Here is a 1,153,433-nt window from a genome sequence, read left to right as displayed (position 1 = left end):
GATAAGAAAAGAAAAAATCCCTCACAACTAGAAGTTAGGAAAGCTGATACTTAAACCTGGACATCTGGCTTCAGAGTCTATGCCTTCAACCACACTATTATGCTCATGACTTTTCAGTCCTACCTGGGAAGATGTGGATTCTTTTTTTTTTTTTTAATGTGTATTTACTTATTTTTAAGAAAGAGAGAAAGCACAAGCAGGGGAGGGGCAGAGAGACAGAGGGAAATACAGAATCTGAATCACGCTCCATATGAAAAGCCTGATGTGGCACTTGAACTCACAAATGGAGAGATCATGACCTGAACCCAAGTCAGAAGCTTAACCAATTGAGCCACCCAGGTGCCTCAAGGTGGGTTTTTAATGAAATCATGAGGCTGGAATTGGATCAGTGTGAAGTAGGGATTTGTTCCTGGTGCTAACTAGAGGAAGATAAGAAATGCACTATTTTTCATCTTACCTGTTTTAGTCAAAACCCCATTTGCTTGAAAGATGTGCTTAAACAACACATAGGAAGATTAATCTAATGTCTAAACAGCTATGGGTGTTCTCACCACCTACTGGTATCCTTATGTAGAAGTAAATATTTAGTATCTTTAAAAAGTGCAAAATTTTGTGTGTAAATAGATATGCACATTTCAGCAGAAAGACTCCATACTTTCTCTGAATCACAGATTGATATCTGATCCAAAAGGGTTAAGAATCACAAAAATCAAATTCAAGTTCTTTAAGCAGAGAATGCAAAGAGCTTCTCCATCCATACTTACATTTTTTTTTAAGTTTATTTATTTATTTATTTATTTATTTATTTATTTTTAATTTTTTTTTTCAACGTTTATTTATTTTTAAGACAGAGACAGCATGAACGGGGGAGGGGCAGAGAGAGAGGGAGACACAGAATCGGAAGCAGTCTCCAGGCTCTGAGCCATCAGCCCAGAGCCTGACGCGGGGCTCGAACTCATGCACCGCGAGATCGTGACCTGGCTGAAGTCGGACGCTTAACCGACTGCGCCACCCAGGCGCCCCTATTTATTTATTTTGAAAGAGAGAGGGGCAGGGAGGAAGAGAAAGAATGCCAAGTGGGCTCCACATGTCAGCAGAGAGCCCCATGTTGGGCTTGAACTCATGAACTGTGAGATAATGACCTGAGCTGAAGTCAAGAGACAGATGCTTAAGTGACTGAGCCACCCAGGCACTGCTCCATTCACACTTACTTGATTTCATAACTTTTGTCTGTCCTATCCTCAGGACACACTAAAGTGTGTTATTCTTTGAGCAATATATAAATACACACACACACACACACACACACACACACACACACACACACTTAGAATTTGAAATCCTAGCTGCTTTCCCAGGTCTTTCACCACTGACTGCCTTACCCTCCCTTTGTCCTTTTGCTCTTTTGGATCCCGGTCACTTCATTTGTGCAGTAGGAATCCAACAATTTCACGGTTTGGTATGTGTGTGTGTACGTATGGGGGTGGGGTATTTTAAATATTGAATTAATTTATTTAGTTTAGCACCTAGATGTTGCCTGGAACACGATAAGTATTAACTGTTCCTTTTGTGTAGTTCAAAGGCTATGGGTTGGAAATCAGACAAATCTGGATTAAGATCTTCCTTCTGTCAGTGTATCAGCTGTGTGATTTGGGAAATTTGCTTAATATCTTGAAGACTCAGTTTCTTCTACAAATGGGGTGTGATAATAACTACTTAACTGGGTGGTGTTGACAAATCAATTTAAAAATTATCTAGATGTGCCCTCTTGAAGTTCTACCAGAGCGTTATTAAACACTTCACTTGAGAGTCAGCTGATGTCCTAGGGAATTGTACCTTTGTTTTAGTATTAATCAGAACCAGACTGTAAAGTTAGATGTCAACTTTTAGAAGTTAGATAAGTAACACATGATTTCTGTCCACTGGAAAAGATTACCCCAAAGGTTACATTTTTATTGCCCTAAAGGATACTAACCAACTTTGTATCTAATATTGAACATTATTCCTGATATTTTTCCCCTATGACTTTATGTTAAGCAGCCTATTTTACTCTCCTTAGAATGGATTTTATCATGTTGCCACTTCCCTCATTAATTCACTTTAAAAAATGTGCTGCAGGGGCTCATCATATATATTTTTTCAACACTCATATTTTAAACTGTGTATACTTTAATGCAAGTAGCTAAGTAAGTAAAATTGTTTGATTCCTTCCTTCCCTAGACACTTTTTGTAATAATGCCCTGGACACATGGAGATACTCTTACTCTCTTCACACAAAAACTACCCTTTATAAGTTTTTCCTCTTGTTATCTCAGGTATCCTCCATGGCCTAGTTTTAAATGTTTTCTCCTTCAAGAAGTCTTAGCTAATTCCACAAATCAGAAGTGACTGTTCTCTGTGTTCCCACAGCATTTTCTTTGTCATTGAAATTAATCATGGTTATTTGTGTATATGTCTTCACTCCCCTGATGAACTGGAGTGTGTTTGAGAGCAGAGATTGTATCTTATTCGTAATTTAGTAGACACCATTCCCCACAATGTGCTTTGTCCTAGTAAGTATAGAGCAATAACTATTTATTTATTAGAGTTAAGCATGAAAAGCAATGAAATGAATCAATTAAACTTATTAAAATAACAAAAGTATTCAGATTGGGGGGATGGTATAATAAAATGAGAGAAATTGTCACCAGTAAAATGGAGTAAAAAAGCACAAAGCTTCATTTATTTTGCAATCACATAGATTTATAAAGCTCTAATTACTGATAGTTAATAAGAAAAAGAACGTACAAAGTAAACTCATTCTGGAAATTGTTCTCTTTATATAGCATACGACTTCTAATTCTATAAAAACTCAATGAGGTTATCAAGAGTCTGGTTTTATTACCTAAAACAGCATTTCCTTTATAGCTTCAAGTTACATAATGATGTGAAGAAATCATTTTAATATTAATTTCTCATCGACATATACTCATACTATATTTGCTGTCTATAAAATTAAAACATACCCCCCTTCCTATCAAGAAAAACATTGTGAAAATGAGCTGTGCTAAAACTCCCCAAACTTTGAGGAGGAATGAATTACAGGTACCTGTGTAATAGAATTTGCCTTTTTAAACTTTAATGTGTATACAGATCTCCAGAAGATCTTGTAACCAAACAGATGAGAATTTAGCATGTCTAGAGTGGTACCTGGAGATTCTGCATTTCTCCTCATCTCCCCAGTATTGCCAATGCTGCTGGTCCAAGGACCATACTTTGAGGAGCAAAGGATTAGAGAACCCGCTTAAAACCTGACCTTCCTTTAGGGTATTAGTTTTCTTCTAATTAACCTTTCAAAATTTGACCTTATTCTATAAACTTGATAGGGGTAGAAAAATAGATTTTTATCCCTTGCTCTGCGAAAATGGAGGAAAAGAAATCTTACAGAAAATAGGATTCGAAATCCTGAAAAAATTCAATATTTTTATATTGATCCAACTTTAATAACTTCCATTTTTCTCATTTCTGTATATCTTTAATATGCAGTGTAATACAGAAGGTCATCTAAAAATGGAAAATTCTTATAGTTAAACCCTATATTTGCTTCCCTCCTAATCTCTCCTAATTCTTTAAGTAGTTCTTTATATTATTATTAATATTTACAGTTAGTAAACAATGCTTTATTTTTAACACTCAAAATAATGTATACAAGTTTTCTAATAATACCAAGACAACTGACTGTGTATTTTCATGATAGCCTGTAAAACAGTGGTAATAATTTTATCTTTTAATGTCAAAATTAGACAGCAGGGGATTATAATATGATAATATAATATATATATAATATATTATTATATATATATTATATATATATATATATATATAATATAATATTTTTTCCTCTTTGGAAGTAAAGGAAGTATAAGAGACAAGAAGTTTTAGAGCAATCTTTCCTCTCCCTTTGGAACAACAAATATAAGTTGCTCTCCACAGACAGATAATTCACTTTTAGCTTTGTCCTAAAATGTTAAAAAATATTTAGGTCATATCTACAACTCTCTTGCCCTCCCCAAATGTTGCTTTGCTAGAGGCAGTTCTTTTAAAATCCATATTTTAACATGGAAAATATCAATCATATAACATTTCATACAATTAAGACCATCAGTAAGGGAAAACGAAAACTAAGAAAATTTAATTTGGTTGAGTTTTTAGAGTTGAAGGGTTTGTGTGTGTGTGTATGTGTGTGTGTGTGTGTCTGTGTGCATGTGTGTGTGCATGTTAATGGACAGATTTTAATGGCTGCTTCTCATTTCACTGAGAACATGCTAGTTTTTGTTTTTGTTTTGTTTTGTTGACTGAAATGTTTTCAAATTCTTAGAGCAAGAAGTGGAAGAATTTAGAATGCATTAAATTAAATTTATAAATGATAAGAATTTCAGCATAGAGTTTACATAAACCTATTTAGGTATATCTGACAGGAATTTTACCACTTAAGAATATGTCGTATGTGTGCTAACCATTCAGTCATTCTTAATTCATGTATGGATTATGTTTGAACAGAAGAATTATTATATTTGAAACATAACTGTCATGACAAGCACCATGCTTTATGTTTACTTCCTTTGGAATTACTAAGTAAATAATAATATAGCATCCAAATAATATGGAATAACTTGCATTAGCATCATGTGCTGATATGAGCTCTTCTCAAAAGATATGAGCTACAACAGCATCAGCCTGGCTCACACCATGTACTGCTTTACATGGATTTATGGTTAATATAATACTCCCACTACTGGCAATTCTCAAATGCAAGTCTTGAGACTGTGACCCCATATAATCTTTAAATCCAATCAGTTTGTTCTGTTTTAATCTAATTTTCTAGCTCTGCAAAGCATTCCATTTTGTCAGTGGACCACATATCATTGTTGTACTATTGGTATAATCACAAATCAGGATGGCTATATTTTACTGAGGTCTTAAAAGCTTTCAAAAGGAGGTTGAGGGTATGAGTTTATTTTTAAGTCTCATTTTAGAAAAAAAAATTGTAAACTGTTATCTTTTATGTATTTTTCTTTCTAATTTTAAAGTATATTTAAGTCACTTTCAAATGTATTTAATCATTAGTTTAATACTTGTTAATTATTTGTTCTATACCATGAACTCTGTTAAATACTATTTGCATAATGAGGAGTAAGATGGACACCAGACTATATTATAGGCTGGCTCACAATCTAGAGGGTCTTATAGACAAGGAAACAAGTGAATGCACTAAGGCACCCTATAAAGCAGGGGCTTATAACTGCAGGATGCTACTGGACCACCTAGAATACTTGGAGGGAGGCAGATGTAAGAGGCTTTCCAGGAAGAGGTTTCTAAGCAGTAAGTTGAAAAGAATAGGAGAAGAAATGGCAGGTGGGTCAGTGGTTATTTCAAGCAGAGGGAGCAGCAGGTGCAGAGGCCAGAAGCAAGAGAGAGCAAGGTAGAGTTTGGGGAGATGAAGAGGGTATTGGGAAGATGCTAGACAGGAGGTAGATTTATTCTAAAAGCAATTGGGAACCAATAAAAGAGGCTTTAACTTGGGAACGTACATGGTCAGGTTTAAGTTTTAGGTAGAATTCTCTGGCTACAGGATGGAGGAAGCCTATAATGGCACCAGGAGGGGATCCAGGGACCAGACCAAAGCAATAATCCAGGGGGTCCAGAGAAGACACAACCAACCCCAGAGCAAAGTTAAAATTTCCTAAACTGTTTGTTTTCCAGATTATTCCCTCTTTTCTTTAGATGCACTCTTTCCCCTCAGCAAGATCCTCTGCCTTCATTTCACTTGGTTTTCTGATCTTGTTCCCCTTAAAGGAACTCCAATATCTCCTCCTTTATATACTTGTGTGTGCATATGTGCACATTCACACAATATTAGGGTTTGAAAAATCACTTACCAGATCTGACTTTTTCATGTTAAACTACTGATTTGATTCTGCCTTTGGGTTTTAATCTGTCAAATTATGGAGTGAAATCCTTTTCAAATAGTTGTACCACCAGCAGGATGCTCACTTCAGATCTAAGGATTGGACTGGGAGGGAGACACACTTTTTTTTTTCTTCATTTATTTTATCTTGGTCCACTGTGGTATGTAGAAGAGTCAAGTATATGACATTAGTTCTATTTGATTTGGTCAGAGTTACTAACTTTGGTAAAACACCCAGATGGGTCTGTAAAGCTAGAATATTTAAAATATTTGAAGGATTAGAGATCAAATCCCCAAATTAGATTTTAAAATAGTTTATATGATCTCAAGCAAGGCACTCTACCTTCTATATGTAAAAGGAGTTAGAAAGAAGAATCAGTTTTATAGAGTTATAAAAAAAAAAAAAAAGGAAACACTTACAGCCCCTGTCAAGTGTTCCTTTAAGTTAGAAAGTTTGCAAGCAGGGGGAGACTCTATAATTGATCTTCAGGTATCTTTGGTAGTCATTGGTTAGCTGCAAAGGGACAAGGAAGCAAATCTGGGGACATTTCAAAAAAGAAAGAATTGGTCAATATTCAATTTCCTGGAACAAGTGGAGATCACTAGGCTGCTATTTTGTGGTCAAATGGTCTTTAGTGAGGGGGGTAGCTGTCTTGACAAAAAGATTCTCACAGAAATGTGATCAAAGTTTGCTCTTAGTTTGTTAGGAAATGTTTTTTTTTAATTATTATTAAAAAAAATAATGTTTAATTTTGAGAGAGAGTGCATACACGAGCGGGGGAAGGGCAGAGAGAGGGAGACAGAGGATCAAGGTGGGTTCCATGGTGACAGCAGAGAGCTTGGTGATGTGGGACTCTAACTCACAGAACCTCAAGATCATGACCTGGACCCAAATCCCAAGCTTAACTGATTGAGCCACCCAAGTGTCCCGGTTAGGAAATCTTTTATTTGTTAGGCCGATCTAATCCTCTTATGTTACTGGTCGCTCATCATGTTGAATCTACCAATCTACCAAATATCTTTTCTTTAATTTTCTTATGATAGAATATCATTATCATCTTTATTTTCAAATTTTTCATTGATTAATAATTGCAGGTTTTTTCCCATCCATTTCTTTTCTTCATTACCATTGAAATAGTAAGGATGATAGGAAATTAAGACATGAAGAATTCTCACATGCTTTCCTTTGGAATTTAGGCAATAGTAGATTATGCTGCTCATATTCCCATTGATTTTAATGCCCCAAGAGAAGTTACAGAATCTTCTGAATATAAATTCGCAGTTAGAAATCTTTAGATCATATAATACAGAAAACTAGAGTAATCTTTCTTTTCTCTTTTAAATCCTATAACAAATATTTGTTAATTATCCTTTAATAATAATTAATAGTAAGACTGTCTGGCTAGCTCAGTTAGAAGCTAGCATTTGACTCTTGATCTTGGGGTCATGAGTTTGAGCCCAATGCTGGGTATAGAGATTAGAAAAATCAATTGATCGATCAATCAACAAATTAAAAAAAGGAATAATAAACAATAAATAAGAAATTGGCCATTTTTAATATGTCTGGGGATATTTTAGTAGTAATTGATAGAAGTGAATCTGTAGTAATTGTCCTTGGAAGGAAGGAGAATTGGAGGGAAGAAGGAAGAGGTGTGTGGGGGGGGAAAAGGAAATTAAACATGACTTCTATCCATCCCAGGAAGATGGAAAGCAGTCTATTGCTATTCTTTCTCTTATTTTTAGTGTTATTTTATTTATTTTTCTTTCTCAAATTTTATTTAAGTTCCAGTTAGCTAACATAAAATGTAATATTAGTTTCAGGTATACAATTTAGTGATTCAACACTTAAATGCAATAACCAGTGCTCATCACACCAAGTGTCCTCCTTAATACCTATCACTTATTTAATTCACCCCCATGCCCACCTCCCCTACAGTAACCCTCAATTTGTCTTCTATAATTAAGAGTCTATTTCTTGGTTTGCCTCTTTTTTTCTCCCTGTGTATATCTATTTTGTTTGTTATGTTCCACATATAAATGAAATCATGTGGTATTTGTCCTTCTCTGGCTGACTTATTTCACTTATAATATTCTCTAGATTCAATCATGTCATTGCAGTTGGCAAGATTTCATTCTTTCTTACGGCTGAGTAATATTCCATTGTATGTATATAACATATCTTCTTTATTCATTCATCAGTGGAATAAAGATCTAAATGTGAGACAGGAAATCATCAAAATCCCAGAGAAGAACACAGGCAGTAACTTCTTTGACCTCAGCCATAACAACTTCTTACTAGATATGTCTCCTGAGGCAAGGGAAACAAAGGCAAAAATTAACTATTCGGAGTTCATCAAAATAAAGAGCCTCTGCACAGCAAAGGAAATAATCAGCAAAACCAAAAGGCAACCTGCTGAATGGAAGAAGATATTTGCAAATGAAATATCTGACAAAGAGTTAGTATCCAAAGTATATAAAGAATTTACCAAACTCAACATTCAAAAACAAATAATCTAGTTAAAAATGGGCAGAAGGCATTAATAGCCATTTTTTTCCCAAGAAGACATATAGATGGCTAATAGAGACATGAAAAGATGCTCAACATCACTGATCATCAGGGAAATACAAAGGAAACTACAATAAGATGTCACCTCACACTTGTCAGAAGGGTTAAAATTAATAACAGGGAGCAACAGATATTGGCTAGGATGAGAAGAGTGGGGAATCCTCTTACATTGTTGGGAGTGCAAACCGGTAAAACCACTGAAAAGCAGTATGGAGGTTCTTACAAAGTTAAAAATAGAACTTTCCTATGATCCAACAATTAAACTACTAGCTATTTACCCAAAGGACACAAAAATACTGATTCAAATGGATACATGCACGTTGACGTTTATAGCAGCATTATCAATGATAGCCAAATTATGGAAGGAGCCCAAATGTTGCTTTTCTTCCCAACAAAACATTGGTATAATTTTCTCCTGAATGGATTATCTTTTAGAGGCTTCATCCATAATCAGAATAGAATATAATTAGCAAACCAATTTCATGTGCATTATATATCATTTTATATAGTACTACATGGTAACTTTTTTTAACCTAAAAATATATTCCTCCATTTTAAAGAAATAAATTCATAATTTTAGGAAAGTTTAGTAGAAAAATTTCTTCTATCAGTAAATAAAGAGATTTTATTTTTAATTCACTTTATCCTCTATACCCATCTTCATCATAAATTGGAAGATATAAGAATTTCATGGAAATTCATAAGAATTTAATATATATATAAGTCAGGAGATTACATGGCTTCACATTGGAAACCGATGAATTCTGCTTATATAAGAAAAATTCTCAAAATTCAGCTTTTTTTTTCTGTTTGTACTTTCAGTATTGTCTCCATCCAAGCAGGAACTCTCTAAATCAGAGCCAAGCATATTATTGCCTTTAATTAACACTACTGAGTTGTTAGCATATCCAAAAGCACTTTATACATGCTTCAGCCACACCTGAAATGTAGCCAGCAACACCACATAATAATCACTTTTTTATACTTGATCAAATTGGAAGCAATTTAACACTTACTAGGGGCACTGGGAAAGACATCTGGATTGAGGGTTTCAATTTCTGAAGTATGCTACTTAGATGTTGGAAGTAAAAAAAAAAAACACTAGTGCTTGTTTAGAGAACCTTAAGCCTTGTCATGATCCATGTATTTTGTTTTTCTTAAGAGAAAGCATTACTGTCATTTATTATTTGAAGATTAATTGCATCACAGTTGACAAGATGTAATAAACAAGGCTTCCTTATTAAAATGCTTCCAAATCCAACAAAGAATAGGTGCTTTGTCTCATAATGTCCAATCCCTCCACATGTATTCTGGATTCCTTTTTTCCCCCTGCCTTCCATGGACTTAATCTGTTGTTTCCTCTCTTGCCCACACTTTGAACTTTCCCTCTCTACTTGAAAAGTTAATATATGGTAGGATATTAAGAGCCAAAAATAGAGTGAGATTTTTTAAATCCTGACTCTTTCACTTACCAGCTTGGGACCTTAGACAAGTTCATCTTTCTGTGCCCCAGTTTTACTATAAATGTAAAACAGTAGTAACTATTTCATAGGATTGTTATGAGTATTAAATGGGTCTATATGGGTGAATATGGAACAATTCCCAGTGCACAAGTCACACTTGAACATTAGCTGTTGTTCTTACTGTTTATTATTGCTGAATCCTTCCCATTAGCATTCAAATCTATTCTGTATTTTATATCATCAAATTAAACTGCAGCTGATTATTAGTCTCCTTTGTGTCTATTCTTCTTCCCAGTCAAGGCTCCATCAAAGTGGTCTACATAGGCTGGCTTCACTTCTCACCTCCCAGTTTCTGTTCCATCCTCTCTTGCTATTCCCATTGCCATTCTGCTTGAATTGTTCCTGTTAAAGTCATTTGTAAACTGCTTGTTGTGATGGTCAACATGGGCTTTTTAATCATCTTTTGTGACCTCTTGGCTATATTTTATGCAGTTTATGTTCCATCTTTCTTGCAGTGCCTCATTATTGCCCCTCATTCTTTCATCTCCTCTGCTTCCTTTTCTGGCCCTGTCCTTCCTTCTCATACTATCCGCTTACCTTACCAATCTTAGGAATCCCTTCATTTCAGATATCAGCCATCTATGGTTGATTCCCCATTTCTTCTTCTGAGCTTGAGACCGATATATTCAATGGCCTACCCAGCATCTGCAATTAGACATGAAAGAGAGTTTTTAACATATAATATTTAAGCCAAAACTACTGATAATTCCCCTTAAACCTACAATCTCTCCAGAATTCTTCGTTTTAGTAAGTGGCACCTCTGTACACAAAGTAGCTGGGACAAACGTCATGTTCCTATGACATTCCCCCACACCCCCAGCCCCTGGAGATGTGTGTAATATACATCTCTGTAGCCAGGAATTTTCCCTACAAAACATCTCTTGAAACTCATCCAAATCTCTCTATCATTATTTTTCCCACCTTACTCTAATCATGTTACTTTTTCCCAGACAGCTTAATTGCTTTCTTTCCTCTCTTTCTAATTCTGCTACCGATTCTCCCTCAACACTGCCAGAGAAATCTTTAAAAAGAGATGTGGAATCACATTTCTTTCCTGGACAAAATTCTTCCATTGGCTTCTTACTGCAACTGTAAGAGACAAAAGGTAACATCTTTACCATGGAATTTTTGTGTCCCCAGTCAAAATAATTTTTTTCTATATTACACTATATAAACACATTTATACTATACGAGCACATTCTACTCTTTTGTGTCATATGATTTTTTCAAAGTTTGAAGCTGTTTATTTATCCTTTTATTTTCAATTACTTTCTTTTCTTTTAAACAGTATTTATCATGAAGTCAGAGAATATTTTCTTTTTTACTATACCTGTAGTGTCACTAGGTCAATAAATTGTTCTGTAGTAAATTATCAAAAGTAACTTCTACAACTGTTTCCACAGAAAATCCTAACAAGAAAGAATACCATACTGAAAATATTACCTGAGAAAGAATGAAATTTTATTTGAATTATTTGGAAATTCTTTACTTAAACTTTTGGTCCATGTGTTTAAAGGAAAATTTTATGTCTAGTTTGTCTACCTGTTAAGACCAGATGGAGGTCGGCTGGAGCCATATGTTTGAACTTTGGAAGGTGATAAAACAGAGCATAAATTTGGATTTCTCCTTCCAAGAAAAAGGTATGATTTTGGTTAAGTTACAAGAAAATATATATGAGTCTCTTTTTTATACAGAAAATAAATATAATACCACCTGGGACACCTGCATGGCTCAGTTGGTTAAATGTCTGACTCTTGATTTCAGCTCAGGTCATGATATCAGTGTCATGAGATTGAGGCCCCTGTTGGGCTCTGCACTGGGCATGAAACTTCCTTAATATTCTCTCCCCCTCCTCCTCCCCTGCTCTCTGTGTCTGTCTCTCTCTGTCTCTCTCTGTCTCTCTCACTCTCTCTCAAAAATAATGCCACCTATCTTAATTGGATAGTATGAAGATAAAATCATATGTAGCATAAACATGCCAATATGCACTCAAAAGCAAACCCATTACCTTTCTCAATCACAGCCTGCTCTTAAGCATTAGATGCCCTGCTTTAGCCCTCATCCTTAGGCTCTCTGCCTAGGCCATTTACAGAGGCCCAGAACAAAGACAAAAGGATAACTGAGCAGACTGACTTGTGTCAAATCAGTTCTTTCCATGCTTTGCTCCTGTGTTAGGCATTAAAAGGAGACCTCTCTTTGGGGGCTGCTGTCATAAGAAGATTCCATTTCAATATTCTTATCCAAATCATTATACAGAATATTTTTTTAAGTTTATTTATTTCTTTTGAGGGGAGGGAAGGGCAGAGAGAAAGAGGGAGAGAATTCAAAGCAGGCTCTGTGCTAACAGGCTCTGTGCTTGATCTCACAAACTACAAGATCATGACCTGAGCTGAAACCAAGAGTTGGATGCTTAACAAACCCATTGAGCCACCCAGGCGCCCCATCACTCAGATTGTTTTATTAAGTTTATAAATGGTTGTTTACAGGAGCCTGATTGCTGCTTGTTTATTTACTTGTCTTATTTTATTTTCATTTCTCCTTTTATTTTATTTTTTTTCTACTTGTTCTTGTAGCTTACTGTATGATTATATTATTTAGTTGATCTGCTAAGGTTCATTAGCTAAGGTAATGCACTTTAAATATTTTACCCTGCAAATATAAGGGATAAGGACATGATATGCAGGAGCTCAGCAATAAAGAAGCATTTTGAAAAACAAAAAAGAAGCATTTGGGAGAACAATGTAATGACCTTTTCCCTCCTATTAGCCCAACAGCTACCCTTCTAGCCCTCAAGAGTGCACTTATCATTATAAAAATGGAATCCTTTTATTTGACAACACCAGGATATTTTGTATTTATTTTTAATGTTTCTTTATTTTTGAAAGACAGAGAGTACAAGCAGGATGGGGCAGAGAGAGGGGACAGAGGATCCAAAGTGGGCTCTGCACTGACAGCAGAGAACTTGATATGGGGCTCGAACTTATGAACTGCAAGATCATGACCCGAGCTGAAGTTGGATGCTCAACTGACTGAGCCACCAGGGGTCCCCTATATTTTTAAAGTAAGGCCCACATCTGAAAAAATATAACCTTCTTTAACCACAACTACCTTTGATCTCTGAGGTTGTAGGGTTTTTCTCTTCCTTGTCGCCCACATTAAGAACCATTAGGGCTAGACATCATTAAACCTCTACTGAACACCTGAAATGTTGCTAACTGCTGAGAGTGTAACAAAGATAAGAAGTGATCCTTAACCATAGCCATACCCCCAAAGGCTTAAAAAAAAAGTTCTAAAAGGCAAAACATAACAGTCCTTGGGTTAGATTTAAAATTTCTGCAAGTTGAATGGAAAAGCAGGAGTCTTGTCTCAAGTCTAGAATAGTATCAATCACAGAGCAGTAATTCTGATTATCTAATGCAAAGAAAGTAGCCATTTGGTTAGTAAGTACAGTTGGTTACACAAAGCTTTCAAAATATATAGTTCATAAAAAAAATGACAATTGTACTTGAAGTGGCAATGTTTAGGATTACTGCCCTTAAGGTACTCACAAGTTCTAGTAATTGAGAACATAGTATAAATTCACAAATGAGCAGAAAAACTTTATGTAAGGAAATATAGATGTGATTGCTAATTTGCATAGCATAGATTTGTATTTAAGCAAAGCGAAAATATGTGATAGGCTGGGCTTAGCCAAGAGGACCTCACTTGGGGTACATTTATTTGTTTGTTTTTTTAATGTGTAAAAAGTGGTTCACCGGAGGGGAATAAACACACATTGTGAATGGGCAAAATGGATACCCAGATGGTAAGAGGAGAAGGTTCTGAGAAATACAAGGACAGTACAAGGGGAGAATTAACTATGGGGAGTAATAGAGAGGAAACAATATTAAGTGGGCAGTAGGAAACCAGCTAACCCATTGTTTCAGATGTTAGACAAAGGGTTTAACCTTAGTTCATACAAAATTTGCTTGTTATACTCTTCAGCCATTCAACTGAAAGAGGATGAGGAAAAGATCAGGTAAGAAACAATAAATTTACAAAGTTTTATTATATCCGCTATAATTTTTAAGATGTGTTTTCAAAATGTTCCTCTAATTTTAATTCATGTTAAAAATTATAGTAGTAATAGAAGTGTATGATGGGTATGGCCTGGACTAGCCTAATAGAACAGAAATGAGTCATTGTGCAGAAGACATACTACTTGGTGATTGACAGGACATAGGATAGGTCAAAGGTGACTTCCAGATTCCTGGCCAAAGTGACCAGGAAAATGGTGGTGCCATTGACCCTTCCTGAGGACACAATTAGTTTGGCTTTTATCCTTAACCTTTAATTAAGTTAGTTGGGGTTCTTTAAAGAGAGAGATCATTGATAGCATAAATCTCAAATGGCTCATCTCCTTTAAAAATAATTCTTCTCCAGTTACTCTATAATATTGAAACTTCAAATCACACATCAGATTTTATGGTTTATTTATAGTAATGGCATTTAAATGCCAGCTCTTTGGCCTGTTAGTAATATTTATGAAAGGATATCTATTCAGGAAGAATGAACTCTACTACTAGGTTGCACAGGGAAATCCAGTGTTTTTTTTTTTTTAATCTCTGTGAAACAGAAAACTGTCATGCTATACATTTTTCAATTCTAACAGTCAGCTGTAATTGTACACATAGCTTATGATATTACTTGTAAATTTTTCAAAATCCTACCTCCTCAAACAATACAAACAAAAAGAGAAGAAAGAATATATAAAACAAATTGAAGACAAAACACTAATATTCTGATCAGAACAATTTATGGAAATTCATTCGATTCCCTTCGGTATATATAAATAAATTCAAGAAAATGCTTTCCAATTCATGATGGGAGATATCTGAGTCCTTAGATTTGTGGTTTGCTACTTGGAATCACAGTAGTCATGAAAGTAATTATGGCTGGAATCCTATTTAAGACAGCAGTAATGGTATCATATGGGTGAACTGAAAAGCAGGTTCAAAAATCTATGTAAAACACTACCGATAACACAAACATTGGCTAGAAAATTTCCCTAAAGTTTGAACTGTTTTGAGATTTGGTAGCCTGTATATTGCTATCTTATGACAACTCTATTTTTATCTACTTCTTCACTACAGAGAAAGAATAAGAACTTCCTAAAATGTCAAGGAGAGTCACAACAATCTATTATAAATTTTACCTTAGGATATATTTTTAAAAATAAATAAATAACACCTAACTTGTTTGTTAAAGCATAGAACTCAGCTGTGGGCCAAAAAAAAAAAAAAAGGTGGGGGGAGGCGGCAAGTTTGGTTTCCTACAGTGGCAGGAGGCAACAAATGAGCACCTCATACACCCCTCTGTTAATGTAAATACCACATGAATTTGAAAGCTCCCTGAGGATAGCGGCTGTAATACTTTAACTGTGTACCTCCAGGGTTTATCTCAGTGTCTGACTCATGATAGATGCTTATTAAATATTTGGTCGAGCAAATGAATTAGCAAATAAGGTTGACAGCTCTGTGCTACAGTACAATAGGGACTAAAGAATATTAAGATGAACTCTTCCCCAGAGTGTTATGTAGCTCTAATATGTGACATAAATGTACAAACACACACTCTCACTCTTACACAGATACCTAGACTTTCTGGAACATTCTACACTGCTGTCCTTAGATGTCAAGTTACCAAATAGAGTGGCCCTTTCTCAGGCTTTAAAGGACTGACTTTTCACAGCATTTCTACATTTAACTGTCTACTTGCTGGACTTTCTTCTTCTGAGGTTTTCACAATTCAATTCACCTGCCAGCCTTCCTCCTCCACACCAATTTCTCTGACTGGTACAGTCTCTTCTATGGATGCTAATTCTTAGATGTTAATTTCTTCGGTGTTTCCCACTCAACCTATTTTCCCCCTTCCCCTAAATTCTGCTGAGTGCTTGTATTTATTTCTATGATTTCTATACCTACTCTCTGTTAACTTGAGATTCCTAGCCCCAAATTTCCTCTAATACAATGGGCTTTACTTCTAACTGAACATTGGATCCACATTTTATTCCATACCTTATTTCCTATATGCTTTATCATGCTTTTTCTCTATTATCATCACCATTTAATAGTGAACCCAAATAAAATCCTAGAGGTTATTTTTAAATTACTTCCTGTTCTTTCTTCCTTTACTTGAAAAACCACCGGAACACATTTCTTCATCTCAGATAGCTGTTGAATTCTCCCCTGACTCAGTTACTCAAACTTCCTCCTCCCTTCTTACTTAAGACTTTTGATGTGACTGGTGACTCAAGACTTTGCCGATGCCACTTTTCTCCCATTCCATCCTTATTGCCTGTGGCTCCCAGAAAGCACATCATATCCCTCCCCTCCTTAAAATCTCCTAATGAGGGGTGCCTGGGTGACTCAGTAGGTAAGCGACCAACTCTTGATTTCGGCTTGGGTCTTGATCTCACTGTTCGTGAGTTCGAGCCCCCCACTGGGCTCCGGGCTAATGGTGCAGAGCTTGTTTGGGATTCTCTCTCTCTCCTCTCTCTGCCCCTTCAGCATTCTCTCTGTCTCACTAAATCAATAAACTTAACAAAATCTCATAATGATGCATTATCCTGCTATGGGTTGAATTCTGGCACTGCTGTCAAAATTCATGAAATCCTCCCCCCTAGTACCTCAGAATGGAGCTATCTGGAGAGAGGTCTTTAGAGAATAAAGTTAAAATGAGGTCATTACAGTGGGCCCTAATCCGACGTGACTGGTGTCCTTATGAAAAGGGGAACTTTGAACGGAGAGACAAGCATGGAGGAAAGATGGTGTAAAAAAGACATAAGGAGAAGACAGCCATCTATAAAACCAAGCAAAGAGGCCTGGAGCAGGCCCTCATAGCCCTTGGAATGAATCAACCTTGCCGACATCTTAGTTTGGATTTCTGGCTTCTACAATAAATGCGTGTTATTAAAGCCACCCAGTCTCCGGCATTCTGGTATGGCAGTCCCAGGAAACCAAGACAACTCCTCTTTTTTCCACTGCCACACACACCCATGTACCTATTGTCAACCACTTCGCCATGCTAATAATATGCTGTCTGTGTAGGGGTCACTTTTCTTTTCTACCATTCGAACGGCACCGCAGGGGAAATTTCCAAGCTGTCCTTTTGTAGAATTTTAATCCTCAGGATTCTCAAAGCCTAGTGCTTACACCATTGGTAAACGTATTTCACATTGTATCGTAGAAATAAAAATACTTCATCATAAGACTTTTTTTTGTTTTTAATTCAACAGCACTTTATCACTTTGTGAATACCCTTTAGGAATTTGCCATCCATCAGAGAAAACAGTAACAACAAAAACAACAATGCAAATAATCATAGCAGCTAACAATTGCATAATGCTTATTATATGCCAAGCGCGGTTCCAAGCACAGATGGAATCGCTGGCCTTGCTCTCTTTCTGTTCGTGGACTCACAGTTTCTCTTCTGAACAAGGGCAGAAAATCATAAAAGTAGAAATAGAAGGAGATTTTCTTTTTCTGTGATGAGTTTATTCCCTTAAGGAAAACTTTTCATACTCTTTGGGCATTTGGTGAATTTAATTTTGGATTTCAATGCCATGTTAACCTGATAAGTGCTGATTTCATTTTAGCTCAGTAAAAATTTTCTAACTTTATCACACTGTGAAATTTTCCTCTAACCCAATGGTTCTCAAACTTCAGCAAGAAACAAAATCATCCTGGAGGGTTGGTTAAAACAGATTTTTGAGTCCTACTCCAAATTTCTGATTTGGTATGTCTGGGGAAGGGGAGGCTGAATTTGCATGTTTCTGAAGTTCCCAGATGATGGTGTTAGTGCTCATCCAGGGACCACATTTTGAGAATTGTTGATTGAATTCATGATATTTCACCAAGAACCCTCATACCTAACAAAATTCTCCAAAAGGATGCTATTATTGCCAAGGGGAGGAAAGATAACACGGTATATACCTGATTATAAAGGTTCACTCAGTTTGTATATTTGAAAAAACACAAGATCAGTTTGTTAGTTGTGCTATGCATATGTGGTTGTTTGTATTTCAGTTATGTTTGGCAAAATTTATCACTAATTGGGAAAATGTGCATGTGGTCTGTGTGTACATTATTATACATATCTGTATGTGTGTATATATGTATCAAAATAATTCTCAACAACAATGTAATGCATAAGTTCAAGGCTCTAATGGAGATTTTTTTGGATAAATTCTTTAAGTATTTGGGGAAAATAAACCACATAATTATGTTAAGTTGACCTTATTAGCAGAGAGAAATTATTTTCTCAAAATTGTGTAGTTCTCTGAGACTCCCCCTAGTGTCCTTAACTGAGTATAAAAAGTAAAACATCCATACTTGGATTTAATGCATTCAACAGTGAATTGGAGGTATATCAAAAGGATTGAAATGTTGCTTTAAGATATTCCCTACCTACTATGAGTATTTTTTAAAGTGTTCGAGATGGGGCACCTGGGTGGCTCAGTCAGTTAGGCAACAAGCTCTTGGTTTCAGCTTAGGTCATGATCTCATCGTTCCTGAGTTTAAGCCCTGCCTCAGGCTCTGTGCTAACAGTTCCAAGCCTGCTTGGGATTCTTTCTCCCTCCCTCTCTCTGTCCCTCCCCAATTCAAGTTCAAGCTCTCCCTTTCAAAATAAATAAATAAGTTTAAATAAATAAATAAAGTGGTCAGGATAATTGCAAAATTAGTGTTGCTTTGAAAGAAAGATTAATCATCTAAAGCAAAAGTATACAACTCAAGTATCTTAATTATGTTTATGGTCATTGTGAAACTTTTATGCAGACTGTAATTTGTGGATGACCTGTTGTAGCCATAATTATACATGCAATTTACAATAGTATCAGTAGAAGAGTGTCAGGTTTTCTCATTTTCTTTTTTTTTAAATGTTTATTATCTATTCTGAGAGCTGGGGAGGAGCAGAGAGAGAGGGAGAGAGAGAATCCCAAGCAGGCTCTGTACTGTCAGCACAGAGCTCCATGTTGCCTCAATCTCACCAATCATGAGATCATGACCTGAGCCGAAATCAAGAGTCAGATGTTTACCCAACTAAGCTACCCAGGCACCAAGTTTTTGTTTGTTTGTTTGTTTGTTTGTTTTTTATTTTCAACTGGCTAAGTGATATCTCTCATTGAAATTATCTGTCTGGATTAAGACCCATTCATGGTCCGGGATTTTAGAGATTAGGCCTAGTTTTCAGTTCCTTGAGTTCCTTTTATCTATACTGTGCTACCCAGTAAATTGTAGCATGTGACTCATATTATTACTTCAAGTATCTTGTAGTCATATTTTAAAAAGGATTATTTCAGATTTTATTTAGTACAGTATTTTCAAAGCCTTGAACCTATAGTATGTATTTTACATATGAAGCACATCTCAATATGGACTGGCCACAATTCAAGTGCTCAATAGCCACATGTGGCTGGTAGCTACCATATTGGATCACACAGTATTAGATCAAATCATTTCCTTCTGCATTTGGTTTAAGGAATAATTGTAAGCATTTGTCATGAACTATGAGTAGATGTTCTGGACTATGTCATGGACTATGAGTAGCTAAGTGTAGAGTTATTTAAGACAGTCTCACCATGTACAGATGCAAAAAAAAAAATCCCAGTTTGTAGAGTCTACACACAGACAGTGTCCTCAGAGAGCAGCTAGGAAATTGAACTCAAAGGCTAGTGCTCAGATGGTAGGTAGAGAGATATGCATATTGGCAAGCTTCACCCTGTGACCTCAACAGTCCATGGTAGACGCCGGGTTGAATAAATGAATTAATTTTTTCTTTAATTTGAATGATTTATGTCAATTTCAGAAAATATTTTTCTTCAGCTCATTCCTTTAAAACATAGTCTTTATTATATATAGTCTTTACAGGTTCCCTCTTTCCATCTTTCTTGTACTGTGTGGGTAGGCAGCATAGGGCACATGGTGGAGAGATACTCATGCCTTTCCCACTCATTTGCCTTGGGCAATTCCATCTAATTCCATGTCTTAGCCAATGTAGTTACTGAATGGAGATGACTGACTTTAATTACTTTATAGAGTTGTTGAATGATTACTCATGGTATATTATCATTTATAAAATTGCAATGCTCCAAAATACTAAAGAGTATATGTGTGTGTATGTGTGTGTAATCATGCATGGATATTGGATTGCAAAAACTCTTCCTTCTTTCCTCAATATTTATCAATCTATAAGTTCAACCCTATTCTCAGATTACATTTGATCTTTCTCTTTTCAAGAAACTATATAGCTTTCTATCTGTTTCACTTGCTTGGAAATTTAACTATATGTGAGTTTGCAACAGCATGTGACTGCATCATGTATAGATATAATAATAAACTTGGTAGAAAATCCCAGATGAGCATAATTAAAGGCAATGACTAAGGAAATAATCTAATAAATTCCCATTTAATGGATTTGTTTCTGCATTTCAAATAGTCCTCTAACTTATTCAGTGTAATTTAAAATTTTAATGTTCTCATCACTGTACTTATTTAAAGTCTTGTAGAGGACATATTAGGCAATAATAATTTTCATGGGTGACTTTACAATTTTTATTTTTACAATTGAAAATATTTGCAAAACTTCTTTGCTGAAAAGAATGGTAAAAATTATATAAAATTAATATTTAATGAGAAAATTTCTAAGGTTGATTTTCTAGGTAAAAAAGACATACTTTGGAAAACGTTACACACTGTATGATGTAAAATCAAGATATCTCCCATAGAGGCATTTTGTGTGTGTGTGTGGCTTTCAGTTGAAGATACACTTGGCCTTTTGTAAATAGCAAATAAATGGGTTAAAATTGCTAACAACATATTTTTACTAAGTTGCCTAATTTGGAAGTGAATTTCATTTTACCCAAGTGAATTTTTACTCTACATAATTTACCCTGCATTAACTGCCGCTGAACTGTCTAAGCTCTTTGAGCCATTTTTTCCTCCACTGCTCAGTTATGAAAATGCTATAATAATCTTTAGGAATAATCTACTAATATGGTAATTCTTTGGTATTGAATCCAAATCAATATTAAATCCAAAAGCCAACCAACACAGCCTATCTACACATTAATGTAGTCCTTAAACTGAAACATGATTCATTGCTAATCCAGGAATGTCCCACATCTAGAAGTTTTCTTTTTTAAATTCATTTATTTTGAGAATGACAGAGAGAATGTGAATGGGGGGGGACAGAGAGAGAGAGGGAGGCAAAGAATCCCAAGAAGGCTCCTTGCTGTGAGCGCACAAACACGGGGCTCAAAATCACAAAACCATGAGTTCAGGGCCTGAGCTGAAATCAAGAGTCAGATGCTTAACTGACTGAGCCACCCAGGAACCTCTAGAAGTTTTGTTTTTGTTTTTGTTTTTGCTTTTGTTTTTAATGTTATTGTGTTGTATTTGGAAAAAAAAAAACAGAATTAATCTGACTAAAGAATTCTTTATCCTTCACCGTTAGGTAGACAGCTGGATTTCAAGAGAATAACAAGAAAGAGTATGTTGTGAATAATGCAAAAACATGTAGATTTAAAATATTATACACACACATACAGTAAAACATCATAAGTATTGAAAAGAACTATAGAAAAGTATAAATAGTAAGCTATCACATATTATAAATGGCTGATATTTAACTTTTGTGTGCCATTATAAACTTAGTAAAAATAACTGAAATTTTAAAGATTTCATATTCTTAGAATAACTTCAGATAAAAGTCAAAAACAAAAGTTGTCAGACAAATTTATGCTAATGTATTTTAACAGGTAATTGATCTTGAAATCAGTCTCCCCACCATACTGATGCAAAATCCCAAATCCTTAGCACCCTTTGTTGATATTAAATGCTGACATTTAGTATAGGTACAGATTTTGACAAGACTAATAATACTATTTATACATGTAATTATTTAAATTACCCATACTGCCTCAGTTTAATTGTGTTCACTAAATTGGCATGCATAATTTATAACCTCAATGCTGTCAACCATCAATCTATATTTCAGACAGCAACACATCAACTGAATGACAGGGTAAAATGTTGAGTTGATTCCAGAAAGATCTTCAACTTTTGAGAATGAAACTTTATATCATATTTATATATTAAAGGAAAAAATATTTTGGGTGATATTTGTAGAAATATCTTCAAGACTCCTTCAAAAAGATCCTAATTACGGTAATCCAAGGTTGAAAAGGCCTAAAGAATAAGGAGTATGTGTTTTTTGTTTCATTTTTTAAATTGAGATATAATGTACATATTGCATGATATTAGTTTCAGGTGTACAACATAATGATTTGATACTTTTGTATATTGTAAAATGATCACCACAATAAATCTGGTTAACATTGATCAATCACCACACATAAATACTGTTTTGCTCATGATGAGAACTTTTAAGATCTACTTTCTTAGCAACTTTCAAATATAAAATGTAGTATATTACCTATAGTCACAGTGGAGTACGTTACATTCTCAGGACTTAATTATTTTATAACTGGAAGCTTACACCTTTAGACCACCTTCACCCAGTTTGTCCACCTCCCATACCCTGCCTCTGGCAACTACCGATCTGTTCTTTGTATCTTTCAGTTTGTGGTTTTCTTTCTTTTGTTTTTGTTATATATATACATATATATATGTATATATATATGTATATATGTATATATATACATATATATGTATAAATATAATTAATATAATTAATATATATGTATATACATATATGTATATATGTATGTATATATATTAATGTATATATGTTAATATATATGTATATGTGTAATATGTATTAATATATATGTATATTAATATATATTAATACATACATACATATATATTTAGTTAGTTTTGAGAGAGAGAGAGAGACCACACACAAGTGGGGAAGGGACAGAGAGAGAGGGAAACATGGAATCCAAAGTAGGCTCTGCATTGTCAGTGCAGAGCCGGATGCAGGGCTCGAAAAACTGTGAGATCATGACCTGAGCCAAAGTCTGACACTTAACCACCTGAGCCACCCAGGCACCCCTTGCTTTTGTTTTTTAGATTCAACATATAAGTGAGATCATATTGTATTTGTGTTTTTCTATCTGACCTATTTCACTTAGTATAATGCTGTTGAGGTCCACTCATATTGTCTGTCACAAATGACAAGAATTTCTTCTTTTTTATGGCTAAGTAATATTCCAGTATGTGTGTGTGTGTGTGTGTGTGTGTGTGTGTGTGTGCACGTGCGTGCACATGTGTACAGCATTCTTTTTATCTAGTCATCTGTCAATGGGCACTTAGGCTGCTTCCATGTCTGGCTACTGTAAGTAATGCTACAGTGAACACAAGGGTAGATATGTCTCTTTTAGTTAGTGTTTTTGTTTCCTTTGGATAAATACCCAAGGAGTGTTAACCTTTATTTGTGTGGGCCTCAACCACTTTGGAAGTTCTGTAGAGCCTATAGACACTTTCTCAAAATAATGTTTTGATAATAAGATACTTTCAGCCACAAATTGCAATACAGTTTTCAAATTATTATGAGATTAAATATGTAGTATCTTGTACATGGAGCTTGTGATTGATGCCTTAAATTCTAAGATCTAGTGGCTGGTTTAATAACTAACAAAATTTCAAAATAATGATGATCATAAAGGATGTGTTGAGGTATCTGCAACAAGTACATAATAATAGGAAAATACTGCAGTGTCTAAAGCACAGGTATTCCTAATAGTTCTGTAGCTTGTTGGCCACTCTTATAAAAGTCAGTGGAAATAAAGATGATTTTTTTCTTTGTTCAATATCACAACCCCAGAATTCTATCTGCAAACTCCTCAGGTGTCTGTGGACCCAAGGTTAACAACTCCTGCCATAGAGTAAACCTTGTATTGCAATCAATTTATTTTGTCCCTCTTTCCTTGAGAGTCAAGCATTCTATTTCAGAAATATGCATTGTGAATTTTTTTGGGCAAAAAGCTAGAGATATTTTCCCTAACCAAATAATGTATAAAAAAATTTAACAACTATATTTCAGTATAATTTTCCATTAATTTTATATCTACACTTTTGTGCTGTACTGTGACTCTGTGCAAAAACATATTCCAGAAATTGAAAGTGCCCCAGAATTCATGGTATTAATCAAAATGCCAGGCCATATAAGAATTTAGCATTTCAAATTGTATCACAAAGAGCTTCATATCCTGTGATATTGGTGTTAGATTTTTATTTATATATGGAAAATACAGTGAACATTAATAGCTTAGGACATACTATATGTATTTTCTACAGGAAGATACCACATTTTTAAGGAATGGATTAAAAGAAAATGAGAACACTTCTTTAAAAAAAACTCAGGAGAAACTTCAAGTACTTGTATACTTTAAATAGTTTTTCTTCCCCTACTTATCCTAGATTAAATTAAAGCCAACTTTGCAAGATAGAATAGCAAGTGTGTCCTTCAAGTGTTGAATACGATGTCAGGGTACACCGATTTAGGGCTGTTTTTCCAGTACGGTTGATTTGCACTTTTCAACCAGTTTCCCCTGAGGCTCAAAAGTGCGCATTTCTAAAAAAGGGTAACAAAAATGTTTCATTCATATATATTAGCTATCTTGTTCATAATGAAGATTTGTTAAAGACAATCTTAACATGATTTTAGAGATCAAATGTAATTCTGAGATAACTGCTTTGAGATGTAAAGATCAACATTATATCAAAAATTTTATCAAAATATTAAAACAAATTCTTCCAGGCATTTAAATCATCCATATTTGTTTCTTAACACTGAGTAACAACTTACTATTAAATTTAGAGGGCTACAAGGACACCTATTTATTACTTCATAGATCTCTAATTCAGAAGTCCAAGAGCAGGTTCACAGAGTTTTCTACTCAAGTTTCCACACTCCAAAAGTTTGCAGGCAGAGATCTATTCAGGACATCCTGGGGGATATTCCACTCCCAAAGTCATTCAGCTAATTGTCAGAAGTCAGTTCCTTGTAGTTATAAGGTTGAGATCTGCATTGTCTTCATGGCTCTCAGCCAAGAGGAAAAAAATATATTGAAAATCTTTTACATGTACTCACTAATTCCAACTAGAAATGTTTGTTGAATAATGCCTTATGGCAGCTATTATCTCTGATATTGTACAAAAACACAGTCACTGTTTTGAAAGAGGCCAGTTTATAAATATATCACAATCACTAACAATTACAAGTAATAAGCATAACTAGTAAAGCAGCTGACTGAATGTCAGCATCCATATATTATAAAATCGCCATGTGCCATTCACTGTGCAGAAGGCTGAACACACATGAATAATACAGTTCCCAACTTTTTATAAAACAGAATCATGCCATTTTACAGCATCTTATATCAAACTGAACATAATATTTCATTTTGTGTGTGTGTGAAAACAAGAATGTTCTTAATTCCAGCTTTCCTTCCAAAGCTGGTGGCTTTAATCATTGATAGAATGAGTTTGGCTAATGACCTGGAATTGAGAATATTCCAAGCATGCCTAAAAAATGAAACTGTCAGTTCAGATCCAAGGGAAATTCTGAAAAAGCTGCCTTTAAGGTGCCAGGATCTTGATGGCATCTCCAGAATATTGGAAGAAGATGATTTTTCCATACTAAATAGTCTGATCAGATAACTGAATGTACTGTTAATCACCTTGAAATGGATGAGCCTAACATGCAAATTATATATGACAAGAGCTAATGATCAGCATGTTAGCTTACTAACGGTTTTCAGAAATTCAGTGGTCTCATCAAGATTTTTCAGGATTAAAGCCATTATTTAGATATTATGAGTTAATGTACTTAAATGTCTGGTATTCTTACAGAAGCAATATTAAAATGAAATATTATGCCTTAAGAAGTAAATAGGAATTAGAGAACTGAGAAGTATAGTTGAGTCACTCTAAACGATTCTTACATTCACGATGGCTTAATGTTTGCTTTTTTTATTTGATAAAGATAATTTACAAGATAGCTCAAAATATTTTTAAAGCAAGCATATGGTGGCAACTATTGTAATTTTTAATGCATAAAAATAAGAGAAATAGAGCTTAAAGATTGAACTGCCTTATTTTTCACAAAAAGACACAGTTTTTAGAAATAAAAGGATAGGAAGAGAAGGCATAATACAAATATTATTAAGAAATTTGTATATTATCCTAGAATGGAGAGTGCTCGACATTTTATCAGAAATCTTACACTTAAACTGTGGAATAGTGTCATCCCATTGAATAATTTAAGGTTAGATTAGAGAGACTAAAGAATATGCAGTATAAGAATACTTACAAATCTCTAGCTCTTCTTTCTCAGAAGAATAAACCAAGATATTGAGAGACTCTTTTTTTAAGGTTGCAGATCTAGTTGAAAGCAAAATCAGACCAAAATCTGGTTTCCCTCTATTCCATGTCTTTTTGTCATTCTCAAAAAGTAAGAAGTTGAACCAAATCACAGGAGACAGTTAAGGACTGATGGTGAAATTAAAAGTCTTCCATTGAATTTAAATTCTCATCATCATTCTGGGTTATAAGGAAGGAAAGCAAAGGAGCAAAAGAAGATGGGAAGAAATTAATACCATTGGAGTGAAAAATATATACTTGGCCTTGTTCTTAAGTCATTATATTTCATATTTAATGTAATTTCTGAAGGGTCCTATTTAAAATGTTATCAATAACCATCCCCAAGGTCACTTTCCACCCCCTTATTTTACTTTACCTTTATTCATGGTTATTAACTGGTTTATATTTTGTGATATTTTCCTATCTCCTCTACCCTCATTAGAATGTAAACGACATGACAGCAGAACAGTGCTTAGTAGAGTTGGAGCTCAGTGAGGGAATATATAAGTGAATTTTGGTTATATTCTGAAAGAATAAATGTATTCCCAACTCTGCTTTGAGGTAGACATTGCTCATTGACTTTTACAAATGAAAAACCCAGAGACTCTGGGTTACTTGTGTGGCATCACAGCTAAAAAGTAACCACATTGGCTTTCAATGGAAAAAAAATAGTCACAGAATCATAATCATAATATTATACCCCTTATATGTGGGAAATCTATAGTTATATTTCTATATTAAGATAGAAAAATTTTGGAGGAATACATACAAACTGGGGAAGTATTTAAGACGTGATATGTACATACAAAATGGGACTTATATAGCATTATATTATTACACTTTTGTGCAAGTGTAAAGTTTTCACAAAAGTATATTTGAGTCTTATAATTTATAAAATGGTAGTATCCATTGTAAGATTTATATTCATACCTATATGAGGCCAACCTCTGTGCCTTCTAGTAGTGTGGGAGCTAAGAGCAGTAAAGGGCGGATTATTCAATAACAGCATATAATGAGAGTATAAAATTATGTAATGCTTTTGTTGCTAAAAGTTTCACAAAAGGAATAATTTAAACTTGGATGACATTTGTAGATTATACAAGATATGATATGCATGTTAAATTAAATGAAATTCATGTATCATATCTAAAGGCCAAGATCATTGATTCCATTTAAAATTATTTGTTCCTTCTCATGAATGCAAGAATTCCAAATGTGAGTCAAAATGGAATATTTTTTTTTCAGATGTGGGGCATTATTAACATGAAGGTATCCAAAGAAACACATTACATAGCTATCGTGGCAAGCCATATTCTCCACATTTGTACAATCCATTTGAAATTCAGAAGTTCAGTACCAAACTTTTCTCTGCATTTCTCTGAATCACATATTCTATTTATCTCTGAGTGTTTAATACATAAAACCACACAGGCTCTAGCTGTGTTCTGTAATTAGGAGGAGGCAGTTCAGGTTGGTAATCAGCATTAACATGCTGGCTGCTTGTAATATATACAAAGCCTGCCTTCAGATCCAAAGCATAGGCTCTGGAAGAAAATGTTTATTTCTTGAAAATATGTTAAGAATAAGAGATGTGTCTTTTCAAAATTAGAAGGAGAGAAGAGTAAGGCCCTATTATAATGAGTATTTATATAGAGAAGGCAACCATAAACCTGAAAATAAGTACAAACATTTGCATTTGTTTTTAATTGTTTGCTGTTATAATGGTATGTTTTCATATCCTTATAGCGTGTCCCATTGTCAATAATCTTAGGGGAAAATAAATTAAAATGGGATAATGCTTCGAGTATCACTATGTAATAGAAGAAGATGTGTTAAAGAATATATTTAGACTAATGACAAAGAACTGCACATCTAGAATATAGGGAAAACATCCAAGAATCCAATGAGAGGCACTTTGAGTAGTGAAAAGATTAGAAGAATTTGGCATCAGGTAGAACTGACATTTACTGATTAGACAAGCGTGGAATGAATCTTTCAACTCTCTGAGCCTTGGCATCATCATTTGTAAAATGCAGGTAAAGATCACAAGCTGAACAAACACAGATGGTCCTCAAAGTAAATTTTTCCCTCATTCCCATTGGAGCTTGACTTAAACTACTGGGCAATCAACAGAAGGTGCTCTGAAGATTATATGATAGCAAAGTTCTGTTCATGACTTGATATATCATATAAAAAGAAGTGCTCTGAATAAAAATATAAATCCCTTTGTCAATTTGGCAGTGACTTTATCTATACTATCATAGCGGTAGGATACATATTTAACTAAAATTTATATTGAAACATCCTAGCCATGTAATAAATGGCACTGGAGCAACTGGGCACCCATAGGAAAAAGTAAATAAATCCAACCCAAACCTTAGACAAATAGTGAGTTCAAATGAAAGAAGGACTTAAGTGAAAACATAAAACTATTAAATTTTTAGGAGAAAACAAAGGACCTTTTTTTTAGGAAAAAAAAGGGAGGGAATTTTTAAGATTGCCCTCTTTAGAGTACCTCTTTAGAATGGAAACAAAAAGAATAATTCATAAAAGAAAAAAGTAATAAAATGGACTACAATGAAACTTAAACTCTTGTTCCATGGAAGACAATATGAAAACAATGGGGGAAATAAAGCTTTGAATTAGGCAAAAATACTTGCAAACCACATATCCAACAAAGGACAAATATCTAGAATATATGAGCAACTCTCAGAACTCAATAATGTAAAAAAAATAGAAAATGGACAAAACACATGATAAGACATTTATTTCATAGGGGAAGATTTGTCGATGATAAATAAGCATATGAAGAGGTATTCTATATCCTAAGTCATCAGAGAAATACAAATTGAAACCACAATAAGATAGCTCTATGCAACTATCTCAACAGCTAAAATAAAAAAATAAAGAACACTATATATCAGCAAGGATGTACTTTGCTGTTGAGAACATAAACATGGTACAACTACTCTGCAAGACAATTTGGCAGGTTTTAAAAATATAATTAAATGTGTAATTATCCATTGTCATATGACAAACTATTTTATTCTTGCCATTTATTCCAGGGAAATGAAAACTTACATAAAATTTTGCACATGAATATTTACAACAGGTTTAGTCATAATAGTCAAAAGCTAGCCAAGACATCAATATCTTCTATGGGTGAGTGGCTAAATTGTACACTCCTATCATGGAATATTAGTCAGCAAAAAAAGCAACAGATTACTGATGTGACAGTAGATGTGACATCTTGAATGTATTTCCTAAGAGTCATTGAATAAGCACTGAGTGAAAAGAAACAATCCCAAAGGTGGCATACTATATAATTCCATTTAGGTAAGTTTTTTCAAATGGCAAATTTTAGAAATGGGGAATAGATTAGCAATTGCCTGTGTTGCGGCGGTGGGGGGGGACACAACAGAGGGGAATGTAGTTATAAAATGGAAATTCAACGGACCCTTGTGAAGGTATAGAGCTGTTGGTTGAATGTGGTAGTGAATAAATGTGATGAAATTTTATAGAACTAAATACACACAAATGAATACAGGTAAAATTAGGGAAATATGAATTAGGTGGGAGAATATATCGATTTTAATATCTTTTTTCCCTATTTATCCCACTTTAAAAAATTAAGTATAATTTATTGTCCAGTTGGCTAACATACAGTGTATACAATGTGCTCTTGGTTTTGGGGGTAGTTTCCCATGATTTATCGCTTACGTACAACACCCAGTACTCATCCTAACAAGTGCGCTTCTCAGTGCCATCACCTGTTTTCCCCTGAGTCTGTTCTCTGTATTTAAGAGTCTTTTATGGTTTTCCTCCCTCCCTCTGTGTTTGTGATTTTGTACTATAGTTTTATAAAATATTACCATACAGGAAACTTGGTAAAGGGTACACAGGGTCTCTGCCTTATTTTTTATAGCTACATGTTAGTTATCTTAATAAAAAATTCAATTAAAATGTTTATCATTTGATTTTTTTAATGTTTCAAGTTTTTATTTGAATTCTAGTTAGTTAATATACAATGTAATATGAGTTTCAGAAGTAGAATTTAGTGATCATCACTTATATGTAACACCCGGTGCTCATCACAAGTGCCCTCCTTAATACCCATCACTAATTTATTAGGTAAATTGTGAAGTTTTGTTTGTGTTGGTACCATTGATGTAAAATTGAAGGGATCCGATCATATTAAGATGGGAAAGAAAGTGGGGAAAATTGAAAATTTCATATCTAAAAGGAAATGTCAATGTAATAATTAAGGAATTCATTCCTAATTCTTTAAAAGCTCTCTGTCAATTAGTATTTCATATTCTTTAAAAATACTGTATTCTTTATGACCATGCAATGACCATGAAGAAACTATATAATCTGTTTGGAAAACAGCAGATAGAAAATCATGTATAATTGCATTATTTTATATTTGAATACCATTAAATACTTTAAAGGCAACCCAAAGTGACTCACAACCCTAAATTACTCCCTACTCGTAAGACCTACCCATTTGAATTATGTTAATTAAAAATATATATATTTTAAAAAGCCTTCTATATTAATGATTTAAAAATGGTTTTACCAGGGCACCTGGGTGGCTCAGTCACTTAAGCGTCAAACTTTTGATTTCAGCTCAGGCCATTATCTCACAATTTATGACATTGAGCCCCCATCCAGCTCTGTGCTCACAGCCTGAAGCCTGCTTAGGAATCTCTGTCTCCCTCTTTCTGTCTCTGCCTCTTTCCCACCCATGCTCTCTCTCTTTCCTACTCTCTCTCTCTCAAAATAAATAAATATTTTTAAATGCTTTTACCAAAACATTGTATGGATCGTAGTATAGTCTCCAACTTTTCCAAAATAAGAACATATGACTAATGACACAAATTAAAGAGATATTTCTTCTCATATTTCTTCCTCTTCAATTTTCTATTTCACTTTCTAAATACTTTAACTTACCAAAGTAAATGTGTTACAAATCATCAGAAAGTCATTCTCTGGTAACAATAGAGCAACATAAATATGTACATTTATTCTTTGAAATTATACAAATATTTGCTCAATTCTTGAAGAATTAGAAAAGATAACTAAGCAAACATAAAAAGCAAACATGAATGTAGGTCAATAGTAAATATACTTATTAGATTTCCAAAATAAAAATGGCATTGAACATTGGCCGCTTGACTGTGATTAACGAATAAATTATTTCAAAAAGATGTCCTGCAATTTCCCGCCCCCGCACCCCGCCAAATACGCCCTTTAGAAATTTTTTTTTTTAATTTTTTTTTTTCAACGTTTATTTATTTTTGGGACAGAGAGAGACAGAGCATGAACGGGGGAGGGGCAGAGAGAGAGGGAGACACAGAATCGGAAACAGGCTCCAGGCTCTGAGCCATCAGCCCAGAGCCTGACGCGGGGCTCGAACTCACTGACCGCGAGATCGTGACCTGGCTGAAGTCGGACGATTAACCGACTGCGCCACCCAGGCGCCCCAGAAATTTTTTTTTTTTTTAATCTTGGCTGTTTATCGAAGCTCCTGTTTAGTTCTTTTGGATGCATTCAGTTATTCTATGTGGAGTGTGTTTGCTTCATACCATGTGTACAGTAGTTGCCTAGATTTGCATGTCTAGAGAGGAATAAGGCTCCATCGTGGTTGGTATGGTTGGTCAGTGGCACACCAAGCTAGGAGTTTGTAATTAAAATATGAATTTGTCTTAAAGTTTCTGGTCATGTTATACAGTGACATATGCAACATATCTTGGAGCTTTTACACATTACACCGAAAGTCTTAGTCAGTTGTTTACAAAAGAAAAAAAAAGAACAAGAAGGAAATTACCCTTAGACATCAATGACGATCTCTCAGCTCTAAAATAAAATTAACTGCCTGTGTGAAAGACCATGGTTTCTTAATAGATTGACTCTACAATTAGATGTTAAGTTCTGTGGATGATCTTATCTACCTAATTCCATTTACTATGTGGTAAATATATTATTGCTAAATAAACAGCTCATTGTTGTCAAAGTTGCCAGTGAGGTAGGTATGACAGGAAAGAATTTCTGTATTGTTATGGCAAAATAGAGACAGTATGAATACACCTGGAGACATAAGTTTGAGCTTAAGCCATATGTGTATAATCATGCTGTAGAAGTAACATAACCCAGCTAATCAAAACTTTCTTTTCATTAAACATTAATGCTTAGTAAATGTATTATAATCTTAAGATACCCAACTTCTGACCTTTTGTGTTAATATATTTGGATATCAATTCCTTTTAGAATAAGACATTATAAGGTTAGTTTTATATTAAACATTTTTTAAAGAAACACTTTAATAATTGAATCTGGGCCAGACTTCAGTTAATCTTTATTGCAGTTATGCTGCCCAAATCCTGGATAGTTTCAATACTTTCACATGGGAGTATGTTTAATAGAATCTTGACTTTGTGCATCTACTCTATTATAGACAGTATGCAATTAGCATAACAATGTATAGGTAGAGGATTGGCTTGCTTGCTGAATGGGTGGGCACAGCCACAGACCAAGAAACCAACCTTAACTTGTAGGTAAATTATAATTCATCAAATAGATGGCTTTTACATTTATACAAGCAAAAGTTAAATAGGAGGAACCAGTATACCCTGAGAAGAAACAAGATATGTCAAACTGACAAGATTTTCAAGGCTAGCAAGTGAATATAATCACATGTACATGTACAATTGTATTTCAGCAAGGCCTTCTACAAATCACATAGCAACCTTGTAAATACTATAGAAAAATATGGTCTGATTAAAATATTTGAATGAATTCAAAATTTGTTGAATGGCTATGCTAACTTTTTCAGTAATGGAACTAATCTTTCTAAAATGTTTATAGGCAAAGGAGCACAAGAGTATTCTATTTTTTTTCTTCTTTAATATTTTTGTCAAAGTTTCAGATGCAGGCAATAAAGATGTAGATCAAATATTTAGATTACACCAACTTTTTAGGGCAGAACTCTTAACCCAGAGTTGGGATTCAAATCTAGGATTTCATGGTTCTGAAAGTCTATGTTTAACAATCTTGTGTAAGTGGAATCAAGCATCATAACCAAGATGGGATTGAGTTGGAAAAAAAATGTAAACCATTTTATGTGGTGTCAAAAATAAGTGATTGGATGGGTAAAATGTCCTAGAATTTTAGTTGTATACAAGTTGTACATGAGATTATAGTATTATTTAGGTGTTTTAATGCAGAATTCTTCCACAGGAGAGTCTAGTGGCCAGATCAGAATATTACACTAAGGGTAAGACAAGTTACAGATTGCCCAGAGAAAGGAATCAGGGATAATGGGAGGTTTGTAAATCACAGAAAAAGTTGGGGAGATTGGGAGTAGTTAGCATAGGGAATTAAAGAACACAGGGAGATACACCAATTATCCTCAAATATTTAAAGGACTATCCTATTCACGTGGAAGTAGATATTCTCCTTCCTTGTTTGTTAGGGAAAGCTGAGTAGAAAATACAAATTGGAATATTAAGTTTGACTCACTACGGACTGTCCATCAGTAGAGCAGAGGCGTTGTGTAAATAAGATCATCGTCTTTCAAGGATGCTGTAGACAGAATTCTATTATTTGGAGGGAGACTAGACTAGATATCTTCTAATATTTTTTCCAACACAATCATTTAATCTCTAGGATGTATTGTGTATATGGTCTATAAATTTTGTTCGTTACAGCAGAATGTCAGTTTTCTGGAAAAGAAAGTCCATTCTACTGGAGAAATAAAAGGATTTCTTGAATTTTCTTTAAAAAAGGGGGGGGCGTAATATTTTTCCTCTGGTGCTCTGGTGCCTCTAACATAGGCTGAGTTAACACCAACTCCAGCATTGTGTTGTGACCTAATTTTGCCCTAAATCTATAGAACTGCAACGTCCCTTAGCACACTGTGGATCCGGTTTTAGAAACTAGAGTTCAAACGGTAAACACACTATAATGTCATTGCAAGAACTATGATCAGACCAGAGCAAAACACTCCAAAGATTAATGGAGGAACATTTTTATGATGTGAGTTTTCTCCACAATATTTGCTATAAAGCATCCAAGATTCCACTGAAGCTTTCTAAGCTCTGTGGAATAGAAATAGATTGATAGCATCTTCAACCTCTTGATAAAAGAAGGGCAACCTAAAGGTAATTATTTCAAAAGTCTCTAGGGAACAGAGACATATGTCTCAGATGGCACATTATCTAAAATAAAGTCAGTCATACCTTGGGGAAAGCAATAGTGACTTACTTTTACAGTAATATTAACTGGTTCTTGGTTTTGTCTCTGCATCTGTGAATTGGTGTATCTCATCCATTACTTGTTTGTATCTGCTTTAAACTAAAAATAAAAGTATAAAGGTAAATAAAAGCAGGGAAGGGAGGTAGAGAGGGAAGAAGAGAGCAATGTTCATATTATACTATTTACTAGTTTGGGCAAGGTCCCATTCTGTTATACTGGACTCGTTTTTACAAATAATAAAGAAAAATATTAATTTTCACTAAGAATCATTATGATATATAGTTTATGTTCTTATCTATATTCAATGTTAATATGTTTCCCATGATTTTCCATATGAAGCTAAATATTTGAAAAATACGCATAATTTAAGTGTAAATAAAGAAACAAATAAATCATTGGTAACTTAGAAATCCTGTGAATTTATACCCTTTTGCATTTTTAATGTGACTGATTAATACTTAACTTTCAAAATAAATACTTCTTGGACATCTACCTCTATATTTTGTTTAGTGTACTGTAGTAAATACTTATTTTGTCATACAAACTTGAAAATAACTGATGCTGAAATGGCCATGTTTTTATAAAGCTCTATTCTACAGTTGTATTAAAAGTAATTTTAGAGGTTGAAATATATCTTCCTATATGTTATTCTCACAAAGAAAGCATGATGTACTAAATGTTTCTCTTTCTGATTCACGCTTCATTCCATGCGGTACAAGACTGGATGATCCATGTTACCTCAATTTCTACCACATTATAGAAAATTCCTTGAGTTTTTAACATTCACAGAACTTATTTCCCATAATTGGTAAATGACATTACTAATCACCAAGTAAATGTAAATCATCTTGACATCTCCTTCTCCCTCACCACATTAAAACATTTGTGATGAATACATATCGATACTATCTGGTAAAAATCTTTCAAATCTGTTTTCTTTCCATTCACATAGGAAAGCTCTGACCCTCAACATTTCTCACTAAGATTATAAACCGTTTTTTCTAACTGGTTTTCTTGCCTCCAAGTATTTCCTGCTCCATCCAATTCCTTGCAAATCCATAGAGCTGTCAGAGCGATTCTCTTTAAAGAGAAAGCCCCTGCTTACCCAACTTCCATAGAGTTCTACAAACATCTGGATAAAATTCAAACTTCTTACTATGTTATCCAAACGATTTCAAAATCTAACTTCTGAGTATTTCCTCACCCTACTCTCTTGTCTCTCTGCCACATGTGTATGTCATATGATACCTTCCTCTCTAACCCCTCTTTTGGGGGTTAGACATTTTGACAATGCTATTTTGTCTTTTGGGAGTGTCATGCATTCTGTTAACTTTCCCGTACTTTGAATGGAAAGAGAAGGACAGGATTGTGGAGGGCTCTGTCTTGGCAAAAGGCTTCAGTTTGCATGTGGGAGGACAAAGTGGAAACAAGCTGTGGTGGATGGGCATTCACCTTTGCTGTCTCTACAGTTTCATCTTTTGTCATATGCACACCCATCTCACCCTCAAGTCCCTTATCTCCATACCAGTGGTTGTCAACTGGGGTGGTTTTGCCTCCTGCGGGACATTTGGCAATGCAAGTAGTCATTGTTGTTTGTCGCAACTTAGGATGGGGTTGCTACCAGCATCTAGTGGGTAGAGGTCAGGGATGCTGCCTAACACCCTATAATACACAGGATGGGCCAACACTTTCCCCATACAGACATACAACAAAGAATGATCCAGCCAAGAATGTCAGTAGTGCAAAGGTTGAGAACCTTTTCTATAGATATTAAATATTAAAAATAATAACTATATTTTAATTCTTAGAGCATGGCACAGTCCCTCTTTTTTCCAGTTCTTTGCAAATGCTTTCAGGTGTGTCTGCGATACCTTCTCGCTCTCTTCTCTCTTTTTCTCCTACCCCCACCTCAGGGTTTGCCTGAAGAAATACTATTAACTCTGAATGTCTGTTTAAATATTACTCCCTTCAGAAAGTCTATCCTAATGCTTCTCTGCCCGTATTGTCTTTTAAAATATGTGTCTATAGCACTCTCTTCCTCCCACAGCTGCACACTTGTTATAATGTTCTTTTAATTGTAGATGTCTGTTTAAACATACATTTCCATGGTCAAAAAGCAAGCTCCTTAAGGACAGAGGCAGAGTCTGTAATGCTCACAAAGATATCCCCTATGCCCAGAGTGTTGCTTGTCTCCCAGGAAGACAATGATTGCATTTGTAGGAAGGAAGGTGGTGTATATGAGGGACAGTTATATGTAGATCACTTAACTCATATCAGTTATTAGTAAAAGTTTATTTCTCTCAAGGATTTGCTCAGCTGAGGAAGTATATGCTTTATAAAAGTTGAGAGAAAGGAGAATATTAATATCTTAATAAATATCTAACTTTCTGCAACTAGTTATATTTTAAAATGGGAGTTATGTTTCTATCCAAAATATATGTATTATTTTAAGTTTTTGAAAAAAAATGAGAGGATTTCACTGGTTCGTTGGATTCTTCACAGACCTTAAATGTCCTTTCCTGGGAAATGCTGGGAGATGCTGTGGAGAGAAGGAGGGTGAGAGGGTGAGCATAGAAATACTAAGCATGTAAAATTGTTTGTGAGAATTCTAGCTCCCTCTGTAAAACTAAGTTCAGTTCATTTTGTATGAAGCCCTTGTCAGGTTGTCATAGATTGTCTTCAAACCAGCTCAACAAATACTTTCAACTAGAATGCAGGATCAAGGTGAAACTCAGAGCTTTGAAATACGCTTATCAGGATGTGTTCAAGAAGTTTACATATAACAAATGGATTCTTTACTTTATCGATAAAAACATGTGGAGTTTGGTTCCTTCCTTGCTAATGGAACTGAATCCCTATATCTCAGGCCATCTTCCTAATTCTAGGAAAGATGAGCCTTGGAAATATCAAATTGAGCACTGGAAAGGCCTTTTCACATGATTAAAGATGCTAATAAATGTGGTTTTAGATAAAGAAACAAAATGAGAGAACTTGCTAGTATGTCTCATAATACTTGTTACACCATTATCACTTATTCATGCCAACACCATATGCCTAGCACTAAAATAGAAGACGAACCCATTGTTCTTTGTGAGAGCTCCTTTTTTCATTACTTTTATGAAATACATGCATAGAAATCAAATTATCATGTTTGCCCACTCTTTCTGCACTGGAAGTTAGGCATATTTATTAGCTACAACACAGCATTTCAAGCTGGCATTTGGATCATTTCAATAACTAATGTTTGTTTTATCAACAATGGTTTAATTTGACATGCTGCATAATGCATGTGCAATAACAGTGCCATGTTTGATGGATAAATGCCTAGGAAAAAAATTCAAATTGGCTAATAAATAAAATTGAATTTCGAGACCCCATTTATTTTAAGGAAACTTGTCATGGGTTATTAACTGTACTAAATAATGGCTTGTTTATGTCTGTGCATAAATAATTTGAAACAAATGGGGGTGACATAGTTAGAAACTATCATACTTCACTTACTACTAAATGTTAAAGAAAGCTAGCTTCCTCAGCTCCTCACCATAAGACATGGTATTTTTCAAAAATAATTTCTCTTTGTTGACAAGATTATGGCCAAAACTCAATTGAACTTCCATGCATTTAACATAAATCTATTATTTAAACATTCAAAATTTCCAGCAAAGGGAATTAAACTTAAATTCTGACTCTAGATCCATGGCTCTTTGATCTCTCCACTTATTGTAGCTAACTGGGAGATTAAAAAAATAATAACATTGTTACTTTGTTTCTTATTACTTGAGAGTCTGAATCAATTGGTCTAGGGTGATTTTTTTGCTTTTTTTTTTTTTAAGGTCAATCAAGTTGTTCAGTTTTATTTTCTTTATTTAGTTTTAAATGGAAAGTCTGGATTGAGATTTCCTGTTCTAACCCAGAATTTTGGTCACTAATGCACACTAACTTATTAGTCTCACCTGGACAGTGAGATCAAATTGCTTAATAATAAGAACTGTTTCATTTAACAGACTTCTGAGCATGCATTTTCAACATGCAGTTCTATGTGATAGAGGGGTTACCAAGATCGCCATTGTTCTCAAGGAATTTATATATAGGAACACAAGTGACAGTATTGAAAACTATAGTAAGATAATTGTCACAAGAGAAGTGCAAACAAAGACCTTGTGAGATTATATCTAGAAATAGGCAAGGACCAAAGCTGAATTTTTGGAGAAGGTGGAATATAGTCAGTAAATATGGATTAATGCTTTAACCTTGTTTGTGCCTTCATATCTCATAATCCTATCTTTAAAAACCACTTATGTAAACCACATTTTTTTACTTTATTAATTAAAAACTAATAATTCAATGTATTTGCATTTTGCTTTGCAGTGTGCAAACAGGGTTACGATGGCATCAGTTTTGACTTTTATAACAAAAAAGATATGCAATTCAATATTCCTATTTTTAGATGAGAAACAAGAGGCTCAGAATGTAAATAAATCACCCAATTTACAAAACTAGCAAGTGACAGAGTTTGGTTGAAGATTAGTCCTCCTGAGTCCTGAATAGTTCTGACCTTTTTTTATAATCCCAATTTGAAACTGAGAAGTTGCTGGTCTTGGGCTCAACTCATGGTGTCTTAAAATGGGACCACCCTCTTAAAAGTGCCACATAAACACTTAATATACCATATGGTCAATAACTATACCTTAGAGTTTCTTGAAGGTTCATTTTTCAAAAGTTAATTAGAAATAGATATGCTTATAATTTTTTGAAACACATTATCAACAAATTCCCTAACTTACCTTTTTTCCCCCAAATAAAACCTTTCTTCTTTCTCTGTATGCACTTTGCGATCATACTTAATAGTTGGATCTTGGGAAATTTCCAAATTTGAGCAAATTTGAAAGCTATAAAACCTCAAGGGAGTGAAGAAATTGAGTGTCAGTTCTTGCTATCTTCCTTCTAGGAGTTCATTTTTGTCCAACAGGTAGAAACATCTTACATGCTTTATCCCAAGTCCTGTGTGCATCCTCTGAAGCTCTCCGCTCCATGGTTTCCTTGATGTATTATTGGCATTTTTTTTCTGGGTCCCCAGAACCATCTTCTGGTTTGATGATTCAGTAGAAGGATTCAGAGAGCTCAGGAGAGCTATTATACCCATAGTTACAGTTTATTGCAGCTAAGCAATATAGATTAAAATTGGCAAAGAAAAGCCAGAGTGGAGTCCAGAGCTTCTGGTTGTCTTCTTCCACTGAATTTTCAGAAACAGTTCTTAATTCTCCAAGAAAGCATATGTGACAACATGTATAAATTATACCAACTAGAGAAGCTCTGCTGAGCCTTGGGTCTAGGGTTTTTATTGGAGTTGGTCACGTAGGCATGAACTGCCTATATGACTGAATTTAGTTACTCAGTCTCTAGTCTCCCACCATTCCCTCAAGTGTGATCGGCATAGCATGACCCAACACATAAGGTCAACAAAACAAAAACTAAAAAAACGAGCATTCACTGTAAATCACACCATAGCAATAAACTGCCTGGAATTGCTCAAAGCCCCAGGTATACAAAGACACTCTCATGAGAGGTATTGCAATGGCTTAGAAGTTATCTCCCAAGAGCCTCTCAAGGGACCATTCATTTTTAGAATGTGCAGGACTTGAACACCCTAAGCCTGTTGAGTTAACCCTTTACTGCACATCATCTAAAGATTTTTACTTGCAATGTGTCATCAATGGGGAAACCCCTGCATTAATGTTTACTTTCCTTTAACTCATATTGTCTTAGTTAATGTTATAATCTAAAAAAAAAAAAAACAAAAAACAAAAAACAGAAAACCTCTGTCTGGACCTTAACAAGGGTTAGTTATATCTGTTAAAGTTGGGGTTTTTCAGTAGATTGGTTTTATTGTCATTATTGCTACAATGGTTTTAAAATCAGTATATCTCATAAGATATTTTTATTATTCCTCTATTTTTTCAGTGAGTGGGAATTATCAAAGGATGACTATGAACGTAGCCACTGCACAGGCCAGAAGGGAGAGCTAGAGAGCTTCTTTGGTGTAGTCACCCCTTCTTCTCTGAGACTTTTGGTATGAACTTGGTATGTGAGTAAAAAAATGACAGATCTATAGACTGCTTCAGTTCTTGGTCTCAAAGATAACTTATAAAACTTACAAGAGGGAGGATTTTACCATGTCTCCATCCTTAAAAAGAACTTACAATCCTGGGTCAGACAGAATAAGCTGCTCTTCACTCCTGTTTTGTTTATCGGATTGACCTTGGACATGATTTTGACTTTTTACATAAGAGCATGAATAGCACCTGTATCATAGGATTTCGTGAAGAATTAAGTGAGTTGATAAATGTAAAAGTACGACTCTATGCTTGGCACATTGTCAATGCTCAGTAAATAGCAATTGTTATCTTTTTTTACTATTAACTTATCATAACACTTAGTCGTTATGTTATGTTTTATTAATTGAACTATTGTGGCATCTTTACCTGAAGCAAATTAAAACTGAAAAGCAAATTAAAAAGAAAAGTCAGGAAATAAGGACTTGAATAGATTTTTATAAAAATAATTGCCTCATCTCTCCTTACCCTATAAGATATATATGGTTGTTAGGATTTTTCACAAGTTTCAATATCGTATTATCTGATTCTCCATACTCACCTGACAACTCCTATGATATAATGTTCCCATAGGAATAAAGTAGGTATTTTGCTTTCTCACCTGTATGTTCTTTTAAAATAATATAGTATTTCTCCTTATTATTAGGCCATGACATCCACATCCCATATTATTTAAAAATGACTGATCTTAATGAAAGTCATGGATGTTTTCAGTAGGTGACTTTTCCAGGATAAATAAAGCTCTAAGTACTCTGGTGTAAAACATTAAGCATTAATTTGATTTACTCTTAATAGGCTGCTGTGTTAGTTGAAAACAATGATGGGAGAACCTGCAAGCAAACCTAAAGTATGTTCACCCCCCAGGAGTATTTCAGCATAGTAATTCCCTTAACAATCTGTTCCACTAAAAAGGAACCCTTTCCAAGGGCCACTTGCAGAGTAAGTAAACATAAACCCCTGAGCATCTATCTATGTATGTTAGAATAGAGAGAGTGAGAGGAAAGGGAAAGAAAAAAAATATTCCCCTACTCCTTCAAACTTATTGTGTATCCTAATCAACTGCTGCAGAGCAATTCCTCGTCTTGTGTGGTGAATTGACAAAATCGGGTTTATCTTTCTTCTTCATTTTATTTACTCTCAGTTTTCCAATTTGGGACAGCCAGGAGTGGAGATCATTCATAAGCACTGTAATATTTGAAGTACATTCTTCTCCACAGAGTAGGGATATTAAAGTTATTGTTGCACTCCGGCATATTATCATTACAAAGTAACACACACCATTAGAGAGAGGCTCGGTGAAGGACATTATCATTATGTATTAGCACACACCATTAGACAGGAGTTTCAACTGCAAAACCTACTGAGGAGGATAGATTCATAACAGCACAGCCCTCCTGGGTAATATAACTCAAAATTGTTAAATCATTCAGCTGGGGTGAACTCAGATCCCATGATTGGCACCCCACATCACTTGGAGCTCTCAGTGGTTATTTACTCTGAGAGAAACTGTTCTCTTTTCTGATTCAGCTGGAAGTCTTAATGAAGCTCCCAAGGAATTTTCTCTTACTCTAAGCTAGGCAAAACTGATACAAATTAAATAATAATAAAAATAAGTATCAGTGTTGCTGGGTTTAAGGCTTGCAAATATAAAATATTTTCAGTGGAGTAAATTGAACACTATTGTACATAAAATTGTAACCAGTAAGTAGGAGGGAATATAAATGGTGTTCAGTGAATTTATCTCAATGAAACAAAAGAAAGAACAATGCCACGTTTTATTTTAAAATCTTAGCACAGGCTAATGTCAAAGTGATGTTTCTTTGTCCCACCAAATGTCAGAGTTATCTGTATATATGACTAAAGGCCATTTCTCCCTGAGGTTTCCTTTAATATGCTGTTCATTCTCATGAAACATTGATGGAAGCTATGGATATTTGCCCATGTAAAGGAAGAGCAACAAATTTTGCATTTCTCAAATGAAAATTAATCTTGAATGAGTTTGGTATCATTTGCATTTTCTATGGATAATAAAAACCCATTTGTAAATAAAAGGTTTATTGCAAAGCAAAAACAAAACAAAACAAAACAAAAAACTATGCTTGCTGATGTAACTTTCATTTGAACCACAGCTGGAGAGTTTGTAGTCACTGTGTTTTATGTGACTGGGGATATCACAACTCCTAATTCAGGATAGGAAAATATGAGTGACATTAAAGCTGATGAAATGCATCACTTAATTATCTAATACTAATTTGTATTTGCCTAATATTCACCATTCTGTAAATGGCTCTACCACCAGCAGACACAAAGTTATGAAATAAAATATATTTACATTAGATATTTATATGAACATTTATGTACCTTATGACCATTGGCAAAATGTATGGCTTCTTAATTAGCTTGTGAACACTGATGCTTAGAGACCAGTTATAATCCTATGTTATATATAAAAAATAATAAAATACTGGTTGGGTCTGGGTTTGTACTAACAGTAAAAACAAAATAATCTCTATTTAAATATTGGAGTAAAAGGTATGTGCTAGAGAGGCAAATGCTAAACTGAAATTGCTTTGTATTTTGTTTTTAACTTTAGATGTGTACAGAAAAAGCCCTATCACTGCAAACATTGTATATAAGAATAACCTTTTTTAGTTTATCTTTTGTTTGGCAAGAAAAGCATTTAGGCTGATCCTTTTGCTTCATTTTTTGCATGTTTATATATGTTGGAGATTTTATGTCACTTGATTATTCTACTTAAATAGCATCGTTCATTTACCGCCTGTGTATAAGCACTGCTGTGTGTATATATTCACTCCTCTTTTCAGCAGATAGTAGTTTCTTACACTGTGGTCTTGCAAGTCCTAAGCAAACTGTACATTCACTGCAGAATTGCAATCCACCTTACATTACCTGCTGAAAATGGTTTTACACAAAGTCTTGCAAGCACCCCACAATAAGAAGGTGGTAGAACCAAAAATCTAGCTCAGGTGGTGCCAAGTAATTATGGACATTCTTTGATCCTATTACATATTTTCTTAAGCACGGTCTAATGTTTGGGAACTGCCTGAATTCAAATCCTAACTTCACCACCTACTAAGCATGGAACTTTGGAGAAGTTCTCAACCTCTCTGAGCCCCAAGTTCTTCACCTGTGGAATGAAAGTAATAATAGTACCCACTCCATATAGGTTGCTGTGAAGTTTTTATGAGTTAATATTTCTAAAGCACTTAGAAAAATAGTATTTGGAAAAATAGGTGCTTATAGAAGTATTTGTTCCTATCATCAGTTTTATCCAAAGGGTTTTTTGGTTTTGTTTTATTTTTTAAAGTCTTATTTATTTTTGAGAGAGAGAGAGGGAGAGAGAGAGAGAGAGTGAGCATGAACAGGGGAGGGGCAGCGGGAGAGAGGGACAGAGGATCCAATGCGGGCTCCCCACTGACAGTGCAGAACCCAATGTGGGGCTCAAACTCACCAACCGTGAGATCATGACTTGAGCTGAAATCAGACGCTTAACCAACTGAGCCACCCAGGCACCCCTATTCAAAGGGATTTTTAAAGTAAAATCATAGTAAATCTACTTTACACATTTTTTTTAAGTCAGAGTGTATATAAAGAAATCACTCCATAATTTGGCAGTAATACATACTGAAATGTCACACAAAATGTTAATTATGGTGAAATGTCGGTCTAGTGATTAATCATACAAATATGCCAGTTAATACCATCATGGGCTGTGTCTTCCACATATGTTTTATTGTTTCCGGTTCAATCCTTTTCCCATTCATTTCTGGTTATTTTATCCATTCAACTTCTCAAAAGGAGGCATCAATAGCCTCTTTAGGAGCCTAAACTGACTATTCCCTTTATCCTCTGACCTTGCATGCATCCTTCTCTGTGGAGAAAAGAGAGATCCTTGGGTAAGATCTATCAACGGTCCTATCCCCTCTCACCCATCACTTTATCTATCTATACTCAGTAAACCTAGAGTCAGATAGCTTAGCATGCAAGATTTTTCATTTTCTAGGCCAAATCTATCTTTCCAGTTTTATTCCTCCTCATTTCCTTAATGCTCTCTGGACTCCAGCCATTGACCACTAACAGTTCCCAAAATGTGTCATTCATTTTCAAAACTGACAGCTCTCCACATGTTGTTCCTTTGCCTAGAATCTTTTCTTTTATCCTTTCCACCTGTCAAGATTCTACATATATACCATTGCTTGGCTTACAATGTGGTTTCTCTTCCTAAAGAGAATTCTGGGAGGCTACAGGTGTCCCAGGCACCTGTCGGTAAAGAAAATTCTACCACGGAAGCCCAGCCAGGTGCTGAGTTCCAGATATCCTCTGACAGGCTTCTCTGATGCAGACAGCCTGCCCCTGACTTGCCCTGCCTCTGATCTACTGTCCTACTCCACAGAATCCTGCGATCTCACCTTCCTCTTAGGTCTCTGGTACTGTTCACTCTTTTCACTGAGAAGCCAGTGAAGCATCAATCCATGTACTGTCTGAAATCCTTCAGGCAAAACAGACTTCCAGCCTTTTCTACCATGATCCTCTACATTTGCATCTGAATAATAAAATGCAGGATTAACTACTCTTCCAATATGTGTATTGATTAGAACATTTTTATACACACATTTGAGTGTATTAAGGGATGCAAATCACTAAAGAAACATTGCAGAAGCACCTTACCTGAAGGTAAATAAGAAAAGAAGAGATATCACACAAATGTGCTCGATTTCATTTTTGTCTGCTAAGGAGTTGGTGTACTAGATGTGTTTTTTAGTTTTAATGAGTCTCATTGGTTCTAATTAGAGTAACCTTGGTGGAAATAGATATTATTACTCTGCAAATCATGGCTAAATTGCTGTTAAATAATTTGCATATTGTTACATGGCTTATGTCCTAGTACAGAGAGAAACATTTAGGTCCAAGTCCCTAACTATTTATTAATGCACACCAGCAATTTTGACCTCATATAAGGATTTACAGCTATCTGACACATTTTGCCTAAACTATGCTCTAAACTATCTTTCCATGCAGTTAGATATGACATGTTCTGCAGACTCAAACAGGATTATGCTTACACATCTAGAATGTAGGTTATTCTAAATTCTTTAACTTTATAAGTGCTAGTTACAATTTGAAGTGAGTACTTATTAGGTGCCCACAACTTTAAAATATGTTGCTTAATTTAATTATTGCAGTCCTGCAAAGTAGGCACTGTCATCCCCATTTTACAGAAGGAAAAGTGAAGTAAAGGGCAGTTCAGGCAAATCCTAAGGTCATCCAGTAGGACTGGATGATTCTGAAATTCTTGCTCTTTCCATTGTGATGGGTCCTCTCACTTCCTGATTTCTAATGAAGCCATTGATTACAACTAAAATATTTTATCATAATTGTTATCTATTGAGTACCTCTGTACCCAGGAAGGGATAATGGGCTGTTGATTATATAAAGAATCATAAGACATAGGCTTTCTCCAGTAAAGAAAAAAATGATTATATCCTTACCTGGGAAACGGTACAGATAATAGTTTTATGAGAAAAAGTTGCTAATTTATCCATTTTTGCCATTACATGAAACTACTTTATAAGTTTTGATTGTACAAGTTATAAACTGTAATAAACAATTAAAATATAGAGATGGCTTACGTTCAACATTCAATTATTGATTTAGTCTTAGGTCTAAGAACAGAACCCTGCAAGTAGTACTTCTTTCTTTCTTTCTTCCTTCCTTCCATCCTTCCTTCCTTCCTTCCTTCCTTCCTTCCTTCCTTCCTTCCTTTCAAGAGAAAAGTGCAAGAGCTGGGAACAGAGGCAGAGGGAGAGAGAATTTTAAGCAGTCTCCATGCCTAGCCTGACCAGGGCTCAATCCCTCATCCGGACCACGGGATCATGATCTGAGCAGAATCAAGAGGTCCAATGCTTAACCAACAGTGCCACCCAGGCACCCAATGGTGGTTGTTTTCTTAACTCCCTTCTGTGGCAATGTTGTATATGAGTGAATCTGATTGGTGGCACCAAGTCACATGACTAGACTTTAGCCTCCAAAGTGCCTAAGGAGTCAGTTTTTCTGCCTTGTATCTTGATTAGTAAACTTAGAAATATCCCAACCATGGAAGGAGTATTTTAAACATGCTGACTACCCAGAAAGCATCACCAATGTCCATGAGAATGTCTTTGTGGAAAATTGTAGTATCTAAAAAGTATATTTTAGAAGATACTTGTTTGCTAGCCCAGCTAGCAAAATAAATAAATAGTGAATAGTATAAAAGGAGAATATTTTTCAATTTTACTAATGCAATAATAAATCATTTCTAATGCTGTACCTTCTAATCACAAAATTATATTTATTCCCCCATCATCATCCATTTAATGAAGTTTCCTTAATCAATCTCTTAATATCATCTCTTTTCTAGTAAAATTACATAAATTCACCCATTAATTTTTGATATCCTAATTTGTCCACATGATGGCAAAGCAGTTGGTTATAAAATCTTAATTTTAATAAAAGTCCTCATTTTATAACAGAATTTGATTTTTATTAAAATAAACAGTAAAGCTTTTAAACCAGCTTATGTGTGGAAGTCATCAAGATATTTCATTCTTATTCTCTGTACTGCATTTTTTGAACTATGTATGTGAAATGTACAAATAAAGAGTATACGAAATATACTCATTCAATAACTCATTGAGGTATTATATGAGGTTCTTTTCTGAGCACCTGAGTTACTCTAGTAAACACAGCCAGAAACCGCTCTTCTCATGGAGCATACATGGAGTGTGGAAGACAAGAAATAAGAAAACACATTGAGTCAGGTGGTAGTAAGTGCAATGGAGAAAAATTAGCAAAAAGAAAATATACAAAATGCAGTGAAAAGAGAAATTTTAAGTAAGGAGGTTAGGGAAGGCATCACTGAGGAAGTGATTTGAGCAGACCTGAAGGAAGTAAGGGAGGGAGTTGTGTGGATATCAGAGAGAAAAACATTCCAGACAGAGCAAAGGCTCTGGGGCATCAAAATGCTTGACATGTTTGAGGAGCAGAGGGAAGTCAGTATGAGTAGAAAAGAATAACTAAGGGGCATATTAACAGAGACTGTGCTTTTGTAGGGAAGAAGGGATGGGATAAAATAGAGAACTTTGTAAGCTTGTGTAATGATTCTTATTACTCAGAGTGAGATAGGAAGCCATTGGAGGGTTTTGAGCAGAGGAAAAAAAATATGATTATTTTGGAAGGATCCATGTGCCTTTTATATTTTGAAAGATTGAGGGGGAGGGCAAAGGTCAAGGCAGGCAACTGATTCAGTGAAATGATCCAGGTGAAAGATGGGTTATTGCATTAATTCAGTAGGGTAATAGTGGAGATAGTAAGAAGTACTTTGAGTCAAAATGTACTTTTAGATACAGTCAACATAGCTTAAGGATAGATCAGCAAGCAAAAGAAAGACTTTAATAATGTGATACTTACAGGGATTCTTTTCTGAGCAACTGAAGGTTGGGGCAACCATTTACTGAAATGGAGAACATTGTCCCAAGAGTAGTTTTAAGGGAAGAGGTCAGTACTGTATGTGTTGTTTGATATACGTACTAGATGTCCAGTGAAGATATGAGCAGAAAGTTGGATATAAAAACCCACAGTATTGGGGAGAGACCTAGGCTAGAGATAGAGACTGAGGGATCTCACGTATTAAAAGCATATCTAGAGGCAGATCCTGGATGAGAGCACCTAGTCAGTGAGGGCAGAGAGTGAAGCACAGAGTCTGAGAGAGGAGTCCTGGGTTAGGAAAGTGAAGTGGGCTCAACAAAGGAGACTGCCAAAGAAGAATCCAAGAAGTCCCAAGAAACCAAAGAGAGACAGAGAATATTTCCTGGGGGTAATTATCAAACATGTCTAATGCTGATGCTAGGTCAATGTACAAATAACTTAGAATGTCTAGTTTAAACACTAATACTAATACTAAACATGATATCATTAATATAATAATAAAATATTATTATTTTCATTCTTATCTCTAATAATAGTAAAAAGCAATACATCAATCCATCGTCCCACTTAGGAAATCGCGCATTTTCATTCATAATTTGTTTTCATGTAGACTCAAGTACCATTTAATATGTTTCTATTTCAAGGAGCTGAAAGGGCTCAAATAACTTCTAGAAGTAGTCCATGTATTTCCTGAAACGTCCCCATTTTATTAGTGTAAAGGGTTCTTGTTTTTCCAGCTCTAAAATCCATAGGTAAGCACAATTTGGTTGTTTCTTCCTTCATCTTACTTTACATTCCTCTTTTGAATTAACTGACTCACTTATGTGTTTAGTTTGTGCCCCTCTACACGGTAACCTTCCCCTCCGCATTTGGGTGTCAGCCCCTGAAGTATAAAATCTTCATTTGAGCTCTGTAGTTCACCTCAAAGAGCAAATCTAAATGGATTGTGTTTAACAGTTCCAAGAGAGCAAGAGCATCCCACATATTCACGATGTAAGGGATAAAGATAACTGCTCAACTATGCCCTCAGATAGGCATATTATTCATGTATGAAAGCAACTGGCTTTAGCATGCAGATGGCAGCCGCTAAGAAATTTCTCACATCAACTGTCATTTCCAGCAGTTCAAATTTAGAAGATGAAACAACTCTCTAATCCCTTAAACTGTTAATACATCGCTAAGAATCCTTGTGCATGACTAATAAAATTTACATTTTCTAAGCTTCAATTTCCTTGAAAGATTGTTTTATTTGATTTTGCAAAAATTGATAGGGAAAATGTTAAGGTATGGTCAACACAGAAAGACTGTATTTGGAAGGGAAGAGGTATGTAATAGGGGTTCAGAGTATAAATGAAGCGCATCTCAGGGGATGCTCACTTGTTTGCCTGTATTAATTATTTCTGCAGTAAATGGTGTCTCTGAACATGAAATTAATCCTTGTGTGGTTTAAGAGATATTTTTCCTTGTTTAATATTCTTTTCCGACACGTGTGAATTTTGGCTGTAATCCTAAAACAAAGTCTAGGAACATAAATGGATACCAAAAAGTGGCAGGAATGATTGATGACTATAAATTAGTTAACTTTGAATATATTATGACAGTGGTAGTTTTCAATCCTTTGGGACAGAAAAAAGTGTACTGTATATTGTGTGAGTTAACATAAGTTATAAAGCTTTGGGTTTTAGAACTTAACCCCTAATGATTTCCAAACCTTAAATGAGTTCAAACAGAATAAGCATACTATCCTACTTGATATATAATCCTTTTATTCACTGGGGATCGCTTTTATGTTTTTTTAGTTCCCAGCTAGTCCTTGTTAACTGTTAAGATGAAAACATTCGGTTTTCCAACTCAGTTTTCAAGAAACAAATCAGATCTTAACAATTATGTCATTTCATGCCTCTTTGACAATAAAACATTTTTCCCTGACTAATCTAAAAAGTTGTTGTATCTACTTTTGTCTAAGACAAGTTTTGTCTATTTAAAATTAAGAAAATCTGTCAAAAGTTATTGTTCTCTTCCACATGGAATGTTTATGTTTTATTTGCTCACACCTAGAAATATCTAAAGTTTGGGTCCTTTTTGTTGTTTCCCTTTTAGTTTTCCAACTTGTAATTAATAGGAGTCCCACAATAAATAAAATGCAGGGTAATGAATGTTTTTAGTTGTTTTTAAAATGCAGTTAATTACAAATCCCAACAAATTAATATAAATTGTTTCTAAGGGAGAAACCTTCTTTCTTTAACTCCTATACTGGCACTCATCATTCCAAAAGTGTTGAGTATATGCAGAGTTGACATAATGTAGAGTGACTTGTGCAGAATTGTTTATGTAATTGCATTGACCATATACGTCTCTCATTTGAAGTCCCGTGAAACCAGCTTCACACATTTTGCAAAGAGCTGGACCTATGTGCAACTAACTACCTCCTAGTAATTGTCCTGCACAGTTGTGTCTTATGACATAGATGTTTCTTAAAAGTCACTTCAGTGAAGGAGGGCTTGAGGTTAAGTTCATCCAAAATCCATATTGTCCTTCTCCAGAGGTACCTGAATATAGTAACAATTTTCTTTATTATGCACAGCTGATGTTTCCTTAGACTGTTCCCTCAGTCTGTGTAAATAGACACATCTTCACAGAATATGTTAGCAGCAAACTTGATCAATAATATAATCTAAGTAAAAATGACATGCTTGCTGTCTTTGCAAATGAATCATTAAGACAGTCATCAAATGCCCCCTTCTAAGCAGATTGCCAGCCTTATCTGGAAATTCTGGAAATTGATATTGCCATGATAGATTGCTTCATGCACCTTTGTTTTATGTTTCCTAATCTTTTTCCATCTTTGGACAGATAGAATCAAGGGGCACCAAGTCCCTGAGCATTTCTTGCTGCTGCTGCTTCCTCCCTTAGCTGACTGTCTTTGTATCCTTCATTTTCACTGGCACCATGGGGAGACTTCAACCCAAGCTACTTGAGTGGTAAACAGAGAAATGAACAAAGATTAGAAAGTTTGAGATACATGACTTCCTCATGGGTATGATATCTCTTAAACAATAAATATGCTTTTAAAAACATAAACAATATGAGTTCAGGTAGAATATCTATGGTTAAATCTATCTATCTGAGATTCCTTAAGCCATGGTTATCCTAAAGCTTTATTCTAAAATTAAATTTAGGGGCGCCTGGGTGGCGCAGTCGGTTGAGCGTCCGACTTCAGCCAGGTCACGATCTCGCGGTCTGTGAGTTCGAGCCCCGCGTCGGGCTCTGGGCTGATGGCTCAGAGCCTGGAGCCTGCTTCGGATTCTGTGTCTCCCTCTCTCTCTGCCCCTCCCCCATTCATGCTCTGTCTCTCTCTGTCCCAAAAATAAATAAATGTTGAAAAAAAAAATTTAAAAAAAAATAAAATTAAATTTAGTGACTCCTTCTTATGTCAACAGATAGAGAGGAGGACAAATAGAAAACATAAATCTACAAACACCTTTCTCTTAGCTAAATTCAATACTGAATTTAAATTCAGAAACTACAATGTGTGTGTGTGCGCGGGCACATAAATATAACTGAATCTTTCCTTTATTTTAAATTTTCTTTAATGGTTATTAATTAGGAGAGAGAGAGAGAGAGGCAGAGCGTGAGCAGAGTAGAGGCAGAGAGAGAGGGAGACACAGAATCCTAAGCAGCTCCAGGTTCTAAGCTCTCAGCACAGAGCACAATGTGGGGCTTGAACTCATGAACCGTGAGATAATGACCTGACCTGAAGCTGGCCGCTTAACTGTGAGCCACCCAGGTGCCCCTAACTGGATTTTTCAATAGAGTCAGTGTTTTGTCTTCTGACTTTAACATTTAATTTTTTTTAATTTCCATAATTGCTGAAAAAGTAGATAAAATAATAAATATAATTAAGAAAAAATGTATGATATAATGCATTTCATCACTATAATACATTTCATTATTTTCGAAGGAAACAGTACATGTAATTTCAGTTCTACTCAATGGAAAATATTAATAATTAAATGGATCTTTCAGAATCCAAGTAGTAAAACAATGATTTTTATAACAAGACTCAGCTTAGAACGGAAGAGAAACCACAAATTTTGGGGGGTGGGATCTTGTTATGTGTTGTTAGTGTTAAAATGCACAAGCCTCTGGTAAATACTCGTTTGCTTGGATGATAGTGAGAGAGTTCCCACTCTCCAGCTTATGGTAGAAATGAGCAAATATTTGAAATCACAAGGGTGTAGGGCACAACAGGGATTCTGTGTTTGAGATGGAACCAAAGTGATGTTATCCAAGGTCTGAACGCGAGTACTAGAGAAGATGAAAATAACCCTCTATTGTATACATATGACAAGATAATAAATCTGGATCCCTCTGAAATCAGGAGGAGGCAGGAATAAAGTGTGTAAAGAAAAAAAGGAAATCAGTCATGTGCATAGATGTGGGGCATGGTCAGCATGTCAGATGTCTTTTCTTATTTGCTGCTGGCTCCCTGGCAATGGGGAAAGAAAACCCACAATTACTTCTAAACCTGGTTTCTCACTCAGTTGGTGCTGTGCACTGAGTGTTTGTGTTCCCCTAAAATTCCTATGTTAAAACCTAATGCCCAGTATGACAGTATTAGGAGGTGGGACCTTTGGGAGGTGCTTCATTTCTTAGGGTAGAATAGGATTAGAGTTCTTACAACAGAGGCCCCAGGGGCACCTGGGTGGTTCAGGTGGTTAAGTGTCTGACTTTGGCTCATGTCATGATCATGTCATGGCTTGTGGGTTCAAGACCCGTGTCAGGCCCTGTGCTGACAGCTCAGAGCCTGGAGCCAGCTTTGGATTCTGTGCCCCTCTCTCTCTTTGCTTCCCCCACCCCTCCCCACCCCTGCTTGGGTGTGTGCTCTCTCTCTCTCTCTCAAAAATAAATAAACTTTGGTTTTTTTTTTAAAGAGGCTCACAGAGCACCCTACCTCCTTCTGCCTCATGATGTTACAGCAAAAAGATGGCCATCTAAGAAATTGGCTTTCACCAGACCTTTCATCTGCACACTCCATGATCTTGGACTTCCCAGCCCCTTAGACTGTGAGAAATAAATGTTTCTTGTTTATAAGCCACCCAGTTTATGGTAATGTTGTTACAACAGCCCTAATGGATAAAATAGTTGGAAACTACCTCAACTCCCTAGTCTGCCCCAGGGGAGCAAATTACTGGCAAGGCATGAATCGTATGTTCTTTTTTGCTCTGTGTGTGTGTGTGTGTGTGTGTGTGTGTGTGTGTATTTGTGTGTGTGTGCCTATGAGAAGGTGTTAGAGCTGAGAAATAACTATGAACCACTTAGTCACCTAGGACAGAAAAAAATTTCACTCTCTCAGCACTATCAGAAAGATTTAAACTAAAATAACAAGCAATTGCATGAGCAAATACCAAGTTATATAGTTATCTAGAAATGGTTTAGCAAATAATTAATGAAATGATCTCTTCATGCATTAGTTAATTCATTTATTTGGCACATTTTAATTGTGCCAGTCTCTGTGAGATACTAACATACCTCCCTTCTCTGGACTAAAAATTAAAATAATTCATCAGGCTTAGCAAAGAACTGTAAAGCAGGACTGTGAGCTATAAACATGAATTGCCACCAACTTGCAGCGTGACATTGGAAAAGTCACTTAACCTCAGTAAAATCCTATAATGTCCTTGTCTGTAAATAAGACTATCAAGCAAGTCCTGGTTGAGCACCTGGCAAATAGACCTTGGGAAGGAAATGATAGATTCAGTGCCTTTGTCACTGCTGAGCTGTCACATATTGTGCTTGGCGTTGTGCGTTAGCCTGTTCAGGTATATCCGGGAAGTGCCTCAGGCCTTACCTGTTAATTCATTTCTCTGGCATTTGGGAATACCTGAGCTTGATGAATAATGCCTAACATTGATTGCATCATGGCGAGGTAAGTTACAGCAAAATCCTTAACGAAATGCCATAGAACCAAGGAAATAAAATTTGAAAAATAATCGCAAATCTTCAAAATGAATGAAAAACAGAAGCTGGAAATAATATACCAAGAAGAATCATATTGTCACATGAAGAGTATCACTATGTATGGGATTCAGATCACTGAAAGACCATTTTAACTTCTATAGTACACTGATTAGAAATATAATCACATGAGTAGATTTTTCATGTAACAAATTTCAAAAATACACATGTACTATGTGCTAAAGATGTATCCAATAAAGTCATCTACATGTGGATATGTAATTTTTTGTAGGTGAAAAATAAATTGCATATTTGAATGACCCATCTCTTCATCTATTATGCTAAATTGCTATAAGAGCCATTGCTGTCACGATAACAATACAATGAAAAATGTGTTAATCAAATCTCTAGTTGAATAGGTTGTGGAAAATACATTTTTTATTCCGTTTGCTGAAAGAACAAAGAGAAATGCATTAAAGCATGGTGCCTTTCAGATGAATATTACTTGCTTAGCCCACAGGGCGTGATGTCGAAACTTATTTACGGGATTATTGTAATTTTAATTAAACTCACACTTTCCAAGGTACAAATTGTAGTGGGGATATAACTTGATACTAGCAAGAACAAAGTAGTTTAATGTTTTAGCACCAGTTATTGTTTTTAATAGCATTTATTATATCAAAATACAAAAAGAAAGATGATTTATAGAACAGGTGGTAAGATACAAAGCAATAAGAACAAATATTTCCTGAATGTATCACCCTGTCTCTCTACATGAAATCAGACATACAAATACTTCGGAGTACAAAGCTGGTAGTCACAGAAGATCCTTGGATGGTTATATTTTTATGACTCTATTGTAAGTCAGGGCCAAAAGAGTTATTTTAGGTTGGGGGTTAAAATGGAAGGGAAATAAAATGGGCACTGGAAATGTCGGACCCACCTTCTCCTCATTTGCAAAAAGAAAAAAGGAAATAATAGGGGTAAAGAGGTCAAAATTAGATGAGGAAGGTAAGTGTTCTTAGAGAGTTTTGAAGGATTCCCTTGTAGGGACCGCTAACCAAACAGACTAATTATGACATGGGATCATGGCCTGACTGGGAAGACTGTACCCACAGAAATGCTTTTCCATGCCCCTTGTCTCTCACCTCCCATGAAATGTAAGTAAAGCAAACTGTTTAGGCCAAGCCATGTCTGGAGTGCTTTACATGGATTAGTTTGTTTAATCTGTACAAAAACTCTATGAGCTGGATACAATGATCACCCCCACTTTAGTGATGAGGAAGAACACAGGGTATGGTTAAAAATTTGACCAAAGAGGGACACCTGGGTGGCTCAGTCAGTTGAACACCCAACTCTTGACTTCAGCTCAGGTAATTATCCCAGGGTCATGGGATTGAGCCCCACATCAGGCTCTCCACTGAGTGTGGACCCTGCTTGGGATTCTCTCTCTCTCTCTCTCTCTCTCTCTCTCTGCCCCTCCACCTGCTCTCTCTGTCAAGACAGAAAGAAATAAAGAAAGAAAGAAAGAAAGAAAGAAAGAAAGAAAGAAAGAAAGAAAGAAAGAAAAAGAAATTTGACCAAAGGACAACCAGCTACAACTAGCTAGTAAGTCACAGAGCAGAGATTTGTGCTTTCCGTGCCCAGAGCTTTCCCTCTTATCCACTATGCTACCTTGACCCCAACAAGCATTGATGAGTTAGAGTCAACACATACAACAAATGCCTCCAATTGATGCATTTGTGCAGAATATTTACCTTACAAAATCATGCTTAAACAAAATTCATCAATTAAAGAGACAATGTCATGGAAAGAACACTGTATTAGTTTGCTAGTGCTGCCATAGCAAAACATCACACACTGGATGGCTCCAACAGCAGGATTTTTCTCTCCCAGCTCTGGAGGCTAGAAGCTCAACATCAGCATATTGGCATGCTCCATTTGTCCTGAGGCCCTGCTCCTGCAGTCAGCATCTATTTACTGTGTCCTCCCTGGTCTTCCCTCTGTGTACACTCAGCTCTAGTGTCTCTCTGCGTGTCTAAATCTCTTCTTCTTCTTCTTCTTTTTTATTTTTAACGTTTATTTATTCTTGAGAGAGAGAAAGAGAGACAGAGTGTGAGATGTGGAGGGACAGAGAGACAGGGCTGTTGGCACAGAGCCCGATGCGGGGCTCAAACCCACAAACCATGAAATCATGACCTGAGCCGCCAGGTGCCCCAAATCTCCTCTTCTTGTAGGGACACTGGCCAGATGGAGTTAGGGTCCACCTTAATGGCCTCATTTGAATCACCTTTTTAAAGGCCCTATCTCCAACTACAGTCAGCCACATACTGAGGTACTTGGGGTTATGGCTTCAACAAATGAACTTCGGGGGAACACAATTTAGTCTATAACAAATACTAAATTTAGGCCTGTGATCAGAGTCCTTATTTCTGGTTTTGCCTCTGTTTTTGTCAGTTATTTTGGTGATGACTTTGAAGAAGTCCTTTTTTTCCATTGAACATCTACTACCTAAACACTGGAACTGCCTGCAGTTCTCAGTTTGTGTCTTTAGCCTCTCTTATTCTGTGAACCACCATATCATCTTCATATACACATAAGTTGAGGTTTTTTGTGTAATTTTGTTTGTTTGGTTGGTTGGCTTTTGGCCTAAGTTAGCAAGTTTTTGCTGACTACAGCACAGGAATTCTGAATAGCATATATGCTTTTGTTCAGAAATTTGGCATACTTTGGTCTATCTAGTCTTGAAATGAGGTGAATAATGACTATTTAATAGGACTGCCATGAGAACTCAATGATACACTGCATCTAAAGAGCTGAGTACAGTGTGGAGTAGAAGTTACTTAGCAAATGTTCATCTTTTTCTTAGTCTTCAGCCCAACCAGCTTTCATGTTCACTCTTCCATTGCCTTTGACTTCCCACTTCTATCTCCAGTATTTATCTCATATATGCTTTGTCAAACATCATAAAAGCCATGCATTTTGATGTCTGTCTTCAGCAAGATCAAAAGTTTCAAAAATTCAGGTATGAGTTTATGGAAACATTTCCTCACAAGTTTATAAACAAGGAAATATATTATTTAACGTGGCTTCTGACATTTTGCAAAGTTAAGATTTAACAGAATAGTCTGCTGTATTAGGCCTCCACGCTTGCCCAGACCACTGACTGTGGCTTAGAAAAATTCTCTAGAACAGAACTATAGAGGCAAACCCTCAGTCCCACTCTAGATCACACAGCAATAGGCAGCTTAGTAGAATATTGGCCCAGCCTGTTAGTCTGATTCTTCTAACAGCCAACAGAGATTTTAAACATTGTTTTTATGTTGACGATTTCAAGGAGATGTAGCTGAGGCTTGATCATCCACTTAATTATTTGAACATATTTCATAAAATTAATAGTTGCATTATGCTTGTTTATGTTAAAAAATAACTATGTAATTTCATGTATTTATTTGTATCATTCATCCTCATTTTCTCCTACTGAAAATGAGAAATATTGTATTAATCCCAAAGGAGTAAAAGATACTGAAAAATAAGACAAATGTATAGGTATTATTCTCAGATACAGGAGAGGCAAGTAGGTTGAATCTCTTTGACATAAAAGCTGTGATTAAAACTATGTTTTTCATACCACATCCTGGTGAATGACATTAGCATCTGCTTGTCGTGTTTAGTTTTGTAAGCTATCAGTAGAGAAAGTTGCAATTGGTGATATGGGACAGTATTTTGGGCCCAGAATTATCCCCAAATTTGAGATCACCTATTCAAGAGGAGTTCACAGAACTGTAACATTGAAACAGGACTTTTCTAGGAAGATGCCTTCTAGTCGCAGCCAGGAGCACTATCACTGTGACTTGTGAATCCCCATTCCTGATGCAGGCAATGGTCTAAATCAATCTGAATCCAGAAACCCAGATACAAAGATAAACAGGGACTTTGGAAACCCAGAGGAGACAATATGGACAAGACTTTAGAGGCAACTCTGAGTCAGGCAGAGCAACTGGGCAAAGTTCTGATCAGTCTTTGATCACAGTTGGCACTGGTTCAAAAAGACAGCTTGCAGGCATCCACTGCAACTCCCAGGGCACCAGAAATAATCTCAGAGTTGGACTGGTTCTGTGTTGTTTGCAGATTATAGGTATAGTTACAGAAGCAAGTGATTCAGGCTGTCTCCAGGTATAATGACAAGCTCTGTAGAAATCTTATACAGTGGTAGCATTGATAATCAGCCAGGTTTGGGGAAGGGACACCAGGCAAGAGGAGTAGGTGATGGCAGGGCAGTAGAGGGAGGAAGAGTAGTAAAGTCATGGAGGGTGAGCCATGATGATATCTAGGGAAGAGTTGAAATTGGGTGAGCAGGTATGGATAAAACATAGATGAAATGGCTGTGCAGTAGTGTGAGGTAAATGGAGAGTCCTAGGGTGTGACTGTTTCATGGCTATTTCATCCACTCCAAGGCAATTTTGGACCCAGACAGGAGGTCTACATGTTGTATTCACCACAGCAGCAGTAATGGCACAGGGAGGAGTCCTGAATAGCTGCAAACCTAGAGGCAACCAGCAGGAAGAAGCCTCTAGCAAGAGATAAACCCTGGGAATTTTGAAGGACTCTAGGAACTTCAAACTTGAGGTGAACTGACCTGGGCTCAGAGGACAGAAAGAAAATGGAACTCTTCCAAAAATTTTGTGAATCTGCCTCTCATTTTTCCCTTATAAAACACTAGAATTGAAATCTGGGAAAAAATATAATTGGGAGAAACACCTGCTTATACCCCACCAAGCAATTAGAATAGGAAGGGTGGGGTGTTGATAGGAAACATGACAGATTTTTATTTTAAATTTTATAATTTCAGTACATTTTTCCCATATGCATGTATTATTTTTTTAAATTCGAAAAATAATAGTCTGCTTTTTGTGCACACATGCTATCACTATCTTATATAACTTGGTGAAAAATAAGCTTCTGAAATGTCTGAGAAGAGCCATTCAGTAGTAGAAAAGCTTTTGTTCTTATATAAAACATATTCTATATATTAACATACTTTCAAAAAGCTTTTTGTATTATCTTCTAGCTTTAGACTAGCATAGGAGAGTCTAAGCTTTTATTCTGATAAAAGTCACTGCTGCTCAAAATCACAGAACACGTGATTTGTGATCAAGCAGATTTATGTAGAATCCATAACCGTTTCTCGATGTGCTGTTAAGTATTTGTATAATATTATGGAGATATGCTTGTTAATATAAAAGGTATAATGTAATTGAATAGACCTGACAATTTACATCATCTTATAGTATTAATTGAATAGCCAGATTACTTTTTGTTTAAAAAAATATCATTTATTTTAAAGACTGGAAGCATGAAGAAATTGTCACACAGGTTTGATCCAGTCTTAACTTTTCAACTTTATTCAGTGAATCCTGCCTAACTAACCTTCTGATACTTTTATCCAGTTATGAGAGACCCCCACATAAACATATTTGAATGCTTTTGTGGCTGTGTGGAATGAATCACTGATGATTCATGAAAGAGACAGTCCTATCATTAGCCTTGATAAAATGGTAATTTGATTATCTGATGGTCCTGTTGCTCATTCCATTTTTGAACATGAATATTTAAAATATTATAAGGGAAAAATAATTCCAAAGAAAGAACTGGTCAATATTTCAAAAGAACATGCTATTTCACGGTTCCTGTTAACTCTAGGTCTAACATATCAAATTATGTGTATTTAGTCTTTTTTAGCATAGTAAGGAAAGTAATGGAAATATTTCCCTTTTAATAAAAATATTTAAATCAGATTTTTGTCAATTTCATCTCCACTTATGAGTATATGTATGTGAACGTAAGATGCTTATGTGTTAGAAAAATCTAAATCACTGGTTAAAAAGACTTTGTCAACATATTTCCCAGGAAATAGCATGCAGTATTTAAAATCATCCATAACAGGTATAGTATTGCAATCTTTAAGGAAATTCAAAGTGATAAAAATTAGTTCTTCAGCTTATTATCAGCCTGAAGCACTTTTCTGTCTACTGCCATCTTTTAACTTATATTAGGCTTGCTTTTTATTCTGAGCATAGAGAAAGAAATAACTTATGCTTACTTCTGTTCATTTTTACATTTCAGCTTCAGGATATGGCTAGCTCTTTGTTTTTCTTTCTTTGGACTTGTAAATAGATAGTAACCAACAGTGTTGTTTGTCACAATCACTCTCCAAATTATCAAGCACTACAGAATGGTATCCACAATGTCCTGTATTAGGTCCCTCCATTGTTTCTTATCTTCATATTGAATATATTGGCACTTCTATTCAAAAGATTCTGAGTACCAAGATACCTCTGTTGAACTCAAATGGAGTCTGAGACACTACTCATTTATCCCACATTGAACGTTTCAACCAAATATAAAATACATACATATATGCAAACGTAGAAAGCAAATTATTATTATAAAAGAAAAACCTTTGTATTAAATGGCTATTCTTCACAAAATACATGCTTTCACTTCTAATTTCCATAACAAACCTCCAAAGTATGTACTATTTTGTCACTTTTAAGGGGAATCAAAGCTCACGGGATGCAAATTGTGCAGAAGTGAGCAAAGAGAATGAGTAGTGAACCCATGAGGCATCTAACGTCAATACCCAATGCTCTTCTATAGATACTCAAACAGACCAGTGGGTTTAGAGGTAGATTTTGTCCACCAGCTTATCACTAAGTTAACCAAAAAGAGAAAATTTTCCCTGGCACATTTAAGAGCTTCTAGAAAAATTGACTCACAAGAAGAATAACAGCTAACACATATATAGTGAAAGGGCTAACCTAATGAACTTTGGATAGTGGTATATCGACTGGATGTTGTAAAGTTTAAAACTAAAGGAATAATACACAAATACTGTATTCTAGAAGTCAAATCTCTTTCTCAGAATTATGTTTTAGTAAATTCATAGCTACCTAATACTTTAAAACTAATTTTGGTACATTATATCCCCAAGACGTATTTATCTTATAACTGGAAGTTTGTACCTTTGAACGCCTTTATTCATTTCACCCGTCCCATCTAGTAACCACCAATCTGTTTTCTGTATCTAAGGGTCTGTTTGTTTTCTTTTTTTCTTTTAGATTCCAAATACAAGTGACATCATATAGCATTTGTCTTTCTTTTCTGACTTATTTTACATAAAGTAATGCCCTCATTAGTGTTAAGTCCATCCTTGCTGTCACAAATGGCAAGATTTCCTTTTTTTTTATGGCTGAATAATATTTAATTGTGTGTATATATACATCTCCTTTATCCATTCTTTCAGTGGTGGACACATAGATTATCTCCATGTTCTGGCTATTGTAAATAATGCTATAATGAACATGAGGTTGCAGATGTCTTTTTGAGGCAGCTTTTGAGTGTTTTGAATATGGATAAATACCAAGAAGTGGAATTGCTGGATCATATAGTAGTTTTATTTTTAATTTTTGATAAATTTTATAATACTTTATACTTTCTATAACTAGGAATAAACAAATAAGTGACTATATTGTATATGAAAAGGGCCAGGTTTTTTACTATCAGAGAAAGATTCTACAAATAAGGAAAGGAAGAAGGCTAGAATGAACCTCTGTTGTTGAATTAGAATCAGAGCTATCACTTTGGTTTTTAATATGTAAATATATATGCAGAGAAATAAATAAATGTTAGGGCACCTGAGTGACTCAGTCAGTTGAGCACCTGACTCTTGATTTTGGCTCAGGTCAGGATCCCAGGGTTTTGAGATCAAGCTCCATGTCAGTCTCTGCACTGAGTGTGGAGCCTGCTTAAAATTCTTTCCCTCTCTCCCTCTCTCTCCCTCCACCTCTTTCTCTCACTCGCTCACTCTGTCTCTAAAACAAACAAAAAAACTACATAAAATAAAGAAAGAATGAAAGAAACGTTGGTGTACATGTGCATACATCGTTTGAGATTGCATAAAGGGGGAGCCTGGGTAGCTCAGTAGGTTGAGCGTCTGACTTTGGCTCAGGTCATGATTTCACAGTTTGTGAGCTCGAGCGCCGCGTCAGGCTCTGTGCTGACAGCTCGGAGCCTGGAGCCTGCTTTGCATTCTGTGTCTCCCTCTCTCTCTGCTCTTGCCCGGCTCACACGCTCTCTCTCAAAATTAAATAAAGACAAAAAAATTTTTTTAAAGAAATTATACCCCAATAGCAATGAACATACTTAGCACCCAGATCTTGTTTTTTAAAAGTATTATCTCCGGGGGCGCCTGGGTGGCGCAGTCGGTTAAGCGTCCGACTTCAGCCAGGTCACCATCTCGCGGTCTGTGAGTTCGAGCCCCGCGTGGGGCTCTGGGCTGATGGCTCAGAGCCTGGAGCCTGTTTCTGATTCTGTGTCTCCCTCTCTCTCTGCCCCTCCCCTGTTCATGCTCTGTCTCGCTCTGTCCCAAAAATAAATAAACGTTGAAAAAAAAAAATTAAAAAAAAAAAAGTATTATCTCCTAATAAAAGGAACCAGAGCTTCTTGGACTAGTAGTCGATTCCAAGGTCGGAGCAAAAAAAACTTCAAAATGAACCTGGAACATCTTGGGGTGTTGGAAAATAAGAAAGTGCTCAAAAATGAGCAATTTTACTTCTGTCAAAAGGGCAGAACCAACCTGAAGGAGTTCTTAATGGCCAAAGCCAAGGCAATTTGAGCAACAAAATAAATAATGATACCACTAAATATCCATGAGTCTAGTATAAATTAAAAATTGAGTATATAAATGTGAAACAGGCAATTCTTTCTTATATAATATTCTAATTAATAAATATAGAAGAATTAAAGAAAATTCAAACACATAAGTAGATAAAAAACACACTAATGATTGTTGCAGGCAAATCTTACTGATGAATGATAAAATCATCAGGGAAAAATTAGAAGACAAACAATTTTTACAGTTTCAATGCATCCCCCACCCCAAGATATTTCTCTATTACAAAGTGAGTTAGAGTAGCTTGTAAGAAAACCCAACATATATCATCTTAACCAAGTGATGAAGATTAACATGGCTAGTAATAAGAAATAGTGGCATCTTATAATCCTTATTATGATGCACTGAAAAGGACATAATATCACCTCTGTGGTATTCTTATCAAAAATGTAGGAAAAAAACCATAATGATTAGAAATTATCAGATAAACCCAAATTAAGATATCATCCTTGGAATAAGTGCCCATTTCTCATCAAAAGTGCCAAGTTCATGACAGACAAGGTAGGACTGTAGAACTATGTCAGATTGGAGGAAGTCAGAAGAGACATAAGAATACAATGAAATGTAGGATTCTGTATTTAATTCTGGTTTAGAGAAAAGACATTTGGGGAAAAGCACATGATCTTCTTATAAGGTCTGTAGTTTAGTTAATAGTATTATGGTAATTTTAACTTCCTGGCTTTGATAACTATACTCTGGGTACATAAGTTTTTAACATTACAGGACAGAGTTATGTACATTCCCTGTAGTATTTTTGTAATTTTTCTCTAGGTCTAAAATGAAAAGAAATATTTTAATCTTCTGACAACACTATGAGAAAGGTATTATTTTCCTCACTTTAGAGAGGAGAAAACTGAAGAACATAATGATTAATAAACTTGCCCAAGATCCCCAAGTTAGAAAATTGCAGAGGCAGGTTTCAAGTTCAAGATTTTAACTACTATGATTTTATGTGGTCTGAATCTCAGCCAATTCAGAAATATTTACACTTGCTCTTAATTCTGCTGTGACATTTGTTATGGCAATACAACTTCATTCTCTTGTAGTAATTTTCAACCAAACGTCATACAACGAACTATTAAGTGAGATCTTACAAAATAACAAAATGACTGCATTCAAAAATGAAAATGCATCCATAAGGATTTTATGTTTCATTACTTTAAAAAAACATTAATAATAAAATATATGACAGTTACTAATGCCATAAAGTTGCTAAGACGAGATGAAAAATTACAAATAATGTGTTTTATTATATTCAAAGAAGGCTTTTGGTAACTGTCTCTGGTTCTGAATTTGTTATAGAGAATTAGTAGTTTGGGCCTCTGTGTAAAAGAGGTCATTTTTATCATTAGAAACTAGTTTTTTTAAACTGCTAACTATTTTGGGAAATTCAGGAAACTTAAGTGCTTCACTAATATGATCTGCAATCAGAAACAGTCTATGTGAGAAGAATACTGTTATTGTTTTCTTCTCTTCAATAATTTTTGTAATTGGTATGTGAAGCTGGTTATGTATAACACTTCAGCCAAAAGAATCACAACTCTATTAAATTACAAACTGGATAAATGTGAATTATGTGAAAGGACATTATAATAGTCACAAAATAAGATGGGATTGAAGTTAAATGAGAGGGGAATATCTCCTAGATTATAAATCTTTAAAATAGAATGAAGAAAATAATTTTCTTCTGTGATGACATTGTGTCCCAACAATTAAAATTCATTCCGATATGGAAGCATATATTTAGTAAATGTAAAATCTTCTGTGATATTTACAAACCTAAGATTGTTGAAAAATATTTAAATAAAATATTATCTTAATATATATAGAAGTCAAACCAGGAAGAAGGAAGGCATGCACAAATACTCTTGATTTGTTATAGCTTGATGCATAATTTATCGCTACCACCACTTTCTGCTGTTAAAACACACCATAGAAAATGTTATCTGAACACAGCTAAGGGTTCCTGAAAAATACTTGTAATGAAAGCTTTTCCATGTAATGGTTAAAAAAAAAAAAAGTAAATAGAATTTATGTCTGTCCTGGGTCCAATTAAACTTCCATTCAAACTTGTCCTGACCAGAAAATAAATTGCCTATGGATTCTGAATAAGGGTTTTTACACACTTGGAGGAAAAAAAAAAGTACATCTTTAGAGAACAATGATTTATGGAAGTATTGATTTCTTTGTTAAATAATGAATTAGATGTCCTACCACGATATTATTTATCAAACTTTTTTGTCATATAATTAAATTGTCACATAATGGATTGTGCCCATATAAATTCATTAAATATTAAAAACTACATGTGACACTGCTCACCTTATCTTTGGGTAACAACACATTTCCTATGTTCTTTTCCATTAAGGTCAATAATGGCAGCCACATCTTTACTACCAAAGGTTGGAGCCCATGCTTACCAAGGCTGCAGAGACCATGAGCATATTCCCTTAGCTTATATTGGAAAACCCGTCTATGCACGACTAAGCTACCCACACACTGAAAACATTAAAATGCCTATAAACAAAGTATCTTAGACGTATTACCATTAGGGTTGCATTTGACCAGCCACACCCATCATGGTCACCTTTGATTTTTCTCTCAAACCTCGGCTGCAGCCCTTTTTAGCCCTCGGCCCTCTGTTTTTTTTTTTTTTTTTCTCAGTGTATCTGGCCCTCCATATATTATAACAACAGCTACCCACAAAGTGTCACCAGCTGCATAAATTGTGTTTCTGCCTTTCCCTGATCACTAACCCCGAGTCCCACTTGAACTGACCTTCCCCTAGGACTAACCTGAAGTCTTTCCCGTAATTAATACTTTTGATAGCCACATAATCCATCTCCACTCCTTCCCACCCCACGTGTGTAGTGTACTGGATCCTTGTTTCTCTCACTTTCTTGCAAAGAGCTGACATTGTTTTGCAAATGAATTCCTGTATCTTATGTCACATTAGCTATATCCACAGCTATATGGGAGAGTTTTGCATGGGCTGGGAGATGGTAGGTAGTTAATAACATTAAAAGTGTGCATTACCTGTGTGCTTACTATTTATTAGTCATTATGTGACACATTTTGCATGCATTATCTTAGTCAATCATTATGACAACCCTATGAAATGAGTACTCAGTATTTTCTTGTTTTATTTATGAGGAAAGTGCAGATTGAACAGGTTCAATAATATCACAAGGTCACAGTCCCAGGAAATAGCAACAGCAATTCAAAAATCAAATGGCCGATTTTAGAATCTATGTTTCTAGTCTCTATGCATCACTGCTTCTCAGTAAATAGGTACAAATAAAAATGAAGACCACAGGCAATTCTTATTCGGAAACCTTTGTAATGAATTGGCATTTTATTTTAAAATCCAATAGTTCAATGATCATGAATGATCTCTGCTGCTATTTTTAAATCTAAAATCTGCCTCTTTCATTAAGGAATGTGAAGAATTTCAGAAAGCTCACATTTCCCATAGTCCTTCCTTTTAGAATCCTAGTCTTTTTATTACAGGTGAGTGGGAAGCAGGAATAAGGGCGTTATCTTCTGAAGGCCATGGAATACATAAAACTCGGTGTCTTGGGCCCAGCTGAGCTGGCAGCCCTCTCCAAAGAGTCCTTTCTTCAGATAACTCAAAGAATGTCTGCAATAAAAAAGAAGAAGAAGAAGAAGAAGAAGAAGAAGAAGAAGAAGAAGAAGGGGGGCACTCTGGGGAATTAAACATGAGTGAGACAGTCCTTACCTTAACAAAACTTTTTTAGTCAACATAAAAATGAAGATAAGTGCTATGAGGAAAGTAATATAACAACTCTTAGTGGCAGAGGGGAGAATGGGGTGGGGGTGCGGGGAGAGACAGAGAGAAAGAGAGAGAGAGAGAGAGAGAGAGAGAGAGAGAGAGAGAGAGAGATCTGTCTGGTACCTGGGGATTTCAGGAGGGACTTCATGGAAGAAGTGGCATTATAGAGAGAGACAAGTGTTAAAAAATGAGACCAGTTAAAGACTTTCAACAAATTTTTGGTTTAAATGAATGAGTAAAAGAATGAGGGAACTTGACTTTATAAATAGGGGAGATGAGAACTTTGAGAACTTTATGGAAATAGAAAAAGATTTTGCATTTCATTCAGTAATCAAGACAGTTTCGGTTTTTATTTTATTTTTTTTTTAATTTTTTTTTCAACATTTATTTATTTTTGGGACAGAGAGAGACAGAGCATGAACGGGGGAGGGGCAGAGAGAGAGGGAGACACAGAATCGGAAACAGGCTCCAGGCTCTGAGCCATCAGCCCAGAGCCCGACGCGGGGCTCGAACTCACGGACCGCGAGATCGTGACCTGGCTGAAGTCGGACGCTTAACCCACTGCACCACCCAGGCGCCCCGACAGTTTCGGTTTTTAACTCCTGCATTTATTCACAAAATCATGCACTGTGTACTCAGAACTGTACATGGCATAGAGAGGAAAAGAACAGAAAAAGACACCTTGCCCTGGATGTTTTTAAAATAGTTTGATGTGAACGGTACTCCATGCTTGGGAGTTGGAAAAGGAAGTTGGGCCTAAATCAGTCACAAAGGGTCTGAAATGCCAGACTTAATTCTTATGGTAATTGAGATCTGGTCAGTACTTCAAGGAGGAGAATGAAACAATCAGTTTAGAGTCAAATTTTGTAGATTTGCATATCAGGTTAATAAAGTGGCCATATCACAGGAAGTTTTCATTTATATAAAGGTGCCCTTGTAGTCCTCGAGAAGCTGGAGTTGCTGAGCCAGAAAGAAGGACTAAGTAAACAGGATTTTTTGTCTGTGGAATAGTGACTAGAAAGGAAGCCAATTCTGACAACAAGAGAAGGTGCTAAAATGTTTACTGAGTTTGCTTATAGAAATTTCAGATTTTCCGAGGTTATGGTCGACTGGTTAGTATAGGTTATAGTTAAAGCACAGGCCTCTGTAGTCAAACAGCCAGGGTAAGTGTTAGAAGGTGGAGAGGGGAGTGCAAAGTATTTTCCAAACTGAAAAGGTACTTTATCATGGAGAAACCAAGCAGGTGGCTCCATGCAGGTTACACAGAATTTTATTCAGGGTAACTTACTGACAGGGAAGATGGGGTAGACAGCGATCCTGGCAGCTACATAGCTATTCTCTGTGAAGTCCAATCTCAGTCTACAGGTTTTATGGAGTGAGGGGATGTGCAAGGTCGGCGGGGTGGAGGAGCATTTTAGTGAGATCAAAATGTTCACAGATTCATGGGAGGCCAAAGCAAGCTTCCCTGCATTCTAGCCTCAATGGGCATTTCTAAGGTATATATATTAATGTATACTGATCTCTAAGCAGTTGGAACATGTAACCCCCAGAGAGGGCACAGAACAAACATGAACAAGATAGAGGGCCAGAGATGGAGTTAGTATTGTCCACACTCCTACAGTAAGAATACCAGTGCTTCCACTTAGCAGCTTTGGGAAGGGTAGACCAATAAGCTGCTTAACTTTTGTAAGCCTCCCTCTCTCCTTTGTAAATGTGAAAAATGAATATCATCTACCCCTTCATGACAGTGCAAGGATTAAACATGATTATGCAAGTAAAGCACGTAGCTCAAAGCCTGGCACACAGCAATGGTGAATAAATAGTGAAACTATTCCATGTTATACATGTAGACACATCAACATGAGCTCAGTAGCTTTCCTGAGCTTGTTACCGCCAACTGACCACCATGAATGTTAGGGGTTGACTCTAAAGATGGCTGTATAATTAAGGTCCTATCAAGACACAGTAATCACAGCAATTATTTGAACACAGAGACTTTAATATAAATAATTGTTAACTACATGTAAAGTTGTTGACTAGGCAATTGAAAAGGTATGAAAGATCTCTACGTTACTACAGACTTAGCAATTCAGCAAGTCTTTCCCACTGCTATGGCTGGGGGAACAAAAAGAAGACCCTAGAGAAGGGGGCATTGCTTACAAGACCCAGATCTCTGCGAGGGTAAACCACAAGAATGATGTTTCTGAGTGGAGCTACGACATAGGTATTTCTGCCAGGGTAGAGACACGATGCAAACTGACCTCAGCAGCTGCGGAGGTAAGGGATTGCTGATGCTCAGGTGAGGAAGATCCCAAGAATTGTAAGGAAATAAGAGCTTTCTTCCTCCTCTAGCCTTGCCGCTTTCCACTGGTGCTCTTTACTGGCAGAACCAGACAGAGAGCAGTGGGCAGAGAAGAAGTGTGGCTAGCAGAGTTGTACTTCCAAAATCACAAAGCAGAGTATAGTGAGTCTGGAGCGGAGACACAATAGTTTACAAATAGGAATAAAAGGTAAAAATAATTATAAAAATGGATAGAATAGGGGCACCTGGGTGATTCAGTTGGCTAAGCGTCTTGGGCGCAGGTCTTGATCTTTGCAGTTCCAGAGTTTGAGCCCACGTTGGGCTCTGTGCTGACAGCTGAGGGCCTGGAGCCTGCTTCAGATTCTGAGTCTCCCTCTCTCCCTCTACCCTCCCCCACTTGCACCCTGTCTCTCTCCCTCTCACAAATAACAATTACAAGTTAATTAATTAATTAATTAAAACTAGTAGCAAGGCAAAGGACTGGTATTCTCAATGTTTTAGCAGAAAATAATATTGGAAGCAGATAAATTCCAACGTGGCTCAATTTTGAGAAAATATTTTTGGAGTTTTGCTTTGTTTGTGTTTTGTTTTTTTGCAATTTAAGTGATTCTTCCAGTTTTTTGTGTTTTTCTTTTTCAATTCTTCTACTGTAAATTAACCATTCGCAAAAACTACATTTCCTCAGGCCACTGAAGTGCTGTGTCATCCCAGACTTGAACACTTCACAGACCTCCATTATGATGGTTTAAGAATGAACATGATTTATTCAATCACCCACAGAAATACCCTATGGAAGAGTACAACTCTAAAAATAACACAAAAGCAGGTATTATTGTTTTAAAAATCTGTGTCACTATTTCACATTCTAAAACAATTATCAGGTTTATAATTCAACTTAAATCTTTTTTGAATGTTTATTCATTTCTGGGAGAGAGAGCATGAGCAAGGAGAGGGTCCGAGGTGGGGGATGGGGGGGGGTGGGGAGGATCCAAAGTGGGCTCTGCCTGATAGCAGCTAGCCTGATAGGAGACTTGAACTCACAAACGGTGGTATCGTGACCTGAGCTGACTTGAGCTGAAGTCTGATGCTCAACTGACTGAGCACCCAGGCATCCCTATAATTCAACTTAAACTTCACTCAATCTTCTCTTAAAAAAAAAAAAAAAGATAACTGTGGTATAAGCTCCCAATAACCAAAGTTACAATGTTAAAATGGTCTCTTTGTGCAAAACATAACAAATAAATTTGGTTGTAAAAGAGAGTGATGATTTTGTCCAGTGATACTAATTCTTGAAGATATTTTTATATAAAGAAATGTGTAAAACTACATTTAAAATATAAGTTATTTGAGAAGTACTTTTATGTGGTCTAATATTAAATCAGTGATCTATGCTTGAAAGTTGTTTTTGAAATATTTATGTGAAAAATAACCAATTGGTAGTGAACAGGTCTCAGATTTGGGAGTCTCATTTTTTTAAGTGGAAAAAGGAAAAGAATAAACATTTTGAAGAAAGGAAATATTGCTCCTACACTACCACATTAACAAAGTGTTTAAAACTCATTCATAATGACAACATCAAGAATGAAAACAAAGTGAGGGTTTGTCAGATCATATGTAATTTATTTCCTTTTGAGAATTCAAAATTCAAAACATTCATGTTTCCTTGAAAGAATAAAAAATCTTTTAGGTGCCTGTGATATAAATTTAATCTAACATGCAGATATAACATCATCCACTATATTTCAACCTCCTTATGCATCTATCCTTTTGCATATATCCTTATCCCCAGAGAAACATAAACATATTTAAAAGGAAACTGAGATGTAAAAAAAAATGCTAGGAAAATGAGAAAATAGGAAGTAGAAAGCCATGAAAAACTGAAAAAAAACTATTAAAAATATGTTTTCAAATGGCTACTAGGAGGCTCAGTCAGGTAAGCTTCTGACTCTTGATTTCTGCTCAGGTCATGTTCTCACAGTTCATGAGATTGAGCCCCGCATCAGGCTCTGTGCTGGCTATGTAGAGATTGCTTGGGATTCTCTCTCCCTCTCTCTCTGCCCCTCCTATGCTCTCATTCTCTCTCAAATAAATAAATAAATAAATAAATAAATAAATAAATAAATAAATAAATGTTAGAGGGACACCTGGGTGGCTCAGTCAGTTAAGAGTCCAACTCTTGGTTTTGGCTTAGGTCATGATCTCACAGTTGGTGAGTTAGAGCCCTGAGTGAGGCTCTGCATTGACAGCATAGAGGCTGCTTGGGATTCTCTCCCTCCCTCTCTCTCTCTCTGTTCATTCCCCATTCATGTGTGTGCACCCTCTTTCTCTCTCTCTCTCCCTCTCTCAAAATAAATAAATTAAAAAACTTAAAAAAATATGTGTTAGATATAACGTTTACTAATGCAATGACCACCTGTTGTGCCTCACCCAGGTTAAAGATAGGACAGTGCATCACCTTAGAAGAAGTCACCAGTGTGGCTCTCCCTGCTCCCACCACTTCCTTCTCAGAGCAAACTAATCAATTATTCTTCTGTTTATCATTCTCTTCCTTTGCTTCATAGTTCTGTCCATATATTTGTTTTCCTACAAACTGAGGTTTTTAACACTGAATGTTTAGCAGATACTACATTCTCTTTTTTTCCATCTTTTCTTTCTTTCTTTTTTTTTGTTGAGAAAAGATGTTTCTGTTCCCAGCAAAAACGATTACAAGCTCTTTTTACTGATAATTAACAGGTTGAAGTACCTGACAGTTTTACAACATGGAGGTACAAGCAGATAGCAATTATTTCCAAGCCGTCACATTTTGCTCACAAAATTTCTATTTTTACCACAAACATACAGCCACAGGGCTTAAAGTGGTGGCTTCAAACTGTGTCTAGGCAGAATTCTAGAATAGGAATAACCATCAAAATTGCAAGCATTTTTCAAACTCTAAAGATGTTAGACATAGCCTAAGAAATAGAATAGCATGATCAGTTGGAGCAATAGTGCTTGGGAGCATTCGGATTACTCAGAATTTTAAGAAAATACAGGGAAGGATTAAACCTTAAGGTTTTTTTTTAATTTTTTTTAATGTTTACTTATTTTTGAGACAGAGAGAGACAGAGCATGAACAGGGGAGGAGCAGAGAGAGAGAGGGAGACATAGAATCTGAAGCTCCAGGCTCCAGGCTCCGAGCTGTCAGCACAGAGCCCGATGCGGAGCTGGAATTCATGAACCAAACTCATGAACCGTGAGATCATGACCTGAGCCGAAGTTGGATGCCTCACTGACTGAGCCACACAGGCGCCCCAAACCTTAAGATTTTAATACTGACTAAAATGGAGTAAAAACATTCATATTAACTTGATTATAAATCTAGCTGTTAAAAGACCTTTGTTAAACAAAGTTAATTTGTGGTTGTCTATATATTTCCACCCTTACCCATTCTAAATCAATTTTATTAGTTACAACTCTTACTTTACTTTCAAGAGTCCCAAACCCTTCTCAAATGGCTTAAGTGTTTGAGGAAGAAGAGAAGTTGAACACTCACATAACTGATGGTCTAAAAGTATGATAATTTCAACCATAGATGGATATTCAGGCACTGAAAACATCAGGATCTCTCCACATCTCAGCTCAACTTCTATGTCACCTTTAGGAAGGATTTTTCCACAGTGTGATAAAGATGGCCCTCAGAGGCTCCAGGATTTCAGTTCTAACCTCCTCCAGGAAATGAGCTTTATTTTGCCAGTAATTCTGCAAAAAGTCAGAAGAATCTCTTTGGGGAGAATGACCATTCTTGAATCACTATAGTGTCAATGAAATGCTCTCAGCTTGGTTTACCAGGCTTATGTTCTCACTTCCCAGGAGACTAAAAATCTCCGGAGAGCAGAGGGATTCAGTCTTAAATGTTTTTGTATATTCACACGTTAAAAAAAATAAAAGTTACTTGACTTATGTTGGTTGAGCGAATTGTCTTTATTTAGGTATTGGTTTCCATTGCATTAAATGAGAGCTAGGACTTGCTCTCAATGTATATTTAAAGAGTAGTCTTCAGGTCATAATGATGAACTATCATTGTTTGAATTAGATGATTTTTTCTTTCAAAAGCATTTTAACAAATTGCAAGGAGAAAGTGGAAAATCGTTTGCATAATTAAAGGTAAAAGCTAGTTACAGTTGAAGAAATATGCCTGGTAATGTTTTTCTTTGGAACTCTCTATTAATCTAATTCCTCCTGCCTCCCCTTTTTCAACTTCATTGATAATTCACACAAAAAAAGGACATGTCTTTTTCTGTGTTTTAGCTTTTAGGTACCCTGGTACCAGCTACAAATATACTAGTCCTTGTCCCTCCCAGTTCTCAATTCCCTCCACCACCTTGCTCTAGTACATCATTCTCTCAACTATCATTTGATCTCAACTAAGTAACTCCCCCTCTCTCCTAGGTAGAGTTCCTCATAAACTTTTCTGGAGGAAACAGTTCTACTACCTTTGTCTTACCAAGGAGAGGATTATGTTCCCTGAAGGATTTCTCATAGCCCAGCAGCAAAGAAATTTAGGAAAATAGTGAAAAAATATGGGCCTAGATGGGACTTTAAAGCAGCTTCATTTCCAACAAATTGGCTATTAGCAAAAGACTATGATTTCATTAGGAGACCATAGGCTAACTCAGAATTACCAGTCAGCCATGATTTTATCTTCCTCTGACTAATTTCAATCACTTTTATCAGAGGTAGTCGCTGTACCTACAAATAAGGATCATAATTAAAATTATATGATCTGCCATTATCTGAAGGTTCTTATGAACTCGTCATCTTGCTGAGGACTTTATTTGCATTGTTAAAATTCTATGGCAAGGTGGTAGGCAGGCATTATTGATCCTACCTTATAGATGCGAAGCTGAAGCTGTGTTGGGATGTTACACAATTTACCTGAGTTCACTTGGTTTTTAAGGAGACAGCTGGCATTTGCACCCAGCTTCCTGGATACCAGATCCCATGCTCTTTATCTTTGTGCTTGACTGTGCCCTAAAATTCAGATGAGACTTTCTTCTTGATTAACTTTTTTATTATAATATTTGATACCTATGAAATAATGTGTTACATGTAATTTAGCACTATAAGATATGCATGCCTAAATTTATATGTTTATGTTTTAATCTTTGTATCTTCAGTATTTTTTTGTGGACTTTCTTTGTATCTCAACTTTTCTGCAAACATTAAAAGGCATGAAATCTCAGATAATTAGCTGTGTCAGCATCCTGGAAAATGTAGTTGAAAGTCATGGTTTTGGTAGAAAGAGATGCCTCAGGCATAAAATTCTACTAGAAAGCTCACTGATGCTTGTAAAATAAAGAGTAATGCCATTCGAAAAATAGTGAAGGGTTCTGGGCTTTTGTTTCTTTTTCAATTCTAACACCGTCCTTCCTGGTTTCCGATATCTTTCTGCACATAGGACCTAGAAAGTAGTTGAATCTTTTTAACTATCATGCTGATTGAAGGGGTATTTAGGATATTTACATGCTATTACAAATTTGTGAGTTTCCTTGAGAGACTTTATTTCAGAGACCAATAATCAGAATAAACAATGATTCTAATGACACCATTTTGGTTTTTTGTTTCATTTTGTGGGGATCTTGGGGGGTATTGAGGGCTTTTTTTTTACATAAAGTATCAATAGCACCAAACTTAAAACCCCACATATCTTAATTCTCATCTCTTAGGGCAATATTATTATAGAAATATCATTTATATGTATTACATCTGAATTAGTTAATTCATAAGACCTATCTATTCTCTTTTCTCTTAGGCTAAATTGTACAGGAATTCTCACGTGCTTATAATTAAATATTACAATTAATACTTATGATTAATATAATAACATTCTTTTTACAAGAGTGAAGTAACATTTTACATTTAATATTTTTCTTTTTTGCTAAATTTTCTAAAACATGATCTGTATAATTTTGTAGAAATTATAATATTTTAACATAAAGATTCAAGAAAATGATACATATTTGTAAATGTTTAATGAATTCTACCATTTACCAAGTTTGTCAGATTACTTAAGACAAAGCCATGGTAAAGAGTCGCCATTTTAAAAATTATATTTCCTAACATGATATGGTGGCAACTTACCTGCTGATTCTTATATCTAAATATGTTGCTTTCGCTATTATACACACAGAGATCATTGGTGGAACTGTGGGTTTCATAATTAAATATAAAAATTGAGGAGTTCATGCGGATATGCTAATAACTCCATTAAACTTATCCCTTTATATGTAAATTCAAGCCCAGATGTTGCATCATTTGCAAATCTTGCAATTAAAGCATTTTGTAACTTCAGTTATGCAAAGGGGCAGCAGACTGGAAAATGGGTAAAATTGCTTGGCTAGGACATTACCATGGCAACACGCTGACCTCCATTCAATTAGTTACCACTGAAGATTCAGCTATTAATTATAGTGGTCAAAAGTGGATATCATCTGGATCTCCTCTTACCTTTTTAATATGGACATTTTTCACTCACCATAAATCTTTGACTTTTAGAGGCAAGGCTCCCAAACTGAAGCATTAAAAGTGATACTGCTTAAGTACTGATGGAAGTGAGGGTCAGGAAAGGAATCTCATTTATCAGCCATATTCAAGATAGTTCTTCAACTTTCCATAATCTAAGCACTCTGCCAGGCAAGCTTCAAAGTGAATATTCATTACTGCTCATTTTCCTCATTGAACCCTTTGCATTCTGTGTGTCAGCAATTACCTCTCAACTTTAGAAAGCCATCATTAATTAGGGCCACGGTAATCACTAGGGGGCCTCTGAAATAGATAGATGCCCCATTTTGGGTTGAGTTTTACATTTTCCGGCAAAAAAGTTATTATTTTCTTGGCAGAATATAAAAGAAGAGTTGTGAGTTAATTATGGAAGTACTTAATAAATGATGAAAAAATTTTCATTTGTATTTTAGTAGACTTCATCATAAGAATGTTGTATTTGATGAAATTAAAACATACTGTTATTGCAGAACATTTTTTTTTAACACTTATTCATTTTTGAGAGAGAGAACATGAGTGGGGAAGGACAGAAAGAGGAAGGCACAGAAACTGAAGCAGGCTCCAGGTTGTGAGCTGTCAGCACAGAACCTGATGTAGGACTTGAACTCACAAACTGCAAGATCATGACCTGAGCCAAAGTTGGACGCTTAACCCACTGAGCCACTCAGGCGCCCCAAGAATATGTTTTAATCACTGCATCCACAGTTCTTTTTTTTTTTAATTTTTTTTCAACGTTTATTTATTTTTGGGACAGAGAGAGACAGAGCATGAACGGGGGAGGGGCAGAGAGAGAGGGAGACACAGAATCGGAAACTGGCTCCAGGCTCTGAGCCATCAGCCCAGAGCCTGACGCGGGGCTCGAACTCACGGACCGTGAGATCATGACCTGGCTGAAGTCGGACGCTTAACCGACTGGGCGCCACCCAGACGCCCCTGCATCCACAGTTCTAAAGTAAACATCCTTCAGGCATACCAAAGTGTGATGATCAGTCACTGCAATACTTCCATACTACAGTGGTCACGGTTTCTTCATTCAACAAGTATTCTACTGACCATCTGTTGTGCACAAGACACTGTTCAGTGCGCTGAGGATACAGTGATGTCAAAGGGTGGTAAGATCCCTATTCATTTGGAATAAGATACAAGAGCATCAAATAAACAGTAAAATATCAGTTGGGGAGAACTGTTATGCCAAGGATTAAAACAGAGCTAAGCGAATTACCAGATATCCATTCCAGATAGTGGTAGTAGTCGTGCTAGTAAAGTAGATGGAGATGAGTGAACATATTCAAAAAAGTTTTTTATTAAACACGGTTTTTTATATTAAAGTAAATTTAAAGTTCGAATAAAAACAGAGATGTTTACTCTTCACTTGATTTCACAACAGATGCATGCCTGAGAATGTTAGTTCCAGTAAATAAATTCCTGTTGTTAGAGTTTAACATCAAGATTTCTGATTTCTTTTCTGGCTATTATGAATTACATGGTTGCACATTCCGGGTGCACATGTATAAAAATTTCTCCTGTTTTAATGTACTCAGAGATGGAATTGCTAGATTTTACCACAACAAATACTCGAGAGTTCCTCAATAGGAGAGTGAAGAGATCAATTATAGTCTAGCCAACAATGAAATATTATACAGCTATGAATTACAGTTAACTGCAATCAATGAATGATTTTTTTTTAATGTTTTTTGTTTAGATTCTAGGGGGGGGGTTGTTTATTTTTGAGAGAGAGACAGAGAGAGAGAATGAGTGGTGAAAGGACAGAGAGAGAGAGGGAGAGAGAGAATCCCAAGCATGCTCAGCACTGTCAACACAGATCCTGATGTGTGCCTTGAATTCATGAACTGCGAGATCATGAGCTGAGCTGGAATCAGGAGTCAGAGTCTTAACCAACTGAGCCACCCAGGCACCCCCAAGCAATCAATGATTTAACTGTAACACAAATTTGAATGAAAAATTCAGGATTTGCAAAACTACATGATAGTTTTTATTAAAAAAATATTTTTTAATTAAAAACAGATTGTTTCAGAATACCTATATGTGATATGTGTCGATTTTTTTCCCTTAAGGAAAAAAATAATGATAAAATTCAGGATACTGATTTTCTCAATTTGAGGAAGAAAACAAAGGGTAAGGGGAGAGCACTTAGATCCATATAACTTTTTGGTAATCTAGTTTTTATGTTAGAGTAGGGGGTAGTTGTTATGCATTATATATATTTTTTTTTAATTGGTGAAGAAAAGAGAGAATAAAAAAAGAAAAGAGGGAGGGAAGGAAGGAAGGTAAAATGGTAGGAAGGGGGTCATGGGCCAACGATGATAATATGTCATGAACCAGAGATTACGAATAATTTAATTATTTGAATATAATTTTTTAATAAAAATAAATTTCTGTTTTATAACAATTACATTTTTATACAGAAGACTTGGTTTAAGAATAAACAGAATAATTTTTTAGAGATTTTGTTTTCATGATGGCATTTGATAGGGTGCCTGGATGGCTCAGTCAATTAAACATCAGTATCAGCTCAGGTCATGATCTCCCCATTGGTGAGTTCAAACCCCACATCAGGCTCTGCACTGGCAGTGCATAGCCTGCTTGGAATTCTCTCTCTCTCCTTCTCTCTCTCTCTCTGCTCCTTCCCTGCTTGCATTCTCTCTTTCTCAAAAAAATAAATAAATAAACATAAAAAAATTTAAAAAAAGAATTGTCGATCTGTCCACTCTAATACATGTTGATATGATTATTAAAAACTCTTCCATGTACTAAGCTCAATTTATTTATATTAAGCAAAAGCAGCTAAGAGCAGACAATAAAATCTAGTAAAATGGGTACAATAAGATGATCGTGGTGGTTTTATCAACAAATTCTTGGGACTAACCATGCAAATCGTGGGCTTGTTGCTTTGTGCCCTTGGTGTCACATCCCTGGGAGTAGCCGAAATTGTTTGGATGTCAGTAGCTAAAAGACCTATCTGTTTATTTTTAAAGATCAAAGTTGGTTAAAATTGGCATGAATATATTTGATATTTTGTATTCCCATTAAAACGTTATTATATCCTTTGTTGCTTGAAATGCAGTTGGTACCCTCAGCTTTCACACCTCTGTTTCAAAAACAAAAAACAAAAAAAATACCACATATAGCACGATTAATCTCTTCTCTCACCAAGCGCATTGCCTTTACTTATTTTGAAGGTGCTACTAATAAAAATCAGTTAAGACTGGCCAAAAAATGAAGCTATCTTTTCAAAACTGATAGCAGGAAATGAGTGTGCTGAATTAAATCGAAAGGGCTGCCTACTTTATAGGCAATTGTAAGCTTCATTACCTCCCCCCCTTGTTTGTTTGTTTGTTTGTTTGTTTGTTTGTTTGTTTTTTAGTTTTTAGAGACTTCAATCTTTGATTAAGGTTCATCATTCATCATTTTACTCACTGAAAACTTCAGACCTCTGAGACATTTTGGCAATCTTGAACTTGCAAACAACACTCTTGTGCCTGAGGACGTTAAGAAATCAGTGAAGTCTCTAGTGAACATGTGTTATCATTCAAACTCCTTGTTACTTCATCATTGTAAACAATTGCTTGACTCTCATTTTATGTAAAATTAAAAGTTCATGGCATTGTAATAGCTCTGCTTAGTCTTTACCTGGCTGTCTGGGAAAGCCACAGTTCAAATGGTGTTTAAGTCTCTAAGCACCGCCTTGCTTCATTTTCCTTTTTTCATTTCTTTGGGTTTCCTATTTTAGATTCCTCTTCTCTCTACTGTATTTCTCTCCTGGCCACTCACTTATGTTTTTCTTTTCCTTTTTTAAGTTGTCTTATTTTTCTGATTTTAAAATAATAAAAATGCTCATAAAAAACCAAGAGCACACTGTACACACTGTATGTTAGCCAATTTGACAATAAATTATATTTAAAAAATGAGAGTTCAGGAGAAGGCACATTAAAATGTTAAGATAAAAAATGTACTTCCTCACTGAAAAAAAATTAAGTAAGTAAGTGAACATTTAAAAAAATTAAGAAAAAGATAAAAGAGAAGTACAAATTTTGACCCTCAAAAATGCTGTAAATTACAGGGGCACCTGGGTGGCCAAGTCTGTTAAGCCTCCAACTCTTGGTTTCAGCTCAGGACATAATCTTACAGTTCATGAGTTTAAGTCCCACATGGGATTCTGCACTGACAGCATGGAGCCTGGTTCGATTCTCTCTCTCTCTCTCTCTCTCTCTCTCTCTCTCTCTCTCTCTGTCTGCTTCTCCCACATCTCTTTCTCTCTAAAAATAAACTTTTAAAAAGTCATAAATTGCATAAATTTTTTAAAGTGCATATTTTCTATAATCTGAATACCCAGACATGGCTACTATGAACCTTTTCACATGTGTTATTCCATTTTTTCTATCTATGTCTATCTCAACAGGTTATATTACTATTACTATTCTATAAAACCTAATCATACTTAACTTACTGTGATGAAACTTGCTTTCTTAATATACCTTGAATCATATTTTCCTAAGCCAGGATATGGAATACTGTCTCATTCATTTAAAAGTTGAGTAATATCTCATTGAATAGCTGTTATTTATTTAATTAATCCTTTATTCATAGTTATTATGCTCTCATAAAGATGCACTGACTATGAATTTCTGTACAATAAATTCCTAGAGTGGGGCCATCTGGCATAGGCTTCCTTAAAAAATTGGGTTTGGGTAGCCAGTCAGGAGTTTAATTTTGGACACACAGATATATCAGCTCCCTTAGAAACCTTTGAGGGAGGCCTCAATTATACAAATGAACTTGAATATTTGAGTCTGGAGCTCAGAGAGATGATTAGGTTTAAAATAGACATTTCAAGGACCCTGGGTAGCTCCTGGCTCTGTTAAGCTTCCAACTTGGGCTCAGGTCACAATCTCACAGCTGGTGAGTTTGAGCCCCACATCAGGCTCTGTGATGACAGTTCAGAGCCTGGAGCCTGATTTGGATTCTGTGTCTCCCTCCCTCTCTGCCCCTCCCCCACTTGCACTCTGTCTCTCCACTCTGTCTCTCTTTCAACAAATAAATAAACATTCAAAAAAATTAAAATAGGCATTTCAGATATTCTATGCCATGATGGTTTATCATAATGCTGTTTGTCTGTGATGTATTTTCCAGAAAGCGGAAGTGTGAGGGCCTTTTATGTGAATACATTTCTGCGTTTAAATATATAACAATATTTTACATATAAATATATACATACCTGAGATCTAGACTTCATGTATAATTGATATAACACATGTAATTTATTATAGAGTTTTGTGTCTATACTCATATGTCCACATACATATAATATGATGTATAATATGAGTTAGGTCAATATTTTGCTGTGTAAACTATTGGCTGTAGAGAATTGGCTCACCAAGTCCTGTCATCTCTCTCAGCTAAACGGCACTTGGACGTGTTGTCTTGAGTCACCCTTTCTGTGTGTGCTTTTTACTCTGCTGTGCCTTCTCTTTCTACCCTTTCCTCTTGTGATGCGACCAAATTTTTGCACATAAGGGCTAACCAGGATGGACAAGTCCTAGAGTGGAAACTAAAGAGGCTTAATGTTTAGATGTTAAAATGCAAATTTAAGAAAATTCAGGAAATGCTGCCTTTTAAAAATTGACTAAGGAAACAAAAGGCTTGTCAGGATGAATGGAAGTACTTTGACATGAAGGGGGCAAAGTAAATAAGGAAATAAGTAACATTGCTACCACTGGGGGTTAATCAAAAATTGATTGCATGGGAGCTAGGAAAAACTGTGACCAGAAACATGTCCATTCTTTGGGGGATTTAAAGAGCATGGAGGAGCCATTGTCAATCTATAGTTCTAGGAACATTTTCTTCCTCATTATGCTTAAGGATGTTTCAGACAACTGAGCAACAAGACTTCCCATTTCCAGTCCTGCTTTGTGAATCAAAGACATGGGTATGGATTCAGTGATCCTCAAGTATGGACTGGGGCCCAGTGCTGGTTGGAGAACTCTGTTACTGGTCAGTAATAAAATAAATATAGTAAATGAATAAGCCTAAGAAGGATTTATAGCAACTTCACAGTTACCTTATGTTTGTGGAACCAATAATTTAAAAATCGGATGTGTGGGGCACCTGGGTGGCGCAGTCGGTTAAGCGTCCGACTTCAGCCAGGTCACGATCTCGCGGTCCGTGAGTTCGAGCCCCGCGTCAGGCTCTGGGCTGATGGCTCGGATCCTGGAGCCTGTTTCTGATTCTGTGTCTCCCTCTCTCTCTGCCCCTCCCCCGTTCATGCTCTGTCTCTCTCTGTCCCAAAAATAAATAAACGTTGAAAAAAAAAATTTAAAAAAATCGGATGTGTGGTTTATCTTTGGATTTTTAATTTTGTTTTTGAACAGTTAATTTTTAGTATATTTTACAAAAATATTATCTGCAAGAAGTTAGATATTTTACAAAAGAAAATTACTAATCCTTCACCAGTGATAGTTTGAAAGGTGTTAGAGATGACCCAGAAGAAGTATGCAGAGACTACAGTGAATTAAAAGATTAAGATCAAAACTACAGTTCCCAAGAGAACACTCAGGTTTCTTGAGTGAAGATCAGAAATTAAGCTTACTCTTGGTAAAACATAATGTGTAAAAAGATGATCCTAGTCATAGAACTGAGGCCTGGGCTACATCTTCAGTTAGAGCCACAACACTTTCCAAGGGCACCTTTATAACTGTTTCACCAAATAGAAACATTCATTGGAATTTTAAAGCAAGACCTATAGAAGCTATGACAGCTCAAATTTGTTGGAAATAAATTATTATTTAGCTCTGTCTAGTGAGTATGTACAAATAATTTCCAGTGTTGTAGCTAGTTAATTTAAAAATATTAAGAGGTGAGTTGTTGCAATCCCTCTGAATAACATCAAGGGCCATTATATTATGGGCTAACGATTAGACAAATTTAATTATGTAAATCAAAACTATTTTGACATTTAGATGCTCAGAAAGAACTATAGCTGTTAAATGTTTATGAACTTACTCATTTTAAGCACTTAATTTTTCTCATCAATTAAAGCTTTCTCTTGTGTAGATATTGTAGTGATGAATGAGTATATATCGTTTCTTTTCTTAAAAAATACTAAGATATGAAAAGAGCAATGGGATATTTCATACCATCTAAGATAGAGAACATTTCTCAGCTAAAGTAATGAAAAATGAATGATTGATTAGCCATAGAAGCAACCACTTTTAAATGGGTAGCTAGAACTTCTTTTAATTGTATTGGCATTGTCATCTGAATTAGTAATTTCATTTACATGTTAAATGAACCTGTCTAGTTAGTGTAAACTGACTAAGAGAAAATTCTGTGGAGTAGGTACAGTGCTTCGTCTATTTTCTGGAAATTCTTGATTCTGAGTGGACCAAATTAGAAAGATAGAATGTGAAATTTTTGGTCACCTGAACAATCTGGAGGTTTACTGGAGAAAATTATTGAGTTTTCTTATTGCTATTTCTATTTCGTATTACCTGTTTACCTTATTACTTGTTGACTGAGGCACTGTGGATTTCAAGAGAGCTAGGATATGTTCCCTACCCTAAGGAACTTAGATTTTTTTGGAGGATTAAAATATAATCAAAGGGGAAATATTAAGTAATGCTAATGACAGAAAAGTGAGGAACACTTAACCTAATTTCAGGAAGTTGCAGATTTTCCCTGTCAATGCAATGGCATATCTAAATTTAGGGCTTGCGTTAGCAAAGTGAAAGGATCAAGGGAAAGACGAAAATGAAATGAATACAAGAAAACCCATACAGGAACTTTGGGACAGTATAGCAGAATCAAGAAGGCAGGAAGGAGAAATGTGTGCACAGTTTATGGATCCACATCATCAAGTGTGAGGCATGGAATAAATGAATATGAGCCCAAGGAGGTCACCAAGAAAGGGCCTGGAATGTCTTTTATAACGTGTTGAAGAAATTGGATTAAGTTCCACAGAAGAATACAGAACTGCTGAAGAAGTTACAGGAGGTGAGTTGAGGTCAGGTCTGTTTTTCATGTAAAGCAATATAGCAGCCATAGAGATCTTGGAGGAAATAGGTCAGAGGAAAGAAGTATGGTTAGAAGATTAGGTATAAAATAAAGAAGACTCGTCCAAGAAAGTATATCAGTCGTTATCTTAGATAGTTTGGTCTGCTATATATAACAGAATAGCATAGGCTGCTGGGTGGCTTCTGAACAACTGATTTATTTATCACAGTTCTGGAGGTTGGGAAGTATAAGGTCATGGCACTGACAGATTCAGTGTCTGGTGGGGTTCTGATTCCTGGTTCATAGTCAGCCACCTTTTTGTTGTGTCCTCACATGCTGAAAGGGGCAGGAGAGTTCTCTGGGGTCTATTTGATAAGAACACTAAACCTATTCATGGGAGCTCCACCCTTATGACCTAATCACCTTTCAAAGACCCTACCTCCTAATACCATCACATTGATGTTAGAATCTCAATGTGTGAATTTAGGGTGAGGGACACAAACATGCAGTCCATATCAATGGCAATGGAATACACATGTTTGAGAAACATTTAAGAGATAAAATATAAAGAATGTGGGGCACAAAGAAAAAGAAAAGATCAGGAATGGCTCCAACCTTTTCCCTTGGGCAACTGTTGAGTATTGGTACCACCAATAGGGAGAATTGAGTATTTAAGAAGATATGTCAGGTTTAGGGAGGAAGAAGCTGAGTTCATATTGAGGCAGGGTGAGTTTGCAGAGTCTATGTAACGTCCAGACGGAATGTCTACTTCAGAAAAGAGCTCTGGGCTCTAGGATACATTTTGTTGTCTTTAGCATATAGCTAGCTGCTAATTGAAACCATGCTTCCAGATGAGGCTGCCTGGAGAGCAATAAAAGTGAGAGAGGAGGGTGTATCATATTTCTCAGCAAGCCTTTCCAAAGACTATTTATCATTGCAATAGACCTCCCTTACCAGTTTCGTCCTAAGCCACAAATGTCTATCTTTACCTGGAAGAGCTAGGAATAATGCCAGATAATTCACTGATCATAATCTACAGCTGAATAAAGATAGAAACAAGGCTCTAGGACGCAGAAAGTAATTTGACATTAATCTCAACTCTAATTGGAAGAAGGAATGAAGGCAGGTTCCAATGTGGAAGTGAAATTTGAGCTGAGATTAGAAGAGTAGCTACAGCTTAGTTACATAGAGCAAGCCAGAGACATGACAGGTTGAGGTAACAGATCATGTAAGTGCAGACGTTTAGCTGTGAAAGGCCTGGAACTGACAGTTTTTGCTGAGATGGTGACCTTATGGAGAAAGCAGGAAAAGAGCAGAGGGGAGAGTTGAATTAGATGATGGAACATAAAGAGACCAGATTTTATTTCATAGGCTATGTCCTATGGGAACAGTTTTGAATAGTGAGAGGCATGACTAGAAATGTACTTCACAAAAATTAAACAAGCAGTTTGTATTAAAAGATGGATAAGAATCAGAGAAACTGTTCTAATGGTCTGATTTGAAAAATGACGAGCATCTGATGTTAGACAGTGACCAGTGGAAATGGAATGGAGAATGAAGTTGGGAGTTTTTGGGTGGGAGTAAATTTGGAAAGGGTTTGGATTGATTCAAAGTAAGGGAAGAAAAATAGAAGGTTTCTGGTCTTGGTAACAGGAAATATCATGTGACTACTAACTGAGCTTACATATATAAAGAGGAAATACTGTTTATAGGTAGACATAATGAGAACACATTTTAAAATAGTGAATTTAAAAAGCTGAGGAGGAGCACCGGGGTGGCTCAGTAGGCTAAGCATCTGACTTCTGCTCACGTCCTGATCTCACCATTCATGAGTTCAAGCCCCACGTCAGGCCCTGTGCTGACACCTCAGAGCCTGGAGCCTACTTCGGATTCTGTGCCTCCCTCTATCTCTCCGCCTCCTCCACTTGCACTCTGTCTATCTCTCTCAAAAATAAATAAACATCAAAAAAATAAAATAAAAAGCTAGGGAGATAGCCATGGGAGCATGTCCAGAGGGCAGTTGGATTTTGAATTTTGAGTTTGGGATAGAATTCAAGGGTCGAGATAAATATGTGAAACTTGCCTTAATTAGGTGCCTTCAGATGACCCAGGTTGATCTGAAAAGAAAAGATATAAATATTCTGTATCCTCTACTAAAATAAAACTTTCTTCAGGGCAGACTGAGTCTTATAAATTTTTAATCACACACTTCCCAACCTGCTATGCATCTCTCAGTGCTGGACATCAATAAGCTCAATGAACGTTTAGTTAGTTGAGCTAAATGGAATAAAATGAAATTTGATTAAATTTGGCCAAGGACAAAATATTTGGAGAGTGAGTAGTGACATTTAAGGGACAATTGAAGAAGTCTGAACCGGCATTGGACTGAGGTAGTCAGTTAAGGAGAACCAGGAGAGAATACTAGAAAGAAAGGCACTAGAAAGAAAGTTGGTCAGCAGAGTCAAATGCTGCAGATACGAGTTGGGTGAGGATCTGAGTCATTGCACTGGAATTATTGATTAGGAAGTCACAGATAAAATTTGATAGTCATTGATTTCAGTGTGCGGGCAGGAGCCAAAGTTACACTGTAGCTGAGGAGTGTGTGAAAGCGAAATGGAAATTAAATATAAACGACTCACTCCTTCCTCCTCTTCCTCCTTTTTTTTTTTTTTCCTTTCTTATTCCCAGTTTCCTGATTTTTTCTTTTCACATTCTGGATTCTTACCTCTATTATTCATTGCAGTCATTGGCCTGCCCAAGTTAAGTCCTGGTAATAATATACTCTCAGCTAACACTTTCGATATACTGTTTTCATCTTCACAACAACACAGCAAAGAAGATGTTGTGCCATTTTACAGATGGAAGAAAAATCGAAGTTCAGAGGAGTTAAATTTCATGCCCATGGGTATATAGCAAGAAATTAACTAAGTTTATAATCATGCCTGATGTCAAAAGTTGTGCCCACAGCTGCTGTAATATGTCTCCCTTCCCTCTCCTAAATCCTCTAAACTGAAATTTCAAAGTCCTATGTTAGACACTTCTCTGTCCTGTCTGCCCAGTTTTGCCTCACTCTACCCAAATCTCAACAGTTTGGCGGCTTTGGAGCAATAGTGCCACAATGCAGGTAAAATCAGTGGGCAGTATTTCCAAGGTCTGAGACTGGGGCTTGTGAACTGTGTACCCCAGCATTTCATAAAGAGGTCACTCACTGCCTTTGGATCTTAAAAATATCAATGCTCAACACTTTGATCCTAAGTCATAAAATTCTTTTTCATATCATATCACTCTGTGATATAATTTGTAACTCATCTTTATTCCCAAGCCCCAAAACAGTCAAAGTAATTTTTTTAATTTTTTGTTTATTTTTGAGAGAGAGAGAGAGAGAGCATGCACAAGTGGGGGAGGGACAGAGAGAGAGGGAGACACAGAATCCAAATCAGGCTCCAGGCTCTGAGCTGTCAGCACAGAGCAGGTGGGGCTCGAACTCACAAACCACGAGATCATTACCTGAGCCGAAGTCAGATGCTTAACCAACTGAGCCACCCAGGTGCCCCTTAACTAGTGTTTTTTAAAACTATTTTTTCATGCGTCAAAAATGAGTTTTTATATGTGTATATATATGCGTGTAGATATGTATGTAGATATATGTTCACCACATAAATGAACTACCATTTTGTTTCCCTTTCCTACTACTGTAAATACAGCTATTATCAATATAGTTCAAACTGTTAGGGAAAGTAATAACTATGGAGATGTTTACTCTATAATCTCAGTATGTATACTATAATTCTAAAGTACCCGGGGTTAATTTTTCATGTATTTAGTATATAACAGGTGCAACATAACACGTAAAATACCTACTTTATCTGGTTTTGTAATTGAACTATGACCTGAAGTTCTCAATGATGACCAAATTTTAATCAAGGGGTTTGACCATTATTATTAGGCAAGGCTCGTTCAATGTGACCCAAATGTCTCAGCTGATAATCTTCATTTCAAGCATAACTTGCAAAACATTATCAAAGTAATTTAACATAGTCTCGTATTTAATTTCTAATGCATAATAAAATGTTAGTGAACTTGGGTTCTCTGAACAGAACCATGATGTTCCTAGTATGTAGCAGGAGGTCCAGAGTTCAAGTCAAATGAAAGCACCGACAGTGAAGTATTAGTTAATTAATTCTAAGCCTGGGTTTCCCAGAGCTCAGTCTATTGAAAAAAAAAAAATCAGCCAAACTGATTATTTCACAGATAACCTCTCTTTCCACCATCCAAGTCAAACTGGCTCTTAAACTTATTTCAATTTTTTTTTTACCTCAAAAAATTGAATCAAACCAGTTCACTTCCTATTTCCCTTATTATCAGCACGTACGCACACCTTTCGAAAATTAATTCTGTTATTGATTCTATTTTTGAATCTTGTTGATGTGTTCAAAAAATAACTAATAATGATTTAGAAAATCTTCATCCTCAGCAGTGACAGAATTTCATCAATAGTTTATTGATTTGTTCTCAGATAATATTTATATTTTATGGATATGGCATATATAACATTTCAGAATTCATTTAACTCAGAGGAAATGACACATATTCATTTACATATGTTGGACAGAGTGAACATTCACAAGGATATTTATTACAGGAACACACTTTTATTGAGAAACTGACAAAGGTGTTGAAAAGTAGGTTTTTTGTGGCATAAAATGTCCCAGGGGAGCAGTTACAGGTGAGGGCAGTTAAATTTGAGAGTCATGTAAAAAGGACAGCTCTAACTCAAAATGATTTTTCGGATTAGTTATTGATAGATGACTCGGGAAACTCTAAGAACTGATGACAAATTGCCAATCTCTTTAGAATGCAATTTAACTGAAATATTAAACACATGTAATGCAAACAAGATTCCCAAAAGCAATCATCTGCTTTTTCTATTACTGTAAAGCAATTGTTGAAAACTAAATCCAAATTAATGGTGTTTACCAAAAACATAGAGTGAATTCGGGCTTTTATGTTAGTTTCTGTATTTCAGCCTTTTATTACTTTATTCATTCAGTGAGCAGTGGTGGGCCAACAGAAGGCCATCTTATTTAGTAACAGGCTCAAAACTCAAGTTAAAAATAAGCAGGTTAATACACAAATCAGACAAAACAAAATTAATTTGATACATTTTAATTGATCATACAATGATTAGTGCGCTTCAGAGTAATCAGGCATAATTAATAAGTACTTTTTGTTAATGTTTACTTACCGTTATTACTTTTCTTATTATTTTAGGACTATATTTTCCAGTGGGCTTACTCTGTTCATATATCCTCTACAGAGTTTTTTAAACTCTGTACTCCTCATTATATGATATAGAAAATAGTTTTTATATAGTGTAATAAAAATATAAGATACTACATATTTCATGAGATGAACTAAATAGGACTATAATTATAATAAATATTTTATAACACAATTTGATAAAAATAGTCTTCTGTACATTACTGAATAAGGTACAGCAGGTTTGAAAGAAAATCATGAATGCTTTTTATCCATACATTTTGTCCAATGTATCTAGAAAATTTTGTAAGCCACCGGAGAATTTTATTTCAGTTAAAAATATGAATTTAAAAAATGAATTGTATTAATGCCACTTCTTTGGCTGTTACGAATTTGGAAAATCCTGGCATAGGCCAAAACACTCCTTACTCTCTGAGGACCAAGAAACGTTACTTAGTCAATGTGGGAATTTGAAAACTCACACACTTTCAGAGGCAAGCAGGTACCTTATGTATGGGAAACCCCTGGTTGAAGACCACCTGAGCAATAGAAACTGAGACTTCTGGAGAATTTAGGCCTCAACTAAAAACCAAAAAACCCAGAGGTGGGCCAGGCAAAATCCCTGTGCAACTGGCTAAGCACAAAGTTGCCATTTTGTGACCTGGCCCAGGAAACAGTGTGCCTAAGTCTAGCCCCAAATCACTCCTTTATTTCTATGTAAACTTTGCTGAAAGATTTATTTAATCTAAAGAGCACAATCTTCTAGAAAGACAGGTGAATAGATTTCAGAATACTTCCTTACTCCCTTAGGATGGGGTTTGCTTGTTAAGACAAACTAAACTCTGGCTTGGAGCTTCTAAAATCAGAGAAGGAAGATCAGTAAGCAGCTAATATTGGCATGGTATTAATAATTACTCTTAAACCGGCCAACTATGGTTTATGTCTGAGGACTTTAAAGTGTGGTTTGAGGACAAAGTGAAAAAGCTGGGATTAGGATGATTTCTCCCTTTTTTCTCTGGAGATAGAAGGTGGCTAGGAAGAAGAGATCCTCTCCTTGGAATCCTGCCCTAGATATAGGATGTAAGGCATGTTGGGAAGCAAATTGATAAATAATGGCTTTCTCTTAGGAAAAACACAAAGACAGGGTCATGGGGGAGGGGCTTCCTGGGAAGACTGTACTCTTCAATTTGGTACTTAATTATGACATTAAACAACATGAAAGCAGCCTCTTCGGACCCTAAGAAATGAGAAGCATTGCCTTTTTGTTTCATTTTATCATTATTTCTGTATCTGAAACGAAGCCCACTCAGTTTCTTTAAAATTGCTAAGAAATTGGGTGACAACAGAGGAAAAGAGTGTTGTGGATGTGTCAGGGAACAGAAAACGCTTCTCATAACATCGCTGCTACTGAACCGCACTTAGGCAATGTTTTTATAGGCCAAAAAAATTCATGAAAAGGTAAAAGTAGAACACATTTTTTTTCTCTTTTCACTTCGCAAAACAATATTCATTTTGGGCCAAGCTAGCAAGAATAAATCCTACACCAGGGAGTCCTGGGTGGGGTGAGCCGTACTCAGAGGCGGAGAGGGATGAGAACGGAGATCTCCAAGTAGAAAACCCCTTAGAAGAATCTCTTGGACACAAATCTGGTCAGGTTCGTGCCACTGCTTCCTCACTCTCTCTCACCTCAACCTGAACTGTAATTTATAAGGGAAACGATAGACACTTCCTTGTCCCAAGTAACAATTTTCGCTTGGGTTTAGGGCATTGATGGACATCCATCAGCAGGGGCTCATGTTTCTCTTTAGGACTGGGTAAGAGCAATGTGATGCATGCTGAATACTATAACCACCACTGTTAGAAGCTGTCCTCAATATTTATGAATTTAATTAAATCTTTATTTTTATCAATACATTAACTTCTCAAGTTTTCCTCTCAGCATACATTATTATTATTATATCCTGTGGATCCTAATTTGAAATAGAGCCTTTAATTAAAAGAGATTTGCTCTCTCACACTACTCAATACATAATAATAATCTCTAAATTTTTCTTCTCATAAGCATATTTTCCTATGATCATGCATATACTAATTTTGATTAATATAATTAAGGTTGTGTGTAATCTATAGGATGTCTTATGTCAGACAAAAATGTTGAAGCCACATATTTAATGATTTTTATACACATTCAATAGCTGCTATTTGTTTGTCTTTATGCAAAACATATTGTATAATATTAAGAACAATATATACACTTAAAAAATGGTAATAAAGACCCTCATAAAACTTACATGCAAGTTAGTTTTAATTAACGCTTTCATTTAAGTGTCCTATGTGTTTTAGGTTTCATATATGTCATAAATTAACATGTTTTTTGTTTTTGTTTTACATAAATTTCCATGTTTTTAATAGTTTTTGCTTAGGAAAAAGCCATGTGAGTCTTGTAGTCCCTTTTTTTTTTAAATCAGAGTTTCTTTCAGGGGTGTTTCTAGGCTAGTTTTGTTACAGCAAGGTCAAATTATTTGACCTTCCTCATCCCGTGAGTTTTTGAAGAATGAGGGATCAAATAGCTCCTGTGTGGCTGCCAGAAATGTCACCTATATGTAATATACTATGTAAGAGTCAGTCAGTAAGTGTCAAAGCAGGAATTTAAACCCAAAGCTCTCTGGCTCTATTCAGTATGCTTTCTACCCCCTGGACAAATCTGCATGCTTAATACCTATAGATACATTATATGTTGTAAGGAGCATGAAGGGGTGACTATTCCTGTCTTGCTTACTGCTGTGTAATTTGTGTTACAATGAATGAATGAAAGTATTTCACTATAAAGAGGACGTGTGTTCATAGTATTTAGAAAAATGGCTGTTCAATGCCTCTATTTATAAATTAATCTCATTCCTCAATCATATTCAATCTGCATAGATAATTTCATCTTTTTTGTTGGTGTGTTGTTAAAAATTTGGGCATTTTATATGCTTGACTTATGAAACCTGAAATTGAATGATTTGTTTTAGATGAACTAAACTTTTTTTTTTTTTTCTTAATCCACTGTTTGGCTCTATTCTAGATGTTATGAGTAATTAACTGGAAATATAATACATCTTTTTTGTCCTCAGGTATTTTATATACTTGTTGGAGAAGCCAAACACAAATAAAAGAAAACTTAAATTCCATAAAGCATAAACAATTAACTAATTGACATATTTTTTTAAAAAATAGGCACTTAAGGAATGCCTTGGGTTGCTCAGTGGGTTAGCATCTGACTTTGGCTCAAGTCATGATCTCCCTGTTCCTGAGCTTAATCCCCACATCGGGCTCTGCACTCACAGTGTGCAAAACCTGCTTGGGATTCTCTCTCCCTCTTTTTGTGCCCCTCCCCCACTTATACTTTTTCTCTCTCTCTCTCAAAATAAATAAATAAGTAAGCTTTAAAAAAATAAAAAGAAATAAGTAAAACAGAAATAATTAACGGAAACTTCTGAGTTTTTTTTCATATAAATTGCATAAGATTAGTAGATTACAAAGGAATCCTGAAAATTAAGTGGAGGATGTTTTTTTAGGCATATATTCATTTAGGTTTTGTTTGTTTGTTTGATGGTTTGATTGTCTGTTTTCCTCATGCCATCCAGGACATCTAATGCCATTGCGTAGGGGTACTCAGAGAACAATGTCTGCTTCCTCCCCTGTGGAATAGGAAACCTACACTGACCCTCACCTCTTATGTGATATTGAAGCATTAGCTAAAATACCCACTGTTTCGAAAAACTATTCACTTCACTTGAATGTGTCTTAACATTTACATTGTCATTTGAACAGCATGCTTCACAGAATACTTCTCAGTAAGTCTACTTTGTGACTTCAAAGCATAAATCTGAAAATTCCACATACTTATTTTTGTAAATTGCTGTCTTGTAATTTTAAAATTACTTTGTCCTTCAAAATTTCTTTCAAAAACCAAAAACAATTGAGGTCCATAAACTTATTAAGCTAGTGAATCTGATCTATGCTGGTTTTGTCCCATTCCAGCATCTTCCTCCCTTTACGTGGTTCCAGCTCCCCAGCTTTCCATGTCTATCTGTGTTTTCTAAGGGATGGTTCGGATTCTGTGAAGAAGGAGCCTCTAATCCCCTGTCCAATGGCTATAAGGTTGGATACCTGCCTTTAAAAGCTAGGTAGATAAAGGGGCACCTAGGTGGCTCAGTCGGTTAAGTGGTTGAACGTCGTCAGACTTCGACACGTCATGGTCTCATAAGCCTGGAGCCTGCTTCAAATTCTGTGTCTCCCTCTCTCTGACCTCCCCTGCCCATACTCTCTTTCTCTCTCTTTCTCAAAAATAAATGAAATACATTAAAGAAAATTTTTAAAAAGCTAGTTAGATATGATACGAGAGCACTGCATTCTCTCCATTTATCCCACCTGCCAACTCTCCATACACCCCACTGAAACCCCATGCCCAAGTTTTTGCATCCACAACCTCTCTGATGAAGTTTTGGCAGAGAATAAACTGAATGTTTCCTATGATACTGGGAGAGGGTGAAGTTGGGTCTCTGGGATTCTAACTGCTTTTTACAAATATATATTAAAAATCATATCTATTTTGGTCTCCACTCCCATCTTCACTTTGGTGCTTCCAATTCCTGAGAATTTGTAAAATCTGCTGGACAAGCCAGCTTGCTTCTCAAAAATGTTCCCTCTTTTCTAGACCCTGAGATTCCACCTTCCACCTTTATGTGAAGGCTTTCATCTCCATATACTTTAGTTCATAAAAGCAGAGACTTCCTGCTCTCTGTTCTTAGGATCTTTGTTGTTGGAGTGATTTCAAAAGGAGAAGAAAGAAAGAAATGTCTTCATTTCTATAATCTTAAAAGATGAAAAACCATATCATTTAAATGTTTATCAATTGTTTTCAGAAGAAACAGTATAGTTCAAACAATATTAGTCAAATGATCTATTTAACCTTTTAGTTTTATATGGAGAGGAACTATACTAAATAGTCTGAGATCCCTGTCTCTTGAGACACTTTGTTGTTAATGTTTTTAATTGATTTTTCATTTTTATTTTTTCTTGAATTTTATGTGTTTCGTTGCTTTTGTTGCTGTTTTGCTTCTTTGTCATTTCATGAAACGTATAAACAAATTAAAAGAACATGGGCATTCTTGGTTCAAACTCTTGACTCTTTGCTGAGCAATACAATGTTGAGATGTGGAAAAGGAGATTCTAATGTCAAACTAAAAAGCATATGGGACTTATAAGAATCTGGTGTTTATAAAACACCAGCATATATATATTTAGAAATAAATATTTTGAAAAATATTAAAAATAAACCTGCAGTTATGCAGCAAAGTTTGTATAGGTATTAAAACATCCACATGTATTTATGCTTTGGAAATCTGCCCTGGTTTATTCAAAAACTTATTTTACAAAATATTTTTTAAATCTAACATGTACTAAGGACAAAGGTGAAAAACTAGAGCTTCAACCCTGGAGCAATTCACAAAGACAGATTTTTATTTCATTTATGATTAGGATTGTCTATGAATAAGTGACCCTAAAAATATTACTTCAACAAGAAAGAAGTGTATTTCTTTTTCCAATAAGTGTCCAGATGTTGAAATCTCAATGCTGCCAAATCAACTTCTAGTTCTCAATTTTGTCATTTTTAGAGCGTGACATTCCTCTTTGTGGTCTAAGATGATTCCAGACCCCACACTTGCTTTTCAAGCAGCAGAATGGAAGACAAGGGCAAAGAGTAAATGTCATTCACAGTTTAAGAAAGGTTCCCCCAAACTGCCATCCAATACTTCTGTGTATATTCCATTGGCCAAGTGTCATAGTTGTCATGACAACACCTAACTATAAGGGATGCTCTTAGTCAGAGACAATGTGTGTCCAGTTTAAAGAAACAAATTTCTATTTACTTTGGAAGAAAAGGAAACTAGATTTTAAGGGATCTTGCCATAGACGAGTGAACAAAATATAACACACCCAGGAAAAGATCTATGATGGTGGACATACAGAATATATGAGAAACATGTAAGTAAAAATACAAGCGTATTTACACAGTTGAGGGAGGAAGACAGGAGACTACATCAGTAAATTTTGTACAAAGACATTTATTTCTGTGAATTATTTTCTTAGAGTAGAGGCATGGAGCTGGAATTCTTTAATCAAACACAATTTCTATCTTTGACGTTTCACAGATTTTATTATTTGGTCATCATAAAATTGTATGCTAATTTCCACAGCCACTAGCAGTAAATAGATGATACTAATTTATTTACATTGTCACAGATATAGGGTGTTATACTTCATTTTTTTGAAAAGGCAGTTATTTTTACCTATAATTTGAAAAGTATGGTGGATTTATTGATACACATATATTTGATTTTCAGAGGTTTTCAACTTTTCCAATTTGTTTATGATATATGTTTCTTAATGTGTGAATTTTAACCATTCTCTTGGATTCCAAAATATATATTCTTTTTACTATGCATGTGCCTCAAGTTAAAAATAAAATAAAAAGCATATGAAGCAGTAATAATGGGAAAATAATAACTAACCACCTACAGTTTTTTTTTTTAAACCCTTTTCTATCTCCTTCTCAATTCCAGGTGATGCCTCTTCTTCTCCAATATTCTACTCTTTCATTCCCTAATTTTAGGCAAGGTGGTTACAGTACTCATCTCAGTACAAATTTTCTTAAAGATTTCCAATGAACAATTCTTACAAATTCTGCATAGGACAGGGTTCTCACACTTCATCACATATCAGAAATACCAAAAGAGTTTGTTAAATCACCCCCAGAGTTTCTGGAGTAGAACCTGAGATTTTTCATTTCTAACTAGTTAGAAACACCTTAGCTAGGTCATTTTCATAGGAGTCTTGAGGCCATTTTATAGGCAGGGAAAGGTAGGTGCAGAACTTCTATAATCTTCTACCTCCTAAGTTTGAGAACCACAGATATACTGTAAAGTGCTCAAAAGAGCGTCTAGCATGTAGTAAATAAAACATCAATAAATGCTAACTTTAAAAATGTTTAAGACAATTATGTGGCAGCTATCATCAGTCTCATTTTCAGTTAAGAAAAAAAATTCAGATTATAGACAGCAGGATTTGCTTTCACTGTTATAACTTTCTAGAACCCAATAAGTTTGGGCAACACAGAAATGGAAGTAGGCAAGAAATTCAAAGATTCGTTTGTGTAATTGAAGAATAAATAATAAGCCTAACAAAATTTTCCTGCAAAAGTTTCATTTTAATTTCAGATTTTTTTATTGATAATATATTCCCCTAATTACCAGGAAATGAATATATCCATTTTATTATTTTTATATTCTAACAATGTGACTTATAAAATAGAATGCAATGGAATGAATGAATCAAAAAATATTTTGCGTATGATATAAAGTTTAATAGATAGTTTTAATGCAATTTTTCACAATTCAGAATTGGAACTACCTCATCAAAATGGCTTTGAATATTAAATTTTTATAGATGCAATTTTATATATTCTAGTCAACCACAAATTTCAATCAGTAATAATTCATAGTATTTTCATTTAAGATGGCATTCTACAAGCAAAAGAGACAATGGAGGGGGGCATATATTAAAAACTAAAACCATCCTTATCATTAGGTCTTTCACACAGTGAAATGATAACCCTAAGATTCCTAAAAAATCCCAAAATTTAGAGATCTTGGGCCTTGCTTAAAATTACAGGGTAACCCAACAATATCAAAACGTTTGAAAGGGCACCTTATGGTGGCAGGGCCAGGTGGGGAAATATGCCAGGTGCCTGCCATTGCTCCCCCACCGTATGTAAATTAGAGTCCTCACAACTCTTAGTGATTGGCTGTCATCCTTTACCTCAGGGAATCCGCCTGAACCAGCAATTCCAATTGCCGGCAGCCACTCAAGTCTTTATAAAGAAATGTCATAGCTTTACAAACATACAAAAGTTAGAAAATTCTGGTAAAGACTGACTATGCCTCCCAACCATATTGTACTTCCTTGGAAAACACACACACACACACACACACACACCAACAGAAAATGAAATTTAAATACCATAAATAGTGGCTCTCAAACTTTAATATTTTTACAAATTTTACCTAAAGATCTGATTACAAACACAGATTTTGATGTAGTAGGACTAGGGTAGGACCTGATTCTGTATTTTTCTCCTGTTTCCATGACTATTGCAGGCTGGGGAACCACACTCTATCTAAGTAGCAAGACCTTAGCACATAGGCTTTGTTTTTGAGGAAGTCTGGCTATTTCTTTTAAACCAAACCCCACTATGTGTTGAGGTTTAAAATTCTGGTTTAGAGATTGAGTGGGGGGAAAAAACCTTTATATTATTTCAAGGAAAGCTTGGTAGCTCCTTTTGAGAGTGCTATAAAATATTTATTGTGTTTATTCCTTGAGAATACAAGTAAAAGAGAGCTGAAAGTCACCCAGAGCTATAGAGTACCATTCACAATGTAAAGGCACACCATTGACCACCTTCAGTCAAAGTCTTTAGGTTAGTTCTGGATCCCTTTGAAGGGAGAGTTCCATCCTGCCTCTGCAAAGGTCCCTGACTTTCCTCTGGTGGCCAATTTTCCCAAAGGATATGAAGGATTATTAAAACCCATTCCACCAGATCTTCCAAGGACTAGCCTTGGAAGCAATCTGTAGGATGGGTTATCTCTCCTTGCCATAATTTCCAAATAGAAATCAGAGAATACCTGAAATAATCCACATAATGTAGAACCAACCTTCTTACATTTTTCTAAGGTTATGGCTCCTGTTGAGAATAGTGTGTTTCTCCCTAGAAAAATTCACAGGTATGAACTCAGAGCATTTTATATTTAACTGTATGTGGTTCATGGATACTCTGAAATACTGATCTTACATGGACCTCCAATTTAATCCTAGTTTAGACTCATCTATACTTGAAGACTATATAAGCTGGAGTTTTGTGTTGACAGACTAAGATAGGACTCAATTTTACAGTGTGCCCTTCAGGAATTTGGATCAACTCCAGAGTTCATTCAGACCATGCTCTACAGAAATGCTGAGAACAAAGGTTTTTTAAAAATACAATCTAGCTTCTAGGAAAAACAAAAACAAAAACAAAAAAAACCCTCTTTTTCTTCTGTCTTAAGTCTCAGAATTTAAACACCTCTAGAGGATTTTTTCTTAATATTCCAAAAGTACAAAGATCTTAAGGGAGACATAAATTCATGCTTGTTTCTGCATTTACTGGAGGCAATTTTCCAGGGCGCTTGTTGAAGAAGTCATAAGTCCATTGACTTACGGCTTCAAAGTATAGTAAGGTTTGTTTTTAGTTGTTTCAAAATTAATTATTTAAATTATACCCTTGCCATTAAATGTATGTAGTAAATTTATTTACACATTCATGTCTTTGCAACATGTACAATATTGTTTATTTTTTAAAAGGGAAATTTAGAAAGCAAAAATGTAGGTTATAATTATATCTTTAGATTAAAAGATAAAAATGTGAGCAAATCTGTATCTTCAGGTGGGATTGAAAGTATTTTTCTTCTCCTCCTTCTCTTTCTTTCTTTCTTTCTTTCTTTCTTTCTTTCTTTCTTTCTCCTTTTCTTTCTTTCTTTCTTTCTTTCTTTCTTTCTTTCTTTCTTTCTTTCTTTTTCTTTCATTCTTTTTCTTTCCTAATATCCCAAACCTCTCCAGATTTTATTTTTGGTCATTGCCCTCTTCTTTAATATGAAAGTAACAATATCCTGACTTTTCATCCCAAGCTTCAAGTTTTCTTCTTACCATGTACTTTTGAAAACCTCTAAAGACTGCTGTCATGTTGCATAAATCTAATTTGGTGGTCTTTTTACTTCAGTCAATTTCTGGCTTATGACCACTCTGTACTTCTTCTGGATCACTTTTCTTGTCATCCTGGCTTTCTTCTTGGGTTTCTGCCCACCACCCTATACCAAAGCAAGTTCCACTCTACCTCAGGCTAAATAGATCTCCTTCCTGACTTCACCACAAGACATTAATTTTACTGTGTCATTTAATAAAAGTTTAATGGCCTAAAATGGCAGAAAGGAATTGAAATACTGGAAAAAATTAAAACTGTTACTATATATAACAACTACTCCTACAGTTATTAGACTGTGTCTTGCTCCAGAGTCTGTTTCTCCAGTGTTTATAAGATACAGTTTAACATTCCTTAATGGAAGTGTCATTGATCATATACAAAACCAATGTATCCAGGGGAAATCCAGACTGCGAATCTTGGTTCTAGAGAAAGGAAAAAGAAAGAGGAGGAAGATAAAGAGGAAGAGGAGGGTTTGGGGAAGAGAGGAGGAAGAAGGAGAAGTGAGAAACTTCTCCAAAACGCTCAGAGTTAATGGTCTCCAACCCAGGTACATAAGAGAATCACCTGACAAGTTTTCATTTTTAAATTACTAAAATTTTGGTAGCTTAAGCAAATAAATAAAGTTTCTCAGGCGAGGCCCTTGGAATAGGTATTTCTTTAAGCTCCACGAGTGATTGAGAAGCAACGGTTGAGAACTTGAGAACCATTGCTTTAAAGTCTACCTCCGAATCAAGACAATAGGCTGCAAAAAAAAAAAACAAAAAAACAAACAAACAAACAAAAAAAAAAACCAAGAACCTTGTCCCCAAGGGCAACAGGACTTACCTTGTTTGCTAAAACTATCTTCAGAGGAAGAATAGTTAGGGAGTTCCCCACCTCCTCACTCCACACAGAAGAGCTCCAGTCTATCAAAAGTGAATTCAAACCTGCAAGTATAATCCTTCAGAAAACAATTAATATTTTCAAATTAGATTTCCCGACCTTTATGATTTTAAAACTGTTAGGACAATGCTTTTGGCAGAAAGCAAGTTCACATTTACTCAGATCACTCTACCCTTAGTCCCAGCAAGAGCAAAGTTTTGTTCAACATATGGCTCAGAGTAGAAGGGAGCAAATGATCCATCATTACGTTATAAAACAAAGCCAGAGATTACCACCTTTTGCTTGTTATCCATTCATTACTTTTGTAATAAAAAAAGAAGAAAATTATTTTTAATTTAAAATGTAGGGGCGCCTGGGTGGCTCAGTCGGTTAAGCGTACGAATTAGGCTCAGGTCATGATCTCACAGCTCGTTGGTTCGAGCCCCACATTGGACTCTGTGCTGACAGCTCAGAGCCTGGAACTAGCTTCAGATTCTCTGTCTCCCTCTCTCTCTGCCCCTCTCCAGCTTGCACTCTGGCTCGCTCTCTCTCTCAAAAATAAATAAACATTAAAAAAATTTTAATGTATATAAGGTTGAATTGTGTGAAATAATTTGTTATGATACAATTATAAGCTGTTATAATACATATCCTAGACTTAAAAATATGTGACTGCTAATGTCCAGCATACTTCCAACATTGTATCTTTGCTGACTTTCTTTTTTATAACTATCATTTGTTTGTGACATTTTACTACTCACCTGTAGAATGTATTTTCACTGACAGAGAAAAAAAGGATGCCTATGATCTATGGAGTGATGTTTTTCCCTCTTCATTTATTCAGAGGCTAGACAGGTAGGCAGCTGGTCTACCTTCCACTGGGTTCCCTTTATGATGACTTGGAGTTAATGAAATAGGATCAGAACGGGTACAAGGGAAATTTTGATTTTATCTACAATGTACGGTGCTGGTAGATAGGGGCACTGTGAAGATATATGGATGATCATGTTTTGGAATTCTTCACGTGTATGAAAGACAAGTTCTTAGCGAGCACAAAGTTACTCATCTTTTATATTAAAATATTTACTAGATCTCTGTTTTTCCTTTTTATCTTTAAAGTTACTCTCTCTCTGAAAAAAAAATATTAGATGAATAAATGAGTACTGTATATATTTATTTGACATTTATTTAATGTCATCAGTGCAGTGTTTAAAAGAGGAGTTCTGAACATAGACGCTTACATAGAATCCTTTCTTTATCACTATTGGTGTGAAACTGGGCAATTGCTCAATTTCTTATGGAGTCTGTGTCAATATCTGTAAAATGGAGTTAGATGGGATACGTTTATGAGTTTTTAGTGGGAGAATTCATGAAAGCCCTTAAAATAATACTTTGCATGAAGTAATTCCTGATAATTTATTATTTACTTTTATTACAAGTATGATTATTGTTGTTACCATAATAAGGCTAGCTCTAATCGTGTCTTATTGACTTTATTGCAAACCTATCTTTTTAGAAAAATCTCCAATCTGAGTTACTTTATATACTAAAATCATAAGCTGCAAAGGAAGCTGTGTATGTATTTCTGTGTAGTTACATAAATTTAAAACTGATGTAAGAATGCTTTATGCAGCTTGCTTTACAATTCAATGCTAAAATTTATAAACCTAAATTTGGAAGGAAACAGCTTTATTTCCAATGGAAACATATTCTACTTCTTCAGCCTGAAATTTGGATACTTTATGTTAAAAGCTCTTAACAACGGGAGAAAAAAAATAACACTATTAGTCCACTTGGTGGGGTAGGAGGCATTGAAATCCAGCTACAGATTTTGCTACTTTAGTACAATATAATTATGTGGTAAAATTCCGTTTTTCCTTTTATTTCATTCTAACATGTGCTTTGCAAAATTAGTAATTCCACATAAGAAAGTTGTGGTAATTATTTTCTTAAAATTGTCAGAATGTGTGCTAATCTGGGGATACTTATCTTTATTCCTTCTTTGGCTTATTACAGATTTAAATTAAGCTGAGGTTTCTTTAGTGTTATTTTTCCAGAGCCATTGGGATTAGAGATGATGGATTTTGTGGTGCTCTGAGTATAGTTAAGCTCTTGTCAACATAAGTATAAAATTATTGCTGTGTGCAGTTGGTATGTTTTTGAAGGTAATTAAAGCTAAACATTGTGCAGAGAAAGATGATTAGTAATCTTCAATTCACAAAGAAATCTAGCTTTGCTTTGACACCTAAAACTTCACGTTCTTTGCATTTAAAAAATGTATTTAAAAACTTATAGGAAATTCTTGGTGATACTTTCAAAGTCAACCAAAATACTGGTAATTATTTTCTATAAAATGTATTGTCCTTACCTCTGATAGCCCAAGAACTACCTGAATATTTTAGTACCTTCTTTTCTTTTTTTTTATTTTTACATTAGTTATGGAATGGTCTTATATCCTTCTTAATACAGATATATTTTTAAGGAAACAAACAGGGAATGAAGTCAGATTTAATTATCTACTTGTTATCATTTTTCTTTCCTTGTAAAGCTGTCAAATTAAAATTTACCTCCCCACCCCCTCCCTGTTTTTTGTTTTTTTTTAACTGATGACATCGCTGGTATCACTCTTTTATTACGAGTACAGATGTTGATAAATGCCAGAGAAGGTAGGTTAGTGGCTAAAGCAAACATACTGTAAATGGCATAAACAGGTAGATTGGGTTGCTACTAGCTTCTCCTTTTTACCTTCCCACATAAAACATTCTCAATATGTTCTGTGATAGAGATTTTTTTTTGTATTTTCTTAGTCACTTAAATTTTAAAATCACAAGAAGAAGGTTAAACACATGGTTGTTAACATCATAAATTTAAAATATAAATATATATGTACAGAGTGAGTACCTTGTCACCATTCAGAATAATAGGCTTTATATTTTAAACATACTGAATTATTACTATTTTCGGTTCTCCAAATGATAACACTGGTAATTAGAAAAGATAACTAATCTAAGATCAATTTTTAACAAAAGGTGTTTTGTTGTTGGGGAGGAATAAGGAAAGACAATTAGAAGACTCAACACTATAAACCCAGTGCAGTTGGTTTGATAATTTGAAAAAAAATCTGAATATACTGATGAAAGATAAGGAAAGAGAAAAATATGCAGGAAAATAGAAACCATTTCTAAGCGCTAACTACACAGCAGCTAACATATGCTAAGCACTTTGCACGTATCAACCTCTTAAATACTCCTAATAACTTTATAAAGTACATACAGCTATTGTTTTATTCATTTTACAGATAACTGAAGATCAGAGAAATTTTAAACTTGTATAAGGTTAGCTAGCAAGTAGTTGAGTTTCGTCTATCACCCTGTTTTGAGTCAGTGATCAATGGATGTTTTTCTCCAGAACTGAGACTTGAAGGACAACAGGAAACTGGCCACAGGAAGGGCGGGGGGAATGGCAAACCATTCAAGAGAGGAAACTGCTTGTGTGAAAAGCAGGAGCGACCAAGAATATGGCAGTTTGAGTCATGGAGGGTTCGTGGGGCTGGAAGGGACTGAGTCTGGGAGGGAGTGGTACAAGAAGAAGTTAGGTAGGGGAGGGCTAGATTATTCAGAGCCTGAAAACCACAGAAAAAGATTGGGTTTTGTTTGAAGTTCCATCAAAGACCATCTGGCCAAGAATACACTGATTTGATTGACAATAACAGAATACATTTTGCTGGGGGTACAGTAGAATACATTTTGCTGAGGTTATGGTGTCTCTTGGCATAAATGAAAATGAAAAGTCAATTTAGGAAGCTACTACTGTATTCCAGATGTGAGGTAAGAGGCAGTAGCAGTGAAGGGCACGTGGGTGGCTCAGTCAGTTAAGCATCCAACTTTGGCTCAGGTCATACCTCAGGGATCATGAGTTCAAGCCCTGCACTGGACTCTGAGGGTCCAGAGCATACTGGGATTCTCTCTCTCCCTCTCTCTCCACACCTTCTGTTCTCTCTCTCTCTCTCTCTCTCTCTCTCTCTCTCTCTCTCAAAACTAAATAAATAAATTTAAAAAAGAAGAGGCAGTAACAGTGAGAAAGGCCAAATTTAAGAACTACTTTTGTTGGTGGAATCCATGCAAGTGGTAGATGAATTTGAACTGGGGTTGGAGGTGGGGGAGAAAAGGGAAAATCAAGAATGGTACTTAATTTTACATTTGTCAAAACCCATAGAATGTACAATACCAAGAGTGAATGCTACTATAAGTACAGACTTTGAGCGATTATGATGTGTCTGTGCAAGTTTATCTACTGTAACAAATGTATAACTCTGGTGAGGGATGTTAGTAAAGGGGAGGCTGTACATGTGTGGGAGTAGGAACTTACTCTTCACCTTCTGTTCAATTTTGCTATGAACCTAAATTCACCGTAAAAGTAAAGTCTATTAACATTTCATGAATAAGGAAGAGATGAAACAAATTTTGGCTTGGGTAACACAATTGAAGGTGATGTCATCAGCTGAGATAAGGAAGGCTGGCGAGGTAAAAGTTGTATGGCAAAAATTAAATGTTCTGTATTGGCATGATAGATTGAAGATACCTACAGGAGAGTCAACAGAATAGGTCAAGCAATAACATAGATGGACTGGAGCTCAGGAAAAAAGTCTGGACCGAGGATCTAAATGTGAGAATCATTAGTATAAAGAATCGATTTAAATGATGCTTTATGAGATTAGCGAGGCAGAGAAATCAGATACAGAATAGAGAAAGGTCCAGAGCTGAGCCTTGAAAGATCCCCTACATGATTAGATAAGTGATCTAAACAAATATTTCACAAAAATTAGGTTAGGTCTTATGTATTTTACAAAGAAAAAGAGCAACATAAAGATTGTGGCATCCTGAGGCATATTTAACAATTTTAAACCAGAAAACATGATTACCAAAGACAATGAAATTAGAGTAAAATAATATTTCTGTAATTTAATTAGTTTAAAAATACACTAAGACACATATTGAGAAATTGAAACCAACTCATGCTGGATCAAAACAAACAAAAAATTCAGTTAAATATTACAAGTAACTTTTTGGTTTTTTTAGAATGTGTTTTTTTAATAGATGGAAAGATGTGTAAAATTCCAATAGTTTCAGCATAATATGATTTTGTTTAATATATATTTGGATGATAAAAGTTTTTTTAAAGGAACCAAAAAAAACTGGAAAATACACAGGCATATGCCATCTGGTGTCAATCAAGCATTAGGTTACAATTATTTCTTCGAATTCATTACCTTGTGGTTCTCCAGTGGATAGCAAATGTTTCATTTATGTATATATTCTATAATTTCATGTGACCTGGATTTTTGAGACATGTTTTTGAAATGGTTTTTAAGTGTTACACATTTGTTTGGACTTGAAATAAATAAGAGAAAAAAGATTCAATTTGAGCTAATATCTCTAATGCTCTAATGGCTGACAGACACTTGTCTATAACATTGCAGAATTTTATGTATTTGCTTAGCTACTATCATTAAAAAATGAAATTATAACACTCTATATAAAGAACGGGGAGACACCATAATCAAATTTATTCCCCATTTGAAAAACAAAACTTAAATGTTTTATGTTTTTCTTGTTTAAAAAAATCTTATTGGATTATAAATGTTTCAAGAATTTACATTATAAATGACTTAGCAAATCTAAATTCCTTTTCAAGAAGCTGCTCAGGACTTAGACACCCACTTGAAGTGAATGGAAAGGAATGTATGCAGGACATCATTAGATTTGGTTCCAGACAAGGAAAACTTAGAGTTTGGAGAAGGAAAAAATAAGTCTGCTGATCCAAACAAACAACAAACATATCATGAAGTTTCATGCTATAAAACTACTTGGCCCAGGTTCTTCTTTTCCCTTATTCTTCATTTTCTCTGCTTTCTCTTGTTTGGAAGTTAGATGACCTAGACATCAAGAAAAGCTGCCCCATGAAGAAAGTGTCCATTAAGGCTTTTGACAAGAACACAGCTTGAGTGTTCAAAGTTGTGAGTAATCTATAGCAGTGTCTTATGGGTTAGATGTACAGAGTGTGTTAATTCTACTCAACAACCACAAAAATGAATGAAGGTATATGGAAAGGAGAAAGAAGACAAAAACAAAGTAGTTTAGTCATTTATAAGTATTGGGGAAGGGAGAAGCTGTCCATTACTTGCTTCCTTAGTTTCTTTGAATTTTGTTTTAATTCTATATTAAGTTTACATTGCAGCCAAGGGTTTATGTAAATAATACATAAAGCTTCTGTCCTGAAGCAAAGACAGAAGAACTTCATTCTATTTCCAGAAATATCATTGACTAACACTGCATACATATTCTATTATACTGCTGTCCAAAATAAAATAAAATAAAATAAAAACATGCTTCCTTAAAGTTGTGCCCCCACACTGGCAAAACTGATGGCATTAATTTAAAACTTTTTGTCCTTTTAAAATTCTGTCACTTTTAATCAGTGTCACACAAATTTATCTTTCTTTACTTTTTGCCATGTTTTCAGGTAAAGAAAATTACTTGTTTGTGTATTTATTTTAAATACACTTGATTAAAAGGGAATTAAAAACCCCAGGCAAAATTTTGTTATAGTATTTTAAATAAATTGTAACATTTGCACTACAAATGCGAAGTCTCTCCACTCACACATAAAAGGAAAAAAGTTCCCACACCCGCAGAAAGAAAAGTTTCCACATAGGACATTTTTCCAATAAAATTTGTATGGAACAAGCTCAGGAGTTAATTGGTAAAACCATAACTAATTCTTGAAATCATAGACCACCCAGCCACAAAACTATTTGGGGGTTTTGTTTTTGTTTTTGCCAGTAATTTTAGTGTAATGAGTACCAAAATGTATCTAAGACAAAGGAAGACATGTCCCAAAGAAATTTGGAACACAGTGGGTTCTCAAGGAAAAGGAAATGCTATGATACAGTCTGTTACTTAATTTTGATGTTGTGTATCAAATTTTCATAAATTCAAATTTTAAAGGTAAAAAATATTTTTAGGAAAGCACAAAGCTTAAATTTCCTGGAAATTTTCCCTCTGATAAAAGTAGAAATAGTCAAATGCATGCAAAGTAAGAACAATATATGGTAATGAATCATACTTCTGATTTGCAAAAGTACAGACATATTATTTATTTCTGATGACTTAATTATATTTTCCTTTCTGCAACATTTTTTTCTGAATGCCATATTTTTCCCTGTTCTTTAAAAGCTTTTTAATTAAGATTTTGGGATCCATTTGGTAATGAAATATGGGTTAATAAAACTAGTCCTTTTTTTTTTTTTTTACAAAAGAAAGTACCTAAAACTATTCTAAAATAAAATTTGAACTTGTAACTGAAGCCTGAATAATTCTTTTACAATAAATCCCTGGATAATCTAAGTGAATGCTAATGTAGATTTATAGTAAATAATGATGGAAGTATTATTTTATTTAAATGGTTTAGAGATACATGATTTGTAATTTAACAGTTATCATCCCCTGTTTGCAAGTTTTAAGAGGAAACATCCGTCCTTTTGTGGCCAGGCTTAACTTTGAGCACGGGATAGACAAATGGCCTTGAAAGAGTAAGTAAAAGGTTAATGAAAAGCTAGAGCTACAATGAACCTGCCCGTTCTCACCCCCCAAAAGTCTGGGTTTTCATTTCCTTATCTCTAGAAGCATGTGATAGTGGCCCAAGTTGGGGGAAAAAGGACCATCCCTTTGATCTTCGGTTTAGTGACAAGATAAAGTCATGAACTTATGTGACACAATTAGAGGCTTCCTATTAGTTTTCTGGTTGAATGAGTCAGCTTAGTGGAGGAAAGGATTTGACAACAGAGTTAGGTGTTTACAGTGGTTTTAAAACCCACTAATACTCCAGTATATTTTTCCAATAAAATAATTCTTGATTGTGTCACATAGAAAATCCAAGGTTTGGCGTTTCTCTTGAAATTTATAGACTACTTTATCCATAAAGAAAGTACTCTTGCTTGCCAGATAAAATTCATCACATAATATTTTACTTATGAGAATCCATTGAAAAGTAAAATGCAGCAAAAACTAAAACTTCAGAAACCACTGGCCTTAATATTGTCCTGGTCAGAGGTTCTGCGGAGAATCTTATATAAGCCATATACCTCTCCTTCAAAAAAACAAGAATGCTAAAAATATGCTTACAATTTCAGGGCCTTCATAAATTCCAAGAAGTCTATGAGGTGACTCGAACAATTCCATTTGTCCTCAGAATCATATTGGTAATTGCATACTACTTGTTTGAGAAAGATAAATTTCCACACCAATAATTATTTTACAAAATTATAATATAAAAACTATAGCCATATTATACTAACACATATTTATAGAAATCTAACAAATTCCCACAAATGATTGTCTAGCAGAACAGTAAAAATAATAGGTAAAGGAAAATGTATAATTTGGAGTAGTAAATTTTCAATTTTTTGGCACTTAATTTTATGCTTTTATCTGGGTGACCCTAAGAACCCACAGCTTGGCATTCCTGAAGTTGACATCACACAGGGTTAGCCTAAAAGCATTCTAGTGATTCAGATCAATCTGAAAAAAAAATTTTTTTAATTTTATTTCAGTTTTAATTTCTAGCTCTTTGAAGATATAACCAGAGTGTAACTGAAATGCAATAAGTTTCTAAAACTTAATCATAAATTTTCCATGAAAATTATACTTCTTAAAATATAAGCATATTTGAGAAAAGTGTATAAAATACAATTACTTTTCATGAAGATGAAGAGAATCTTTACATTTCTAATCCAAAATGTTAACACTGGTTATTAGTAGACAAGGACAGGTCTCCCTGCTATATGTTCTATAGTTTCCTTTACCTTCCCTTTTGTAACACTCAATGAATTTTAACACCTGACCCATTTTCATTTTGCCCACTAACTAAATTATTAGACAAGAACAATGTCTATTATTACCACTGTATTTAAAACTTCCTGTTAACTACTTGGTACGCTATAAATATGTGTGAAATTGAGGCATACTAGTTTTAGTTATTTTCCGCATATCCTTGACTTCTAAAATTATAATATAGTTCTTATTTATTAAACACAATTATAAGGTAGCTTTTTTTTCCCTCAGTACTTATCTGCGTAGGCATCATCATACAAAGATTAGAACCACAGGCTCTGAAGCCAGTGTAACTGGGGTCAAATTCCTACTACTCCTGTGATGTTGAGAAGACATTCTGACTTCTCTGTGCCTCCTTTCCTTCCTAGTGAAATGGGCATACTTCACATGGGCAAAGCAAATGAGTTAATACATACAGAAAGCTTAGAAAATTATTTAACTTCCAATAAATATGTATCATTACTGTGGTTTGGCACCCAGCATCAGTTAGAAATAAGTGTAAATATTTCTTAGACCTTAAAAGATAACTGTCACACATTGAAAGAAAAGATAAAAATTACCAAAATGGACATTTAAAAAAAATCAAGAAATAGATTAAGGACAGTAGTCCTAAAGACCTCAATAACCTGTCATTATTGTTTAACATAGAAAAAAAACGATAATATGTTCATAATAAGATTGAGTCCTTAAAAACATGCTGAATTTTGTTTCTTGTGATCAGCTTTTGAAAGCACAAAATGATAATAGAAGACACCATTTGTGGCAATGTTACTAGCAATTTTTTTTTCAAATTAGTAATTTTTAAAAAAAGGTTTTAGCTTTCTGGGGGAAGTAAAAGCATAAAATGCCAAAAAGGTCAAGTCAATGCCAGATAGAGGTCTCTGTATTATCACCAATGTGAAGGGCATAGGAGAACTATATGTTCTTTAAAGTGGAACATTCTACATTTCCTTAAACACTACAGTTTCCGAAAGGGCATTTTCAGCTATGGGCTTAAATATATTGGATTTATACCACCTTCTATGAAAATATTCCTTTAATCCCTACCAAACATCTGAAATATTAAAATGTTAAGATTATTGTTCTTTGTATTAGTTTCTAAATAGTTCATGAAGAAGATTAAAGGAATATGATATTAATGATTCTAAGAATCAAGTAGCCCTACTGAAAAGTATGAATCATATTGCATATGGAAACACATGGGAACATATTGCATAAGGGATCATACTGCATCACATTTTATGGTGTATCCACATGCTCACATTCATTATGTTGGCTTGGCAAACAGGAATCTGCCACAACACCCAGTAAGGAAATGGCAGGACAGGCTTCAGGAAATGACAAAAAGAAAATTCATTGCAATAGAAGTGTTAGGCAGAATTGATTATGAACAAAACTATGGCTAAGACAATTCTTTTAGATTTTGATAAGTCACACAAGACATGCAAAGGAGTTCTGATCCAAATCAGGAGATGGTAGGAGTTAACAGACTATTTAAGCAAGGAAGCACAGTGTCATATTTAGTAGTGAGGAACTTTCTGGGGTATTTCCTCTCCAAGAATATCAAGTTAAATATTCAACATATTTTGTAACTACCATTAAAATTTGAAAAACCCATTAGTAGGCTTATTGGGGGAAAAGGAAGAAAAGGTAATAGTCTGTGTTGTAGACCAGAAGGAGAGCTTCAAGTATTGTGTGTTTGTCTATTTGTGTGTATGTTTGCCCATGTACACAGACATGTATGTACAAGGATCCAATAATGGAACAGTCCTAGTCCTTTCAAGTTATTTATTAAATAAAATAATTATTATTTTATTACTTAAAAAATGTTTTAAATGTTTATTTCTGAGAGATAGAAAGAGAGACAGAGCATGAGCAGGGGAGGGGCAGAGAGAGGGAGGCACAGAATCCAAATCAGGCTCCAGGCTCTGAGCTGTCAGCCCAACTGGGGCTCAAACCTGTGAACTGTGAGATCATGACCTGAACTGAAGTCAGACGCCCAACTGACTGAGCCACCCAGGCGGCCCTCTAATTTTTTAATTTTATTTTGTGAGAGAGATAGAGAGCAAGTGGGAGAGAGGCAGAAAGAGAGGAAAAGAGAAAGTCCCAAGCAGGCTCTGCAATGTCAGCGCAGAGTCCCATGTGGGGCTTGAACTTACGAACTGTGAGATTATGACCTGAACCGAAGTCAAGAGTAGTATGCTTAGAGGCACTTGGATGACTCAATCAGTTAAGCATCCGACTTTGGCTCAGGTCATGGTCTCACAGTTCACGAGTTAGAGCCCCACGTCAGGCTCTGTGCTGACAGCTCAGAGCCTGGAGCCTGCTTCAGATTCTGTGTCTCCCTCTCTCTCTGCCCCTCCCCTGCTCATTCTCTATCTCTCTATGTCTCTCAAAGATTTAAAAAAAATTGTTTATACAAAAAAAGAAAGCGTAGGATGCTTAACCAACTGAACCATCTAGCAGCCCCTATTAGATAAAGTAATTATTAAAATAAATCTGGGTCATTATTTTCCTGTGAATGAGCTATTTTACTGCTCATAATCATTGTTCCGATTCTTTCTTTAGCAACCTCACATGCTTTTTATACAACCTGAAAATCTAGTTTCATATTCTCTTTCCCCAATATCTATCTTTATCTCTCTCCCTCCTCTATCTCCCTTTTTCTTCCTCCTCCCCTTTAAATGAACATGATGCAAAGACTGAATCAATCTATTGACTATATCCTTTTGTCTATTATACACAAATGATCTCATCAGCATAAAAAGTAATAAAACATGATTTTTCTGAGTTTTAAGTTCATAAAATATTCCAATTATATATATATATATATATCCTTAAAAGCAAATAATTATACAATAATACATAATTTAAATGTTTGCATTTCTTCCTAATAGAGAATTAAAATTAGTTGCAATTATCCTCCCCCTACTAGCTCTTGTGTAGCTTTGAACTGTTAGCCTCTGGTATCTTACTGACAAATTTAATTAAGTCGTAAAAATATGTAATGATATGTTCATGCTTTCATTTACTCATTCACTTTAGATTCACTTAATAAATACTTTTTGATTTCTTACTGTGTAATTGGCACTATGCTATCCAAGTTAATCATGATTCTTGTTTTCATGGAGCTTAGCATTTATCGGAGGAAACAGTTAAACAATTTTAGTACAATGCACTAAGCACAAATAATTAAAATATATCTCAGATTATTCCAACCTTCCTGTGCACACAAACCTTCCCTCCTCCCATCCTCCAAAGAAAGAAAATATGAGAAGTAAAAATTCAACTGCCAGAAGTCTTTAAAATGATGTAAATCATTACTGTAGCATTCCTTAACATAATACATAAAGGGGGCTCTAGAGATATCACAGAGAAAAAGCTTCCCAGTAGTTCTATATAGAGATCACTTTTTTTCAAATTATCCCACTTGTAGCAGGTGTTAAAATTCTCTCCTTTCTTTGTGCATCCAATCTCCTCCTTTGTATGTATGTGTGTATAGTCAGTCTACTTCATTCTTCTTCCAATTTCTGTACTTTCTTTTTTACCCTTTTTACCCTCTTTTGGAAGTGTAGTTCATCTTCCATTTTATTGCCCATCTTTTGAGAATTAACCTAGTTAGTAAAATCTATTACCACAGTAGGTGACACATTAAGTGCCATAAGGACACATTATGTAGTACCTAACATTTACTTGGAAAAGGAAGGAGAACAAGAGCATATTTAAAAGTTATCCAGAACATCGTCTAAGCACAGAAAGCATGGTGTAGGGATAATAGGGAAAGAGACCATGATTTCATATGAACATAGAGTGGATAAATAGATGTGCAATCATGGAATGAATGCCTATTGACCCATGTTAAGAAGTTTGTCAGGGGCACCCCGGTGACTCAGTCGGTTAAGTGTCAAACTCTTGATTTTGGCTCGGGTTATGACCTGAAGGTTGTGGGATTGAACCCCGTGGTGAGCTCGACGCTGAGATGGCTTAAGATTCTCTCTTTCCCTCCGCCCCTCCCCCCACAGTCTCTCTCTCTTTCTCTCTCTCTCTCAAAAAAAAAAAAAGTTTGTCCTTATCATATTTTTATGTTTATATTTATTTAAGTTATTTAACCAATGCCTCTATTCCCCTCTGGATGGAAAAAGCTATGCTACCAAAACCATGACTGGTTTGTTCACTATTGTATCCCTGGTACCTAATTTGTACCTGGAACCTAGAATTTCTGAGCTGGTTTAAGATTCTCTCTCTTTCCCTCTGCCCCTCATGCCCAATGCTAGCTTGGTAAATGTATAATTCATTGTTTACCAAGCTAATATACATTATATATATTACATATATGTATTACATATATACATATGTATCACATATATATAAGTACATTAACTTGTAAATACTGAATTAATAGTGGATCTAAGCTCTAGATATAGTTGTGAAGAAGACAGTAGGTTTATTCAGTGTTGAGGCTTCCCAGTGGGTGTGAGAGTGGGATAAGGGAGTTTAGCGCATTGTGGGAAAAAATAGATGAAGTAATTGCTGAGGTGATTTACATTAATAAGAGATCAAGAGGGGTGCCTGTGTGGTCCATCTGGGCAAGCATCTGACTCTTGGTTTCAGTGCAGGTCATGATCTCATGGTTCATGGGATTGAGCCCTGTGTCAGACTCTGTGCTGACAGTGTGGAGCCTATTTCGGATTCCTCTCTCTCTCTCTCTTTCTCTCTCTTTCTCTCTCTCTCTCTCTCTCTCTCTCTCTCTCTCTCTCTCTCTCACACACACACACACACACACACACACACACACAAACATACAAAATAAACAGACTTAAAAAAAAGAGATGCAGAATAGGTGAAGACTGAAAGGGAAAAATAAATGGGCAAAGCACTTGAAGATATTGAGTTTTGTGAAGAGGAAGATTGAGAAGAGGGAGCTGGTAGAACCAGAGGGAAAAGAAGCTTTGATAAGAGGATGGATGGATACATGTAAAAATGATTCTCACGTAAAGCAGTTGTGGATGATGTGGATAAAATCCAGGGTCTGGATATATGAATGGATGGCTAAAATGAAGTGCATGTGTTTGGAGATCACAAGATCAATGAACAGGGAGAACACAGTGACTTCAGGGTACTAGCAGGATCTGTCATGGAGGAGGTTGTGAATATTGCATCAAAGAGGAGCTTTCCTGAAAACAACAAAGCAACCAGAGAGGCGTATAGCAGGATGGTGATGTGGATAGAAAAGAGGCTGACCAACCTCCAACCTTGAGGAGTATGGATTCCAGTGATAAATGGCCACCAGTATGGAAGACTGTAGGAGAGAGAAGTGATATTTTCAGGGAGAAGGCACGTTACATTTAAGCCAAGAAGATGATGGAGAAACTCAGAAATAGCTGAGATTTTAGGAAAATTCATTAAGCCCTGTCCCCGAAGACACAATTAAAAAGTCGGGAGGGAATGAAAGAGTAACAATCAAGAGATGAGGAATAGAGACGTAGGATGAGAAAAGAGAACAGGCGATTTGGGCGCTGACCAAAAATAACAGCGTTGAGAAACACGGAGTTAACTGGCCACTGCCACTGAATGATCAGGGAAGGAAGAGGAGCAGGGGCTTTAAATCCCACAGAATGTTGACTAGCCTGGCCATAGTTACTCCCAAGAAAATTCCTAGCATTAGTATTTGAAGACATTGGTCTCTCTGGAAGGAGTCAGATTTGGGCGGATTTGGTGAACTTTAGACTTGAGACCCTAGTACAAATCTTCCAAAGTGCTGGTCACAGGCCTGCTGTGTATATGCCGAAGCTGGGGGCAGAGGCACTGTGCCTCCACAACAGACTGTTGACATCACTGACAGAGCACAAGCCAACTCAGCTTCTAAAGAAGTGTATTTTCTGGCCCCTGGGTGGCTCAGTCGCTAAGCATCTGACTTTAGCTCAAGTCGTGATTTCACACTTTGTGAGTTTGAGTCCCATATCAGGTGAGCTGGAGCCCACTTTTGGGTAAAAAATAAGAGTCCTGGGAGTGCCCCCACTTCTCTCTCTCTCTCTTTTTGTCCCTCACTCTCTCTCTGTGTCCCTCACTCGTACCCTTTCTCAGGAAGGAAGGAAGGAAGGAAGGAAGGAAGGAAGGAAGGAAGGATGAAAAGCATATTTTCTGTTCCCCATGAGTAGTTGCCTGTCCTAGCATGTGAGATGGTGGTTAGACACAATGAACTTTACTACATTGATAGAACTTCTGAGCTGATCAGTTTAGTAATTTTCAGTTATAAATACATCTATTAGGCAGATTTGACATCTGAATGAGCTTGACAACGCCCTTCTCTTGTAGTCAAGGTGGGAATCCATGTTTCAAAAGGAAGCAGGTCAGACCAAACCTCCACAGTTTGACAATAAGCCCGTGGTATATTCTGGAATCTATCACGGGAGTCATTTTAGGAGTATTTTTATATACATTCTCTCAGAGAAAGGAAGATTATGGAGGGCTCTCAACATGCCTACACTTTCCATATGCTAATTCAATTCGTCTGGATATAAAACTTTCTAAAATATTTATCAGAAGAGAAAGGTTTACTGCCTGGATAACGGCATGCAGTAGCTAGCCCTATACCTCACTTACATAGATCATGCATGTTCCTTCCTTACTATGCTTGCACACCACTGAATGTTACCATGATGAATTAAATGGGCGTTTTTCTTTATTCCAAATTAGTGCCAGAGATCAAAAAGCTGCTAAAAGTCCTTTCCACAAGGATGCCTCCCAGAAAAGGATGAGTTATAGTTATTCTCGCCAAGAGATGCCTTCTGTTGTACTCTATCACTTCCTACGATCCAATAGCTTGAAATTGTGCCAAGCTAATTAGCTAGTTCAGTGACTGTTACATTAAGAGCCCAAATAAGCCAAAAGAGTTCATCCTCTTAGTACTCAAGTGAAGCTTTATTACTTTTTTCACCAATCAGAAAGCAGCATAAAGTCTCTCAATAACTAAACCCAATATATTATCTTCATGTAGACACTTCGTAGTGTTTTTTGTTTTTTTTTTTTTAAAGAATTGTTGCCATTTGTTTAATTCAGGAACATCATAAGTGAGGTATTCCTACCCTGGAAACAAAAAATATACTTGTTAGCTACTTAATTTTTAAATTTGTTTTTTATCAACTCAGTGAGCATAACTGAGCTTCTAACCCAGTAAAGGCACACAATGCTATAAGAACTAAGCCTTTTATAAGGCAGAGAATTGATGATTTCTTCTTTCTATTATGAATATTGCCAAGGTTCACCTTCCACAATTAGCATGAGGATTCAATTCTCAGACTCATTTCTTTTTAATTTGAAAAAAAAAGTGTTGTGAACTTCCTCTTGGAAGAGGAAGTTGTACTGTGAATATCTTCTAATAAAGAAGATGCATAATGAATAAGGATCAATGACTATTATTATATTTATGCTTTTCAATTATGTTTTTTTTATTATTTTAAGTTTGTATTGTGTTGTTTTTTCATTGCTAATTGTCCTGTAAGGATACTAATGGCAGACCCTTGTGTTCTATTTACTATGTAACAAGTACTATCCCAAAATCTTTAGATGTTTTAACTCATTTATTTCTCAGTAATTCCAAAGGAGTTACTATTTATTTCCTCATTTTATGTCCAAGGGAATGGATACTGAGAGAAGTTTATATAACTTGGGTAAGTCACATGGCTAGGAACCAGGATTTGAACTCAGGTATTCTCGGGTCAACCCATGTACCTAATCACTAGCTACACAGCCTCCACTATGTGAGATACAGATATTCATACAGTAGTTTATATATGCTTTGTGACCTTTTTTAAAATTTAAATCCAAGTTAGTTAATGTATAGTGTAATAATGTTTTCAGGAGCAGAATTTAGTGATTCATCACTTATAAACAACACCCATTGCTCATCCCAACAAGTGCCTATCACCCATTGAGCCCATCCCTTATCCACCTCCCTTCCAGCAAGTTTGTTCTCTGCATTTAAGAGTCTCTTATGGTTTGCCCCTTTTCTGCTTTTATCTTATTTTTCTTTCCCTTCCCCTATGTTTTGTTTCTTAAATTCCACATATAAAAAATCATATGATACTTATCTTTCTCTGCCTGACTTATTTTGCCTAGCATTATACACTCTAGTTCTTTTGCATTAACTTTATGCTTTCTGCATACTCACAGCTTCCTACCATGTTGGTGGTTCATAGTCTACAGTTTGGGAACTGAAGTTAAATGATTCGTTAGTAAGTAAATTGGAGTTATTTATTTTCTCCTCCCTTACAATGTCTAATCAAATCGCTTTCCTCTGGTTTCTCACATCTTTAATTCTGATCTAATGCCTTGACTTCACTCTATGGCCCAGATATTGATGGTTTGTGTAGAAAAATACTAACCAGTATAGCTTTCCTGATCTTGTAGTGGAGACATTTTTTTCTAGACACTCTGTATTATATAGATTTTTAACTAGTAATCAATGAAGAGGCAATATTTATTTATTCCTGCCTTCCCTTTTGTTCATCCTAGTTACTCCTAGACATTTTCTGTCAAACTAAACATAATTTTAAATGGATCTCTATCTTTAATGAACCGCTAGAAATCATTAACACCTGCCCTTAACTGGGTCAGTGCACCCAGCCACCTTCTTGGAGGTCTTAGATAAAGTGAAGCTTTATATCCTATTTGTCTTGGTTGAACTTGTTGCCCTGTATCTCTGCTATGATATGAAGTGACAGAATAAAATGACTTCTTGTTTGTGCATCTCAAGGCTAAAATCAGAGCTATGATAGGGATCATTCAATCAAAGTCAACATTGCCTGTTGCAATTTACACCTATTGATATGTTAACAGCTAATTCAAGAGTTTTGCCTGTCAGTTTCCACTTTAGGCCACAATTTCAATCCTCACAAGGGAGAAAGCGATTCTTAACTGCCTTTATTCTGTTTTATATTCTTCCACAGGGCTGCAGCTCATTTTATATTTAGATGTGTTAAGTAAGTTTTCCGGTTTACTTCTAGTTATCTTGTTCCGCATTGTCTTTGACAAAGTAACTGTAGCTGGAAGAAGTAGATTGGAAGTATTGATAGTAAAAAGCAAATACCAATTATATGTGAAGTTTTGCTAATTTGTAGGACAGTAGCACTAGATTGGGATCTCGAGATAAAGTATCTATCTATACTATGCTGATTCCAAGAATGCAAATGAAAATATATTATTAAAATTTCTCATGTAACCATTTTTATGTAAATTCTGAGTTATAGCTAGAATGTCATGGGATCTATAAAGGGCTACATATTCACCAGACAGAATATACTGTAAATCTGCACTTACCCATATAAATGGCATTGACATATCATCTTGGTAACAGTCATAGCCAGATCAACCAAATATGTTCAAAAATGTAAGAAAGCAATAGAAGCATACTAAAGTGCTATTACTATTTTACTTTTATCTGAAAGATGTGAGTTCTTAAAAACTGTTCTTTCTTTAGTCATATCTTTTCTAATTATCATTCACTTATGAAAATTTAATGGGTATTCATATGTGAGCTATTTGTCAGGGAGGGAGTTAAATGATGAGTGAGACCTGGTCACAACACTTAAAAAAACAAAAAAACAAAACAAACAAACAAAAAACCTACATTATAGTGGACAACAAAATTGTAAATAATTGTATTAGATAAAATTTATGAAATTGCTGGTATTCAAAAAAATTAGGTAATGGCATTTAATATATATCGATTTGATATTACAAACCAGAATAAAATAATCATCACAATGGAAATACCAACTGCCTTCAAAGTGCGAAGTATAACGAGCAATGAAACGAACAGACTGAGAAAGGCTCACAGGAGAGGTAGAATTTGTACACTCTCTTCAAATATGTGAAAGATTTAGATGATAGAGAATGCCTATTAGCAGCTATGCCATTTTATTCTTTTGTTGGATTGTCTCCACCCGTACCAGGTCAGCCTATGGTTTGGCATCTTGACATAAAATCAGTTATATGAACATGCCAATGAGAATGGAGGCAGGAAGCCCCCAGGCACTACTGGGCTATGGGCTGAAAATGAAAATAAACATTGGCCCTTGACACAGTGGCTTATTGACAGGTTTCCTGGCAAAGTGTTAATTACTTACTGTGGCACTCTTCAGATAGATGATAAGAAACAGAATGAGGTCCTGTGTTGGTAAATGTTTCCTAGCTGGTTCTCTTGAAGTGGGGAGAGTCCGATTTGTATTTTTTTCCAATTTCAAGCTACCAGACTCTGACGCACAAGAGATAGAGCCCGGAAAAGGTGCACATTTAGCTCTTGCAAACCCAGCCAGTATGAGGGGGCTCCAGCACGCTTGTGGTGGTGGATGTTTTTCCCTAAAGTGGAAGTAACCATTATGAACCCTGGTTGAGAGTTCAAGTGCACTGATGTCATGATATCTGTCCTATAAACCCTGTCAGATTGATGATGTTTCAGTGATCTATCTGCAGTACTTGTGTGGAGACCACTCCAAAATTATTTTAACCATCTCAGTGTTTATACATCTTCCCCCAGAACCCCTCACCCCCCAAAAAATCTTTCTTTGATTATCAGTGGTTGTATTTTTAAAAGAAATTGATTGCATGTTGTACTTGTAATAAAAATAGTTTGTTCTAGATTTTCATAATTGTTTTGATGTCTACTGTTTGCTCCATTTTTGCAAGTAATTATTAACCTTCCAAAAAGTGTAAGTCTTTATCTTTTTAGTGAAAATTAAAGAAATAAGATCCCTAGGCACATCTTTCTGAGTTCTTACTAGGCACAGAAGACATCTAGAGAAAATTAAAATTCAAATACAATTGTAATTTAAATTCACTAAGCATTTATTTTCTAGACTGTCAGTTTGAGCCACACTGAAAAGAAGTATAAAGACTTTTAACAGTTGCTATTATCAGATGTCAGCTTAATCTCAGATACTGTATTGAGATCTTTTCAAACCTCTTAGCAGCAGCAACCTGGTGCTTCTTTTATCTTGCTACTAATCAGATCTGCTGTTTATCCAGGTCTTGTTGAATAAACAAAATTTGCATGACAAGATGTCTCCATCTGAGAGAAGTTCTTTATACTCCATTTATCTTTTGCTAGAGGGTGAGTTTATGAGAAGGGATGTCTCATAAACTGGTATCAGACTTCTCCAGGCCTTCCCCATACCAAGACTCTTTTTCTTTCTTCTTTGGACTTTCAGATATCCAGATTTCTTTTGGTTCCTATCAACGCAGATGTGTGTGTCTGTACCAAGATCTTACACTGATATTGAATCTCCTCCTAACCCTTGCCTTTGTTTTAGATCAGTGCCCAGACTAAGGCTGTGTATCTGAATAATGTAGTTTTCTCTTTTGTTCCATCTGCTCCCTCTGCAAATGTTTAAATATCCTTCCAGGTTTCCTTTAAAAACACATAGGCATTAATACAATGCACATCATTTTATAGCCCTGAACCATTAATGCCTTTTAAAGTCAAGACTTTTCAAGGTGGTATGGGTCACTTACTAATGCCAGTGCTCACTTTCTGTAACTTTGTAGCTAACACCCACCATTTCCCCTCTGTTTCCACTTTGTTTCATATGTAATTCTGTGCTTGAAAATGTGCTGAACTCTGCCATAGGATTCTCCACAGCAAAGCCTGTTGGACTATGGGATGGTCAACACTATTGGATATTGCTGCTAAACTACTGCCTCCTATCAAAGGACAGAGCTTGGTAAATGTCACTTCTGGCCACATGTCCCTTTCAGGTTAAACATATTTTGAGAGATTGAGAGAAGAAAAAACAAAAGAAACCTGGATCTCCTTGGACATGGCTTGATCATAAACCTGGGTACTCTATAAGTACCTTCAACAAAGAAACTATTTTGGGGAAAGAGATACAGCTATGGCTGCTCCCCACCTCAACATAACTATTCTCTTGTTCTCCAAAAACTTTTCTTTCTCCCTTATTCTTTTTTTTTATGTTTATGCATTTATTTGGGAGGGGGTGGATTTCACAAGCAAGCATGCATGGGGGAGGAGAAGAGAGGGAGAGAATCCCAAACAGGCTCCATGCTATCAGCACAGAGACCCACATGAGGCTCCATCCCATGAACCGAGAGATCATGATCTGAGCCCAAATCAAGAGTCAGACGTTGACCCAACTGAGCCACCCAGGTGCCCCTCCTCCCTACTGTTTTTCTCATTGTCCTTTGATCCTTTATTAATTCTTTTCCTTTTCTCACCTTCTTTAATATTGTTTTTCTGGTTTCAATTTATAATTTCAGCTCTATTTGGCAGTCTCGCTTTACAGTCTCATTTTATTTTATCTGAATGAAGGAAGCTGTCTTCTCAGAGGTTTGTTGTTTAACCCACCTCCTCATCTCCTCCTCCACTTTCACAACTTGACCATAGACTTGCTTTCTTCTGTCTAAATTTCATGCACATCTCCAGCTGAAAAACTGTGGGAAAGAAAAATTTAAACTATGTACTCATCTTTTTTTTTTTCTTCCTCCTAATTCAAGGAAAACTCTCTGAAGGCAGGCTGGGACCCAATAGTCTCGATGAGTTCATTTGGACAATGTAAAAGATACGCAGAGTGGCATTCACTAACACCTGTCTCTCTAAATCCACATTGAAAACTGCCTATTTCAGAGAGCATTCTTGATTATCTTCTTGAATGAAGTGTTGCCTTTGGCAATATGATGTAATGAAAGCCCCACATCTATGTTTATAAGCTTCCATAACAATTTCTGAAGGGGGGGGACATTCCCCTACAGGAGGATTTTAAAAATAACTTCCTTTTTTCTTAAAGGCCAATCTTAGCTCTTCTGAGACAGTCTCACAATTATAGACTGTGCCATATCCATCACATTATCTTTTCATAGTTATTTATTCATTCAATAAATGCCACTGTGCTGGGCATTTACATTTGAAAGAATATTGAGCCATGATTCCTTTCTATTATTATACACAGGAAATTATTATACAGTATAAGGGCTGTGTTATAAATTGCTAAGGTAACCCACAAGAAATATACCTAGAGACCAGGTGGCAGAGTATATGATCTGGTTGAATGAATGTTCTATTTAGGTCTTCCATGGCAGTAAAGAGTGAAAAATGCCTGCTTTTTGCAAAAGAAATGCCATTGAAAGGGATAAACCAGATTAATATGCTGATGCTGGCAAAGTTCTTTAGGTTTGAGATATTTTGTTGAATGGATGAATGCAACCTATTATTTTAATTGTTCCATTTAGTTTAAGAGCATAATCAAAAGTAATTTTGTCCTCTGCCTCATCCTGAGAATGCAACAAGCATTTCATTCTAGAATACATCGGTATGTTAGTGGCTTTTCAAAGTTGAGTATATAAAATGTTACAGTCAGATGTGTGTTTTGACTCTGGGTAAAAGGAGTCAAAAGCAATCTAATTTGATTATTAGCATTGTGCTTTAGGTGATTGGACGCCACTTGATCAGAAGAGAGGAATTAAGTTGATTTGACAGCCCTCCAATTTTGCTTTTACTGTTATTGATTCATTGAATCCAGGCTTTTCTATTCAAGGCTTGCTCTTGAAAAAGGCAATGATGGGCACATGTAGCCTAATCACATTTCATTGTCCATTTTCTGTGGGTAATGATAAATTTCACTACTCAGATCAATTTTGGTCTAATTTCCTCTAATAGAATATAACCCAAAGAAGTCTGTTAGATTAAAAGCAGTTTCTTTTAAAAGATATATTAAAAGGGGGAAATGAACTAGAGGCATTTTGATTTATAATTTTGGTTTAGATTTTATTTGAAGTGTACTACCAAAATAATCAGTGCTTGGGGTGTTGTGTAGGAGTCCAGGAGACGAAAGATCATTTTCATGATTAATTAAGGACGTTGTTCAGAGAACTATATGTATTTGACAATTGAAGGGATCATAGATACTATTAAAGTTATTTCCTTCATGTCTCAGACAAAAACAGGCTTAAAAGCATATGAACCAGAGTAGGAGATGCAAATTGTTATGGGTCAATTTCTATGTATCGTGCCAATTTATCATGCCATGCCACTCCTACCCCCAATTAAAATTTCACTAGTAAATGAATGGTATATTTGATCTAGAATATATGACTACATATAACATTTTATGCATTTAGATGGAAATTATAGTTAGGTTTTCAATGTTTATATTTATTTCTTGTCTTTATCTTTTCAATTAACAAATCAGAAACATAATTGCTTAGCAAAATGCGTAGTGAATTGTTTTAGAAGGTTAACACTGTGCATGTTCCCAGAAGTCAATTATGTTTGTAGGATTTGGAGATTGTGATGGACTGGACTCGGATTGACGTATACAATTAAAATCTCTCTAACCTGCGTATCAAGAGAATTGTTTAAGTATTGAAGAGTTAATGCTGTGAAATGAGTTTCATTTAATGCACATAATTACAGTGCCATGAAAACATAGGGGAGAAAACTCAACGGAGGGCCATATGCAAGGAAAAACATTTATTCTGAGACATTATTTTCTTGTGTGTGTGTGTGTGTGTATGTGTGTGTGTGTGTGTGTGTGTGTGAGGAAAGAAGAGAATTAGAAAATACTGAGTATTATGAACAGAAATATAATGTGATGGGATAATAGATACTGAATCAAAGTCAAAGTTTTGTCATAAAAACACAACACATGTTAAAGAAGAACAATAATAATAATCAGGATAGGGATCTATTCCAAGATCAGTTAGGTAGCAAAAGGTCAAGGGAATGAATGAGGGGAGAGAGAGGAATAGAAACTGAGAAGCGTTAAGGAAGGATGAGGAAAAGCAGCTTCCAAGAAAAGCTTGCGTAGAGAGGGTGAGTGAAGGTTGAGATACCAGGATTCTATCATTTGAATACTGAGCTTCAGAATGTTCCTGGTACTGAGATGACAATTAGCTTATTCAATCCTTTAGAGCTTTTCACATGCTCTTTTACTTTTGGACCTTACCATGCTTCTAAAAGGTATAGTCTCTTATATAGTTAACAAGGCACAGAGTAGCTAAGGATCAACTCTTGTCAGCCCTTTCTACCTCTCAAATAATATATAATGGATTATTCTTAGTGTTTGTGTTGAAAATCCTTACAGTTATATTCAGTAAAGTTTACTGAAACTATACAGACAGTCCTCACTTTTCAAGATAGTGCAAGGCTGTAAAAATGATTACACAAGCTTAAATTGTGCATAAATCTTATGACTCAGTGGGTAAAGCTATGATTGTTCTGTGACCTTTAAAATGTTTGGTCATGGGGCGCCTGGGTGGCGCAGTCGGTTAAGGGTCCGACTTCAGCCAGGTCACGATCTCGCGGTCCGTGAGTTCGAGCCCCGCATCAGGCTCTGGGCTGATGGCTCAGAGCCTGGAGCCTGTTTCCGATTCTGTGTCTCCCTCTCTCTCTGCCCCTCCCCCGTTCATGCTCTGTCTCTCTCTGTCCCAAAAATAAATAAATGTTGAAAAAATAAATAAATAAAATAAAAAGTTTGGTCAAAATGTTAAAAATTCTCTAACAATCTGTTATAATAAATAAGTAAGGATTTTTTTAAATAGGAAAACTCATATCAATTTAGTACACCATAATTTAACATCAGAAACACTGAGCGTTAAAGCATTTTATTTCTTTATAAAAATGCCATCACGAGTAGTTCGAGCACTATTTGTTTTCTTCTTGTCATATAAGTGTTGCTATGGAACGGGTATCTTTCCCATGATTTTGTAAATTCTCATTCTCTTTCTCAGTTTGGATCAACTTCAAAAAAATTTATTCTTTGTGCTTTTAATGTAATGAAATATCTGTGAGAGTCCTTCAATGTGGGGTATTTTGCCAGCATCACTTCCTCTGGGACATCATCATTTTCTGCAAAACCACTTTCCTCATTTATGTCAGCAAGTTCACCTTGGTGAAGGCGTCTATAGATCCTTTGGAGAACCAACATTTTCCACATTCACACAGACAGATAGCTATTGCTTCTGAAATTCCATGTCAGGGTGCCTGAATTGAGCATCCTACCCTTGGACTCTTGATTTCAGCTCAGGTCATGATCCCAGAGTCATGAAATTGAGCCTCTTGTCAAGCTCCACGCTGAGTGTGGAGCCTGGTTAACACTCTCTCCCTCTCCCCCTAACCCTCCCCCACATGCTCTATCTCTCTCTCTCTCTGAAATAAAAAAATAAAATAAAATAAAATAAAATAAAATAAAATAAAATAAGATAAAATAAAATAAAATAAAATTCCATGTCTGTCCAATTTGAATTTTACTTTCAGCATCATCACTTTCTGATTCTTTGTTTTTTTAAAGTTTATTTTTGAGGGGGGGGGAGAGAGGGAGAGAGAGAGAGAGAGAGAGAGAGAGAGAGAGAGAGAGAACAGAGTGTGAGACAGGGAGGGGCAGAGAGAGAGGGAGACACAGCATCTAAAGCGGGCTCCAGGCTCTGAGCTATCAGCACAGAGCCCGACATGGGGCTCGAACTCATGAACCATTAGATCATGACCTGACCTAAGCCAAAGTCGGATGCTTAACCAACTGAGCCACGCAGGCGTCCCACTTTCTGATTCTTTACTGCACTATTTTATTTTATTTTATTTTATTTTATTGTTTTTTATTTTATTGTTTTATTTTATGGTGGTTAAAACACCTACCATGAAATCTATTATATTTTATAATATAATACATTATTGTATGTTGTTATACAGCAGATGTCTAGAACTTATTCACTTTGCATAAATGAAATTTTACATACATTGAACAATTCCTGATTTTCCTCTCTTCATCGCCCTTGGCAACCACCATTCTATTTTCTACTTCTATGAGTTTGAATATTTTCGATTCCTCATACAAGTGGAATCCTGCAGAATTTGCCTTTCTATGACTGGATTGTATTACACATAACACAGTGGCCTTAACTTTCATCCATGTTGTTGAATATTGCAGAATTTCCTTTTTTTTAATTTAATAGTATTTCATGTTATTTACATAGCGTATTTTCTTCATCAATTTTTCTGTCAATGAACATTTAGGTTGTTTCCACCTGCTTGCTATTACGAATACTTCTCCAGTGAATATGGGAGTGCCAATATCTCTTTGAGATCATGACTTAAATCTTTTTGGATAAATACTAAGAGATAGAATTGCTGGATCATATAGTGGTTCTGTTTTTATTTTTTTGAGGAAATTTTATAGTGTTTTCTATAGTATTTGCACTTTTGATTTCCTACCAATATACACAGGTTCCAATTTCTCCACATCCTTCTCAGCATTTGTTGTCTTTGTTTTCAAGACACTTTGACACGTGATTTTGTTGACCAAAGTCCTCAATCAATTGTCCATTTTTGTAAAATGACACATGGGTTAATCACCGGGAGACGAGAGTCATCACAACTATAAGGTTGTTTTCTGTGTATGAACTAAATAACAGATGTGCAGTGATCAATTACAGACAAACCTTGAAAAAAGTGACATAAGTCATCATTGATGATGATGATGCACATCTTTTGTTCATGTAGTGACTTGTGGGCTAAAGAGGTAGCAGCAAGATTTATACTTTATGAATTTACTCATAGTTAATGTCTCATGGTAATTGAAATGTGAACCATGTTGTTGAGAGCCGGAAGTTATTTTTCTAGCATGGAATGACTCAGATCTGTGCATTTCAGAACTCTGTACAAGGACTTCCTGTACATAGAATACCACTTGAAATACTAAGTATAGAATCCTAGTAAAACTGTTTACATTTTCATTACATTAGAAGCACAAAATATAGAAATTTTAGATGACCATGGCTTGAACTACTTACTGTGAGGTTGACTAAAATGTGGTAACTTATTTCTCTTTTGTTGATGATGTCAGTTAAGGCGCTGTATAATGAGCTTCAGATCAGACCATTAATGAAGTCTTTATCAATCATGAAATTTTACAGGTTTAAAGAATTTTGAATTAATCTCATTTTATAATAGCTGAGTATGTCTCTTTCTTGATGTGTTCTGAGTATTGCCCGTGGTCATAAGCTAGTTAGATATACAACTGGAACATGTCATTTGACTTCTCCAGTCAATTTTTCACAAGTTTGAAAGTCAATTACAAGTATATTTTCAGGAATAAAGACAAGATAGACCACAGGGTGAAGTGAGATATTAAATTGGATTATTTTTAAAATGCTGTTTCTGACAATCTTCTATAGATATAGAGAATTTTGCTTTATAATATTAAGTCCTAAAGAAACTCCAAATAATTCATCTCATTTTTTAAAGTTTATTTATCTATTTTGAAAGAGAGAGAGAGAGCATGCATGCAAGCAGGGGAGGCGCAGAAAGAGATAGAATCCCAAGCAGGCTCTGTGCAGACCCTGATGTTGGGCTAGATCCCACAAACCATGAGATAATGATGTTGGCCTACGTCAAGAGTCAGAGACATAACCAAGTGGTCTACCCAGGTCCCCTAATTCACCTCAATTTTCAAAAATATGTGTTTTTGAAAAATATATTATGATTATATATACATGAGAAAAGTTAGACATTTAGCATGAAATCAAGTCCTCTGAAAAACTTTAATGATGTTTTTCTTATAAGTCATAGAAGTTCCACCTAAGAAATTATTTGGTTGGATAATATCAACAATCTAAGTTAGACAAATCTGAATAATCTGGCAATAGATGTTCGACCAAAGTCACAATTTCTACATAAGTGCTATTATAGGCTAAATGTTTGTGTCCTCCCCCTCCAAAATTCATATGTTGATGGTGTTGGAGGTGGCATCTTTGGGTGCAATTAGATTTAGATTAGGTCATAAGGTATGACCTCATGATGAAATTAGTGCCCTTATACGAGGGGGAATACAGACTGGTCTTGCTCTTGCCCACATACTCAATGAGGAAAAGCTCTGTGAGGATATATGAAGAAGTTAGCTGTCTACCAGTCAGGAAGAGGGCCCTCACCAAGACCCTAATTTGTTGGCCCCTTGATCTTAATTCCTGACTTCTAGAAATGTGAGAAATAAATATCTTTTTTTAAGCCTCTCAGTCTAGGGCATTTTGTTATGGTATCTCAAGTCAAAACAAATATGAACATACTACACTTTTATTTGGGTTAATTTTTTTTTTAATTTTTTTTTTCAACGTTTATTTATTTTTGGGACAGAGAGAGACAGAGCATGAACGGGGGAGGGGCAGAGAGAGAGGGACACACAGAATCGGAAACAGGCTCCAGGCTCTGAGCCATCAGCCCAGAGCCCGACGCGGGGCTCGAACTCCCAGACCAGGAGATCGTGACCTGGCTGAAGTCGGACGCTTAACCGACTGCGCCACCCAGGCGCCCCTATTTGGGTTAATTTTTTATGATACCCTTACATATAAGGTGGACTATGCAAGACTCTGCTGTGATTATTCAGTTTCCTTGGTGCTAGCCCAGGTCCACTTAAAGCAAATATCTTTTGATTCTAAGAGAGACAGACCCATTTGGCTAACCCAAATAATGGTTAAGTAGGAGGATTGGTTTTTGTAAGCACAATGGAGGTATGATGGAATCCAAGAAAACTGAGTCCAACTAGACTTATAGGAACTTCACTTTTTGGCAAGGTTTCTAGTATCTTTCCTATTTGGAATGAAGTAGATCAATTTTACTTGTAACATGCATTCTCTTGGAGACTAATTTATTGTAATGCAATCGTTATGAGAAAGCACCATATAACACTGTCCCTTCCTTTAGTTTCTCTCCATGCTTGAACCCCAAGAATAAGGCACCTACTACCAATGGAGATCCATGAGCTTGTGTTCACTCTTGAATTCAGCCAGAAAAGTGGATGACATGGCATAAGGTCTTCTAAGATCTTTGTAGGTAACCAGTTGTGCTGGCCCCACACATTTTTCTTCAAGGAAGCTGCCAAAAAGGAAAGTTATATCTAAACAGGCATCTCTAGAAGACTCTTATGACTACAAGTGGTTTCACACCATCCTTCTATCTTGGCATAAATCTTTACAATAGTGATGACTTTTCTTTGCATCAGAAAGATGAATGATCTCCTTCTTAGGTCATTTAATTAATCCTCTAACCCAGGGGCATATGAAATTTTTCTGCATAAAAGTATATAGTAAATATTTTAAGCTCTGCATGACATGTAGACTTTATGGCAACTGCTCAACTTTGCTCTTGTAGCAAAAAAGCAGCCCTAAACAAAATGTAAATGAATGGGTGTGGCTATGCTCAAATAAAACTTAAGTTACAAAAAAAGGCAGTGGACTGGATTTGGCCACTAAGTATAGTTTGCCCACCCCTGATCTAACCTGTTACCTCTCTGTATGTTCTGCTTGTAGTTCTGTGATAAATCCTCTATAATTACTGGCATTTGAAAAGTGGCTATCCCAAATGCCTGAGTAATGCAATAGCTAATTAGCTTTTCATTAACTCTACCTGGTTTACTCTTACATTTGTTGCTAAAAAGATTCCAAAAGGAAACAAAAATAGTACATACTGTGCAGCATATCTAAAGGAGTACATGTCTTAAATTCACTTTATTCTGTGACAGAGCATAAACTCAAGAAAAAAGGGTATGTGAGCAATACCAAATGATGCAATAGTGTCCGGAAAGATGAGAAATAAAAATGGCCATTGGATTTGGCAATAAAGAGGTTATTGGTGACCTTCAAGAAAGCAATTTCAAGGGAATTATTGAGGCAGAAACTAAAATGCAGAATATTTAGGCCTGATAATGATAAGCTATAGAAGATCTTCTCATATTAAGCAAAGCTTAATTTAAAATGCACTCCACCCAAACATCCTCTCTACTTAAATATATTTCAGAATGCTTTCCAGCCAGTTTAAATAAATGTATTAATAGAATAAGCTTTCTTGCAGCATATTTGTGTGTGTGTGTGTGTGTGTGTGTGTGTGTGTGTGTGAAAACATTTATTGATTAAATTCCCTATGCCACACTTGAATTTAAAGCTGTGACCTGTGATCTCAAATTGACTTCATGACAATAATGATTAGGATGGTGGGTGAGCAGCACACATTTACTGATAATCTCTCTGTAGTAAAGTCAATGACTCTTTTTCCCAAAGAGAGAATCCAGTTATTAAAAAAAAAAAAGAAGTGTTTTCATTGGCATACTTTCTTAATCCACTTCATTTTCTAGTCACAAATGTAAACCTATGTTACATTTTTGTAATTCTACTCTTTTCACTTGATTTCTAGTCTGCACAAAAACAAAATAGAATTTCTAATGTAAATATGGGAATATAAACAATTATAAAGACAGAAATCTTTGTCATGTTTTTATATTACTTGTAATCCTTTTGTTCCAGTGATTATTTGAATATGTGGTATTATTGAATTTGACTACTTTGGAAGTTACAATCTTCCTATTTCTGACACCCAATATTTGAAAGTGAAAATGTCATTTTATTTTGACTTATGAGGTGGAGTATCATTTCTCTGCCTCTTCCTGCTTTCCCTAACCCCTTCCCCAACTCCCTAATCTTCCATTTTAGTTAAATACTATAGAATGTCACATGGTTGATAAATTCCTATTTTACGAGTTTTTTAAAGAAATTTAATGTAAATTCAATGTAAGCTTCAGTTATAAATATATTTAATATAAAGTTTGGTTTTCTATGGGAAAAGAAATGATAGGCTATAAAGATATATGATGCCAATTTTATTCTTATTTGGAAGCACTATAGAATCTTTCCAAGGAAATAAATTACACCTGAATATTTGTTATTTGTATCCTTCTATTGTTCAATTATTTATTAAATATGTCTAATGTAATAAGAAACACACAAGCAACTTGTGACTCAAAAATAAATAGATGGCAGCTTTTACTATCTATTGTGTAGCTCACACTTAATGGGCAACAAATCAAAAAAATAGATCAATCAATCTTAAAAGTTTATTTTTAGAGGCTTAAACACCTACCTATGGGAGAATAGAGGAGGAAGCCATAATTGTCTCAGTTTTATAAAATTTTAATATCTATATTTTTCAGTTATTCTGAAAGCAAACAAGAGGTTTCTGGATCAAAAACAGACTATTTCTCTACACCCCAGTACCCCATCTGATGCAAAGAGATAAGAAATTCTTGGTTTTGTTTGTGTGGACAAAGGAATTTATACCCAAGAGGAGACTCCAAAATTATGAATCTTGAAGTTTATAGGGGAACTGCCACTTAGCTTACTTGAGACAGCACAAGAAACCTTCTCTCAAATGTTTTACACTTTGGAAGTGTAACAAGCTGGAATTGGGAATGTAAGTGGATGGCTTCTGCTTTCATTTTTGTCTGAAATGGAAGCATTTAGCTCAGGGGGGGAATAAATATTTCTGAAGATCACTATCTAGGCAATCATTCTTTAACTTTCCAGGCATATCCTTTAGCCCACGTTTCAGTTTTCTTTGCCTAAAATACCCAAAATACAGAGAAACATAAAAATTCTTTCTTTACAGTTCTACACAATTGAGGAAATGTTCTCTTATGGAGATGATATTAGAATCTAGACTATTAGATCTATAAGTGTTCTCTACACAAAAAAAGAAAGCCATTCCTGGCAGAGGGAACAGACACACAGCAATTGGGGCGTAAGACAGAACATGATGGAATTCACATCCACTGTTTGACAGTCATTATTTCTGGGAAAGGGAGTTGCAGAACAATTGAGAGTTTAAGGATATCTTACCAACTTTATTTACTGGCATCACTCATATCCAAACAACATTCATACATTATTCTCATTAAAAAATTCAAGTAAAAGAAGACAGCAGAATGTCATCCAGGAAACATGTCATTTTGTCATTTGTTGGCTGAACATGCAGCAGAACAAAAAACCAATCACAGATCATGAAAATGTGTATGCTGTATGTACTAATTTGGGCTTCATTCTTTAGGCACAGAGATCTAAAAGTTTTCCAGAAGGAGAGTGATAGGAATGTATGCAAGTTTTAGAAAGATTACTCTGACATAATAGATTAAATGAATGAATGAGTGAATGATCAGGGGATTGGAAGAAAGGGCACTGCAGTGATTGACCAGACTATTCAAATGATAGCAGAGGAATACAGAGGAGGGCAAACACCTAAGAGATGTTAACTGGATCAAATCAGTGAGCCTTAGTGTGTCATAGGATGTATGTCTTACAGGGACAATGGGAGTCAGGATGACTCTTGGGTTCCTGATTTGGGTAGTTGAATACATGATGGAGCCATTAACCCCAAAAGGAAATATACATATTTGGTTTGGGTTTTGAGGGGAGAAGATAGTGAATTTATCTTTAGATCTTAAATTTGAGGTTTCTATAAAATACTTTTATAGAAAGAAATGTTTACTAGTACCTTAAAAGATGGGCATAAGAGAGTCATTGTAAATTAGATATAGATTCTTTTAGGAATATGAAAGAGAGAGAGAGAGAGACAGACAGACAGAGAGGAAATAAACATATCTAAGAACACCTATGTGTCACACAAAACTTAGGATCTGGAGTTTTGTGGCTATTGGCATCTGTTTAGCAGATTAACAATGTAAAGTTCAATATCTCTTGGTTTTCTAAGCTCTTCTCATATTTGCTACCTCATGGTCATAAAATGAATGTTGGAGTTCCAGATATCACATGTACTTTCATGACAGGGGGAAAAAATAAGGAGTTGTACCAGTTTGCCTATATCCTTGTATCAGCAAACTAAACTGTTCTTCAGAGTTCTCAGTTTTCCACTTGCATCTCATAGGCCAGAATTGTGTCAAATTGGAACACAGTGAATGGAGCCGGAAAACAAGAATTTAACTGGCTAGATGACTGTCTCAACAAACTAAGGATTATGACTACATAAAGAAGGAGTGAGAGGGTATTGAGTAGCCACTTCAGCATCTGACACAGGAGATTTGAAGGAAGACAGTGAGGTCAGCAATGTTAGACGCTGTAGTGTTCTACGAATCAATTCTGGACTTTCCAGAAATGAAATAGTTTCCAGATTAATTGTGTTTAAAATAAACTATAGGCATACCTAGTTTTATTGCACTTTGGTGTATTGCATTTTGCAGATAATTGTGATTTTTACAGATAGAGGATGGCGGCAGCCCTGTGACTATTTTTCTGGCAGCATTTGCTCACTTTGTGTCTTTCTGTGACATTTTAGTAATTTGCATAATATTTCTAATTTTTCCATAATTATTGTGTGTGTTATGGTGATCTGTACTCTTTGATGAAAAATCATTGCCAATGTACCCAGTCACCCAAAAGCGCTAATGGAGACATAAAGTGAGCTGAACATTATTTTCAGACCTGCTAACACGACATCCTTTCTATAGCCTATTGATCAAGGAGTCATCTCAACTTTCAAGTCTTATTATTTAAGAAAACATTTCATCAGGCTATGGCTGTCATAGGTAGTTAGACCTATGATAGGTCTTGGCAAAGTAAATGAAAACCTTCTATAAAGGATTTACCATTCTAGATGCCATTAAGAACATTCACAATCCATGGGAAGAGGTCAAAATATCAACATGAACAGGAATTTGGAATCCATTAATTCCAATGCTTGTGGCTGATTTTGAGGGGTTCAAGACTTCTGTGGAGGAAGTAACTGCAGATATGGTGGAAACATCAGGAGAACTGGGATTAGAAGTGGAGCCAGAGATGTGACTGAATTAGAGGACTCTTAGGATAAAATTTTAACAGATGAGGAGTTGCTTCTTATGGATGAGGATAGAAAGTGTTTTCCTCAGATGGACTCTAATCCTTGTTAAGGTACTATGAAGACTGTTGAAATAACACACGATTTAAAATATTATATAAACTTGCTGAGTTGCTCATGAAAGAGTCAATTAACACAGCAAATTTGGTTGCCATCTTATTTTCAGAAATTCCCACATGCATCTCAATCTTCAGCAATCACCACCCTTATCAGTCAGCAGCCATCAACACTGAGGCAAACCCTCAACCAGCAAGAATATAATGACTCATTGAAAACTCAGATGTGGTTAGCAGTTTTTAGCAATAATGTATTTTAAATCAGGGTATGCACACTAGTCGTTTTAGACCTAATGGTATTGAACACCAAATGGACTACAGTATAGTGTAAACATAACTTATATATACACTGGGAAACCAAAAATATTCATTTGATTCACTTCAATGTGCTATTCAGCTTATTGTGGTGGTCTAGAACTGAACCTGCAATATCTCCAAAGTATGTCTGTAGCTTAAAATGCCTGCCATTGGGCCGATAAACATAAGGAAAGGTCATTAGGCTCATTGTCTGAAAATAAACATGTAGAAACAATGAGGTACCATTTCTTACACATAAGTCTCTAGCACCTATTTTAAGGCAGGCACTGTGTAAGGAAGGTGAAAGGCAATGGAATGGGAAGGCTGGAAGGACACACATCCAGGACGATGTACGCTGAGGTAATCACAGGTGCTGGGCAACAGTCCATTTTCATCAGCACCATGCTTTTTCTCACCTATCTTGAAACACTTTTCTCTGTCTGGAATTTTGTTATGCCTCACTCTTGGATACTTTGAAAAATCCTATTGACTATTACTTGATTTTACTTAGAAATCACTTCTTCCAGGCACCCATGATTTATGTCTCCAAAGAATGCCCAGGCTTCCACCTCTTTCTAGCATAGTGCCTTGTTCTCTATCTATCCCATATCTCTATAACTGCATTAATTACATTGTTCTGATTATTTATTAATTTCCGTGTTTCCTCCAAGGCTTCTAGACAATGGGAAATTTGCTCTATTAACTTTTATGCTTACAGTGTGTACCACACTTCTTAAAATAGAATAGGCTCTCATTCATACCTGCTGATTGAACAAGAAACACTTCTATTTTTGCCTCTCGTAGCCTAATCATTCTAATAAAATTTTTAATTGCTGCATGGTAATTATTTATAGGAAGAAGAGTAAGCATAACTCTTAATTAAGTTTCTGTCCCCATAACAGTAGGTACAAACATTCAAATCCAATATGCATCAAAATGAAGCATCTTTCCATTTTATATTGTTTTTGTTACTGTTGGTAGGAGCTTCTACTAGTCTTAAAGGAAAATTGAAGTAGTATATTGTCTTATTATTCTGGAACATGCAATTACTACTGAAGGAGAATGCCATCATCATGTGAAGGTCAAAAGGAAACGGGGAAGGAGAAAACACAAAGGGAAGTAAAAACTAAGAGCTATGTGATGGCAATCTTGAAAAAAAATCCTAGGTGTCTGTGCTGTGGTTCTGACTCCATTTCCTTTCCAGATTTAAGTTCCTAAGAGATCTTTCTGTACCCTTATGAAAAGCGAATCAGTTGACCAAAACCTTCCTCGAGCAGGAATGGATGGGTCATTGTGACTTCTGGGTGCTCTTCCTTACCAGCATTCTTTTGGGAAAGGAAATGTTCTGTAGCGCTATGATCCAGATTCTGATCCTGTATCTACATGATGACATTAACTCTATGTTTTAAAGTTTGTAAAGTATCTTAGTCACCACAGAACTCTTCTTCCTTTCTTTCCCTAACTTCCTCCTTTTTTTAAATATTAGAATGGTGTTATTTTAGTTGTGCTTTCAGTTTTTAAATAATTTTTCCACATGAAACATCTGTCATGGCATTTTTTAAAGTGCTCTTTGAAATCCTGTCCACAGGATGCTCCTAAAACTGTTTTGTTTTGTTTTTTTTTCAGATTCACAAGGAAGATAAGCATATTAAAAGTTCTGACAACCCTAAACTGTAAAACCTAATAAACTGTTCAATCAAGGAAATTTATAAGTCAGTTTTTGTTTAAAAACTGACATTTCCCCAAATTTTTTGATGTAGACCTATCATTTAGCATCACATCTGTAAAAATCTTATGGAATGAGTCTTCCTTCAAACAAGCTTTGGGAAAGTGCTCTGTTACAATGCATGGGGAAAAACTTTCAGGCCTTTTTGACTTCATAATGAAGCACTTCAAACTCCTTATCCCATTTTAAATTTGTTTATTTCAATGTTGCTTTTGATAATCAGATAAATGATTTAATTATGCTCCTCTGAATTAAACCCAATAATTTTTTTCTAGTTTTAATCAGTGATTCCCATGCAATGATCCCTCTATGCATTTTTTAAAAGGTTTTTGTTCTTCAAAGTTGTTATCTTAGTTATTTAGTTATGTCTAGTTCCACTGATGAATCTTCCGCCCATATTAATGAGATAATTCCAATGAACTGTTTTGGATGTGGTTTAACATCATAACGAGTGCCAAATGCAGTTTTGTCAGAAATGAATAATTCATTTCAAAATAAACTTGCTTTTGACCAATTCACTTCCTGAGGATTAGTGCAATGACTATTAAATATCAATAGTTCTTAAGAAAAGCTGGTAATTTTTATTGCATTAACCTTGAACAACAACAAACCCTGTTTTTTCTTTTCTTTTTATTTCTAAACAGTTGGTAAGATCGAGTTAGCAATCTTTATTCAAAATTAAGGACATACTTTAAAATGTCCTCCAAAATGTAAGGGAAGTTGACGAAGTGCTCAATCACACCTAGGAGGTGTAGAGGAATTTCGAGTCCATTGTAAACTATTATGTGGTAACATTAATTAGAAACGAATAGACTAGACTCCACTTAATAAGATTAAATTAAGTTAGTTCTTATATGATAGATCTTGAACTGTGAATTTTTTTAAGTAAAAAAAAAAATCTAAGAGTTCAGAAAAATAGAGAAAAGTATACTTCAGAAAAATCTGCAGTAAACTGTATATCATTATATTAGGAAATAGGGTAGCTTCTTAAAAGAATGAAGTCTTTTGATACCCAGAGGTTGATTTTTGGATTTTTTTGTAACATGGGAAATGCAGACATTTGTCATACAGCCTCATACTAGGAAGGAAATTTTACCCATGGGTTGTTTACACCTTTTCGTTTTTAGTAACTAGATCAGTCCTTGAATATAATCAGTTCCAATAAGTGTTGCTGTTGTTCATAGGAAGGGAATGAGGTAGAGTCTTTGAAGTAGGAAGTAATATTTCATAAGGTGTGGAAAAGCAGACTTACTCATCATTCAGGAATGGAATGATGGGTTCTGTGTCTAAAAGTAGCATTGTGAAAAATTTGTTTGAACCCATTGAAAAACAAGCAAACTTTGACATTAGCTAGAACTGAAAGGAAGTTAAACAAATTCCATTTTGAGAGAGGGATTTCTGAAAACATGTGACCAAGGAACCCATCCAGGACATGTATTTGTGGAATGTCATGTATCCAGCTAATGCTCCCTTTTAAAAGACCGCAATTTTAACAGAGTATAACAGGCCGGTACAGTACATTCAGTTGCTGAAGACCCCCATATCCTAGAGTCTAAAGCGTAGTTGGTGCTATAGTCAACACAGTGCAGTTTTCCAAAATTAGCACTAGACTGAAGTAGGATATAAATACACACTAATACACTACACAGTTTCCAATGACAATGACTTTGGGAACTTTTTAACAAATTTTTTTTTCTTGCAAAAATCAGCATCTTTTATGAAATAGAGATTTATGGTTCTGCCAAGGAGTCTAGTGACTGTTTATTCAAAACTGTAGCCTATTCTTTTTAGTGTCCACAAACTGTGTGTTAGGCAAAGAAATGAGAAGTGTAGCTCCTAGTTTCGTAAATCTAAATTTGCAATAGGTCATAACAAGCTCATAAACAATATATGCTTCTGATACCACTCTAGGAACATTTTAAGTTTTTGGTCTGTTTATTTTAAATGGTAGGATGCAATGCCACTTTGTATGTGTACAATGATTAGGGATAAAATAGATTTCCCAGTGTATAATTAAACACAGAGAAAGAGAAGATCCTTTTTCTCTTCCATACAACAAATGATTAGAGATCCAGGCTCGGATTAAAAAGTTTCCCCACAGAATCTTATGTGAGTCTCTGGCAAACAATTTTGCTGAAATTCCAAGTCAGGCGGCTTGCACTATGCTTTTGTTAAAAATGCCACCACCACCACCACCACCACCACCAACAACAACAACAACAAAAAACCCTTATAAGACCATCATTAAAATGTACCTTCAATAAAGATTGACTCAGCGGTCTACTTCAGAATTGTGGAAGATGAGAAAAATGGAAATCTTTAAGGCTGGTGTCTTTCTGGTGCGATCCAGCTCAGTGCAGGGACAGTATAGTATTTGACAGTTCTCACATTCCCTGTGGTTCCTATTGTATCCCTTAAACCTAATTGCATTTGAACCGAAATCCTGACCCATGGTTTGTAACGTGAGGATGTTAAACATATGTCATGTGGAAAGTATCTGATGCATGTTGTGCATTGTAATAATCTACTAAAGATTAGAGCCACTAGAATCAAAGAAACCAAAATCTATAATTATTGGCATTTGTGGGAATTGTTCTAAGAACATTTAAACATTTTAATCCAATTTTCATTCTTTATGGTCCTTAACGAAAAGGAAAATATACACAGAGGGCTTCAATCCACAGCCACCTTTTATTCTTTCTTATTGAGGAATATAAACCAGATCTATGGCTTACCTAATATATAAATCTTATTCAACATACAAAAAAAGAGACATAGGTGATCACAATGAATTTTTGTCAAGTTCTGTCTTTAAAAGAGGTTTAAGATTGGCCACAAAACAATTCTATGTTGACTTTTAGTTAGAAGCTTTGTTTTAAAAGTTTTCATCAGAATTATGTTCTTACAAAAGGCTAGTTTGTAAACAATCCTTCTAGTGACAGAAAAAGTCACAATTTATGCATTTTTTGGAATTACTTTATTCTGTTCAATCACAGTTTTATTTATGAGATATGACCATGAAGGAGTAAGACTGATTTATTTTATTGGCCTCTGCCTATTGTCAAGATAGGTGCATTGATGATACATTCATTCAAGCAATTCTGTTTTAGATACTGTTTTGATGTCTCTTTCTTTGAAACTGACATTAAAACTAGTTTATCAACTACAAAGAAATTGACATTATTGCTTTAGTAAGTACTTGAGCTTTACCGAGAAAGAAGAAAAAAAAGTACATCTCACTCATCTATTTATTTATTTGTTTGTGTGTTTAAAATATTTTCTCACAGATAACAGATACGGATTCAAACATGATTTGGCTCATTAAAAAAAAAAAAGAAAAGAAAAAAAATCTGCCTTTATAAACTGGAAACATTCCACTCTGAGGATATTCAAAAGAATAAGAATATGCTTGTAATTTTCAAGAAAATTGAACTTTAGATAAGTCTAGATTGAGGTTACATGTCAAAGAACAAATACAACTTAATGTGCAAAAGTAAGAAAGAAAACTAATAAATAAATAAATAAATCATCCCTTGTTTACACTTCAAACAGCAAACAAATTGGTAGTTTACCTAGCTGGTTGAACCTTGCTTACAGGCCACAAATGACTATTAAAAATGAAACAGTTGAGCCATCCTGTAGAATCCTGTTTTTCCATTCAGATCTCCATGGCTGAGCTCAGATGTTGTGTGTGCTTAAATTTGCCTACAAGGAATCTTTGAATTGCTTAATGGGACGGCCAATGACAAGCACCGCCCCTCATTCACTGATCACAGCAAATCCTTCTGAGTAACCAACTCTGCTGGTTGTAAACCATGTCTACTCTGAGGAAAATGTAACATCTCCTTGTAGCTTATTTCAAGAAGGTTATACATTGAGATCACTGCCACATTTAGAAACCTTTCTATCCATTTCCCAAATGCATTTTTTTTCTTAAAATGTGAATTAAAAAACATTGAAATTTATCAATGTGAAGGTAATATTTGACATGAGTTTTATAGCCACAGAGCAGACTAGTAAGCATGCTAGTGCTATATATTTATTTATTTTTCATTTCTATCTGTAAATCTTTTACAAGGACTCTGTCCACAATTTCGTCATGCAAGGTAGCTTGTCTGAAACTGCCACTAGCAAACTAACAAGGGGCTGTGGATAGTATAAACATGACTATGATGTATTAGCTAAATTTGATGCAATAAGTAGGTGCTTAAACTAGATACATCAATTTTAATTTATAAATGTGATCAAAAGGTAAGAGCTTCGATATTTTTCAGGAACTCTAAAGTTCTAAATGAACTGTCTCTAACATCAGTTTTAATTTATTTTTTTTTTGAGAAACCAAATGAATGATATGTCTTGAAAAATGCTAAAAAAAACAGCATGAAGGTAAAGCTTATCAAAGTACAGTAGTTTGACTCAGACATGCTATAAATTCTCCTGCAAAACCAGTTTTTAAAAGAATCTTTACAATTGGCAGTGAGAGGAATCAAAAGCAAAAATTATTGGCTGTGTTTTAGTTGGCTTCAATTAACAGTCTTTGAAAGTAACACAGAAGATTACAAAACTACTTCTAACACAAATGATTTCAGAATGAAAGCTTCTTAGATACTTTTAATAAAAAAATATTTAGTAGCTCCTATAACTATGTATTTCTTACCTCAAAGATTTACATTTCATCTGCTGTAGGCATAAAATCCACCAGGTAGCATGGTTATAAATCTTGGCCTATTAGGTCTACTAACATTATATAACCTGCCCAAACCAGATGGTAGCTCCCCATTTCATAAAGAAGTGAGGGAATAAATGATGTTTGTAAATATCTATGACAGACAAGATTATCTCTGTAACAAATTTATATGAACACATTACATGAGAGTAGGTCTCTGCTAAATAATTTTTATGACATGTCTCTAGTTGTCACAGAAGAATAAATGCAAGGTAAGGTCAGCTTAAGAGTTATATAAGAACAGCTTTCCCTACCTCCAGTTTGGCATTAGAAATTATAAGCAGTCTGTGCAATGCTAGTATAACTAAAAGGCCAGGATTACTACCATCGTACCTGATGGATTTTATGCTTACATGAGCTTAAACATAAATCTTAGTGGTCAGAATAACCATAGCTTCATCAAATTCTGTTCCTTTTGCAATGTTATTTTAATACATTTCCAAAAGTAACTGTAATCATCCTTCCGTAGTTGAAAGGTAGACAGTGTGTTCCTGAATGTTCATCTTGGAACAATTTACTGACGGAAAACCTACCATGAATGATCTTAAAAATCTTAGCAACTTAAGTCTAGAAGTCATTAAAATAAGAGAGCCTCTCTGGGGGTGCCTGGATGGCTCAGTTGACTGAGCATCTGGCTCTTGATCTCAGCTCAGGTCTTGATCTTGGGGTTGTGTGTCTGGGCCCCGCATAGGGCTACGTGTTGGGCATGAAGACTACTTAAAAAAAAAAAAAAGGAATGAAAGCCTTTCTGTTCTTATAAGTAGTCACAGGGCATTAAAGATACAGGTCTTAGGAGCTCTCATCATTTCAAAAAGTATTGCAAGAATATTCCCTTTAAGACTTATTTCTGGGCAATGCTATTTCACAGATAGAGGTATTGAGCCTTCACATTTACTGGTAGAGACCTGTAGATTAGAAGAACATGTTTGCAGTACCCAAAATAAGGGCTTTCTTTACCTGAAAACTCAAAATCACTGCCTCAAACATTTTAGTCAATTCTATTAAAAATCATTTTACTGTATGTTTCCATGGACATAGTGTTCTTTCAAATGACACAAAATATAAAAGTGAATACAGACACATTCAACAAAACGTGAACCAATTTTCCAGGCATTGGGTCTTTTTGCCTCATTCTAATCCATCATTCCTTTAACATATTTTTTGACAGTCACTTATGCATTCTCTACATGTGACATACCAGAAATTTTAGTGTAGTCATACTTTGTTAATTTTAGAGATGTAAAATTAGGTCTATATTTATATAGTTTGCTAAGGTTGTCCTTGGCCTGTATTATGTATACTTACAATGGAAATGTAACTTTAAATTCCATGAAAAATGCTAATTCAATGCTAACATAGATAAACTAACATAAAAGGAATAATTTATTTGAACATATATACTTGGCTGTTTTTCCAATTGTCCAGACATAACAATGATATTTATACTGCCTCAGATGAGGATTTTAAAATTCAGTTAAGTGGAGTGTTTGATTATATCTATTTAAACTATTCAAATTTTAACTGACTTTATTGTAATTTCCATTCTTCCCTTCTAAAATTTCTGATTTTATGTAGACAAATATTTATATAATTTAAAGGAAAAAATCAACATGAAGTACATTTAATAAATTCATCGTGAGTGTTGTCATTAACAACAACTTTTTGATAAGAATCTGCCAATAAAAATGTAAAAGTTCTGCTAGGAAAAAATGATATGTTTCAAAACTCAACTTCAGGGGCACCTGGGTGGCTCATTCGGTTGGGCGTCCAACTTTGGCTCAGGTCATGTTCTCACTGTTCGTGGGTTCGAGCCCCACATTGGCTCTGTGCTGACAGCTCAGAGCCTGGAGACTGCTTCGGATGCTGTGTCTCCCCTCTCTCTGCCCCTCCTATGCTCGTGCTCTGTCTCTCTCTGTCTCTCGATAATGAATAAATGTTAAAAACATTAAAAACTACAAGAAACACACCCCCACTTCAAATACCTATTTAGCTTAGAGCTGATCAAATATGGGGCTACATAAGAGAATGGGGCATTTAACAGATAACTTTGTTAGTGTTGGTAGAGATAGGTAGTGTTTGCCATTCTCTGTTTATTCATGCAGAAAAGGTGTGAGAGGTGTCTGCATCTGTCTGAAAGCTGCCCCAGAGTTTCTAAGCATCTATTCTCCTAAAGGAAAGAAACGATAGATAGGAGGCCAAAGAAACCTTAGTTGGTACAGATCTTACATACTTCAAAGTGTGCTATAGGAAGAACCAAAACAAAGCAGTATGCTTATTTTTACTTATTTGTTTAGGAGGAGAGCCTATAAACTTGAGTAACATAAAAACAAAATTTATTTTTAGAATTAGAACTAGTCATTCATTAAAAGAATATGGTTAGAATAGTTTAGTTTTCTAATTAAAATCCTGATTTAGGAGACTAGTTATTTGCAGCTGTCCCGTGCAAAGTCCATCACTGAAGGGTAATGCTAAAAGTACTGTCATTTATAATTCTCTTCATTGAAGGCATTTGTTTAGCCACTAGATGTTTTCAGTACAACCATCAAATTCTGATAATACGGCAATTGGCTACCAACTACTTTTTGTCCTCTATGTCACATAAACATTCCAAGTTTTGACTCAAAAAGCTTTTTAAAAATATATATACAACTTAACAAAACCCATGATTGGAAAACTCAGGCATGGATCATAAAACAGTTTTGAGTCCCTCAATGTGAATCAAGGTGTCTATATACAATTTTCCAGGAGAGCTCACAGATTCCATTGGTATAAATTATCACCTTTCAAAAAAATCATCCCAGATTTTCAAGTTTACTTTATATTCCAAATCAGAAATCTCTAATATTCCAACCATAAAGTTTAAAAATATCAAAAATTCTTACAAAGTTTCCCAACTTCTACATAAAGCATTTTTCTTCATTTTTGAAGTATTCATATTTTATACATCACCTGGGCTTCTGTGATAAGACAAATAAACACGTTTCATTTTGCCTTTCATCTATCATTTCTCATTAATTATAAAGCAGGGTATTTCTGATGAGTCTTTTGACTCTACAATTTTATTACCTTCATAATATAATGCAAGAAACTGTCATTATGATATATTTCTCCCCAGAAATGATTTTCAATGTATTAAGTTCTTTATACCACGTTTCTCTGAATCTGATTACTTCCTGCATTATTTACTTGTTTATTTCACCTTCTTTTGACCAACCTTATTCTGCAATGCTGCTCTGTCTTTCATCTTCAAAGCCCCATTTCTGGATCATATGTGAGTGTCTAAAGTCAGTTGCTGAAATAAACTTCAAATGCAAAACTTCAGTTTAAAAATTCCAGCTGAACTTTATCATTCCTGAAAATGTACAGATGTTTCTACCACATTTAATCTTTTTATTGTCAGGATCATAAGGCTGAATGCTAGCAGCAGGCTGTTTTCATTTCAATCGTGCTATCAATTCAGGAAAAATCAGACTTTGATCTTTGGGAAGAAGATTTGGGACACCCAGTGTGTTACAATTGGCTTTAGAGATTTATTTTACAAGAAACTTGCCGTTGTTTTCCAGAGTGTGTTTTATATTTATTACCAACGGAAAGAGGAGGGGTAGGAAGTAATTCTGCTGTCAGCCTTGAAAAACTCAAGTTTAAGTGATTTAAAAAGTAGACTTAAGTGGGACTTATGTGACTTTGTATGGAGTAGGTCTCTGTGTTACCAGCAACACCTCTGGAAATGTTCCACAAACACTGAAGACAGGAAAGAGGGAACTAACTTGAAGTAAGAAAACAGAGAGAATAAAATAGGAGGATATATTGTTTAGGACCTTTCACAGGCTTGATCACAGCTTATCCTGCAGGGAGATCTTAGATGGAAAGCATTTTCTTTTTCAAACAGGTTTACTCAGAAATAATTTATGTACCAGTGTAAAGTGTGCAATACAATGGTTTTAACACATATACAGAATTATGCAGTCATCAGCATAAACTGATTTTAGAGTATCACCCTCAAAAGAAACCTTATACCCATTAGTATTCACTACCCCTTCCCTTTTGCTACATCCTGAACCTGGCTCCTGGCAATCACTGATCTCCTTTGTGTCTTTATAGATTTGTCTATTGGGGACATTTCATAAAGAGGAATCATAGGGGCACCTGGGTGGCTCAGTTGATTAAGAGTCAGACTTCGACTCAGGTCATGATCTCAAGGTTCATGGGTTTGAGCCCCCTGTGGGGCTCTGTCCTGGAGCCTGCTTCAGATTATGTTTCCCTCTCTCTGCCCCTCCCCGGCACACACACACACACTGTGTGTGTGTGTGTGTGTGTGTGTGTGTGTGTGTGTGTGTGTCTCAAAACCAAACATTAAAGAAAAAAAATAAAAAATGGAATCATAAATGGGGCTCCTGGGTAGCTCAGTCAGTTAAGCGACCAACTTCGGCTTGGGTCATGATCTCATGGTTCGTGGATTCGAGCCCTGCATCAAGCTCTGTGCTGACAGCTCAGAGTCTGGAGCCTGCTTCTGATTCTGTGTCTCCCTCTCTCTGCACCTCCCCTGGTTGTGCTCTGTCTCTCTCTGACTGTCAAAAAATAAATGTTAGTGAAAAAATTTTTAAAAATAGAATCATAAAATATGTGATCCCCTTTGTAGATGACTTCTTTCACTTAGCACATTTTCAAGGTTTATCTGTATTGTAGCATGTATCAGTACTTCATGCCTTTTTACTGGTGAGTAGTAGTCCTTTGAAGAATATGTGACATTTTGATTATCCATTCTTAGTTAATGGATATTTGGATTGCTTCTACCTCTTGTCTATTATTAATAATGTTGCCATGAACATTCAAATCCTTTTTGAATTATCTTTTCTTAGGTATATTATTAATGTTGTTTCTGTGTAATATGGAAAAAAGAACTATAGACACATTTTATTAGAGAAGTACATCACATCAATTATGTTTCAATAAACCTAAAAAATAAATTTTAAAAAGTAAATCACTTCTAATTATGCACATTAAAATTAGACTATTATTAGTGTATTACATGAATATCATAATAGTATTTTTGTGTTATAAAGTTTTGCTATTTGAGTGAAAAAAAATTTTTCCAATTATCAAAATTATTCCTTTAAAACTGTGCATTATAAAAATATACATTTATATGACTTGCTTTCTGAAATGAAATATGCTATTAAGGTGAGTGTCTATAGACTGATTTAATATCAAGCTTGAATGTAAAGAAAAAATAAATATTTGAAAACCATTTATTGAGTTCCTCTTATATTCAAAGATAATGTAGGAGATAAAATATAAATAACACTGTCTTTGGGGGATCAATCCATACACACACACACACACACACACACACACACACACACACATATATATATATGACAAAATATTCCTTTACTTTATTTGAACCTTGGCTCTTCCTTGAAGACAGAATTTCTCTTGAAAAGCCCATGTGTAGAGGCAACAGAGTTCTTATTCTTGCCCTGCCCAGGTATGGAGTTGACATTCTCCATGCCTTCTGTAAGTCTCATTCCATCCCATTTTTATCTCTATGCAAAATTCTTTCATCCATTCTTGTTTCTGTCATCCAATGCTTTTTAGCCCCATTATTATTTAGTCTATTGTTTACAGATTCCTTTATCCCTCACCTGCATTGATGACTATTGGCACACCTTTCTCCCTCATCCAAAATCTTGCTTTCATACTGCAATCAACAATATTTATGTAAGTTATAATTCTGACATCCTATGGCAGTTTCTCAGTGTGATATTTCTGCCACCCACATCTAAATCATCTGTTTAAAGAGGTAAATTCATGGATTCCACACCACATCTATTGAATCAAAATTGTCAAAAGTAGAATAAGGGAACTTGCATTTCTCAGAAGCTCTGCAGGCAAGGCTTAGCCACATTAAAGTTCGAGAACAAATGCCTGTACCTCCTATTTCCTTATTCTATTCAACAGTGTTATTCAACCTCCACACCATCTAGTCACACACTACTGGCTAGACACTGCTCTCCATTATTCTACTTTTGAAATGATAGATCTCTTTGAGCACAAACTTTGACTCGTTAATTTCTATTCATTCTATTTTTAACTTTTCCCCTCAAATGTTTCAGCCTTCTCACTTCATTTGCTTCTCCATGCAGCCTAAATTCCATTATCCAATACTTTAACTGTTTCAATCAGTGCTCTAGACCCCATTGCCCACTCATCTTTTCAATCACATCTGCTCCACAAACTCCAGCTGCTGATTCATCCAACTAATTGTCACTTTGATCCCTACATGTGTGGATGACTAGGAAACATTTCTCTAACTTACAAGACTATTGCCACTATCATATTTGCTGCTCTCTTTCTACTCCTTTCAAAATACTCCTTAGCAACTAGTCAGCTCTTTGCTCCAGTCTGCCCAACAACTACTTCAGAAATTTATAACACCAAGAATCCGAATTCACTGGCTATATCTTCTCTCAGCAGATGATCCCGCTTCCTGTGTCTTACCTCTAAACCCATATCCGTTGGTTTACCAGATAAATTCTCTAGAATTTCCAACAGCCACTTAAAATTAAGTATGTCTGTAGTAGGTTGAATAATAGTTCCAAGGATATCAGATACTAATCCCTGGTACCTTATGTGGGAAAATAGTCTTTATAGATGTGATTGAATTAAGGATCTTGAGATGGGGAGATTATCTTGTATTATGCAGGTGGGTCCTAAATGCATTCATTAAGTGTCCTGACAGGAGTCCTTAGAGGAAGACTTTCTAGACATGGAGGAAAAAGTGATATGACCAAGGTGGCTACTCTTGGAATGATTTGGCCACAGATCAAGGAATGCTGGAAGCCTCCAGAAACTGGAAGAGGCAAGAAACAAATTTCCCCCTAATGCCTCTGGAGGGAGCACATCACTGTTGGAACTTGATTTACCAAGTATACTTATTTGAGACTTCTGGTCTCCAGAATTTTGAGAGACTAAATTTCTATTGTTAAAAAACACCAAGTCATTGATAATTTATTACAGTATCCACAGGATAGTAATAATGAAATACCATGGCCAAGACATTTCTTTTCAAATATATTTTCTTCCTCTGATGAAGTGACTAGCACAAACTTTTCTGTATATTTCCTTATTTGGATCCCCAATATCCCATCTGTCATCAAATCCGTTGATTCTACTATATGCATGTATCTCAAAATCGTTCATTCTTCTACAAGCCCACAGCCATTATCTATCTTGAGCCATAAACGAGTTTGGATCTGGTCTTGTAGAGTAGCCTCTGTTGCAGACCTAAGTTTTTATTATTTCAAGGTTTTTCAGGTCCTTTGGTAAATACTGGTAGCTTCTGGTGACTACAAGGTAAGAAGAAGCTCTAGGTCTAGTCTCTAAAAACTCTTCTCTGTTACAATGAAAGCAGGTACTAGACCAAAATCTGCTGTATACACGGAGTCTTTGTTGCCTGTCTATAAATATTAGCAAGCAAGAACAAAATTTCATACATGTTCCAGAAAACTCAGCAAGCTCCTGTTAGCTCTCCTTAGGTAGTCCATTGAGAATCACCCCCTTAATCAATGCAGCAATATTATTGCCTTAAGAGCAGCCAAAATTCTAATTGGATCAAGAGATAGAATTTTACCATATTTGGGGATTTTCCCAAAGATAGCAGGTTCTTGGAGTTGCCAGTTTCTTACACAGTGTTCACAGAGGAGCAATGACTCTGTGGAACCTTTCAGCCAACCATGAATCCAGAATACTACTCACCTTCATTCGTCCAGTGGAAGGATTCCCCTTCCTCCAATGTAATGTCTAAATCCCTTATGCTAGTCAGTTAAACTTCTGCTATTGATTAGGTGATATGTGAAGTACTAGTCAAAGCTTCCCCGGAATGTATGTTTCAGATTGGGTTCCTTCAAATAGCAATGAACCATCCTCAGGGTGTGATAAAAGTTAACATCACACACAAATACATCAATCAATCTGTTCTTCCGGAATTAATTCCAGTAAATTACTTCACAGAAATTTAAAGATTGAATTCTCTTTACTTTTTATGTCTTCCCTTCATATCCTTTTTCACACTGTTTCCAGACTGATCTTTCAAACAGAACACCTGTTACTCATTGTTGACTCTTACGGCCTTCTGGGCAGATGTTGATCTTTGTCTCCTTTTTCACTCACCATGCCATTGTTATTTCAGAAATATTTAACTAATAATAGTCCTCAAAAAAAAATCCAAGCTATAATCCTTCTAGGTATACAGCTATCTCTTTGCCCTCTCCAGCTTGCTTACCAGAATATTTTTTTTCTCATTCTTCAGATTTATACTTAAAATATAGATAGATCCCCTGTGGACCTACAATATTTTTCTGTGTATCTTAGCTTCCTCTTCCCTCCGCCTTCACTTTTCTGAGTTTATGACCTTATGTTATGACATTGTTAAATTAACATGTGATAACTAGAGTACAAGCTACTCTACTGGATGGTGAATCATGGTTCAATGAAAGACCACAAGAGAAATTGAAATAGAGAAGTCTAATACTCACAGGTCTTAGAGGAGGTAGAGGGAGCACCACAAGGTGCCATGTGGAGAGGTCAAGGCAAGGTGCAGGCAGAGAGAGTGACAGGACCTGGGGCACTTCCTTTATTAAGGTCTGTGTGTAGAGGGCTCTCTTGCTCCCAGGCTAGGTCCAAATTGGTCAACTCAGACCAAAAAGCAGGGTTATGGTAAGTCCCACAGGGGTTTTATCCAAGGAGTTCAGAAGGCACAGATGTGCTGGGAGGCAGGAGAGACTGTTGATTACAAGGCTGTTGGGGAGTCCTATCAGGAACCTGCATTTTCTTGTGGCTTGGTGGCTGCCATCCAGGACATGAACTTGCATGAAGGGCTACTGTCAGCTTAAGGTCCCCACAGGCTGCTTGGCTGCACAAAATGGATGCCAAAGCAGCAATACCATGGAGTAGGTTAGCTCAACTCTTGGCATTTTATATTTTTGCTGAAATGCATTTTAGATATTTGTATGAGTCCCCTGCAATCCAAACACATCAGTAAGCTTTCTGAGAGTTGCTACCATGTCCGTTTCATATGTGGGAGACTCATTTCTATCACAGTGCATGGTTGCCTGTCTATAAATATCTGGCAGATAAATGAATGAATGAATAAATGAATGAATGAATGAATGAATGAATGAATGAATTCCAGAGCCAAAGAATATTGTTTATTTCATAAGCAAAAATATCTCTTGCAACTACAGAAAAGAGGCCTATGTAATTTTTAGGCCTTTTATTTTTGAAAGTAGAAAAAACATGTTTAGATGTGGGTTATTATAAAATGAATTATGTATGAGCAGCATGTGTAAATTGGAACAGATATTCCCAATGATTGAGTTATCTAATTCTTTAAGCATATCTTTGTTCTATGTTACATTTAAAAACTGAAATAATGGCAAAATTGGTTATCAACTTTTTTGAATATTGCATATACCACATTTTCATAGTCTCAAGGATGTAAAATGTCAGTATTTTTAATGTAGGAAAGCTACACTATACATTTCTACAAAAATATATACCCTATATATTTCCCCACCCATGATGTTAAGCTGCTAGGCTCTAAGAATAAAATTGTTTAAATCAGAAAATCTGGGCTCTGGTCTGGGTGGTCCTGAGATCACCATGTAATGCTAAAATGATCTTAAGTAAGAAAATACAAGAGACACACATGGGTGGGAGAAAGAAAGACAAAAGCATTAAATGGAAATATTCAAAATTACTGTTTTCTGATTTCCTGCTCTAAGTTCCTTTTATTCATCTGTATTTGGCTGATTTCTCTTAAGTGGTATGCTTGCATTCATTTTTCATTCATTCAACACCTATTTATTGATCCCTACTATGTACTCAACTCTAATGTGCTAAGAATAAAAAAATGAGGACAATGGCCTACTGCTGCAGATATTAAAAGAAATCTGCCTAACTGTAGGCATGTGCTTTTAATATATACCTAAGATATATTATAAAACATAATTGGTCTTATACATTATTTCTATATTACCTTTATTTCCCCCTCCTATCATAGTAACTATGTTCTATTACTGCACTAAAATTGGAGTTTCTAAGGATTGATAAATTCCATGTTTTAGAAAATAAGCAAGATTTTGTTTTATAGTTAATTTGAAATCTGTGAAATAAGTGTGTTAATTTTCCTAACATTGATCTATATCTTTTCCTAAAGTTAATTCTTATAATATCGAATGTGATTGCAAATAATATCTTGTCAAGCTTTGTTTATTTATTTGTTTTAAAGCATTATTAAATCATAAACTTGAATTCTTCTTTTGCTGTAAATGTATCTTTATATTTAGTCCTCTCAGTGCCATAAAGCACAGCTTTCACTGGAAACCACAATGCTAGAAATTCATATATTTCAATTATGTCCCCCTAGAGGCCAGTAATTATTGGAAAAACAGTTAACTGGTTTTATGGTCAACCTTTGTCTTGAAGTTCATCCCTACAACCTACAATCTTTTACCTTACCTCTAAAATGTGAATGCAAAGTAGAAATGGTAACTCCACAGTAAAATACACTTATATGAAATCCATTATTTACTGATAAAAATGTGCCAGAAGGCATTTTGCTGGAAACATTTCCATTTTCACTTAAAAAAGATTTTGGTTTATAGAGTAAGCATTGTTAAAAGTATTGTTTTCACTACAAGACAGTGTGCTTTCTTTTTCTCTTATTTATTTTTTTCCTCTTTCTCCCTCTCTCCCCTACCATTTTTTTTCTTTTTCGGGAGTTAGAGCATTTTCTTACAACTCTTAGTAATTTTGACTCTGCTAGTGATTCAGTGATGATTTCTGTCTTGCTCTTCAGTCTTGACCCTGCTCTACTAACATCATAACATTCCCTATCAGAGATTTGTTTATTATCTTTTTCATTCTATAGAGGTGTTTTAAGTTCCTAATAAACAGATTGGACTCTGTAAATGGATCCTGACTATAACACCAGAGAAACTGTCTTTTTTAACACAAATAAGCAAAATAATTACCAAGGTTTTCTGATTGCTTTCAAGTAAAGCTGAATTCTAGGATGTAGTAATACAATTATCCCAGAAATTGACTCTGAAAGCAATATGGGGGTACTCTCTTCCCTTTTGTGATAACTCTCTGCTCTAGTATTTGTAGTTTATTAAAACAAATCATTCTGCAAATCTATGACAGCTGAGGTTTAATATACCCTTAGTTTTATGACTATCATAAGAATAAGCCATGAAACAATAAAACAATGAAAAGAACAAGAATATTTGATGTGTTTTGAGGCTTACTTTGAGTGTTCATATTTATGTTTAAACATTATAAATTTGCATTTTTTTCCTGTGAAGAATATATATTTCTAAAACACTTCCATTAATATAGTCTTAGGAGTTTTATAACCTGGTATTTTACTTATTTCCATAGCCTGTGTATATAAAACAAATATTTGAAAACCATCAAAGTTTGTCTTCAGTAAAAATTTAAAAAAATGATTAAATGTGGAAAAATCTAAGTATATATGGAAATATTATTAAGTTGGTTAACATATTTATACATATGATTTAATGAAACCATCTGAATGTTCTCAGTAGATTTCCTTTGCTATTCCAATGAACGTTAAGGGAACCTATAGGTAAACAATGTGGTATGTATTTCCTGGGCATGGAAAAGTAGGTGGGAGGAGAATTAAAATGGGGGGTGAGATACTGAAAGAGAATAAGAAATAGGAGAAGATGCTGAAAGAGAATGATCTGGGCAAGTAGAGAGAGATCAGCATCTGTCCTGGAGGCCATAAGATTCCTCAACAATGAATAACAGGTGTCCTGTTACTCTATGTTTTGGGCTCAGTGTCCAGTTTGCTGGAAGTTTTTCTTAATTCACGAATTCTCATGGAAAGTATTGGGTGCCAGGGAACCCCTTTGCCTTGTTGTTGCAAGATTTAAACATCCATGAAAGACTATTATGCTTTTCCCCTGAAAATAATAATGAGTAAATTATTGTCACCTTATCCTGCTTTTCAACTTAAAACCCTCAATTCTCGGCCACAGCATGATTTTTTCAAGCCATTCCTCAATGGTAACTCAAAGGAATACAATGTTAGTATAATTTTTCTGTTGCCTGACATTGAATGATCAGTTTGAGGGAATTTTCCTACCGGACAGAAAGGTGTGCTCTGTTTGAGTTCTACTCCTATAGGGATTATAAGCCCAGAGGAAGAAGAGCTCTGAAATCTAGTCTCACCTCACTACTCACTAGTGAAAAGACCTTGAACAATATCACTTTCTGGTATTCATACAATTATTTCTAATACTTTGTAAATAACTGTTAGGAGAGAAGAATGTTGTCTCTTAAGTTCGTGGGGATTCTATATGAAGGAAAACAGATGAGGTTAGGTAAAGGCTTCATGGAAAAGGTAACATATGGCTGATGCTTAAAACTTGAGTAGAATTCATTAATTTATTTGACAAACATTTATTGATCATCTACTATCTGCCAACATTGCAACAGAAATGAGGAAATGCAACAAATTTCCCCACAGCAAGGCATGATTCTCAGTTTTTCAGAGTTCTTTCAGAGATTACATCACCCAGAAATAATAATATGTTATTTTAAATACTGTAATGAGAGTATGCGCTGTCAGTGGAAACTGGGAAGAAAAAATGGTTTATTGTAACTGGGAGATCCAGAGAAAGCTTCAGTGCGAAAGTTACCAAAGGTCATTTTTGGAGAATGAGTAATAATTTTACAAATAGTGGAGGAACTCTTTGGCAGAAAAAAGAAAGAGCACATGTAAGAAGAGTGACGATTGGCACATAGTTTGATGTGGCTGAAGCTGATGCTGGAAAGATAAATTGAAGCAGATTGTAAAGTCTTCTTGTACTATGATGAGGACTTTGGATTTTATCCTGAAGCCTCTGGGGGAATCATTGGCGGTTTATAAGTAGGGGAGAACAGAGATAAGTTTTTAGAAAAATAACAGTTGTTGATGGGACATTGTGCAGGAGATGGGGACTGGAGTTGACCAACCAGCTAGGAAATTGATCGATTCTTGACATTCGTGATTTTCTCCAATAGATTTTTAATATTCCTCAGGGAAAGAACCCAATTTTATTGACTTTTTTTAGTCCCTGAATAATGCTTGTTATATAAAGGCACTTATTCTTTGATGGTTGAAGAGGGGAGGAAGGGCCGGAAGAAAAAAAGGAAGAAAGCTTTCGTAAGTGATAAAGTGGTTTGAGTGAGTAATGGTGAGGACTGAAATGACATATCAGCTGTAGGATGGCCAGAAAAGACAGATTGGATATGGATTGGCACCATAATTTAGCAAACAGATTTCATTTCTGTACATATGGCCAATGAATATCTTTTACTTTTTTTCCTAATATGCCCTGGCACATGATCTCTGAGGTTTATGATGAGTCTAATGTACAAAGCTGATTTTGCATAGCTGATCATAATAGTTGTTGTGTATTCTTCCTTATGGTCCTGAATTGCTCACTTCCTAGCATACTGATGACGTTATAGTTGAGTGAAAAGGAAAAGTTTCCTAAGGACCTAGAAGCATATTTTGACTCTATTTTCTGAAATGAAATCTATGAGAATGCCCAGTAATCTTCCCATAAGGGAAAGAGAGGTATTTACTCATTTAGAGGTGATCAGATACAAAATACCCATTTGAACATGGAAGAATATTCTCTGAATACTGGTTATCCAGGCTTCTGTGCCTGCCCAGAGGGAAGAACAATAGAGAAAGGCAAATTTCCCTAGATCTCAAGGGCCTGTGGATACAAACAAATGAGGTTGTATTAACTTTCCAAATTAAACGTGCTGGTTCATACAGTTACCATTTTCTTTGACCTTTGTCAGGTGTTATTTATATGAATCCCTAGGGATACATTGCACATGCCATAGGTCAAGTATTAGAAAAAAAGCTGCCAGAAGACATTTTCTCCTAAAGCCATTTCACTTAAAGATTAATTCACTAATATTGTCAAATTTACCAACTTATGAGTAACGATTATATCTAAATCTTAAATAGCACTATGTGTCAGTCATATTAGAAGCAGTTTACATAGGATGCCTGGGTGTCTCAGTCAGCTGAGTGTCAACGCTTGATTTTGGCTCAGGTCATGATCTCATGGTGGTAAGATCAAACCCTGCCTTGGGCTCTGTGCTGGCAGTGCGAAGCCTGTTGGGATTTTCTCTCCTTCTGTCTCTATGCCTCCCACGCTCTCTCTCAAAATAAACAAACATTAAAAAAAGATCAGTTTACACAAACTAATTCATTTTATCTTCCCAACAATATTTGTAGTACCTTTGCACAGATGATGAGCTTAAGTAATGGGCCCAAGACACTCAACAATGCTGTATCTGGTTTTAAAGTCTATAATAAGAATGTTTAATAATTATTCACATCGGGAAATGAAAAAAAAAATCAATGTTTCATTCAGCAATTTTTGCATTAATATTAATTTGTTTGCTCACATTTTAGAATTTTTAGGTTTCTTTTGCTAATTTCTCAAATAGTGTGTTAACATTTAGAAGAAAAGTTTTTTTTTTTATTTTCATCAGTACCAGAAGTTGAATATTTCTGTTAAATAGGATGGCCATATAACTTATGAGATGGCCATATAACTTCCAAGCTGAGGATACTTTTGAAAGTAAAAGGGGGCATTATTAGTAATTCCCCAAAGAAAACAAATTTGAACTTGGACCCTACCATAGTAACTGGAATGTTTGGTCCCCGTTTAAACTTTTTATTGTTTTCTTTTTTTTTTTTTTTTTTTTTTTTTTTTTTTTGGTAAACCTCTTTTGTAGACTTTTTAGCTAAGGCTCTTACATATCACCAACATAATTTTTTAAATGTTTATTTATTTATTTTGAGAGAAAGAGAAAAAAACATGAATGGAGGAAGGACAAAGAGACAGAGAGAATCCCAAGCAGACTCCACACTCAGCGTGGAGCTGGACATGGGGCTCAATCTCACGACCATTAGATCATGACCTGAACTGAAATCAAGAGTCATCAGAACCTAACCAACTGAGCCACTAAGGCACCTGACACCAACAGAACTTTTAAAGGTGTAAATCCACAATCCCTAAGTTTGGTGATGTTCTTTTGGAAAACTGACCATTTGGCCAAATTACTTTGAGCAAATTGATTTTCCTCTCTTCAATGGCTCTAATCCAGTGCATAAGACTGAGCTAGAAACTTTCCTCAGGTGCCCTCTTCAAAAGACAACTCATCCAAAAGTTAGTTTGCTTTGTCACTCTATATCACTTCCAGACATTTCAATAAGTAAAATTGCCATCTAGTGGGAAAAGGATTTGGATGTCCAGAAAGATGTCGTGACATTGCCTCTTCAAGAACCACATACACAGAGATCAGCCTCCAAAAACTGTGAAAGTATAAAAATAAGGTCGAAAATAAATCCTGGATTGAATTCCTCTACTTCATCTCTTCTCATTAATTAGATGAATCTCAAGTAGTCAAAGCAATTTTTTGCTTGATGCTATTTGGCATAAGTAACAACACAAGTCAAAAATGCTCTGCAAATATTTCAGGAGACACTGAATGTTAGGTTCGTAAGATTGTTTTTTTGAGATTGTGTGATGTTGGGAATTTTTATATTGAAAATTTTAAATACATCCAGTGTTAAGGTTGTTTAATGTTATTAAGTGTTCTAACACAGAGACAAATTGACACACACATGAATATACAACTATACAAAATATTCGCTTTTTCACCAATAATTGTGGATACAGGTGGAAAGACGTTTATAATTGCTGAAAGAAAAATCTGTGGTAATTATTAACTCTCACAAAGAGAAATACAGATTTGAATGAAATCTGTTCATCTTTTAATGTAAATTGGCCTTTGAATGCTCATTTGTGGACATTCTCTTATAGCCTCATTATCTAAAAATGTGATTTAATCTATTTTATTTTGAACTTGGAGTATATAATTTGTATATTGAATCCATGAAAAATTTTTAATAAAGTCTAAGGTAAAATCATTACTGTTTACTACTATTCTCAGTAAAAATTTAAAATTTACTGTTTAAACAAAGTACCTTTATTATTGACAGTAAATGGTAATCTAAAATATGTGAGGCAGAAAGCAATGGTAGTATTTCTTTGTTACAGCATACTCCATCCTGGTTTTATGTGCTCTCCCAAGATGTGCATGTATGAAATCTTTCTAAGGAGCAGGCTCTGAATGGCTACTGAGAATGATGGAGAATGAAGCATAATATAGCTTTAAAAATTTGATGCAAAAAATAATATAAAAATAGGGAGGGGAACAAAACATAGAGACTCCTAAATATGGAGAACAAACAGAGAGCTAGTGGAGGGGTTGTGGGAGGGGCGATGGGCTAAATGGATAAGGGGTATTCAGGGATCAACCCCTGAAATCATTTTTGCACTATAAGCTAACTAACTTGGATGTAAATTAAATAAATACAAATATATTAATAAATAAATAAACAAATAAATAAATAAAATAAAAGCTTGATGCAAGAATTGAATATTATTATTTATGATAATTATAACCATATATTACATGTTAAAAACTAATATGGTGGTTTCTTTCTCTTTGAAATATACTTAATTTGCTTCCTATAAATGAAATCTATGTATGAATAGTTTTATCAGGGTTATTTTTATTTATATTATTTCGTAATGAGGAAATTCACATTATTTTTATCATCCAGAATAGAATTTATCAATGTTGACCTTTTCATTATTCACTGATTTCTTTTTCTGGTAATGCCTATTATGATTTCTACTATATGTACTTCTGAATGTCTCAAAAGACTTGTTTTCTCAATTTTATTGGAAGTTATTTTCTGAGATTTAGAATCCATTTCCTCCTAGGAAACAATCAACAGAATTCAAAATGTCAATCTTAACTATAGAGAACAGACTGAGGGTTACTGGAAGAGAGGTGGGCAGGGAGATGGGATAAATGGGTGATGGGTAGGGGATGCCTGGGTGGCTCAGTTGGTTTAGCATTGACTCTTGATTTCAACTCAGGTCATGATCTCGTGGTTGTGAAATCGAGCCCTGGGTTGGGCTCTTTGCTGGGCATGGAGCCTGCTAAAGACTCTCTTTTCCTCTCTCTTTGCCCCTCCCCTACTTGTGCTCTCTAAATAAATAAATAAATAAATAAATAAATAAATAAATAAAATGTTTAAAAAATAGCTGATGGGTGTTAAGGAGGGCACTTGTGATGAGGCCTGGGTGTAAAGGATGAATCGCTGAGTTTTACTCCTAAAGCCAATAATGTACTGTATGTTAATTAACTAGAAGTTAAATAAAAACTTGAAGCATAAAAAATAAAGAATTCAAAATGTCAAATAATGGTGAAGATGAAGTGCTGATGTTAGTCCAACTCTTCCACAAGGGTGAAACAAGTCTGTCTTTCCATTAGTACAAGATTTAAGCAAATTGCTAAATAAAGCAAAAATCATTTGAAAGACATATTACTTATGAAATGCAGAAATTGTCTGCCCAATCTGGGACAAGTCACTTTTCTACACAAATGAATACAATAAAAAACAAGACAGGTGAGGCCTGATTCTCCTTACGTTTATGCTCTCTGTGGGAGGTACATATAATAAACAAATGTTTACAACTGTGGAATATTGAAGGTTGAGATGTTCAGGCTTCTCAACCTCAACATTATTGACTTTTGGGCCCCCAAAGATATTTTGGTGTGGGGGCCATTCTACACACTGTAGGATGTCTAGAGCATCCTTGATCTCTGCCTTAGATGCAAATAGGAGCACATCCCTCAGTTTTGACAATTAAAAATGCCTCCACACATTGCCAATTATCCCCTGGAGGAGGTTAAGGGAGTGGAGAAATTGTCCCCAATAAGAGCAACTGGGCTAGATGAAAAAAGAAGAATTGATCTTTGTATATAGTTAGCTAGAGGTCATTGATGACCTTGATAAACAGAGTTTGAACTGGAGAGCTGGAAATGAATATTAGAATGATGTGAATGAGTGAATAAGTAAAGACATGGAGACAACTCCCCAGAAAAATATTTTCTGTGAAGGGGGCATATAAATAGTGCAAAAGCTAGAGGTGGAGGTGGCATCAAATTAGACTGTTTTGGTTATTTTTATTTCTTCATTGTTTTCTGTCTTTAAAAACAAGAGAGGGGCACCTTAGTGGCTCAGCTGGTTAAGCGTCCGACTTCAGCTCGGGTCATGATCTCATAGTTCCTGAGTTCGAGTCCCCGTACCTGGTTCTGTGCTGACAGCTCAGAGCCTGGAGCCTGCTTCAGATTTTGTCTCTGCCTCTCTTTCTGCCCCTCCCCTGCTCACACTCTGTCTTTCTCTCTGTCTCTCAAAAATAAATTAAACATTATTATTATTTTTTTAAACAGTAGATGTGTGTCTTCTCGGTGGCTCAGTTTGTTGAGTATCCAACTCTTGATTTTGGCTCAGATCACGATGCTAGGGTTGTGGGATCAAGCCCCAAGTTAGGCTCCACGTTAAGCATGGAGCCTGCATAAGATTCTCTCTCTCTTCCTTTGCCCCTCCCCTGCTTGAGCACGCTTTCTCAATAAATAGATAGCAGGAGATACTACCACATGTTGAGTGAGATATGCTGGGGAAAGTCTAGGCAGAATCGGGAGGATAAATGAAGTAACAGTCCCTAAAATGGTAGCTGGGTGAGGATTCAGCCTGTCAGTGAAGTAGTTGACATGGTAAGACACTTCTTACATTATAGCAAAGCAAAGAGAAATTTTGTGCTCAGATTCAGGAAGCAGGAGCATTAGTGGTATGTTTTATTATTCAAGTAGGGAGCAAGGTCACCCACTGAAAAGAGACAAAGGTAGCTGTTGCAGGTAGTAAAAGTAGAGTTCGGCTTCCCATGGCTTTGTTTTCACTGTGTCAAAAATGGATAGGACCCAGATATTCTGTCAAGCCCTCTGACACTGATCTTGAAATAACGCCTTAAATAAAGCACACTCTTAATTCTAAGTCTTACTGATAGAATAGTACACTTTATGTCAAAGTAAATACAATTCCCATTTTTAAGTTTTTATACCAAAATATTTTTATTAATTATATACTTGTAGCCCATACAACACTGCACTCCAAATAATAGCAATAGTATAAGGAAAATTATTGGTAAGGAACAACTTTATCATTAAATCAATATATTCTTTGACATGAAGTCAATTTGCTTAGAGTTTTATATGGCCTTATTGATTTGAATCATAAAAGATACAAAAGAGGATACATTTGTACAAGTTCAATAACATAAAAAGGAGAAAATGTCTTCAATGAAAAAGACCTCAAATTATTCAGTGCGTTGACAGATGCAGGAATTTGAAAACAATGTAAATTATTTCCTTTTTTATCACAAACTTGGAAGAAATCTGTAGTCTGTCTGCCATGTTATCTTACCCTCTCTTCTGACCTAGATATTCCCTGTGAGAAATGTGCCAGTGGAAAGTACTAACTCACACGCAAGAGAACTAAACATAAATTGAGGAAATGTTCACTTTGACCTTTATTTTAAAAGCTTGACCAATGTTTTGAATTCTCTTACCCTGATTTCATCTTTAGTTGCTTTATTTTCTGACCTGAAAGAGTAAAACATACTTACATTTATAAAAAACTTTGACTCTCATGACTAATGGATGTTAATTGCTATGACAGTGACATTTTGTATCTTACCCATATTTCTAGGTTATCTTTTATAGGAAAATCTTTGAGGACTAAATTACCAGGGCTTTTAGAAAAACTAAAATATAGTGCTTTCTAAAAATATCACATCATTGCTAGCATAAAGCTTAATATAAATCACACGCAATTATAAGACTGTGTTTTAAAATTTCTTTGAAATATATTTTACTTTAGTAATTTGAATTTTTAAAGAAAGGTAATTAAGCAACTACATGAACAGAAAGGATTATTCTGTTTTGTATATTTATGGGATCTTTATTTTATCAATATTCTTGCCTTATCTTATCCTGGTCATTCTAGGGTGGTATAACCCTTTGAACTGTTGAAAACCAACGATTTCCTTCTGATAGTATTTTATAAATGCTCTGGTGTTTATTATAATCCTCTCTAGCTGGTTCTTAGCCTCTTAGCCTGATCTGTCTGTAGGATATTCCTAATCTCTTTACTCTGGTGGGGACCAAGTTTATAGGCTAAAACATTTAAGGATATATCTGAAATACACTTTGGTCTCTGCCACAAATACCTTGTTTATCTACTTTTATCAAATGTGTTTATTTCAATCCAGGGAGAATTTTTTTTTAAGTTAAAAAGAGAAGGCAAAATAAATGAAGCATATTCATCTTGATCAAAGCAGAAAATGGGACTTCTAAACTTTATAATTTTATGTGCTCAGATTTTAAATATTTATATGTCTAATCTTTATTTTATTAACATGGCTAGATAAACTCACATGTCTTTGACCATTAGTAAAGATTCCTTTGCCAGTAAATGTGGCTGAAATTTACTATAATAGAACTGAGCAGGAATCATATTTGTATTTATTTATAAGAGTATAACCTTTTTAGGGGCACCTGGGTGGCTCATTCAGTTAAGCGTCCGGCTTCAGCTCAGGTCATGATCTCGAGATTTGTGAGTTTGAGCACCATGTTGGGCTCTGTGCTGACAGCTCCGAGCCTGGAGCCTGCTTCAGATTCTGTGTCCCCTCTCTCTGCCCCTCCCCGACTCATGCTCTGTCTCTTTCTGTCTCAAATATAAATAAACATTTAAAAAGTTTGTTTTTAAATAAGAGTATAACCTTTTAAAGTTTTTAATTTAATTTTAATTTAACATGACTGTCTAGCCATCAAGATTAAATGACAACTTTATTTATTTATTTTTTAATTTTTCAATTTTATTTAAATCCAAGTTAGTTAATGCATAGTGAAATAATGGTTTCACTAATAGAATTTAATGATTCATCACTTATATGTAATACCCAGTGCTCATCCCAACAAGTGCCCTCCTTAATGCCCATCACCCATTTAGCCCATCCACCTGCCCAATATCTTTCCAGCAACCCTCAGTTTATTCTCTGTATTTAAGAGTCTCTTATAGTTTGTCTCACTCTCTGTTTTTATCTTATCAAAAGTGATTTCTGGAGGAAGGGGTTGGGAATTTAAGACTCCAAGTTAGAATGGCATCATGTTTCACATTCTTTTTCTGAATGTCCAAGTTTCATTCTTGTTAAGGGCAGTAAGAGGTAAATTGCATTCTTTTTATGATGCAGTATAGTAGGTAAGGTCTACATACAGGTTATAGATATGCCTATCTGTGAGTGGTATGTGATGTACTAGGACTTGGTGTCACCCATCTTAAGTGATATAGTTCATTTTTGATAAAATATTTCTTTTTCTTAGCTTATTCTTTGATCAGGAACAAGACAGTAGTTGAGTAAAACATCTCATTACATGTAGAGATATAAATGACTTCGTGACAGTACATACAGGCATATCTATTTAGATTTCCTGACAGTTATCAAGCTCTTCAGGTAAAAATATATCAACAGAGATGCTGTGTGTAAACATGTAGATGTTCTGCATATTTTACCTGAAGAAGGCACTCCATAGAACTCCCTGGATACTTAACTTTTTTGTACTTCTAAAAGATGAAGGCTAGTTGATAATCAGGTTTCAGTCATAATTAAATCCTGAATTCTTATAATTTAGGCAAATAAATGTTTCCATGGATAAAAAACTGCCTTTGTTTCACCTGAGTAAAAGAGTCATTTAAAAAAAAAACTACTTTATGTGAAAATACAGAGCAAGAAAATTTGTAAGTATGACACAATGGAGACATAAAGGCTGAAAGGATGATGTGAAGAAATATACCCAGGGCCTCTTTTAGATTCCATTTAATTCATAGCAAAGATAAGGCCAAATTTCTCCTACCCCAACCCCAAATAAAGATAAAAAGACACGGATAAATCTATACGCGATGCAACTAATTATAACTGTAGGACTGATTTTCATGTAAGTCTTTGGAAACCAGGTAGCTTTTCCCAAGAATATCACAGCACATTAGATATATCTTGGTTTTATTATTATTGTTATTTTATTTTTGTGTTCAAATAAGAATGCAAACCTAATCTCACCATTTTTTGTTTGTTAAAAAAGAATTTGTTTTAGAACATGCACACACACACACACATACACACACACGGAGTTACTGTCCTTGTTCATTGAATAATGAACTTATTTTAACTTTTAATTTAACCCTCTGATGGGATCTAAAGATTATACAGTAATTAAATAAAATATCTCCATGGCCAATAGTATGAACTGAAACATTAGCAAATGATAATGTATTTTTATTTGCAATCTCCTTTAGGAAAATCCTATATCAGGTACTATCTGAAGGGCACTCTTTGATGTCTCAAAATGGCTTCCAGGAGCAACTAGGAGTACATAACCCAGGTCATGTACAAGGCCAAGTAATTTTTCCCCTCAAATTTAAAACACAAGTCCTGGAATTTACTCTGACTGGATTAACCTAAGTCAAATATCAGTCCTTTAACCAATCACTTTGTCTAGGGCCAAGAATTTTACTAATTGGTTTAGGCCTGAGCTCTGCTAGGCCTAACCCTGGAACATAATGGCATCTTAAGGCATTAGTGTCCTAGGGAGAATAATGGAATAAAAATTGAGTACCTGTAACTCACAGAGAGGAAAGTAGACCGGGTCAACTAAGCATATCAAGTACATTTTGCCTGTGACATCTGAACTACTCTGGATAGTTTTATTTGTTATTGTTATTGTTGTTGTTTTTAGTTTTCCTATGACAAATGGAACTACATTCTACCTTCTGAGAATCATGTAAACGTGAAACAAAAAAAAAAAACAAAAGAATGAGGTGGTGAACAGAGAAGAATTAGATTATATTTTTTAAGAAATATTACATCATTCTGAGACTTTTATTCTCTTTTGTGACCCATTTTTCCTCTCGTGCTATGTAAGTCTAGTACCTATACTGCTTGACACATAAAAGAAACTCAATAAATTCTGAATTAGTAAGTATAAATAAATGGAGAAAGTTTATGCAGTAACAAGTTGAGTTTTAGTGCAATCTTTTAAAAATTAAATTAAATGGAAATTGGAGCAGGAAATAATTGGTTATCCCATTTTTTTCTCTAAAAGAAGCATAATTATTTAGTTGCATGGAATTTTGCTATGAAAACAATGCATATGTTCATTCAGGCCTAATCAAAGGGTACTGTTTTCTTCCCCTCCTGAAAGTATTCAGCTGTATACATGATTTATCGTGTACTTACTTTTAGCTTTCCCTGCCAGAAGACAAGGGATTCAGATCAATGACATTTTCTAATTCTATGAATGTTCTGTAAATGGGCCCCCTGCCTTTCAAATAACATTAGAAATCAAAAGTGCACATGACTTTGACAAGATTTATCTTTCCTTAAGTATATTTGAGAATTAATCTTTCTACTATTAGTCTTATTTGTGTTCTAATAAGTTAAAATTGAGCTGTGTTTTGAAGAGAAATAGGAGAAACTTACTGTTCCCATCTCTCTTGGTCAATAATGTCTCTTTCTCTCTCTCTTAAATCTATACATAGATTTTACTATATGAATATATATATGGACTGGTCAATAAAAAGATACAGGTAGATATAATATAAGTCACTGAAAATCCTAATTTTTGTTATGTCTATATCTCTGTCTATATCTGTCTCTCTATCTCTTTAGGTTTTCAGTGACTAAATTTATCCCAGGTTCTTCGATTTCGACAGTCAGCATGCTTTTCAGTACAACAGCCTTTCATTTATTTACTATATATGAGCTGTTTTAAAAAAAACACATTATAATAAGATTCAATAAGCCTCCTCGAATTACATTGTTTTGAATCATTTCAAGTTTTTCCTTACTAGTGGGAAGGTAAAGAAACAACTTGTGTGTGTGTGTGTGTTTCTTCAGACCTGTTAAAAATATAACTTGGCAACAAAAATCAAAGTGGACGATTTCAAGTTAAAATCTTTCTTATTTCTATTCCTTATTGTAATTTTTCTTTGTGTGCTAGAGTAACTACAACGAGTGTATCACTTTACATCTCCACGTTGGTTCTTTTATATGTGAGGACAGCTATTACCTTCATTTAGCATCTTTCCACATTTTCTGCAGGAAATGCATCCTACCATCTCTGAGGAACTGTCCTCTAAGCACACTCAAATCTATGCCAGGCCCTTCTTAAAACATGTCTGTTTGTTTTTATCTAGGAATATATGTAAAAACAAACAACACCTGCTCAGTTTATTTAAACAACACAATTATTTTACAGAACAGTGTAAGCAATAATTCCATATCATAGTCACCAGTAACTCTCAGGGAATTTATCTCAATTATTTTAAAGTTTATATATTCATTTTGAGACAGACAGAGAAAGCATGAGGGGACGAGGTGCAGAAAGAGAGAAAAAAATCCCAAACAGGCACCACATTGCCAGCACAGAGCCCCATGCGGTGCTTGAACTCATGAACCATGAAATCATGACCTGAGCAGAAATCGCGTCAGACACATAACCAACTGACATTTACATTTTTCATAGAATGTTATCTATCTATCTATCTATCTATCTATCTATCTATCTATCTATATCTATCTATCTATACTTTTCTATTTATCTACGACTTACTGGCATCTCTATCTGTCCTTCATGGAATTTTAAAACTATGTTTTTAAATGTAATGTACTAAGGCTTGGGTTTGGCCAAAGAAAATGGAGGGAATATGTGTGAAAATAACTTACAGAAATATACTTTTACACCTTAATATGAATAGGTAAACGAAACTGCATTTGAATGAAGGTTGATTACCTTTAAAAATTAAAATAGAGTTAAGAATTTTAAATAAAAAGAATCACAGACTTTATTTATCTGAATACTGTGCTTTATAACTGATCTCTGCTATTACAATTTTACTATCAAGGAGCTTTTCTAAAACATGAATAGCAAATTTATAAGCGTGATAGAAAATATAATTTCAGTCCTTGTCAGTCCTTTTCCAATTCCTTAAAGAGCTTGTAAATGTGCATTAAAAAAATATAGGTGAATACGGGAGGCTAGGTGGCTCTGTAGGTTAAGTGGCCGACATCGGCTCAGGTCATCATCTTATGGTTTGTGAGTTCAAGCCCCGCATCCGGCTCTATGCTGACAGCTCGGAGCCTGGACCCTGCTTCAAATTCTGTCTCTTTCTCTCTCTCTCTCTGCCCTCCCCCACTCATGGTCTGTCTCTCTCTCTCTCTCTCTCTCTCTCTCTCTCTCAAAAAAATAGATAAAACTTCAAAAATTTTAATAAAAAAATAAAAATAGTTGAATTCAAACAACTGTAATACTGAACATCTTTAGATCTAGTTTGAATAAATTAAACATGTAATTCCCCCATTGAAATTATTTGTGGATTCCAGTTCAACCCAGGTATCAGTTTAATTTAATATTTGACTTTTGGAGGGAAAAATGAAAGGCATTGTATAGATTTAAGGATTTGCTTTGGAAGCTCCATTCTGTATTATAACAGGAGAGAATTAATGATCATAAGAACAAGTTCTAATTTCTATCTACACAGGCTACTAAGGGGCTGTCAAAAAGCATTTTGTTTCTCCTCTTTATCCCAATTTATTATTTCTGAATCATGGTGATACCTTTCAATCCATATAAATTTAACATGGCAGCATATTTGCCCTATGTTTTTAAAAATAAATTAACGGGATGTCCTAAAATTGAAAGTTAGGATATTGGGTCTTTATGTTCTCCCCATATCATGGTTTTTATGAAAATAAAAAGCCTAATATAATAAAATAAAATATAAGTAATGTTTAATATTCTGTGATGTTGATAATGTTATTTCTTTTTTTTTTTAATTTTTTTTTTCAACGTTTATTTATTTTTGGGACAGAGAGAGACAGAGCATGAACGGGCAAGGGGCAGAGAGAGAGGGAGACACAGAATCGGAAACAGGCTCCAGGCTCTGAGCCATCAGCCCAGAGCCCAACGCGGGGCTCGAACTCAGGGACCGCGAGATCATGACCTGGCTGAAGTCGGACGCTTAACCGACTGCGCCACCCAGGCGCCCCGATAATGTTATTTCTAAGCATAAAACTAAAGAATCACAAAAGAAAATATTAACTGATTTACCTGATGCATAAAAAAACGGTTTTCTTAAAGCTGCATATTTATTTACAATACATATAAATGAATAAAAATACTAAAATAAGAATAACAATATATATAGGTTTATATAATTATTAATATGAAAATAATTCAGTTTCACTAGTAACGAAAGACAAACTAAAACATGTACGTTTTCATTTTTAAAAATTTATTTATCATATTTATTTATTTATGGTATTTAATTGTGTTGTTTCATTCTTTAAGCATATTACCCAATGTTAATAAGGTATAGGAAATCAACATATTAGTAAGGTTATAAATTGTTACAACTTTTTAGAGAATAATTTTTAATTTTGTTTTTTAACATTTATTTATTTTTGAGAGACAGAGAGAGACAGAGCATGAGCAGGGGAGGCGCAGAGAGAGAGGGAGACACAGAATTGGAAGCAGGCTCCAGGCTCTGAGCTGGCAGCACAGAGCCCAAAGCGGGGCTTGAACTCACAAAACCGTGAGATCATGACCCGAGCTGGAGTCGGACACTTAACTGACTGAGCCACCCAGGCTCCCCTAAAGGATAATTTTTAAATACACATGGAAATTTTTTTAAATGTGAAATCTGGGATGCCTGGGTGTTTCAATCAGTCATGATCTCACCGTTGGTGAAATCAAGCCCTTTCTCTGGCTCTGCACTCTGACTTCGTGGAACCTGCATGGGCTTCTCTCTTTCTCTCTCTCTGCTCCTCCCCACCTCTCAAAATTAATAAATATACCTTTAATAAAAAAAATAAAATGTGCATATCTTTTGACATGCAATTCTAATTTTAGGAGTTTGTTAAGGAGGTAATCATAGATATACATATGTAAATCTATTGTGGTGTTCATCATATTGGGATTTGTAACATTGGGAAAATAAACTTAACCTAAAATTCAACTACATAATGCCAGTTAAATACACTTTGACTTATGTTTCTCACACACAAAACAAACTATGTACTTTTAAAAAGGCTATAGTTATGGTAGCATATTTAATAAAATATACATCGTACTGTATTATTTTTATTTACCTATTGGAGTATAACTGACATACAATATCTTATTATCTTCAGGTGTACATCATAGAGATTCAATATTTTTGTACACTATGAAATGATTCCCACCCTAAGTCCAGGGTTCACCATCTGTTCACCATACCAAGTAATAACAATAGGTGAAGGAGATTAAGAGGGACAAACTTCAGCTAAAATATAAATGTTATGCAGATATAATGTACACCATAGGGAATATAATCAATAATATTATACTGTATTGTTAAATAGAAAAATAACAGGATAGAAAATGTATAGCATGACACATTTTTTGGTAAAAATTATGTATACATTTGGAGAGATTCAAAGAATGAAAAAATATAAGCTATGTTAATAGATATAATCTTTAGATGTTTAGATTATATATGATTACACAGCTTGTTTTCTAAATATTCAGCAATCATCATGTATCATTTGAAATAATAATTCTTTAAAAGAAAAAAGTGAATCTATTCAGTATGTTACTATAATGGTGGATATGTGTCAGCATAAATTTGTCCAGCCTCATAGAATGTACCAGCATGAACCCTAATGTAAACTGTTCATTGTGAGTGATAGTGATGTGTCAGTGTAGGTTTATCATTTGTAACAGATGTACCACTCTGGTGGGGGATGTTGATAACAGGAAGGCTTTGCTTGTGTGAAGAAGAGGGTATATGGAAAAACTCTGTACCTCCTGCTCAATTTTGCTGTGAGTCTGGAACTGCTTTTATAAATGATCTCTTTTAAAAGAAAGAAAGAAATAGAAACGTTCATTGTTTTCCCAAATGCTTATATATAGGTATGGTACAATTATACCTTAGCGTTGCCCAACTTATTACAGTTTAAGTAGTTGGGACCCCATGTGATTACTCTTAAACTCAATATGATTTAGCAGTTTGCATACTATTAATGGATCACAAAATCAATTTCCTTTAAAATTAAATTGGGATAGAATAGGAAAGAACAAATAGAAAACAGTGTGCTTTTCTTGCTGTTCTTGCCCACAGTTGCTCATAGGGGATCAGGTAAACATACTATCACAAACTCTGACTTGAGTAGAATTGGTCAGTAAAGGAAGTAGACCGTGAATATCCCTGGCAGCAGAACTTTCATAAGCAAAGACATGGAGGTTGATATAAAGAAATATATATCATTGGGTGTACAAATATTGAGGGTATAGGCCAATCCATGTACATGGGAAGATGGTTGGACTTTATCCGATAGACAATAGTGCATCAGTTGAAGCATGGATGACTGGCAGTCCTTACATAAAGGTTTGGGGAGACAGGCTCAGGAAGACACCGCTCTGGGGGTGTGGTGAGGCCAGTTATGTATGATACCTTCCCCCCCTGGATCAGATTTATGTGTCCTGATATGCCTATGGATAAGGAGGTGTCAGGTAAAGATTGACATTAAAATACACTTAATACTCAGCCTTAAAGAATTAAAATTATGTTACAAAAAGGGTGTTCCCCCAAGAGCTGCACTTCTGCAAAGTTTGACAGGTTTGCAATGAAAACAGGTTCTGTGTCGCCAAAAAAAAATTATGAAAGTTGAATTAGAAAAATTTTCCCTTCTAAAGGATGTATCAAAGAACTTAATATGCCAGTTTGCATTCTGAATCTTTAAGAAAATATAGAATGAAAGGGCTCCTGAGTGCCTCCGTCATGAGTTCGAGCCCCAATCAGGCTCTGTGCTGTCAGTACTTCCAATCCTCTGCCCCCCTCTCTCCCTTCTCCTCCCCAGTCACTTTCTATGTCTCTTAAAAACAAATAAACATAAAAAATATTGAATATTGTGACTCAACTTTTATGCTCTGTTTTATTTATAGAGCCATAATTAGAAGCTTATATGCTGTTTTATTATTTTTAATATGCCTCTACTCTGCATTTAAAAAGTAATGGTCTAATAATGTGTGAATCCAATAAAGTTATACTTTCAGTTCAGACTACAAATATATACCCACAATAATACGCCTTAATTTTCCTCTTGTAACCAATGAGCTATGGGCAGGGTGATTTTGCAAACTCTCTGTCAAGTGGGTGGTTGGTTGAGCTATTTCTTAAAATGATTGTTTTAAAAGAAAAAAGTTTGAGAGTTAGATATTTGATAATTCATATGTGATTTGTGGCAAACACTGCAGGTCACATATTGGAAAAGTGTCAAAGGAGAGATCGTGTGTCTTGAAAAATAAAGAACTCTTGGGACAACTGGATAGCTCAGTTGGTTAAGCATTACTCTTTTGGTCTGGGCTCAGGTCCTTCATGATCTCACAGTTCGTCAGTTCCAGCCCCAGGCTAGGCTCTGCACTGATAGTGCAAAGCCTGTGTGGGATTCTCTCGCTCCCTTTCTCTCTGCCCCTCCCTGCTCTAAATAAATAAATAAACAGAAAGAAAGAAAGAAAGAAAGAAAGAAAGAAAGAAAGAAAGAAAGCAAGCTCTTCAGCATCTTCTGTTCTATTATTTCAACTTCCTCTTTCATTAAAATTTCTCATCTCAATTATATGACAGTACCAGCAGGGGCTGCTCTTAGCATTACAGGCAAACTAATTTTCTATGTAGTTGAATTATTTTCAGTCCTTGTTCTGAGTTTAACTGAAACACATTTAACTTCATGAACATTTTACAGTAAAACTAGTGGTCTTTTCTTTTTCCAAACTTCTTTTTTTTTGCCTTCTCACTTTAAGCTTCTAATATATGAGGTCCATATGCATTAATGCAAATATCACTACTTCTTACAAATCTTTGTAAATTTTTTTTATTGGAATAGATACAATAAAGGAAAGACAAGTTAGGAAATATGTGTTCATAAGATAAACTGCAGTTTTAATAGATATATCAGGAAGGAGAAAGAAAATCTACTTTCAATAATAATCCCGATTTCAAATAGGAGCTGTCTTTCCTTAGGGCAATTCACAATAATACAGAAAGCAATTTAGTTTTGTTTTAGCTTTGTTTTCTGTTTTTTGTTTGTTTTTTTGTTTTTTGTTTGTTTAATTTTGGCTATTTAAGCAAGCTTCTTCTTTCCAGGTCATTGGAAAAACTAAAATAAAAGACAGGTTCCTCTAAATGGTATTTGAGGATATGATACAGCATGTTGGCAAGATATGGACATAACTTGCATAGTAGTGTCTGCACAGAATTGGTGTTATTTGTCCAAGGCTAACTGCACTATATGCATTAAAGTTGCTACACTGGAGGGTCTGGGGGTTGGGGGTGGTGCATAACTTACTCACAATTCCTAAACGGCACTGTGACTTACTCCTTCAGTCTTGTGGCTGTTCTGTGTTTTATTTATGTTCCAGCTTTGCTGGAAAAGCTCCAAATAGTTGAATAAATCACCTGTCTTATGATGCTTAAGTATAAGAACTAAGAAAGTCTGATTACTTGTGATAATGCTGCTGCTTTTATTATTTCCAATTAAGAAATGTACCACTTATCAGATGCTATTAAGGCTTGCCAGGTACCCAAATCATATCTTTGGGTAAGACCTCCCTTTTAATAACTCACTCATAGACATCTCAAGGTTATTGCTAATAATGTGTTTGAGATCATCAAATTTGAGACTGTGCACTAATTAAGGAGTTTGGTACTTTGTCACTGCATACATGCATTTGGGTATCAGGTGGTGGGGCTATTGTGTGATAGATGGAGAGAGAGGAGGAGGAATTGCAAAGGATGTTCAAAAATCTTAAAAGCTAATGGAGAAAATATCAGGAATGTATATATCTAGTCTGAATTCTATACAACTAATCACATTTAAATGGAAAAACACAAATGTTATTCAAATATCCACATTACTTACAATCTTTCACCACTGCTGCTGTGCAGTATAAACTTTCTATACACTTGTTATATCCACTCATGAGGTAATTATGTAAATTCTATGACTAGATAACTTAATTTTTTGTTTCTTGGAAGTAATTTCATAATTGGCCTATTTCATTTTATATTCAGATTATTGATTAAACGAATCCTTCAATAAAATAAATTCTAAGAAATATAAAAATCTATTTATTTTTGTGCGTAGTGTTTATTCATTCATTCACCGAACATTTATTAAAGAATTTCCATGGGACAGTTCTAAAAGTACTCATTCAAATAAGATTCATTATTTACCTTTGAGTTTATCAGTCCTTGTGTTATTCTGGAACCAGTAAGTGTTGTAATAGAAGTATCCGAGTGTTATAAGAGACTCGTTAAGAGACAACTACCTCAGAGTAAGAGTCAGTAACCGTAGGTGGTTGGGGAGCTATGTCATAAGTTTATTTTGAAATTTTATCCTGAGAAAAAGGCATGTATAAAGAATTTTAACAATGTTCAGATAAAGAGAAAGAATAAGGTACTTAAAGCATGAATAAAATTGTGTTAGAAAATTAGTGTTAGACTTCAAGACACAATCCTACCTCTGTACCTGTTCTGGCCTTGATTGTACTCTCATCTTCATGTCCAAAGACATGTTTTCTTATGACTTCACCTCCACTGTATTATAACTTCCTTGTTTTAATGGACTATGCCTTTAAAAAAAACAATGTCTATATTATTTGTGGGAAAATGTTTTTTTTTCTCTTTGAATTTGCCTTAGATTAGATCTGAAGATCACAAAGCTTGTGGAATATAAAAAATTCCTGATCCAACCACTGTAGCCCTTCCTCTGGATACGTGATCATCCTATCCACCTACCCAGTGTTAGGGGCAGTAAGAAATCTATGGTAAAGTTGTTGAAAATTTCCTTGTTTTAAAATAACCTACACATAGTATCAATTTTTAATTACCTAATATGTGAAATTTAGGTCCAATAATAACATAAAATTTATCTAGTATGGTAGACTTTTTTAATGTTTATTTATTTATTTATTTATTTTATTTATTTTAATGTTTATTCATTTTTGAAAGACAGAGAGAGAGCACAAGCAGGGGTGGATGGAGACAAAGGGACACAGAATAGGAAGCAGACTCCAGGCTCTGAGCTGTCAGCACAGAGCCCCACACGCAGCTTGAACTCACGAACCGCGAGATCATGACCTGAGCCTAAGTCAGACTCTCAACCGACTGAGCCACCCAGGCACCCCATAATATTTATTTATTTTTGAGAGAGAGAGAATGTGAGTCGGGGGTGAGCAGAGAGAGAGGGGGACAGAGGATTGAAGTGGGCTCAGCACTGACAGCAGAGAGCCCGATGTGAGGCCTGAACCCACAAACCATGAGATTATGACCTGAGCCAAAGTTGGATGCTTAACCGACTGAGTCACCCAGGTGCCCCTAGTAGTGGTTGTCTTTATACTCAGAAACTGTAAGTTGAATCTTCATGGTCTGTTGGCCAAGCTCAAGGAAAAAGTATTGAATGAAATATGTCACTGGTTATTTTTACTCTTTGAAATATTTCTGCCTCTAAAATATAAAAGGTCTCAGTTACCAATATGAGAAATAATTTAAATCATAGGGAAATAATCATATAAATGACTATCCATAAGAGAATGTTTATAAAATATTTGTATAGGACATAGTATGCAGTGATGAATTATTTTATATTTTGCTGCATTCCTGGATTTGGGTAGATTTTCATTAAACTAGAATAAAGCACATCTATCATCATAGCTCCAGACATTCCATTGCAGTAAGAATGCATCTGGGGTGAAAAAATAATACATTTTTTCAGAAGACCAATGAAAATGCAGTTTACTTTTCCATAGTCATGTGATTATGTCATTTCAAAATGTTTGTAAAATAAAAATTAAAAAAATGAGGTTCATAGAATACTGCAATTTCCACGATAATTTCACAAAGCCAGATGATCCATTAGAGTTTAACATAATCTTTTACTTTTAATTACCTACTTTTCTTAATCTGTTTTCTTACTGGAGAGTGGCCAAGAGTACTCCATCTGTAACCAAAGGCGATGGCAAGCTGTTCCCAGGGAGCTTTACAACCTGTTTTGACCCCAAGTAGTTCTATCCACAGGAAGATAAGGTCCTGTCTTCCAAGGCCATGTGGTCTTGTTGAATGAGGCACAGAAGATTTTTATGAAATTTTCTAATTTAGAATAGGAACATGGCAGATATTTACATTGGATAAATCTAAATGGAAACTAAGAAAGTGAAGAAATTATTAGTTATGAATTGGTTTGATATCTTGATACATAATTTAGGCCTAATCACATTGTGTCCAGAGACCTTGAAGATTATGGTCGCTAAATCCTCAAGTAATTATAAATATTGACATTTTTGTAGTGCAATGTAGTACATGTTTAAGGCCATGCTTTTTTTTTTTTTTTTCTGTGCTATGCACATAGCAGCCCAGTAAGGGAGGTAGGGCGATTCTCCATATTTTGTAGATAAGAAAATGGAGATAAAGAGAGGTTAAATTTAATGCAGCTTCACATAAAAAGTAAATGAAATGGGATTTCATTTTAGGTCTCACAATTCTAATCCTATGTTCATACCCTTCAAGTCTATAATTATGAGACCCAGAGGCATAGAACTCCTAAGTTGTTCACTAAAAATAAAGATAGGACCAACTTAGATGGAAAAAAAAGAAAAGTGTATGTAACTTCAGATCCTTAATCGTACTAGTCCTCTTCTATGTTTTAGTCTCCAAGGAAAAGAAGGGTTGGGTTGATGCCTCTATGACCATCCTGGAGGTAGGTTTGGTGATTTTAGCCTGACTTGAACTTCTGGTAAATGTCACCAAGTTATGAGAATCATTCATCTTGACCTTAAAACTATAGCACCTGTAGTAGATAAAAAGTGATTCACTCATAGAAAAATAGTTCATGGGGTGCCTGGGTGGCTCAGTTGGTTAGGCATCCAACATTGGCTGAGGTCATCGTCTCATGGTTCATGAGTTTGAGCCCCACATCAGGCTTCATGCTGATGGTGCAGAACTTGCTTGGGATTCTTTCTCTCTGCCCCTTCTGTGTGCTCTATCTCTCTTGCTCTCGCTCTCTCTCAAAATAAATAAACTTAAAAAGAAAAATAGTTCATATTAATTAAAACCAGATAGCAAATTGGTTTGTTAAAATATACTATTACTGTTTTGTTTTGTTTTTCCTGAAACAGTAAATAAAATAGTGCTTTAGTTGTTAGGAGAGAGAAGAAGGAAATAAACATAATAAATGATGATGACATGTACTTACACAAATTAGCTTGTCATATTCGTCCTATGAGAAAGGTGATGAAGTCTTCTAAGCCATGGAGAGATTTCACTCAGCAGGGATGAGGAAGTGAGGGTAAGGGCTACACTGTGAGTCACCAGCATCTGTCTCTGGAGAAGTTGTCAGCTTTTCCCCTAGTAAGCCTTCAGCAACAAAATTTTCTGTGAAAGACATGATTTATAAAAGGATAGCAATAAGATGCCTCTAAGAGAGAACCAGAATTATAAAAGCAGAAAGAATTAGAGAAATTCTAATTAAGGAGCACCTTTATTCTTTGCCCATTCATCCCCATCCTCACCTACTTTTCTCACCTAATTTATCTCACTCCTTCTCCTTTTTTTCAGTACCATCTAATCACAACCGCCAGATCTAACACTACCACCAGGGCTGATTAAGTAATTTCTGGCAAACTTAATTTCACTATTTACTTCTCTGTTTGCCTCTTGTAAGTTTTCTAGAAGGCATTGTGTCCCCAGCATTTTGCAGACTGCCTGGCCCAGGTTAATTCTTCAAAAGATAAATGTTAAAATAATAGACAAAGATATACTGTAATATTTCATTAAAAGCAGACTAGAAAAGGAAATGTAAAACATAACTTGATACGAAAGCAAATGCTTAGCTTCTTAAATCATCTGTAGTGAATGCGACTAAAATTGACATTGACAAAGAAAATTGCATAATTTTGTTTCAAGGGTGGAAAAAAAGAATACCCATTTCTGCAGCACTCTTGACCTTTAATACCTCTGTTTGAAAGTCATTGTCAGGAAATGTCTTCTATTGAACAAAGATGTCAGGAAGAGACCTTCAGGTCTAGATGAACAAAACTTGCCTGTGGTATGACAGGGCTAAGGAAGCTGACTGAGGAGGTGATGACAATAGCTCTACTTAGCTTCGAAGGCATGATATGAGGCCTACAAATGTATATTCTCAGGTTTTGCCATTGACCATCATATCTCTTGTTCATCTTTCCAACTCTCTTCAAGTAAGTACCTTCGCCAGCTCTGATACTTTGAGAGATCGAGCAACTTCCTTGAGCCTTCCTCCAGAAATTCCCTAAAATAGTTGAAACTTACTATTTAGTTCTTGAGTATTGCACCAAACAGTCACCTTTTCATTAGTTGCAATGCTTATCCTACCTCTCTGTGGGGAAGATGAGACCTCCATGTTAAAAGCTGATATAGGCCTTAACATAATATATTAATCATGACGGCGGCTGGCAGCAGACATTTTTGTACAATTATTTGCATTTTTTTAATGAAGGTCAGGGTGCCTGAGTGACTCAGTCAATTCAGCTCCTGACACTTGATTTTGGCTCAGGTCATGATCCCAGTGTCATGGGATGGAACCCTTTGTCAGGCTCTGTGTTGAGCATGGAACCTGTTTAAGATTCTCCCTCTCTTCCCCCTTTGCTCCTCTCCGCCACTCACATGTGTACTCTCTCTCTCTCTCTCTCTCTCTCGTGTAAATAAATAAATTAATTAATTAATTAATAGTGAAGATCACACACTAAGGAATTATAGTGGGAAAGGCTTTGACTATATGAACACATGTTTTTTGTTTCTATTAAAAGGGAATGGCATGTATATTTAAAGATGATGTATATACATAACATACACACACACACACACACACACACACACACACACATACACAGGACTTTGGCCTCTTCGTTCTGTTTCATGTATTAAGGACAGAGTACACATACTGTTTTTAAATGGGTGTCCAGGGCACCTGGGTGGCTAAGTCAGTTAAGCATTCGACTTCAGCTCAGGTCATGATCTCATGCTCTGTGAGTTTGAGCCCTGTGTCGGGTTCTGTGCTGACAGCTCAGAGCCTGGTCCCTGCTTCTGATTCTGTATCTCCCTTTCTCTCTGCCACTTCCCTGTTCGCTCTCTATTTCTTTCTATCAAAAATAAATAAATGTTTTAAAAATAAAAAATAAAATACAAAAAAAGTAAAATAGATGTCCAAATAGTTCTGTATCTCTTGAGCTATCCTTTGTTTAAGGCAATTGTTTTTTTTACATAATTTGTTAAAGTTTAGTTTATTAATTTTGAGAAAGAGAGAGCACACAGCAGGTGCAGAGAGAAAGCAAGAGAGAGAATTCCACTGTCAGTGCAGAGCCCAATGCGGGGCTCAAACTCATGATCTGTGAGATCATGACCTGAGCCAAAATCAAGAGTCCTACGCTTAACTGACAGAGCCATCCATGCACCCAATGCCAATTCTTGATTAAACAGATCATAGTTTGAAATTATATTTACTCTTTCAAATCTCAATCATGATAGAGCCAGAAGGACTCTTAAATGATGAGTCAAATTTTCTTATTTGCATATAAAGAAAGTGAAGTGCAGATAGACTAAATGTTTTGCCATAGTCAAAACTATTAAACGGAAAAGTTAAAACTGGAAATATTCTTCTGCTTTTTAGTCCTGTTTTGTTAATGATTTTTTTCCCCTTTAATCTATCTTAAATATTACCTTGTTCCTTGAATCTAATCAAGTGTTTGGTTTTTATGTTTCTGGCATAATTTGACTAAATGTCAGAATTTAAACAACAAGGACCAAATTTTCTTTCAACAATTTTAGTGCTTTTCCCCTTATACCACTGCTTCTCTTTAATCATGAGTTACTACTATAATATAGGATTTTTTTTTTTTGGAATGTGCTATTAAAATGTAGGAATGCTAGACTTAAGTATATATTAATGCATATTTGAGGCTGGCAATTCAATAGGTAATAAAAGTGATAGATGCAGTTGTGGGCTTATCTATAAAACATTAAAGTATGACACAGTGCCTAGCACATAGTTGTAGCTTTGTAAAAGTCATTAAATAAATGTATTCATTATATGGATAAGAAAACATGAAACCATAAACAGTAAATATAATTTCTGAAATGTCTATCTCTTGGGACCCAGCATTTCTAGAGGATATTTTTGTGGTGGGGTTTGTATATATTAAACAGCATGAGGCATTGGAAATTGGTCACGAGGTGACCTGGGTGTTAGGAAACTTGGGTTCCAGTCTCTTTCTTGTAACTACCTAGAGAAGGCATCCCTCTTTCTTGGACCATAATTTCACAAACTTCATAAAAATTTTGAAATCAGTGGGATCACTGATCCCATGATTAATCCCATCTATACCCTGATCCATGATTATCTTTACCTAGTCCCTTGTCTTAGTTTGCCATAACATAGGACCACACCCTTGTTTCAGTTCTGCCCGCTTCAACATGTATAATCTTGAATGAGTAACTTCCCTCTTCTGGGCCTCAGAATTCTCATCTATACAATGGCCAAGTTTAACCAGATTGTCTTTTAAATCTATTCCAGCTCTGACATGTGGAAAGAGGAAAATAATACACGTTCCAATGAAGTAGTATATGAAACAAAGAAATAGTGAAACCACAAAAGAATAGAGTGACTCTGACTTGTGGTACTCATACAGAGATATTAGTTCCCTCAATAATTCAATGTAGATAATAGGATTTTAATAATAAAATATATTGAAAACTGTAAGTTTCAGGTGAATCTTTTAAAAACTTTAAAACATTTATAAGTATACTAAAATAGACTGTTTCCAAATTACTGAAAACATTATCCTCTCTTTTTCCCCTTGTAAAATAGTTTCCTATTACCTGCAGGCAAAATTAACCTCTGAATTTTTTTTAATACACACACCATGGCTAAAAATAAATATCTGGCTTTAAAAGAAAATGCGGCTTTTAAAAGAAAGCACAACAAAATGCCAAGAACACTTCTATAGGCAACTTCATGCTTTGCCTGCTTCAGGAAAAGGCTAGTAGAAAACAGGTGTCACTAATCACCATGCAATCTGGGATCTCTAGTTGGAGGTAGAGAGAACCTCAACCAGCTGCTTTCTCCTCTGATTAAAAATTCCTTCATATTAAAGACCTAACCTTTTGCTCTTATACTCACACATGTTTTGTACTTTTTTTTTTTTTTTTTTTGTGGGCTTGGGGAAATGAATGGATTAGCAGCATCTTACCTCTGAGTCAATAAGTTAATTAAAGAGTGTGTATATAAAATGGAATAATGAATTATTTAGCTGATAACAAACATGATAGAAAATTCCATTTGTTGAATAGCCAATTCAATTTTATTAGTTTTAGAATTATATAAGTTATTTTTAACACATTGCAAAAATATTTAGTATTAGCAGATTTAGTTTTTATGTCATATGTTTGTTGGTCTTACAACTTTTTGGGGGGTACTTAATGGAATGTTTTAAATATCTGATTTAAGAAAAGTGCAATTTGATTAAGAAGGAAATTATGCAGCTTCTGAATCAAAAAGACATAAAAGGCTGAATCATTCCTGCATTTTGTCTCCCCCTCTGTTCTTTAACCTAGGATACTCTCTAATCTTTTTTAAAGCATCATTTTTCAAAGTTAATTACATCATATCAGTATAACTAGGGAGCAATTTAAGCATAAATAGCGTGACAAAACTTCCAAACCCTTATCTGGCATACCTCTTCTAGAAAAAAAAATCTGTAAGATATAAACAATTACTTAATTCAAGCCTGAGAGAAAAAAATACTTCTGAGTAAGAGTTCAGGCTAATCTCAGTTCTGTCTCTGTCATTCACCAACTCAATTTTATGAGCATTTATAACTTCCTTTGTATAGGATGACCACACATTGAACTTACACCAGGACAGCCCCAGTTGAAGCATACAGTCCAACTACCTGTGTGGTGATTATTTCTTTTCAGTCTCATAGGGGTCCTGCTTTAGAACATAAAATATATAGCTTCTTTAACACTGTGCATATACCATATAACCATTCTACAAATTGATTGCATTAGCGAACTTAAAATGAGGAAATTGTCTACCGTTTCTTTCAAAATGAATTATTATATGCTGTCTTTTTTTCTCCGAACTAGACTTTATTATGTTGTTGTGTAATTGTATAATTATTGTATGATAATGTTATTACTGTTCTTTACCTAAAGGTATCTTCTTAAGAGACAGATATGCTGAGCCCCGTGATCTCCTGAAAATGCAAATACCATTTAGTTAAAGTTGTGACTTTGTATAATGTAATAAGCTGTCAGCAGGGCATGGTAGGAAGAGAACAGCATTTAGAATATATCCTGATTTGTGACCTTTAGCAAATTTAACTTCTTTAAGTTTCTATTTCCTCTTCTATAACTTGAAGCTAATAACACTTTTTGGAATGCTTGTTGTAAGAATTAAAATGTTGTGTATCAGGTGCCCAAGAGAGTGCCTGGTGCAGAGCCAGGGTAGAAAATATGGTAGCAATTGTAGTTATAATTTTTTTACTGGATAACATCAGTGGACACTTATGGGTATCAATGGAGTAAAACAGTTTCTTTTTCATCTTCAGAGAAATCTCCCTAAACTAAGTAGGTTGTTAGGGTTCAACACAAGTGGAATTTCATAATGTGCTTGACTGTATTTGATTCCGGAGATTAGTATCTTGTTCAGATGTTTAAAAACTATGAACTTTTAAGAATTTAGTCAATTAAAACTAAAGATGGAACAGAAAGCCTCATTATCCTTTAAAGTGATTTTATTTTAATTCCTTTTGCTTATGATGAATTTGAGCAAATTTGGAATGAACAATACATTGGAAGAATAAGATTGTACCATGATTTTTTTTAAAGTTCTTTGGTTTGCCATGTAATGAACATCTGTCCTCAACCACATAAAAAAAAATCTCAATATCTAAGAAAAAATTATTCATTTAATAAAATACATAATTCAGTAAACCTTTGTATGAATCAAATATTTATCCATCAAAATAAAGTAATAATAGGTTCTTTAATTATTTATTTTCTTTTTCTACAATGAGAATTCCAGCTTTTACTTGTTCCTTGAACATGAGCAAACTGTTTTGAGGGGCAAATTATGTTGAAAATGTGTTCCAGATTTACATGGATGGTCCGTAATAACTACAAATAGTCTCTTTGTCACATACATATTACATTAAACAATATGTCTCAAAATTGAAATTAAAAATTTCAGTATTTTCTCAAATTTTAATCAGAAAGTGGGACTTCAGATCCTCGTCCCAACTGTCATTTCAAAAAGTTACTAACCTCTCTGCATTTCCACATTCTCAATATTGTTTTCTATGCTTCTCATGCTAAAGTGTACCCTTCATGGAGGTCATGCGAGGCCTAACTGGCTAAATGTTCTGCACGGAGGTGGAAAAGGTGCCAAAGGTGGCCATTGGCTCCCAGAATTACCTGTGAAATCATGCCATTTTCAATTCCCTTTCAATAATGACAAAGTATGGTATGTCCCTAGCTTATCTCCCTCATATATTTTAAATTACATTGTTCATGATGCCTCCTTTAAATCCTTGATGTAGCAAAGTAAGATATAAATTAGAAAATTAATTAAACTTAGTAAATTCACTATTCAAAGTTAACATTTATATAGCAGTTAACTCTCTTAGTCTGTCTTAAACAAAGGCAGTAACATGTAAAAATTATCCTCCTTTGAAGACAATTGAAAATGCTATCATTAATGTATGAATATTCTTAACATCAATCACGCACTAAAAGGTTCTGTCATACCTGTTGATTTTAAGTTATTACAAAGCAGACAACTTGAAAGCATTTGTCTAATGATGCCAACTACCCATTCTACCTACTTCAGGGGGATGTTGTAAGACTCAAAGTGAAATAATGTATGCAAAATCACTTTATGTGATACAGTGATATATATAAAGCGTATTCATTCAATTAATATTGATATTGAATGTGTGCCATGTGCCAACCAATGTCTTAGGCACTTGATAGCCAACTATTCTATTAATAGTTAGACTACATCTAACTGGCCATTATAATTCTGTACTTTATATATATAAATATAGATATGAATTCTGCCCTTTCTTAATGACCTGTTCAATCACCACTGCTTTTGAAATTTGTTCTTATCTGTTCCTTTATGTGTGTTCTGCCTCTTCAAGATCTAACTCATTTTCTTTCAACAAACTCATGAAAACAAATGCAAAGGTCTACACTTCATCCTTCAAGGTTATCCTAAACCTGCAGTGTCCTGCACCCATTATCTGTATTCCCCAGATTTTAATGCCCATAGGAATCACCTGGGAATCTGGTAAAAGGGTGGATTCTGATTTGGTGGGACCTGAGAGACTGCGCTTCTAACAAGCTCCCAACTGATGCCCATGCTGCAGCTCTGCACAACACACTTTGGGGAGAAAGGTTCTACTGCACTGAGCCTGTGCACTGAAGCCCCACTTCCTCTTGTTAAACTATTTTCCCGCATCCCACTTATTTTCAACATACATTCTTCTTACAAATAATTAAATCTTTGAGCTGTAAACAGTATCCTGCATATTTATCCTAACTTTAACACATTCCATGTGTGGAAAATTTTAACCACAAAGGATCTTTGTTTTGTACCTGATCTAGGAAAGTCTCTCTCAATTCAATTAGCCAGTCCACGTGCAGTAAAATCACAGGAGCCAGTTGATGTGAACGCCATGTGTTTGTCCATGGAGATTTTAATATAGAATCTGTTCTCCTTGTTGCTTGCTCCATTTTGATTATTGTATGTAAATGCAAATACTAGATGATTTGAACATAACCCAACACATACCGTGGCAAAGTTACATTAAGTCAACACCTGATTTCAATCCAGTTTCATTTGTGTTTCATAGAGGCTTTTTATTAAACATCTATGGTTTGTTTAAATATGCTTCTTCTCTGTCCCGAATTCGATTGTAACTTTATGCAGTTTTAACTACTTTGAAATATTTTAATTATACTGTTTCCATTGTTTGAAAGTACCCCCAAAGAAATCTTATAATATTAGCTTCTGCTTTCAATTGTTTGAGTTACATTATTAATATTAAATGACCATACTTTTATATACAAACTTCTGACTGTGATAGAAGAGACTTCAATTCCTGGCTCTATCTTAATTTCCCAGACTCATCTTCTTTAGCTATCACATTTTTTTCTTACACCATAGCCATATCAAATTTAACTTGAATTTTTTGTTTATACTTTTTGACTTCTCAAATGAAAGTGCATTTGGATTGCCATGTCTTCAGACAGGGAGAGGGCTGACCACCTCGGTGGTCAAGGGTTCCTCCTGATGACCCCTCTAATCCCAATCCTCTGCAACCATTTCTTTAACCTCCTGTGCAGTAAACCCATTGCAGAGCCCACCCAATGCATATTTCTGTTGTAGCAACTTAGCAACTTTACTCTTAATTTATGTTTACTTTTCTACCTTCCCTGGAGACCTGAGGACACTTTTTTTTAATAGTTGTATTTCTAGTACCTAGATTTGGAGCTCTCACACAGCTGTACTCAGTTATATGTTGTTGATTTTCTATTGAATGATATGCAACTAAATTTTAAATATTGAATATATGACTCTTATTTTCAAGTCAACTGTATTTCCACCATGAGAACTACATATGTGGCCATTCATAGAGAAATGGGAAATGATAACTTTTCATACAGTTTCTCAGGAGGAGTGACAGGATATGACAATGCACACCAGACTCAAACCAGAATATGGTAGGTTTGAAAGATGGTCACAAATTCTTTGTCCCTCCCACCTTTGCGATCTGAGGTTTATGTCACCTCCCTTTCAATCTGAGCAGGATCATGAATGCTTTAACCAATAAAGTATGGTGGCAATGATACTGGATGCTTCCAAGACTAGTTCATAAGAAGCCACATAACTTCCACCTGGTTTTCTTGACACGATTACTCTGAGGAAAGCCATATATCATGTAAGAGCTAGCCTGACCCTCACATTGGAGGGGCCATTCATAGGTTCTCCAGTCAACAGACTCAGGTAAAATCCAAGCCAAGAGCCAGTGTCACTGCCTCCCATTGGTGGGATATCTCAGCTGTCCAGTTTAGGTCATATTTCTGATGACTAAGCCTGCCCCAGCTGCCATCTGATTACAACCGCAAGAGAGATTCCAAGTCCAAACTACCCAGTAGAGCCCTTCATTCTTGAAAAACGAAATAGGGAGAAAAATAAAATTGTTTTAAGCCACTCAGTTTGAGGGTAATTTGTTATACAACAGTAGTAACTGGAACCGATCCTAGTCACAACCAGGACTCTAGTCCCAAATCTACCTGTATGCTTTCAGGAAAGTCATCCTTTTTCTTTAGGTCTCATTTAATCTCTTTGTAGCTATCAACAGTAATACCTTGTATTTTCAAAATATTTTTATCTACATTATCATATGTCTAAATTCACACATAGAATGGCTATCATTATTATCTCTACAACTGTGGCCTGAAGTCTCAAGGGTAGGCTTTGGCCACATAAGAACTTAAACCCAAGCCTTATTCCAAGTTCTTCATTAGCCAAGGAAACTGTGATCTACACATTTGCATACACACCTACCTCTGCCCCGCTTCACCTATAAATGAGAATTACCAATTCAATGAATGACTCTAAAGTCAGATGTAGCTCTATTTTCCCAAGATTCTATAATATTCTAAAAAATAATATTTTCCCCCATTTTAACCTATGAATTCAGAGAAAGTAACAGTGCGACCAGTGAGACTAGCAGGTTGTTAAAGTGGAGTGGTTGTGCTGTAAAATATGGGGGAGAAAATAACAGAAAGGAAATATGAACAATGGTTTGCTTGAGAAATAAAAACATAAGCAATGATTCAGATGGGGACACCCATTAAAAACATGAGCAAAGTAAAGCAGTAGCATTTGCTCCAAGTAGCAGTTGTTTTCTTTTGTAATGGGAAATATGACACTTACACTTACCTCTATTTGGACGATGTGCTTGCCCAAACAAACCCTTGAATTGTCATGATTTTACCAATATCCTCAATAGATCTTTTCCTTAAAAACAAAGTGGGGGTGGAGGTGCAGTAATTTCTAAATAGGCAAGCTCTCATTGGGATAAATGGATAATGGAACAATAGCTAACGATTAACCATAAATCACTGTTAATATTGCCATTGCTCTCTAGAGGGTAATTGAATACTCTGAAGACATATATAGGACTAGGGAACTATAGACTATGTATCTTGCCTCTAATATTGACTTGCAGAATGACAATAGGAGAGCAACTGAGCATACATAGCTTGATAAATGGAAGGATTTCTACAAGGTGAAAATTATTCAAAATTCGCTTTGTTTATAGAATTTATAAGGAAATGAATCAATGCATAGAAAAATGAGTTACCTATAAATGATAAATATAGGACAATAAATTATATTAACCTAACCTCAAAACAACAATGCCTACAGACACCTAAAGTAGTTGGCATCATTAGACTTCTGCTTTCAGTTTCTCGTTTTTGTATGAACTCTTATCAATCAACAAGTATGACAAAAACTTTTTAGTAAGTGATTGACATTCAGAATATTCATATATTAAAGATGATTTTTCAATTATCTTCTAAGAATGGATGATTGCTGTGCTTTATTGCCTTTGTTATTTAAAAAACCAAAATATTTAACTTCTACATAAATTTTTATTTAAGTTGTATATTAGTGTGGTTAGCCAGTCAGGATACATGAAATAATTACTTAGCAATTAACTTATTTAATCACATCTTCTTGTTCCAAGAATGAGTTAAAGTAGGCATCATGACTTTACAATTGTACTTTACAATATCAGTGACATAGGTTCACAAAATACTAAACATTATAATTAAGGATATAGAAATGGCAATAAAATTTTGCTTCAAGTGACATGAAGAATAGACATATCCTATAACTCTTACTCTTCCATGAACTAATTTGAACCATTGTAGCTCAGAGAAATCTCCATAAAGAAAATTACATACAAAGTTGATTTAAAAAATTTAAAAAAAACATTTTTTAGAGTATAACGCAGTAGGAGACTTTTGGTTTTTGTTTTTTCTGAATTAAACTTTCCATTGTTCTACTTTTAAAGCAATGTATTGTACCAGGATGTATGTATTATCAGTACAGTGAAAGCACATCACATAAATATTGTAACCTCCAATTCAGTATGTACATAAGTTCATTCATACAAAGAGAATGTCATTGAATTATTCACATTATCAAATAACATTAATTACATTGTAGTCCTCAATTATTATTTTGTGCACATTAGCTTTTGGTGAATGTGGAATCTACTTTTATGGATTTTCTCTGAAGATAGACAAAGGGATGATATATTTTGGTAGCAAGTAAAGACAAATTACTATCATGTTAAATTTGCTTGTGTCTAAATGGAACTGATACAGTACACATTAACGACTTTTTCATCACATCCTCACCAACACTTGTTTCTTGAGTTTCTTATTTTAGCTATTCTGCAGGGATGAAGTGATATCTTATTGTGGTTTTGACTTGCATTTCCCTGATGATGAGTGATGTTGAGCATCTTTTCATGTGTCTGTTGGCCATCTGTACATCTTTGGAGAAATATCTGTTCATGTCTTCTATTTTTAATGGGATTATCTGGGGATTTTTTTCTGGTGTCAAGTTGTATAAGTTCTTTATATACTATAGATAATAACAAATATGTCCTTTGCAAGTATCTTGTCCTATTCAGTAGGCTGTCCTTTAGTTTTGTTGTTTCCTTCACTGTACAGAAGTTTTCTATTTTGATTCAGTCCCAACAGTTTATTTTTGCTTTCGTTTCCCTCACCTGAGGAGATAATATCTAGACAGATGTTACAACCAACGTCAGGGAAATTACTGCCTGTGTTCTCTTCTAGGATTTTTATGGTTACAGGTCTCAGATATAGGTCCTTAATCCATTTTGAGTTTACTTTTGTGTATGGAGTAAGAAAGAGGTCCAATTTCTTTCTTTGCATGTAACTGTCCAGTTTTCCCAGTACTATTTGTTGAAGAGACTTTTTTCCCCACTGCATATTCTTGCCTCCTTTATTGGCCATATAATTGTGGGTTAATCTCTGGGCTTTCTATTATGAATTATTGATTTTTAACCTATTTTTGTGCAAGTAACATACTGTTTTTGATTACTTGAACTTCTTAATATAACTTGAAGTCTGGTATTTTGATATCTCCAGTTTTGTTTTTCTTTTTCAAGATTGCTTCATCTATTCAGGGTCTTTGTGGTTCAATACAAATTTTAGGATTGTCTGTTCCAGTTTTGTGAAAAATGCTGTTGGTATTTTCATAGGGATTGCATTAAATCTGTAGATTGCTTTAAGTAGTATGGACATTTTAACAATATTTGTTCTTCCAATCCATGAGCATGGAATTTCTTTCCATTTCTTTGTGTCATCTTCAATTTCTGTTTTCAGTGTTTTATAGTTTTTAGAATAAAATTCTTTCACCACTTCAGTTAGGTTTATTCCTAGATGTCTTATTGGTTTTGGTTTAATTGTAAATGAGACTATTTTCTTAATTTCTCCTTCTGTTGCTTCATTATTAGTGTATAGAAATGCAACTGATTTTTGTACACTGATTTTGTATCCTGCAACTTTATTAAATTCATTAGTATTAGTAGTAGGGCTTTTTGGTGGAATCCTTAGGATTTTCTATATATAGTATCATATCATCTGCAAATAGTGAAAATTTTACTTCTTCCTTGCTAATGTGGATGCCTTTTTACCGTTTGTCTTTCCTGATTGCTGTGGCTAGGACTTCTAGTACTATGTTGAATAACAAATGGTGAGAGTGGACATCCTTATCTTCTTCCTGACATTAGGGAAAAAGCTCTCAGTTTTTCCTTATTGAGTATTGTGTTAGCTGTGGGTTTTTCATGGAAGGCCTTTATTATTTTGAGGTATGTTCCCTCTAAACCTACTTTGTTGAGGGTTTTTATTATGAATGGATGTTGTATTTTGTCAAATGCTTTTTCTGCATCTATTGAAATTATCATACAGTTCTTACCTTTTTTCTCGTTAATGTGATGTATCACATTGATTTGTGAATATAGTACCACACTTGCATCCCAGGAATAGATCCCACTTCATTGTTGTGAATGATTTTTTTAATGAATTGTTGGATTCTGTTTGCTAATATTTTTTTGAGGATTTTTGCACTTATATTCATCAGAGATATTGGCCTGTAGTTCTCTTTTTTTTGGTAGGGGGAAGCGGTGTCTTTATCCTGTTTTGGTATTAAGGTAATGCTGGCCTCATGTAATGAACTTGGATGTTTTCCTTCTCCTATTTTTTGAAATAGTTTGAGAAGAATAGATAATAGCTATTATTTAAATGTTTGGTAGAATTCATCTGTGAAGTTGCCTGTTCCCACTCTTGTTTTTTGGGAAATATTTTCATTACTTATTCAATTTCATTGCTGATAATCAATCTGTTCAAATTTTCTATTTCTTCCTGTTTCATTTTTGGTAGGTTATATGTTCTAGGGATTTATCCATTCCTTTTAGGTTTTCCAATTTGTTGATGTATAGTTTTTCATAATATTCTTACAATCATTTGTATTTCTGTGCTGTCAGTTGTTATTTCTCCTCCTTCATTTCTGATTGTTTTTGAGTCCTTTCTCTTTTTGTTTTTGTGTGTGTGTGTGTGTGTGTGTGTGTTGTTGTTGTTGTTGTTGTTTTCACAAGTCTGGCCAAAGGTTTATCAATTTTGTTGATCTTTTCAAAGAACCACTTCCTAGTTATTGATCTGGTTTTGTTTGTTTGTTTTTGTTTTGTTTTGTTTTTAGTTTCAATATCATTTATTTCTGCTCTAATCTTTATTATTTCCTTCCTTCTCTGGTCTAGGGTTTTATTTGTTCTTTTTCTAGCTCATTTAAGTGTAAGATTATGATGCTTTTTGGGATTTTTCTTGCTTCTTGGGGTAGACCTGTATTGCTATAAATTTCCTTCTTCAAACTGCTTTCGCTGAATCCCAGTTTTGGGACCATTGTGTTTTCATTTTCATTTTTTTTAATTAATTAATTAATTAATTTATTTATTTATTTATCTGATTTTTGTGGCTGACCCATGTATTGTTTAGTAGCACGTTATTTAAGCTCCATATATTTGTGTTGTTTCCAGATTTTTGCTTGTGGTTGATTTCTAGTTTCATGGCTTTAGGGTCAGAAAAGATCCATGGTATGATTTCAATCTTTTTAAATTTGTTAAGGTTTGTTTTATGGGCTAATATGTAATCTATTCTGGAGAATTTTCTATGTGCACTTGAAAAGAATGTGTACTCTCCTGTTTTGGGATGGAATGTTCTGAATATATCTATTAAGGCCATCTATTCCAGTGTGTCATTCAAATTCACCGTTTCCTTGTTGATTTTCTGTTTGAGTGATCTTTCCATTATTATAAGTGGGGTGTTAAAGTCCCCTACTATAATTGTATTACTGTCACTTAGTTCTGTTATGTCTATAATTAACTGTTTTATTTGGGGGCTTTTATGTTGTGTGCATAAATATTTACAATTGTAATATCTTCTTGTTGGATTGTCCACCTTAGTTTTATGTAGTGTCCTTTGTCTCTTGTTACAGTCTTCATTGTTAAGTCTATTTGTCCGATATAAGTATTACTACTCTGGCTTTCTTTTGATATCCATTAGCCTGATATATGTTTCTCCATCCCCTCACTTTCAATCTGCATGTCTCTTTAGGTATGAAATAAGTCTCTTGTAGGCAGCATATAGATAAGTCTTTTTTTTTGTTATCCATTCCATCATCCTGTGTTTTTTTAATTGCAGCATTTGGTCTATTTACATTCAAAGTAATTATTGATACATATATATTTATTGTCATTTTGTTACTTGTTTTGTGATTGTTTTTTGTTGTTTTTTTTCTCTGATCCTATCTTCTCTTGCTCTCTTTCATGGTTCACTTACTTTCTTTAGTGATATTCTTGGATTCTTTTCTCTTTATTCTTTGCATATCTATTATTGGTTTTTGATTTGTGGCTACCAATGTGTTTGTATATAACATCTTCTGCATAGAGCAGTCTATATTAAGTAGATGTTAGCTTGTGTTTGAACACACTCTTACTTCTGTTTCTCCACATTTAAGGTATATGATATCATATTTTATGTCCTTTTATTTTGTGAATTCCTTGACTAATTTTTATAGATATGCTTATTTTAATGTTTTGGTATTTCAAACTTTCCGTACTCTTGCTTATTGTCTTTCCTTTCCCCTCAGAGTCTCCATTAGTATTTTATAGGGGTGTTTTAGTGGTCATGAACTCCTTTAGTGTATTTTTCTGAGAAATTCTTCATCTCCCCTTCTATTCTGAATGACACCCTTGCTGAATAAAGGATTCTTGGACTCTTGGCAGCGGTTTTTTTGTTTGTTTTGTTTGGTTTTGTTTTGTTTTTCCCTTCAGTACTTTGAGCATGTCATACCAGTCCCTTCTGGGCTGCAAAGTTTCTGCTGAAAAATTTGCTGATAGACTTGCAGGATTGCCCTTGTATGTAACTATCTTCTTTTCTCCTGTTGCTTTTAAAATTCTTTCTACATCAGTACTTTTTGTCATTTTAATTACTATGTGTCTTAGCGTGAACTTCCTTGGGTTGATTTTGTTGGGGGATTTCTGTGCCTCCTGGATCTGGATTTCTGTTTCCTTCCCAGATTAGGTAAGTTTTCAGCTATTGTTTTTTCTAATAATTTTTCTGCCAATTTTTCTCTTTTTTTTTCTTCTGGGATCCCTATAATGTGAATCTTATTACACTTGATGGAGTCACTGAGTTCCCCTAAGTCATTTTCATTTTTTTTTCTCTCACTTGCTCAGCTTGATTAATTTCCACGACTCTGTCTTCCAGGTTACTAACCCATTCCTCTACCTCCTCTAGCCTGTTATTTATTCCATATAGTATATTTTTCATTTAATTTATTGTGTTCTTCACTTTTGATTGGTTCTTTTTATCTCTTTGTTAATAGTCTCACTGATGTCCTACACTATTTTCTCAAGTTCAGAGAATATCTTTATGATCATTACTTCAAATTCTCAATCAGGCATATTACTTATATCTGTTTTACTTAGGTCTGTTGCTATGGTTACTCTTGTTCTTTGACTTGGAACTTATTCCTCTGTCTCCTCATTGCATCTAATTCTCTAGGTCTGTTTCTGTGTATTAGGACAGTCAGTTACCTCTCCTGCTCTTGTAAATAATGGTCTTATGAAGAAGAGGTCCTGTAGTATCCTGCCATGCAGTGTCCCTTGTTCCCCTCAAACTGGCATTTCAGAGGTTGTCTCCTATGTGTGTTGTATGTGCCCTGCTGTTGCATCCTGGAAACTTTTTCTTTCAGTCCAGTTGTCTACAGAGGCCCTCTTTGCCTGTTATGGGCAGTGTTTGGTCCCTGGCTGAGATGGGACACACAGTTTTAACAAGATGTGGGCAAGTCTGCTTGCAAAATGAGACCTGTAGTTGCTGCTGCAGAGACTGGGACTGCATGGGTGGGGTGCACAATTTTAACAAGGTACACCTCAGGCTCCACAGGCCCCCCCCCACTGCTGCTGCCACTGAGACCAAGGCCCTGCAAAACACACTGGTCAGGATATGAGGTGTTGGCAAGGTTTTGCTGGTCTTCTGGGGGAGGGTATGCACAGAGCCTAGACTGAGGTAAATGTGACTGAAAAGAGTGGATCTGCCAAAATGTAGTGGGGGAGGGGGGTCTTGGTGTAAGCGAATTAGGTAGTGTTGACATTGTGTTGATTCCTGCATGTGGTTGTGTGTTTATGTTGGGGCAAGGGGGCAAGGCAGGGAAATGTTGCCTTCCAGCTACTTTGTTCCTGAAGGAGTCTCCCTCTGGGATATGCTTTGAGATGAATAAATAGTTTTTTGCCAATATGCTCCAGATGTTTTGTTTTTTGTTTTGTTTTGTTTTGGTTTTTGTTTGTTTGGTTTTTGTTTGTTTGGTTTTTTTTTGTTTTCCAAACTGCTATTTCTATGCTGTATCTCCATGGGCATAGTGTAGAGTTTTTTTAAGGATGGTGACTCAGCTTCCTATTGCCCTCTGGGCCCTCCCAGAACACAGCCTGTTGATTTTTTAAAATTCCAGGATTTAAGTCTCTTTGGTAGTAAGAATTCAACAAAATTGGTGCCCTCTCGGGGCGCCTGGGTGGCGCAGTCGGTTGAGCGTCCGACTTCAGCCAGGTCACGATCTCGCAGTTCGGGAGTTCGAGCCCCGCGTCGGGCTCTGGGCTGATGGCTCAGAGCCTGGAGCCTTTCTGATTCTGTGTCTCCCTCTCTCTCTGCCCCTCCCCCGTTCATGCTCTGTCTCTCTCTGTCCCAAAAATAAATAAACGTTGAAAAAAAAATAAAAAAAAAAAAATTAGTGCCCTCTCCCCTTCAAAGCCAAATGCTAAGGGGAACTGTCTTCCCCTTGCAGGCTCCCCGCTGTGAAAGTCTGTTTTTTCCCCTTTTCTTTGCCTGTGGCTCCCTGCCTCCACTCCCTCTACAGAAGGCCGTGGTCCATTTTCAATACCCAATGCATCTTCACCCCTCCTACCCACAACCGTTAGTTGTGGAGTTTGTTCTGCCAGTCTTCAGGTTGTTTTCTGGGTTATATACAATAAAGTGAGTTTTATCTAGTCATATTCATAAGACAAGGTGAGCTTAGGGTCCTCTTACTCTGTTATCTTCCCAGCCTGTGGGATCGAAAACAGGGCTTTTTAACTGAGCTTTGAGAAACTCTACCATGTAATGACAAGATAGAGGAGCGTATGACTGTAGAACAGCACTTCTTAGCATTTAATGCACTTTCAAATAATTTGGAAATCTTATTGAAATTCAGATCATGATTCAGTGGGTCTAGAGTGGGATCTGTGAGTACACATTTCTAACTAATTCTCAGGTGGTGATGATGAGGATGGTGATGATGATGAGGATGATGGTGTTGGTGATGATACTACACGGATCACAATTTGAGCACTACCAACACGCCAGAATTTTGGTTTATCATTGGTCAGTTGTACAACTTAGGGCTCTATCTATGATCTACATTGATTGATGATCTACCCTGACCTGTTCTATAAGTATGATACAGATTGTTTATCTGTAAACCATAATCATAACAAAGGCCAAAATAAAACTAGAGTGTAAGACAAAGAGACAGTAGTCATTCCATGTTAGCTAGCAATCCTTTACAGTTAAGTTAAATCTACTTTTAATATTTACTTTGTATTTTCAAAATGTGATCTTTCCAATGAGCTCTCCATCTGTAATTCCTTTGTTACCTCTTGCCATAGAGCCCAGACCCTGCTAAAATTCATCCTTGATGTTTCAGTGTACAGCCAGGTCAGTAAATTAATCTCTTCTACTGTCCACTGCAGGCACATGTTCTTTATTTCAAGTCATCTGGCTTTAGAAAAGATCTTCTTTATAACTTACTATGTTTGTTCATCTCTTCTACGGTTTAGTTTAGTGTCCTAGCACTGATCATTTTTCCCTCCACTCCTATTTTATCTCTTAAATGACCATTTTCCATTTTTTAATAAATTTTGGAAGCTTCCAAAGAATATTGCCATTTGCAAATATATATTTTTCACTTAGTGTCAGCATTCTCTTTTATTCACAACTAATTTTAATAAAACATTATCTGATATTAAACAAATATAATAGATTTTTAAATGACGATCATACAACACTTTACTTTGTAATTTTTGAGTAAATTATTCTGAAAAAGTAACTAAGTTAGGCATAACTCTAAAAATTTCACAGGGTTTAAATTTGCAGGGTTTGACTAAGAAGGTGTAACATTTGAATGGCTTAGGATTATAAATTATGGTTAAATTATAAAGCCACGGTTCTAACTTTGTGCTCCTATTTTTCTTCTTCCTCTTTCCCCTCCTTATCTTTTCATCATTGCTCATTCAAAATACTCTATTTATTTAATGTACGGATGGAAATACAGTCTTTCATCATGGTGTTGCCCTTTTTTCCTAGATGATGATTAATCAATTACAAAATTATGAAAAAGAAACACCTGGCACACTTCCATAAACAAATAGGTTTCCTGTGGTTTTACGAACAGCTGAGGGTATTTCAAAGGGTCAGGGGGCTCGGTGAGCAAAGCTCTCTTCACAGTTTGACTTCCCACATGCCTCTTTCTCATAAATATGCACCCTTACACCCATGTATTTATTTATTTATTTATTTAGCAGGCACATGTTGCAAAGGCCACAGAGGAACAAAGAATACAAGGAAGAGAGAGGACAGGTTAACTTTAAAACATACGTATTTAAAAGTCACCCTTCTAAAATATATATGCATTTAAAAAGCCATAAGTGTAAACCAAAGAAAATAAAAATAGAAGCTACATGAGTCAGAGACATACAGCTCAGTAACTCCAACTGAGGTGATTTTGTCTTACAAGTTAATAGCGACAATCGGTGTTGGATACGAGGCATTGATAAAAGAAGCATGCTCGGATACTTCCTTCAGCTGTTCTGCCAGACCTACTTTCTTGCCCTTGACTACACTTCTGTGGAAAATTCTACTGGTATGTTTTCACATTCAAGGGGGGGGGGGATATTAAATTTATTATACTGTGATATTTTCTACTTTTTAATATCTCCTATGCCTTTTCACCTCACTTTCCTTAAGTGTAGATTTCTTGTAAAAGGTAGGGTTTATGAGGATGGCTAATCAGTCCTCCAAGGCTTTGTGTTCAGTACAGTGGCTACTACCCACGTGTCCCGACTGAGATATGCTGCTCATGTAAAACATAGGAAGGTTTTAAAGACTTAAGATACAAAAAAAGGTTGGAAAGTATGCCATAGATAATTTGTTTGGGTTGATTATATTGGAAATGATAACATTTTTAATATATTGGGTTAAGTAAGATATATTGGCAAAATTGTTAAAATCTCCCATTTGTTTTGTTCTTTTAAATACGGCTACCAGAAAATTTAAAACCACTTTGTGACTCACATGACTCACATGTGTCTTTTAGACAGCACATCTATAAGGTGTTTTTTTCCTTTTTCTTTCATTCTGTAATGTACAATATTGTTTTCTCCTTTTGAAATATTCATTCCCAATTAATCTGAATACTAAAATAACTCCTCAAACATGGAAACTTAAAACAATCTCATAATAAGAGTAGTTATTTTTCCCAGGCTATATATTTGAGTCAAACTCAAAGTTAACATTTTTTGTTTTAAGTATTTAAGTATCATGAAGTGCTCAAATTTAGAGAAGTGTTGTTTTTTTTTTTTTTCCATTCCTGGCCTTAAACAGGAATCAATATTGTATAAAATGACTATATGTTTTCTATAAATTTTTAAAAATTTGTTTGGAAATAAGTATAAAACTCAGTGAGAAAAGGGTAGAGAAAATAAAAATACTAAAGACAGAAACTTAAGGCATTTTCCTACTTATTTCATAGCTAAACATCGTTTTACTCATAAAATGCTTCGTATAATGCTAATTCTTACTCTCTTACTTTGAAAAAATATTTTAATACCGATTTAAAAACTACAGCATGGAAATTTGAAGATATTCACAAACATTGAATATTGCCACTAGCATTTTAATATATGCCCTTAATCATAGTAGGGTGAAGAGCTTTTCCAGCATGATTTAATAAACAACAGAAAGTCTGTTCTGGGCCTTCTTTAAGGGTGTTGGTGTTTGATACAACAAAACTGCCTCACATAATGTGGGCTTTGTTTATGAGGTAGCCTCATTCCATGATTTCAGATTACATTTTTATTAGTTCTATGTAGTTAATTTAAAATATTTTTTCCAGAATCTATAATAGTCATATCTAAGGAAGGGCTAAGGTAAAGTGCTTTCTCAAGATTATTTTTTATTAATTACCAAACTATATATATATATGTATATATATATATACATATATAGATAGATATATACATATCTATCTATATACGTATACATATACACATATATATGTATATATGTATACATATACACATATATATGCATATATATGTGTATATACATATATATGTATGTATATATGTATACATATATGCATATATGTATATATATGTGTATATACATATATATACACACACATACATATATATACATATATATATAGCATATGTATTAACACACATATTAAAAACATCTATTAGGTAAACTTTTCCATAGTTAGTGTAGTCCACTCTGCTCCATATTATACCTCATATTTCTTTAAGTTATCTTTGGGGATTCATGTTAAAGAAGTAGAATTTGATTTTTCTATTCATTGTAAATTTTAAAAGATTTATCTTAAGTTGACTTTGTTATGAGTGGACTTATTGAGTTACTAGAGAAGTGAAGATAGCACAGAGTGGTCCATGCATTATAATTTACTACTTTTTAAGGGGTACTGTAATCATCACGTCATGGTGATTTGCCAGAGTGGACTATTACTGAATCATGTGAATGATTTGTGCCACTTCCAGAGAATTCAATTGGTTTCCATTTTCATTAGTGGGAATCTATGTCCCTAACAGTCAATGATTTATATTTATGTCAACAACTGACACAAAAAATTTTGAATTAATACAGTAATGGGATGAAGCTGAAATTTCTCTATTTGCACACTATATTTCACAGTTGGTTTTCTAAGAGCTTTGAAATAGGCTGAAATTCTGAAGGACTGTGATGAGGAGAGCCTGAAATTCTGATAAAAGTCATACAAATACTATAACCATCAAACTTAAGGCAAAAAGATAATTCAAAGAAAACATAAATGTGAGAAGCCACACATATACTTGATAAATATGCATTGTCTTCATGTAATGAGAAGTGGAATCTGATGAATGAAATGTCATGGTCAAACCCTTTTAATCAATAATAAAATACAACATTATTCATACCATGATTATAACTGTCTTGAAGGTTTCTTTTATTGTGATGCATGTTTTATTCTTTTGTTAAAAAATTTTTAAATCTAATTAGATTATTAGACTTAAATTTATTCTGTTTTTGTTGTTGGGGGGAAGAAATAAAATTGTGATTTCATCAATAACTTGTTATTGAAAACTTCAAAGATTAGGTCAATCAACTGTATTAGATAAGTTTTATTCTTCCTTCACATACATTAGATTTTACCTGCACTTAATGATAAAATACATTTATACATATATATATATATATATATATATATATATATATACACTTTCTGCCTTGGTCTTTACTGCTTTTTTCATCACCAAAAGGCATTCTTGAATCATTATTAGAATCGATATATACACTAATATATATCTCTCTGTAGCCATCTATGGAGTAGTATTCTTTACATGTATGCCATATATAGTCCTAGTTGAATATTTTTTGGATCCTGAGAACAGACTTAGACCCTCTGTTTAAATAGCATTATTTTAAAAACATTCATAAAAGAATGGTGGTGGGGGGAAGCTTACAAAATAACCATGGGGAGAATACAAGCATACTGAATTTATTTTGTCTTAAACAATTCAAAGATGAGGGAGCATAATAACATGAGTAATGAATTACTAAGTCATTGAAACTGTAACATTTGTTCCACTAGACATTTTGTACGATAAGTATGTACAAATATTGATTACTTTTGCTAGTCTGATACAAATGTGCTCCTTTTTAGAATCAAGTGGCTGATGTAGTTGTTCTTTCAGTGGGACTTCAAGGCAGTGAATAATTGAGAAAGTTGTAAACATGTTTAGATGTTAAAACGTAAACACAATTGAGATTGTGGTATCTTCTTTGAAATGAATGAATCTTCATCTAATAGATGTGCCATATAACTTATGATATAATTTTGAAAGTCATGAGTCAACTTTGTATTTCAAGTGCAGTTATGAAAAAATCAATTAAAAATACTGTTTACCCTAATGCTGTAATTCACAAGATCTGATTTCTTGGTCCTGGTAGAACAACTAAGTTGTTGTCTCTTCTGTTTTTAACTGCAAAAATAATTTTAGAATCATAGAATATCAGAGGTGGGCGAAAGATTCCATTTAATACATCACTTTTTATTCTTTTGAACGATCAACGTGTATATAAATAATTATATTTCTTGGTTTAATTCATAGTACATCTTAGTTTAAATCTTTCTATTTTCTGGAAAAATCGCAGTGTTAAAAGAGAAACCTGATATAAACCATGATTTGTGTTAATTTCTTTAATTGGTGCTTGCAGTTCCTCTAACAGGCTGGGTATAAAATTGCTAGACATCTTTAATTAATAGGAGTAAGGGAAAGGAGAAAGAGTGTCAAGACCAATGGCAGATAGGAAGTAGGCTTTATTTTTGTTATGAAGAGAGGGTATAATTATTTTGATTTGAAAGAAATGTCCTATATTCTCAAAAGACAGTATTTCTGGTGGTTGCTTGAATTTTATAGTTCAAGAAAATACTAAATATAGAACTTATTAATATCCTAGGGTTTTTTCCCCGTTAGAATCAATTGAACCTTATTTCATCCCTAGCATTAACATCTTTTCAGAAGAGAGTATTGATGAAAATATTGATCTTTTGACAAAATCCATTTCATGGAGTATGTTGATGCTATTTAATTGTTCAGTCATATTAACTAGGACTTCAAATTATTTTATGTAGCCTAAGAGTTTAAGCCTAAGTGAAATATAAAATTGGAATAGGACTTTTAGTTATCACTATAGTACGTTAAATGGTAACATGTACTTATCTCCAAAACACCTAGAAAACAGGGATATAGAACATATTCTCTGTTTGTGCATTTAAGCATGTCTTACTTGCAGCTCTTGTCTACTATCCCAACTCACAGCATTTTCTGAACCTTTGCCCCCTATCCCTGTGTAATTCATGTCATCCAATGTAATACTTAGTATGAACTCTTCTTATACATAGCTTTTCCCTCTCTCCAGAACATCTCAGCTTTTAACAGAGCATACATTTCAAGATTCTGACCAGAGCTGTGAATATTTCCCCCAAAGAAAAACAGAGATGGGTATTATTAAAAATGTTCAAAATTTTGGAATCTCTACATTTGTAACTATCTTAAATAAACTCCTCATGACTGAAGTGTAATAATATAACTAGCATAATTTTATATTAGTGTTAGCCAACTACTAATATAAAAAAGTCTTACTTTATAGTGATTTTTCAGGTAATGCTTGATGATGAATGATTGATTAATAAAAAATAAGCCCATGGAAGTAAACACACACACACACACACACACACAAACACACACATGAGAAGCACTCATATTGATGTTGGTATTTAAAAAGTCCTTAATGAGAACTAAAATGCTATCTATTATAGATTATACTTGTGATTACTTCACATCAACAAGTATTGGCCAAGTAGAAAGAAAGTTGGCATCAATCACAAAAACATAAAGTGGACAATGAAACGTTCTTGATATTTACTAGAAAGAGTCCTGGGTGCTTCCACCCTTTGGGAGCTGGGGAGGATCTTCCTTTTCACTTTTTCACTGTTCATTTCCCATGTGACTCAGTCATCTATTTATCATCACACAGGGATGATGATTCCTTACACACAGTGGGTATGCAGTAACTACTATTTACCAACCAAAAGAAGACTTGTAAAACTATACAATGAATTATGAATGAATGGCATCTTTAAACAAGCATATATAGCAGAGGTATAAATCTCAAGGGGGAAAATAATATTAAATTTGGCTGCACTGATGCTTCCAACATTTCCAGTAACCCTGGTGAAACTTTAGTTTTCAATGGCATATTATAATATTACCATAAAACTATAACACATAGGGCAGACTCCTAACTGCTTTTTCCCAGCTGCTTTTTTCCTATGGGTTTAAGTATTCTGTTGATGTATTTATTACACGGTAACCATTTTGCAGTTAACTCATGTTCTGAATATCCTGTTAAAAGTAAGTAACTTAACTCAATGCTAGAGAGCCACAGTAGCATTCCTTCATTCCTGCAGTATAATCCTTAATTTGAAATGGAGTTTGATTGTTTTAACTACAAAACATAAAGGAGCCTGCACTACATCAAGACCTTTAATGGGAACTAATGGAAATTTTGGCATAAAATAGTAGAATTAATTAGATCCAGCAATGCACACTGTTTAACTGCTAGGCTGCCATTTTACACTGATTTGAAGTCATACATACTTAACAAAAGACATTGGGTTGATTGCACAAAGGAGTTGAACACTCTTTTTACATTCGCTGTGTAAGTTATTATCCACTGTGAAAAGATTATTGACTTTTTTTAAGGAGATATTATGGAGAGAAATGATTGCTACCAGGATGACTGGTAGAATTATGTATGAGATAAGTAATAACTCTAATTTCTCATCTGCTGAATAAATGGCTTTAATTTTAAAATACTAGTTAGTGTATATGAGATTTCTGCTGAATTGAGCAGAATTATCAAAGCTGGTTTTGAAATGTAATGGACACTGAAAATGAAACATAAAACAAAACCTTTGTGTACACCTTTGTTTGATAGTTATATATCCTAAATTGTTAGTGATGTTTTGTATATTTTATTTGTGACCTGAAAAAATATTGCACATATATGTCTTAATCCTGGATGCTACTAATAGGGTGTAGAAAATGCTCATGCCTCTGGTTCTTATATAAAGATCAATCATACTTATTGATAATTGATGACCATTTAGTTGGTATGGAGACAAAGATCAATTAAATCTATGTAAGCATAAGACCCTAAAAAGTCCTTGTGTGATTTCCCTATAGTGTTTCTTTCCCAGTATTGTGATTTTCTGTAGCAGTGTGCCTCAACCTTGCCTGCTTATTGGAACTATCTGAAAATCATGCTGTAAGATGCAGATGTGCATCAGAATCAGTGACAGATTAGTTCTTTGAAAGCCTGTCTGTGGTTAGTTACCACATACCTGTGAATCAGTATGCACACAGATAGCAAATGCAACACACACATCGGTGTTGACTACTTATCTCTCAGTGATAACCTGTGGTGTGTGTAAAAGTGGATAACTGAAAGAGGGAATTGACCGACAAAGATTAAACTAGTACGGCACAGAAATGACAACTGAGAAGGCGTACTTATCAACATAAATTAGGGAAATGGTAGTGACAAAAAGGCTGAGGGCATCCCAGAGCAAGTGCTCTGACAAAGTATGTGACATTAAAGGAATTCTCAGAGAAATTTTCATAACGTTGAAAGTGTAGAAGATAAAATGTTGGAAGCGGACCCAAACTTAGGAAGAAGTGTGACAATTCACTAAGGCAGAGCAAAGATGCTCACTCCAGATCACAAGTTATGTGATAAGAAGGCAACCACTGTTCAAACCACACTTGATACATTTTTTTAACTTGTTTTATTTTTTTTTAATTTATATCCAAATTATTTAGCATATAGTGCAACACTGATTTCAGGTGTAGATTCCTTAGTGCCCCTTACCCATTTAACCCATCCCCCCTCCCACGACCCCTCCCGTAACCCTCAGTTTATTCTCTATGAGTCTCTTCTGTTTTGTCCCCCTCCCTGTTTTTATATTATTTTTATTTCCCTTCCCTTATGTTGATACATTTTTAATAAAGAAATAATACACTTCCATTCTCAAAGTTTCCAATATTTAAATCAGTGTTTTATTAATAATTACTGTTACAATTTATATTTCCCTATACATTAATAACTGAGAATAAGAAAATTTTTGATGTTTTAACTATAATTTTTAAGCCACACAAATATAATTTTCCCATTGATATTATAATTTCTTTGCATGGTTTCAGCTTACACAGCCATTTTTATAATCCTGCACTACGATGCAAAGTGAAGACTGCCCATGTCTAGTTAGAAATAGTTCATTAACTAAATAGATGAATGAATGGTAAAATATCTGGGAGATAATTAATTAATTAATTTATTTATTTATTTATTTATTTATTTATTTTTGAGATAGAGAGCAGAGGAGGGGCAGAGGGAGAGGGAAAGAGAGAATCCCAAGCAGGCTCCACATTGTCAGTGCAGATACCAATTAAGGGCTTGATCTCACCATCATGAAATCATGACCTGAGCCAAAACCAAGAGTCAGAGGCTTAACCAACTGAGCCACCCAGGTGACCTTGGAAGAAAATTCTAATGGTAGCATCTTTAAGTACTTCTCAAATCATGTTATTGTCAGTCATCTACTTCAAATCCAGGCTAACACTCTGTAAAAGATAAACAAGGTTCCCATTTACTGCTTTTATCTCACTTCTCTACCCCTGTCAAAAAGTCCTCCTTCATCAACTCACAGTCACTGTGTCTCTTTCACCACATTTCCTTGCTTGTGCCTTTGTTTCTCAGTTCTTCTCCTTCTGCTTACTCCTCCTCACTTTCAAATGTTAGCTGGGGTCTTTTCCTCAGTGAAGGCTTCTAGATGTTTCTGTGTTGTCTTCTTCTCTTTTACAGCCTCACATAGAATTTTTATTTATACTTTCACTTACAGCAGTTACTATAGCTAAAATTTTCCATTTAGTAAAATAATTATTTCACTGAGGCCTGTCTTAGATACTCTAGTTCCTTCATAACAGCTTTCATGTCTGATGTGCAAACTAGGTTCTCACTAAGTATTTGTGCAAAGTTATAGGGCTAGGAGTTGCCCTGTAAAGGATTTTGACCCAGGTCTTTTCTGCTCCATATTCCCAGCTCTTCCTATCATTCCAGGCTGAGTCCTAAAGAAACGACCCCAGAGAGCCCAGTCTATGGCACCATGGAGAAGTTTTCTTCATTAGCACATATTCTTTTCTTCATCCTCTTTATCCTTGGCTGGTTTTAGTTTCAATCCCTTTTAAAGCTCCCATCTCCTCCTTTTGTCTTCCATTACTATTTCAGTCTGAACAGGAAATTAAAACTGAGGTTCAAGTTTGGCAGGGCACTGTATAATAAATACCCTGTATTTTAATTGTTTATATGCTGAGAATTCTCAGGATCTGAAAATCAATCAACTAAAGCCTTCACTGAAGTAGGACTATCTTGTTAAGCTGTGAAGAAAGCTTGGCTCAAGTTCATCTGTGAGAATGCCCTCATAATACAAAGTTTTAACATAATAGCTCACCTAATAATACATATACCAAGGGTAAAATATATTTTATTTATTTGTTAAATCATACATTTCTGCTATTCTTTGTATAATTGGCATAGCAATCAACAGTTTGATGGTACTTCTTTTTAAAAAGAAATAAAAATAAATAAATAAATTAAATTAAATTATCTTCAAATCAATATTTATTTCATATTGCATATTTTTCTAGAAATTGAAATAACTTACACTCAGAGCCAACTACTTAAGAGAGAAGGAAGAATTACATTTGGCTATGTCTGTGTGCACATGACTCTTATAAATTCTCCTCCACTCCCACCAAAAACTTCCAGAGTGACAAATAAGCCAAACTCACTTGCCTAGTGATTAAAACCTAGAGTAGAATATCCCATGAAAAACTCTCCCCTGCCCGCTATAGACACAAAATTCCTGTACTTCAGATACTGATCTGAAATTAACAAAATGTGTCACTATTTCTTAGCCTCTTTTTCTGCAGCATTAGTCATACTATTAGTACCTACCTCATAGTATTGCAAAAAGTAATGGAGATGATGTATTTAAGAGCTTAGCATAGAATCTAAAGACCAGAGAAGTGCTCAGTAAATATTAGTATTAGTTATTTATTAAGATGATGCTTGTATTGTTTTCTCCTTTGTATTTTTCCCAAGTACTATACCTTCTCCCGGGTATTTTTCCCCACTTACATTACACCTCTACCTCATCATTTCTAAATGTCTCTAGACATTGAACAATGTCTACAGACATTGTTCTCTGAACAATTGGTTTTGATGGAAGCAGGTTGCCAAGATGGTTGTTTCAAAGCAGATATTTCAAAGGGATGAAACTTGGGCATCTGATGAATGTCAGGACATAAGATTCCTTGGGCAGAATCTTTTGGTGATACACACATTTTAAGTGACTACATATAGACTAGTGCTACATACTGATGAAAGTTAGATCTGGAGGCATTATGCCTTATCTTAAGAGGTTATCAGTCTTAATATCCAAACTAATATGGATCTGTTATAAATATCTTCATACTTAATTTTTTTCTAAGTTTTTATTTTCATTAAAGTCAGGTTTAGAGAGGGTATGGAGAAGGAAGGAACTATCCCATTGAATTTTAATCACTGAGTCCTAATCGAATTCCTGCTCCCAAATTTACTTTTTAAACTCTGTATGTATGTATACTGTGTATGTATGTATGTATGTATGTATGTTTATCAACCTATATCAGAGCTGGAAAACCCATATGTCCTGTAGTTAAACCTTAATTCTCTCCATTTATTTATTCATAAATTTTCAGGAAATGAAGCTTTCAAGATTTTGTATTCTCCTATATTCTCATATCTAATATACATTTTTCCAGCTTGCCTCTCTGATCAATGTGTACTTAATGACAGAGATATATTCTACCTTTATTTGATCTAGGAGAATATTAAATAGTTTTAAAGTTTTAAATGATACCCTAGGACGGTAGCAGGAAAACTTTTTTTCTCTAAAGGGGCAGATTGTAATTATTGAGGCTTCTTGGGCCATATGGTCTCTGTCACAATTATTCAACTGTACCATTGTAGCATGAAAACAACCACAGACAACATCTAAATAAATTGATGTAGTGGTATCCTAATATAATTTTACATATGGACACTAAAATTTAAATTTTATATAAATTTCATATGTTACAAAATAGCATTCTTGTTTGGATTTTTTTCAAACTTTTTAAATGTAAAAAAAAATCAAAACAAAAAACATTTTTTTTGCTTCTGGGCCATACAAAAACAGATGGCTGGCTGGATTTGGCATATGGACCATAGTTGGCCAAACCCTGCCATAGCATTCTTAGTTACTTTCACCAGAGGGTAATGTTTAAACTTGTTTAGTGAGCACCAAAACCTCATGTACAAAGATATAACACTCAACCCCAACATGATAAAGAGCATATGACTTCTGCAGTCTACTTGCAAAATTCTTTTGATATCCACAAATGTTTTCAGTGCATTGCATTCAATATATATTCCAAAATGGTAAATGGGGTACATATTGTCACTCTCTCAGAAGTGACAAAACTGGTGACTCACTTAGCAACCAACCAGTATAGATTAAGGCAGAGATTTGCCTGGCATGTGAAATAAATACATTTTAAAATCCCAGAAAGGTTAAAAAAAAAAGAAAGAAAGAAAGAAAACCACACACACACACACACATATCCCCTCAAAGTATTTAAGTCTATAACAAGTGTCAGAAACAAAACAATTAGCATACGTTTTCCAGTGTATGCTATTAGCCAAGTATTTTCACAAGCCATATCTCATTTGCTTTCTACAGCAACCTACAATGATATCAGTGCAGGAACATACTTGAGCACCCAGATAGCAATCCTCAATTACAATAAAAATAAATCTGATGTTGACAAGACTTAAAACAACCTTGAGAAATTAGCAGTATTCTATTTTATATTGGTCCAAATAGAGGACAAAATTAAAGGAATGGGTTTGCTTTTATCTCCTCTACTGACCATCCTTATTTCTAAAATATTCCAGTTCTATTATCAGTAAAACAGAAGGAAAGGAATGGCAAAGGGAAGTGTTAGTAAAAACAAAGAACTCCTATCTATTAAGTGCCTAGATTATGCCAAGGACATAATATTATTAATAATAAATGTAGTCTTGGGGCAAAATATCTGGGAGAAAAGGAAAGGATAATTTTGCCTCCAATCTACACAATACATACTCTTATAAATTCCATCTCTCCCACCTGAAATAGTGTGGAGTGTAAGCTTGGTGTGCCCTACTTAGCCCTTACTCTACCAAGCATATTGTTTAAAGTTCTTATTTTCTCTCTTAACAAACCTATTATAATTACTTACTCTGGAGAAACTGAAGCTCAGAGAAATTAACTTGTTTAAGTTCATGTATCTAATAAAGAATCAGAGACAGAACCTGGGCTAGAACAGACACCACTGTCTCCTAACGTAGATGTTGTCAATTTAGTATTAATTTTATGATAAGAAATTAGACTACAAAATTACTTTACAGCAGTTTGACATGAAAGGATTTTTTATATTATATCCACTTTATATATGATTTTATAATGACCATAGAAATGACATAGCACATTTATACAGTGAAATATTTTTTTGTATTCTTTATCTGAGCTTAAAGAGAAAACAGCTATTGTTGGAGACACACACAAAAAATGTCCACTAATATTTCAATAGTAGCCCCTTTGATATAGCACAGTTCAGTAAGTCTTTTTCCTCTAGCAAGCTAGGGGACCTAAGAGAAAGTTTAACAGTGATAATCAAAAGAACCTGAGAGTTGAACACTGATCCTATTATAGCAAATGATTAGTACAGGTGGACCTTTCTCCATGTTCAATGACTGTTGGTAATCCTTAAATAATCAGGCAGCTGCTAGATAGCAAGAAAATGTCAAGTCGAGCACCTGGGTGTTAAACATTTATACAGGCTTGTAGGCCACTTTTGATCTATCTTCCCAAAATGCCAAATGTCAGTGGCTTCACATAGGTTAGGAGGAAAGCACCTCATTAGAGCATGGCTAGAGTTTGCTTAGCGTCAAAGGCACAAAGAATCCTGTACCCTTAGATGCAGGGCGGTTATTTCCCTGTGCGCTGAGCTTGCCAGTATTTTCCCGTAGCCTAGGTCCTCTATTGTCTGTCTGTCTATAAATTACTCTTTTCTTTTTTCTGTTAAAAAAAAAAACAGTCCTATGCCTTTGTTTTCCCAAGCAGAACAATACAAATTACTGTTTAATGGCCTAGGATGCCATTATATAAAGAAGCAGACTGCACTGGCAACTCCAAATTACACTTGAAGTTCTTCAAGGAGTTAATGACTGGTGGCTACTTGCAGTATACGGGGGTAATCATCACAAGATAAGGCAGCATCCTGGCTCACAGGATGTTGTGCAGACAGAAGCATGCTGGCTGATTGCCTTTCCTAACCTTCTGTGTGGTTCTGTTCCCCTCGCTATTGTACTGCAGATGCAGTAATTAGTTTGCGAAGGGCTTGGGGAAAACGGGTTCACAAGCGAACTCATTTTCTTTTTTTCAAAGAAGCTGCCCAAGTTCATAAGCTGTGGTGAGTGCCTCACTAAAATCAATGTAGAGTTTATAAGTGAAAAAGGACAAAGAGCATAACACAAAATGAAACTTGATTTTTCCATCCAATTTAGGGGACAGCAAATTTGATTTAAGAAATAGAATGTCAAGAAAAAGGAATGTCATGTATTAAGTCAAGGGCTCAGAAAAAGAATATATAACAAACCCACGAGGAACCTTTTGATTCTACCATAACTCTGCATGTTATACACACTCCCAGCTACACAAATTGAAAAGAATTTAAAACAGTCCAAAGAGTAAATATTTCCTCATTTGGTCGCGTATGAACTATTGCTGTTTCTACATCTTAATGATTATAATGAAGTTCAAACTAAGATTGAATCTTTATTTTAGCAACTGGTTATAAGACACAGTTTAAAAAAATCATTGGTGTACATATTCAAATAGAATTTGGGGTTGGCCTCAAACTACTCAATCAAAATATCCACCCATTCTGAAGAGTAGTATCATTTGTTCAATCAAAGATGAAGATGCCCCTGAGGCGATAGTTTCCCCTAAACAAGGTATCCTGGGTCTGTTCTTAATAACTAGGATTTCCAAGTGAGATGAGAAATTGTATCCAAACTTGAACCTTAGGATGATTACAGGAATTTGCCACTAAAACAAAGGGATTGGTGAGGAGAATTGTCGAGTACATTTTCAGAAATCGCAGTGATGCGTATGTAGCCCCAAACACTACTACTGCCATGACATTGCCTATCCGGTGGTGCTAATTTAGCCACATTCATTTTTAATATTTGACTGAAATGTCTGTAAAAGCAGTCATAAAATCAATTTTCAGCAAATTTCCTCCTCACTTACTTGTTTTTACTCTGAATCTCTTTACCTTCACTACACTTGAGGTTACCAATTTTTTTTTTTTTTAATATGGAACGCTTCACGAATTTGCGAGTCATCCTTGCGCAGGGGCCATGCTAATCTTCTCTGTATCGTTCCAATTTTAGTATATGTGCTGCCGAAGCGAGCACAAGGTTACCAATTTTGATGGCACCATCTTTGGCCAGAACATGAGTTAAGAGAGTTCAAGCCTTGGTAAACTGGCTTGTTGTATATTTTGTATATTTACAAAGAGCCCCTTCTTCAACATTTTCTCTAGAGAATCTGGTTATCTCCTATATATAAACTAAAATATAATCATTGATGGTGTATTCCTGAAGAACTCATCACAGCCCCTTTAGTCACGGCATACCCCCAAAGGTCCACACTTTCATGACTTCTAAACTACAGATTAGTTTGCATTCTTCTATATTTTATATAATGGAGTCATATACTCTGTAGTCTTAATATTTGGTTTCTCTCATTCAGTGTAGTATATGTGAGATTCATCCATGTTATTGCACATTATTGTTAATTTATTCTCATTGTTGTATTGGTTTTCAGTATATAGCTATACTGTATTTTACTTATCTAGTTTTCTCTGCTGATGTATATTTGTATTGCTTCCTGCTTCTTACTGTTGTGAGATAATTTGTAGATAATACTTCCATGAGATATTTATTAATTATAATTTTATGTAAAATATTTTAATTGACTTTGCAGCAGTCAACTTTTATACTTTGTCAATCTGAGCTCCCTTACAATTGAGGCAAATAGAAAAATAGTGAAAAACCTATACAACTTTAGTGAGAACATATTTTATTTTATATAAATTCTGGAAAATTTCACTTTCAAATTTAACAACCGTAATAGCTTTGAGTCTAAACAAATGAGCCAAAGTGTATTTTAACATCATATTTTTAAAGGTAAAGTTCATTCTAAATTTAGAAACACTTGCATTTTGCACTTTGGTAATAATGGTCCTTCTGTTAGTTTTGTAAAGGGGAATAATAAAAGCTATTGAACTTTCGTAGGATTCCTAACTTTAAAGAAAAATCCTATAAATATATTATATGTGAAGGTAATACATCAAGAGCTTTGAAATTTGGGATAAAGCTGTAGATGGGTTATTATCATTAAAATGGTTTTCTATATCTGAACAATCTATATTATTCATTTCTATATATCATGTCCTGATTGTGTTTTAAGCCATTTTTTGACCCTACAGCAAATGGGTTTCATTAAAATTTATTACAGCTTTATTAAATATGGGTAGCAATATAAAATATATCCAGACTAAATCACTTGCGGCATTTCCTGTGCCAATCTATTTAAAATAAAAGTAACACCCTTATACTAACTTACTAAAGTATTTTCACTAGGCTATTTTTTCTGGCTAACTAGTCAGTTTTGGTAAAGCTAATCATTCTTTCCAATACACAATTTCTTTATTTGTAAAATAGAAATGACTACTTCACAAGATTATTTGTGAGCATTTTTCTAATAATCCAATACAAACACATAGGAAATTATTTTTCTGGGTATATAGTATTTTAACTGTCTTGCGTATCTTCTTACTAAATCTACTATTCTTAGTACCTGACCTTCCAGGTTATTTGGGGGCTCATGGAGGAGGGGCTTAAGACCACTATAAGATACCACTCTCAAAATAGTTTCTTTTGACCTAAAAAAAAATTGTTTCCTGGAATGATGAGTGTAGATGGTAAAATAAATGCCTTTAATAGTGATGTGGAGCCTATGAACCTTAACTTAGTAAATATTCAGCTGTATGCCACATGGTGAAAGACAAGAACAAGTGACATGTGAGCCCCTAGAAAAACAGAACTTGGAAGTCTATGCCTTATGGAAAGTTACCTGGAGAGCTGTTTTCTTTATTGTCTCTAGAGAACACATTTCAAGACCATGGATAAATACTTAAATTTAGAGATCTTCTTTTGGGCTCATTTGCATAGGTAGGATATAAATAAGGGCATAAAGTATTCTACCAAAGATAATTTTGGTAAGACCTTGAAAGATACAAGTAATGAAGTAATAAATGTTAGTAACATTTGTATAATTTGTCACCTACTTGATAAAAGAGATACTGTAGTAATAATTGGGTTCTTCACTTTCCTGCTTACTTTTGAGACATTCAGAGAAGGCCATTAGCTTTCATCTGATTAACTTGAACATACTTCCTGAGACAAAAGAGAGTCCCCTAGATAGTAAAATATCCCTTTCTTTCTACCTAACCAAAAAGAAGAAGAAGAAGAAGAAGAAGAAGAAGAAGAAGAAGAAGAAGAAGAAGGAGGAGGAGGAGGAGGAGGAGGAGGAGGAGAACGGGAAGAAGAAGAAGAAGAAGAAGAAGAAGAAGAAGAAGAAGAAGAAGAAGAAGAAGAAGAAGAAGAAAAGAAGGAAGAAGAAGGGGAAGAAGAAGAAGAAAGGAGAGAAGGTGGGGGAAGGAAGAAAATACATTCAAAACAACCAAAAAAACCCTTAGTTTTCTGTACTTTTCTTAAATTATTATAGCAGTTTTGCTTAGTGTACTAGGTTTACTTAATTTTTAATTTTCCTGTGCGTAATAAATTACATATTTGTGCAGGATCATATATTGTAGGTTATTTTTTTAAATCTTATTTCACAGGCTGGACTCCAGCCTGGACACCGAAAACAAATTTTATCAGTGCTTTTAGCAACTTGCAAGAAAATGTACAATGAGTAGGAGGACCATGGTGAGAAGTTGGAGTCACTTTTAGCTAAGTCCTATACAACCATGGCTCTTGAAATTGACAAATGACAAGTTTAAGGGAACTAAAACATGAAGCTATAGGGAAATTATGCATTCGCTTGAAATTCAGATTTTCTGCTCAAGTTTATGGGTGGGCAAGCGGAGTGATGAAATTATATTTATGGGGTGAAGTCTATGTATAAGGAAACATCCTAGTGACATTACTCTTCTGGCAAATATTTACTGATCTCCTATCTTGTGTGGATACAGAGGCGAAGGAGCATGGTGGTCACATTCTCTGGGGAGACAGTAAAAGTAAACAAATGAGAGACTGATGAGTGCCAACAGTGGCACTGGCTAACGTGGAGGATGAGCCCTAGAGGCGAGTCCCAGAGGTGAGCCTGGCCCTCGACTAGATGACCAAGGGAAGCTTGTCAGAGGGGCCAATTTGAGCTTAGAACCAAATCACAGGAGAGATTTACTCATGTGAGGATCTGAAGGGAGAGAGCATTCTGGGCAGAGCGAGCTGCAGGCACAAGCCTTTAGGCAGAGCATGGTATGTTTATGGTGTAGAAAGAAGGCCAGTGATTTATTGCAGCCTGTTATCTAACAATGATAAGTACACAGACTGAGAAATGATGTCATAAATAATAGCATCCTTATATTAATAATAGTAACAGCTAGTATTCATTGGGGACTTTGTGCTTTGAGGTCAAACTTTTGGCATAAACTACACTGAAAGACAACTGTGGTAGGATATTAAAGTTCATGCTTTGAGGGCATACAACCCTTGGATTTGAATCCTGGTTCTGTCAACGATGAACTTTTGCAATTACTGTTAAATTCCTTAATCTCTTTACACCTTGTCTTGCCTTTCTTTAGAATGGGAATAATAATAGGACCTACCTCCAAAGGTTGTTCTGAATATTAAGTACCATAATAATAGCTAACACTTCCTGAGTATTTATCATGAGGCAGTGCCTTAATATGAATTCATTTTCAACCTTGGCAGAATGAAACCTCGTTAGTTTCACATCAGAGCAAATGTTCTTTTTAATAAACAGACTCTGAAGCATTTATATCAATTCTTTATACGTGCTCACTAGCAAAGTGCTATAGAGGAAAAAAAACATGAAAACATTTTAAGACCTGATGCACAGCAGTGGAGATCAATGAAGATAAATATTGCATTGTGGTTATAGTCCTTTTGGGGGTATAATCCCAAAATATTGTGAGCATTTTGAGAATTGGTGCTGTGGCCTATTCATTTTTAAGCTTCCATATCATAGTATCTGACACACAGTAGGCTCCTAATAAGTGATTGCTGAATGAATAAGTGAACTTTAGAATTTCTGCAGGTGAATCTTTATTTTTATTTGACTTCTTTTTTCTGTTCTTCTCTTGACTCTGTCAATATAAATGTCTTTCCTTTGCACTTTCATTTTGGCTGTTTCTGCTCCACTTCACTTTTGATTATTTTTTTCCAACTACATGTTCCACTGAACACTTGTACAGCTGGGAATATCTACTCTTCTCTTTAAAGCCTTTGGTTTTACTCCTCCCCTTGAATGCTTTCTTTATATCGTTTAAAATATATCCTGCCACCAAGACATCTTGAAAAGAGAGCTAGGCATCTTTTCTTTTGACCACTGTTTTTACTTTGATTTCTTTCTTTCTTTCTTTATCTATGTATATATACATATAGATATTTCATAGCTTTTGAGATACTAATTTTTAGCTATTACTGTAGCCTGGGTCAGAAAAACAGTAATATATAAGTTCTATTATTTCTTGATCATAAAGCTTCTTAATTCTACTGACCTACTTCCATATTTGTGTGTGTGTGTGTGTGTGTGTGTGTGTATGCATGAATGTGTATGTGTGTGAAGTATATTCCAAACTGTTGGCATTTATATCTAAATAAGTATCCTTCATGTCTTACAGACTGAATCTAAATATTTGGCCTGTGGGTCATTTTCTGTTTTCTGAAATCCTGTCTGTTTCCTAAGACACAGTAGAAAGTCTGCCCTAACAGACACTTCTGTTGGTATGCTGGAATATGTAAGAGGGTTAAATCATTTTTTCCCTTCATATTTCTTTAGAGGTGGTGGAGTGTTGCACATCTACAAATTGAATCTTTTCTTAATTTACTTCTTGGTCGAACATCTTCAAACTTGGATCTTGCACATCTCGAAACATAACCTTGGTATCCTAAATTAAAGTCCCCCTCTATATTTCTTTTTCATTTACAGACCAAAGAAAGAGCCCCTGTCCCTCCCTTGATGTGAAATCAATTTCCTTCTTTGTATTGAAGCTTGTTTCTCTTGTACTAAGATTACATCTAGTCTTCTTCCTCTAGCTGTCTGTGTTCTTAATGCATTACATGGTTCTGCTTGAAGGTCTGCTTTTTCTATATCTGGGTGATTTTAATTAGTCCTTTGAAGTTTCTTTTGAAATCCTCTTCCCTTTCCCTTTTGATTATTTACTGTCTACAATTTTCCTTATCACACTCTCTATGTTAATTATTTTCTATATTATTATTTCTTCTAGAATTTTAATTCTAGTTATCAGGGCATTGGTCTGCTTATTTTCTGTGTGTGTGTGTGTGTGTGTGTGTGTGTGTGTGTGCGTGTGTGTGCATATCCATGTTGTAGTTACATGCATACACACACAAATGTATTTTTCCCCTTTTAAAATTTTTCTCCACTTTCCTCTTGAAGCAGAAATGAGTCCCTATTCTTTCACAAGGACTCCAGAAAACCCAAGGAATTAACAGATGTTCTCCAAATAATGTGGTAAATTCTGTGGAACAGAGACCTATAAAAAAAGTAGATTATAACAAACCCTAGCTGGTCAAGTTTTTGAAAAGAAGGTTCCTTGGATTTTGTTTTAAAAGTTGAGTAGGAGTTTGCCAGAAAACATGAATAGAAATGAAACATTTTAGAAATAGTGACTTTAAAAGTATCTTCATCTTCTGAAAGAAAGCACCTCAAATTCTCAGAGATGCCAGCCAAAATGGTTAGCATATTTACCATTTAAAATTACACAGAACAGGGGTGCATGGGTGGCTCGGTGGCTCAGTCGGTTAAGTGTCCAACCTGGGCTCAGGACATAATCTCATGGTTCATCAGTTCCAGCCCCCAGTAGAGCTCTGTGCTGACAGCTCGGAGCCTGGAACCTGCTTTTGATTCTGTGTCTCCCTCTCTCTCTTCCCCTCCTTCACTCGCTCTCTCTCTCTCTCTCTCTCTCTCTCAAAAATAAATAAACTTAAGAAAAATAAAACTACACAGTAGAATGAATGAATAAATAAATAAATAAATAAATAAATAAATAAATAAATAAATAAATCTATCTACATAGTAGATTTCCCAGCAACATTTAATGGGTAAGAGCTTTAGTCTACAATACAGAAAATTGTGGTTAAGGTATCACATCTGGTACTCAAATGATAAACATCTGGTACTCAAATGATCAAATTTGTCTGTGACCTACCTCTCTTGACATTTGCCTTGCCTGTGCTTCTATTATATATATTTATATATTAATATACAAGCATATTATTTATAATATACACATATATAGTATACATATATTAATATATACATATATGATTTATTTTATATATATATATATATGATTTTCCCTATTTACTTTTTGTGGTAAATTTGTAATCTGTGCATATGTTAAGAAAACATACTATTATCTCTCTTGTCTCAGTATTATACTTTGGCCCCAATTGTGAACTGCAAAATCACATTCCGTATTGAATAGTTACCTATGGACAAGTTTTTATATTGGATTCATGATAAATTAGAATCATTATAATGAAGCTGCATTTATGTGCATTAACAACTGGGAAAGAAGTTGAAGAGTAAACGGTACAACATAGGGAATATAGTCAATGGTATTGTAATAGCACTATATGTTACAAGTGGTGGCTATACTTAGGGTGCACATAGCATAATGCATAGAGTTGATAGATCACTATATTGTACACTTGAAACTAAGGTAACATTGTGTGTCAACTCTACTCAAATAAAAACTGGAGGGAAGCCTGGGTGGCCAGTTGGTTAAGTGTCCGACTCTTTTGATTTTGGCTCAGGTCATGATCTCAGGGTCCTGAGTCCTAAGGTCGAGCCCCACCTGGGACTCCACACTGGGTGTGGAGCCTGCTTAAAATTCTTTCTCTCATTCCCCTTCCTACTGCCGCTGCCCCACTCATGCACACTATCTCTCAAAAAATAATCATAAAATAAATAAATAAATAAAATAATAAATGAACCATCTTTACAAACTGGCCAGCAGTTTTTTTAAAACTTCTGGTTACAAGGGAATTACACTGATTTATTTTATTTATGGCAATTTTAAAAGATTAGTCTCATATATGGTGGATGTGCAATAGTTGTATATGCTGTCATTCAGCTTTATTGTAGCGTGATAGATCTGAGTTCTTTGTAAATGAATTTTTGTTAAATTATATTTTTTCTCAGGATGTCAGGAACAGGATCCTTTATATTAGTCTTGCAGGTTTTTGCTTGTAATTCAAGTTGTAGCTGAGGCTTCTGTAACAAATTAGTTCTCAGCACTGGTATTTTTATTTCCTACTGTGTTCATACATGAAAATAACTTATAAACACATCCCTTTTAAAATTCTTACTTTCCATTAAATGAACAATTTCAGCTTTCTTCATTTATTGACAGGCCACAATGTGGAAGACTCCCTATAGATATGTTCATTAATGAGAACACCTACTAAAGGATTTTATTTGCCACCTACTTCAAAACTTTATAACTAACAAAAATTTGAAAATTCCCTCATCATCTTTTGATTCTATCTGTGAATTCCTGGTATGAAATTACTAGAGAAGTAGAGTGAGTTCTGTGTGTGTTTATACTCTTTTAAATGACATCACAATGATAGGATGCCTGGGTGGCTCAGTTGGTCAAATGTCCCACCTCAGCTCAAAGCATGTTCTCATGGTTTGTGAGCTCCCTGCTGGGCTCTGTGCTGACAGCTCAGAGGCTGGAGCCTGATTTGGATTCTGTGTGTGTGTGTATGTGTGTGTCTCTCTCTCTGCCCCTCCCCTGTTCGCACTCCCTCCCCCTCTCAAAAATAAATAAACATTAAAAATTTTTAAAAATAATGTTACAATGAAGAATACTCATAACAAACAGGTGGTGTACCTTCAGTCCTATTGTAAAGAGGCACTCAAGACATATTTTTTTTTAATCTCTGATATGGTTAATGGGGTGCCTGAGTGGCTCAGTCAGTTGAGTGACCAACTTTAGCTCAGGTCATGATCTCATGGTTCGTCATTTCGAGCCCCGTGTTGGCTCACTGCTGTCAGTGCAGAGCTTGCTTCAGATCCTCTGTCCTCCTCTCTCTCTACACCTCCCGCACTTGTGCTCTCTCTCTCTCTGAGATATATAAAACATCAAAAAAAATCTCTGATATGGCTTAAAAATATAATGAGTGAAACCGATTATATGTATTCTGAAGAGGTTTTTCCTATTTTAAACAATCTAATATACAAGAAATATGTAAATAATTGAGCAGATAAATTATGATGATGTTCCAATCATTTGTATTAGAAAGGAATGAGTAATAAGTCTGGGTATAGAAGGTAGAGCCGAAGTGGCCAGGTACGTCATTATATTGTAAGTGATTAGGGAATGAACAACTTAGTGGAAAGAGTGGAAAATTAATATGGAAGTAACGATACAGGGAAGTAAAAAGACCACTAATGTCAGCCACATTTCCCTGGTGGGATCCTGGCTCTCCCAATGATCACCTTGTGAGAGTAGACACTATCCTCTCTAAAGAACAATTTGTTTAGAGAAAAAAAAAAAAAAACATGTGCTGGATGAACGAACGAATGAATGAACAAATGAATGAAATGCTTTATTAGTTTCTCATGGTGCTTAATACATGATCACATACATCTATTTAGACATCTATTCTCTCAAACCCCACTTGAGACCCCTTTTTATTATTCCATTTTTGCTCATCATTGTTTCCGCTTTAAAAAAATAGAGAGGAGAGGGGCACCTGAGTGGCTCAGTTGGTTGGGCTTCCGACTTCAGCTCAGGTCATGATCTCACGGTTCGTGAGTAGGAGCCCCGTGTTGGGCCCTGAGCTAACAGCTCAGAGCCTGGAACTCGCTTCAGATTCTGTGTCTCCCTCTGCTGCTTGCACTCTGTCTCTCGCATTGTCTCAAAAATAAGTAAACATTAAAAAAAAATTTTTAAATAGAGAGAAGGTATTCTTTTTAAATCAACTTATATCCTTTTTTTTTACAACATAAGGATAGAGTGAAGAATTAAGAAAAATAAGAAAAAAACAATTCAATTAAGGAAAGTAGAGGAAAGATATGAGAACATATAAAATGAAGACCAATGAACAGTTAGGATGCCTTTTGATATTATTTCAGAGAGAAGTAATTAAATCTAGAATCATGGAAAATACATTGGAATTAGGAAGAGAGGGATGTATTTGAGGGATATTATTATGCAATACTCATAATAAAGTGAATTGTCAGTACAATATAACTGACAGGATTTGGAGTTCAAACTACGAGATTTTTAAGATGACTCCAAGAGCATGGTTGACTGAAAGATTAAAAAGGTATCAATCGTGAGAACTGCAGAGTCATACAGAACAAAAAGGGTGATGGAAACTAGGACTATTTAGTTTTAGTCATTAAATAACATTGGAGAGTAGAGGAAAATACCAAGTACTATTCTAATATTGTTTTAGAAATAAGAGTACTTATTGAGTCAAAGGTACTCAATGACTCTGACAAAGCTCACATAATCAGGGCACATTCAGGACCCCAGACTAAATTTTTTGATTATTTATAGTCTAGAATGACTTTCTATCAGACCACAGTTACTTTCCAGTATTAAATTTTGGGTGAAAGAAGAATATCAGACATAACAAATATGAGATATAAAGATAACACAGATGACATTTAGGGAAAGTAGCTGCATTAGAGGAAGACATTTGGATATTTCTGTATAGAAATAAAGCATTTTTTCAGATATGATCTTCAAGAGAAGCATAAAGAGAGCAAGATATCCAGCTATAAGATAAGCCTTAGGCCACAATCATATCTTGAAAGTAAAAGGAGGAAGTCTAAATACCTACCACAGACACTGTTTATAGGGATTAAAGACTATTGAATATTATCATTTAGCTCAGTATTTGGCATGCAGTTTTTATATGTCATACTTTATGCAACGTTACTCAGGAATGGTGAAAAATTCACCTGAGGACAAAAAATAGTCTAATAAGCTTTAAAGATTCCATTTTGTGTGTATATCAAAAAACCAGCATTCTGAAATTAAGAAAGGTTTTTGTTATTTCTTTCTTTCTTTCTTTAGTTTATTTTGAGAGAGAGAGCGGGCTGGGGCAGCGAGAGAGAGAGAGAGAGAGAGAGAGAGAGAGAGAGAGAGAGGGAATCCCAAGCAGGCTCTGTACTGTCAACATGGAGCCAAACCAACAGGGACTCAAATTCACAAACTGTGAGATCATGACCTGAGCCGAAACCAAGAGTTGGATACTAAACCAACAGAGCTACCCAGGTGCCCCTGAAATTAAGAAAGGTATTAAGAGATAAAACATTACTATTTGGGGAGGGCAGAGAAATTTCTTCTAAGACTAAACTATTTGACAACAGTTTGTGAGATGAGGATAATTTGGTTGTTTATTAATAAGATGCAAGTTACTTCCCTAATGAACCATTTTAATCAGTGATCTATCAGTTAATCAGTGTTAATCAGCGTTTCATTACTAAATAAGGACTTCGTGATGAGGTGGACAAACTCATAGTGTTGCATGACTAATAAGTACACATCATTTTTTTTCTAGAAGATTTTTATTATCTTAAAGTCTATAATATTCAAAGTTTGAGAAAAGACTGTATATAGGCTAGCTGAATCCAGTGGCTTCACGAGAGGAGTGTAGCATTTGTGATCAGATGTTTCTGGGATGCACATCATCGTTGACAAATGTGCAGCTTCTCCAAGTAGAAGAACCTGGAAAAAATGCTGGTATTGTTTATTTTAGGTTGAAAAAAAAAACAAAATTTTCACTGAGAATTTTTTTCTTTTGTGTTGGTTCTTCTTCCATTTTCTTACCAACAAAACAATATTGTTTATGTAAGATCTTAAAACTGATGGAATTCTTGAATGTTGAGATAAAATCAAACAGCTCTTGAAAAGTAGTCCTGCAACCATTCCCTTTGCTTGTCAGAGCATACCTGGAACATGGGATTTCGTTTTGAGTGTCATGTTGTAAATTTTGGTTGAGTTGTACCTCATCCAGATTCTTTGCAATCAACTCGCCTACATCTACCAGTTTTGGTGAATTGTTACCTATGTAGACACTTTCAACTCCAACCCTGGCTTTTCCACCCTGGAAAACCAAATATCAATCATTGTCATATCAGGAAAAAATTAAGAGGCAGATTGTGCTGGATTTTAGAGATTTTATCCTTATATCTGTTCTCCAGACTGCTTGCCTAGCATTTTGTAGTTACTGGTATTTTTATTTCAGGAATCTAGGTAGTATTCAAAGACCTTTTTCCTAAACAAATTTATTTTATGTTGAATTACCTGCATCATTATTTCTTTTTTAGTGTATATTTTGCCTATACAGTTTTATTGAGGTATAATTTGCATATATTAATTTCAGGTGTGTTACATAATGATTCAATATTTGCATATTGCAAAATGATCACCACAGTAAGTCTACATCCATCATACATAATTATTATTTTCTTGTGTTGAGAACTTTTAATATCTGCTGTCTCAACAACATTCAAATATGCAATATAATATAGTCACCATGCTATACATTACATTGCCATGACTTACCTATTTTATAACTGGAAGTTTGTACCTTTTGATCTCCTTCACCCATTTCATCCACCCTCCACCCTCTCTGCCTCTGGTAACCACAAATCTAATCTCTGTATCTATGAGCTTGTTTTGTTGTTGTTGTTGTTGTTGTTGTTGTTGTTTGTTTTTTTAGATTCCATATAAAAGTGAGATCATATGGTATTTATCTTTCTCTGTATGACTTATTTCACATGTCTTCAAGGTCCATCCATGCTGTTGCAAATAGAAAGATTTTCTTTTTTATGGTTGAATAATGTCCTATTGTATTCAATCCACACACCTACATACATACGTATACATCATATCTTCTTTATTCATTCATCCATTGATAGACAAGTAGTTTCCTTATATTGGCTACTGTAAATAATGCTTCAGTGAACACAGGGCTGTATATATCTTTTTGAGCTGGCATTTTCATTTTCTTCAAATAAATATCAAAGAGTGAAATTGTTGGATCATATGGTATCTCTATTTTTCATTTTTTGAGGAATTTCCATACTCTTTTCCATAGTGGCTGCACCAATTTATATTCCTACCTACCAGTGTACAAGCATCCCTTTTTATCCTCACCAACACTTGTATTTCTTGTCTTTTTAATAATAACCATCCAATAGGTATGATGTGATATCTTATTGGGGTTTTGATTTTCATTTTCCTGATGATTGGTGATGTTGAGCATCTTTCCATGTGTGTGTTGTTTGGCCATGGAACACCATGGAAAAATGTTTATTCAGATCTTTCGGTCACATTTAAATCAGATTGTTTTGTGTCTGTTTTGAGTTGTATGAGTTCTTTATATATTTTGGATATTAACCCCTTATCAGATATGTGATTTGCAAATATTTTCTCCCATTCAGTAGGTTGCCTTCACATTTCATTGATGTTTTCCTTTTCTCTGAAGAAGGCTTTTAGTTTGATGCAGTCCCACTTTTTAATTTGTTCATTTTTGACTGTGTATTTGGTGTCAATTTCAAAAAGTCATCACCAAGACCAATGCCAAGGGGTTTACAACTTATGTTTTCTTCTAGTATTTTTATGATTTCAGGTCTATAACATTATTTATTATATTGAAATATATATATGTATATATACCATATACAATACATATATTTTTAAAGTTCATATGAATTTTTAATGTAAAAAATCTTTCAAAGAAAAACAATGTTTGTAGTAGATCATTCCATACCTAAAGTTCATAGGTATTTAAACATTTGGGCCCTTAGTTACTAGAGAGATTTATAGATCTGAAAAAGGATTTGGAGAAGATTGGAGTAAATGAGAAGGCTTTATCCTGAATTTCAAAAAGGAAAAGTTGAAAGAATGGGGGGGAGAAAAGAATAGCAGAATAAACCTAATCATCTATGGCCTTTTTCTACCTCTATGTAGGATAGTATCAATTATTCATGATGAAACCTTTTATTTCTCTGAGGAAATATTCAATTACCCATAAAAACAAAATAATAGTTCTCAAATTAAGATATTTATAATTAAAATAAGCAGTAGAGCTTTCTAAAATATATTCATAAAATATCAGTAGACACCCAGTCAACACGTTTTAAACATAAAAGATGCAACTATAAAATATATAGGACAAAATTACTAAGGGAAAAAAGTTTCCCACAAGAATTATTAGTGGCATAATGATTATCATAAATCCAATTAAATATATGTTCCCCACAATAAAATTACCCTAGCATAGAAATGATATATGTATAAATATATATAATATTATATATGTTATGTCTATGCACATACATAAGCACATCTCATTGTTTGTACTGGCACTCTTACTAGGCAAACTTCAGAACTTGGAAGAATATTAAAACAATTCCTATCAGGAAAGTCAAATTAGCATAGCACACAGATGCTTTTAAGTATTGTCATAGCTCATTAAGAAAATTGTGCCTGCAGCCTGTTTCTCCAAGTATGTATACATACGCAAGGCCCAAATAATTATATTTTCAGATATTTCCCAGGTTTAAATAACATTACTGTTTTGAAACTTTAACACTGATTGATCTTTAGCCAAAAAAAACTGAAATTTAAGTACTACAAAAGTTTACTAATATGTAGGGAATATAAACCTGAGGCTTAGGACATGTTTAGATTGGTTTTGTCCATCTTTTTGGTCAAAACATTTTTAAAAGTCTGTTTAACAATAATATTGTGTACAAACAAGAGTAATTGCCTCCAATGTTAAAATTTTATGGTTTTGTTGTAAGAAAGCTTTAAAATTCTGGATAGAGACAAATGCTTTAGTTTATAATTAGTTTGTACATGATAAGTGATGTTGTAAAGTAACAATTTCCAAATTTATGAAAAACAGGTAAATATTCTAAGTAGTTACATACTCAACGCTATAATAAAGTAGCCCAATATCTATATTCATTTTGGCTGCTCGGGTAGCTATCAGGAGAATTTCACCATTATGCATATATGTGTATATCTCAGAGCCCCTATCTTTGGCATACTCTATATGAGATATAATTGAAGATGAAAATTAAGGGATGTGTTGTGTTATTGATGGAAAATCTGCTTGTACTAATTTAAGAACAGTGAAATATAACATGAACATGTTTAAGAGACAAATGAGAAACTAGAAAATTATATATTAATCTTTTAATAAGTCACTTTTAAATGACCACATAATTAGCAATGTGGGCAAAATATAACTAAGTCATTCCCAAAAGAAATACAAGTGCTTGGTAAGCAAAAATAATATTCAATTTCATGAGTAATCAGGAAAATAAACATAAAATAGCATTATATTTTTCCAAACTAGATTGGCAAATTAAAAACAAAGCATCAGTCTAGTTAGTATATGAGAAAATGAACATTCTCGAGCAATGCCGTTAGGAATATAAAGTCACTTAAATAAAAAGGTACTGTGTGTCCATCCCTGGGCAATGCACATATTAATGCAAGTTTAGATGACCATGACAATGGAGAATATTACAAATTGTGTTTGTGCCCAGGAATGGTGTAGAGTAAGTGTAGTAGAGGTAGAAGACAAAACTTGCATAAAACTAGAAGCCTGAAGGATCTGTCCCTTTCCTCATCTCCACTTCTTTTTTGTCTCCACCACTCCTAAACAACAAAAACCTCAGCAGCTTTCAACATTCAGAGTAAATACAGTACATGTCAATTTGTCCATTGCATTGGAAACGTGCATTTCTGTAACGAGTTAAAATTAACCTATTTGACTAATAAGAAGCAGCTAAGTTTAGTTTGGGAAAAATAAATATATTCTTTAAGTTAAATGAATTGAAGCAATAGAATACATAAAAAAGCTAACTTCATTTTTCCCTTTGATCAATCAAATATTATACAAAATACGCACTTAGCATGTCTTAATATATTATAATAAAGTCCTAAGAGATGGGTCCAGGAACCATGTAATTCAAGAAATAAAAAAGGAACTTTACATATTACACCTGGCAGCTGTCCTTATAATAGACCTCTTTCACCTTGTGCCAAAAGGGATAATTGAAAGGAACATTGAAAAACAATTCTGGAAAAATACAAGAAATTTTTAATGAAGGAATTTACTATTTTCTGAACCAGACCACTATGTAAAACTGATAAACAAAATACCACGTTTGCTGAGTATCTGCCAGTGCTGAAGATCCAGAGAAGAAAACACAATTGTCTGTAGTTGAGTTCATAGTCATGCCTTCTCTTCACTTAGGATTTTCAAACATGCATTGTTAGTCTGATAGCTCTGAAATTAGGGGAGAAAAATGAGCTTCTTATTAAATTCCATTTGTTAGGGTAGCCAAGCTAGTGATCCCATTGTTTAACAATAGTTTTTATTGTTTATTCTTTGTACTAGAGAAATTCAGTATCTAATTTTTTATAAAGGACCCAGGAGAAAAAAATTTACATCAAATGTCTTACCAGCCAGTACAGAATAAGATAGCAAATATCACCTCAACTCTCGTAGAGATTTTGAAAGACATCAACCCTATTTCTGTGAAATTTTTATAAGTTATGGTATGGATTCATGGGGCTCATTAAATAGAACTATTTTAAACTTAAATTTGCAAAATATTTAAATCTTTTCCATCTTTTACCAGTCAATAGCAATAAATGATGTCCAATAAAATTGAAAATTTGTTAATGCAATCAACAATGAGTAGGTTACAACTATTAAAAATACTCGTGCTGATTCATGCTAGTCCCAAATGATGAATATTGTATTTTCAGCCATTTTCTGTAGAATTCTAAAATTGGAGTCACACGTTACCTTTTTCTTCTACTTTTTCCACCTTTTTCTTCTTTCTTCTTCTTTTTCTATTTTAAATAGAATCATTCGGTAAGGGCTAGAGAAAATGGCCTATCTTCTGGGTAGTTTATTACATGTCAAACATTTCAGAGTTTAGAAAGCAGCTAATGAGAGTGTAATATTAAAATGTCAAACATGTACATACCATTTTCTTCCTCTTCCTGACTCCGAAACCCTCTGGTAACAACTATAATGATCTGTTTAGGCTTCGGTTCATTGTTCCCTTTCCTCACTCATATTTAGTAATTACTTTCTCCTCAAGGCTGCACTTTTCTTGAGGAAAGTAAATTTCCAGAGCGGTATTGAGTTTTGAATTAAATCCTGCTCCTATGACAGCAAAGACACATTAGGGGAGTGAATTCGACAGCTTGTAGCTTTCCCCATTTATTTCTATCTCTACAAAGTGCCTTACAAAATATTCAAGTATATTTTTCTCTGTTGAGAAGGATTTTTCCTTAGAAAGCTTTCTGACTAACTGCCTATGGATAACACCAGGGAGGATTTTAAACTGCCTGATATGTGTTATCCTTTTTGCTACTCAAACAGAGTGTAAGAAGGAAAAAGGAAAACATTTCTGCCAGCAAGTGCTGAGTAATTGAAAACAAAGTCCCTATTGCAGTGGCAGGACATTGATACTTGAAGACTAAATGTGGATTGGGAATTTTGTTATCAGTGGCACTCTATAGAAGAATGTAAGATGTTTATAAAAACATGTGCCTTTTTCCAAGACTAGTTAATGTTCAAAGTGAATTTACAATAATAAATTTTAGTACCCTGCAGTATTCAGTAGAATTAGTGCAGAATTGTCATCAGGAAATGTTCCATAAATAAGTGTAATCATGGAATGAGTCAAAGTAAGGGATTAAGAATCAAGTAGTGACCATAATTGCTTTGCTATTGTTTGCGATTGCATATTGTTTGCTATTGTTTTTAAGTGCAAGGTCAGTGTAATACGTGAGATAGTTATGATATTAACACTTTCAATATGATGCTTGTCATGCTCAAGTACATGTGGTTTGTTTTAATGTCAACCATTAGCCTATTAAAAATAATTCAGAGCTACTGTCAACACTTGGAGTCTCTAAGTACATAAACAAAGAATGGGTAGAAGATTCAAATGGCTGGCTGCCTGATGCTTCACCATTCATTAAGCTGGTGAAAATTGTGGTGTTGTAGATTGTGTACTATAAAGATAAGTATGTTTGTGTCTGTCAGATATCGTTGGGATAATTGTATTCTTTATGCTAAAACAAAGAGCTGGGACTCCAAACCAAAAGAAGGAAATTATTAAGAAATGTTACAGAAAAATGATCCAGTGTCAACTCCTCAACCTCAAGCTCTCCATCTTAGATTTTCTCTCTTGAAACCCATCATAATATATAACTGCTATTAGTGATCTCAGCTATCCATTCTTTCAACAAATATTTTTGAGTGCCTGTTATGAGCAAGGCACTGGAGATATACAGTGAAATTAGATAAAAGCTTCATAGATAAACAAGTTACAAATGAATTATACCAAACAGAAGTGGAGAATGCTATGAGAATATAACAAGGTACTTAACCTAGTCAGGGGGTCAGTGAGGACATCTCTGTGCAAATGATATTTAACTTGAGATATGTAGAATGAGTAAGAATTAGGGAAAGGAAGTGGGGATCAGGGGTTAGGTAGATTAGGACATGAGAAAGTCTGCTGTCTCTTTGGATACCTTCTTCTAGACAAATATTGTCTCTCTAATCCCTTATTGAGCTGAACCTTCTGTTAAGCTACTGAGCTTTATTAGATAGTTGTGTTTCTTGACATCAGTGTTGTCCTGTAACGTGTCCAACCCTCTGGAAACCTCTTTCCTCATCCCAAGCCCCAGAAAATCACTAAAAAAATGTAACTTGAAGAAGAGAAAGAGAGCATGTTAATACTCTCTGGAACACTAAGAGAGCCACTTGTGTTGGAATTTAAGGGATTTTTTTTTTAAACATCTAGGCTAGTAGATGATGTTCTATAGTAGAAAGATTGGTACTATAGATTAATTTACTGATAATTAATTTTATGAATAAGCATCTAGCATAGAAAAACAGTGAAAAGATGTAATCCAATATGCCTTTTTTTTTTGGTTTAAAGTATATTCAGAGCAATAACAAAAGCTCTGCTGTTATCTTTATAGAGCAGCTTCAACTGGGACCTGTGTCTGTGTCATGTAAACCTATGTTGGGAGAATGAAGGATAAATACTGGCTTTGGTTCAATAGGAGTTTCTAAATAAGTCAATCTCTATTCTGTCTATCTGATGACTCTATTTTTCTGTATGTTCTAATCAAAGACATAACTCACTTTCACTCAAAAAAAATGCTCTGCCAGGTAAATCATGAGTGACAGTCTAACTTGAGTTCAATCCTGGTTCAATATAGCCCCACTAACATGTCAGTTATTCGAGAAGCCCTGTTGATCGATTTGCTTCATGTATACATTATTCTGATTCACAGTGATTTTAAGCATCAGACTTTCAAGTACAATTATATCCCATCTAAATCAACACCTCTAGCCTTCTCAATCATCCATAGACATGAACACGCACATTCCTTCTTATAAGAGGAGATTTCATTTATAAAACATTGACGTGACATTAGTTTCAATAGGAAATAATTTCTACACCTGAATCAATATGATAAATAGTGTCCTTTTAGGCGCACAATAGTCCATTACATATGGAGAAGTGTAAATCTACTGTTTTTCTTTTATCACTTTGAATTTGATAATTAAAATATAACATAAAATCTTATTTTATTATGATTATACTTAATTTATGGCCATCATGGTAGGGCCATAATAAAGAGGAAAGATAGTATTGGTATATATACAGTTTTCTTTAAAAAAAAAAAAAACCTAAAAACGGAGGGGTTGCTGGGTGGCTCAGTCGGTTAAGTGTCTGACTTCCACCCAGGTTACGATCTCATTGTTTGTGAGTTCAAGCCCTGCATTGGGCTCTGTGCTGAAAGCTCAGAGCCTAGAGCTGGCTTCAGATTCTGTGTCTCCCTCCATCTCTGCCTCTCCCCCACTCTCATTCTGTCTCTCTGTCTCTCTCTGGAAAATAAATGAACATTAATTTTTTAATAAAAATAAAATAAAAATCTAAAAATGGAAAAATTCAGCCATAGCCAAATGAATTACACAAAATGACAGTAATTTATTGGCCTGAACTTGTTTATATCAGGAAATCCCAGTGGGTATGTAGTCGACAAAATTCACTGCACTAATGTACTTTGAAAGTAGTTTTTTTTGAATTGGATTGAAGTATGAGTCTGAAAATATGCACTTATTATTTAAAACATGTAGTGTAGTGTGGATTATTGTGTATCTCTTTGTTATTAATACTTGCATCAATTAGGTCTATTGAACATTAGGCCGTAAACTTTTCTACTATCTAAGAATATTTTAATTAAAATTAGAATATGTTGATAGAAATATATTCAAGACTAAATGATATTTGACTTACAAGAATCAACACCTGGAAGCTGGTGAAAATTTAAGTTCATAAGCTCACAGAAATCAAACCGACATCATTCAACTGTTTATTTGAAGGCATAATCATATTAACTTAGTCTTTTTAATTTTAAAATTCAGGAAATATTCCTCTGTGTATTGTCAAAACAACCTAAATAACAAACACCACATACAGTTAAGTGTAATATGCTTTCTATGAATTGGTATTATTTTGTTTTGTTCTTACATGTGGGACAGAATATATGCCCAGAATAAAAGTGACTATTCCTTTTTAATGATTTCGTTAAACAAATGTCTTTTATCATTTCATCAAGCCTATGGATTTTATATTTCCTTTACATAGCTCAAAAATGCAAATATTGGGTTTGTAGATAAGAATTTAATTAGCATTTCAAAGAGGTCAAATTAATTCCCTCCCAGACAATAGCTGTTATTTCAGTCTACAAAGTAAAACTCAATTCTACAGCACAAAACAATTTTTAAATCTTACCAGTCATTTTGCTCATAGAAAAATACTCTATAAATGAAAAGTTTTTGAACTAAAATCCTTAATCTTTTTAAAAACTATTTTTATCTTCTTTAAAAGGTTGTTATGAGGGATTTTGGAGTTCATATCTGGGAAGCACTTAGGACCATGTCTGGCACATAATAAATGCTAAGAAATAATAAAACATCCAAGTTCAAAAGAATCATTAATGTATAGAGTATTATTGACTGTATGATTCCAAGATCAGTGCAGAAAATTAGTGGCATCACAAGAGGTTAGGACACTAGGAATATTCTGCCCCAGGTGCCTTCCATGTTGGGTTCTTTGTGGGTAGAGAACTTTAAACATAAGGAACTGACCAAAAGTTGGTCAGCTTTGAACTATAATATGTACTGACAATTCCAAACAATCTCAGTGGTAAAATATTCCCCTCTGCCAGGGTCAACCACTCACATATCCCTACCATCCCTACCAAAGGGTGTGCAACTGCAGAAAATAATAATAGGAAGGCAAATGCGTTTTGATTCCTGAATGATAAAACTCTAATTTTAAGTTCCTAAACTAAACATCAAATGCATTTAAAAATCAATGCTTTGTGGCATTTATCAGGTAAATTATTTACCGGACGTATTTGAACTGTAAATGACCTGCATCAAAATGCTATTTATAAGTTTGAGTTAATAACAGCATTCATTGGATTCCTACTAGATGTTCTTTTTCAAAATAATCCTTTTTCAAAATAACCAACGGAATTTCTAAAAAATGTTTAATGCTTATTTTTGAGAGAGGTCAGGGTAAGAGGCAGAGAGAGAGGGAGACACAGAATCTGAAGCAGGCTCTAGGCTCTGAGCTGTCAGCACAGACCCTGAAGTGGGGCTCACTAACTGTGAGATCATAACCTGAGCTAAAGTCAGAGGCTTAACCATCTGAGCCACCCAGTCGCCCCATCCCTTCTAATTATTTAATATCTGTCTTTCTCACTAAACTATAAGATCTATGAGGGCAAAGACAAGGTCTACCTTGTTCAATAAAATCCTGGTTCCTGACATATGGTGCATATTCAATATTTTTTTTAATGTCAGAAGTTTTTAATGTCACTAATTACTAGTGAAGGTTAAAAAATTATTTTTATATAGCCCTACATAGTCATAAACTATCGTTTTCTTCATATAATGGTAAGAGGACTTCTGAGTCCTAGTTTTAGGTCATGTGCTATTGACACGTGGAATACAAAATAGGAATTAATAACATTAGCAACAGGGAAGGTGGATGGAGGGATGGGCTAAATGGGTAATGGGAATGAAGGAGGACATTTGTTCTGATCAGTACTGGGTGTGATATGTAAGTGATGAATCACTAAATTCAGGGATCTATACATCAAAGAAGGTTAAGACCATGTTCTACAGATTGGGAATATTTTTTCAATTGAACACATTTCGATATGGAAATAGTGGAATAATAGTTTAATATATATGAACAATTATAGATAATAACGTCTAGGTCAAATAGAGGCATGAGACAGAGGAACAATAGTGACTTTCTCCACAGTTATATTAGTTGGATCAAAACTAAACTGTTATAACAAATAGACTCCAAATTATAGTGGCTTAATAACTATAAACATACCTCTGTCTATGAAATAGGTTTGACATAAGCAATCCAGGTTTATATGGCACCTCTGTTCATCACAGTCATTCAGGAATTAGATTCCTTCTAAATAGTTGCTCGATCATCCTTTAGAGCACTATTTCATCTGTATGTTCATAGCTGAGCCACTCTACTTCTGTGTTCTGATCAGAAAGGAGGAAGAGAATGTAATGGAGACATGCATGATCTCTCAAGTCCCAGAAAAGGATATGGCATGTATCCCTGTGTTCACACTCTATTGGTGAGAACTTGGTCCTATGGCCACACATAATTGCAAGGCAGCAAGTAAACACAGACCAGCTGGGCAGTTCTGTGTCTGGCTATAATTCTGGGAGTATTAAAGAGGAGAAGGGCAGATTTTAATGAAGAGCTTATACTCTCTGCCACACTTGTCTATTCTCATTCATACCTTCCCAGTTTGTGTGTTTTCATATTTTTCCAGACTTTATTACTTTCAGCTGCCCACTCATTTCTTTAATTAAAATGTCTTATTATCCATCTTGTCCTGAATATTTTAATTGAGTGTACAAGTTAAGATTTAGTCAAGAGACAGAAGCCACATGAGTGATTTGAACATGGAAAGTTTCATATTAATATAATGGTTAAGTAGTAACAGGATATTAACCAACAAAAGGATGAAGAGAACTTCAAAGAATTCAGAAATAGCAAATATGGAGAGCAGGTACTACCTTTAGGGAGAGACATAGTACCCAAGGAAGAAGCAAACTTGTAAGAGGTCCCACTACCTACCTCCTGCCCTGTCCCCCAATACTGAGAGTCAGACTTTTTTAGAGAGGGTATGGCAGTGATTGCTGGATGGCACAGTTAGTTGAGATGATGCAGATCAACCATAGCTAACATGAAACTGTCTGCCAGGTTCCCATGAAAACTTCCTGGGAAAGATGCTGGCTTGTGAGCTCGCAAAACTTAGAAGGAAGCTTCCCTGGGGGTTCTAGAAAGCTTCCTGGAATGTGAGAACCACTAGATGTCCTCCACTCAACTTGTAGTCATGTACTAGGAAAAAGAATTAGTTAGAAGTTGTACCAGAAGCAAGCAGAGAACCCCTTCTCCGAAGGTGTCCCCCCAGCACCTGCTGCCAAAAAAGGCTTAACATCTTGCCAGCTGGAAAGGAAGATGTGTTTCCAGGATCCAGCATCAGTAGCACGAAACAGGGCAAAGAAACATGGAAAGTGGAAAGGCACAAAACTTTGATGACTGGCACAGTGGGTATGCCACAAAATTATTGCATAATGTGCTTTTTATCACCACAAAGTTCCCTTTTTAGAGCTGAATAAGATGAAAACGATGTCATAATTTTTATTTTCAATATAAACAAACAATACTTCCCCCAAATAAGGTGGCTTTTAATTCATGGATAATCTTCAATCTCAGAATTTCCCCCAGTATTGTAGTATCCCTCAACAAGTTCCTTACCTCTCCATACAGCAACCTTGAAGAGAAATGTTGCCAATTGGTTTAACAATGATAGAAGTCCATCTTCTTATAGCCTTAGCTTAAAGAAATCTATAGTATATATTTCTGCCTGTTTTTACACAAGGCAGTGTACGTTTCATAGGATTGCTTGTGACCGTCTCCTCAATGACCCTGCCATTATCAGTGTGAGGAGTGAGAAAACGAAAACCAAAGCTGCAGATGTGTTCCTAGAGCCATCTGGCTCCTTTGGAAGGTAATTTACTTACCTAAAAATAACCACATGCATATGGACAAACCCCTCCCCCTTACCATAACATATTCCTAAAACTCTTAACATTCATCCCATTGACTTTACAAAAACAGCATTTCTCCTGTGCGCACTGTTCTTTTGTTAATATTCATATGTGATATCTCAGGAAAAGAAGCAACACTCACACGTCCTAGGAAGCAAGAAAAATCTGTTGATTAGTTTTTTTTTTTTTTAAATCAAAAGCATTCTTTTGGGCACATTCAATCAGTGGGTTTGTGTTTTTTTCTCTTAAGTAGCTATAATAGTGCCACATTTTGAAGCAGCAATTTAGAGTTTGATTCCAAACTAATTTTTCATATGCAGAGTTCTGAAAGGTAGATTTCCAATAGGCTATGATCATCTTAGAAAATTTCTGGTTGTGCATAGCTCTGCCAGCATTGAAAATTTGAATTCTTCAAGCATGGCATTACAATCTGCCATGTAGAAAGAATAATGTAAGGCACACCCTAGGCCCTCATACATCATCCTTTCATTGTTTGGTTGAATAACGCTGAAGGCAGTTTAAGGTTGTGGGTATGATCCCTTCCACTGCTTTAGGGAGATGATGAGGTAGCCTTATCAGCCCAGCATTTCCTTTCAGTAATCAGTGGAAGAGTTAACTTATGTAACATCTGTATACTATGAAATGCTAATGGTGAATGCAGAGGTAATGTCTATTCGCATCAGCTGAGTGGTCTTCAGCTACTGGTGGGCTTGAGTGGTATGGCCCATAACAATATAAGCATGCTTCAGAGGACTAGATATATGTAGGACCACCCATGGGTAATGTTCTGTTCTTGTATGGGCTCGTTCTTGAATCTCTTAAGCTGAAGATATATGACATATAAATACCTAGCACATTGCCTGTATTCCAAAATATAAACTAGTTCTCGTTAGTAAAATTGGTTTAAAAGGAAACTATTGATTTTATGCTGGTCTCCATAATTTTACCTGACTTACGCATTCCCTAAATTATAATGATGCTCTTTTACATTTTTAACTTGTCAAAGTGTTTTTAAATAGCCTAGAAGTAAGAGCAAAGTGGAGAAACAGCTGTCCCTTGTTATTTTGTTTCCTGAATACAAATAGTCTTAAATTGCTGTAAATGGAAAGGTTGGAATGAATTCAAACACTGCTTGTTTAAATACACTCAGCCTGATGTTTGTGTGTTGGAACCTCTGGAGAGGGCAGCACTAGAAAATGCTCCATATTAACTTGTCGCACATGACAGTATACGGTTATGGCTTCTTTTTCGTTTGTTAGGTAGAGTTGCTGTGGTATTGTTCAGAAATTTTTGTGACAGTAAATCACAAGAGATTTGAACAAAGATATCTGAAGAGCAGCATTAGCTCCTGAAACATTTAGAGTAATTTTTATTTAACTCCTCTTAGGAAAACAAAAGCCCTTTTGGACTTACACAGTTAACTGAGGTCAGGGGGGTATTTCAGAGTTTTATATGTCGGGGAAGGAATGAATGGATACATCTAGTCTTTGCTCTTTCCTTCCTGCTTCTGATCACTCACCATTTGAGAAGTTGGTCTATATGTAAAGGCCAAAAGAAAGTGATTCATCTGTTTTTCCTCCAAAACCCATTAGTTTAAGGTAAGCCCTACTCCCAGGATGTTCTTTATAAATAGAGCTTTATCCAACAGTTTTATTGACTATGTGAAATTGGAAAGATTGTTTAACAAATTCTTTCTTCTAAGTTTGAGTAAACAGCAGCAGAGAACGTTAAAGAAACGTTAAAGAAACCAAGGTCACATTTAGTGGCACAGTCACAAATGAGTTTTTGGTGTTCAGACTCACCATGCAGTATTTTTATCATAAAATCATTCTCACAATTCAGGTTAAGGACTCTCTGTAGCTGGCATATTACTCTACAGAGTAAGGGTAGTGTACTTACGCTGCAGAGCACCTCATTCAGCCACTTCCTCCAAATTCAGTATTACATTATTGCCTAATATTACAGACTCTTTTCCTATTAGTCTTACCCACAAACTCACTGCTGAGCTCATAACATGAAAGCTTAGGTAAAATATTGGTATGCTAAACCTTTGAAATTACAACTGCTATGATTTGACTACCTCACAGATTCTCGAAAGGTGATAAAGTGACAGTACCAGCCAAGTAAAAAGGAAGAAAAAAGAGTAAGGACCGTTAAGAAATTAGACTTATTTATTGCAGAAAAAATAAACTGTGAGATGAGCTTAAAATAAAGAGTTGTAGATACGAGGTAAGAATCAACTGTTCTGTACCCTCACCACAGATCGAAACTAGAAGATAAGGTAAAATTATGTCATTAGTCATGGTCACAGACTTATTTAAAGCAACACCCTGAATACAGTTGTGAGAGACCTGAATTCGTGTCTTGCCCTTGCTTTGTGCCTTTGGTAAACTGGTGACCCTTTCCTTGAGTCTCAATTTCTACTTCACTGTGTGGCTATGAGGAATAAATGAAATAATATATAAAGTCCCTATCTAGCACAATGCTGGCTCATGGTAGGTGTTCAGTAAATAATTCCTGTTTTTTTTTTAATTTTTTTAAACATTTATTTATTTTACATATATATGTGTGTGTATACACACACACACACACACACACACGCACATATATATGGGGGAGAGAGAGAGAGAGAAAAGAGAGAGAGAGAGAGAGAGAGAGAGAGAGAGAGAGAGAGACCATGAGTGGGGGAGGGGTAGAAAAAGAGGGAGAAACAGCCTCTGAAGCAGGATCCAGGCTCCGAGCTGTCAGCACAGAGCCCAACACAGAGCTCGAACTCACGAACCACAAGATCATGACCCGAGTCAAAGTTGGACGCTTAACCAACTGAGAGCCCCAAATGATTCCTGTTTTTATTTTATTTATAGTCATTTATATTTTATAATCATAACATATAATATACATTGTATTAATAATTTTAATTAATTAAATGATTTATGTTAATATTTAATTCATACTATTCTTCCATTTAGACACAATATATTTAAATATAACAGTATATTAATTGTATATATAACTGCATATATAATTATATGTAGAATAATGTATATTATAGATGTACAATATATAATATATAATTGTATTTATAATTGTGTAATTCTTTTTTATTTATTCTTAGCACTAACTTAATGTTCATTGTATGGTGTGGAAGGAAAGCAAGGAATAAAACTTATTAGTGCACTAAAATGAGTAGAGCACAGGTGTGTATTACTGAAAGGCATGAGCTATGTTTGAAAATTCATTCATTAATTAGGTTCTCGGAGGCACTCTCCCACTAGTAGTGATAATTTTCTAGGCTGTTTTAAACATAAAATATTCACTTTCACAATAAAAATCCATGTTTATGGGACATGTTTCCACATAACTGACATAAAATGTGTGTAAGTATATACAATCACCTTGATATGCTTATCGTCCCTTATCCTCTGTGTTGTTTCTGATCCTTATATAGTGCAACAGCTTTTGAATAAAGCTCACCTTGCCATTCCTGTCAAAAAACAGAACTTTTGGTAACCTCTTCTCACAGAGAAACAAATCATCTTTTCCCTTTTAGAACTGGCTGCCTTTGAGCCCCTCCTGTGTGGCTTTTTCTAGTCTACATGTTGACTTATGATTTTTCCCTAAGTGCCTTTCATAGTTCAGCATCCTCCCTTTCTCTTTTCCCTTAGCCCACAAAAAGCCTGAGTCCCTTCAATCCAATTAAAAACCCTCCCTTAATTCTGCCTTTCCTAAATCACCTTCCCTTTTGATTTCTTCCCCTAACCCCCCAGAACTCATTTATTCTATATTTGCAGTTTCTGCTTCCTCAGCTTTTATAGGCAGCCTGCTCTAATCTTTTCTCTCCGTAAGGTACTGAAAATGTCCTCTCAAAAATGCTACTTATTGCTAAACCCAGTCATGTATTTTCAGACTTTTTATCTTAGTTGATGTCCTGGCAGCATTGGATGACATCTCCTCTATCCTTACAAAAATCTCTTTTGAGGGACCCTCCCTGTACTTTATCCTCATTCTCCTCCTGCATTAAATTCCTGTCTTGATTTCTTCTCAAATTCTTTTCCCTTCACCCTTTTAGATGCTATGTTTTCTATGGCAACATCCTCAGTCATCTTCATTTTCATGTATAATGAGGAGCTTTGACAGATATTATTTCTCCAGTCCTGGTCTCTCTTTTTTGAAGTCCCAGCATAGATTTCCCAATGATTTCCAGAACATAATTTCTTGAACACCCACAACTCAGTCTGTCTTCTTATCCATGCTCTTCCTTTAGTATTCACTCTCTTGATTATTGCAAGAAATATTTGTGTTATTTGTGGACCTCAGCCATTGTAACACATTTTTTTCCCTCATCCTCACAACTGACTAGCTTCTATCAGTTCTGTCAATCACTTCAGAAACATCTGTTGTGTTCCCTGCACTCAATTTTTGCTATTGTTCTGATTCTTTGCAGAGGGTTCTCCTTTTTTATTTTTTTTCTTTTCTAATCCATCTTTCATAACGCCAACAGAATATCCTCCCCAAAGCAATGTCTAATATTATCTCCTACTCAGAAAACATTTGTTTGTTCCTTATTGCTTACATAATAAAATATAATATTTTTAGCATTTTCTACAATCTGGACTTTGTCACATCCTACGTCCTTCAGGCAGTCCAAGAATTTTCAAAATGTTCTCTACTTCATGACTTTGCTTGTGCCGTTTGCCTTCCCTGCCTCTTTATTCTACTCATAATTCAAAAATACAGATCAAGAGTCACACTTTGGCACACCCCAGTTAAGATTATTCTCATTATCTTAGAGTTATCCTTCTTGTTAGCACTCATCACAGTGCACTTGGGTTTTCTTCAATAGATATTAAGCCCAATTACTACATGTGATATACAAAATAATACCTAGACATATTGTGTACATTTAGAAGCATCCTGGTCAAAAATATCTTCGTAAGCTGTTAAGAATTGGGGAAGGGTTGTTTTATTTTTTTAATCATAATCTTTCTCTCAATGCTATTTGTATACATAATAAACAGAATATTTTCAAATTAAAAATATGAAATTTTACAATATGATAAGTCCAATGATCTATTTAAAGAACTTTGAAAACACACTTGCTGATTTTAACCAATCTACAAAACAGGCTTAGCACAGAAACAGTATGGATTATTGTGAAAAATCTACTAGAATATGTAAAGGCATGAATTTGTATAGGGTTATATTTTTAGTAGGCATAACATTACATAATGTGTTTCTTGTAGCAATAAAGAGATGAGGCCTACATTTTAAGTTCCTTTGAAAATATCTACAATATTAAATTAATCAGCTTTTCCCCAGGAGTCAAGTCCTTGTAGGAGACCATTGCAGTCATTTGCTCCTGTGTCACCTTTATAAATCTGTGTTGTCTCTCATTTCACTTCCAATCATTTTTCCTTTCTTTAGCACACGTATCTATGTGAGATAAAAATTATTAATGGCTTCTCAAATTATTCTCTTAAAACGTCACAAACAAGAACAATCATTAGGATGCTTTGATTTATATTTAAAGGAGATTCCAATATAAATTGTCTTAAACTTTTCAGAAGACTTATTGGATCATGTTCCTATAAAGGAAAGAATTTATGTTGGCAAAATTAGCTAAATATTGTGCTGAATGGGTCAACATGGACCCAGCTTCGTACCCAGAATACCAGGTGCTGACTAGCTTAGGCCAGGATTACTGGAATTTACTGGAATAGAAAAGAATACTTATTTGTTTAGAAGACTCAAAGCAATCCATGAAGTAGAGGAAGAAAGAAGAAATCAATCCCTTTCAGATTACATGATTGCTATACATGAGGGGAAGGTTGAAATTAATAAAATGAATGTTGGGAAGACAAGTACAATGACCACCAATAAGATTAATTAATAACTTTGACTTCATTTAATGCTTTCACTCTGAAATGTTCTACATAAGACTGAAAATATTTAACACAAATCAATGAATTAATTAAAGTACTTTCATATTATATCCAAAGAAAGTAAAGACTTATTGAACTAATTTTCAATTTAATGTGTCTCTAAATAAGCATAGAATTTGAGGACTGTTGGATATTATGTCAGGCTATTTCCTGCCCTTCGTTAAAATCAATATGAAGTTATAGCATACTTATTAATGACTAGGATTACAGAATTTATATAAGCCTCAGTCTTTGCCTCAATAAGTTAACAACTCTGATTGTGGAGACAACACCTAAACACAGAAAATAATTGAAAAATGACACTATTTAATGCAACATAGAGTGCTATTTAGAATCATGATACGAGATAAATGCTCCCTCAAGAAAGGAAAGTGTCTTTGTTGACTAGATGTAAAGGAGTTAGGCTTCTAGAAACATTTGGGAGTTGATAGGACTCTGGAAGGGTGGTATAATTTGGATAAGTAGGAAAAAAGGAGACAAACCCATTTGAGGTAAAGAAAAAAAAAAGATAAACAAGTAAAAATGATTGCGGAAGGTGTTCATGGGGTATGAATGCTTGTGGGAGTGAGGAAGGATGGGACAGGGAGGTGGCAAAAGAACAAGATGTCTGCCTAGAGAGGGAAGTCTTTGTTCAAGATTAATGTTAGAAGGCATTTTATAGTTAGGGTGAGGATGGTTTATACCTAAAATTTTAACACGAGGACAGATTTCAGAAGTATAAAAATTGGGCAGTCTTCATCTGACGGAAAACATGATCAAAGCAGCAGTATTTCAAAAATGTATCAGTGAGACTCATACAAATTCAGACCATAAGAACAAAGAGAAAGACTAAAGTTCGCTTTTTGGGAGAAAGCACATGTCTCTTAAGTCCAGTGTGACAGGAAACGGTGAATGCGAGCGACTTATCAAAATTCAGTTTCAGGGTCAAGAAGTGCAGAAATTCGTTAGGACATTTTAGCTTTTACAAGGGACGGGACCTTGGACAAGTGAATTTACCTCTTCAGATTTCGGTCCCCACGTCTATAAAATGAAAAGGGCTTCAAATCCCTATTAGGTCTGAATATATAGTCTGCAGATGTCAAATATGTGAACAAGATAATTTCCTTTATCATCCTCTTTCGCTCATTGAGACACAGGTTGGCAAAGTTTGGCAGGATCACACACGTAGCCCCTCCTGCAATAAAAGAATAGTATGTAGTAATATATGATTACCACCACTTATCAGATATATCATCAAAATTGTAATATTTTAATAAAAATTAAAGATTGTGGGATAGAGTGTTTTATCTGAGAATTATGAAGAAACAGACTATTTAGAAGACATATGTTATGTGGAAACACAAGAGTGTGAAGGGAAGTCAATGGTACATTTAGACCTTGATTGGTGTTGTATGGTGAGATTATACCAAAAATGAATGCACAAAGAAAGTTGTCTGTATTCCACAACTGCACTTAACTCTTACCACCAGTCATTTACTGTCCTCTGTTCTCACACACCCATTCAATTCTTTGCTTCTCTCTCATGTCTTCCTTTCCTCCCTCCTTCTCTGCCTCATCTCACTCTTGTACACTTGTAAATGCACTCACGGGCACACCCACTCTCAAACCAACACAAGTTTTAAATATTTTTTTCAGTCAGTAAAAAATAATTGAAAGTGCCCACTATGTCATTGTGCTGGCTAAAATTAGGTATTCAAAGATAATAACATCCTTCCTATTGCCTTCTTAGTAGTTGAACCATCCACACACTCACTGACCATTTTCCAACACAGTTTTTTTTTCTTTTTGTTCCTTACTTTTGCTCATTTAAACTGGCTTTTGAAAATTCATGGTCCATGGGGCGCCTGGGTGGCGCAGTCGGTTAAGCGTCCGACTTCAGCCAGGTCACGATCTCACGGTCCGTGAGTTCGAGCCCCGCGTCGGGCTCTGGGCTGATGGCTCAGAGCCTGGAGCCTGTTTCCGATCTTGTCTCCCTCTCTCTCTGCCCCTCCCCTGTTCATGCTCTGTCTCTCTCTGTCCCAAAAATAAATAAACGTTGAAAAAAAAATTAAAATAAATAAAAAGAAAAAGAAAAAGAAAATTCATGGTCCCAAATCTAAAGAATAAATTATATTTTTATCTGGAATTCATATTCTAACATCCAAGACCATGTACACTATTTGAATAAAACACACATAACATTTAACTTTTTAACTTATGAGAAATCCTTTTGAAACATCATGAGCAGACACCTGGGATTCTTGAATTTAAAACCAATGAGACTAACTCAAGGTCAGTTATACAATCAGCTCTGTCCTACTTGACAGATGGGATATAGGAACAATCTGTTATATCACATACTTAGTAATGATGATACCATTTGAATATTTGCTTTTAATTATTGTTTATATTTGATGAGCATTTATTTGGATAGGAATGGTGGTCATTCAGGATATATTTGTTATATGAATGAATAAATGACTTTGAAGATGTCGTTAATACATTATATACTAGTAGCAATCAATGAAGGATTTCCTATATGATTTTCCACTGTGCTTTAGTTTGACCTGAAATGTTTCCAATATGTTTCTAATAGTTAAATGTTTTACGGGATTTTTGTATGTGACAGATACTGAATTTTTCCCAGTGCCACATTTGATTAAAAACAAATTCTCTGCCACTACCACCATCTTTGGCCCTTACATTCTTAACTTTGGCCCTTTTATGAAAGAACTGTTATCCTCTTAACTTTGCCCACTACTTTTAAACAGTGTGCTAACTTGTTAGTTTGTTTAAAGTCTTAATTTTGGGGATGCCTGGGTAGCTCAGTTGGTTAAGTGTCAGACTTTTGATCTTAGCTCAGGTCTTGATCTCAGGGTTGTGAGATCAAGCCCTGCTTGGGTTCTGTGCTGGATGTGAAGCCTACTTAGGAAAATAAAAATAAAGCTTTAATTATTGAAAAAATTCTTGTGATGGGGAAAATATGGATTTTATTTTTTTTAATGTTTTAATGTTTATTTACTTTTGAAAGAGAGAGAGATAGCGCAAGTGGGGGAGAGGCAGAGAGAAAGGGAGACAGAATCAGAAACAGGCTCCAGGCTCTGAACTGTCAGCATAGAGCCTGATGTAGCGCTCGAACTCACACACTGGGAGATCGTGACCTGAGCCGAAGTCATACGCTCAACCAACTGAACCACCCAGGTGCCCCAATATTGATTTTATTTTTAATTGTTTCATTTTCTTTAGGTTTTCCTTGTCTTATGTGTTTTCATTTTTATTTAATCCACATAACTTTATGTTTTTCCTTAGAGAGTCCAAATACTTTATAATTCCCCCTTTGAATTTTATTTGATCCGTGTGTTGTGCAGAAGTATATTATTTAATTTCCAAGTATTTGGAGATTTTCCAGGTAGTTTCCTTTTATTTATTTCTAATTTACTTTCATTGTGGTCAGAAAAATTGTTTTGTAGGTCATGAATCCTTTTGAATTTATTTAGACATACTTTATGAACCAGGATATCATCTTTCTCAATAAATGTTCCTTACATGCTTGACAAGAATATTTATTCTGCTTCTGGGTGGAATGTTCTGCAAATATCAATCAGGCCAATTTGGTTGATAGTGTTCTTCAAATCTTTTGTATTCTTAGTGATTTTCTGTCAAAATGCACTATCAGTTGTTGAGAGCAAGGTACTGAATTACTGACTATAATTATGGAATTGTATATTATGTTATATATATATATATTATGTTATGTTTTATTATTATATGACAAAATGCCTTTTCTCATGTCATGTTACCAAGTTAATGTTAACAGCTACATGCATTGTATTTAGGTAGGGTATTTTTTTCTTAAAATTTGTTTAAGTTTATTTATTCTGAAAGAGAGAGATTAATCAGGGGAGGGGCAGAGAGAGAGAGAGGGAGAGAGAGAATCCCAAGCAGGCTTCACACTATCAGCACAGTGCCCCATGCAGAGCTCGACTCAAGAACCGTGAGATCATGACCCCAGCCGACTCCAAGAGTCAGACGTTTGACAGACTGAGCCACCCACGTGCCCCTGGATAGTGCATTTTTATTATAATGCTTCACCATAGTTTTCCATACTATAGTTTGCCATTCAAGCAACTTTATAAAACTAAGGAAAAGTGAGTTGGAGAAGATGGATCTTATTTTACACTAAACATCGCAGTTGCTGCATAGTTCAAACACTTTAGATTTGTAGAATATTTAAGATATTATGTAACGCATGTACTAAAAATCATTCATTGTGCTAGGTGGCTTCAAATTAATCATTAAGCAATTTGTAAAAAAATGCTCAGTAAGAAACAACTGCTCTATAGGTATTTGGTTCATATAAATAAAAGTATTTATATTAAAGGAGTTGGGATATTTTAGAAAGTATTTTATATCTCAAAGAGTTGAACCATTTTAAACAGTGTCCTTAACATTTTACAGTTATTTCTAAACCACATTTTATAGTTATTTCTAAATTTTCTATGCTTTTAAAAAGTTCTAAATGTGAAAAAAATTTCATAATGCAGTTAGCTCACAACTTTCACTTGGATTCACAAATTAACATTTTACCAGGCTTATTTTAGCATCCTCTATTCATGAATATTATTAACATATTGCTATTGTTGTTGACTCACTTGATGGCAAACTACAGACAACAGATCCCCTTACTCTAAATAATTCAAAGGGTCTCTCCTAAGAATGAGTATAATCTGTTTATAGCCACAGCATAGTCAAATTCAGTATATTTAATATTCATGCCATACTATCTAACATACTGTCCATATCTAAATTTTTCCAGTTGTCATAATAATATATCTTATGGCATTTTTTCTCCATCTAAGATTACCTTGAGGACCAGACTTTGAATTTATTTTTGCCTCCTTAGTGTTCTTTAACTTGGAGCATTTTCCAGACTGTATGCACAATGTTCTTAAAACTGAAGAGGTAATATTTTTCACCTAATGAAATGTGAATGTACATGCTGTACATTATTCAAAAATACCTTAGCTTAAATCCACATTTGGAGAATTGGCATAAAAATGCATGTATTTTTTAAAATTAAAAAAAAGTCCATTTAAGGAGTTAGAATATGTTCTGAAAAGAAATAGTTCCAGTGGGAGTCTTTTGGAGCATTTAGTCACAGACCTGCCTTGGTATCTTAAGAGCAGTCAATCCTTTTAGTTCCTGTCAAAATCAGATTGGATAAATCACCGCATAAACAAAACTATTCCATAATCACTGAGGATAGTTTTTAAATCATTATGTTTTTAATTTTGTGTTTTTAATTTGTAAGTGTCCTTTGCTGATCTATATCCTGAAGCTGCAACAATGCTGGTATTGTTGTTCGGTGTTTGGGCTCTGGAAGAAGACTTATTTTTAACATTTGCTCTATCCCTTATCAGCTGGGAATTTTTGGATAGGCTCTTCAAAGTCATTAATTTCACATTCTTCATCTGTAAATATAGTGGATAAAAATAGTATCTCCCAGTATGGACTTTGTGCACTGAGTGGCACATGGTTTGTATTAAATAACCATTAGCTATCATCAGCTTATTAAACCGCCAAACTGTCATTTCTTAAATATTTGAATATTCTGCTCTACTGCAACTGGAAGCAACCATGTATACAACCCATATATTCCTTAATGTAAAACGCTTTAAAAAAGAAAAAAAATGACATCATTAATACACATAAATCACAAAGCATAGGAAAGTAGTCACCCAACTTATTACTTTCTAAATATAAAAAGGAAAAAAAAACCTCACAGCAAGAATTCCCTAAAAACAAAGAGGAATTACTGTTGAGAATGAAAATGCAAATTAAATAAAAGTATTTCGTGAAACAATATGCTAAGCACTGTAGGAATTCAATGGGGTGTAACATTGGGCCCATCCATGGTAGAATTTAAAGTCTGGTTGATGAAATAAAGCACATGGGAAAATATAAGATTTTGTTGAATTAATCCTGCTAAAAAACCTAATTGAATATTAGCACTACACAGAAATGACCTTTACAAAATTTGAACAGAGGGGATGCCATCGTGGGTTTCACTACAGAGGAACTGGGATATTGATTTGGACTTTGAAGATAGTTAGGATTCAAATAAGAGGGAAAAGGAAGAAATTAGGAAGGGATTGGTAGTGGATATTCCATTCAAGGGAGTGATGATATACATATAGATAAAGTGTGCACACGCGCGCACACACACACGAGCATGCAGAAATAAATCAGTCCACCTTATGTAAAACATTTGTTTGGGTAAAAGTAGCCAGCAATGTTGGAGAATAGAACTGATCCAGATTCTAAGGGATTGATACTTCATATTGTAGACAATCATATTAATCAAAAATTCTGAAATTATCAAATGTCTTTCCTGAGTTGCAATTATCCAGAGTTTTTGGTTCACGTCTTGCTAAAATAAGCAAAATAATATATTGTACTTGTAAACAGAGCTCAAATATTCCAAGGGAAGTCAAGAGACAAAGGGGCAGGATTTGGGAAGCCCCAGATAAAGGAGAAATAGGAATTATAGGAAAGTATTCATCATAAGTATATTCCAGTTGGGACCCTCCCGCTTTTGCTTGGGGCCTATCAAATTAAGAAAATAAACTCAAGGGGCGCCTGGGTGGCTCAGTTGGTTGGGTGTCCGGCTTCGGCTCAGGTCATGATCTTGAGGTTCATGAGTTTGAGCCCCGCTTCAGGTTCTGTGCTGACAGCTCAGAGCCTGGAGCCTGCTTCGGATTCTGTCTTCCTCTCTCTGCCCCTCCCCCGCCTGCTCGCTCGCTCTCTCTCGCTCTCTCTCTCTCTCTCTCTCCATCTCTCAAAAATAAGTAAACATTAAAAGAAAAAAGAAAAGAAAGAAAACAAACTCCAGCTATCTTTTCTACCTTTGTGACACTCTCCCAAGATTCTAAGTCCCTGAAGGTAACGTCGGTCATGGGTCAGGTATAAACCACACGCCCACTCCTTGGCTATATCTGAGTGGTGAATACAAAGCTCTGATCCTTTCTATTACAGTAGTAGATGGAAGGCAGCTGGATTTCCATAGTACCAGGACAATTCACAGTGAACAGAGATAAATCTCCAACAAAAATAGTGTGCTTAGGAACAGAGGAGGGGTGATATAAACCAGGTAGCCAAAAAAGAAAATGTCTACAACATAACAAAAACAACATTTTAGAGAACTAAGATCTTGGAGTCTGTGCAGGAGCCGGTGGATGAGAAAAGATCCAAAGAGGAAAAATTACAGACTTGTACTATTCCAGATAAATGGTAATAACATTCTGGACTCAGGGACACATGTGACCCCGGATGACAGAGCTTCTGATTTCCATGTTTAGATTCCTAACACTCTGCTGTGGACCTGAACAGCATTCCTCTACATTTTTCTATGTCCATAAAATTTGGTCTTTATAATTCACATAAGCTAAAAACACAAATATAAAGGGGGAAGCAAGATGAAAAATAATGGAATGCATAGTTGTAGCAAAACTGCACTAAACCGGCCAGCATTTGTGGCATTTGTTTGGGTGGGGGCCAGTAAATTGCTTTTTTGTTGTTGTTAGGAGAAAACATTAACAATTCTGACATCCCTGTCTTCTCTTTTTACTGTACATGTAATAAATCCAGTTTCATCAGCCTTGAAAGTGCTAATAAAAGATAAATGGTAGCTTTATAAAAGGCACCACTATTAAGAACGTATAACAGAAAGGGCCGTTGTTTTTTTAATGCCACTTAATTCAGCACATATTTTAAAAAGCTGAATTAGACATTTCTAAATGCTCACGATGGAAGGACATCTTTCATACATAAATCTAAAAATATTTTCTTAAGGCGAATTAGAAGTACAATTTAATACAAATTTGTGTCTGGCAGCTAGCTGAAGCAGAAGTTGTCTATTTGCTGCAGCTGATGCCTATCAGACTTTGAGGCACAATATGTACCAGCTGAAGTCTGTCAACAGGGAGACCAGCATAAGGGCAACATGATAGTCAAAACAGGATGAAACCATAGTCTAAACAAGATGACGTGAGCATTTGTGCAATTAACAGCATCAGCAAAAGGAAGGTTGTGTTTGGAATATTCTGCCAGGAATCCAAAGAAGGCAGAATGCTTATTTTGCCATAATAATGTTATGCTACATCTGACTAAATAGAATCAATGGCATGATGGGAAACTCTGCATAGACAGTAGTAAAGGGTAGAGTGGATAATGACAAAGTCTTAAGATTGAAAATGTTACCATGGCTGTTGCTATTGTAATCTGAACCCATTTTAAACCTAATATTCATTCCATCACTCATCTATGACTGTATTTAGAGACTATTAGCTGCTAATTTTGTACCAGGCATTGTGCTGGCTTTTCAGTATTCATTATTTGATTTACCTTTTAATTTTGTCTTTATTTAACATTTATTCATTTTTGAGAGACACAGCATAAGCAGGGGAGGGCAGAGAGAGAGAGGGAGACATAGAATCCGAAGCAGGCTCCAGGGTCTGAGCTGTCAGCACAGAGCCGGACCTGGGGTTCAGCTCTCGAACCGTATATCACGACCTGAGCCCAAGTGGGATGCTTAACCAACTGAGCCACCCAGGCGCCCCATCATTTGATCTAACTTTTTTTTTTCAACGTTTTTATTTTATTTTTTGGGACAGAGAGAGACAGAGCATGAACGGGCGAGGGGCAGAGAGAGAGGGAGACACAGAATCGGAAACAGGCTCCAGGCTCTGAGCCATCAGCCCAGAGCCCGACGCGGGGCTCGAACTCACGGACCGCGAGATCGTGACCTGGCTGAAGTCCGACGCTTAACCGACTGCGCCACCCAGGCTCCCCTGATCTAACTTTTAAAACAATGTGTGTGGTCCACATTATTAATAACATTTCACAGATGACAAAACCACAAGTATGAGGTTTTTGTTTTGTTTTGTTTTGTTTTGTTTTGTTTTGTTTTGTGAGAGATAGAGATCGTACAAGTGTGGGGAGGGACAGAGGGAGAGGGAGAGGGAGAGAGAGAATCTTAAGCAAGCTCCACACCCAGTGCAGAGCCCAAAGGGGGTGGGGGGGAGCAGTGAGGGAGCTTGATCTCAGGACCCTGAGATCATGACCTGAGCTGAAGTCAAAAGTCAGTTGCTCAACCTACTCAGCCACCCAGGTGCCCCCCCAAGGAGCAGTTTTAAAAACCACTGTAGTGGAAAGAACTGTGAAGTTAGGCAAATCTAAGCTGAAATATCAGTTCCACTTTGCATAAACTCTAGGGATTTTACATAAACCACTTTATTTTTCTTGACTTTGGTAATTTTTATAATACAAACCTCGAACAAGTATGAGGGTTAAAAGAAATTACTCACTTCTTTTCACATGATTTTTGATATGATGTAAGTATTCAATTAATAGTGGAATTGATATTATTGTGGTTATTAGGAGAAACAAGTTAAAAATGCTTTATAAATATGTCCTCATTTATGCAATGAATGAAACTCACATTGTTAAGAGTACTAAGAACTTAAGCTTGTAATTGTAGGTTGCTAACCACGGGCATAGTGCTAAGCATCTTCTATGCCTTGTCTCATTTCATTGTCCCAGCTCTATGTGAGTGAGTTATTATCTCTATTTAACTGCTCAGGGACAGAGGCTATGGAAGTTTTGAACGCAGGTGATAATTTTACTTCAGAACTTCTCCTTCTCCAATCCAATGCTCACCCCACCTGTCTTTTCTTTCCATAGATTTAAAGACAACAAAAATAGACAGCATTGTCTCCTACTAATCTAGCAAGTAGAAGTTGAGTCCATCTTTATGGCATCATCATTTGATATACAGAAGTATCTTGTAATTAGTTATATTTGTTTCTTTAAACACCATCAATTATAGCTTTTGCTCGCAATTTTGTCTTTAATGATGATTTTTAACAGCAATATTTTAAAAAATATATAGTATTTATTAATATCTGGTTTTATTCAAAATTTGCTTCCAGAAGAAGCATTGAGAGGTACCAAATGACTCAAAAAAGAGCACAAGTGCATCTATAGTGCATTACATTGTTATTATAGTAAATATTTTATGAGTGTTAACGAGAAATTTAAAGCATTACTTCCTCTTGACAGGAATACAGGGAGTATTGACCTCTATGGTTAGTGCCATTTTCCTTAGTTCAGTTTCCTTAGCTATTTCTTGAGGATACAGTCATAATTCCCACTACATTATATTTTTATTCTTATCGAACTATTTAGATTTGCAAGATTTTTACATCAAAACTCTTGTGATGATTTAAAGATTTGGTGAAATATAGCTTCTCTTTGTGTCTAAGACCCTGCTGCTACTTGAGAGCAGAAAGACATCATCTGGTTGCTTATCAGAAATGCAGCATCTGAGGCCATACTGCAGACCTGCTGAATTGAAATCTACATTTTTTCAAGTTCCCCAGATGAATTGTCTGTACATTAATATTTTAGAAGCATTGCTCGTGAAAACACAAGCAATAGAAGCTATGATTTTGCTGGGCATAACTTTGATGTATGGTGAGAACAGGGGAAGATTTAGGATACCCTAGTTTTGTAGTAAGAAGAGTTTGATTGCAGGAGGAAAAAAAGAAGAAAAAGAAAACCTGATATATTTTCAGGTGCAGAATATAGGGTGGAATTGTTGAACTGTATCATCTGTTAATTATAGGAGTTCTACATTTAATGGATTTAGGTTATTTTATTTACTTAGTAAAGTTAATTTCCTTAGAGGTAATCTGGCTCCTTGTTGCTAAGGGATTTTAGCATCTTTTTTGTTGTTGTTGTTTATTTGTTTGTTTTATCAACACTTACATTATTTGTATAAATAGCATGTTTATTTGGGGTTACGATGTTTCATGTAATTAAGAATTAGTTTGGATGCAACTGTTATGAATGATAGTCTAATCTACTGGGAATATGATATAGGTTTCTAATCTTCCTGAACAGATTTCACATTACCAAGCAATTTTAATATAAATTCTTCTGGATCAGTGGAAACTTCACACCAATCAATCAGAACATATAGAAAGATCTGTGTATGTAGTGAACTACATATGCAAATAAACTACTTAATCAGAGAAATGATTTTTCACATCAAGGCTGTGGGGTTCAGATCATAGGGCAGTAGCAAGTGAAAACCATGAATAGTTTTTTTTTTTTAAGAAAAATGATTAAATTATCTAATTTAACATTACATATTTGAGCCTCTGCATTTTCCTCAGCGGTTTTCCTCTGAGCCTTACTTATACCTGGATCCCATTAGTTCCATAAGTGGTTTATCCCAAATAGGATTTTGGAGTTTCATTCGCACGTACCTCATAATATACCTACAGCTATGTACCTCTCATAATATATCTACAGCTGTATACCTACAGCTATGTACCTACAGCTATCGATGTCTCCGAATAGCAGAAGTTTCCTTCAATTTGTATAAGATTTTATTTTCCTTTCTCAGCATTCAATTTAGAGGTTTCCCTTTTCCACCATTGTCTCTTTCTTCTGCCTAAGAATAAAGGAGAAATAAAAACTTATACACTACCAAAATAGAAATGTATTTACTGCATTAGAAAGTTCAACAGAGTAGTGGCTTTAGGCTAGTAAAAACAATTAATCAGGGATAGCAAATTGAAGGAAAGAAAGAGGGAGGGGGAAGAGGGGAAAGAAGAGGAGGAAGAGAAGGAAAGGAGAGGAAGGAGAAAGAGGAGTAGGAGAAGAGGTAGAGGAGGAGAAGAGTGAGGAGAAAGAGAAGGAGGGAGAGAGGGAGGAGATAGGAGGAGGAGAAGAAGAAGAAGAAGAAGAGGAAGGAGAAAGACCAACTATTAAACCAGGAAGGCCTTCTGAAAGATCTTTTAGACAATATCCAACTTGTTTGTAGTTTGGACTTATATGAACATTCTCATTGATGAAAATGTAGTCACCTTTATTTATTTATTTATTTATTTATTTATTTATTTTTGTAACTTACAAAATCAAAGATTTCATAGCCTACTAGAACCTTGTAACCTTGGCTTAAAACAAAAGTTAAAACCCCAATACCATAGTTCACAAAATGAAAAGTTGGGGTTATTTAGCAATTTAAAAATGCTTACTTCTCATCTGTGTTCCAGAAATGATATTATTTTTGGTGGCTGAAATAAAATTCATCCCAATTTAATGATGACTTTTGGCATGTGGTATAGAACCAAAACCTGGATAAAAAAAAATTGCATTAGGGGTCTGGGTGGCTCAGTTGGGTAAGCCTCGACTTCAGCTCAAGTCATGATCTTGCAGTTTGTGAGTTTGAGGCCCTATGCTGACAGCTCAGAGCCTGGAGCCTACTTCAGATTCTGTGTCTCCCTCTCTCTCTGCCCCTTCCCAGTTCACACACCGTCTCTGTCTCTCTCAAAAATAAATAAACATTGAAATAAAATTTTAAAAAATTGCATTAGGGCACCTGGGGTGGCTAAGTTGGTTGAATAGCCTACTCTTAATTTTGACTCAGGCCATGATTTCACAGTTCATGAGTTCAAGACGCACATCACGTGCTGGGAATTTTTCCTCTCCCACTCTCTGCCTCTTTCTCTCGCGCTCTCTCTATCAAAATACATAAATAAACTTAAAAAAATTAAATTGTGTTAGATCTATTGCTTTTTCTTCCTTGGTCACATCTGTCATTCTATGATAGATGCAATTGATCATAAAGGACATATAGACATAGATACAGATTTAGATGTTAGATATGCATACATACCCTACTGGAAAAAAAACAATGCAGTTGTTCTTTCACACTTCTAATTAACACAATAGCTATCCATTGCATGTATACTAGTCCCCTGAAAGACATTTGGACTATTTGTGCTAGCTGGGTTATGTTTAAGGTATACATATGCTAAACATCTTAACATGTTTAGAAATATGAAAGCCTGAAAATGAGTGGATTTCTTGTATTTTCACTTTTGCATTTCCATATGATATTTTGAAGAGGCAATACAGTAGTCCCACCTTATCCAGAGAGGATTGTTCCAAGACCCCCAGTGGATGTCTGAAAGTGATGATAAGACCAAACTTTGCATATTTCCTGGTTTTTTTTTGCTGTATATACACACCTATGATAAAGCTTAATTTATAAATAAGGCACAGTAAGAAATAAAGAACAATAATAATAAAATAGAACAACATAACAACATACTATAATAAAAGCTGTGTGAATGAGGTCTCTCTAAATATCTTATTGTATTATACTCACCCTTCTTTTGATGATGTGAGATGATGAAACACGTACATGATGAGATGAAGTGAGGTGAATGACACAGGCATTGTGACATAGCACTAGGGTTGCTGGTGACCTATATGGACCTGTCCTTTTCCAAGGGAGGATCATCTGCTTCCTGACTACAGTTGAGCAGAGGTAACTGAAACTATGGAAATCAAAGCAAGGAATAAAGGGGGACTAGTGAACTTCAATTTACTATTAATGCTGCCAGCTTATTCTTCTCAACACTCATTATGTTTTTCTGGGCCAAAAGTGGTTTGAGAAAATTGTTCGTCTTTATATGTGTGCCTATTGAGTGGCTCTTCTGAGGTTATACAAGCTAAAATACCCTGTATGCTTAAACTCACTAAACTATTCATGCTTGCTTATTCTTTTTAAAATCATTTTAATTCAAAAATTTAAAACTAGTTTTTGACATTTTGCCTTGTCAATACACTAGCTGACAAAGGCAGTCAATCCATAACATGCTCTCAGTGATCATTGCTGTCAGCTTTTGACCAATACTGGTCTTTTTTCTATAATTTAGTGCTAATTCTGGCAGACCTTGTGATTCACATCTTTCCTGGAACTTAATTAAATAATTGAACAACAATCAACTTATTCACTCTCAGTGGCCCCTCAAGCTGGAAATGTCAATAATAATTCTCCTTTACAGAAGCAAATTCAGTGTTAATTTAGAGCTATTGGCCTGCTTTGTTAAATATGCCAAATACACACTTGGTTGTGTCTACTTAGTTGATTTACTACTGAATAAGAGTTTTGTTTTTTTCTCATGTAGCTTTTTTTTAGTAGAAGAAGGTGTGACATAATAACACACACACTGTTCCTGTTACATATTCAGAAGCAGAAAAATAACTTTTAAATGCATTGGCACTAATTTTCCAGAGATAATTACATAAAGAATAATAATATCTAATCTCACTTAAAAATAAATGAACATTTTAAAATATATTGAAATAATATTTATCATAGTTTTAAGCCCACAAGGCATTGTTGATTCCAGGATATGCCAGATCAGCTACCAGAACAAGTTGGTCAGGCCAGGCATGAATCAGTTCACCTTGTCTCTAAGATAGGGTTCTCAATTTACTCATTCTGAAACTACATGGTATCAATTCATAGAAAACATCACACTCAGTGAAATACACATAAGACTAATGTATGAATCAAAATGACGGCCTACTGGGGAACCTGGGAGGCTGAGTGAGTTAATCAACCAACTCTCGATTTCAGCTCAGGTCATGATCTCGTAGTTCATGACATTGAGCCCCAAGTTGGGCTCTGCTCCGACAGCACAGAGCCTGCTTGCGATTCTCAATCTGCTCCTCCCGTGCTCAATTGCACATAATTTGCACACACTCTCTCTCTCAAAATAAATAAATAAACATTTAAAATCTATATATATTAAAAAAACCAGAATGACGAATCGTTAATGTTAATGGAAGATAACTGGTAAGGAGGCTACATTCTTGTGTTTGGAGATTGCCATATATTCTATGTATAAAAGTAATACTGAAAAATGGTTTATTATTATTTTTTAATTCATGCACAACGTGGGCCTCAAACCCACAACATCAAGAACAATATTCACACTTTACCAACTGAGCCAGCCAGGTGCCCCTGAAAAAAATGTTTTCTTATAAGACATCTATTGGAGTGAACACAGAGAAGGAAGTCATAAATTTAGGTAATCTGAAAAGTCATCCTCAGCTAAGAAACCTATAGACAGGCTATGGCCTTTGCCAGTGTGACTGGGTTTTCTGTCTGGCGCCTGCAACTCTCAACATTGTCCAAAAGCTTGATATTATCTTTTTTTAATATTCTTATTTTGATGACTTATTAAGAAAAAATTAACATAATTATCTTGTGAGGGTTCCAAAGTACTCATCTGCAAAGCTTGTACTAATATATAGTAAATGGGGAGTGTAAGAATGCAAATTTTTCTTTTCTAGAAAGAATTGCAATTTATTCAGAGATTATATATTATATTTTTTTTACCTTTTTAGTATTAAATGTTCTTTCAGTCATGAAATTAAGATGAGAGATGACAAGAGATGACAAGATTTTTAGTGATTTCATAACACAATGAAAATTGGAAATATGATGGTCCCAGAATTAAAGAAGAAACAATTTAGTTGTCATAAAAATATCAGTCTGGGGGCGCCTGGGTGGCGCAGTCGGTTAAGCGTCCGACTTCAGCCAGGTCACGATCTCGCGGTCCGGGAGTTCGAGCCCCGCGTCAGGCTCTGGGCTGATGGCTCGGAGCCTGGAGCCTGTTTCCGATTCTGTGTCTCCCTCTCTCTCTGCCCCTCCCCCGTTCGTGCTCTGTCTCTCTCTGTCCCAAAAATAAATAAACGTTGAAAAAAAAATTAAAAAAAAATATCAGTCTGGACACTACCTGTCTACATCATTACTTTCTCATGCTGTAGTGTAGAGCCAGAATTTCATAAAGCAGCACCTCATCTCTTGATTCTTGTGGGGGTTTTTGTTCCGGAAAAAACAATCTGGTTGCCAGATTATCATGTATTTCATGGGGGCAATGCTTCTATGAATAAATCTGATATTCAATTAAATTAGTTATGAGTCCTGAGATGGCTCACAGTTTGCTGTGTAGGGGCATACCCATAAATGCTGGTGCTAAATGTTTAAGGACAGGGTGGGGAAGGAGACAACTTGATTTGTAACACTGATGATCTCTGTGGTGTGGATACTCCCACTATGTTGGATTTCAAGTTACCACCATGACATCTCTTCACTGAACTCAGGCTTGAGAAGAGATGTGCACAGTCAGCTGAGCAAACTATTTTGATACAGGTTTCAGAAACCACTGCCCCAATGCATTTAACTATTTAGATTTTATTAGACGCATGTCCACAGTTTCCATTTGGTAACATGGATCGGTGTTGAACTTAAAAAGAATGAACGGAATCCAATGTAAACAAAAACAAACAAAAAAATAATTGTAGAAAGTAATTTTAATTGTTACATTAAACATTTTTCCCAAGTTTCAACCCATGTGTTTCCAAATGACTCTATACCTAAGGCAATAGAATTTTGACAAATATATTATCTGTTTTATCACTTTTGGGTTGCTAAATTATACTATAATATAGTCCTTAGACTTGCTCTGTGGACATAAATTTCCCAGTAGGGAAATAACTTAGAAACCTGTCCTAAAGTCAAGGAAATCTAGGTCTCGGCCTCCGGGCCTAGGCAGCTCAGGAGCTCAGGGCCCCTGTGCAGTAGTCTCATCCACCTTGAGGGGCACGCAGTTGGTTCCCTTCCTCGTTTTTCAGACCCCCACGTGGTTGCAGAGTGGGAGATTCTTGCTGGGCTGTCGGAAGTCCAGGAGGTATTGGACTCCTCCCCCCTCCAGGAGGGAGGGCACAGACAGCTCCCCCCCTCTGCCCTTCCTTCCAGGATGCCAATTCGGGTAGAGAAATGATCCTGCTTTCTGTGTCTGCTGAAGTCGCTGTGACTCCCACCCCAATTGTCTCAGTAAACATTTTATTTCCTTCCATCAAAGAAAATGTTAAAGACTATCTGCAGACACACTGGGAAGAAGAGTGCCAGCAGGATGTTGTCAGTCTTTGGGGGAAACAGGCTGAAGAGGATCCCCATCTGGACTGGGCTGTTCCCATCCCTGCCGCCCCTGGGAACAGAGCAGATGACCTGCAGTGGGTGATCCAGGCCAGCGGTGGATAAGGGGTGCTGGCAGAAGTCTCTAGACTGAAAGACCACGGTGATGAAACAGCTGCAGAGCCTCAGGTGCAGGGCGGCATTCACAGCTGGGCACATAAAAGCAGCATTCTTTGACAGTGTGGTTCCAGCGGTCAGGAAATGGAGACAGTCTGGAAGGAAGGTATATATGTATTCTTCAGGGACTGTAGAGGCCCAGAAGTTATCATTTGGCCATTCTACAGAGGGAGAGAAACTTGAGCTTGTTGATGGTCACTCTGATATCAAGATTGGACACAAAGTGGAGAATGAGAGTGACCAAAGGATTGCCAAAAGCCAACCAACAACATCTTGTTTCTGACAGACCTTACTCTGGAGGTCAGTGCTGTTGAGCAATTGGATGTTATTGTCACTGAGCTGGTGAGACCCAGTCATGATGAGCGTTTGACAGATGATGAAAAGAATTACCACAACCTCATCACATCCTTCCATGGACTGTACCTGCCTTCCTCAACCTAGAGGAGGACGACAAACCTGTCCTCACAAAGTTGTCCCTGGAGTCTATTTTTATTCTGATGGTAAAAGTAACTTACTTTGAAAACACATATATATGATGCATAGAGAGGGGAACCCTTTTGCACTGCTGATGGGAATGCAAACTGGTGCAGCCACTCTGGAAAACAATATGAAGTTTCCTCAAAAAATTAAAAATGTACTACCCTAGACCCAGCAATTGCACTACTAGGAATTTATCCAAAGCTTACAAAAATGCTGGTTCAGAGGGGCAGATGCACCCCAATGTTTATAGCAGTGCTATCAACAATAGCCAAATTGTGGAAAGAGCCCAAATGTCCATCAACGGATAAATGGATAAAGAAGATGTGGTATATATTACAATGGAATACTACCTGGTGATGAAAAAATAATTTAAGTTTGCTATTTGCAACAACATGGATGGAATGAGAGTGTATTATGCTACGTGAAATACGTCAGTCAGAAAAGACAGATATCATATGATTGCACTCATACATGGAATTTAAGAAACTCAGCAGATGAACATAGGGGAAGGGAAGAAAAGATAAGATAAAAACAGAGAGGGAGGCAAACCATAAGAGACCCTTAAATATAGATAACAAACTGATGGTTGCTGGAGGAGGGGTGGGAGAATGGGCTAAATGGGTGATGGGCATTAAGGAAGGTACTTGTTGGGGGTGAGCACTGGGTGTTATATGTGAGAGATGAATCAGTGGGTTCCACTCCTGAAACCAAGACTATATGTTTTCTAACTTGAATTTAAACTAAAAAAAAAGCACATATACACATCCACGTAGGTATGCAATTATATATTTGCATATGTTTAAATTGCCTTCCACAGGTACGTAACTGAAATGAAAATCTCAGTTCAGTGAGAGATGTCCGAACAATATGTCTTTGGCCTTGCCTCATCATTGAGTTCTACTTATTTCCAAAAGCCTGGGAGTTTTGACTGATGGGAGCTGAGAAATATTCCAGCTCATTTGACACCTCCCTTCTCCAAACTTCACCAAACTGGGGCAACTATGAAGTATGCATTTTAAACTATATCAAGAACTTTCTTCATGGAATTTATTTCTAGTGCCCACAATAACTGTCTGGATAATGTTTTTTATTGTACCTAACCTTGCCTGTGTCACTTTCCTACCAGTGTTCTTCATTCTCCCCAAGTAAACCACCTATATTTTAATCCTTGCCAAAGCAAAACACTAGACTAGGTTTACAATCTCATGGACAGGTCATGTACAGAGGTTAATTACCCATAAAATTTTAGGATATTATGGCAAATATTATTTCCTTGAGAACAAAAGTACCTGAGCTCTAGTCCTTGATTCTTCACAGTCTAGCTCTGAAACAAGGATACTTGTCTTCCCTGGACTCAGTCATCTCTCATTGTCAAATAAGGATTTGGATAGATAAATGATCTAGAGCCTCTTTCTAGACTAACTTTATGATTCTAAGACAGAAATCCCTAGAAGGATTGCTTCCATAAATGGTCTGTCATACTTTAGAAAATGAAGGTTTGGGTGCAGATAGATGTTTCCTAAGAACCTGAGAAGTTAGGTGTCTGTGTGGCTCTGTCATTAAGCATCTGACTTTGGCTCAGGTCATGATCTCACTTTTGGTGAGTTTGAGTCTCACATTGGGTGAGCTCAAGCCCTGCTTCAGGTAAAAACATGAGCCCTGGGTGAGACCCGCTTCTCTCTCTCTTTCTCTGTCTCCCTCCCTATCTCTCTCTGCCCCTCGTGGGAATCTCTCTTTCTTTGCCCCTAGCTCACTTGTGCCTCTCTCTTTCTAAAAACAACAACAACAACAACAACAACAACAACAACATAGAACCTAAGAAGTTTTGTGTATGCATTCATTCACTCATTCATTTATTCCACAGAATTTATTAAATATCTACTCTGCAAAAATCACTGTAGACATACATTCTTCAAAAGGCAGCTACTAGCCACATGTGACTAACTTTAAATTTAAATTAATTAAAATTCAATAAAACTAAAAATTCAATTGTCAGTCTCTCTAGCCACATTTCAAGTGTTCAATAGCTATTATATGTCTAGTGCCTACTCTGTTGCATAGCACAATTATAGAATATTCCCATCACTGCAGAATATTATATTGGATAGAGCTGCTCTCAGAATGATGAAGAAAATTAAATCAGACAATTAGCCTTCAAGAAATAATACCTAAAAATTTCAGTAAAATGTGAATATGTAACTGGGCATAGTTGATACTAAGTGAGCATTTCCAATCACCTACTTTATAGTCATTTAGATGTAAGTTTTCAGGGAAGGCTTCATCGTAGATAGAGAATCTGAAGGTTAGTCAGAAGAGTAGACTGTTACAGACTTTGTAAGTGTTTATTTATTTATTTGTTTATCAGAGAGAGAGAGGGAGTGAGCAGGGGAGAAGGGCAGAGAGAGAGTATCTTAAGCAGGCTCCATGCTCAGCTCAGAGGTATATATGTATGTATTTTGTTAGTTATTTTATTTATATATATATATATATATATATATATTTTAATTTTTAAGTTGGCTCTATGCCAAGTAAGGAGCCCAGTGCAGGGCTTGAACTCAGAACCATGAAAGGAAGACCTGAGCTGAGATCAAGAGTTGGTCGCTTAACCAAACTGAGCTACTCAGGTGCCCTTGTAAACATTTAGAAACCAGTCAGAGAGACTTAAATTAATAGGATGAAAAAAACTATAAAGTAACATCATAAAATAGTCAAATAACATTGTTTTAACTATATTCTTACAACCACTATATTTAAAAAAAACTTTAAATTTAAGTTTAAAAAAGCTTTAAATATAGTCGTTGTAAGTATATATATATGGGGCATCTGGGTGGCTCAGTCAGGTCAGCATCTAACTCTTGTTTTCGGCTCAGGTCATGATCTCATGGTTCGTGAGTTTGAGCCCCAAGTCAGGCTCTCTGCATTGACAGTGTGGCGCTTCCTTGAGATTCTTTCTCTTCCTGTCTTTCTGCCCCTACCCTGCTTGCTCTCTCTCTCTCTCTCTTTCTTTTTCAAAAATAATTAAGCTTAAAAAAGAAAATACCTTGGATTCTGAGTAACTTGTTCTCTGAGTGTTCTACTAGACAAGCGAGTATTTCCAATAAATTTTAACTTGATAAGCAAGTGATGTCTTGTAATACAATTAGTACATGGCACATCATATGATTACAACTGAGCCAATGGTTCTTGAAATTTGGTTTGATATACAAGTGCTTCGAATTACAAGCATGTTTCCAGAGTGAATTATGCTCGCAAACCAAGATTTTGCTATATATAGATGAGAGTTACAGAAATAATTGAAAGCTTCTTTGTCCCATATATTTTATTTTTCTTACTTGATAAAAGTGGAAACAATAATAAAAAACAGAGCATTAAAAAAAACACTTACCTTTCTATTAAGTTTATTAAGTATCATATAGGTTGTCATTCAGATCTTTCTTATTTGCATCCACCACAATATCTAACAGTAACTAAGAAATACCTGTTGGATGATGTCATTGGATAATCATCACCCTTAAGTCTTGTGAACTTTCTTTTGGAAAAAAAAAAAAAGATTTAAAACATCTTTTTAATGTCCAATGTAATTTTGTAGTGTTTACATGTATAACTTTCCTTGGTTTGGATTTAAATTCTCCACAAGCTCTGTGACCTTGAGCAAGGTAGATAAATCCCTCTTCACCTCACCTTTCTCATCTGTAAACAAGTTAATAACATCACCTCCATCATGAGGTGGCTGTAAGGAAGTAACTGAACTAAATCATCTAAAAATACTTAGAATAGTGTTTGGCATATAAGAAATTCTCTATAAGAATTGGTTTGTGAATATTGTTGCTGTTCTTATTGTTGTTCTCAGATACTCGTTAGAATATCTGAGATCCGCTACAAATAAGACCTGAGTTAAGATGTGTAGCTTTATAATTAGATGAGCCGGTAAAACTATCATCAATATTGAGTGAGCACTTAAATGGGACACTTATTAGGAAGTGCTTCAGTTTACCTATTAGCTACCTTTGTTCCTTCAAAAAACTGGGTGAAAATGGTATTTTGATAAGTGCTTTGATTTCCAAAATAAATGGTATAGAATATTCTTTCCCATCATACTCAATAAATATGGATTTCATAGCTTTGTCTTTCTGCATTTATTAAAGGAAAACTGTATTTCTTACCCAGATATTAAATAAAGTGCTGAATCTAAGACCTGAGCCATTTAAACCTAATCCTGACCTCTTAATAGCAGAGGCTCTCACTGTCTTGTCTAAGAAGAATCTCAGTATGTTCTAGATGTGCGGCAATTATGTTGATTTGCCTAAAGGAGTGTTGTTGAGATCATGATGTCATCTCAAGGGTAATGGATGCTTCGGGGTTGTTGAATATTTAATTTGTCAGACGAGGTCAAAGAAAAGAGATGTTATGCTACTTTTCAAATGTTTTAAGACAGAGAAAATGAGCAGCTCAAACAAACCCATAAAAACAACTGATGGAAACCTCCGTATACAGAGCCCTAATCTGAAAGAACAGTGGTAGCATGTTAAGAATAACATGTGTGATTAAATATCTTTCATTGTTTTGTAGTAATTAAAAATTTTACATTAGCAAATACAGCTTCTAGGTACTCTGCCTATGTACTTAGCACTTGGTGTTGTATTTACTATTATTTTTTTAAATAGCATAATGATTATTGTAGATATAATACTAAAAGAAAATCTATTTACATGTACATAAAATCATTATCAGGTGTTTCCTGGGAAATATATGTTACTTAAGCAATTTAGAGTAATTGTTAAGGAATTGTGTGCATTCAAAGAGGTAGTATCTTAATGACTACTCTTTTAGGCAATAGTGTTTATTTCTGGATTAATATGTATAATGAGATTTAAATCTTAAAATAACATCAGGCTTCATCGCATCCTTGAAACTGGTCTCATGTTATTTTCTAAAAGCATGCAACCTCTATATTATTATTCTTCAACTCTTTGACTATAGTAACACTTTCTTAATATTAAGGGTTTTTTTTTCCTTCTCAAGCCTAGGTATTTTAAAATTTTTCAGTGATGATAGAATTGCTTCCAAGGTACAAAATAACTAAATGGAAGTTGGAGAGATGGCCACTTGAGATTATAAATGTATTGTTTTTCAGGAGTTACTTTGGCTTAGATTATAATCACAAATTTCATTTTAAAACATTTACTTATTTTTGAAGTCTGGATCAAAGTGATTATTAGAGTCTTTTTACATGATTTGAGAATGAAAATGAATCATATTTAATTTCTACATTTACGTCACTATTCAAATAAGGGGCTGTTAGCCCAAGATTCATGGAGAGTTAGGGATCCATGGATGGCCTTGGAGTGGATACAATAAATAAGTCCCCTGGATTTATTGCAAATTTGTGGGTGTTTACATGTGTGCAATTTTGGGAGGAGACTGCCTATAATGTAATCAAGTCTAAAAGTGTAGCATTGCAGCTGTACTGCAAATTTTTAAGTACAGCTGATTGGATAAAAAATTAAATAATGAAAGGACATTGGAAGAATATTCCTTAATTGTTCCTAACGCAAAACAGTGGAATCTTTAGAATATGGTCATTTATTCTTATGTATCCCTCAATCCATGCTTATCATATTGTGGCATATTTTAGAAATGAATTATTTGCAATTATTTTTTTATTTATCAAATTTATTTACCTAGTACATTCACATGATAAATGTCTTTAAAATGCAAAAAGATTTAGAATGAAAAGTGTGTGTATTCCTACCCTATTCACCTAGTAGAAACAATCCTTGCTTTGAGTCTCTTGCATATCCTGGAAAGATACACAGATAAATGAATAAACAGAAAACTAGATTCCCTTTCTCTTTCTCAGTGTCTTACACTAAAGTTAAGGCATATTTTATACACAGTTTTGTGTCTTGCTGCTTTGATTTCAAAATACACTTTAAAAAATTAGTCCACATCAGTACATGTTGAACTACCACATTCTTTTAACGTCTGCAAATAATCCTTTGTGTGGGTGAATATGATTTATTTAAACTGTCCCCTAATAATAGATATGTAGGCTGCTTTCAATTATTTGCTGGTACAAACTATGATGCAATGAATACTTTTGAATATGGTAAATGTTTATACATTCCGTTCCTTGAAATGGAATTGCTGGCTTAAATGGTGTATGCATATTTAATTTTTATATGTTGGATGAATTATGCTCCATAACAAATGTTAGCAAATTATCCTCCATCGAAAACACTAATTTACACTTCCACCAACAATGAATGAATGTGATAATGCAAACTTTTGAGGATTCAGCACCATTTACTTTGGTTTTGTCAACCAAACCAATGTGTTGGGAACACACTCAGATGACTTCTAGTTTAACTTGTTGGCATAGTTGAGGAACAGTAATAGAGGAAATGGATCTTGTTTCAGATCTCTGCAATTCTCTTCAAATGCTTCATCTTGTAGAAAAATGGCATAATTCCTTTGCTAAATATTTGGTTGAAATTGTATGATTATTGGATATAATACAACCCAAAGTCTTCTTGGCCTAATGGTGTCATTACTATTTCATTCAACTAATTAACATAAAACAGTCCATTGATACTAGATATATATTTATTTATAATAGAAACTAAAAGGGGAAAAAATTCTATACCTATCTAAAATATTAGGTCAAAGATAGTAACCTAAAAGAAATGTAAAAGGTAAGCCAAAAAATATCTGAACCAAACAAGAATCAAATTGTGTATGAGAAAATAACAAGATATTTGAAGTGTAGTTTTTATTGCTTCTGTTCATCCTTACCTTGTCAATAAATGAAAATGCCTAAAGGGCGCCTGGGTGGCTCAGTCAGTTAAGCGGCCGACTTCGGCTCAGGTCATGATCTCACGGTCCGTGGGTTCGAGCCCCGCATCGGGCTCTGTGCTGACAGCTCAGAGCCTGGAGCCTGTTTCGGATTCCGTGTCTCCCTCTCTCTGACCCTCCCCCGTTCATGCTCTGTCTCTCTCTGTCTCAAAAATAAATAAATGTTAAAAAAAATAAAAAAAGAAAAAAGAAAAAAAGAAAATGCCTAAGTGCTCCAGGAAATGTTATGTTTTTGTAGCACTCCAACCCTGGTAATAATCAGGAAGCACTAAAAATGACCATGGAAACCGTATTCCACAAATTAACTGAAATTCACACATGGTTAAATAAGTAACCTAACATGCCTACACACACATTTTATATGGTTTCTCATTACTAAACCTTCAAAACAAATCCACTGAAGCAGTTTGTTATCATCCATTTAAATTATATCCTCTAATTTAATCAAAAGCTTTTCTTTAGGGCAAAATAGTTTAGTGTATGTGGATGTTGATGTAAATGTTGCTGAAGGAAGGAAGCAGACTTTCTAAGCATGACTTAGAGTGTTAATGAGTATCTTTACACATGGCTTTACATGACAAGGTGATAGATGTTTGGTTTCACTGTCCTCCATAAACCATAAGACAGGGTGCTACTAGTGGATACTGAGTTCAAATCTCAGACCTTTGCAATCTGCATGCATAAAACTAATGTGTTCACGATATAAAAGAAATAGGTCTTTTTTGATAAGATTGCATAATTCCGAGATCAGCATCCATCTGTGTATATATTTTTTTCTCTTAGCTTATGTTAATAGCTTTATTTGACAATTTAATGTTTTCCTTTTTCCTCCTAACAGCAGGTGAAAGAATTCATAAATCTGCCATGAACAGTTGCCAATGAATATTCATATCTAGGATGTCTGATTGCAGCAGTTTGACATTTTTATTTGATTTCCATCAAGAAAAGAAATGCTTTGTTTCTTAATTCGCAATGCATTCTAATCGGTTTCTGCACATTATACCACTGGTTAAGTTATTGTAATTGTCAGTATCAAACAACTAATTTATAAAATAAGAATATTTGATATAATTCAGAAAAAAAATGTGACTAACAATTATTCTTACAAACTCATTGAAAATAGTATACCTTTGTGTTTCATTGGGTAATTTGTATTAAAATTAAGTTTGCACTGAGGACCTTCATTTCCTATCCTGAATGTATGTTCTATTGAATGTGCTGGTATCTCCTGCTGGATGAGCTGATCAGGTCTCTGTGGATGTAGGAGTCTCAGGAGCTTAATGGCATATATTTCCTATAGATCATTGTTACATGAATGTGAACATATAATTGGTTCAACCAGAGCCAATATAGGTTTGGTACGATTTTAGTGAGTATTTGTGGTTATCTGTTAAAAGTCTAGACATTCACAGCAGCAAAATTATTTTTTTCATTAACTAAAATCATCCTTAGATTTTGGATTGATCTTTTACTATAATTCTTCTCAAGATGCATAATTATCATCTGGAAAGCTTGCTAAAATAGTTCCTGAGCCATAACCCTGGAGATGCTTATTCAGTATATCTGGAGTGGGGCTCAATAACTTTTATTTCTTTTTTTTTAATGTTTACATATTTATTTTTGAGAGAGAGAGAGAGAGAGAGGGGCAGAAAGAAGAGAGAGAGAATCCCAAGCAGACTCTGTGCTGTCAGCTCAGAGCCCAACACAGGGCTCAAATTCACAAACCATGAGATCATGACCTGAGCCAAAATTAAGAGTTGATCACTTAACCAGATGAGCCACCCAGGCACCCCAACTTTTATTTCTAACAAGATTTTACTTAGTGATGATGCTGGTCTACCACACCATAATTAAATATTTTATAGTGCTGGCTATCTCTTGGTCTTCTATAAAATGTACAGAAACCTTCTAGGTGAAAGCACACGACAGCAAATGACTAAGAAGCATGTATTGGCAGACAGATTTCAGGAATTAAATGTGGGGAGAAGGGTTCAGAATAACATGCACATTCAACAATCCCACACAACAAGTGTTTTCTTTAATTCTGGTTCTGCATAGTATCTTTACATATGGTGCATATTAGATGTAAGGAGCTTAAAGCTAAGAATAATTTATTTATTATTTTTCAGTTTATTTTTATTTATTTTGAGCGAGAGAGAGAGAGAGAGAGCAAGTGGGGGAGGAGCAGAGAGAGGGAGACAGAATCTCAAGCAGGTTCCACACTGTCAGCACAGAGCCCAACATGGGCCTCAAACTCACAAAGGATGAGATCATGACCTGAGCCAAAATCAAGAGTCAGGTGCATAACAAACTGAGTCACCCAGGAACCTCAAATAATATATTTTTAAAATTCTCATATGAAGTAGAATCTGCATTCCCAGCCCCAATTTATTATTGAAAAGCTAAATATAATGTAACAGTAAATTAATGAATCTCTATTCTTAATTATCTATAAATAAACTACAAAAGAAAACTATCTAACAGATTAAAAGAGAAAACCATGGGAATTAGAAGGCATTTCCTTAGCCTGTTATTGAACTCAAAGGAGTTATTTTTACTTATGATTTATGAAATGCTGATCCCTATGTTTTGCAAAGTAAACACATATTTTGAATTTTTTTTTATTTTAATGCATCTTTACTACCCAAAATAATTTTCTTGGCCCATCGGGTTTCCGCACTGACTGTGAACAAAAGTTTTTTGTTTTTTGTTTTTTGTTTCCCTTGGTGGTAGTGATGGAAGGTGTTGTTTTTAAGCAGTTACTGTTTTCCCAAGACTGTGAGAGCCCCAAACTTCTCAAATAGTTTTCTCTACTTCACTACCAGACCTTCCAAGTGTTTTCAACTCTGCTGCCAGACATCTTTCTAAAACGCAAATATGACCACACAACTCATTATCTTAATTAAAATCTTTCAACAGCTTCCCCTTGCTTTCAGCATAAAATGAAGATTTCTTAGTCTTATTCACAAGGTCCCTCATAAACTGACTCCAGCCTACCTCTTTAGTTTTATAGCTAAACATTTTACTCTAGCCATAAAAAAAAAACAATTTAGGGGGGTGCCGGGGTGGCTCAGTCAGTTGAGCATCTGACTTCAACTCAGGGCATGATCTCACAGCTCGTGGGTTCGAGCCCCACATCGGTCTCTGTGCTGATAGCTCAGAGCTTGGAGCCGGCTTTGGATTCTGTGTCTCCTTCTCTGCCCCTTCCCTGCTCATGCTCTCTCTCGCTGTCTTTCAAAAATAAATAAATATTATTTTTTTTTAAAAAAAGCAAGTTAGGAATCCTTAAAAATATCATATATCTTCAGGCTACTGATCCCCATACTGATCCCCACAGTATTCATCTCTTATCTTTCCCATTTAATTCCTTTTTGTCTTGTAGGACTCAGCTTCTTTTTCTCCTTCTTTTGGAAATTTTACTTTGTGGTCCGAGTCTCCATTAAGTGCCTGTTCTCAAGATCCCCATTATCCTGTTTACATACTTCTAGAATAGCCCAAGCTGCGTTGTTCACCCACCTCACTCTAGGTCTTAAATTCCTGGAGAACAGCACTGTGCCATTTATATTTCTGTTTATCACAGTGCCAACATATAACAGCAACTCAGTAAATACTTTTTTAATTCTTTTTAATTTTTTTAAGTTTATTTGTTTATTTTGAGAAAGACAGAGACAGCAAACATAGGGGAGGGGCAGAGAGAGAGGGAGACTGAGAATCCCAAGCAGGTTCTGCACCATCAGCACAGAGCCGGACATAAGGCTTGAATTCACAAAACCATGAGACCATGACCTAAGCTGAAACCAAGAGTCAGATGCTTAACCAACTGAACCACCCAGATGCCCCAATTTTTTTTAATTGTATGTTTATTTTATTTTTGAGAGACAGCTTGAGCGGGAGAGAGGCAGAGAGCGGGGGGACAGAGGATCCAAAGCAGGCCGTGTGCTGACAGCGGCAAGGCCGACCTGGAACTCAAATTCACAAACCGTGAGATCATGACCTGAGCCGGAGTCAGAAGCTCAACTGACTGAGCCACCCAGGTGCCCCAGTAAACACTTTTGTAAAATTAATTTCCAAACATGTCATGAGTAATGAGAAGTAAGATTTGATATCTAAAGTCAAATCATAGAAGAACGGCTAAGAACTATTACAGTGTTTTGAAAGGTAAGGTGACACAATGCAAACAATGATTTGGGAAAATAAAGAGAATACACTAAGCTGGTACGGTAGCTCATCTGTGGGACAAGAAAGATCTAAATTTGTGTGATGTTAATGTTGTGAAACAGTGAGGATATATTAAATGTAGGGCTTGAAAACCCCCAAGGTTTCTGTCCTGGATGATAAAACACATGGTGGCAGTGCTTTCAGAAACAGAGTGAGGACAAGGAGAGGAATTTGTCTCATGAAAGATGATGGGATTTGGGGAAAAACCAGGTTTAGGCAGAGGTCAATGGAAAGCAAGGAAAATCTGTAAGCAATTAAAATCAAGAGTCCATGGATTGAACGAGGTTCTGAGTTCCAAATTTTGAATATGAGCATCAGTTCCATATAAACAGGAGGTTGACTCCGGGAGCACTGAACATCTACTTTGTCAGGTAAGAGTAAAGAGATGTCAGAGGATAAGGGACTGTGAGAGGCAACAGGGAGCAAAGAGAGACTGACCAAAGAACATGTGGCTTTCAAGAGAGGGAAGGTCAATATTATCAAGGTCGTGAATATCCAAAACTTTTAAGTCTTCGTGTGCAATAGGTTTGTACTCATGTATGTTAGATAGTCTGAAATTTTAGAAATATACAAAAGTGAAATATCATTGTGAAGAGCCCACATGGATTTTTGGTGAGTGATTTTTCTACTGTTTCACTCTGGGCTTACCCTCCCCCCCCAACCTCCCCCATCCCCCATTTTCCTGGGTATCCCAGTCCAGATAGAGCATGTGTAGCCATCTGATGACTTCCTCCTCCCCAGAGCTCAGCTTCCTCCTTCCTATCCCAATCTCTCTCTCAAGCTTGGTACCTCTTTGCTTCCCGTCTTCTGTCTGCCTTCCTGTCCCTGCCTATCACTTTACATCTCTCCCAAGAGCCCCACTGTGAAGATCCGTGAGGATGTGGTGAGACCACATGGGGAAAGCAGAAAGATTTCCCATAAGTGCACTGAAACTTCCTCAGCCACAACCTCCGGCAACATCTTTTCCCCACCCTGCTGATAGTGACCATGCATGTTCTCACTATTCTGCCAGATAGCATATGGCAGTTAACCATTCACTGTCCAGTGGAGTCATGATCCCCTGGACCACTTCCTTTGTTCACAGAACTGCATTGCTGTTCAAAATTAAGTGTGACTCATCAGAACAATAAGAAAAGCAGATGTGACATCTGTGGCAAGTCTCTCTCTCACCATCACTGTGCTTTTTGGATGTGGATGCCATTCATCATTTGTTGTGCTATTATCATCTTCGGTTACGGATGATATTTCATGATACCCAAAAGAATTTCATGCCTTTACATAGTAATTTGTATTATAAAATAATTTCATATAAGTTTATAGTTTAATCCTTAAATAAGTCTTTGATCTAAGGACAATTATCCTTATTTTACAAAAGTGATCAAGGTCCAGAGTGGCTGAGTGATTTACTCCCAAAGACTGCATGGCTATGACATAGTTGATCCAGAGCTGGTATTTTTGTCACTACACTACTTGGTAGCTTTCAGTTTATTCATGTTTCCTCTAATAATAATAAATTTGGGGGGGCCTCATCTTTTCTCAGAGGTTTTCCTTTTTTCCATTTTTCATGCAAAAAAATGTTTCAGTGGGACCATTTACAAATAAGAAAATTGAGAGATCATAATTCTAAAGAAGAGTCTGTCAATGAATTTGTGGCAGAGCTCATGCTAGAAACCACGTTTTATCATAATTATCCCCATACTATTTTTATGGTGGATGTTGTTCTCTGGGTCCTTTTTGGTTTTGTTCCTTTTCTTTGTTCTCAGGGCATAGTTAAGAATGCATTACTTTCAGGTTATCTTTAATTTGCACTACTACTAAAACATGATGAAATTCACATTCACGTGCTTCAGGCTAATCCAGCCACATTACCCATTGATGCCACTGTCTACCACCTTTTCTTCCAACTTGACCCATTAGTTTTCCATCTTTATTCCACATTTTCAAATAGTCTAATGACTTCTTCATTACATATATGATAAATCATACTTAAGTCTGTATGATCTAACAAATTTAAAAAAAAAGCCTTTTTCCCTATTTTCTTCTCACAGCCTCTCACCTTCATTTTTATTTTTTTCTTAATTTTATTTATTTTTTAAATTTACATCCAAGTCGGTTAGCATTTAGTGCAACAATGGTTTCAGGAGTAGATTCCTTAATTCCCCTTACCCATTAAGCCCATCCCACCTCCCACAACCCCTTTAGCAACCATATTTAATAGTCTCATGTTTTTGTCCCCCTCCCTGTTTTTATATTATTTTTGCTTCCCTTCCCTCATCTGTTTTGTATCTTAAAGTCCCCATGAGTGAAGTCATATGATCTTTGTCTTTCTCAATAATTTGTCTAACCGAATAATTTCGCTTAGCAAAACCCCTCTAGTTCCATCCACGTAGATGTGAATGGCAAGATTTCATTCTTTTTGATTGCTGAGTAATACTCCATTATATATTTATACCACATCTTCTTTATCCATTCATCCATCGATGGACATTTGACAGACTCTCACCTTTAATTCACAGATAAATGCTACATTCTTTCTCTCCTTTGCCTCATCCATTTTAAAAATGCTTATTAATTTGAGAGAGAGAGAGAGTGGGGGAGGGCATAGAGAGAGAGGGACAGAAAATACAAAGTGGGCTCTGTGTTGACAGCAGTGAGCCCCATGCAAGGCTGGAACCCACTAACCGTGAGATCACGACCAGAGCCGAAGTCAGACGTTTAACCAACTGAGCCACCCAGGTGCCTCATCCACTTTCTTCAAACTACCCTTATTTAATGTGTGTGTGCATGGGTATGTGTGTGTGTGTGATAAAAGGAAGGCATGAACTTTCTCATCAGCCCATCCATATCAAACTTTGACTCACCATTCCACTAAGGGGATTCTTGATGAAGTCACTGGTGACCTCCAAAATTTCAAATCTAGTCATTTTTATTTTCCCTCTTCCCCTGACCTGTCTGCAATATTAGTAGGAGCCAACAACTTCATCATTTTCAAATCTTCACTCTATCTGCCATGATGGCAGTTAGCGTTTTCAGAATCCTTTGAACATCTCCATATCCTTTGGGAAGGTAGGGTAGAATAATGATGAGGAAGGACACTGGAGTCAAGCTAATGGACGCCACCATTAATGGTGTAATATTGGGCAACTGAACTTCTCTGTGCCTGTTTAAAATGGGGGGTAATAACAGAACTTACCGTATGAGTTCGCTACTACCTTTTAGGATTGTTTTGAGGATTAAAATTGTTAATACCTGGGAGGCACTTACAGAAGTGCTCAGCATCTGGTAATTGCCTAGTAAATTATTCAATGACCACTATTGTCAATACCACTGCCAGCAGCACCAGCACCAGGACCAGGACCAGGACTACCATTGCTTCTCTTTTTCTTGCTCCTCCTCTCTTTCACCACAGTCTAGACACTGGTGTTCTCTACAGTTCTTTTCTCAACTCTCTTATGTCCTCTGAGCACTCTTGAAGGCCATCATATCTATTGTCAAGAGCATGCCTCCACTGCACGTATTTGTATGCCTCTCATACCTTTATATCCGGCCGTTTGCATAAATTCCAGATTTTTATATTTAACCACCTATTAGAACACTCCCTCTTGATGTCACTCTTTGATGTATTTGTAAGTCAAAATTTCTAAATATAATGTTAGTATCTTCCCTTAGAACATGAATTTTAACTCCCTTTTTATTAAGGTCAGTAATCCTCCAAGCTAGAAATCTCTACTTGCTTTTTCTCTTTTTCTTCACTTCTAACATCTGTTAGATGTGGATTAAGAACAGATTTTACTATATGTAAAACAGAGGCCTCAAGTAGAAAATGGCTTAAATATGATCATTTACTTTGTTTTATTTATATCTCCAGAAACTCAGACTCATAGGTCACTGTTCTCCCTTTCTAAAAAGGAGACTTCAAGAGAACAGACAGAGTTCCAGCATTCATGCCTGTAGTTTTGGCAGCAATTAAAAGGAAGAGATTTAAAGAGAGAGAGAGAGAGAGAGAGAGAGAGAGACAGAGAGAGAGACAGAGAGAGAGATTGAAGGAAATTCTCCACCTTGTAGGTAGGAATTGTTCCCTGAAGCTGCTACACAATATAGTTCCTTTTATATCTCATTAGCCAGAACTTTGTGGCTACATGCAACCACAAAGAATGATGTCTTTGTTTGGGGTGGCCTTGTATTAATTTAAACATTGATAAAGAATACAAGAATAATGTTTTCATGTTTTAATTTCAACTTTATTGACATATAATTGATATATAAAATTGTAAGACATTGAAAGTGTACATAATGGTGATTATATGTATACATAGTGAAAGAACCCCTCCCACCTAGTTAATTAACAAAAATCCAGTACCTGACATATTTATCTTTTTGGCGATTTGATGAATGGTCTCCAATATTTATTATCTTATACATTATAACTTTAACAGTCTACCAGATTTTTCCTCTTCTCCATTGCCATTGCCGCTGACCTATTTTAATGTCGTCATTCCAAAAAGGCAAATGCTATGAAAGTTGGTCTCCACATTGCTGATAGAGTCAACTTTCTAGAACACACACCTGATCACTTCTTGCAGCCACATCAAATTATTTGCAGTCTCTGGAGGTGACTGTTCATTTATTTGTCTTTGTGGCTTTGTGCATGCTACTTCAAGAAAAACATGGAAATCCCTCCCCCCCTTTTATGTCCTTCAAAATCCAGCTCAGATATTACTTTCTTGTTAGTTTTATTTTATGTCCTTCAAGATCCAACTCAGACATTACTTTCCTAGTTGTTATCTTCAATAAAGTTGAGTTTCTCATTTACACCTTCATACTCATAGATCACTATATCTTGTATATATCAAACAACGTAGTGTAGAACTTATTCTGATTAAGGGGAATTTTATATATCTATTTTCCCTCTGAGACTGTAAATGCCATGGGTACTTGTTAGACTTCTCTGTTTATCTGCAGTTCAGATACAAAATTGTAGGTACTCAATAAATGTTTGTAGAGCTGTTAAACACATGAAGTTAAATATATTATTATATATAATTATTATAATAATGCATGTTATGCCTGTAAGGAAAATAATTACCTCCACCAATAAATGTCTCAAGCAAGAAAAACACTAGACATTATAAGTAATCTTTTTTTAATGTCTTTATTTATTTTTGAGACAGAGAGAGACAGAGCATGAGCAGGGGGAGGGGCAGAGAGAGAGGGAGAAACAGAATCTGAAGCAGGCTCCAGGCTCTGAGCTGGCAGCACAGAGCCCGACGCGGGGCTCAAACCCACGAGCCGTGAGATCATGACCTGAGCTGAAGTCAGATGCCCAACCGACTGAGCCACCCAAGCTCCCCTAGACTTTATAAGTAATCTAAATCAATGCTTAATGAATATAGCTAAATTACCTTTTGCCAAGTTAAGTGCCTTTTCTTGATGTTTAACAAGGTTTTTATTCTTTGAGTGAGAAAAATCCTGATGATACTTAAGGAATTCCTCTGTCATGAAATGTAAATATTTCTAGTAGAAAAGAGTGCATGTTTCCAGGTGGTTGAACATTCCCCAGGAGTCCAGTGTAGTTCTCTGGTGCAGTAATCTGTTACCTGTCATTCCACTCCTCCAGAATGGTTTCACTTACTTAATCGGATTGGTGTCATAGATTTAAAAAATATATAAATGTTTATGATACCTATGGGGACTCTGTCATTCACAGTATGTTTGATTTGATGGCTACATGTCTGAAGTTCCTTGAGTTTACAAATCTGATTGTTGTTTTATAGTATTGAGAATATTTTCCTTGATTTATATTTTCAGTAAAATATTCCTACTGTATGAAAGAAAGTAGATGGAATAATTTCTCACTTCAATCGTTTTGTTCCAGAATATCAGTTAAGGTACTAAACTTCCTTCACTTTATCTTGATGAATAGGAAAATTATTCCAAAGACATCACAGAACTAATCACAAGAATCTCTTAGTCTCTGCATTTCATATCCCATGTTCCATTTTTTCTCATCCATTATGTCTCTAAGGTAGAATTGCCAGAAACTCAAGTTGACATCATAGCGTTTCTTACTCCCAGCGTGTGCCTTTATTTTGACATTCATCAAAAAACTTTGTCACCGTACGTGTGTAGGTACATGCAGGTCTTCACATATAAGCAGCAATATGCTATGCATAAGGAGAAAGAGGTTTAGCTATGCCTTGACAGTGATTTGGGTTAAACTTCCATATCTGCAACCAGAAGGAAAGAAAAATGTTTTCTTGCCCAACAATTAGCTAAGTAGATTATCAAATGGTGTGTGTGTGTGTGTGTGTGTGTGTGTGTGTGTGTACACAACAAAACTCAATGTTGATAATGGTCTGAACTTAAGAAATGCTGTTTTCCATCTGAGTTGTAAAATTGACCTAAGAAGAGACTTGTACTAAAATAACTAAAAATGTCAAATGACACAATATGGAACTAGTTTGCAGTTTTTTGAAGGTCAAGACAAATTTTAATAATGTACAATATGATACTTGTCTTGCTAACAGAGTTAGCATAGCTAAATTGAAAGCAGTTATAATAGCAGAAAATCAGAATTTAAATTATTGAGAAATTGAGCTGTCATTAAAAATGTCAAGTATGAAGTTCATTTTCCCTAGAGACATCTCACAGGATATTCTACTTCTACTCTGTGCTTTTTCTTTTCTTTTTTTTAATATATCCAAAAATATAGGCAAGCAGATGAGGTACACCATTGTTTGTGAATTTGTTTTTCTTTTGCATTCTGTTTTGGCCCAATATTTGATATCATACAATAAAAAATAAATTATTAGGAAAATAAAAAGTCAAAACCATATAAATTAAAGCCATCTTTTATGATCAGTCTGCTAGAGATGCAGATATCCATAAACATTTGGCACTTTATTTTTTTTAAGTAATCTCTACATCCAACGTGGGGGCTTGAACTCACGACCCCGAGAGCAAGAGTCACGTGCTCTACCAACTGAGACTTCCAGGAGCCCCCGGTTTTTAATTATTTTTAGAATCCACAACAGCAAATCAGTATCAAATTGCTATCAATGTTCACTCTCAAGTTCTGTACTTAATGAGCTGTGAACTGGTCACAAGCAGTTGTGGACCAACACCGGCCCAACGGACCATGCTTTGAATAGCACTAGGGCAGAACACATAATCTCTGACACATAAGCACTTCTATGTTCTACCATAGTCTAGGTTGCTGAAGGGTACCGATCAGATCATTAAGGTTAACCGGATTTGATATACTACAATTGCCATATTATTCCAGATTATCAGATAGGGGTCAAAGATATTTTTGCCACTAATATTGGTTACTCTGGCCCATGGTAGATAGATAAGCTGTTGTTTACAGGTATTGAAAGAAATTTTAAAAGCCATAAAGAATATCCTGCTATACCCACCAAGATTGTTTTTTTTTTTTTTCATGTTTATTTATTTTTGAGAGAGAGACACAGTGTGAGCAGGGGAGGGGAGGAGAGAGAGACACAGAATCTGAAGCAGGCTTGAGGCGCAGAGCCTGATGCGAGGCTCAAATTCACAACGGTCAGATCATGACCAGAGCTGAAGTCGGACGCTTAACCAACTCAGCCACCCAGGTGCCCCTATACCCACCAAGATTGTTTTAAGCAGGTCTGATCTAATTTATTTTTTGTTCAAATGCTATATTACATTTTGAATTAAGAGGCATTTTATTCCTGCAGGTAGAATTTTAGTATCAATTATAGCTACCTTGTATTTTAGTGTGTACTTCAGTATGATTATATTAATTTAAACATAAAAATTGGGCTACTTATACAGGACTTGAAGTATGAAAGAGCTTCTCAATAGGCTCCTTATTTTAAGTCTTACCAGTGAAATTACAGTGTAATTGCTTTTATTTGATCTTTTCCTGTCTAAAAACTGTCTTGAGGGTGCATGCTTCACTCTATTTAATTTCATCAAAGAGAGAGAGAAGTCCATGAGTTTGTCAAATAACTTCTAGATTCAAAGTGGTGAAGAATATTTTATGTATTTTTACTACTCCATATGGATAAGTAACATCAGCTGCTTTTATTTTTTTTTTAATTTTTTTTCAACGTTTATTTATTTTTGGGACAGAGAGAGACAGAGCATGAACGGGGGAGGGGCAAAGAGAGAGGGAGACACAGAATCGGAAACAGGCTCCAGGCTCTGAGCCATCAGCCCAGAGCCTGACGCGGGGCTTGAACTCACAGACCGCGAGATCATGACCTGGCTGAAGTCGGACGCTTAACCGACTGCGCCACCCAGGCGCCCCTTAGCTGCTTTTAAAAGAAGGAAGGGGGGTGCTTTGGTGGCTCAGTGGATTAAGCGTCCGACTTTGTCTCAGGTCATGATCTCGCGGTTTGTGAGCCCAAGCCCTGCGCCAGGCTCTGGGCTGTTAGCCTGCTTCAGATTCTGTGTCTCTCCCTCTCTCTGCCCCTCCTATGTTCATGCTCTGTCTCTCTCTTTCTCTCAATAATAAACGTTAAAAATTAAAATAAATAAATAAATAAATAAATAAATAAATAAATAAATAAATAAATAAATAAATATGTTAAAAGAAGGAAGGGGGGGTGCCTGGATGGCTCAGTCAGTGAAGCATCCGACTTTGGTTCAGGACTTTGGTTCAGGCCATGATCTCAGGGTTTGTAAGTTCGGGCCCCTCATCCGGCGTTGTGCTGACAGCTCAGAGCCTGGAGCCTGCTACAGATTCTGTCCCCCTCTCTCTCTGCCCCTCGCTTGCTTGCGCTCTGTCTCTCAAAAATAAATAAACATTAAAAATACTTCACTCTTTTTTTAATTTTTTTTTTAAATGAAAGAAGGAAAGAAAAAAAAAGACAAGAAAGGAAAGAAAATATGTTTAGCTCTGCAATAAAGTTATTTAATTTCATATTTTGAAAATAAAACAAGGCATTTGGAAGAGCACTGCTTATATTTTCCACGATTTGTTATCCATCACATAAAGCATTTGCCATAAAACTTAGGCTGTTTACATATTATTTTGTACTTATTTTTACTCCAAGTTTAGAATTCTAAATATAAATATTATTTTAAAATAATATTGTTGTGAAAACCTCAATTATATGCCAAAAAGTTACTTTTATTAATTTACCATAAAACAAAGTTAATCCATTGGGGAACTAATAATGATAAATGTAGCACTATCCAGCACTCCAAATTTAGAGAAATATTTATGACTGTCTTTGTTAATTAGTCATTTGAAGTATTCCATCTATATTTCTTCTTTACATTTAATTCTCAAATAGTATTTTAGGGTTTAAACCTCAAACAAGCATTTTTTACATAACTTTTTTCTGCCATAGATTTGGTAGTTATTTCATTTTAGTATTTGATTTTTGGCAAATAAAAAAAAAACAAATGAAAAATGTGAGTGATTGTTTATACGTAATCAGTTTGAATAAGAGAAAAGTAGGATAATTTTCATAATCCACACTAGCTATAAGTAGACACACCTGCACATCTCGACTGCTACTTTCCAGTGCCCGGGGATTTTCTCAAGGGCTTGATCTTACTCATTTAATGAACCATATGTTAATTGTTCAGCCATTTCTAGTGACTTACCAGGGTAAAGTCACTAAGTGACTTGGAATATATAATGTACTGTCTCACAACCAGATAGTAGCTACATATTAACTGAAAAGCATGACCACCACTTATTTTTAAGAAAGGGAAGGAGCAGGGCATTGGTTCAATTCAGTAGACATTTATTAAGTGTTTATATGTTGAAGAGTATTAACACTAGCCTAAATTACCGTTATTTTGTAAGACAGGAGGAAATGGCATATAATGGACTATCAGCTTGACCTTTGTTCCCCAGGGAAATCCTTTCAGTGAAAAACTTGTCATTTGGCCTGTCATAAGGCATCAGTTTCTTATTTTAGTAGAAATATAGGTTAATCGGACATTTAAACATTATACAGATACAAGTCTCGGTCTGTTGAATGTGAGTGCTATTGAGACATAGAGGCTCAGGGATCATCTTCCAGATAAGACCATTTTATAAGAGGCTTATGTGCATTGTAAAATGTTATGCATTAATTTTGCTTCTTTGGTTTATTTGTTTGTGTCAGTCTTAGCTTGGATTTAAGAAAAATTGAATCCATTGAAATTTAAAATTTAAAAGGCCACTATTACTGAAGCTCAATCTGGGGTGCACTTTTATTTAATGCTGTTTCAAAACAGGACAGAAAGGTATCCAACATAAACCTGAGTATTCATTTTATTTTGGTTTAACAGAAAATGTTAACATCAACTTCCAATAGAATGCATTAGCAGCTTCAGTCTTGTAAATTGTTTCAAATAAGAAAGGAATTCTAAAAATAAAATAAATGTTCATTTAGGGAAAAACATTCACTGATTCTATCCTTGAAAACTCCTACATTTTTGGGGAAATCTTTAATTCACTGCATGGAAACAGGAAAAGTAAAATGCTTTAAAACAGAGAGAAACTTGGTTTTTTTGGTAGAGTTTTAGACATGACCTCAGGGCCACCAGTAATACCTGAAGCAAGTGATCAAAATATCAGGTATGTATATCTTGCCAGGGACTCTCCCCGCCCTATCACCACCCACAGGTTTATGCTTTCTCATGGTATTAGAGGCTTGACAATATCATCCCCTTCCCACACCACCCCCATACAAACTACTTTTTTTTTTAATTTTTTTAATGTTTATTTATTTTTGAGACAGAGAGAGACAGCATGAAGGGGGGAGGGTCAGAGAGAGAGGGAGACACAGAATCTGAAGCGGGCTCCAGGCTCCGAGCTGTCAGCCCAGGGCCCAACACCGGGCTCGAACTCACGAACCGTGAGATCATGACCTGAGCCGAAGTCGGAGGCTCAACCGACTGAGCCACCCAGGCGCCCTACTTTTTTTCATTATAAAATCATCAGACAATATAATCCAGCCCTATTTTAGAAGTATCTTATGAATATAACAGTATGCAGGGGGGTTTTGTTGTTTTGTTTTGTTTGTTTTGAGAGAGAGTGCGAGCGGGGAAGAGGGGCGGAGGCAGAGAGAATCCCAAGAAAGCAGGTGCCACCCTCAGCAGGGACCCAGGCTCCATTCCACCTGAGCCGAAATCAAGAGTTGGGAGTTCAACCGACTGAGCCACCCACGTGCCCCACAGTATACATTTTATAGATACAGGGTATAAATATAGCTATCACCAATTTTCAGATAGAGTAAAAGAAATACATATGTATTTCAATATTGTAAATTACAACTATTTTTTTACTCAACATTGGTTCGTTTTGGCAACCTCCCTAATTTATGAATATTGCTTCCCCTAAACATCTGCAGTTCGTGAGTTTCAGATTATGACTTTATAATGCTCTTCTAAATAATTTTTCCTCTTCCTCTCATCTTCCACTTTCTTCTTTATGTAACATGTTTGTCTTGACTCATTACTCCTTAATGAATAAGAACCAGCCATAAATTCTCTCTTTGGAGATGGAGTTCTCACTCTCAAATATGTATTTGTTACGTTCATCAATATGTTCCAACATAAACAAGACATCTCAAGACAATAAATCACAACTTCCAATTTTTTTTTTAAATTTCACTGGTAAGTTTCTGATAGCATCTTATCAAATTGTATCATACAGTTATCAGATGACATCCAAGTTACATCTGTTGTTGTTAACTAACTAATGTGAATGTAAAAATCTCATCCAAAAAATTCCATGAGAAATCACAGGAACCAGATTATGTTTTACAACAATAAATGGATTAACAATGGTAACAATACAGGAATAAAAGGGAAATATCTAGATAGTCTTTTAATGTCACATTATGCTTCTGAAACATATAAAATCGTCCCTTGCTTTTACACCTAAGTTCACTTTTGTCAAATGAATAACATGTGTTGTGCTAATATGTATTTCTTCTGTTAGGCATATCACTAAATAATATTGGGAATAATTAGTAATATTAGTAATATTAGGACTGTGTGAATAATAGCAGTGATATTAGGACTGTGTATAAACTTTAAATCTAAGTAGAGTATTTTAGTTCAGGAGAGATAGATAAGTCCAAAAATTAAATCAGAGAAAAGAGATGATAACACTTAACAAGCATTCATTCAGGGCACATTTTTGACTTCCACAGTGCTTTACATTTCTTAACTCATTTAATCTTCTGCAAACCCTAAGAGATAGAAATTATTATGCTGTTTTTGTAGATGAAGGAACTGAAGCACAGACAGCTCATGTGCCTTGCTGACCGTGACATAAGCAGTAGACATAGGATTCAAACCCAGGTATTCTTGACTCTCTGTACACTGCCTCTATACTATTAAGGATGTAGATCTGCCCACATACATTGTTAGTGACTTAAATAACTTTTTTTTTTGCAACAAATGGATGTTTAAAGCATTTGGGGAATATTTTGTGTGACTCGGAGATATTGACCACTTTTTTTCATATCATGATTGTTACCATTGAAACAGAATGTCAGAGCTAGAAGAGTTCTTAAAAATAGTATACATAATTATGTCGCCTTCATTCATATTGAGAAAATAGACCCACTTCATAATCGAATTTGCCACTTGCTGGGGCTATTTATACTTCTGATGCTATGCTGGGAGCAAAGAAGTGCCATCCAAGTTTTGTGGGTTGGTTTCAGTTTGGTTGATTCTAAATTAAAAGTGTTGTTAACAATCTTAATTCTGTTCTCTCACTCAGTCTTCATGCCCAATCCCAAAAAATTATAACGCACTTAATATTCTCTCCCAATTGATTTATTAAATTCTCAAAGACAGTTTTTAAATCCCTCATAGTATCTGTTGAATTACAGCAAACCCAATTTCCTAGTATCTGTTGAATTACAGCAAACCTTGGAGGAACTTCAAACCACCTGGATTAAGATATTGGTTCCCTGATCCCTGGGCTGGAGAAATATAGTATGATGACCTCCCAATATTCCTGGGCAGTACTGATTTCTTCTAGAATCTGCAAGTTTCTGCAGTTTTGGCAAAGCTGTGAGTTGTACAGATATTTGACTTTTGCAATATTCCCAGAAACAAACTGAGAGGTGGTTTTAGCCTTCTACTGCAGAGAGATCAGGGACAAAATATTCCTAAGATATACCCATAAGCTGTTATATACAAAAAAAATCTATTTATTTAAGGTATTTTTAGAGACATATGTATTTAAAGATATTATCAAAGAAAAATACATAAATATATATTTAACAAGAAAAAATATTTTGTCAAAGGTGTTACTGATGATTGTGATATGTACTAATGAATATAATTATAAAGGAAAGATACTAATTTTAAGGGACACAAATGGAAAGTTTAAGGATGTTTTTCATTGAAATTCTTTAGAACTGAACAAATGCAGGGAATTTTGTGGGTGAAACAGTATGCTGTAGTTGGAGTAGATGATATCACTAAACTAATGTAAACACCACTCTCCCATCCTTGTTTATACAGAAACTTGTCTCTAAAGTATAAAAGATGATAGGAGACAAAGGAAAAAATTCCCTGTTGGCTACACAGCAAGACCCAGTAAAGAAACAAACAAACAAAAAAGACTAAATATAGTCCCTACATATCATATGATGCTTATGAAATCATGCACTGCTTTTACAACATAGAGTAGCACAAATTCCAAAAGCCCCTGTTAGCAGAATAACTTATATTGTGCTAACATGTGTTTCTTCTCTTGGGCGCATGACAGAATAATATTTGGAATAATTTTCCATTTCAGCAATATTACAACTATGTGAAAACAGCATAAATAATAACTATGTGGCCTTGTGCCACAAATCATTGACCTCTTTGTATATATACCCCCTCCCCTCCACCCATAAAGAAGATTTTGAACTTTGCAATCAATCATGAACCTGATTTTCATCAGAATTACCTGGGGACATTTTTTAAATTGTGAATTCTCAACCCACCTCTATAATTTGATGCAATAGACATGATATGGACCTTAGGAATTTCTTGTTTTAATGTTTCCCAAATGATTCTCCTACAGCCAACCAACACTGTTATTTAGAAACATGTGTTCAGATGATCTTCCAGTTTTCTAGGAAGCCCAAATTCCTATGATGTGTATGAGCTTAATTTTGGAGATCATCTCTGGTTGTAAATCCAGGGAGGGACATCTCTGCATTAGGCTACAGTTTCTCACTGGACTATGAATTCCTAGAGACTATGTGTCCTTCAGTCTCATTTCTAGAGACGATGTCTCTTTTTCACCCAGGTTCTAGGATACTGTCTGGCATTCAATCAATATTAATTTAGTAAATTTAATATACCAACAAATCAACATAACTTGTTATATGAAATAAAGTGTAATCTTTCTTTGTATTCCCAAATTAAGAGAAACATACAAGTTAAATAGCAAATACTTTATATGGCAGAAAATGAATCTTGCATAGTTCATAAAATGCCAGTTATCTAAAGAATAAGGCAAAATGAAGTAGATACCCAAGATCTTGTGTCCACATACTGAGTCAAAAAATTTAGCTAATTATAACCCAGCTTTCCTCCCATACATCTTGTCATCCTCCGATTACCTGCCTTTTCCATTAGTCTTTCTTTATCTTTCTTTTTTTTTCTTTTCTTCTATCTTAGAGACAGTATAAGAGATAAATTTCTTCTGACTTTTAAACAATTAAATATTAAAGGAAATTTGCTAATTTCTCCCTCATCTACCACACAAAGAAATAAAATTGGGTCATAAAATGTATTGTTATTTAGTTTTTATTTTATGAAGCATGGGAATTGTGAAATTAACTAAGGGAATGTTTCTAGAGTAGAACAGAATATGTAGACAGTTCTAAATAACAGATTTACTTAATCAAGCTATGTAGCCTTATATCCATAAAAACCAACAACAGGAACAAAGGCATTAAGCTTATTCAGTAGTTTTGGAATTTAAAGTGATATATGACTTAGTAACTCTATTTCTGTTCTGGGTCATGTGGTGATCAGTTCTTCTCAGGAACTGTTTTCTCTAAATCTATGGTTGTCAGCCACTATTTTGAATTTTATAAATAACTATATACCTCAGTTTCATTTTTAATTCCTCTGTACTTTGTGGAGTTTTACCTAACTTAATCCAGGATTTTGTCTGTGAAAAATACCTATTTAGCTAAAATGCAAGCAATCACTAACTCACTTCAGGAAATGATTAGTGGAACCTATAAGGAAAATCACATTTTTCTTGGAAATTGGGAGCTGAGGAGCATGTCTGTGATTGTTACCTATTATTTAGAGATTTGTGATTGTGAATGGCAGATAACTTGTTTCATGAAAAGTCTGTGTCTGGCTGACTGTGACAGCAGTAGATCTGAAAGAGACCACTTTTTGGTGCCATCAAAATTGGGCTGACCATGGCTGTAATTAGCGTGGAAGTGCTCTGGCTGCAGATGGCTATAGGGAGGGAAACCTGGCGGAAGAAATGACAGGGCTGTCGCTCAGCAGTACGTCTTCATCGTTTTGTTTTGTTTTGTTTTTTTAATTTTTTGGGTTCTTTTTTTTTAATGAAAGCTCTAAACCTGGAACATTGTAACACCTGGAGATTTGTCATAAATGTCACTGAAATATTAATTGACTCACCAACAGAAAATAACAATTTTTGATTTTCTGGTACTCTGCAAACATTTTATCTCCTAAATTTTAGAAACATAACCCAAAATACAGTAATTATAGATTGAGTAAGAGACTCTGCCTAACTAAAGTGTTCCTGTGATTTTATTTTTCTGATTTATCTTGCAGACTAGATGCTAGTGTGTTCTTACTGGAAACACTTAACTATGACTTGAATAGGATGTTTGTACAATATCCTGAAAATTTTAATCACAAAAGCAATTCAGAAATTCGTAGAAACCTGAAAAAGTACAAAAAAATGCAATAAAACTATAAATTATTCATAACCCTAATACTCAGGGGGAAAAACACTTTTGTTTCTTTGCAGTTAAAATTGTGGATTAAAACTTTTTTATTTTCATTTTAGTCTTTAGAAATTAAAGAACTCTGCATATTAGAATGGGACACATAAATCGCTAAAATTCAATACTTTTTCTAAATTCTTATATTTTCAAATAATTTATTTCATTCCATGAAGGGAATTTGATAGTCACCCTTTCTGTCAATTTATGAAACTTAAAGTCAACAAGGCCCCAGTCTGTGTAAGGTCTACTAAGAAATGAATTCTATGACATCAAGATATTTTTAAATATATTTTCTACAAGTTTTAAATTAGAACTAAGTACATCTTTACCACCAAGTTTGTTTGCATTAAAAATATTCAGACAGGGCTCCTGGTTGGCTCATTCAGTTAAGCATCAACCTTCGGCTCAGGTCTTGAGCGTTCGTGGGTTCGAGCCCCGAGTCAGTTCTGTGCTGACAGCTCAGAGCCTAGAGCCTGCTTTGGATTCTGTGTCTCCCCTTCTCTCTGCCCTTCGCCCCTTCATGCTCTCTCGCTCTCTCTCTCTCAAGAATAAATAAACATTTTTTAAAAAGTCAAAAAAATATTCAGACTTATAAAGTTTGGCCTGCACATATTTCTGCTTCTATTAAATGAATACACTTACTGCTAAAACTTCTACATGCTTTCTTTTGTTGCTTCCATTGCATCTGTTAAGTACTTCATATTAATGTAGGCCAGAGTCATCAGTGTGACTGGGCAGGAAAAAAAAATTGCATTCATTATACCAAAGTGAACAAAAGCAGCATGAAGGTCCTAAATATTGTGAGATGCTGACAATTTCAAGAGTGCAATATAAAAGTGGTATTCTGCTTTGTTCATACAAAGAATTCACATGAATTTTGATGTTTTAAATATCTTTGATAAGAAAAACAAGTCATATTTTTAACTCTCACTTGACAAAAGAGCATCCCCCAATTTTTTATTCTTCAGAAGAATAATGTTAAACCAGGATTACTTTTCGTGCACATTAAACATTACATAGGTTAATAAATGTCACATTACAATGGATCAGTCAATATTTAAGCCTCTTCTAAGGCAAAGTTCATGGGCTCTAGGGCAAGGAGAAAAGCTTCATAAATATTTTAATTATTTCAGAACTGGAATAAGGGTATATTGAATGACTTGTAAACCATGGGAATTATTTTATTTTTTATGTAGTACCTTGTGTCGATACAGACTCCCGAGGACACTCTGCGTTTGAGAAACAGCAAATCTCCTTATATAGTCAGAAAACTTTTTGTTTGAATATCCAATTTTTTCCCCCAAATGTTCTTTGAATTATGGAATGAACTGAACAAAGTGCTTCCTGGAAACTTGTGGCATCTCTCACTTCCGTAGACTGCCTTGTACTGTCACTTGCAGAAATGGCAAGATTTGAAACAACAGCAATAGCACACACTTTGAATATATACTTTGCTCTGAAAGCTTTCTCAAAAAATTTGCTCATCTGGCATATGAGCTGCCAATGCTAGGAAAAGTTTCTCTTTTCATTGCTTCTTTCCAATTATCAGAGGCACACGGGGTATTCTGAAGTTTATCACCCAGAATGACAAGGCTTTAGTCTTCTCCTAATTTGGTTATTGACCCTGGTGGCCTTGAAACAGAGAATGGCACTAGCTGAATAAATAGAACAGAGAAAGAACCAAACAGAAGCATAACAGAAGTAAACTAAAGAATGTCAATTTCCCTGAGACCCCCAAGTTAGAGAGGAGAGCAGGTTAGTGGGCCAGCCACGTTTGATTGACTGAAGAGATAAATCACCCTGGGAATTTGAGAAAAGGAATCTAAGTGCCATTAGGTTAAACAAAGGCTTTAGGTTAAACATTCTATGTAGAAGTTAGTTGTTTGTTTTCAGACCAATAAAAAAATGTCTTTGATTTAGAAGAGCCATTAACTCTTGTTTTTGTCTGCCCACACTACATCTCAGACTTAAGAATCTTCCAAAGCCAAACTGCAAGTTATTAGATGAAATAACTGATCAAGCTGCCATCAAATCTCTTGACTCTTTATTCTCTTTCAATCAATTATTGATTATTGCCCAGAAATCTCCTTAAGAAACCCCAAGGATGCTCCTGATTAATTCTCAAACTATATAAAATGTTCCAGAGATTGGGTTGGCATGGTTTTGTTGGAAGTCAGATTTTCAAAGCCAAGAAGGTCTTCATACTCTGATTCTCAAGCCAGTGGAGAGGCTATTCTGCCTCTACTTCCTCCACAACCCAACACAGAAGTTCATATCAAAAACCCAGGGACAGAAGGAAATTATGGCTATTGGAAAAAACAAAAACAAAAACAAAAACATTTTAATGCACTTATTTTTACCATAGTTCAAACAACCAGAAATTAAAGTCCATTGATAGTTAAACATAAATATAAATAAATAAATAAATAAATAAATAAATAAATAAATAAATAAAACTTTTTTTGGTTTTAAAGAGAGAGAGTGAGAGCATGCTCATGAGTAGGGGAAAGGGGCAGAGGGAGAGAGAGAGAATCCCAAGTAGGCTCCGTGCTGAGCATAGAACCAGACGTGGGGCTCGATTCCACAACCTTGGAATCATGACCTGAGCCAAAATCAAGAGATGGGCACTCAACAGACTGAGACACCCAGGCACCATTGAAATGTAAATAGAAGGTGAATGAGAAAAGCCTTGAAAGGGCATGGAATTAGTAGTAAAGAAAATTTGAGAGATGATGATTTTGTTGAATTCGTTCATACTTAATGCAAAGAAGAGGACATATGATTCAGACAGGAGAAGTGATTTCCTGAGGTTTCCCAGTTAGCAAATGACAAAGCTAAGACAAGAAAACATACTGCCTGACTCCATGGGAACACTTAATTGAAATGCTACATGTAACAGAATTAACTCTTTCTGTGGCTTAGTTGTTTAATGATATAATGTGAAAATTATTTCCTTGCTCTGTGGAGTGCATTTGTTTCCTATTTCTGCTTAATGAATTACTACAAACTTAGTGGCTTAAGGCAATAGAAATTTAGTCCATTCTGGAAGTCAGAAGTCCAAAATGGATTTTAAAAGTGGTAAAACTGGGGTGTCAGCAGAGTTGCATTTCTTCTAGAGATTCTAGTGGGAGATACATTCTTTGCCTTTTCTGGCTTGCATTTTTTGACCTCACTTTCAACTCTGCAAAAATAAATGCCTGTGTTCGATGGAATAAGGCCTTAACAAGAATAATTGCATGCAAGAAGTAAAATTTATGAATCTCTTGCTATTTCACTGCAATTAGAAATTGCGAAAGAAAGGAAGAAAGAAAGAAGAAAGAAAGAAAAGAAAGAAAAAAGAAATTGCTGACATTCTCCTCCAGAACAATAAATACTGTCTAATCAAACTACAAATAGTTGCTATTTTGTGCCCTAGATGTTAATAAATGCATTCATACCAGATACTATTCCAGATATATTTTTAAGACATTCGAATTTAGAAAAGAAAATTTTCCCAAATCCTAAGAAGGTATTTTGTATTTCCATAAAAGTTAACAAAATTTAATGTTTGCCATGCTTTCCAAGACTCTCAAATTACACAAATATTTCATACATGAACATGTAACATAAAATGGTATTATTTTGTTAGTATTTGAAAGTTGGAGCTTCTCATAGCAGTAGCACTGACCAGGAAATGTGTTAATGAAATTTCTCTGCACAGACCAGTTTTACGTTAGCTTAAAGGTTTTTCTGAGAAATATTTTGGTTCTGGTCAAAGGATGGTAATCTGAATCATATGCAAACAACACACACCTGAAGTTATTTTTCTTTCAGTATAATATGCTGTTAGGTCAGAAACCAAGCCTAATTGTATTCTGTGCTCTAAGGCCATGTAGAAACTCTGGAATACTAAGCACATGAGAGACAGGGGGAAAAAATGTATCTTAGAACTTGAGGTGGAGGAAAGAAGGGAGTTAGTTGGTGGGAAGGGTAATAAATAGGAGCTAGTAGTTAACACACAACTCTTTAGAGCCTTTTTATTCCTAGTAGGAAATAATTTATGAGACAGGTTTATTTTGTTTCTTTTGTTTTAAACCACCATTTTCTACTTTGCTTCTTCAAAAGTTCTATGACACATAGTAGATATTCTATAAATATCCGCTCTCTGAGTCAGATCCAGCTGCCAAAACATAATAACCATAGATTGGGTGGTTTAAACAACAAAAATGTATTTTAGCATAGTTCTAGAGTCTGGAAGTCTAAGATCAGGGGCCAGCATGATCATGTTCTGCTGACAGCTATCTTCCTGGCTTGCAGATGGCCTTCTTTCACAAGAGGTATGTGTGTACCCAAGGAAAGAGAAAGACTCTCTCTCTCTGTCTCTCCCTGCCTCTTCTTTTAAGGCTACTGATCTTGTCAGATCAAGACCATACTTATATGACCTCATTTATTCTTAATTATCTCCTAAAAGACCTATCTCTATATGCAATCACATTGAAGATTAGGACTTCAGCATGTGGATTTTGGGGTAAGCATTTAGTCCATAATATTCCACCCTGGCCCCTAGACTCATATCCTTCTCATATGCAAAATACACCCTTTCTACCCTAATAATCCCAAGAGTCTTAACTTATTCCACTACCAAACTAACACCCAAAAATTCAAAGTCTCATATAAATATATAAATCCGTTATGAGATTGGATGTATGATTCATCCTAAGGTTGAATTCTTCTCCAGTTGTGAATATGTGGAACAGTTAAGTTATTACTTCCAAAATACAATGAAATGACAGCCAGACATTGATTAGACATTCTGAGTCCACAAGGGAGAGACAGGGAGGAAGAAAAAGGTGACAGGCCCCAAGCAAGTGCAAAACCTAGCAGGGCAATTTCCATTAGATCTTAAGACTCAAGAATAATCCTCTTTGGTTTGATGCTCTGCATTCCAGGCTCAGAGGACTGGTAGAGTCAACCCTCAAAGCCCTAGCTGGGAGTCTCACTCCCATAGCTCTGCAAGGCTGAGGTCCAGCCCCCAAGGCAGAGGTCATCAGGCCCGCTGAAACGAAGGATGTGGTCTTCACAATCTCTAAATCACTTTCAGGTTCATCTTTCCTTCTTCTATAACAGAGTTTATTTGCTACTGAATAGTTCTCTCATCCCGTCCTCTCAAATCCAAGAAGTCCCACAGCTTTCTTTACTTTCATCCTTTCTCCACCCCCTCAAGTTGAAGCTGACAGTACCTTTGCTTGCATAATCCCATATTTTTTTTTAGCAAGTGATATTCCAGTCATAGTCTTGGTGTTTTCTGCACAAATGTTTTTCCTTTCTCTCTCTCTCTTTTTTTTTTTCCCAATGTGGATAGACTAAGAAATTTCCAAATCTTTAAGTTTGGGTTTCTTTTTGCTTAATAATTTCTTCTCAACTCATTTCTCCTTTTTCACATTTTACTGTAAGCAGCCAGGAGGAACCAAGCTGGTCCTTCAACACTTGGCTTGGAAATATTCTCAGCTAAATATCTAATTTCAATGCTCACAAATTCTATCTTCCACAATAAACTACAAGACAGTTCAGTGAAGTTCTCTATCAGTTTATAACAAAGGTCACTTTTCCTCTAGTTTCCAGTAACAAGTTCTTTATTTCTGCCTGAGATTGCACCAGAATCGTCTTCAATATTTGTATTTGCAGCATGCTCCTCAGAATGTTTCCAGCCTCCACCCATTACCCAGTTCCAAAGTTGATTCCACATTTTTTGGTTTTTGCCACACTTCTCAGTAGCAAATCTCTTTTAGTTTATTCAGGTTGGCATATCAAAATACCCTGGACTGGGTGGCTTAAACCATAGAACCTTATTTTCTCACACTTCTGGGGCTGGAAGTCCAAGATCAGGCGACCAGTATGGCTGGACTCCAGTGAGAGCTCTCTTCCTGGCTTAAAAATATCTGCCTTCTTGCTGTGCTCATATGGCCTTTCTTGAGTGTTTGTGTGTGTGGGGGGGGGGGGGTGGAGAGAGAGAAACAGGAAATGTGGGGGGAGTCTAGAAGGAGATTTCCTTCTCTTCATATAAGGCCACTGACTCTGTCTTATTAGGATCCCACCCTCAAGAAAGAAGCATGTGGGATTACGTGTAGAAGCCCTACAAAATAATTTTAATGCCAATTCTGCCCAGAGCCACTGACTTACCTATAAAATGAGTTAGGTATAGAAATTTCACATATATTTTTTGTAGGAAAATTCAATTAATCAGTTTAAGAAAACAACTGGCTTTCCCTTTGTCCCCAAGGGTGTTCAAACCTCAATTCAAATCAGTAATTACATCCTAAAAACTCAATCTCTAAATACAGTCACATTGGGGGTTAAGGGATCATTATATCAATTTTGAGGGAACACAATTCAGTCCAGCCCATTCTGTCCCCATGACTCATTGAGCACTTCATTTACGGAAACTTCAAGAAACCTTGTAAGAAATGGATACAAGGTAAATAAAAGAAACTTTTAAACTCTGGCTGATGGTAATTTTACTGAGGTGTTTTTAGCAATTGAGGTTTTACAAAAGTTTCTTAAACAGCCTTAAAAAAGTGAAATAAAAACTAAAACTGACTCAAAGGAGAGTTATTCATTATTCCTCTTTATTAGTGACTATTCAAAGTAATAACAGGAAAAGCAATGTCAAATCTCTTTCACTAAAATTTATCCTTTGCATTCTAAAGGTATGTAACTGGCTTACAATGAAAAATATTTTAGGCTCTCTTTAAACATTTCCCATGGAAATAAATATAAAAATTTTAAAATATAATCTGATATTTGTTTTATATTCAATAAGTTAGATCACTGCTAGACCCTAATACTGAATAGGAAAGTCTGAGCTAAGATCAACACTAAAAATTGTAAACCAAGATTACTAAGTAAAATTTTGCCAACTACCACCATTTTCCTTTATCATTTACGCAGTAGAAAAAAGAAACTCTTTATCATTGGAGAACAAGTAGTCTAGGACTTAATTCTGCATACCAGTGGTGCCTACCCAGATACCCACAGATACTATAAAAATAGAAAAGAGACTGAAAAGGAAGCAAGGCTTTGAAGACTTGAAGCATAATCATTGAAAATTCTAAGCTGTATGTGAATAATGTGAAAATGAATGGAGTAAATGTTTGTTTTTACCTCCCAATGATTCATTTCATGCTCCCCTTTCCTCTCTGTGTGCTTACGAAAAGAGAAAATATATTATGGTTTAAATTTTTTTAAATGCAATATATATATATGTGTATATATTCAGCTAGAATAATAAACATGTGAGAGAGGTATAATTTAATAGTATTCTTAAATTTAAATCTAATTTACTTTTAATATAAATTTCAATTGAACCAAGCTGGAGGACTTATTCATAAAAAGACCCACCAAGGTGATTTCTTCAGTTCTACTTTTATGCTAATATCCATCCCTCTACTGAAATTCTATGCCATTTCCAATCAACCCTTTTATATTGAAAGTCAAAGGAAATGTGTAGAGAAGAGGAGAAAAATCATATATTCATTTTTAATCCAGTCTGTACTTGGTGCCAAGTGCAATGCTCCTAAAACTTGAATGTGCATTTGGGTTTCCTGGGATCTTCTTAAAGTGAAACCTGTGATTCAATAGGTCCTGGTTAGTAGTATAACAATCTGTGTTTTTAGCAAGCTCCCAGCTGAGGCCCATGGGACGTCACTTTGAGTATCAAAGTGCCAGAGAAAAGATGACAGAGAGAAAAATCTAAACAATCCCTGTAAGTGTAATGTCTTTCTTGAAAAAAAAAAAGAAGAGAAGAAAAATCAAATTTAAGGGACTTTTTTTTAAAAAAAGCAAAGCAATGAAATAAGCATAGCAAACAGAATATATCTATAAAGGCCTCTGAGGTTATTGTAAGTCTAGAAGACTGAGGCTAACACGGGCAATTAAGAAGTCAGAGAGAGCTACAGTAATAGAACAAATCTGATATGGATTGTATACAAAGAGAGACATTCTGAAGCAGTCATTTAATTACAATGATAATAATAATAATAATAAAGCTAATATTTTTTGGAACTTTTATACTGTCTATAATGTTTGCTTACCATCAACTTAGACACTAATTGTCAGAAATCTGAACCACTGTGTCCTAAACTGTTTAACATCTGTCCCTGTGAACAAAAGATAATACTATCAAAAAGGTAAAAGAAAAAATAAATTAGAGTATGGTATCTTTCATGTTTGACCAAGTAAATTTTGCTATAGGGTGTACACGCATTGGGATTCTGTTGCAAATTATTCATTATAAGACAAAGAAAAATAATAGAAGTAGTTCTCAAAGTAATGATTTAGGGCTTGAATTTTACATGTTTTCCAAGGGCCTTTATGACTATACATAATTCATGAATCCGTTTTTCTGTAATGTTAGATTTTTTTTTCCCCTGGAAGTGTTTTTTAATGATTAGGTCACATGGCCAGAGCAGTCCTTTAATGTCCTTTAATGTCTCTCTTTTTCCTGGTTTATCATTTTTCCATTTTGCTTAGGAATACATTAGCCTTTGCTATATACCCTCAAAACATCTACTTTTGCAATCAGCTTGGAACAGAGAATGAACAGTGCCACCTAATTGAATATTATGTATTTAAGATGTCTAAAACTGATACAATTTTGAAATGAGGAATGCATATACATATACACAATAAAGATTAAAAGATGGTCAGCACAAAATAGAGGACTGTATGACAGCTGAACACATTTCAGTGTGTAGCCAAGAGTGTTTATTGAATATTTAAAAAAGCATGCTCTCCCAAAATGATGCAAATGTTTCCATATGAAGACCAAAGCAGTTTCACACTTCAAGAGTTAGGACCTTTTTACCTACAATAGTTCATTAGACCTGTTAGTATGATTTTTAGTTTGAAAAATCAGGTTTTTAGATATAAAATCAATGTCAGTGGTCTCTGTTTTGCCTAGCAAATCATTGCAACTAGTTCTCATACCTGATCCTTAATAGCTCCAAATTGTTTGCTACTCACTTGGTAAATGGAGAAAAATAATCATTGCTGATCACACTAGGTAAAAATATTTATGAGTACAGTGAACTTAAAGAAATATGCTATAGAACAACTACATATAAGTATTTTAATGCATTCCTAAAAAGTTTGGACTTGGTGACACTTTATTAACACAGACTTTTTAAAATGAGAATTTGGAAGGAATCTTATTTTGTTTATTACTCAGCCTTTTCTCTCCTGGGAGAGTTTTCCTATATTAATTGCTTCTGTGCTCAGATGCTTCTAATTATTAACCCGCAGGTGTCTCTAATCACTGTGTCTTCCAGCAGAGTTTTGTTCGAGGGCCATTAGCTGTGATGCTTAATTATAATACACTGTACCTAGTTTTGTGTACTGTTTGATCTTTCAGATGGCTTACCAGACCTCAGAAATAGTCATTGGTGATGATTTTCTGCAATTAACCACAGTGCCCTGTATCTCTTTCTCTGTTAATAAATTGGATCGGAGTGTATAGAATTATACAAGAGGGAATCCTTAAAACAGAAAAGACTACGCCCTAAAACAACACCTAATGGTACTTAATCTCTAGGATATTTCAAATCAAAGAATGTAAATTTATTTCTGTATTTTAAAACCTGAAGTTAGATGTATAAAAATATATACAGTCACTGAATCTTCAAGTGTGCAGGGTTCTTAGAAATTCTTTAATTCTTACATTTTAAAATGAGGAAAGCACAGTTGCAATAGACTTGAGGTTAAAGGAGACTTCTGTTTCTGAACCTCATCTGCTACACTGCACTGACTTACTAACCTCCTATGCCATTCCCCAAATTTTCAGGAATTTGTCAAATTGGAATAACTGGAAGAATGTCACTATTAGGACATATTCCTGCTGCAAAGTTATTCTAGAACTTCAAAGTATGTATCTTCCATTTTACATCAGAATAAATTACATGCTGAATAAAAATCAGCATGCAAGTAAAGATGTTCATAGGTCAATAGTTTCTCCCACTCAGAGTGCTTATTTGGATCTCTGAATATGTCTTTTGACCCAGACGTGGCATCTAAATGGGGCACTATGATTATGGCCCTGACTCTGACAGAAAGAAAGAAAGGCAAAGCCTGATGTGTGATCAAACATAACTCTGTCTGCTGTTTTCCATGCCTGCCCTCGTAATTACTGTTTGGTTTGACTCAGCAAGATCACCAGGGCATTCGTTGTGTGGTAGGTTGAGTTTCTTTGTGGGTGACATTTATCGTGCTTGGTTTTTGATTTATAGGTTAAGTTTGGGTTTTGTTGAGGCTGTTGTTGTTAGTTACAATACTGCTTTTAACAGTACAAATTCTTGTGGTGATGAAACAAGTGTGTTGTCATTCTGTTAATGTCACATTCAATGATTCTATATAATCAGAACTATTCAGTATGTTGCATACCCTCATTTACCTGCTTGGCTTTTACCTCTTAGTACACAGTTAATCTTCAGCCCATCTGAAAATACAGTGTCATCACTGCTTTCTCAGATAGCTCTATCTCCCTTCAACCCTCTCTCCCTGTATTTCAAATACTTTCAAAGAGACGAAATAGCTTTTCCCTTTCTTGAAAATAACATTAGTGTTTTTGCCACTTGTGGCATCTGTTACCTGTAGCATACTATGCAAAAAATGCATTGAAGTAACAAAAAATAAAGTTAGAAAAATACATAGCTCTGCTATAATACAAAACTGAGTATCAGGATTAAATGATTTTCAAAATCTATTGAAAACTTTCTGGAAAATAAGTTACCTGTATTAATTCGTTCATGATTATTTACTGCATTTGTCCACTGTTAAGTCTTTTTGCCCATCTATGAAATTGACAGAAATTTGTTCTCATACAGAATTCTATCCTAAGAAACTAATGTTTTGTTTCTTGGTTTGTTTTGCTAAAGTTTATTTATTTTGAGAGGCAGAGAGGAGAGAGCAGAGGAGAGGCAGAGAGAGAGAGAGAGAGAGAGAGAGAGAGAGAGAGAAACGGAGAGAGAATCCCAAGCAGGCTCCACACTGTCAGCACAGAGCCCAATGTGGGGCTTGATCCCATGAACCGTGAAATGATGACTTGAGTTGAGATCAAGAGTTGGACACTTAACTGAATGAGCCATCCAGGCACCCCCAAAACTAAAGTTTTATTACACCCAAACCTCAAGTCTTACATAGAAGCTGTAAGCTACTCTGTGAAAGAGAATTTTTAAAATGAGTAACTCTTAAGTATGATATATCAAATGGTGTGGGGTTCCCAGCTTTAATTAGTTTCCATTATCAATTTTTTGTGTCCATGTTAAGGACACCATATCTGTAAAAGGAAATTTAACTTGAAATTCTGCCTAAAGGAAGGAGAATGACCTCATCTGCTTACATGATAGCAAACAAAAATATTATCATCACCCATTAGATCACTTATTTTAGAGCTGCTCTAAATTTTATAAAGCATTAATTGGCTGTATCCTAACTGTTTAATAGGAAATGTGATGACTCTTCCTGAAATAATTACCTAGAATCATGAGCAGTCATATGTATAATTTGCTCCCTAATACGTATAAGTATAAATAGATGGCCTAAAATTTTCATTGAAAAATTCTTGTATATTGTTTGTTTTAATCTATTAGGAAAGTCTACACAGATTAATTACTTCATAAGCTTACAAGGGAAAAACTATTATAAGTATGTAAGAAATCTTGAAATATTATTGAAACATATTCCTAATTATTTAACACTACTGCCATGCTCACATTTTGTGATTTATATAAATGATCTCAAACTTTGTAGTCATTAGCAAAGCCCTCTAATATGCTAGGAAAACAATCTACAGACCTGTTATCTTGGTTCTTTATTCTAATCTTCCTGAATAATGAGGCAAATTCAGTATATTAATAGTGTCATTTTCTGGTTTTTGTCCTCAACAGAGGCATATGATGGAAACCATTTATCTCAAACCAATTTAGTATCTCACTATAGAAGGAAGCAAATGGAATAAGTCTTGTATTATGATTTATTCCGTGCCATGTGATCTAAGGTTGCTAACTATCCATTTACTTTATCTGGTGTCCAATGCAAGATTGCCTAATTAAATTCTGATGTCCAAGGAGCAGCTATTATCAAGCCAATGGTTTCCTAAGATTGTTAGAAATATTCAGTGTAGAGTTGGTTCTGGAACTTGTTGTTCAGCAACGTTCTCTTTCAAGATTGCATTAGAGAGTTTTGCTTAAGAGTCCTTGATTTAATTATTCAAGTTGGAGCTATATTCAGGCAATAGAGCAATGCAATGAGAAAAAATCAATTCTGAAACTAGACACCAGCTGATTTTAAATGACCCAATATATATTGTCTTTTGTTATCTATAGCACATCCATAATAATTAATAAACATTTATCAAGCCTCTGTGTGAACACACTAGGGGGTTTAATTATCTCTTCTTGCTTAGTATGGGCATAAACACTATAATGAATCATCTAAGTGGCACGTCTCCACTTGTTTTTTATGATAAATTAAAAAAGCTTCTTAGGAATTGAGTTTAAATTCAGCATAGTTCTGTTTTATAATACAACAATAATAATTGCCATAAACACAAATATCCTCATTGTCAGCTAATGAAATTTAATTTAATATAATATGCTTTGAGATGATTGTTAAGAATTGATACAATTTTATGTGGAAACATTCATAATTTAAAATTTTCCATTATATCTTCAAATATTTATTGAGGACCTATTATCCTCTAAACTCTACTGGACACCAGGAATACAAAGATAAGAAATACTCCCTGTCTTCATGGAACTCACTTTTCAGCAAAATGGATGATTCTGTAGAGAACAAACACAATACTGTTAGAGCTGTAGGGAAATGCCACAGAGAAGACTTTTGAGGGACGGCTCCTACGTCAAGTCAGGATTTGCAGAACAGGACTCCCCTGGGACCATGACCACTCCTAGCTTCAGTTTTCAGCATTGCCATCTAGGAACACAGTTGTAAGCAACTAAAAGATCAAATCAGGGAATAGATTTTTATTCAGCAAATTGCTAGAAACCTAGGGATATTTGGGTTATTATTTTTTTCATGTTATTATTCCTGGTGCTTTCCTTTAGATTGTATTTTAATGTTTCCTATTTTTTAATTCTAATGCTAGTGCCTCTCTAAGGAGACAAAACATTATATTCAAATGGGAGATGACTGTAGAGAATGCCTCACTGTCACATCTCCCCAAATAGACACGATAAATATGATAAACTGCCTGCCAATAGCACAAAGAGGGTGAAATCAAAGTGCAAAGGAGAGATGGTTAATCTTTTTCAGAAGGTCTGGGTCGGTAGAGTTGAGTCACATACCTAACTCTATTAAATAAACAATAGATGCAAGTAAGCCTGAGACCCAAGAGCAAAAATGATAGAAGAAATGTGTGACTGATTTTAAGGCTTTCTTGAGACTTGAAGCCACACAGAAAACACTGAGTAGCCAAGACCTAGGAGATTTCATATAGATTTATATAAACAAACTATATATATATATATATATATATATATATATGGATTATATATACATAATTATACATATATATAATTATATAATAATATAAAATAATACACTATAGTAATTATTATGTAATTATTATTATATACAATATAATCTTTATAAGTATAATACTATTTCTAGTGGGTGATTTATTTTCATGGTTATTTTTGACTGTCCTCAATTTTTACTTACAAAGGGACTTAAGAGCTTAACCTAAAGTAAGATTCAACTATACAATACTATCCTTAAAGAAAAGGTGATTTTTTTAATTAAAATTTGTTAATGTTTATTTATTTTTGAGAGACAGAGTTAGAGTGTGAGTAGGGGAGGGGCAGAAAGAAAGAGAGACACAGAATTTGAAGCAGGCTCCCGGCTTTGAGCTGCCAGCACAGAGCCGGATACGGGGCTCAAATTCATAGACCACAAAGTCATGGCCTGAGCCTAAGTTGGACACAACCAACTGAGCCATCCGGGTGCCCCAGAAAAGATGACTTTTTAATTTAGCCTTAAGGATTCATGAAGTTTTGTTGGGTGGAAAGGGCAAAAGCACACCTCAGGATGATGAAATATTTATCAAACAAATATTTTTTAAAAAATAAAGATTTATCTCAAGAGTATAAGATTTCACAGACCAAGCTGTACAAAATACAGCTGGTATGAAAATTACCATTATCTATTAATATCACAGTTAAGAAAGCCAGGCCATTATTTCCTACTCAAACTATCTCAGGATATGTATTATCTAAAAATATCTGTGTTCGCACACTTGTACATTCACTGTCCATAATTACCCCATCACAAAAATAGAACTCAAATTAGAGGCTGTATGCTTGCCACCCTTGAGTGCTAGGGTCAGGGAAGAAAGAATAAAGTGTGTGGTACTTGTGAACTACATCAGATACTCTTAGTGGCATCTACAGACTTCGTAGGAGGGTCTCTCTCTGAGGCCTTTGGACTCTATCTCATTCCGATACTGTAAGTACTGGCTTTGCACTAGCCAACATCACTTGCATCTTGCTTGACGCCCACATGGCACACTCTGCCTTTCTCCTTGATGCTTTCTTATTGTTTCTGAAACATGAGATGTCATGGGACACATTAGGGACTGCTTGTGGGCCACCTGGAAGTGTAAGTATTTGGGTGGAGTAGAGTGTATTAACAGCTCATGAAGCAAACCTATGACAATATAATTAGGAATATGAGGTATAAATTCTCCTTTCTTTACCTCAAGATAGACTGAGATTCGATAGTTCAGACTACCTTTTAAACATGGTGAAATTGTGCTTGACACAAATTATGGAAAGTTTGGTAATTCTCCTCTGTATTTTTGCTCTCCCCCTTCCCTTGTCTCTCACAGTGACTTCCTTGGAAAAGCACTTCCTAATACAGTATTAGCACATAAGTTTTTGTTTGAAGTTCTATGCCCAAAGGGCTAAAAGACTAACTTATTACAAAAAAAAATCCATATAAACCCTATGGGTTATAGACCCATTTGAAAAAATGACAAATATTTCTTTAAAATTACTTGTATTAAGCTATAAAGGGTAAACTTTTAGCAGACCTCCACGTTCTATCTCTTAAAAATAAAATAAAACACAAAATATTATCCAGTCCCCAATAGTATTAAAAAAATAAAAATAATAATAATACAGCAAGCCCAGCCTCTAAGTGTATGGTTTCCTATCTGGGATAGAACCCTCTGGCCACTTGAGAAGTATGGAATGTCAACATTTCTGCTTTACACAAGGTGTAAGAATGAGAACTGTCTCAAACATCACTCTACTAAGACTATCCAAATTTCATTGGCGCTCATTGCTTCTCGGCCTTTTGGCTAAGATTAAGTGCAAATTTCATTGGCTCACTTTTTTTCCAATTCAGTTTCTCTGGGTACGTCAATACCTTTAACCATGGCCCCCCCTCTTTAAAACACTAGTGTTGGGGCACCTAGTGGTTCAGTCTGTTAAGCATCCAACTCTCGGTTTTGGCTAAGGTCATGATCTCACAATTTCGTGAGTTCGAGAAATCCAGCACTGTTCAGATTCTCTCTCTCCCCCTCCCCTTCTTACACAGTCTCTGACTCTCTCAAAATAAATAAATAAACTTAAAAATAATTTAAAACATTAGTGTTGATTTTTTTTGTATATTTATAGTCTACTGGTATTTCCATTTCCTTCTGTCTATTTCCTTGCATATATTTAAACACTTATTTACCATTTTATTTTCTTCTTCCCGCACTGATTTCCATTAAAAAAAACACACGCAAATAATCATATGGCTTTAATATCCCCAACTTTTAGTTTGATTTCTCAGTTACATTCTTAATAGTCATGTATTACCGTTTATGTAATTTTGTCACTTAGACATTTCACACTTAGACATACCTCTGAATTTACTTATATATCATTGTTTTTATTCATATATCAACCACAGTTTTATTTACCTCCCAAATGTAATATCTTTGTTTGAAATTACTATACTCTGTATTTCTTACGAAAGACACTTCGAAATTGTTTCTGACTAATCAGGTTTTTTTTCATTTTTTTTTTCTGTTCTATTCAACCCAATTACCAACATGTCTTTCAGACTCACATCTTCTTTTCCATGGCCATTTGAATGACTCTAGTCCAGACCATCATTACCCCACAGCTGACTATTTGAATGGATTTCTAAGCAATAGTCCATCTAATCAATTCATCATACTACTGTTAGACTGAAGTGTGGAATTAGTCTGTCATTACTCTGCTTGAGAGAAGACAATATTACTCCCCATTGCAACCATGTTTTTTTTTCTGCCAACCTTTCAAAAATATAATTAATACAATTAGGTAGACATTTAAACATTCATTTATTCATTCATTGATTCATTTGTTCAAAATATATATGGCAAGTGATATGCTTATAACTGGCACAGCTTTTTCCACAGAGACCCTTACAATCTCTAGGGTGGAAAAAGATAGCAAACACATAATTGCCCTCTGGAAGAATAAGTGCTATCTGCCTCAGGTAGATACTATCTAAACAGGATTAAGGTAGAAATGGGTTGGAGGATTCAGACACCTTCTCAGGAAAAGCATCATGTTCTCAAAACATGAAAGGTAAATAGATGTTGGCTAAGAGAAGGGCAGTGAGAAATTGGGAAGTGATACTAACAGACTGGCTCTGAGTCAGAGGAGAATGGTTCCATTCATAAAATTGGGATTTTAATATGGACAAGCCATAGAATGACAGATGAGAGTGTGGTGAGAGATGATATAGAGAGAGGAAGGAATGGACCAGGTCTGGGCTCACTTGATGGCCCCTAGTCACATGTGGCTACTTTCATTATATTTACATTAACTTACATGTAAATTAGCTATAATTATTATTTCATTCCTCAGTCACACTAGCCACATTTGAAATGCTAGTAGCACTTCATACTGGACAGAGCAAGAACGTCATAGGAAAGTTTTATCTGGCAGTCCTAGGCTAAATCTTAGAAAATGTACTATTTTTATGGGATAATCATTAGTATTTGCTAACAGGTTTTAAGCAGTAGTGCTTCTTTCAAAAGTATCCATTTAAAAGGAAAAATATGGCACTTCCTTGTTTCAATGTGCATTTTTTGATTATTAATGAGGTTGTTCTGCTTTTGCTTCAGGAAGCATTTTTTTTCTGTTTTTTTTTTTTGTTTGTTTGTTTGTTTGTTTTTTAGGGTTGATGTGGTGAGAAAAGCAGTAATCCAGATTCCATTTCAAAGACCAGCCAAGTGATCCTAGGGAAATTATCTGGCTTCCTGGCTTCTCTGTTGTTTCAGCTTTTAAATAATGGCATTAAACTGCTGTGCCCACCAGTTCTCGCCTCTAGGCAATAAATAATTTAACATAAAATTAACTAAAGTAAAAATAAATTGTAAAAAGTGAATCTATTTTCAAAGAACTTTCTATTGAGTCCTAAGGTACAGAGGGGGTATATCAAAGGTAGCACAATGGTACATGAGGTGGGGGGAGGATGGTCTTTACCTTCTCCCTTTCTCGTCAAAGAATCTTCTATTGAGTCCTAAGGTACAGAGGAGGTACATCAAAGGTAGCACAATGGTACATGAGATGGTGGGGGGGGGGGGGAGTGGGATGGTCTTTACCCTCTCCCTTTCCCATCCAATCTTTATACTTCAATTAAAAAAAAAAACTTGACTGGGTGGATGGGGGGTGGTATTCCTGGGTGGCTCAGTTGGTCAAGCATCAGACTTCAGCTCAGGGTCATGATCAAGCAGTTTGTAAGTTCGAGCCCTGCATTGGGCTCATTGCTATCAGTGCAGAGCCCTCTTCAGATCTTGTCCCCCACTCTCTCTCTGTCCCTCCCTGGCTTGCAGTTACTCTTTCTATCTCTCAAAAATCAATAAGCATTTAAAAAAGTGAAATTCTTAAAAAAAAAAAAAGCTCGGGTTATTAAATTGAGATACTGGGTATTGCTTCAGTAAAAAAATGTTCTGGAGTATCTGGGTGGCTCAGTCAGTTAAGCATCCATCTTTGGCTCAGGTCATGATCTCACTGCTGGTGAGTGGGAGTCCGCATCAGGCTCTGTGCAGACAGCTCAGAGCCAGGAGCCTGCTTCAGATTCTGCGTCTTCCTCTCTCTGCCCCTCCCCTGCTCATGATCTGTCTCTCTCTCTCAAAGATAAATACATTATTTAATTACATTAAATACGTTAATGTATTTAAATACATTATTATACATTAAAATATATATATTTTTAAAATGTCCTGCTACTAAAATCAATAAACACAGTTCCCTCCAAAAATCTTTTCTGATATTCTCTGATGCAAGAAAACCTGAATTCCAGCACCAGTCTTCTCCTGCAGTCACATTATGGGTACACTCAAGTGCATACTTTCTCTGGTGTGCATGTATTAGTCAAACCTTAGGAAGCCATATTAGATATATTATCTCAGGCCAAAAGACTTGTCATATTCCCACTCAAACTACTATTTGCATAAGATGGAACTAGTAGAGTGATTTGAGGGATAAGGTTTATTAGAAAAAAAAACATGAGTGTTAAAAACACTAATGTGGAATTATCTCTAAAATTCTATTACTATAGATTTGTATTTATCCACCACCAGGGAATTCAAAATATTTTTGTGACTTTAAATACATTCAAATTACAATATCACTGTTAATGAATAGCAAGATCCCAAAAGAAGATTTTTTTTTAATGTTTTATTTATGTATTTTGAGAGAAAGAGAGAGCATGCACAAGTGGGAGAGGGGTAGAGAGAGGAAATCCCAAGCAGGCTCCATGCTCAGTGCGGAGCCTGACTTGGATCTGAAAACCATGAGATCATGACCCAAGCTGAAACCATGAATCAGATGCTTAACTGACTGAGCCACCCAGCACTCCCAAAAAGAAGACTTTTAAATCAATCTAGTTAAGTGTTATGATGGTGAACATCAGTAGAACCAGAGTTACTACTGATTTTCCAAAAGTTTAAATATAGATCCAATTAAATAAAATCCAATTAAAATACATGTGAACATGGATTAGATAAAATTTTATAAAAACTTCAACCAAACTAATATGTGTTCTCCATCAAGATTATAATTGCAGCCATATATGGGAAGAATCATGTTAAGTAGATTTTGTTACCATATGACATTGCCAGCTTTACCATTTATGAATCATTGTCTACACATCACTCCAAAACATGCTTTTGATTATCTTATGCCACTGAAGGATTTGGGCTCTGGGTTTTTATCAGTGCCAGAAAGAGTTAAGGAAGCTGATTTATCGGCTCATTTTCTTTGGTAAATGTTCACACGTGTGTAATGTTTAAAATCCTCTAATCTCCACTTTGGTTCATGCTTCCTCCAGAAAAGATTATCTGTTGAGGACTAATAACCTTTAACATAAAAGCCAATTTTTCCTGGATCTTGTAATGCCCTCAAAAGTTGACAGATTGTTTGGTCAGAACTTTAAGACATTCTTCATCATTTTTATTCATTCTTCACACTATTTATACACCACAGTGGCACTTCTGTTGGAGCCAAGCCTACACAACTTCCTATAACCTTCTCCAAATCATAGCTGTGCCCCCAAGGCTTGACTGATGATAAGTGTTGAGAACCTGATTCATGTTTACAGTGATAGAGAAACCCTTTACTGAGCCAAATTGCTGACTGAGATAGGATTGGCTCACTTGCTCAGTGTAAGCACTGAGGCTGGTTTTTTTTTTTATTCTTGGCATTGGATTCTCAAGCTTGTGGAAAATATATTTGAAATACAGGCATTATTTCTCCTTTAATTGTAACGTGTTAAAGCATAGGATCTTAAAGAAATGGATATCAAGGAATGATTGAGAGAGATCTACCTAGGATATTCACAAAATCACAGGTCAGGATAATCAAGGACCACCACATCTGAAAGGGAGCTCACCTATGCTAGGAATTAAAGGGAGCAAAGTGATAAAATCGCCATAAAAATATGCTGTTGAAAGATGAAAATTGGTACCATTTAGTAGTAAGTACATTAACACATGGAAATGAATTCAATGCTCCAGTTTATAGTAATGTTGGAATAACAACAAGTCATGAAACAATTTTTTATTAAATATATACCGCATGCCAAGAGTTGTTCTACATAAAGGGAGAAAGGAAAGAAGAAAACAGGTGAAGATCCCTACCACTATGTAGATTACACTCTTGTAGGGAATACAATAGTAGATATTTATATCAAGTATAATGTCTATTATATAGTAATAATGGAAAAATAATTTTAAAAGAAAACAGGAATAAGGAGTGCTAGGATGAGAGTTTGGGGGTTGTTTTGTTTTTCAGTTTTATTTTTATTTTTTATATATTTTTAAGTTAATTTTAAGGGAGAGAGAGAGAGAACAGGGGAGAGGCCAAGAGAGAGGGAGAGAGAGAATCCCCAGCAGACTCCTTGCTGACAGTGGGGGGTCCAAGGCGTGGCTTGATCCCATGGCCCTGGGATCATGACCTGAGCCAAAATCAAGAGTCAGACGCCACACAGGTACCCATTTCTCAGTTTTAGATAGGGTGGTGAAGAAGGTTCTCCACAAAAAGGGACTTTTGAGCAAAGAGATGAAGGAAGTAAGTCAGCAAACTTAAGGCAGAGTACTCCAAGCAGAGGAAGCACAAATTCAAGTTCCCTGAGAAAGAAGTGGGAATGGAGTAGGAAATGGGAGAGAACATGATTCCAAATAAAAAGGTCTTTTAGTCCATTGTAAGGATGACTTTTACTCACATATAAAGGAAGCCATTTAAGGATTCTGAGCCAAAGATTACCATCGTCTAAGATACTTTTTAACAGGATCACTGTGTGTTGGGAACAGATTGTAGAGAGCCAGGGGTACCATTAGAGAGACCGGTTAGGAAGATATGATAATAATCCATGAGAAAAATGATAGTGGGTTATTGAACTATTACCATGTGACAGACACTGCATTAAGAAATTTACATGGCATATCTCACTTTTAGTAACAGTGCAATAAAAATAATTACTATCATCATTCTTTTTGTTGTTAAGAATATAAATTTGAGGCCTAGAAGGCTTAAATCAACAAACATACTTAGTATATTATGTGGTCAGGATTTGAACTCAGTTTGTTTTGAGTCCACAGGATTGGCCACTTCATTACCTAAAATCAGGTAAAAACAAACAAAAAGCAAAAACTACTAGACTAAGCAGGGTTTTTTCTTATACCTTTATTTTTTTTAAGTAAGCTCTAAACCGAATATGGGGCTCAAACTCACAACCCCAAGATCAAGAGTCACAAATTCTACCAATTGAGCCAGCCAGGTGACCCTGGGCTAAGCAGTTCTAAAATCGGAATATCAAGGGGCGCCTGGCTGGCTCAGTCGGTTAAGCATCTGACTTCAGCTCAGGTCATGATCTCACAGTCCATGAGTTAGAGCGCCGTGTGGAGCTCTGTGCTCACAGCTCGGAGCCTGGAGCCTGCTTCAGATTCTCTGTCTCCTCTCTCTGGCCCTCCCTGTTCATGCTCTGTCTTTCTCTATCTCAAAAATAAATAAATATTTTTAAAAAATTAAAATGGGAATATCAAGGGTGTTCTGCCCTCATCTCAAGTGCCTCCCTTTAAGGATTTGTCCTTCCTCTGTTCTGGACTGATCTTTCCCCAAATTTTGATACAGGGCTTGAAAACTCCTTAGGATGATTTATAGTTAATTCATATGTTTTTGTTACCATGGTGAATTACATATTTTTATCATATTTTATTGATCACTTATTATGTGCTTTTTCTACATTGAAGTTATAACTGACTCTTACTGGATACTCCAACCAGTTTCAGGAAAACAGTCTTTTTCATTAATTATTTTGTACTACCTCAGTAGACACTATCATTAAATAACAATTTTGTGTCTTCCTTTTAATCACTTGCTACTCTTTTTTTGAAGTTTTTAAATTTTAATTCCTGTGTAGTTAACATAAAGTGCTATATTAGTTTCAGATGTACAATATAGCGATCCAATACTTCCATACATTACTCAGTATCACTCACCACTCTTTTTTGTCTTATGTTTATTTATTTTTGAGAGAGAGAGAGGCAGAGAGCAAGCAGGGAAGGGCAGAGAGAGAGAAGGAGACACAATCCAAAGCAGACTCCAGGCTCTGAGCTGTCAGCACAGAGCCCCACAGTGGGCTCAAACCCATGAACCATGAGATCATGATCTGAGATGAAGTGGGACACTTAACCGGCTGAGCCACCCAGGTGCCCCCACTTGCCACTCTGAATATTCCTCTTGCTTGTTGCACTGGGTCAGTCAGTGATGGTGGCATCCTTATCTGACTGCTCACCTTAGTGGTAATGTTTCTAATATTTCACCATGAAGTGTGACATTTCTTGAAGTTTTCTGGTGGATTCTCTTTATCAAATCAAGACACCTCTTTCTTTCACAAGCTTGCTGAGCAAGTACAAAGTCTGGAATGGATTTTGAATGTCATCAAATGCTTCTTCAACATCAATCAAAATCACATGGTTTATTTTTTCACTTTTTACTCATTAACATTATGGATGACATTTGTATAATTCTTAATATTTAACCACCTTTGTATTTTTCATGGTAGATTTTTTAAAGTTTTTGATTTTATTTGCCAGTGTTTTAGAATTTTATACTTACCTTCATAATTCATTAAATTATCTTCCTAATATTGAACAATAGCTTTCTTCTGTGCCACTATCATCCAATTTTGTGTATTAAGAATATGCTACTTTGTTGAATAAGGTGGAGTGATTTCTATGTTTTTCTATGTTCTTTCTCAGTTTAAGTAACTTAGGAATTATTAGCTTTAATTTTTTAATAAAAATCAATGTAAACCCATTGGAAATTTAATGTCTTTAAGGTTAGATATCTGACTAATAATTTTACAGTAGTTTCTATGGTTGTGGGTCTACTGGTCCTTTTACCTCTTCTTGAGTTGATATGGATACTGAAATGAAAGAATTATGGCAGGTGTGGTATGGGAGAGGAAGAGAGAGTTTTCAGGAAAGTGCTAATTAATAACATTTCAAGACAAAACAGAGAATGACAGAAAGGTTCTAGGATGACCAAAACAAGTACTATTGGTAGATGGTTGAATTTAATGGTGTAAGCTTCATGAAACTAAAATAAATTGGAGATAGAGGAGGAGAAATAATGGCCTAGATTTCAATGAGCTCAAGGAAAAAGGTTGAAGGAGATGATGTTTCCTCCACTTTAGGGGATACAGTGCAAACAATATCCTCACCAGAAATAGCAATTTCAGTTCTGTAACATTCAGGGAAGAAGCTGACAACACTGAAGGATTTTTTGATGAAGTGGCATGACTACCAGAGAGTGCTAGAAGTCAAGAGAGGTGGCATGGTAGGCAAATTTAGGAATATGCATACAAGGATAAAAGTCCCTGCACAAAGAGGATTTGGGAGTTGAGTTCCTTGTGGGGATTTGAACTACTAGGAATACAGGACATTTATGAGATCAGGACTTAAGGGTTTTTAGGAAGACTATGGCAATGAAGCTATAAATACTGACATTATTAAAGGAGATGGGAGGTGGGGAATGTCTTCCAGAACATTCAGAACTCTGTTTCAGTCTCTGGTTTAGTAACCCCATCCCTATATGGAGACCACACAAGGGAAGGGCACCAACAGCACACAAAGATCTGCATTCCTAGGCAGCTTGCCTATGAAAATTCACTGAAGCCTTAAATCTTTGTGATTATGAATGATATCCACAAATTTGACACATCCAACACTGTAGTGCCCTGATTTCTTGGACTTTGACTCCTGTTATTTTAACCTCTCTTTGCCTCTGCCAATAATCATTACCATAATCTCCAATCAAGCATTCCACTGATAGCTGTCATTTCCTATCTGTTCTGTCCACCCCATCTAGTGCCCAGTTACCAACAATAATTCCAATCCTTATGGATTTCTAATTCATAGACTAATTGTCTGATAGTCCTATATTACTTCACTTCTCTCCTTACCCGACTTCAATTTCCTGGACCAACCTAATAATCACTTTCTCAAACACATGCTCTCCTGGTTTGCAATGTTTCTCTTCATCTGCCCTACTCAACTGACAAAAATGTAAATCTGATTAAATTCCTTGCCTACTTTTTACCTGCATAGCTGGAGGGAAACACACAACCTGATTGGCTCGATTCATTCTATATTAATGACCAATGACTTTCAATGGAGGCAAGAACTCCTCCTTCATTTATCTAGCAAATTCATTTTCTCTCTTCCCAAGACTGATACTTTTTTCCATTCTCCTCAAATCTATAAGACATCCTTTCCATCCCTTTCTGTAAGCTGATCATTTTGCTTGTTAATTCACTGAGAAAATATGAACAATTGAAGACAATTTCTACATGTTCTAACAATCCTTCAACCAATCATCATTACCTGAATAGTGGGGCCAACCTCCTACCTCAAAAGATAAATAACTATTCTGATTTTTTCCCAGGGCCAACTCTTCCAAAGAAAACAATGGAGACCATTCCATTCCCAGGAATATCTCACAGTTTTATCAATTACTTAAAATTAACATTTTTGGCTTTTTGAAAGTATTTATTAAACATTATCCTATGTGTGCTTTTTTTGTAATGTTATTATCATTTCTTCCCCTTTTGACAAGGAATTTGCATACATAAATTCATTTGATTCATTTCTCTCTCATTGGAGAGGGACAGAATGGCCAGGGATAATCTTGGGGATAGGAAAGAGGAAAGTCTTCAAAATCGTGGTAAGGTCTAATTGAAAGTACAGCTTGTTTCCTCTGGAAAACTATTTTAATTAGTTCATTTTTTTAATTTTTATAACCAAAACTTAAATAATTATCTTAACATAAAGGCTATGCATTGATAAAACATTCTGCCTAAATGATATGGGATTTGTTCGAATTTTCAGTAGTAAGGATTAATAAAGCATTCCCTTGGGCAGTCCTATCTCTTAGAAGTCTTGGCCTATACTTTGTTACTTAGGTGGTTACTTAGCTGTTACTTAGGTGTTACTTATCTCTGGAGAAAAAACATTCCTTCCTCCAATTTCACAAAACCTATTACCATTATTTCTATTACAATTTGTTAATTCAGTGCATTTTAGATCCTATTAGGTTTTTGGTATACAGATACGATTTTGTATATGTTTTGATATTTCAAAATGTCATCTCTGTGGATCAAAAATATGATAACTGAATTATCTTTTTGTTATTGCTGTGGATCAGGCTGTTGTCTTTTAAAACTGATAAATGCCTGTTTAAATCACAGATGTCTGTGATTTAGTATATCTCTCTATATTGAATTGGTATGTCAAAGTATATAATAATGCCATTGCTTTCATGTATCCTTGAAGATAAAATAATTTCCAATTATTATTATATAATTTTCTTTCTATTGAAGAATGATGTGTCTTTGAAAAACGGATCTATTTACTATATTTGCCTGCTATTGGCAGTGTTGTTATATGAAAGAGATGTCTGAGAATAAAATATTTTATGACCAGAGGTAAAGTAAATTATCATAGTTCTCATTTGAACAGTTCTGGATTCTGAATTGTTTCCTAACTAAAAATTATTCAAGTCAATTTTAATCTTGCTCAGAAATATAAAAACTTATTTTGTCTGTTCGTCAGAGTCAGAGTACCTGGAGAAAACACATTCATCTATATCAAGTCACACTTTTTTTCTGAATCATAACAGGTTTGACTTAATCCAACAGTATGAATCAGAAAAAAAAATATTTTTTTTAATTCAAGAAAAACAAATGGGACTGACCATATTTGTATGGGAAAAACAAGGATGTTTTCTTTTAGGTGACTTAGTGTTTTTTTGTCTTGTTAGAAAATATATTTAAAAATAGTGTGTTGGGACACCCTGGGTGGCTCAGTTGAGCAACTAACTCTTGATTTTGGCTTAGGTCATGATCCCAGGATCATGAGATCAAGCCCTGTGTTGGGCTACACATTGACTTTGGAGATTGCTTAGGATTCTCTCTCTCTCTCTCTCTCTCTCTCTCTCTCTCTCTCTCTCCCTCTCCACCCCTCTCCCCTGCTTGCATGGTTTCTCTCTAAAATAAAAACAAATATATAAATATTAAATTTTTAAAAAACGTATTGTCTTAAATCTTTCCATATTAAACATGTTAGTAAAAATTGAAACTCTAGGGGTGCCTGGGTGGCTCAGTCAGTTTGAGCTTCCAAATCTTGATTTTGGCTCAGGTCACGATCCCAGGGTCGTGGGATCAAGCCCCACATCTGGTTCTATGCTCAGTGTGGAACCTGCTTGGGATTCTCTCTCTCTCTCTCTCTCTCTCTCTCTCTCTCTCTCTCTCTCTCTCTCCTCTGCCACGCTCCCCTGCTCATGTGCTCTCCCAGCCTCTTTCTAATATAATTTTGTGTAATTAAAAAATAATTGAAACTCTAAAAGCAAATACTAATAGACTTTTATCTTCAAATTGCAGCATTTCTGTCATGGAAAAAATTTGTTCTTGTTTCTCTTTTTGTTCTTTCTTCCTCTATGTCCTACTCTTCATCATCATATTTACCTTCCTTTACTTTTATATATTCTCTTCTTAAAGTATTTTCAGGCAGGAGTACTGATGCATAGGGGCACTTGTACCCCAATGTTTATAGCAGCACTCTCAACAATAGCCAAATTATGGAAAGAGCCTAAATGTCCATCAACTGATGAATGGATAAAGAAATTGTGGTTTATATACACAATGGAGTACTACGTGGCAATGAGAAAGAATGAAATATGGCCCTCTGTAGCAATGTGGATGGAACTGGAGAGTGTTATGCTAAGTGAAATAAGCCATACAGAGAAAGACAGATACCATATGGTTTCATTCTTATGTGGACCCTGAGAAACTTAACAGAAACCCATGGGGGAGGGGAAGGAAAAAAAGGGGGGTTAGACTAGAAGAGAGACAAAGCATAAGAGACTCTTAAAAACTGAGAACAAACTGAGGGTTGATGGGGGGTGGGAGGGAGGGGAGGGTGGGTGATGGGTATTGAGGAGGGCACCTTTTGGGATGAGCCCTGGGTGTTGTATGGAAACCAATTTGACAATAAACTTCATATATTGGAAAAAAAAAGTATTTTCAGGATCAGTTAAATTTTCTAATGTTTTGGCCCTAATATTATTTGGCTTTAAAAAGTAAACATATAAAATAAATTTATCAACAAGTCCCTCAAGCAAAACACATATGTGCTCACTCAAAATGCCCACTTCATATTGCCCCTAAATGAAATGCACTGTAAACTAATCATTATAAATTTTAAATAATTCAAAATTTGAGGTAGTTAAAACAGAGGCCAGAGCACCCTATATTTAATGTCATAAAATTCTATATTTCTATTATATTTACAATTATTATATTTTAATTATAATACATTTGTTATTCATTAACTTTTACCGCAGCATATATTTATAACACAGTACTATATAATTTCCTTAGTAATTATTCGGTGAAATATATATGATTAGGACCAAGTACAAGCTCACATAATGATGTTTTAAAAGTAGCTTTGAAGGGGCACCTGGGTGGCTTGGTCGGTCAAGTGTCTGACTTTGGCTCAGGTCGTGAACCCATGGTTCCTGAGTTCGGGCCCCAAGTCGGGCTCTGTGCTGACAGCTCAGAGCCTGGAGGCTGCTTCCGGTCCTGTGTCTCCTTCTCTTTCTCTCCCCCTAACCCAGTCAAACTCTGTCTCTCTTTAAAAAGTAGATAAATATTAAAAAAAAAAAAACTTTTAAAGTTGCTATGAAAACAGTAGTAGGAACCTTCATAAAATGAAGTTTTACTTTCCTTTGGATTCATAAGTAGCAAAGCTAAATTCTTGAGATTCTGCAATAGTACACCAGAATAGCTAACACAACTTAAAATATAAGATTGCATCATAGAGCATGTGAGAAAACGTTTTATGTTCCTGTTTAAGAACATAGTTTTCATTTACTTGAACTTGGTTATTTTATGGTTATTTATTTATTTATTTATTTTCTGGTTTGGAATAAGACGTTTTTAAGTCATTTCACTTTGACAGCTCAAATTCTCCCAAGACTGCCCTATGCATTCCTCACTTTGTCAAAACTGCACTTTTTGTCTACTTGAACTTTTGCATTTAGGAACAATAGGAATTTCTTTTTGCTCTTTGGACAGGTTGAATGCCTTCTCATTCATCATAAACACGTAGGGAGGTCCCATCTCTACTTGGAATCCTGTACCTGACCCACCACCAGGAGCTCATTGCCCTAATTGCAGTGCCACTGCCAATTTGGTGTATTTGAGAGAAGACTGCTTTCTCGATCTCTGGCAGAAAAAATAAATCTATTCCTAACCCTTCTTTTTATGGAAAGAAAATGGCTATTGAAGAAATTGAATAATTTAAAAATAATTTACAAAGATATAATTAGATAATATTAAAATTAATGTGTTAGTGTTACATAGCAAGATTGTCATCAAATGTTTGTGAAATAAGGTGTAAATCTAAGAGATAATTTCATTTTTAGATCCTAAGCAGGACGCATTATTTAAATCCATGTACATTTTTTACATTTGTTATATTAATCAATGATATTTTCTTCATTACTTACTATCATCTCCACATATATGAGCTAGCATGCTTTTGACATAGAAACTGGGTTAGATTTCCATAGAAACTGGATTACATTCATATGTAATGAATGTACATTCATATGTAATGAACCTGTTATTTTCTACTACAAACATTATGTACACTATCAATATCTGAGGATGAGGGCACCTGGGTGGATCAGTCGGTAGAGCATGAGACTATTGATCTCAGGGCTGTAAGTTCGAGTCCTAGGTTGCATGTAGATATTACTTGAAAAAAAAGTCTAAAATAATAATAAAAAAAACCTGAGGATGATACATCAATATTTCTATTTAGAGAATTCTATGTTATTTAATATTAAGCCTATCTTTAAATGTAAGGATTTAAACTATGATCACCCCTGAAACTGAAAGAAAAATGGTATTTTCAGTTAAAATAGTAAAAGTAGCCTCAACCTTTGAATTCTTCATGTTACTGATTTTTGAATTATAGAACTTTTTGTTTATTAAAGTTGTAAGGGGGGCGCCTGGGTGGCTCAGTCGGTTAAGCGGCCGACTTCGGCTCAGGTCACTATCTCGCGATCCGTGGGTTCGAGCCCCGCGTCGGGCTCTGTGCTGACAGCTCAGAGCCTGGAGCCCGTTTCAGATTCTGTGTCTCCTTCTCTCTCTGCCCCTCCCCTGTTCATGCTCTGTCTCTCTCTGTCTCAAAAATAAATAAACGTTAAAAAATAAAATAAAATAAAGTTGTAAGGGCATATTGACTAAATTTTGCATTGAATACAAAGACAAATAGTATTAAAAAGTATTTTTATATTTTAAATAAGTGCTTTTGAGTGAAGAGAGGTGGGATAGATGATGCTCTTTCACATAAAATGCTTTAATCTTCAATTCTTAGATTTTTTTTAAGATTTTTTTTTCAATGTTTATTTATTTTTGGGACAGAGAGAGACAGAGCATGAACGGGGGAGGGGCAGAGAGAGAGGGAGACACAGAATCAGAAACAGGCTCCAGGCTCTGAGCCATCAGCCCAGAGCCCGACGCGGGGCTCGAACTCCCGGACCGCGAGATCGTGACCTGGCTGAAGTCGGACGCTTAACCAACTGCGCCACCCAGGCGCCCCAATCAATTCTTAGATTTTAATATAAATCCTATCCAGTTGTTAAAATTAGTGATTAGAGGGGTGCCTGGGTGGCTCAGTTGAGCATCTGACTCAATTTCAGTTCAGGTCATTATCCCATGGTGGTGAGATCGAGCCTCGAGTCGGGCTCTGCACTGAACGTGGAGCCTGCTTGAGAATTTCTCTCTGTCCCCCTGCTCCTCCCCTATTTGTTCTCACTCTCTCACTTAAAAAAAAAAAAAATTAGCAACTGGTATTCGACCAAGTCCATAAATTAAAGTTAAGTGTTGAAATTATAGTTTTATATAGCTTACTTGATACAATTTTCATTTTCTGATATTATTGTTAACTGGGAATTTATCATATTTTCATTAGAAAGGGCAATTTAAATATTTTAGGACACAATAATTCTGATGTTAAATATTTGAGAACATTTAGGAGAATTTGTCAACATTTTGGAAATTTCTGAGTATTTTTAAAATAGTATATCTTAATCTCTAAAATGTGAAATATGCAGGAATCAAATCTTGACTTCATTTGCCATTAATTGCTATATCATTGCTGGGTGAGGCAGGGGGGTGCTAAATTACACTTAGTGCTTAGTCCAGAGTGTGGACAGCTGTCACTACTGTATGTGAATCTAAGCATTGTACCCCTAGAGTACTCTCAGATCTTTTAGTTAGACATGGGTCTAAAAATATGATGGGCACTGAGTGTCCAAAATATGAGTACCCAGTTTACATAATGGTGCATAAATAGTATGTAAAAGACTTTTCATTTTCACTTCATAGTTATGATGGATCTATCAGTAGTTGGAATAGGATTGAAGTTTAGACACACATAAAAAATGCTAATTATATTCTTGTGTAACTGCATAACAACATCAGGAAACAGCTGCCTTAAAAAAGAAAAAAAAAAAAAACCCACTGGCTTTAACTTACATTAAAGAGAGCTTCAGCAGTTTTGTAAAACTTTGAAACATCCCAGTGAATTTTTTGATGATTTGTGTGAGGCCCGGAATTTCTATCCCTGAAAATGTCTAAGACACAGGAGGTTCATATTCTTAAAAAAGCAAAACAGAAGGTGAAATACTGACATCAATACCAAGCACATAGAAAAATCATGCCCTGTGACAAGTGCAGATGTCCGTATAAAGTGCAGACACAGTAAACTAACCAACATGACTTGATTGTAAAGAGGTAAGTGCTAGGAGAATAAAAGTACCAGTTAAAGCTAGAGGGCCCTGAAGGTCACAATCAACCTTGTCAATGTGTACCTTTCCCTTTATAAATGTACGTTCTGGTTATCTGGTTAAAATGAAATTCTTCGAAGACAGTGTGGCCTCCAATTTTTTAAGTTCTTAAGTTGGATTTAAAATATAGTTTCTATGTTGTTGACTAAACCGGTAAACAATTGACATGGAAGCTTTCTCTTCAGTTGGATATCTAATAGTGATATCATGTTGTCATATATTTAATCTATCATTAAATAAATACTTGATGACAAATTACAAAAATGCTAATAACTCAGTATAGGTTCTGTACCTTCATAGTTATTTTATCTGGGTTTCTACAACATATTTTCGCATCAGAATACTACTTATGGTGAGATAACCTCTTGACCACTAAAGGATATGAATAGAAATGTGTTGAATTGTCTCTCAAAAAGGGCATGAGGGCTTGTTCATTTCCCCCATAGAATTCACAATAGCAGATAGTTACTGCTGAGTCTTTTGGTGTACTTTATTATTTAATTAAAATTATTGTATCTCATGGAGGGAACACAGGATAGAACACTTCTGTAAAATAAATATAAATTATAACAATTACATGTATGTCTTATTAATATAAAAGCTATATTTTTAAAGTACTACACTTTAATTTCCTTTATATTTTGAGTACCGTTTTAACACAATTAAATCACATCAGTCAACCTGAAAAATATGACAAATGAATAATTCTAACAGGTCTGATTCAATAAATTCATCTAATAATAAGTACCAAATTACAATTTTAAAGCATCTATACTAAAGATCGTTACTGATAGACAGAATTTATAGGTAGTATACAGAGTGGAAAGTTTAATACACATAAGTTCTAACTTATTATATATATGTCCATTGATATGTACTCAAAAACCATTGTGAAATAGCAATCGTTTACATGTTAACATCCTGTATTTACTACTCTTCATCTCATTTTGTCGTTTGACAAATGAATATTAACAATTTCCAACTTCAGTTTAGACAACATTTATATATAAAACAAAAGATTCTACCCACCACGCCACCCAATTCAGTTTTCAGAGGAATTTTACTTAGTTTTTATCAGTTCAGTGAGTCTGCTTACATTTGTTTGAGAACAGCAAAATTTCCATCAGTAGTATGTATGGTGATGTGAAGAAACACTGTTACATTAACATAAATGTCTCTGTATTTTTAGGGTCATCTCCATTTCTTTACTAATACAAATATTTCTTAGAAATATACGTTTTGCTATCTCCAGTATAGAAAGAAAAAGAGTATATCTAGCTGGCATATATTATACTCCAATTATTGGGGTGGGGGGAAGGATTCCATGCCAGGAACTGTAGACGTTCAAGTACAAAGCCCTCATCATCTACGTGTTTGACAGGAAAGAAGAATGGGTCACGTGACAACCCTAAGACATGGAAGAAGGGTAATTGCGCACCAATTCCATGTGTTTTCAAAATCACCAGCACCAGATGCAGGATGTATGCAAACATTCCTCCACTTTCCTTAGAAGGAAAATCTCTCTTTTTTTACAGCCAATCTAGTGTAGTACTATAAATAAAACCAGATTTTTTTTTCAAAGAGGGGATGGGAAAGTTTTGATAGAGCTCTTGATCTGGCATTTAAAAGTCTGTTCACAATTTTTTTCTCAATTGTTATCTTTAAAAAAAAATAGGGTGATTGAACAAAGCAAAAATCTAATCCAGTTTCTATGTCAAAAGCATGCTAGCTCATATATGTGGAGATGATTAGTAAGTAATGAAGAAAATATCATTGTATAATATAACAAATGTAAAAAATGTACATAGATTTAAATAATGCCTCCTGCTTAGGATCTAAAAATTAAATTATCTCTTAGATTTACACCTTATTTCACAAACATTTGATGACAATCTTGCTATGTAACACTAACACATTAATTTTAATATTATCTAATTATAATTTTTGTAAATTATTTTTAAATTATTCAATTTCTTCAATAGCCATTTTCTTTCCATAAAAAGGATAATCCTTTAATTTACAAGGATATGATGTTGACATCCACACAGATTTATTTGACATGAACAGATATTATTTTTTTCATTTATTAATCAAACATTTATTGAGCAGTTCTTAAGGGTGAGACATTGTTCAAGGTGACCAACTTAGGCAAAGCCCCCACCCTCATCGTCTGCATTCTATTCTTGCTCTGGGGTATGGTTAATTTCACATTTCATTACCTCAATGTCACACTCTCCAAATTATTTAGAATTAGGTGAATATTAATGACTAATTATTATACTCATTATTATGTATTTTGTACTCATTAGTATATGTTTTGAAACATACTGAGAGATTTATTGCTCTGAAGCAATATTATTGGCTAAGTTTATGACCTTCTGTAATGGAATGGGAGTGGACCTTTTGCCCAATTTGACTAACTTTAAGTTTGACTCTAAGCTTAGATTAGTTGGAGAAGACCCTTCTGTCAAAATTCATTAGATGGCGTATCCCTTCAGGTGGTGTCATAATGTTATACACCATGCATAATAAGGAAGTTGTGTCAAATCCTTAAATGGATCATCAATATGAATAGATCCTGGATTGTCATGGATTGTCACATTTTTCTTAAGACTTTGGAAGTTTGTTTGTTAGTTTGGCTTGCTTCTTTTTATCCACAGCCTTTGACAAGAACTAGGCACCATTAAATTAATATTGATGATTTTAAAGCTCCCAAAGGGAAAGTGACCTGCCAGCTAAACCTAGAAATTGGGACCGATGCTGTCAGCCTATATGTAAAATCAAAACAACACATTACAAAGGAAGCTGCTGTTGATTATTAAGAAATAAACATTCCTGTGGTTCATTTGAAGGCAAATCTGTAGTAGGCAGCCCAGGATAGACGCAACCACATCTGAGACCTGGAATTTTCGAGTTCCTGTGTGCAATGAGAAACTGAGTACCATGGCAATGCAGATGAAGAAAAGATGGTGTCAAACTGTTTCCTTTCCATCTGGTGTTTTACAGCAGCTATGCTCACAGTTACTCTTAAAGGGAAATAGAATGAAGAAAAATACATTCACAGTCTTGTGTTGTTTAGGCTGAATAATCTAAGCCAAATTATTGCTTATGAATAAATTAAATACTGAATAAAACAGAGTCTAAGCATAAGTTACACACACTCAATGAAAACTTCTCACTGTAATGAGACCCTGAGTTCATCTGACTTTCTGAGGAGCAACAGCATACTGATACCAGTCACAAATATAAAGGTTAATGTGGATTTTGCCCTTTTCACCCTCTATTAAATTGTAATACTTGGGTATTCTCTATCCCTTTTCCTAATTTACTTTTATCTCCATAATGTATCCCCAAATGCCATATTATATATTTAACTCTTTTATTTTTGTTTATATTATTTCTTTAGTACAGGAATATAAGCTTCACAAGGACAAGCATTTTGAAGCGTTTTGTTCGATTTTAAATCCTTGGCTCACAGTAGGCACTCAACATATATCTGCTCTTTTTTTTAAAGTTTATTTAAAAAGAGAAAAAGGGAGGTAAGGGACAGAGAGAGGAAGAGAGGGAATCCCAAGCATGTTCTGCGCTGTCAGTGAAAGCCCAATGTGGGGCTCGATCTCACAAAATGTGAGATCATGACCTGAGCTGAAATCAAGAGTCAGAGACTTAACCAACTGAGCCAACCAGATGCTCCTCAATATACATCTTTTAAAGAGATAATAAATTAATTTTCTTTATTTATATATGATGCAGGGAGCATCATATACAAACAGGTATATGATGATCCCTTGTAGGTAATATACAATGCGATAAATATTTATTCTGGAAGCATTCTTGGTAACAAAGGACGTTTTTGAGTTCTAAGGAAAGGTTTGTTAATTAATTATCATTTATTTATTTATTTTTTCCCAGATGCTTGAGAAATATGACTGTTTTATTTTCAAAACACTTTTTTTTTGGAATGAGAGAGCATGTGCAAGTGGGGGAGAGAGGCAAAGGGAGAGAGAGAGAGAGAGAGGATCTCAAGGAGGTTCCACATGTAGAAGAAATCAAGAGTTGGATGCTTAACTGACTGAGCTACCCAGGCACCCCTTAAAACACTTTTTTAATCCAATTTAATTTCTTAAGAAATATGTTCACATATGTAATTGACGGATTTAATGCACATGGGTTTTTTTTTTCTTTTTTCTATTTAGTTTGGTTTAACCCTAAACTTTTTCTTCCTGCTCCCTCCTTCATCCCACCACACACACCTAAGAACAACCAGCAAATTCATCTTTCTCCCCAGAACACATGGCAATGTATAGAGAAGAATCAAGTACTTTTTATCATATTTTAGGGTTTTTTAAGGATTAACTTTTAAATGAATTTGCTGAAAATACTTTAATATATCTTTAAGGATGTAAACATATGTGTGCTAGGGCAAAGACATGATTCCGTAACAGAACTATAAGAATTGTCCATCATACCTAGAGAGTACAACAAAATGTATGAGCTATAGAAAAAGCTTTTCTTCAAATTTGTTTTAACCCATTTTATCATATTAATGTTCCTAAATATAGCAATTGGGTATAAAAGGTAAGCTGACAAAATGTATTAAACCAAGATATAATTGAAGTGTCTTACTCTTTTAATAAAATTTTAAGACATAGCATCTATCTAATGGAATGATTCCATAGAAGATTTTTTTTTCCAAGTTGAGGTTTTAGCCTCATACCTCTTCAGTCATGGAACCAGACAATGCACTCCTTTCTCACTGCCTCCACCTGCTGGCAAGTGAGATTGACTAGGATTAAAGAACTGGCTCCTATAATCCATTTAGTATAAGTATGCATCTTGGTTTGGTCCTAAATCTTTGATCTGCCTATTATTCTATCTGTATTTACCCTAGGAAGGTGAGCATTCAAGGGCAGAAAAAATCGCATATTTTTTATCTCCAGAACGTTATCATTGCTCAGTGTGAGTTTGTGACTGAATTCCCTTTTTGCCTTTCCACTGCCACCAGTGATTATTTCTGAACTACGTTTCTCTTGTTCAAAACTAACTCTGGTAGAGATGTCCTTTATGCTTCTTTATCTTTTCTCCCAAATGCATGGTTTTTTGAGAGATTGAAGCATTGCTTCTGTAAGAAATGAAAAATAATTTTTTTTAGAAATCATGCAAGATACCTCCAAAGTTGAGTTGAGTTGAATTTTTTAACATAAGTATTACTGGAAGAAAAACTAAGTTTCAGAGTTTTGCTTAAATTCTGGTTATTCTAGACAGACTTTCCAAGGATATGAGTGAGATCAAAGGAGTAGAAATGTATTGAGGAGAACGATGTTGTACTCCAGCCACTGTGGAGGAAGACAACTGAGGGGAGAGCCATGCTTTTCCTCTGCTCTTCAGTTCCTCAGCTGCAGGGCCTACACTCTAGAAATGAAAAAGCATTATAATTGAGAATAAAGTAAGGGCATAAGATGATTACGGGCAAGGCGGCCAAGTGTTGAGGGCACATAGGTTAGCGGAGTAGAAAAATTCCACGTTAAACTAGCGTAAAGTTAAGGAGACTTTCATGACCTGGCACATGACATTATAATATGCATTTTTCAACGTTTATTTATTTTTGGGACAGAGAGAGACAGAGCATGAACGGGGGAGGGGCAGAGAGAGAGGGAGACACAGAATCGGAAACAGGCTCCAGGCTCCAAGCCATCAGCCCAGAGCCTGACGCGGGGCTCGAACTCACGGACCGCGAGATCGTGACCTGGCTGAAGTCGGACGCTCAACCGACTGCGCCACCCAGGCGCCCCTATAATATGCATTTTTAAAGTGTATGTTTTCAAGTATCAGGTTATCTTGAGAATAACAAGGATCGATTAGGATCGATTCCCACTAGTCCAAATCATAAAACCTTACCTTAATCTACAAGCACAGAAGGATCATAGAAAGCTAGAAGAGCCGTGACTCAAACCCTTTTCTCCAGATTCCCAAGTGAGTGCCTCTTCACTGTCTTGGCCCCTACTAAGGAATTCCTAATTAAAAAAAAATATATATCTATATCTATATCTATATCATCTATATCTATATCTATATCGATATCTATCTATATCTGTTATCTTTTCCACCAGGAGACTACCAGTGCTAAAAAATTATAAATCATGTATAAAAATCCAAGATATAACTTGGGAATTTTTTTTTTATTCTTGACATAAAATGTTGTGGATCTTCTTCCTGTTGGTTAGATTCCTCACCCAGCCGTCATCTTTGAGCTCAGGAAAACCAGATTGTTGTCCTGAGACAGTCTCATGAAAGTATCTGTTACTATCTCTGCTATAAAAATCTGGAACCCACACCTCCCAAATTTAGATCCTGGAGTTAACTTCATCTTTCATCTTTTAATATCTTCGTTTTTCCTATCAAATCAAAGTTTTGAGACAAATATGAAGATTGATAGCTATCAATAAAAACTAGAAAAAAATTTTTCTTCTTCTGTGGCTTACGTTTGTCATATCAGGCAGAAAATGACCTGCTTCTCCTCAAAGCAAGTATGCGATGAGATTTTAAAAACATGTATAATGGTAGTCTGCTTGTTATTGTAGTTCACAGATAATTATAAAGAGCTGTTGTGAGATCCACTAGCCATTCTCATGCCAAAAACGAACTCGTTTTTGCTTTGTTTTTTTTTTTTTTCTTATGGAAAGTAAAATCTTAATACTGGACATAAACATCTTCATTCAATCATATATTAGCATTAAATTATATAATTGAATTTAATATTTCTGTCTTACAACCATGTATGAAATAGATCAGATTGCAGTATGTGTAGGTGTGGGGGACATTTAGATATATTTCATGAAAAAACATTAGGGCAATTGAGTTTCAAAAGAACTTCCTTATTCATTGGGTTATTCAGCTACACAGACACACTACATGCAGCTGGCAATTCACTGAGTTCATCAGCTAACAATAATGGTTATTATCTGAAAATAACCTGGAACGTAGTAATATATAATTGCTAATGTATTTGATGTTCACACTAACCCTATGTGATATGTACCAGCATTATTATCCAGTTTGTAGTTGATAAAACTATGACACAGAGATGTTAAGTAACTCACTTGGGGAACACACAGTAAATGGCCTTGTTAGAATTAAAACTTAGGCAGTTTGAACTCCAGAATCTATTTTCTTAACCATGTTGCTGCACATGCTCTCATAATATAATTATTTAAATGTTCATCCCTTTTCCCTACTGTACTATAGATTTCACTATATCCTCTTTCATTTCTGTATTGATATCTCCCAGTTTGACTACAAGTATATTAAATGATTCATTTTGAATTTGTAAGTCTATTTGGTTAAGATCCCATTAGACTGCATAGTAATTTAGTTTTTATGAAAAATGTTAGTATTTAAGTTAATTTTATGCCTTTCCTACACAAAGATGATAGAATTTCCCTCAGTAAAGCAAACATTTTAGAATCTTACTGTATAATGAAGTTGGATTCTGCATTTTTTACTTCTTGTATCTTTTACCCCTCCTCCCCATCTCATTTTCTCTCCTCTTGCAGCCAATAGCAGATATATTTAATCAAGTTAATAATGGTAACAGACACAGTTTTTCACCATGGATAAAAAATAGGACAAAATAAAAATTCTTGACTTCTCGAAGATTCACTTAATCATTTGATAATATTTATTGAGTGCCTACTATGGGATAGAGTCTATTAGATACTGAAGCCAAAAAGAGAGACAAACATTTACATAATTCCTACCGTAATAGAGCAGTCTAATGGGAACACAGTCATTAATTAAATGGCTAAGTGAAATGATCCTCACAGATATTGGTACATGCCTCTCTGTTTTACTACCATGTTCCAAATAAGTCAAAAGCCACAGATAAATAGTCAACCCTAAACATTTTTTTTTTAATTTTTTTTTCAATGTTTATTTATTTTTGGGACAGAGAGAGACAGAACATGAACGGGGGAGGGGCATAAAGAGAGGGAGACATAGAATCGGAAACAGGCTCCAGGCTCTGAGCCATCAGCCCAGAGCCCGACGCGGGGCTCCAACTCACGGACCGTGAGATCGTGACCTGGCTGAAGTCGGACGCTCAACCGACTGCGCCACCCAGGCGCCCCCTAAACATTTTTTTAAAAGAAGTTTCTTTGTAACATTGATTCCTTTCTGTTCTTTGGATGAAGCTTGGTGTGTGAAGCAAATAATTAGTATTGAAAGTTTTATATGTGACTCCAACTGGGTAGCCCCAACATTCTGGTTCTGTTCCAACCTTAATTCTTGACTCAAATGATAAAGTGTAGTTCACCTACAAAGCAGCACTCTCAGCATAGACGCAGATATGTCAGTCATTGACATGGAACCATTTGGCAGAAAAACCGAGGTGATTGGTTTGAGTAAATGTCAGAGCAGAACGATTCTCAAACCACAGACTTGCCGAAGTTTGCCAAAAGGACCTCACAGCTTTTATCCTTGTGGCATTTACACTCCGAACTGGAGTCAGCGATTTTCTTAGGCAATCCTTTGGTGAGCAGCTGTGGCTGAAGAGGCACAGAGAATTCACCAGCAGAGGTGAAAGATTAATTTTGGAAAAAGAAAGCCAGATAAAGCACAAATACGAGTGAAAGGTATACTGAAAAATTTTCTCCTTAGGAGAGTTAGTTATTTCACTCTTCATGTCTTATATACTTGTTTTTGAGGAAACTGTGTATTAGGGAAGTTGATAGGAATTACACCTCCAAAGTGATCAATGTTCAAATAAAGGACTTGGTACGTAATATCAAGAGAATTGTCTTATTCCTTCAGCTTGATAAAACTGAAACAACACACCTTCTTATCATCTTTAACATTTTTGTGTTTTTTTTAATTTGGAACAATTAATGGTGCTTTGGAACAATTTGGGGTGCTTTGACCCCAAAACTTTTGAGATTGACCCTGGATAACCATATGTAAACAGACAGAAATGAATCCAACAAGATTTTTTATCTATTTCACACACATGCACACACACACACACACACACACACACACACTGACTACAATATGCTGGCACAAGGGAAATGACAGTATAAAGATCAATCGAATCTGACCTCACTTTATTCAGTAATTATTTGTAGATTATTTTTAATTTGGCATTTTAATCCAGCATCTTTTGAAAACTTTTTAATACTTAGAGGTCTTATTATTCAAAAAGTCTCAGAATTCTAGATTATTAAACTCAAAATTTAAAGCAAATTTTACCTCAGGTAAAATTCTCAGCTGGTCTTTCCAAGAGACTAAAATTTTTAAAAGGGAAATATATTTTCTTTTCATTGTCATACTATTTACTGCAGAGGCAGAATCATGTGTGGAAAGGAGTGTGGGACTTGAGGTCAGAAAATAGGGTCCCAGATTTTCCTCTCAAGAGCTATTTGTGACGAGTTTCTTAATTTCTCTGAGCTTTCCACTTCCTCCCACTATTTTTGTTAATACCTAAAATCAATATGGATTCGTGGTGGTTAAATAATGCTACAAAACTAACACATAACTACTGCTATTACCTTCGTAAAATCCACATAAGTTTAGGTTAAAATGGTTATGAACTTTCCTCCCCTTTTTTTTACATAATTTTTTAAATTTTATTTATATTTTTGAGAGAGAACATGATTGCAAGTGGAGGAAGAGCAGAGAAAGAGGGAGACAGGATCAGAAGCAGCCTCTGTGCTGACAGCGGACAGCCCAATGTGGGGCTCGAACTCACGACCTTTGAGATCATGACCTGAGCTGAAGTCAGATACTTAACTGATTGAGCCACCCAGGCACCCCTAAACTTTCCTCCTCTTACATGCTAGTTGTTCTCAGAGAAGCATTACGTCCATGTCCCACTCAAGTTATCTTAAATATCTGATTGGGACACTGTTATAAAAATCTACAGCATTTATTAACTTATTAGTGGCTGTAAAACCCACTGAATTTAAAGAAAATATATCCTCAGCAACTATGGATGGGTCTGTTGAACTTTCATGAGCATGAGGCTATTTAAGTTATTTTTTTTTCTTTATACACTTATGACATGATAAGAAAAGTAAAATTTGGTTTGAAGAAAAAAAAAACTTGGTTTGAATGGGCTCTGAAAACAAGGTTTTAGGGGCGCCTGGGTGGCGCAGTCGGTTAAGCGTCCGACTTCAGCCAGGTCACAATCTCGCGGTCCGTGAGTTCGAGCCCCGCGTCAGGCTCTGTGCTGATGGCTCGGAGCCTGCAGCCTGCTTCCGATTCTATGTCTCCCTCTCTCTCTGCCCCTCCCCCGTTCATGCTCTGTCTCTCTCTGTCCCAAAAATAAATAAACGTTGAAAAAAAAAAAAAACAAGGTTTTAGAAATCACACACATTAAAAGAAAAAAGAAATCAAACACATTTTGCCCATGTAAATAATGCTTACAAGAAATGAATATATATCATACAGCATTAATCATTAATGTACTTTTTTTGTTATTTCCTTATGAGAAGAGGCAAGTGTCATGTAATTATTTGAAAAAAAAAAAGTTTTCAGGTGGACAAGTTCTTTTTTATCGTTACTTCCCAGTGCTTTATGTACTCTACTCAAATAGTTTTCACAAGATTGTCTCCTGAGTGATCCCGAGAAAAATACATGGTTTTAATAGTGTATGTGTTGGTGGGCATTTGGATAGGTTCTAAAATGTACCATCTGTACTTCTGAGATAAACAAGTAAGAGATAATTTAGCAGCTAAGCAGGAACTTACTTTAAGAAATGAAGTGTGGTGCTTGCTGGAGATTTCATTTTTAAGATCAAAAACCATGTGGCACACAACAAGGTCCTTTCTGAGGAAGGGGAAATGACTGTCAGCAAGTGGTATAATATTTGTTTCTAACACAAGTCTTATTGATCTGACGTCATCCTTTCTTTATACCTCATAATGATGTATTGGAGCCTCTGTGAAATTCATTACCACTTTATATTTCCAAGGAGAACTGGAAACCCTTTCCTTAATATATGTTTTCCTCCCTTCTAGTCTTGGGGGAAAATGGCAGTGGATTTCAAATTTAAACCCCAAATGCAAAGAAATTCGAGTTGTATCTCTTCAAGGATTAAGAAATGGGGTAGAATTGAGGCTGACAAACAACAATGATCAGGTGAGAAGGACAATCAAAGTTACAAAGAGTAGGCTAGGTGAGGAGAACTATTGTTTTCTAGAAGGGTTACTTTTTAAATTCAGTTTGTAAAGAAAGACTTTAGTGTACCCAATTATGCAATCCACTGAAGTTTGTCAGCAGTGCCTGTAACTATAGATGTTCTGTAGCTAAAAATTGCAGTTCTTCCAGATTCTTCAAATATGTGCTATTACTGTTACCAAATTTGAAAGTGTTTTTTCATTCTCAAACTTCATTAGTGGATTATTTAAATAGAAAATTTTTTGACCAACAATGTATATGATGTCTATATCAGATGTTCTATAAGTTTTCTAAGCAGGCAACAAAAAACCCAAAACTCCTCTAATTAATCTCCAATAGGACCCTTCAGTCACATACATTTTCAGATTATAACATTAAAAGCCAATTTTGAAAGCATAATGGAATATAAAATATTATATAAAATATTAAATACTAGACATGACTCAAGTTTCTTTTTTTTTTAAGTTTATTTATTTATGTTGAGAGACACAGAAACAGCATGAGTAGGGGAGGGACAGAGACAGAGGGAGAGAGAGAATTCCAAGCAGCTTTCACACTGTCAGTGCAAAGCCAGATGTGGGGCTCAAACTCACGAACCACGAAATCATGACCTGAGCTGAAATTGAGAGTTGGATGCTTAATTGACTGAGCCACCCGGGCACCCCAAGACTCAAATTTCTAAAGTTGCTTGAGTCCTCAGTTTGTGACCTGAGCAAATTATTTCTCTGTATATGTTCTTTTTTTCTGTGATGGGAAAGAACTGAATTAGATGCTCCCCCAAATCCCTTAAAGTTCTAGAGAACTCATGATATAGCAGCTCCTATCCCCTAATCACACCTGAGAAGTTTTTATTTCTAGCAGTACAATAAGGCTTATACTCAGAAATAAGATATAAATAGATAAGAAAAGTATATTTATTTCCTTTCTGAAGTAATGATTCTCTTTCGGATAGATTTTTGAAATTAGGAGAATCATAGCAACAACCCAACATAAGTTGTCCAAGGATATTTATAAAGGAACATAGGTTTATCAGAAGGCTGAAATTCTAGATAAAATAATTTACAAACCTGTCCACTTTATCAGCATATGATAATCAGTAGCCAGTTAACATCCTAGATTTTCTTATAATTTGAATTGATAAAATTTGTTAGCTCTATTTTCCAATTTCTGATTCTTCAACTAATGACCCAAATAAAACTTCAAAAAGAGGTAAAGGAAAAAAATCATATGAGAAACAAACTAAAATTGTTTCTTAAGAGGATAATTTATAGATAAAACTTCTGTTTGACTGAAATCTTAGGCAATGAAGCCTTTTAAACAAAAAAAGTGTGGGTTTTTTTTTTCCCTAAATTGGGAGGAAGGGGACTATTATGATGAATTACTACTTTTGCTCTTTACTCTGAGATTTCTCAGTTGAAATGGAGAAATACAATGATACAATCCAGAGCTAAGTCAGCTAAGATTACATTCTTTCTACAGAGGGAGTTTAAAAAAATAGGCCCTAAATGTCCAAAGGGCACACAGATAACTTCTGAGTAACTCAAACATAAACAGGAAAGAAATTTGATAGAAAACCTTGGTGGTGGTCCAGATCAGGTCTAATTACTGTCGCTCCTTGTAAAAAATTTTGAATTAATAGGGTGGGAGGAGAAAGGAAATGGCAAAGCATGATGAGCCTTCCGACTTTATAATCTGAAACCTTGACCCTCTTTCAAAATGGGCCTCCCCCCATGAAACTGCCTGAGTTGATGTATGAATGAGTATTTTATGGGGTGGGAGAGGTCTTAAAGAGACATCCCTCTGGACATTTTACCTATTTTGAAGATCATCATTATGGAGGGAGTCAGGCTCTCCCTATCCATAAAAGCATGCAAGGTATTCTAAGGGCATAGCATTCAATTACTCACAGGTGCCAATTTAGGAAAAAAAAATAGGTCTATTATTTAGAACTGATTAAGGATATGCTTCTACCTGCATGCTGCATGTATATTTTACATATTACTTTAATATTTCTTTAAATATTTCTTTAAACATTATTTCTATGCATTATCAGTACTATAATAAATCAAGATATCTGTGATTCAACATCTTAAGGGTCTTTTCTTATTACAAAATTTTGTAGTTAAAAACTCTAATAGGCTTTTTAAAGACAGACTAAATCTGGTGAATAAATAAATGCACCATGTGTATTTAAGAGATTTATTTTATTCTGCCCAGAAACACTGTGGCAGTTACTTGAATTCAGCCACTTACTTGCTGGACCACTGCGGGGCCGTTCCAAACACTTGCTGGTAAATAATGCCCCTTAAGATTAGTTAAGTGCAAAACAGACTGAAATTTGATTCAGTTCCTGACGTAAATTTTCGAATTAAAATAATTGCTCAAAAGTTAGGACTTTTACCAAGCATTTTGTGTTGGTACTGTGTAAGAATTACCCTTAAATGTTTATATTCATGGGAATCACTAAAATTTGTTCTCAAATGCACAGAGTATACCAATTAAGTTAAACCCACCATCTACACCCTGAAGGTTATCAGCATTATACAGAGTTCTATGCTAAGTGCCTCCTGAATTTACCAACAAGAGTAAACCCTTCCATGTTGACCAAATTTTTAGAATCAAAATGCAGATATGATGGGACATAATCTCATCATTTCCCTGATTAGATCTAGGCTTTTTTTGTATATTAGCATTCATTTGCACACATCTTAATTTTTTTTAATATTATGAATAACTGTTACCTATGGTTACTATGATATCATAGGTACTCAATTTCCTAAAGAACCACAAGAGAAATAATTCTCAGATCTTGGTGCCAAGAACATCTGTGTCACTTCTCAATTGTTAGTATGTTTTTTACTTTTATTTTTTTGGTCAATATTATGTCTTTCTCTTTCAGAGTTATCAGGAAGTTGAGCACAGAAATTGGGACAAATTTATACAGTTGTGCAATGTCTTTTGGTATATGCATTACAATACATACACTGGTATTATAGCGACTACATCAAGATCAATGACAAATGAGATAATATTGCATATATTTTGGTAAGCTTTCTCAATTTGGTTATAGAACAAGGTGCATGTTGGAAGAAAGAAAGCAAATGAGAATAATTTCTACAGATGAGAAACAAGAGAGCTCTTTTCGAAGAGAAGAGGAAGGCAGGAAAGAATGTGCTCTTTTATCTATTGGGCTTTACCATTGCCAAAGTGAAGTTATTATAAATGGAAACAGAAACCGAGTCCCTCTAAACTGGAACATAATTTCAGGAAAACCTTCTCTTCTATCTTTTGAAACACCTATTTGTAGTTTTATTAATATGGTGTTTTATTCTTTCATAATTTTTTATTTCTTTATTGTTGGTCTCTCCCAGCAGAGTATAGCTTGCAGGACAGGAAAGATGATTACTGTTTTATTTACCTCGCCATTCCCAGTGCTTATCCATGTCTAGCAAACAGTTTGAAATATACGTGATACACATGAGCCCTGCATCTTCTGTGTACTGAGAAAAATGTAAGGACAGAACATGAAATGATTTTAGCCTTAGTATTCATGGGCGAAGGCATTAAGAATGAAGAGCATGACTTTAGCAAGGCAGCTAGTTCTGTGACTTCCTTGTCCTTTCCTGCTTACAGGTGACTGTCCTAGTGAGTGTGGGCTATTATAACAAAAATACCATAGACCCTGTGGCTTAAAGAACAAATATTTAGTTCTGACAGTTGTGGAGGATGGAAAGTCCAAGATCAAGGTGCTGCTAATACTGGGTCTGGTGAAGACTTTCTTCCTGGTTTGCAGACAGCCATCTTCTCATATCTCTGCCCAGGAAAGCAGGGACAGGAAGCCATCTTTCTCTTGCCTCTTTATGTAAGGGTATTAAAATCCTGTTATGAGAACTCCACCCTCATCACCTAATTACCTTCCAATACCTCCTAATACCAATACATTGAGGGTTAGGATTTCAACACATGAGTTTGGGGGGAGACAGAACGTTCAATCCACAACACCTATGGAATAGGTTTTAAAATGTAATCGTTGCTGGGGAGCCTGAGTGGCTCAGTTGGTTAAATATCTGACTATTGATTTCAGCTCAGGTCATTATCTCACCCTTTGTGAGTTTGAGCCCCTCATCAGGCTCCACCAGTGGGGAGCCTTCTCTGGATTCACTCTCTCTCCCTCTTGCTGTCCCTCCCCCATGCTCTCCCTCTCTCTCTCTCTGTCTCAAAATAAATAAATAGACTTTTAAAAATTATAAAATGTAATGGTTGCTAACAGTTCTTTTGAATAAATATGGGGTTGTTTTAAAGAGCTCATCTTTTACTTGACCTTTCGATGTGAATTACACAGATACTTACATTTGAATGAGACATGGTTTTGCAGAAATCTTAACTTTGGCAAACAAAGTCTGATACAGCAAAATAAAATTGATAGAAAATGGAAATAAAGGAGGCTTTGTAGACAGACACATTTTTGTGTTTTAAACACAATTTTTGTGAACCTCAGTATATTTAAAAATCTATGTTAGGTGGTAAGTAGCCAGAATGATTTTTATGTGGTCATCTGAAATTAAAGAAAAAGAGCAAATAAGCCAACACCATAACATTTCCATCTCGTTTTTTTTTTCTTTCAATAGGCTTAAACAACATTCATCATCTCATGTAGATACAATAAAAGAAAGAAAAAAAAGAAAAGAAAAAATTGTCTCCCTTGATGATACCTCAGGATTCAACCATGTCCTATATATCATACAGTAATAGTAGCAATGGATTTCTTTCCAAATGTTTTTCGAAAAGAGAATGAAAAAGAATAAATCCAAAGGGATTCCTTGAGTTCACACAAGAATATGAGAACAAAAGGCCTTGCCTCCCTCACTCATTATTTCGTTTTTTCAATTAACAAAGTCTTATAATAAGGAAAGTACTAATCCATCTGAGGAACAGAGAGATTGTGGCTTATTTTTTTAGTTAATTGTAGGGTCATCCTCTCCCCAAAAGTACAAATTGACTGGAAAAGGAGATACACCTTAACTTGAAAGGGACTTTTAAATTTTAGTGGCTGTTAAACATAGCAACTGATGATAATAACTGATGAACCAAGGCTGGGATCCATGGACAGGGGGGTATCCATACCCAGAGGGAAGAACACTGCATCTTGGCATCAGGCCCATAATGTTTCTGCTTCATTTTTATGGTCTACGTATGGTAATCAAGAGTCCCATTAAAGTAAAGAATGAAGTCTGGTAGTCTGTTGCTTATTATGCATTGGGATCATTGCTATTTGCTTTTTCAGTAATGGTGTTTCTTTTCTGTCGAGAATTATAGAATTTTCCAAGGAAATTCTTACCTTGAGAGGATTCAGAAATTGCAGAACCTTCAGGCAACACTTAACATGGAAGCAAAAAAAAAAAAAAAAAAAAAAAGAGATTTTCACTGACAAGAAAAATGATTGATAAGTGTGTGCTGAAAAAAACCATGAAAATGTTAGGAAACCCAAGAAAACTATTCAGTGGAATCAGCTCTATGCAAATGAATATCAACATTTGCATATTTCCTTTTCCTGCTTCAGACATTAAGAGGCCCCAGGTGGTGCTGAAAGAAGAGTGCAGTTTGTTTTGGGATTTTGTAACAATTTGTGTCTTTTGCTCATTCACCAGCTGTGTCAAATATGGCCAATGATGGCTGGTGGGAACTTCTCATTGAGGTTAAAAAAAAAAAGTTCTTTTTAAAATCTGGCTGGTGAAAGTCACACAAATGGATAATCTGGTGAGCTAGAAAACTATGGCTTGTATTTTAAATCCAGGATTTTTTTTTCTTATCTCTCTGGAAAATATAAGCAAGTATGAAGAAAGTTAAGTAATCAAGGTGACTCAAGGCACTGGAAAAGGAAAGATCACAATAAGGAAATGGTACTATATTAACTTTTCTAAATATTAAATGAAGAAAAATTACTACTTAACCTATTTATTTTATTTAAGAAAATTGGGCATACAAGACTGATCATGATTGGTTACATAACCTGTAGAGCCCAGTGCAAAATGAGAATGTGGAGTCCCTTGTTCAAAAAGCGAGGGGGGGGGGTACAGTTAAAAGTACTAAGATATGAAGCAATTTATTTTAAAATATTTTATTACTTATAAAACATGATGGGGTAACACATGAGTAATAACTTACAAATTGCAAAAAAAATAATATTTTGGTGTCATAATTTCATATAATACATTAACATTTTGTTAATATGATGTCTTTACTGATCATAAGATTTTTCTGGCTTATTTTTCTATGAATGTATTAAGTCATCCAAATGTATACTTTTAAAAACTTCTTTTTCAATCCACATAATTCACAGTGGTGTCAAATGTTTGATAGCAAACAATTTTTGATAATTTTTAATTTAAGAGTATCATTCTGATGTTCCAAAACTGTTAAGAACATTTTATAGACTGACAATTTGGAGACATTTCTGATAAATTATTTTAAAATGTAAGTTTTAGTTCAAGTTTTAGCACACATGAAGCTGTTGATTTTTACAAGAATTTTTTTTTAAGTTTATTGATTTTGAGAGAGACAGAGAGAACACAAGCAGAGGAGGGACAGAGAGAGGAGAGAAAGAATCCCAAGCAAGCTCTTCAGGGTAGTGCAGAGCCCAACTCAGGACTTGAACTCACAAAACAGTGAGATCATGACCTGAGCTGAAATCAAGAGTCAGACGCTTAACCAGACTGAGCCAGCCAGGAGCCTCAATGGGAACTTTTTTCTTAAAAGATTTATCTCTTCATACAAATCAATTTCACATTTGTCTGAATTTAATTCTGAATGTAAATTTATAAAACAACCTTTTCATGTTTCCTCTGACATTTCCAACAATTTTGTAGGGGTCATACAAGAAACAAGAAATGGCTTCCTGATTTATAAACAACTCAAAGCACTTGTATATACATAAGCACTTGTATATACACTTTACAAAAGGTAATAATTGTCTTTTAATAATTGGTTCATCTAAACCTCATATTGAAAATTGTATCCTTTTGCACTGAAAATCGATCTTAAAATTTAATATGCATTTTTAAACCTGAGGCTATTCATTTTGCAATGTTGCAGCAGTTTTTCAAAACTAGAAATTCTAAACTATTTGCAGAATTCTAATAACTCCGCAGTATGCTTTATTGCAAAGTCACGTGTAAGCTTTTGTTTTGTGACTGACAAAGTTTACTGTCAAAGATCAGTTATATTTTCTAAATATTAAGATAAATAGAAAAAAATTCCCATATAACTTATTCATCTTAAGTAAGAAAATTGGACACATAAGATTTGGTCAGAAATGGCTATGCAATTTGTAAAGCCCAGTGCAAAACAGAAATGTAGAGTCTTGTTCAAAAAGCAGAGAGAAAAAAGTGTAGTAATCCAAAATCCAGTAAAGTCAGGCCACTTTTTCCAACTAATATATCATTTGTCTTTCAACCATTTCATTTTTTCTTGATTTAAGAACGTGTTTTTCTTCTTTTATTTTGAAGAGAAAATTAGCCTAAAGTCTCATTATTGTAATAGAAAACAGAGTAGATCTCTAGAACTTATTTATCTTGCATTAAAAAAACAAAAACAAAAACACTTTATACCCACTGAGCAACAATTCCTGATTTCCTCCCCCTGCTCCCAGCCCCTGGCAACCACCATTTTATTCTCTGCTTCTATAAGTTTAACTATTTTAGATACTTCTTGGAAGTGGAATCATGCAACATTTGTTCTTCTTTGAATAGTTTATTTCACTTAGTATAATGTCCTCTAGACTCATCCACAATGTCACAAATGGCTGAATTTTCTTCTTTTTAAAATAGGAGTAATATTCCATTGTATGTATATACCACATTTTCTTTATCCATTCACACACCAATAGGCATTTGCTTTGTTTCCATACCTTACTTGTATAACATAGTATCTATAGTTAACATTATAGTATTATGCACTTTAAAACATATTAAGAGGATAGATCTCAGATTAAGGGTCCTTAGCACAAAGGACACACATACACACATGCACACACACCTCAAAGGACACAAGGGCATTTTTGGAGGTAATGGATATGTTTAGTACCTTGATTATAATGGTGGTATCACAAATGTATATATATGCCCAAACTAATCAAGGTACATACATTACATGTGTGCCATTTCTTTTGTATGTCAATTATAACTCAAAGAAGCTTAAAAAATAAATATCATATTTATTAGAAAGTAACACTTGAAGGAATCAAAACTCACTTCTTTTATTCATAAAACATTCTCAAAATGAGACAGTTTAGGAAAATTTTATTTATAAATGTGCTGCCATCATTCAGATTTCATCAAGGAATAACAGGTTCACTTTTGACACTTTTTGGTCAAGAGCAGCAACTAAGTTTTATTGCACACAGACCTGGAGTTAAAAGTTCATCCTTCCAGGTCTCAGTTTGAATTTTTACTGTTTGGTCTCTTCTATAGACAACAAATACTAATTTATAATATACAGTAACCTACAAAGCTATTCATTTGGTGCTGTGTCTACTGCACCAAACTAATACTTTTGAAATTAAATCAGTCTCGAAATAGCCTTTCAAAGCTGTAGCTCACTTAAAAGCATTGCATATGAAAGTAACATACTCTTTAACATGAATGTGAATTCTGCTTTCAAAGTTTACACAATGCATATGTTCAACATTGGTATCAATTAATTAAACTAGTTTAGGTTCAAATCTTTTGGAAGGAAGATGCAAAGTGATGCAAGATATATTCCAAGCTACTAGTTAAGTTTGATTACTAAACAGGCAAATTTAAATAGAATGAGTTTTAAATAAAAAGGCAGTACATAAAATGAAAGCTAAAACACAGCAATGGTTTTAATAAAGGCTCATTAAAAACTGTGATTCTTGGCAAGCATACCCATTACTACGTTAAACTATAAAATCTATATGTTCAGAGGGCAAACAGTATTCTCTTTGTTGAGCCAGAAAATGAAAAAAAAAACCTATTTCAAGCTACACTAATAAATTTTTAGTGAGTCCTTTCAAGTTCCTTGCCAAAACATTAGACAGGTTTAGGGGAATGCTTGGCTGCAAATTGATCCATAATAAATTGATTGATGTCATCACTTGAATATATGCTTTCCATGGTTGGTGATTTAGAATGTATTACAGTTGGATATGTGTTTGACCTATGAAGAATTCCTCTTATTAATTTAGTTTAATTATAAAAAAGTAAATGGGAAAAAACTAAATGAGAAATATCCATTTTAAATGTACCCAATTTTGCCATGTACAAACTCAAATATTTGCACTGATAATTTAAGAAGCATTGGCCACTTTCTACATGACAAGCACCATTCTTAGCCCTTGAGATAGTGAGCAAAATAGAACACTAATCAATCATGAAATAGTCATATTGTTGCTATAGTTCTAAAAGACGAAAATGTTAGTAGAATGTTAGGATCATATCTGACTGTTTGGAGTCATGTGAGCTGGGGTAGTTGCCCAATTTTGTTCTGTTTTGTTTTAAAATGTGTTGAGATGTGAGTATGCATACCAGAAGAATCATAAAACCTCATAGTTTTCTGCAAAGCGAATGAAAGTACTTTTCTATGAACAAATAAAAATACAAATAGAACTGAGTCAAAACGAATTATTCAACTACTATGGAATGTGTAATGTGCAAGCTACTATAATGGAAGCTGGAAAATATAAAGCTGAAGGAGACATTCCTATACTCTGGTAGTTCTACTAACCGACTGCTTCGAAAACAAGGAGGAAATGATAATTGTAGCTTTAGGTACCATCTTGGCATAAGTAGTAAAATTGAGACCTAACCTTGGGGCGCCTGGGTGGCGCAGTCGGTTAAGCGGCCGACTTCAGCCAGGTCACGATCTCGCGGTCCGTGAGTTCGAGCCCCGCGTCGGGCTCCGGGCTGATGGCTCGGAGCCTGGAGCCTGTTTCCGATTCTGTGTCTCCCTCTCTCTCTGCCCCTCCCCCGTTCATGCTCTGTCTCTCTCTGTCCCAAAAATAAATAAACGTTGAAAAAAAAATTAAAAAAAAAAAAAAAAAAAAAATTGAGACCTAACCAAAGCATTCAACTGAAAGAACCTCACACCTTTGTTCTTGAAGCATGAGAAAGGAGAGGAAGAGGTGTGATTTTGAGATGGGAGTTGACATATTTCAGGAGGGAAGACAGTGGCCCAGGAAGACCTCTCTTGGAATGATAAGTGAAAAGCAATTTTATCTATCCCAGCTTACTCTAAAAGATCCCCACTTGTCTGCGCATCTCACAGAGTCTGAGAGGTGAAACTGGAACTCATTCCTTATTACTTCCCCCACCCCCAGATCTCACTGGACAGGCTTTTTAGGCCAGGAGCCTTCCAGAGTCCCAAGACTCGTTGTAAAGACCTCATAGTCAACACAGAGCTTCTGGTTCCATCAAAGCCACGTAAGAGTCAATGCTGTACATTGAATGCTACTGTTTCATTTAGTCACTGAAACTGGGCTTTACAACTTTCCTGAGGGAGGGAAAAAGTAACGTGTTTTCAATCTTCTTGTGATCAGGAATTCATTTTTATCTATTGTCAATATAACTCAATGAAATAAAGCTTTGTTTCCTGAAGAACACAATAATAGTAGGAATGTTTACATTTCTTCCTGTTTCTGACTGTCACAGAGTTGCTTCTGGCATAAAGGACAGCATATACGGGCTCCACTGCTTCTGTTGTCCCCAGGATTTATGCCTTCATCCAGGTGTAAAGAGGCTGCTATGACAGAGACAAAGCTTAACTCACTCAGAGCTATCAAAAGTATGAATCATTGCTGGAGGCTCAAAGGTAACAGCTCCCTGCCATTTAGCTTCTGAACACCATTATCATCCTTTCTAAAAATAAAATATAATGTTCCCGATAATGTTCTACTTCAGAAAGTCAATCACTCCATTTTAATTTTACTATGAAAGAATACACATGTATGTAAACAGATATATAACTAAATATAGTATAGCTAAAATGGCGCTGAGTACATGTGTGTGTGTGTGTGTTTGTGTGTGTGTGTGTGTATGATGATTAGCAATAATGCAGTCCCTGTTTCCTCAAATAAGCTCTGTCTAAACTCAGTGAACTGAAGGAAATGGCCATAATGAGAAAAGGAAAATGCTAACAACTCTAGCTCCTTTTTGGTTTTCTAATAGAGCTCTTCTGGCTCATTGGCCTAGTTCATTGGCCAAAAATGGGGGGAAAGAGTCAATAGCCACTGGTAATCATTCTGTTCCACAAGGTTATCATCAGTACATCAGAAAGATTAATCACAGAAACATTGTGCCCTGTCTATTACTGTGCCGAGGGACCTGAAACTAAGCAGTTGTGCTGCTGAATTTGGCTTCTGGCAGCCTGACCCTTCCTCCTGTGTTTTTCCCAATTCAGATCTAAAAGATGAATGAGAAAAAACAATGGAATGAAGAACTAAAAAATATGAACATGAGTTTGTGTGATCTAGAAATATTCCATTTGTTCTTAACACATTTACTCACAAACCAAAAACGAATATATTGAAAACACGACAGTGTTATATAATAGTTGTATTTGACTTTGGAAATCATTTGTTATTTTTAGGTTCAATCTTTTTTTTCCATTGTTCAGTGGACAAAATACTTAAGAATTTGGAACAAAAATACACAGATCTTCTAGTTATAATTTCGTCTAAACAGATTTTATCGGGGCACCTGGATGGTTCAGTTGGTTAAGCGTCTGACTCTTGATTTTGGCTCAGGTCATGATCTTATGGTTTAACAAGCCTTCTTGGAGCTCCGTGCTGACAGTGCAGAGCCTGCTTGGGATTCTCTCTGTCTCCCACTCTCTCTGCCCCTCACCCACTCTCTCTCTCTCTCTCTCTCTCTCTCTCTCAGAAATAAACAAACTTAAAAAAATAAACAAGATTTTATCATATAAACTATAATAGACCTATATCTATTCTTGTACCATAACATTCTACTTTGCATGACTGTAGATTTATGTATCTATATTATCACTTTTACTAAGAGCTACCTAAGCCAGAATCCATATTCAATTTATGTTAGTATTCCCAATACATACCTACCAGTTCTTTGCACAAACTCAGTGAATCAGATTGAGCCATCATTGTATTTATATATTCAAGGAGTTTAGATTAAAAATGCCATAAATTGGAATCTCAACTCAGCCACCTGACAGTGTGTCCTCTGACACTTAGACTCTCGGGGCTTCATTTCTTCATATGCAAAATGAGAATAAGTCATATATAGAATTATTAAAATGATAAAGTGAGATTATGTGTGAAATGCAAAATACAGTGATCAACATTAAAGCCATTGTAGTTAACTTCTCTACCAAAACTCAATAAATACTTGTTGGATAGATAAATAAGTGAATGACTATAAAGACCTTACAAGCTCTGATTTATCTTTGGGTTGCATTACATATTTGCCTAATAATACCTAGCATGGATGTTGAAACTTTGGAAAATATTTTTCCAGATTTTACATTTGAACGTAAGTAAATTATTCAAGTTAGTTAGCATTCAGTGCAGTATTGGTTTCAGGAATAGAACCCAGTGATTCATCACTTATATAAAACACTCAGTGCTCATCCCAACAAGTGCACTCCTTAATACCCATCACTCATTTAGTCCACCCCCCAACCTACCTCCCTTATATCAACCCTCAGTTTGTTCTCTGTATTTAAGATTCTTTTATGGTTTGCCTTCCTCTCTGTTTTTACTTTATTTTCCTTCCCCTCCCCTTAAATGTTCATCTGGTGTGTTTCTTAAATTCCACATATGAGTGAAATAATATCTTTCTCTGACTGATTTATTTTGCTTTGCATAATACACTCTAGTTCTATCCACGTTGTTGCAAATGGCAAGATTTCATTCTTTTTGATCGCCGAGGAATATTCCATTGTATAAAAGGACCACATCTTCCTTATCCATTCATCAGTTGATGAACATTTGGGCTCTTTCCATAATATGGCTATTGTTGATAGTGCTGCTATAAACATTGGGGTGCATGTGCCCCCTTTGAATCAAGATTTTCATCCTTTGGATAAATACCTAGTAATACAATTGCTGGGTCACAAGATAGCTCTATTTTTAATTTTTTGAGGAACCCCCATTCTGTTTTCCAGAGTGGCTATGCACCAGTTTTCATTCCTGCCAATAGTGCCCAAGTGTTCCCCTTTCTCCACATCCTCGCAATATCTGTTGTCTCCTGAGTTGTTAATGTTAGCCATTCTGACAGGTGTGAGGTGGTATCTCTGTGGTTTTTATTTGTATTTCTCTGAGGATGAGTGATGCTGAGCATGTGTCTGTTTGACATATGAATGTCTTCTTTGGAAAAGTATCTATTTGTGTTTTCTGCGCATTTATTCACTAGATTATTTGTTTTTTGGGGTGTCGAGTTTGATAAGTTCTTTATAGATTTTGGATAATAATCCTTTACCCAGTATGTAATTTGCAAATATCTCCTCCCATTCCATCACCTGCCTTTTAGTTTTGTCAATTGTTTCCTTTGCTGTGCGAAAGTGTTTTGTCTTGATGAGGTCCCAGTAGTTCATTTTCATTTTTTAATTTCCCTTGTTTCCAGAGATGTCTCTAGTAAGAAGGTGTGCGGCCGAGGTCAAAGAGGCTGCTGCCTTTTTCTCCTGTAGGATTTTGATGGATTTCTGTCTCACATTTAGGTCTTTTTATCCGTTTTGATTTTATTTTTGTGTATGGTGTAAGAAAGTGGTCCAGTTTAATTCTTCTGCTTATTGCTGTCCAGTTCTCCCAGCACCATTTGCTAAAGAGACTGTCTTTTTTCCATGAGATACTCTTTCCTGCTTTGTCAAAGATGAGTTGGCCATTTGTGAGTCCATTTCTGTGCTCTCTATTCTGTTCCTTTGAACCCTGTGTTTTTTTGTGTGCCAGTACCAGACTGTCTTGATAATTACAGCTTTGTAATACAGAAATGCGAGAGAATTGTGGCACTAGAAAAGCTGATGGTCCTTGCTTTTCTGTGAGGACTGCCTGAACTGCAGGGGGTGTGAGATCCCCAATCTGGGGATGAAGGATATGGAGTGATACCATTTTCCCCCCAACACCAACAAGGTGGGACTTCAGAGAGCACCACAGCATCCCCCAGTGGAGGTGGGACCCACTTATACCAACCTCCTCCCCCACCCTCTGCCCATTCCTGGCAATTGCTTGTTTACTGGGGCAAAACTGACTCATAGTCAACACAGCCAGCCTGAAGACCAGCACAGCCAGCACAGCCAGAACTCTGCATACACAAGGGCACTGAAAATCCAGTGCTTCAAAACAACACTGACAGTTCCTTTTTCTTTTTTTTTTTTTCTTCTTTTTTATTTTTGAATCAGGCTCATAGGTTTTTTGTTTTTTATGGGTTTTTTTTTCAGTTTCTTTACTCTTGTTTTTGGATCAAGCAAGGTTTTTTATTCTTTTCTTTTCTTTCTTTTTTCTTATTTTTTTGCCTTTCTTTTTCTCTTTTTTGAGGATCAAACTTTCTTCTCACCCTCCTCTTTTTTCCAGGGTTACTTCAACAAACAAATCAAGGCACACCTAATTAAAGGTCCAAACACTCCACTACAGCAAGCAAGGAAGAGCTTTGCAGAGGACTAAATGGTGGCATAGAGCAGCCAAAACATAACAGAGTGCACACAACATACACCAGAAATACTTTCTGAAGTTTCAGGCCCTGGACAGTGCATGACCCCTTCTTAATATAGCAATGCTCTCAGGTGCAGGAAACACAACAAGCTTTTAAAACACACAAAAGACAGAAACTTAGCCAAAATGACAAGATGGAGGAATTCTCCCCAAAAGAAAGGTCGAGAAGAAATCACAGCCAGGGACTTGTTCAAAACAGACATAACCAATGTGTCCAAACAAGAATTTAGAACAGCAGTCATAAGACTACAAGCTGGGCTTGAGAAAAGCACAGAAGACACCAGAGAAACCCTTGCTGCAGAGATAAATTATAGATATTTTTTACAGTTAGTTTCATTCAACTGTAAACTGTTTCATTTCAAACATCAGTGTATTAAATGTCTTCCATATCAAAATGCTAAAGTTAGGTCACATGTATTTCGAGGGAGGATACCTAAACAACATGGCAGAGATGTTTTTTAATTGACTGAAAAGAGTGGAATATTGTTTTCACATTTACAATGTGCTCCTCTATTTTCTTGTGTTCTTCAGTGCGTGATGCACGGGAGGGAATACAGTAGCGAGGGCCAGAGGGGTTGGTTCTGGGAGTGCTATTTGAGGGAGAGCAAATGCAACCCCAGGAAATGGAGCCACCTAGGAAAGAGAACTAACTGGAATTACAAAGATCTCATGACTGAAACGTGTCACGAGATCATGGTAGATTCATTTAAAATATATTCAACAAGCGCCAACTATGTTCTATAGAATTACATGGATAAAATCAGACTAGAAAAAGCCTGGACGAAGAAAAGATCAAACTGTATTTCAGAGATGGGGCCAATGGAATGATGACAGGGACAGACCTGTCTTAAGTGGCTACGCAATCCTCTCCTGCAATGATGGTCTTAAAAACTGCCATGCTTCCATTTGGCTAAAAGATAGTATGTTTTGATTTCTACCTCAATTAAATCTGATGGCTTTAATTTTAACTTCTACCTAAGAATTTCATATTTACATTTTGATTCAAATTGCTTTTTCTTCTCCAGACTCCCAGAGTTGCTGTCTCATAGAAGTTTGACTGTGTCTAAATGACATGAAGTTCAGTCAAATGTGGCCACATTTTTTGGACTCGTGTTTTGAAATTCTTTTGCTTGTATGAATAATTTGGAGATTTTTTAATAAATTTTTTCACGTTTATTTATTTTTGAGAGAGAGAGCCTGAGTGTGAGTGAGGGTGGGTGGTGGGGGTGGGTAGAGAGAGGGGGAGACACAGATCCCAAACAGGCTCCCGGCTATGAGCTGTCAGCACAGAGCCTGATGCGGGGCTGGAACTCACAACCATGAGATCATGACCCAAGCCAAACTCGGACCAACTCAACCAACTGAGCCACCCAGGTGCCCCGATATTTTGGGTTCTTGTTGAGCATGAGGATACTTAGGCAAAGAGGGTAACATAAAAATGGAATGGTATTTTAATGGTGTGTGAAGAATGAGAGAAAACTGATCCTAGGAGCCAATTATAGAAATGTCTCCATAGGAAATTTCACTCTGAAAAAAGCACCCTACTCACCTACAAAAAGGACATTTTTATAATTTGCCTTAATTTTTAAGTCATTCATAAAAGTCATCAGGATACTGTATTTGAAGTATTGTGAAAGTGTATTGTCATTAGTAGCTTCATAACTCATTTTGTAAAGCTTGGTTTCTCCCACCTAGCTCATATCCATAAGTAATTTACTTTACTAACATGGATGTGCATTCACTTTTAATGACTATCAATACAAGGTAGTAAGTAAAGACAGAAGATCTGGGTAGTTTCTTGAAAAGATGGGGTTAAATCCGATACTTCAAAACATAGGAAGTTTTTTTAAGTTTGAAATTGTCAATAGCGTGAACCGAGCTAAGAATCTACGGAGGGGAGTTAAAGAACTCATCAGTAATAATGACTCCAAATAATCTGTTTTTGAGGACAGTCTAGCTCAAAGAGACACCAATGTAATCTATTTGATGATCCATTTCATTTAAAACCCAAAGGAGATGAATCATTTTCAAGCATTTGAAGCCTATCTGATAATAATGGATAAAGTAATTATTTTTGTCCAAAGTAATTTACTAAACTAAAATTTGTTACCCAGCCTCACCTTAGACTAAATCTTTGCTGAATTTAAGAAATTACTGAACTTAAGAAATTACTGAGAATACAGAAGTATTTATGGGAGCATTGCTGGACTCTGGTTGTTATTCTTAATTTTTTTCTTACTCCTCTTATACGATATAGAATATCTTACTAGATAGTCAATTAATTATCATTGAATTCAGGTAGAGACAACTCTAATATGTCCATAAAACTAGCATTATGAAATACATTTCCACAAAGTTTGTTGGGAAATTACCCTCTCCCCAACAACAGCAACAAAACTTCTTGGTCAAATAAGTTTTTCAGTAAATTTTTCCTAATTTCTAAGGACCTTTTAAGATAATTCCCATACAAAACAAACTATGCTAAACTATCCATAGTTTTCTTTCAATTTTTCAATATTACAAACAGCATAGTAATAGACATCCATGTACATAAATAATCAGAATCTCTATTTCCTCACAATAGATTCTTAGACATGGGATTACTAGAACAAAGTCTATAAGTACTTTTTCAGCATTTTTAAATTCTAAAAGTATTGTTTATTTTTATTTTTAAAACTAAGTAATTTTTACAATATTCTCAAGTTGTTGTGCAGGAAGGAAATACTGTTTTATATGAACAATATATAAGAAGTTTTTTTCATCAAAACCTCTTCAAATTTGCTAATAAAGAGTACAGCTCTTTTCTTTTAAATACATGTTTTAAAAGTATAGAAAAATATGGAGGCAAATATACCACAGTTTTCAATGAGTATCTTTGGGTTATGAAATTGCACAGACTTTTTTTTCCATTTATAAACCTTCAAAGGAAACAAACTCATTGTATACTTCATATCCTCCCTCCTCATCCACTTCACCCCCCACCTCCCCCAACAGTTTCTTAATATAATTTTTCACTATTACGTTGTATTTTGTATTCAGTGTCTCCAGGCTGAGTGTTATCAGAGAATTTTGGGTTCTATCATTTTTATATTCATGGTCATCAAATTGTCCTGGGTTTTTTGTCTGTTTTGTTTTGTTTTACTTTTTATTTTCATCCTCTCTGGCTTTTTGTTTTGTTTTATTTTTCACAATTTCTCTCCCATCTATGTCTTGAGTTCCATTTCTAAACACAGTGGTTCTTTTAAATTATTGTACTCTTGAATGATTCAAATAAAGTCTGAATTGGTCTTTATGGCTCTGATCTTTTCCTTGTATAATCTATTTTATTTGCCATGCTGGACTAATCTCTTTCCAATAGTGCTTTGATCACCTCATTTGTTCTTAAAAACCCATAATGACTCACTATTACTGAATTCCCACTCAGGTTTAAACTGACTTTTTATTGAGTCAGATACAAAATAAAACTGCTTTTTTTTTTTTAGTTTTTTCCCCCTAATAAAACCCTACATTGTGGTCTTATGAAATGACATTCACATTTTGTTAATGTACTGCTATTCAGTATTTGCCTATTTAAGATTTTACTATGCTTGTGCTCTATCCACATACATGCTGTTGTAAAATGCTAAATAGCAGCATTTTTATGTTATCAGAGAACATAGCACCTTACATTACATCTAACCTAAGTTTAGTAAATAATCATTTTACTTGAAGGCAGAGTATTTTTCACAGAAATAAGACACATAAAAGACTTTTTTTTCCGGTTTTATTGAAACATAATGGAGATGGGACAATGTATGAGTCTAAGGTATAAAACATAATGATTTGTTATATGCCATTGCAAGATGATCACAAGCTAATTAACATCAATCACATTACTAATTTCGTTGTTGTGATGAGCACTTTTAAGAAACACTCACAGAGACTGCCTTTGGCGGTGTACCTCTCAGCAGAGCTTAATAGTACACAAGAACTGTTTGGAACATGGAAAATTATCAGTGCCATACAAAGGAACTTATCAACTTCAAGAAAACCACTCGAGAAGCCTATCTCTAAAGCTGAGCTTCTACATCTTGCCCTCTGTATATTCGTTATTATTGTTTTTGAGCCAATATCGACATAAAATCCTCTCTTGCATATTTGTCTTATTAAACTTTGTGGACATAAGATTTCCCTGATACCAGTTTCTGTGCACGCTTCCTGACTTTGCTTGTGCCTGGCAACCGAACTCTAGCTCTCCTTCTACCATCTCCTCCAGGGCAATGTGCTGGCTTTGGCTCTTTCTTCACTTGCACAATACAAAACAAAACTGAGCAGTTGCACACGCGATGCTTCTCAATTTCCATACAGTCAACATTATTGTATGCTATCCGTTTACATCCTCAACTTTTCTGCATATGCCAAATTTAGAACTTTATTTTTCATGGTTGCTTTGACTCTTCGGGGTCTTTTGCACTTCCATATACATTTTAAGATTGTTCCAATTCTATGGAAAATGTAGGTGGTATTTTGATAGGGATTGCATTAAACGTGTAAATTGCTTTGGGTAGGGTAGACATTTTAACAATATTTGTTCTTCTAATCCATGAGCATGGAATGTCTTTCCATTTCTTTGTGCCCTCTTTAATTTCCTTCATCAATATTTTATAATTTTCAGAGTACAGGTCTTTCAACCTCTTTCGTCAGGCTTATTGCTAGGTATCTTACTGTTTTGGGTGCGATTGTAAATGGCACTGATGCTTTGATTTCTCTTTCTGCTGCTGTCTGCTGCTTCATTATTGTTGTATACAAATGCAACAGATTTCTGTGTGTTTTGAATCCTGCAACTTTACTGAATTCATTTATTAGTTCTAGCAGGTTTTTGGTGGAATCTTTTGGGTTTTCTATATATAGCGTTGTCATCTGCAAATAGTGAAAGTTTGACTTCCTCCTTGCCAATTTGGATGCCTTTTAAACTTCATATGTTGCATATACCTCCCTATTACCTTTCAAGAGTGTTGCCGTAACTGGTTAAGCAACAATGTGTTTTTAACTTTGTGTATATATTGCCCTGGTTTGTTTACCTACATGGAAATGATTAGGCTTAGTGGAAAAATAAATATGCTTATATGAGTAAAAAGAAAAAAAAATGATTTCTCATCCAAGAGCATTTTATATTCTCACTGCGGTAGGCAAAATAACAGGCCCCCACACACAAACATGTCCATTTCCTAATCCCCAGAATTTGTCAGTGTGTTTTAATTTACATGGTAAAAGAGAATTAATGTTACAAATCGTTAAGATTGTTAATCAGCTGACATTAAAATAGGCAAGGATGGGGCGCCTGGCTGGCTCAGTGGTTAAGCGTCCAACTTCCGCGCAGGTCATGATCTCGCAGTTCGTGAATTCGAGCCCAGCCATCCGGCTCTGTGCTGACAGCTCAGAGCCTGGTGCCTGCTTCTGATTCTGCGTCTCCCTCTCTCTCTGCCCCTCCCCCGCTCATGCTCTGTCCCTGCCTCTCAAAAATAAACATTAAAAAATTAAAAAAAAATCAGGGAGCACCAGAGTGGCTCCGTCAGTTAAGCGTCTGACTCCTGATTTCAGCTCAAGTCATGATCTCACAGTTCGTGGGATCAAGCCCAAAACAGGACTCTGTGCTGACAAGCGTGGAGCCTGCTTGGGATACTCTGTCTCCCACTCTCTCTGCCCCTCCCTTTCTCTCTCTCTCTCTCTCTCTCCCCAAAATAAATAAATTTACAAAATAAACTGAAATAGGCAGATTACCTTAGATCAGCCAGGTGGTTCAGTGTAATCCATGGGAACTTAAAAATGGAAAAAGAGGGGCGCCTGGGTGGCGCAGTCGGTTAAGCGTCCGACTTCAGCCAGGTCACGATCTCGCGGTCCGTGAGTTCGAGCCCCGCATCGGGCTCTGGGCTGATGGCTCAGAGCCTGGAGCCTGTTTCTGATTCTGTGTCTCCCTCTCTCTCTGCCCCTCCCCCGTTCATGCTCTGTCTCTCTCTGTCTCAAAAATAAATAAACGTTAAAAAAAAATGGAAAAAGAAAAATGTATCAGAAAGATGCAATACTGCTCCCTCTGCAGATAGACAAAGGATGAGCCAAGGAGTGTGGGTGACCTCTGGAAACTCCAAAAGGTGAAAGAACAGATCCTCCTTCAAAGCTTCCAAACATGAAATGCAACCTCTTTAACACCTTGATTTCAGTCTGCGAGACTGAGTCTGACCTTTGACCTATAGAACTATGAGATAATACGTTTGTGTTGTTACTGAGCTACTAAGTTTGTGACATTTTCTTACAGCTGCAATAGAAAACTAGCACTCACAGAGCAACGGCCTTCCAGTTCCTACCCAAAGCATGTTGACATATTAGATAGTCTCGTTGAGACTAAGGGAGACTTCTCTGCCTCCATGTACTTAGTTTCCCCTTTTCTCTGAACCCATTCTTAGAAATTTCTCAGGGATCTCAAAAAGTGTACCAACTCAGACTTCTTCACAAGGTTTCCAGAACTTGCTGGTGTCCTTTCTCTCTCTCAGTCACTCTTTACCTTTTCTAGTCTCTCCTCAACTCCTAGGCTACCCCAGGTATCTCAAGTATAAAATATCCAAAACCGAGCTGCTGATTTTCTGCCTTGTCACCATCTCAGTAGGGAGAAGCTCCTTTCTTCCAGATGCTTTGACCAGAAACCCTGGAATAAGAGGAATAAAGCAATTTCTCTTTTTCTTGTGAACAATACCTATTCGGTCAGCAAATCCTTTGACACTATCTTCAAAACATATCCAGAATACAGCCACTTCTCACTACATCCACTGCTGTCAACCTGGCCTGTGCCACAATCGTCTCTCCCCTGAATCATTGTAACAACCTCCCAACTGTTCTCTCTGTCTCCACTATGACCCCTCCACCTTCAAACTAACAGACAAGGTAACCCTTGAAAATGTAACAAGGGATATGAAAGCACTGCTCAGAGCACTCTGTGGTAGCTTCAGATCTCACCCGGAATAAAAATTGAAACCCATATAGTGTTCTCCCTTCCATTCTCCTGAGCTTTCTGACATCATCCTTATTCATCTTCCTCTTAATTCCCTCTACGTTGACCTACTTGCTGTTCTTTAAATGTGTCAGGCACACTCCCATCTGAGGGAGCGTTCCTGCATAGAATATTCCTCACCATTCTTTGTGCACGTCTCCCGCCCTCACTCCCTTCAAACCTTCTCTCAAATGTAGTTTGTGAAGTTTACCATATGCAACACTACAACCGCTATCACCCAAGCCCTTCCCTTTCATCTTCCCTGCTTAATTACTTTTTAATCACTAACATCATATATGTTGCTTAATTATCAAGCTTCTTCCCTTTTTCTCTCCACTAGAATGTAAGTTCTATGAATGTTGGCATGTTTACTATCTTTTGCACTGCTGTATTCCCAGTACTTAGAGAAAAGCCTGGGAAAAGAAATGGGGAGCTTTATGAATGAATAGACAAAAATAGGGGCAAGGGTTGTATAAAGGAAGAGAGAGAGAGAGGGAGTATTTTCTGTTGCTCTCTTATGGCGTTCAAAAATTTCTAGTTTCGCTACAGTTCCTTTGTTTGGTTTGAAGTTTAACTGATATGTAAAATTAAAATTCACTGATTTAGTCATTAAGTTAAAGGTTTTTAGAGCTGCCTGGGTGATTCAGTTTGTGAAGCATCAAACTTGGGTTCAGGTCATGGTCTCATGGTTCATGAGTTTGAGCCCTGCATCAGGCTCTGTGCTGACAGCTCACTTCAGATTCTGTCTCCCTCATTCTTCTGCACATCCCCTGCTTGTGAGCTGTCTCCCTCTGTCTCTTTCTCAAAAAATAAATAAACATTAAAATTCTTTTAATTTTTTAATGTTTATTCATTATTTTTGAGAGAGATAGAGAGAGCATGATCAGGGCAGGGGCAGAGAGAAGGAGGCACAGAATCTGAACTAGGCTCCAGGCTCTGAGCTGTCAACACAGAGCCTGACGCAGGGCTCGAATTCACGAGCTGCGAGATCATTGTCTGAGTGGAAATCAGACACTTAACCAACTGAGCCACCCAGGCGCCCCAAACATTAAAAAAAAAAATTAAATAAAGTTGTTTTTAAAAAAAAACTTTAATTTTAAGCCAATTAAGGAAAAACTTTGAAATTAGTGAAATGGATGAACAGAACTAAAATCCATTTGCATTTTTATATTTAGAAATACATAACACATTGTCAGCTTAATTTTTATTTTATTTTACTTCAGAAAGTAAAATAGTGAAAGCTATCAGTTTTCATTTGACTGCAATTCAACACACATTTACTGCAGGTCAAACATACGCCTCTTCACCACCTCAAAAAACACATAAAACCTGATTCCTTTATTAACTTACAATTTACTTAAATATTTATATTACATTTAAAAAATATTATACACCACATCTTTGTATGTTTTATAACATACACATGTGTGCATATATACATACCCATAAGAGTTTTCAGCTTATTATATTGTCAGTGTCATCAGCAATATTTTTATTTCTTTTGTTAGCCTAGTATTCTATTTGAAAGGATGTTAAACACATATTTTAAGCTAATATAAATGCCTAGATATCTCCACTGAGAATCATCATGCAAAGGCTTTAAGGTAGTTTATATGGTTTAATGACTTTCAATTCCAAGTTGGTTTTCAGTTTTCTCAGGATTTCTAAGCATAGAATACAAATTAAAAAAAAAAATGTACAGCGGGTAAAACTTAAGAAATCTGGTAGCACGCTTGCTTTAGAATTAGTATTTTAGAAGACATGAAAAAGAACATTTTTGTCATAAAGGAAAAATAAAATACTGAAAAAATATTTTCTACATTCATTTAATGTGCATAACAAATAGCTCAGCATCTTGATACTGAGTTAAAAGAGACATTTAGTCCATACCATTAGATAATGTACAAGGTAAATAGAAATGTCATCTTATGACCACAAAAAGAAATGATCCTGTCTCATCAATTTGTATGCATGTTTAGAAACACACTCACATGCACACGCACACACACATGCAACTCTGAAAAGAAATATAAATCATAAGTCAATTTTGCAACTATAATCCCCAGTGTATTATGTAATGCCTCCACTCGCCATATGCTGTAGCTATATTTTCCTCTTCACTTGAACTGCAAAGAAACTTCTGGCCAAAAAAAGCCATTTATTTCTGATTGTTGCACAAAAGTCCACCCACAAAAAAATCAGTTCAAAAGAAAACAAACCTCCATTCTAAGATTTCATATTTACTTAAGAGAACTACCTGAACACAAATTGCTCAACTTTCAGTGAAGTTAGTACTGATAGGTGGTACTTTGAAGAAAACACAGAAGAATTGACCTTTCACATTTCACTCTTCACATAACTTTGACACCTAGGCATTCCTGAAAACAATTGTCTAAGTCTCCCAATGTCTGAGTCTGATCTACTCTTAGAGAATCACAGAAAGAGGAACTTAGCTAAGTGTGATGAAGCCATCTCCCTGAAAAATCTATTATCCTTACTATTCAAGGCGAAATTGCAGGATGCTGGACATACATATTTTGTAAGTATTTCAGGATACATGCATTTTGTTAGGATGACAGTATTCTTTTTAAACCTCTGCAATTGAAACTAGGTTTGAGGAAGTGGAGAGGAAGTAGAACATAAAATAATATTTCTTAAAATAGAATATATTAGTCAAGATGATGTCATAGTATTAGTGTCATCACCATGTTTGCTATATTCCTTCCCTAATAATCAGTTTCTTCATATTCCCCATACTATAGAGCCCCCAAAAGTATTAATCAAAAATAGTTCCTCTTGGCTCTTTGTGATTTACTATCAAGCAAACTCACTACTTATTCTGTCATCCCAAATATTGTGTTGTGCTCTTTGAATAAACTGGTTCCACTGAACTCAGCACATTCTTAGGGCTAGACTGTTTGTCCTTTGGAAAAGCAATGCCCTATAGGAAATTTATTTAACTTCATTAAGTTATCCATGTAATTCGGGTGTGGAGTTTGGTGAGTTCTTCATAGATTTTGGATACTAGCCCTTTGTCTGATATGTCATTTGCAAATATTTTTTCCCATTCCGTCAGTTGACTTTTAGTTTTGTTGATTGTTTCCTTTGCAGTGCAGAAGTTCTTTATCTTCATGAGTTCCCAATAGTTCATTTTTCCTTTTAATTCCCTTGCCTTTGGAGATGTGTCAAGTAAGAAATTGCTGTGGCTGAGGTCAGAGAGGTTTTTTTCCTGCTTTCTCCTCTAGGGTTTTGATGGTTTTCTGTCTCACATTCAGGTCCTTCATCAATTTTGAGTTTATTTTTGTGAATGGTGTAAGAAAGTGGTCTAGTTTCATTCTTCTGCATGTTGCTGTCCAGTTCTCCCAGCACCATTTGTTAAAGACACTGTCTTTTTTCCATTGGATGTTCTTTCCTGCTTTGTCAAAGATTAGTTGGCCATACATTTGTGGGTCCAATTCTTGAGTCTCTATACTATTCCATTGGTCTATGTATCTGTTTTTGTGCCAATACCATGCTGTCTTGATGATGACAGCTTTGTAGTAGAGGCTGAAGTCTGGGATTGTGATGCCTCCTGCTTTGGTCTTCTTCTTCAATATGCTAAATGAAATAAATCATACAGAAAAACACAGATACCATATGTTTTCACTCTTATGTGGACCCTGAGAAACTTAACAGAAGACCATGGGGGAGGGGGAGGGGGAAAAAAAGAGAAGGAGGGAGCCAAACCATAAGAGACTCTTAAAAACTGAGAATAAACTGACGGTTGATGGGAGGGTGGGAGGGACGGGAAACTGGGTGATGGGCATTGAAGAGGGCACCTGTTGGGATGAGCGCTGGGTGTTGTGTGGAAACCAATTTGACAATAAATTTCATATTAAAAAAATGTTATCCATATAATTCGATGATCTTAGTTGCTCTAATGATCAATAAGGGGTGCAAAATTGTGAATGAAACTCCTCTGTTCAAAACAAAATGTATGAATAACCCTGGTATTGATTGATGGTCATTTGTAATCTTGACTTGATTTTGATGAAATCTCAGAAGGCAGCCTTGTAGCAATGATTTCACACTTGTGACAAAGATATCCCCCCTCCAAGTTTGGGTTGTGGAACTCATACATTATGTATTTCCTTTAATGATCCACATAGCCAAGGGATGGCACTTTAAATTGATGAAGGTCATATATTCATATGTAGAACAAATTAGTTTAGAGACAAATGAAGAATAGATGTGCAGTTGCACTAGCATGAACTGTTACAATTATAGTGATTATTATAACCACAATCTAATACCTTCCAGACATCAGCTGCCATTATATGTGTCTGTATCATGAAGACACAATCCTATCTCTCCTAAAATAATATTTCATTATAGGAATATTATTTATATAAAAATAGTTTGGATGTTGCCAGTAACTCCATATCAATCCACTGTTTTCAGGAGTTTAATATTTAGTGGCATAAAATTTGCTTTAAGGAATATCTAGGATTACAGTGCATCCATTTAGAGCTTTTACTATATTGTGTTCTAGAAACTTTGTTTTAAGGAAGATTATTGAGCATAATGACAATTTCATTCATAGTCAACATAAATTGCTCCCTCAACGTCATGCTGTCATACTCCTAGCCAAGTAAACTGCATATAGCATGGGATCAAAAGCAGGAAAAAAAAAAAACCCTACGTATTAAACCACCTTTAAAACTAGTCTTCGAACAACATTTCAGAGATTTAAAGGTTTCAACTCAGGGGCACCTGAATGGCTCAGATGGTTAAGCATCTGACTTAGTCTCAGGACATGATCTCATGGTTTGTGGGTTTGAGCCCTGTGGTGGACTCTGTGCTGATAGCTCAGACACTGGGGCCTGCTTCTGATTCCGTGTCTCCCTCTCTCTCTGCCCCTCCCCCTGGTCGCGCACTGTCTCTCTCTGTCTCAAAAATAAGTAAATAAGCAAGCACATTTTTTTTAAATAAATGAAGGTTTCAACTCTGAAAAATTAATGTGGTAATTATATTTTACTATTTCTGAATTTTTAGAATATCATTTTTTTTAATTCTTGTGGCATTTATGATTTGATGAATAGAAAAAATAAACACATGAATAAAATGTAATCAGTGTCCTATTGGCATATGCTTCATGAGGAAAACATCTTCACTTCAACTTGGAAGTGACAGAAGGGTAAAAGTGTTATTTCTCTAGTTAAATTTTCTGCAATGCCAAGATCTTTTGTAGGAATTATCAGAATTGTCTTGCTTTTTGCACACATAAAATAAAAATTCAAGCCCTTTGGGCTAAGAATGTGGATTTTTTTTTACTTTAATACTATACTTAACAAAAAAAATTTTACAAAACATAATACCCACTGTTCTCATGCCCTTAATTCACTCTCTCCTAATGTTTATCCAATTACCTGTAATTAACAATAATACATTTCTATTAACATACCTACAGACCTAATTTAAATTTTGCCAATACTCCTGCTAATATTCCTTTTCTGGTCCAGCATCCAATCCAGGATATTACATTGCATTTGTATTCCATATCTTCTTTTTTTTAATTTTTAAAAATCTTTATTTATTTTTGACAGAGAGAGACAGAGTGTGAGTGGGGGAGGAACAGAGAGAGGGAGACACAGAATCCGAAGCAGTCTCCAGGCCCGAGCTGCCAGCACAGAGCTCCACACGGGGCTCGAACTCAAGTTCATGAGATTATGACCTGAGCGGAAGTCGGGCGCTCAAATGACTGAGCCACCCAGGCACCCCTATATTCCATATCTTCTTATACTCTGCTAACCTGGGACAGTTTCTTCGTCTTTCTTTCTTTTTTTTCTTTTGACCTTGTCGCTTTGATGAGTACAGGTCAATTATTTCATTACATTTTTCCTCAATGTGGACTTGCCTGAATTTTTCTCATGAATAGATTGAAGTAATGCATTTTAGCAGGAATTCCACAAAAGTGGTTTTATGCCCTTCTCATCACATCATGTTAGGTGGCGCATGATGTGCACATGGAAAAAGAAGTGAGGGAAAGGTAGACACTAGAGATACGAAATACACGAGTGAATGTACACTCTCATAAAAGAAATAGATGTATTTGCAGGGACAGAAACCTACTTTAATTCAGGGAGTCATAGATATGTTGTAACTTTCCAAAATAATGTGAAAATCTCTATCACGGAAAAGTGATTTGTCTTATGTCCTCTTCTAACCATGATTTGTGTGTTTATTATTATAAATATGAAATATCCATACAGCCTCTAATTGCATACAAATTTCTAAAATTCAGTTCAATATAGATTACATTTGAAATTGAGAAGAATTTTAAATGTCTAAGGGTTTCATGTGTAGCAGCTTCAAGGCAGAAAATGAAAACATTACTGTGAACGGTTCTGCTCCTCTAAGTCAGAGAAGGTGTGGCCTGAGTATTTATGAGGTGTTAAAAGCAAGAACTGATAAATTAATTTTTTGCTGGAGTGAACGCATTACGTCTAGCACCAAATTGTCCATATTAGTAGGCTTTCTTTGTAAATGAGCATTCCTGTTACATGTAAAGAGACTAGTTATAGAAATGTGGTGGTTCTTAGGACATTGGTGGAGAAAATGGTTTTAAGAACTCGTTTTAATTACAGCAGTAGTGTCTTTCTAGACTATATAGTAATTACACTTCTGGTGTTTAACACAGTTCTACTCTCTAACCTTCTTGTATTTAAATTTGGTTCTTTTTCTCTATATGTAAAACCTAGTTAAGTATTTATATTCTTAGGTGCGTATCTGGCTACGATGTGGTTGTTTGAAACATTATTCCAAGACAATTACTGAGGTTGCCAGCGTGTTAAAATGAAGATCAGCATCTAGATTAACTAGCCAACCCTTTATAGTGTTCAGTGAGTCCATAAACCAGTATTCATATTGACCTCTCCCTCCTTATCCTCAAACCACCACATTGATTGATTCTTCATTTTCCTGCTTGAACTTGGCAAAACCCTGAAGTGAAAGGTAGTCGTGAGATAAGATACTTCTGTATTTCAGCAGTTGATCCTCACAACAGAATACAGGTTTGGGAAGTTAAAACATATGGCTATCCATATAAGGGCCAGGTAAATTTACTCTAACATAATTATGGATACCTGATTCAAATGTCTACCCAACACATGCTTGATATGTGGCAGATAATGCTACCTATTAAAGATTATGAGAAGGGCTATGCAAAATAGTAAAAAAAACAAAAAAAAAAAAAGAAAAGAAAAAAGAAGAAAACCATACTCTGCTACCATAAAAATGTACTGAAGTCATATCAAGATATACCCTTCTATTTATTTAATTATAAGTACAATCATAGTTTATTATAATCTTGCATTCTGTTCCTTGTTTTGATTTATGATAAGCATATTTTCTTTTTCTTATGTAGTTATTACTCTGATTAGGAAAACAATGCATGCTTATTTTGGATAATTTAAAAATAAAGAAAAGCCAGTGAAATAAAATAATAACCTATCAGCCCATCATCCAGAGAATACCACTTCCACGTATTTGACATCACACTAACTATGATTGTACATTTTTAGCATTAATTCCAAACCCAATGCATGTACGTGCAACAAGTTTATAATTTCCGGTTTTATAGATATAACAGCATTTATTTATACTGGCCTCAGTGTTTCAATATTATGCATGAGGTTAAATAGCCATCTTTATATATACAGTGTCATGCCACCCTCCACCCACCCACACACATTTAGGCATGTTCACTTAGTACTATTTCTTGTGTTATTTGAAAAAAAAAATCAGTTCAAGTAAAAAGTCAGGGTGGTACTCGGTGCTATTTGTCAGTGTGACAATACAGGAATTATCGTGGAACCAATAGTTAGAAAGTACAGGCAGTCCTCCGAAAACTGGTGCCTAGAACCTAGATGGCAATCATGGCTACTTTTCCTTCTTTGAGGCTGCACACTCTCCCCTATCTCTGTATCTCTCTACTCTTTAATTGGCCTGCTTCCATTATCAACTGATTCCTTGGCTGGATCATTTGGGTCTAGCCCTCCAGAGCCACCAGCCTACACTATGTTCTTCTCAGCTGACCTACTCATCTTAGAATTACTAGAGTTCTAGAAATTGGTAGATAGCTCATATGAGTGACACCACAGGTACTACAGGTACAGCGAATCCTCTGGTCCTTTCTTAGATTGTTGGCCACATGTAGCTCAATCCGTAGCCACCTCTGCACCAAAAAAACAAAGAAACAAAAAACAAAAAAACAAAAAACAAACAACAGAAAAACCCAGCCCTGCACTGTTTCACTGAAGAAGATGCAAGGTACCGAACTGTTTAAGAAAGAAAAGGAGGTGAATAAGCCAGGAAATTGAAAGATAATATCTGTTATTGATTTGGCATAATAAAGTAAAGGTGCATGGTTCCGTTTTAGATATTTTATAATAATAAAAACAAAGAAAAAGGGAAAAGAATTGCCCTATATTTAGCACTAATTGGGTTTTCAAAATATGTTTATTTTTCCGCTAACTTTTCTTGAGGTTATTTAGATATTTCTTGATAAACCTTTATGGTAACATATGTGAAAGCAGACATGTTTATTTTGTTATTTGGTGGAATGAATTGTGAAAACTGTAGTTCTAACGTTGGTAAAACTTGTAATGAGTAAATATTCAATAGAGTCAATACTAATGATAAGGCACATTATTCCTTTCTTGTGAAGTTTTCTCCCCCCCCAAATCTAAAGACTATGAACACAGAACAGAGTGTTCAATAGCCCTATTTTCTCACCATTATATATAACAAGTTGCACACCCACTAGTTTCATAGCTGACTGCATCTGTTGTTAACACTATTTCTTAACACTCTGTAAGTTTCTAGACTGGTTTGTATATCAACAATTAATTTCGAACGAGGCATGGCAGATGAGGGATGGGGCAATAAGAAATTCTGAAACTGCCAAATATTAAAGCTATAGATTTAATTTCTTTTCTTTTTTTTTTGAGTATAGCCAACATACAACATTATATTAGTTTCAGGTGTGCAACACAGCAATTCCACAACTGTACATAATATGTTCCCTACAAGTGTAGCTACCATCTATCACCATACAGCACTATTACAATGTCATTGACTACATTCCTTACCCTGTGCCTTTTATTCCTGTTGCTTACTCATTCCATAACTGGAAGCTTATATCGCCTATTCCCCATCTTTTCCATTCCCCTACCCCTCTCCCCTCTGGCAACCATCAGTTTGCTCTCTATTTATATAGTCTGACTTTGCTTTTTGTTTTTTTATTCATTTGTGTTTTTTGGTTGCTTTTTGTTTGTTTTGTTTTTGTTTTGTTTTGTTTTTAGATTCCACATATGAGTGAAATCATACAGAATTTGGCTTTCTCAGTCTGACTTATTTCATTTAGCATAATACCCTCTAGGCCCATCCATACAGATTTTACAATAGAGGATTAAATGGTTTTTTACCATATTAATTTAATTGCTATTCTCAGTACAGGGTCAGCAATGATTTCAAATGCATTTTCGACTTAACATATCCAAACAGAACCCTTGATTTGTCCCCCAAATATTTTCCATCCTTAATTTTTTTTCTCACCAACTTATACCTTCAGCCACACTTTTTTTGAAGTCTAAAGTTTTGGAGTCATCTTTAAAATGTCCTTTACTCCATCACTAAATGCTGTCAATCCTCCATCCAAACTATGTCTCAACTGAATACATCCTTCTTGATCTATTTTGCCAACATACTTTTTTCCAGTTAACATGCCAGTGTAGTTTTAGTTGGCCTCCTTGCTTCCATTCTTGTACTCCTTTACTACTTTCTCTGAACAATCAATATAGGGATAATTTTAAAAATAATTTATTAAATGGTTCCAGCATTTTAAATTATTCAAAATGTTTTATGTTACTAGTTTACATTAAGTGTTTCAGAATATCCTATTATAGCACAAATTCTTTTTTTTTTCTTGATATAGAGGACACAGTGGGCAAGGGGCAGAAAGAGAGAGAATCCCATGAGGGGCAGAGAGAGAGAGAGAGAGGGAAAGAGAGAAGCAGGGTTCACCTGAAGGGGGACTCATGTTTTACCTGAAGCAGGGCTTGAATTCACCCCATGTAGGATTCAAACTCACAAGCCATGAGATCATGACCTGGACCGAAGTCAGATGCTTAATGACTGAGCCACCCAGGTGCCCCTGGCATACATAAATTCTTCAGTAAGACTCACAAGGTCCTTCATGGTCTGACCTCTGCCTTCCTCTCCAGGACAATATTATTCCACTTCCTCCCTAACTTTCAAGGTCTTCCTTGCCTTGCATTGGCCTTCCCCTAAAGCCTAATTAAGCCAAGTTCTTTTAAAGCCAAATCTTCACACATGCTGTTCCCTCTCCTTGGAAGCTTTCTTCTCCTTTATCTTGTTATCTCTTAAATTGTGTTATAACCTATAATGATAGAAATAATCCCTTAGGGGCACCGGAGTGGCTCAGTCAGGTAAGCGTTGGACTTAGGCTCAGGTCTTGATCTTGCAGTTTGTGAGTTGAGCCCCACACCAGGCTCTGCCCTGTGAGCATGGAACCTGCTTTGGATCCTCTCTCTCTCTCTCTCTCTCTCTCTCTCTCTGCCCTTCCCCCCATCTGTCTCTCAAAATACATAAACGTTAAAAAAAATCATATAAAATTTTTTTAAAAAACAATAATCTCTTAGACCAAATGACCTTTCCCTTCTAATGTCTTTGTAATTATTATGTTCCTCTTTCTTACTTCTCCATAATCTTTGGGAGGGCATTGCTACAGTAGAACTTTACCATATTACAACAGAACTTGATCTTTACTATATTACTAGAACATAACCCAATGCCTGATACATGATTATTGCCTAATAAATTTCTTTGACCAATCAGCAAAATTTAAAAATACAAACGTTTTAATATTAAAGAATAAGATCTCTTCCACTACAGAAAATGGACTCTCTTAGAATATAATTTGTAGGTAACTAGTAATTAATTACTTAAAATTTAGTTATTACTAAAACTTATCAAAAAGAAAGCATATTTTCTTGACATTAATAATAAATGTTACAATTCTCTAGAAGGACCATGCAATATATTTTCTAAAAAGACCCTGCGATACATTTCTGAAAGTTGCCCTAAGTCATTATGATATAAAAGAAATTTGTGTATACGATCAATATTTAGATTATTATATAGGAAATTTATAGTTAGTTAGAACCTGGAGACTTAAACTATTTAGTGGTTTCTACTTTAAATGTTTTCCTGTTGAAACACATTGATTTGTTTTCCTTCTCATCCTTCAACCCAGCAGCTCTAAGTTTGACACTTTTATCACCCCAGTGGAATGCCTGGTTTTCATTTGCAAAGCACACCTCACTTTTACGAGTGAAACATTTCAATTTTATAAGAGAAACATCACGGGCTAAGTAGCACATGCAAATCTAACAACCAACCCCACTTAATTGTTCTGACTCCCTATTTCCACAGACTGGGATTTCTCATAAGATAAATGCATTACATAAGCAACATTCTTTTCAATGTAGAAAGGGAAGGCTGTCCACTGAGCTTGCTTCTGATTCTTTGCCCGGGAAGCACCACTGACATTTAAAGAGTGTTGGCTTCATTTATGAACATGCCCATGACAGCTGCTTATGGAAGTGCAGAACCTCACATGTGGCTCGGTTTGCTTTTTAACACTTAGTTACATTGGCTGTACCTGCCCATCTCCTTGACTCCAGGGGACATGCAAAATAGAAACAATTCAACCGGGCTCACAGGAAACACTGGCCTCTGGGAATCCAGAAGTCTAGTTTTAGATGATCCCAACTCCAGTTGGAATCCTCTTTGGCATTGAACAGTCAGTCCCCTTTTCTTGTTGTTGTTGAAGATACAATTGACTTTATTAAGTGATTCATAAATTAGGCAACATCTCATGTAGCAAGTAGAAAGATACTCCTGAATAGTCCTCTTAATTTTTCATTTCAGTTCCCCCATCTATAAATAAAGAATTGATCTGGATGGACCCCAAGAAGTCCTTCATCTCTCACTTCCTATTACTCCAGTTTTCTATCTCTTAGCTGGAGAAAGAATAATATTATTAAAATATTATGCTTCATCTTATTATGTTGAACACTGAACTGTAGGTAGAAGGCCACACTCCAGTTCATTTAGACTCTTAAGACGTATAGCTTTATTGTCATACACACTTTTGTGGCATTATTTTCTTCTTACCCTACTATTAAAAATATTTTGTACAGACATAGACTTTAATGCAATGCTCCTCCTTTAATGTTTTCCTAACCTCATGTGAGCTCTTCAGCTGTGTGTAGAGAGGGAGGGAATACATTTTTTTAATGTTGATTTATTTTTGAGAGAGAGAGAGAGAGACAGGGTGTGAGCAGGGGAGGGGCAGAGAGAGGGAGACACAGAATCTGAAGCAGGCTCCAGGCTCTGAGCTGTCAGCACAGGGCCCAACGCAGGGCTCGAACTTGGGAATGGCAAGATCATGACCTGAGCCAATGTCAAGATGCTTAACCAACTGAGCCACCCAGGAGCCCAGAAGGAATACCTTTTAATACTCCAGTAATAAAATGTGCTTTCAAATTTATTTTAGCATTTCTTCAGTAGGTTTACGTTCAGTTGGTCCTTTCTGAGAAGTCTGTATCATGGTCCATTGAAAGAGCTGCCTCAGAGGACTGGTATTTGTGTTTCGGAAATTCCCCTTCACAAACCCCCAACCTTCTCTGTCTTGAGCTTTGCATACCATTCATGGCTCTGTTAGTAGCTGTGTCTGCAGACCTGGCAAGAACATTTAAAGACTCTTGTTGTTTATTATTAAGGTTGTCATTCAATTATAATGGCTCTTCTCATATTTCCAACCTGCCTTTTAGTGATCCCAAACTTCCCAGATAATTAATTTTTGAATTAGATCTTTAAGAAAGTCAGAAAAATGCATGCTAGGTTTCTGTAAAACATATTGGAAGGTACCACTTAAAGTTACTGCTTCTTTACAATTGAAATCAGTTGCCAAACTAGAAAATAATGACCCTGTTTTAATAACTGGGATCTACACAAAAGACTTAAAAACTAACACACATTCACGGTTATATAGAACTATTGCAAGGAGTAAAAAAGAGAGAAGCCATCTTTTCTGCCAGCACTTTTTTTCTACCTAGTTCCTTGAAAAGTTAATAAAGTTTACTGAGAGTTAGGTTAGTTTCTGTGTGTTATCTTTATAGTACACATTGTCCTATATACTGTGCTGAGTGCTATTAGGTGATATTATGCTGTTATTAACTCCTTAAAGGAACACAGAAGACAGGTAATATAAATCCCAACTTATAAACAAGGAGGAAATTGAAGATATGGTAATATGACAAATTGACAACAATTCAAGCTGGGCTTACTTGTCTAATTCAAAGCTTTTTAAATTTGTTTTTTCACATAAGCTCTAGGCCCAACTTGGGGCTTGAACTCATAACCCCCAAGATGTCTTATGCTCTACTGACTGAGCCAGCCAGGTGCCCCTCTAGTCCAGAGTATTGCTTTAAAGAATACTTTGGACTAATTGAAGAAAAATTTTGGTGAATTTATAGAAAGTCAAAATTATTTTTTAAAGTTTTAAATTTTAAAATACATGTAATTAGAATTAACTTAGCAGTTAAAGACTTTCCAATAAAAAGGTCTGTTTCTATTAAATTCCCAGTTGTCTCATATAAAATAGTATTTCTACAATTAGTAAGTCATTGAAAATTAAAACTTTTCTAAACACTTTGTATACATAATGTGGAGTCATATTATACTTTTACTTTATTTATAAATGTGTTTTTTATAGATAATGAAAAGATAAATGCTAGACTTACCCTCACTAGCGCAAATTTTCAAAGTACAAATGAATAAGGTTAATTACACTAAAACAAAATAATTGTGTTTACTGAATCACCAAAAAGAAATCGTTGATATTTTCTTTATTTTTATTTATTTTTTGAGAGACAAAGAGAGACAGAGTGTGAGTGGTGAGGGGCAGAGAGACAGAGGGAGTCACAGATTAAAGAGCCTCCAGGCTCTGAGCTGTCAGCACAGAGCCCGATGTGGGGCTCTAACTCACAATCTGTGAGATGGTGACCTGAGCCAAAGTCTGATGTTCAACCGACTGAGACACCTAGGCGCCCCAATAGTTGATATTTTCAGATAATAGAATTTTCTCAAGTAACATTCATCTCACACTCTACAAAACAAATGACGTACAATTTTCTTTTTTTTTTAAGAAATTTATAATTTTGTAAATCCACAGGTATGTTAGCTCCAAATTAAATCCTAAAAGATTCTAGACATCACTTAGGAATGTGGTATGTTTTAAGAAACTGAAAAAGGAGAGGCATCTGGGCGGCTCAGTCAGTTAAGCGACTGACTCTTGATTTCAGTTCAGGTCACAGTTTGTGGAATTGAGCCCCCTACTGGGCTCCGGGCTGACATCGAGGAGACTGCTTGGGATTATCTCTCTTCTCTCTGCCCCTCCACCACTCAATCTCTCTCTCTCTCTCTCTCAATAAATAAATAATAAATAGATAGATAGATAGATAGATAAATAAATAAATAAATAAAGTAAGTTAAAAGAAGAAGAAGAAGAAGAATTGGAATCTGAAGTATCCTGTTACAAATTCGGGTGTTTGTTAGGCAGTACATATGTGCTTGGGTTCATTAAGCTCCATTGTTCGGTGGTTTTATACTTTTCATCAAATTTTGAAAAAATTGGACATTTTTCTCTACACATCTTTTCTACCCAACCCCAAATACACCTTTTTTTTTTTTTGAGAGGCTACAATTACACCTATATCAGACCATCCAAAGAGTTTCCACAACTCACTCATGCTCTTTTACCTGTTGTTTTCTTGTCTCTGTTTATAACCTAGGGGTAAAAATAGGGCTCCTTTCACCATCATCCCTCAGAAATGTAATGCCTTTCTTTGCCTGATGTCCAATGTCTTGGAAAGCAGTGTTTCATATATTTAGTATGGCGTTTTCATTGTTTCAGGTGATAGGGTAGAGCTAGTTCTATTACTCCATCATAAATGGAAGCAGAATTTGGAAACTATTCTTCTTACCATTGAAAAATCACCATATGATAAAAGTTTCCATATCTTTGGCAGGTTTATTAATGCGTTTAATTCCTTTTTCATGAGTCAAGAAAAAATAATATTTACATTATAATCACACTCCCAGAATAGTATTTGTTCAGAAGAAATCTTACAATATATTTAACCCATCTGTTTAGTACTTGACTTTTTCTGTAAGAACACATATAAGCAGCCATTCAACTTATGTATGATATCTCTAGAGACAAGAAACTTATGTCTTTTTGAGGAAGTCCACTCTCTTCTTAATGGAACAAAAGGATATATATATAAAGAGAGAGAGAGAGAGAGAGAGAAAGATACATATATACACAGATATATATATGTATGTATGTATATACCTGTATATATGTGTATATGTATACATGTATATATAGGTATGTATATATGTATACCTATACCTATATATACATATATATATCTGTTTCATTGTTTCTTGCTTTACTACCTAGTAAGATTCACAATAAAATATGTTTTTCAGTACACTACATCATTTACAATTATTTAAGAAAGATTTTATTGTCCCAAAGTTGTGTCTTCTCTTAGCTAACAGTTCTAAATTCCTTTAATTCAATCAGTTGCATATGATGCAGTTCTGTGCTCTGTCACCATTCTCATCCGAAAACAATACTTTTTATTTCAAGTCATGTCATTGGTTGTTATCTTGCTGGAGGCTTTAATCTCCTAAAGTTGGAAATTATTTATTTGCTTCATAGTCAATTTTGGTTTTTATTTTTCCACATGTTTTTCAATACCTGTGCTCACCATTACTTATTGAATCTCAGAACTTTCTAATAAGATATTTTTCCTTTATTTCTGATGAACATTTCTAGATTTCCGTTCTGTGGTAGTCTAGTGGTGGGCAAGTCTTAGCTGTTACTCATATTGGTATGTGTTTCCTCATGTGTTTTTCGATTTTGGATTAAGCATGTCATGTTTTGTTGTTGTTGTTGTTGTTGTTGTTGTTGTTGTTTTTAATTTTTTTTCAACGTTTATTTTTATTTTTGGGACAGAGAGAGACAGAGCATGAACGGGGGAGGGGCAGAGAGAGAGGGAGACCCAGAATCGGAAACAGGCTCCAGGCTCTGAGCCATCAGCCCAGAGCCCGACGCGGGGCTCGAACTCACGGACCGCGAGATCGTGACCTGGCTGAAGTCGGACGCTTAACCGACTGCGCCACCCCGGCGCCCCTAAGCATGTCATGTTTTATTAGAATCCTGTGGAGTCTAGGTTGAGAGTGTGTTTTTCCAGAGAATTCTTTTTTTTTTTTTTTTCTCTTTTCTGGCCGCACCTCATCTCCAAGCCATTGCTAACAATAGGGAAAACTTTCGATTAATTTATGGACTTGAAGTTTTTTAGATGAAGCAGGAAGAGTAATTTTATTTTGGTGTTTAGTTATGTATTTTTTCATGGAAGTATAGTTGACACACAATGTTATGTTACTTCCAGGTGTACGACACAGTGATTTGACAAGTCTATATATTATGCTATTTTCACAAGTGTAGCTACCATCTGTCACCATACAATGCTATTCCAGTATCATTGACCATATTTCCTTTCATTCCTGTAACTCGCTCATTCCATAATGAGAAACCTGTATCACCCACTCCCCTCACCTCTTTACTCCCCTTCACCTCTTTTTGCTAATCTTCCCACCCACCTCCCCTCTGACAACCGCCAGTTTGTTCTCTGTAATCATGGGTCTGTGTCTGCTTTTTTTTTGCTTTCATTTGATACCAAGTACATATTGACATAATTTGATGTGTTAAGATATATATATATTTTTTATTTTATTTCCAGTCAGTTAACATACGGTATTTTCATTTCAGGTGTAAAATATAGTGATTCAACAATTCCTTCCATCCCCTGGTGCTTATTATGGCAAGTGAACTTCTTAATCACCTACAAATCACCTATTTAACCCAACCTCCGTTCTCCCTCTCCTCTGGTCACCATCAGTTTGTTCTCTATTAAGAATCTTGTCTCTCTCAGGAAGAGTAAATCTGAACTCCAAACTAGATAGAAGGTAGTCATGTAATTATGAATTCACAGAGACTTTTTTTTTAATCTATGAGTTAGGTTGAGTCTGAGAGGCTACCCACCTGTTTCCAATGGTTAGTGCGTGGACTTTTTCACTAAAAGTGTAGTCCTTCAAGGGTCCTGACTTTAATGGGACCAACTTGTTTACCTTGCCTCTTCTTGTTCCCAAGATGAATGTTAAAACCTGACGCTTAAGGGTGCTGAGATTGTTAAAAATTCACTGAGCAACTGTGGCTCCCGTGAAGAGATTTTTAATCAGCCTTGTTTTTTGTCTTTGAGAATGTCCTTTGTTATCATGCAAGCATTTTTTATCATGATTATATTATTTTAGCAAATATTCCCAAGGTTTTGTAATGGAAATATTTTTTCAGGTTTGTTATTTTAAAATACAGTCCCATCTTCTATTTCTTCTTCCAAGTCATTTGGAAGCATGCTTACTGTGACAAAGATAAACCTGAAGTATTACAGGACATTTACTTAAGAACCGTGTTGTTTAGAGGCACCTGGGTGGCTCAGTTGGGTAAGCATCCAACTCTGGATTTCTGCTTAGGTCATGGTCTCATGGTTCATGAGGTCAGTCCCTGCACTGGGCTGTGCCCTGACATGGAGCCTGTTTGGGATTCTTTCTCTCCCTCTCACTCTGCCCCTCCCCTGCTCTTGCTCTCTCTTTCTCTCTCAAATAAATAAATAAACATAAAAACCCTGTGTTATTTAACAATAACCACAAAGCTGAATTATGGCCATTCTACTAATTTCCATTTCATTAAATTATCTTACATTTAGCCCCATTCCTTTATCTTGTCTCCAGTACAAATAATCTACTGATGTTCATATATACTGAGTATAAACTCAGAATATTTTCAGCTTTAATGACAGAGTCCCAAATCGAAGTATCTTAAGCCAGAGATAGGATTTTTTGGATGGTGTACTAGAAAAGTCCAGTAGTTAAAGTAGCTAATTTCCGGTGGACGAATGATGTCATGAAAATCAACTTCATGTCTCAGATATGCTTTTCTCATATTGGTTTTATTTTTTCCTAAGAAGTGTAGAAGGACAACCAGCTAACTCTCATAAATTTGGCAACCCCACCAGAAGTTGATATTCTCTTTTCTAATAGTTCTAGAAAAAAAATCCATATATCATTCTCATTTGTGCAGATCAAATATCTGTCCCTGGACCCAGAGTATAGGGTCAACCCCATCAAAATGACATACAATTAAAAGAAGAGGCACGGCCAACTCCCAAAAGAGCTGAGTCGGCTACTACTGTAAGGAATATTCTGCAGGCAAAATCAACAAGATTTCACTGTTGTTGTGTACTCTGTTTTTGTATTCTAATTGCCTAAAAACATTACAAAGAGAGAAAAGAAATGTATTCTAAAATCACTTCTTAGTGAATCATGTTGAGGCATTGTAATCATTGCTTTCTCAGTAAGTTCACAAACCATCCTGATATGGTTAGCTGAACCAATTGTGTTCCACTTTATAAAATTAGAATGACATGTACATTTTTAACATCTCTTTTTTTGTCACAAATTCTCCAAAGTTCCTGAAATTAGTTTGGTGATCACCTTTACAATACCCTGGGATACAATTCACAGAGGCCAGATATTTTAATGAATTTGTACTAGTAGAGGCTTTCTTTACAGTTTCCTAAATTGGGGGAGATTAGAATCCCTTATATAAATACTTATTTTACAATTTGAAGATTGTGGTCTTTGACAGAGATAGTAAAAAAGTAATTGAGAAATTACTCCATTCTTTCCAACAGTAGAATCCTTTAGTTTCTACTCAAGTAGGAGGCCAGAGTTTTTCTTGGTTTTCTTCTTTCTCTAACAGAATCAAATTAGTCTTTTCATTGCTTAGTCTTTTGTAAACTTCAATTCCCATGTACACATAAAACCCTCATTTTCTAGAATGGCAAGTCTCATTTCAAAGCTATATATAATGCAGAAATTGTTATTATTTATTTCTAATCCATTATGGATTTTGTAAAATGTATTAAAGTGAACTATTAGAATAATTACATATTAGGAGGTCACAGCCATTTCAGTTAACATGAAGTTTTAAACACTTCAATTGCTGTACATATCTTATCATGGCAGGTGGTTCATGGACCATGCTTTGAGTAGCAACAATCTAAAGTGTGAATTGGGTCATGCCCAATGAACCCCCCCCCAGGTTATAAGAAACTCTAAGATGTGCTTTATTTCTTTTCACTGTCACTTTCATATGGATATGAGTTTAAGATAGATTCATTTACTCACAGTCTAGCTATCATCAAGGCAATAAAAGTCAAGAACTTATCAGCTTTTTTTTTTAATTTTTTCAACGTTTATTTATTTTTGGGACAGAGAGAGACAGAGCATGAACGGGGGAGGGGCAGAGAGAGAGGGAGACACAGAATCGGAAACAGGCTCCAGGCTCCGAGCCATCAGCCCAGAGCCTGACGCGGGGCTCGAACTCACGGACCGTGAGATCGTGACCTGGCTGAAGTCGGACGCTTAACCGACTGTGCCACCCAGGCGCCCCAAGAACTTATCAGCTTTTATAGGTATACAGAAAGTTAAAACCACCATCTTTTTATACTTGGCTTCAGTTCTCTCATGATCTGAATTTGAATTCCATCAACCATTTCTTTACCCATCTGAAGAACTGAAATGTATTCCTACAACTTGTTTTGTTTTCCCCAATGCATTTCCACTGTCCTGTTTGTGAACTAACACTCTAGTTATATCATCTTCCTTCCTAACAGAGCCTATTTCTTTTAGAGTGTTAACATCCTCATTTACTGAATGCCAGTCTTCTAGGTTCACTCAACACTAACTTGATGATATATTTGAAATTATATTTACTTCTCTGCAATATATGTGTCACCTGAAGTAACGTTAATGCAGGGAAAGTAAATTTGAAGTTATGTGTGCATGTGTGTATGTATTTTAAGCATGCATTCATATGAAGATAGAAAAGGGCAAAATACTGGTTTTAATCCCTTTCTTAACTTGTTTAAGTGATGTATTACTTTTTGATTTTCATATCATCATATTTGCTTTTCCCCATAGAACAGAAAGGATGTACTATTTAAGAGTGTTTCCTTTGTTCTTATTTAGTTAATTAAAATTTTTCTTAGTAAGAACAGGTAACTTCTTTTAAAAACATGGTCTTCCACCGGTCCACAAGATTTGAGCCATTCTTAGACTATTATAAAGCATGATTTAAAAATTGTCTCTATTCTCACTTTTCTCATAACTAACTGCTATACCTTCAGATTTTTTCTCATTGCCAAAGGCTGTATTAGTACATGTAAATAGCCCTTGTTATCAGGAAACTCTCAGGCTCTTCAATTTTGTCATCAAGTTTCCAGTGGCAGCCTTTTCCCTACTTTGTTCTACAGGATGAAAAATGTATTCTTTAATACGCATGGTCCATAAGTACATAACTTTGGTAAATTATATCTGGTAATTTATTTTGAAAGTAATGTGTCCCTCTGAATCAGCACAAGTCAATGGCATATGAAATACTAGGTACATCACATAGTCAATATATTCTTGAAAACTCAACCTACATTCAAATTGACCATGTCTACTAACATTTTTTAAGTCAGCTGATACAATAGTTAATTGTCAATGGACATGAATAATTCCTACATCAGGTCAAGGCAAAACTACTCTCTCGTTACAGACTACTTTTATATTCAGCCTGGGAAATAAATTTTTGTAGAGTCATGAAATAATCACATGGCATAATTTTCTCTTCTATATATTTAGCAAATGTTTGCACATATTTTTGTATATATTTATGTATAAAATATTCAGTAGTTATATATATTTATAATAATAATTAAAGTACAATTTATAAACTACATTTGCTGCTCTTTCATCATGGTCAGCAGTTTTAATTAAACTAAGTTTAGTTTCATTTAGTTTTAATTAAACTAAACTTTCAGATTTTATTTTAACTTGTACAGATGTCAATTTTTTTTTAATTTCTTGACTATAATTTGCACACATTCCATAAAATTCTACCAAATGGTAGTTAGTAATTCTAGCATTTTGCTGTAGTCAAACACTAGTAATCATCATAAAACCTGTCGAAAAATTTGTCATCCCATACCATTCTGACAAAAATCATGACAATGTACTAATGCTGAAATTTTAAGTTTCAAGATAGAAAATTAAATACAAATGCTATCCAGTGTTTTAAAAATTGATTCTGAACATGATTCTCTTTATTTTTGAAAACCATACTCTTATTATAATAGAAAGTTTGTGAAGATCGACAGCTGTTAACTTCAGTTCCCTGCTGTTTGTGAATGCCACCCATCTTGAAAGCCACAAGAAGAACGTTTAGTGAGTGTGCATTTTAGTTTGAAACAAACAAATATGACTGTTCCCATGAAGGAAACTTGGTGTAATCTAAATGATTAAGCTGCACATATTTGTAAGGCTCATTCAAGGGATGAATATTTAGTGACAGCAAGTAAAGAGCAGAATATGTCCGTGTGTTGTAGTGTGCCTAGGCAGCTTTAGGGAGCAAAGGGGACTTAAGGGCATTTAATTCAAACTTGATATTATCCTGAATGATAAGGATGAGACCTAAAAAGCTGCAGTTCTATTCTATGTACTCAAGGACACCATTGTCTCACTGGTATTCATATAATTCAATAGACTTCCAATTCACCAAGCACTCTTCCCTGATAGAATGTTGAATTTCATTTTGGAAATTAACTTTTACAACAAAATGGTCCTTTCAATCTATATTAATGGTTGAGTTAGTACAAGATATACCAAGCATCATTTTGTATTATGGTTGCTAGGGAATGTGGTTGGTTACCTGTGAGAAGATACTGTCCTGGAAGTACACACACTCTCTGTCTCTCTCCAACTCTATTTTTTTCTGTCTCTGTCTCTCTCTCTGTCTCTCTCACACGCATACACACACATCACTCCCTCTCTTATAACTTAATCTCAATAAGTTAACATAAAAGACCAGATGCTCCTCCTTTTTAAGCGTGTGTGTGTGTGTGTGTGTGTGTGTGTGTGTGTTACTGTTGTACGCATAAAGGCTGGCATCCTATGTTCCACTGGAGCAAATCTGTACTCAAGTGCTCCTTTGCTAAAGGGAATTTTTAAATGCCATAAAGCTGTAGTCTTAACCTTGACTGTCTTTCATTCTCAAATATCTATTCAGTTATATGTGCTGAGTGACTTAACAACGAAGTGAGAAAATTCAGTGACTTGACATTTACAGTTCCCAACTGATTCGTTTATTTATTCAACAGAGTAAATATTTAGGCAGCAGAATTAAATTGGAAAATGTTTATCAAGTTTGAGACCACCTTTCTTTCAATATATAAAACATGAACCCAGAGGCCTACGCATAGAGAAATTTACCTATAAATGTGCCCTACAGAGAAGGGCACATTTAAATGTCCCAATAGGTTTTCATCAACCACTAGTTTGTTTGGGAAACTTCTGCCAATACTTTAGGACAGTGCAATTGAAATAACACCTAATAAAACATAACTTACATGCAACTGCACTTTATTAATCATTTTGTATAACCTTACCATACAGGCAGTTCTCTGACTGTATTTTCTCACCTTATTTCAGACCAAGGATCTATTCTAGTTAGTTTGCCACACCTGAAGTGCATAGATCTCTCCCACCACATGTAACACCATGTCTTTATCTACACACTTGAGAGATTAGCTGAAAAACCCCTATACCCACAACCAGAAGACGGACTCTTAAACAGTGTCTCAGCATAAAAGTATAATAAAAATAAACAAAGGCTTGAGGTTTCTGCTTATAACAACATTGTATGGATAAGCTAAATAAAGAATATTGTCCAAAAAATAGTTTCCAATGATTCTCAGGATGATTTTACTGTCATTAAGCAATAAAAATAATAACATCATGCCAACAGCCTTTGAAATCTGAGACTATATTGACATTCCATTGTCATAATGGAGAAAATAATTACAAACCTAACTTTTATATCAAAATCAGGAAGCATATAATTGCAATTTTCCATGGACATAATCGAGAAAAAAATATATAGGGGCGCCTGGGTGGCTCAGTCGCTTAAGCATCTGACCTCGGCTCACGTCACGATCTCACAGTATGTGGGTTCAAGCCCCACATCAGGCTCTGTGCTGACTGCTTGGAACCTGGAGCCTGCTTCGGATTCTATGTCTCCCTCTCTCTCTGCCCCTGCCCCGCTCATGCTCTGTCCCTCTCTCACTCTATTGGAAAATAAACATTAAAAAATGTTTAAGAAAAAATTACATATACATATATATAACTTAAAATTTACCAGTTTAATCATTTTTTAAGTTTATTTTGAGAGAGAGAAAATTTCTTATTTATTTAATTAGAGCTTATTTATTCTGACTTTGTTTATTTTGAGATATTTACTTTACTTAATAAAATTGAAGTTTATTTTATTTATTTTGAGCACATGCTCTGGAGGGGCAGAGAGAGAGAGAGGGAAAGAGAAAATCCCAAGCAAGCTCCACACTGTCAGCATGGAACCCGACGTGGGGCTCGAACTCACAAACCGTGAGATCATGACCTGAGCCGAAACCAGGAGTTGTGCACTTAATGGACCGAGCCATCTTTTTCATCATTTTTAATGTGTGATTCAGTGGCATTAATTACATTCCGAAAATTGTGTAACCGTCATGAATATCTGTTTCTAAACATTTTCTTCACCTCAAGTAGAACCTCTATACTCTTTAAGAAATAACTCCCTGTTTTCCAACCCTATAACCAGTGAATTAAAATCTTCAGAGCAATATGAAAGAGTTTGAATTTTTAAGAACACAGCAGAAAAGTTTTATGAGTAGGCCAGTTTGATAAACAAAGGAGGGTGGTGGGATGTTGGTCCAAGTTAATCTTCTCAACTAACATTTGTATAATCCCGAAGTCACATATTTAAAATTGAGGGTCCTAAAGATTCACTGTTATGTCCTGAAAACAGACTTTAAGCTTCTGTTTCAAATTCCATGTTTAAACATATAGAAGTTTCATATCTAAATTTAAATATATCATCTCCTTTCAAAATATTGATATTTTTATGAATAAACTATCAAAATGTTTTAGTTTGTTGCCGTTTTTGTTTGTTTCAAGTACTAAAAATAACAGTGTGTTTCTAGCAGATAAATGGTAGAATAGTCTCTCTGTATTCTGATTTTTATTTACTTATTATGTCCAATTTGCTACCAATATTCTCTTGTTTAGGAAAGAAAACTCAACTTAGTTCCCTTGAATATTCTTTCCCTATTACTTCCATTCCCTGCGTGTTCCCCCAAAGTTCAATTAACATCATGTTTCTAGTATTAAAGGTTATTAAACATTAGAACACTGTTAGGTCTTTTACCAGGGCTTGGAATGTTTCTGTAATATTTGAATTAACATCATCTGTGAGTTTTTCCAACTAATTCGCAAGGAATCAATGCTAGCTCCCATATACCACTTTGTTAAGAAAGTGGTAAAATTTTACTCTGGATGAACTTGAAGTGAGGACATTGTGTTCACAACCAGATTGGAAGAACGAGCACAGTTTACCCACATGTAGGTCCTCTGAGGGGCATTGAAACTTCAGCAAGTGAAAGAGCTGCCTCTCCTTGTCTTTTCTCCTTCATTTCTCTCTCCTTTCCTTCTTTTTCTCACTGCTTTCCTTCCAAATGGAATTACGGGTGGAATGTTACTCTTTAGAGTGTAAAAAAAGAAAAAGAACAAATATTAATTTCTTCACTGAAGTGAATTATATATTTCAGACTAAACGCTTTCTCGCAGCACTGCCACCATTGTGTGCTAAGGTTCTGAATTACAATCGGTTTTCTAAGTATTAAGGTCCCACCCGATATTAAAACAAATAATCTCTATTTGAAATATAGTTTGTGGTTTTTATCCGTTTGTTCTTCTTCTCTTCGTTCAAGTTTAGGCATCAAATTGCACTGGGTATATACATTTAAAATCCCAATCCAAATGATGCAACTCTGCAGTAGTAATTTAATCTGAAGTGTTATGTTACCCTAGTGCCATTTCACGGGTTTGTAGACTTGCTTTGCTTGTGGAATCCCAACTGTTTTTAAGTTTTTAAGAAGGGTATACTTTACTAGAACTTTCTGAAGTTTCATTTTATCACAGAACTAGCATGACCCTTTAGCCATGGCCAAATACATATAGTTTATGCATTTCGAATGATTTTTAAAGCTATGTGTTCAGTTTAGTGCCAGTGCACATTATAATCAAGTGGTCAGGTTTTATCCACATGGTCACTTGATGAAGCTGAATATAAAGCCAATGCAAGAGGCTAAAACAACATCCATTTTTATGCATTAGACATTTACATATGTTTTCTAAGAGTAATTATGGATGTTTACCTTTTCACTATATTTTCAATTATTGGTATAATTGATATTCTTCCTTCCCTTAAAACAATTTGCTTCCCACCTCTTCTCCTAGGTCACACTTTTACAGTTATCTCCATAGCAATATCACCATCTAACAGAAAGATATATCTTCTGAATGGCTAACAATACAACGTTAAGTGTTAGAACATAACATATTTTCATGTTGAAAACATCTGGAATTCACAACCGATATATATAAATATGTCTGTGGATCTTTAACAGTTACCCAAGGCTGAGCTTGCTTTCTGAGTTAGAATTCATTTACAAACAACTCTTATTAACCAGTTCTGTAGAGCAATAAAACCAACCTTTATTTCAACATCAGAAAAAAAAAGTTTAATTTACAAGTGAAGTTGCTTATAAAGACTCAATTTGCCCTTTGTGGAAAAGAGTTTATGGTGGAGTTGGGCTGTATTACCAACCTATTACTCGTGCACTAATACCTCTATTTACTGGCTGATTATGTCCTCTGGCAAAATTCGGAACTGTCTACTCCTCTGGTGCAAACTAATCAGTTTTCAAAATTAGTTATTGATCTCAGACCTATTGTGGAGGACCAATTTAGTGGTGGGCTCATTGAGTACTGAAGTGACACCGTTTGCATAAGTAGCAGAGAAAGAGCAAATATTGTGTTCAAAGACAGTGTTTAAAGGTAGTTTTCTATCGCAGGGAATTAACAAATACAAGTATTCAAGGCTGCTAAGTTTCTGTCGTTAGAGATTAATGATGTAGGCACATCCCTGCCAGTCACATGAACTTATGCTTTTCATATGTACATTTGTTATTCATTTTCTGAATTTAAATAAGTAATGGATGGTAAGTCATTTTCTTTAACGTTAAGAGACCATTTCCATCTGTTTCTGAAAACTTAATTTTTTATTGAATTTATGTGAGGACAACTAAAGGGAGTTTTCATTTCACAAGTATAAAGTGATTACTTGCTGATGAGTGTGTGAAGGGAAATGCTAGAAAAAATCAAGCAGAAATGAGGAGTCCAAAATACTTCAGTGTCTAAATTCCATTTCATATTCCTCATAACTTATCCATCATTATTATTTCACTCTTGGGCTTTTTTTTTCCTGTTAGAAATAATTTATTAATGGTTTGCTTTCAATACTTTGCTTTAGGAAATGTTACAGATAATTGAGAGTTAACAGTTTTCTGAGTATCTCAGAAAAAAAATTATGAATTATATCACTTGGCTGGCTACACAGGTGAAAACTACTCAAAAACTGTTCTTGAGTTTTCTCATCAATTTGACATTTCTGAATAGAGGTTAATTTTAAAGGTTAAGATGCAGAATTTATACAAACAACCCCAAATAAGACTGGCATATTTTTAGCTATAATTATTTTTAAAAATGCATTCCACGTTAGCAATACATGAATTGACACCCACACCGTGACCATAGCTCAATACTGGGAAGAAACTTAGAGGAAGTTACAGTAGAAATATCTTTTTATATTTCTTGTTGATGTGGGTTGATAACCATTTTCTAATCACCTTGACTTTCAACAACACACTGATCTTTTTCTTTTCTCAAGCCCTTTATAAATGTAGGTGTGCATACGTGTCTACTATGGCATGTAAATATAAAATATAACCTTCAATATTGTTTTAATTTAAAATGTTTAAATTTTCCACTAAACTCTGGTATCAAGAGTTAAGATTATTTTAAGTAAGAAAAAGAAAAAAAATGTTTCAATAAATATTTAGAGGTGACTACTCACACCTAAATGAAGTCAACCTTAAGTGGAGTTCCTGTGAAATTAGAAAGGTGTGAACAGCTCTTTACGATGTAAAGGTGATACAGACTCTGTTGTTTTTTTTTAATGTTATCACAGAATTTCATAATTTAAGAAATCCACTTATAGTATTTTCATTATAATAACCTTTTTAATACCTGGGAGGAAAAAGCTGTAGTGTTATTTGCATTGTAAAAATATAAAGTAATATAATCAAGAGAAGATAACTAAGAAAACAAAATGTAAAATTTTCAGAACTTCATATTATTAAAATTAAATCTACCTCATGATTGCTGTTATCACTTGTCAAGCATCTAGTAGTTTCCCTAAGATAGCAACTTGAACATCCAATAATTTATTGCACATGAACACACGTATGCCACTGGCACTGGGCACAGTTAAAAAATCTAGGAACATTAGCAAAATTTTGCCTTGGGCCAACATTGGGCCCATATTCAGTCATATGATGTCTTTAGGACTGTGGTTTTTAGCCTTGCCGAATCATCAGAATCTGCACTGAAGCTTGTTAAAAGATACAAACCCTACTGAATCAAAATTTCCATGGATAGTTCTAAATATTTATATTTTATATGCTAATGTGCCACAGAGGGAAAAAAAAACAAACAACAACAAAAAAAAACCCACATAGTTTAGATTTCCCTGGACCTCAAAGGAAAATGTAAAATAAATCCAAATATGTGATAGCTGAAAAGGTGTACATATCACAATGTTCCTTTTTCTTTTTTCAAGAATGCTTCACAGAAAATTTTTGGTGTATGGATCTAAGACATTATTATCTAAACACTTCAGCTATCAACTTAAAAATTAGGAAATCATGTTCATATGTTTTTACTCAAATTAATTTAGGAGGATAAAGGGAAGACTAAAACAATTTTTTAAAACATTAAAAACTCTGTATATTGGGGTCAGAAACAAAATGTTCTTCCCTTTTAATACTGATTATTTGGAACTAGTCCTAAACCCTATATTCTTAGTAATATGATCATAAAATGTGTAACGGATCTGATTATATAAACATGGTTATCTGGATCAGTTGTTTTAGTTTATGTATTTCATCTTCCAAATATTTGTTTTGATCAATCTTAGTTTCAACTAACATTTTAAAGAGTTCTTATATAAAAGAGATGCAGAATGAATTTCAAATGAAAATTTCAGAAAGCACATAGAACTACAATTGTGCACCTGATAAAAATATGCCTTTACCACAAAAGGAATTTCGTACTGATGAAGCCCCATGACTATACAGAGTGATCTAAAGAATAAAAGTTTTATGGAATACACGCTTCTTCTCTAGACCTGTTTCTGTTCAGATATTTCATAGAGAATTTGGCAAATTTGAGCACTGAACTTTTTATCTCTATTCCCATACTAGCATTGCTTAAACTTTTACAGACAGTAAAGCAGTAGATTATATAAAAAATAAGCAGCAATAAAATTGTCCAAATAACTTTTCCTCTATTCTTATTTATTTTCCTTTGTTTCTCCAAGCAGTCCCTAGAGAGATAGCCTGTAAATCAAAAAGACCTATATTATCAAAGTACTACAAAAAGCTATTCGGAAATATGTAAATTTAAAAACTAGAAAATTAAAGTTTTAAGCATAAAATCCATGAAGAGCAGCCAAAGGAAAAAAAAAAGCCAGAATAGTTTTCAGATTCTATCCCATTTGTTTTATTCTCTCCCCGCCTCTAGGACCAACTGAACTCAAGGCTAATTATAACACAGACACAAAGGACTAGTCACTGCACTAAATGAAAAGAAAAGAAAAAGAAAATATGATTTTGAGTTCAACTTCAAGGGTGAATAGCAGATTAGAATATTTCCCCATGGAGGAACAAGTTAAACAGTAAAGCGTGACATTGTTAAAGGTTGTAAATGTTTTGTGGAAATGGTGAGATTCCAGGATTGCTTCTCATACATGTAGTCATTAAGGGAAAAATGGATAGTACTGGGGCTGGCATCACATTGGTTTTATTTAAATGATTGATCAAGTTTTTTGATGACCTTTTGAATTTCATCCAGCTCCTAATAGACTCCAAATATATCACCTTCATTGCCTTAGTTGTTATCTAAATAAAATAATAAGGTTTGATTAGATCAGCAATTATAGCTCGTTCTGTGTCTCAGATTCAGATTCTGCTATTCCCTTTGCAATGGAAGTATTTTTCTTCTACACTTTACATTGACATTAGTGCTTGTATTTCCACTTTGTTTGTTTGGTGCTCTAGGAAGTAATACACTGGATATAACCTAAAATTGTGAGCAGCAAGCAGTTCAGATTTATTATTGTTCATGACTTATAGTCATTACAATTACTTAGAAATTGACTAGTTACTAGTGTATCTCTTTAATGACTAGAAAACATTTCCATGGGCCACTTTGTAATTAATTATTATAATCAAAATATCACATCTAAATGTCTTTGATTCCCCAAATGGACTTTAAGCTTTTATTTATTTTTTTTTTTTTGGTATTTCTAAAAGATCTCCTACTGCCATGTCACATGATGTCACATGACTAAGTGGACAAGGATATATGACTAAGAAGTAGACACAGGCACTGAGAGTCATCAAAAGGCTTGAGCTGACAGTGTGCTTGGGTGAAAATGGTGGACTAGGAGTGGAAAGGGTGATCTCCTGCTTATTAGGCTGAAGCCACCCATCTTCTGGCTTATAGCAGAGGTCTCCCTGCCAGCCAAATCCAGAGAACCTGAACATCACTTCCATGGACAGAGATGACCTGCGTTCTGGCAAGCCTACCTCTATCGCTGAAATAGGACAAGGTATACCTCCCAGGTATACATTAGAGATCAGTAGCCTCTGCCTTCCCAACTCTCCTTGCCTTCGTGCTTGTGTGGATTCAATAAACATCTGCAAATGTTCCAACTCCTATTCCTCAATCATTGCATAGCTGTATCTTGGGGCCAGTTCTCCACCAAAGGGAAGATATGTGTGCCCATACTGTGCAGAGAGAAAGGTTGGAACTGTGGAAAGCATATATGCTTTAGCATCTAAATCCTTGTTTTGACACTTGATAGCTGTATGACCTTAGTCTAGAAGTTAAATGTTGAATCTGTTCTTTCGTGTCCATTAGACATGAAAAAATAATATTTTCTTAAATTGTGATAAGAATTAGATATTTCTGTAAAGAAACTTCCACAATGTCACAATGCAAAAGGTAGCTGCTAAGCCATTATTATTTTAATATTGATTATTATTCCTTTCATGGGCACTGGTATAAGACTACTCATATCAATAAATTTTTTCCTACTTGTCCTTTTTTTTTACATTCATTTAACTAGGCAGATCTTTTCTTTGACTCATAAAGATTGCTTAAATGCAGATACTCATAGTTTATTGACTATAAATGATACATGTATAATATTTATTGAGGGCCTAACTATGTTCAAGAGTTTTACCTGTGTCATTCCTTTTTCTTTCCATTTTACTATGGGAAACTGAGTCATGGTATAGTTAAGTAGGAATTCCCAAAGTCATAAGCTAGTAAATAGCAGAGCCAGAATTTGTGAACAAGTATGCTTTAAACCTTTTTACTCTGTGTCTTATATTAAGTCTTATAATGAGAGTAAGATGAAGAGAAGAGAGAATATGAGCAAATACATAACTGATGAATGGGAAGATAAGAAGTGGAGAGGTTATGGTTGAATAGGTAAGAGCTTAGTCACTGTTATTAAACTGTTTGGGTTCAAATCTTAACTTTTCACTTGCCAGCTCTGTGACTTCAAGCTAGTCCACTCACCTGCCCTCAGTTTTGGTATCCTAATCTGTAAAATAAGACTAATAATAATAGTGCCTGTATTTTGGGATTCTGTGAGGATCCAGAGATAAAATACCTGATACACAGTAAGCATTCAAACAATATTTGGTATGTTTACCATGGGTCCAAAACAGGAGGTTTAAGATATATAGAGAAAAAATTTCATCTATACATCTCAATTTTACCTGTAACAGCTGGGTAATCAGTTTTTGCATTAAGTGCAAGGCCCCCCACAACATTCAGCAAGCAGCATACAGATGCTACACTAAATGTGCCATTATTAAATGTCTATCATAGCACAGAGAGTTTGCTAGGCACTTTGTATACAACCCCTCTAACTCTCACATCAAATTAGTAGGTTAACTACTACTGTAACCATTTTACTGATGGATGTAAAGGTAAAAAGACATATCCAGAATTATACATACACACTTAAGACATTAGCAAAACATAAAAAAAGAACGCTGAGGACTTAGTTTACCATGTACATTTTCCCCACAATACTATTTCCCTCTTGTTAAAATTGATTGCTTACATCTCAGATCTCACAAGTCTTGCATTGTTGGTAGTATTAGAGAAGTGACCAAGATCTTTTTACATCTTGACTTTGGAAGGTTTACATTTTGTTTGGGTTTTTTTTTGTTTCCTTGTTTATGTTTATATTTTTCCTGATATTTGGAGTGAATTAGAAGGTGCATGACATGATTTGAGTATCCAAATTCCTAGTTACACTCAAACATCACATATAAATTTTAATATTTTAATATATTTACAATAATTTTTAAGTATTTCTGATAATCATCCAATAATGATTGAGAGAGAAACTGTCCATGGCAAATAGATCTAGGGTAATTCTCTCTAGAATATATATGAGGCATAGTGTCTTGTACTTTGGTCTTATAGATGTATTTTATATTTATACAATTTCTAATATCATTATAGGTAACCATTTGTTCCAGGAAGCATCTACAACTCTTTAATTTAAGTTATGCTAATCATATATATTATTAACATGATGATATATATTAATATATTATGGAAGTCTCATAGTGATCTAATTAATGTCTCCTCTTTGGAAATTTACATGAACTTAACATGCATAAAATCAATAGTTAATATTTATCATACAATTGTGAATCACATATATGTATATATGAAATTTTAATAACAAAATAACTGATATTCTGGTAAAATATCAATGATTAAGACAATGATTCAAACTTTCAATGTTTCCCAGAAGTGTCTTGCAATTCATTCTTTTTTGTTCTACTAGCTTCCAGTGAAGGTTACATCTTGAATATTTCAATTTTTAAAACTGAGGATGGCATACTGTCACAGGCAAGTTTTCATCAGGTTTTTACTGTTTGCCAGAAAACCATCATAAATATTATAATTTCATCAATGATTGATGGATACCGTCAGCCAAATATGCGACATTCACTCTCATTATGTACGTTACCTTTTTTACAACACGGTTTATATTTTAGAATGCTGTTTCAGTGGTTTACATTTTTCAAGACTTTATATCTCCCTTTTAATCATTTTTAAAAGTTAATTCAGTGACAGCTGTGTAACTGTGTGATCTGTCTCAGTGTTATTCTACCCAGCATGGATAGCTTTTCATTAATTTATGTTTTAATCTAGGTAATGTGTGTTTTGGTACTACAGCATTTGGAGACTTATACATTTATTAAATAAAGACTCAAAGCAAGTGAAAGGCATTTCTTTAACTGTTTGTAAGGTGGGGCTATCAAGTGGTTCAGTTGAATATGAACTGGTTCAGTTCAATGAGCTTTGAAAAGAAGTGAAAATCGCAGAATTCAATAAGGTGGCTAGGAAATTTGACCTTACCTACTGCAGATTTTAGAATCCATACATAAACATGTTCATATAGAAAACAAGGTTAAAGTATTCCTTCTGGAAAATAATGAAGCTTTAAAATTTAATGACTAATTGAAATACCAGGCCCCTTTTGTGTGACTGTGGCTTCTCTCATTATACTATACCAGAAATTGAACTGGTCTGCAAAGCACATAGAGGGTCTTTGAGAGACTAGTCTTTGTTGCAAGAGAGTCTCTAAGCTCCAGTAAATTGTTCCAATAACCTAATTTTATTATTTTAGAGAATATGATGTACTCTGTCTCTAAGTACCAAAGAGCCACAAAACCTGAGACAGTACATTTGCTGAATCATATATCAAACTGAGAATGATTTGTTAAAAATAATTCTTTTGAAGAATATATTCAGCCTCAGTTGTATATCCTCGGCTGGCCACATGCTGGTTTTTCTCTCTTGATTTCTACCCTTTTAGCTTTCCCTTTATGTCTTCTTCCTGGTCATAAAGAGAGCATTCCAGTCTCTGATAATGACTTACAAGCTTTATTATAAATTATTGGGGGCTTCGGAGATTTAACAAAGAGGACTATTTTTTTCTTAAGCTGTGTTAGAACCAATCATATCAGAAGGGCTTTGTGTATGTGTCTGTGTGTCTGTGTGTTTGCTAGTTTTAGAATTTTTGAAGCAGACAGTTGTTCTTTGAAAATCATTGTATCATTAATTTTTAAGAATATAATTATAGTGAGTGCTATAAGAGTACCTTGCAAATCTCTCCAAAGGGACGAAATAAAGCCAACATAGTTCAAAAGTTCAGAATTCAAAGCTTCAAAGTGTAAGCCTGGAAGAAAGGAAATTCCTCTGGGACCACTATCATTTTCTTACATTTCCACCAATGCTTTACTGGTTTGTTCTGAAGAACCATTCTCCATAGATCCCTCATTACAATTTCTGCTGTGACTGGCCACAGTCACTTGAAAGTTGGGTTAAAAGACAACGTATTTATCCACGTTGTCATTTTGCTTCTCTGTGGTCAGGGGATTCATCACTTTCTCAAGGGCCTAACTCTACCATTTCCTTTACTTTCGGGAAAGAAGATTTTAAGAAAATGCTACTGTGTGACCACAACTTATTCTTTAAAAAGAAATGTAATATATCATTTAAAGAAAGAAAATTACCAGGAGATAAATTTAGCCAGAATTCAGTTATTTAATTCATATTTGAGAGGTGACCTCACTTTGTAGCCAAATCAGGACTAGAAGTACCCTTCTAAACATGATGAAAAACTAATGTCTTCAAATGAGTGAGTTTTGTGGCCTGGACGGGTGCCAAGCATTTGGTTGGCTTCCATTTTCACTAGCTTCAATCGACAAGCTGGAAAAGGGCTAAATGGAAAGTGGCAGAGGAGTCTTTCCAGGAAACAAAACTGGTAAGGATGCATGAGGACTGATGCCTGGCTAAGGCAATGAATCAGTGTAGTGAATCCATATTAGCGTTGTAAATGGCTCAGTTGGAATACATAGTAAACCAATAACATTTCACTAAAATAAACAAATGGCAAATGATTATTTAGCATGAGAGAATTTCTAAGGAAGAAATTCATCTCATATCAGCACCTCATCTGTTAGTTTCTTTAGATTTGATTATTTTTATTGAGTCCCTTCCATTAGTCATGTGATGTCACATATATCATCTTGTTACTTTTCATTGCAAATTTTTGAAATGTATGTGATTGCTATTTCCATCTTATGGACAAGAAAAACCGAGTCAGAAAGAATTAAGGAATTTTGGCTAACATTACATATTTAATATATTTATGACCGAAGATTCAAGTTCTCATCTGCCTTATTTTCAATCCAGGCTTTTCCCATTGCTCTATGAACTTCTGCCTTTGAGAGTCAAGTAATAATTAATGTATATTCACCTGTTGTATATAGTTACTTACAATAACAAACTACTGAAGAAAAACTTTATGAAGGGATATCTTTTCTCTGCCTTAAAAATGACAAAAGCCTTTTTTTTTCCATCCCAAATTTAATCTCCTATGATTAATTGCCCATCATTTCTCTCAGAAACTTCTGCCTCTCAAGCTATGATTGACACTGATGTGTTTCTCCCTTTAACATGGAGATGATGGTAAAAGGATTACAAATCCTACTATAGGAGAAAGATATACGAAATATTCCAGAATGTTTTGATCTAAATATATTGAATTTGAAAAAGATCCAATTACTTAATAGCTATATAAACTGAACTTATATAACCAGGTTTACTATCAGTTTGGGTATGGTTGAATTAACATAAGTTAGATTTTTATATGTGGGATGGGATATATTAAAAAAATGAAGGATAAACACATATATGTGGCAGGAATAAACATCTCAATTTTTCCCATAAAAAATGAGCAAGCTAAAAGGCCACACACTCTGAATGTATCAATTTGACTTTAGTTGTCAAAAGAACATTTCTTCATGTGTGTTTTTTGCTTCAGATAGACAAACACATGGTAGTTTACCGAGCTTAAATGAAAATCATAACATTTACATTTTCGCATGCAGTTTGTAGTTCAAAAGGCCTCTATTTTGCAGGCAAATTATTGAGCAAAACTAAGAGATGCAGATTCAGTTAAGAACTTACTAACTTGATTCAACTCACCCAGTGGTGGTGTACTAAGCCCTCAGCAATTGCTAAATGCACAGCAAATGGAGCTCATGTGGCAGGTAATACAGCCGTGAGCAGGCTCTAACCTGGCAATTCAATCACAAAGCAGATTAAACAGGTTCAAATAATATACTTACACTAAACTTCATTTTGATCACATCTAAATGCAAACTCTGACAACTTCACTGTTTAACATCTGATACTTGTGTTTCCCAAATAACCTTAATAGAGATTGTATTTTTCTTCTTTCCTTTTCTCCTTTAGCTCAAGAGCCCCCATGAGAATCATAGCTAACACATTAACAAATTCTGTAGAGGAAATTGCTGGTGGACCTCTTTCTTACCCATTGATCTGTAAACATAAAAAAATAAATAAATAAAAAAACACTTGACAAGTTTCCAGTCTCCACAGAAATCTCACCTGCTTAGTTGGGCTCCATCCCTACAAAGCATCTTACGTTTGGGAATGAAGCAATTTCACTACCTACCATTCAAGAAAAATACTTATGTGGATTGATTTTTTGTGGAAATAGAATACTGAAAAAAATTTTAGTATCTCTTCATTAACCTGTCTAGTACTCCAGTTTGTTATTTATTGCTGACTTTTTTTCTAAGAAAATTTGAATATACAGTACAGTGTTAATTGTATTTTATTAGTAGGAGGGGGCATGGCTGAGACTCTTTGTTCACATTCATGAACATATGTGCATATATGCATATATATTATGTACACAAATATAAGTGATGTTTTTTATAATAAGGATGACTAACAGCAAAATAACATTATCAGCTTCTAACAAGTTAGAGATAGGGAAACTTACTGTTCTTTTTTTTTTCTTTTTCTTATCCTTAAAGTTTTTAAAGAGCTGTTTAGTTGTTCAATATAGAAGTAGTGTTTGTATTTCATAAGTTATGGAACATTCAGCTGACAAAAATAACCTTGGCCTGTCGTCATGAGAGGCCTCTGTGAACAGAGTTTATTTACCTCGTCTTACAACAAGATAAATTGAGACCCAAGTTCAGCTGTGTCAAAGCATAAAATTTGTATCTTTCCAAGTTTGGGCTTTCTTTTCCCTTTACTTTTCCATTTGAACCTAAACTCTGCCAGTACTAGTGCCAAAACCTTAGGCCAAGTCCCAGAAACTCAGTGGGCGATCTGCTCCAGTAGTCTGCTGAAAATTACCTACATCAGGTAATTATAAATTTTTTTCCTTACCTCTCATCATGAGAGAGGCAGAGAAGCATTAAAAAATGTTTTGGGGTGCCTGGGTAGCTCAGTCGGTTGAGCTTCCAACTCTTGGTTTTGTCTTGGGTCATGACCCCAGGATCGTGGGAAGGAGCCCCCAGTCAGGCTTCACACTGGGTGTAAACCTTCTTGGAATTCTCTCTCTCTCTTTATCCTTCTGCCTGGCTTGTGCATGCATGCTGTCTCTCTCTCTCTCTCTCTCTAAAACAAAAACAATAACAAAAATAGGTTTTGAAAAAAGAAATCACTACAGAATTCAAGTCAGTATACATACCACTGTATTAAGAATACTGCAGGAAAAAATATTTATAATATTCACATTATTATTGAACATAATAATTAATGTAGAACCCAAAGCCAAACCTCTACTGTGAAGGAAAAAAAAGTCACCATGTCTTAAACCCTATTATCAGTAATATTGTCTTCACGTATGATAGACGCCATATTTCAATATGTCATGGACATTTAACTACAAACACAGGAGACATGTCATGACTTTTTCTGACCAATAGCTCTCAAATTTCAATGAAATAGTGAACATTTAAAAGTTCTAACTATGTATGAGAACTTGTGCTTGGAATTCAAATAGTAAGATAATAAAAAATTAGATAATTGTGCTACCCCAATCCCATTACACAAGTCTCCCAGTCTAGCTCAAAATGCAATAGACAATATCATCTTTTAAGGGCTATCACTCCATTGACAAACTGCAGTAAATTGGAGGCGGGGATATGACAAACCCAAGGAAAGAAAATTCCATATGATGAATTTAGGATAAGCTGTGGCAGTATGAGAAGTTTTAAGTCCCTGTTAATCACATAAGAGATAACATTTCATAACACTTCTTCTAATTGGGATGATAATGTTAACAAATCACACTATTTCCATTTCTAAAAGACTCTTTCTAGAAAAGATTAGCCTTTTCACATTCATGAAACAAAGGGAAATTTTATCTAATATTTTATTTGAAAGGCAAAATTTTACCACATTAAAAAAGACAAAAACTTTAATAAACTGCTTCTTTTTGTATCCATTAAAACAGGAGGCAATTATTTTCGACCTATTTCTTAAGCCTTTCAAAACCTCTTTTCTTATGGGGGTGGGGCGTAATTCTATTATTTGGGGAGAAGGGAAAATGTTTGATGAAGGGCTGGCCAGAAACTGTCATAATCTAGTAAAGCCCTATGAATTAACTTATTTGATAGTCACAAAATAGCTATTATTTTTAACTTGGGCTTACAGATGTAGAAAGTAACCTGCCCAAGGTTGATTACCTAGTAAGGGGGAAGTCTAATACAGGTGATCTGGTCACTGAACGCATGTTTCTCACAAGCTTTGTAATTTATTTACTTATTAATTCTTCTCTGTTCCATTAACCCCCCTGGTGTTGCATTTACCTTTTTGGACTTCATTACGAATTTTCATTTCTAAATTCCTATGAGATCTGTTGCTTGAAATGTGCCTTTTTCACTTGGTCTTTAAACCCATCTATTCTTAGAAATGTTCTTGGCCTCTCTCCCCCAGCTATTGGTATGGTAGCTCTTCAAGGGCTTTGTGGGATGGGAATGGCTTGTTACAGTTGGCTAAATGATACCATTCAGAAAAGCAGAAATGGTACAGCACTTAAAGGCAGCAAAGATATGTCTTCATTTTCCTACCTTCCATAATAAACCATCCTCATTCTGTATGAGGATTCCTTCTTAATTAAGAAAATGAAATGAACCCCCATAATATAGTAATAGTATTTGATGCAAAATAACAAGATGCTTAGAATGCAGAAATGCTTTAACATAAATTTGTATCTAGGGGCGCCTGGGTGGCTCAGTTGGTTAAGCATCTGACTTCAGCTTGGGTCATAAACTCAGTTCCTGAGTTCGAGCCTGCACTGGGCTCTGTGCTGACGCTCAGAGCCTGGAGCCTGCTTCGGATTCTGTGTCTCTCTCTCTCTGCCCCTCTCCTGCTCATGCTCTGTCTCTCTCTCTCTCTCTCTCTCTCTCTCTCTCTCAAACAAATAAACTTAAAAAAAAAATAAGAATTTATATCTCATTATGTAACATATGGAAGAAACCGGTAATATAGGCATGGAATATACATTGTACAAAATACATTGTGTGCTCTTGGGACTTTGCAACAATTTTCAGCACTTCTTTATAGGGTGCTTCAGCCCAGGGATTGGAGACAGCTGATGTAGAGGATTGTTACTCCATCTCTTGTCTCGGCTTGACATTTCATATAACAGCGACAATGAAGTTAAAGTTGTTTCCTCTATTTTCCCCAAGATTTCTTTCCTGATTTACTTTTGGAAGAAACTGTTACTTTTTGCCTTACAAGAGCATCTCCTGATTTATATTATTTTTTGAATTCTACCTTTAACTTTAACTGCAGTCATTTTATCACTGTAGTTGTGAAAACATCAATACTTTTTGAAATCCAAGCATATTTTTTTTAATTAGGTCAGTTTTCTTAACAGTTAAAAAAGGAAATGTTTCTAAATAGCGTGTCTCCACAACTCTTTTGACAGACATGCTTTAAATTATATACGTAGGCATGCCAGGTGGCTCAGTCAGTCAAGCGTTAGACTTCTGTTCAGGGCATGCTCTTGTGGTTTGTGAGTTCGATCCCCGTCAGCACAGAGCCGCTGGCTTCAGATCTTCTGTGTCTGCCTCTCTCTGCCCCTCCCCCACTTCCTCAACTCTCTGTCTCTCAAAAATAAATAAACCTTTAAAAAAATAAATTATATAGAGTGGAAGTGAGCCAAAGCATAAGAGACTGTTAAAAACTGAGGGTTGATGGGGGGTGGGAGGGAGGAGAGGGTGGGTGATGGGTATTGAGGAGGCCACCTTTTGGGATGAGCACTGGGTATTGTATGGAAACCAATTTGACAATAAACTTCATATATTGAAAAAATTTAAATAAATAAATAAATAAATAAATAAATAAATAAATAAATAAATTATAGGGGTGCCTGGTGGCTCAGTCAGTTAAGCATCGGACTTTGGCTCAGGTCATGATCTCTTGGTTCATGGGTTCAGGCTCTGCACTGACTGATGAGTCTGCTTGGAACTCTCCCCCTCACCCTCTCTCTGCCCCTCCCCCACTTGCACTTTCTCTCTCTCTTAAAATAAATAAACTTTTAAAAAATATTTAAAAAACAAATAAATTTATAAAATAAATTATATACATATGTTGATTTTGCAAATGAAGGCAGGATTTAACTGTGATATAGATATAACTAGAACTCCAGTATGCTAGATTAATGACCATAGAGTAGGCATTCCTAAAGTGGGCTGCTAGGGGATGCCTGGCTGACTTAGTTGGTAGAGCATCTCCCGGTTATGAGTTCAAGCCCTTTAAGTAGAGATTACTTAAAAATTAAAAAAAATAATAATGTTTATTTATTGTTGAGAGAGAGACAGAGTGCAAACAGGGGAGGGGCAGAGAGAAGGAGAAACACAGATCCAAAGCAGGCTCTAGGCTTTCAACTGTCAGCACAGAGCCCGACACAGGCTGGAACTCATGAGCTATGAGATCACGACCTGAGTCAAAGTCTGACACTTAACCGACTGAGCCACCCAGGTGCCCCCTCCAATTTTTTTAACTAAAAAAAATAAAATAAAATGGACAGATAGGGAGTGAGAATATAGAGTCTCACGCGCCACCGAATTCCAACTCTTTGAAAGGAAACTTAAGCCTCTACCAGGGTCAAAGTATACTATTTTTTCATGGTGTTTTGGTTAGAAGTTCTTAGAGACTATGAAGCGGTAATATGTCTTAAATATTTAAACTGAAGCTCACTTCACAGAATCTGAAAGAGAGGAATAGGGATTTACAAATTCAATTTAGTAAATGTGATAGAAAACATGCAGAACAGACATTTTCCCGGTAGGTGAAACATGGAAATATATTGTACTGTCTTCATGTTACTTTGTAGCTTGTGTCTCAATATCCCAAAGTATAAGGCCATTGTTATTTTTCAATAATATAAATTTCTTTGTAGATTGAATAACACTTTCACACAAGCACACAAATAGACGTTGCCATTAGCATATTTTTTTGTTATTGTTTTAAGCATGTCATGGGAAGTGTGGACCATTCTCTAAATTGTATGGAAATGACATTGCAGTGACTGCTATTATCTGTTTAATCTTTAGATTGTGTTTCTAGTATGTCCGTAGGAAACATTACAAAGAATGGCTGGTAAGCAAGTTCACATGTAACATGAATAGTGACATTCCTTGACAATTAATAATCTTGTCTATCCAGCCCCTTGCCCCCACTGCCACCAGCCCCAAGCAGGACACATAATGACTCTCTATATTGATTTCTATTGAGTCACATGTGCTTTACCACTTTGAAAGCTGTTTAAATGAATGATTCATCCAGAATATGGGCAAATGTTTAGAAAAGTTAATACGTGAAAACAAAACATTTTTATTTTTGAAATCCCATTGCTAAGAAGAATTTCATATCAAACAATGCAAAATGCATGAACATCATGTTGAACCTGAGTGAAAAGTAATAAGTGAGTTCACCTTATGGTATTGCTAAAAACCAAAGTAGAACAAATAATTAAATCAGAGTATAAATCCGGTGTCCACTTTAATAATATATGATTCACTTTTGCTATTCAACATTTGCTACTGAACAACACAATTTCTTTTCCAGACTTTGCTTTATAGTTTTATGACTTTATTTGCTATTCATGCTGGTAATGGCATCCCTATGTAAATGCTTTCAGGCAAATTGAAACTGAAGCCAAATACCAGAAGGGAGAGTAAGCAGTGCATGAGGTAACAAGGGTTAGCTATCCCAGCTAATCTCATACAAGGAAGCTCTGAGTAGTTCAACAAGCTTGGCGGCTCACTACGTAGATATTAATATCTACCAATACCCCACCAATTTCAAGATCACTGTCTATTATGCATTGCATTATAACAAACTTTTTCAATGAGAGCTTTACTGAGAGGAAAGTGTTTCAATACGGAGTAATAGTGAACATTTGTCATGATTTCTGAATATAAAATTGATCTTGTGGGAGGGTGGATGGCCAATGTTGTTGTTGTTTTATGTAATGTCTAAAAAGGTTATTAATAAATTGTAGATAATTTGGGGTGCCTGGATGGCGCAGTCGGTTAAGCGTCCAACTTCAGCCAGGTCACGATCTCGTGGTCCGTGAGTTCGAGCCCCGCATCGGGCTCTGGGCTGATGGCTTGGAGCCTGGAGCATGTTTCCGATTCTGTGTCTCCCTCTCTCTCTGCCCCTCCCCCGTTCATGCTCTGTCTCTCTCTGTCCCAAAAATAAATAAAAAAATGTTGAAAAAAAAAATTAAAAAAAATTGTAGATAATTAAGGCATTTTCATTATAGGCGAATGTAAACAGGATAATTATTTTAAGGAAAGCTATACTAAGGCTTAGGCCAGTGCAAGAAAAGAATTCTGCCACGGATTATAAGATAGTCTTTGAGAACATTTATAAATAGAAATAGGGCTCACTAGAGCAAGCTCTGATACCTTAAGTCAAGACAACTAATTTCATAAATTTTTTAATTCATTATTAACCTTCTAATAAGGGGAAAGGTATAACATAACTAGATTTCATCTAAACATTTTATATCTTCTGCTTTGCTTTAACTGCAGTTAAATTGATTTGTATCTCGTATGCTTTATTTTGATGTAAAGCATTTGATAGCCACATAGAACTAGAATCACTTTTAGTATCTTTCTGAAAATAATACTTATCAATATAAGAAAATAACCTGTGAATTTCAGATAATAATAATATATCCTCATCAGAAAATATATATGTAATATGAATGTGCTTAATTAACAAAAATCAGTTTATATTTCAAAGTTATCTCCACGGATTTTTGGTAATAATCTAAAATGTATGAATTGCTGTGCATTCATTCAAAGCTCAAGATTCCAAACATCGGTATTCTTCTGTGTATGAACTTTTGAGTTTGAATTATATATGGACCTGAAAATATTCTTGGTGATCTCTATGGTTATGTTTTCAACAATGTTAAAAATTTATGACTGAAGTGACTGAAAATTCAAACCTAAGTAAAGCAAGTAATCTAGCTCAAGATAGTGAGAGTATACGTTCAAGACTATGATTCAGGTTACATTTTACGTTAGAAGTCTATTTTTGTTGAGTAGCAACTAATTGTAATATATTGAAGGTTACTTTATACATCAGTCTTATGATCTCAGAATAAAAATACTAATCCTATGTGAGACAAAGCACTCATTTTAATTTTCCTGTCAAAATACATATTGACATCTTTTTATTCGAAAGAAAGAATATCACAAGTGCTCTTAATGACCTGAGATTTACAGGAATGCATTGGAGCGTCTTTTAACAATGAATAAATGCGATAGATTCTTCTAAATAGCTGAGTTTAGCTCTCTGTTGCCAGGTGAAACTATACTGCTCACAAATTCAAAATGAATAACCAGAGAAATCAATACTCCTTGGATTTAAAAAAAAATGAAAACAACATTATAGAGGATATTTTGGGGGTTCTGAAAAACTGAGTTGTGTATGCCTGAGAAAAATAAAATAGGTAACCAGATGCTTGACTAGTTTTGAGAAGAGAAACTGCTGCATTATGTAATCAATGGTGGAAATAAAGTATGTTATCACCCTGCTGTGTGTGTGAGGTTCCACAAACAAATATACCAAATATGCATTCACAGTTTTTAAAGGAAATTAGCCAAGCAAAGGCTTCCAAGGATTTTTCAGGATTCTGAGGGCTCTGTTCAGTTTCTGTTTCTGTTTTGTTCTTCACTGTGCTGGAAAAGTAGACTTCCTCCACTTACTTTTTTGTGTATGCAAACACACTCACACACACACACACACACACACACACACACACTTACATTTTAAGGTCTTCATTGCCTCATGTATTTTGTATTATCTTTTTGATATTCTCTTTTATTCATGAAAACTCTCAGCATAGCATTTTAAGGAGATTCCTGTCATTGAGGCTTGGACACTTTCATAAGGTCAAGCACTAATTAGGAATCAGCTATACTCATGGACAATTGAAGAACTTCCTGCTCCAAACTTTATGTGGAAGCCCGGTAAAAAATTTCTCTCTGCTGAGTTGCTCCCCAAGGTTATAAAGGGTGTAAACCTGGCAATATTTGGAGATGTGCTAGAAGGGCACACATCTGGTCCCAAACAGCAAGAAATAATTTGATTCATGAGAAGGTGGTGAGGCTAAATGGGCGATGTTTTTCCATTGCCAGTTTCAGCTGCCTTCCAGCTTCCAAAATGGCTCAGTATGATGCAGATGAAGTTCAATCTCAAGGGCTTTCCATGGTTGGTGGTGGCTAAACCACATTGCAACCAGAAGATAGAAATAGCACTCCCTTTTTCCCCTTAACCTACTGAAGCCTTCCTAAATCTATAAAAACAACTAAAGACTGTATGTTGAGAGCTTCAGCTACTGTATGGTGGTAAGAGCCTGCTAGATAGAAGGAAGCTGGAATATCAACCTTTCTTGCTAGGAGATTCAAAACAATACCACCGATCACATTACTGTAACAGCGTAAATAACAGGAAAAAAATTGTTCAATGTAAAGGGGAAACAAAATGCCTATTCTTCCAATATTTATATGACTTGAACTAAGCATTTTTAGAAATAGATTTAATATTATCATTTAAGTACTTCCTTTTTTGTAGATATATTGGATATAATTCACATATCATACAATTCATCCATTTAAAGGGTACAATTCAATGTTTTTTACTATATTAACAGGAATGTCAAAAATCATTCCAATTTTATATCATTTTCATCACACCAGAAAGAAAGCCTCCATTTCTACCTTCCATCCACTCCTCCTACTCCCCATCACTAGGTAACAAATAATCCTCTCTTTCTCTCTGTCTCTCTACCTCATATTAGATAGATATATATCATATGGTAAACATAGATATTTGCCTACTCTAAGACATTTTGTATATGTCTTAATATGTCATCCTTTGTGACTGGATTCTTTCACTTAGCCTAATTTTTCAAGAGTCATCCACATGCTATAGCACATATCACTATTTTTTTCCTTTTATTGCCTAATAATATTCCATTGTATAAATATGACACATTTTTTAATCTAGTCACCTAGTCACCAATTGATGGACATTTGGGTTGTCTCCACATTTTTGGTTATTATAAATAATGGTGCTATGAACTTTTATGTATAAAGTGGAAATGCTGAATCAAACAGCATCTCTATGTTTAGTCTTGAGGAACTGCCAGTCTGTTTTCCAAAGTGGCTGCACCATTTCACATTTCTGCTGGCAGTGTATGAGGGTTCCCATTTCTTCACATCCGCAACAACACTTCTTATTTTCCCATCCTAGTAGGTGTGAGGTGGTATCTCATCAGGGTTTTGATTTGCATTTCTCTGATGACTATGATATTGAACATCTTTTCATGTGCTTTTTGGTAATTTGTATAGATTCCTTGACAAATATCTGTTCATATCTTCTGCCTATTTTTTTTAAATTTTTTTTCAACGTTTATTTATTTTGGGGACAGAGAGAGACAGAGCATGAACGGGGGAGGGGCAGAGAGAGAGGGAGACACAGAATCGGAAACAGGCTCCAGGCTCTGAGCCATCAGCCCAGAGCCTGACGCGGGGCTCGAACTCACGGACCGTGAGATCGTGACCTGGCTGAAGTCGGACGCTTAACCGACTGCGCCACCCAGGCGCCCCTCTTCTTCCTATTTTATAATTGGGTGGTTTCACTTTTTACTAATGACATAATATTTATTATTCCTTTATATTTTACATATAAGTTCTCTATCAGATTTATAATTTGTGAAAATTTTCTCCCATTCTGTGGGTGTCTCCACTTTCTTGATGATGTCCTTTGAAGTATAAAAGTTTTTAATTTTGATGAAGTCCAATAATAGATCTTTTTCTTATTGTTGTTGCTTTCTGTTTTGGTGTCCTATTTTTTTTAATTATCACTAAATCCGAGATCACTAAAATTTACCCCTGCCTTGTTTTTTTTCAAAGTTTTAGCTTTTATGTTAAGGTCTTTGATTTATTTTTAGTTAGTTTTTGTATGTGATATGAAGTAGATATCCAAATTCGTCCTTTTGCATGTGGATATCCAGTTGTTCTAGCATTATTTGTTGAAAACAGTGGCACTTTTCCAATTAAGTAATATTGTACCATTATTGAAAATCAATTGGCTGTGGATGTGAGGGTTTCTGTGAACTCACAAATATGTTCCATTGATCTACATGTTCATCTTTATGCCAATACTACATTGTCTTATTCTATTGCTATTATTTCTGTCATTATTTTCCCCAGTTTTACTAAGAATAATTAATATATAACATCGTGTAAGCTTAAGGTGTACAACATGATGATTTGTTACATGTATACATTGCTAAATGATTACCCAATAATGGTAGTTAACACATCCATCAACTCATAATTACAATTTTGTGTGTTTATGGTGAGAACATTTAAGTTCTACTCTCTTAGCAAATTTGAGTATATAATGCAGTATTGTTAACTATGGTCACCATGCTGGATGTTAGCACCCAGCTAACTAAAATGACTAGAACTTAGTCATTTTATAACTGGAAATTTGTACCCTTAAATTAACATCTCTCCATTTCCCTCACCCCATAGCCCCTGGTATTCATCATTCTAGTCTCTGTTTCTGTGAGTTTGACTTTGTGGATCTTACATATGTATATGACAACATACAGTAAATGTCTTTCTCTGTCTGACTTATTTCACTTAGTATGATGCCCTCAAGCCACATCCATGTTGCCAATACAATTTTCTTCTTTCTTGTGCCTAAATAATATTCTATTAATATATACACCACATTTTCTCTTTTCCCTCTATATTTAGTGAGATGTAATTGACATATAATATTGTGTCAGTTTAAAGTGTTCAGTATGATAATTTGATGCACATATACCATATTCTCTTTATCCATTCATTCACTGATGGACACTTAGGGTTGTTTTTATGTATTGACTATTGTGAATAACACTGCAATGAAGAGTGTAGATATCTCTTTAAGATAGTGATTTCATTTCCTTCATATATTTAACCAAAACTGGCGTTGCTGGATCATATCATAGCTATATTTTTAATTCTTTGAGGAAACTCCATAGTATTTTCCCCACTCATTGCATCAATTTGCAATCCCACCAACAGTGTACAGGGTTTCCTTTCTCTACATCCTTTCCAACATTTTGCTATCTCTTGTTCCTTTGATAATAGCCATTCTAACATATGAAGTGATATCTCATTGTGGTTGTGATTTGCATTTCCCTGATGATTAGTGATGTTGAGCACGTTTTCGTGTACATTTTGGCTATCTGTACATCTCCTCTGAAAAAAGTCTATTCATCTTCTATGCCCATTTTTAATCCTATTATTTGTTTGTTTGCTTTGGCTATTGAGTTGCTTGAGTTTCTTATGTATTTCAGATATTAACCCTTTATTTCGTATATGGCTTGAAATATAAATTTCACCATTTCATAGATTTCCTCTTCATTCCGTTGATTGTTTCTTTTTCTGTGAAGAAGTACACTATCTTGATTGGTGTTGCTTTGTAATAAGTTTTGTAATTGGCAAGTGTGAGTCCTTCAACCTTGTTCTTTTTTATCAAGAATGTGTTAGCTATTCTGGGTCCCTTGATTTTTCATATGAATTTTTTCCTATGAATTTTTTGCTGAAGTATACTTTTATCGCATGAATATATATCATGAAACAAACTGTGAGGGAGGGTTATATTTTGTAAATTTATACCTTTTTGTAATTGCATATGAATAATATCGAATATAATTTTAGATATAAGTGTTACATGCAACATTAAAATATATCAGAAATTGTATTGAAAGTGATGTTTCATATTTGGATCATCAGTGAATGAATCTCTCTATATATATATCTTTTTCCATTTCACCATGGTTCGTTATGAAAATCTCTAAAAATAAATACCCATTACAATTCTTCTTTTTTTAATTTTTGTAAAATATTTATATATTTTTGAGACACAGAGAGAGACAGAGCATGAGCAAGGGAGGGGCAGAGAGGGAGGGACACACACACAGAATCCAAAGCAGGCTCCAGGATCCAAGATGTCAGCACAGAGCCCAACGCAGAGCTCGAACTCACAAACTGCAAGATCATGACCTGAGCTGAAGTCGGATGTTTAACCAACTGAGCCACCCGGGTGCCCTACCATTACAATTCCTCTTATTTATTTGACTTAAAAAGTCATATCCAAGTTGTAGAATATCCAGTTTTGGTAACTGCTAAGTAATTAAAGACAATTTAGCATTGCTTTTATCTCAATTCAGTATTTAACATATTCAATATTTAGAAAAGAGGTCACTAGGTCAACAATTTTCAAATTTTCTTAAGGATTTGAAAAGCATATGCTTCATTTTGTAGACGATACATAATTTAGTGAATACATTTATCTAAACCAAATAAAGGTTTATTAATAAGATTCATTCACGAATTCAATTGATAATGTCCATATTGATCGTTTTAATTCCTTTTCTTCACCAAATGTTAGAGTCTGACCTTATGTGCGATGAAATATCAGAAGTATGTACTTGAGGAATACTGATTGGTTAAACACGTAGATTTGATATGATTTCATTCAAAGATTTAAAAAATATGTTTATTAAGAACCTATTATGTAGTAGACAACAGAGAAAGTAACTTCACATTCATGATCATATTTATTTCACTGTGTCCAGATAATAATAGCATGTCTTCACTTTATTTTTTTTAAATGAGGAAACCAAATTCCTACAAGTTTAAGTCACTTGACCAAAATCAGCTAAAAACTGATAGAGTGAAGAATCATATTCAGGTTATAAGACTTCAAAACTGTTTTGAAACTTACCATTCCGTCTCTCTCTTCTTTAAATTCTTTTCTCTTGAACTACTTGAAGGGAATTTGCGCGAGATATTTTGGTTCCCTGCTTATTGCAGCTCAGCCTTCTTCTAAGACTCACTATGGCAGATCAAATCATTTAAAAACAGCAAGTTTTGGGAGCGCCTCGTGGCTCAGTCACTTGGGTGTCTAACTTCAGCTCAGGTCATGGTATCACGACTTGTGGGTTTGAAGCCACCATAGAACTCTATGCTGAGAGCTCAGAGCCTGAGGCCTGCTTCCGATTCTGTGTCTCTGATCTGTCTCTCTCTTTCTCCCTCTCTCTCAAAAATAAACATTAAAAAAAAAAACAGAGAGTTTAAGAGAGGGTAGAAAAAAATATAAAAGAAGCAAAACCAGAACCATGGCCTCTTCTAAGCCTACAGTTCTCCAAGGGCTCACCCATAAGAGATTCATATTCTATTAGGCTATGGTGGTGGTTTGGCACCAGGGAAGATAGAAGCTTTTACTGTAATCCGGACAGGGTTTGGACCCTTTTTCTTTAAGTTAACCATTCTTCTGGAAAATGTTTAAAAAATGCATGAAAAGGTTGTGGGAAGGATAGACCTAACAGCAAGAATGACATGAATGACATGTTTCATAAAACATGAAAAGAAGTATAAATTCTGATTCATATAGGAATAGGTTGTATTAGGATCAGGGTGGTATAGGAAGAATAAAAAAAGAAAATTGAGGGAGTGGAGTAGTGAAGTAGTAGAATAAAAGACAAAAAGAGGTATAATTAGAAAAACTATTTTATACTACTCTAATACAAAATTTATTAAACATAATTACATCTATTCTTTCATTTCTAATTTGTTCAATTTTACACAAAAATACATATATGTATATGTCAAAAACATTTACTGTAATAACAGGTAAATATACATGCATAATTTTTCTTCAAACCAAAACAATACATTCAGAATTATTACTTAATATAAAACTGATGTGAGTTAAATAATAATATAATTATTAATCAATATGGAATGATGTGAGTAGTCTTCATTTATGTTGAAACGTACCTTTCTACTTCTTTTATTTCTTTCCTCTTTTGTTCAAGTTTAGGCTCGTTCAAAAATCTTAGTAAAATGAATTTATTGGGCTCAGCATTTTCAATTTTAGATGTTTAATTAATAGTTATAATCAATCTTAATACTATTAAACATCAGAAAGTATCTAAGATATGTATGTGTAATACTGAAAAACTTTTATAAATATCTGTTTTTGGAAAACAGTGGCTAGGAAAATTGTCAAGTGAAGATAACCTATATTTGCATAGAAGTTGCAGCAATTCATTTCTGTCTAGGGGGACAAAATCAACTTGATAATTATTGCTTATAATAGCTAATGACCTTCAGAAATTTTTCCATTGCATACTCAACTTTAACTCAACAGGTGGGATATAACTCAAGCAACAATGAAGGCACAGAGTAGAACTCTTGGCTATATATAGTTTCAACAATAACATATGCAATGCCAGTACTTCCTGAGGATTAATGATCAACTGGAAGTGCCTGTGGTCCTAGGGCCATTAACTCCATGTGGCCATTAATTCTGTTGGAAATATCTTACAAGGACATTTGTAACAATTACTTCCCTTCTCTTAATACAATTTTTGGACAGGACTTTTTTAATCTTCATTTTTTAAAGATGTTATTTTATTACACACTGACTACAAAAAAATGATTTCATAAGCATTTGAAATAGATTCAGATTATGATATTTCATCTGTTCTGTATACTTGCATTGTTTTCTTATACCACCACAATGACAAAGATGTATTATATCCTCATTAATAAATGGTGTGGAGTAATTTAAAGTCAAAGCACCTATTTTTTTTCTCCCCTCACCTCCCAAAGCACCTATTTAAATAATTTGCTATATAGTGCTCATTGACCAATGATAAAACTTACAACAATCCAAGTTGCAAAATGTAGAGTGTTTATCTGCAGGGCTATTTGCTCAGATTAAAATTCTGAGCAGTTGCCACTGCTTGAAAGATTTATGTTACTGCTTTCAAGATGCAGGCCAAATTTATGGTGAAGTTCCGGTACCTAGGTTGATGTGGGCTCTATAAGGAATGATTTCTTCATAAAATGTATTTTTAATCATTTAAAAACAGAAAATAGTGTCTTAATTTCCTGTAACCCATCACCATAATGACCATAAAAGTACTAATATTCTACCATGGATTAATTTTCTTAATTCTCATAGACAAAAATATTTTAGTTATTACTAAAATAACATAAAAATATTAGCAATTCTTTAAAAAGAGATGCTATAACATAAAATCAATTTGTACATGTATGAAAATACTAAACATCACCTACAAAAATACAATGTTAAAAAGTGGATAATTGCTCTTGGTTATGCTATTTGCATCATTCAGTGTGTTATTCACAATTTGTGTATTAGATACGGATAGACCATTAACCTCCACCTTTAATTGATATATATTATTGAAACCAACAGAAAATATAATAAGAGAACTCCTAGCTGGAACAAGATGCAACAAGCAACTGAAAAGAACATGCTAAATTAAGGCAGAATGAATCCCCCACTGACTAAAATGAACATGATGTTATAAAAAAAATGATGTCACGTCTTATTGACAATAAAAATGCCAAAAGCATGCATGTAAGATTAGAGCTAACCTAATTGGAGGATGTGGGACGTTTGAACTACAGTAATAGAAGCAGGCACTAATCTCTGTCATGATACGCCATGTCACCACTACTTGAAATTCCATTGGGCAATATTAATTCAAGCAGAGGTCTGAGCTACTAATAAATGAGGCAAATTGAGTCAATTACTAATTTCATGCTTTTATGATTTGGGGTTTAGCTAGATAATATCTGCAATTTAATACACTGCCCTCTAGAGATCTTGACCATTTACAAAGACCATGCTTTTACAGACGTATTTGCACTATTCATTTTGTTTAAGCTCCACACTGCCATGGGGAAAGTGGGGGAGGGGATGATGTTATTTTCTTTCTTAATGCTGTAGTCTATGTGTGACTTCCCTTTGATTGAAATCTTCATCAGGGTTTATAGCTGAATTTCTTGCCTTCTAGCAGTATTTACTTGCCCCTATTTGTCTTTGGGGAAAAGTAGTCACAAAATATTAAGGCGAAAGTTATGTATTAATATATTTTACTGGGACGTTGCAAGGGAATCTATACCATCAAGAACTCATGCACTTTTTCAAACTTAGCTTGATCTTTCACTTTCTTAAAAAGCCAAGTATATTTTATGTTCAAATCAATAATTCTACACTTTTCTCTTCTATACCCCACCCTCAAAATGATACAGTAGTTCCTACATATTCTTTATTATCAGTGCTGATTACCAAGTTAATTTGTGCACAAACAGCTATCCCCCTGGGAGTAGTTTAAATTAAAATTACCCAAAATATGCATTTCATTTAGCTTACAAGATTTTTTTTTGCATGGCAACCATTTAATGACTTAAAAGTATATTTATTAATATTTAAAAGGTTTAATTCTGTCACGAATAGAATATTAAGAATTAAAAACAAAGCAGTATTAAAATAACGTATAAAGATAATTTTTCAGCATATATGCTTTTATTTTTGAAAATTATACTTTTTTTTACATTAAAATGCACGTACATAAGCTATACTTTATTTGGTTGAAAGGTAATTACAAGACAAACTAAAATTTTATGCAACCTATTTACTGATATGGTCATTACAGAATTGCTCTTCTTATTTCCTGTTAGAAAATCAGACTTTTGTAATAATCCTATGAAGTACTCATCTGTGCCATCTCTAAAGGTAGGGTTGTAAATTTGTTTTTCCCAGTTTCATCAAGGACCAAATACAACTATAGTTTAAATCAAGTATTTCCATCTGTGGTTAACCTGATTAGGAAGAGGTCAGGAGGGGAATGGATGGTTGCCAAAAATCCTCTTTGGCCACATCCCCACCACCAAAGTGAAGTAGTAAATTGAGAATTGAGTCAATTATGTGAATAAGTCAGTCTAAAAAGCACTTTCCACAGAACCCTATCAATAATTTACCTAAGTTGTGTTGTGGGAGTTTGGGCCATGGTCAAGGTCAGAAATCTAGAATATTCTTATTTCCTTCCTCTTCCTTCCTTCTTTCCTTTTTTCCCCTCCCCCCTTCCTTCCTTCCTCCCTCCCTTCCTTCCTTCCTTCCTCCCTCCCTGCCTTCCTCCCTCCCTTCCTTCCTTCCTTCTTTCCTTCCTTCCTTCCTTCCTTCCTTCCTTCCTTCTTTCCTTCCTTCCTTCCTTCCCTCCTTCTTTCCTTCCTGCTTTTCCTTTGAGCTATCTTGTTAAGTCTCTTTATTTTCCATTTCACTCTGCTGGTGTAGCCTTTTCTTTCAACACCCTGTTATTTCCCACTGCGGTAATTGCCTTTGTTGAATAGAACTGAGACCTGCATGCCTCTGATTCTTTGTTCTGGCAACAAAGCCTAAAACAACTTTCTTTCCGAAAGGCAGTTTGTGCTCTGAGATCAAGAAGTGGATAGATAGTAGCCCCACACTACATGTAAGTAGATTTGGTTATCTCCAGTCCTGCCCGTTCTGAGGTTACACATTTCAAAACCCACTCTACAGAGAAACTCCAAATTTCCCCACTGTGCTATTTAGAAAATTAATGTATTTGGCATAAAATATTATGTCATAATTCAGGATTCATGGAAGAGACGTTAGTCCTCTCTCTTCATATTTATTATCTCCTTAAAATCCTTATTAACGTGATTCTTTGGTGCTAAATGTCAATACTCTCCATTCTTATTTTCACTTACCAACAGAAGAATTGATACTTTAATAATAAAAAAAGGAAAATCATTTAATGTGAAATTGCTAAAATAGTAAAATAAGTTGCAGAGAGTAGATAATAATAGATAATATTTATTGAGGACTTATACAAACTGGTCATATTTTAAGAGCTTTACAACAGATATTATTATATCCATTTTATGAATTAGGAAACTGAGGCACAGAAAAGTTATGTAAACTGACCAATGAAATAGAGTAGCTTTTGAATCTGTACAGGCTGATCCCACCCTATACAAATACTCTAGTGAGTATAAGCAACATATAACATGACAAGACTAAAAAACACAATTTCTGTTACCAATTATTGTCATAGTAAATAGTTTGGGAGGGATTTTGTTTTAAAATCGATCTATATTTTAAGGAACATTTGGGCTGAAATGTGTGTTATTAACATGCCACTATTTTTAAGGTAACATTTGAAAAAAAAGTAATAGAAAATTGAGTATTATGCTATTAAAATAATATTTCATTTAAATTTTTTTAAATGTTTCTCTATTTTGAGAGAGAGAGAGAGAGAGAGAGAGAGACCCAAGCAGGCTCCACACTCAGTGGAGGGGCTAGATCCCACAGCGGTGAGATCATGACCCAAGCAAAAATCAAGAGTCAGACACTTAACTGACTGAACCACTCAGGCTCCCCTTTAATTCAATTTTTTTAATGTTTAGTTATTTTTGAGACAGACAGAGACAGAATATGAGCAGAGGAGGGGCAGAGACAGAGGGAGACACAGAATCCAAAGCAGGCTCCAGCCTACGAGTTAGCAGCAGAGAACCCAACACTGGGCTTGAATTCAGGAACCAGGAGATCATGACCTGAGCTGAAGTCAAATGCTTAGCCAACTGAGCTACCCAGGCACCCCAATTTAGATTAGTCCTTGTTTGGAGATGTTTCCTCTTATAGGCTCCAATTTTTCACCTAGCCGCAATCCCAGTATCTCAATAAGACTCAGCATTTAGTGCTAGAACAGTGATATGACAGTATGGAGAGAAATTTGGCAGGATATTTGGGACAAAACATTTGAGGTAGTTACAATGATAGATGAAATAAAATTTTCTGACATGGTGTATGTGTGTGCTTGTGTACACACACATAGGCACATGGGCGTGTGTGAACAAGGAAATGATTGTGCTTCTTTTACACCTAACAGACTTATTCATCTTTCTTCCTCCTGAATCCTATTATTATCATTAAACCTCTGGATTTAAAGTAATGGATGGTTTAAATTTATAATTTTTTTTTATCTTTTGAGATCGAATAGGTCTCAGAATGGTGAGACTATTGTTTTCCTTCTCAACCCCAGTAACTTGCTTTATGAGGCTTATCGAAAAATAGACATTTAATTTCCCTCACTCTTCCCCAATTTATTTAAAAACAAAATACAATGTAAAAATGCAATAGCGGGGTTGAGACCTATTACCAACTTTATAGGGTCAATCTTGATTTATTTTCTTCTCCCCTCTTAAAATTACTATTCTGATAACCTTAGCCAGAAGGCTTTCTTTCTTCAGCTTAACCAGGTAGCTTTTGTTTACATATATCTCCAGTGAGGACATATGGACACAAGAATATACTGCCTACGCAAATTCATTATTGAAAGAAACTGGGAACTTCTGAAATATCAAGGTTGCTTAATGTTTGATGTTTTTCATGAATGTAACAATTTAGAAAATCAACATATTAAAGCTAGTAAACACTAGCTCTACCTAATGTTGGTAATATTTTTAAAAATTATGATATTCAGCATACAACTCAATGCTATTAGCATTACCAAATAAAAGCCATTGAAACTTATGTATGGTCATTTTTTTCCTACGGGAAATGATGGCTAGGAGTTCCTCCAAACCATTGTGTAGTATACTGTATTGCAACATTCTAAATCATATAAGTAATTAATCTAAATGCAATATCATCTCACAGTATACACTGTTTTCTAGTTTTCACTTTATGCAGTTTGAAGTCATCGATACCAATTACAATGAAATGTAGCTCATATTTTTACAACCACCATCATCTAGAACCTCTGTGTTTGTTCAAGGGAGCTGGATAAATCACGGTTCCACATTGCTGTTTCATTTTGTTTTGCTTTGTTTTGTTTTTGTCATAGTATTTATTGAGTTTTGCGAATTTAGAAGAGATAATACATTGGCAATCCAAGGAAGAGAAAAAATAATTTCTTTACCGTAGAAAATATATATAAGGCCCTATTGTTAAATTAACATACAATGCTTTTAGTGTATTAATATGCACAGCGTGAATATCCTGACACTTATTGATTTGCAATAAGAAACCAAGTGAATAGATCGTTAGTGGGAGTAGAAAGCCTTTAACTATCAGAGAATATAGAGTATGGCAGGGTTCAAAAAGCTCTGAATTCGTGTTTTTCATTCCACTAAGGCTATTGACCCTTGCTTGGAGGACATATATCCTCAAAAGCAGGGTTATTTGAAAAGCTTTTAATCAGATACTCACTCTGCTGTACCTATGGAAAACTATATAAATTTAAAGCAGTTGTCCCTTATAAATTTCTATGACCAAATAGAACTTCCAGGTCTTCAGTGCTGATGCTTGTTTTTATTATGAATGTGAAATGTATGCCAACCAGAACATAGACCTTCTTGTCCTCCCCAAAATTACTTATTATCCTGTAGCATAAGTAAAATATATTGTAAAAAATAGATTTACCCTCCCACAGAATAACTCATCCTCTGGTAAAATAAGTGAGATAAGAGGAGTGTAATATAAAGAAGGAATTAAACCAGTGGCATTAATTTGCTTTCACTCCTAGGTCCTTGTCTCCAATCGTCTTGCAGACCATATCAACCATTCTCAAGAAACTATCTATATCCCAGAGAGTAGTAAATATATATTTTAATGTTACCTTTAGTAAAAACGAACAAACAAAAAAAACCTTGTACACGCATTTAAAGCTCTGCTCTCCTAAATGAATGACAGATACACGTTAGCAGCAGTAAAGACTTAGCACCACCCTGGTAAAAATAGCAGCGGGTTACTGAAGATCACACATCCTGAGGCACAGGGTGAGAAAAACAATGTACTTGGACCAATTTTTCATGAGAGAAATTTGTTTGAAATCTTGGCATAACATTAAGTTTTTCCTAAAAGTATGAGAAACATTTTTGTTTGTTTCTGTATACAGGGACGGATGGCCTGTTGCTGAATGCCAGAGGTAGTACTGAGCCACAAGAAACTAAAGAGTGTACAGATCAGGTTTTCTGTTTTTAAAGAGACTTCCTTTCTACCATGGGCATTCTATAAAATAAGAACTCAAAGGTTATTTGGTCTAGGAAAAAAAAAAGTTGTAAGAAAAATCAAAACATTCCTTGCTTTCAAAACTTCTGACTTAATAGCCAATCTTCTATTCGTCAATTTTGTTCTATCTACCTTCTAAAAAGAGCTATTAATGTTATACCAATGGGAAGCATTATTTTTTTAAATTACAAAATTAGATAAATTTAAATTTGCAGGTTTTAGTAATTCTGTCTTGAAAAACGAAGAAGTAAGAATTTGTGAAATTCAAAGACACCTTAGAGAAAATGATCCTAAAAATCACATACAAATCATCCAAAAGAAACCTTTATTTGTTCTAGCTAACAGCCCCACAATGTCTTCATACTCACATCATCTATTTCTTTTTTTAACATTGCTTTCAAATAGTGCTTGAAATCCTTTCAACTAAAGTTGAGTTGGTTAATGACCTACTTTAAAAAAAACAAATGCAAATATCTCTCTTGAATCTTGTTAAAAGGCTTTCAGTCATTCATGCTTCAGTGTGAATTGGTTTAATTAGCATGTTTCCACCCTAATTGCTCTATTTAAACAGGAAGAGGAAAGAAAGGTAAGTTTTATGCCACACTTTGACGGGTAGGGTTCCTGAAATTTTGGGGGGCCTTTAAGTAGGAGAAAGTTTAAAAAAAAACAAGAAAGAAAAAGCTGGTAAATGAGTCCAATAGACAATCTACATATATTTTGAAATGTTAGCCTTGGACAATTCTGTAAGAAGAAACGAAGAAAAAAGCCTTTTTTTTTTTTCTTTTTCCTGTGTTGTACAACCATCATCTGTCAGAACTTTGAATTTAGATTTGTTCCAATAGTAACATAATTTAGCTGTTAATGATTAAATAGAAATTTGCGTTGTGGCCTGGGAACCTAATTATTTGTAAGGTTGTTTCTAAGAAAAAGCACTCTTTGAGTTCCCAATATAAACTCTAAACTTTTTGAATGTGTTCTGTAAGTTAGAAGCTGCTTTTATTGGTCATCCCTTTCTTTCGTGATTATAACTGACTCCAGCCTGATTGCAGTGAGCAAACAGGATAATAGCCGTTGTAATACAAATAAACCATTTGTCTTATAACTTTCCTGAAATTCTCATCTTAAGCCTGATTAAATACTGAATCAAGATAGGTAGTAAGAAATCTTTTATTCTATCTTTTAACCAGTCTTTATTGAGGAGATAGTATGAGCCGATAGTGTGCAAGGCTTTATAGATATCCTGTTAAGAAACAGTAACTTGATACCTGCCCTTAGAGAGATTGTACTCTCATGAAATGATATCCTGTTTTCCTGGAGAAACCTTTGTGAATGTTTTGTCCTCAGCATCCCATAAGCCATAAAAATGTTCTAGGAATTTCCACATTTTATCAAAAAGTAAACAAAGTATTACAGTGAGCAATATAACAAAAACATAACCTAATTTGGCAAAACTTTATTTTAATCAGTAAGTCCCAATTTTTAATTTGAAAATACTACTGTCAAATATATTCCAGATGCTAATATGGGTAGAATTTTAATTAATTTGCAATTAGGAATAATTTGAGCATAAGGCTGAAGTTTAATTTTACACTAAATATAAGTAAATGAGCAAAGTAAGAAATCAATATGACAATTATTTACAACAACCTTTATAGGAAGCTCCATAAGATATATTTGGCCACATTCTGGTGGTATCTGGGTGGCTTAGTCAATTAAGCATCTGACTCGAGTCCAGCTCAGGTCACGATCCCAGGATTGTGGGATCAAGCCCCACCTCGTGCTCCTTGCTGAATGTGGAGTCCACTTAAGATTCTCTCTCTATCTCTCTACTCCTCCCCCACATTCTCTTTCTCTCACTCTCTCTCTCCCTCTAAAAATAAAAGAAAAAATTTAAAAAGGATATATGTGGCCACATTCTGAATTGCTATATACAAGAAAGAAAAGAGGGAGGAAGAGAAGGAGGGAAAGAAGGAAAATAGGAAACAGGACTCAGCTAGACTGTACAAACATTAACCCAAGATGAGAGGGAGAACAGGAGAAATTGCAGGTACTTTTCAATAAATCTGCACTGAAAATGTAAAGTCAAAGAACGTAGTCTCAGACAATACTAACGAGGTTTAACATACATATTGTACTTCATGGAGTGTTTTTATAATGTTTATTTTTAAGAGAGAGAGAGAGACAGAATCTGAAGCAGGCTCCAGGCTCTGAGCTGTCTCCAGGCCCAATGAAGGGCTCGAACTCACAGACCACAAGATCATGACCTGAGCCCAAGTCAGACATTTAACTGACTGAGCCACCCAGGCACCCCTATACTTCATAGAGTTTTAAAGGAAACTTCCACATATATTTAATCCTCACATGACAAAAATCGTATATATGTAATCCTCACAATAATCAGTAGGACAAATATTATTACTCATAATTTACAGGTATGGAAACTGAGGCTCATAACATACTGTGAATAGTAGCTACTTTAAATAAATCATATTTCCTTTTAGTGAAAAAGTTATACAATTGAGTATTAAAAACCTTCACATCTTGATATTCTCTGGTGAGTGTACAACTAGCCTATGACTAATTTTCACGCCTCGGGGAGCTTAGTGATTAATGAAGCCAGCATGCTGGTAATTCTCTGGAAAGTTTGAATTAAGTGCACCTTCTCACACACACTGCAGAAAGATTTGCCAAGAATATTGAGGGTGTAAGCCTGATTGTAGGAAGCATTTTTATTTGCTTAATAAAACAGTTTTAAATGACCTTAATAAACTTATCTATTTATTGAAGCAATCCCAGCAAGATTTCAGCTTATAAGTATTTAATTAGCTCTCAGCTCAAATTAATATTTATATTCAAAATCAATGACACTGTGTTAAAGTTCATACTGGCCTCCCTCCAAATTAGTCCAAATCCACAAGGTTTTCTGTGTCTTGTAATTAGGCATACAGCTCAGAGTGATGATGTACATTTATAATCATGGACTAATGGAACATAGATTTACCGTAAAATGGGTGACGATCCCCAACACCTGTTTGTGTGTTGTGAAATGTACCTCTGTTCCTCCGCTCAGACTTAGGATTGATACTGTTGCCTCCAGCCCGGGTGGCTCTCAATCTGACCAAGTGTGAGTATAAGAGTGCACTTGAGGCTATCACTAATAAATTCAGTAACCCTCTTGCAGATAACTGGGGGTACCTATAAGACCCTTACTCCAGATAACAGTGCCCTTTAACTTAAAATGAAAAATGTGTCCACTGTTATTTACACATTTTTTTACCTATGTCTTCACAACTCAGCAGAACCAAATGCTTCTGTCAAATGACTCCTTGTTAAAATAACATCACATAGTTTAGAAATGTCATTCTTGTTTTATCCCCTGGAGAAATTGCATTCTAGTTAATAGTATTCCCTCTAGTAATAATTACAGGAATTCCAGGTCTTGACTAAAAACAGAAGAGACCCACATTCTAGCAAGAACTCTGTGTCAAGACTGATAACATACACAAGGGGCCCCTGAGATTTGCATGAATACATTTTTTAAGAGTTGTACGCCTTCTGCCAGTGTCAAGGTTCCTAATGCAGGACTCATTTCACAGTGCTGACCTTCAGCATTTTAAGTATGTGCTTTCCAATTCCCTATCAAAATAACCTGTGTGTTTTGTGCCATGCATTGTTTCCTTTCTGTGTTGGCAAACTTGAAGATACAGATAAATGTCACTGCTTTTGTATCCTTTGCTGCAACTAGAACAAAACATAATATACTCAACATATACTTTCTGGTAAACTTCTGACCATCTATACTCTATAACTCCCAACAATTCCAGACTTATTATATTCTTCCTTTATATTTTACTTTTGCCTGGGACAAGATGGCCTAATTAATATCCACTAAGAGAGACAGGAAGAGTGGAGAGCAGAAAAAGTATCAATCCTTGGTTTTGGCTAAAGATACTACCCCAGACCTTTAAGAATGCTCCCATAGAAATAGGCCACTGAGGAAGAGGCGTTTCCCATATGAACTATGGCCAGATGTGGATGGACTCTCTTAACCAGTGACTCACTGCCATGTACATTATGTGTTCCTGCTAGGTCACTAAAGGTCTTTGGGTTTAATAAGAATTGTTAAAACAACAAATATTAAATGCCAAAGACATACCATATACACAACCTATCTCCAAAGTCCCCCATTGCCAGTGTCTCAGTCTAAATATCTTTTCCTCTGTTCCTGTACTTATTCAAGGTCCTGCCTCTCCTGTTATGTTTCTTTTTTTTTAAATTTTTTTTAACATTTATTTATTTTTGAGACAGAGAGAGACAGAGCATGAACGGGGGAGGGGCAGAGAGAGAGGGAGACACAATCGGAAGCGGGCTCCAGGCTCTGAGCCATCTGCCCAGAGTCCGACGCGGGGGCTCGAACTCACGGTCCGTGAGATGGTGACCTGAGCTGAAGTCGGAGGCTCAACCGACTGAGCCACCCAGGCGCCCCTCTCCTGTTATGTTTCACTTAAGCTATGCCTTTGCTGGTCATTTCAGGCCAAAGTGGTCATTCCTTCTTCTGAAACCTTTTGCTATTTATGTTTGCAAACACTCATTAGGAACTTATTTTGTGGGTAGCTGATGTTTTTAGCTATTTTTATACTATGCTAGGCCTTTTCAGATATCTTAAAATTCCATGAGCCAGGTGTTTGAGGGAACAGAAGGGTGAACAATAGGCTGGACACAAAGGATTTTGGGTGCCGTTAAAATACTCTTATAATACTATTATGGAGAATAGAAGTCATTATACATTTGTGAATCTCATAGAATGTACGACACCAAGAATGAACCCAAATATAAACTATGAACTCTGGTGACAGAAAAAAAAAAAACAAACCTTGAGGATAGGGATCATGTCTTATGTATTTTTATATGCATAGTTACTAAAACAGAACTTTGAATATGGTACGTAATTGATAGACATTCTTTTTTTTTTAATTTTTTTCACATTATTTTATTTTTGAGAGAGAGACACACAAAGCACGAGCAGGGAAGGGGGCAGAGAGAGAGGAAGACACACAAGCTGAAGCAGGCTCTAGGCTCTGAGCTGTCAGCACAGAGCCCTACGTGGGGCTCAAATTCACAAACCTTGAGATCCTGACCTGAGCTGAAGTAGGACACTCAACCAAGTGAGCCGCGCAGGCGTCCCAATAGACATTTGTTAATGATGATGCTGATCTTCTGGGAAAGGTATCTTGAATGTAAGGAAGTGGGATGGAAACTGCAGAGCAAAATAATATTAAAATAAAGTTGTAAGGGCACCTGGGTGGCGCAGTCGGTTAAGCGTCCGACTTCAGCCAGGTCACGATCTTGCGGTCCGTGAGTTCGAGCCCCGCGTCGGGCTCTGGGCTGATGGCTCAGAGCCTGGAGCCTGTTTTCGATTCTGTGTCTCCCTCTCTCTCTGCCCTTCCCCCGTTCATGCTCTGTCTCTCTTTGTCCCAAAAATAAATAAACGTTGAAAAAAAAAATAAATAAATGAATAAAATAAAATAAAATAAAGTTGTAATTATCAGTCAAATCGACATGCATTGTAATTGAAAACCATATTTGCAGATACTATGTCATTTGTTATATACATTTTTAATTTATGCATAATGAATTGCTTTAGATATACAGGTACTTTCCAAAACCTCCCCTGACATTCTATAGGTGTTAATCTATCCATTCCAGCAGCATGTACTTAAAAGCCAGGCTGAGGCTTGACAAGTTTACCCAACAGACACTGTGTGCCTCCTAACTTTCTGGAATATGCACAAAATCTAAAACAGAGAATGCCGGCTTCACCTAAGAACAAAGAAGCAACACTGCAGCCCCACTTCTTTTTCTTCCTAAAATTATGTGCCATAAGTGAAATCTGATGCTACTTTGAGCAAAAGTAGGGCAAGAACAGAGCCATTACTTTAGAACAGACTCATTTTGAAGCAGAAATCAAAATTGGAATGTCGGTTAATGCCAGTAGTAGCAGAGTTTTGGCTACAAAACAATCAGTTTACGGACTTATTAACAGTTCATAAAATGTATGGCATTCTTCTGGTTCTTGTCACTGGTGAACATATGCTCTGAATTTGCAACAGACTGAAGCACCATTCTATAAATATTAAAAAGAATTGGGAGCATCACAATGGAAATATCTCAAACCACAGTATAAATATGATTCATATTCTAAGATCAGGAGATCTTTTCAGACATGGTCAATGATGGATAACACTGGCAAGACGTGTGGAGGGGGTTTTGAGAGGGGATTTTCAAAGGGGCTTTTCGAGGTCTTCTAAGTGGTGCAACTTGTAACTTCTGAATTTCATAAGGACATGATAAACCCCATCCTGTTTCAAATTTATGATGCTTCTAGACCAGAACTCCCAATTGGCTACTGGTGCCAAGATTCTTTAGGCATAGGCAAAATTATCCTTCCTAATGTCACTCTCAAACAATAATGTCATTATGAATGTATTTCTAATTCTGAATGGGCTGTTTTAAAACTAAACAATCACTGCTGTCTTAGTGCTCCAAAAATACTTAATATGTTTTGTTGCACACATGTGTGTGACCATCTTCCTGCTCAGTGTTAGGGATCTTGTCTTCTTCTTTGTGTGTTCTTTCCACCTAGGTAATTCTAGCATAATGTCAGGGACACAACTGACCATCGGTGAGGACTTTTTAAATGAATGAAAGCATTTCAAATATATTATGTCATTGGAAAGACTATGGTAAATACATTTGCAGAAATACATATGAGTCCTCTATTACTAATTATCATGCATGAATTATTTTTTAATGGATTTTACTTTTCAACCACGCTAATATCATAGGTTCTTCATTTCTTGGTGTTCAAATTAATGCTTTATTTAATTTGTTCTTAGATTATCACTTTCAACTCTTGGAATGAACTTTATATTCCATATTATGGGACTTGAAAAGTTAACTTTAGCATCATTAATGAAATTAGTATTTGCATTAATTTACACATCAACTAAGATGTTTCTTTCCCTGAACATTTTACCCTAATATTTATATATTTACAAAGCCTAAATCCTAAGGACTCTGGATCTATTTAAAAACATGAATTATATTGATAATACATTATTTTGGGTTAAAATATTTGTCAGAGTCTAGCATCAACTATTTTATAATTGCAAATAATTATCTGAAACTCTAAAACTGATACTTTATTAAAGTAGCTGAGAATATTCGAAGGTCCAGTTAATACTAGAATAATAAGATACAACATTATATTGAAAGGGGTCGTCTTTAGTTACAGAAGAGCTAATACAAATATAAGACTTCATTTCAGCTTTGAAGTTTCTAGTCTTGTCTAAACACTGGCAAAATACTTCAATCTGGATTTTAATCTCCAATGATATCTTTTGTCTCGGTCTTTAAATCCAGCCCATAGATAATTATTAATTTAGTTGCGGTTTATGTTACCTTTTTATGTTTTTCTTTTTTATCTGGCACACCCATGAAAGCCAGTGAAATAGTTCAATAATATTTATTTAGTACATATCCAGAATAAATATTAAAGGAGGAGGGAGGGGCATCTGGCTAGCTCAGTCAGTGGAGCATGACACTCTTGATCCCGGGGTTGTGAGTTCAAGGCTCATGACGGGTGTAGAGCTTGCTTTAAAAAAAAAAAAAAAAAGGAAGAGTAAAATACCTACTCAAACACTCATGTTTAATGACAAGATCAAAGCATTCTTATGAATGACCATATGTCCAGAAATACACTGAAATTAAGGTAGATGAATTGAAATATTCCCTAAAAACCTTATATTGTATAACCATGAGGAAAAACAAAAGGAAAAACAACCTATCTCATGAGTATATTGACTATATCATTCCCTACTTTTTATCTCCACATAGAGAGTGTGTAATGTTTTTCTCTATGAACTTCTGAATATTGTAGATGCTTAAAGTTAATAAACATTCTTTGTTCGGTAGCACCTTTATAGTTCTTTACCTGGTTTAGCAACAATATCCTCTATGAAATAAGAATCAGCACATCACTTCCGCAGTTCCTGGAACACATCAATCCCATGATAATTGCTGTGTCTACAGCTGAGGAAAACACAGGAACAAGAGATGTCCATATCCAAGAGTAATCCAGAGGGGCAATAAAATAAGAAATTTCTTTCTGGGGAATACTTTAATGTTGTTACCTAACTCATAGTGCTGTGAGGACAAATGAGACAGTACTTGTTAAGTAATTAGAAAAGTATGCTATAAATACTAAATAAATGCTCAACAACAACAAATAATTATTATAATCATCAGTCTTTCTTCTTTTTCAAGCCACTTCTCTACCCAGTTAGACTAACTTCAGGGTACACTTTCTAGAAGAGGATTCTTTAATCGGATCTACTGGATCTTTCCTTGAAAAGTTGTGAAATACATCTTTTCTCTCTCAGTCTAGAATGTATCTAATTGGCTGATCCACTAGCCATTCGTTATGGACTTGGCAGCCTAAGAATACATAGCCAAACTTTAAAATGTGTTTTCTGGGCACCTGGGTGGCTCAGTCGGTTGAGCATCCGACTTCGGCTCAGGTCATGATCTTACAACTCATGAGTTTGAGCCCCGCGTCAGGCTCTGTGCTGACAGCTCAGAGCCTGGAGCCTGCTTCTGCTTCTGTGTCTCCCTCTCTCTCTCTGCCCTTAACCCACTCATATTCTGTCTCTCTCTCTAAAATAAATATTAAAAAGAATTTAAAAAAATGTGTTTTCATATACAAATTCATGTTCACTTCTTTAATTGTATTTCAATTGATAAATCAGCTTTTAAAAAAAGTTTTGAAAACTTTAACTTCTTATCTAAGCCAAGCATAATTAATTTTGAGTATGTTTATAATAAATTCCTATGTAATAAACTCTGGGCACCTAAAAATGTGCCTCAGTAACAGGATTATATTGTTGTCACGTTAAACTTTTTAGAAACCTCAGGATTTAATGGCTATTGACATTAATAAAATCTTCATAGCTCTTCGGGTTAGCTTCTTAAATATCGGAACAAGCTTTGTGGCTTGTAATTCAGCCAGTGGTATAAAATAAAGAAAAGAAAAGGATATAAAGAAAATCCATAGGCAACAATGGTTTCAGCTTTTAGTTCTTTGTTCCTTGCTGACATCTAGTTGAGTAATAGTGCAGGATTGAAAGTACCAGCGACTGTAATTGAAGGTATACTTACTTCCACATTTTACTCCCTCTGAAAATAGGAACCCTGGTTAGGTCAATCACTTGCCTGGAGCTATACAATGTCTATGGTATTTCTAACGTATCCAGGGAACCAATCTAAACCAAATGTCTGATTTCAGTTGAAAGCTGCTTATCATCAAAGTTTTCATTCATTCTTTTGGGACCAGACTGATTACTGAGAGAACTATAGCAGAAGTCAGAAGAAAACCCCATTTATAGACTTTTGCCTTCAGTAAAATGTTTTGGTGCTGGTATTTGTTTCTTCAGATATTTTAGATGATTATCTGAAATAATATCATGGTGATGACATAACTTTTATTTTTTATAGATTCCACCTGCCTTAGCAGTTTTTCCAGCCATCTTACCCTGCAATCTTCCTCTTGTACATTTCATGGGCAATATTGCCCCCCAAATACCATGCCTTTTCCATAGGCTTTTTCCATTGGCTGCAGATTCCTTCCTACTGCTCATATCTTGTCAAACCTCTCCCCATTCAAATGACATCCGCACTGAACAGCACTCTAACTCCCTGTGGCTAGTTGCCCACTTTTGGTGTCTGGCAATGCACTTTAAGTATTTGAAGACAGAGCTTAGTTCCAACCTCTCCAGGAGCTTCCTGAAGACAGAGCCCATGTCTTCTTTGCATTTGTAGTGACAGCACCAAGCATAGATTCTGGAACAGATTTGACACTCCCTAGTATCCTGCTAAGTGATGGTGGTGTACTATCCGTTTGGCATGTAATTCCTTATATTTGTGAGTCAATATATTTTATAAGTAAAATGAGCTTATGCTGTAAAGGCAAGTATCATTCAGTACTGATAATTTTACTTGTTGTTCAAATGGATTTTATATTTTGATAATGTTCATAAGCTAGGTGGGAAGAGAAAGAGCTTTGTTGGAGGCATTGATATGTATACGTATCCTCTAGGAGGACTAATAAAAAAGTGTGTTTTATAAACTTAAGGAAATAAAAAAATGGCATAAATGACAGCAGAAGGCTGACGGGAGACTAGACAAGTGACTAATGTATTGGTAGTCTGATGTTTTTGATTCTATGATGAGAGTGGGTTATTTATGGTTTGTGTATATGATTCTGAAGAAATTTGACCAAGAATATGACTTTGCTTTCCATAGCTGTCATACCCTCAGATTCTTAAGGAAGATTATACGATAAAAAAGGACAAAAGCATTTCTCTTCTAATTGGAACGTTGTTTGCATTAAAACTTGAGTATCTACAAATATTCTGTCTCTTCGTCTTTCAAAGAATTCATTGGTTTTCCAAATCTTTACTTTTTAATGAGTAAATTATTAGATAAATACCTTTTCTTGAAAACTAATTTACTGATAACCTTCTACTCTATAAGAAAATCGGAAGAGTTTTACTTAGACTATACATATATGTGCTTGCAAATGCAAACACTTCTCAGGTTCTTTTGACTAGAGGATAATCTTTACTGCCTAAAAGGTGAGGACAGTCACTTCTGTAGTCACCCAAACATGAGCAATCTGAGAAGGTTGTTAACAGATATAACCAAAGATGAGCCAGGAACATTTCTAGGCACTGAAGTTATCATAATTGATAAAACAGACAAAATCTCCGCCCATAATCTCTGAGGATATAAACCATAAGGAAGCCTGTTCTGTAATAATGATAACGGAACAACTTAAACAGTGTACATTGTAGAAACCTGTTTATGGTTTCAGAAAAGTGCTTGTTGCATCTCAGATACCATATCACACTGCTGTTTCAATAGTGTGTAGAGAGAGTTGGGTCAACAGCGGTAAGAGAGCACATCAGTTTAGAAGGAAAAAGAGCATCAAAAACTTTAAGATGGTTACCACCCTACGGAAGATAAACTAGGAAGGCTAATTTACATAATCAGTCATTCTGTTTCCTCACTTAAATATATAAAAAGCTCCTCTTGTGGAGGAGTGGGGAGAATGTTATGAGAATTAAGGTGTGATTAAAAATGAGATTGTTCAGATGTTTTCCCTCTTTTGACAAAACAACTCTCCAGAAGGGATGGCCCATAGGAAAACCATTTTTTTTTAATGTTTATTTATTTATTGTGAGAAGGAGTAAGCCCAGAGCAGTGGGGGGGCAGAGAGAGACAGAATCTCAAGCAGGTTCTATGCTGATGGAGTGGCTTGAATTCAGGAGCTGTGAGATCAGGACTTGAGCTGAAATGGAGAGTCAGATGTTGGGGCACCTGGATGGCTCAGTCACTTAAGCGTCCGACTTCGGCTCAGGTCATAATCTCAGAGCTCATGAGGTCATACCCCGCGTTGGGCTCTGTGCTAATGGCTCAGAGCCTGGAGACTGCTTCAGATTCTGTCTCCCTCTTTCTCTTCCCCTCCTCGCTCACACTTGCACTCTCTTTCTCTCTCTCTCTCTCTCTCTCAAAAATAAACATTCAAAACAATTTTTAAAAAATTTATTTAAAAAAAAGAGTCAGATGTTTAACCAACTGAGCCACCCAGGCACCCCAGGAAAACAATCTTAAGAAAGAGTTCAGGTATCCTGTGGATACGGCATCATTGGTGGACACAATAGCCTGTTTTGTTATGATGGTTAAGGATTCATCACACCTTTAAAATTCACGTTTGATCCAACCAGAACTAGGTATGACACTTATAATGTTCATACTAAACAAATGATGATGAAAGATGAATAGTAAAATATGTGTGCACGTGTGTGTATGTGTGTATGTATGGGTTCAAGAAAGCTGTGTTATTTTAAATCTCCCTGAAAAGTTCTGATGTGCATCCAAGTTTGAGGAGAGCTAAAGGAAAGAGAAAGGAAGTAGGGGAAATGCTACAGTAAGACTTTTAAAGTTCTTTTAGAAAAAATAACTGTGAAAGTGACGAGAGGAAATCAGGAAGAAAAGGTCACAGGGTGTGATGAGGAAAAAAAAAAGAAACCAAGAAGGTGATTTAGATTAAAATAATCCCGGGGCGCCTGGGTGGCGCAGTCGGTTAAGCGTCCGACTTCAACCAGGTCATGATCTTGCGGTCCGTGAGTTCGAGCCCCGCGTCAGGCTCTGGGCTGATGGCTCAGAGCCTGGAGCCTGTTTCCGATTCTGTGTCTCCCTCTCTCTCTGCCCCTCCCCCGTTCATGCTCTGTCTCTCTCTTTCCCAAAAATAAATAAACGTTGAAAAAAAAAATTAAAAAAAAAATAATCCCAACTTGCTACCTACTGCCTATAATTCAGTTCGAGTCTCATGATTTCTCTGAGTCTTAGTTTTCTTTCTGTAAATTGTGTACAAGGTTTTTGATTTCTCTGAAACTTAGTGCTTTATTATGTTTTTTTGGTGGGAGGGAGAGAGCTTGGGTTTTTGTTTCTTTGTTTCTTTGTAAATTGGACCTAACAATGGCTATTTGATAGGACTGGTAAACTTATTCCGCAACAGTGTCTAAGAATGTACCTTATAAATGATAAAGCACTCTTAAAATATTGATTACCATTGCTCTACAGTAAGAGGAAAAAATGAAATTTAGAGAAACTACTTTGGGGATATACATAAGAGAATAAAAACTAAAAGAGGTATAGAAAAGTTTTAAAGTAAAACATCATAAAACTGATATAATGACAAAGGGATGTGTGATAAAAAATATGAAAGGAAGCTATAAAAATCGAGTTAAATCTTAATAAATATAACAAGAAGTATAGTTAATAGTTGTAAATTCTTCATTAGTTAAAAAAATATCAAAAAGGTAATATAGCTTGTTTAGGAACAATGAGGAAAATATATGGAGATTAAGTAAAAGGTCAAAGGGCATTTGTACCTTAATCTATTGAGACTTTAAAGCAATAGGCTCAACCAAGGTAATAAGAATTAATTAAAGATCCAAAAGTAGAAACCATACTTTCTTTAATCAACATTTAAGGCTACTATGAAGAGACAGAATATACAGCGAGGGTCTGGAAGAGCCTTGTTGATGAATATGAGGATAGTTTTCTTTCAGCTGATGTAGTATCCCCCCCTTATCCTCAGTGGTTATGTGCCAAGACCTCCAGTGGATGCCTGAAATAATGAATAGTCCTGAACTCTATGCATATTGGTTTTCCCTATACATACATACCTAAGATAAATTTTAATTTATAAAATAGGCATAGTAAGAGATTAACAACAATAAGTAATAATAAAATAGAACAATTATAACAATGGATTATAATAAAATTTATGTGAAGGTGGTCTCCCTCTGTCTCTCAAAATATCTTACTTACGGTTCTCACCCTTCTTGTGATGATGTGAGATGATAAAATGCCTATGTGATGAGATGAAGTGAGGTGAATGACACAGGCATTTAGACTTAGTGTTAGACTACTACTGACTTTCTGACAATGGCAGAAGGAAGATCATCTACTTTCTGACGACAGTTGACCTTGGGTAATAAAGTGTGCAAAGAGACTACTGTCTTTGAAAAGCTGAGGTGAGGAAATCTACCCTAATTTAAATTCCATGCTAACATACGTGATTTTTATAACTGTTAATATTTTACATAACCAATTTATGGTATCTGAATTTATTAAATTTAGGTGATAATTATTAACTCATAAAAAATTCAATACATATCCATGCTTATTTTACTTTCATTATATACTTTTCATTTTTACCCAAGTCTGCATTGTTCAAAATTATGAACAGCTATCTTCATATCATCTATCATTCCAACTACATTTCTTAGAGACTGTGCCTCTGTCCATATTTTGATAGGTCTCATTTCTATCTGTGTTCATTACATTTACACACATACACACACACACACACACTTGCTTACATAGTTTATTTCATTAAACAAATTGGGATTTTACTAAAGATAATATTCTGCAACTTGCTTTTTTAAATAATTTTTTAAGTTTATTTATTTATTTTTGAGAGAGACAGAGACAGCATGAGGGAAGGAGGGGCGGAGAAAGAAGGAGAGAGAAAATCGCAAGCAGACGCCCTGCTGTCAGGACAGAGCCCAATAGGGGCTCAAACTCACGAAACCATGTGATAATGACCTGAGCCAAAATCAAGAGTAGGACCCTTAACCAACCGAGCCACCCAAGTGCCCCTCTGCAACTTGCTTTTTTAAAAATTTTACAAAGTATTTTCATGCTAGTGTATATAAATCTGCTAAATTTTTTTAGTAGCTGCATACTATTCCATACTATGGGTATATTATTATAATAACTTCTCCATTTCTGTACTTCTGGATGTTAAGTAGGATCTAATTTTCTTCATTGCAAAAAATCCCACAGCATTTTTATATGTACATCTTTAAGCATATACGTGAGATATATTTCTATAAGATACATTTCAAAAACAGGAAATTAGTGGGTCTCAGTATATACATTTTTTTTAACAATTCTACTCAGTTCTAATGTTACTCTCCAAAAGGGCTTCTCTAGTTTACATTTAAATGTTGGTTTTTCTAGTAGTCAAGGAATTATGCAAAACATTATTATTTTAAATGGATTTCAACATTGCATGATTTAGTCTATTCTAATATATCTTATCTGAATATACAGTTTATGCTAAAATTATAGATTTAAAATTTTTTTATCATAGTTAATTTTTCCCACCTGGAAACTATCAGAAAAAATAAGTTCATGTTCCTGGTGTTTCAAGCACACTATATCAAAATTATTAGCATCATTGCGTTTTAAGAATACATCACTGTATGATTTTTTTCCAAAAATAAAAATAGTAGGAAAGTTTGGTTTCTTAAGTGTGTAATCTAAAACAAAGCCCAAATCCAAATTAAATTAAATATAGTCTTTGCACAATCGGTGTTATAAAAAAATGAACTGAGGGGCTCTTGGGTGGCTCAGTTGGTTGAGCATCTGACTTTGGCTCAGGTCATGATCTCACATGACTCGTGAGTTCAAGCCCTACGTCGGGCACTGTGCTGACAGCTCAGAGTCTGGAGCCTGCCTCGAATTCAAATTCTGTGTCTCCCTCTCTCTCTGACCCTAACTCACTCGCATCCTGTCTCTGTCTCTCTCAAAAATAAATAAACATTAAAGAAAATTTTTAAATTAACTGATACCATAAATATAGGAAAGAGAGAGGGCAATATCTTCTCATTTGAGAACAGTATCCATATATAGAATTGATTTTTTCCTAAGTGAAATCATTTGTACCATGCATATATGATTATTCTCATTGCTAAATATATATGTGTAACGGATGTACATTCTGAAGGAATTATAGTTAAAAGTGGTAAAATGTACATAGTGTGTGACCAATTAAGTCAAAACCTAATTATTAGGTGAGGTGAAGAAGAAATATATGTCAATTCCAGCTTCAAATTTCTTTCCTTTTAATTGAGAGAATTCTGATTCTGTTCATTGAGCCACATTAAGAAGGACACATTTGATTATAACTCTTGCCACTTTGTATCTGGTAAGATGATGAGTCCTATATGCAGAAAACAAAGAAGGTATCTACAAAAATTTGTCAACAGTTATTACCAAAGATGAGCTAATAACATTTCTAAGCACTGAAGTTATAGTAATTAATAAAACAGACACACCCTCTGCCCATGATTTCTAAGGACATACAGCTTAGGAAAGCCTACACTGGAAACTAATGACAAGAGAGTAACTTAAACAGCATAAACCATTGTTTCCAAAGAGCACCTGTTCCTTTTATTTTTAGGTCTGTCAGATGTAGGTTAGAGGTATAGAATTGGAAAACATATCTTGAGATATTAATGTTAGAGCCTTGTTTCAGAGTTGCTTAAAATCATCCAAAAGGAAAACAATAAAAACTAAACAGAAAATTCAAATGCCTAAATGGAGAAGCTCCACAGTAGTAGAGACTTTTCTACTTATTTTGTTCATTCCTTTATCACCAGTACCTGGAATTATATGACATAAAGTAAAAGCTTAATAAACATTTGCTGAGTAGATGTATAAACTATTGTTCATTTACCGGCCTCTTACTCTTTGGATGTTCTCCCTTTAAAAAGTGATGATAAATGCATTATAATAAAGTCAGCAGTAGGGACACCGAAGCATATTTCTGCATGCTCAGTTTCCTCATCTGTCTAATGAAGATAAATTAACCCTTTCTTCAAAAAAAATTAAACAGGGACATCTGCTTGGCTCAGTTGAAAGAGTGTGCAAGTCTTGATCTCAAGGTCATGAGTTCAAGCCCCATGTTGGGTGTAGACATTACTTTAAAAAATATATATATTTTAAAGGTATAATTAAGCAATATAACCTGTTTAAAGGACTTAGTACAGTAACTGATTCATAATAAGCACAATTGTTACGATTGCTATTACCATAAATGTTAAACCTTGGACCAAGGATCAGAATTTGTGAATACCTGTCCTCACTCTACCAATAATTCATTTAAATATTGAGAAAATTCATTGAGGTTCTGAGTTGATTTTCTTTTTTATTTGAGTAAATCACTGTTAAGCAGACTAACTTATTTAAAAGTTAAGGTATTTTTTTTAGTAATCAATCAAACTCAATTTTAAACAATTGAAAAAATTAAAACTATAATCCAATGTTGTTCATATTCTTGACAATTCTAATTTATTCACAGCATACGGGTTATAGTTAAAAAACAGAATTATTTCATAGGCAATGTTTAAGTGCAATACAATGGTAATGACATTTAGCCACAGCTGGTGTTCCCACACTTGTATATGTTTAGTTAGAATACTCGAAAGGATAATAGCATTTTCGAAAGTGTTATTCTAAAATTATATGTCTTTACCAAAGAATCATTAATGAAAAATAACTTTTATAACCCAGTTAGATCTTGATTTACAGATATACTCAGCTTTTAAGTTTAAGTAGTGTAAGTTCAGAATTCTATTTATTTAATTGAAATGACTGTATGCAAGCAAAATCAAAAGCTGATTTAAAGGATCAGTTAATAGGCTTAATTTTATGTTGTTTTCACTGAACTTGGTTGATTTCAGAAGCAGTAGATGGAAGAGTTTGACCATTCGAAATTTGTATTAGTTGTTTGATTTCAGTAAAATTGAACTACATGTATAGGAATGACCTTCAACTCACATACTGAATCTGATTCTCCTCACTATCTCTACCTCCCACCAACCCATACCACCATGATCTTTAGCCTGGACTATTGCAGTAGTTCTATCACCTGTTTTCTGTTACTCTTGAAGGAAGAATAACCAGGGCAACTTTTTAAATTTTCAGATCACAATTGTCCTACTGAAAACTCTCCAAAGACACCTGCTTTTATAATGAAAACAACACTTTTCATAATAAATCACAATTTCCCTTGTGAGCAGACTACATCTTGCCACTCCAACCTTACTTCCCATCAGACTCCACCATCTTACTGGCTGCTTCTTGGCCCTTTGTTTTCTTCCTTAAACATTCCAAGCTTGTTAGAATCTCAGGACCTTTCCACCTGCTCTTCCTTCTTCCTGAGATGCCTTCCTCAGATTACCTCATGGCTGGCTCCACACAGTTCTTGTATATTTTGCAGAGGCCGCCCTTGAACTATTAAGTAAAACACCACTGAAACCCATACCTCAGTCACTCTCTAACTGCCATCTGTATTATTCTTCATAAAACCTATAGCACTTAAAATTCTTTCTTTCTCTCTTTATATACCGAAAGAAAGCCCTAAGAATGTAAGACTACTGTGTGTTTGCTTCACTATTATATCTTTACTGTCTAGCACAGAGACTTGCTCATAGAAGCTATTCAGTAAATATTTGTCAAATGAATGAATGGCTATCTTTACATGCAAATCAAAATAAGTATACATATTAGGAGCATCAAAATGACTTGTTCCCTGTGTCGGGTATCTTCTTGCTTGCTTCTCAAGGCCCATCTCTACCCTTCACCCCGTTTGATGCCCTGCGAGACCGATCAATTGGAACAATATCAAAAACTTGGCTTGTACTTGAGTTTGGCCAATGGGGGGCACTTGCAAGTGATTGTAAATCAGGGAGAAGGTGAACTTGGGAATTTTTACCGGAATTCCTTTCAGAGTAATTGATCCAAGGTGGCTGCATCTCTGTAGCCTTCTACAAAAGGCCACAGTCCTGTCAGAGGGACATCTCCATACAGCTATGCTTTCCAGGACTAGGGGTGGTAATACCGCCAGTGTAATTTTCTATAAGCATTACATAAACTTTTGTAAATAGTCCCATCATTAAACTATCCTCAAAATACCAGTTACAGTATGCCATACGTTTCCTGCTAGGACACTTATTTTGAAAATTCACTCATAAGGTTTTTCACCCATATTTACAAAAGTAATGAATTGATTTATCATTTGGTGGTATGTTATTTAAAAAAAAAGAGATATGAGCACCCAGCCTAAAGCAATTTTATGTAGGCTTGAAATTTCTTTGAAGTGTATTCTTATTCTCCCTCTCTAATCTAAGTGTATATATATATATATATATATATATTTCATAGGATATATAAAATGTTTCACTTCATAATATATTTATGTCCATTATAGTATAAATAAAATAAATACACAAATTTGATACTTTAGGAATATGCACATTTTACATGGTGATTTTCTGTATCCCTGGGTCTACTACTGCATATCTTAGAATTATTCATGGTCCATGTTAAGATGTATGACTTCAGAGCAGAGAGACACCAAACAATGGATATCTGCAAATTTGTCTTTGGGATCTTACCTCTTTTGTTGGCTCTCCGTTTCAAGGCTTCATGAAACTTCCTGTATAGAGATTAGCTCCCCAAGTTCATGTCAACAAACAGCAAATGGTAAATGACTCTATGACACTACCCAACAAATTTTGAATTATATGTGAATTTAGTCTCTGGGAAATACTATGTATGCTTTGTTGTAAATTGAAGAGTCACCTAATCATAGGAATTTCAGTTATGTGGATGGATTAGAAAGATCAGATAACCACTGGGGGGAGAAGCTTTTATTGTCAAAGTTGGTCTTATGGAAACTTATAAGTCAATAATTACCAAATTTGGCTAATTATCAGAATTACCTGACAAAATATTAAAAATACATGTTCTCAGGCCCAAGCCCAGAAATACTGAATTCAAATGCCTAGAAGTTGGCATGGTGATCTTTATTTCAGTCAACTCAAGTTCTGATGATCAGCTTCTGTGTTACTTTCTATGGCCTCTTCCTAAATCCATTTTAGCTGTATATCTCTTTGCATGGGCATATTTTTATTAATCCCACTTCCACATTTCAGATTTCTATTTCTAATACCTTTTCACTTCCTGATGTCAGTTTCTTTAATAGCACCACTTTTTTTAGAAGAGGTGTTTCTCTTTTGATCTCAGATGTTAAAGTAAGAATTAGAAAATATAGTTGACTGGAGATATATTCATTGAAGAAAAAGAAATAGAAATTTCTATAAAAATCCTTTTATCTTTAAGCATTAGCCAATATTGGTGTCATAATACAATTTGCAATCACTAGGCATCACATCACTAATCTAATAAGAATTGAAATATTTTTAAAGGAAAGTAGAAAAATAATGATAAAATAAATTAGATTATAGGTGCACCTTAATTTATAAGACAGATGTGTTTCTGAAAGATTGGCTCTAGAGGTAATTTCTATTAACTAAATTATATTTTCCCATTGACTTGGGCTTATAAATGCAAAGGCATGATTCTTATAGTGGGGTACGATGAAGAATGTGGTCTAGAAAGCAAATATAACAGATGTAAAGTTATTTTACAAATCATGTATTTCAATAAAAATTACAGATATCTATTAAAATAATAATGCAGTTGACCATTGAACAATAATAAGTTTGAACTGCATGAGTCTACTGATTTGCATAGTTTTTCAATAAATATGGTATAGTATTTAAATGCATCAAGAAATAGTGCATCTCAATCCCCATGCAGTTAAAGCTCTAGACATAAGTGAAAGATAATGAAATCTGTAGGGAGGAACAGATTAGATAAAGCATGCTGTTGCTTCCTTTCTGTTTGGGTAATGTAGTATCTCTGTATCTTTAGTAAATATGGTCTTTTTTAAGATCCTAAAGTTAAAACAAATTTTAATTATCACAGATGCCTTCATCAGTTAAGCGAATGTAGTTAAGAACAGTATCTCTAAAAACTGAAAATGCTTATGCACTTCCACTAACCTAGAACATTCTGTAATATCAGTTACCCAGATTTAGCATTTTGATAAACATTAGTTTCTCCATGGTTAATTTTTTTTAGTGACATCTGCCCAAATACTTTCAGGATGATTACTGTTGAGCGAAATCTCATTTTCCTTGTTTTTTGAGCCTGAATCTGAGAGGGTATAAACATTTGGTCTGACAGACTCTAAAGTTTTAATGCATTAAAAAGTTTTTTAATGGCTGCTAAATTGGTCTGGTCTCTTATTCAACATTCCCCACACAACCACCTAATGGATTACTTTTTCACTTGACATCCCTCTTTCCCAAGCAACTTAGGTAATTTGTGCACTGGAAGACCCTGGCAAGACTCTGATTAAGATCACAATAGATGGGGTTGGGGGAGGGTGTCAGTCTTTCCCCAGCCACAGCTGTGCTTGAATAGGGAGTGGCCTGTGCTATTCACAAGGTGACCAGCATACAAGCATGTGACTTCACATAGGGCTACCCTGTGATACAGATCCCAGCAGTTTTACACTCACTTTGTAAGGTGTAAAACCTCTGAGAACATGACATGGAATTGGAAGTTCTTACCATCAGACTCTTCCATCCCTATTTAAACCTTGTAGGGGCGCCTGGGTGGCTCAGTTGGTTAAGTGTTGGGTTTAGGTCATGATCTCCTGGTTGGTGGGTTTGAGCCCTGTGGCAGGCTCTGTGCTTACAGCCTGAAGCCTGCAGCCTGCTTCAGATTCAGTGTCTCCCTGTACCTCTACCCCTCCACCACTGGTGCTCTGTCTCACTCTTTCTCTCAAAAAATGAATAAACATTAAAAAAAACCCAAAAAACTAAAAAAAAAAACCGTGGAGTTGCCAGGTCAATTAAAATGGGAGGTGCTGTACCAGAAAAGACCTGGTTTTGTTAAGGAAGGAACGACCCGGGGCAGCTGGAGACTGGGGGTGGTCAAAAGACCACCTAAGTTTTATTCTATTATCACAGACAAGCAAAGGAGTTGTGGATTGATGCTGGCAATTAAGAGAGAGAGAGAAAGAGAGAGCACCTAAATGAACAAGCAGAGTCTCATTCAGCATTTGCGTTCCTGCTTTCTTACTTTGGCTGAATGATGAATCTTTCACTCTATCAATTAGGTTTCTATTGTTAAAATTGTCGTGTTTATGTCATCAAAAATCATAGATTACAATCATAAACATCTAATGAATTCTAATGAACTTAAGACAGTTGCTTTTTAAATTGTATCATTCCTACATATTAAAAGTTCAACTTACAAAAAGTCTCCTAAAAGAGAAAGCACTCATTTAAGAGAAAAAGGAAACATATTTCTAGCCAGTATTTCAGGAGAAAGCTTGTCATCCCCCCCCACCCCCGCCCCACCACCGCCCAAGAGCAGCTCATCATAAAAGCTCTAAGGAAATAGTGTTTAAAATCAATTAACCAAGAAGGCCAAAATCAATTTAACAAGAGTTAGCTAATGTTTTACTAAAGCGAAATCTCTTTTCTTTAAACATGATTAATATCATTTAAGGATTGTTATTAGTGCTGTCACTTCTAAAAATTGTGACCAATTTGTAATGAAAAGGCCTTTGTGTACACTTATGGGATTTATGGGAAGCACAGAAATTTAACGTGGTATTAGTGATTGTATCTTTTCCTTGCCTTTGATATTTTAAGAGAACACTCCATTTTTACTCTGTCTTCTTGGAATGTCTCCTAAAAGGTCACTGAAGGATCAAGAAATACTTAACCTATAACCAACCCACGATTAAAACAACTCTATGCAAATTATATTCTAGGATGACATTTAGCAGTGTTGATATTGGGTAGAGCTATAAAAATCAATGGATTTTAGAGTTAGAAGGGGCTAAACATATAGGCCAGGAGTTTCCAAACAATTTTAACAGCTTATTTCTTGTAAGAACCCCCGATATATACAATGCTAAAAATGTACCTGCTAAGACTAAAGAGAGGGGCTGTCTAAAGTTGGGCTTAGGTGGATTTCTCCTGCATTACATCCCTACCTCCAGTCTATGACCCACAGTTTGAAAACCAGACAATGATAGTTTGCCTGAACAGAAGAGGAAGCTAAAACTTTAACCTAAAAAGAAAGTAAAACCTGTTTAAATGACTTGTTACATTGCAGGGTATATTCATATATTTGGAATATAACTTGATCCATATCTGGTATTACTACTTGGTTTTATTTACTTCTCAGTGTCCATGTCTTCATATATTATTTTCACCTGCAGTTTTACACTTCATATTAATTTGCTTTGTCAGATCATGGTGCCTCTGTGAATTAGACCCACCCATAAATCTATATCTCTTCTCTAAAAACAGAACAAAAACCAAAACCTGATAATGCTTTACTGTTGCTTGTTAATAGCACACTTTCACTATCTTATATGCATGTAAGATTCTCAACCACCAAAAACGACATCATATTCATTTATCTTTGTAAATCCAGCTCCTGGTAATAGTAACGTTAATACCATGTAACCGAGATATGACCTTTATATACATTAGGTCAAAGCATAGGAGATAGTCACTATTTGAACTTTTTAATCTACAAAGACATGCTCATATGGCTTAATCTAGTACGACCTCTAATACTTACGATAGCCTTGCAATGCAATCATTTTCTCCATTCTCTAGGTGAAGACACCGAGGTTCACAGAGAAGAGCTTTGCCCCAGGCCACACTTCCAGGAGTGTTAGGGTGGGGATTTGGACACATCTCTCCAAATTTCACATCTTTTCTCTTCTACCCAGCTACCCTATATGCTCAGAACATTTGAATGTAAAGAGAGTAAGGTTATTCAAAGGGTACCTAAGTTCCATAGGAGCATGAAAGCAGACAGATTACATTTCTTTATGAAGTGAGTTTCATGTATTTAGATAACATTTAGTAAGATTTTGATCAGCTATCGGTAGCATAGATTATGTAAGACTTTAAAGTTCCTCTAAAGCCCATGGGTACATCAGCTGTCAATCGTATTTAACTTGCTATATCGTTCATTACACAATAATCTTACCTCGTGCTATTATCAAAGCAGGAGATCTTTATTTTGTCTAGAATTTTGAACTAAAATAAAAACACATTAGACCAAAAACCAACAAAAGAGGCTATTAAAACGTGAGAACGTTGCCTTAGAATTTGCACCTAATTCCAGAATCCGTTAGGTGGAAAATGATCAGACTTTGTGTCCATAAACTTTCATCTTTTAAATTTGAAGGAAATGAGCTGAAAACAAAACAACCACAATAGAAAACTTTCTACTGTAAAAGGAAGGTAAAGTAAATGGGGGAAGTCACACGGATTTATGAAAAGATTATTTGACTCCATTAGAGTGAACATCCAATGGCTATTAGAACCCAAGAAATTAAAGTGTATGAAGTAGATTGGACATGGTTTTCTTTCACAATCATCTTAGAATATTAGTGCGACAAAACTGGTTTTTTTAACAGTTGCTTAAGCGGAAACAAATTGGAAAGATTTTAACATCTTATTACATTTTGTCCTATCCTTAGAAAAAGACTTTTAGGTCTTACATAAATCATTTACTTAATAAAAAAAAGGCAAAATTAAAAATGAAACACAACAAGAAAAAACATAAGTCCATGAAGATTATAAGATTACTTACTTTATTATTTACATGCTTTTACTTTATTTATTTTTTGTGGACATGTATCTGAAGAGCCCAATTTTATTTTTAAATACATGCCGTGACTCACACGATTTTTAATAAATATTCAATAAACATTCCATTTCTTTTTGACTTGCACTGTAATTGATAATCAAAAATGTTATGGGCATAAGGCTCTAACTTTGTTTCTGTTTGTTATTTATATTAATAGAATATTGAAAGCCTAGCTAAAGCCCTCTCTATTGTCTTTATATAGAAAAGCTTAGGAACATGATATATATGGTAAGTGAAAGCTCTTATCAACTCAGAGCAATATTTTAAATTCATTTTAATTCTAACATTTATAAACTCAATATAGAGATTTTTTAAAAAATACAAGTTATTGGTGTATAAGGGTAATCTGGTGGCATCTCCTGTCACCTCATGATTGTCACAGTTGATTCTGCCATGTTGGAATCCCAAGAAAAAGTGGTACCTCCTCTTCATCTCTCCCCATGTTGGTGGTTGGCCAGCAAGGTCTTCCTTCCAAGATAGGGCATCTTTTTTTTTTTTTTTTCTATCAGCGATCTAACATGGCAATGGTCCTCTACTAGAACCTCAAGGAGCTTAGGAGAAATTTTAAATGAGTGCTCCTAAATATAAGTATTAACACAAACAGAGGGCCCTTGAAGAGAATGGAAGGAAGAAGGCAAATAGAAATAGTAAGTGGGGAATTCCAGGAGGAAAAATGTCACAGGGGATGAAAACAGTCGGGAATGCCCAAACTGACCCTCCATTTTGAGTATTTTATCATTTTCACTTTAAATGATTTTTTGAGTGATTCTTTCATCCGCCAGTATTTATAATTTTGCTAAGAGATTGTTTTAAAAATTCTGTGGAGAATTTTAAAAAACGAATCTAAAGAGGCTAGTCGGTTTCTATAAAATGATGTCTCTTGAGGTTAAGATTTTGGATCCTACCTGACGACAGATTTGGATTTAAACCCCAATTCTACCACTTCTAGCTGGTTAACTTAGTAAAGATTACAGTGATGGGGACTTGGTAATAAGAATCCAGACAATAATCAAGTTCATGTATATAAAATGCTTTGCATTGTCAACATAAAGGACAATCATTGATTCTAGCCATCATTATTTTCAATATATTGTTAGAACTATTAAAAGATATTTTTCTGTTTTTAAAAGTAGAAAAAGGAGGAATAATAAATAAAAATTGAGTAGGTTTTGGGAAAGATAATTGAGATATTTACTTCACTCTATACTAAAATTGAAATACATCTTGATTTTTATAGTCAAATGTAAAAATAAAACCACAAATGAAGCAGTAAAAACTGAGAACTGAATAATTTATCAGATATTTGGATGGGGAGAACTTTCTCTACTTAAAAGCATTAGTGAAATAGACACTCTTATTCATGGACTGTGAGAGTGTAATTTTTTTCTGTTTTTCTCAGCAGCATCTTTGCAATGCATATTAAAATCTGAAAAAGTTCATGTTCTTTGAGTCAGTAAGTCAATCTATTTAAGCAAACATTTAAATTCTAATGAAGAAATGAAAAATGTGAACAATAGCTTATAGAAAATATGTTCAAGTCAGCGTTGTTTATTAAAGGAAACAAAGAATGATCCTGGAAATAACCTAAATGTCAAATAATAAGGGAATATTAAATAAATATGGTATATTCATATTATATAATATCATAAGCCATATAAAATGGTGTTTATAAGTTTAGTAACATAGAAAAGTTTTATTTTTCAACATTATATGGAAGAAAAAGAGAATACAGGATAATAAATACGAAGCTCACAACTATAAAGCACTATACAGAGAAAAGTGGAAATGTATGATAACACTGTTTATTTCTTGAATGGTAAGATTGTGAGTTGTATAAAATTTTATCCTTATATTTTTTAGTATTTACACATTTTCTATAATAAGCAGTGGAAAAATCTGCTTACCAAAAGAAAACATGCAAATTAATATATCTTTTCAATAGTGGGAAAATATACCATAAAATGAAATTAAATCATTTTAACATAACATAAAATTTACCATTTTAGCCATTCGTAAATGTATGTTTCAGTGTATTAAGTATATTCACACTGTTGTGCAACCATCATAGCCATCAATCTCCAGAACTCTTTTCCATTTTCAAAACCAAAACTCTATACCTATTAAAAGTAACTCATTCCCCCCTTCTCCCAGACCCTAGCAACCAATATTTTACTTTCTGTCTTTACAGATTTAACTACTTTAGGAACCTCATATAGTGAAATCATATACTATTTGTCCCTTTGTGACTGGCTTAAGCAATAATATTTTTGCAAACTATTTTTTTTCTCCAGAAAAGCACTGGAAAGTAAGGCAAATAGTGGATAAGGCAATAAAATCATAAAAAAAATCAGTCTCCAAAATATTGTAAAACAGTTGAGATACATTATGACTGGATTTAAAATGTCATGATGTACAATAACTTTAATAACCATTTGTATGTCAAAGGTTTTAGTATTTTTAGAGTTCAAGGAATTTAGACACAGTGTTGAAAGAATACAGCCTCTTAGTGACAAGTATGAAAAAAAAAATCCTAATTACCTTCTTATCTACACAGAATTATTTTAAAACACTTCTTTCAAACACATACCTAGACAGAAAAATTAAAGTCTGCCTATACTAGTGAAATTCTCTTGTCAATGTACTAGCTTCTTATTTTAATGAGTCTGTTAGTGTTTGATATCTATAGCCAAAGCAGTGTTTATAAATATTGATCATGCTGGGGCGCCTGGGTGGCGCAGTCGGTTAAGCGTCCGACTTCAGCCAGGTCACGATCTCGCGGCCCGTGAGTTCGAGCCCTGCGTCGGGCTCTGGGCTGATGGCTCAGAGCCTGGAGCCTGTTTCCGATTCTGTGTCTCCCTCTCTCTCTGCCCCTCCCCCGTTCATGCTCTGTCTCTCTCTGTCCCGAAAATAAATAAACGTTGAAAAAAATATTGATCATGCTAAAATTATAAAATATACATAAGATGACACAATAAAGACTCATGCATATTTTTTTTAAAAATTAAGAATACCTACAGCATGTTTTATAGTTACAATTAGCCACCTTAATTTACCTTCTTGGAGTACAAAAATGTAGTGTTTGATATAACTTTTTTTCAGGTCTAATAAGTCAGATTCTTTGTATATCATGTACATTGATAACAAATACATGCACAGAAGGTCAGTGGTACATTGAGGGAAGACACAGACCAACATGGATTCACTTAGTTATTATAAATTCTCAACAGGCACCCAGAATACCGCTTTACAGATTGGTTTAGCACATCCCTACCCAATTAAACTTCTGAATAGGCAGAGAATTGTCTGCGTATTTCGGCAGGATCGAATTATTATCTCAGAAATATTTAAGAGGAAACCAGAAGGAAGAGGATGCCAGATGGGTGAGTTTGAATCTCAGGGACATCCAGTTGAATGACATTAAGCCTTGTGTGTTTATTTGTCTGAATATTCGTGTCACTGAAGAAACAGGTCTGGCACTGGGCACAACTGTGTGGAAATTGAGGCAGTCAAACGGGCAGCTTGAGTAGCTGATGGAGAGGGACAGGGGCCGACAAACAGGGAGTCATCTCAGCTTCAAAAAAATAAATTGTAGATTTCGTGAACATAAATGCATGTGATACTATGATCCGGTGTTTAGGGAGAATGGGGTACTTAAAGTAAAACCTAACGTTGGATTTGTAGCCTGTCACTGAGAAAAATAATTAAGTGCTGGAGATGTGGGGATTCTGCAGGTACCAGTGGTTATGGATTGCATTTTGAATAATAATGAAGCAAAAGAAGAGGAAAAAGGAATTCAAATTTGTTTTCATAGCCTGAATCCTACTATCACCATTTTGGAACATTTCCATATGTTAACTATTGTTCCAGAAATCTGCCTTTATTTTGGATTTGTGACTCAATACCATATTAGAAAAGGAAAAGACATGATTTGGAAAATATGAATACCATAAAGTGAAGACATTGACGCATTAGTGGAATGACCACGAGTTTGACCTTTTCCTGTTTTGTTTTGTTTTGTTTTCTCTTGGACTTTTTTGAAAAGACAGAAGGTCTGTCCTTTGGCAGTAAATTAATTTAGTGTGCTTTCTTTAAAAGGCAGGAGACTGGGTGGCTAGCTCCTCCCTTTCAAATGTGTGATGGTCATGTTGAAAGGAAGTGGCCATAAACCTCTAACAAAACTTTTCACTATAATGAAAACATTATTTCTTTTAATTTTTTGTTATTAGATGTTTGAGATCAATGAATGTCATTTGCATTTCAACTCTTAATTATTATTTTGGACTTGTCTTCACTAATGACTTCTTAAACCTGCCATTAGCTCATAAGACTCCTCCAAAATTGTTTCTTTTTATTTAGGGTTCTGCTACAATGTTATATCTTAAAGACAAAATACAATCAAACATGTCCCAAGTGATATCCATAATTAAATTGGTGGAAGCTTCCCAGTTCTCTTGGTGTTACAAATTCAGACATAAACTTATTGCTAAGGTCAAAATCAGAGTAATGTCCTATAGTGACTTGGAAATTTAGTTAACATGATAACTAACCAAAGTTTTTGAAAGAACAGACAAATTGCTCGTAACTGAACATAAAAGGAGATGACATAAGGTTAGACAAAAGATTCATGATTTAAGTGAATTTCTTTTGAAATGCAAACGATCCCAAGAATCTTTACAACTCTGTTAGGGAAAATCTCCTGGGTGGTATCATTTGTGCAGAGGGGTATTAGAATAGGCTAGTAGGGTGCTTATGGAAAGTATTACAGACTTAGTGTTTGGGGATTAACATGAAAGAATCCCTGGAGCAGTTACTGAAGATACCCACATAAATCTCTGCATCACTCCTTGAGAAGTATTTTCTTTGTTGCTGCCTTTAGCTGGATGTTTTACATAGTTTTATTTTTTAAGTGGTACCTGATAAGGAAACGGCCTTCAACAGTGTCTACAGGCATATATAATTCTGCTATGCACACCTCAACATTTCCATTTATTTATTTTAAAAGTTTCTTTCACCACGATCACACAACCACCATCAAATCAACAGTCAAAACTAAGTGCTCATTGTAAGAAGATATTCAAATGACAGAAATGTGTATATGCTCATGCTGGGTGTTAAGTCTCTTTTCTTGTTTTAATCTTGAGAATGCACTGTATTTTCCTTCAGTCTTATAAGTTTTAATAACGAAGCTCAATGGAATCCCTATAGACCACTTAATATCGACAGGTAAATTCTGACCCTTATGATATTATATATGTATCATTATAAGCTGTGTTATATCAGGGATCCTCTTATATTTTAAGAGGGTTGAGGTATAAGGATAAGGCGAGTACATTCTTCATATGTAATGTAAGAGATGAACCAGCAACCAGGGATGACCACACATTCCAGTCTACACTTGGCCCTGAAGAAAAACTGCTAACATTCTGACAGTTTCACATCAATGCAAACATCAAGGATTGGACTAGATTGGCCAATGAAAGCCACAAAGTAAACACCACCCCACATCACAGCCTTCAAAGCAACCTTATTTCACAGAATCTGACACTTGAAGCAATGATTCCTTACCTTTTGCAAAGGGCTCAAGTCTGATTATTAATACAAGAGCTGAAATCATTGGAAATGTCTTCTATGTGAGCAAAATTAAGTCATAGAATATTTTTTCTTAGAGGGGACTAGTTTCTATAAGTTACTCGTCCAGCTCTTTCATTTTACAGATGAAGGAACTAAAATCCAGAAAGGCAATGTGTGTTTATGAGGCAGACATTATTTCTGTTATAACCTGGCGTGTAAAAGTGCTCAATAAAAATTTGTTGAGTGAATTGAACAAATGAATCATTTTTTTTCCCTGATCTTCTTTATTCCAACCACTGAAATTTCTCATGCCTAAGAAATTTATCCAGGAATAGGTGCAGGCATTTTGACTAGGATAATGTATTTTGGTATTTGTCTTTAGCATAAAAGCTACTGTTATAGAGCAACAGCTCTTTTGGGGGGGGGCGGTTAATGGATTTGTAACTAGAAGAATAGAGTCATACTGCTACTTATCAAACATTCAGATAAAAAAAAAACTAAATTACATCAGCAGTGGAAAGTCATGTAGCTTAAACATCAATTCTAATTTAAAAGCATTTCTGGAGACAAGGCAAAATATAATTCTATTCCTCAGTTGAGACAGTACTATTTCAAGGAGAATGAATATAGAAGTCTGACAAACAATAATGTTAATAGCCCCCTTATATGTCTTTCTGATGACAATAGTGATGACAAGATCATATTACAAAAAAAGAAATCTCAGTCTGAGGGAAACAGGTAGGAAGAAACCTCCTGAAGCTCCTAATGCAGTTAGGTCTCTTGTCAGGCTGATGGCCCAAACACTCAGAGAGTGACATCTCCAGGAAACTGACATTGCACATGTGAAAGGGGCCAAGATTGAATTGTTAATCTATTGCTTTCAAAGTTAAAGCAAAAGCACACACAGACATCACCAGTTTGGACACCCCGGAGAGCATGTATTGCAACAAAAGTAAATTGGACAGTAAATGTTAAACCAAATTTTGAGCAGGAAATTGTTACATGACACTCACTAAGGTGCTTTAACTCTTTACATGTCATGATAGAAAACCTTTGCCACATTTATGTCAGCATAGCACTTTATGGAACTATAGCAATTAATATAATCCTCTAAGCAGTGAGAGCTCCCTTAAAGATCATGGAAAGTCATACGCAAATTTCTGCTAAGGGTATTAGTCAAGTACTACTCTCTGACCCACTAATGTATTTAATTTAGTGGGGGTGAAGGCGAGGATTGCAGCTAAACGGGCTGTGGTGTAATGAGACTACATCTCAGTTTTCTTACAAGACAAAAATGAAGTGGGTAGAAAGAAATCAAAAGCAAGAATACTAACTAGGCTGAGAAGTGAAATTAGCAGCCCAAAGAATATGGAATCACACGCCTTTCTCTTGTTTGTTTTTATCTTCAAGAGACTAAGTTTATCCAACATTCCTCTCTACTGACTCATTCTCCTGCCTTTCTGTCCCCACACCTTTATTTTCCTTTTCTTCTGTTTTATTCTCTTACTCCATTTCATACTTGATTCAGACAAATAAACAAGGAACTGTTCTGAAATCCAGGCTTACTAAATCGTCAGTGCTTTCCTCAAGTTAAAAATGTTCAGAAAAAAAAAATTCTACACACCCTTTTTATAGCTGGAGAACAATGATTAACATTAAATTAGTTAACACAGTTTCATAGAAATGAAATGCATTCTGTTGTCATTCAGGTCTCAGCACTATGTTTTTGCACTCTTTTGTTGCAATTACTTAAGTTCTCAGAACCTCAGTTTTTTTTTGTTTTTTTGTTTCTTATCATTCGTAATGAATAATCTTTTTCCCCACCTCTGATCTGTTTTAGATCCTCCAAAACCTTAGCAAACAATCTGACATCACTTGTCTTTTCTTCCTGGTTCTATGCATGTGATGCTTTGCTCCATGCTACCATGAATGGGGTTGAATATTTGTGGAATGTATTACCCCTTTCCAAAATCTTTTTTTAAATTTTTTTAATGTTTATTTATTTTTGAGACAGAGAGAGACAGAGCATGAACGGGAGAGGGTCAGAGGGAGACACAGAATCTGAAACAGTCTCCAGGCTCTGAGCTGTCAGCACAGAGCCCAATGCAGGGCTCGAACTCATGGACCACAAGATCATGACCTGAGCCGAAGTCAGACACCTAACTGACTGAGCCACCCAGGCATCCCTCCAAAATCTTCTAATATCTATCTTCTCTGTATTTTTTTTTTACTTTGGTGACCATAAGACAAGTGAAAAATTCTTTCTTCTTTCTAGTACCTCCCTTTCACACTGAAGTTTTGTGCAAAACATAGCACTAAGTACTGGGCAAAATATCATTGATTAGTACACCTATTTATGAATTTGGTTCAGATGTTGGTCTGAACTTCATGTATGCTTCTCTGTATAAATATAGCTTGTGATATATTTCAATCTTTGTTATGGATGTCACTTTAAACTAAAAGTAACAGACTGATGAGACTATGTTCCTTGAAGTGGGCCTGTGTATTTATTGCTACTTGTTAATAATTATCATGATGGGCTGGTTCCTGTCAGGGCTAATGTACATATGAAAAGGTTGCCAGGACAGGTCATGTGTTTGGTAATTTGGGGAGTTTCTAAATCTGGAGAATACATTGTTTTATTTATTTATTTATTTATTTATTTATTTAAAGATTAATTCTTTTTTTTTAATTTTTTTTCAACGTTTATTTATTTTTGGGACAGAGAGAGACAGAGCATGAACGGGGGAGGGGCAGAGAGAGAGGGAGACACAGAATCGGAAACAGGCTCCAGGCTCTGAGCCATCAGCCCAGAGCCTGACGCGGGGCTCGAACTCCCGGACCGCGAGATCGTGACCTGGCTGAAGTCGGACGCTTAACCGACTGCGCCACCCAGGTGCCCCTTAATTCTTTTTTTTTAATGTTTATTTATTTTTAAGAGAGGGAGAGACAGAAGAGAGAGAGAGAGACAGAGTGTGAGCTGGTGAGGGGCAGAGAAAGAGGGAGACAACAGACTTCTAAGAAGGCACCTGGCTCCTAGCTGTCAGCACAGAACCCTATGCGGGGCTTAAACTCAAGAACTGTGAGATCAGGACCTGAGCTGAAGTCAGGTGGTTAACAAACTGAGCTACCCAGGTGCCCTGAATATATTGTGTGTGTGTGTGTGTGTTTGTGTGTGTGTGTGTGTGTGTGTGTGTGTGTGTGTGTGTGTTTAGCTGTTTTTAATTGGATGTAGAAGAAAACTGATGGGGGAAATGGACCAGTGACATAGAAACTGAGATTTAGCTATTTTTTTTCTTTATTTTAAAAGGAGAGCTGTGAAAAGATGAGAGTTAAGCCTTCTTCCTCTGTCAAGAGACATTATATAAATCAACAAAGGAAATAATTTAAGTCTTCTATTCACTGCCAAAGTCTGTTGTACAAATCTGGTTCCGTGATAACATTTATGACATTTTGCAAAGGCATTCAGTAATAAATATGAATAGAGCTAGGACTGAATATTGTTATTTATATTCCCTCATAGAGACTATGGAATAGATTTTAGTATTTCTTCTAATATTTGCATGATATAAAGTTATTTTTTAATGTTGATAATTCTAATTATACAAAGAATTTAAAATGTGCTAATGTGTATATAATAAATTTTAATCAGAAAGCACTGGAGGTTGTAATAACAATTGACAATAGAATTTAGAATATCTAAATTCTAAAATTATCTTGGTTAAATTAATATAAATCGTAAAAGACTAATTTATGAATGTCTATTATTAAATTGGTGTCTTATCCTTGAGCGGTATAATGAGATTATGATAGATGATCTTAAAGATTACCATTCAGCTCTGAAATTCTAGAATGGAATTTTAAAGTAAACTTTTTAAATTTTAATTTTTCTTTGAATTTAGATATAGATGTGTCTATTTGTGTGTGTGCGTATATATTAAACTTTTGATTTAAATAGATATAGAATGCATATCACCATTATTTTCCAAGGATTTTACTAATTTACCATCTATCCACTTTGATTTAGTAACTAGAAAGTTATTTTCCCATTTTGAATTTACTGAAATAGGTAATGGCTATCTTAATTTCCTAAGGCTGCTGTAAAATAATACCACACATTTGGTGGCTTATAACCAGAGAAATGTAGTTTTAGAAGCTAGAAAATCGAGGTGTAACAAGACCATAATTTCTTCTGAAAGCTCTAGAGAAGCATCTCTTCTGGCTTCTCCCAGGGTCTGATAGCGCCCGGCATTTTTTGTCAAATGGTGAAGTAACTCCAATCTCTGACATTGTCTTCACACAGCTGTCTGCTCCCTGTGGCTTCTGTGTCTGTATCTAAATTTCTTTCTTCTTATAAGGACACTGGTCATTGGATTAGGGCTCACTCTAATCCAATATAAACTCATTTTAACTTGACCACATTTTCAAAGACCCTATCTCAAATAAGGCTACATTTTGAGGTTCTGTATGGACATGAATTTGGGAAACACCACTCAACCCAGGATGGAATCATGTAATAATCAAACAGAGTTTCTCTCCAATCTGCAGTAACCAATATTGCCATAGCGAAGCCACACAATTCCTTTCAGAAGCAAATATGTCTGTAGGAGATGGATATGTGTGATAGTAATAGAGTGGTTCAACAATTATCCAGCTTTCTACCTTTCATGAAGGGGTAATGGCTAGGTCTTGTGTCTTGGTGTGGCAACAAGACATTAAATAAAAGAAATAATGCCATTGTTTCCAGCCAGTGGATTTAACAGCTATATTCTGCTTTTCCATTTGTTTAGAAAATGGTTCTCCAGGAAATAGGTCCTGGAATGAGAATGATGTAGAGCACAGTCCCCAGCAGACTCACAATATAGAAAGAAATAACCTTTGTTGCTTGAGATTTGGGAATTGTTTGTATGTGTAGAATATGCATTCTCAATAGGAGTAATATAAAATTGGTTTTTAAGGGCAAAAGAAAATCTTACTTTTTAATGTATAAAGTATGTATATACAGTACCTGGTGTTAAAGGCCCATGGAGAGGTGATTAGAAAAAAAAAATCTCTAAACATGCTCTTAGAGGTGTAAGTGAAAAAAAAAATTGAGAAACTGTTGTGGAATAACCTAGCTGATCCTCGGTGATATCATAGGTTTTGTTGATACTGGCTGTAAGTTTCAGTTTCAAATTTTGACACTTGAAAAGTTTCTTCATCAATTTGAGTTTACATTAACAACTCTGAATTATGGGCCTAAAATTAATACCACCCTTCTATGTTTTGTGATAATTAAGACAATCAACATAAAAGTTTATTTCATTTTTTAAAATGTAGGTATTATAATTTAATTTTTATAATATTAATCTCAGTTTAATGTCCTGTGAATAAATACATTACATTTCCATTCATACTTAAGGCAAAATTCAAAGGAACTGATTATATTTGCCAGGATAAGCTAAGTGCTAAAACAAAGAATACTAAAAACTCAATAATTTAACACATTACAAGTTATTCATTGTTCAATTCATAGTTGAAGGATTGGAACCAAAGTGGGATAGTCTGCTCTGCACAATCATTCTGGGATTCATTTATCATTCACTCCATCTGGTAGCTGTTTTCTATAGGATTTAATCATCAAATGAATGACAGAACAACAGTCAGAGAGGGTTCTGTCTGGGGGAACCCTAAGGTATGGGAGGGATCTTTGAAGCCAGACCTAGAAATGCCTGTGTTCCATTAGCTGGAATTCAATCACATGATCTAATCTAACTATAAGGGAAGCAGGGAAATTTGGGAAACTTGGCCAAGCTTTGAGTGAAAGGAAAGATGATTCTGGGTTAACATTCAACGTTCTCTTTGCCACCATGAGAGAGATTCATTAGTACACTCCAATGACCAAAGTGTTGGAAACCAGTTAAAATGTCCATTGTGCCAAGGCCATTAAGTGCATCATTCAAATGCTCTTCTGAATAGGCACTATTATCTTTGTTTCAGTTGAGGCAATTGTTAAGATCACATTGGGGGTGGTAGAACCAAGATTAGAATCCAGATCTGCTTGATCCAGAGTCCAAGCTCTTAGCCAGCATGCTCTATCTTTTCACATTTAGGTACCCATTAATCAAACTTCTAGTAGAGATAATGGAGTAGAAATGCTACTTCACATATGTATTAAACTAAAAAAAATTCCTGATCACACGTGAATGGTTTACTTAAGAATATTGTAAAATCACTGAAATCTTTAAATTTTCATCTCTTTTTGATAGTTTAAACATGATTCAGAATGAAGGCTGGAAAATAGACTACCGGAGACCCTGTAAATGTTCATCCAGCTTTGTGTCATAATGTCTTTTTAATATGTGTTTGGTGGGAAGTGAAGAAGAAAGAAACGGAATAAAAGATAAGCAATAACCTGGAGTTAAGAGAGCTATAGATAAAGGCTTAAAAAAAATCCCGCAATGATCATCATGCTATGTAATTTTCATTGGCCCTGTCTATAAAATCAGTACTTCAAACACTCATGTTTGCCAGATGGCTAAAGGAAAGAATCCTAAATGAGTAATCTTTAAAACAAACAAACAAATGAGAGAGAGAGAGAGAGAGAGAGAGAGAGAAATTAAAGAAAGAGATTTGGTAAAACTTTTCTCATTGCTAAAATCCATAAATGTATTTAGATGCCCAACATATATTAGATATAATACATTATTATATTTTATAATATAATATTTTATAATTCTTATATTATTCTTTATATTAGATAAAATACATTCTTAAATTTTATATTCCTTTAAATGTAAGGAACTAGTTATTGAAAATAAAGAAAATATATTAAAAATGAAAATAAGCTAATGCAATAGAGGAATAATACAATTTTTATTAAATTGTTAGAAGCTGCACTAGCATTTTTCAATCTTAATTATTTATTCCATTGGTCCCTTGACATTAGTACCAGTAGATGAAGGAAAAGCTGAAATTACTCAGAGAGCAAAAATCATTTATTCCTATACTCCTTTTTAAGTAAAAGATAAATCAGTAGAAACGGCTTAAAAGACATTTCATCCAAATTAAAATATTTTGACATGAGGTACTGTATATGTCATTATTATTCTTTGATTTGCAGCTTTGTCTATAAACTTGGATCATGGTGATTTTGTCCATAGATTTCACTTTATCACTTAAGGAAGAGAATGTGTATTTACATCTCTCATGTTTTTAAGCAAAATTATATTATCTAGACTTCCTGATGTTATCTAACAACCAAAACTCTAGTAATCATTGTGAAAAAAAGGACTTCAAGTACTCCACAGGCAGTCAGAAGTTATTTTATCAGGCAGAATAAGATAATTTGGTGATTGGAAGAAAATCAGAATCTGCTCCCAAACAGATTTAGTTCTTCTGTATGATAGAAACATAGGCAGTTCAATTGGATTACACGTGCCCTTGGATTAATTCCATGATATTATTGTAAAGGAGAATAAGGAACTTCTTTTGAATCTGAGGAATCCATTGTTAAGTATGTCTAAAAGACACTCGGAGAGCAGATAACGTAAAAATCTGAGACCTATAGGTATGATAAGCTTCTTCTCCCATCTTTGACAAACCCTTCTTTGTAAGAACAACAGAAATTCTGTTTTGGATTTTAAAAATCTTCCTTGTTAGGATTACAGTTATGCATTGGTAAATTTCAATTATACAAGGCCCAGATTGGAGCAGATGGACTTGAAATAGTTTGGCAAAGAATCAAAGGGATTTTCTCTGGTTCATGATATTGTGATGTAAAAATAGCAAAAAGTGTATTACTTAATGTCATCGAAATTGGGCTATATACTAAAATAAGAACTCAAAAGCTTTAAATAGAGATAATAAAATACGGAGCACAAAAAGACCGTGCACACATACAAAACGTAGCCTGTCATGGTTGGAGGACACAGAGAGATGTGCACTTATAGTGAGGTTGTGAGGTTGACAACTTTGCTTATTTATAAAAAACACTTTTCTAATCTAAGGTTGAGGTTATTGTCTTTGGTACTTTTTCACTTGGGTAGAGGTTAAGTTTTAGACGTTACTAAAATGGAGGCAGGGAGAGAGATGGGCAACTGCAGAATGTGGAGTACTGATATTATAAAGATATATATTTTCAAACTCTTATTATATTTTAAAAATGTTTATTTATTTTTGAGAGACAGAAAGGGTGTGCACAAGAGTGAGGAGGGGCAGAGAGAGAGAGGGAGACAGAGGATCTGAAATGGGCTGCTCTCACAGCAGAGAGCTTGATGTAGGGCTTGAACTCACAAACTATGAGATCATGACTTGAGCTAAAGTCGGATGCTTAACCAACTGAGCCACACAGGTACCCTGAAGATATAATTTTTGTCAATGAACTCTGAGATGTTTTTTATATGGTTTTAAAAAATCCAAATTTTAAGGTGTATGCAGTTAGAGAAATTATGCCTCGAGTTACAATTACTGTAGCATTTTATTTATTCAAGAGCTCTAAATTTGAAAGTGTCAGTCAACTTTTCAATCAAGACAGGAAATGATTTTCCAAACTGACTTTAATTCTAAAGAAAGAAAAAAAATCTTCTTGATCACAAGTGATGGTATTTGGCAGGAAACACTTCATTTTTATGAAAGATTGCTATATTTTAGTCAACTTAAATTCCAGATTTCTAAAAGTAGAATATTTTAATAACTACAAGTAATGCACCCAAAGTACTGTTCATCAATAAATACATATGTAGGTAGACTTATTAAATATATGAGTATTGATGAAAAGTTGAAAATGAATTGATTGAAATTAGATACTCTGAACATATTTCAGAAGACCAATATTTAATTTATTTAAGCGCCCTTTGTTCACTTTTCGAACAAGGTAGAGTATAATAAAAAAATAACATAGGAAGGAATGAGTCATCCTTTTCTGATCTGGATTTCTAATACTCTGCTTACTTTAATTGTCTCGTATCTTTTTGTAGATAACAACCCTAAATGTGGTGTTTCTGTATAATATGGTAAGACAATCTTATATAGAAAAATTGAAACTGAACAGATAACAAATGGTTATCTCTTGGCTTTAAAAATTCTGTAATTTTGAAAACAAAAACTGATTACATATTTCTATATTTCTGGTACATCAGGGATTTTCTTAAATTTATCAAGGCAATTTACTAAAGTGTTTCTATAATGTGGAAAGTATCTCCAATTAATCTTAGGAAACATAGCTTAACACTTAGCATAAATTATATGGTTGGTTCTGGATTCAAAGGAATATTGTATCTTTTATTAACTTGGGTTAGATATCTAATCTTCAGTATTCTCATCTGCACATAGGAATAATATCAACCACATAATAAAACTTTTATAGGAATTAAACACTGTAATGAATTTTTAAAAGCTAGAAAAATCCCTGACATAGAGTCAGTGCTCACCACATGGTGGCAGATATGAAAATTATCATCATGGATCAAACGTTTGATTTGCCTATATATACTATCTTACAATTATAATAAAAAGAGTATGTTGGAAAGAGTAAAAAAAATGTTTTTTTTCCACTCACGCCACATTTTTAAAGAATCTCATATGGAAAAGAAATATTTAATATTTTGCATCATATATTGTGCAGCTTGCCTTCAGATGAGTATTTTATGGTTCTCTATGACGCCAACTTAGAAGAACAATCACAAAGAAGGCCATTTGATCACCTCACCCAAATTAGGGTTAATTATAGTCTCTTACACACAGTTGTCTTTAGTTGTATTAAAATGTATATTTATCTGGTAGGCACATTTTGAGTACATAATAATACCATTCCAAGTTTTACATAAAAGGAGCCTAGATTTCCATGTACACTTCTCTACTCAGCTGCTTGTTTAGAGATGAAGAAGCAATTTGTATTTGGAAAGATACTGAAACCAAAAGGCCGCTTCATCTTCTGTATTTTAAACTCTCTGATTTGGTTCTCTCTTCCTTGTTCTAAACTCTCTTCCTTGTTCTAAGCCACTTCTAGTTTACGTCTTACTGCAAACCTTTAAAAAATGTTTTTGTAGCTAAAGCACCGCTAAAATTGAACTTCCAATTTCTAGTAGAATGTTTAAGTTTTAAAGATTTTCCTTTATTTTAAGAAAAAATTAGAGTGAGAAATTATTATTTTTTCCATAGACAGTGCTCACTAGAGGTGTGCTAAATTTAACTGAAATACACAGATTTCTCTAATACAGATCTTATCAAATCTCCAAAAAGGAGACGTCTTTGTTCCCTTTGGACTTAATGTGGTCCATATGACGTTTCTGTCTGCTGACTCTCACTGCTATTGACAGTGTGAGAGTTTTGGTCATAATCTTAAACCATTACTTGGGATGAGATTCTTTAAAAATGTCATCAGTTTTCCTTAGTCACATTTAATATCAAATGAGATACTGACAAAACATTCTTTTATTTTTTTAAGGCTCCTTTATTTATTTTGAGAGAGAGAGAGAGAGTGCATGCATGTGGGGGCGAGGGGGGGGACTGGGGGGAGGGATAGAGAGAGAGACTCCCATGCAGGCTCTGCACTGTCAGCTGAGAGCTGACCCTGCTCGAACTCACAAACTTTGAGATCATGACCTGAGCTGAAACCAAGAGTTGGACGTTTAACCCACTGAGCCACCCAGGCACCCCGACAAAACATTCTTTTAAAGCATCACTTATGAGGGGCGCCTGGGTGGCTCAGTGGGTTAAGCCTCCGACTTTATTTAGCTCAGGTCATGATCTCCATACATGAGTTCTAGCCCCACATCAGGCTCTGTACTGACAGCTAGGAGCCTGGAGCCTGCTTTGGATTCTGTCTCCCTCTTTCTCTGTCCCTCCCCAACTCGCACTCTGTCTCTGTCTCTGTGTGAATAAACATTAACAAAAATTTAAAAATAAATAAAAAATATCACTTATGAAAACATGGACTCCAAATTCCTTTGTTATAGATATCATTATTACATAATGTAGGTAATTTATAGCAGAGAGTGGCACAAGACTGAAATCAGTGTCTTGACACTTGGAGTAGATAAAGTATTATGAATGCAAAATGATGATGCTTGGCCAAGTAAATATAACCAGAGCGATTTCCTTTAAGTAAGCCTTTCCTCTCTATGAGCCTATTTGTCATATTCTACACAAGGACAACTTTCTATGAGATATGAGGCCACACTTTTCTGTCCCAGAGGACAATAGTAAATGGTAGGTCATTCTCCTCCAACCTATCCCCCCCCTTCTTCCCACACACACCCTTTCTGCCTCTGAGTGATTTTATAGATCACTTAAGGAAAAGCATCTATACATGGTGAGTCTATCAAGTATAAAATGGAATCTATCTTTTGTCCTATAAATTGATAGCCATGAGAAAACTCTTCCAGGTGAAATGTTCCAATACCTTCCTTTCTGAGACCTATGCTAAAACTTAAGGGCTTTAAATCTTTGTCTTTTGTTAATTTCTGTATTATGTTATTAGGAAGACTCTATTTTCAGAGTATTTTTGTTGTGGTCATGTAAGGAAATTAGATTTAGATAGAAATTGTGTGTGGGGGAGTATAGTATTTTCAGAGGATTGAGGTAGACTTTATAATCCCTTAAGCTAAATCTTTGTCAAAATGTTTTAAAATACAAGTTTAAAAAATATCAATTATTTTTCAGTATTCAGATAAATACGAAATTTTACTCCAATGAATTTTGAGGTTTTCCAAGACTGGGGTATTAATTTAGTCTTGGCCCTTTGGGGGGAAAAAACAAAAAGAAAAGAAAAACAAAACCACAAAGATGTGCACGTTTAGTCTTTCTTTCAGAGAGTGGTAAGACAATAACACAGTCAGAATCCTTACTGTGAAGATTCCAGTGATTTAACTTCAGCACGTTAATGCACTTTTTTTTTTTTTACAACTAAATAATGTAGATCGAAAGTGTCCTGAAATTACTCTTAGTTCTTCACAAGAAAAGTGGTTTGTTTTATTTTTTGCAAGACTATTTCATCACCATAATTTTCAAGCATGCTGAGGTGACACAAGAGCTCTCCTAATTGCTTAAGCGTCGCTGACCCTTTATTTGAAACACACAATATCACGTCCGTAACAGGCAAAGGAGAGCTGAATTAAGTGGCAACGCCAAAATGTATCCACCAAACAAAAGGCCTGAAACGGCCTCAAACAGAGAGCCTCTTTCCTAATATTTTCCAGTAGGGGGAACTAAAGACTCACTATCCAGCATTTAGCAGGGCTCGGGGACCTGCGTCGAGTTCCCATAACCCGCCTTCTAATCACCGGAACAGGCATCAAACAGCTACCAGTGAGCCTGTGATCACACGTGGGCCTGGCCACACCGGCCACACCGGGGGCACCGCAGACACTGGCATCCCTTTGATCCAACATGGCCTTCCTTAATCATCCCCGGTCCTGATGGCATTGACTTGGTGTTTTTTGCCTTAATTTTCAGGGTCTGTCATCTTTGGGCTGAAATTCGGCTCTTTTTGAGCTTCTTTTAGCTCAGTGGGTTTTCAGCTTTCCTCCATCCTGTGTTTTCCGAAATTTCCTTTCAGAGTTGCCAGTCTCTGTGGGATAAGGGCTTCGAGTACACCTCTCGCCCCCAGCTCTCTGATCCCCTCTCCCCATCCTAAGCATCTTCTGCTGAACTCCTTGCATGCCACAAACCCGCGTCAAACTCATCTTTGCGGGGTCATAAGGCAACTGAGTAACATAAGAGGGGATGCCACCCTTCCCCTCCCTTCTTCCCCCGGGGATTCCTCAGGGGGCCATAGATCTTGGCTAAAACAAGCCGGTAGAGCCTAGAGATTTCTGTTCAATCCCCCCCCCTTCTTTTTCTTGTGCTTTTTTAACGACATAGGAAGCACCCACACACAACCTTTCCGCTTCGAAAGGTGGTTATATTTTGTTTCCTTTCCTTTTCTCCCTCCCGCCCAGCTTCTCATTTTGCTAAAAGGTGAAGAGTGAGTGTTTGTGTGATTTTAACGGGTAATGAGGCTGCGCCCTGGGTCCTGGAGGATGATCTTTTTCCAGAAAGCGCGTGCATCTCGGGCAGACGGAGGGATGAATAATTAGGAAGGGCTTCCATGGAATCACTCACCGAGAAAATTACCTGCCCATTAAACGGGACGCCGCGAGGAGCCGGGGACTAGAGCCCACCTATCCCCGCCCGGGGCAGGAGGCGCGGAGAGGGGGAAGGAGTTGACGGGTGGCTCGGGCTCCAAATTTGTTAATTTCCGCCCCCCGAGGAATCTCGGCTCCCCTCCCCTGCTCCCCCCGACTGCCCAGCAGGCTGGCGCCCCCTGCACGTGCGGGTGGCGGACTCTGGAGGTGGAAAGCTCAGCGCACCCCCGCGTCACCCCTGCCCCCCTCCCCGGGGCAGACTCCTAGCAGCTTTCGTTCCTCCCCACCCCTCCCGCCTCCTCGCCTTCCCTCCTCTAAGTCCTTCCACCCTCGGCAGCTGCTGGAGGAGGCGGACGCTCTGCTGCGGGGCCGCGGGAGCAGCGGCGGCGGCGGCGGCTGCAGCGGAGGGACTGACGGCTGCACCGGGGCGGGCGGCTGGACTGCGCGCTCCCTTTCGCGCCCGCTCCCGGGCTTCTGGGCTCGCTCGCCCCGCTCGGCGGTCGCCCGCGGCCGCCCGGGTTCACCGTCGTTCTCAGGCGGCACCGCGAGGGTGGCCGCTGCCTCAGCCCTGCCCCTCGTTCCCTCCCTCCCTTGCAGCCCCACCACGTAGGAGTTCGGATTCTCCACCCGAGTCGCCCTGATTTCCCTTTGCCTCTTTCTGAAGCGGGAGTGGTGGAGGGAGGCAGCGAGGCTGCGAGGGAGAGGCCCGCCAAGTCGGCCCGCCTGCAAAGTGTTGCTTTGACACATCCTTATTATGGAAGTTAAGTGAAAAAACTCTGGACGTGGAGCGGCTACCGAGAAGGAGACCGGGCAAGGAAAACCAGTAGGCAGGCCAATGGTGTTTCGGCAGCGCGCTGGCAAGTTTGTGGAACACTTTCTAGGAATTAGGTCTTTTTCCTCCCTCTTCATCTTCTTGACTGCTGAAGAAAGAACTTGGCTTTGGAAGGCAATGGAGCCTGAGGACAGAGGGTTAGACACACTTGAATAATCCCTCCGGCTGGGCTGAATTTATGGGAATTTAGGAAGCCAGAGTGTGGAAATACAGCAGCCTTTGGAGTGCCCTCTGTTAATTTGGATGGAGCTAAATGTGCCCCATTCGAGACCTCTCCACTAACCCCTTCTGATCTTGCGATTTGCTCTTCTTGACTTTAATTAGCATCTAGGAAAGTCTAAACTTTGGACCTACCTCTTTTTTTGATACTTATTTTTGTACTTTTGCTCTCTGGGATTGGTTTCTTAAAACAATCTGGATCCTTTTTAATATGTCAAAATGAGTCGGCTGATGTTTACACAACTACTGCTCTGTGGATTTTTATATGTTCGGGTTGATGGTAAGTTAAAAATACTTTTATCCTCCTCCCACCCCCCAGAAAGCCCATTTATTTCTGAATGAGTTGTGGGCCATCAATAAAATGACATTGTGTCTATTAGTCCCTTTTGGTCAGGCACCGGGACTTTTGGGGGGCAGAGATTTTAAGTCTTTGTTTCTCAACTGCTGCAAGTGGAAGGCGTTAGTAGTCACCTATTGTTGTTATTATTGCAATTTGCTTAATTAATGGAGGAGTTGCATAATAAATAATGGGCTCTTAGTTTTGTTAGAAAAAGGAATATTACAGTAAATCTCTGGAATACTCTTGTGCCTACTGCTATTTGGTGTTTGTTCTTGTATCTGAACTTTGGCTTAGAAATTCAAGTAAAGAAAAATAGTAATAGACACTTGAATGAAGGTTCAGTGGGTTAGGAATTTGAGGCAGGGTGTCTCAGGGATCGATGTGTATCACTTGTATGCTGGTGAGTGCTCTTCTAGTGTGAAATCAGAATCAAGAATTTAGATCACAGGGAGAAAACTGTCAAAAGTAAGACTGGGCGAGGCTCCAGGAAGGGGGGAAACATAAGCTCCGGGCTGGCTGTGGGCACAGAACACTCAGCTCAGTCCCCAGTGGCAAACACAATGGGGATCTGAAACAGGTACTGTAAGTGTCTCCCTCTGGGTTGAGTCAGTCTGTCAAGCAGACAGCAGTCTGCCTCTGATTCTCCTGTCTTTTGTTCAGATATGGTTTCCTGGGATATTTTCACAGGATGTCAGTTTCTTGTGGGAGGATTGCAAAATCCTTTCTTGTAGCTCTTTTGAATGATGAGTGGAAGTAATCATTAACATGCTTTTTTTGTTCGTTCATAAGAAGTCGAAAGAACATTTGGTATTAACCTTCTAGGGTCTTCAGTTTTTAAATTGATAGAAAGGATATGTGTAAAGAGAAGACTGGAGCGTGTTTTTTTTTTTTTTAATGTGGATTGTAGTACTTTAGATTTGCAATAATTGTACCTGTAAAGAATCTGTGAATTGGTCCAGATATTTGAGCCATCATAGTAGCTTGTTGCTACATAAACTTTCCTCCAGCATTTGCATTGTGGACGAATTCATTATTTGGGACACTGCCTATTTTTGCCCGCCTGTAGGAGCTAACTTTGTTCCAGGCAGCTGCTGCTGCACAGAACCCAGCGTATCAGACTCAAAACAGGAAGGCTTTCTATAAACATGAGGCAGTACAGATGAGTTTACCTACTGTCAAGTGGCTGTTTTCAATCATGGACTACATGAGTACTTTTGCCCCCAGCGATAGTAGGCAAGGCATTCATGTGGGCACACTGCTTTTTCTTTTTTCCTTCTAAGTAGTAGATGTTTAGGAATTAATCATTATGAATCACACTGTGACAATATCTATAGTCCTACCTGATCATTCACCATGCATTTTCTTTTTCAATACATTTACCTTTACGATACATTTAGGTTGACCTAACCAAAAGGTTTACGTATTTCTCCCAAGTGTGTTGGATTATCCTGATAAGAAGACTTTGATATAACTTTTTGGATAATATGTCCTCATAAACCATGAATTTACTTATTTCAATACCAGAAATGCATGCATAAACTATATGTTAGACTATAGAATCATCACCAAGTTGTTTTTTTCTCTTTTGGAATTAGTGTGTAGCTAAGAGGAATACAATTAAATTGCTCAGTGGAAGTGACAGAGGGAATCAGAAGAGCTTGGTGTTACAGAATGTAATTAATGTACCAGGGTGTTTGGAGATATATGAAACAAATGCAATTAACCAGCTTGCTGGAACAGCAGTAGCAAGACATCGTTTCTCTCCTTCCTTCCCTCCCTCCCTCCCATCCTGCCTCCCTTCTTCTCTTCCTTCTCCCCCTTCCTCACCCCTCCCTCATGTCCCAGAGACACGCCTAGGACCTTTGTTCTGATTTAATATTATAGGGTAAGGGGAAAATTTATGTCTAGGCCACAATTATGCAGCAAAATTCATGGCAATGTAGTGAAATATGTGCAGTGTTGAGAAGTTGAAAAGGTAATGGTAATTTTTGGTTTGTTTTTGTTTGTTTGTTTGTTTGTTTGTGAAACTAGTTTTTATATTTAACATCTACTACTCCAGAAGCAAAGGAAGCTGTGGACACTTACTGAATGAGTACATAGAGCATACATTTGACATTGGATTGTCTTTGGTTTACTCCAGAATGATGACAGCTTCTCCATGGGGAGTGTTGAAAATTTGGGATGTAGACAACACTGCCCTCTAGGCTATTTCAACACACTGGGACTGAGTGCTCATATATATAATGAGTGGGTTGGTTTGTAAGATCTCTAAGCTCTTTCTCTTCCAGGATTCTATGATTTCTATTTACTTATTATCCTTCTTAGAAGTGTGTGCTTATTCTCCCCATGAATTTCAAATTTAGAGAAGCTTGTACCATTTCAAAGATATACTGACTATCCTCGTGCTAGACACAGAAATTAATTTTATTCAGTGACAAATGATACATAGATTTGCATTGAAATTTGCTTGGTAGGTTATTTATATGTGCATTTTTATAGTATGTGAAAAATGTTAGAGTTTTGCCTCCTCATAGAAGATATGTGCTAATATTATTTATGATTTTTCAGTATCCTGTGTCTGTAGGAATCCATAGAGAATAAACATTAAGTTAGTTGAGAGCTACAGACAAACTTTTCTATTTGGGTTGTAAATGAAGATTTTCTTATTTGATACAGAATAATGAATGGCATGCATATTTTTCTTTACTGTTCCATAGGAGAATATGTATCACGTTTAGCTTTTGTTCTCCAGATTTTCTTTATTTTTAAGTGAGACTGTGGTTTTATAGTCATTTACAGGGAACAGACATAAATTACCACAATGCTTTTTAATTACATCCATCGCCTGTGCATTGTGTCAATTCAGTAATTTTACCGTTGTGAAAAGATGTTTTCAAAATAAGAATAATGTTCTTATCTTTAATTCTTAATGTTCTTATCTTATATTCTTAAATGAAGATGGCACACGTGATATTTGGGGAGAAAAAGATAATGTGCATGCAGAGTGTAGATGCATAATCTCATACATTTTGCTAAAGTGTTTCTTTTAGTAATGGGCGCATTATCATAGCAATATGTAGTCCACTTCAGAACTTTAACTGCCTATAAATAACCTGAAATTTGTTCTTACAACTATGTAGTGATATCACTTTGAATTGGCTTTGTTTGAATAACCTTTGATTCTAGGCAACCTGTGGACCTTAAACCAAAAAGATTTCTTAGAACATCAAAACAGAGTATCTTAAAAGAAAAAAAAAAGGCATGATTATACAAAATAATAATAATAATTCTGGTCATCGCATCCTTGAGCAGCTTCTATAAAATAGCATCTTTGACAATAAAAATATTGATTTGTAAGCACATTGTACACATATTGGGATACATATACTGTAATGAGAGGAACTTATTTATGTGGAATGTGTGTGTCTAGTAATATCTGCTTTAGTAGTTCCTGCAGTCTGTAGGAGGTACAGTTACCTCCAATGTATGATTTGGTTTTTGAAGGGTTTTAGTGAAAAGATCTCCTTTTATTTATTTCTCTTCTTCCCCCTTCAACTACTTGTCTTGACCCTCCTCTTCCTCTTCCACTTCTTCTTTCTCCTCCCTCCCTTCCTTCCTTCCTTTCTTTCTCCCCACCCCCCCCCCCCTTTTTTTTTTTGGACCAGGTGGAAAGAATTAGAGAAACATTTACATTTGAAGAGTGAAGAAGATATGTTTCTTGAATGACAATTTAGAAAAATCTGCCTTTAAAGTAGATATATTAATAGTGTTTTACTTTTGGATATATCCAATTGGGGTCTTGACCAACACTTTTCTTTTGCAATACTCTATACCTTTATGCAAACTTATTTTGCATAGAACCAGTCTTTCTCCAGTTAGACAAATGGAAGTCTACTGATCTGTGTTCAGACAATGGAAATTTACAGACTGCCATTTTATAGATTTATTTTTAAAGGAAAATATTGTTATGTTTCTTATAGTGTATCCCAGTATAGACCTATCAACCTATCAATACATTAATATTAATATAGATTTTCTTCTTTCTTTAAATTATTGAATAAAGCATGAATGCTTACATAAAGTCTTTCAAAGGGAAATTCCCATCAACTTTTTCAATGTTTCCGTATATGTAATACCATAACAGAGACCTAATATACTATCTAAAGTATGGTATATTCACCCGATACCTATTTCCAATTCAAAACTGTGTTGGGATAACCTAGGCCTCAGTAGTTAGTGTTTTCTTGTCCATTTGCACCTCATTCTTAAGAAGTTTTATCTAATCACGTGGGTTTCATTTTTCTTTTAAGTTTATTCATTTTGAGAGAGAGAAAGAGAGCAAGCTAGTGGGTCCGTGCGCACATGGGTGGAGGGAGGAGCAGTGAGAGAGAGAGGGAAGAGGGAGAGAGTCTCAAGCTGGCCTCACACTGTCAGTGCAGAGCCTGATGTGTGGCTCGAACTCATGAACCATGAGATCATGACCTGGGCCGAAATCAAAAGTCAGACATTTAACTGACTTAACCACCCAGGTGTCCCTAGTCACATGGGTTTGAAATCCATCTTAATGCTGATACTTGTCAAATTGCTGCAATCATTGTGTGAAGGAATATAGTGCCTGGAACAGTGTTTGACATATCCAGCTGACTACTTGACATTTTTGCTTGATATCTAATAAGGATATGTCACACTTAGATGGTAAGTGGACTTACTGTGGTCATCATTTTGCAAAATACACAGATGTCAAATCATTATGTTGTACACCTAAAACTAATATAATGTTATATGTCAATTATATCTCAATTAAAAAAAATATCAGACTCAAGCTGATGATAGAATCTGCTTCTCATTTCCAGCTGAGTTAATGGCATCACTATTCATAGAGATTTTCATGACCGAAAACTAGAAGTCATTCTTGACTTATCCTCATAGTCCATATCCAACTTGCTAGTAAACCCTTTGAAATATATCCTGATACCAATGATTTTATGTATGTTTGTGATTTTCCCACAACATTTAAGCATTTTCAAATATACAGCAAAGCTGAAAGAAGTCTATAGTGAACATTCTCCTAGATTCTAGCATTATTTTACTGTACTTGATTACCACATACTTATCCATTCATCTATTCTTCTAAGCATCCATTATATATTTTTTAAAGTTTACATTTTGACTCCATTTAGTTAACATACAGTGTTATATTAGTTTCAAGTGTACAATACAGTAATTCACCACTTCCATATATTACCCTGTGCTCGTCACAAGTGCACTGCTTAGTACCCATCACCTATTTAATCCATCCACCATCCCATCCATTATATTGTTTTGATGCATTTTCAAATAATTAGATACTAAACATTTCTTACTACTTTAACCACTACCATCTGGTCAAAAACTGGACTATTGCAATAGTTTGATAAATGATTTTCCACCTCCCATTCTTGTTCCTCTATTCCCCACACCTTAGCCCCATGCAAATTAGTTTTCCACACTAGACAAAGGGACCTTTTAAAAGCATGTAATGGCAGCTCCTTGCCTAGAACCATGTAATGGCTTCTACTCACAACTCTTCACAATGGTTTACAAGACTATTCAGGCCCCTCTCTGCCTCTCTGCCCTCATCTGCTCACACTCCCCACCTGTATTTAAAACTTTTCTTTTTAATGTTCTGTTTCTGACTCAGGGCTTTTGCATTCATTCTTTCTTCTAACAGAAATATACTTCCATGGATTTTTGCGTGGGTAAATCTTTCAATTGATCTAATAAGTCCCTATCCAATAACATCTCTTCAGAAATATGGGCATTCCTATCTAAAATTACTTCCCTTAAAAGACTATCGGGCTTCCTCCTTTACCTGTCTTAATTTTTTTCATAGCACTTATTACCTCCTGGAAGAGTGTGTGTGTTTGTGTGTGTGTGTGTGTGTGTGTTTGTGTGTGTGTGTGTGTGTATAAACAATGATAAAGGGACTGACACCTACCCTACCCGCAAGCTAAGAAGTTAGGCTGCCACAATGTCATGAATGCTGGGGGAAGAAATGAGATTTCTGGGTCAGAGGTGATGGAGTTCATTAGTCATGCCATAGCGAGTAGCATGATGTTATGTTTGTTTCAATTTACCTTGCCCCCGAAGTGCCTTGGAAGCGGTATAGCGGGGCCCAGAGAGATTACACACACATAGTGGGTTAGCCTTACAGTTGAGGGACCCTGATCTTGGGAACCCAGATAGTTTATAACAGACAGTAAGCACACTGCCTAAACTTTGCCTCAGAGGGAGATATTGTCTTGACTATATTGGATAATAAGCATATCTGCCTTCTGCTCTTAAGAGAGTCCATCTCAGGGGCGCCTGGGTGGCTCAGTCGGTTAAGCGTCTGACTTCAGCTCAGGTCACAATCTCACGTTCCGTGAGTTCGAGCCCCGCGTCGGGCTCTGGGCTGATGGCTCAGAGCCCGGAGCCTGCTTCTGGTTCTGTGTCTCCCTCTCTCTCTGCCCCTCCCCCGTTCATGCTCTGTCTCTCTCTGTCTCAAAATAAATAAACATTAAAAAAAAATAAAAAAAAAGAGAGTCCATCTCAAATTCAGAAGACTATTTGGTATCTAAGTATACTTGAAAAGATAGTTTTTAATAAAAGTATTAGTGGCTCTGCTAGCAAGATGTGCAGAAATCTTGCACATGGAGAATTTTCTCCCAACAATAGATAGTTAGAAATGTTTATTTATCGTCTGACTCTTTGAGCTTCTAGGGCAGACACTTAGTTTTGTCTGTCATGTTTAATAATGTTCCCCCAGTGCCTGGAGCACTGGATGACACATACGAGATATTCAAATATTTGTTGAATAAATGAAAATGTGCTTATGGAGTCTTTTGAGATGTTTATTTTCATGCCCTCCTCAACACATGAAACATTTACCATTTGAACAAGGTTTATTTATTTATTTTGGAGTCTGTGTGTGGGCACCTGTGTATGTGTGTCTAGTGAGAGACAGAAAGAGAGTTATCAAGCATGAGTATTTTGACACAAGTGACATCATTATTTCTGGTGATTCAATATTCTGCTTTTCACCTGGCAGAAGATATAGATTTGACCATCTATCTAACCAAGAATATTTTCTGTAGTGGTAGTTTTCACGGTCATTCTCCCCCCAAAGCCCACACTAATACTGCTGTGTTTTTTAATCTTTTTTTAATTTATTTTATTATTTTAATGGTTATTTATTTTTGAGAGAGAGAAGCATGGAGAGATGGAGCCAAAGAATCTGAAGCAGTCTCCAGACTCTGAGCTGTCAGCACAGAGCCTGATGAGGGCCTCGAACTCATGAACCATGAGATCATGACCTGAGACAAAGTCTGATGCTTAACTAACTGAGCCACCCAGGTGCCCCTATTTTATTGTTACTTATATATAGAGAGAGTGAGTGGGGACGAGGGGCAGAGGGAGAGAGAGAGAGAGAGAGAAGGAGGGAGAGAGAGAATAAGAATCTTAGGCAGGCTTCTGCTGCAGGGTTTGATCTCAAAACCCTGGGATCATGACCTGAGCTAAAATCACGAGTCAGATACTCAACCAACTGAGCTGCCCAGGTGCCCCAACACCGCTGTTTTTTAGCACACTGTTGAATGTTATGTGTATAGACAGGGAACTCCTTTAAATGATTTAGGTTACTTAATAAGAGCATACACATTTTCTCCCCATTAAGGAGTGTTGACTTACATGATGATATCTAGTTTAGAAATTGAGACTTCTCTGTACATTTAGGGCAGATTTCCATGTATGCACTAGCAAAAGAAAAGTGAATATTTAGAGATAGAATTACCTGGATTACTTCTTTTTTTTATTTTTTTAAATTTTTTTTATACCTGGATTACTTCTAAAATTAGTCTCCAAATATATGGCTCACTAATAATTGAAAAAGAAGAAGATTAAACAATACCCATAATGGGCGTTGTTCTCTATCTGCTATTGCAATCATTATGTTCAGGGCCCTATTTATCATTATTGATATTAAATTGAAATATATTCAGGAATTTGGTAGGTAGAACCTCTTTATAGACCTAATTTTGATTTTAAGAAAAAAATTCAAAGGATTCTTAACTGGAAAATTTACAAAAAAAGAAATAATAATAAGATAAGAGCCAACATAGACATCCCTAAATTTTGCTAATTAAATATTTTTCTCCCAACAAGCTTATTGAAATGTAATTCATAGATTATGCAATTCACCTATATAAAATATACAACTCAGTGGTTTTTAGGATATTTACAGAATTATATAACCATCATTACAATCTAATTTTAGACCTTATTTGTCATCCAAAAAAAAGGAAACCCTATATCCTATTTCCTCATCCACCAGTTCTCTGACAGTCCTAGGAAGCCACTTGTCTGCTTTCTGTCTCTATAGATCTGTCTATTCTCGACATTTCATGTGATAGAACCATATAATATCAGGTCTTTCATGACTAGCTTCTTTCCCTGAGTCTAATGTTTTCAAGGTTCATCCATGTTGTAGCATATATCAATACTTCATTCCTTTTTATTGCAGAGTAGTATTCCATATCATTTTTCCTTTGAATTATTAATTCATGGACATTTAGGTCATTTCTACTTTTTGACTATTATAAATATTACTGCTGTGAACATTTGTGTAGTAATCTTTGTGTGCACATGTATTTTCATTTCTCTTTAGTGCATACCTGGAGTGGATTTGATGGGTCACACGGGAACTCTAATGTTTAACATTTTGAGGAACTGCAAGACTGGTTTCCAAAACAACCGTACCATTTTACATTCCTACTAACAATATATAGGGTAAATATATTCTCTTAATTCACCTTGGAAAGCAAACATTGGATGGCTTTTATGAGTTGGATATGGTGTCTTATAGTGGAATAGTTTTTTTTTTTTTTAAATTTTTTTTTCAACGTTTATTTATTTTTGGGACAGAGAGAGACAGAGCATGAACGGGGGAGGGGCAGAGAGAGAGGGAGACACAGAATCAGAAACAGGCTCCAGGCTCTGAGCCATCAGCCCAGAGCCCGACGCGGGGCTCGAACTCACGGAGTGCAAGATCGTGACCTGGCTGAAGTCGGACGCTTAACCGACTGCGCCACCCAGGCGCCCCGGAATAGTTTTAATATTATAATAATACACCTTAAATTTCCATCTGTCCTCATTTCTAATCTCCTCAGTGATTGTCTTCTAAGTCTTCTCCGATCACTCCATAAAGTTTTACAAATTGAAATTAACCCAAATTGAACTTTTCATTTTCAGCAGAGACTTCAGTAATACTAAATATAAGTCATGGAATGATTGCAAGTCAGAGCTGGAAGTTTTGCACTTATGCAGTACAACTCTGTCATTGGTTGGACACCTGTAGAACTGAAGCTCAGAGATTTTATGTGTTCTGTCACAGATTCCTTTGCTACTTAATGGTAGAACTGAAACTATAGTTGAGAGATGCTTTATTTCTATGTATCATGCTTCTCTTGAGAGACAGTTTCCAACTTCTCAGCCCTGGAACTCTTCAACAAGAATTCCAGACTCTTGTTACTGAAATGGCTAGTTGGGGTGCCTGGGTGGCTCAGTCAGTTAAGCGTCCAACTTCAGCTCAGGTCATGATCTCACGGCTTGTGGGTTTGAGCCCCATGTCTGGCTTTGTGCTGACAGCTCAGAGTCTGGAGCCTGCTTCAGATTCTCTCTCTCTCTCTCTCTCTCTCTCTCTCTCGCTCGCTCTCACTCTCTCGCTCTCTCTCTCATGATATCCCCCTCCCCACTCGCACTCACTCTCTCTCTCTCTCTCTAAAATAAATAAACATAAAAAAAAATGAAATGGCCAGCTGTTTTGTGAGCATGTCAACAGGACAATTAGCTTGATACATCGAGGTGATTTATTTGATTTAGCACATGTTTATAGAGCATCCATTTATAAACAAGGCAACTTGCTGTGGGCTCTGTGAGGAACATAATGACCTGTTAAATAGTTCCCACCTTCAGCAAGATCCCCCAGTGCAAGACAAGATAACTCATGTTCCAGTCACAAAAGCAAAAGTAGTGGCTGGTAAGTGGTTGAAGGTATTTACAGCATAGTGTGGGAACTCAGGGAAGGAATAGTTGATTTCCAGCTGGTGCAATCTGAGAGAAGTCAAGATCAAATGGGTCACTTAGAGGAAGAGTGGGGTCTTAATAGGCAGGAAGATTGGACATTACATTAAAGCAAAAGGAATAACAGGAGGAATGGTATGGAGATGCGAAGGTGTGCTAAGGGAAAGGCAAGACATCTAGTTGAATTGTAACATGGGTTGTCCATAAGGGACAAAGTGGAAGATGATTATCGAAAGAGAGTCAGTCAACAAACACTGTTGAGTGAGTTTGAGTAAATAATTTAAAGTTTTTATGCCTCAGTGTCCTTATCTATAAAACGGACAGGGTGATAATATATATTTTATACAATCAATGTGAGGAATAAATGTATTTATATATATATGTATGTATGTTTATATATGCACATATATACATGAAAACACATGTGTATATATATATGTATATATGTTATATATATAGAAATTATATATAAAATGTTCTGAAGAGTGCCTGGTACATAACAAACACCATTTAAGTGGGTTTTTTTATTATTATTTTATTTATTTTTTAAATTTTTTTAATATTAGAGAGAGAAAGAGAGAGTGTGTACACAGAAGAGGGGCAGAAGGAGCGTGCGCGAGAGAGAGAGAGAGAGAGAGAGAGAAGAGAGAATCCTAAGTAGTCTCCATGCTTAGTAGGGAACCTAATGCGAGCCTTGATCCCACAACCCCGGGATCATGACCTGAGCCAAAATTAAGAGTCAGTCGCTTAACTGACTGAGCCACCTAGGCGCCTCTAAGTGTTATTTATTGTTATTCTTATTATATCATTATTCCTTTTCTAGTGTGGACTATAAGCAATTTTAAGAGGACTTTGGCTATCAGGCTGATTATGGGCTGCATATGATATGCATTTCATGATAATTTTCATGTCGTCTTTCAAGTATGAGTCTTCGGGTGACTGATTAAGGACTTTTATTGCCTCTTAAGGGGAATCATCTGTGGCCACGCCTATGCAACTGTGCCAAACATGCCAGACAGGTGTGTTACCATTGCATCATATGCTGATTACGGAGGGATTCCCAAGTGAGTGGCATTATGAATGGAAGGAATCAACAAGAGAGGCCTACTGTAAATAGCAATTTGTTAACAAGTAGAGCATGCTCATATAAACCTGCATTTTGGTTCATGCTGACTGATTTACATTTTATCCAGAATATTGTTTACTTGGTGCTTTTAATATAGAGTACCGTGAAGATCAATATTGTGTAAGACAAACTTATTTGTTTCTAAGTAAACACTTCTGGTATCGAAAATCCTTTGTAAAAATTAACAGTCTGCACTCATATTTTTTCTAAATAGCCTACTTATCTTTCTCTCATTTAGTATAGACAGTGACTCTAATAATTTTGACAATTATCCATTAATTAGATTCCCACATTGAGTGGTTGTGTAAATCAAAATGGATAACCTGAGTAAAATGATATCATCACTCTCGTGGAAGGCACACACTTTAGGTGGTCAGAAGCTCTGAACTACAGCTTTTGCTTTTCTACTAATTAATTGTATGACTTTAGATCTTTACATTTTTTTAAATGTTTATTTTTGAGAGAGAGAGAGAGAGAGAGAGAGAGAGAGAGAGAGAGAGAGAGATCCAGAGCATGAGCAGGGGAAGGGAAGAGAGAGAGAGGGGGGGGGAGAGACACAGAGTCTGAAGCAGGCTCCAGGCTTGGAGCTGTCAGCACTGAACCTGACGAGGGGCTTGAACTCACGAACTGTGAGATCATGACCTGAGCCAAAGTCGGGTGCTTAACTGACTGAAGCACCTGGGTGCCCCTAGATACTTACTTTAAAAAAGATGAGACCTGACTGTGTAATCTCCAGCATCCACTTAGCCTTAAATTCTATTATTGTAAGTAATTTAGTTTAATGTCTTATTGTTTATGCTTATGTTTGACTACAATTGAGGAGAAAATTTAGGCTGGAAAGAAATTATCTAAAACCATATATATCTGTCTTTGGGTGTAATGAGTTTATTGTCCAATCCGCCTAGGGTATAACCCTGTATTTTGGTGTGGGCTTAATGATGTGAATATGGATGATAGGCAAAATTCACCAGTCTTATGATTTGCATCCGCTCTTATCCATTAATGACCAGTGGGATGTATGGTTTCTTTATGAATAAATTGAATTAAAAATAATAACACTGAGACAATAGTCTTAAGCCAGTGTACTTAGCTTATGGCCACTGTAACTAGAACCATATGCAACCCAGCAGTTTTAGCTCAGGAAACTAACTGAGTTAATAGCCACTTTTTAACTTCCATCGTAAGGATTGATGTGGGATATTTTCCCCTAGCTCTTGGTCCCAAGCCTTTTTGGAAATAAGTTGGAGAACATGGAATAGAACTCAACTATTTCATTTTATCTCTTTTCAAGTTTAAACAAGGAACACCCACTTGAAAACTTTTTTGTTTGAAAGATTTGTCTAGAGGCACTTGGGTGGCTCCGTTGGTTAAACGGCTGATTCTTGATTTCGGCTCAGGTCATGATCTCAGGGTTCGTGAGTTTGAGCCCCACATCGGGCTCTATGCTGACAGTACGGAGCCTGCTTGGGATCCCCTCTCTCTTCCTCTCTCTCTGCTCCTCCTGTGTGCTTTCTCTCTCTCTCTCTCAAAATAAATAAAATAAACTTAAAAAAAGAAAAATAAATAAAAGTCTAAAACCTGTGCAATAGTTACAGACAATTAAAATGTTCATGGGGCTCCTGGGTAGCACAGTTGGTTAAGCGTCAGGCTCTTGATCTCGGCTCAGGTCATGATCTCACGGGTGGTGAGTTTGAGCCCCGTATCGGGCTCTGCACTGATGTTGCTGAGCCTACTCTGTATTCTGTGTCTCCTCTCTGACCCTCCCCCACTTATGTGCGTTCTCTCTCTCTCTCTCTCTCTCTCTCAAAATAAACTTTAAAAAAAACTGTTCAAAAGTATGGTCAAAAAAGGGAGAACTTCTGATTTTCCAAAAAATTAAGTGAAGAATTTTTCTTTATAAAGAAAAGGTTTATACATTGCATAAATCAAGGTTATGACACATTTTAAAGTTTTATAATATTTATTTCCAAATACTAGCAAATGCTAAAACATAGTGAAACTAAACATTTAAGTGAATCTGATAATTATGGAATATGATTTTCAGGGTAACATTAAGGATGAACCTAGCAATAGCCATTCCAAGATGTGTCTGTATCTTTATTTTAAAGTGAACTTTAATGTATTGTCAAATAACAGTGTAGTTATTGACAACCAATCTTATTGTTGATCCTTTGAACTACAGAAGACTTTTCACCTTTCCCTCCTTAATATACAAACAGCTTGTGTATTCTGAAATATCTTTGAAGGGCACCTAGGTGGCTCAGTTGGTTGAGCATTTGACTTCAGCTCAGGTTATGATCTCGAGGTCGGTGAGTTCGAGTCCTGAATTGTGCTCTATGCTGACAGCTCAGAGCCTGGCCCCTGCTTTGGATTCTGTGTCTCCCTCTCTCTCTCTCTCTCTCTCATTCTGCCCCTCCCCCACTCACTCTCTTTCTCTCTCAAAAATAAACATTAAAAAAAAATCATTGCATGGCAGAAACTACAACAGGAAGCCATCACATAAATGCCAATTATGTGAACCCCTCCCCAACTGGATCATCTATTGGAAGAGAAACTGAGTAAGAAGGATGTAACCTTTGAAAAGAAAATGCCAGATAACTGAACATTCCACAGCACTTTTTTTTTCATGAAAAATGGGCTGTGAAGAGTTAGAACATGAATTTGATGGCCTCAGAGCTACTTTTTTCACTGCAGTGATAGTCTCACAAGTTAAAAGTTAACAATGAAAACATATTTCCATGGTACCTGCACCCTGTACTCACAAATCTTCAGCAATCACTCAGTTGATTTTTCAGCTTCCTTTTCTCCTCACAAGTGCTGTTTAATAATTTCACCAGAGAAGAAGTGCTAACAGATTTAACTGGGGAGCTCCTCACTCACCATCTTGAAAACATGTAGGTGATTTTGTAGCTAAGTATGTTTTTAAGTGTTTCAATCCACCTTTGTGATTCGAAAGGCTGGGTAATGTCAACTTGTAATACAAAATGAAGGAAAAAAGAATGAGAAAAATATGTATAACATGTGGGTACAGATTGTGGGCAAAGATACTTCTTATCCCTCTGCCCCATACACACATGGCTGTAAGATATGAATAAACTTGAGTTTTTTGATGCCTGCCCTCTACTCACAATCCAACAGACAACTTTTATTTTAAGAAGAACATTTTCCAGGCTATGAATTATTATTGTACTTTTCAGTTAAACTGTAACACCTGTGATGTTCACCAGTTGGATCTTATGAAACTCTCTCCAGATTTTTGAGGCTCCCAGTAAATGTGTCTCATTGTGTTAGGTTTAAATTCCGAGTTTGTTTAACTTTTCTTTTCAGAAAGTGGTTTTTATCTTTCTAAGCAGCAGCTAAACATGGCTTGCACAGAAAGACAACCAGGCACTTGCTTTTATAGTCTGTCTTAGGATTCAATTTAAGTGTTCTGAACATGGAGTGCTTGTAGGAGTTTACACATAATCTTTGCATTAGAACTAGTCCAGGAGGTACAAGGATGTACCTGGGAGGGGCAATCTCTGTGAAGGATAAGAGGCTGGTGTGTGTGGGGGGGGGGGGGGTGTTGGAAAAGTGAAAAACGGAACATTTGAATCGAATGAATTGGACCAGCATTTGAAACTCTACTATATAGCAAATGGACAAGTTGATATTTAGTTCTATGGATTGTTAACATTCACATAAAACAGAATTATTTAGCATTTACTGAATCCTTTTTGATAATCAATTTGGGATCAAATGCAAAAGAACATGTGTCTGGCTTTGTATGACCCCAAATTCTTCCGTTTTCCCTTTGAGCAGATGACATGCCTTCTTTGCTGACTGATATTGGTTGCTAGGAGAAGTGCAGTGGGCTGGTCTCCTCTTATCCCGCAGTAAAACTAAAGAGTGTATTGAGTAAGAGAAAGGGAGGCAGAACACAGTATAGGCCATGAATCATGACTTGTCTCCAATATGTCCACTTTACTCCCATTTTTTTTCCCTTTAAAAACTTTTGTTTTTACCAATGATGCTTTCTTTCAGCCGCTATCTGTAATCCTTTTGGAGCCTGAGGGGATGAGGGTTGCTAAAGGGAGGCTGTGCTGCTAAGAGTCCACTCAGAGCAATAATAAAAGCCTTGAGAGTTATTCATGGAGCCACATTAGTGAGAATGCCCTACTCAGTGAATAGCATCAGTCAGCTGCCTTTGAAATCGGGTGATTAATACCTTCTGTTTTTAATGGGGGGGAAAAGGCAGACAAGAAAGGTCTTCATAGTACTTTGGCTCCTTTGCAAATTAGATCTTCTACATTGTCAGAGCTTTAGACAAAGAAGTTGCTAAATTTTCAATACCTGAAATAGTCTTTTTTTTTTAATAGTGTTTCATGAACTGTTACGATACAATTGAAATGGTGAAAATATCCCAAGTGAACACATAAAAAAAATCAATTAACTGTTCTTATATTTTGGCAATGTTTGTGATGATCATCAAACTAAAAAGGTGATGTTAGATGTTATATTCAAAATGTTGTCTAAGCTGATCTCTTTCACAGCACCCAAATCACATTTTTGTTTGTTTGATAAAGAAACTAATTACAGTACTCTTGAGATTTTAGAGAAGCATCTAATGAGAAAGTGTTAAGGGTGGCAGGTGCTAGTTTCCCATGAGCACTTGAGTGTAAGAGACTGTGTAATTTACAAAGAAGTTGTTATTTATGTATATATGTATGTTGATATCTATAGGCTAGTTTAGCATAAGGGACTTGAGATGTTATCATTATGATCTCTCTTCTCTGTATCTTTTGATTACATTGGATACATGGCATAGTTCAAATAAAATTGTCTGAGGTTTAGGAACCTTGTTAATCATCTGAGACGCATCAATAGAAAAGCTTCCAGTTGATGGCCTGTGTTTGGCAACTAGACAATGCAAGGTGATGCTTGCTTTCATACTATTTTTAGCGTGATTATCATGTCATCACGACTGGTAATATTTAGATAATAAAGTAGGCAAACCCTTAGTGTTCTTTTACAATTATTTTCATTCTGCTGTTCACTTTACATTTTCAATTTATTTTTGATGTAGCAGCCTAGACCGGTCCTTTTATATGTACTCATGTTCATTGAAAAGCCTTTATTGTAGTCTGAATATGAGAACAAACAACATTTAAAAAGCTCTGCACGGTGCTTCCTGCAACCTGTTTTTCACTCTATGGAAGTGAAATACCTTGTTAAGAGGTGGTAATACCCAAGGGCAATCAGAGATGAAAATGTAACGATTTGGTGGGTGATGTCTAGAGATCAGCTTCAAGTGAGGTCCGATTGAACATTGTTATTAGTGATATAAAATTGAGAACAAGATGATAAAAATAAATTATATAACCAACATTAGAAAGCTATTGGATCCTAACTCTCCCTAACACCCCAACCCATGAGCATATAAATGATTTGCAAAAATTCTTAACAGAGTAAGAACTAACGCTTCATTTGGTATATGAATGTAAATGAATTCTTCAGGGAAATAATCAGAAATCTAGATATATAAGTAGAGGGAGAAGCCAGCAAACCAATAAAACTGGAAGGGCCCAGGGGATAAATATGGGAGTGGGGGCAGAGAGAATGTGATTCAAATTAGGAGTTTTGTGCCCCAGTTTAAAGGTCAGGAGATTCTAGTGCCCATTTAGGGAGTGTTGCACCACTAACTTGGGAGATCCTCTTTCAATGAATGTGGCTTAAGTGCAGTTGAAATACTTCTCTCATTTTGCACGTCATTGCTAGACCATGAGAGTGTGAGAGGGATTTTGGCAGAATAGAAGCAGCAGTGAGTACAAAGACCTATTTCTTTTGGAAAATGCCTGTTCTCTTAAGACTAGAGAAGGATGTACTTGTTTACTCTGTATATCCTGGCCTATGATAAAAATGGATCCCATTAAACCTTTTTTTTAAATATTGAAGGAAAAGATTGGCAAAAATGTAAGCATGTTTAAAATATTTTACCAACTACTTTCATGACTGAGTCACAAAAAAATTGGAATCAATGAGTTAAGTTTAGATGAAAAATACTCATATTTAAAAATTATTCTTGAATTAAATTATAGGAGATGATTACTACAAAGTTGCATTTCATTTCAAGAGAAAGGTAGTACACAATATGAGTCCACTATGTAAATAGACAAGAATTGTAATCAGACTCATTGGTTAAACAGGATCCAGAACATAATTCTTTTATTACTTTCAAGAAAAGTGAGGTCTCATTAGACATGCACCCTTTGGGGCTGTACAGTTGAAGAGAAATGTGAAAAAAGTTATAGTCTTTGTTCTGTAGAGAGTTGCAAAAATAACAGGAGTAGAAAATAATACCTAAGTTTGACTACATGGGTTGGGATTCTTTTTTGTGTTTTTTCTCATGGTCTCATTATTTACTATTATTTATTTGATCGTTATAGCTTTGTAATATAACTTGAAGTCCGGACTTGTGATACGTCCGGACTTGCTTCTCTTGGTTCCATACAAATTTTAGAGTTGTTTGTTCTAGCTCTGTGAAAAATGCCGATGGTATTTTGGTAAGGGTTGAATTAAATGTGTAGATTGTTTGGGGAAGCATAGACATTTTAACAATATTTGTTTATCCAATCCAAGAGCACGGAATGTCTTTCCATTTTTTTGTGTCATCTTTCATTTCTGCTTTTAGCGTTTTATGTTAGAGTGCAGCTCTTTCACCACTTTGCTTAGGTTTATTCCTAGCTATCTTATTGTTTTTCATGTAATTGTAAATGGGATTGTTTTCTTAATTTCTCTTTCTGCTGCTTCATTATTGGTGTATAGGAATGCAACAGATTTCCATACATTGATTTTCTGTCTTGCGACTTTACTGAATTTCTTTATCACTTCTAGAAGTTTTTTGGTAGAGTCTTTTGGGTTTTCTATATATAGCTCATGTCATCTGCAAATAGTGAAGGTTTACCCCTTCCTTACTGATTTGTTTGCCATTTATTTGTTTTTGTTGTCTGATTGCTGTGGCTATGACTTTCAGTACTATATTGAATAAAGTGGTGAGAGTGGACATCCTTGTCTTATTCCTGACCTTAGGGGAAAAGCTGTCAGTTTTTCCCCATTGAGGATGATGTTCGCTGTGGGCTTTTCATAAATGGCCTTTATTATGTTGAGGTATGTTTCCACTAAATCTACTTTGTTAAGGATTTTTACCATGAATGGATGTTATACTTTGTCATATGTTCTTCTATGTCTATTGAAATGATCATATGGTTCATCCCCTTTCCCTTATTGATGTGGTGTATCATGTTGATTGATTTGTGAATATCGAACCAACCTTGTGACCCAGGAATAAATCCCACCTGATCATGGTGAATGATTTTTTTGATGTGTTGTTGGATTCAGTTTGCTAGCCTTTTATTGGGGATTTTCACATCTATGTTCATCAGGGATATTGGCCTGTAGTTCTCTTTTTAAGTCATGTCTTTATCAGGTATTGGTATCAGAATAACGATGGTCTCATAGAATGAATTTGGAAGTTTTCCTTCCTTTCCTATTTTTTTGGAATAGTGTAAGAAGAATAGATATTAAGTCTTTTTTTAACGTTTTGTAGAATTCCCCTGGAAAGCCTTCTGGTCCTGGACTCTTGTTGTTAGGAGATTTTTGATTACTGATTCAATTTCCTTGGTGGTCACCAGTCTGTTCAAGTTTTCTGTTTCTTCTTATTTCAGTTTTGGTAGTTTATACATTTCTGAGAATTTATCCATTTCTTCTAGGTTGTCCAATTTGTTGGCATATAGCTTTTCATAATTTTCCCTTATAATTGTATTTCTGTGGTCTTGGTTGTTATTTCTTCTCTCTCATTTGTGATTTTATTAACTTGAGTGCTTTCTCTTTTTTTCTTGATAAATGTGGCTAGAGGTTTATCAATTTTATTGATATTTTCAAAGAACCATCTCCTAATTTCATTAATCTGTTATATTGTGTTATTTAGTTGTTATATTATTTATTTCTGCTCTAATTTTTATTATTTCCTTCCTTCTGCTGACTTTAGGCTTTGTTGTTCTTTTCCTAGCTCCTTCAGATTAGGTTGGGTTAGGTTGTTTACTTGAGATTGTTCTTGCTTCTTGAGGTAGGCCTGCATTGCTGTAAACGTCCATCTTAGAACTGCGTTTGCTATATCCCAAAGGTTTTGGACTATTGTGTTTTTATTTTCATTTCTTTCCATGTATTTTTAAATTTCTTCTATTATTTCTTGGTCAACCCATTCAGTGTTTAGTAGCATGCTATTTAATCTCCATGTATTTGTGGTCTTTCCATATTTTTTCTTGTGGTTGATTTCTAGTTTAATAGTGCTGTGGTCAGAAAAGATGCATGGTATGACTTTGATCTTCTTGAATTTGTTGAGCCTTGTTTTATGGGCTAATATGTGACCTATTCTGGAGAATGTCCCATGTGCACTTGAAAAGAATGTGTATTCTGATGTTTTAGAATAGAATGTTCTAAATATATCTGTAAAAGCCATCTATTCCAGTGTCACTCAAAGCCATTTTTTCCTTGTTGGTTTTCTGTTTAGATGATCCATACATTGATGTAAGTGGGGTGTTAAAGTTTTCTATTCTGTATTATTATTGATTAGCTCCTTTAGGTTTATTATTAACTGTTTCATGTATTTTGTTACATAAATGTTTATAATTGTTATATCTTCTTGTTGGATTGTCCCCTTTATTATTATATAATGCCCTTCTTTGTCTCTTGTTATAGTCTTTGGTTTAAAGTCGATTTTGTCTGATATAAGTATTGTTATGCTGGCTTTCTTTCTATTATTTTTTTTCTTTTTTCTTCTTTTTTCTCTTTTCTTTAAAGTTAGTTCCATTTGGGGCTTGAAATCATGACCCAAAGATCAAGAGTTGCATGTTCTATCAACTGGGGCAGCCAGGTACCCCTTACTCTGGCTTTCTTTTAACATCCCTTTTCTCAAACATTCTTTTTCATGATAGATATTTCTCCATCCCCTCACTTTCAATCTCTAGGTGTCTTTAGATGTAAAATGAATCTCTTGTAGACAGCATATAGATGGGTCTTACTTTTTTTATCCATTCTGTCATCCTGTGTCTTTTGACTGGAGTAGTCAGTCCATTTACATTCAAAGTAATTATTGATAGATATGTATTGCCATTTAATAACTTGTTTTGTGGTTGTTTCTGAAGATATGCTCTGAACCTTTCTCATCTTAATCTTTTTCATGCTTGCTGATTTTCTTCAGTGATATATTTAGATTTCTTTCTCTTATTCTTTGCATATTTATTTGTAGTTTTTGACATATGCAGTCTATTTTTTTAGTTTTTTTTTTTTTTAGTGTTTTATTTATTCTTGAGAGAGAGAGACAGAGACAGAGCACAAGCAGGGGTTGGGCAGAGAGAGAGGGAGACACAGAATCCAAAGCAGGCTCCAGGCTCCAAGCCATCAGCACAGAGCCTGACGCGGGGCTCAAACTCACAAACCATGAGATCATGACCTGAGCCGAAGTCGGACACTTAACTGACTGAGCCACCCAGGCACCCCAATATGCAGTCCATATTAAGTTGATGGTAGTTTAAGTTTGAGCCCAATCTTTTCTCCTCTCCTCTCTACATGTTAGATATATATTATAATATTTTATATCATTTTTATGAGTTCCTTGACTGATTTTTATAGAACTACTAATCTTTACTGCTTTTGTGTTTTTTACCTTTATATTATCATTTTCATCTCTCTTTTCGACTCAAAGAGTCTGCTTAAATATTTCTTGCAGGGCTGGTTTAGTGGTCATGATATCCTTAGTTTTTGTCTAAGAAACTCTATCTCTCTCTCTCTCTTTTTTTTTTTTTTCTGAATAATAGCCTTGCTGGATAGAGTATTCTTAGATGCAGATTTTCTCCCATTCAGCATTTTGTATATATCGTGTCATTACCTTCTGGCTTTCAAAGTTTCTGTTGAAAATATCCTGCTAGCCTGATGAATTTTCCCTTGTAAGTTACTGACTTCTTTTGTATTGCTGCTTCCAAAAATTTTTCTTTATTATTATATTTTGTCAATTTAATTACAATATGTCTTGGTGTGGGTCTACTTTTGTTGATTTTGATGAGAGTTCTCTGTGCCTCCTGGATCTGAATATCTGTTTCCTCCCCCAGATTAGGGAAGTTTTCAGCTATTATTTCTTGATATAAATTTTCTGCTCCTTTTTCTCCCTCTTCTTCTTCTGGGACTCCTATAATACCAATATTACTACTTTTGATGAAGTCACTGGGTTCCCTAAGTCTATTCTTGTTTTGCATAATTCTTCTCTTGTTTGTTCAGCTTGAGTAGTTTCCATTACTCTGCCTTCTGGGTCACTAATTCATTCCTCTGCTTCTTTCATCTTGCTGTTTATTCTATCAAGCATATTTCTCATTTTGTTTGTTGAGCCTTTTATCTCTGCTATGTTATTCCTCATCTCTGTGTTAAGGGTCTCATGTCTTCCACTCTTTTCTCAAGTCCAGTGAGTATGCTTATGATCATTGCTTTAAATTATCTATTAGGCATGCTACTTCTATCTGTTTCACTTAGATCTCTGGCCATAGCCCTGTCCTGCTCCTTTATTTGGGATTAATTCATCTATCTTCTCATTTTGTCTGCCTTTCTGTGTCTCTTTCTGTGTGTTAAGGAAAGTAGCTATGTATCCTGTTCTTGAAAGTAGGAACTTTATGAAGAAGAGGTCCTGGAGTGCCTTGCAGTGCAGTGTCTCCAGTTTTCAGAACCTGGCATTTCAGGAGAGTATTTTATGTATATTGCTTATGCCCTGCTGTTGTGTCTGAGTCACTTTTCCTTTCAGTGCAGTCACCTGAACCGACTCTGCCTATTGTGGGCTGTGCTTGCTCTTTGTGGTGTTAGTGGCACCCAGGCAGGCCAGCTCTGAGGAGGCATGCCTGATGGGGAACTTGAGAACCAGTAAGGATGTTAGTAAAATTTGCGCTGGGCCACTAGTTCTATTTTGGGTACCCTGAAATACTGTGATGGCTGGGGGCTATGACCCAGGATGGCTGGGGACATGATGTATCTGGGGCTGGGTGTGACATGTGGTGATGGCTAGGCGTAAGTAGGCACACTGGGGTGGCTAGGTGTGGTTCATGGTGGCAGCTGTGTACCCCTTGGCAGAATAGGCATGTGCATTAACAAAATATAACCTGAGTCGATGGCCAAGGTTAGCAGGGTTGGAGTGGGAGAGTCCTCAGAACTCATGGGCTTAGAACACTGCTAGCAGGTGAGACAGCAAGTGTCTGTGTAGCCCCGCCTCCCACAGATGGATCTGTGTTTATGATGGAGGGGGGAAGGAAAATGGCACCTGCCAGCTCTCTCATTTTTAGAGAAGTCCCTCAACACGTTCCCAAATCAGCATGAACAGATTTGCCTCCTGTTGCCCCCAGGTGTAGTATAAACTGCTGTTTTTATGATGCCTCTCTGCACAGGATGCTGGCCCTTTAAGGGCTGTGACCCAAGTATCATTCACTCTCCTAGCTAGCCCCGTGCTGATTCAGCTGACTTTTAAAGCTCCAGAATCCAAGGCCCGCTAGTTATACAAACTCATGGAATTCAGCCACTCTTGATTTGAAAGCCGAACATTATGGGTATTAATCTTCCCTGTGTAGCTCTCTGGTATGAGGGTCTGTCTCTCCACCCTCCATACCTAATCAGCTCCCTCCCTCCTGCTAGCAGCTTCCCCCTGCCCTTCTGTCTTTCCTAACCTTTCAGATGCAGCTTCTTCTCTATATTTAGTTGTGGGGTTTGTTCTACCAGTCTTCAGGTCACTCTCCAGTTTGACTTGGATGTGGGTGATATCCGGTTGTAAACATGGGGTGGAGAAAGATCAGGGTTCTTTGCTAACCTCCCTCCAATTCTCAGCAATGTGGTGTTTCTAATTGAGGTATAGGGATAGAGAGAATATTCCTCTTGGAAATGGAGTTGAAGGTTTCCTGAGAAAGGCTCAGTCATGGAAGGAAGGCAAAAAAACTCCATCTAGAAATTTTAAAGTGGGTTAATGTTATTCAAAAACACAAGATGTGACCTCTATCAAGGTGTTATTAAAGATGAAAAGACCAAAGGCAGAGAAAGTCCTGTAGGGATAAAATAGTGAGGGAATAAACAAACAGAAAACCACTAGATGTGGATGGAGAGAGACTGATTCTGAAATGCTAGTGGAGGTCGATTGGACAGTATTGGACTAGGTATAGGGGAACAAAGTAAAGAGAAAGTACAAGAGCAGATATTTCTAAGGGTTTAAGTTTAAATTGGGATTTTGAAAAAGTGAATCAAACATAAGACACCTTCAAGTACATTTGCCTTAATAATCTTTCAGACTATACAGGAATGATTTTTCTTCATGCCCTTCTTTGCTGATCTTCTGTAGATATTCTTGAAGACTTTGGTGGTTCTTGGCTACGTGTGGTTTCTTCTCTTTCTACTTGTTTGAGCTTGTATAAATTTGAACTCAGCTTTAGATTTGCAAGTAATTTAAAATTTTTTTTAATGTTTATTTATTTTTGAGGGAGAGAGAGAGAGAGAGAGAGAGAGAGAGAGAGAGAGCGTGAGTGGGGGGAGGGGCAGACAGAGAGGGAGACACAGAATCCGAAGCAGGCTCCAGGCTCTGATCTGTCAGCACAGAGCCAGACACGGGGCTCGAACTCACGAACTGTGTGATCATGACCTGAGCTGGGCCACCCAGGCACCCCTAGATTTGCAAGTAATTTAAAAGTATAACGCCAAATACTGTATACATGCTTTCCATTGAAAACTTCAAATAGTTCCATTTGGATAGAAAATATAGTGTCTTCAAAATCAAGAACAAATCACAAAGCGTTCCAAGTGGTGTCTCTACTTTCTGTCAGTATACAGGAAGGCACATGTTTACCTCTTGGTCCATTTTATATCTGCTGAATTGCGCAGAATAACAGGAAGGCACATGTTTACATCTTGGTCCATTTTATACCTGCTGAATTGCACAGAGTAGAGCTCTATTAATGTTGAACAATTAAGTTGTTCTTTATAGACAGTTTTTATGGCATTTGTCCCCACATATGTTCCAGAGTAAAAGTTCCTGTCGAAGTGAAGGATCTTGCTTCCTTACAGTAGAAGAAGGAAGTATGACATGGAGAGAAGGAAGCCTGGACAATGATTCTTCAAAGTAAATATGTCCTCCGTACAAACTTAAGGATTAATAAGCTACGCAGCCTGAGGATAAATGGTCCAGGGATGATTGTACAAGTGAGATTCTCTGCTTACTGTAAAACCGTGCTGGCTCCTTTCCCCCTGGTCTTTAGAATTCCTCATATTTTTTTGTTCCTGGTGTGAGATAGTGATAGACAGAAATAGAATAGAGCCAGTATCTCCGTAATACAAAAGTAAGAAATAAGTTGAGATGGACAGTGAGGTGAAGGAGGCCAATTCCTAGAGTTTCTAATTGGTTTCAGTTTGTCAGTTTTATGTTACTGACATGCTGTGGAGCAATATCCTAGCTAACATATGAAAGCATATGGGCACGGTGCCATAACATCATTGCAACCAGTTGTTGAGGGAAGTCTAACTCTACAAAATTTCATCAATATATATGTGTGTCTTACATATATTTTCCTAAAGTGTAATGTGTCAATAATGACATAAGAGCCCTGATAATTAAGTGCCTACATATTAAATTTGGAGTTATGGTACAGGAATAACTAGAGAGGCATTCATTCTTTTTTAAGAAATAGCACGCCAAACTTACTCACCTGGAACTCACCCTTGTATGTTTCTATAACCTACTTTTATAGTTTAATGTTTTTTAAAGATTTTCTTTTCTGTTCAAGGAGCACCACCTCTTCCCACTAAAATCAAATCTTTTTGCATCTGGAATCCATCATTCTGTAACACAGAGCATTTAATGTTGAAAAGGATGGCCTTGATAGTAGGAGTCTTTACATAAAATTTATTCACCTGGTTTTATTATTGGACCAATAAATTGCATATTGTATTGATGAAAGGGCTTTAATTTTCATAATAGTCTATGAACTCTGGAGGGACTAGTTTGCTGATGAGGCACATATAAATGACTAGAAGTACAGAGTGTCTCATAATGGATCTAAAATAGAAATATGGATGCTTCAAAAGAACATATAGTGGACTCATTTACCTTTTTTCCTATGCATTGTGATTTCCTAACTTGTTATCATATCACAATACTCCCGAGTACCTTCAATTTCCATTCCATGTGAAGGTTATGCAGAATTTGAGAAGTTGGAGGACTCATTTAAGTTCAGTATATCCACATATGAAATGACGTAAATTGGATTGGACTGTAACTTGTGTTACAAAAATATAACTAAAGTACATTTTCGTACCCTGAGGAACTAATCAAAATGAGTGGGGTAACTTTATTATACCCAATCCCAATCAATTTATTTCTGTAAATTTGTGTTAACTATTATGTCATTTCTTATTTTCCCCCTCTAATGTCAAGTTTAGAATTAAGGTCAAGTTAACCAAAAGAACATTTATAAACTGAACTTGGTTAGGCAAAATAGTGATTATTATAAAACACAACACTTTAAGCAGCATTAATTCAAAAAGATAAATAGAGTACTTAAGAGTAGTTGAGTTGTCCTTATAAATGAGTGCATGATATGAATAATGTCTTTTGGGAGAGGATTTAGGACATACTTTGTATGTATTTATCTTACTCAAAGAAGAACGTTGCCTTCCGTGGGAAAACATTAGATCACAGGAAGGCCTGAAATATTTGAGAAACAACTTTATGAAGCCACACTCAATCTAAGAAAGTTCCAACAAGATAAACTCCTCAGAACAAGAAAAGGGGATGATGGCCACAAAGATCCACTATCTTGTTTCCCAGATTTTTCTATAATGTAGCTAAGGCTATCAATGGTGAAGTCATCCTTTCTGGATACATCTGTGTAAAAACTTGTTCTTCTTCCCTCTTTTTTCAAGCAAATTTGGTAAGCTTATAAAGACCTAATTTTGTTTGATGAGATTCACTATGATTAAGCCATATATATATGTGGTGTGTATATATATATATACATATATATATATATGTATATATATATATATATAGTAAAGTGAAATATTCTACTGCTTAGAATTATTAATATATTTATTCCTGGTATGCTTTAATACATAAGAAGACATGAGTACTGTGTAATATTTCATTTTGGATTGTGAGAAACTACCAACTTCTCATTCATATGGACAATTTTAAAAATTGAGAACTGGATAATATTGGGAATGAAGCAGTTATGGAAAAACCTATAGTATATTTGGTATAGTTTTCACAACTCCAAATATACCGATAACTCAAAACTAAGGTACAAGACATGATTTTTATGGCAATTTTGTTAAGGCTTGTAGATACAATAATATAAAAATAATTACTGTTTTTTCAAATATGTTGCTTAATATTTTTAAAATAAAACATAAATGGTTGAATTGAGGCCATAGTCATAATTACTAAACTATGCACCATGTTTTATAGATTAAGGAATATATATTTACCCAAATGTATGTAATATATGTATACATATACATGCACATATGTATACACATATACATAAAACTACATGCAAACACACATATGCAAAAATAGAAATGCTTAGAATTAGTTAAAAATGTCCACAACCAAGCTCAAATGGTTTTGAACTTCTCTACTTTTGTCCTAGCATTCCTGTGAGTTAATTACCAACATGTAAGCCATCCTTTTTTGCTTTGGATTTTATGGTTTTATGTTTTTCTTTTCTTTTTTTAATTTGTACTTGGATTAGCATTATGATTGAATTTCACTATTAGGTGCAAGTGTGTGTGTGTATTGTTTTTATAATACATTAGAAATATTAACAACATACAAAATATTAGAAAAAGAAATACTAACATTTCTTCCTAATTTTCTATTAAGAAAATTCTTTTGCAATATTGGCGATAAGTAACATTTTCATTGTCTATTACAAAGCTGTCAAATATCACCTGATTTGAGTAAATGAATAAAACACCTTTATGCATACATTATTTTAGCTTGATAACAACCTAGCTTTATTTCGTAGTTTGAGGCAAAACTCAGATAGAACCTATAACTACAGAACTCTAACGTCTAGTTACCTGGGAAGTTCCAGCTGAATGTAAGTAATATTGCAATAGCCTTGTTATTGTAATTTAAAGAACAAGATTATTGTGTGTTATCTGGTATAGCCTGCCCACCTGTCCCATAACACACCTGAGAATGAGTTTGTACCTCTTCTCAGGGTTAGTGAAGACCTTAAGTATTCTTGACAAGTAATGGAAAATAGATCTGCAGAATATGGCACTAAGGAGTAAGTTTCTATTTTAAAAAAAATCTCATCTTGTTTTGGTATTACCAGGTGTGTGACTTTTATTAGATGATAGCACAGATGTGCATTCATTCATTACTCCCTTCCAAAGATATTTACTAAGCCTCTGCATTGTCCTGGGGCTTATAATAGTGTAGTGAGCTTTCAATTTAATGAGAAAGATAGGTAATAATCATACTGAATATGTTTGTACTTACAATTGAATTTAAGTCTTATAAAAGAAGAAAGTACAGTGTCATGAAGAGATTTAAATATGTACAAAATTTAGTTTATTGTGCCTGGAGGCCTCCCCGGGGAGTAATATTGACGATGAGGCTGTGGAATTAGGGATAATCCTGTGAGAAATGGGATCTGAGAAGAGCATTCCAGGCTGAGATAAGGTCCTGAAGGGAGTGGTGGTGGGGAGACCCTGACGTCTCTGAAAACCTAGAACAGTAGAAGGGAAAGCTGTGGGCAAAGGAAAGGTAGGAGAAGGCTGGGCTTCATGACTGCAGATTATGTAGGTAAGGGTTCTGAATTTTATTCCAAGGCAGTGGGGAGACATTGGAGGATTGTTAACCTGCTGGGGAATTTACAGGCTAGTAAAAGAGGTCCGATGGTACATTTGAATACTGCATACAGTGTGATTAGCTGTTAGCTTAGGGGTGGCCTCAGGGTGGCATGAAAGCATATTGTATGGGAACCTCAACTACTCTGGGGATGAAAAAAGGATTCAGAGGGGGTTACCTTGGGCTGAGAACAGTTAGATTTTGCTAGATGCTATGTGGAGCCTCCATGCAGACCAGTTACATTAAAAAGGTTTACTTTACAATAATTTATGTACATGCATTATGAATCATACTTATGTTATGCTACATCATGTCAGGAGCTGTTTCCTCCTTGTTACTTCTTGCTGTGGGTAGCAGAGAACTTTGCACATAAAAAGTGTTCACTAAATACTTTTGGAATTAAATTAAAATGCCCCACTTAATTAAGCCCTTCTTTGTCCTTACTTGTTCCAGACTCAGCAAAAAATTACTCTTTAACCTTGGTTTTACTGAATTCATCAATAGTGTACACAAATTAAAAATTATCTACTCATTACTTTCTGAATATACACTATTCATGTATTCTGAATTTGATTTGGCTATATCCTATCCATATTTGTGTGAATAAAACCAGTTCCTCATTCATAATATACATTTAGTGTTGTAATTGCTAGTTTACTTACCTAGATGGAAAGCCAAACCTGTTTTCTTCATGTTGACTTAAAGATTTTTTTTTTTCTTGAGAGAGGGTGAAAGTGAGTGAGGGGCAGAGAGATAGGGAGGGAGAGAGAGAGAGAAGGTGAGAGAGAGAGAGAAGTGGGGCTCACCTGAAGCAAGGCTCAAGCTAACCTGATGCGGGACTTGAACTCACAAACCCTGAGATCATGACCTGAGTCGAAGTCAGATGCATAACGGACTGAGCCACTCAGCCTCCCCTCATGTTAACTTTAAAGCCAGCAGAAAGATTAATGTGCCTATGTTACTATTTAAGCTTTCTATTATGTAATGTCATGAAAAGAAAGTGTGCGAGTTCATTGTTTTTATTTACTATCACTTTTTTATCAAAAAGAGTTGATTTTATTTTTAAAAACTACTTTAAAAGGAGAATGTATTCAATTATGTCAGTTTATTCCTTTCAAAGAAAGGAGATTAAAATATAAAGATTAGTTTATAAGAGCTTATAAAATAAAATTTAAGCATATGAAAAATTCACAGTAAAATATATTTTTATGTAAACCTCAAATTTGTTTTATATGTATTTTAATAAAATTAATAGTTGAATATTAGCGGTATTTCAAGATATAATGCAAACATATTTCATTCAATAATAAAAAGTGCAGAAAGTTGTAACAATTTAAAAATTGGGTGGGGGGTACCCGGCTGGCTGGCTCAGTCAGTGAGCATGTGACTTTTAATCTGAAGGTTGTGAGTGCAGGCCCCATGTTGGGCGTGGGGAATCACTTAAAAATAAAGTCTTTAAAAAAATTGGGGACAGATTAATACTTGAATCAGTATCCTATCTATATAATAATGATTTGTGCTTTCTCACTCAAATATTTTTTATTTTTTTCCCTTTGGAAAAAGGGAACGCAAATTATTTTCTATAATAAAGTATTTGCAATAATAATTCCCTGATGTTCTCATTTCTCATTTTTCCATAAGGCTGATGCCCGCCAAAGGGATAGGAATGTATTGATAGCATTAAATGCTCAACTGAAGGCAACAGAAATGGGTCTGGAAAGTGACCAGAATTGTGTGTCTCTTCAGATTTGGGAGGCAGGAGTGCTCACAAAGTATTTTTATTCAGTGATGTAAAGGCAAGGTGGGTCTGGCTTAACCAAGGGCACTAAATTCCTTAGTGGAAGAAAATTGAGGGGACTGCATATAAAAAAATAATAATCACAATAATGTTGAGTAATATTATACCACTCTTTCCCTAAGGAGCCTCAAGCAATTGGCAATTGTCTCATTAATTCTCAGAAGCTCCCTGGGAAGGAGTAGGGCAATAAATTACATGTTGAAGAGATCTTTTAAATAGGAATACTTGTATTCTTAATATAGACAGGTTGGTCAGCAAAGGTTGCAACTCGTTTTTATAGAAATAAAGTTTTTGCTTTTCATTATAAGAAATGAATGACCAAGTCAAAACTTTCTTCATGATTAATTGTGAAAAATAGCTCATTATTTTGCTTTGTATTTTCATTTAAACCCAATTACCTGTCATTCCTATGACCTATTTTCAAAATTCCATTAAAGTCAGTGAGTAACAAGATTCTTAGCAATCTTTAGTCAGATGTCATTTGACTATCAGTGATCAAGATTGAGAGCACCTTAAATGAGGAGTTTCAATCAATGGCCATCATCCATACTATTGATTAAACACTTTGTTACCTTAGTAATGGCCCAAATTTTAAACATTTCTTGGAATTGGGTTGTTTTAAGGGACAAATAAAATAGTCAAATAATATCATTTTTGAATAATTAGTTGAGAAACTAGTGGAATATGAAGGTAAATATGTATGTTTCTCTTTGAAAATAATGCCTTGTGCTGTTATTGGATATACAGATGACCTTTGTACTCTAAGGTCAGAGTTCAAATTAAGCCTTGGGTCCTAAGTAAATTGAGATGAATGGTTTGGACTTTGTCCCTGGTGTAAAATAGTCTATATCTCAAAATCACCATACATCTGTTTTTGTGAAATTGGCGTAATTGGCATTCTCCTAGGATTTTGTTGGCATCAAAGCTAAAGGTATTTCTACTATGAAGGAAGATTCTTGCCTACGTCTTGTTTTTTTTTTTTTTAATCTATACAAATGGCCTAGAATATGTTCCTTCAATTTTAGAAGTAAAGAACTATGTCTCCTCATAATAAGTTTGGTAATTGGTAATAGCACAATAACAATCTAATACATTTACTAAGATGGGAGTGCATGTGGGAAATGAAGAGATAAAAGTTGGAATGATTTTGAAGCGGCCACCTTCTTGATCTCACCAGTAGTTTCATTACTACCTTCACTCAATTATATTGAGAAAAATAAAGATTGTCTTTATATTCCAATAAATTGGAAGTTACTTATATTTATCATAAACTTTAAAAATTTAAGTGCATAGGTATAATACTAGATGTCAAAAAAGATGGGGAAATAATTGGTTTCAAAATCAACTCTTGGTTCCATACGTTCCTGTCTTAATCACAAACACATTTTAACATTTCTCAAAGATGTTATCGTGTATGTTAACAGTAGATCAATTTGAAAAAGTGCCTTAGCCAGAAAAACTCTATGTGGAAAGGTGTTTGTATATAGTGTCACCCTGTAAATCATGCAACAATATGTGAATGGTAAATTTAAAAGACCAAAAATGGGGAAAACAAGTTAATGTATGGAGGTGTAAACATTAATGTTAAAAATATTCCTATTTCAATTATATAGTTAATCTAGATTTTGGGGCACAACAACTGTTTTTATTTTTGTTTTTGATAGTACAAATTCTAAAGTATGTATAAGGAATGCTTGCTTAATGTTGTGTAGTGGAGAGTTATATAAAACTGTAAAACATGAGTGCTTGGGTGGCTCAGTTGGTTAAGCAGCAAACCTCGGCTCAGGTCATGATCTCTTGATTTGTGAGTTTGCATCTGGCTGTCTGCTGTTAGCACAGAGTCCTGCTTTGGATCCTTTGTCTCCTTCTCTCTGACCCTCGCCTGCTTGTGTGCATGTGTGCTCGCACGAGCACTCTCTCTCTCTCAAAAATAAACATTAAAAAACAAAAACGTACAACAGTTCTACCCGCATTATCCATCTACTTACTCAAAATAAAACAAAAACAAGTGTTCGGTATCATTGCAGTAATTTTTAAAATTAACACTTGAGTTTGGGTTATCAAATTGTATTATTTTATTTATTTATTGTTTTTTTTTTAGAGAGAGAGAGAGAGCAAAGAGGGCAGAGGGAGAGAGAGAGAATCACAAGCAGGCTCCCCATTGTCAGCATAGAGCCTAACACAGGTCTCGAACCCACAAATCATGAGATCATGGACTGAGCCAAAATCTAGAGTCAGATGCTTAACCAACTGAGCACCTCTACTTCCTTTTTAGTGACTACCAAAGTTGTAATGCTGGATTAAGCCATAATTTCATTTGTAAATCATACGGACTGAAGCCAGAGTCCTTCCAAACATACGTGGCTGAAAGGGTATTCTTGTATGTGGTCACTTGTGCTCTCATCAGCTGAATGGTTCTCAAAGTTATTTTTTTTTTCGTTTTGCTTACTACTTGTAGCCAATATTTTCTTTACCATCTGTATTTAGTGAAAGTTAAGCCAATGGACAATTGTGAGTACAAAAAGGAAGGGTTTTATCTGCACTAAATTAAACAGAATGTATGTTATGTGTCTCTAAAATCAACTGCTTTTGAGTTAGATATGACTAACATACTGAAAAGTTTAGGGACAATGTCATGGGATTTTCGTGGGAGAATTAACCAAGATAACACATGAGAACAGCTACCAACATGCTTGGCATATACTCACTGCTGAATTGAATATTTGCCTCTTTTTTTTTTCATAAATTTTTCAACACATGTCATCAATTCTTTACTGACATATTATCTTCAGCCTCAGAGGACATAGAGTTTTAGGAAGTATGTGGGAAAACCAAGACTGCTTTCAGTATGAAATTCCTGGGAATTAATCCTACATGGCATGCATCCATCCACAGGTTCTCTCAGTTTTTAAATAGGTTACAGAGGATACTTCAAACTTGTTTTTTTTTCTTTTTTTCTTTTATTGATGACTACTTCGTATAGTGATTTTTAAAATCGTCATTACTAATTCCTCACAGGATGTACCTGCTTAAGATATCTTCTTCAACTCTAAACAGTTATGACTGAATATTTATTTAGTATTTATCTTTCTGCTATTTTGTCTTCTTTCTTTTTGTTCTTGGTCCATTTTTAGTTGTTTCCAAAATAATTGTAAGTGTATATTTGCAAAATTTTCCAAAGAAGTACCATTTGCTTTTGTCCTTGTTGTTCTGTTGTCACGGGAGGAAGAGGCTGTCCTCTTTTGGAGCTGTTTTTCTCTCTCACCACTGGGAACGCACAGGCTTCTTGGTTGATATTTATGTTAGGGGTGTGAATCTAATTTGATATGAGAAAACATATTTTCATGGTGAAAGAAAGCTGCCAGTCTTATGTGTCAGAAACAAGTAAAATTAAGACAGCATTTGCAAAGATGTTTCCTTCTGTTGTGCCATCATTTCCCAAAGGAGTGATAGAAGCCATTTTGTTTTGACTCTGTGAAATGAGAATGAAGAAATACCCTTTTGAGAATAATCTTTGTTTAGATGAGCATTGTATAGAATAGAGCATAATCATTTTTTCCTAGCACTAATTTCTAAAACCTCCTACCAACTAGTCACTTAGCAGTCAAGTTTAATATTCACTCTAAAGAGAAACATATCTTGAAAATATAATTCAAGGATATTATTCATTTGTGGAAGAGGGTAAATGGTATCAAAACAGCATGAGAGACTACAGGATTGGGAGTAGACTAGGTAGATAAAGATTTTAATGTTTTTGTGAAATTCAATTCAATATTATTCCATAGTATGATACACAACCCACTTCCACATGTTAGTGAGATTCCGGGGCTTTATTATAGAATACATTATCTGAATTAGACCTGGGCACACTGCAGCCTTTGGGCCAAATTTGGACTGCCACCTGTTTTCATATGGCCCACAAACTGTAATTTTTTTTCACATTTGGAAATAGTTGAGTAACAATAAAGAGTACAATAATATTTCACGTGAAGTGAAAATTTTATTCAATCAGATTTTCTTGCCCGCAAAAAATAAGTTTGCTGATTTCGGATTTAAAATATAAGGGATGTTGCTTTTGCTCTAATGTATGCTGTGGGACCATCTATGAAAGTGCTAAATTTTAAGACAGAAATAGACAAACTGGAATTCATTTAAGGAGATCACTTAGGAGAGAGGAGGAGGAAGTGTGAGATGGATTTTAAGACAGGATATAAGAAATGGTTGAAAGAATGGTGATACTTTGCCAGAAAAGGTAGCTAATTGGCATCAGAGTGCTATCCACTTCAGACGTCCGCTATCATGTGGGAAAATTGTTAGCTTGGTATATTTAACACAAAGGGGTAAAGTTGGAGTTAGGAGAAATACGTGAAAATTTTACTGAAACATATGTTGATTCAATGTGGAAAAAAATAAGCTAATAAAATTATACTATTATAGTTGAATCCTTTTTTTTTCAAGTTTATTTATTTATTTTGAGAGACAGAGAGGGTGTGAGTGAGGGAGACGCAGAGAGAGAGGGAGAGAGAGAGAATCCCAAGCAGACTCCACGATGTCAGTGCAGGGCCTGACATACCATGACATCGTGACCTGAAACGAAATCAAGAGTCAGACACTTAACCAACTGAGCCACCCGGGCACCCCTCTTTTTTTTTTTCTTATGAGTCAATGACTTCTAGTACTTCAGTTATTCAAGCATAAGCTTTCAAGCTCTTGGTCAAAATGTCTAATGGTTACATTAAGTGACTTTTTTATGTGCTCATTAATTAATTCAGCAAGCATGCACTGGGTACCTTTGTTTTAAACATCCTTTTAGGTGCTAGGGTTAGATGATGACCATCACAGACAAAGTACCTGCTCTTCTAGAGCTAGCAGGGGAGGAGGAGAGGACAATATGCAAGCACTCAAGTCAATTGTTAGGTAATTATAAAGACATATTGGTGCTTAAAGATACTATATAGTGTTATGAGTGCCAGACAGGCCAGGCCTTCTCAGATAGAGTCATCAGAAATCTTTGGATGCCTGGGTGGCTCAGTCACTTGAGCTTCTGACTCTTGGCTTCAGCTCAGGTTGTGATTCTAGGGTTATGAGATTGAACCCCATGTCAGGCTCCCCGCTGGAAATGGAGCCTGCTTAAGATTGTCTCTTTCTCTCCCTCTGCCCCTCTCCCCTGCTTACTTGCACACTCAAATTAAAATAATAATAATAATAATAAATTAAAAAATAAAAGCAGAAGTCTTAGTGGGAGGAAATGCTTGAGCAAACACCTGTATAAGGGCCAGTCTTGCAAAGGTACGCAGGAAAATCATTCCAGAAGGGGGAAGAGGCCAGTCAAAGCCCCTAAAGTGGAAAAGAATATTTCCACTTTATATTTCCAGAATCAGAGAGGAAGCCTGTACAATATATTTATTTACTAGAGCTGTCATAACAAATAGCCACACACTTTCTAGCTTAAAAGCCACTGAAATTCATTCTTTAATAGTTCTAGAAGTCAGAAGTCCACAATCAAGCAGTAGGAAGAATCCTCATATGGATTCATGTGTGCTCCCTTAAAAAGATTTGTTGAGATCCTAATACCCAGTATCTCAGAATGTGATTATTTTGTAAAGATTTAGTCTTTATAGAGATAAATTAATATGAGGTCATTAGGGTGGGACCCTAATCTAATATGACCAATGTCCTTATAAAAAGGGGAAATTTGGACACAGAGACAAAGGGAGAATTCATGGGAAAATGAAGGCCGAGATTGGAATAATGTATTTGCAAGCTGAGGGATGCCAAAGATTGCCAGCAAACCACCAGAAGCTAGGAGAAAGGCCTGGAACAGACTCTCCTTTGCAGTTCCCAGAGGGAACCAATCTTACCAATATTTTGGATTGGAGTTTTTAGGCTCCTGAACTATGTGAGAAGTTTCTGTTGTTTAAACCTCCTGGTTTGTGATACTTTGGTAAAACCACCCTAGGAAATTAATACCCCTTCCTTGCCTCTTTCAGTGTTGGTGCTCCCATGTGTCTCTGGGCTTATGGAAGCATAACTGTGATCTCCGCCAACATCTTCACATGGACTCCCCCCCGCCCCCCCGCCCCAGTGACTATGTGTGTCTTTTTCTGTCTCTCATAAAAGCACCCTCAATGGCTTAGGAATCACTAGAATCCAGTATGACTGTAGTTTCACCCTTACCTTAATAACTTCTGTAAAGACCCTATTTCCAAATAAGGCTACATCATGGGTTTCCGGATGCACATGACTTTTGGCCGGGTATCGGTCAACTCTCTACAGCTTATATGCTCACAAAGTTGTCAGCAAAGGGGCTGGGGTAGTACAGAATGAAAGTGGGGGTAGGAAAGAGATAAAATAGAGAGGGTATTGTAGATCCCAGTGAGGAGTTTGGATGTTATTCCAATACAAAGAAAATAGCTTGGAGGGTTTTGAGCACAGAAGCAGTAGCATCATTCGAGGTACATTTTAAATAAGTGTTTCTGGCTATTGTGTAGAGGATGGGCTGTCATGGGACAGGAGTAGAGATAAGGGAAAGCTTGTGTGGCCCTTATAGAGAGGAGGGCAGCTACTCAGTACAAATGGGAAGAAGTGGGACCAGGTTTGGAAGACACGCTGCTGGATTGATTAGGTATAAACGAAGAATGGCGTGTTACAGAGTAGGGAGAAATCATGGGTGGCTCTTTTATTAATTTGCTTCTTTGCCTATTTATTTTTATTAGTACTAGCAGACTATAAATCTTTCAAACTACCGAAGGTTGTGTTGTGAAACAAGTCCCCCCTCTAGCCCTGTCTGCCAGTCTCCACTCGAGGAGCGACCATTGTCAGTAGTTCTGTCTACAGCCCTCTGAGGAAATAGTCTAAGTATTTTTTTTTCTAAGATGGCGTATATCCCCTTCCAAACTAGAGCTGCTCTTTCCCCATAAAGTGCAATTAATGAACAAGTCTCTAGCCCAGATAAAACTTACTTTTTAGAAACACCTGTTCATTCAGTAAAAAGTATGGCAGAAAACTTTAAAATAGGATGAAATTAAAATGAAATGGTACTTTCAGCATAAATGTCCCTTATGATTTTTGTTACCTGAAAATTCATGGCTCGGGCTTTTTGCCTAGAAATAAGAAAAGCGATTCCTTCCCCCACTTGCAAACCTCATAAATGAAAAATGAAATGAATTCTCTCATCCATTCTTTCTTCTCTTATTCCCTTGCAATGAATGATGGTGGTTTCAAAGCATGGCCATTGAGCAGCTTGCCCAAGGGGCGTAGACACTTCCCAGCAGAGTCCATCTGAGGTGAAGGCTGGGATTGATGGTGTGTGCACATGCTCCCTCCTGTGAGGCACTGCTGTCTTTGTGCCTGATTCAGGGTCTTTTTAGGCCACTTAAAAAGTGATTAGGGAATTATCAGCTTCCAGTGGCAAAAGGACTGTATCATCTCTTCTCTGGGCTATTGAAGAGCCTCCTGGTTGATGCCCAGGCTTCCACAGGACTCTACTTAGAGTAGCCTAGGTGGCTTTTGAAGAGCTGAACCAGATGATGTTAGCTTTCTGCGGTGTTTAAAACATCTCAGTGGTTTCTATTGCACTATGATAGGATTGTATTCATTAGTGGGCCTTATATTCCTACATAGTTTTGGCCCTCATTACCTACTTTAAACTTTATTTCACTAGTCTGTCCCTTATCATATGCTGTAGCTACATTGATGTTATTTCAGTTTCCAGAACATACCAAGGTCTTTCCCATTCAGGAGACTGCCTATGCTGGATACTCATGCCAGGATTGTCTTTTCCACTTCTTACCTCAGCTAACTACATTTATCTTTCAGGACTCTGATTAAGATTCACTTATTTAGAGAAAACTTTCATGTCCAGTAATCCAAATGAGTTATTCCTGTTACATCCTTCTTTATGGCATTTATCACATTTTTCAAAAAAAGTTTATTTATTTACTTTGAGAGATAAAGAGAGCAAAAGTTTGGGAGCGACTGAGAGAGGGAGAGAGAATCCCACGCAGGCTCTTGACTATTAGCACACAGCCTGATGCAGGGCTCGCACGTACGAACCATGAGATCATGACCTGAGCTGAAATCAAGAGTCGGATGCTTCAGTCAACTGTGTCACCCAGACACCCCCACAGTTTTTAAATATACCCTTACATACTATATACTTATATACAACCAGATGGTAGTCTCTGTTTTGTTCACTAGTATATACTCAGTGCCAGCCTGGTTAAGTTCTCCACATATATATTTGTGAATGAATATATTTTATGCTTAATATGTATTAGAGACTGAAAACATTCATCGTCCCCAAAGTTTGTGTTCACTGAGGCTGTTTCCCACAGTAATCTGTTTTTATTTAAAATCATGATTGCATTTATCTTTATTTACTATAAACATAACAGAGTGAAGTTCATTTCTTTTAAATGGAAGAACGGTTAGGCCATCATGATTTAGTTAAATGCAATGATTACCGGAAGTCAAAAGGGAAATCATTTACAAAACATGAATAGGAAATGAACCTGCTAAGCCTTTATTATGTTTGTAATATCGAAGCTTTTGAGTGTGGTTTTGTAGATAGGTTTTGAGGAAAATGCTCAATAGATATGAAAACAATTGCCCTTTAAAAATTACAGCAAACAAGTATTCAATCCTAAGGGGTTAATAAATTGCTCAAGGGAAAAGGGTTATAATTATATTTAATCACTATCATTAAAAATAGTCTTTATCAGGTTGAATGCTTTTAACTCGATGTTCTGAATACCTGGTAAATACCGACCATTATTATTCTTATGTTTTCTTTGCCGTAAAAAAATGAGCAGAGTGCGAGGAACACGTTTTTATTTGCGAAGAGAAAGGAGCATGCTGCTTCTAAAATCACCTGTCGGGTGAAGTAAACATGAAAGGAAATATTCTTTATGATTGTTTAAAATTCACTGCAAAGATTGCCCTGCCGTACAAAAGAGGAGAGTGGGTGTGTGGCCGAAAACAAAGATCCATGGGACAATAAGATTAATTTGAAGTTGAAGTAAGAAAGGTGCCTCATTTGTCACCCAGTGCCAATTTGCAGTAAACCTTAGCGTTTCATCACAGGGTTGCTTGTGAACTACTCTAAAGCAATCAGCTTTCCTGAAGCTGGGACCTAGGGTCTTCCTGAGTCCTCTTTGAGGGCACAAAATCCCCGTGATTAATCTTCTGTTCTGTCAACATGAATATTAAGTGATTTCCTCCCTAGTGCATTATTATGTTGTCTTATTTAATGCTACTTTCTGAGGACTACACAGCTTGACCCTCACATTGAGGGTGAACAGATAAGATTGTCCTGTGGGCATGGGATTCTCCTTGAGTGTGAAATTATGCAGGCATGTGGCTTTATGCCTAGCCAGAGATTATGACTTGAAAATATACTCAAGGAAAGAGAGTAAATGAAGCTTGTTAATTAAATCATACATTTTAACTTATTGGAAACTAGCTATTTTGATAACCATTTGGGCATATATATCGTAATACAAATATGAAAGTGCACAACAATTACATTGCAAATTAAAATCCTGTGCAGTACAAACAAATGCATTCTTATTAAACAGGTAGTGTTAATATTTCATATTTATTACTAGCACTAAACCACTTATGGATTATAAATACAGATTTAAATTTAGATGTAGCATAAATATTCATGTACGTTGTAAGTTTTTCCAAGTATTAGTATGGGACGTAATTGCATTTTTGGTTCTCCACATGTGTGAAGGCTCCCTTGCAGTGTCACAGTATCATCCTGACTCATGTTCCCTCATCTTTTCTCGAAGATTCAGTTTTAAAATCTGTCCCCTTTCACCTGTCCAATAACTCTAGAACATAAAAGAAGCAGTTAGGAACAGACGACTTTTTATGTGTCTTGCTTCCTTGCAAATGTCTACTAACACAATTAGTTACATTCCTGGGAGGGTCTTTGTATTTATCTATTATATTTTGAATGAATCAAGTCATACTCTTTTCTAACACATTAGAGTGTTTATTAGTTCAGCTGGTTTGCTGACAGATGTTTCCTTTAGGATGGAAGAAGAACTAATACAGCAAGTTCAATTAAAAAAAGTCGTGCCCGGGTGACTTCATGGCTTTGTCTTTCTCTCCGATTTTTAGAGTAAAGTTTCCTAGAGAAAACATCACCTTTATTGTTTTTTGTTCCTTCTGTGATGTATATGAGCCACTGGCACATTACCTATAAATAAATGATGAATGAATGAATTAATGCAGTCCTTTGAAGAAGTAATGTGATTTCAGCATAAATGTCCCTAAAGGCAGAGTGAGATCATAGTGGAGCAAACTTTTCCTCCAAAGGAAGTATTCCTTCGTGAGTATTTATTATTATTATTATTATTATTATTAAAAATGTTTATTTTTGTGGGGCGCCTGGGTGGCGCAGTCGGTTAAGCGTCCGACTTCAGCCAGGTCAAGATCTCGGGGTCCGTGAGTTCGAGCCCCGCGTCGGGCTCTGGGCTGATGGCTCAGAGCCTGGAGCCTGTTTCCGATTCTGTGTCTCCCTCTCTCTCTGCCCCTCCCCCGTTCATGCTCTGTCTCTCTCTGTCCCAAAAATAAATAAACGTTGAAAAAAAAATTTAAAAAAAAAGTTTATTTTTGAGAGAGAGAGAGAGAGAGAGAGAGAGAGTTGGGGAGGGGCAGGGAGAGAGAGGGAGACACAGACTCAGAAGCAGCCTCCAGGCTCTGAGCTGTCAGCACAGAGCTGGAGGTAGTAAGGCTCAAGGTCACGAACCGTGAGACCATGACCTGAGCCAAAGTCAGAGGCTTAACCCACTGAGCCACCCAGGCGCCCCTCCTCTCTGAGTATTTAAAGTACTGTGTTTTCTTTACCCAGTCTTGAGAGGAAGGACCTAAAAATGTCAAACTGTACTTTGACTGTTTTTAGTAAAATGGTTTTGGGTTTCATGTTTCTGTCATATCACTTAAATTTTCATAACTAAAAGAATTTGAATACAGTAAAACCTAGCTTATGATAAATGGGCCTAAGTATAAGGGGAGAAGTCACTTAGCTTGTGGTCAGCAATAAATAAGAACACATATACATAAAATGTAACTCTTTATAGGTTAGCATTGTAATTTATGTGTTAGCATCCTAATATTAGCCTTGTAGCATGAGCAACCAGGTTTCTACCAGTTGTATCTTTCTTTCCTTTTTTTTTTTAATTTATTTTTTTATTTTGGAGAGAGAGAGAGAGCACAGAAGGGGTAGAGAGAGAGGGAGAGAAAGAGAATCTCAAGCAGGCTCCACACTATCAGTGTGGAGCCCTATGTGGGGCTCAAACTCATGAACCGTGAGATCATGACTTGAGCAGAAGCCCAACACTTAACCAACTGAGCCACCCAGGCGCCCCATGTATTTTTCTTTCTTAATTTTACTGGATAATGTGTTTTTGGTCATAACTGTATCTGAAGTTACAGTATATGGAATGCTTTGTAGAAATAGAGATACCTCAGATGAACGTACTGATGAATTTGAGTAATAAAAGAAATTGGGGACATCAGCAATATTTTAGAGTTAAGAGTAATATTTCCGCCCTCTTTCCAAGACTGGGCAGTGCATTGAGATGATTTGGGATTCCTGTCCTTGTGTTTACTAAGAACTTGGAGGTGATGAGGGAGGAGTGCTCTAAGAGTCATTGTGGGTGGGCCTTACTCTGTTTCTTTTAATTAATAACCCCCTGAGGAAAACAACTAATAGAACAAATACTCTGGTTTTTTTTTTTGTATTTTATGATAATATATACACTAAAATGTGGTCAACATAATTAGATGGATGGTAAGTTATGTACCATGGTGCTTTATGGCACACTCATAGGACTTGAAATTACTGTTTTTTGCTGAGATCAGGAAAAGAATGATAATAGTTGGAAAACAGTTTGAAAAGCTCAAGTACATTTTACTATTTCGAGGTTTTATTTTAAAAGATTCATTATTTTTTATAATTTTCTTTTTTGACTTTATCATAAGATCTAATGTATGATTTCTATATTTTTTCCCCTACACTATGGTTATTGTACCCATGTTATTGTGCTTTCTTGTGCTTCCTGCTTTTTCTTATAAACACTCTAATTTTTTAGGGATTAGGTTAGACTAGTTTGTATACATAGTACCTAATTTAAATGTCTAAAACTTGTTTGGGAGAAGGAAGATGTTTTAGCAAATAGGGTACAAAAACATCTAACAACAGTTTGTGTTTTTGTTGTTGTTGTTGCTTAAAGTTTGCTTTTCTAAGTGATAGAGATGTTAAAAGGTAAAGGAAACAAGTAAAATTAGAGGGAAGACAAACTATCCTCTTACCAAGCTGTATCTCACCACAACCTACTATAAATTCTAATATCAATAATGTAGCACTTTGTATCACATATAACTTACTATCACCTACAGATACATCTACATGAATCATTAATCACTTGCCTTAATTAAAATTATAGGCTTGGCATTTACAGAGAGTTTTGAGCTTTCTTCTCCAGTAAAAGAGCTCCAGGTTATGAGCTTCCATTTTTGCCTTAAAAGTTTCAGCAGACTGATATTGACCAGTGCAAATTGTGTAAAGATCTATGTAGGGGGAGGAGAGTATCTTTTCCTTCTTCCGTTCTTAGTTCTTGGCTGGGGCTCCTGGAACAAAACCCAGATTAACAGAAGTAAAAGCATGCACGTTTACTTAATAAGTTTTATGTGACACGGGAGACTTAATAAGGAAATGAAGACCCCAAGAAGTAGTTAAATCTAAGTGTTTTTATGTGAGTTTTGATGAGGAGTAGAAAGTCCTGGGAAAAAGTGATTGGACAAAGAGTATGAGGTAAGTGTAATGAAATGGAGGAAACTTAACCAGGCCTTTTGCTTCAGATTCCTCTCTGTCCTTTAGTCTTCAGAGAGAAAGACACACCTTTCCTTCAGGCATAGTAGGGAGGTCACCTCTCCCATGACTATTTGAAGACCAGCTTCAGGGGAAGGTCAGGAAGTCCTTGGTGTTCTTGCTACTTCTCATATTCCTTCAGCATGAAATAATCAATACCAAATTGCCCTGTTTTGGAGTAGAATGTGCTGAACCCCATTGACTATTTAAAATTGATGATGCTGAAGTTTTGTTTTGTTTTGTTTTGTTTGAGTAAGGGGTTTGATAATAGGGAGTTTCAAAGATAGTATTGGAACAGCTCATTTAAACAAACCAGTACTCTGTCCTGATGAATGTACTTAATGCTTCCTAAAATCTTGGGGCAAAAAAGCACAATACGCAGCACATTTGAAGTATATATTGTTGCTTTTTGAAAAACAGCACAGAATTTTGTATTATGTTTTGATAATCTTGAGTGCTGAGGATATAAATCTGTACAGCGATTTAAATTCTTGGATTTCTCTTCTGTAACTCAAGGATAATTATACAAAGGTTGTACTGAGAATGAAATAAAATAATCTTTGTAAAGCACCTGGTGCCTATAAGTATAGTGATCCTTGCTGTTATTATTGAATATTAGTGCTATTGAAAAGGAGTTCATATTTGTTAAACGTATGCATACACCAGAGTAGTGTGCTAGGCACCAAAAATATGAAGTTGAATCTTGCAGAAGAAATAAGATCTATATAAATAAACAAAATTCTAGGACAACAATTGATAAGAATACTTCCTGTACTCTTATGTACAATTTACCAGCAAAACTAGTCAGTTCTGGATTTAGTTCAGGTACATGATTGCTGGGATGGGGCTTGGCACTGAGAGGCCATTGGTAAAAGAGTAGACAGGAATGATTGGTATCAGCTGGGACTATGATCCCTCACCAAACGGACCTTCCGATCTTATCCAGATTTTCAAGTTTTGTTTTGTTTTTCCCTTCAGAGTAGCATCTGGTCTTTTTTTTTTTTTTTAATAATATATATGAATACAAATACACTCTTTCATAAATACATATATATATATGTATTCTTATCCATCAAGAATTATTTTTTTAATGTTTATTTATCTTATTTTTGAGAGAGAGAGAGAGTGAGCATGTATACAAGTAGAGGAGGAACAGAGAGAAAGAGGGAGACAGAGAATCCAAAGCAGGCTCCAGGCTCCAGCCTGTCAAACAGAGCCCTATGTGGGACTCAAACTCATGGACAGTGAGATCATGACCTGAGCAGAAGTTGGACGTTTAACCAACTGAGCCACCCTGGTGCCCCAAAGGTTATTCTTTGCTTTATCAGAGGTGTTGCATGGATGGGGTTCTCTTTGAGTATACAGGTGGCTCAGCAGAGTGCAGAATCATTCCTGCATGTTCTAGAATCTCTGCTCATTTCTATCTCTATATTCTCCTTGGGATAAGGATCATGAAAGTGGGCTTTTGATCCATACTTTTATAATTCTGGGTCAGTTATATGAGCTTCCTTGGCATTCAAAGAAACATATGACCTGTCTGCTTCAGATATTTTACTGCACAGAAGAGAAAAAGGGTTTAATCAAACTGTCACGGCATAAGACCCTGAACTCCTTGAAGGTGGGGCTCCTTTCCTCTAGTACAGTGCCTGGCACATAGGATACAAGAATTATTTGTGTCAGTAATTACTAAAGTTACTTATATCATTGAGACCACTGTTTTCATGTAAGAGCCAATGAAAAGTACTTTATAAAACATATTATCTATAGATAGACCTCATTGTAGCATCCCAAATAATTCTATTCTTTTAATAGAATAACGTACTTTTAATACTGAAAAGAACAGTGCCATTGAAAAAATAGACACTACTCTGTAGCTAGTCAACAGTTAATGCACCTCCAGACTTATGTGAGAACTTACAATATAAAGACAACTTTCTTAATTTTTATCATATAACAGGCTTATGTTTTCATGGGACATGTTGTCTCAGGCACTTATCTAGATACTTTAAATATATTAATTATTTTCTTCCCCTAACATGGGGTAGGAGATATTATCATCATTATTTTACACCAGGTTACCAAGAAGGTTAGTAAGTTGCCTGCACTTACCCAACTCCTAGGTCTGGATCTCCAATTTGAGCCCAGACTCCATGTTCTTAAATGGCCCTAATGTCTTATATTCACATGCTGACTTAGAATTTAAGCAGTGTGGTTTACCTGGGTGATCTCATTTTATCGTCAACACAGTATGTAGAAGCAGATATAATTTTCAACCCACTTTACAGAGGAAGCAATTCGGGCTAAGAACAGCAAATGTGAGCCTGAACTGGGTCCAGAAGTGGTTGCTTTTATCACTGAGTGGTTGTGTCACTCACTCTTTTCTGCTGAGATAGAGGAATGGATCACTCACTGTCTCTCATTGTCTGCCAGTTTATTTGTTCTACCAATTTCTCAGAAGGTCCAATGTTGTCTGACTTCTCAAACTGTGTTTGTCTGATCATGAAGCCATGTCTTTTTTATCTTCTCTAGTCAGAACTGAGGAAACAAATTCACTTTCTACTCTAATCCAATTGTTTATGTTTTGTTTTATGAAGGCCTTTTGATACTTTTCTGTCTCATAATGTTAATGAGACTGATTTCTTAGACATTCTTCAGGCTAAGATAGACTATGTTCTAGATTTAATGGTTTTCTTGGCTAATCTTTCAGGTTTTTCTAATGGCAAAAGTTTTCTAAAGGATAATTTCTTATGTGGCCACATTGAGTATTGCAATATTCCTCTTCATTATGCCTTGAAATTTGAAAAAAAACCAACAAAACAAACTTACAATATTATCGGGACACACTATGTAAAAAGTATGGCTATAAATTAATGAAATTAATCTCCTAAGTCTTACATGAAAATCAATTCTACCTCTAAGTAGTTCAATATAATGTTTGTTTTTATATGTCCTGGTCCTTTATTTATTTACATTTTTTCTTAATTACTCTGGTTGTTTCAGAATGATGTTTATTCCACAGGTAGTGCTGTCCAGTCTGCTCATAGGGGAACATTTAATTTGTGACATTAATTATGGATCACAGTGGAACTTCCATGGGAGTGAAAGTCAATGTTAGCCAGGGGCTGTATTGTTTATATCACATATGTTCTGGTGAATCAATTAGTGCAGACTTCTGAAATTCAGAAGCTTATTTTAAGAACATGTTTGTTAACCAAAATTCTGTTAACCACAGAATGACTTTGTGATTAATAGACAAAACTCCTCTAATCCCATAGCATGCAGAGGGTAGCTTTTAAGACCATGAACTATCAAACAATATTTTCACCTCACCTTTGTTAACCTAAAAACAAGACAGATTGAATTGCAAAGCTCATTTGACAAATGAGCACATTTTGCTCTCTTCCTATAGTTTTCTTCTCTTGGCTTTTGCGACCAGTGTTCCTTCCCAAGCAGTGTTATGCAAATGAACCAATTAATGATAGATAAAATGGTCTTCCTACCTCGCAGAGTTTGTAACTGGAAGGGCAACACCGTAAGTCACGTACCTATTCAGTGGATTCTATAGGCCACTGCGAGGGTCTGATTAGCTTGACTGTGGAATACAATCGCAGAGGCATCTGCTCGGTTAATTTTGAGAGAAAATTTACCAGATGGAGGCTGAAGATTTAAGTGATTAGAAGGTAGTAGATTGGAATACAAATTGGATTAAGAGAAATTAGATTGATATAAATCGAATTGAGTCACAACAGTTTGTGTTGTTCGTACCAAGGGGCAGTGGATTATGGGAGAAGCAGATGCTCCAATGAGATAGGAATTAATGTGGCTTTGACAGTCCATCTGCGAAGGTCTGAATATCGAGTACATCCCTAATCTCTCTCTCCATTTATCAATGCCATAATGTTAATTAGTACTTCATTCATTAAGTTACTTACAGAAGAAAAAATCTCACCCTTATCCCCTCTCTGCTTGAGAATTTGTTATTCTGCCAAGAACTGGAAAGCTCCCTTCAGCTGAGCTAGCCACAGTTGACAGAGAGACCTGTGTCCTTTTCCTCATGCATACTCATGCCTATGCCTTTGGCATGAGTACCGTAAGCTTAAAATCTTTGCTCACGTGTTCCTCTTCATAAATATATAGTTATTTGAAGTCTGGCATTAATAACTAGGCACAATTCCACTAAAAAAAGAGTGGCTATATTAATCCAATAATGTGATTATATATACTCTACGTTTTGGTTTTTATAAGATACTCACTTGAGTTATAAGTTTTATTTAATGACTTAAGTTTGACATTAATGCTGCATGTCAGATTCCTCCTTGAAGAGAAGAATGAGAAAAATTCTGTTCCTGTAATTCTGTGACTGTGTTTATACCTGTGTGTGTGTGCGTGTGTGTGCGCATGTACTATTTATATGCGAGTTTATAGAAAATCGCATGTTGCTGTTACTATTGTCCATTTTGATATAAAGTATTTGGACCTGACCATTAGAGAAAAAAAAGTTTGATGAAACAAAATTAAAAGAAACACAACACTTTAAGTGCTTAGGCTTATATTGGGAACGTGACTCTTTAAAATCCAAAGGGTATTGACACAGGAACCTCAATATTACAGCACTGGACACAGCAGTGAAATTCAGCATCAGGCAGTCTGTCTTGGATCCCGTCCAAAGGAACTGAGCCAGTGGAGAACCAAAGGTGGTCTCCCTTGTAAGGCAGCCCAAGAGTATGGAATTTAAGGACAGCCATGCAGAAGTATCCCTGTATTAATAGCAATCAGGCAAATACAGCTTCTGAAGGCTAAAGCGATGAGATGGGCAAAAATGGAACATCGAATCCTATGATGCAAGAAGCATACCATTAAAGGTTGTGCCAAGTCATTCAGAAATAATCGTAGTACGGGCAAATGTGGGCTGCCTGCCAGTGTGCAGGCAAGAAGAATTTCTATTTTTGCTATGTGGAGGAAAGCAGTGGCTTGTACAAAAGCGTATTAAGTGTTTTAAAATTTTTGGCTTAACAAAGAAATTCTATAGGCAATGAGTTCTTCGGGCAATGCTCTTAATGTAGGAATAAGATATATAGATAGAGATAGATACAGATAAAGATATAGATACAGATAGACAGAGATAGGTAGATATATAGATAGATATGTGCTATGATATATGATATATTTATATAAATGGCCACTCATCCCCCATGCTCACCTGAAGCTTCTACATCCTTCCCAGACTCCAATACAAGGGTAGTTTTTGGAGACACTCTTGATGTTGGCAAAAGAATCTGATGCTCATATTGTCTGCTTCAAAAATAACCTGCCCTCTAGAAGCCAGGATTGAGTCTGAGGTATGTCTGAATCCAGAATCTATGCACTTTCTGTTTAGGGTCTTATATTTAAGCAGTGCATATGGCCCATCTTTCTAACTGTATACCCATCAGTGCAAGCTGATCATAATGAGAGAGTGTATCAAGCTGGATTCCAGCAAAATACAGAAGAAAGTAGAAAATCAAACGAAGATGTAAGCTTGCAAAACGTAAAGTGCAAAGCAGAATTCCTCGTAGTAAAAAGCGATCCTCCAAATTTGTCTTTTGCTGTTGTGAAAGTATTCAATGCCACCTAGAAATAATTTAGTACTGAGGATCAGTCCCTTGTTCCTGTTTGTTGCTTCAGTTTTCAATTGTCAGCCATCTAATTGGGAGTCTTGTCTTTATTAAGAACCATCAGTACATCAAGGTGGTGCTTATGGAGCCTGGCAAAGCCAGACATTGTGCTCTCATTCATGCCTTTGTTTCTGTGACTGATTATTGGGTGTTTAATACCTTGTTGAGCCCCAAGGAGGATAATTAAAGGAATCACTTAGTTGTCAACTAATGACCATACAATCTCCCCATTTTTTTATGTTGATAGGCTTTAGACAGTGGATATAGTTTTGCCGTGAATTGTGTTTCAGTGTTTTTGCATACGTGAGTTCAAATCCCACATATCAGACATACAGATACTGAGGCTAGTGAATGCATGTCAAGTACATCAGTGCTACTACATGGTTTCATGTTATTTAATATTTATTTTTGCTAATCATCTCACAAACATTTTTCAGAAATTAATTTGAGACCCCTATTTACTAGGTAATATTTCTCTGTTTTATATTTAAAGGCACTCGAAAGCCAAATAGAAAAAAATCAGCCAGATTCTATCGATGCTTGCATAGTCACTTTTGGATGCATATGAATCAGCTGTCCCACAGGCTTGCTTTCAGTACAGGTAGTTCAGATAGATATATCAGTTATAAACTACCTCCAAGAAATGGAGGCTTTTGCATCTCATTTTTTCCCCTTGCAGTTGACATATTTTTTCAAATTTTCAGTGAACTCAGAAATGGAGAGACACAGCCAACTTCTAATATAGTTAGTGATGTTCTGGCACCTTTGACTATAAATCAGTGTTGCAAAGACATGGAAGCATGAGGAAGCACTGTCCAAGTAAATGCAGAGCCCTGGCATGCTGGTTCAGAGTTTTATGCTTCATCATAGGACTCACAGGGCACTTACAAAAGTGCAATTTGTAATTCAGCTGGCCAAAGAAATGGATTTCTACTGGCCAAGGGAATGAGAAGAATTTAGAGTATCCCACGAATGTTTGAGATTTACTTGGCTAACCTACTTCTTTATTTGTTTCTTTAAAGAAGTTATACCTAGCTCTCCGAAATCCTTATATATATTTTTCTGGATATGGAGTGACAAGGGAGAGGAATAGTATATACTTGGAACAGATAAACTATGAAATTTTTGGAATAATGATAGTGTGATGCAAGTCTAGAGAGGGATGGAACTGAGAGGCAGATATAAAATGAGAGAAAGAAGGAAGAACGGAAAAATCCATAGGAATCTATGCCTGAATGGATGTGAAAGAAATGAAAGAGTTAATCCTTCTAAGTGGGATTTCTAGCATGAGGGACCTGAAGTAAATGGGCTTATGTCAGAAAGAGGAAGGGCATGGGGTGTAGACCAAGGAGAGAGAGGTGAGGGATCTGTTTTGAGATTTATGGAATTTGAGATTCTAATTGAACATTCATGTGGGCAACTGGACCAAGCCTAGAGCTTTCCTTACCTGGAGACTTGACCCTTCTTGTCATATAAACGATACCTGTCATGGTGAATGGGGATGGGTTCCCTGTGGTAAGCATGGAAGAGAACAAGGCCTACATTACACACCTTGAGAGGCATTAATCGAGTCAGGAATTATTAGACTCCAATTTAGACTTTTAGTTCAGTAGTTTACTTATAACTCAAAGATATTTTTCCTCCCATTTATTCTGGAAGTTTGTAACACAACTAACCAATAACCATGTTCTGTAATTTTTTTTGTTATTTCATTTTATTAAAAAAATTTAATCTTTATTTATTTATTTATTTATTTATTTATTTATTTTTTAATTTTTTTTTTTCAACGTTTATTTATTTTTGGGACAGAGAGAGACAGAGCATGAACAGGGAGGGGCAGAGAGAGAGGGAGACACAGAATCGGAAACAGGCTCCGGGCTCTGAGCCATCAGCCCAGAGCCCGATGTGGGGCTCGAACTCACGGACCGCGAGATCGTGACCTGGCTGAAGTCGGACGCTCAACCGACTGCGCCACCCAGGCGCCCCAATCTTTATTTATTTTTGAGACAGAGAGAGAGAGAGAGAGACACAATGTGAACGGCGGGGGGCGGGGGGTGCAGGCAGAGAGAGAGGGAGACACAGAATCTGAAGCAGGCTCCAGGCTCCGAGATGTCAGCACAGAGCCCAATGCGGGGCTCGAACCCATGAACTGTGAGATCATGATCTGAGCCGAAGTCAGATGCTTAACTCACCGAGCCACCCAGGCTCCCCTGTAATTTTTTTAAATGTCAGTTGTAGTTTGTTAAAGAACAAAGCACTGTTATTACTGGCTCCTATGAAAGTCCTCTCCCTACATGAAATGTTAATCAAACAACATTATACTCTTTAAAAATACACGACTTTTTGGGGCACCTGGGTGCTTCAATTGGTTGAGTGTCCAACTTTGGCTCAGGTTACGATCTCGCAGTTCATGAGTTTGAACCCCATTTGGGCTCACTGCTGTCAGTGCAGAGCCCTCTTAGCATCCTATGTGCCCCCTTTCTCTACCCCTCCCCCACTTGCCTTCTCTCAAAAATAATAAACATTTTAAAAATAACAAATTCACATACTTTTCATTTTCTTCCAGATTTTCAGTTTCTGCTTGTTTATAGAATCCAACTTGTCAGAATTTGATGTATTGAGTACTTGACGGTAAAAGCAGCTTCCTACATTTAAAAAATAACACCCCAATCTAAGCTCTTGTTATTCTTGTCTTTCATAATTGCTATAACTCTATACATTTTTATTCCCCTGCCTGTCAATGTTTTCTTTTCCTTTAGCATAATCCAAAATAATTCTATGTGTTCCACTCCTTTTGCTTTGTGAAAAGAAGGCATTTCATTTTGAGAGTGGCTAGATGGAGGTTAATTCCATATCCACATGGTAATAACCTGGGAAAACCAGGGGATGATCGGTTTCATTTGATCCTTCATCTGATAAGTCTTCAAAGTAAATGAACTGAATGGGAAATAACATTTTTCGTAAGTTTTCCAGAAACTGCAAATGTTTTTTGAGAGACCCAAGGAATTGAGTCTCTGATCTATTTCAGCGAAACATAATTCAACCAGAACATGATCATTTTGAAACGTTTATAACACTCTCATTTGCTGCTTTTCTCCATTCAGTCAAAAAACAAGTTCTTTTTTCTCTATGCACACCAAATCTTTTAACTGAAAACTACACTTGGTATTTCTGTTGCACTAATGATGTTATCTGGTGGTCATTTTGCTCTGAAACAGAAGATATCCCTTGAAAGGAAATTTAAAGTTTTATTAAATCACTCACTTTTTAAAGGCATCAACAGATACTGTAAATAAAGAAAAATGAAGACAAAGTAGGCCCCTTGAATGAAAGGTATACTGATGATTAAGGTAACTCATATTCTTTATCTAATAGACTAAAGCAACTCTGATTTCCAGTCTAAATTTAACCAACCATTTGTATAGCCTTACAACAGATGTCATATCAAATTCATTATGATTTACTAAATAAAACTGGATAGAATGTTTTTCTTAAAGAGATTAACTGAAGTTTATATTGATTCTTTAATTCAATGCATAAAGTGAGGCACAAAATGCTGGCTTGATATTTTTCTACAATATTCTAAAGATTTAAACACATATTTAATTCCAAGCTTAAGAGCTATTTGCAGCTGATTAAACATGGCCTCTTTTTCAACCTATTCTGGATCAAAATTTTGTCCAGCGTGTTTTTAGTGGAGTAAACACTTTAAAGGTGAATTTTAGTGTGTATCCTGCAAATAACTCTGCAGAAATGTGACGCTGTCGCTTCCATTCAGTTTGGTCAACTGTGAAAACCCATTCACTCTGAGTGTGACAGTGAAAGACAAAGCGATAAGTACAAGTTGTATTCAGCTACCTTTATAAACTGCCTTTACTCTCCAAGGTACAGGCTTCAGAAAAAGAATTCCAACCTGCCATTTCACAATACAAAAAACCCTGAATATAATATGGCCGTTCCCACCATTTGAGAGAAAATCTTTCTTTTCATCTTTGGGATCACTGTACTCATCATTGACTTGGGTCTTTTGTTGCAAGAGGTTTAGCCTTATTTTAAAGGCACACAATTTCATAAAATTGTAATATTTTGCTTTAAAAGGAAGAAAAGGAAGAAAATGAGTTTGTTTTAACCACCCCTTTAAACCCCTGGCAAGTTAATTTCAGACAGTATTCTAATAATATTCCTGTAACAGGAATATTATTAAGGTTAATAATGAGTGAACCTAACTCATATTATTGTGCCTTCGAAAGATGTCTTTTGATATTCTTTTATTCTCTTTAAACTTATGATCAGAAGCAACCCTGAAATAGAAGCTTCCCATGTTATTTATCACACATTGGTTTTAAGATTTTTATAAAGAAAAATAATTGATAATGGTATAATCTGTTTCAAGAAAATATTTAAAGGGGTACAAAGAATTATTAGGCACTAATATTTAATTAAATATCAATCACTATAATCCACAAATAATTTCTTTATCATGCCAAGGTAGTAATGTCTGGTACTAAAGTTTCAGGTATACAATTTGTCACGAATTACAAAAGTAGAAGCTTTCTTAAGCTGTTATAGAGGCTTTTTTAAGTCAAAATCTAGGTATCTAAATATAGCTCCATTAACAGAATGAAAAAAGGAATATATTTAATCATGAATTTAAATTACATATTGACTTAGCACCTAATATTTTCATCTTTAAAGTTTATTTATTTTGAGAGAGAGAGAGAGCGTGAGCAGAGGAGGGTTAGAGGGAGGGAGAGAGAGAGAATCTCCCACTGACGGTGCAGAGCCAGCATGGAGCTTGCACCCACAAACTGTGAGATCATGACCTGAGCTGAAATCAAGAGTCAGATGCTTAACCGACTGAGCCACCCAGGCACCCCTCATCTTTCAAACTGAATACAGTATATGACAAATGCAAGCCCAGAATTGTTGAAAACATGAAGCCTTCGGGGAAATGTAGGTAGGGTATATCATTCCGAATGACTAATTGGTAGGTAGGGACAAGCAGTAGTAACAAATCATGGTACAGAGATGGGAAGAAGCTGTATTTTGAATGACATACTATTGCATTAAAAAAGACCATTTTGTGGATGGTAGCCCTTTGTTTTTATAGAGCCATAGATTCCTTTGAGTATAGTGAGAGAGTTTATCCTACTAAAAAATTTACACTTTATACTAACATTAATTAAGTAAGCCTTTACTGAGTGCTTACTTTGTGCTTTGCACATGGAAATAAATCATTCAGCCTTCTCAGCAATGTTATTAGATAGGTCCTGTTATTAGATAGGTTTTATAGATAAGGAAAACAACATGTGGGGAAGGTAAGAAACTAGCCTGCATTCACGATCCGATCCAGCACCTGGATAAGAGCAATTTTAAATCAGAGTCCTCTTGTTAAGAGAGTCTCTATTAACTGCCAAAGATGTACCTTATAAAAAGGCACATGCACAGATGTTCACAAAAATTTGCATCCAATTTCTGACATCTCCTCTCTGCCATTCCACATGAGCCCATCTGTGGCTTAAGAACCATATCAAAAAATGATAATAGAGCAATGCCGTGAGATTCATATGTTAGGCCAACTTCTTAAGTATAACTACAGCTGGCTTTTGAACAACATGGGTTTGAACTTGCACAGGTCCACTTATACGCATTTTTTGTTTTTTTTTGTTTGTTTTGTTTTGTAATGCTCTGGCTATAAAAAGCTTTGTTGTTTGCACCTGATCCACGTTTTGCTCGAGGGCTCCAGAGGGGTTAAAAAGCTTCCCCGTGCCTGCTGGGAGAGGCTCAGGCAGAGGCTCTGACACCAAGAGGGATATCAAAGGGGCTCCCCAAGAGCCACTGGGCTCTGGAAGCTCCCATGCATTCTTGAGACAGCCTTTGAAAGTGCTACTCCCCCAGCCCAGGGTCAGGGCCTGCCAGCCAGCCTGTGGAGGTTAGTCAGGTGGTTACCATCTTCTTGATGTTTTACTCCTTCAACCAGGAAGTGATTCTCCAGGAAGTCACAGAGGTGGAGGTTTGCATGGCAGAACCCAGGATGTGCAGATACAAAAGGACTTAGTTCAGATTCTTCTTCAGGACCATGGTGGCTTCCACGGCACCCTGGGTTTTACCGATTTATATTGGGACAGCTTTTGCACTTCCTAGGGGAGCGCACAGCTGCTGGGCTGATTTTGCGTTTTCAAGAGACACTTGACACCCTTGAGATTCCCTCGGCCAACCCCCAAATAAGTGGCACTTGTCCTCCTGAGCCACTTATGGTCAAAATAGAAACCCAGAGAAAGGTAAGTGTAGGAGGGCCACAGATACATGTTGACCTGAGGGTTGTTTGTGGCCCCTATTTCAGTGGACTAATTTTGATGAATATGGGAGCTCGTGGTTGGTCGGCAATAAGGAGCTAAGCTCAACTAACAAACCGACAAAAACAAAACCCCCAAAAACATTGTTGACTGGTCTGGGAGGCAGAGGATAGCTGAGACGATGGTTCTGAAGGCTGTGGCTAGAAAAGAGGTTGGAGGGTAGTCGGAACTTGGAAGAAGGGCATCTCAGGGTCTTTCTATCCAAACACTGTTGAAGCAAAAGACAGATTCATCATAAGTGAATTTCCCTTCAGATTTTCTTAATGATAGTTTGTTTACTTTATTTTACTTTATTATAAAAATATAATATAAAATACATATAACATAGAAAATATATGCTAATCCACTGTTTATGCTATTGGTAAGGCTTCCAGTAAACAGGAGACTAGTAGTAATTAAGATTTTGGAAAGGCAATGGGGCGCCTGGGTGGCGCAGTCGGTTAAGCGTCCGACTTCAGCCAGGTCACGATCTCGCGGTCCGTGAGTTCGAGCCCCGCGTCGGGCTCTGGGCTGATGGCTCAGAGCCTGGAGCCTGCTTCCGATTCTGTGTCTCCCTCTCTCTCTGCCCCTACCCCGTTCATGCTCTGTCTCTCTCTGTCCCAAAAATAAATAAACGTTGAAAAAAAAAAAAAAGATTTTGGAAAGGCAAAAGTTATACATGGATTTGTGGATTTTTGACTACGGGGTCGACAGAGTTAGAGAGTCAGAGTCTACAGCCCCCTCCCCAAGTTGTTTAAGGGTCAACTGTAGACTGACTATTGTAAGTGAACAAGGCTCAAATCATTGTGTGCATTAGACATGAGACAGCTAATACGTGGCAGTTGTAATTTTTTGGGTAATGCTTTAGCAATTATTCTCTTAAGAAATTTTCTGAATTGTACTAATAGTTTCAATTTTATTTTTAAAAAATCTTTAGTATACTATATGGTAAAAGAAGTTTGCAATATTGACTAGGTCACTGAATCTCAATTTAAGTTTATAATAAAATAGTTAGGTTAGAGGAAAATATATCACGAGTTCTACACAATTAGCAGAGACTAAATATTTAACAAAGTTTAGCATGCATGTAAAATATGAGTGCTGTTAGGAATGTTGTTTTCTGATGCTGACACTGGGGGCTTTGGAATCTATAGTTACAATGATTAACACTATTGCTACAGAATTTTCAAAATATATTGCTTAAGAAATAAAGTAGAAGGTTAAATGTTATCACTCCATTGGATCTTACATAAAACAAATGCCATATTTTTGAAATAAGTTCATAGTCTCCATCAAATATATGTTGATGTTTTTAGAAAATTAAACATCGTTAAACATTTTAATGAGTTTGGAAATTGTCCCATTGCATATCTCTTATAAAGTCTAATGAAATTTTGAAACCACATTGAAATATTTTAAATATGATGATAAGAAGATGAATTTCAAGGATATCTTCCTGGAATAGAGTTTGCTTTGTCATTGTAAGGCAAATCTACATAACCCATGAAAACCTCTGATTTGGTGGCAAATCACTCTTTAAAGAATGCCTTCAACCATGGTAAGGTGTAGCAAATTGATTTGAAATAGTATTGGATGAGTGTCCAGGTTAATACATTGGCTCCACACTGACTTGTTGGAAAATGAATTCATAAAGTAGGAAATTAATTTGTTATTTCTCCAGAGGAAATCACTCCTAAAAATTTACTGAAAACCTTTCAGGTTTGTGGTTTCAAAATGTCTCTGCAATGTTGTAGAGATATCCCCATGTGTCTACTCCTGGCTTCAGTTTCTTTTGGCGACTGGTCTAACTTTCCCAAACAGTCATGCCTTCTCCTGTATGTTGGGGCTGTGTTGCCTAGATCCACCTTCTCAGGTGAGGTCGGCAGCTCAGAGCATTGGATTTAAGCAGCCAGAAAATGTGTAATAAAAAGCAATTAAAACTTACATAATGAAGCTACTAATAACGTAAGGAGGTGGAGGAAAGAAATATGGAAAATGTGTTCCACTTTTAGTATCTTCAGCAATTTCTTTTAAGAGTACTTAAATAAAGCCCTGACATACACTTGTGAAATTCAGAGAAAAAGTTTTATGAAATCTGTCTCAGTTGCTTTCCCCTAAAATAGCAACCTGTTTACCCTGAATAAGGAAAGAAATGTTAAATATCTTGACTAAGGTTGTATTTTACATAATTGATAAAATATTTACTTTTAAGATAAGCATCCCTATCTTAGCAGTTGGTTTTTGGTTAAAATGATTTTTAGAACCATGTATTTATTGGCCATGGAAATAAATTTCATAGAAATATAAGAATAAATTACAAGGGTTACATGAGCTAGTTTTTATTTATTTTTTATTTTTTATTTTTTAAAATTTTTTTTCAACGTTTATTTATTTTTGGGACAGAGAGAGACAGAGCATGAACGGGGGAGGGGCAGAGAGAGAGGGAGACACAGAATCAGAAACAGGCTCCAGGCTCTGAGCCATCAGCCCAGAGCCCGATGCGGGGCTCGAACTCACGGAGCACGAGATCGTGACCTGGCTGAAGTCGGACGCTTAACCAACTGAGCCACCCAGGCGCCCCAATGAGCTAGTTTTTAAACAAAAGTTTTTAAAGCATTGTTAACTTTTGGAGCATTCCCTAAGAAAACATTTGATTAGCCATTTCTTTTGATAGACCTATCAAGGCAAACTTTCTAATTTATATTTTATTAAAAGTATGAGCATTAATCTACCTCATGTATCTTTAAAAATTTGCTCTGTGCTAGTAAATCTAAGCCTGCTACCTGTCATCTTCTCTTGTCGTTATGTCCATTATGATGTGACAGCCATTGTCATGTTATGAAACAATGAATTTGTAGGAGTTTACTGTTCCATTTGCCTCAATTTTAGGATGACAAAATAGTGTTATAAGAAAGTTTAGGTAACTTGCTTAAGGTCATATACCTAATGCATACAATGACCCAGCGGGGGAGGGGGGGGCGGGGAATCAATTAAGCCAAAACAAAAATAAACTGAAATCTAGTGCTTGGTTGGGACTTTCCATTTTAAATTTCCAAAAAAATATGGCTAAGAAAGAGACATAATGGACAAAGAAAACTCATCCTAAAAACAGAGCTTGTATTCCTAGATATGGTAACTATAGTTCTTGTAGTCTCAGTTTTGGAGAAAAACTTCAGTTCTTTGGTTCTCTATTTCTTTTTTCTTCTCATCTGTAATGTGGGGATTTGAGATGAGAGGGTCTTTCGTGGCTTCATCTTCTTCCTGTTGGACCTAGAAAACTGGATAATGGGGTTGCTGCTGGATGCCATTGTGCATAACTGAAACTTCCACAATCAAGGTTACCTGTTAAGTTTGACAAGAAACATCTTTTATACTTATCACTTCCCATTCATATAATTTGCCCTTTAGTTTATGACATTGAAAAGCCATACAGAAATTTTATAGTAAATAAGTAGTTTTTGGAGTTCTCAATTTTAATTTAAACTCATTTTTAACATGGTACTGCTGTGCTTCCAGAAGGAATGAGAATCTTATAAATTTATTTAATTCATTGCCAAATCAGGTCATCTCCTGAGAGAGTTTTACTAAGGTTAAATGGATAAAACAGTTTTTGTGTTTCCTGAATATTGACTTGCTCACCACATCCTATCATATATAGGACTTACATGGGGGGGGGGGAAATGATCTGTTTCCCCCCTCCCTCATAAAGGAAGTATACTAGAATTTATTCATCATGAAGAATTCAAGGATAGAAAAGTTACAAGGACAGACTTGATGGAGTGATCAATTCCATTTCATTACAAATTATGTTAGCTCACTAATCAGTGTGGATGGAGTTTATAGTGGCACTGAGATATGTTGCTTTCCATGGAGAAAATTTTGATAGGATTTATTTTGGCAAAATAGAAAGCAGTAACAACTCATTTTGAAATCTAGTATAAAGGGATCAACCTGGTCTAACTAAAATTTACCGTGCAGAAAAACATTAATGCAAGAATGACCTCAGAAAACATCAAGTCTTAGCATTGTGATTAGGGTTTTAAGGAGGAAATAGTGGGGGGGGGGAATCTTTGTTTATAGAAGAGAAAAAAAAATAAGGTGCTCACTACATGTCCTGGTAGTCTATGTGTAATTTCTTTTCATCATCCAAATTGGCTGATGAGTCATTTGGTATTCTGATTTGCACCTGGTAAAGTGAAGCATAAATATTTGCTGGTTAATAACCCATATCCCTTTTTCCTTCCACAATGACCTCCTCCTCAATGTGATGGGTCAGGAAGGCTTGATTTTTTTTCATGTTGCACTATGCACCTCTCTGAGGGAGGGAAAACTTCAGGAAGTATCTCTGGTCACATTCAAAATTTGAGTAATCAGAGAGAACCTTGCTGGCTTAGTCTTACTAGGATTTTTTTTGAAAATATTCATAACTGTCTTAATGCTTTGTTAGAGGTCAAAATCAACCTTAGCTTGACAATAGCCAGACCTCCAGGATCCTGTAAGTCTTCTTTAACATATGAAATTCCTTTAGAGACTTCCTTTATCTCTACCTGCATACCCCCAACTTAAACATATATAATCAGTCACTCCTCACAATCAGAGTGCAGCTTTCTGCCCAAGTGTCCTATCCCTATGCTTTAATGAAGGTACTTTTTGCACACACAAAAGAAAACAACAACAGCAGAACACATGGTTATTATTAACTAGGAGATAGTACTGTGTCTGTTTTTAGGAAAAAACAACAACAACAGATGCTGCACAGAAATTTGGCTGGAGGGAGTGTATTTGCCAAGAATTTCTTCTGCCTTTTAAAAAAAAATCAGAAAAGTTTGTGTTGTTTAACTTGACCAGATATGACTATACAGTGAAAAGTATAGCTTTCACTATGAGTGAAATATGAGTGAAAAGTAAAGCTTAGTTCAAGGAAATAACTATACTCTAAGTGAACAATGAGGAAGGAGCAGTTTACCTCCGAAATGAAAGCAGCAAGTGTTCTTCTAGGTGCTTTATTCTCTTTTATTATACTGTGTAATTGAAGTTACTCTAAAAACAAAAGTTACTCTAGCACTCACTGAGTAATATATATTTAAATAAATATATATTAAATATATTTATAAATATATTTATGAGTTAGGATTTTATACTTCTACTCCAACTCTCTAACATTTGAAGAGCAAATAAACTACTCAGTTTGTTTTTTTATTAAATATTTTACCAACGATCATTTCAAAATCATTGTTTGAGAATCCCTGAGAAGCAGAAAAAAATCCATTATGTAATTTTGGGTGCTTAGAACCTCATTCAAAGATGCTTCTGCATGCACCTGACTAATTTGTTGCCAGGTATAAGTCATGACTTTCCAGACCAGTTTAGACCAGGTCAGAGGGCATGACCTTCTCCTGGTCAGCACCAAAAATGAGTGTCTTAGACGTCTTCCATTTGTAACTTCTGATGCTTCTTGTTCACTGTGGGGACCAAGATTCTGCATTTTAAGGAGATATCCCAGGTAATGCTGATGCTGGTAGTCTGAGAATTACATTTTGAAAACCAAGGAAAATGTGACTAGAGGCATCTATCTGACTCATTTCAGTCAAACTTAGAGGAGGGTTTTGGAATTAGGGTAGTTGTAATGTGCGTTCTTTACTTATTCTTACATCCAGTTTTTAAGAATCCTGAATATTTTGGATTAAAGGTCTTAAGTTCTAATTCTGTTTCTGTTAGCTCTTTAATTATGAACAAGTCACTTGGCTGTTTTATAGTTTACTTTCATGGTTAGCAACAATAAACATTTGGATGTTCATCTTTAAGTCCCTGTGACTATTTTCTGTTTTTGTTTTTGTTTTTTTTTTTAAAATAAGAGATGAAGAAAGTTGAATAAAATGCTTTTAATTAAAACTTGACTGGGGTGCCTGGGTAGTTCTGTTGGTTAAACATCCGACTTCAGCTCAAGTCGTGATTTCAGTTCGTGGGTTCGAGCCCTGTGTTGGGCTCAGTGTTGATGCCTGGTTCAGATTCTGTGTCTCCTTTTTTCTGCCCTTCCCCTGCTCATGTTCTCTCTCTCTATCTCAAAAATAAATAAGCATTAAAAATTAAAAAAAAAAACACTTGACTATGTGATTGTCCTATTAATAATTGAAATAAAAAGGTGTCTAGACTTGCTGCAAGTAAAGTTAGAATTGCAGGTAAATCTGATATTTTGCTTAGCTGATCTGTTTGTATAAGAATCCCAAATAATTACGTGAGCAATATTAACACTGCAGTCAAAGTTGTCTTTTTTTTCCCATCTGAAATCTGGAGAAAACAGTTTTATGATCCTATATAAAAGAAATATAAGTGAAAAAATTAGTTATTAATGGAAAGTGACAAACAGGTACTCTAAAGCAGATTGGCAAACTTTTTCTGTAAAGTATCAGCAGATATTTCCAACATTTTAGGCCACATGAGGTCTCTTTCCTCTTCTACCTTTTTTTTAATTGTTCCTCCTTCTCCTTAGTCTTCTAACAACACTAAAAATGTAAAAACGTTCTTAGGGGAGGGCCATGCAAAAACTGGTTACAACAATGCTTCTCAAACTTTGCCTGGAGAGGCATCCCTGAGGGGGTGCAGATTTGTATTGTGTAGGTCCTGGGTTGGGCTGGGAGTCCTGTATTTTCCAGTTTGCCTTTGGATGTCAAAGTTCAACAGTTTTCAGGACACTTCATGTAAAGTACAGCCCCCTCTACTGTTCAGTATTGAATCCCCATTAAGTTTGGCTGACAACTCAGCTGTCTTTTTTTTTTTTTTAAACGAAATAATTGGGTTATTTGGCCCAATAATGTAGCATACCTAGTAGTTTAGTGGTCCTTCCTAATTTTAAAGACCCAGACCTCTTTGCAAATTTGATGAAATCTTTGGTCCCCTCACAATTCTCCTTTTCTGCCCACACAAGAGTACCCATTTTTGTACAACTTTAAAGAATTCACTACCTACCTAAAGCTTATCTATCTTAAGGTCACTGCTATATTGCATAATGTCTGAATTTAAGGGAGTTCAGAATTAATCCCCTCAGTTTTAATAACATCTTAAAATTTAGATATATTTCTGTAGCTCTACATGTCTGTCTTTGTTTGTGTATCTATCAACCTATATGGTGAAACCTTTCAGCTTTATTTTATGCCCTGTTGGATATTGCTGATCTGATGATTATATTTCAAAACAAGAATTATAAATGAAGATAATAACCTAATTGTTGGCATGGGTGAACATGAATTCTTACCCCTTATGTTAAGCTTGTTCACAATGCCTTACCCAAAACTGTTTAAAAATTGCTTTACTGAAATAATTTATATGCCACATAACTCACCTATCGAAATTGTGCAGTATGATAGCTTTTATTATTATCACGGAGTTGTGCAACCATCACTGTAATCAGTTTTAGAATATTTCATCACCTCCCAAAGATACCCTGATACCCCTTCACGTCCAACTCCTATTCCCCACCCTAGATAATGACAAACCTGCATCGTGTCTCTACTTTCCTCTTCTGGACATTTCATATAAATGGTGTCATGTAATATGTGGCCTTTTCTGATAAGCTTCTTTCACTTAGTATAATGATTTTAAGGTTCATCCATGTTGTAGTGTGTATAAGGACTTCATTCTTTCCTCACTGCTGAATAATATAGCATTATTGGATGTACAACATGTATTAGTCAGTTGATGGACATTTGGGTTCTCTCTTTTTTTTGGTTATTATGAATAATGCTGTTATGAACATTACGTTAGACTCATGTACAAGTTTTTGTGTGGCTATAAGGTTTCCTTTCTCTTGAGTTATATCCCCAGAAGTCGAATTGTTCGGTCATATGTTAATTCCAAAATTTTTGAGAAAATCTAGAATATTATCCGAAGTGGCTGCACCGTTTTACATTCCCACCAGTAATGTATGAGGCTTTCAGATTTTCTACATTCCTGGCGATACTTGTTATTTTACTTTTTTTTTTCATTATTGCCATTCTTCTGGGTGGGAAGTATTTCTCACTGGAGAGTTTGATTTACGTTTCCCTAGTAGTTAATGATGTCAAGAATCTTTTCATGTGCTTATTGGCCATTTGTCTGGCTTTGTTTGCAAAATATCTATTTCAGATCCTTTGCTTATTTTAAAATTTGGTTATTTGCATTTTTTTTGCATTTTTTTATTATGCTATGAGTTCTTTATATTCTAGGTATAAGTCCCCTATCAGCTATATGATTTGCAGATATTTTCTTTCTGATTCTGTGGGTTGTCTTTTCATTCTTTTGATTCCCTCCCCCCCCCTCCAAGCACAAATATTTAAATCCAATGAGTCCAATTTATCTGTTTGATTTGTTGCCTGTGCTTTTGGTCTCCAAGAAAGTTTTCCTTAACTCACGGTCATGAAAATTTGCTCTTATAATTTCTTCTAATGGATAGTTTTACCTCTCCATTTAGATTATAGATGTCTTTTTGAAGTTTTTATAACAGTGGGAATATAATGACTAGAAGAATATCCAAGGGTGACAACACCAGATTAGGTTTACATATGCTATAGTGATTAATGGGTAAAATTCTCTGAGGGCTTATTGGACATGCTGGATTCTAGGTGTAAGTGCTAAGGGGGCTAGATATTTTGCCTTTTTTCCTTTTATAAGTCCATTATTTTCTATTTTATTTAATAAGTATTTGTGTATTTCAGGTTCTTTGCAGGCCTTATCTGGGCCAACTGCCAAATAAGGTGGGGAACTATTTGATAAAGTGAAGAGCACTCTAACAACATGGATGATTGACTTGCTTAGCTTTAATAACAGAACAACTTTGACATAGGGGGGCTGCAGATAAGTGCACGTGGCAAATTAGAGAACAAGAAAGGTATCTAAACAAGGTGATTGTAGCCTATATGCCTGTTACATGAAGAGTAAGATTAAATGTTGTTCCATTTTAGGATCAGATTGTATGGCTCTGAGACCAGATCTTTACATTTGGGAATATGTTACTGATTTGCCACTGTGATTAGACATTCATATTTAAATACTTTGAGATCTTTTCTGATTGTGTCTTTTAAAAATACATCTTACTTTTTATATTCTTGAAATTCCTCATTTGCTTTTGTGATCCAGTATTTTCAATATATATATAACCTTCTTTGTTATTGTGATGCACAAGGTGATTACCTGTCCATATTTATATGCTTTGGGGTTTTTTTAGTGCGTTTAAAAAAAATAAATTCTGACCTTTGTACTCTTTTGCTTTAGGTACCCAGCACTTGTAATGTTTAAGTTCCTTCTCGGATCTGATGAGATAACAAATTGTATTCAACAACCTTGGGAAGTTAATATTTCTCAGATTTATTTATTTTTGAAGCTGAAATGTGCTAATATTAGATGATTGGTTGGAAAATGTTAAAACTTGTATCTAGACTATCATTACGGCCTCAGACATGGTTATTTTTTTTTAAGTTTATTTATTTATTTTGAGAGAGAGAGCACTAGCAGGGGAAAGGCACAGAGAGGGTGAGAATCCCAAGCAGGCTCCACAGTGTCAGCACAGAGCCTGATATGGGGCTCGCTCTCACGAACCAAGAGATCATGACCTGGGCCGAAATCAAGAGTCTGACACTTAACTGACTGAGCCACCCAGGCACCCCAACTGACACGGTTATCTCTTTCACCATCTCTGTTAGATTTATGCGCAAGAGCTGGTAAGACCCTTTCACAAATAATGGCCAGTGACACCTTATAAACTAAAAATATATAAAACAACACATTATGACAATTTTGATCTCAAAATACCAACAGGTTGTTTTCTTCCTATTTTTTCTACCACTTAATGGCTCCCGTTTCATTGTACTTATAAGGAAGTCATTGGTGCCTACAACTCTTCCTGACTCTATGGTGAGATAGCAGATTCTATCAAGGGTTATTTTATGGTATGCCTCTGTCTTCTTTTTTCTACCTTCAGCATCATTTCTCAAAGTCAAGTTCTTTTTATTGTTCTCCAGAATAGTTAAGTAACTTTCTCCTTTTGCCTCCATTGCTCTTTATCTTTTATACTGAGCACCAAAACTATCTAATACAGATAGTCATGTCACTGCCCCCTCAAAATCTGTTAGCCATATAGAATGAAGATCACAATCCTTAGCATGTTATTTAAAGCCCTTTTTTCTGGGCTCCAAAACTACCCTTCACCCCCACCTGCCATATCAATTTCCTCCCTGAGTATGAAATATATTATTTATGCATATACTCTCATGTTCTCACATTGTTTCTTCAATTTGAATGTCTTTTCCCCTCTATTTACATAGTTTTATTCTTTACAGCTCAATTAAATGTCACCTTTTCGGGGGAGGCCTCATTATAATCCAGTTAAAGTTAACATTTCTTTTTCCACTCTCTTCCTGTAATGCATTTCTTGGACCTCCATGCAACATTTATTTTAATATAATGATTTATACTTGAATTCCTCAGTCATATATCCCTGAGTTCAAATCCTGCCTCATCAGCTTATTTCCTCTACATTTCTGGGAAATTGATGTCATTTCCTGAGATGCTTCCTTATCTGTTAAATTGAGTTAATACTTGTATATAATTTGTGGGTTATCTTTTTATGTTAAATCTGATGACACAATGCCAGTATGATACACTGCATTGTATATTCTAGATAGTTGCCCACTTGGCTTTGTCCCCCAGTAGATAGTAATCACTTCAAGGATAGGAGATTAATCTTACTCTTCTTAGCGCCCAACAGAAAATCTCATATTCTCTTTTACTTTTGCTTGTCACAATTCATGGAAAATTTAAACCTAACTCATCAGAATTAACATATTAATGCAATGGTGTATTACCACATTCTGCAAAGGACTGGCAACGACTTAGGAGCTGCATCAAGAACCAAAGAATGAAGCATGAATAAAATAGTAATAAGGGCATTTTGAATAATTGGGGATTTCAATGTGAACCTAAGCCAAACAAGAGCTATAGATAAGGAAATGTTAAAGCTTGTCTTCATTCTGTCCTGTTTGTAGGATCTCGTCTTCGCCAGGAGGACTTCCCGCCACGGATTGTGGAGCACCCTTCAGATGTCATTGTCTCTAAGGGAGAGCCCACCACTTTGAACTGTAAGGCAGAGGGCCGGCCAACGCCCACCATTGAGTGGTACAAGGATGGTGAGCGGGTGGAGACTGACAAGGATGATCCCCGGTCTCACAGGATGCTTCTGCCCAGCGGATCCTTATTCTTCTTGCGCATTGTACATGGGCGCAGAAGCAAACCTGATGAAGGAAGCTACGTTTGTGTTGCAAGGAACTATCTCGGTGAAGCAGTGAGTCGAAATGCATCTCTGGAAGTGGCATGTAAGTAAACACAATGAATCTTATAAATGGCATGCACTTTAACTTTGATTTATTTTTAGTAAGCTTTGATTTGTCTCTGTGGCTACTTAATACCTAAAGAAGAAAAGTCAAAACACTGTGCATAATTTTACTTTGCCTTCTCCAAAGAAAGCTGGTCAAAATAATGTCAAGCTATGGTATTACAGTAAATTTATTTATATTGAATCAAAGTGGAAATTATGCTTTTACATTAAAGCAAAGTGGCAATGATGCTGATATTTAAAATTGGAATTATTAATGAAAGATATAATCAAGTATTAAAGTCAGCCATTTATTTATTAAAAAAACCTTTTTTTAATGTTTTTATTTATTTTTGAGACAGAGGGAGACAGAACATGAGCAGGGGAGGGGCAGAGAGAGAGGGAAACACAGAATCTGAACCAGGATCCAGGCTCTGAGCTGTCAGCACAGAGCCTGATGTGGGGCTCGAACTCACAGACTGTGAGATCATGACCTGAGCTGAAGTCAGATGCTTAACCGACTGAGCCACCCAGGCGCCCCGTAAAGTCAGCTATTTTGAAATGCAAAATTTATGTCTAACGTGGCCTCAAATATAGGGCATAAATTCAGTATTTTATACCTGTTTGTGTTACTTATCTCTATATAGTGTATTATGTTATATTATATTATATTATATTATATTATATTATATTATATTATAATGTTAGTATTGCTAAATCTAACTTTTAACAAACGACCTTAAAAAGAATATACTCCCTAGATTATATTAACTCTTTTATTACTTCCAGTCTGAACTCAGGAATCACTACCCTAGGTGTGTAGGGGAGAATACAGGAACAATGACAGCAACTCTATTTGTTTATTTTTTCTACCAACAAAACTCATCAGGGAAGAAACCTGGGTTTTATAAGGACAAAATGTTTATACGTGGAAGGGTCTTGTTCAGTCTTGGGAGTCAGCAATAGTTAAAGGCTTGACCTCTGGCACTTAAAAAAAAAAAAAAATATATGTATTCAGCAGATAGCCCGAATAGCACTAGTAAGTCAAGAGGTCAATGCTTTGCATCTATGTGAACATTGCCTACATTATTTTCCAGAATGTATTAAAATACATGATAGATTTGTTTATTATTATTATTATTATTATTATTATTATTATGGTTTATAGGTAAGGATCAAATTTGTGTCCTAATTTAAACAGTACCATGAAATTTTGATATTAGCTACTCTGTGGAAAGATTTTATCTGGAATTGATCATTAATAAGATGGTAACAATTGGATGTAAAAAATTTACTCTTCACCTTTCTGGTTGTACCAGTAGGTCTTCATAGATAAGAAAATTGAGATGCTTCAAGATGCATGAGACTTATTTATGTAGCTGGGAAGGGAGTGCAAAATAATAGCTCAACGTCTCATGTCTGTAATTAAACTTGGTAGTTATACTCATGTGCTACATGGTATCAAACTGGATTGGGAAACTTGCATATATATGTGTTGCAATTCTCTGGAATATGTCAGCTTTACACAGGGAAGCATCTTTTAGTAAATAAAATCATATGAGTTCTTCTTCAGCTACCTAGATGGAAGCTTTTGTTCTTAAGTGTCTGAACTTTTGATTTACAGTTTGTACCAGGAAATCTGAAACACACTAATGCTTGAAACGTGTATGTCCAATAGGAAAGGCTACAAGAATTCTAAAACCCAAATTTGTTTTGTGAAGTACTTTGCGATAAGGGCATTAGAACCTTAGCTAGCAATGCTATTTTGCACAAGGTCCCAGGTAATTTCATTTTTATAATTGACTTCAAAAAGTAGCTAAATTAGATGCAGCTTAGTGAGATTTGAAATGTACACACAAAAACCTCAAAAATAAATATTCCTGACTCTTCTATTTTTATTTTGAAATATCTTATTCCTGGAATTTTTCAAACGTATTGAAATATTTCAATGTCAAATTCCATTGATTTCCCCCCCCCCCACCTCCCTTTATAGGAAATGTTATCGGCATTATTCTCCCATTTTATAGATAAAATGAAGGCCGTGATGGTTAAGTGATGAAGACCTAGGCAATAAGTTAATGGAGATTTGAAGACCAGATCCTGATTAGTCTAATTTTAATTTTAGGGAATTGTGCCATATTTGGGAAAACACTCTAATTGAAATTTGGCCTACTCCATAAATAGCAATAAAGAATTTTTATTTAAAATGTTTTTTTTTTAATTTTATCTACTCAGCAACAAATATCTGTTTTTAATCTTCAACTAATTTTTTTTCTTAATATTAAAGTTTATCTAAATTGCCAGTCATTTTATTGTTGGGCAGCTATAAACATTTTTTCCCCTGAACCTTAGCTTTGTTAAAATTCTTCCCTACATGCATTCATCTTGTGTTTTTATTTAATCTAAAGATTGCTCGCTTTCCTACTTGTGTCATTAATAATCAATCACACTTGTTTTAGGAGGAAAATTTTAAACCATGATTTTCTTCTTGTGTAATGTGACAGTAGCACTTTTTATTTTTAAATCAATGAGCTTTGAGAAATTCTAAAAATACTTTTTGACCTAGAGAGGAAAACAAGAAGGCTTCTAAATTGGATTTAGCTAGTGAATAAAATTCTTTCTTCTAATGCCGTGTCAACAGTTCATGCCATTTGAGGCAACACAAGATCAAATAATACCCATTTATATGCTACTCATCTCTTTCACATTAGATCATCAGTCATCTGTCTTTCCTTATGTGTTTCATAAAATGTATTAATATGGAAATTTGGGTCAAAGCATTGTGGTATTTCAGTATTATTTGTTACCAAGGTATATATTTTTAAATAAAATGATACAACAATAGTGATAGATAAGGTACATGTTTGGCCTTCATAATTTAGAACACGTAACCTAAATGCTCAATTATGACACATCTCTTTTTCATCCAGTAAAGGAAGGAATGGAAGCCTAGCAACACTGTGTATGAGAACTATAAGGTAGCTTGAAAGATTGGTGAGCACCGTAAGTTGGGAAAGTAGATTTTTTTTTGTTACGTAAAATAGTCCTTGAAAGAGAATTGAAAATTGGGTTAAGGAGATGATGATTAAAGTCAGAGATGAGTCAATAAGTTGTCAAATCATTCAGAAAAGACTATATATCAGATTCTGAACTGAAAATAGCAGTGAAGATTGAAAGAAGGAAATAGTATGAGTCATATTTAGAAATTATAAGGCATATCACTTTATGGTCAGTTTAGGGATTCAGGGGATACGAGATGATTCCCAGTGGTTGCTTCTTTGGTTTTTTGTTTGTTTTTGTTTCTGTCGAGTGACTAGGTCTATAGTGCTACATCCGTAGGGGTGGCGGGTACAGGAGAGAAGAAACAACTGAAATGGGAATAGGAGATTGAGGTGAGCTTTGGCTGTATTGTTTGACATACCAATGAGACCTCGAGGTAAACATATCTCATGTTCCATTAAAAAGGGAATTTCTAGAATTGAGAAGAGAGGTCTTTACCACATAGAGGGTAAAGTGATGAGAGGAGAAAAAGAAGTAGACATGACTGCCCAGGCAGGCTGTGGTCAGGGATGGTTAATAAGGGCTGAGGTCACTCCTGTTGCTTGGAACCCCATATTTAATGGTGGACAAAGGAAAGAAGTACTGGCTCAGGAGGCTCTGAGAGGTATCAGCGTGATGGCATATGGGGAGCGAAGGGACAAGAAAAGGAAACAATTTTAAGAAAGAAAAAGTATTTTGCAATGCAAATGTCATGTGATGGTTAAATAAAAAGTACCTGTGGGCTCTAGGAGTGGAAAGTGAACATGTCAGCTGAAGAATGAATCAGCGGTGGAATTGGGGTGGCAAATGCTGCCATTCTCCCAAGAATTTAGCTGTGAGTGGATTGTGAGGGAACTAGAGCAAAGTATCTAGGTCTCTGCACTATTGCCATCTGGGGTTGGAAAATTCTTTGTTGTGGGGCTGTGCTCTGCATTGCAGGATGTTTAACAGCACCTCTGGCCTTTGCCTAGGAGATGGCAATAAGACCTGCTCCCCCCACACAACCCCCCCCCCCCGTCCCAGTTGAGACAACCAAAAATGTCTCTGGACTGCCAGTTGTGTCTTGAGGGGTCAAAATCAGTTGAGAATTACTGATCTCTGGTATCTAGGTGATTAAGAGTATACGGATAAGTAGCAAACTTGTTACAACTTTTATTGTGAAAAGATTATTGATTAAAAAATACGGTAATTTTTGGACTCTCTTTGCTTTGCCTTGATTTTCATTTTTAATTTCAAAAATCTTGGTTTCTGCTGTCAAATGAAATGTGCAATTTTATTGATAACCATCTATCTTGGCAGGTTGTAGAGAAGTCAGCCCATTCTTTACCATACTGTAAAAACACTTTTTTGTTTTCCTTTCATACAAACTTCAGTTTTATGTAACATAATAATGCGCTTGAGGAAAAAAAAAACATTCAAGAGGGCATCATTGATATGGAGTGTCCAATCACTTACCTCATGTTTGCTTTCTCCCTCTTAGTTTGTAAAGGGAAAAAAAATAGCAATCCAGAAAGTACTTTTCAAATCACTTGAACTCAAGAAAGGTATTCAGGTGAAAGCAACTTTTACATATTTGGGAAACAGAATTGCGGGATTCCCACCAAAGCACCTGGCACCGAAGATGTTAATACAGTTTTCCAGTGAGCCCAAGAGAGTGGAGGCATAGCTGATGCAGATAGGATTTCAGTGTGAACACCAGTTGTCCCTGTGTTTGGAGCAGAAGGAGCACAGGGGTCCTTACACATTTTGTGGCTGCCTGTGATATAGCCTGAGTCAGTGGTAACCCCTAGAGATAGCAGCTGTAGCCCCAGGTGGTAAATATATGACAGCAGCTTGATCTATCGACCAGGGTAAGAGGGGGTTCTGGCCTAAATGAAAATTCATGAAAAATTGATGAAGTCCCCAGATTATGTTTTCTGTTTCCTTTTCTCAGCACTATGCCACTGTAGAGAGGGGAGATTAAATGAGGTGCTGAACGCTTTAGTGGCAAGGAGGTTGTGGTTCAAAGGTCAGGGGTCACATGGAAACCGATCTCTCTCTCTCTCTCTCTCTCTCTCTCTTTCTCTCTCTCTCTCTCTCTCTCTCTCTCTCTCTCTATATATATATATATATATTTGCTTTCCTTACTTCGAAAGCAAAATACAAAAACTTTTCAGATTAGCTCTGATAGACTTTTGCTTTGATAAAAATAAAATGGCAAAATATTTAAAAGGTGGCTTTTGATGCAACTACAAAAGAGAGAATAGATGCGGTTTATAATTTAATTGGGGAACTAGAAATAGATGGAATTCCATGACTGTGGGTTGATTTGTTTTTCTTTCTTTCTTTCTTTCTTTCTTTCTTTCTTTCTTCTCTTTCTTTCTGTTTCTGTGTATCAAGACTCATGCTGCAAGAAAGTCATTTAGACAAGGAAAAGGTCTTGCATTATTTATAGGTCACAGATTGCTAGAATAGCAAAGCTATGGAACACTCTGCAAACATAATGATCCTGTTTGCTTTAAATCCACAACTAAATTGATGTTTTATCTGTACAAGGAAGAGAGGTTACAGAAGTAGACTGACTTTAGTAATAGAGGTCACAGGTGGCATTAAAAATGAACACAAGGTAGTTTCTTGATATTTCCAAGTTGATATATATGTGACTTTTTTCTTTTTCTTTCATTTTATTTTGGCTGCAAATGAATGTTAGCCAGGCAAATTACCTTTATATTCCATAAATATACAAAATAAATTAAATTTCAAAAAATGTTGAACCATGGAGAACTTTTTTTAAAAAATTGCTTTATTGCTTTATTTAATTCACTTACCATACAATCTACCATTAAAAGTGTACAATTCATTGTTTTTCAGTACATTCACAGAGTTGCCCAACCCACATCACAATTTGATGTAGAACATTTTCATCACTCTTAAAGGAAACCCTATACCCATTAACAGTCAATCCCCATTCCTCTCAAACCCTCCGGCTTCAGCCCTGAGCAAAGACTAATCTTTCCATCCCTGTACATTTGCCTAGTCTGGATATTTCATATAAATGGAATCATATAGTATATGGTCTATGTGACTAACTTTTTTTCCTTATTATAATGTTTACAAGGATTATCCTTGTTATGACATGTATCAGTACTGCGTTCCTTTATATTGCTGAATAATGCTCTATAGAATGGATAAACCCCATTTTATACATCTGCTCACTGGTTGATATGCATTTGGATTTTCTCCACTTTTTATATGTTATGAATAATGCTGCTATGAACATTCCTGTGCAAGTTTTTTTGCGTAGAAATTTGGTTTCATTTGGGTATTCTCTTGGGTATATATCTAAGGATAGAATTGCTGAGTCATATGGCTGGTAAATCTGTTTCACTTTTTGAGGAACTTACATGTAACTTTGAAGTTATCACACCATAACTATCCTAAAAGAAATAAACATACAAACAAACCTATCCTTTTTAATGCATAAGAGACAGTGAGTCAATCTGGAGCTGATATTCCTAGATTTGGACCATAAAGAATGTAGGTGCAACTAATTTCTTCATGATTTTTCTATTTGTATTTGTACAAATTTTAAGAAAGAATTCAGAATTTTTTTTTGTAGGGTAGGGAATATTAATAGCTGAAAAATGTTCATAGTCCAAAGTATTTGAGCCATGTTATGGGCTGAATTGTGTTCCCCCCAAATTTATACGCTGAAGCTCTAACCCCTAGTATCTCAGACTGTGAGTTTATTTGAAGGTAGAACCATTAGAATGGTTAGAATGCAGCCACTACATTAGGTCCTAATTCAATCAGACTGGTATCCTTATAAGAGAAAAATTGGACATGTAGAGAGACACCAGGGAGACAAGTGCAGGAAGGAAATACCTTGTGAGGACACAGCAAAAAGGGGGAGGCCAGGGAGGGAGACCTCAGAAGAAACGGAACCCTACAACACCTCAATCTCAGATTCTGAGCTTCCAGAACTGTGAGAAAATAAATTTATGTTGTTTAAACCACCCAATCTTATGGCAGCTATAGCAAATTAATACAGGCCATTAATCTTAATACAAGAATAATCCCTTCTAACAGATAGTATTAAGAGGAAAGTAATGTTGAGAATCAAATATTGTTTGCATTCTATAGATTTTGTTCTGCCCCACACCCACAGTGCTGGTCTGAGGTTGGTTTAAAAGAAATCTGTAAACTCAGTAGAATGTATTATAAGCCATGAATGTATAGGCATCAATCAATCTAAAATATCTTTACCTGGGGGCTCCTGGATGGCTCAATCTATAGAGCCTATGACTCTGCACCTTGGGTTGTAAGTTTGAGCCCCACATTGGGTGTTGAGATTATTTTAAAAAAATTCAACTGGAAACAAAAGACAAAGTAGCAAACATTTTGGTATCAGAAAACGGATGTTTGTGGAAGCGTGTGTATGTGCATATGCATACATCTGTGTTATTTTGGGCTGTTCTGTGTGTGTACCTTTTAATTTTGTGAAACTCCATCAAATTCTTTCAAATACATGTTGTTTCCTTAAGCTTCGCAAGTGAAGGTGTGAAATTGCTGCTGCTGGGGGACATGTTTGAATTTATGGTCTATTTAAATAGGTATGATATATTTTGATATCAGGTTTCTGTTGATTGAATTGACTGCATGCAACCCCTCTTTGGTACAAGTCTCAAGTTGCTAGTCATTCAAATTAACGTGAGTTAACCCTGACTCCAGGGAAAGCACATAAATGAAGTGAAATCTTGATGTCCTTTGCCTTTCTCAAAAGATTGTTTCTGAAAACAGTATTGTCCTGAGGTATGCAAATATGTGAATACTATCCATGGAGTGACAATCAAAACTGTTCATAATGATGCCAAGATGGGTCAATACAAAACATGCTCTGGTTAGTGCTGGTTTTCAACCCCAGCAACACTGTTCAGATGTGGTTAAAAAAAAAAAAAGTCAAGGTTTTGGAGGATTTCCCATGTATAAGCCTTCAATTTATTAGCTTTTGATTGGTGTGTAAATAAAAGTTGATACGGTTGACATTATACCTAGAAAACGTAATTTTGGGCTGCAACTTATAAGCTTTTCTCTCAAGATTTGTGCTTCAGCAGAATCCGAATCTCCAGTTTTCTTCTTTAGATTGAATTCGTTTCTGATATGTCTAATACACGTTTCCGTTCGCATGCAGCCCCCACAATGTTTCTATCTTTTCATGAAGGAGATTGTACTTCTTTCATGCATGAGTGGGTGTATATGGTGAGCTCATTATAAGAGTATAGAAGTGAAAACAGTACGTGAAATTTTACTCAGCTCTGCAATTTCCTCTTGTGGCAGTTGGTGGCTTCACTGCCAAAGGGTGAGGTTCTATTGTAAAATTGATAAAGTGTTTTACTCTGTATCATTGGAATTGGTTTTTCTCTTTAAGCTATTTTCAAAAGCAAAAACAACACTCCCAACCACCACTTAAGAAAGTTTAGGAGATATTTACACATTTTTGGCAATTGGATAGATGTTTTACAAGAAATAATTTGGGCTCCTGCTTGGGGTGATTTCTACTATCTCTCTAAAGTTCCCTAGCACTACCTTCCTGGGGCTGCTCAGACAGCAATAGATGAGTGTTTCTGGGCCTTGGGTAGAAATGAAGCTAGGATTGTATGGGAGACAGGTGTTTTGATGATGTGACAGACAGACTGATACATAGGCCCAGACCCTGGTGAATCCCAACAGGTTTTTTTGGTATGTTTATTTTGTTTCTGCAGAAAATCTACCATCTGTAATCATGTATTCACTGATTAATCTAAACCTGTTGTACAACTGATCCTCAAAAGGCCAACAAACAAGGTTGTCACCCTGGATTACCGGCTCCAAAAGTCTGGCTGTTTGTCTTTGGCTCACTGGTAGCATCGAAAGTAAAGGTTGGGAATTCAGCTTACATTAACATGTAAGCAGCGAAGGAGCTCTTTTTGTTTTTGTTTTTTGTTTTTTTTTTTAATTATCTGTACCTTTCCCGCTGAAAATCAGGCCATTTCCTACTTATACAAGTATTTATAAAAGCAATCATTATGTTTTTTAATGTGGTTATCTAACATCTAAATCTGTACCAAGATTTTTATAACAAAAATATTTATATAGTTTATAACAAAAAAATTTATAGTTTCTAAATGGAAATATAATGTAACTATTTTGTTTTCATAACAGAAGTCATATTTATTTTTTTAATTTTTTTTTAACGTTTATTTATTTTTGAGACAGAGAGAGACACAGCATGAATGGGGGAGGGGCAGAGAGAGAGGGAGACACAGAATCTAATCGGAAGCAGGCTCCAGGCTCTGAGCCATCAGCTTAGAGCCCAACTCGGGGCTTGAACTCGAGGACCTTGAGATCGTGACCTGAGCTGAAGTCAGACGCTTAACTGACTGAGCCACCCAGGCGCCCCAGAAGTCATATTTAATATAAACCATTTTATATATATTAACTGGCCTCATTTTCCTCTTCCTTGTTTTCTCTGCTTATTCACATTGAGTGAGCATATTCAGTATTTTTCCTTAAGTCCTTTAAAACATCTTTATTGGGTTTCTAGTTGTTAGGAACTGAAAGTGGTTTAAGAGATCCAGGTCTCAGTGGTCCTTGTGTTACTAGTGAGAGGGTTGGGCAGCCTCATCACGTGACCCTCCACTGTGGTGTAGGGTAAGGGCCTTCTGACAGAGCATGCCATTGGAGGTCAAAGTGGCACCAAATGCTTCTGGATCAATATGAATGCAAGTGGCCTTCGGAAACCGGAGAGAAGTATAAAAGCAAAGGCCTAAGGTTGTGCTTGGCCAGTGTGGGAGAAAATGAGCATATGTTGATTTGTAAAATGGATGTAGGGGAGTAGAGGGAGATAATTTAAATAAGGAAATAGAGATTGGTAATGAGTCAACATCCTAAGGAGCTTACTACATTTTCCTTGAAGATCTAAGGCAGTCCTTTGGTGTTTTTGATTAAGGAGTGTTACTTGGAAGTGTGGTACTAAGGAGATTTGTTAAACTCAATGTGTGTTGGATGGGAGCATGGGGGTTCATGGGTGGGGAGATCTACTGCAAGTTAAGGTACAGTAGGATGAGGGTTGAGTTACGCTGATGAATTAAGTCGATATCAGAAAAAGGAGAGATGGCATTCCAAAAGAGAATTGATAAGCATTTAAGTCATGAAGATGGCTTCTTGGGATGATATAAATTCTGTTTGCTATACTTTTGTACAGTACTAACTGCTAAGTATACAGGTAGGTATTGAGGATACAAATATTTAGAACAAGTGTTGTTTAACGTGTATAAAGTTTCATTGTCATAAGATGAAAAAGACCTGGAGATCCGTTACACAACAATGTGAATATACTTATCATTACTGAACTGTGCACTTAAAAATGGTTAAGATAGTATACTTTATATTACGTATTTTTTTAAAACTTCAGTTGAAAACCACCACAACAACAACACAACAGAGTAAGACATGACTCATAAAGTCACAGTGTGTTAACATATTGATACAACATGTGGTATGTCCTCTGGCTGACATTCTGAGGGGATTCAAAGGAAGAAGGGGTTGATTCTGCTAAGAGAACTGCAGAAGTGGAATGATTTCTCTGGGTAGAAAATGAATAATACTAATTGCTACTGCTTACTAAATGGCAGGCTTCTTTTTTTAATGTCTTATACTTATGATGTATAAGTTCTCAAAATAACCCTGTTACTTGGTGTCTATTTTATTTGAAGCCCAAAGAATTAACTCATAATTTTTTACACAGCAATAAGAGTCAGGATTTGAACTCAGGCAACCTTCCTCTAGGGTCTTCTTTGTTAACCACTAAGGTAGGAGTCCTCCTTGATTCTTTTAAACAAAATCATTCATTGTGTTGAGGAAATCATTAGCCTTTGTTTTAGTTATTTTACTCAGTAATGGTGATCTGCTTTTATAGATACAATGCTGACACCGGACTAGGTGAAGTCTAAAGCTTTGTTTTGGTGTTAAAATTCTGTGATTCATGGGATATTAAAGAAAAGAAACAACAGAAAGGGTAATCTTTTCTTTCTTTTTATTTAGTTATATATTGACATTTGAGAGCTCATTAGTTTATTCAAGTAATTTGATTTTCTCTGTACAGTTCCTAGTTGTCAAATATCAGTATCAGGACGATCCATCACTTTCAGTTGTTATTGACATGTTTGCAGGCCAAAGCAGCTTGAAGATGAAGAATCCAATTTATAAGATGAGCCATCTATCATTTAACATCTAAAGATAACTTGACTAAGTTTTATAGAAAACGGAGCATGATAATAATAATGATACCTTTATAATATTTCTAGAGTTCTTGAGAATTATAAACATACTGACATGCATTTTCTCATAGACATTTGCTGACTTTGATAATTTCTAAGTCCAGTGTTTAGTATCATTAGCATTGGTCAATTTGACTTTCAAATAACTGCTTTGAATTTTAAAATGAATTGAAAGAGGAAAGATAGTGTTTTCAGTAAGTGATATTGGAGCAATTGGATGTCCATAGGCAAAAAAAAAAAAAAAAAAAAAAAAAAAAACCAAAAACCAAAACAAAAACCAAAAACCAAACCAAAACAAAAAACACCCAAAAAACCCTCAACTTAAACCACACACATTATACAAAAATGAATTAAAAATTGATCATAGATTTAAATACAAAGTATAAGACTATAACACTTCTAGAAGGTAGGATAAACCCTTTGGTGCCTAGGGCTTGGTGAAGAGTTCTTAGACATGATGCCATAATGCAAACTGTAAAACTAAATGAGACTTCATTAAAATGAGAAACATTTATTCTATGAAAGATCCTGTTTGTTTTAAAAAATTTTTTTAACGTTTATTTATTTTTGAGACAGAGAGAGACAGAGCATGAACGGGGGAGGGTCAGAGAAACGGAGACACAGAATCTGAAACAGGCTCCAGGGTCTGAGCTGTCAGCACAGAGCCTGACGTGGGGCTCAAACTCACGGACTGTGAGATCATGACCTGAGCTGAAGTCGGATGCTTTACTGACTGAGCCACCCAGGCACCCCGAAAGATCCTGTTAAGAGAATAAAGAGATAAGTAATATTCTAGGGGAACATATTTGTAAACAACATATATCTTAATGTATATCTGATAAAAGACTCGTATCTATAATGTGTAAATATCTCTTAAAACTCAACATGTTTTTCTTTTTTGTTTTGTTTCTGTTTTTGTTCATTGCATGTTTTTATTTAAATTCCAGTTAGTTAACATATAGCGTAATATTAATTTCAGGTGCAGAATTCAGTGATTCACCACTTACATGTAACACCCTGTGTTCATCACAAGTGCCCTCCTTAATATCCATCACCCATTTAACCTGTCTCTCCACCCACCTCCCCTCTGGTAACCATCAGTTTGTTCTCTATAGTTAAGAGTCTGTTTCTTGGTTTGCCTCTCTCTCCCCCCGCCCCCAGCCAATGTTCATCTGTATCATTTTTTAAACCCCACATATGCATGAAATCGTAAGATGCTTGTCTTTCTCTGACATTAAAACTCAACATTCACTGAAACAATCCAATTAGAAAATGAGAATAAGACAGGAAGAGATGTTTCACCAAAAAGGATCTACGGATGGCAAACAAGCACATGAAGAGATGCTAAACATCACTAGTCTTAGGGGGATGCGCATTAAGAATGGGATGAGATATCACTGTGTACCTTTAGCTCAAATAAAAACCTAAATAACTAAATAATAAAATAAAATAAAAATAAAATTGTGACATTACCTAATTCTGGTGGGAAGGCAGAGAAACTGGATCTCTCATACATTATTGAGGCAAATGTAAAATTGTACAGCCGCTATGGAAAATTAAGTTGGCAGTTTCTTTGGGCACTAACCATACACTTACTATACAGTTGCACTCCTGGGCACTTACCTAAGAGACATGAAAACTTGTATCTTCACAAAACACTATATACAATTTTTAATGGCAATTTTATTTATAATGGAAACAACTCAAATGTCCCTCAATAGGTGAATGATTAAACAAAGCATCCATACCATGGAATACTACTCAGCAATAAAAAGGAATGAATTATTGATATAATGAGTTGGGTGGATCTCAAGGGCATTATGCTGAGTGGAAAAGGCCATTTTAAAAGGTCGCATGCTGTATGATTTCATTTCTATAACCTTTTTAAAATGACAAAATTATAGTGATAGGAAGTAGATCAGGGGTTGCCAGGACTTAGGGATGATGGGCCATAGAGCCATGGGTGTGACCATAAGGGAGAACAAGTAATGATCTTTGTAGTGATGAAATAGTTGTGTATCTTGATTTTGATGGTGGTTACGCAAATGTGTACATGTTGTAAAATGATATAGAACCATGTATACACACACACATATGCACACACACACACACGAACACACACACACACACTGTACCAATGTCAAGTGCCTAGTTTTGGTGTTGTAGTAGAATAATTATATAAGATGTAACCATTGGGGAGGAAACTGCGTGAAGGTACAAGGACCTCTGTACTATCTTTACAACTTCCTATGAATTTGTAAAGAACTCAAAATTAGAAATTAAAATAAACAAGCTGTCCAACTCTTTTAAGTAGACAATAAAATATACATAAGAGATATCTTATTAGGAACTGAATAATTTATTTTGTAACTCTTAAATATTTAAATGTTTTGCTCAAATACTGATGAATTCATATTTTTGTTAATTGTTCATGATCTGCTTAAAACTACTTAATCAGACTTACAAATTCATAGTTTGAAATTCATAAATTCAACATGTGGTACATACTACATATAGTTCTGTGAAATTTTCTATTTTTGATTTTGCTCCATCATGATTTTTGAATTTAATGATAGGCATTTCTTAAGGGGAAGGAGAGGTTAATGTAAAAGGGGTGTGGTTGTTCATGGGAGTAAAGAGTCCCTAATGCATGATAATGAATGGGGGTCCATTATTTGGCGGCTGAAAGTCTCTTACTCTAAATTGCATTAATAGTTGAGATTAAGAAATGTAATCCAGTTTGATTCTTTACTGCTGAGAAAATGTGTGAAATATTGTCAGTAGTTCTGAATGTCAGTTTAAATTCACCATTAAACCTGGCATACCTCTAGAAGAGAAAGATCCAGGATTTAAGACTGTCACAAGTCGGGAAAGTGGAAGGAACTGGGGTTATTCAGCCAGGAGCAATGAAGACATTGGTAGGTCTGTAGTTCTCACCAAGCACATCAAAAACTGTCAAGACAAAGAGAACATACTTGTTCTGTTGACCTTTGAGGAATGAAAAGGACCAGTAGATGGAAGCTGCAGGTTTTGCCTTACATGTGGGGCAATGATCATCATGCACCTGTTCCTTCTCGGGATCTTAAGGAATTATAGGCAAACCTGAACCAATGTGATGATGTGGTCAGAAGAGAATTTTAAAAATTATGTACAACTACATATTTTAGTAGGGGTTTGCTTCATGTTTTTCCTCAAAGGAAAAACCAGCCTCCACAATAATGAAACAAAGTAACAAAACAGTGCTGGTAAACTGTTCAGGTGCAAAATAATCCTCATCACTTTCCTAGTCACAAGGAATTTCATAAGTAGAAATAATGTCCTTAAATTTAGTATTATCATGTTTCATGAAAAGTCCTTGGAAAAATCCCATTTGTGCATACGTCTTACACATCTTATTTTGAAATCCTTTGAGATTATAAGCAATTAAATTAATTGCATTTTGTAGCCCAACCCCTCATTTATAACATATAATTCCCCAGGAACCACATGTCCAGATTCAAGAGCAGCTTGATAGAAAGCCTGATTTATTTTTGTTTTCTTCCTGGGTCTGCTTTGAATATTCTTAAAAGAAGGGGGGAAATGCTGTGTTTAATATTCATATAGGATTTTCTTTTTAAAAGCAGCTTCTCTCAAAAGCCTGTTGTTAAACAGGACTACCTAGAAAGGGGTCAACTTGCACAACCCTTCCTAAGTACTTGTTTGGTTCTTTAGGATTGATGGATAAGCTGATAGGATCTAATCTTCAAATGTGTGTATCATTAATAGAGATGTAAGAATCTCAATTTACTTTGTCTTTTTCTTTTCTGTCACATCATAAGGAACAGCTTTACTAATGAAGTACCCAATGGTAATAACCCATTATATGCTAGAATCTCTCTTTATATCAGATGACATGCAAATGAACTGTTCTATTTCTGTGGAGAAAGAGAGACAAGGAGTGGTCTAGTTAATCATACTTGAGGGCTGCCATAGTTGTCTTCTGGGAAATATTATCATTATTCATTCTTATTTAAGGGTCCTTATCCTGTGCATAAGAAAATCTCCCATTCATTCCATTTGGGTTTGATGTTAATTACAGGGGCATTAATGGAAGCTTTCTCATAAGAAATGAATGTAGGATTAAATCAGAAAAAAAAAAAGCAACCTTCGGGTGAATCAGGTCATCATAATATCATGCATTTAGAAGCTGGCAGGTTGGAGGAACTTTAGAGATCATCAGTCTTCTTGTTCAAAAGTAGAAACTGAGGTCCTGAGAAGTGAACTGACTTAATCAGAGCTCCCAGCTGATGAGAGGCAGGCTTGAGATGACAAATAAGGGAGTCAGTTTCATGAGACAGCAAGGTAGAGAGAAGATAATTCTGGGAATTTCTTTTCCCAGAAAGCACCAGATTCTGGCCTTTTTCTACTGTTAACTAAGTCCATGATTTTGGGGAAACCTTTTAATCTCTCTGGGTCTGTTTTCTTGAATTTAAGGTAAGGAGGTTGGACTAGATCATTTGTCCTCCAGAAAAGGGAAATCGAACTGAGCTAGTATAAAGGGTCAACGTGTTTATTGGAAAAAAGATATTTCTAACATATCACTTACATTTGCTTCCAGAAAACTTGAGAACAGCCAACTTTGGATGTCAAGTAAATTTAGCAGCAGTCTTTTTAACTGGCCTTTCCTCCAACTTTCTTCTTAGCCCTGATAAGACCTTTTTTTTTTTTTTTTAACATTTCTTCATGTGAATTCTGGTTGACAACGAGTAATTGATAATATTAATGGTAAAATGAGGTTTTTCCTTAATCTTACATGTCTGTTAAGGAATTAACTGATTATGTATCCACATCTATGCAATCCCTATTCACCTTGTCACCATGTAATTAAGTCATTTTTCTTTTTCATTCAGGCATTAGGGTCTAAGGTAAGCGGTGTTTTTTGAAAAATTATGTACATTCTCGACCAGTATTTCTGGTTTCTTTAATTTTAATGAAAACAAACAAATATAAATTTCTAGCATATAAATTGGATTTTGTTTTGTTTATCTAGAAAGGAAATGAAACAAATTATTTTTTTACTTATATATTTGACTTATACTTAGTGTATACAGTATTTTATTAGGTAAAATGCCTGTTTGCTATTTACCAAAATATTTTCACCTGTATTTTATAATTACATACATAAGGAGGCGTATATTAGAGCAATATTACATTTCCCTTCTCTTCGGACCAATATTATCTAAATTACTATAAAGCCTTTTCTACTGTGAATATCTGTTTGCTTGTTTTACTTTTATTTATTTTGTATTTTACTTTCATATGTTTTTCTTATTATGTACTATATTCTTATTTTAGAAAGTCTAGAAACTATAGAAAAGTAATAAAATAAAAAAATTACCGCCAGAAATAAACATTATTTCCACTGTTTTTATTTGTGAACACTATCACTTTAATAATAGTCTATGAAATGGATTAAATTTTGTGTAATGCTTCAGTAAAATAAAAGTTAGAAATACCACACATATAAATGAATAGCTCTATAATTTGGTCAAATTGGATAAGATGTAACATAATTTCAGTTTTTATTTCTTCAAAGTATTAGGAATTTGGATGTCTCCTAATAATGACTTGCCCATGTACTCAGGAAATAGAAATAATCTACGTTGCAAACATGTTTAGTAACTCCTTCTGCAGTGTAACATTGTGGTTTCTTGAATGTTTTCATGTAAGGGTCTTACTGCCAACTATTTTATAATATCTCTGTAAAATAAATTAAAAACATTATTTTTTTCTGCCACAAAGAAGTTTTTCAGCTTTCTAATTATGGTGATAGCTTTGTGAATACTAGCCTTTTCTCTACCTTTTTATACCAGCTAACATATATGGTAGTCCGAACTTGACAAGGTAAGAAATCACAATAATTGTTAATTCATGGACTAACTAACTAGGCTTTGATGGCCCCTTTAGCAATGTTTATCTATTTTTTCTTGAGAGTTTGTAGGTGATTTATTCTTCATTTCTCCTTTTAAATTTTATTGATTTCTTTTCTTTTGAAAACATTTTAAAGCTTTTATTTTAATTCTAGCTAGTTGACATACAGTGCTATATTAGTTTCCAGTGTACAATATGGTGATTCAACAATTCTTCATTTCTTCAAACTAACTTAACAAGTACGTATATGTGGCTCTAGAAATCAAATTTCATATAGTTTTCTTTTTATAGGTGATGTCAGTTCTAAGAAAAATCAGTTCATTTCATCCAACTGGTTTTCCTTTACCTATCCAGAGTCCTCTGTTGGAGTGACCTTTGGAGTGACTGGTGTCTTGAGTGATGTAGTTAATGAGATCTAGCGACATCATGACCCTGACCCCTTCATGGCCCTGGCTCCTCTCATCCATCTTCTTAACCCCACAGGCTGAGTCAGTGTGTAGAATCAGGATTAAACAAGTGTGAATAAACAAGTTCAAGAGTTTTCTGTCATGACTGCCAGCTCATGGCAGTGGCAAAGTAAGACATAGAGAACTTAATACTGTGAGCGCTCTTTGGGCACCTCCATGAATCCTGCTAGAGAAATCCTACTGTTTGTGGTCACTGCAGTGCATCTAATCTCCGTTTGCTCCATTCCTGGACAGTGATGGCAGTTGGCCTTTAATAATCACATAGCTGTTGGCACATTCATTGAAAGGATGGCTGATCTATCACTTACCCAATGTCACACGTTAGGAAAGCTTTTATCTCATTAACTATGATTAATGTTTGTATGTAATGGGCTTGTCATGTAACTGTTCATATTCAGCAGTTTTGAATCCCTTAGCTTACTTGAATGGAAGGGTATTTCTCTTTCCAGAGGAGAGCTTTATCTTAAGGACTTAGTGAGCTCATTATCCAATCGCTATTGCCACATGGCAAAAAACAATAGTGATACAGCTCTTCCTTGACTCATTCCCCATTATTGGTGTTCAGTCATTGAACTTGGTATGTCTTTATATAACTGCAGTCTAACTGAAATATATGAACAGTTTAGTTTATGTAGAAAAGGAAGAAAAGCCTTAGAACTTTAAGGAAGGATTTGTCTGTTCTTTTTTAGCCTGAAAGTTGCTTTCCTAATATGATTTCCTAAGTCTGTTTTCCTAAGGTGGTATGAAAGGGGTAGAGATAAAGGATGCAGTTACTTTCTTGCCTGTGGCTGTGGTTCTTGCTTTATCTGTTCTACATTTGACAAGTCCTTCCCCTTCGCCCAGGGCACCATTTGATAAGTTGACCAGTCAGTGATTAAACATATTTATTTAGTTCAATGGGTCAGAGCTATTGCGACAGATAGAAAATTACTGATGGATTATCAATTTCAGCACCTCTGACATCTGGCCTCAGTGCAGTCCATCATCTGAGGACTCATAACACATTCATTTCGACAATAACATGCTCAGCTACCTGTGTGATCACAGAGCTGGATATTGGAAATATTTTGCTCAGAATTAATAAGACAGAAGTCACAGGAATTAGAAGAGTTTTGCCCTGACACTTGAAAACTTAAAAGCACCTAGTAGCTTACATTGTTTATGGCCGGAATGAGAACTGACTTGTACTTTAAACATGCTGTGCTGATTTTGCTGATGTTTTTATCATTCTTTTAACAAGCATATTTTGGAATTGATGAAACAGGTATTTGGAAATACTGTCGAAACTGTATTACATATAAAAAGATTACTTGTGTCAAAATACTCTATTTACAATTTTTAATGAATTAAAATAGCAGTCTTAAGTTTTTGGTCTACTGAAGTTACAGGATTAGCAAAACAAAATAACTCAAATACCTACTATTCAAATTCTTTCAAAAAGTATTTATAAATACCTTTCTTCTATTTATTGTTACTGTAAGGGGTTCTTTTATCCCAAATGGATTCTAATAATAAGAAGAATCATATAGCAAATGCTAATCCAATATGGAGATATAGTCTACTCCTCTATTTCATTAAAACTTATTCCAACACAATCTTCTTCACATTCCAATTTCAAACTTTCACATGAAATTTAAGAGTGATCTTGTGATTAGGTTTTTTAAACAAATATGATTCAGGTTAGTCTGCTTTATTGTGTGCTCAGATCTTGAAATCTGGCCACACTTCTTGAGAAATTAATAGGTCACGACAGATAATAAGCTTAACTTCTATTTTGGCTTTCATTTGTAAATATTTCATGTGACTATTCCTGTATCTTTATATTCTGTGTACCTAATGGCCTACTTTATGACAATCCTACATTTAATATTTATGTGTGCTGTCATAAAAATATTTGTGAAGCTAAAAATGATTCTGAGTCTTTAAAGAGCTTACTTTCACACATTTTCTTGATTTTTCATGCTGATAAGAACTTAGAAATGTTATCTTTTTATTTCATTTTTTTAAGTAGTTTTATTTATTTTTTTATTTTGAGAGAGTGTGTGTGAGCATGGGAGAGACAGAGAGAGAGGGAGGGAGGGAGAGAGAGAGAGAATCCCTGCACTATCAGCACAGGGCCCAATGGCAGAATTTGAACTCCTAAACCATGAGATCATGACCTGACCCAAATCAAGAGTAGCATGCTTACCTGAGCTACCCAGACACCCCTAGAAATATATATTATCTTTGTTCACAAAATAAAGATTGAGCTCATTGACATTACAGTTTGTGTTATTCACGAATACAAACTTCTTGTCGTAAAACTGACAGGCCCTGTGGAATGTCCAGCTTTTTTCCAATATGTGATAACTTGACAATGTTCCAGGCGATATGGTCATTTTTTTCATTGCTAAAGACTTCCTGATTTGTCTTAAAATTATGTGAGGTTTCTTTTATAATTCTGTGGAAACCTTCAGCAGTTGAGTATGGCATTTAATCAACCCATCTCTCCTTGGGAGAGACCTTTAAGTTGGCAGGAAAATTTTTGGATGAATGCAAGTTTTAGGATCCTCTCTTGAATCTAGATGTGTGAGTCAGAAAAACTGTCATGACTGTTCAGATAAGACACAATTAAAAAATCAAGGAGGTCAGATTAGAATACTTGAATTTGGTTTGGAGAATTGATTTGAGCAATCACAGGGAAGCCACTGTAACATTTTCCTTAAAGGCCGGCCCCTCTGAATATTAGAACATTCCACATCCATCATTGCTTTAACTTCTTAAATATGATGAACAACACTTAATACTTCTTCAAATATATTACCCTGAGCTTTCAAAATTGGGGGAGGGGCCACTCTCTGCTCCATATTTTGATTAATTGTTAAACATCTAAATTTGTCTTTTCCTTTTATTTTACACCCTACTTGTCTCTGAAATAACATAAAATTTTTCATTTGCAATTTCTAACATATAAACTGTATGTAAGTTGCCAGGAGTAGGTCAACAGAATTTCCATAAAAATCAAACAAACAACATGGAAAAGTGACATACGTTACTTTGGAATAAAGATCATGTGGATCAGTCCATCATATGAAACTTGTGATTCCATAAAAGTGCATCAACTTAGATTAAAATATTCAATAATATGAGTTGCTTGTGTTGAAGTTTCTTTGGGTAAAAGAATGTTGCTAGGTTAGATTGCCAGGTGCTTTCACACAGAAATGAATATTATCATCTGTAACCTCACAGAGAGACTAAGAATTTCAACAAAATAGCGGAAATGCCTTATGATGTATATAAAGCTCCAGCAATGTGAAGTATGTTATTTTAATGTTCTGTGAGTTCGTTGACACAGACTGTAAGGAAGAGAATACACAGCCATCCATTCTTAGAGACTTCTGTGCTGACAGTCCAAGACTTATGGTTTTACAGAATTCATATTGACATGTAATGATTTTTCATGCAAGGACATTAACATTGGCCAATTTCATGTACTAAAACGTAATGTAAGAAGACGCTCAGAGCCACAGTTTTTAAATACTGCCTTCTATATTGCCCTTGTGAGCATTTGAATCAGTAATTTGTAATTTGGAATGACTTTTATCATGGACTGTTTTCTTTTAATCAACCTTATTAAGCATCAATGATATTTTTTCGCTTCTTTTATATTATTGGATTAGTGCTTTGCATCATCAACGACCTTGATTTTCTGCATTTAAATTCCACTTTTAAAGCATTGTGAGGAACAGTTTGATAAGTGGATGAAAGAATGATTATTTTAACTTGTCACCTGCATTGGCATTTATTCCAGTGTGTCCGGCAAATGCATTGTGCGGGATAACTTTGGGAAGATGTGAAAAGAAACTAAGTCAGTGATACTGGCATAGAAATCTAACAATTTTACTTGGATGACCCGAAAGGGTTTAGGCACTAGGGGAATTTGGCAAATTATGAAGCTTCTACAATGTGAGCTGAAAGGATTCAAAGTAAATCATATTGTACCTCTGACCTGGATTGATTCATATTATAATTGCCTCTCAAAAAACTGATGATATGCTAATATTAAGTTGATAGGAAAATTTTAAATGTGATGTAACTACACAAAATTTAGAAGGAAAGTTTCCCTTTATTCTATGAATTTAACTTTAGCATGGCACAATTATGATTTCCAGCAATTACAAAGATAGAATTCAATAGCATAGCTAGAATTACAGTGATAGCAATTGGCTTTAAAAAAAAAAAAAAAAAAACTTTGTTAGCTAAGTATATTGCTCTCTTCTGTATTCAGAATAGTATACATCTCAGCTAAGTCTGAATACAGCCTTTAGGGAAAATGAAACAAAACAAAACAAAAAACTAACAACAACAAAAACTAAGAGAAAACAATTGAGCAATTATTACACTGAGTTGAAAGGGCAATTTAAAGCTGGAAATTGATTGTACCTGTAGCCAGCCTTGTTTCACACACTCCTTACACTTAGGAATCCCAAAGAATGCCTTATTAATCTGTGTTTGGGTAAACGAATAGGTTTCAGCATTATTTAGTAGATGTTTAGTGTTACTACGTCTATGTGAATGTATGCTATTAATGATAATGTTTTTTAATTCTTGACTTTTACTGAGATCCATTTCACTGTCTATCCATTGTAAGTCCTTGACCTGTTGAAACTGAGTGAGGAATGAGACATTCTGTTTTAAATATTTTCCAGTTAACTTAGTTAAGCCAGATCTTTTTGTTTTGTTCAAGCCATAATGCTCTGTTGGAAATCATTCTTAGAAATTTTATCCTATATTATATTAGTTGGAATCTCTTAGGTGATTCTCATCATCGTAATAATTCTAAGTGTTGGTTCTCTTTATATTTATGAAATCCTGAATATCCATGCTCTGTTATTTCACAGTGAAACATTCAGCTTTTCCTTTACATAAGTTGAACACTGATTATATTCTGGAAACTTCATATAACATTTCATCTTCACTTCAAGCCACTGATGTTTAGGATATTATTTTCTTTTTTCCTTTATGAAGAAATGAAATGGCAGATTGGGCAAATATTCTGCCCAAAGCCATACAGCTAGTAAGAGGAGACTTTTGGCACATTTGCCACGTGTCAGTTCAATGATCTGGATAGCTTTCCACTTAAAATAATATCTAGAGTATTAGATATTAGGGAGAATTCTTAAGATTGATCTCTTTGTGAGTATGAATTGCAATAAACAATTCTGAGTCTGTGAGTTCAGGGTCTTGGTTTATTGAAGTATAACTCTTGTTCTATGTAGATGAAGCAGCTTATTGTTCAAAACACAAGTGAGTGTGTTTGTGTGGGAGGGGGGTGTTGAGAGAGAGCGCAAAATAAGAATACTCAACAATCTGTTTCCAGCAATACAAATGTGGACTGTTTACTTTGTGATCACAAACATAAGAACGTTTGTTTGTTTTTAATTTTTGACTATTGCCCCTTGACCTAAGCCTCCAGATACATATTTGGTGGTCATCCATACAGATGTGTACAGAGTAAGCATTGCCTAGGTGGAGAGTTGAGGTTATAACTTAGTTCTTGCCATATCTTTCCTTTTGTGTGAACTGAAATGGGTAACATGGAAATTCTTCATTCGTTTTCATATTCAAAGAAGATGTAGAAATCCACAAAGTTAGCTAATTTAAACTCAGATTATTGCTACACTGGCACTAAACTCATAGAGAATGGCCACTCAAAAAGCTGAAGTCCAGTCAAATATCTTTCTTACAGTGATGACAGCGTAAAAAATGAAGCTATGATGCTTTACTCAAAGCTTACTTCTCAGATCTATTCCACATGTGGTGTTGCGGTAATATTGCAAGCAGTGAAGTATTAAAACAGTTTTGTCTTGTATTCTTTCATTCTGACAGGCCAATGACATAATGTCGACAAGCCATGTCTGATAGATTGGAAATTAAAAGTGAATGCCCTGCCTTTTTTTCCCTAGCTCTTGCCTAATGGCCTTTGAGCCAATGTGCTATTTCACTGCTTCCGATGTACGGTCTTCCAGAGTAAGTCTGGGAACAGCTTGGGAGGGTATTTTCTCAGGCTGCAAAGGATGGTTTGATCAAAACCATATTACTTTGTTATTAAAGGAGAAGAATGGAGAGGAATCAGCAGTAAAAACAAAGTCAGTTCAGAATCTGAACTCCAGAAAGCAGTTTGCTGATAAAGATATTAGCCCTATATATACAATTTAATGCTTTCACAATAAAGTTAACCAGTTGGTTTTCATGAACATACATGGAACAACATCATTTAGAAAAGTAAAGGTAGAAGTTTAAAATGCTCTGCAAAGTGACTTTTAGCTTAGTTCTACACTATATTATATAGTTCTACTATATAGTGAGATATTTTTTAGATTATTGCTTTTGCAAAGACGTGTAAGAACTTAGAGAACTCAAAAAAATAATTGAGGCTGATTATTAGTAAACTTTGGAAGTATTTTATTCAATTATTTATTTAATCAGGGAAGTACTTAACTACAGTTTATTATGAATCTAGCTTGCTTTTCTCTTGAATTAAGGTATGGTCCTTGCTTTTTGACTGCCTATATACTAATTGGAAAAATTAAACATACACATACTGAACTGTTGACCATTATAGACAGTGGGCAAGAAGGTGAGAAATATAAGTAGATGCTATAGGACAGAAGCTTTAATATATATACATATATATGTGCATATGTGTGTGTGCCTGCCTGTGTGTGAAGCATTTGAATACGTTCGTGAAACAAATTCTTATTGGAAACCCCAGTGTCCAGAGTCTAGGTCGGATAAAAGCAGAGGTCATCTATTCCTTCCTTTCTTGAATCTTCAGAGAGTTCAAATAGTTTAAAACCATTTTCATAGGATACCAGGGAGCCCTTAGCTAGATGTGGGCCGTGGTAAGAGAGGTGGGTAAAGCCTTCCTCATCGGAGAGATGGTTTTTGAACCAAACTAAAATTTTAAAAAATTGGAAGAGAAGAAAATGGGGGCATATCAGAAAGGAAGAACATTGTGAATGAAGGCGCTTGAAGCCAGGAAGAAACTGGTTTTTTTGAAGGGTTATAAGAAGACCAGGTTGGCATGGATAGAGTTTAAAATATTGACGTGTGAGATGTCTAGGTCAGGTAGAGCCGAGTTAACAGGAACCACGAAAGTAGAGGTGTTTGTTTTGTTTTGTGTTTTTGTTTTTGTTTTTTTCCTTTTTAGTATCCAAGAAGCAATATGACTATGTCTAGGTCATCATCGAAAATAGATATGACACAATGAGATCAGTGTTCTATGACTTAACACCTCATGGAATTGGTGGGAATGGGTTACTTTGCAAAATCAAGCCAACATAGAAGAGTGGAGATATTTGTCGGGTTCTTGTATTCATTTTGGTAAAAGGAATACTGACTTTGGGAATAGTAATGCAGTTACCTATTTTATGCCATATGTTAGCCATGAAATAAATGCACACTACAGTATACATCTTACTTGAGCTACCATTTTTAGTTCTGATTAAAAGTAGCAAATTGATTTATCCATTTTAATTGCTTACAGCTTCCAGGGACTTACATTTGCTCCTTCCCTCCTTCCTTCCCTCCCGTCACCTTTGCTCTCCTCTTACTTTCTATCTTTATTCTCCATTTCTTTCTTTCTTTTTCCCTTTCTACTTTCTATATCTCTTTCTGCCATACAGGATATTGGCCTTTTAATTATTGTAACTATTAAACTCTAATATAATAAGATTATATCCTCATGATACAGGAATATCAGGGTTGAAAAGGGAGAATCCAGGTACTATTCAAATACTTAGTTTAGATAATAGTAAGTCCCTGTTTCTGCTTATTTTCTAGGTAGTGTTTAGATGCAACCTTTATTTTCCATGAGACCTGAAATATAATATAATATAATACTTAGTAGGGAAGCCATATTAATGATAACAGCTGTAGTCTGTCTGCACAATGTCACAGTCATTGCCACATGAATATCTCTGGATTTGTACCTCTCAGAGTGTGGTTTAGGTAGATCCAGGTGATTATGCTGGAGGGATAGATTTGCCTTTGAAGTGCAAATCACAGCTTCCAACCTTTCCAGGGACTTGGCTCCTCTAATGGTGTTGGTTTCATTAATTATTTTACGTTTCTTTCAGATATGGTGCTATTGTTTTAATATGTTAATATTAATTCTGCTGAATTTGTGGCTCTAGCCAAATTATAGCGCTTGATTTACTGGTAGACATTTACTACTCTGTCTCATGAACAAAGAAAAGATTGAGAAGTGAGAGAAAACAGAGATTGTCTAAGCTGTACATAGGTGCTTAGAATGTTTGATCAAAGATGTGACATGAAGGAATCTAAACTTTTCATTATAAGGAACTATGAAAAAATGTTTGGCTATAGAAAGAGTTTTATTCACCAAAAGGATAATCTTTTTTGAATATATGGATTTACCAGTTATATAGTGTATTATAATTTTTATGAAGTTTTCATGATGAGTCAAGTGATTAACAACTGATTCTACAGAGTGCGATTGTTAGAAATTGACATTATAGAATAAAATATACAGAACAGTCATAAAAGTATGTTTGCGTTTGGTTCATTTCTACTTCTGGTGTACTACTAGTTGTTTAGTTTACATAATTAAGGGAAAACATGTTAGCCAAGTCTACAGCCTACAAATTCAAAACAGGTTATTATTATTTATTCAGCTCCCAGCGATTGCACACATTTGACCCTAAATGACAAAGTAAATGAAAGCCCTTTTTCAAAGTAATACAATCAGTTCGAAAAATATTGTGCTAATAAAGTTATACATTCTAATTGAAAGATTGATGGCAATCCATTTAGTTGTTACTAGGTTATTTGTGACAGACAGATGCAGAGTAACCTCATTACAGTCAAAATTGTGATGACGTGTAGCTGAAGAGAGGAATAAAGCTGAAACCATTGTCACAGTCCATTTCCAAAATGTATTCAGAAGATGATTTAAAAGAAAATGTACGGCCATTAAATATAAGTTTGAATTGGTTACCTAGCTGTGTTATTATAGAAGCAATGAAGTAATCATCTGTTTGATCCGTAATTGGCCTACTTAAAATTCACAAATCAGATTTAGTGATTCCAATTTATGTAAGAGAAATACAGTAGCAAACACTGGATTAAAAAGATTATCCCTTGTGGTTTGGTATTTCCAGTTCATATTTTTAGTTGTTTTCTTCTTGATCATTAAGTCTCTATCAGCTTATTTTAGACATTTCTGTCCACAATCACCAGTTCATAATAAATTATTCAGCACTTTTCATTTGTATGTTGCCTAGTAGTTTAATGTCAGGCTTTCAGCAAGTTCTCAAGGGAATTCTATCAACATTTTAAAGTTATGGTTGAGAGAAAGAAGGAATATAGATGCACAATAATTATTTTTATTTCCTTGTGAAAGATGTTGACATCTTTGTGGAATATATTTCCTGTATATTTGATTTTGAAACTTCCTTTTCTTGGTTAATGAAAAGTCCTGTAGAAATTTTATCCTAAAGGAAACTCTGTCTCTCCACACTCTTCCTCCTGCAACCCTGCAATTTCCATATGCATCTCTACGATTTCTTCAAAAGTATCCTCACAGACATTGCTTTTGTTTCAAGTGCAGTAATCTGATGCTCCATCTTGCTCATAAAACTCATCTCATCACATCTTATTTCTGGTACATTCTCATGCATAGTTGTCCTTCTCTCATATCCTTATGATCACTGCAATGTCCTTTGTTACAGCTTATCTTTCATCATGCATTATAAAGTTCCCTTATCTTAACAGAGATACCCTTTATGAGTAGACTGTTATAATTTTGATTTAAGGTTGACCCTAATATTTTGAAAAAGTCCATTTAGGGGATGCCTAGGTGGCATCCGACTTCAGCTCAGGTCATGATCTCACGGTTTGTGAGTTCAAGCCCCACATCTGTGCTGACAGCTCAGAACCTGGAACCTGCTTCGGATTCTGTGTCTCCCTCTCTCTCTGCCCCTCCCCAACTTGAGCTCTGTCTCTCTCTCAAAAATAAACATACATTACAGAGAAAATAAAAAAAAAAATAAAAACTCCATTTAGGAAAAGAACATTTTCATATTGTATATAAATTTTCTGTGCAATATCTCTTAATTGCTAACAAGTATAGCATGGTGTTTTTTTCCTAAAATAATGTCTCCACATTAAGCTGATATTTTGTCTGTCCTAAGAAATGAATAAAAAGGAAGACTAGAGTGACACTTCCTCATAGGTTGTGTCATCAGTTAAGGCTTAAGTTTTGGCTTGTCTAAGTAAGTGAATTAAATAGACAAACAAGTGACTAAGGAATTTAGGAACAATTCTTTAGTTTTCTAAGTTTCTATCAGATTTGACCATTTAGCAAATGAAGTATTAAATTAATTAGAAGACAGTTAATTAACACCCTCTGATAAAGTGTTTGTGTATTTTTTTATGTGACTGTGTTGTTGAAAAATAATAATATTCTAAAACCTGGTCATTAAAGATAGGGAAAACACATTATTAAATTATTAGATAAATTACTTGGAAGTCAGTCACTTAATGTGTATTTGAAGTGGATTAGTTTGAATACATATTTTCCATCTTAATATAGGAAAACAAAGTAACCTGCATGATTTCTTAGTGACTACTTTAAAATAGGTACATATGTACATACATATATATAATATATATTGGAATATATAGAAATATATATAGAAAATATATATTATATATTACATACAGGAAATATATATACTATATATTATACATAGGAAATCTATATATAGTAATATTCTGACCAGCAGAACAGATGAAGTTGTTGTTGTTGAGGTGAGAGCCCAAAGGATGAAGTGGAAACAAAAGAGCTTCTCCCCAATCCTAGTTACAGATCACTTACCATAGATTACTGATTACCTATCACTTAACTTCTTTTATTTTTTTATTTTTTTATTTTTTTTTTTCAACGTTTATTTATTTTTGGGACAGAGAGAGACAGAGCATGAACGGGGGAGGGGCAGAGAGAGAGGGAGACACAGAATCAGAAACAGGCTCCAGGCTCTGAGCCATCAGCCCAGAGCCCGACGTGGGGCTTGAACTCACAGACCGCGAGATCGTGACCTGGCTGAAGTCGGACGCTTAACCGACTGCGCCACCCAGGCGCCCCTTAACTTCTTAATCTTAGTTTTTTTCACCTATCAAGTTGGATGATGATTCTAGCCTTATAAGGTTTTTGTGATAATTATACATATAATTTTATAATTATATAAGATTGATTCATTTATGAGTTATGAAGACTGTTTAAAAAATTATATGTACTTTTTATTCCTTAAGCAAATGGTTGGAGTGTCTACTGTGTACCAGGTTAAGTGCCATGTTAGGGGTATGTCAGTGAATAAACCAGAAAAATGTCATTTGTAGCCTCCAGTAGCTCAGATTCTCAGTGCTTACATATTCAATGCAGAAATTTGAAAAATATGTGAGTGTAGATGTACAAAAATAAACTTACTTGGAAGTCCTCTGGTAATGATTTGTGGATAACTATATTTTTGCATGTTTGTATGTATGCATATGTTTTGTGGGTTTTTTTCCTCCAGATTATCATGGTAGCTGTGTCTTCTTGCTTATTTACATTTTATAAATATTTTCTCAGATCATTTTTTTCTTCACTGTACTGTACATTTCATTTCACGTTGTATGCTAAGTTTCTTCTTCTTCCTCATTGGATATTTAAGTCATGTCTAGTTTTTCAGGATTGTATATGAACGTATGAACTATAAAATACGTACTATGATAAAAATTCTTGTGCACATCCCTGATTATTTTTCTCAAGTAAATTCACACATAGAATTATTGAGTCAATGGGTTTGGATATATATATATATATATATTTTAATTTTATTCATTTCTTCTGAGAGAGAAAGGGAGGAAGAGTGCCACCTCAAGTGGGGGAGGGACAGAGAGAGAGTGGGAGAGAATCCCAAGCAGGCTCCACACTGTCAGCACAGAGCCTGACTTGGTGTTCAATCCCACAAACTGGGAGATCTTGACTGAGCTGAAATCCAGAGTTGGATGCTTAACCACCCAAGTGCCCCTGGGTATAGATATTTTTAAGAATTTTTGAAAGTTCTTCAGTAATGCTATTTTAGTTTAAACTCAATAATTCCTGAGAGTGCAGGTTTCTCATATGCTTCCTTTAGGACATTTCCCTATGCCTATATGATAAATGAAATCATTATCTCAGCAAGTTTACATTTTATTTTTAGTAAGGCTAAAACTTTTGTTGGGTGATAATTGCCTTATTCTTTTCTTCTTTTGTGAATGGGCTATTCCTGTTGTTTAGGTACTTTTCCTACTGAAGTGCTCTTTTTTGTTCTTTTCATGTTCTTGGGTGTGTGTATGTATGTGCATATATGAAAGTTTTCCATTTTAGTATAGGAAAACAAAGTACCCTCCATGATTTCTTAGTGACTACTTTAAAATAGATACATATGTAATTTCCCATAATCCTTTTACTAATCTGTTATATTGACAATATTAAGATAACATTGCTGGGGTGCCTGGGAAGCTCAGTCGGTTAAGCGTCCAACTTCGGCTCAGGTCATGGCTCACGGTTTGTGGGTTTGAGCTCCGTGTCGGGCTTTGTGCTGACAGCTCGGAGCCTGGAGCCTGCTTCTGATTGTGTGTCTCCCTCTCTCTCTCTCTGTCTCTCTCTCTCTCTGTCTCTCTCTCTCTCAAAAAAAAGAAAAATTAAAAATTAAAAACATTAAAAAAAGATAACATTGCTTATGTGTGAACCTTTTTTTGTGTGTGAGTGTATGTGAACATCTTACATAACTAGTTACAGAAATAGATTTCTTAATTTGGCTTTTGTTTTTTCTCATTATAGTACTAGAGTTTCTTATTGGTTTCCCCTTTGGTACATATTATTGGAGAAGTTTTAGACAGCTAGCAAAAAGAAAGAATGGCATTTAAAGTGACTAAGATGTACAGATCCAGTGTATTTTTTACATGGATGTCATTTCTACCTTTCCAATTCCATTGGTTTGGTAGAATCCTAGACTTAATTAATACTGAGTGTTCAGATGAAGGATATCCCCTCCCCCCACCACATGTATTTTTCCCCTGAGATACACTGGAGGTATTTGAATTTTCTTTTTTTTTTTTTTCATATTTTAGAGCAGGTGGCCCAAAGGCTAAGTATAGATAGACTCTGTTAGCCCTCACAGTGTTTTGCTATTGTTGTATTCTAATTGCATTTATGCTTTTAGGTGAGTTTTGTTCTCTCCAGATCTCCATATGCCCTACAAACCAGATTTATCCACAGCTCGAATGCTTTACTCATACATTACTTTGCTGGACCCAGGTGGCGTGTAAATTTTAAGACAACTGCAATTAGTGACTAAAGACTGCTAACAACAAAAGAGTCACTGGTCAAGAGATTTAAAGTCTGGTGCTGGAGGAGCTATTAAAACTGCTGGTGACATCGGGGGGGGCATACAATCTTTGGGATCCATAAATATGAAAAGTAAATTGTTGATAAGCTTTAAGTCTAAAGAGGGCAGAAGTATATATTTCTTATTTTTTTAAAAATCTATGACATGTATCAAAGTGCCTAGTACAATTATCAATGCTCAGTAAAATTTGTTGAATAAATATGATATAGTTTCCACACTCCTCATTTCAATTTACGTGTTAGACTAAGGAATTTAGGAACAATTCTTTAGTTTCCTAAGTTTCTATCAGATTTGACCATTTAGCAAAGGAAGTATTAAATTAATTAGAAGACAGTTAATTAACACTTTTTGATATAGTGTTTGTGTATTTTCTTTATGTGACTGTGTTTTTTAAAAAGAATAATGTTCTAAAACCTGGTCATTAAAGGTAGGGAAAACACATTATTAAATTATTAGATGGATTATTTTGAAGTCAGTCATTTAAAGTGTATTTGAAGTGGATTACTTTGAATGCGTAGTTTCCTTTAGAATATGACCTAATATATTTCCATGACTCCCTCATAAAATTATGAAAATAAAGATAAGTATATTTTAATCTTTACCTACAAAATACATATGATTTATTATAGGGTTGTGATTTTTATCCAATATCCTAGTATTGAATGATGGTGTTTAATAATACTGTAATACTGTATGTCAGAAGATTTATTGTAGTTTTAATTTCTCTCAGCCAGGAGACAGAGTACTTGAATGTGTTTGGCGATTATTGACTGATAAGCAATAAAATGATCCTACATAGAGCTCAGTAGCAAATGTTTCTCGAACTCTCCGATGAATATGGTCTTTTTGGTGTAATGTGTCAATTTTATCAGATTCAAATTTATCATCAAACTAGCTATAGTAGTTTTAGTTCTTAGAAAGCGCCATTTTGACTGAGCTATCATTACATTCACAAAAAAAATTGTTTATACCACCAGGAAAGTCCTTATGAAAAAGTCACTCTTCATTACTGCCTGATGAGCCAAAAATACCTTTAATGCCTTTATAGACATTAGATGAAATAAATGACCTATGTATCAGTAGTTTTGGAAAATTGTAATTATTTCTAATAGGCTAATGGAAGTTTCTATCCAGTCACTCAATCTTTTTGACCACTGACTTTTTAAGTGTAGCAGTCTTTAGTCTCTAGAATATGGAAATGTCTCCAATAATTGGAAGTGCTAGAAAAATGTGGATTACTAGCAGGAATAAAAATCTATGGAGAGAAAATAATTCAAGTAAACTATGCTTGATATGCTTATAGTTTGGTTGAATTTAATTCAGCAAATGTCTTTTGAACACCTTCTGTATGTTAGGATGTATGCTAGGTTGCAGGGTTATAAAAATGAATGTATGCTAAGAGAAATGAATAGATAGAAGACATTTATTAATCTTTTCTAGAACACAACATATGAAAGAACCAAGAATGGAGACATATAAAAAACTTTTTACTTCCTGCTTTCTTTAATCTTGCAGTATACCTCTGTACTTATTTATTTATGTGGTAAAATGCATGATTGAAACATTTTACAGCAATTATGGTTTATAAGTACAATTTTAATTTTTTTCTGGGTCATAAAGACCAAAAAGCCATTGGAATGAGAGTTGAAAGGTGAAGGGAGATTATAGAATAAAAAAAATTACATTTTGTCAGGTAATTTCTTGAGGACACAGTGATTAGGCCACTGGAGAGAGGAAACAGAAAACATTGCATGATTATCAAAATAACAGATTATGGAACCACGACTGTCCTATTTGTAAGAATTGCATCACTCTATTGTTAATATAATGTACTAACAATAAAACTTCACTCATGAGGAAATCGGATAGCAACACTTTTAAGAACTTTGAGACCACCAAAAGAAATCTTGGCATTATATTGACCAAAATGTTTGAAATCTAAAATGTTTAAAACACAAATGTATCATTGTTAAAGGAATTATGTATATCTCATGGATTGTGTGTTTTGCAAAAGACAAAGAGAAAGCAATCTAGTAACTCTGCTCAACTAAAACCACATTCTGTTTTGGGAATTCCTTTAATTTTGTATGTTTGCTTCTAGAAAAATTTATAAAATTTTAAAAATATTGTATTTATTTATTTTGAGAAAGAGAAAGAGAGAGACAGAGAACACACAAGCAGGGAAGGGGCAGAGAGAGAGAGAGAGAGAGAGAGAGAGAGAGAGAGAGAGAGAATCCCAAGAAAGCTCCATGCTGTCAGTGCAAAGCCTGATGTGGGCCTCCATCCCATGAACTGTGAGATTGTGATCTGAGCCAAAATAAAAAATCAGATGCTTAACCCCCTGAGCCACCTAGGTGCCCCCACCCAGTAATTTTAGTTAATATCTTAATATATTATTACTAAGAAATAATTGTACATATTTGGTTGTACATGTGGATAATTTATAAAATACAACTATTTCCAAAGGGTTTTATATCTGCCATATTTGTTTGTTATATATGTTGCAAGAGATGCCTAATCCTTTTCTTATTTCTTTAGTTACTGAGAGGGAAACCATTCTGATGGTTGCTCACATGTTTGTAAAACTCCAACCAAAACTGTTCAGAAAAACAGAAGTGAAGACAACTGAAATTTATTGTTTTCTTTCCCCAAAGTTGCATCAGAGATACGTAGGCAAGGAAAGGTCGTTCTTGTGAGAAAATACTTTAAGTTCCACAGAATTTTTTCTACTTTCTGTTCATGATTTGTGGCCTTTTAAAAATCTGGAGGGTTAAAAACAATGCATATTTAACTTTTTGGTTTTTTACTACTGATTTTGGTCAAAGCAGTATTTAAAGATTAAAAACACGGAAATGACTTTTAACCTACTGATCTATTCTTCTCAGACAGCGTATCAGGGTGCCTTACTTACCAGATGTGTGAGGCTATATACAGGAGGGAGAAATTGAAGGACTAAGGTTTTAGCTCATGTTAGGATTCTTTCAAGAAGGTTCCAACATTGGCATGGGTGAATGCTGTATCTATGCCCTTTCAGTTAGGAACCAATGACTCTGCAGTGAGACTCTGATTGTGAGTGTTCACATCTCTACCTGTCAGCACTTCTGAAACCTTTCAGCACTTTGTTTCTCAGTTTCTTCTTGATCAAAGAATGACCTGCTCACTAAGGCTTTTATAAGATAATAATTTAATAACAAACTCTGAGCCTGAAGACAAAGGAAAAGACCGTGTAGGAGGCCACTGCTAATTTCCCTCCCAACATAATCAAATCAGTACAGCTATCCAGCCAGGACTCATAACCCTTAATAAGTCACTCTACTCGATTAAGAGAAATTGATTTTCCTCTACTGTGGATCATAGTGATTATGATAAATATGGTATCTGCCATTCATTGTGCCCCCCCCACTCTTTGCTGCCTGTGGCTATTTGTTTGCAAGGCGGCAGGTATACGAGCTAGAGGATGATGTGGTGTCATTAACTGCAGTTGGTATCGGTGCTTTGACAGCTGTGGAATCGAGTGGTTCCATAGATCAGCTTCGAAGCCAGTTGTAAAAGGCTTGTGCAGCAATTACACAGTCCTGGCAATCCTACTGGCAGCCTTCAACACAGAAAACCCCTGGGTCATGATTTTAAATAGTCGGGAATGATGGAGTTTAAACTTTAGTTTTATAATGTAAAAAGTTACATGAGGGCCAAACAGCAACATGGTGCTTTGTCAGGGCGCTAACTTGATCTTCTAGTGACCTGAAATCTACCATGGGTCTGTTTTAGTTCTATTTCTACAGTCAAATCTAGATTTCCAGATAAAGCAGTACCTTAAAATAATAACGTTGGTTGCAGAAATTTGGGCTTAGCTACTCTTCTGACCTTTCTTGTAACTCACATGAAGGATCTTGAAGAGACTAGTTCTATTTGGAACAATTTTCCATCTCTTTACTTCAGGTGGTAACTCTTGATACTCCCTTTCAACATCAATGGGGGCGGGGGAAGGAAAGGAAAATATTCAGAGCAGAGTTAGTATAATTGCTGAGAATTCTCATAATAACTCTCTTTCTCCACGTATAGAATGTTTGTTCCCAAACAATGTAAAAGTACATTGTTCTTAACTTGGTGTCTGAAAGCAATTTTATATAGTGCAATATACAAAGATAGTAGCAGTAATAGAGATGCACTTTTTACTACTTTTCATCTTTTTAAAGTATTTTGGGTTTGAGAGATTGTGCATACAATTGGCTTTCGGTAGATACCTCACGTTTCCTTGTTGAACGCAAAATGGGGTATTACAGGGGGATAAATCGCAGAAGTGAAATGTTATTCTTTTTTTTTTTTCAACGTTTATTTATTTTTGGGACAGAGAGAGACAGAGCATGAACGGGGGAGGGGCAGAGAGAGAGGGAGACACAGAATCGGAAACAGGCTCCAGGCTCTGAGCCATCAGCCCAGAGCCCGACGCGGGGCTCGAACTCACGGACCGCGAGATCGTGACCTGGCTGAAGTCGGACGCTTAACCGACTGCGCCACCCAGGCGCCCCGTTCTTTTTTTAAAAATTTTTTTCAATGTTTATCCATCCTTGAGACAGAGACAGAGACAGACAGAGCACGAGCAGGGGAGGGGCAAAGAGAGAGAGTTACAGAATCTAAAGCAGGCTCCAGGCTCCTAGCCATCAGCACAGAGACCAATGTGGGGCTTGAAATCACAAACCGCAAGATCATGACCTGAGCCAAAGTAGGATGTCCAACCAACTGAGCCACCCAGGCACCCTAGTGAAATGTTATTCTTAACTGTGGCAGCAGTAAACAAATTATAAGAGACCTTCAAAATAGACCTTAGAGTTCTCTTCATAAAAAAATAGATATTTTAACTAAAATTTTATCTTGTCTTGAGTCAGACCTAGGCTTTTTTGAAAATAGCTTACTATTAAATGCCAATGTACTGTTTTCTATTAGGATATGCTAAATTATTGCATGTTAATTGTTGCGTCTCTGGAGAATAATATAGTCCAAGGAAAACTACTCTTTAATTCTTATCTTGGTATCTTTTACCTTTTATGTAGGAAGGGGCAAGAAAAAATGTGGGTTTTTTTTCATCTTAAAAATGCTTTGGTGAGTTTCACTTTATTCTTGAAATTAAAATTATTCAAAATTAAAATTATTCTTTGCTTTTATTTGCATTTAACTTTTTGGGACTTGAAAAGTAACAAACTACATGATGATAAAAGTTGTTAAAACTCTGGCTCTATGCCCACCAATTTTGAGGAAAATTTCCCCCCTATTATCCAGGGGATTCTGATTGTACAGTCCAGTGAGCACAGACAAGTCTGTGCTTGAGGGTAACTCTCTAAATGGCTGCTTGACCGTAAGAGTCGATTGTCCAGTAAGGAAATGTGGAGGAGAAGATGCATTTTGCTCAGTTCTATAGGCTTAAGATGGAAATTTAATGAATGAAATACAGCACAGTGTATTCAGAATTCTCCCTCTTAGAGCTGGGCTATCCCTTGATAGAGAAGGTCTCTGTGTGGAGCTTCCAAGTAAAAACAATTAAATTTAACGAAAAGTTTTAGCATTCACAATATTCCAGACACCACAGAAAACTTGGACCACATAGACGGCTTTAACACCTATTTGAATCTGACAGACTATCATGAACCTTCCCTCTTATTTCCTCCAAAATTTCTCTTGCAATGTAGTTTCTTAATTGTTATCATCATGAGAGATCATTTGATGATATTGTCCAATTCTCCCGCCCACTGCTGTAAGTCTAGTTTTTATACTAGCTTTCGGTCACTCTTCAATTTTTTCACTGAAATTCACATAGCCTATTGAACAACCACAGTCTCTTTTCACTCTCATTCTATCTTTTTAAAATACAGTTAATTTTAATTTTATTAAAATACAGCTAATTGTAATAGTACAATGCATCCTAGTGTCTACTGCATACTGCTTAATTCACCAAACTACTTAAACCTGGTTTATGGAACCTCTTCTCAATAATAATTTAGATACCTTAACACTTTCAATGACAGAATCATGAATGGGAAAGATCTTTTTGAGTACAAACATGCAAACTGTTACAGAATCTTTTGTGCATCTAGTTTAGAATACTCAAAAACATGTTTTCATGTTAGGCATACAGCATGGACTATGATTAGCAGAAGAGAGACCAATCATTATATGAAGAAATAGATAAAAGGACTAAAATGATGATTAAAAGCCTTTAAATGTAGCATGTAGAGTGTTTAAAACCCTGTGTGTGTGTGTGTTTTACTCCTTGTTTAAAGTTCCGTTTTTAGTTTTAAGTCAACAGTATAACTAATAACAAAGATAAAAAGACTTGGAATGATTGTTTCTGTGTTCTGTTTGATGCCAGAAAGTGGTCACAAGCAAGCACACTGAATGTGGAATAACAGGAACAATTGCAAAGCTTAGGGAGGCTTAGCCAATTGTAGGCTTCCACTCTTAGCAAGGAGAAAGCATATGCATGAATGCAAGAGCGGAAGTGACTGGCTGTGAAGAAAGAAAAATGTCTAGGTCTGTGTTGAAAAGTAAAAGGGTTTTGATGCTAGACCATGGTTCAGCAATTGAACTGTGCTTCAAATTATTTGTGAAATGAGAATTTATTATAAATTATATTCTACTGAAGGGAAAATGGTCAGGAGCAGTCTGGACAGCTCTAACCTCTGGATCTATAGGAAAATATGTTTGAGTAGAGAATAGACAAAAAGAGCAATAGAGGAAAAAATGTTGAAAGTCTACATTTCAGTTGCTCCCGGGAGTTAATCTGGTTATTCTCAAGAGTACATACAGAATGAGAGTAGAGAAGAGTATAGCTGCTTCCCACTGCCCTGCTGGAAAAATATATATACGCTGAAAAATTTTAGATACATGTGAACATTTTCCTGATATTAAGAATCTGGTACTAGACAAGGAAATCTTCCGAATATTTTAATAAAATAACAAAAATCTACTTTCATGTATTTAATTCCACTAATATACTCCATTTACATTTTAAAATTATTGAATTTTAAGTCTAGTAATAGACCATACTTGGAACAGTACATCAAACCATAACTTACCTACGGTGTGTTAATACTAAGTAGCCTTGCAATCCGATATACCAACACTTTAAGAGCTTAACAGGAAAGATCTAATTTACCGCCTCAAGTTTGTTTTTGAATCCTGCATCACTTGAGAGATTTGGAAATGTGGCTGTATGATGCAGATTTGAAACCCGTTCAGTCACTTAACTGTTCTGAGCTAGAAAGATCAGCACATTCCCCCAGCAGAACACTCCTTCAGAGCACATCAGTATTAACACTCTTTTGCACTTTCCAGTACAGTTTTGTGTTCTTGTAAGCCATGTCTCCTGCCCTCAGGCTTTAAAAGGACCTCTCGTCCCCACTTTCTCTGGAGTTGGACAGCAGCCGAAGTAGCAGCTGCCTCGCTAGTCACTTTTCTTCCCCTTGTTTTGATAATTATGAGCAAAGGTCAATCACTTTCCCATCAAGGCAAATCCTGACAACGCCACATGTCAGAGCCTAAGTTATGGATGACATGCTTGTCAACATCAAAACCCTGGGAGTCTATCTTTACTTCCTCATGACCAGCTAAAGTCCGAGCCCTACTGAAAACTAGAGGCAGGAGGGGATGAAGGAAGGGTGGCTGCGTGCCCTGCCTTTGTCAACCGCAGATATATGGTTCTAGGGAGATTCTGTAATTTTAAGCTCCACAAATGGACAATTACATTCCGCTTGTTAAACATGGACTATGAGCACCCTGACGGAATGCAAATGCTTCTCTTAACGGCATGACCTTGTAGTGCCTTAGAGGGAGAGGTTTTAGTTTTATTGTGGCGTTTTTTTCTGAACCCAGCTTAGTTTTTCAGAGGGAGATGGAACGTTTTAAAGCTGGGTGGGGGGTGAATAATGCTCTTTTTGTAACTAAATTCTGGGTAAACGAAAAATTTGGCTAAGACCATTATAGGGATAAAGCTGCATAGCTCTGTTCACTAAGCACTGAAGGAGTAAGAATTTCGTTCATGTTATAATTTGATACTAAATTTGCGCTGCTCAGATTAAGTCAGGGGTTCATTTACATTTAATTATACAATATTTTTCAGTTCCCCTGGAATCAGCGTTTGTGGAAATATGCATTATTGAGTCTGCTGATAACTGACCCTGAACACATAAAGAGAGCAAATCAGAAATGCATCAGCAATGGAGACTTTCTGTTCAAGTGGCCTTTGGTATTACAATTCTTGCACTCCCGTCAACTTATGAGTGTAGCCTAGTTTCAGTGTTTCTAGCACTTTATAACATAAGAGAATAGGGTGTGAGGTTAAAATGGGGTGCTTTCCTTTATACAATCAACAATTTTCCTAAAATTCCTTTGGTCATTTTATTTTAAATACTCTAAGGACTTTCTGTTGGGAGAAAATCTATAGCAACACCACTTTCTCTTCTTTCTAGAAGGTAATAAACCCTGCTGCACGATAAATCATTACCAACAAGTCACTGTGCTATACACCTTAAACTTACACAGTGCTGAGTGCCAATTATATCTCAATAAAATGAAAAAAAAACCCTCCTTGCTTCTCACTAGTTTAAATCAAAATTTTTATTTACTGCACTCTTTGAGTGTTATATAGCGAGTTACCTCTAGGTATGCTGTGATGAATTGTCAGTGGGACATTTGCTTTCAGGATGAAAGAAACCATCACTTTCCCAGAAAGTTATCACCCAACGATAATTTAGAATTAAAAGGAAGTGTGCTGTGTATTTCCTGCAATGAACAAATCTAACAGAATCTTATAGCGAGTCATATTTAGATACTTAAGAATTCAAGTCTTTATAGAAATGTAATAAGTTGTGGGTATATAATTTTGTGTTTTGGCCAACCACCTCTTTCCTTTATATTCTAAAGTGAAATATGTAAGCGTCTCATAACAGATACACTTATTTTATTATCAGTCATTGTTCTTAGGCATATATTTCTTCAAACAGAATGATAAGCTCTTGGGAACACTCCTGAAGACCATTGCTTTTTCTTCTTTTCTTCTCCGTTGCCCTGTTGCCTACCTTCCAGTTGCTCACCTTTCTTGATACCCCCAAGAATGGAGTCAAAGACTAGAAAATACACAGGTGTTTTGTCACTTTTTTTTTATCCCCTCCTCAGTTATTCATTATGGTAATGGCACTTTGTGATGTGCAATTTCTGGATTTATGACCCATTCTCGATAAGCGTGAATCCGGACTGCGTGTGCATCTTTGATAAGGTTCTAATTGGATAGCAGTGACCTTTCTGAATGTAATTCAGAGAGGAAGATTAAAAAGCAGTCCAGGAAGTGACAGGTTTGGGACAATAACGTATGAATTCGGCTCTGCTGGCAGGCAAGAGATGTAAGCCGTGATAAATTAGAGGCAGGCCAAACAGGCTTAGTGAATGATTTTTCATTTCTGCTGCATCCTTGGGTAAAACTCTATTGCAGAAATTGTGCTAACACTAGGGTATTCCCCTACTCTGATGTTATACTACCTGTTTACTGATTGGAAGAGTTGGCAAATTACTCAGCTTATATACCTTCAAAATGACTGAAGACCATGTATTCAATTAAAAGTACAGTCTGCAGTTAGCACACTTATGCATTCCTACAAATCGAATGGTTACTGAGTATTTGGAAAAGAGCCACCAAAACTTAGAAAAATCTGTCTCTCTTTCTCCTTCATTCCCTCCGTTTGTCACTTCTGCATTTAAAACCTATTAGATATGTGTATATAGACTCAGATCCTGAGATCACCTTTCTCCAATTTTAAAGATTGAAGTTTAAATTTAAAATTAAAATTAAAGATGGATTCTAAAAGGCAATTTAATCAGGAAACCATATTCTTATAGTTAATAGTTTTAAACTCCTAATATATCATTCACTTTGAATACATAGTGGAAATATACTTGTATAGACAAGTATATTTAAGTATATACTTAAAAGATATATTTAAGGGGTTTGGTATATATAAAATATACAAGGATATTTAAGTATGTATTTAAAAGAATAGGAACACACACATTCACATGCAAACACGTATATATCTTCCTCCAAAGTGATAACTTCTCTCGAGGAGTGCCAATATATGATAAGCTAATATTAAGTATATAATAAAAATGCTAATAAAATAGAATTAACTGTTTAAACAGGAGAAACTGCAAAGTCTAAAAGGTAGCTTTATCAGATGATTTTGTGATGTCTGACTTCTGGGCTACTGGTTTCTTGTACACATGGAACACAAAATAAATTGTCCAAGTACCAAGCAAGTCAGTTCTTGGGCTTCCCTACCAGGATTAATGGAGGGAGAAGTTCTTTCTGTCCCGTCACTTCCTCCTCACACTTGGGTGCCTTCAAGGAGCACAGGTCTATCAATTCTCTATTTGCTTTAAAGGGGAGCCCTCTGCAGCTTGCCATAGTGAGGGAAGGCAGCTACCTTTTTTGAGGGCTTGAGGTGGGTCAAACGCCATGCTAAGCCCATGTAGAATTGCAGCCTGGCCTCACCAGAGCTCAGGATGGTGTTATTATTAGAGCTGTCTTTCCAGATGAGAAGAGAGTTTTCCTAATACTCCGCACAGGGCTTGCCCCCCAGCAGTTACCATGCAAATGGAAAACAAAATGAGTAAGCCTGGGAGTAATGAAGTAACTCACCCTAAGATTACACTAATTGAAATCTGGCAAAACTAAATTTGAACCTGGGCTCTGTGTATCTTAACACAAGCCAGCAGCAAAAGCAAACTTCTGGCTGTGTTATTTTATGGCAGTTTTGCAATTCACCTCCCTGACACCATTTTTAACAACTTTTTGAGATACTTGACATACCATACAATTCATCCACTTAAAGTGTTGGATGTCACTTTACATTTTATAACTGTTATAAAATCAGCATAGTACACACTGCCTCTTCCTCAGCTGTGTTTACTACTTATTGCCGAAGACTTGTTTGTTATTTTTCCCACTTCAATGCAATATTATGTATTTCTGCTAAATTCTCGGATACATAAATATTTGTATTCTTCTAGAATTACTCTGACATACATTTCCTGTTCTTTTTTTTTTACATTCACTATTTCATATTCACTATTCTGACAGACATTGGACTATTCCTAGAAACACTTATTCATTCCTTTTCTAGACTTTTTGCTACTCCCTTCCATCCTATACGCTTACTGATAATTTAATTGTGACAAAAACTTTACTTTCTCCTTGATGCTTTTCTGTTCTTAAAGCACGTTGTCTGTCAGATTAAGTTAAAAAGAAAGAATAATCTTCAATGATGGGCTGCCAATGCCCTGCATCATCTGATCCCACTTTATTTATGAAATCCTTTTATTTCATAATTTCTATCAGGAAATGCCTTCTCTGTGTAGACCAAACCCCTTAATGTCTCACTTATGTTGATATTGTTTCTGACTCTGTGCCTTTTCTTGTTTAGGCAGTTTGCCCTTCATTTTCTTAAATGTGGCCTACAACAAAACTTAAATAGTAGTTCTTCTATCAAGACTTACTCTCCCACAACTCAAGATCATCGTCACCCTTTCAGCTTTGAAATCCCATTGAACTTCCAGGTTTTTTCACATAATTTAACTCTTGATAATCAATTTTTCCTTTCCATCACTTTTCCTTAAATTTTGTTTTTGTTTTTGTTTTTATTTTATTTTTGAGAGAGAGACAGAATGTGAGCAGGGGAGGGGCAGAGAGAGAGGGAGACACAGAATCTGAAGCAGGCTCAGGGCTCGAACTCCCAGACTGTGAGATCATGACCTGAGCCAAAGTCAGATGCTCAACCGACTGAGCCACCCAGGTGCCCTCCCATCACTTTTCTTCTTGAAAATTTCGTATATGATCATAGTGCCTCTAAACATTTTAAATTTCTTAACATGTTTCATGTATGATTTCTTCATGCAACTTTCTTCCTAGCATGTTCTTCTGAAAAGAGAATACTACATTTTTACTTGTGTATATTATATATTTATCCTCATGTACATAAACTCATAACCTTGTTTGAAAAGAAAAAAAAAACGGTGCCTGAATGGCTCCATTGGTTAAGTGTCTGGCTCTTGATTTTGGCTTAGGTCATGATCTCATGGTTCGTGGGTTCCAGCCCTGTGTCAGGCTCCACACTGACAGTATGAAACCTGCTTGGGATTATCTCTCCCTCTCTGCCCCTTAACTCCTCTTGCTCTCTATCTCTGTCTCAAAATAAATAAACTTTAAAAAAAAAGGAGAGAAAGAAAAAATAGATGAACACAATTTATGTAAACTTTGTAGACTTCAATAAAATATTGAATAAAATATAGTAATTCATATTTGAGTGGACTCTATGGATGAAATTATGATAAGATATCTGGTACTGGAGATCTGAAATGAAGTTATATTACTAATTTTTAAGAAGTATAAAAAGCCAACTGGTGGAAGCAGGTAGAAGTAAGTAGAATTTTCATCAATGGAATTGGTGAAAGTTTTGTGATAAAGTTAGATATACTTTGTTCTCAATCAGGGTCATGCCTCAAATATCAAAGATAGCGTGAGCCTGTGAAGCAATTATTTATTAATACCTTGCTCAATAGAGCGTGATGATAAAAATGGGCAGTAGACACTTCTCTGAGCATTTGTTTTGTCTCATTTTAATCTCTCTAAATGCAAAAGTATGAATCATGACAGGAAGCTGTCAATGTCCCTGATTCATTTGTCTTTTGCCATTTTTTAAAAATATTAATATTATAAATAATGAAGTCACCTTGGATTCACACTGAAAACAAATAGAGGAAGTTTGTGGCTTTTGTACTTCACAGTCCAGGATGGCCACAACAGATATCTGAAGAGTGACTAGTGCAGCATAGCTGGGTTGAACATGGGCTACGTGGATGATGTGGGGACTGCACATTTCCAGGAACTCAAGAAATAAAACAAAGAAGTTCTAAAAGTGAAAGGAGTTCATCATCTCTTGGTCTTTTCAAAAGTACTAAGGTAAAATAACATAAATACAGATTCAAGGGAGACATGTTTGAAAATTGAACATTTTGGCCATGACAACTATGGTTACAAAAATATATGTTCGATTTTCTAGGATAATACTATGATTCTTGTAGCTAATTTTCTAAAGTATAAGTACTGTGTTTTAGGTTATGTACATTTATAATACATATAAATAAAATTTCTAAGTTGCTTTAAAAGTTAAAAGAGGGACACCTGGGTGGCTCAGTCGCTTAAACATTGGACTTTGGCTCAGGTCATAATCTCGCGGTTTGTGAGTTCAGGCTCCACATCTGGCTCTGTGCTGACAGCTCAGAGCCTGGAGCCTGCTTCAGATTCTATGTCTCCCTATCTCTCTGCCACTCCGCTGTTCATGCTCTCTCTCTGTCTCTCTGTCAAATATAAACATTAAAAATTTTTTTTTAAAGTTAAGAGAGACACTATTTAAAAGTGTTAATAAAACATTGCATAAAATTTTATGTGTTTCAAAATATTCCCATATGCTTTAAAAATAGGCAAACTATAGAACCATGATGGATCTTTTAAAATTAAATGTACCAAGGTTTAATTTTCATGGTTTAAGGAGGTTATTTTTATGACTCTACCCCCTACCCCCACCAACTGAATGTGATAATTGACGAAAAAACTGAAATAAATATGTCATAAACTTGTGTGAGTGTTGATAGAAAAGATGGCTTCTATATGACCAATAAACAACCTGACAACAGTCTTAGTTTCTTTTTTGTTAATGTTTGTTTGTTTATTTTGAGAGAGAGAGCACGAGTGCGAGTAAGGGAGGAGCAGAGAGAGAGAGAGAGAAAGAGAGATTGAGAGAGAGAGAGAGAGAGACAATCCCAAGCAGACTCTTCAAGAACCCGAATCAGGGCTCGATCCCACAACCTGTGAGATCATGACCTGAGACAAAATCAGGAGTGGGACAGTTAACTGACTGAGCCACCCAGGCGCCCTTTCAGTCTTAGTTTCTAATTAATACTTGTTCGTTGTTAAAAATGATTTAAAAATTTTATAGCATGCTTCTCCAATTTTGTGTAAGGTGTGGCATTATTGCTGTTGTTTCTTGAAATTTCTGAGGAAGGTAACGCATGGCTTGGAATTTTGGGTGTCGTAAGTTTCTGAGGTAACACTCATGTGCCAATATGTTGAAGGTGGTGATTAGAAAGCACAGATTGCTGCTGTTCAGGTTATCTAGAATTTTCATTCCTGCTACTTAAATTTTACAGTGTAGTGATCTTCTACAAGCTGTAGACTCCCAGCCTGCTGCTGTGTCAGGAAGCCAGAGAAATCAAAGAGCCACCTACTGACCCTCCCCATTGTCTGGGCTTGTCGTCTTCTATCAGTGGTGTGCCACAATCAGCGAGATACACATGTACCTCCTGCCTGCTCCGGGTTTGGCAGCCCCAGATCCCTGCACCTGTTTGCTTATACATGAGCTGTGCATGTTTGAATTTAAATAGACGCAGGAGGGTGGAGCAAGGGGGGGAAGGGTGATGGCTCTGTCAGAAAGGAGTTCATTACTGCGTGCAGAAGAGCCAAAACCAGCTTTTAGGGAGATGGGAAAGCATGATCAACAGTATCGGTTGATAGAAGATAAGTTTTCCCTGTAAGAATAATCTTTTTTTTTTCTCCTTAAGTTGAATGGAGGAGAGGTTCAGTTAAAACAAGGTTAATGCTCGTTTTGATGATCTTATCTGTCAATAAGTGATATACTCAATAACATAGAAAATTGTAAATACAGGGGTGTCTGCGTGGCTCAGTCAGTGAAGCATCCCACTTCGGCTCAGGTCATGATCTTGCGGTTTGTTAGTTCCAGCCCCACATTGGGCTCTGTGCTGACAGCTCAGAGCCTGGAACCTGCGTCAGATTCTGTGTCTCCCTCTCTCACTGCCTCTCCCCCACTCACACTCTCTCTCTCTTAAAAATAAATATTAAAAAAAAATTAAAAGAAACAAAATTATGAATACAATGATGAATCGTATTATCTGGGGTCTTTTTTTAAACTTACCTTTCTTTAAAAACTTCAAATGATGTCATTGCAAAAGGTAATCAGTCTAATGTATCAAAGAAATAACAAGAACTTCAGAAGTTCTTGGTAAATTTAGTAAATCTTTGTACCATGGACTCGTATCTATGATATACACAATACACACCTGTTTGTATTGGGAAGTTATTTACCTGACAAGAAATAATACCATCAGCTTTCTTTTGCAACTTGTTTGGTTAAACATGGCTCTTTCAATTTGTTTCCACTCTTAGTGATGACCTGTGGCAATCGTGTGTCAAGTCTTCTAGGTTTCAAGTCAAAAAACCTGATGAGTGGCTGCCACAGTTGGTATTGTGTTGTAGTATTTTGTAGTTCTGTGACCTTGGGTAGGTTATTTAATCTGCCTGAGGTGCAAGATATTCATCTGTTAAGAGGGAATACTGGCACCTACTGGGATACAAAAGGTGGGCATTTACTATAATAATCATGTTTTTTCAAAGAGTAATGCAATATATGTTATATTAGACAGTATTCCTGTTAATATTGATGTTTAGCAAGTTTAGCCATGACCTGCATAAGATAAAATACTTACTTTCATTACTAAATATATTTTCTTTCTAAGGGCAAAATCCTTTCAAAAACAACTTTGTTACCATCATCCTAGAAGTTCCATAGAAATAGTCCCTGCATAAAGCACAGTTTTGTATGTGAAAATATTTTTTGTGATGTACTTCCCTATCATATACAATTGACAAAATAATTCTAGAGAATCAAAATGGCAGTCTTAATATTATATTATTGCCAATACTAAACTTTGCTGTAACTTTGTTGTGCCAAGAATTAGCACAAAAGTTATACAGACTGACGTATGCTTTTTTCTTTGGGTTTTCAACATTTAATCTAACAAAAAAAATGAAATCACTTGGAAAGAGGATCCGACATTTATAAATGCACCCCCCCACACACACACACACTTATATCCCCCAAAGTTATAAAAGATCTGTTGAATTTGGGGATACCTTGAAAGACTTAAAGCTGTCAGCATTTCACTACCCCATGTGGTTTGAGCAAATGAGCAGCCTTGAACTTTGCACACAGAGTTCCAAGGTCTGGGCAGAAGGCAGTGCATCTGCAGGCCCTTGCATGACTAATTTCCTGTCAGCAAGTGATTTTATTATCATTTAAATAAGAATTTATAATAATAGCAGTAAACTTGCCAGATGGCTGAATTAGTAAATTTTAAAGGATATAGGCTTAAAACACTTCTGTGCATCCGTCTTCAGTGCCCCTCACCCGATGCAATCAACTATTTTGGTGACCACTTTTGATTTAGCCACTTTCATCATTTCCATTGATTAAAAGGATTTTAATAACACAATATTGTGTTGCCTGTTTTACAAGAAGACATATTATGACTCACGGCTAGTTGTTTACATTGTAAATGGGGGAAACCCAAATATGAGTCGGCATTTCTTCCTGTCCACTGATAATCTCTGCATGAAAATTTAGTTTCTGTCTCTACGCTTATAACATTTAACAGAAAAGAAAAACTACCTAAACAACTTGTTTCTTATTCTTTGTGCAACATTAAAGGCATATGCAAAAGTAACTACTGTGTATTTATTTCTCATGTTCTCTGTCCAAGAAAACACATTATTTAATAGTAAACACATTTTTACTTACAGCAGTTAAGTGAGGATAATCTTAAAGAGAAGAGATGATGGGTATTACAGCTTTTCAGTTTTTCCTAGAGTATAGACACAAAAATAATTTATACCAGATGAGATTTTACAAATATTCCATACCATTATGTCAAATGAATGCCATTAAATATGAAACAAAATATTGACACTGTTTCATAATACAGCATATGGTTAATAAAGAAATTAAATACAGAATTTTAAACTACCAATTTAGCTTAATTAAAAGGTATAATTTCCACAATCCTGATTAAATAAAAGTAGAAGCATGTGCTACATCCTCTCCCTTTGAAAATTTTTAACGAAATGCTTGAGAAATTTTCCTGTTTGAATTATAGCTACACAAGAATGATTCTGCTGATTCCTTGTGATTTAAGGTATTAAGATCACTACTAACCAAAATACATTAATTAAAAGCTTGGAAACGCTGGGAATTCTAATGGTATCTTGCACCAACGTACGTATGTAGATAGTAGTATTTTAGGTAGACTAGCGACACTGGCTGGAGAATTAGTAACCACGCACGCTGTTACTAAGCTTTCTTGGTAGCTGTCTGTAGGCTCAGAGAACTCAACTTACAACCTAGAAGACAACACATCTGTCAAGAGTTTGGTACTTGTTGCAGGGGTTTTATATTTCCATAGGTCAGTAGTGGCTTATAGAAGATTTAGAAACTTCTGGTGGCATTAGTCAGCTTCAAACATCCCTGTCATCCAACTCACAGCGTGAACTTCCTCACCTACCAATGTGCGTGTTGGCTGCCTGGACAGCAAACTGTTGAACAGCTTTGAGGAACATGGATTATTGACGTGGTTCCATCCAGTCTTATCCCCGATGTGATCTGTATTAAATATTTTGATGATTAGGCTTTATTCCCATTTTGCTTTTTCTTTTCCTGCTTTTGTGATTCTACTGTCAATTAGTGTTCTGTTTCCTATTTGCTTTTTTTTCTCTAAATTCTGCATATTTATTTCTTAATTGTGTACTGTTTAGGCAGGGTTATAGCTAATTTGTGCCGTAACAGGAAAATTGGCAAAAAAAAAAAAAAAAGCACAAAGTGAAAGAAAATGCTTCCTAGGAAAATGTGACAATTGGATGATTATTTTACTTAATATTTTGTTCCTGCCCCTCCCCCCTTTTCAGTGGATATATAATTATATCATTGTTTCAGTAATGTGAAACAAAAATTAGATGTGGAGGAAAACTCTAAATAGGGAACCATAATGTTCTTTTGAAATGAAGAATTTAACTAAACCACTCTAAACTCCCCTGCTGGGCTCAGGCAAGCTGAAATTAATTCAAGACGGCAGATAAAATTTTTAACCAGGCCGAGTGGAGATGACGGATGTGACAGCTCTCAGTTAAAATGTCTTTTAGTGGCAAATGCATGTGTATTAGTCAAGAGATGTGACATAACTATCCCGAGTGAGAGAAAATGAACCAATGACCATTTGCATTGAGAACAAAAGAAAAATTCTTCATAGTAAAATGTGGGGAAGGACAGATGAGTAACTCATTCACGTTTGAGGTCATTTTTTGTAATCTTTTAACAGTAAAAAAAAAAGTCTCTGAAAGTTGAGAGGAACATTTTATCTCAAGCGGTGGTTCTTTTCTTTCTTGTCTGTATCTCAGAAAAGGGAAATTTTTTGAATAAAATGTCTATGGCCAAGAAAGAGGCTGTCCTTCTCCCCACCCCCACCCTTTTCTATAGAGAACAACAGAAAAGTGTCTATAGGTCATCATATTTCAAAGCTGGGCAGGAGAAGCCTTATAAATTATAAACCCAGATTTGGCTGTACTAATGAAATCCTGCAATGAGAAGTTTGTTGTTGCTGTTTCCATAAGGATACTAGCTCTTTATTTTTTCATTTCCCAAGGATAGTGGCAGTTTGGTAGTTTATTATAAAGCAATACAAAGAAACAGGAATGGATGTGATTCTATGGCAGAATGGAAATAGGGAATGAAAATGATTTGGAAACTATGGTTGGCAGAATTCGACCATGTAAAAGTCAAGTTTAATTAATTGTAGGAACAGATGCTTTCAAGACATAGTAGATACCAGTAAGAGCTGCAAGTATAATTGAGTTTTTAATCATATACAGTTTATTTTCTCAATTAAAATCAAATTGCATTATCATAATTTTCTTATTAGATGTGACACTCTACACTTTAAAAGGGACACTGAAGTATGAACCTAGGACTTAACCTCTTTTTATCAAAATTAAAAGCATCAACCTAGGTGTGTTGTTAGTCTCAAGACAAAAATATGTGTAATTTCCAGTGTAGAATTTAGTTGTTATTTCCTTTAGTAATCTTTTATCCTCAAAAGAGTAGTTGTTATTTCCTTTCATAATCTATTATCCTCAAAAGAGTATATAAGAACATAAGAAATTTATTACAATATTATATGGGCCAAAGTAGAATTTTCTGTACAAATATTCAGTTAAGCTGTGCAGGTTAAGAACACGCCACAGAAATAAGATGATAATTTATATGAGGCTTCAGGGATAAATAAGAATTCCCCTTCAAAAGAAGACTGTTTAATTCCAGGTGAGGTAAATCATGTTATTCGCTTACATCTCTGGCTTTTCTTTCCCTTTCTTGTTTGTAGGATTGCTCTTATATACCAGGTTATTAAAACTTTGAATTCCTTAAGGCTTGGTCCTAAGTCCTCCTCACAACTTATACATGCTCCCTAAACTATTTCATCTGTATACATGACTTTAATTGTAACCTGTGTACTAACACCAAATTTATGTCTCTCAAAACAACTATGCATGTTTCCAACTATGCAAATATGCTGACACCAAATTTATATCTCTGAGGCAGACCATTCTGCTAAGCTTCAGATCCGTGTTTCCAACTCTGCATTTGACAACTGTTCTTAAAAGTCTCAGGAACACTTCAAGCTCAAAATGTCCAAAATCTTACTAATACGATGTCTCTCAACCCAAAGCGACTTCTTCACGTACTGCTAGTCCAGGGAATGGTGTCTGTTTGTTTAGTTATGCCTCCTTGACTCCTGCCTCTCTTAACCCCTATATCCAACCCAGAACCAAGTCCTATTGGTTTTACCTCTTCAAAATTCCTCCTGTTGGGGCACCTGGGTGGCTCAGTTGGTGAAGTGTCCAACTCTTGATTTCAGCTTAGGTCAAGATCTTGGGGTTCCTAAGATTGAGCCCTGCTTGGGCTCTGCAATGACAGTGCGCAGCCTGCTTGGGATTCTGTCTCTTCTCTCCCTCTGCACACCTCCTTCAAAATAAATTCATAAATAAGTAAATAAATAAATAAATAAATAACCTCTCCTATAATTCCAATTCTTTCATTTCTATCAAACAGCCATCACATCTCACCTAGACTACCACAATTTCTTTCTAACTCATGTTCCTCTTCATTGTATTCTCAGCGATATATCAAAATAAAATCTGATCAAGTCATATTCCATATTAAATACATTCAGTAGCTTCCCATTGCTTAAGAGATTTTACATGGACTAATTCTTACTTATTTTCTCTGTATTATACTGTATCTCTTCCTTTCTCTTTGTGGTTCAGGCTAATATTTTAAGTTTTATAAATTTATCAACCTCCTGCCCCAGAGCCTTTGCATATACTATGTTTTTTCTTGCAGTATTTTTCAATTCTGTGTGACATCTACCCATCCTTTGAAATGATGACTCAAGGGAAGTAAGTCTTCATTGGGCATGCCCATCCTGCCCTTGCCCCAATCTAAATGAAATCTCTTAAACTCATTAATGCAACATTCATCTTTTTCTTTTATTATCAGTTCTCATAGTGGGAAGTCCTCATATAGTATTGGCATTAGTGACCTAATGTCTGCTCTGCTCATTAGAATATCTTTTTTAAGTGTACCAGGATAGTATAATATATCTACAATATGAAAGGTCATTTGTATTTTTAGTAAAATTGATTAGTGAATATGCATGTGTAGACATTGAGTTAAGGTGTATGTGAACTTAAAAATCATTTATTTCAGTTTTGGATTGAAAATTAACCTCGATACTGGCCTTTATATATGTTTTGGCATAGTATCATGTGGTTCACTGAATGCCTTTTAAAATGTTCTGACATCCTAGTGCCTGGAGCATCTGGGTGGCCTCAGTCGGTTAGGAGTCCAACTCTTGGTTTCAGCTCAGGTAATGATCTTATGGTTTGTGCATTTAAGCCCCACATCAGGCTCTGTACTGACAGTGCAGAGCCTGCTTGGGATTCTCTCTCTCTCCCTCTCTCTCTGCCCCTTCCTCTCTCTCTCAACCTCTCTCTCTCTCTCTCTCTCAACCTCTCTCTCTCTCTCTCTCAAAATAAATAAACTTAAAAAAAATTAAAAAAATAAAAGAAAATGTTTTGACATCTTAGAGAAAATTAAAAAAAAAAACAAAACAAAAATAGTGAGAGATGCATTAAAGTTCTTGTTATCTTTGCCTGGTTTCCTACTTTGTTCCTGGCCCTTTTGATTTTTAATAAGTGTGCAATTAGTCACAACCTCAAAGATTCATTCATCCACCTTGCCAGGATGAATGTTTTGTGAATCTTCTAATCGCTAGCATAATTTTATGTGGACACCAATCTTTCAACCTACAGTCTTTGGTCAGCATATAACTTTGATTTGCTGTTCAGGTTGTCCTTGACTAAGTTTGTAACAATGCTTAAGTTGATCTATTTTATGCTTATTTAATGATGTAAGTCCCCAACACCACTTTAAATCATAGAAAAAGACTCATTTATTAACCATTTCTAGCTCAGCATCAAAAGATGATATTTTTTTCTATGTCTTATATTAAAGTTTGCATTTGCAAATGACATATTTTACTGAGGTTGAAGGGATTAAGCAGTATTGATTATAACTTTCCATAGTGCATATAGATAAAATTTATATTTTGGCATGAATAAATATACTGTTAGTTTTCATGGCATCTCTCCCATTAATCTCTAGCCTTTAGATTTTTTTCCCCTACTCTGTTGCTTTTGTTAGGCTCTAGTATACACTTTCTACCACTCTAACACCATCACAATCCTCAGCTGTATTATATTATTCAAAGACAATTTCCTTCTGCTCATCTTTGATAACACTTCTTAAGATCACTATACATAATATTTGGGGTATATTCCTCTAAGTTTTTTAATTGTATTCATTCTGCACAGTACATTTGTACTACAACTATGACCTGTTTACAGCTGATGACAACTAAGAACATTCTTGATACTGATAATGTCTTGTCCTATGTAGTAAAACAATACTATTTGCTGGTGATACTGAGAATATGCACTAGAAGAACAGTGTCTCAGAAATATAATGTAAGCGATATAAGTAAAGTTTTCTGGGAATCATACTAAAAAGCTAAAAAAAAATAGGTGAAATTACCATTATATTTAACCCAATATCCAAAATTCTGTATCAATATGTAATCAGTATAAATGTTATTAATGAGATCTAAAATTTTCTTTTTTCACACTAAGTCATTGAGATCCAATGCAGACTTTACACTTGGGGCACATATTAATTCAAATTACCCACAATTTCAATGCTTAATAGCCATGTGTGTCTGGTGGCCACCACATAAGACGGCTTTGACTCTAGGAGCTTATTACTCAAAGTGTGCCTTTTGAACAAGCAGCATCCATATCACCTGTGACCATGTTAGAGGTGTAGAATATCAGGCCCCAATGCCAGACCTCTCCTGGTTTAGAATCTTCATTTTAACAAAGATCCCTGGTATATTAGATGCACATTAAATATTGAAAAGCGTTGCTTGGGGCGCCGGGGTGGCTCAGTCGGTTAAGCTTCCGACTTTGGCTCAGGTCATGATCTTGGGGTTTGTGGGTTCACGCTCCATGTCAGGCTCTGTGAGAACAGCTCAGAGCCTGGAGCCTGCTTGGGATTCTGTGTCTCCCTCTCTCTCTGCCCCTCCCTGCTTTTGCTCTCTGTCTCTCTCTCTCTCTCTCAAAAATAAATAAACATTAAAAAAAGAAAAGCATTGCTCTACTATTGATGTAGAATTTCTAGGTTCCCACATGTAAAGAAAATTGGTGTTAGTGTTACTCCATATACCATGGATTATCTGTTATAACAGCTTTATTGAGATAAAATTGACATAACATACATTCACCCTTTTAAAGTGTACATTCCAGTGGTTTTTAGTATATTTAAGGTTGTGCAGCTATTACTGCTATCTAATTTTAATATTTTTCTCATGGTGGAAAGAAAATGTATATCCCTTACCCAGCATCTGGCAACCACTAAAGTTCTTTCCCTTTGTGTGGATTTTCCTATACTGGGCATTTTTTTTAATAAATGGAGTGATACAATATATGGCCTTTTTCCATCTGGCTCATTTCACTTAACAAAATATTCTTAGGGTTCACCATGCTGTAGCATGTTTCAGTACTTTATTCCTTTTTTATGGACAAATGATATACCAACACACTGATGTACCACCTTTTGTTTATCCACTCATCAGTTGATGGCAATTTGAGTTGTTTTAACTCTTGACTATTGTGAATAATACTCCATGAACATTTGTGTGCAAATTCTTGTTTGGACATATATTTTCAATTCTTTTAGGTAAATACTTAGGAATGGATTTAGGTCATATAGTAACTTTATGTTTAATTTTTGAAGGAATTGCCAGATTATATTACAAAGTGGCTATACTACTTTGCAAACCTACCAACAACATATGGAGGTTCCATTTTTTCCACATCCTTTCTAACAATCATTGTTGATCTTTTTTTTTATTCTAGCCACCCTGGGAGATGTATGTGGTATTTCATTTGGTTTTCATTAACATTGCCTGATTAGTGATAGTGTTGAACATCTTTTCATATGCTTATTGATCATTTGTATATCTTCTTTGCAGGTATGTCTATTCAAATCCTTCGCCAAGTTTTTAATTGAATTATTTGTCTTCTTATTGTTGAGTTGTAAGAGTTCTTCATATATTTTGGATACAGGTTCCTCATAAGATATATGATTTGCAAACATTTTCTCCCATTCTCTGCACTATCTTTGAACAAATTGTTTAAAGCAAAAAGTTTTAAATTTGAAGTATTGTCTGTCTGTCTCTCTTTCTTTCTCTATCATCTATCATCAATCTATCTTTCTATTATCTGTCATCTACTTTCTTATGCTTTTGGTATCATATCTAAAAAGGTATTGCTAAATCCAAAGTCAAGATTTATCAGTATATTTTCTTCAAAGAGTTTTATAGTTTTAACTCTTACATTTAGGTAGTGATCAATTTTGAGTTAATTTTTATATGTGGTGGGAGGTAGGGGCCCAATTTTACCCCTTCCCATGTGGATATCCAATTATACAAGCATTGTTTGTTTAAGAAATAATTTTTCTCCCACTGAATTGTTTTTGTACCAATATCCATTATTAAATAAACATTGATATGTGTATCTATTTCTGGACTCTCAGTTATATTCTATTGACCCATATGTCTGTTATTATGCCAGAACCACACTGACTTGATTAGAATGGACTTGTAATAAGTTCTCAAACTGGGAAATCTGAGTCCTCCAATCTGTTCTTTTTTTAAAGATTATTTTGGCTATACATATGAATTTTCAGATTAGCTTTCCAATTTCTGCAAATAAAGCAGCTGAGAGTTTTATTGGAATTGTGTTGAATACATAGGTCGGTTTGGGGAGTTTTGCCATCTTTAAAATATTGTCTTTCAATATCCCATGAATATGACATATCTTTCCATTTATTTAGGTCTTTTTTTTTAATTTATTTCAGTGTATTTTATAGTTTTCCATGTATAAGGCTTATACTTACTTTTGCTGACCTTATTCCTGCATATTTTACCCTTTCTGAAGAAACTATAAATGAATTGTTTTCTTAAATTTATTTTCTGTTTAATCAATTTTACTTGTATTTTGCAACCTAACTAAAACTGTTAATTCTAATACTTTCCTTCTGTATATGTGAATTCCTTAGGATTTTCTTAAACACAGTATCATTTAGGAATAGAGAAAAATTTACTCTTTTTTTCCAATCTGTATGTCTTTTATTTAATTTTCTTGCCTAATTTCTCAGGTTAGATCCTCCAGTACGAAGTTTAAGAGAAATGATAGACCAGACATCATAGGGAGAAGGTACTTAGTTTTTTTCCTATTAAGTATGACATTAGCTGTGGAATTTTCCTGGGTGGTCTTTATTAGGGTAAGAAGTTCCTTTATTTTCCTTTCTTGTTGAATATTTTTCAGATGAAGAGGAGTTGGAATTTGTCTTTCTTTTTTTTTGCATCTGTTGGATGTGGTTATTGTTTTTCTTTTATTAATTGATACATTGCATTCATTGCCTTTTCTTTGTTAAACCAAAACCACATTCCTGGAATGATACTTCTTGGTCATAGTACATACTTTTTATATGCTGACGGATTTGGTTTGCTGGTATTTTGCTGAGAGTTACTGCATTCATATTTATGAGATACTGGCCTGCATTATTCTTTTCTTGTGATGTCTCTTTCTAGTTTTGGGATCACAGTAACACTGGTCTCTAAATATGTTGGGAAATATTCTCTATTCTAGTTTTTGGAAGAGTTTGTGAAGAATAGATGTTAAATCTCCTCTAAACATTTGGGAGAATTCTCCGGTGAAGCCATCTGGGCCTGGGCTTTTCTATGTGGGAAGTTTTTGTTTTGTTTTGTTTTGTTTTGTTTTGTTTTGTTTTGTTTTGTTTTTGGTTACAAATGCATTCTCTTGCTTTATGTCTATTCAGATTTTTTATTTCTTCTTGAATCATGTTACATGGATTGTGTCTTTCTAAAAATCTGTTTATACCATTCCATGAATGAAGTGTGGTTCTTAAGCGAATTGAGGAAAGCCAGCTTTTCTTTCACTACTCTCCATGTAATATGCAGCAAACAGCATTACCTGTAATTAGCATTGTAACAGTACAACCAAAATAAAACCTGGGAAGTGTATACTTGAATACATCTTCATGAATTCCTAAGAGCAAATGATGGAACCAGACTATTCCTGTAGCTACAGTTGACTTACTAGTCCCCCATAAGATGCACAGATCATTTAAATAATAAAGGAAAACTAGATAGGAAAAAGACAGTACTCGTAGTGAAATAATGAATGTAAGTGACCAGCCTCAAAAAAAAAAAAAAAAAAAAAAGACCTATATATTTACATGGTATAGGGCATATCCAAGTTAAGTCCATATACTGAATATTGGAAGAAACTTGATCATAATTTAATGAGGCCTTCCACCCAATATTATTTTTAACATTACTATTTTACAATAGGGTAATAGCCCTTTACCCCTTTCTTGAATACTTACACTAGCAAGGTAATTACCTTTCATAATGTAATCCATTTTATTATTAGCAAGTCTAATAGTTAGTAGGACTTCATTTATTTTAAGCAGAAAACTGCCTCCTAGGCTACGTACATTCGGTTTTTGTTCTGTCACCATGAGTAGTATGGAACAATTTACTTTATTTTATTTTTTTGACAGCCCTTCATATATCAGTAGGCAGCAAAGCATTTTCTTCTCAGCAGATTTTGTAACAAAAATATAATGTGATTAAGCTAAAAACAAATTCTGAGAACGTAACCTATACTTTAAATTCCCTAATGAATTTTCTCTTGAAACATACACATAAAGTATCTACTACCATTTTCTAAGCGTTTTGGGGGGGGGAGGTTGAAACTGCAAATAGATTAGGGATTAAGAACAGATTTGGTAACTTGGTTAAGTGATGCCATTTGGGGCCTGTGGTTTTCTTTGTAACAGAGCCTTCTCCTCTTCTTGTTCTAGAAGCCCTTATCTGCATTAACTGTTTTTATTGCCTGTCATTCTATATAGCATGCATATTTCTATTTTCAGTCCAGACCGCCTTTCTGAGCTCTACCCATAAAGCTCACTGCCTACTTGAATTTCCTTTTCTGTCTCCAAGATTCTTCAACTCAGCATCTCCCAAACCGAACTCATAACTTTCCTTGTGTACATGACACTGTTCTCTTCCTCCTGTCATAATCAAGATATAATTTTTTAAATGTATCTCCAATTGATCCTAATTTTTATTCCTCTTCCACCAGCATCACCCTAATCTTGCCGTTACCATTTCTCACCTGGACTACCTCTAAATGACCCACCTGCATCCACCCTGGACTGTGTTCATTCTGTTTTCCACCTTTAAGTCACAGTAATTTTAGTGTCAACCTCACCATGTCACATCTGTAATTAATAGTTTCTCTTGCCTTTAGTATCAAGATAAAACTCCTGTGAGTGTCATGCACTTTTCCAATTTGCTAAAATACTTTAGTAACCCTAGTAGCAAGTGAAGCACCCCGTCTTCAATATAATTTTAGCATGGTTTTAGTCTCAATCACCACTTTTTACCTAAGATCATAAATAATAAGGAATCATAATCTGGAAAACATAAAGAATACCCAATATGGAATTAAGGTCTCTAAGCTTTTCTTCCTGGTGTTTTCCTTCACCATTGTCCTAAGTTATGTGTCCTTCTGGATTGATTGAGAAAGTAGAGAAGTAGGCTCCACTTGGAAAGGAGGGGGAGAGGTGATGTAGCCTAGATGTGCTGGAAATGCAGTCAGATATGAATTGACCTGAAATCATGTTAAATAACATAAGATCATATCTTTACACATATAAATAATGTTTTGTATTTTCCACAGTGAAAGTAATATCAATTTCATTGATGCCAATTGCCAATTTTGTTGAATCTCAAATATCAACTGGTTTGCTTTTACTGCCGGGTTGAGTTGTGAACGTCTGATTGATGTACATATGACACTGGAAAACCATTATTAGTTAAATCCATTGGCACACATATTAGTCATTAGAAATTTAATGGACAGAATACATTCCATTCACTCTCTGATGTGAGAAATTACAGCATTTTTTCCAAAGATTTTAGTAGTGTTTGTGCAATAAAGTTTTAATATTTTTAAGTTCCTGTAATATGGTATTACTTCACAGCAGCTCATTTAATTGTTATAAATTTGTGCTGGTGCTTAGAACTCCTTTTTATTGATTCATGAGAATTTAGAAGGATTAAGCTAACTAGTGAGTAAACATCCTAGGATTTGAATAGAGTGCTTCTGTCTCTAATGTCAGTAATCTTTCCTGTATCAGTGGTTTCCAAAGCGTGGTTACCACACCAGCAGCATTAACATCACTTGGAAACTTGTTAGGGATATAAATTATTGGGTCCCACCCTAGGCCTACTTTTTCAGAAACTCTGGGATGGTGCCCAGCAATAAATGTTTTAATAAGCTATCCAAATGACTCTGATGGACACCAAATATTGGGAACCAATATCTTTCATAATCCATAGATCCAACAATCACCTCACATCTTTCTTATTATTTTTGACTTACAAATTTATGGCCACTGAAACAGAATAAGCAAATAATTCAGTTTTATTACAACTTACTAAGCAAGAGATAACAGACTTAATAATTAGTGTCCCTAATTATATTTAGGATAGCATATAATTAAAAGGTTTAAATGTCTAGAAATTAATTGAATGTTCTTATTGTAAACTATATTTAACTTCAATGTCCTGTGCTAAAAGTTTTAGTTCATTATGGAAACTTAATGATTCTCCAATTCCCAGGTTGAATTGCCAAGGGAAGAAACTTATAACAAGTTTATACTTGGAGGAGAATTCCTTTGCTTTCTGTATGGGAACAGAGCAGTTCTTTTTACACATTTGCTCTACTCCCATTGAAAAGAATAAGGTAACCCTGAAGGCCAATGGAGTCCATGAGGTGGGGACTGGTTAGCAATTAGTAACAAGTGAAGGAGCTGTGCATTCCTTCATTTGGGGAATGCTGATTGTGAATTGATTTGAACATCCTTGCTTCACTCTATTACAGGTTGAGGAGGAGGACAAATGTATGAGGAAATACATTCTGTGCTCTGAAACTAACTTTAAATGAGCTTTTGGGAAACAGAGATTAACTGTATTTTATTCTGGAGAATGAACATTGCTACTTAGATATTAAATTTTAGTGAGTACCTATTTAGTAAAATTTGATAGGAGTTATGGGAGCCAGGCGACTAACAGGGCCCAGAAGAAATCCCAAAATGCAGCCCTGCCTTTAGCCAAGCCTTCATAATTCAGCTGTTTGACTTAAACAAAGGGAAGGGAAGTGGACAAATTGTAACTGAAAATTCTCATATGAAATTAATCTCATTCAAAGTACCTAACCTCTAAATGTCGTCACAGAAAGTATAGTTAAGTACCATTTCCCTGTAGGCTGATCCAGGGGTGAAAAAGTTTAACAATGAAAACTTTGGAGGAGTTTATGTTGACGATGTATAAGTTGGACACACACCAGGACCCAGTAAACCCCCTGTTCCCACATGGGGTGGAGCTTGTTGATAACCAAATGTGGTTAGCAGAACCTCCCTCAACGAGTAATTGGGCTATCCAGCCTATATGGGAACGGCCCCTGCTATCAATGTTTGAAGACTGTTACTTGCCTTTAAATAGCTATGATTTAGAATGCTACCACTCAGGCACTAATGTAGTTCAGTGTGTGAAAACCAGACGGCTCACCATATGAGGTAAGTTAATATATGTAATTGGGGATACTGCAAGTTGAATTATTTGGAGGAAAAGTGGTTTACAAATTGAATACATTAATAACAAATATCATTACTAGTATACTTATGACATAAAGAATAGGGCCAAAGGATAAAATGCACCTGGAGCTTTTGTAACTCAAGAGATGTTTTCATATCTTTAGGTAATAAATACTTGTAGCAGGAATTAGCTTGTACCTCAAGTATGCGCTAAGAGACCTCCGCCTGAAGAGTTTGTCTCCTGACATGCCGAATTGCCCCGGGGTCGGTGGCAGCTTAATAAAATATGTGAGTGTTCAGTGTGGAGCTGTTAAGTTATTTATTCCTCTTCTGATACTGCATGCATGAACTGCCAGTGTTTGATGAATCACTGAAGAGAATGGGAGCTGACAAACAACTCTTCCTTTAGTGGCTGGTCACACTGACAGCATCAATAGAAAAACACATCATGGGTTCTAAAATGCCACATTTTCACCATTTACCCTGAATGAGACATGAAGCTCTTTAAGGAAAGCAGTAGTACGTTATCATTAAGGGCCAGCTGACAGAGAGGCAAGTGTGCTTTGAACTCTCTCCAGTCATCATTCTTAATTTCTTCTCTCCTTAGATGGAAGGCCCACCCACATGAGCTCTGAGCAAGGCAGGGACTATTGCACCTTTTAAACTCCCATTGATAGATTGGTCTCATCAACACCCATCCTGGATCCTGCCCATTGGGAGAGGCTCCTGTTCTCATTAGGGTCCTGTAATGTCTGCAGCTAACATTGTTCTCATGCAAATAGAATGGCACAGAAGATAAGTGCCATGAAAATTCAATTTCCCCCGACCATCATTACCCTTTTTCTTTTGGTTATTCCCACTTCAATCTGCGGGAGGTAATGTGTGCAATCTGCTGGTACTTTCGCAAGATGATGACTACATTTTAGTAATGAATTTCCCAGCTATTGCACTAGGGGGTGTTTTAGGAGGTTCCCTAGTTTTCCTACCGCAGACTTCAGCAATGCTTGCGCAGTACTTCCCCAGTGGATGTTCAGCGTGGAGAACGCCCAGCTAATAGTACTTGTGCCCAGTACTTTCCCTTCTTTCGTCCTCAGTGGCATCCATGAAGAACAGCACATGACTTGTTTACTGTTGTCTAGAAAATGAGAATAACGTGTGTCTACCTGTCCAAATCCAGGGATTAAAAACTCCTCTCAGAAGATGCATACTAATAGGGCGCCCAGGTGGCTCAGTTCGTTAAGCTTCCGACTTCAGCTCAGGTCGTGATCTCACGGTTTGTGGGTTTGAGCCCCACGTCAGGCTCTGTGCTGATAGCTCAGAGCCTGGAGCCTGCTTTGGATTCTTGTGTCTCCCTCTCTCTGCCCCTCCCCTGCTCACGCTGTGTCTCTGTCTCAAAAATAAATAAACATTAAAAAAAATTAAAGGAGCTGAATAGTAATGTTTCTCTGTAGTCTATCTGTGACCAAACTTGGATAACTTAATAAGAATATAAAATTCAGGGTATGTCATATAAATATATTGAAATTATTAAAGTGTGCAAGTTAAATAAATCATGTTTTAAAACTGGGGAGAATTCCTACTTGGGTTCATCTCTCTTCATCTGAGAGAACTGATGGGCTATATTTAAAATGTTTAAACTTACTCTTATCCTTTATATTTTAAGTTCTTCAACAGTGGGATTAAATTGTAAACTTTTTTTTTTGCCAATAATATATCATGTTATACTGGTTCTATGTTTCTTCTAAAATTAGCCCCCCACAACTTCATTAGTGTGGGAATTAGTTATAAGAAAAAGAAGATAGGGGCGCCTGGGTGGCGCAGTCGGTTAAGCGTCCGACTTCAGCCAGGTCATGATCTCGCGGTCTGTGAGTTCGAGCCCCACGTCCGGCTCTGGGCTGATGGCTCAGAGCCTGGAGCCTGTTTCCGATTCTGTGTTTCCCTCTCTCTCTGCCCCTCCCCCATTCATGCTCTGTCTCTCTCTGTCCCAAAAATAAATCAAAAACGTTGAAAAAAAAATTTAAAAAAAAAAAAAGAAAAAGAAGATAAAGAATAAAGAGAACAATGTAGATTTAACCAGAGATAACACATTTGTGTGTGTGTCTATTATGAACACTAATATAGAATGTAAACTGTACCTTCTCTGATTATTATCTTAATAGTAATTGTGAAGGGCAGAAACACAGGCATACTTTTTCATATATTTTATGGAAAACTTACTTATTTCCTAAGTAAGTATAGATGTGCTTTCCCAGTGATTAGGAAAGCCCTTTACCTATGACAGCAATTTTATGTATGAAGGGGAATAAAAGTTTTCAGAAATTTTAACACTTACTTGAAAAATATACTGACACAGTTATTTGTATAAGGCTTGTCTTGAGAAATACTTTTTCCTTACCGACTGTGAAGCTATTTTTGTAGGGCACACATTATTTATGTTATTCTATTTACATGATCTTGAGGTATTTTTAGTGGATTAATGTGTTAGATGCATTAGCCATTTCTTTTACTACTGAAAAACACTTATTTAATAATATAGCCCCAGAAGTTGAAGATGCTGATACAATGAAAAAAAAAAAAAGAAGTCCAATTATTTATTTACCCGAATTACTTCATTTTACAAACTGATATATGTAACTTAGTTCAGTAATTAGGATGTAGCTCTTCAGGATATTTCTGGGGTATGCCATGCAGTTCAGACGTGAAGAGTCGCCAACATGTGGTACAGAAAATATATTTGAACTACAGCTATAGTAATGCTACTTCACGTTACATACCAAACATATAATTACTGCATTCTTGGTACGTAATTACATAGGAGTTACAGTTTATATTGACCTCAAGAAATACTGATACTGTAATTTTAAACTAAAAAGTAGAACTTGAATGTGAAACTGTATGTTGATCTTGAATGGCTTGTATTGTAAATTTGGTCTCCTGAAGAATAATTTACTGCTATGATAACTTTCCCAATTTCCTATTAGAATACGCATTGGAATATGTAAAGTGTTATTAAAGCATCCTTTCTGACTGAATGGTTAACTGGTTACACAGATAGGTAAAAGAAGGAGAACTCCAGTGGGTTGGAAGAAGCTGCTAATTACAACCCTCCCTTCCTGTAAGCTTCATGGTCTGCACTTCTCAGAAAGATAGAGCCAATGGAGCATGACTGCCTAGGGCATCTCAATCCCAGGGGGTTTTAGTTGTTTGTTTAGGTGTTGAGAAACACGCATTATGACCGTAATAATAATTATGTATTTGGAATTGGATTTTTGCATCTGCAACACAAGATTCCATCTTCCATAAAATGCAACCTCAGCACCATTTTTATGGTGCTTCATTTGCATATGGAGCTAGATACAGGTTTCATTTGACTATGGTTCACCGTTGTTAACATAGTGTTAAAGGTTCCCAGTGACCACTCTTCAAGAAATGTTTCAACTCTTTATTAAGGACAAGTATGTGTATACAGTCGTTAGTTGATATGAAAAAGTAAGGTTAAAAGATTATTAGTTATTTTCTTTTTCAGAGTAATTAACCTCCTATACTTGTTCATAACATGACAGAAGTAAAGTAGTTGAACTTTGTTTATTTAGATAGTGATTCCATAGCAATGTGCTTTCATTTTCTGAAATATGGCCCAAAGGTATTCTATTTTTGGCTCCTCTTAAGAAATCAGATTCAGAAATAAAAAAGAATTCAATCTGAAAATTAATTAATACTCTAGCTTTCATTCACTCCCATGTATTTTCTAAAAATACATCTTCTCTTTGTTTCTCTTGTGACAGGCAACAATCATTCAGGTTTTTTTTTTTTAATTCTTTTCTGCCTCCGTCCTATTGTTTCTCATCCCATTCTCTGCTGTCATGTTTTTTTTTTACTGAAATATGTAGTTATTTCTGCACAAGAATATTCCAAATGATTGTCAAATTAGTAACTTGATCCAAATTATATACAAAGTCGTGGTCTGAAAGTAATATAGGAACAAAACTTCTCTATTGCAAATTCAATTGTACCAATAAAAAAAATCTCTTTCTAAAGAAGATATAGATGTAATTCATGTCTTCTCACATTCAGTGTATAACAACTTGAGAGTTAAAATCCTGAGTTTTAACTTAGGACATTTACAAACTTTAAGTCGTAGCTCTCCAATATCACAAAAAGAGGACATATGGCAGAAAGCATAGTCTGCAAAATAGAATAGCTAAAAAAGAAAAAAAACACAACAAAGCAGTTTCAGAATAAATATTATGTCTGTACCAGTAATAACACAATATATATTTTTATATTTTTGTTTTCATGGTACAGGTTTTAAAATTTTGGGGTGCTTTAAAAATATATAATTCTAGTTAGAAGATGGATATTTTTAATTTTTTTTTCAATGTTTATTTTTGAGAGACAGTGAAAGACAGTGTGAGTGGGGAAGGGACAGATAGATAGAGAGAGGGAGACACAGAATCCAAAGCAGGCTCCAGGCTCTGGACTGTCAGCACAGAGCCCGACATGGAGCTCGAGCTCAGGAACTGTGTGATCATGACCTAAGCCGAAGTCAGAGGCTTACCCAACTGTGCCACCCAGGTGCCCCAGAAGATGGATATTAAAATAATACATGGCTTAACAAACATTGATATTACATATCTAGATATACTACATAAATTATTGTGTTAGGAAAACAGCTACCATTGTCTTCTGCATTTAATTAAAATAACTTTCAACTGATAAACAATAGTATTTCCACAGGTAAGATCCAAAAGTACCATCTTATAGATGCCAAGTTTAGTGTCTTAATGAATTCTTGAAATGTTGCTAATGAAAACAGTATATACCTGCCTGTGTGTCACTCTCTCCCTGATTAAAAGTGATGCAGCATAGAACATTAAAAACAATCTCCCTCCTACATGAATCATATAACTTATCATTTACAAACAGTATACATTTCCCTTTTTCTCTAGTAAGCCTGGAGAGGATTTAAAGCATTGGATCAGGATGTGTGAGGGAAGGGGTGGAGATTGACAGTAGATGTGGAAGACACTCAAAATCCTCCAATTCAGTCTTGAGAGTTATTACGTTGGAGATTTCAGTAGAGGTGGTCTTACAAATTTTGCTTCTTTTCAATATGTACAATGTTTTTGCCTTTCCCAATGTCAACAATGTCCCCCGGCTTTGAAAATGTATATAATAAAAATACTCTTCTTGCCATGTACACACACGATAGGAGTAAAGAACCCAGACATAGATTTCACAAATGTTATTTTACAGTATATAAATCATCCACAAATATCAAAGAATGAGAGTTCATCATTGCTGTAATGGAGAGGTCTAGCTGACTCTGACAGCAATCCTGCAAATCATTACACTGTTATTAACTTACAGAGATTACAATAAGCCAATGACATATATTGTGTTCTGGGCCATTCATTTCACAATGTTGTATATTATAAAACTCCTTACTTACGGTGATCAGCTATACTTTGACATTCCTTAGAGTTCTCCTGCTATTTTTCTTCATAGTACCCTGTCATTTCACATTATAATATTTCTCATAATTTGAAATTATATCTGCGTGTTCATTTGTTTAATATCTGTTTTCTCAAGTGACAGCTCATTTTTGTTAAACAACTTACATGTAATACAAACATGTAAGTATTACATGGTCTGGGGCATATAATAGGAGCTAAAGAAAATTGTTTTGGGGGTTTATAAATTTACATGTCTTACATTTATTTAAAACAATTGTATATGTTTCAGATTTATTTTTGGCGTTACCAAAAATGGTTTCTCTTGAAGGATAGATAGATAGCTAGATACCTATCTATATGCATGCCTGTATGTCTATAGGTAAATACAGATATATTCATATGCACACAGAATTGTTTTCTTCTTAGGATGAATATATTTGAATTCAACTAGATATTTCATCAGTTCCCCATTGCCTGTAAAGAGAATCTACTCTAATACAGAAACATATAGATAAAATAGTATTTGGATGTGAATATTCTAGTTGTGATATTGTACTATAATTTTTCAACATGTGACCATTGATGGAAACTAGGTCAAGGGTCCATAGCATCTCTTTATATCGTTTCTTATAACTGCATATGAATCTACAATTGTCTAAAATAAATAAATAAAAATAAAAATGGTACGTGGAATTTGTGTAAGAACATTACCAGATATGGAAAATGAAAAATAAACAACTCTTTTTATTATCACTGTGGCAATTGGAGACATTTTGTGTCTCCACACATTTAATTTACATATTTAAAGAATTAGGCCAGCTTGAGAACATTTTAAAACATCAGTGATAATGTGTTAGTACATTTATGAGTTTTCCGTATTGCCTGATTCCTATGTTTTTGTAAATTTAGCTAAATTATAACACGCATGAAGAAAAGTAAAAAATAATTCACACATATTCAATCTGATGGATTTTTAGAAACTGAGCAAACCTGTGTAACCAGCACCCAAATAGGTGTCCTGACTTCTGCCTTCAGAGGTTGAGTCTTATTTTATCCCCACTTTCCTGTTTTGAAAAAAAAAATTAATATATAAAAAAGTTGTAATATTAGTGTATAAACTAAATATTAATAAATATTTGAATAAATAAATAGCCAATAAAATATCAACAAATAAATATGTATTATAAAATGTAACAAATATTGCCAAAGTCCCCTTATCTCTTTGTATATAGATACCATTTGAACGCTACTTATGGATAGTGACACTTTATCAATAAGTACTCTGGCATGCATCTCCTAGGAATAAGAACATTCTCCTACATGATCTCAAAAACGTTTTCATACTCAAAAACTGAATATTGATACAACACCATTATAGCCAAATATTCCCAATTACTCTATTTATATGCATTATTACTTTTGGTACAAGATCCAAGTTAAGATCAGGCTTTATTTTTTTTTTATTCTCTTTTTTCTCTATCTCTTCATGTTGAATGTTTTCTAAGCATTTTTGTTTATTTTTCACAACACAAAAATTTTTGAGGAGTCCAAGCCAGATGTATTATAGAAAGACGTCTCATATATACTTAGGTCTTAGAGAAAAAGTTACAAATTTGGACTAATTAGTATTTATGGTCTTTTAATTTTTTTTCTTTTAAAAATCTAATTTAGTATCTGGTCCCTATGAGGTAATAAATAAGTGACCTGGTGATAAGTTCATTCGATTTCCAGGTAGAAAAACCCATGTCCAACTCTGTTACAAACTATGTGAACTTGGGGAAATGTGTTGGTCTTTTTAGACTTTAACTTCCTCATCTTTGAAATGAATTGATTAGATTCCTTTCGATTGCTAAAATTCTATTATTTTTATATAAACATTATGTATGACCATGATACCATATTTGAAATTAGTGTTACTACTATGGAATAGACCATTATATCAATACTTTGCCATTTACTGCGTTGGGTAGAATAGCAATTATTCCTACATTCTTTTGAATATTCTATGCACAGTTATGTTCTGAATTGAATTTCAGAACATTCAGATTTGAATCTATGCTATAATAATTCTATACAACTTGTCTAATTTAAATTTCCAAGCGGTTAAAACAGTTTTTGAAGAGCTGGCTGGCCTCACACCATCAAGTATACTCTCTGTTGTATACCCCACAGGCCACTTGAGAACTTTTCTTCTTTCCTTGAGTTCTAAGTATAAGAGGGGCTACTAGAGTGACAGTTAAAGTTATATATGTGTTATTTTCCTATGTATAGTTGACCCTTAAAAAACATGGGGGTTAGGGCCACCAGCACCCCGTGCAAATGAAAACATGTGTATAACCTAGGACTTTCTCCAAGCTTAATTACATATAGCCTTCTGTGGTCCAGAAGTCCTACTGATAACATTAAAAAAAACAATTAGCACATATTTTGTATATTATATGTAGAGCTAGAGAAGAGGAAATATTATTTAAAGCATCATAAGGGAGAGAATGTGCATTTACAGTCCTGTGCTGTAAAAAGTTTGCATATAAGTGGGCCCACGTAGTTCCAACCTTGAACGTGTTGTTCAAGGGCCAACTGTATTTCATTTCATAAATATATACGTGTCTTTCTATACCCTTCAATAATCACTTCATTTTCTGTGTCATGCTTAGATTTTAGGGAAGTATGACGCTTTAGATAATATAACACATTTGTGGAGTATACTAGCATTGTTACAGTAGTGGATATATTTTTAAGATTTTATGATTTTATGAAGATGTCTTGGATCTTCTCACTTCACAAGTTTGTTATGTTTTTATGGTAGATTCTGTGCCACTTCCTTCAGAATTATTGGAATATGGAAACCTCTCTAGTTATCTACAAAGAAGGGTGACATGATGTTTTGCTGCTGCATTAACTTTACTGTTCCCTGTAAAACATTAACAGAGCAAAACTCTGAGCTTGTAAATGAGAAACCAGTCTTCATTTTGATCAGAGGAATGGGATTTGTAATTCAAATGAGAAAAGGAAATGAACTCAGTGCTTAGCCTGGAAAAGTGTTGTAATGTGCCAGTTTGGTTCTCAAAAGGTTGATTCCAAACATCCCCATTAAGGTATTGATTGTATCCCTTTGGTAAAAAGCTGAGGGTGCAGTGAACTTCCCAGTGGCTTGGCATTCCATCACTATACCTGTGTCTGACAACAATAAACCTTCAAGAATTTTGCTTACCATACCTCCTATCCCCAGACATGATAAAGGCAATGGCAGAATGGCTGTGTAACCAGTATGGTTCTTAATCTTGATGCTAGTCTTGACTGTCTCCAGTGAAAAGAAATGTCACTATGTAATCCTTTATATGGAGTTATCTGTCCTCTATTGGGAGTATTTTTCTACTCAATTACATGTGTGAATTTGTAGCTTTAAAAACTTGCAGGAAAAACAGGAAATAGCAAGTCCGATTTGAAATTTTGATCTTTCTTTTCTCATTTCCTTAATCATAGAGACTCAGACAGTGGAGCTATTAGAACAGGTTACATTCCCCACACTCTTAGAGTGATGTGTTTATATCATAGTAATGTGTGTGTATATATCATTGGAATGCTATATCTTTATAACATATAACATGCAGTTGTGATTATTTGCTGTAGCTTATGTAAGCCATAGTAGGGAATGAAAAACAAAACAAAACAAAACAACAGCAAAAAAGTCTGTTCAATTGGAGAACATTTTCATGATTGAATAAACAAATGGATCCAGTTTCTCCCTCCCAGAGAGTTCCCTTTGCTTCTCACCACTTTGGAGTCCTGCCTGTATCATTTTGAGGAACATCAGAATCCATTTCAAGGAAGGACAAAATTGGTGCTGGAGTGTGCAGACTTGTCCATTCTCATATATGCAAATATTTTCTCCCAGGTTTAGACAACTGTTTTTCTGCCAAGTGTGTTTTGTTTTTAAGTGCTACCAGAAAATGGGAACAGTGATTTCATTTCCAGTATTCAAAGGAGAGGATTAAATGAGCAAAGAATAAGGATTTTTACTCTCTCCATGTGTATAATGTTCTTTTTAAAATTTTTTAAATATTTGTTTATTTTTGAGAGACAGAAAGAAAGAGAGAGAGACATGAGTGTGAACAGGGGAGGGGCAGAGAGAGAGGGAAACACAGAATCCAAAGCAGGCTCCAGGCTCCGAGCTGTCAGCACAGAGCCCGATGTGGGGCTGGAACCCACGAACCGTGAGATCATGACCTGACCCAAAGTCGGACCTTAACCAATGGAGTCACCCAGACGCCCCCTACAATATTCTCATTGTACCTGTACATATACAAATGGGAAACATTCAGATTCCATCTTCTAAACAAATGTGAATATATAAAATATATGTCTGTGTCCATTAAACTCATGAACAAATCATTAGATATGTCCACTGAGGTCATAAACAAATCATTAGACTAGGTTCCAGGTAAAGTGTTCAACAATCTCTTAGTTTTAAAACTTCACCTGGATACTTGTACACTTAGCTTTTTTTTTTTTTTTTAGCATTCTTAATGGGATGTTTCAGATACCATGACTAAAATGGCCTTTTGTTTCATTTTTTGTCTTCCATGCTTTAATGAATCTTTATTATTATCTACTAGACAGGAGTTCTTTTAGAAAAGAAAGTTCCTTTTAGGAAAGAAAAAAAAGGGGGTGCCTGGGTGGCTCAGTCATTTAAGCGTCTGACTTCGGCTCAGGTCATGATCTATGGCTCATCAGTTTGAACCCCACGTCGGGCTCTGTGCTGACAGCTCAGAGCCTGGAGCCTGCTTCGGATTCTGTGTTCCCTCTCTCTCTGCCCCACCCCCTGCTTGCACTCTGTCTCTGTCTCTCAAAAATCAATAAACATTAAAAAAAAAAAAAAGAGATCATAAGACTCCTGACTTACTAGGTATCAGAATTGGATTTAAACTCCTGTAAAAATGTTTCCATTGATATTATTAAAAATTTCATATGCTGAATGGAATATTGGTATATATGGTTGGACTTTTGTGAACACTGTTTCTTAAAATTCCTTTTTTTTGTTTACCTGTAAATCAAACCTACTTATCTATACTATTTCAGTGAAAACTTTTCTCTGTTATCTATGACTGTGCTTAAACTGGAAACCCAGGTTAGTAATCTGCCTTGATGTTCACCTTTTTTTTTTCCCCTTTCTTTTTAATTCTAAAGGTAAAGGTCACTTCAGGAAGGTAGTTCATGAGTTAAAAGTGTGCCAAAAAGGTGGCGATTACAAGGGAAACAGCCACAGTTCCCCACAAAGGGGGTGGGAGTTGAGCAGAAGCCTCCCCACCGCAGTTTTCCCAGAGGCTCCAAGGGGTGGGGTGGGATCTGACAGTGATGGGCTTCCCTCACTGGTTCCTTCCTTTGTACCTAACTCTGGTCCGGAAATAGAGCAGCACATCATGCTCCCAGACTGACACCAGGGAAGCTTCATAAATCAGCAAGTGAGTGTTCTGGCATGATCCTTCAGCCACTGCCTTCCCTCCAGAGCTGACACCTGTCACCTTTTAAAGAGTGTACATTCTCTGTCAGCTGTCGCTGAATTCTGTCTTTTCTCTATCTACTCTCATATTCTGCCTAGGTGGTATTATCTGGGTGGCTGCCTATATATTATTAAACCACTGTCATTATGGACAAGGTTGTTTTTATTTATGCCTAAAATCCTAGAATCTCCTTAAAGTCATTGGGTATACAACCTAAAACAATCCCCAAGTGTATTTCTTTTGTGAAAGAAAGTGAGTATATAAATGTATCAATGCAAATCTAATTACATGTATTTGTAATCACTGATAAAATAGTGCACTTAATGGTCTTGTATTATAATTAATACTGTAGAGCATTTTCAATGATAAGAATCCTTCAGTATCTGTGAGTTAGGCATTTGGAATACTTTGAACATTAATCAGAATGTCACCGTTGCCATGAGGTCAGTAACAATTGCTTTTTTTTTATTAAAAAAAATATGTACTTCCCTGTGAAGCACATATCACTTTACTAGAAAGCCATGCCTGAATCAACTGGACTGTTACCCGGTTTCATTTTGTTGTAACTATGTTTTACATGTAAATAGCACAGTATGATCCTCCAGCTTTTAGAGACGTAAGGTTATGGCAAATATTTTAAAAATTTGGCAAGGCAGAAATCTACATGGGCAGAAATTTGTGTCTCTCCAATGTTTGCATAGTAATGACATTAAAAATAAAATATTTAATACACATTGGGGATTTCTCTACCACCTCCCAAATTGACGTCTTAAATCTTACTGGGGATTTTAGTGAAGCAAACGAGGACCACAAGGTGTTTATAATTGGGGGGTATTAAGTGTAGAATACAAGTAGAGAGTGCTTACAAGGGACAGAAAAAGTCCATTGCCTATTGATTGAACTGCGGTGGGATAAATGTGTGGCTTCTGCCCTTAATGGAAGCTGATTGTTCAGGGATGTGCCGGTGAGACTGGTCGATTCTTGAGCTGTTGTTTACTGGGAAGGACAATATCAATTTTCCAGAGGGATGATTGGTGTGATGTCAAGGCTGTCACCCTTTTCTCCTCGTCACTGACAGACAGCCCAGTGACAATTACCAGTGATGGGACATTGCCTGCACTGGCATATACACTAGAGGATATAACTGGCAAACAAAAAAAGAGGAAAGCACTTCTGTAAAAAAGATATAATCAGCAGTTGTCAGGACTGGTTACATATATGATGTCTGAATAACAAGGCCACAGCACATTGCCTTTACCTCTGATGTAACATGGACACTGCCTCATCCTGCTTAGAAAATTAATCATGGAATTTGGGGGTGGGGTGGGGGGGGGGCATGAGTTGTTGGCATTATTTGTTTGAGAGTTAATATCAGAAAAAAAACACATTTTTGCTTATTTTTTCTAAATAAAATAGACTCTGGAGAATTCAGATGGGTTTGAAAGGCAAATTTTTATTCTTTAGAAATAGTTACATTTGTAGTATATTTCATGAGTTAAGATAACTTTTATGACTTTTCTTCCTGGTCTCATGTTATTGGCCAAAGTCCAAATGTACAACTTTTGAATTGCATTGAATCAGTATCAGAATGAAATACTAACCTCTATCAGTTTTTCAAAAATGCATCATTTAAGTTCTGGGTAGGGTATGTAGTACATGTACCTAACTTCTGAATTTTCTATAAAGTTTCATCTTTCCCTTTCTTTTTGTCCTATTGTTTAATAATTTCATTATTAAAGTTTATTTATTTTGATAGAGAGAGAGAGAGAGAGAGAGAGAGAGAGAGAGAATCCCAAGCAGTCCCTGAGCTATCAGCATAGCGGGGCTTGAACTCACAGACCATGGGATCATGACATGAGCTGAAATCAAGAGTCGGATGCTTAACCAACTGAGCCACCCAGGTGCCTGGGTTTGTATAATAATTTCAAACAAGTTTAAAGATAAAGAATGATATTTCCAATGCCTATATTTAGTTGTAGAAAAGCTAACACCTAAACTAGTCAGACTACCTGGAGCATGGGAATTGCCAATTAATTGTATTTTTTTTCCTCAGAAAAAGATTTTTCTTTGTATTAATTCATAAATTTCATGTGTTTAATTTTATTATATTCAGGCTAGGCATTTCATAAATTTACTATATTCTCCTGGAATTTGACTGGAAAAGTTCACAATGAGTATGGTTTTACACAGTCAAATTTACAGGTATTTTTGTTTTGTACGAATTAGAAAATTTTCTCCACTGCAGATAATCTTAACATCAAAGGGGAAATACCTGTAAATACATAGATAAACACATTTTTGTCTACTTCTCAACAAGAAGGATACATTGGGAATACTTTCTAGGCTTTTACTCAATTGCCTCATGAGAGTTGCTTTCTACAGAACTGGTCACTGTAGAGATGAAAATAATTCAATATATAATGTTAGTTTTCTACCATCTGTGATGTAATTTTTCTTTGTGAGAAATATGTTCTTAAATATGATTTATATGATTTTTTAATGTTTTTATTTATTTATTTATTTATTTATTTATTGAGAAAAAGGAAGAGAGAGAAAGAGAGAGAGAGAGAAAGCCTGGGAGGGGCAGAGAGAAAAGGAGAGAGAAATCCCAAAGCAGGCTCTGCCCTTTCAGCATAGAGCCCAACGTGGGGTTTGAACTCATGAAGTGTGAGATCATGCCCTGAGCTGAAACCAAGAGTTGGACACTCAACTGACTAAGCCACCCAGGTGCCCCTTTTTATGTGATCTAAAAGGAATGTTCTTTTATAGAATTAGACAGATATTAAAATGTGCAAATTATGAAAATAATTACCTACCATTGACAGGAAAACATTGTTAACATTTTCATATTTGCCTATTTTGTTTTTGGTTTTAAAATTTTAAGTATCTATATGTGTATGTATTCTTTTAAGCGCTTTCAGTGATGCTATTTTCAAGATTGGTAAATATATAGACAAGTCTATGGTTTTGGTGGTGTCCTTTTATTTTACGTAAGTAGGTTACAATACTGTCAAGTGATTGCATATGGAGGTTATTTCTGTTAGGGCTTGTTAGATGGTGTACAAAAGTTATCTTAATTTCCTCTCATAAACCACCGGCTAATTGATTTTCCATTGCACTCATTAAAAATAGATACTCAGCTTTTCAGAAGATTGTCTCAGAAAACCAAGGCAGGGCACAAGTCCTCTGGGATGCCATCAACTGACCATTCCATCAGGACTAAAATAGTGGCCCTCCTACTTGTCAGAACTGAAGTATTTATCCCATTTCCCAGCAGATAAACATTTGCAAGGCAAATAATAAATTAGCCATTAATCAGAAGAATGTTTGCATTCAATGAACTCTGAATGGAGTGGAGATGTCAGGTAGATAGACAAGGTAAATCAACAAGGCAGAATCAATCCCTAGGAAGAGCCACCCATAATTTAGAGAGCGTGGCCCATAGGTTTAAAGACTTTGGAAGTTAAGGACATTTTGTAAAGGAAGAAAAGCTATTTAGAAGATATAAGTAGATTTTAAGAATAGATAGTACGTTAGCAATTTTTATATATTTAAGCCTCTGTTATAATGATATATCATTTAGAAGTTTGATTGGAAACCTGACTGCCAAATATTTATTTTTAAAATCTTTATGTATTATAATACATATGTATTTTTTCAATGCCAGGAGAGTGCTCAGGTTTCATGAAAAGTTTCCATGCCATTATTTTTTTTTTTCCAATTAACAACCTGGCAAGTGTATTGCTTCGGAAACAAGAAATGACCTTGATATTTTAGGGCTATTTTTTATTCCTCATTTTGTTTCCTTTCACATATGTAATACAAAGACTTAGATTTAGAGTCAGAGAGGCTTTACTTGGCTACATAAAAACATCTGATCATGGGTAAGTTACTTGAACTATTATGACCCCCAATTTCCTTATTTGTAAAGTAGGGATATTAATGCCCATCTCAAAGAGTTTCCATAAGAAATGAAATAATGAAACAAATGAAATCTATCTATCTATCTATCTATCTATCTATCTATGCATCCATCCATCCATACTAACACAGGTCTGACATTGTTATTTATTTATTTATTTTTACATAGAAAGCATGTGTATATCCATTTATTCTAAAGCATTATTAATATTTAATCATTTCAAAAACATTTTTGTAATCATTTAGCAATGCATATTTTGTTTCTGGAGATATCATATCTGAAGGGTCTTAGAAGGCCTCATGGTTACAGAGAGGGAATATTATCTCCTTCAATTCTCTCGAGATTAGAAACTACAACCTTTGTTGTTTTAGAATTGACCATAAGGGAAATTGCTCTTGATTCCAAACACCTACCATCTGGCATGCTCTATCTTCTCATTGTGATATACAATGACTTAGGCATTTTAAAAGTTCGTGTGTGATATATCCCCAACTTTTCACATCTTTTTATTTATTTATTTACAAGTATAAGAAAGAATGAAAGAATAACCCTAATCCTCAGCACTGCATTCCAGACTCTTCATTTATCACTCATTTTTTTTCCCTCATGAGTAGAATTCTATCCTCAAGCTAGGTTTCCTACAGTAGGTATTTTATAAAGTTATTATACCTTTTAACCAAAATATTAACTGGGTCATAGGTGTGCCATCCCTATAGTGTCAATTGACTGAGAAAATCCTTCTAATTGTGAATTTTAAGTAAGACTTGCATATTAATTAGCTTTGCCTCAAGCATAGAGAACAATTAAAATGTTTTGAAATTTTAAAATAATATAAATTAGTCTCGCAAAGGAGAAGAGATTTCTTTATACAATCCAGAAACTGTTAACCTCCATTAATAGATTTAAATTGAAAAGCATTTAAATCAAAACATTTCAACTCAGCCTATAATGTTTATTTTTTTTAATTTTTTTTTAAACTGATTCATTCCTGTGGATCTCCCCTCCTCTCATACCACCTTAGAGGATAACTTCAACCTGAATTTCATGAAGAAATATGTAGTTATTAGGTGACTTATTTAAGTTTTTCTCTGTTTATCTAAAGATTGCTCCAAACCTTCATTTATCCTTATCTCTCTGGCTCTGTTCTGACTCTTGCCTAAGGCTAACCTATCTAGTTATGTTTATGATTTTCATTTACTCCCATTCTATACCTCACACATATCCATTCTTTCTGGAATTTCACTCTTTATTGAATCATCCTTAAAATAGAAACATACCCACCTCTCATCCATGCCAAACACAGAACAATATAGATAAATTAAAAAAAAATCTGTAAGATTTCTTAGAAAAAAATAAATTTAGTTTTGGAAAATTAAAAGGCCGCAAAAGACAGTGCCATTTGAAGATATTCTTAAATAGTAACATTTTAAAGCCTGTCAAAACATAAAATACTACAAATGATCATCATGAAATATTTTAACTATAATTCACTCACTTATGTATTTATGTATGTATGTATGTGTGTATGTATGTATGTATGTATGTATTTATTTATTTATTTATTTATTTATTTTGAGAGAGAGAGAGAGAGAGAGAGAGTGGTGAAGGGGCAGAGAGAGAAAATCCCAAGCAGGTTCTGCACTGTCAGCACAAAGCCTGATGTGGGGCTTGAACTCACAAAGTGTGGGATCATGACCTGAGACAAAAACAAGAGGCAGATGCTTAACCAACTGAGCCACCCGGGTACCTCAATTATAACTCACTTTTAATACCTGAAGCATACAGTGAGTCACAAAGTCTTAATGGTTTGAATTAACAATGCATCTATTTTTCACACTGTATGAAAAGGTCTATTACTGTTTCTATTCTACAGATGTGGAAAGTGAGTCATAGAGAGATTAAAAACTTGCCTGAGATATATATATATATACACACACACACATATGTATGTATATACATATACATATATATTTTACTTTTTTGTATGTGAAGCATCTAAAGGGAAGTAGCATGAAATAAGAACAGAAGTGTAGGTTGGAACTATATCACAGAGGTTCTTGAATTCTAGACTCAAAAATTCTGACTTAATGTAATTAGTGTATAATGAGGGGTTATCAAACATTTTGAACATGAAGTGACAGTTCTGGGCCTACATGTTAGCAATTGTAGGAGAAATTGAAGCAGAAAACATTGATAACATGGACAATCATTTGTAAGCTATTACAGTAGTGTGGATGAGAAACCATGAAGCCGAAATCAGGAAGGTGATAGTGGAATGGGAAGGAGATATATTTGTCAGAATAGTTTAGGTAGAATTTAGAGGATTTGTGAGCTGGAATAGTCATGGACCATAGATCAAAGGTAAGGTGGAAAGATATGACTCAAGACTTTAAATTCATAATGAGAATATAGAACAGCCATTGGTGAAAACTGGAATATCAGGAAGACAATGGGATTTGGGTGATATCTGGCTTGGTACCTGTTAAGTCCGATATATTAATGGGAAACCCAGATACAAATTTGGAAATGTCATTCCATAAGTAGGAGAAAAGTCAGTGGCAGAAAATAGTCTTTGGAATCATCTGGTTAGAGGAAGTTGACACTATTGAGTCGATGGAATCATGAAAGAATAAAGTACAGAAAAAATAAGAGAGAGAGAGAAGGCTGAGAATTAGCTTGCAGTGGCACTTACATTTAGGTAGCAGGTAGCAAGAGCAATAGAAGGAATAGGAAAGGAGAACTCCAAAAGGTTGAATGAATCTGGGGAGTCATAAATAATGAAAAGAAAGAGACTTTGAAGAAGCAGGAAGTGGTCAGATTTCACATACTTCAGAGCTGAGAATAGAGTGTTTACTTTTACCAAAGTCTGTAAAGAAATAGCCTTCAGTTAGTGATCAGTACTGAGACCCTGAAGAATGATGGACAGAGATTGACTGCTTAAATAAGAATAAGCCAGTGAAGGGGCACCTGGTGACTCAGTTGGTTAAGCATCTTACTTTGTCTCAGGTCATGATCTCACGGTTTGTGAGGTCAAGTCCCATGTAGGGCTCTGTGCTTGACAGCTCAGAGCCTGGAGCCTGTTTCAGATTCTGCCTCTATCTCTGGCCTTCCCCCACTCATGCTCATGTTCATGCTCTCTCTCTGTCTCTCTCAGTGTCTCTCTCTTTGTCTCAAAAGTAAATACAGCATTAAGAAAATTAATTTAAAAAAAAGAATAAGCCAGTGAGAATGCCTAATAAACAAATAGTATATGATGTTTATGTGGACAGATTGTCAGTTTGAGTACTTTCAGGGTTTGTGTGTCTTTAGACTATTTGTTCATAAACACATAATCATTAAGGTAAATTTTAGAGTTTGTATTTTTTATTAAGTTTCAAACATCTTTAAAATTATAATGCAAGCCAATGGAGAAATATAACATTTTATAAACTATTTATCTTATACACAGCATTTCAGAAGCATATTTCATTATAAAGTAAGACCAAGATGTACTTTTGTTCCCATTTTTTAAATGGGGGAGAGAGAGAGACAAAGTGTGAGTGGGGGAAGGGGAGAGAGAGAGGAAGACATAGCATCCGAAGCAGGCTCCAGGCTCTGAGCTGTCAGCACAGAGCCCGATGCAGGGCTTGTACCCATGAACTGTGAGATCATGACCTGAGCCAAAGTTGGACTCTTAACCGACTGAGCCACCCAGGTGTCCCTGTTGTTTTTTTTTTCTTTTCCCATTTTATCAATTTATTATTCTTTATCTCTGCTGACAAAAACCTGTGGATCTTAACTATATCCACACATACTTAAACATAAAAAAAAATATTTTAGATTAATGAAAATAAGTTCTTCATTTTCTTAGGAATAAATTGCATTATGTTCAAACTATCAGAATGAATTTTGATCCAGAAGTATGTGCCATCTTATTTTGGTGAACTATGGTTTACCTTTATTAAGTAGAACTTCCACATTCAAGGCTGAGAATCTGACCAAAACTGGGAAACAGAAACACAAACTTGACACCCTCCACGTCAAAAACAACAAAAATGGCAAATAGTCTGTCCTGTGCTACCTGCCACTCCCTTGTGGTGTATTCAATCAACTTCTATCTCCTTTGGGACAAAAATAATTTAGTTTCCTTATTTGCAAAGTATATCTTTGAATATACTATAGGTAATATGTTTTGTGACTTCTTTAAGTACTCGGCTCAAAAATCCGTAAGATACACAAACGTAGTTCAAACAGATGTCAATTTTGGTGACATACTATTTGTTTACTTTCACTTCACTGTATCTTAAAACTTTGGATATATCTCATTGATTATACTGGAAAATATAAAAAAGCAGCCAAAATACCTTTGCATTTAACAGGTTTTAAGTCTAAAGCCTCTAAAAGTGTTTGTTTGTTTGTTTGTTTCATCTAACCAGACCAGTACAAGATACACTCTTCATTCTGCCCTTTGGTTCTAAAAACCTATCTGTTTTAAACACCAAATAATATTTTTATTTATTTATTCATATGATAGTTTCCTATAATAATATGATCGTTTACATTTTGTTGGTGATGTTTTCAGTGTAGCTTTCCATTTTTCTGATTAATCATGTATATTAAAAATTAGATTTGTAATCAGTAGGAAAGAGGATAGAAACGCCATACATATACCCTACAAAGACTGGGGATGAATTGGTAAGTAATTTGCCTTCATACTTTCCAGTTAATCAACATAGACTTCCCTTTCATTCATAAATATGAATGCAAATGGGTAAAAGGAGTATTGCATTTGTCATCTGATTTTCTGCAATCCCTTCAATGTTTTCTAACACATTTATTCAGCTAAATATATAGTGAGCATCTACAATGTCATGTACAGAACAGTAGATAATAGAGACAAAGATTTGTCCGTAAAGAGCTTCCATGTGAAAGAGGTACATGGAAGGTAAACCTAAAAACAACATAAAATTTAACATCAGTTCCAGAGTAAAGACAACAGAAAATATGACAGGAGAAGAGAAATGGCTGTGGGGGTGGGGGCACTATGGAGTAGGAAAGATGGAAACAGCAATGGGAAAAGGCAGACCTTGCAGATATCTGCTGCGTACCCTTTCAATAATGTATAATCCATATTTATCTTGCCCATTTACTGATCATTTTGTCTTGTGGAACTGGAGTTATCAACACACCAATTAGGGTATGATTTTAGAATACCTCCAAGCTCTGCCACGTAGAACTGTATGTTGATGCTTCAGTTGTAGATGTTGATATTTTATTTTATTTTTAATTTTTTTTTCAACGTTTATTTATTTTTGGGACAGAGAGAGACAGAGCTTGAACGGGGGAGGGGCAGAGAGAGAGAGACACACAGAATCGGAAACAGGCTCCAGGCTCTGAGCCATCAGCCCAGAGCCTGACGCGGGGCTCGAACTCACGGACCGCGAGATCGTGACCTGGCTGAAGTCGGACGCTTAACCGACTGTGCCACCCAGGCGCCCCTATTTTATTTTTAAATAAATTAATGTTTATTATTTATTTTTGAGAAAGATAGAGAGACAGAGTGCAAGCAGGAGAGAGGCAGAGAGAGAGGGAGACACAGAATCAGAAGCAGGCTCCAGGCTCTGAGCTGTCAGCACAGAGCCCAACATGGGGCTCGAACCCACAAAACGTGAGATCATGACCTGAGTCGAAGTCAGATGCTTAACTGCCTGAGCCACCCAGGCGCCCTGTAGATTTTGATATTTTAGAGGAAAATGTGCTCTTTCGTGTGTTAGCCCTCAACTCATGCTCAACAGCATTGATTTGAAATCTCCAAAACCTGTTGACACAAAAACGCACACTCAGAAATTGATCTCAGTTCTTCAGGTTAATGAAAGACACTCTGCTTTATTAAACAGTTGAGAATGTATGCTCAGGAGAACCAGCAAAGGGAACATTTTAAAAATCTGAGCAGCTAATATTGTGTTTCGAATACATACCATTCGAGTTCATTGAAATAATTTTTAACCTTCTCAATGTACATATAGTTTTTTGTTGCCAGGTATATATAAAACCATCAATTTGCATAAGATTTTTTGACTCATGATTGCTTCTATTTTTTTTTAAGTTTATTTTATTTATTTTGAGAGACACAGAGACAGCTCAAGCAGGGGAGAGGCAGAGAGAGAGAGGGATGGAGAGAATCCCAAACAGGCTCCATGCTGTTACTGCAAAGCCTGACACAGGGTGGAACTCTGAAAACTGTGAGATCTGGACCTGAGCCCAAATCAAGAGTAGGACGCTTAACCAACTGAGCCACTTAGGTGCCCCATCATGATTGCTTTTAAATATTTTTATTTTTTTACTAATGTTTTTAAAGACATAACTATTCTTTTTTTTTCTCTTGTACTTTGCAAAAACATCTTGAAAATAGGAAGGCTGTGTATAACAAAAGCAAATTTAATCTTTTTTCTTTCAAAATGTTAAGTTTGAGTCTGAGTTGGAACAGAAATCTTATCTTGTTCTCTCTGGTCTTGTTGTTTAGACTCCACACTGGTGCTGGTATGTTTGAATACTGATATCAATGTGGATGACTTGGGTCTCAGCCAATAGTACCAAAATAATTCATTGTGATGTACTTTGTATCCTAGGTACATAGTAACATGTACTATGTGGCTACTTACTATATGTATTCCTTTTATTTCTAAATTAGTTATTCTCATTATTATGAGCCACAGAATATTCCTTAGAAATACTCAATATGAAAAACTTTTTTTAAACTGTTTGTTGCATAATGAAAATTCAGAGAGCTTTAATATTTAGCAACTGCCTTTAGGTATAGTTTGTCAGTGTCCCTTCCATCCTTAACAATAGGCTTCAAAACTCCTGGTCACTTGCTAATAACTTTTCACTTCTCAAGAGATTGAATTGCTATAGGCACGTTTACTTAATAAACCTACAAAGAAAAAAATTAAATAGAAGATTTACGTACTTATCTCCTTTTCAATTGTTTTTTTTTCTGTATTGCCATGCAAATATATTTTATCCTTTTCCTAATGTATGAAGGTGTACAAATACATGTGCATTTAACAAAATTCATGTTTTGAAGAAACTTGTTTATTTAAAAAATCATAAATATTTTACGTGAACATGTTTAGACCAGGAGAAATATCTAATGAAAAGTAGGAGGCAGGAAAAAAGTCACAGTTTAAATTTGTGCAGTATCAAGATAATAAGAATTAATGGCATTAAAAGGAATGGATTGACACTCTTTTCTGTTGCTATCCTTAATCAACTTTTTTATATATTGCACATAAATATATAATCTTAACTCTCCCATAGACTTTGTTGCTTTCTGTAAAGATACAAATGAGCAAACATAACAAACAAAACAGAAAAAAAACATTGCTGTTATTAAGGAAATAATGTGACTACAAGAAGGGGTCTTAAAGAGTAAAGTTTTGATTACATTGTCTCTTAACAAGTTGCAGTCCTGGGTATACTCTGTTAAGGAGATACCTTCATGAACAGGAGCCCATTTGTAATTAGATAAGGAAGGCTGACAGCAACAGTGAATTAGTGACTCCCATGGACTGACAAGTATTGACTGAATACCGGGCTGTGTTTGAGATGGTGAGGCAGTCGATAAAAGCATCAAGGCTTGTTTGGAGTACCACTGCCAGCGATGCATTAATTTGCCGCCTGGAAAAGAGCCACAGACGTCCTTCCCCCATGTTTAGTGTTGATGAGGTGTAACTCTTAAATTTAATCTTCTGTTTACCACTAAGAACACTTGTAAGTGTATATGGCACCACAAAGGGGAAACAGAACAAGTAGCATATTTTGTATGAGTTCCATGGTGCAGCCCAGGTCTAGAAAAATAAACCTATGTGAACCATCAAACCAAATGTAGAAGAAAGAGTTTAACTAATCAGTTGAGAACAAAAGTGTTAAATGGTTTGGGGGAAGAGATAAAGAATAGAAAATATTTCTAAACTACCTATGAGTATCCTTTATACATTTTTCTATATACCATCTCAGTTGAATGAAAGAAAATAAATTTAAAAGGAAGTGCCATGAAGTTCATAAACACATTAGGGATATATTATCTCTATATAATTAAAGATCTCATCTCGTAATTCTGTTTAAAAGCAAATTCTTCTCAAATACTTCCCAGATATCTTAAGACTTGTACATAAAGATATCTAGATAGGTAGATAGGTAGGTGGGTAGGTAGACAGATAGATAGCTATAGATAGATATAGACATATATGTAGAAAGAGGGAGGGGGAGGGACAGAGAGAGAGAAATTATATAAAAGAATATTAAGGTATACTTTTATATGTGCTATTTGTTTGGCCCATAATATACACCCATAAAATCCCACCAAAGCACCTAGATGTTAACACTGACCTTTAGAGCTCTCAGGTAAAAATATTATTGAAAAAGCATTACTTCTGGTCCAGATTTTACTGAGTTGCCTTTAACTTATTACCAGAACTCAGTATAACAATTTGCACATACTTATTACTATGAATTGTAATAATCCTCCACATGTGACCTTCAGAGTCTAATTAAATAAAAGTAGAATTTAAAAGTACTAGAGTATTTAAATCTCACTCGATTGCCAACATTTAATGTTGCCCACCTGCTGTAATAGAGGAAACATTGAAGATAATCTGAAATGCCTTTTGGTTGTCCAGGAAGTTTCAACAGCTTAGGGTTTGTAGTGAATTCATACTGAACTTCTGTTGACTTGATTAGGTGACCTGCCAAGATTACCTGACATGCTGTGGAGAGGATGACTGTGGAGGAGATGAGATACAACCCATTCTCACAGGAGAAACTAATAGAGTGACTTTTTCCTTGTTTCCATGTAGGTTGCAAAGCTGTGTGTCATTCTGGGGAAGAAATTCATCCACGTTTGAGAATGTTAGGTCTGAATTTAAGATAGGATTGTTCTGCCACATTAAGTACTTTATCTCAGTATATAATTTTAAACATGTGAAATGAAAAAAAACTCAGGACATAATTGTAATATTTAGCTAATATTTTCTCACACATGCCTGGGATCCCTAAGCTGTAAAGTATATTTCCATTTCTAAAATCTTTCCAGAAATTAAAGAGGACAAAGGACATGACTCGACCAAATCACTCTGAACATAAAATGTTTAGACTGAAAAGGTATTATTGACTACTATAACTAAGGAAAATGATGCACAAATATGCTGGCTTTTTGTGTCTTTCAGAATGTATTAATGATGTCTGTTATTATAGTATATATAATTTGTCAAATGTTTAATTATACTGAAAATATTTTGAAATGCAAAGACACATGTAAATTGATTAACATAGTTTGGTGGTTAAGTCCAATAAAGTTGATTAAATCAAGCATTTCTTAAGTAGGTAGAACTATTAACCTTTCTGTTATTGGTACATGATTGATTTTAGTTAAGGTAACCTTGAATCCTTCATGAGCCACAAAAATCAGTACAGTTTTAGCCATATGTATCCAGCTGTTATGAAAAGTCACCCTCTGATTCTCTGTAAGTGTTTCATTCATAGAGGTTTATTTTATTGCTTTGAAAATAACTTATGGTTGGCAACGTTTTAAACCAACTTAACAAAGCCAATTGAGATTTAAGACTATCAAGAAATTTTCAACAGCTGAGACCAACTATGTGTGCAACTCATATTGGTATTCTATACAGCACTAACAATTTCTATTTATAGTAGTGGGCTAAGCCATATAACTCATTCACTCATTCATTCATTCATTTATTCATTCAACAAACAGTGTTTGAAGGACTAACAGTCAGTCCTTGTGCTTGGGGTTGGGACAACAAAGATCTACATAGCCCCCATGTTAAAGGAGTCCTTAGTCTAGGAGAGGAGAAAGACATGAAAATAAATTGTAAGGTGGTAGTGTGATCAGCGCAGTAATAGACATAGGTACAAGCTAGAACAGTAATTCTGAAGGAGGGAGTGATTAATTCTGTCTGAGGTGGGATGGGGAGGGATTGAATTCGAGCCCGTTCTATTGAATAATGCATGAGAGAGCAACAGTCCATCCTCCTAAATTGAGTAGTTTAGCCAAAGAGAGCTGCCAACCTATCGATCAGCTGATGAGAAGACAGACTGTAGACTGATCAGGTAAATGAATAGTGAGCTGACAGAAGCAGGGCTCGGTGCCATCTGTAGCTTTATCCCTGGAAGTACAATGAGTTGGTGAGCTGTACAGTCTCTCTATAAAGATGATGCCCTCCTATAGCAGAAGAAATTAAAAAAAATAAAGGTACTAGTAAAGAATGTCTAGAGATGCATGTAACCGAGCCATAAATGACATCGTCTGAGACCTCCTGAATACAAGCACTTTTTGTAAAATACAAGTCACCAAATCAATCCTTAAATGAAAATGTTACTTAAGCATTTCTGAATGTTTTACAAGTAGTTCTTCCTAACTTAGGGGGTAGAAGAAATAAGAAAAAACAAACACAAAATCGAACAAACAAAAAACCTTTCCTTGAGCTTGCTCCCTCCCCTAAGCCTTTAGCATGTACCTACAGATTCCACACTATCTTTGCCACTCTGTATTTCACCAATGCCAACTCATGTTTTATTGCTACTAACCCATTAAATGTTTTCAAAACAAAACATAAACATGAAACACACCAACAAAAAACCTTGCTTGTTCCAACCTTCAAAGCTTTAAGTTTTTCCTCATTTTTTGCTCTTCAATGATCTTTAGAAATTCCAGGAGACTCAAAGTTGCTTCTTCTCCAGTGTTGCCATAGCAATTACTTCCTCAACTAGACACATGGCCAGGTAGTAACAGTTGTTACAGGATGAATGTGTCACTCAAAATTCATATGTTGAAGTCATAATGACTGGTACCTCAAAGTGTAATTATATTTGGAGATAGAGTCTTGAAAGAAGTGATTAAGCTCAAATGAAATCATTAGAGTGGGTCTTAATGCAGTGAGACTGATGTCTTCATAAACAGGAGATTAGGACACATACACATACAGAGGGAAGATCGTGTGGGGAAACAGGGAGAAGACAGCCATCCTACAAGCCAAGGCGAGAGGCCCGAGAAGGAAGCATCTCTACCAATACCTGATCTCAAATAATTTCTGGTGTTCAAGTTCCCCACAGTATGGTAGTTTGTGATGGTAGCCATACAAACTAATAGGATAGTGATGGAAGTTATTGTTTGCGTATTTTGTCAGGTTCAATTGCCGTGATACTTCACACAGACTGGACCTTTTGGTCACCTCCAGAACATGGTACAGATCACTGTTCATATAGTAAATGCTTAGTAAATCACTGTTTAATTGATTAACTTTCTTATTTTCAAGTGATATGCTGTGATTCATAAAAATTGCTGCTATCCTGGTTGATTTGTACTATGCTGTTTATCACATGAACACTTCAGTGCCAATTTCTCTGCTGTCTTTAATCATCATGTAGTTTACATTAGGTTGCATCTGAGGTTTATTATCTATTCCCTTATTGCCCTGGACATCATTAGATCCCATTAAACACCACCCAAACCTCCAGGATAAAAATATTTTAGGTATGTTCATTGAATGATTAGGAGCATGTTTATAAGATTGGTGTAATAAAAAGGACTCTAGAGGTTTTCTTATTGCTGGACAACATTACCTGAACCTCCAGAGCTGATGTTGACTAATTATAAAGTACATGTCTTTCATCCTTACCAATCTTCACTTTTAAATTCTGAGATTCACGAAATATTTGGTTTCTTGAACATAATTCAAAACTAGCAGTGCAGCCATCCAACTGATGAAAATTTATGAAGCATTCCCCATGTATGAGGCACTGTGGGAGATAGGAAGATGAATTAGATGTAGATTTTGCCATTAATGATCTTACATTCTAATAAGGGATGACATGTGAAGTTAAGGAACTATGATAGAGTGGAAAGTATCAAATCTAGGAGTGATACAGGTAGAATGCTGAAAGTTCAAAGAATTGCTTCTGTCTATGGGAACCAAATAGTGATTGGTGGAAAGTTGGCAATTGTATTTTGGGTAAAAACAGATGGTGGGATTGGGTTTGCACACCAAGGACATGGAAGAGAGAGGGCATTTCAACCTGGTGGGATAATGTGAGTGAAAACACAGATAAGAAAATACCTGTGTTTTCTCAAATACAAGTAAAATTCAGTTATCAGGTAATCCTTCAATGTCAGCTTAAAGAAATTATATTATTGTTTTGCACTGCTGGTGGGAATGCAGTCTGGTGCAGCCACTCTGGAAAATAGTATGGAGGTTTCTGTAAAAATTAAAAATACAACTACCCTACAACCCAGCAATTTCACTACTAGGTATTTATCCAAAGGATACAAATATGCTTATTAGAGTGGGCACATGCACCCCAATTTTTATAGCAGTGCTGTCAGCAATAGCCAGATTATGGAAAGAGCCTAAATGTACATTGACTGATGATGAATGGATAAAGAAGATGTGGTATGTATGTATGTATGTGTGTGTGTGTGTGTGTGTGTGTGTGTGTATATATATATGTATATATATACACACACACACACATACAATGGCGTATGTATGTATACATACATACAATGGAATATTGCTTGGTGATAAAAAAGAATGAAATCTTGCCATTTGCAACAATATGGATTGAACTATGCTAAGTGAAATAAGTCAGTCGGAGAAAGATAAAAGTCATATGATTTCACTCATGTGTGGAATTTAAGAAACAAAGCAGGAGAACATAGGGGAAGGGAAGGAAAAATAAGATAAAAACAGAGAAGGAGGCAAATTATAAGAGACTCTTAAGTACAGAGAACAAACTGAGGGCTGCCAGAGGGGTATTGCTTGGGGGGATGGGCTAAATGGGTGATGGACATTAAGGGGAGCATGTGTTGGCATGAGCACTGAGTGTTGTATGTAAGTGATGAATCACTAAATTCTATTCCTGAAAGCATTATTACACTGTATGTTAACTAACCTGGACTAAATAAAATTTAAAAAAAGAATTAAGAATTAAAAAAACAAAGAAAGAAATTATATTATCATATAGAAAGTAAAAATACATCTACTATTTCTGAGTATGGTTCTCATATGAAAATATTCTGCTTCTTTTATATATGTAATGAATTGGGAGAGAAAAGCTTTAGAGTATATTTTGGGATCTGCAATTGGGAAAATAAAACAGATAATACAGTGCTCATTTTTACATGCTCAGATTCTAGCATCGAGCCTGGCACTTAGTAGTTTACAGAACTTGCTGATGAATTAATTGTAATCACAGTCTGAAATAGCTAAGTAACCATAGAAATAGAGCATAACGGATGGAGGAGATATCTGACAACAGATCCTTCAAAATTTGAGAAAGTTTTATACAGATTCAAGGCTGCCATAGAAATAGGTCCCATCAAAAAGAGTGAGGGTGGATATAAGTTTATGTTGAAAGAAAATATGTTCATTTGGAGATCTACCATTTGAAGTATATCATAAACATCTTAGGCTTAGATATAAAGTGGAAGAGTCATCAGTTTAGAATGTTAGTTCAGGACCAATTACTAAAGAAGACATTATAGGCGTAGGAAGACATTATAGGTGTAGGATATAGATAATGCTGAAGAACAGGTTTTTGAAGAATGAATATTTTTGGAAGAGAGAAGAAATCAAACCACATAAGGAAACAAGGCAGTGGTCAGACAAGTACAAGAGATACAAAACGTCAACATCATGGAGACAAAGGAGATTAGAAGTATACAACAATAGCTAATGCTATGGGGAAACAAGTGAAATAAGTCAGGGGGAAAAGGCCAAAAGTTTAAATATCAGAAAGTTCAGTGATGATCTTATAAAGAGCAAAGTCCATATATTGATAACTTTCTATTCTAAATGGCAAGGGGATAAAAAATAAGTAAGTGATTATTAGTAAGGTAGAAGGTGATAGTTTGAAAGAACAGCAGGATGAACAGACCCTTCAGGAGAGAGAGAGATGACCCAGGCAAGAGAGAAATCTAAATTCTGATGGAAAGCAACTGATGATGAGTGGACCTCAGTCCAAGGCAAATAGTTTCTCCAGAGCACAGAGGGCTGTATAGGACTTTTACCAAGACACAGGGAGGATTTGTTTGTTTGTTTGTTTTATTTTATTTTCTGTAATGAGAGCATGGTTTTTAATGGTTGTCTCTTTAAACCTGATAACAATTCTTTTTTTTTTTTTTAATTTTTTTTTTCAAAGTTTATTTATTTTTGGGACAGAGAGAGACAGAGCCTGAACGGGGGAAGGGCAGAGAGAGAGGGAGACACAGAATCGGAAACAGGCTCCAGGCTCTGAGCCATCAGCCCAGAGCCCGACGCGGGGCTCGAACTCACGGACCTCGAGATCGTGACCTGGCTGAAGTCGGACGCTTAACCGACTGCGCCACCCAGGCGCCCCAAACCTGATAACAATTCTTGAAGGTAGATACAGTGATCCCATTTTACAGACATGGGAACTATGGTTCCATGAGATTTCATCACATGATGCATATCATACAACTATTTGTGCCAAGTTAGAATTCTAACTGTTCATCTGGCTTCAAGCTTGCAACCTATCAGTTATTGCTACTTTGCATTTTACTGGTTTTTCTTGCTGATTGGCTAATACAAAGTTGCTTTAACCTTCTTTTGATTAGGCAATATTATTTACAGATCTAACTGGTCCGCTGAATTGTTTTAGACAGATAGATAGATAAATAGATAGATAGATAGATAGATAGATAGATATAACAATATCATACATACAAATATATAACATATCATACAATATGAACCACATTGGCATCAGCTGATTATAAACTTGTACTTTTAATATTCTGGAGGCAGGAAGTAAAAGCTGTACTTTTTCTGTAATCATTGTCACAAATGTAATCATTGCTACTGTTTCTCCTGCAAAATTCCCACTGGACTAAATGAAAGTGAAGACAGTAAGACTGATCCTTCATTGTAAAGATAAAAATGAAACAGGATGTAGGCTTAAATAAGCCATCTATATTAAGATATTTGTTCTACAGAGTGGTTAGCAGAAGAATCAAAAATTAGTATTTGATCTTATTAAACTAACTTGTCTACCTAGATTAACTTGAAACTTCTGCCATTTAATGAAGTTAAACTATTTCATTTTAAATTAAAAAACAAATTTTTTTTAACGTTTACTCATTTTTGAGAGACACAGAGAGATAGGGTGTAAGTATGGGAGGGGCAAAGAGAGAGAGGGAGATACAGAATTGGAAGCAGGCTTCAGTCTCTGAGCTGTTAGCACAGAGCCGGATGCGGGGCTTGAACCCATGCACCGTGAGATTATAACCTGAGCTGAAGTCGGATGCCTAACTGATCGGGCCACCCAGGTACCCCTAATTTTTTCATTTTAAAATGTAATAAGCATAAGGTTTGCTTTTGCCATTCTTGGGAATCTGAAAGTTCTGTTTGGTGCCCAAAGGACCCATTTATCCAAAACCCAAATTCCACCTAAAGTTATTATATGCCAGTTTTAAATACATAATACTTAAAAGTAGACAAATAAAATTAAATATTTAGTTAAAAGCTTTATATTCATAATGAGGATTTTTATCTTCATAGTTGGCTTTGCTCTTGTTTTGATAGGCAGATGACTATAAAGGACTTGTTGCACTTATAAAATACTTCTGTCCCACTGCAGAATCTGTACATCTTTACATTCGATGTTTTGTAAAGAATTTTACATATTTGTACTTATTTTTTTCCTTTTAAAAAATCCTAGGCAATCTCTAATTCTATTCATTTCTGCATTTAGAATCTCTACAGTAGGAAAAGCAATTATGCAATTCTTTTAATTTCCAAATCTCATTTTTTTCAAGAATAAAAACTAAAGTGTATTATGTTCAAAATTAATTTATAAATTTAGAATTGGTATGTATTTTCTTTCATCATAAAGCACTGGTGTAAGTATCAGAGAATAACTTTATCTCTTTATTTTAAAATTGAGTAAGAGATAAATTCAGTAATGTATAAAGAATGTTAAATATAATTGTTCTGATCCAGTTAGAAACACACTGTCTGTATCACATGTGTGCTACAAGTAAAATGGCTTCCAATCTCTGTATTACCATAAAATATTGGCATAATATTTTCAAATGAAGTAAATGAGAAAAAGTGTATTTTATATAATGTTAAACATGAAAAGTTTCAGGTCTACTATGCCTTGCTTACATATTAACTCCCTTTAATACTATGTGGATTCTTCCTTCGAATTGCATGTTACAAAACAAAAAAAAAAACAAACAAAAAAAAAACAAAAGGAAGGATGGGAGGGAAGAAGAAAGGAAGGAAGAAGGGAGGGAAGGAAGGAAGGGAAGTTTGAAATCCACTAGGCTTATTCACTTATACATGGTTTTCTCTGAAGGGAAAAGGCAACCAAATGGACTTATAAACATATTGGGGAAATTAGTGTATTTTTTTTCAACTAAAGGATTAAGTAATATGAAGGAAAGCACTAATATTTGTCAAAATAGAGGTACCTTTACCCTAGAGGGTTATTAAAGTCTAGATGTGTTTTATATGCAAAATGACCTGTCAGGATTACGGGGAAAAATTCTGACACCTGCCTCCTCATTAATGCCCTAGAAACAAAGGTGAAGATATATTCATACGTTTCTGGGTATGAATATTTTTAGATCAATAGCCTTGACAGAGCCCAAAAGCAGTCTAGAAGAAAAGGATTTTTTGGATGTATTTTCAAGCAATGCATGGTGGGAGATGGTAACATTTCTAGTTTAAGAGCAGGTATTTACAACTTGAAGCCAGATTATTTCTATAACTGTGTGTCTGTGTGTGTGTGTGTCTGTGTGTGTCTGTGTGTGTGTGTCTGTGTGTGTGTGGGAGAGAGAGAGAGAGAGGGAAAGAGAGAGAGGGAGGGAGGGAAACAGACAGACACTTGGTGTTCTAGTTCAAAATACAAAAGTTTTACTTAAATAGAACACATTTTTATTTTATTTTTTTAACGTTTATTTATTTTTGAGACAGAGAGAGACAGAGCATCAACGGGGGGGGGGGGGGTCAGAGAGAGGGAGACACAGAATCCGAAACAGGCTCCAGGCTCTGAGCTGTCAGCACAGAGCCCGACGCGGGGCTCGAACTCACAGACTGCGAGATCATGACCTGAGCCGAAGTCGGCCGCTTAACCAACTGAGGCACCCAGGCACCCCTAGAACACATTTTTAAATAAAAGTATTGAGTTATATACTTTGTAAAAATGGACTTGTGTTATTCTAGCTGAATTAGAATCTTCGTGCGGGTTCCCTCATTCATTTGATTTCCCAGTGTAGTCTCTGAGAAATTCATTTTCCTGATGTGACTAAGTTTGAAATGCTGTTGTACTAATTTGCTTTGGTTTGACATGGTGAACTCTTGTAAACAGATATGATAGGGTTAAAATTTGGACCATCTTGAAGATTACATGGAAACTGAAGAAGTTCCAGGTTTGCTGAAACACGAACACTGAAGATAAGATTTGTAACAAACCCTCTTAGAAGTGACCATGGAAAGATGATAAATTATATTTACCTCATATGTCATGATAACTGTTTTTTAAAGAAGATATCTGTGCCCTCTTTTATCAGGGGTATGGTAAAATATCACTTACAAGCACTCAATCACTATGACAAAGAAATAGCAAACCTTGAACATGTCAAAACAGTGCTTGTTCATTCTACTTCTTTTCTTGAATGCAGACTTTATTCTCCGTTTTATATCCCTGAAATAATTAGTCTTTAAAATATGATGTTTATTGTATGGTGAGATTTTTATTATATGGTGAGATTTTTATTAAACATGTAAGTAGGCATGTGAATATACACAATATATATATTATTTTAATATAAAAATAAATGTTAGAGTAAAAGAAAATATTTGGTTAGGACAGCAGTGTATGTAGTTGTGTCTCAAGCAGAACAAAGGCAATCGTTTTAAACAAGTTAGTTGAGTTTTGTGGTACTACAATCAGCTCAAGTTACTGATCTTAGCGGTCTTGTCCATGTTCTTTATCTCTCCATGAAAAAGTAGTTCAGGCTGATTTAGCATTGAATTTGAAACTACGTATCTGTTTCACGAGGCATTTTTCTATGTGAAATGTGAACCTTTTTCTGAAGAATGCATGAGTTTTTGCAAAGAAGATCCATATCTCCATTAAACACCCATTATATTCCAAACATTCACAAAAGACTAGAATACAATTAAAAATGAACAATTAACTTAAACTTATTGGAAAATTCTGGCTGTGCCAGACAATACTCTTGTAATCATTTGCGACTTGTTCAGGGTGGCTTTATCTCTGTGTAAAATAGTAAAAGTGAATTCTGATCTCTACTCTTAACTGTCGTGTGCCAGATGTTTCTCAAAATAAAAGATACTGTCTCTGAAAGCTCTGTAAACAAATCTTGACCTGAATGCTGTCTTTAGCATTCCTCCCAATTTATCCAATAAAAATGAACTCTATTTTCTTTTCAGACAAAACCTATATAACTTCTTTTTAGAAAAAACAGTGAAGCAGCATTATAATTTGTCAAATACTCACAGGATCTTGGCAGGCAGCATCTAGCAAAGAAGCATTACATTTTGGCTGAACATACTTTGTACTTTTATCTTGGCTAAAGCCTTTTTAAAAAGAATATGCCTGAAAAGAATTTGTTTCTACTACATTTTGAAAAGGAGAGTTTTATTCAGTAATTACACTCTTAGACTATATGCAATGCAAGGTGTGTATATACAAGTTCATTATGCTGGTGTAACTTTCAGGAACTTCTGAAGTGGTAATACCTGTTTTCCTTCTATAATTTATAGTGGTGCACAAAAGTGCTAAAGTTGTTTATCTTAAAGGTGAATGGCCCCACTGGCAAGAAGCATGTACAAGAAATTTAGGGGAAAAAAAGAAGTTTGCATCTCAGAAGTACTTTTAGTATAAATGCTCCTAGGGGCACCTGGGTGGCTTAGTCGACTGAGTGTCCGACTTCTGCCCAGGTCATGATCTCACGATCTGCGAGTTCAAGCCCCACGTTGGGTTCTGTGCTGACCCCTCCCCTGCTAGCTCTCTGTCTCTCTCTCTCAAAAGTAAATGAACATTAAAAAAATAATAAAAAAATAAATGCTCCTAGAAATATCTCAATCATTATAAACAACAACACAAATTTTAAGCAAAAATGCAGAATTTTAGGAAGATGAAAATAAATAACCTTGCCTTTCACACATAGACTCTTACTTGATACTAAATCACAGGTATTCTACATCTCTGGAATATTTGTTTAAGTTCTTATGGTCAGTAATAGAAAGGAGAAAAAAAGTTATGGAAAGTAATATAATATGAGCTACTTTATATTAATGACTTACTGGGTGACAGATATTGTACTTTGAGAATATTAGTGCATTTATTCCTAAAACAACCCTAATGAGCAATGTAAGATTACTGTGCGAACAAGTTATTGTGAGCACCTTAATTTTTTGACCTGTTGTGCTACCAGTGAGTCCAGTTGAGAGCCATAAATTGAGCAGAGAGTCTTAATTGTTCAGGGACTCAGTGATAGGGCTAAATACTCATGAGGGATTTCTCCAGATCATTCAACTCTTTAAAAGTGCGACCTAAGGCAGATAGGAACCATGATCTCTAGGGATAAGAGGCTAATGCATTAAACTTGCACACTAGCTTGCCTTTGGTATTTACCATTTTGTCCTTGCTTTTCCTTTTTACCTGCTAAAACTCAAGGCAGTAGGAATGTTTTAACACAAATATTGTTGAAAGCTTAACCCAGTTGGGCAAAGACTACAATTTATGATTTGGTTGTTAATTAGACTTAAAGAACAAAGCTGATGCTGTTCCATTTAGTGAGAAAAGTCTCTGAGGATGGAGAACTGACCAATATTGGTTCTCCTGCTGGGAAAACACTATGCATAAACAAGTCCCCAGGGCTTCATTACTGAGCCTTTTAGACAAACACAAAATGCATTTTAGTTTATTTGAAAATCCTTACAATGAAGCTTTATTGTACATCTATAAATTTTCACGTTGACATGTCAAAGACTTGTAAAAGTATACTGGCAAGTAGGATAAACATTATAAATAGCACTTTTCTTTTAAATGTAAGATGATTGTGGATAGTACACAGCATGGTCATAAAATGAATAATGATTCTGTTTGGGGAAGCAATTGGTGGGGCTGAGTGGTAATATCCAAACGGAGTGGTAAACTACATTGAAAAAGCAAGCATATTCACATTGTTCAGAAAAGTTGGGTAGGTAGTTTTTGATGCTTAAGAGAGAAGATACGTCTTTCTTTTATCTAAGGCAGTTTAAAAATAAAATGTAAATGCCAATATACCCTCGATGCACTTATGTTACCTTCATAATTTTGTTAAAAAATGTGTTCTGCTTTATGAGTATGTTTAATATGTTGGCTATGCTTTTTTTTTCTTTTTTGAGGGGAAGTATATTTGTCTAAGAATTTAAAATGAGTATTTTCCAATTCTTAAAGTCAGTGGGTTCACACTACCACAAATTTCTCTACTTTGCTGGATTGTCTTTATGCATTCATTGGAGACAATTCTTTTAGAATCAGTATAACTTTACTATTTTTTTATGTTTTTTAAACATTTTATTTTTAAGTAATCTCTTCAGCCAGTGTGGGTCTCGAACTCATGACCCTGAGATCAAGAGTCACGTGCTCCACCAACTGAGCCAGCTGGGTGTCCCTGGAATAAGCAGAGCTTTAAATTTTAACTGCAGCTCCTCAGGTTTAGTATTAATCCCAATGGTAGCAAAATGAGTTATCTGCGGATTGACTGGAGCCACTAGGTAACTTTTCGTAGCCAGTAATTTTTTTAAGTATTTTCTAATGGTCCTATAGACAACAAATGCGGTGCTCTTAGCCATTTATTATTAAATTTGAAAGTTCTTTTCCTTCTCAATGAAACAGCACTGTTTTATTTTGATATGTACTGTGCTGTACAAATAGAATATGTTTCCACAGTATGTTCACAGAAGTGCCTGATTTGTAAGTGGAATACCAATTTAAAAGGTAAATGTTATTTCAATATGGTTTGAGATTTCACCCTGGTGGGATAATCACAAAGAGAAGGAGTAGAAAATGGCTTTTAGAACAAAATTTGTGATGTTATAGTCACTTCTTGGCTTCAGAGATAATGCCGGTATCCAGGGCAGAGTCCTGCCTAGCTCTTTGAAAAATTATACAGAAAGGACTCTTCTTTTTTTTTTTTTAACGTTTATTTATTTTTGAGACAGAGAGAGACAGAGCATGAACGGGGGAGGGGCAGAGAGAGAGGGAGACACAGAATCGGAAACAGGCTCCAGGCTCTGAGCCGTCAGCCCAGAGCCCGACGCGGGGCTCGAACTCCCGGACCGCGAGATCGTGACCTGGCTGAAGTCGGACGCTTAACCGACTGCACCACCCAGGCGCCCCCAGAAAGGACTCTTCTTGATGTGAGGGCTTACTAAGATGACCAGTAGGGAAGTTCTGATGAATCTGTGGACCATTGGAATCATCATTTTTAAGGCAACAAAATAATTTAATAGACAAATTTCCTTCATTTTGCTAATTGGATCATGACCTTGGGTTAGCAGAAGGTGAGAATAGGCCATGACCTCATCAGCAAGGGTAAATAAAACCATATCATCACCCTGGTGGTCATTCTACTAGTCAATCTTTGGAAGGATTTCTTCTTTGCTAAACCCCATATATGTCTTAAAACTTACAAAAGCACATAAGACTGAAAAAAAAAGTATAAGAATGAAAGTGAAGCACTCTCCTTTTTCTGAAGTTCTAGTTACTGATTATAGCTGTACTAAGAATTATGTATTTTACCAATGTATGTGGGTCTATTTTTTTAATATGGAAATCAGGAACCTAGCTATTCAAATATTAGCTTAGTTTTGTATTCTGTTTTGTTATTCCCAAATGCTGTCAAAAATCAAAAGCAGAACAACAACAAAAACCCACAAAGACTAACTTATGTGAGATGACAGGTTATGCAAACACAAATGGGCATGGGATACTGATTCAAAGATTTTGTCTTTATTACTTCACATCCCACCCAGAAAAACATCCTAAATGTTACAGCTAGTTCTTAGAGTTACAATTGATAGTAAGATCAGTGGCAGCTTAATCCAGTAGATCAATTTACAGCCTTCCTCCAAATTCTCTAGGGGACTCTCCTGTTAAGCTCTCTTCTTGTCATTGGCCTCATTCACTGCTAACATCTAATTGTCCTGTGTCTTTTTCATGTATGTTCACTTGTGCCAAAGTTAACATGGTTATTTGGTACCTTTAGTAACTCCTTTCTTAGGTGTTACTTAATCTCTCTTTCATATTCTCTGGTCACTCCAGATTCCATACTCTTTCATATATTAACATTCTGTTACCAGATACAATAGGTTAGTATTTAATATTTCTTTCATTGACTGCAGAATGTTGAGTTGATTTATTCAGCTCAGTAAGTGTTTACTGAGAACTCATTAATTGCCAAAATGATAGGTTCATAGGGTAAATCTAAATCATGTTTATGGATATTTTTGACTAATCTGAAAAAAAATATTTACAAATTTTCTGGAATAAACATCAGGTTAACTGCTATTGTTAACTTATAGTGTCATAGACTTGTTGTGTTTTTTAGAACTTCCTATGAAATGACAGGTTTTTATCTTTCAGGCAAAAATTGAAAAAAATAAGACTACATTAATAAGTTGTTAGAAACAGCATTGGACGAAGGAGTAATTGTAGTGTAAAGCTTGATCTGTAATATTTGATTCATATCAGAAAGTCATTTTTCATACTAATCATTATAATTTCTTAAAAATTGAACATCAGATGGCTCTTAGAAGAAGAATTTCAGAATAAAGGGGCAATGTTATCAGGATTTTCCATGTTGGAAATGACATTAAAATATCTCATCTCTCCATCCCTGACATAAGTGTGTTATTTCCTTTCAGTGACTAACAAGTTTTTTAAATAACTTATTTTGTTCTCAATTTCATTAAATTCAAATAAGCATGTCTTTTTTTTTCTTGTTACATTTGCCAAAGTAGCAATTTGTCATTGAAGCTTTTATATTATACTTGACTTGTTTACAAAATATAGTGTTTTTTTCATTTTAATTTCTGCATATCCATTACTTTGGTGAGCTGGAGAAGTATAAGAATTAGTCAATGAAATGTTAAGGAAGCATTTTTGAATAGAGATTGAATGTAATTTTTTAAAAAAGGATAACTTACCTAAGGTGCTTCTATACATCTTTTCTATCTTCAAATTAAAGTAGATGCACTAATGATCAAGTTCAAGAAAAGAACTCTAAGCTGACAGTAAAATTATAAATAAACTTAATAAAAAAAGAAGAGTAGATAGGATAAATAATTTTAAAGGTTATATTACTTCATTTTGATAATTAATCAGGCACTTAAGATTTCTGGAAATATCATAGTTAACAGCAAATATTTTAAATCTGTCATATCTATAATAGTAATTTTTTCTAGTTTTATTTTATAAGAAAAAATTTAGAATGAAACACCACCAAGTATAGACTTCCAGGTACAGTGTGTACTTGCCTTGCAAATTTCAAAAGGAAACACACTTGTTATGGAAGTACTGAAATGTATAGAACCTAAATCTATCAAGTTAACTGTCAAGTTAACTGTCTTCCAGGTCCCTCTCTCCACCTACCAGGCCTCATTAAATTAATCTGAAAAGAACACTATCTCTTTAAAGCTGGGAAAGTATTGTGCTGATGAGCTAGGGGCAGCCCACCAATTGGCAGAACCATTGGGTGATAAATGTCCAAGGACCTCTGGGCTGACGACACATTTTTCATCATTAATCCAGCCCATGGTAACCAGGGCCACTCACATTGATTCGAACTAGGGGGCATCATCTGCTGTTAAGAGGGTGATGAGTCGCTAAAAATGAAGGCCTGAAACTAATCAAATATGTTTAGAGCATTCCCTGGCACCTTGCTGGAGGGCAGCCATAGAGAGCTTAAATAGAGGAGCAAGAGACAGGTAGAGCAATGCTCTGCTTGCTTCTTATGAGAACATGAGAAAGCCATTTGGAAACCTGTCATGTGATTTTAGCTATTATACACTGTAGTACAACCGTGTGTGTGAATTAGCCCAGTACTACCTGTACTTAAGTGTCTCATTAAAAATGTAGTTTTGAAATATCATCCTTTTAGTTGGAAAATGTAGGAACTCAGTTATAAAGAATCAAAATTCTCAAACCAAGATCTATTTGGGATTCTTAAATAGTTTTTGTAAGTTTGTAATAAATTGTTTGAGAAGGATTTTAATATTTCTATTATGGAATTAACAAAAATTGATGGGGAGGAGACCATCTCTTTTCCCCTTGCAAAATTCAACAAAATTAGTTAAATTTGGCTCTTTTATACTTTTAAGATTATTTTTTACCTAATAATTTCATATGTATTTTATCAGGATACATTTAAATATATTTGGCAGTTCAAAGGTATAGGTACATGTATCATACATAGACACTTTATTATTTATGTGTGCATGCATTCATTTTAAGTCAATTTTTTATTATTTTAATTTATATGGGTAAAAAAAATGGCCCTACTTAAGGCACAACAAGAGATCCAAAAGATAATGGTTAAGCAAACTTCTGAGATTCAGATAAACACAGAAAAACAGTCAAACAAACAAGAATGTTCTTTATTTGCTGCTTGTACCTGCTTAAGCAAAATCAGGAAAAATTAGGAGATAAATTTCAATGATTAGATTTACTCATTAGAAAATTTAACTTATGTAACCATACACACACACACACACACACACACACACACACACACACACACACAATGGAATCAAAAAAGTAGGGACATTTTGGAAATAATTTCATTTAATTAAGGAAGAAAAAAGAGAGACCCAAATAAATTCTTTTTTATAAAGAAGAAAGTGGAAAGAGGAAAAAGACAAAGTAAAATGAATAATGCAAAACCTCCAACTGTTCAGCTAGGTCCAGTGTTCTCATACATGAAACCATTGGCTATTTCCTAAAATATTTTATGGTTTCATGAAAAAAAAATATATATATATTTCTGTTGGATAGGAAGTCTTCCACATGATTTATCTGGGGGAAAGTCATCAATCCAATTTTGAAATCTTATTTCTTCCAAGTTCCCCAACTGGAATTTCACATATACTATGTTTGCAAGCTTAAAAAGGACTACATATGTAGTTATCAACCATTTCTACTATTGACTAAATTTATGTGGAAAGCTTCATTACTGAGCAACAGATGGCCTGACTTTATCTACCTGGTGATGAATGTTCACAGTCTGAATATTCTTAACTGGGACTGTATGACACAGTGCCAAAAAGTAACTGGTTACTAAGCATCATGTAGGAACAGAGTAGAAACTGGTTAAATTCTTATGTTCTTTAAAAAACAAATTTCACTGGGGAGTTTTTTGGTTCCAGTGAAACAAAACTGGGGACTATTCAGAAAATGGCTGGGGGGTGGGGGGAGAAGAAATTGGTCTGAACACTGCTGACTTCTATCTTTATGCCATTCGAATGGAAGTGACAGTAAGTCACACATCCAAAGATCCAAATACAAAGGAAGATGAGAAGTAATTCATTTAGCTTCCTGTCATAGGCAAAATAATCGACCTCCAAAGATGTCCACATCCTAATCTCAGACCTGTGACTATGTTGTCTTATAGGGCAAAAGGGATCTTCCAGCTGTAATTGTTAGGGCTTTGAGATGAGGGGGTTATCCTGCATTATCTAGGTGGAGCTAATCTAAATACACAGTCCTTTGGAGCTGAGAGCCTTCCCAACTGTACCCAGAGTGACGTGTGACTATGAGAGATGGGTCAGAGAGATGCACCATTGCTGGTCTTGAGGATGGAGAAAGGGGCCACCAGTCAAGTCTCTGTATTTGGTTTATCTTCTGACTTCCCAGATCATAATCTTCACAAGGGCCTCAAGTTGGTCCTGTTCACAGTGGTATCATTGGCACTCGACATAGCACCTGACATACAGCTGGTGCTCAGTAAATATTTGCTTGAATGAATAAGATAGTGAACAAATGAATCAATGCTACAGAACATGGCTTTTCAACTTTTGTAACCCATAAATATAAAAGAAAACTTATGATATCCTAGTTATATTACTTTGAAATAATGTATATTCATTGAACATTAAAACAATTGGGGGAAAGCCCTTTGTATCCAGCGTATATATTTCCCCAAGCTAGTCAAGAATTCCCTCTTGACTGTGACCTGCAAATATCTGCCATCTTGCCGTATTCAGAAGTTCAGCTAGAGGAGAAAGAGAAATGCAGTAAGGCACTTGGAGAGCTAGTATTCTACCCTTAGATTGAGTGAAGGCCTCAAAATTGGATGTATATCATATGATCCTGCCACTAAGGTACATTCCCTTCATGTAACTTGTTTCATTTGAGTAAGACACTAAACAAGAATGATCCACCTTCAAAATGATTAGAAGTTAGGGTAAGTGCTGAAAAAAAAAATTAAACAGCATGCATTGATAGAAAATACCAGAGAGGCTTGGTCAGAGTGGTCAGCACTGAGGAAGGAAGAGTTAATCTGAAATTTGAGAATGGAAGGGATTTGTCTCAAAAAGACCCAGAAGAAAAGAAGTCTAGGAAGAAGGAACCACCTGCCTAAAGATCCTGAACAAAATAAGCAGTTGGCTAATTTAAGAATTGAAAGAAGCCCCAGTGGCTGGAGAGGAGTGAACAAGGTTTGGAGTTATCTCACAGGTGGATGGAAGGCCATGGTAGCCTGACTGCGTGAGCTTTTGAGGACCAAGGTAAAGAGTTTCAATTGTACACGACTTAGGCTCCAAAATGTTTCTTAGAAAGGCATTTCATTTCAATAAGTATTTAATAAAAATATACTCTGTGTCCAAGTGCTTGGTCTTCAAGGATAAACTTTAAATGGTCCTTACTCTCAAAGACCCTAGGCTCCAGGGAGACAGATGTGTAAACAGATAATTACAATACAGTGTGATACATATAAATGACATAGTGATCAATAGTAATGATTCCCAGAAGGATGATATTCAGTAGTTGGTAAAGTGAAGTGTTACCCCTCTGGTGAAAGATATCTTATAATCTCTTGCAGGATTCCTTCCTGGGTTTTCATTCCTTGTGGTAGTACTTCTTGACTCCTTTTTTTAATGCAAGTGTTTTCTCTCTTATTTTGCTATGCATTGGTGCATTGGGGTTTTTATATAAGGTGGCTTGAAGCATACGGTCTTTGCCTATCTCCCTTGGCAACTGAAGTAGAGAACCACTATTTCTTTAGGCAAGCTCTTTGCCTATTTCTCCCTTGGCAACTGAAATAGAGAACCAATAGATCAACCAATAGGGTTGATCGCTATTTGGGGAGCTGGAGGCATCAAATGAGCTAGCTGAAGGTTTGAGTAGGTGCAGTGAGTCACTGCTATCTAAATGGTGGTGTCCAGGTTGTATTCAGGGAGCGAACACAAGAGTATTGAGGAAAAAAAAAATCACACATGCTAATTCAGCTATTTTCATTGTAGGTGAAAAGTCAATGATTCCTTGTTCAAAATGGTTGACCTCTTGTCCCTCAGCTGATATATCTGTGCACAGTAGGCAGTGATGCAGACTATTCTCATTCTGATAGTCTCTTTGCATCACATATGAATAGTGTACTCATAGAGATTTATGAGTTGACATGGAAATGTCCCATTTACACATTTTTGAATGTAAAGTGTAAATGTAGAAAGAGCATGATTTCATTTGTATAAAATACATTTAATTTCTGTGTTTTTACATGTCTGTGTATAAGAAATGATGTGCAAGGATTCAACAAGGCTATTTACTCTTGGAAAGGGGATCACATTTAGAAGGTGTTATGGGATGCTTTCATTTTTTTGTTTTTTAGGTTTCTTTTTAGTGTGCTTTCATTTTAGCAATTTTATCTCAATGATTTACAAGGATTTGGTAGTAATGAAATATATACCAATAGTGTGTGTGTGTGTGTGTGTGTGTGTGTGTGTGTGTGCCTGTGTGTTTATGTGTAACCTGTATAATCCATCATATAGTCTAATTACTGTAGGCAAAGGGCATAAAATAGAAAACAATTCAAAGATTCTAGATATGGTTACTTTTGGTAGCTGTGCTTGGTATTGGATCAGTTTCAGAGCCACAAAAAGCAACACAAGAAATGCAACTTAGAAAAATTAAAATAGTATTACCCCCCTGATTGGTCATATGAATTTTTTAAAAAATGGTGTTTACTTTGAGGTAAGGGTTATTTGAGGTCCCCATTCACTGGTCTATTTGTGTCAAGTGCAGATGGTATTCTTCATCTAACATGTAGATTGGATGTTCCTTCAATTGTGAGATTTTATCAGAAGAGCCATAGTTCAGCTGCTTTCTTAGCCTTGACTGTGGACTAAGAAAAAAGAAGACAATCACAATGAGATTATTCTTAAAAGCAGAGGTCCCTGAAAGCCAGTTAATTTTCTTTAAAAAAAAAAAATATATATATACATATATATATGTAAAATACATATTTTTATGTAAAATATGGTGTGTTTGATATGTAGGGGAGGAATAAATCTTTCAATATCTTAGGATTGTGTCTGAGGCTCTCTAACAAAAGAATAGAATAAAAAAGAGAAAAGCATACAAATTTATATGAATTTATAATGAAATGAAGACCCAAGGCAAAAACCTAAGTGTGTATATATATGAGGTTGAACGAAGAGAGGCAGTTGTGGAAAAGTAACTGAATATATGGAGAGACTAAAACAAGATACAAGTATTTTAACAAGGTCTGTTTGTACAGTATTCTCTCATCCTGGACTCCTCATCTCTGGTGTAAGAATGTTTCTTTCCTTCTGGTACAGGGAGGCCATCTTTCACATGGGAATTTAATTTCCTGCTTTCAGGATGAAAAAGGATCAGTGCACCCTTCTTGGACCTGCTAATTTCCAAGTGCCTTTAGCTCAAAATAATCCTTATAGCAAAATGGCATATTTTGGGGTGTCATACTCTGTCATCCTTCAGATAAGAGTGACTGGAGAGCACATATTATTTAAGCACATCATCTCTGAATGACATGCCAACTGGCAACCAAGGATTACTTCAGACACTACAGGCCAAGCACTCCCTTCCCCCAGTGAAGCCTTCAGACTCCGAGTAATCCATAACTGCATGGTTGCAGGTCTCTCTTTGTTGTAATGAGTATTTGTGATTTGACTGTAATTAGCATACATGCTGCCTTTGTCATTGCCTCTGTTCTCCTAGTTATTATTTCTCGAGCACCTACTAGGTGCTGGTCATTTTTAGTGCTGTATCACTTAGTTATTCTTACAACAGCCTTGAAAGGTAAGGTAGTGTTAACCTCATTGTGCAAAGTGTGGAAAATGAAAGCTATACTGATTTTAACTAACTTGGTCAAGGACACACCTCTCATAAAATGGGATGACCTGGAGTTGAGCACAGGTCTTTCTGGATTCTGTGCTCTTTCTACAACTTCACAGTTTTTTCCTTTGGCGAGGTGATATCTCACTATTTCATCATTAAGAGTTTTATAAACGCAGGCACCTGGGTGGCTCAGTTGGTTAAGTGCTGACTTTGGTTCAGGTCATGATCTCACAGTTCATGAGTTCAAGCCCTGCGTCAGGCTCTGTGCTGACAGCTCAGAGCCTGGAGCCTGCCTCAGATTCTGTGTCTCCCTCTCTCTCTGCCCCTCCCCCACACATGCATGTGCACTCTTTCTCTCTCTCTCTCTCTAAAAAATAAAATAAACATTATTTTTTTAAAAAAGAGTTTTTTAAATGTCATAGGATAATGTAAAAGGAAAATCCTTCCAAAAAGTAACATGAGATGGTTCCATTGCAACCATCTCAGATTAACTTGGAATTTGAGCATATGATGTAAATTATAATTTAATTTTTTTATTTTAAAGTTATATCCATTGTGTTGCTCTTTATGCCTCTGAAATTGATTTAATAACAAGACCTCTAAACTTGAATAGACCAATGAACAACATAAAAACAGTTTGGAAACTCATATTTTTTTTTTTGGCCGATGCTATAATCCCCAATTTTCCATCTATAATTCTATATAAAAGTAGTTTTGTTTGCCTTGTATCCCCTGTACATGGCACAATAACAGAGTGTTTCTGCACTGCTTGGAATGTTTACACTGAACTGAGCTTAGAGCATCTAAGCGTTTGTCACCTAAAATGTACTTTTCGACCTTATGCATGACTATCTGCATAACTGGACTGGTGAGTTCAGGGAAGACATACCCCAACTTTAGAGTAAAAGAATTATTGAAGAATGTGTTAAAAATCCACACTCATGGACCCACTCCTCAGAGATTCTAATTAATGAGTATGGGGCAAAGATTAGGAACTTCTGTTTTTCAAAAGCATCCAGGGTAACTGGGGGACACATGGTTAGACTTTGAGGGAAATGGTTGGGTTATACGACCTTCCAAGTTCTAAATATAATAAATCAACAATACACTTACATACCACAGAGTAATACTTCAAGGTTGTGAAAGAAAAAAAAAAAAGAAATGAAAAAACAAGCCAAACTACAGAAAACATGTAGGTACAGAAAGCAATCATGAAATCATGAATTTGGATAGGATACAAGGAAAATAAATATTTTTCTCTTGGCTTTTCATTGAAGATCTCTGTTATACTTCTATTATCATAATAAATAATAAAATATAATACAGTTTTTATACTAACTGGATTTTTTAAGTTTATTTACTTGTTTTGAGAGAGTGAGAAAGAGCATGTGAATATGAGAGCAAGGGAGAGGCAGAGAGAGGGAGAGAGATATCCCAAGCAGACTCCACTCAGTCAGTGAAGAGCCTGACACAGGGCTCGAACCCATGAACCATGAGATCATTACCTGAGCTGAAATCAAGATTTGGATCCTTAACTGACTGTGCCACCCAGGTGCCCCTGGGTCTTTGTTTTAACATCAGTGGTGTTATTTCTGTGAAGAAAGACCTGTATTCTGAAATTTATATTAAGATACAATGCTATACAACTGCCAATAGCCAACTTACTAAATATTGTTTTTATGAAGATTATACCTTGATCTTCAAAGACAGACAAATTATGGATGGCCTACTGGGTTTACTAACATAAAAATTATACATCTAGTTTGCTCACAAATTCCTAAGATTTAAACTAATTGTGTATACAGGCTATTTAGAGCTAATTTGTGGGTGTGTATGATTCTCATGTAATCTACATTTTGATTAAACTAGTAGCTTTAATTTTGGCATGTTCAGATAGGTATGCACCTACTTAGAAGTCAAAGAAAGAGTGAAGAATAATAAATATCAAAGATCAGAGAGAAGCTAGCCAACTGTGAAATTGCTGATTGCGGGGCTTTTTCTCTGAGTTTTGACCATATGTTTCAAACTGCTATAGACACGTTTTCTGAAGTGTGGAACACTTCTACCTCATGGTACTTTATTCTAATTTGCTCCATTTGATTACCTGTCTGTCTGCTGGAGGAACAGAGAAAAGCTGAATGGTTTGAAGAAAAACATTTTAGTGCTATTCCAGGGGAGATAACATAGTAACAACCACTAGTGAGTATCTTTATGTGAGCCTGTCCTATCACCCTTGTCATTAAAACATGGGGAAATGACCAGGTGGGGCTTATGATCTAAAATATAGTTATTCCTATCTGTCTAACCCCATTATTGCTTTAAAATTTATTCTTCATAGGCAATTTGATTTTCCTTAGCATGAGTAATGAAGTCATTATGTAAGAAAGCCCTCAACTTAATACTTGATTTCCTTCCTTTCTTCCTTCCTGCCTTCCTGCCTTCCTGCTTTCCTGCCTTCCTGTCCTCCTTCCTTCCTCTCTTACTGTTTAGCACTCACTGTTGTTCCCCACTCCTTCTCCCTCTCTTTTTGATTATATATCTCCTTCTCTTTCTTTATTCCTTTCTTGCATTCATTAAATATTTACTTTATTGCCTATGAAGTATCTCTTTGGATGACTGTAGCAGCCCCATGAAATCAAATGACTCAACTCAGAATTACATGACTGAGTTTAACTGAAAAGCCTTTTGACAAGAAACACTCAGCAAGGATGGTTTCTAGCAGAGCTCTCATTCAGAGCTTCCCCAACAGAGATATTTTCATCCACAGTGCCTTTTAGCATGTAGGAACATAGAATCTCAGCCCCTCATAAATTGCAGCTGGATTAGTTGCCAGCAGAGAATTCTGAGAGCCCACTCATGCTGTAAAATCATCTGGGATTTGGAGGAAGACCTGTCTCTCTTGGCATTGGAAAGTGGATTGTTGTGTCCTACTGTGCCTAAAGGAATCAAATAAAACAAGTAATATGGCTCCCCATTTCCACATATGCTGGAAGACAAAGTATTGCAAATAAATGTGCCATCCTAGCTATGTGAAGGGTTTGTGCAATTTGTAGGATATTTTTTTTTTTGCTAGAAGGGCACCTCACCCACTTTTCTGATTTTGTTGGTCAATAGTATTAAGAAATTCTTGGTGCAAATATGTCATGGAATAATTGATCGCATTCAGTTCTTGCGGGTGAGGCATAAACTGTTTATGGCATTTTGAAAGTTTGCAAATCATCTTAAGAAACTATTTTTTTTCTTGGAAATGCTTATAATATAAAAATAGGTTTTACATTTTCTTGGGAGGGAAAGCCGTGTAAGTGTGATTGATGTGTAACTAAGGCACCAGGATCCAATGATAGTGCTAACATTTAAAGTGGCAGGTTTAGGGGTACCTGGGTAGTTTAGTCAGTTAAGTGTCTGACTTCAGCTCAGGTCACGACCTCGTGGTTCATGGGTCTGAGCCCCTCATCAGGCTTTGTGGTGACAGCTCGGAACCTGGAACCTGCTTCGGTTTCTGTGTCTTCCTCTCTTTCTGTCCCTACCCTGATTGTGCTGTCTCTCTCTCTCTCTCTCAAAAATACCTAAGTAAACATTAAAAAAATAAAAAAAAATAAGTGGCAGGTTTAAAGTGTTTGAATGTACTTGCTGTTTAAAAGTTACTGAATCAAATTTGTCTGTCTTTTTCAAAAAACTAAATGCCAATTTACTAATTACATATATATTTTTTCCTTTCTTACTGCTTCATGTTTTTACTGAATGAGGCTTTGTGGCTTCTCTACAAATATTTTGGTGATGATTGTGTGTGGCTAAAATGGACACTGTTGAAATTGACCTACCTGTATTTTCTCATTCAGTTCTTACTGCCATTCTATCATAATAGGAACTATAATCATCCCCATTTTGTAGATGAGCACACGAAAGTACAGATGACTCTGGAATATCTTCAGGACCACACAGCCTGTAGGTACAGGAGCGAGGTTCCAAAGTCTGGACTCTTAAATGCAAAACTATTTCTGCATGAAAAGGGCAACTTAGATGAGAGTAAGTCCTTCTTTTCTTTTGGCTACTGTCTATCTTGAGATAATACGACCCATAGTATGGCCTGGCTTAACCCACACTGATGCCCAGAAAGTAGGAAGTTAATCCACTTTACAGAAGAAGGTAAATAAGAATGATTTACCTGTATAGAATATTTTAAAAATTTGGGGGGGGGGGGGGTCTGTTTTGAGACAGGCCTACCATCCAAATCTGGCTTAATTTTGCAGGATCCCAAAGGAGTGGCTACAGATATATGATCAATAGTCAGTTTGTTACTCTATGTAATAACTCAGTTGTTACTCGATGGTACAAAGTACCATCAGTTTCTCTCTTCTGCATTTCTACACCTGCTTCATAACAATTACATAATATTGGGTAATGTTTTCCTATAGTCAGACTGATCATAATATTGCATTCAATGGATACAATTTAAAAATACCACTTTTTTGTTAACACAATACTTCTTTCTGTTACGTGAACATTTCACATCAAATAAATTTTTTTTTTTTTTTTGGTAAGCTGCCTGATAACTTAGAATTAAGGAACCATTTCCCCCCCCACACACACAAATATATGAAATATTTTTAGAAGTTATCTTTGACAAATAGCCTTATACCTTTAAGTACCATGTTTTCTGTTACAGAATTTATAATTTTAAAGTATCTATATGTTTGGGGTGCCTGGGTGGCGCAGTCGGTTAAGCGTCCGACTTCAGCCAGGTCACGATCTCGCGGTCCGGGAGTTCGAGCCCCGCGTCGGGCTCTGGTCTGATGGCTCAGAGCCTGGAGCCTGTTTCCGATTCTGTGTCTCCCTCTCTCTCTGCCCCTCCCCCGTTCATGCTCTGTCTCTCTCTGTCCAAAAATAAATAAACGTTGAAAAAAAATTAAAAAAAAAAAAAAATATCTATATGTTTAAATCTGCATTTCGAATATTTTTAAACTACTAGACTCCCCCTCATTTCTAATTAAAATAGGAAAATGTTTATAATAATTTTAGAATATGCAATTTTTTTTTCTTTATTGAAGTTTGGCTACCAAGTGTTTTACCTGAGATTACTTTTAATAATTTAGTGTTTTCTCCTGTAAGTGTGTAGACGAAGAAAAAAAATATATGCTCCAAGGGAAATTATCTTTATTTTTCTCCGTTAAGAAAATGTCTAGTACTGGCCAATCTAATTAACCAGAATTTACACAGGGAGGTAGGAATGTGTCAAGACTCATACCAGTAGTTTAGTTGTATGTAGTCTTAAAGTAGCTTAATATTTTGTGCAATTGGAGGAATTATCACACTTTTTTAATGCATAGGCAAAAAAAATTATAATCGATATTATTTCAAAAAAGGGCTTTAAGGAATAATAAGCTCGCTTTGATGAGTGGGAAAGTATTGAAATAAATTATGTAGAAACCTTCTCAAAGTGGGTTTATGGGGAACAAGATCAGATTCCTAGGACTACTGTAACAAATTACTACAAATTTGGTGGCTGAAAGCAGCGGGAATTTATGCTCTTTACTTCTTACAGTTCTGGAAACCAGAGGTTTGAAATCAAAGACCATGCTGTCTGTGAATCCTCCACGAGATGGTTCCTGGTCTCTTCCAGCTTCTGATAGCCCCACCCGTTCCTCGGTTTCTGGCTATCTAACTCCAGCCTCTGCCTGTGTGTCCACATGGCTCTCTTGTCTCTGTGGTTATGTCTCCACATGGTGTTCTCCTTCCTGTATGTCTGTCTCTCATCCTCTTATAAAGACACTAGCCACATTGGATTAGAAGCCCACCCTACTCTTGTACAATTTCACCTTAACTTTATTACATCTGGGAAGACCCTATTCCATATAAAGTCATATTTGTAGGTACTGGGGTTTACATTGTCAGTATATCTTTTGGGGGGACATAGTTCAACCCATAATGATGAAGATATGGATTTTTTTTAATTGATAGTATTTCCCTCTTAGAATAAGATAATTCTAGTGCTGGGCCTTCTTTCCATGAACATAAATATTGTAGCAATACTTTCTTACGAGAAAATATTTCTGTTACCCATTTAGCATCTTTTATTTTTTCATGGACATTTCAAACTCTTTTTTTTTATGTGTATTTATTTTTGAGAGAAAGGGAGACAGGGTGCAGGCAGGGGAGGGGCAGAGAGAAGAGCGAGACACAGATTCTGAAGCAGGCTCCAGGATCTGAGCTATCAGCACAGAGCACGATGCCAGGGTTGAGTTCATCAACCGTGGGATCATGACCTGAGCTGAAGTCAGACGCTTAACTGACTGAACCACCCAGGCATCCCATTCCATGGACATTTCAAATACACTGCAGTACTCTTGATGTGTTACGTGATTGCACACTATTTACTGACTGGCCCTACACAAAGCATGGCACTTGGTTGGGCCATTGTTTTTTCCTTTTATCACTGGATTGGTGACTTAAGGTAATCTAGTCTCTGGATAACATTTCATACCCATAAACTACTAATACAGAATGTTGTTAAAATAATTTCATTTAAATATGGACATTATATCAATTTAATTGATTTATTTGGGCACACAAACTATAGTTATAGAGAATGTGAGGAATATTTTTATCTGCATGTGATATTAAGTCCTAGTTCTCCCATCAAAAGTTTAATATTTGGAAGGAGTTTGGGGTATGAGTGGAAGAAATGAGAGAGTTATTATTTTATGTCTGTTTTCTTTAGGAAAGGTCATCCTAAAGTATCCACTTCGCATGACTATAAAACCCATTCTAGCAGTCATACTATCTATATTAAGAATCAATTTTCACCCTAATTGTATATGAAATAAATCAGAATTACAGTTTTGATGTGAATTTTATATTTAGGTATTTAAAGAAAACATCCATTCATGAATTTATAGTTTTGCTTCTTTTAACTTTAGCCGTCATTTTTAAATTAATTTAATTTAATTGTTTTAATTTAAATTAATTAATTTATTTAGAGCTTAAACAAGTGCATGTGAGAGCAGTGGAGAGGCAGAGGGAAAGAGAGAATCCCAAGCAGACTTCACACTCATCACGGAGCCTGATCAAAGACTCAGTCCCACAACCTTGGGATCATGATTTGAGCTGAAACCAAGAGTTGGACACTCAGTTTGACACTGAGCCTCCCAAGCACCCCTAGCCATCATTTTAATTTTAAAACATACTTAGGAATATACATGAGCATACTGTGATCTCAACATCATTTTTTGATAAAGACATGACCTAAGAAATGAGAGTGTAATTCATACTGACATTTTTGTATGTTGTGCCTATATGACATCCAGAATTATTTTCACTGTTAACACTATTTGCTGATCAGTTATTTTCACTGTTTCACACGCACTGTACACTATGCACAGGATTAGAAGGAAAGTTCCAGTGATCGCAAAAAGATAGTCACAGGCTCTTAGTGTGCAGCTGTTTTCAGAGTATCCTTGGTTAATATGAAGCAGTTGCAGATTTATTGGCTCTGTGTTTCAACCTCTAAATACTTTGAGTGAAATCTATTAATGATATGCCTTACATGCCGCTGACATTTTAAGATCCTTGCTGCTTTTAAAAAAGTGTAGGCACTAAAGATGTTCGTACCCCTGAGAATTGATTTCATACTCAACAGGAGATTGTGATGATTCTTTCCCACTGTGGGAATTGTCCCTGGATATCCGAGGGCAGCAATTGGCTCAGATAACGAATCTATCATGAGCTCTCTCCTGTAAAGAGTAAGATTTGTGCATTAGAACTAGCTGATGCTGAGTTTAATTCCCAGTCTCTTTTGTGATTCTAAACCATTTGTCAAAGCTCTGCCTAGTGTGAACAGACTGATTAGGAAATGTATTCATCCCATGACCTTGTCCACTCATTTATATCTCTTTAAAAAGTATCTCACCTGGAACTCAAAGCTCCCTAAGAATTCAGGAGTTGTGACTATATTGTTCTCTTAGTCTGTAGAACTACATTTTTCTTTGGATGAAATGTAGTATCGGGGGAGATTTTTGTTTTGATATGGTTGATCAAGTTAAACATTGTATCAGGTAATCTTACCATAAATTTATATTTTCTTTTGTTTTAAAGAACATGGCAATTGAAATGAAATGATAAGTAGAGTTTCACAAGCTGGCATGACAGACAACATTCTGTTGACTGGTAATGAATAGTATTATAATTGTTAGCATGTTTTCATTGACTTCTTGATATTTAACTCCTGAAAACCTATCAAGCTGGACAAAATTTAATACTTAATAGAAGACACTATTATTATACAGTCATAAATGAGAAATCAGTCTCATATTTGTTTGAAGATAGACAATAAGCATAGGGCCATATGGGTTATGACACAATGACTTACTGAAATTTTGAAATTTTGTGTTTTTTTAAATGTTTATTTATTTATTTTGAGAGAGAGAGCAAGCGAAGGGCAGAGAGAGGGAGAGAAAGAATCCCAAGCGGGCCCCACACTCTAAGCAGAAAGGCCAATGTGGGGCTTGATCCCATGAACTGTGAGATGACCAGAGCCAAAATCAAGAGTCAGATGCTTAACTGACTGACCCACCCAGACACCCCTGAAATTATTGTTTTGTGTAAGAAAACCATATATTCATATTTATGTGATACAGAGATATATTGACTTTCTCACTGTCATGAATTAAAATAACAAATTTATTTCACATAATGAAAAATATATTTAAAAATGAAAAATTGACAAAGAAATAAAATATTAACTATAATACTATGTCCAATCTGTTATACAAATTATTCATTCATTCATTCATTCTTCCTACCATTTTTTCCAGCTGTGAACAATAGAAACATAGCTCTGACTCCCCGGAGATTATATTCTGGGGGACAAGGGGAGCGAGGTAATAAGAAAAAAAAAGCAAACAAATATACAAACAAGCAAATTAAAAAGAAATAGATAATAACTGTTGTAGAGAATTAAAATCTGCTGCAAAATATTTTATTGGCACCATTTTAGACATGGCTGTCAGGCATGGTATCTCTGGAGAAGAGGCATTTGCTTGAGAGAATCCTGTAACTCTCTCGAGCAGAAGCATGGTACTCCAGAGCTGCTGCTGGTTTCAGGGCCCAAATGTGTGAGAGCTTGGCGGACTTGAAGAGAAAGAAGGCCAATGTAATTGGTCATAGCAGGTGAGGGGAAAAGTAGCAGAAAATAAGTCAGGGAGAAAGGCATGTTCAATCACAATGAGCTGTATTTTGTTAAAACTAGGCACTTAGACTGAATTTTAAAGAAAGAAGCCATTGGGCTGCTTTGAATAATGGACTGAGATTATATATTTTGAGGAGAACATTATGGTTGATATATTGTAAATAATTCTCCATTTTTGGTGGAATTTTTGAAAATTCTGAGAAATTGACCTCAAATCTGATTCTTTGAGAGGGAGGCGTGTTCTTGTAAGTTTTAATAAAGGTTTTTAGAAATATATTAATCTACTATTAATGACTTTATTTTAGAATTAATTTGGCAGTGAGTTTTATACTACAAAGGTGAATGGTAAGGAAAAACTAGAATTCAATATTTTTTAATGTTTGTTTATATTTCAGGCAGAGAGAGAGAGATACAGAGCACAAGTGGGGGAGGGGCAGAGAGAGAGAGGGAGACACAGAATCCAAAGCAGGCTGCAGGCTTCGAGCTGTCAGCACAGAGCCTGACGTGGGGCTCGAACCCATGAACCGTGAGCTCATGACCAGAGCCAAAGCTGGATGCTCAACCAACAGAGCCACCCAAGCTCCCCAAGTAATTATTTTAAACCTCATGGACTTGGATGCCTTACACTCAGTTTTCCTGACATTATAGCATGTGTTCATTATTAAAAAAATTTTTTTTTTGCATTTATTTATTTTTGAGAGACAGAGAGAGATGAGCACAAGTGGGGGAGGGGCAGAGAGAGAGAGGGAGACACAGAATCTGAAGCAGGCTCCAGGCTCTGAGCTGTCAGCACAGAGCCCGATGGGGGGCTCGAACTCATGAACTGTGAGACCGTGACCTGAGCTGAAATCAGATGCTTAACCAACTGAGCCATGCAGGTGCCCCTAAAGTTCAATATTTTTGTTTCATGCTCTATAAATCTAAGACCACATAGTCAGTTGGAAAAAAAAAAAACAACAATTAAATATTTATATGCCTTGGACTATCTAAAAAACATTCTCTGTTGCTGATTATTGAAATGTTCATATTTTAGTGGAATTGTGTCACAGAAAGACACCTTTACTGAGGGCAGGATTGTGTAAAACTGTACTGCTTTGATAGTTTTCATCTAATTTTCAATAAATTCAAGGTTAAAAAAAGAACTGAGATCCAAACAGCAATAAACAGGATTCATAAGGCATGGGCTCCACTTTGTGAGATCATGCAATGAATATCATTAAATAATCCATTTCTTTCCTGATTGCTCATTTAACGGTGGAACCAGTGGGCTGATCAGCACATGGGTATGCCATATTGACAACAATTGAAACAAATTAATATTGTGGAAAGAACACTGGTTTGAGATTTAGAGGTCTCTATCTGCTTGTTTAACTAGACACTTGGGCAAACACCATAATGTGTGTGGAGTCACTTTCCTAATCTACAAAATGAAAGGATTAGAGTAGGCAGTTTGATCCAAAATGCTGGTCCAGGGACAAATGTCAGGCTGGCCACATCAATATCTTTTAGGAAACTTTTAAATGCCACTAGTTCCCAGATTGTATACTCAGAAATATTTATTATTATGTCTAGAGTGCGGTTCAGGGATAGGTATTTTTACAAAGCAATCCAGGTGATTCTGATGTTGAAACTATGTTTTAGAACAATTGAAATATACAATTCCTAAAAAGATTCCCCTTTTTAAAAGAAACAACAACAAACCTTTACATACTGTTTCTCTAAGCTGTTTCTAAGTATCTTTATAATATAAATCAAGCTGCATTTATGGAATTGGCTCTTAGGCTCTCAAGACTACTTTGGAAATAAGCTCATATTCTTATAGTTTAGCAGCATCCTGTGCAGATCTTCTAAAAATATCTCAAAAGATCACCTTTCCCCTATAATTTGGAAAATGATCTCAAAATTTGCCTGTGCTTTAGCCTAGTAGTTTCCTTCCATTGATTGATCTTAAATTGTGTTCAGAGACCTATGTATAATGATATTCTTCACAATATATTTTATTATAGAAATTAATCTAAAATATCATAATTTAAAATACTAATTTAAAGATACCCAAAAGTTGGTTACAAGAAGTTGGTTAAAAGAAGTTGGAAGTTGGTTAAAAGAAATTCAGTATAAAAATACAGTATTATACTCTGCAGAGATTAAAAATTCTGTGCTAGAACTATATTTACTTTACTGACATGGTAAATACTCACTATATATTATTTAGTAAAGGAAGCAAATTACCAAATGATTGTTATCCTATGTTTGTAAGCAAACAAAACACCAAAATAAAATCTCGCATGTGCAAGGAAACAAACAAAAACAACCTCCCATGCAAAATACCTCCATAATGAGTTATTTCTATCTCTAAAGAGATGAAATTATGGAAGATTATTTTCTGTTTTGTGTTGACTGACATATTTTTCTTGGAAATGTATCTGTTACTTTGTCTTCTTTAAAAAAAAAAACCCAATGGCAAGTATGTAAGATTGTATGGGGAAATCAGTAGCATGAGGATACTTTTTATCTTTAGCCTAAAAATGTAAAGATCCATTTTAAGATACTATGTAACTGAGTTAGAGCTTCAAGGTACAAGAGATAATTTCATCAAGGGAAAACTAGGGGTGTAAAGATCACAAGCAGAAATTCATATGTGCATAGGTCCTTTATTTCTCTATTTTCTACTTGAAGATATACATACTTAATAGTCAGTTTGGACCTGATTAAGTCATGCCATCACTGCATGATGAATCTTTTTGATTCCCAATTATCTTTTGTCAATAATTCTTTATTTAGCCCCAGTTTCACGATGTGATATTAATGGAATTATACTTGAATAGCTCAAAATTAAATGCTTAATTATGTTCAGCTTCAATTACAGTTATTAATTGATCCACGCTTATTAGCATGACACCTGAAGGGAACCAGTTACATAAAACATTGTAGGAGGTATTACTTTAGGTATTACACTCATGTGAACTAGCAATGTAGATGAATGTTCTTTTATTAATTTTATTAAGTTTCACAGCATTTGGATTCATATGAAAACTCAGGGTCTAGGGTTATAAAGAAGCACAGTAGAACACACAAAAAAAGCAGATTAACATTGCAGGCTGGAGTAGTTTTCCATCTATATGAGTTAATATCTAATTCTTTTAAAATTAGCTTATCTTTTGTCCATTTTGGATACATTGTAACAAGCCCTGGTTATCCATGCAAAAGTTAACTTTGAATCTCAAGAAAGATATTTTATAATAAATAAATACTCCTTTACAGTTTCTAAGGAAATTTTGAGCCAGATTTAAGAGTATACATATCTCTGTTTACATTGATCATTTGTAGGGACCAATCATCATGTATGGATGAGTTAAATACCCTTGCCCACTATGGTTTCTGACTGGACTGGGGACTAAATAGTAAGTTCTTCAAACACGACCCTTAGTGATCTAATCTGTACCTTCACCAACGTCATACTAATCTCTCTTCTGCCTGCAATTCCCTATATCCTGTCTCTGCTTGTCTGGTTTCAGCGTTCACTTGAAATTCTCCCTTACAGAATTCTCCTTACAGGAGTTCTTTTAGTTATCATATCACCCTATTTTTTTCCTTTATAATTCTCCTGCAATTTATAGTGATATATTTATTTGTTTGATTAATATCTGACCTTCCTGCTAGATTATAAGTTTTAAGCCATTGAAAACTATACATTTTTCTGTAATAGTCTACACCTAAAATGTAAAACAGAACAGAGTACAAGGAAAATGTCTTTTTATACTTTTTTAAACTTTTATGTGTTTTTTGAAAGTGTTAATTAAATGTTTCTGATTGAATTAAGGTCTCCTCTTTCCAATATTTTTAGCATTATGTTTTATCACCTTCTTTTTGGGTACCTTTGCTCATTATTACTACTTTTCACTTACCTTGCAACACTGCCCCCCCACCTTGGTTTGGTTGAATGATTAACACCAAACGCATCAGTCTTTATTTTACAAGTAAATTCTTGAGAGAACAATATTAACTACCTAAGTGCATATCACACTGGGTGTTTTCCTTTGGAGGGTAACAGATTTGGATTAGAAACTCAAGATTTGAATTGTGGTCCTGCAATTTGACCATGGGCCTTGAGGAAGTCATTTACCTTTAATAAACATCAGTTTTCTGATTTATAAAGTGGTTAAACAGCAGCATTTTCCCTCATTAAATCACAGTTGTAAATTAGATGTAGTGTTAAAAAAAATGCTTTATAGATGTAAAAGACCTGTACTAATTTCACTTCATGGTAAAAGTCCAAATTGTACAGGATTTTTTTTAGATCTCTGAAACTAACTTCAAATACATTTATGAGATGTAAAAAGTTGTAGATTTCAATTACTTTAAGGCATTTAAATCCTGTGGCAAGATAGGAACAATGACATATCCAAACAAAACTATAGATGACAATAGAAAATATTCAGAACAGAGCTTCAGAAAACATGCCTGTATGTCTTTACAAACTGGCAACTTCTCCACACACACAAATACTACACTCAGACATCAACTAAAATATAGATATACTTTCTCTTAGAAATAAGAGTGTGCCACACTATTGCTTAATTCAAATTACTCATTTTAACTCAGTGCTTTACATATATTAAAAAGTGTTCATTTATATTTGTCATTTCCCCATAAATCTAAAATATGAGAATATTATCGTCTCTACCATTTTAATGAGTTTCAATTAGATTTCTTTATAGAAATTTTAAATGATCTTTTAAAAAAATAAAGGCATGGATCTGTCAAGATGATTAAATGGACATTTTTTCCTAATGTTCTAGTTGAACCATAGAATCTTCCATTGATGTGTACTTAATATCATGTAAGTTCTGAATACATTCTCATAGTAGGTGTAACTAGCTTCACCTGACTAATGAAGAGAGATTAGTATCTCTTTTATCATTTAGACATTAATGAACTTTCAGTCTTATACAAGCCAGTTACCCATTTATCTTTTTGAAAAAGATTAATTATTGTTTAACTTGCATCCTAAGTATTATTATGTTATATAACAAGAGAAATCACACATTTTCTATTACAAAAATAAATAGGTGAAGTAGATTCACAGAAAATATAAGCCAAGTGGTGGAGGCAAAGATAGCATTTAGCATTAAGTGCAATTTTCAGTGACCTGTATGAATGTGATGATAAAGCTTGCCAATATTCCTCAGGTTTTATGTGATCTAAATATGTTGGCAAGGAAAACATCAATTACAGGAACACCGCAGACCCAAATATGACTGGTACACAGCTTTGTCTTTACGTGGTTCTGTGGTTCATACCTCTGGGAGCACTTGTTCTGGGTTTGGCCCCCTCTGCAGGGCGGAATGTGCATGCTGGTGCTCTGCTTACCTGCACTGCATGGCTCTACAACTCAAATCCCATTAGATCACGTTCAAGGTAGATAGAAGACGTTTGCTCTTTTAAAGTGAGTTTTTTGGAGTGCGTTGTATTATTTGGTAGTCTTTTGTTAAATATAACAGAAATATAACTTCAACCAATGTAAACTAAAGAGGCTTTTATTATCCAAGTGTCTGATAGTAGTGCCACTCATCCAATGCACAGAGAGAAAGCTGCGCCTATAACACCAGCATTCAGACCCTTACGCAATCTTTTCTTGCATCTCTCCTATCTAACTTCCGGGGTCTCTCTCTCTCTCCCCGTAAACTGACCTTCTTATGCGTCTTTTAAAAATTCATCCAACAGAATGTCCCTCAGATAAAAAGGATTGACTGCCCAGTTCAGCTCGAGTGCCCATTCATGCACCAGTCTACTGGGACATGTGAAAACGTGGCCGTTTGGACAAAAATTATAGGAATTCCCAAAGGAAAGGTGTTCTGGTGAAGATACACAATAGTTTCCAACAAATGAGTCATAAGATGCACACATATATATATATATATGTGTGTGTGTATATATGCACATTTGTTTTTAAAAATATGTATTCTAGTGAAATATTAATACTCTATCTTATTTTACCCTCCTGTTTAAAAAAACTTAGTGGGAAAAGAGAATTTATATAAATGTCAGTATGAAGAATTAAGTATAGAGAACAGTACCTGTTTAAGATCCCTTAATCTCTAATTTGGTGTATCTTTTTTCAGTGGATTATATGTTACCAATAGTCTACTGTCAGAAGAATTTGAACATCACAGAGGCTTTTCAAAGTAGGAATCACTCAGTGATAATGAAATGAAAGCTTTCTAGGAGGTTTTTAAAAAAATATATATTGTAACATTTTCCAATATAACAGAATGTAAGAACTTCCAAGAGAGACTTAGCGTGCAAAGCAGAGTCTGTTTTTCCCTTCAGATGTTACTTATTGGTTTTCTCTCCTCAAATTTTCTTTAGGTCATTGGAAACAACTGATGTCCAGGTAATTTATCTTTATATACAGGCATTTACAAAGAAAACTTTTTTAAAAAAGCATTTCTTTCCCACCTAATTTTTTTTTCTTACTTTTAAGCTGCTGATGAGACAGCATGGTGATATGTCCCTTTGCTCCATGTGATACACACATTTGTTCTATGGGAAAATGTGGTCTACTCCTAATTTCATTTTCATTTCCTAAATAAGAAGCCCCATTAAAACGCAGACATCTGGTGGAGAAAGCACTTAAAGCTGAAGCTCCCAAGGAGTGCTTTCCTTCCTCTTTAAATATGTATGAACTGTTGTTTTGGTAATCCACTTCACCCTGTCAAAATAGAATCAAATAGAGTGTATGTGTGACCTCTTCTCCTTCTACCCTGGGAAAATGATTTCCAAGATCACTGAGGTGTACAATGATCTTGCTTCATTTGCTGTTTTAGTCACCTTCAAAGCTCTTGTGTTACCCAAGCTGGAAGTTTAGATGACATCACTTTATTAATAGTGGTACTGTTTTACTTACAATGATGGACCTGTGAGCTTTTAATAGTTCAGCTATAAAAAGAAATTGTAAACTGGGGCGCCTGGGTGGCGCAGTCGGTTAAGCGTCCGACTTCAGCCAGGTCACGATCTCGCGGTCCGTGAGTTCGAGCCCCGCATCGGGCTCTGGGCTGATGGCTCAGAGCCTGGAGCCTGTTTCTGATTCTGTGTCTCCCTCTCTCTCTGCCCCTCGCCTGTTCATGCTCTGTCTCTCTCTGTCCCAAAAATAAATAAACGTTGAAAAAAAAAATTAAAAAAAAAAAAGATTTGTAAACTTTCAAACAAATAGGACTTGAAAAGAATTTCAGAATATTTCTACTTTTGTTGATATTTCACATTGGAAAGGGTTCAAGTTTTAAAAAACTGTTAACAACAGTTCTACGTGCAAAATACTCATATTCAGTGGATACTAATGCTAAATATTGCTAACTTGCTTTCCTAACAGAAGGGAAAAACTAAGCTAAGCATTTGAGCTAACATTTTCTTATGTGATGCATAGTTGATGTCAGTTTGCTTCTTTGAGGTTTAGACCCACATTCTCCAAAATTGTGACCTGCAGAACACCAATTCCGCATGCCTGTCTACTCCGTTCTCTGTTTCATACCAAATGGGTTCCAAAGTCAAATGTTACCTACTCTGCCTTCTCCTGTAGATTCATGATTAAATTTTACCCATTATACTCTCTGCAAAATTGTAATAAAGATATCTCTGATACCTTGGTTCAACTGAGTTGCCCAGGTATATTTAACTTTGGAATATTAAAAACAAACAAACAGAAAAATCACTTTGGGAAACTGTGACTTAGGCTGTGTTTATTTGCAGATCATATTAGAAGTTAGTACAATGCTTTATTAAAGCTGGAGAAGAAATAAACCTCATATTGTCTTCCTCCTAGTTTTCTTTGTCAACTTCCACGTGATTGCATCAAGTCTAAGTGGTTAGCTTGAAATTTTATTTTGTTAATGTTCTATGGATTGCTGGGTTTCCCACAGCAGTCTGTATCTATCATATTTATATGTGGTATCCTCACTGTTGTTCAAATGTTATAAAGCAATTAAATATATACTTTTGCTCTTAGAATGAATTTACAAGTCATCTCCTTCTAAATTTGTATAAATGAGGCTGTGCCACTTCTGTGTTTTAATTTTTTTTATTAGTTTTCTTTATTTTTGAGAGGCAGAGAGACACAGAGTGTGAGCAGGGAGGGGCAGAGAGAGAGGGAGACACATAATCAGAAGCAGGCTCCAGGCTCTTAGCTGTCAGCACAGAGCCCGATGCGGGGCCCGAACTCACGAACCGTGAGAGCATGACCTGAGCCAAAGTCAGTCAGATGCTCAACCGACTGAGCCACCCAGGCGCCCCAACCGCTTCTGTGTTTTAAAATGATCTGTTGTAATTAGAGCACTTCTAGCCTGTGATCTTAAAAGTAGCAGCATCCTGTTTGGATTACTAGTTGTAAACCATATTCTCTAACAGTGCTGATTAACATGTTTTCAACTGATGAGAAGAAAGTTCTTTCACTATAGGAAAGGAAAAGTAGTTTTGAGCCCCAGCACAGATTTCTGAATTTATTTTCCATATAGTCCAAGTCCAAAGATAATGGACAGTGTTTTTCATAAACTATGAAAGCTTAAAAACCAGAGCTGAAAGGCTGTGTAATTAAGTAAAATTGAGTATCCATAGGATGGCTTAGGGAAAAGATATCTGGTTAATTTAAGATTATGGCATCTTGCTTAAACATTTGCAAAGAAATCCTTATTGACTTAGAAAATGCGTTCATAAAATACAAAGAACAGCATTTAGTATTCTTGGGACTTATAATGCTTCCATACTATCACTCTCCATATTAACAATAATTCTACCTACAGTAATTATTGAATTAAATCTATGTTAATTCTAGAGCTTATCCTAAAGTTTGTTTTTAATCTTTGACCGTTTTTTTCAGGGGGAGTTTATTTTTTAAACTAAAATCAAAAGTTTATTTACTAGTTTTCTCTTAAAATAATAGAAAGGGTCAGAGTCTGAGAAAAGGTAGGAGAACCCATTTGAAATTCTTGATTACATGGATTCTAGATAAGACACACTTTTAGACATTTCTCCCTAGAGAAGATTTCTGATAGTGTTCTACAAGATTAATAAATAACATTTAGTTGGTAGGTTTGCATCAAGTACAGAAAAGGTTCGAACGTAGGTACAGATTTAACATAGATGGCCTAATTTATCATTATAGGGTCTCTCTCTCTCTCTTTTTTTTTTTTTTGCTTTTTACTACAAAAACTTTTCAACATATACAAAATTATAGAAAATAGCATAATGATCTGATGATCTATAACCATGACCTAGATTCTACTGTAACTAATACATTGCTATAATTTTTATCTCTTTTAATGTATATTAAAGCATTTCACTTCATTACTAGGTATTTTAGTATGCATTTCACAAAATATATAGAGACTTTTCCTTACAAAATTAATGAAATTTATTCTCAGCATTTTTTAATGAAAGATGGAATAAATTGGCCCTAAGCTTATATTATTTTGTTCTATTGGAAACAAAGAATAGATTTTTTAAAGGATATTTCCTCCTGTTTTGCTTTCATTAATGGATTCTATTTCAGTCAATTTTGCATAATATGTAATCATGAAAAAGCACCTTTTTCTTCTTTCTAAGAACCTTTGGATTCTATTGCTCAGAGGAAACTCATCTTCTACAATATACTCAGACTGGGTGAAGTCCTGTGATTTTTTTTCCACTTTTGTTCTTCAAAGTTCAATTTCTTTAATATACTTGCAGCCATGCATTACTGTCAACCTTTTTTTTAAACATAAATTCCATAATAAATTAAATAAAGCTCTGTGTGGGTCATTTTTTACTTAATCTGATTTATATGTATATATACATATATATATATATATATATAGTGTATATATATATACACTAAAGAGATAGAGTGGAATACTGTGTGCAGCTTAATCAATTATGAGCATATTCACCATCAAGTGACTGTGTGTAATAGTGTATTAAAATGCACTTAAAAGAATAAAAAGTGACTGTTTCATTGAAGCTGAATTCACACTCGTAAGCTTATAAAAGTATATAAAAAGCTATAAACATTTAAACAAAGTCCTTTATTTTCAGCCAGAAATGTAATTTTTATATAAGATTTTTTAAAGTGTATTTTACTTATTTTGAGAGAGAGAGGGAGAGAGCATGGGAGGGACAGAGAGAGGGGGAGAGAGAGAGAGAATCCCAAGCAGGCTCTGCACTGTCACCACAGATTCCAGTGTTGGCCTCGAACTCACAAACTGTGAGATTATGACCTGAGCCAAAATCAAGATTCAGTTGCTTAACCGACAGAGCCACCCAGGTGCCCCCTCTATATGAGATTTGATGCTTCGCAAGTTTCAGTATCAGAGGAAGATATTCATGATGTTTAGTTTAGGACAGTATTTCTTAAGTTGAGATTTTAGGGAGAAATATTTTAATTAGAGTGTTCTGTATCATGAGAGTCAGTTAAGTGTACGATATAACCCATTGCTATTATTCTGAGCATCTGGAGAACTATTGAAATAAAAATTTGCAGATAAAGTTCTACTCCTCTATTATTTGCAAGAAATAATATACCATGAATCTTTTATTTTAGGAATGTTATAGAAATAGGGAGACTATAGAAATATGGACATTACACAAACAGATTCAATTAAAGCTATTTTGACTGCAATAACATAACTTATGTTGCTAAGAAATAAGGAAACAGCAAGAGATTGTTATCCTAGTAAAACAAAATGACCCTATTAGGACTACATGAACATTTTCTTTCTTTCATCTTCTTTCTTTAGGCAGTTTAATGTTTTTTTTTTCTTCAATTTCCACATGAGACTACTGTGTTGGATTTCATTTGATGGCAGTTTTTCTCAGTCCCCATTTCCTTACTATCTACCCTATTATCTTCTCCTTTCTGATCTTTACCTGCTTTCTATCTCACACAGCTCAGACATACTGTGGATTTTGTTACCTGCACTAAATGCGCTTAGAACAACGTAAGTTTGACCCCTCATATTGTTTCTATTGACAAGGACAAGGTCACTCAGTTCAAAATGAGTGGTTCTGACCAAGTTGATTTTTCTTAAAAACTTGAATTGTGATGCCAATGGAAATGTAATTTTATATTAAAAATTCTTGTCCATGTATACAATAAAAAAGTCACCTTAGAAGCAAGTTTGATTTTTATAAGAAGGCTTTTAGGTTTATAATTTCATTTTTGCATTAGTGGAAAACATAGGTTCTGTATTTCTTTTGTCAGTATACAAAAGTAATCTTTCTTAATAAATTATGTTAACTACCTCAAAATCCAAGTAAAAAATAAATCAAATTAAAGAATGTTGACTAAAAAAGGCATATAAGGTGTCATAATCCTCAGTTAATAAAACAACAAATATGTCTTTTAAAATACTCATATAAGGGGCGCCTGGGTGGCTCAGTCAGTTAAGCGTCCGACTCTTGATTTCGGCTCAGGTCACGATCTCATGGTTCCTGGGATCTAGCCCTGCATCAAGCCCTGCTCTGACAGTGCGGAGTCTGCTTGGGATCCTCTCTCTTCCTGTCTCTCTGCCCCACCCCTGCTTGTGCTTGTCTCTCTCTCTTGCTTTCTCTCTCTCTCTTTCAAAAATAAAGAAACTTTAAAAAAAATAAAAAGTAAAATATTTGTGTAAAATTCAGACATACAACTTTGTCACGTTGCCTTATATCCCTGATTCCACTTAGGACAGTCAAGAAAAATACTTAAAATAGATTATTTTCCGGTTAATGGGCTTGAACAAGATTTTTTCAAAAGGTCGTTATTGGAAAAAGTTTACAATGACACATTTTGACTCCTAAAATAGGATTCTGGTAAAATAATTAGAAATTTGGTTCCTTTGTATTGCTATTGGGCAGACATTCAAGCACAGACCATTTCTAAGGAAAGGACAACATATACCAGAGAGTTAATTTTTTGTGAAGATAGTTCTCTTCTTTAGAAATGCAGTCAGTCGCTCTTCCCAAGCTAATGTCTACATGTACAAACTAGTTTGTATGTGATGGATTTGACGGACAGGTTGGATCAGGTTGAGGTGGGGTTTGGGGATGGACGAGAGAGAGGAAACAGGTCATACTATCTGCTCAAATCAATCAAATAACTGATTGTTCATTCAACTGCCTTACTTTGTCATTGACTGTCAAGTCAGTCAAAATAGTGAAACTAGTTTCTGCACACATGCAGAGCTGTATTTTATGAACTCTATGACCTTACTCTTGCAAAACAGACATAACAAATATGTCAGCCCACGTGTTGGAAACTATAGCAAATGTTAATGGGTATGGGTGTGTATAGAAGAGAAATAAGGCTGAAGTTTAATCCAACACCATATTTTCCTAATATTTGACTGACTACTCTTCAGACTCAAATAATAGGTTAAACATCCAATTAGAATGCTTCTTTACAGAACCATTCAATATGTTCTCTGTATTATTGATTTCAAACTAGCTAAAATTTCAGGATTTTATTGAGGATTTGCATTAAATAAATAGGAGAGCAGATACTGTAATTCACATACACAGAAACATACATACACACACAGTTTTTTATTTTATTTGCAAGACTAAAAATAAAATCTTAATAAAACTCAGAATCACTGAACTGATCCAGTAAAAGACCTAATTATTTCTGATCTCTTAAAGAGGTTACTCTGTTGAAATGCTCTAATCCAAGTTAAACTCATTAAGTCAACAAACTAACGGATAGGACAAAAAGTTTAAAATAGTTGGACTACTCACAGGGCGCCTGGGCAGCTCAGTTGGTTGAGAGACTCACTTTGGCTCAAGTCATGATATAACAGTTTGTGAGTTTGAGCCCCGTGTCAGGTTCTGGGCTGACAGCTCAGAGACTGTAACCTGCTTCAGATTCTATGTCTTCCTCTCTCTCTGCCCCTACCCTGCTAGCACTCTGTCTCTCTCTCTCTCAAAAAAAAAAAATAAATAAATAAATAAATAAATAAATAAATAAATAAATAAATAAAATATTTGAACTACTCATTTTTAGTTCTCATGCAAGTCATTTATGTGGCTCAACAAAAATTCCATCGGCCAGGTTCATTTGGCATGTTTTTTAGAAAAGATAGCTGCTACACCAATGAACTTAATCTCTAAGAAACTGTTTTTACATTTGGGGCTGATTTAATTTCTAAGACTTTAGCATCGTTTCTGTAACGTATTTCTCTCAAATGAGACATAATGACACAAACACACCTACTTGTCATGTGTGTGTAGGTGTGTGTGTAGGTGTGTGTGTGTGTGTGTGTGTGTGTGTGTTTACGTTTGTGTGTATATTTGTGTGTGTGATTCAATACCGAACTGTATTACGCAACTGTGTATAGTTTTAGATGGTTTTGTATACATTTCGAATTTGCTTTTCAGAAACACCCCCAGAGACAAACATCATGAATATTATCAAAGCTGTTAGATACATAAACCAAGGCTTGGGAAAGTTAAATGAATGGACCAAGTTGGATGAACTCATTAGTGGCAGTACAGTGTTTGCTGCTGGGCAGGGCATGCCCTGCTTCCTTCATGTTGCATATCTTTGTTTCTTTTAGGTGATACATATTTCAACCCATTGGAATCATGAAATTATTATTTTTCCTAACAACTTATATTCAGAATTTCACTCTGTGATACCAGTTAGGTATATTTTTACTTCAGAGTTTTATAGAATAGTAAAAATTATCGGGGCACCTGGGTGGCTCAGTCAGTTGAGTGCCCGACTTCGGTCAGGACATGATCTCACAGTTTGTAAGTTTGAGCCCCGCATGGTGCTTGCCTCTGTCAACACAGAGCTCACTTCGGATCCCCTGCCCCACCTTCCTCTCTGCCCTCCCCCTAATCATGCTCTCTCTTTCAAAATTGAATAAACATTTGAAGAAAATAATAAAAATTGTTTGATCTGGCTGTCTTAGATTTGATGGTAAATGTACATGGTAATTTATGTAGAAGTAAAGTTATTCTTTTATCTAGTAAATAAAAATCTTGAGCTTTATTAAGTGATTTTATGCTAGGAAGTACATTTTTGGGCTGTATCAGAGAATACACGGTTGTTACTTAAATCATTCATGATAGACTACTTTTTTATTTTTATATTTTTAATTTATTTATTTTGAGAATGCATGGGAAGGGCAGAAAGAGAGAGAGAGAGAGAGAGAGAGAGAGAGAGAGAGAGAGAGAATGAGAAAATATCCCAAGCAGGCTCTACACTATCAGTGTGGAGCCTGATGCAGGGCTCGAACTCACGGACTGTGAAATCATGACCTGAGCCAAAGTTAAGTTAGGCGCTTAACTGACTGAGCCACCCCAGCACCCTGAGACTACTTTTTAAACTATAGCAACAACAACAATAATAATACGAATAGAAGTTACAAATGTAATGTTAACATAGATTTTTTGAAGGCAAAAGTGAATGCAATGGGTCCTGTCAAAGCCAATGGGAAAAGAACATTAAAGGTATATTAATCCTAGAATTAGATGTATGCGGCTATATCAAGTGGAGACCTATTTATTAGAGTAAATTAATTTAATTTTACATTAGTTTACTTTTCTGTCAGGATCCTTCAAGCAAATCTTCAAGTTGTTATCTGAAATCTGGTTTATTGTTCAAATAGTCTTGATGAAAGAGCTAGAAGGTTGGTTGCTGCATAAAGTATAGAGAAACTCAAGTTTCTGTAAAGCACAGGACATTTTTTAAATCAAGAAAAAACGTTGAATAGTTGTTTGGTAGAGAATATTTCAAACAACAATTTCTGGTTTTCCTTAAAATTAGACTTTTTTTGAATGCGTAATTGTTCTTCTATTAACTCTTTGGTGAAAATTGTTAACAGGGGTGAGCATTTAGGTCCTCTATTTTGATTTAATGTTTCATTTTAAGCATGCTTTAAAAAATATTTACTCAAAATGTAGTTTAATTTTCAGCTAATGAAAGCAATTTGTGTGATTGAACATGTGCTTGGAAGGTTTGGTTAAAAAAATTGCTTTATTTAAAATTGTGAGTTACTTTCTCACTAGTTCAGAATAATCCTGGTCAGTAAGATCACATAATATTTTGGTGGTATGAGCCTTAGGATAAAGTAAAAGCCATTTAAAAACGAGGAGGGGGAGATAAATTCTAGGACCCCTGATCAGGTTCTCCTATTCTTTATTGGGTCTTTTAATGCTCTGCCCAACTCTTTTGTATGAGTTCTTAAAAATCTTACTTCCCACTTTACAAAGAAAATAAGAGGTAGCCATGCTAAAATCTTTGATCTGATTTATCTATAAATTCTTATATGTTATTTAAAATTTTCTGCTTTCCTTGCAGTTTCAAAGATAGATACTTCCACTCTTTCCCAGTCTGAAACCCTAAACTGGTGCTTTATTTCTTACACTGTTAACTCTTCTGTCAAATGTTATTTTGTCCCAGACAGTTCTTACTTGTTTTTCTCCACTGAGTCTTTGTCCCCACTCTATCTGTTGAGCACCCCTTGTGGAAGTGGATTATCCTATTCCCTCTTCTTAGAGTTTAGTCTCTAACCTTGTGGCTCTGCTGAAACTAAAGTCTTTTAATGCTTTACCCAGTCCTTGTTCTCTGTAACCTTCACATTATTGAGCGTTTGCTCTCCTTGAATATTTATTTCTTTGAATCCAGTGATATTGTACTCTCTTGGTTATATTCCTATGTTCAACCTTTCTGTGTTGTTCCTTCTTTTTTCAAATTCATTGATTTTCTTTTAGTCACTGTTTATTGCATACATACTATGAGTCAGGCAATGTTAGAGAAACTGGAGATACACAAGTTACTGAGATGGAATATGTTCCAGCTATCATGGAGCTGCATGCTTGTGGAAAGAGAGAAAAAAATGAATTTAGAAACATTTAAATAATTTAATTAAAAATGAGTATTAAATCTTATGGGAAAATATAATAAAGTAATGATGTTTGGAGTAATTGGATCAAGGGAGCTATTGACACATGATCTGGACTATCCTCTCTTATTCGGTGACATTTGAACTGAGACCAAGAGGGGCCATCCTACAAAAGCCAAAGGGAAAAGAATCATGAAAGAGGAAAGCGCAAGTGGAAAGGTCCAGACACAAGAATGATGAATCTTGGTGCGCCTGGGTGGCTTAGTCATTTAATTGTCTGGCTCTTGATTTCAGCTCAGGTCATGATCTCAACGTTCCTGAAATCGAGCCCCGGGTAGAGATTCTGTCTCTCACTCTCTCAAAATAAATAAATAAACATTAAAAAAAAGAATGATGAATCAGGTAAGATCAGCTTCCAGATTGTGTTGGTAAGTAGATTAGGACAATGGGGAATGAAAAGATGGAGACAAGGAGTATAATTTCTTTCCAAAGTTGGCTCTGAAGTATAATGGACTTATGAAGCTTCTTAGAATTGAGATACTCTGACACTCTTGTATGCTACAGAGGATGATCCAGGACTGAAGAGAAATTGATGGTGTGGGAGGTGGTGGCCATTTGTAGGAGAATATCCCTGAGATGTAGGTGCTCTTAGTTCCCTGCTCTAACTACCATGCTTGTCAATTTTCTACAACCTCATAGTTAGCTCTCTTCCTGCTAAGTTGCTATATATCTTGCTTTCACCCTAAACATTTTTCATTGGATTCTATTTCATATTAGTGATACCACCATTCTCCATTTTTTTTGATCTAGGTTCTATAAGGATATTTGGTTATTCTTCTTCAATATTCAGTCAAGATCCCTTTTCTTTGCTACCTACACACACTCAGTAGCCAAGGCCTTTGTCATTAATGTCACATCTATCTCCTTTTCCTATTGGTACTGCCATTTACCTGGTTCAAGCTTTCATTACCACTGTCCTGGGCTATTGTACAAACAGTTCTCTTTCCTATGGACTTCATTCCTCCAGTCCATTTATATACTGATACTAAATACCTACCTTTGATTGATTCTATTTCTTATAAGTCTATTTTTTCTGTCTTCTTCTTTATCATTGTCCAGATTCAGGACTCACAAAACAGTCAGGGTTTCATCACATAGCATTCACACCCTTCCATAAGTTTCCCTGTAGCCAACCTTTCCAGCCTGGTCTCGTCATTCCTCTTTCTAAACTGTAAGTCTAGTAACATGGAATCCCTGATGTCCCTCCAGATATTTCTTGTACTTATCTGTCCCCTTGTTTTTGTACTTAACTTTCCACTTCTTTTCCCATCAAAAACCTCTCTTAGCAATCAGATTTATTCAGTCGTTATTGACTTTAGATTTTTATTTAGATTATTTTTTGTCAATCATATGTATTTCTATGGCTTCCAGTAGATTACAAACAAAAAATATTTCTTACTGTTTCTTATTATTCTTTGTTTGACCCATGAGCCCCCTTTCCAGCATCTGGTGCAATATTCAGGTGTCGATTTCAATTGCCTCACCGTTTCAAAGTACTTCTGGGTTGGTGCCACAGGAATATATAATTGTCAAATGATTTTTATTCCTTTAACATAAACAATAACTTTTATTTACTTTCACCAGTTGCTTCTGACACATATTCTGAGTTCAAATTGCTGTGTTTAAGACTGGTGCTTGTAATACACCAAACCAATCAAATATGAAGAGGTAGACTATATTTTCTCTAAGTATATGGGAAAACTAAAAGGAAGAAAAGTCTGCAACAAGGTCATATTACAGCTTTTACTTATCTCTGTGGTCAATTTAGGTCTCCGCATAGCTAATCTGATTGATTGCTGCCTCATCAACTAATATGTCTGAAAATTCTAAGTTAATAACATCATGAACAGTTCAGTAATGTCAATGAGATGAAGCCTATTTGTATTGTATTTTGAATGTGATTTAAATAATTTGAACAAAGCAATTCTTGCTTTAATTTATTTGGTAGTTCTGTGGGCTATAGGTGACCCATGTGAAGCAGTTCTACATTGGGAAAGGCAGTGTGATTTACAAGAGTACACTATTAGGCCCTGGTGTCAGAGGACAAAGGCAACATCTGCTTCATGGGCCTCTGTGTGGTACAGAAGGGAGGATACCCTGTTTATTATTATATGCAAAAGGACATGATCCGGTACATGGAATCCATGTTTGAGTCTAGAAGACAATGGGGATTGACTTGTATTTCAAATTTTAACAAAATTCTAGTATAACACTTCTGTATAGCTATACCATGTTACGTATAAAGTTTACTATTTTAAATAATGTTTACGAGTTATAACCAAATTGTAAATTGGTGTTCATATAGGTTTTATGTTTTTAATTAATATCATATATAATGAGATGTTTATATTAAATTTAGAAAATGTGAGCAAATGAGAGCAAATGAATCCTCATTATTTAACTTAAATCTGATTTTTTTTTCCTCAAGAAAAATAATACTTAAAGGAAACTAAAACTCATTTGATTCTTAACATCCATATACAGGATAAGATATGTGGTAGTGAATCCTTTTAGCATATAAATATGCATAGAAGTTAATATTTGCACAGTTTAAAAATATGCATGCTATATTTGTGTTTCTGTTTTAACATTTTTTAAAAGAACCTTGGGATTTATAAATATTCCCGAAGAAAGTCCTTGTATAGTATAGTCAAATTAGTTCTGAATTTGTTTTGCCCCTTACAGCCTAACTAAGGAGAGGACCATTAGCTTTCCTGGAGCTTTGGGACCTTGGGCTTTTGCCTTTGGAAATTAAATATTTAATATTGCTTTGTCTGGGCTGGCTTTGAACAGGATCCTTCCATCATTCCAGGGTAATGTCAAAATTCATAGAAGAGCAACAACTCATATTGTCTACTGAAATCAAACCTGACGCATCTCCCCTCCCTTCTCCCACTTCTGCCCTTGGGATTGTGACATCATTACCATCTCAGAAAACCTAGGGTGGTTGTTCATGTTAAAATGAAGTGAGATTAGGGTTCGAGGAGAGAGCAGTCAAATATTTGAGTACTAATCATGCCTGGATATCGGTTATTACTTTTCAGAGGGTGGAATTCTTTTGGCTTCAAGAATTATACCACAGTCATTTCATGTGAATGTGGACAGAGCATAATACAATTAGGTGAATCACAGAGACAATCTGCTGCTTTTTAGAGCATGCTTTGAAATGAAAGATGCATCTATTTAAAGGTTATCTGGCATATGAAAGGGACATTTATCCCCCAAGGAGCGAAGGAAACTACTTAAAAAGAATAGACTTTTATTAATATTTTTTCAATTAAATGTTACAATCTCTTTATCATTTTTTCTTTTGTAATTTTCGTGTTGACCTATGTAAGTGCTTAGTCTGTGTAACATTCACTCTTTCTGGGAAAGTCATCAGATGGGACGAGTTTATTGAAAAAGAAACAGAATTAAAAATTCAATGACAAAGGTTCAAATAGTGTCTGTTTAGAGCTTATCTTCTCAGTGTCACGGCTTTCATGGTTATTGGTTAGGGACTTTTGGGATTCGTTCCTTGATGCTCAGGAGGATGATGTCAGCATCAAGGGAAGAAGTGACCTTACTTTAATTCTGGGGGTTTCTGATGATTGCTTGTATTTAGCATTGTGGCTATATATTTTTTCCCTGTAACACTGAAAAGTTATGCATTTTTGTAATTGAAGTATTTGAAGTAGAGAAGACAGAATAATTCAATCAGACAAAATGGAAAGAGGTATTATTGTGTCTTCCCCCCTCAAAAAAATGACCATTCGAAACACAGTGACTTTGTATCATTTGGGTAGATTTCATAATGTGTTATGATAATGTTTAAATAAGCTTCATTAAAACATACATTTTAGATAAAAAATATAATACATAAAAGTGCTGATTAGATATGAAACATAGGATAATATAAATGCTAATTGTTAATCACTAAAACTGTTATATGACCTGAAAGATTTTATCTAGCTCAAGTCTTATAAATTCAATAATATGGGAGAAAAAGACAGTAATGGTGTGAGTTGAATTTACCTATATAATATTAACTTGAACAAATAGTACTTTTATATATTCTTTTTTAATGCAGCATCAAAAGCTCTGATATTATGCATTGGCAAAAGTTTTTTTTTTAATATTTTTTTTCAACGTTTATTTATTTTTGGGACAGAGAGAGACGGAGCATGAACGGGGGAGGGGCAGAGAGAGAGGGAGACACAGAATCGGAAACAGGCTCCAGGCTCTGAGCCATCAGCCCAGAGCCTGACACGGGGCTCGAACTCCCGGACCGCGAGATGGTGACCTGGCTGAAGTCGGAGGCTTAACCGACTGCGCCACCCAGGCGCCCCTGCATTGGCAAAAGTTTAAGTTCAATTATGTATTAGACAGAAAGTCCCAGAGATTTAAGAATATTTATTTTAAGACATTTCGATCCTGCTGACTGCCAAAGTTAAAATGTGATTCGAAAGCATTCATTTGGATAATTAACCTTTCTTCTGCCAGAAAATTCTGGTACTAGCATTCGATGCCTTTGCCCCTGAAAACAAAGTTCAAATCACTATTACTACTTTCCATTTGACCATTTTTATTGAGAATACTGATGGCTTAAATTTTTCTAATAGTTATCTTTTAACATTAAAATGGATTTGAATGAAAATTTAAAGAACATGTATTACTAAATATTTTTTAATTATAACTTCAGCCATATTTTTAATCTAATTTTATTTTTTAGAGACATATTTCATTAGTAGACTAAAGGTATTTTTCTGTTACTCATTATGATCACATTTTTTCATCTCTTTCAAAAATGCTTATTTAAGTTGGGACATTTTTAGGCCAACAGGCCACCTTGGACATCAGCAAGTACTTTCTGTATTCAGTACTATGTTCAGGGCAGCAGTATCCTAGGATACAGACTTGTAAAGTGGAATAATCTTGTTTTCTCTACTACTACAGATAGAAGAGGTAGCTAATATCTTGAGAAGTATATAGTGTTTTGATTAAAATTTCATGTTTTTTACTGAGTTCAGCAAATCACTCATATTTCTGATGAAGGTGGAATACTATTCCACTCAGATAGAAGGGGGAAAATGACAGCTAAATGGATAAGTTTGGGGAAACTGTATAATATAACTTACATAGCAGCCCAGACCTCATGGAAAATTGTAAACAAACCAGCTAACAAAACACAACCAAAAATGAACATCAGACTCTAGTAATTTCAAATTTCGGCTACAACTCTATTTTACACGTTTTCTTTGATTTTTCTTTTTGTCTGATGATTACGCCAGAGGTCAGGGATGATTGGCAGATATGACAATTCAAATGAAAATACTTCACAAACTTCACATAAACATCTCTTGATAACCAGATTTGATGAGTGGATAAAAAAAATGCTTCTGTTTTATGCAGAAATCTCTATGCTTTGGACATATTTGATCATTTATGCATTAACTGGTCTTTTGCAGACAGATGTATTCACTAAACTTTTTACTGGTTGTCCTCAGATAGTAAAATATCCAATAAAATATCAAAGACTAGCTGAGGTAAATCATCAAAAAGTTTTATGTACTTTTAAGTCAAACTTTAACTGGCAGCTCTTCCTGCCCATAGGTGCTGTCCCTGCACTTTAATAAACTCACCTTTTTGGGGGACACCTGTGTAGGTCAGTTTGTTAAGCATCCAACTTCACCTCAGGTCGTGATCTACCGGCTTGTGAGTTCGAGCCCTGCATAGGGCTGTGTGCTGACAGCCCAGAGCATGGAGCCTGCTTCAGACGCTGTCTCCCTCTCTCTCTGCCCCTCCCCACTCATGCTCTCTTTCAAAATTAAATAAACATTTAAAAAATAAATTAATTAATTAAGTCAAATTTTACACAACACCCTGTAAGTCTGGTGAAATAGAAGCACTTGTGAAAATTACACTTTTTTTGGAATGGTACTAACAGAATGAGGATCTCATCTTTCTACTTCTAACTTTAACTCAAACCATACAATGCACAAATCGAAAAGTAAAATAATTATTGTATGAAAACAAATTTTATTTCAATTTTGTTTCCTTCAAATTCAGCTTATGCTACTTAATGAAAACACTATTTTTTCATATATAATATAATTTATATATTTCATATATAATATAAATTATATTTCAGATATAATATAAAATATATTATATTTTATATAATATTTATATATATTTATATATATTTATAAATATAAAATATATAATATATATTTCATATAATATTTATATATTTCATATATAATATAAATTATATATTTCATATATAATATAAAATATAAAACTATATTTTAAATGCCTTTCTATAATTCACCTATTTAATAGGAATGATGCTAATAAATAAAAACAATAAGCACTATCCACTTGACTTTCATAAGATTAGAGGTAAATCATTAAGGATCCCAAATGACAGAGGAGAAAATTGGGGCACAGATAAGTTAAGTCAGGTGGCAGGCTCACACAGGAAATAAATAGTAGCTATGCTAGTATAAAAACATCCATCTTCTGACCTCTATTTCAGGGCTTCTCACAACTGCAGTATGATTAATCAATACCAGGAAGCAAACTAAGTATCAAGAAAAGATCATCCATTTGTATCAGTCTTTCCTTTATGTGATTAGAATCCAAACTACCAAGTGTTGAAGGAGTCAAAAGTTGAAAGCTTTGCCTATTTTAGTGACTAGTGAACAGTCTTTTCTTTATTATTATCAGCAGATTTGCTGATAAACACAGACATGTACTGTACCCAAATCTGTGAACTCTTTTGTAGATATTTTGCTAACATGTGGAAAATAAACTCTTTCTTTTAGCAATTTATTTTTATTTTCTTTTATTTTTATACTGAGAGAACACTCAAATAATGTGCTGAAATATGTATTGCCTTATGGATTGCAGTTGGCAGGGGCTCTTAGTGTTAAAGATTCACACATTTCAAGTAAGATTGGATACATTTATATTTGTGTCAGGAAAAAAAAAAGAAGAAGAAAAGAAAATGGTTACTTAAAATATAACCAAAAGGCAAAATCATGGCATTTGGCCAGAGAGGTTGCAGGATCCTTTCCTGTCAAAGCTCCGTTTTGGCAAGCAAAAAAAAAAAAAAAAAAATTGTGGGATATATTCTACTGTACCATCTTTGACTGAAAAAAAAAATTATTTAGAGAAAGCAATTTAAATCTAAGGTATGGTAACGTGTTTGCTAGAGAAACAAACACTCCCTTCGATGCTGTTGTTATTCAGGATATATTCTCTTCTGCAGTTTACTAAAATAATTTCTCCAATGTGTGGGAAGTTCCTATGCATCCAGCTTTGCTATAGATATGACATTACATCAACAGTGACACGACTTGTTTACAAGAGGGTGGTATAAACAGCAAATGTTCTTCCTTAAAACAGCTTTCTTGTTGAATTTCAACAGAAAAGTAGAATAAATGTAGAAGGAAGAACAGAAGGAGATAATCTTTAACATGTAGAGTAAATTCTAAGGCAAAGGAGAGAGCAGCTGATGGTATCATTATGTGTTTGCTTAAAAATATATATATTAGTACCGACTCTACTGCCTTCTTTTTCGTATCTAATATAAGACATTCAAATTGTATGAGTTTTCAGTGTGGAAGGTAATATATGGCTTATTATAATGTGCCTTAATATTTCCGGATATTACCTGGTTTCAAATTAATTAAATGAAAGTAAAAACATCAAATCAAACAAGAAAGAGGGAGGGAGAGAGGGAGAGAGAGAGAATGAGAACCCAAATACCTCCTCCAGCCTGATTTAGTCAACTTTCTGATGGAGGAAGTCGCAGGAGACACTCACTGGAAGAATTATAGGTATAGCAAAAGCCCTTCTCATCTTTTTGATCTTGCCTTAACCTTATGCCTTTTCCTAGATGTAAAAATGATTTGCATAACAGTTCAGACTGTACCTGACATTGAAAAATATTAATTCGCTTCTCACATGAGAGATATTATTTAACACAATACAACCCGATAAAAATAAATTAAATTTTAGCACATTACTCATCATTTGGGTTATCATTGCTAGCTTGTACCCAGGTACTGACCTACATGATTATAATTCCAAGGGCTTGGGGACCCTTAGGAGTATCTGTAGGAGCGCCCTGGTCTGGAGGGAAAGAACTTTTCCAGAGCTCTCTGGAGCTGGTCATGGAAGGTGTTTCATTTCCGCAGATGTTAGCCCGTAAGAGAAACTCACTGGAGTAGAATGGAGTAAGTATTCTGGACACGATGTCTTGGTTTTGCTAGTCCAGTCTCCTCTAGGTTCCTTGGAAGGTGCATTTGTGCTTCGTGAAACTGTGGAGTAATTGAAAGCGCACAGTACATGATTTTTGTCATTAACATGCTGGAACTTGAACCCCAGCACTGTCACCCTATTGGCAGATGGGTGGCCTTGCCCACCTGATTTAACCTTTTTGAATCTCTGTTTTCTGATTTATAACACCAAGTTAATATTGTCTCCTCTATAGGAATGTTTTAATATTAATTCATTAAAAATATGAATCAAAACTATAATGAGATATCACACCTGTCAGAATGGCTAATATCAACAACAGAAGAAACAACAGGTGCTGGTGAGGATGTGGAGAAAGGAGAACCCTCTTTTACTGTTGTTGGGAATGCCAGTTGAGGAAGCCACTGTGGAAAACATTATGGAGGTTCCTCAAAATGATAAAAATAGAGCTACCCTATAATCCAACAATTGTACTATTAGGCATTTACACAAAGAATACAACAATACTCATACAAAGAGATACATGTATCCCAATGTTTATAGTAGCATTATCCACAATAGCCAAATTATGGAAACAGTCCAAGTTTCCATCCACTGAAGAAAGGGTAAAGAGGAGGGGGTTATATATACAAAAGCATGAAATCTGGCCATTTGCAAGGACATGGATGGAGCTAGAGCGTATTATGCTAAGTGAAATAAGTCAGAGAAAGACAGATACCGTAGGATTTCACTAATATGTGGAATTTAAGAAAGAAAACAAATGAACAAAGGGGCAAAAAAAAGAGAGACAAACCAATAAACAGACTCTTAGCTATACAGAACAAACTGATGTTGCCACAGGGGAGGTAGGTAGGGGGTTGGGTAAAATAAGTGATGAGGATTAAGGAGTGCACTTGTGATGATGAGCACTGAGTGATGTATGGAAGTGTTGAATCTCACTATATTTTACACCTGAAACGAATATCACACTGCATGTTAACTAGCTTGAATTTAAATTAAAACTTAAAAAAGTACTTTAGATACTATTAATCCTAAGGCAAATGTTAGCTATCATTATTATGTGGAATGAGTCAGTGGTTTCCCCAGCAATCTCCTCAAAGCCCATGTCTCTACACCAGCTGAAACCTCATTGAAGTGAAGAAACACATTCTGAAATCTGTTTCTTATTGTACCAAAATACACATTTTGGGACTTCAGAATTGGATTGCATCATAGTATTCAAGATTCCAAATTCCTTAGATTCATAGTAGTAAATTAGTGATGGACCAATAGTGATCGTATCATTATGATATATGTAATTGGTCATGTTTTTCTTTTTAACATTTATTGAGTCTCTGATATGTAGAAGGCCTCATAAGGATGCATAAGGACTCTTTTCCGCAACAAGGGCAACTAGTAGACAATATATATGTTTCTAGTGGGAGAAATTAGTCAACATATGAAGCAGAATAAATAAATGAATTATGTGCTAATTAGTAGATGAACAAGACACATATTGTAAAAATTCAGAAGGAACAGTAATTACTTATGATGCTGTAGGGGAAAGATGGAGAACATCAAATTTTTGGACAGCAATGGAATCGTTTGAGACAAAACACAGATAAGAAAATGTATAGTGTTCAGAAAGGCAGGGAGGGATCCATAAATACTGGATTTGTCCAAGGAATTGTTAGTGGATGAATGGAAGATGCTAAAATAGAGAGTAAGAAATCTTCCATGAAGCTTTTCATTTTTTTTCTTAGCTTTATTTCCAGATATTGATGGAGGTGTTTTGGGGAAATCCCAACTTAAGTACTTGTGAACAAATGAATAATAACTAGTTTTTATAAGAAAAAAAATAAACCTTTGGACTACTTTCACCTAGTTTATGGTTACAAATATATTTCTGTTTTGATTTAAAATGATGAGGAAGATGGCTAAAAATAAAATGAGCCAAGTTTTATGCGTATTGCATTTTAACAAGTTGGATGTCTCATTGGAATGCACTGCCTTCTTGCTCCACATTTATTTTTGGAATTTAATAAGGCGCCTGTCATATCTGCCTCAAGGCTAAAAAACATCATGGGGGAGAAATCCAAAGTACTGTCATGATTGAGTGACACGGAGCCAATTTTATTTTATTTCCTTTTCATGGGAGGGTGGCTGAAATTAGCCGGCCTCCCTGAACAGGCTTTGCTACACCATCTGTTCTAAAGGCCTTGTGCTGGTTAACTGGTAATGACATTGACCAGTGACATTTGTCAGGTGGATTTGACTCAGAATACTGGTACAGGACTTTCATTAAAAAATTAATTCTGTGCATTGTACTGCAAAGCTCATTCTCATGATAGATTCTGGTACAGTGCCACATATCTGCAGAAGTGGGTCTCATTACCTGAGAAACTTGGGAAGGTAATAACTTCTTTATTTCTTCTCTGTGCTCCCAGAGCACATAATTAACATGCTGACTCATTTAGCTCAACTCTCTTTAGGATGTGGCTTTGCGAATACAATGGAGACTTCAGAGAAACTGTGGCCAACAAGTATGAGTTCTGATTCTCATAGAGACTGAGGGAAAATCTCTGCTATTTGCTGCTGCTGCTTTCTTTGAAGCTGATGTGTCGTACAATGTGACTTTTTAAAAATACAACCATAATATGTTAGGATTTAAATGGAGTCATGATATTTTAAAGCATTTTAAGTTAGACCAGGTATCATGGAATGATCTTGCTATTGCTGAGTTACTTACAAAATTGGGAGTCATACTTAGCTGAAGGATCTGACTGAGGCATAAAAATAAATGACATACCATTCAGTAGGTGTGCTGCTGTAATAACTGTGTAAGTGCTGTTTTGCTAATTAAATCAGAGATGAGGTTCATTTTTTTTTTTTTTGGTAGTCACTAGGAGCAAGAAAGTTAAATTATGTGAACTGAAAACATGTGAAATAGTACTATGACGTCAAATAATAAATATGTACGATGAACAAAGTGAATAATTTGTAATTAGTCATCCTTCCCTACCTTTATTATTTTGAATTTCCTGCCTCTTGGGTAAACAGCACAGGAATAGTGAATCTAACCCACTTTTTAACGAGTTTGCACCTTCCTGGCCACAAAGAGAGATCCATCAGTTTTCCCTGAATCCCAGAAGATCCTGGTGATGGGATTGAAACGTGAGTCTGTCTTCAAACCACTAAGGGTACACACAGGTGCATATTGGATGGGTAAGTAAGAAGGGGAGGTCCACTGTAAGAACGTTGAACCCCGAGATCATGTGGCTACACTCACTCTGATCCCAACTATATGGGTTGGATCAACTCTCAGTTGTATGGACGATTATTTAGTAGTAGGACCAGATCTAAACTGTTAGGTATTGAGCCACCATGTAAGAGTAAATGTGAAATATGCGATAGCAAAATAAGCCCTTCTCCATGGCAAAGGCACTCCGTGCTTCAGCATTCTCAAGGAAGCATGAATCATGAGATGCCAACTGTCTCTTGACGTGTTGGCACTCAACGCTTTATTTTTCGTTCTGATGGAGCTACAAGGCGGTATTGTATAGATTCCCTAAAATATTCTGAAAGCTATCAGGAAAGCAATTTATCATTTTTTGGTAAACAATGAATTCAATTTAAATACATGCCACTCCTTGGAGAGAATATGCCTCTTGATTATAGTTGGATCCCATCTTATTTTACACAAGCTATCTCTTGGGGGCATAATTTTTCAGTCAGAGAAACAGGAAGATATATTGACTATTTGATTTAAATGTTTATTTGCCTCCCCCAAACACTTTATTGCTTAACTGGTCATTGACAACTGGTGCTGAGAGTCGAAGAGGGGTAGGATGAATTATATTCAACTTAATGAAAAGTTTAAGGTAATGCTCATGAAAAAAAAATGGGGGCAACCTTTAAAATATTTCACTCCTAGTCAACAATTACATTTATTATTTGGGTGGTTATCTACCGAGTGATGAATCATTCTAAACAGATTGAAGTCTTTAGTCCATGTGGCTAGTTAAAGATTCCATGCTTAGAACCGCTTTATTTAACTTAAATGTATCACTAATGATTTCTGTGAAACTGTATAATGCTGTTCCCATGAGCAACTCAGAATAGCTCTCAGGCTTTGAGTCTAGTCTTTATTCCTGGAGCTGGCAAGAAGAGGTTGTCATGGAGCTAGGGGAGAAATCAGCAGACTCTATTTATGTTCTAGGTGAGAAGATACTGTCTTTCTTCTGTAAAATTTCAGAATTTGGTTGTGCTGCAAGGTCTTACGAGAGAGTACTGTGCACATGGGGGCTGGATGATGTTTGTGGATAGTGATGAGAGTAATTGGATATTCGCATCTCAAATATGAGGCCAGTTGTCATCCTTCAATTATTTGCTCACAAATACATGGGCTCCTCTTCTGTTCTTCAATAAGAGTAATTGTGTTGCTTACAAAATATTTCCCCTACAACCAGAAATTCTGAGTGATAGAATTATCTTCCTTGGTTGAAAGGCACAATGTTGCTGAAATTGCCCATGTTATGTTCTCTTTCCTTTGGATTTTAGTGTTTTTCCACCATTTCCCTTAGTGTTTCAAGGCATCCAACTGATTTGGATTTGAGACCTAGATCTGCCACATTCTGTTTGATATTAAACAAGTAAAATTACATTGTTAAATTAGTAATAACCCTGTGAAAGAAAATTACTTGACAAATTTGAGAGATCATTTGATAGAATTGTATCTGATATTTCAGTCTACCAGTTTTATTCTCATAAGTGTAAAGATTCTTCATCATGTTTTAATTTTTTTTATTTTTTAAAGTTTATTTATTTATTTTGAGAAGTAAATTTTGCATTTATTTTATTTATTTTGAGAATACAAGCAGGGGAGGGGCAGAGAGAGACAGAATCCCAAGCAGGCTCTGTGCTGTCAGCACAGAGCCCAACGTGGGCTTGAATTCACAAACCGTGAGATCATGACCTTAGCTGAGATCAAGATTCAGATGCTTATCCAACTGAGCCACCCAGGCTCCCCAAGATATTTTGTAACCTACATTTTTAAGATACAAAGGGGAAAAAACCCAAATCCTCATCTTTATCCTTGATTACATGCTTAAATTTTTTCTTGACATTTTGTCTGGATTTAGAATACATGTAATACCAATAGTTACAAGTATTTTCTATAATGAAAACAGATTAGCTTTTTTCCCTCCTTATTTCACAGTTTATTTTTTTAATTTTTTTTTTGGTTTCTTTTTTTTAATTTTTAATTTTTTTAATACATGAAATTTATTGTCAAATTGGTTTCCATACTACACCCAGTGCTCGTCCCAAAAGGTGCCCTCCTCAATACCCATCACCCACACTCCCCTCCCCGCCCTCCCACCCCCCATCAGCCCTCAGTTTGTTCTCAGTTTTTAAGAGTCTCTTATGCTTTGGCTCTTTCCCACTCTTCATCTGTTTTTAAATTTGGGTGTTTATTTCATTGAGACCTGGAAAAAAAAAAAGCACAACAAAACAGCTTTTTTCTGGGTTACCTGAAAACCAGCTATGACAAAGTATTCTGCTGTGATTTCTGTGTCTATTTTTTTTACAGTTGTTTTTGTTCCAGAAGACACTTCTTTAATGTTTGTGATCTAGAGAGAAATAATCAAAGCTTCATACAGATGAAGTATTAGGAAAAATCAGTGACTTTAAGGCAACGTATTATGCTGAAAACTTCTTGCAGTTTTCGAACAGAAAAGGATAGTTGCTCCCCACACAGTGCCTGGCAGTCTGCTTTATCTTTATATTGAAGGTGGTACTTAGTTTCAGCTGAATGCCAATGTCACCTGCCAACTTAAAATGAAGTTGTTAATCTAAATTTTAGAAAATGCGTAGCTTTATATATAAACATTTTGTGATTGCCTAAGGGTGTAAACATATGAAACTTTACCTTATTTTATATTTCTGAACTCATATTCATATTTAAGTAATATAAAACAAATAAGAATTAATGTTAGGAGTCAGAGAGAATGTTTCTTTAAAAAAAATCTTTCCTTTTCTAACCAAATTTGAAAATAACTACTCTATAGGATGATGATGATGCCATCTAGGACCTGTGAGACACACAGAAAACTAAGAGCTGGCTGTAAAGTTAAAGAGTGTTAGATTTTCTGTTTTTTCCCTATTTTCCATATATAAGTTTTACTTGAGGAACCCTGCTTTTAAGGAACCACTCCAAAGAAAATTTTTTCTACATAAATACAGAAAAATGCTGTTATATCATAGCACACTAATGCTATACATGCAGGAAGTCGGAATTATAGCCCTAAAATATTGTTATTATAGAGTCATAACTAAAAATGACTAGCTTACTTCAAAACCACGATAATTCAGAGTAGTTCGTTAACTGCGGATCTAGAAAGGCCTAGAACTGAGTTCTGTCCTGAATTTTGATTGATTCACTTTGTAATCCTGGTCAAGTTATGTATCGTGGGGTCATTTTTAGTCTCCTCCTCTCTAAAATGGAGGCCCTCAGCCTTCCTCGGAAGATCATTTGGAGGATTCTGTCTGGTAATTGTCCAAGATGACTGGGCTGCCCTGTATTGGGCTTTCAACAAATATTCAGCTTCTTTCCATTTTGTCTCTATCATTCCACTGGCGGAAATGCCTTTCCATTTCCTCCTTCAATCCCTGGTCTTTCTTATTCCTCGTGCTGGATGTGAGGCAGAGCTGGGGCCATATGCTGAAATGCCGTGTATCTCAGAGAGAAAACTAATGTCACTTGAGCCAATGATTGGTTTTGCTTTTCAGGTTTGAACATTCTTTAATCCTTTCTTAAAGGTAAATTAGTCAAACTAGACAAAGTACACATAGTCTTTGTGGACCATGACTGAGCTGTGTACAGAAAATACCAGCGGAAGCAGACACGAGACTTTTGCTTCAGAATCAAACATTAAAGCGATAACTGACTAGAATAGGCATTCTCTTTTATGTTGTCCCCTTGCTAGTCCTTTGACTTGGTTTGGGATACACCTGGATTGTGTCTTAATGACCCCTGAGTGGTGTCCTTCTCAGTGTTTGCTTTTCTGCAGCTGTGATTCATGAGCAAGGAGAGACCACGCCTTCTTAAAAAAAAAAAAAAAAAAAAAGCCCAGGCTCAGTATGGTGACTAAGAGTGACAAATGTGTGTATGGCTTATTCATAAATCACTTCATTCATTTTAAATGGCATTTGATTCTTTTGAAAGAACAAACATTTTACACCTTATTTTTAAATTAGGAAGAAACAGAAAGTTATGGTAAATGAATGCTAACTGGTCACCTGTTTAGAAAAGGCAGATTATGTGACAAAATACCATTAACTTAATTTATATGGCTAGTTGTATTAACCTTCAATTTATGTTGTTTGGAAAAATGAATGGGTGCATTGAAGCTGGCATCACAGAGCTGTCTGGAGCACATTAAGACCCAAGTTAAAGAAAACTAGGAAGTATTGCAAACAAATTTTTGAGAAGGAAGAAGTAAGCACAAATTAGGAGTGCTCAAGCCAGCATATCTGTGTTTCTCCAGATGGCCAACAGATGCTTATATTTGATTCTGTATGAAGTGGACTGCCCCTGATGTACACAATTTCAGCACTAAGTTTGGACTTGAATGAGAATATTAGAAAGATAATTGTAGTTCCTAGGAGACTTCTTTAATAGCTGAATTTAAAAATTAACTGTGAAGTTCATACGAGCCAAAGAAGTATTTCTGCAAGTTGATTCAGGTGTTTAAATACACTTGTATGGAAAAATAATTTGAAATTAAATCAGGTGGAGAAAAATGACTTATCTAGAATTTATTCACAAAAGGAGCTATGTGAAATAAACTACAGAAATAAGTTTAATATTCATTGAATAGTTCTATTAAAAATCATAAGTTTTGTCTTTTTAAAAAATTTTTTTTTCAACGTTTATTTATTTTTGGGACAGAGAGAGACAGAGCATGAACGGGGGAGGGGCAGAGAGAGAGGGACACACAGAATCGGAAACAGGCTCCAGGCTCTGAGCCATCAGCCCAGAGCCTGACGCGGGGCTCGAACTCACGGAGCACGAGATCGTGACCTGGCTGAAGTCGGACGCTTAACCGACTGCGCCACCCAGGCGCCCCAAGTTTTGTCTTTTTAAAAAATTAAATCTAGGGACACCTGGGAAGCTCAGTTGGTTAAGCGTCCAATTTCGGCTCAGGTCATGATCTTGCAGTTCCTGAGTTCAAGCCCCATGTTTGGCTCTGTGCTGACAGCTCAGAGCCTGGAGCCTGCTTTGGATTCTGTGCCTCCCTCTCTCTATGCCACCCCCCCTCTCTCTGAAGAATAAATAAACATTAAAATTTAAAAAAAAATAAAAAATTAAATTAAATCTGGTATTGCCAAAGTTTTATGAAATATGAGTCCTGGCATGAAACAAAGTTTTTCCTGGTAGGAAGAATCCAAATCTAATAAGGCAATGAAAATCATACAATGTGATCAATTGGCCTGCATGACTTCAGAATGATGGACAATCAGATTTCTTTTTTTTCTTTTTCTTTTTCTTCTCTGCCACTGAGAAATGACAACATGTCAGCAGTGGGGTAATAGCATATTCTTCCATTCAAATATATGAGTTATTTCCATAAGAAGATTGTGGTTTTCACTGAGACAGGTATGGATTCTAATCTCTAGATTCCAATAAAGTAAACTTGAAAGAGTGGTAAAGAAATGACCTACAACCATGAATATAAATTGACACTTAAAAATCCTAATATATAATATTTGATACATTCATTCAAAATAGTTTTTAAAAAACACATATTGGACATAATTTTTCTTTTGATATTGTTTTATACTTTGTTTAATCACTATGCTTAAGGACACTTTAGCTAAGCAGTTAATTTTGATTTTGTTTGGGAAGATAATGAAAATATGGCCTTGATTTTTTTTCTCTGAAGACATAATTTTCTGCTACTAAGTGATTGCTATATTAAGTCAACATATTAATGTTTTAATTGGATCAATACAAACCTTAGTTTATCTAATGTGGTAGTTATTTTCTAGGGAGTAAAAGAGGACTAACCCTTTGAAGTACCTTTACCATGCAGTAAGTAATTAAAATAGTGCTTTCTTGGGTTTTTGATAGAATGATTTTGGCTCCTTTCTCTAAACTGAGAACTTAAAATCTGTAAGCTCAACTACCAAAGATTCTTACATGTAGTCTTAGGCGATGTTGAACACCTTTCAGAACTGTTAGAAAAAAGGAGAGAATTGTTCTATTTTTTAAAGTTTATTTTTATTATAAGCTATTTTTATTCTCCATAATCTTTTTGTTGATTGTCAACTTAGAGTTAGAATTTAAAGCACCTTGAGTGTAGCATTTGTTAAAGACCTGCTCTGTTCTAGGCACTTATTTCGTTTGCTTTTATTTAATTCTTATTTCCTTATTGAGCCAGCATTTCCCTTTGACAGAAGAGGAAACCAAGGGTCAAAGGGGTTAAGTGTCTTGCTCAATGTCACCCAGCAAAAAAGTGGCAGAGTAAGGACAAGGTCCCAGATCTTCTGACCCAAGGTCTAATGATCTTTCCATTAAACCTCAATTGCCAATTTTGTACATAATAGGAACAGGCTACTGTATCCTTTCTTAGAAAGAAAAATACACTGAAATACAGAGTTTCAACTGTACTGTCAAAGGGAAAAGTAGACTTGAGACTTTTCACCAAGATGCAGATATCTAGGGAGGTAGCATTTAGGTTAATCCTGGGGAGACTGAAATTTCTTTTGGAAAAAAAAATGTAAATGTGATGTTATCCACTGAAATATGAATTTAGGGAAACCAAAATCTTTTTTGAGGTTTTGAGATCAAATTAACATATTCAAGTCTAAAAGTAGAGACTACCTTTCTTAGAGGCACCTGCTAGTTTAAAGAAAATTGTTGGCAAAGTGACAGTTTGTAAGAATTAATAAAATGAGCCTGGAATAAAGGATTCTGTGTTTGAAAAACAATTCAACTAATAAGTAATAAATGTAGGCTAGATGATGAATGTGTTTAAGGCCTATTCTTGGAGGTTCCTAACCATGTGACCACAAATCTCTACTGCCACCTTGTGGTAGTATGTAGATCTCGGAGACTGGCTCCAGTGAGGAAAATTAACCTCTTAAGTGCTGGGAAGCACAAAATGTCCATGGTAGCTAAACTTAGTTTCTGAACTCAGGGGCCAAAGAGTTTGGGGTAACACAGTATACATCGTCCAGAGTTGCTACCCAAAGTCTCACTGTAGTGATGCAGGAACCCTGTTGATTTGGAGAGCAAAGCTATTTTACAGATGCCACAGTATGAAAACCATGAGCAAGAATAGGAGCTAAATTTCATTTCAGATTCTTTTGTAGTCATAGTGAAGGAAGACATGGTGTTTTTAAGTGGATCCCAAACGCCAACACAATTTTTATCTGGAAAGTACGTTTTAATCTATTCCATAGAAAGCAATGAGAAAGCAGTCTTGCCAACGGAAATCCTCTGGGTGTGTAAGAACAGAAGGCTTCCAGTTACTTGTAGACATTTTGCGGCGTTCATAAAACTGACCGACAGTGTTTGTGTCTGGAGGTTGAGTAGTTACTGCAGGTTGTAAGCCAGCTTTGTTGTCAGCCCTGAGCATGTGTTTCAATTATCACATCAAAAAATATGTTTGATTCCAAAATGATCAATTATTGAAGCTCTGTATGTGATAGCGAATGTGTCTATAAACTCATTAACCCAATGAAGCCACCTAATTGTCAACAGTTGATCAAGATTCTGTCTTGAGATCATTTGTCTTTAGGTGCTAGTGATCTTCCTGTTTTAATTCCACTAGCAGAAATAGGGTTAATAGATGAAATTACAGATGCCAACAAAACCGAGATCTGAAATTCTTTGCACTTTATCATCCTAGAAATAGTTTTAAAAATCTTCAATACTTAGCACTTATTTTATATTTTGTAATGCTTAAAATGTTTGGAATACGTCTTTGTGTTAAGAGCAAGTCTGTACCAAAATACAAGTTATGTGATTTGGGAAAATTATTTAATCAATTTCCTTATGTGCATGATAAGGAGAACATCAACATCATAAAGTATAAACAGAAGTCAAAAGAGTAAAATGCTTCGTGTGCTTGTCAGTGTGTGTGTGTGTGTGTGTGTGTGTGAACAATACTCCCCCAATAATCTCTATTTTACTCAGCATAAACATCTTGATAGCTTCTTATATCTTACTTAACTTAAAGATGATGGGAAGTTTAAGTATTAGTATAAAAAAATTGTCCAAAAAATCTTCAGTAATAGATCAGTTAGTATTATGGAGTATTTTTTTTAAGGATATTGATAGAGAAAGGCATAAAGAGGAATAAGCTTGACCCAAGAGAGCCTTTTGTTAAGAGCAGAATATAAAACCCAAGGCTCACAAGGACCACCAAAACAAACAAACCTCTGCAATGTCTGAGTAAGCCAGCCTGCCTGGCTCAGTAATTTATGTTGTGTGCCACTGATTTCTCAGGCAATTTTTAGAGGCTTTTTGAAAATGGTCTCCAAATTATGCACTAATACAGCACTGCTAATGAAAGCCCTCCTAGAACACAGCCTCATTAGCTCTCACTTTTTTTTTTTTTGCTAATCCACAAATTCTATCCTTCTTGGTGGACACCTGGTGGTCCCCCTCCCCTTCCCATATCTCAGCAGACATGTAATTGCCAAGGAGAGGAGCGAGGTTTCGTATTACCTAGACACGGGGCTCATGCAGACTCTTCCATGAGACTGTCTGTTGTCAATAATTAAGAGCTATCAAAACACTTGGCTAATTTACACTTGATAATCTGAAATGAGGGTCCCTGTGATCACTAGCTTCTGTTTTATTATTTAAATATACATGGTACACAAAGCGGACTGGGCCCTAAGCAAGCCATATCAGGGAAAAGATGGGCTTTTCAGCAAACAGGATGTAGCCCAAAGGTTACGACAAGGCAGAACAAACACAGCCCTGTGAATGGTCTTTATTGCTGAGAAGCTTCACAGAGCAGGTGGGATTTTAGAAGCTCTTTTCAATGCTGAGATGAGACCTGGCAAGATTTAATTGGCAAGCTGTTGTAGTCAAATGCAGAGACCATGAAAAATGGGCACGCGTTTTGGACTTGAGTAGGGAACTAGAACACTTTTTCAAAAGAAATGATTGCTAGAAATAAGAGGAAGCCACGAGGTATTGACGGAAAGAAATTAAAAGCATTAATTTTTAGAAAATGCAAACTGTCAGTAAAAATAAAGGACAACGTAGTCTCTATGTAAATAGTGAAAAACCCTTGGCAAAAAATGGTCAGACTTACATTTTCAGCAAGATTAGTTTAGCATAGGATTGACCACCTACCTAACCTGATTACTTGAGCAGAGTTCAGGATCTTTATGATTTTCGAATTCCAGTTTACGAGATGAGAGATCAGTGGTATAACTGAAGGTACTGTTACCAGTATTTTCAGATTATATTAATGGGTAAGACACAATACACATTGACGAAAAATGATCTGTAAGAAGGAATAATGCCATGAAAATAATGCCATAAAAATAATGCCACGGCACGTTATTTGAATCTATCTCATAAATAAAATGCTTCGCTATAATGTCATTTAAACAGTTTTTTAGCTAAATGCCTTGAGTGAAATCTGGGGCAATCTAGGTATTAAACTCCACTAGATAGGAAGTATATGACAAAATGCATTGGTTTTATAACCTATCGAGATACATTCTGTAAATTTGAAATAACGTGCCAGCATGAGGGAGTCCCATGTGCCATGGAAAGTATGTATAGGAAATTAGCAAGGTAGATATAGTCCATATCCACTTGAATGGGTTTCAGGTGAAAGGATATCTGGAAATTTTAGATGACCTTAAAGTTAGAAGTGAGATTAGTGCTAGTTTAAGCAATAACCAAAATAATTAGAAAATATACCAGGTCACTTGGTTGGAGGGGAGAACATGGGTGTTATAGAAGTTTATGTCTCTGTTACACTTTTTCTAATCATACGTTCTTCCTCAATTTTCTTAACTTTACTGCTTAAGAAAATTATACACATTTTCCTCAGAGGAGCAGATCATTTTCAAAGTCCAAGTAAGAGTTTCAGGTAGGTCAGTGCTCATTTTTGCCCAATTGCCCACAATCCTTTTCTATAAAATCTTACTTTTGCTTCAGAGTTCAGCTTAAATGCCTCCTCAGTGATCTTCTGGCTGTAAATAAGCCAGATCTTTCTTTTCAACTTCCAAAATATCTTTCTTGGGGAATTTATCACTTTTATCTGTTTATCTGTGTTTATTACCTATAAATCTCCCCAGTTAGGTTGCCTTGAAGACAAAATATCTTTTGGGGTGCCTGGGTGGCTTAATCAGTTAAGCGTCTGATTCTTGATTTTGGCTCAGGTCATGATCCCAGGGTTGTAAAATCGAACCCTGCTGTGGGGCTCCGTGCTGAGCATGGATCCTGCTGGGGTTCTCACTCTCCCTCTCTCTGCCCTTCCCCTGCTCATTCTCTCTCTCTCTCTCTCTCTCTCTCTCTCTCTCTCTCTGACAAAATAAATAAATAAACTTTCTAAATATCTTTTAATTCATGGGTGCTTTGCAAAAGCCCTTGATGACTGTCCACAGCTGTCCACTGTGCCTTTAGTTTCTTTCCGTATTTTCTTCTCATCTGACATTCCACCTCTGCTAAACTATTGGCTGAGCTCTGAGGACTCCATTCTCTTTTCTTTGGTTGTCCTTTTCCTGAATGTTCCTTCAGCTAATTCCTTCTAAACTTGCAATTCTCAACTAAGGTCTCTCTTACTTTGCAAAGCCCTCCCTAATAATTTTGTCATATTCATACCCAATTTAATGACCCTTCTCTGTGTTCTCAGGAAATTATCCTTTATGGTTGAAGTTAGTATTTCACGCGTTTATTTTTGTCTGCTTTCTTGTCTGTCCCCTGGAACAAAATTTCTTCTCCCTTTCAGATGTGAAACATATGGTGTATGGTTAGTGCTTACTAAATACTGGGGAGTGAATGGATAAGTTAGCATTAGTAAAATGGACGCATTATAAGAGTTGGGACTTTGTTTTGTATATCCCTCTACCTGTAGTGCTTGGAGCAGTGCCTGGTGCATAGTAAATAATCAATAAAATAGTTATTGAATGATTAAGAAAGTACATGAACACGAATATTGTACATTTGGAAAAGAAGACAATTGGTTGCTAAGAGGTTGTGTCATAAAGGATAATTATAGCTGGACACAAGTACTAAGAATTTAAAAGATGACAAAACAATTAGATGACAAGAGTAGAGCTTCGTATTTGGAAGTGAGCAAAATCACAGCAGGAACAAAGAAGCAGGAATGCATACTAGCTGCTGTTGTTTGACAAATAAACTCTTCCTCCCTAAAAGTTTACCTTAGCATTTCACCAGCTGACAATAATAAGAGAAGTAAGAGATATGAAAAATTACATGTCATTTCACAATCACTTCCGTGCTTTGTCTGTTTGCTTCATTGTGATGGTTCAGATGGTTCCATTTGACCCTAACCTCTAGCCGTTCCAACCTCAGAACCAATATTTATTGCCACATATGGGCTATCCATGGCAGCTGCAAAATCCAGATGCCAAGCTTTGGAATGTATTTTTACGGCAGCACCATCTGGGGCTCTGGCCAGCCTTCTTTATTGTCTCTTGAATGTTTACACTAATAGCTTTGCTGGGCCGTGGCACTACCTGTGGGACATGGTGAGGGTCAGGCCGTTTATGAGATCCTCTTGTCATTCCGTTTAGAATTTCCTTTTAAATGACTCTCACACCATATCAACTTATTCCTCTTAATGTATCTGCAATGCCCTGTACTAAAACAGGTGGTCATCAAAATTAAGAAAGGGGTGCATAACACTAGGAGAGGATGTTTTTCACGGATCGGCGGCCCATTTGTGGATGTGGGGGAAAATATGAATACTCTTACAAGTTAATGAATATATTATTTAACACATGGAGCATGGAAGACACACCCTATTATAGCCCTTAATCCAACTTATTGAAGTAGCATATTGATTGAGGTGCTAATACTTCACAGCATAACTAAACAGCATTTTAATTCCTGTGAAATTAAAAAAAAAAAAAGGAGTGGTCATTATTTCTCAGCAGCCAATGGACTGGGTCATTTGAAGATTTCCTTGCAACTCTGGATGGATAAAATGACTTTTCGTGATCCATAGAACTGTAATTTAAGAAATTTCTCTAAGGTGAACCAAGCTGATGCACTGTTTTGAATTGCAATAAACCCATCAGTTTAAATGAAGCGATACAGCACAAAGAAGATTCAGCTCAAACACTCACTTAGTGTGTTACACATGGCAAGAAGAATTGGCTCTGGGAATTTAAATGACTTACCCAAGGTCACACAGGCCATAGATCCAGAGTGGAAGTCTAGATGAGGTTTGTACAATTATTTGATGATGGTAGGACCGACAAGAGAGTCAATCACGATAATCGAGTCTCTGAAATGATGAAATGACCTAATAATTGTGCAACATCCCCTTCACTTTCAATGCTCGAATACTTGTGCTGCCCCGGTGCGTAATGTCACCTTCCCGGGGTGGCTTCGGGGGTAGGGATGTGGGGCAGCTACAGCCAGGCAGGGAACGTGACAGAAACTGCATTTGTTTGAGCTATTTGAAACCTCTTCCTGGTAGCTGGGCTTCATGGGAATTTCACAGACAGGCTGCCAACACAGAATTAGTGATGAAATGAGGTGCTCCCAGACCACTGGTTTCTAATCAGCCTGTCACATATCTGAGGAAGTAACTTGGGGCAAAGGGAGCATATGGGAAAGCAATTTGGTTGGAGATCTGCCTCTGTGCTGTATGTCTGCAATAGGAACTAGGTGCTTCATTTTAAATATATCCAGGAATGGAGAGAGAGACAGGACTGTGGAGTGTGCCTGTGCCCAAATGGCAAATGTGTTCTTGGAGAACACGCAGACGGGTTTACAGAAGCAACCTTACAAGTAATGTAGCCACTTAAGACAACAGTGACAATTAGATCCAAGGGAAGGATGATATTCTCTCCAAAGACACTTTAAATAGGAATGAGCTGTTAAAGCGTTTTTGTAGACTGAGAACAGACCTTTTAAGCGATGTTTAGTCTTGGAAAGAACAAGACATATTGCTACACTGTGTTGTCAGTTCTCTAAGGAAATAGCATAAAAGGGAGCTTTTATTGTGGCTTAATCCTTTGTTCTGGAGAATCTGTGCTTTTATGTACAAGAATATGTTTTAATCAAAAATCATGACAATATTACCATTCATATATCAGCAGTAAAATGCTAAGATACACAGACATATACGCTCATATATGCACGTTGGTATGCATATTTGTTTAAAATTGGTTTATTGCCTTAGTTGGAAGAAAGTACCATTTGGGACCAAAAATACCTCTGGCGGCTCTGTTGCCAAAAGAATGCATTTCAGACTTCATCTTTTGTGTGAATGAGATGGGAGAAGAGTTTGTAGTACTCTAAAATATCCTTACACCGATTGACATATTTTCAGACTTTCTGAAAAATCGTGACTTAAAGCTGCCCACCTAGTAATGCTTACCACTTCAATTTTGTATCTTCAGAAACTATTATGGGTGAGAACAAATGCATCACCAACTGCATTGTTTAATACAGTAGCTGGAGGATATCTTTGGGAGGAAACTTAAACAAATAGATAGTCTCAAGTGACACAGTAGGTTATATGCGGCAGATGATCTCCCGTGACTGAAAAACACATCAGAGGGTGCTATTTTGCCTTTGTTTTGAAATCTGTGTTTTGCAAATTGAAAAAATTGGCCACAATGCTGTGGTACTTAAATTGCTAAAGACGTGCAAGAGGTGAAAAAACTAGTGAGTTAAATGATCAATTGGAACCAGGTTTTTATTGCCCAAAGTACTCACGAAAGGGTGCTTGTGCTGATAAGTGTACTGGGAGTTGTGCATTCACAATGAGAGAGCATTCTCTCCATAAAAGTCTGGATGGACCTTGGCTATACATCCTTGTAAGTAATAGAGTGCTATTGAAGGAACCCTTGGGGCTTCTTCAAGTTGAACCTGGAAGTGGAGAGTAAGCGCACCTCTCTTGCACACACACACACACACACACACACACACACACAATCCAAAAATATATTTTAAAAATCTCTCTAGAAAAAGTATTTTTAAAATCTCTAAAAGCTACTTGGGATAGCATGCATATTTTATCCATTGTCATTGGGCATCATAAATCAGGGTTGGGATGTTATAAAACAGGCAAGTGATTATAGTAAATTTTTGAGAGAACAGATAAAGTTGGTGATGGTGATGCTGATGCTGATGCTAACTATGATGATGATCAGAGCTAACTTTGCTACAAACTGAGAATTACACTAAACACTTTAGTTATTGATTAATTTAATCCCCATGACAGTTCTCTATCATCCGCCTTTTACATATGAAAACAAAACAAAACAAAAACAAAACCCTGAGACACAATGTTTACATAGGTTCTCTGAGATCACACCATCGCTAAATGGAACATCCCGTTCTCTGTGTTGTATTGCATCTCAGTGGAACAAGTTGCAAAATGAATTGTAGGGTCATCTGATAAGGTAAAGAAATTTAAAATTCTGAACTACATTAGTAGTAGAAAAAGCCCTCTCTAAAAGCAAACAAACAAAAAACAAACAGCGGCATTCCCTGAAAGCTAAGTAATAAACTATTTATCTGCTGTTTTCAATGCTTTACTTTTAATCTCCATGACTTATTCATTTTGTAACTGGAATTTTGTACCTCTTAATCTCCTTCACCTATTTCACCCATTCCCCCACCCACCTCCCCTCTGGCAACCACAAGTTTGTTTTCTGTATTTAAGAGTTTGTGATCTGTTTGTTCATTTGTTTCGTTGTTTGTATTGTATATATAAGTGAAATAATGTGGTGTTTTTCTGTGACTTATGTCACTTAGCATCATACCCTCTAGACCCATCCATGTTGTCAAAAATGACAATATCTCTTTTTTATGGCTGAATTGTAGCAGGATTCTCGCACAGAGAGTCGCGACACCAAGGCTTTTCTTTCCAGGAAGGAACTTATTTGTGCCAGCACCGCTCAGTTGGGTTCTTACCGAAGAACTGAGCCCCAAACATCACGTGGCATAGTGTTTATATATTTTCTAAGTCTTTGTCTCCCATATATGGTAACACACAAACATGTAGTCTGATTAGGTGGTCGCATGTTACAGGGTCGTGGAGGATGTTGTCAGGTACGCATATAGCCAGGTTGCCTTGAGTTTGTTTTTGTTTTTTTTTTTTTGTTGTTGTTGTTTGTTTTGTTTTGTTTTGTTTGTTTCTTTCCTTAGGGAGAGTATCCTAGCACAGAATAATATTCCATTCTCATATGCTGTTCTCTGTGTGTGTGTATGTATGCATATATATATATTTTTTTTTTCTTTATCCATTCATCCATTATTGGACACTTAGGCTGTTTCTATATGTTGGCTATCGTAAGTAATGCTGCAATAAATATAAGGGTGCATATATTTTTTGAATTAGTGTTTTTATTTTCTTTGGGTAAACTCCAATAGTGGACTCACTGGATCAAGTGGTATTTCTAATTTTAATTTTTTGAGGAACCTCCATACTGTTTTCCTTAGCGGTTCGCCAATTTACATTCCCTCACCAATACCCGTTATTTCTTGTCTTTTTGATACTAGCCGTTCTGACTGGTATTAGGTGATATCTCATTGTAGTCTTGGTTTGCATGTCCCTTGTGATTATTAGTTTTGAGCATCTTTTCTTGCATCTGTTGGCCATCTCTATGTCTTCTTTCGAGAGATGTGTATTCAGTTCCTCTGCCTATTTTTAATTGGATTGTTTGCTCTTTTGGTGTTGAGCTATACAAGTTCTTTATATATTCTGGATGTTAACCCCTTATTGGATATATTATTTGCAAATATCTTCTCATTCGGTAGGTTGCCTTTTCGTTTTGTTGATAGTTTCCTTTGCTATGCAAAAGATTTATTTTTGTTTAGTCCCGGTAGTTTATTTTTGCATTTGTTTCCTTTCTTGAGGAGATATAGTCATAAATATAGTGCCAAGGCCTACGTCCAAGAGAATAATACCATTTTTAAAATAAGAATTTCTAAATATTCTAATTAAGTGCTTATAACCAATGGAAAGTACGACCATGATTTTCTTCTAAAATATTTTTTACCACAGTTGTATGAGAAGTTTATAATAACAGAGGATATTTGTTGGTTTTATAGGTCCTGGTCTGGGTCTAAAGTGAAAGTTAAAACATCCAGGGACAAATGTTGTCTTCAGCTTTGTTAGTGAATCTCTCACCTGGACTCTTCCTTCATTGTTGGTCGTGTCTATTCTCAGTTACTCTTTATATCAAACTGATTTTGTAACAACTGCCATTTCACATGAACTTCTAGATTTTTATTTCCTTTCTACTTGTGTACGTGTGGATAAAAGTTGTAATTTTCATCTAGATTTATTGTTTTATTCAGATTTATTCTCAGCCATCATAGGAATGTTAACTTTACATTTTTATGACTTTTCCCCCGTTTTGAAAAAAGCCTCTGTCTACTGAGAAAAGTCTCCTTTAGTTCCTGCACTTGTTCATTCTAGAGAATTCAATCTTTTTTTGTTTTTGCATGATCTTCTATCACCATTCGGAATCTGCTAGAACCACAGCTTTACACTGTGGTTATTACTAGTAGATAGTTGCACATACTGTGAGATGGAGGCTTTTCCATCTTTGTCCCTTTAACACTTCCTGTCTCTCTGATAGTTTTATTAGTCATTGTAGTGCTGCTGACGAGTCTGAATAGTGAGCAGCCTTTCCACTTAACTGTTAAAATAAATGGAGAATGTAGTTAAGATATTATATTTTAACATTCTAGAAATTAAAATGGCATATGATACTATTGCTTCAGGTATACTACTTCACAACAATCTCTTATTCCTATTCCTTCAGAAATACCTTGAACAATTAGAAAGCTGTCTGGAGTGATGGTTGCTCATTTTACTACTTAAATCCAGAATGTAATCTATCCGTTGGAACTAGAATAAGACATCATTAAATAATTATGGTAACTCAAAAAACAATTCCTTCTAATGTGCTCCAAGTGCTTCATTTATATTATCTGATTCATCCTCACATCCCGTGATGTAGAAGAAAGACAGGCATCATGTTATCCCCATTTTCCAGTTGAAGAATATGAGAGAGTCATTTGCCTATGGTTGCACAGTATGTCAAAGGCAGGAGGAGCAGAATATGTTATGTTTGCTCACTGCCAATCCACCCTTCTTTCCATTAGTCCTTATTCTCCTTATTCCTTAAGGTGTAGGCCATTAGGGAATTGATCTTGTTGGGGGAAAAACATCTGTTTTAAAATTGGATGCTTTTACAAGCTTATGTGCTTTGATATTATTTTAATAGGTATATCATTGCCTACTTTTTATGAGAGATGGTATAAAAGTGAAAACAATACACTTACAGAAATGAAATGAAAATAATAAATAAAGCCCTTTTCCATTTCCATTATTCTAAGTCATGCTCCTTGAGACTTCAATCTCAATATGATGTTAATAGAACCATTAGATATGATTCATACCATACCTAAGACACTTCTATTGACAATTCCATCTTGACCAGGGGTCAATGGATCCATTACAATGCAAATCTTACTGTATACTTTCCATCTAAATCAAAAGACTTTGGTCTTGTGTCCACTCTAATATGTTTCACGAACTAGAGTCCAATCTCAGATGTGAAGTACACATCTGTGTTTCTCATACTAAATCATGCCTCTGTCTATATGCTCTCAGTTTAAAAGGTAATTAATTAAGTTTTGCATTGGTAAACTACTTTGGAGTATGTAAAGAACTGCATAGGGTTTATGAGAGTCCAGATTTGCCCTTTTAACACATCCCAACCCATAAAAAGAAAAATTTTAAGGATACGTATCTCAATAATTTTGTACATATAATGGTATCCTGCATATTCAATAAGATATGAAGCATCAGAATATTTTCCAAAAGAATATCCAGACCTACCCTTATAAAGTATAAGAGATTTCTACCAGTTTTTCAGGTAAGTTCAAGAATATCTCGTTAGGCCCAGATATTTCCTTAAACTTCCTCTTTTCCTCATGTGATTTATTTTCTAAGCTGTTCTTTGTCTTTTTTTCCCATTGATCTTGGGTATCACTCAGACTCCTGCTCTACTCAGTGCTACAGGCAGCTTATGAGTGAAACCTGTCCTTATTCTGGGCGATCACTGAGCCTGTTTCTGGCCACATTTAAACTTCAGAGATGTACTGATCTCCAGTTACTCCTTCTCTTTTATTTTTCTTAAAAAAAGGAAAATTATAATTAATTGTTTTTTATTGAGGTGTACCAGCATATAACAGTACTTTCGTAGAGACCTACTCTCTTAACAGCTTTCATATATATAATACAGTATTATTAAATACAGTCACCATGCTGCGCATTACCTCCCCAGGATTTATTTATTTTATAACTGGGAGTTTGTATCTTTTAACCATTTTTACCCATTTTTATCCATCTCCCACCCCTGCCTCTGGCAACCATAATCTGTTCTCTGTATCTGTGAAGTTGTTTAGTTTGTTTGTTTGTTTTTAATTCAGTATGTATCAGCTCAGGTCATGATCTCTCGGTTCGTGAGTTTGAGCCCCGTGTCACGCTCTGTGCTGACAGCTCAGAGCCTGGAGCCTGCTTCAGATTCTGTCTCCCTCTCGCTCTGCCTCTCCTTGGCTTACACCCTGTGTGTGTGTGTCTCTCTCAAAAGTAAATAAATATTTAAAAAATTATGGGTGATATTAGATAGTATTTGTCTTTCTCTGACTTATTTCACTTAGTGTAATGCCCTCAAAGTCCATTCCATGTATAGCAAATAGCAAGATTTTCTTCATTTTTTATGACTGAATGATACTCCATTGTGTATGTATATATGTGTGTGTGCATATATATATGGAATATTGTATACTATACACACACACACACACACACACACACACATACACACAACATGTCTTTATCCATTCATCCACTGATAGACATTTAGGGTTGTTTTTTTTTCATATCTTGTCTATTGTTAGTAATGCTACAATTAAATAGGCATGCCTATGTATTTTTGCAGTTACTATTTTCATTTTCTTCAGATCTATATGTAGAAGTAGTATTGCTGGATAATATGGTAATTCCTATTTTTGATTTTTTGAGGAAACTCCATTCTGTTTTCCTTAGTGGTTGCACCAGTTTGCATTCCCACCTACAGTGCATCTTTTCTTATCTCTGTTGCTTTTGTTTTTTTAATGCTTTTGTTTTTTTAACTGAGCTGCTTGCTGTTCCTCCCCCATTTCTGTTCCCTGTGAGTACTTCTTAGTACAGATGAGGTGAAAGTAGCAGGGAGGGGTTGAGCAATATTGCATATGGGGGCCTTCCCTCCCCTGGGATTCCATGACTCCACACAGCTCCTCGATGGACCTCACAGCTTCCCTCCATCTTGCCTTCTGTTTTCTTTGAAGAATGAGTGGTGGTGAATTTTGGACCAGGCAAAACTATCTGTTAATCCCTGTTTCACCTCTTCTCACTGTGTGATCTTGGGAAAATCCCCTAATGCTTAATCCTCAATTTTGTCATCTGTTAAATAGTGCTAACAAATACCCACATCAGAGGATTGTTGTAAGAACTAAATGGAGTGATTTATGAGAGTCACAATGCCTGGGTCAAAGTAGGCACGTCTTCCTCCTCATACTCTTTTCCAATTTTTTCCTCCCCAAATATCCTGGTTTTATGAAAAAAAAAAAGTTGGCTTTTTAAATGTACCACCAGCCAATCACATAGCTACAAACTGATGAACTTTTCCAATATTTATACTTTTTCAGAAGTGTTGGCTTCTGATATGGTGCCAAGTATTATATATTTTTGTCATATTTTAAATATAACAGATATTCTCAGACTCACAAAACTTCAGTATTTTTGTGTAAAAGCAGGGAAAACGTAAAAAAAATAGAGATAGGGCAATAAAACTAATAACTGAAAGTACACAAAAAGCATCCCAAATGAGATCAATTTTGTATGCCCATTCAAATGTGGTTAGGACTTCCAGTTTCAAAAGTTCTCTTCTTTGATAGTCAAAAGAACTAGTTGCTTTCATGCTGACCGTCTTCGTTTGCAAGTGAACAACATCTAAAATTGCAGAGTACAGTATTCCTGGAAGTTCTCCCCAGCCAGCCAGCTATTGGGCATCAAGGGGAATCTCAGTGGAGAGAAAGAAGATAAATGAATGTGCTGAAGTTTCCTCTTCCCAGGTGCACTTTCTCATGGGCATTCTGACCTGTTTCACCTGCACCTTGGTTACTCTATAAGGCATATTTTATCGTTCTGCAAAAGACAAGTGTACATTTTTAAAAGCTAGGGTGTGTGTTAGTGGGTTGAAGTGACCATGGGAAAAAAATTCTACTGTGGAAAGATAGGTCACACCATGGGGCCAAAATGAACAAGAATAAATAAAACAGTTTATTTGTAAGTGAGGCTGATCCTTCTTGCTCATGCATTAGTGCCTGGCCACAGAAGAGTAGTAATTTATTGATGCAGATGGCTATGTAAAGTGCATGCAATTTGTGAGGGGGCTTGACCCTTGACTGATGGGCCATATGTTGTAAAGCCCTAGGGACGTCATTTGCCTCAGCTCTCTTCCTCTCCCCGTCTCTGCACCTATGGTCCTTGTTCAATCACCACATATTGAACTATAGACTCACTAACTCCCCCAATAAATCTCCAACTAATGGCTCACAAAGGCCATAACTTAACCCTTTCTGTACAACAGAGCACATTATTTTGTATCATGATCACACTCGGTGAAATAAAAGATAAATATTATATGACCTGCATAGAACAGGAAGGCAAGTTGTTGTAAAATGCTTTCCCTGCTGGGTATTTACTGTATTTGGATATAGTAGAATTGCTTTTAGCTTGCTGAATTATATCATTATTATACCATGTTATAATTACAGCTTACTGTTATAACATAATTCTTAAAGACTGTTCATACACCACACCAGAGAAACATTTAGTGTTTTTTAATTAGCTTCTTTTGTCTGGGTCTTCTTTTTTCTCTAATAAAAAATGGAGCCTATGCTCAATGAAAAATGCATATATTTTAATCCCCACCCAGAAGCAAGTTTTAAAAAAAGATATGAGGACATTTATATGAAATAATGGGGGAAAAGTACAGTGTATGTTTTAAATACTGAGTGTACTCTAATTTTTTATCTGAGTCAATTCCATAAGAAAGGCTTCGCACCGTAAGATTATGAATTCTCAACCTCAGCACTGGAGTCTTCCCGTAATGTATGCTTTCTGGGTCATGTCATATGCCACTTGGGAGAAAACCAAAGACAATAGTACTAGAAAAAGTTCCTGTGTACATACTGTGTTAATTTCATATTTTCCCACCAAACAGAGAAAAATGAAGGAATACTAGTTGAAGCCATGCTTATCAGTAAAATATACCTTATTTTAGGAAAGCCAGTCAGTAAGTTGACATATGCTTGTGCCCATCAGGTGGATAAGGTCTAAGAAAGAGTCTTCCCTAGAATTCAGAAAGAACATCATTGCAGGCAACACGAATACGTCTTTAGCTAATGCAGAGTCTAAAGTATTTTCATATTTACTTTCTTTCTCCTCTTCTGAGGACAGTTCTTGGCAGATTTTGCAGCAACCAAGAAGAAGCCAGAGGTGTGTAAGAAGAATGAAACAGCCATAGATTCTTGGCTGGACCCTAGGTTTCTCCAGGGCACCACCCATCTATACAAAGAGCAATAAGATACTTCTGTCTACTTTTGTGTTTGTGATAATAAGCTTCCCATAAAACACTTCCACTTCTACATAGCTTGCTACTACAGTGTTCATGGTGTGTGCAAGATATATTTTATGCAATAGTTCCATCAAATATTGGTTAGGTCTATAACATTTTCATTTTCACTATATTTGGTTGCATTTCCTTTATTGGTATAAAAATGTTTTCATAACTGTTCTTCTTTAACAAACAAATGCTTTCCTCACTCTGCGGTGAAAATCCAGATCTCAGAGTCAATTAAAGGACAGATGAAAAGGAAGTTGACTTACACATATGCTACATGAAAATTTTTCATTTTTGAGTCACTAGTCTTATCAACATGGACAAGTGATGTAGAAAAAATATTAAAATATACAGAAAAGAAGTCATTGTCTTCTGTCCTAAACCCAGTAGACTTAGAGCATACAATGCAGCCAGAAAGAAAATCAGCATAAATAAGCCATGCATCCACAATTGAATTTCAATAATTTAAACATAAATCCTTTAGGCTTTGATACATCTTTTTTCCACATGGGCTATTCTTTTGGATTTTGGCACTTCTAGCATTCATTTAGAATTCATTTGCAAGTCACAAGTATATAAGGTGCCTAGAAAACTCTAATAAACAATCTCCTTTGAGGTTACTGTTCCATAGTTTTAGGAATTCTAATGAAAACATGGTGAGCAAGGGGTTTTCCAAGATAAAGTGTCAATATATCTGCCTGTAAAGGGACCAACATTTTAAAGGAAAAATTCCCAAATTTCCTATATCTAGCGGAGCATAAGGGATGATCATCTATAATATATATTTCTGAGATTACTAATAAGCCTGGATGAATCACTGATATCATCGTTCCCATATATTAGAAAAAATCTTGATAGTTTTCAGAAATTGTGTTGGCAGAAGAGCTTTTCTCTGGCCTGGTGTGATTGCTTCTCAATTATAATTTGGCAGCTAGAATTCATTGTGTGTTTTAAAAATAAGTGAAAGCTACATTGCAAATTATATTAATCTTTGAAAGCCCTCTAATTAAAATTTAAACGTAACAAATGGCACATGAAACATTTCAAAGTATAAAAATGCAAAATTATGTTTTAAATTGAATTCAAATTTTAAGAATTGAACTGTATCAACCAAAGCTGGTACAAGTGAGAATTAAGTAGTTACCTTCATTTATTCTATTTTCTATATCACTTTTCATTTCCCATTACTTCCGTAGTTAAATTCTGTAGCTGTAATGTTAGTACTCCTCAGAAACAACCAAAAATTAACCTTTTCTTTAAGAACATTCTAGAATGCTCAAGTCAATACCATTTCTGATTAAACATTCTTGTCTCACATTAGAAAGACTTGCAGCTTTTGACCTACTTTTTATGCTGGCCCACAAAATAACAAGTAATCTTGTTATTGCCAGAGTGAGACCCAGTCACATTCTGACAGAGTCACTAAGAAAATGGAGCCATTCAGATATAATTTGCTTCTCAGAATTATGTGAGTATCTGGTATCACATTAAGTTATACCATTGAACATATCAATTAAAATGCCTCAATATTGAACTCAGTGGTTCAACATATTATCATAATAAACAAGAATCCCTAATCAATCATGTTTGAAGATTGCTGCTGATGTGTTTACAGTAATACAAAAGTTACATAAATGATATAAGAATAGTCACTTGTATTTGAAATGACATGCAAAATATTTAAGGAAAATTTAGAGTTAGTTTATTAGAGACTATATATCATAATTGAGATGATTTTTTGTGTACTCTTATGTAAGAAATATCATTTTATCAATGCATATGTAGGATAGGTTTTTACATTTTCAGCCTTCAGAAATTTCACCTTCTTTGTGTAAAAATTATGCATTATGCCTATTATTTTATATCTTCTATTTAATGTATACAGTAGATCAACAAATATTTATTCAGGAGCTGCTCTGTGTTAGGTGTTGGGAATATAATATTAAACAAGATTACCTTCTCTGCTGATAAAAACTTGCAGTATAAACTACAGTGATACCTGAATATTTTCAATGTTTCTCTAATAATTCCTAAAAAAATATTCAATAGTTGGAAGCCTTCCAAAAGCAGAAAGAAATACACTAGTAAAGTTAGAATAGAAAGATATAATGCATTATGGAGGATATGTTTGTTTTATGTAACATTTTAAAAACATGGTACCATCTCCTGACAGAAGTGAGTGTGTCAAGCATTAACCTGAAAAGTATTTAGAAGCAACAGCTGAAAGATCAAGGAAACATCAGCACCGAGTAAGGAAGTAAGCGTAAACTGTGATTAGATTCTCTGAAGTGTGTTATTCTTAGTCTTTCACTACAGAATCACATCAATAATTTTTTAGTGACATTTTTTTATTGCCCCTGTACAAAACATAATGAAGTTAGAGATAGAATCACAAGCAAAAAAGAAAAAAAAAATCTAAATACTGCTCAGATGTAGGCTGGTGTTCTTTTACTGTGGGTTTTAGGTGCCCTTAATTACACATTAACAACCAACTTCCTTGTAGCAAAATTAGATGCTCCCATGGAACCTGACTTTACCTTTTTCATGTCGTTTCATCATTTTGAGAATTTTTCCTTATGGTTAACCAACAGCCTTTTTATCTTCTGAACAAGTTCTTGCAGCAAGAGGGTTGAGTGCTATTTTTAGCATGCCTGTGTGAGTGGTGAAGAATGGCTCCTTCCCTCACTCTGTGATACACTTCCCTGCAGAGTGTAGAAGGAAGTACTTAATTCTGAGCTTTTCATTTGGGTTAGTAACCCTGCAAACAGAGTGCAGGTGGCTATAATTTTACGCCACGTGAATGAAAACGTTCTTTTCCTTTTTCTCTCGACCTTCTTGGTTTGCCATCTTAATTAAACCCATAGATGGAGAATTCGTGCAACTGATACTTTAAATTGCACTAGTTTGAAAAATGTTTGAAAAAGAATCCAAGCTTTCTAATCAAAATGAAAAATTGGTAGTGATGGGGAAAGAGTTATAAATGTTGGGTTCAAGTTAATATAAAAGTGGTAGCATTTATCCATTAGTTACTCTGCTCCACGTATATCATTATCATAAGTTATCACAGTTTCATTACTGTAATTGTGGCTTATCTTTGTAAGAAACTTCATAGTTATTTATGAAATAAAGTTTTGTTACATGGCAATTTTTAAGTCAGATCCTTTCTTAAAGGGTAGAAGATGTCTGCAAATTCTCTTGTCCGGCAGACTTAAGCATGGATAATCCTTGCTAAAGTGCTGGAATCATGACTAGATAATTCCAACTATATCTGAAGAATATGCATGAATCTCAGTCTTAATACACAGAAAAACAAAAAAAAATAATTCTAAAAGTTTTACAAAGCTGTTACCATAGTGTAGGTAATATATTATACACAATTATAGCAAAAATGAAATTTTATCTAGGATAGTTTCAGGTTTTTACTCTTTATGGTTTCTATTCTTTTTAAGGCTTTTCTGCTAGTTTCTAATTTGGCTCTAATGGTCTTTTTATCTACTCTTACTTGTTTTGTTTCAAATATTCAAACATTTTTGTGCCTTAATTTACACTGTTATGTGGTATGTCTTTTTTTAAATCTTCAAAATGGCCATAAAAGGTACTTTTTTGTCCTGCATGATGTTTAATTTTTTTCTTTTGAGATGTAGGGGTATGCTAAAAAAATAAACTCATGCTTGATAAAAAGCAAAATCACATTAACAATAATAGTAACCACAAGTTATGACAAATAGTTCTTAAATATTGAGAAATAATATTTTTATAAAAATAACTGTTAGAAAGCAAAGCCAATGAATAAAAAGAACTATTTTTTAGTGTATATAAGGTATCATTATCAGTGATGCTATATGAAAATTAATTTCAGTTATAATGGATGGATGCTTCAAATTTATCTTCTGACCCTAAGCAACTAGAAAACCAGACAACATATACAAAACAGTGCTTTTGCAGTGCAGTGTAGGAGGAAGTTCAAGGCAGTGATGTGTGAGGAAAGGGAAACAGAAAAGATGAGTCTTGCAGTTTCTCTAGCTTTCTTCTTGGTGGTACTTTCCAGACTACTGTCTTAAGAAGGCGGCCCAAATGAGCCTCTTGGTCTCACTGAGATGAAACAAAGAGATCATTATTTGGACAGTCTGGTGTATCTAACATTTACAAGCAGTGGAGAAGAAATTTCAAGGTGGAGGGGAAGAGAGTGAGCTCTAGAGAACTGCAGAGAGGTCCCCTGAAATCTTTGGCTTAGTGGAAATCAGTTCATAAGTGGAAGGAAACTACCCAATACCAAAACTGTTGGTACTCACACAGAGCTGGGAAAAGTTTATGTTCCCACCAATGGGTAGAATCATCAAAAGAATATCACTTGAGTAGTAGAGATAAATTAGTTCTACACTAAAACTGGCTTGAACTTGTCCTAACAGATCAGAGGCAAACCTCAAAAGCATTCAACTGATTTCCCTTAACTGCACACTATTTAAAGGATTACAACATAAATCCAGTAGGAAATAATTTAAAATTGGTAGTGTTCATCATTCAGTCACAAATTACCTGGCATGCAAAAAGGCAGGGAATATGACACATATCCAGGATAAATATCAATTATAAGCAATCCTAGAGGCAGCTGGGTGGCTGAGTCAGTTCAACATCTGATTCTGGCTTTCGGCTCAGGACATGATCTCACAGTGTGAGATCCAGCCTGTGTCATGCTTTGCGCTGGGTGTGGAGCCTGGTTATGATTCATTCTCCCTGCCCTCTGCTCCTCCCCACCCTCTCTTTCTCCAAAAAGAAGAAGAAGAAGAAGAAGAAGAAGAAGAAGCAGCAGCAGCAGCAGCAGCAATCCTAAACACAGCATAGATAATGGAACTAGTAGCCAGTGAAGTTGAAACAGTCATAAACAGATCTCATATGTTCTAGAAAGTAGAGAAAACATGAACATGATAAGGAGAAACATGGGAGATGTAAAAAGATCCGTCTCTTGAAGATGAAAAGTATGATGGCTGAAATGAAAAAATCCACTGAATGAGATTAACAGGAGGACTAACCGAAAAAGAAGAAGAAAACATCAGCAAACTTGAAGAACTGTTACATGAAAATATTCAGAATTTGCACAGAAGTAAGAAATTGGGGGGAAAATGAACAGAGTATTACTTGATAGTGGCACAATACCAAGCAAGTCAGCCTCTATGTAGAGTTCCAGAAGTAGAGAATTAAAAGGATGGAGCAAGTAGTTATGAAAGTAACAGCCAGAAAATTTCCCAATTTAATGAAAACTACGAGCTGACAGATTTAAAGGAGCTCAACAAAGCTGAAGGAGTATAACTCTAAAGAAAACCATGTCAAGGTACATTATAATCAAATGATTGAAAACCTCTGATTAGGGAAAAAAGACTTTTAGGAATCTAGAAGTAAAGACACAATACTTAAAAAGGAACAATGATAAAAGTGAGAGTAAATTCTCCTCGTAGTCTATGCATGCTAACGTGACAGTAGGATGACTTCTTTAAATTACTGAAATAAATAAATAAATAAATAAATAAATAAATAAATAAATAAATATTCTTTACCCAAACAATTGTAGAAAAGAGCAAAGGTGGATGACTTACATATCTGATTTCTAGTCTTACTGTAAAGCTACAGTAAGCAAGATTGTGTAAAAGTGATATGATGATAGACATCAAGAATAGAATCCAGAAATAGTTCCCTGTACATGTGGTTAATTGGTTTTGGGCAAATGTATCAAGATTATTCAATGTAGGAAAGAATGGTCTTTTCAACAAATAGTTCTGTTATACATATGTATAATTAATTCATTAATTTTAAAAACAAATTTTAAAACCTTTACTATTATCCCATTTCTGAGTGCCCTACATACATGTTAACTCAAAACGGATCCTAGCTTAAATAAAAGAGCTTATTAACACTGTAATTTTAAAAAGGGAAAAAAAGAGAGAAAAATCAAATGATCTTAGGGTAAACAAAGATTTTCTTATAAGTTGTTAAATCATAATAAAAAAGATGGGTTAGAATTCATAAAAATTAAATGCTTGCTTTTGAAAGGACTATTTTAAATTTTTTTTTTCAACGTTTATTTATTTTTGGGACAGAGAGAGACAGAGCATGAACGGGGGAGGGGCAGAGAGAGAGGGAGACACAGAATCAGAAACAGGCTCCAGGCTCTGAGCCATCAGCCCAGAGCCCGACGCGGGGCTCGAACTCACGGACCGCGAGATCATGACCTGGCTGAAGTCGGACGCTTAACCGACTGCGCCACCCAGGCGCCCCTGAAAGGACTATTTTAAAAACATATAGCAACTTTTACATCTCATGAAAAAAATATGCAACTCAGTTAATGTTTTAAATTTGCATAGGCATTTTACCAAAGAATGCCTATGTGTAGCAAATAAGCACATGAGAAGATGCTCACTCTTGTCATTAGAGATGATTAAATTAAACCACAATGAAATATTCTACACACACACTAAGTTAACTAAAATTAATAAGACTGACAATATCAAGCATTGTTGAGATTTTGGAGCAACTGGAACTCTGGTACATTGTTAATGGGGAGGCAAAACAGTAGAGTTTAGATATTTGGCAGTTTCTCCTGAAGAACACACTTACCATGATCCAACACTTCTACTTGTAGATATTTATGCATGAGGAATGTTGATTATGTCTACACATATATCTGTTTGTGACTGCAGTAATAACAGCTTTAATCATCATGGTAAGGAACTAGAGATGACCTAAGTATCAATAAGTGGGTATACATTTGTGATATATTGTGGTGTACTTGTATAATGGAATACTGCATAGCTAGGAAAAGAAGGAACTACTGATACAGAATAACAGATAACTGTTAAAACATTATACTAAATAAAAGAAGCTGGATTCAAATAATTACATGCCTTATGGTGTTATTTATACAAACTTTTCAAAGAGGTAAAACTGTATTTATGGAAAGCTGATCCGTGGTTTCAGGGAGAGGAATAACTGCAAAGGTCAAAGGGGAACTGTGTGGTTGTTGATGGAAATGTTCTTTATTATGATTGTATCATGAGGATGGTGGTTACTGTATCACACTACAGAAATTTCAAGATCCATCCAATTCTTTACTAAAATTGGTTACTTTTATTGCATGGCAATTATATACAAATAGGGTTTTAAAAACTTTTATTTCACTTTCACATCAATGTTATCTAGATAATTTGACTTTTTTTCTGATTTTGCCCATAAATTAAAGCCATGCTAACATTTTATTAATGAAGTTACTAATGGAATAATTTACAGCCCTAATATATTCTTCTGGTTGCAATGTGAGCATTTGAACAGAATAAATTGAAGTATAAAATTTTAACCAAACTAAGCACTTTTTCCCCAAGAAAAATTTATCACACAAGTGCATATAAAATACATGCATTCATATCCAAATTTGCATATAAAGTGTTGTGGGAAAATTAGGAAACATATGGTCTATTTTTTTTCTTTTTTATTGTCTAAGAAGCACTAAAGCCAAATAACTTGGCATGATTCTTCTAGTTTCACTCTTTTTAAATGGCTTTATTGTCAGACAGATGGGGAGTGCTAGCCACTTATTAAAATTACACTTGTATATATTGTAAAAATGTTTTATATTAACTCATGAAAATAAAATTTTTAGAATTGACATTGAAAATTAGCAAAACCTATCTGTCATTGGGTTGGGTAGCAACTGTACCTGTCACTTCCCAACCACTTTGAAATAGCAGCATGGATGGCTGCCTAATGAATATTCTGAGATCCAGGTTCATTTTAATGATGTTTTTAAAAGCTCTCCATCTTGGAAAAGAAAATAAAATCATAAGCTAGGGATTGAAATAGATAGAATGAATTTTAAGATGTAGCATCTCTTTCAAACTGTTTTCGTAAACATCACCATGTTTCTCTTAATAAGTACTTTCTTCCTCTCTATGAACAATTTTAAAAATAAGTACTCAGAATGGATGGTCATACAGCATCATTTTGTGGATTCATAAACTGAGTCAAAGAGATGAATTTAAAGTCGCCTGTAAGACAGTAGACAGTTACAATGTTTTTCTGTTTCAGATTAGAACGAAAAGAAAGATTTATTTGAAAATAAAAGTTGGTGGGGCGCCTGGGTGGCGCAGTCGGTTAAGCGTCCGACTTCAGCCAGGTCACGATCTCGCGGTCCGTGAGTTCGAGCCCCGCGTCAGGCTCTGGGCTGATGGCTTGGAGCCTGGAGCCTGTTTCCGATTCTGTGTCTCCCTCTCTCTCTGCCCCTCCCCGGTTCATGCTCGGTCTCTCTCTGTCATAAAAATAAATAAAGAAAAACGAAGAAAAAAAATTTTTTTTAAAAATAAAAGTTGGATATCTATATTTATGAATCAAAATTTGTTACTAAGAATTTGAACAAGTCAAGGGTGGCACTATTTTATGTATTTAAAAAGTGTATTGACACATGGATATTTTTCAGTGAACTATCTGAATTACTGATAACCGCCTTGGATTCACATTACAGTTAGAGAAGTAACTGAATCATTTGATAAAGAACATTTCAAAAATCTAGAATTCCTATTTGAAACATGAAAACATATCTCATAATTCAATAGACAGATGTGTGCGTGCACACACACACATACCCCTCCACACACACACAACAAACCAACTTACGTAATTGACTTTGAAAACTTGGTTTGTTTTGAAGACAAAATTTTAGGCACCGTTTTGAGGAGATATTATGTGTGATGAGGGAATTTTTTATAAACTTTAAGTCAAAATTAAATTTTCTGCCATTCAAAACTATCATATGTCAAAACCTTTTTGGATATAACCTCAGGAGGAATGTTAGCATCTCATGATGCCGGGTCACTGAGGAATTTGAGTATATGCAGAGATCCTGCCAAAGTATAAAGAGCACACTGTCTGAATAATCACTCATTTTATGTCTTCCCTATTTCTCCCCCCAGCAGAGTTGCTCTGTACTTACAGTTGTAAGTACCACTAGTGAAGAAATAGAACACTTGAAAAAAAATTAGCTGGTATATGAATGCAAATATCTTTAGGGTTTTTTTTCTTTCATGTATCTATTCTCTGTGTGTTTTTTTTTTTAAATTAATTTATTTATTTTGAGAGAAAGACTGTGAGAGAGAATTCCAAGCAGGCTCTGTGCTATCAGTGCAGACCGGATGCGGGGCTTGATCCCATGAACCACGAGATCATGACCTGAGCCAAAACCAAGAGTTGGACACTTAACTGACTGAGCCACCCAGGCCCCCCTTGTGCATCTATTCTTTATTTTAGTTTATTCCTGTTTTATTGAATGTTTTCCCCATGCTTACAGTATTGAAATTCTGACTCTTAGCCACATAACAAAATAATAAAGCTTTATGGTATAAATTGCCAAAAAATAATTGGTGCAAGAGTTTGCCAGGAGCACAGTTGGGTGTACAATATGGTATCAAATATGTCCTAAAAACTGTTATCTCCCAATTTATCTCTAGATGGACCACAAGATGTGATCTGGTATTTGAAAAAGTTGTTTTAAACTGTCGGGGCGTCTGGGTGGCTCAGTCGGTTGGGCGTCCGACTTCAGCTCAGGTCACGATCTCGCGGTCCGTGAGTTCGAGCCCCGTGTCGGGCTCTGGGCTGATGGCTCGGAGCCTGGAGCCTGCTTCCGAGTCTGTGTCTCCCTCTCTCTCTGCCCCTCCCCCGTTCATGCTCTGTCTCTGTCTCAAAAATAAATAAACATTAAAAAAATTTTAAAAAAAATTAAAAAAAAATAAATTGTCTTGTTCTTCAGGGCTTTCACTTTTGTCTACATGAAGTTGTTAAAGCAAACTGAAGCATGCATTTCCTAAATTACCATATCCAATTGTTTCCTCCTTTACATATGGTGCAGTGCAAACATATCCATGTGCTAGGGATGCATTATATAATTTGAATTGATTTTACAATCTATGGAGAGGTTGTGAAATCCCTAAATGTTGTATATAAAAATTATGTATGTTTCTCTTCATTCTCTCCATACATTTTATTTGTATCTATTCTTTTCTAGGTGTGTCCTTTTGTGTTAATAGTTAACAGATTGAGGGGAAAAAAAACAACTCTGATATCTGTAGCATAACATTTCTCACCTTTGTTTATTCATTAGGACTTCAGAAAGGAGTTTTTTTCAACAATTTTTCCTAAATGCTATCCCTATAAAATCTTAGTAGTACAGATAGACTATATCTGCTTATGTACTATATGTATAGCTGTGCTTTTATATGTAAAATAGTCTAATTTTTGCCTCCCCCACCCCAAGAATCTATGCTTGCCTGTTGGCTTTGAAATCTTCCCCATTCTGAATGCATGCTGTGTCAACTATAGTTAGGACACATTCTCATGCATAGGGATTTTCTTTTTTTTTTTTTTTTGGTCATTCTCTTGGTCATTATCTCCTCTGATCTCCACCTGGAAATGCTTCAATAATTATACAATTCAAGAGAACACAGTTTTCTTTATCCATTTCAGAAAGTACATGGAGGATAAGAAGAGATGAAAAACAGCTAGACTCTTCCCTTGTAAGCAAAGAGCTTACATTTTGGTTCTCATAACTGACATATTTAGAGTTAATATTTGTTCCATGAGTGAAAGGCTATGTAAATCTATGGAAAAGGCAGTGCTACAGGACTGCGGTTATCTGTCATACTAATCAACTCCAATAGCTCCTGGAGTAGGCTCCTACTATGTTAATGATGATTTGAGAATCCTATATCCAACCTCAGCTCTGGCCTTCCTATTACCGTGTAACTGATATCTCTCCAAACCGTATAAGTAAATGTGTGTTCAGGGATTATATCTTGGGCGGAAGAGTCATTTTACTAGGAAATAAATACAATGCAAAGACACACTGATTTCACAAATAATACTCATTTACGCAAGATTGTTGAAATGTGAATGATTAGAATTTATGAATTACTATTAAATATGTTGTGTTTACTAGAAGCCAGGTACAAAGCTATTAACTTTACGTAGATTTTCTAATTTTTTCCTCACAACAAACTATAGAACAGATACTTGTATTATGCCAATTTTATGTCGTGTCTAAATGTGGTGCCTCTGATAGGTTGGGGCAATGACCAGGTGGAAGCAAAGGAATGGAAGGTGAAAGAATTCACCTGAGGCAGAACAAAGGCAGTGGAAGTTTATTGACTACACCACAGGGAGCAGTGGGCAGGGAGGCAGAGGAGAGGCTGTCTGAAAGGAAGTAGTGAGAGGAGGCTATTTTTAAAGAGGGAAGGTGAGGAGGTATGGCAATGCATGGAATCTCCCCCTTTTCGGTAACTGTGCCTAGTTACCAGTAGTAGTCCACCAGTAGTCCACCAGTTAGTTAGGTCGTTGGATATTTTGAGGTGGGTCACCTGATGGGCCTGCCTGTACTCAGCCAGGTAGTTGCTCTGGACCCTTCCACACTCCATCGCCCAGACCTGCTTGCCCAAAAGCAGCCTTTACATTTTATATTTAAGTAAAATAATACCCACGCTGCATTTTAAATACTGGTTTTAATAGCTGAGTTTACTGATGGTCACAATGAGAGAGTATAAAAATAAGAGTTGACTAATTTGTGTTTTACTTTTAAAATTTTAATTATACCCTTGCTTTGGGTGGTAATATCTTTCTGCCTTTACAGTTGTAGACATTTTAGCAATAAATACAAGAACAAAATAGCCAACAGGATGAAAAAATGGCAAACAAGAAACGTGACTTCAACTCAGAACTTCAGAACTGGTTGTTTTGAAACTAACAACTGTCATAATCATAATTGTGATAACAGCTGGCATTAGTTAACTACTTACTAAATCATCTCACCTTCACAGTAGCACTTTTACTGAGTAGGAGACAGAAGGTCAGAGATGCTAATCATATTTCTTAGACTCTAGACCCCAATATTTTATTAGTGGTGTTCTTGATTATTTGTTGCTGTGAGAGGTGTGAAGGATAATTAAATAGTGCCCTACGAAAACTGAAAACATCTTACACACATAGTTATCACCATATAAAATGAGTAGTGCTTCATTTATTTTTAACTGCTTAAATTTGCAGAGCTGTATATCTTTTCTGAGTATAACTGCCCTGAACAACAAACTTATTCCTTTGAGGTTTAATAAAATGTACCTTTTCATTTGCAAAATTTCAGTCACTTAATGATGCCATTGCCTATACTGGAAACATTATGCAAATGAATTGCAATGAAGTCTATGAGTTTAGTTAAGCTTGAGAAAAAGTTTGTAATTAACAAATTAGCATTTGAAAAAGACATTTTGAATATGTATAGTAGGAAATTCTGCTTAACTTGTGGGGTGTGTTCATAATGATTACTTCAAAATTCATGCATATGCATTTTTTTAAGCATGCAAATATTGGAAACCTTAGTGGACTAGTCCAGATCCAGCTAGTTGTTTTTTATTTTCAGTTAAATGACTAAAATTTTAAATAAGGCATCAAGAATACATACACTAACATGTGGAGTCCTCTTTACTCCTCCATTTGAGACAGTATTTTCTTAAATATTAAGAACACAAAACTAAGTACATTCTAGTTATTATGACTTCAAAGTAGAAGAAAATAATATTAAGAATAAACAGTCTTGGTGTCTGTTTTTCTACCAAGTCTATGTTATGAACTAGAATATTGCGGCTGGGACTTAATTTATCATGTATGTTAAATTGTGTTTTAGAGGATTATTTGGATTTTGGTGTCTTATACACACAAGCCCACATGGATATTCAATTATTAATGGAGAGTGAAAAAATTCCCAGTGGTTACTTTTTAAAAAACTGCCATATATATTTGCTTCAATGTAAACTAAAGTGCATTTTCTTAACTATTTCTTTAAGTAGGTCAGGCCTTTCCTCTCTTTTAGGGACTTACTAATTCTTGATTAACTATCGGTTATGATTTCAAATCTTTAGCATTGAGGGCTGTTCTATAATACGAAGCATCTTTCTCACTGCTCATCAGATGTCCCATTCTCGTTTGATTTCTATACAATTTTTATGCTTCCAATAAATGCATGATCATTAAATTTTCTCTGCCACCACCCAAAGGGTTACATGAACAATCCTTCTGCTCAGAGACTTTACCCAACGTGCCTAAGTCACGATGATATTTTTCATTGCTAAATTTCTACAATATTTGTAGTTGGTTTATTATATACCCTACAAAACAGATATCTAACCAATTATAGCTAATTTATAGTAGATAAGTATGTGAATGCTTTGTCTCTCCAGCTAGAGAAAAGAAATCATGTCTTCTCTTGGTTCAATCACCCCTAACCTCCAGTAGACAGCTAAGAACAGATTTCACTTGACCTGGCTACTGAGAGGATGGGCACTTTTTTCTAATGAACTCTTTTAATGTTTACTCCATATTGTAATCAAAAGGAATGATTAGAGCTATAAATCCATAGAACAAATCAAATATTTTTTTCCACACTAGTTCGATCATAGCCCTACACTAGAAAATAAGATAATTAAGTGGTCTCATGAAGCTCCTACTAACAATATGCTTTTATATGTTTTAGGTTCTTGTGAGTGGTAATATTTGATGTTTAATTCTGACTTTAAAAAAAGTATGTGTTTTTCTTCTTTTCAGTGTTTTCACCTTCTTTTTCATTGTATTGATCATCTATCTAACCCTAGACATGCTTTTGTATACTCATGACATAAAACCAGTGAAAATCCACATTGAAAAAGCATAACTAAGAATTAAAGTGAAGGAATGCCTGGCACTAGGTCCAAGGACTAGGTGAGTGACATTTGAGCACAGTAGAAACTTAGGGATGAAAAGAATTCTAGGCATATGGACCAGAATATGCAAAGGTATAGAATAATAAATGCCTCTAGAGAAATCAAGTGGGATGTAAAGCTAGCTGGATTATCAAGTGTTGTTTAGAAAAGGCATTATGGGCAGTGCTTATACTTTCCAGCATAACCTACTAGAAAAAAGTGTTCATTCAGTGGTCGCATATACCACCCTAGCAGAAGATACTTGCACCTTTCCATTTTGTTATGAGCATGACCTCAACTTGACAGTGGATGGGTCCCAAATGTGCACTCTGTCTTGAGTTGTTCAGATCAGATTTGCTATCTACTTTAGTTTTATTTTCTGAGAAATTTTCAATAGTCCTTTGTTCTGTTAAAACTAGACTTTGATTTTCTAAAAAAAAATATATTTTTACAGAAACAAAAAAAGCAAAAGGTTTCATTCAGACAGTTTTAGCATAGATTTTTTTCCGGACTTCAATATAGCAAGTCTCCAGTTAGACAATAACTTTTCTAAGTCCTTATGTTAAGATTTTACTCATTAAATATAAATAAAAATTAAAAAAAATACTAGAAATATCCTTAAAATGCAAATATTTTACTGTTAAAGCTGTTAAAAATCAACCATTGTAGTTTTTCATTAGTGTTTCCCCTCTCTTTTTATGACTGAATTTTTTAAATAAGTGAATTAAAACATGAAAATATAATTATTTTTATACAATTTATAAGTATGTACAGAGGATAGTATGGTTGTTGGATGACAGATAACGGTATTATAGATACATTTCTGTAGGTGGCCAGAATGACAAGACTTACTGCATGGGCTACTTCCTTCAGAAACTTTATTCCTTGCTCTTCATTGTTTACTGTGTGTCCATAATTATTGCTATAAATGATATGTACTCTAATATACAAATTTGATTTTAATGATGAGGACATATTTCTCTCTATAATGTCGAAGCACAAATCTTAAAGGTTAAAACAAACAAGTGGACTCTTCACAAAGCTATCCACACCATCTCTGCCTTATAAAATGTGAGTTCAGTGTCAGACAAATTAATTCTCAATGCACTTAGCAAACTACAATAAGTATATCTACACAAATAAGGTCATAAATTAAACAAGTTCTAATACATTTTATTTTAAGCATAATTTGATCTGAGTCACTGTTAGGCTCAAAGCATAATATATAATCAGAAAAAACTGGGGGGTCCAATCAATTAATTTATAAATCTGCCATTAAATTATCACGTAACTAGAGTGAATGCTATACTAACCCATGAAGAGAATTTTTACATATGAAATGAAACATAATAAATATTTCATTTTTTTTTTACTTTTCCATTAAACAATTGGTGTTAGTGTAAAAAGCTTTTTTTTAAGTTGCTGTTGTAATCTTGAAAATACAAATGACAATTATGTCAAATTGAAATATTTTCTTTATAACACTTTTTTCTTTTCTAAAGCATTGTTAATGTAACCTATGTTATATGTTAATACTTTCATTTTCCTTTGGTGAGTTTATTTGGTCTGCATCTAGAACTACCCGGAAAACATGTATAATATATGTATCTAAAAGGGAAATGAAAAGGCATGAAAATATCTAATTGTGTATACTGTTAAGCTAGAGAATGAAAGATGATGACCCCTTTTTACCATCCAGCCGAGCGTGAAAGAGCAAAAGAGATTTAAAACTTCATTAATTGCTCTCACACAACGTTACAGGCCACCTGCACTTGAAAGAATTTACATTGGAGCAGATGGATTGCTGAATGTGATATCAAAGATTTTCAGAATGTTTGTTTTAAAAATAAACTGGATTCTAAGACAAGGGCAAGCAAAGCATACAATTTACAAAAATGGCAGAGCTATTATTTGGACTTCTTTATAGGAGTAAGACACATTTTCATCTCTAAAATAAAAATATACTCACCAACTACTCTTTAAAATGATGGAAATTGCATATTTAAATTTACAGATGATGATATATTTGTACATTTTAATTTTGCTCTTTTTATTTGAGTCTTTTGAACCTACCTGACTAGTTTTCTTTACTAACTCCTAGACCAGTGAAATCCAGCCTTTGCCCAATATAACACTTTTCACAATTCTGATTATTCAAGCCCTAGAATAAAGATTGTTCCATATGCAAAATATATAAGGAAAGGTTGAGGCTAACTTTTTATAGAGGAAATTCACTTTCACTTGTCCTTTGATTCTGGCTTAGGCTATGCACTTGCATTGATGGATTCAAATCACCCACTATGTAATAGCTACTTAAGATGGAATCGAGCTAACTAGATGCTTTTGGGGTCAGATATATTCTGCTTTACTTCTGCAACATGTTTTAGTATTTACGTTTTGCAAGTGTTTCTACAGCTTCGTCCACAAATTAAGTTTTATTGAGAATTTGCATTAAAGTATTTTCAAGTATTCTGTGAGCATTGATATACTGAATCAGCAAACTATAGCCAGTGGGCTGAAATTTGACCCAGTGCCTGTTTTTGGAAATAAGGCCTTACTATAACACAGCCATGCCCATTAATTTACTTACTGTCTGTGGCTGCTTTTGTCCTGCAGTGGATAGAACTGAATAGTCACAACAAAGACAGTATGGCCCACAAAACCTAAAACATTTACTCTTTAGCTCTTTACCGGAGTTTACTAACCTAGATATACTAGCTCACTGTGTGATCTTGGGCAAATTTTCTTAATCTCTCTGGGCATTAGTTTTCTCAACTATAAAATAGGGATAATGATAGCACCTACTTCACAATGATTTTTCTGATGATTAAATGGACGAATATAAGCTCTTAGGAAAAGGCCTGACCTGTAGTAGATGCAACACAAATGTTACCTAGCATTGGCATCACATTTTCTAAGGAATAATGATAGGTCATGGAAGCTGAGAAATGGATTTTTCCATTTTCTTTGTTCAAATAATAATGTAGATAATGTCGTTTTGTATTATAGCCACATGTACTTTGAAGGTGGAAACCCTGGGTGTGAATGACAATTAACTCCTTACTTGCTGTTTAAATAAAAGCTTCAGCAAGTAAGGCGAACTCTCTTATCTGTAAAATAATAATGATAATAATAGCAATAATAATAGTATCTCCCAATAGCCTGTGTTATTGTACAGGGCAAATGAAATAAGAAATATGTAGGAAGGTGAATTGTAAAGTGTAATACAAATCACAGATTTTAATGCCTAATTAACCTTTTCTCACTTCCATGCTTTACACTTTTGGGTAATGAATATGTGTAATTATTTAGCCAAAAGGGCTAAAAAGGTTAACCCTTTTGTGTCAAGTGTTGCCACATGCATCAACAGGAATGGATCTGATAGACATAACAAGTGAAGGAAGCCAGACCCAGAAAAGCATGTGTGATATGATCCCTTTATTTAAAGTTCTACAACTAGAAAAACTAATCTTTGGAAATAGAAAAGACTGTTAGTAACCTTTGGGTGTGCATGTATGGGGGAAGGGTATTAATAATAAAGACTTCTAGGAGACTGGTAATGTTACACATCTTCATCGAGGTACAAGTTACGTGGATATGTTCACTGTGTACAGCCTCATTGACCTGAACAATTATAATTTGTGAATTTCACTGTAGGTATTTATACTTGAGTTTAAAAAATGACTACAAGAAAAAAAAATTAAACACAGACAGAAAAGGAAAGACAATCAAATAAGTATAACTGCTTATTAGTATAACTGATTGCTTTTACAATCATGAAAAAAAAATTTTTCTGCCATCTGATCCATTTGCCTCACTTCAGCACTTATGCACTTACATCTACATTACTCTCCACAGCTTTACGGAGTCCACCAACACACACACACACACACACACACACACACACACACACACACGCCTCTGTAATCAAATGGGACTCTACTTTGGCCAACCTTGTTCCCATATGGTGTCCTGAATATGCGACTTTTGACAGAAATGGTCTTTTATTTTTCGCTCATTTTTCCAAACTACATACATGTTCCTTGAAGGCAAGATAAAAAAAGTCTCCATAAAGATCTAGGTTTACAATGGTAGTCAAATATATTTTTAACATTAACTTTTGTTTATTTTTAAAAGGATAACGCTTTATTAGTACAAAACCAAAAGTATAAAAGCTACATAGGGAAAATTGGGTTTCTTTCTCACTCTAACCCCTACGCATCTGATTTCCTTCTTAGAAGTAACAAATGTTGCTGTTTTTCTTACACAAATCTCTAACATCTGTGAATAATCTATGCATATGCATTAAGCTTTGTGTTTTATAAATTGGTAGCTTACTATAGACATTTTCTTATACCATGTTTCATTAAATGAATCCTATATATCTTGAAGATCTTCCATACTAATAAATAAAATGAATTTAAAATATCCAAAGATACTATGGGAGCATAGAGACCTGAAATTACAAGACAATATCTTTTTTGCAAATATGATAAAATTGCCTTCTTGACGTCATCAGTGTAGATTATTCTTACACTCATTTTGTAACTTTGAGAGGAACTTAAAAGCAATGTTTATGTATTGAACTATGCTGAAAATTGTTTGTTTGGCTTTTTTTCCATTTTACCCATGCGGTTTCCCCTTATCCTTCACATGAATGTATTGGATAAATATTTAGTCTATTGTTCTTGAAGTGTACCCTGAAAACTATGTGAAACATTCTTAGTTTTTTTTTTCTTATTTGTTCATTGCATTTTAGCCAGGAGTTTGTTTAAATTATATGTCAGAACTTTGGACCTTACTAGATGTTGAATAATATGCTGCAAAGATAGAAGTGCAAATGGTTTCACTCTTGATTCCTCTGTACAAGCAAAAGACAACTTAGAATTCTAAACAGATAAAAATAGAGGTTGATGTTCATTTGGACTCTCTTAGAAAAGAAGGCCCTTTTTGACAAATCCCTCTGCTTATTAGACAAAGTACAAAAGCATTACATCTGGAGTTCTTAAGCTATTGTTTTATGGAATTGATTCATCATACAATCCCTTCTACTCTTGAAATAAACCCATGAGTATTTGTAAAGTAAGATGCTATATTATATGCACAGTAACACATATTCACTTGTACACATAAACACCCACAAACCCCTCTATGAACACATGCTCCCTTTAGAGAGTTATGCCCTTACAAAAAATCCCATAAAATGGAATCGCAGCATGCTTTTCAAATGGGTAGATATTGTTTTAACATTATCTTTTAATGGATTTCTGAATTCAGCTGCAGGAATTATTCTTATTCCTCCAAACCAATAACCCCTTATTCCTTTTTAAATTCAAAATGCTTTTATGATACATTTCCTTTTATTGAAAAGAAAAAAAAAAGAAATAAAGCTGGGATTATTTTGAAGCACGCAATCCCTAGATACTTCAGAATTTATTTTCCTTCCTCAAATCTTGAAGCACGCTATTTCTTTCACATCTTTAGACTGTCGGAATCCAAACTATTGATTTTGCAAGAATAAAATTTAAAGAAACATAGTAAAAGGCTATTTATGTGGGACAGGGATTTTTAGAGGATTTTAGATATTTGAGAGGAGCCACTCATATTCTGCTGCTCTTAAAATTCCTTAGGATGCCATTCTAAAAGATGATGGCAATTCAGATCACTGAGATGCTTTGATGTCTTGTTTTTTCTTTTGCAGATTGTAATCCACTTGTTCACAAGGCCTCTCCCTAGAGTATAATTTAATGTAATTGACAGTCCTTGTTCCTTGAAAAGTTTGAATTAAATTAACATAAGCATGAATGAAACTGACCAAATAAGCACATACAGACTTTATTATTTTTTTTTCCTTTAGGGTCAGTGACGATATTATGTATAAAATTGGCATTTGGCTATTAGCTCCTCATTGAATCACTCCAAATTTGATTAAAAGCGGATATCTTGTGTGTAGTAATTTAGGTTCATGAAAAACTGTTAGGTTTGCCATTTAGTTCTTGGGTTTATTGAAGAACAGGGTTATTTTATGTGTGTCATGATAAATTTTGTTCTTTCTCTTTTCTACACTAAGATCAAATACAGACTGCAAAACTGACCGAGCATGAAATTGTTTTTAGAAATTGTGGGAGCTAGTTTAGATGGCAAGAATCAGATGAACAGCACTTAGTAAAAATGTGTGCGTGGAAAGGATGATGGTGACAGATAGAGAAGGAGAAAAGTACAGAGATAGTGGTATAGAGCAAAAGCATTCAGGAGACAAACATCTCTATAGAATATTTGCATGTTAAGCCAGTATGCTTAAAAGCATACAAGTTTTTTTTTTTTTTGGAAAAAAATTCCCATTGTTTTGACTTTTCTTCATGGAAGACTGGTATGGGTTTGGGTTTGGGGTCTTATGGAAACTGCCACAGCAAAGCAATTAGACTTCATTATGGCTGTGCTTATGCAATACTAATTAACATGCCTGTTGTGTTGTTTTCCTTATTTGACCATGTGACAGCCCACAGGTCTGACACCCTCTGTGAACCAACAGCTGAGGAAATTTTCAACGTGGCAGATTTTTTACAAAATACACCCAAACAAAAATGTAATCACACTTTTCCTGAACAACTGCATTAACAGAATGTGTTACAACGGATCTACAATTAGTGGATTGCGTTCATTTGTACTGGGGGGAAAATGAAGGAGACTAGGGATGATTCAAGCCTGTGCATACAAATGATTATACCTTGGGTCCAGAATTGAAAAGTGTTATTACACTGTTTTATGTTATCTTTACCAGTATAATCAGATCTCATAATGTTATCATTAAAAGTTAGAAGCTAAGTTCTCAATATATTTATAGCACCATTACAAATCTGTATGATGACCAGATGATTTATTAAATCTGTATATGTTATGATTTAAGGATCTGGATATTGGCAAATTTTGTTTTTGTTTGTTTTTGTGGAACTGGAGGTACTCTGGTTAACAAAAGCAGGTACAATCACTCTCTACATAGATTGTACAGTCTAGTGTTGACATTGGGATAGAGACTGTAGACCCAACTAATAAATATAATATTAACCCTGTGATATGAGGAAAGGTGGTTGGTCCTGAGAGATTGTACACAGAGGTATTAACCAGACTGTGAATTAAGGAAGTTTTCCTTAGAAAGTGAAAATTCGCAGAGACCTAAAGTCCAATTGGAGGTTAAGCAGATGAGCTGAAGACATTAGGACACTGGGTCACATACTTTGTTGCACATCAGAAGGACATTAGAAATTGTGGGTTTCTTTAAGTTACTAATGCCTGGATCTCCTCTCTAGAAATCTGATTTAATTGCTCAGAGCATGACCTGGGCATTGAGAGTTTCAGAATATCCAAAGTTTAAGAACCATTGGGGAGATATTATAGGCAGATAGAAAAGGCCTGTGGTAAGACAGAAGCATGGAAAAAGCTTAATAAGGCTGAAAGGTCAGCTACTGCTTCTGGAAGGCAAAAAAAAAGAAGGATTGGAGAGAGGCATGTGTAACATGAGACTGAAGAGCAAGGAAAGAAGTTAGGCTGCACAGGGCCTTCTAGGCCAAGACGCAGAGTTAGTTAGATCTTTGCTCAGTACTAATGGGAAGCCATTCAAGTCATTTAGTAGACATGTTACCCACCTCCCACTTCCCACCTTTTTCCAGGAAACACTTGAACAGGGTTGACTGTGCTTTTTCTCTCATATTTTGACTCCTTGTCTTGTCTATACTTTTAAATTAACAGGAGTCATTTTTTTGAGATCAGTGAATGGAGAAACATAAATCTTTTCCTTTTTCTTCAGACTTAAGTTATCACAAAGCCAGAAAATGTATAAAAGATCAAAAGGGTTCTTTTTTTTTTTAATTTTTTTTCAACGTTTATTTATTTTTGGGACAGAGAGAGACAGGGCATGAACGGGGGAGGGGCAGAGAGAGAGGGAGACACAGAATCGGAAACAGGCTCCAGGCTCCGAGCCATCAGCCCAGAGCCTGACCCGGGGCTCGAACTCACGGACCGCGAGATCGTGACCTGGCCGAAGTCAGACGCTTAACCAACTGCGCCACCCGGGTGCCCCTAGATCAAAATGGTTCTTAGGCAGTCATTAGATAAACTTCTAGCCCTCTGGTCTCTCAGCCACCAGAGGTGGATCTAAGTCAGACTGAGTTTTCAAGTTCAGTTGCACATGACAATTACTTATTATAGATAGATGATAGATATAGATATAGATATAGATATAGATATAGATATAGATATAGATATAGATAGAGAGAGCTGTTTTAGGTTCACAGCAAAATTAAGAGGGAGGTACAGAGTTTACCATATACCTCCTGCCTCCACATATGCATAGCCTTCCCCATTATCAGCATTTCCCACCAAAGTGGTATATTTGTTACAATTTGTGAACCCACACTAACACATTATTATCCAGGGTCCATAGTGTACATTATATTTTAGTCCTGTTTTATGTTCTCTAGGTTTGAGCAGATGTATAATGACATGTATCCATCATTATGTTATCATACAAACTATTTTCACTTCCCTAAAAATTATTTGTGCTCTACCAATTCACTCTTCCCCCACCACCCCGCCAGTCCCTGGCAACCACTGATCTTTTTATTATCTCCATGATTTTGCCTTTTACAGAATATCATATACTTGGAACCATACAGTATGTAGCCTTTTCAGATTGGCTCTTTCACTTAGTAACAGGCATTTAAGGTTCCTCCATGTATTTTCAAGACTTAATACCTCATTTCTTTTTAATGCTGTATAGTATTTCATTATCTAGATGTAACGTAGTTCGTCGTTTGTCCTTTATCTATGAAGGACATCTCGGTTGCTCCCAAGTTTTGGCAATTATGAATAAAGTTGCTGTAAACATCCGTATTCAGGGGGTAGTTCAGATATAAGTTTTTAACCGTTTTGGATAAATACCAAGGGGCATGATTCATGATTGCTGGAGGGAAATTTTTATAAATACTGATATCCAGGCCCAAACAACTCAACCTGGAGGTGATATGTAAGCGTAATTTTTGGGGTTTCATTAGTGGGTCTAATGTTCATCTAGACCTAATAATTACTGATATTTTTGAGTTTAAACTTTGGGCACGTTAATCTTCAGACTGAACAAGAATCTGTTGGTTTTTGGAAGTGAGAGGAAGTTAAAATGAGTGCCCTAAGGTGTTTGTCTAAGTACCCTTTTCACAGAACAGAGATGATTTCTTTCAAGGCAGAGCCAGTTAAAAGAACCAGCTTCCAGAATACTTGTGATGAAATGACGGAATCCTGTCCTCCCCTGGAAGTTTGCCATAGACCATAGCACATTTACTGTATTGTATTTTCAATTGTCTGCCATCTAGGTTGTAACTTGAAACATTTGTGCTTCTGTCACTTGGTTCTGATTATTTTCCCACATTTATGTCAAGTCCACACAATTTTATCAATGCCTCTACTTTTCTAGACCCCACTGAACACTCAGAGTCTGTACATTGAAGAGAGGACAAAGAAAGTGGCCAACAAAAGAAGTAAAAGAAGTTTGTACAGGATAGAAAAGGAAGGAAACAGACCTTGAACATGGGTAGAAAGGAGAAAAACAGACCATGTCTGGGAGAGAAGTCACATTGACATGAAGAGGCATACTTATGAAGGTCAGAAAGAGGAAGAGGAGTCACTGGACAAGTGCCAAGATGGTTGAAAAACCAGGCAGCAGATGCAGGAGTCTGTCAATGGATGGCTACCCAAAGAGGCCGGGCATTAAGCTTGTGGGTTATTCAGCAAAGCCTCCTCAACCAAATAATGAATGGGGTTAAAACCGTCAAAGGATTCAGTGATAGGGAAATGAAGCCTTTTGGGTGAAGAATTCCAGGGAAATTCTGAGGGCTGTGACACAGATGTAGGGAAATTCTCAGCGTGAACTGAACAATATTCACACAGAGTTTGAAAGTCAGAGCTCAGAATGAGTATTAGAACCATACCAACTAGCACCAGGGAAGATAGTCTTTTAATAATAATTCTTAGGAACTCAGGCATGTAAAATGATTTTCTAAAGGTCAAGGTTAGCAGATTATGCCTTTCACCTCCACTGAATTTCAGAGCTGGAAAGGAACTCCCAAATCAGCCAGTCCAAACCTCTCATCTAACAAGTAAGAAAACTGAGGCTAACTGATTTGCCAAGCTAACAAATTTGTGAGAAGGGGGGCCTAGAATCCAGACTGCTAACTTCACAGGCCTTTTGTCTTCTTACTCCGTCATGTTGCCTTCAGACCAGGGGAAAATATAAGGAGACTGAATTGCAGTGGGGAAAGGTTTACATCAGTCGTGGAAAATTGTAATGAGGGTTATTTGATACTGTGAAAGTATAGTGTTGAAGTTGGGGCACCATACCGTTCACAGCTGACTAAATAGCAAGTTGCCATCAGCAGAGGAGTGAACAGAACACCTTGGTGGGAACTGAGGAGACTCGAGTTCAAATTCTTTTCTGTTATGGACAAATTCATTCATTCATTCATTCATTCATTCATTCATTCATTCGTTTATGTTTCCTAAGTGCATGTCAGCATGCTGGGCACTGCAGAATCAAATAGATATGCACGTAAGGTGCTTCTAGTTAGTAGGGAAGATAAGACAAATGTGAACATAATTACAATAAAACACTGGTTATGAAAAGTCTGTTATAATGTCTAGATTAATCAGTAGCCAGGAAATCTGAGAAGCCAGAGGTGTTATTTTCTTCTTTTGTGGTGAATAGAATTATGAGAGCCCAGGAAATTTCACAGAAAAAAAAAAAGTAGAATTCGAACCAGATTTCGAATGGTAAGTAGGATGTATATGGTGAAGAATAAGGAAAAAGTATTTTAGAAAGAGGGAAAAGATAAGCACGTATGAATAAAATCAGTGGTGTTTCACTGAATGCGAAACATTTTTAAAAAATAAAGTTAGGAAAGTGAATTGGAGTTGCATCCAGGCAGGCCTAAAATATGAGGGTAAGTGTTGCATAAATTGACATTGAGATAGGGGATGGGACACTGGGATAGAGAGAAGTGGCATGGGGGTGTCAGGACGTGTTTTAGGAAAAGCAACTTTGGTGAGAGCCGTGGGTGATTTGGAGAGAACAAAGAAGGAAAGTAGAGAGGTGCATTAAGTCATGACTGCAAAATCTTAGCTGAGACTAATTGAGAGTGGGACTAGAGAGCAGCTGTAAGAATAAAGACTATGACACAGATGAAAGAGCAGAGGAATGACAGGCAAGGTCTGCCAATTAGATGCAACTAAAAGAAGGAAGGTGGGGACTCCAACTTACTTCAAACATTCTGAGCCTGGGTGACACAGAAAAAGGCAGAGTCATGAAAATAAATATGGAATGCAAATATTTCTATAACACTCATCATATTCTCATACTTGGAAAAAATAACTCATTCTTTCACCCATAAACATATAAATCTGCCATACATGTTATATATTGTGTATACACAACATGGGTAGCAATGCGTATGCTGTAACTTTAATCACTTTTGCAGATTAGCATAGATTCAGAGCCAAAAAGAAATTGATACAGAATTTAATATTTAATGCTGTAGGGAAATCACATGTTTATTATTGCTCTTGTTTAAGCTATTGAACTCTGCCTAGAGTTTTATCCATTTGTAAAAACTGTCTTACATATTCCAAGATGTATTCTAAGAAAGAGTTATTGAGACAGTTAGTTTAGTCTATGGTGCAGCCACTCAGAATTAAAGATAATCAATAGTAGCTTAAGATTCAGGCTCTAACTAGATATTTAGGCAGGGACCCCAAGAGATGGTTATTCCTTTTAACTCAATTTAGTACAATATAGGAAGCATGAATGTAACAGTCCAACCCATCTGTTCATTTTTCTAATTTTAAAAAGGTTATTTTTATATTGGTTTGGAATTTTTAGTTTTGTCTCTGCTATGCTACACAAGATACTATTAGTAACAGGCTGAAAGAAAAAAAAATAAGTTGTTGGTAAGAGGAAGAAAAAAGTGTTATACATTAAACCTAATCATTTTCTCATTTGGCATTCTTTACCTTTTTTTTTTCCTTTTTTTTTTTTTTTAAAGTACACTCCATGCCCAATGTGGGGCTTGAACTCATAATACTATCAAGAGTAGCATGCTTTAGAGACTGAGCCAGTCAGGTGACTCTGGTATTCTTCCATATTCTTTACTTTTTTTTGTTTGTTTGTTTTTGAAAGAGGTGGAGAGAGCATGTGCAGGAGCTTGGGGTGTGTGTTGAGGGGGCAGAGAGAGAATCTTAAGCAGGCTCCATGCTCAGCAAGGAACTGGCTAGGGGGGGAGGCGCTCCAACTTATGACCTTGGGATCATGCCCCGAGCTGAAATCAAGAGTCTGATGCTCAATCAACTGAGCCACCCAGGTGCCCCATTTCACTTTTGAATAAACCATGTGACCTTTTCCTTTCCGCTCTCTCTCTTTCTCTCCACCTCAAGTTTTTGTTTTTGTTTTTGTTTTTCATTAAAACCTCCACATTTTGGATAATGGGTGTATCCAGAACTTTTTTATAGGAGAGGTTTAAGTGCTATAATCTACTGAAATAGATGCAGTTGGGGACTTGTCTTAAACCTACATTGGAAGAATAGGTGCATTTAAAAAAATTTAAATCATACATTACTGATTTAAAAGGACGACAACATTTCTAAAGATATTTTTATTCATAATTTTCATACTGATTCCCTAATATGTTGCTATTAGTGGTAATGTTATTGTCAGGATAACTACCAATGGTGATTAGGAGAAATCTAATTAGATTCCATCATTGCTGATAATATAATCAATTACATTAGCAAAATGCAATTTATGACATGATGCTCAGTAGAGGATTCTAACTATTCGTATGTAGCTTTAAAACCTTTTTTTTTAACATTTTTAAAAATTTTTGAGAGACAGAGTGAGACAGAGCACGAGTGTGGGAAGGGTAGAGAGGGAGGGAGTACACAGAATCTGAAGCAGGCTCCAGCCTCTGAGCTGCCAGCGCAGAGTCCAATGTGGGGCTCTAACTCACTGACCACAAAATCATGACCTGAGCCGAAGCCAGTTGCCCAACCGGACTGAGCCACCCAGGCTCCCCTGTATATAGCTTTTATAATGATAGAGTGATATAGATATATTTTACACAGAGATCCATGTATTTATTCATTTATCAATTTATCCATTCATCAAATATTTAATGAGATCCTATCACACATATAAATGTGGATATCTAAATTCACATGTGCACAAAAATTATCTATTTGCAAAATAGGCATAAACAGTTAAATGAAAAATTTCCTTTTCTAACTGCCTCCCTTGTACTCCTAATAATGGCTAAAATGAGACTTCCTTTAGTTCAGAAACCAGTTGTCAAATATTGTAACTTCAAATATTACTGGAGGCACAATGTGGTGGCTAAACACACTACTGTAGCTAAACAGCTAAATTTTGGCACATACTAGCTATGTGTCCTCAGGCAAGTTACTTGACCTCTCTGAGCCTCAGCTTTCTTATTAATGAGATGAGTATAATTATAGTACCAACCCCATAAGGTGGTTGAAAAGATTGATTGAACTAATGCAAGTAAATTACTGAGAATATCGCCTTTTTCATAGCGAGCACTTAATTTAAGCATAACTATTATTGCTCTGACTAGAGCTTCCCTTCTCTTTATACATATGTAAGTCTTAGGCTTAACCCTTCACTTTTCACAATCACCCCCAAATAATTGTAAGTTGTACTAGCTAAGCAAATAAAACCAATAAACCAATAAGTGTACCCATGTATATTTCCATATATTTAATGAACATTCTTGAGCTATACTTATTTATTTATTTATTTATTTATTTATTTATTTAAAGGTTTATTTTTGAGAGAGAGAGACAGAGTGGGAGCAGGGGAGGGGCAGAGAAAGAGGATGACACAGAATCTGAAGCAGGATCCAGGCTTTAATCTGTCAGCACAGAGCTTGATGCAGAGCTCGAACTCACAGACCATGAGATCATGACCTGAGATAAAGTCGGAGGCTTAACCAACTGAGCCACCCAGGTGCCCCTTGAGCTATAAATTCCTAAAGGTTTTGGTAATTATGGGCACCAAATCTAGTTGATAGTGCCAAATTTCCAAATCTTTTCTACTGTGTTCCAACTCATTCTATTATTTTGAAAAGTTTAAAATCAACTGTAATTTCAAATACTTACTGGAAAATATTCTAATTATCCTCTAAATAAAAAGAATACATTAATCTAGCTGAAATATGTACTTGGAAGGCAACAACAGCCGCTGGCTGTGACCTATGTAGTGAGAAAGTGACCCAGAAAATGGCCAAGGAATTTCATCATTTATTTCCCACTTCTAAACCAAAGTCTTAGATACCTTTATATCCCAATCATATAAAGTCGGCTTCAGATTGTATATAAATCACAAATTGAGTAAGACAATGTTTTATCTTTTCGTGTTCAGATTTTTTTCGTCCACATCTGATAGGAAACAGCACTAATACTTCTTTCCTTAAAATGAACAAATAACTAATTTTAATCCCTCCATACCTGGAATTCATGGGATTTAATATGCTACCAAATTCAATGATAGATATTACTAATTCCCTCAGGATACACATTTATTTCTAGATATGAATATATAATAGTACCTCCATGCCAGTGTCTTTCTAAATTGCTACAACGCACAACAGGTTAGCTGAAAGAAACTGACAGCCCCTGACCACAGCCAGCACCAACTTGCTAGCTAAGCTACCTGAGTGAGTCAGGTTGGAAGCAGATCTTCTAGCCCTAGTCAGTCCCTAAAGTGACGGCTACAACGGTGGAAATCTATCTGAAACTGGTAAAAGACCTTGAGCCACAACTACCCTGTTCACCCACTTGTGAACTGACTCTTAGGAACTGTGAAGTAATCTGTGTTAACTGTTTTGAAGCACTCCATCCAAACAAAACAAAACAAAACAAAACAAAACAAGACAAAACACAATAGGTTAAATATATGTAGAGAGTAGTATGTTAATTTGAAAATTGGAATCCCTATAATATTTTTATGAACAAATATAGATTGCACAGGATGAACACTCCATGAGTGAGTTGCTTAATGAGTAACAAAGGACAAGAGTTTACTCTTTAGTAAACTGTGGAAGGTAAAAATACCCAACCTATGCATTTGATATGGGGATATGGTAGAAGGATTGTTTTGACACCATCTATACTCCTATAATATAAATATTCCATGTTTTTAACAGAGTGGAAATGTCTACATTTATTCATACAACTAATATTAGACAGCATCTTCTGTGTCTATGGAATAATATACATTTCTTGCCTTCACAATGCTTTCTTGAGTAGGAAAGACCGATCAATGAGAAGACAATAAAAATAAAAGCGAGAAGTCAAGAACTAAGGATAAGCTGAGGTTTCTCTGGGAATGCTGAATCATGTAATGTTTTAAGAAGAATTAAATCTCCACTTCACCTTTGTAAGGAGATACATTGCTGGGCTTCCTTTCTAAATGGAAAAGTGAGGTGATACAAAATGGACTCATGTAGCTCTGTTTAGTGGAAAAGCTTTCCTCTCAACACCAAGTAACATGTCTTATAGGTATCCTTAAAGTTTAAACCTATAAATATTCTACCTCGTTAAGCATAAGGACCAGCCATAGACATATGCCACTAGTGTCCACTTTCCTTCAGAGATTTAGGGTGATGGGAAGATAAAGGGTCTGCTTACCAGATGGAGCTTGTCAGATTAGCAATTGGAGCAGAGTAAATATCACTGTCATGTTGTTTTTTGAAGCACAAAGAACCCCCTTTGTATAACGCATGTGCATATTTAATAGTTTAAAACAAAACAGCTCAGCAGAAGGTTGGCTGGTGGCTGTACCTCTAGCAGAGTGGCCATTGCCTGAAGGCACGTTTCTGCTTTCCTCATAATAAGGAACATTAGCAACCAGTGGCTCGAGAAAGGCAGAGTCAAATAAGTCTCTTGGGGCCCAGTCGGCCACATGAAGTGAGAGCCGTTAGACACAGCAATGAGATTACTGCTCCAGAAAGGGTTTACCACATATATTACCACATAGACTTTAGAGGGCTGCAGCTCACTCAACTTACAAATGTCAAACATGATTTAAAAGGTTATTATAGTATCGAGAGGGAAGGAGGATGATTTTCCATCACGGAAATTTCTATTTCATTCTGGTGCACACATAGTGCATCTCAAGAACTCCAATATTGCTAAATAACCTGCTTTTATCTTGAATAAGTGTTTTATGGGCCTTAAATTGGAAGAACCATTTTCAGTTTATTTGTATGAGAAAATTTGATCTTTTTCTGGTCCAATAGCAGTGCGATAAATTTGGTACATGCATCTATGTATTGTGCTCAGAAGATTGTTCTTACGAGAGGAGTAAATTTATTTGTAATGTGTCAGATAGGTAGAGGATATGTAGGTAAACGTAGTTTTTGGCAAATGCATCTGTAAGCCTGTAGTATTTCACCCTACAATGATCAGTTCTATATGTTGCATTATTTATTTCTCTTTGGGTTTTGTTATAACTGGTCTGTAAAGAATTTACTCCCCCAGCTCTTTGACTCCTCTCGGAATATTTATTGCTCATAAGGACTCTCTCAGTTGTCTTCAGTAATGAGTTAATTTAAGCAGTTCTGTTTGAAAAGTTGCTCAATAAAAGTAGATGGCTGTTTTGCTTTGATTTTGCAGAGATTTTGAACCTTGTTTTGTGACATTTGAAAAATAAATAATCTTCAAGTGTAGTTGTAAAAATATACAGTAAGCATCCAATTGTCATTGTGGAATTTTTAAACACTGCATTTCTAACAGAGGTGTAAACCAAGGAATTTCAGCTGCCCTTGTGGAAGCATGCCTCATTTCATTTTCTAGCGGATCACCCTGATTGCTTTTTTCTTAGTGTTAGACTATAAAACTGAAGGTTGCCTACATATCCAAGTCCCAGAATGTGCCATGCACAGCAATACGTCAGCACTATAAGCTGACACGTTGTGGGATGGTGCTCTCAGATGGGATGTAAAAAGGATAGAAGAATACAGTTTGTGGTGTTGAGATATTGTTGGTTTCTCCCTTTATCTTCAACTCTGAAACATTAAATTTAAATCTGTGAATTCACCCATGTTCACATGGGCATTGTCAAAACTGAATTAAAGCCTATGATAAAAAAAAAAATCCTCAGCCTGAAGGACAACATCTTCGCTCCAAGTTCAATAACTATTTTACTTTTTTTTAGTACCTATTTTAAAATTATCATTTGCCATCAGTACAAAAAAAGGCCACAAAAAAGAAACAAGAAAATAAACAAAAAACTACTTTGAATTTTGAAAAATTGCTAGACTTCCATGTAAAAATAATAAAAATTCAAATTTTTCCAGAGTTGTTAAGATGGAATATGAAATAAGTTTTATAATATTTAAAGGAGAATAAGCCTGAATATTTACCTAGATATTTATGTGTGTGTGTGTATATCCTTTATGCTTCTTTAGAAAAAAAAAGACTTTTTTAAATAACCTATGTTGTATATATTTGTTTCAGGTAATTTCTTTTCTGTTATAAAAATAAGTTAAAAAGACATGGAAATATTTTGGGTAGAGGAAATAATGAGAATATCCTATTTTCTCTTCTTTCACATAGTCCCATTAGAAATAGAAGAATAATTTAAATATTAAATGAAAATAAATATGTTTTCTATTTCAGTTTTCAAGTTTGCTCAAATAGTAAATACTGAAAAATGTATTAATTTATTCAGTAACCAATGATATATCTATGTAAGTATTGGATTTTAAAAGAGCACTGTTTAAAACAAATTTCAAAATATTGCTTTAGTCTACTTGGGTAAAAGCTACCTTTCAGGAATCTCCCACATGTTTTTTGTTTGTTTGTTTATTGAGAGCTCTGTTGATACATATGGAATAGAATTTGATTAATAAAATATAAAACCAAAATATTTTTTTAAATAAGAAAATCTTAAAAATCTTTCTAAAGCATTCGATTATTTGGGCAAAGCAAAGTATATGCAACACTCAAAATTGTAAAATATGGTTATTAGTATGATGAAACATATCTCACATTAAACACATTGCAATGTGTTTCTTCTAGAGCAAAATCTTAGCTTCTGTTAAACACACATTTAAAAAATGCAGTGTGACACTATTTCAAAGAGATAAGTTCACTAATAGATCAATAAACTATTTTCTGAAAGCCAAATTGAGTTTTGAAAATAAAGCATTCTTTGAAAAAGATAGAGACATAAACCACCTAACATAAAACTTGTTTATGTCGGTATGTGTGTGGAAGAAATTTATCTCCTTGCTATGGTTCTGTAATAAAAAAAATTCTTAATTGAGATCTCACAGTTTAGTACAAGAACTAGAGGAATGTGCTATCCTACAAACCGTGCTTTCAAAAGTCGCTAAAACATTTAGAAACCTTCGCTTCAAAATCAAATGTCATACTGATGTTGTTTTGCTCCCATCAGGAGCAAAGGCATCATGTATGAAAGATATTGTCTCTGCATTTGATAATGTAGGATATCACTTTTCATGCTAGTTACCCTTGAAAAATGTTCAGTAATGCATCCTTAGGGCGCCTGGGTGGCTCAGTCAGTTAAGCCTCCGACTCTTGGTTTCGGCTCCGGTCATAATCTCAGGATCCGAGGGTTCAAGCCCCGCATTGGGCTCCATGCTGCCTGCTGGTACAGAAGCTGCTTGGGATTCTCTGTCTCTGGCCTTCCCCTGCTCACACTCTAGCTCTTTCTCAAAATAAATAAGTCAACTTAAAAAAAATAATAATAATGCATCCTCACTACCTCCTCCCCAACCTCAAAAATGGCACCTCATCACCTTAAATATGTCATTTTACAAAATAATAGCAGCTTTGTGCATACATGACTTAGCTCTAGAGGGAGCAGAAAGAGCTTCGGTTGATTGTCTAGTGTGCCTGGTGCTTTGTGCTTTTGGAGAGATCCCTTCGTCTCTTTTTTTTTTTAATGCAGAACTTCGTCTGCATTCTCCTGGAAGAAGCTACTGGATGGTGATGAAAAGCTCATAATTAGAATTGCCAGATTTAAAAACTAAAACTATTTGTATTAAATTTGATTATCTGGCAACTCTATTCCTTATAGCTTGGCTCCCAAATTAATCCCTGGACCAGTATTTTTGGTTTCCTTCCCAGATGAGTGAAAACAATTGCCCTGTTTGCAAAAGACAAAATGTAAATCTTTTCATCTCTAGAGACTGTGACTCTGATGAAACATCCCTCTGGACAATTCCAGGAAGAATCAAACATTTCTATCAGCAAGAACCACATTTGTGTCTGCTGTGGGTATGACTCTGATATTTAAAGCAATGAAACTTGAAAAACAACAAAAGTAAAGCGTAGAAGAATTTAATGATTTTCTTCATTCATCAATATATACTCTTCTTCTACAGATAATTCAGAGTAAATGAAAATGAGGAAAAAGTGGTAGTTAGACATTTGCTCTTTCTTGTATTGAAAGAGTTTGAAGGAGTGCCTTGGTGGCTCAGTCAATTAATCACCCTACTTGATTTCTGCTCAGGTCATGATCTCCGGGTTGTGAGATCGAGCCCCATGTTGGACTTGGCACTGGACGTGAACCCTGCCTAAAATTATTTCTCTGCCCCTCTCCCCCTGCTCATTCTCTCTCTCTCTCTCAAAAAAAATCTGAAAACTTCAAGTTCATTTCTATGAAGGATGGCCATCCAGAGATTGTCCATTCAGAATAAGATGGCCTCTCCTACCTATGATGGTTTAGAAAACACCTTCTCCTCTTACTTTAAATGTCTTTCATTGGATCACAAACCAGATTTTTAAATACATATAAATTCAAATCTATGGTCCATGTATGGCAAATTGTCTTGTTAGGAAGCTGAATCTAAACATTAACCAAATTAAGTATGTATAGTCTGATGGTCTCTGGAAAAAAAGTTTTGGATTAAATTATATTCCCTACATCTCGAATAGAGCATTGCAGCCAGTTGAAGACCTATGAGAAACTAAATTGAGAAAGATATTTTTGGAGAACTCTTTTTTTTTTAATTTTTTTTTCAACGTTTATTTTTGGGACAGAGAGAGACAGAGCATGAACGGGGGAGGGGCAGAGAGAGAGGGAGACACAGAATCGGAAACAGGCTCCAGGCTCTGAGCCATCAGCCCAGAGCCTGACGTGGGGCTCGAACTCACAGACCGGGAGATCGTGACCTGGTTGAAGTCGGACGCTTAACCGACTGCGCCACCCAGGCGCCCCTTTTGGAGAACTCTTTAGGAGAAATTAATTTCCTTTTTTTTGTCCTGAGAATACCAAAACAACTAAGAAAGCAAGACAGTGGCTCCAGTTCTGTTTGGAGTATCACATCTCTACAATTGAGAATATATTAGAAGAAAAGATTTTGTCTGTGTCTATTCATCTTGCTGTTCAGGTCAAATATGGTTTTAGAAAAAAGAAAAATAAAATCCAGAGAGAGCTATTGTGAACTTCAGAAAAACTGTGCATTTCTTTCCACTTGAGATGTCTCAAAATTAAATGGTATTGCAAAAATTTATATAATCTTGTTTCACTGAAGACTCAAGCTCTGTTATCTTAATTATTCAGTATTCTGAGAGATAAGAAATAATTTAGAACAACTCTATATTATATAACAAGATTTACCAATTCAATGTCTTACCATTTAAATATAGAATGTAATGTGGATAGTAGTGATGAGCTTTAAGTGGAAAAAGAAAACAACAACCCATAATGGATTAGTCCTGATACAGCCTTTTGTCATAAGTAAAGAGGCTAATGTAATATAAGCACTCATGAGTAATCAGATGTCTTCTGATGAGTGAATTGAAATGTCATAGCAGAAGTAATCCACCATACATTTTATTATGAATTTTTGTGGGTAGATTTAAATTCATTTTCTGACTCATTTAATTTATTGAATCAAAACAAAATCTAAAATGCATGAAAAAATCAATTTTGGTGATAAGAGATTTCCTTCAATGTATGTATTCATTTCTTTTTTTTTTTTTTCTTTTCCTCATCAGTTGCCTGGGCTGTAATTTATGTAGTCATTCTTTTCAGCTTTGTTTCTAGTTTTTGCCAAAGGTCACACAACTATATATAGCTAGCATCTCCAACAATGTTGTGTGTTTGTATGTACACTAGAATATCTGTTTTCAATAACTCTGATCAAGTGTATCTTTGATATGATTTCCCAGATTTTAATAGATAAGTCATTTTTTCAATTTATTTTTGAGAATAGTTGACACAAATACTACATTAGTTTCAGGTGTACAATATAGTGAGTGATTCAATAACTTGTACATTACGCTATGCTCACAAGTGTAACTACCATCTGTCACAAAATGCTTTTATAGTACCGTTGATTATATTCCCTGTGCTGTACCTTTCACTCCCATAACTAATTTGTTCCATAACTGGAAGCCTGTATCTCCCACTCCCCTTCAACCATTTTGCACATCCTCCCACTCTTACCCCTCATTTCCTTTGGCAGTCATCAGTTGGTTCTCTGTATTTATAGGTCTGATTCTACTTTTTGTTTGTTTGTCCATTGGTTTTGTTTTCTAGGTTCCACATATAAGTGAAATCATATGATATTTATCTTTCTCTGTCTGACTTATTTCATTTAGCATATACCTTCAAAGTCAATCCATGTTGGTTTAAATGGCAAGATCTCATCCTTTTATATGGCTAATATTCCAGTGTGTGTGTGTGTGTGTGTGTGTGTGTGTGTGTGTGTGTACCACATCTTCTTTATCCATTCATCTATTGATAAATACTTTGGTTGCTTCCATATCTTGGCTGTTGTAAACAATACTGCAATAAACAGGGATGCACATATCTTTTTGAATTAGTGTCTGTTTTGGGGTAAATACCCCATAGTGGAATTATTAGATCATATGGTATTTCTATTTTTAATTTTTTGAGATATGTCTGTGCTGTTTGCCACAGTGGTTGTACTAATTTATATCCCCACCAACACTTCACGAGAGTTCTTTATTTTCCATATCTTTGCCAACATTTGTTATCCCTAGTCTTTTTGATTCTGGCCATTTTGACAGATGTAAGGTAATATCTCATTGTGGTTTTGATTCACATTTCCCTGATGATTAATGATGTTGAGCATCTTTTCATGTGTCTGTTGGCCATCTGTGTGCCATATTTGAAAAAAAGCTTGTTCAGGTCCTGTGCCCATTTTTAACTGGATTATTTGGGTATTCTTTTAGTGTTGTGTTATGTAACTTCTTTATATATTTTGGATATTGACACTTTATTGGAGATATCATTTGCATTTATGTTCTTTGTCAGTACTTTGCCTTTTTGTTTTGTTTGTGATTTTTCTTTGCCTCACAAAAGCTTTGGATTCTGATGTAGTCCCAATAGTTTATGTTTGCTTTTGTCTCCTTTGCCTTAGGAAAAATATCTAGAAAAATGTTGCTACAGACAACATCAAAGAAGATGAGGCACATATTTGCATAACAGGATTTTCCAACATATAGTCAATTAGCAAAATATATAGCTATTTAATTGACTTCTGTTCCCTCTTAAATTATCTGGCTAAGGTTATCATCATCTTTTTTGATAATATAATTGCTGAAAATATTTTGAAGTCACTGGGTCGATGATTAAGAATAAAAAATTAGTATTTACTGAAAGTTCTTACATAGCAATCATCGTGGCCATCATTATTACCCACAGGACATTGGAATTCAACTAGATCCACTTCAGTAAAACAAAACTACTTAACATCTCAAGGTTCTTGCCATATTTGAGAGTAGAATGTGCCTTAATTTTGATCACAAATTATTTTCCATAATCAGTTTTTCTCTATAATCTCACTTCGTCATCCTCTCTCAAAGCAAATCATTCAGAAAACTTACAGTTTTTAAAAAATTTACCTCTTCTAGCAGTTATTCATATATATGAAAGGCAGTTGAACTAGATTTTTTTCATATTATTTTTACAACATTTGATACTACATAAGTGAAAACAGTACACAGGACACCTGGGTGGCTCAGTTGGTTGAGTGTCCAACTCTTGATTTTGGCTGGGGTCACGATGCCAGGGTGGTTAGATTGACCCCCACATTGGACTCTGCACTGAATGTGGAACCACTTAAGATTCTCTCTCCCCCCTCTCTCCCTCTCTCCCTCTCTCCCTCTCTCTCTCTCTCTCTCTCTCTCTCTCTCTCTCTCTCTCTCTCTCTTTCTCCTCTCTCTTTCTGTGCCCCCCAACTTGCACTTTCTCTCTTTCTTTCTAAAAGAAGAAGAAGAAGGAAAAGTAAAAAAAAAAAAAAAGTACTGGGGCACCTGGTTTGCTCGGTCAGTTGAGAGTCTGACTTTGGATTTTGGCTCAGGTCATGATCTCAGGATTTTTGAGTTTGAGCCCCATGTTGGACTTTGCACTGACAGCACTGAGCCTCTTGGGAGTCTCTGTATCCCTCTCTCTGTGCCTCCCACCCCACCACTTCTTGTGTGCTATTTCTCTCTCAAAATAAATAAACATTAAAAAAAAACAAGAATAGAAATGATTTGTTTACTGAATAGCTTTGTCATTACATACCTAAGCTATGTTTTTAATTGTCTTCATTTTTATTGAGCTATAAATGACACACGACATTACATTAATTTCATGTGTGCAACATAATGATTCAATATTTGCATACATTGAGAAATGATTACCACCATAAGTCTGGTTAACGTAAGTCATCTTACATAAGTACAATTGATTTTTTATTTTATTTTGTTTGTGATGTGGACTTTTAAGATCTAATTTCTTAGCAACTTTCAAACATGCAATATAGTATTATCAACTACAGCCACTAAGCAATAAATTTCATCCCTATGACTTATTTATTTTATAGCTGGAAGCTTGTACTATTTGATTCCCTTTACCCATTTCCCCCCATACCTGAGCTATTTTTAAAACAACCTGCTAGTGGCTTCAGGTATGTTTTGATCCCCAGTATGCATCGTATCATCCATGTATTGTTTGCAAATGATCAACTTTGTCTGTATTATCTGGAAGCATTTAATGAAGTCAGGTTTATATATGCCCTTAGAAAAATAGAAAAGTTCACATTCCTGTATCTAACTGAAAACACAAAAGAAAGCGATTGAGTTCTTTTTGTCTTACCTTTCAGTTCATAAATAAACCATTATGGAAGTAGTAAGACAGTAAAATAGAAATCCATATCTCCTTTCAGAGTTTTGAGTGAGTGTACCTAGAAAATTCAGATAATTCATCATTTTTTGTTCTCTAGCCATAAAGTATAAAAGATAGATTCCTCAATCAAGGAAGAGTTCGATGAGTGTATGTTTTCTCCTGTTAAACTTTAAATGTCTGGAGTGAAAAGTACACATAGTTTGTATTATTAGTGAGTGAATTGTCTACCCTGAGCAAAGAGAGGAAATAGTCCTTCTTTATCTTGAGAGTGAAATAGAAAACCACGCTTCAGAATTTAGTATGTCAGGTACTCAAGGAAATGACTCAACACACATTTTTTTTAAAATTCAGAAATCTTAATTATCACCAAATCTATAAATCTACGACCTTTATCCCACTTGCCTGATGGCTTTTAGAGTCATGCTTAATTTCACAGCTGACAGAATGAAGCTTATCTTCATTTTCAAAAAATGTCTAATTGGAACCTAGCAGCTGTTTTCAATAAATGAAAATGCCTCTTATGTGAAAATGATATAACCTACTCCACCCTCTGTCAAGGAAAAATTAAAGGAACAAGAAAAGCATAAGTGTACATACGTTATTTCAAGTACCAATTTTTATTTTATCAGTCAGGATGGGTTAGGGATTCTGTGGTAACAAACAGTCTGAAATTTCAGTGGTTTTAAAGCAAAACAAGTTTTTATCACTCCTTTGGTTTAAATCCCTATTGCAAATTGACTGGGGCCTTGACTTCACTGTGGAGGGCGAAGGGATATTGACACCCTGATGACAGTGGCAGAGGGAAAGGAGAGTTCCAGAGGCTGTCACATCAGCGCAAATCTTTTCATCTATAGTAACACATGCCATATCCTCTCACAACTCACAGGCTGCAACAAGTCACATGGCCACACAAAACCATAAAGAAGCCAGAAGGCAACCTAGTCATGTGTCTGAAAAGAGGGGACAATCAAAACCATTTGGTATACAATGATAATGATTATACAGATATTAACTACAAATCTCCAACCCCAGTAGAGACCCATTTCTGCCAACCTTATTTAGTCTAGATGCCAATTTGACTCCATATTTAAAAATTAAACTCCTTTCAAAAACTGCTTCTTGCATTGGTCTCATTTTCTTTCAACAGGGTTGTCTTCTATGTACTATTGATGTGTTTGTTCATTTGTTTGGGGAGTTTTATTTTGTTTTGTTTCAAGGTGTTTTGCTTGTCTTATCAAAACAAACAGTGAATGTGTCATTAGTAACTAAGCCCAATAATTATGACATTGATTCAACAGGTATAAGATTTACACATGAAATTCTGCCATCAAAGAGTTCAGGCATATTTTCTTACCATTTCCTGAGACTTAACCGTTTCTGTGTTTTCTGTTATTTGTAAGTATTAGAGAGTAAAGACTGTGAATCATAGAATCCTAACATCATAGGGCTGACAGGGAACTGTTAAAAATATGTCATCTAGTGTTTATATTTCAACAAGATTGTACTCCAAGCAACATATATCAGTCCATTTTGGGTGGGAAATTGTTACCACAAATTGTTACCCGAGAAATTGTTACCATGAAGTTGTTTTATTCAATTCATTGGAAAGTAACACTGCCACAGGGAATATGGTTACAGTTGTTTTATTTAAAAAAATAGGCTTTTCTTTCGGCCTTTTTGGCTACATTTCAGTAGTATATATATATTTTTTTATTTTACAATAGTTTTCAAATCAATCTGTTTGGAGATTTTATATTTATCTGCCTAAGTTATTACCATTATTTTGTAAGTACAGGGATATTCTAAATACTACTACTACTAATAATAATAAAATGTGGGACAGGGAGAAGAGTACTGGACCGCATTATTGTGACTTATAAAGTTACTTCATGTCTCCAAAGCCTCAGTTTCCATTTTTGCAAAAGGGAGAAAACAAAACTGACCTTTACACACAAATAATATGAACTTGGAACAGCATGAAAGTCTAGTTTGCAGATCAGTCTTAAAACAACTACATAAATAGAAGCATTGTAAGTGTGATGGTATATAAACAATCACACAATTGTAAATGAAAATGAAATTTCATTATTCAGACCACATTGATTTTATCTGATCAAACTGCTTTCAGATATTTGAGTTACAAGGTCCAAGGGTGAATGGCATTCTGTGATGAATTACAACAAGTCTGGGCTTTACCTAATCAAATTTTACAGTGTTGGACCAAACAGTAATGCTTGTGAAGTTGACTTGTTTGTCTCTCCTTATCTTTGGGATGCTTAATCTAATAAAGTCATAAAGTTTAAGAGCTAGAAGTGACTTTGAGTTTGTATCTTCCAGTTCCTTACATTTCAGAAAACCAGACTATTACCAGTTAGAGACTTTATTCAACTGCTAGTAAAATATATCTAAAAATTAATGTCATAAATAAATTATGGATTAATGTACCCAAGGTGTTTGTAATTTTTTTGGACTTCCTCTCATAATTGCCTGCATGGTTTGCAAGAAGGTCTTCACAGAATCTTATTTATAGAATAATGAGAATGACAAAAACCTAAAGGGTAAGTGGCTAGTGAGTCTGTTCCCTTTTAAGAAGAACAGGTGTTTTTGCTTACATTTTTTATCCAGCGTTTTATCAGAAGGCCACACATTGTGAGGAAGGCTGTGCAGTATAGTTTTGTCACTGCTTATTATTCATGCTCCTAAAACTAGGGCTCTATTAATAAACAAATAAAAGGAGAATAAAAGTATTACACCAAAAACTGGTGATCTCTGCCAAAGAGAGCTATTTTATCATAATGGATAATAATGATATAATATTTCTATTACTTATAATTGTTGTTTCGCTGGGCTGGAATCTCAGCAAACCAGAGTTATAATTAACAAGAGACAATGTAAATTGAAATTATAGGTTCCAAAGTGAAACTGACTTAAATTCAAACCGGGGCCATACCATTTGTGCAAATTACTTAACATTTTTAAACCTCAGTTTTTTTTTTAAAGAAGATGGCACCTAATTCACAAAATCACATCCTAAATTAGACAATACATGTGTAGTTGAACGACTAAACACGATGCTTAGGATATAATAATCATTCTGTAAGTAGTTGGTACTGCCACCAATGGATGAATGTTTTTTTCTACATTTTACGCTTGAGAAGTTCAAGATTATTGATGTTTTATTGAAATCAATGTCAAGGTAATATTTATCAAATTATTGTACTTTAGGTCATCAGAATTATTTTAGGGTCTTTGAGGTTCTTCTCTAAGATGAGAGTGGTTATTATTCATCTTCTATCAATCTCTATATTTTTCCGTTCATATCTGTGGATCCATCTTCTAAAGAAGTGACTAAGTCAATGATCTTGATTAGCCTGTGCTCCTTGTCCAATATTACGGTACCTGGAAAGTAATTATGTTTCTACTTTTCATTTTAATTTGATCTTACTACATTGACAATATGGGCATTGGCCAAGTCCATTATGAGCTTAATTGCTCATGTATCAGGTGTTCAGAAAACCATCCTTTGAATCTAAAGAAAGCAAAAGATGAATCCACAGAACTCTGATACATTTAATTCATACCTTACTCTAATTATGGTCAGAGAAAGAGCAAATTGTTATATATTCTATATTTTACATTTCTTCTATGCGTGGAAAGATGGATTTTTGTTGTAATGACATCAGTCATTGATCAGGTGTACCTACAGAAATCTCCTAATTTAAGTAAGAGGAGGATTTGTTTTTGGACCTGCCTAGACTTGCTGCAAACAGAAACCTGATTGCCCATGCTGACTGACAGAACAAGCATTGACTATCAATATAGCCTGAACCTTTGTTTGGTCACTGAGATTTATCCATCTGAGATCTGTCCATTGGCTGGGAAGTTTGTACTACAATTGACTCTTCTATTGGTAAAATAGCTTTAGTGGAAACCTCTAAAGAGAATAGGGAAATAGAAAGGAAAAAAAAAAGACTCTCTAGTATCTTTTTCCACTATCACTAATGCCTGGGGCATTATTATTATTTTTTTCATAAAATATTCCATAAAAAAGTGTGGAATTATTCAAATTATACTCTGGCTGTGTCATAATACTTTCATTCTTCAGGTATATGTGAGATAGATCCAAATGGCAGTTAAGTGGCTTCCACTCATCCATTTATATTTTAAAAATCACTTATAGAATCTGTTGACTATATTGCTTATCCTTCTTTCCTTATGCTATTTAGTCTGCCCCCAAGTGGTAGAGAGCTGAGAGCCTGAAAAGATAACGTGGTCACTCCATGACTTAGGGCTGCATTTGTGTGCCTGATTAATTTTTGTTGGTATATAACAGCTGAGCAATTATAAATTTATTACATGTAATACGAATTCATCTGTTCAGATCATAGCAGCATAATAATTCTTGAAATTATGGCTCTACATTTTAATCCAATATTCTAAGTAAATAAATTTTAAGACATACAGCCATTCCCTATGAAATACATAGTTCTAAAGGTTTTATTTTGGGTTCATTCTCTTCTTTCCCTACGTGTTTTAAAACCCTTCTCCTCACTATAGGCTTATACTGGAAGACATTTTTCCTCTTGATTTCTGGCAGTTTCTAGCTTGTATGGTTGAATTTTAATATTCAGTTTGATTCAGAATGCTTACCTTTTTCAAGTTCTTAGGAGCTCCCTTTTGTCTCATTTTTAAACATGGCCTTTGGGGAATGACAGGGATTGTGACAGATGGTAGAGGAATAAGAGTGCACTTTGGTGCCGCTTCTGTCTTTTGCCTCTGATCTCTTTCTACTTTCTCAAGGCAAATTATAGATTTCCTTTTGCCTCTAGAGGGATGCAAACAGCAGTTGCCAGTTACATGATTCTTTGTTTCTAGCTCTTAGAAAATAGGACTTTTATTTGATTAAACATTATCATTATGTTTATTGTTAATAAAGGATACTAATTTGTATGTTGACCAAATACCTGACTAGACAGGAATGGGGACTTGTTGAATCACAAGGGGACAAAATTCTTCTTTAGTGAGTTTGAAAGTAGTTTCCCTCTAGTGGTCCAAAGTGGTATTTCACTTATAGACTATGATCCAATGTTTGAAAACTAACAGGCATTATCTTTTAAAAACATTATCTAATATGTATAATTTATTTATTATATATGTTAATAAATGTGTCTTGCAACTAAAACTGAGTTCCTTAAAACTCAAGAATCTTTTCAATTAGTAAACTTAATTTTAATTAAAAAAAAGAACAAAAGTACTTTATTATGTATTCGTTCTCCAGTAACCCACAAATACAATACACAATTCCAAATGAAAGGATTCCAATTGACCGATAAGATAGTTAGTGGAATGGGTCTGCATTTTTCCCCATTTATAAGATGTGTTTAAAGTAATTTAAAAGTTTAAGTGTAAATTGGGTGGGAGGTATATTTGAAATCCTTCTCTTCATATATAAAATATTTCAGAATGATAAAAATTCTAGAGAGAGGTGGTATAGTCGGCAGATAGTTAAAAATTAGGCATTAGAATTTAAATGGAACTTGAGGTGAGTTCAGAGTTGTAATTATAACTTGATTTATTTGTTTACATTCATTTATCCAGTTGGAAAGTATTTAAGCAATACCAAGAATGTGCTATACGCTCGACAATGTGGAGGAAATACAAACAAGACCTAAGAGAGTCTAGCAAATAGATGAGTAAGCAAATGAGACAGGGCTGGTAGAAATATGTATAAAGGGGAGTACACCAAGGACTGAGTGCCAGGGAGAACAATGAAGCACAGAAGTTTGGGTGAATTGATCAAGAGATTGGGCACAATATAGAAGTGTTACCAAAGCACAAAGAGCTTCAGGGAGTGGTTCTGAGCAATCAGGGCAAATAGGCCTTCAAGTATAGAGGGCTTATCTGGGCAGAGCTGAATGGAACACATTCTTTAATAACTTTCCTAAAGCAAACCTTGAGCAGGTTCATACCATGATAAATTATCAAATGAGGGAAGATGAGGTTCTTGACCCCTAGGTCACACGCATAAGTATGAATAATTTTACAAGCTTATAGATTCGTTCTCATAATGCCAGGTAGTCAAAAATTCCCTGATGAAATGACGGTTTTGTGTTTAAGTTTGATGTCTTAGCCTAGTGTTTCTTGGAAGGAGTTACATTTCTCACTCTACTGTATGACTTAAAGGAGACATAGAATGAGGAGGTACTCAAATTTAAAAGTACTGCTGAGAAAGTCTGCCTCAACAAATACCATGGGGATGAGAGAATTAGCACAATCAAAGTTGTGGTTTTATTCTGAGGTCAGTTGGAAGTGATCATTTCTAATTGGAAGTGTTGTTTGCCTAACATACTGCTTAAGAAAGCTTTTGGTGGGAAAGTTGCACACTGATGTGAAGGAACGTAAAATTCTGAAGATAAGATCAGAAGCAAGTTTAGCAAATTGATGACCAAGATAGGCAACCATAAGTAAAGAAATGGGGATGTCAGGAGATATATGAACGCTTATTTAGATAATATCCTTAATTGGTTCAAGGGCTCTATTTTATGCATATTCTATAGACATATAGATATTTTCAAGTTTATAGTCTCAGAGTTTCATTATGAAACTATACTCACACACACATATATATATTACCCTTATACCTGCAATTACACATACATATGTTGTATGTAATGTATGTATATACACATATGTATAAAGTACATAATATATGTGAACCATATATTACATAAATGTAAATGGATGTATCTATCTATATATACACATACACACATACGTATATAATAATTACAGGTATTAAACACAGGCATAATTACTTGTATCAAATAAAGTTTTACCCCCCATGTCCATCAACACATTCTCTATTCTAGAAGCCCCCATGCTTACCCCACTTTCACTATCCAATGATCTCCAACTGCCCAAGATTATGACAGTCATGCCCCAAATGCATCAACCCTTCCTTGGAAATGCCCTCATGCTCTTTACTTTTCTCATCTGCTCTCTTGAGTTGAGACTTAATTGTTTGTTACAACTGTTACATCAAGCCCCTGATATCAAGTATATGATGAGATTAAGTATGTGATCTGAAGAGCTACCCCATGCTAATAGAGTAACACATTTGCATTTTAACCTGTGCCTCTTCCCCAAATTAACTGAAAGGGATAGTTTTTCTGTAGAAAATATGCCATTTGATTAAGAAAATTCATGTCAAATAATTTTGGCATCATTTAATCACACCAAGTACATACCTTTGGAATCTACTTGTGTGGAGAGCTGAACTTGTACCTGATAAAAATTTGCAATACTAATAACAATCTTTTAACAAATTGAGCAATGTTATTCTTTAGTTTGTTTTTATAGATGAAACTTCTGAAGATATTTACAAAGCCCATTGTTTCATTCTGTCTCTCTCTTTCCCTCTGTCTCTGTCTCTGTCTCTGTCTCTCTCTCTCTCTCTCTCTCACACACACACACACACACACACACACACACACATTGTCATGCTTTGAAAGACTCGTGTTAGACAAAGGAAGTTGTGAGTAGACTTGGAAATTGCTTGGCATTTTTTGAGATTTGCCAAACAGCTTGAGATATTTTAAAATATTTTTGTTCAATCAAATCCCAAACATGTTTTTCCAAGTGCTTTTTTTAGGTCAATTTTATAACCATGTGTAATTTCAAGGAAATTTAACCCATATGTTTGTTTCTGTTACCATATATTCAAATTGATTTATAGCACAGATGTAAGTTTTTCCTTTGACACTGGTATATGAGGAAGGTGAGGGAGACTTACAATTTGCTGCACACAAAAGTCCACAGTGAGACTTTAGATTAATGATCATAGACTATAACCCAGTTCTAACCCCAACACACTCTTCATGATAAAAGTCACAGGGGACTGTCTGTAGTGTCAGCAAAAGATGAGATCCAGGTACTGCAGTATGGTGATGAATGTAGTTCCCTAGCATGGGCTCAAAAGATGGAACTCTGATTGGTGATTGTACAGTACTATGGGATTGAAGCCCTTAAATGCTACTAAAGGTCTTCGCCAAGTGTAATGAAAAACTGGATCTATGAGCAGTGATATTTACTGGCAAAATAGGACTGAGAACAGCCAGTACATTCTATTATTTTTTGTGGCATAGAGCCTAGAAATGGGCTTGTTGTAAGGGGAAGTTGAAACAGAGTCAAAATTTCACCGTACTTTATAGGCATAGCCAAAAATGGATCTTTTAAATGAGCATATGTATTACCTGGAAACTATTCTCAAAAATTAAATAAAAATAGAAAATCTCTAATAAGATCCTTTCATTCAACCGTGTGTCACCTTAGAGGTAAGTGATACTTACCCCTGCAAAGATGCTGTGACTGAGAATGGATAATAGCAGGATATCAGGGCCAGTGCCAAGTAGAAGGAAATTAAAGTGCAGTTACAATATAAGGGGGGGGGCAAGTAATTCTGAAAGCCAAAGCATTTAAGGAGTATATAAGGAGTGGTTCATAAGCATTGCAAGCCATAGTCAGTAATCACATGTATACTGATGTCTGCTTGTATATTCTTATAACATTTGCAGGGAGAAAATATGCTCCCTGATCCTAAATGTCATGCCCACAGAGAAAATGAGTCTGTCTCCTGGAGGGAGGGAATCTCAGTGATGGAAGAAGTCAAACAACTTCTTGAACTCTGAGAGCCACCTTGGCTGTTCTGCTTCAGGGTTTTTAGCAACATTATAGCATCTTTATGAATGTTACCTTATAGAATGTTAGTTATACCAGGGCAGATACAACCAGGAATTTGACAACTGCACCACACTTTGACTAGACTGACATTTCCTTAGCAGTAACAAGCTGACACTGTCTGGTGCCATGGGGGCCCTTGGGCTTGATTTAAGAGCACTGATGTTGACTGCTTGTTATTTCATATCTTAGAGCTGTCAAGAGGCAACTGATGTCAGCATAAAATTACTTGATAGCTCTACATTCTTGGGCAAAATGTGAACTTATTGATGTCTATAAGGTAGCCATTAAAGTCTTGAAATTGAGGGTGGGGAGAATTGAGAATAAAAATTCACCTGGTTGATTGGCTATGTGATCCTTTGTTTTAAATGAGGTTCACACAAATAGGAAACGTGACTATCTATTGGGCTCTTGGCAGTTCCATTTATTAAGTAAGCTACATGGTCATGTAATCCTCACAACAATCTTAGATAAACAGTATTATCTTGATCTTCATTTGACAGGACAGATTGCACTACTTGAAGGCAGTAGAATCATGGTTCAGATGCAGACAGTCTAGTTCCAGGATCCATGTTTTCATCTTGAGTTAAACTTCTTCTCTCATGGAATTGAAGACTCTAAATTGATGGAATTCTTTCATTGAACCTCAGTTTATTTTATTTATTTTATTTTATTTTTTAGTTTAAATGCAATAAAATAATTGTTCATTTCATCAAAGGAAATTTGTACTGTCTAACAAATACTCACTGCAAGTAAGAGAGGTTTTATCAACCTCATAGCTTTTTGTGAGTTAGCCTCTATCTGATGCAATGATTCTAATCATATATGGAATTCTCTCATCACAGTACATAGATTAACACATTCTTTGAGAACGCTAAAAATTTGTGGAGTCATAAATAAATGTGTGAGGATTTTTGTGGTTAATACAGAATCTTAGTAATGGGCAAAGTAAGCAGTTAAATAATATCTAGTCTATAAATTGTAGCTCAGTTTGCCATTCTGTTTTTCAGATTACTTATTTTTAGCCATAGGGACCATCTGCAAATGCAGCCATTTTCTGAAGAATGTATTTGACCATTTCTTAAAATCATCTCTAAACTCTAAAGCATTTTCATATATGATATATATGATATTTTATTTATGCATTGATCTTGTTTTTTAAAATATAACCTTTCTATATTTCTTGATTAATCCGAACAATGGCAAATGACCATTTAATTTTGAGAAAGCGTTTGTGTGTGTGTGTGTGAGTGTGCGTGGTTCTTTTTTTTCCAACCAAATCTCAAAGATCTAATGGAATTCTGATTCTCTAATTCTAGCTCAGTATATAGCAATTGCAAGCATTTAGTTGTGATTAAAACAGATTGAAGGAGATAATCCCTCTGAGAAAGCAGCTTCAAATAGCTTAGCCTTGCTTCTTCAGGGATAAGAACTAACACAACACACGCTAATTCCTGCAAAGTCTCCCTGGTGGTGCTAGAGGTACCCCTCATTTGCTGTTTTCCCTCCTAGTTGGGTTCTATTTGAATCCCTCAATGCAAATTCTGCTTTGAAGACTGTTTTACTCATTCTGTGTTCCAAGAACCAACACTTAGCCTTTTGCTTTAACTGAGGTAGTGAAATGTACTTGATGTCAGAAAGGAGCAGAGTGCGGACTGTTCCCAGTTTATAACTGAAGCATATTGTAAAAGTCTGTGGATAAATTATAGACAATTTAGAACTTGGGATGTCATTTACCATAAAAATATTGTTCTGCTCTCATAGCACAGAGCCTGCTTGGGATTCTCTGTCTCCCCCTTTCTCTGTCCCTCCCCTAATTGTATGTGTGCGCTCTCTCTCTCTCTCTCTCTCTCTCTCTCTCTCTCTCTCTCTTTTTCAATAAACAAACACACATTTAAAAAAAAGATGTTTCCTGAACAGCCCTCCAAATCCTATTTAACCCATAATGTAACTGAATATACTTGTAACTATTACTATAAAAGTCTAACCTCTTTGTATAATAATAGTTCTATAAGAATACTCCTAATCCATGTTGTGGGTCCAGTTTTGGAGGGGAAAAAAACTTTTTTTTTTTTGGAGTGGATGGGGGGGCGGATACCCTCAGAGTCATTTCATTCAGGGTGTCATTTCTAGGGTTAGAGAGACAGGTAGATTTATACCTTCTGGGAGTAGTGTCCTGGACATAAGAGGGACACAGAGGATAATTTACAGATTGAGGTTTTCTTTATTTCCTTATCCCTTCTCCATTGCTGTAACCTCCTTCTGCAGATTAAGGCCTTTCTCTTGAGAACAAGAACCATGTGTGGGGAAGAGAAGAGTGAGGTGCATGCAGAGACCCTGCTTGTCAAAGGCTGAGAACATAATCCTGGATCTTGGCTGCACATGGGTCAATATTTCTGAAACTATGCTTAGTAGCTACATGTTGTATTAAAAAGCAAATGATTGGAATGTTCCTATTGTACACACCTCGTTCTGCTTCTCCCTCTATCCTCTCTATACACCCCCTACTCCCACACATCCCCTCCCTTGCCAAAATTGTCATAAGCCTTTTCTTCTCTGGTGCACCCATAACCTGTGATGTAGAGACACATAGGAGGCTACCATAAGGACTCAGCGAATTGAGTAATTAACCACATGCTGCCGTTGAGTTTATCAATAAAATTTAGGTCACATTTTGAAGTAAATTATTATTTTAAAACATGGAACACCATTTGCAATGTAAGTTTTTTATAAGCTGGAATGATATACCAACTTGTATCCTATAGGGCCACACTATTAAGCCAGAATTTATTGACTGGCAGCATCTAACCAAATCTAAAGTTTTAATCTAGCTTTTTAAAAATATGAATCACCTGCCAGCATTTCATCATTTTTTTTCTATATATACCCTTTGCTCTGCTATTATGTGGCAATTGATCTGCTGTTTAATTTACAGTAATGATGATGGGCTAGCATTAATAATAATGGCATATGTTAAAAACGTAACAGGGCACTTCAATGCAATAAAAGAGATAGATATATAGTTTAAAACCTTTTAACACTGCATTGCCCCTGCTAACGTTTCACAACACTTTATACTCTGAGGAAAAAAAAGTGGCATAAAAATAGCATGGAAAGTGTTATTCCCACATGCTGTTCTTGGTCTTTTGCATGCCTGTTTTCTCCACATAATCCAAAAATGACAAGAATGCATCCCATCTGATACATCCTGTGAAAAATTTAAGAGCATATTTGAAAACACAAAATACTGTTTTCATAAACTGCTGAAAAATCTGTGATAGTTTGGCAGTAATCTTAAGAACAATGCTGGAACTCAGCTCTCTATTTTTCCTTTCCTTGCATTCTTTTTGTCAAAGCCCCTGAACTTCCCTCTGCTCTGTTGCTTTCCTATGTGCTTATCTGAGCTTCTCTAAAACACACGTTAGTGCCTAAACAGAGTTTGGCAGTTGGGTTTTCCCCATTAATTAATGATCTAATGTTGATATTGATGTAGTCTTTCTTTGAAGGATAAAAATAAGTAATCTGAAGCTTACATAGCATGGAGCAAATCAGAATCCAAGCTTTTAATAAAGAGAAAAATGATGGAATGTGAAATACCAGATGTAAGATTTTCTAGACAGATACATGTGGATAAAATTTGATTGAGGCGAGATTTCTGGGAACTTCTGTTTCTATTTTTATTCTCCTTCTATTGTTTGAGAACTTAAGATTCATTTCTTGCCCACATGGCAAAATATAACAAATACTACTGACTCTTGTGTTCACACTATGGAACAACACAAACTCTTGTTTACGTTAAGAGCGATCCCATATCACTTATGAAACATAAACATCCTCCAGAGTGCTCTTTGCCCATAAGTATAGTAAAAGGCTATTCCAAAAGAGTTCAGTCCGGTGAAGGTGATATAATAGTAAGGTCTTTGGTCATTTTCTCCAGGGTATGTAACCTTAATTCCCATTCCCCACTGCCCAGCACCTTTTACTGGGTCTTTACTTTGCACAGTGCTTAAGAGATTTGCATGTGCAGCCAATTTCAAGAGTCAAGCAGAACCCAAAACTTGTTGATATACACTGACCATGTTAAGATTGTAACCTGCATCTACTTTTAGTATCATGTGAAAGGAAGCACAATGACGTAAGCAGTGGGAGCTGATGGAATGGATACTGTGCTTGACATATATTATCTTATGTAATTCTCATAGCTCTGAAACTTAAGAGTATGAAGGAAAAATTAGTAGAAATAGCATTAGACAAATTCAAACTGAATTCCTTCTCTACCTATGAGTAATTTTACTACTTTTACACACACACACACACACACACACACACACACACACAAATTTTAACTTCTTTTAGTATAAATTAAACCACCGGTTCCTCCACTTTACCTCAAAGTCCAAATGGAAGTCATATTTCAAAGTACCACTTAATTGGTGATTTGGTGTCCATGCTGTGTCAGAGAATGACCTAGAACTGGGCATGTTTATCAAATGTAGACTTGAGTGAGTGGCAGTGAGTTATGACCGAGCCACAACTGTGGTAAAGAAGCACATCCAGACAAATGGATAGAGGTGGCATGAAGTCTATTTAGGGGGTTATTAGAAGATCACTTTGAAATACCGTGCTCAGGCACAAGAGTAAAAAATTAAAAATTTGGTAGGTGGTCATAAATGCCTTGAAAGGCAACCAAATAAATTTGTGTTCAGATCTGACGACCTGTTGTAAAAATGTGTATTTACTAAGCATTGTCTTGTCCTTCTTCAGTAAGATTCTTTGTTTATTTGATTAAGTATTAGTGGTTTGTTTAAATGTTGATGATTATTGATTCCAACATGAAATAAGTTAGCTATGTGACATTGTTTCTCAAAGTTTGATTGACTTGTTTCATCCATTTTTAAAGAAAAGGTAAGTCATATATAATATACTATATGATGTAGATTTTGTCACTCAGTGTGAAAAACTTAGATGTGTCTTCTGTCATTGGAGGGTGCACTGTTGAATCTGACAAGAAAAGAGCCCCAGGGTATCAGGAATACACAGTCTCCAATCTAGATTTCAAAATGTGCCCTAGATGTTTGGGATATGACAGAAATGTATTAAGCCCATTAATATGGTAATTATCTAGAGTAATGCTTTGCTTCTATGTACTCTGCACTGATTACTACACAAACAAGATTCAAATATAAACTTTTGTGTTTAGTGAAAGTGCCAATGTCTATGTCTGAATTCATAAGCTCCATCTTAGGAACCAGGCAATTTCTGTTTACAGCCTAGTGCCTTAGGGAGACTGTTTAATGAGGAGATGTGAAGCCTTTTGCAGTTTATTGTTGGTGACATTTTGAGGACACTTACAGCTGCAGTTGGGTAGTCTGAAACACAATAAAGCTGAGTATTTTCTTAGATGTGGTTTATATGCCCCAGAGTGTTGTATCAAATTTTATCAGTAATCAAATTTCTACTTGATAGCAATAAAAAAAAATTCCCTCTTAGCAGCTGAATTCAAATACTTAAGGCAAAGAAAAAAAAAACAGTATTGCAAATCTGATATCTAGATTTTCTGAGATTCGAAGAATCCCAATTTTACTATCTGATATTCAGTTGAACCAAAAGTTACTACCAGTGTTACCACTGTTTTTTTACAAGCTTGAAATTGTTGCCTTTCTGGTTAGATATGATATTGGTATAACCGTTGATATTCTTTGTTCTCTGTATTTAAAACCTCTGAGGGGCACCTGGGTACCTCGGTAGGTTAAGCGTCCGACTCGATTTTGGCTCAAGTCATAATCTCATGGTTCGTGAGTTCAAGCCCCTGCACTGATAGCATGGAGCCTGCTTGGGATTCTGTGTTCCTCTCTCTCTGCTCCTCCCCAGCGCTCTCTCTCTCTCTCTCTCTTTCTCTCTCACCCTCTTTCTCATAAATAAATAAATGAACATCTAAAAAAATAAATAAACCCTGGGAAATTGCTTGAGATCTTCGTACAATAGAAATCAAATTAACATTGCTATTCAGATAACAACTTTGATGTTGAATAAAACTCTTTCTTTTGGTATGCGTAGACATAACATATATTCATATCTATTGCCTAATACTTTTAAAATAGATAAAGAAACCAGGTGATATATTTACTTTTGCCTTTGTTTCCATCTGAAATTTTTGTGACCACCCGTATTTGTTAAAATTATAGGACTATGACGCAAAGATATAGTGGAAGATGAACCAGGAAGTCTCTGCAGTTAGCACAGTGGCTTTGTGGCTTCATCATCTAGCCTGATCCTCAGCTTTGTGGGTGGTTTTTTCAGAGGTGGAGTTAATGGAGTATATGGTTTAAGTTCTGGAACTGAACTCTGTAGCCTTGAATCCCGACCGCATCAATTTCTTATTATGTATCCTTGACCTAGTTAATGTACCTTCACTACACCTTAACTAGAAAATGAGCAGTTGCCATTCATACCTTCTTAGATTATCATAATGATGAAAAGAAATAATGCATGATTAAATCAATAAATCTAAAGCTAAAGGTATTTACAATGTAAATACCTTAGCTCTCATGTGGGGCACAAAATTAATAAGTAGCATTAAGGGCTACTGTTGTTATTAGTGTTAGTTCAGTTTCATCATCAGAAAGGTGCTTGTTGAATACTGGGTTAAAACAGACGGAGATCAAGTTTTAATGCAGATTTCACCCAGGCCATGGAAAAGTTCCTTGCTTTAATCAGGAAATGTGTCTGATGATTTGCTCTTCCCCATTTCTAGTTGGCGTTGAATACAATCTACCGTTTTCCATACTTTGTCCAGACTCCTTTCTTTCCCCCAGAAAGAATTATTTGACAGTATGCAATGTATGTGATTACAGTTCTGCTTGTTTAAGTCAGTTTATTATAATAGATTCAGTTGAGGTTTGGTTATATTTCAGCATTAGCTATTTTATTAACTGTGAAGAGGTTACAGCTTTAGATTTGTTGATTCAATCATGCCTTCTAAAGATAGTATCTGAAACACCTTAATTAAGCCTGGCTGTTCCTAAATTTCCTCCACCACTTCTACTCTAGTTCTAATTTTACTCTTTGAAGGGAAGCTGTCTGCTTCCATACAGTTGAAAACATAAAGAATCCCAGAATTTAGTTTCATTACCTGGATAATTATGAACAGAATGCAAATATAGAAGGTTTTAAATGAAAAGGTCTACATGAACAAAAATCTATTCCTATAATTTTGTCATAAACCAGTGATTTGAATTTAGCACATCTGTTTGTGAAAAGAAGTAGAGTTGTTATTGTAATAAATAGTGACAAATCATTGCACACATGACTCTTGAAAATAAACCTGGCGGTGAGTTTTATCTCATGTGTTCAGAACTCACCATCACATATGCCTAAATTTTTACAAATGTTTGTATACTAGGTTGTTATAACCATCTGCAGTCAAATATGGTATGCAAAACAAAGACTGATTTGTATAACTGTTTTCTTGCTTCAATAATGAAAATCATCACATTAGTTTTTTTTTTCACGTAATTACGCATAGTTTGGTAGGAGGTGGGCATTTTTCAGAAATGCCCCTTTTTTCTAAGATGTGTATGAAAAGAATATTAATCCAGCATAGGCCAGGGGAACCAGCAGGCCTCTGATTAGAATGTCTGTCCCAAACACTCTACTAATGAATTCATGCAGATTTAGTAAGCTTTCTGTCTCTGTCTCTCTTTTTTTAAAGGCAAAATCTAAGATCCATTCTTCTGCACACACCTATACCTTAAGGTGAATTTTCTTGATAAATATTACAAGTCCTTTTCTCTAAATGCCTAGGTGAAGTCAACTATCCGGAAAGAATGAAAGTTTTAATTGGTAGGTAGGAAGTGATAATTTCAGAACTTTCAGGTGTACTTAGATTTTGTAGGCAGCCAAAGAGAAAAATAAGAACATTGGGATCAAGGACTGCAAGAAGTTATGACTGAAGATCTTGGGAGGACAGAGGCAGGGCAGAAAGTGAGAGGGGGCCAGAGAAGCACTTGAGCTGTGTAATGCTGCCTTGGGCACTGTTGACCCATATGAAGCTGAACATCATCTCCAATGACATCTTTGGTGGACCCGTCCCAGATTGCCTGTGCTTAGCTGCAGGCACTAATTTTCTATCCTCATACAATACAATCCATTAAATAGTTTTTCAGGCCTTAAGAGGGATTTATTTTCTCTTTCTTTCTTTCTTTCTTTCTTTCTTTCTTTCTTTCTTTCTTCCAGGCCTGAGATAAAAGGAAGCATTAAGTGCTTCATTCATGCACAAATATGCTTCTCTCCCACTTTCCCTTCCTCATTCCCTAACATACCCAGGCACTTCTAAAGCTCTCAGATATTCCTTACAAAATAACAGGCTTCCTGACATAAGAAGAGGCAATAGCTCTTTGGTAGTGCTCAGAGGAGTGACATACTTTTAAGCCTGGCAGGAAAAAATTGACACAAGCTATTTTTCACGAATTGTTTTTTGATGGTGTATGCCCTAGTGAGACACAAACCTGCAGCAAAGGTGGCAATTATTAAGCCCTATAACTCAAGTTTACTTGAGGTCCTGAAAACTCTACACAGCCCATAAGGGAATTCCCTATAGGATAGTATGAGCAAGACACATATCTATTTTGTAAGGTTATCTCTTTCATTACGTTTGACATTTTCAAGTCTATGGCAGTAGGCAAGAAAGATGGACCTTCACAAAGATACAGATCACACAAACAAAGAGGAGTTAAAACTTGAAGAGACAAATAGTCTTCTCCAAAGGTTGTTTAAGTACACTATATGACTAATATTGAATTTCTGTATGCATTTGAATTTAGCAGATAAGTGATCATATTTCACACCTGGAAAAATCAGAAAGATAGAGGCCCCCCCAAAAGTCTATTCTTTCATCTCTACTTCTATTATCTTTTATCTCCATATCTATGCTTTTAACTCAATTAGAAAAAAGAGCATTATGGTATTTAGTTTTACATTGGGATATAAAGATTTTCTACCTCCATTCATTCACTAGATTAGCTCCTTTACTACATACCCCAAGCCCACTCATAATTCACCTGCTACTTATTTGGGCCTATGCATGATCACAGTGGTCATAATTACTGAGGGATTATTGGACATAAAGTATACTAAGTGCTAGGTCATTCTCTGACTTAGAGAAGATACCAAGAAGAAAGAAGAAATAAAGCACAATCACTTACTGAATGGCAGCTGAACCTGTATATATGCTAGATAAGACAACTTTGGCTTTAAAGTGCTGACAGTAAAAAAAAAAATGCTGACACTATAATAGGAGAGATAGACAGTGCCAAATTTAAGTGCTAACTAATATTCAGTTAATGAGCCCTCATAATTTGATGGGGGAAACAGCCTCATAAACTAAAAATGTGGAAATTGCAGTAATTGTGCTGTATGCAAGGCACTGTGGAATCACAGAAAAGAGGCTCTGTTAATAGTCTATTAAGGCTTGGGTGGAATTTAAAGCATGGGGGCTCCAGTAGCTGCTTGGTAAAGGCAAGAATGGCCTCATAGTAATGGTATTTGAGATGGGTTCATGAATGAGCAGGAATATGCTGGGGGAAAAGAAAGAAAGAAAGAAAGAGAGAGAGAGAGAGAAAGAAAGGAAGAGAAAAGAGAAAGAAAGAAAGAAAGAAAGAAAGAAAGAAAGAAAGAAAGAAAGAAAAAGAAAGAGTTAAACAGAGGGGTCCTACTTGCACAAATGGAGTTTTTTTTTTAAGAGTGCCCTTGGACTCTATAGGGGAACAGAGAGTCACTGTGCCAGATGCATCGTGTGCAGAGTGTGGCATTATGGGAAGTGAGACTAAATATTTTGAAGTCAGATGACAAAGGACCTCTTAGGTTAAGCCAAAAAGCTGTAGATTTTGTCCTATGGGCCACAGGGGGTCCAGAGGGAGTTGTTTGTGAACTTTTAGTCTCTGTATCTCCCATCTCTGGCCTTTTCTCCAACCTCCCTTGTTTCCTTTCTTCTTTCTTTCTCCCCCTCCTTTTTTTTCTTCTCCTCCTCATCTTTTTCTTCTGTTCTTAGTATAAGGATAATTCTTCTAGTAGCAGTGTGGTAGATCGACTAGGTTTGGGAGAGGGGTAGGGTCTGTTCATTTGTAAAACAATTTGAAAATTTAGCAGTAGGCCCAGCAAGAAACTCATGAGTGCCTTCTACAAAAAAAGTAGTTGATAGAAGGAATAGGGCATTCCCTCCACCACCTTGGAGAGCAAAGACAGAGAAAGATCTCACCTTCCCTCCCCAAGCATGGTGTATTGTGCCACTGCCTGGCACAATATAGGCAGTCTGTGAAGATTTATTGCTGGCAAAGAGTAATGGTGAATAAAAAGCATGCTTTCTATTTTGTGAAACTGAATCAATTGGCGAAGCCATTTACCAAGGTCAAAAATAAAGGATGTGGAAAATATTTGGAGGGGAAAAAGGGAGAGACATGTTCCGCTTTTGTTTTGCTAAATTTTGTGTGTCTCCAGGAAGAGGTGATGTCTTTGTCCAACAAATACTTGGAAATACGAGTTCTCAAAAAAGGGAAAGGAGGAAAGATGGTCCCCAAGAGATGAAGTGTCATCATGAGTTTGTATAGTACAGATAATTTAAACTGCTGATTTTACATCCAGAAGCAATTGTTCACTTTCAAAAGGAACACCACCAATTTCTAGCTATTAGAATGTCAACTACTATTTCTAAAGAGGCATTGCCAGAAAGATAAATTTGGAGCCTTAAAATGTCTTCTTTTTTTCTTTCAAACATGCGCAGTTTGCCTTTTCCACCTATACAGCAGGCACAATTATCAGAAGATACATGACTTTCTTCCTCAGAAGGAAATTTTTGTTCTGAGAAAAATGACATTTCTTTCCCAAGATTAGCCCATAAAATATTGGGCTAAGAATGAGGCAGCCAATTATGTCCATGCTTATGACCAGAAAGGAAATTAGAGTGTTGTGTTTATTTTTTTAATAAAGGCTACTCATGTTCAACAGTTAGTGTATTTGAACCACAAAATTCATTTTTATGTTGAAATGTATTATGTTACCTCAGCTTGAGTTCACAGTACTTTGAAAAAGTACTTTCAAGAGGCACCTGGGTGGATCAGTTGGTTAAGCGTTAGACTCTTGATCTCTACTCAGGTCATGATCTCACATTTGGGAGATCAGCTCTGCCTTGAGCACAGAGCCTGCTTAAGATTCTCTCCCTTCCTCTCCCTCTGTTCCTCCCCTGCTCATGTGCTCTTTCACTCCAAACAAACAAACAAACAAACAAACAAACAAACTTTAAAAAAAAACACTATGATACAGGACACCTGTCTGGCTCAGTCGGAAGAAAACTCAACTCTTGATATTGAGGTCGTGAGTTTGAGCCCCACATTGAGTGTAGAGATTACTTAAAAAATAAATATATATATTTTTAAAAAGAGTATCTCTGAGAATAATTTTTATAAAATGCTATATTGCATAGCATAAAATATAGAAATGTTGAATCACTGTGTTGTACGCATGAAACTAATGTAACATTGTATGTCAAGGCTACTTCAATAAAAAAAAAATACTGTATATGAGATGGAATTATGTACTGATTATGTTTCTTGAATTGTTCCTTCATCTTACTTGAACTTAATAACTAACTTGCAAACTATATATCCTGTCCCAATAAGCTATTACTTTAGGTCTACACAAAACATTAAGTAAGAACATTACAAAGTAGATTGATTCTAGGATCACATAAACATTTACTAATCTTGGTGCTAAATTCATTTCTTTTAGGAACATGTTACAGAATTTAGCGGGGGGCAGGGGGAGTCTTTGTATTAGACTTTGTAGAGCCCTTGAAATGGTAGAAATGGTAGACCCTTTAAAATGTTTGTATAAGCAATATAAGAGGTTTATCCCAAATAATTTTATTAGTTAAGTTTCTGTTTCCTTGCTAGAAAATCTTGACTTGACTCCACAAACCCATATAATCAAATTAGTTTTTCTAAATAATAAATCTGTAAGTATTGGTTGAAGTTTAATTTCAGCATCCTTGAAACGTTCTACCAAACTTTCGAATTTCCAATGAACAACTATGGTTGGTAATAATATGCTTGTCTAGAACAAAGAAAATGAGGTTATTTCTAATTCTAAATCTACGTTTCAGAAAACAGGCATCCGAGAAGGGGGACTACAGACCTATTTTTAAAGTATAAACAAGCTAGAACTCATGTTTTATTTTGATCAAGGGATTAAGAAAAATGTTTGGAGGAAATACTTCAGAGTTTCCACACGGGGCTTCTTCTAGCTCTTGTTATTTAGGATATTTTTGTGGAAGTGCACTTTGTTTTTTAGATACCATCTGTTCCTCTCTTGTTTTGGTCAGCCCCCCCACATCTGGTTGTTCTGGAATTGTTCATGAGATCTCAGATAGGATCATCATGACCTCACTAGAGTGGTTGAAAAAGGAGCAGATGAACATCAAGAAGACACAGCTCATGTTTTTCAGATAAATAACTCTAAAAATAAAATACAAAAAGCAACCACATGAAAATAATTGATACAGAGCAATGAGGCAATGTTGTGATTATTTTTTTAATGTTTATTTATTTTTGAGAGAGAGGGAGAGACAGAGCATGAGCAGGGGAGGGGCAGCGAGAGAGGGAGACACAGAATCCAAAGCAGGCTCCAGGCTCTGAACTGTCAGCACAGAGCCCGATGCGGGACTCAGACTCACGAACCGTGAGATCATGACCTGAGCCAAAGTCAGACACTCAGCCGACTGAGCCACCCAGGTGCCCCATTGTGGTGATTATTTTTAAAGAATGTATTAATGTTTATGAAATGAAAAGGGGGGAAAACCGTACAAAGACCTCTAAGGAACCATGGAATATAACTATTAAATTAAAATATCGGTTTAGATATGTTGCAAATACTAAAAATCTGCAATTTTTGAGTATCTGCAATCTGCAATTATGAGTATTCAATATTTTTAAAGCATCCTAATGTATTTTGTCACAGTCAAAAAAATTGCTAGGATTAGGCGTTTGAGATTAGCAAAACAATACCATTTTTTTTTCTGAACTGTTGCATTTCCATTGAGTAAGATGTTTAAATAATTTTTGGTTCCATATTTTACTGATAAGTGCTGCTGACATAATAAAACTAGTCAATTTAATTAATTGATTTGTTTTGGAATTGCTTATCTAATATAGAAACAGCACATAGGTGAGTCCTCAGTACCATTTCAAAGTGCTTATTTAACTTATCATATTAATCATTTGTAACGTATTTACTTTTCCCTATGGGGAAGGTTGGGGACACAGAGACAGCTTTTCTTATCTTAATTTTTTGGGCAAATGATAAACGCACAAGAAAACTGCATACCTTTTAAAAATCATAGTTAAAAAAAACAGTAAAGTTTTTGGTTAAAGTAGGGGTATCCAGGATTAGGTTATGATTAGAAGATATCTGCAGTTAACCTAGTAAACGTTGACCATGGTTAGGTGAGCAAAAAGAATTTGGGCATGAGTTCATTACACAGATAATGTGGCTACACGGGTGATTTCAACAAAACAGATGTTGAAATGTTCAGGTAATGAAGAAATTATCTGATGAGATGAGATGTGATGAGATTGATCCTTCTAAATATGTTTCACTGTCTTTCTAATGTGGAAACAATCTTTTAATTGCTTGAATCTCAACCTTCCCAAAAATGTAACTTTGTAATTGTAGATGTTCAGAATAGGAAACTTTAGCGAAACCTACATTAGTGGATAACATCAGAGCCTCAAAATGCAAGAAATGATCTTGGTCAGTATAGCATCAGAACGATCCACTGAAATAAAAGAAGAGCATCTTTTCAATTTTCCTGTATCTTTGGGGAATCTTTTAAAATCGATGTCATTTTTAGGTCTGCAAGAAGAAAGCATTATTATTATGGTCTTTGCATAGAATAAAAAGGAGAATGATGACCTACTCATGAATTTCTGGCTTTAGGCATCATAATATATATTAAAGAAAGAGATGAAGAGGCTAGGAAACATCATGCAAACATTTTATAGTTTTATTTTTTTTCTTTCCTCTCCAATGCATTTATTTGAAAACTGCTCATTTGCCTGGATTTGCCCTGTTGGCAAAATTTTCATTACCAGACAGCTACTTTTTGTTGTTGCTGCACATCATGAATAACAGCTTTATTTGATGGCAAATGAGATGCCCCCAGTTGCAAGCTTTCCATAAACATATCTGAATTGTTCAATTTCCTTCTCATTGTATAAATTCCACCTTGGCCCTTTGCCTGCTGATGTTCAGATAGAGATTTCATTCAAGTCATTTTCAAAACTGTGCTATGTTGCTTGCTATCATAAGTGGTAAGATTGTTCAATTCATATTAGCTATACAAGTACTGTACAGGTTTTTATCAGATATTTCTAAAATCATTTCTTTGTAATAAGTGGTAATGAGAACAGTAAAAGAATGCCTCCAGTTGGTTTTTCAAACAGTGGTGGTTTACTGACAATAGAATTAGTAATGAGACTGTGTAGAAGTCATTTTCTGAAGAAAATACCTTAATGAATTATTCTGTTTCCTTTTCTTTCATGTCTTACTAATGTGGATTTGGAAACTATGATTGCTGATTGATTCTGAATGACTTGGCTCTTTGTTTCCCTATTAGGTAAGTGATTTTCATTCTTTGATACTTGTAGGAGTCCACGTTGTATTTTTAAATCATTGTTTGTTGCCTATTTGCACTATTGAGTTATATGGCAAAATGAGGTTAAAAATTAGACATAAAAACACAAATCACCATATTTAGAAATGCATTTAAGGTCTATTTCATTGGCTGGCATAGGCTACAAACTAACAAGAAGACCCAGTTGGGTTGCTCCTATTCACAGGAACCGTATGTTCAAATTCATTTAAATCCTTTATATCAGATGGCTTTTGTTTCTAAATGAGCTGTCAGATCTTGCCCAGAAAGTTCAGGTTATACAAACTGGTTACTAATTATAATACTAGTTACCCAGCTGTAAGAACGTATTCCATATGGTAGATAATGACAGTATGACATAGAAGCAGTAGCTAACAATTCTGATGATGCAAAGATATCTAGGTGAAAAAAGTTTAGCTTTAGAGTCTGAGGTATTGTCATTGATTTTGTGCTAGAACTGGAATCACAAAACAATAGTCTATGGGCCAAATCTGGCCAACCACAAGATAAGAATGCTGTTGATGTTTTTAAATGGTTGACAAAAAAATCAAAAGAAAAAATAATATTTTGTAACATAAAAATTATTTGAAATTTAAATCTTGATGCAAAGTTTTCTTGGAATGTAGCCAGAACCACTACTTTAAATTTTATTTAGGGCTGCTTTCACACTGCAACCATATGGCCTCCAAATCCTAAAATATTTATTTTCTGATCTTTAACAGAAAAAGTTTGCTGACTCCCTTACTTGAGTACCAGCATATAAGAGGTTAATTCTCAAAGTTTCCCACTGTAGGGCTACTGATATGAACAGAAATCATTACATATTACACATCTGGCCTTTTCTTCAGTCATGGGGGAATCACCATCCCTAAAATGACCACATCAGAAAAAATGGAAGAGCAAATCTTGGTTGTACATTTAAACTTGTCTGTAGTAGTCATTTTACATACTTATATTTCTTATACCTTTAAGACCTAAAACATTCAACACATTAAGTCTAATTTATTTTGACTAATTTATGCGGTTCTCTGAGCTTGCCCACAAATATTCAAAGCCCAGTGGCTAATGAGAACTGAGGAAATCTCATTTTGTGTGGCTGGTGAAACAGCAGCACATAACATAATGAAAAATAATTTCCTCAAACTTTCAAATGACTTCTCAAGGATCTGTTCCACCTAAGAGAATATTTAGATTCTATATTATAGATACTGGTACTGGCTATTTGGAGTTGCACATTACAGTGTTGGAAAAATGTAGTGTTGATCATTGCAATCTAACTTAGCACCTAAGCAGCACAGGCTGTGCTTTGTGAAATAGACATAGCAGAATTTTCTAGAGGCAAAGTAGAACATGAGTGGTCATAAGTTCATTCCGATTAAGACGATCTTTATTATAAATATATTTCTAGTTCTTTTCATCTTTGCATTTATTAGAAATGAATGCATCTGTAGTCCGAGGCAGAAAAATAAAAGAGAACAAAGAATATTCTTGGAATATTGCAAGAAAGAGCAATGTAGGAATCACTGGATATTAAGAATATGCATTATCTTCTAGGTTTAAGCCACTGGGAAATAAAGCTTCTGTGTGTGTATTTGATATATAAAGGCAGGCACAAAGAAACAGGCGAGCGTAGTGTGGATATTCTTGTATAGTACAATTCTACAGTATGTTTTCCAACCCTTTCATGAAAATTTGACATTACTGTACTTCAGCTAGAAGCAGCAGGAATCACCAGGGAAAGAACAGCTGGATACTTTATTAGGTTTTATGTTGTACATAAGGAGACCATGTTTTCCATTGTCAGTGTGTAAAAGAAAATGAAAGCTCTGGGCATCATTAAAGTCTCGAAAGCGTAGGATGTGTCAGCTCTGTTCTCTCAGCACCTGGATTGAAAGCGCAGTGTGAGGTCACTGTAAAACAAAAACAGACCGTCTGCTTTAGTTGGATTTCCAAGAGTTGATTCTTAAAAAATAAAATAGACCATAATTGTTGCGGAGAGAATTATTCTTTTGTAACCAGACAGTTACATGTATGAATATCTGCTTATGTGGCCGCGTGAATATGTTTTCCACATTATTACACCGAAGAGCTCTTTGCTGTACCCGAAGAGGCACTAGGAAGCTCCTTTGAGACAGAGAAGCTGGAGACTCTCCATTCGCTGGTACCAATGGTGTTGCACTCTTGATGAATGTTTCTCCCCAGCTCTTTGGCATCTTTTATTGGATCATTTTTGTTGAACATGCCCTCTCCCCCTACACACATTCTTTTTATTGGTATACCCATTGTGCCCCTCCTTGTAAGTGTCTCTCAGGTGAGGTCCATTTTATCATATATCTTTATAAGTTCCACAAAGCCCATGACTGTGTTCCTCAATAGTGATTGCTTTTAAACTACAGTTGGCCCTTCAACAATGTGAGGGTGAGGGGCACTGACCCTCTGCAAAGCTGGACATCCAAGTATAACTTCTGACTCCCCCAAAACTTAACTGCTAACGGCATACTGTTGACTGAAAGCTTTATTGATAGTATAAGCAGTCAATTAACACATATTTTGTATGTAATATGTATTATATACTATATGCTCACAATAAATTAAGCTAGAGGAAAGAAAATATTATTAAGAAAACTATAAGGAAGAGAAAAATACATTTATAGTAATGTAGTATGCTTAGTAAAAAAAAAAAAATTCCTCATATGGGTGGACCCAGTGTTCAAACCCCTGTTGTTCCAGAGACAAGTGTACTTTATGGGTCTGCTCAGTTTGCCATAAAAATATATTAAAGAGCAGGTGGCTTCACCAACAAAAATTTATTTTCTCACAATTCTGGATGATGTAAGTCCAGCATCAGGGTGCCAGTATGGTTCAATTCTGGTGAGAACTGTCCTCCTCGCTTGTAGACTGCCAGCTTCTCACTGTGTCCTCACAGAGTCCTGATGGATGAAGAGTCCACCCTTATGACCTTATTTAACCACAAGTAACTCTTAAAGACCTTATCTCCACATACAGTCACATTGGGGGTTAGGGCTTCAACAGATGAATTTGGGGGGATATAACTCAGGCCATAGTAAGTACGTATGGCACAAATTGACTTGCAGCAGAGGGGACTGAATTGTTGCACTTACCATATGAAGCTGTAAGAGGTGTTTGTAGATTTAGATAACTGATAATTGGTGTCTTATCCGTAAGTTGGAGTACGTTTTTTTAATTTTCATTATATGCTGGTATTACATCTGCTAAATTACAAAATGTGTTTCAAGGGGCCCTGGGTGGCTCAGTTGATTAAGCATCTGGCTTCAGCTCAGGTCGTGATCTCATGGTTCTTTGATAAGAGCCCTGCGTCAGGCTCTGTGCTGACAGCTCAGAGCCTGGAGCCTGCTCCGGATTCTGCGTCTCCCTGTCTCTCTGCCCCTCCCTGACTCATGCTCTGTCTCTGTCTCTCTCTCTCTCTCTCTCTCTCTGTCTCACACAAAATAAATAAATAAATAAATAAATAAATAAATAAATAAATAAATAAATAACATGTTTTAAAAAATGTGTTTCAAATATTAAATAATGTCCTATATTCTAGCTATAATCTCTTCTTTTATCACCTTAATGGAAATGTACAACAGATTGAGCACTGCTTCTATTTGTCATTCATGAGTCCACTTGTTTGTATACTGATAAAGCGCCGACTAAATGCAGGAGAGGGGTAGACCAAGGGGCATAGTATCTAAGGAATAACTAACAACATTCTATCCTTTAGGAGCCAATAGTTGGCATAAGTAAATAAGTAAGTAAGTAAATAAATAAATAAATAACAGTTTCAAGGCAATATGTTAAGTACCTAACATAATTTGCTATTGAAAGAAAAACAAAGTGTGCCCATAATTCTTAACAAATGAATGGCTTTTCACTGGTGATAACATCTAATCATGAGAATGAGTTTTCAGTTGAAAAGAGAAAGGGAGCAAACACCAGGGAAAGGCAAGTCCAAAGCAAAGACGTGGGTGAATAAGAGAGTTACCTCAGAGCCTGCAAACCAATGTAATGAATAAGATGAAGACAATGAAATGTTGCACAGTTGCTGTTGTTGTTTTATTGAGCTTGTGCTATCTGCCAGGTTCCAGGTTATGTGGGTTGATGTTGAGTGGGAGGTCAGAATAAAATCCCTGTTCTCAAGCTGATTTTCTAGGGAAAGGAGACAATTAATAAACAAGTAAGTAAATGATCAAGAGTTGTAAATGCAGAGAATATAAAAAAGTAACCTTGATACAGAGATACAGTGATCCTCCCAGGGTGGTAGGAGAAGTCCTCTGGAGAACACAGTGAGAGTGCGATGTTTGACTTAAAGTTGGAATGACAAGAGTCACCCATATAAAGATCCAGGCAAATGAAACCGTTTCCTTAATACATTATCAAAAACATGGTTTCTTAAAATATATGGCATGTAGGTCTTGCTTTAAAATATGTAAGAAAAAAGTAGGGGGATAAGTGAAATACTGTCAAAAGTGAGATGGGAGGAGTGCTAGCTGGGTAAGAAATCAGGTGGCTATTAAAGATAGGTGGCAGGTACTTGGGAGTTGTCATAGTGTGTGTTATAATTTTATGTACCTTTGAAAATATCCATATTAAAAGCCTTTTGCTTTTAAAGTGCTTCATCTTCTAACAATCCGTTTCTTTTGGATATGATTCACCCATTAAGCTATCCTAATGAACATTTTAACCCTCCATTTTTTGAGTTGGAGTGCATTTGTTAACTATTGTAGTATGACCAATTACCCCAAAGCTTAGAGGCTTCAAACAGCAATGAGTGTCCGTTATCCTTCACAGTTCATACGGGTCACGGATATAGGGTTCTGGCTTTTGAGATTCCTCAAAAACATGAAAAAATACCTGTTAATGAGGTTTTAGTTCAGGTATTAGTAAGGGCTGATTTCATGTGGCATTTGACTTCTCCTGAGCCATCCATGAGCATATAGAAATAGCAATGTCCTCTTTGTCTTACTCCTGAAAGTCACATGCCCTCACTTCTATACTATTGTATTTTATTGTTCACATAAGTCAACCCTACTCAGTGTGGGAGGGGACTATATAAGGTCATGAATACCAGGAGATGACAGTAACTTGTAGCCATCTTAGAGGTTGGCTACCTCAGGGAGAAACAGTATTTTTAGTATTTAGTATGTGGACTCATGGAACTGATGCCCATAAATAAATCCCTAGTTAATTTTTTTTTCAACCAGTAACTGACATAATTATCTTTGAACTTCAATATCCATATTTGTTCTCCAGAGTACACATTTATATAACAATGTCTTTCTTCTGATCAGGTACTTAAATTAACTTTATTTAATGGAATAATGATATTAAACACCTTTGTAAATCAAAAGGTGAAAATATATGCTGGGAATAAATTATCAAGACATTGTCCAGCATAATTGATGGTGATTATTTTCCAGTATACTCTTCAATTCATTGCTGTAGTAATCTTTTCAACCAATTAACAGCCAATTTGGTCTATTATGTTAAAATGTTAGCCACATTATTTGCCTGTTAATGTAGGTTAAATGTTAATTATGCTGTTCTATAGTGACTAACATGGTACATTCTGAAATTGCACATATTATTGGTTGGTTCTTTGGCTCTTGTATATTAATGTACCTCTATCATTGTGCTAATTTTCGTATGAAGCATATCATATTCTATGGCATTTAAAACAAAACCACCAGTCTGATAATCCTTTCCACCAAACATTAGATGTTTTTGTGTTTCGGAGCAGTTTATGTGATTAAACAGGTAATGATCTTTCAATCTTAACTTGCATTTGATACATTGAGGCATCCTTGCTTGATATACTTTAAAGATTTGTAGGTCAAAGGGTAATCTTCTTTACAACAAATGCAAGTCATAATTTTAAGTTAAATGTACTTTTGAGGGGCGCCTGCATAGTTCAGTTGGTTGAACGTGTGACTTCAGCTCAGGTCATGATCTCACAGTTTATGAGTTCAAGCCCCAAGTCGGGCTCTGTGCTGACAGCTCAGTGCCTGGAGCCTGCTTTGGATTCTGTGTTTCCCTCTGTCTCTCTCCCTGTCCAGCTTGTGCTCTGTCTCTCTTTCTCCCTCTTTCTCGCAAAAATAAAAATTAAAACATTAAAAAAACTAAAAATGTACCTTTATAATCTTCATGAGTGCTATGATTATACATACATTTATGATTGTTCCTTCAATTCTACTGCTAATAGAATGGAATATCAACTTACTTCCTGGGTCTAGTTTTATTACTACTCATTCAACTCTTATAACATCAGCTGTTTTTTAGTGCCATTGAGCAGCATTTCAAAAAATAGGGTTTGTATTTATTTTCTATTGCTGTGTAATAAAGTACCATAAATTTAATGTCTTAAAACAGCATGTATATATTATTTCACAGTTTAGTAGTTCTGAAGTCAAGGATCAGCTTTTTCCTCCTCTGGGTTTCATGTCAAAATCAAGGTGTTGGCAAAGCTGCATTTCTTTCTGGAAGCCTAGGGATGAATCTACTCTTTACCTTATTCAGGTTCATGACAGAATTCAGTTGCTTGCCATTGTATGGCTGAACTCATTTCCTTGGTGGCTGTTGACAATGGGAATGAGGTGGGGGGGGGTCTGCTGGAGGAGGGGTTATTACCTAGAGGTTGCCAACATTCTTTGTCTTGTGGCCCATTTCTTCCATTTATACTGCCAGCAACAGAGAGTTGAGTCCTTCTCAAAGGTAGAATCCCCTTCTGAATCCCCTCCTACCTTGCCTTTTCTGCCTTTAGGCAGAGGAGATTTTCTCCCTTTCAAAGCCATGAGATTGGATTGAGCCCATCTATATAATCCAGGGTAATTTCCCCATTTTGCAGGTGATTACCTGAATTCCACCTGCAAAGTCTCTCTACAGCAGTACTGATTGATTGACCAGTGGAAGGGAATCTGCCAGGGATATCTTTAGAATCCTGCCTCTGCTTACCACAGTGTATTGTATTGTATTTCATACCTGAACTCATTTCTGATTTTATATTAATAAATAAAAAAATCATAATTTTCCCTTCCTTGTTCTTAAAAATATTGCTGTGGCAATGGTCCCCTCTCTTTTTCTCTGATTTAGACCATTACCATCAGCACATGATTATGTTTATTTCTCTCATTAAAACAACAACAAAAACAGCAAAAAATAAACACAAAGAACCTTTATTGTATCAATTCACCTTTGTCTTTCCTTATCTATCTTTTCTGTCTGCAATTTCTTTCCAATTTTTCCTTGAACCCACCCTAAAGTCCAACATTTTTCCATAGTCTTTCTACCTAAACTGCCCTTATCATGAACCATGGTGACTTACACATTACTAAATCTGATGGCCATGTCTGTGTATTCCTCTTTTTTAATTTTTTTTAACGTTTATTTATTTTTGAGACAGAAAGAGACAGAGCGTGAACGGGGGAGGGTCAGAGAGAGGGAGACACAGAATCTGAAACAGCTCCAGGCTCTGAGCTGTCAGCACAGAGCCCGACACGGGGCTCGAACTCACAGACCGTGAGATCATGACCTGAGCCGAAGTCGGACGCTTAACCAACTGAGCCACCCAGGGGCCCCTGTGTATTCCTCTTAATAGACCTATAATCAGTATTTGATCCAGATGATCCCTCCCTCATTCTAGATACACTTTTCCCTTTGATGGCTTCCAGGACAGGCACCTTGCATTGTTTTTCTCCTGTTTGCCTAGCCACTTCTTTGATACATGTGCTGGTTCCACTTTCTTGCCTAAACCTTATATTTTGGAGTCCCCCCACTCATGGCCCTTCAACCTCCTCATTTTCTATCAAAATGTACTTTCTAGGTGATCTCAACAATTTTAATGGCTTTAACTACTTTCTCTATATGTTGATAATCATCAAAGTAATACCTGAAGCCTGCACTTCTTCCCTGAACTTCCAAAATTATCAACTTAATATTCCATTTAGATGTTCAAAATGAATCTCAAAATTAACGTACTCCAAACTGAACTCCTAAAATTTCTAATTCCCTCTCTAAAACCTGCCCTAACCACAATTTTCCACTCACTTAGACCAAAGATCTTTGGTCTTGTACATCTTTCTCTAATCCCTTATGCAATCCATAGCGAAAATGTGTTTCTTCTATTTTAATCTATTTCTGAAAATAGATTATATTAATCTCCTTTGCCACCACCCAGAGTCAATTAGTATCTCTTACTTGAATTATGGCAAAATCCTCCCGATGAGTCTCTCTAAGTTTGTCTTTCCCTCCATTTGGTACATTCCTCCATTAGCACCAGGGCACATCCCATCTCTGACCTCTTTCCTAACAGCCTCCCCGTTGCCAAGTCTGCATTCACTTCCTTTTGTGTTCTCCCAGATGACTGGTTTTTCCCCCTAGCTTTTACAGTACATATCCATTTGGTCAGCAATCCTATTCTTCAAGTCTTTCTTCATAAACCTTCTCCATGAGGCCTTCCTTTGTCACTCCTCTTTACAGTGCAATCTCCCCATCCACGTATTTCCAAGTCCTCTTTCTTATTTTATCTTCTGATTACTTACCTATCATCAGTCTAAACTATACACTCCATGTGGGCAGATTATTTTTGTCTGCATTTTCCCACTACCTCAGTGCCTACAGCAGAGCTTAGAATATAGTAGGTGGTCAGTAAATGTTTAATGGTGAGGAAAAAAAAAAGAGTAAATATGTGAGTCCTTGATGTTTTGGTGCTGGCTACAACCCTTTATGGTAGATACAGCAAGTATCATCTTCTTTATTTTTCAAATGAGGGCAATTATATGTCTTGCCCAAGGTCACAAAACTAGTTAAAGTGTCAGAGATTAAACCAAAACTCAACTCTCTTGACTCGTAACCTGGTTTTCTTTCCACTACAATAGGTGCTAAAAATATAGTGTTGTCTGTTCTTGGGAGCTACAGTGCAGTGTCCCCCAAGAACCTGAAAATAAAGAAATAAGATTGCCTTCTGAGAGTTACACTATGAAATCAACATATAATGAATCAGTTTCCTTAAAGAACTAGAATTGCTTTTAAACCAAAGGGACCTTTTCTGATTAAATGGCTTACCATTTCTAAAGAGAAAGTTTTAATAAGGTAAGACAGACTTAGAGGCACTTGAAAAGAATACTCAAAAGCAAAAGCTAGTAAAATGCATCCAAGGGAGTAAAGCTTCATTCAACCAGTAAATTGTGATTCCAGGACCTCTGTGTCCATGGATGAGTCAGACTCTTTTAGTGATACCAGTGAACATTGATTCATCTCATTAACTCATGTTTTTTCTTATTCTGTAATCACCAAACAACTTTATGATTAATAATTGATTTTCCATGCTCTGCCTCCCTACAGCAGAAAAATCCCTGGCAAAATGTGCTCCCTGCGATTTTGTTCTGATGTTAACTGTTTTCTTATTAAAAGTTAATAAATTGACCTTATGATTATGATTTGGCTTCTGTGAGGCTTGCTTTTGGGAGATCATTCTGTCACATATATTCTGATTTATTTGACAGTTATTTTCTAAGGATTTAAAAAATCAGATTGTGATTTTATATATCAATTTCCCTAACTTGGCTAATTGCATTTTTTCCCCACTTCCGTTGAATATGGAAGTGCTTTTAAATCTTTCAGCTGTGGAAGAAAATGAACCAGAGCTTTCAGAGTGTCAGCCTATATTTGAAATGCTGGGCAAGAGAAGACCCTGAAAGACGTCCTAATTTAGAGAAGGAGGAGGGGATTTTTAAAAATAGGACATTAGCAGGAAGTATCAGCTGAAATTCAGCAAACTTAAGGAAATAGTTGGTCAAGGACAGTTCTGGTTCTCAGCAGAGAGAGGTATTGGTCTTGCAGATTAATAGTCATCATTTTGGCAATTTGGATTTTTATCAAAAGGAGTGGAGAAGGAACGTTTTTGGCTAAGGTCACCTGTAAGAGGGAGTGGGGAGGAACTCGTGCAGGGAATAGGACACTTAGAGAGGCCCAATGGAAAATTTTCCTTTTCTGTCTTCACACAAGAAAACCAGATTTCTAAGTCAGCCAGGCTGAGAGCTAAACACACACTTGCTGACTTTCTGATTTCCCAAACACAGTTGGCCACAGATTGTTTTTAATGTTTTCATTGATAATTTATATGTGTTTCAATGAGTTATGTTTTGGTGTCTTCCTCCCTTTTAAGTTTTGAATAATAGCTAACAGCATTCAGGGAACATAGTTTATTTCTAGAAAGAAAGCTTTCTTCTTATTTGTTTGTTTTACTCCTTACTCTCCATTTTAATTTATTTCATCTTGGATGATAAATCTTAGGGAGGTTTATTTTGACAACTTCAAATTTCTATTATACCATAGTCAGATCTTGAATAATTAGTTTCAAGAAACAAAGAGCAACATAAACATCAAAACACACTGCCATTGTGATTAAATAAGAACACCTGAATTTTAGTCTTAGCGCTAAAAATTCCTCTTTAAAGTCAAGGCACCATTCAGTTACCACAGAAGTGAAAAATGAGCAGTAACAGGTGACATGACTGTGCTGGAGGGAGCATGAAAGGAACTAATGATGGCAGGTGGAAGGGTTGATGAGCAGGAGAAGGAAAGTTATCTCCAGGCCCACTAACTGGGACCTAAGGAATGGGGGGGGGGGGTGTGAACTGAGATAAAGGGTTCAGCCTTTGAAAACATTAAGGACCTCATTTTGGACATTTTTCCCTCAACAAGATGGCAGAGTCATCCATGTGGAAATACAAAGAAGGTGTGATGTGTTAGACATCAGGAAGCTTACATTTATCTGCAAGTAAAAAGGAACATCACTCTAGTAATTAACCATGATTTCTCATTAGCCTAAAGTTGTTAAGGATGAATCAGGAAGGACACATTATGTCAACATTATAAGTAGAAAGAGCACAACATATTCTGGGGTATCTAGCAGCAAGAAATGCGGGTATCAGCATTTCATACTAACTTTCTCAAGGAGCTTGTATTAAACTCAGGCCAAAGTACTACCGAGCTGCATAATGAAAGATGTACGCTTTTGAAAGTTATCACAGAAGACCTGGGATCTGAGTATAGGGGCAAAATTATAGATGTGTTGTCAAACTTCTTGACTCAGAGATGATGACAACTCATTATAATTCATAATTTGTGCATCATTCTGTATTGTAGATGATACTCTTAAATGGGCTGTCTGACCTCCTGTGTCTGCATCTGTGCACAACGATGTTACCAAAAGGAGGAACATCAATTATGAAAACAATTGATCATTTTTAATGCTTTTGTTAATGCTTGTTTTCTTTTTTAATGGACAAATCATTGAGAGTTACCCTCATCATACCTTTTTGTGAGTTCAATATCACTAGCACCAATTTGGCAATGAAGAAGTCATCAATGGGAATGAAGTCTTTATGTTGAGTTGATTTTATGTTAATTTACTACAGACATTGGATGTTGCAAAGTATTTCCTTCTGTGACAACATGGCCAGATTGAGAGGTCAGGAAAGTGACAATGCAGAATATCTGGATGGAAACATCTCATTTCATAAGGTCCATCACAAAATCCTTATAATCAGTTTATTTCGTCCCAACAGATCTATTAATCTTCTGGGTCATATATTGCCAGTGCTTGATTGAATCTCCTGTTTACAGGTTATCAATAGACTTTCCAAAATGGATCCACTGAATTCTGTAATGAAGGAAAAGTTCTAATTGACTCAGGCTTTTTCATAGGCTATTATTAATGTTAATTTTTTAAAGACCATTTTATAAGGCCCTTTAATCAATTCTGGGCTCAAGTTCAAGTTTGTAGTCTCTCCTCCAAGAAATACCTATAGCCAGGTGATACAGTTCTGCAGTGTGGGACACAAACACTTTTGGGGTTTTGTTAATGACATGAGAGTTTGAACAGTGACTGCTTCTTCAGAGAAGGCAGTTTTAAGACAAGGTCTCATTTTAGTTAAAACTTGATAGGAAGAGAGCATATGTCTGCACACAGTTAAGAACCAGGAAGAGTATGGTATATTTCTGTGCAAGTCCATTCGTTTTATGTGAATCAAGAATAGCAGTGCTGAAACAAAAATGTTCAAAGGGGCGCCTGGGTGGCGCAGTCGGTTAAGCGTCCGACTTCAGCCAGGTCACGATCTTGCGGTCCGTGAGTTCGAGCCCCGCGTCAGGCTCTGGGCTGATGGCTCAGAGCCTGGAGCCTGTTTCCGATTCTGTGTCTCCCTCTCTCTCTGCCCCTCCCCCGTTCATGCTCTGTCTCTCTCTGTCCCAAAAATAAATAAACGTTGAAAAAAAAATTAAAAAAAAATGTTCAAAGAGGAAGAGTATTCGGTATTCAATTTCTTTCATATGCTTCAAAATAGTTCTTTCATGTATAGGATAAATTACCATGGAAATTGTTTCTTAATGCAATAACTTATTAACACTGCTCAGAATATATGTTGGAATATATTGCCCTAGAAAATCTAAAATTTCTTCTTTATTTAAACTGTAAGTATAGAAAAATGTATAGATGAATTACGTTAATTACTGTGTGTTACCACCCCCAGTCTCTCTTGCAACTCCAGGCCTGAATTGTTTTTCTGAATTGTTTTTTGGAATTATGCCCTTGGGCCACATTGAGAATCTTTAGAAGAAACAGCCCTGAGAAACTCATTACTTTATTTACCGTAAGAATTTTGTTAAGGATGTTGTTCTCTGCATTGCCCAGTGGACACCTCATGAGAGCTCCCAGGAGAAATATATCTCCAAGCTCAGTACCAAAAATAGTCTTCTCTTTCCTGATCTACTTGTTGTTGGTACCATGGACACTGAGAGTTATAAAAATGATTGTTTCTCAGTTTACACTGGAGACTAGAAGGTGCAGAGCAATTTAGGGCACATCTCTAGGACTAATACAAAATATCACAGCTTTTTTTGTCCCGGTCTCACTGAAGTTTTTTTTCTTATTTTCCTATGTTAATTTCATTCACCTTGATACATTCATCTACTTAGTCTTATTTGATTTTACATTTTGGATTTCAGAAGACATTTCAAATTTTCTTTGGAAAAAGAATGTAAATAAGCAAACTCCCTTTATAGTGGTGAGACCAAGATATCTCTGGAAAGCCTAAGTCCTGGTTTTAGATGAGGAACTTGACTGATAATTGAAATAGCTGTATCTCCATGAACTCCCATAGTGTGGAAGTATGTTGAATGAGGGTGTTGTTTGACTCAGAATCCCTGTGGCCAATGCCAGAACATAGGTATTTTTCAGAAGCTAGTAATCCTAACCAGTACAATCACAAAGAAAAGTATTTCTGGCATAGAAAAGAGCAAATTCAGGGCCCTCAGAACATGCTCAGCATGGTTCCAAAAGAGTAAAAAGCCATGCATGCTTGGGTCAGAATGAGTTAAAAGGAAAGGTGTGGCAGATAACATTGAGAAGGACATAGGCCTGATTTCAGGCAGAGCATTATAAATTGTGATAAGAAGCTACATTTCAGGGGAATGGGGGGATGGGTGAAATAGGTTATGAGGATTAAGGAGGGCACTTGTGATGAGCACAGGGGGATGCATGGAAGTGTTGGATCACTATATTATACACCGGAAACTAATATAACACTGAATGTTAACTAGCTGGAATTAAAATAAAACTGTAAAAAATAAGCTACATTTTATTTCAAATACAGCAGAGAGCCACTGGAAGGTTCTTTGTTAAGTCAAGTTTATGGAGGTATAATCGACAAATGGTAACATTCACTCTTTTTAGCAGATAGGTCTGTAAGTTTTGATAAACATATGGAGTCAGATAACCATCTCCATCATCAAAATGAAGAAAATTTTTGTCACTCCAAGAAGGTTCCATTGGGTCCTTTTGGAGTCAGCCCTTCCTTCCACTTCCTGTTGATGGCAACTATGACTCTGCTCTCTGTCTCTGTGGTTTTGCCATTTGCAGAGTATTTTACACATTAGATCAAAGTCTAGGTAGCCTTTTGAGTCTGCCTTCTTTGATTTACCATGCATTCATACTCTGGCACATACACCAAGGGCCTTGAGCAGAGGGCGATGTCAGCTGCTTTATATTTTATGTAAATAACTCCACTGCTCTGATGAGTATCCTAGTGTTGTGTTTGTTACGAGGTGATTGTAGCAGGTTAGACAAGGGAGATGATGGCTTCCATGGGTGGGAGCAATGGAAGTCCTGAGAAATGGTTGTTTCGGGAAACCTTTTAGGAATTGAACTGATGGAAGCTCTAGTGATGAGATACAAGTAGCAAGGAGACTACTTGGGAAAAGTAATTGGGAAAAAAATAATTTTAGCTAAATTAAAAATTTAAATGTTAAAAACAATGAGAGCACTAAAAGCATTCTCAGGAGACTTATTTAATATAATCTTAGGATGAAGAATGACTTCTTAAGCAAAACAAAAAATAAAATTAGGGAAAATTTGCAATATAAAAAATCCACATTTGTATAAGGTGAAAGATACCACAAAGTTATAAGGCCAGTAGCCCTAAAGAAACATGCATAGCATATATAACCAAGTATTGACATACATACTATATAATGAGCAGCTATCAATCTCTGAGACAAAGAACCTAAAAGAAAAATGGGCAAAGCAGGAAAAAGGTTGCTGAAGAAATACAGTGCCCAATATACATATAAAAAGATGTTTATCCTCATTACTTTTTGATTCAGCAATTCCACATCCAGGACTCCATTCTATAGTAACACTTTTATAGGTGGGCATAGATTGTTGTGCATCAATAGTGGGATCAATATGTACATTTTGGTTCATTGGAACAATAAAATATGCAGCCATTGGAAAAAATGAACCAGATGTATTTGGTGTCATGGAAAGTTCTATATTAAATAAAGAACTTGCAAAACAGTTTGTTTAGCATGATGCCATTGCTAGCTAACAACCTTTTGTGATTATGAGGGGTGCCTGGGTAGCTCAGTCGGTTAAGCATCTGACTCTGGATTTTGGCTCACATTATGATCTCACAGTTTGTGAGTTTGAGCCCCACATCAGGCTCTGCAATGACAGTGTGAAGCCTTCGTGGGATTCTCTCTCTCTCTCTCTCTCTCTCTCTCTCTCTCTGCCCCTCCCCTGCTCTTTCTCTGTCTCTATCTCAAAAAATAAATAAACTAAAAAGAAAAAAAAAATTGGAGGCACCTTGGTGGCTCATTCAGTCAAGCATCTGACCGTTGCTTTCAGCTCAGGTCATGATCTCACAGTTTCCTAAGTTCAAGCCCCACTTGGGCTCTGCGTTGACAGCCTGTATCCTGCTTGAGATTCTCCCTCTTTCTCTGCAACTTCCATGCTCACATTCTCTCTGTCTCTCTCAAAGTTAATAAACTTTAAAAAATCTTTTTTTAATTAAAAAAACACACCTTTTGTGATTATGTGTGTGAGAGAAAGAGATTGAGATTGAAATTAAGATTGAGAGAGAGGAGAGAAGTAGAGGGAGAGAGTAAGTACAAAGAAAATCAATTGGATGCATAGCAAATGGTTAAAAGTTAATAGTTCACTTCTGCAGGGAATATGGGTTTGGGTATGATTCTATAGAAAATCTCACAGTTTTCTTTATATGTTTTGTAAAGTTTGACTGTTTTCAAAATTTAAAATAATGCTCTTACAAACATTGTTGCAATTTTTACTCTTACTCATTTACTCTTATAAATATGCATCAAGTATTTCTCTGAGATATTTATCTAAAAGTAAAATTGTTGACTTTTAGATATATGCTTGTTCTTTTATTGATATTGGCAGTCAAGAAATGCATAAACAGTCGGAATAATCATACAATGGGGTGCCTTACAGCCGTTAACCTAAATAATCTAGACACTCATATATCAATGGGGAAAATCTCAAAAACATGATGTTGAGTGAGAAAATTGAAGAAGTCTAATAGTATAATATTTATGAATATTTTTAAGAAAACAAAAAATATATATATTATTTGGGGGGAAATACGTATTAATAAATGGTTACAATATACAAGGGACAGTACTCTACAATACAGTGTTATTAACTATAGTCATCATGTTGTACCTTATAGCCATAGGACTTATTTATTCTCTAACAGAAAGTTTATATCTTTTGTTCACCTTCACTCATTTTGTTCATCTCCAACCCTTCATCTCTGCCAGTAACCAATCTATTCTCTATTTCTGTGAGTTTTTGTTTGGTGGTTTGTGTTTAGATTCCATAGACAAGTGAGATCTTATGGTATTTGTCTTTCTATTTATTTGTATTTATTTCATTCAGCATAATCCCCTCTTGTTCCATCCATGTTGTCACAAATGGCAAGATTTCATTTTTTTTTATGGCTGAATAATATTCCCGTGTGTGTATCTTTGTGTGTTTTACGTAGATGCACAAAGGAAATAAATGGGAAATATACTGAGGAAATATAACAAACATTGTTTAAAATTGGGGGTGGGGAGAGAAGTGTTTGAAATGGAATGAGATGATACCATTATGATTTCTCTTGATTATCATGATATAAATATTAAACCACATCTTGGGGGAAGTTACTGTATGTTAAATACTTTCACAAATGTCTTATGTGTATGTTGTCATTTAACCCTTACAACAGTTCTGTGATTCACATATGTTGGAAAACGGACCTACATGAGCCTACACTTTTATCCGTCGTCACCCAGTAATCAAGTGATAGAACTAAAATTTTAACTCAAGCCTACTGACTCACCCCACAGCCCGAATTCTTAACCTCCAATGCTCTGTCACCAAATGCAACTTTTCAGTTGGGAAAATAAATGTGAAGGAGCCTGGTGCTAGGCCTAAATCAGATGAGTTATAAGGAGATGAGCTAGGGAAACAGAAAACAAGATTTGAGAAAAAGTAGAGAAGAGAGGTCCAAGTTAAAACTACCTTTCTTCTGGAAAGATTAGCAAAGAATTAAACTTTTGAGAGGTTTAATAGGGATGGGTGCAACATATTCGTATTTTTACTTTTGAACTGCTACCAGGCATAAGAAACAGTGTATTCTCAGAAAGATCCAGTATCAGACTTTATCCCCACTGAAAATGTTGAAGGATAAACAGGTGTATTACTTTTCAAGGACTATTATAACAAAGCGTGACAAACTGGTTGGCTTAATACAGAAATTTACTCTCTATGAGTAGTTTCAGAGTCTAAAAGTCTGAAATCAAGGTTTCTGCAGGGCCCTGCACCCCCTTAGACCCTAGGTACAATCTTCCCATGTCTCTTCCTAGCTTCTGGTTGTGATTCTCATTCCTTTTGTGTTCCTTGGCTTACAGTTTATGACTTCAAACCCTGCCTCCATCTTTACATGGCGATCTTTTCTTGTATCTTCACATATTTTTATAAGGACACTGATGATTTTTTTATTTAGCGATCCCCCCTACATCAACACACACACTCCAGTATGACTTCATTTTAACTAACTACCTCTAGTAAAAATCTATTTCCATATAAGGTCACATTCAGAAGTACTAGAGGTTAGGAGTTCAATATACCTTTTTGTGGGACACGATTCAAGCCCTAACAACAGGAAAACAGGAAAAGTCCTTCTTTTTAAATGTAAGGTTTCATTCTTGATTTTGGTAGATATTTAGCATCAAAATCAGTTAAACCGGGTGCCTGGATGGCTCAGTCAATTAAGCATCTGACTTCAGCTCAGGTCATGATCTCACAGTTTGTGAGTTTGAGCCCCGCATTGGGCTCTGTGCTGACAGCTTAGAGCCTGGAGCCTGCTTCATATTCTATGTCTCCCTCTCTCTCTGCCCCTCCCTTGTGCTCTCTCTCTCTCCCTTAAAAATAAATTTTAAAAAACATTAAAAAATTAAAAAAAATAAAACCAGTTAAACCATTGAAACATGCATCTATATATGCTACACTTTATTTCTGAATTATACACACAGTTTTAATCCTTAGCACTTATCATTCTGTGTTGAGATTTATTATCTAAATAACAATTTCTTTAGAAAAAGAGATTTGGAAGGCATCACACTAGTTAAGAAACCAGTAGCATAAAACTGTATTACCTTTCCTCAAACTCCTAACTCAGAACAGCTTATAGTATTTTTGTCCAACAAATTATTGCATAAATAACCTTTTGGTGATGTAAATTGTTAAAGTAGGCATACAAGACATGCAAAATCATAGTAGGAAAAGCTCTCAGTGAGTATGGTTCGCATTTCTTTTTGTTTATTCCATTTTGTTTTGTTTTCTTCTCTAGCCGAAAGTCTTCACAGAAACAAAATTGTTTTTCTTAAGCGAAAGATTAGCAATCTTTCTCACACTGACTTCCTGCTCTATCTTGAATAGAAAGCAATGCAGGAGTGTCTAAATAGGAATCAAAAGTTCTTGGGGAGACATGCAGAAGAAACAAGAGAACAACTGGATATTATTCGCTTCTCAGGGACATCTGCTTGTTCATTGAACTACAAAAGCTGAAGCACCTGGGCAAATCTGCTTAGACCAGCAGGGATGTGTAGAGTAATAGAAAAATGCATTTCCGTGTCAGCTGAGAGAGCTTGGAACTATTATATGCTATGGATGGAATGTGATGAAGGGAAATTCAAAAGAGAGACTATTTCAAGCCCTTATAGCGTAAAAATGAAATGTAGAAAAGAGATGACAGGTCTGTCCTTTCAGGCAGGAAGTATCTGTTTTGGAAAAATAAAATTTGCCTATGCAGATTTAGAGACCTCAAATATGCCTCTCCAGAGTACTCCACAAGGATCCTTGTCCAGTGAGCCTCTAGAAATGAAGGATTGCTAAAGGATACCTTTGCTGGTGGCAGTGGTAGTGTATGATGGTCTGGGTTGCCTCCAGAACAGATAGTGTGGAAGAGACAAATATAGACCACTCAAGAAAACAAACAAAAGACCTTTTAAGTACAGCTTTCTTAATTCAGTCCTTAATTCAGAAATAGATGAATCCATAGGTAAGAAGTGTTAAAATTGAAGTACTAAGTCTCCACCGTGTTACCACCCTTGCTAGGAATGGAATCCCCCAGCATCAACTTGAGCACTTAAGGTAATACTCACTAGCAACCTGTGGTCAGGTCGACTATTCATTAGTCATCAAATTCAGGGAGCCCTGTTGTTGGACAGCAGGGGAGCAGTTTAGATATTCTAGCTGCAAATGCACTAATTTGCAAGAATTGGAATGCAGTTAAACTCCACCAAGATTTAGAAGCCCTGGAAGGATTTATTTCCTACAAAAGTTGCCACAAATTTGACACTTATAGAAAAGTAGCTTTAATGATCACACATTTTTATTTTTTTGTGATAGAGGGTAGAGGGCAGGTTGGGAATAGGGGAAAGTAAATCCATCTAGGTAATTAAAATCAATGAGCTTTGTTAGAATGTGTCATTATTAAATGCTATAAATGCGGTCTTGGGCTTATACCGATGATAAAGTCTGTGTTTTATCAGTAAATTCCTTTTGTGATAGTTTAGTGCATACAAGCTTATATAACCATTGACAATGTTAGGAGGGGTTTTGTTTGTTTGTTTGTTTTTAGTTACAGACATAAAACTGTGACCTGTAATCTGCCATTAGCTTTCATTTCAAACTAAAGATATATTTGAAGAAGCAAAGTGTTTTGTGTGTTCACAAACTTCAAGAGCTGCTCTCTTAAACTGCTGGGCCTGTGTCCCACCCCCACCTTCTTTCAGTTTAACTCTTTGCACTTTTATCTCACCACATTTTACATGTTTGGAAAGATCCAAAGGTTTTCATAGGGACTCAGAGCTAAAATTTTTTATCTGCATGTTGCCTAGCCTTGTTTTTTTGTTTGTTTGTGTTTTTGTTTTGGTTTGGTTTGGTTTTGGGGGTTTTATTTTTTTGTTGTTTTTTTTTGTTGTTGTTATTTTTCTGCTTAGGAGAGGTTGTTGGTGGTTTGTCTTAATTCTGGTGATTTGCTTATTTCTAAAATAATGGCCTTTTCAATTCCATAAACAAGCATTATTACTTTAAAATCTTATATCACTTCATTTCTATCAGGCACCTTCTTTGATACTTTTGTAATCTGTTTATCCTAATGCCTAGATAGAACCTCAATAGGCAAATCAAATTTACTTTTCATGGGTGACCTCTTTAAAGTAGTGTTGCCAGATTAAAGGCCAGATGCCCAGTTAAACTTGAATTTTAGATAAATAACAAATAGGGTTTTTTTTGTCTTAGTAAGGGGAAAAATATTTTCATGGAACGTTAGCTATATTAAAAAGTGTTTTTTGTTCATCTCAAATTCAATTTCACAAGTCATTCTGTTTATTTATATATTATTTTCAACTGGCAACACTAATTTAAAGGAAAAAAGTATTGGAAATTAGTTTTAAAATGTTATACATCAAATCCTCTTTAAAAATGTCTGTAACAACAACAAAAAATGTATGTAAGTGACCCAGTTATTTTTTTAATGGTTGAGGGATGGAGTAAAAATAAATTTAGGATCTTGTTAATGTACACTCATTAATTCATTTCACACATGTTCACTGGGCACCAAAAATGTCAGGCCCTAAAGGAAGAGCAAAACAAATATAATCCTTGCCTTCCTGGAATTTATAACTTAATGGAAAAGAACATTAATCCCATAATCTCACAAATACAGAATAACCTGTAAGGAAGGAAACTGTTCATACAACAGGGGGTCTAACTAATGTGTTGAAGAGGGAGCTTCAGGTAAAATTTCCCCGAAGAAGTAAAATTTGGGCTAAAACCAAAGCCTAACTGGGACTAAATTGGGCAAATGGCAGGTTAAAGAAAGGAAGTGGATTTCTTGGTAGAAAGGAATTGAAAGCAAGCATCTGTGGTTGAAATCCAATGAGCAGTTAGTGTTCCTAAAAAGACTGCAGAGGAGGTCTGTAAAAAGATAGAGTGGGACACGGTAGGCATTTTGATCCATATTTTAGAAACCAATGAGAAGACTTTGCAAGGCTTCAAGAAAATAATAAAATTTCCATTTGAAAAGATGAATCTGGCTGTTTGAAGGAGCATAGAGCTGACTGAAAGGTTTATAAAGCATTTCCTGGGTGGTCAGTAAATTCCTCCAGCCAAATGATCATGGTACTTTACAAAATAGATTGGTAAATTCTTCTGGAAAATGTCACGTAGTACATGTTTTAGGATTTACCTCCATACATTATCTGTTGCAAGTATGCAAAGCTCGGCTTCTACTTTTAGACAAGTCATAGGTGATATGCAATTGAAGTGTGGCTGTGCTCCAATAAAACTTTTTTTGATACTAAAATTTGAATTTCGTAGTATTTTCATATAGTAGTTTTTAATTTGTTGTTGTTGTTAACCATTTCAAGATGTAACTTGCAGGCTATACAAAAATAGCCCTCATTCATGTTCTAGTTGTGTGAAGTGTATTTAGGGAGGATTGGATGGTCTTGAGAGCTATTCTGGAAAGAAAATTAAAATAAATGTTGATGGCTTAAGTGTGGGTGTTAAAGAAGATATAAGTGTTTAAAAAGTCTCTCATGTTTCTGCTCTGTGGTAGCACCATTCCCGGAAACAGACAAAGGAGTTTGAAGAGAGAAATCATGAATTAAATGTTGGGTTTGGTTCTAAAACATCCATATGGAGATATGAATACCATCAGAAAATATTTCAGCTAGAACTAAAACATTGATAATTACCAGGTTGCCACTCACTTGAAGGCTTCAGGGACTAACTTATTTTCTTTTCTCTTTTCTTCTCTCTTCTCTTCTCTTCTCTTCTCTTCTCTTCTCTTCTCTCTCCTCTCCTCTTCTCTTCTATTCTGTTCTCTTTTCTACTCTTCCCTTCCCCTTCCCTTTCCCCTTTCCCCATCCCTCCCCCTTCCCCTTCCCCTTCCCCTTCCCCTTCCCCTTTCCCTTTCCCTTTCCCTTTCCCTTTCCCTTTCCCTTTCCCTTTCCCTTTCCCTTTCCCTTTCCCTTTCCCTTCCCTTCCCTTCCCTTCCCTTCCCTTCCCTTCCCTTCTCTTAATGGAGATATAATTGACATACAACATTGTTTTAGTTCAGTTGTACAGCATAGTGGTTCAATATTCATATATATTGCAAAATGATATAAGTATGGTTAATATCTGTCACCATATATAAATATTTTTTTTTCTTGTGATGAGAAATTTTAAGAACTACTCTCTTAGCAATTTTCAAATGTGCAGTATAGGGTTATTAACCACAGTCACTATGCTATGCATCACGTCTCCATGACTTACGTATTTTATAACTGAAGTTTGTATATTTTGACCATTTCACCCATTTTGCACCCCGCCCCCCCAACCTCTGGCAACTACCAGTGAATGTGTTCTTTGTGTCTATGTATCTGTGAGGTGTTTTTGTTTATTTTTGTTTTTAAGATTCTATGTATAAGTGAGATTGTACAGTATTTGTCTTTCTGAGTCAGACTGATTTCACTTAAGCATAATGCCCTCTAGGTCCATCCATGTTTCACAAATGGATATATACATATGGATATGACAACATGTATACATATATACATACCTTTCAGAGGCTCTGTGGGTAAGGTAGTGCATATTGGAAAGAAAATCATTTCAGGGCCAGAATACTGGTTCTACCTTCTGCTAGTTGATATGACCTTGAGCAATCAGTTTCTCTAAGCTTTGATTTACCAATTTGTAACATGAAATAATGACATTAAAAATAATAATTCACTTAATGTGTTTACTGAAATTACGTAAGGCGATAATGCTTTTAATTCCTGGTGCTGGTGTTGGGAGAAAGACTCTTCCTTTTTCAGCTTAGGTCCATGAGGTCAGGGGTCTGCAAACTGACTGACAGCAGATCAACAGGAGAAAAATTTTGATTCAGACAAATGTGGGAGTACTCAATAGTGAGGAATTTACAGAATAGCCAGATGTAAGGGTGTGCATATGCCAGCATACCCAGGGGTAAGGATTTATAAACAAGCTTGATGAAAATGACATTTGGGGGTTTGGTGGAAAAGTCTAGAAGGTTATATTGGACTTTTTTATCCTGAAGCTAATGCACAGTCTCCTTTTTGGCTGGAAGCTTCTCCAGGGGGAGCATATGGCGGCTGAACTCTTATCTCCCAGTGCTAAGAGTCAGTTCTCTCTCAAGTAGGAAACTCCCTTGGTGGGTGGTTAATGACAGCTGTATTTTCAGGAGACTCTGCTTCAGTTTAGATAATTTTTTTTTTCCCTGCAGCTGTGGTTTGTTCAGATGTTTTCGGTTTAAGATAATCTCCGTACCATTCTGATGGGTTGTTGGTCTGTTCAGTGGCTTTAATAGGCCTTTGTCTATATAGATGTCCCATACCTATAATTAGACTAGAAAGGATTGTCCTATCTTCTTAGAATGATTCATTGCTTTATGTAACACCTGAGATTCAGCAGACAAGTTAGGTGTGGAAAGTTATTAAAGCCTTCCTGGCTACATGTAAACTACTCACATAAGCAGTAGGAAAGTTCATAGTGAATTGTGACTCACTTGCTAATTTTTGTGCTAATATGATGACGCTCTCATGGTATAGCACAGACTCCATTAAAATACCTTCAGTGAATTATCCCAGACAACCCAAAGACATAGAAGTATGAATAGAAGCTCTAGACCAAATAGTGGACAATATATTTCATTGGAGAGGAGAGAAAAGTTTTATCTAACAAAATCCAAGGAAATTACAAGGACTAGAAAAATCCAAGGGAGTTGCAAGGACTAGAAAAATACTTTTGAGTAGGGAAAATTATTATTATTTTTCTCTTCTGTCTCTTTTTAAAGGATAATTCAATATAAAACACTCAGATAACAGAACAGTCCAGGTATCATAACCAAATAAAAGTACAAACAAGGTGGTTTTTTGTTGTGGTTGAGTTTGAAAAGAAATATATATTATAGTAAATTTACTCACCCACCTATGAATCTTTAGAAAGAAAGAGTTTGAAGAAACCTGGCAAGTCTTGTAGGATATACAATTTATCTTGTGTGGGGATTTCTGCCCAGGGTTCTTCCTCCTTCATTGAAACCTGAGCAGTTTCTTGACTATAATTTCATTGCTTGTTATTGATTCTGTGCATACATTATAGTCTGGAGCTCAAAGAATCCTTGGGTACTATATGATCATGTTTCCATGTGGTTATATACATTAAAAAGTATAAGCAGAAAATCTGTGCTGATTGAATGGTGATTAACCAAAAAGTGATTGTTGATTAACCAAAGTGAAATGTTGATCATTCACAAGTGTCCATTTGCTAAGGACATGGCTAGTGTATTCCTTTGTATCTGTATCCTTAATATCTATATCCTTGTGAGTATCCTTGGAGTATAGTATCCCTTTCCCTGCCCCCACTCCCTCACCTTCCACCCAATAAGTGATGGCTGGTTTCTAAAACACACACTGAGAATCATCTCCACTTTAAAAATAGTAACAACTCACTAAGGTTAATAACTGAGCTCTTGATAGTTTTCTTAGATGAGTAATAAAACAAAAAAGACATTCAGCATGAGAAATTAAGGTGTGAAGATGCCAAGAGAAATTTTCTTCATTTTACTTTGGGGTTAACAGGAAGAGATGGAGTCTCACCCTTCCAGAATAGCAATAGTAATTTTCTGTGGTTCTGTGGGACGCGTTATGCTTAGCAACGTAACTGTGTGTAATAAACTCTGTGGTTGAAATATTACCTCTAGGTTCCAGAAATTTATTCTGTTTATCCTCTCAGAGGGATTCTGTGCTCATGTTAACTCTTAGACTGCTAAGATTTACCTGCATTTGAAAACTCTACTATATTGCTTGTGATTTTTTATGTAAATATTTGACTAATGAGCTTCAGAATTTTGTAACAGTCTTTATTAGAAATGAAAAATGGGTTTTTGAATAATAATACAGTTTTATGGAAACTTAAGGTTTTTTTTCCATCTAGGAATATTAACTTATGAAATTAAAGGAGAAAAATTACATCTTATACAAAGGATGACCTCTCTCTCTCTCTTCATTGTAAATATTTTCTTAGAGTATTTGTGATACATCTACCAAGTGTTTGACTATTAAACAGATTCTAGTTGTCTTTAAAGGGTATAGCTTATAGTATACAAGTGCCTTTATTCTTTGTGTTTCATCCATACCAAATTTCCATCATCATTTTCCTTTTTTTTTTATTGCAATTCTGGAGTATAATACATTTTATTCTTTGTCATTAAAAAAAAAGAAGAAAGCCAAAATTAACCATCTAAGAGCACGTATAAAATTTATTATTTATTCATGTGTTCATGTCAATGTGTATGTATAATATAGACACTTCATAGGTGCCTGCATATTTGAAAACTTTGTGTATATAATGACTGGCTTTGGGATTCTGAAGTGAGAGTTTGTCCCTGGCATGAAATTGCAACAAACCCACAAACAAAAACCTTGAGCATTGAATCTGCTAATCTCTAGCCACTAGCTATATGCAATTCCAGGGATTGTTTGCCCATTAGCTGATACTTCTCTGGCTATACTATGTTGAATGTTATTCTTTACTGAATATACTAATGTTCAAAACAGGAACTGCATCAAAATACTAGACAACATGACCACCCAAGATACAGACTCCATGTTTATTTACTCCATGTTACGCACTCCTGTGCATACTTCCATGTTTGTGTGTGCATGGTAATGCTTTGTTTCATTGATTTTTTGTCCTGCATCTTTTGTGATAATCTTAAAACATTTGCCTACCTACATTTTAAATGTGAAGATACTTCTTTCTTTCCTGAATTGATTACTTAACACTACAAAAGGTTTTCAGTGCAGATTTCGAGATATCAAAGTTAGGCATTTATCTTATAGTTAACAGTATTGATAGGTATGAATATATGTCAGAACAACCGTAAAGTCACCTTACATTAGTTTATTAGTTCAAAAACTATGTATTTAGAACCTACAGGAAGTTAAAATTTTATCTGGCATTGGCATCTGGCTCCAAATACCAAACCACTGGTGATACTATCACAGAAAATATATAGGCATCTTCTTATTCATTCAGGGAAAGTAGAATAGTGTTGTCTGAAGTTGGCCTTGCATATAGCTATGGCAGAGCTGGGACCAGATTGAGGCAAGTGCAGTACCTAGGATGCAGTGTTATGGAGGCATTTGAGTAAACACGTGCCAACCTTGTTCTTGGACAGGAGTGGACGCCATCTTAAAAGTCAGGTGCCTAGCATGAAAAATTTAAGGAAAGTCTCCCCCTGAAGGTCATGCAGGTGCTATGCAGGACCCTAGGATGAATGTCTGTTTAAATTTTGCACACTAGATGCCTCAATTTCTTTGCTCTAGTTTAATCCTGGAGTGTAGCAGGTTTCACAGAATGTGTTCCGAGGGAAATGCTGCCCTACCATGAGTCACTGAGCAGATGCAGTCTAAGTGTTCTGGGAAATGAATGAGAGTCCCTTGAAAACAAAGCAAAACAAACAAACAAAAAGATAGTCAAGTAAAACCTCAAGTGATTCTAGTAGTAGGTTTGTGGATATAGGCCATAACCAGGCAGGTTGCATGCTTTCTTGAAAGTGTGGGACTTTTTCTCATACCTTTCTAGGATAGCTATGAATTCCTTATAGAGCAAAAGAAGAAACTTTGCCAGAAGGCACAGGCGGCCAAAGCAGAGATCAGTGCTTCAAGAATGACTCACACAAGACAGTCAGTTCTACAAGGCCACAGAGAAGCTGCAGGTTTATCACTATTGGATCCCATAGAGTTATACTCACCTGTGAAAAATAATGGGACAATTTGAAATACAAATTAAGGTTTGTTGGAATCTTGATATTGATTCCTTGCTAAAGGATGCTAGACTATTCACTGGGGGGACTGACTTGGGTTTCTATGATTGCCTGAAGCCAGATGAAGTATGAGATTGTCTGGTTATCAAATAGAGTTTTCTTTCCCAAGAGTGACATTCTTACAAGTAGTTTGTCCCTGACCTTCTTATGTAGATGAAAAGATGAACATCTGTGACTAATACATTGAAGTTCAGTGTTAGATGACAATAGTATTTGAGAAAGGTCATCCACATGTTATAAAACTATTAATAAATGACATCTAATGAATGAACTCAGGCATTTGCAGAACCACCTAAAAATCTGTGTTTAAACCTATTGCTGATGCAGCTAGAGGGATGCAAATCAGATTACAAAGACTATGCTAGTCCTCTGAAAGCTGGAATGCTCCCAAATGCTCCCAATTTGTGATGTGTCCAAAGTAATGGCTGTCATAACAGAATGGTGATGATCTGAATAAAGTACCACAAAGAGAGCCAAAATTTTAAATGGTTGGTGCATATCTAGGAAATAGTAAGGGCTTGGTGGATCTGGATAATTGATTTGCCATCTTTAGATAGTTCTAACCTCTTATATAGAAGCGGATTCTCATAACACATCACTCAGAAAACTGAGTTCAGGGTTTTGGTATATCTCACATAACAATGGAGTCTCTTTACTAGTGTGAATGAGTCCTATCACCTTTCAGTACACTGAGGTACGGTATGTGTGTGCATGCAGAAATAAAGTTCCTGGAGTTGAGCTACAAGATACTGAGCCCCTTTCTTCATTACCACCCTCTTTCTCATTTTGCTTCTGTTGATGCAGGTTTTTCATTGTATCCTTCCACCATTGGGTACCCTGCGGCTTGATAATTTACAATTGTATCCTTCCACCATTGGATATCCTTCCATGGGTACCCTGAGGCTTGATAATTTACAGATTGGGTATATTGGGCTGAACAGTGGACTCATTTCAGTTGAGTTGTTACGGAAGTCTGTGGTTTAGAGCAAGGGTCAGCAAACAATGACCAGTGCCAAGTCCAGGCCACTGCTGTTTTTTGTATGGCCTGTGAGCTATGAATGATTATGCATTTTTAAGTGGTTGAATAAAAATTCAAAGAAGAATATTATTTTGGGACACATGCAAATTCAATGAAAGTCAAGTATCAGTTTCCATAAATAATTTTATTGGAACACAGCCACACTCATTCATTTCTGACTTTTTTTGCTACAACAGCAAAGCTGAGCAGATAGAGTTAATAACAGAGACTATGACCCCCACCATATTTTATTTTATTTTATTTTATTTTATTTTATTTTATTTTATTTTATTTTATTTTTATTTCTTACAATTTATGTATGCATGCATGTATTTATTTATTTGTTAAGTAATTAATTTCTTTATTTTGAGAGAGAGAGAGAGAGAGAGAAACAGGGAAGCGGCAGAGAAAGAGAAACAGAATCCTAAGGCTCCTTTCCGTCAGTGTAGAGCCCAATGGGTCAGTTGTCCCTGACCCCCAAATTCTAAAACACATGCTGTCTATGCCACAAGAGGAAAAGTGTGTGGATCTCAGCCTTGGATAGTCTAGGGAAATGGACTGAGAGTATTCAGAAAAGTCGTGGCATATTTACAGCTGTGGTGTGTTTCAGCCAGCACGGGGCTGGTTGAAGTTGTGTTGTAGCAATGGGTCCTACAAGAAGAGCAGATATCATGAGGAAAGTAAAGGATAAAAAGAGGTGATAATGATTTTTCAACTCCATATTGATGAGGGTAAAACTAAATCAAGAATTGGACTTATAGGGGCGCCTGGGTGGCGCAGTCGGTTAAGCGTCCGACTTCAGCCAGGTCACGATCTCGCGGTCCGTGAGTTCGAGCCCCGTGTCAGGCTCTGGGCTGACGGCTCAGAGCCTGGAGCCTGTTTCCGATTCTGTGTCTCCCTCTCTCTCTGCCCCTCCCCCGTTCATGCTCTGTCTCTCTCTGTCCCAAAAATAAATAAACGTTGAAAAAAAAAATTAAAAAAAAAAAAAAAGAAATTGAGCATTCTTTAAAAAAAAAAAAAAAAAGAATTGGACTTATAAATTCAAATGTATTTTACAGCTCTTAACAATGTTTTATGTTCCAAGTATGAAGCTTGGCAGTTTCACATGCCTGATCTCATTTATGAGAAAACTATTGCTAATACAAAGAAATTCACAAGTCATCTCAAAACATAATCACGTACTTTTCTAAATGATTATGTAACTGTTTTCATGGTTGTGTCTTCTCCGTAACTACTTTTTTTAGGTACTACAGGATAACACCTACATTTTAGAATGTATTTAACCTCTCTGAGTCTCTCTCTTCTCTTTGTCTTTCTGTCTCTGTCTTCTCTTAATCTGGTGCAGATAATATAGCATGCTATTTAAAAACATAGACATTGGAATCAAATGTTCTTGGGTTTCAATCCACACTTTACTTACACTAGGTGTGTAAAATCAGACAATTTACTTAACAACTGTATTTTCATTTGTAGTATTTACCTGCTAGAACTTTTTGAAATTTCAGTGAGATGATAGTGTACTCATCATATACATAGCATAGATAATACAGGCAAACCAAGCTTCTTAGGATGAGTCTTCTTTTTTTTTTTCTTATTTTTTTTTACTACTTATTTTTGAGAGAAAGGGAGAGAGAGCACGAACGGGGGAGGGACAAAGAGAGAGGGAGACACAGAATCTAAAGTAGGCTCCAGGCTCCCAGCTGGGGCCGGAACTCACTGACCGTGAGATCACCAGCTGAGCCAAAGTCGGATGCTTAACCAACTGATCCACCCAGGTGCCCCTCTCCCTCTGGCCCTCTGCCTCTCTAAACAAACAAACAAACATTTAAAATTTTTTAAAAACTAAAAAAAAAAAAATCTGCCAGATTTATGCAGAGTCAATTTCTACATGATGAAGAAGCTCTCAAACAGAAAAAAAAAAGTCACAAGTCAATGTTAAGAGTTACTAAAAGAAGCCTTAAGTTTCTTTTTCACTCTGAGTATGGTGGTAAGGTTCCTCCACAAATACTACATTTTAACTATCTTTCTATGCCACGTAGAGTTGGTAGGCAGGAAGGAAATAAGTAATGGAACCTCATTATAAAGCTGAAAAGTATCAGTCTCTTGGACAACAGATGATCTCATTGTGCATAAAATATAACTGTCAGTAACAAATTTATAAAGGTAGGTAGCTCAAAATTATAGAATAATTGTTTCCATAGACTTAACACAAGAATAACATACTATGCTCACATACAATGCATACTAAAGTTTACAAAAGAATAAATTTTTATTCTCCTGGAATGGAAACATGCAATTCTCTTTCAGTAGAGGAAAATAGTGAAGGCGTGGAGGCAGATCTTGCTGGTTACTTGTAGTTCAGGTGAAAACTGTTATCATTGGATTTGCATTAAATGCAGTTCCTTCCTCTTAAGATAGAATGATTGGCAGGGATTAAGGCTTTATTACTAAAGACTTCTGAGCTGAGCTTCTTTTTTCATGAATAATATCTACTCTGTTATTTATTAATGATGTTTTTGACAGCTGACAGTTCAAGAAGTGTATGTACTACTGTGTTAACTATTAAAGTTCTCTGTTTAGATCAAGCAGAGGTGACACATACTTTTCCCATTGACCCAACCAGTTATGTTAAAATCATGGATGAGAAATAAATTTATTGTAATACAGTCATAATTAAAACAAGATATGGTTATCATTTTAGATTTTTTTTAATTTGGGAAGGAAAGGGAAGTATTAGAGGAAAAATTTGCAAACCATCAAGGTATATTTAATTATACCTTTGTCAGTATTATTCCATCTAGTAATTTATTTATTTGTGCATTAATGATGAAACAACTAAATACAAGTGATACTACCTCTGGGTTCCACTTTAACTTCATTGAACTTAAGTAATTCTATGCAAAAGTCTTGTCTATGTATCTCTGTATCTTTATATCTATCAATTAATTGGCTTATTTTTTGTTATTAAAAAAAGCCTTGCCCTTTATTACTTATTAGTATTATATATTTATTGTAGAGGCTTCCTAGCATATAAAAAAATTACAGTCCTCAAAAATAATAGTATTCATAACAAACTTGAAAGCCAATTCAAGGAGCACCAAGAGAATTACTTCTCTCCAGAACAGCGCTACCTTCTGGTGAAAAGAGGGAACTGAAAAAAATGCAAGTTTTGATTGTGATATATCAGAGAAATTTTAAGGGGCAGCAGCCCTCACTTTAGGGAGACAATTCACAGTGGGGTTTTATCCAAAGGAAAGAGAAAGGGTCATCTCCTCTGGCTTGCTCTTGTCTGGGCCTGCTCTTGGCATTGTCATTTTCTCCTGGGAATGATTATACCAACCTTGATACCAAAGAAGATTAAAAAAAAAAAAAATTGGACTACAAAATCCAAAACAGGTTCTGAATCCTTTCTTCAATACTATGAGGCCAATTGTGCATTCTATCTGTTATCTAGATATTTTATTTATTTATTTAAAAAAATTTTTAACGTTAATTTATTTTTGAGAGACAGAGAGAGACAGAGCATGAACAGGGGAGGGGCAGAGAGAGAGACAAAGTCCAAAGCAGGCCACAGACTCCAAGCCGTCAGCACAGAGCTCAATGCAGGGCTCAAATCCACGAACCATGAGATCATGACCTGAGTTGAAGTCAGATGCTTAACTGACTGAGCCACCCAGGCACCCCTGTTGTTTAGGTATTTTTAAAAGAAAAATATTAAAAGCCTTTAAATTTGGGTTGGAATCAAGTAAAAAAAAATAGGTTGGGGTAACTAGAATAAATTCTGTGAAAGAAAGGAATTTAGGGATTTTTCTTGGGCAATGGGTATGGTTTTTAAAAATACATATAATTTCAGTGTCAGCAATTTATATTTAATTAAGGATATGTTGACTTTCTGGAGCCTTCAATAATTGTGTTCAAGAGAAAATATTGTCATTTAAACCTCTCTATTGATTACTGCTGCATTCAGTATAATTCACTATGCTTCCTTAGGTTTCTCTGCGTTTATTTTCTGGAATTTCTCTGTTTGGCCTTATTCTCAATTTACTCTATTATCTTCAGTTGCTCTTATAAGATTTTACTCTATTAGTTTAAACATACTTTGCTGTCAGTTTACTAATATAGTAATGGGGATGTGCTGACTGAATTAGTAAGTACTGACTTAGTAACTTTGAACTTTGTTGTTGGCATGTATAGAATCCTTTACTCTAATCCGGAAATAATTTAGTAACAGTATTTGACTCAGCAGCTTCTTGTTTTCTTGTTTTAAATTTGCATTTCTCTATAAAAGAATATTTCAAAAATTTCTTTGAAACAACCTTTGCTTTCAGTGTGGTATGGTATATGAATGAAGCTAAAACTGGTTTCTTAGGGCCTGTTGTCATTGAGTAGATGTATTTATACTCCACTCAGTTCCCAATGACAATAAGATACATTTCGTCTTTCTCATTTTTGTTTTCCTTTCTGTCACATCAAGCAGCTGTCATATAAATAATTAAGAGCAGAACATTAAAAGGGTACACTTTTTTTTATTGCATAAGATTACACTTTTTTTAATGTTTATTTATTTTTGAGAGAGACAGAGACAGAGTGCAGGTGGCTTAGGGGCAGAGAGAGAGGGAGACACAGAATCTGAAGAAGGCTCCAAGCTGTCAGCACAGAGCCAGACGTGGGGCTCAAACCTACGAGCTGTGAGATCGTGACCTGAGCCTAAGTCGGACGCTCAATCGACTGAGCCACCCAGGTGCCCCTAAAAGATCACACTTTTAACCTAGAATTTCACCATATTGCTTTCCAGATGATGGTGCTGATATAACTTCCTCTCTTCACACATGATTTCACTTATGATGACTAGTATTTTTTTATTTAATCCTTTAGTCTAGACTTTTTTACTGTGAATCTGTCTAAAAACTAGTAACACCTTAGGGTTCAAGCTAAGCTAATTGAAATGAAGAGACGTCAGATGTTAAATGGCCTCCATTGTATGCAAAATGTAGGTTCTCAGTTGTCTTCTTTCAGGAAGACACCTTTATATGTGAGCTATCCCACACATTTGTCTACAAACTTGATACACACTGTACTATAACCACATACTTTTCCTAAAAGTGGTCACTGCTCACACTCACCCCTCAGCACACATAGGAGTAATTGCACAGAGGTGCTCTGTAGGAGCTAAAAGCCTTTTAAGTGTGCCATGAAAATAGTTATTTATTAGAGTACTTCCAACTAGTAAAGAGGAAAGAAAGCCTGGCAAGCCAATTCAGACTAAGAAATTCCTGTCTCAGGGAGCCTGGGTGGCTCAGTTGGTAGAGCATCTGACTCTTGATTTTGGCTCAGGTCATGATCTCATGGTTCATGAGTTTGAGCCCTGTGTCAGGCTCTGTGCTGATTGCCTTCTTGGGATTCTGTATCCCTCTCTCTCTGTCCCTCCCTTGCTTGCTCTCGATCTCTTTCAAAATAAATAAAAATAAACTTAGAAAAAAAAGAAAAAAAAATTCCTGTCTCAAATAGACCATCTTTGTCTCTAAAGACCTTAATTAAGGCTCTTAGACTTCCATTTTGAAGGATGTAGGGACAGTCTAGGAAATATTCTCTTGGAGATACAGCTGTTGGAGATACAGCTACTGATACCAGATCCTGTCACAGATACTGCTACAGAAAACAAACCAGCATTACACTAGACATTATCTAACTTTTATGAAGTTTGTATGCACAAATTCAATTCCTTCTGAGTTTGCATTAAGGTTAAAATATCACAAGCAATGAAGGGTTCATGAAGAAGTCCAGGTGTGTGGTTCCTGTAGGCCATTCTAAAGTCACTTTTCCATAAAGCCCAAGATGTCCAACACTTAACTTGCCTTAATCTGACTGAATTCTAATTACCTGCACATTTTATGTACCTCTAAATGACACTCTCCATGAGACAGTAAGCCCGTTGAGGGTACAGCCTCAGTGTTAGCACAGTGCTGGGGTTAGAGCTGAAGAGCTGTAAGCACATATTGGCTTTGGCTATCATAATATCCAATGACTATTCACTTGCTAATTCTACCATTTCTAGCATGTAATTAACATGATACTATTTGGCAAAGTCAAATGTGGTTCCTTCCTGAAAACAATCTTACTGTATCCATGAGAAAGTGTCAGCCCAAATTATTCCCTCATTCTCTTCAAGCAGTAATTCCTAAACCGAATTTATTCTTTTCCCAATCTAAGGTATTTAGGATAAAAGGTCTTGTTTACTAAAATCATAATTTTATGTAGAGATTTTTAAAAATTTTGTTTTTAATGTTTATTTGTTTTTTGAGAGAGAGAGAGACAGAGCACAAGTGGGGGAGGGGCAGAGAGAGAAGGAGACACAGAATCTGAAGCAGGCTCCAGGCTCCGAGCTGTCAGCACAGAGCCTGACACGGGGCCCAAACTCATGAACCATGAGATCATGACCTCAGCTGAAGTCAGCCATTTAACTGACTGAGCCACCCAGGTGCCCCTTTATGTAGTGATTTATGTGCTTGACCAGAGGCTGATTTTCCTACCTATTTTAGAAAATTTAATTATGTCTTAAATCTATATTGTTTTTATTTTTGAAGATAAGGTAAGCTTACGTGATTCAAAATTGAAAAGTATGAAAGAATAGACAGAAAAAGTTACTTTGTGAGCCCATCCAGTTCTTCTTTTCAGAGTTCTTGGTTGTTCCTCCTAAAATATTTTGTGTAGATAGATACAAGCAAATACACATATAAAAGGTACATTAGCCTCTCCCCTTTGTTACACAGAAGTTAATATGCTATATGCTATTTTTTTGGTCCTTGAAATTTTAGTTGATATATTATGGTGATCCTTCAATATCTATACCAGAGAGGATCCTCCTCCATTTCTATAGTTAGATAAGCATTGCATTTTATATTGTACGCAAACTGAGTTTTGTTTGTTGAACTTAATTTGTGGAATACAAATCCAATAGGCATTTATAGACAAGCCAGTTAGGTCCCCAAAACCACATGAAAAATATGAGAGACCATGATGGTCCATGGTTAGTGTGTCTGGCCATCGTACCATGTTGTTAAAGTGAATGAAGCTTATTGACTTACTGCAATCGGAGTCAGGTATCTGACTTAGTTGGGTATATCCATTTCAAAAGGAAAACCCAGGATTTTTGGTGTCTAATCCTTTGTGTACTTTCCCGTAACCCTTTGCCATTAGGCTGGACTTAAACAATACTTAATAGCAGTGACTAATGGCTGTCGTTCTTCAGCCTGGCAGCAAAACAGAGCAGTTCAGAACTAATCAGAAGATACAATCAGGTATATGTCAAAAGTGAGAGCTACTTTTTATTTTCTTTCCTCTGATTCTCTGGAGTATTCTCTTTGCAGTAATTTAGGTCGTGTCTATATGTACTGGAAGAAAGCTTTATCTGTTGCATTCTTTAAATGGTGATACCAACTAAGTCTAGTTCTTAGCAAAAGGACTAAAAAAAATGAATAAATCTTAGACCTGTTTGTTTGTTTAAAAACATATAAAGACTTACCTGTCTTTTCTCATTTGAGGTTGGAAGGGAAGTAACATTTTTGGAAATTACCATAATCTTATTGCAACGGAATAGTTAAGAATTGTTCTCTACAGTTTGGCAATGCAGCTAATATTTATTGAGAAATTTCTCTTTACCAGGTATTGATTTAGGAGCCTTGCATGTATTAAATCATTGAGCCACTATGAAGTAGCTCCCTTTTATTAGCCCCCTTTTATAAGACAGGGAAATGGGGAGCAGAGAATTTAACTGGCTAAGAAAACAGCAGAACCAGGATTCAGTAGAGCCATAATTAAAAGAAAACAAAAGACGTTCAATGGCTCAGTGAGTTGAGCATCCGACTCTTCATTTGGTCTCAGGTCATGATCTTAGGGTCTGAGATCAAGCCCCAGGTGGCCACCCCCTCCCTACCCTCACCCCCCTCCCCTGCCCCTGGGTGTGGAGCTTGTGGATTCTCCCTCTTCCTCTATCCTTCCCCTACTTGCATAGGCTAGCTCTCTCAAAAACAAAAACAAACAAACAAAAAAAGACTACAAAACAAAACCAAAAAAAATAAGCAAGACATTTAGCTCCAGCACTCTTACTTTTTACCCCTGAACTTGACTTATGTAGGCTCTCAGATGAGGAAATGAGTTCAAAAAGCTCAATGCCATGTCTCTACTAAGTGGCAAAGCCAGGATTTGGCTCCAGGTCTGACAGCAACTCTATATAGTCTTAGTCACTAGGTAGCTATGGGTAAATATACATGTAAGCATAAACATAGGTGTAGATAAAGATATTTGAGGTAGGTTGTGCATTACTGAGGTGAGTAAATTTCCCCTTGCATTCATTGAAGCAATCATAGATTCTTGGAAATGTTTTATAATTCTGGGTCATGATTGACTATGCAGTTGTTTCTGCATAGATGCTTGTAAGATCTCTCCTTAAGATCTGTTCAATTATCATTTCTTCTGGGAAGCCTTCTCTGGTCATACCACCCCTGACCCAGCATGTGGAACCAGTCAAGGTTGTCATCTATCCTTGGTGTCACTTCCTTTGCCGTTTCCACAGCTTAGCTAGGTACCTGCCAACACTTTCTCATATGTATTTGTTGAAACATGTATCTTTTTGGTAGTCTACGATACCTTTAAATACAGTATGGTGACTTGGTTTTTGTATCTAAGGCATGTGGCATGTTGTTTGGCCCCTGGTAGGCAATCAATGAAAACATTTTAAAATTGATAACTCCTATACTGTCCTAAATGTCTCTATCTTAATATTTGCTTAACTGTAATGAATTTGAGCTATATACCTTGAAGAAATGTGATACTGTTAAAGTAAAATATGGAATAATATGTTTTTACATTCTCAATTTGGATAAATTTTTAAAATTTATCCTGGGTGGCTCAGTCGGTTGAGCATCCGACTCCGGCTCAGGTCATGATCTCGCGGTCCGGGAGTTCGAGCCCCGCGTCAGGCTCTGTGCCAACAGCTTGGAGCCTGGAGCCTGTTTCGGATTCTGTTTCTCCCCATCTCTCTGACCCTCCCCCGTTCATGCTCTGTCTCTCTCTGTCGCAATCAATCAATCAATGTTAAAAAAAAAAGTTTGAAAAAATTAAATATTTTAAAATAATTTTTATCTTTTGTGAATTAACCCTATTGTGCCTCTAAAATCTGGTACTCTGAAATTCTCCCACTTGACCTTCTTGCTACTTGTTTTCAACACACTCCTTGGCTCTTGTGGAGCCTATTCTTTGCTTCCTTGGAATCTCTCCCTGTTGTACCCATCGTCTCCTTCCTGGCCTTGCTACTCCTGACTCATCTCCTAGATGACAGTCTGCTTCAGGCTCCCGTTTGCCTTACCAGGTCCCCTGAGAGGGTCTCTATCCTGTGGCAGTTCAGTTGTTAGCTTTCATCCTCGACTTCTCAGCCAGGCAGATCATCTGTCTTTATCTCCTGGGAGAAGCAAAGTTATTTGGATTGCCCTAAAACACTCAGGAAGACTTAATGGATAGTCACTCCTAAAGCACATTTTCTGTTTCAACACTTTTACTTTGCACCTCTGTGCAATAGGATAATATTAGTAGGCTACTAATATTAAATTTATGAAACAAGAAACATCTATCAAAATAACTGCCATCAGTGAACCACCTAAATTTGAATTTCTTTTCTTATAATCAGCAGCAAGCAAAAAAAAAAAAAAAAAAAACAACAAAAAAAAAACCTCCTAGTTTTTTGTAAGAAATCAAAATAATGCAAATTTTACTTTAGAATCTGAAACACACTAGCAAAGTGAGCTGTTTAAACTTCTCCTTCTTGGGACGCCTGGGTGGCTCAGTTGGTTAAGCATCTGACTTCAGCTCAGGTCATGATCTTGCGGTCCAGTCCGTGAGTTTGACAGCCTGTGTCATGGCTCTATGCTGACAGCACAGTGCCTAGAGCCTGCTTCGGATTCTGTGTCTCCCTCTCTCTCTCTCTCTGCCCCTCCCCACCTCGCACTCTGTCCCTCTCTTTCAAAAATAAGTAAACATTTAAAAAATTAAAAAAAATAAACTTTTTCTTCTTAATTATTTTTTCCCATTGTCAGTATGGCACCGTTGATTTGGATGTAGGGATGTCATGGGATGCTGGCCGATTGATGATCTTTCTTCTGTGTCCATCACAGAGAAGGAGAATAGAGAGTTTGAAGGAAGGTTAAAAGACACAGGACCAAAGTGAAAATGGAAATAAAAGGGTAATAACAGAGATAAATTACATCTGGGGATTTTTTACAATTCAATAATTGACAGAATTAGTTGTGCTTAATTTTCTTAAAATACTTTGATTTCTTGGATTAAAGTGCCACTCTTTTCTCCTCTTTCTCTCTTTATCTCTCTCTTTTTCTTTTTTGAAATCAGAGCGGTGAGTGTTACAGAGATTATCTTCAGTGATAAATCTGTGTGAAGAGAAATGTTTCTCTTATTCTCCCCACTGATTAGCACAATCTCAAATGGCATGTGTGAGAAACCTCCATCTTTTGATGCCATTCCTGCATCCCTACTCCAGCCCCAGACTCAAAGAGAGTCAGATCAGAGTGTTCCTTTTCCTTTTTCCCCTTGAAAAAGAAAATGGCATTTCTCCCCATTTCTTCTTAAAGCAGACATTTAGAATAATCAAGACAGCGTTCTTACATTTTCTGTTTCCATGGAACCTACAGAAGGTCTAACGTATCCAGGATGCCCTGTTAGCCCATAAAGCCATTATCAGATTTCCAGTCTCTTGAGCTTAACTTAGATCTTCAGAAACATAATGCAGGGCTGTTTTCAACAGAGAAACTCTGCATGAAGGGCCTTTTAAATGATAGCTTCTAAACTTTTGGTATGCCTTTGATGATTTCACACTCTGACTATTTTTGCATCTTCCTGACATTTGCAGTTCCCTTGAGGCACATATTATAGTACACACACTACCCATGCTTAGATAATCACAAGTTTAGATATTTGTGAATGTTTAGGTTCTGAAGAAGAAAAGTGACTTCGGGCAAGGATACTTGTCAACATGAGCATAGAAAATCTCAGGAAATTCTATTTGCATGTGTCCACAGATGTGAGTATTCAGTTTTGTTTTTTTGTTCACCCCATATGACTTCTTTATTTTTGCTATTGCCATTTTGTTTTGCTTGATAGTCCTTTTGTATTCATGTATGTTCAACTGTTCATGTGAATTCATCGTGGAAATTTTCTGATTTGTTGGGGGTGGGGAGATTATATGAGACTTCATACCATTTTGACATGAAATCTAATTTTTTCTAGGGATAAATACGATATGTCCAGGAGATTTCATTTTAACCCCCACCCCTTGGATAATATGCATTAAATGCCCAAGCTAAGTTTGTCCTTGAGGCCTTGCAAATAATTCAAAATTCCTGGTGGAGTCAGGAATTGATATTTTGGGGACATACCGACAAGTGAGCACATATTAAAATAAAGATTGTTTCGTTCTTGATCTTATTTTCTAAACAGAGGAAATGGCAGGCCTGCTGTAAATAGAAAGCTGTGTAAGATAAGATTAAACCTGGAAATGGATATCAAAAAATAATTAAAATTTCAGATGAGACAGAGTAGACATTTCTGACATTCCCATTTAATATTCTATTATACATCTATGATTATTTTCATTAATCATGACTTGTAGAGTCTCCCTTACTTAATTCTACATTGAACTGTATTGAATTTCAAGGTTTATTATTAGGGCAATCAAAATTGGGCTGAAAGTTTTGTGTAGGTCCCTAAAGGTAGGTTTATTCTTTGTGATCCACAAGCTACTGAGTCCAGAACTCTCTTCTACACTTTACCAAGGAGGAAGAGGAGATTGAAGAGTGCTACCTATAGGAAATTTAAGATTTGGGTTATTTTCTTTCTCTTTGCTTCATCCATGCTTCTTTACAACAGAATAGAGTTTTCATCCATCATATGATCTTTAGTATTTCATAGATGTTTATCACTTCCGTTTTAGTGCACTAGCCTAGACAAGCTCAAATAAAATCACTACAAATTCCAAGGCCTCATCCATATATGTTTTGGGAAGGAAAAAATTATATTTAGAACAACTTAACTAAAAGAGTTTTATAAAAAATTTCCAAAGTATTTCTGGGAAGAATTGGCCAGTTGACAAAAGCAAAACACATTCTTCTGAGTGTTTTTACATGCAAAATATTTCCAGAAAAAGAGAATCAGGATTGGTACTACTTTTTCCTATACCTTCTTTATGCATTCATCATAAATATGCATTCATCATAAATGCATGAATTCTTTATGCATTCATCATAAATATATGTGATATTTGGTGGAGATTAGTGCTAAATTATTTACCAGGGTGCTAAAATCTATGTATCAACTGAAACTCTTTAAAGAGGATCTTATTAATGCCAGTCTGAAATATATTAATTAATTTCTCCCAGATACTCTGATAATACTTGCTTCCCAGAGTCTGACTGTGTAATGACTTACACTACAGTTATGAACCCCTAATTCATCTGTGGAGCTTCCATTATTAATTATATTCAAATTTATTTTCCAAAAAAAAAAATGCCTAAGACTGAAAAGTACTCCTTAGGCCCATTTCCCAGATAGATAAACAGATCCTCTATCTGAACAGAAGGTAAGTTGGGGCGCCTGGGTGGCGCAGTAGGTTAAGCGTCCGACTTCAGCCAGGTCACGATCTCGCGGTCTGTGAGTTCGAGCCCCGCGTCGGGCTCTGGGCTGATGGCTCAGAGCCTGGAGCCTGTTTCCAATTCTGTGTCTCCCTCTCTCTCTGCCCCTCCCCCGTTCATGCTCTGTCTCTCTCTGTCCCAAAAATAAATAAACGTTGAAAAAAAAAATAAAAAAAAAAGAAGATAAGTACCTCTCTTCATCTTGTAGAAACAATTGCATGATAGCCTTGTAGTCAACCATTAGAAGATTATACACTGCTTGAACACAAAGACTGTGCCTCATTGGTCTATATGCCTAGTACTTTACCTGAGACACAAGTAATACTCAGTGTCATTTTAATACATACAATAAGAAATTTGCAACATATATTGAATGTTCCTTACAGAGTCTTGAACCATCAATGAAATACAATTAGAATTTGAGTTATGAAAACTTGAAATATTGAGATCTAGAATATGACTTCTAGATTTATGGACATTTCCACTAATGAACAAAACTTTAAGTAGTGTAAACCTTCTTCTCTCTACCCCAAACTTTTCAAAAATTTCCACAATTTCAAAGCTTTTGGGCTCATTACATTGCTGACTCTTTCTAGGAGACAGTTTCCATTCTCTGGTAGGTAGAAACACCTACCATGTTTGGTTAGAATCCAATTCTGATTTCAAATATAAAATGTGTTTCTTTGTTTTAGCATTTATTAGATCATGTGTAAGTGATTTTCGTAGTATTGCCCATTTGTTTTAACATTCACAATTATAATCATTTCAGATCTTTTCCATATCAATTGTGATATCAATTGTGATGTGACCTTTTCAAGGCAGTGCTTGGATCTAGCAAATACATCTGGTGATAACTTTGGAACAGAGTTTAACAATGATAAGCTATGAAGAAACCTAACCGTCTACCATGGTATATCTGAGGAAGTTCCTCCTCCAGATACCTTTTACATCTTTTCTTGTGGGAAAATTGGGTTACAAAAGTTTTCACTTCTGTGAGATCTTTGGAATGAACTCTCAAATGAAATAAGACACCTCCATTCACAGTCCTATAAGGGGAACTTGCTGTGTTCTCCTATCTCATGTAACAATGAAGACGCTTCACCAAAGGGTTTTGATGATTTACCCAAAACCTTCAATAAAGTGAGTGGCAAAAGGGTGCCTGGATGGTTCAGTTGGTGGAGCGTAAGACTCTTGATCTTGGGGTTGTGGGTTCGAGCCCCATGCTGGGACTTTCAGATTTTAAAATAAAATCTTAAAAAAAAAATGAGGAGGGGCGCCTGGGTGGCGCAGTCGATTAAGCGTCCGACTTCAGCCAGGTCACGATCTCGCGGTCCGTGAGTTCGAGCCCCGCATCGGGCTCTGGGCTGATGGCTCAGAGCCTGGAGCCTGTTTCCGATTCTGTGTCTCCCTCTCTCTCTGCCCCTCCCCCGTTCATGCTCTGTCTCTCTCTGTCCCAAAAATAAATAAATGTTGAAAAAAAAAAAATTAAAAAAAAAAAAAATGAGGAGTGATAGAGACTTGAGCCTAGAACACAGATCCTAACACTCTGTCCAGAGATTTTCTATCACTTCATTTCTAATCCTAAATCTAAAAGTAAAATCTAACAATAGCAGTGGCAGCAACAACAATACAACAAAGAAAACAAAAATATGAAATGCTGCTTGTAAAATAAATTTGTAATGACATCTATATTTTATTATTCTAATAGTAATTCTTATCAAGTGTTTTCTAATAGGGAGCGCTATGTACTGTGCTAAGTATTTTACTTGTATTTTATTATTTTATCTTTATAGGAACCCTCAAAAGTGACAATTAATATTATCCTTATCTTACAAGTGTGAAAATTAGAACTTAAAAAAGTTAAATACTTTTCACAAGATTGCACAGCCAGTGGTATCCTAAGTGGGATCAATTCAAATTCTATCTGACTTCAGAGCCTGTTCTCATAATGGACACAGTAGTATACATTTCAGATTACAAACATTTAACTAATACACCATTATAGCAACATTTAGTTTAGTATTATTTACATCAGGTACATTTCTAGTAGCACTTGAGGGTCATAAAATGTTTAATTAAAACATGTTTTCTTAACTGTTAAAATTTAGTTAATTTTCTCAGCTAGGTTAATTCTCTTTTTTAACTTCATTTTTCTTTCTTAAATGGGAAACATTTGAAGGTCAAATGTGGAAGTATTTTTGATTTAATTATGAAAATGAATATAATTTGTCCCACCACTCACCCTTGCCAAGTAGTCAGATGTTTATAGCAAAGTTAGTTATATTCTCTTAATATCTATAAGCTGCCAGCTCAAACTCTGTGTGTAGACATTCATATACTCATACATGTACTTTTCCTATAAAAGTAAAATTTTACTAAAATGTAAATGGATGTGGGGTTCTTTTCTCAATTTATATTGAACGACGAAAATGTTTTTGGATTCCTTCCACTACATCAATATTATGATCCCTTCTCTCCTCCCTCTCTCCCTACCCCAGTCCCCTCCTCCCCTTTCCCCCTCCTTCTCATTCTCCTCCTCTTCTTTCTTTTTCTCACAATTAATGTTAAATTCTAGTTTCTGCTGGGAAGGAGTGATGCATCTTGAGTACTTTATCACACTCTTCAATTTGGCCTTTTACCACCATAGTAAATTGACTGTAAATCAGGGAGGAAATTTAATACACCAATAAAATCTATAAAAATTTGTCTTAAAAAGCAGCGTTCTCTAAAGGCAATTTTTAAATGGAAAGAGGATTTAGCATTTGTAAATATAGAACATACACTGAACTCAGATTTGGCTATGGAGATCTTTCCTTATTTATATTTAATTTCTTATTTAAAAAATCCCTCCATCCCAGGTATATGCTACCAATCCAGTAGCCTCTAGCTCCATGTGCCTATTTACAGTCAAATTATTTAAAATTAAATAAAATATAAAATTTAGTTCCTCATTTTCATTAGCCACATTTTAACTGTTCAATAGCTGCTTGTGTTGGTGGCTGTATCTCAATAGCACAGATATAAAACATTTCTATCACAGCAAGTTCTCTTGGACAGCACTGTCCAATAGAGTTGGAGATTTAACTAATCAAGAAAATCAGAGAGTATTACAGAAATCATTCTAATATCTAGAATATGTATATGTGTTTATATAGAATATATATATATAACTCTCTAACTATATGTATGTATTTCCTTACTCACCTTTTTCTTTGAATAATTTTAATTTTGACCTAAGCCATTAATATTTTTCTTATTTTTTTTTTTGATATTTCAACAAGATCACATTGGCTTAGCCACATTATATCCATGTAGGTGTGTGTTTGTGATATCACTTGCAGCTAATATAGATACTAAATCCAAAGAGGTGCTCCTCCAGGCCATGGAAGGACAAGGTTATACTGTTGCCTTACACTTCATAATGTCAAACACATTCACTCGGAAGGAATGAAAAGAGGATTATAAACTTGTGATTTTACTCGATGGTGTACAATGGTCTATATTCAGAACAGGGGAAGTGGGCTCCATCTTGGGGCTGGACCACTTATATGAGAGTAAGAGTTGGTGGGATGATGATGGTAGGAGCCAGGGCCTCAGGCTGGTCTCTGAGCCCCTTCATCCACATCAACAATATAGCTTTGAGTGCATCCCCAGATTCTCTATGTTACCTAATCTACAGATAATCTGTAAACTGATTAGCCTCCTCCTTGAAAAACTAAAATCGGTGTAAAAAAAGTTCCTGAAGTTAAGTACTTTGGTTTTCTTTTTGATCTATGAAAACTATAATCAAAATGTAATAAAAAAAGAATAAACACTATATTTTAAAGTAATTTGTGATCATTTATATTTTAAAGATATATGGCAATCCAGATTATCCATTATTCCCGCAAGCATCACATTCAGTCTACACAGTGTCTAAAACATTCTTATTGGGGTGATAGTCCACGGATTCCCCAGCATCCCAACATCTTAGAGCATCTCTCCAGTCTTTATCTCTCATTAGAGGCTCTTTCAACTTTCAGATAAGTAAACACATGTGTCCTCTCCCTTCCCTACACTTTCTGGATTGTTCCAGTACCTTCGCATTCCAAGTCTATCTTCACTTAGATGCCCTCCTGAGTTCTGAGTCTCATGGTGTCATGTCCATTATGTTCCCCCAAAAAGAGTTAGCACCACCTTCCAGCATATTTCTCTCGAAGTCCAGGGAGTGCACAGTCTGTGCACTGTGAGGAGAACATTATTTTATCTTATATTAATTAATGTTTTCATACAGCCAGGTGTTGTACTAGTTGAGAAATAAGGGAAGTGCAAGACAAAACATGTTCCTAGCAAATTGCTCATAGCTTCAAGTGTTTGTTCAAATCCGAATTCCACTATAATTCCCTGAATATGTATTATAATATGGTATGTAAATATGAAAACAAAAGGGATTCCTTTTTGTAACGGAAGAAGTGGATACACCTTAGTATGTTTGGAATACCTCATTTGCTTCCTAAGATCTATTGTCCATATTCTTTCTAATCCCTTGAGACTTATTATTTCAAAAACTTAATTTTAGCCAGCTCATGCATAACAAATTTTTATCTATGGAAGAAATTGCAGTGTGAAATAAGAACTGTCAAAGCAGTGATATTTAAGGAAGCTTTGATGTTAAATTGAAGGTTGGCATTTTTGTTTAGAAGTGTATTCATCTATTCTTTGACTTCATAAATCATATTTAAACTATTGGTGGCTACAATAATGAAGTTACTGTGGATTCTAGAAATGAGGTATTGCTTGTGTGGTCTAATGTGTATCTTTAGTAGACTGTTTTTGAATTGCTAAAACACAACCTATTTGACTCTGTCAGAAGAGCATTAATGTCCTTCATTGTGCAAACTTTGTTTCTGTCACCCTTGACAAATCCTAATAGGGATTAATTTAGTTATGGGTGTCCGAATGAGCTGCAACAATAACCCTGCATTGTGTCATAGATCCAAACTAGTTATGAGCTTTGCTTACCCCGCTTCAGGCAGAAACTTTGCTAAACCTACAGTGGACATGGTATTTGCCTCTTTTTTTCTTTTTCTTTTTTTTAATTTTTTTTCTGTTACTTGTTCTTATTTAGCATAACCTGTCTCTTTCTTGTGTGGCCCAATTTAAAATTATATATTGTGGAGGTATTTGAAATTGCCGTAATAAATATGTGTTCTACACATTTTTAATCACTTGCCAGTCTGCATTAGCCTTTTAATTATTAATAAAGTGAAATCCATTGATTTCCTCCAGTTGTTCGAACATGAGTCTGGCCTAATCCTGCCTCAGGCTTGAGGGGTTCTGAGATGAACAGCAAATCCTTGAGCTAAACATTAATTTTGTGGGATTTAAACATAGTACTATTTTTTTTATTCCTGAAGGAGGTTACTCCTTTGTCTTTTTCCTCCTGAATTTGCAGAAGTATTATGAACTTTGGTCTGTTTCATGTTATACATACAAAGTAAATCTTGGACAAAACAAGTTTGTGATGTCACTAATATTTGACCTTTCTCATTATTTTGTTCTGATATTAGAAATTTTAACATGGATACTCATAAAACGGTAGGTTCCAAAGACTTTAATGCCATTTTTAAATTAAATTGAAGCACATATATTAATAGAGCATTTGTTTATTTCTATGTGTTAGGAAGAGCTCCAGTTTTTTCCAGTTATGTTTTAAACCTTCTTCAATAACACATTTGGATTTATTGCAGATTTTCTTAATGAAATCTCATGTTCTAATTTCATTTGCTCATTGACATAATACCAGTTAACATATTTTTATTTCTTATAGAAATTGAATGGTATGTCAGTTCCCCTTTTCAATCTCTTCTTACTTCTAAAATTACGTTCATTAACCTGGTTGGCAAAATTGCATTTGAATGGAAATTTATATTTAGTCTTGCTTGTCTGTATTTTTTTTTGTAAAAGCAGTTTAGAGTTTTAGAAGCTGTAAACAGCATGAACTACAACTTCTAGAACCCAGAGAATAAACATAGATACTCCATCTCATTTTATATGCCCAAATATTGTTTCTCAAGGATGTAAGAAAAATTGCTTATCATTATAGTCCCGCACAATGGCTACATGTAGTAAGGTACTTGCAAACATGTGAATAGATTTGTGAATGAATTAACTATTATGTCATATGATAGACTTCTCTAACAATGATATTTGATGACGACAGTTATCAGGTAGCCAGGACAATAACACCTGTCCTGTTCAAAATAGTCTTATTTGGAGAAAGTTTATTATAGCCTTATTGATCGAAATGTCATACTATTCTTATTCAATAGTCATTAATTTACTATTCATACACTAACTGTTGCATATTTAACTTGATCAATTTGGTTGTTCCTTGCAGCCAAATTTAGGGTTCTTCTCTTAATATACTAAGCCTATAGAATATAATTTTACATTCATCTTATATTGAATTTAATTTTATATACATGTATAAATCATTCTGCCAATTTATTAAAATCTGCAGTAGACTATTAAACTCAGTTGATTTAAACATTTACAATTGGACACTGAGAAATTAAAGGTTACAAGTTTGTGTGTGTGCGTGTGTGTGCGCGCGCGCTCACGTTTTTGTTTTTGTTTTTGTTTTTTACCAAACCATGCCTCCCCCCTTAAAAAAGGAAAAAAAAAAAAGTCGTTTTTATGTGTGCAGTCTTTCCCTGCATGGCAAGCCCTCATAACTGCTTCTGATCCCAAATCTCGGGGAATTTGTTTTCAACACCATAATAGTCTTTCAAAAGCAAGCGTGATTATAGTAACTTCAAAGCAGCAAGCATCTGGACTTTAAGATGGGCCAATGGAAGCTAGCATCCGTCTTCCATAAAAAAGCAATCGTGCTCTTCCCTGCTGCCACTTACAGGGGCTTCCTCAGGGACCTTGTTAGATGCTTTCGTGTGAAGACCATTTGACCCACTTCTGATTAGTGTGCAGGTTTTCACGGCAATGGCTTCTGGGAGGGAGATGCCGTTGGCTGGTCGCCTCCTTATTCTTGAAGTGAAAGAAAACTCTCAGTGGAATATATTAAGGATAATAAAGGGAAGAAGAAACACCAGTTAAAAGAAGGTTGAAATATTGAATTACGATTAAAAAAAAAAAACAACGAAACATATTTCTATACTGATTGTTAGGAGGATAGCCTAGTTGGTATCGCAGGTTCTTATTTTGTGATCACAAGAGGTTAACTTCTCCGTTTCTTTTCCCTGAAATATTTCCGAAATAAGGGTTTTGAGAATGCAGACTAAGTGTCTCTAGCTCATTTTACCTTTGGTCAGTTTTCCATTGCCTGAATACCCATTTTTTCCATTTAGAGTAACACTAAAAAAAATATTAAAATGTCTTTAAAAATAACAATAAAGATACCAAAGATGCCTCGATTGTTAACGTTTCCAAAAATTGTCATTATAGCTATTATATAGCCTTAGGTAAAATCTTCCCTCATCAGATTTCTGTGGAATGAATATCAGCAACAGTTGTTGATATCAAGACGTGAACAAGCTTCTAGTCATATTACACCATCTTTAAAATTCAATGCCAGTTTTTTTCATTCATAACTATTACTCAGTTGAGAATTTATTTAAGGTCCTACTTGCATCAATAGGCCCAGTGTTTTTCCATTTTTTGTACTAACAGGTTGCTTACACTCACAAAAACAATCTGCAAAGAAAATAATTTACCTAATGGCTTCTTTTGCTATTTTAATTTATTTATATATATGGAAATAGTTTACCACATAATCCAGCATTTGCTCCCTTCCTGCCCCCATCCCATGCAGGATTGCCACAGTCTAATTTTCCATTAGGATAGATTAAGTTTAATGTAACTTAATGTATCACAATATATTCCACACACCGTGTTCCAGTACTCCCATTTTTAATTTCTCCTGCTTTATCCCTTTAAAAACCACAGCTGTTAGTAGGATAACAAAAGTGATGTTGAGTAACTGCTTACTTTTCCACCTTCCCGCAGGGGTGGGGGAACAGCAGGTAGTGTAGCCTCCTCCTGAAACCAGATGTTGCTTTATTAAAAATTGAACGTTTTGGAGGGACTAGAAGGAGATTTATGCTTTAGGAGAGGAGCAAAATTAGAAGGAGTAAGAATATCAGATGGTCTAATTTGGCCTTTAAACTCAATCTTTGCTTATATTTTATTGTCAGTATTTTACTTAGATCTTATTTTAGATGTTTGTGGACGAATAAAATACCCAAGGTCTAACCTAACACTAATTGATTGTTATCATTGTCAGTCAGTCCAACAAGTTTTTCTGTATTCTTACCAGAAAATGACATCAGGGTAAGTTCTGTAAAGGATTCTAATGGTAGTAGGGTATAATACAGTATAGTTCCTCCCTTATGAGAGTCTAATTGTTAATAACAATTCACTAAATTATTTAGTTATCAGTAAAAGTTTTTAAGGAATTTAATGTGTGTTGTGTGATACCTCAATCTCCCATTTAAGTTTATTTAACTATAATTTTGTTGGATTATATTTTGCAGAGATTTTTTTATTCTTTAGGACATTAACAAGCCATAGGTTTCAAAGTGCTGTCATTTTGCCTGTGTTCAGAACTCTTTTTTTTTTCCACCCCTCTAATTAATCTTGGAAGCATGCTGAACATTTCAACTACTGCAAAATCGTTCTGCAAAACTGCAAAAACTTAGTTCTTTGGATATCTGAATAAGAAAATTATGTATTTTCAAATCTAGCAATAAGGTCTTAAAATTATGTCTGAGAAACTTTTTTTCAATGTTTATTTATTTTTTTTGGGACAGAGAGAGACAGAGCATGAACGGGGGAGGGGCAGAGAGAGAGGGAGACACAGAATCGGAAACAGGCTCCAGGCTCTGAGCATCAGCCCAGAGCCCGACGCGGGGCTCGAACTCACGGACCGCGAGATCGTGACCTGGCTGAAGTCGGACGCTTAACCGACTGCGCCACCCAGGCGCCCCTGTCTGAGAAACTTTTAAAGAAAATGTTTGCACATTCTCAATTGCATCCATCCCCCCCAAGATAAAGTTCAAATTAAAGATTTTTGTTTCATCTGCTTCCTGGGTTACTATGTGCATGTCTACAGGCTAAATGATGATGATAGGTCGTGCTTTTACAGTTACCACTCTAGCATAAAAGATTCATAATTTGTGGGAAAATTATAGAAGCATGAGTAAACCTTCTAAAGCTAAGCAGCTTCTTGTTCCCTCTAAGTAAATTTCTTCCTTGCTATGTTTCTCAGTTGTTTTGTCTTTGAAAATCAAATTATGAGAGCCTCCTCATCACCTTACAATGACAATGCAGTGACAAAACAGTAATGACATAAAACACTTGATCCTTAAAATTATTATGTATAACTGTTGTAGTTACTATAGTCACTAGAGACTAATTGAACACAAGTATTCAGAATCATTGCTTTTTAATTTAGTGTACTTAGATACGTATCTATTTGCAGGTGGTGATATCTTCCCCTCCCCCCACCATGCTAAATGTCTTCTGGACACAATCATCCTATTAGACTCTGCCATGATTAGATTGCTGTTGTTGTGTGGCTCCGTTATAGAAGTCTGTCAACTGCCAATGAGGATGAATAGTTTGAATCTTGCAATTAGTCAGCAAAACTTCATCATGCCATTTGTCTTAATGTTGTCAATTTTGTTTTATAGCATTAGATAAACACAGGAAAGGGAGACACTTATCTGGTCAAGTTATTCCATAATGCAGTGACACTATGAATAGAACATTTTTTGGCTTTTCTTTGTGGAGGGGATGGAGAGTTCATCGTTTGAGGTCCATAATAAAAGTGAATGCACTGAGAAAACTTTTGCAATTTTTAATTAAATATAAATACATGTTAAAATTTCCTGATTATAAATACTCAAAGGATACTTAAAGGTAGGACATATTTGAATCTGTGTGTGTTGTGTTAATAGATTATGTTTTACAAAGAAAATATCCATAGTGTTACTATAGAAATAAATCATGCTTCTGAAAAAAGAGAATCCAAAAGAGAATCACTCTGTGCATACCCAGCAACTCACACAAGACCAAAAAGACTTAGTTGGTAAAAATGGTCACACTGTGTCCTTCTGTTGTACCCTACCAATCAAGAGATTCAATGAATTCAAACTACATAAAAATATACAGGGTGGAAACGCTCTTCATGAAAATGCATTTGAACCAGGTATAACTGAGAATAATAATCAAAGACATTAGACACTCATTGGTAGGAGTTCCATCATAGCATATTCTCTTACCTAGAAAGTTCTGTCCATCTTCTGGCTTATGATAACCCAGGTTGGAGCTGGAGCTTTATAGATGAGAATACAATCAGTTGATTTGAATAAAAAATCCTGCATAAAAAATTTCTTCATGTAACTTCTCTGTATTTAGTAACCACAGTGTTTGGCAAAGATGTATGTCTTCCTTTAGATAAAGTGTGTATGTATGACATTTATCTATAAATAAATGCCATGAATGTTCCAATATGATTCATAAAGTGTTTGTTGGCAATAAATTGGAGTTAATAAGTGGCTTACTTTTTAAAATATTTTTAAGTTCATTAATTTATTTTGAGATAGAGAGAGAAAGCTCATGTGTGCACACGCATGAGTGGGAGAGGGGCAGAAAGAGAGGGAGAGAGAGAATCCCAAGCAGGCTCCACGCTGTCAGCACTGAGCCCAATGTGGGGCTCGATCCCATCAATGATTAGATCATGACCTGAGCCGAAATCAAGAGTGGGACACTTAACTGACTGAGCCACCTAGGCACCCCCTAAATGGTATTTATTTTTAGAGATTATTTTTCTTTTACTTAATGTAATGTATAACATTTAAGAGCTCTGCATTGTCTTGAAGTGGAAAAAACTTAAGTGCTGTTCCTAGGTTTGTGTTGCATTCTGAGTTTACCTCAAAAATCTTTATTTTAGTAGTATATGCTATTTTTAGGGAAAAAAAATGTGCAGGAAGAACAAACCAGAAGGAGAAAGACAAATAGAGAAAAAATAAAATAAACTTTTAAGTACTAGTACCAAAAGAATGTCTTTAACATTTAAGTGTATAGTTTTCTTTATATTTTATAAACATGAGGAATTATGTAGTGCATTATGAATGTTTCATTATATTTCATTATGTTTCATTACATATATTTCATTATGAATGTTTCATTACATTTCAGTGTAATTTTATATATAAATTATATACACTAATATTTACTTCAATAATCAGATAATGAGTCATTTTTAAGCCAATTATATTAACCTTGTCTTTTGCACTTAACTGGGCTTTAGGCATCTGAGCCATTTGCAATCTCTCTTGACTCAGGGAAACCAAAATAGAGGATTTTCAGAGAAGATGCAAGAATTAGTTTGGAATGTTGAGTGGCAAGAAGTGAGTGTTCAGACTGAAAGGGTAGCTGTGGGAGGTCTTGATGCCAAGCTGAAGAGATTTTTCTTAATTTTAGTAACTATCCCCTTGCTATTTATCTGTTCTTGAAATTTTAAGAGACAGGAACAGAGAGAGGGAGATTAAACTTTGTAGTCTATCGTTAGACTGTGTTTTGTACAATGTAAGATTACCTACATAAAAAAAAATAATTTACTTTGGTAAGAAACTTTTCTGGGTCAAGTTTATAGACAACATAGATTTTTAATGGGCTTCTTTTTTAATGACTTCATTAAAGCCAAGTCTTGTAAAGTAGCCTGAAGTTAACAGAGGTCTTTTTTTTTTTCCTCCTTTCTAAAGGATTCAAGCTCCTGCTTGAGAAACTAACAAAGACTTGATGCTATTTAGTAGTTGGTTGCTAATAGGTGCCTTTGAGAGTGTCTTTGAAAAGACAAGTTAAATTGCCAAGTTTGTTTGTTTGCTTTCATGTTTCCCTCCTTCCATTTCTCATTACATATAGATTCAAGAAAATACTTAAGTGAACTGCAATGAATAATTCTAGGAAGGCACTTAAGACTGTTAACTACTGGAATAGCCTGGTTAAATGCTTTGGATGAATGGCAGAGAGTTAAGTTTATTTTGGTACATTAATCTCCTTGATATCTACAGTTCTTCCCCCCAAAATCTCAGCAGACAGGGTACCCTAATGAAAACATTCTTTGGTGACAAAAGATATATTTATCCTGGCCTTTTAGTCAAGACATATTTTATGGAAGTCTCTTGGTGGTTTCTTTACAATGTGTGGCTTGACCACACAATATTTTGTTTGTTTTGTTTTTTTGTTTTGTTTTGTTTTTACATCACAATTGGATACAACTTTAGCTGCTGAATCAAGAATCTGAAATCCATGTCCTTTGACACAAATTTCAAACTCTACCTCTTAAAGCCAAACTCTAAGAAAGTCCTAAGTCTTGAAATGCCTACGTTTCTTGAGGATGAAATCTTAATGAAAGTGAAACCATTGTTATGGGTTTCATGTTGTGTCTCCCCCAAGTTCATATGTTGAAACCCAAATCCCATGTGACGCTATTTGGAGGTGGGACCTTTGGGGAGTAATTAGGTCATGAGAGTGGAGCCCTCATAATGGTATTAATGCCCTTATGAGAAGAGAGCACTTGTTTCCCCTCTGTCTTTCTGCCACATAAGGTCACAGAACGAAGACTGCCATTTGCAAACCGGGAAGGGGACTCTCACCAAATAGTGGATCTGCTGGCAACTTGGCCTTGGATTTCCCAGCCTTCAGAACTCTGATAGGTGAATGTTTGCTTTTTAAATCGCCCTATCAACCTATCAACGGTAATTTGTTTAGCAGCCCAAACTGACTGAGACAATCATCTATCCAAATGTAAATTGACTTAGGATTGCCATGATAATGACTGACACTTATGTGGTACTTAACAGTATTAAGTAAAGTCTGACCTTTTCAAGGGTAAGAATACATGAGGGGTGTCTGTCTGTGTGTGCACATCCATCTCTACCTATCTATCCTTAAAATGCCTTTTACATGTGTCAAAAATAGAAACTTGTGTTGTCCTCAGGAAAATAGACCATATAAACCCTAAGTAATCTGCAAAAATCACATAGCTCTAGGAGTGGTGGTGCTAAAAATGACATACAAGCCTCCTGACACTGTGGTGTAAGTTGAAATCAGTGCAGTGTACTGCCTTGGGCCAGGTTTTTCTGGGCTGGGAGATATTTTGCTGTACACGTGGCAGGTGGGAAAAGAGAGGTGGAGGGGGCCGTGTGTGGAGACACATGACTAGGAAAATGGATAGGCAGGTAGAGAAAAGGATGGAATTAGGAACAGAAGCATTGAAGTTGATTTTTAAATCTACTTTTTAAAATTTCCATTTTGTGATTACTCTAACCATGGAGCTTGCCTTTGCTTAAAAAGATCCATTATTTCTGGCCCAGGTTGTCATTATGCTTTGAAAAATTCAAACCGTAAAAATGATAGGCTTAGAGGCACGCGGGTGGCTCAGTCGGTGAAGCATCCAACTCTTGGTTTTGGCTGAGGTCATGATCTCAGGGTTTGTGAGATAAAGCTCAGTGTTGGGTGTTGGGCTCTGTGCTGACAGCGTGGAGGCTGCTCACAATTCTCCCTCTCCCTCTTTCTCTGCCCGTCTCTTGCTTGTGTAGGCTCCCTGTCTCTCTCTCTTTCAAATAAATAAATAAACTTTAAAAAAATGATAGATTCAGATTAAAGGGGAATGAATGGGTGACATGAGTAATCTGCCTCTAGGTAAATTCTAATCAAACAGAACTATTAAAATGTTTCAATGACTTTAAGGACATCTTAAATAATTACTAGTATTGATATTTCTAAACCGCACATAGTTTCTTTCCTGCAGCTTTTATTAAGAACTGATAATGTGAAATCAACCGTGGATTCTTCTAGAGTCACTTTGGGGGCCTTGTCAAGTAAATCAGACATTGGGGAGCATAGCTCCAAAAAGCCAGATAATTCTCTTTAGTTAATCAAAATTATCCACCTAGTGCATTTTTTTCTTCTAAATTTATTATTTTGTAAAAAATGGTTTGGAAGAGTTACTTTGCATTACTGTTTTAAGAGCGAAATATTGTGAGCAACTCTTCTTCTGAGGAGGCTCTCTTTGATAAGCTGTGCTTGTTTTGTGATTGCCTTATTATTGGTTACAGAGCCCTTTTTTATGGCTGGTTTAGATAGTTTATTATGCATTCAGGCATGAACCAGATGCAGATATAGTTAATGTGCTCAGCAACCCTATGAGGCTGATATTAAGATCTCCATTTTCAAGATGAGGTAGAATGAGGTAGAGCTGTGTTAAATTAATGTTTAAAAATTTTACATCTACTGAGTGGTAAATTTCTAATTACAATCCAACCTTTTTCTAAATACAAAATTTGTATTGTTAATTTCCATGCCTTATGATTATTATTATTATTATTGTTGTGAAGTAAGTTTTAACTCATGCAGACAACTTTTATGGTCTTTCTTACCTTCCCTGGGAGGGTCCTTATAAGAATAAAAATTGGACTTTGTGGGGTTTCAGATTGTTCTTTGGATTCTTGGTTATTTCCTCCATGGAAGCCAGGGACACTGGGGATACGAAGATGTTGTAGAAGGAGTTAAATATGTCCAGAAGTTTTGTGTCTTTGTTAGATTACTTCATAAGCCCTACAGTTTTTTGAAAACCCAGTTCTAAATGGATGTATTATGAATATATATTTAATGTCATCCTGCTGGTCGTGTATTACTTCAGGGTTTATTTTGTTTTGCTTGAACTCAGGGAGGGGGATTCCAAACCTTAAAAGGCAAAAGAAGTTTGTTTATATTTCTAGAATTAAGCACCCATTCATCCCAGTGTTATGGACCTTTTCACAAACCCAAATATTCTGTTCATAGCTAGATTTTAAACATCTTCTGGACAAGGACAGCATATATTTATATTGCCTTGTAAATATGCTGGATACAACTCAGATTTTTTTTTTTCGAATGTTTCTTGAGTTGGATTTTGCAGTATAATTCATTTTGAAGACTATCCTAACTCTTTAAATAGAGGGAAGCAAAATTAAACCTATTGGACATATAAAAGAGATATGTATTTAAAAACTTGGTGGTCTGCTGTACTTTAGAGAGCATCAAGATACTGGAAAGAAAGCTCTAAAGGACATATTCTGTGGAATTAATAAACAGTGATAGACCAAACATTTCAATGGAGTAATGCACCCAAGCAAGGACAGGAGAGTTTGAATCAGACTAAGAGAATAAGGTTTCACCATTGGCACTTGGTTCTCAGACGTGGATAGCTTGCAGCAGGTCAGTGTTACAATTTGGCACTATGCTTACAAACGGTTGCTTTTCACTTGGCATTTGCTGTATTAAAACAACACAAGCAAATGGGTGCATCCAATTAAAGATACCCAAGTACCACAGTTCCTTTACGACTGTGATGGAATTGCAGGATAATAATTCCTCAGTACATCGAGGCTGCAAAAATTTTATGTGATGGTCTCTATATAGAATATCATTACTCATGGGTGCTTGGTTTTAAAACAAACAGGCATGGGGAAATCATTAAAAGACAGCAAAGCCTTATGAAATATAATATTTAATGTGTAATTTTATGTACACAACCCCTCTTTATAAACATTAAGTGTGTGAGCATGTATATAAGAGGTAAGGAGGCAAAACTGACTTTTAGTTGTGTTTATATAAAGCAGATAATTTCATGATTACATTTCTTATTCTGTGTGTCACTTACAGTATTTCTTCTCACAGTTGTTGGACAACAAGCTTTGACATTTTAAGAGCCTACAGATGTCATAATTAAACTTAGTAATCAGTCTAGGAATAAACACGTAAATAACAAGGGATCATAAAGGTCGGCAATATGGCACGGCATAAACATGGAATCCCAGTGCTTGCTTCTAATATGAAAAAATGCGTTCTGCAGTTCAAAGCATGTCATTCTTTGCATATGTTCAAATGAAATATGAAAGGTGAAAAACTCTCTCCAAATGATTAATGTAACATTTTACAAGGACATATGGATGTTCTTAGAATTTAATGGGGGAAGGGGAACTTACCTGGAATCAATTATGGGAAATTTGGCAAAATGGAAAGTGAAATATTCATTCTCTCTTCTTCTTATAATTACTTGACATGTGTTGTTAGAATTTTTAAAAATCCAACAGAATAAAATGAGGGTAATTTCAGTCAATGGGAATGAATTGTATTCAGATGATAGCATGACAAAAAAAAGACTCAGGTTTTGGAACTGATTTTGAAGGACAGATTTCAATGGATGCTGAGTAAAGCTTTAGCCTTGGCATTGTCTCTGCCCTGAAATTTTCTCAGACCCTCCCCAAGTGATGATGTTTCCCCAGGTCTTGTGTGTCTTTGATCCATATACATGCACATACTTCTCTGAGTGGAAAATTCACAGAATTATTCACTCACCCATCTATCTCACCAGACTACGAAGTTCTGGAAAGCAGTGACCTCTCTTATGATATATCTTTGCATCCCCAGTTATTTTTGAAATATCAGATGCTTCCTATTTCATAGACTGCTGGGTCAGGGCTGAGAGTTCACAATAGGTGAAGAGTAAAAATCTATAACTCAGTGAACAAAATAAATGAATGAGTTCATATGCTAGTGAATGAATGTTGCACAGATATTTACTTACTTTGACTTAAGACTTCTCATTTCAGTCACTAGGGATGTAGAAATTGTACTTTTTCATAGGAATAGAAGAATATTTTAAAGCTTTTTTTGGTTAAAAATATGTAATCATTTCAATACTTCAGATGGGTTTCATTAACAAAAAATTAAGATTACCATCATACCAGGGGCACCTGGGTGGCTCAGTTGGTTAAGCATCCGACTTCAGCTCAGGTCATGATCTCATAGTCCGTGAGTTCAAGCCCCGCATTGGGGTCTGTGCTGACACCTCAGAGCCTGGAGCCTGCTTCAGATTCTGTGTCTCCCTCTCTTTCTGCCCCTCCCCTGCTCATGCTCTGTCTCTCTCTGTCTCAAAAATAAATAAAAACATTAAGACATTTTTTTAAAATATTACCATCATACCTTTAATATCTTCATATTATCCTTACAATTAAGCCTCAGATAACAAATAAGACTTTGCAGTAAGTGTGGCAGTGTTCCACATAAATAAAAGTAAACATTGCAACTAAAATGAGGCAATGATTAAAAATGTGCAGAAGTCAGAGTTGTCATTAATCAATTAAGTATAAATATTAATTTTAGGAAGCACAACGTTTTGCCAAATAATTTTTCCAAGTCTACTAAATGATCAGAGATTTTTAGGAATTTAGAAGTTTAAGGGAAATTAGAGGAGTAACGCCCCACAATGTTGTTGGAATGCAAGAAATATTATTAATGTTGCACAGGTCAGCAAAAAGAATCCTTGAGTCAAATCTAGCCACACCCAAAACTGAAAATGGTTACTTTCTGGCCCTTTACAGGAAAAGTTTGCTGAATGGCAAAACTTAGAGGCCTCTATACTTATTATGCTATGTACTGATTTTTATCTTTCAAATAAAAATTAGAATTAAAATGACAGAATCAGATATTAATGAGTCACTTATTTTTCTTAGTTCCTATAAGCAAGGTTTGAGGCAACAGATTTAAATTTTTATTAACATGACCTTATATTATCTCTACATGTTAAATATGAATGAGATGCTGACTGCAAGATCGTTATATGTAGCAATCATAATTAATTTGATGCTAAGCATAGGTATTGTCTCATTTGTTTTCTTTCCCAGGATTTTAGAATATATTTATGGATAAGGCTAACAGGAAAAGTGTGATTACTCACAGTCCGTTGGATTTTTACACATTTTTAAGTTCTAGGCTTCAGTGCTACTCCCTGCCCCCACTCCATTAGATGTATTTTTTTAATGTTTACTTATTTTTGAGAGAAAGAGAGAGAGACAGAACACAAGCAGTGGAGGGGCAGCGAGAGAGGGAGACACAGAATCTGAAGCAGGCTCCAGGCTCTGAGCTGTCAGCGCAGATCCCAACATGAGACTGGAACTCAGAAACCTTGAGATCATGACCTGAGTCAAAGTAGTACGCTTAACTGACTGGGCCACCCAGGTGCCCCATCCATTAGATATTTCTTTTTATTTAGTCTTTTAATGTTTATTTATTATTGAGAGACAGAGAGAGGGACAGAGCATGAGCATTCAGGGGCAGAGACAGGAGAAGACACAGAATCTGAAGCAGGCTCCAGGCTCTGAGCTGTCAGCACAGAGTCCTATGTGGGGCTCGAACTCACGGACCGTGAGATCATGACCTGAGCTGACGTCAGACGCTTAACTGACTGAACCACCCAGGCACCCCCATCCATTAGATATTTTAAACTTAGCAAATGTTTGAACTTTATTTCAAGTTTAGATTGCAATGTGGTGAGAACTCAGTGATGAGGCACTTTTATGAGGAAGGATAGGAGAAAAGACTTTATTGCTTTTAATAGCTATAACTCCCTTTATGTTTGTAGATATTTATCAATAATAAGTGACGAACAAATAGGAAGGGTCCACATTACCATCTGCTATCAAGGAATACATGGTACAGGAACATGTGGAAGAAAATGGATTTTTGGTGGATTCAAAAAAATGTTATCAGTGGTTTGGTCAAATATCTTCTGAAATAAATATTATATATCAACCACAGAATTCTTTGTCCTGAGTCTGTTAGAAGAGGTTTTCGCGATTTATATGACCTTATAAACAAATATAATGAAAAGTACTATGACAGTTCACTGACACATTGCCTTGTTGAGAATGTGGTTTCCATGCCAAGAACAAATATGAAAAATAGCATAATATCTCTGTTGCACAACTAATCACAGTGCAGTTGTGTGCCCATCAGTTGATCTTTTGGAGGAATTAAGGGAAATTCAAAAGAAAGATTATCATGTGCAAACAATGAGAGCTTAGATATCTTGCCGACTGGCCTAAGGTCTCCCCATCATTCCTGCCGCGTTTACTTTTTGTATCAGGAGTTAATTAAGGTGAAACATGAGGTAATTAGGGATAATCCTCCTGGCCTCCTGCTGGCCTGTTGCCTCCTAGGCCATTGCCTAAACCAAACTATGTTCACAGTTTAAGAAAAAAAAAGCAAATTTTTGTAAAAGTGATGCACATGCTTTCTTGAGACATGATGTCTCATCTTTAAGACTATGGTTTTTAATGCCTTTGCATGGAAAAGGTATAAAAATGATTATTCTCTTCTGGAGTTTTGATTTAAAAAGAAAAAAAAACTATTGTAGTAATATATACCTGTTCACTGGCAGGATTATGGAGTTCCATTTCTTCACCTTGTCTGTTACTACTAGATTCAATAAAATCTGCACTAGGATAAACCTTTACTTTTGAGTATGCTAGAAAGTAATGCCCTTTTCCCCCAACCCCCAAATTATATTCTTTGTACAGATTTGTCAGTGAATTGTGCATTTACAACCAACTATAATAGCAATTGGTGGGTGGGTGGGTGGGGATGAGGAGAAATGAAAAATAAAAGCAAAATTTTTCCCTGAATAAACATCCAGGTATTTTATCCTTGAGGAACATTCTAGCCTTTATAGTGTGATGAATAAATACGCCAGGTAGTTACTGACTTCTCCTTAGAATACATACACCTCTGTGTGTTTAGGTATGTTAGTTCCATAGTACATTTTTGCATGAATGTGTTTTGTGTGCTTGTGTATGTGCTGTTTTACTTTTGCCTTTTTAATGAAGGAAAGAATAAAAAGGTTTAATATCCTTGTTAAGCTTTTCTAAGTTGAAAAGGAAGCACGTGCCCCTTTACAGATACCCTAGCCTTCTAATTTACCAGCCATAATAGAATCTGTACTCTTGCCAAAAGGCATTTTATTAGGATGTTAAGATTTTAGAATTGACAGACCCCCTATATTAATTAAACAGCAAATTGCTAGTAAGCAGCCATGACATTTATAAAGGAGGGCATTTATAGAAGACGTAAAATCTTTTCTGCCATATTTGTAATATCCTATCAGGTTCTGGGCTAAAAAACCTATTATAATAAATTTTATTTTGTTGTTGCTGTTTTTTCAATTGCTAACAGAGTTTTAACTTCTATTTAGGCTACACTGAGTCCTTTTCTGTCTTTTTAGCTGTGTTTTAGAATTGTTGGTGCTAGCATCTTAAATACATATATATTTTAAGTCCTTTATGGAGATTAAAATGCCTTCTGTGGAGTAAACCAGTAAAGGTTACAGAACAGTTCTACGACAACAAGTTGCTAATTCATACCTTGTTTGAGACTCTGAAGCAGTTAATATTTATGTTGCTAGCTATGTGGCCAAATCATAAACTCTTATTTAGTGGTGAATGTCAAAACCTTCAAATATCTGATTCTTACTTTTTTTTAGAAAATGAGAGAAAAACAAAAACATGATTTTTATTCTCAGGCTTTAAGACTAAAGGAAACTCAGGATGAAGTTATTTGTGTTTATTTAGTGAATTTGGTGTCAGTCCCTTAAAGTAGATGTGGGGCCTTTTCTCCTGCAAAATTGCAAAGAGAGCATTTGCACTATGGCATTTAAGAATATATCAGATGAGATTTTCTATTGATCCCAGTGGCAGGGATGAGTGCCCTGAGAGAATAAATGAGCCGCCTTTATGAGGCTCCTTGTCAGCAAGGATTTAGCTGTTTCATTTGCAGATTCCTGTAAATGTTCACCAGATTCATGACCAGTAATTTTCACTGGAGAAGGACTGGACCATGGGTAAGCAGGTGACTCTTTGTCATTAACGGTTTCAAATAGCATTAAAAATGTTCTGGCAGCTCAATTGATTCTGATGAAGATATGGAGCCCAATCACAATGTGTCTCTAGCTAATATTTCCAATTATCAGGCAAAGCAAAGGACCAAAGTGAATACTGATAATAAACACAGACACACAGACACACACACACCCTCAATACATACACAAATTCTGGTCACATAATTTTCCAGTATCAAGACTGAAATTGAAATCTAGAGATATTCACACTTAGAATAGCACAGTAAAAATACATGTGAACCAGAAACGACTTCTTACATAAGTACATGTATATTTGCTAATCTTTACAAGATAATGGGTTATCTTCCAAGTGACCAGTAAATTGCATGCAATAACTGATATATATGCCCTATTAGAAACAGTAGCTAGGCAATGATTTTGACTCTACGTACGAGCTAGTGTACCAGAATTGGTTTTGTATTAACATTTGATGCAGAAATCTTCCACAAATTTTGAGCCATGACAGATAAATGGATTAATATATCTGTCTTTGGGGGCACCTGGGTGGCTCATTTGGTTATGCCTCTGGCTCTTGATTTCAGCTGAGGTCATGATCTCAGAGTTGGTGGGATCGAGACCTGCACTGGGCTCCATGTTGACACCACAGAGTCTACTTGGGATTCTCTCTCCCTGTGTCTCTCTGTCTTCTGCTCGTACCGTCTCTCTCTCAAAATAAATAAATAAACTTAAAAAATATGTAGATAGATCGATCGATCTGTGTGGAATCTGTTTCTATATATCAAAGGTTTTAGTGTATGTGTTAATATATAAATCACCTACCCTTAATGTAAGGTTTACAATTCTAAATTTATTATTATTGGTCTTAAAATTTCATTTAGAAGTGTGTTAGAAAATGCTATAACTCTCTCTCTTTCTTTTTTTTTTTTTTTTTTTTTTTTGGCCTGTATCAGTTCTGGTATGGAATGACTCACAAAGATGACTGGGTTACATACAATAAAGTATTCGGTGATTTTTAGTTTCTCATAAGCACAGAGTGGAAATAAAATATTTTAGTATCATTTTCAGAATTTTCCTGACTCCTGTTGCCCATTTATCCTTTCTCCTAGGAAAGAAGTGCCTGTAGGCTTTTTGCAGGCTTGTCCAAGATCATCCCTGAGGCCACATTGCTGGTGTGGGTGCAAATTAATAAAACCTTTATTGAGGGCAATTTAGCAATATGAATTAAATTTATAAAATGCCTGTAGTCTTAAACCCTGAAATTCCACTTGAGTAAATGTATATTTCAGATAAATTGGTGTGTGCATGTGTGTGCATGCAAAATGGCATTTTATGTATAAATTTATGCATTATAGCATTGTTTTATATAGCAAAAGATAGTCATCAACCCAAATAGGATGAAGTCAGTAGGAGATTACAGGAAGGCCACTATGCATTGATACAGCAAGGCTCCCAAGATACTTTATTAGGCAGGAAAAATAATGGTGCTTAATTGTACATTCCCATTTAAAACTATTTTATAAAAGTAAGACAAATGAACATATAGGTACATATATGAGTATCTGTGCAAAGTAGCAATATATGCATGAACCATATTTGGAAGGACATAGAAAACATTAATAATATTATTTGGTAATGGAGATGAGAACTGGATGAAGCTGTAAGACAAAGCCTGGAGCAAGACATTTTACAAAGAGCTTTAAAAATGTTTTTATACTATAGGGGCACCTGGGTGGCTCAGTCGATGAAGTGTCCAAATCTTGATTTCAGCTCAGGTCATTGATCTGTTCATGAGTTCGAGCCCCACATCAGGCTCTGTGCTGACAGTGTGGAGCCTGCTTGGGATTCTCTCTCTCTTGCTCTCTCTCTCCCTCTCTCTCTCTCTTTCTGCCCCTACCCTGCTCACGCTGTCTCTGTCTCTGTCAAAATAAATAAATAAACTTCAAAAATGTTTGTATGCTAAAAAAATACATACAAAAATACATTTCATCCTTTATTGTTTCTTCACCAACCTGATCTATCAAGTTCGAATGTTTAAATTATGTTTTTCCTCCTCCCCGCTTTAGTGATGTTGATTTTGACTGGCTATTAGAAAAATGGCCTAAATTCATTAGTGTGTTGTAGACTGACAGCCTCATACCTCCCGGAGATGTTTCTGAGTCAGAAGAGGACAGTGTTAATTCACATGGAATTCTCACTGGTTAAGCTTCGGGCAGTCCCAAAAGGACTTTCCAGGCAGAGTGGTCAGGATCATTTGATTAAAGTGAGCCCAGCAAGCTAGACAGCTGTAGTGCTTTCATGCACCTCCCTGACAAAATAAGGAAGTACCACAGCAATCACAGCAAGCTTCTGAATGGAGCCTGATGCCCACAAGGCTCCCAGGCAACTGCACTTTAGAAAACTAAGTGGGACCAATTCCAGGTCCAGAAGGGACAGAACTACTGAGCTCTTAGCCAGAGTAGCTTAAATTGTGGTTATGACATAGGGTTTTATAAAGGCACACGTGACATTTGCTTAATGCTGCAGTGCTTCTAAAAAATAAAGACTCCCCCATCCCTCCTCCAGATCTACTGACTCAGATCTTGTAGAAGAACCTTGATTTGAGCAGTGTTGCTCCCTGACTAAATCTCTGGGTCTGTTGCTTTCTGGATCCCAGTAAATAGAGTGCGATCTCATACCGGGCTCTAGGCAATCTGTGAGCAGCCAAGCCCAGGGTTCTCTGTTAAAGATCTGAAAGTCTTTGCAAAGGCCTTAAAAGCGCCATCCTGCCAGGACTCTTTCCAGAAATGCTTTCCTAATCCATTTCCTGGGGGCTCTCTGCTCACTGTAGGCCCAGCCCCATACTGGTATTTGATACTGAGCTAGCCTCTGCCTGGGGCACTGAGCTAGGAAAGCATGTTCCTTTTCCACTATAACCAATACCTGTTAGCTTTTGGGGATGAGTCAGTGCAGCAAATTCTCTAAACTCCATTTTTTTTTTTTTCAAATTACCAAGCATGATATTGAGCTCAGCACTTTTCTAGCACTGAGGATTCCAGAGGAAACAAAAGAGACCAAAATATCTCCATGGAGCTTTCTTCCTAGAAGTGGATATAGACAGTAAATGCAAATAAAGAAAACATATTGTTCATATGATTGAGTTGTATAAGAGAGAAAGCATAAAATGGGAAAAACCTTATGTGTATTTGGAGGGGATGGGTGGTGAGCAGCTGGGGAGTTGTGATTTTAGATCAAGTGGTCAGGGAAGACCTCCCAGGGAAGGCGAATATTGAGTGAAGCCTTAAGGGAAATTGAAAAATAACAAAAATTAACAATGGGGGTGAGGGGTGTGGGTGGAAAATGTTCTAGGTAGAGGAAAGAGCAAGTGCAAAGGTCCCAAATTGGAAGTGTTGGAAGGTTTGTGCAGAGTAGCCTGGTCCAGGAGAAGGTAGACTGAGTGATGAGTTGAGGTAAGAGTATTGAGCAGAGGACAGGTCATGCACTTCCTCTGGGGACTTTGGCTTTGATACCAAGCTAGACCATTGAAAGGTTTTGAGAAAGATGAAATACATCTTATGTCTTTTTTTTTTTTAATTTTTATTTTTTTATTTTTTTTTTCAACGTTTATTTTTTTGGGGACAGAGAGAGACAGAGCATGAACGGGGGAAGGGCAGAGAGAGAGGGAGACACAGAATCGGAAACAGGCTCCAGGCTCTGAGCCATCAGCCCAGAGCCTGACGCGGGGCTCGAACTCACGGACCGCGAGATCGTGACCTGGCTGAAGTCGGACGCCCAACCGACTGCGCCACCCAGGCGCCCCACATCTTATGTCTTAAAAGGATAACTCTTGGCATTGAGTGGAGAACTTCCCACATGGGAGCAAGAACTGAGACAGGGAAATAACATACAGTGATCCAGGTGAGAGCTAACTAGGTGGGGGCAGTGGAGGTGGTGAGAAATAATTAGGATCTGATAAATTTTGAATCTAAATCCATCAGGATTAGAACACTTTATGTGAGGTTATGACAAAAGTACAAGAGTCAAAGATGACTCACCTTTTATCTGATAGACTGGAAGAAGGAAATTACCATTACTGAAATGAAAGACTGTGAGAGGTGAAGGTTTTATGGATAAGTCAAATTTGATATCTGTGTAACATCTAACAATGGAGACAGTAAGTGGGTCATTGGAGGTATGAGTCCAAGGAAGAGATCTTGCTTGGACATTTGGAATACTAGCATCCATGTAGTAATTAAAGTCATGAGGTTTGATAACATTCTACAGGGAGTGTGTGGAGGCAGAAGAAATCTCAAGACTGAACTTTGGATCACTGTAATTTTAAAGGTTAAGAAGGTAGAGGACCTAGCAAAGCAGAAAGAAAGAAAAAAAAAAAAAAACATTAGCCAGTAGACAGAAAATTGAATGAGTATATGATGTCTCAGGTTAGTGAAACAGATATTTAAAGTTGGAGAGAATGTTCAACTGAGTCAAATGCTACTGAACAGTCAGGGAAGGTGAGAAGCAAGAACTGATCATTGGATATGGCAATGTGGAGGTCACTGGTAACCACTATAGGAACAATTTTGTTGGAGGAGTCGTGGAGAAGCCTTTACTACAAAAGGTTCAAGAGAGGATGACAGAAGAATAATTGGAGACCCCAAGTAAGGAGGTTACTCCCAGAGTTCTGCAATACGGGGAAGAGAGAGTTGGAGAGCATCAGAAGAGGAATGTGGGGGCAATAGAAGAGTTGTTTTCATTTGTTTTTAAAATGAGGTAGGTTAAAGCTTGTCTGTGTGTTTATGGGAATCATCTAGTAAAGAGGGAAAAGCTAATAATACAGAAGAGAAAGGGGAAAATCACGGAAGCAGTTGTCCTTGAGTGGGGACAAGGAGATGGGGGCTAGGGACAAGTGGAGATGTTGCTCTACTCTAGACACATAGATCATCCATTCATGACACATGGTAGGTAATGGGCCCAGAGGCAGTTATATGGGTAAAGGAGGTAGATAATCATTTATATTTGATTTTTGTAGGGTACAGGTCACGATGCAAGATCATTTTTTCACATTAATGTTTGTGGAAATAAACAAATGGAAACTGGCTTCCATTGTTTTGTAGAAAAACAATGAATTGTGTTGAAAGAGAACAGATTTCCAGACAGTGTTGAGATCTCTAGTAATCTATCACATATGGCTCCTTTTATAGTCAACTTGTATAAACAGAAAATTCCTTTTCCAATTTGGTTTAATTAGGCAAAGAAGAACCGAGTGCTCATGATTACTAAGACCCCACCCTGCCTTCAGGGAGCTGCCTATCTGGTGGGACAAGCCCCAAGATATGGTGTCCATTTTTTTCTAAACAAAAATCAGGACGGATCACCCCACCCATGGGCTGACAACAGGAGAGAATATTTAACATGAGGACTATTCAGGCATATTCAGGGCATATGTTCACCATTATTGTAATTAGTATCAGATGTTTGTAAGTGCTGAACCAGAGAAATAAAAGTATATGGAACAGAAGAGTGAATGTTTAACTTTGCCTGGGAGATGTGTGGGAAAGCAAAGCTAAGGCTTTGAAAATTACTGAAACAAAGGGAGAGGCAGAAATTAAGCTTGGGCAGGTAGATTAGAGTCATATTGAATGAGTCTTATTCTAAGAAGTGTGGATATTATGCTATAAACATCAATAGTGACATAATCATGTCTGTATTATAGAAAGATAAGTCTGGTAGCTATGTGGAGGAGAGATTGGCCAAACTGGCAGTCATTAACGATTAAGTGTCCTCTGCAATAGTCCAGGAAAAATATAATATGGAAATGACAAAGTAAAGGGCAATAGAATGGAGGAGGGGAGGGGGGGTGGGGATCCTAATATGACATTTTAGAGGAAGGGAAACAGAACTTGAGACTCATTTGGAAAATAAGAGAACCAACTAACAATGACTACAGGATTCTGATCAGGGTAAAAATTACACTTTGATGTCATTTGTCAAGATATAGAATACAGAGAATGAGCAGTTTGGGTCAGGAGGTGACCAAACACAATGAGTTCATTATGTGTGTGTTCAGTGTTCAATAGTTTGAAACAGCTAGAAAGTCTGGGATTTTTCTTTGACATCTTTCCTTTCTTTTAATGGACATTGGATTTATCATTTGAACTCAACAGAAATAGAGAAATAAAATTAGCAATAATTAGGTGCAATTAAAATGATGTGAAGGACATTCAGTACTAAAGGACAAATTCATTATATACTTAGCAAAAGCAAGGGTTCCCAATATTTTTAGTGCATGGTGACCACATTTTCTTGATTGAAGTTTTGTTTTATGTGTGTGTGTGTCTGTGTGTGTGTGTGTGTGTGTGTGTGTGTTTTGTGGTTTTTGTCATTTATAAGATTAGCCAGAAATATTTTACTTTCTTCTTAGTTATTATATATTTACATTCAACCAATCCATTAATAAAAATAAAACAAAACTGCAAAATGGTTAGAAAGGAAGTGGTAATACACATCAAAGAGGAGCAATAGTTTACTTTTCTTACATAGATTATGTGACCAGAGGAAAATGCTTTGGGGCATAGTCTTAAGGTTTCCAAGAACTTCAATAAAACATACATAATAAATACATCAAGCTCCCTAACACATTTCCCAAGTCATTAATTATACACCAAGGCTATTTAATGACAGAATAGATTCCTTATTTGACCAATCCACAAAGACCTCATTGATTTATATCTTTCTGGTCTATGTATTTGATACATTGTAAAACTTCAAAAATTAGTAAATTCATTTTTTTAACAAATGAAATTCATGATATGCCACAATTTTTTCTTCTGGTTTCTAATTATGCTATCATAATATTCTCATACTCAGAAAGTGGTACCTACAACAGGTAGATTTCACATGAATTTGATATTGTTATTTTTATTGTGACATCACATATACTCAATGCAATGCTTTTTTACCTAGAAACTTAGAACTAAATTTAATGAATAATCATGGCAAATATATTAGTTGCTTTCATTGTTAAAATATTTACAATTTTCACTTTTCACCTGCTTTTAAGAAAATTTGTCTTTGTTTTTATTTTTAATATTTTTTTCAAATAAATGGCTTCATTATATCTTAAAGTGTTTAGGTTTTTTTGTTTGTTTGCTTTGTTTGTTTTGGGGTATTTTTTTGGCAGCAGAAAAGATAAAATAAGGAATATATGAATATACTAACTGACGTAATAAATAAGCCGTGTTGCTTTGCCAGTTTTTATTGTTTTGTTTTGTTTTGTTTCCTTTCAGCGAATGTAGAAGATGAGAGAGATTGTGAGCAGGGGAGTAGGGGCAGAGAGAGAGAGAGAGAGAGAGAGCAAGAGAGTCTCAAGAATGTCAAGCAGGCTCCCTTGTTTTGTTTTTAACCTCACCTTGAACAATGTTAGTAGCCCACTTAAACTAATATCCTTATATGATTTTCAAACCTGCAGAGAGATCTATGAAAAGGTCACAGCAGCTTTTTTGGCACTTCTAGTGTTTGAAGCCATGGCAGCTTGGTCTAGCATGGGACAAGTATAGTACTTGAGCAGCAGTTTTGTCGGTGTTCTCCTAATTAGCCTTTTCTCATTCAGGGGGCTATATTCTTATTATAGAACCATAACTTTGCAACTTATTGGGTACATCTATATCCCAAAGCAAGTGTACACTTTTATTATAGATATAAGTAGTAACCTTTCTAATTATATGGTAGTTTTTATTCAGCGTGGCTCAACTTATCAAAGATAGCTTAGAATTAATTTAATAATGTTAAATTTTACAATCTAAAATTTATTCTTTTCTTTTTTTCAGTTTATTTATTTATTTTGAAGGCGAGAGAGAGAGAGAGAGAGAGAGAGAGAGAGAGAGAGAAAGCGTGCATTTGCAAATGAGCAGGGGAGGGGCAGAGAGAGAGGGAGAGAGAGCATCTCAAGCTGGCTCTGCACTATCATCAGAGAGTCCAACACAGGGCTCGAACTCATGAACAGTGAAATCGTGGCCTGAGCAGAAATCGCAAGTCAGATGCTTAACCGACTCAGCTACACAGGCGCCTTCATAGTTTATTTTATCATTTTCATTTGTATTTCTCTCTCTCTCTCTTTTTTTTTTTTTGTTTTACTCGGAGATTCACACTCTAAATATTATTTAACTAAAATTTCTTTTAAGTACCATGGAGAAAAATATTGTATTCATGCATTCGTATAACTGAGACTTTTGTGCAAACTGTTTCACTGGAAGTTACAGGACTTAAAAGGGTAAGGCCCAACCTCCTTTTCTAAGAGCTAATAATATGTTAGAGACAGACATTTAAATAACACAAGATAGAATATAATGTGTTCCATTGCAACACTTTAAAAAGTGATAAGCAGTGAGAACACCAAGAAACAATGGTTAAGAAATCAAGAAAGCGTTACTAAAGGTGGCAAGTTCCATATGCCATAAAGGATGAAAGAATAGCTGCTTATAGGTGGACAAAAGAGGGTTGGAAAAAAGAAATAATAGGTGCAACTGTTTCCTGAGCTGACATATTAAATTAGCATAAACTTGGTGGCTTAAAACAGAAATTTATTCCTCTTTGTTCAGGTGATCAGAAGTTCGAAACCAAGATTTGGTTCCTTCCAGAGGCTCTAAGGAGAAACTGTCCCATGCCTACTTATGAAAAATAACGATTTCTCATTATTTATTGTTTTAATTTCTGAAAGAAAAAGAGGCAGATACTGTACAGGTCTTCTAAGGCAACATAATTCATTGGTGTGGTTTCAGTAATGTTCTATCATGGACTTAAATTATATTCTGTCAGTTTACAGAGCTACATTGACCTATCTAACAGGATAATAGTAAATATTATTAACAGCAGCTATCATGTATTGAATTCAGATAAGGCTTTTTCATATATTATCTCATTTAATCTTTACCCTAAAGGTAGTACTAGTATGTTCTTAGCAAAGGAAAGAAAACTGAGGTGTAAAGTGGTTAATTAATAATAGTATCTCTAAACACATGTGATAAGCCGAGTAGTAATAAAATAAATTGAACATGAGAACATATATTGGTATAAAAATTGAAAAAAGAAACACATAATACATAGGTATAAGCATTATAACAGTAGTGTGTTATGTGACTATGGAAATGTAACTCTGTGTATGATAAGCAACCTACTTTTTAGTGCTTTCTGCTTCTGCCTTCTGCTACAAAACCACTTCCACCATGTAACACTATTATATGGCCACTTACTATGATAATAAAAATGAAAGCTATAGTAGACATAGCCCTAAGACCCTACTGTTTGGGATTGAGAATTATATTTGGTAAACTAGAGTTTAATATGAAATGCCATTATAAAGAAATTGATATTTTTAAAAAAGGAAATAAAACCAAGAACTCTAAAATGATTTCATTTCTGTGCTGGGACTCAAGTTCTTGAGTTGCTTTATCAGGCTGTTATTTCTCAAGTGAGATTTCAATGTGGTCTTCCTGCAAATGGGGGCTGGAGGAATAGTTAAAAATCAGATTACTGTGCTCAACTCTGCACCTTCTGAATCGAGATCTCAGGGACTCGGATGAGGCAATCTACATTATTATTTTTTTTTAGCTTTTATTTATTTCTGAGAGAGAAAGAGACAGAGGAGGGGAGGGGCAGACACAGATTCAGAAGCAGGCTCCAGGCTCTGAGCTGTCAGCACAGAGCCCGGTGCAGGGCTCAAACCCCCTAAAAGCGAGACCATGAGCTAAGCTGAAGTCTGATGCTTAATAGACTGAGCCACCCAGGCGCCCCGATTCAACCTACATTTTAAATAATGATCCAGGATAATTCTTTAATCCTAAAGACCTGAGAACCACTGATCCAAGTTAAAGGTAGGTATTCAAAATATTCCTTCCCCCAATTAAAAAAAAAACTATTTCCTGAATTCACTGTTTTATAAAAAGATGATACTAGTAAGGTGGAAGAGAAGGCTCTAAAATGTAAGAGTGATCTAAGTCTGCAGTGGCTCCATAAATTTCTAGTTCGAAGGAGTTGTAGTAAATAAATACATAAGGTAAAGATTTTACATGCTACCTTTCATTAATCAAATCAATATGTATAAAAAGTCATTGTTTTTAATGACATTGTTTTTAAATGATTTTTAATATATCCAAATGTATGTATATGGTATGTATAGTGTGTCTCTCAAAATAAAATATAAAAGGTAGCTTTTGCTCTGTCTGTTGCTATTCAGAAAGAAGAGGTCCACCCATAGGGCCAAATTTCCTGGGCACACATCCTTCTGGGAGTGGCTGCTCTCTTTACTTCCCCATTTAGCAGCTGTACAACTGGGAAACGGCCAACAGAATGAAAGCCACCTGCTCCTCTAATGATTTCAGCCAAGCGGGCGGGATTGAAGCTCTACCAAATGTGTTGTCTGTCACTCTGATTCAGTTTTTAAAAGGAAATTATACTGGTCAGATATTCATATAGAAAATATGTGCTGTTAGTTAACTCCTGTTGTGCCTGAGGTTCCTTTCAGGCTACCACATTCCGTTGATTTGGACATGCCTTTCTAAAATGAAGAGTGGAGTTGATTCAGAGGTCAGAGTTTCATTGGAATTTCCAACGCATGTATTTTCCCACCTTAGTCTCTATTTTTTTTTTTTTTTTAAGATAGAAAGAAGAAAATCACAGGCTTTCTAATCACATAGATGTGAAGTAGAACCTGACCTCCACCGTCATTTGCCCTGTGGGCATGCTCACTTGCAACTCTGAGCCTTAATTTTGTAATCTGAAAATAGGATTATTTTAGGGATTAGGTTTGTATGGAAATGACATGGAACATTTGTTTTCATGTAAATATTGAGTATTATCTTTTTAAAATTTTATATAATTTCTATATATTTGTGTTTTATGTTAATGATCTTCCCCAATGATATCTACATCATGACAAACATCCAGAGAAGTTCCATTTCAAGTTTTCTCATTTCATCGCAAACTGGCCATGTGTAGCATCTTTGAATTTCTGTCATTTTCAACATTATGCCTTAATATCATTTGACAGAAGTGACACATCAGTTTGAATTTGTGTGTAAGAATATTTCCATATGGATCAGGTATTAATGCTTTGTAAAGATTAGTCCATATAATAGCATAAGTATAGGTAGAAAAAAAAATCCACAAAATTTTTCCTAACAGTTCTAGGAAAATGCTCTATCTAGGCATTTTTTTTTTAACTGGGCCTCAGATTTTAATCATTAAAAGCATGAACTAGCAAGCACCTTCAGTGAACATAATACTGTTAAAAAGTCTGCAGAAATGAGTCAACTGGAGAGGAAAATGACAAGTAGAAAGAGGAAAATAGAAGTCAAAAGGGATTTAACAGCAATCCATTGATAATCTTATTTTCAGTAGTTTAAGTAAATATTTTATTAAAATGAGCGAATGAAGTAGTTAGACCTTAAATCATTTTAAGTTTAAAAAAAGAATGTCTAGTGTTAAAGCATGTTATCTTCCTTTATACATGAATGCTATTAATTTAGATTCCTTTAATTTGGAGCTCATCAAAATCCATTCAAATGGATTGGAAATATCATGAAATACTAGATTCATGCACTGATTTGTATTCTTTCATTTAATGGGCACTTTGCTTTATACTCTTCTGACAATTTTAACTGCTGAGGTAGCACCGTAGAAAATGCCAACATCGGCAGACAAGTCACAAAAGTCAAGAAGCCATTTACCTAATTGTAACATCCGTCTTAACTGCACAGAAGCCTATGTGCTCTTATGGTACTAATACCTGAAGGCAAAATCAACTTGGTATAGAAAGGATGGGGGATTAGCAAGCTCTTATTTTTGACATTTTACACCTTTCACTTCCCTATTATACCCACTTTATCTTTTTATGTCAAGACAATCTTCTCCAGAAATAGAAATGAAGGTTAAGAAGGCATTTACAGTTAATATGTAACTTTCTGCCCAATGTTGTGGTTATCTTTGGATCTCAAAATGTTCCTGGCACAAATTGTGGCATATGGTGGGCATTTAGCACACATTTTTTTTTTAATGTCTTTGCCGTGTCCTTCTAGGATAGAAGTATAATTCTGGAATCCATCAGCTCCCAAACTGCTGTGTCAAAAGTTATAGTCAGCTCAATGATATCGAACCACAGAATTATTTAAACAGAACTGTTTCAGGCATGGATTTTAAAATGATCATCTTAGTATTTTTCTGCAAAACATGGCTAATGTGTTTCTGAACATTTATCTGACCTCCCCTCATTGAATTACTCCATCTTTATTGCTGAAGCATGCAGGCATTGCTTGGACACTCATGGTGATTTGCACCTATTTTTCATGGATGTGTCAGCCTATGATTATATAATTATATGACTTTTGATAAAAGCATAGAAGGCTTGGAAAATAATGTGCCTTCATTTTATGAATGCTCAAGTACTCTTTGAATAAAACACTTTGCTCACTTTTCGAGCTATGCCACTGGAAGGTAATCATTGAGTCTTTTATGTAAATTACTATTTTTCATTATTTATCAATTCCCAGTTGCCCCATATATAGTCTAAGTATATTCTCTGTGGCAGTCAGAATTGTATAATCTAGGAGTTAAATGATAAAAAAAAGAAGATTTTGTGGGATTAGATGCAATATAATACTATGTTGGTATAAGTAACTGGCTCTCCCCCCTCCCCCATTGCTTATTAGGCAAAAAGAAAAGAATCAAACTATATGGCAGTTAAGTAAATGATGACCCTATACTTTTAACCAGTTTATGAAGCAAGATTTCTTCAACCTTACTATTTAGTCTCCACAATGCTATTCAGATTAATCACTTTTAAAGTTTAAATGAATTATCAGGGCACCTGGATGGCTCAGTCAGTTGAGTGACTGACTTCAGCTCAGGCCATGATCTCATGGTTTGTGAATTTGAGCCCTGCATAGAGCTCTCTGCTGTCAGGGAAGAGCCCACTTCAGATCCTCTGTCCCCCTCTGTCTCTGCACCTCCCCCACCCACATGTTCTCTCTCTCTCTCTCTCTCTCTCTCTCTCTCTCTCTCTCACACACAAACAAATAAACATCAAAAAATGTTAAAGTCTAAATGAATTATCATATCATATTAATTACATATTTATTTAGTAGCTATTTCCGAGTCAATGATATTCTTATATAAGAAATGGACCTTTCATGCCACAAGCTTTCAAAGTACAGTAAAATCTTGGATTGCAAGTAACTTGTTCTACAACTGTTCTGCAAGATGAGTAAACATTTCTAATAAATTTTAACTTGATAAATGAGTGATTTCTTGCAATATGAGTAGCACATGAAGCCAAATGTCACATGATCAAACTTGAGCCAATGGTTCTTGAAATTTGCTTCAATATACAAGTGCTTTGGATTACAAGCATGTTTCTGGAATGAATTATGCTCACAAACCAAGGTTTTACTGTAATTACAGAATGCAAATACCATAAGTATTTGCAAAATGCAGAACAAATACCATAAGTACAGATGCAAAATACAGAACAAATACCATAAGTAAAAAAATAAAAGAAATTATTGCTAAGGTTATACTAGATTGAAATATATAAAACTGTCCATTTTAAACTGTGGTTGACCTAGTATAACTACAAACTTATAATTTAACCTAATATCCCACTTTCCCTCTATTCTATGTCTCAGTCCTTGTTGGTCCCTCTTCTGGGAAGGTCTTTCCCCAACTGTATAGTTTTGGCTAGAGCACAATATGCTCAAAGTATCTTTACTGAAATTCACAGGATGAGTTGGATACCACCTTATTGATTACATACCTTTTATATTTAAAATATGTCAATATACGGCAGTACCCTAGAGTATGTGATTTCATATGTGCCTACCCCACCCTGGTCCTTCCTAAAAAAGTAATTCTTTCAGGGTAATGTCATATTTGTGTCCTTGAGAGTAGATGTCACAACCTATTTGTATCTATAGAACTTATTGACATGATTGGCATCTAACCAAGGCTAAGTAAGTGCTGAACAAATAAATATGTGACTATGTTAATAATTCAATGACAATGTATTTATTGAACTGGGAGAGACCTTACAGGTTTTCTACTTCTGCCCGTCATTTTATACATGAAGAAACTGAGGCTCAGAAAAATAGCTTGTCATTACTCCTTAAGAGTTGAATTAGAGCTGGAAGAGTACAAACAAAATGTTAAAAATAATCTAAACTGATATGGGTTTAATATATTTCTTTGCTTATAAACCTGCACTCACTAATCTATCTTATTCTATAACAACTTGGCTTCACATTCAGGTACCAATGTCTCCAACACTTGGGAGATCTTTGGCACAGATTTTTAAGCAAAGAATTAGTAACTCTGGGATAACTCTTGGTAATGACAGTCAGTGACAATCTTGTATAACTGAGATTTAAATCAAGTCTGAAAGTATGGGTCAAATTAAGGTGGGTGGCAGAAATGGGAGAATGTGAGTGGAGTGATATGACCAAAACATTGAGGCAGGAAAGCCTAAAGTGTGCAGAGAAGAGTGAGCAAAGAGAATATTAAACTAGTCAATGGTCATCCTCATGTCCTTTGAAAGCATGCGGTTTTGGTTTTATCCATATATATCTATATCTATATATATCTAAATCTATATATCTATCTAAATCTATAATCTATCTACTCTCTATACCTATCTATTATCTATCTGTGTTTGTGTGTGTGTGTGTGTTTGTGTGTGTGTGTGTATGATGCTAGAGGCTGTCCTATCTAGGTTGAAAAATAAACATCAAATTATAAAAGTATCCTACATAAAAAGTTAGAACAGGGTTGAAAATTGATTATACTCTTAGACTTATTTTTTTTAACGTTTAGTTACTTTTGAGAGACGGAGCATGAGTGGGGGAGGGGCAGAGAGAGAGGGAGACAGAGAATCCAAAGCAGGCTTCAGGCTCTGAGCTGTCAGCAGAGAGCCCGACACAGGGCTTGAACCCATGAACCATGAGATCATGACCTGAGCTGAAGTTGGATACTTAATAGACTGAACCACCCAGGCACCCCTATTCTCAGACTTTAAAAGTTGACTTAAACATAAATATATTCCTGCTTTACTAAAACAACTGGCCTTTTGTCCTCGATAACATAAAGTGGATTTTTTCTTCTTCTTTTTTGTTTTTTAATCACCATCAAATTATTTCTGTTAGCTTCTTAAAATACTGAGGAGATTTCTTAGATAGTTTAGTTCTCCTTTATATGTTTCTTACAGATAAATGTGAGCACTGTGTGTGTGTGTGTGTGAGTGTGTGTGTGTGTGTGTTTGCGTGTGTGAATTCATAAGGAGCAGCGTTGGAGGAAGTTGGTGGAAAGAAATCTTCCCTTGACAATATAGTTTAGGATTGGTATTAAGCCTCCCATGTACTACCCTTCCACTGCATGACATCCACAGCTAATAGAAATTTTTCATTCTGTTTTTGGCCTTGGTTATAACATTTTATGAAGAAAAGTCACCATAGGTATCCTCTCTCAATTACTGTGAATTGGGAAAAAAAAGATATATTATCAACTGGTTTAAGAGTATTAATTTTTTAAATTATATATGTGTCAGCTAGACTCATACTCATGGCTAATATTTAAATGTTTCCTCTAATGAGTCATTTTTATTCATTTAACCATTTATTGAGTGCTCACCATATGTTTCTCAGCATTCTAGCATTCAGGGATGCAATGGCAAAAAAAAAAAAAAAAGAAAAAAAAATGAGCATGGGCTTTGCCCCCATGGAATTTTGAATTAGTGGGAAATAGATAATCAACAATTGAATAATAAATGTTACAAATTGTTGAAAATATCTTTAGAGAAGTGAATGGATGATGTGGTAAACCAGTTGGGGAGGGTGTCCTATTCTGGAGAAGGTGTTCTCCTGAGGTGTTCTCTCTGAGGGAGTGACATGTAAACTGAGACCTGAGATGAAAGATTGAGTCACCCAATCAGGGAGAAATTGCTAGGCAGGGAAGTGGAACCATATATGCAGTGGTCCTGTGGTAAGAACTTTGTGGGCTAAAGGAACCTGTGGTAGACCAGCGAAAGGAACTCATGAGTGAGGGGTAAAGGAGGAGGCTGCATGTAAGGACGATGGGTGGTCCAGAGTCACCAGATCTGGCACGAATATGCAGACCATGCTAAGGATTCAGTTATTCTTTGTGTTATAAGAAAGCACAGGAGTGTTTTAAGCAGGGAAGTGTGTTAACAGGAAAAGATCCCTGCATATTGAGGATGGATTGGAGAGGAAGAAGAAAGAAGTAGGAATGTCAGTTAGAAGGCTATTAAGTTATCCAGACAAGAAAGCATGGTTGATTGGGCTAGGATAATGACAGTGGAAGTGGAGTGAAATGAGCAGATTCTAGAAGTACTAGGGAGATGATAGAGCGGTGAGAACTTGATGAAGTGCTTTGTGATGTAAGGAAAAGAGACTGATGCAGGACAGCTTACAGGTTTCTAACTTCAGCAACAAAATGAAAGGCTGAGCCACCAACAGAGATGGGAACCATTGTGTGAGCAGGTTTGGCGGGGGGGGGGGGGGGGGGGGGGTGGATGAGAAGGAGAGTTCAGCTTTATAAGCTTTATTTGTGATGCTTGATTGACACTTTGTAGGGTTTAGAAATCAGGAGTGAGATTTAGATGACAGATATAGACTGGAATAATGCAAATGTATAGATAATTGAGGTGATAAAATTTCTCTTTTTCTTGATCATAAAGAGAAAATCAAATCTAATCTGAATGGGTATATAATGTAAATATATATGAATATATAAAATATAAATATATGTACATGCATGTGTGCATGAGCACTCACACACACACACCCATGTCCTTCAGGAGTGAAAAGAATAATTGATATTATTTGGATAGGAAGGAAAGAAGGAAGCGAGGAGGGAAGAAAGAAGGGAGAAATAGAGGGAAGAAGGGAAACTTTGCTTGCCTATCGAAAGCTGTGTTCAAATCAACTTCAAAAATTCAAATAATTTACCAATTCAGTTTACTTCCCCCCAAAGGTGTATATGAATGTAAAAAGAAACTTATAAAAATATAAATAAGTGTAATTCAGCTCCCAAAGTTCACATCGGGTAAGAATATTTCAATTTCTGTGTTCTCTCATGAGACTCTTACTCATTTCGTTATTTGCTGACAATGAACTTCACATTTTAATTTAAACCTAGCTGAATCCTCTAGAAATGCCATTGCTACAGAAAAGTGACCTGGAGTACTGGACAGGTCATACATAATGTGTGGAATATGTAGGACCAGTTTGTAAATGTGTGTAGGCATTGGAACAGAGGTTAAGTTAACCCTAAAAATCTTTGCATTGGGATTAGCCCCAATGGCTACCCCCTGCCACTGCTACTGAATTTGTATCTGATAGAAATATTGTCAGACCTCAGAATGTTTCAGACTACTGAAAAGACAGGGCCAAACTAATAATAAAAAATAGTAAATGTGTATTATATTTATAACGTGCTAGCCAGTGCTGTAAGCAGTCCATGTGTTGTCTCGTATAATTCTCATACTGTCCTGAGATGGGCACAATTTTATCTCTGTTTTATGAATACAGAAATTGAGGTTAGTTTCAGTTGCTTAAATTTGCATAGCTCCTAAGTGGTAAAGCTAGGATTTGAACTCCTGTGCACAGAATAGGTGCTTTTTTGATGATTGTGAGGAGCGCACGGGGGCAAAAGTTTCCAGTCCCAGAGGAAAGAAAGCTGGCTATTGCCTGGGGTGGAAGGGTTGCTGGCTCCCACTGGTGGAAAGCGAAAGAGAAGGAAATAACAGCAAGTTGTTAATTCATAAACCATAATTTTCCCAAGTGCAAGGCTTGCAGTTTCTGCACCTGGAACATTGCTGACTCATCTCACCTGAATCATGTAGTCAGCTTCGTTGTGTTTGCAAGATCTGCTAATTACCTCACTGGAATAATTTAAACTATCAATAAAGAATGCAATAAATCATTAAAGATAATGGTTAATAAGGAGAAATAATTTTGACTATTCAGCTTGCATTGATCCTTGATATAAAACGATTAATTTTATGTTCTATTTTTAAACTTACAGGCAACCATTAGCCACGTCTTTTGGCAGAGTTGAGCTGAGCTGGGTTTTTCATTAAAAACTTGGCATTTATCTTATCTTTGAATTCGTACTGTGATATCTCATTCCAGGAACAGAAAAATATTGTGACTTACCAAGAAAGTGCAACAAGACAAATGTTACCTGTTTAATAAAAATCATTACAGCATAGCTTTGAAGTGCATGCAGTTTTAGTAGCATTACTGAAATCTTCATCATTTTGAACCTACCTAGGTACACATAGTCCTTAGTCTTGTTAATTTAGAAGATTGATCTCTTCCTCTTACACCTAGAGGAAGTGGGTGATTTTATTTGTTACTGAAGTTTCATAGGGATACAGTATCAAATCTGTGTGACTTAAAATATATAACAATGGAAATATTTCAGGTTTCAGGCATTCACATCAAAGCTTAGGGAATATTTTAGTGTTAATGTCCATTTGAAGTTCTCAGAACAGTGCTCATTTTCCATTTATTTTTATGTTTTTGTGGTGGCTGGACAAAATTGTATTACAAGAAATACTTATTTTGTAGTTATGTTGGTCTACTGCATACCAGGATTCTAATGCATATGTGCATGACATCAAGAAGTTTTCTAGTTTTAAACATTGTCATTTTAATAATAAAACAAAAAGAGTGCACCTTGTGTCAAAATGCATATCTGTGCAAGAGAAAGTCAGAACCATACTGTAGAATTTTGACTTTTTTTAGATTAGAACCAAATGAATAATTACTGGTGATCTAAAGTTATACCAGCTAAGTAATTTGTATCTGTTAAAAAGCTTCATTTTGCCTCATCTGAAAATATTAGAAACATATATAACAAAACAACAGAGCAAATTTTAGAGTCGTAACCTATCATAAGCAGTAAGTTATTTAATCCCCAAATATGAATTTAAAAAGTGTCTTCAACTACTCTTGAATATGGGAGAATAGTAGGTCACAAATACAATCTCTCTCCTCTGTTTTACTTCTTCATTTAGTGATTCTGTGAATAGGCCAGCAGCTGCATTTTAGTACCCCCCCATAAATGCACCTGACTTCTTTTTTCAGACTTTTCCACATATTTTTAAGCCATCACTATGGCCCCAACTAGTACCTGTTAGAAAGCACTGAATGGAAATGAAGAGTAGAAAACTGGTATTTCCTCCCTCCCTGCAACCTGATGGGAAATTCTTTATGCAATCAACCAAACAATAAAATCTACTCTACTGGTGTCTGAGGATTGTCCTTTAAAAAAGTATAGAGAACCAAAGACATTCCTGTTCTGTTCTGTCCATGCATCTTTGGGTTACAAGAAGTAAGTAAATAAATAAATAAGCAAGCAAAATGATTCACGTGAAAAGTTCGTTTACTGAAAAGGTGTACCCATTATTTCACGCAAGTAAGGACAGAAAGTGAAGTTGAAAGTAGCAAAGTCGAAAAACAAGATTGCCGTCTTCTCTATGAAACACAGTGTTCTCTCTGAACCCTATTTCTGTCTGCATGTTGATGTCTCTTAGTTCTCCCTGTTTAAACCTCTTACTTGTGGTATGAAATGGTCCCATCCAAGTTACAACTTCATGGCCTCTCAGCTCCAATCCCCACTAATGGTTGCCAACAGTTGAGAGGAAAAAGCACACATCTGGATTAGCATGGCAGATCCCATGAGTGAGAGTCTACTGTGCTGTGACCAGGGGATTAGATCGAGTTGGTCTAGTAGTGGAACACACAACAATAGGCATGTTTCATATAATTCTACCCCGTGTGCCTGGACACATGGCAAAGACATTGAATGAGAGATAGAAATCTAAGGCAGTTTTGGTGAGTGGTTTTGAATAAATTCTGTAGAGAAGGGAGGACTTGGACCAATTCTTGAAGGATGAGTAGAAATTGACAGGTGGGGAGGAAAACTGATCAGTTCAGACTGAGAGAGTGATAAGAGCAAAGTCTTATCTTGGAACCTGCAAGAGAACTTTGCTGAAAGTGACCAGAAGAGTGAGGAAAGTCAAAGGTCTGCATGAAGATATAGGGAAGGATGCTTTGTGGAAAATCTTGGAGGAAAGGCTAAGAAGTTTTTACTATCTGTGAAGACATCTTTGAACTTTTGTTGTCATTGCTTTTGTATGCATGTGTGTGCATTAGCAGGGAGTGGCTATTAATCTGAGATGTGCTACTAGATGTTTAACTGACAACTCACCAAAATAAAAATGTGCATTCATGCAAATATTTATTATTCTAAATTTTACTGATGCAAGGATATGGAACACGCAATTTGTACATAATAATAAAATATATAATATCCTCTATTATAATCTGATATCGCAGATTGCTTTTGATGATTTTTGCCAAACTCTTTTTTTTAATGTTTATTTATTTATTTGGAGAGAGCAGACTGTATGCTGTTGGCACAGAGCATGACACGGGGCTTGATCTTAAGAACCCCGAGATCATGACCTGAGCCGAAATCAGGAATCAGACGTTCAACCAACTGAGCCACCTAGGTACCCCGACAAAGTCTTATATCTAGAACCGATCCGTGGTTGCAATTCAGCCATAATTTGCCAAATGGAGTTGCATCGTAATCTGCTAATTCTTTTCCCAGTAAGTTTATTTTCATTAGATCTAATAGATGACCTACTGTTAAACTATTTCTTATTCTTATATCAATTACATTCTTCAAATTGAAAATTTTTTCAGCTTTCCACCGATTGTAAATGTACATAATTTATCAATAACCTCACAAAATACCTGAAAATTTAGCTCTTGGCTCTTGTGACCCAGAATGAGCTGGCTACAGCAAACAAGTGCTTAGTGTATGAGAGGTGATGATCATCTCAACATCAATGGGAACCAAAGTGGGAAAATTGGTGCAATTTGATTTGGGCATGGGAGCAAGATGGAGTTAAAGATTTCAACAGTTTATGTGTGGATGAAGAGGTTATGGTGATACCATAACTGAGAAGGGATGTAAAAAGCCATTCATGGAGATCTGCTTTATGATCAGTCAGCATGTGGTACTTACATAAAAATCCATGCATTCAGCAAGTATCTATGGAAGAGCCAATAGTCATGAGGAAAAGCTAAACATTCTATATGCTCTACAGGATAATTTTCTAATTAATTGTTGAAGTCACCTACAGTTCAAAACTAGATATAAATAATTATTGATTTATATTAAATTAAGCTTCTCTTTTCAGCTTTTAGTGATGACCTTACTTACACATTCTTCCGGAAATGGCAGCCTCACTGGAGTCTGAGCCTTCCCAAAGCAGTCTATCTGACTGTGTTCCCAGTCAGTCCTGTGTTCCCAGCATCTAGCTCAGTATTTGGCTGATACTGCTCAATAACTATGGGTTAAGGAATACAGAATCTCTAATTGGGCTCCATAAAAGACAACGGCTGTAATGAAAGTAATGAAAAGGGGCAGGCTAGTTGACTTCAATTCTTAAGCCTAGAGAAGATGTTTACCCATGGTTAAATTTAGAGAGGTGATTTTTTTTATTGTTGTCATTACTGTCAATCTTAAAAGTCTATCAGTCTAGAAGGAAGTCTATACAGAAGATTCAATAATAAAAACATGTGGCTTGATTCTGTTGTTTCATTGTCTTCAGAGTGAAAACTCCAACAGTTTTAGAGATACCCTTGAATTTCAAACTCGGTAACTAAGGATAAGGATAAGAGACTTGTGTTAGATATTGATACAGCTATAAATGTTTAGCAAAACCAGGCAGAACAATCCCCTCTGTAGCATACAATGCGTATACAATATGCTTCCTTTTTTAGCAGTATACTTTTGTTTTTAGCAATTTGGAATAAAATCTTTGTAAAATGGTTTAACTCTTCTGTTTTTATTAATGAATATAGAACAAGGACAAAGAGGGAATTATAAAACAAAATATTTTCATTTTCAAGCTGGAGTGGTAGAATTTAAATAATTTTATAGAAAATATAAGGAATGACATTTTTTCCCTTTTAATCATGTATCAATAAAGTGAATTCTGTTTAAGGAATGCAGGTACCCTCTGTGAATTTATCAAGTTCCCCAAATTCATTTGTAAACAATAGTTTGCAACATGATGGATCATTTTGCATAGAAACAGTATTAGATGTAGTTTTTTAGTTATCCCACGCCAGTCTACAAAACTTGATTTAGTTCAGTGTCTGAAGGCTGTGAAGGCACAGATGATATTATAGAGTAGGGGTTGGCAAACCATGATCTGAGAGCCAAATCCAGTCTACCTCCTGATTTTGTAAGATAATTTTATTGGAACACAGCCATGCTTGTATTTTTTTTTCTTCTTTTTTTGAGTTTCTTAATTTTTGAGAGAGAGAGAGAGAGAGAGCACAAGCAGGATAGGGGCAGAGAGAGGGAGGGAGACACAGAATCCAAAGCAGGCTCCAAGCTCTGAGCTGACAGCAGAGAGCCTGATGCATGGCTCAAACCTACAAACCTTGAGATCGTAACTCAAGCCGAAGTCAGACACCCAACTGACTGAGCCACCCAGGCACCCCAAGCCATGGTTGTTTTTTAACATGTTGTCTATGGGTGTTTTAGGGTCACTGTGGCAAAAGTTAGTGGTTGCAACAGAGACCTTTTGGCCTATAAAGCCAAACTTTTCAGAGAAAAAGTTTGCCTATCGCTAGGTAGTCCTTAATCTTTAACACCATAAGGAGAGTGAATTGTGGGGAATTTTATTCAGTGTTCACTCTGAAGATTAGGTATGGATCTTTCTTGACCAGAGCAGTATGCTTGCTTGCTGTGGCTCATAACTCCCTCTTGTATTTTCTTGCCCCACCATTCAGTGATTGGTACAACTTCATGTGGCCAGAATTGATTCACAAGGCCTGAGGAGGGGATATAAGAGAGTGGAGACATGTAGAGAGTGGAGCTGGGTTAATTTCTTCCATCATTTTCTGGTCTTTTGGAGAAGTGAGGATGTGTGGCTAGATTTGGGGATATTGCCTGTATTGGAGACTAATGGTGAAGGGGTCACTTGCAGGGTTGAATCTCCTCTGCTTCCTTCCATCTCACCACAACTATTCCCACTATAGCCTTTCTGCATCTGAGACCTTCCTCAGGGTGAGTCTTGGGGTGAGGTACTGTGTGTACATGAGTTGAAAGTTAAAAGATTTTGTCTTGGACAGGAGCCACTAAAGCAAGGATGGGAGTTAAAGAGGGTATTATAGGCAGTTGTGAGGAAGGAAAGGGCATTCCTGGGTGACTCCTGGATATCTCAGTTTATTAGCCAGGAGAGATGAAAATAAACTAGATATTCCCTATTCTGTATTAAACTTTCCTAAATGGTTCTGCATTATGCTCTATTTTTCTATGTTATACTGGTACTATCACTGCTCAATGACATTGATGTAATATTTGCCCTGGGCCCAGCAAGGTGGTTGGCATTCTCCAGCACTGAACTCCAAATGTTCTTCTTCTTCTTCTTCTTCTTCTTCTTCTTCTTCTTCTTCTTCTTCTTCTTCTGCTTTTCTAGGAACTGTTCCTCCTCCTTCCTAGATATCATCATCATTATATAATCTTTCAAAGATTGAGTTGTTCTAGACTGAGTTGTATGTGCTCTCAAACCTCTCACCTATATGATCTCTCTTGACCATCAATCACATCTACTTTACTGCTTCAGCCTTCTATAAAGTGATAACTCAAATTTTCAAAACTTAAGTAACCCATCTTCTGAGCTTCAGATCTGGATATCCAACTGTGTACTGGGAAACATTTCTATTTGGCTCACTCTTGGTTTTTTGTTTTGTTTTCTTTTGCTTTTCTTCTATTCTTCCTTCATTTCCTGTGTTAGTGAATTAGTGAGTGTCTCCACCATTTATGAAATTTTGCAGTCCAGGAGTTGCTGTGTCAATCTTGTCCCTTCCCTTTCCCTTACTTTCTGTGTCTCATCAACTAATTCAGTGGATTTTCTCTCCTAAATATCATTGCAGATCCATCTGCTTCTTTCTATCCACGCTGCCACCATCCTGGTCAAAGCAACAGCATTTCTCCACAGGAATAAGAAACAGCTTATTATCTGGTCTACCTGAAGCCACTTTTAGCACTATTCATGTCGCTCTTCTCCTTGAAACTTTTCAACGACCTCCTTTTGCTTTTCAGAAAAAGTCCAATATTGTTCATGTCACCTACCAGTCCTTGCATGGTCCTTTTTTTTTAAGTTTATTTATTTATTTATTTATTTATTGAGAGAGAGAGAGAGAGAGAGAGAGAGAGAGAGAGAGGGAGAGGATGCTCATGCAAGTGCAGGGGAGGGACAGAGAGAGAGAGAGAGAGAGAGAGAGAGAGTCCCAAGCAGGCCCTGTGCTGTCAGTGCAGAGCCTCACGTAGAGCTCGAACTGACGAATTGTGAGATCATTGAGAGTTGGAAGTTTAACCAACTGAGCCACCCAGGTGTCCCTTTGCATGGTCCTTATATAGCCTTTTTGCTTCCTTCCACATGCCATTCTTCTTCCTATCTTTGATCATGTGGTTCCCTCTGCTGAGAAGGCCCCTGCTTCCCTGATACTAGACAATATCTCGGCCACTTTCTTGATAGAACTTAAATCATATTCTTAATGCGACTTTTCCAAGAATGATCAGACTATATAAGGTGCCCTAGATTTCCCATGTGTAGCTGTCATAATCATGATTAATTAAATTAGTACATAATTATGTAAAATCTGTCAGCTTCACTAAAATGTAATCTCTAGGAGGGCAAGGGCTATATATTCCTGGTTAGGGCTGTGCCTCTATCCCCTAACACAACAACTGTATAAATATTGAAAGAAACAAATCTACTGGCTGAATCTACTGATTGAATGAATAGCTCATTTAGCAGGCACAGTATTATAAGATATTTATTGTTAACAGGACTCATGGTAAAACTAAGTAAACTAAGTAAAACTAATTTTCAAACCTAGGCTATCAGACCCTCAAACTGTGCACTGTAATATACTGCAAAGAAGGTTTAGGTTATTTGCTCTCTTCCTTGTTCCCCGTTGGCATGTATAATGAAACGTTGATGAGGTCCAGCAACTGGATCCTAGGTAAGGGAAGAGCAAATCAATATGTAACAGTGTTTTTGGTGTTAAGGGTCAAGTTGAATAAATTGTGTACCTTATTACTGTTACATAGATAATGGCTGCACTGGATGTCACTCTTTTATTTTAAGGCCACTTAGTCTGAATATTGTTATTTTTAATGCATTCCCATATAAAATGAAGAAATGGCCTAATAATGAATACTTGATCCCCAAATCATGAAATCAATTTTAATATGCTTAGAAGATTTAATATTTTCTTAGTGCAGTGAGATTGATGAAGTCCTGTTAATGAATATATTGATGAGATTGAAGGAAAATGGGCTCAATGCTCTTTTGTCACCAGTGAGATGAACCTGTGATAAAAACTAAAAAGTAAGTAGAGAAGGTATTAAAGTAACTGTGTTAAGTGTGAAAAGTTAATTCTTAACTTCTTGGGCTTTTCAAAATTATAACTGCATTTTTAATGTAGATAAATGAAGCTAATTTTCTCAGAAAATATATTTTAAATCAATACTAAGTATCTTAAATAAATACTCTAATGAATCCATTTATTTTCTTTCTAGACCAGTGGCTATACACTCAAAAAGAACTCCTTTGCCTGATACATCAATGGAAAGTTTTTTATTTCAAATAATATTTTATGAAATATCTAATCTAAAAAGAAAATGTCTTCTTAAACCAAGTATATAGCAAGAAATGTGAAAAGTAGCTGTGGTTTTAATTACAATTTAATTTTTAAAACACTCATATTTTAGAGGTGATTTTGAATACAGATTTAATAGTTTCAAAAGATTTTTTTTCCATCCAACGTCTACCCATCAAGCTGTATTCCCATGTTAACTAGCTTGAAGACAGATACTAATTGTACCCCCAATTTGTAATGCATCAGTTTAGCACTATTGATCTACTTTAAAAAATGAAAGTAAACTAAGCAAAAGCCAGTCTCAATACCAAAGGAATGATATATTGATTTCATGTGACAATGCTTTGTCTACAGATCAATGTGTAACGTGTAGCATAGACCAGTTAAGAATGAAACAGGGTGGGAAAAGGTCATGAAAGAAACTGTATCCAAGATTATTGGACACCATGAAATGAACATATCTTCAAAGTTTATGTGATAGTTGTTTATAAAGGAATTCAGTAGACTTACTGTCCAAAAAATTCACAGCAGAAATATGTGATGACTAAAATACTATGTCACCATCTACTTGGAAGAAATTAAGACTCACTTCTTAATTGAGAATGAATTTGTTGTGTATTCGTGAGATAAAGGTGTTATGTGAACTCAGTATTTTTCTCATTTTACCATATGTGAAATCTTTTCTGTTAAAACCTGTTTCCAATTGCCTCTATCAAACACTTATATTCAAATGTCCTCAAGTCCAGAATTCTCTGACACCTCCCTCTAGGCTGTATTTAGATCCTAATGGTTGACCTGTATAGTCCTCTGGGAACCAAAGGTTCTGTTTACCTTTCAGTCTTTTCCAGGTTTTTATTAGAATAGGCATACACTCTTTCAACCTGACAGCAGAATTTAATGTGGAACATAAAATGCCATATTATTCAATATATCTCTTGTGTCTTTCATGATATTTTGGTACCATAAAGTTGACCCCTTCACAAATAGAACCATTTATTTCTTACTTTAAACATATGCATGTATTATGACTCTGGACTTAATTCTCCAAGTAATGTTTCTCCTACAGCTGTGCATGTTCTTAGAGAGCTGAATGTGTCTGATTTATAATGCAGGTTCTCCAATCCATGTTTTATATTACCTTCAGATATTCTTAAGTTTCAGATATTAAAAAAATCAGATATATCCAGCTGGGCCGGTAAAAGGTTAAGAGATGGAAGAAACATTTTCTAGCGTAATCATAAAGTGCAATTTCATCAGATACTAGCTTTCTTCCCTGTGGAATAAAATTTAATATGCTATAGTAAAATATATGCATATGCAAAACTTATTTTTGTAAAGTCTTAACCACTATATTATAGAACCACAGAAGGCTAATTGCGACATTATATCTATGGATAAAAATTGCCTACCACAAACTTTCTTTTTTCCTCCCATCTGCAGTTTTTATTTTCTGGAACTTGTTATTTTAAGAGAAAAACTAGGTGTCATTCTGTATCAACATTGGTACTTCAAGAATAAAGATATTCTAGTTTATCAATTATTCAACTTAGCATGTCTTTGGGGATTTTTGAGGATTCTAGTATGGTGAGATGTGAGCTTATGAGATGATACAAAAATAAAATAGAATCTAATTCATGTGTAGCAGTATTGGATTTCAGAATAAAATAATATAAAAATAATCAGAATATTACCTCCCCAAAAGTATATGCACTTTGGAGTTTTCTTATTTAGATGTTATCTTGGTTTTTAAAGCCAATTTTAGTGTTTGTTTTGATTTAAAACCTAATGCATAAGGATAAAAAATACTCCCAAAACCAAACAGAAAGGACAACAAACAACCATGATAACTTATATTCACAGGAAATATCTGTCAACTCTACAAAGCAATAGTCATGCAATACATACTGCGTGTTCCCTCTCTGTGTTTATACAACTTGTGTTAGCATTAAGAAGTGTGGTGAATCTTCTATACTAGCAATCCTTGACCAATCATATGCATCAGTTTCTATTTTCACATACCTTATAGTTCAGGTCTAAAGCAATATTAGCACACTGCAATTGTAATCCATGCAGGAAAATATGTTCCTGAGTACCTCGCATAGTCCAAATCTTCTGTCATTCACAGTTCACAAAGGATGACAGCTTTTTCTTTTAATTGCTAAAGTGGTCCCAGCCTGTGGTGATAGTATAAAGCCAGTTCAGCAATAAGTTGTCCTGTCACCATCAACATTTTTTTGAATGCTTGGCAAATTATTATGTTTTTAATTTGTGATTTCTAAAATTTTGTTCATAATGTGAGGATCTATTTTATTTGATGCCATTTCAAATAAGCTCAAATGCTACTGCACAATATTTCCTTTTGTCTTCTAAAACTTGTGCTTGAGAACTGAAATTATAATGTGATGAGTCATATATTTGATTTAAATAGAAGCAGCGGTTATTATTACTTTAGAAACAAAAATACATCAGAGTTGTTATTAGTTTTATAAGTTAGCAAAAGATATACATAGTTTTAAGTACCTCCTAAGAAAGCATCTTATCTGTTTATTTCCTTGGTTCTTATATTAAAAAATATATATATTTGTATAGGGGCACCTGGGTGACTCAGTCAGTTAAGCATCAGACTCTTGATTTTGACTTAGGTCATGATCTCATGGTATGAGAAAAAAACCCATGTTGGGCTCCACACTGAGTGTAGGGCCTACCTGGGATTCTCTCTCTCCCTCTATCTGACCCTCTCCTACTCACACAAGCATGCATACTCTCTCTCTCTCTCAAAATAAATATGTCTACATTAAAAAATATATGTATTTGCATAGAACTGGAGAATGTCTAAGCTTTCTAAGTGAAATGGAACTAGAAAACTTCTTTATTTAATTATATCATCCATCACAACTTGCAGGTAAGTGAGGGGATTTGACACTGTTTTCATAGTCTGGCATAGAAAATGGTTCAGTTTTTATTTGGTAATTACCTACTCACTCAAAATTCCTTCTGGAAAATCAAAGAAAATCTCTCTTGAAAATGGTCAAAGCGAAATATGACAGGCTTCTGTGAACACAGTGTGTTTTCTGACCAGTGTATTCTTTTTTTAAAAAACATTTATTTATTTTTGGGAGAAAGAGAGGGACAGAGCAGAAGGGGAGGGAGAGGCAGAGAGAGAGGGAGACACAGAATCCTAAGCAGGCTCCAGGCTTTGAGTTGTCAGCACAGAGCCCAACACGGAGCCTGAACTCGCGAGCTGTGAGATCATGACCTGAGCCAAAGTCAGTCACTTAACTGAGCCACTCAGGTGCCCCAGTCTATTCTTATCTTAGGATTTGGATACCAGAATTTCTATCAGTTGGAAGCCCAAAGAGATGGTATGCAAAACTAGGATAGTAAATAAAACCTACTAATGTGGTAATGAAAATCTATGCTTTGTAGCAACTTAAATAATTCTTAAGACTTAGGTTACCCTGTATATGATGTCTGAGAGATTTGCACTGTCTTACAATACCCATTCTTCTTCAGTATACACTCAGTTTCATATACAAACTCTTCAGTCTCAGCAGCCTTTACTTGTCTGGAAATACTCTCTCCTCCATCATCTCTCTTTCTGTACAAATCAGGGCTGGCCCCTGAGGTGGCTAAGCGAATAGCAATGGTACCACCAAGATGGACAAGCAAGACAAGGAATTGTACAAATTGTTGCCCACTTATACTGATTTCCCAGCATTTCAGACCTGACACTGAGTTTTCTCAAATATTAAATTGGTATAAAATGTATGCATGGAGAGACTACACATATATGACCTGTGAAAGAGCAGCCCAACTTTGCTGGAGTATTTAAGGGTGTTTAGTCTGAAAAGAGTGTATATGAAAAGGCATGTATACCAAAGGAAAGGGAACACACACACACACACACACACACACACACACACAACCCTTGAACAGCATGAGTTTCAACTGTGTGGGTTCACTTATATATGGATATTTTTCGATAAATAGAATGTAGTACTATAATTGTAGTTTCCATTCCTTATGATTTTCCTGATAGCATTTTCTTTTCTTCAGCTTACACTATTATAAGAATACGGTGTATATACAGGTATACATTTGTATAACATACAAAATGTGTGTTAGTCGACTTTTTATATTATTGGTAAGGTTTCCAGTCAACACCAGGCTATTAGTAGTTGTTTTTGAGATTATACATATATATATATATGCATATATGACATATATATTATATTATATCATGTATATTATATTATACATGTATATGTATATATGATATATATATTACTTTAGCATTAATAGATATGTCTATAATATATATAAATATATAAATAAAGGATATCATGTATATACTTCACAATTTAAATTACCACTTAAAAATATGAATAGCATTCTTATCTCACTAGCCATAAGAAAATGGACAAAACGACTAGTTTGACCTAAGGGATGTTATTTGCAGACCCCTATGCTAAACTGTTTTTTAAGTACATACAAAATAAGACATATCTTTTTTTTTTTTGAGTTTGCATTAGTAAATAATTATCCTAGGAAACTGAATAACTCATAATTAGTTTTATAAGAAAAAATTGAAGGGGAGCCTGGGTGGCTCAGTCCGTTGAGTGTCTGACTTCGGCTCATGAGACTCAGGTCATGATCTCACAGCTCGTGAGTTCGAGCCCCACATTGGGCTCTATGCTGACATCTCAGGGCCTGGAGCCTGCTTCAGATTCCTTTTCTCCCTCTCTCTCTGCTCCTCCCCTGCTCACACTCTGTCTCTCTCTCAAAAATAAATACAGATTAAAAAAAAATTTAAAAATTAAAAAATGAAATAGTTTCTCAAAGTAGTATTACATGTAGAGATATCAAGTAGGTAGTATTCTATATTATTAGGTTCATTTAAAATAAAAGCAACCTCAGTAGTTCAAGGGAACAGCAAAAATTATAACCATTATAATTGGGGAGGACAAAAAATGCGAAATACCAAAGAATGTTATATATATTTTTTAAGTCTTTACAATTACCAGCAGCTTTAGCAGTTAATTTTCTCAATGTTAATCAAATAGAATAGAACCCTATATTTACCATTATCAATTAGCCATTAAGTTAATAGCAAAAAAATGAATGATATCTTGTAAGTCATTAAGAAGCAATTAATATCTTAAAATTTCCAGACTCTGAACTCATAGCTTTATTGAAATAACACTCTGCTTTATCTACTTCGTTCAGGATTTGAACATGATGACCGAGGACATATGTTAAAATATGAGGAATATGTCATTTATAAAAGGGAAGAATCTGATGATTTTTCCATTGCATTGAATCTATATTTTATCAAGCTGTATAGTTTTGTGGCCTCTTATCATATGAATTAGTAATTTGATATCCAATTTAACTCTGGAAAAGATGGATGGCATTTTTCTCTTCCTCTGTGCTCTGGCATGTGCTGAAATAAATCGTTATGGTGTTCAGGGTAGAATAGAACAAGAGCCACAGAAAAAAAATGTCTTCTTTACAGTAGAAAGAGGGTTCCTTGCATTAAGGAACATTTTGAACAGAACATTTCACATTCCAGTATGTTGTAGATCTCTTCTAGATAGGCTCCCTCATGCTTAGAATACCTTATTCTTCAAATGGCCTTTTTTCTTTAGCTTTATTGAAGTATCATTGACAAACAAAATTATAAGATATCTAAAGTATAACAGAATGATTTGATGTATTCTAAATGCCTTTTAGTTTTTTTTAATGTTTATTTATTTTTTGAGAGAGACAGAGACAGAATGCGAGTGGGTTAGGGGCAGAGAGAGAGAGGGAGACACAGAATCCCAAGCAGACTCCAGGCCCCAAGCTATCAGCACAAAGCTTGACAAGGGACTCAGACTCACGAGCTGTCAAATCATGACCTGAGCCGAAGCTGAATGCTCAATCAACTGAGCCACCCAGGCACCCCTATTCTAAATGTCTTTTAACCACATTAAATACTTTGGTGTGGTATTGGTCCACCAGGCAGCAGAATAGTGTTTGCTGAATGAATGATGTGGCAGAAAAATATGCACGTGGAATTAAATTTTTACTTAATCTATAGTTTTAAAATCATAAGTTATTTATTATATATAGGTTCAATTTGAGAAACAAAGAATATGAATGTAGCTAAAATGTACAAGTTGTTTCAATTTATATTAGCCTAGTACATGTTGACTATAACAATGAAGGAAATACAGTTTAATAAAATGATCACTGCTGATAACATATCCTTTCTTCTGAGGCTCTTTACCTTGTCTTTACATATGCACATTTTATCATTTGGTCAATAAAAAAAGCCTTTTTTAAAATATATAGATGGCTATCATGTACTTACTGAATCCAGAACTTTGTCCTTTTAATTACTTTAGTATGCCATTTTACATCTTTCTTTGTACTGAATGACAAAATTAATTGATAACTCGAGTCTTTTGATCCAAATAAAAGTTAAATTACAGCAATGCCTACTATTTTTCAATAAATTTAATTTTACATTTATATTAATAAATAGTTATTTCTTTGTAATGAGTTGTGCATATGGTTTTAGTAGTTGTAAATATACACTATCTCAGCCAATGTATATGGGTCATGACATGATAAATTGAAGGTTTTTAAAAATCTTTTATTCTATTAGAAGTAATATGAACAATCAAAGAATGTATTTATAGTAAAGTTAACCTTTGGTAGTTTCTTATGGTCTCTCCTTAGAAAAAATATCTTAAAATTTCCCTAAATTTCATGCTCGGGTGGTTCAGTTGGTTGAGCATCCGACTCTTGATTTCTGCTCAGGTCATGATATTGTGATCATGAGATCGATCCCCTCATTAGGCTCAGGGCGAGGAATCTGCTTGGGATTCTCTCTCTCTCTCTCTCTCTCTGCCTCTCCCTGGCTCATTCTCTCTCTCTCTGTCTCTCTCTCTCTGTCAAAATAAATAAACCTTTAAAAAAAATTCCCCTAAGTCACATTACTAATATGAAAACCTACTTTTATTATTTATTGATTCTTACATGGAAAAAAGGAAAGTCACAGCCTAAAGTACAGTCTTTGATATTGATCAGTTTTGTTAGGTTCCTCTTCCATTTCCACTGGTGTGAATTGACCTAGTTCTGGAAACTACCTCTCCAAAAATATTTGAGGGTAGGGAAAAGGGATGGGAGGGGAATCTCTTGCATTGAGCACCCAGATCCAGGAAAAGCCCTAAGTCAACCTTCTTTTTTTCCTTGCATTCCCTATTTTTTCCCTTTTCTTTCCCTAAGTTTTTTTAGATTTAACAAAATCTGTGCAATTATTTGACAAAGATTTCATACTGAATCTGGAAAGTCAACGTCCAATGGGGAACATGCACATGAGAAATGTAGAGTATTGAGTAAGCGATAGTCCCACATGCCATCCTCTCCTTCTGAACATTTTCTTTTTCATTTTGCAAGTTGGCCCCTTGTGACCCTCATTGTTCAGTTGTTTTTATGTGGTTGTTTTGTGTGGTGTGTTTCTTTTCATGGGGAAGCTTTTCTCCATTTCTCTTCAGTGTGAGCATTGTATTCTTAATTTAATCCACGCAACATGTTTTGAAGTCTGCTGGGCACAGCATGTAATGTTTTCAAAAGAGTGACAGAAATGTGTATATACGTGTGTATTTATGTACATCATATGTATATTACTGAAAATAATATATAGTAAAAATAAGATAACGATTGTTATGTTAAAAATTGCAACAGGGGCATCTGGGGCTCAGTTGGTTGAGCATCCAACTCTTAGTTTCAGTTTAGGTTAATGATCTCACATTTCGTGGGATCGAGCCCTTGCAGGGCTCCATGCTGGCATGGAAGAGTGTGCTTGGGATTCTCTCTCCGCCTCTCTCTGCCCCTCCCCACTACACACGTGCTGTCTTTCTCTCTCAAAATAAACTTAAGAAAAATAGCAACATATTGGGGCGCCTGAGTGACTCGGTCAGTTAAACATCCGACTCTTGATTTCTGCTCAGTAATAATCTCAAGGTTCATGGGTTTGAGCCCCACGTGGGCTTATGCTGGCAGTGCGAGGCCTGCTTGGGATTCTCGGTCTCCCCCCCCTCTCTCTGCCCCTCCTCTGCTCATGCTCTTTCCCTCTTTCTCAAAGAAATAAACATTAAAAAAAATAGCAACACATCTTACTTAACGTTATTATAAAACAGTACTCAAAAAGCATTTGGGGAAAGTTAAAAATAAGATATAACAAATATGGATCTCCATGTCTACATTTTAACAAGGAAAGAATTCCTTTATACATTGAATTGCACTGTAAAAGAAATCAGTATTCCAAAGAACGTCTGTTTGAGTGAGACCTTTGGGATCAAACTAAAAAAAAAAAAAAAAAGAAAAAAAAAAAGAAAAAAATGATCACCCAGAGTAAAATTTATAAGATAAGTGTCTTTGGTCAAGGTTCTCAGAGTGACTTTTTTGCCTCTTGTAGACAATAAACTGCTAGTTTCTAAACTTCGAAAATCAATTTTGGTGAATAAGCTTAAAGATACTGGAAGAATGCTACCTTAAGCTATTATTCTTGGCAATTCAAAGACAAATTCAGAATGATCATTTTTGCAGGGATTTATCGACATTTTGTTTATAAAGCAAGAAAATCAAGTTAAAATTTAAAACATCGTAAATTTTAACTTGCTTGTTTTCCTTAGGTTTAAACACGAAACCTTTTACAATTAATTTCTAAATATTAGTTAAAATGTAAAAGTAATATGAAATTTACAGTCATGAATTGTTGCATGCTATTTACAGCTCAAAAATAGAGTATAGCCATTGCACAAGACCATTATGTTATGTAAGAGACAATCTATGTAATTAAAAAGTATTTAAAGACCTATCATGATTATAAATGTCTGATGATAAGCATCTAAAACTGATGAATATTAAGAGTCTATAGTACTATAGTCTATTTCATGTTGTTATGACTAATGTTATATCTTTTGGTATTGGTCAAATAGCACTGTGATGTACCCTACCCCACATAGCAGATTTCCCTAAGCATCAACTAGCCCTACCAGAGTTTACGTGTGTAGCATTCTCATTTGTACCATTTTACAAGTGACTAAGTTTCATTTTTATTTTTTGACAAGTGAATAAACTGTCAACAAAAATATCATAAAATCTAATGATAAGTCTCAATCTTCAGATCCAAAATCAGTGGTAATTTAATGTATGTGAGCATCCTAAATAAAGTGCCTGAAATGATTTTGCAAACTTTACAATGCTGTGTAAATACTACTAATAATAAGCACTTTAATTTTGCATTCAGTACTCAGGAAAACTTTTGAATTCAAGCTCTGAATGTCAATTAGATTCAAGTTCAAGTGAATTAAATTGGCAGCACCTTTGGTAGATATAAAATATATCTTATCACATATTATTTTCTATTATATTTAAAGATAGTAAGAAACCAACTATAAGAGGCGCCTGGGTGGCACAGTCGGTTAAGTGTCCGACTTCAGGCAGGTCACGATCTTGCGGTCCATGAGTTCGAGCCCCGTGTCAGGCTCTGGGCTGATGGCTCAGAGCCTGGAGCCTGTTTCTGATTCTGTGTCTCCCTCTCTCTCTGCCCTTCCCCCGTTCATGCTCTGTCTCTCTCTGTCCCAAAAATAAATAAACGTTGAAAAAAAAAAAAAAGAAACCAACTATAAGATGAAATTCAAGTCTAACATTGTTGGATCCCTTGACACCTCTATGGACTACTGGAGTTTTGTCAGATACAATCAGAAGAAAAATAAATGTAAAATTAAACCTCATATTGTTGCTTGTAATAATATTTGTATAGGGGTGCCTAGGTAGCTCAGTCGGTTAAGTATCTGACTTTGGCTTGGATCCTGATCTCATGGTTTGTGAATTCGAGCCCTGTGTCAGGATCTGTGCTGACAGCTCAGGGCCTGGAGCCTGCTTTGGAATCTGTCTCCCTCTCTCTCTGCTTCTCTCCTGCTCACTCTCTATCTCTCAAAAATAAATAAACATTAAAAAATATTTTAAAAATAATATTTGTGTAGCTCTGAGAAGTTTAGAGAGTCATTTCTCACACATTATGTTTAATAATCTTCAAAACAATACAGTCAGATATTTAGGAAAGGTTGATTATTATTATTTTTTTCCAGAATGGGAAATAAACTAAGAAGAAAAATAAATTCAGCTTCATATGGATTTGTTTTTTCTCCTTTGGAACCGTAGATTTCCAAGACTTCTTCATCTAAGACCTTGGATGAATGGGGCAACATCACTTGCATCTCCTGGTGCATAAAATACTCTGTCTTATACTTGTTGACTCAGTGCATGCAATGCAGTGCTACTCAATATTGTAACGAGTAAGCTATTGTCAATACCATGAAGCACCCTCTCAGAATAATAGAGCGGGATTTCCTGTTTTAGAGGCAGGACACTTCCACCGACATTGAATTTTTTGTAATACTAGAACAATTTGAGAAAAAATACAAAATTAACTTCATTTTTCCTCCAAAACATTTCTATGTTCTTCTTATCAGACACTAAGATCAGCAATTTGGAATTTAACATCTTAATCACTTTTCATATTAATAAAAAGAATTTAGATCCTCTGACTTTATTTGGAGAGCTCTCTCTTTTCCCAAGCAAGTCATAGGCAAGTTACCCAGTAGGCAAACATAACTTTAAGATGGCCATCCATTTTGGATAAAAAAAGGAATAAAAGTAATGGCATGAGTTTAGCTACTAAAGAGCCTCCTCTCATACCAAATCTTATTTTTTTTCCCTGATTCCTATGTCACTGTTACCAACTTTACAGCCTTCTAAAATCATCTGTATATACCATCCCAAGCTGCATGCTTTTACAAATTAAGCAGATAACGTCCCTAAGTGTTCTCACTTCTTTTATTTTTCTTCTGATTATTTCTGCATTTGTCATTTATTATTGTCCATGCCTTCAGCTTTGATTTTTAAATTTTCTCTTCTATTTATTCAATATTCTCCTCTAAACTTTACATAAAGAAAATTCAGGAATACTGCTGAGTAGAATTTTAATATTCATCTTTCTCCTCCCTACACATATATTTGCATAAATTAGTTTAGGTTCATATATTTATATATTTTATTAGAAAGACTAACCTAATTAATACAGAGGATAAGGTTAAGAGAATATAAGTTTTTTATGGTGCTTGGTAGATTTGAGTATGTAATTATGTACTTATTCTGATTAGGTGAATATGTATATATAAAACTTTCATATTTTAATGGACATTCTGTATACATTAACTCATATCACCACATAAATATCCTCAATAACTCTGTTGAATGTCCTCTTATGCTAGTTTCTACCTGTTGATGTTTTTAGTCTGCCCTTTGATAGAAAATTATACTTTGCTATGTTTAGGTAATTGAAAATAACATTTTGATACCCTATGAGAAATTTTAAAGAGGAGTAAAGAGGTTAGAATGTTCATGGGAATTCTTGATTTAGCAGTATTGACTTCTCCGTGAAGAACGAATGCTGGGGCCTGGGTGGTTCACTCTGTTAAGAGTCCAATTCTTGATTTCAGCTCAGGTCCTGATCTCACAGTTTTTGAGTTAGAGACCCACATCGGGCTCTGTGCTGAAAGCCCAGAGCCTGGAGCCTGCTTCGGATTCTGTGTTTTCCCCTCTCTCTCTGCCCCTCCCTGGCTTGTGCTCTGTCTTTCAAAAATAAATAAGTAAACATTAAAAAAGAAAAAAAGAACAAATGCTGCCTGTACAGTGAAGTCTCTGAGTGAATCGGACATAAAATCGTGTATGGGGAAAAAGGTGGCCACTACTGAAAAGAGCACATCTGTTCATCTAGGGCTTTGGGACTCAGGAAAGACCTTTATTTACATTATGTAATGTGTAGAAGAAGGGCGTGGACTTCGTATCTGGTTAGCTAGTAGTATCTCGAGTTAGGAGTTGTCAGCAGAATTGTCACCAATGTTTGCAGTGTCGGGAGGCACCCTTTCTAATTGCAATGACTGAATCAGGATGGGCCACATGTCTGCAGTGTGGTGCTTTTCAGTTCCAAAACCGGAGCTGGTTTGGAACCGTTCTCATTCTTTAAATGGCATATTGCCCTTTTTTTTGGCAAATAGAAATCAGTAAGTGATTGATGTGCCATACCAGTTTGGTGACATCTCCTGCTGTATCACTGACATATTTTGCCTTTCCCCTAGATGCAGCCTTTTCAAGGACTCAAATAATTCAGTGTCTAAGGGGGATGACTGACATGAAAGCAGAAAGATGGGAACCTGGCCTCTAGCATCATTAGCCACTCTGGGCTAAGAGTAGAGAGAAACATTTAAAAAATTTGCAGTCCTTTTTTAATGTAAGTAAAAAGATCCTGGAATTAAGAATATTTCAGCTAGCAACCATGTGAACAAATATAACATTCAATAATGGTCATAATTGGTCAGGTAGAAGTTAAAATAAACAGACAAAAACCTATTTGGGGTAATATGAGCATGTTAACTGCCTGCAAAAGGTACCCCTCCTCAATAATTACATATACTTCTTATAATCTCGCCCTGAAGTATCCATATAAAAATGATCATATCTGAAAGTGACTTGACCAAATCTCATAAAATGAAAAGAAAAGAAGACTTTTGCAACAGTAGATCATCCTGTGAAACGAGGTTAGGGATTTGCTAAGTGTTTCCAGAAAGTCTCTCCATAAGGTAAATGCAGAGTTTAAATACAGACATAGCTTAACTTGGTAACTGTGTAAGCTAGAATTCCCAGGGTAGTTTCTTAGAAAAAAAGAAAGACATATAAAGTTGTGCTTTTGTTCCATTCACTTTCCTGGAATGAAAGGTAACAGTTGCTTTTCAACAATGGAAAAGCGTGTTTTCACAAATTTTAAAGTATTGAGAGACAGAAAGAGAGCGTGTGAGTGCGGGAGGGGCTGGGGGGGGGTACAGAATCTGAAACAGGCTCCAGGCTCTGAGCTGTCAGCACAAAGCCTGACGCGGGGCTGGAACTCACGAACTGTGAGATCCTGACCTGAGCTGAAGTCGGACGCTCAACCCACTGAGGCACCCAGGTGCCCCAGGAGGCTAGGTGTTCCTCGAAATATATACCATAGGAGTACCTGAAATATCTAACGCGCTGCAAAGGTGAGATAATCACCGCGGATGACATGTAGTACTTGGGTCTGTAGCTCCAATTACCCTGAGGCATTGACACATCTAGATTTAGGCCTTTATTCATCATGTTTGTGAGACAAGCTTTTCTGTAGAAATTAATCCAGATTAACTTCCCTTGAATTCAAGGATGCCACAACTCTCCTCTCTAGAGAACCAGCAAGAAATCATTGAATTATTTACTAATTGTGAGCAAAATTTGTATTGATTTTTTCTGTCTCTCAAGCTGATGTTAATAGCATCATGCTTCAGGTCATTAAATACTTTTCAGCGCCATCTAATTGTCAAAGAATCACTTACTAAGACACAATTGTTGACATCAAAGCCACACACACACATGCACACAAACACAAAGAAAATGGTGACACAGGCAGTTAATATTCCCTTTCTCTTCCGCCTCATATGGTAATATTTTATAATAGATACTACATGATTTGAAAAAAAAATAACAATTCTAAACAGTATTAGAACTACTATGTCACCAACTCAAGCCATGCCTGATTTAATCACCAGGCAAATATTAATTTCTCTTCACACACCAGTGCTGCTACTACAAAAAAATACAACAAAGAATAAGCATATGTCCAAATCTGTTCATTGGGCTGTCACATCCTTTGAAGCTGGATATGAGGGTATAACTTTTGATTTTCTTTTAAAATCACTTTATGGATGTTAAAATAGACATTGTGTATTTTGCACACTGTTCAAATGCTAAATGTAGTTTCTGGTAAAACAAAACTAATTTCCATGTCCTATAATCTCAACAATACATTAACAAAGTGTTTTAAATTAAAGATGCTTGTCAGTTCTCTGCACAAAAATTTGCCCAGTAAATTTGACAAAATTTAGTGAAATATAGCTATGGAGAAAAACAGACAACAATCCTTTGGATGCTCACGATAGGCTTTTACATGGGAAAAGCTGTTCCTCTCATGGCCCCTAAATAGTTGTTAAAACCAATGTACCTCATCTTTGACATCTGTTTGAGCAGGATGAATCCATTTTAAATCTCCAAATCACTTTCATTGTGACAGAATGCAGTAAATGAAACAAAATGGTTTGGGGAAATGAGAAAGTGTAAGCAAGCCAATCAGATGCCATTTAATTTCCTGGAGAGTCAGAACTTTTCTCAAAGAAAAGTGAGATCAGACTTTGATAAAGGAAACCCTGCCTATAACCCATTGCTATTTGAGGGAAGTTTCTCTCACATATATTGAGATTTAAATTGATACTATGCCCAGAAATGTTCCGTAACAACAGCCAAGACTAATAAGTTACTTAGCAGTATTTCTAGACAGTCCGTGAATATCTATCTGTTTTTGTATATACAGGAAGAAGGCACCATTAATATTTTGATGAAACTTGTCCTAATGAGAGACATGGATTCTGACTGCCATGTGTTGGAATATTCAACACTTGTGCTTTTCTTTCCACCCATTAATAATGATGAGGTTCTTTAGTATTGCTGGATTGTTAACATCTGTTAAAGTCTGAGAACACAAGATAAAAACACACTGTTAAACATTAAGATTTTTATGCACTAAAGTTTAAAATAACAGTCCATTTTTCCCATGTAAACCCATTCAGTATGTTCATGGGACATCTCTGGAGAGACGAGTGGGTCACAAGATGGGCCATGTAAATTTGGGGGAAAAAAATTGGCATCACACCTTGATTGGGATGGAATTCATATATGATATCCATACAGTTCCTGCAGGCACATCATGAATGGTGTACCTTTGAACTAATGAACATTTGCCTGATAAATTACAAGTAAAATTGAGGTCTCACCTGCTGGTTCCAAAATTAATGCTCACTAATTGAGAATTTCTAGTGCATAACACAACAAAGAAAAAGAGAACCTACGTTTATTAGACCTTTATGTTTTGTTTTGTTTTTAATTTTTTAGTTATTTCTTTGAAAGACTGTAAGAGGTAGAAAAAAGTGCCTATGATATTGCGCAATTTAAACCCCTAGTGGCTGAGAAATATTTCGTTGAGTATAAACGCTTGCGTATTGTACATAAACATTATAAAGTGTCACATTAATTTTTAAAGCTTTGGTAGAGAGGCACCTGGCTGGCTGAGTTGGAAGAGAATGAAAGTCTTGATCTCAGGATAGTGAGTTCAAGCCCCATATTGGGTGTAAAGATTCCTAAAACAACATTAATAATAATAAACTTAAAAAAATAAAATAGAGCTATGATAGAGTGTTTGCAAAGATGGGTACAATAATTCCTTCCACGCCTGTAATTATACTCTTTAGAGTATATTTTTGTCACTTCTATAAAGATGAAGGAGTCCCTTTTTCTACTGCTTGAAACTAAGCTGGCCTTGTGACTTCTTGGGCCAATAGAATTCCAAGAATTGATAACCTGAGCATACACCTCATGGGGGTTTTGCTGATTCCACATTGGCCTGCTTGGAACATTGATGCCACCATGTGAAGTAGCTTGACCTAGACCCTTTGGGGTTAAGAGACTGAGTGGGGAGAGTGGTCCAACCATTCAGCCTATAGCCATACCAGTAACCCCTGCCACACCAACTGCTTAGAAATGTGGATCAGGCCATCTTCAACCATTCAGTTCCAAGTAGATGCCCCAGATGACTATAGATGGATGAGTAGCCCCAAGCAAGAGCAGAAGAATCACTCAGCAAAGTCTCACCTTAAACATTCAGCCACACAAGTGAGAGCCAATGAAATAGTTGCTGTAAGTCATTAAGTTGGCTTTTTTTAAGCTACTAAATTTTGAGGGGGTAAAAACATCAAGAGTTAACTAATGTGTATGCCTGTTAGGAAAGGGCAGGTATTAATGATGTTTCTGTGCCTTATGCTGCCTGGAACATGGTAGATAGCAAAGAAAAATTATCCAATCAAATGAAATAAAACAAGTAGAAATCTTTGCTTCAAGAGAGTGGCAATTTCACTAGCAAACTGGGCAACAAAACTTTGCCACTTACTGAGCCTGAGAGTCACCTCCAACCTCTCACTGAGTTCTGGGCTTGAGACCAACAGTTAATGTTTTCTTCATAAAGACACTTATATGAGCGAGGGTAAAAATATTTATATGCATATCTGTGTGAAAAGAAATTATCTGAGGAAATTTGGATAAAATCCATCTATAATCCATTTCATTTAACATGATTATATTGTTTTATTTGAAGTACAAAATTATCTATAGATGTTTAAAGATATCTATGAATTGTTTATAAGTATCTTAGCTCTCTAAGTAAGTTGTGTGGTTTTACTGGTCATCAAATGAAAGGTGTAAACATTTCTAAAAGTACTGTATATTCCGTTGAATGTGTCAGTTGATTTAACATGAAGATATAAAATAATCATAAAAAGTATAATTAGATTGATCTTTGGAATTAACATTTGGCAAATGTTCTATTCTATGACTCAATATTAGTTAAATTTTAGAAAAGAAAGCTTGAGCTTGAAGTTCATAGCATGAAATAATCAGGTTTAATGATAGCAACAAATGGTTATTAAGATTATAAAAACAAAATAGTGATGAGAAAAAAAAGGTATGTATCTTTAAGTTTCATCTTTGAGTTAAAAAAAACCCACATTGAAGCAAATGAATTTTTAGGTTATTGGATATGCAATTAGATTGGCAAATATAATTCTAGAGAAGTTAAGGAAAAATATGTATCCTGTAAAATCTATAGTCTTTGAAGTATGTTAGAAAAGGTATTTTTCTATCCACACAATGTGTTAATTTTAATCACAGAGAGGACAGTTTTGGTTGAGTTTCATTCAAAGAAAGGAAAAGAAATCTGCATCTTTCATTAAAATCTCCCATCAACCATGTTTCCATTAGAGTTCACTGAAAAATGACTCATAAAACCAACAATTTTATGCATCAGGTGACAGGTTTTGACAGAAACAGCACTGCAGTTTTTGTGATATGCTACATTTTGAATGCTTAAACTGTGTGATTAGGTGTGCTTTATATGACTTCCACGTGCTTAGCTAGCAAAATCTGAGTTTATTTATACAAAATTATTCAAGTGAAAAAAATGGTGTCTCTCAAGTGAGCAAAGTCAGACCTCGAAAAAGACCATAGGGGATTGGCTAGTATTTTATTATCAAGTGAGCCGTTCCAGCTCTGCTAAGAGTAAAGCACAGACCTCCTTGGTAAGCACAATGGGCTTTTTATTTTTAACTGACACCAAAATAGAAATAATGAATTCCACCATTTAATAAATTAATTTTCTGGTTCAGCATCTATTAGTTCAGTTCTAGTAAAAGAAAAACTACAGGTCTCCTGTAAACAGAAAAACAAATTGTTGTAAATTAGTAATATGTGTGCCAGAAGCTTTTGTTTTTCCATATGAGAAATACCTGGTTGCTAATCTTTAGATAATATCTAGACACTTTTCTCTGGGAGTATTTTAGAATAATTGCATTGTGGAGTCAGCTTTTTTTTTTTTTTTGAATTGAGAATGCAGTTGTTAAAGTGTTCAAGTCAACATCTAACACTTCGCTGTTGAATGAGGTGCTTCACTCCTTATTGTTAACATGGAATATTAATCATGCAACTTAAACTGGTAAAAGCCCTTTTCTAGTAAGGGAAGTAAAAGGAGTATATGTTTTAGAGACAAAGAGCCCTGGGTTTCCAACTCTAAGCTCTATGACATTTGGAAAGTCAATTTCTAAAACTCAGAAGCATGCATCTTTGAACTGGAGATAATCTTTTGAAAGCTGGTGTGAGTTTTGGAGGTTACATACTCATATGGTTACCTCCTGGATAATAATATCCCAAGAATGATGTGATAATGATGATGAGTAGAACTAGTATATGTAATCAATTTTTTATTTTTAGTTATTTTATCCAGGGAGTTAATATAAAAAATTAAATATTATTTGTAACTACTTATCCTGGTGATTTTGGATTTTTTTAATATCTGAGATGGTGGAGTGAGAACAACTCTAAAGCCTTTCTCTTTTAGAAAGACTAGAGATTTCCTTGCCATATTCATAAGTCAAAGAAAGGTAAAAGCAAAGGTAGTGGGAGGAAAAATACCTTATTTACATTTTGCATATTTAGAATAAATTTTTGAGATAATAGTTGGCATTCAATATGAGTAATAAGAGAGTTAATTTTTGACCCTTATAAATTAAAATTCAAAGTATACTCCAACTTATTAATTGTTGAATGCATATTTGGAATTCTGCAGTGAAAACTATACCTCAACCCCATAGTTGCCTTTTGTATTTTATTATATTCATCAATCAGTTTCAATAGCTATATTTTTTAAATTTCAAATATATATATAATTTTTCAAAAATCCAAATGGATTTGAGAACAGTCTGATTCTCAAAGAAAATCATAACAGATGATATATAAGTGGATTTCTATCTATTTTTAATTCCCCCTTACATCAAAATTTGCTTCAATAGCTTGAAATTCCTTTCAAGTTTCACTAAATGACATTTATAATTTCTAATTCTCTCCATTTAAAACCTTTGGATTTTGAAGTTTTAAAAATCATTCCTGTCTATAAAAAACAAAATTTTCAACTGACATTCCAAAGGAGTCCAACACACTTAAAACAAAAAACGATCTTCTCCCATTCCTACCTTTCTCCTAAATTCTATGATCTCACAGTGCTTTTCTTTGAACTCCCATATTTTTTACTATCTAGATCACACAATCTTGGCTTAATGTCCTCCTGATGGGAGGGCATATTTATTTCAGTGAAAGCCTACAAGGTTCATGTGTGTGTTGGCTCAGCTTTGCATCCCCTGATGGTAACACAGTGCATGCCCAAAGTTGGTTTTTATTTAATACATATTAAATGAATAAATGAGAAGATGAGTGCAAGATCTCTCTTTGAAATTTGAGTATTCCACCATTATCGGTCAAGATGTGTCAAGTCTATCTGATTTCCTCTTCATTCCTATCCCCCCTTCTTTCCTGGCTCTCTCCCTTTCTCTCTTTTTTCCTTTCATTTTTCTCCCTACCTTCCATTTTCTCCTCTAGAAAAACCATAAACATCTTGCTGAATTACATTTTAAGTAGGAAATAATTTTAAAAATTAGTTCACAGGCAAAATAATGTAAAATTCATCCTTGAAAATCCCTCAAATCATCCATAAAGTAGCATACTCTCTAATCACATTCAGAATAATGAGGTGCTTACATTACATGTGGAATAGGAGAATGTGAGAGGAGAACAGATTTCTAAATCCAATAGTGTTTGGAACTGACAGAGTTGTAGAAATACAGTCTCTGTCTCCTTCTGAGTATGTACAGTTAAATTCAGGTTAATTCAATGTGTTTATGTTTCAAACTTATGTAGTGAATAAAAAGAGCATGGATTTGGATAAAACAGATGCAGATTCCAATCTTTCAGTTACACTTTACTGTCAATGGGAACACCGGGCAAAATAGTTACCAGGTATATATTTGTATGGCTAGAGATTCTCATTAGTAGGATTGCAATTTAACAATATCCACCTCTGGAATATTTTTAAGATTAACACAGATAATGCCTGCAAGGTGTTTAGGACAGAAACCAGTATACAGCAACTACTCAATAAGCATATTAGCTATTACTGTAACAAGACCCAGCTTGTAGATGGCAAAATCAGTTTTAAAATGATTAATATGATAAATGTGATTATTGTGTGTCCTAACCCCAAAATGTGTTTTTCTATAAAAGTATGACTTAATAATTTATATCTATGGAAAAGTTCATTCGATTTGCAGGAATATGTTTGAATATCAAGAGCACACATACAATTCAATGTGTATCAAATTTCAGCAAACTTTACAGTTTCCATTTCTTCAACTTGCTCTGTAAAGTTAGTATTAGAATTCTCTTAAGAACTTTACCATTTCCTTCAGCAATGCCTTTTGTCTCATATCATCAGTTACTTCATGGGTGCTAACATTTCTCCAGCCTAGCTACAATACATCTGCATATCCAAACCTACTGAATATTACCACTTGAATGTCTTACACTCACCATTACTCTATTTTCTCACTTGTCCAAAATTAAATGTACTACCTCATCTATTAAACTACTCCAAAAATTAGGAAAAATACTTACAAAAGAAAATTAAAATATATCTTTCCATAAATAATCTTCCACATCATCTTTTTAACTCAGTAAACATCTACTGAGCAACTTCCTAATCGCTATATTAGACTTTGGAAGGGAAGAGTTTAATAAACAGTGGTTTCTCCTGAACATTCATCTGAATGGTTGATTCTTATAAATTACAGTTTTAAAGGCTGGTTTCTTTTTTTCTTACTTTACTCTAAATTTCTAATCATATCTATTAACTGGAACTTACAATTTCACATTCATTGACTACACTTGCTTGTTTCCATTACTGTTTTATTTATGGTATAGAATGATGTAAGGGCTAAAAAGAATTGGAAATAATCTAATCCACCAATTTGAAGATATTAATTGAGCTTTAATAATTTGAGATTTTTCCCATTGCCAAATAGCTATAATAATAAAGTATATAAAATTAAGTTAATATTTTTGATTATTTCTGAAAATTATTTAACATTTCCTGTTTTTTAACCATGGTTTCCATTAGATGCTTAGATCATTGAGGACAGAACCTATATTTATTAACTGTTATTTTCCAGGTGCATGGCATGGAGTTGTAATTAAACAATCATTTGATTAATTTACATTAATTAACTACCCAAATCAAAGGCAAATAACAAGTTGACCTTTTTATAATGTGAGCTTCTAGGAAGAAAAGTGAGGATGAATCACTAGGAGATTGCAAGATATCTGATGTGTTTCAAGTGTTTCCAAATGCATGCCCTTTCTGTTGTTCTCCCTGTTAAATCAGCACATTTGTTCTCACTCCTTATTCTCAATGATTAGAGCTGGATTAACCAGATACCCTCACTGGAATTTAAACAGTAGAACTTGTGTGTAGCCTTATTTGAGATTGGCATCTCCCTCAAAATCTTCTTAAGCTGAGCCTTTCTTGTATACCATTCTGTTGACTTGTTTATCCATTTATAGCACAAATATCTGCTAGTGCATTCCTTTTTTTTTTTTTTTTTAATTTGTTCTGGTCATTGATGTTTATTTTGATTGCTACTCTGTTGTTTATCATATAAACATGGTTGTGTTTGGAAAAAAAAGAGATGAGCATTCAATTTAATTTCTCTGTTTTTGCATTTTCTGGTACCCTGCCTTGCTAAATGTAGCAGTCTCTAGCCTGCCTCATCAATTGCGATACATTTCCACTATCTTCACATCCGTCATGCACTTATGCTGAACCCCAGACTCCTTTGCAATCAAAACTCTCCTGATTGCATACCAGGTTTTATATTGAGGAACTTTTTCATTTAGTCATCACTTATACTACTATATCTTGAGGCAGAAAGATGGAAATATTTATATTAATCTTCTACACAGCTATAATTTATGCTATGATATCACTTTATTTCTGTACTGGTATCATGTGTTCAGACATTTATTCTTAATCCGTAGCATATCTGACTTATAATATTTCACATGTTGTTGAAAGGTTGTCTGTTAAATATTTCTTGGACATTCTTCTAAGTTCATAAGAGGCCATCATGGACGCTTAAAAATTTCTAGAATTATTATTTTTCATGATAGCTAATTTTATCTCATTGTCTATTCTTTTTGTTTTCTTCCTTTCTGATTACTTATGTTAGTTATTATTTGTTTATAACCATCCACGTGCAATGGGAGTTGCCATGCTGCTAATTAAGTTTGTTGGGCACCATAGCTTTGCCTTGTAGTGCACTCATTCCTACACCCATGCTGCACCTGTGATTTAGTCTGCCTTTCCACAAGTGTGTGGCTTAATGCTAGGATATGGCAAGAGAAATTGCTTGAGTAATTTACTGTTGCCGATTAAAGTAGTTTTTGTTTGTTTGTTTGTTTTTGTTTGTTTCATTCTATGGCTTATAACTTCAAAAGGTAAAATTATCATGCGATAATATAGAAGAATGAAACTATAATGCTGACTCCAAAGCTACCAATTTAACTGAGTTTAAAATGAACAGAATTGCCATTATAATTATCAAAGCTTGTATGTTATTTGATTAATGTAAAAAACTTTTTTTCGCACCTGTGAGAAGATAATATAGAATCATCAAATAAAACTTGAAGAAAAAATGTGTGAGCAATTCCAATCACTAATGAAAAATCTTTTTTTAAGTTACACTAACTAGGGGCAAATGTACAGAAACATTCAAAAAGTATGACACTAAAAAAAAAAAAAGTCCTATAGTAGCTGACATTGTGAACATGGTTAAATAAGACAAAACATGTGTATCTGAATGTTAAGAAGAATAAAGATATTTCTTCTTTTTCTTTAAAAAAATGTGGTTGACAATAGCCAATATTCCTTTTTAAATCATTCATTAATAAGCATCAAATACCATCATCATATATATGATCTCATTTGCAAAACAATATTCACATTTCACTTTATAGTAATGTCTTTGGAAGTGAATGATAATTAAGGAACTTTGTCTATAAAGTGTCTTTGAATGTGGAACGAATCTGCAAAATAGATGTAAATCTTTATTTCCTTTCCTCTTATAAAAAAGACATTATCAAGGATGTTCATGTCTTCTTGTAATAAAGTGATAGAGGAATTATTCAGAAAATACTATCAGTTTCTCTATATCCCCTTGAATTCTGAGCACACTATTCAGTAGCCTGCTGTAAAAATATGGCATAATATCATAGCACATTCTATATAGAACTACAAATAAATAGAATTCAACTGGATATCAGCTAGAAAGGAACAATAATGTTAAAAGCTGTTTCGTAAGTTTTCACTTGTATGTGAACTTTTTCATAGTTTGACACAGCAAGCAAATGAAAAGAATCATTGAATATCTAAACCTAAGAGTGAACAGAAGTTGCTGTCTTTAGACATGAAGCATAATTGTTTATATTTTGTTGGCGGTGGAAGATATGTCAAGGGTTGGCTCTGCTTCAAAGGAAAGAATCTTAGCTTGGTAGAGAGGAAGTAGCGGACAGTCTTGGAACTGATGGGCAAACATTCACGTGAAAATATGATGTTTTAATAAAAGCTAAAAGATACAACGTGCTGAGATATGCATACAAGACTTTCATTCTGTTCCAATTATATACTGAGTACAGAAGCGAGAAATTCAGTGGCAAAACTAACATGAAAAGAAAACAAACAGACTTCTTTTTATCCCGATGTGCCTAGGCAGCATTCCAAGCAGAGATCTTAGGCACCATATGTGCTGACCTCCCTATGGGGATGATCTTTTAAACTTAACTGAGATGACTGAGTTTGTTTGATTCTGCCAGATCGTTTTTGCCTCATTTCAACATAGCACGGCTCTTCCAGGTAGAATATGCTCTCAGAAGACACAATGTTAATTGTCAAAAGGAAGACTCCGTGAGGCCGGTGTCTTTTGCTGACATTCAGGTCCCATCATCCAAAACAACTCAGGGGCACAATCTAAATATGGGGATAGGAGGCATCTCCACGGAGTCTGCATTTAGGCACCAAATTTCCTGGCTCCTATTACACGTCTTTCCTCTGTCTCAAGAGTGCTGAAGGATTATTTGTTGCTTTTCAGATAACCCTTAGTTCTTGCCCCCACATGGAGTAGAGATTATACTCTTCCTCTAGCCCTTTCAAAGTCCAGCTCACCCAGCTTTGCCATGTGTGAGCAATCTGCAGGCACTATTAGCCCCGCTTGACTAGCTCTTGATAACACTCTCTAGGAAGTCAATTAAAGATGTCAGGGGGTGTACTGGACTGCTTTTCTTTTACTAGCAGGGATTTGGAGAGTGAAAGATGGAACTCTCAGGAACAGGTGATTTTAGGTTCTCTAGGAACTAAAGCACTTGATTTGTTTTTTCCTCTCACTATTTGAACTTTTTTTTCTTTTTGTGATCTTGAAATAAATGATCAATTTTAATCTTTCATCAGCAATAGTTAATATAATATTGAGGATCTGGTACCCAATCTAGTAAATAATGAAAACACATGTGTTCACCAATTAAAAATATGAAGAGAGAAAATGTCTTATAAATTTGAGCATAGTGAAAGTCTGCATTAAGAAGCTACGTTTTTGGGGCGCCTGGGTGGCGCAGTCGGTTAAGCGTCCGACTTCAGCCAGGTCACGATCTCGCGGTCCGTGAGTTCGAGCCCCGCGTCGGGCTCTGGGGTGATGGCTCAGAGCCTGGAGCCTGTTTCCGATTCTGTGTCTCCCTCTCTCTCTGCCCCTACCCCGTTCATGCTCTGTCTCTCTCTGTCCCAAAAATAAATAAACGTTGAAAAAAAAAAAAAAGAAGCTACGTTTTTGTGTTGAAATATAGACATTTAAAGACTAAATGATTGTTCCCTAAGAATTAGATATAAAAGTTGCTTGACATTATAGAGTCATTTTTGCACCTACTTTGTACATGTTGTGATCCCTTCTTTGCTAAAAGTCTTGACCCACATTTTCTGTCTTTTTTTTTACTAAGACTATGCAAAAAGAAAATGATAATGTTTTTCTTAGTTAATATAAAGCAAAATTAAAGTGTCACTTTTCATCTAAAAATTAGCATAAATATTTAAACTGATTCTTTAGACCAATGAATATTATTTTGCTTATGCAACATATTATTCAACGTTACTCATTAAATATTACATTATTAAATTTGTGTGATAATAGAGAAATTTCCACTTTATTGTGTGTCGCCTACAATTTCTTTATAAATTCATTAACCTAATCAAGGTAATTATCACTGTGGGGATATATGTACCTTATAAGGGAGTATATATTATAACTTCCTCTTTGCCGGGTATATGCTAAATGCCAAAAATTATTTCACTTAATTCTCATTGCCATCCTGGGTGAGGTACCATTATTCCCATTTTACATATGATGAAGCAGAAGCTTATAAAGGGTAAATAACTTGTCCTAAATCCCATAGCAAATAAGTAATGATGTCAGGACTCAAACGGAATGATTTCCTTCACCAAAACCTGTGAGATACCAGCGCCTAACTTGCAGAGGGTAAGGAATAGTTAAAGCAAGATTCTAGCTATACTTTTTTTTTTTTCAACGTTTATTTATTTTTGGGACAGAGAGAGACAGAGCATGAATGGGGGAGGGGCAGAGGGAGAGGGAGACACAGAATCGGAAACAGGCTCCAGGCTCTGAGCCATCAGCCCAGAGCCTGACGCGGGGCTCGAACTCCAGGACCGCGAGATCGTGACCTGGCTGAAGTCGGATGCTTAACCGACTGCGCCACCCAGGCGCCCCTGTAGCTATACTTTTAACTGGAAAAATTATAACCTCATAATGATTATATCACTCTGAGAAGGGAACTATCTCTAAGATGGCTGCATATTTGTCCTAATATTCTGTTAAAAATGAGAAGAAAGGATTGAGGCTGAGTAGAGATTGACTTACATATTAACAAAAACAAAAACACAAAAAAACAAGGAAGGAAGGAAGGAAGGAAGGAAGGAAGAAAAAGGAAGACTATAATTCTGAGGTCTTGAGCATACCATTAAAAAAACTTCCTACCATTAGAAACACAGCAGTATAATACTTATCAGCAATTCACCCACCATTGGCTTTTGTTCTTCAGGTTTTTTTTTTTTTTGGTTTTGTTTTTTTTTGAAAAAAAGCAATTGTCTAAAATCAAGTTCATATTAGAAATTTATTCAAAGGAGCAAGTTTCAGTATGAATTTTGAGTTAAACATAGATTTAGCCTAATGTTTGAAATCACCATCTCACAGCATGATACAATAACTGATTATAATGATGATCTTAGTTACCAAGTTAAATTATTTTTAGTATATTTAATCATTAGGTTCAGGAATTATAAAATATGTCTGTTATGCCTAAGTTTCCACCACCATAATCTTTAAGTGTAGGCTCTAGAATAAAAACAGAAGATTTAGGGGCGCCTGGGTGGCGCAGTCGGTTAAGCGTCCGACTTCAGCCAGGTCACGATCTCACGGTCCGTGAGTTCGAGTCCCGCGTCGGGCTCTGGGCTGATGGCTCAGAGCCTGGAGCCTGTTTCCAATTCTGTGTCTCCCTCTCTCTCTGCCCCTCCCCCGTTCATGCTCTGTCTCTCTCTGTCCCCAAAATAAATAAACGTTGAAAAAAAAATTTAAAAAAAAAAATTAAAAAAAAAAAAGAAGATTTATTTTCATATCCTAGCTTATTAACTGGATGAAGTTGGCATCTTGAAAACAGCTGTCTTTTCATTCATAAACCTACCTACCATACTGGGTTATCATGAGGCTTCCACTTACCTTCTAGGCAGGACATCGCGTCAATTATTAGGCTTTGATTTACCCCACTCTACCAGAAAACTGAAATATTTTAAAATAAACATTCAGAACATGAACTTGAAATTGTTATAAATGTGGTAAGCATGACATGAGATTCTTTCTTCTGACTGAATAATTTGAAATTTATGAGTTAGTTTTTAACTTTGAAAATAAGACAGTACTAGCATTTCAAGGAAGAGAGTCCCCAGTAATGTCTCTCATAGCATACTGTATTACTTACTAAAATAAAGAACAAACAACTCTCCGTACATTTATTCAGTAAAATCATTAAGTCACTTTAAGTAACTTTCTAATGATGCATATGTAATAATCAACTCAATCCAGTTTCGCTGATGACAAGAATTGAAATCCTTGACTCATCTATTCATTCAATAAATATTTACTCTGCATTTACTTTGTGCCAAGAATAACATTCTAGACCCTGGGGATACAACAAAAAACAAAATGAACTTAGTCCCTGCTTTCACGGAGTTAGCTTACATTCTACTGAAGGCAGATAGATAAGGAACAAATAAACAAATTATAATAATTTCACATAGTGATATGTGATATACAAGGGGAAAAATACCAGAAAGATGTGATATGTGTGATCTTGTTGCTTCTTTAGATTGGGTAGTCCTAAGAGGGGAACCCAAAGAATTGACATATAAAGTGAGATTTGATGGACAAAAAGAGGAGAGCTAAAAGGAAATCTTAGGAAAAGAGAATTTCACAGCTATAGTGTATGAATAGGACCTAAAGAAGTCATTTGCCTTGCTAGAAGAAAAGAGCCAGACTGGCTGGGGGAGAATGGAGTAAGAGGCATGAATAGTAGTAGATGAGAGCCAGATCTTAAGATGCTTTGTAGGTCAGAGTAAGGATTTGATTTTTCTTTTCGTAAATGTGACGAGTCCTTTGGAAAATTTTTAGGATGACAAGATTTATCTTATAATTTTAATGAGATTACTCTGCTGTGTGGAGAGTTGATTATGAGGGGTAAGACTAAAGTAATATTGTTAAGAGTCACCTTCACTGTTCCTGGTGAGATAATAGTGACTCAAACCAATGACAGCAGTGGAGGTAAAGAAAATCAATTCTGGGGAAGTTTCAATCATTGGGCCTTACTGATGGCCAAGATTGTATGTGTGTGTATGTGTGTGTGTCCACGATGGACAAGAATGGAGGAAAACTAATAACTCCTTGAGCAGCTTGTATATGACGGCACCATATACAAAGACACTGAAGACTGGGAAATGAAGATTTGTGTGACAAAAATCAAGAATTCAATTTTGGTCACATTAAATTCGAGATACTTTTAGGCACTCAAGTGGCAATGTCAAGCAAGCAAGTCTGGAGCTCCAAAGGGCTCAAGGCTAGAGGCATTCACTTTAGAGTCATCACCATGGAGGCAGGATTGGCAGAGGGTAACTTGGAAAAATGTGTTTCTGAGGGCACTCCGTTTTTGAGTAGTAGTGACTATGCTTTAAGAACAGGAAGTTTTGGGGCGCCTGGGTGGCGCAGTCGGTTAAGCATCCGACTTCAGCCAGGTCACGATCTCGCGGTCCGTGAGTTCGAGCCCCGCGTCAGGCTCTGGGCTGATGGCTCAGAGCCTGGAGCCTGTTTCTGATTCTGTGTCTCCCTCTCTCTCTGTCCCTCCCCCGTTCATGCTCTGTCTCTCTCTGTCCCAAAAATAAATAAACGTTGAAAAAAAAAAAGAACAGGAAGTTTCTTGCATAGTACATGCAAGAGTGTTGGCTAGTGGGAGAAAAATTAGGAGAGTATCTTAGGATACAAGATAGGAAATATATATTAAAATTAGATCTATCTTAGGCAGTTCTTTATTTTTTTTTAATTTTTTTTTTCAACGTTTATTTATTTTTGGGACAGAGAGAGACAGAGCATGAACGGGGGAGGGGCAGAGAGAGAGGGAGACACAGAATCGGAAACAGGCTCCAGGCTCTGAGCCATCAGCCCAGAGCCTGACGCGGGGCTCGAACTCACGGACCGTGAGATCGTGACCTGGCTGAAGTCGGACGCTTAACCGACTGCGCCACCCAGGCGCCCCCGCAGTTCTTTAATGGTAATGGCTTTATCATGTCAGATTTAGGGAAAAATACAAAAAAAAAAATCACTCATATGAATTTTCCACATCTTAACTTTCAACACCATTATCAAGTATTTACTATGGCTAAGCTACTATGGGAGAGAAACATGAGATAATTACATCTGCATTGGAGATATAGCTAATTTCCAATGTAATTTCTACCTGACTTTTCATTCTTACAAATTACTGACATATCTAGTGAAGGCAATTAATTGCAACATTTGATTAAGCCATCCACTATCATATGGAAATCCTATTCATCTAAACATTATAAACATTGAAAAAGAAATAGACTATGGTAACATATTTTATTATTTCAAATCATTTCCTATCTCCAATATGCCAACTTTTTCTAAATGAAAAAGAACAAGAATTCTGCAGTAACAAAATCATTTTTAGAAAATGCATTTTTAAGTTATTGGGCTGCTTAATATTTGAAGACTATTGAAAATATACAATGAACCTTTTTATTATGCAAATATATGCAATTCTGAAAACAATTAAATGATAATAAAGTATTCTCTTTTTCTTTACCTCATATTACAGTAATGAAGCTGTTACCTCGGAGTGTGCATTTTAATGAGTTTTAACTAACATTTTAATGAGCTGACATTATCATAAACCCGAGGATTAGACAAAGTTGAATTTACTGGATAGAGAAAGTTTCCTCAATAGTTAATTATATTGTTTAAGATGTAATATAATGCATTTTATGATATACCACCAACTATCAGCCTACAAGAAAAATTATATTAAAAGATTGAATAATATCATTATACTTAATCTGTACATACACGTATCCTGGTTCCTCAGTTCTAAAATAAAAAGCTAATGATGTTTTTATATATGCAAATCACATGAAATATATAAGGCATAGACATATCAAAGATAACAAATCAAAATTTTTATTAAGTTAAATGAATTTTTTTTTGACATTTGCAGTAAAGAAAACTCCATGAAGAGCTACCTTCAATTGGAGACAAGATTTTATTTTTAAAGAATGAATCATTTATAATTTTCTTGATTCACATATTTAAAACGGGTTTATAGACTCACAACTTACCATTTGGGAGAGATGAAGAACTTTTTGTAAATAAATGATATTTTGGGGGTACCTGGATGGCTCACTCGGGTAAGTGTCCGACTTCAGCTCAGGTCATGATCTCACGGTTTTGTGAATTCGAGCCCTGTGTCGAGCTCTGTGCTGACAGCTCAGAGCCTGGAGCTTGCTTCAGATTCTGTGTCTCCCTCTCTCTTTGCCCCTCCCGTGCTCATGTTCTCTCTCTCTCAAAAAAATTAACCGTCAAAATTTTTTTTAAATAAATGATATTTTGGTTTTGATGCATTCTGTGAAGACAGTTAACAGGTGATGGTTTCAAGGCTCTCTCAACTAAAACATAGTCACCATTGCTTACTCCTTCCTCCATATCCTCCTTGCCTTTTATCCAATCCTCTCTTCAGGCACTACGAGGCCTAGGTGTGCATCAAAAGGTTGTCATCTGAGGGAAGCAAACATAAGAGACTCTTAAATACAGAGAACGAGATGAGAGGTGCTGGAGAGAGGTGGATGGATGGGCTAAAGGGGTGATGGGTATTAAGGAGGGCACTTGTTGTTATGAGCACTGTGTTAAACGTGTAAGTGATGAGTGTTAAACGTGTAGGTGATGAATCACTGAATTCTACACCTGAAACCAATTTTACCATATATATTAACTAACTAGGATTTAAATAAAAACTTAAAAAAAAAAGGTGTCATCTTACTCACCTCCGTATCTCTTGTACAAAGCTCATAGGCTCCAGTTGACCATCCATGAAGAGAGGCTGTCTCAATATTCAAGTTTTCTGAATTTTTATTCTATTTTAGAAAAAAGCTAATTAATCAAGTTATATATTTTGATCTCACACTTATCATCAACCTACAGATATTCTGTTGACATTTATATTTCAAATCGCCATTCTTCTGTAAACCTGCTATCTGTGTCACTGAGTCACTAGGGAAAACCCAGGTTTCCATACCCCGTTTACAACTCTGTTGAATCCATTGGGATAGAGCGTACACTTGTAAAACACTCAGAGTCGATTTTATTTTTATTCATACATGGTTAAATATAAATATTAATAAACAATTACTGCATTCACAAGGTTGTAAAATCAAAAAAAATATAAGATGGGTATAGTGAAGCCTTCCCTTTCTGTCTTTTACTTCCCAGTTTTTTCTCCACAAAGACGTTTTTTATTATTGGTTTCTTAGGTTTTCTTCCAGAGATTGTTTTATGCCCATGCAAGCACATTCCAGCATGATTCTTTTCTTGTTGTAATTAATTAAAGCATATGCTGTATATTCCAAACCCAACTCTGAAGTTGGCTCCTCTAAAATGCCTTCTTTGTTGAATGCCATATTTCTCTCCATTGGACTTTTTTTTTAAATTTTTTTTAATGTTTATTTTATTTTTGAGACAGGAAGAGACAGCATGAATGGGGGAGGGTCAGAGAGAGAGGGAGACACAGAATCTGAAGCAGGCTCCAGGCTCTGAGCTGTCAGCACAGAGCCTGACGCGGGGCTGAAACTCACGGACCGTGAGATCATGACCTGAGCCGAAGTCAGATGCTTAACCGACTGAGCCACCCAGGTGCCCCTCTCCATTGGACTTTAAAGCATTTTTGATGCACCTCTCAATGTAGTTCTCTGTTACTGGATGCTTTTTTTTTTCCTTTTCTTTCAGATTGTAGTTTTGAGTTCTCTATGGTAACCCTCCTAAATCTCTTTAGTGCTCTGAAGTCAAGATCTAGGCTTGAAGTGTCTCATACTTCTAAATGTGTTACATAGCACATTGTAACAACAAAATATGTGGTACCTATTTAGTAAATGAAGAAGTGAAGGGCACCTGGCTGGCTCAGTCAGTGGAGCATGTGATTCTTGATCTTGGGGTTGTGAGTTTGAGCCCCACATTGGGTGTAGCGATTACTTAAAAATAAAAAAAAAAAATTAAAAGAAGTGAATGATTTGAAAAACTCTTCTGTTATCAAAAAGATGTAGTTACAACTAGAAGTGATTGGAAAGTGAAGAATCTCTAATTTATCCTGTATCCACTAAAGCAAAATTAAATGTTATGTTAAAATCACCGTTTAGAAATGAACTGAGCAAGAGGCACCTGGGTGGCTCAGTCAGGTGGCTGACTTCAGCACAGGTCATAACCTTTTGGTTCTTGGGTTCAATCCCTGAGAGGAGTTCTGTGCTGACAGTCTGGAGCCTACTTCGGATTCTGTGTCTCCCTCTCTATCTGTTCCTCCCCTGCTGGTGCTCTCTCTCTCTCTTTCCCAAAAATAAATAAACATTAAATTTTGGGTTTTTTTTTTTAATAAATTGGGTAAAACTGGCCAAACTTGAACTTTTTGATTGGGAGGAATCAATGATATTTTATTGTCCTGTTAATACTTTATAACATAAGTAATATCTAAATATGTTTGACTTAGAATTATACTATTATATATAAATCTCAACTCCTATAGTACTCACTCCAATAATTATCATTATCTACTAGCAATTGCATAGAGTTTGACAGTCTATCAAGACTTTAAAGTAGGAAATATTTTATACACATTGTTCTTGAATATTATTAACTTCTTGACAGGGGAATTAAAAATTGACAGCCATTGAACTCATGTAAAATTAGATACAAAAATAGAATTGTAAAGCCCTTTTTATTTACTGGCATTTCTATTTCCCAACAGCAAACGCAATTCTCATTTATGAAGTGTTTTCTTTATGTCACATTGTGCTTTAGAAAGATTGCTTTTTAATTCTTTGTAATTTTTTAATGTTTTTTTCTTTTTTTTCTTTTGAGAGAGAGAGACAGAATGAGCAAGGGGAGGGGCAAAGAGAGAGGGAGACACAGAATCTGAAGCAGGCTCTAGGCTCCACACTGTCAGCACAGAGCCTGACATAGGGCTAGAACTTAGGAACCATGAGATCATGACCTGAGCCAAAATCAGACGCTTAACTGACTGAGCCACCCAGGCGCCCCACTTTTTTTAATTCTTTGTAACAATCCAAAGACAAAAGCTTTATTATCTCCATTTTATATAGATGAAGAAGCTCAGATTGTATAAGACCATCTGGTTAATAAAATGGCAGAGCTGAGTCAAACCCAATCCTTTGACTAAATCCATTATTTTAACCACAATGCCATATTGCTTCCTTAACAAATAGTAGTATTTTCATAAACATAAATTAAATGCAAGTTCCAGTTCCAATGAAAGCACCTGAGCAAATGGTGGAGAGGAAGTAAGATGCATTTCAGGAAGAGAAAACCAACAGCATGAAGGCCCAATGACGGAAAGGAGCTCATTGTGTTCCAGGAAAGGCCAGTGTGGGTTGAGTATTATGATTGAGTGGCAAGGACGAGATAGTAGAGTTTTAGAGGGTAAACTACATAGACTTAAAGACGGGGGCAGGTGAGTGCCCTACCTGGATTTGCTGAAACTGCCCTGGCATCATTCTGAAGAATGCTTCCTTTTGTTTTCCAAAGTGCTTAGTATGGAGTAATATATGGTGATCCAACTTATAGGTAAAGTTGAAGATTTTAGATTTCACAAGAAATGAACAAAATTTTTGGTGGCTACTTGGGATATTAGTAGGAAAGTGAGAAATATTTTAGTCCAAATTCCATACCTGGTACTTTTGTCAACTGACAACATCCTCATGATATATTGAAGCCATTTTTCATGGAAACTTACTGAAGCAAAGCTATTTCTTTTAAGTAAATGTGGGGAGAAACATGCCAGGAGTAGTATTAAACACGTGTTTCAGACATCATTGGATAAATATATGTAACATCTGATTATTTGGGAGCTACTAATTTATTTTGAAATTTATCCCATTTGACAACTTCAGATTTTCCTTTTGTTGCTCACATTTTAGACATGTTGCCCTACATTCAGAAGAGTTATAATTTGACTGCTTGTTGAAAACATCAAGAAAATGTCTCTAATTTGACCATTTATAGACAGTTTTGGGGATGAGTGGGGTGAAGCAGTTGATATTTTGTGATTAAAAATGGCCAAAATTTGGGATTATAATACTTTGTTAATTTTAGTAGTATCACAAATGGCCTTGATTAGGACAAAATAATGAAGGTTTGATGGATTCTGATAACTCTTATCAAGTTTTGGTATCCTTTCAGGTACAGAAGCTAAAACAATCAGATGCAATGACACAGTTATCTCTATGTAGGGAGTTGGCACCTCTCCAAGCAGGAAGTGGCTCTATTTACTCTTCGTCTTAATTTAGGAATGAAAAGTATTACTTACCTTGTCCTCACAATAACAGTGGAGCCTAGAGAGTAAAAATATAGCCAGAGACTCAGAAGACAATTGGATTTATTCCCTTATGGCTGACCATGTACTCTGTGGACGGCCAAGGATGACTCTAGGATATGTCAGAGGAAGAGAGGGATTTTTTAAAAAACTTCCATGCTTAAGATGACATCTTTCTAGTTTCATATAAGATATGAAGTTTTGATTAAAGTATACATGAATGTTGAAATAAATATTTAAACACTTTTCAGGAAAATACACCTACAATAAATTTTCATCTTGAGAAGTCAGTATTCCTTACCCTAACATGATATTTGGTTTTTTGTTTGTTTGTTTGTTTGTTTGTTTGTTTTTTGGGTTTTCTTGGTGTCAGCTTGTTTTCATAGAGTATATGACAGCGGGTGGAGTGGAGGTGGGTTGTGGACTTAGCATCAGGAATAAGTGAAATTGTGCTTCTCATAGGTAAACAAAAATTGTCAAGCACATTGTTTCCAGTTGTTGTCAATGGTGTTATACGAGTTTTCTGAAATCATTTAAGTGTGGTCTTTAGCACATTTGCATTCATAAAAAGTGCCTGGGTATGTATGTTCCTTGCTTCTTCTCCTGCTCAGCTGTCAAAACATGGTGATGCTTTTGAAGATTTATGTTAGATAGGTAATGAGATTACTGAATGTTAACTGCAGCATTCAGAATTCACTTGGTGGCAAAAGAAAAGAAGGTTACTGGGTCTTTGGGATAGAATAGAGAAATGATAGAGCTAGTTTTAATCAGCCAATTTGAAAATAAATATACTGTATTCTGCTTTAGGAAAGATTTCAAACTTTGTGTCATGTTGTAATCAAATACAACATTTCTAGAAGAATATAGGATGTCACATTACATCCATTTCAGCAAAATTCATGACAGCTTAGAATAATGGCCATATTTTGTGGTATGGACATATGTAAATCTTAATATTGGATGGGAAAGACTGAAGAGTCCACAGGCATGTGGGACACAAATTTTTTTAAAAAAAATGCTTTCATTATTGCATTAAAAATGTAAATAAATCTCATGTAGTTGATCCATGTTCCTGTGTAAAACAGGAAAATAAACAATGTGATTACAAAGTGGTCATTTTCAGATTTACGGATTATAATGGTGTAATGGTTACCTTCCAAATCGGACCTCTACTGGTTATGGTTGTGAAATGTGTTGTTAAAATAGGAAACATGATGAAAATTGTGAAATCAACATAATTAAGTTGAAGGTTCAAAAACGCATTATAATATATATTTCTTTTATTCAGAGATTTCACTGAGTTTCAGGTAGAGGGGAAAAAAGATAAAGCAACGGTAGTTTAGAAGTAACTGGCATTCTCGACAAGGAAGGTTGACCTTGACCTTCTTCTCCTTCCAACCCTCATTTCATCAGCAGGGGTGAGATTACTTTGAGACCCTGCCAATAGGTAATAAATAACACATAAATTCCAGGACACCCTTGCACTGTAGGGTGCCCTAATGTGTAATAATCCTTAGACTATTGAGTTTATAACTCATGACATCTGGCAGTTACTTGGCATTGTAATTCATGTTGATCATGCACATCAGAATACACCATGGGAGAGAAATATTGGAGTAATAACCCGTTGATACAGGGACAGGGTGGAATGACAGGAAGATGCTGTCGAGATTGTGTACCTCTGTGAACTATGCAGTGTTGGAATGCTGTAAAAACTAATGCCTTCAGATAAGGACTAACAAGGCAGGAGGAGGGTGGTAATCTATGGGGATCCACAATGGAGCAGCACATTAATATTTACTTGATAGCACTCTTTATTCCTTTATTCAAATTGACAGATGTAGCTGTACAGCAGTAATGAATCCGGAAGTTAGAATTTAAACATATACTCATGTTTATTTTAAATTTAAATGTGTCCTTAAATAAGTGTATTGAATTCCTTTTTTTAACATATCTGCATATATGATATTCAGTACTCTCAAGCTTTTATTTTATATGGTCTAATAGTGAGGATTAAATGAACAGGAAGAGAAAAGAGAGGAAGTAATGGGAGGTAATGGGCAAAAAGAGCGATGTACAAAGCAGTTGTAACAAGCCTTCCTGGTACCTAAGAGCCTAACTGCTTTGGCTGAAGACTTGAGGCTCATGGGAAATGAAACAGATTGAAAAACTAGAAGCAGACAGATGGCTATTTGTAATCAGCCTGTAAATATAAATCCTATAAAGATGTTGTGATTATTTGTATGTTTGTTTGTTTGTTTATACTCAAACCTAGATCTAGAGAAAATGGGACGCAGTATTGTAAGCTTCACATAATCTGGTATTTCCCCTTGTTACCATTCTGAAAAACATTACATAATACTTAAAACAAATGCTAGCCTCTGTAGTTCTGAATTTTAAATTCAATGTGCTATTTTTTTCATTACCCAGAGTTGTAGGCATCTCCGTAACCAAGATTGGAATTACCCCTAAATGGAGCAGATGCTAGAAGGAAGTTGTTTGGGAATCAGAGCAGAATATTTTGAGGGTATCCAGGGGCGGTTTTTCTTCTGAATATAGGAAGGCATTGCCTTGAATGTGTTTAGACTGATACCTGCTGTTCTAGACACCATCCTCCTCCTCACATACTATATTTGGGCACATCTCCAAGATGCTCTCATCCCTTTGAGCTCTCTGTGATTCTGGAGGCATCATTCCCACATGAACATTTTGTGCACGATGACACTTTAAGGAAGAAAAAAAGGGGAGTTGATTAAACATTAATTAGCTTCAATCCACAACTTCCTCCTAAGCTAATGGATAGAGTTTGCAGATCCCTGTCAAATATCAGATGCTAGGCTTTGCCAAAAATAGGACTTCCAAGTGTTGAAGGTATGCCAACTGCCGGCTCCTTAACTCAAACCAAAGGAAATGATTGCCAGAGGCAGGCCTTGAGTCTGCTGTGGTCAGATGTCACCAGTTTGCAGTGCCACATGTGATCCAAGAGTTTATGAATGATCTCAACACTTGGTCCCCAAGGAGAACATATGCATTACAGAGGTTACGGATACAAATTACAGAGAGCAAGATGTTTCCATGCAATTTCTAAGAATCCTTCAGCAAGTTTTAAACATTAATGGAAAACATTAAGGAAGACTTGGCACTCTTAGCAGGACTTCAAATTATATTGCTGGTGAGGACAGAACAGAGCTAAAAAAAAAAAAGGGAAGAAGAAAGGCTTAGCTAAGAAATCTGGGGCTGGCCATTCCTCTTGTGAATTGTGTGTGTGTGTGTGTTTTATTCCCTGCAGAATTACCAGGCTTCACAAAATGCTAGAACTTGAAAATGAACAAGTCACAGGGCATCCTTGTTTATTCAGCATGCTCCAATTCATATCACTGGTTTATCAGGATCGTTTGCCGACTGAATGTGCTTGCACAGGGAGTCTTAGTAGAGACGGGGGCGGGGGTGGGAGGGTGAGAGCGTCTCAGTTTGGAATTGTCAGCATGCTGCAGGGGTGCCAAAGTGCCAGAGTGTCAGCTTGCACAGCAGTAGCAGGACGTCTCCCCACTGAGTCCTTTCTTTCTCATTCCCCTTCTGTGCAGAAGAAACCACTTATGACTTGTCCCCTAGATATCAGATTTTATCATCGATTTAGCTGGTGGCTAGCCTGTCTGTTCTGACTATATTTTGTTTGATCATACCAAGTATAATAAAATAGTTTGTTGTGAATGATGATTCCTCTTTCAGTGTATTTGGTCTTTGAGTCATTGAAACTTCAGAAAAATACAGAATTACTATAGCTTGTCAGTGGGGTCCTTTCAGTTGAAGGGGGGCAGGTCAATTTAAACTGGTCTAAATGTGAAAGAAAGGTTGTTTAGATCACATAACTAGAAAGCCCAGATTTAGCCCAGGCTTCAGGATTTATTTATCCAGATAGGTCCTCAAGAACCCAGATGTTTTCAAGTGCGTGGCCTCCGTTTCATCCTCAGACTGGAGCTCCCCCTGGGGTCACAGCCTGGCTGTTAACAGCAGCCATTTAGTACAGCAGGAAGAGATAGTGTTCTTTCCTCAGAGGTAGAAGACCTAAGCTTCAGTCTGGTTGGCATTACACCTGCCCATTCCCTGTGATGATATAGGCAGTGGTGGGGCTGGTAGTGGTAGTGGTAGAAATAGGGAAACAATATACACCAGCTGTAGGAATGGCTAGCATATTTTTCTAGTCCATTATAATACCGATAGTATAATTTGTTCTAACAGTTTTACTAGTTGACATAAATCTGTTGTGTCTTTGATGGATTGATTTCTGACCTTGAACTGACTGGATTTTATTTTAGATATTTCTGGGCTTATCGGTAGGCAATTCAAGTATTCTGTCTCTTTTTTTTTTTTTTTTAATTTTTTTTTCAACATTTATTTATTTTTGGGACAGAGAGAGACAGAGAATGAACGGGGGAGGAGCAGAGGGAGAGGGAGACACAGAATCGGAAACAGGCTCCAGGCTCTGAGCCATCAGCCCAGAGCATGACGCGGGGCTCGAACTCACGGGCCGCGAGATCGTGACCTGGCTGAAGTCAGACGCTTAACCGACTGCGCCACCCAGGCGCCCCGTATTCTGTCTCTTAAATCCACCCAGCTTAAACTGTTCTTCCTAAACAACATTTTAAAATCAAGTTAAAATATTTTGGTTTGTTTAATGTAATAAGGAAAAGACTACAACACACCTCTTGAAGAGGAGTTCATCGATTCAGCCTATCAAGAATACTCAATGAGCTCTTCTGATGCCCTGCAAGATGGGAGCCTATTGGAGGCTTATCTAGTCCAGTGTGAGAATAGAAGGAAAAACTTTTCAGATGACTAAGTCAGAGGCTGACCCTGAAGGAATGGTATACGTTTGAAGGGAGGAACAGGAAAAAGTAAAGAAACAAAGGGCTATCTGGGGGAGATTTTCAACCCAACAGACCACCATATGCTAATGTACATTGATAATTAGACGTTCCTCTGTATGTTTTCTACCGAGAAGTCTTGAGCCACACAGCTGTGACAGTTTCTGGGCACATACAGAGAGAAACCCTGCTGGCAAAGAAACCTTGTTATCAGTATTGCTCTGAGCTGCTATCAGTTTCTACTGCTGCTAACAATGCTTTTAATTATAATTTCTTTTTAGATTACCTTTCTCATGATCAATTTAGTTTGTTGCGGGTGATGTTTTTAATCCAATGGTGTGTATGAACACTTTCATCAGTAATTTCTCTAGGCTCTGTATTTCTAATAACTACTTAGAAGCATGCATACATTGTAATTCAGAAATACATCTTTTGGTCTCTTAATTATGTAGCCTCATCTCATTGTCATTGCTAGTTTATCTTAATAAACTAAGATGGAAATGCCTGAGTTATGATTTGCTTTGTCTATGTTGACAAAATAGAAAATAAAAATGTAAAAAAATATATAAAATGTAAAATACTTTATAAAACATATAAAGATATAAAATATATGTCTTTAAAATTCTTGACAACTGTTGATTTAGGACAGAAGGGAGAGGACCTGGTGAGTGAAAGAAGGTGGTATGAGGAAACAGGAGCCAAAGATATAAGCTGTAAAGGCACAACTAGATCTAAAACTCTTTCAGGCCATTATATTAGTTACCTATTTTTGTGCAACAAACTACAAGACTCAGTGACTTAAAATAACATACATTTATTCTCCATCTGTGGATCAGGAACCCAGATATGAGTTATCTTAGTCGTCTGCTCTAAGGATCTCTCACAAAGCTGCAGTGAGGTGTTGGTTAGGGCTGTGTTATCATGTGAAAGCTCAATTGAGGAAGCTTGTTGGACTGAAAGCCTCAGTTCCTTGCTTGCTGTCGCCTAGAAACTGCCTTTAGATTGTTGTCAAATGGACCTCTTCTTTGAGCAAAAAGGTATCTTACATGATCAAGGAATTCCATGAAGGAAGAAAGGGAGTGACAGAGAAAAGAGCTAGAGAAAGTAAGAAAGATGAAAGTTATCATCACTTATAACCCAATATTGGAGATGACATTCCATAAGTTTACAATAACCTATTCATTAAAGGCAAGTCACTAGGTCCAGCCCACAGAACAGGCAAGGGAATTACACATGAAAATAAATGCCAGGAGGGAGGGATATTAAAGAAAAAGCCTACCACAGGCATTATCATGTCATGCTTGTTTCGTATTTCTTCACCGTTTTATAGGACAGTGCCAAGTCCCTTGTTGTGTTTATTATGTTCCTGGAGAATTGAATTAATCTGTTGCAAATCTTTATGTCATGACTAAGAACTATATTTTATCAAACACACAGTAATTCAAAACTTTCTGATCTTCCAGAATAACTTCCTAAATCACAGTGCATGTCAATGTAAAAAGAATGCAAATCTAACCCAGATTATGAGTAGCTGGGTGTACTCTCATTTATGGTTTTCAGCTCGTATACAGAAATGAATATTTGGGTTCTAGCCAATTAGACACCCCACCAACAGTCCCGGGGATTTGAACCTTTGTATCTAAATTTAGCTCCACAAACAAATGCTATATCAAAACTGTACCTATTTGTCTCTTTTTTTTTCTTTAAAGCATAATTTATCACTATCCACTAAGCTTTTGTCATTGTAACCAGATTATTTTCTCAGTTAATCAGGTTTATTTACTTTATTTTGTTTCACTCTACATAAAGAACTGTTTGGACCTTTAGTTATTACACATATTGCTGTGTGCCCTTGCTTTGGCTTATTTGTCAAGCCACATCAAAAATGTAGCCCTCAATTCTTTCTACAATAGGGGCTTAAAGAGAAAAAAATATATAGAGTTAATTTGGATTTGCTTTGCTTTCCTACGTTTACAAGACCATTTTACTTCCTTTCACCTCACATGCATGAATTTTTTACTGCAAAGAACACTTTCTTTTCTTTATCACCTGCAATAAAGTGTAGGGCAAAATCCAAGACAGAAATGAATAACTAGCATAAAAATTGGAAATAATAAATATTATTTCATTTTATTTTGCTAATATTAATGAATGGATATCAAAACCTCGGAAACAATGTAAGCAAATATCAGAACATACTTAACCTTTGGTATGGTGTGAGAAGAATAGAAATGACTTCACTTTTCCCTAAGAGTAAGTTTTGTACATTCTGTGCTAGGACCTGGTGTAAAGGATGTGTTTCTCTTGAATGTTTTATTGAGACAGAGAAGAAACACATTTTATTACCCCAAAGATTTAAGGTAAAAGAAATGGTATCACTAAGCAAAAAATGAATTAACTGGATGCTCCAAAAACCCCAAAGAGCATTTTACAAGTTGAAGAGGGTACAGTACCAATTATACTATTATATCACCCTACTCTCTGGGTGAATAGCCTGAAAGCCTAAAATTACAGTTGATGTTAGATTTCTTGGCTTCATTTGCAAATTGGAGTCATTTTCTTTTTGTGAACGCCATAAACACATGTTACATTGTTTAAGAGTAGCAGTCCTTAGTTTGTTATGATATTTTTCTCCTTTTTGTCCTCCATGTCAAAGGACCTTTTTTTTTCCTTTCTTAATTTGGCTTGTTGCAAATTGATGTAACACTGTGTTTCTGAATGATTTGCAATGGCCTTAAGTACCATCTGAGCAGAGGCTTTTTGGCGTGTCATTTGTTAGGGGACCAGTTCTAGAGAAGGTCCTTCAACTGGCCAGATGTGTCATTTTGGAACAGATTGAGGGCCTGCCAAAACACCATTTGTTGCCAGTACTGGATATTGTAGGGGTGCTCACCACTCTGTTACCATATTTTTGCATGTCTTAACATTGCATAAATAGGCAGCTGTTCTGTATTTAGAATATAAATGAGTCACCGGCTTGCTTTCCCAGGAGGATTTACCTGCAAAAGGGAACCACGGTGTTAACCCCTTCCCATCCCCCTGCCTGAATGTCACATCAAATGCACTCTTCTCTCAGCCCATTCAGAAGCAAATCCTATGCATATAAATCACACCTCTCTTGCCAGTGAGACAAGAGAACCAAAAATGTGCAGTTCACCATGCTAAAATGGAACACATTTCCTTAGCAGCAAAGGCAGTAAATTAATCAGCTTATAAGCTGAGAGTGAGCAATTTGTGCTGAATTCTTTCTTACTGTTCCTTCAATAAGGAGACAAGTTTCTCTAATCTCTAAAAGGGCCATGACTTCATTAAGATGGAAAACCGTGTTAAAGGATGTGTCGCAAGAGAAAAGAGAAGAAAAGCCCTAAAAGTCACTCAGTTGTCTCTCTGGAGCTATTTTCAGGCCAGGGAATTTTTATTTATTTGTAGAATGACAATTAACCTAGAGACTTTGCCCAAAAAGGAGCAGAGTGCTGAAGTGGGTCTCATTATAGGACACCAAAGGCAGTTGGTTTGACCTAATCCACATTTGTAACAGATGATTTACATAACAGACTAGCAGAATCTACCTAATTTTGATTTCAAATAGCTTAAACAATTTATATATATATATATATATATATATATGCATAGATATAATGCACTGTATGTGCATATGTTTGTTTTGTGTGTGTGTTGTGTGTGTTGCCTTTAGATATACTTAGGAAACAAAGTTGTCATTGTTGGAATATAAAAGAATAGGAAAGTCAAGGCAGCTAGACAAAGCAAAGGCTGTTGAGGTATATGGTATATTCCTGGTCTGAACTACTTTTTTGAATGTTTATCCTAAAATAGACATGGCCCTTATTTGCTAAAGAAACCCAGCATCCTGCAATCTGATAGGGCCAAGTCATTTCTCCAGGCTTTTCATCCTGCCAGCAGAAGAAATGCACACACAGATAGATAGGTGACATTTGGAGAGCCAGGCATGCCAGATTTTCGGAGGTTACAATGGAGGTCCAACCTGCTGTTCTCCTAATGAAAGGAGGGGAAATTCAGACTGGCCAAACTGCTATAAGGGATATCTCTGCTCTGAATGTCACGCTGCCCAGATGTCGCTTGGCAGGTGGAGAAGCAGAGAGAATGAAAATGTAGCCCTGTGTATGTGGGTGCTAGTGCGTTGCAGGGTGAACAATGAGTCTATCTTCTGAAGTGTAATGAAAACAGTGTAGATCTTGTCCATATTCATGTCATGAGAAAATGCATTCTCAAAAAGTCCTCACTCCACTTCCCCTCCCAGACTGACATACATATGTGCTCACAGACCATGTACACATGACCTGTTTTGGGCTTTTAAGTCTAACTTGACAATTTAGGTGTTTATTTTAATGCATTTGTATACATATGTGTATATATGTTTTTTCTTTATAGAAAGTAGGATCATACTGCATAAAAAATATTGTACCTTGAATATTTAATCTCAAAACTATATCACAAGTATTTCTTTTCTTATTTTCCTTAGGCTTTTCTTATTTTTTAAATTAGATTTATAGCAAAGGTACATGATTACATAGTCAGCCATTTCCCTGTTGAACATTTAGGTTGACCCTAGAATATTTTAAAATGGACATGGCTATGTTCTCAGTAAATACTCAACGTTTATTAAAATGAAGTAGGTAAGATTTGAAGTTACTTTTTGCAAGAGAAAGCTAAAGTTGCCGTCATTGAATTTTCTTTCAAAAACATTGAATTATTTTTCTTCAGTGTTACGAGATGACTTCCGGCAAAATCCCACAGATGTTGTAGTGGCAGCTGGAGAGCCTGCAATCCTGGAGTGCCAACCTCCCAGGGGACATCCAGAACCCACCATCTACTGGAAAAAAGACAAAGTTCGAATTGATGACAAGGAAGAAAGAATAAGTGTGAGTTAAATTAAAATTAATTCCTACAGAGATTGAATATCAAGTCTTAAAATGGATCATTTTATTTTTGTTATTGTTAATAAAATTGTAGAATAGCATTGAATGCTGATTACCATTTAGACTGCATTGAAAGGACTCAAAAGGAGTAACCCAAACAAAAAAACTTTAGGATGAGTCTTCAAAGAGACAGAAATTAAACAACTCAGGTATAGATGATATAGTAATAATTGCAGCCATCTGAATATGTAAATATGTCTTTGCAGTACAATATTGATGACTTAGGTTTTTTAACATCTCAAATACATACATCATTGCACTACAATATTGATGACTTGGTTTATTTTAATATCTCAAATACAGTTATTGATCATGCTGTACATGAATGATAAAGGTTAGATGATGGCTGTGAAACAAATTACCTAGAACATTTCTTTTTACACCATTTTCAAAATTATAAGAGAAAATGATTCGAGGTGATAGGTCCTTCAAGCACCTTTTCCAATTTTTCAATGTTTATAACTAAAATTTTATACATGAATTCATTTAAAAGTTTAGGAGGTATGAAGTAAAATCAAAGTAAACATGACTTTTATGGTTCTGCAGTTTAGCTCTTGCAGAAAAATAGTCTGCTTTCAAGGGAAATTGGTGATTAGGTTCATAACAATTAATATTCAAAACAAAACACCCAGAACATTGTAAAGAGGTAGAAAAGGAGAAAGACATGCAATTATTTTATGGTTTTGTGGAATCCACTCAACTTTTGTTTATGACACTTATGGGAACCAGTCCACTGAAACAGTAGAAATGCCTCAAACTTCTGAGGTTATTCCTAATACAATGTTTATATTTAATACAATTATTGAGAATAAATATACTTTATTTAAAATAATGTCCATTTCTCTGAGCAAATGTGACATTTCTGTCAAAAATCCATATAGTCTAGGTGTCTATTTAAAAATATCTTGTAAATGAGGATTTTTTTTTACATGCACACTATGGTTACACCATAACACAGAACTGGACAGGCCATATAGGGGATCACAATATATATTCCTATGATTCTGGCTTAAACTCTTGACAGCATGAGGATCTGCATTACTGGGGGCACTTTGGCTCTCAATGGTCTATGTTTGGGTACCAAACATGAAAATGTGTTCCTGGTGACAGAGTTAAATCAATGTGGAAGGGTTTCTAGTTCATGTTTGCGTCATTTACCTTTCCCTTTGTACAAACCACCACAAAATACAGAGACTTATGATAACCATTTTATTTAGACTGTTTTGTGGGTAAGATGACAATTCTTCATTCTGTTCCAGATTGGCTGATCTTTGCTAGGTTTTTTTCATGCTTCTGTGGCTTGTTTAAAAGATGTGCTGGCAGCCAGATGATCTAGGGTAACCTTACTCACATGTCTGGCAATTGACTTACACCCAGTTGGGCATCTTCGTTCTTCTCTTGGCCTATAATTTTCCAGCAGGCCTGCTCAGACTGGTTCCCATAGTGGTCTCAAGATTCCAGCTGCAGCAAGGAAACATAAGTCTCAATGTGCTAGCACTTTCCTTCTATTGAAACATTTCTTTAGTTTCGTCTGTCAAATCAAGTAATTTTTTTTTTTGCCAAACTCAGCTTCAGGGGGAGGAGGAGTGGCCTCCATGGACATTTTTATAACTTATAGTTTATTATACTCCACTGTACCTAATTAAGAACAGGTTGATGGTCTTTTTGTCCCATGGAAAAACAAAGTTGAAAGTCCTTTTTTTGTGACATGACAAGTTTTAGAGCCTGAAATATCTCTGATGAGAACATGCCTATGTGGATTTTGTTTGCCTAGGAGATAAAAATTGCCAGAGGAAACCAGCATGTTCTTATCTCATATCTCTTTAAGAACACTCGGCCATTGTGATGTTAAGATCATTGAATTATATTAATACAAAGAAACAAAATTGGAAAAGAAGCTATGAGTTGCTGATACACTTACTAAAAACCTAATTCTGCTTCAATATCCTCTTTAAGAAATAGACATTTTAACATTTTCATTGGTTTATTCAGTCAATAAATGTGTCTCATTTAGGAAACATTTAGGGAACACATTTTAGAAGCCAATGATTTGTACCAACTCATACTCATTATTAAAAAATGTATTTATTTTTATCCCCCCCTGCCCTCTTCTTCAAAAATTATTTCATAAATACAGCTAAGGTAAGACATAAATAGTTAATGCTAACAACTGAAATGTAAGCTCTATGAAAGCAGAGGTTTTTATTATTTGGTTTCCTACTGAACCTCAAGTGCCTAGAACACTGCGGAACCCATAGAGGTACTCGGTAAATGCTTGTTGAATCACTCTGGGTCCGTTGGATTCCATTATATTACCAAAAGCAGGTATTTAGTACTTCTTTCTGATAACAAATTATCAATAGCAATTAATTCAACCTACTTCAGAGTGAAGATTAACCATTAAGATTTAAGAAGCATTCACAAGACTCAAAATAGAACCAGATGAGAGAAAGAATGAAACACATTTTCTAGAAAGGGAATATGGAGGTTAATCCTGAAGGAGAATTTAAGAGAAGAAAAGACACATGCCAAAATACTGGGAAAGTTTTCTGTCTTAGACACTGAGCTATTTCCTTGAGGGAAAAAAAATGTTGTGCTTAAATATTCAAAATGATTTATTAGTCACCTTCCCTTTGCTGTTTATTTTCCTTTCCATTTCCTCCCTCCCTCTTCCTTCCTTCCTTTCCCTCTCTCTTTTTTCTCCTTTTTTCCTTCTTTCTCTTTGTCTTCTTTCCTTCTTTCTCTTTCTCTTCTTTCTTTCTTTCTTTTTTTTAATTTTTAACAGATTCGTGGTGGAAAACTGATGATCTCCAACACGAGGAAAAGCGATGCAGGGATGTATACCTGTGTTGGCACCAATATGGTGGGAGAAAGAGACAGTGATCCAGCAGAACTGACTGTCTTTGGTAAAGCTCTCTTTTAAATTATAAATTGCTATTTATATATACTTTTCCTTAGATTGTAAATATGTTTTAATACTAAACATCAGGACATAGAAGGACAGTTGCTTATGACTTATGGTGAGTAGTGAAGGACTGGATTTGTCTTGGTTTCTGGTTCTATCCGTCAGATGAAATCTGTGATATGAAGAAAAATAGAACTTTTGAAACAATAATGCATTTACTTTATTCATATATATTTATAGGATTTTCCCTTTCATCAGAATGTAAAAAAAATTCATCTTTCTCAAATTCTGTTTGAGATATTATACCCATCTAAAGTTTATCCACTGTGATGTATTTATTAAGTATCTTTTATGGGTAAGACACTGGGTAAGTTTTTTTTTTTTTTTTTAGTGTAGTGCAAATACATTTCACTTGTCTTCTGCTTTAAAAATTTCAAATTTAGATATTTGTAGTTTTAGCTTATGATAAAAAAAAAAACTAGCCAGCTACACACGCACACACACATATAAATATATACAATCAAAATTAGGAAAAAAACAAACCAACCATAAACTCTCTTGCTAATGCAGGCAGGCTGGGTCCAAGAACCCAGGAGAGAGTCCCCAAGGACCATCCAAAAGGATCCTTGGCTTCACACAGGGTAGAAATCAAATGTGAGCCAGAGTAAGTGAAAATAGCATTTATTGAATAGTATACATGACAGAGAATAGCAGACAGAGTGGGAGACTCTGAAGGAAAGAAGAATGAGTTTTGTTTGTTGCTTGAGACTAGCGGTTTATATTCAAAAGGGTCTAAGGGTCCAGGAATCCAGGGTAGGGTCCAATCAAAGGCAAGTGTCAGGTGAACAATAGGTCTTACTCCATAAATCACAGAAGGGGTGGTATTAATGCCAGTGTCGGCTGAAGTTTGTTTGAAGCTAACGTCCTGGAATGTGTTTGGGATCTGGCTTTTCTTAGGTGTTAACAGGTGTTTGGGCCCTAAGACAAAACTCAGAGAAGGATTAACTTTCTTGCTTCCCCCTTGAAGTGGGAACAGAGCTTCCTTGGCTTACTCAGAGGCAAAATATGGAGCATGAGTACATGGGGCCCAGCAGAAAAACAGCAGAGATGGAGTTTTTTGTAAACTTTGTAAATGGAGTGCCAACGGCTTCCCTACCTCATTGCTATGATATTCATGTTTCTTCAGATTTCAGAACCAAGGGACTCTTTAGCAGAGTAATAGAATTCATAGGTTAAAACTTGATTAGATCTGTATCAGAGAAATTGTGGACAAAGCATTAGGAAAGAGAAAATTGGGTAGAATAAAGACGGCACAGTAAACAAAAAAGGAAAATGCTATGGGGCAGCTGTGAAAAATTGAAAAAGAAATAAAATTACAGAAAATTAGGGAAAGTAGGGATCCTAAAGATATTGGAAAATGAAATATTCCTTCAGAAGTCACTGAAATCCCACTTAAGTCTGTGTATGGATATTTGTCTATACGTACACACATATGTATACATGTATATATAGACACACATGTATATGTATGTATGCATGTGTGTGTATATCTATCTGTAGCTTAAAAATATTTGACTATTGTTGATATTGTGTGATTTTTTTTAAACATAGGAGATAAGTGTGATTTTTAAGTTATTTTTCGTGCCAGCAAAATAATCTTCTGGTTTAATGAATTAGAGTAAGATCTTACTGCTGGTCACTATAACATGTTTGAGCGAAGCATCAGAATTCTGCATACATTCCAAAAGAAACTGCTTTTGTAGTTTGAGATGTGCCATCCCATGGTGTTATCAGAGCGCCCCAAAGCAAAATAGCCATGTTATGATTTCCATTACATTTAAAGCATTAAGGTGTGCTTTATGAGTGTGTACCTGAGAACAGGCCTCTCTTTTCAATCACGCTGAGTACCGAGTAATCTCTGGTAATACTCCGTATGGATACTAAGCAGCTTGAAGTCCCAAATGACCAAACCAGGAGAAAGTCCATAATTCATTAAAGGAATTGAATAGTAAAAATAAAATTGCTCAAAGTATGCATGTAAATTTCTGTCCCGCAGAGCTCAGGCAAGTATCAGTTTGCCCTTCAATTTCGTGCAGTCAGCTATAAGAGTCTCAAAATGTGCTTCACTCCATAATGAATAAAATACAGTTTTTTCCTGGTAAGATATGAAATTAGTGGTCACTGAACATTAGCATTGAAAACCCACACGTACAGCTGTTCTATTTAAAGAAGCACTCATTACTATTTTTCTGTAACTGCCACAAGCTTTGGAAGAGAAAAATGTTGCATTCCAAAAGTACATACTGCCTTCGAAAGGAAACTGAAAGGGTTTAATGTCATTACCAAAGCAATTAGACTTACCAAAATGTGACTGTGTTATGAAATATTTACCTCATATTCCCTAAAGACATGATGGGAAATATAGGAGGTCCTTAGACATGTCAGGAGTTACAGGGGAACTTCTAAATTATTTTGAAAATAGCCATAAAGCAAAGAGATTGGATTTGTCTAGGGGCAGTACCTCTAGAAGAATTGATTTAAGAAACTAAGAACATTTATCTGATGGTGTAAACTAGTCAGAACTGACCTGGGGGTTATAAGTACAGTATTAAGTTGAAGGAAAAACTAAAATTCCATTATTGATAAGAAAACATCATCTGAACCCAGAAATAAAACATAACAACGGTAGTGATTGTCCAAATCAAGGATGTGACAAGGATTGCCTGAGAGAGGCACTTTGTTCAGTTCTTAGAGAAAATAACCAGTGTCCTATGTATAATGGGGAATTCTTTATTTTATTTGGGTGCTTTTGTATCCATACACATTGTCTAATAAACCTCTTTATATTTCATCATTGTTAGATATTATTATTTCTGACCTAGGGTTTATAAAAGTATAACTGGGTACATTTTTCCCCTCCCCGCTCTCAATTTTATTTTCATGTAGCAGCAATTCTGCTTAAAAAGAAAAAAAAAATTGGCTACTGTGACCACTCTGTAGCTACAGAAGATTTTAAATGTTCTTTGAAACTCGATCTTTACTTTAAGGTATGTTATACCCAGGGGCACCTGGGTGGCTCAGTCGGTTAAGCACCCAACTTCGGCCCAGGTCATTGATCTTGCAGTCCGTGGGTTCAAGCCCCGCATCAGGCTCTGTGCTGACAGCTCAGAGCCTGGAGCCTGCTTCAGATTCTGTGTCTCCCTCTCTCTCTGCCCCTCCCCCACTCACACTCTGTCTCTCTCTGTCTCTGAAAAAAATGAATAAATGTTAAAAAAAAATTTTAAGCATGTTATACACAAAAAGTAATTGATGGTATTAATTGCTCAAAATGTATAATTCTAATTCACTTGTAAATGGCCAGAGAAATAGTGAAAGGAATAACAGGTCTTTGGTATCCAACAGCCATCCACAAGTATTTTGATTCTTTAGTGTGTGGGCTTGGACTTAGAAGTTGTTTAGTTTGAACATTTCATTTTTTTTTTATTTTTTTCAACGTTTATTTATTTTTGGGACAGAGAGAGACAGAGCATGAACGGGGGAGGGGCAGAGAGAGAGGGAGACACAGAATTGGAAACAGGCTCCAGGCTCTGAGCCATCAGCCCAGAGCCCGACCCGGGGCTCGAACTCACGGACCGTGAGATTGTGACCTGGCTGAAGTCGGACGCTTAACCGACTGCGCCACCCAGGTGCCCCTAGATGTTGGTCATAAATAACAGCTTAGTTAAGTGGGCAGTACCAAATATAAAATTAAGAAGTAGGCATCAAAGTGTGAATGGACACTAAAATCTATGGCACAGTCTAGATGCCTTCAAAAAGAATACTCCCTAGCACTTTATGTATATTAATTAAGTTCTAAAGATCCTGCTGTCAGAGAAACTAGAATTGAATTTCTAATTATGGGAAGGTTTGGGATATCTGTTATCCAAAATTTCACTGTCACTTAAAAATGACATAAATTTTTCCAAATGATTTTTAAATGCTTATCAAAGTAATCCATGAAAATACATTTTATGTTACACTACTAATAGACATTAGAAATATTACCAAACTTATAATGAAATACAAGATAACTAGCCCCACCCCTCCTTCCAGTACACACTCGCACAAACACACACACGCACACACATACACACACACAGTCCTCATCTTTGAACTTAACTACAAGCCTGTTTTATGTTTTCTTCTGGGATTTATTTCTATATTTCTAAATATATCCCTATTCTGCAGTTTTATACATCATTTTGACTTCCTATTTGGAAGATGATGATTTGACCCATTTATATCCCCTTCTCTACCTTCTCACCTCTACTTCCCCTTCTTTCTTTCCTTCAGTATATAGACTTTAGAAACATGGGTTGTATTAAGATTCCGAATTTGAGTGGTTAGAACCATGTAAATATGGACTGTGAGCAAATGTTACACTATTATGATGGCATTTCTTTTCTGGCACTTATTTGTTCTTCAAATTAACAATAAAGCCATTTTTTCCTTTTAGTTATGTTTGTCTACCCCTGTCATGGACTCTTGCAATCTCTAACAGAAGGTTTAAAATCCTCTAAATTCTACTTAGCTCTTAAGTTCGTCTTTGCTACTGCCTTCCTGGAGGCCTTAGACTTCCTGCCAATCTAACTAGGCTGGATGCTGTTCAGATCTACTCCAGAATTTCATCCTGACGTTTACTCCCCTTTTCTCTCATGCTGGATTTCCTGTTTATTGCATCCTGTATTTGTTTCTTTCCTGGTTAACTCCTATATCAGAACAGTGTTTCTCTCCTGCTTTCTATTTGACTGGAGTCTAGAATAAATTTCAGGGTAAAAAGCATGTATTCTATCTGAAACTTAATTGATACTATGGCTGGTTATAAAATGTAGTTAAAAAAACAGAAACAAAAACAAAAAACTTTGACTATAATACTAAAATCTCTCCTCCAAAATCATTCAGCTTTACTGTTGCTTTGGGAAGTCTACTGTGCTTCTGACTCCTATGTGATCTTTCTTTCTTTCTTTTGTTCTTTTGTTCTTTCTTTCTTTCTTTCTTTCTTTCTTTCTTTCTTTCTTTCCTTCCTCTTTCCAGTTTTAGTGCTATATCATTATTCCAGTGTTCTAAAATGTTTCAATACTATGCCTTGGTTTGCCACTTTTTTTCCCTTTACTTGGTGAACAATTTCAATCTGATAATTACTAAACAATTTAGTGAATTATCCTTTCCCATAATTTTTATTCAGTTTATATGTCAAATATATATTTATTAATTAGATGTGAAACCTCCCATGTCTTTCTTTTCTCTCATTCTTCCTCATTTATCATATTCTGTTCTTGTTTCATGGATAGTTTAAATTCTCTTGTGTCACAGGATTTTAATAACTCTTTTTTTTTTCAAATAAAACTTTCTTGTGATGCTTCCTGCTTCATTTTTTTCTGACTCCCTCCCCACTTCCTTTTCTCCCTTGTTCTGTCTTTTACACTGGAGGCTTTCTTCAAATAGCAAGTGATCTACTGTTGTTCATTCATATTTAATAGCTGCTCACTAAAAAGACTATTAGAAACTCTGTGTCAACTGATGGCTTTCACTGTACAATGATCAGATTGAGAAGTAGCCATTCATTGGCAATGAGGACAGAATTTAGGGCTGTTGATGTTGATTTTCAGTTATTAGATTAGAGATTTTAGGTGGTGGCCTGACTGTATTTGAGATACCAGTAGGCAAAGCTATTAGAGAAGATATCTTAGAGCCAAACCATAAGAAATATCTAAGTTTTATTGATATCCTGGGGCCTTCACTTAAGAATTCCAAATATAAGGCATTATTAAAATTAAGACTGTTATTGAAAGCTATCTTTTAAATAATATTTGCTTGCAAACTTTAAAACAGCAAAACATCTTGAGCACCTCCCATGTGCCAAACCCTGTTTAAATGATTTAATATAGTAGTAAGATGAATAGACCTTTTACATCACATTATCAACGATAACATGAAACTTTGCCTCTAAGATATGGTGAGAGAAGCATTTTTTCCCCTCTGAAAACATTTACCTATGTTTGTCTTTACTTCACAGGATGACTTCTCTCAGACAAAGAAAATTCTTGGCAAGAAAAAAAATTAATGCAGCCAGGATTTATTTAATCACATTCAGACAGTCTGATCATTATCATCCAGTCTGTTTTGGAAGGGCACAATAATTCACATTCAATGGCTATCATAACCCTGTCCCCTCATGCATACCCAGTAAAATAAAAAGAGACATACTGAGGCTAGCCATCTGACTTCCCAGGTTAATAGACACTATAGCTTGGCAAGTACTTCCAGGTCAGCTGAAGTTAAGATAAGGTTTACAAGCAGTGGTTACCTCTACTGTCCTTTTATTTCATGCCTTTGGTCTTATAGGACCTAAAGGACTTACCTATGTGATTATTGCTGTAACACCAGTTTCATAATGTCAAGCAAAGATTATTTAAAAAATTGTTAAGATTATCCTAGTAAGAGCTGTCATGACACAGCCATTGCCAATTTTACAGCCATATTCAATGCAGTTGAAAAGAGAAACTTGTTCAGTGGGGATTTAATTTCTTTCACTGTAGCATGTAAATAAGAAACTTAAGAGATATTATGCAACCCCATTTCAGATTTATTGTAATTTGTATTAATTTGAACATTTTGTTTTCTCAACACTATTGGCATAACTACAGTGAGGCTTGGCATTTGATTTTATTATAGCCACACACAGTTGGATTTTCCAGAATGCCAATTTGAAACTAAATTGCCCTGACTACTTGAGAGCTGTACTTTACATAGTACCACACTGCCAAACAACACTACTGTCTCAAGAGAGATTAACCTTGTAAGCAAGTTATGCAGGTGATTCAAATCCAGTTAATCTCACATAAAAAAAAATGTTAATTGCATTGGCAAAGACATTGCCTTTGATCACTCCAAGGCTATATAATTAGGGATCAGGCCATTCAGAGGGACTCTAATCTAATTGATAAGCAGTTAGGAAACAGCCCTTGAGATTTTTCCCGAGTTTTCAATATGTGATCAGACATAAGGTGATAACATGGAAAAATCAGTGACCTTATTTACATGCCTCAGAATGAATTTTTCTCATTATTTAGTAGTTCAGGATGTTTCATATATATTTATTTTGATTGTGCAAAGTTTCATGGGGTACAAACTCCTGGGGCATTAATGGGTATCAAATGGGATTACTTACCAATTTACCATCTAATCCTTATAACTTTATATTTATTTGCAGATCATTTTGACATAAAACAGCAAAACCCAAGACATTTCCTTATAATTTTTATAATTTGTGTCTGAAAGCACACCTTTTGTTTGGCTTAGAATAATAGTAGTCACTGCAAAGGCAAAGCCTTTAAAAATATGTTTTCTGCCTGTACAACTTCTTTAGTCTTCAATATTCGTGTTTCTGATTCTCAGATTTTTCTGGAAATAAAGTCTAGTTAAGGAAACTGGAAAATGATTCTTACAAAAAATGTATTTCCATTTAATAAATGTTAGGCAAACCTACAGTTTTTAACATACCATTTTTTTGTAGGCAGTTAAATTGTAGTAGAAGGTGATTTTATTATAATTAGCAGAAAACAATTAGAATAATGAATAATACAATTTAGGGATAATTACTGTAATGGGCACTATGGAAATTCCCAGAATAATACTTTAAAAGTTGTGACCAAACTCCAACGTATTAGTAAATGTCAGTGTCACTTTGTTGGAAGGTGTAACCTAAGTTACTCCAGTATAAAACCCATCTTGATGTCTCCTATATGTGCAAATTTCTTTTATTTGCATTGTCTTTTATTTCTCTTTCCTGTCAATTGAATTACATTTCCATCATGAGCCAATTCTAGACTTCCAAAAATTCTATACCACATACTCTCCTGTGGTTATTTAGTTGCTAGGCAACTAGACTCTGCTTGAGGGCAGAAGGGAATAGAAAAAGTTCATTGCGAAGTTGTCCACCCCTGCTGGGTTCATCAGAACAGCAGCAGGGGATCCTATATCTTCCTTCTTCTTGAATTATAAATCAGGTTCTTCCACGTGTCTCCATATACAACAGGGGGGCTTAGAACATGTATGAAAGCCATAAAACCCTCAAGGATCCTGATGCTGTCCCCTGGATAAAGAGACAACTTTAGTTTTAGTAATTATAGTTTCAGAATAAGTCTAATGTAAAGTTTATCCTTTGGGTTCATTGCATTCATATGTTGCAATTTTGTGGCAGGTAGTATGTTAAAGAAAACATACAAAATCTTTGCCTGAAAATATTCATGTGCATTTTAATGGAACTAGTCTCACATACTGTTATACAATTTATTTTATAGTTAGCATCATGTCATGCAGATTTTCCATGTTAGATAGATGATAGAAAGATAGATAGATAGATAGATAGATAATAGATAGATGATAGATAGAAATAGCTTTAAGATTCCAGTGACTTACTAATTTTGCAGTGTATGAATTTGTCACATTTTTTCTAAAAGCACCCATTTTCTAATACTGTCAACATTACTACATTGATCCTATGTAGTTCTTATTTTTTGTTGCAATTATCAATTATCAAAATTGTTATTCTATTCTCCAATACGCACACTTTTCTTTCTTTCTCTTATTGATTACTAATGTTGGCATGTCCATCATGTTCCTGATTTTAATAGGCATGATTTTAGCATTACTTTTAAAGTTTATTTATTTATTTTGAGAGAGACAGAAAGAGTGTGAGTGGGGGAGGGACAGAGAAAGAGGGAGAATCTCAAGCATGCTCCATGCCATCAGCAGAGAGTCCATGTGGGGCTCGAATGCACAAAACCATGAGATCATGACCTGAGATGAAGCAAGAGTCCATTGCTTAACCGACTGAGTCACCCTGGTACCCCTAGCATACGAGTTTTAAAAAGAGGTTTTGATTTAATTTCTGATAAAATATCTTCACCATGCTTAAGTTTCTTTTGATTCCCTTTTTATTTTTTATTTTTATTTTTTGAAATTCAAGAGCTTTTCTATATCTAGGTATGATCACATTTACTTTTTCTTTTTCCCTTCTATTTTGTAAGTAACCTCCTTTATCTTCTTAAATAAGAATGCATTTAACTTCGGGGCACCTAGGTGGCTCAATCGGTTAAGCGTCAGACTTCGGCTCAGGTCATGATCTCACAGTTTGTGGATTCGAGCCCCGTGTTGGGCTCTGTGCTGATAGCTCAGAGCCCGGAGCCTGCTTCTGATTCTGTGTGTCCCTCTCTCTCTGCCCCTCCCCTGCTCACACTCTGTCTCTGTCTCTCAAAAATAAATAATGTAAAAAAAAATGCATTTAACTTCAAGTAACAGAAACCTGATCAGCAATGGCTTAAGCATAGGTGTTCATTTTTCTCCTGTCTAGCATTTCTGTGATGAAATGATCTACACACACATAGACATACACACCCCATATCCATGCTTTACCTGCCAATCTGTTCCAATCTGCTAAATGGAAACTGGAGAATCCTTTTAGACTTTTCTTCTTCAATATCCACTTCTGATTGATCACCCAGTTTTGATACCTTTTCATTCTGCCCCTTTTCCATATCCATAGAACCATCGTGTCAGCCAAAGCTGAAGTAATTTCTTACAAAATCCATTTGACCTAATTCACTGCTTCATGTTTCTCTTCTAGTTCATCTTTCACAGATCTGCCAACACAATCTTTTTCACATGTTTATTTAAAATGTTGCTTCTGTACTTAAAACATTTCAACATCTCTCTATCACTCTTAGGGCAGAACTCACATTCCTTGACATGGCCTGAAAGGCCCTTCATGATCTTGCCATTCACTATCTGACTGGCTTCATTTCCTACCACTTTTCTTTTTTTGTTGTTTTTTTTTTAATTTTTAAAAGATTTTTGTCAATATTTATTTTTGAGAGACAGAGCGCAAGTAGGGGAGAAACAGCAATAGAGGGAGACACAGAATCCGAAGGAGGCTCTAGGCTCTAAGCTATCAGCACAGAGCCCCTGACGGGGCTTGAACTCACTAACTGTGAGATCATTCCCTGAGCTCAAGTAGGAAGCTTAACCAACTGAGCCACCCAGGTGCCCATCCCACCACTTTTCTGATGAAACCAAGCTGCTGGCTGTTCACCAGCTACTAAGCTCAAAGCCTGACATAGGAAAAGCTGTGTTAATATGTGCTAAATGGAAGAGTGGGTGAGGGAATGACTTCTGTCCATATACGAGGTTGTAGTACAATACACTCATTAAAATCAAAGGGGGCAGGAAAATTCCTCATTTCTCAATCTCAAGTGACATCAACAGTGGCTTAGCTGTCTTTTAATATTGGGTATTTCAGTTTTAGATGAATCGAATGAACATCCCTGAGTGATTGCAAAGAAAACAAGTCAATCCTGCTTTCTGGGCTAATGATTCATTTTTGCTATTAACATTCTAAGCACTCATATGAAGATACTATACTGATCCTGTTGCCTATTTGCCACCAGAAACAGTAGCTCAGTATCAACTAGCCAGTGCTAAAATAGTTGTTGGGAGCATGTAGTGTCCAAGGTTCAAAAGAATAATATGAAATGACTGCATCCAACATGAAGATTTGTTCTGTCTTTGAGCAGGGGTGGGGTTGGGAACACTTAACTGTTAATTGATTCTGACTACCTAAAATCTAATTAGGAGCAACTTTTTTTTCCCCCCTTCCAAGTTCTTTTATTTAAAATTTTTTTTTCAACGTTTATTTATTTTTGGGACAGAGAGAGACAGAGCATGAACGGGGGAGGGGCAGAGAGAGAGGGAGACACAGAATCGGAAACAGGATCCAGGCTCTGAGCCATCAGCCCAGAGCCCGACGCGGGGCTCGAACTCGCGGACCGCGAGATCGTGACCTGGCTGAAGTCGGACGCTTAACCGACTGCGCCACCCAGGCGCCCCTCCCCTTCCAAGTTCTTATGCTTTATTTCTAAATTCTTTATTAAAAAAACCTCTCCATGAGAAGTTCTATTTGCCTGTTTTATGGCTTGGGATTTTGGGGTCTCAGAGTGCAGGTACTTAATGCTTAATATGCAGGTCGCTGTTTTAGAGAAAATTTTGATCCTTACTGTCAACTTCACGGTGGAGAGATGGAGTTGCCTTCCTTCTGAATGCCAATGATTGTTGACTTTAATGCAATAAAATATGTCTATTGCAACTTACACATTTATTTTATAAATCTAGATCTTATTTAGTCAATAAAATTATGTACTTCCATCTTATATTCTTAATATATGCTACTTGAAGTGATTGATTTTCTTTAAAGACTTTTTTTCTAAATATGTTTCAATTTTTTTTATGCCACTATTGACATTTTTAAATTGGGTTTGAAACTAAAGTCTTAAGTGACTAAATACGACCATATGGCCAGACAAATTGTGTCAATTCCCAATGGATTTCATCTTTCTTTTCCTTGATTTCTCTTTCTACTTCAATAAGTAGAACTATTGGACTGCCTATGATTTGGAGACATGTGCTAATGAAATCTTAAGTGGTAATGTGTCCTGTACCAGACCATTATCAAAAGGGGAAGAAACTAGACAAGAAATTCAGGTGTTTAGAGATTTGTAAAACTACTGTTTGTTTTATATTTCTCTTCAATGGTAAAATTTTCATAGATAGGGATTTATTTTTCCCTAGCTATATGTAGAGGAGTGGAAAATGCAAATTAAGGGTGATAGGTGCAAATTAACAACAAGGAGTAAAGGATGGGAAAACTGAACCTGAACACTAGAGAAATAAAGAAACATAAAAGTTAAGTAAAGGAAAAACGGGTAAATCTGTGAAACACTGAGAAGATAATTGAAGTGGCCTTAGAAAATTATGTATGACAGTAGTTTACAATAATTAATAATAATGGTGATTTTTGTTTAAGAAAAAAATCAGATCGACAGCTTTTATATTTAAGAAAAATTAAATCGGGTTGATAGCTTTCCATACACGAGGTGAAAGCATATGTGGAAGTATTGAGTCTTTGTGAAATGATAGCCTAAGTGGGAAAATTTAAATAACACCATGTGCGAGAGCACAACTTTTTGTGTGTATTCACTGTAGCGTTCTTTTTTGTTTTTTGTCTTATTTCCAGTTAGTTAATGCTAGCATTCTTGATGGAACATTAATATTAGTTTCCTTTTTGATAGTTTCCATCAGTTTCAACTTTTAGTTTTCTCACTCAGCTATTGGGGTAGATTAAAGTAATCGTTTTTATATCTTTCCGTGTTTCTGTGGAATGTGCTGTGTTCAGATTTTTTGTGATAGGATTTTCCATACCTCAGGAATTCACTGAAGAATCAATTTTATTCCCAAAAGATTATATGATCTTATATACAAACCATAGCTACTTCTGTGTTCCAAAATATTTTATTTTATTCAATTGCATTGGATTAATAAGGTCTTATCAAGATATAGTTGAGATAGAGTTTTTTTTTTGATAATGTCCTTAAGACATGCACAGCATTGGTTTCATTTTACCATTGTTCCCCCTTTTTTTTTTCCTAAGAACGACCCACATTTCTCAGGAGGCCAATTAACCAGGTGGTGCTGGAGGAAGAAGCTGTAGAATTTCGTTGTCAGGTCCAGGGAGATCCTCAACCAACTGTGCGGTGGAAAAAGGATGATGCAGACTTGCCAAGAGGAAGGTAAGAACATCATACAGATGGAAAATCATTAGATAACCACTGAATAATTAGGAGGAAAAAAAATTCCTGATTTTACCATCAGACATGCATATCTTGGTGCATTATTTCCAGACATCTGATTTTTACATATGCAAGCCACGTATCTGCTGTTTAATATACTGAAGTCCTACAAGCTTTTAATTGCTCTTTCACTGAATTTTCACGTAAATGCCTGATTCTCCACTTCATCTACTGCCCCCAAATATCAAAGTTTCCGGAGGTGGCCCCTCCTAGGTCTGCTATTCTGCTCCTAGTGAACTCTTGACTATTTATCCTAATTCCTCCAACTGCTGTTCTGTTGGCACGATGATTCAGCCCACACTGGATGCTGTCTGCCTTCCTAGTGATGTCCAGAGCATCACTCACCAAAGGCTGCTGAGTCTAGCTGACTTCAAGGTCTGGAGTAAAGGAGAGGTTTTGTGCAACACAACACTGAAAATGCAGCAAGTCCTGGATATCACTATCCGAAGAGGGAATTTCTCACTTAGGGACTGCCTGTCACTTTCTCACTTTCCGTGTCTTCATGGAGACCTGTTTTTCCATCTAATCTTCCTATCACCAAACTCCTTAACCTAATCACTCAACTTCCATGGGTAAGTCCAAACATGCTTGTTATCCTTTTATAAAAATACACTTAACATTTTTGCTGTCTAGATTTTTCTGAGACCTTGCCCTTTATGACCAAATAAATCATTCAAGTATTTTTTTTTTGTTTCCCCATATAATGAGCAAGTTTAGCTTTAAGATTAGTTTTGCCTTACTCCTAGTGTTACCTTCTGAAACTATGGTCATCAGCCATCAAACTGACTACAATCATCTGAATAAGATTTGACATCCTGCCTTTTTTGTAATTTTTTCCTAAAAGAAAAAAGAGAGAAATTTGGTTTCATTCAACTGACTGAAATTAAACTTGCTTACACAGACATGGGTTGCCTTTTATCTGCTTTCACCAGCAACCACTGTGGATACTTTCCTGAATTTATGCATTTATTTCAAAATCTTGATTTATTTATCGTTATTTCTCTGATACTGTATTTTTTGAAGTCATATGATCAACAGCACTGGTCTCAAATGGACCAAACATTTTTAACACTCAGTGAGACATTCTTTGCAATCTATAGAAATAAAAGAAGTAAATATTTTAATTTGGTTAACTTTTTAGCCTGTATCGTAGGGAAAGTTACCTCTATGTCACTTTGCTGTTAGACATCTAGTTTTAAAGGAGTGTTGTTACAGGAGTTTGTGAATGTGAAGTTCCTCAAGTCTTCTCAGTGGAGAAGTAGGTTAAAATGCAAGAAAAGTTGATGGAGCTGAGAGCAGTTAATGTGTAATTTTTAAATGTTGATGTAAGATTGAGAGATGAATTATATAGTAAAATTTAGCCTAGTGTACACAAAGGTTAATTTTCAGTTACTGGGAGTAAATATACTCATCCATTAAAAACAAACAAACTAACAAAAAATTTTTTTGGAATATTTTCAGGTTTATAGAAAAGTTACAAAAATAATATGGAGAATTCCCATACACTTGACATTCAGTTTTCCCTATTATTAACATTTTACATTACTAGGAAACATTTGTTACTCTGAACGAACAAATGGTAATACATAATGATTATAGTTTGTACATTGTTTTGATTTCACCAGTTTTCTCATTAATGTCTTCCTTCTGCTCCAGTCTCCAATCGAGGGTATTTATTTAGTTGGATATTATAGAATATTGCATTTGCTTGTCATATTTCCCCAGTCTTTCATTGTTTTTATGACCTTGACAGCCTGAAGGGGTACTGGCAGGTACCCCAAACTAGGATTTGTTTCATGTTTTCTCATGGTTAGACTGGATTTGTGGGGTGTTAGGAAGAAAGCCACAGAGAATGCCATTTTTTTGTCACAAGACGTCAGAGGTTAATGATGTCTATATAACATCCCTCATGATTCTGCCATTCTTAATCATTAAACAAGATCCAGTTCAAAAAAGTTTCAAAAATAGAAAGTAGTAAGGGTGTGTTGCATTTTAATGGCTCTATGTCTTTGAATTGAGGTAAAATAAAACTTAATCAAGTCCAGTTTAATTTGTTCCCAAATTTCTCTAGGTGTTAGGTCATAAGCCTGACACCTTTAGTTGCTAAAATATTCTCCAATCTTACCAAATTCATTTGCTTCAAAGTTCAAATAATACACAAAAATCAAACAATACTATTAATACTACATGTTTAGAATGGATGATATAAAGATCTCTAAAGGTGAGGTTGAGATTTTGAGAAATCTTACTTCCATTAACTTTCCTTCAAACATTTTCATAGGTTTCTGGCCTCTTTATTCTTCTATTACTGGCATGATACTACTACAGTGCTTTGTGTGACCAGCTTAATATTTTTAAAGTATTAAGCAAATGGAAATGCTGTATAAGCTTTCAATTGTACATTAGAAAGGCTTAAAGTAAGGATCAGCGCAATATAGAAATTGAGGTCAATATTTTTATCATGATAGAAACGAGGTACTATTTCATGAGTTCTCAATCTTTAAATGGTATTTCAAAGAAGCTTATTCATTCTTAGATTTGTAGGCATTAGCATAAGCTTCACTTGTGCATAATAAGGGGGAAATAGACCTCTTTACTTGGTGAGGAATAACAGTAATGACTTTTAACCAACCATAGCCTAAATCAACAACATTGATTCTATTACATTATTTAAGTCTCAGACTAGGGAGATGGCCATTGTTCTTGTGTAAGCAATTGTGTGAAGTGGTGTGGAGGATGACATTTCTTTGGCTTAACATTTAATGCAATTTGAATAAGGTTTGTGTAGTGGTTCATGCTTAACACATTTATAGTAAAGCTTTGTAGGGCAGCTGCATAGCCTGTAATTACTACGTAAGTAATATGTGACTATTTTTCTTTCGGAGACAAGAAAAGCTTTTCAATTCAAGTATAAATTTATGAAATGCTGTGATAGCTATTTAAACCTTCAGCACAGAAGAAGATATCTGTGCCAAACTTGCAGTAACCAGAGATGAATTAGGGGAGTATTTTTGTTTCCTTTACTTTGAAAATTTATTTTTAGTAGACTTATATACCTCTTTCTTTGATTTAGCCTTGAAATTCCTGACCTTTCTCAGTACTTATCTTTAATAAAATTAAAATGTACCCTTGGTGAGTTGGTTTTTTTTTTTTTTTTGATTTGATGAGTATTTTGGTGAGGTGGGAAAAGTAGCATTTCCTAAGGCTAGCAATACTTTCACATACCAATATGGAAATGAAGTGGGTAGAGGGAACGAAACAGGAGATGAGGGGAAAGACATTTTTTTTTTGTTATTTATAATGATTGTTTATTTATTTTAAACTTTATTTATTTATTTTCTTTTATTTTTGAGAGGGAGAGAGAGAGAGAGAGAGAGAGAGAGAGAGAGAGAGAGAGAAAAAGAGAACAAGAAGGGGAAGGGCAGAGAGAGAGAGAAGGAGTGAGAGAAAATCCCAAGCAGGCTCTGTGCTCTGCTCTGAGCCTGATTCAGGGCTTGATCTCATAACCCTGAGATCATGACCTGAGCCACAATCAACAGTTGGACACTTAACCGACTGAGCTACCCAGGTACTGGTATAGTGATTTTTTTTTTAAATACAGGTTTTGTTAAAGCATAATTTAAATTGTAAAAGTTACGCTTTCAGATTTACCTACATTTATTAAGTGCCTCCGATATTTTTAATGCTCATTAGTCTGTAAAAAAATATATTTAAGCAAAATAAATATAGTTATTGATTGTTTTTTTTTATTTTATGTTAACCAGATGGGTGATATAGAAAAGTATTTACATACATTAAAGAAACTCAGGCCTAAAGTAATCCTAGTTTCTTCCTTGGGTAGTATATCTTTTTTTTTCACAGGCAAACCTAGACCTTTTTGCTAATTAATACTCTCTTGATGACCAGGTGCCTTCACTACATCTTTCCATAAAGTGTTTCATGTGATAAAAGTTGCCAGTATTTTAATTCTGTGATTATGTTTCATCTGTGCTATGCTCCATCTTATCGTAGGGATGTTATATATTTTTGTTATACCAAAATCAAAAATAAATATAATATGCATTATATGCTGAAGCTTTATGAAAATACTGTGTTCTAATGTAAAAAGAAAGAGAAAATAATAAATTTACAATGAAGTAAATAAAAAAATTAAATTAAAATACACCAACATGACAATACTCGGTTCAATCTAATATTAGCGAAAAGAATAAAAATATCCCTTCTAAGAAATTAGTTAAAAAGTAGTGTGATTAATCTGATTGTAATTTCTTATCTGGTCTTGTCAGTATAGATTGTGTTTCAGTTAATTATTACCAGCCTTTTAAAGAATTGTAAATATGAGATTTAGCATCCTTTACCATTCATATAAATTTTAGGTATATCACTATATGGTTAGCTCCATGATTTTTTAATTTCGTTTTTATTTATTTTCTGAACCAACTCTAAAGTGACACTAACTTTCTTAATAAAGATCTAGAGGACAGAAAGGAATGTTTATAATAGCTTGTCAGAGCAAAAAGGAAATAAAATATGCCATTTACATTCTTATGTATGCCTGCAAATTCTAAATGCAGTTGATGGCTTGCACATACTAGATATAATTCATGAATATTTCATAAAAATAGATAAAGGACTAGAGAATAAGAGTTGCAAGATATATGGTGGAAAATTCTATCAATTTTCTTGAAGCCACTGACAAATTCCTTTCTCTGAAGTGCAAGTCTATTTTAAGAGAGACTTTTTAGAGTTCTTAGTTCCATGAAATGCGAGATTCACATAAATACATGAATCCTTAAGAAAAGAAACTGAATAGAACCACTTATAATTCTTTTTTGTGTGTGTGTGGCATTTTTTACACTAAGTGGCTCTTTTCACTTAGCCCTGGAAAATGTTCTTATATTAATTGTTTTGAAGCTCCATTGTTTAGAGAATGTGCTTCTGGGATGCGGAGATGCTGAACAGGTGCTCCGCCACCCTGCTGAGGAGATGGGCCTTCTTCACATACAGCGTTTGCTTCAAGGACATGTGGTAATTTGGGCTCCTGATAAATAACCATGCCGATTGGTAGGCTGATCAAGATTGGTCAATTAAAAAAAAATTAAGAACAGAAAGAACTAAGAGGAGGAGAAAAGCAATGTATATAAACATTGTATTTGACATCTGAAAAGTGAATTGGTCCCTAAGGCTCAGAAATATAAAGAAATGTGTTAATGAATACTCTGTAATTTTTCAGCTGTATAGATGCCTTAGCCATTTATGTCTAGAAAAAAAAAGAGAACTACATGCCCAATTACTGTGAGATCTTTTAATATAGCTATGAATAACATGAAGAATACTGAGGCCATCTTCAGAGATTAAACTTTAGGCTTGTTCTGACACTGTTCAATCATTTAATCAGTTTAGTTATACTCCCATGTTCTGGAAATGGTGTTTGACATATTTCTCTACCACTAACTAGGAGTGTGACCTTGAAGAAGATTTTTCAACTCTTTGTGTTTTACATTCTGAAGAAATGGACCAGAAATGCAAGGGGACTAATAACTAACCTACACTTTGACTCATTTGTACAGGGTGAATAATTATGCCATCCATTCTAACTCAAAGGGTTATTAAAATCATATAACTCATTCAAAGAACTGTAAACACTATACACTGGATACACATAACAAGTGCTCCAGTTTTATAAATTCTGCTGATTGGTGGCATTTATTAGCTACCTAGAAAACTACAAGGAAAATATATTAAAGGTGAAAAATATAAAGTATATAATTTCTATGGATACTCAATTTCTTTGGCCTATCAATTTCTATAGAAACATAAAATCTTACTAATTTAATAGATGCCGCTTTTGCTTTTAAATCATATAGATTTCTTTATAAATTTTTCCAGCCAGTTTGCCAAGCCTGAAAGTTACCTCTGATTTTTCTACCTCTCAAAGTTTGTATATGGTCAACATATTTTATTGTAGGCCCAGTGTAATAAGACATCTGGGTTGGGACTTTCAAATTTCACACATTATATCATATCAGTTGTGTACTGATAATAAAAAAAACCATCACTTGTGTAAGAAGATTATGTAACAAGAAAAGCATGTAGTTTTGAAGGACTTGTTATTTGCCATGCACTTTTGCTTTCCATATGTTAATTACACTAGTTTAAATAGTGTTCTAAAATATTATGATTCCTCATTTGAGAGCTATGGAAACAGAAGTTTAAGTAACTTGCTTCCAAAGCCACACATTACTACGTGTTAGAGCTAGGACTTAATTTAAAATCTTTCCAGCATAAAACATATATTTTAAACTAATGGGCTTTGTAATTATGTGATTATTAATTGTTTATGGACTTGAGCCACTGACTAATTTTATATTTGATAAAATTTTAGATAATCAGTTAGAAACTCTGTATCATGAATAACTTTATAGGAATGTTAAGTGTAATTTTTAGACCAACTTCATAAGCACACCTAGTGTCTTCGTGTTTTGGAAATCTATATTTGGACCATGTCAAAGTTACCTTCTTGGAAGCTGAAGATATAGATTTCTGTTTACAAACAGAATTAATTAGCAACTTTCAGAGGGATGCCAAAATGGTACTTTCTCTGTGTTTTCATCAAATAGGTGCTAATAGTTGCTGTTAACATAAAACTAATTGCCACCTAGGTTGAAGAGTGCAAGTTACCTCATCCTGTGACCACATTGGCCCATCTGTTGAGAATCTCAGCTCAGGGACAATGCAGGAACTGGCATCCAATTTGGGTTCTGGCCAGTGGTCAACTAACAAGCTGGGACGCACTTGGAATATGAAATGCCTCGAAGTCAAAGATGCCCATTAACTGGCAGCTCTTGTGTTGTGTCAAGGCAGAGCCAAGACCAGGTGCAGTTTGCAAAAGGATCTGTCTGAGTGCCACCTGTCATTGGCATGTGGGTGTTGTCCAACATAGAAGCTAGGGCAGGTTTGTTTCTTCCATCATAGCGTAGGATGTTAGAGAATTCCCTAGGCAGAGATCAGGATTAGGGCAGCATTTTACTTAGCCCAAATTGTAGGACAAGCCAAAGGGTTACCAAGAGACAGTCATTGTATCAAGACTCAGGTGGATATATTGGGTATTTACCATTGGAGACACACTTTCTAGTACCCTAGATTCTTACCTCAACTATACACAAAATATAAAAAGGAGAAAGTTGGAGAGCCTGATGGCTCAATCAGTTGAGCATCTGACTCTTGGTTTCAGCTCAGGTCATGATCTCACAGTTCATGAAAGCAAACCCCACATTGGGGTCAACGTCGGCAGCATGGAACCTGTTTGGGATTCTCTCTCTCTTAAAATAAATTTTAAAAAAAGGAGGGGTGCCTGAGTGGCTCAGTTGCTTGAGCATTCTACTCTTGGTTTTGACTCAGGTCATGATCTCATGGTCTGTGAGTTTGAGCCCCACATTGGTCTCCGTGCTGACATCACAGAGCCTGCTTGGGATTCTCCCTCTCCTTCTCTCTCTCTGCCCCTCCCCAGCTCTCTCTCTCTCTCTCTCTCTCTCTCTCTCAGAAGAAATAAATAAATAAATTTAAAAAATAAAAAAAAATTAAAAAGAAAGTTATTTAATTGACTATTTTAACACAAATCCTTGCCTTCATATGACAATTTGTTGTTCGAATCACTTAGATGTTTTTTAATCACCCAGGGGTTTTTCTTAAGATATGGTTCTGATTCATTTTTTGCCGTTGCTGTTCTTAATAAGTTGTAATTGCAATGTGGGCTTACAAGGTAAAGTTGAATTTAGGAGACTAACAATCTTATCCCAGCTCTGCAAAAATGCATCATACTGTTTTAAATCATTTACATAATATGTTGAGTACTAGGGTCTACACCTGCAAAATGTGCAAGTTGGATTGGATGGTTTCTGTGGTGCCTTTAAATTCTGAAATGGCATCATTCTGTGAATGGCAACAACTCAAAACACTTTAAAAAGTATAGCATGTTTTTATAGGAGGGAAAAAAAAGCAAATTTGACATGGATGGGCCTAATGACGAAAAGTAAAGTTACTCATATAACCATTTATAACTGATAACTACTTTTTTTATGTTTTGCATATATGCTATCAGATTTTTATGTATATATGGACATTTTTTAAAAATTTAAAATTGCCTTTGACCCTGAATGCCTATTTAGGTTTGTATAGGAAAAGGCTAATATTGATTCAAAAGAGTTGTTTTTATTGCATTTTCCTTTCCTATAAATATAATGTTAATAACTATATTTACATCATACTTACTCTATATCATACCTATTCTAGGCGTTTTACATGAAAACATTCATCCTTATGGCAACCGTATGATATAAATACTATTATTATTCCCATATAACAAATAAAAACATGAGACGCAAAGAGGGTAAGTAAGGTGAAGTCAATCATCTAGTAAGGTATCTTGGATGACTGGCTTCAAGGTCCACAATCTTGACCATTAACTAGAAGTGCTAAGTGGGAACAATTTTTTTTTTCCATTCTCCATTTGGGATTATACATTAGGAAAAAAACAGCTTAGTAAATGCTTGCCTATTAGATGGTCACAAAATACATCTGTGTAATAAAGTACATATTAATGCTTTTATAACTTTTATCATAATGGCACTTATCAGTACTATATAATCCATTATATTGTATCAAATAAATAAGTTTGCATCATTTAAAAAATATCATTATTTCCTATAGCCCACTGAAACGAAGTTTAAAGCAATTCTGTCTTTATCATCACAGAATATTTTATTTTAATATAGTATTGTATTCTTCTTACCACGGTATCTGGAAATAAAAATGAAGTCACTGGTAATTCAAATGAAGCTAAAGAAATGCCTGCTGAGAGAATTAAATAGTATAGGTATATAAATCTAGAACAATGAACTTTTCTAGAGCATGATAATGTAATTCTTCTTTTCATCTGCATTGTCTCATGGCACTTAGGCAATGGTTAATTTTACTAAAAGAGCATTATTTTATATTTTCATGAGAATATTTGCTTATTAACAGTTCCATAGGCAGTTATGTGTTGGCTGATAGTTCTGATATCTAAAGTTTTTTTTAAATGTTTATTTATTTGTTTATTTTTGAGAGGGAGAGAGAGAGAGAGAGAGAGAATGCACATGTGGGGGGGGGAGGGGCATAGAAAGAGAGAGGGGAGAATCCCAAGCAGGTTCCACGATGTCAGCACAGAGCCAATGCAGGGCTCAATCTCACAAATTGTGAGATCATAACCTGAGCCAAAATCAAGAGTCAGCTTCACCGACTGAGCCACCCACGCATCCCTGACAGGAATGAGTCTTTCTAGACTCTATATTTCCTCAAGTGTAGAGCTATCATCATCATCATTATGGTTATTCAAATCAATTATTCAAATCAACTGGTATGAATTGAAAGAGAAAGAGGAAAAAAAAAAGAATAACTTGAGACCTAGTATTACAATAACATGATGAATGAGGGGTATGTCTTCCTTAGTGTGTGAAGGAGATACAGTTGTCAAAAAAAAGATACAAAAACCAAATGCTTTCAAAGCATTGTAAGAACATACCCTATTCCACAGAATAGAATCAATTATTGAAGAAATCTACTTTAGTTGGTGCATAGCATCAACTCATTGGAGCTTCATTCTCAAAGGACCTATTTAGGCGTGGGGGCTGCTATTGGGGCACAGTGAACCTTTGCCAAGAAATTAAAGTACTAGAAGTCTCTTCTGAGAAGTGATTCGTCATATAAATCTATAGGATAGACCTGTGACAAGATCTCAGTGCGGAAATTTTGCTGATCATTCTTAAGATTATTGTGACTGTTACAATTATATGACCTACCATAATACCTTTCAACTAATTTCATCAAATGTATGAGTGTGTGGTGCCTTTATTAAGAATACCTGGTTAACTATCACAGCCATTCATACAACTGGCACTTTCTGTAAAATATATGTTTGATGGAAGCTATAAATACTTCATCCATCAACCCACATTTTCTAAAAGTTGTGTTCAACATTTATACCACAAATAATAGAAGCAAAAAAGTCAATCAGGACTCTTAACCCTTATTTGAAGAATTTTATAAAGAGAGAGAAAGAAAATATTTTTAACCTTACTATGAACACAATTTATAGCAAGATGGCAATTCTCTCAAAGGAATAACAAATATCTCTAATGTGAACTAATAAAATGTTACATTTCAAAAATTCAAAAAGAATCATACATATTCATTGCACATTTTTAGTGTTGCTAATGCAACAAATTAAAAAAAGATGAGTTTGTTCTCAAGGATTTGAGGGGAGGGTATGAGATATGTATAATGTTAATTACTAAATAAAGCAAACTATTTAAAAAAGCTATGATATACAGACTCTTTAGAGTTGCAGAAAGGAAAAGCTGCTTTAGTCCCATGTGATGTTAGAGATGGGTCTGGAAAGGAGAATAGAATTCTCATAAGTGGAGCTGCAAAGAATATTCCTAGAGATGGAAGCAGGATGAAAAACCATTGGTGGCGGAAAGAATATGCCAACAATTAGTGGTTCCGTTTGCCTGGAGTGGAGTGGAGTGGCACTTAAGGCCAACAAGGTTAGCGGAGGCTTTATTATGAAAGCCTCTAATTCCAAGTAAAGTGTTTTATACTGAACACACTATGAAATGGCGATTCACTGGAGCACATTCAATACAAATGTGTCTTTGTCTCTAGGTTTAAAAAATTGATTCTCAAATTTTATGTAGGGTAGTTTGGAGTAGAGAATGTTCAGAGGTAAGCATACCTGGTAAGAAGTTGCTTAAAAGGTAGTTAGGGGATTCTTTTGGGTTATTTCCTGTGAATATATGAAATGGCAATAAAAAGAAAGGTTGTGTTTTGGGTTTTTTTTGTTTGTTTGTTTTGTTTTGTTTTTCCTTAAAGAGATAGATTCTATGTCAGGATTCATGGGGAAAGAAGGGATACAAGTAATACTGAGGTTTATACCTTGGGTGCTGGATAAGAAGTGTTGTCTTTATTAAATACAGAAGTCAAAATATTTGTTTAACCCAACTATTATTTTTAGTCCTATAATAACATTATAAGTCATTGAATTCAAGTTGGAATTGTTTGTAGGATCTGACAATACTTTCTCTGAATGAAGAAGAAAAAAAATTGCTTGATCAAATATAATGTCATCTATGGAAAATGATTTTTAATGTCAGAGATGTTAAAATAGAAGAAATGTGTATCTTCAAATTGACTATGGGACAATAGCTAATTTTTCAAGTGCTTTACATGTAGATAACTCATTTGATCTTCACGGTTTCTTCATGAAACAAGTGTTCTTATCATTTTTATGTTACAAAGGAGGAATCTGAGGGGCAAATTCAAGTGGTAGAGATTTGAACCCAATTAGGCACATTACCCCTCAAGTCCACTGTCTAAACTACTTCACTCAAATAATTCATCTTTTTTTTTTAAGATTTTGTGTTTAAGTAATCTCTACACTCATTGTGGGGCCCCAACTCGCAATACTGAGAGATCAAGGGTCGCATGCTATATCGACTGAACCAGCTGAGTGCCTCTAAAATAATTTATCTTTACAGGAAATTGTATTAAAATAATAAAGAGTATGGTATTTTTTTGAGGGCCCACTGATTTTATGCTAGGTGCTTGTACAGTTGTAATTAATCTCCCCAATAGCCTTAAAGTATGAATCACCTCCCCCTCTTTTTTTAAGTTTGTTTATTTGGGGGGGGTAGAGAGAGAAAGAGAGAGACAGAACAAACTGGGGAGGGACAGAAAGAGACAGAGAGATACTGAATCTGAAGCAGGTCCAGGCTCTGAGTTGTCAGCACAGAGCCCAATGCAGGGCTCAAACTCAAGAACCCTGAGATCATGACCTGAGCTCAAGTCAGCCGCTTAACAGAGTGAGCCACCCAGGCACCCTATGAATCCCTTTTTTTTAACAGTGCAGGAAAATGAAGCTTAAGGACAATGAGCACAATGCTCAAGGTCACAGGACCTGAGGGTAGCAAAACAGGATGCAAACCGCAGGTCTCTCTGACATGAAAGCTTGCATTCATTTCCCATTTGTATCTTAAACACCCTTCATTCCATTTTTTTTACTCAATAGCCGTTGGCTTTTTTTTAAATTTCTGTGTAAGCGAAAACAGTGTTAGTCTTGTTATTGTAATTGTTTGTTTCTCTGTCTCCCAACTCCACTTGCCATATTTATCTTCATTCTTAAATGTCCAGCCCTGTATCTGCTATGTGGTGCTCACCAGACACTGTTAGTGCAGTGGTTCTTCACGAGGGCCAGCTTTGCCTCTCCCATTTACAGAGAGACATTTGGCAGTATGAGGAGACATTTTTGATTGCTGCATTTGGGGAATTAGGTACTACTGTCTTCTGGAGGGGAGAGGCTAAGAATGCTGCTAAATGGCTGACTATACACAGGACAAGTCCCACAATAAGGAATAATCTGGCCCAAAAGTCCAAAATGTCACTAAGTGCTGTGGTCAAGAAACCCTGAACTAGTAGAAAAGATGAAGTAGGAATTGCTTACCTGAATGCTATTTTATATGCCTTTTAATTTTGTTTTTAATGTTAGGTGAAAATAATAGAATGTTGTTGAAAGAAATAGACCTCAAAGTCATTTCTTATTGCCTTGGCTATGAAGGTTATACCAGCGAGATGGACAAATAAGTGCCATGGCAAGACTTGACATAAATAGGTCATCACCAAATGCAAGAAGGTCCTTTGGTTCACTAATGACTTCAGATAAATGTATATTCTTGCATATTTTCTAGAATATATGAGGCATGAAATGTTTCTTTATATTTCTTGCTCATTAAATAGTTGCTGAATTGATAAAACTAGTTAAGAGTAGCTTAATTAGAGAAGTGTCTGAACCTTCTATTTTCAAATATATCTACCAACCTCTATGGTATGTTACACACTTAATGATGACAAGTGCCCCTATGTAGCTGTGTTGAATTTCTAAATTATTCCAGAAACACATTTCATGAGGAGGTTTTTGTGGGCAGAAGTAAAGAGGAGAGAGAGCCCTTTGAATCTTCCGAAGCACAACCCAAACTGATAATGCAGAACACTTCCATTCTACCTCAGCTAATGCTCCCTTCCAACACCAATGGAATCTTCTTGAAGATTGTTCAGTAAGGATCACAAGGCCACCAGATAGATGGCACATTTGAAGATCTATTTCACTCTGAACTTGCAGTCCCTTATTGCACAGTGTTCATTCTCGACTCATAAGAGTACAAGAAGCTGCCTGTCAAAAACATCTGGTGTAAGCTATGAATTTTATGGATTGTTGTGGATTTAATCCCCAAAATCCTTCTTCTAAATGAATGTAAAGTGGAGATTAATTTCTAACCAAACACACAATTATTTTCCAAACCTGATGTTACATTTCTTAGTCCTGTTGTAAAATCAAAATGCCTTGAATGAATTTAAGCCAATAATTATTTCTAAATTAAAGGATAATTTAACCTGCCTACACCACTTTATTTGTTCCAAAATGCTTTCCTTAATTGTGATTTATTTGCAATTTTTACCATAAATTTTCATGTTCTAATTAGTTACACAAACATATGGAAATAATACTAGTAAGTTTTAAAAGCATTTAAAGTAATGCATTTAAGGAATTGCAGATATTATTTTATTTGAATAAATCACAAGGATGGTTGCATAGTAAGGATAGCAATAAAAATAATTAAATAGGCCTTTCTGCTATGATGAGCTAAATGAAATTCTAATATCTCTAGAATGGTTTGAGTTTAATCTTATATGACTGTGACAGAAAGTAGAACATGATGCACGCACACACACACACACACACACACACACACACACACACAATCTCTAAACTTAAGGGATTTAAATTTAGTGAAAATCAGTATAAGATGATATTAAAAGCTCTCTGCAGTTTTGAAAACAATAATGTAATTAGCAATGATAGGTCAGTGCCCTATCTGCAGATAACACCAAAAATAAATAAATAAATAAATAAATAAATAAATAAATAAATAAATAAGAAAGAAAGAAAACCTATAGCAATCAAAACAAAATTTCTATTGCCAGACAAATAGTGAATAGCATGTCAATTAAAAAACACACACACACAGTTCTAATTTTAAGATTGTAAAATTAAGCCCTTTTATGTTAATGTTTGGTATAATGAAAAGATTATCAGTGATAAAAGACATATTATCATATAATTTTTATCTTAAAGATAATTTTTATCATAAAGATAATTTTTTCTTAAACTTTTTGGACCTCACTTTTTTCTTACTGATGTATGTTGAACTTGAGTTTTTTGTTGTTGTTGTTTTGTTTTGTTTTTGTTTTTGTTTATCTAGGCGACAGGTTAAATCACAGAACAAGGACAGGTGTGAGTAAGAGTATACTCTGTAACTGAGTATCTCCATTAAACTATGGATTGCTCCGGGGCCCTTCTAGTGTGTTGTTAATTATGGTATTAGTCAATGATTTGGAGAAAATGAACACAGAAAAACGTTTGAGATAAAAACTATGAGTAGAAGATACAATTTAAGTAAACTCAGTCAAAATTCAGGGAACTGAAAACAAAGTGAGTCTAAATGCTCAGAATGTGTCTTGTGTTGTCCACAGACACTCTATTATACAGATTTGGCATTTTGTTATCAGTGTTGTTTGATACTGGTGAAAAAATAGAACCTTCCTCTTCCTGTGTGTGTATAGCCTTAAATTAATTTTTCATGAACAAATTGGTCTTGACTACCTTTATTCACTGTACTGAGCTCTGAGGATACAACTGTGAACAAAGACATGACCGTGCCTTTGTGAAGCTTAAACCCTGGAAGCGTAGATAGATATCAACACATTGATTTTATACCAGTATAAGCAGAAGTAGTTAGGCTATAAGGAGGGAGAAATGGGGAGTGGGGAGGCATGGAGAGAAGTCCAGATGTGAGGACACAGCATATGCAGAGATGCAGAAGCAGGAGAGAACTTGAGAATTCTGGAGTGCAGTTGAGGGCTCAGGTATAAAGTGGGCCATAGTGCAAGGTGGGACTGGAGAGGTTAGCAGAGACTAGGTCAGGAAAGAACATACTGGGCAGGTTTAGAAGTTTGGATGGACTTTTCTCTAGAGAGCCAGTTGAGGGGAAATTGAAGCATTTGTAAGTCTACTCTTGGTATATAAAGAAGATGGTAGGAGTACCTGGGTGTCTCAGTCAGTTAGACTGGCTGAGTCTAACTTTGGCTCAGGTCAAGATCTGAGTTATTGAGTTACTGAGTTATTGTTTGGAGTGGCAGGGAGTATACTTCCTACATCCCTTCCTCTTCCCCACTTTCACCAACTCTCAGGAAAAAGCCAGATTTTCATTAAGACATGAAGTGAAGGTAAAATTCTGTGGGAGAGGATAAGGAAGTTTTACAGGTCAGTGAACTAGTATTCCAGAAGGCATAGTGAAAAATTTTGTGGAGGTGGCTACAAGATGCAATTGTGAGAGGTTGCATCCGTGGAGACAAAGCTCACTGTAGAAGTGAAAAATGAGAGAATAAGATAACAGGAGAAGATGGAAACGGGTGGTGACTAAAGACAACAGGCTGTGAACTTTACAGTTGTTCACAAGTACACCAAGAGAATTAATCCCCGGAGGCCCCATTGTCTGTCAGAGGAGTGGAAGATGGGTAGACAGGGGCACTCAAAACATGGCAGCAGGCTACAGTGATTAAAACTCGCAGGCACTTCTAGTTTGGGGTGAGCGGTGTGCTTTGGCCTTTCTGGAAGGGCTCAGCTGCAGTTCGGTTTAATTACTCCAGCTCCAGAGAGAGGCTCCGGTTTCAAGATGGTCGGCCGCGTCAGGGAACCCGGGAGTGTTCTTTGGGGCCTAGTTACCCTGTGATCTGAAATCTGCACTTCATTAAACCGATTATAGTATTTTTATCCTAGTGTGGGCATTTTTAAACATTTTTTGTTTGTTTATTTTCTCTCAGCTTTTCAGTTGGAGAATGTCCTGCTCCCTCAGCTGTGCTAAAGGGAGACTTGGTAGAGGGTTTTCCATCTATGGTCAGGCTGACAAGTAGGGAGCCACCTATGCCTCAGATGGAGGTAACGAGGAGAGCCTTTAGGGGAAGCCAAGAGAATCTAAAATACTGTTTGGTTATTTAGGGCAGAGTCAGATGCCATCATATTTTAAATTTCATCTTGGCTTTCAGTAGAGGCTCCCAGCACAGTACAGCAAGTTCTTTTCAGAGACGACTTTGCCTCTTAATATTTCCCTAGAAGTCTGAACTTCCACATTTTTTAATTTTCTTTCCCTTTCCAATGAATGTTGCATTAGTTTTTAATTTTTAAGAAGATACCTGCCCTTCATACTGTTCTTAGGTGCCCTGCCCAGAAACTCTTATGACCTGAATCCTGAAAGAATACGTAAATATTTCTTCCTCAAACTGCAAACCTCAGCTTTTAGAAGTGTAATACAATTACAATATAATTATAATATATAGTATTATGTATTGTATGTTATTATATATTATTATATATTATAATTAGGATGATATTAATAGTAGTATAATGATAGATAAAAAGGAGAATGTGATCCAAGTTGTCTGTAAAGTATAGAAAACTTGACTCGGTATCCATTTGCCAGCATGATAATGACCCACTGGGCTCATTTTGGCTCCCAGACTTCAATTGTTATTTAAGAGCTTAACTTCAGGATATACCTTAAGTATTAGAGAGTATGAAATTATCACCTGAGATTTAGGTTGCCAAGAGACGCTTACATGAGTTGCAATGACAGTTTCAAGTGTTGTCTGTGGAAGGATTTTGTTGTGATAATTGTGAGCAGAAAGATTGCTTTAGGAAAATTGAGCAACTTTTTCTATTTTTTCTGCTTTCAAGCCTGGACAGAGCAAAAGATTTAAATTTCTCCAAGAAAGTGTATGTTTTATATAGGAGTGCCTCAATTTAATGTTGTGAGTTGTTAACATATGCTTTTTTGAGCAGGTGAAACGCATCACCATGGGTTCTAAATGGCTGTATCTCTGTGTCCACTGGAATCCATGCTAGTGCTGTCAGTTAGTTGAGAAGTGTGTCTTTAATTATCAGTGAATGACTCTGAAAGATTCACGAGTAACTGTTACCCTAAAAATCCTTCTTTTTTAAAAAAAATTTTTTTTTCAACGTTTATTTATTTTTGGGACAGAGAGAGACAGAGCATGAACGGGGGAGGGGCAGAGAATCAGAAACAGGCTCCAGGCTCTGAGCCATCAGCCCAGAGCCTGACGCGGGGCTCGAACTCGCGGACCGCGAGATCGTGACCTGGCTGAAGTCAGACGCTTAACTGACTGCGCCACCCAGGCGCCCCTAAAAATCCTTCTTTTGAAAGCAGGGCAATAGCCTTTGCGATATTTTTATATGAAGTCTCCATAATTAAATTTGCATTGAATTATGGAACTATGGAATGGCCTTATTGTAGACATTTCTTCCTTTTCTGCAAGAGTCCAAAAGGTGTAGGGTTATCTTCAGCTATTTGGATTGAGTGCAAATATTTTGAAAATTGAAAACAGGGGCGCCTGGGTGGCGCAGTCGGTTAAGCGTCCGACTTCAGCCAGGTCACGATCTCACGGTCCGTGAGTTCGAGCCCCGCGTCGGGCTCTGGGCTGGTGGCTCAGAGCCTGGAGCCTGTTTCCGATTCTTGTCTCCCTCTCTCTCTGCCCCTCCCCTGTTCATGCTCTGTCTCTCTCTGTCCCAAAAATAAATAAATGTTGAAAAAAAAATTTAAAAAAAAAAAAAAAAAAAGAAAATTGAAAACAAACTTTTTTTTAACTCTCCTTTAGGGAGTAAAGTCATATTTACTTACCTAGACATTTGATGTTTCCTGGTTTAATTCATAATTTTTACCAATGGCCAACATAATGATTAATAAAGCAGATACATCATAAAATGTTAAGTGCTAATTCAAAACATTTGTTCTAAAATTAGAGCCAGACATCTCGTAGCGAGAAGTAGTAGGTGATTTCAAAAAGTAAAGATCTTGAGAAAATAAATTTCCTCTCCTAAAAAAACAAAGGTGCTTGTGAAATGAGAACAGCCATTCAGGAAGTTTTATTCGTGCAGAATCCTCACATAATTCAAGCAAGGCAATGAGATACACAGGCTCGAAATGAACCTGGTAAAATTCCACCTTGTAATAGAAATTGTGTTGTATTTTCTTTTGTTCTTTTCTCCTCCTAAATTCTAAGGCCACTGTGGAAAGCTTGGAAGGGGAGGTCCCTAAATTATCTGAATTGTGTTTACAAAGGGCAGAAAATCAGGAAAAGTTCCTATCCTAGAAGGTTACAATGCATTAGGGATTGCAAAGTATGAGAAATGTATGCGATGTGGTTATGTATAAAATGTTGCCAGTTCTCAAAAATTTTGTTTGGTATCTTCAAAGTAAACTTAGATCTATAGGCAATCTCCTCACTATCCATGAAAGAAATAAGAGATCCTTTACATTTAGAAGTGATTTTAGAGTATAGTACTGGTTTTTGAACATGAGTAACACTTTCACTTTTGAAACACTTTTAAGATTGATCATCAAACATAAGATCACGCATAAACAGAGCCTCGCACATACTCTGTTGTGTTAAGTATTAAAATAAATTTATTTTGTTTTGTTTATTATTTAGCTGAACATATGGTAATGGTTTTAACACAATTCAGTTTCCTTTTTTTTTTTTTTTTTAATTTGGAGGGAAAAAAAACAACACAAAAAACAGAGCTTCTTTTCCCAGTTTGTCACAGCTGGTTACCAATCAATCTCAATTCACGGTACAGTGATGATAGCACATGTTGTCCGGGGGCCAAATCTGATTGGGTTGCATTTTTCAGCAGTGTTCCATATCAGAAAAAAAAAAGGTATCTTTATGGTGAGGACTGTCAGCACATGATTGTACAACTGTCATTAATCAAACCTGGCAACAATGACTGCATTTATGTAAGTCTGAGACTGACAGATTTTTACAATCAAAATCACCCAATTTCTATTAGGATTTCCTCACTAGTATTTTTTTGCCCCTCTATTTCATTCTTTCCCCCCTGGTTTTAATTAAAGTCAGACAATACCGCCTACATGTTGATCATATATATTGTACCATATTTACAAAGTATCTCTTTTATACGAAGTATGCTTTACTTATTTAAAATTGATTCTCAACTATTTAAAGGGAGAACAAATCAAGGCAAAATTTAAGTACATTTGATTGTTTAATTAAAGAATGATTTTAAAGTGTGTGTATATTAGTAAACACATGTATGAAGCTCCTAGGATTATAGTTGGTTTTAGAGAAATATCGAGTAAAATATTAATAAAGTTATTTTCTGTAACTTTTTAAACTCTGGATATAAAATCACTGGTGCAGAAATGCACACCTGCCCAATGTGCACACATGCGCGCACACACACACACACACACACAGCAATAACACACATGTCAAATGGAAGGGGCGTGTCACTCTATGTTAGAAGAATAAATGTACTTGCTGCAGAGGACACTGATTCTAGTCTCTTTACAGCTCAAGACAACAATCTCAGAATCTTCTATAAAATGGTGTTTGGAAATAGGCAATTTTTTCTAAATCATTTATTGTTGTGAAACCGTGTATTAAACTCTTTTGTAAAGATCTCTCTAAATGTAAGGAGTTGTTTTCATAGTTTTGTGTATTACTCAGTCAATATTTACTTTGTCGGGAAAAATGATTATTTCTCCAATTATCCAATGCAGTAGTGAAAAGTATCAAGGAGATTACTATTGTGCACATCCCAGCTTATCCAGAAAGAAATACAAGAAATAAGGCCACATTTATTGGACCTGTGGAAATATTTGACATCCAATTGCTTGTGATATATGTAGTTTTTGGAGGCAATTTATTATCTCAGAGAAATCATGACCCATTAGAGAAAACAGAGGCTAGTAGTAGATAGTCATGACAGTTTTCTCTCTGATTATAATTGCCTCAATGTGTGGCCTTTGGAAAGGAAGTTTGTCATTTTTGCCTCACATTGCCTAAATGCGAAATTAGGAATGAACCACATATTTATTTCTTTTTCGGTTTTGAAGTGTTTGGGGATACAGTTTATTTAAAATCGGTTCTTGTATTTCTTAAGTTTTTGCAAGTAAGAGTTAATTTGATCACATTGTAAGTCTATCATTTCTCTGACCTCAGATACTTCTTACTGTAAAAATTGCTAAAGGTCATGATGTGCTTGAGTCCCCTGGGCTCATCAGGGTATGTTCAGGGTTCAGACGAGAAATTGCCACAGTGGTTGAGTGGTGTTGGGAGGAATAGTGTCCCCAGCTGTGCGGTGCACCGCTGTATTAGACCCATTGGGTTGGCAATGTAATAAAGGAGAAAAGGTGTGGACTTTGAAGTAAAATAGACCTTGACTTGAAAATCCAAACTTGTATATGAAGATATCAAAACTTTAAACAATATCAATTATTGCAGTAATTTAAAAACATCTGTGAGGCAAACACACACACACACACACACACACACACACACACACACCTTGCTTTCGTGCATAGTTCAGCCCACAAATAACCAAATTGCAATTATGAATTTATATTACCCAGTATAAATTTATGTACCCAGACCATGAGGCATTGACCATTTATTTATTGAACCCATTAAGGAAAAATTTATAGTAGCAGCTGCTATTTTGGTAGTATCCCCCATGCTTACTTTAATTTTTCTTTATAGATTTATACATCATGTTATTTTAAAAAATTGAATCTTGATGCTGTCTCTTGGTATGAAGTTCTAACCTCTGTAATATAGTTGATGAAAAATCTAGATTCTAAATTCACATACGGTCTAAATCTTTGCTACCAATGAATTTCAGCATTCTGGATAGCGAAGTGCTATTTTTCTAATCTTAAACTTAGGATATTAAACTACACTCAATTTTTTAATTATTTAGTCTGTCTCAGAATTTATTATCTGTTAGCTTCTTAGAATAACTCATTTCTGTGTATTTTATTCTAATTACATAATTAATTAGTACCCCCACCCACTTCACCTAGAGGTATTTAATTTAGGCTTCAAGTGTTCACCCTTAATATCGGTATACTGAATATTTCTATGTTTACCGATTCATGTTCTTCATGGTTTTCTCTACTGAAATAGTATTCTTCTAAGTTTCATTTTTACTTGTGAAGAGCTTAAATTCATGTACATCACATTTATGATTGTCATGTCTGCAATTCCTCTTGGGATAAATATGGAATAAAATTAAACATTATATCCCAGATTCTGCTATACTATATTTTATAAAAGCATATTTATTTTTTTAATGTTTATTCATTTTTGAGAGGCAGAGAACGAGTGGGGAGGGGAAGAGAGAGAGGGAGACATAGAATCTGAACCAGGCTCCAGGCTCTGAGCTACCAGCACAGAGCCGGATGCAGGGCTTGAACCCATGAACCGCTAGATCGTGACCTGATCCAAACTCAGAAGCTAAACTGACTGAGCCACCCAGATGCCCCTATATAAGTGTATTTATTGGGGCGCCTGGGTGGCGCAGTCGGTTAGGTGTCCGACTTCAGCCAGGTCACGATCTCGCAGTCCGTGAGTTCAAGCCCCACGTCAGGCTCTGGGCTGATGGCTCAGAGCCTGGAGCCTGTTTCCGATTCTGTGTCTCCCTCTCTCTCTGCCCCTCCCCCGTTCATGCCCTGTCTCTCTCAGTCCCAAAAATAAATAAACGTTGAAAAAAAAATTTTAAAGTGTATTTATTAAAAAGCTATATAGTTTGCTTTCAGTCAGGTTGAACTTTATATCTCTAAGTTTTGTATATCTCTAAGTTTTGTGGGGGAAATCATATTTTTCCTCCTTACCTACCAGAATTTTTATGAGGATAAATTAAAGAGTATATTTGAGAACACTATGCAAATGTATTTTTATTGTCATTGTTTTATTTTCACAAGACATGTGATTAGAAACCACCCTAGTTGCCAAAATAATGACATAATAAATTTGAAAGCATTCAGCAAAACACAAAGCTTTAACTCTGTTTTCTCATAGTCTTCACATTTATATTAGATATTCTAATAAAGTCACTTTATTTATTCTGTTGTAGGAAGAGAGCTTATTTTTTGATGTTTTTAATTTACAGAGGGAAATTTATGATGATAACATGTAAACCAAATGTCTAGTTGCTGGTCAAGATTTGCCATCTTCTTTATTTTAGGTTTGTCTCTTTCTAAAGTAGCATTTATATATTATATATCTTGAGTTCTTAAATTTATAGCATTATGTTGATATCAATTTAGCCTACATTTCAGAGCTAACTGCTGATGTATAAACCTAACAACATTACTATATTTCTTGATATATTTCAAATTAGTTCATCTTTCTGTTTTACTAGTAACCCTGCTAAGAAAGAACTACAGAGTAGTTTTGAGCATTTGTTGGGTGGTTCATCATTCATTCGATAAGCCTTCATTGAGCACATCCAAGATCACAGGTGGTATTTTTTAGGACAGGAGGTGAATAGTTTGGAGCAAGAGGGATTCAGTTCTTGTTTTCATGGAACATACATGCTCTTGAAAGGCAACAAACAAGCTAAAAACTTGAAAGAGTTATGTGCTTTAAAAAATAATAAAAGTAACAAAAGAAATAAAAAAAATAAAAAGAAAGAAAAGTAATCTTTTAAAGTTACTGGTGGTGGGGGGGCACCTGGGTGGCTCGGGTGGTTAAGCATCCAACTCTTGATTTCAACTCAAGTTGTGATCTCATGTTTTGTGATAATGAGCCCTGCACCGGGTTCTTGGCTGATGGTGTAGAGCCTGCCTAGGATTCTGTCTCTCTCTCTCTCTCTCTCTCTCTCTCTCTCCCTCTATCTTTATCTCTATGTCTCTGCCCCTCCCCTTCTTGCATTCTTGCTCTCTCTCTTAAAATAAATAAATAAACATTTAAAAAAATTACTGATGGGTAGAAAGCTACTTCACATTATTTGAGCAGGAAAGACATCTTTGAGGGAATATCTAAGTAATCTTGAAAGTCAAGAAGGACTGGCAATGGAAGATGTGGGGGAAGGACATTCCATTAAGTTGTGACAGCAACGAGGTAGTTATTTTAAACAAGGAAAAGAAAGGTCATGTGGTTAGAAGAGGGTGAACATTAGCCTTGACAGATAGGTAAGGAATCGATTATCTAAAACATTGAATATTATAGAAATTGGTTTTATTCTGAGTGACTTAATGAGAAGCCATATTTAGGTAGAATGAAATAATCATATTTAGGTATATCAACCAATGAATTTGTATTGATGCTCTTCATTCTTCTTAAAGCCCTTAGATTATATATCTGCTGCACATTATACAGTTGTTGTTACAAATATATGACCTAAAAATGAAATAATTCAGATGGCTTCAAGCAGGAGAGAGAGTGCACTTTCTGATTGGCACAGGAAGTAATAGGATTACTTGAAACTTCTGGAAGAAGTGTTTTATTTTATCGTTTATAGAAGATCATCTAATAGAGATGTTCAAAAATGAAAGAGATCATTCATCATAGGAATAAGTTGGAAGACTGGTTGGTAGATTGTGGCACACAGGATTCAAATGTTGATGGATGGTTGCAGAAGGGGAGCTTTTTAAAGTTTCTCTTGATGGAAAGATTCAGACGTTTTATATATATTCAAAATACTTTTAAATAAATCCATAATGCTGGTAATATTCACAATCTTCTCTAAGGCAAAGATCCAGTGAAAAATGAGAATTTAAAGACTTTGAGCACCCCAAGATATCAGAGAGTGTTCAAATCTGTTTTGTTGTTGTTTTTATGGTTGGTTTGCTGGTTTTGTGTGATGGGACCCAGAAAGACTAGTGTAGTTAGCAGTTATTTCTAATTGGCATAAGACAGCATGTCCCTCAGAAATGTGTGCATATCAAACTTTGGGACTGAGGAAACATATGTGTTAGCTGGAGAAGTCTTAGAGGTAGTACCTGGCATGTAGGAGAAATGTAAGTCTCCTTAAATGTTAGGATTTCTTGAATAAAATAATTAAAATTATTACATTTTTATTATAATTTTCTCAAATGTCAATGATTTTCAAAGGTAAATTGAAATGAGGCAGTGTTTAATGAGCATCTACTAATTCCAATGAATAAGCACTTTAATTTTTTTTAATGTTTATTTATTTTTGAGGGAGAGAGAGGGCAAGCAGAAGAGGGACAGAGAGAGAGGGTGACAGAATCAGAAGCAGGCTTCAGGCTCTGAGCTGTCAGCATAGAGCCCTATTTGGGGTTCAAACTTGTGAACCGTGAGATATAACCTGAGCCAAAGTTGGACGCCTAACCAATGAGTCACCCAGGAAGCACTTTATATAGGGAAGCACTTTATAATTAAAAATTATCCTGGGGCACCTGAGTGGCTCACTTGGTCAAGTGCGCCTCAGGTCTTGATATTACGGTTTGTACATTTTAGCCCTGCTTTGGGCTCCGTGTGGACAGTGTGGAGCCTACTTGGGATTCTCTCTCTCTCCCTCTCTTTCTGACCTTCCCCCATCCATTCTTTCTCTCTAAAAATAAATAATCTTAAAAAAATATCATGCAAAAACCTCTTTCTTCTCCAGCTTAATTATCTCACTGCAAATGGACCTATGACCTGGATACATGTACTCTCTGTACCTAGTTGGAATCCTGCAAATATTCTAACAAGAATCTCCATACCACCAGACCATTGTCCTTATCCAGACTTTTACAGCCTGTTACTAAAACCCTGTCTATAGTTAGAAAAAAAAAGTTTACTTACTATTTTCTGATACTAGCATGGTATCTTTGAAAGGTTGTCTCTTTTCTTAGTAGCTAAGATTAATTCAGTTTATTCCTCTAAGGTGTATTTCATTTTTCATTTTTCTTATGGAGACCAAATTACAATTATTGAGTAGAATGCACAATTACTTGGATCCCTGATGAAGGAACCCTTGGTAAACAAACAAACAAACAAACAAAAAACAATTAAAAATACTAAAACACTGATACAGTATCCCCACTACTATTCTTGGCTTTCTTAAACACTCCTTAAAAAAGTGAGAAATCTTAGCAAGTCTGTGTTTTCTGATTTGGGGTTCAAGTATTATGTAATCTGTAAGTTATAATTAAACACTTTTTAAAAAAAATATTTATTTATTTTTGAGAGATAGGGGATGTGCCCAAGAGCAGGGAAGGGACAGAGAGAGAGGGACAGAAAATCTGAAGCAGGCTCTGCACTGACAGCAGAGAGCCCACTGCAGGCCAAGAACTCATGAACTGGGAGATGACCTGAGCCAAAGTCAGACGCTTAACTGACTGAGCCACCCAGGCTCTCCTAATTACTTTTTCTTATTAAAGCAAGATATAAAACGCTCTGTCACTCTTTCCCCCATGTTGTTCCCTATATAATGAATTTATCTAACGTGAGGTAAAATTTGCCATAAGGTATAACTATGTTTGCTGAATGTGAAATTATATTTCTATCCAGGTGATATAGATATTGTGGCATATATCTCTTAAGTTAAAAATTCAACAAAGTATTTTACTGTAGGAAAGGGGTACATAAGGAGTGGAAAAAGCACCAGGTTGAGAGGCAGTGTTCAAGGTTTGAATTCTGATTTTTCTCTTATTAGTAAAATGACGTTGAGCAAATCATTTCACTCGACTAAGGGTCAGTTTCCTCATCTGTAAAATGACAATTTCTGGTTCAGAGGATTATTCTGAGTATGCTATGCAATAATGGATGTGTATTTTTGTGTTTTGTTTGTTTGTTTGAACTGTGAGGCAACATACAATTCATTATTTTTTTTCCTCAACGACAAATCATATATCATGGATAATATAAGTATCCTTTTATAAAACTTAGAATACTGGGGCACCTGGGTGACTCAGTTGGTTGAGTGTCTGACTTTGGCTCAGGTCATGATCTCATAGTCTGTGAGTTCAAGCCCCGTGTGAGGCTCTGTGCTGACAGCTCGGAGCCTGGAGCCTTCTTCAGATTCTGTGTCTCCCTCTCTCTCTGCCCCTCCCCCACTCGTGCTCTGTCTCTCAAAAGTGAATAAATATTAAAAATTTTTTTTTAGAATATGGTTTTCATGTGTGTTTGATCCAGAGAGGCCTTTATAGACACTCAAGATTATCTTCCTCTCTTTTAGCTTTTGATAAAAATTCAGAGTGCTGTGAAGCGACTTTACTAAGTTAAATAAGAGCCAGTAACAAAACTCTAAGCAGAATTCAGTGTTTTGAGATGAATTAGAAATATCTGCTAAATATTTTCCTGCATCTGTTGAGGGGATCATATGGTTCTTATCCTTTTTTTTATTAATGTGATGTATCATGTTGATTGATTTGTGAATATTTAACCAGTCCTGTATCCCAGGAATAAATCCTACCTGATCATGGTAAATGATTCTTTTAATGTATTGTTGGATCTGGTTGTCTAGTATCTTGTTGAAGATTTTTGCATCCATGTTCATCAGGGAAATTGGTCTGTAGTTTTCCTTTTTAGTGGGGTCTCTGTCTGGTTTTGAAATCAAGGTAATGCTGGCCTCCTAGAATGAGTTTGGAAGTTTTCCTTCCATTTCTATTTTTTGGAACAGCTTCAAAAGGATAAGTGTTACGTCTTCTTTAAATGTTGGTAGAATTCCCCTGGAAAGCCATCCGGCCTTGGACTCTTGTTTGTTGGGAGATTTTTGATTACTGATTCAATTTCTTTACTGGTTATAGGTCTGTTCAAATTTTCTATTTCTTCCTGTTCCAGTTTTGGTAGTGTATATGTTTCTAGGAATTTGTCCATTTCTTCCAGATTGCCCATTTTATTGGCATATAATTGCTCATAATATTCTCTTATTATTGTTTGTATTTCTGCAGTGTTGGTTGTGATCTCTTCTCTTTCATTCTTGATTTTATTTATTTGGGTCCTTTCCTTTTTCTTTTTGATAAATCTGGGTAGGGAGTTATCAATGTTGTTAATTCTTTCAAAGAACCAGCTCCTGGTTTTGTTGATCTGTTCTACTATATTTTTATTCAATCCTTGTATCCGAGAGCTTAGCATGTCACGCATAAATAGGCTAACTGTAGGAAGGATTATTTTTATTAGACATTAAATAGATTAAATACATCACCAGCACCTTTTCTGAAGCCATCATAAAATTTTTTTTTTCATGTTTTTAATTGGCAAAGTTAAGCAAAGAAAGTTTACATGCACTGTTACTCTTGTATGCATTTTAGCCCAGGACTTGTCCTCCTAAACTGTAAATGTAGCTCATAAGAAAACCCTACTAGACAAATGTGGCAAATTTGCAGCCTTGCAATCATTTAGATTTGGTTGACCCTTATATCAGTAAGAAATGAGATATTCATCATGTAATCAGCCAATATTTCCTGAACTCCTACTAGGTTCAGGTGTAATAAAACTAAAAATAAATAAAGTAATAAAATAGATAAAAATAGATAAAAATAAAATAATAAAAATAATAAAAAATAAGATGTAATAAAAATAGATAATGTGTATTGTGCTTTCTGTATCCTAGTTTTATGCATTTTATGTGTAATGTCTCCTTCAAAGTTCACTTCTACTCCATGAGGTAGTTGTTATTGTCAGCACCATTTTGCTAATGAAGAAAATGAGGCCCAGGGAATTTAAGTATCTTGTCCACTTTTACCAGCATAGGAGGAAGTAGACTCCTAGATTAGAACTCTGGCCTTTGGCTCCTGAGACTGTCCTCTAAACTACTCGGTTATGCTACTGGATGTTAAAAGCTCTGTGTTAGGGGCTGAGGATATAGCAATGGGTGAAGCAGACAGGATCTCTGCCTTCATCAAAATAAACAAATACAAAAAGTAAGCAAGTGCAGAATGATTGTATAGCAGTAGGTTTCAAGGAGAGAGTAATTACAGTTTTCTCATATAGAGATGGAAAGCTTCAAACAAGACTTTGATAAAGCTTTCCTAACAACTTATGACATTGTAACTCAGCAGAAGTTTAAATGAAAACATGCTGACAATAAAGTAACCATCATTATTGGAGGATAGAGGATCACGGATAGCTACGTTTAGTTGGCAAGACTCTTTCATAGACATTGCTTTTTGTCACGCAAAGCTCTATAAAACAGAGCTATTATTAGGTCTTACATTGCAATGAACATAAGCTATTATTCTTTTAGCTAAAGCCAGAAGTAGAAGAAATCTGATTATACTCATCTTCAATGCAAGCCTAAAAAGTTTGTTTTGTCCTGAAAGCAATAGGAAATCACAGCTAGTTGTGAGCAGACAGAACCAATTAAGGTAATATTTTTAAAATACAGCTTTATCTGCGTGATATATGTGAGGAAGAAAATCAATGTGATCAGTCAAAAGCTGTTGCAAAATTGTGTGAGTGAAATAACAAAGGCCATCAGTGAAAATCAAGAGGAAAGATCAGATATGAAAAGGATGATAATAGCTTTGTTCTTCTGCTTATGCAATCGTAATCTCTTAGAATCTAATAAGCATATTCTTATGAAAGCATTTCAACAGATTCATATTAAAATTTTATAATTCTTTTCTGAGCTACTGTGTTAGTCTACTTGTTAAAAAAATAGAAATGAGGGGCACCTGGGTGGCTCATTTGGTTAAGCATCCGACTGTTGGTTTCTGCTCAGGTCATGATCTCAAACCCCAAGATGTGGGTTTGAGCCCTGCATCAGGCTCTGCCCTGGCAGTGTGGAGCCTGCTTGGGATTCTCTCTCTCGCCTTCTCTCTCTGCCCCTCCCCTACTTGAACGTCTCTGTCTCTCTCAAAATAAATAAATGGGGGCACCTGGGTGGCTTGGTCGGTTAAGCATCCGACTTCGGCTCAGGTCATGATCTCACGGTCCGTGAGTTCGAGCCCCGTGACGGGCTCTGTGCTGACCGCTCAGAGCCTGGAGCCTGTTTCAGATTCTGTGTCTCCCTCTCTCTCTGCCCCTCCCCTGTTCATGCTCTGTCTCTCTCTGTCTCAAAAATAAATAAACGTTAAAAAAATTTTTTAATAAATAAATAAATAAACTTAAAAAAAAATAGAAAGTAAGCAAATAAATATGTGTGAAAGAGCTGAGGATGTGCATTTCCAAAAACCACTCCAGGGCATGTTGATATTTTAAGAGTTAATATTACTAATTAAAAAAAAAAACCCGGCTCCTTCTTAATTCTTTCAACCAGGTGTTTGTGTCAATTGGCCAACAAATAAGAGAAAAAATGCCTTTTAATATATTTTAGCTTTATATTCAAGATGCCCCCAAATTAAATCCGATATTTAAATGCAGCATAATTTACAAAATGTAGAATACAACTCACCGAGAAACTGAAATATACACTATTTCCTTATTATCTAAGAACTACCACGGAAAAGTTCAAAGTGCTTTTAATGCCTTTTATAGTTTTGATGCAGTAAGAGATGTATATGTGTATAAAGTATCGATCATTGATAATCAAACCGCAAGAGGTCACATATGAACTTAATGATCTTATTAGTAAAACCTTAAATCTAAGCAATTACACTTTGTTGCGGCAGCATATTACATGTGTATGTGTACATGTGTTTTGTTTTAGTTGAAATACAGGGGCGCCTGGGTGGCTCAGTCGGTTAAGCGTCCGACTTCAGCCAGGTCACGATCTCGCAGTCTGCGAGTTCGAGCCCCGCGTCAGGCTCTGGGCTGATGGCTCAGAGCCTGGAGCCTGTTTCTGATTCTGTGTCTCCCTCTCTCTCTGCCCCTCCCCTGTTCATGCTCTGTCTCTCTCTGTCCCAAAAATAAATAAAAACGTTGAAAAAAAAAAAAAGAAATACAGTCACAAAAAAGAAGAAATGAAGATGAAAACAGTGTTATCTTAATATAGCTGGAATGTTATTTAATAAGACCAATTCGTATTCTACACAGGTATGACATCAAAGATGATTATACTCTGAGAATTAAAAAGGCCATGAGTACAGATGAAGGCACCTATATGTGTATTGCTGAGAATCGGGTTGGAAAAGTGGAAGCCTCTGCTTCTCTCACAGTCCGAGGTAAGAAACATAAGATGGGAAATACAATTGAATCAGCAGACTAATATTTGGTTAAATTGGTAAGTGAACTCCCAGTCAAAATAATAGCTGATACTTTTCTATTGTTTTTTACTAAAATGTATAGATTTTGTGTCCTTTCTATTATTAATTGAAATAAAATTACTTTCAAATTTGGTTCAAAGGGATGATTATTTGAAGCGATTTTTTAATTTAATGAATAATAGTTAATATGGTTTAAAAGTAAATCTTAAGAGTAGAAAAGATTTATACTAGTCTTCGTGGTCCCATCGCTTTGAAGTATTTACTGCTTTTAAGTGTTAAAGTTTCAAAGGTACTCTGTTTTCTGTTTACTAGTTTGTCGGGTTTATACTAGTAGAGTACTACTTTGAAATTCGTTTTATTTCAGCATCCAAGAAGCAATTAAAAACAATAAAACTGGTACTGCTTGCAGGGTGGAAAATGGATACAAATGAGCTACCGCATTGAGAAAATCTGATTGAGAGAGTGATTTGTGAAGTTCATTGGCCTTGAATAACTGAAATAGTGTGGCTCCTGTAACAACTTTCACTTTCTGGGAAAAGTGTCATGCACTTTTTCATTCATGGGAATAATATTCATTTATAGACTCCCTGGAATTGGTTAGTAGTGAAAGAAAGCAGTACTTAACCCTACAGTGAGGTAGAATGAATCAACTGTCTTCCTGGTGGTGCCTGTTGACTCACATGAGTACATTATATAGTCCCAGCTACCAAGTGGTACCATGTGGACATCTACACTTACTCTTGCCAAAGAGACATCACCCACCACATCATTTACACTCACGGGATTTCAAACAGCGATAGGCAAGCACGTCCTCTGATCTCTTTCCACCTTTCTCCCACCACCCCAACTGATGGCTTCTCTTCTCATCCTTTATCAGGTCAGCTGCATGCTCGCACCCTATAACTGAGAGACTCAGTTATATCTTATCCTGTTTAGTCACACCTCCTACCTTGTGTAGCTGTACTCCCAGAAGTTTTCATAGACGGGTGAAAAGGTTTGGAGGAATTTGGCTTGGTGAGAAATGTGTCAGGGATTCTCATGTTGGTCCTCCATCTGGACCAAAAATGATTTTTGGTGACCCATGATTTCAGCATCAAACCACTACAAGACAAACAAGCAAACAAACAGAACCCAAAACTTAACTTCCTTCAGGTAACTATTAGGAGACATGCACTTTGAATGACATGGAAAATATTGATGATTTCCATACTTTCCAATTGCTCCATTTTTATCCCACTGAATCCATTTTTTCCTCCCATCCAGACATTCTAGCGTGAACTTAGATACAGAACAGATTTAGACAAAATTGGCAAGCTAGTTGTTTAAAAACATTTCCATTCCTCATTAGTTAACAGATCATAAAAAGCTATGATCATATAACAATCAAATATATACACTGATTATATATTATCAAAATCTGATAGTCTTTGTAAGCCACTTTACTATATCTAATCTACATTCCCTGTAGGTGATTCTATATTAATATAGATTTGTGTGCTAGTCCTTTGGGAAAACAATCACTTGACCAAATTTCCCCCAAAGCTTATTTATTTGTTGTTTCTTAAGTGAGTGGGGGAAAAAAATAAACAACCCCACAAGAAATGTTCCATATTAAAAAAAAAAAAAATATTTGCTGACTAAACATAAATGGTGAGAAAATGTGAGGAGTTGTTTGTTTGTAGAAGCAGCAGTTCTTTTTATCCTTGAATGCTTGGCTGAATGAGACATGAAGTGGTCTGTTTGCTTTAAAATATTTCCCAGCTAATTGTTTTCGTAATTTGTTGAAAGTTTCAGGTTTAACATTTCATTTAACAAAGCATGCTCCTCTCGCATGGATGTTTAGAGCTAACTTAAAAAACTAATAGAGTTTTTTTGTTTTTAATAGGATTTTTTTTAAATCAGCAAACCTTAAATGGTCTCTCCCCTAATCTGTGTCCTGTAGATGGATTAGAGAGTTTAATCTGTGTGGTATGTATTTATTACTCATCTAAGACTGAATGAACCTCAGCAACAGGGTTAAAGAAAAAAAAAATCTCCATAAGACAATAGAATGTGGAGTAAAATATTGTTTAAAAATATTTTTTACCATTAGGAAAAGCAGTTGGAACTTCTCATGCTAAGAGGTTAACAGGAGAAAACGCATATTATCTATGACTTAATTTTTTTCTGTGCTCATTTTTCTATGCACGTACATGAAATGGTTAGCCCTTCCCTGGATTGTTTTATTAGAACAGGGTCAACCGACCCAAGAGGCCACATCCATTTTCATCCATTTAATGCAGGGACACAGTTTAGTTTAATTTGCTGATTTTGAAAACATCCACCTGCTGGGGTTTTTTTCAAGATAAAATGTTGCTATGTAACAAAAACAAGAAGTTTAATTGGGATGTTTCTGCTAAAATTTTATCATGATATTCAATTGGGGAAAAAGAAAAGGACTTTTGTAGTCAAAATCTGGAACACAGATTTACTCAGTTGTTTTCCACTTCAAAATAAGGTGAAAATAGACTATAAAATTAAATTTAACAGCAAGTGGCTCCCTTTGCTGACTTGAGGAACATAAAATTAGAAAGAAGTAATGCTAAACAACAACCAGCCTCCTAGCATTTATATTCTAATCAAATAATTCATGATCTAAGAGAGCTTTTTTAAATGGCTCCAGAATGTGTTAACACAAACTGCATATTTGTAAACATTTTTCCCCATTTCAATTGCTGAAATTGGCTTTGCATAGATCAAGACTTCACTGGAAAAACTGTCTTGCTTCTAGGGCAATAAAACTTTTTCCTTTTTGAATTACCCTAGACTAGGTGAAAGAGAAATATATTTTATTTTTTTAAACCTGATTTTTTACCATGGTTTCTTCTTTTTCTCTCTTTATTATCATAGACTCAAAATACGTTTTCGTTTCTAAATGAAACACTGTGTTTGAGATTTAGCCTCAGGTGACACCTGAAAATGCAAATTAAAAATGAAAAGACAAAGTTCTTTTCCTACTGGATGTTGATAAATTAAGAGATATATATTTCGAACGAGGCACAACTTTATGATTTCGTCTGATATCTTGTTCTTGGTTGTTATTTTTTTTTTGTGCACCTCCCCCCAAGATTGGAAAGAAATTGTGCATTGGGCAACGTTCTTCTTTTCTTCCTCTTGCTATGGGAACACATCATAGACTGTAGGACACATTAGAGCTTCACTGAGCTAGAATTTTCATCCTGCTGCTATAATTGCTTTGCTCTTCTTTGTATTATCTTAATCCCCCTTTTAATAATAAATAATAATATAAGGCATGCATCTCCTAAATAGGCAGCACCATATTGTTTCAGAAAATGCACAAAGCTAGAATCATGGCGTATTGGTTGAGTGAATGAATGCCTATAAATATGGTTTCAATGACTATATCCATCTCATCATGTCCAATGAGACATCATCAAGACAAAACTATGTTAAATTCTAGAGTCACATTATATATGCACTAGAACTATCCACTAGGATGTGGGTGAGACACTTGTTTGTCACTAAAGTTTATATTTTGAATGTAAGAGTTCATAAAAGTTCAAATGCTACTAAATATATTTCTTCTTCATTGGAATAATGGCACCATATATTTTTTATATTTTTCCATTGCTTTTATATAAAGTGGTTTACTATCTAAATTTATTTGGCATTATTCTTTGTAAAGAAAGTATTATTAAGCCCATGTGTGTCTCTTACAATTGCTGTGCATTAATAACAGGGCCAGCCTATTACTAATGATGTTAGTGATTGAAAGTTATGGTATAATAAAAAAATAATAATAATTTGTTGAAGCAGCAGTTTGAAAGCCATTCTCAGAGTGAACAAGAATCAACTTGTCAGTCATTGTTTCCTGCCCTCTGCCAAAAAAAAAAAAAAAAAAAAAAGAAGAAGAAGAAGAAAAACGTTTAACAGTAGTTAGGGAGCTACTCAGTTGAAATCTCTAAGGATGTTCCAACCTATTTGTTATATTTTCATCCACCCTGTCCACGGATGAAAAGTGATGTGATCTTAACTTATTACTGGCTGAAAAGCAGCGTCAGGGGCTTTTCTGTAGTCCTTGTAATGGTTCTGACTAACCATGCTTAAAATCCAATTCCTATTTAAATCAGACAGTGAGGCCTTCTTTTATTGACATGACATTTGCTAGTCTGTGACTTGAATGGTTATATTCATCAGGTTCTTAACTTTGGGGGTAATACAGGCTGTTTAAAAAGTTCTTTGAAATAATAACTATAGTAAGTGATGACAATCAAACTTTACATGAAATTATCTCTCACATCCCATAGAGCTAATTCTGGAATGCAAAATAATTATTTTCTTAAAATTATATGTATAACTTTCAGTTTTAGTCAAACTCAGACATCCTGTTCATACTTGAATTATAAGACTAGAAATCACTCTACTGTCCATACTTAAATGTAACATTACACATCATGCATTCTGATAATTTTCTTTTCTTTCTTTTTTTTTTTTTAATTTCTTCTTTATGTTCTCACCACACCATTGTAATGTCTACAGCTCGCCCTGTTGGTAAGTAGCCATCCTTCTATCCATTTAGCATGGCTTTGTACAATGCTTCATAACTCACGCATACTAGGATTTAAGAGAATGAAATATATTTATCACCCATGTTTAAATATTACTTGAGGGACTATCTTCTGTAAAAAATTGCTCCTGATCTTTTCATCAGTTTGAGAAACATTTTATAGTGACTTTTGGTATTAACAATGAATAGGTGATGATTTTCCTGAAAAATAATATATGAATGTTTAATACTATAAACTGCTAACTTTTCTTGAAGAGAAAAATACAATAATTCTTTTTTCCTGTATATGTAAAATAATCATGTATTAGTTATACTTGATATTCATTAAGATAAATGATTATGAACTCAATTAAGAAGTTTGACTACTGGATGCACTTTTTTTTTTTATAAACAGCTTCGAGTCCTTGTTTATTATGGGCATTTTTAACTGCTGTATACTTATTATCTGTATGCCTATTTAAGCAAAATGTGGTAGAATGCTTCAAGTTATTCTAAGGAGATGATTACACTAAGAGGGAAAGGGAAGGATGAATTGTGTTCTTTGGCATGGAAAGTTGGTGGTTTTAATATATCTCATCCTTCTTTCAGCTTTGCAAAAGTGAAGTTAACTGTTTGCATTTGCAGTAATTTAAGTGGTAATTATTTGTAAACATTTGGGAAAAAAATCTTTTCAAATTCATTGATCTAATAATCTTTCTGCATCTCTTTTAAAGTTTAGCTTAACCAACCAATACATGTGTTTAAATAAAAGAAATCTTGGTAATTGTGTTATAAGGAAATGAACAGATTGATGCATAAATGGATGGATGGATGGATGGATGGATGGATGGGTGAATGAATTTAGTATGTTTCTTTTTTAATATATCAAGAGATCCTTTAATAAATTGTCAATTTGACACAGCTCTGTAAATGGTCCATCTAACTTCAAAATCTTTCTTAATACACTGACTTGACATTGACATTTGATATATATTGGTCCAAACTCATAACGTTTTTTTTTTCCATTAGTTGAAACATTCACAAACCTTATTGTTATGTAGTATATTCTTACATACATAACAATACAGAAAATAGAACATTGGTTTCCCAATCTGAGTTTCTGGTCTGCTATTTCTGAGCAGTGCTTCTTTTGTTAGTTGTTTGATATCCCTGATCCTCAGTGACTTCACCTAGAAAATGGAGATAGTAATATTGACTTTTCAAAGCTGTTGCAGGAATGAAATGAGTTCAGGTCGGATTATATATGTGGAAACACTTTGTATGCCAATATTGATCAACATTCCTAGTTTCTGAGACATATATTATTTTATACTTTTGTGTTTTTGAAACATAGCTATGTCTTGCAGTCATAAAATACAATCTTGTTTTCTTTCAATATAATTATTAAATTGATCATGCTTTTTTACACTTGGAGATGTAGGAAATTGAAGAATATGTTACAGTTTTAAGCCTCATTTTTTAGTGTTGTATGAATTCTTATTAATGATAACTTTACATATCTATGGTACGATATAAAACATTAAGAAGTGAATGGGAAACAATAAGATAACTTTTCTGGTTAACAGGAAAAATAACATTTAAATTGTAGATCTTTATATGTAGAAACCTTATGCCGATAAACCATGACCACTTGATTTATATTACTTCACAAGTTCCCAGAACATAAAACAATATGTTAATAATTTCCAATACATTTAAAACTCATAAATAGAAAAGATGTACATTAATAGAAAATGTGATTCACAGAGAGTATTGGGATGTACTTGTCACCTGCAAGGCATTTTGAAGTTATTTCTGTTTTTATTCTTGTTTAAAATGATTTTTTTAATTCCCATTGGACTGGAACTAAAGAATAGCTTTTTGACACATTGTGTTTTGTTCTGGGAAAGTCTGTCATTTCATAAATCTATCTCCAATGACTTATGACAATGTTCAGAAATATGAAGAACTATACTTTAAACTTGACAACTGCTATTAATTTTGGAAACTGAACGTTGGATATGCTTTTAGTGGATCACCAGAGACGACACTGATAATGAGGAAATTAGCTTGCTTTTTCTTTGCGTAAACTTTTTAAAATTAATTTTATTATTTTTTAATTTACATCCAAATTAGCATATAGTGCAACAATGATTTCAGGAGTAGATTCCTTAATGCCCCTTACCCATTTAGCCCATCACCCCTCCCACACCCCCTCCAGTAACCCTCTGTTTGTTCTCCATATTTAAGAGTCTCTTAGGTTTTATCCCCCTCCCTGTTTTCATATTATTTTTCTCTTCCCTTATGTTCATCTGCTTTGTCTCTTAAAGTCCTCATATGAGTGAAGTCATATGATATTTGTCTTCCTCTGACTGACTAATTTCACTTAGCATAATACCCTCCAGTTCCATCCATGTAGTTGCAAATGGCAAGATTTCATTCTTTTTGATTGCCAAGTAATACTCCATTGTGTGTATGTGTGTGTGTGTGTGTGTGTGTGTGTGTGTGTGTGTGTGTGTGTGTATACCACATTTTCTTTATCCATTCATCCATCGATGGACATTTGGGCTCTTTCCATACTTTGGCTATTGTTGGTAGTGCTACTATAAACGTTGGGGTGCAGGTGTCCCTTCAAAACAGCACACCTTAGATAAATACCTAGTAGTGCAATTGCTGGGTTGTAGGGTAGTTCTATTTTTAGTTTTCCAGAGTGGCTGCACCCAGCTTGCATTCCCACCAACAATGCAAAAGAGATCCTCTTTCACTGTATCCTCGCTAACATCTGTTGTTGCCTGAGTTGTTAATGTTAGCCATTCTGACAGGTGTAAGGTAGTATCTCATTGTGGTTTTGATTTGTATTTGCCTGATGATGAGTGATGTTGGGCATTTTTTCATGTGTCAGTTGGCCATCTGGATGTCTGCTTTAGAGAAGTGTCTATTCATGTCTTTTGCCCATTTCTTCACTGGATTATTTGTTTTTTGGGTGTTGAGTTTGATAATATTTATAGATTTTGGTAATCTTTATAGATTTTGGATACTAACACTTTATCTGATATGTCCATTGCATATATCTTCTCCCATTCTGTCGGTTGCCTTTTAGTTTTGCTGATTGTTTCCTTCACTGTGCAGAAGCTTTTTATTTTAATGAGGTCCCAGTAGTTCATTTTTGCTTTTGTTTCCTTTGCCTCCAGAGACGTGTTGAGTAAGAAGTTGCTGTGGCCAAGATCAAAGAGGTTTTTGCCTTCTTTCTCCTCAAGGATTTTAATGGCTTCCTGTCTTACATTTAGGTCTTTCATCCATTTTGAGTTTATTTTTGTGTGTCATGTAAGAAAGTGGTCTAGGTTCATTCCTCTGCATGTCGCTGTCCAGTTTTCCCAGAAGAGACTGTCTTTATGCCATTGGATATTCTTTTCTGCTTTTTAAAGATCAGTTGGCCATACATTTGTGGGTCCATTTCTGGGTTCTCTATTCTGTTCCATTGATCTGAATGTCTGTTCTTGTGCCAGTACCATACTGTCTTGATGATTACAACTTTGTAGTATAGCTTGAGGTCTGGGATTTTGATGCCTCCTGCTTTGGTTTTCTTTTTCAAGATTGCTTTGGCTATTAGGGGTCTTTTCTGGTTCCATACAAATTTTAAGATTATTTGTTCTAGCTCTGTGAAGAATGCTGGTGTTATTTTGATAGACATTGCATTAAATATGTAGATTACTTTAGGTATTATTGACATTTTAACAATATTTGTTCCTCCTACCCAGGAGCACGGAATCTTTTTTCCATTTTTTTGTGTCTTCTTCAATTTCTTTCATAAGCTTTCTATAGTTTTCAGTGTATAGATTTTTCACCTCTTTGGTTAGATTTATTCTTAGGTATTTTATGGGTTTTGGTGCAATTGTAAATGGGATGGATTCCTTGATTTCTTTCAGTTGCTTCATTGTTGTGTATATGAATCTTTGCATAAACTTTTTACATGAATTTGAATTCAGGAGTGATAGATATGCCAACTTTTATTGTAATGTAAGAAGGTACAAATCAGGTACATCATAAATTAAATATTCAAATAATATAAACTGCATTAATATTAATATTTGTTAGTTGACTACGACACACATTTTTCAACTTTGAAGTTCTCTGCAAAGTACATTAATATTAGTATTTGTTAGTGGACTGAAACGTAAGTTTTTCAACTTTGAAGCTCATAGAGATAGCATAAAGGGTATATAACAAAGTAGAAATCACAGAAAGGAGAAAAAATCTGGCCTTGAAGTCCCATATAAATTAGGTGAAGAAATATGCACCAAGTATATAAAATTTAGAGAAAATTTAAGGGATAGTTCCTATATAAAGCTTTTGAAAGAAAATTAGAAATATATTCAGATTCCAGAGCATGTAAATACTGTAAATTTTAATTTGTAAATTAAATTTAATTTGTAAATTTTTATTTTTAAAATGTAAACATATCTGTAAAGATTCAGAATCAATCATTACATTACATATAGGATAAAGAAAAAAAAAACACTTGGTAGCATGGGTGGAAAGCCCATTTAGAAATCATTATAAACCCCCAAACTGGGAGTTTTGTCCATATGTATAACTCTTATGACCTGCATTTGAATTAAAGAATTGGCAACTCTGCAATTTGCAGTTGGAATAAACACCTTCTGGTCTCTATTTTTGAGATTGTAGGAAAAACTCTTGATTTAGAGGATCCTTGGTGTGGGAGACATTACGGAAAGCAGACAATCACATACTTGCCAATGAAGAAGAGTATTCTCCAGATTTCACTTCCTCGCCTGCAATGTTATCAACGTCTGAAAAGAGTCCTTTAATCCCACTTTCATATTTGCTGGTTACCACAGAATCTAGACAAAGGCCACTTTGATTATCAAATGTCTGCCAGCCCTTCCCGCGGCTTTGACATTTTACTATTCCAGAGTCATTCTTTACATGAGATGCAAAAATACATCATAGGACACAGTTAGCAAAAAATGTGGAAATATCCATTTATTTGGAAAACTCTTCTGATAAGTTCTGATAAGGGAACTGACAGAAGAAAATAGTCTAAATAGGGATAAATAACTGCTTCCTATACCCATCTGTCTTATTTTCTATTGGAAGCCTTTCTCAAGCTTAAAAATAAAAAAGAACATCTATTTTGGAGATGGGCAACACATTTTTTCCTAGCAGCAACTCAAAACATGATGAGTAATTTGGAAAAGAACTGTCAAATCTACCAGCTGCCTTGCTTGTGAAGTTGAGCCCTGCTCCGTTTTCTATCATGTACACCATATGCTAGATGCTGACTGCCTCCAGTACGGAGACGAAAAGCTGTGTGCATCAGGTGAAACTTGCTTAAAACATCAGAAACAAACTGACAATACACAACTTTATGGAATCGTCTACATATTTCCTTATTTAGTGACTCAAAACGATGTGTTCTTTTGATGGAAGAACACGACTGGCCACAGCAGAGTTTGTAGGTATTTAGAAATATATATGTTTTAGGCAAAATTTCCATGTTATTATTAATTAAAAGAAGCAGCCACTGTTCTAAACAAAAATCTATAGGCACATTGCTTTTTCAATGTTTTCACTGCTTAAACACAAAAATAATTCTATCCTCTTTTTAGAAAAATCTCTTTTGAACTGAAGTGCAGTTTTGTTTTAACATGCTCTAAAGCACATTACTGAGACCACCAAGAGATCCAATAAAAAGTGAGTAATTGAAAAATTCATTCAGGAAAAATTATAAAGTAGACATTACTTACAGAATAAGGCAATTGATATTTTTGATACCACCACCCTCTACCCACCTTGAAATCTGGAAAATGTTATGTGCTGTATATAATTTAACTTAGTATTGGAAATATTCCAGGCTTTCTTTTTTTTAAATCAGAAAACATGTAGGTATTATATATGAACCCTTTCATGTCAAGATCCACTTTTCTGCAAAAGGCATCCTGAGTGTGTCTTGAAAGGAAACCTATACTTTTATTCCCTGCAGACTTTCTTCCTTGGACAAGCTGTTACCCCATGACCCAAGGTAATCATCTCCCTCCTACAAGCACTTAATGTTTCCTGCACCTGGCGCTAATTAGCTACCTTATGCAGAGTCCAATTTAATTTTTATTGAGCATCGCGTTTTCATTGCTCCATATGTTTTGATTAAATAGGAGGTAAAAAAATAATGCATTCTGTTTTGTCTTGTACATTCCAACAGTTTCCATAATGAGAAACGTTTAAAATAAGCTAATGCTAATTATTAAAGTGAAAAGCAAGTGCTAGTTACTTCTCATGGTTGGATGATTTTAGTCACTGACTTGATTCTTCTTTGAGGGCCTTGTGTGTTGGACAATGTCTGTTCATTGCCTCTAAAGAGGATAGGTATAAAATTATCGAGTCATATTTTTTCTCAGAACTTAGCAAAAATGTTGGGTTGCTTTAGTATTGGAATGTTACTATAGTGAAGTCTGAGGCTTGTAGAATATTTTTATCTTTGGCTGAGATTCCATTTTACTATTTGAATACCAATGTAGTCCTTTCTTCCATAACTTTGCTGGATTATATCTTGGTTCTGGTCACCCTGTAAGTAACATTCTTAGAATACAAGCCCCTCAAATCTGCAGATTCATGCTGTAATTTACTCTATTTGAAGAGTGTTTTCTTCTCTTTTATCTTTTGCTAATTTTTCCCATGAGTTATGTTGGCTTTCTTTATCTTAATTCCATATTTATTCAGTTCAATATAATAATTGATTCAGTTCAGTCATCATTTTTATTTCATATTGTCTGATTTCTTTTTTTTTTTTAATTTATTTATTTTGAGAAAGAGAGAGAGAGAGAAAGAGCACGAGCAGGGAAGGGGCAGAGAGAAAGGGAGAGAGAGAGAATCCCAAGCAGATTCTGTACTGGCATTACGAGGTGGGGTTGAAACTCTTGAACCAGAGATCATGACCTGAGCAGAAACCAAGAGTCAGACATTTAACCAACTGAGCCATCCTGGTTCCCCATATTGTCTGATTTCTGAATTCCTATATTGTCCCCCTATTTCAACTGCAGTTATCATTTTTGTGTTTCCAAATATATTCATTTCTTAATTTTATTTTCTCTTTTGTTCCTTACTAACTTTAAATATAATATTCTTCACCTCCAGTTGCCTTTGAGCTCTTTTATTCCTTTTCAAAGATTTTTTTTTAATTTGATTCTTTTAAAAAAGAGAGACCCTGTTGTATGAAATTTCATTTAGTCTGTGGACAACTAGTATAAAGTATTTCTGTGTTTCTTTGGGTAATTTTTTGACGATAGAGATTCTTTTTCTTTCTTTTATTAATTGAATATGTTTTTTTTCTGTCAATAGTTACACATTTAGTTACTGTATAGTTTGTTTTATTTTGTTCTATATAGACCCTGTTTTAGGCCCTACCTGATTATTAATCATTTAGTTAACTGCTGAAGATTAGAGTTTGCATGTTTGGAGAAGAGAAAGTGGGAAGTACCAGGGTCATTCAGTAATCTGTACTAGGCCTGATGTCTTGAATATTTTATCAAAAAAGAAGTTGTTTCTTCTTGGTATGCTGATGTTCCTGGTGGTACACAGCAAATCTCTTTTAAGTTATAAGCTCTCTGTATTCCATATGAAATTTTCTCTTCATTTTTCTTCATAATTACTGCTTCATAATAAAAAATGATTTTAAAAAAAATTTTTTTTTCAACGTTTATTTATTTTTTGGGACAGAGAGAGACAGAGCATGAACGGGGGAGGGGCAGAGAGAGAGGGAGACACAGAATCAGAAACAGGCTCCAGGCTCTGAGCCATCAGCCCAGAGCCTGACACGGGGCTCGAACTCATGGACCGCGAGATCGTGACCTGGCTGAAGTCGGACGCTTAACCGACTGCGCCACCCAGGCGCCCCTAAAAAATGATTTTTATGTGTATTAGTTTTCCACTACTCCATGAAAAATTACCACAAATTGAGCAACTTCATTAGCACCCATTTATTAGGCTACCGTTCCTAGGTCAGGAGTTGAAACAGGCTCATCTAAGTCTTTAGCTTAGCATCTCACAGGCCATAAACAGGGTTTTGACCAGGCTGAGGTCTTCTCTGGAAACTCTCTTGAAGAATCCAGTTCAAAAATTTATTCAGGTTGGTGGGCAGAATTAAGTTCTTTGCGTCTGTAGAATTTAAGTCCCCATGCTCTTGTTGACTGCCAGCAACAGATTGCTCACAGTTCAATTGCTAGCCTTTGCACATGACCCCCACAACCTTCAAAGTCAGCAATGATCTGTTGACTCTTTCGTATGATTTGCTCTATATCTCTCTGACTCCCCATTCTGTTAGCAGGTAGAGAAAATTTCCTGATGGAAACCTCTCATGTAATTAGGTTAGACCCATGGTCATTATTCTCTCTATCTTAAGGTCAACTGAGTAGTAACCTTAATTACATTTACATAATTCCTTTTGTCGTGTAACATAACGTAATCATGGGAGTTTCTCCAGTAAGTGAAGTTCATGGAGGCCACCCTACAATTTGGCCATTAACAGTATGCTTGGCTTTTCCTTTCCTTTGGTACCTTCTCCTCAACTTCTGAATTGTAACTGGTTGTCTACAAAGTCACATCTCCTATTTCCCAAGTCTCCTTCTTGATTCTAAATTTTCTTCTTCTCATCTAAGATCCATGGGATGGACTTTCACACCATTGACGTAGTTTTTGTGAAATTGGTATTGATAGGCTGTGGATGGAGGCTAGTTGGTATTTATCAAACTTCCTCATTTTCTCCAGACTTGACTGTGTTTGGTAAGGGTAGTTCACCATTTGTGGTTTGGGGCCATGGTAGTTTCTCTACATTATTAGTTTCTCTTGTAGTAAATAGAGGAAAGTGGAACAATGAACCTTTACTCTATTATCTTAACCCGAGTATCAAAAAAAACTTAAATACTCATTAATGTTGGAGTTTTTCCAAATAAGAATAAAATAAACACTAAATGTATTAACTTAGCAGTTAAAATTAAAGTACTATAAATACAAAACATCAAAATAAGATAACACTTTGGACTGAAATAGCGTTAGGAAATAAGTATTAAGAGATTTCCCTGTCTATTGCCAGAAAAAAATAGCATGAACATTTTAGTCTCACCTTATAAGAAAGTCAAAATTTTCACTTATATAAGTAATAGTAACTTATAGACAGAGAGAGATATCATGATACATATATGTGTGTATATGTGTACCTTAAAACAGATATTATGATATGCATTACACCTAAAAATTATATGCACGACATTTGAATTATGACTCTACTTATTTAAACATATTAAATGTCACTCAAGGGAATAGTACATAATTAGATGCATTAAAAATATATAAGCTACCAAGTTAAATTACATTTTGAGTTAAAATATATCTGAATGGCTTTTAAAATCTCTCTTATGGCAAGCATTGCTTTCCAGATTTATTAGGGATATTATTTTCATCTGTCCTACAAAACTATTAGCTCTTTGCTAGTAAATACATTGTTGTATTTATCTTTCTGCTGCCTCTAGGTCTAGCATAACACTTACATGTGGTAGAGGCACGCCAAATGTTGGTGCAGTTAATTGATACACACATATGCATACATAGGTAATATTTGCCTAGAAAATGTTTATGCAAGCAGCTTTAAATAGTGCTATAAAAAGATTAAGCAACATTAATGGTAACAGGCCAATCACATAGTCCCCATTCTGCTGGTAGGAGATAAAATACAACAAAAAGAAGGCACTAATGAGTTAGGATGGTGCCTTACTAAGCGTGTAATTAATGTTATTAAGAAACATTGCAGTTGCATATTAAAATTCCGTTAACTAAGCAGCCCTTCAGCATCAGTACATTTGTTTCTTGGTTCCAAGTCCTTTTTTCCTTTTTTTTTCTTTTTCTTTTTCTTTTTCTTTTTCTTTTCTTTTTCTTTTTTTTTTTTTTTCTGATTGGCATCTTCATGCAATCTTTTTCTAAAAAAAATGAGATAATGGGATGTGATCAGCCTTCATGGTTTAGCTCAAGTGCTGACATGACAGTTCTGGCAAGTTGACAGTTTAAGTGAGTGAAAATGGATGTCTTGTCTCACCATTTACTTGAAGAATCCCCTTCTCACCCCCATATTTATGGCCCCTTCTATCTGCAGTGTGAAAAGTCTAGTTTTCCCAGGTTAGGATCTAGATAAGTGTTTTTCATTACTCGTTAAACTATTCTCTCTGTGTTGGTAAAAAATGAGATATAAAATAGAATGTAAATATTGCCTTATTTGATAATTCATTAGCTTTTAAGTTAAAAGTTTTTTTTTTGAGAATGTGAAATCCTTTAGAGAAAACAAAATTTTATTTTGTTCTCAGTATTTTAGTCAATCAGGAAAGCAAGTACAGAAGTAAAACTACTATTGGTAATGGACAGAATAATATAGTAACATGTGCTCGACAATTAAAAATTTGTTTAAAATTTTGACAGATTTTTGTAAGTATTCTTAATTTATAATTTTTGTAGAATTTGGGAGGTCTATGAAATTTGCATGTTGAATCTCAGAATTATTTACTGTAGTTACATGATTTCCTGTACTTAACCTAAAATCAGAATGAAACCTATTTTGGTAATCTGGAATATAATAAAGTTTAAAATTATCTTTGAGCCTGTCCAAATTATTACTTTTGGAATTAACTATTACATTTATTGCAATGCAGAAATATTTAATACCATTAGAGGATTAAATTGGAATTGCTAAAATCAATGAAAATTATTTACATGGAAAAAATTCATGGTTCTAGCAACATAATCCTTTACTTCAACAAACAGACTGATTTGTCAAAGGTTGTCATGTAGGTTGGTCAGGGTAATAATTGTTGCAGTCTGAGAAACATACCTGTAATATAATGCATGCCTTTTTCCCTCTGTGAAGCACAACTTCCCACTTTCCCTTCCTTATCTACTTTATTTCCAAGGGACAATTCAACCTGTCTCTCTCTCTCCCTCATTCTTTCTCTCTCTCCTCCTGTCTTCATGCTTTCCCCAATTGTTGGAGACAGACTGAGTCAAGTTATTGTCATAATGGTAGGACATCCTGTATTACAACCCTCATTCATGTTCCTCATGTTGCATCAGACTTGATTGTTTCCATGTGAGTTTCCATGGTACCAGTGAGTTCCAGAGGACAGAGATCTTAGAACCTTCAGCTCCTAGCACAAAATAAAACCAAAAAATGTTTGTTTAAAATAATTGAATAGTATTATGAGTTGAAAGTGCCAACCAATATCTGAATTCATTTCTAGCATAATTTTATCACCATGGTGTTTTCAAATGGTGTGACGTCTTAAAAAAAATTAGGACCAAGTCCAAAATAGCTATGTTTATATAGTTGTTTATCATAACACTGTTTTTCTGTGCTTGCCCATAAAATCCAAATGTCAAGATATTTTGAACCAAATGAATTTACTCTTTTCAAAGGCATTCTAGACACTCTCTATAATCATAGAATTATTTAATTTTGATATTATTTTTCCTTTTCAGGGAGAAGTATATTATGTGACTATAATTTTTTCAAAAAATGATTTTTAACCACTATTACCAAACATGCATACTTTTGTGTGGGTGTCACACTTACTACTGAAAGTTGGTACTTTCCACCCTCTTTGGAATTGCTTCCTACACATATATAGAAGGCCTCTTACATGATTTTATAGTCACACTATATAATTCATTTGACTAACTCAATGGCCTCATTTGATCATCAGATTTCGAATGGCCATGAGTTACTTTTAGAGTTCTAGCTATTTTTGAATCCTCAAAAAGTAGTCTTCCCATAATCAATAAATTAAAGAATATTTCAAAATCTAAAGACTAATAAAAGCACTTCAAAAATGTAAAGAGTAATAGCTTCATGATCGCTACATGTCTTTATTCATACAGGATTGAATGCAATGTGTGTATGTGAGACCTTTCATAGATAGAGAGTAGAATGCAAAGTCTGAATAGGTGAAGAACATAAGAATTGTGATTTCCTGTAGTCATTCTATTGCGTATGGACATTTACATTTCTTTTCATGTTTCTGAAAGCAGCATGCCATTTAGTACTTTTACCTTTTCATTTAGACAGTAAAGAAGTATATATATGTAGATGATCAATAGATGATTGATAGATATTAGATTTTTTAAATGCACATATATGGATAGACAATTATTAGATTATTAGATTTTTGTTAAAATAAAAGGTATAGATACTGGCATTTTAGCATGGAATAAGAATTTTTAACATTAGCCAGAAGTAAGATACTAAGAAAGAAGATATAGCACTCTTCTAGAAGAGTTATTGCCATGGATTCAGCAAGAAAGAGATTAACTGGAAAGGTAGGTAATTTAGCAAGTTGATCACTTGTATTCCTTGAGAATAATGACAAATGGATAAAATGTGATTAAACAAACTTTATAAATGTAATATCACTAAATTATGTTTTCCATTATAAATGCATTGCTTCCTCTGAGATGAATTATGTGTTAATAAGCTTCAAATCAAATATTTTTTAACATTATGCATTTCCAATAATACTAACAGAAATTCTTTTGAAGTCAAATGAAGTGTTAAATAGTAAAAATTAAACAGAATTAAATAGGTTGAAGAAACAATCATTTATCAATTAGAAGTCAGTCTGTTCTGGTGATAAACTAAGTAAATATTCATCTCTTATTCCTGCTCCATATTGCATTTTAATGAAATGACTTTTCACTCTTTATTGTTGGGGACGTAAGCCTATTAACTAATATTTTGCAACAACATCTAGAATTGGTTGTTACACAACTCCTCTGTTTTTCTGCATTGCCTTTATCATTCTCACATGGTGGCTACTCATTGATAGTCTTTGTGTCATAAATTTCCAGTGTGCAATGGGGGGTCTTCTCTACAGAGGGGCATATCAGAATCAGTTGGGAGATTTTCTTCAAACAATGTATTTTCTTTGGCATGCCTCCACCCAAATTACTACAATAGTGAGTCACTGTCACTGGTGGGAGTGTGTCATATCCTTCTGGTATGATAAGATGGAAAAAAATATTGAGTATTTGCTTGAGATCAAGAACTCTCTTTCTTTTTCCTTTTTTTTTTTTCAAGACACTCATTTAGTGTTCCCTATTTGAGGCTTTTCCAGGCCAAATAAAGATACCATTTCAACACAAAATGATACCTCTCCCCTATTCCAGGAAGACACCTAGGCAGGGGGAAAATAGAGAAAAAAAGCCATGCAAGCAAGAGCAGGTACTTTAAAGTGGAAAGAACACAAGAAAAGTACAACGTAGAGTGTGTTCAGGTTAATCACTGTTAACAAAATGGATCAAAGGATAATAGATAACAAGATGGGTGAACAACAAGAACAAGAAAATACATGTGGGAGTGATTGAAAGGAGGCTGTTCTGCTGAAATATTGGAGTTGGTTTGGGATGAGAGTCAGGATGGTAAAATTTGGGGCCAGTTAATGGAAGCCAGAATGCTGCACTGAGGAGAATAATTTGTAAGCATTGCAAGGGCAAGCTATAGAAAAAAACACTGTAGGTTTTTGAATAAAGAATGACGTGAAATAAGTATACTTAAGAAAGGTTGTACTTTTAAGTAGTACAGAAAGAGTAAGATCATAGGTTTTCTGCTACTTTAACAAAGCAAATATTTAGGAAAAACATGTTATGATTTTAACATCATTATGCCATATTGGAAACCATAGCGTATAATTCTTACCTTTCTGTTTGGTACTAGAGATGACAAATTTTAGCCAGATCATGGTTTGAAGTCAGATAAATTAATCTAAAGGCTCAGTGTTTAAGAGTTCCAACAATGGTGTTAGATGCACCATAAGTCAAACCTGTTCTCCAAGCTAGTGCTTTAATCTTGAAAACCCTGTGCTCCCTTTATAGGATCTAGTTTGTGATCTTCATATCATAATGGTAGTAGTTAAGACATAGGGTTCTTTGAATATTAAGTGAGACAAGGCCTGCAAATGGTTTGGCATACTCCCTGACATTTAATAAGCACTCAGTTAATGTTAATTATTGTTGTATTCAGCAATTTATGACTCAACAAATATTTAACACAAGCATATGACAAATGAGTGTGTTTTTCAAACATGCTTATAGAATATTTTAGAATTTAACAAGCAAAAAAATATTAAATAGCCAAAAAACATGTTCTACTTCTTTAAGATACATATTTCAAAATGTTTATTGTTACAGAATAAGAAGCTTATTCAGTCAAGCAAAAATTACACCCAAAGAAAGATCTGCTGAGTGTGCCTGTAACTATCCTGTCACATATTAATGTATGCAACGGCTGCATGACTATCTCCATGTTCATGCCTGCCATAGAAAGTCATATTTTCCTGTAAAAACAACTCGGAACATGATGTGATTAACCTTTGGTTCCCTCATCCCCTCATCCCCAAGCCCACCTCATGCATGGCCTATGCTTCCTACTCATGTTCAGCCATCTGATTTCCATAACACCCACTCACTTCCACCAGCGGGGCATTAGCATAACAGAGCTGTAGCGTGACTTTGATTGAAGCCAGCTTGGGCTGAATGCAGTATCAAAGCATAATTTAGCAGAAATCAAATCTAATTTACTGTGCATTGTATTTAAATTCTCAAAAATGCAGTTTCAAGTGAACAATACCAGACCTCTAATCTTAATTGACCTTTTTATATGTGGGTATACTTCTCTGGAAAGCACACAACACGTTCTTCCTCTAAAGCTATTGTTTTTAACTTGTGAGTATCAATTGAACACTGAATTGTACCACTGTTTTCTTCATCTCACTTCTTGTTACAGCTGTAACAATAAGGTATAATCATTTAACAGATTAAGCAACTCTGTTATTACATCGCAGCCACAAAAGATTTGTCTACTGCTTTTGGATTTTAGAGAGGATATAAATATGTATTTTATAGTCTTCTGTCTTAGAAATATGTAAGAGAATTGCCATTTCTGTAAGTAGCATATCCTTCTGGAGTTTATAACTCAACCTCTTTAATTCACATTGGGTTTAAATGTGTGTTTTGAATTGTCATCCTGAGGACCCAATCATGTTTTTTTTATGTATAATGAGAGCATCATAGAAAATCCATTTTATGTATAGCACACTTTTTGCTACCGTGCCGTATTGATAAAATGCCACCTCTCTGTATACTCCCTCCCATTGGTACCTTCAGCCAAGCACTGCCTTTTCAAACCATTTTCACTGCCACCTGGCAGAAATACTGAAAATGTGAAATGTTAGCAGAAGAATTATTGATGCAGTTTTTCATTTTAAAACCTCAAAAATAAATTCCTTCAGCTGATATCCCTTCACAGAAGATTGCAATATAGATCTTGAGCAGACAGAGTCCACAGAAGTAAAAGTGATTGATGCAATTTGTTTGGTGGTCCAAATGAAAGTGACAATAGGAAAGGATGTACATTTTCAGAGACTTAAATACTTTTGAATTTTTTTGCTTGGCTTTGATATGTTTATTTTTGTTTGTTTAATTTTAGAAATGATAAAGGTGAGTCCCATTCCAGTGTGGCTTAAGTTCTGGTGATAAGAAACTATTTGGTACATTAGAAGTGGAGTATATTTATAATAATTTGGAATAAAAATACAATATAAATAAACATCATGTGAAAGAGTACTTCACAGCATGAACAACACAAATGCTGAGAGTATTTTGTTTGAGGTCTTTCAAAAAGTTCAGTATTGGGTAAAAATTCAAAAAAAAATGGATTCCGTGCCTTCTTAGGTTCTATCATTATTAGCAAATATTTCATTGTAATATTGCAGAATTTCTTTGTCCTTTAAGAGTTCTGATGAAATGTTCTCTTTAGTTGCTACCATGACTAATGGTCCTCTACTGGATTTTCTGCCCGGTTTGCTAAGATTTTCCAGCCTCACATCTGTCCTTTCTCTTTTACAAAGAACATTCTATCTAAAACACAAATTTTATTACATCTTTCTTGCATCAACATTTTTGAACAGGTATCCATAGCTTTCAGGGCAAAATTTAAGCTATTTTAGCACAAATTATCTGTCCCTCTAACACTTTTGAATCTCCATTTTTTTATTCTTAAGGTCATTTACCCTCCACTAACACATCCAGCCCCTCGTGTCTCTACCTTATGTCTGCTTCTGTCTGTTCCAAGTGACCTGCTTCTCTTCATCCAGTGAACTCTTACTTGTGCTTCAAAACACAACTCAACCATAGCCCTTTCCGGCATCTTCCTCTTCCATGTTCATCACCTGGTCTGTTTGCTGCTTTTCCAAGCTTTCTCACCCAATGCCCACTGCTATTTGTATTATTATACAAATCATACTCTTCTGTATTTGTGTTTATTTACTTATTTACTTGGGAGTTTCTGCTGATTTTTTATTTGGCTTTCCGTCCTCTGTACCAAACAGAATGTCTCATAATTTGTAGTCAATCAATGCATTTTGAATGAATAAATGAATGAATCCTATGTTTTCAGGAAAGTGGAGAGATTGATGTGGTCACTTGCTAGTCCTTTTGGGGGATATCTTTTAGCAGCTGGTTAAAATTATAGGATCTAGACTCCAAAAGCATTTTGCAAAATCACTCATCTACTAACAAGTTCTTAAAAGCTTAAAAATTTAAGGAAATCTGTAGTTATAATTAAAGTATAGATGTTAATTTTACTGAAATAGATGGATAGATATAGAGTAGGCATAATATGCTGAAAACTATAAAATATATTTTCATTTTGTAATTTGGTGTTTCATTTGATGATTTCAATCATGTGTATTCTCGGTTATTTCATTTTAAAAATTAATTATATAAGGAAGAAGCTTCATAGCACATATGGAGCTGTAAGATTTTACCAACTAGTTATGTGAGCCAAAGCAATACAAATGAACAAATAAGCTGAATATGTGACTTCTATCATTACTGTTAAATGATTTTTACTAAATCTACTTTTTATTTAATGAGATACAAGCTAAGTTACTCAATACTTCTGGCTTAGTTAGTGTCCATATTGGCACTAAACTTGTCTTTCATAGGATTACTAAGAAGTGGGAACTATATTTGATCATTAAATTTTACTTAATACACATTACTTTCTTGGATATTACAGACGATAGAGACCAATCTTAAGTCTTGTTTGGTGTAAATAATCTGGTAGTTTCACCTCTTCCCTGAAAAATGGACATTGCAATGTTTTAAGAGTTGTCCCTGAAGTAATTTTGTAACATTGATTTAATCTATCATTCCTATTAGAAAACATGGAACAAAAATCAATGTATCTGCTGATTCAGTGAAATTGTGTAGAAATAACAAGAAGATTGTAAGAGGCAAGTAATCTCCTGAAAATGCAAGGCAACATAAACCACATTCTCTTCAAATAGATCCATAAATCTGGGTTCTCCATCCCGTTAGACTGAGTCTTCTGTTATCTATAGTTATAGAAGAAAATTTCACTTAGTAGATTTATTCCCGCTCTCCCTGGGGTATGTGTTGAATGTGTCGAGTTGGGAGGCAGTCTAATAGAACACCAAAAAATAAGTCACTACAAATCTCAGTGAATTAAAAAAAAAAATGCGGCTGCTGTTTCTATACTAGCATTCTTGTAAGAATGAGTAATTTGTTATATGTGTGAGGTTACCCTACATTTACTCTGTTCTTGGACCTGCTCTTGTGTACTCCTGAAGGGCTGAAAGAATTTTGGGTAAAGACCTTTATTGAATGTCATTTTTTTGTTCTAATTGTTTTTAGAGTTCACATTTTAGGATGGTTGCCATGTAGAGCAGGTTTTAAAAATTAACGTTGATTTTAAAGTTTTTTTTCTTGGTCTTAAGTTTTTTCAGCATCAGCAATGATTTAAAGTGTAAACAGATGATGAGAAAAGTCATGGAATGAATACGCTGTTTTTTCTTCAACAGGAGTGGGCTTTGATATGTAGAAGATGTCATTGTGAAAACTTCCAGTTATACTGTCTCCTGTCTTTCACTTTCTTCTTTCTTTTTACAGTTAACTCCCAACTTAAACCTGAACTTCCTTAGGATTTTTACCCCCATCATTTTTTTCTCTTTTCTAATGGAGCTACTCATGTGTAGGTCTCATTATCTCTGCCTATGTCATTTCCCTCATCTTCCAACCAGACTTCCTACTTTGTTGACTGATGTGCCTCCCTCACAATCCATATCTTATTCCTGAGAGGGTTAAAATTTCCAACGATTTTGCTTTGCATCGAGCATTCCTTAGCGTAGAAAGAGCCTGAAGAAAATCCCCACTTGGGCTTCTCAAAGACTTTCTTAGGCTGCATCCAAATCCATCTTTTTTAGCCAATGATGTTTACAAAACCTGGACCCTTCATTTCTGCCAAATTACACAGTGTACACGAGATGTGTTCTTGCTTCTTGCACTTTGTTCAGTAAATTCCTTGCTTGGAATGTGTTCATTTCACCACTTACCTAAATGCTGCCCTTTCCTTAATGCCCCCGTGATGTGCACTTTCTGCAAAAACCCTTTCGTAGTTGCCATAACAGAATGGGATACCTCTGTGCTGTGCTCTGAAAGCACATCAATCATTGAACTTAGCATGGTTTTAGATCATTGTTTTACCTTCCTTTTGCTGTTGTCATCATGTTTTGTGTTTCCCCTTAGGTTGTGAGTTCCTTGAAAGCTGCAAGATAGATACTTTTTATCTCTGTATCTTTAGTGTCCTGTAGGGGAACATAGTAATTGTCTGACTAATGCTTGTTTGTCTAAATGAAATGAATTAAGTAGAAGCAACTACTTTCATACATGACATTATATCATTAGTTATATTTGTATTTAATTCCCAGCTCTTCAATCCTTTGATGTCTTCAACACATTAACTCTTCAATTCTAGATTATAAACACTTTGAGGATAGGAATTATCTTTTAAGCTTTCTGGTATCTCTGCACATAGAACAACGTCTTACAAATAATATAGGAATGGCCAATATTTGTGAATGGACTAATTTCAGAAGACATACTTGTATAACGAAGTGACTTTTTTTTACCTTTATCTATGCAAAACACAAAACCAAATTGGGAAACCATGTTTTTTCTTAAAAACATTAGAACATCATTAAAAATCTATTTTCCTATGCAAATATATGAGCTACAGGATTAATAATATACGGCATTTAGAAAATGTCTATTGATAAATTTACTTTTCTTTTCCTTATATTTTATAGAGTGCTCTTCTCCTTTCCCCATCATGTTTTGGAAAATGCTTCACAAAACAAAAAAAAAAAAATTAAAAACTGTAGCTTCTGTCTGGCACTGAGCCATCCACGTAGTGCCAGATTTTCTCTGATATCTTTTTCTTTGTCAATGGTTGATATTTATATACTTTCTTTCCTTTTAAATTATAGCTCCTCCACAGTTTGTGGTTAGGCCAAGAGATCAGATTGTTGCTCAAGGTCGAACAGTGACATTTCCCTGTGAAACTAAAGGAAACCCCCAGCCAGCTGTTTTTTGGCAAAAAGAAGGCAGCCAGGTGAGTGTGAACTTTGACTGCTCTTCTGAACCCCTCCTATCTCTGGTGCTCCTCACTTTGTCTGGCTTTTCTTGCTATCATTGATGTATTTATTTTATTTCTAAGGAGATAACATGCTCAAATATAATGTTCTTTATTGTCTAGTGTGAGTTGTCCAAAATTTTGTCTCTTAAAAAGAATAGGTACAACTCTGTGTTCTAAATTATCTGAAAAAGTCTAATCTGTAGCTACTTAAAATCTCTGAACAGAAAAATAATTTTACTTCTTTGCAGTGAGTGGAATTGGGATTATTAAATGAGTTTGTATATAAAAAGTACTTAGACTATCCCAGGCACATGTAAAACGGCCAAACAATATTTCCTTTATCAGTCCACCTAGAAACCAGTTTCAATCCCCTTTCATGGACAGATAGTATAAATACCTTTTCTTTACCGGTAACTTAAGGATACTTCCATTTAAGAGTGGGAGAAGTATTTACTTCCATCATCTCTTCTGGGTTCCTTCATAGTGGGGTATATAACACATTATATACCAGAAGGAGCCAACACTTGTCTGCTCTTTGCCGTGCCCTGGTTTGTCCACTCATGGCTATCTCTGGGTGGCATGGCCTTTCAGACTCTCTGCTCAAAGTCAATTTAATACACTATTTTTTTTTCACTTACAACGTGGTCCAAACTTGGACAAGCACTTGGCCTCTAGGTTCTCAGGCAATGAATGGCATTTCTAGCTTACACTAGAAACTGTTCTTTGCCTAAGGACTTATCAGTGAGTTCCTAAAGGACCCAGAGATATATTTGTTGTAGACTTTCCAGAATCATCTTCAAGGAGGCATACAGTTCTCAGAAAGAGATTTCAGCCCCTGTTATTCTTAGTCCAAATTCTGGAAGAATTTCCTGGGGAATGATGAAAACCATGATTAAGAGTCTGAGGAAATCTAAAAATGGTAGATTTTTAGGCTATGTTAAAAAAAAACCTGTTGGTCAGAATTTATGTATGGTTATCTGAGTAGAGAAGCATCAGGATGTTTGACTTCATCATCATCTTTAAATGTCATCGATTCCTATACATTCCTGTACTACCCAAAATTAGCAGTTTTAGCAACTCAGTATAAGATAGACAAACTGTTTTTCTCCCTTTCCTCAAGCTCCTTGTTTGATTCACTTCCCTTATGATTTATGGGATGTAAAGGCAGTGATGGAAAGATGAGATGAAGTGCTGTCCATTGCTTTATCCCACATCAAAACTGTTCCAGGCCTGAGGTGCCTGGGTAGCTCGGCCGGTTGATGGTCTGGCCCTTGATTTGGGCTCAGTTCATGATCTCACAGTTCATGTGTTCAAGCCCCACGTCAGGTTTCTCACTGACACAGCCTGCTTAGAATTCTCTTTCTCCCTCTCTCTCTGCCCCCCACCAAATAAATAAATAGACTTAAAAAAAAGAACTATTCCAGGCTTTAATATTCATTTTTTTAATTACTTAGTGACTGAATAGATTTCTACTCACAAAAGTTCTTGATTCTTCACTTAAAATTTGCTTTTTGATGAAAACATCCTGAACTCTAAAGTGAGTATAAAGCAACATGAAAGAGTTATAACACATGTGTGTGCACATGTGCACACACAAACACCTTGAAAAAGGAAAGAATTCAAAAGCCATTTTCCCTCCTTATGAGTGTGAGACCTTTATAGCACTATTTAACCTCACTGAAGCTTCTTTTCTTAATCTAAAGTGTGAGAATAATACATTTTACTTTGCATAAGTTATGAGGATTACATGATTAATTTGGTTTCTACGTGAAACTGCTTTGCATATTATGAAGGCCTGACAAGATGTTAGAAATGAGGAGAATGTGAAGTGCCTCCCCTGTATCCTGGCTGAAGTGGCAAGTTCATACTTCTGCTCAGGCCAGGGATGCCAGGACCTGAACTCCCCCACTGCCCGGACACTACTGCCCCTCACCAAGCCCCAGACTCACACAGTGTTCGAGAAACCTAGGATGGGTGAACCCTACAGAGCCATGGTAGCTCTACAAGATCCTTTCTCTTTCCTGTAGCTCCCTCCCTTCACCCACCCTGGGGGGCTATGGGATCCATAAAAGTTACTCCTTTAAGCCACTGATAGCAAACATAATGATATGAATATGTTATTTATTTATCAATTTTATAAATATAATGATGTACAGAAACTTGATTGTTGCAAATTTACACTTTAAACCCATTATTGAGTCAAATACCATTATTATATATGTTGTTATTATATAGATACAGCTATATCATGTGTAAATATCATGCCCTAAAATAGCTCTAGGTTGATACAAGATATTGCATCATAATGTTTTGGTCAAAACAGAACATGTTTTGGCCCTGTGGCCCAATAAACATGATATTTAAATATGCTACATTCTGCTTTAATGTTTTTTAAAGTAATCAAATAGCATTAAGGTACTTCTTTTTCTGTTATTTGACAAAGTGGCATGTAATCCCAGAGACATTAATCTCTGGAAAAAAATTCCAGTTAGATAATTTGATTTGACTATGTTCGTAGGTTTGGTTTTCTTATCTTCATCTATCTCCCTTGCATCAGAGAGAGAAAGAGAGAGAGAGAGACTGTAAATGAGAATAAAAGTGAATTGCTTGAGCAAATTGTAAAGTTTCACATTATGAATTGGAATATTAGGAAAAATAAATTGGTCTTACTGTCTCCAGTATCCAATTTTTACAGTGATCTATGACTCTCCATCAGTAGAGAGAGTTAAGAGCCTGGACTTAATGGTCCATATTCCTCAATATGTGCTGATAATGCCTATTAGCACTAATAGGATACCCAGCCACTTCAGGGCAAGAGGAGTTCTGTAGAATTCCTGGGTTTTGCTTGCAATCCATTTTCTTGTGCCTATGTCACACAAGCAGCAAATAAAGATGATGGGTTAACCTCAATCATATGCCATTTTCCATGTCAACGGATCATTTAGAAGGTGGACTGATATTACGTTGTAGAGGAAGAGATCCCAGAGAGAATTAAGCCTATCTGATGTATTAGTACTATGTAAATTAGTATTCTAATGGCTAATTGCAGGAAAGTGCATACTTTGAGTTATTGTATCATTTGCAAGTAGCTTTAAAATTTAGACCCTTCTTTTTTAGGTGGTTTATTTCAGTAATATATTTGGATTCCACAAGAGAATTAGCTTGTTCTCAAATTGTTTCACATGCATGAAAATGTCGAGCCTTATATAGTAATACAAGTTTTATAGGAGGGCAATAGCATTTTGAAATTATATTCCTGACATGCTTGCAAACATCAGTTCTTTTAGAAAGGGCTTAATAACATGGTAATGTTTATGTAAAGTGGGCTTATAGTGTCACACTCAAATCTAATAAAGTGGACATCCATCATGTTGCAATAAAGAGAAGAGCTTCTAATTAAAGTAGGACATCATTCGTAGGATTAAAGTCATTTAGCGTAATTGAAAAGTGTTAATACCCTATTTTATCCTCTTCCATTGGTATTACTTCAAGGGTAAAAACATTTTAAGGTGAAAATGTGTCTTAGGCCTTTAATTGAATGTTATTACCTCCTGATTGTAACGTATTGAAACTGTTTAATTACAAACCTGGAAAATTAATTACTATGTCGAGAAACAGATCCCAGAGGGTTATAATGTGCTTTTTTGTAAGTAAATACAACATAAAAATTGATATGTTCTTATTTATAATCCAACCTGGAAACATATCTCAATATGATTTGTTATACCCAAATGTTTTTACCTAATTGAACAACAGTAAAGCAACATGGGTCATCCAAGTTAACATTACTGTTCTCATATAGGGACTTTCAAAGTTTTATGATTAAGCTGCTTGTGTTTAAGGTGAAATGTATAATAAAGTAATTTTTCATAAAAAGTCCATATTATGAAATTCTTTAAGGGCACATGCACACTTCAGAAGCATTATGCATCTCCTTTTTATTTTCAATGATTTGCTTAATCTTGCATATATGGTATTGTTTAAACCTACTTCCTTTCAAAGCTGTTACTTGGGGCACCTGGGTGGCTCAGTCAGTTAAGCGTCCAACTCTTGATTTTGGCTTAGGTCATGATCTCATATTTGGTGGGATCGAGCCCCACATCATGCTCTGTGCTAAGAGTGCAGAGCCTGCTTGGGATTCTCTTCCTCCCTTTTTCTTTACCCCACCCCCTCTCTCAAAATAAATATTTAAAAAAAACCTGTTACAATCTGCAGAAATCTTATAGCAGGAGAAGATTTGGCTGTCTCTCTCTGTCAGTCTCAGCCACACCCTTTTGAATACCTTTATGAGAAATTCAGATAATTACATTAAGTATTCAAAATGATAAGTGGAAATCGATTTTGCATTCCTTAGTAATATGCAGTTCATAATTCACATGCATAGTTAAGTTACATTCCACATTATCACAATGTCTGATGAGAGTCATTATTATGCCCATTTTACAGATGAGTAAATCATGTTTCAAAGATATTGAGTAACTAGCAGTAAGTCAGGGAGAGAGTAAATGGTTAAGATAAAGATCCAGGTATTTTAAAGGATTATTCCTTCAGAATAGAGCATGTTGACTTCTTAGAGCATATTATTTTTGCATGATTTGGAAAAAGTTCCCAGTGAAACACTATGTGGCATTTAGTCATTTCAACACCATATTTTTATAATAACTTTATTTTCTTTTCCCAACAATATTCCAGTAATCATAATAACCATTGTTAATGTAATTGTCCTCCTGAATTGGAAAAGATATTGATGAGATTGTGTTTCTTCCACAGAACTTGCTTTTCCCAAACCAACCCCAGCAACCCAACAGTAGATGCTCTGTTTCGCCAACTGGAGACCTCACAATAACCAACATTCAGCGATCGGACGCGGGTTATTATATCTGCCAGGCCCTAACTGTGGCTGGAAGCATTTTAGCAAAAGCCCAACTGGAAGTTACTGATGGTGCGATATTGTTGTTTGATTTGTCTTAGGAAAATAGTAATTTTATTTCAAGATCCATTTTAACCAAGTGAAATTTTTGGGTTGCTAACTATGTAAATGAATGCTTATCTTCTAAGTTTAACTCTAGGTAAAATAACATTTTTAACAGTTTCTATTTCTCCTTGATTTAATACCATTTGCTTTCCCAAAGAAGAATATCAAAGATTATCTATTTTATTCTTAAAAATAGAATGATGCCTTATTTTAAATAAATGACATCATACTTCGTGTGTATAATGTCATCTGTATATGTTTTTAGTCTTATGCTGACATGATTGCTTCTGATGGACATTAATAATTTTATTTCATGAAAGAGGAAGAGATATCATGTTTAATATTATCAATGGAAACAGATGAATTTTCAATTAGCTAATCACATTATGATATCCTATGACTTTTTAATTATTCATCCACTAAGGTAAATTAATTAAATACCTTCCAAACTACTGATGGATCCTAAAATTGTTATTTTTTATTTGTACATATGTACTATAAATCTTAACTGAAATGGCTACATTTATAGTGATAGTTGAAAAAAATATAGCGATTTTCATAATCTGTTTTTCTCCCCTGATTACTTATTTGTCACAATTGATAGGTAGGCAGTTTTAGATACTTCCTGACCCTAAGTATGAATTTAAGCCTTGTTCTGTGATAACTAAAACAAAAATTCTCTCTTGTTCTCCTATATTCTGAGGTTTGTGAGGTTTTTATTTTCCCTTGATGCTGACTTCTGAGATTCAAGAATTTTGGTTTGTGACCTCTTTGATTTTCTTCCTTCTCTGCTCATGAAATTTGATGCACTTTTATAAATCAAACTTACATGTATATTATGTGGTAATTTAAAATTAATAGAAAGGAAATATTTTTTTAAATATCTGTCCATGATATTGCCTGATTCAGCACCATGTTAGGAATAGGAATGAATGGAACAGACAAACATTGACCAAGGGAACATTCAGTCATTAATAGCTGTACCTGCTGATGTTGCAGAGACCTGTCATGAAACTGAAAGAAGTCAGGTTCAAGAGTAACAATGCTAAGAAATTCTTCCTTTATATGGGCAAGAGTTTTGATCCTTAATACCTATGTATTTTTTTAAAGAAATAAAAGATAATTATTCATCCCTTTAAAGTCCATATATTTTCTACCATTAACAAAAATATCCAGGTACATATACTGGGAAAACAAGATATTCTGGCCATAGCCTAAGTTGTTTTATATATATATGATATATATATCAAATATACTGTATATGTGATATATATCATATATATGATACATATGATATATATAATGATATATATATGATATATATAAAAGATATTCCAAACATAATCCTGAAGACCTCCACGTTAATCTAGCTGCTTATATTATTTTACAAAGGACAGACTCTAAAACATTTCTAAATAAAGAAATTGTTATGTAAAAGGCAAACCATATTTTAGAAAGCAAAATTGATGAATTAGAAGAGCTGATTGATAGGACAGATATTCCGAATCATGTCCGATGCAATGAAAAGGAAGACTTTTATTTTCCTGGTGTTGGTTGATGACATAATCTCATGGAACAGTAGTTATTCTAGCTTTGTTTCTGAGGTTCAAAGTAAAAGAGTGATAAACAAGTTTAAACCTGATGACTGAAATGACTGTGAACATTTTGTTACAACTGGCTTGAATATTAATTCCCACATTGATTTTTACTTAAGTAAGCAATCACAAAGTGAAGATCCTTTTGCAAAAACATTGAATGAAGGTTATAGAGTTATTGATTTTGACAGTAAAAAAACTCTAACTTCAAGACATAAACACATACACACACACACAGACACTATTATTATAAATAACTGTTTCTTAATATTAACTTGCCACATTGGCTGATGACTTTGCTTCTATTCATAGTTTTGAATTTTTCAGATTGGTTAACAATTTAATGATACATGAGCTATCATTTTCATTTGGAACATTTTTTGGAGGGTGTGACCCAGGGCAATTTAGAGTCAATTGAAATTCCAGTGTAGAATAAAAACGTATGTTGTGTTCAGAGAAACAAGCAAAACATCCATAGAGATGTTTCTGTTGCGACATTTTTGCACTTAAACTCCTTTCTGGGAAGTATTTTTAACTCAAGTGTTCATATAAGATGAGATTGCTAATGGTGATGAAATGTTCTGTTGAGTGATAATTTTACTGATTATAGATTGAATGAAGATGCTTCAATATACTTGAATTTCAAAATATCCTTTTAGAAGACCTTCTCATTAATCCATTGGCACTGTTCATTTCTTCTTTTCTTTTGCTCTGTATCTCAGAGAATGAGAAAATTGGAATGAGAATTCTGAGTAGAGCCAATAGAATCTAAAGGGACTGGAAAGAAGAAATGTATTTATATATTATATTGACAATAAATGTCACACCATGATCTTATATGAATGGTTTATTGAGGATTTATAATGCATAGTTAGAGAAAACCGTGGAGTTGTTCACAGATCACTGGAAACCCTAAATGTTCATTTAACCTTTGACCTCAGTGTCATGGAAACCTGTGGTCATCTCTCACGCATAACATCTTTGAAACTGAAAATTCCTTCTGGCCAGGAGATTTTCAATTACTTTATTGATCAAATTCATTAAAAAGACTTTGAGCTACTCATTTGAGCAATAAAAAAGAAAGAAACTAATTAGATGTCCTTGGCTGTATCTAATGATTTCAGGGATATAAAAATAAAAACAGGCCATAAGAAGTTACCTGAATTCTGTAGAGATATTTAAATTGAAACAAAGGGGTAGGAATATTTAAAATTGAATAAATAGATTCTACCCTGGTAATGCAAACCCATTTTTCTCATTAAATTTAGAAATCATTTATAATATTTTGTGAATTGGCCTTCTATTTATGACCCATAAAGAAAGTAATTTCCATGAATATTCAGTTTGAATATCAGTTTGTGCAGTTACTGCTAGATGAGTCAGTATTGGTGTATATCGTATTTTCACACTATCTGAAGATTATTTTATTTATTTTTAAAATGAAGAATTTGATCAAGAAAATCAGGAAATAACTGGTTCTAATTTTTCTTTACAAATAATATACAAACAAAATTTTGTTTTCTTAGGTTTTTATAAGGTTGTTACATACATATATATTTATGTATGTGTGTACATTTACAAATATATATTTATTTACATACACACACACACATACACACACAGACCTAAGCACACATTGTAATATATATTTTGAGGTAGTAGTGTTAGTGTGATTGAAAATCCACTGTATTTTGCAATATAGTGGATCTATTTCATAACTTCTATTTTAAATTAAAATTGGTTGGCTTTCTCATGGTAGGCTATAAAAGTGCTGGTTAATTTAATGTTTTTCCCCCCAAACCATGAATTCTAATAGTAAATATCATGCATATGGATTGGGAAATAGCTAATCATATAAACTATTATTCATGAAAGCTGTGGACTAAGAATATTAGAGTATTAATGAGCAAAATGATATTTTGATTACATACATTTAACACAAGATTACTTTCTTCAAAGCCACATTCTCCTCATAGTTGCTTAGCCATCATCAAATCATTAAAATCCACCATTCTTTTTTTTTTCCTTTCTGTGGAAGTTTGTGTTTATATATGATATAAAGATTTTTGGTAATTATATCATAAATGTAATAGAAGCATACATAAATATTTTGGGTAGCTAACCAAACTCTATGCTGAATACAGAACTTTCTCTTAAGAAAGCCTCACTTGGACATGGATGGACATGTCAGCTTTATTATGTAGTGTTCTAATGAGTTCTGGTTGAAAGTTTGCATCCAATTGACTCCCTATTTGTATCACCCATTTAAATCATACTATACATTCTGATATACTTCCTAAATCATTATGAAATACTTCCAAAGGCACTGCAAATACTGCTACAAAATATTTTTTAAAAAACACTGAACTAGAAGTTTATGATATTGTATAAATTTTACCCGGATGAACATAGAAATTGATATATAGGTAAACACTTATTTGAAATGAAAACGCTATTTTTTCATACCGTAAATATAGTACAAATAGATTTCTTTGCTTAATTCTAAGGAATAGTAAAATCATGTCATCCAAATTGGATTATGTACTCTAACTCCCAGTGTCATAGTCTTGGAAATAAAGTGTTTATTTCCTAGTAACTTAACATCAACCAAAATATCATAATCTATATAAATACAGCAAGGTGCTTTGAAGGGTGATATTATGTATTACGCATATATTTATAATAAAAGCAAAAGTAAAAATTGTTTATACCATATGACACTCCACAGACTTTCTTAAATATGCCTATAAGAGACAAAATGGACATTTTATGAATAACTGCCATGAACTCTCTATATTTTAATTTTAATTTCAATATGATTAAGACTTTCAACAATACTAAAATGTCAGAATTTATTTCATTGTCATCTACTGTAGGTAATTCAGAGTTAGTTACAAATAATAGTATGTCCTCAGTAAATATAATATATGTATAGTATATATAGATGATAAATACATAATGGATAAAGAATATGCTGAATAAATTATAATATGTGTGTAATTCACATCTAATCATATAATATAACTTCTTAGAAGTTAAAATATCCTGAAAATATTCGTATCCTTTAGTTTTGACAGATAGACCTCCACCCATAATTCTACAAGGCCCGGCCAACCAAACACTAGCAGTAGATGGTACAGCGTTACTGAAATGTAAAGCAACTGGTGACCCTCTTCCTGTAATTAGCTGGTTAAAGGAGGGATTTACTTTTCTGGGTAGAGATCCAAGAGCAACTATACAAGAACAAGGAACATTGCAGATTAAGAATTTACGGGTAAGTAATGTTTGACTTGTATTTGGATCTTCATTTCCGCATAAGTATCACCCTAGGGAAAAATTGCTTTGTGAACTTAAAATCTCACAGACTAGTACAGTTGCTCTACCTTTTGTGGTAGGCCATGTTATATCTTATTTTACAAATGATGAATTGAAATTAGAAGGAAAGTCCTTATGTTGGTGATAAGTTCATAACAGACCTAGAAACTTTTTATTCTTTCATCCCAGCTCACACCCAAATGATAAAGCTAAAAATCTTAAACACATGAAGTTAATGATAGTAATAGGATATTTATAATTGGAAAGTGTCAAATGCTTCTGATTTACTCTCTTGAGTAAAGGAAGCTTTCAAGGAATTGTGGATAAGTTGGCTCGGCCAAACTATTATGTGGAAAAAACTAGAGGTAAGATTGAGTACATAAAAGGCAGCTTTGGCTAGTGGGTGGAAAATCTTACATTTTTGGTTAAGTTGCTCTGGAGTATAGATTTAAACCTGTGGGCAAGGACAAGTCATTGTTGTTCTTTTAACAGAAGATGATGTGCTAGAGAATGACCATTCCTGCCAACTTAACATATTAAACGTACTTCAGAAGCAACTCAAATGCCTATTTCTGAATATCGTATTAGCTGTCTACTGCTATTTAACAATATTAGCAAACATTTAAAGGCTTAAAGGAACATAGAGTTACTCTCATAGTTTCTGTGGGGTTAGGAGTCTGGGCATGACTTAACTGGGTCTTCTACTTCCAAGTGTCACAAAGTTACAATCGGGTATCAGGGTTATGGTCTCATCTGAAGATTGACTGGGGATAGGGTTGACTCTGAGCAACATGATTGTTGACAGCATTTAGTTTCTTATGGCTACCATACTGATTACCTCAGCTTCTTATTTGCTGTTTACTGAAGGCTGCCTTTAGTTCCTTGCCGTACTGATATTCCCATTATGACTACTTGCTCCCTGAAACTCAAGAAAGTACAGAGCCTTCTAGCAAGACAGGCATTATAATATTATGTAGCATAAGATGTGACATCTTATGCATCACAAATGTGACATCCTATCACCCTTGCTGTATTCTTTTGTCCAGAAGCAAGTCAACAGTTCCCACACACATTCATGGTGGGGACTTGATTATACAAGATGTGAATACCAGTTGGATGTTATCATGGGGACCACCCACCTTCTACAAGTATATTCACTTCATTCAACAAAATGTAGACAGCCTCCCCTCCATGTGGCAATCACTACACTAAAACAGAAGAACATGCTAGAATAATCAAAAGATTGTGAATGAGAACCAGAAATAAGATATAATAGTGCATGAACAAAAATTAATTAAAAATTATTTGGTAGATGAACAATTAGTAGAATCTGGTATCTAAGTAGAACCAAGAGGGGTGCCTGGGTAGCTCAGTTGGTTAAGTGGCCAACTTTGGCTCAGGTCATGATCTCGCGGTCCGTGAGTTCGAGCCCTGCATCGGGCTCTGTGCTGATAGCTCGGAGCCTGGAGCCTGCTTCTGTTTCTGTGTCTCCCTCGCTCTCTGCCCCTCCCCATCCATGCTCTGTCTCTCTCTGCCTTTCAAAAATGAATAAATGTTAAACAAACAAAAAATGTTTAAGTAGAACCAAGGTAAAAAAAAAGTGGGAAAAACAATGCTGAATTTTCCCATTCAGAAATTAGGAGAACAAGATAAAATATTTTATGTAGCATGTATTTTTAAACAATTACAACATGGATTATTATCTTAAAATACAGATATATTTACAATCACTTCTTAATTTGGTATTTATCAGTGTATCACACAGACATATACAAAAAAGGAAGAAGAACTCTTTTTGCAGTATGTACATACACAAACACAAACTTTTGTTAATTTGTGTATTTGTTAATAACAATATATAGTTTTTTTCATTTTCATTTTAAGACATAAGCATTAATTATTGCTTTAACTAGAAAAATACTGTCAAATTAACTTAAAAGAAAAGTAAATTAGTACAGATTTTAGCCTTTGTATTGATAGTAAATTGTTAACCTTCTTTGAACAAATGGGAGTTATTAAAAAAATTAATGCCAACTCTCCTTGAGTAAACACTTTAACCTCTCTCTTTGGGCTAAAGTCAGTCTTGGGCCATGGAGGTTAATGCATTTTCACTGTACTGCTGAATTAAAGGGTGTGCTTGAATAGTCAAGATCCCCAGTAGTGTTTGAAAGAAGCAATTAAAGGTAGGTGCTTGATGATGTCAAACAAACTTCGAGCCCTGTGACAGGCTTCTGAGCAGTCTCTCTGGGATGCAAGCTCCTGGAGGCTTGTCGACAGCCAACCACACGAGGAGAAAAGCAGGTGATAGAGTGTGCCAGCACATTAATTTTTTTAAAGCACTTGGTTAAAGATAAAGAGAGAAGGATAGAAGAGATATGAAGTACCTGAAAAGAAAATATTTAAAGTTAAAGGAATAAAAATGAATGTAGTGGTGATGATGGTAATGCAGGAGTGAGTTTTTAGCAATGATATTTCAGCTTCAGATATTGCTTTTGATAAACTCCAGTATGAAAATGTTCTTTTTCTGTAAAATGACTGTCTTTAAAGGGAGCTAAAAATGTGCTTTATTCGTATAGTCAAGAGAGGGTTTCTGTAGGTCATATTCCTTTGTGTCTCACCGTTTCTTTCTTTCTTTCTTTCTTTCTTTCTTTCTTTCTTTCTTTCTTTCTTTCTGGTACTTAATGCAAGGGGGGAAAAATAACGTGATGAACACTGTATTCTCATAGTCCAGCTAATTGGTAACTGAATCTGTGTCTTTCGAGAAGTAGAATATTCCCATACTCATTAAAACCTACCTACCACAGCTAATGTCAGACCGTGTCTCTACACAATGACAAGGAGATGTAGTTAAGAAGCATTACCTACATACACTTATTTTAGCATTTGCACATAATAACAAGTGCTACATTTTAGTTCAACAGCTATAATAAAATGCAAATTCTTTACTCTTTCACAGACCATATTCAAATGAACATCGCATTAAAATCCAACCTTGGCTCATTATATTTAGTTTGTGAGTGATGCTTCTTAAATGGAGAGATTTCTAATGACTATAATGCATGCACAGCCACAGTTGAAAGAATGGCTCTTTCTACAGTGGCTATCCCCCATCATCCTGCTGTATAATAGAAGACAATTGTATGAACATAACATGGCAAAGAATGATGTGCCGTTTGAATGATGAGCACTTTGAAACTCAAGTTACAATACATAATGACATTTAAAATCAATTAAAACAGTGGCACAGCAGTAACATCCATGCACTAATAATTTACCTGAGACTTAGTTGTGGAAGGTTGAGTCACCAATGCACTTACATTTTGAACCCAGCAGGTATATTCCATGAAGTCTCAGATTTCATCAACAATTAGACTCATCCTTATCACAGAATTTTAATCTTATGTCAGATGACCTGCCTCCTTCAGTTTGGTGATCAAACTGATTGTATTATCAACTACTTTAAAAATCTTTTGCCACTCTTCAAATGAATAACAAAAACAGTTTAAGTGACCGATGAAATGGCAATTTTTAAGTACGCTTTAAAGAGTTATGAATTAGTTATTTGCATGGTCCCTTTCAGCTCTGAAGTGCAATGATTCCATAGACATGGTTTGTTTGGTTTTTAATGATACAACTTTATTTCATTCTCTGTCACACTACTCCAACTTAAATATAAGTGAATACTAATTTATTTATGGGGAGAGATTTAGTTGCTTAGGTTGTATGTGTGTGTGTGTTTTCCTTCTTCACTTTCTCCATGTCTTAAAAAAAAGAAAAGTGAGCCCTGTGTTATTTCAGTGCTTATTTACTCCTGAGTACATTTTCTCCATTGAAACGTAATGTATTGGAGATAGAGAGGACAGCTTTGCATTTCTCATCTCTGAATATTTATAAGGTTCTGAAAAGTTCTGTCCTGAGTTGCCCGCATGTAACTCTCACACAGCAAAGCCCCATTATAAATTGGAGTTATACAAAGATAAGGGCATTACCATGGAGGCAAGAGGGTCAAAGAGAGTTTACCAGACAAATAACATTTAATTGTAGAAGTATAATAAAAAATCATTGAATTCCTTTTATGAATAAAATAATATATGAGTTTATTTTAATATTTTATGTGTACCTATTATTCATTCTAATGAATAATTTTGACAGCTAAATAACACGCCACATTTTAAGAAATTAAATATTACCTTGTTGAGATTGACGAAATACAAATTAATTGAAAGAGTTGAATTCTCTCCCTTCCTTGCACACTAGATTTCTGATACTGGTACTTATACTTGTGTGGCCACAAGTTCAAGTGGGGAGACTTCCTGGAGTGCTGTGCTGGATGTGACTGGTGAGTCCTTGGGAATTACCTTAACAGAAGAAAACTCAAGTCCATTTTAGTGATTAGCTCATTACCAAATAACAATTGAAGACTCAGAATTCAGATTCAGATTTTAAATTCATTGAATGTAAAAATTAAGTCGTATGCCACTTTTCAACTCCTCCACAAAACATTGCATATATGCAATCTGATATAGTTAAGGGGAGAGATTTTCTTGCTTTTTGTCCTTGATAAGTGTATTTATTATCTCTCTCTGAAGAATAAGCAATTCTAGAGCTTATGTGAAAGTAAGCATTTGGTAACATGTTGGAAAAGCAAATATTCATTTATATACTTTTGATTCATGAAAATGAACTGCTCATTGTCTAGGTCAATTTCTTTAACAGACTGTTTTTCCTGTTTTTAAGTATTATGTCAGTATATGCAATCAGGAACGAAGCATTTTCTGTTTGTCCTCTATAGACTCTGGAGCAACAATCAGTAAAAATTATGATTTAAGTGACCTGCCAGGGCCACCGTCCAAACCACAGGTCACTGATGTTACTAAGAACAGTGTCACCTTGTCCTGGCAACCAGGTACCCCTGGAGCCTTTCCAGCAAGTGCATATATCATTGAGGCTTTCAGGTATGGGACACTTCCTTTTCTTTTCTCCATGGGTTTTTGCTTTAGCTCCTATATGCTAAAATCTCATGTGAGTTATCCTGCTGTTTTATCTTAAGAACATGTTTAACAGTGCATTTTCAGTACTTATCTTTTATATCTGATTTTATTCAAGGATATACTCTAGTTTTTTGTTGTTGTTGTTATTCTTTCATTTATAAGTTGATTATAGGATTAAATTATGCATTACCCGTGCCTAAGCCTATGGGGATCTAGCTCATGACATAATCATATAGATCCCTTCTTTACCCTGACCACTGTAAAGATTTAAGATGAGATTTTTGTCATTAGAACTAGGCAGAAAGTAATTCAATTGGGCACAGACATTTTTAAGTTCTGCAATATTTATTGAGGCATGGAACCCTGGAAACTTGCTTCCTAATAATTAAAGCAGAACTTAAAGTCATTCCATTGTTTTTATGCTCTATATTTTAATACATTAATTGGATATGCCTTAAAAATGAAAAACTACAGCTACGGAATTGATTCCATGTACTTCTGGTTGCTAAAACAAAGATATGCCCAATTGCTATTTGAAAAAAAAATTTCATCAATGTAAGGGTATCGACTATAAATTAGCAAATGTCATGATAAAATCACCATGAAAATTTAATAAAATTTTTATACAAATGAGAAAATGAAGTTTGCATTGTTTCAATGTGCTTTGATTTGCCTTTATAAAGATAGTGATAGCCACTGTCATTTTCAAGCATTAGGACAAATCATTACTTTCATTTTAGGCTTCCCTAATCTATTTAAGGTAATGATCAATAAATATGTCATGCCCAACTTTCAAAATACTATTTTTCTATAATTTTCATGCTTTAATATATAAGAACTGCTGAAAAGTAAATGGTCGGCCCTGAAAAATCACAATTTTCTTCTCGTTATGAACAAAAACAGCATTTGTCTCTAGACAAAGTTTTCTAAATGAGCATCCCATCTGTAAGTGGCTGCTAAGGGGTTTCCACACATATTTTCAGAGGTATTTCACCATTTGAAGATGAGAAATCACAGTACTATGTAATGTACAATTTTATTAAAAATGTGACCAAGGGAAAATATTCCTTACGTGCTTCCTTTCTTCTTTTACAGATATGTAGTTTTAGAAGGCTCTATTATAATATTGCATGTGGAATTGATGCAAAAGAAAACACACCTTGTAACAGGAAAATGTATTGGCATAATTTACTCTGTAGTCCATTTATTCTTTCTACAGGTTAATTCTTTTCAAGGTATATATATATATACATTTACGAGGACCATATTTATTGTATAAACTTGATGTTGTGATCTTGGCCTCTGTTCCTTTTACAGGTATTCATTTAGTGGGCTGCTGTGCATTAGCAAAGTGCTGTCACATCTCCTGGGCTGAGTTTAATTTTGTTGTGCATGGCACTTCCGTTAGGTGGGCTCGGCTTTGTTGTTGAATAAACAGAAATCATCCAAATGTTTCATTTATTGGCCTTAACACTTCAAGTGTTGTGCGTGTGTGTGTTTAATTTTCAGCCATTAACTTTTGTCATTGATGCCCAACTCCATTTCCGATACCTTTTAGACAGTTCTTTAAATGAAAGTCCTGTTCATGTTTCAGCCAATCCGTGAGCAATAGCTGGCAGACAGTGGCAAACCATGTGAAGACCACCCTCTTTACAGTGAGAGGCCTGCGGCCCAACACGATCTATTTATTCATGGTCAGAGCAATCAACCCCCAAGGTCTGAGCGACCCGAGCCCGATGTCAGATCCTGTGCGCACACAAGGTAATTTCAATAGCTGTAAACATGACTGGTTCTGGAAGGAGGCATTAAGCAGATCTTTGAGAACAAAGGGATTGTGTGAGGAAAGATACACGTGCCTGATCACTTATTACAATGACTCATTACCTGATCCAGGGAAGGAGAAAGGAACTTGCTGTTCACCATGGTGAGTGTGTCCTCTTCTGGGAATTGTCAGGGTCTGTTTAGTAAAAGATAAACAAAATAATTGGGTCCATATACATAGTAAGAGTAAATCACCTAAGTTAGGGCTTTACCATATTTCAAAGGGAGGAAACATATGCCGCCTTCGAAACTAATTTTGCAATAGCAAAAACTGATCTTTAATGGATACAATGCCCAGATAGGGATATCATCATTACTCGTAGTGTTCAAGAATTCTGTTTTTAGTGCAGAGAGTCTCCAGGTGTAGTTCCTACAGAAGCAGTATCTGCATCACCTAGGACCATGTTAGAAAGGCAGACTCTTGGGCGCCTGGGTGGCGCAGTCGGTTAAGCGTCCGACTTCAGCCAGGTCACGATCTCGCGGTCCGGGAGTTCGAGCCCCACGTCAGGCTCTGGGCTGATGGCTCGGAGCCTGGAGCCTGTTTCCGATTCTGTGTCTCCCTCTCTCTCTGCCCCTCCCCCGTTCATGCTCTGTCTCTCTCTGTCCCAAAAATAAATAAACGTTGAAAAAAAAAATTTAAAAAAAAAAAAAAGAAAGGCAGACTCTGGATCTGCAGTTCAGAAGCTCTGGGGGTGCAGCCCCGCAGTCTGTGGTAAGGTGCTCTCCAGGTGATGTTTGGTCAAGTTTGACAAGCATCCCTATAGTGTCTTTTATCAGATGGTTAAAGGAGCAATTTGTTTCAGAAAAGAGTAAATCAAGTTTTCTTTGTGAGGTATGTGATTCTTTTGGCTAATAAAAAAAATATTTAAAGAACAAAACAAAACAAACAAGCAAAGGAAAGAAAAAAGAGAGAGGGAGGCCAACCAAGAAACAGATTCAACTATAGAGAATAACCTGATGGTTACCGAAGGGAATCTAGGTGGGGGGATGGGTAAAAGAGCTGATGGGGATATAGGAATGCACCTGCTGTGATGAGCACCAGGTGTTGTATAGGAAGTGTTGAATCACTATACTGTACACCAGAAACTAATATACATTGTATGTTAGCTAATTGGAATTTAAATAAAAACTCAAAAAAAAACCACCCAGCATATTATAATCTCAAAATGAAGTTTTTCTTCTAATCTTTATTAGCCTGTATCTTCAAATTAAGATGTCATGAAGTCTAGGGGTTAATACAGGATGTTGCATTACAATTTCCCTTCCTACTAGTAGTAGCTGGAAATAATAAAGCAGACACTATGGCTTTATTATTTGTTACAACCTGCTTCCCACAGGGTTCTTGAGAAAGGGTTAATTATTTCTTATTTGTAAAAGGCTTTGAACAGGATATAATTCAAAGTAGTATTTTTATGCAATGAAAAGCACCATACAGCCATAAAAATATTATTATAATTACAATGTAGTTCAGTGATAGTAACTAGCGTGCTATTATAACAGAGAAGGGCGCCAAGGAATCAAGTGAAATAAAGTCACCACGTGATTTTGTAACGTTGCTGACATGATGACAGTCAAGGGAGGAGGGAATGCCACTTTGCTATTGTTCTCTAAGCGGGAATGTGATTAATTTTCCATGATGATAAAGGGCCTGTAGGTAAAGAACCTGTCTCTAGAGAAAGAAAAAGTACAACAAGGAATTTGAAGATCTGAAACTGGTTATATTTCACCTTCCTTAGATCCAGTCTCCTTTAGTGTGTCTGGATTTAATGAGTAAATTAAATTATTGAACTTGAAGACATATATGGTTTTCACTCAAGAAATTACAGGAACAAGGTCATTTTTACTAGCGCAGAGAGAAAGAGTCAGTTTTTGTGTGCAGTTGCAGTGAAAGGTGGAAGATAACAGGATGGGGGAGACTCTTGCTGTGATTATATCCGGCAGACCTTCTTGATCATTCCATAACTGCCAGACACTAAATCTTGACTCATAAAATAACTTCTTGGTGAAAAGGTCAAAAAAGATTAATGAAAAGTTGTTTGTGATCTGGCTTGTTCCAGTTGAGAGACTACATAGAGCAAAAGACTTATGTTCTCTTAACAGATATTTAATAGGAAAACTCATGTTTTGTGTCTGAATGGCAGGATCATTTTTTGACATCATACTTTTAGCAGCTTTGCATTCAGCAAAGCACTTCTTTTCAAAGAATACTTTGCTGTGCGAGCTCTTATTTTTAAAATATTAAAGATATTCACATTGTTTTTAAAGATATTAAAGATGTTTTTAAATATAAAGATACTAAGTACCATAGAACTTAGAAATCTTTTATTTTAGAAAGGCAGCAAATACTTGTCCTATCAATATCACAGGAGACCATAGATATGACAGCAAAGGTCAATATTATTCATATAATATTATTAATGTTTTTTTTTCCTAAATGAAGTAAAACTAGTTATGCTATTTATGTTAAGGATGAAAAACACTGGAACTGGGGAGAAAATCACCAAAGGGTAGTTCCCAAATATTAATGTCCTGGTTTTTTCACTCATTTTTTTTTATTATTTACATTTACATTTTCCAGATAATAGCAGCAAATATATATCCTGAGTCATGAGATAAGTTTGTGCTTTACTCAGATTGGTACAGAGGGTTGGAAAACAGCAGAAGAGTTCTAAGATATTTTAATCCTGTTTTAATTATAATCAAGTTTGTAAATTATTGATATAAATTGCAAATACTAATAAAGGCAACACTTTAATTATATACCAAATGCTAATGCCAAATTAATGCATTCTTCCAAGTCATGCTAAGATCCTTGAGAATTTTATTTTCTTTTTTGAATTTTTTTGAGTATAGTTGACACACAATGTTACATTAGTTTCAGGTGTACGACATAGTGAGCCATCATCTCTGTATTATGCTATGCTCACCACGAGAGTAGCTACCCATCTGTCACCATACAGCACTATTATAACATCATTGACTATGTTCCCTATTCTGTGGCTTAAAAATATATATTAATTTATTTTTAAATTTGAACATAATTAGCATTCAGTGTTATGTTAGTTTTACGTATACAACATTACGATTCAATAATTCTATACATTACTCATCGCTCATCAAAATATGTGTACTCATTCCCCTTAACCTATTTCATCCATATCCCCCTCCCATCTGGCAACCACCAATTTGTTTTCTGGTGGTTATGTGCCCTATGCTATAGCTTTTATTCCATGACTTATTCGTTTAATAACTAAAGCCTGTACCTCCCGCTACCCGTCACCCATTTTGCCCATAACCCTCACCCCGTTCACTATTGATGTCCCAATTTAAGTTAGTGTACCCAATTTAAGTTATGACTGAGATATGCACTTAAAAATATTTTTGCAAGAGTGTTGTATTGTGGCCTGAGAAAATAGGAGAAAACAGGATTAAAAATGAATTATTTCAAATTAGATTCCTTCCTTGAAAGAGAGTTGGAAAAAAAAAAAAAGAAAATAGTTGGAGAAAAAACAATTCAACTTAATATTGCTGTGCACCAGTTAAAGCAGTTGATTTGTGGGGCGCCTGGGTGGTGCAGTCGGTTAAGCGTCCGACTTCAGCCAGGTCATGATCTCACGGTCCATGAGTTCGAGCCCCGCGTCAGGCTCTGGGCTGATGGCTCAGAGCCTGGAGCCTGTTTCCGAGATTCTGTGTCTCCCTCTCTCTCTGACCCTCCCCCGTTCATGCTCTGTCTCTCTCTGTCCCAAAAATAAATAAATGTTGAAAAAAAAATTAAAGCAGTTGATTTGAGTATGTGTGAAATTTAGTCTGTGATATCAATTTGATGAATTGAATGTCTGTAATTTATCTTAGTTTTTTTCTTAATGGCACATAGGATATAAACCATTGTATGGAACAATAGAGTAGTATTATATGAATGATGGATACAGGGCCAAACAATATATGGCTGAGAGTATATCATTCTAAATATTGCAGTGATTTTTCCCTCTCCTCTCTCTTATCACTTCCAAAAAGCAGCTGAATTCCTTTTTTATTTGTCAGATATTGAAGTCCTGCTCAAAGTTTATTACTCTAGAACAGTTTATCAGTATTCTACTTTTTTCAGTCAAAATATTTTTGTGAATTTGGAGGGTGAGGGGCATTGTCCCTTCTTTCACTCACTTTGTTAACCATTGGTGACATAATTCACTTCTCAGTTTCCCCTGATTATGTTATTTCCATGCTTCCAGTCTAGAATAGGTCAAGGAGTAAGAACACACAGTCTTCCAATTGGGACAAGGGATTAAACAAATTCCTAAACAGCAGTTTTCAGATATTGCTCCGTTAACTACTCAGGAAAGTCCTTCCATATGCCAGCGTCTATAGAAAACTCATGTTCCTAAAGAAGTCTTATGGCACATACTTTATTCCTTAATAAGCAAATAATAGATCTTCCACAACAATGTATTTGAAGGGAGTAAGAGATTATGAACACTTTTATTAATATTGTTTTAGGAAAGATAAATATCATCTCTCAAATTATGTCCTAGCCCCTGGGTGGTATGTATATAAATATGCTCTAATGTTGTTGTTGTTGTGTTGTTTGTCAATAAAGGTTTCAATTTTTTCCTCTGCAATTATTTCTAATGACCTATAATATTGTCTTATACAATACAAATTGGAATTTTACGATGAATTTTTAACTATTGGGAATGGTTATCTCTGTAGATATCAGCCCACCAGCACAAGGAGTGGACCATAGACAAGTACAGAAAGAACTGGGGGATGTCATTGTCCGTCTCCATACTCCAGTTGTGTTGACTCCCACCACTGTTCAAGTCACGTGGACGGTAAGTTTCAAAGGCAGTGTTAATGGCACTTTCTTTTATTCCTTTGAGAAAACAAATCAAACAAGGAAAATGAGAATCAACACACAAATAGTAACAGAAGCCCTCATCATTTAAATCAAGGTGGAATCAATGGCAAAAAAGAAAAATATTCAATAGAATGGAAGAGAAAGATAGTTTGCAATAGAACTATGATGTGTTTCATCTTATTTTTTAAAAGCTTTACTGAGATATAATTAACCTATCAGAGTTAGGGTGTGCAGCTCTGTTTTCACTCTATTTACAGAATTGTGCAATCATCCTCAAAATCTGACTTTAGGACATTTCATCATCTGAAAATAGAAAGAACTCTGTGTTCGTTGGGAGTGCCTCCTCCATTCCCCCTGCTTTAGCCCTTTGCAAGCACCCATCTACTCTCTGCCTCTGTAGATGTGCCTGTTCCTCTCATATGAATGAAATCAGGCAATGTGTAGTCTTTTGTGTCCTGCTTCTTTCACTCAGTGTCAGGTTTTCCAGGTTCAAACATGTTGTAATATATGTATCAGTACTTTGTTCCTTTTTATTACTGGATAGCATTCCATCACACAGATACATCATATACTCTGTTTATTCATCGCCTGATGCACCTTTCAGTTGTTTCCATTTGGGGCTACTATGAACGAGGGGGCCATAAACATTTGAGTACATATTGACATATGTTTTCATTTCTCTCATGTGTTTTAATTTCTCTTGGTATCTACCTAGGAATTGCTGAGTAAAATGATAACTCTGTAACATTTGGATCAACTGCCAAAATGTTTTCACAAGTGGTTATACCATTTTGTTTTCACCAGCAATGCTTGAAAGTTCGTTTCTGCCACATCCTCACCAATTTCTCTCACAACTTCCTCAACACTTGTTATCTTCTATTTTATTATAACCATTCTAGTAGGTGTAAGTGGAATATCTTTGTGGTTTTGACTTGCATTTCTTTAATAACTAATGATGTTTTCCATCTTTTCATGTGCTCGAACATTTGTATATCTTCTTTACAGAAATGTCTGTTCAAATTCCTTGCTCATTTTTAAGTTGGGCTGTTTGTCCTTATTTTAGACTTGTGCTTGTTATATATTGGATACAAACCACTTATCAGATATATTATTTGTAAATGTTTTTTGTCCATAAATTTTTTTTCTGTGGGTTGGTTTTGACTTTCTTAGTGGTGTCATTTGAAGCACAAAAATTTTTAATTTGACTGAGTTTCTTTCTGAATTTAAATAAATCGTCTGTACATTCTTTTAGCCGAATCTCAAGTAGCAGCACCAAAACATGAATATGATTTTAATAATTGGACATATATAGTAAGAAAGTAATGGATTTTAAGAAGCAAGTTGATATGTTAGTATAAGTTAGGACTATTCAATTCCATCATTGTTAAATGTCAACCTACCCACTGTTATATAAAATGCAAAATGTTTTGATCACTTGGTAGCCACTAGAGTAAAAACAACAAATAGCGTAAAAATAGCCACATTAGTCATATTAGAGAATACTAACATTTGTGTATATGTGTTTGTATCTATGTATGTGTCTGTGTTTTGAGAAGAGCCACTGTGCATAACATAGTTATTGCCAACGTCTTATTTATATCTAAGATTTCTCTATTATAACCTCTAAAAATCCATAATATATCAGGATGCTAGAAGACCACAACTTCTTTAAGCCCTCTATGTCTGTGATAGATCTTGTGTATTGTATAAGTAATGGACATTTGAGTTACAGATACTTACAGAATTTTTACTTTAATTTTGATATTAACTGGGAGACTATAATTTTGTCACTATTATTGCTCTTTTGTTGTAGTAAAAGAATGACTAAGTAAGAAGAAATTGGATTTTCACCATCCGCTTTTAGAGTCCATGTTTCTTTAGGGAAATAACTGTTTATCAACTCCATCAAAAAGGGAGCTGAGAAAGGAAAACTGGTTATGTTTCATCAGTTCTTAATTATATTTGAAGTATAAAGTAACATTAAAGAGAATTATTCCAGTGTCCCCTCAGTAATAAATCCATTGAACAAATCCAACTCAACAAACATTTTTTGTGGGCCAATTTTATACTAGATCTGGTGGAGAACTATCAAAAAAACCACAAATCTACTTGAGAAAAACATGGAAATTCTTAATGACAATAGACAGGGATAAGAGCCATAACAGATATATATGTACCCTACAGAGAGGTTTCAATCAAAGAAGAAGTGATTAACTCTATCTTCAGGCACCAGAAAAGGCATCACCACTTATTTTCAACTATATGGGGAAATATGAAGGCATTATCATATTAGAACAGGAAAACCCAAAATAACATTTAAGGCTGGCTAGTGTACTTCTATAACTTTATAAAAGGAAGCCAATGTATTCGGGTTGAATAATATTCCCAATATCCCACACCTGTAAAAATAGGATTAGAATTTATTTACTTTAAATATACTTTTGTGTGTGTGTGTGTGTGTGTTTTTTACTTTAAAGATAAACTGTAGACAAATATATATTCAGAAGGCCTACCTTTTAATGGTGGAATTGATTTGGCATTAGGTCCTAGATGGGGACATTTTGTTACTTCTTAAGCCAGATCACATGATCAAAATTTTGGCCTATGAGTACAAAAGTATATAATAATTATTTAAGACTACATTGTTTCTGATTCCATTTTTAACATTATTTTGCATAGACTTATCCTGTTTTCTGTGTATAATGATTTCTGTTCTTCTACTCCCATAGAAGGAACATAATGACCTCATCATTTTTCCAGTGGCACAGGAAGGGTAGTATCAGACATGCCTCTTCCATCTCTCTGTAACTTTGGCCAAATATAAAACTAGAAAGCCAAGTGAATAGTTGTATTTTTAAAGCAGATTTTTCTTCAATCTCAATTGAGGAAGTCTCAGCTCTGTGGGGAGTTTTGAAAGGACTTCTTTTAAGCTGCTTCTAAATGTGGAAATTATTTGAGTAAGAATCAAAGTCATTATGTTTATGAAGTTAATCATTTTAAAAGTCACTGAGTTTAAAAGAATAAATCAAATTAGATCAAAATTGCAGGTCTGTAGTCTGGGAGTTCTTCCAGGAGAGGAACCTTGTCATATTCATCTCTGTGTCCCACGAAGCTTGTCATTATTAGTTTGCATATCTTTCTCTCTCATGAGTTTGGCTTCTGTGAGACTGGAGTCCATGTTTTTCATTTTTGTGAAATGATGCAGAGCATCTATTACAGAATGCCCTTTCAATTACTGTCTGTTGAATGATCAGATCAGTTGTTTTAATACATTTTTATTTTTGTTTTAAAAAAGAAAGTGTTCAGTTATATCACAGGGTATTGTTCCCCACGAATCAGTAGTTACACATGAGGTAAGTGTGTATCTGAGAGGTATCTTTAGTGAAATAAAGTCAGAATGGGGGAGGGGTCAGTTGCCAAAGAAATTATAGCCAAATATTTTACTTCCATGTCATATTTTCAACTGCTAAATGTATACATTCTTTAAATTATTACACTGCGTGGATCCTGAGAAACTTAACAGAAGACCATGGGGGAGGGGAAGGGGAAAAAAATTAGAAAGGGAGAGAGCCAAACCATAAGAGGCTCTTAAAAACTGCGAATGAACTGAGGGTTGATGGGGGTGGGAGGGAGGGGGGGTGGGTGATGGGCATTGAGGAAGGCACCTGTTGGGATGAGCACTGGGTGTTGTATGGAAACCAATTTGACAATAAATTTCATGTTAAAAAATAAATAAATACAAATAAATAAATAAATTATTACACTGTTAGTATCTGAATTACAGATGTGATATTAGAGAAGAGAAATATATCCCCCAACCCATGTATTTAGATTTGGAGGCCAGCTGACATGGTTTACCAAGGCTAATCTTGAAGTAACAGTAGTTAGTAATGGGTGCTTTCTAAAGATGACTGCTCTTATAATGAGGGTAGGCAAAAATCGCAAGAAAATGAATGTTTCACAAAGAAAATAGCAATAAATCTCTTATTTAATAAACAGTTATTCGTGTGTGTGTGTGTGTGTGTGTGTGTATGTGTCTGTCTTGTTTTTGTTCAAGGACAAAAAGAACCACAGATCCTTTGCCCTTTAAACATCACAGCTACTGAAATTGAAAGTGTGCATTGGCAAACTAGAATTTCAGATCTCAGCTTAATCCAGATCAGCCACTTAGCAGGCTTAGCTCACCAAAGAAAATTCACTTTGAATTTTCAATTGAGATGGATTTTTTTTTAATTGAAAAGATGGTGGTAAGCATCTCACTTAAACATTTATAGGCATGCTGATTTGAGGGTCACATATGGACGTTTTTTTGTCTTTACCATATCCCTAACTTAACAAGGGTGCTCTGTCATTGTGCATGCCTACAACTTACAAAATTCTTTAACTTATGATAGCCATTTAATTGTATCTGCACCCATGTAATATGAATACTATTTGAGCAAATTAAGAAAACTGAGGCTCAACTGGGTGTTGCATGTAAGTGATGAATCACGGGAATCTACTCCCAAAACCAAGAGCACACTATATGCACTGTATGTTAGCTAACTTGACAATAAGTTATATAAAAAAATAAATAAATAAAACAATAGTTATCTCTAAAAAAAAAAAAAGAAAAGAAAGGAAAACTGAAGCTTAGAAAATTTAAAAGGCTGAACTGTAGCTCATTTTGGGACCTTTTGATTGGAAGATGGAAACTTGCTTCATCCTTTGACTTTTTCCTGAAGACAACGCTTTTTTATTCCTATTTCAGAAAATACAAATTTTTAAAATTCTGTAAACCCATGATTTTGTGGCCGGACTCTGATTATCATCAACTGTAAAGAAAATCCTCCTTCTTATAAATAGAATTTTAATAAAATCAGTGACAAGCATATGGTTTAACTTGAAAATGACCACCTGTCAAAATGTGCTCTAAAAGTCAGTGGTACAGAACACATATCCAATACAAATCCCACCTAGTTTTTTAAAGGTAATGTTCAGCATTTTCATTTCTGCTTCCACCTGTAACAACAAATTTTCTTCTGAAAAGAATATTGCAACTGCACAAAACCAAGTTAAACTATTCAGTTATTAAGCAGGCCATGAGAATATACTGGTTAAATGCAATGTACACTGAAGTGAGCAAGACGATGCTGTGTAGTAAACATTAGCTTCATAAAGTCCCTAAAACACTTAATTAATGAAAGCCAAACATGGATAAAACCAATTTACCCTGATTTACACACTCTCTTCATCTGGAAACAGCTGCTTAATGTTCTTCCTAAAAACACAGCTTGCTTCTTTCAGTATTAACAAGCTATTATTGTGAGTTATGTCTTTCTTTCAGTATATAAATTCACTTAAAGCGAATGCAGAGAAGTTTATAAAATGCCAGCTTAATGTTGTTTTAACATATGCTGCAAGGAATTTTTGAACATTGACAGTTTTGATTAAAGACATCTCTCTTTGGCTCTCATCAATTTAACTTTTGCTTTTGAGTTGCCTTGTTTGTAGTGTCAGAACAACTTCTGCGCTTCAAAAATTATGCCTGTTGGTACAAACACCAAGCATGGATAAAGATTCAAAGATCATGAGCTTTGGCATCAGAGCTGGGATAACTTTTCTTGACATAATCTCATATGAGTATAGCACTAATTCCAGAAAGTCTTTGAGGGTTAGATGGAGGTGGATGAAGGAAGTTGTTAAGACTTAGCTAGACATAGAAACACATATGTTCAGCCCACCAGCTTCATGGATTCTCTAGCTTGGATGTTCTAAATATAGAAAAATGCCCCTTTGTTCCACTATATTTTGATTGAGGTTCTGTGTTTTAAAATTTTCTGCTTTCACTTAAAGATAATTGTTAAATGCAGCAACTAAAAAATAAATGTTAGAAGTTAATACATAAGGGAATACCTTTTATTCATGTGTTAATAGTTGGATGAAGTTTTTAAAAAGTTGAAATAACCATTTTCTTCCTCATCTTCTCTATTTCTTCTCTCTCAACTTTTCCTGAAATGAGGTCCTTCCATCTCTTCTCCATTACGTTTTATACTTTATTTGACAGTGAAATATGTCAAGTTAAAGGCTTCTTAGAATATGGCTAATAAACTATATTCTATGGAAAATTAATTGAAGAAGGTGCTGTGATAGTTATTTTTAAATCAAGCAATTCTTACAAAAAATGTCATTAAAATTTTTAAAAAGCTAAAAATCCTCTTCTCCCTGAAAATGAAACAATGGTGAAACTCCAATAGAGATTGTTTAATAAATGTATAAGGAGAACATGTTTTATTTGTAGGTTCCATTTTTTATGTATTCAGTGTTCATATAATTATTATGAGTGAACAATAGAGCTTCTTCAAATTTTTATTTGGTATGAGTTTTCAGAGTCAAAATTTCAGATTTTCATTCAAAACAGCTGCTTATTCTCTGTAATTTAAGTGAATGAAAGGATCAAGAAAGTTATCAAATTGTGCCAATAGTGGGTCTATTCAAGGAGCTAGAAACTGGTAAATTAATTAAAGTCTTTCATTTAATAATTTGCTAGTGGGTAGGAGTTTTTCATATGCCTTTTTCTTTTTTTTTTTTTTTTTTTAAATTGTTTTTTCAACATTTATTTATTTTTGGGACAGAGAGAGACAGAGCATGAACGGGGGAGGGGCAGAGAGAGAGGGAGACACGGAATCAGGCTCCAGGCTCTGAGCCATCAGCCCAGAGCCCGACGCGGGGCTCAAACTCACGGGCCGCGAGATCGTGACCTGGCTGAAGTCGGACACTCAACCGACTGCGCCACCCAGGCGCCCCTTCATATGCCTTTTTAAAGTTTGTTTATTTATTTTGAGAGAGAGGGAGAGGGAATGAAAACAGAAGAGGGGCAGAGAGAAAGAGAGGGGATCAATCAAGATTCCACACTTGTCAGCACAGAGCTCTATGCAGGGCTCAATCCCACAAACTATGAGATCATGACCTGAGCCTAAATTGGGAGTCAGTCACTCAACTGACTGAGCCACTCAGATGCCCCTTCATATCCCTTTAAAACAGATGCTCTAGCTTCACAATTCCCATTCTTCTCATATACTTCCTCCAGCCATAGGAGTGTTTGTTTGCTTGTTTGTTTTAGAGAGAGAGAGAGAGAGAGAGAGAGAGAGAATGAGAATCTTAGGCAGGCACCACACTTAGCATGGAGTCTGATGCAGCACTAGAACCCACGCCCCTGGAGTCATATCCTGACCTCAAATGAAGAGTTGGATGCTAAACCTACTGAGCCACCCAGGCAACCCACCATAGAAATTTTATACATGCTGTTTCTACACTTCTTCCTCAGGAATAATTGATCCTACTTTCCTTGCAGATCCCAGCACTTGCTCTTTTTCAGGGAAATGCTTTCTCCCCTTCCTGATTCTGTCAACTTCTTCTCTACTCCAGGTTTTCCTAGCTCCTTGTCCATCTCATTCACAGCATTTTTTTTTAATGTGTATTAGTTATAAATGTAGTTTGACCAGTAACTTGATTAGTAGGAGTTCAAGAAAGGTTTTGAGTGAGTAAAGACGTTAGTGAATGGACAAAAGATAAGAATGGAAATTCCTGAGAAGCAGCACATTACATATCCATTCAAAAAATGGGAACTGTTGAATATAGGAAGAGGATGGACAGATGAGAAATGAAGCTAGACAAATCAGCAGGTCTGGGCTTTATCAGACCTTTGTGCTACTTTAAGGAATTTGAATTAACTAAGTAGATATCTTAGATACTATGGAGTAGTTTAAACAGGAGAGAGAGTTGTTCCACTCTTCATTTTGGGAATAATAACTTGAGGGCCATGTGAATTCAGAACTGGAATTGGATACAAGAAGCAGGAAGATAAATTACCAAGCAGTGGTGTCACGCAGATGAGAGTTGAAGACTGAAATAGGTACAAGAGAAATGAGGATGGGTTCATTGTCATATCTAAAATGTTTCCATTTGGTTTTATGCTGTGTTTTTCAGGTTGATCGCCAGCCCCAGTTTATTCAAGGCTATCGAGTGATGTATCGTCAGACTTCAGGCCTGCAGGCTACATCAGCATGGCAGAATTTAGATGCCAAAGTCCCAACCGAGAGAAGCGCTGTCTTAGTCAACCTGAAAAAGGGGGTGACTTACGAAATTAAAGTTCGACCATATTTTAATGAGTTCCAAGGAATGGATAGTGAATCTAAAATAGTTCGTACTACTGAAGAAGGTCAGTTTTCAGATTTCTAACAAAAGGCAAACTTAAAACATAACGAAGCCAATTTCTGTTGAAGTTCTAATTTATCACCTACCTTAGAAGAATATCAAGAGAGGATATAAAAAGTGAATTCAGGAAGTGTCATTTTCTCCTTTTTCTGAGAATCACATAGATTCTGAGAGATTTTTAAAAATGGCACTTAAGTAATGTGAATTTTTCTTCAGTAAACATTTACTCCAAAGTTTGTCAGTACAATGGAATTTGATTATGATATTGTCCCGTATTATTTTTCTTAATATGGATTGAGCTCATTTGGCTTCATTAAGGGACAGGCTACTGGAAACTCAAGAACACAGGCTATTCATTGTCTTTTTTTTCTGACGTACCAGAGCATTACATTGTTTTTTATTGTTTGTATGTTCTGTTTTGTTTTGTTTTGTTTTTTATAAGCCTCCTTCCCTGTGGGCTCTGCCAGTCTGACTCCTAATTTCTCATTCAGAAGGCCACTTGCATGTTTGCAATAGCATTCTTATTAGTGACTTTCCTTCCCCCTCCCCCATTTAGAAATTGTCTTGCACACAGATACTTTAAAGTCAATCTGTGATGGACGTGAAATTAACATGGTTTTGAATCAGTAATTTACCAGTGTCCCCTTCACTAAACGGGAGGCTTATAATATATGGTACTATCAAAGTACAAAAAGTCGGATGCCAAGTACAATAACCCCCTCCTTTTCTGCTTTTCTACTAATTTTATGTGCACAGCTCTGTAAAAAGCCATTGTTTATAAATCCATATGAGAACAACTTAAGAAAATGTATGTAGGTTGCTTATGCTAATGTAGATGTTCATGTTTGACAAAAGAGCTGTTAAGTTATATATATCTTCTAATCAGCATCCCAGTGAAAATGTTATGTTCACATTGGTTTACAATGTGATACAATGACATGGGCTGTAGTACTTATCTTAAAGATACCATTAATCTACTTGTACGATATGTAAAGAAAAAAATTCCTAAAAATTAATAATATCTTCATCCACCATTAAAATTTACTTTATATTGAAAATATGTAGTACTCCTGAGTGCTGTGGGCGAATTTGATACAGAATGCTATAGTTGAAGCCTACTTCCTTCCACAAATGAATCTCACCATAGTGAGACTTTTCCTCTCGACTAGACATTTGGCACCATTCGGTATGCGTTTATTTCCAACGCATGTGCCTTCGGAAGGTAAAAACGGGAACTCAGCTGGGGTGCATGTGGGAATGACAAGCAGTGATTTGGGCTCTTCCACATCTGTAGAAAGAAGCTGAGCCCTGGAATAACTGACCTGTCAGGAGAACGGGAATGATGTTCTCTCTAAGCAGGCAGCAAGGCAAATGAGAAAGCAGTTTTCAAAAGTGTTATTTTTCAATGCACCACAACACTGGTGAACACGTGGTTGGATTTATATCATTGTGCCCTATGTTGGAGCAATGTTATCATATAAAGGAATAATAAAGAGTGGTATTGTGCTACCATGTCTGTGTATATCCAATATCTTGATGCAAATATGGTCATACCTCAGTGACAAATTTACTAAACGTGGGAGACTTTATCAATAGGCTTTTAAAATATCTTTTACCGTTCAATTGTACATATGTTCAAAGGATTAAACTCTAGAGTTATGAAAGCATTGATCCTTTTACACAGAAATCCTTTAATGCCACAAAATTCTTTGATTTTTGTTTCAACTGGTATTTCATTTTGTTTTTCCTACTCAGAGATTTACTGAAAATTGATAAAATTCCTGTAAATCAGTATTTTTCAGCTCTCAGATAGACTGGAGAGCAGATGCTGCAGTCTAAAATCAGAAATTTTTTTCTCACTCATCTTTTCTCAGTATGATTATAATTAGTTATAGGAGAAACCATAAAGAATGAGAAGTATAGGAAATTAAAACCTATCCATTTCCCATTTGACCCAACATGAACTGTTTTCATTTATAACTTCAGAAAGTCTTTCCCATCTATATAAGTTTTAAATCTTACGTTATGAGACTATGTATATGTTAATTATTTTTCCCAATATGAAAAAAAGTATATTTTCTTATATTGGTCAAATTTATTGCTGTGTTTCTATTTTTATTTATTAAACACAAAATAAAACAAAACAAAAAGACTGTCATTAATGACACCACTCAGAGAAAACGTTTGATGACAATCTGAGGAATGCATCCTCTCAGAATACTTTTGAAAGGGGTGTTTTGTTTTGTTTTGTTTTGTTTTGTTTCCAGAAAGAGAGCCTATTGGAGTCAAAAGAACCAAAGTTCTATAGCCGGACATCCCTGGGTTCAAATTCTGCCTTGGTGTTTGACTTAGCTCTCTTCTTAGTACTCTCTTCTTTCCTTTTCTGTAAAACTGAGATAAGAGTTGTTTTTACTTCTTGAGGTTAGTTTGATAATTAAATATGACACTTAGCTCAGCGCTGGGCATACAGAAAACACTCATTGGAATGTAAGTTGTTAAATTTATTATTGAGCACATATTAACACAGCTGTTGTATTTGCTTTAAATCTATGCATTATATTTAAAGGACATTAAAAAAAACTGTCACTGTTGAATAATACATGCAAATTCAGAACTACTGGAAACCAGACCTCATGCTACTTATCCTCATATTCTATAAGCGGTATTAATGCACATCAAGACTTACAGTTTGTATTTATTCTAATTACTTCCTCTGCAGCCCCAAGTGCCCCTCCACAATCTGTCACTGTGCTGACAGTTGGAAGCCACAATAGCACAAGTATTAGTGTTTCCTGGGATCCTCCTCCTCCAGACCATCAGAATGGAATTATCCAAGAATACAAGGTAGGGCCTGAGTGAAGAAGAAAGGCTCACAGAGAAGCTTCTCAAAGAAGTCTCAGTGTCACATGCGTGAAGCATGTCTCCAAAGGCTCTCTGATTGAGTCTGGGTGTAACGTAATTTTTATATTGTTTTATGACAGGTAAAGAAACAAATGCATAAGGAGTTAGAAACGAACCCCAAGACACAGATAACACAAACTCACTTGGACTAGTAAACCATAACAGTGGAGTGTTTGGTTTTTGGTCTTTGGTTTTTTTAGTATGGCATGATTTCAGAACCTCAAAGATTTAGAGAGATTGGGTTCAAGAGTGGGTAGTGAAACTCTCCTTCCAGAAACTTCCTGTATCATTGTTATTAACTTTCTTTGTAATGGACCTTAGCAGGGATATGTTTAAACTGTGGTCTCGTAAAAAGATGCTTCCAAGGTTTAGAAAGTTGGAGGCGGAGGCTCCTGATAAATTTGTTGCTGTTTAGAAACAGTGTACATCCATTGTCTTTTTGCCATCGTTTGATGTTTAAGAGACAGAAGAAGTCTAACTTTGAGAAATAAAATTTTGATTAGCTGTGATGTAATTAGAACACATGCAACAGTAAAACACCTCATTAAACCTTATAAAAATACAAAACTATGATTTTTGCTATTAATAGTTATTTATGGAATTTTAAAATTAACATGCTAGATACATCTATTAGAATAGAAAACTAGACACCCCACCTCACCCCAAAAGTTTATAGCTGTTATGTAAAATGAAGCTGAATAATTGCACTGAAATCATTGCAGATTGAATTCTGTTATTTCTAATAAAAAATAATAAATTCAAAATAGAATTTTCCTAAGTTAAAGGTTAACTTACTGGAACAAGCAATGTACAGAAGCACTTACTCTAAAATTATTCCCATCACTTTATAAAGAAACATGTGTGTGAAATATAAGTTTTACAATAGCATAATTATAAATATATATATGACGTTTTACAAGGATTAGAGCACATTGTTTTAAGAGCAAAGTATGATCTATTCTTGTGCGTGCGTGCATGCATGTGCACGCGCGTGTGTGTGTGTGTGTGTTTTAATGAAGTTAAGATTATACTTTTGTATTATCTGGAACTAAATTTAAGTAAAATTCCATTTACTTAAATACTGATTTTGTTTATAACATGATAAATTTTGTCATAAATTGTAACCTTTCTCACTCATATGAGATTGCCTTATTTTGGTAACAAAGTGTATATTTTGGTGAGGCCTAAATATTCCTACGTTAGTAATTTAGATATCATTGTGCAAATAAAAGAAATATACAGTTTACAAGAATTATTTTAAATAAAAAGTCAGGAATTTACCCATTTCAGGAACAAACTATGTGTGTTCCCAATTACGTGTCTATACGTAGATTATGAAATACTGTGTGTTACGAATACAAATATATGTTCACAGTGTAATTCTTTTTGTAATGCATTTGACAGTAACAAATCCCCATATCTCAGAAAAAATGTATGCCTTAAAATGTGATTCTTACTTGTGGTAAAAGCCTAGGTTCTCTCACATCAGTGTTTAAAGACTTTTCACCACTTTGTTCTCATGCATGTGTATGTGTGTGTGTACATATGTTTTGATCAATATTAAGATTTATTACTGTCGATGTAAATACTGGCTTTAATTTCATCTCAGTCAATACTTATAACTTAGGTCAATTAATCTTGTTAACTACTTCTGGGTAAGTTAATATTTTCTTAAATAAAATATAAATTACTTAGATGTGTGCCTATATACCTTGGATATTACAACTCATAATCACTGTATTTTAATAGGTTATATGCATAATAAATCTTGATAAATAAATTAAGCAGAGGAGTTTATGTGTTTTAATCCATACCTGAATGTTGTGTGTAACCAAAGACCACTTTACAGAAGTGTTAAAAGAATCATTGTGTGATGAGCGTTCAGTGTTGATTATAAGGTATAAAGGAAAGTGGCATAGTTCTAGCTTCCCTTATTGTTCTTCCTTTTTTTATTATTGTTCTTCCTTTAATATACACACACACACATACACACACACACAAACACGCATACACATATATAAATAAACTGCAAAATTAGGCTTTCGAAAATGTCATTTACAAATATTTCTATAAGCCTAGAGAATAGATTGGTTACTACTAAAAAATATTTCATCAATTTAACAGAAAGGATAATTTTATATTCTTTTGTTGTTCGCTTTACGTTTTTATAGATCTGGTGTCTGGGGAATGAAACGCGATTCCATATCAACAAAACTGTGGATGCAGCCATTCGATCTGTCATAATTGGTGGATTATTCCCAGGTATTCAATACCGGGTAGAGGTTGCAGCTAGTACCAGTGCAGGGATTGGAGTAAAAAGTGAACCGCAGCCGATAATAATTGGTAAGTACCAGTGTGTGTAGGTTTTTTTAACCTATATCCTAAGAGTGGATATGCAGCAATGATTGAGAGGGTGCCCTCATCATATAGGCAAATAGGCTGACTCACTAGGGCTTCTTGAAGAAATCATTAGCAATTTCTTGTGCTCTTAAGATTCCCACAAACTTCTTTAAATTATTAGCACTAAGTCTTTAAATGCGGAAAGTTAATTTGAAAATAATTTTCAATCAGTAATTTCATGAATAATTTTGATGCCGTTGAAATATAATAGGAAATGAGGCAGTTACTGAAAAAAAATGCATTATATTTCAAACCTGCATACTTCCTTTTAGCCAGGAAAATGTCAAAATTTAACCAGAAACATGCCAGAATAAACTTTTTAATCGGAGGATATTATCCTGAAGAAGAAATCCCTATTTTTTTTTAAGTTTACTTATTTATTTTGAGAAAGAGAGAGTGAGAGAGCTGAGGAGGGCAGAGAGAGAGGGAGATAGAGAATCCCAAGCAGGCTCTTTCCTGTAAGGGCAGAGCTCCATGCAGTGTTCAAACCAACAAACCCTGAGATCATGACCTGAGCCGAAATCAAGAGTCACACACTTGACCTACCCAGCCACCCAGGTGCCCCACGAAGAAATGCCTATCAAATCTACTATCATCATTACAGAACATTTTTCCCTAGTAGCATTGTGTTTGCCTGTTCTTGAAATATATCTAAGTGGAATCAGGCAAAATATAATAATATGTGTCTAACTTTCACTAAACAATGTGTTTTGAGATTTACCCAGGTTTGCAATTCATATGTGTTATTTCTGAGCAGTATTCAGTCTGGTGAATGTATCATGTTTTGTTTCTCTGCTTTTCTCCTGAGAGAGTGAACATTCTTGTGTAAATCTTTTTGAGGACATACGTTTTTATTTCCTTTAGAGAAACATTTAGAAGTGGCATTTCTGGGTAATAGGATTGACATAGTGTATAAAAGCCTGCAAACACTTTTTCATATTGTTGTATAATTTTATACTCTCATTAACAAAGAATATGACTTTCACTTTTTGTACATCTACATTATTTGAAGTTGCCAGTCCATAATTTTAGTTATTCTAATGAGTTTAAAAGACTACCTCACTGTCGTTTAAACGTCAATATTCTTTGATAGCTTGTGATGTTGAACAACTTTACATGTGTTTATTGGCCATTTGCATATTTTCTTATGTAAAATTTCCAAATCTCTGCCTTTTTAAAATTGTATTGCTTGTCTCTTGTTACTGGGTAGAAGAAGTTATATTCTGAGTACAGATCTTTGTCATATATTTGTATTGCAAATATTTTCTCCTGGTCTATGCATTTTCTTAATAGTGTCTTTTGATCAGCAAATTTTTAAATTTTAGTGAACAACAATTTACTACATTTTTCTTTTATGTGTAGTGCTTTCTAAGAAATTGTGTCTTACCTACAGATACCAAAGACATTTTCTTATATTTTCTTCTAGCAGCTTTATAATTTTAGCTCTTATAATTATGTCTATAATTCATCTTAAAGTAATTGCATGTGGTTTGAGGTTTGAGGCTTATTTATTTTAATAAGTATATCATCCCATGGTTTATTAAACTTTCCCTATTTGATTTTTTATACTATTATAAGTATGTTTGTAAAATTTCCTTTTCTAACTGTTCTAAATTATATATAAAGTTAATTTTATATATTGCCCTTTTATCTTTTGACCTTACTCACTTCACTTATTTATTTTAATAGTTGTGACATATTTTCTGAGTGTATTCAAGTAATATTCTATCTCTTTTCTTATTTGTTTTAATATGGTAAATTCTATTGTATTGTTTTAAAGGTGAATAAATCTTGCACTTGTTTCTGGGTTAAATCCCACATGGTCAAAATATGTTTTTTGTAGATACTACTGGATCTAATTGCTAACATCTGGTAAAAAAAAAAATTGCATCCATGTTCATGAGGGATATTGATCAATAGATTTATTTTCTTCTAATGTCTTTGTCAGGTTTTAGAATCAGAGTATTTAGCTTTATAAAAGGGATTGGGAAGTATTCCTTTCTCTACTATAGTCTGTAACAGTTTTTGTAGGCCTTTTAATTATTTTTCCTTAAATACTTTGTTGAAATCAGTGATAATATCTGTGCCTAGAGGTTTTTTTTTGTGTGTGTGTGTGTGGATTCTATTTATATTTATTTATTTACATTTATTTAGAATTTTATTAGTCCTGTATTGGTTGTGATAAATGGACATTTGGTTTTGAATTTGTCTAATGCATCTAAGTTGTTGAATTTATAATCATATGCTTATTTGCACTACCTCTTTATTTATAATACACTCAATTGTGATTGTGGTTGTGATTGCAGGATGTGTGGTAATGTCATCTCTTTTATGCTTAAATGATGAGAATTTGTGTTCTCTTTTTTTGCCTCCATTTTTTTTTGCTCCCTCCCCTTCAATTTCAAGCTGTCTTGATATGGATTTATCAATGTTATTAATCTTTTCAAACTAGAAACTTTTGACTTTGCTATTTTCTTTCTGATTAATTTCTGCTCTTTTTTCTTCTACTTACTTTTATGTTGCTTCTTAAGATGGATATTTATATCAATGATTTGGACCTTTCTTCTTTTCTAATATGGATATATAAAGTTATACATTTCTTGCTAAACACATGTTCAGCTGAATCTTACACATTTTGAGGTGTTATGTTTCCATTTATCACAATGTTGAAAATACTTTTCACTTCCCCAAAGTACTTTTTTTACTTTGTAGAGGTTATTTGGAAGCATATCATTATATTTCCAAATGTTTTGGGATTTTTTCAGATAGGTTTTTCTTTATGATTTATAATTTAATTCCAATGAGTTCAGGGAATGTATATTGTATGAATTTAGCCTTTAAATATGGAGACTTATTTTATGGCCCAGCATTTGGTCTTAATGAATGTTCCTTGTGCACTTGAAAAGTATGTATATATTTCTGTTCTACAGTGGAATGTTCTATAAATGTCATGTCAGATTAGTTGGTAGTATTATTTAGGTCGTTACTGATTTTCTACCTATTGATTCTTTCAATCAATAAGAAAGGAGTCTGGAAATTTATTGTAATTAAAGATTTGGGTATTTCTCATTTCCATCTATACGTTTTTGTTTTTTACTACTCCTTTTAAGTGAATACATTTTAGGGTTGTTATATCTTATTAATGAACTTACCCTTTATCACAATGGAATGCCCCACTTTATAAGCCAGTAAGATCTTTTTCCTGAAATTTAGTTTGTCTTATATTAGTATAGCTATACTAATAGCTAATTATCTTGTAAGTGTTTGTATGGCTTGTGTTGTTTCCATCCTTTTACAGAGAAACTGTACATTTCTGTTATTTAAACTGCATGTTAACTCTTTTTTAAATTCAATATGACAGTCTTGGGGCACCTGGCTAGCTTAGTTGGTTAAGCATCTGACTTCAGGTCAGGTCATGATCTCATAGTTGGTGAGTTAGAGCCCTGCATCAGGCTCTGTGCTGACAGCTAAGAGCCGGAATACTGCTTCAGATTCTGTGTCTCCCTCTCTCTTTGCTCCTTCCCTGCTCATGTGCTCTTTCTCTCTCTCTCAAAAATGAACATTTAAAAAGTTTTTAAAAATATGAAAATCTTTTAATTGGAATGCTTACACCATTATCTTTAATGTAATCAGTGATGTGTTTTGGCTTAGAATTACCATCTTGCTATTTGTTTTCTGTCTAACTCTATTCGTGTTTCCTAAGTTCCCAATTTCATTTGGATGAATTAAATAATTCTCTATATTATAGTTTATATCCACTATTTTTTAATAATGGTTACTCTAGGATTTGCCTATAAGGATCTTAAAAAATATAATTCCATTTTCCTTGCTCTCAATATTTTTCTATTGTTAAAATTTTACTCTTATACATATAATAAACACCAATATACAAACTAAGGTATTACTTTTTGCTTCACTTTAAATCATTAATTCTCTTTTAAGTAAATTAAAACTAAGGAAAGTATTTTATGTTACTCATTTTTTTCAGATATTTTGTTCCATAAATTCAATTTCCTTAATGTCCCTGAATTCCTCTATTTCTTTAACTTAGCCACATTTGACCAAAAGCTATGAAAATAATATGATCTCCCTTGTTTATTTCCCTTTTTTCACAATGCTTCCCTTTTGCTTTACATATTTGCTTAGTTTTCTACTTATTTATGGTGAGATTACATGTCCCATACCTGTTATTTCTTTATGGGCAGAAATGAAAATATACAGTGAATTATTAATTTTATATAATACACTTTTGTGTTCTACTATTTCCATTGTTTTTCTTTTACATTTTCATCCCTCATATATTCGTCTATAATGACTCTATTAATTTAAGTCCATGAACATATTGTAATAGCCATTTTAATGTCCTTGTCTCCTAATTTCAATATGTGTATCATCTTATGGTCTGTTTCTATTGATTACCTTTTCTCTTGACCTTTGGTCATTTTTTTCCTGTTGTTTGTGCCTCTTTCTTTCTTTCTTCCTTTCTTTCTTTCTTTTGCTGTTATTTTGCTTGTTTTTGCGTGTTTAGTATTTTTTTACTGTATACTAGATATTGCAGATGCATACCATAAAATTTTGTGATCTTCTAAAGAAAGTTGGGTTTTGTTCTAAAGTAAGTTATGTTACTGGCTGATCATCTTGATCTTGTGGTGGTTTGGATTTTACATTTGTTAGTATAAGGCTGTTTATATTTGACCTTATTCTCAAGCAAAATCTCAACATGATCTTTTCTTCTAAATCATGGCTCTCAAGAGGGTTCAGTGAAAAACCTAATATGTTTATCTGTTTTCCCAACTTGATGAAATTTGAAGTTTGAACACAATCTTTGCAGTGGACATCTGTTGAAAGTCTGTTTAGCCTTTTCAGCTTTCTAGCTTTTGATTTTCATGAGATGTTTGGAATCTTCATTCTTCATGCAACTAAGGGTTAACCTTAGGATTCTGCGGGGGTTGGGGGAGGGGAAGAGTGTCGATTGGGGATTTGGGAATATCATTTTCCTGTGGCTCTTTCACATGGCTTCCCAGTGAAATTTTTCAGTCATTCTGTCATTTCAGAACACTATCCTCTGACACCTCAGACCAGTACAATTGAGGATTGCAACTTGGGTCCTAGCTGCCCAGCACTGTAGGGATTGAAATCTTCAAGGGGAAAAGAAAGCCTCAAAAGTACAGATTTCCCCTAGAGTTCTCTGCTTTCAAGGGACAAATCCTTTTAGTTCTTTCTGCTTTCCTTTGGTTATTAGCATCTTTAATTCTTAAAAAAATACTCTTCCTAGAGTTTACATATTTTAAGAATATTTGCTGAGAGTTTGGTACAGTGGAATGTCTCAGGGAGCACCAGAGTGGTTCAGTTGGTTAAGTGTCTGACTTTAGCTGAGGTTATGATCTCATAGGCTCTGAGTTCAAGCCCTTCATTGGGCTCTCTGCTGTCAGCATAAAGCCCACTTCAAATCCTCTGTCCTTCCTCTCTCTGTCCCTCCCTTGCTCTCTCTCTCACTCTCTCTCTCTCTCCCTGTTTGAAAAATAACATTAAAAAAAAAGAATATGCCAGTTCCATTGATTTCTGTTTGTTTTATTTTTGAAATGATACACACAGAGCACACTGCCAATTTCTGGAAAATTGTTTCTTATTACAAAGTATTTATTGAATATGAAGAGATTTAACATTCAGTCATATTGTTGATTTTTTATATCCTCCAAGTTTTTGTTCTTTTATATATTAAAAGAATTAAAGAGAAAAGTTATAGTATTAACTTTCCTTTAAATTGCCTTCCCTTTCTTAATTAGTCATACAGACTGAATTAATTTCTTAACCTGAGGGGAACCTACAGTCTTGCCCTTCTGAGATTTTCTAAAATAAATTGGAATAAGAGAAAAATACAGGTACACCCAAAAGGATTTAACTGACATATGTGTGTGTGTGTGTGTATGTGTGTGTGTATACATATATATAATGCATGTATGCATATATATATATATATGCAATTAATTTTTCCCTGAAAAAATGTTTATGAAATATCTTTAAAAAGCATTGTTTTCTATGAGAAACAGATAAGTAAACAAAGCTTTAAGGTTTTTCTCCTCTCTCATGCATATATGAAATGTAATATGTCTAATTCAAAGATTATCAAGTATCTATATTTTTATTTCCTGTTTTTTCTATTACCTTTATTAATAAGTAAAATTCTCAAGCAAGGGAAGGGTTTTTTTTTCTTTTTTGTAGGACTACTTGTGTTGTTCCCCATATTTGGGGGATTTATTATAGTTGGAAGCAAGTACAACATTACAAGAATACCATTTAACTAAGCTCATGTGATGTCAATTAAGAATTTTAACAATTGTATAGTAATTTTATTTTATTTTATTTTATTTTTAATATATGAAATTTATTGTCAAATTGGTTTCCATAAAACACCCAGTGCTCATCCCAAAAGATGCCCTCTTCAATGCTCATCACTTACCCACCCCTCCCTCCCACCCCCCATCAACCCTTAGTTTGTTCTCAGTTTTTAAGTCTCTTATGCTTTGGCTGTCTCCCACCCTAACCTCTTTTTTTTTTTTCCTTCCCCTCCCCCATGGGTTTCTGTTAAATTTCTCAGGATCCAATTTGTATAGTAATTTTAAAAAAGGAAAGCCAATTTAGAGTATTTTAAATCAAAAATAAAATTTTCTTAAATTTCTATCATTTTAAAAGGACTGTGTTCAAATGTATAGCTAGTACCTTTTGGGTTATTTTAGTGTATCATATAACTGTTTCCAAATTTTCTATGAATAAAAACATGTAATAAACACTATTTCTATCTTCTGTTCAAGCAGCTAGAATATGCAATATTCAAGCTATAATCAAATAGAATTGAAAATAAATACATGCACTCACACATAAAAACACATGCATGCACACACACGCACAATTCAATGCAGAAAAGGCTATTTGTCCTCAAGAGATTTATTTCTTTTTAATATCTACTGTTGTATGGAAGAAGCCTTTAATTGTTTCTTTAATTACTCCAGCATGTCTACCTTAACATCTTGTCTGATAACCTTATCTACACAACTGTTTTTCCTTAGTTGAAAAGTGATTTAGGATGGCTAATCTCTTTTTCTGTTTCAATCTGTGCTTTCTCTATTTTCTAGTCAGTACTAGAAACAGCACTCAAAGGGACTCAAGCTCTACCACACTTCCACTTTGCTTTAATTAAATCATGTGTTGGCATTTGATGTAATTTATGGCTGATAACTTTAGATTTGTCTCATACCAGACTATGCACAGTTTCATCTATTTCTTCTCAGTTTAGTTTTCATTCCAGAAAGTTCCATTAAGGGAATATTAAAATATTGTATAAAGATAATAAATAGCCTTACACAAGTTTAAAGGTAATATTGTTCTTTTGTCTGTATTTTCCACTGGTAAGATGACTTTTACCTCAAAGTGTCCGTAGTTCTGTACTGTTGCATTTACAGATACGGAAATGCAACCACATATATTTACATATGTAAGCATCAAAGAGTATGCCATGTAACAAATTTACTTTGACTTAAAATTTTCAAGCAATCTTGTTTAATAATATATCTATTGTTTCTTTAATCATTTGGCCATTTAATGCTTACCTTATATAGTTGCTAATAATATGTGGAACAGCTGCAAACTTTCACAGTAATAGGTACAATCGAATCTGATGTGTCTAATTAATTTTTAGTCCAACAAATTAGTTTTGTTCTTCATTACTCTCCAATGGGAGAAAGACATTACATTTCATTATATTTTTTGTCTGCAAGAACAATGGAGCGTTACAGGTCACATGCATCCCTTGTCTATACTCTAATTAGTCTGACTGACAACATTTTTCAAAAATACCAGAAGCATAAGAAATAGTAATAAACCTTGGGTAACATATATATCACACTATACCAAATATGATATTTTATGGACCTTTTACACAAATGAAGGACACATTTTCTTTTCTCTTTGTTCTATAAGGTGTTTGTTTTCTTTTTAGTAACTATTAGTAGTTAGAAAAATCGCCAGATATGTGCATGTCTCATATTGAAAATATGAGCTCAGTTTAAATACATTTTTTAAAATGTTTATAATTGAAAGAGGGCAAGTGAGCAGGGGAGAGGCAGAGAGCCTAATGCAGGGCTTGAACTCATGAACCATGAGATTATGACCTGAGCTGAAGTCAGATGCTTAAACAGTTGAGCCACCCAGGTGCCCCTTTAAATACATTTTAAACTAAGTTTATATGTATAATAATAAAGGGCAAATAGGTTGGAAAAATTAACTAAGTTTATTACATAAGTGAATCTGGTTTTCACATCTAGAATTTAACACAAAAGACATTTCAGAAATAGAATATAAGTATGCATAACAGAAATACTAGCAGCTGTAAGAAACAAGCCTATGTACTGATTGGCTTAAAAAAATAAAGGTTGTTTGTTTTTTCTTATTGATAGCCCTGTCTAGTATGGAGTAGCAGAATGGGTGGGGCTTCTACTCCAGAGTTATTCAGGGAATTTCAATCCTTCCAGTCACTAGCTGTGCCATCTTTGAGTGGGGTCAGAATCCTCCAAAGATCCGCTCTATTTAACATTAGGAAGGAAAGAGAATGTCAAGTATTGTTACAGTAGTGTCTGGGTCATATCTGGAAGTAGTATGCATAACTTGTGCCCCTGCTGTATTGGCCAATAACTCAGTCACTTTGTTTCACTTCAACAAGTGAGTCTGGGAAATGTAGGTTAATTTCTGACCTAAAAGAAAGAAGAAACTAGTAAACAAGTCATCTGTGGTTTTCCAGATCTCACATCTGGACAATTTACAACTTACATCCCTGAAGTTATGTGAGTGGTTCTTAAAGTAACCTGTACCTATACCTGGGTCCTAATTTTGAATCAACAAACTACTGTGTTCCTATCAGCCTCTTTACATACATTATCTTAAATAACACTCCCAAATATTTGAAACAGGACTGTTGCCAACTAGCAGAAACAGGTACTTGAAAAGATTGAGTGACCTACATGAGGTTATTGCTTACTTAAGCTAGTAAGTGGCAGAGATGATATTCAAACAGAAAACTTCAAAGACCGTGTTCTTTCTAATATATTGTAGTGCCATGATAACTAAAACAATGAACATCTTTGGATGTAATATGTTGAAATTAGCCACTTATATTTCGATTTCAATTTCTTTTAAAAAGCCTTTGATTAGTAATTAATAAGATATGATGTTGACATTACAAATAATTTCACATCAGTGTGTAAATTTCTTAATCTCTTATATAAACACCTAACCTAAATCTTTGCTCTTAAGTGATACTATGATTCCATGAGTTTTTAACTATTTTAAAATGTGGAATAAGATTTTAATTATCTCTGAGAGGTCTAAATTCTCAAAAACATGAGTATTTCTAGAATAATAGTCCAGATTTAAATGTTTATTTTAGTGGGTCACCTGGGTGGCTCAGTTGGTTAAGCGTCTGATTTGATTTCAGATCAGGTCCCGAATCTTATAGTTCCTGAGATCAATCCCCATGTTGGGCTGTATGCTGACAGCACAGAGCCTGCTTGGGATTCTCTCTCTCCCTCCCTCTCTCTCTGGCCATCTCCTGCTTGCTCTCTATCTCTCTCTCAAAATAAATAAATTAATTTAATTTTTTTTCAACGTTTTTTATTTATTTTTGGGACAGAGAGAGACAGAGCATGAACGGGGGAGGGGCAGAGAGAGAGGGAGACAGAATCGGAAACAGGCTCCAGGCTCTGAGCCATCAGCCCAGAGCCTGAGGCGGGGCTCGAACTCACGGACCGCGAGATGGTGACCTGGCTGAAGTCGGACGCTTAACCGACTGCGCCACCCAGGCGCCCCAATCAATTAATTTTAAAAAGTAAATGTTTACTTTAGTAGCATAGACTTTAGAATTAATTTTAAAGTTGTCTTTTTAATTAAACCTACAAGTGGATTTTCAAATTAGTTTAGTTTTAAAGGAATATGTGAGATTTATCTTTTTGTGACATTTTAATTACAGACACTAATCTCTATGAAAATATACTTCTATAATTGTCATTGTTTTATATAGTAGTTTTAATACATTCCAAAAAAATTAAAGGCTGTTTGATCAAAATAAATTCCCTGTTAGAATATTAAGGATAATATTAAGTTACCTATTTTTAAATCTTGAACACTTCAACTTAGGCAGTGCTATAGAGGAAAGACAATTTATAAATACCCTGTGAATATTGTAGTTGCTTTTTAAAATTTTATTTTAGCAAGACTATATTAAAATATGCTTTATTTGGCTGAAGAAATGTTGCTGTTATTTTGCCCACTAGCACTTGCATTAGTACTTATTTATAAGGCAATAAATCAAGAAGCAGTTCTGAATCTATTCATAGTAACCCCAAGCATAAGGGAGCAATGTTCTTAATCACATTTTAAACTCATAACTTGATTCTTCTTCTGAAACGTATAATATATGCTTATCAATAATTTTGACAGGCTCAGAGCACAATTATTACCTGCCTTCATAGGAATTTTCTAATTTTCTCTGCCTTTGGTACACCATGTAGGTATTCCTGTGTTGACTTTCATAATAATGTTTACTAAAACTATTGTTTCTTCCACAGGGGGACGTAATGAAGTTGTCATTACTGAAAACAATAACAGCATAACTGAACAAATCACTGATGTTGTGAAGCAACCAGCCTTTATAGCTGGTATTGGTGGTGCCTGCTGGGTAATCTTGATGGGTTTTAGCATCTGGTTGTATTGGCGACGAAAGAAGAGAAAGGGACTCAGTAATTATGCTGGTAAGAGACTGTTAATAGCTAAGAAAACCTCTTATCTTTAGGAATGTAATGAAATGAAAGAGAAGGAATGGAATTGAATAACGAATGAGTGAATGAACGAATGAATGAATAGATGTTTTGGGCTTGTTTTAAACACCTGCTCTGTAAAATGCAATTATAAACAACGTGCTTTAATGCATCTCTTTTCACCATATTCCGTTATAAACATAAGGCAAGCTTTTTGCTTGTATCTCCGATGAAGTGCAACAAGAATGCACATGGATATGTGTAACCATTTTTTTCTCAAGTAGTTCTTCAAAACAGTCACTCACAAGCACAGCACAGCACACACACACACACACACACACACACAGACTGCATGCTATGCAGCCATTATTTGAGAAGTGGATTTAGGCAAGAGCATTACTAACATGTTCAGTAAGAACAAAAATATTTAAAATATAGCTTTTAGTATTTCAAGACACAGATTACAATAGGACATGTCCTGGACGGCAAATAAAAATAAGCTAAAAAAAAATCTCATCACAATTAATAAGACTGATGAGGCATGAATTAAATGACTTAATAATCACTTAAAGAGGGTGTCTATTTCAAGGTAACCAATCATCATTTTAGAAGGAAGAAAAAGGAGAAGGAAAAGAAGCAGCAGAATAAAAAGAAGATCCTAGATATTCTATTTGCAAAAATGTTTTCTTTTTAGAGTCTGAAACAGAATTTCAAGGAGTCAAAAATTGTGACCTTCAAAACATTTCTGAGGCAGAGGAGAGAGGGGAGGGGGTGGAATTATCAAGTCAGTGATTAGAAGAGTGAACTCAGTAATGAAGCTATAGTTAATAATCATTTTTTTTAATTTTTTTTAAACGTTTATTTATTTTTGGGACAGAGAGAGACAGAGCATGAACAGGGGAGGGGCAGAGAGAGAGGGAGACACAGAATCGGAAACAGGCTCCAGGCTCTGAGCCATCAGCCCAGAGCCTGATGTGGGGCTCGAACCCACGGACCGCGAGATCGTGACCTGGCTGAAGTCGGACACTCAACCGACTGCGCCACCCAGGCGCCCCAATAATCATTTTAATTGCAATTCATTTTAAGTATTTCCTCTAACAACAATCATAAAAATAAGTTGTCTCACAATATTTCACACTTTCTAGAATTTAGAAGGGGATAATTTTCGTTTAACATCATCCTACAAACATTTTAGAATTTTTTGACACATTTTATTCAGTCTTCTATTTCTAGTTTTAATTTTAAGTTTAAATGTTTATAAATGTCTTAATAACTGATTTTGACAGAAACTTCATAGTTTATTAAGCTTATATGCTGCTGTAGCTTGTAGGCTTCTAAGCCACTGATAATGTCTAAACACGGCAAAATGGAAGGGATAGGACCCACTTAGTTGTCTTACTGGTTATTTAACAGTATTTAAATATGATGATTTGATTCTAACGTTATGGCTCATATCTGTATCTTATGAAAATAAAGCTTATTATTTACTGGTTAGAATACGTTTCAAAGACTAGAGAAAGCAGTATAGTGTATCCATTGAAAAGGGGATTCCAAACTTTGTGACTTGCAATCATTCTCCCATTCTCATATTCCATTGGTCGCTGATGGTTTCTCCCTTGTGTTTTATCATTCTGAGTGCTATCTCACCACATCAGGGAGGCATTCTTCCCAGCAAGGAATACTAGGTAATAACTGCCAAGTGTCAGAGTCTTGAACATTCGTGATATTTAATGTACTTCTTGTTCTGCAGTCCAGTCCTCTACTTTCACTCCTTATAGGTATTGTCCATCAACCCATCTATTTAATCAATCACCATGTTACAGTTCATCCCTGTGATGCACGTACAAATCATGTAAATCATAGGGAAGAACTGACTTAATTCATGGACTAGTTTATGTTTATCCCTTTGCTTGACCTAAGTGAAAATAATAAAAGATTGACCGTGCTAGTTTCACTGCAAAGTTCTAAGATATCCACATTCGAGGCATTGCATTTTTATCCCCCACATTCATCCCCTCACTCCTTACAAATACCATAGCTCTCTTAACTTTTAGGTTTGTGCTTTTAGTAAAATTATATCAGACTTCCTTGTTCTTCTTTTTCCTCTCCCTTTTATTTTTTTTTAACATCAGTTCTTTTTAAAACCTATGCATTTAATTTGAAAATATCTGTTGGTTTTTGAGCTTGACAAGAATAGTACAGTTCCTATTATCATTTCTCATTGTGATTGATATCCATCTGCTTGTAGAGGAACTGCTAACTCAGAAGGTGCTATGCCCTTCAAATATTTTGGAATAAGGCCAAGCCAGAGAGCAGCCTTTCAAAACCTTTATACTTAATTGATAGATGGCTGACTCCCAGAATGGATTTACCTTCAACTAATAATTTGCCTTCTAGCAACTGATGTTCTCTGCTAACTGAGAAGCAAATGAAAATCCAAACCACAGGTACCTAGCAATGTATATCTGACTTTATGATCTTTTTTATAATCTCCGTCCATATACATCTTACCCTTCACCTGTTAAAATTTTCATATTCTTGTCCTTATACAACTTTAAAAATGGGGATTTTAAATAGGAATGATTAGTGGAATATATATCAAAGTTTTAAATTTCTGATGTTGTAGGAGCACAAAGATTTCATACAAGGCTATTTTTTTCTTTCTTTGAAGTGTGTTATAAAACTTATAGGGAATATACTTGATTTGTACTGGTTCTATTTATATTTTGGTTTTCATAAAACTTCTCTGGGAATGTTTTAAATTTTACCAGTATGAAAGCAATGTCATTTTCCTCACAAAATGGAAAGCCTACTGTTTTCACATTTTTACTGCATGATAATGTCTATATAGTGTCCAAACTTTATTGTTAATTCATGAAAGCATTGGTAATTTTTTTCCCCTAAATAAACAAAAAGTCTATTTTGGGATAAGTATTTAGATTAATTTGGTAACATAAGATATTTCCTTTCTTTCCAACCTCAGTTGTGATCTTGGATTATACTTAAACATCTGGTGCAATTTATATATATTAAGATACAATATGTATTTCGTGCAATTTGCATATATACACACATTTTATTTTATTTTGTTTTATTTACTTTTTTTTTTTTGAGAGAGAGAGAGAGGGTGCAACTGAGTAAGGGGCAGAGAGAAGGCAAGAGAGAGAGAATCTCACACAGGCTCTGCACCATCAGCATGGAGCCCAAAGTGAGGCTCCTGACGCGGGGCTCGATCTCACCCAGTGGGGCACCGGTGCTCACCCAAAGCGGGGCTCATGCTCACCCAAAGGGAGACTTGAACTCACCCTATGTTGGGGGGGGAGGCTGAAGCTCACCTGATGCGGGGCTCAAACTCAGGAACCTTGAGATCATGACCTGAGCCGAAGTCAGATGCTTGACCAACTGAATCACCCAGCTGCGCCTATACATGCATTTTAATAAAGCTTGACTGACTCTAAGTAGAATTGTAAAGCAGGTAAAATTTGATTTCAGCACTCCCTTTTCTCTGCTTCATTCCAAATCTCCTCTTACCACTAGAAGTAGAACAGGGAAGATTTTAACTAGTGGGAAGACATTTCAATATCTTTCAGGTTGGAAATTCTAACTCTCAGCAGGCAGCCTTCCACTCACCCTGTGCAGGCAAAAACTTACTGACTTTTTTTAAAGCTAATCTTTGTGTATCTGTCATGTAGAAAATTATATTTGAATGTTTAGAAGGAAATAAAATAAAAACATGCTACTCAGTATTGATATTTTTCATATATCGGAGGATTTAACATATTTATCATAGAACACTAGTGAATGACACCTTAGATTGTAAAAATGAATATCAAGTATCAAATGCAGGGGCGCTTGGGTGGCTTAGTTGGTTAAGTGTCCTACTCTTCAGCTCAGGTCATGATCTCACGATTTCTGGGTTCAAGCCCAATGGCAGCACAGAGCCTGCTTGGGCTTTTCTCTCCTCCTCTCTCTCTCTCTCTCTGACACTCCTGCTGTCTCAAAATAAATAAATAACCTTAAAATAATGAATTAAATGCAAACTTATATATTTAAATGATCTGAGAGGAGAATTTGGCCTGAATATACTTTGTTTCTTTACATAGCAGATAGTGGAGATTTCCCCAGGGCAATGTTACATGCTAACTTCTTATTCAATCATTTCCTATTTATCCTTTCTTTAATTCTTCAGATACACATGTCACCTCTTTGCATATGGTGCAAAGAAAGGCAGCTTGAACAACAACAAAAAAGGGAATCCTTATATTCTATGTGAAATCATTTTATACTTTCATACAGCATCATACAATGTTATTTATCTTATGCTCCATTGAGCACTAAAAGTCTACTTGTCACTGCTTGTGAGGTTCATGACTGCTCGACTAATTTACCACTTGAATCGTTGTAACATCAAATGAATTGTAAAAAGATTTGGGCAGAAAAAACAGAGCATATGAGGTGATTTTTGAATCTGGAGTAAATGTTTGATCACAGGTATATCAGTATTTGTGAACAGATAAATAAACAACATGAGTTTGGATAAAAACCATGTAGCCCACAGGAGAGGTCTATGTAGCTATATGTATATATAATATACATACTCATATATATCCATTTTATAATCCTCATGAAGGCTAATGACTCTTTTCAATCTTACATTGTTCACTTTTCTTATTCACAATTTTTAAGTTATCAACTTTTTAATGAAAGTATATATTTTGCACCTTTAAAGGGGTGAGTGATACTTTATAAGTATTATATTACCTCTGAGAATAACAGGCTTTATGAAACTCAGTAAATATAAACAATATATTATTGAGTAAGTAAATTATGAAATGCTAAACACTTCTTACATAGCTTTAAAACTGTTGGTAAAATATAAATTATTTGACAAAACTATCCAAAGAGAGCTAAAAGATTTGATGGAATTTTTATACTCTGATTATCTGGGCTGAGTTAATGCTTATTAAAAGAGGATTAATCTACATTCATATTTGAGAACTAGCTTATCAGGAGAGGGAATAAGGCTTGGCTGGCAACATTAAAGTTTCCATTTGGAGTAGGAAAATGTGGCCTACTAGAGATAGGCACTCTGAAAGCTTCCTTACCTTAAAATGTCAATTTACCACATAGTTACATTTCCCTTCCCCCTCAGTTCTAGCAGGCATGAGATTAGGATTAATCCTGTCAGATAATAGTAGAGGTACTTTCTGTATGACATAAACTTGCAAAATCTCTTTACCTTATTTCCTTTATAAATATTGCAATAAATTCAAAATATTTAATGCAATTCTAAAACGTTTCAGATTGTGGTGTCTGTAGAACTTTTTGGACATCTTAGCATGATCCAGTTAGCTTTAGATTAAAAAACAAAAAAACAAAAAAACCTTCTGTATGTTGTTCCCTGAAAGTTCTTAACTTTATATACTAGCAGGGACTCGTTCCTGGTAAAGATTCACACTTATTTCAAATTTATCTCTGGTAAGCACAAAGTTATTACACTGTGATTATCAAAATCATGACTAGACACAAATTTTCCAACGACCTCTCTTTCCTTCCCTCTTGCTTTTTTTTTATTGCATTATATGTTATGTCTTTTATTTTTTTTTATTTTTTTTTTATGAAATTTATTGACAAATTGGTTTCGATACAACACCCAGTGCTCATCCCAAAAGGTGCCGTCCTCAATACCCATCACCCACCCTCTCCTCCCTCCCACCCCCCATCAACCCTCAGTTTGTTCTCAGTTTTTAACAGTCTCTTATGCTTTGGCTCTCTCCCATTCTAACCTCTTTTTTTTTTTTTCCTTCCCCTCCCCCATGGGTTCCTGTTAAGTTTCTCAGGATCCACATAAGAGTGAAACCATATGGTATCTGTCTTTCTCTGTATGGCTTATTTCACTTAGCATCACACTCTCCAGTTCCATCCACGTTGCTACAAAAGGCCATATTTCATTTTTTCTCATTGCCACGTAATATTCCATTGTGTATATAAACCACAATTTCTTTATCCATTCATCAGTTGATGGACATTTAGGCTCTTTCCATAATTTGGCTATTGTTGAGAGTGCTGCTATGAACATTGGGGTACAAGTGGCCCTATGCATCAGTACTCCTGTATCCCTTGGATAAATTCCTAGCAGTGCTATTGCTGGGTCATAGGGTAGGTCTATTTTTAATTTTCTGAGGAACTTCCACACTGCTTTCCAGAGCGGCTGCACCAATTTGCATTCCCACCAACAGTGCAAGAGGGTTTCCGTTTCTCCACATCCTCTCCAGCATCTATAGTCTCCTGATTTGTTCATTTTGGCCACTCTGACTGGCGTGAGGTGATACCTGAGTGTGGTTTTGATTTGTATTTCCCTGATAAGGGGCGACACTGAACATCTTTTCATGTGCCTGTTGGCCATCCGGATGTCTTCTTTAGAGAAGTGTCTATTCATGTTTTCTGCCCATTTCTTCACTGGGTTATTTGTTTTTCGGGTGTGGAGTTTGGTGAGCTCTTTATAGATTTTGGATACTAGCCCTTTGTCCGATATGTCATTTGCGAATATCTTTTCCCATTCCGTTGGTTGCCTTTTAGTTTTGTTGGTTGTTTCCTTGGCTGTGCAGAAGGTTTTTATCTTCATAAGGTCCCAGTAATTCACTTTTGCTTTTAATTCCCTTGCCTTTGGGGATGTGTCGAGTAAGAGATTGCTACGGCTGAGGTCAGAGAGGTCTTTTCCTGCTTTCTCCTCTAAGGTTTTGATGGTTTCCTGTCTCACATTCAGGTCCTTTATCCATTTTGAGTTTATTTTTGTGAATGGTGTGAGAAAGTGGTCTAGTTTCAACCTTCTGCATGTTGCTGTCCAGTTCTCCCAGCACCATTTGTTAAAGAGGCTGTCTTTTTTCCATTGGATATTCTTTCCTGCTTTGTCAAAGATGAGTTGGCCATACGTTTGTGGGTCTAGTTCTGGGGTTTCTATTCTATTCCATTGGTCTATGTGTCTGTTTTGGTGCCAATACCATGCTGTCTTGATGATGACAGCTTTGTAGTAGAGGCTAAAGTCTGGGATTGTGATGCCTCCTGCTTTGGTCTTCTTCTTCAAAATTCCTTTGGCTATTCGGGGCCTTTTGTGGTTCCATATGAATTTTAGGATTGCTTGTTCTAGTTTCGAGAAGAATGCTGGTGCAATTTTGATTGGGATTGCATTGAATGTGTAGATAGCTTTGGGTAGTATTGACATTTTGACAATATTTATTTTTCCAATCCATGAGCAGGGAATGTCTTTCCATTTCTTTAAATCTTCTTCAATTTCCTTCATAAGCTTTCTATAGTTTTCAGCATACAGATCCTTTACATCTTTGGTTACATTTATTCCTAGGTATTTTATGCTTCTTGGTGCAATTGTGAATGGGATCAGTTTCTTTATTTGTCTTTCTGTTGCTTCATTGTTAGTGTATAAGAATGCAACTGATTTCTGTACATTGATTTTGTATCCTGCAACTTTGCTGAATTCCTGTATCAGTTCTAGCAGACTTTTTCTGGAGTCTATCGGATTTTCCATGTATAATATCATGTCATCTGCAAAAAGCGAAAGCTTGACTTCATCTTTGCCAATTTTGATGCCTTTGATTTCCTTTTGTTGTCTGATTGCTGATGCTAGAACTTCCAGCACTATGTTAAACAGCAGTGGTGAGAGTGGGCATCCCTGTCATGTTCCTGATCTCAGGGAAAAAGCTCTCAGTTTTTCCCCGTTGAGGATGATGTTAGCTGTGGGCTTTTCATAAATGGCTTTTATGATCTTTAAGTATGTTCCTTCTATCCCGACTTTCTCAAGGGTTTTTATTAAGAAAGGGTGCTGGATTTTGTCGAAGGCCTTTTCTGCATCGATTGACAGGATCATATGGTTCTTCTCTTTTTTTGTTGTTAATGTGATGTATCACGTTGATTGATTTGCGAATGTTGAACCAGCCCTGCATCCCAGGAATGAATCCCACTTGATCATATAAAAAGAATAATTCTTTTTATATGCCGTTGAATGCGATTTGCTAGTATCTTATTGAGAATTCTTGCATCCATATTCATCAGGGATATTGGCCTGTAGTTCTCTTTTCTTACTGGGTCTCTGTCTGGTTTAGGAATCAAAGTAATACTGGCTTCATAGAATGAGTCTGGGAGTTTTCCTTCCCTTTCTATTTCTTGGAATAGCTTGAGAAGGATAGGTATTATCTCTGCTTTAAACGTCTGGTAGAACTCCCCTGGGAAGCCATCTGGTCCTGGACTCTTATTTGTTGGGAGATTTTTGGTAACCGATTCAATTTCTTCGCTGGTTATGGGTCTGTTCAAGCTTTCTATTTCCTCCTGATTGAGTTTTGGAAGAGTGTGGGTGTTCAGGAATTTGTCCATTTCTTCCAGGTTGTCCAATTTGTTGGCATATAATTTTTCATAGTATTCCCTGATAATTGTTTGTATCTCTGAGGGATTGGTTGTAATAATTCCATTTTCATTCATGATTTTATCTATTTGGGTCATCTCCCTTTTCTTTTTGAGAAGCCTGGCTAGAGGTTTGTCAATTTTGTTTATTTTTTTAAAAAACCAACTCTTGGTTTCGTTGATCTGCTCTACAGTTTTTTTAGATTCTATATTGTTTATTTCTGCTCTGATCTTTATTATTTCTCTTCTTCTGCTGGGTTTAGGCTGCCTTTGCTGTTCTGCTTCTAGTTCCTTTAGGTGTGCTGTTAGATTTTGTATTTGGGATTTTTCTTGTTTCTTGAGATAGGCCTGGATTGCAATGTATTTTCCTCTCAGGACTGCCTTTGCTGCGTCCCAAAGCGTTCGGATTGTTGTATTTTCATTTTCGTTTGTTTCCATATATTTTTTAATTTCTTCTCTAATTGCCTGGTTGACCCACTCATTCGTTAGTAGGGTGTTCTTTAACCTCCATGCTTTTGGAGGTTTTCCAGACTTTTTTCTGTGGTTGATTTCAAGCTTCATAGCATTGTGGTCTGAAAGTAAGCATGGTATAATTTCAATTCTTGTAAACTTATGAAGGGCTGTTTTGTGGCCCAGTATATGATCTATCTTGGAGAATGTTCCATGTGCACTCAAGAAGAAAGTATATTCTGTTGCTTTGGGATGCAGAGTTCTAAATATATCTGTCAAGTCCATCTGATCCAATGTCTCATTCAGGGCCCTTGTTTCTTTATTGACCGTGTGTCTAGATGATCTATCCATTTCTGTAAGTGGGGTGTTAAAGTCCTCTGCAATTACCACATTCTTATCAATAAGGTTGCTTATGTTTATGAGTAATTGTTTTATATATTTGGGGGCTCCGGTATTCGGCGCATAGACATTTATAATTGTTAGCTTTTCCTGATGGATAGACCCTGTAACTATTATATAATGTCCTTCTTCATCTCTTGTTACAGCCTTTAATTTAAAGTCTAGTTTGTCTGATAGAAGTATGGCTACTCCAGCTTTCTTTTGGCTTCCAGTCGCATGATAAATAGTTCTCCATCCCCTCACTCTCAATCTAAAGGTGTCCTCAGGTCTAAAATGAGTCTCTTGTAGACAGCAAATCGATGGGTCTTGTTTTTTTATCCATTCTGATACCCTATGTCTTTTGGTTGGCGCATTTAATCCATTTACATTCAGTGTTATTATAGAAAGATACGGGTTTAGAGTCATTGTGATGTCTGTATGTTTTATGCTTGTAGTGATGTCTCTGGGACTTTGTCTCACAGGGTCCCCCTTAGGATCTCTTGTAGGGCTGGTTTAGTGGTGACGAATTCCTTCAGTTTTTGTTTGTTTGGGAAGACCTTTATCTCTCCTTCTATTCTAAATGACAGACTTGCTGGATAAAGGATTCTTGGCTGCATATTTTTTCTGTCTAGCACCCTGAAAATCTCGTGCCAATTCTTTCTGGCCTGCCAAGTTTCAAAAGAGAGATCAGTCACAAGTCTTATAGGTCTCCCTTTATATGTGAGGGCACGTTTACCCCTTGCTGCTTTCAGAATTTTCTCTTTATCCTTGTATTTTGCCAGTTTCACTATGATATGTCGTGCAGAAGATCGATTCAAGTTACGTCTGAAGGGAGTTCTCTGTGCCTCTTGGATTTCAATGCCTTTTTCCTTCCCCAGTTCAGGGAAGTTCTCAGCTATGATTTCTTCAAGTACCCCTTCAGCACCTTTCCCTCTCTCTTCCTCCTCTGGGATACCAATTATGCGTATATTATTTCTTTTTAGTGTATCACTTAGTTCTCTAATTTTCCCCTCATACTCCTGGATTTTTTTCTCTCTCTTTTTCTCAGCTTCCTCTTTTTCCATAACTTTATCTTCTAGTTCACCTATTCTCTCCTCTGCCTCTTCAAGCCGAGCTGTGGTCGTTTCCATTTTGTTATGCATTTCGTTTAAAGCGTTTTTCAGCTCCTCGTGACTGTTCCTTAGTCCCTTGATCTCTGTAGCAAGAGATTCTCTGCTGTCCTGTATACTGTTTTCAAGCCCAGCGATTAATTTTATGACTATTATTCTAAATTCACTTTCTGTTATGTTATTTAAGTCCTTTTTGATCAGCTCATTAGCTGTTGTTATTTCCTGGAGATTCTTCTGAGGGGAATTCTTCCGCTTGGTCATTTTGGATAGTCCCTGGCGTGGTGAGGACCTGCAGGGCACTTCCCCTGTGCTGTGGCCTATAACTGGAGTTGGTGGGCGGGGCCGCAGTCAGACCTGATGTCTGCCCCCAACCCACCGCTGGGGCCACAGTCAGACTGGTGTGTGCCTTCTCTTCCCCTCTCCTAGGGGCTGGATTCACTGTGGGGTGGTGTGGCCCATCTGGGCTACTTGCACCCTGCCAGGCTTGTGATGCTGGGGATCTGGTGTATTCGCTGGGGTGGGTAGGCAAGGTGCTCGGGGGCAGGAGGGTCAGGCTTAGATCGCTTCTCCTTAGGTGATCCACTTCAGGAGGGGCCCTGTGGCAGCGGGAGGGAGTCAGATCCGCTGCCGGAGGTTTGGCTCCGCAGAAGCGCAGAGTTGGGTGTTTGCGCGGAGCGAGCAAGCTCCCTGGCAGGAACTGGTTCTCTTTGGGATTTTGGCTGGGGGATGGGCGGGGGAGATGGCGCTGGCGAGCGCCTTTGTTCCCCACCAAACTGAGCTCTGTTGTCAGGGGGCTCAGCAGCTCTCCCTCCCTTTGTCCTCCAGCCTTCCCGCTTTCGGAGCAGAGCTGTTAACTTATGACCTCCCAGACGCTAAGTCGCGCTTGCTGTCGGAACACAGTCCGCCCGGCCCCTCCGCTTTTGCAAGCCAGACTCGGGGGCTCTGCTTGGCCGGCGAGCCGCCCCTCCGCCCCGGCTCCCTCCCGCCAGTCCGTGGAGCGCGCACCGCCTCGCCGCCCTTCCTACCCTCTTCCGTGGGCTTCTCGTCTGCGTTTGGCTCCGGCGACTCCGTTCTGCTAATCCTCTGGCGGTTTTCTGGGTTATTTAGGCAGGTGTAGATGGAATCTAAGTGATCAGCAGGACGTGCGGTGAGCCCAGCGTCCTCCTAAGCCGCCATCTTGCCGATTCTATCCCTCTTGCTTTTAAATTCAAGGAAGTTCAACATCTTTTTGAAATGAAAGCCAAATCAAATCAGAAGAAATAGCTTGCAATTTTCTGTGGCATTTATTTTCCCCCCTCTGGAAGGAAGGAAGGAAGGAAGGAAGGAAGGAAGGAAGGAAGGAAAGAAAAGAAAAGAAAAGAAAAGAAAAGAAAAGAAAAGAAAAGAAAGAGAGGAAAGAAGGGAGGGAGGGAGCAGGGGAGGAAGGAAGGAAGAAAGAGAGAAAGAGAGGAAGGGAGGAAAGGAGAAAAGAAAGAAGGAGGATGGGGGAGGAAAGAAGGAAGAAAGAAAGAAAACGAAAAAAGACGTGAGGAGAAAAATGCTAATCAAAACACCATATATGACTTCTATTTGTGAGTTCTAATTGCTTGTCCTTATTTCTAGTCTACTTTTCATTTCATGGTCTAATGCAACAAAGTTACTTTTGGTCTACTTTTCAAGATGGAACAAATCCAGAAGTTTGGAGTATGTGGTAAAAAGGAAACTTGAATATTTGTCATATTTTTTTTCTTTCTTTACAAAGATAATTAATCAAACATTTTATAGTTAGGGTTTCTTTTTTTGTTTGTTTGTTTGTTTGTTTGTTTTTTGGGTTTCTTTTGTCATGGAGGCATACAAAATAGAGATTTTTCATGTATACCAAATTCTGCTTCTGGACCATTTTAAGTTGGTCATGCATTTATATAATGTCCTGTTTATTTTTGCCTTTGTACATTTCGTATGCAGAGGTGCAAAGATAAGAGTCTGTATGGAATATTTTGCCAAAAGAGGTCTAGAAACATTTGAAAACGTATTTTAATGATGACTGGAACACAAATTGAAAATGGATATGTCCTAAATGCTTTGAAATTTAAATATATTTTACTCACAACATTTAGCACAGAGTCCTTAGCATAGACTCCATTCTCTAACATGTCTTTAATTTAACCTTGATGATATTTCCCCAGTATTCTATGTGTTAAAATACATATAACATAAAAGAAACTATTTTGACTATATTTAAGTATACAGAGTGGTATCATTAAAACCATTCATGATGTGCGATCATCACCACCATCCACCTCCAAAATTTTTTTCATCTTCAAATTGAAACTTTATACCCTGTAAATAATAACACCCCATTCCCCCTCCACTGCTCTAATCCCTGGAAATCACCTTTCTACTTCCTGTCTATGATTTTGGCTGCTCCAACTTCCTCCTATTAGTGGAATCATATAGTACTTGCCTTTTTGTGACTGATTTATATCACTTAGCATAATGTCCTCAAGTTCACCCAGGTTTTAGCATGTCAGAATTCTCTCCTTTCTTATAGCTGAATTGTATGTATATAAAACCATTTTTCGTATCTATCCATCCATCTATGGACATTTTGATTGCTTCCAAGTTTTACCTATTGTGAATAACAGTACTATGGACATGGGTCTACAAATATCTTTTGAGACCTTGCTTTCAGTTATTTTGGGTATATACTCAGAAATGGAATTGTTGGATCATATGGTAATTTTATATTTTTAAGTTTTGAGGAGCCACCCGTTCCATTTCACTACAGTTCCAATTTCTCTCCTTGCAGAGACTTGTTATTTATTGTGTCTTACATAGTAGCCATCCTGATGGATGTGAAGTAGTGTCTCATTGTAATTTTGGTTTTTATTTCCCTGATATTCAGTGATGCTGAGCATCCTTTCAGGGCTTAGTGGCCATTTGAATGCTCTCTGTTCGGTAAAACTTTGAGTGTGGCCTTATAACTTTAAAATTCATATTTTATGAAGAATTTACCAGTAGTATATAAAAGTACAACTTAATTTTTGGGCCTCTGCTTCAGTTGCCTTTTTTTTTTCCCTGTAATATCACTTCTTGCTCTAACAATAACGAAAAGTTTGGATGGGGACGAAGGAGCATCTAAATTAGGAAAAATACTTAGCTTGTTTCCACAGATCTTCGAAATAGCACATTTTGAGGTGTAGCCTATCAGTGCCTGCTTATTTGCATATTCACAATGATATTCACAACATTATCTTAACTCTCTTTTAGTAGAGTAAAACATTCACTTGATAGCCCATTAAAAAAAAAACCACATAACTAGAAAGTCACATCACATGGAAAAAAGCTAATTAGCTGTACTGTTTTCACATTTTGTGTGCACATTTTTTTCCTTAATCAGGACTTTATTTAATAGCTCCAGTGCTCAATATTTTTTTATCAATTGTTTCAAATTAATCCTTTTTTTTTTGTTTTTGTTAAAGGGAATTATTAATGGGACCCAATGTGGTATGGGCCACTGCTGATTCTTGTCTCCCATCACTTAAGCGAGCTTGTCAGGAAGTAGAGTAGCGATCAGTGTCCTTTCATCTTCTCTGAGGAGATGTCCAAAGCCAGTTCTGGGCAGACGCAAAGGATATGTCAGGACTGTTTTGTAATGAACTTGAGATGTTACCTGAAAAATTGAGGAGGCAATGTAGTTCAGGTGCCAGCAGGATGTTTGTGAAGTCCTGACAGACCCTGGGAATCATGATCATGATCATGTCACCTAATTATGATGTTGTGAGAGATATGTCCTTGGATGACCTTAGGGAAGGAACTGGGGAACTGCATTTGAAAATTGACAAAATTTAAACAGCAATCATATTTCATAGCAAAAACTTGAGGAAAAATGAATTATGGAGAGATTATTCAAATTAAAATGATTTACTGTCTGTATATTTTAAGTGACAATATAGGCTCTATGTATTTAAGATATGAATCAATTCTTGGGGGGAATAATGTCCCCTAACATTATGACTCAGTCAGTTGAGCATTTGACTCTTGATTTCAGCTCAGGTCATGATCCCAGGGTCTAGGGATCAAGCCCCACACTGGGCTCCACACTGAGCATGGAGCCTGCTTAAGTTTCTTCTTTTTCTCCCTCTGTCCCTGTCCTCTACTAGTGCTCTCTCTGTCTACCAAATTAAATATATATATATATATATATATATATATATATATACACACACACACACACATATATATGTATACACATATATATTAATCAATTCATAAACTTTTATTTTTACATTTACTCATTAGGAAATCATGGTAAATATAATTTGTAGATTCCAAATATGGGATATATTGGATTCACATCTATGCAATGTTTTTTTTTCTTAGTTTTTTTAATGTTTCCAGTGTTTATTTAAATTCCAGTTATTTAACATGCAATGTAATATTAGTTTCAGTTGTACAATATAGTGATCCAATACTTCCATACGATACCCGGTGCTCAGCAGAGCAAGTGCCTTCCTTAATCCCCATAACCTATTTCCCCTGTCCTCCCACCCACCTCCCCTCTGGTAGCCATCAGTTTTTTCCTTCATCCCCAGGAATGGGTTTAGCTGATCTATGTTCATTTTAGTCAGAATTGCCATTTTGCAATCCATAAACTAAACAGCAAAATTTTTCCATGATCTTAGAGTTAACTCTTTGAGAGGCAAAATTTGATCCATGCCAATGTGAAACTATAGATTTTATCCCACTAATCATGAATATTTGTATTTTATTGCAAACATATTTTTTTTTTTTTTTTTTTTTTTTTGGGACAGAGAGAGACAGAGCATGAACAGGGGAGGGGCAGAGAGAGAGGGAAACACAGAATCAGAAACAGGCTCCAGGCTCTGAGCCATCAGCCCAGAGCCCGACGCGGGGCTCGAACTCACGGACCGCGAGATCGTGACCTGGCTGAAGTCGGACGCTTAACCGACTGTGCCACCCAGGCGCCCCTATTGCAAACATATTTAAAAAAAACCTTTGAATAGAGTTTCTGTCTTAGATCCTCTCTGTAGAATGCATTATATTACCTTTCTGAAATCTGAAACATTTTGAATACCAAATATGTTTGGCTTTTCAAAGGTTTTGGAAAAGAAATGATGGATCCTAACTGATATTTACGTTCTTTGGCCAATCCTTGAAACCCATTTTTATGTTGATACCTTTGTGGAATGGAATCTAGTGTCTGGAGGGAGTAGATTCTCCAGCTTTAATTCTATGGGATGCTTGTTGGTGTGACTAATAAGTTCAAGAGTTTTATAAAGGACTTAAGTTTTTGCAATTATCACATACAATTTAAATAGACTCAGTATCAAATATTTGAAGATTTTATTTTTTGTGAAGGTTGGATGATAAAACAAAGCACTCAGCACATTATTCTCTATTAATTATAGTTTATGTCTATTGTAACTGTAGTTGTTCAACTCATAGTGATTAATGGTGTCCTTCAAAGGATCTGTGATGATGAGGAATATGTCGTCAATCAATACCTGTTTATCTTTTTTACTGGCAGAATATTATTGCCTGTTTGAACTATTTTGTTTCTTTCTAAAAATTTTTTAAGGTTTATTCATTTTTCAGGAACAGAGAGAGACAGAGTGTGAGGCGGGGAGGGGCAGAGAAAGAGGGAGACACTGAATCTGAAGCAGGCTCCAGGCTCTGAGCTGTCAGCACAGACCCCAACGCAGGGCTCGAACTCACAGACCATGAGATCATGACCTAAGCTGAAGTAGGACACAACCAACTAAGCCACCCAGGCGCCCCATGAATGATTTTGTTTCAATTTCTATGATGTGCATTTTATGTTGTGCCTTCTAATTAGGACACCCACATATTAAGATTAAAAGTCATGGTTTGATAATCCCCCATTAATGCATGTAATCTTCCACTGCCACTATATATTCCAGTTGTAAGAGTTTTTGACCTCTAAGTACAAATTGCCCTTTTGACTTAACCATACAATTGGCTTGAAGTATTTTTAGATGTCTTATTAAATGATGGCTTTGCCCTGGGCCAAACCACTGCTTCTTATTCTCTGTACAATTATGTTACTTATATTTTGTTACAATCCCAGAGGCCTCAGCCCTAAAGTAAGGACCAGTATGTAGCTGTTATTAATCGTAATTAATATTGACTACTTGTGTGTGTCTTTCTTTTGTTAACAGTTACATTTCAAAGAGGAGATGGAGGACTAATGAGCAATGGGAGGTATGCTAAGAAGATTCTTTCTTCTTCTTAGTTTAATCAGGACTGAGAACGCTATAGTAAAGGCTATTATTGTAATAAACGATCACTTACAAGTCTGCGAATTCTAGGAGGAATTAAATGGCTTACCACAAGGTTTAATGATCTATCTGTTGTGCACTTTAGAGGAATCAAGTCCAGATGTTTCATATCTCCCAGATGCCCCTGAAGAAATTAGTAGTAAATATCACAAGGAACGTGTTCATTTGTTAGCAGGATGTTTATTGCATTAATTAGACATTAGCAAATGAAGTTGCTGTTGTTTAAGACTCCTTATTGGCTCTCACTAAATTGCTGTGAGTGAACAATTACACATAATCGATCACAAAGTAAATGATTCATGGATGATGAATAGGCTGTAGATTGATAGGACTGGATTCCACAACTTTGGATACTCAATTGAAATTGATAAAAGCTGATAACAAACCCATATATCCTCATCTATTTTCCCTTTGCCAATATGGAGATTGTAATTAGGCTCTGGTAATAACTTCCAATCTCCCATTTAATCAATATTTTAGCAAAAAGAGATTAGGTCTAATGAGAGCTAGTGCATGTAGCAAGTAAGCAGTTGGATCTTCTTATTGCAGTTTCCATAGAAACACATGTTTCTCTTAGGGACTGCACACCAATGGTCTATCAAAAATAAAGTACAATGATTATAGATGTTGCTATTTCTTTGTAAATATGCTAATAATCTGGAAAGGAATCGGATTCCCATCTTTTATATCAAAAATAGGAATTCTTTATTAAATATGATGTGAGGGAAGTTTTTCTCATAGTCTCTACTCACATGCTGGATGAGATCACAGTGAATCTTTAATTACCTTAAAGATCTTTCATATACCCCTAATATTTTGCAATTTGGAGAATTTGGAAATGTGCTATTGATGGAACAATATAAATACTGTTCATTAATTTTCTTCAAGTTCTTTGCCTCTAAATTAAGCATGAGGGCTCATAACAGGGATTACAGCCTACAGGGGACAGATAAATATGGGGGCTGCAGGAATCGAGGAAGCAATAGCCCAAAGTCCTGGAAATGGCTGATACTGAGCAGTCACTCTGAGCAATTGTTCCCTTGAGGTACCAATTTATCATCAAACCTTGTTTCAGGATCCTGCTATGTTGCCAATTCCCACCAGTTTCAGGGCAGACAACTAAATTCATTTGGATGTCAGCAGAATCCCAGGCAGAATGCTTCTGCTTCTACTGACAGGCTATATATAGTCTTAACCACTGAATTTCCTTAATTCTTGAGAACCTACACATTTTCATTTGAAGTGAATTAAAAGCTTCCTCAATTCTTTAATCTTGTGCATGAGACAAGTGTCCAAATCTTTCATTGAGCTCCATGGGTTGATTTCCCTTTAATTTCTGTTTTAGCCGTCCTGGTCTTCTAAATGCTGGTGATCCCAGTTATCCATGGCTTGCAGATTCGTGGCCAGCCACGAGTTTACCAGTAAACAATAGCAATAGTGGCCCGAATGAGATTGGGAATTTTGGACGTGGAGGTAAGTTGTGCTATTCAAAATGTTGTCATTTGTTTTCTTGGCTTTCCTAAGTGTTTTTTTCTTTTAATTTTTTTTTCAACATTTATTTATTTTTGGGACAGAGAGAGACAGAGCATGAACGGGGGAGGGCCAGAGAGAGAGGGAGACACAGAATCAGAAACAGGCTCCAGGCTCTGAGCCATCAGCCCAGAGCCTGACGCGGGGCTCGAACTCACGGACCGCGAGATCGTGACCTGGCTGAAGTCGGACGCTTAACCAACTGCGCCACCCAGGCGCCCCCCTAAGTGTTTTTAAAAAAAAAATTTTGGGGGGCGCCTGGGTGGCTCAGTCAGTTAAGTGGCCGACTTCGGCTCAGGTCATGATTTCACGGTCCGTGGGTCCGAGCCCCGCATCGGGCTCTGTGCTGACAGCTCAGAGCTGGGAGCCTGTTTCAGATTCTGTGTCTCCCTCTCTCTGCCCCTCCCCTGTTCGTGCTCTCTTGCTGTCTCAAAAATAAATAAACGTTAAAAAATTAAAAAAAATTTTTTTCACATTTATTTACTTTTTTGAGACAGAGAGAGGCAGAGCATGAATGGGGGAGGGTCAGAGAGAGAGGGAGACACAGAATCTGAAATAGGCTCCAGGCTCCGAGCTGTCGGCGCAGAGCCTGACGCGGGGCTCGAACTCACCGTGAGATCATGACCCAAGCTGAAGTCGGATGCTCAACCGACTGAGCCACTCAGGCGCTCCTCCTAAGTGTTTTTAAAAACATGTACTAGAGAATATTTTCTTCCATAATTAAAATTAGTGTAGCACATGTGTGAACAGTGCTAAATATTTTATGTATAAAACTATTGCATCTATATGACCTTGAATAAAACTAAGCTTTAAGGAAGTGATTACTAACCACAATGACAATATTCATAATACATTTTGTTTTTAGGACTATTCGTACACAATTAGTGAAATCAGGAACTATGCTGCTAACTGGAAATTAGGATTTTGAACTAGTCATTTCAGTTCTCTACATGTCATTCAACATAGATTTATTAAGTATGTCCTGTGTTCCTGCCACTATGGCAGATATTAAAAATAAAATATCAATATAAAGAGAGATGGTCCTTATCCTCACATGATATATCTTATAGAGTAGACAGTTCTTGAGAGTTGACATGTTGAGAGATAACTTAAATCTAGTTCTATCATTGTTAACGAGTGGCCCAAATAAAAGACAAAAAGGTGCTAAGTAGCTCATATGCTAAGGTCTTCAAAATTTGTTGCCACGATCCTCTGTAGGTCTTTATAAGGAGGCAGAATTTGACCTGCTATAAATAATTCCAGCCTCCCTACTGCTACCTTTTCATCCATTCAAAAGGAGACTGGTGGGTTTAGAGAAAGATGAGACAAGAGAAGTCTGTGGTCTCAGTGTTTAGTTTGGCAGAAATAATTGACTTTTCCATTGGTGGAAAGCTCTGTAGATAGTAAATGCACTGGAGCTGCCTTGCCAGTACCAGCATGAGAAAGCTGCCCACTAGGAGTAAGAAAGTTCTATGAATGGAGTGTTGTTTAAGTTGACATCTGAAGGAGGGGTAGAGATTAGTCAGAATTGTGGGAAAAAATGTGTAGAGAGGAAACAACCATTTAAGGTTTATAAATAAGAAAGACATAGACTTAGTTGACAAAGGAATGAATTTCCTAGTGAATATAAAGTAGTAGGCAGCAGAAGTGGTAAAAAAACAAACAAACAAACAAACAACAACAACAAAAATACAGAGGGACAGATAACAGAGGGCCTTCTAAGTCACAGAGAGACTTTAAACTTTGTCCAAAAGGTAGTCAGAAGGCATCAATGAATTTGTAAGAGGAGAATGCTAGGATCCAAGTACAGTGTTAAGTCATCCAGCCTTCTGCTGAGTGATGAGTGGAGTTAGGGTAGAAAATGGAGTGATTAATTAGGAAAGGGGTGCTATGAGCCAAGAAAATGTGGCTCAATCTGCTAGAGGATTTCTACACGTCTAGGTGGAATTAATGCTGGACCCAGGGCTAGGCTAAACTATTATAGACCTCAGATGGGGACTTCACAGACATGAGTGCATAAACATACTGACTTAGAAGAATAATTATGGATACTGGCATTTTCTCTTCACAGATGGAATGCCAATGCATGCTTGAATATAATTAAAATAGTATTTCAAATAATAAAGCTACTAATTATTGCATAAGTCGGCATTCTGTCAATACCAACTTTAAGAAAGAGGGCCTTTTCTCATTCTTCAAATAAAATACAGACAATAACAATCCCCGTGTCATAGGTATATAATAAGGATTAAATGGGTGATTACATATACAGGTTTAGCACAAAGCGTGACATACAAGCAGTGCCCACCATCAGTGTAGTAAATAAGAAAATTAAAAAATATATATTGTTGTATGACTTCTCAGCTTCTGTAACCACCCCATTTAGGATTCTTACTTGCCAAAGCCTCTGAAAATGGCTGTCTCCCCTAGTGACCAAACTCTGAACCCTGCAATTACAGGCTATGACTTTTCCATGAGTGGGTTCTATGTCTGAGCATCTCCTCACCAGGAGAGCAGATGACTCCTGTCTACCTTACCCAGAATGATTTTGTAAAAAAAAAAATTCTGTTCTGAAAGTTTTTATCTATCAAGGATTAGATGCCTCTTTTACTTGCTATATTTGTAGGTGATTAGTGCACCATTCTCTCTTTACATCAACAAATGAATGCCTAAAGATGGAAAATATGTTTTGTTTTGGTTTTGTTTTTTCAGTTTGTAGCAGGCCACACTAACATCTAAAATGTCTCAGTCTAATTTAGTTAAAGGATACATTTACAGATTTTCAAGGTTTATCTTCCATATCCACCTCATTTTTATGAAATATTTCACAGGTGAACATCAAGGCCAAGATGAAGTTTTTGCAAGGTTTACTGTGTTTCCTTTCAGTGTGATAGGTATTTTAAGCATTTACTGTGTACCAGGAGTAGGTAGGACTTTTTGTACATTTTATTTCATTTTCCTTGCATAATAAATGTGTGGCATAGACAATAGATAATCATATTTACATTTTAAAGGCCAAGAAACTAAGGTTTATCAAAATGAACAACTTCAGATCTAGGTATAGAATATAGGTCTAACACATTTTAAAGTCTACGTTCTTTTATATGCACTGTTCTGCAATTCTCAAGGTGGGATTCACATGTATGATTGTATAACTATGTTCACTTAAAAGAATTATTGTGGATACTGACATTTCCCTTTTAAGAATGGGATACTAATACATGTTGAAATGTAATGAAAATAGTATTTTGAATAATAAAGTTACTAATTATTGCATAAGTCTGCATTTTGTCAATACAAACTATAAAATATTAATTTAATCATTTAGGGAGTGCTTACTCTCTGCAAAACACTAGGTGACGAATTTATGGAAATTCAGACATAAATCCCACATGTTCCTGTTCCTAAGTATCTTACAATACCAGGAAGGGGATAGTCATGTATGCAAGTGTACCAGGCCAAAAGGAAAAAATGCGTGGATCACTAAGGTGCTAAAAACTGAGAAATGAATCATGACTGATTCCACCTGGAGGAAAGGGTTTCTGTAATTCATAGGTTTCAAACTCCACCGTTAACAAGTGCAAGTCAGCCTAAAGCACTCAGGAAAGGTAGATGTCAGCTGTAAGAAATGGAAAATGAAAGGTCCTGTCTAATGAGGGAAGCACGGATTCATGTCCTATCTTTTAGAGGAAGGGTGGTCCAGAGTTCCAAACCAGCTGATATTATAGGATGCTTCCCTACATCCAGATATTCATCTATAGTCTTCCAATATTTCAACATTTGAATATAATTCGATGATTTTTTGAAAATGTAGGAGTGATCAAATAATATTTGAAGGAAATCTGCAGCCCCCAAATCAATAGAGAAGCACTTAGACTTGAAGGCTGGCTAATTTCATCCAGCGGGGAGAAAGAGTCTATTTCTAGCACTTCAGCTTTAGTTGTTGCAGAATAACATTCTATAGGTTTAGATCCTCAGACAACTTTTTTTCTATGTTTAAACATTTGAACATGCAACCATTTCAAAAACTTGTAGTTAACCTGGCTCACAGTCTAAGTACCAAGTTTTGGAAGGTCTCAAGTTCAAGGTTTTGGGGAATTGGGGTCCATGCTGGAGAAACCTGACTATCCAGTTAATATTATCAATGAACAATGTGAGAGGTGGCAGAAACAACACTCTGAAAATGTCTGCAGAGTGAAGGATCTATTCTCATAATTTTGATATATTACTAAATATGAAATGTCTTTGAGAATGAAAATATTGACATTTGAGAATGAAGTACACTTTTTCATTATCAAATTTTCTAGTTATAAGTAAAAGCAAGAAGGGCAAAAATAGTTAAGGGATCTGGAAATCAAAAAACAATTTTACTTGCTTGTACAACTTCGTGAAATATTATATATTGAATATCTTTAATAAATCCACTGATATGCATTTAAAATATTTACTTCAATAAAGTATATATCCACATCATTGTAAAGCAAGTTGGAATTCCAGACTTCTGAAAGACCTAAATTATACACCACACAAAATGCATTATAAATGTCTTATTCCTGGGGTGACTGGGTGGCTCAGTTGGTTAATCACCCAACTCTCAGTTTCAGCTCAGGTCATGATTTCACAGTTCATGGTACAGGACCCACATGGGGCTCTGCTCTGGAAACTCAGAGCCTGCTTGGGATTCTCTCTCTCCTCTCTTTTTTTTTTTTTTTTAAATATCTCTCTCCTCTCTTTATGCCCCTCCCCTGCTCATGCTCTCTCAAAAAAAAACTTAAAATACACACATACATACATACATACATACATGTCTTGCTGCTATTGCTAAAGAACATAATTTTTAACTTTAAAAATTATCATTATTATTTTTTAAATGTTTATTTTTATTATTTTGAGAGAGAGACAGAGAGTGTCCAAGCAGGAGAGGGGCATAGAGAAGGGGAGAGAAAGAATCCCAAGCAGGCTCTGTGGTGACAGATGCAGAGCCCGTTGCAGAGCTCGATCTCACGAACTGTGAGATCGTGACCAAAATCAAGAGTCAGACACTCAACTGACTGAGCCACTCAGGTGCCCCCAAATTATTATTTTTATAAGAATCTTTGTTTCAAGTACTATTAGGTATCATCAAATCTAAAAATTTTAGGATATTTTGACTAAATTTCTACTTCCACTTTTTCTTATGATGATAATTTAGTTTTGGTACAACAATAGTTAGGTTTATTACTTAATATTACACTACTATAACCAGTTGAAAATTTCCTATAATTGAAGAAATCAAGTGGGTTGATGACCCAAAGTCCTATGAAGTGTGGCTTTCAGAACATAGATTATTAAGGAACATACTATAATTAGATTCACTTTTAACTCTACATGATTGAAAATCTGCCATTTAGTATTATTGTTGTTGTTGTTGTTTTAATTTTAGTATCTTTCTTCTTAAAAAAAGGAAAAATAAGAGCTCAGGAGAGAGATGGCACTTCTGAACCAGAAAGCATCGTGTAAAGATAATTCAGCACACCAAAAGATAAATGGACTGATTGATATTCAGTGTTGTTACTAAAATTTAATTTTATTCCTGCTGTATTAAAACTTGAAACTGTAATTCTCCTCTTCTAAGAGTTAGTAGTATAAATTAAACTCACTGAGAGTTAGTAGCATAAATTAAACTCACTGATCACTCAGATTGCTTTTCCTATAGTTCAATCCTGCTGTATTGTGAAAATGACTTATTCATGAAAATTTTCCTTTGTCATAAAAAAAAAGAAGGCTGCCATCAGTTCCACTCCATACTAGAAATGTGAAACCAAATCAGATAAACAGCAAGTTGGGATTTTAGAAAAATGCATCCCATCGTTGCTTGTCTAGTATAATTTTGGGAAATTTTGTGTCTATTCAGCACTTATATTCTATATCTTTTGGGGTAAAGTGGAAAAAGATGTTTTCATCCACAATTTGTAGAATCACTTTTACCATCGCTTCCATAAAGAGCTGACGACTCCATTGGTTCTAAAAGCACTATGCACAACCGAAAGCATTTTTCTGTAGTGAAATATCCCAAACATCTCATTCATGGTTGAAGAAGATGGGGGAAGGGATGTGTTAAGCAGTGAGACGTGAAGGGCAAGCGCTAGGCCTGCCTGTCACTGAGGCTGATAGCTTGGCGACGGTTGTACATCATCTCCCCTTCATTGGCTCATAAAGCCCATCTCAGCTGAAATGCAAACGTGCGGCGTGACACATTTATTTTTCATCCTCAATCCTGATAGTTTGGGGCTTCCTGCGCATCATTAAATTGTTTCATTTCCCTATGTTCACCACAGATGTGCTGCCACCAGTTCCAGGCCAAGGGGATAAAACAGCAACAATGCTCTCAGATGGAGCCATTTATAGCAGCATTGACTTCACGACCAAAACCACTTACAACAGTTCCAGCCAGATAACACAGGCTACCCCATATGCCACAACACAGATCTTGCATTCCAACAGCATACATGAATTGGCCGTCGATCTGCCTGACCCACAATGGAAAAGCTCGATTCAGCAAAAAACAGATCTGATGGGATTTGGTTATTCTCTACCTGATCAGAACAAAGGTAACAATGGTGAGTCAGGTTCCTATTACCCAAGGAGTTATCTTCACATCATTTGTGCATGAGATAGAAATTAGTATTTGTTGTTCAGTTTAGTGGCTCATTACCAGGTTCACCACCTAAACTAAAAAAATATTATCGGCATGTATTCAGTACCTTGCACAATCCCTACCACCACCACCGCCACCGTCACTGCCACCACACTCCAACACCAATCGGTTTCATCCGTTTAGCTCTTTTTCAATAGAGTGATCAGTAATCCATCTCAACTTCCATTAGGCAGGATAGAGGAAACATTCCTCCACTGTCCCACGACATCTGCTTCTGAATTGCTAACTGCATGTTCTGCATGGGCTTGTGCTGTGAACTAATCACATGATGCCACTATGACCTCTGCCCTTTAACCCTTAGCCTTACTTTACATCCCTGACTACCGATTGGCTGAGGGATTGTCTAATAGAATGCCACACAACCAGTCACAGGATTTCAGCACCACCAGCTCTCACAACAGCTCAGAGAGGAGTGGCAGTCTCTCAGGTTGGTCTCATCACAGTAAGGAGAAATATTTGTTTGTCACCAGCATATGACCTGTGTTCCTAACAGCCGTGAAGAAATACTGAATCATAACTCACTGTCAGGCATTTATCTTTCAAATGACAATCGCAGTGTATCCTAATGAAATCAAGCTTTGGGAAGGGGCGGGGGAATAAAAATCACTGTCACTATGTACTAAGGGTACAACACCATATTTACTCAAAAATAGTGTATCATTTTACCATTATTTAGGAAAGAACAGATGAGTTTGATCTGCCGTAAACCCTACCTAAAAGCCAAGAGAACTTTAAAACAAAAAAAAAGATCATACAGGAAAGTCAGTTCCATGACATGGTCAGCAACGATAAATTCAGCTAAAATGCAAATTGTTTGGGACATTTTTCATAATACTAAGATTCCAGGGATGGGCCTTTTTATTTTTGGACAATTTTTTCCCAAACATTAGGATTTATTATCTATCAAATGATAGTATTTAGAGTAAGGTGCTTCTACCGTGCTAACCAAGAATGTTAATATCAGACGTTATTCTTCACAATTGATTTCCCCCAAAAATATGATCTTTCATATCGATAATTATTTTATATAGTAAATGTCAATATCTATCAGAGATGTAACAGACAAACTAACAGTCTACAATGTAGGCATTGTGGAGCACACTTCAGGGCCAATTTTCACTGGATAGAAATATATGTCTGTTGTAGTGAATAGCACTGATATCCTCCAGGCTCAAGGATCCTCACATCTAAAATAAGGAGGTTGTGGTCAACACCCTCTAACTTCCAACCATAACATGCACACTGTACGACTGATGGCTTTATCTGCACATTTCTATTGTGCGCACCACTACGTTTGCTTATTTTTTCATATTAATAGTATGCCATTTGTTTTTATGAATTTTTTTCATCTACAAGTTCTTAGTAAAGGATTATAGTGTATTATGATATGTCACAAGCTACCAAGCCGTAAAGAGTTAACTCTTTTACATCATTAGGGTAACATTTACTAAATGACTTTTCCTCAGGAGATAGAACCCTTTCAGTCTGAAATGTTAATGCTCTCTCTTCCCTCCACAATGAGGCATTTGCTCTTGGTAGAATTAGATACATTATAGAATCCAGAAAATTTTAAACATCTGTTATGAATTTAAACTGGCTTAGTAATATCGAAGGCTATTTTGAATAACCTTATATGTCATTTATACTGTCATCTATTTATAACGTGTCCCACAATTGTACTGAATAATTAAAAAGTAATGTATCCTAGGCCTATTTCATTCCAGATATGTAAAGTCCCAAGCAGTATACATATTTTAAAAATCTATATATATTAAGCCATGAATTACATAAGACCTTTTGTGAATCTCTCATTAAATATTCTGTATATGTTGATTGACACTGAGTTTTAAAAGTTACCTTTTGAGTAATTGTAAGCAGAACATGATTCACAATAGGCTTACTGCTTTTTTTAATCCATTAATCTCCTGAGTGACATTTATATATATCTATGAATTATATTAACTACTTCATCTACATTTGAATACAAAATTACTTAAATTGGTGATAGAAAGCATTCTTTTGGAGGTAAGAGTGAAGTGATTATTCCTTTCTAGTTTAGTCCAATTGAGTTTAATCTTACAGAATTTGATTTATTCTTATAATCATAGATAAGTTTTCTAAGCCTCAAATTTAAGATCAAACTGCCCTGTGAATATCTAATCATATCATATTATATGATTTTCTTAATTTGTACACAGCAGTGAAATCAATTTAAAATAATCACAATAATAAAGAAAATTGGACATTTCTGAATTATTTTAGTGAATTTCTCATCCTCTTTGAAACACTTTTATAATTTATTCCATACATAAGTTTTGAGCACTTGGGTTAAAAATCTAACCATTAAAAAAATATAAAAGAAAACTCAGATTTCTCAAAACCTATATGAAATCATAATTATATATACACATATATATAGCGCACAATATCAGTAGTGGTAATGAAATATTTTTATACACCAGTATTTTTTTAATTATGTGTTTTACTAACTCGAAAATGAGCTACTTTTATAATTTTCTATACAAAGAAGTTATTTGTTCAGCATAAATGTCAGTTTAAATACTTACATTTTGAGTTGAAGAGAAATGGGTCAAATATAGTTGACGGTCTTCAAAATATGTTCCCATAAAACATACTTCAGACTGTTCTCACTTTAAAATGTTTGGGGATCTTCGGTTGCAAAAAACAACAACGAGCTGTGGTGGCTCACTTAGCTCAAGGTTTAGATCTTAGATAAACACAATATCCTTAGCCTACATCATATGCCCACCACCAAGCGAAGAGCCCACCTCTTAGCTCATTGATAAAAGAGGACAAAACATATATTCTTTTAAATTTGTTTTATGTTTATTTATTTTTGAGAGAGAGAGAGAGAGACAGAGCATGAGCGAGGCTGGGGACAGGGATGGTTGGTGCAGAGAGAGGGAAACACAGAATCCGAAGCAGGCTCCAGGCTCTGAACTGTTAGCAAAGAGCCCCATATGGGGCTTGAACTCATAAACTGCAAGATCATAACCTGAGCTGAAGTCGGATGCTCAACAGACTGAGCCATCCAGCCTCCCTGAGAGGACAAAACATATTGATTCATAGTCCCATCAAGACTCCACACAATGACAGAGCAGAAATTTCCCCTAAGAGGAGAAAGTGGACATTGGATTGAAAGCCCTCACAAATTCCCTCTTTGCATCAGTTTGTTTCCCCATTTTTTAAATGTTTATTTACTTATTTTGAGTGAGAGACAGAGAGAGTGCAAGCAGGGAAGGGGGGGGGGGGAGAGAGACAGAGACAGAGAGAGAGAGAGAGAGAGAGAGAGAGAGAGAGAAAATTCCAAGCAGGATCTGCACTGTCAGTGCAGAGCCGGACCACCTGGGACTCCATCTCAGGACCCATGAGATCGTGACCTGAGCTCAAGTCAAGAGCCATGTCATGTATCCAACTGACCCACCCAGGCGCCTCTCCCCAAACATTTATAAGTCTGATATTTGGAATAACTGATAATGCCTTTTTTGAACTTGGAAAAGAACTCAGCAGAGTTGGGTTCAGACTCCAGTAATAGTAATTTCTAGTAAAGCTGCTGCATTCTTTTTTTTTTGTCCTACTGTGTGAATATGGACCAAATAACACTCAGAGAGAACTCTGTTTCATCATCTATTAACTATTTCATCTACATTTGAATACAAAATTAGTTAAATTGATGATAGAAAGCATTCTTTTGGAGGTGAAGAGTGAAGTGATTATTCCCTTTCAGTTTAGTCGAATTAAGTTTACTGTTACAGAATTTGCTTCTGGAGATGGAAGAACTTCCCTATTTGTGTCATTCAGTTCTGGTGGTGATCATATAACATTTTCTAAAGTGCCGTGAAGTGAAGAGTGAAGGAACCAATGTACACATATAAATATATAAGGAATAAAGGGTGCCCAACTAGGGGAAAAGCCACTAAAAACACATAGCCTGACCCATTCCTCTTTTAACTATTAAAATATAATTCTGAGACTACACAAAAGATATGATCCTGGTTTGTGATTTTGGTGCATGATCAGGAAACAAAGGGTCAAGGCTCATCCATCTTAAACACAAAAATTATAGACTTAAATCAAGAAGTATAGACATATTTAAGCAACTTCATTATTTTTATTCTGAGAGTCAGACTATTTCTGGGATACTCATTGGGGTTGGAGAAGTCGGGCTTGACAAAGTCTGTAGAAATGGGTAGAACCATGTTTGCTCTAAGATAGAGGAAATGAAATAGAGTAATAATAAGTGGCATTTATTGAGCTTTCTGTACAATCTGAGCCCTTTACATGCTTTGTCTCTTTCAACCCTCAAAATACCCCAAAGAAATAGGAAATTTGTATCTGTTTTACAGATATAAATCAAAGTGATATCTATTGAGTAATTTATACAGATACATGAGAAATTAGTCTTCAACCCCAGATTAAGCTGTTATACTCAAAACAGAAGATACCTGCTGTTCTTTCTCTTAAATACCTCTCCTTTTGCCCAGGATAGGAAGTGAAAGGAAGGAAGAAAGCACTCTGTCTGTAGGGATGAGCTTTTAAATCTGTGCTCATGACATAGAAAACAGACATACTTCCATAATTGGCAACAATGTCTCTGCCCAGCTTACCAGCTACATTACTTTCTGACACTCCAATAAGTCATTACTGAATGACATAATTTTCTGAGTTGGCTGATGCCGTTAGCTGGTCATCAACTAGCTGATGCCAGTTGCTGATGCAGATTAACAGTTGGTTGAAGATAGGAGATGAGACTTCTGGTACTATGTCTGTCTATTGAGAGCCCTGCTGCAAGTATTTGATGCTCACAACTTTCAGGTCCAGAAAGATGAAGCCCAAGGGGTCAATACCATTATTTTTGGAAATATAACGATAGCCATAGTAGGAGTGAAGAAAGCTACTTGCATTCTATTGAACAACATCCTTTGTTATGCTGCTTCAGAAGTACTTATTCTTACAATCAACCATGACACATCTAGGAAGAAATTTGATTTACTTCAATTTTGGAAGAGTGAAAACTATGACACTATACAGATGATGAATTTTATTTATATATATCATTAAGCTCCAGTAATTCCAGATTTGGTTCATACGCTGCCAAGTCATTTTTTGCTCATGTTTTGTGCATGAACTAATTTGTATTAACAATAGTAGTGAAACTGATCACTGCATTTTCATTAATTTTTCCCCTCTTTTTGGAATTTTAGAAAATGATATGCTTAAAACATCTGGGAACTACTTTCACTATAAGCAAAAATAACTACGCCATTCGTTAGTTTAAAATTCTATAAAACTTCTCATTGTGAAAGATTTATAAGTACCCAGATTATATTTGATTGATTTTTATCAGTCACTTTTGAGAGAAAACTGTACTCTCTTGGATTAATTAGAGTAAATTCTAATGGAAAAGTTTAGCCTGTATCCTTAGACACTGCATTTTCCACTGAGAGAGATTATGCAAAAGAGCATTATAAGCGCACTAAAATCTGACATTTGAAAGAATTTGTTATGGCCCATTATTTTGTCTAACAATGAAAACGTAGAGGCAGCAGACATGAATAAATCAATAAGTGTGCTTTTGCTACAGGACCCATGTTTTTGGTTTATTCAGCACGGTAGTTCATGCATTGGGAAAGAAACAATATAATGTCGAGTGATTTATAAAAACATTTTCTGATTAGATCAATCATTGTTTATAGCGTTTAACAAATGTAATATACTCATTGTGGTGTTTCAAAAACATAAATCCATCTTCCCACCCAGTGACTGTGTTTCTTCTGATATTTGGTATATCTGAATAGATGCATTATTACTTGCAGGTGGGAAAGGTGGAAAAAAGAAGAAAACTAAAAACTCTTCTAAACCTCAGAAAAACAATGGATCGACCTGGGCCAATGTTCCTCTACCTCCTCCCCCAGTCCAGCCCCTTCCTGGAACAGAGCTGGAACACTACGCAGTGGAACAGCAAGAAAATGGGTAAAATTGTCTTCTATACTAACAGAATGCCCAGGGCATTCCTCTTCTCTGTATTGTGTTTTCTTTGTCTTTATCTGGGATTCTCTTACTTTTTTCCCTGCCCCCTTCCCACCCTGTTCATTGCCCTCCCCACAACCCCACTTCTGTTGTTTGCACCATCTCTGTATTTTAGCTGATAAATACAACACAGCACATATTGAGAACCTAGAATCCTTGGCTGTCAAGTGCCTTAGATTGTCTGCAATCATGATAATGCAGCCTCCATTTATAATATTGCTTGTTAGTTTGAAAGCAAATGTCCACAGCTCTGTGAACTAAAGAGCCACTCCTGAGCAGGGTTGAAAAGGGAATTAAAATAACCTGCTTCATCATCTCTCACAGCTTTCTAATGACTCGTCTGGCCATAGCAGAGCACCTACTGTTGAGCTCCATCACATGGTGTAATTGTAGAGAATTTAATCATCGGCTTTGATGGGAATTTAAGGGCTGGAACATGAAAGAGGTTCAAGCCACTGCACATTCTGTAACAAAACCTCTCTTAAGTTAGAAAATTTCCTTCAAGGGCCTTTAAATGTGACCAGTTTCCTTATTCTTTCCCAAATATGTCTCAAGAGTTAGTTTGCCTCTGTTAAGTGTTAATTGAGTTTAAAGCAGAAAGACATTGATACTTTTTGTTCTCTAATAAAATAGCAAGTGAGGAGAAATATACTCAGTCTTTTTTTTTTCTATTTTAATAATTCTAACTGCTCCGTCTTCCTCACAATTCCCAGGTCACTACTGCTTTTGACTGAAACTGAAAAATGCAGAATAAGGCTTTTCTTTTTCCAAGTTTTTTTTAATTTAAACATATTTAGATATTAAGACACCTCAGTTTATTTGAATAATGTTTTATTCCCTGTCTTGTTTTTTGTAAAGATCACAGCACAATTTTTTTGCTTCATTTCCTTTTCTTTTTATTTTTTAAAAGTTTATTTATTTTAAGAGAGTGCGTGTGCTCACATGCATGAAAGAGAGAGAAAGAGAGAGCAGGGGCGGGGCAGACAGTGAGGGAGAGAATCCCAAGAAGGCTCCATGCTTGTCAGCACAGAATCCCAAACAGGGCTCAATCCCACAAACCATGAGATCATGACCTGAGCTGAAATCAAGAGTCGGACACTCACCTGAATAAGCCACTCAGGTGCCCCTTCATATGCCTTTGAAACAGATGCTCTAGTTTCACAATTCCTAGTCTTCTCATACACTTCCTCCAGAAAGAGAGAGAGAGAGAGAGAGAATCTTTAGCAGAGCTTGAGGTGGGGCTCAACCTAATGAATCATGAGATCAAGAGTTGAAATCCAGCTCAAATCAAGAGTTGGATGCTTAACTGATTGAGACACCTTAGATGTCCTCCTTTTCTTTCTTTCTTTTTTAATCTTTTTTTTAAAGTTTATGTATTCATTTTGAGAGAGCTAGAGAAAGAGCACACAAGTGGGGGGTGAGCTACAGAGAGAGAGAGAGAGAGAGAGAGAGAATCCCAAGCAGGCAGAGAGAGAGAGAGAGAGAGAGAGAGAGAGAGAATCCCAAGCAGGCAGAGAGAGAGAGAGAGAGAGAGAGAGAGAGAGAGAGAATCCCAAGCAGGCTCTGTGCTGCCTGCACAGAGACTGATGTGGGGCTTGAACTCAGGAACCATAAGATCATGACCTGAGCAAAAATCCAGAGTCAGACATGTAACTGACTAAGCCACCCAGGTGCCCTGTCCTTTTCTTTTTAAATAAGTGCTATCTTAGATAACTCCAGATTGCTATCTTAGATATCTCCAAATTAATTTTCTTAATTGGAACATTCTATGTCACAGCATTTGCTTCCTTCAAAATACCTCATTTACCTTTTCTTGATTGAATAATACATATATACTACATATATATAAATATATATACTTTATACACAGAGATGTAGGTAGATATGCATGTACACACACACACACACACACACACAAACACACTTATGTATTCATATACATACTTCTCTGTATTTTATTCTCTACATCTTTCTCTTCCTCAAAAAGGGCTTTACTTGCTTCTGTAGGATTATAATTCCCATTTATATACATATAATTATTATTTTACATTTTTAAAAAGTTCACATTCAAAATAGGAAATAAATTTTCTCTGACTTTTTAAAAAGTTAAATTTTGCACACGATCTTATGCAATACATATCAATAATGTAAATGTGCCCAGGTCACAGGAGCCTGTCAAAGAAAAAAAAAAAAAGATGTACTTTCCCCAAGAGGAGATTATCCAGGACTCAGGAATCTTCATTTTAAAGGCTCTATTCAGGAAATGGGAAAATAGAATTTGTGAATTGGGAAGAGTAAATAGTACTGACAAACATGTATAAACATAAAATTTTGAACTCAGATCACATGAATATTGTAGGTAATTTGAAATCTTTTTTTTTCTTTTCCCACTAAGTCCACTTAAAAATAGACTATGATAGCTATTACCCATTGAAATAAAACTATCTGTTCCAAATAAATGCTAAATGTCTCACTTGATTTTACTGCTCAGCAGTAGAATTAGAAATATTCATTTGGTGAATGAATTATTACATATTGCCAAAGACTTTTATTTTTTGATATAAATTATTTTCTGAACATCAAGCTATAAAATATATAGGCATTCCTACCCAAATTATTTTAATATTTAGTCAGGATGTATGATATTATAAAATCATTTTTTTTGTAAAAATTCTTAAAAAAATTTTTTAAATGTTTATATATTTTTGAGAGTGCGCGAAAGAAATAGTGCAAGCAGGGAAGGGGCAGAGAGAGAGGGAGACACAGAATCCGAGGCAGGCTCCAGCCTCCAAACTGTCAGCACAGCTCCCGACACGGGGCTCAAACTCTCGAACATGAGATTGTGACCTGAGCCGAAGTTGGACACTTAACCGACTAAGCCACCCAGGCACCCCATTTTTGTAAAAGATTTCTAAAAATCCATTGGATACTTTACATAGGTAAAGAAATATATATTTTGATTATATCTACTCAAAAGTCTTTGTAGCTTATAGTTTGGTTTTCAAGAACCTTTGAGTTATTTGTGTTAAGTACCTAGTATTTCCTAAAATAAAAATTATCACTCTTGGGGCGCCTGGGTGGCGCAGTCGGTTAGGCGTCCGACTTCAGCCAGGTCACGATCTCGCGGTCCGTGAGTTTGAGCCCGGCGTCGGGCTCTGGGCTGATGGCTCAGAGCCTGGAGCCTGTTTCCAATTCTGTGTCTCCCTCTCTCTCTGCCCCTCCCCCGTTCATGCTCTGTCTCTCTCTGTCCCAAAAATAAATAAATGTTGAAAAAAAAATTAAAAAAAAAAATTATCACTCTTAACAATAAAGTCTAATCTGTCAGTAAACTGACAGCAGAATTCAATTTTCTTATTCCCTGGACTTAATTTTTCAAAGGTTAATATTTCAAAGTTCTTTCAATTGTTGGTGATGACAACACATATTTAAAATCAATATGACAAGAGTAAATTAAAATTAGTAGATTAGTGATGACTTTGCCCATTTCTTGATATACTATTTATACTTTTTTTGTTTTCTAATATTGAAAAGGAAAGATTTTTAAAGACTTCCTAGATTATTTTATAATCTGCTATTCATGATATTAACATTGAACATTTTACAGATGAGTTCTTCTATAGAATTTTTTATGGCTTATTTTGAAATTCATATAGGTTTAAGAGTTTTTATTTTCTTAGGTGTTTTTATTTATTTTGAGAGAGAGAGACAGAGAGAGAACCAGTGGTGGAAGGGCAGAGAGAGAGAAAGAATCCCAAGCCGGCTTTGTGCTATCAGCACAGAGACTGATGTGGGGATTGATTGCACCAACTGTAAGATCATGAGCTGAGTTGAGATCATAGTCAGATGCTTAACTGATTAAGCCATCCAGGTGCCCCAACATTTTCTTGAAACACAAACAACAAAAAGTGTAGATGTCACCTCTTGGTTTTTAATAATTTTTATTTTAACAATCAAGAATTCTTGGGGCGCCTGGGTGGCTCAGTCGGTTAAGCGTCCGACTTCGTGTCAGGTCATGATCTCACGGTCCGTGGGTTCGAGCCCCGCGTCGGGCTCTGTGCTGACAGCTCGGAGCCTGGAGCCTGTTTCGGATTCTGTGTCTCCCTCTTTCTTTGACCCTCCCCTGTTCATGCTCCGTCTCTGTCTCAAAAATAAATAAATGTTAAAAAAAAAAATTAAAAAAAAAGAATTCTGCAACTCTACTTCTTATGGAGATACATAGTTTTTATTTTTGTTGTTTTTAATATATCATAATTGAGAACTTATTCAACACACATTTTTTTTCAAGTACATAACAAATGCTAAGCCCAGTGCCAGGAAGAAACGCAACAGAAATGAAAGAAACAAACACACAGTTATTCAGGAAGATCTCATCTCTGATCTAGGGAGTCACAGGAGTGGTAGGTAGATAACAGAAAACACACACATACACACACACACACACACACACACACACTATTTTGCATGATAAGCCCTAGATGAGCAATGTATACAAAATAATAATTTGCATTCAGGAAAGGATAACCAAGTATACCAGGTAAAGTAGGAGCAATCTGATAGTTCAGTGTTGAGGTGAATCTTGAATCATTTATTCACAAATAATTGTACCCAGAGTTAGGTGGTTGCTGGATGCCAGCTCTGAGCTTTCTGAAGCAAAAGGAGCAAAGATAACGAGAAGTGGTCCCTAACCTAAAGTAGCCTAGATTCCAGAATAAACTGTTAACAAACGATTACAACTAAATGTTATTAATGTCACCATTTGCTGTGCAGATGGAGAGAATTTTCTGTAGCCAAAGGGGAAAAATATAGAAATAAAAGATGAGAATGAAAATGAATAGCCCCATTAGTTTTCCTTCAGTACTTCCCACTCTTCCTTCAAAACCCCATCCTACTCTAGTTAAGGTTACTTGCCTTTCCTTAATTTTCTTATTCCTTAAGCTTCCTCCTCTATTGTAGTCAGTCCTACATCACATTGCATTCTAATTGCTTGTGTGTATCCTTCAGCAACTGGTATGAGATTTGTTGAGTTTGAAATATTCATAGTAGGAGATAATCTGAAGAGGTGTCTTAAGGCCAATTGTGGAGAGTTGGATGTCATATAGGGAGTCTGATAACAAAACTGGTAAATGTTCTGTCATCAATATACCCCTCTCGGCTTGATAAAAATGTATCACGATATATTCACCCTTAGCCATAAATATAATGTATTTTTAATGCATTCATATGATGCCAGGAAGAATTCAGTAAGGATTCAATAGAAATCTGATGCTTTTCTTTGTAGCTACAATTAGAGATTGGCAAGCTTTTGCGGGTGTTGAACTGTATTGTATTTTTATTAGTAATTCGGTATTTGTATCTGGCCTTTAACTAGTTAGTTCACATGCAACATTGATTTGTTGTCATCTTTCTCATTATTTCCCAGGCAAGACAGATAATTTGATGCCTCTTACTTCACTGACAATAAGTAAAAAAACAAACATACAAACAAAAAACAAAACAAAACAAATCTTTCCTAGGAATGGTTGGCCCAAAAGACCATTAGTTTGGCATCAGGAGCATTTTCACAGTCTTCTTTATGCTACTGCTAGAAAAAGTTGAAATTCCATCACTCAAATAAGATATATATCTGTAAATGTGAAGAAAATACTAAAAACAAAGCTACACTTTTGATAACCTTTATAGAATCATTTGTTACTTCCTTGCCCTTCAGAAATGGTCTGAAACCTAGCATTTGTTGCTCTGGAATGGATTAAGATACAGATACCTCAGAGATGGTGAAAACCCTCCCGGCTGCATCATGTGCTCTGTGTCCCAAATTTCTTTCATCTCTTCTGCCACATACTTCTCCCAGTCTTCCTTTTATCCTCATCTCTCTATTTTTGTCTTCTTGCTCAAACCTCTGAGATGAATCCCATGTTCAGTTTTGCCTATGTTTTGCATTGGTGGAGTTTGCTCTCTCCCGTTCTAGATTACCTTTGTAGAAAAGACACAGAGAAAGTGATGATAAGCACCCATTCTATTTAAGAAGAGCTACTGGAAAATTTTTTAGTCATTTAATACATTATGCAATGTGTTTGTATAATTTTTGGTTTGGCTGTCTTTTGCCTGATGGTATTTGAATAACAAAAAAATGAGTTGAGTGCAACTAATTACAATTTTTTTCTATGTAAACTTAACATATGATACATACAACATTATTTCTTGTTTCTCTTATGCTGTCTACATATTTTCATTCTCATGTATGTTCTCTTTAGATTATTAGAAGCAAGGATAGTTTACTACTTATGAAGTAGGGGAATTTTAGAGAATAATTAAAGATTGAATATATAAACATGTTCTTTATTTATTCAAATGTAGGAAATCCCTTGCAATAAGCCAAAGTAAACAAAGGAAATACATGCTCTAACTTACAGAACAAAAAAAATGTGATATTTTATGGAGTAAAATTTTTTTTAATGTTTATTTATTTTTGAGAGAGAGAGACAGAGACAGAGCATGAGCAGGGGAGGGGCAGAGAGAGAGGTAGACACAGAATCTGAAGCAGGCTCCAGGCTCTGAGCTGTCAGCACAGAGCCCAACTCGGGGTTTGAACTCACAGACTGTGAGATCATGACCTGAGCTGAAGTCGTAACTCAACCGACTGAGCCACCCAGGCGCCCCTGGAGTAAATTTAATTATAACTATGGATGAAGTATAATAGCATTCACATTTCATATTTGAAAATGGGCAAGTGTTTCATTTTTGTCCTTTTTTTTTAGGATTCTTATATATATTTTTGTTTGACTTTATAATATACCATTTAAAGTCAAAAATTAAGTTAATAAAAGAAACCTAAACATCCTGTTTTTTTAATTTAAATATAATTAACATATAATGTAATTTTAGTTTCAGATGTACAATATACTGATTCAACAATTCCATTCAACACCTAGTGCTCATCACAAGTGCACGCCTTAATCTACATCACCTATTTCACCCATATCTCCATGCACCTCCCCTCTGGTAACCATCAGTTTGTTCTCTACAACTAAGAGTGTTTCTTGGTTTGTCTCTTTCTCTCCTTTTTTTCTCCCCTTTGCTCATTTGTTTTGTTTCTTGAATTCCACATATGAGTGAAATCATATGGCATTTATCTTCCTCTGACTGACTTACTTCATTATACTTGCATTATACTCTGTACCTCTATCCATGTCATTGAACATCATGAGTATTTTTATTAATGAATCAATTTATGTGTTTTCATTTCAAATCAATAAATAGGCTTATCATCTACTATTTTTAAAGTATTATGGCAGGTGTGGCCAAACAGAAGTAATTCAATGCCATAATTTTAATGTAGCATAAATCCACTTGAGGAAAAGACACTATCGACATGTGCAAGGTTAAATTCTAAAATAAATTAGACAATAGTTAAATAAACCAATGTTGGAAATGGCATAACATTGTGCATAATCAATTTCCAAGTAAATGTGCAAAAATGTCAGTTCAAGTTCAGAAGAGTAATATATCAGTGCTAGTTGGCCTTATCAGGGCAATCTTTATAAAAATATGGGATATAGCCTGTGGCTTGAAGGATCCGTAAGATTAAGGTAGATGAAATTGGAGGAGTTCAGCTTATTCAAAATAAGTTGAATTCTTTAATAGATCAGAATGGAAAAGTATATTTAAAAAAATAATAATAAGGAGGAGGAGGAGAAAGAGCGGTAGAAGGAATAGGAGAAGAAGGAAACCAATTTATTTTGAGTAGGAGATTCTCATTGAGAAACTGGAAAACCCATCTAAAAAGACTGAGGCTTAGACATATATAATGGACAGAATAGAATGAACAGAAATGAATATTTTATTCAAACAATTCTCATGATTTCATAGACCAATTTGTAAGTGGCGTGATGGGAAAAACTGGAAGCACTGAATCCAGCTGGGGCCTTGGGTTGCAAACTTTGTACACAAAAGGACCTTTTTTTTCAGTGAAATCTAACTCTGATCTCCAACATATAAAACAGATCAAAATGGCATCATTTTGGAGCAATGTATTTTTTTCAGGTCAGAGAAGTACTTACCTAGTCAATAGATGGGAATACAAATTTAACCAATGGAATTTCCTAATACAAAACAAACATTGTTGTCTGTAACATATTTAAGTGTGCCTGCTTATACTACAATATAAACAATATTTTGAAGGGATATTCCTATCAGAGTGTAACAGGGCGTCCAAACAAGGTCTTCAGTTTACAACTCACTGAGGTAGATTATTGAGGTAGCCTCAACAAAAGAGGAAAATTGGCAGCTAAAGCTGATATTATTCCCGGTAAAAAACCTCTCACTATAACTATCCATCACCTACAGTCCTTCTCAGGACTGGTGAGGCCCTGCATGATCTGGCACATCCTCACCTCTCCTGCCGCATCTCTGGGCAACTCCCTTTATTTTCCAGCTGTTACCAGTTAGGGAACTATGTGAGTTCTTCAAATATTGTTATCTTTTCTCTTTCTCTGGGCCACCATATGTGTTACTTAGAATATCCCCTTTTCCTGTGGTCAGCATAGCCTTGTCCTACCCCAAAACTAGTTTCACTCTCCCTCCTCCCTGTTTCTATAGTACTTGGCATTGTTGATTATTTGCTTAGTATCAGTCTGCCCCACCAGATTGCATGCTCTGTAAGTAGATGCAGTTACCTAGCACATGATTATCAAGTACATGGATTATCGATTCAAGGATTTTTTAAATAGACTTTATTTGTCAGATCAGATTTAGGTTAACTACAAAACTGAGCAAAAAGTACAGAGATTTCCCCTATACCCCCTACCCCCAGAGATGCATAACCTCAGTCACTATCCATGTTTCCCACTAAAGTGATACACGGTTAAATTGATGAACCTACATTGATATATCAGTATCACCCAATGTCCATGGTTTACATTAGGATTCATTCTTAGAGTTGTATATTCTGTGTGCTTGGACAAATGTACACTGAGATGCATCTACCGTTATCGTATCATAGAGAGCAGTTTCATTGTCATAAAAATCCTCCATCCTCCACCTATTCATCCCTCCCTTCCCTTAACTTCTGGCAACCTCTGATCTTTTCACTGTCTCCATAATCTTGCCTTTTCCAAAATGTCATATACTTGGAATTATACAGTACATAGCCTTTTCTGATTGGCTTCCTTCACTTAGTAATGTGTATATAATTTTCCATTAATTCTTTTCATGGCTTGATAGTTCACTTCTTTTTGACACTGAATAATATTCCATTATTTGGAAAATTTTCAAATTTGGCCTATGGATGAACTTTGTCACAGTTTATTTATCCATTCACCTACTGAAGGAGATTTTGATTGCTTCTAAGTTTTGACAATTATGAATAAAGCTGCTAGAAACATCCATGTGTAGTTTGTTTTTTTTTTAATAAATTCAGCTTTAAAAAGGTACATGAAGACACCTGAGTACAAATATTCGAGAATCATCTAGACATTTACGAGTTAGGATTTGTTAGGGAGGTCAAGACTACATATATACACTTGTAATAGTCATCTATTTTTAGTTTCTTTAATGAAACTTCTATATGGTAGATACTGTATCAGGTGCTAGAAATGCAAAGTTGAAAATGATGGAGCTCTAAGTTTAAAGAGCTCATAGAATAGTAGGAGAAAATAGACATGAAACAAGTAATCCCAATATAATATGGGGAGTACCACAATGTAAGTATTTTGGAGTTGCAATCAATTACATATGGCAGAGGCAGAGAATACCTCATAAAAGTGACATTTGAACTGAACCCGAAGGAAGACCTGGAACTCACAGGCAGATGATTTGAGAATAGTCATATACAGGCCCAGAGTTTAGAAAAAAAAATACAGTAGGCTGATGTTGGGGAAATAGTTAGAAAAAAGTTGGGGCGCCTGGGTGGCGTAGTCGGTTAAGCGTCCGACTTCAGCCACGTCACGATCTCGCAGTCCGTGAGTTCGAGCCCCGGGTCAGGCTCTGGGCTGATGGCTCGGAGCCTGGAGCCTGTTTCCGATTCTGTGTCTCACTCTCTCTCTGCCCCTCCCCCGTTCATGCTCTGTCTCTCTCTGTCCCAAAAATAAATAAACGTTGAAAAAAAAAAATTTAAAAAAAGAAAGGTAGGTTGATCAGATGGGAAAGGTTTTTTTTTTTTTAGTCCCTGCTATTGAATTTGAACTTTTTTTTTATAATAGTGATAATCACGGAATAATTCAAAGCCTAGGTGTAATGTGAATGAGGATTTTAGAAATATAATCCCATTGTCTGCATGGAAGATAGGATAGAAGAGACGGAGATGAAATCCCAAGAGACTAGGAAAGCAAGTTAATGAGCTAGTTCACATCAGAAGGATTCTGATCTGTGATTATGAAAGTAGAGGTGAAGTATTGGAGAAAGATTCAGTAGAAGTGGAACTTATAGGACATTCAATAGTATTACGTTCAATACATATTTTATTCAATAATATTGTTTATCCCATTCTTAAGTCTCCTTTTTAAAGCATACTGGGATCTTTCTGACTTATGAAAATGATAGTATATGGAGAAGGTGCAAATAGAAATGCCACTGATGTTGTGTCACAATGAAAACTGGGCTAATTTTCTATATTCCCTTACCAGAGTCCCTAAAAAAATACTCTCTTTAGAAGTTGTTATTTTTCTTTTTAATATGTATTTCTTCAGGCTAGCTTTTGAACGTCTGTTTTATAGATACAGGCAAGCATGAGTTTTTACTGAGGAAGTTAGAGAATCAGGAGCATCAAAGGGCCATTGAATCCATTTCGTAGCACAAAGTCTTAAAAACTGACATGTCATATAGACTGAAAGGTTGGCATAGATCTAGAATAAAAGTAAAATTCTCAGACACTTCTTTGATGATCCATATTGGCATACACAGGGATGAACAGGAGAAGAAAGTAGTTAAATCTACAAGCACTAAGGCACTAAATTAATTCATTAATTGTCTGTAATTAGCAATTTGGCTTTTCCACATGAGTAAGTTTGTTAGGAAGTTATTGCCTTTTGTAACTGTGGGGTAACAATTAGCTAATAAGATCTTGTAAGAATACATTGAGATATTGAGATAGCAGTAGTAATTGTGAGTAGAAATTAAGATAACAGCCAGGTGATTTACCGTGGTCCCACCAACAAACTGAAATCAGGACAAAATAAACCGAGAGAACATTTTAGGTGCTGTTGTTCCCATGGTGGTTGTTTTTTTATTGCCAGTATGATTGTGTGTATGTGTGTATGGATGTGTGTGTTGATAGAGTTTATATTTTCTCACTTGATTTCAGTTATGACAGCGATAGCTGGTGTCCTCCATTACCCGTGCAAACATACTTACACCAGGGTATGGAAGATGAACTGGAAGAAGATGATGATCGTGTCCCGACACCTCCAGTCCGAGGCGTGGCTTCTTCGCCTGCTATTTCCTTTGGACAGCAGTCCACTGCAACCCTCACTCCATCCCCACGGGAAGAGATGCAGCCCATGCTGCAAGCTCACCTGGACGAGCTGACCAGAGCCTATCAGTTTGATATAGCAAAGCAAACATGGTATGTATTCTTGTTAGGTCAGGAGACCCATGCCTTCAGCACAGGGACAGAGGAGATGTTCTTTTGCAAGAAATTCATAAGGAGTTCTCATATAACTATACAGCTGAGGTTAGAAATGCTTCTTTGCAGTTCCTCTATCATCTGCGTAAAGAAATTGACCAAGAAAATGTTAAATAACTGGATCAAAGTCATATAACTGGTTAAGGAATGACCCGGAGCAAGAATTCAGATCTGCTGAATTGCATGCTAAAGTGCTTTTGGCTACACCAGAATCTTTTCTGATTTACAGTTTAGCTTCGATTAGCTTATCCTTGAACTCACTTCCAGTGCTACAATATAAGGCTCCTTTTGGATTGTTCAAAGTGCCTGTGATTAATTCTGTATGTGGTCATGAATATGTAAATGTAAGCTTCTACAAATCACATATGGTCAGTTATTCAAAGATCCTTGGGCTGAATAAAATGAGACAGGAAGAAAAAACAGCAATATTAGTAACAGTAAGTGCATTAAAAAATAAAACCTAGAATAACCAAATTCCTTTTTTCTAATCAACCCATAACCTTTCCTTAGGTATTGATGGCAATCTACTTAGATATCCTGTGCAAGCATGGAAAGAATACGAGTGGGACCGGCTCTCACAATTTTGTACAGTCATTTTTTTTTGTTTGTTTCGTTTTGTTTTTTATATGCACTCTCTTCTCTCAAATAGTGACATATAAGTCTGACTCTTGAAAATGAAATCTCAGTGACATACCTCTGATTATCTTCTGTTGATTTCCACGATGTACTTGAAGTTAAATTTTTATGAAATAGTATTTGCTTTTTTTTTGACACTCTTAGTTACTGGGATAGTTGATAATGAGATATATCTCATTCTCAGTGTTGATGAACTATTTATTTTAAAAATACAGCAAAATGTACAAATAGATACTAAAACCAAGAGTATTATTTAAAGCTTCTTATGAGCATAGGATCTTTTCTTAGAACCAGAGGTTTTTAAACATTTTCTTCTCAATCATCAGATGTGTTTTCAAAGGTCAAAGCAAATCTGTTAAACAGTATTATTTTGCATCAGGCTGCTTCATAAAATACCACTATTTAAGTTGAAGCCGACTGCTTTAAGAGCCAGAGGATTTCCTTCAGTTTAATGTGGCCATGTACTTCAGTAATTTAAGACACAGATTATAGCTTAGGTATTCCCAAATTCACCTGCATTTCACCTGGATAACCTTAAAATATATTGATATGTAGTCCCCACCCTCAGATATTCCAGATTGCCTGGTCGGGGATTTGACTGAGGGCAGTTGAGGTTGGGACAAGTAGCACTGTCACTACTTACAAGCTATATGACACTGAGCAACTTAACATTTCTGGGCTTCAGTCTCCCATTTGTAAAATGATGATGATAGTACCAATTAGCTCATATACAATGTAAGAGCATAGTCTCTAAGACCACTTGGTTTCAGTAATTCACTAGAAAGAACTATAGAACTCACTGAATGCCATTATACTGAAAGTTACGGTCTATTATATTGAAAAGATACAGATTAAAATCAGCCAAGAGAAGAGATGCACAGGACAGAGTCTGGGAAGGTTCCAAAGGTAGAGCTTCCAGTCGCCCTCTCCCAAAGGAGTTGTGGAAAGCATTACTTTCCCACCAACAACGTGTGACAATATGCATGGAGTATTACCAACCAGGGAAACTCACGTGAACCTTGAGCTTCATGGTCTTTCTTGAACCTTTGTCATAGACATTGTTAGCTATCTGCATGGCTGACCTCAGTCTCTAGCTCCTCCAGAAGGCAAACTGATACCATGTGACTAAAAGCCCCTACCATAAATCACATTATTGGACTCTCTGGAGAAGCCTAAGATTACCAGGTGAACAAAGACACTTCTATCGGGTAGGATATTCTAGAACTTAGAGATTACCTCCCTGGAGCACATGACAAAAGCCTAGCTTTTCTTTGGGCAAGGTCAAATTCTTTATTACACATCATATTGTGTGAGAATTAAATGAGTTCTTCCTGGCTTAGTCAGTAGAGCATGTGACTCTTGATCTCGAGGTTATGAGTTCGAGCCCCACGTTGGATGTTAGAGATTACTTAAAAATAACATCTTAAAAAAAAAAGCATTTAATGAGTTTCCTCATATACAAGACTAAGTACAGTATCTAGCTGTAATATAGCTGTTATTCAGAAGAGCTTGGGTTTTCACTTAAATTGTTCAATGCTGTATTTCCACCCTTAGAAGAGCACTACCCTTTGTGAGTGTTGCACAGATATATGCTAAATGAGTGAACAAACTAGTTCTTCTTTACCTGCTCCAAGTACCCATAGGGAAAACCCTGTTTCTTTCTCTGAGTATGTTTCTGTTCAGTCCAACAATCCTCCAGAGTGTCATTGCTGACTCCCTATGTAAAAGTTATGAACCTCTATGTACTCACACAGGATCTCACCCTTCAGGAATGGAATATGCTCCTCATCTGAGCTGTACATCAACATCACAGGAGGAATGTTTAAGAAATAATAATTCCTAGGCTCCACCTCCAGGGACTCTGTATATATTGACCCATGTAGTGCATAGCACATGCTTGTCACTAGAAGATATTTGTAAATGTTTTGCACCCTCTTCCTATTTTAGTTTATCTCCTAATTCTGCTGAATTCAAGAAATATGTTTTTTTACATTAATGTATATTTGTTCCATTCAAGGGGTGTCAGCAATGATGTAAGACTAGAATGTCAGTTTATTTGGTACCTTCCAGGACCAAAGTGCACACCATTAGAGAAGGAGTCATATATGTAAATATCACCTTGTATTCTCTTGCTCATGACTTGACTCAGTCCATTCTTGATTCACAAACAGAATTTGAGGCAACATTTACAGGATGTCATCATCAACACTCAAGATATTCTGCATTGGTAGTTAAGAAACTTTCTGATTTTTACATAAATGAGCTATAATGAATGTCAGATAATGACTTGGGACCTCATATTCCTGACCCATTAAGTTAAAGATGTGGACTTGATGATATTGAGGTGGCTTCTGGAACTAACATCTTAAGGGTTTTTTTCCGTTGAAAAATTTATAATGTTGCTAACATTGGAGTTGGTTGCCAGTTCAAGAATGCATTTGGGAGAGGGATGTTAAATAAATTCTGGACAAATGAAATAATCGCCCCCAAAATGCAGGTATTAAAAACAACCTTGTATTTCTAACTCAAAATATTTGGGTGAAAATGCATAACACTTATACATCTGCCTTAAATAGCCAACGTCTTTTAAATACTTTGTATTAAGGCAAAAAAAAAAGATTTACTGTATTAAGATATGTGGTATATTCACTCCCTAATGACAGGAACAAATAACAACTAACAAGTAACAAATAAGAATGACATATATACATATGTCATATGTATGTCATATGTATATATGTCATTCTTTGTTATATATATATATGTTATACATATATATGTCATTTTTATTTGTTATATATATGTTATATATGCCATTTTTATTTGTTACACATATATATATAATGACATTTTATAATTCTGAAGAAAATATTTTTTTCTTAGTGTTTATTTTTGAGAAACAGAGCACAAGCAAGGGAGGGGTAGAGAGAGAGAGAGGGAGACACAGAATTCGAAGCAAGCTCCAGGCTCCAAGCTGTCAGCACAGAACCCAATGCGGGGCTCGAACTCACGAACCATGAGATCGTGTCCTGAGCTGAAGTCGGAAGCTTAACCAACTGAGCCACCCAGGTGCACCTAGAAGAAATTCTTAAGTAGTCACAAAGTGAATCAACTGAACCTAGGGTCCAACTCTACATATTGCTAACCATGCCATTTGAAACAAGTCACTTAAGTTTGAACATCCCTTGGGTAGGTTCTAAGAGCTGAAAATATGAATTCTGTCTACTTCACAAGGCTGAGATTGAAGATACACATGCATTGCAAAGGGTATGTTTAGCACACCTGATATTCTAAACACAGAAAATGCTGAGATGAACCTTTTATGTATTTTAAGTGTTTTAGACTTCAGTAGGCAAAACAGAGGCACAAATAAGTAGCCTGAACACAAAGTAGTCATTCCTACTTTAAACTGTGTTAAAGTGGAAACAACCAGCGGCCTGATTCATGGGGGAGCCTGCAGGAAGAAAGCCTTGTAGGTCAGGCAGTGTGTGCTCATGGTTGGGAGAAGGGTTATTGGTATTAACTCTTGATGTGACATCTTTTCTTCATATGGCCTCCACACAGGCTGAATGCAACTTCCACACTAAGCTGGAAACAAAATGATTATACTCTTATGGTACAAAAACAAAAACAAAAACAACTTTAAATATTTGTGCAAACATTCCTATTCTCCTTTGATGATTTATTTACACAAAAATACTAGGTCTGTATATTTTTTCTCTGTATATTACCCCATGAATACCAATAGAAGAGTGTAATAGTTTATATGGTTATGGTTTTGACTAATCATGTATACATAGCCCATTGTCTCTTCTGAGAAACCATCATAAGCTCCAAAATTAGTTAATAGAAAGCAAGAAGAAAAAATTAGTCGCCGTAACATGCTGTTTAATTCTAATTATAATTTTGTGGGTTGTTAATGAATTCCCTCTTTTTTTCCTCCCATTTGAATTCTAGGCACATTCAAAGCAATAATCAACCTCCACAGCCCCCGGTTCCACCATTAGGTTACATGTCCGGAGCCTTGATTTCCGATTTGGAAACAGATGTTCCAGATGATGATGCTGATGATGAAGAAGAAGCTTTAGAAATCCCCAGGCCCCTGAGGGCACTAGAGCAGACACCCGGATCCAGTATGGACAATCTAGACAGCTCTGTGACAGGTAACGTAACTGATTTAATAGGAATAACTGACCTATTTATTACACTCAAATGCATCAAAAATCAAACAATTTCTTATGTAAGATTTATTCCACTCCAGCTATTTCTATAACATTTTAAATATGTTAATATTAAACACAAAATTCAAAAAGGATTTGGAAATACTTTTGCTTTGCTGCAAAAATGATAAGAAAATTCATGAATTTTAAAAAGCCTTAAAGACATGAAAGAAAACTCAATTATATCCAGGGCTTTCAAGAAAAGTTCACTCTACTGGGGAACCAAGTCTATTACATAAAAAAAAAAAACCTTGACTTTTAGAAATGATATATTTTGTATATCAGGAGCAACATACAAAGTGAATGCAATCTCAAAACACTTCTTGATATTTCACTCTGTACAATCATTCACTGATGAAAATAAGCAAGTCTTCAGAATGAGCCTCTCTAAGGTTGCACAAGGTATTGTGTGGAGAAAATGTATAGCGAGATAAGCCATACATTTACGCATTTCATATCGTTGGATTCAGTAATTGCTCCTCTCCCAAGTAATACAGTTATTTTTGCAGTTTACTCCTCTGGCGTCCTCTGGCTTTGTTCACTAAGTGAAATGTTGCAGTTGCTACACTCCTAAGATGATCCCAGAACTGCAACCCATTTGAAAGGATTTAAGTTTATCCAATTTTGTTGAAAAAACTTGAATACTAATGTGTACACAATGAATCTGGAGAAATGTAAAAATTTAGTCTTTCTATTCCAGTAGATATCCATTCTTTGACACACATACATAAATGTCTCTTATGTGACTATAAAGACGCAACTACCCCAAATGTAGATCTTGCTTTTGCAGGCATTGGGTCTTCTCAGAAAAATCACCCATGTCTCTATTTACCTTGATAATATCATCTTCATCCTAGGAGGCGTGTACCGTGGTCCCATTTAATTCATGTGTATGCTCCCAACTGGCAAAGATTTTTCACTCTGACTTGAGCCAACACTGATGGAAATTTCTTTAGGACGGTGATGGAAAAGGATGAGGACCTATATGTTTCCTCTCTATGCCTTCCTGAATAATACAATGTGTGATGCAGGAGCTCACTTTTTTTGTTTTGCTTCTTACCTGGGGGCTGTCTGCTTGCCAGGCTAATTAAGATTTAAGAACTCCAGATATACTGCCGTGATTTGAAATCGAGATCCAACTGAAGGTGGCAAAGCAAAAGTTTGAGTCTTTGAATGCAGAGAGCTAACTTATTAGTGCACTATTATGTTAAGCCCTCTTGCCTGAATTTCCAACATAATCTCCTTCAGGGTAAAATTCTGCATATTTTTGCATATCTCACTAATGATACTGAACTCCTCTCCATTAGGAATGCAGTAAGAATTGCAATAATAGCACACAAAAAAGGGCAGCTATAGCCTATGTAGTCCTTTTATTAAATATTATAATGTCAAAGATGATAAATATATCTATAAATCAGAAGATTGCCATTTCGCACTTTTACATGCTCACCTGTTAGGCTGTCTAATGTGAACATGGTTAAAACCAATCTGCCTTTCTCCTTGTAGCTGGTATACTGTTCATTCCAAATGAAGCTTTTATTGCTAAGAAAACAGTCTGTTTTCCTACTTGAATTCACTGCTTAATTACTGCTGTATATAAAAACCTCAGGGTGTTTAGGTGTGTATTACATGATGAATTTGCCCTATGAATAATGCATCTTCTCAGTGAAAGAAGTTGTAGTCTACAGGAAGTAGCCAAAGGAAACTCTTCTTTCTTTTTTTCCTTTTTTCTTTTCTTTTTTTTCTTCTCCTTTTTTTTCCTTTTTTTTTTTTTTTTTTTGGCTCTGCAGTAACTTTGTGGGCAAGGTATGACCAAAGATTTAATTTGTTTTGTTTTCTAGTGTATAAGTGTAATGTAAGTAAATATAAATCCAAAGTAAATATATTTTCTTTAAAAAGTGTGTGTGTAGGAAGTGTGAGTGAGTGTGGGATGTGTGTGTGAAAGAATATTGATAGGGTTTGTGATTATAACAGCATGTGTGAGTGTATTTAGGGCTCTGTGTGAGTGTGTGTAGGTGTGTGTGGGTGTAAATAGGATTGTAAGCGTATGTGAGTGTGTAAGTGTGTGTGTGCGCATATATGCACATGTAAGCATACATGGGGATGGCCCTAAGGTGAATGTATGTATGGACCAAATGTTACAGAAATCAACATGCTGATGAATATTGTTCTAATGTGTTTATGTTTTCTTCAGACCCTTAAACCTAGTTTAATGGCCTTAATTGAGGTGGGCAGTAAAAACAGACACTGTTGCCATTGGCTTTTTATGTTTCTAAGATGGTAAGTGCCCACAGAGAGGATTCTGATTCTACTGTAATTTACTCAGGGTTCTAAATTTGTACGTGGTGTGAGGAATTCAGTCATTACTTTCACCTAAACTCTTTGGTAGAGATTTTCATTTTCATGAAACTAAGAACCATTTTTATTAAATGGGACAAAAAGTTATATTCCATTCCCTGAAACTCTAAATCCAACCAGAATGATAGTCCAGTGGTAACACAGAGATGGGCTAAAAAGCCAGTGTGTATTATACTTGTATATATAACATTCCAACACTTAATCACATTAAGGAATAAGTGCAGAGCCCATCTTTATAAAGAAATAATTATATAAATTCCAGATATTTTCAAAACAACTAAGTAATTTGTGATAGACATCTTAAATTTTGAAATAATGGTCCATGAATGGAAAAGCAAGAAGAAAGGAAAATATCAGCAGTTTCCTATTCCATAATCTCAATGTCTTAGTCTTGTTAGGCTGCTCTAACAAAATGCCATTGACTGGGTGACTTAACAAACATTTATTTCTCACAGTTCTGGAGGCTGGGAAGTCCAAGATCAAGGTGCCAGGAGATTTGGTTCCTGGTGAATTTCTCCTCCTGGCTTACAACCAGGTATCTCCACGCGTGTTCTCAAAAGGCAAAGAGAGACAGCAAGCTCTCTGGTCTTTTTTTAAAAGTTTGCTAATTCTGTCTGATGAACCCACCTTCACGACTTCATCTAAACCTAATTACCTCCCCAAGACCCCACCTCCAAATACTATAACATTAGGGGTTAGGGCTTTTAACACATGAATTTTAGGGAGAAATAAACATTCAGTTTCTAAAACAGTAATGTGGAAAATGTATTTGCAAGTCTACTATATTATTTATTTATTCCTACAACAAACACTTACCAAATGTCTCTTCCAAACTGTTGGCTAGGAATTTAAATATGATAATAATGATAATGATAATAATAATAATGCCATCAACAAGAATACTATCTTGTGCATATATAGCCCTTAGTAAGTGCAAGGCACTCTTCAAGCAGTGACCTGATTTTTTGTTGTGACTCCATGAGCTAAGAATGTTGCCTACATATTTAAACAATTGTAAGAGAACATGAAACAAACGAAAAGAGACGGCAAAGATTCAAATATTTGGTATCCGGCACTTTATAGAAAAGTTTGCTGATCCCTGCCCTAAAGTTTTAACATATATTAAATCCCTTACCTATCACAAACCTAGTTTAGTTCTTATTTTACAGATACGAAAATTGGGTCACAGAGGGGTTTAACATCTTTTAAGGTTATACCCACCTGATAGGTGGCAAAAGAATTTTCAAAATAAGTATCTTACTTTCAAGATAAATGACCATGATCCTTGCTCTGGATATGACCAACTTTTTTTTTAATCTCTGAATTTAACATATTTAAAAGGAAAATGATCTCTTGGTCTATTACCTAACATACAGATCTCTATCTCTGTCTTTCTGTGTGTCTCTTCCTTTCTGCATGCATGCGTGTATGTGTGTACATATATGACTATATATTCATACAAATACAACATATAATTTTATCTCTGGAAACATTAATCCTTCCCCCATGCACTTAATCAGAGTAAAAAATATTAATTTTTATCTGTAACCTTTATTACTTATTATCTTACATTTAGTTCTATATTCAGTTATGGTGACTCTTGCTAACAAGAATCATCTGTATCAGCACTTTTTGTGGGGAATCTCATTTTTAATTTATTTGTAGCATAATTTAAATCTCTTCGGTAGTAATAAAGTCTAAAACTATCTTGATTATAGCACATCACACCGATTTGGGCTAGAAAGTAAACGTATGGAATTATTTCAGTCTTTAGGAATATGCTTGCTATATGTCTTCCTAAATGCCAAATCCACCATTTCTGGGCAACAGGGTAGGGAGAGGAGTTAATACTTCTTTCTATATCTTCCATGATGGGAGTCAAGGGTAAGTGTTTCCTGCATTTAATGACTCCACCACAGGAAAAAAGAAACAGAAGGCAGTGTGAGAGAGGACAGAAGGAAAATGTCCTGAGCATGAAGCCAAGATTCTAACTGCTTCACTGATCACCAAAAGTACAACCAAGAGGGAAAGCCATGAAGTGAAATGAATAAAAGTTTCCTTAACTGTTGGACCCCACATAAATACCACGGCTGAAAGGAAATCGCGGCTCTATATTTTCTGTATTTTATGTCTTTGGAGGTTTTACTGGAACTCTCAAACCAGATCATTTTGAACACAGTAAAACCTGGCAGCCTTACCACCTTACTCGACCACACAGCTTTTAGAGAATTGGCCACTTAAAAGTGTGACCTGATGCCTTGTTTTTGTTGCAAAAACTTAAGGAAAATATTGTAGTATTAGGACAATTTCAGAGATGATGCCAAAAATAATGAAATCATTATCTTAGACTGTGATGTATTTAAAAAGAAATTAAATGTTTACTTCAGATTTAGCTGATAAAAGGGGAACGTCACATATTCACCTGAGTGGAGCAAGCTAACAGGTGTCGTATGTCCCAAGGAAGACATTTTTTAATTGCTTATTTTGCTTTCATGTATATTACACATTCTTTCTCTCTCTGAAGAATGCAGGTGGAATTGTTGCATATTCAATATGTTTGAGGGAGAGAAGAATTTCTAAATATTAGACATGTTTTTCTCCATTTAAGCAGAGGTCAATATTTGGATTGATTTATCCAAAGACAAGTATAGCTGAAGATTTTACTTAACACATAGTTAGACTGATTGCACTTAATAGGAAGGGTTCCTCGATTAAATATTGGCTGAAAAAATGGGGGACAGCCAGTTTTTGTATCTCATAAAAATGGTAATGCAACAATTAGCAGGGTCATATTATAAAGCACAGACTTTACTCTAGCTTAATGGATCTAAGGATAAGCATTTATCAGCAAGGAAGGATTTAGCATAAAACGACATGTAAATGAATTGATGACTGATCATAAATTAATTTTAGTGCTGAAGATGTAATAGAGACACAGAAAGATGCCACTTTATCATGGTATTTTACTGCTCAGTAACATTTGAGCAACAACTTAATGTCCTATATGCAGTTCTTCTTTAATAGCTTGAATAAATTTGAGATTTTTTTTGGCCTTTCAGCAACTTTAAGCCTGAGAAATTTCAGAAGATTGAAAATGTAAACACAAATAAATTTGGCTATGTGGCATAAATTCATTTTTCATTAAATGTTTAAATATGTATTGATTATGTTTGGGGCTATAACATGTCAAATTGGATGGATTGTGTATAATTTGTAAAGAATCTCTACCTGAACTCTTTCACTTCATGTTCATTTTAATTTTTTAAAATTTATTTATTTACATTCAAGTTAGTTACAGGAGTAGAACCCAGTGATTCATCACTTACAGATAACACCCAGTGCTCATCCCAACAAGTACCTTCCTTAATGTCCATCACCCATTTAGCCCATTCCCCCACCCACCCTCCAGCAACCCTCAGTTTGTTCCCTAAATTTAAGAGTCTCTGATGGTTTGCCTTCCTTTCTGTTTTTATCTTATTTTAATTTTAATTTTTATATTTACCTTTATGAAAGTAAACCAGTTATCCCCAAACTTGCTTACTAATTCATGAATCAATGTTTTTCTTTTCCTCCTATCATTGTCTTCTTTCTTGTAATGGTTTACATATATGTTCAGATCACTCTTGATGCTTAAATCTAAAGAAAGAACAAGCATGGTAGCCACAGATAGGGTAAATCAGTGATTGCTAAATAAACTTTAACAATTTTATATGGTGCCTAGGTGACTCAGTTAGTTGGGCATCTGTCTCTTGATTTTGGCTCAGGTCATGAGCATGGAACCTGATTGGGATTCTCTATCTCCCTCTGCCCTTCTTCCCCATTCATGCTCTCTCTCTAAAATAAATAACATGAAAAAATATACTTAAAAAACAATTTTACAACATGGATGAAATTTAATATATGTTATATGTTTTTAATTCATGATGTATTGTCAATATTCTATAAAAATGTTCTGCACAAACGCACCCATTCCATGTATCACATTTAACTACAGAAGAGGGGCTATCAAAGATAAAGTCCAAGGGACAAAGAAAAAAGAAAATGTATTGCCTTCTTTTGATGTGTTTCCTTCTTGCTCTCCATTTGAAGGTGAACTCAACTATAGGAACCTGAGGGCACTTGCCTCTCTTTAGTGATGAGGATTCCTGTGGTCCACCATGGCCAAATCTATATGACACATATGTCTTCAACTCTGAAGTCATCTATCTAATTTCTTAGCTCTTACATAGAGTAGTAAAGAAAACAGACGTGGTGTTCTTTCTATATTGACCAAAACCTACTTGAAGCCATGTCTTCCATGCTACTCTCTTTTCCCAGAGAAAGAAAAAAGAAAGCACCAAAGAAAACTTCATGAATAACTGGGATTTCTGAGGGCATGGAAAGTTGCATTAACAATCGAGATAAATTCAGAGCAAAGACACAAAGGCAGGAAAGTAGTTGGTATGTTTAGGGACTGGCAAACTTGTACATTGAAATCCTTATATGAAGGACTCACTATCACAGGAGATGAACAGAGTGTTTTTGAAAAAGTCAAGCTAACTCTGTTAAGAGATGTCCATAAGTGGCATTTCTGTAGTGGCGCTGCTGTGGTATAGGATTTTTCCTACATTTTCAGGTTCAGAGACTATTTGTCAAAATGTCAAATCCTCAAGCTGGAACCACACAGCAAGCCAACATTAACGGGAAAAAAACAAAAAGACTCAGTTATTTCAAAAATGGACTAAACACATTAAGATAGATGATTGAGTGTGGATAGATAGTTCAGGAGAAAAAAAGTAAATTGCCACTTAATATAACATTATTATCTTACTTTGATCAAGATATTGACAAATATCTATATTCAAGTGTATCAAAGCATAGCCAAGATATGTATATTAATCATTTTTAAAATTTTCCCTTTTGGGTAATAACTCACTTCTTTTCCTGTTTTCTAAGTTATCAACAAAAGTTGACTGACATTATATTCCTTGTTTACTATATTTTTTAGAAGTTGTTTTGAGTACATTTTTTCTATAAGTATCATAAGTTCATTGCTGGGAAATGGCACAAGGGATAGAATCACATAGAAATTATGCTGAGTAATGAGAATGTTGAAGACATTTAATCCAGTATGCCCAATGTTTGTTGAAACACCTATAGAAAGCACCTATAGAAAACAAAACACCTATAGAAAAGCACCTATAGAAAAAATATGAAAATAAGTAAGAGCCCCTAATTTCTAGAGTTCCACTGTCTAAGAAGAAACCTTTATATGAAACAAACTATAGTTTGTAGAGACCTGATACGCTACTGTATGCATAGTGTTTGAAAAACACAGGAAACAGAGAAATTGATTCTTCCTAAGACAGTTCGAGGTGAGGTGGAATCAAGGTGATAGAAGGGATATTGATTTGGACTTTAAAGTTTGACAGTGGTCCATAGAGTTAGTGACAATCCAGAGATGTGTTAAGGAATAAGAGGTAAGGCTACGTAGGGCAGGCAGTGGGAGCACACAGGCTATTAAGAGGGTCTGGGGCTGGAAAGGGAGGCTGGACTACATATTGAAGGATCTCAGATGCTTAAATCGTTAGCTGAATGTGGCACTGGCAAACTAGGTAAGGTTTTGAGTGAAGGAACCAAGTCATGTGATAGATGAGAAAAATAGTTCAGATGACGCTGAAGATAAAAGGGACCAGAAGGAAATCAGGAGAAGCTTAGGAATGAAATTGGAGATGTAGGAAAGGAGATGCTTGTTTGGAGAGTGAGTTTCAGATAGCACAGATTTATTTGATGTTCAGCAGACCTTTAGAAATACAGAAAACAGTACATAGCAGGGACAGGAATGAGCTTTCATGTATTTCAAAACTATCCTCAGTTCTAGGGTTTCATATTCTCTGGTGATCATGGACTGAATCACTTTGATTTTCTTTTTTCTTATCTACTGTAGCATTATACTGCAAAGCCCATGACATCATTTCTTCCTTCGTTTTGGGCTGTTGGTCCTTGACTTGCGATTATTAACTCAGAAATGGTTCTCTCAGAGGAGGCTCGGTTGCTGGTGTTATCTGCGCTTCCTTGCAGTGGCCTGTGTCAGGGGAATTTGTTTGGAAAGTAAGAAGTGTATCCCTGTGCTTTTGGCAAATAGAATCAAAGCTCTTATCTTTCTCTGCTACACTTAACACCCTTTTAGCTTCTCAGATTCTTCTAACCCCTTTGGTTTCTATTTTCTCTCTCTCTCTTGCAAGTGCATGAACCCGTGTTACTGTATCCTGGGACCCAGACTACACATACAAATACTTCATCACAGCAACACTCCTAACTATACTGTTGTCTCTTAAACATTGGAGAAAAAGGGGGGGCTGGGGAGGGAATCGCTGGCACTTGAATTTAATCTCTTTATGTGAATATGTGATTGGTTTATTTAGAAAAGCTAAAATTAACTTCTTATAAATACTTCTTTTTGCTCTCTCTTTATAAAACTTAGGCTAAGCCACACTTGGCACTTTACTGTGTCATGAAGTAATGGTATACAACTTAAATAAATATTGTAATGTTAATTATATTACGTAATAGATTACGGTTTCAGTATTACTTGGTTGAGGAAAAAATATAAAATTGTAAATAACTTGCCAAAAAATTAAGAATGAAAGTTATTTCTCAGTGTGTTCATATTTTGCACATCAAAGGGTGATTCTTTTCCTCTATCACCATGTTGTATTTTGCAGAAAAATCCATAATAATGCCAATTGTATTCTTCATAATGGTTAATTTTCTAAGACAAAGACTAGCAACAAAGAGAAAACTAGAATTCTTAAAACAATTAAAATACCAACAAAGTATCCTGAGCTTTGAAATTCATAGAAATTTTCAAAGATACATTTTTTTCCTTTTGTTCTAAGTCTATTTGCTCTGATATCATTTATACATTTTTTTTTTTGGTTTATAATGTTTGTTGTTATATTTCCTGGTTATTTAAATTTGTATTTCAAATGCTTGGAATAATTCTAGTACTTCCCCAGTATACAAGCGTATATTTAATGGAAATTATCATTAAAGCCAACACTAAATTCACGATATATTCACACTGTTTCTTCATCTGAGTCTTTGATAAGTTTACGCACTATAATTTACTTCCACAAAAGCGTTCCTCCCTGAATTGTAGGACACAAAATATACATAGTAATTCTCTTTTGGAAAATGAGTATGTAATGATTCAAACAATGTAAGAATGGAACCCTGTGAAACATGTTTTGTTCACGTGTTGCAAACAGATACAGGTTTTAAATAACACTCATTCTTCCGCGCTGGGAATGTGTAAAACATGGATGATGCTTGCATGTGGCTAGAGAAGTCGTGATGAAAGCAGACTTGCCTCAAGGAGGAGTGAGGAATTGAGGCAGCTTATTTGTTCCTTAGCAGAGTGTGTGCAAGCAGATGGGCTATCCAATATATCCCACTCACTAGACAACTACATTTGTTTTTAGGTTCAATGGTAAATGGATGGGGCTCTGCATCTGATGAGGATCGTAACTTTTCTAGTCATAGATCTAGTGTAGGTAGCTCCTCAGATGGCTCCATCTTTGCCAGCGGCAGCTTTGCACAAGCACTGGTGGCAGCAGCAGATAAAGCTGGTTTTAGGCTGGATGGAACCAGCCTTACAAGAACAGGTTGGTAGACTCCGAGTCAACACTCTTTGCATGAGAGATTCTCATCCTTTAGACACCGAGCTATATTTCTCCTGTTCTTTCTCTTCAGTGAGTCTGACGGCAGGGCTTTCTTTAATATGCATGACCACGGTTGGGATCCTCAATTACCAGAACTCTCTTCTGATGCTACTTTTGCAGAGCCAAGAATAGGCTCCTACTCACCACCTTCTATCCTTTATTTCCCTTTCCCTTCATGGCTCTGCTGATTAATTGGAATATGCTTCCTTTCTATATTACAGCCAAGCTGCAACTGAGATTGCCATTAAATTTTCAATAACTCACACTTTGCAAAATTCTCACACAATCAATAATGTGCCCAGTGATTAAAATTATTCAGCTTTTATCTCCATTACTTTCCTTTGCCCCATTTCTTTCTGCAAATGCGTTTTCTGGGAAGGCTTCCTCAGCATGGGGTGACTGGGTCTAAGGCTGTCAGTCTAACAGTTCAAATGGCTGATGGTCTTATTAATTGTTTGGCTGTTAAAATTTTAACCCAATAATGTATTATTTGTTTTAAAGGATGCTAATTAAAGATACACCCACTGCATTTGCAACTCGAATAAAATGACTGCATGCGTATTGCTCTGTAGCATAATCTACTTTGGGTTTCTGAGAATAATCGAGTACCAATTGTATATTTTTTCATATATCTGATTATTTTCCCCAAAATGAATATGAGAGTCATTCTAATAATAGATCAGTAATTTGTAAGTGTTTGTTTTACTGAAAAAAAAAAATAACTTTGGCATGATCCATGCTTTTATATGACTGTAATTCTTAAATGCACATATAAGAAGTTTCTCCTATATGAATTAAATTGAACTACCTTACAAAACAAACTAATGAAACTAAATGCATTTTTGAAATCTTAATAGTATTCAAATAGTAAAGTGAAGAAAAATGATTTTGACCCTTCACTAAACTCTCAGGTTATAAAAATCAGTCTTGGACATTTTCTTTGAATTATAACACCAGTATTTCTTTTGAGTATGCATTAGGAATCGTCAAATGGTATAAAAAATTTTCTCCAAGCATTGCAGAGGTTTATTTTTCATATAGCATCCGAACTAAAGTATGTTGTAATATAATGGTTATTTGAATTTTCTTGCTTTATAAGGCATAAGTCAGAAACTTTATGTTGCCTGAGTGTTTTTTTGTGGCTAGTTGTAAGCACAGCAGTGAGACAGTGCAAGGAAACTAATAAATTAGAAGGCATAAGTGCATTTCTTGCATGTATGCTAATATCTAATAAAGCATTAAGCAATATCATGTCACATTGACTTAAGAAAATGTAACTACATACAATAATTTTGTGTGAAATGAAAACATGCACAAGAGAATAAATACATGCACATAAACTGACCCTCTCTCACCATAATAAACACTGTATTGAAATCATAAGATGTTGAAAATTTATTAGCTACCCTTTTCACAAAATAAATTTCCCTGGGTATGTACTAAAGCTCAAAAAAAGGACATAACATAATTTCATTTTGCAATGAGAATTTGGAGTCTGCTCAGATACAATAATATTCATCAGAAAATACCTATTGCACTTTGGATATGCAAGGTGGTTTTAACCTGCTATCTATCCTATATTATACACTAATACAATTGAGTTTCTGTAAAAGAAGTAAAATTCATCGTGTATTTATATGGGTGATAAGGTCAGTTTCATATATGTCTTTGAGCAGACCTTCCATGTAAATCTTCAAATGCATTTACTTCAACACATTTCTTCTGTGCTGAAAGTGAGTTTATAAGATTCCAAGGATAAAATTTGATGAAGCAAATAAGACAGTACATAATTCATTTCAGAAATAACTTCCTTAATTTTAAGAAGTAAAAGCAGCATTAATTTGCATATATCCATGAAAATATCACTGAGATCATCAAGGTTAAATAATAAACCAAGTAATCTCAAGCTTTTGGTTGGTGGATTTGTTTTTTTATTCATTTATTAAATTTTTTTCAGCGGGTAGTGTGTTGGTTACTAAAAATTGGATAAAATGAATGAAACAGGGCATTTTTTTATGGAGATACACCAGTATTTGGTATCTTCAAATGGCATCTCTAGGCAAGTTTATAGGTTAGTCTAAGTAAGAGCAGAAATACAAGACACGCACAATCACTGCCTTGTAACATCCTCTGTACCACATTCCCTTTGTTTTCTTTTTAGGCAAAGCTTTTACCTCCTCTCAAAGACCTCGACCAACCAGCCCATTTTCTACTGACAGTAATACCAGTGCAGCCCTGAGTCAGAGTCAGAGGCCTCGGCCCACTAAAAAACACAAGGGAGGGAGAATGGACCAACAACCAGCATTGCCTCATCGAAGGGAAGGAATGACAGACGGTAGGTTTGTTTCCTTGTCTCTTGTCTCCTCACTGAAGAGGTGTGCTCTGTGCAAGTCATTAACCTACATTGAAGTAGCTATGGTAGATTAGGCATTGCCTCATTACGTAACAAGGCAGAAAATCTAGCAATATGGTCTTGTTTAAATAAAACGCCTTTTTTTTTTCTTTTTAACAATCTGGAGTTATTTCTATATTACCAAGCCCCAAGAAATGTATGCCATACCACTTTCCAATGTTGATTTTGCTACCATTCTGGAGTTTTCCATCAATGCTTTTAGTGAACATTCCCTTTTGAGATTAGGGGGAAAAAAAAAACATAGGTAGCATGGGCACTTGGCATGCATTTCTGATACTAAATTTGGAACATTTCTGGTATCAGATTAAGGTAACTTCAGTGGTATTTCACTTTTGAAAAAGACCATGAAATGATCTGTAACTTAGTAACTTTTTTTAGTTTCATGAATTTCAGGCCTAAAAGCTAGCTACAGATCAGCGAATGGATGGGTCAGCAAACTTTTCTATAAAAGTCCGGATAGTAAATATTTTTGACTTTATCTGGCCATACAGTCTGTGTCACAACTATTCACTGCCATTGTAGTCTGAATGTCGCTACAGAAAAAAATAAATGAATGGGTGTGACTGATTTCCAATAAAACTTTATTGATAAAACAGGCAGTGGCTGAATTTGGCCCATGGCCCATTTGTTGATCTATTCCAATCCTTTTATTTATGTATAGCATTCAGTCTTTGCACAGCAAACACTGTTGGTTTCAGGAAGCACAATATTCCTGGGACATGTCCTTCTTCAATAAAGAAGAGTTCAGTAGCTTTACAGAGCAGGATTTATCTCCCATATGTTCAACTTAATTCTCATACATTTAAATGTAGGAATACAACTATTTATCATGAAGTTTTATTCTAAGGAATATTTAAGATGATATATGTAAAGAGCCTAGTTTGATGTCTGAGCCAAAGGTAAATCTGTTCCCTCTTCTCAGCACTATCCCCTGTAAACACACAGAGTTGGTCTTGAGGTAGTTCTACTAAACACCACAAGAGTGAACCTAGCCAGTCTGCGCATTAGAACAATCTAGGGAACTCTTAAATTGTACTCTGGAGATTGGGATTTAATTGTTCTGGGTGAAAACCAATTATGAGTGTTTTTAAAGCTCCACAAGTGAATCTAACGTGCAGCCAGCATTGAGATGCTGTGAGTGAGTCCTTAGCATTCATTTTACTCTCTTGGACTTACCATTATAGGACAGAATGAGGCCTAGTTGGGAAAGAAACATCTGTTCTTTATTAGTTTGGGTGGGTGGGGGAGGTCTGTATCTGGCAGCCATCTTTGTGATTTCTTTTGTCATTTTTTAAGGCAAGGAAGATTTTAAAAGTCAAACATAACTTGTTCTAAAAGCTTTTAGGTTTCCTTATCTTTCCTGTTACTTTGTTTTCATTGGGAAGTGTTTTATGGAATATGAGGGCAAAGGTACACTTGAGCTTTTGGTGCTTTATAAGCGAATATCCTGTGCTGAACAAAAATGCTCACCGCTGCCTCGCTGCCTCAGATGGTCTGAAGATTAGTTGAGCACTTAAAGCAGTCAATAGTGTTGATCTTATACTCTCTAAATAAAAAGGACCACTCCCACTGGCATGCTACTTATAAATCTCAGAATTAATAATTTTGTATAGTTTTTCTGCTATGAACGTTGTGGAAAAAGAGAAGAAAAACGTTTTTTCTGAAATGTTTGAAGATTATATCCAGAATATGTGGAAGGTATAAAATATAAATCAACAAAATCGAGAGCTCTCCTTTTCTTCCTAAAATACTTTTCTTGCAATTTTTAGCAGAATGTCTGGTTAAAGCAAGCTTCCACCTAGTTTAGAGCATGATCAATACATTGCTTATCTTTCTCAACAACTAATAGGTTCCTAACTTTTAAACTTGCCAGCATTGCAAAGCCAGGTTATGGATTATGTGTTGTTAGTAGAAATATTTTGGAAGTAGTGATATTGCAAAGGGAATTTTGGCTCCCATGTCTTCCCAAGTGTATGATCCAATGATGTTTTATTTATGATATGAGGGCATTTATTGCAGATGACACTCTACAGATTATCCTTAAGGATGTTGCTATTTTATAGCAAATGTATGTGTCATAGCATTTATATGGTATCAATCCAGGCATTAGTAATAATTTTTTTATTATTTGTATGTGAAATCAAACCGTTCTTTTGGGGCAGGTTGCTGTTTAGCAGCACTTAGTGCCTAGACATTTTTACACTAAAACTTTTGCTTTATACATTTTAAAATTGTATTTTGTGAGTAAATTAATCAGAATAATTACTGCCAGCTGCTGTACCAAAGAACTTCTATCCCTCAGTGGCTCAGCACCGCAAAAGTGTGTTTCCCATGAACATAATAATTTATCAAGGTCAGGTGTCTCTCCTCTAAGTACTAATGTAAGAAATTACGCTTTTTCAGTATTGGGATACCATCATTTTTACAGTGCGACATTTATGGCTTCTGAGTGAGGGGAAGACAAAAACAGAGTGATCACTTGAGACGTTCTCTGGTCAGGCCTGCAAGTGGTGCATATCCCTTATCATCTCACTGACAAGTACACTGTCACATGACATCAGACTAACTACTGGGAAAGTGATATTCTCTTGTGTCTAGTAAGAGGAATTGGGAATGGTGGTAAACATAAGGCTCTGTCTTAAAGACTATGAAAAAACCCACACACATGTCAAGGAACATTCTGCTCCTTTGAATTCTCTTCTAAGCAGCCATTGCTCCATCGAAATCTTCTCTTCTACATGCATAAGTCAAAGAATACCTTTTCAAGCCAATATATTAACCAATACTGAAGGAAGAAGGCAGAGGAAGTATTTTTCTATCCATCAACCTTTTTTCCCTAGATCAGCTGCTTCTAGACTGTTCTCCCCTCATTCCTAATGTCCTGGTTAGAGAACTTTCCTAGTTCTGCCACAGACTGGCTTGGACCATTGAGCGAATTTCTTTATTTATTAATTTGTTCATTCAAATATTTACTAAGCACATAACAAATGATAGGCAATGGAAACCAAACAGACAAAATTCCTTGTCTTCCTAGAGTTTACATTCTGTTGAGAGAAGATAGAGACAAACAACATAAAAGTAGGTAAGATGGTCATAAGTGTCATGGAGAAAAAACATAAGAAGTTGAGAAATACAAAGGTTAGGCGAGGTCTTTTTTAAGTAGAGTCTCAAGGAAGGCTTGACCAAGAAGATGACATTAGAGAAGACTAAAAGATTAAAAGGGAAAAAACAATGCTGATATCGAGGAAAAGTCATTCCAGAAACTGAGAACAGCAACTGGAAGCCTGAAGCTTGTTTGATAAAAAGAGAAGCAGTGTGACTGAAGCAGAGACAGCCACAGAATAAAATGTAAGGTTAGACAAATAAGCAAGGACCAGTGTTTGTAGGGCTTTAAACTTTTTTAATGTTATTTTAGAGAGACAATGAGAGACAGAGCACAAGCAGGGGAGGGGCAGAGAGAGAGGGTGACACAGAATCTGAAGCAGGCTGCAGTCTCTGAACTGTCAGCACAGAGCCCAATATGGGGCTTGAACCCAAAAACCACAAGATAATGACCTGAGCTGAAGTCAGATGCTTAAGCAACTGAACCACCCAGGCACCAAAAGACCTTAAACTTCTATAAGGGCAATGGCTCTTACTTTGAACAGGAAACCACTGAAGGGGTGTGTGTGTGTGTGTGTGTGTGTGTGTGTGTGTGTGTTTAAGGCAGAGGAGTAACATGATCTGACTTATATTTTTATTTTCTTTTTATTTTTTTTCAAAGTTTATTTATTTTGAGAGAGAGAGTCCATGTGCTCCCAAAGGAGGGATGCACGGGAGGGCAGAGAGAGGGAGGGAGAGAATTCCAAGCAGGATCCCAATCTGGATGCAGGGCTTAAACTCACAAATCAAATCATGAGATCATGACCTAAGCTATAACCAAGAGTAGGATGCTTAACTGACCGATCCACCCAGGCGCCCCGTTTTTATGTTGAGACAGATTAAATGCACTTCTATATGGAAGCACAAAAACCACATAGCAGGTTGTAGAAGTAATATAGGGAATTGATGTCAGAGGTTTCTACCCAGGTAGAATCAGTGGAAGCAATGAGAAAGGTTGAATTCTGGCTATAGCTTGGGATTGGTGCCACAGGATTTGTTACTGAAATTAAATACAGGTTGTAAAGCAGAGATGTCAACGATTATGCCAAAGTTTTGGTCATCTTGTAGAATGCAATTGCTACTATTTGAGATGATGAACACTAGAGAAGAAGCATGTTTTGTCAAGGAAGGTCCAGGGCTCAGTTTTGATATGTGAAAGTAGATGCTTTCTAAATAAGTAGAACACCTAAGTGTGGATTTAGTCATGTGAGTCTGAAGTTGATGGGAGGAGAGATCCAAGCTGGAGGTATTTGATTTCTTTTTGCCTTCTTTTTTTTTTTCCTAAAAAGTGGATAATAATGGCACATATTTCATTGGATTGTTGTGTGCCTGATAACAACAAATCCTGAGTAAGCCAGTAAGAGACTCGTTAGTGAATTAATTTAGTCAAAATGAATCAACATGGAAATTAATAATAAATTTAAGTAAACATATTTGATTACGTATTTTTATTTTTTCCAGTCATTCTTAATCCCATCTTTTTCCAATTCGTTTATTTCAATGTGCACGCCATGTACTTTCTTCTTAGAGTATACAAATTCCAAGTATATGACTTAATTATGTAGCCATATAATTTCAGGTTAAATTAAATAGTAATCAGAATTTCAGCTAGCATAAGTAGATGCCATTTTGTCCATTTTATTTTATTTTTTTTTTAATTTTTTGTCAATGTTTTTATTTTTGGGACAGAGAGAGACAGAGCATGAACGGGGGAGGGGCAGAGAGAGAGGGAGACACAGAATCGCAAACAGGCTCCAGGCTCTGAGCCATCAGCCCAGAGCCCGACGCGGGGCTCGAACTCACGGACCGCGAGATCGTGACCTGGCTGAAGTCGGACGCTTAACCGACCGCGCCACCCAGGCGCCCCCATTTTGTCCATTTTAAAAATGAAGCTCCTTTGATGGAGAATAAAAATCAATGACAAGATATGTTATTTTGAAAGCAAATATAATAATTTCCCCCCTGCTGGCAGTCTTAAGGCCAAACACTCCAATGAAATGATTGCTTTACATTTATAATAATACATACTGAAGGAAGTCAGATTGAATATAAAGGAAACACTACACCCCTTGGTGGACTGTTCTACGAACAGATATCACGATATTGGATTAGCTCTTCATTTTGGAAGAAATTTTCCAAATGCAGCTGTATTCTCCCAGATGGAAATCTTGTTCCCTTCAATAATTAGTAATTCATAATCTACCAAGAGGACATACGTACGAATTGGGAATGCTGCTTTAATATGGGAACTCCCAAAGCAGATGCAGAGGAGAGTGTTATTGTCAATTCAGTGGAGGACAATATCATTTTGCTCGTTAAGAAAGAAGGTATAAAGCTTCTTAATAAAGTCTTTAAAGAGAGCAACTTAGCCTTTCTGGAGGAAGCCTGTCTTTTGTACACAAGAAGTTTATACTTCTTCCTTTTAAGTGTCACAAACAGTACTCTTAGAAATAAGAGCACAAATGCAACAATGGCGTGGGAAATAATGGACTATCTATATGCAATATCGACTATTAATAATATAAATATGTGTATTATATATGGTATTTGATTTTATGAACCAATTATGTATCACTGATATATATAATTAATATATCAGTATATATTGTATCAATATTATATCAATAATAATTGACATTATGTAATCACTGATATTCTGAGGATGAAGAGAGAAGTTTGCAGTAGTATACCAGGAAAATTACAAGATAATAATCCAAAAGAATGTTTAGAATGTTCAGGAGATTTCAAAATCTTCAACAAAGTAATTCTAGAACTAGTATAATGGCATAAATCATATAATAGAACTAATATAATACTTAAAGAAATATGAAAGAAGAGACTATGATATCATAGTTGAAGACAAATCAAAGTATAAAGGTGTCATGATCCAAACAGCTAACTAATAAAAGGAAAATGAAAAATTGGCTAAGCATTTGAACTTTTTAGTTTTTTCACATCTTATATTTAATTTAAAGAGCTTTTTGGCAAAGTTATCTATTCTACTACATCTCAAATTTTTATGATGCATTGTCTACTCTAGCACCATGAGGCATATTCTATCTGTACTCTGAACAGTGGTTATTACTTATTAAAATTAATACATTGGAAGATTATAATGTATTAGTTGTAACTCATTAGCTAACTCATGAAACGAACAGCCAGAATTGGTTGTCAGGCAGAATGTTAATTGCATTTAATAAATGTTAGCTTAACCCTTTGACTGTTGCTAAATGTACCACATACATGGGTAAAGGCAGTCATATGTTGCATATGATACGGCATATAGTTCTTAATTTCCCGAGGGCAACATTTCCTATGGAGATTGGCAGGACAGCTTTTATTCTTCCAGGGGACTTTTATTAACACAGCTGCTAGAATGTCTAGTCATTTTGTGTCATGATATTTCTACTTTGGGGAGGTGGGGGTGAACATTGGATAAAATATGGAGAAAATATAAAATGCCTTCTATACCTTGAACATTAGCCTCAGTGTGCAATTGAAAACACTCTCCACATATAATAGTTGAAATTAGTCAATTTTGTTTCAAATACAGTGTGATCAAAAGATAGAAAAGAGATCAATAATATGCATTTTAGGTAGAAATAACTGACCTTTGCTTCCCCCACCAAATTTCTTTTGCATGAGTGAGACCTTTACGAGGGCACGGGTTTTTTTCTTCATCTTGAATCAAAACCTGTATTTTTCATTACATTGTAGTCCATTCTAAACATTATTCACAATTTTTAGATCTTCCACCACCACCAGATCCCCCTCCAGGTCAGGGTTTAAGGCAGCAAATAGGCCCGAGCCAGCATGCTGGTAACGTGGAAACCTCAACAGAGAGAAAAGGAAGCTCTCTGGAGACACCACAAGCATCCACCTTAGAAGACACAAAGAGCTCATTGGATTGTCCAGCTAGAGCATCCCTAGAGTGGCAGCGACAAACCCAAGAATGGATAAACTCCACAGAGCGCCAAGAAGATATACGGAAAGCCCTACACAAACAAAGTGTTGGACCAGGTGTGTTCTGCACAGTCCTAAGAAAGTGTGGACTTTTACCTGTTTTTTCCCCCCCTACCAGGTACTTAGAAATGGCAGTTGTTTAAGAATATCTGAAATATGTTTGCCTTGAATCGCTAAAAAGCTGGGATTCCTCGGCAGAGCTCACTGACACGTCTTAAGTCTCATTCCCATGGGGATTGTTCCTTACCCTCTGCATAGAGGTCTGAGCTCAAGAGACCTCCAAGCTTTTTTTTACCTGGATTGTTCAGGAGACAATTTGATTTTTTTGCCTTGTAATGTTTATGTTGAATGCTTTTAAGCCCTCCAAATTTCGTCTTAATGTCACTACAATCTCTGCCTTCAACCAGTTTCGTTTTGTCTGAAGTAACTAGTCATTTTGAAAGGAGAGCTCCTTTCAGTCAATTCGTTTAATTCATTGAAATAACAAAAGTTGTACTGAAATGCCCAGTCACAGTATTCTCAGGAAAAAAAGAGCTTAAACAGGGCCTACAGTTTCTCCAGCTGGTTAAATTTAGTGGGTTGTTAACATTTCACTGGGAAATAGTCTTATGAATCAAACTTCCTGGAATTGTCACAAAATAAATTTCATTATTTGTGGTTGGGTTTTTTTTTTTTTTTGGAGGAGTGGTGGTTGTTTGCGCCTATTATAGAAATACATTTTTTGGAACATTTCTTCTCATACCAGGTTTCATTGAGTATTAAAACGTACACACAAACACAGATGACATTTGAGAGTTTCTTTATACATTGATTTTTGAACTTGGACTCTATCTTTTCTAGATATATCCTCTACCCATGCATTTTTAATAATTATATGATATCACAACTGGGTGCTCAAAGTTTGAGAAAATGTAATATATGCAAGAACCAAAATATGTCAACTTGAATGTCGAGATTTAGTGAAAGATTTAGGAAGTTATATCATGCAGGCTGTGAGAGAAAAACCATGTGATTATTGTGATTTCATAAAGACCATCTAAATAGAGTGGCAGTCATCACAGTAATTGTAGCTCAAATCTAGAAAGAAAGAAAAAAAAGGGGAGGTAGAGAAGGAGACAGGAAGAAAGAAGGAAAGAAAAAAAATGTTTCAAAATATTAGGTATTTAATAATATACATAACGAGTTATTTGTAGAGAGTTGCTGCATTTAAAAAACTTTTTATTTATTATTTATCATTTGTTAAAATGTGTATCTCTCTTTGTCTTTTAAGTAAATACACAATGTTTAAAATAATGTGTTTATATCCCAAGAAACAGCAAAAATCTAAGGAGCTTATTTTAACTAATACATGGTTCTTCATATTAATTGACTGAGAGAATGTCGCTATAATTTAAAGTGGAAAAACACCATGTTTATTCAGTCTTCATGGAAAAATTTAATTGGAGCCTCACTGAACTCCAGAAATTATGCTCAGAGATGCTTTTGTTAAACAATAAGGTTCGTTGTCTGCAGCTCTCTTTTGTAAAGAATTTAAATGTTCAAAGTGATATGTAATATTATATTTTTATCCCCAAATTTCCTTTGATTCAATCCTGTTTTAGTTCCTATTATAGGAAATGTTGGCACATGGAAATTCTTTTAATATCCAGGCCTTCTTAAACCTCTTATTTTTAATTTTACTAAAGAGTGAAATGGTAGAATAGCCCGTCTTAAACTTAATATTTAAAGTTAAATTTCTTTTGTCTCCATGTTGCTGTTTAGCTTAGCACTCTGTATTTCTTTTTCAGAGGAGACATTGGTGCCCTACAGCAAGCCCAGTTTCCCATCTCCAGGAGGTCACAGCTCATCAGGAACAGCTTCTTCTAAAGGATCCACTGGACCTAGGAAAGCCGAGGCTTTGAGGGGAAGTCACCAGCGCAATGCCAGCGACCTTCTTGACATAGGATACATGGGCTCAAATAGTCAAGGACAGTTTACAGGTGAATTATGTAAGTGCTTTAGGACATTTGAAAGGCTCTGGTGATTCAGAACTAACATTGGGTTAATAATGCAGGAGAGGTAAAAGTTTTCCTTGATCCTCTTAGGGTCCCTGGTTGGGTCTGAAAATTAACTGATAAAGATAAACAGGAGAGGGGCGCCTGGGTGGCTCAGTCAGTTAAGCATCTGACTCTTGATTTTGGCTCAGGTCACGATGTTGCAGTTCATGAGTTCCATCCCCTCATCGGGCTCTGCACTGACAGATTCTCTCTCTCCCTCTCTCTATGGGATTCTCTCCCTCTCTATTGGGATTCTCTCTCTCCCTCTTCTATGCTCCTACCTTGCTCACACACTCTCTCTCAAGATAAATAGATAAAAACTTAAAAAAAAAACGATGAACAGGAGAAAAGTGTACATGGGTGCCTTCACAAGAGAATGAGTCATGACCCAAAGTAGTGACCAGAGCAGAAAGCTATTATATCTTTTAGACAAAGAAGCAATAAATTTGTGAAGGTTTTAGGAAACAGAAGGGTTTGGGTAGGAGCAGTCAACGGTAAAGAAGTAACTCAGAAGAAAAGGGTTAGTTTAAAAAGGTTTGTTTGCACAGTTTCTCAGCCCCCAAACTCCCTGTCTCTGGGAATAAGAATATCCTTCTTCCTGGTACAAGGAGGGTATCTTTCACGTGGGAGTTTTAGGACCTGTTTCAGAGAAAAAAACTTGGGTTGAGGGAGGGAGGTCAGAGTGACCTTCCTGCTTCTGTTGGTTTCTCAAACCCTTTCAGCTTCAGATATTCAGTGTGCCAAGGTGTCATATTTGGCAGTAGTATGTCCTGAACCTCAACAATAATATTGGCACAATAGACAAATTTCAGAACAGTAGAAATCTTGCTGTGCTATGAGAAAAAAAATTGTTTATGACTTTGAGCAGTTTTGGTCATAATGTAGACCATTGCTATTTCCAGCTGTCTATTAAATAAACATTTCTTCTATTTCAAGTCTGACTTATACTATACAAAAATTGCCTATCTTTAGACAATTAATTTTAATATTTATAAGTTAATTATTTGTAGTTTTGTTTACCTTTTTAACTGAGCATATAAAGAAAGGGAAACATATTGGCCCTTTGTTAGTTTTTAAAGAACCTCAAGAATTGTTCATTCCCTAGTTGATGTCTTTATTCATTTATTCATTTATGTATGTATGTATTCATAGAGAACCTGTGCAAGTGAGGGAGATAGAGAGGGCTGGGGGAGGGGTAGAGAGAGAGGGTGAGAGAGAATCTTGAGTAGGACCCACGCTCCACATGGAGCCACATGCGGGGCTCGATCTCACGACCCTGAGATCATACCTGAGCCAAATCCAAGAGTTAATGCTTAACTGACTGAACCATCTAGGTACCCCTATTTATTTGTTTCTTTCTTTCTTTATTTATTTTAAGAGTCAACTTTTTAAAGTTGATCTTTGATTTCAGTTCATTTGAAGTACTTTGATTATAATAACATATTATATATATATATATATATATATATATACACACACACACAATTTTCTTTTTGAATAAAGAGCCAGCATTGATAGTTAGTATAACTAATATATAAAAATATAATATCAGCTGACAGAGAAAGATAGGATGTCACAATATGTCACAGTAAGAAGCACTGAACTCTTGGTGTTAATTTTTTTCTTGAAATTGACCACTTCTGCTATCCAATGTCCAAATTATACTTGTTGAGTATTTTCAGCTGCTTATTTGAATTCAGCTTAAAAGCAATGCTGAAGGAACAGCCTTGGGTTCCAGTGTTAGCCCAGAACAAGTAAACTACCTTCCTAATCTCCACCCCCTTATCTTAAAAATCGCGTTACTATTATGCTTACATCACAGACTGGGGGATGTCATGAAATAATGGAAAGTTAAAGTACTTTCAGACTGTAAGTTATTTCTTGACTAGAGTTAGCATTATTGTTTTCTATTAGTAATCTGATTATTAGTAAGATATGTTTATAATTTTTAATTTGAGTCATGACTACTTGGATTTTTCTTTGACTTTTAGAATAGTTAGAGATTCGCAAGAAGTGCAGAAATAGCTCTACCTGGATTTTAAATCTCCAAGTTTTGCCGTTTCTTTTTCTTTCCCTTCCCCTAAGTCCATTTTCTTAACTTTACACACTCACCAAGGCTATCTGATGATGTCATCTTCGTTGATTATCTGTTTCACTTTTTGTTATACTGGTCGGGATGAAAGACTACTTACGTTCAATACAAACTTATTTCTGATTTTTTTAATCTCTTTGTAGAGTAACTGAGAGGAGACATGCAAAGCTGCTCTGAAGGACCACCAGGTCTGAACTCATGGAAGTGATGACACTAAACAGTGCAATGAACAATTTCTTTATTTATGTACTATTAAAAGACTGTAAATGCAATGTAAAGACACACAGCCACACATATCCCACAGATATTTTACTTGTGTTCTTCTCTTAAGTACACCACCCACCTTAACTCTTTCTTGTCAGGAGTATATACAAAAGAAAGAAAACAAAACTCGCCCTCCAGGAAGAAAAGGATTTTCCTCTGTATATAATTTCTTTTGTGCGTTGCTATGCAAGCTCACTCTTTTTAGCTCTGTTCATACTATTGTCTGTTTTTATTGGTCTGTTGTACTATATGTGAATTAATAGGCTGTGGTGCCATATATTAACTTTTAATTGTGTAACTTTTATGTTTAAATTTTGCACTGCAATTTTATTTGGTGATAAGCACAAATCTCTACTCCTCGTGACATGAAGAACAAGACTGAATGTGAAGGGAGTTTCTGTACTGTAAGCTAGGCTGGATATGCTGGTTGGAACCAATCATGTGAGATGGTTTGCAGTTGGGGTGTAGAAACAGGAAGATGCAAAGGAACAGTGGTGTTGGCGAAGTCTTCCTTGAGTACCAGGGACTGAGTCAATAAAAAGAAAAGCATAAAGGTGGCTTTTACTATTGACAAAACGCAGGGGTCAAAGAAGGAAATCTAAGTCTTAAGGCTAAATAGGTATTAAAATACACAGGTAGCAAAGATGTACTAAACTCGCTAAAAAGAGAAAGAAAAAGAAAATGAAAATGAAAGTTACATGTAGCATCAACTTTACCTGTCATTGTAATTGACCCATCTGAGAATTATAACAAGCAAAAGGAAATGAAGGTGTTTCGCAAGAGCTGTGTTTGTATTACAGTGTTTTCAAGAAGCATTTTCTGAATTACCATAATTAATCTCTCCAACTCATTAAGTCAGGATTTAATATGAAGTTCCCCAAGGAAACAAACAAAATGAACTCTAGAATATCTAGCAAATAGTTAAAGAGGCAATTTATTATTAGGACATACTCGGGCTGCTTCCAAATGCAAAAACTCTATTGCAATATCTTGTTTCATCTTTCTGATACATGTTCAGTACACACTAGAGGATAGAGCTGCATCGCTTAAATTTATGACTTTGAAAAAAATCATGCAGTCTATAGACAATTCTGTGTTTTGTTTGACTAAGAGGTGAAGTTCATGCCACCAAATGTATAGCCAAATTGTAAGTGCTTAAAAAGCAGTGCTCAGAGTATGTTCAGTTCACAGTAAGTAGATTTATCGAAAGAAACATTTTATGGTACAGTCTCAGAAATTGGCTACCGACTAAAATATGTTTGACCCATTTTGAATGAGTAAATTGAAAAGAAAAATTTTAAAGGAGAAACAATGCATGTTTATACGCTTTTTAAATAAAACCAAACCTCGTTAAGTGGACATTAATCACAGTGTCCTGCCTCATTTGTTGTCACGACTTTGAGAACAAGAAATTCCTGAACATCAGTCATGTATGGTCAAAATGAATATGGCTTCGAAATATATGTAGCCACTGTACGTGAATAGTGAAGCAGTCCAATAGAAGAAAACTTCCCTGAAATTCCCACTTGTGACATTTTTCCATGTGCTGCCTACAACAGCTGTAAATTCGACTTCTAGTTATACTTTCTCATGTTTTCCCTACGATGTGCTCAGTAGTTGTACTCTGAAAAATATTCGATGTAACGATTAGAATCAATCGTAAAATATGGGACCCGCTTGAGTGATGATTCATACTCCATGCATTATTGGCTCAGTCACCAATTCTATGTCATATTTGTAATAGCAAAGGGATAACATAATTTGATTTTTCCCTTTTTTGTTTCCTGAGACTGCATCAAGACAGGCAAGAGTGGAGGAAACTAATGTTCTTTATGGGCCCCAATGTTTTTGGTGCCATGTGGTTCATTTCTTCACTGAAGAGAAAAACTATTCTGAAACATACTTATTAAATGCTGGAGCAACTTTCTATAATCAGTGCCTGATTTGAATGCAGTTTGGTTTCTCTGGGTCAGATTGTCCACGGAAGGTGAAAAGTTTCTGTGAAGAATGAGTACATAACATTCACAACAGTAGGATGTGAGGAATTTAATTTCTACTTATGCGGTTCCCTACTTCACCTCTTTCCGTTTAAAAACAAAGTTTTGTTCGTGTTCCCTCTTTATGCTATTCTATAACCCACTTTAGATTAAAGCTTTAGTTCATTACATTTATTACACATAGACTTTGTACCCTGGTAAAAGGTGTATGTGACTAATAAACCAAGACTTCAAAATTAGATTACATGTATGCAAGTGACTTCAGGAATAACATAGGACATAGCCTTAAACCTTCTTATTTTCAGTGTATAAAAATTAACTGTTCTGGTTAGCTTTTGGCAACAGAGACCTTATGGTTGGTTACCTAGAATGTTCTTTTAGAATATTCCACATACCCTTTTAAATCTAATTTTAAACAAATTGGTCAGTAAAATCTTGCACCCAATATATCATCCTCACAGATTTAGAACAAGATCAAATGCTGTGGCAATCCAAATGACTTCAGGAATCCTGGGGGAAAAAATCAAAAGCTTTTGACAACTTGGTATATGTAAAAAGCTTCTAATCAGCATAAGTCAGAATGTCGTTAAAGAAATACAAACATGTATGAGAATGTCATTTTTTTCATTTTGTAGCCCAATGAATGTCATTAGAAATCACTGAGCTCACTCTTCTTCAGGTCTAAACAAGGCCTGTATAAGTTGTCAGAGGGAAATCTGGATGAAAGAGAATGTAAACTTATCTCGCACTCACAGGCAATGCCACAGTGCAGCCAGGCCCTGAACAATACAGCTCCATTCTCAACGCGCAGTCTCCATTGGGGAAATGCCCATCAGTGTCCCAGCTCAGGAATGCCTCAGTGTGTGCAGAGTCGCCCCACCCCTCCCCAGATCTTTTCCATGATGTATTTAAAGTAGGATAGTCCAGGGACTTGACAACAATGGATTCCTTCATAGGATTTGAACTCAGTACAAGGGAGCATATAGGAAAATCAAGACCAACACTTAAGATGTCATATAACCAAAGGGAAGTAAAAATGTTGCACGTATACTTGCTCTAGCAAAACAGATAAAATGGTGTTCTTTGTCATAGTTTAATGCTCTGGGAATTTAAATATATCTTCAATGGGATTCAAGTTGAAAGTTTATATGAGCTTTGATAGAACACCTCCAATTTCTGTTCAACAAATTTAGGTAATTGTCCATTGACAACATAATTATAATAATGCCGATGAGCTCTAAACTGTGGTTTATCTTCGCCACTGGAAAGTGATTGTGTATCAGTATTAAAGATATGCAGATCCATGACATTCACTAATTTGTACATCTGCTTCTGTACATTGTATTTATCAAGTTACATGCCAAGAATTGGTGTAAAGCAACATGTCTTTCCACATTATCTTAGAGATGAAGTTACTTTTATTTTGCTTCTCTATAATGTGTACTTCAAATGGAACCCCATACCTTTTTTAAATGAATTTCAGTTTACTGATTTTTCTTATCTCATCATTTTCAAAATCATTTATTGTGACTTTAAAGTGTTGCAAGATAAGGGATTTTGTGGCCGTGGGTAGACTTTTTATACTTTGTTTTATAGATTGACTTTTTTTTAACTAGTTTGTTTAAGTCACCAAACAGCGTCCAAAATCTTAATGTGTTTCATTTGTTGTTGTTAGACCAGAAAAGAAATTGGCATAAAATTGGTTAATAGTATTGTCAAAGAATTGTGTATTGTGTACTCACTGGGAAAAAATAAAATATATTCACATTTCAAATTTGTAAAAAAGCCATTTATGTAAAACAGACTTGCCTTGTAGAATAATCAAAACAGACCATACAGTCACTTGTGCAACACCCCATTAATATTTTGTGACCAAATGCAAAATCTTATTTTCTCGTGTGGTAATGGGTTGGGCAGTGGTAAATACAAATAGGAACTGACTTATATAAATGACTATACTAATGACACTGATGAATATAAAAAAGCATTTGAAATCATAGATTCCACTCTATACGCCCTCCTTTCCAGATCTGACCTTCCCCACCCCATAAAGACCTGCAGATGGATAGAATACAAACTTCTTGTCTACAAAATTACCTTAAAAATCATTCGTTAAATATAAATAAGTATGAGAATTGGAAGAAAGTGGATATTTCTTAATTGCCTTCGAGTAGCTAATGATAACTTTAAGATGATGGATGTTGAAAAGTTATCTTAGAGACTGGATAGAAAAGAAAAAGTCCCAACTTTATTATACTCCATGAATATTTCATTCTTTTTCACTAACTACACTTACAAGATCAAATTATTTCTAAAAATAAAAAAGGTTATGCATTCTTTAAAATTATATAGTAATAGTAAAAGTGAAAAAAGGAACTTATTGAACTCTGAAGCAATTTATTAAAAAATATTTTTAAAGCACATGGTAAGTGGGTAATACACTTCAGAGTTTCATTTAAAATAAATTAACATGAAAATAAAATAGTATTGGAAGAATCACAAATAATGCCGCATTAATATAATACAATGGTAATCCATAATGTGTGTGATTAAAGACAAATTTATCATTTACCTATATGACAAATAGTAGAGGAATTACAAAACAATCATTGCTTTATTGAATCTGGGTGCATTACGGAAACACCTGAAAATGGCAAAAGTACAAAATTATCAGAAAGATTTATTAAAATGATACACTACACTCTCTTCACTATTATATATTAGCCATAGAAAAGATATACCCGTGTTGTAGGAAAGCATTTTAACAAGAAATAACACAATGTCGTCAATTTGTGAAAATGTATTTTATATCATCCAAAGAGAGTATCAGCCAAATTCATGCTAAATCTCACTTCCTAACAACGATGTGAAATAAAACTGCAATAACTGAAAAGCACGTTGTAAGAATTCAAAAGAAAAGACACATGGAAAGACCAGGAAAGGAAGATAATACGTTGTCACCAAAAAGTTTCAGGAACTCTTTTACCTCGATGAATTTAGTGCAGTCTTGGTTTTGGTTTTCAGCCTTAGAGGGAATTTCCTTCAGGTGCAGAGAAGAAATTTGGTATAAGAGAGGGATGCAAAGCTGTCAAGGATCCCAGAGACAGATGCAAGACAATTGTATGGCTGGGTGTGACCTGCCTTTGTATCTCCCAGCTTACACACTTTCTCCTGGCAGCAGTTAAGCTACAAGAAATATATATATTCAGTTATCTTGGTAATTAATCAGAGACAGGCACTTTTATAATTCAAATACACTCACCTTGGGCTCTAGTCAATGTCCATGATAGGGAATTTGCAGGTCACTATAAATGCCCTTAGCTCATAACACCATAGCACCCTTTGCCTGGAAAATACCTTAATGGATGCAGCCTCTAGGTAGGAGACAACTTTTTTGGACAATTTTTATATGGTGTTTCTCTAGACAACATTTACCAATAATTTGTTTCTGACAAACGGTTTGGATTTTTTGTTGTTGCTGTTTTGGTTATTTATTCATTAGTTTTGCAAGCAAGTACTGAGACATTGTGCTAAGAAATATAGAACGTGGTTAAAACAGAAATAGCTTTTGCCTTCATAAATAGATCAGTATCTTCTATTAAGTACAGCCCTGATCTCTAGGAAAGTATCTTTTTGATGAATGTTTTTGAGCTAAAGGAAGAGAGACAATGAACAAGGCTTTTAAATATATTCTCAAGCAATAAAATCTGCATTAGCTTCATTCATACCCCCTCACCCTGTCATATTATCCATATTCCAGTCTTTCTCAAAATAGTCTATGGAATTTTAATAGGTATTTTAAAAATAAAGAAGAAAAGAATGGATGAACATATAAAGAGATTTCTTTATTATTTGACTCCTTTTCAAAGTTGCTCAAATGTTATATAACATAGAAACCTTTGTCCTGAGGCATCTTGTGAAACTAGGAGTTTGGGACACTCACTTTGAGAAATACTCTCCTAGAAATCATCGTACTTCATTCTGTCCCTAGGCTCTGCATTAATGGTCCCAAAGTACCTTTGCCATTTTTTTTTCCCTTGCTGTGGTTTTTTAAAGTCGGTATCAACTCATGACAAAGAAATGTGTGAATCTCAGGTATTCTGTAGAGATAACAGAGAAAAACTATTCAGTGAGAAATTGCATGTATCCTTCCCATTTATGACAAAGTGTAAGTACTTACCTGAGATCAGTATTTAGCACTTGGGCAACAGGTATGATTCCATTATGTTCTTTCACTGTTCCACAATCCTTTTGTAGGCTAAGTCTCCAAATCATTTGGCTAAATCTAAAGCATAAAAATACAATCATTGTCTCCCCTCACCCAGCTCCCAACTCTCACAAAAGGATAATGTACTCCTTTTTAAGGCTACTGTCTGATTATTGCAAAGTTCTACTTCAAATAGTGCTAAAAATAATTTCATAACAAAACAAATACCAAAAAAAACTAGGGAGAGAGGACTTAAGATTTCTCGGTAAGACAATACAGAAGAACTAAGTCCCGGTGGAAAGCAAAATGCAGCCAATTAGTAATGATGAAAATGAGTGTACTCAGAAATAGATAAATATAAAAGTACAAAAGAGAAATTGAGGATTATCGTTACAGGAACTGTGGCCAGCATTAAGTATAAAAGAATATGATATAAGAGAAATTAAAGTGAAATGTAGGAAGGAAGGATTTAAATTTACTTAATTAATTTTGAGATGGTAGATGAATGCAACCAATAGATTAAAATGTCCCAACATAGGTGATTTGAGAGTAATTGCCTGTGGGTAATGGTTATTCTAATAAAAATGATGGAACAGACAAATGGAAGCAGCCTAAAAAAAAGACATAAACGGAGAGGAACATTCAGTTTAAAAAGAGGGATTAAAACATTTTCAATAAATGTGCAAGCATTTCTTGTGCAAGTAATTGTCCACCAAGGATTACACCTTGTTTTCATTAATGTTGGTGATACTATTTTTTTCCTAGCATTTTCCTGATATATATTCCACAACTGTACCTAAAAAGTATAACACAAACACCCATATACGTATGACAACTTTAAAGAACATGTGTGCTAAATATCTAATACCATCTAAGTCCTACTAAAATAATTTGCATAGTTATTAAAAAGGTTAAAATTTATAATGATGATAACTGTTTTCATCAATGAATCGTAAGTAGAAAGATATTTTGAATCTGTTCTAATAATAAGCCAAATAAAAAGAATTATAAAACTTAAAATGTATTGTATAACCAATGCATGTCATAGGAAATTCACACATCCATGTACACAAACACATACACATATCCACACACATATCCACACACACATACACACGCATGCATATATACACATGTACATATATGAATAGTTTTCAATTCAGTAGAATCTAAGATATGATGAATAGACTCATAGACTTTGAAAAACGGACACCAACAAACACTATGGGGGTCAAGATAGGCATTCCAGACAGAACAATTCTTCCGATAATCTCTATTTTTCTAGACAAATTACATATGCATTTATACGTACATATACACATTTTTATGTGCATTTATGTTTATATATATGCATTTATATTTACATATATGTATACATACTCTCATTTTATATGTGTATTTATATTTATATGTATTATATACATCACATATATATAATACATACATATGTATATATGAAGGAATGGGTATTTTGTTCAAATGCCCAAATGTTTTAAGATGAATAAACAAATGTATACACAGTATTTTGCTTGGCACAATATAGTGGGGGCTGGCAATAACAAATAATAGAATCTCATAAACTAGTTGGAGGGCAATATAAAGCACAGAGTGAACATTTTATTAGAAGTAGAAAGTGAAACAAATCATATAAGATAGTGAGTGTTTTAGAAATCAATTTGAGGAGTTAACAGGTAGGAGGAGGCATAGAAGATGTGTATGGGCACGTGAGACTTCAGTGATAAAAGAGTTTGAGTTCCTATTGATTGTAAGGATTTGATAGAAGATAGGCTGGAGGAGACCCAGCAGACATGACACAGTCTCTAGCCTACAGGAAACTACAGTCTAATGAAATAACCAGTGAACTGAACCAACATTTCCAATTTGGTGGAATGCAAGGTATGATAAATATACACAGAGTGTTACTGTGGCATATGGAAGGTGGGTACCTAATTCAGATTCAGACTCCAGGAGTTAAGATAGGCATCCCAGACTGAATAATGCCTCAGACAGTCTCTGTTGCTTCTAGACAAAGGAGATAAATATGGGCTTCAACTTTCCTCTGCAAAAGCATGGAGCCTTGAGATGCTACAGCATTGTAAATACAGAATAGTAAATGGTAAGTGGAATAGTCAATAGTATGGAATGTTTGGAAAACAACAATAGAACAAAGATACACTGGGGAAGAAAGAGTGAATGGGATGAAAAGAGTTAGACTAAGAATGCCTACACTTAGGACGTAACAAAACACAGTCTCCTATGACCACTTCACATGCTTCCTTTTCCATTCTGGGGATGTAAGGACACCTCATCCTCAAAGGGGATTTGTGCTTTTGTAAATGGGAAAATTCAATTCTACCTCCAAATTTTATGTATCCAAACTAGCCATGCATGTGGTATGTTTCCCAATGAAGAATGCTATATAAGCTGAAATCGACAAACAAAATAAATATCATAATTATAACAGAGTGTGAAATATCCCCATTTAGAAAGTGTATAGTTTCATGTAAACAATAACGAGAAATACCAGACAGAAGCAGAATGAGACCAATTATGATTAATACAATACAATCCCAAATGGGGCAGAGCGACTCTCTACACATATGCCATTGAATGCGGCAGAGCCAAGCCAGATCCCAGGGCTCAAATAGGAACTTCATTAGGGAAAATTAAGGACAATACACAATGCTGATAAATCTTGCAACAATAATCTGCCTGAGGACCAACTACAAAAGGAGCAAAAACAAATAAAACTATATCCTGGAAAGAATACATGAATGAAAACAAGGATAATAATGTGCAATAAAACTTAGAAGGGAAAAATAGATTTGAAAGCAAATCTTGGTCTTCCTGCCTTTCCTTCCTTCCATTCTGTTTTCCCCCAGGATCCTAATGAGTTGTTGATTATCTCTTTTTAAAGAGCAACTACAGGGGCGCCTGGGTGGTGCAGTTGGTTAAGCATCTGACTTCAGCCAGGTCACGATCTCGCGGTCCGGGAGTTCGAGCCCCGCGTCAGGCTCTGGGCTGATGGCTCGGAGCCTGGAGCCTGTTTCCAATTCTGTGTCTCCCTCTCTCCCTGCCCCTCCCCCATTCATGCTCTGTCTCTCTCTGTCCCAAAAAAATAAATAAACGTTGAAAAAAAAATTTTTTTTTAAAGAGCAACTACAGAAAAGCTTAGAAACGTGAAAAATAATTAGAGCATGGGACTAAGTATGGATAATTATGAAATGGCAAAATATAATTAATCATCAATTCCCTGCAAATTTCTCTTTTAAAATGACTCCATAGTTTTAAAATGCACAAGAACTTTAATGTTGTGATACCCACCCACATGCATAAATACACACATACAAACAGCATGCAAAACTATTTTCTGACCAAATATACTTGCTCTGAGACTTAGAGGCAATATTCAACCTACTCTGGAGTGTGAGTTTGCTAGATTGGCTCCCCAGGCATAAACTATACCTGCTCCACACTTTATTTGATATCTGTCTTTAGTTCTAGCTTGTCATCAGGGATTTTCAAGTTTTCCGTGTTTGAATTTAGTGCTATTAGAGATGATTTTTTCCCCTTGAAGACATGTATATTTATTTTCCCAACCATTTGAGACGTTCTAAATAAAGATTGTGAAAAATTTAAAAATGTACGGCACTAAAACACCATGGCTTCTACTCCTTTTGCAACTGCCAGTTTCTGACACAACGCCGAATTGAAGGGCTGCCTAAATATTGAATTGATTTGAATATCCTGGCACCCACTGAATTATTTTACCACATTAAGTTGAATGGCATTGTGACTTTCCTTGTAAAAGCATTTATTCCATTTGACTAAATACCCTAAGAGCTTAAAGTCTAAACATTTTGCAAAATAAGCTAATTAGTCTTGGAAACATAATGGAAGGCAACAAAAATGTGTTTAGAAGCTACCAGTCACAGGGCTGTTGAATGGTAAGTTTGGACTTAACTCCAGCTAAGAGGAGCACAACATCATACCGCATCATTTTACCTCTTTATGTCAAAGTAAATAGCATAAAATTCCTCTGAAGAGACAAACATTTATTCTGCTAAAATCTCAAGCAAGCAAAAACTTAGCAGGAGATTTTTTGTATAAATGATGGGTAAGCCAGTAGCACTATCTTCAACTGCAGCTTTGCAAAAGTCAGAGGACTATTATTCAAAGAGATCATTTTTTAATATAAACCCTTTATACAAGCTGAGGGTTGAAGTCACAGTAAATATTACGTATTCAAGGCAACTGTAGGCGGTAGACCAGTTTTTTTTTTACACCTGGGGAGGTCAATCCACTTAAGCAGCATATACTTAGGGAGAAAATAGAGTCAATATTTTCCTATGAGAAGATCCTTGCACCACCTTAAGCATTTACCAAATGCCTGAATGTGGCATTATATGGAAGAAATTGTCCTTGAGCTAAAAATGATACTGGCATATGCTCCCACAAAAGAACTTCCCTCTAAAGGAACTCAGCTATGCTACGGAATATGCAGTACATTCGTCGAACTCCCCCCCGCCCCCAAGAAGTCACTGAATATACTCAGGAAACAAGACACTCATCAATGAAATGAGTGAAACTACATTTCTCCATACAGGTGTTGATGAATGTGCCATATACACATAGGTTTTCCTCAGTACAGGATGGTTCAGGGGCAATTATCAGGGAAAACAGGGAGCAGGTTTCAGCCTTATTAACATTTCAATTCTGGTTTCTTGTTTATTACTATCATAAGAGTATTAATTTCTTTTTCCTAACTGCCAATCCAAGTTGTTAAGGTTCATATTAAACACAAGGAGTAAATTATAAGAAAAAATACAATTTTTATTTTCAAAACTGTCATTAGAATACCTCTGGATCAGATAAAGGTTTTGGATGCAGACAGAATATGCCCCCCAAAAAATGGTTTAAAAATACAGATTTAATATAACTTAACACGTTGCCAATGTGTAAATAGTTTCAGAGTAGATGCAATGAATGAGTTGGCAACAAAATAAATATAATTAGTTATGGAATAATGTTGCCCCAGTCCTACCCACTCTTTCTAATTAAATTAAGAAAAAAATGGCAGAGTGTTAAAGCTATATTCAAAACATTTTTTTTTTTCATTTGGAGATACAATCATACAAAAGGAGACTTCTATGTGATGTTAATTATTGTCAAGAGATCATGTTTCATACAGATCCTGAAAAATTCTAGCAGAAATAGATATCTTGAGATCTTTCCAGATTTATGTGAATCATCAGACATTTTAGAAAAGATGGAGTTAGTGGGCTGCTAGAGGGACCAGACAACAATAATAATAATAATAAAATAAAATGTATAATATGGATACCCTAGTGGTTCTACCTGGGGGGTCCTTGAGACACTTTCAGAGAGACTGTGAGGTCAACCCTATTTTTATTACAACATTAAAATGCTATTTGTCTCTTTCATTGAGTCCATACTTACAGTGAGAATGCAAAAGTAGAGGTAGGTCTGTTACCCCTGTAGCACAAATCAAATTAGTAGCATCAAACTGTATTAGAAGTCATTGTATTCTTCACTGTAGCTTTTGTATTAGTTCTTAGGATTACCGTAGCAAAATATCACAGACTAGGTGAGTTAAAAACAAAAATTTATTTCCTCACCGTTCTGAGAACTAGAAATCCAAGGTCTAAATATCGGCAGTTTCTTCTGATCCCTCTCTCCATGGCTCGTGGGTAGCTGACTTTTTCTTGTGTCTCTACATGGTCCTCCCTCTGTATCCTCGTTTCCTCCACTTACAAGGACACAGGTTGTATTGGATTAAGGCCCACTCTAATGTCCGCATTTTACCTTATTTACCTCTTCAAAGACTATCTCCAAATACAGTCACATTTTGAGGTACTACTGTTTAGGAATTCAACACTTGCATTTGGGGTGGGGGGCTGAATTCAGCCCATGGTATTCACCATCACACAATTCGCATTAAAAAAAAAAATAATAAGGGGCGCCTGGGTGGCGCAGTCGGTTAAGCGTCCGACTTCAGCCAGGTCACGATCTCGCGGTCTGGGAGTTCGAGCCCCGCGTCGGGCTCTGGGCTGATGGCTCGGAGCCTGGAGCCTGTTTCTGATTCTGTGTCTCCCTCTCTCTCTGCCCCTCCCCCGTTCATGCTCTGTCTCTCTCTGTCCCAAAAATAAAACGTTGAAAAAAAAATTAAAAAAAAAAAAATAAGAGTATTTGATGATGCAGTAAAAAGTATTAACTCTGTTAAATCTCAAACCCTGAGTACGCATCTTGTTATGTGTGATGCAGTGGATAGGAAGCACCCACGAAGCACTTCAGCTTTATACCAACATATGAATGGGAGTTCCAAGATAAACCATGTGTGGGACTGAAGTAACCACTCTTTAAAATAGAACATACTGACTTAAAATAACTACTGCCTATTTGAACAGTCAACAGACTTTTTCTTTCCGAAAATGGAAGAAGTGAGGCTAACACTTCAAGCAAATATGAGAGTATTATTAATGAAAACCTTTGAGCTTTCAAGAAAAAATTAGAATTTTTGAAAACTTGCCCGGGCTACCATGCAGTTGACAACCTTCTAATACCTTAAAGGCTTTTCTAGTGATACTGGCAATGATATTAGTATATATGATTTTTGATCTGTAACAAATTGAGGCTGCAATTAGAAGATCTGCATAACTCAAGTGAGTCCATATTTTCCAAATGGCCACAGCATGATATTTAAAATTTTACATAGACAAAGGATCTGTTCAAAGTGCACGATAGACTAATGGATTTTAATGTAACAGAGTTTTAAAAGTTCAGTGATATGGCTACAAATTTTACGTTGCAACTTAATTTCAGAAAATTCCACTTGTCAAGTTTGATATGTTATCAAAAAGACTATTCATTGTTATCTGAAAAGACTATTAAAATACTCCTCCTTTTCCAACTACATATCTTTGTAAGGCAGAATAGAAGAACAGGTGTGCCTAACTGTTGGACTGTTCTCCTCCTGCTGAGGCATTGGAGGGACCATGTGTTTCTGGGATTGAAGTTACAAGATTCTGAAGATCCCATAGGCCTGGATGACTCAGTGAATAGTTGGAGCAGATTCCCATGATGGACATATGCCATTAGTGAACAGAACTGGCTATACAGTGTGTAGGGCCTGGTGCAAATGTGAATGTACTGAATGAATGCCATTGAATTGTACATTTAAAAGTGGCAAAAATTCATGTTACGTATATTTTACCACAATTTAAAAACAATCATTAAGAATACCAAGATGACTAAAGCAGTTAAACCAGACATTGGCCCTTCTTGAGCATGAGGTCCTCTGTCACTGCCTATGTTGCAGGCTCATGAAGTTGGCCTTGCTAGTAAGAAATAACCTCATTGCATGAAGCCATTGGGATTTTAGTGTTATTTATTATCACAGTATCACCTGAAATATCCTGACTAATAAAGAGCTAAAAAAGGCTTAACTAAAGAAATCACTTTCTAAACTAACATCCAAAGAATAAATAATAATTAGCAAAGTGAATAGGATTGCTCAAGGATAAGGAATGGTATATGCTAACACCCTTAGTGAGGAGAGAGAATCACAAATACAACATAATGATACCCCATTTGTTGGATATTGCTATTGTCCCTCCAAAATACTCTTCACCATCCAGCTTTCTGCCCCAGTAGATGACTGGTATAGGTTATAACAACGGATTCCCTTAACTTTGGCTCATAGTTAGATTTGGCCACTGCAGAGCTCTGATTTTTCTTTTTTAAAAGTTGAGGGAAGAATAAAGAAGTTAGGATAGTTTTTTCTCTGGCCCTTTCTATGGGGGTGCCTCAGGCAATGTCCTTCCACTAAAGACCACTTTTTCTTTCAAGTCTTCTCCAAAGGGATCTTTCTTCCCAGGTTCCGTAGCCACTGCTATTCCACAATCTTTTTTGGTCCTAAGTATGGTAGCACTTTTTGGGTGTGGTTTCAATCTATCTTACATATTTGTATATAGTTTTTCTACTGAGCCGTCATTGAATTATCTTGTTTTAAGAGTTGTCATATTGTTCCCATTTGGGCCCATTATGATAATGCCAATATCAGAGAGCATAGAATGAATATGGTTTAAGATATGGTTAGACAGCAATGTAGAGCCCAAGTTCATGTGGATATGTTAAGCAGTTTTGCCCATCATTTTTTAAGAGAAGTCACTGAAGTACATGCTGAAGGCATGTTGTAAATGTAGGTACACTCGTTAGAAGAAAACTATTACTACATGTTACATTTGAAGAAAAATACAACATAGACTTTGTTACAGTGGTTATATTAATACTCACACCCTACATGTTTAAATCCATTTTTTTTCTGCAAAATCAATCATAAAACTCTTGTCATTAGTCTGTAGAGAGAATTATAACATATATGAGTTGGAGAATAAAGTAACCAACTCAGCTGCCTTCTCCATAGAAGAACAAAAGTGTATAATTAGTCTAGAAAGATGGCCCAAGAGGTAAGAGGGCACATGTTTTTTAGGTTTAATTATCTCTAAACTCTGGGTAATTACCCATAATTTCAAAGTAAATTTCAATTGCATTACCTAGTTTATATTTTCTTCATTCCTGTAAAGAAATTTGCATCATACTTCTTTTATAGTTAGAAGAAATTATTTTAGCTACCAGTTGAACTATAGGTTTGTACCTCATTGTGGCTAATAATGGCACCTAATTAAAATACCTTGACTAGCTAGAATAGTTGGTTAACACCTGGAATAATATATTATAATAAAAGGAAATCATGTTATCCATTCATATCTGTTCATGTCCATTTACTAAACTCCAGAAATATTTGTTTCCTTTTCATCAAGTTGTGTTTTAGAAAAAGTTGTATGCTGCGAACAGTCTCCCTAGGAACTGAATTATGTCCCATCCTCTCCCTATCATATATTGAAGCCCTCCCAATGTGACTGTACTTGGAAAAAGGGCCTTCAAGAAGTAATTGAAGTTAAATGAGGTCATTAGAATAGGGCCCTAATCCAATAAGACTGGCAGTCTTATAAGAAGAGTAGAAGGGTAGAAAAGAGGCCTGCCACAGAGGAAGGGCCATGTGAGGAAACAGCATTAAGGAGGCTAGCTGCAAGCCAGGGAGAGATCTTTTCCCAGAGAGCAACCTAGCTGGACCTTGATCTGAGACTTCCAGCCTCCAAAAGTGTGAAAAACATATTTCTATCATTTAAGCCACCCCATTTATGGTATTTGTTATGACAGCCAAAGCTGACTAATACAGATCTGGGGACTGAGATATGGAGTCCTACCGTTATAAATACCTAAAAATAAGGAAGTTCCTTTGGAACTGAGTAATTTTTTTTTTGTGGCGGGGGGAGGGGTTTAATATTTTTAATGTTTATTTTTGAGAGAGAGACAGCACCAGCGGAGGAGGGACAGAGAGAGAGTGAGAGAGAGAGACAGACAGAATCCAAAACAGTTTCCAGGCTCTGAGCTGTCAGCACAGAGTCCGACGTAGGGCTCAAACTCACAAACCATGAGATCATGACCTGACCCGAAGTCAGACACTTAAGCGACTGGGCCACCCAGGTTCTCCTGAGTAATGGGTTTTGAGGTGCATTCTAGAACAAGCCAAGATTGAGGAGAAGGGACTGTTGATAGAAATCTTGATACTAAAGGTAATTTTGGTGGTAGCTCAAAAAACAAAGCAGAGGAGAGCTGGAGAGAAGGTTTCCATCTTCTTACAGAGGACATAAATCATGAACAGATTGTTCGTCAAAATATGGACATTAAAGACCATTCTGGTGAGATCTTAGATGGGAAGGAGAAATAGGTTATTAGAAACTGGAAGAAAAGCAATCATAAAATGACAAAGAACTTGGTGGAATCGTGTGGATATTCAAATGTTTGTCAAAAGTAGATCTTACCAGTTATGAAATTAGATATTTAGTGGAGGAGATTTCTAAGCCAAGTATCGAAGAAGTGGCTTGCTTCATCTTGACTGTTTATATAGTAAAATGCACAAGGAGAGAAAGAGATGAAATAAAGAACAGATTGTTAAGCCAAAAGTAACAAGAACTTGAAAATATGGAAAATTCTCAGCCTGTGTATATTGCAAAAAATGAGAAAGTTGGTTCTGAAAAGAACACAAAGGGTGTGACCAAAAATCAGTTGATAAAGCGATTAGTTTGAGTGTGGGGTGACCCAATTGGGTGAAGGAATTCGCCCAAGGTAGAACAATGGAGATAGAAGTTTACTGAATACACTACAAGGGAATGGCAGGCAGGACACCAAAGGAGAGACGGTATGCCATGTGGTAGGGGTGGGGGGCTGTGTCTAGCAGGAAAAGGTATGGGAACATATGGGATTTTCCTTTTTTGGTACCTGGGCCTGGTTGTAAGTAGACCATTGGTCAGCTAGGGCTTATGGATATTATGAGGTGGGTCAGCTTATGAGCCTGTTTGTATTCAGCTCAGTGGTTGTTACAGTGGGTCCTTTTACCTTATTCAGGTCTCCACCGCTCAAGACTGTCTAAAAGTGGCCTCTACAAGTATAAAGCATGATTTTAATCACCCATCTCAGTAGAAGGCAGGATCAGAGATGGCATTATGCCAGCAGAAACACCAGACAGAAACAGAAAATAGGAGGGATTGAAGGAAAGCTGCAAACATATGTGTTAAACTTTAAGAAAAAGGAAGATTGACCCGAGAGTCAGCTCAGAGATCATGAGAGATGCCATTCCCGCCATAGTCCCAGGGGCAAGACTATTTGTGCCTACTTTTCATTGGACAAGGAGGCCATCACTGATAACTGCATGAACAAGCCCCCCTGCATGGGTAGGATGGGACTCCAGCAGCAAAGGAAGAAGGATGCCCTAAAGAGTCAGGGGGTGACACTGCAGCCCAGTAGGCCTGGAAGGCAGGGCATTACACAAAAGGGGATTATTTTTGAGATTTAAGATTGAATGGAATTTGCACTCCCACGTTTTGGACTAGGGTGGGGCCTGTCACCCTTTCTTCTTTCCAGTTTCTCCTTCTTAGAATGAGAATGTCCCACCTATGCCTCTCTTACCATGGTAACTTGGAAGTACATACTTTGCTTTCACAGATTCAGAGCTGACAACAAATTTCGCCTCAGGATGAATCATACCTTGAGTCTCATTCATACCTGACTTAGATGATATTTAGATGGGAGTTTGGACCTTAGAATTTCTAAAGTAATCTTTTTAAATGTTTATTTTTTTTTTGAGAGAGAGAGAGACAGAATGTGAGTGGGTTAGGGACAGAGAGAGAGGGAGACACAGAATCCAAAGGAGGTTCCAGGCTGAGTTGTCAGCACAGAACCTGACACGGGGCTCAAACTCATGAGCTGTGAGATCATGACCTGAGCCGAAGTCAGATGGTCAACTGACTGAGCCACCCAGGCGCCCCTTGGACTTTAGAATTTAGACTTGCTGAAGTGAGTTGACTTTTTGGGCTGTTGAGGTAAAATTAATGTATTTTTCATGTGAGAAAGGTACAAACTTTAAGCTATGAAATGAATTTTCACCTAAAATTTCTGTGTTAAAACTCTAACCGTCTATGTGATTGTATTTGGAGAAGGGGCCTTTAGGAGGTAATTAAGGTTAAATATGGTCCTATGGGTGGAGCCCTAATCTGACATCGTTGTTTATTTTATAATAGAAAGAGATTTCTTTCCCTCTCTCCCCCTCTCTCTCCACATGCCACAGAGGGAAGGCCATGGTAGGAAGTAGCAAGAAGACAGTTATCTGAAAGCCAGGAGAAGAGTTCTCTCTAGGAGCCAAATCTGCCGACTGTTTGAAGCTGGGTTTTCTAGCCTCCAGAACTATGAGAAAGTAAATCTCTGTTGTTTAATCCACACAGTTGGTGGTATTTTATTATGGCAGCCTGAGCAGGATAATACAAGACTTATTTTAAAACTTCAGATAATGAAAAGAGAAAAAGAAAAAATTCCTGTCTCCCTCACCTGAATACATCCTATGTAGTTTTTTTTCTCTCTCTCTTTTTTTTTTTTTTTTTTTTTTTTTAGCTGAATCAGTACTAGTTTCTGTCAGAAGCCTGAGTTTGGGGGGTAGGGTGAAGCAGGAATAAAATAATGTGATGCCCTGGCACTACTACTCTCCCCTATTTTTTTAAGCCAGATGGTTCACAGTGCTACAGCAGGATTCTCCTGGAAGACTATTGTTATAAGAATCACTTGGCAGTAGCTTTTCTTCCCCTCCACCAGTTGCCAGGGCAACTCAAGTATTGATTACTGTCTTTTTGCTTCTGTCAGTTCCCTTTGCCCTATCTTCTGAGTTTGCTGACATACATCTAAACGAAGTGATATGTAGGTGTGGTGTGTGCATGTGTATAGATGAATATGAAAGTGAGTGACTGAGTCACATGCACTCATCTGACCATGCTTATTTGATTTTTCCCCATATGACTAGTAGAACACGAACTCTACTGGGACCTTGTAAATTCTCTAACAGAAGCAGAGCTGTCCTCCACTGTGCTTTTTTTTTGGATTATCCATGGGCTTTCAAGGCACATGGCATGCCAAGCAGTGTGAGACAGAGCGCAGATCATCTGTGGGATACGATGGCTTCCTGTTTGTTAAGTTATACATCCTAGATTTAACTGCAAAAAAGAGATTTTCCCGGAGAAAACTACTGCTAAAGTGTTATCCGTTCGGCTTTCATTATGCTCCAAGTTTTCCTTAAGGTCATCTGGAGGAAGGAGTGTGGGCTTAAGAAACTTCTAGCTCCACCATTAACTAGCCAAACAGCTTTGCACATTGTCATTTAGCCTTCCTTGGTCTCATTGATTCATGAAACATTGTTTGAGGACCCACAGTATGCCAGATGCCATTCAGGGCTGCCCTAGATTCGGTACCCAGATCAGAACTTCATTTTCCCAGGAAGAAGGAGCTTTTGTGGCGGGTAGAGCAGAGAGCTAAAATACTTATTAGATCCAACAAAGGCCTGATGAACAGAAGATTCTACCAGGAGAGGCCTGAGACTGCAACAACAGTATAATCCAGAGTCAAAGACTCATCTTTGCCTACATGTGATGTCCACAGTACTTGAGAAGTGAGTGTGGTGTGCTTATGGAAACTTCCTGCTTTGCAGCATCATAAATGTGAGAGAACTGAAATAACAAATGAATATTAATGTTAATACAACTCCTATGGAGTCTATGGAAACTGTATAGATTATATACAAAATTATCATAAACATATTAGAAATACCTAATGAATGTGAGTACAAACAGCTATGAGGACACATAAGGTTTGGAATTAACAACTCGTGGAGGATTGAAGAAGGATTCAATGGGAAACGCTATAGTTAATCACTTTCGTAAAGGTAAAATAACACATTTCAATAAAAAGAGGAAACATTTCAAAAGTGTCAGTATATGAAAAGGCATGGGAAAATAATGGCACTGTGGAAGAATGTATCAGTTACGAATGTTATCCATTGCAAGTAACAGAACACTCAGTGACAGTAGGTTTTTTGTTGTTGTTTCTGTTTTATTACATAGGAAGAAAAGTCTCAATAGGTCTTTGCTGGATATGGTTCAGGGAATTAGGTATGTCTTTCCTTTATGGTGGCAGGGAGGCTGCTAGAGCTCCAAATATCACACACAAACTTCAGTCAAAAGGAAGAGAAAAAACAAAATGGTGACACCAGCCATCCTATTTTACCTGGAAAGATAGAGCTTTGCTAGAACCTTCTTCCCTTCTCCTATGATTTTAGCTAAAGTCACACATTACCTTTCATCTTCCTTCTACCCCACCACCTCTGTTAGCAACAAGACAGTCTAGGAAAGCAAACATTTAGCTGAGAACATTGCTGTGTTGAAAAACAACAAAACAAAACAAACCCAAAAAACAAAAAACAAAAAAACCCAAAGTATTAAGTTAGGAAGAATAAAGGATGAACCAACAGGGAAAAGGAAAAAATTACATATGGCTAGAACATACAGTCTTCGGGCAGAAAGGCAGGGAGAGCTTTAAAATGAAGTCTAGAAGTAAAGTTGTGGTCTGATTGTAAAAGCCCCTTTTGGCTATATTTACAAGTATCGGCTTTGTTCCTCAAAACAGAATAGACTAAGGGTGCCTGGGTGGCTCAGTCAGTTAAGCATCTGACTCTCGCTCAGGTCATGATCTCACTGTTCGTGAGTTGGAGCCCCACATTGGCTCTGTGCTGACAGCTTGGAGCCTAGAGCCTGCTTCAGATTCTGTGTCTCCCTCTCTCTCTGCCCCTCCCCCTCTCATACTCTCTCAAAAATAAATAAATATTTTTTTTAAAAAGTAGGGAATAGACTAATACTCTTTTAACTTCAAGATTCGGTAAGATACCTTGTCAACAATCTCTAACATTCTATAGAATGTCCTTATTGGAACATTAGCAGTTTTCTCTTATTCATAAACTTGTTGCTTGCACCATTTTCCTTAAAACCTAGTAAATGTAGAACAGGAGCCCTTCTTCCTCCTCTTTCTCTCTCATCACATCAATGCTAGGACCTTGGCTACATAAAGAATAATATAATCAAAAGTTATAGAGAAATTAAAGTTAAGAGAAAGCATATGCATGTGATATAGATATATCCAGCATCAAGGAAAAGCAATGGGATGACCAAAGGACCCAGAGGCAAAAACTTCTGTTCAAGTCCCGACTGTCACAAATGAGCTGTGTGTGCTTCAGGTAACTCAATCTCTGGGCTGGTATCATGGAGAGAAAGGTAAAATGATAGAATTGAACTAGTAAAATTCTAGATTCTCTTCTAGTTCTGTGATTATTTATTGATCTATTCCCGCTAGCTCCTCCAAGTAGGCACATACACCATGGCTGTATTTATTAACGACTTATAGAATGTGATTTAATGAGAAAGCAATCAAGGCAAAAAAGAGTCCCTTATTAGGAGAAATATGGATCTCTAACTTAGCTAGATGCACAATCTTTGTGCAGCTAACAGTTTTGCTATAAAGGAACCTATTAAACAATATCCTCTTAATTTGGGGGTCTTACACTTCTATGAATCTAACTTCTCTTATTTCACTGTCATGCATTTTGAAGTCTTGGGTTTTTGGGTAATTTTGCTATTTCTTTCCGTGCACATTTCTGCCCATTAAGCTTGGCACTGCCGCCTTCATGCTTCTAGACAGTCACAAATATCCTTAAATGTCTTTCAGGCATGACTGTGCTTATAAGAATGAGGAGGTTTTGCAATTGGGTTCAGGGAAATAATGACCTCTCTGCCATTTATCATCAATAAGCCCTTGACAATAGTACATGTAGGCACTCTGCTTGGACATAGATGCCAAGCGAGGCTACTCAACTAGCACCCAGGCTCTGTTGTTTATTGCTCTTCTTGGATCATTTCCTTCATTTAATTTTGGCAACTTACCAAAGTGAAAGAAGACATTTGCTGCTATTGTGGCTGAGATCAGCCCACTTGTCAAACAAACTGATTGTGAGATTTTGGGGAAAACTTTTCAGTCCCAGGGACCAAAGACAACAATGCTCACTGATGGGGAAAATCTTTATTGCTGTGAGTGTTGAGCATGCTGTTGTTGCAGGAGAGCTGTGACATTTTTCTAACTGGATTGCATCTGCACTTTTAAAAGACAGACAACTAGAGTATCACTGGAGATAATAGGATCTGGGACTGGAAAGCCTTCATATTTTATTAGGGCTACGTTGATCCCATTTCTTTAAGTCACTGGAGTGTTATTTCACATTCCAGTGTCTGCATAACTGTATTGCCTTTGTTTCTCAGTTCCATTTAAAATTCCCCGGCATATCAAGTCTAGTGAATGTCAGTGAAGATAACTATCAACATGTAATAACTTCCAACTACAGAAACGTGTAACTTGAAAACACTTAAATGAACAGGTCTTTCTGTAATAAGTGGGAGCCAAGGGAGGACAAATTAACTCCAACCACTGTGTGTATGTCAGATTTCATTTGAATTTTGACTGTATATAGACACAGACATTCATTACAGATGGTCAAAGAACTGGAGTATGTTCCAGTGAATAATAAGGCTACATAAACCAAATGAGAGACTGAAAACCTTTATATTGACCAGCTTCAAAACCATGTAGGAATCAGGAAAAGATAGAACTCAAATTGTAACTACAAGGAAATCCTACAATAAGAACTTAATTCAGTAACTTGCTTAAAACTCTGTTTTGGTTATCTATCGCCACATAAAAAAAACCATGGCAAACTTAATGGTTTTAAGCAACAATTTATTATTACCATTACTGATTCTGTGAGTCTCCCATGAGACTGCAGTTAGATATTGGAAGGGTCTGGACTCTGCTAAAGATTCAGTTGTAACATTGAAGGATGGACATACAGGATGTATACTTCAATAACAGGTGCATCATTTGCCTGAGGTGGGACAGCTTAGGACTGACCAGATATCTTTCTTTCCATGCTCCTTCCTCACATGAATAACTTAAGCTTACACAGAACATGGAAGTCCAAGGGAGCTGGCTTTCCTTGGAGCCAGAATTCTAAGAGACAAAAATAAAAAGAACCTGGGTGGCTCAGTTAAGCATCTGACTCTTGATTTTGGCTCAGATCATGACGTCATGGTTGGTGAGTTTGAGCCCTGAATTGGTCTTTGCACTGACAGTGCTGAACCTGCTTGGTATTCTCTCTCTCCCTTTCTCTGTCCTTCTCCTGCTTGCAACCTGTCTCTTTCTCAAAATAAATAAACTTAAAAAAAAAGAGTTCTTATGTCGTAGCATCAGAAGTCAGACAGTATTATTTCTATCACATATTATTTATTTACAAGTTAGTCATAAGAGTCAGTCCAGATTCCTGGGAAGGAAATTACACATGGCATGAATATTAGGAGGCTTGGTCCTTTGAAGTCCATCTTTAGAGAATCTAATACACTCACTACATAAGTGAATTGTTATAGCTTACTATGTCCCAACTATTACAATAAGTAATTTTAAATAGATTTTTTATTCTAATCTTTACAACAATCCAGTGATTATATGGTATTATTAGCTTTATTTTATAGATAAATTAATTGATGCAAATATTTATTGATGGCAATCTATGGCAGACTGTGGTAGACAGAATTCTAAGCTGTCTTCCATGATCTCTGCCTCATAGTGTTATGTTTGTGACTTTGTTATGTTACGTGGAAAAAGGGATTTTCCAGATTTAATTAAGTTTCCTAATCAGTTGACCTTATAGAGAGAAATCTTAACTCCAACTACTCTATGTGTATGTCAGGTTTAATTTGAGTTTTGATTGAATGTAGACAGACATTCCATCGCAGATGGTCAAGGAACTAGAATGTGTTACAGTGAATAACAAGACTACATAAACCAAATGAGAGACAAATACCTTACATTATAGAGCAGCTTTTTATCAACCAGCCTCAAAATCACATAGGAACTAGGTTCCTATACAGCATATTAGCCTAACCTGATCTCACAAGTCCTTTTTGAGAGCAGAGAATTTTCTCCAGTTGGTAGCAGAAGGGAAAGTCAGAGATATGAAGTACTTGAAGGGTTCAAAGGGTCATTGCTAACATTGAAGATAGAAGAGGCCATGTGCAAAGGTGCACAATAGCTTTCAGGAGCTGTGAGTGCCCCCTGGCCAACAGCCAACAAGGAAATGAACAGCGTCTACACTTGCAAGAAATTATATTCTGCCAACAACCTAAATACACTTTGAAGCAGGTTCTTCTCATGAGTCTCCACATGAGCTTTACCTGCTTGTAATTTTGATTTTCACCATGTAACCCCCTAAGCAGAGAATATAGTTGAGTTGCCTGGGTTTCTGGCTTGCAGAAGTTTGAGCTAATAAGTGGACTTTTTTCATTAAATTGTAGCAATTTGTTATATAGGAATGGAAAACTAATTTGATATTTGTAAGAATTTTCTTTTGCTGTGCAGAAGCTTTTTATCTTCATAAGGTCCCAAATGTCCATCAACTGATGAATGGATAAAGAAATTGTGGTTTATATACACAATGGAGTACTACGTGGCAATGAGAAAGAATGAAATATGGCCCTTTGTAGCAACATGGATGGAACTGGAGAGTGTGATGCTAAGTGAAATAAGCCATACAGAGAAAGACAGATACCATATGTTTTCACTCTTATGTGGATCCTGAGAGACTTAACAGATACCCATGGGGGAGGGGAAGGAAAAAAAAAGGAGGTTAGAGTGGGAGAGAGCCAAAGCATAAGAGACTCTTAAAAACTGAGAACAAACTGAGGGTTGATGGGGGGTGGGAGGGCGGGTAGGGTGAGTGATGGGTATTGAGCAGGGCACCTTTTGGGATGAGCACTGGGTATTGTATGGAAACCAATTTGACAATAAACTTAATATATTGAAAAAAAATAATTTTCTTGATAGCATACCCTTGCTTGACTATCACCCTTTTCAAGTCTTATTACCCCACTTTTATGCCATTTTTTTAGTTATTTATTTCTAATAACTCCAAACTTACAAACCTTGTCTCAGAATATGATTTTGGAGAATACAGTATAGCATAGTTGTTAACAGAGCTGGTTTAAAAAAGAGATGGGCAGAAGGGAATTCTGCAGTGAGGTCACCCTTAACCAGATGGCAACAGAGATGCAATACTGGTGAAAATTGGATGGATGGCAATTCCTGATATAAAACTGCCTTACATTTACTTAAACCTTCCTTTCTGGGTTGAAGGTGGGAGATGGTGTATTGGCTTGTGCAATATCTCTAGCATTTAAGTAATGTAGGAGTAATGGTTATTTTTAAAATTGTGGAATTGATTGCTTTTTTTGCCAGATGTCACTGATGAGCTAAAAAAAGAGAGTGATAAGTTCAGGTAAGTCAATGACCAATTTGTAATATGAAAGTAAAATTTCTGGGGAACCTGGGTGGCTCAGCCGGTTAAGTGTCTGACTTCAGCTCAGGTCATGATCTTGAGGTTCATGAGTTCTAGCCCCGTGCTGGGCTCTGTACTGACAGCTCAGAGCCTGGATCCTGCTTCGGATTCTGTGTCTCCCTCTCTCTCTCTGTTCCTCCCCTACTATGCTCTGTCTCACTGTCTCTCAGAAAGAAAGAAAGAAAGAAGAAAAGAAAGTTTCTTCCATGGCAGCACTAACAGAGGGTCTTCTTAGCTAGAGCCAGAGAGTGAGCCCCACACTGAGGTTCAAGCCTAGAACTCAATGGTGAATCCTACAGAGCTACAAAGAATGATAAATTCATAACCTTGGAAAGTCTATACTCTAAAGTCTGCGAGCAACTAGGAAATGGAAGCTCAGTGGTGGAGTGATGGCTATCCACTGGAGACCAATATTAATAAGCAGAAATGTTGTGAAACTGCACCTGCTGTTTGTGGGGATGATATGATTACAGAAAGGCAGAGGCTAGGTGGTAGCATTTAATCATCAGACACAGAGTTGAGTATATTTAGCATTATGGGTAGTAAGGTTGGAATAGAAACCTGGGGGCGCTGACCCACAGGGATCTATGTTTATGGCTCATTTACCATGGTATTCTCAAGAACCAGGAAAATGGACAATCAAAAAAGTATAGCTTAATATATATAATCAAAAAAAGATTAAGGGCAGATGAACTGATATTAGCCACCTTGGTGAAATACTATTATTCCTCATCCAGTTTCGAGACCTGAGCTTGACTGAAGAAGATACAAGTAAATTTGAGGAAGGATTCCGCTATGCTATAGCAATTCACCCAATCTTTCCCCAAAAGAATCTGTATACATTGGGGGTGGTAGAATACCCAGAATTTTTGAAAGTTGTCAGTTATAAGTTCAACCTATAATGAGGTCAAAGACCCCAAATCCCACTGTGACCACCTATTATAGAGGAATGCCAAGTGATAAATGGAGTTATTGTCCAATTCCAGAGAAAACATGGGTTCATTATGTGGTCATTTCCTAAACTTGGAGTTTTTAATGGGATGGATATATTTACAGCTAGGGAAGACAGTAATTAATATCCATTCCAGGCTTGATCAATGATACTTAAACTTTCCTGCTGTATGTCATGATAGAGTCCAAGAGGATCTTGCTGGTCCTCTGCATAATGAATCCTGAAAGACAGTGGCAAGAAAAAAATCGTCCCAGTGGTCCGAGTTTGTGTAGCGCATCTACTCTTCTCTCTCACATAAAGAAAGAAGTGGCCTGTTGTAAGGACATACCCAGATTCCTGACCAGTTGTAAATGGCTGGGCCAATTGATCAGTAGCTTGAAAAGAGCAAGACTGAAGAGGAAATCTAGAGAAAGACATATGGATGGACTCATGGTGTGTAGATTTTTGTAGCCCACATTAATGTCAACTAGAGAATACTCTGCATAGGGGGCATTAATAAGCTTGTGGGCAGGATGATTCATCCAGTATGTCAACTACCCTCTGTACTTATCTGTGCCAGTGCTCACAAAGTAGACCCATAAATGGACTAATCATGGTAAAAGAGATGCTAGCTATAAATGAGTCTATAGTATGGGCTTATTCTAACAGGTCTGAAATAGCCACTACTGCTGTTAAATGTCTGACTTGTCAGCAAAAGTGTTTGATGCTCAGCTCTTGAAATGCTATCAGTTCTCAAGATTAATCAACTACTTGATAGCAAGATGATTACATCAGATTTCATCCACCCTGGAATAGGCAGTAATGAACACATGTGTTGGTATGTGTTTTCCTTTCCTGCCCTTAGTGTCTTGGTCAGTATTTAAAGGCTTACAGTGTGTCTGATTTACTGACACTTTATCTTGTATGATATTTCTTCAGATAAAAGGACACATTTTGCAGAAAAATGATCATAACATTGAGCATGGCCCAAAGGATAATTAGCCTTACTATTTTCTATATGACTCAAAGCCTGACGGCCTAATATAATGCTGCAATGACCACTCAAAAGCATGCCTGAGGCTCCAACTTGCAAATAATACCTTGCCGCTTTGGAGAATTGATTTCTGATATGGTATATACTTTTTAGCTAATGGCCATTTTGTCCTGAGTCTCTGATACTTAGATTATGTGAGTCCAGAAATGATGGGATGGAAACAGAAGTAACCCCTCTTGCCATCACTCCCAGTGAACCATTTAGAGAATCTGTGCCTCTTGCCCTTGCAATTTTACATTTGGCAGATCTAGAGTTCCAAAATTATGACTTCTACCTGGCATTTTGAGTTCCTCATGCCAGTAGACTTGCACACAAGAATGTTACCCTATTGGCAATGGTAATGGACTCTGATCATTGTGAGGAAGTAGAATTGCTTCTACACAAAGTAGCAGAAAGTAGTATATCCAAGCCTCTAGAGACATACTACAGCATCCTTGGTGATCTCAAACTTTGTTTTAACCATGAACAGACCCTAGCCAAATAAGGGCTCAGTCTCTTGAGGTATAAAGATCTGTCACCCATTTCATTAGCCCACAACAGGAGAAATATTGGCCGAGAGTGAGAGAAAAGAGGCAGATGATGAATATTACCTAAGCCTCAAGACCAATTACAGCAGTGGCAGCTGTAGCTCAACCTGCTGATCTTTCTTTTGAGAATTCTTTTTTTTTTTTTTCTGTAAGTATTGCCAAGCACCTTCTTGAGGAATCAGTACGGTAAATTTAATGTGAGGATTGCATGGATCTCACCACTGAAATGGGTGGATTGTATAAGACATTGTTTGTACTTTACACACATTCCCTGAAATCAACCAGTTCATTCACTCTGATTCCAAGAGTCAAAACCTGCATCTCTTGCCCATGAGGCTGTCCACAGAATGTTGAGTTTATTTTACTCACACAGAGTGGGAAACGCCTTAAAACTTATGTCTCGGGGCGCCTGGGTGGCTCAGTCAGTTAAGTGTGCGACTTTGGCTCAGGTCATGATCTCATGGTTCATGAGTTCAAGCCCCACATTGGGATCTGTGCTGACAGCTGAGAGCCTAAAGCCTGTTTTGGATTCTGTGTCTTCTTTCTCTCTGCCCCTCCCCTGCTCCTGCTTTGTCTTTCTCTGTCTCTCAAAAAATAAATAAATGTTAAAAAAAAACCAACTTATGTCTCTCCAGGCACAACTCTTGAACAATAATTTTGTTATGAGGGTATGAATTCTCAACTTTCTTACACCTTGACTTAGACTATTCTAAGATGTGATGTACTCTGTAGGCTAGCTTTTTTAGATTGAGCTGGGATTTCTGTCTGTAAAACTTTGCTTAGTACATCTACATTTCTCTTTCCATTCTTATTATATTTTCCCTTGAATTTTAGACATACTTCTTCCTACCCTAGTCACGAAGGAGCAATTCATGTTCAGGGTCAAATAGCTCAGCCAGTATGTTTGTGCAGACCCTACTGTGGTAAATATTTAGTACTTTATTCTGAGTGAGATAGAGTGCCATTGAAGCTTTAAGCAGAGGAATGACATGGTTTTACTTTACTGGACATTATATGAAGCCAAGCCTCCACAGGACAAGAATGGAATCAAAGAGACTAACAAGAGACGATGATAATTTAGGTGAGGGTGATAGCATTGTTGGTTGATATAAAGTAGTCAGATTCTGGATAGATTTTGAAAGTAGAGCTCATATTTGTTGATTAAATGCATTCACACCTAAAGGAAAGGAAGATTTCAAGAATAACCTTAAGGTATTCGCCTGGATAATTGGAAGGAAGGAATTGCCAGTTAGTGAGAAGTTAGAAACAGAGTTTTTTTTTTAAATGCATAATAACGCAACTAGAGAAAAGCAAAAACCAGGTCAATTTTACCAGTGTGATAGCATCTAAGATGTTTTTCTCTCCTTTTCCTCTTTCATTTAAAGCCAAATCAGAACTGGAACATCCAACTTCTATGCTTCCCATATCTTCCAAGCCCATTCTTGAATTCCTGTTCAACACAAAATCCACCACAACTTTAGGAAGCCATTTTACACAAGGTCTTACCTTCATATCAATCCCCTTTGGGCTATTATCATGTTTAGAGCTGCAGACTCTGGAATTAGACTGAATTCAAAATTTGACTCAATTGCTAATTTGCTTGGGAAGGTCACAAAACTTTAAAACAATTAATCTGTAAAAAGGGAATAATGATAGTAACTCAGTAACTCAGGATTATGTAATAAATAAGATAGTAAGATGATAGGTTTAAATAATTTAGGTTGTGTATTCTGGTAAGTGTTTAACAACCAGATCCCCAGGAAAGAAAGAAAAAGAAAGAAAGAAAGAAAGAAAGAAAGAAAGAAAGAAAAAGAAAGAAAGAGGAAAGAAAGAAAGAAAGAATGAAAGAGGAAAGGAAGGAAGGAAGCAAGGAAGGAGGGAAGAAGGGAAGGGAAAGTAGAAGTAGAGTTGAATAGATACGTACCAGATTGGATCCATTGTGCAGATAAGAGCCAGCTCCAGCATATGAGTAGGTTTGACACAGTGCTTCACATATAATATATATTCATAACTATTAGCTATTGGCATTACCATTTGTAAATGCATTCCACTTTGGATACTGTATTACATTGTGTATTTATAAGACACTCTGACCTCTTTTCTAGTCTTTCTTACCCCTTTTCGGGAATAAAGACCCATGTCTTTATTATAGAGTATGGGTATGACCATCCTGTCTACATCCATCTCTCCCAAAGCTGAACTGGCTAGGTTAGTTTTGCTACCCCAATTGCCTCACCTCTGGTCTTTTATCTAAGCCTTCTTTTACCTGCTGCTTATTGAAAAATATTAACTAAATAAATGAATTATTGAACTAATGAACTAAGATAGTGGACTATAGAAAGAATATCAATCCTAAAGATTTAGTGCAAACACCAGAATGTTAGTTTGAGAGGTATAGATGCACTCATAATTAGGCCTTGGAAGATAATACTTACAAATAATTAATAATAATAATAATGATAGGAAAAAGTCACATAATAAATACAGATATCACTAATAAAAATAATAAATATAGCTATACTATGAGGGACATTTGTCTAAGTATTTTCTCTCCATTTTAAAAATTAATAATCACAGCAGCCCCATGAGATATACAGCATTATTTCTATTTTACAGAAATTAGCAGCAAGGGACACTTGGGAGAGAAATAATGACTGGACCTTTAATGGTAAGTATAGGGACCTAACGATTGGAAGCCCCATTTGATTAGGTTGGAATTAAGGAGAGGTCGGTATGGCTGCTGTGGGGACTTTTTTTCTGGCTCAACTGGGACTAATTCAGGAAAACTGGGTATGCTGAATCTGCATATGGGAAATCAGTGCGTCTATTTATAAAAAGTTGAAGAAGATAGAGAAGAGGAAGAAAGGACAATGGTGCATATAAAGATCACAAATCAACACAAATGTGAGGAATGAGTCTGGTATGGAGAAAGAGTTCATTTACATCTAGCATATATTTAGTACCTTCTCCTAAGACATTCTCCTGAATTTGAATTATTTTTATTTTCACAACACAATCCTTATAGGTAGGTATTCTTATCTCATCTGTGTGTATGTGTGTGTGTGTGTGTGTGTGTGCGCGCGCTATTTGGATTTTGATGTTACTTTCTTCCTCAAGACTAGGAGTTCTGTCTTCATTGCTCGCTACCTGGTAGCTGCTGTATCAATGAATCTCAATAAAAAGATATAAATAGATAAAGAGAATAAACAAATCCCTAAAGAGATAAACAAATCTAACCTATTTGTAATTTATATTACGTATTTATTTTTACTTAGTGGTCATCTAGCTAAGTTTGACCTAGTTTGTATATAGAAAATCTACAAACTTTTTGGTGAACTGGAATAAAAAGAGAAATGATTTAGTATCTTCTGTTGATGTAATCACATTATAAAGGGATTAAATTTATACTTGTACTAATGTGTGTAACACTTAACTATCAGAAGCTTTTCAACATTATTTAATCCTTGAAATATAGTTTAAATAAATAATTTTATTAAAAAAAAATTTTGATCAATTCTAGACAGAAACCTGCCACCATAATTTTTTACATAGTATACTGGAGTTGATACCTAACCATTCCTCAATCAAGAATACCTGAACATCATTGACCTTGGAAATTATATTAGTCGAGGTTTACAATTTCAAGTAACAAAATCCTAAATTGTATTAATTAGACAACACAGGCAATATTTTAACTCAAGAAATGTAAGGTATAAATGAACATTCAGTACATAAGAAAGTTGGGAATGCAGCTGAGGCTTAGGAACCCCTAGAAACAGGACTTGAAGGACTCTAGCTGGGCTTCCATTTGCCTAATTATATTATTTTTGTGAATATACAAAAGTATAAAAGTTTCTTCTGTGTGGCAGAAAGCATGGCTTTTAATACTTTCTATGTTTTTCATCTTAAAGTTTTAAATCTCAGAGACAGACGTATCTGATTGGTCTTGGGTGGTGGAGTCCCCCAGCCTGGACCTGTGACATTAGCCGGGAATCAAGGAACCCTATTTCTACCAGCTTTGGTCAGATTTATACTCTTGCACCAATGAAGGTGCTTAAAAGATGGAGTCATGAAAACATAGCCCTCATTGACAGCACTCTTAATTGCTGGTGAGAATTCTAGAAGACGGAATTCCAGGCAGAACAAGCAAAAGCTACCCAGTATAGATATATAAAGCCACAGTTTCCAGTTCTTATGTCAGTGGTCACTGGGGACCCAATAACCTCTTTAATATGGTTCAGAATGGTGCTAGGGTGCCAACTCTCAGATTGCAGGGGGCTCTTTTTACAGGTTGGACCTAGCAGGCATAGCTCTCCCCTGTTCTTTGTTATTCCTTCTCACAAAAGGAGCACTGTTAGTATTCACAACACACTTGATAAAATGAAATCATCTATTTACTCAATACCAAAGGCAGTGTTAGATATTAATTAACCCTTGTCGTTGCTATAGAAAAATAATAACAGTTCTCTCTTTTTTTTTTTTTTTTTTTTACTAAGATTGTAATTTAGCGGTAGTTCCATTCCTGAGTCTCCTTCCTTAACAGGCAGTGACCTTTAACAAATATCTACAAACGACATTAATATTTCCTTCTCAATCCTTGCCCTCTCCACCCGTTGTCTCTGCTCTGTCTTTCAAATCACATTGGGTCATACAGAGGACACATGCTAGATGTTTGGATTCTAGAATTACAAGCTTCACAGCCAATTTGTATTTGCATAAAAGCAGACTCCTTTTTCAGACATTAGACACACATAGCAGCTTTCAGCCTGCCAACTTTATTACTGTTCATTTCACCATCCTACACTAGCTTTTGCTGAAAAGAGTAGCATAAATCTCAGTGTATAAAGGTAGTATCCCATAATCACTCCTCAAAGAAATAAGATATTTCCTTATTCTATGATACACGTCAATGATGGGGCATTTGTTAAACCATTTATGATTTGGAAACAAAGGTAATAAAGTCTGATTGAATATCTGAAACAGATATCTTGAAGGATCAATATAGAACTCAGGAAAATAATATATATATCTTCCATTTTGTCTGGAAGTGCTATGCCAGGAATAGTATCAAAATACTTAGGTACAAATATGGTAACATAATAAAAATGCTTGGATAGGGAGAGACTATCCCATATATTTTAAAATAGACACAAACACACACTCTTTATGCAATGTGTTCACACATCCTAAGTCCCATTTTGTGACTTGCTGAACCAGCTAATGGGTTACTCCATATTCAAAGATTTACACTAAGCCTTTTCTTACCAATTTCCCTTCTACTGTGAGAGTTACTAATGCTGATTGAACTCAGAGGCTCAATAAACAACTTTGCTATCTCAAAAAATACATCCTCTTTGCCAGCAAGATGTTTGGAGTCATTCCAAGAAAAAGAAAAAAAAAATCTGGTCAACAAGAGAAGGGACCACATTGAAATGTATGCTCTCCTATTTTTACTCTGGTCATAAATCATTATCCACTCTGGCATTGATTAATTGGTCTTTCTGAAATCGTCCAGAATTCTTATGAAAATCCAGGATAAAGCACGATTACAATATTAGCAGCCAACAGAAAGGGATACATTTCAAAATGTTGTCTGAAGATAACAGCGTATAGACAAAATTGTGTCACATTTCAAGCAGCTTTCTGATTATTTACATTTTTTAAGTGATTTAGTTTCTTTTGTCAAAGTCTTCATTCACCCCCTTTCTTATCTTAGGTTCTACAACCGAGCCCGAGAAAGGTGAGAATGACACGCTCCACATCTTCCACTTGTCAGCGTGACACCAGGGCGTCCTGGACCCATTGAAAATTTCCATGTTATGATGTCTAATTCTTCAGGATATTTTTGCTAATGATCGAGTTTTGCATTGGTAATTGAAGCTAGTATCTTAAATAGATTATAAATGGGCTAAAACAGCTGTCTGAATGTCACATACGGTCAGTCTCTTGGAGATTAGGCTTGTAATTCTAACAATAGTTTCACTTTGAGAATTAATAAGCTTTTCATTTGAGGACTGTTTGCTGATTCCTGCTTTCTTTCATCCACTTTTTTCTTGCCTTACTTCTCACTCCTCAGTGATTTCATATCTTTCACTTGGGTCAAAGTAACTTTCTCATTGCATTCTGTAGTTTGGTAGTTAGCATCCTGAATGCTACACTATTTCTCAGTAAAGACTGGCTATTACTATAAATTTATAAAAGTAAAAAAAGTCTGGCAAGGCATAGGAAAAAAAAATAGACCAATGAGTTACATTCAAGAGTCCAAATATAAGGCCATGAATATATGGATATTTGGTATATGACAAAGACATGGACATTTCTTTATATGGATGGCTTTACTATATGGCACTGGGAAACTAGCTAACTATGAGGATTATAAAAAAATTATATGTCTATTCTACACCACTCAAAGATTTAAAATTTAGGTGGATTAAACATGAATGAAGGTTATACAGTCAATATGAAAATTTAGGAGCATATCTTTACTCTACCTCTGGAGTGAACAACGTTTTTTTAAATATCCCTGAAGCAAACATCCCGAGGTGCACTTAACTAGAGTAAAATTAAATGAACAATATAGATTAAGTTCAAATAGTTCTATGATGATTGTAAGCCATTTGAGTTGTAAGATTTTAGAGGATTTAAAAATAGAAGGAAAAATAAATGGGCAGATTACTGTTACTCCTAAAATGTTAGTTAAATCTACAAAACTGAACTTTTTAATTAATCAGAAGAAAGAGGAGAATAGTCCAACTATTATGACGTGCCCATATTTTAATTAACAAATGTACAGGGGTGCCTGGGTAGCTCAGTTGGTAAAGCATCTGGCTCTTGATGACAGCTCAGGTCATGAACTTGCAGTTCGTGAGTTCAAGCCCCACCTCTAGCTCTGTGCTGACAGCACAGAGTCTGCTTGAGGTTCTCTCTCTCCCTCTTTCTCTACTCCTCCCCGGAGTGTGCTTTCTCAAAATAAATAAAATAAACATTTAAAAAAATCTTTAAAAACAAAACAAACAATAAGAACAAAAAACCACTAATGAGTGTACAGCACCATTGTTCTAAGTATTATTACAAATATTAACCACATTACCCATTGTAACAATTACATGAAGTTGGTGCTATTAGGGTCATCCTCATTTTATGAATGAAGAAAGTAGAAAGAGGTTTGTAACTCATCCCAAGTAAGAAAATGAAGAAGTGGATTCATTGAGATGTGAACCCAGGCAGTTCAGTTATAGATCTGCCCTGTCAACCAATCACTTGTATTGGTTTCCTCACAATTTTGTATGGAAATAGCAATTAACACTAAAGTGCTTTTCCTTCTGGAAAATGCTTGTCTTTTACTTTGATATTTTTCACCTTAAACATCTCATATACGTCAGCTGCAATGATGGAAAAAGAAAGCAAATATTCCATTTAGTGACAGTTTATGTATTTCCAGCTTACAATGTAGGCTTGTGACAAAAATGCCTACACCTTCCTATGATTACAATATATGTCCATTTAACTCCTTTTGATGTTTTCTACTAATTAATCTATAATTTAACAAAAATAGCAAATTAATTCTTACCCTTTTCAAACGTGTAAAATTAGCATAAAGAAAAATAGAATAAATACAAAAAGTAATTTAAATTAGATGAAAATACATTTGGAACAATTAGATTTGGACGGGATGAAATTGATATTCTTAGTTCTTTAAATGTGTAAAACATGGAACACATGTGGGCTCTTAAATATCAGTAGAATGAATTAGTACAGAAACGCATGCTGAAACTCTCAGTCTCTTTGAATGATAATTAACAACTGAAACACTATAATATTTAAAATTATAAAAAAGTATGCAAATTACTAGTTTGGGAGACAGGGACTACAGAGAGGTGTAAGTAGTGTGCTTAGGAAAGACCTTTATTTCTCAAAAATGTGCAAATGCATGCCTTTTTTTTATGTTTATTTATTTTTGAGAGAGCACAAGGAAGGGAAGGTCAAAGAGAGGGGGACAGAAGATCTAAAGTCGGCTCTGTGTTGATAGCAGCAAGCCCAATGTGGGGCTTGAACTCGCAAACTGGGAGATCATGACCTGCACTTAAGTTGGAGGCACAACCGACTGAGCCACCCAGGTGCTCCCAGACACATGTTCTTTATAAGTCATATAATCATAACATCTGAGTTTCAGAAAGGTCTTTGTCTATCATCTAGTCAAAACACTAATCCATCCTTGTTCTCCTTTTATTACACTCCTGACAAGTGGGAAGTCATGATCTTTGAAGAGCTCTGGAAGTAGGAAAACCAAGACTTCCTAACAAAAGTAGTGCAGTGGAAAACTAAGTTAAGTGTCAAGATTCCTTGGTTCTAGTTCTAGCTGATCCATTAAAGAATAGAGGAGCAAATCATGTAACCTTGCTGAGTCTACATTTCCTTACCTGGAAAATGAAAAAGTTGAACATAACTGTAAGGTACAATTCTATCAACATTAAACATGTGCATTCTATGATTGCATTTTTTGGATAGATTTTTCATCATAAAAATCTTTCCTATAGTCAACCAAAATTGGACTTCATATAATTGTCACCAAAAATTTAGTGGCAACCCTTCAAGAAGTAACTATTCTTTGTTTCAGATATTCATGCATCATAACAAGCCACCCACAAAGCTTAGTGGCAAAAAAAAAAGCAGCAAAAACAAAAGCAAATATTAAAAAAAAAAACATACATTTTTATCATGATCTGCAAGTTGGTCAGAGCTTGGCAGTCATCAGCTTGTCTCTGTTCTATTCGGCTTCAGCCGGACGGGTCCAAAGACTGATTTTGCTGAAGCATTATTCACTCAGATGTCTGGTGTTTGATTCTGACTATTGATTTATACCTCATCCTGGGCTGGTGGCCAGAACATTTGCATGTGGTCTTTCCATGTGACCTGAGCTTCTTTCCTCACAACATACTGGCAGGGTTCCAAGGATGACTGTCCAGAAAGATGATCAGGTAAGCTCTACCTCCTTGTATGACCTAGCTGTGGAAGTTATTCAGTATCACTTATTGTTCAATTTATTCATGAGAAGCAAATCACTAAAATTCCAGTGAATTCAAGAGGAGAGGAATCAGTCTTCACTTTTGTTAAGCCTTTTAAATATTTGTATATTAATATCATGATTCCTTAAATTTTATTTTTTTTCTTTGCTAAATGTACTCTTCAGTTTTTTTTAACTTTTTTATCAGAATACATTTTAAGTTTCCCATACTTTTTCTGACTTCAAAAAGATATTGTTTTATTTGTCTATGTTAAATGATACTGTTCTTCTAAAAATTATGAAGAAATAGCTCTCAAAAAATGAATCCAAGATCCTTGGGGTTCTCTCAGATCTTTTGGGGGTGGGTCTGCAATGTCAAAACTACATTTCATTACTTTTTAAATGTTTATTTATTTGTTTTGAAAGAGAGAGGGTCTCAGCACAGAGACCACTGTGGGGCCCAATCTCACGAACCCTGATTGTGACCTGAGCTGAAATCAAGACTCAGTTGGTTAACCAACTGAGCCATCCAGATACGCCCAAACTACATTTTAATAATACTAAGGCATTATGTTTATCTTTCATTCTCTAAGAATGTACAGTGAAGATTTCCAATTCTACATAACAAGTAATTTTACTGTTAAAAGATACTTAAAAAAAATTTTTTTTAGAAAACATCTTTCATTCAACATTTTTTTTTTTTAGCAATCTCTCTTGACGTTGGCATCAAGATTAATTGCTCTGCATCTGGAAAAATCCAAGTTTTGGCGTTTTAAAGAAAAATGGGATTACATTTTATCATCTCCAGTCTTTTGGTACCTGTTTCATTTTCTGCTCCTTTTGTCAGGTTACTGATAGTAGTGTCACTAGCTAGACCTCAAAACCTGACCTTTACTGCCCACCTGCTTATACCTACGAACTTTGCCCCACATTTTTTCTTAAGCTCTTCTTTCCAGCTTATCTCTTAACTCAGAACAAAGACCTGACAGGCAGAGCATCCCTTGATGGAAACTGAGACTACCCCTCAAGCAATAACGACTACCCTGTTGAAGAGTCCTGGTGGCCCCAGACCACCTGGTTTGAGCTCAACCTCCGCCTCATGCCTCGCAGATGGACCATGGAATGACCCATGGAGTGACTGACAGCTACCTTTAACTCATTATAATACTACAATCTCCACCTGAGGAGGAACACAAACCTCATTTACATAACATACAATGTATGTATAAGCATGTTTCCTCAAGGCACATGTGTGACATTCTACCCGCCTCTATACACGAATTCTGAGTACTCACCCTAACCCTAAATAAAAGGAACTCACTCACCCATGTTCAGGGGATCATGGCTTTGGAAGTCATTCCCTGTGATCTCCTTATTTGCTGCAAATAAATTTGTCTTCGTGTGACAGCTATACCTGGTGCACTTTCCATCTGTGGTTCACCAAGGAGCGACCTCGTGTTAGCGCAGTTACAGCTGTCCAACTATTTTCCCTGATTATAAGTAATTTCCATATTTCTTTAAACTCAGTTCATTCCATTGTCAAAGATTAGCCCTGAGTAAATATTTAGTGAATAATTCAGTTTACTTTAGGCATGGCATTTCAATCTCATTTGTACTCTGACCTACTGAGCTTTCCATCACTTTCTTTCAGATGATTTTAGATCTGGACCGTTATATTGTCTAGAATCTCCTGCCTCTTTTCTTTTCTTTTTTTAAATTTCTTTTCTTTTCTTTTCTTTTCTTTTCTTTTCTTTTCTTTTTTTTTTCCTTGTTCACATCTATGGATCCCTTAAAACAGTGTTCTTTGCTTTTTGAAGTGTGATCCCAGATCAGAATCTACCCTTGTTTAGCTTGCTAAAAATACACATTCCTAGACAACAACCCACTCCTCCTATATCAGAATGTCTGATTTGAGTTGAATTTCTGTCATTTATAACCAAAAGATTTTTAACTGACATTCTTATAACGGTAAACCTTTTAGGAGTCCTAGCTATCTTACTCAGTCCTCATAAAACCTTATTAGCCCTATTTTATGATTGAGGACACTAAAGAACTAGCTCAAGGACACATAGCCAGTAATTATCAGAGTTGGGCATGAAATCAGAATGTTATTTATTTGTTTTTCTGCCTCCTAGTGTTACCTAAGCAGATTAAACACCTGAGGGGTACTGGGACGGGCTTGGTGGCAAAAAGTCACTTTTACTGGCCCTGCCTCAGAGTCTGGAATTGCCAGCATTCCCCACTCCTTTCAGTTAAAGGCAGCTGTTTAAATGCAAATTATATCTGGGAAGGGTGTCACATTAATAGCTACTACCAGCTATTAACTCCTAAAGACAAATCAGTGTTCTTGTTCTCTAGAGTAGACAAGACTCTTAAAGAATGTAACATTTGGAGCAAATTTTGGAACTGAGGGTGTGGGAAATGGGAAAGGCTGGGAGCATAACGATGCCCTCATGGTAGGGGCTTTGGTGAGTGACAGACCACAAGTGCTAGAAGGTGTGCAGGCTATGAGAAGTGAGGATAGGAGGAGGGAGCGCAAGCGTGCTGAATGGGATGTAGAGCGATAATAGCAAAGATTACCTGCTTTCCATGTTTGCATAGAACCATTTAGAACCATTTCAAATTCTGGCATCCATTTTGATCAGGCTTTAGTCTTTATGATAAAACACAGGAAATTACCCCCGAATGTGTAGTGTGTGTTAAATATGAAGAATTAGTCCAAGACTGCCAAATCTAATACACATAAGGTCCCAGCATGAGCTCATATTCGATGATCATTAACATCTTTAACCTTTTCTTCAATTTCTTTAATGAATAAATGTATCTTATTTCCTTAGACTGTAGGACAATTGGACTGTTTTTCTTCAGTGTCATATACATATGCAATGTAAAATATGACACTAAAAGGATTAAATCATGTAATAAACATGACCACACCGCTTTGTTTTCAGAATCGTAACTGGAGCATGATGTTTGAAAGGTAATGCTGAAGCGGCTCTAGATTTATAATTTTTCCAATGAATTACTCATAAAGGGAGATTTCGTAAACCAATAAAGTAATTCCCAGGCTGCATAAATTACTAAATGACTTGTTAAGTTAAAAAATAAGTGGCAAAGCTTTTTTGTGCCATAGTGGCTAATGTCAGTGCCTAATAAATTTGTTATACAATGTTATAGGATTTTTTTTTTAAAAGGTCATCATTTAGGCTTGGATTAACAATCAAAAAGCAGGAGCTTTTCCTAAAGCTCTAGGTGAACAATGGCACTTGAAAATGAAACACTGGCAAATTGCCCATCTCCTGTGGGAAAAGGAGGAAGGAGGCAGCAGCATCTTTGTAAGCAATCACACTAGAGAAAGCAGGCTTCTTCCCGGGGCATTAACAACATCTCCACAGGACTCAGAGATTTTTGTCAAGAGCCACAATTTACACAATAATTACACTCATTGGAGCAAATACTGATCCCAAATTGCCTCCTACTTCTTGTCCTCTCCCCAAACCAAATGTTTTGTCCATGTACCCAAGTTGTTTCAAAGGATTAGTTAATTCATGTATTAATTTAACAAAAACTCGCTTTTGTAAGCGTGTTTTATTTTTCCAAGCAATCAATTCATAAAGCAGACACTATTTTCCTTTCTATTAACGTAATAAAAGAAAATAAATAATATGATTTTAGAAGCTCTTGACATATCTAAGCTAGGACTCTGCTATGTTCTTAAAGAAAATAGGTATTTTTAAAAAGTGTGGCTAAACATGCTAATCATAATTTATTAAGCAACATGAAACCAAAGGCAATGAAAGGCAAGTTGGATTTATGAGGAAACCGCCAAGATTATATTGTGCATTTTACTAGACAAAGGTAATGTTTCCAGACTAGTAGTTGCTGGTTCTTCAAGGACAGACGCAAAGTTATCAGTTTTCCAGATGAATAGAACAAGGGAGAGAAGTGCATTTGCTACGGCCTATCCTCACATGCTTACTGTTGTTCACAAAGCACCCAACAATGTCTGTCTTGACAACATGGGAATTCACTGAGCCCGTGATCAGACTCTGCCTTCATGATGACATGAAAGAGAAGGGTGATTTTAGTCCACGACAGCTCCAACTATTGATGTCCAAGCTCATTATGCATTATTAACTTCTTTATGGTGTTGGGACACCAAAGAGAGATCCTGTTAAGAAGCAGAGAGTGCAAAACAGGATCAGTGGGATATTGTAATCAGGTGGAGGAGTAACCAAAGTGCCTGGGAAAAGACCTCCAGATGGTGATGAAAAAAAGATGACCTCCAATGGAGATACTACATAAACTCCTGGAGGGGAGTCTCGTGGCCACAAGCTGAGAAGGGGATCTAAGGAAGAAGAAAGAGCAGTCAATTTTTCCTTCTAGGTAGAGATCAGGACCAAAGCCTCCTTGGGGATAAAGTGCAAACCCTTTGAGCCAAAGAAGTTTGTTGATTATTTGTGGATTTACATCATCCATACACACTCCTTGCCCCTCACCAGCAAGAATGAGGTGATGTACATATGCATGAAAATATCCCTGCCTATGGAGTTTGTGAGTGTTGGTACCTCTACCTGGTATGGCGGGGCTCTGCTGTTTCTTCAAAGCTCTAAAGAAACAAACCTAAATCACATTCCAGGAATTCTCACTTTTAGGTAAATTGAATGTTTTATATGAGGGATTTTTTTTCTACTATTGGGAGAAACATCAATGATTTATCTACTGATAATAATTTTTCCATCTATAGGGTTGTGAGAATGAAATAAATTGGTATTTGTTTTAACATTTAAAATGCTGTACAAATGTGGATTATTTTTATCATCCTATTGGCATTGAACTACATGCATTACTTATTCAATTGATGTAAAACTTGCACTATGAAGTGATGAAGCACCTGCTTAATATTGGATCCTACTATGCCCCTTCAGATTTCCATCCTAGTCAACAATAGGTTCCTAGAACTATGAAATTAGATTACCTTTTTCTTGAGTGAAATTAAAAAGAATTAACATGTAATGGTTAAAATTAACCATCAATAACATTGCCCCTATCTAAATAAAAAAAAATAGTGACTTAGGAGATTTAAGGACATGATTCCAATATTCTATTTGAAGCTATATATTAACTTTTTAAAATTAACTGAAGTCCTAATGTAACTGATTGTATCCAATTAGAAATAAATACACCATTATATGCAAATGTATTTATAAAAACAAATTCAGAAATAAACACATTTCACCAGGAGACAGCTGTCAAATGACAAAAATTAAAAAAAATTAATAATGAGTTTGATGTCATGTGTTTAAGGTAAAACCATCCATGGAATTAGGGAGTAGAGTGTCTCATGAGCACTTGTTTCACAGGGATTTGGGGCAAGAGTGAGTTTTATAGAATGTTAGATGTGGCACCGTGGAAACAAGATTTAGCTGGAAGATCAGAGATTTTATATATAGCCAGTCTATATTATAGGGTGAGGTAAGCTAGTTAAAGCTGAGTTGGAGTATTGAGATTGATGTATTTTAGATTTCCTTGATAGTGAGGCATTTCCCTATATGTCAGCTGATTTGTGATATGGGCAACACCACTGGGGCATCCTCCATTTTGTGGGTCTCAATAGATGGATTATCTTTATCACAAGTTACAGGCATATTGTGGAATCAAAGTAAAATGGAATTACTTAGGTTAAGAACACAATGGAGACAGTCAATGCAGTACATAAAGGAAAATTAACCTAACCTTACGGGAATTCACAGCTTTTCTCAGAAATCAGCAGAAGACACCAGCCAATCCTCAAATGCCAAGTTTGTTCATATCATCTCTAGATTTCCTTGTTCCCCAGAGTCACCTACCCTGATCCAAATAAGAAAGAAGACCACTAAGCAACAAATCAGCTGAAAAAAACAAGTAACTTTCATACTTAGTCCATGAAAATTTCTTAGTCTGTGAGGAACTTGAAACTCTTTGCTCCTATAGCCTTGAATTTTTCTGCTTGCAAGTTGAAACCCTTCAGTATGCAAAGTTTGGTTTTGACAACATGACTTAGAAACCAGGATCTCAGAGCTTAGATGGAATGTGTTTCTGTAAAATATACGATGACACAAGGCAACAGTCTTTTGATCTGGTAAACCTGGCCAGTTACAGAATTTGAGATTGGCTTAAATTATCATATTACTCAAAAAAGCCAGACATAAATCACGGGTTCAAAAAATGATCTAAATCTCTGCAAATTAGACTACTGTGTATTATCTTCACAGTGAAGTACATTGTGATCCCACAGAAAATGGAGTTAGTGAGCGTGTGTGGAGGATGTTTGTGTGCTCTAGAGGTGGGGAAATAGTAGATGGCCATGTTTGGAAGAAGTCATTTTGGCCATTACATTATGTAATATTCCCTGAACAAAAAAGAAACCTGTAAAGGATGGTAGGTGTGAAATGCCATGTTTGAGAGAGTAGGAGCACTCTGATCATGCCAAACCATTAGCTGGGAGGTATTGTAAGAATGCAAGAGAAGAAGAAGGAGTGATCTTTTACCTGGTTGGAGAAAGAGACAGGGGCATGCCATCATCATGCAAATGAATCTCACCTTTTCATCCTCACGGGGTCTCTTTTAATGTTTGTCTTGTGTCACTAATAAACAATTACAACTATTTACTTATTAGCTTATTGAGGGCAATTTCTTGCTCATCTCCAAAACTCTATCTTTAGCAGAGTACCTCACAAAACCTGGCAGTCAGTAAACATGGCAAGTAAGAGAGATGAGAGTAAGGAGAGAATCACAGACTCTGAGACCTGCATTTGACCGGCCAAGAGAACCTAACTCCTGCCACCAGGACTCATGATAAAGATTCTGCTCCATCTTCACCTTCAAGGCAGTGGTTCCGTAGCAAAACGGGGAGGCATCTGCAGATGCCTCCCAGGAGCAGGTGCAGGATTAGCTGTTAACGTCAGCTCACACAGAATGCTGCATCTGAAAAATACGGTGAGGGGAGGCCCAACTAAATGGTCCTACGTCTCTCACCTCCTGCCATCTCTAGCATGCCAAGACCACATTCAATTGTCTGTTGGTCAGATGCAGACAGCATTATCGATGCGTAATGATTTCATTAACAACAGAACTCTCATTAGAGCAAGGTTCCAAACATGAAATGCACTATTCCTAATAACCAGTAAAAGAATCTGAAATGGGCTTAATTTAATTTAGCTCTCAGGAACGGTAGGGCTATATTGCAAGCTGTGAATAATCTGCTTTAGATCACTGCAGAAAGCGCTGTGTATTCAAGTAGAGGAAATAGAACATTTTGGTCCTTTCAGTGGGTATAGATTAGTGTGGTCATTAGCACACTTTATAAATCCACCAGCTTAGAATTAGAGAAGGCTGGGAGGTCACAGGGCTGAAATTTCTCAGAGCACAGCCTCTCAGAGACATTTCAGGAACAGTTTTATAATTTCTCCTTGAACTCATGTGCTTTCTGCATTAGACTATTTACATTTTGACACACATCATGTCAGTCAAGTAAGAGAAGATAGACATCAAGTGCTCGAGGGCCCTAATATACCATTTAGAAGGGAGTCACCAGCTGTGGCAATGAAAATGTGAGGGAAGAATACAATCTTTTTAAAGAACCCTTTGAAACATAAAAGAAAAATTACAGTGTGCCTTGCTGCTTGATTGTCTCCTGTACAAAGGCAACTGACACTGACTGGAATCCGTGGCCTTGCACCCACGTGCTTTCCAGATGATCTAAATTACTCAGGCTTGAAATGAGAAAACTTGAGGCCTCGTCTTGTATGTAGACTGGTGCAGGCATTTGCTTGTTTTCAATCAAACTTCAATATGAAGTACCTCTCAGTCCCCTCCTTCCCTCACTCTCTTGAAACAAAACAAAAACAAAAACAAAATCAAAACCTGACATGAAAAATGTTATCTTGATTCTTGTTGAACATTGTCAGTTGAAAATTGCATCACAGCTTTCACAAATAAATGGGTACTAGCATGTTGCCGATGATCATAATAATATTAATATTGGCTCTCGGCAGTGTCATTTCTCAGCTGGTAAATGGAACTTCCCATCTTTTTTTTTTTTTTTTCAGAATGTCACCAGTTCTGAATTTGGGGCTGGATATAATCAAGTGCTGCTAGCTGAATGAATATTTCTTGAGGATCTCACCATTCCCATATGTATTCGGCTTTTAGCTAAAGAAAAATACATCCACTCCATCCTGTTTGATGCTAGTTGCCAGCTTCTGTGAAGAAGTAAAATGCTATAGCTGATTTTGACTCAGTGCACACCATTTATAGAATGAGAGTTAATCTGTGTTACCGAATCTTACACTCTATCTATTGCTTCACTGAATAAATAGATAAGTCTTACATGTTAATTTTTTTTTCCATCAGAGGCTCAGTACCAATATCTGAATTAGAGATACCATGTACATTTGAGTGGAAATGAATGGGAAGCTGGTAGTCAGGATTTATTGTGTGTCTACATAGTGATCCAAGGTATCACATTGCTGGCAGTGTTCTAAAATCTTAGTGTGCATCAGATGCCCTGAGTGGTTGTCATTCAAAATACTTCATTCCAGATCTGCAAAATTAATCTCGGGAGGTGGTCTTGAAACTATAGCTAGGGAGCATCACGATGATGCAGGTAGACCCTGGGGGTCTATATTTTGAAAACACTGGTTTATGACTTAAATAGAATCCAGCAGCATGGAGTGGTGAAACGGTACTGGAATTAGAAGCAAACCTCCTTGAGGGGTGCCTGGGTGGCTCAGTCAGTTAGGTGGCTGACGTCAGCTCAGGTCATGATCTTGTGGTTTGTGGGTTTGAGCCCTGCGTCGGGCTCTGTGCTGACAGCTCAGAGCCTGGAGCCTGCTTCCCATTCTGTGTCTCCCTCTCTCTCTGCCCCACCCCTGCTTGCTCTCTGTCTCTCTTTCTCAAAAATAATAAACATAAAAAAAAAGAAACAAATCACCTTGGCTCCATTCATAGTTTCTTGGTTTACTCTATTCTTGCCCTATTAAATTAACATCACTAGACCTTAGTTTCTTTACCAATAAAAACAAAGAGGGGCTAAGATAGTAGTCTTCACCTTTAAGGATCAATCTAGCAGCATAACTCAACATATTTTTTAATGTTGTGTTTTAAAGAAATTTTAATCTTTGATTTTTTCTTTTTGATTTTACCAGTTTTGGGAGAAAATAATCTAGACTTAGGGTAGTATTGAGAAAATTTTCATTCTCCATGAACATTCAATAATGATGTTCATGTTACAGTGTTACTTGAAGAACTGCAATTCTAAAGTAGATATGTGAAAATGTGCTCCAATTTTATTTACACAGATTTGGAGTAGATCAATGTTAGCAATATGGTACATGACCAAAAATGGGTTCTGGTACTAGTGAAACAAACAAACAAACAAACAAAAGAAAAGAAACCGTCTTAGACCTCAGAAAGGGTAACAGGGCCAAAAAACCAAAACAGAACTGTGGACATGGTAATGACATGCAACGTATTTGGAGTCTAGTTCCTGTTCCAGAACTCAGATCCTGGGAACTTGTACCATCTACCCTCAGCCTCAAAGTTCAAATGTTAAAAGAGGAAGAAATTTACAAAAATGTGCCCTTGCCTTCTAAAACTGTACTTTTTAAACTATTCTAACATAATATTAGTTCTGGATTTAATAGCTTATTTTATTTCCTTACTGTGAAGAAATTATCATTCTGTATTTAGCTATTGCGGTTGTTGCCAGGGTGATTGTCATGCATGCAAGGAAGAACTAAGCTTCTTGAAAATTTCCTATTTGCAGACACTCCCCTTTCCCTCATCACCTAAACAAAAAGAACGTTCTGGTGAAAAACATTATTCTGAACTATATCCACTCCTGTCTATACCAAAAGATTTAATCACACAGATGGAATTCTATGTACCATCTTTGCAAAGGTAGCCTTACATATGCAACTTGGTGAGGACAAGGATGAGGAAAGACATCAGAATAATTTATGATTGTTCAAGAATATATTATTCGTATTGTTGAATATCCTTTGTTTCTATAATATTTTCTAGTCTTTACTTATAATTAGATCTTTATCTTAATACAAATCAGACCAATGACATTGTCTTTAGAATCAGAGGAGTACAAAACTAAGCATTGGGCAATTCATCTGTGGATTTGTTTTGTACCTGCACAATTCCTTTCCGGGTTATGTAGTTGGAGGCCTAATGCCATGCCTCAAGGGTGAATCAACGTGTGCCCTGGCAGCAACCTTATAAGACATTTTCCAGCACCTGCAAATATTAATTGTTAGCTGAGTTTAGACAGCTGAGGTAGGCAAGTCCTTTTTTTACTTCTTTTCCCCCCATGTGGCTCCAATCACAATTACAGATAACTAGATGGTGTTTGACATTAATAAATGCAAATACATTTCTAGGTCAAGTTAGTTTCCACAACATTGGAAAGGGGAAATTATATTCTCTTTAACTAGTGATTACAATTAAAATTTATTGTAATTATCAAAAAGAAAAAAATTAGTGGGTTAAATATGATAAGGCAATGTATAAGAAGGAATTAAATACTAAAACACATGTATAAATCTCGAACACTGGTAAAACTTTCAAGGTGGGGTAGACACTGAGGTGAGGAGGCCAGAAGCAAATTCTGCAAGAAGGAGATTAGGAACATTACACTCCACGTCCCAGGCATGAATGATAATTAGGTGCTGCCACAAGCCAGTAGATCTTGGGTGACTATATCTGTTTAAGGGGCAGGAAGAGACCACACCTGAACCAATGCTCTTTTTTTTTTATCTTTAGTGCTCAGCTCCACGCGTTGTGCAAATTTGAAACTCCACAAATATCTGCCGAGTGAATGAATAAGTCAATAAAGCATTTCTTAACTCCCTTTTCTGAAGATGATGATAAAGACCTGAAGGTATGAAAATGAAATATTTTTTGCCATATTCTACAATTATGAAAATATTCTTCGACTTCTGGCCAATATTTACATTTTATTGCCAAATTTATATGTATCAAGCATTGTTAAAAATTAGCTTTCAACAGAGTGAGTAGAGGAGTCCAATAGTCTTTCAAGGAACTAGGCTAGGCATGCTATGTACATTCCTTCAGGAGATAGATGTTATTCCTCCCACTTCACAGACTGTGAAACTGATGCCAGACTAGCTGGTGAGTTGACATGCTTTTATTAAGTGGTAAAAACTATTTAATGCCTTTCAGGAATAGGATACCTAAAAAGCTAGAGAAGTAGCTTTGACAAACAAAACAACAACCACAACAGCAAGAACAAAAACCCTTCTTTGAATGGCTTTTTTTTATATATTCTTGGGTGTGCTTTGTATAATTAAATAATAAAGACCTATATTTTGGTTTTTGTTTTTACTACTGAAAGTCTATGCCTTTAAATTAAGTCAGTGTTCAAAATGGAATATCAGTGCACATGTAAATATATGTAGATACAAATAAAATGAAGAATAAATAGGCTTGTAAGCAAAACCTATACTATTAATACACTCGATTCTATATTTCAATCAAAACCACTCACTAACAACTATTGAGAGTCTCACATGATTAAGACTCGCTGTCGGGCTTAAAGAAGTGAGGAAGAGAGATAATTAGAGAAAATTACTGAACTATGTCACAAAAACTATCATGAAGGTATGTAAATGGTCTGTCTAAGCAGGAGGAGTGGACAACCTTTCCATCAAGAGAGAACGTGAGTGGAAAAAATGCAATCAATTGAGTAACATGGGACACGCATGCGTGCTCTCTCTAGAGCGGGCATGCTCACACTCAATTTTTTTTTTTAGTGAAATTCATGCCCTCCTTGTGCTCAGATCTACTAAAAATTGAAAAATATATTGCTCCCTTATAAAGACACAAAATTGGACCCTTTTATGAGACTGAGATAAATAAAACTTCACATAAAACTGGCATACTATTTTCCAATACTAAATTACAAGATGATTTATGTACAAGATGGTAGAGTCTTTTTAAAAGAGACAATGATATGATCAGTTTTGTGTTTTTAAGAGATTATTCTGTTATTGTTGTAAAGAATGACGTGGGAAAAGGGGCGCCTGGGTGGCGCAGTCGGTTAAGCGTCCGACTTCAGCCAGGTCACGATCTCGCGGGGTCCGTGAGTTTGAGCCCCGCGTCGGGCTCTGGGCTGATGGCTCAGAGCCTGGAGCCTGTTTCCGATTCTGGGTCTCCCTCTCTCTCTGCCCCTCCCCTATTCATGCTCTGTCTCTCTCTGTCCCAAAAATAAATAAACGTTGGAAAAAAAAAAAAATTAAAAAAAAAAAAAAAGAATGACGTGGGAAGGAATATAATGAGTCTTAGGTGTTTGGCAATAGGCAAAGGCACCAGCAAGAGATGACAGTGTTGAGAAAATGGTGAGGGTGGGTTGTGTGTAACAATGCAGTTTTACAGGATGAAAAATCACCCACTGATTGGATGAAAATCCAACCACAATTGGATGAAAATCAACCACTAAAAGAGACAGAGCAAAATGTAAGACTACACTCAGGGCAATCAGACTCTACCGCTAGACCACTCTATCTTGCCACTTTAACTTTGGGAATCTTAAAAAGAATAAGGTTTGGAGATACAGTTTTGCAAAATATGTCGTGGCCAGTTTGTAGAAACATCTTCCCATTTTTTACCTACGTGATGTATATTTTCTGTTTTTCCCTCCAGACCCACTTTTCTCTCTTCTCCCCCAACTCCTGCTTTCCCTTTGCGTCCTATGAGGCTGGTCTTTATGGACACTCTTACCTCTGTACCAGACCCAGTTCATAGATCCCTAGATCTGCACCATTGCCTTGTTTGCTCTCTGAGTGGTATGGCCTTAGTGAGGGCTAACATTGTTCTTTAGATCATAGAGCTAGATCTTTCCTCCCACTTAAGGTCCAAGGTGCCTCTGTTTTGATGGTTCACTTTCCTTTAGATTGCTCACTGTCCCCACCCCATAGAACCTTGGCTTAAGCTGGCCACTTCTTTCCTCGTACCCTACAGCTTCCTCATTGCTGCTGAGTGGAAAACACCGTGAGACCAGTTACTGCCCATGCATGACATGGTCCAGATCAGAAGCGTTGACACTTCATGGGGCTATTAATAGCCAATGGGCCCCTTTAGACTCCTGAGAGACATCACAGCTTCATAGCAGTTCTCTGGAGATACTTTGTGGAACCAAGCAATCTGCAGCGTATGAAGATGGGGCTATTTTAGTAAAGCACTTTTTAAATATTTTCTCTCCCTTTGTTACCTCATTCCTTTTTTCCCTTACCTTTGGTTTCCAAAGAGTATGTTAGCATAAGCTATGTTTAAAACACATTTTGGCTAATACATCATCTGTTTTCCAGTTTATAATTATCAAAAAAGAAATGAGATAATGGGAGGCATAGCATGATAGTAGGTGGTTCAGAAGAAAGAGAGTTTGGTGTGTTGGTTCCCTATCTTCAACCTTGCAAATTACACTCCAGCCCTCTCTTATAGCTCTCTAGCTTCCAGTGTCTGTCCTGTCCCTGGGTCCTTTAGGCCTCCCAGAGGTAATGACTCCAGGGTACCACACTAGTCCTCTTTAAACTGCCCACGCCTTATAATTCATTCATTTATAACATGACTTCAATTACCCAGTTGATTTGTTAACATCTTATTGGGGAAAGATGGCAACAGACCCAGGGAATATACCTCATAAGTAAAGTTGGAAATTGATATGTTGATAACCATAGAACAGGAACAATGGAGAAGTCCTGCCAAGTGTACAGAGGTGTAGATGAAGAAAAGATTTGGCAAACCTGGTGTAAGGGTTGAATTACATCATTGTTAACATCTGCGAGTCTAACATTCTGTGATCCTAGCTCAGAGAGCACACAATCCTTAATGTTAATCATATCTAACGAAGGAAACAATAGAGGGGACAATTTGGTAGTTTTCTTCTCTTTTGAGTTATGTTGGTAAATGGTGCAAAGCAAGCAGGAAAGGTGCTCTGATATACAAAAGCATAAAACGAAAACAAAAAAAGTCACTCAATTTGAAATCAGAATATATGAAACAGAGCCATCACTGAGATACTTATTAGTTATTTGACACTGACCAAGTCATTTCCCTACCCTGAATTTTAGTGTGCTAATGTGTAAAATGGTGAGTAAAATGCCATGCCACATGGTCACATGGTTGTTCTAGCAATTAAATAAGATGAAGCATTTTTGCTACAGCATTAATGATATTATAAAAATAGATATAAATGTTTACCCTTCCTGGAAATAGCCTAATATGCATAAAAGATTCCATCTAAAACTATGAAACAGGGAGCCTGGGTGGCTCAGTCAGTTAAGCAACCAACTCTTGGTTTCAGCTCAGGTCATGATCTCCCAGTTCATGAGTTCGGACCCTGCATCCAGCTCCACGCTGACAGTGCAGAGCATGCTTGGGATGTTCTCTCCTTCCCTCTCTTTTCCCTTCCCCTGCTTGTGTGCTCTCTATCCCTCTCAAAATAAATAAATCAACTTAAAAACAACAACAACAACAAAAACTACGAAACAGAAAACATTGGATATGCTGTTTTCTTTGGGAAGGGAATATCCATTTATAAATCTTTGTCTAAATAATGCACACTTAGACACAATGTACCATAGAAGCAAAGGGAAAAAAAAAAAAGAAATATCCATTTTACATTATTTCTAACATAAACCTCATGTTTCTGGCCGTTATTTCACAAACATATTTCTCTCATCTATATATGCCTGATTATTTTTTTCTGACACTCTTTACCATTTATCCAGTGTGGTGAGAAAAACAAACAAACAAAAAAAAGTCACCTTTCCAGGCAAAGAAAATGTGTATCTCTGAGGAAGGCAGCTACAAGCATAGACCAGGCCCCAAGCAAGCCTGGGTCCGAAGGTACGGCTGAGAGCCAATTCTTCCGGTTCCACAGGGCTTTGCTTTATCCATTCTGTGGATAACAACCTGCTTTGAACCAGCTATTAATGGCTTCATGCGCCGACTCTGTCTGAAACTGCAGCATATGTTACCACAGGCATTTGATTCGCTCTCATTTCTGAGACTAATTCAGAAAGGGCATTTATCAACTGTTCCTGCTTTCTTTGGTTCACATGTTGAAGTTTTGCTGACATCCACTGTAGAACTGAAATCAAATTCAATATCCCATCAATTTTCAGCATAGAAAAGCAAGCACATTTCAGCTGTGTCACTGCATCAGCAGTAAACATATTTAATAATATCAATTACTGACTTCAACACTTCCATGATCTGGAAAAAACATACAGCCTCTTATAGATAGAGCTTTTTGCAACTGAGAGAATAATGCATTCATTATAGAGTATGGCACAAACATTTTCAGTGGGTACTAATTATGCAGCTACAGGAATAACATAATCTTTTGTGATTCTTTATTTGGGGAAATAGAAATCTAAGATAAGGAGCTAAATAAATCGTCTAATTCCACCAGACATGGTTCTTTAAGCAATCATTGAATTCCTTCAGAGGAGCTATATTTAAATATTCCAGAGAGGTAAATTAACTTGACCTTTTTATTTTATTTTATTTTATTTTATTTTATTTTATTTTCATAATTTGTAGGAAATTCCACACTGACTCTTGGAAATTACAGTTGACAAATTCAATGATTATTATTTGAATTCAATATAATGAAAAACAAGAGGGTTTTTGTGATTTATCATGATGATCACCATACTCTGCTAGTTGCTTACATGTTTTCTCATTTTATTATATCATAAGTCATATCAAGAAGATATAAGTATACCCACTTTATAGATGAGGAGACAAAGCCTCAGAGATGGTAAATAATTCAAGATCAGAAGCTAGCTAAGAGACAGGCTTTAATTCATTTTCACTAATTTAAGACTAAATTTTTTCAGGATGTTCTGCTTGCCATTTGTTCTAGACCAGAAGGCATTAGGGACTGATTTCTTCAAAATCTTGATTTCTAAGACTATATGCAGTTTTCCTCGCTAGAAGTAAAAGTTTATCGAACACTCTCCTTGTGACCTTGCACATAATACTACTCTATAGAAGAAACTCTCCATGTGATATTTCTCAGAGATTTTAGATTAAAAATAAACAAAAAAGTGCCTAGCCACAGTCTTTGTGTGATCTTATGTGCTCAGCTGAGGGTTATATTGTAAATACCTCACTTTATGGAGGCGATAATCAAATGAGGGCTCCAAAACTTTAAAAAGATGTAAAAAAATGAAATTTTCAGAAGAATGGAGATGGGGGCCCTGATTTGAGAAACATTCACCAACCAAAGGAGAAAAGGACAACACAGTTCCATCTTCCCTAGCACCTCCCTCTTACCATGTTTATGGAAAATGTGCTCCCATTAACAAGGTAAACCAATTGCCCTGGGGTGACCTTAGACTCTCGTGGCCAGGAAGGTGATGGAATGAGATAGCTCAGTTAAGTATCTCTGGATGAGGAAACTGCATGCACGGGACTAGTCCTTGGGTTCCACAGAACTGAAATAGAAGCTGTTTGCTTTAACTTCAGCTGGGAAAATGGTCAAACAAAGCCTCCATCCATTAGTATCAGAAAAGGAAAGCAATAAAGAATCTGAGCATGTTGCAGACATGAGAGGTGAGCGATCAGAGTCCTGGGCTCTTGGAACCCATTGGTCACCATTATGGGGAAGAACCTACCCACCTGGCAAGGCAAATAGGCTGGAGGCAGAGGGTGAGTCAGTTCTCCACTTTGACATGATTGGAGAAGACTGTATCAACCTGCTAAGACTAATTCCATGTAGACGGCCACAGGAATAGCAGCCCCAGAGAGGCAGTTCCTTTTGGAGACCAGAACAGTTGGAATTTCTCCCAGATAGAAGGAGGTCTGGAGCTATGACACCAGGACAGAGGATTCACACAAAACCAGTGTGCCTGATGCCCCTGAAATTCCAGAGTTGCATATTTATTTTTCTACGGCAGAACGAGGTTTGCAGTTTCTCTCATTTTTTTTTTTTTTGCTTTTCAATTTCTCCTTGCTCTTTACACATCTTATCCATTAATTTAATCCTCAACCAATGTTATGAGGAAAGGAAAGATGTTAAATACTGTCAGAACAGCGTTTCAAACCCAGGCAATCCGACTCCAGAATCCGTGAGCTGGATCATTTTTTCACATTATCAGACCTTGTCCATTGATACTGGAACAGTTTTGTCTACAGAAACTTCACATTAGTGTTGGAAGTACACTAAAACTTCAATGTTGGTGTGGAAGTACATACACTAATAACGATTTATGTTGTATCTCCTCTATTTTGGAGACTCTGAAAGACTAAAGCTTCTGTGTATGAAGGCCAATAAGGATCTATTACCATCTTTTCAGCCTAGAACCAGGACTCCACAGGAAAATCCAAAAAGGTGAAAAAACCCAAAAAAATGCAGGCAGAGAGGACAGCCAGGGAGAAAAGAGTCACCTGATGGCCATTTGAAAAGAACCTTAAAGGCGCTGAACTTTTCTTGGTTAGAGGAAACAAAAAGGTTTTGTTATCACATGTTTGACTTTGTTTTGTTCACAAGTGATTACTAATAAGGTAGATTTCTTTCCATTAATGGAAAATCTTTCCTGCCCTTCCAGATTATTTGGCCACAACTAAGAAGGTACATGTATTAACTATTGTTATTATTATAAATATTTGTTTATGCATCAGTCCCCTTCAATGAACTGTGTGTTCTTCCAGGGAAACTCCTCATTCATTTCATCCCTGCATCCTGCATCTGGCTCACAGTGCTATTTGGTAAACAAGAACGGATGTTATATGGTGGTGCCCAACTCTTCAGCTTGTGTCTCTGCACCATGGAATGCTTTCGTTAGTAAACTGCTCTATGTGGCAATTCTCTGGCAATGGGAATGATTTCACACCCTACGAGTAGTTACCTATGTTCTTTACTAGTGTTTTGGGAAAATAGAGAATAGGGTCTTCCCCTGTGAACTGAAATCTCTTAGGACATAATCCAGTCACTATCAGTCTTATGGGAGATTTATAACATATGTGGAAACAATGTTGGGCCCAAGTCCACTTCAAAGTGTATGTGAGCATTGGTGAATGTCACCAGAGACAAGGAAAGACACAAAGCTCAAAGATGGAAGTTTATGGGGCGCCTGGGTGGCGCAGTCGGTTAAGCGTCCGACTTCAGCCAGGTCACGATCTTGCAGTCTGTGAGTTCTAGCCCTGCGTCGGGCTCTGGGCTGATGGCTCAGAGCCTGGAGCCTGCTTCCGATTCTGTGTCTCCCTCTCTCTCTGCCCCTCCCCTGTTCATGCTCTGTCTCTCTCTGTCCCCAAAATAAATAAAAAACGTTGAAAAAAAAATTAAAAAAAAAAAAGATGGAAGTTTATTTGACTCCTGCATTTAATATACGTGTTCACATAACATGAACATGTGTATGTGTATATATTCATGTTATATATATTCATGTTATATATATGTTCACATATATAACAACTAAGCCATTGTTACAATTAGAAGTCAAATAATACAGTTTTTTTAACTTTAAACAACAAATCCTATGACTTGAATTATAAACACTGTGATTTCCCAAACTATAAACTGCTCTAGTTTATCACATTTTATTTTTAGAATGATGTGCAAAAACTGAGGTGAGAGAATGACATCTGCATATCTATTTATAATTCAGACCCGTTAATGGCTTGTGTGTGTATCAAATATTATGTAGGTAAGAAGAAAAAGTTACTGTAAAAGTTGAGAGCCAAAGGACTAACCAGAAAAAAATTTTAAAAGCTAAAACTATTAAATGTCATAAGCAGATTAATTTAATTTCTTACTTGCTCTAAAAAGTGGAAGGAGAATCAAAGGCCATTTAATATAGTTATGGAGATGATAGCTTATATTTTTTCCAATTGATCAAATAGGAAATTTTTATTTTATTTTGTATATGTGCATGAATATATGGGTGGTGGGTGGGGAGGCGAGGGGGCTGGAGGAATTAGGCTGTCTTTCGTCATCAGGAAGTTATGGTTGCTGCATGGGTTAGATTCAGGGAGCTAAAGCACTTGTCTAGATAGATTTAAAGATTTCACTCTAAATTCATTATTTAATTAACTGGGAAAACTTTGCCATTATTTGATTTAGAACTATGAGATCTCTCTGCCTAATTGCAAGTCCTGTTTTATCAGCCATTTCTTCCCTCCTCTGACCCCCGCTATGGTTTTGTGCTTTCTCCCATTATCTTCATTTAGACCTCATTATTGTGCAATTTGGAGCCTCCTGTGCCACCGTCAAGAAACTGCCTTCTACCTCAGTGTCTGCCCTTGGTTTCCTTCTGTGTTGCTTTAAATCTGCTGACCTCCAGTGGTATTGCTTCTCTCATGGTCCATCCTCTGCATGGGCTTCTTGTTCCTCCCTGCCCATCAATGGGACAGAAGTTAAGATGTCATTGTCTATCTCTCAATTACAACTGCAGTCAGTATACGTCGATCATCTCAGTTTTCCACCGTACTTCCTACCATCACCTCAGAGTACATCAACATCCACGTACATGATTTGCTAACATATCTTAGTTTCTCATCCAGCTGTGATGACATTCACTAGACCTGGTTGTAGTCTTGAAAGTATTTGCTTCTGGAAAATTAAGTATCAGTACTTCTGAATATCATACTCTATACTTCTAATGCTTTCATTTTGTTATTTTCACTAAAGTGCTTTGCTCATTTCAATGCAGTATCAAAACCTGATATTTTGTTGTTCTTCAAATGTATTAGTCCATTCCTCAATTAATGCATGTGAATACCTACCTGGTGTCTTGTGTACTGAAAGTATTTAGGGAAAACTACCTTATTGTTAGTGGTGCTGTTGTTGTTGTTGTTATTAGTAGTAGTAGTATCCAGAAGGGCCCAGGGTTTATTCTTTTGGTCAGTTTCTTACCAGTTCTTTTAGTTCTTTGACCTTTGCCTTCTTTCACTGCCCCCATCTGGCAAATTCCAACATTGTTTACTTAATCCAACCCATTTCTGTTCTGAGTTGCTCACACTCTCCCCTTCTCCTTGGTAATTGTCTCCTTACCGTTATTCTCTTCACACTGTTCCCCTAATGACAGCTTATCCCAATCTTAGCATGTTTCTAGTTCATGTTAGGAAAAATGATATAGATGCGGACAGTGGAATAACACATAGCAATTAGAGGCAATTGACTAGCTGCTCACCCATCAGCATAGACAGATTATGAAAACATATTGCTGACTGAAAAAAGAAAAGTAAGACAGAGGAAGAACATCATAGTAATATTTGTATGCATTAAAAATGCATTAGCACAAAATGACACCAAACATTTTATAAGAAGCTAAGCTTCTTCCATCGTATTTACCCTGGCTTGTTGCACTGCTCTATTGACTGAGCTCCCAGCTTTAGCCCTTGGCCCATGACAGCCAATTGTTAAAATTCTCCCAAAGCTTCCAAATCCTTCAGGGGCCAAGAAAACCCAGCACAATTTGCCCACTGTCTTTCTGTCCTCTCCAAGTTCATCTATTTGGGCTATAGTGGTGTCTTTACTTTCCTTGAACAATCCAGGAACACTTTTCCCTCAGCCCGCTCCCCCTGGGCATCACCCAGCTGTCTTCCAAATATCCAATGGTTTGTTCCTTCTGCTCATGTCTTTCTTAAATATTTACTCAAAGCCTACTTTTCTGGGTACTGCATGGAGGAAGTGGGTGATCAGTGACTACATCTGTGAATAAAACAGAAAAGAAATACTCCTTGTCCCGTTCCCTAGAAGGTCACTTTCTAGTGTGTGTGCCCATGGGGGGCTGCAGAGGAGAATTGAGGGGAGACAGATAATAAATGAAAGGAGCCATTTCTATAGCATTTTAGAAAGAGATACATTTTATGGAATAAAATGAGGCAGGGAGAGGGATACAGACTGCAGACATGGGGGGTAGAAGGTATGTTAATTTATGTATTACTTTTTGGATGCCCCAATGACTTTATTAACTCCCTCTTCCTGGGGGTAGCAGGACCTCATAGATGGAGAGCTGGGAAGAAAATCTGGCAATTGTTGTCTCAGTCTAAGCCATTAAAAGGAGCAGAGAGTATCCTGTATCTATGGGAACCCTCTTCCCATCCACCTTAAGCATAGACACAATGTGTCTCCGATTTTTGTTCAGGGTACCTAGCTGTTTCATTTTAAATGCATTCCCCGGGGAATGCCTTGTTGAGAAAGTGACAATTAAGGAAAAAGTAGAAAGAGGTAAGGAGGTGAGCTGTTTGGATAGTTGCAGGCACTGAGTCATAGCTGAAGGAAGAGCAGGTGCATATGCAAGAGGTACTGGTGTGTTCTAAGAGCAGCACAGAGTCTAATGTTTCTGGACCTCAAGAGTGAGGCAGAGTGGGTCAAACATTTACAGAGGTAGAGTGAGGGCAGGTGTACAGGGCTTTGTAGGCCTTTCTAAGGATCTTTGGCTTCAAATCTTCAAGTACTTGTTCTAATGTCACTTTCTCAGTGATACTCCGAACGGCCCCATCGGAATCCCAACCTTATGTTTCCTGGGCATTCCTATTTTTATTCCCTGGTTTCTTTTTTCTTGATAGCACTAATGACCATCTAAGATTTATATGCTTTACCTACTTATTTTGTTTTCTCTTTTTCTGCTGCTTCTCCTCATGTTAGAATGTACAAGGGCAGGGCTTTTTTTTTTCTTTTTTGTTCACTGACGTATTCCCCAGCTGCATCTACACATGCATGTGCTAGGAATAATGCCTCATCAGATAGATAAATATCATAAGTGAAAGACATTTGAACAAGTGCCAATAGGGGCAGAGTAGATGAGTGAAAGTAGAAATAGGGATAAAACTGATGGATAAATAAAATGGAAAAGGAAACTTACATGGGTCTGTGCCACCACACGTTGACTGAAATTTAGTCAACTCTTGGCAAACAAAAAAATACATATATATTATATGCCTAAATAGAGACAAGCTCTCGGATTCAAATTTCTTTAAATTACTGATCTGTGATAAACTTAATTGCCTCTGTGTCCATTTTCACATCCACCCCATCCTCAATAGAAAGACAGTGTCTCTCTTATGCAAAGTGGATCCTTTTATGTGTGTTCAAGATCATGTTCCCTTCATTTTTCTTGGGGACATTACTTCCTAATTTGTGCCCTCAATTTTCAGACTTTTAGCTTTTTACTCCCCAAAGAGCTTTTCCCTTCATTTTATTGATATGTTTATGTCTTTCCTATCTTAAAAAATAAAAATGAAAACAAGCAAATAAGAAAACTTCTGACCCTGTGTATCCTTCCAAATGCTGCTTTGTTCCACTTTGAGAAAAGCTTTGAAAAGTGACCTAAATACTGTTTCTACTGGGGAACTTCCAGTATCAGTATCACTTGTCATGATACTAATTATCGTTAATATACATCTTATTATACACTTAAGCTCTTTACTTAGAAATATCATTCAGTTGTTGGGGCACCAGGGTGGCTCAGTCAGTGACGTGTCTGACTTCGGCTCAGGTCATGATCTCATGGTTAGTGAGTTCAAGCCCGGAATTGGGCTCTGTGCTATCTCAGAGCCCGGAGCCTGTTTTGGATTCTGTGTCTCCCTCTCTCTCTCTGCCCCTCCCCTGCTCACACTCTGTTGTGTGCTCTCTCTCTCTCTCTCTCTCTCTCTCCCTCTCAAAAATAAACATTGAAACAAAACAAAACAAAACAAAAAGAAATATTCAGTTGTTATTTTTTGTGATAGTGTAAAAGACAATTACATATACGTAATATGTGTCTTCGTCCTGCTGGACGTTGAGAATGCAAAGATGGCAGGAGAGAGTTTTCCACCAATGTATCACTATCACTTTCTTGGACATAAAATGCATCCCTTCTGGGTGCTAAATGAGGTAAAATAAAAGATGTGGGCCTTTAAATACAACTTAGAGGGAAAAAAAAGGAAAAAGATCTCTCTCTGCATAAAAACACGATAGTTATGCTATGGAAAGTTTGCTTGACAATGTAAATGGCTGGTTTTCTTATTGATATTTGATCCTGAGGCTGACACAACTATTCTTTCCTTCAGTATTTTCCCTCATCTCAGAGACCTGAAACTTTTCATTTCATTCTAAGAAATATTAGGCCAAAGGGAAGGTTTGTCAACCAAGAATGGAATTTGAGAAGAAGAGGCAAGAGCACACGGCAGGAATCAGGGGAGCAACATTCCTTAAGGGACTCCAAAGCATGTGGAGAAGGGGTGAATAGAAATTTACAGGAAGGCAATTCTCCCAAGTGTACTGGAGTTAAGAATATGGGAGAATATTATTCTTCCATGTTCAGGAAGGAACTGGTAGGTGAGCTGAATAATCCTTATAGGTGTCTTGTCATCCTCCATTCAAAATGGAATCTGTGTGGAGAAACCTTCGACCAGAAGTAAAGAACTTCTCTGTATATCAGTCTGAATTAGGTTACTTGATTTATCCACTAGCAGAGACAGGAGACTTGATTCTATAAAGAACTGTACTCCAGTCTCCTTTCCAAATGACCTTGTATAAGAAGATGCTGCCTGAGTCCTCTTGGAATGATAGCTTACCGAGGAGCGGACACTTCAAATAAGCAGTTGGATCTCATAAGGCAATCGCTTTAATGTTGTGTGTGTCAAGTACAATAGGAGAAGAAGAACCTAAATCTTCCTGGGGATGTCAAGTTCAATGCTACAGAGGAATATAGTATTTGAGTTGAGAGTTTTAAGATGTAGAAAGTTGGTTAGACTCCTCAGAGGAGAAGATACAGGCAGAGGGAACAGTGCATACAAAGGTAGAGAGGAGCAAGGCTTTTTCTGGAATCTATAGGCAGTTCAATATTGTCAAACTGAAAGTAGGAGATAACAGAGGAGGGCCATGCGGTTGGACCCAGAACCAGGAATTAAATGTGAGAAGTCATAAATAAATAAAGGCATACGTAAAATATTATGTTTCACTGAAGAGTTTATATTTTTATCTTACAGGCCGATAGAAAACTATTGAGGAATTTATGGAAAGGGGAGCCATGATAAGATTTCCATGTTGGCAAGCTTACTCTGTCTTCCTCATGGCAGGTAGATTGGAGAAACCTGAAACATTTCTCAAATAATTTTTCACAGGACATGGTTTTTATATGATTTTTCTCAGAGTAAGTATATTGTAGTCAAATAGATTTAAGGAAAAGCTGCATACTTTATCTTCCTGGAAGGTCAGAATGCACAATAAATATGCTAAAGTTGTCTTTAGTAAAGAAAACTGCAGAGAAAATTTAACCCTGGGTTTCTCAAACTTATTTAATGTGTTGTTGGTCAATGTTTTTATCACAAAAAAGGAAAAACCACACTAGTGAGTTTAAGCTGAAAGTTAGTTATCAAAAAATATGAGCCAACTAACTGATTCTCCAAGAGGTCCTGAGAGCAAGGATTGTAAGGTATAGAGTAAGAAAAAACCTCAGTGCTATACTCACGGGCTGCTTTCAAGGCAAAACATTGTGACTACTAAAGTCCATGATCTCAGTTCATACCAGTGAGAGTTAAGGTTTCATGTCACAAATTCTTCTAAAAGTGCTCGAGCAAAGCTGGCCACCTCCACCGCTAAGTTGATAATTATGTGTAATTTCACTCTGTTCCCTTCTAAAACTAATTATGTACTTGCATCTGGTTGGAGGAGACAAGGTAAATGTGACCATCCAGTCTGCAAGAGAGACCGAGAAATTGAGCTCAGACTCTGAAAGAGGAAGCAGGAGTCCTGTTGAAGGACTTTAAAATATAGATTCTTTCAAACATGGTGAATTACCACTATATAATGAATATCCAGAAATGTGACTACAGAACTTATTTCCTACCTGCTGCCTATTCACTAATAACTTCTTGGAATAAATATCTCTTGTTAACACACTTTGGGAAACACTGAATCAGAAGCAGGGAGACTAATAAGAAGGCATAATAAATACGCCAGAATCTTTTAATCTTTGCAGTTTCTACAACTCTGAACTTCCACTTAAAAATTCCCCATCCTTGTTGTGGGTAAGGATTTAGCCAAAATATGATCATTTGCGGCTATCTTCTTTATGATAAATACCCAACAACCTCAATATTGGTTAACTTGATATGGTAAAAGTATATGAACCAAAGATAATTTTTGGTCGACAGGAAAATTTTTAAATGATGCCACATTCTTTAGCTTTTTGTTTTAAAGAAATTCCTTCTCTATTCCTGGCCACTATTGCATGTTTTCAAGGGTAGGTGAGGAGTGACTAGAAATTTATATGGGATATATTCCAAAAGAATCTGCTTCTCTATCTCACTTGCTTCCATTTTCCCGTATAAAGTGTGCTTGGAAGGAAAGGGGAAAAAAAAGGAATTTAAGGGGAAGCTGAATTGCAAAGAGGAAGAGTATATTACTTTCTTGAAGCTGCCATAACAAATGACCACAACTTGGTAGCTTAAAATAATAGCAATTTCTTCTCTCACAGTTCTGAAGGATAGAAGTCTGACCTCAACGTGTCAGCAGCTCAGTGTTCCCTCAGCCCTCTGGGTTACCTTGGAGAATTCATTCCTTGTTCCTTTCTGTTTCTAGCGGTTGTGCACATTTCCTGACTTGTGGCCATATTCCTCCAATCTTTGCCTCCATGATCACATCGTCTCCTTCTTTTCTATCTGTCTCAAATTTCCCTTTGCCTTTCTCTTATAAGGACCCTTATCATTTGATTTAGCGTCCACCAAGATAATACAGGTTAGACTTCATTACATTTGCAAAGATCCTTTTCTCGAATAATATAACATTTATAGGCTCCAGACATTAAATATGGCCATATCTTTGGGGACAGGGGAGTGTTACCATTTAATCCACCAAATATCTGAGCACTGTGGTCCAGCCATGGTTACACATAAAATTAGCCACTAAAGAGGAAGTGATTCCAAAATAAAGAAATAGTGCCTTTCTTTGACTGGAAATTTCTGAAGTCAGGGATTAATTGAAGTATACTTTCCAGGATAGCTTGGGGAAGTGTAGTGTTCTGTTGAGCTTGGAGATATAATGGTAATTTAATGATAAATTACATTACCATTTAATTTAAGGGGACGAGAAAGTAAAAACCAAGTTCCCAATCCTGTAAGATGGGGTGGAAGTAGACGCAAAAAATCTCTCTGATTTCTGGGGTATGGCATATTGGTCAGGATTCTACAGAGAAATAGCAAATAGGATGTGTGCATATATGTGTGTGTGTGGAGAGATATTATCTATCTATCTATCTATCATCTACCATCAAGAGATTTATTTTAAGGAATTAGCTCATGAGATTGTGGAGTTGCAACTCCAAAATCTGCAAGGAAGGCCAATAGGCTGGAGACCCAGGGAAGAATGACAGTCTGAATCCAAGGGGGTCTGCTAGAAGAACTCCTTCTTGCTTGGGGGAAGTCAGTCCTCTGTTCTTTTAAGACTTTTAACAGATTGGATCAGACTCATCCGTGTTGTGGAGGGTAACCTCTTTACTCAAAGTTCACTGATTTAAATGTAAATCTCATTCAAAAGATAACTCCACAGAAATGTCCTCCAGAATAATGTTTGGCCAGATACCTGAGCACTGTGGTCCAGCCATGGTTACACATAAGGAAGTGATTCCAAAATAAAGTGTCTTTCTTTGACTGGAGATTTCTAAAGATAGGGGTTCATTGAGTATACTCTCCAAGGCAGCTTGGGGATATTTGTTCTGCTGAGGTTGGAGAGCCAGGAAGGCAAACTCCTTCCTTCCTCTTTTCCCTACCAGTTGTCCTTGGGTGTCAATGTGTATAGATTATAACCTACCAGGCTCTTTAGAATCAGAGAGAAGAACCAAAGCCTGAAGTCACTCAGCCAAGTGATGATGCATAAGACCTTCTGAGGATTCAGCTTTTGATGCTGACAGAAGTCAAAAGGAGAAAGGCTAAGGATCCTCCAAAAAGTGAGGAAATGGACATTATCTTTGCCAAAACCACAAAAGCAGCAAGAATCAATGATATCAGATCAAATCAAATCTAGAACCTAGGTACCTTTTTTCCACTCTTGTGTGCCAAGTTGAAATTGTAGGCAACAGTGGACTCTGCCAGAACCAGGGACCAGATTGGGGGGAAGAGGCACGTGAGAAGTCAGCTATAAACTACCTCTAACCCAATAGTCATGCATATATGTCCACCATGCATAACTTTCTCCCAATATACAAACAACATCTCAGAAAGGAAAAAAAAAAAATCTTGAATGTGATGTAAATCTCATCCACAGGAGATTCAGTTTTCTTTAATTCTAAGATTAAGATTTGGTACCATCACTGAAAGTTCAGGTTCCTGAGTTAAGGTTAGTTGTTGAGATGCGTTACCTTCTTAGATTTCAAATACTGCATAAACAATGCAGTATTAAAGCTGTCTACAATTTTTCTAGAAGTATATTTTATTACATCAAAAATATTTATTTTATATTGTTAAATAAAAACCTAACAAAAATAATAAAACACTATATGTTAACAATACTGGAATTAAAATTTAAAAAACTTAATAAAAACACACACATGTACACAAAGTAATATATAAAAATATGCAAAAAAGGCTGAAAAGACACTACAAAGTCATGCGATGGTTCTCTCTGGGTGATACACCTGTGGTTGATTTTCATTTTCTGTTTTCAATTTCTCCATATTCTTTAGAGTGTCTACATGAACAACTCCTACATTGGTAAGAAGAGAAGAATAAATACATGGAACATTATTGCCCTCTCCGCTTGCCTGGATTCAATTGACACATTGACATCAACTTTAATATTCAGTGCCTGTTGAGTTTGTTAGCTATCGATAACGTCTTTGAATCTGATGGCTACTTGTGAATTGATAAAATCAGTTCTCTAGAAGTGATAAATTATTTTCTAAAGCATCTTCTTGTGATGAATAAAATAACGTACCTATACTTCATAGAGGTAAGTGCCAATCAGAAGGAGCAAGTTTCACATTCTATTTTTAGGGTTCGGTTGCATATATCTTAGTGACCATACTATGCTCTCTGTGTGTTTTAGGGCTTTGCCTCACATGAAGCTGGGTTTGAAGACTGTGAACTTCAATTTTTTTTAAAAGGTTTTTACTATGTCTAAAATTGCTTCCCATTTTTAGCAGCACTATTTTTAAAATGTTCACATCTTGATTTAGTATATCTTCTTGTAAGTTTTATTTTCATAGCTGTTTCCTATATTAATGGCTATTGCCTCCCCCACCCCCCCCGCCGCCATTTTATCTTAAGCTCCTGTTAAGGACAGAGCTGTATGATCTATCGTTCCTAGGAATGACTTCAAATTTTCTCATTACTGCAAGACATTAAGTTGCCAAGATATGATTTACTTTAGTAAGTGGCTTTTATGTCACCTACATTGGAGAGTTTTTGTGACTGTTATTTAAATTTCATTTCCCTGACAATTTGTCTCAGTGTAAAAAAATTTAAAAAAGAGAGAGAGAGAGAGAGAGAGAGACTAGATGTTGAAACCTACCAAGACACCTAATACATAGACAACTACCATTGCCTCATTAGGCATATACCACCACCACAGACCACACAGCACAGGAAACCAGAGCAGCCACCTGGAAAAAGCCGACGAGTGGGGTGCTCCTTGGCACTGGCTTTCCAATGTGTTCCTATCAACTGCACACATTTCAGAATATGCTGAAGCAAAGAGAGGACCACAGAAGTGGAAAATTGGAAGGCGAAAAAGAAATCCCCTCAGGCAAAGATTTGAAGTTAATTTTCAAGAATGTTTAGGTGGAGAATGCTTGCTGGAGTTCGATAAAGGTAAAAAGTACAATAGAAGCTTTCTGTTCCGAGGTTTAGGGACTGTGTTGAATTGGCTGATAAGAAAATGAAATTGTGTAAGCAAATATAAGGCGAGGATGAAGGGGTTCAGTCGTGCTGAGGGCTTGCTAAACGAGGCTCAGAAAGCTGCCACCATCTCCATCTGACAAAGTGATGTTTTACATGTCTGTGTCCAATGCGATATTGGGAGTAAAAAAACATATAAGGTTGATAGAAGTAGTCTAATTTAAATGATTCCTCCATTGGATGGCAAAAGATTCCGATATTTTTACACAAAACATTAAGCATGAGTATGGAATATGAAATATTGGGTTAAAACAAATATTTAAGGGAAGCAAAATAATAACACATTATACATGAGTATTAGTTTGAAAGTGCCTAAGATAATCCAGTAGTCATATTTTATTTGATGATAAAGATAATGTCTATGGTCATTGTTATTATTCCTTTGATTTATAACGTGCACTTACTTTTAAAATCTCTAGGAACATGTAAATTACAAAATGCTACATGATTTAAACAATGGCATAGCTAACAGTGGCACTTAAGAATTGTGTTAGCCCTGCAACACCACTGTTACTCACATTGGCAGACCTTAGGTGTATTATCTCAGAAATTACGTTATTGAATTATTCTCATTCTTGTCATCATATATATTCCTGTTCAATGGCACTAACCTAAAAGAATCATTTAAATGTTAAGAATAAACCTTTTAAGTCATGTTTTCCAGAAATATTCCTAATATTAATTTTATAGCTGGTCTCAGTAACGTTGTTCCCTCCAATGACACCGTCTTCAGTAATTGCCTTTATTAAAAATAATAATAATGGCAAGGTACTGTGTGCCACACAATGTATTTTAGATATCAACAATCTTATGAGGTGAGACTATTATTGTATCTGTTTTTGCAGAGGAAGGTAATCAACGCACAAAGAGGTTAAATAATTGTTTTCTACAATCGCGTTGCTTCGGTAGTAAAAGCGTAGATAGGCTTAAACCCAAGCTATCTTGGCTCAGTTTTGAAACAAAGAAGAAACACTTCCCTTTCATCACTAATTGTTTTAGGTTAATTTAATGTGTTTTGTTCTCATATTTAAAGGCAAATAACGATAACAACGAAATATTCACTGGTGTGGTCTGTAGCACGAATTGTCAATTGCCAAACACCTATATATTTAGAAACATTCCTTTTTTGGACCAAATTTTCAACTTTCTGTTTCTGTGTTTCTTCGTTTCTGTTGGAGTCCAGTTGGTGGTTGGGCAGAAGGGGCTGAACAGAACAAAAATGATGAGGCAGAAAATCAGGAAAAGTTCCTGAAGCAGACGATGGAGGAAGTTTAAGCAACTAAAATATTCTGCAGTTAAAACAGGCAGATGTCCTGGCAGGTGACACAGTTTGGCAGCTGAGTCCCATAAAGCCATTAGCATGAGGAAGATATGTTCAAAACTGTTGCAACTCCAGCCAAATGGTATTCAGAGGCATGTGCTGGGTCTTTAGTAATGAAACAGAAGGATAGTGCCATTGAAGAGAAAACCGAAATAAGTAGGATGGTGAGATCCAGTGAATAAAATAAGAAGCTGAGATTTGTAGGACAGACTTCTTTGGATTAGGAACAAAATATGAAAGTAAAAATCAATCCTGCTGATAATTATGACAGTGATGTTCACAAGGGAACATCAAATGTTTTCACAATGGATCAGGAACAAAGCTAACAAAAAACAGTGTTTCTGAGGCCCATTGGGTGGCTTGGTCTGTTGAGCTTCTGACTTCCATTCAGGTCATGATCTCATGGTTTGTGAGTTTAAGCCCCACATTGGGCTTGCTGCTGTCAGGGCAGAGCCCACTGCGGATTCTCTGTCCCCCATCTCTCTCTGCCCCTCCCCCAGCTCAAAAACAAACATTAAAAAAAAATGTTTTTCTCAGAGTCATACTCAAGGCCACACCACAACCACAATATTACCAATGACCAGTTGTTCAGAGTGATTGCTACCTTATTACCAAAGACATCAAGAGCCCTATTTCATTTCTCCCATTTCTTGAATAAAGATTATTAAAATAGTTAACTGCAGAACTTCTTGAATGCATCCATCTCAAAATGGGACCCCCACTTCTATGTTCCTGCTTAGAGTCAACCAGTCCAAGTTAAAACCCTATAAGAGATCCTCTTCTTTCCCATGGTCTTTCCAAATGCCCCCACAATAATTCTGGTATGTGTTCTCTTTTGCTTCAGGAAACTAATAAACCTAATCCAATTCCCAGACCCAACTTCAATGTTGGGGGCAGGGAGAGGTTCTTCCACACATAACACCATCAGGGCATCTAAGATACCCAATCAATTCTAACACTGTCTACCTGGAGGTAACATCAGATTAAAGGTTAAAGGTTAAAGGTTCAATTCTATAAGTCTGGCCCTCTACAGCACACTTAAATAATACTCACAAGTCCTAGGCTGTTACTTATACTTCTGATGACCAGCTACAGATTGGAGGTTCCAATAACCTCTTCCTTGGGTTCAATTAATTTACTAGAACAGTTAACAGAACCCATGGAAACACTTTATGTTGTCAAGTTTATTAAAGGAGATGAATCAACAGTCAGATGAAAACATACATAGGGTGAGGTCCCTAACAAGTTTCTGTCCACATAGAGCTTGGGGTCTGTCTTGATGGCACATGGAAGTGTTCTGGTTCCCCAGGCATGAAAGTTCTCAAAATATCAGTCCAAAAAGCTCTTGTCTTGGGTTTTTATGGAGACTTCATCACATAGTCATGATTGACTAAGTCATTGGCCATTCACTGATTCAACCTTCATCCCCTCTTCCCTCCCTGGAGGTCAGGAGGTTGGGACTGAATGTTCCAACCCTTTAATCACATGGTTGATCCTCCTGGCTACAATTCCCCTGCTCCTTTTGCATGTGGTCCAAAAGTCACCTCCATTAATAAGACACTCATTCACATTTATGGCTGTGAAGAATTTTCAGAAACTGTGGATAGAACCAAACACACCTGAAATATATATTCTGGTCACTGAATGAACAAATATACATTTATTATAAATCATTTTATCATGCTTCACTTTCTTACATTGCATTTGTGTTTTTGGGTGTCTTTGGTCAATGGGCTTCCACAAATAAAAGAGATCAGTTCTTAGAATCAATAGGCTTGGTCAAATAAATAAGATTTCCTTTTTCCATGAAGCTGGCATACAGTATACCTGACCAGAGTTAGACTTTGGTCCAGAACATTGATAGGAGCTAATTGATGACGCTAAGGGGCCCTAGATACAAAGTTCAGAAAGACTGAGGGCTAGGAAGTCAAGAAAGGTAACTATAGCCCAAGATCAATTATACCATAGTTTTCCAATTTCATTTATATTTTATATTAGAATTATAGAGACTTGAAATTGCAGTGGTCTTTTAGGTAATACAGTATGGGAGTCAGGCACTATGGTAGTTTGAATGTTTCATCTTAATGTCAATTTTGTTATAAATACGTTTCAAAAGATTTAAGATGATTTTAATGGGTTTTTTAATGTGTCTCTGTTTTCTTGTATAAAAGAAAGTCCAGAGCTTGTAATCATTATCTGAAAGATTCTATCCTCAACCCATAGGCATTTATGTTTGATATAAATTTTCTTAGCTAAGCTCTCATGGGCTGCTAGGTTTGTTACGAAGACAGTATGAGCAGAAGAAATGCATTGCTTCATCCCCCCAAATTTCCTCATAACACATAAATATTCTACAACATTTAAAACACGGGATGCAATCCACTGTAAGTATAATCCTGAGGCTGTTTCTAGGCCTCTCTGTTTATTTACCAAAAAAAGTGAAATGAAAAGAAACGCAGCACCTACACCTCATTATAAATTCCTGACTGAGCAGCGAAGGTGCAGCTGCTAGCTATTCATCACCTAAACTTGGCTTTGTTTCTATTGACAGATCGTTTTAATAACCACAATTCTCCAGTTGATGTAAAGTATTCCACATTTCCATGCTTGAGCAATTTATTATCTAACTGCCTAAAATAGGAAATTTTATTTCTATGCTTCTCCCTGGTAATTCTTCTTCCCAGTACACTTTTTTTTTCTCTTAAAAGTGCACTGAATAACCATGTTGCCTTTTCAAAAAAAAAAAAAAAATTCGGTCTGACAGTTTAGTCAGACTTGACAGACAATGTGAACCTGTTTAAACAGAAGGTACTGGTGTCATGTGACCTGTGGTACCAGAGAGCTGTTTCTTATGTTGGTTGAGCCTACTAGTGATCTCTTCTGTCTGAATTTATAGGATGTTTACATGAAGCAATTTTTTAAAATGTGGAAAAACTAACACATACAAACCAGGGACAGTGTTCAGTTTTGCTCTGAGGAGAAAGATAGATGTGTGTCCACTGCCTCACATCTTCCAGTTGATCAACCTCTCTCTCAAGCCTTCCATCCCTTCTGCTTAATGAGAGGTGGAAAACAGCGCTAATTCTTTTTATCATGGTTGGTCTAAGAATCAATACCGCAATGACATTATTTTGAGCAGTAAGGCATCTCTCCCGTATTGTACTCTAAGTTAATGATGTGACAAGATCCTAGAGAAAATACATCCTGTTTTGTTTATGACAACAAATGAGGCTTGGGTTGTCAACTTGTTCATTTTATATATTGAGCTATGAAGCTGAAAAATACTTACCACCCAGGAAACAAGAAATCACAGTGTTTTGTAGAGATGAACTTCATCACATCTCTTTCATGCCATTAACTAGCCAAGTGCAAACTGACTTGAGAATGACCTGATAAAGTTTATATTTTTAGTCTGAGATGATGGCTCAAAAGGCTATTTTCATTGCCCTTGATGATTTTTTTCATTCATTGCGTTTCCTTATTTTTTGCTAAAGCTATTTTGCTAAAGGCTACAATATACTGAAGAATTAGAGCTAGTAGGGTAGAAGTAAGTTGGCTTTGAAGCTAAGTGGCCAGACTGCCTCCCTCTGGCAAAAGTGTCTCCTTATGATGAAGCAGAATTCCTTTATAATAGGCCTGGTGAACTTCTGAGAGATTACCCAAGTGTCAAGACCCCGTTTAGAATGTACTTAGGATGCCATTTTGAAGGAAGAAAATGCCATGTTTGTTCAAGTAAGCCTTAAACATAACATTCAAGCTTTACTTTCTTTTCTCTCCTGCAGGCAAGGCAGAATGAAGTTAAGGATAAAGAAAACCTATAATCAGCATCAGAGAAAGGGCTCATAACTATACACTTTTACAATATAAGAAAGAATTTGGGGAAAGGAGCCTAAATAACTTATCTGTCTGGCTTCACCAACTTCATGTTAAATATAAGGTTGTGACCTTTTAGTAGTCAAATCAATATGGCTTTGACACAGGTTCCTTGAATTGAGGAGCTCTTATTCTATTTCTTGGCTTCTCTTCTTCAGATACTCTCCAAAGCCCACTAGTGTTAGTTCTGACCAAGTGTAAACCAATCCTGGTTACTGTCATTGGAAAGTCTTACTGATCTAAGGTAGAGTCCATTACCAACATTAGTTTATCGTCAAGACCTGGGCAGACTAAATAGTTTGGATCAATATTAACTGACCATGTCTCTATAGCCCCCCTCATAGTTCCTCAGGATGTAAGGTTGAGAAACTTATAATCAGCTATGTACTCTGCCAGTCCTTTACTACTTTTTAAATGTGTAGTATGTGTTCCTTTTTTTTTAAACAAAGAAATACATATAGTGAACAAGATAAGCCAATAGTGCACAGGGAATTTCCCAAAAACCTCTACTATTTCTCCCAAGTGACCTATTGTAGAAGCTACTAATATTCCAATTTATTTATTTACTTATTTCAAGAAAAAATATCACTTATAAGATTATTGTGTGGCTCTTGATAAACTCAACTTATATAACTCTACACAATCCATCAATATTTCTATTCCAATTTATAAGACTTCAAGTTTTATCCCTGAATGATAGGTGGGTATTTGTCCTATATGTATGCAACTGAAGGACTCTTCCTGGTGCTTCTCCCAAAGTAGAGAAAACTTAGGTTCAAAGGTAAACTATACATTCTAAAAATCCATGCTGTCAGGCAAGCCAAAGAGGCAGTCTTTTATTAAAGTCAAAATGAAATAACAACATACATTCAAACAAACCATATTCCTAAATCATTTTTACTGGGTATCAACTTATGCAATATGTGTTAGTTATTTACCTTAGTGCTTGATACATGGCATTGCTGATGTCATCTCAGGAACACTACAGAAGTCTGTCAATCCTTGCCTAAAATAAAATGGATCTGATATTTTTTAAAGAAATATTTTTATTACCCCATACACAAAGATAAACTCAAAATTGATTAAAGACCTAAATGTGAGACCTGAAACAGTAAGTCCTAGAAGGAAGCCTTAGTAATCTTTTTGATTACTTTTTTTTAATTATCATTTGTTTGCCTTGGCAACATATTTCTAGATATGTTTCTTTAGGCAAGGGAACAGAAAAACAAAAATAAACTATTGGGAGTACATCAAAACCAAAAGTTTTAGCACAATGAAGGAAACTAACAACAAAATGAAAAGGCAACCTACTGAATGGGGGAAGTATTTGCAAATAATATATCTGCTAAAGGGTCAACATCCAAAATACATAAAGAACTTACACAATCCAATACCAAAAAATAAATAATCCCATTGAAAAAAGGACAGGGTGGGGCGCCTGGGTGGCGCAGTTGGTTAAGCGTCCGACTTCAGCCAGGTCACGATCTCGAGGTCCGTGAGTTCGAGCCCCGCATCGGGCTCTGGGCTGATGGCTCAGAGCCTGGAGCCTATTTCCGATTCTGTGTCTCCCTCTCTCTCTGCCCCTCCCCTGTTCATGCTCTGTCTCTCTCTGTCCCAAAAATAAATAAAAAACATTGAAAAAAAATAAAAGAAAAAAGGACAGGGAAGCTGAATAGGCATTTTTTCCAAAGAAGACATATATATATGGCCAACAGACACATGAGAAGATGCTCAGTATCAGTAATTATCAGTGAAATGCAAATCAAAACCAGGAGATATCACCTGACACCATACAAGACAGGGTGCTCAACACTAGTTGCTGTAGCAAATAACCCACAAACCTCAATGGTTTAACACACACCACACACACTCCACACTAACACACACACTCACACTCAAGCATGCAAACACACACATACACACACATGCACATATACATCACAGTCTCAAGTCTGATGTAGACTGGATGTGTCTCCTGGGCAAGATTCTTCTCCAACTTTGTGATCTGAAGATTCTGGCTCTTTTCACCATGTGACTCAGTCATGTCTAAGTTTTTTGCATTTGTCCTCAGGGCAAATGGGAGAGGACATTCTAGCTGAGTATCTCTGGGAGATTTTATTTTATTTTACTTTATTTTTTTTAATTTTTTAATGTTTATTCTTTGAGAAAGAGAGAGAGCATGAGCAGGGGAGGGACAGAGAGAGGGAGACACAGAATCAAAAGCAGGCTCCAAGCTCTGAGCTGTCAGCACAGAGCCTGACGCAGGGCTCGAACTGATGAAATGCCAGATCATGACCTGAGCCAGAGTCGGATGCTTAACCGACTGAGCCACCCAGGCACCCCTATTTTATTTTTCTAATTAATTTTTTAATGTTTATTTTGAGAAAGAGAGAACGAGTGTGCACATGTGCACACGAACGAATGGGGGAGGAGCAGAGAGAGAGGGAGAGAGAAAGCATCCCAAGATTCTCGATGCAGGGCTCCATCTCAAGAACCATGAGATCATGACCTGAGCTGAAATCAAGAGTCTGGGCACTTAACTGACTGAACCACCCAGGCACCCCTCTGGGAGATTTTAGTTATTAGGACAGGAAGTAGCAAATATCGCTTCCATTCACATTTCATTACATAAAACTAATCAGATGGATCTCTAAGCTAACCTCGAAAGAATCTTTGCAATTTCCTTCCCGCATACTCAGCAAGAGAAAATGGGATGGGTGATTATCTAACCAGGGTCTGCTGCAATGCTCTTGACAACAGGAAGTTTCTGCTGCATTATTGTGAAGTTTGTGAAGCTCTTTATAACCAACTAGGTGTGATTGGAAAGCCTAATGTAAATGCTGATCTCATCACAAATCCTGTGCAACTCATTTCAGAAACCTAACTAAACACATTACAGTATGTTAGCAAGGATGATGGGCCATTTATTGAAACTACACCTGGACCATCAAACTTCTCATTGCTCTGGCCTAGGATGGGAGATGTTGGGCAACTATTCAGAGAGATATAGCATGAAGTGGTAAAATTTTGTGGGAGGGTAATTTGTTGGCCCTGGACTCTTTTCGTGAACAGAACTTGTAAATATCCTCTAGCAATAAGAAGTAATTCCTTGAAGCTCTTTGGAAAAGAATAGATCCTAAAGAGTTAGAGAAAATGAACCATTTTTAAAAATTTTTTCTTAATGTTTATGTTGAGAGAGAGAGAGAGAGAGGACAGAGTATGAGTGGGGGAGGGGCAGAGAGAAAGGGAGATACAGGATCTGAGGCAGGCTCCAGGCTCTGATATGTCAACCCAGAGCCCGACACGGGGCTCGAACTCACAGATCACATGACCTGAGCCGAAGTCTGCTGCTTAGCTGACTGAGCCATCCAGGCACCCTGGGAATATAAACCATTTTGAGTTCGTTTCAGGGCATGGGGTCACTGTGAGTATGTGGGTGGGTGTCGGGTAGGTTTGGAGCAGTTATTCTGAGTGGGCTAGTGTTGGTCACTCAGATTGTGCTCTAACTGCAACACTTGAAGATGAGTGTCTCAGCCTAGCCACAAGGTTTGAAGCAGGGACAGAGGAAAACCGGAAGGAGGGTTTCATGAACCCAAGATAAGATGTCTAGGAAGGCCCGGCAGCCCTGCTCTGAGGCTGCAGTTCAGTAGGAAAGGATTAGCACTGCAGAAAATCAGACTCACTGGCAGGACTATTGTCTGAGCATATGTGTGATGGAAGGGGTGACCTCCAGTACAAACTGAGAAGAAATTTGAGAGGACGGTGTAGGCTGGGGTCTGCAGTTTTCCTACAGAGCTATAGGGAAAGGTCCAGAACTGTACCAATTTTGTGGCTATTGCTGGGCCTGAAGTTTTACGTCCAAATGGGATATACTTGGGGACACCTGGTTTTGATTGTCCTAGAATAATGCCCTCTCCCCCACCCCCTACCCCCAAAGAAATTCCATGAGAGGATATGGTTTCTATGCCGTGTTTGCCCAACTCACTTCAGGAAGGCTACTATACTTAGTTTTTTGTTACTCTGGATCTCTGTTTTTTATCCCTGTTACCTAAATTAACTACTGTTACTGAGAATTACAGGGGAATTTTGGACAAATTAAATGCCTGAGGTAGACTATTAGTTCCTCAGTGTAATAACCTCCTTTCCACAATTGCCTAAGCAATGCCTAATCCCATGCTTCTCTTGTCTCCAATCACTCATATAAAATATATAAGAAGCATGTTAACCATTACTTCCTAGATGGTTAAGAGAATGGGGTTCCCTTCCTTTATTCCTGCTCCTCTCCAGAAATACTAACTTTAAAAGAAATGCAAATCAAAACTTCAGTGATAGATCACCTCATACCTGTCAGAATGGCTAAAATCAACACTACAGGAAGCAACAGGTGCTGGTGAGGATGTGGAGAAAAAGGAATACTCATGAACTGTTGGTGGGAAAGCAAACTGGTGCAGCCACTCTGGAAATCAGTATGGAGGAGGTTCCTCAGAAAGTTGAAAAATAGAACTACCCTACAATTCAGCAATTGCACTGCTAGGTATTTACCCAAAGAATACAAAATTACAAATTAAAAGGGATACATGCACCCTTATGTTTCTAGAGGCATTATTTACAATAGCCAAGATATATAAGCAGCCCAGGTGCTGTCAATTGGTGAATAGATTAAGATGTAGTGTATATACACAATGGAATATGATTCAGCTATAAAAAAGAATGAAATCTTGCCATTTACAATGACATGGATGGAGCCAGAGTATAATTCTAAGTGAAATAAGTCAGTGAGAGAAAGACAGATACCACATGATTTCATTCAGATGTGGAGTTTAAGAAACAAAACAAATGAGCACAGGAGAAAAAAAAATAGAGAGAAACCAAGAAACAAACTCTTAATTATAGAGAACAAACTGATGGTTACCAGAGGGGAGGGGGGCTGAGGGTTTGGGTGAAATAGGTGATGGGGATTAAGGAGTGCACTTGTGATGAGCACTGGGTGATGTGTGTAAGTGTTGAATCACTATAATGGACACTAGAAACTAATGTGATACTATGTAGTGAAACTAATATAATGTTAACTAACTGGAATTAAAATAAAAACTTAAAAAAATAAAATAAAGTCGATGATATCTAGTACAGTGAGGATGATGTATTCAAGTATTTCAAGCATTGCAGAACCTCACCAGCAGGGACTTTCATGTTCTACATATCCCTTGTTCTTTCTTGAATTTGTGATACAGGTCAAATGCAAAATGCCTTACCTTTTAACCTATGATGATATCCAAAATAGGCCACCATGCCTGGTCTAATTCTAATCCCCAAACCATTGGTCTAGAACCTCTAAGTATCCATCAGTGAATTGATGTCTCCTTGAGTTCTCTCTGTGGATCAGCTTTCTTGCTCTAAAAGTGATGTGACTCCCTTACAAACTCTTTTAAAGATGTAGTCTTGGGGCGCCTGGGTGGCGCAGTCGGTTGGGCGTCCGACTTCAGCCAGGTCACGATCTCGCAGTCCGTGAGTTCGAGCCCCGCATCAGGCTCTGGGCTGATGGCTCAGAGCCTGGAGCCTGTTTCCAATTCTGTGTCTCCCTCTCTCTCTGCCCCTCCCCCATTCATGCTCTGTCTCTCTCTGTCCCAAAAATAAATAAACGTTGAAAAAAAAAAATTTAAAAAGATGTAGTCTTCCATGTTTCTTTGCAAAACCTACCCTTTGGTATTTTCTTAAATTACCTCTCTTAGGAGCGATCCTTGGTAAATTCAGATTAAGATGTAGTTTTGTCTTTGTAGTTGTGTCTCATTCTGTGTTTTGGGGGCCATGTTCCATTTTCTCTCTGTCTTTTTCACTCTGAGACGGTATTGTGACAAAGAATCATGCTCTATAAACATTTGTTAGATAAATGCATGGCAAATAGTATGTACACTTATTTGTACCTTATATTGACACTAATTGTCATGTCAGTGTCTTGCCAGGGTTAGTTCTGTGGCATAGTTTGGTTAAGGCATAGCCAAATATTGTGTCACAGTGTAATAATATTAGACAGTACCATCCCCAAATCCTACACTTCTAGGTAATGCAGCCTACAACAAACAGTTCATTAGAATCATGGAATTGTAGAAAATAATGATCACTTTTCTTTAATCATGAACACTAAATATTTCAACTCAAACAGCAAGTTTCACAACATGATGGAGATATAGCCCATTGTATTTGTCCTTAGGCTCAGTCCACTGATATGGAGACTTCACTTCTAAATTTTCAGAACAGATTGTGGGGATACCTCCATGCTTAAGGTAGAGAACTTTCCTTTTGGTTCTTACTCCTGTTCACTCCCAACATAATTTCTAGAACTTTGTGCCTTTTATTCAAACTCCCCACCAAGTTTCTACCTCCCCTGGGAGCTGGCCTCTGGCTTGTATTTGGCATTTTCTGTTTTCGTCTCTGTGGAAGCAGAGGTAAAGAGAAATACGGAAGGAATGCTTATGGATGTTGGGAGAATCTAATAGAAAATCAGTAAATTTGTGTTTCAAAGATTAAGCTCCTCAGGCATATAGTAAATATTTCATTAAAACAAGACTGTCTATATCTTTTTCAACTTTGAGATACATTACAGAAATTCTCTTCTATTACTTTAGACTCAGAAGCCAGAAAAGAGGAAAGCAGGTTATGAAGAAGGTAAATCTTTTATGACTCTGTTATCCACATCTATTTTAATTCATTTATGGCTAATTTGAAGTGATGGACTCCATATGTTGATAAATAAATCTTATCAATGGGATGAGAGTGTGTAAATTTATAGAAAAGATAAGGTTGAGATATCTTAGAAAATAGAGTCCTTGATCGCACAATTGGACTATTGAAACTAAATTCTAAAGTTCCAGGAGACAGTAAAAATAAATAAGGCTATCTATCTATGTCATCTATCTATCTATCTATCTATCATCTGTCTATTCATTTCAGTAAATGAGGCAGAGACAAGCTAAGCATTTTGATCCATTATTTAATATTTTGTGTAATCAGAAATAATGAATTTTCCTGATACAAATTTTGGAGCTACTGATACCTTGATAATTATGGCTGAAGCAATAGAAAAATGAAAGAAGAACAATTTCATATATATGTACATATATGTATATACATATGTATATACATATATATGTGTATATGTATATGCTTATGTATATGTATATATGTGTATACATATATACATATACATAAGCATATACATATACATATACATATGTATATGTATATATGTTTGTGTGTATTTTTTTTTTCACGGTGGTCTTACCTGAATCATATGATCTGTTTTTATTTCTTTTGGGGTAGTGACATTACTAATATGTGTTTTTCATTTATATTGGCAAATATTTCATTTTAGTTGGCTGATTTCCCAGTTGTTTTGCTGTTCATTAATGTCCTCGCCATTGGGTAGGGAAGTGTGGGGATGAGAGGGAAGTATACTAAAAGGAAGAGACTTAGCTTGAATGAATCAAGTTTGCATCTAATTATGAGCAAGCATAAGTGTATATTTTTTTAAAAAAAGGGATATTCTTTCTTTTAATAATTATGATATATTATGAATATTTTGAAGTACACTGAGAGATGTTCTGACTAGAACATATATTACATATATTGTTTTCTTCTGTGTGAAAAGTCATTCATGGCCCAAAGCTTTTCCAGATAATTTTAGGTGATAATGGATTGTCTCTTTTTCCTAATATTCAAAATCTAGCCCAATATCATATTAAAACTCCAAACATCACCAATTAATTCTTTTCACAACCAGCTGGCCCTACCTCAGGCAAGGAAACTTTCTGTGGGATAAAAGTTATACATTCTCCTTCTTCAGATTTTTCATGAGTGACAGAAAACAGACTCTTTATCTGTCAGATAGTCCAGGCAATGTATACCATGCTCTCCAGTGATCCTCAGGAAGCCATCCTTATTTAGCTTGGGAGGAGAGGAAGCCCTTCCTGACCCTACCACACAGGAGGTGGGGAGAGCACACTGACCAGTCTCTCCAGATAAATCCTCACCACCACTGTCTTTAATTCTCTGTCACTCTTGCCTCCCACATACAAGCTGGAGTTGGGTGATGGGGTAATGTTGCCAGAAACAAGCATTATATAAGTATTGCACAGAAAACATAAGAATCAACTTAAAACTGGAAGTATAGTGACATCTAGTATATTTTTTCTGGCCTCAGAGGTATTGGATAGAAACTCTGAGGTTATAGGAAATATACCTGGTTGTGTTTTAAAGCACAAGTACTATATCTGGCACATAGTGGTACTCAGGAGATATCGATTAGTCCTTTTTATTTCCCATTACTCTCTCTTTTTTCTTAAAAAACCCTTCTCTGAACTAAATTTCTTTCCAGTCCACAACTTCAAATCTACAAATGTCCTCTTTTATAAATACATCATATGCACATTTCTGTACACTTTTATCAATCCATTTCCCAAAACATGGAAAAGGAAGGAGATTGGGTTTATAAGTAATCATCATTAAGGAATATTAAGTGTAAATATGGAGTATATGGAAAATTAAAAATTATATCCTATGTGTTTGGAAATAATTGAGAACCACAACAAAAATACACAAAATATTACCAGACATTTCTATTTGTCTTTTCTCAACCATAATGAGAGTTTAGAACTAAATGATGTTATTAATTTACAACTGAGGATAAAAAGATGTCACAGTGAGTAGAAGTATATTTCACTTCCTCAGTGCTGTGCCTCTGTCTACTTAGGGGTATTTTATGAAAGATCCTCCATCATATTAACCAGGAATATTTAAGTCTTCTTTCTTCCTTTAAATAGTCTCATAGATTTTAATAAAAAAATCTATGGATTTAATTATTTCAATATCAAACCTTCTTAAATTTATTTGTAGTTCTGTATCCTACCATTTACAGGATAGTTTTACTATTATATAAAGAAATACTTTCAATTTTTTGAGTGAAGTCACTGCAAGGTCCAAGGAGTGACATCTAAAAATCCTAAATCAACCACCGAAAAGAGCTGAGGTGGCCTGAAGGAATATCAAAAGCTGATAAACTGGCGTGTCCGAGCAGTGGTCAGTCAGAGATCAGATCAAGAGAGCATTTCACACCCTTGAGCAAAGGAGTAAAGACTGTGTGAAGTCCAGTTAAATAATATGAGAATACTGGCAGGCAGCAAAAATAAGTGAAGAGAGCATCTTTGGAAGGGTGAAAAGGAAAGGTAATCGGGGATGGAAATGAAGCAAAGAAGAATTTTGACACACAGCCAGTGCACTGTCTTGGCCTCCCCTGTCTTTATATTCCTCTCACTCGGTTGAGATTCGGTCCTGACTGAACCTGCCTTGGAAGTAAACCTGGTAACTACAAACAGCTGCTTGGCTGCCTGAGTAGCAGACACTTAATCTACATTTGCCGGGGTGGAGGACAGACATATTTCTCCAGCATAGGCAGCTCCTTGACACTAATATCAGTGAACATGCTCTCCGTGCCTTTCATGATTTTGTAAACTTTGATCACTGTTGCTTCATCTTTCATGTTTGCAGGCTGAATGAGTCTTTAGCCCTTCCACATGTGGCAGGCCCTCTTTCCGCTCAGTAATTTAAGTTTATAGTTCTCCAGACGTTCTTCAACTCCATTATTTCCTGAGGTGGATCAAGGAGACTTTCCAGGTGTGGATTCTTTGTTGTTTTGAATAAGGACAGGGCAATAATTTCTATTTTATTCCTAAATGCTTCTTTAAAAAAAAAATCCCAACGTGCTTTGGGCTCCGAATGCTCTTTGAACAGTTGTTTTCATGGAATCATACAGTGCTTTCTCAATATCAGGTCTTATGTGAATTCAGTAGATCTAAGTTGAGGTATGATAGTCTACATTTCTAGCAAGTGCCTCCGGGATATTGCTGGTGTGTGGACCACACTCTGAGTTGTGGTGGGTTAGTGCAATAGCTATCAGAGTGTTTCTTTGTGGCAGAAGAAAAACAAATTGAGTCAAATATGCATTGTTCTCTACCTTCTATCCCCCAACCCCCAATCATGACTTTCGAATTTTCTAAATTTGCATGTGCTTATTGATTTCCTTAAGAAAACAAATACATAGCCTCTCACTGCATTTTATTTATGTGAATTTAACAGTGTAAAGTTTGGAAGTGTTTGACGTTTGCCAAATACATTTCAATTTAGTTATATTTTTCTCGTGACATCATGAAGCCTGTCATCAAGGCACATACATACATAGAATGGAACAGGTTAGCAAAGAACTGCAATGATGCTCTATGGGAAGTGACAGAAGCTAAAAACGAGGCTACCTACACTACAAGGTAATCCGAAATGACACAGATGGTAACCAAGCAATTTGACTCTCTCTAGTCATAACTCCAGCAAAAGTTGGTATCAGGGGCCAAATATCTTTGCTACCCCATCATATGGATAAAGAGATGTAGAATTTGGTTTACAGTTAAAAATTCAGCCGGGGTTTGAGGTGGGGTGACTGAAGTATAAGATTTATTACCATATTAGAAATTCAAAACTATGGGTTGAGGTAAATAAACTCAGTACAAGTCTCCCTTTGCCAGGAGGAGAAGGGAGTAACCCACTTAAATCTAGCTCTAATTGGGAGATAATGCTGTCTCATCAAAGTTGTTTTTTTTTTAATTTTTATTTTTTTAGAGAGAGAGAGAGAACATGACTGGGTGAGAGGGGCAGAGGGAGAGAGAGAATATCAACCAGTCTCCATGCTCAGCGTGGATCCCAATGCAGGACTCCATCCCATGACCGTGGGATCATGACCCGAGCTGAAACCGAGAGTCAGATACTCAACTGACTGACTGAGCCACCCAGGCGCCCATCATCAAAGTTGTTTTAATAAGCTGCATCCTTCTTTCCTTATATCAATTTAAGAGATGGCAGAAAAAGTCAAGTATGCCATGCTTGTATAAATTATTTTTAAAATAGCTCAATGGAGACTGCAGGTCCAATATAAATATGGGGTTACCATAATGTCTCATTTTAATAAAATCATTAATCTGAATAATATATCCTTCCATGGCAAATACTTACACATTGTGACTTTTAAAAAGGCTTTTAGAAAATCTAAATAGTTTTCACTTCTATTTCTCGTCTGTGTGATTATTTAACACCTGCTTTTAGGGAGAAGACACATTTCTTCCCCATTTCTGATAGTTTCTTCCATGTAGGGTGGGCTCTCCCATTTAACACTCCTGCCCCTCTCCCCCTCCTCATTCATCTATTTGTTAAGTATTGGAATAAACTGGGCATGAGAACCTTGGCCTCTTCCTCTCTCTTTTGTGAGGTCTGCTTGCCTACAGAAGTCTGATGCTCTTGGTTATAGGATCACCCTAAAAGCTAAGGCTCTGCCCCACAGAAAGTTTCATGGTGGTCCAGGGCTGTGAGGGACTGGGGGGTGGAAGGGAGGGGTTATGTCTTTCTGATTATTTGGGATCAATAGTAGGAAGTGTATCATTGTCAGTTGTCCAAGCCACATTCTACAATTCCAACTTTAGTACCGATAAAGGTAGTATTTGGTTCCCATTTTTATCATCTTTTTGTCTTTCCAGTTGCTTTCATACTTTGGCAAAGAGGTAATATTTGTGTGACTGACCTTTGAACTCAAACCTTGTTCATCATCTTCCTTCCTTCAGAGAACCCTAGGAGGCTAGTTCTAATGGGAAATATGTTGTTTCCTTCTCATGATTAATGTATATGGATTCTCATATTTATTAAAAACCATCCCAAAGTCAAGATTTGGGGAATTTGGATTGAAAAAAGTTGAATTAGAGCTATAGCTTCCATGTTACTATAATTCATTAGTTGGCCATTCACTCTCTCTAAGTCTTAGTTATCTTGTCTGTGAAATGGGGATCAAATGTCTGCTGTCTACCTTAAAGAGTGACTATAAGGTTAAAATTAAACGCATATGAAAATGCCCTGACAAGCATAGAGCACAGCAAAGATGTGTCATTATTGTAAGTTCTTTATATGTGTAAATAGGCAAACACACATTGAAAATATATAGGACATTGCTTTTGAGAGTATTCACATTGCTTCTCTTTATAGAAAGCTTGAATTTAAGCTGTTTTTTTTTTCTATGTATACTATTAACTCTTATTTATTGGGCTATATTCTTATTTCATACCATAAGATATGCTTTCTTCCAGAGCTACTTTTTGCTATATACATTAAAAATGGATCATTTTTATATCTAAGCACTATGATTGGCTGAATGTATTTCCATGTCACATAAAGATGTTTAAAAGTGAATTATGTTTATAGCACTTATGTAGTTTTTTTAATGATGTAAATATCACCTTGTCTTATTGTTGTGCATTTTTAGATTTATTACTTTTAGTTATATGAGGTGTCAAATAACATTTGCTAGCCTTATTTCAGTACAGGCACTTTTAAAATGTCAACCAAACAGATGTTCTACTATAAACATGAATAAAAATGAGGGCATAGTGAGACTAAATATAGTATATTTTACTATGTTAATATTAATATTACTTAAGATTCAGTAGTGATGAAATTATATATAATAATGAAAATGACAAGAAAAACACCCAAGTTATAATTCTTTAAACAATATTTGTACTTTAAGTTATATTTCAAGGTTAAGAGTTATTTAATAGTTTTAAATAGCAAGATTATGGAGTAAAGTTAGATGAGATTTCTAGTGTTATTGTGTCATTCTGATTATTTCTTATGTCTGAATCTGATGCTGATTTTATTTTTTTATTCTGATTTTATGATCTGATTTCTGTTCTCATTTTTTCTGATTCTGATTCTAATAGTGGTAAATCTCAATGCCATCTCAAGTTCAATATAAGCGGATGTTATATACTGATAATATGTGCATATTACTTAGCACATAAAAAAGGTGGAAAGGAGAAAAATCCATGCTATGAGAGAAAAGAAAACATAACTGTGAGGTTTTTTTTTTTCAGTTTTGTATGTATCATAGCACCTATATGTATCATAGAACCTAAATAATTTGAATTTTCTAAAAATGTGTAACTAGCTTAAAAAGTAAACCAAACATGTTGTTAAATTAAAATATGACATAAAACAATTAATTTGTTCCTTTAAAACTTTACTTCTTTCTCTTGCTGTATTAAAAATGTATAAAATGTGTTTGCATAAATATGAGTCTTACTCTGTGTAAATCTATATACATAAAACATTTTGGGCTCTTCTAAATTGATTACAATAGTAATAATATAATAATGTCATATAATTCTATTTTTTTTATTTTTCTAAAGTTGTTTCTATTTTTTAAACGCCTATTGTGTATTAAGGATTTGGGTAGGTACCTTATATGTATTGTCCTATTTAATATATTTGTTTTTAATTGAAACTAAATTGATAAAGCATTTTATCTTAAAACACATTTTTCTTAATTCAAGACAGGAAATACATAAAATGAGTTCTTGAATTTTGAAATGTATCTGTAAAGAAAATTCATAAGTATCAAAGCAAACGATTCCAAAACTATTAATAACATGCATTGTTGTGAATATTCATGATGAACTAAAAATAGCCCTTGTGTGCATGGAGGGACTTTGTTCAAAGTTAAAAAAAAAATGTATATACGTGGAAAGAAAATCTGTTTTTTTCTTCTGGAGAATGTCCACATGGAAAGAAAATCTGTTTTTTTTTTTTGGTTTTATGTTTATTTTATTTTATTTTTTCTGGAGAATGTCCTGTAGTCTCAGCATATTAAAAATATATATATTGTAGACACTTTATATGTATGTGTATAATTCTTTCCTGTTGGTAGTTATTCAAAGAAGCCATTAGGTGATTTATTTCAAATAAATAGCAATTCCCTAATCTGCTCTGTAAGTTTAAATTATAAACTAGGTTTCCCTAAAAATAAGGAATACCTGATAGTTTATCCTTAATTGTTCTCAGTTCATACACAAAATGAAATTCATTTTAAAAGTATTTCATTTATTAAAGTTTGAAGCAATTTTGAACACTGCAAAAAATCTTTTTTAACTTTGTAATTTGTAATTCTAGACATTTAAAAAATAAATCCCTAAGTAAAATAAAATATTTTTTTCCTTCCTTGGTCAACAGGGATTTATTTAAACAGATATTAAAATAATAATAAAATACTCAAGTAAGGTGAAAATAATAAAGGTTAACATTGCTATTATTTTAGAATTTACAAAGGCTGTTATTAACACCGCTAGTTAGCCCATAGATTAGGTATTATTTTTCATCCTTTATACATTAGCAATCTGAGCCTCAGAGAAGTTAACTTGCCAAAGGCTACTGACCTAAGGGAATTTAGTAAGGTTAGAGTTAAAAGAATATCTTAATTCTCATTCAAACAAGGATGAAAATATATCATGTTAGACAGAATGTCTTTACTGACTTCCTATGAACCTATAAATTTTTCTACTTTGTTGTCAGAAAAAAAAATCTGCTAGACAATCTTGATAACTTTTTTGACAAATTTTCATTGAAATTTTATTTATTGTTTAGAGAGGTTACCAACCACAAACACCAAAGTTTTTAAAGTTTTAAAGCCAGGTTATTAGTTTTTTATTCTTGCTGTAACAAATATTAACTTTTGTAACACAAAGGTAGTGGCTTAAAACAAGACATTTATTCTCTTACAGTTCTGAAGGTCATAAATCCACAATGGTCCCCATAGGTCCACAGATGGAGAGGATTTTTGCCCCAGGGTGGATTATTTATAAAACCTCACTCATCCTTAATTTAGATGATGAGGTTTGGGAATTTTCAGCTGATAAGACTTATATGAAAATCTCAACTTGATGTTATAATGGGTTGAGAAATTTGAAGACCTTGGATGAGGTGAATGTATTCTGCATGTGAGATGAACATGAATCTTTGGAAGTCAGAGGGTAGCTACTGCTGAGATGGCTGAAGGGATCACCGAGTCACATACATACCCTCTTCAAAGGACTTCTATGTGACTGAACAATTTACTTTTTGATCCTTCAGAGGCACTAGCAAAAGGTTTTCAACCACAAAATTGGCTCTCTCTCCAGAGCATGCTTCCCGACAATGACTCTCCAATGTAGCATTCTTTGAGGAATCAGGATAGTCTAAGAATTCTCCCAGTCATTAATGCTGTCTTTTTTGCTTAACAGTTACTACCTCAATCTATCTCTAACCACTTGCATTCCACTATAAATAGCAAGAATAAATGAGGCTGCACCCCAACACATTCCTTGGAAATTTCTTCAGCTAATTTTCCAGGTCATCACTTACAAGTTCTGTTTTCTATATGACTACAGAATACAGTTCTGCAAAGTTTCCTGCCACCGTATAATGAAGATACTTTTCCCTACAGTTCTGATAACATATTCCTCTATTCCTTACAAAATCTCACAAGCAGCACCTTTACCGTCCATATTTCTATCTAGTCTGTTTATGACACTTTGGGTATTCTCGAAGATAGGCTTATCATGTCCCTCACGTCTTCGGAGTTCTCTCTAGCAGAGTCATTAACATCTATATTTCTATAACAGTCTCTTTAAGGCAATTTACATTTTTTGAAATTTCATTTTCAAACACTTTTAAAAAACTATTTACTCAATCTACACCATATATCTTGACAGCCTAGTAAGTGTAAGGGACTGCTCAAGAAATAGGGGACATAATAATCATTAACACAGGAATTTTGTTCTTAAGGAGCTTGCATTATATTTAGAGGAGATAAACAATATATAATTTACAAGAAAATATCAAGCAATTATAATGCAAGCTTGATTTGAACATTTTTCTATTGAATTTATAGTTTTTTCTATCATGCTTCTATAATTTTTCCAGCCTTTCCCCATTACCCAATTATAAAGCTACTTCCATACTTCTGGAAGTATTTTTTCAGCAGTACGCTCCTCTCTGCTATCAAATATATATTCGATGCTTATTGCTATTCGAATAAATTACCACTGGGGCACCTGGATGGCTGGCTCAGTCAGTTAAGCATCTGACTTTGGCACAGTTCTTGATCTCATGGTTCCTGAGTTCGAGCCTCTCATGGGGCTCTGTGCTGACAGCTGGATCTTGCTTCAGATTCTGTGTCTTCCTCTTTCTCTGCCCCTCCCCTGATCATGCTGTCTCTATCTTAAAAAAAAAAAATTTTTTTAATAAATTACCACTACATTAGTAGCTTAAAACACACATTTATATTATTACAATTTTGAGGATCAGAAGTTAGTCTTTCTTGGCTAAAATCAGACTCAGCAGGAATGGTTCCTTCTAGAAGTTAGAGGAAAAAATCTGTTCCGTGAATCTTCCAACTTCTAGAGGCTGCTGAAGCAACCTCACCCCCATCTCTGCTTCTATTGTCACATCACCTACTTCATAAAATGTATCTCTGCTTCCCACTTATAGACACTTGTGGTGACATTGGGCCCACTCCCATAATCCAGGATAATCTCCTCATCTCAAGATCGCTTACTTAATCACATCTACAAAATCTCTTTTACTGTATAAGGTAACATGGATAGGCTCCAGGTATTCAAATGTCAACAACTTTGGGGGCCATTATTAAGCCTGCCATAGCTTGATATTATCCCTCATTGTTTTTTTTTTTGTTGTTGTTGTTATCTTCTAGTTTTAGTTGACTCTGAAAGGCAATTATGTTTTAGTGGCCCAGAAAGGTAGTATTATAAATTCGTTACTGGCCATTTATCCAAGTGTTGTTATTTTTTAACAATAATATATATAATACATATAATGATGTATGTGATTTTATGTAATGTAGATGATCTAGGGTTTAAAAGAAGTTACGATATTAAGATTATGCAAAAAAAAAACATTTCTGTGAAAGTCAAGGTATGAAATAATCATATTAAAGATAATTGCTCATGTTGCTTTTCCTGTCAGAATACACCACCTTTTGTTAGATAAGAGAGAAGAAAGAAGATATGGCCAAAAAGCTTTTGTCAAAAATGAGTTAGGTACTTGCTTTGAACTTAACTAAGATAAGATCACTGGATATGCAAGCTTCACTTTTATAAATTTGGAGCTCTCATTCTGTGTATATGCCTATATTGAGAGAAAAAGAAATAGTATATATCTAGGGGCACCTGGGTGGCTCAGTTGGTTAAGCATGCAACCTTGGCTCAGGTCATGATCTCATAATTCATGAGTTCGAGCCACACGTCAGGCTCTGTGCTGATAGCTTAGAGCCTGGAGCCTGCTTCCAATTCCTTGTCTCCCTCTCTCTCTGCCCCTTCCCTGCTCGTGCTCTCTCTCTGTCTCAAAAATAAATACACATTAAAAACCTTTTTTAAAAGAAATAGTATATATCTATAAAGGAGAAGTTTGAGGGGTTTAGGATGTTTTATTTTATTTTTTTCAGATTACAGGAAACCTAAAGTAAGTTTCAACAAGTAGATGAAATGTACAGTTGGCACTATCCTAAAAGCAAATTACCTTTCTCCTCTAGGCAGTACAACCACATGTTATGAATCTGGTTCCACAAACTACAAAGGGACATTAGTTACATTTCTTCACAAACATTTGGCACTACTAGAGCTAGGGAAAGCTTATGCCTTAATAATGTCAGCAACTGAACAGTAACGCCATATGTCCAGTTTTTAAGCCAGCATGCTTGGAGTTAAACTCTGATCCCTTTCTATCACATCCAATTGACTGTCAGTATCTGTTCCATCCAAATTCAGGGCCACTGAGCTAATTCAGCTCTATGGAACTGTTCCACTGGCTATTCAAGAGCATTGCAATTCTCCTTCCTCCTCACAGTCATCATGTGAGGTCTCCAATTCATGTTCTACACACATGACCCCAACGGTTTTTTCCTAAAATGCTACTTCAATCGTGCCATTTCCCTCCTCAAAATTATGCAAAGTAATTTCAGGTTTAAGCCCAAACTTCTTAATTCAGCTTGTGGGGACTTCAGGATCTGGCTCATGTCAATTTTTGAGTCACATACCCTTGGATCCTCCTCAGAGAGAATTAAGCTCTTCCCTGGGCTTCTTGATAATCACAACTGGCCTGTTTTTCTCACCTACTATGTTGCATGTAATTTTCAAAAAATGTCATTACCCTTAATGGCACACTTAAAACAGAAACAGGCTAAAATTATCCACGGATGTTGTATAACATTTCCTTGCTTAAGTTTTAGGCAGCAGAACTGGGATGTGTATAGGAACATATTTAACTCTTCACTATTCTTCTTCTCCTACTGTGCTAGAATTCAGGTATCACCCGAACATGGTGCTTATGTCTCTTGTAGTACTTAGCATAGTTCTTAGCTTAGTATTCTCCCCACTAGACAGTGGCTCCTTACAGAAGGAATCATGTTCATATCCCAAGAATATAATATTGTATCTGGTGCAAAGTTAGGTCTTCATTCAATGTTTGTTGAATGAAGAGACATTTTAAGATTTTTTTTTTTCCCCTGCATGGCAATGTGGCCAAAGAGAAGTGATTTGCATATGAGGGAGGAAAAGGCATTTGAATAAAAGGACCAAAACCAAAGGGAAAACCTAAATGCTAAGTCCATTACTTACAAAGTTTAAGGATAGTAGGCAAGTCCTATAGGCCCCAACTATTTCTTCCCAGATTCCATGTTTTCAAATTGTGTATATGTGAAACCAGGTAAGGAGCTGTGCCTGCAGGAGGTGGTAGATTTATTTACTTTTGGGATGGATAACTGATGAAGCTTCCATTAACACATTTTTCTAGCCAATTGTGTGTGTCTGGAGAGGGGGGCCGTGATGTTTAATAACATAAAGATGTAGCCTTAGTAATTACTAGGGTTTGTGTAGCGGATTTAATTTGAAATACAAAATGAAACAACACAAAATACAAATGATGTTGAATGGGCTTTATTCACTGAATATAGGAGGAGGAAAAGATATTTTGAATAGATGGTAGGGATAAAATGGATTTTCAATGCAGCTGGAACAAAAAAGGTATAGGTACCTCAGAATTTGTGGAGACACAGACAAAATAGGAGACAAAGCAGGAAAAACTATAGGACGTTCTGATTTTTTTTTTTTTTTTTACCTGAAGCTGTGAAGTCATTTAAGAACGGGATGAGAGTTTTTACAATGGGGGTTAAGATTTTAGTAGGGGTTACAAGACACATATACTTCTCATATTTTTAAATAAAGGATTAGTGCTTTATGAAAAAATTATAATTAAAAAAAGAAATCAAGTAAATACTAATTAATAGTTGAGCCATATATTGTCTAGGTAGTTCTACCTTTGTTGAATGTCTGGAGAAAGTTTGGGAAGACCTTTGCACTGTGCGTTAGAACTAATTATATGTTAAAGAGTTATTTTGATCCTATATGCTTGAAAGAGTTCCCAGATACAGTACCAACCCACTGTTTTTCCTAATAGTTTTGCTAGAATTAGGTATAGACAATTAATTATGTGGTTACCTATCACACATCCTATGCTCTATTCTACTGGTGGGCACCTCTATCTAGAAGCAAGTAGAAGAGGGGCAGTGGCTCATTCTTGTGTGTTGTGTAATAGTCTTGTCATGAGAGTAGCTAGAAAGGCTGAGCTTATTAATACCCAGGAAATCAGAAACCACATAGAGAGAGTAATGGGCTAAATCAGGAAGCCAATAAAGACCTATTACAAATTAAGTTCAGTTTGTCATTGTTTAAGATAATCCTTGGTTTACTTTCTATGCCTAATTTAGATCCATGTCTTAGAGCCAGCAGCCATCCAGATGGTGGTAGTTCTTTGGGACTTGACATTATTTTAAAAGGTCACCACAGGCAAATTATAACTGGCACCTCATTCTTTTCAGAGACCAAACATCTGTGAACTTGCTCCAATTTTGAATCATTGCTAGAGTATTTTCCCATGGTAGCTCCTTGCTGACTTTCTTTCTGAGTGACCTATGTGAACTAATATTTTTCCTATTAAAAATTGTCCCATGTATTATATACACAGGCCCATAATGTTCCTAAAATTTTGTCACTTAAATTTGAATCAAAAGGTAATAGGTTTTTCATTTAGAAGCAAGCCATAGATTCACTGACAGTAACATCAAATGTTTAAGAAATGTCCCTTATGTAAGATGTATTTCCTTCCTGAAGTGTCACTACATCCAGCAAACTTACATCATTTACTCTGGTGCCCCAAAAGTATTGTACAAACAAATAAACAGTGTGTGCATATATGCTATATATTATATGTGTAATGTTGCAATTACATTTCAAAAGTTCGTATCTCCTTTTAATATGAGAGAGTAAAAATGTATAAAATTATGAGACAGCTGTACATTCTCTCATATTATCCCCTTGTATTCTCATCCACAGATATGCACATCCCTAGGTTTTCTGTTATTTACAGACATGTATTATGTGTGTATGTTATGGGAAGAGGTAAGTGGGGGAATGGAAATGTATCTTTTATTTCACCACCCTGAAACATTTTACTACTACTTTGCTACACCTGTAAGAATTAATGCTCATACAAAAGATGCAGAGGCCATTAATTATGAATGAAAGCTTCAATTATGGTCAGTGCAGTTTTTGAATTTAGTGAATTTTATTCTTATTTTTTTTGCCTCCTTCCACCCACCTATTTGAATAATATTAAAAAAAACAAAACAAAACAATTCTGCTCAGTATTAAGCTCTTGTTCTGATCCCTAACCCTATACTTAAAGCCTGGCTTCTTTGCTTGGTTTGTGTTAATAAACTCTCCACTTACAAAGAGATGCTGTGACTATAGGCACTAGCCTTGTAAACATATTCCTTGCTATAGACAACTCTACCACTTGGCTTTTGAGTATAACTCATGTAGTGAAGATAATTCCCTATAGTTTTTTAATGACTGTCATTGCAATTTGTTTACTAAAGGCAATCCTAGGACTATTTAAAGCAAAGAATGCAGCTTTAAAAATCATCTTGATGTGTTGTAAAAACATATGGATGCCTAGAGTGGGGCCTCAGGTACATTTTTATTTATATAATCTGAAGTGTAGCCTTATTTGACAGCCACTAACTACCCCTATAATATAAGCTCCCTAAAAGTACACACGTACATATAACCTCTTGGTGGAATTCAATAACTGTCTACTTCCCCATTTATAACTCTAAACTCAAGGACACAAATGGGTTATAGTGATATGTTACAGAGTTTTCAGACTAAGAAATTAAGAGGCCTTCCACATCAAGTTGTCATTTTTCTGTTTGGAACACATCTTTGGTTACTCTTTTCTCTGGGAACTCTTGGAAATATAGATGGATTATCTCCCATTTGGGAGGCAATCTTCAAGCCACAATGAATTCAGATGTTTGGAAGAAAGACCCAGCTGCATTCTCATAGATCCAGATGGAAGGAGGCAGGAAGCAGATTGGTTAGGTTAGATATTCTTTGCATTTTGGGGTAAATGCTATTTTCTTTCTTTTCTTTTCTCTTCTTTTCTTTCTTTCTTTCTTTCTCTTTCTTTCTTTCTTTCTTTCTTTCTTTTTTTAAATTTGTGATTGGCCTTACTACTCATTAAAATGGTAAAATTATGAGGATCAAAATACTTTACGGGACTGGGGATGTTGGTCTCTTTCTGGGCTCCAAATTAAGCTCACAAATGGTGTTAGAGTAGGAGAGCACCAAGAAATTTCAGGCCAAAGCCTAGTCAATAATCCAGTTTCCTCTAAAGTGTCCTTTTCCATAATGATACTCAGGGGAAAATACCTGCATTTTTACAGTTGCATGATGATGTTAAGAATCTGAGATTTAACCATCTTTGTCTTTCTCAGACATTCAACCAATACTTAACATACTGTCTTCTTATGTAGAATGTTTTTGAACATTAAAACATTTAAAAAAATGTTTAAAAAAATGACAGTTCACTGAAAAAGTGAAATAATAATTTCCTCCCTAATTGAGCTCATCCTCTCTGTACTGTGCGGATAGGTAAGTTTCTCTATATGGGTTAGGAGAGTCATGCATATAATAAATCTCTTTTAGCGTTTGGCATTTTCCCAAGTGGAATTTCAAATCTAATATTTAAAAAAAAATGGACAGGGGCGCCTGGGTGGCGCAGTCGGTTAAGCGTCCGACTTCAGCCAGGTCACGATCTCGCGGTCCGGGAGTTCGAGCCCCGCGTCGGGCTCTGAGCTGATGGCTCGGAGCCTGGAGCCTGTTTCCGATTCTGTGTCTCCCTCTCTATCTCTGCCCCTCCCCCATTCATGCTCTGTCTCTCTCTGTCCCAAAAATAAATAAACGTTGAAAAAAAAATTTTTTTAAAAAATGGACAGCTACATAGCTACATATATAATCTAACCTCCTTAGCCTGGCCATAGCATTAATAAAAAAGATACCTGAAAATATTCTAAGAGCTCAGATTTTTTTATTAAAAACAGACATACTTTGTGTTTATACGTTAGTAATTCTGCAACACACAGGAAAAAAATGATGACTCACCACTATGCTTAATTGGTAAACAGATGAAGAGGAATATTTTGCACTTCTTTTGTTTTCTTTTTAAAGAAAAAAAAGGTCAATTGAGGTGGTTGAGAGCAGTGAGATCAGTGTAACAGATGTGACCAATTTAATTTTTTGGAGTGGAAAGGGATGAAGCAAAATATTTGGATGTATATTATCCTCATTCTGTGTAGATCATGGCCAGAATTTAAGGTAAAGTACAGTTAATCCTTGAACAACATGGGCTTGAATTGTGCAGGTCTGCCTATACAGCTTCTTTTTCTATATAATACAATACTATAAATGTATTTTCTCTCCCTTATGATTTATTAATAACATTTTCTTTCCTCTAGCTTACTTCATTGTAAGAATATACATAGATATTAATATCTGTTAATATCAGCTGTTTATGTTATCATTAAGTCTTCCAGCCAATCACTATTAGTAGTTAAGTCTTGGTGAAGTCAAAAGTTATATGTGGGTTTCTGACTACACAGGGCATCAGCCTCACAAACCCCCATGTTGTTCAAGGATCAACTGTATATTTCAAAACAAGAATTTTAATATTTAAGATTCTGACCTCATCAGTAATCAAAGTTTAACAATATCTGTTTTCCAGAAATGCTTTCAAAGGTATCAACAGTTATTATTTAAGACAAAAGCTCTATTGGCAAATATATTTGGGAAAAACCGGTTTAAAAGAGTCAAACAAATTTCTTTATTGCTGTAATTCTAAGAATATTTAAAATGTTAACTTGGACTATTGTATATAAATTATATATACATATATACATATATATGTATATATATATACACACATGTATATATTATATTATTTCTATCATATATGTATATTATAGAAAGAGACCAGTTTTCAAATGTACTATATCTATCTATCTATCTATATATATATATAGATATATATATATACTTTTCAGAGCATTTCATGGAGTAGGGTTCTGTAGACCCTACTTAAAAAAACTGAAATAAATGTTCTTCAATCCACCCACTAAGTCTTTGAGATTGTTGTTGCTGTACTGGTATTCACTAATAAATAGACTAAATGGTAGTGTACTGGTCAGAAAATGCTAAATAATCGCAGTTAACTGAATCATGTACTGGTTTTTATCTAAATTCTGGTTAACCTTTCCCTTTTGTCTAACCTGTAGAAGAAGGTCATCATTAAAATGTGCTTTAATTTTAACCTAAAAAACTGTCTGTCAGAAGGAGAAAAAAAAAAAAGAGCCTGAAATTATACCAGGCTGTACCTCTGGTTAATAAAATACTTAGATCCCTGATGAAATAAATCATTGTAATAACAATATTTATAATGATTATCATTTCTTCACAAAGAGAATTAACTTTCGGGTATTGTTAGACTAATTCCATCTGCCACCACAAAATTTGGACTTTGAAACAAGTGCATTACATATTTCCTAAATCATATCCCCAGATAATGAAGAGCTTCATTAAATATAGATAGCTCTCTATACCCTCTGCGTCCCAAAGGTTTAATATATAAAAGCCTGCACTAGATACAGAAATTATATTTCCATATCAAACCCATGAAGTTGTATAGCATTTTGTGTGAGAGACTTGAGGTCACTGTATCCATCAGCCAACAATAGCTAATATTTGCATTTGACTTCCTTCTTTGCCTGATTTCAATTAAAAAGAAACAACAGCAACAATAACAATGACACAAAACATTTAAAATCCAGTTTTCAAGTAATGATAGCTTGCACTTCTGCAAGACAGCAAAGACGTTCCAACTGAAAACTATGCTAACATCTGCTCTGGCGATCTTTCAAATCCATGCAAGGCAGACAAAAACACCTATCTGAAAGGGTATAAGCTGAAAAATGAACTAGAAACCTGGGTAGATCCACTAGGGAAAATTGTTGGATTGCATAACAGTCATAATACATAAATAGGACTTAAATGGGAACGTCAGGTCACGCAAAATGCTATTCTGATGGTCTGCAAGTCTAATCTTCAGTTTCAAGGTTCTGGGAGTTAAGGCCAAGGAAAGATGTAGCGAGATGCCTGTAGAAACATCTTGCCTAACAATGCTGAGTATTTCTTGTGTATCCTTTAGTGATAACTTTAATATCGCTTCCTTTAAATTTTTTAATGACCTATAAAACAGTTAAAATCTAGTGTGGGAATTCAAATTATCTGGATAAAATTAGCTTTTATCATGACCTATGTAAAAACTATAAACTTTGGGGCGCCTGGGTGGCGCAGTCGGTTAAGCGTCCGACTTCAGCCAGGTCACGATCTCGCGGTCAGTGAGTTGGAGCCCCGCGTCAGGCTCTGGGCTGATGGCTCAGAGCCTGGAGCCTGTTTCCGATTCTGTGTCTCCCTCTCTCTCTGCCCCTCCCCCGTTCATGCTCTGTCTCTCTCTGTCCCAAAAATAAAAATAAACGTAAAAAAAAAATAAAAATAAAAATAAAAAAAATAAAAACTATAAACTTTGCCAAATTGTGTAAGAATATATACATCAAATCATGTGAAATGGCCAATATTGTACTGTTTAAACTCAAAACTGTCAGTTTTATACTGCTTAAAATATTAAAATGGAAACTAAATGTTATAGTGGATAACAACTACAAAGCGAAATTTCATATTTTCTTTTTACCTCTTTTTTTCTACTCTTCTATTCTGTGTCTTATTACATGAAACTAAAAGAAGCCAATTGACATTATCAGCACTCAACCTAGGAATTAGCTTACTGATGAAACTGGCATATAGTCTAGTTGTTTCTTCATGTTGAAACAGAAAGACTGCTTTTTCTTTCCTTTTTTTACCTTTTTTTTTAAGATTTAATTTTAAGTAATCTCTGCACCCAACATGATCTTGAACTCACAACCTCGAGATCAAGAGTTGCATGATCCACTGACTGAACCAGCCAGGTGCCCCAAGACTGTTTTCTTAAGACAACAAAAGCATAACCTTAATGGACATATTTTCATACATTTTACTATATTAAATTAAAGTCATCTGTATATCAAGATACTCATAAAAAAGTTAAAAGGCATGTGATAGACCTAAAGAGGATTTTTGTAGCTCATATAATAGAGACTATAATGAGAGATTGGTCAACAAAATGTACAAAGAACTACAAATTAATAAGCAAGCCTAGCAAACTGATAGAAAAATGGGCAAAGGATAAGAACAGGTAACCACAAAAGAATAAATACTAATGTCAATTCTATAGTTGCCATAATAAATTACAATAAACTTAGTGGCTGAAACAACATAAATTTATTATTTCTTAGTTCTCAAGGTCAGTAGTCTGACAGTTCTCAAAGCATTAAAATCAACTTATCAGCAGGCTGTATTTCTTTCTGGAAGCTCTTTGGGAGAATCTGTTTCCCATACCTTTGGGTTGTTGGAAGAATTCTGTTTCTTGAGGTCATGGCATCAAGATCTTCATTTTCTTGCAATCTGTAAACTGAGTCATTCTTAGTTTCTAGAGGATACCACGTTCCTTGAAAATTTTCCCCCTTCCTACATTTTTAAAGCCAGCAATAGAGGTGGAGTCCTTACATTAATTTCCTTTGACTCTTCTTCCATCTTTTATGCTGTAGGACCTCATAGGATTGGATTGGAAGAATCCAGATAATCCAGAATGATCTCCCCATATCAAAATCTTTAATTTTAATATTCAGTTTCTTCTTTCATATAAGATATCATATTCATAGGTTTTAGAGATTAGTGTATAGTTATTAGGGGGATGTTATTTAGCCTACCACAGCTAATAAACATAGGGTATTAGTTTAAATTCATTTGTAATCAGGAAACATAGATTAAAACAATGAGAAGTGATTGAATTGAACCCATTGAAATGGCAAAGATTAAAAATTTATTTTCTTAATTATTTGAACTGGCAAAAACTGAAAACATGACAATATCAAGTGTTCGTTCAGTAGGATGTGGAAGAAGATATATTTATATACCACTGATATACATTGGTATAGGTAATAAATGGCAGATGGTCATGCTCACATATATAAATAAAATCTATATTTTTGTTTATGGATACATTCTATATATGTTTATATTCACATAAATATTTTTTTAGTCCAAAAATCCATCAAGATCATCACAATGATTTCCTCAAGAAGAGAAAATGTAAAGGTAATATGACTTTGGGTAGTAATCAAAATAAGCTTTACATTATCTATAATAAAAATATATTTTCAAAAAATTCTAGAAGTACAACATGCAAAATAAATAAATAATAAAAGGTCTTTACTGTGGGATACAGGGTTAGTTTTTACTATTATCTATTATCTCTATCTATCATCTGTCTATCTATCTATCTATCATCTATGCATTTGGATTTTTTTAAACTTGTAAAATAAGTATATCTTAAGACAAGGAATAGAAGATCTCTTTAGACTATACAAATATACTCACCAAAATATATTCTAATAATTATTTAAAGTAGGGGTCATCAAAGTTGAACTTTTGGGCTCAAATCTTGATGCTTGCTTTCAAAAATAATGTACATTGGAAAACAGCCATTGTTAACATATTGTCTATGGCTGCTTTCCCAATATAATGGCAGAGTTGGGTCATTGCAACAGAGACCATATTGCCCATAAGGCCTAAAATATATATTATCTGGCCCTTTTTACCCTTTTTGCTTAGAAGGGATCCCTTATTAGAGCTGGCTAGGGATTGTATAAGTCTAGAGCCTATTGCCTCAATATGGGTAATTGTATTGTAGAATTATTTAGCATCAAGAAAATCAAGTCACAAATTAAAAGCAAAGATGATCACGATGTTTGGTTACGAATAAGTTCCAATGAAATTATTAAATGAATAAATCACATCTTGTACTCGGCCACAGATTGCTCTACTTAAAGGTGTGTACTGAAAGATAGAATTTTGTGCGGTTCCTGACTGGGAATAGTTCTTCAGTAAATAATCATAATAAAATAAAATAATTATGCTTCACCATGTGAAGCATACCCAATTATTTCATAAATAGTATCTCATTTAATTTTTTTAGCCTATATCCAAATGATAGGACTAATATTCTCATTTTACAGAAGAAACTGAGATTTTGAGAAATTAGGTTAAAATGTTTGCTTAGTAAATGGCATGAAGACCAGAGACCTCATTACTTGTTACCCAGTATGCATTTTTTTTCTATTTAATGCTTTCTTCTCTCTTGAATGAGGACACAGGAAAATAAATATTTGATTGGTATAGACTGCTGCTTTTTTAAAAGGCAAGGAACATTATATAAGATACAGCTTTCTTCTAGAAAATAGAAAACTTGGAAATCATGTACATACTTTTTGTAAACCAAATGTTCCCAGCCCTCCCTAACCAATAGGTGCGGTTTAGGTAATCTTTGGGTTATTACTGCAGTCTTATGAGCCTCAAGCTTCTAGTTGCTCACACAGAACTGTTCATCTCTTGTCTAATCTCACACTACTATTGCTGATATTCTCCATGTTGATCATAAACCAGTCTAAGCTTCTACTCACCATGGTGTTCCAGAGACACAATCTATCCCCAGCCCTTTAGGCGTCAATATATGCTTTAATTGCTGTATCATCCTCCTTTCTTTAGAGCCCAGCCAATACTGTCAGCTTCCAATTTTCCCTTCCAAGTCCGATATAGCATGGCAGTCTCTTGAAGAAGAGAAATAAAATATCTCACTCTCTTTTGGTGTTCTTGCAGAAGGGTGTCTAGAGCGCCAAAATAAAAGCTGTTTGTACTCACTCCCTTAGTTCTTTTTTCTCCTCAGGGGTTGTAATGCCATCAGATGGTCAAATTGCAATAGATTACTGTTTCTGCCACTCATTGTACATGAATTCACCATTCTCGTGCAGATGCCCAGGTCATATAGGTAAGATAGCTGATATTTAGGTTCTTATTTCTCTTTGGATAATTTTCTCCTGGGATCAATTATGGCCCTCCTTGAAATATTATTTCTGTTACCTCACCCCAATCTGATAGTCATAAATCTGTGAACACCAAGAGTAGACATGAATAAACTACCTTTCTACCCATTGGTAAGAGCTGACTAAAAATTACCTTCCCACCACCTCTGAACTGAGAGCGAGCCTCATTTGAATGGCAAATCAGTGAATACAGATAGATATTGTTGTGGGTGAAATATTCTAACTCATTATGCCAAAATACCATACCTTAGCACCTTATTTAAATATGAGTATAGTGCTTAAATTCTGTGATGGTTCATTTTTCTGTGTCAAATTTTAGCTGGGCCACAACGCCCAGATAGTCAAACACTATTCTGGGTGCTTCTATGAGAGCGTTTTTGGATAATATTTAGATTTAAATTGGTGTGCTTCCAGTAAAGCAGATTGCCAGTTTTAATGTAGGTGGGCCTCATTCAATCAGTTGA

At 35.6% G+C, this 1,153,433-nt stretch overlaps 1 protein-coding gene, 1 non-coding gene and 1 pseudogene across 8 annotated transcripts; 2 read left to right on the top strand and 1 right to left on the bottom strand.

Annotated features, from left to right (window-relative positions):
* Window positions 1-207,165: 207,165 nt before the first annotated feature.
* LOC125175796 (U6 spliceosomal RNA) lies at window positions 207,166-207,272 on the bottom strand. The gene has a single exon (XR_007155971.1). It is a non-coding gene; the product is annotated as a U6 spliceosomal RNA (small nuclear RNA).
* Window positions 207,273-253,019: 45,747 nt separating this feature from the next.
* On the top strand, window positions 253,020-253,775 carry LOC125175762 (enolase-phosphatase E1-like; annotated as a pseudogene).
* A 190,912-nt stretch (window positions 253,776-444,687) lies between these two features.
* On the top strand, window positions 444,688-1,055,281 carry ROBO2 (roundabout guidance receptor 2). 7 transcript variants are annotated; one of them, XM_047875814.1, is made up of 29 exons: window positions 444,688-445,626; window positions 511,508-511,834; window positions 866,698-866,855; window positions 869,698-869,818; window positions 882,341-882,479; window positions 912,438-912,565; window positions 917,147-917,158; window positions 936,548-936,672; window positions 941,467-941,638; window positions 946,335-946,540; window positions 950,839-950,920; window positions 951,374-951,536; window positions 953,167-953,333; window positions 958,101-958,222; window positions 966,217-966,448; window positions 969,164-969,288; window positions 971,517-971,688; window positions 982,362-982,544; window positions 999,082-999,124; window positions 1,000,547-1,000,674; window positions 1,007,049-1,007,321; window positions 1,013,266-1,013,422; window positions 1,024,776-1,025,036; window positions 1,029,690-1,029,895; window positions 1,039,774-1,039,956; window positions 1,042,175-1,042,348; window positions 1,049,315-1,049,587; window positions 1,051,318-1,051,518; window positions 1,053,802-1,055,281. In XM_047875814.1, coding segments are annotated over exons 1-29 (4,596 nt in total). In that variant the 5' UTR covers window positions 444,688-445,565; the 3' UTR covers window positions 1,053,804-1,055,281. The 7 variants fall into 7 exon arrangements, with proteins under 7 accessions (XP_047731770.1, XP_047731769.1, XP_047731768.1 ...); XM_047875813.1 differs by having other exon boundaries at window positions 1,007,049-1,007,330; window positions 1,051,318-1,051,509; XM_047875812.1 differs by having other exon boundaries at window positions 1,007,049-1,007,330.
* Window positions 1,055,282-1,153,433: the final 98,152 nt, after the last annotated feature.

Source organism: Prionailurus viverrinus, chromosome C2 (genome assembly GCF_022837055.1).
Source record: "Prionailurus viverrinus isolate Anna chromosome C2, UM_Priviv_1.0, whole genome shotgun sequence".
Lineage (NCBI taxonomy): Eukaryota > Metazoa > Chordata > Mammalia > Carnivora > Felidae > Prionailurus > Prionailurus viverrinus.
Note: the sequence above shows the minus strand (reverse complement) of the source record. Positions and strands in the feature narration are given on the sequence as shown.

What these genes read in the sequence shown, in the direction of transcription:
- ROBO2 (XM_047875812.1), top strand. Translation starts at nt 445,566, where the DNA reads ATGAGTCGGCTGATGTTTACACAACTACTGCTCTGTGGATTTTTATAT. An exon ending in ACCGCAGCCGATAATAATTG is followed by an intron (nt 971,689 to 982,361) that starts GTAAGTACCAGT and finishes TTTCTTCCACAG; the next exon opens with GGGGACGTAATGAAGTTGTC. An exon ending in TGGGAATTTTGGACGTGGAG is followed by an intron (nt 1,000,675 to 1,007,048) that starts GTAAGTTGTGCT and finishes TGTTCACCACAG; the next exon opens with ATGTGCTGCCACCAGTTCCA.